At 43.9% G+C, this 1,127,017-nt stretch overlaps 5 protein-coding genes, 4 long non-coding RNA genes and 1 other non-coding gene across 20 annotated transcripts; 5 read left to right on the forward strand and 5 right to left on the reverse strand.

Annotated features, from left to right (window-relative positions):
* The first annotated feature begins 14,645 nt into the window (after positions 1 to 14,645).
* Positions 14,646 to 62,165, forward strand: ZDHHC13 (zDHHC palmitoyltransferase 13). Of its 3 annotated transcripts, none has more exons than XM_073216312.1 (17): positions 14,651 to 14,770; positions 26,939 to 27,084; positions 35,910 to 36,032; positions 37,340 to 37,417; positions 38,618 to 38,762; positions 40,185 to 40,249; positions 41,655 to 41,817; positions 42,053 to 42,178; positions 44,653 to 44,786; positions 47,186 to 47,285; positions 52,014 to 52,139; positions 52,969 to 53,031; positions 53,692 to 53,785; positions 54,543 to 54,626; positions 56,905 to 57,062; positions 59,234 to 59,331; positions 61,572 to 62,165. In XM_073216312.1, exons 1-17 carry the CDS (start codon positions 14,744 to 14,746, stop codon positions 61,708 to 61,710), a joined length of 1,869 nt encoding a protein of 622 aa, XP_073072413.1. In that variant the 5' UTR covers positions 14,651 to 14,743; the 3' UTR covers positions 61,711 to 62,165. The 3 variants fall into 3 exon arrangements, with proteins under 3 accessions (XP_073072415.1, XP_073072413.1, XP_073072414.1); XM_073216313.1 differs by having other exon boundaries at positions 26,944 to 27,084; XM_073216314.1 differs by lacking the exon at positions 26,939 to 27,084 and having other exon boundaries at positions 14,646 to 14,770.
* A 10,101-nt stretch (positions 62,166 to 72,266) lies between these two features.
* On the reverse strand, positions 72,267 to 89,402 carry CSRP3 (cysteine and glycine rich protein 3). Its single transcript, XM_017654446.3, has 6 exons — positions 89,276 to 89,402; positions 81,382 to 81,519; positions 77,012 to 77,180; positions 75,421 to 75,553; positions 74,144 to 74,237; positions 72,267 to 72,590 (listed from the first exon to the last, which is right to left on the reverse strand). The coding sequence occupies exons 2-6, from the start codon at positions 81,491 to 81,493 to the stop codon at positions 72,514 to 72,516; spliced, it is 585 nt and encodes a 194-aa protein (XP_017509935.1). The 5' UTR covers positions 81,494 to 81,519; positions 89,276 to 89,402; the 3' UTR covers positions 72,267 to 72,513.
* On the forward strand, positions 77,187 to 134,866 carry LOC140844394 (uncharacterized). Its single transcript, XR_012122638.1, has 4 exons — positions 77,187 to 79,942; positions 113,890 to 114,736; positions 126,068 to 126,177; positions 131,432 to 134,866. It is a non-coding gene; the product is annotated as an uncharacterized lncRNA (long non-coding RNA).
* On the forward strand, positions 81,529 to 94,352 carry LOC140844395 (uncharacterized). The gene is made up of 2 exons (XR_012122639.1): positions 81,529 to 87,172; positions 93,669 to 94,352. It is a non-coding gene; the product is annotated as an uncharacterized lncRNA (long non-coding RNA).
* E2F8 (E2F transcription factor 8) lies at positions 110,819 to 127,427 on the reverse strand. Of its 4 annotated transcripts, none has more exons than XR_005063629.2 (13): positions 126,667 to 126,930; positions 125,394 to 125,523; positions 123,396 to 123,674; positions 122,874 to 123,030; positions 120,894 to 121,208; positions 120,507 to 120,668; positions 118,738 to 118,875; positions 117,044 to 117,247; positions 116,638 to 116,725; positions 115,871 to 116,393; positions 112,423 to 112,555; positions 111,912 to 112,235; positions 110,819 to 111,535 (listed from the first exon to the last, which is right to left on the reverse strand). XR_005063629.2 is itself a non-coding variant. In XM_037027040.2 (13 exons), the coding sequence occupies exons 2-13, from the start codon at positions 125,406 to 125,408 to the stop codon at positions 111,353 to 111,355; spliced, it is 2,592 nt and encodes an 863-aa protein (XP_036882935.2). In that variant the 5' UTR covers positions 125,409 to 125,523; positions 127,286 to 127,427; the 3' UTR covers positions 110,819 to 111,352. The 4 variants fall into 4 exon arrangements, 3 of the variants coding, with proteins under 3 accessions (XP_036882935.2, XP_036882934.2, XP_036882936.2); XM_037027040.2 differs by lacking the exon at positions 126,667 to 126,930 and adding an exon at positions 127,286 to 127,427 and having other exon boundaries at positions 111,912 to 112,306; XM_037027039.2 differs by having other exon boundaries at positions 111,912 to 112,306.
* Positions 134,867 to 164,679: 29,813 nt separating the features above from the next.
* LOC140844346 (uncharacterized) lies at positions 164,680 to 166,058 on the forward strand. The gene is made up of 3 exons (XR_012122482.1): positions 164,680 to 164,809; positions 165,663 to 165,785; positions 165,954 to 166,058. It is a non-coding gene; the product is annotated as an uncharacterized lncRNA (long non-coding RNA).
* A 39,809-nt stretch (positions 166,059 to 205,867) lies between these two features.
* On the reverse strand, positions 205,868 to 205,974 carry LOC118974076 (U6 spliceosomal RNA). Its single transcript, XR_005063657.1, has one exon. It is a non-coding gene; the product is annotated as a U6 spliceosomal RNA (small nuclear RNA).
* A 7,165-nt stretch (positions 205,975 to 213,139) lies between these two features.
* Positions 213,140 to 917,056, forward strand: NAV2 (neuron navigator 2). Of its 6 annotated transcripts, XM_073216317.1 has the most exons (40): positions 213,140 to 213,222; positions 218,315 to 218,969; positions 649,401 to 649,518; positions 658,598 to 658,650; positions 679,025 to 679,097; positions 688,610 to 688,838; positions 692,632 to 692,700; positions 700,847 to 701,004; positions 739,501 to 740,602; positions 745,723 to 745,835; positions 750,151 to 750,259; positions 752,049 to 752,438; positions 781,885 to 782,007; positions 845,545 to 845,683; positions 853,049 to 853,340; positions 854,098 to 854,800; positions 857,435 to 857,902; positions 858,543 to 858,608; positions 860,021 to 860,065; positions 862,412 to 862,572; positions 863,952 to 864,140; positions 869,950 to 870,002; positions 874,939 to 874,962; positions 875,076 to 875,150; positions 879,155 to 879,238; positions 879,635 to 879,746; positions 881,038 to 881,183; positions 883,887 to 884,059; positions 889,798 to 889,951; positions 891,032 to 891,194; positions 891,927 to 892,027; positions 894,130 to 894,225; positions 896,016 to 896,184; positions 899,266 to 899,501; positions 901,783 to 901,937; positions 902,126 to 902,197; positions 903,845 to 904,041; positions 904,943 to 905,061; positions 911,401 to 911,604; positions 913,616 to 917,056. In XM_073216317.1, the coding sequence occupies exons 2-40, from the start codon at positions 218,895 to 218,897 to the stop codon at positions 913,739 to 913,741; spliced, it is 7,134 nt and encodes a 2,377-aa protein (XP_073072418.1). In that variant the 5' UTR covers positions 213,140 to 213,222; positions 218,315 to 218,894; the 3' UTR covers positions 913,742 to 917,056. The 6 variants fall into 6 exon arrangements, with proteins under 6 accessions (XP_073072418.1, XP_036882600.1, XP_073072417.1 ...); XM_037026705.2 differs by lacking the exons at positions 213,140 to 213,222; positions 218,315 to 218,969 and adding an exon at positions 530,517 to 531,625; XM_073216316.1 differs by lacking the exons at positions 213,140 to 213,222; positions 218,315 to 218,969 and adding an exon at positions 530,517 to 531,505.
* Positions 467,165 to 517,729, reverse strand: LOC118973982 (uncharacterized). Its single transcript, XR_005063549.2, has 3 exons — positions 517,454 to 517,729; positions 468,057 to 468,202; positions 467,165 to 467,298 (listed from the first exon to the last, which is right to left on the reverse strand). It is a non-coding gene; the product is annotated as an uncharacterized lncRNA (long non-coding RNA).
* Positions 917,057 to 943,211: 26,155 nt separating the features above from the next.
* DBX1 (developing brain homeobox 1) lies at positions 943,212 to 948,221 on the reverse strand. Its single transcript, XM_017674642.2, has 4 exons — positions 947,855 to 948,221; positions 947,112 to 947,213; positions 944,992 to 945,194; positions 943,212 to 944,536 (listed from the first exon to the last, which is right to left on the reverse strand). Exons 1-4 carry the CDS (start codon positions 948,219 to 948,221, stop codon positions 944,177 to 944,179), a joined length of 1,032 nt encoding a protein of 343 aa, XP_017530131.2. The 3' UTR covers positions 943,212 to 944,176.
* Positions 948,222 to 1,127,017: the final 178,796 nt, after the last annotated feature.

The following is a 1,127,017-nucleotide window of genomic DNA, read 5'->3' on the forward strand; positions in this document are numbered from 1 at the left end:
ATCTTATTCCTGGATGGATATGTGTGAGGGAGGTTATGAAATATGATTCGGGAGAGGTTCGGAATGTTAATATCTGAGGATTCAGAAGATGGCTGCCATAGGTAATCACAATGCAAATATTAAAATGTGAGTCACTGTACAACCTTTTTCTTAATATTCTACACATACCCACATTCAGGAGAAAATATCTGTTATAAGAAGACACAGAATATATGGAGCCTGAGGCTTAGAGAACCTAAGTTGGGTAGTCTGTAGTGAGTTCATGTGCAGGGGAAACCTCACTCCTGGGCCTAGGCCCTTTCCTCATGACCATACTGCCTCCCAGGACGCACACGCCGTTTGCCTTGTCAAAGCCAGTATGGGCCTCATCTCCACCTTCCCTATGCACTTGTTGAATCAAGTTAATCTATAACAGGCATTTATTGGGTGGATTAAGAACCAGCCACTTGATATTTGGCTTTCTAAGAATAAGTCCTGTGTAGAGTGTGTTGATCCAGCTTATCAGGCCCTACCCCAGTTACCCTTGGGAAACAAGATTCAAGTTGTGTTGTGGTACCAGAATGGCCAGGAATGATCAGGATGTCTGTAACCCTTTAGTTAAACCAAATCTTCCCTGGCCTAGCATAACCTCAAATCACTGCAGTACTAATAAATAGAAAAACCCTAAAGGAGGCCCACTTGAGCTGACTCACAGGACACTTTTATTATCACTCAACACCACCAAACTCCTCCATCCTAAGCAAGTGCAATATTTTTTTTCCCAGCAAGTGGGTGGGTATCCTGTTTTTTGAGATTGGGTAAGTTATTTTAGTAGCTGCAAAATCCTGAAAAAAATGATGATGGCTTCCTGAGTATGACTCTGACAAGCCCTGGGGAGGTAGAGCTGGTGACGCCCCTGCCAGCTGGGTGAAGAGAGACTGCTTTGGAAGGTCCCTGTGCAGTCAGATCAGCAGTGGAGGGGTCTCTGAGGCAGTGATCACCGTACCACTGTCCACTGTCTTCTCTGTACTTGGGCCTTGGCAGCAGGCCTGGTGATGATGGTTAGATATAGTGGACAGTCTCTGTGCTGCACCAGTGCCAGACTCCCCAACACATGATCAAATGGTAGATGAAGAATAAGCAGCATTAGCAATATTTATTTGTTGATTCAGTCATCAACCCATCCTTTTGGAAATTCTTCTTTCACCTAGCTTTGTGTTTTCGTGTGGAGAGAGGTTGAACAGCACTTCTGGCTTCTCTCTACTCCCCTCTCCACATTTCCCTTTCCTGTCCTGAAGGGAGGAGGCGAGACTTACCTAACGAGAGAGTTTGGGAGCCAAGCTTTGCATACTCAGCTCAGCTTCTTATTCTTCCCTTTGGGATCAACCTGCCTGCAGGGAGCTTGCCTTCTGCTCCATTCCATTTTCTCAGACACTTAGATGCTTGCAGTGGTCCAGGGCCACTAGGAATTCTGGTGGGGTAAGTCTCCCATTAAAGGGATGAAGTATTAGAAGCTCTGGCTACCAGACTTAAACCTCTTTCTCCAGAATCAGTTTTCCTCCCTAAATAACGCCAGCATTTTTATCTCTATATGTCTGACTTTTGTGTGTGTGTCTTTAATGGATTCTTAACATGGGTGGAGGAAAATTATTATTTCTTGACCCCTACAATTCCAAAAAACAAGCACCTGCTCTGTGTAAAAACCATGTGGGAACAAACAGTAGGTTGAGTAGGATGGGATCCCACATCTCCAGGGACTCATGGCTAGTGGGAGACAAAGAAAAGCAGGCTGGCAACTAGCCTCAGTTTTGGCACAGGAAGTCCTGTGTTCCAGGAAATCCCTCAATCCCAGGAAAACTGGGATGGTTGGTCACCTACAAAGTGAAGAGTTCATTATGCAATAATGTAATCATGTAGTAACAAAGGAACGTGCAGAACCCCAAGAGAGGACAGAGAAGGAGGCGCATAATCTCCTGAACCGATCAGGGAAATGCCATTTACCTGGTAGTGGCAAAGGGTGAGGATGTGGGGTGTATGTAGGGGAACTGGGTTGAGTAGAACATTATACTGTCCTGGCTAGCTCTCTGATACACCCAGGAGTTAAAGTTCAAAGAAGGCAAGCACTTTTCTTTTTAAGATCACACAGTGAGTTAGCCAAGCTAGGACCTCCTAAATCCTTAAGCCAAGTTCCATATTCCACAAGACCTACAGGTAGTCTTCTAATTAAATCCCTTTTAGCTTGTCAGTGCATGATAGAGGAGTCATATATTATTCCTCCCAGGAGTCTCTGTTATCCTCTGGAATTAAAGTACCATAACATTAACAAGTAGGAAAAATAAATCCTTAATATTTGAAGTAGTGTGTAATTTGCACCCACAACCTTCTCTGGAGGATTGCCTGGGGACTGACTGATGCAGATGGACAAAGTCCAACTCCTTTGTGTCAAGGCAGGTCAAACTATGGTGCAGTTTACACTCTGGACTCCCCATGGGCTAAAATCAGACTTTGCCAGAATTACATTCTTGCTCTGCTTCTCCCCTGACAACACTCCTTGTATTAATCAGTTCTCCAGAGAAACAAGACCAATAGGAGAAATATATATATCTACATCTACCTCTGTATTTCTATCTACATAACAAGAGAGAGATTTAAAGGAATTGGCTCATGCTATTTTTAGGGTGGGCAAGTCTGAAATCTGTAGGGCAAGCCTGCAGCATGGAGATTCAGGTAAGGGCTGATGTTGCAATCTTGTATCTGAAGATTGGAATTTCTATGTTACAGCCTGGAGGCAGCATTTCTTCTTCAGGAAAACTCAGTCTTTGCTCTTAAAACCTACAAGTGATTGTATGAGGCCCACGCACACTATGTTGGGTCATCTGCTTTACTTAACGTTACCTGACTGTAAATGTTAATCACATCTAAAAAATACCTTTATAGCAACATTTAGGCTAATGATTGATCAAACAACTCGTCACCATAGTCTAGCCAAAGAAACACATAAAAGTAAACATTTCATCCCTTCTCTACCTAACAGGTATTGCTGAGTGCACACCCTTAAAAAATCACTTGCATATCAATCCTCATCTCATATTCAGCTTCTGGGGAACCTGCACTAAGACTGAGTGATACTTTGTGTTCTGCCACATTACCTTATGTGTTTTAGGTCTACTTTTGTATTGCCCGCCCTTCTGTTCTAGAAGTAAGCTCCTGTGGTTTTTTCTGCTTGCTTGCTGCTGTAACCTTAGTCCCTAGAATGAGGCTTAGCTCACAGCACACTGACTGGTCTTCTGCCTGATTGCTCTCAGTCCCTATTTCCACTCTGTCTTGTTCCGCTATGCATTTAGGGAAGCCTGGACCCTGAAGCCCTCTTGCCGACAGGCTTTCTGATGGGCTCTATCCGTTAGGCACTATTGGGACATTGAAAGACAGGTGGAGAGAAGGGGCTATTTTCCTGCTTCAGACTTGTGTTAGCATCCCTCCAGCAGGTATGGAGAACAGAGGTCTGGAGCACTGCCAGCATCTGCAGGTGGACCTTCTTCTTCAGAGCCTAAGTAGCTCATCAACATGGTCCTGGTACCAGCACGGAGTGTCCCCACTGTGGACTGAGCACCAGCACCTCTGACCTACCTCTGCGGCTCAAAGCACCAGCCAAGCCTTCCTTCCTCCCAGGTTCTGGGCTCTCGTAACACCACCTCCACCCTGCTGTTCTCCCACATTTAGGGATGGCAGCTTCTTGCAGCAGTTACTCGGCTCTGGATTAACCCAAAGCCCCTTTTTTGCTTTCTCAGCTCTTCCAAGCTGTAGAGCCACTTTCCTGTATTAAATTCCCTCTGTCAAAAATATCTAGAGAGGTGTATGTTCTCATGACAGGATCCTTCCAACCCCGACTGGTACTTAGGCCTGTAATAAATACTTGTTGAGTGAATAAACTGTAATGCCAAGTGAGTACTCCTAGGACTCATAATTCAAAAGAAAGAAACTTGTCTTTTCCAGCATTCATGGGTCAAATTATATGGAAGGACTCTGGTTGGCTCTGGTTGGGCTGCATGCCCCTTCTCACCTTCGACCAATCCCTTTGCACAAAGGGTTGGAGCACCCTGGTTGGTCAAGCCTGGCTCCTGGACTCAGCGCTATGGCTCACAGCAGGCAAGGTACTTACATTGACAGTCCCACCTGAATGTCAGTCCCTTGGGATGATAGAGAGACACTTCCCCAATGGAAGGAGGGAGCCTGGAATAAAAAAACAACATTTTCCCACCACAATGAATTCACAGGCTGCAGGGGAATATAGACACACTGGCAAATTATTATAGTACAGTAAGGTAAAGCACTAAGTGTCTGGGAGCACAAGGGAGCATTTATTCTACAAAGTACTTCGCAAACACTACATAAGCTGTTCCTCATGAGGCCAGCCCCTATGAAGGCATTTTCATCTTCATTTTAATAGAATCTTCTTTGGCCTCCTGTGACTTGTCTCTCCTCACCTTTTGGACTCAAGGCCCCTCTCTGCCCAGCTCCCTTGGCCAGGCCACACAGCCCCAGTTTTCTTTCCATCTCTAGATGTCTCACGCCATTCCTTTCCTCTGTAGAATTCTCCTGCAGAAGGAATGATCGCAAACACTTTTTCCCTAGTTCCACACCAATAATGACACCATCACACAAAGCTCTCACACCATGAGGCAGATACCACACAGATGCTTTACACACATCTCAGAAAGATTGTGTGATTGGCCAAGGGTACAGAGCTACTTGGCAAGAGTCAGGGTATAAGACTACCTGTCCCTGGCTCTACAAACCACAGCATTTCCCCAACATTATCTTCATGCCAATTGAGGAAGGATTTAAAGAACTAGAGATGTTAAATTAGGAAGACAACACCCATAGGGCTGTCATTATTTACTCAAATATCTAATGGGCTGTGAAAGTGGAAGGAAAAGTCATTGGAATTTTTGAGGCCCCATGATGCAGAAATAGGGCCAACTATAAAAGATACAATAAGGTAAAATTCTGCTCAATATAACTAAAATGATAGAAGGTAGTGGAGGCATTCAAGGCGAGAGTGATGACAGCTTTTAAGGTCCATGGGAGAGTGAGAGAATCCTGATTCAGGGAGTGGATGGGGTGGAGGGTTTCAAAAGATCCTGTGACTATGAAATTACTCCTTGCTTTCTGCCTGCTCTGTTTCCTGAAGTTGGAATCCTTGCAAGGCTAACCCAAGATTGCGAGTCAACTCCAGATGGTAAACTGATTTAGAAAAAAAAGCAAATGAAATGACACATTGGTTGTGAACAAACCACCAAACTATGTATTCATAATATGGATACACCGTAAGGATGTTTTACAAACTTTTATGCATCTTAAACATTTTAATCTGTCTCAGACTTTTTCAGAGATTTTATTTTCATATTTATCATTTCAAAAACACTCCATTTTTATCCAATTAAGACAGAGCTGCTTGTCTGAAAACATTTTTACTGATTTTTATTTTCTGCCTCCATTTCTGAGTGAACTGCCTGAGAAAGAAGACCCTGACGGGGCCTGAGATGGGGGCTGACAAGAGGCAGAGTGGGCAGCATCTGGTCCTCGTCTTGCCTGGGAGATGCCTTGGTGCTTCCTTCTGTCCCCCTCTGTTCCCCTCAGGCATCCATTTCCCTGAGCTCTGCGCTAAAGACATGATGTGGAAGTGTTTCTCCCTTCCTGAGGCAGGAGTCCAGTTCATCCTTTACCCTGAGGAGAAACACCTACAAGTGTCCATAGATGTTTGGGGCTGGGATCAAACTCATTCAATCTTGGCGTTCAGGACCTCTTCTTTCTCGTCTGTGGCCTATGGGGAGCTGTGCAGATGCTATTAGGAAGCAAGCACCTACTCCAAAGTGTGACTCAGGTGTGCTCTGGCCACAGTTCCATCTGCAGGTGAGGAAACTGAGACCTACAGAGGTTCACTGTGTCCCCAGAGGCCATGCAGCCAGTAACTGGCCATGTAAAGACTTGCAGGCTGGACCTCCGGACTGCTGACCCGGCTCCTTTCACCGCCTCACACACCTTCTTCACGGACTCCTCATGGCGTTGTTGATGTAGGAGGAGGCTGAGCCAGGGAAACGCGGCGCTCCTGAGGCAGGCCCTCTGTGGGTCTATGACCCAGGTCTGATCACAGCTGGGTACCCTGTACCCAGGTCGTGTGTTTTGTTTCTCCTTTCTGATCTGTCCCACCCTTGGGATATCCCAGCTTTGGGAGCTGCTCGACGTCAGGTTATGTGCAGCCTCCATGACCTTAAGACATTTGAGTGTCTGATACAGCTGGTGTCAGTTACCTGTGCCATGGGCTCCATCATTACTGTCCCCAGCAAGAGCAACCATGGGCTGCTCTGTGGCTGAACCAGTCCTGAGTGAGGTAGGACATGTGCTGAATTTGAAAAAATGTCTGTGACTAACTGGAATTAGGAACCATTTTGCCCTGGGTTCACCTCCCAACTTAAAACCCTTTTGTGTTCCTTCCCAATCAGGTCAGCCCAGGCCTTAGGACAGGCCTCCTGACAATCTTAACTCCCTCACCTACATATAATCATCAAGCATTTATTGCGTGCCTACTACCTGTGAGCTCTGTGCATCTAACAGGATGCAGTGCTGAACAGAAAGGACATAGCCCCTTGACTCAGTTACAGACTGGAGGCAGAGGCAGACAAGTGAGCAGGTAGTTACGACACAGTGATACAAGCAGCAAGCACTGTGCTGTGGGGTGCAGAGGACAGCAGTCCCCCTAGGTCCCAGGATCCTGTCCCAGGCAAAGACTGGGTTTGCACGGCCTATCTTTCTCCTCCTCTTATTTCCCTCCCGGCCCCCAACCCCATCCTCCCTCCACATCCCCACCCCCCTCTTCCTTTTTCCTCTTTCTCCCTCTCTTACTAAAATCCCCTGAGTTCCTATTACCAGACACTACCCTAGGTGTAATGGGGAGATGGCTCTGGATTCTTGTGACCCCCATTGCACCCCCAGTGGGTCCTGGACCAAGTTTTGAAATAAGTAAAGTCTGTCTTCTCTCATTTCCTTAAGTCACTGCCCAACCACTCAGAAATTCAGTTGCTTTCACTGCTTCCTGGTTGTCCAAAGTCTCTCATTAGCCCACCCTACCCTGGCCTCTCCCTCCAGGAAGTGCCAGAGTCTCAGAATTACTGCCAGCTCAGGTCTGCCTGTTCTCAGATTGAAACTGCTATTGTCTCAGGACCTCTAAAACAAATGCACTGGGATTAAACTAATTCTCCTTACCTCCCTTACTCTCTACTGTGGATTGAATTGCGTCCCTCAAAAAGACATGTCAACATCCTAACCCCTGACACCTTGTGACTGTGACCTTTTTTGGAAATAATGTCTTTGCAGATGTAATCATGTTGAAATGAGTTCATCCTGGATCAGATGTGCCCTAATCCAATGACTGTTTGGATTAGGGAAATTAAGAGGGAGATTTGGATAGAGAGAGACACGCACAGGGAGAATGACATGAAGGAGACAGATTGGAGTGATGTGCCCACAAATCAAGGAACAACAGGGAACCACCGGAAGCTAGGAGACGAGGAAGGGCCCTCCTCTATAGCCTTCAGAAGAACGTGGCCCTGCCAACACTTTGATTTAGGACTTCTAGCTTCCAGAACTATGAGAGAATAAATTTTGTTCTTTTAAGTTACACAGTTTGGTGTCTTATTATGGCAGTCCTAGAAAACAAATATTTCCTGCTGAATGTGTTTACTTGTAAGGACAAATGGATCTCTGGTTCATGAAATTCAGGTAATGTAGGCCCTCTTTCTCTGAATTATCCCCACCTATAGTCCTTGCTAAATCCCTTGGTGACCAGGGCCCAAACAAGCTACTCCATTGCAGCTGACTGGTCAGGATAGGTAAGTCTAAGGTCCATCTAAGGGCCCCTAAGAGGGCCATCAAAGCCATTGAATAATAAAAATCAAGTAGATTCTCTCATTCAGTCATCGGAATGAAGAGGCACAGAGACAGTGAAAAGGTAGTGGGTGCTGAGCATGTGAAATCTTGTAGGGTCAGGACTGGAGTCAATGTTATGAGTAAGCAGAAGTGGGGAAACCAGAACCATGAGTAAGCAGAAGCCCCCACTCTATAGACAGAACAGGGCAGATGTCCATAGGCACAGAGACAAGAGGGAGAAAGTAGTGATGCGGCTGCCTTGGTTTTTGAGGGTGTCTCAGCGCTCAACTTCAGTTCCACAGAGGAGTTTGCAGCAGGCTATAGGGAGCCACAGAAGGTTCGAGGGAGTATGAGAATTTCACTTTATCATTTTATTCTATCTTCTGCCTCTCTCGTTATCTCATGTACTGCCCTTGCTGACAATCCATACCTCCAGTGGTCAGGTTCATCAGAAACTCAGTGACTTGGGGATGACTTCAGTTTGGGAAATCCAGCTTTTGTCTGCATTCCCTATTTATCCAAAGCACAGTGTAGAATTCTTTCATTTAGAAACTGAGATGACAGTTAACCAACGAGGCCTCTGATAGTCCCTTCTGTATACTTGGACAACGTGCACCACAGAAAGCCAGCTTGGCTGGTTACCATGGACTCCACTCCGTTGCTATAGTTGGAGCCCAACAGGCAGCAGCTAACAGCAGATTTAACCAGCATCTTGTCCTCTAGCAAAGGCAGAGCTGAGGCGAGTGCAGCTTTTCTCATCAACATAAATAGTTCAGTGTGGACACGGTGGTGATGGAAAGAGAAGAACAATTTACAAGTTCTTATCAAATGTCACAAACTAATGTCCTTGTTGAACAAGGAACAAATTTGGCCAGTGGAACCTCAACCTCGGTCATTATATTTTCGCTAAAATCATAAATATTTCAGAGTTGAGTCATGATCAATGTTAAGACTAAGTTTTCCCAAAGATCTGTTTGTCTCAGTTGCTTTTGTACCTAGTAATGGCCAACATTTATAGAGCACTTATTGTAGGCACATTACACACATTCTTTCATTTAACCCTTACAACTACTCAGTGAAATAGGTTCTTTTACTATTCCCATTTTATAGATGAGACCATGGAGGTTCAAAGTGAGAAGGTCTTTTGCTAAGACCACATGGAAAGTGAGCATCTAAAACTCATGTCCCACTTTGATCCCCCTGAGTGGGTGGAGTTTGAAAAGACCTTTGAAAACATACCTGTATGATGTTTTGAAAGACCCGTAACCTATAGCTACTTTCTAGGCCCTGAACTTAATGCTTGTCAGTGAATGTATTGGCAAGGCCACCACCCATCACACAGGAGACAGTACTACCCCTGTCTTGGATGCTCTGGGTCTGTGTTCTTCCAGAGTCCCTAGCCTCATACTCTGGGACAATTGCTTAAGTTCCCTGAGCCACGGTCTATAAAGTAGGACACTTTCCCTGTTATACTTACTTACAAGGTATGTTATGGGCCTCCATCCAAATGAAAGCAGAAGTGTTTTTGCAAACTGTATAGAGCTATAGATGGGATTCTTTGAACATTTTTGAGCACTTTGCTTGGGCTGGGAAATGTACTAGATGCCAGGGATATAAGTAAAAACGAATAATATAGGGTTGTTTATTCATTCAACATCTGAATTTTGAGTGGCTCCCATGGACCATAAACTGTGCTATGCTTTGGGAATGCATCTATGTCTGAGATGGGGCCAGGTTCTATGCTTGCAGAATTGCTTATAGTGTGCAGAGAAGATAGATGCTCAAAACATAAATTCAAGAATGTTCCATAGATGCTTTTAGAAGAATTACAGGTGCTATGGGGCACTTAGCAAGGGATCCTAAGAAGTCCAGGAAGGCCCTCCTGAGAAATTATATTTAAGTGTCTTCTAGGGGCATGGAGATGGATATGTAAAGGGGAGATGGGTGTGTATATTATAGCCAAGGTAGATTTATACCCAATCCTGAGTGTTGCTGTCACAATTTGGACACATCTGAAAAATTGTCCATCAGAGTAGGTATTTAAATGTCGGACGGCAAGCAGGCGATGAAGACTCAAAATAGCAACCAGCAAAAAATAGTACAAACACTTCCTGCTTTACTTTCTCTCTCTTCCTCTCTCTCTCTCTCTCATAATTTCTGTCACACACACACACGCACACACACACACACATGAGTATCATTAAACTAGCAAGTAAAATACAAGATGTACAGCATGGCCTCCCAACCCATACCATATTAACTGTGGTTCTTAGGGTACCTCATTACCAGATCTTGATGATTTGTATATAAAATGAAGACAGAGTCATTTTTGCTTCTGAACCATGAAGCTTTTTCATAGCTAGAAGACAAGTGGTCAAGCAAGACTTCTAAGTGATCCCTGCTCCATGGTACAACCCCTCCAGCTCTGAGAATCTGTGCGGTTGGTTATAGTCAGAAAGCTAAAGATGCTTGGGGGTTGGTGAAACAGCTAGAGAGCTGGGCAGAAGTGTTGCCTAATCTTATTTTCACCACTAACTTGCAGAGTGGTCTTGGGCCAGTCACTGCCCTCCCCCGTTTCACTTATAAATAAATAGAGGAGGTTGGAAAAGTCATTTTGAGCTGGTTTTATGAATTTATGAAAAGAACCCTCTACCCTACTGTATCCCTTCAGGCTAAAGTCCTTGTGTTACGTACTCTTGACACTTTTCCTCATTTACTCTTTTCATTGTCTCTACTTCAAAAAAACCCCACAACAACCCAAACTCTATTTCTATCAGTATTTGCACTCCCTAAAGACTTGAACTCCAGAAGAGCATAAACTGTACCATTCACCACTGTACCCATATGTACCCATATGTTTTAGCCTGTACACATGTTAGGATCTCAAGCATTTTTTGCCTAAAGTGCTCCCAGTGAGCACTGACCCCCACTGCAGCCCTGCTGGCTTGGGACCAGAGAGCACTGGAGTTTCCTACCTGGTGGCTGTGAGAAGTCCTGCACTGACAGATGTGTGGGCCTTTTTTGACATTCCAAATGTCATTTTTATACCAACATTGAAATAATTACAACCATGAGACCCTGTTTCAAGAAGACACTCATCCTTTTCAGGGCCACTGAGGAAACGAGGCCAGGGTCAGAAGTTCAGTCAGAACAAAGTCAGTTGCCTCCTGTAGTGTGACAGTGGGATTAGCAAACCCTAATGTGGAATTTTGTTTCAGAGCCAAGAATTGCTGAATGTCGTCAAGTGAGCTCTGCTTAGAGCAACTTATGGGGCTGCACTGCCTTTGGTTTCCTTTTGTGAGCCATTACCTGGGCTACACTTTGGTATTTGTTCGTTTGTCCAGACAGCACTTCTTATTGGCTCTACCCCTCTCCAGAGGCTGCGCAATGCCTGGTGAGGGGCGCAACCATGGATGTTGGATGGATCCCATTTTTAGAGATGAGGAAACTCAAGCACAAAGAGATTGGGCAACGGGGCCAAGATTGTACAGCTCCTCGGTGCTGGAGGTGGGATTCAGGCCCAGGCAGTCTGCTCAGTAGGAGCATGTGCCCATCCATCATGCTATCCTACTGTGGTATGGCTCAAGCCAAAGGCATTCTCAAAGATGACAGTTAAGGGCGGCACCCTGGGCTTCCCTGAGCTTGCTTTCGTGTAGCCATTAGTTATGTTTATGCTTATCCTAATCTGAAATAGCTCAATGGAGGCATAAAACAAATAAGCAGGAAGCAGGAGCCTTGTTAAGGAGTGTTAGGATTTCTTTGTTCCAGAGTCTTCCAATGTGTTGGGATATCAATGCAAAAACTTTGAAATAACAGATTTGAAGTCTCTCTCAAGTTCAAAAACATCTTCTAATTTGGACCTTGAAACAACCAAACACTTCAGCCAAAGCAGTAAGAGAATGGGTTTGAATCCTCTCTTTACCAGTTACCAGCTGAGTGGCTTGGGGCTTATGAAATCTGCAGGAGCCGCAGCTTTTACTTCTGGGAGATGGGGAAAATAACACCCATCTTATGTATTAGACATAATATATGCAAAAACACTGTCACAGGTGCCAATATAGCAGGTGATCAATAAATAAACAGAGCTGTTGTTAGTTTAGCAAAATGACCATACCCCAAGGCTCTCTCCCCTGTGAGGCCTTGCCCCGTGTCTCATCCTAGCCTATCCAAATTAGTTGCTTGCTCCTCAGGTTCTTGTAGGAACTTCCTTATACTTCTATTTGTCACTCAATTCATCCTTCCTTATATCATAGACGTTGATAACACACCTATTCATCCACTCATTCACTCAATAAAATTGTACCAAGCATTTTCTATGTCCTCATGCTGTGCCAAGCACTGGGAGTTAAGAGAGGAATACAACATGGTCCCACCTCAGTGGAGTCAGGTTTCTGGGGGAATTCAGGGCTGTTGTACCCAACAGGCAGGGCACTATAGTAATAATAATAAATAATGATAATAAGAATAAGAATTAACATTTTTTACAATTATATTGTATTATAGTATTTATCATGGGAAAAACCAGCACTTTGTTGGCTTTCTAGACAGTTGTGATTTAGAACTATTTGTATAGAATAAGAGAGTCATAATATTTTCAGTTCTCTTCAGATTTAACTTTTAAAGGTCTTATTCTGGTTTGGTGAGGCAACATTAAGGAATACTTACAAAGATGGTGTTAAGTGCTAGGCTAGAGAAAGGGTCCAGTGTTTTCTGGGGGCTGAGGTAGGAAAGCCTCAGTGGCCCTTTGGAGCTCCCCGAGAGCAAGAAATCATCACTTTTTCCCCCAGTTTCATATCTGTCCTTCAAGTTGAACAGAACTTAATGCCAGCTCCTTTAGCACAGCTCACAAAAGGGTGCAAATGGGGGCTTTTGCCCAATCCTCCAGCCTGAGCGGTGGAACTCATATATTTCCTGTTTTGTATGAGGAAACAGAGACCCAGATGGTGGAAGTGACTTGCCTAACATTGCAGAGTTAATAGTGGCAATTTTTTTTATTGAAGTACTATTGATATACAATCTTATATTGGTTTCAAATACATACAACAAAGTTACCCATATTATTAAATCCTCACCCCCTCTAGTGTGGTTATTATCTATCAATGTAAAAAGATGTTACAGAATCATTGACTATATTTTCCATGCTGTACTACTGTCTCTGTGACCAGCTTACATTATGATTGAGAGTTTTTGTGCCCCTTTATCCCCCTCACCCTTCTCAGTCACTGACCACAACTTCTCCCCAATGGTAACCACCAGTCACTTCTCAGTGCCTATGGTCTACTGCTGTCTTGTTCATTTGGTTTTGCTTTGCTTTTATATTCCAAAAATAAGTGAAATCATATGGTATTTGTCTTTCTCTGCCTGGCTTATTTCACTGAGCATAATACCCTAGGTCCATCTATGTTGTTGTGAATGGCAGGATTTCTTTTTTGATGGCTGAATAATATTCCATTGTGCATATATACCTCATTTTCTTTATCCATTCATTACTGATGGACACTTAGGTTGCTTCTATTTCTTGGCTATTGCAAATAGTGCAGTCATAAACATAGGAGTGCATATATCTTTTCAAATCAGGTATTTTATTTTCTTTGGGTAAATTGCTAGAAGTGGAATTATTGAATCAAATGATATTTTTAGTTTTAGTTTTTTGAGGAACCTCCATACTGCTTTCCACAGTGGCTGCGCCAATTTACATTCCTACCAACAGTGCAGGAGGGTTTCATTTTCTCCACATCCTCACCAACACTTCTTATTTCTTGTCTTGTGGATAGTGGCCATTTCAACTTGTGTGAGGTGATATCTCATTGTGGTTTTGATTTGTATTTCCCTTATGATTAGTGATGTGGAACATCTTTTCATGTGCCTATTGGCCATCTGCATTTCTTCTTTGGAGAAATGTCTGTTCAGTCCTCCATCCATTTTTTAATCAGGTTATTTGTTTTTTGGGTGTTGAGGCATATGAGTTCTTTATATATTTTGGATATTAATCCCTTACAGATGACTTGTTTATGAATATATTCTCCCATACTGTAGGTTGCCTTTTTCTTGATGGTGTCCTTTGCTGTGCAGAAGCTTTTTAGTATGATGTAGTCCCTCTTGTTCATTTTTTATTTTGTTTCCCTTGCCTGAGGAGATGTGTCCAGGAAAAAATTGCTCATGCTTATGTTCAAGATATTTTTGCCTATGTTCTCTTCCCTGAGTTTTATGTTTTCTTGACTTGGATTCAGATCTTCGATCCATTTCGAGTTTACTTTTGTGTATGGAGTTAGACAATAATGGGACTGGTAAATGTTTTAACAGTTAACATTTATTGATTCCTTATTATATGTCGACATTGTCCTGGATGCTTTTATCCTGACAATTCTGTGAAATAGGTACTTTTATTTTCCCCATTTTCCGAATGAGGAATCTAAGGTAAAGTAAGAGATTTTCACAAGGTCAGCAAACTAATTAAGTAGCCAAGTCCGGATGTGCACTCAGTAGATGGTGGTTGATGCTGGAATAATAGTCCAAATTTGGACCTGCATCAGGACAGAAGGAGGCAGCGGAGCCCCGCTTGGATGAGCAGTGAGTGCAGTTTTGACCTGGGGCTGGAAGCACGCCCCGGAGCGGGCCAGGGGCGCGGCCTCCGAGCGGTGGTAGGGCCACTCGCCTCCGGGCTAGAGAAGGTCCGGCCCCCAGCCAAGGGGAGGGCAGGGATTGGCTCTCTGAGACCGATAGACAGGGCTGAGGCGGAGGCGGGGCCGCGAGCAGGAAGTGGGAGGAGAGGCGGCTCCAGGCTGTCTGGCCGGGGCCTGCAGCCGTTTTTCGTGGAGTGGCCGCAGCCGCTGGGGAGATGGAGGGTCCAGCTCCAGGCTCGCAGGTGAGTGAGTGCGGCGGAGCGCTGGCTGTCCCCGGGGCCCGAGAGTGGAGAGCTGCAGCCGTTGTGGGAAGAGAGAGGGTGTGGGTGTGAGGCAGCTCCCAGGCAGGGCCTGACGGGCGGAGAGGTCGGGGCCGGGAGAGGAAGCCTGGAAACAGCGATGATGATGCTGCGGGTTCTGTCCGAGGCGACGGGATAGAAAAGCGAGGACACGTGTGAGTGCCCGAGGGGCTCCCAGCCTCCACCCGCGGGCCAGAGTGCCGCCTGTGGTTGGCACCCCCCTGCCGGGCTGGGACCGCGGTGGGGCCGGGGAGGGGAGGGAGGCCCCTTCCTGGGATCCTGGCAGAGGTGTCCGGAGACACACCCGAGTGGGACCAGCCCGTCTTGACCTTGGTCTGGAGTCTGTGCGGTTCTGTTGATTTCTTTTTCGGAGGAGGCGCCGGGCACCCGCCTTCACCCAACCCAGGCTAGTCCCTCTTGTTCCCACGTCCTTGCTTACGCTTTCAAAGAGGCTTTGAAAGAGGCTGTTCGTTTGGGCTGAAGGAAGGGATGGAAAGGAAGTACGTGATAGCTATCTGCTGCAGAATCCCAAAGGATGCTATTCTGTGAAGGAGGTATTACTAGAAGCCAAAAATCAAGGACCAGGCTTTTTGCTAATGCCCCTTTTACAGTGCCTAGAGCACTGACTGGCATATTGTAGCTGTTCACTTAATGTTTGCTGAATAAAGAATATTCACATTTTCCCGACATTTGTGAGTGCTAAGCATATGCCAGGATGCTTTTATGTGCATATTCCAGAATTGAAGCATCCTTAAGAAGATGATATTACCCCTTTTGTAGATGAGAAAACTGAAGCTGTCTTCAGATGGAGTGAGTTAGGTAGGGACTGAAGGGATTGAAGCAGTTTGAGATGATTGGATTAGTTGTCCTGTTAAAAAAAAAAAGCCCTTTCAATCCTGAGAGTATTCCTCATGCTCCCCCTTTCCCTTCCTTCTTTAAACAGTCTGGTGTAGATGTATATGAGGAACAAGATCTGTGGGGAAGTTGTTCAAGCGTTCTTACTGTATTAGATGTACCTGCATTTTGACAGGGAAAAAAATAGGTTTGCAGGCAGACCAGATTTTACAAAAGAGGGTAGAATCTTCACATGAAATTTTCTCTCTCTCTCTCTTTTTTTTTCTTAGAGAGTTTCAAGGAAAAGTTGGTAGGAGTAGCTGTCATATCTTAATAACTGCCACTCATTTAGTGCCTAAAGTTTACTCCTTTGTGCTGAAGGGAAGCTAGCCCTGCTCCAATTTAGGATGGAAAGAAAGATGATTCAGGGGTTGAAGTTAATGGGGCAAGGTAGAGAAATCATTGTTGTCAGTAATCATTGCTATTAAGTTTTCCAGTAATAATGTAAAGATCTTACCCATGTGTGGTACTCTACAGTTTGCAAAATACTTCCCCATTTTGATCTTCACTGTGACCCTATGAAGTGAGGAGGGATTATTATTCTCTTTTAGAAATTAGAACTGAGGCTCAAAATATTGGAATCATTTGTTAAAAGTCAAATAGCTGTAAAGTGTCACAACTTCATTTGTTCTAGTAGGTAAATGCACTGTTACAGGTGGTGGCAATGAGTCAGTGAACAAAAGAGACAAAAACATTTCCTGCTGTGATTGAATTTGGTTCTTCCAATTCTGACTTCAGTGCTGATGGGTTTTTGCCAAAATTTACTTACTTCATCTCCGACCTTATATTTCTGGTACTTTCTTGCTTATTCAGTCAACCCCAGCCACACTGGCCACAAAGCTTTTGTACTTATTATTTGCTGTCTGGAATACTCTTTCCTCCTATACCCACATGGCTTGCTCCCCCCCTCTTTAAGGTCTTGACACAAAGCTCACCTCCATGTGGCAAGCCCTCTCCATCATCACCATTACCAGCAACATTCTTTAGCCTCCTTCCTTGCTTTGTATTTCTCCTCAGCATTTAATGCCATTTAACACGCTTGGTCTTGTTGTCTCTTTCCCATCACCGAATGTAAGTGTTGTTAGGGCAGTGATTTTTATCTGTTCCATTCACTGCTGGGTGCCTGGCATCTAGACTAGTGGATGCTCTGTAAATGAATGTTTAATGAATGAACTTGAAAATTGAACTCTGGTATTTTGTTAGTCATGAGAAATTTTAATCGCTATCAGGTCTCTCTTTTTTTATTTGATAATCTGGTAGGATCATGACTCTCATCAGAGTTTGAATATGGTTTTCTAGGTCTTGGTTTTCTATTAAGAAAAATAATTTGATTTATGATATCTCCATGTGAGAAATGTTATATGATCCCTTATATCTTAAAGATATCTGCTCCAGTTATCTATTGCTGTGTAACAAACCACCCCAAAACGCAGTGGTGTAAACCAGTCATTGTCATGCTCATGGATGGGCTGTGTGTCAGGAATTTGGATAAGGCATGGCAGGGATGGTTTCTTCTGCTCTACTGTGTCTGGAGCCTTGCTAGAAAGACGCGTAAGCTGGGGTTGGTATTATCTGGTGGTGTCCTTCCTTGTAAGTCTGGTAGTTGATGCTGACTTTCAGCAGGGACTCCTACATGTGGCCTGGGCCTCTGCACATGTGGTAGCTGGGTTCCAAGAGTGAGCATCTCAAGAGACAGGAAGAGGAAGCTGCCAGTTTCTAAGGCCTGGGCCTGCAAACTGGTGGAGCATCACTTTTGTGGTTTTTTTCTTAGTGAAGCAGTCACAAAGCTCAGATTTGAGAGGAAGTGCATATATCCTCTCCTCTTGCTGGAGAATCACCAAATAATTTAAGGACTTTGTTGTAAAAATCAACACAGTTACAGCCATATCTCTCTGATATAATTTTCATAACATCTTGTTCTCCCTTGTGAAGAATATTCAGCTAGCTACATGTCTCTTTCTTGATATTCCTTCCCCCCTGCCTTTTTTAATTTTTAATTTTTTTAATATTTTATTTTTATTAAAGTATCATTGACATACAATCTTATATTGGTTTCAGATGTAAAATACAGTAGTTCAACAGTTACCCATACTATTAAATTCTCACCCCCTCTAGTGTGGTTACTCTTATCAATGTAGAAAGATGTTACAGAATCATTGACTATATTCTCCATGTTGTACTACTGTCCCTGTGACCAACTTATATTGTGATTGCGAATTATTGTGCCTCTTTATCCCCCTCACCCTTCCTCCCACCCTCCCCAGCCACTTCCTTTGGTAACCATTAGTCACTTCTCAGTGTTTGTGAATCTACTGCTGTTTTGTTCCTTCTGTTTTGCTTTGTTTTTATATTCCACAAATAAGTGAAATCATATGGTATTTGTCTTTCTCTGCCTGGCTTATTTCACTGAGCATAATACCCTCTAGATCCATCCATGTTGTTGCAAATGGTAGGATTTCTTTTCTTTTTATGACTGAATAATATTCCATTGTATACATGTACCTCATTTTCTTTATCCATTCATCTACTGATTGACATTTAGGTTACTTCCATATCTTGGCTATTGCAAACAGTGCAGTCATAAACATAGGAGTGCATATGTCTTTTTGAATCAGGGATTTTGTTTTCTTTGGGCAAATTGCCAAAAGTGGAATTACTAGATTGAATGGTGTTTCTATTTTTAGTATTTTGAGGAACCTCCATACTGCTTTCCACAGCAGTTGTACTAATTTACATTCCTACCAACAGTGTAGGAGGGTTGCTGTTTCTCCCCATACTGGCCAACATTAGTTATTTCTTGTCTTTTGGATAGTGGTCATTTTAACTGGTGTGAGGTAATATCTCATTGTGGTTTTGATTTACATTTCCCTGATAATTAGTGATGTAAAGCATCTTTTCATGTGCCTGTTGATCATCTGTATTTCTTTGGAGAAATGTCTGTTCAGATTCTCTGCCCATTTTTTAATCAGGTTATTTGTTTTTTGGGTGTTGAGGCATATGAGTTCTTTATATATTTTGGATATTAATCCCTTACAGATGACTTGTTTATGAATATATTCTCCCATACTGTAGGTTGCCTTTTTCTTGATGGTGTCCTTTGCTGTGCAGAAGCTTTTTAGTATGATGTAGTCCCTCTTGTTCATTTTTTATTTTGTTTCCCTTGCCCGAGGAGATGTGTCCAGGAAAAAGTTGCTCATACTTACATTCAGGAGATTTTTGCCTACGTTTTCCTCCAAGAGTTTTATTTTCATAACTTACATTCAGACCTTTGGTCCATTTCGAGTTTACTTTTGTGTACGGGGTTAGACAGTAATCCAGTTTCATTCTCTTACGTGTAGCTGTCCACTTTTCTCAGCACCAGTTGTTGAAGGGCTGTCTTTTCCCCATTGTATATTCATGGCTCCTTTATTGTATATTAATTGACTATATGTGTGTGGGTTTATATCTGGGCTCTCTATTCTGTTCTATTGATCTATGGGTCTGTTCTTGTGCCAGTACCAAACTGTTTTGATTATTGTAGTTTTATAGTAGAGCTTGAACTCAGGGAGTGTAATCCCCCCAGCTTTGTTCTTCTTTCTTAGGATTACTTTGGCTATTCAGGGTTTTTTGTGGTTCCATATGAATTTTAGAACTGTTTGTTCTAGTTCATTGAAGAATGCTGCTGGTATTTTGTTAGGGATTGCATTGAATCTGTAAATTGCTTTGGGTGGGATGGCCATCTTGACAATATTAATTCTTCCTATCCATAAGCAGGTAGATTTTCATTTATTCATGTCTTCTTTAATTCCTCTCATGAGTGTCTTATAGTTTTCAGACTATAGGTCTTTCATCTCCTTGGTTAGGTTTATTCCGAGGTATTTTATTCTTTTTGATGCAATTGTAAATGGAGTTGTTTTCCTGATTTCTCTTTCTTCTAGTTCATTGTTAGTATATAAGAATGTAACAGATTTCTGTTTATTAATTTTGTATCCTGCAACTTTGCTGAATTCAGTTATTAGTTCTAATCATTTTTTGGTGGTGTCTTTAGGGTTTTCTTTATATAATATGTCATCTGTAAATAGTGACAGTTTTACTTCTTCCTTACCAATTTGGGTGCCTTTTATCTCTTTGTTTTGTCTGATTGTCATGGCTAGGACCTCCAGTATTATGATGAATTAAAGTTTTGAGAGGGAACATCCTTGTCTTGTTCCTGATCTTAGAGGAAAAGCGTTGAACTTTTTGCTGTTAAGTATGATGTTGGCTGTGGGTTTGTTGTATATGGCCTTCATCGACATACCTACCCTCTAAACCCATTTTGTTGAGATTTTTTAGAATGGATTTTGAATTTTGTTAAATGCTTTTTTAGCATCTATTGAGATGACCATGTGGTTTTTATCCTTTTTGTTAATGTGGGGTATGATATTGATTGATTTATGAATATTGTGCCATCCTTGCATCCTTGGAATAAATCCCACTTAGTCATGATGGATGATCTTTTTGATGTACTTTTGAATTTGGTTTGCTTATATTTTGTTGAGAATTTTTGCTTCTATGTTCATCAGGGATACTGGCCTGTAATTTTCTTTTTTTGTGGTTTCTTTGTCTGGTTTTGGTGTTAGAATGCTGCTGGCGTCATAGAATGAGTTTGGAAGTATTCCTTCCTCTTCTGCTTTTTGGAATACTTTAAGAAGGATGGGTATTCCCCTCCCTTTTTAAAAATCTTATCTGTTCTTATCTGAACACAACGTTCACTGCCATATCCCTGTGTTTAGAACAGTGCCTGATACATAGTAGGCATTCAGTAAATATCTGGTGAATGAATGAATGGATGTATCAGGAATCATGTCTTATTCATCTTTTATCTCTAATTACCTAGTACTCATCTTCCTTGACTTACAGTAAGGTTACATCCTGATAAATCCATTGTAAATTGAAAATATTATAAGTTGAAAATGCATTTAATACACCCACTGAATATCATAGCTTTGCCTAGCCTATGTTAAACATGTTCAGCATACTTATGTTAGTTAACAGTTGGGCAAAATCATATAGCACAGAGCCTATTTATACTAGTGTTGGGTATCTGATATAATTTATTGAATATTGTACTGAAAGTGAAAAACAGAATGGTTGTATGGGTACAGCATGGCTATAGGTATATTGGTTGTTCACCCTCATGATCACATGGCCAACTGGGAGCTGCCCAGCATCACAAGACAGTGTCATACTGCATATTGTTAACCTGGGAAGAGATCAAATTCAAAATTTGAAGTATGGTTTCTACTGAGTGCATATCACTTTGGACCACTGTAAAGGTGAAAAGTCATAAGCCGAACCATTGTAAGTCAGGGGCCATCTGTACTGTAATTGGTCCACAGTAGATGTTCTTTCCATTTCCTTGAATGAATTATTAATGAAAACTCTTACAAAGTTTGCTGGCATCATGAGAATTTGCTTGGTCTATTCTGTTACTTTAACATTTCAGATAGCCATATAGCAGTTAAGCTTCCAACTGCCATAAAGGTTGTTTTTTTATGCCATGAAATCTTTACCAGTGACTACTGTAACAACTTCTCTTAAAAGCATACAGCATGGAGTTGGAAGGAACTTTATAGCTATGCTGACCTGCTCCTTTCATTTTACCAATGTAGAAACTGAATCCAAAAATAGGGTAAATGATTAACCACCATCATACAAGTAACAGGAAAAATGAGACTTTGGCCCTATTCTCAAGAAATTTACATTTCAACATTGTAAAAAAATAAAATGACTAGAGAATACTTAAAAAATTTTTTTTTGATAACTAAAGAAGCAATGTCTAAGAAGGATCTAGTACATCATGACTGTACTTCACTTTAATCTTTGTGATGGGAATCTATGGTTGTTTTCCTTAAATACCTTTATGTGATTTTTCTAAAGTTAACATCCTTCAAAATAGGTCATCCCCTTTCTCAACTGCAGCTTTTACATAAAATTTTGGCGGGGAGCAATATCTAGAGCAAAGGAGGTAACTTAGAGCTGTTGTCTCTAAGCATTTTTGATTAAGCACTCCTATCAGTAAAACAATTTTGAGCTTGCATCCCTAGAGTAAAACCCCACCACAATGTGAAAAGTGGGACCCCAAATTTTTACTTTTGTAAAGGTCATGTATTGTGAGACTAACAGAGTGATGAATGTAGCCTGCGCTATAAGCTGGCCAGAGCTCAGGGCTTCAGTGGCACATCCAAACCATCCAGGTCCTGACAGCAGTTTGTTGTCATTTGTTGGCAAGTGACTTCTGGCAAGATCATTCTAACTTACATATTGAGGGGGATGAATCTGTGTTATGTGGTTGCTGGGACTTAAAAATCCAGCTCCTTTCTGTTTGATGTGCAGGAGGGTGGGGACAGGAGCCAGTTGCCAAATTCACATTGCCATGTGGCATGTTGTTGTAATGTTTGGCAGTATACTTCTAAATTACATTCATTAATCAATGGCTAGTATATACTTAAGTATATATATTTTGGTAAGGTTTTGAATTAAAGTTCATAAATATAAATCTTCAAATTAGCTTTTTTGATAATCTTGAATTTTTTTGGAGAGAGGCTGGCTTTGTGTTAGACCAGATTAGATTGTCTCTGTTTTTATGCCTTGTGACTGATAAAGAGTACCTGCAATGAATAGACATGTCAGCTCTGCCATTTTCTTGTTCACTTACACTTATGCTGTAATTATCTCAATTCATGGCTTCTTTGTAGGTTTCAGTATTTAAGTCAATTGTTCATTTTGGGAGGGGTAACTTAGTTGAAATTAGATAATATAACTTGAAAAATAATGTAACCTGATGTATACTGCAATATGCTGAAGGTCCCACTGTCAACCTGAGTTGTGGAACTTTTATTGTGCCTCCAGGTTTGATATATAGATCAAGTGAGATGGCCAGTGCTAAAAATTAGTATAGCTTAAAGAGGTCAAATTTGTAAATTTTTATGGCTTTCCATTTCTTAAAAAAAGGATAAAAATCATAATAGAAGCTTTAACATTTTCCCCCATTATCTAACTGATCACTGCATATATGGCCTTGAGGGCACTTATGTCACTTTGGAGACTTGACTTTGAAAACAGGCTTTGAGATTATATGTCCAGGCTTTCAGTTTTAGGTTTTACTCTGATCTGGATTTAGGCAAAAATGATGACATGAATATGGCCGACAGACACATGAAAAGATGCTTAATATCACTAATCATCAGGGAAATACAAATCAAAACCACAATGAGGTATCACCTTATACCAGTAAAATGGACACTGTCTAAAAGACAAGAAATAACAAGTGTTGGCGAAGACGCAGAGAAAAGGGAACCCTTGTGCATTGTTGGTGGGAATGTAAATTGGTACAGCCACTGTAGAAAGAAGTATGGCGATTTCCCAAAAAAACTGAAAATATAATACCATATGACCCAGTAACTCCACTTCTGAAAATTTACCTGAAGAGAACAAAGTCACTGATTCAAAAAGATATATGCACTCCTATGTGTATTGCACCTAAGTGTCCATCGATAAATGAATGGATAAAGAAGATGTAGTACATGTAAATAGTAGAATAATACTCAGTTATAAAGAGAAGGAAATCTTATCATTTGCAACATCATGAATGGACCTAGAGGGCATCATTGTAAGCTAGGCAAAGACAAATACCATATGATTTCACTTATATGTGGAATCTAAAAAACAAAACAGCTTAACAAAACAGAAATAGACTCAGACACAGAGAAGAGACTGGCGGTTGCCATGGAGGAGGGTGAGATTGGTGAAGGGGATAAAGAGGCATACAATTCCAGTTGTAATATAAATTAGTCACAGGAGTTGAAAGTACTACGTAGGGAATACAGTCAGCAATATTGTAATATCTTTGTATGTTGACAGATGGTAATTACACATAACATGGTGAGCATTTAATAATGTAGGTAATTGTCGAATCACTATGTTGTACACTTGAAACCAATATAATACTATCTATCAACTAAACTTCAATTTACAAATTAAAAGAATGTACTTCCTATTCTTTAGTCTTTACGACCCACCTTTGCCATTTAATCACATATTGCCTTCCATTATCACTTTATTCTGTCTCTGACTTACCTGCTCTATTAGACCTAAACTCCTGGAGGATAGACACCCATGTCTTGTGTGCCCCTAGCATAATACTTTGTATGTCATAAACATGTAGTAGTTAATTGCTGAATAAATAAACACTCTTAATTGTGGATATTCTTTACATTGAAATGTGTAATCCTCCTCAACTTTCTACATGAAAAATGAAAATAATGTTCTTAGTGCCTTAAAGCATTATAAGAAGCAACACATTTGTATATGTAGAATGAGTCTATTTTCTGTGATGAAAAATCTGTATAAACAAAGGGTTAATCTTCCTAAAATACAAATGGAAAAAGGGACACAATCCACTAGAAAAGCAGTAGACTGTGAAAAGGCAGTCCACAAAGGAAAAAAATGACTGCTCATTAACATAAAGTCAGATTCATTAGCAACTAGGGGCATGCAAATGAAAAACAAGATGCCATTCTTTTTTGCCACTGGATTATAAAAAGATTGATCATACCCAGTTATGGGGAAGTTTGGAGCAAGAAACAACATTTATATGCTGTTGGGACTGTGAATTGGGGAAGGTAATTAGTATCTGTTCATGTTTAGCATGCATATATTTTTTGACCCAGCATTCCTACTTTGGGAAATTAATCTTATGGAATGTACAGGGTATTAATTATAAAGATATTTATATAATTGAAGGCTGAAATCAACCTGCATTTCTAACAAAAGGGAAATGGTTGAATAAATTATGTTAGATCTATCCAGTGAAATAATACTCAGCTATTATTGACCTGCAGAGCTGTATATGATATATTGTTAGATGAGACAAACAAGTTGATGAATAATTATATAATGTGATCCCATTGTTTTATTAAACAAATGCAAGAAAAAGATGACAACCTACATGTATGTATACTGTGTAATGTTATCTGTGTTAAAGTATATACACATAATGAGGAAGGATACAGCTGTTAATAATAGTAACTCTCGTGCTACAAGATTAGAAAGGAAAGAGTCCATATTATTAATCTTTTATTCACTTTTGTGTTGCTAGATGTTTAAAACAAATGTGAATCATTCTATAATTTTAAAAAGTTAAGTTTTATATAAAACTAGACCGATTTCTCTGTCAATTTGTAGCTACATCTGCTATTTATTGACACTCTAGAAATTCTGAGTATAGTTCAACTGTTAAGACGGAGTATAGTTCAATAGTTAAGACTGCTTGTCTTCTTCCAATTGGATATAATTATAATTATTGTGATATGTTGAAAAGAATGTAATTTTATGTTTTAATCTAACTACTTATATGTTTATTCTTAGCTGTGTGTGAATGTGTGTGTATGCTGTGTAAAATAAGAGTGTCAAGTAATGAGGTTGAATTTACTAGATAAATCAGAACTTAACTATTAAAAAGAGCATTTGTGTTTCTGTTCTGGATAAGATGGAGTAAGCATACTCCACTTTGTCTATCCCATTGATGCACTAGGAAGAATCCAAGTAGTGGCTATTTAAGGATTCTGAAAAGTAAACTGTAGCAAGTAGATTGGCGAAAAAGACCAGAACTTAAAGCAGCACTGAACCAGGAGCTAATTTACTTTTTCTTTCACCTGGGTCTGCTCCCCTCTGTCCCCCTGTGCCAGGACTTGAATTCTGGGAGATTAGCATCAGTGCAGTCAGAGCTCTCAGGAAAAGCCCTCTAGTTGAGGTTCAAGGAGCAGGAAAGAAGGCTCCTGGCAGCACACACCTAACTCTCTGAGGAGAGCTTCCTCTCTGAACAAAGGAGTTGTCCCAGGGCAGTCGTTTTAGAAATGACACCAAAAGCATGTTCCATAAAAGAAAAAAAATTGATAAATTGGACTTCAACAAAATTAAAAATGTTTGCTCTATGAATGAAATAAACTACAGACTGGGAGAAAATATTCATAAATTACATATCTGACAAAGAACTATGTCTAGAATATATAATAAGAACTCTAAAAACGTAAAAGAAAACAAACAGCTCTCTTAAAAAATGGGGAAAAGACTTAGACAAGTCACCAAAGAAGATATACAGATGGCAAATAAGCACATGAAAGAGACTCAACTTCATTGGCCATTAGGGATCTGCAGATTAAGACTATGTTGAGATACTCCTACATATCTATTATACTGACCAGAAGTACCAGGGATGATACAGAGCAATTGGAATTCCCATACATTGCTAGTGGCAAAGCAAAGTGGTACAGCCGCTCTGGAAAATAGTTTGGCAATTTCTTATGAATTCAGCAGGCTTACCAGATGGCCAAGGAATCTCACTCTTAGAGAAACAAAAATATAAGTTCACACAAAAACTTGTACATTAATGTTTATAGCAGCTCTATTTATAATTGCCAAAAACTGGAAACAAGTCAAGTCACAGGGGTTGTTGGAATGGATAAACCATGATATATTCTTATAATGGAATGCTATACAGTAAGGAAGGAACTATTAATAACATGCAACAACTTGGATGAGTCTCCAAAGCATTATGCTGAGTGAAAGAAGCCAGTCTTAGAAGGTTATGTACTATATAATTCCATTATATGACATTCTGGGGAAGATAAAACTGGTGATGAACATTATCGGTGGTTGATGGGAGTTGAGTAGGGGGAGGGTGTGACTACAAAGGAATATCCCAAGGGAGTTTTTTTAAGGTGTGCAACTATAATTTTCACCACATTTTGGAAGATTTTTGTCTATTGTTTAGTCAAATATTTAAAAATATATTTCCTCCTTCTCTCCTGGGATTCCAGTTATACATATTCAAAAACTTGATTTACTGGGGGGTGTCCTTAGGGTGTGTCTGCTATTATCTCCTCAAAGCAGAGGCCTGGCGACTTCTGTCAATAGCCATGCCCTTCCACTGATTATATGTAACAAGGTCTCTTTGTGCCTTTGCAGATGACCTTTGGTTTATGATGAAATATATAATTTTGAATTTCCTAATATTAAGTATCTAATCCAAGTGAACAGAATTAAGGAAAAAATCTTCCTTGGGATATACCTCTAAGACTCAAAGAATTATAATTTAATAATATGGGTATTTGTTGATAGAAGCAAATGCTTCAGTATGTAATTGAATGTGACATTAATTCTCTTACTATGCTTTGTCAAATTACTTTTACTATCCAGTGCAGGAAGCACAGCCATGGCCCCCACGCTCCAGGATTTGGTCGGCATGGAGTCTGTGAACATGAGAACAAGGAACTTGCCAAGGCGAGAGAAGCTCTTCCTCTTATAGAGGACTCTAGTAACTGTGACATTGTAAAAGCTACTCAGTGAGTCCTTGTAGTGCTTTGTTTTATCCTTATGTTCAGTTGAGTTATAATAATGTATGTACAGTTGATGGCACTCCAGTGTATACCTTCCTCACTCCAAACTCCAGCACTACTTTGTCAGTCATATGACCATCAGAGCACTTAATACAGTGCACCTACCAGTCTCTCCCATTAGATTGTGAGCAGCTTTTTAGCAAAAGCATGTCTTCTTCATCTTTGTGGCCCCACTTTTGCCCAGTTCTTGTCTTAGGTGTCCAGTAAATGTTTGTTGAGTGAATGAATGATTTTAAGTGACACTAAAACTAGACTCAATTTGGAACACAAATCTGAGCCTTTTAAAATATACTACAACCAGTATATATAAATGGGATGGAATAGCATCAGCTCACACATTTATGGATGTTTTAAACTATTTATTGAGTACTTCTTATGTGCCTATTTTACTGGGTGCACTAGAAAAGTCAGCAAAGTAGAAATAAGTTTACTGTCCACTTGAAACACATAATGGGTTGTTTTGCTTGCATTGAAAATGAAAGTATGTTTTTGAAAGTTTCTCTGTAAGATCTCCATATGTGTGTATTTGCATTAAATCATTTCCAACATTTTCACCCTTATGGATGTCAGAGATTATTAAACATCCACCCATTTCTTGCCATGGAACATATTTTGAAATATTTTGTCTATCAGACTACTTTAATGAGTCCATTTTCTTAGTAATCAAATATAAATATGCCCATCTGAGCATGAAAGGAACTAATATTACCACACTAACTTGATATAATTTCTGTCAAAAGCAGTTTGGTGATTAATTAGCCTGTTTGCCCTTAATGAACTCTAATGTATTATTTATGTTAAAAGAAAATGGACAATTACTTGAGTATACTAATTACTACTTTATATGAACTCTAGAGTCCCTGGGAACCACTACTTTAGGTGCATATTATTCAATAGTATTTATATTAAGATGCAAATGATCTTAAGGTAAATATTTGCACTAATTAGAATGAAAACATTTAAATGTTTCTCTGTTATTGGTAAAGCTCTGTTATGATAAATGTGAAAAATTAAGTTACATTCATAGGGAATCAGTAAAAGTTCACTCTGTACATCTTTTCTAAAAATTTCCTTCAGGTCTTGAACCTTTAAGTGATTGTGATCTGTAGGTAGTATTTGGGAAGGGCAAAAGAGTTAGGGTGTGTGTATGTATTTCCTTTACCACTAAAATCCTAATCAGTGTGTACTCTTATATTTCTCATATAAAGGGAGAATTTCTTTTCCTACAAAATGTGAAAGCTGACTTTTGAAAAAGAGAATAAAAATATGTATATCATTATCAACAATTTACTCTCTTACTAATATTTTCATTTAACATTGTCAAACAGGTATCTCTTATCTTTTAAAAAATGCCATACATACAGGGCATCTTACAGGGACTGCTCTAGATGGGAGCACTCCTAGAAAAAGCACAGAACAAAACACCCAACATATGAAGAATGGAGGAGAAGGAATAAGAAGGGAGAGAAGAAAAGAATCTCCAGACAGTGTATATAACAGCTCAATAAGCGAGCTAAGTTAAGCGGTAAGATACTAAAGAGGCTCACCTTGAACATTTGGTAACCATGAATTTAAAGCCTGCAATGGCAATAAATTCATATCTTTCAATAGTCACCCTAAATGTAAATGGACTGAATGCACCAATCAAAAGACACAGAGTAATAGAATGGATAAAAAAGCAAGACCCATCTATATGCTGCTTATAAGAAACTCACCTCAAACCCAAAGACATGTACAGACTAAAAGTCAAGGGATGGAAAAACATTTCAGGCAAACAACAGCGAGAAGAAAGCAGGGGTTGCAGTACTAATATCAGACAAAACAGACTTCAAAACAAAGAAAGTAACAAGAGATAAAGAAGGACACTACATAATTATAAAGGGCTCAGTCCAACAAGAGGATATAACCATTCTAAATATATATGCATCCAACACAGGAGCACCAGCATATGTGAAACAAATACTAACAGAACTAAAGGGGGAAATAGACTGCAATGCATTCATTTTAGGAGACTTCAACACACCACTCACCCCAAAGGATAGATCCACCAGGCAGAAAATAAGTAAGGACACAGAAGCACTGAACAACACACTAGAACAGATGGACCTAATAGACATCTATAGAACTCTACATCCAAAAGCAACAGGATATACATTCTTCTCAAGTGCACATGGAACATTCTCCAGAATAGACCACATACTAGCCCACAAAAAGAGCCTCAGCAAAATCCAAAATACTGAAATTCTACCAACAAATTTTTCAGACCACAAAGGTATAAAAGTAGAAATAAATTCTACAAAGAAAACAAAAAGGCTCACAAACACATGGAGGCTGAACAACATGCTCCTAAATAATGAATGGATCAACGAACAAATTAAAATAGAGATCAAGGAATATACAGAAACAAATGACAACAACAACACAAAGCCCCAACTTCTGTGGGAAGCAGCGAAAGCAGTCCTAAGAGGAAAGTGTATAGCGATCCAGGCACACTTGAAGAAGGAAGAACAATCCCAAATGAATAGTCTAACATCACAATTATCGAAATTGGAAAAAGAAGACCAAATGAGGCCTAAAGTCAGCAGAAGGAGGGACATAATAAAGATCAGAGAAGAAATAAACAAAATTGAGAAGAATAAAACAATAGCAAAAATCAATGAAACCAAGAGCTGGTTCTTTGAGAAAATAAACAAAATAGATAAGCCTCTAGCCAAACTTATTAAGAGAAAAAGAGAATCAACACAAATCAACAGAATCAGAAATGAGAACGGAAAAATCACAACAGACTCCACAGAAATACAAAGAATTATTAAAGACTACTATGAAAACCTATATGCCAACAAGCTGGAAAACCTAGAAGAAATAGACAACTTCCTAGAAAAATACAACCTTCCAAGACTGAACAAGGAAGAAACACAAAAGTTAAACAAACCAATTATGAGCAAAGAAATTGAAATGGTAATCAAAAAACTACCCAAGAACAAAGCACCCAGGCCGGACGGATTTACCTCGGAATTTTATCAGACACACAGAGAAGACATAATACCCATTCTCCTTAAAGTTTTCCAAAAAATAGAAGAGGAGGGAATACTCCCAAACTCATCCTATGAAGCCAACATGACCCTAATACCAAAACCAGGCAAAGACTCCACCAAAAAAGAAAATTACAGACCAGTATCCCTGATGAATGTAGGTGCAAAAATACTTCATAAAATATTAGCACACCGAATTCAAAAGTATATCAAAAGGATCATACACCATGACCGAGTGGGATACATCCCAGGGATGCAAGGATGGTACAACATTCGAAAATCCATCAACATCATCCACCACATCAAAAAGAAAGACAAAAACCACATGATCATCTCCATAGATGCTGAAAAAGCATTTGACAAAATTCAACATCCATTCATGATAAAAACTCTCAGCAAAATGGGAATAGAGGGCAAGTACCTCAACATAATAAAGGCCATATATGATAAACCCACAGCCAGCATTATACTGAACAGCGAGAAGCTGAAAGCTTTTCCTCTGAGAACAGGAACTAGACAGGGATGCCCACTCTCCTCACTGCTATTTAACACAGTACTGGAGGTCCTAGCCACGGCAATCAGACAAATCAAAGAAATACAAGGAATCCAGATTGGTAAAGAAGAAGTTAAACTGTCACTATTTGCAGATGACATGATATTGTACATAAAAAACCCTAAAGACTCCACCCCAAAACTACTAGAACTGATATTGGAATGCAGCAAAGTTGCAGGATACAAAATTAACACACAGAAATCTGTAGCTTTCCTATATACTAACAATGAACCAATAGAAAGAGAAATCAGGAAAACAATTCCATTCACAATTGCATCAAAAAGAATAAAATACCTAGGAATAAATCTAACCAAAGAAGTGAATGACCTATACTCTGAAAACTACAAGTCACTCTTAAGAGAAATTAAAGGGACACTAACAAATGGAAACTCATCCCATGCTCATGGCTAGGAAGAATGAATATCGTCAAAATGGCCATCCTGCCCAAAGCAATATACAGATTCGATGCAATCCCTATCAAATTACCAGCAACATTCTTCAATGAACTGGAACAAATAATTCAAAAATTCATATGGAAACACCAAAGACCCCGAATAGCCAAAGCAATCCTGAGAAAGAAGAATAAAGTAGGGGGGATCTCACTCCCCAACTTCAAACTCTACTATAAAGCCATAGTAATCAAGACAATTTGGTACTGGCACAAGAACAGAGCCACAGACCAGTGGAAAAGACTAGAGACTCCCGACATTAACCCAGACATATATGGTCAATTAATATTTGATCAAGGAGCCATGGACATACAATGGGGAAAGGACAGTCTCTTCAACAGATGGTGCTGGCAAAGCTGGACAGCTACATGTAGGAGAATGAAACTGGACCATTGTCTAACCCCATATACAAAAGTAAATTCAAAATGGATCAAAGACCTGAATGTAAGTCATGAAACCATTAAACTTGTGGAAAAAAACATAGGCAAAAATCTCATGGACATAAACATGAATGACCTCTTCTTGAACATATCTCCCCGGGCAAGGAAAACAACAGCAAAAATGAACAAGTGGGACTATATTAAGCTGAAAAGCTTCTGTACAGCAAAAGACACCATCAATAGAACAAAAAGGAACCCTACAGTATGGGAGAATATATTTGTAAATGACAGATCCGATAAAGGCCTGACGACCAAAATATATAAAGAGCTCACACGCCTCAACAAACAGAAATCAAATAATCCAATTAAAAAATGGGCAGAGGGACTGAACAGACATTCCTCCATAAAAGAAATACAGATGGCCAACAGACACATGAAAAGATGCTCCACATCACTAATTATCAGAGAAATGCAAATTAAAACTACAATGAGGTATCACCTCACACTAGTGAGGATGGCTGCCATCCAAAAGACAAACAACAACAAATGTTGGCGAGGCTGTGGAGAAAGGGGAACCCTCCTACACTGCTGGTGGGAATGTAAATTAGTTCAACCATTGTGGAAAGCAATATGGAGGTTCATCAAAATGCTCAGAACAGACTTACCATTTGACCCAGGAATTCCACTCCTAGGAATTTACCCTAAGAATGCAGCAATCAAGTTTGAGAAAGACAGATGCACCCCTATGTTTATTGCAGCACTATTTGCAATAGCCAAGAATTGGAAGCAACCTAAATGTCCATCGGTAGATGAATGGATAAAGAAGATGTGGTACATATACACAATGGAATACTACTCAGCCATACGAAGAGGGCAAATCCTACCATTTTCAGCAACATGGATGGACCTGGAGGGTATTATGCTCAGTGAAATAAGCCAAGCGGAGAAAGAGAAATACCAAATGATTTCACTCATCTGTGGAGTATAAGAACAAAGGAAAAACTGAAGGAACAAAACAGCAGCGGAATCACAGAACCCAAGAATGGACTAACAGGTACCAAAGGGGAAAGGGACTGGGGAGGATGGGTGGGTAGGGAGGGATAAGGGGGTGGGGAGAAGAAGAGGGGTATTAAGATTAGCATGCATGGGGGGGATGGGAGAAAGGGGAGGGCTGTACAAGACAGAGAAGACAAGTAGTGATTCTACAACATTTTGCTATGCTGATGGACAGTGACTGTAAAGTGGTTTATAGGGGGAACCTGGTATGGGGAGAGCCTAGTAAACATAATATTCTTCATGTAAGTGTAGATTAAATATAACAACAACAACAACAAAAAAAGAATGAAAGAAAAGGGGGATTACTCCCTGATAGGATAAAACTAACTGTAAATCAACGATTAATGCATGCTTTAAATATCCTTAATTTTGATCACTTAAAGGGTGTCAGATGATTGGCTATGGAGGTACACTTTTCTGATAATATTCCTTTCTCTTAAAAAAAAAAAAATGCAGTTCCTGTGTGGTGACCTCCAATGAGTTCTACACAATGGTATAAAGGGCATATCAAAGTGTGGGCAAAGGGTCTGTTTGTGTTTATACAGAGGATCAAAGCCTAATTTGGCTACCCAGAAAATGAACTAAGATATGATATGAAGAAGAACTTCCAACATCAGCACTCTCTGGAAGAGTCATACCAGAAGATGATCATCAAAAAAACCTCAACAAAGATCCAGGCGATGCTGCAGTTGCAGCTGCATTCATCCCACTGGTTCCTGGACTTGCCATTGGAATGAAGAAGGAGATATCTAAGCTGGCCTGTGCATACAGTAAAACAACAAATTTGACTGGATCTATACTGTTGGAACTCAACCAGAATTAGGAGAAGTGCAAGTTGTAGCGCTCCAAAATCTTACTACTACAGACTATCTACTGTTAAAAGAACATATGGGATGTGAACAGTTCCCAGAAATGGGTTGTTTTAATTTGTCTGATTTCTCTCAGACTGTTCAAGTACAGTTGGACAATATCCATTATATCATAGACAAATTTTCACAAATGCCTAGGGTGCCTAAATGGTTTTCTTGGCTTCACTGGAGATGGCTGGTAATTATAGATCTGCTTTGGTTATGTAACTGTATTCCTATTATGTTAATGTGTGTGCACAATTTAATTGGTAGTTTAAAACCTATACATGCTTAAGTTACTCTACAAGAAGATATGTCAAAGAAATAATCAATCTTCCAATGTTTTCTTCCGTCTGTACCTCTATAGCTTTTCTTCTTCCTTCCTAATTACAACCCTTAAATAGAATTCGTGCCTCATATCGAATTCACCGAGTATCATAATTCCTCCAAGTGGTAAAGATACCTCAAGACAAATGCTGGGCATAGAAGCCACAGGGCATAAATCTGCAAAGAAGTAAAAAGCTAACCTTTTCAAACAATATGGCTTCTCTCTCACTTACCAACTTTACATTTCCCTGTATGGCCCTGGAAGATGACTGGTTAGCCAGAGACGGGTAAGATTCCTCAAGGGAGGTACAACCTAAGACAGGCACAGTCGCAGGGGGGCCATCAGGTGAGAAATTGGGGATCAACAGAGGTGAGGCTTAGAACCTCACCCCCCTGTTTTGAGAGAAATCTTCTGCATCCGTGGATGTTTTATTGCCCTTGTCTAGCTTGGATTAACACATAGTCTACAGGCACACACCTGATCATCTACATTTGCTCTCTTACAACACTAAACTATGTTTTCTACCTTTATCTTGCATCTACCTACCACTTCAGCATTTTATTTAAAAAATAAAAATAATAATAATAAAGGGAGAAATGTGGGATTCACATATAAATCAAGTATAAAAATCAAACGAATATTCATATTTGACCTGATTGTTTATAGTTCATAATGCGTGATCAAAACCGAAAGTTTTTGTGATGACTGCCCTTGTACTGTTCACCATATAAGAACTTATTCACTATGTAAGAATTTGTTCACTATATAAGAACTTGTTCGTTATGCTTCAGAAGATTGGAGACTGATGAGAATTAGGCTGGGGATGGATTAATGATTGTGCATTGAGCATTGACTCCCCTATACAGAATTTTATTGTTGTTAACAACCATTTGATTAATAAATATGAGAGATGCCCTCTCAAAAAAAAAATGCCATACAGACAGGTGCACACACGCATTTTGGTGAGGCAGAAATTATTTAACAGTGTAGGAAACAGACAATTCTGCCATTTGGTTTGATTTTGACCCTAGAGGGCCTATTGAAAGTTTCAGGTCCCTCTAAATAGAAATAAGTTTCAGAGAAAGTGCTAAATGGTCTATCAGGACTTAATAGTTCTATTGAAAAGAAATAATTTGAATAAATAACTTAAAAATTAGTGTAACATTAAAAAGAGTTATTTCTCTATTTTTTATTCTGACAGTTAAATAACTCTTTTGAATATCCCTCAAGTCCATCCCTCTTTTTCCATTTCTATTGCCTCTCTTTAGATTCTCAGTGCCTCTCACCTGTATTTATTGCAGGTGCCTCTGAACTTGGTCTCTCAGTTGCTGTCTTTCTATCTTCTAATCAACTTCTATACTGCCACTAATGTGATCCTGAAACTCAGTGCTTTAAAACTTTCAGTGCTTTCCCTTTGAACTATATTTGAACTAAACTTCATAGTATGGTGCAAAAGGCCCATGCAATTTTTGCATGCCTCTTCTAGCCTCATCTCTTCTCATTTCCTTTCTTATGCTTTATGTTTCCACAGTGCTAAGTTACTTAGATTTTTCTGAACATCCATGCAGTTTCATATTTCAGATTTTTGTACATTCTATGCCCTCTGCCTGAAATGCCCTCCCTTAAGCCTATTAATGTAGTTTATATATCATGTTTCATCTCCTTCAGGAAAGGCTAAATCATCCTTCATTTGGTATATGTATACCGTGTCCACATTTCATTGTCAAATCTTTCCTATTCCAAGTTGCTATTAGTCTCTCACCCCTATTGTGAGGCCACTGCATGGCCTTGGTTTGAATCAGAAATAAGATTGTAGACAGGAATTGGTGTCATGCATTCCTTGCACATAGCAGAAGAGTGGATGAAATTTACTGAAGGAGGGCAAATGTGAATGTTAAAGTTTATTTAAGAAAATCAAGTTAAACTCCAAATGGATTAATCTGATCAATTAGCAGGTTTACTTTTGTTGTTTGGCTTTATAATTGGTCCTCTTTGTGTACATCTTTGTTAATTATTGTATTTCTGTGTTGGCTGACAGACTGGATAAAGATATGGCAAAGGAAGAATTTTGATAGTTGAAATTATTTTAATGATACCAATTATGCTTTTTTTTTTCATATTCGAGATACGGGATTTTTGAACGATGTAAAGAGTTGGTAGAAGCAGGATACGATGTCAGGCAACCAGACAAAGAAAACGTATCGCTTCTTCATTGGGCTGCTATTAACAACAGACTGGATCTTGTAAAGTAAGATGAGATATATGTGTGTTAATTTATAATTCTAGACCTCTCCTTTACTTGTCTTTTTTCTTCAAGTGTGAGTGTTGAACCATGTATAGTCCTTTATTATTAATGAATACCTGAAACCTTGTGCCATACCCATCTGTTATCATAGTGTTGAAAAGGACCTGGGAAATCATCCACTCCAGGATTCTCATTGAACCAAAAAAGAAAATTAAAGAAAAAGCCATGGGGTCCCATCATAAAGATAAAGTTAGGTAGTGAAATTGAACATGTTTTGAAAAGGAGAAGCATAACATAAACTTTCTCAGAATAGAACAGAAAGTTTCATCCAGGAAAAAAAAATATTGAAATATTTTATGTTGTAATGATGTCAGGCAAATAAATAGGTAGGGGAATAATTTAACTTTTTTTTTTTTAACTAAGTATGGGATACATTTTTAAGTAGGCATGTATTGGATTTTATAAAATAATTCCCCTTCATAAAGCACTACTACCTCCCCATTTTTGTTTGTTTGTTTGTTGTTTTATATAGTGTATAAGATATATGTATGTATGTGATATGTATATATTTTGTAATACACATATTTAAAGTCCCTGAGGTTTAAGATAAAAATATACTAAAGTTTAAAATATACTAAAATAAAGACACATTATGTACTTGTAGGCAAACTTTTTTTTGGGGAAATAGGTTGGTGTATTGTTTGGATATGATATATGAAGCACAACTTTGAAATAATGAGACTAATTCCTATAAACCACAAAGATAATAAATCTTTTTACCTTGTAGGTTCACTTTTTGCCATGGATCACGTCTGTGTTCCCCAAATAGAAAGCAAAACACTCAAGGTGTCTAACTTTTCTGAAAATATTTGAATTAATTTTAAACTGCTTGCTTTTAGAATTCATCCCCACATAGTAATTCTAATTTTAAACTGTTAAAAATGACAATTTTACCTTTCTTCTTGCAAATTAAGTAAAATATATGTGTGACTGTAAATGTTTTGATTATAAACCATTTCAAGAGTGCTGTGGTAGTAAAATATGCAGAGAGTCAATACCATATGTTTGGTATCTAAGTTATAATGGAATGGTCATGACAACAGGAGTAATAATTTTTATGCTAAGAATATTTCTCCCAAGTGTCTGTTGGATGCTGTTGTGTGAATCTCTGAGGCATCTATAAAGCTGCGTGTCTTAGGGAGGGTTATAACTGTAATTTCTATTTTCTAATATATTTATACTAATGTTTCCTTTCTCAATATGAATTTTAACTTTTAAATCTTACTCTCATTTATGTCTGCTTTTAACAGGTTTTATATTTCAAAAGGTGCTGTGGTAGATCAGTTAGGTGGAGATTTAAATTCAACTCCTCTTCACTGGGCCATCAGGTAAAGGTTTCTTTTAAACACTGAAATTGCTGTTCAAAATCAAAAGTAACTTGAGTTCATTTTCTGAACATTATAGGCCAGTACTTTCCAAGAGTGCTTTCTGTGATGTAAATGTTCTAATCTGTGCTGTCCTATATCATAGCCACTAGCTGCATGTGAATGTGAAATGTGGCTTAATACAAGTAAGGAATTGAATTTTGGATTTTATTTAATTTTAACTAATTTGAATTTCAATAGTCACAAGTGGCTAGTAGCCACCATATTGGAAATTGCAGTTATAGACCATTTGAAAGGCTTTCTTTTTCCCCACCATCATTAAAAAAAAAAAATACAGTTTTGAAGAGTCTTCCCTAGACAATGTTTTTTGGTTTAATTTAGGGCTCCACTATGTTGCTCAAGTTCAGGTATGTGTATTATACTTTCTTATAATCAAAATAAATCCTTTGTATTTCATCACATGAAAAAAATTGATAGTTCAGTGAACTCTGAACTCATTCAGTTCTTTTCTCTCATGTGGATTGGCCATCTGAAGCTGAAGCTAATTAGTGCCTGTCTTGATTACTTTACAACCTCCTCATCTTTCATTTTGACTCGGCTCTCTGTGGTTGGTGTGGTTGACATGATCCTGAAACTAAAGTGAATAATTGTTCCTATAAGGCAAGGAGTTGAATCTTGTCTCTACAGCCAAGAATTTTGAAAAATCTCGAGTTAACTCATCCTCTTTAACCTGCTGAGGGACAGTGCTTTACATGGCAAATGAGCCATATTCATTTGTAAAAATATGTAATTCTTAGTAATAATATTACCACAGTATATCTGCCATCTACTAATGTTATACTTCAACTTATTTGGCTTATTGTTTTTAAAATAGCAACAGTGAAGTCTTTAACAGTGATGTTAAAGTTTTTGTTTTTAGCTTTAGTCATGTAAAGTTATTATTTACATATGGTAGCAACATAAGCTTTAAGGTTATTAAGTTTATTACCTGCACTCAGGAAGGACTGTCCAGGTAGTTCTAAGTTTGGAACATCTAAGTAAATGACGTTCAGAGAATCTCTAGTGTTTTAAAAATCTTACTGTTAGAAAATATTCTATATCTAAACAAAATCCCCCACATCTTAAGTATATCAGTTTCTCCCTGAATTTTTTCATTTTCTGCATGCTACAGAATATAGTATAATCTTTATTCTTTATTTACAGACAGGGGCATTTACCTATGGTCATATTATTGCTGCAGTATGGTGCAGACCCCACTCTCATCGATGGAGAAGGATTCAGCAGCATCCACCTGGCAGTATTATTTCAACACATGCCCATTATAGCGTATCTCATCTCAAAAGGACAGGTATGTTTTGAAATACATCTTATACTCAGCTATTACAAATCTGAAGAGATTCAGAAGATTTTTAGTAACTGTCCTCATTTTTAAAGTAGAAGTTAATAGATGACCATACATTCAAATATTAGCCTCAGTAAGTCTAAGTATTGAATATTGCTTTTCCTGCTTCATTGGAGCACAAAGGACAGGTCATTTAGCTCAGTAACATATAGTAGATGTTTTTGAAATTTGTAAGCTCATAATAGTTTTCCGTATGATCCTAGCAATTTGCAGACTTTTTCAAAAACATGACTTCAAAACCTGTATTTTTCTTCTGGTTGAATATAGAGATGGTAGTCAGATCACTAAATTAACCCATCGTTTACTTTAATTATTTGAGTCCAAATGGGGGACCAATTTGAACAGATGCTTCTTATTGTTCACTAGAGTAATTCCTTGAAAAATGACTTGTCTTAAGAGACATCCATTTATGGCACAGGTTAAATTGTAGGGTGTTGGCAGTGGGAGTTTCACTGTCAGCTGTTCTTGCCTGGGACATGCTTTCTGGTAGCAAAGTAGTTTACACAGCAACAGTCTTGCCTGTGACAGGCATGGAAACATGTTTGCACAAACGCTGTTGGAATGATTGTTCTCTTTAATAAGCACTTTCTGTCCAAATTAGCCAATTGAAGTAGAATAATTATAACTTCCTAGATCTCATTTTGGAAAGATAACATGAGAAGGAGTCCTTTCTGCTTCTCTTTGGGCTCCTTCCCAAGTTGTACTCCTTCAAGGCCTATAAGAATCTTCAGTAATTGAAAGTCTTTGGTTTGATTGAAATCATTATCAAACACCTTAAACTTGGGCCTGTTTTATTAAAAGGAGCATATCTTTATGAAGATACGATTTCTTTCTTTTTTTTTCTATATTGTAGAAAATAGAATTTTAAAGAATGCTACTCTTTAAGACAGAGTTCGATAAGTCTCCAAAGACAGTGAGTTGCCTCAGAAGATAGGGAGGTCACTATTACAGGGTGTGTTTAAGTAGAGACTGGGTGACTGTGTAAGAGATGATAATCTGAATTAATATGTCAGGTAAGGTCTGAACTCAGTGAATTCTGAGGTCTCTACAGTCACTTATATTTGAGTGATTATCAGCTTTTTTTCTCTTTCCCTTTGCTTTCTTCCATTCACCATAAAACACTTTAAGGCATAAATTCAGATTTTCTCTTTAAAAATATTTTGTAGAAATCAGCAGATTTTTATGCTATGGATGTGAAGCAGAACATTCTTCTATTCAAATGATATTTGAACCCTTTCTTGTAGACACAGTGGTAGTATTTAATGCATTAAAGATAATTCTTTAATAAAGAAACCTGAATTCTATTTAGAGAAGAAAGTGAATTTTGACCGTTTTCAGTTCTGCTGACTGACTCTTCTTTTTGAGCAGAGTGTGAATATGACAGATTTAAATGGGCAGACACCTCTCATGCTTTCAGCTCACAAAGTACTTGGGTAAGTGAGTTAAACTGAATTGCCTCATTCTGATTCTTGGTTCTGACCATTTCTTTTCTGTGTATATAATTTTAAGTATTTTAGTCTATGTGGGATGACACTACATTCTGAAGAAGAAAGTAAAATTTTCCACCGTGTGACTGACAGTAACTTTTAATGTAGTTTTAGTTCAAATAGCACTGTTGAAATAAATCTTCTCTTTTCTGATAGCTTTGGGGAAAAAGTTCGAAAGCTACTAAGAAGAAAAAAATTTCCTTTTAAAACAGATCCTATGGTGTATACTTGTTAACATGACTTAAATTTCTTAGTTTGCATTTTTAAGAAATGGCTACAAGTATAAATGTTTTCATAATTTTAAATCTAGAGGATAAATATGCTTTCCAGAAAAAAATAAAATTTGAGGTTCCCTGACATTGGTGACTGCTCTGAAAATATTAATTATAAATGATCTATGGAAATAGTCTGTTTATATGGCCATATCAGGTACTTACATATTTAGGTTTGTGTATTTATTTTATAAACACATGTAATTTAATGACCACTATATAGCCCAACTTCTGGTATTCTTCTATTCAAAACATGTGCAGTTTCCCCTTTATCAGTTTGTTTCCAATGTTATACTTAATTTCTGATTCTGATTCTACTTAGGACTTCTCTCCTAGGAACTGAGCTAGTTCTGATGCCATTTCCTTTTTGTTCATGGAGTGGTGGGACTGGGGGTAGAACTCTGTTAGAAAGCATTTTGTCTTCTTTACATGACTAAAGCTGATAAGTCTGACATCAGGTATAGTGTTTAAAGATCTTGGTAGGATAAGTAAAGTACAATATTGTTTTATTAAAAGAATCTCTTGTAATCATGAAGAAGGGGAAGGTATTGATGGTAAGGTAAAAATAGTTTATTGAATTCTGCCTTCTGTCTAGTCCGTAGCTTTACAAGATAGACAAATATTTTAGGGTATTAGTTATAGCTCTATTTAATAATTAGAGGGAAAATGGAGTTAGCTTTTAGTTTATCTCCTCAAATATAATGTACATTTAATTTTTAATTAGGTAAATAACAGCATTTAATACTAGCCAAGGTTAACTTTACATGCAAAAAAAAAAAAATGGTTAACTAAAACAATAGCATGGAAGTCCAAGTTTAAAAAACAAAAGCAATTCTTCCACTGTATTGATGTTAAAGTTGTACTATCTACATAGCAGGCTGTCACTTGATAGGTGTCTTTTTTGGGGTCTCCTATTAGCACTTAGAATAGAACCCTCAACAAAGAAGTTCTCGGTTTTCTGACTATTTACTGATTGGTTGGTTAATTGATACATTATCTCGAAAGATTCATTATTTGCATTTACCCTTCAAATCATTCATCTCTCTAATACCCCTTGGTATTTTATTGTTTTGAGACAGGTCAGAACCAACTGGATTTCTTTTAAAATTTAATCCTTCTCTTAGTGTGGTTGATAAAATACACCAAAATACTCCACTTCACTGGGCAGTTGTAGCAGGAAATGTTAATGCAGTTGATAAACTTCTGGAAGCTGGTTCTAGTCTGGATATCCAAAATGTTAAGGTATGACCAGGTATTTATCTCCCTTAGTTTATTATATCTTTGTTATAAGATTGATAAGTTAACATAAAGATGAGCTATAAATAGTTTTAGTTACCACAAAAAAGATATAAACGGTAGTAGCTTGTTATTAGAATAAATATTTTGAGTCTTTTATTCTGTTGAATTTTTATAAGATATTTAGCACCCATACAAAATCAAAATATAATTATATAACTTTTTCCTCTTTTTTTAAAAGGGAGAAACACCTCTTGATCTGGCTCTCCAAAACAAAAATCAGCTCATTATTCACATGCTAAAAACAGAAGCCAAAATGAGAGCCAACAAAAAGTTCAGACTTTGGATATGGCTGCAGAAATGCGAGGTATTTTCAAATGGGGCCTATTCTGTGGGCTATAAGAAATGTCTTATTCATTTGTTTTTGTTTTTCAAGGTATCAGGGGAAACCAGGGAGTTGACTTAGTGCTGTATTATTATCTCCTGATTATATCCTTCCCACGCATGCCATGACCTCAAGTTAGAAATTTGACACTTTCATTGGCAATTTATTGTTGGCTCTCAGCTAGATGGCTCTAAAACTTTGTTACCTTGTGAATATCATGGTGTGCTTCTAACATTTATTTAATGAGTGAATTGAAACACGGATGGTTTAGATTCTTAGAGTAGCAATAGGAGAAATAACCTGATTGCAAGGAATTTATAGACGCTTTTCTTAAAGAAGTTGTTTCTTACTAAAATTTCTTTCAAAAGGTATATAGTAACATACAAAATGTTGTGTTAGAATTATGAGGAGTTAGCCTTTAAAAATGACAATGTTGCAAACTTCAAGCATGGAATATCTCTTCATAAAGTAAAACACATCTGGAACTATGAGAGATGAAACCTCAATTTTATTCTTTTTTTAACTTGGTAGTTCTGAGTGGTGTCCTTGTAAACTTAAAAGTGAACTGAATGGTAGAAGGAGTTAGGAAGTTTAGCTTGTTCTCATGAATGGCCAACAAAGTCTAACTCATAGTAATGAGTATGATTCAAATTGTTTAAGTGGGATATTGGATTCCACTATTTTTAATGTTTTTAAGTATGATAGGTAAGCATCATCTTATCTAATAAAAGCTAGTAATTATATTTTCAGAATGATTCTAAATTAACAGATACCAGATTTCTATGCAGAAAGTTACCTGCTCTGCATCTAATTTCACCTCTCAAAATGTCAGATGTGTTTTATTTTTCCTTGAACCTCTTTTCTATCTATTCATTCTCTTGGTGATTCATGCATTTTCACGGCTTTAAATGCTGTCTATATGTGGACAACTCCCAAATTTATCTCTAGTTAGGCCTTTACAGACTTGTATATCCACTTACCTACTTGGCTTACCCAGTTCAGTGTACAGTAGGTATCTCCAGCATAGCATATTCAAAGCTGAACTCCTGATCTCCTCCCCACCTGTCCCCAACTATTCCGTCCACAACCTTCCGCATCTTGGTAGGTGGCAACTTCAGCATTCCAGTCATCTTTACCTTTTTTTTGTCATACCATGTATCTTGTCCATCAGAAAAACATACTGCCTAGTTCTTCCTCAGTATATACCCAGAATCTGACCCCTTTTCACCACCCCACTAATGGTATTTTGGTCCAGCCACCATTATCTTTCATGTGAATTGTTGCAGCTGTTTGACCCATCCCTGCTCCCACTCACCTTTGTTTGTTCTCAACAGAGCAGCCAGATAAAGCTTTTAAAATGTAAGTCACATCCTATCATTCATCTGCTCAGAATCCTATGGTGTCTCCTCTTTTCTTCCAGAATAAAAGCCACAGTCCTTACAATGGCTTAAAAGGCCCTGAGTGATCCAGCTTTTATATAAAATCCACTGTATTTGTCTGTCTTCCTCTGCTCCATGACAGAAAGACCTTAAATTTATTGATGTATCCCAAGTGCCTCGAACAGTGCTATCTACCATACAGTTAGCCCTGGAATCATTAGCATCCTGAGGATTTTTCAGTCTTTGGCCTCCGTGTGACATTTAACACTGAAAACTATTCCCTTCTTGACATTCTCTTCCCTGGCTTCACAGGAACCTTTCTCCTGGTTTTCATCTGGCCTTTCTGGTCACACTGATCACTCGAAGTTACCTTTGGGGACTTAGCTTTTTTACCCTTAAGTGTTTGTTTTGGCCAAGATTCTGCCCCTTTCTACCTGCACACAGTCCTTGGGATGTTGTTCATTCATGGCTTTACCACCTGTACACTGATAAATACCAAGCTTTCCCCTGAGTAGTAGGCCTGCCTTTCTGACTGCCTCCTGGCTATCTCCTAGAGGTCATTGGCATCTGCAGTTGCACCTGCCCTACACTTAACTCATCTTTTCTGCCAACTTGTTCCTTCTAAACTTCCATATTAGGGGATGTCACCATCTTGTATCCAGGTTGGAATTCTTATACTTAGTAAGTCTTAGGTGTATTGATTTTTGTGTAGTCTCTTTGTCTTGCTTTATGCTTTCTAACATATAATACTATTTGAAAGAAATTAGTTTTTAAAATGTCAGCTATCATTAGCACTTGCCTAAAAGACCACCATTTCTTGGAGGGGAGGAGAGTAAAACAAAATATGTTAAAGCAACATTTTATAAAATGTATGGCTTTTAAAAGATTGTTTTCCAAGATTTGTAATTTCTCAAACTTCAGATTTATCAATCACCAATTTTGAAGAAAAACTCTGTGCTCTGTTATTGTATTATTATTATTATGTACTTAGGAAGTAGTTTTTCTGTTGAACTAACTATTATTAGATACTTAGGAGGTAAAATACATAAAGTTCTAAAATTCTGAATCTCTTGATAGCTCTTCCTGCTGCTGGTGCTTTCTGTGATTACCATGTGGGCTGTTGGATACATTTTGGACTTCAATTCAGATTCTTGGCTATTAAAAGGATGTCTTCTAATAGCATTGTTTTTTCTGACATCTTTGTTTCCAAGGTGTGTATATTAGTCTTTGCAAGGCTGGTTATTGCATTTCCAATTTGATTGCTTATCTCCTCTATTGCTGATTGAGCTGGAATCACAGATTTTTATTGAGCTATAAATGTTCCTTCTCACATAGAAGCATCCTCAGGATTGATGGGAGGGGAGGGCTTTTGGTAGTATAAGATTTGGCTGAAAGCAAATTTTTGGTCAACCCAGTAATTTGATTAAATTGGTTGAAAATAAATAGCTCACTTTTTGAATTGAATTGTTAATTTTAGTGAGTAACAGGGAGATTTTTGTCACTGTTTTGCATCTTAAAGCATATTTGGCCTATTTTTCAGATTTTTATGTTTTTTCCTTTTCTTAATATTAAATTCATTTTGACCTGGTTATTTTGCTTTTAAGGTTTTTTTAGTTGAAACAACCTAATTATAGGAAGTTATAAAATAGTAACTATAGTATGGTTCTATTTTTAGGAAAGTATTTATTCATGATTATAACCAGTCATTAGTTAAAAGTCAGATTGCCTGGATTCAAGTCAAGCTTTGCCATGTAGCAGTCTGACCTTGAACAAGTTGCTTTACTGGTCTGTACCTCAAATGCTTCAACTATAAAATGAGGATAATTGCGACAGTATCTGCATCATGGTTAGCACATATGCAATAGTTAGAACCATGGCTGACACACAATACTTGATAATCGTGTCACAGCCCAATCTCTTCTCGCTTCCCTTTCTCAATAAAATGGCATCCAGCTCCTGGTGTGAATAATGGGTATCATTCTCTGTTCTTCCCTTCTTTTCACTTCCCACGTATAACTCATTATTACTAGTCCTTCCTGTTCTGCCTCCAATTGATCTCTTTCCATCTCCACACTTGGCACCCTTGACCATGCCTCCAAATGGTCTCCTGACTCCAGCTCTCACCCCACTGTCAGTCACCCCCACTTAGCAATTGGGATGGTCTTTAAAAAGGCAACCAGTTTCTGTCTTTTCTCCCTGCTTCAAGCCCTCCAGTAGCTTTTTCTTATATTCAGAATATAATCCAAACTCCTTGTCAATGAGGTATTATGTGACTTCATCTCTGGCTTCACCTCTGCCCTCCTATCCCTTCACTGCTCTCCAGTCTTCTTTCTGTTTCTAGAGCACATCAAGCTGATGCCCACCCAGGGCCTTGGTTCTTGCTTGTGTCTTTGTCTGAAGTATTCTGACAAACATGTATTATTGTATAGCTGGAGACACCATTCAGGCCTCAGGTCCACCATTACCTCCTTAGGCCATCCCTGACTAACTGCTGCATCACCCCATTTTATTTTCTTTGTAGCATTTAATCACCACTTCCTGGAATGTAAGGCCCATGCAAGCAGGACACGTCTCTCCTGTAGAACATTTTCATTCACTGAATGAAAGAAAAATGTAATGATGATGATCCATAGAAAAGAATCTAAAAGGAAATACAATATTGCTCTCTTTAGGATGTGATTAGGAATATTCTTATGCCTTTCTTTTGCTTGCAATTCCAGAAATTTCTGGAATAAGTGTGAGCTGCTTTTGTCATAAGAAAAAACAGTATTCGAGGAATCTTATGTCTTGTTTACTCAAAGTCACATAGCAGGACAGTTGGTTGGAAGTGAGTTAGAATTTAATTATAAAGTAAAAGCTCAAACTTCTGAAAAATGGGAAAATATCTAAAATTGTCTGCTACTCAGAAAACTTTTAACTTAGAGGTACTCATTCATTTTACACTAATAAGATTGACTCAGTTGCCAAATAAATTTTAAGTCAGATCACCAGGAAATCATAATCATCATTTTGGTTGTTCTGTTTTTTTTCCCTTTCCTTTTCAGAGAGTGAGGGCTGGCAATATCTACTTACCTGGGGTAGGGACATTTGAGATTTTGTTTTCATAGAAATCCACATTATAAAAAAAATCATAAGAAACTTTTTGTTTTGGCTGATAGTGAATTGAGGGCTTCATATGCTACACCTGGCATGCAGACACAGTTCAAATGGGAGACAAATGTATATGGGAGCTTTCTCCGTATTGCTTTTATTTCTCTCAGGATTCTCTGTAGAGTCCCCAAAAGAAATACGAATAGGGTATGTCTCAATTGAAATAAAAAGATTTATTGAAAATATAAAGTCATTTCTAGTGAAGTAATACATAAGTTGCTTATAAGAATTGAACACTTGAGAGTTCTTGTGCTGGTTTCCTCATGTAAAATGGGGTGTTGATAGTGCAAAACTCTTATTACCACATGGAAAGTGGCACATAGTAAGCACTCAGTGAGTGAGAACTGCTATCATTGTTATTTAAGAGAATCATTGTTACTTAAGGGAATTTAGAACTAAAATTAACATGAATCATAATTATTTGCACTAATACCTTATGTTTATCCTTTTTTTCTTTCAGGTTTTTGGTCGGATATAAGAGCCTTGTGTACATACCAACAGTCTTTCTGCTAAGTTCCATTTTTTGGATATTTGTGACTTGGTTCATCTTGTTCTTCCCTCATATCCTTCAGGCTCAAATTGAATGTATATTTCATTTGCCTTTAAAAAATAGTAATGCCATTGTTAGAAGTTTAGGTGTTAGAAGAGATCTAGGGAATTCAACTCCCATTTATATTCACTTAATGATTTTGGTTAAAGATGTTTATTATTGAAAATCTTCTCAGTTCTGGAAATAATCTCAGAGCACACCATGGAAACAGTAAGCATCTAGTGTTTATTACTCACAGGAAGGAAGCAGTAGAATGAGTTATTGCTTTACTTGGACCCAGAAAAATTTGTTGTATTGCTTTGAGATTCTCTGTAAGGTCAGATGGTCCTCTTAACTTCATCAGCAGGTATAGTTGGTTAATAAATCTTCTGGATACCAAGATGGCCTATATGGGAGGGCTATTGGGGCACGTGTGTCTTCCTAAGCAATGGTCAGTACAACATTATTATCCAAGGGAGTGATTTTCAATCTACAGTAAAAATAAACTTACATTGCCACCTAAAACATGTGAAACAAAGTTTCAGAACACAATACTCCTAATATGTGTTTTACTTTGAAATTTTGTTTTATCCTATTCTCTTTCTTTTTTAAAAAGTGCTAGTTACAGCCTGCTTAATTCTTTCATGATCTACTACTAATGGATGGCAGCCCATGGGGTTTTTTTTGGTTTTGTTTTTTTTAAAAAAACAACTCATCTAAAGAATAGGTTTATCACTTGAAGAGCCAGGCTCAGGCCAAGTCCAAGTTAGAGGTGTGTTATGCTCTGTGTTGATTAAGTCTACTCACCTAGAGGTGGGGATAAGGCTTATTTCTTGGTTTGTAGCTAATTACAGTTCCCATTAGGAGGGAGGCATTTCCTCCAGTTTTTGATCTTCCCACCTTTTTCCAGGCTCCTTTCTCCCCTTTTAAGGATCTCAGGAAGCTATTATAACCTTGCTTTCTTTACAAATGGTGAGTAGAATGTACCTTTAGGCATATTCCTTTAACTTCTATGTTATTTCTCTTTTTGGCAATAGTATTTTTGAAAAGAAAGAATTTAGAGCTTATGGGAGAGCTGCGTATACTCAATTCAAGAATATTTTTTCATAGAATAAATGTAAAATGAGGGGGCTTAAGAGTTCTCAGACTGCGTACATCTACTTTCATTATGGCATGTTTTTACTTTAATGATGCTTTTTATTTTGAGTATTATTTGTAATACTTTTCAGATTCCTTTAATCTAAATGAATGACACATTGGAATTCATTTTACTTTTTTCAAAAGATTTTATTCTGTCTCATAACCTTTGCCTCATAACTGATTTGGGGGCAACTTTTTACGTATTAGCCTTATTATCACCATTTAGTAAAGGCTTGGGTGATGATAATATGTGATATAAAAATAATTTATAAGTAACCATGAATGCATAAAATAGCAGCACAATATATACCAAAATCACTTGCAGAAGTTCCAAAGCTGGTAGATTGTAAGAAAATTGACATAATTCTGAGAAGGGATGGCTGATTTTCTTTTACCGACCCATGTGGCAATGGAATAAACACAGTTTTTAAATGGTGTTTCTTAGTGAATTTTTAAAATTTAAGCAATTCACATTATTTCAAATTTTGTGCAAAAAGTCTTATGCTGAATTATTTCAAATTTGCAAAATCAATATTAACAAAACTGTTAATTCCACTGTAGTTTTGAAAACTTCAGTTACAGAACTTAGTATTTAGTTGAGTTTAATTATAAGCTGCTCTGTATTTGTGAAGAGGTGAATTTCCATAGCTAGTTGGAATCTTAAGACTTTTGAGTTGACATGGTGGGATGTTTCACTGGCATGTACAGCATAAAGCCATTTGATCTAGGCACCTACATCGGCCTGCTACTGGCGAAGTCATGTCAGTCAGTAGGTGGCATACTTTGCCATCTGATCAGTGTTTTCAAGCTGAATGTTAAATGCTGTTTCAACTGCCATGGGTATGAACTAAGGCGCTACTCTGCAAAGGCCCATCCTGAGTATTTACACTAGTCGTCTCAGGTTGCCAAGTCTGGATTGTGGAGGCTTCCGCTCCCACAACCATCTGGATGGAGAGGGTCTGGGGCACTGTGGAAAGAACACTGTCTTTGGAGCTGGGCAGACTAAGTTTGAGTTTGGGCCCTTATTTTAACTAGTTATGTACCATTGGGCAAGTTATTTAATTTCACTGAGTCTTAGTTTAATGTAAATCGGGGATAACTACAAAGTTCATGGGGTAGCTGCAAGGATTATTCTATGAAGTCTGTGAAGTGCTGACCACAGTCCCCTTGCATAATTAGCATTCTGTAAATAATACCTATTATGTTGTTATTATTAATTATACTTACAAATAAATTATGTGAGGAAGGCTGCATGTTGAAATTAATTTTAAGGGCAGTTCTATGTTGGCTTCTAAGGTGTTCAGTTTCTTTTGTTGCCTTTTATATGTTCAGCAAGTAATATGTTAGACTTCCACAAGGCATGATCGAGTGGAAGAGATAGGACCTTACTGATGGCTTTGGAGTTAAGATTAAGACTCAGGAAAGAAATGGTGACCCCCTGAATATTACATTTGAGATTCTGGCATGTTGTGCTGAGAATGACACAGCTTGAGGTCAAGTGAAAAAGAACCAGGAGCTTTGACTAAAAGCGTGGTGTGGGTAGTGCTGCAGCTGTCAAGGAATCCAGTGTATTCTCCAGTAGTAGTAAATGAGGATTTGAGTGTCTAAGCAAAAGATAGCAGTAGTTTCACTGTTGTTCCTCACTGTCACTGTATGGCATAAGGAACAATGTTGCTGCTTATCCTGGAGCTGTGGGCACTGCCTTCCAGTTTCAAGTGTGTGGAAGGTTATGATTTGGAAGCCAATGCACTGTATAGAATGGGCACTCAATAAAAATTTATTGAACAAATGAGGAATAAGCTTCTGTAGGGTAGATCTAAAGGACAGCTATAGCATTGATCTATAGTGTAGAGCTAAAGGATTTAAAGAATGAAAATCAGTTAGTCCAAGTTATAGAAAGGCAAACTTTAGATCCATATTCAGAGACTTCTTAACTGTAAAAGAGTCCTCGCCTAACTGGGAAGGCGGAGGTGTCTGAAAATATCTGTAACCTAAGGTCCAACTGCCATAGAATCCTCTGTAGAGACTCAGAAAGACCTATAGGGGGAGGGAGAATATAAGTTAGGTCTTGAAGGTAGCTATGACCGGGACATCCTAAAAGTGTGGTTTTAAGAGTAGGTTGGGGGAGTGGGGGCATTTGAGGTCAGTGAACCACACAAAGCCAGGGCATAGAAGCCAGTTTGGCTTTTATGTGAGGGATTAGAGGGCAGTTTGCATTCCTTGGAGAGAGAGGATCCAGTGATTCTCCTGGGATTTGTTTTATAAGGTGTTCAGAACAGAAACTCAAAATCCAGTCAGTTTCATATGTAGGATGATCCTACTGAATGTATTTTTGAGAACATGTCATTTTTGAGAATCTGTTGAGCCAGATTTTATGGGAAGAAAATAGGGTGTGATTCTTTAACGAAAGGTCCTGACCTACGTACTCTTTTACTAGTGTTCTTAATTCATTCTAAATAAGCTTTATTTGTTGAAATTATATTTCACACAACTGTGCTAGACCTTAAGTCTTTCTTAAAGCGAGGGGCATCTGCAGTTAAAGTGATAAATGAAACCAACAAGATTTGTTCCTGCCTACCTGAACCAGCTGTGGTTGTGCTGGTTTTGTGGGTTGGAGCAGTACTTCTCAAACTGTAAAATGTACATGTGGATCCCCTAGGGATCTTGTTAAAATCCAGAGTATGGTTCTCCAGGCTGGGGGGAGGTCTGAAATTTTGTCTAAATTTGGTTAAACCGTTGCTGTGGGACCATGGACCACACTTTGAGTAGCAAGCATTTAGAGTCTGTTTTATGGCCACCTTTTTCATTCAAGTTTAGCACAAGGCAGCTTGGCAATGCCTTGGAAAGCAGTTACTGTGTCAATAATGATTTGAATTGGGTAAGGAGAATTGGTATACTGCTTTATTACTCTACAGTCATTTGTCTTTCCCTGGAGCAAAATTTTATTTTTTGTACAAAAAATCTGTACCACTTCAAAAACATTTCAAAGCAGCTCATGTTTATTCTTGATTTATTATTGAAACACTTTTTATCTTAATGTATCCATGGTATCTGCCTTTCCAAAATGGTATTTGGTGTGTAATCACTTTGCAAGGAGAGCAGTTTCTTTTGTTTGTCCTAAATTAACTTGGCCTAATGCAATTGCAGAGATTAATTACTAAACTTTCCAGTAGGAAATTTTTGCAAGCATTTGTCTAATATATAGGAAAATATATTTAGTTTTGAATCTCTGAAACAAGTGGTTTGTTTCTATGAATGCTTTTGTTAAAATGATCAGAAAATATTTTTAGATGCTTGTAAGAGAGCTATGGTTATACCGTTAGAGATTAATTTGGGTCTTGAATGTTTTTCAGTCTCCAAGATGTCCTCATATATTGAAACTATTCCTATCAGTATTTCATAGGAGTTTCAACGAATGCAGAGGCATTAATTATTAGGCAACTATGAGCAGATTCTTGTAGGGTTAGAATATGGGATTTGGGGGCAGGATGTGCTAATAAGGGAAAGTGAGGATAGAATGCAGAGAAGAGAGATTCTTAGGCACCAGTGGTGAAATTTGCTTGATCATAATTATGCCTTTCATTATGGAAGCTTGATATGTTCCTTGACTTGGCTTTAACATCTGGCAGGCACCCCGTTCTATTTTATTTTCATTCTCAGCATAATGGGCTTTCTCTACTTTTTCTACAAGACTTGGGCAACTGATCCAGGCTTCATTAAAGCTTCTGAAGAAGAAAGGAAAACCGTGAGCTTTCTTTGTGCTGTTACTATTTTTTTTTTAAATAAGGTCATAACCATGTTGGTTTTTATCATGGCTACATCTCCAGTGCCTGGTACCTTATAGATGCAACATAAATCAGCAAAACTGAGATTTTTTTCACTGTCATACTTTTTCATTTACTTCTATAAAAGTTAAAAAGAAGGTTGTTTTCTACTAAAGTAATACCCACCAAGACTTTTTCATATGTAGTATCTGTCAGGAGATATAAACTATTTCTTCATAGTAGCACTTCAGTAATGATCACTTAGCTTAAATTCCCCCATGTAATGCATGGAGGGTAACCAGGCACGGCCAGGGGTAGTCTGAGGTGATGACCCTTCTCTTCCCTGAGAATGTGTGAAGCTGCAAAAGACACATGTGTCTTCCTTTGCTCAATGTTTAGAAGTTGGGAGGAGTATTGTCATCTTTATTCCCTAAAGCCAGTGTTCTTGTAAGACTGAGCCCTTGGAGCTAATAGTCATCAGTTTTGAAGTGTACTGATGGTTTTTAATTCTTTTTTTTTATGAGTGTATATGTGTGTATTTTTCTCTAGCAGATTATAACTGGGAGATGGTTGCCATTCATGGAGAGAAAGAGGGATGTAATTTTTCTGCATTCTAATTTTTTGGCTCTAGTTGAAAAATGCAGCCTTGAAAAGTCTCATTATTTGAAATATAGAATACTTTGGTGGCAGGTATTCCAATTCCATTTCTAGCTACCTTGCCTTGGAGAGAGCTGTGAGAATGGTATATAACCATGCATTTTATGTTCCCCAGTAAAACATAATCAGAAGGTCAAACTTCATGTCTTTCAGAATATCATCACCCTTGCAGAGACTGGCTGTCTGGACTTCAGAACTTTTTGTACATCATGTCTTGTGAGTTAGTCTTTTCTTTATAATTTTTTTTCCCCTGTAATAAGAAATCAAATATTGGTAACATTGGTCATGTAAGCATTTGTTAAATCTTCATGGTATACTTATACACCATTGTTTATACCAGGTTCTAATTTTGCTCAACTGTCAGAATAGTTATATGGGAGAATGTTTATAATCTCTTGAAGTTGCCTGTGGTTAAATCTCTTTGTAAATGATCCATAGTGTGTTTTGATTGCTTTTTCCTGCCAAGAAGCATATATTAGAACTACCTTCAAATCAGAGGCTTATGATGAAACCACTTAGTGAAAACTTTCATTTTGCAACTGAGGAATCAAGGCCTAGAAGGAAGAAGTAACTTTCCCAAATTATTGGCAGAGTCAGAAATGTAACTTGAGTTTCCTTTTTCTTAGTCCAGTGCTCATTTCTCCTTAGTCAGTGTGAATAGGCTCTGGAATTCAAATTTCCTTTAGTAATGGTCTAACCAAGACAGACATGCAGAAGTAAAGATTAATAGGGCATTCCAGAGCCTCTATGAATGGATGATCTAGTTAGGATTATTTGTGCCAGAGTCTTTATGATTTAAGAATAAGGTTTTGTTTGAAATTTGTTATCACTTGGAGACACTGTTTTTTGCTTAGGCCTGTCTTAATTGCCCATTAGATAAGGAAGCCATTAAGGTCACTCCATTGCCATGTGTGCAACTCCTGTGTCGCTCGCTATGATCAACATTGCCTGTGGACTGGGCGGTGCATAGGTGAGAGATTGAATTTTTTCATTTACCACTATGGAGATAAGCATATACTTAGTAATATGTACAACTAGTAGAAAAAGTGGAAGGGCATCCAAAGCACTCATTTTATAGCTCTTCTTCATCAGAGAATCATCTCTATGGTATAACACTTAGGAAAAACTGGGCACTTTTATGTCATTAGCATCAAAATGCTCCGTCTCCAGCATCAGGAAGGCAACACATGCAAGAATAGAGTTTGGTTGCCTGGCACCCTCACCCCTTCTGCACTTCTGTAGACCTTTCTCAGGCTGCAGGTTGCTCCTATATTACTGTGTCCAGTCTCCTGCAATATATGTATTTAGTGCTACTCCTTAGATTCATTTTCATTTTCTTGATAAGGCAATCCTTGATATTCAGAAATTGTACTTGTATAAACTTACTACATGGAAGGAAGAAAGAGACAGGGTATGATTTGCCCAAAATCCTGCCCCCCCTCTTCCTTCCAACACAGTATAGGACATCCTAGAGTTGTATATGCTTAGTAAACTTTGTTCTTTTTGAAAAAGTATCTTCCTTTATATTAGTTCAGTTAACGTGGACAGTTGACAATGATATATCAGAGCTGTCTGGTTTTGGTTTAATGGTATTTAAAAGCAAAGCAACAGCTTATTTGTTTTTTGCTTTGGTTGAAGGTTTTTGACAGGAAAGTGGTTAATAAGGTCTTGATCTGGAAAATCATTGTAAAAAAGTATTAAATCTGTTTTTTTTCTTTTTAATATAGGTTTTGGCAACCATCACTATTACATTTTCTTCTTATTTTTCCTTTCTGTTGTGTGTGACTGGATTATATATGAATGTTTCATCTGTAAGTATAAATTCTTCTTACAGCAAACTCATATATCCACACCCATATATACTTTTCTTTGTAAACTCTTATATATCACATTCTGGCTGAGTGACTATAAACCTTATCCCTAAGAGAAATGAAATGGGTCTCTCTTAAGACTTCCCCAGCACTGGGAAGCTGGAAAAATGCTTCAAGAGGTCAGTTGTCAGTATTTTGGAAGACATTGTACTCTGAAGTGACCTTGATGAATTTGAGAAGTGGTCAAAAATGCTAATTCATTTAAGGCAAGTTTAGATTTATCCCATGGTGAAGTGAGGAAAAATCAGCTGCTCAAGTATGAAACAAGGGAAGGTATAATTAAATAAAAAGGTTGATGGTGGAGAGATTGGGTGAGAGGGGAAGTGGGCACAGTAGTTAAGAAACAAAACTCTGAAAGCACATGCTATCTGATAAGTAAGTGACAACTTAGAACTGATGGGGAAACTAATAATCATTGAAAGGTTGGAAGTGATAACTTGGAAGAAAACATTAGATTGCTTATTTTACATCTCTTAAAAAGGGCAGTTAACTTTTCAGTAGCAGTGTAAAAGGGCATGGGGGGTCTCATGTAGGGTGGAGCAGCATCCAGCTGTTCCAAGGTGACTGACTAAGAAGAAGCAAGAAGGATTTGGGTTAGCTCTTAAGAACTGCAAGACAATGCTTTTCAAACCTTGGATAGGTTACCTAACTGGAAAACCTATAGCACTCGTAATTGTAGTTAAATATCTATGTGAAATGATTTCTTTGTGCGCTGCTATAGGCACAGGAAGGGCTTCCGTTACCTTGTCAGCCCCTTTCTCACATGACACTGTGGGTGTCTCTGATCACTAGAGAATGTTTTTGTAGCTCCATGTTACCATCACCATCTCAAATGAATCAGTGTCAGAAAGTTGCGATCCCTGATCTCAGTTCTTGTCAAAGGCCCTCGGTAATCTTGTGCATTGGAATTTTAAAACATCTTAGATTTTGTCCTGTGGTGTAAGAAATAAGATGTTTTGACAATGCTTCTTTCTGTTTAAAGAGCTGCCCTTTTAAGGCCTGACAATAAAGCATATTCCCGGAAAAATCTTAAGCTGGCCCATGGACCAACTTGTCCCTTGGACTTGATCCTAGGGTAGAGGAGCCAGATTGTACAACACACCACTCTTGTTTCTCCCCCTTCTTTCTCTTCACCAAATATAGTCACCTTTGTTGGGTGTTTATGTCTAATGTAAGACTATATTGATAAGGCCAAAAGTAATTTTCTGTCACTTTAATTCTTTCCAAGTTGCTTTCTTGTTACATGTACTAGTTCTTCCCTTTTCTTTGTCTTTATTCTCTGGCTCTGAACCAATTTTTATATCGTTTTGTTTCTTAGGAACAGTTGTGTGTCGCATTGACTTGCAACTGTATAGACTAGCTGAACATATTTTGTTACTTTTATCCCATTTATACTCTGGCAGTATTTCTTTATACATGTGTCATTTATCATTATTTCACAAAGAAGGAAAATGAACTTGTGCCCCATTTTTCTAATGAAGCCTGTCATCCTGCCCTCTTTGTTTACCAGTAGCACTTTGGTTGCCAGAGCCCTGCTTACACCCCCCTCCTAGAGTGATCCACTTGCAGCTACTTGTGGCTCTGTACAGCCCCCATCCATTTCATCTTCTGTGAGGTCTGTTTTCAGGGTGAAGAGTGAGTAACTCAGAAAGTGTCAGCATCCTACAGGTTATAGGGAGGAAGATTTTAGATCCTTGTTAGGACATTGTTAACTGTTAGAGCTATCTAAAGATGAAAATGACTGACTTGAAACAATATGAGTTCCTTATCATTAGCCAGTACCACCTGATGAAAAGTGTATTATTAGTACATATTAAAATGTTATATTGCATAAGATAATATACACGGCCATTTGCAGTGATATCTTGAATCTTAAATCAGTCCTATGAAAAGTTTAGTTTGAGACCATGCTGTGTTATCAGCAAAACTCCCAGAAGAGAGCAGTAGAAATCCATGAGTTTTTTTTGCTTTTATTCCTTCACTGCCAGTTACCAATGCAGTGTTATCATAGCCTTGGTTATTAGGTACCATTTTTAAAATCTTTGTTCATTGAACTGGCATTTGCAAGATAAAATCTTAAAGTTGAGTTCAGATCTGTACCATCCAGTCTTACTTTCTCCCCTCCCTGAACAGAACTATAGTGATTATATCTTCCTTAAGAATGATCACAGGTTTGTTGCCTTTTTAAATAATGGATTGGTATTTTGTGAATTCACAGATTGGTCAAATCGTTGTGCCACAACATTCAGAGAAGATGGACTGTGGACCTACCTTAATCAGATTGTGGCCTGTTCACCTTGGGTTTTATACATATTCATGCTAGCAACTTTCCATTTCTCATGGTCTACATTTTTATTATTAAATCAACTCATTCAGGTATTTATTTCTCTTATAATGCCTTTGGGTAAAATTTCTAATAACCTTGTAGTAAAGGAGAAAAACTGGAATTTCAAATCAGAAGACTTAGAAGTCTAGTTCCACCTCCGTCACCTACTGCAGTTTCCTTGTTTGTAAAATGGGGATAATAATGCCTGTCTACAGTCACAGGATAGTTTAAAGGTTAGAACATTAAGTTGTTAATGTTGGCCAGAGGAGTTATCTAATCTGTATTTTACAGATAGAGATAAAGAGACGTGAATTGAATTGCTCAAGGTCACCCACTGAGTGGCGAAATCAGAACTGAAAACTTGGGTCTTCTGACAGTCCCATTCAAAAGCTTTTTCACATCATACAATTAAATTATATGGTGTGTGAAAGTGTGATATGAACTGTAAAGCATTGTGCAAATGCGAGATAATTATTTTCCTCACTTTTTCCATCCTTGTTTGTTATCCTTATTGTGCAGTGCTTAAGTATATGGAAGTGAAGAAAAAATGAAAGATACATCACAAACCAATGGACATGGTAATTGCACTTCCAGGGAAGGTCATGGCCATTAGAAAGTTCACGCTCCAGGGCAGTAGCCACCTTCAGCTTTCTACAAAGCTTCTGTCCCTTTCCAGCTGCCTTCCTTCTCTGTGAGCGTAACCTAATTCTCATTGTTGCCATGGCCTGCCTTCATGGAATGGACAACCATGATCAGTCTGAGCCCATTACTGAAAGACCTCAGATAATTAGAGCATTCCTCAATAAAAGCAAGATTATATTCTACTTTTATGGGAAAGTGCCCGGTTCTACGATAATAATATTAAAGAAAAAGAAAAACATGCTAAGGAAAGGAATTAAAGTAATAGTACTGACCAAACTGAGGTTTCTGAATGTTCATTCTATCCCTCTAACATCTACAGACTTAGGCAGTAAGAAAAGATATTAGCTTCAGTGATTATTAATATTAATTACTACCATTTATAATACCTCTATGTATGATTTATATATTCCAAAGAACTTTCCCATCTGTTTATCTAAAAACTTTTGAGGTATAGACCATGCCAAAGTAGTGTCTCCATTTTATGATGAGAAAACTGAACCCAAGAGATGGTGAGTGCCTCGATTGGTTAGAAGTAGAAGCTAAGATTTGGGACAGCAATTCTAATTCTCTTTCTTCTTTTCTGGACTCTTAGAACACGTATATGAGACTGTAATATCCTTAATTTTTAAAAGAAAAGCTAATATGTTTGTATTTTCTAAGGCAGAATAATGGACTCAAAGTTTTGGAGAGTTTTCAAATACAATAATTCATACTAAGTTGTTTTCTTGATAAACAGAGCAGTCTAGTTATTTGAAGCCTTTCATTTCCTGAGTGTTCTGGTGAGTCATGGTTTTGACTGTAGCAAGTCAAACCGAGTATACAGACTGCTGGTAAGAACCAGGGGCTTCATTCTCACACTGATCGAGGTGTCAGTCCCAGTTCTGCCACTTTCTAAGTTGTGTGACCTGGGATGAGTTACTTCATTACGTATTTTAATTAATATAATCTCAAGCTCTTAAACAATCTATTGAGGATGGTGTGATAATCTCCATTTTACAGATAAGAAACTTAATGTTTGAGTTAACTAACATCAAATGTTAGTTATGAGATAACTCAGTGAACAGTGGGGGTTTTAATTATTTCAGAGCTTCTAAGTTACCTTAATTCTTATCCTTATCCAGATTTATGGATTTAAATGTTCTTCACCTTAGATTAACTTTTTTATTTGGCCCTTTTCAAAGAGATACTTCTAAGAAGCATATGCAGATATGAGATGCTTGTACTAATATGGACTTGTATTACACTGTTCTATTCATCTAAAAGTTTATGCCGAATGTTTCAGAATCTAAACATGGCCATAAGCCATGGCTTGAATTACTAAAACAGTTACTTCACGACTCTAAGTCAGTGCACTGTGCTTTCTTGAAGGTTAATTAAAAAAAAAAAGAAAATGCCGAGTTTCTAGCTTTACACAGAAGTATCTAGTTTAGAGCTCCTGAATCTTTGCTCCCTTCAGGATCCTTGGTAAGAAGGCTAAGCGATACTGTCTTTGGGGCAGTATTGAGTACTTGCCAGTGTCCTGTGATATGTTGCAAGAGTAACAGAGCCTCAGTATAGTGGTACCAACCTTCTTTTTCAGATTGCTTTCCTCGGCTTGACCTCCTACGAGAGAACCAGTCTGCTGAAGCAGAGCAGGCATATGAAACAGGCTCTGTCCGTCAGGAGGACCCCATACAAGTAAGTGAGCTCTGTTCTGGCCACTGAGTCCTGTGGAGGATGCTAGCCTAGCCAGTGGTTTCCCAGCCTAGTGCACCGCTCATAGCCATGCTGTCCTCTAACTTGCTATTTAGTGGAGTCGAACCTCTTCTTTCTTGGAAGCCAGGAGGTAAGTGGAAAGGTCATGAGCCCCAGAGTGGTGAGGATTTGGGATTTAGTCTCCTGGACTTACCACAAATAGTAAGTGAGTTTGAAGTTTTGCCAAGATGGGGAATCTCGCTTGTCAAGCCACATGGTCACAAGGTTGCATGCTGCTGGCAGAAAGGCAGTGTGAGATAGCTGAGCATGTGACTGAGAAAGCTAGAGGAAAGGCTCTCTGTTGAAAGCGTTAGAGTGTGAGCTTTGCCAAAATTTTCAACCTGGCTATCTCTCACCAGTGATTCTTTTATCCCTGTGTTTAATGTGCTCACCTGTGTCAGGGAGAAGCTAGTTTTTCAGGTTTGGGACGTGTTCACTCCAGAGCATTGGGTGTAGAAAACCTGTTCTCAGTTGAAAATGAGAGAGCTTGTAGGAAAGCTGTCACCTTACGGTATGAATGATCAGGCTTTGAAGCTTATCTCCCTGTCACACAGATTGGGGTCTTGGAAGCTGGGAGTGCCACAGAGGTCACCCAGAGCCTCCTGGGGATTTCAGTGCTTGCTGCATGTCACATGAGCAGTCTATTTTAAAGCACGCTTGTGGTACAAGATGAAACTGTTAGGCTGTTAGACAAGGAAATCAGAGCCTGAGATAGGACGATGATGTGTATTTAGAGAGAAGAGAAATGGACTTAATTGGGAAGAGGTGACTGAAGTGATGGGGAGTGGACGGTGGTGTTAAGCTTGTGATGATTGGTTCAGACTGGCAAGGATAATAAAGTCCCTTTCTCAGTGGCTTAGCCAGAGGAATAAATATTTACTCCCCTGAAGTATGGAAGCCTTTGGGATGTAGGTGGGTTTTTAAGCTGGTTCTTGGAAGATATGGGGTGGGGAACTATGACAAAGGAAGGGAGGGCATTTTAAGCCATGGAGAAGAGTCTGAATAGAGGGTCAGAGGTGAGAGAGCTGTTTGACAGTGGCTGAGTAATGACAGCGTCACTGGAGAAACTAACAGTAAAGCCTTAGTGCTGTTTTCAATCTGGCTTCCAAAATCCTGCCAAAATCAAAGACTGTCTTGTTTGTCCTACTTTCACTCACCAGCTAGCTCTGGATCTGGGTGCTATAAATCTCCAGCGTGTCTCTACAGTTCCACTCTGTCCATTCCATGTAGTCAGCCCCACTTCCTAGGAGAGGCAATGGTACTTTTCTGACCCTCTCACTCAACAGCAGCAGCGGCACAGTTATCCTCACGCACAGATGTGTCTTGATGAGTATAGAGGGTTGGGTCAGGTGCTTGAAAGATAGGGCAAATGCATAAAAATAAACATTCCTCATAACAGGAACAGATAGTATTCAGGAATTGAGTGGAGAAAAAATGTTGCTGATATTTTAGTGAGGAAGGCTCTAAAGTGGAGTGGACCTTGACTGGGACCTTAGAACTGGTAGGACTTAAAAGGATAAGGGGGTAACCCCAGGTGAGGGTAGAAGAAAGGCCTGTGCAGTTATGATCATAGCAGGAGGTTTATGAAAGATGAGTTTGGGGAGCTAACATCTGAGGAGTCAAAGGTGAGGGATTTGGATTTGGCTTGAAATTTGGAATTTTGATTTCACTCCTCTGGGTAGAGGAGTGTCTTCAAAGAGTTTTGATAAGGGTTTTGGATGACAGTCTCTAACATGAAAGATTAATGGGAAAGGCCTGAGACAGGGACATCATTTAGACAGCTACTTAGAAAGTTTCAGAAAAAGCCTATCTTGTTGATTGCACAGTTTTTGGCCTGTCTGGCCTTTGAGCTAATAAAAATCTGAATTAGGGCAGTAGGACCGGAAAGAAAGAAACGTGTTGCTGGCAGTGGCCATTCCAGTGAGTGGGGGACCCAAAATGAAATTAAGTTGCTGGGCAGAAGCCAGGGAACTCAAAATAGGGACTCAGATCCAGAAATGGAACTGGACTTCAGTTTTAAGGTCCCATAAGCTCAAGAACTGTCTGATTCACCTCTGGATTACTTAGGGTCTTTGAAGGACTTTGTATATTGTCAGTTCTCAGTGCATGTTTATTGTTTGAATGGATGTTTGTTGAGAGGTAAACGGGAAGTGTAGTAAGACGTGTTCCCTTCCTTCTTGCAGCCTTGGGTTCTCACAGAACCTCGCAGATTTCTTTCACTGTGGCTGCTTTGGCTTGGTGAAGCCCTGTGCAGTGGATTGGACGTCACAATACACCATGGTCTTTCACCCAGCTAGGGAGAAAGTCCTTCGCTCAGTATGAAGAAAAGCAATCCCAAACTCTCCCCCTGATGTGTTTATGTTTATGTTGATGCCCTATGGTCTGCAAATAAAGTGAAGATTTATTAGAGTTCACCTAAGCCCAAAGGAAAACACAGGTTGGTAAAAACAGTTCTTGATAAAGGCATTAGCCTTCTTTAGATTTAGCAAGATGGACTGTTCCTGAACAATCTTGGCAGACATGTAAAAAAACCTTTTATATTTTTCACTAGAAAGTGCAGGTTACTTTTTTTTGGAGATAATATCCACTAATTTTGGCCAAAATGTGTTATTTTCAGATACTTTGTTGTTTGTTTCCAAACAATACATACTGTTCTTTAAACTTGTAATTTTTGGTAAATTATTTGTCTTTGTTTTATCTATACATATGTAAAAAATATTTAAATAGATGTACCTGTTTTGCTTTCACATTTAATAAAAATCTTTTTTTGTAGTTGAGACTTTGTCTCTGATAATTAACACTTACAGAGTCTTCGATTGACTTAGATATAGGACATAAAGAAACTGATGAACAATTCCAGGAATGAGTTGAGTTCACTGTTCACACCAGTAAGGAAGACTTAAAAATTACATAGGAAGTCTTAAAAATTACTCTTTATATTGTACCCTTGAAATACTAGACTGGTATGATTGTAATTGCATTATTTCCTGTTCTGGAGGAAATACTAATTCAGCTTTAAGTCTTGGTATTTTACATAAATGCCCCCGTGGATGGCACCTTGCTGCTGAAAACCCCTCCTTGAGAATCCCATTGCTCTTGTGGTAAAAGCCAAAATTCTCATTGTGACCTACAAGGCCCTGAATAATATAACCTTATTTTGTTCACCAGTCTCATTCTGGACCACACTTTGTACTCTAACACTGACCTGTCCATTCCTCAAGGATCCCTTCTCTTCTCTTCTACAGAGCCTTTGCAGATAAGGAAACTAAAGAAGTTTGTATCCTGTCCGAGATAACATAGACACTGAGTGGGGTAGCCACTCCAGAGTCCCAGTCACCTAAGGACTTTTTCAAGTTACATCCTCTCTCCCTTCTTTCTTACTAACCCCTACCAAGTAAATACTCTCAAATTGTTGTCCTAAACCATTTAGATCAGAATCACAGGGATGGGGTAGGGACTGGGCTCACTTGTGTAAAATTCAAATTCCCCACTTTATACCTTCTAAGCCACTGTATTCCAGCACTTTTAATTGGTATGTAACATGGAAAGCACATTTCATTCATGTTTAAATTATTCCACAAATATCTGCTGAGCACCATGTTAGGTCTTACAGGCCATGAAATGTTTAGCTGGATATTACTAATCATGGAGCTTGCAGTCTAGAGGGAAAGCTAAGATAAATGAAACTATACTGTAATGTAGAAAATATTTTAAATGCCATAAGGAGGAGTACAAATAAAATTTTGTTGGACTTCAGCAGTTGGAGAGAGCCTCCATAGGTGTGATCAAGGAAGTGTTTATGGACACCAGGGCATTAGAAAGGTAGTTCAATGATATTTAGTTTGGGAAATATGGAATTGGAAGTAAAGGGTATTCTGGAGGAGAAACTCTAGAGTAAAGACAGTGGGAAGGTCTGTAGTATAGCCAGACCATGACAGGCTGGGTCTATATTACGTTTGAAGTGCAGAGTTAGGTTAATAATTTGGAAAGGGGAATTGTGGCCAGATTACCAGGGGCCTTAAATGTTCAGCTAACGGGCTGTTAAATTAAAGTGAGCAACAAGGAGCTATTTCTTTATTCTCTTATCAGTAAAAGTCCTTAAAAAGGTTAAGTATAGTCAGTATCTCCAATTCCTCTCTTCCCATCCTTCTTTTAACCCCACGGCCATTAGGTGTTCACCCCCTGCACTCCACAGAAACTGTCTTGTCAGCCACCTGTCCAGCTGCTCTTTCCCATCCCTCCCGTGGTGCTGAATTCAGTGGTCACCTTCGAGTCCTCACCCTGTAGAACCTACCAGCAGCATTTGGCATTGATCACTCCCTCTTGCTTATTATTCTTGCCTCTCGGTCCCCAGGAGACAGCATGCTTGGGTATCTTCCTGATGGCGCCCGTTACTTTTGAGAGCCTGAAGTCTCCTTTGCCTTTTTTCCACCCCTACCATGTACTGTTGGAATGCCTCAGGGGCCAGTTCTTGATTTCCTTGCTCCTTATCTAAATTCATTTCCTCTTCCTTGATAATCTCATCTAATTGTGTGCCTGCATATACCATCTGTATGCCAAAACACCCCAGATTTTTAGCTCCCATTTAGACTTCCTTCTCTAACTCCAGACTGTACTTGACATATCCCATTAAATGTCTAATAGACATCATGAACAACAGGTCCAAAATTGAAATCGAACTTCTAATTTCCACTCTATCCTCACCCACACAAATAAAAGACTTAAAAAATTAAGTAAAATATAATACATTTAAAAACAAAAAGTAAACATCCCTGTCCTCTACCCTCAGTCTTCCCCCATCAGTTGATCAGAAACTCCATCCTTTCAAATACTTAGGTCAAAACCTTAGAATCTTTTCTTGATAGCTCCCTTTTCCTCATAATACTCCAGACTCATCTCTGAGAAATCTTAGGGGCTCTATCTTCAAAATACATCCAGGGTTGAATGCTCCTGGCCACCACTGCTGCTGTAGTTTCAAGTTACCCGCTCCTTGCCCGGGTGACTACAGCCCTCTTATTTAGTCTCCTTGCTGCCATCCTCACACTGCAAGCAGCTGCAGTGATCCTTGTAAAAGACAAATCGAATCATATCCCTCCTCTGCTCGGAACCCTCTGATGGCTCTTCATTTCACCAGAGGGAGATCCGAAGCCCAGACTGGTCTGCAGGGCCCTCTGGGATCAGACTACTTCGCTTTCCCTCCTGCTGGTCCCCACACACCCACCGGGCATGCTTCTGCCTCAGGCCACCCCCTGCCTGTTCTCTCTGCCTAGAATGCTCCTCCCACAGATACCAAGAGAGGGAAGTGCTTTTCTCCAAGCTTTTTTCCAGATGTCAATTTATTGAGACCTGTGCTCGCCAACATTTTGAAAGTTGTAACATCCTTTTCTTGGCACTCTTCCTCCTCTTTACCTGACACTACATTTTTTTCCCATACCACTTACTGCCTTCAACATACTATATGATTGACTATGTCTCTCTTCCCACCCCATTAGAATATAAAGTCCATGAAGGATCTTTATTTTGTTCACTGATGTATCCCAAGCTTGTAGAATATTGCCTGGCTCATAGTGTATGTTTAATAAATATCTGAATTAATCAGGTGAATAAGTTTGTTGAATGAATTGAAGGGTTTTTAAGCAGGATGTGATGTTGAGACAGGGACTGTGGGTGTAGTCAGAGTAGGGTGAGGGCCTCCTGGAAAAGCAGGGCGGAATATTTATAGTCAGAGCAATGTAACAATGGGCAAAGAAGTCCCTACTGAAACTCTGTGCTAAGCACTATGCAAAGTCAAGGTCACACTAATTCTCTAGGGAAAGATACCAGACTAAGAATATAGACATCTTCAGTGAGATCAGTTAAAAGTCAAAAGGCCAGGAGCAACTTGGCCTGGAATGTTTGAGTGTTCTGCAAGGGTATCTCAGCATAACCCCTGACTTCACTGTAAAGAGCCCTAGCAGACAGACAAAAGCCAGCCCACCTTGAGGGCAGGGCAGGTGATGCAAGTCCACACCCCTAAGTTTTTTTTCATGTTCTCGAAAAATCCTCAACTGCCTATAAAACCCGTAGACAACGCACCACTACAGGCTCTCTTGTCCCCTCCTGGCATAAGCCAGGAGCTCTTTACTCTCACTTTATCTCTAAATAAAAGCCTGTACCTTGCTCTCCTACCTTGAGTGTTTGTGAAGCTTATTCTTTGGCTCCGCAAACAAGAACCCCAGCATCAAATGATCAGAGCTGTGTTTGAAGACTGAATCTCCACGGGAACGCAGGAGTTCTTCACGTTACATCCTCTTCCATTCTCACCAGCCCATCAAGTAAGTATCAAATTATGGCCCATAGACCATTTACCTCAGAATGACAGGCTGGAAGTGGGGACTGGGGGTGGTGTCCAGGGGCCACTTGTTTAAAATTCAAATTCCTTTTCTCAGACCTTCCAAATCAGTCTCTGAGAGTGAGTCCTGGAATCTCATTGTTCATCAGGTCCCCCAGATAATTCTTACATATACATGCTACAGTTTGTGAATCTTAAGGTATCTTTTTTTTTTTTGATATCATTAATCTACAATTACATGAAGAACATTATGTTTACTAGGCTTCCCCCATCACCAAGTCCTCCCCACATACCCCGTTACAGTCACTGTCCATCAGTGTAGTAAGATGCTATAGAATCACTACTTGTCTTCTCTGTGTTGCACAGCCCTCCCCATGACCCCCCCACATTACACATGCTAATTGTAATGCCCCCTTTCATTTTCCCCGCCCTTATCCCTCTCTTCCCACCCATCCTCCCCATTCCCTTTCCCTTTGGTAACTATTAGTCCATTCTTGGGTTCTGTGATTCTGCTTCTGTTTTGTTCCTTCAGTTTTTCTTTGTTCTTATACTCCACATATGAGTGAAATCATTTGGTACTTGTCTTTCTCCGCCTGGCTTATTTCAATGAGCATAAATAATACCCTTTAGCTCCATGCATGTTGTTGCAAATGGTAGGATTTGTTTTCTTCTTATGGCTGAATAATACTCCATTGTATATATGTACCACATCTTCTTTATCCATTCATCTACTGATGGACACTTAGGTTGCTTCCATTTCTTGGCTATTGTAAATAGTGCTGCGATAAACATAGGGGTGCATCTTTCTTTTTCAAACTGGGTTGCTCTGTTCTTCGGGTAAATTCCTAGAAGTGGAATTCCTGGGTCAAATGGTATTTCTATTTTGAGGTTTTTGAGGAAGCTCCATATTGCTTTCCACAATGGTTGAACTAATTTACATTCCCACCAGCAGTGTAGGAGGGTTCCCCTTTCTCTACAACCTCGCCATCATTTGTTGTTGTTTGTTTTTTGGATGGTGGCGATTCTTACTGGTGTGAGGTGATAATCTCATTGTGGTTTTAATTTGCGTTTCTCTGATGATTAGCAATGTGGAGCATCATTTCATGTGTCGTTGGCCATCTGAATTTCTTCTTTGGAGAAGTGTCTGTTCAGCTCCTCTGCCCATTTTTTAATTGGATTATTTGCTTTTTGTTTGTTGAGGTGTGTGAGCTCTTTATATATTTTGGATGTCAACCCTTTATCCGATCTGTCATTTATGAACATATTCTCCCATACTGTAGGATGCCTTTTTGTTCTGTTGATGGCGTCCTTTGCTGTACAGAAGCTTTTCAGCCTGATACAGTCCCGCTTGTTCATTTTTGCTTTTGTTTCCCTTGCCCGGGGAGAGATATGTTCATGAAGAAGTCGCTCATGTTTATGTCCAAGAGATTTTTGCCTATGTTTTTTTCTAAGAGTTTTATGGTTTTATGTACTTAAGGTATCTTAACCCCACCATTCTATTTTGGCTTTTTCCTCAAGTACACATTGGAGTTTGGAAATCAGTGTTTTATAGCTGGGGACTCTGGCTTTGAATCCTGGGTCCACCAATTATAAGCTACTTTTATTTCTTTGAGCAAATGTCTTAACCTTTCTAGTACCTCAGTTTACTCATTTGTAATATGTGGATAATAATAGTATACACCTTCAAATATTATGAGGATTAAATGTGTTAGTACATATGACGTGTTTAGAATTATTCTTTACACGTAAGTGCTCAATAAATGCTGACTATTCAGAAACCTTTGGAAAATGGACTCCTGAGAGAGGAGAGAGAAGCCAGAGGGAGGGAAAGTGCCAAATCTAACACTTCCTTTGTTGTATATGCTAGGGCTAGAATTCTCAGAACTACAACTTCTTGTCAGATGACTTTCTATTAAGCTTTGCCAGTGGCCTGGAAGGAGAAGGGGATTCTACTTGCTGTTTGTAGCTCTCAGTGTTCCTACAGCAGCCCTCACCATGATGGAGATAGTTGGAATCTGTAGGCTGGAGGAAGGAAAAACAAGGACATGCAAACAGAACAGAGAGATGCCATACGGGGAGAACAGACCAGACCCCAAGGTCCATGCCTTATATGGAAAGGGGACAGCCCTTCCTGAATTCCATCCTTCTGATGTGCCAGCTAAGACCCGGATGTCAGCCTCCTCCCTCTTGGAAGGAAAAAAGTTTCTAGTTGTCTATTATGTCACCTTTAGCCAATCATACCTCTCCACGCCCCCTAGGATAGCTTGCCCACTCCTCCCCCTCCTAATCCCTTATAAGCCCCCAACTCCCTGACCGGGTGTGACTTCCCTGGCCTGTAGTACCCAGACCGCAGAACATCACCTGGGAGTGGTATTCAAATAAACTACCTGGCCCTTTGTTGCCTCTCTTCGCCTGCTTATTTCAGCTAAAATTTATCTTACAGAATCAGTGTCTAGCTTCTCTCCTGCATTCCCCAAACCAGATCCATTGTGTTCCCTTAGAAGCACCAGCAGCAGCCCTCTGCTCCCAGGTCTGACTCCTAGCCCCTAGGAGACCTCTCCTCGAGGCATCTAAATGCAGATATCCCCCATCTCATCTCTTTGTTTCCCTAGCCCCAGCGTGATAGCTGCTTTCTGCAGTTACCTTCTCTGTGTGAAGTCAGTGTGTTGTTCTTTACCTTTCCAAAAATATTAGTGCTTTTTTAGTCAATTATCTCTATTATTTTCTCTGTTAAAAAGAAACAAGTGGTTTTTGTTTTTCTGATTGGACCCTGGCAGATATATGTTAGAGGGAAGTTTTAATAATGCTTTCGGCAAGAAGTATTGAAGGCACAGAAGGGATCTGCAAGTCCAGATTACTGATGAATGTAGGGGGAAAAGAAGGGACAAAGATGACTGAAGTGTTGAACCCACTGAATCAGAGGGTGGTGATGCTGTTCTGAGAAGTAAGGAAAAGGGTGTGGAGAGACAAGATGATGAGTTTGGTGTCTGGGACCTACTGAGTTTGAGGTACTTGCAGGCTGTCCCGTGGAAAAGCCTGGAGGGCTGCTGGAAAGAGGCCAGGGCATGGATAGGAGTCTTGTGCACAGGTGGCTGAGAAGGTCACAGAAGAGAGATAGAAGAAATGAAATGGAAATGAAAAGGAGAGCTGCCCTCCTGAAGTGGGAAGATCAATGCTAAAGAGACACCAAAGATGATAAGCAATGCCAACCCAAAAAGGTATGAGGGTGGAGCAGGCAGGAACATGGCCTTGTGCAATATGGATTTAGGGAGCTGGAGAAGGATAATCAAGGGAGTAGAATGTCACAGAGTTCAGGGAGAATGAATCATTTCAGAGAGGAGGAGGAGTCACTCATCAGGAGCTAAGGAGAGGTCAGAAGAACAACTGAGGGAAGACCAGAGTTTGTGATGAGGTCAGCGGTGGCTGGAGAGGGGTGGACAGCAAGGAGGGGATTTGGAAGCCGGAAGCGGAGGCGGCAGGGCTGAGTGGAATCCAGTTGTGTAGTTCCTCTCTGAGAGGAGGATGGGGAGAGCAGTAACTTGAGGGTGAAATAGCAGTGTTTGGGGTTGTTTTGTTTTAAAGCCAAGGCAAGCAATAATGTTGTCAGGGCCAATGAAATCTGACTGTAGGCTATCTTACCATGACTTCACCCCTTTTCCCAAATATCTATATAGTCACATTGGAGACAACACATTTGAATCACTTTTGTAAATATTAGGCAAAATCCTGATGCTCCCTGTGACTTAACCGACTGGATGGACACTGAACAGCGGGAAGTGCAGTATCTTGGCTATAGCTCATTCAATATTTCAGGAGTGTATTTGTCAAGGGAGTTAATGTTATACTAAATACCCCCCAAATCTCACTGGCTTCATGTAATATAAGTCTTATATTCCCTCTGGGTGCAGTCTATTTAGCTGTTTAGAAAATAGTGTTCCTTGCCGGGACACAAGCTCCTTCCCAGCCAGCGGTACCACTATTTCCTAAGGCCTCAGTGTCCACTGAATCTTTTCCATCCACAGCTGTGGATAGAATGGAGACTCTTTGGGAGGTCTTGGAGGCCAGGCCTCCATTGGCCAAACTCAGTCCCATGTCCCAGTCAATGGTAGGTTTCCCAGGTAGGAAGCATAGAACAGTATGCCTAGGAAGCAGAGAAATATGATAACTGCTGAAACTCAATAAGTTTCTTCCTTTGTTTTTTTCATTTCCAAAATCCTTCATTCCGGTGCTATATAATAATCTCTTCTTTTAAATTCCAGCAGAATTCACGTTTAGTCCAGTCTACATTCTCTCCCACTTCACTCACTCAGCAAATGTTTATAACGTGCCTCCTGTTTGTTGAGCACTATAAATATAAGCATGACACATTCTAACAAGGAGGTAGATGGGAACTAGAAATTTCCCATGCAGTGAGACAAATGCTTTAATAATTATATACTGGCTGTGACAACATGGAGACAGATTGATTCTGCTCAGGTAGTTCAGGAAATATTTTGCAGAGGAAATGGTATTTAATCTGTGACTTGATTAATAGAAGTTCACCATGCTAAGAATTTGGGCTATAGGGTGAAGATAGAGGGAGTTCCATCTTCTAGACATTCCAGACAAAAAGAACAGCATTACCAAAACCTTGATAAGGTAAGGGTACTTAGCAGATTGGAAAACTCCATGTCTTTCAGTGTAGCTGGCACTCATGGAAGAGATTGTCTAAAGCTAAGTTAAAGGCGTAAGTTCAAGGCCAATTTGTGGAAGTCTTTATATGGCATACTGTTATGGGCCAGTTCATATATTGAAGTCATAACTCCTGGGACCCCAGAATGTGACTGTAATTTGGAGATAAGGTCTTTACAGAGGTCATTAGGTTAGTGGTCTCTAATCCAGCATGGCTGGCATCCATATAAGAAGAGGCAACTAGGACATAGATGCACAGAAGACCATGTGAAGTCATAGGGAGAAGACAGCCAAGGAGAGATGCCTCAAAAGAAATAACTCTGCTGATAACCTCAGGACTTCTAGTCTCTGGAACTGTGAAAACAGTGTCTACTGTTTAAGTCCCCCATTCCATGGTACTTTGTTTTGGAAGGCAAGCTGACTAATGTATGTACCAAAGAGTAGGGATGGAGAGGATGTACATTTTGGAGTCAGAATCAAGAAGGCTTGGGGGTGAGGCAGGGAAGGGTGATGGAGTGGCAAAACTAAGGATGACTGAAGTTTTTAGCTTCCGCCTCCTGGGTGGCTGGGTGGTGGGGCCAATCACTGAAATGACACAGAGAAGGCTGCATTGTCCAGCAGTCACTTCACATGTATGTCTTACCCCCCTGCAAACCCGTAAGTCTCTACTATAGGCGACTTCCTAGCAAGGGGCCAAGGTAGTGTATTTCTTATAAAGTCAGTGCAACTTACAGGGGACCTGATTTAGTTAATTTAGTTTATCACCAGTATTATTAATTGTTTGATTGAAAATGATGGGATCTCATACAGCTCTTGTAAAAAGTTAAGAAATGAAAAATACATTGTCTTATGCTTCCTCCCCCAGAGAATATAAAACCTACAATGTTTCATCCTCAGGCTGTTTTAGTGGAACTCAGTGGCTGAATTACCCAGCAAGAGTCCCTGGACAAGTAGAGCATACTTCTGCATTATCTCTTTGAAAGTGGAATGGGGTACAATCTCTACCAGCTATTTTTTTTTTCTAAACCATTCTATTAATGCCAATCAAGTAGAGAAAATGATCAGATGTAATTTTGCATTTTGAGCATCAAAACATAAGTAATAAAAATCAGTGCAGGGCCTTGTCCATGACAGTCCATAAGCACCCCAAATAAATGTTCTTTTTAAAGAAAGCCTTCTTATGACTCAGCATAGAAGAACTTATGGTTTAATCTAGTGTTTCATAATTTTTATCAGTGGATTTTTCATTTGCTTTCATTTACTCCAAATAATTCAGAACTTCATGGTGGTGGGAGAAATGCTGTGGTTGTTAAAGGTGGAGGCCTGAGAAAATACACATGCTTGAGCTGCTAAAGATCTTGCTGAGCAGGCAGAGAGACATTTTTAATTGGCTGCATTTCATATGCGAGGCTGGCAATTTGACGTTAGAGAAGTTTTAATAAAATTGCTAATCCCTAGAGGATTGTCCCTGAATAAAAGAAAATCATCCTCATGTTGTTTATAACAAGAAGCAAACTCCACATTTTGTTGCCATTTCTGAGTTTTCATGAAATATGTAATATTGCAAAGCCCATGATAGGGAAAAAGGATCAACTCTTCAGCAGTTTTATTAGTTTTGATTTTCCTTTTAGAATTTGCCCTGATGTTGTCTTATTTTTCCTCTGGGATCCCCTGTTTTCCTGTCCATTACTAACCTGAAAGAGGCTCTGCTGACAGATTCTGGAAGACTGCTTTCATTTGCCCCTGTTCCCTCCTCCTCACTCCTTCCCCAGTTAACAACAAACTTCATTACTCCTTTGCAGCTGGTTTTTCCAACTACGTCTCTTTTTCCCCCGAAAATCTCTATTTGAAAGAAAAGATCCCAAGACAGACAAGGTACTGATGAAACACTTATTTATTTCCTCTCCCACCCCAGGTGGTATAAATAATAAAGCATTGGTAGATTAAACTTTAAAAAATTGTCTTCCAAAGGGCTCTTCTAACTTTGGGGAAAGACTGATCACTTCTCAAGAGAAATACTGTCCAACTACCAACGAGAGGATGTTCGGGGAAGGGTTTCCATCCAGGCAGGATTATTTGGCAAATGCTTGAGGCTGATGAAAGAGCTGAGACATGGTGGGTTTTCACTCTCTCTTTTCCACTTGTTGTGTGAGGCCCCCAAACCCAATACCTGTAGGGCCAAAATTTTTGGCGTAGCACACTGTGAACGAGAGCAGGATAAGGGGAGAGAGAACGAGCTAGTTAGCACCATTACTTCAGTTCCTTCTGTCTGGGCAGTGCTTTTCATCTGTGAGAGGCATCCTTTCATAAATGTATTCATAAGTTAACTTTGAAGTAAATTGAACTATACTTATTTTAGATCTGCTAATAAAAATTGTTTATGTTTTTGGGTACCTCAGTGAGTGTGTTTTCAGACATTTCACTTTTGTATCAGTATCATCTGGCCCTGGATTGCCTGCCCAACCCTGTCCCCTACTGCCTCTTGCTTCTGCCTCCTTCCCTGCACTCCAGACACATGAACTCTTTGCAGTTCCTGGAATGAACCGTGGTGTCCCGGCTCTGGTGCCTTTGCACTCATTGCTCCCCCTTCCTGCAGTGCCTCCTTCTAAACTCACATTCTCCCTTCAAGACCCAGAGGAAGCCCTCTTCTGAGAAGCCCTCCCTAACACCCCAAGCGGATCACTTGCCTCTTCGTATGCTACTGCATTGTGTACAGTCCTCCTCTAGAGCTTTTTCACTTGGAGATGCAATTACTTATCTACAAGTTGATCTCCCTGCTGACTGCAGCAACGTTTTAGGGTTTTATGGCCTATGAATGCTGAGGACCCTCTGTGCCCTCTACAGCTAGGAGAAGGCAACCTCTGTCAGGCAGTGTGGCGGTTCCCATTCTGTCTCATGGGAAACGCTTTGGCAACCTACATGATTAGTAATGTCCTCCCTCTTGCCCCTCTCCCATAGTTCCCCTCATTCCACTCCAATACACAGACTTAGAGATCTTCTGACACCATCATTAAGTGAAAGTGTGTGAAGATCCCACTGAAGCAGAATAGGCCCAGGAGAGTCTCTGAGGTTGAGGACCTACTGCTTTGGCCCTAATGCATCTCTTCTTTTTTGTAGTGTCACAAAATAGCTAAGCCTCTACTAACTCTCCACAGGATAAAGGGGTCATAGAAGCAGCTTGGGGCAGAGCTGTGAGGACCAGAAGGAAAACCTGCTTGTCAGTTCTATCCCTGTGGTCACTGAATGATGAGCAACATCAGGAACAAACAGGTCAGGAAGGAGGATGAGAGACAGGGAAGTGGGAGAAGGGAGGCAGGAGAGAGAGAACGATGTCTTGATAAACCAAAGAGTAGCCACACTGAGTTCATACGCCCCAGTCACCCCTAACTGCCACTTGCGGACCGAGGGTGTTTGTGTTTTCAGAAGGGAATGTGATGTTGTTTGTCCAGGCCCATGGCCTCTTCCACAACCAGAGTCGGGACACTGCTTCCTCCTCATCCTCTCTCCCCACGGGCACCCAGCTGCCCTGAACTGCTGAGGATCTGCAAGCATTGGGTGCCGGCAGACGCTCCAATAGAGTGGACTAGAGCTGAATCAGGCTGGAAATTTCTTTCCTTAGGTGGTTTGTTCCCCAACATGAGAGCCCAGACCCTACTCAGGCTGAGCAGACACAAGCCTCTCGGCTGGACACTGCTTCTCCTCCCAGAACCTCCTTGAGAAAACATCATGAAGAGAGTCTCCAGAGCCACTCACCTTTGCAATAAAGTTCCCCGTCTTTGTCAGTGACGTTCGTGGACTCTAGACTCTTCCCACAGATGGCACAGCGAAAACAGGTCTTGTGCCAGGGCTGAGGGACACAGAAGAGCAGAAGAGTTACATAGTTAATGTGCTGGGCAGCATATTATATATCCATGTCAAGTCCCCTGACCGGCAGCATATGAAGAAGTACCACTGTCTTAACCATTCATGTACCTTTTCAGACCCCAGAATAATTTTTCCAGGGGTTTGGAGAAAATGAGATGTTATGGAATTGACCAGCAATTCTCAGAACCCCTAAAAATAAATTTATCAAAGTGATTTCCATGTATATTGCTTCAGAATAAACGAAGTAGAAAAGGGCCTCGCCTTTGTAGAAGATCAAGGAATAAACTGGAGAGAGGAGAACTTGGACTTGGGACAGTGGGTGACATGTACATTGAAAAAAAAGTCAAAGAAGAAAAGAAGTAGAGAAACAGGCAGCTATCCAAGGAATTCAACCTTGTCTTAACTCTGTGTATTTCTGATGGAAGAGAGCTGCCAGTCTTGGATCATCCAGATTATGATGTGCCTTCTGAACATCTGTATGTCTACCAGGCACAGCCTAGGAGATCTCAATATTTTCAAGTGGCCAGTTTTTGGGTGGAGATTGCCCTTGTATTTCAAGTCACACACTCTAATTGCCCTTCCTCCCCGCATTTAGTATAAACGAGACTTTTTTCTTTTAACAAGCCCAAAGCCTTTGGTGAATACCCTGACTTCAGGCCCAAACCCGAAGCTTGTAGAGCAAGTATGCATTACTGCCTCAGATATTTGATGACTCCCACAGTTGCCAGGACATTTGTGAACAAGGATGCTTCTTGCCGCTATGAGGTGTTTGTTCTATCAGTGGTGATGCCAGCAGCAGACTGAGTTATACAGTGGTGATGGGCTCCTAGGGCTGGTGCTTTTCTGGAAGGATTGTGGACACTAAAGGCCAGTGGGCTTGTGCACTTCTGTATCTCCAGGGCTTTCAGCTGGGTGCCTTCCACCTAGTGGGCTAATGCTTGTTGCATTGAATTGCACCAGTTCTAGTTCCTAAGGGCCCTGCAGGGTAACAGTCACAGCCTGGGAATGTGAGTGAGAATGGGTTGCTCCTGAAGTCATTCCTGGAGCTAAGGAGAATGAAGCATCTGGCTCCTACCTACCCACAGTTCCTACTTTCTTCTCTCATTTCTCCCAATGGACCCAGTGAAAATGAGAAGATCCCACTTGGCCCCCATGGAAGTCCTTACCTTGCCACCTCCCATCACCTTCTCAGCAGCATAGACTGACTTTCCACATCGAGGGCACTTCTCCGACTCTCCGAACTTCGCAGTGAACTTGGAAGGGTTGCTAGTGGTAGCTGAGCGTGCTGCCTTTGGAGATCTGGGGGAAATAGACAAATACATGGAACCTATAGACCTCCCTTGGCGAACAGACTACCGATGCGGCCTTGAAGGAGTTACTTAACCTTTGTGCTTTGGACTCCTCATCTGGAAAATGGGGATAGTCCTGGTGGCTTCTTCACAGAGTTGTTGAGAGGGTTAAATGAAGTGACATGGGTAAAGCGCTAGGAATAGTATCTCATTCCTTCTCACAACTGAAGTCATCCTGTATCCACAGGTCCCCTTCCCCATGTGTAAAATGTCCAACATAGAGGCACAATAATAAATCTGTGTTTTCATGTCTTTTGCTGTTTCCATGTACATTTATCTCTTGCATCCTACCATAACCTCTAAAATAGTCAGGGCTAGTTGGAGCGGAGTGAATCAGAGGGGTAACTGCCCAAGGTCAGCTTATAACTGGTGGAGCTGGGATGAAACCCAAGTCTGCAGCTCTTGTTCCTCTTTGTGCAGCATCACAACAATGCCCTAAGGTAGGAAAGGGAGCTTTGGGTAATGTGTGGTACAGAATGCAGTTAGTATCATCTTCCTTAAACAAGAATACCCAGTTAGGATTGAGTAATGAGACAAGTTTGAAGGCCTAATCATATACCCTTTTTCAGGCTTTAGCATGGGCTACTCTCTTTGGAGGGGACCAGATGACTCTTCAGATGGTCTAACTACTCCCTGGAGGAGGCTCTCCTTGCACACTGCTTCAGTTATGCTGGGCCCTTCTGCCTAGTCCTACCACAAAGCTGAACACAGATACCAGCTGGCCAGACAGCAGTTGCAGGCAAGTAGCTGTCTGTCTAAATTTAGTTCTGGGCTGGAGGTCAGTGTGATCAAGACTGGTAGAACAGACCCGTCACTGGAGATGGCACAGTATAATATCCCAGCTTCCCTAGGATAATGTTGGGAGGCACCTCAGCATTGTATTGGCAACAGGCAGCCTGGGAGACCCACAGAACAGTCTTGACTGTTTACTCCTGAGGCACATGGCCCATCCCCACAAACTCACTCCTCCTGTGATGTGGACATTAGTCATCTTACAACCCAAGGGAAGAAATCTGTTAGTGGCAAGCACACAGAGAAAGGCCATTGCTTACCTGCCATATTTATGTGATTTACACAGAACACTCAAAGGCAAAGAAAAGAGACTCCATGCAGTTTTGCAAAGGTCAAACAATGAAACAGCTGTACATTCTGGGTTTTCTCTTGACATGCAAACCAAGAGCCATGTGTAAAAGTAATTGCCCTTTTGAAAGGCAGATAATTTAAAGAGTCTTTGGAGAGATGACACACTGTTAAACTTGGTCAGACTGAGGATTCTTATTGTATTTCTATGGCAAGTCAACAATAAAGACCATTCTCCCACTTCCAGAAAACGTTGCTATGGGAACAGAATGAACTGTCCCAATAACTGGGGCTCCACTGTGCTGGGAGAAGCAGGGCAGTAACTCACTGTTGGAACTGGAGGCCCAGGTGCTCGCCGGTGTCCGTGCTGAGGCAGCCAGCGCCTTGTCCGTACCCGATCCCCTTGGGGCCATACCTGCGCCCGTAGCAGATCTTACAGTAGATCTCTGACTCATGAGCCGCGACCGTGGTGCTGTCGAGAGCCTTCCTGCAGGCCACTGCCAGGGAAAGGAGGGTCAGGGGTTGGGGCTGAGATTCCTTCCCCTTCCATTCACCTCCCAATGCCAGGCTCAGGACCAAGAGATCCAGCATAAGGGGCCCTCCAGCCAAGAACACAACTTTAATTCCTGACCAGAGCATCTGTCCTGGATTGTAGATTCCAAGACAGTCCTGATTTCACAGATAAGGAAATTTGGATACAGAGAAGGGAAGTAATGTGTTTACTGGTACCCAGCTAGAAAGAGGTGGAGGCCAGTGTAAGAACCAGTTGTGTGGTCTTGGACCAGCTAAGGAAATTGTCCCTGGATCCGAACAATCTGAATTCCTTAGTCTCAGTCCCAAATGACATTAGGGAAGTATACGTGTGAGGTATGTAGGGGATAAGGGACTGAGGCAGGGGAGGAACTTGTTTTTATCTTAATCATATGAGAATCAAGATTGAGCAGTTTCTCTGACATTGCTTTTGAAGAGCAACTTGATATTAAAGGACACAATTACCCCCTGAGACCACTTTTGATCTAGCTCTGGAGGCAGGAGTGATGGTGAAGGGATAGACCTGCCTCACAGAGCCTTGGCCTTGTATTGGCTCAAGACCCCTGGTCACTAAATATTACCTAGTACAAAGTATCCCCCATAATGTAAAGTATACAAGGCAATCCCCCAGTTTTACAAAGAGAAGATTTATAGGAAATTTTTTTTAATCAATTTGAAAAAGTTAACTTTTAAGGATGTAAATGGAAGTGTTATTTAAAATATTTAATTTAATAATGTAAATAAATAATATATTGATTTGGAGGTGTTACTTTTTTCCAGTCTCACACAAATTCAGGAAACACTTATATCTGAAGCAATTATATCTGAATTTTTCCTGTCCATTCTTCAAATTCAACATCTCCCCTCTCACCAGTGTCTTTTTGAGGCAGGTGATTTAGCTCTCCAGAGCAGCTCATCTTCTTTCTGTGTCTTTGAGAGGCAGACCTGTTTCTACCTGAGTAGGAGGTTGTCAGCTAGAAATTATAACTCAACAAGATGTTCCTATTAGCATAACATTAGGGTAACTTTAAAAAACATGTAGGATTTCCGGAACTTAATAACTTGCTGTATTGCTCTGTAACAATGTCCCTTAAAGGTCTGTTTATGGTGATACTCAATGCATATAATAGTGAGGTCATATCCCCCAGAATAATAATACATGTGCATTCAATTTATTTGCTTTTTTTTTCTTTTTTAAACCAGTTCTATCAAGTGACCTCTAAAAGAGAGCCAGCAGTAAATGTCATTGTTTCAGGCTAATATGCCTTCCTCAGATGATATTTTATTGTAAAAATAAAGTAATTGAGTATAAGAGTGGGAGAAGAAGATAAGGTTGTAGATGAGGTAGGAATGACCAGAGGCTGGTGTTTGTGTGGCTGGGAAAACAGAAATATGGGAGTTCATTAAACAATTATGTCAATGTTGTGTGTATTAAAAATTCTTGGTAAAAAAAAAGTTTAAATTAATTAGTTAATAGACTGTCCGATAGCATGAGAGATTTTTTAAGGCTTGAACACAAGGCAAACCCTTTTTATGAGGAATAATTTTGGGGGGAGATTCCTCATATTTAGGCATACATAATATATGCCTTCTCTGACCTTTTTTGCTATCAGTTACTAATCTCTAGAGCTACTTCTCAAACACTCATTGATGTCCTAGACTCTGAGTTCCTCAAGGGCAAGACTTTTATCTTAATAACCCCAGAATATAGCACAGGGCCTGGCCCAGAGTTAGTCCTCTGTAAACATTTGTTGAATGAATGAATGAATGAATGAATGTGTAAGTTAATCAATGCATGCATGCGTATGTGAATAAAGATCAATAAATTGTCCATAATTATACAATAGTAAGTTGCAGAGTCATGGCTGGCTTCAGATCCTTTCATTCCTACTCCAGTTCTCATTCCCATCACTACAGGACTGCATATTCCCTATCATGTCCCAGCCAGTTCCATAGCCACTACTTGGCTCTGATCAGCTTTAATATGCAGACATAGTAGAGCTGTGTTGTCCAATACTTTAGCCACTTGATATGCTGTAAATGCAAAATGCATACTGCTTTCAAACATAGTACAAACAAAAAAATTAAAAATATTCCTTAATAATTTGTACATGTTGGAATTATAATTTTTTGGACATACTGGGTAAATTACAATGTCTTAAAATTAATTTCACCTGTTTCTTTATACCTTTTAAGAATATGGTTACCAGAAAGTATAAATTTACATATGTGGCTTGAATTATATTTCTTATGGACAGCTCTGGTAGGGAGGATTAAAATTTGTCTGTAAGCTTGGAGAACACTGACCAGGAGACAAGCTTAGACTCTGCCTCTCTGAACCCTATGTATGGCAACTCCAGGGTGGTGTGGACAGACAAGGTCTGTGATGATAACACAGAAGTGTGTTCCACCCCAGGATCTTTCTACCCACCACTATGGAAACTTACACTGCTCAAGCCCCCATCCCACCCATGAGTTCTAAGGAAAATATCAAAGTGCTAAAAGGGATGTGCAGGCAAATGCTCAAATCCTTTCTATCACACTCCATTGAACAGGGCATCTTCCTCCTACCTGGGAAGGACAAGACACCCCTCACCACGGAAAGCTTCTCTACAGTTTCCTGTTCCTACTCCAACATCAGAGTTGATTAGTGGAGAACAGAGGCTTGGAAGGCTGGATTTCCAGATCAAGAACCCCAGTTTTCTTCTCATAACAACCTATGCGGCAGGTACAACCATCTCCATTTCATAGATGGGGAAACTGAAGCTTACAATGGTGAAATCAACTGCCCGAGTTCACATAGTTAGTTAATGGCAGAGCCCAGACTCAACCCCCCAGGTGTTTTTACTCCAAGTCCAGTGTTCTTTCCAATATTCCTCAACCTGCTCTTTCTAAAGTACACTAGCTGATTTTGGACAAAAGCCAGAGGGTTGTAGAATGAACTCCCTTGAGCAGTGATTTCTGGATTATTGTAATAATAATGCTGAATCTGATGGATGTGTATGATGACTTAAAAATAATTACCCATCCTTAAGACCCAAAGCATTAGTAAATCTGCCAACCCAATCAGAGCAGTGTTCCCCCTGTTCTTTGATGAGAGTTATGTTTGCTATGGGAAGTTAAGGGATAATGGAAACTCCTGCAGAATATAAAACATTACTATTTCTGGAAATTTAAGGATAAAATGTCTCCATGCCTTAACAGAGGGAACATCCCTGGAAGTTCTGCTTGAAACAGTTTGGGAGCAATGTGATACCTGTGGCCACTGGGCTAACACATGGGTTGGGGATGGGGGTGGGAGACTATCTTGGGAGGGGGTCTTCAAATGTCCATAAAGCTAGACCTTAAGCCACACCTACTGGAGGGAAGCAAAGAAGCTAAGAGCCCAAAACAGACTGTTCTTCTAGCTCCTGGGAAACTCTAGAACGCAGTTGTGTTGAAGAGACTGGGCTGGGGGGTCTGAAGGTACATGTTCTATTGCTGGCTCTGCTGTAGTTGCTTGGAACCCAGGCTTAAAGATGAGAAATGATTTGTCCAAAGTCACATGAGTTGGGCAGAACCAGGTGGGTCACTGGGTTTTAAATTTCCCTGAGTTTTGGCATTTGTGAATCTGCATTCGGCAGGTGATGGTAAAGATTCCCTTTGTCAAGTTACTGGTGCCAGGCCCCGAAAGTCTTCCCTTTCCAACTATTACAGAATTGGCACATGTTACCTCCCTGCCTGACACAGTTTCTTTCTTAGGAAAGGCCATTCGCAGCTGGCTTCAGTGACAGCTGGCCAGTGGGAACAACAGATAGAGTCAGATCCATCCTGGCTCCAGACAAGTGTGGCTTCCTTTCTCTGCCAAGTCACACTTTGTAAATGTTGACACTGGGTCAAGGCTTTCACCACTGAGAGCAGTGGCAGGCCAGCTTGTTCTGACTTTGAGCTACAGGGAAATGGCCTCTGAGCTGGGCAAGTGTTTGGAGAGAGGGTGCTCGGAAAGCATCATCCCTTCAGGTGGGGGCCCAAAGGTGGTATTTCTAACAAGTTCCCACGTGATGCTGATGCTGATGGTCCCAGTACCATACCCTGAGAGCCACTAACACACAGTATCTGTGGCTAAATATGAGCTTTGAGATGCTGTCTGCATGCTGAGGGGCCCTCATGTTTGTTTGCCCAACTCACTGCAGTGGAAACAGGTCTTGTGGAAACTCCGTCCATTGCACTGGATTTCTTCCGCGTGGTAGACGGTCTTTTCGCAGGCCCCGCATTTTGCTCCTCCGCCCCAGTTTGGCATCTTGCAGACTCTGAGTGAGGTCAAGTCTAACAGAATGTAAAGCAAATGCCCTAAATTTAAGAAGTCTCAGGAGTGAACCTTTTCCTATTCCTAGTAAAAGGAATACAGTGGTCTGCAGACCAAGACCTGTCCCGGGTTGTTTGGTGATTTGTTCATTCATTCATCCATTCATTCGGCAAGTAGTTACCATGAGTAAGCTCAGACACTCAGAGGGCTCTGAGCAAATTGCTTTACCACTTTGACTCAGCATCGTCTTCTGATAAATTTCGGTAGCACCTGTCCATATGTATCTCACAGAGTTTTTGGAAGGAACAGATGAGCTAATTTTTGTGTAAATAAAGTTATGTAAAAATACTAAATAGTATTTTTCTATCTAGGGTTTTAAAAATTATTCCATCATAACTCAGAATAACCTATGAAAATTATTGTTATCTTCTTATCTAGCTTACTGCTTCTCGAATCACCTTGGATCTTGCTGATATGCAAATTCTAATTTGTTACATGTGGAGAAAGGCAGGAAATCCTGCATTTCTAACAGACACCAGGCACACTGTTGCTGCTAGTAGTGGACCTCCCTTTGGGTAGCAAAGCCCTAGCTAATTTTGCTGATAAAAATATGTAATATATAAAATCTATTCAGATTTACTCCTCATATCCATTAGACCCAGGTAAAAAGCTGTATCGGCACCCTGCTAGATCAGTAGCTGGAAACCTACTTTCTGTTTTCTGGGCTACCCACAACTGCTGTGTATCTCGAGGTGAACTGGATAGCCCCTCTTATGTCTGCCTTCCCACCTATACTATGGAGAGGGTCATTCTTTTTCTTGCTGCTTCACACTGCTGTTAAGAGGACCCAGTAACATGATGTACAAGAAGGTACTTGAGAGAGCTCACAGTGCCAGGTGTGATCCCAGGGGCCAGGTGATAATGTTGGGTGTCCTTCCATACCCTTCCAGCACATTCTGCTATTAAGGAGCTGGGGATAACAACAGCCATAGCCATCATTGTCTCTTCACTAGAGAATTACATTTAAGAGATGCTGGGCAAGGAGGGGCATCAAAAAAATAATTTTCTCCTTCCTGTTTCTGTGTGTAAGTATGAATCCAGTGTTCAGCTTCCCCAGAGCAGAACTAAAATAAGCCACCAATACTCAGTAAAATCCTGAAACCCTGCCAGCTCCCAGTGGGGGGTGGGGTGGAGCTAAATTTTCACTGGGATTCTTTGGTTTCTAAGAAGCTGATGTGTCATCTTGTCATTGACACCAAGCACTATCAGTCCATTCCAACTGACTGCTTCTGACCTCTTTCCCTTCTGGGAAGCCAGTCATCTTATAATAGTTGGTGATTACCACTAAGCCCTGCTGGGTCAACTGCTCTGGACTGTGCCTTCCAGTCTCATAACAAAGATAGGTTTTGCTAAGAAACAGAAGGTAAATAACAAACAGATCACTGAATCTGATACTAGGACGAAAGGGAACATTTCTATCTAAATGACCCTGTAAAGAGCTTTTCCTGCTTATAAAAACTGTAAGGCTAGCCAGGAACATCCTATCCTTCCTCTCTCAGAAACAGGTTCTTATTTTTATTCAGCAAAACATAGGAAATAACTTTTAATTTTTTTTAAAGCAAATATTTAGTGCTTCTATTTCTATAGTTCAGGTTGTATAGAGGAAAGAATAATGAATTTTGAATTGATAGGCTTGAGATCAAGTCTTCATTCATTCCTTCATTCATTCACTATGCATTTACTGCTAACTTGTCATGTGTCAATCACTGCACTAGATACTTGGTGAGGGATCAAGGGGAGCAAAAGTTATAAAAAGAAGTAATTTGTGACCTCTAGAATTGAGAAGCCCACATCTAGTGAGGAAGATACGTAGGAACCAGAATACTCTGAAGCATACAAGAGTCTGTAAGAAGTGCCATGCAAACTCAAAGGAGGGAATGGCTACCCATATTTAAATTGGGGATAAAAGCAGTAAATTGTTGGAAGATCATAGATGATGTCACATCCAAATGGGGTTTTAAAGAGTGAATAAGAGTTCATTAGATAGAAAAAAGGAGAGACATTTAAGGCAAAGTAAAAAGCACACAGAAAGTCATAGAGGCCTTAATATCCCCTAAAAGAACCCAAACTGTTTATTTTTCACTCTACATAAATTTTTAGGACTTTTAGGGTGGGAACAGATTTTCAAGGTTGACCAACCCCCTCATTTACAAACAAGATGAAGCATAAAAGTTAAACATTTGGGAGTATTTTCTTAACTAACTTCCTTTTCTAAGATCCATCCTTCTCTGATTTAGAGATGATACATTCTCTGGAAAAGAGAAGAATCACATAGTTCTGTCATGTTCATTTTGATCCTGAATTTCAACATAATATAAAATAGAAGAGAAATACAATATATATCCAAGGAACAGGACAGTGACACTTGTGACATTAATGATGTGGAAATTTTCAATGAAGAAAACCCTAGGTCAGATTTCTCATTTCATATCTTCAGTGGAGATTGCATTGGCATATTCTGAGAATTAATGGGAGAGACGTATGTCTCTTGGGGGGATGTGTGTGTGTTTGTGTGTGTGTGTGTGTGTATTCAGCAATTGCTGGCACATGATAATTTTCAAAATGAGGATAAGATTACAGATAATACCTTCTTCAAAGGTTATGTATACTAGAACAGTTTGTTTTTTTAAGGATCATAAATACCTGACATACATATATCAGGACTTGAAACCCAAAATAGATATCTGTAAGCATTCTACTAAACAGGTGCTTAGTTCCATTTCTAAAGATGGAAGTGTAGTTATGGACGCTAAATACAGAAGACATTAAGAAGTCTCTGATTTCTTCTTCCAGTGTTCAAAAGCCAAAGGGCAGAGGATGTTGTAAAGCATCCTGAATTGGAAGACATAGATCCTAATCTTGACCTTGTGACCTTAAGTTTGGGTGAAAAATGGCAATATTATCTCCTGCATTTTCTTCACAGGACCATTGTGAAAGTCATGAAAATATGATGGAATTTAAAGCAATATGAGAAGCTACTCAAAAATAAGGCATTATTACTTCCTTTATTTCAGGTTATTCAGATAACACCAATTTGCTAACTGGTTTGAAAATTGCAAAGATTTGAAAGCACATTTAAGTCCTGGCTTACATACATACATAACCTTTTCAGTCTCCCAAATTGCTCTGGAATTCCTGGATCTCAACACTCCCCTAGCCAGGCCTGGAATGTGAGTTTCCGCTGGCAAGATACCAAGGGATGGGCCCTTTGTTTATCAGAGTTGCCTGGCACAGGCAAGGGTCATTGAAGGTGGGACACCAAATATAGGCTTGCCCGTCACTCAGCCCCATTTGTCACCTGGGTCACAATCTTCATCACATCACTTGGCATTACTCCCTGGGCCAGTCCTGGAGATGGCTATGTTGCTGCAGACGAAGTCGTGGGTCCAGATTGAAATGGGGTCAGTCTGGCATTTCTGAGGATGGGTGGAATGCAAGCCCTGCCACATCAGCTAAGAACTCATCCAGACTTTTGGGTACACTGCGATCCCAGTGAGAGACCACCTGTGTAGACTTCTCCACAAATAATGCTGTGGAAGAGATTACACTGGGAATGTGCCATGATGAGGGCTGGGAAAAGCACTGGATCAGATGCTTAAAGTTCTTCAAACCCCGAGACAAATGCAGCAAGCCAGAGGTCTAGTACTGATTTGCCTCTTCACAGATGGGTGACCTGGGAAATCCTTTCAAGCTCCCAACATCTCAGTATCCTCTCTCTAAAATGGGCATTTCACTATTGCTGGGAGGGTTGTAGTAATTTAAGTACATCAAACTTTGTAAACTGTAGAGTATTATAAAATGTAAGAGCTAGTTAGATCTGCAATAACTCTAAGGTATCCTGTATCAGTCTGAATTTTTAAAAGAGTTAACCATCTATCTCTCTTGGCACATTCTTCTTAATCCATCTCTTTCTTCTTTCTTTTCTTTCTTTCCTTCTGTCCCTTCCTTCCTTCCTTCCTTCCTTCCTCTACCAACTACAGAGCTGAAAGGTGATATCTTAGGGTAAAAGCAGGTGGAGTAGACAAAATGGGCACTTAGTGACTCAGTGCCTTCTTTGTAGGGGTCCATTAAAGAAGGTGGGAGGGAGCCTTAGGCCGTGAATTTGAGCGGAGACCTCAAACAACCAGGCCACTTCAGCTCAGTGTTGGTTTGCTTGGTCATCCTCCTAGATGCCTGATTCCACATAGTGAATTAAACTGTCTACACTGGCTAAGGCAAAGATTTTGGATCATAAGAACACATATCTGAAATCTAAGTGATAATCATAATCATTACTAATATAATCATGTTATTATTGAAGCTACAGTATCTGGAATCCGGCCCTTGGGCCAGACATTGTGGCATATATCATGTAATCTTCACAGCAACCCTTCAAAGTAGGTACTTTTACAAAATTTGCTTTAGAGATGGGAAATTGAGGCTTAGGGAAATTACATTGCCCAAGGTTACATGGCTAGTATGTGTCATATGGCTAGATTGGAACTTAGATCAGACTCCAAAGCTGTGTTCTTATGTTAACATTAGCTACTACTTACTGTTTACTATGTGTCTGTTGCTTTATATACTATTTTTAATTGCACAGCCCTGCAGAACAAACTGTTATCCCCATTTTGCAGGTGAGAAAACTGAGACTCAAACTGCTTAAGTGACTTGTTTGAGGGTGCATGGCTAGTAAGTGGCAGAGCTGCAATTCAAACCCCAGTTAAGCTGGTTCTTTATCTTATGTCCCTGCTTACAACACACTGCAGAGGCAACCAGTCAGCACCTCCACTCACCAAGCTTCCCAGTTGATGGGAACTGGGATCTGATTAACCCATTGTCTCTCCATGGGACAGAGAGAGTACTCATGAGTGGGAGTAACAAAGGAACTGAATTCAATCCAGTAAGGTAAAGGACTTTCTAAAAGTCAGTGCTAATCAAACTTTGAAAGAGCTCCTTTGGAGCTGGAAAGTTCTCTCTCACTATTGATTTTAGTTGGGCTGGGGATGGATGTCCAAGTGGCTGCAAAGTAGTGAAGAAGCCTCTTCAAGGGTCCTTCAAGCCCTGAGGCAGATTTAGGGATCTCAATGGTGACTGGGGCCTCTCCTTGCAGAAATGCTGCCCATTGGTATCCCCTCTCAAACATTGCTCGTTCTCTATACTCTTAATCCAGGTAAAAGAGGTGATGTAACATACTGGGAAAGCATGGGCTTTGGAAAGTATTAGGTCAGGGTTAAAAAAACAGCATGTTTGGGCCTTGGGCTCAAATTTCCTGAGCCTGCTACTGTCATCACATGTAAAGACAGGCTGAGAAGTCTTGTCTTAGAAGGCTATTTTTTAGGTAAATAAACATAATAATAGCTAAGATACTATATATAAATGTACAATACATAGCAGGTGGTCAGTTATTTTCGTTGCTTTCATTATTACTATTATTGTTATTATTTTTTATCTCCAGGTTTTAAATCCATTTTCTTAAAACAAGCAAGTCTCTCCTTGCTTCTTCTCCATGGCCCTTCTGGTTCAGACTATGAGCCAACTTTCTTTCTCTGCCTTCAGAGTGTGCTGCATCCCTGGATGGACGCAGCCAGGCCGGGGGGACCAGGGTACCTGGCGCCAGGGATGGCATGGCAGGTAGGTCCTATTCCTGTGCCCCGGCACAGCTACTGCTTCACTTTGGCAGCTCTGGTGCCTGGCACCAGCTGACCTCCCTGGTGATCCAGACTTGGACAGGATGCAGTGAACCCAAACGGTTTCCCCATGGCCCAGGGAAATCATGCCCTTCCACTCCCCACTGTAGGGCACCAAGATCAGTGGCTTCCTCCTAAGCTTCTGAACAAATACATGAAGTCCCCCATCCAGAGGCCATTTCAGAAAGCCTGGGGAGTATAGGTTGCTCATTCCCAGCACAGAAATACACCCAAGTGTTGCCTCTCATTCCTTTCAAACTTAGGGTAGACAGGCTCGCCTATTAAACTAAGTCTGTCCTATTACACGTGGGTCGTATTACATCTTTGCTGAAATTATCTCTGAAGTGTGGCCAACTTTTACTCTCAGAAACACACTTTGTTCTATTCTGATTCTTAAAATTTGTTTTTAAAAACCACGTTGCACCTGGTTTACATCCTGTCACTTCCTAGCTGTGTGACCCTGAGTGATAATTACTGTGCTTCCTTGACCTTTTCTTTCTTCCTCCGAAAAATGACTTCTCAAGGACTTTTTGTGACAGTTAAGTAAGCTAATAATACTGTCCATGCCTGCACAGGGCATAAACAACCAACAAATCATGATCATTCCTTTCGCACAAGGTCCATATTGAGACTCAGAAAAGGCTTCCACCCTCTCTGGCCCTCAAGATGATGCTTGTCTCCCCTCCTGCTTTTCTTCACTGTGATGAATAATGGCAGTTTTTCACATTTGAAGTCATCCCATTTCTCTCTGGCTGTGAAGCCCGACTCTGAATACAGTATTCCCAGGCATCTGAGCAGCATACTTATAATTGGAAGTCTGCCTGCCTCAGGAGTAGTATTTCCTATGTATTATATTCTTAGTCTGCGTCCTTCCTCTTGTAAGAAAAATTGATCATCTTCTAATTCCTGGTCAGCTTGTTAGCCACTCGGACCTCTGGATTTTTATCATCACCTTTGTACTTAGCAGGAAATCCTCCCACAGCCCACCAGATTTGACCTTTCTCAAGTGCCTCACATGCTTGTACAGTTTTATTAAGATTTATGAAGTACTTTCCTATATTTTATCTCATTTGATTCTAACAAATCCTTTCGTTATGGATAGGTGGCTTTACCTTAGTTTTACTGTTCAGAAAATGGAAACTCAGAAAAGGTAAGTGATGTTCAGAGCTAGAATCTGAACTTCCTCTGTGACAGACCATTGCTTAAATCACTGCTCATTTTCAGTCACACTCATGACTGTCATTCACTGGGATATTAAAAAAAAAAATCCTTGACTGAAATCTAGCGGAAACACTGGGAATCACCCCTCACTCCTGGATGGGAATGATCCTCCCGTTAAATAGAACTTTTAATGGATTTTCAGCACAGCAGTCTTTCTGGGGTCTGGTTTTCATTACTTTTAAATTATTAAAAGCAAGCCTTTTGCTGAACTTTTTGGGGATATAAAATCTATTTTAAACCAAAAAATCTTCATTATTTCTTATGTGTTAGACATGGTGACCCACAGAACTTTCAGTCATTTATCCATACCTTTTGAATAGTACGAGTCCCTGTATTTTAAGCTTGGAAAGCTGACTTCACTGTATTTTATCTATTGTAACCATTTTATGACTGTGCAGTACTTTACAGCTTAGAAATATGTCCCTGCATCCACACTGATCCTTGCAGAGGAGACCAAGACCCTGGGAACAGGAATAATTCATTCATTATGTGGTGGTTCTAGGACTAGAATGTATGTCTTTTGACTAAAATGATAGGAAACGTTCACCATGAAAATAGTTTTAGACAAAAATAATCTCTTACTCATTTCTCTGTCTATGAACCTCCTTTGAGCCCCCAAATGCTAATCACCCTTCTAGGAATTTTTAAATAACTGTTAGGTCATACCAGAATCAAGCATAGCTTGAGCCTCAGATACAGAACCAGAGTGGATGCTGGTGCTTAGGATGTGTTTGACACTCTTACTTCCTGGGACCTGTCATAGTCCCAGCCATCCACCAAGCCAGCCCCTGCCCCCCAACCCAAATGCCTGCTTTGCTCCACTTACCTGCCTGTGCAGTCTCTGTAGGCTCAACTGAGTAAGGGGGCTCTCATCCTCTTTAAATATATGGAGGCCGTCACTAGCCTTGGCCTGAGAGGGAAGAGTGGAGGAGGGAGGCCAAGGGGAGAGGGTGAATGAGAAGTGAGTAACACAACTGCTATCAGAGGCTGAAAATAGCCTGTGACCAAAGCCCTGAGTTTTGTTCCCCCCACACCAGCTGGGAGGCCCTTGGAGAACAATATCACTAGGCTTCAGTTTTGATTGCCAATCCCCTATGGCACCAAGGGATCAATTTGTGGAGTGTAAATTTCCAATCAATTGGTTAGAACAGGAGCAAGAATAAAGAAGGATTTTATATCTAAAATGTCTTTTCTGCTCCCCTGACCTGCCTGAAAATCAGTGCAAGGTACCTGCAGATGAATCATGAGCCGTATCTGGGAGCCCTCTGGAACTCCCAGGCACAGGCTGCTGCACTCGTGAAGAGAGCGCAGAGCTAAAAATAAGAGTGATGGGTGTCTGCAATGATACTTAGGTAATCTCTTCAAAGAAGCTTGGGAAGAAAAGGTCAGCTACTCAGCAGGGTCCTGCCACTCCATGGCTCGCCATCCTATGAAGAATAGTTTTGTCTCAAAAGTTTTGAATGACTTTGTCCTCTTTTTCTGCTTGAGAATTTAACATGGCAGTGCATCATATTTATGACAAGTCCTGATAAGTCTCTCTGAACCCGCATTTTCTTTGGAGGTCTCATTTCTCTTTTCTTGCTGTGCTCATATTTTGGCTTTGATCAAACATCAAGGACACATAAGAATTGTAGAATTTGATAGCTGATAAGAAGTTCAGAGACCTAACAGACAAATTCTCATGTTGGGGCTGAGGAAACTGAGGCATCTAACTTGCTCAAAGCCAGACAGTGAGTCACTGGTAGGTTCCATATTGAAGGTCAGCTCACCCGTCTATCAAGTGAAGGCATTTTCCACAAGTGTTGACTGTATGTTGAGGTTAGTTGTAGGTACACCCTACTGAGAGGTGTATGAAATCCAGCCCTTCAGATCAGCTTTATTAGCCTTTAGTTACCTGCCCACAAAGCAACTGGTTGAGTGATGGAGTATTTCATTGTAAAGAAGGTTGTGCTAATTTCACAAATAGGGACCCAGCACAACCTCATAGGAGATATCCTTGGTCTATGTTTTCATGCAAAAGTATTCATTAAAGAAATGGGGAAATGGTGAGCACTCTAGAATGTTAAATTAGAAGGGACTTTAGAAATTTTCTAAGATAGCAGCTTTCAAACTTTTGTGTGTGTTTTTTTAAGAATGGTAATACTTTTTTATAGATAATCTTAAATGGAACATCAATATATAAAGCAGATAAAAGGAGAGCTTCACTGTTTGAAATAAATAGGTGGTCTAGTAGTCTCCCTCACATAGCCTTTTCCTGAACCCTCAAAGTGGCTTCTGAAATATTTCTTTGGGACAATTTAAAAGCCACTACTGTGGCCAACCATTTTCATTTTTATGGATACAGATATTAAGGTCCAAAGAAGGGATTTGACTTGTTCAGCAGGAAATGCAATGTGTATAGTAGAATTATTTCTGGAGGCAGAAAATGTGGGTTTGACTGTAATGTTTCTTACCCTTAAAAAAATTGTTCTCTGTGCATCCGTGGATGTCTTGCTGCCCTTGTCTAGCCTGGATTAATACTTAGTCCATAGGCACACACCTGATCATCTACATTTGCCCTCTTACAGCACTAAACTGTTTTCTACCTTTATCTTGCATTTACCTACCACTTCAGCATTTTATTAAAAATAAAAATAATAATAATAATAGGAGAAATGTGGGATCAACATATAAATCAAGTACAAAAATCAAACGAATATTCATATTTGACCTGATTGTTTATAGGTCATAATGCATGATCAAAACCGAAAGTTTCTGTGATGAATGCCCTTGTACTGTTCACCATGTAAGAATTTATTCACTATGTAAGAATTCGTTCACCATGTAAGAACTTGTTCGTTATGCTTCAGAAGATTGGAGACTGACGAGAATTAGGCTTGAGATGGATTAATGATTGTACATTGAGCGTTGACCCCCCTATACTGAATTTTATTGTTGTTAACAACCATTTGATCAATAAATATGAGAGATGCCCTCTCAAAAGAAAAAAAAAAAATTGTTCTCTGGTTACCCAAGTAACACAGCAATGCATTTTTATGTGAAGGACTGAACAATAAGGATATGTTTAGGGTAAAATGTAAAAGTACCTTCCCATATCCTACCCTCCTTCTCAGAGTTAATAACTGACAATATTTTGGGTTTTACCTAACTTGAGTCATCTTTTAAAAGGAGATTTTAGCCCATTCACATTTATGGTGACTTTGAATATATACGGACTTATTCCTTCATCTTATTTTATGTTTCTTTTTTTCTTTTCTGGCCTTTTATGCAGTTTAATAGTTTTCTTTGTGTCATGTATTTCTCTTATGATTTAGAAATGATTCTCTTCATCTAATTAAAAAACTAGTGCCCCAATTAATAAATATTTTATTGGCCTCTAGATTTCATTGGTAGCCATTTTCTATTTCTTCCGTGAGATGAGAAACTTATAAGAATCTTAGCACACTTTCACCATCACCGCCTTGCCATTTTCCTTCATCTTGATCTTGCAGTCACATACCTGCCAACCACCTCCTATGTGTCGATCATCTGGGATTTTAGCTCCAGGTTTAAATTAGTCTTATTTGTTATGCATCAGTAGTTATTTAGGTCTAATTACAAATATTATTGCTTTCTTCATTCAACTTCTGTTTCTTGAGTATTTTTTGTATCTTAAGTTTTTAACTGTGTGTGTGTGTGTGATAAAATGCATTCTTGATGAAGTCATTGATAGACTGTTGTAAACGAACAACATTGTCACATAATTGAAAGGATCATTGTGTTCGTTTGCTAGGGCTGCTATGACAAATACCACACACTGGGCGGCATAAACAACAGAAATTTGTTTTCACCATTCTGGAGTCTAGAAGCCCAAGATGAAGTTATCAGCAGGGTGGTTTCTTCTGAGGCCTCTTTCTTGGTCTGTAGGTGGCCATCTTCTCCACATGTTTTCATTTGGTCTTCCCCTGTGAGGGTCTGTGTCCTAATCTCCTCTCATAAGAACACCATTCATGTTGTATTAGAGTCCACTCACATGACGTCATTTTGCATTTAAAGGCCCTATCTTCAAATACCGTCACATTCTGAGATACTGGGGGTTAGGACTTCAACATGTAAATGTAGGGGGGAGGCAGTTCAGCCATAACACTCCTAATTTTGCCTTAAACTTGAATGTTAGTTGGGTGATCTCTAGAGTTGTCCAGCACAGTAGCCAATAGTCACATGTGGCTATCTAAATTAAAATTATTTAAAATAAAATAAAAATTCATTTCCTCAGTCATAGTAGCCATATTCCAAGTGTTCAATACCTACATGTGGCTAATGCTTACACATTGAACAGCACAGATAAAACATGTTTCCTTCCTCACAGAAGTTCTATTGAACAGCACTGCTTTAGAGCTTTTGCATCTGAAAAATGAGTCAAATCCCTTTTGGGTTCTAAGAAGAATAGATAATACCAAGCATGTGTTGGACATATACCAGGGTGCTCAATCAATACTAGCTGAACACTTACTCAGCAGTAAATGAATGGCAATATTAAGACTAGAACCCACAGTTCCCACCCCACTGTTCCCCTGGAACAGTGAGTAAGCCATTGTGAAACATAGGACACAAAGAAGACCAGACAAGGGAGTGAGGTGGGCCAATGAGGGCAATCTTAAACACATGCCTTAAAGCACTACCTTTATACTCCTAATCAGAATAAACATTATTCTATGTAGTCCTCTCAATAACTTTGCAAAGAAGGTATTACTAGACTTATAGTCTGTGTGAGGAATGAAATAAATGTGGCTCATGAAAGCTAAGTAACTCTTCTAAGGCCACACAATTGAGTCAACAGTGATTCAATGGGAATGTCACGATTAGAATCCACTACCCTTGCTACCTTTCATTCCCCTAGAATAACTAAAAACTGGTAAGTCATTAGGAAACACAGATCACTGAGGTGAGAGGGAAATTCAAACCCAGACTGAACTCCGAAACCCTTCTACAACAGTAGTTCCCAAATTTGATCATGGTCCCCTCAGTACACATTTTTGAGTAATACACACACACACATAAAAGTATATATGAGTATGTGTATATATACATATTTATTTAAAATTATAAGTGATATTACTCTAATAACATGTACATATATGTAAATATATACATACTCAAAACTATACACCCTAAAAGATAAATATGGTAAAGTTCTAATTCTTATTCTTATACTCCAGTATATTCCACATGTTCCCTAGGGTATTCTGCCTTGGAAACCACTGCTCTAAACCGTGCCACACCAAGAGGGAAGATGCTGTAGAAGAATCTACATGCCGAGAAAGTTCAGCTTCCATCTGCTCATCCACACTACTTTGAAAAGAAACATAATTGGACTATCATGTATTCAATGTCAGCTACATTTTTGGAGTAACTGGGGCTTTTCGCTATTTCTGTGCACAGTGGTTTTGCCTTTGTCATTGGTTCTTACTTCAAAGAAAGAATTAATTTTAAAATGCCATTCAGAAGTTGCTCCTGGCCATGAAAGGCAGAGAAATGGGCAAAGCAACACCTAAGCAAATCAAGACAGTTCTTTTTTCCTGAGAGATAGAAACAAACATTGTCATCTTCACTGAAATGAAGTGAAATTTGGTGAAATAAATAGCTGATTTTCTTGCATCACCCAGATTTTTTATCAGTCTGCTTGGACATTCGTCACTTGCTGATTATAGTGATAACAGTGTTCATTTCACAGTGCTTTCCAGCTAAAAAGCACTACCATTAGTTTGATGCTCTTTCTCAGGGTTGAACTTTGTCCTGTGTCTTTGTCCCTTTGTTTCTGTCTCAAGCAGTGGGAGGATATGGGTATTTTATCCCCTTTTTACAGATAGAGACCTGTCTTGAAAGGTTAAGTTACATAGTTAATAAATGGTAAAGAACTTGAATAGGTTCTCTGCTCCAGTCATTGCTCTGAGGGTAATTTTAACTGATCTGGTCCGCCTATGTGGTTGGGAGGGAGGACACTGTAGGTCTGAGAATCACTGCAGGTTTGAGCACTTCCACAGCCAAAGTACCAGCTCAACTTCATCTTGCACTGAGAGATTGGCAGGGCTTTGCATCAGTGGTCCCTTGGGTTCAGTAAACCGTTCCTACATTTGCTATTCAGCCAGTACAAATCCTCCAGGCGAAGCCCAAGGCAGTACAAGCCCCTGATATCGCAGGGCCAGCAAACCAACAAAAATCAACTCACAAAGGTTCAGAAGCAGATGAGTGGGATTGTCTTCTGAGAAGAGATTTCCGTGGGTTGAGTAGAGGCTATGACTGTTCACCTGTGTCAACAAAAGAACAATGCTTTGGAATCCAGCCTTTATTTTTGTCCCTGCTCCTCTTATTGCCGGCACAGGTGTCTTGTCTAGATTTTTTCTGAAGCCTCCCCAGAGCTTCCCCCATCTCTCTCTCTCTCACTACTACTAGAGTCCTCTTTAAAAAAACAAATCTGATGATGGCACCCTTCAGCTTGAACACCACTGTTAGCAGCCCATTACTATGAGATTATGGTAAAAATTTTTGACATAGCATTCAAGTTTCTTCCTCTTTCTCCAAATTAACTTTCCACCTCTTTCTCCCTCCACCCCATTCTCCTTTATCCTATCTTCCAGCCTCTCCAGTCTAATCACTGTTCTCCAAAAATAGCCAGCCCTTTCATGCCTCTCTGCTTTGCTCATGCTCCATCCTCTGCCTGGAATGTCCTCCAACTCCTTACCCTTTGGTGGAATCTTCCTCACCTTTCCATAAGCAGATCAGATGCTGCCTCTTCAGAGCAGGCCTCCACACCACCCTTTGCAGGTAGGACGTGCCACATTCTATAGCAGGCCTCAAAACACTCCCTTCACACTTCTCACCCAAGGAACTTTGGCTGGTTGTTCACATCCTGTTGGCTTGTTAGATGGTAGACTCCTTAGAGGAACAGAGAGCATCTTATTCATCTTTGTGGCAGTGTTGCCACTAAGTAGATATTTGAAAATTTTTTGTTGAATTTATTCATATAACTAAGGGACTTTGAGAGGTCTTGAAAGGGCTAAATACCTACCAGATCTGAAATAAACAGCAAATGAGAAAGCACAAATTCAGCAAGAAGAAATCATTTATTTAAGCATATAGTTACTCCATTTAAAATTTTAAAATAAGGATTGGATGCATTTTCAAATAGTTGGAAAACTTTTATTGACTTTCCTCAAAAGCTCATGTTGTGCCTGAAGCAGAAATAGCACTGGGCTGGAATGGACAGGTACAGGTTTCTAATCTTACCTCTACTATTAATGTAGCTGCATGCCCTTTGACAAACCCACTCCCCTTTCTTTATAAAATATTCAGGCTGGACCAAATGACTTTTAAGGTGTCTTCTAATTCCAAAATTTGAAGATTCTTATTTCTAGTTAGGAAAACTAAGTCTTTATTTTCCTTTGAGTGTGATGGTCTCTTATCAACAAGAGAAGACATTCTATATTGTCTTAAAAACAACCCATTACATAAAATTTGTGTATGAGAAAGAGTAGAAAATATTTTATGAAGTGAGAGTTCCTGATACAGGAGGAAAAAAAAAACAAAAGGAAAAACAACTAACAACTCCTTACTGCCCAAACATTAGGCCTCTCCCCCTTTGACATTGAAGGGCCATGCATCAGGCTAAGAAAAAGACCTTAGAAAAAATTAACTAATCTTTTGGGTTCATAAAGGTGGAGGAGAGAATAAAGTGGTCAGGTCATATATGAAGATCGTGTGGAGATGAAGGAGAAGATAATCAGATGCTGAGTTTTAAACTCAGGTCTTAGGAAGGCATTCTGTATATAAACGGGTATAAAGAGAACTGGAAATCCTCAAGGTGGTAAGTGCAGCTGTATCACTGGCTTCTTCTAGATCCTTTGGCAATTTCCTTTCATGTAACAAGAACCCTAAAAGCTCCCTAATATTCCAAAATGGTGTTCTACCCATTTTTTAAAAAACAGGCTTTAATCTTTAGAGCAATTTTGGGTTCATGGCAAAATTGAGCCGAAGGTACAAACAGTTCTCATATGTCCCCTGCCTCTACAAGCTAAGCCTCCCCCAGCATCAGTATCTTGCTCGAGTGGTACATTTGTTGCAATAAATGAACCTACACTGACACATCAGTATCATCTAAACTCCAAATTTACATTAGGATTGCTCTTGTTGTTTTACATTCTATGATTTTGACAAAAATATAATGACACACTCCACCATCATAGTATCATACAGAATAGTTTCAGTGTCCTAATCCTCTGAGCTCTATTTATCCCTTCTTCCCCTCTAACTTCTGGAAACCACTCCTCTTTCTATTCTCTTAATAGTTTTGCCTTTTCCAGGATGTCATATAGTTAGATTCGTCACTTCCAAGCTTTGGCAGTTATGCATAAAGCTTCTATAAACATCTGTATGCAGGTTTTTGTGTGAACATAAATTTCAGCTCCTTTGGGTAGACACCAAGGAGTGCAGTTACTGGATTGTATGTTTAGTTTTCTAAGAAATCACCGAACTGTCTTTTAAAATGGCTGTACTATTTTGTGTTTCCACCAGCAACATATGAGAGTTCCTGTTGCTCCACCTCCTTGATAGCATTTGGTGTTGTCAGTGTTTTGGATTTTAGCCATTCTAAAAAGTGTGTATTAGTATCTCATTGTTTTAATTTGCAGTTCCTTAATGACATATGATGTTGAACATCATTTCATATGCTATTTGCTGTCTATATATCTTCAACTATATACCAACTATATACCCACTGTACTGTATTCCTAGTTGAGGTATCTCTCATTTTCTTATTGCTGTTTTAAAGATTCTTTGTATATATATTTGGATCAAAGATTCTTTGATCCTTTATCAGATGTCTCTTGCAAATATTTTCTCAGAGTCTGTGGTTTATCTTTGCATTCTCTTGTCAGTGTCTCTCACAGAGCTGTTGTTCTCATTTTAAAAATACCCATTCAAGCAAAATTCTGCTTTTAAATTGCTTTAGCAGAAGTCCCACTTAACCAGAAGTTTCTTTCTAGCCTATAGAAATAGGCTTTGTTTTATATGTATTTCCTTGATTTAGGAATTAATAGAAATAGAAGTTAGAAAATCATCTGTGGGTAATTTGAGTTATAACTTGCAATGTATGTTTCAAATATGTATTGAGGGATGTCTTGGGGCTGGCAGAATTCAACCTAGTTTCCTAAACCTACTTTTGCTACATCTGAAGTCATAGACCAAGGGGTTTCAACAGCGCTCTGTAAACCGATCGGAGATAATATTTATTTCTCACTGAGTATACATACTGTTATAGCACTATCTGTCTGACTGCTGGATTGTGGACTAAGTAGATGGAGATGTGCTTTGTGAGTGAGAAATAATTTCCTGAGAAGATTAGCTGGAACCTAAGAAAGATCTTCTGTTTCTTGGGAAATGAGAGGACTTTGCCTCATGAGTATTCGACAAAATTTGTCTGGGCAATGAGGAGCTCTAGTTACAGAATGACATAGTGCTAGAGGGGGGCCAAATATATGGTGTGACAACTGTGGATCTTTTTATAGATGTGGATCCTTTTATAGATGCTGAGATATGTTTCTGGTGGTTGTGTTATGGTTATTGTTGACTTGTTTGACAAGTCTAGTGAGATGTCACCAAATGCTAGAATTTGAAAGTGCTCCAAGAATTATCAGAGGCTATAGAGCCAGCACAAGTTAGACCACAAAACTTGATGATCATGAGACCCCAGAATATTTTCAGTCTGCAAAGAAAGATTACATTATGCATTCTCTGCTGGATGTGTGAAGGCAGAAATCATGGGACCAAATTCAATAAAAATGTCTTCCTGTAGATCCTATACTAGCGGATAATTAAATACCATGTTGTATTCTGGAAATTGGGAAGAAATATTGAAAATAAAGATCATGGTCTGGGGAGTGATAAAAAATTTTAAAAACATGCCATGTGAGGAACAGTCCAAGGAACCAGACACTTTTACTCAGAGAAAAATTTGAGATGGTGAGAATATGAAAACAATTAGCAAATCTTCAAATATCTGATGAACTGTTATATATATATATAAGAAGGAAATAAATTTGTTCCAAGAAAGGGAAAAACTAGGCCAATAAAGGTACACATTCTGGATAGGCTGATATTGTTTCAATATATAAGAAACTCTGTGAGCTGTCTAATTCCATAGTGCATCCCTTTCACTCTATGGCAATTACAGTAAATGAAAGAATTGTTATAGCCCACGGTGGAAATAATGACTCCTGCCTACCTTGGGACTGACATATTTAAAATCTTGATAACCCATTCACAGCAGAGTGATCGTCAAGCCCTGTAATAATAGGATCAGTGGTCTCTGAAAAAAGTAAATTCCCCAGCACAGGAAACTTCCAAGCAGAATTTTCAAACAACCCAGATGGGGTGTTGTAATGGCAGTTTTTAAAAATTTCTTTAAAATTTATGTACTTCTTACATAGTTTTATGAATTCTGACAAATCCACAGACTCACATAACAACCACCACAATCAAGATACAGAAAAATTCCATCCAAATTATCTTGTACTTCCCCTTTGCAGTCAGATCCATCCCCATCCCTAACCACTGGCAACCACTGATCTGTTCTCTATCCCTATAGTTGTGTCTTTTCCAGAATGCCATATAAGTGGAACAAATAGTATTCAGCTTTTTGCATCAAGTTTCTTTCACTTAGTATAATATATTTGAGATTCATCCATGTTTTGACTCATCCATGGTTTGTTCTTTTTTATTGCTGGGTAGTATTCCATTATATAAATCTACCACAGTCTCCATCTATTAACCAGCTCAAGAATATTTGAAGGACTTCTGGTTCTAGTCTGGTATGTAAGGAACTTTGAAGTCATCACTCCATTCTAATAGCAAGTAAAAAGCCGAACAAACTGAAAATCAAAAACTTTCTTATACCTGTCAAAGAATTGAGATCTGTTGCCCTAAAAATTGGAGAGACAGGTGGATCTAGAGAATCACAATTTATAGGAACAGAAACCCACAAGTAGAAACCTCCCTGAGAACTAGTGCTGGGTTTCTTTTACTCAGTACATCATGTCCAGCTTTCAGCAAGAAATTATAAGGCATATTAATAGGCAGAATTTGAAGAGACAGAGCCAGAATTGGAAAGGATGGAAAGGATGTTGGAATTATCAGCTAAAGAAACAACTATGACTAATATGCTAAGAGAGCTAATGGAAAAAGTAGACAATATATAAGGACAGATAGGTAATGTAAGCAGAGAGATGGAAGTTATAAGAAAAAATAAAAAAGGAAATGCTAGAAGTGAAATATACTATAATATAAATGAAGAATGACTTTGGTGACTTCATTAGTAGGCACAACTGAGGGAATAATCAGTGAGCATGAGGATGTATCAATAGAAATTCCCAAACCTGAAAAGCAAAGAGAAAAAAATGAAAAAAGTAGAATAGAGTATCCAAAAACTTTGGGATAACTACAAAAGCTTATCATATGCATAATGGAAACAGCAGAAAGAAAAGAAAGGAGCAGAAGAAATAATGACTGAGAATTTCCCAAAACTAATGTCAGACACAAAACTACAGATCTAGGAAGCTCAGAGAGCACCAAGTAGGATAAATGCCAAGAATATTTGAGTTGTTTCCAGTTTGGAGTGAACAGGAATAAATGTGCTACAAACATTAATATACAGGTTTTTGTGTGAACATAACTCTTCATTTTTTAATTAAATACCCCAGAGTGGAATTTGTGGGTCATAAGGCAAATCCATCTTTAATTTTATAAGAAACTGTCAAATTTTTCCAATGTTGCTACCATTTTGCATTCCCATCAGCAGTGAGTGAGAGTTCCAGTTGCTCTGCATCCTTACCATCATTTGGTCAATGTTTTGTTTTAAAATTTTTAGTCATTGTAATAGTGTATTTTAATGCAGTTTAAATTTGCATTTCTTTGATGAATAATGATGCTGAGAATCTTTTCATGTACAATTAATGGCAGGTTAGTAAACTGACCATTCACATCTTTTGCCCATTTGAAAAATTGGTCTGTTTTCTTTTTTGTTGAGTTTTGAGGGTACTTTGTATATCTGGATGCAAGTGCTTTGTCAGATATGTGATTTGCAAATATTTTTAACTTTTCACTTTTTAAACATTTTAAAGTCTTTTTATGAGTGGACATTTTTCATTGGGATGGAGTCCAGTTTGATCATTTAATTTTTCATGGGTCATACTTTTGGGGTTGTGTCTGAGAATTTATGGCCTAGCTCAAAGTAAAAAGATTTTCACCTACTTTTTCTTTTAAATGTTTGAAAGGTTTGCATTTTATAATTAGACTTATTATCCATGTTCAGTTTATTTTGGTATAAAGTGTGAGGTGTATATTGAGGTTCATTTTTTTGTGTGTATGGATATCCAACTGTTCTAGAACTACTTGCTGAAAATGCCTATCCTTTCTCTATTGAAGTCTCTAAATTTTTGGTGAGAACATCTATATTTCTATTCATTTCAAGTGTGTTTACCTTCCTTTCATGAGCATAGTTATAATAGTCACTTAAAAATCTTTATAATTCCAACACCCAGAACATCTTGGGTTTGGCATCTGCTGATTTTCTTTTTCTTTGAGAATTGAACAGATTTTCTCTTTTCTTTTCTTTTTTTTTTGCTTTTTTCTAAGTCGTGTATTTTTTATTGTATTCTGGAATTTTAAATATTATGAGACTCTGGGTCCTATTAAAATCCCCTGGAGAATATTACTTTATTATTATTTTTTGAATATATATATTTTTTATTTTGGTATCATTAATCTACAATTATATGAAGAACATTATGTTTACTAGACTCCCCCCATCACCAAGTCCCCTCCATTGCAGTCACTGTCCATCAACATAGGAAGATGCTATAGAATCACTACTTGTCTTCTCTGTGTTGTACAGCCCTCCCCATGGCCCCCCACCCCACATTATGTCTTCTAATAGTAATGCCCCCTTTCTTTTTTGGTTCTAGTGCCAGTTGTTTTCAAAGCTTTTGATGTGCCGCTTGTGTCTGCCTCAATGTATGCACCATTCAGGTGTTCACTTAGTTCTCATAGTTTAGCCTTTTCTATTCTTTTTTGTGTCTGTTTTGTCCATGGGTAACTCAGGGGTGAGTCTTGAGACTAGTGGTAATTCATAGATAGTTAAGGGATTTCCTTCCCCAATTTTCCCATCCTTGGAATTTCCCTGATATGCCCTGGCTCCCCAGGGTCCTTTTTTCCAGCCCTCTGGCTAAAAAGCCACATTTCCCTCAGAATTGTAGCCCATACACTTTTACATAATTCTGAGCACCTGGGCTAACTTCAGGGCAACTTGAAGAGAAAGAAGAGAGAAAAATAATAGTATACCCTCTCACACTCTGAAGACCACTGGGACTCTTCTTCCCAATTCCTGTAAACTGAGAGGTGGTTGTCCCAAATTATAGGTACTTACACCAGTGGTGCCACCTGTGTGACTGTGAGGCTTCAGGACTAGGACTGACATTGAGGACCAGGAGGAAAAAAAAGAATAAAAACAGAAAAATTAAAAGGTTCCTCTTGAAAATTAACATAGTTGTGGGACTCAGCCTACCCTTAGATCAAAACCAAGAGATAAAAAAGGAAAGAAAAACCAAGTCAGTTCACTACCATAACAGTTCTTCTATGAGTTTGATGTCCCTTCTCAATCTATTTGCTGCTGTTTACTCTTCACAGTCCTCAGCTAGTTCTTTTTCATTCTGTCCAGAGATTTTAGTTATAATCAATGGGAGAGCTAGGCTGTAATGGGCTTACTCTGTCTTGCTTAGCACCAGAAGTTCTGTAATGACAATTTTTATTTATTTATTTATTTGTTTGTTTGTTTATTTGCATGTTTCTTTTTTAAAAATTGTATTATTATTATTCTAATTTTTTTGTTTCATGAATCAACAATTACATGAAGAACATTATGTTTACTAGACTCCCCCATCACCAAGTCCCCCCAACAAACCCCATTATAGTCACTGTCCATCAGCATACCAAAATGCTGTAAAATCACTACTTGTCTTCTCTGTGAGACACAGCCCTCCCTGTGCCCACCCCCACATTATACATGCTAATCGTAATGCCCCTGTTCTTTTTCCCCACCCTTATCCCTCCCTTCCCACCCATCCTCCCCAGTCCCTTTCTCTTTGGTAACTGTTAGTCCATTCTTGGGTTCTGTGATTCTGCTGCTGTTTTGTTCCTTCAGTTTTTCTTTGTTCTTATACTCCACATATGAGTGAAATCATTTGGTATTTCTCTTTCTCCGCTTGGCTTATTTCACTGAGCATAATACCCTCTAGCTCCATCCATGTTGTTGCAAATGGTAGGATTTGTTTTCTTCTTATGGCTCAGTAATACTCCATTGTGTATATGTACCACATCTTCTTTATCCATTCATCTACTGATGGACACTTAGGTTGCTTCCATTTCTTGGCTATTGTAAATAGTGCTGCGATAAACATAGGGGTACATCTGTCTTTTTCAAACTGGGCTGCTGTATTCTTAGGATAAATTCCTATAAGTGGAATTCCTGGGTCAAAAGGTATTTCTATTTTGATCTCTTTGAGGAACCTCCATATTGCTTTCCACAATGGTTGAACTAATTTACATTCCCACCAGCAGTGTAGGAGGGTTCCCCTTTCTCCACAACCTTGCCAACATTTGTTGTTGTTTGTCTTTTGGATGGTGGTGATCCTTACTGGTGTGAGGTGATATCTCATTGTGGTTTTAATTTGCATTTCTCTGATGACTAGTGATGTGGAGCATCTTTTCATGTGTCTGTTTGCCATCTGAATTTCTTCTTTGAAGAACTGTCTGTTCAGCTCCTCTGCCCATTTTTTAATTGGATTGTTTGCTTTTTGTTTGTTGAGATGCATGAGCTCTTTATATGGATGTCAACCCTTTATCGGATCTGTCGTTTATGAATATATTCTCCCATACTGTAGGGTACCTTTTTGTTGTATTGATGGTGTCCTTTGCTGTACAGAAGCTTTTCAGCTTGATATAGTCCCACTTGTTCATTTTTGCTTTTGTTTCCCTTGCCCGGGGAGATATGTTCATGAAGAAGTCGCTCATGTTTATGTCCAAGAGATTTTTGCCTATGTTTTTTTCTAAGAGTTTTTTGGTTTCATGACTTACATTCAGGTCTTTGATCCATTTCAGATTTACTTTTGTGTATGGCATTAGACAGTGATCCAGTTTCGTTCTCTTACATGTAGCTGTCCAGTTTTGCCAGCACCATCTGTTGAAGAGACTGTCATTTCCCCATTGTATGTCCATGGCTCCTTTATCGTGTATTAATTGACTATATATGTTTGGGTTAATGTCTGGAGTCTCTATTCTGTTCCACTGGTCTGTGGCTCTGTTCTTGTGGCAGTACCAAATTGTCTTAATTACTGTGGCTTTGTAGTAGAGCTTGAAGTTGGGGAGCAAGATCCCCCCGCCCCCTGCCACTTCATTCTTCCTTCTCAGGATTGCTTTGGCTATTCGGGGTCTTTGGTGTTTCCATATGAATTTTTGAACTATTTGTTCCAGTTCATTGAGGAATGTTGTTGGTAATTTGATAGGGATTGCATTGAATCTGTATATTGCTTTGGGCAGGATGGCTACTTTGATGATATTAATTCTTCCTAGCCAAGAGCATGGGATGAGTCTCCATTTGTTAGTGTCCTCTTTAATTTCTCTCAAGAGTGTCTATAATTTTCAGGGTACAGGTCATTCACTTCCTTGGTTAGGTTTATTCCTAGGTATTTTATTCTTTTTTATGCAATTGTGAATGAAATTGTTTTCCTGATTTCTCTTTCTATTAGTTCCTTGTTAGTGTATAGGAAAGCCACAGATTTCTGTGTGTTAATTTTGTATCCTGCAACTTTGCTGAATTCTGATATTAGTTCTAGTAGTTTTGGAGTGGAGTCTTTAGGGCTTTTTATGTACAATATTATGTCATCTGCAAATAGTGACAGTTTGACTTCTTCTTTACCAATCTGGATTCCTTGTATTTCTTTGTTTTGTCTAATTGCCATGGCTAGGACCTCCAGTACTATGTTGAATAACAGTGGGGAGAGTGGGCATCCCTGTCTTGTTATCGATCTTAAAGGAAAAGCTTTCAGCTTCTTACTGTTTAATATGATGTTGGCTGTGGGTTTATCATATATGGCCTTTATTATGTTGAGATACTTGCCCTCTATACCCATTTTGATGAGAGTTTTTCTTATGAATGGATATTGAATTTTGTCAGATGCTTTTTCAGTGTCTATGGAGATGATCATGTGGTTTTTGTCCTTTTTTCTGTTTACGTGGTGGATGATGTTGATGGATTTTTGAATGTAATGACAATTTCAATGTTGGATGACAATTCTTCCAGATTGCTGTTCTCAAACCTACCAACATATTTGAGTTAACTGGGAAATTAAAAAAAAAAAAAAAGATTCCAGGGCTCTGTCCCAGCTTCATCTCTGACGATAGGAACTCAGGAAACTCTAGAAGATGCTTTTGGGTTTCTGAGACGGCCAACCTGGCACTGGCTTGGAGACCCAAAGTTAGGGCCCAATCTGGAAATTGGGAAACCCCTGGATGAGGGGCTCTCCAAGGTCTTTTCCAACCCTAAGATCCTCAGACTCTATGTTATTCAGAATTTCCCATCCATATAGCTGCTTGTTAAGTGAGGTGCCAGTCTATTCACACCCCTCAGATTTTTTGACTGAAGCGTTGACCACATGGTTCATCTCAAATAATGTCACAGAGCAGACCAAAAAAAAAAAGAGTAGGCAAAGTCAAGATATGAAAACTAGCAGGGGAATGAATGGACTCCCAACCTGTACCATTAGTTTCATGGAAGTAACAACTTCTTGCAATAATAACAGCAATAAATTCTAAATTCTAAATCTGCCTTATGTGGTATTAGCCAGGAAGACTACCATGTATACTCCAGTATGAGGATTAATTAGAAGTTTCATTAGAGCCTCTTTAGGATTAGCCCTTTCCCGTATATTTGGCAACATTGTTTTGGTTGAGTGTAGTTTCTGCTTATGTGCTAGGGGCCACTAGTGAGTTTAAATTTGCTCTTCATGAACATTTATTTCCAAGGGATATCAGAAATCATTTCCTTGAGCTCACTGCTATATTGACAGAAGAGAAAACAGCTCCAAGAGGTTAAGTGCCTTACTTAGGGGGTCAAAGCTGGGACTACAAACCAGATTTTGGCTCCAAGGTTATGCATTTTCTATCTGACTGAGCTGAGTTAGGTGAGGATACAGTCCCCTGGCCTCCTAACTGAGCTGGATCAGAGAGCTGCAGTGAGCAGTGGCTGAATTCCATGCAGTGCATTTGTGAAGGGCACTTTGACCTAAAAGTATTCTCATTCCCGGATTTGTGGCTTTGAAAATATTGGCAGCCACAGTTTGTAAAGTGCCAACTTGCTGGCACACCCTATCCTCTGGGCACTGGAAGAAGATAGCCCCTGGTCACCTCTGGAACTCCGCCCACCCACTCATCTCCCAAAAGAGCCGCATTATATCATATAGTCTGGGTTTAGACAGGGCACACAGAACCACAGTGAGTTGGAAAGTGAGGGGTTTCTTTTAGGAATTAGACCTTGCATAATTATAAGGGGAGCTGGGGAAGTGAAGGGTGGGTTGGAGAATCAGAGCAGACACCCACCAGTCAATCTGAGAAGCCAAGCAATTCCTCTTTTGGTCAGCTCAAAAGCACAACCATCACATAACAGGGTTTTTGTTTGTGAAATGCTCTGGCTTAAACATCTTGATACAGTATAAATCACTACAGGTAGGAGCCTAGAATAGAAACAGTTGTCACGCCTTGGAAGTAATGTTTCTGAAGCTCTGTTCTCATTTGTCATGAACAATCTGGAATCAGCCTGTTTCACCACAAACGTGTGATAGCTTCTGTATGATGGAACTCTGGAGTGTGATCTGGAATCAGCACAGCTTCATTGCCAGACAGATCTGCATGTACACGCTGGCTTTGCATCCTTACTGTGTGACTGGGACACCCTCCTTATGCTGAGATTAGCTTCCTTATTTGTAAAATGAGACCAAGAGTAACTACCTCATAATATTGTTTTGAAGTAGGAATAGTAGATGTGAATGAAAATAATTCCTTTTATCTCTCAAGTTCCACCCTTTCCCCTAGTACTTATAGGACATGTCCTGTTTCTCAGAATATTTCCATGTAGAAATGCTCATATTATCTAAGTAATGCATTTTGATTATGAATATAGGTATATAATTTATATTCAGCATTCTTGGCATTCTGTCATTGTTTCAGATTCCCAGGATCAACAAGTTTGGATTTGTATGGAGGATGAGAAAGACCATTCATTGGCAAGGGAAACACAGGAGATGAAACTCAGGGTCTTTAACCCACAAGAGAGAAAAGAATACTCCTGAAGTAGTTAGAAATCTATTGACTTGAAATGGTTTATAAAAACAAGTGTGGTGATGTAAGTTCCGTGGAATCCTTCAGTTTTCCTGGCTTAGAAGAGAGATTGATCCTGAGAAAAGAGGCAGGTTGAAGCTGTTACCAAAGTTAGAGATAGAAAACCATAAAAACGTAACTTGAAAAGCATAATAATTCTGGAGCCGATCATTTTAGGAAGATAGAGACCTAACATTTAATAGCCCCCAAGGGCATTACTATATAATAGATGGTCTAAATTGTTTGTTGAACTTAAATTTAACAAAATGATAGTGCTTATGAGTTTCCGAAACATGGAAGAAAAATGTTCAGTTATATTCAAAGTACTGTATTTAGGAATCTAGGGAGCTGTATTAACATTTTTAAAAGATTTAAATCAATAGCAACCATAGGAATGTTTTCATTTGGGACAAACTTCTAGAACATTCACACACAATCTTTTCTTATCCAAACTAGGGTAATAGGCATTATTTTGCATAACACAGTGTTAAACATATGGTAAAAATGGAATAATTATTAATTAAATAGAATTCAACATACATCTGCACCTAACTCATGGAATATGGAAGATTCTCTTGAAGGCTTTCAAAAATACAGTTAATTGCTTGATTGTTGGACACTGATAAGATATTCCCTACCTGTATTTTTCTATAAAATGTTGATAATCATGACAAGTCCTCATTTAGTTACTGGTTTGATTGAAACAAGTAATTGACCTGAATGCACTCAAATAGGACATCGAGATATAAAATCACTTGTTTAAAAGTTGACCAAAAGGTTTTGATACTTTTTTTTCAACCTAAAATAATGATACTTTTCCATCCAGCTTATCTCTTAAAGGCCCTCAAGGTTTGAAAACGACCAGTCAGTGACAAATACTGTAAAGAATCTGCAGTCAACCCGCACTCTTCTATGTAATTAATAGGATTGCTTAGACAGCTTATCTGCTTAAGTTCTGAAAATCTCTTTATCCTTTGTCTGCAGGAACACTAATCACTTGAAACGGACAAGGCTGAAGGAACTTGTTTTAAAGCCAGGTCTAGAATTTTTTTTTGCAACAAATTCTATTGCTCTAGTCTCCTGGTTTCCTTACATCTCCTTTCAATTATTTCCCTTTCAGGCATTATACAACTAGCACTTTGTATTCAGTTGAACGTAGGTGAGTTGCTTGCATTTTCTGGTGAGATAAGCATTTCTTAAGGCCTTATCTATTTACTCTTTGACCAGGCCTAGAGAACAGAGAACTAACGGCTCTGGGAATAATCAGGAAGCCTTGGCTCTGGGTTTCCTTCTGTGATTTGGTAAGAGTCCTTTGGGTACCAGGCACAGAAATGATTGGCAACTTTAAGCAAAGGAAAATTGGAAGGGGTGCAAAGGCCCACAGAATCAATGGGTGGCTGAAAATTGTGCTCGACCATGGCAGGTGCCATGGCCTTTCCAGAGGGTGGGAAGCAGGAATCCCAGCAAGTCTTACAGAGGGAACAGAATGGTGAGAAGGCTACTGCTGGGATGAAAGGGAACATTAAATTCCAGGGAGGTTGGCCTAGCCTGTATAAGAAGCCCACTGTTGTTAGGTAAGTGTGGGGTCCGCAGTTACAGTTCATTAGGCTCCATCCAGTAATTCCTTAAGAGGAAACCAGGAGGCAGTTTGGGAAAATAAATTGCATGCTGCCTAGATAACTTTTTCACTATTATGTTTCTGTTTGGAATTTTTAAAGTTGCTTCTAGCTTTAAAAATGAATGGATAGAGGTAGATGTCATGTATTCTCACAAAAAAATGGACAGTATTTCTCTCATGAAAGCCCTTGGGCTACCATGTCCCCATGTTTGTTTCTATGAATGCTTATAACACCAATGAACAATAATAAGACAAAGTGGAAGAAGACATTTATGAGCACTGGTGGGTTATTAGTTGTCCCACTAGTAATACTGTAGTGCTTCACTATATAATAGTAGTGGTTAGTTATCTATTGCTGCATAACAGTATTACTGTAAACTTAACACATTAAAACAACACAAATTTATTATCTCACAGTTTTTAATAGGTCAGTAGTCCAAGAATGCTATAGCTGGGTACTCTGCTCAGGGGTCTCATAATGCTGCAATCAAGGTGACTGTTAGGGTTGCAGTCTCATTTGAGGCCCGACTGGGGAAAGATCCACTTGCAGGCTCACTCAGGTTGTTGGCAGAATTTAGTTCCTTGGTAGGACTCAGGTTTTGTTTCTTGCTGATTGGCTGCAAGGTGCCGTCAGCACCAACAGGCTGCCCACAGTTCCTGGCCATGTTGGGTTTCTCAACATGGCCAGCTGGACTCCTGAAAGCCAACAAGGGAGCGAGGCTCCAGCAAGACATGCAGTCTAATCTTATGTAATACAAACATAATCATGTACATATAATCATACACCCCATCAACTTTACTGTATCCTACTGGTTAGAAGGAAGTCATGCCCTTCCCACACTCAGCAGGTAGGGAATCACACAAAAGCATTAACACCAGGAGCTGGAGGTTATGGACAATGTTATGAATCTGACAGTGGTATAACTGAGTGGGACAATCTCCAGAGCTGTCTTACGTCTAACATACCTTATGCTTTCTGTGTATCTGATTTCTCTAAACCTTAGTCCTTGGGAGGTACTTCATGTGGAGATCAGATCAGGGGGGCAGAACAAAATCTTGGCCCCCAGTCTCTAGCTCAGCTATAGGGGAGGGGGAAGGGATATAAGGCGCTTCACCTCAGAGCTACTGCAACTGTGTCTGAGTTGATGTTTATTTGTGATCAACTGAATCTGGTAGCCTCCACTGAACTGTTTGTCTGTATTTGCCAACTTACCTGAAATAGACAGCAATGCTTTCTTCATTTATTCATGTGTACATACTGTCCTCCTAACTATATTAGAGGTACTTTATATCAGGAACCATACATATGTCCTCCAAGTAGGATCAAAGCAAAGGCAGGGAGAGATACTTTGGAAGAAATAACTAATATAGGTTCTTTAGTGGAACAAAAAGAGACATCTATAGGTCAGTGTGAAAATCTGCCCTTAGTTGTACAAACAGAACATGTGTATTTGAAAGTGATGACTTTATAAATGCTCAGACTACCCTGGAATGATGTGCCTGGTTCCTACTAGAGCTGGTGGGCATGCATCAGGAGGCAGAGAGTTAGAGAAGGCCAGTGGACATGGTTGAGTTCTTGCATACACTAGCAGTGTTATTCTGGATTTACCATTGAAGTCTCTGTGAGCCTCAGTGACCTTAGTCCTAGCTTGTAGAAATAATACTTTTAAAATGGATAGCTCAGTGCCTGACATATAGTAAACTTGTAGGAAACAGATATTATGGTGATCCTTTACGACCCTGACCAGAAAAGGCACATGTTCATTCTCAAGGTGCAGTTTGTCCCATGACAAGAGGATTGAAGAGATGCACACTTAACACATGGCAGCGTGTTCCTTCTTTTGGAGCTCATGGGGGTTTAGTGTGGTGGTTCCTTGAGTGTGGAGGAAATGAGAATCCTTATTGCTTATTTCTCATCCCTGGAGCTAGGCCGTTTAGAAAATGTGACAAGGCCTCTGTAGGCAGCAGAAGGCTTGGGGTGGATTCTGACTGTCCTCGGGCAGGGAGAGAGCACCCCAGCTCCATCTTTCATGTTTAATACCCCAGGGTGTGACAGAAAGCACATGGTACTTAGCTGGGTATCCTTGCCAAGCAATAGCCTCTCCAAAGCCATTTTCACTTCTGTAAAAATGGAGTCATTTTGAGGATCAAAAGGAAGAATGTAGGAACATTTTGTAAACTCTACATATTGAAAGAAACCCAGATTCTCCTTACCAAGAATTTATCTCTGAGGTTAAATAAATTCTCATTTTCTCCCAACAGTGTCCTAACTGGACAAATGAAAATATTAAATACATTTTAGAAAAGTTTTAATTTGAACAATTTATGATTAAAAATACAGTTTATAAATAATTTTTCCATAGACTTGATTGAGGATTGCTGTGAACTTTACAAAGACATACTGCAACAACAGATTTAAGAAATTATAAAAAATATAGCTATAGCCCTCCTATTTAAAAATACATTATACATCACAGCGTTTTCTTTGTGCAAAGTTAGAGAATGCTGCATTGGGCCTGTCACATATTCACTCAAAGAGAAGTAAACTTTAGTATGGTTCCTTTGCATAACAGAATAGGAACAGCTGAAACAATGAATCCTTTCCCTGTAGAGTTAATATAACTTAGTTCAATATTTTACTTTTATTTTATAGGATTGATGGCTGAACCTAGCTTATACAGATAAAATGTATGTGTGTGTATAAGTACCAAATAAGTATTTGATTTGAAATTAAGTAAACCCCAAAGTATTTACAGTATTTTCAGAGAATGTGTTCTACAGATCAGTCTGAGTACATCTTCCCTGTTATGCAACTCTATCTGTCAATTAATGGACATCCTCTGTTGAGACTTCCAGTTTTCGCTGTGGGACAAAGAGAGATCCTGTGGAGGTTTGATTAGCACCATCGAAGTCCATGTAGGATGAGCCCATTGGCTTCATTGGTCCACTTGGGGTACGGAAGAAACTTTCGGCCACTAATTGTGACCCTTTGGGTGTCACAGGAACAGGCTGATTAGAAAGACAGGAATAGAAAACAGAAGTCAAATCCACACAGTAAGTATGCCCTGGCAGCCCTAGAAGACGAGATGGAAGGATGTGTCACATGATGGGAGCCTACCATACTTTGAATTTGAATAGATAAAAGCCTGGGTAAGTTTTACATTCTTAATTAGTTTGGTTAAGGTGAGGCAGAAAGCTCATAACCCAATAATATGGACTCCCTGGGCACTCTTCCTGGGTTTGGAAGGAAGGCAGGCCTTCAACCTCCCCACTCTCTAATCCTTCCCCTCTCCAAAGAAGAAAAGCAAAAGCCAGTCTCCCATGATGCGGACATTTGGGACTTAATTACTCGAGGCACAAATAAATGAAATGGAAATACTCTCACCTGTTGTGTTCCTGTCATAGCAACTGATTGTCCACTCAGTTGGTTCTGGCCTGGGACTGGTGAGTCATGCCTGGTGGCCCTTCCTTGCTGAGTGCCTGCATTTTCTGGTAGGACACTAACAGCCTCTATTCTTGGCGACAGGGGAACAGTTCCAGGCCCAGGACTGGCAGACACCTGCACACTGGGCGTGATGAGTCCCAGGTGCTGCAGGGTGAAGTTGACAATGGCTGAGCTGGGGTTCTGGATGGGAATGGGGTGGCTTGAAGTGAGAGCTGGGCTGTTCCTGACAGGTACAGCTGCCACAGAAGTTGGTGAGACCATTAGCTTCAAAGGTGTCACATGAAAAGAGGGAAAATTAACAGCAGTAAGTTCGGATGATGTCACAGGAATAACACCTGTAAAGAAAAAGGTGGAGAATATCTTAAAGGCACAGGCATTTGTCTGAGAAGCTTACAAGCTAAAGGAGACTTGAGACGGACCTGTGCTGGCCTGGTGTTTTGTGTACACTCACCTGTGATTGGGGAGCTGTAGATCCTGTGGTTTGGGGAAAGTGTACCTGTGTTTTCTTTAGTAGACAAAATGGACTCTGCCCCCAGGGATGAGCACTGGGTGAGAGGAATTAGGTATCCTGATGGGAACAAGGTCTAGAAAACAAGGAGGGTTTATTTTACACACAAATATAGGAAGAAAAATGGCCATGTGCCTCTTCGAGGACTAATAACCCTTGTGGTCTCATCAGACCAAAGCCTCCAATGGTATGGGCTATGGGTGGGCCGGCTACATGGCTCCTCAAAGACAATATCCCTTCCTCCCATCCCGACGCTTGTCCTGAATAATACAAGCCATGTGGTTATTGAATGCCATCCGCGGATTTGGGAAGTGTACTAAAGCTAGCACTGAGCCTGCCTAGGGGTAGGAATCCCCCAGCAACCCTCTCACAGTGACTTCCTAGGTCTTATTCTCAGACGTTTTGGATTGATGTGGTGCTGTCGGAACCAAGTTAATGCAGTTGGATACATAATGGCACTGCTGTGTTACTATCCAATTGTTCTTGAAATACATAGGATGGTTATTCCCCAACAGTATTCTGGGGACCCCAGTTCCAAGGGATGCCAGTGACACTACTTTAATCATGGTCAAATGTTTGGGAAATGCTGAATTAAACAAAGGCAATTGGTGTCTTCATCAGAAAATTTCTGGGGTACTTTAATGATGGCATGTCTTGTAAATCTCCAAGGGGCCTAACCAGCAGGTAGCATTTCTCAGACCATTTGGCAACTACATTTTTGTAGTATTGGTATTCCAAGACAACATTTTTAAGAAATGTTGATTTAGAGAAGGGGCCAAGATAGAGATTTTGGCCAAACCATGGACTAAAATGCAGCCTCCTGGCTTTTTTGTAAAAAAAAAAATTATATTGGGACACAGCCATTGCTCATTCATTTACGTATTGTCTATAGTTGCTTTCCTATATATATATATATATATATATTACAATGGCAGAGTTGAATCAGTGTAGTAGGGACCATATGGCCCACAAAGCCAAAAATATTTACTATCTAGTCCTTTATAGAAAAATCTTGCTGACCCCTAACTTACAACAAAGGAATTATACAACTGAAGATTTTTTTCTAGTATGTTAGGTTCTCACACTCTTACAATATACAAACTAAAGGGCAGGACACCAGAGTTAAAAGCTATAGGAAGAAAATAACTGATTAGTTCATATGAGAGACCTAACCATCAGGGAGCAAAAACTTTAGTCAATTCAGTTATATCCCCAAACAGATATGGCCAGTGTGTTGGGTTGTGTGTATCCCCCACCAGGCCTGCTAGATCATTGTACTGCACAAAAGAGAAAACCTATATGGGTGACTAAACTGCCTGAAAAGTCTGCTTCAGGTTTACCATGAGCAGGACTGGCAAAAGCTAAAAACAACTCTTGTAAACTGGGACCCCTCCTTTTGTCTCCCTCCAGATCTTTCTTCCTGCCCGTGTCAAAACAACAGTCTAAGCTTTGATGTAGGTCCTGTCTTTCCTTTGGGAACCGGTGAATTCAGAATCCACAAAGCTAAGTAACTTTTCATTTTGTTTCTTAGATGCTTGGTGCTGTTCTGTATTTTTACTAATAGGTTTCTTGAGCTGCAGGAATAGAATTTTTGACAGGTGGATTTAGTTGTTTTACAGATAGCTGCTCTTTGCTCCCGATCATACTTTCTTGTAGTACAAGTTATTCTGGTTGCTGGTTTAATTCTTTCAAATCTTCAGCAAAACCTAGAGTACGCTAACAATTATTTTTTAATGTTATGCAAACTACATTCATTACAAAACCTTTAATGCCAATTTCTTTTTTAAAAAGAATTAGAACTTAAATTAGGAGGATGAATGAATGTGACATACTTCAACTTGCATGTCATCTCACGTAGTCTGTATTAGCCCTTTTACTGCCTCTTCCTATTATATCATTCTGTTTAATTTTCACTATAGTTCTTATCATTCACTACCTGATGTTTGTGTTTATTTATATACTGTCTTCTCCTCTATCCCCAGAAGTGTAGATTCACAGTAAATGCTGTTCGGTGAATGACCATGAATCTCTCATTTTCTTTGTTCTGCTCAGTCCATGCTAAAAAGAAATGGTCAAATGAAGTCATAGAGATGCAAAAAGAAGCAGGGGTACATGGAAAATCTATCCCCTGAAAACCCTAATCCTGAATAACTGAGCAACAGGAGACCATCATTAAATCATACCCATTGGCCCAAAGAGATTATGGACCTCCCAGAAAATCAAATTAAGCCAAAGCCTGTGATTTTCCCCTTAGCAGGTATGTTAAATGCAAAATGATACTATGCTAAGATAATAGATGTTTTGAAGGTTACCATGAGGCCATCCTCAGGGAAGATTTGACACACTCCAAAGCCTCCTTAATAACAACAGTTACAGATAGTACCCTTCAGGTCTTGTGGTGCCTTAAAAGGATCACAAACCCTGTATCATCATGTAATAAATTCACCTAGTTTCACAAAAACTGTAATATGGACTTGGGGCAGGTCCTCAAAAGCATCAGCACCAAACGCAGGTACTATCTGATTTGATCTGAGCACAGTGCTTCACACCTAGTAGTATATGATCAGGAAAAAAACTAGTGGAACAAATTCTTTATACACATGGAAAAATAACTTGAGTTAACAGAAGGGACAAAATGAGAGGTTAACTTCTGCCTCTGTGTTTAGTGATGTTTATTCAGTGATAATGTCTTTCCTATATAGTTGTCCTAAGGGAGGAAAATGAGATAATGTATGTAAAAGTGCCTAATACTTCTAATATCTGGTGTGTGTGGGCATCCAATAATGTTAATTCCTTCTGGAACTAAATTCCACCTAGGAAAAAAATGTCTAGAACATCAAAATCCCTAGAAACCAGTCTATCAATATACCTATAATTTGCGGTGGTAAGTATGATTTTTCTATTTACACAAAAAAGAAATTCTGGTTTAAATTTTAGGTAGAAAGTAAAAACAGGGGGATGATTTATCTTTTAGGCAACAGGTACCAGTCACATGATATCAAACAAACATGACTCAGAAAGCCAGAGTTACAGGAACCCTGTGTGCATCCATTCATTTGTGGTTACGTCTGCTTGTAAATTTTTTAATGCTGTCACGACAGGTGTTTGCATTCCAGCTTGTGAAAGAGAAATGGACTTACAACCACCCATGGTGCTTTAAAAAGAGAGCAAATAATCCTTTCCTCCTAAGGTTAAAAATGTCCCTGCCGTCACCTCAGTCTGGGGATTAGCTGTCTGGGGCCTTGTTTGGATTATGGGATGCTAAGGAACAGTTCCTTATCTTCTGAGAGACTGCTCTTTGCTCTGGTTCATTTCACAAGTCACTAAATTCTCCTCTAATCAACTGGGGAATTAATTCCTACAGCTTTGCACAGTTCAAGGCTGTACTTACTGCGGAGACATTTTCAACTCCTTTGAGGCCCTCTTTAAATTTCTTTTTGGAACTGCTCTCCTCAAATGTGCTTGCCCTCTTTGAGCCTCTTTCTCCAGCAGGTTCCCAGTCTCGGTTCTTTGCACCTTGTCTTTCCAGCAAGCTTCCAGGCCAGGTGGGGGCACTGGACTTTGCAGCATCATTGGCTGCCTTCTCGGTGGTGGCCTCTGTGGAGTCTTTCGATGTTGTGGCTTTAGAAGAGGGGGTGAGGCAGACTGTTGGGCTCAGGCCTTGGGGCGGTGTCATGGTTTGGGCTTGGGCAGGCTGCAAGTAGATGGCATAGGATGGGCCAGAAGGGGCCTGAGGTAGGATCACAGGCACTGCTGATGACAAGGGGCTGGGGATCAGTGGCACCATGCCCAGGGGCTGGATGAGGGACGGTCTCATCAGCTCCCACTCAGCATTTGCTGGGGATTCCAGAGGGTCCGCTGCTTTGCTAGGCCTAGACCTTGCTAGCTGTACTTTCACTTTCTGTTTGGGCTCACTGAAAGACAAGATTTAAAACATGACATGATAGAAACACATTTTCCCTAAGTGTTCTAGCACTTTAGATTGCTCCAGATTAGAACCATGCTTTTATGAAACTAGCAGATAGTTCCTGTAATGATTGCACAAGTTATAAAAAAGATTATCTCAAGGCTATTGCCTGTTCTTACATAAAATAAGTAATCCTAATGATGTAATGGAAAAGTAATTCATTCTGTTACTAAAGAGCATTGCCAACCTACCTTGATTGCTCTTCCAACTGCATTTTGCAAATAGCTGCAAGCTGAGCCATTTTACTTGGGAAGGGTGTAGAATTCTGAGAACTCTCAGCTGGTAAAAGAAAGGGAGGAGGCTGGTCAAAGCAAAAGAATAAATGCTCATACAGATGAAGCATCACTGAAGTCAAAAGGACAGACAACATGTACCTTCCCCCCAAATCACATAACTTATCACACAGCAATTAAATGATAAACCCCACAAATTACTTTTTACCCTTTAATTCATGCATAAGTTAGGTTTCAAGTGAGTTTGGGTATATGGATATTAAAACAATTCTTACAAGTACCTTAGGGATTAAGTAAGCTAAAAAAACACAAAAAACAGATAAGAAAGAATTCTTAGCAGAGCCTGACATGATTAAAAACATACCTTTGTTAGTCTTGACAGGGCTGCTGGGAGCAGAATTTATCTTTCTCCGATCACTCTCTATGCTCTTTACCAATTTGATAAGAGAAGGGTGTCGAGTAAAGTTTGGTTTCCCACATGTGGAAAAGAGGTTTTTGGCACAGTTCTCTTTTGAAGACTGCTTGACTTCCAAATCAGAGGGGGAGAAAGGAATGACTGGGCTGAGACCTGAAAGAGAAGAGGGCAGTGTATTGAAACAAGGTGGTTTGGCTTCTTCTTGAAATATGACATCAAAATGTAGAGTTCTAAAAGGGTTTTAGGAATTCAAGTGCCAACAATATAGAACAGTGACTATGGGCCAGACATTGTTTTAAGGACTTTATACACAAAACCTTGTCTATCTTATTAAATGAATTCTGAGATAAGATTTCATACTTAAAACATCTCTGAAACCCACTGTATCTTCAAACTAGTGGTATGCAGTGTAATTGTTACTGGATTTTCTTTTTTTCCGACATAAAAAATTATGCTTTTTCTGACAAAATAATATTTTATAATCAGTGGAGTCTTAATCTGATGAAATATGGTGACCCTCCCTGCATGGACTGAATATTTGTGTCTCCCCAAAATTCATGTATTGAAACCAAATGGCCAGTGTGATGGTATTAGGAGGTGGGGCCTCAGGGAGGTGCTTAGGTCATGAGGGCAGAGCCGTCTTGAATAGGATTAGCCCTCTTATAAAAGAAACTCCACAGAGCTCCCTAGTCTCCTTCCACCATGTGAGACGTCTAGAAGGCAGGATCTCACCAGATACCAATCCTGCTGGCACCATGATCTTGGACTTCCCAGCCTCCAGATCTGTGAGAAATAAACTTGTTGTTTATAGCCACCCAGTGTATGGTATTCTGTTGTAGCAGCCTGAATAGACTAAGATAATTTAAACAACTGAACCAGATAGGTGCTTCTCAGGAAATGAATCCTTGTTTCAGAGACATTAAGTGACTGACTCACAGTCTCTCAACTAGTATAATGTGGGCCTGGGATATGAACCCAATCAGTCTGCCCCCTGGGGCCTGCACTCTGGCTCCCTACACCCAAAGACCTCTCTCTGAGATTACATCCCAAATCATAATAGCCTTGCAAAAGTGCCACTGTTCTTCCCATTCTGCAGGTGAAAAAACTGAACCTTGGAGAAGTAATTTGCCCACGGTTACCCAGCTAATAAGTAGCAGAGCTGGGTCTGGCACCTAAGTCTCCCTCTGCCTCCATGGCTCACGTTCTTGCCGTTTTCCAACATTTCAATGTGGAGATCTTTGGAGGAATGTGAAATGTCAGAATCCCAGAGTTGAGATGGAGACTAGAATACTCATACTAAAATAGATGAATTTCATATTCTCAACTTCCATAGGCTCTGTTATGGTCAATGAACACCATAATAGTAATAGCAATGGTATCCTATGTTTTGGGATACTTTCAAAATTTTCCAGTCTTTTCACATACAGATTCTACCTCTTGGGGGCAGTGGGAGGTGGTTATGAACCATGGGTTCCTGATGGAGCCAGTAGCCAAACTTTCCATATTGGCACTCATCTTTGTCTTTTTAACAATTTATATTTGTTCTTTCCATGGGGGGGAGTTGGGTAGGAACTGGAAGGGAGGATATTTCCAAATATGCATTAATTCAAAACAATGAAGCAAAGAATGAAACCAATACATACCACTGGGATTTAGACTGATTTCTGGGCCTGTCCATTTAAAAGCTGGTTTTCGGCCCCTTTCTTCTGTAACATGAACTTTCTTGATAAGATCTAAGCTACTCAGAATGTTAGCTATATCATACAACCTCCTAATTTTTGCTGGAAAAAAAAAAGTATATACATCACTTAATGGAATAATGAAAGATCAAAGGACTTTGCTTTACAAGGACTTTATATATATTCAGAGAGCTATCCTAACCATCAATGCCAGACAGCAAAAAAAGTGACTCTTTTTAGGTTATTCTAGTGATACTGTTTTAATTAAAACAAAGTTTTAAATATTGAAAAGACTCAGTTACTTCTGCTACTGAATTTTGAAATGACAAACGCACATGTTGAAAAAGGAAAAATGACTTTAATGACATTACCCTCCTAGGAACTATGTTACAGATTTTTTTAATGAAAAGTCACCATTGCTGAGCATCTTCTAAAGAGGATTCAAAAGAATTTTATGAACAAATAGAAATAAAGTATCAATGATAAATGTATTGCTTTCCTGTTTGTGATAACAATAAGATTTATTTAATATCATAAGCATGGAAAATTCTATACTCCATCAACATTTATGTTTTTATATTGCCCTTATGTAATACGCAAGCATAGATTTGCTGATTCTATAAATCTTCACATATCCTGAAAGGTTACAAAAGGTTACTTTTTGTTAGAAAAAGTCTGCCTTTACTTCCAGCTTGATAGTATAAAATTATAAATTGAGCCCCTTTATAGCTTTGCCAGAAGGATTTCCGGGATTCAGCAAATTCCATATATGCAGTTCCGGAATAGTTTCCAAGGCTGTGACTTGGAGAGCTGAAAACTGTCTGGTGACGCAGAAAAAGCAGGCCACCCACCAGTAGTACCAGGACATGTTTTCTGAAATTGCAGATCTCTTAAGTCAATTGTCAGCATTATTACCTTTACTTAATTTTGTCTTTACTGAGACACTGTCAACCAGGGAATGTCTAATATACTTTCATGGGACTAGTTTTACAGGGACAGAGTCTGTGTGACAGCTCCCAGATGTTCCCTGTTGTGTGAAGTGCTGTTCCTCACCATACAGCCAGGTCCCACCAGTGTCCCATGTTAGGCTAGCCTCAGGCCCTACTTGGAGGTTTCCAAATCCCCCAGAACAGATGGGTGTGCAGCAGGCCCCTCCCCACCTGCTTCTTTCCACACTCTGCTTCTCTTGATGGAGGTTCCTGCAAAGTCTGACATAGAGACAAGGGCAGGGCTCTGTGTCAGGAATCAAATCCAACTTACAGTCCCTGCCAACTGCAAGGAGGTATTCTGGCTAAAAGCATTCTTTCAAAATGGCAAACCAAATGTGCCACAGGTCACTTCTGGTGACAATCTTAGAAGAGCTATTTGTGCCCTCACATATGAGAGTCAATGGGAAGAGTAGAGGCTTGGATTCCAGTCTCACTTTGTAACTTACTGCTCATTTTGTCTTCATGCACTTGTAATATGGGGACAATGTTATAGTATCAAATGAGGTAACTTTTAAGGTACTGTTTATATGCCAAAGTGTCAGACAAATAATAGTTCTGTACTTGTTTTTGCAACTTACAAATTAGCTAAAGCAGTATGATCATGGCTTCTGGGGAGAAGTGAAGATACAAAAGCGTAATCAGGGAACATCTGTTCATATAGCAAATGTATCCAGAAATCAATTTATAACTGAGATGTTACTGTTTAAGAATGGGTCCAAAAGTCCACAGCATCATGATACTTACTTTTAAACTTGCTTTTATTCAAGTCTTCCACCTGGTCCTCCCCAATTAAAATCTTGGCAGCAATTTCTAGGCTCACTATCTGAGGCGATGACACCAAAAACAGCATCACAAATTTCTGGCTCATCACTCTTAAAGACTTGTCTTTGCGGCTGTTTACAGAAGCTTTGGAGAAGGATGAGGATTAGAGAATTAAAATTCATGAAGGGACAAGTGACTTCTAAAGTAACAAGGCTAAAAATACTACAACCTGATCATACAGTTGACAGCTGCAGCATTTTAATATGCTCCAAAGGCAACAGTAGCTTTAGATAGTGTTCCTCAAGGACACTTTTCTTTTGACCTGTAAGAAGTGCCCTGCAGCCTGGGCTTTTCAATACCATCTCTTACCTGCCCGAAATTCCACTCCAGGGAGTTCGACAAAACACACGTCTGGGTGTCCATTTTGGCCAGTGTTTGACTTGATGATATGATCCTCTATACTGTAACTCTTACTAAAGTCAAACTCTTGTTCATGTTCTTTTTTTTTGATCATCATAATCTGCTCGGCATATTTGTTCTCCTCCCCGACGCTTTTCAAAGTCCCAAGGGTTTTGTTGAGATTATGTCGGCCATGCCAAGTATACCTGTTTTTGGCGAGGCGGCTCACCATGTGTAAACTCTCCAGGACATTCACAATATCATAAATGCGTCGACGCTCAACATCTACAAACAGTGAGCAATTCCATGTTACTAGGATCAGATTTGGAAATGTGTATAGAATTGAGTAACTTTTTTTCCCATGGTTTATTAATCAGTAGATTCTGGATGATAAAATTTTCTTTACACTTAACAAAGAGTGTGAAGATGAGAAAGGCACACCTCTGCTCTCAAAGGGTACAAATAATGCAAATATGAATTAGAGAGGTGACATTTATTAGGGCCTACTATGTGCCATGCAGTTTTAGGAAATTTTTAAGAAACTTGTAAGTTTAATATTATCCACACTTGAAAGATGAGGAAACAGAGGCTCAGGCCAGCTAAGTAGCTCATCCAAGGCACAGAGCCTGTAAATGGCCAAACCAAGTCTTTAAAACTCTAAATCCCACACTTTAGAACCCATTTCTTACATTACTCCCAAACACACACACACACACACACACACACACACACATACACATCATATGATAAGTACAAGGTACTGAGATCTCTTTCTGTTCCTGGAACCTGCCAGAAATGCCCTTCTGAAGGCTTCTATATTGGGCTGTTCTTCTGCTTGGTTCCCTCTCCTAGATGTCCTCATAGCTCCCTGCCTCCATTCTTCCAAGTCCTTGCTGAGATATCACCTTCTCAACAAGACCTGATGTGACCACTTAATTTAAAATTGCAAAGCACGCCTCCAGCACTCCTGATTCCCCTTTACTGTTTCACATTTCCTTTTTCCTGTAGCATGGATTACCTTCTAATGTACATTGTAATTACTTAATTATTTACTATGCCCTTTCCACATTATCTACAGCCTCCACTAGACAGTAGGTTCCACAGGAGCAGGGATTTTTTTTTTTTGTTCATTGATGTTATTCCAGGGTCCTACAACATTGCCTGGCACATAGTAGGTGATCAATAAGATACTTGCTGAGCTAAAGGTACAGCCTACATAGCTACCATTAAGTGTATGTAAATAGATGAATTAAGTGGCATATTTTTAAAATGTGAAAGGTGATCTTTCTAAACATATATTAGAAGGGCAAAACTTTCTTCATGAGGTGTGAACTATGTGTTAAAATATCCTGCAGCATCTCTTCAGTTTCAGATCATGTACCCCATATTTGTCATTGACCCTTTTTTAGCTGTAACTAGATTAGAGTCAATGAAGAGAGGAGTGAATGAGGGGGAGGGGGAACTCAGTAACTTTTGCTAAACATAAAACTCAGAAAACACATTGGTCCTCAGAATAGCACTGAATGGCAGGGAGCGCTTAAAGTCCTGCTCCCACTCACAGGAGCTAATCCTCATCATAAACAGTGAAGATACCACTCAGCAGCCTGGCTCTGCAAGGAGAGAGCCAAGACAAGACAAAAGCTCAAAGTTGTAGCTGTTGATGAAACAAGTCACGATACAATATTGCTCTCCTTTAAAGCATCAGAGCTTTTGAAATGCAGTCAGAAGCAATCTCCATTGTGATTTTTTACTTCTGCCTCAAGACTCACTGAAACTGGAAAGTATATGCCTTTATTCTTAAATTAATAAGGCTTTAGAGATTTATAATTCCATATGGCCTTATTTGTATCATTACAAAAACTGGCTGGGTAAGTATGGATCTGGGTAAGGAATAAGTCTATGAAGTCACTTTAGTTATTAACCATTTCAGTGAGTTCTTTGCATACTTACTCAGTTCCTCAGCTACTTCGTCAAGACAGATGTCATTATTCACAGCAGGGTTGGGATATTTAGGATAGCGTGCTAAGAACTTATGACACAATAATCCTAAACTTTTCTCTTTTCGACTTGGTTGGGATTTCTCATACTCATCTCCAGATAAGTGTTCCTACAAAGGAAGGCGTAAATAAAATGTTTTATTCTGAAGTAAAGCTTAACAGACTTATCAGGGGCCTTTGCTCCCAATGGCTAGCACTTAAACAGCATCAGTAGCTGCAAAATTTGGGGTGAAAGTGGGGAGCCAGTATGAACTGCTTGGCAGATCTGAAATGGAAGTCTGAACTGAAAATAAGTCAAAGGCTCAGAACTCCCAGGGCTGTTTGATGGGATCCAAACCTCTAGGTTACTCTGAAGAAGGTTGGTAACAGTCTGCAGGAGGTGATGCTTTATATCGCTGGCACTTCTGCAACAGCTAACCCCCCAGCCCCTCACCCCCAAGTCCCCCACCCTCTATGTAGCCCTCTGCAAACCTACATGCAAACAATCTTTGGCCTCAGGTAATCCATTTCTGTTGTCATATAACCCCCTTTTCTGATCTCTGCTTCGGATCTCAGGGCTCACAGCACTGATGAGCATTTTTAGGTTGGCTGTTGGTGTCCACGGTTCTCCCTGGGAGATTTCCTTGGGCTTGGTAGGTGTGGTTAAAGGGCCGAAGTCAGACTGAATCTCTGCCAACACTATATTTGCTGCACTGGATTCTTTCAGAGGTGTTTTCATTAGTCCCCTTTTATGTGGCTCAAAAAAGAGATTTTCCTGGTTTAAAACAAGTAAATGATTAAATTCACTGTAAAACAGGACTTATCAGATAGCTTTTGAATCTAGAAAGTGTACAATAAATAGAATACTGCTTAGAAAAAAATGCCTAATGAGTTATAAGTTGATTAAATTTGTAAATGTATTCTTATACATTTCTGGACACTGACCATTCTAATAGCTAGATTTCACATTTTTAATTTTTTCAATAAAACATAGACTTAAATTTTTCTTATGTCCCAAGAATTTTAAAAACACTTGGAGGGATAATTTTTTATTTTGAAAGAATTTTCAACTTAAGAGAAGAGTTGTAAAGATAGCATAGAAATTTTCCGTGTACCTTTCATGCAGCTTCACCTAAGAAGCCTGATAATTTTAAATGATCCAAAGCTCCTAGGGCTGACTTTACTCATGATACTGTAATAAGTAAAGACCTATGTGGCAGAAACCATGACCCATTCATCTGCAATGGCTGCATGCAGTGGGGGCTTAGTGAGACACAACTGATGTGGAAGAGTCAAAAGCCAAGGAGACAAGGGTGCAGGCAAGCTATGGTCATACTTGTTGGAAAAATCCAGTAGGAGCAAAATCCAGAGTGTCTGAAAGCAGGATTTCTAATTTCTAAGTCTGCTCTTTTAATATCTACCTCTTTCACTTTACAGACAGAAAAAATGGGGCCCAGAAAAATAAAATTAGTTACCCAAAGTCACAAAACTAGTTCCTAGAAGAGATAGGACTGCCACTGAGATGTAAGAGAGCAAATTAACAGCAGTTCATAAATAAGTCTTATGTGCTGACCCAAGAATGGGATTTTCCTAAAGACTGATGTCCTTTGCCTCAGAAGCAACAGCAATTTTCTTATTTGACTAACATCTAAACCTTTCAGAAATTTGTATATTTCATTTTTTTTAGCCAATCTGTATCTAAGCACCAATCAAGACACCCCAACTGACAATTCTTTTGTAATTTTACAAAATGTTTATCTCACAAACAGAATGTGGCCCCCATAGTTAGGGAAACTGGTGATTTGATAGAAAATTATTTTTAAAAGCAATCCAATCTTGAATCATGTCAATTGCCATTTCTGAATTCGTACTGTTCAAGAATTCTCAGAAATAGTGTAATGCAACTCAACAAATTTTGATTCTTAAAAATAACTTTTCCCCACTGAAATATCCTTTTTCATATAGTATATAAACAGAATTTTTAAAAGATGAATGCTGAATAGTGAGACAGATACATACTATATTCCTCCTCTTTTGTGAACTGTAATTTCATGTCTTCTCATACATTGCTGGGGGGAATATTCATTGTTAAGTCTTTTGAGAACCAATTTGAAAATAGCTATGAAAACTTTGAAAATATTCCAAAGAGAGAATATTCTATTAGGGTTCTCCAGAGAAACACAACTGATAGAATGCACAAACATGAATGCACAAATAAAGATTTATTTTAAGGAAAAAAAAATAATAACTTTTTTCTCTGCTTGTCTCTTTGAGACTTCCACCAAATCAATAAAAACTAGAACAATTACTTTAACTCTGGGCACTTCTGTCCCTTTTTAAAGGTTAAATTTCCCTTCCTTCTGGGTTTTTACAGGGCTAACTAAAAAGGATGTGGCATTAATAAGATAGTGGATATTGAAAAATTTTCTGGGGTTAAATCAGGATGGTAGTGCATTTAAAACTGCAAGGTTGAATACTGAAGTTAAAAAGTTACCTTTTCATTCTCCATTCTGTAAATTTCTCATACATTTAGAGTTTCTTTAAAGATGAAAAATCTGTGGAGTTCCTCCCAATATCCTGATGGTCTAAGTAGTTCAGTCAATTCTATTAAAAAGTTTAATATTCTTAAGGAAAAAAGGAAACAGAAGAAGTTAAAGAAAAATAAAACCAGGAGACCCAAAGAAAATTCCTTTATGGACACCGTGGGCCACTGAAACAAAGACAAACGAAAACGAACAAACTACATTTACATTTTATTCCCGGCCAGAGATAGCCGGATTGGGCAGAGAACTCAATCAAACGGCAGTAAATTCCTTCAGCAAACCCTCTGTCAGGAGGCTTCAAACCACAGAATTTACAGTGACAGCCGTCTCCCACCTTTAGAGAACGCAGGCCATTCTTCGGACCCCACCGAATGGACTGGCATGCTCCAGCACCCACCTGTTCACACATGCCCCGGCCCTGGTTCTGGCTAAGCAGACACGACTCCAAGCATCTGGAAGAAAGTCTGCATCCAGATGCCCGAATCGCTCCCTTGACATACACGTGCTCAGTAGTAAAGTCTTGGTAAATAGATTGATAGGAAACTTCCAAATTCAGTCCTTAAGTTCCAAACGTGTTCTGGGCATTTAAAGAGCGCTTTATGATTAGCACTTTTTTCCTTTTAAGATTTTCTTAAAGATGCAAGGCGCTGTGTATTCGCTATTCGGGTGGCCAGTTCACACCACGATTGCCAGACCTCACCATGGAAGGCTGCATTTGCTCAGGAGGGCAAACAGGTACAGTCCTCCAGCCGCCGCCAGCTCGCGCCCGGCGCACTTCCCCTTCCCCACCGGTCAACTGCCCCTCCCCCCGGACCAGTCCGCCTGCCGACCGCCCCGCGGTTCCCGGACAGCATCCCGCGGTTTCCAAGGCAACGACTCCCGACCAATCAGAGAGCCGAATGCAGGCCTACGATTGGTTGGAGGCGCCAGGGGCGGGTCCGGACCTTCTGCCTTCGATTTAAAAATTTGGCGCGGAAAGCCCGACAGTGGCTGGCACCGCCCCGTAGCTGCGCGGGGCTTGAGCGCGGGCAAACCCGCGCCGGGAACCACAGCATCTCCGCCCCTCCCCCTCGTCCGCCCCCTCCTCTCTGCGCGGGAGCTCAGCTCCTCCCTCTACGGCCCCAGGCCGAGCGAGAGGTGAGAAACGGCCCCTGCCGCTGCCCTCCCGAGCCCTTTCCCGGTACCAGGCCGGCCGGGCGCCCGGTCCCTCTGCTTCTCGCTGACCTGTCAGTTCCCCACACGGTTGGAGCCGACGAGGGCTGAGCCCGGACTCCTCGGCACCTCTTCCCCTCTCAGGCTCTGGAGCCCGCGTGTCGGGCCATCAGCCTGTCCTTAAGCCGCGCCGAGGTGGGTGCCAGAGGGAAACGCCGGGACCGGGTCTGGCGGGCCGGCGGGCGGACAGAGGGAGCGTGACCGTCCAGGAGCACTGAAGTACCCGATTTGAAATTAACCCGCTCCCGGCGCGAGCTGATCCCGCGGGCTGGTAGAGCCGCTCCCCTCCCCCACGCCCGCTTTCCCGGTCTCGGACCCTGCTCGCCAATCGGAGCCTCCAGACAGGAGCTGGCGGCGAATCAGGGCGCAGGCTCCGCCCTCCTGTCCCGCCTCCAAGACAGAGTTAGGGGAAAGTTCAGCAACTTTTTTTTTTCAAACACCCCCTCCCCTTGCTCAAAGTTGGGGGAAGAAATTTGGCCCTTTCGGGGCGCGCGGGCTGAGACGCGGGCGCTCTGCGTTCCCCGGTCTGGGGCCGTCCCATCCCCTCCTCTACCCAAGATCCACTCACCTGTACTCTGTACCCCAGCGGGAAACAACCCCCTTCTACCCCTGGCATTATCATGCTGCTCACCATTTGCCCCATGGCTTCTGAAAGTCGATGTGTGGAGGGAGAAGCTTTGGCCCAAACTCGCTGGGCGCTGGGTCTTGGCCGAGACGTGAGAACTCAGGTGTGCGAGGAGAGGGAATAAGGCTGGAAGCCCGCCAGGCGTGTTCCGGGTGTCCGCCGTCTTTCCCCCCTTGATCTCCCGCCCGCCCCTCCCTTTCCCCTCCCTTTCCCCTCCCGGTGGTCTCGCGTTTCCCTCTTCCCGGTTTCCGAGCCGCGGGTAGCTTCTGCATGGAATATTGCAGGGTTCTAGATTAACAGTAAGATTGGGAGACGCTCTAATTCAACATCCTCGTTTTGCAGGCGGGGAAACCGAGGCTGGGGCTGCAGCACTGCCTTGCCTGTGCATGAATTGGTTTGCGCGGTGTTGGTTTGCCCCGCGCTTCTCTGCCTTAAAGCGTTTCCCTTTTTCTGGGGACCTATGCTGGAGTTTTGGGACCGCATGTATTGCCCAACCGCGCCTAGATCAGGGTGCCTATCTGTCGACTGTTTGGTTTGAGCTCTTCCTCCTCTTTTGAAATCTCACATTTCTAAACTCCAGCAAGGCCCGGGGCCAAGATCCTCAGGCCCATCTCATACTTATGGGTCAGTGAATCACCCAGAGCTGACTTGCAGCGCGGGACACTTAGATTCCTGGACGCGATAGAAGGACGGGGATGCTGGGATTCTGAGGCTGGGGTCGCCATACTGCAGTGACCGACGGCAGGGCCGGGGGTCCAGGTGGCAAGTGGTGGCTTTTTCCCCAGCGGAACGCGACCTCAGGGCGCACACGGTGGCCACCCCGAACGGTTGAGACGACGTGACCCTGTCTTCCCCTCACTGCTCGCCAGGGAGCGGCCCCGATGGGGCTTCAGGCTAGAATTGTACAAGAAGGCTCTTCCACCTGAAAGCTGGCTTTCCCTGCCATGCTGTGCAGAAGTGAGTGGCCACTTACAGGTTTCAAATTTAAAATAAAGCAAGGGTCCTTGAGAGGGCTCCACCACCACAGCACTGAGCAGTTCTTGCTGAGCTCCAGTACACCTTTTTCTGGAGCAAGGTGTGGTTATAAGTGCATCAACAAAAGGGCAGTTGGTGCTTCTGCTTTAGCCTGTTTCACAAATTGTGTGCCCCCTGCACACCAATCCCCAGAGTTTATAGGAGTGTGTCTGTTTTGCTCTACCCAACTGACCTTTAGTTTGTACAGCCCAGGAGCCCTTTTGAAAGGTACTTAAAATTTTAAGAAGCAACCTGTTTGATTCCCATGTGTTCTGAAATGGTGACTAATGCATTCATATATGTGGTCTATAGGGACATTCATGTACCAGATATCTGAGAGCCAAGTACCTGTAAGGCAAATAATGCAAGGAGCAGCCCCTCTGGCAACACTGCACAGGTGGCATCTCATTTAAAACTCAGCACAGTTAATTGTGGGTTATGAAAGTGAAGGAGAGCATTTTAGAGTAAAACCCAAGGTGTCAGGGTAAGTGACAGGGCTGGGATTTGAAGCCAAGTCAGGTTTACTCCTGCAGGCTTTCCACTGAGAGACATGTCCTCCTCCACTGTGCTGTTGCTAGTTCTTACGCACTTCACGGAATAGGTGTGCCTCACTTTATAGAGAAGAACACTGAGGCACAGAAAGCTCTAAGTGATAGCCAAGTTAGTGGAGTCAGGACTGGAATATAGGTCTATCTGCTCCCATTCCACATAGCTCATTCTACCTCTGAAAGTTCCTATGAAAACAATGTCCTATGAAAACAGTGACACCTTAGGCCAGCCTTTAACCATCGAACCCTGCCCCAACATAACAAAATATAGAAAAAGTGGGATATGTAATTATCATGTTAAGTGACAATTGCCGTATCTTATTGAGGCATGTGGAATTGTAATCCATCTCACTATGACAAGTGGCCTATTAAGAGTGAAATGATACAGTTTTGAAGGCTTTTAAGAACCCTTTCATGTTAAAGTAATAAAAAAAGAAAGAAAGCTGAAACAATTCTATTCAACATTGTATAGGGTGTTGATCTGGAATTCAACATGAGTGTAAAGGAATGATATAAGACTTACTGGAAACTTTTAGGGTTGCTGTACAACCAAAAAAGGAAGGATCGGGGACAGGTGTGAAATCTTTTTTCTTATTTTCTCATCAAATGTGCTTTCTGGTTATTGGTTATGTAATCCAAGGGGCATATCCACACATTTGTTACTGGTCTTTTGCTGACCGTGTTGCAAAATCTGTGTTTCACTGAAGTTAGACCAGTTTTTCCACTCCATGCTGCCACCATTACAGCCTACACATCTTGGAGGGTGAGATGTGTCACGTCTCTGGCACTAAACAATGAAAAAGATATAGGGCGGGGTGGTGGTGGTGTATCATCTGAGGTGTCTGGATTCAAAGGTAACAATCAGGATTCGGAAGTGTCCTTTTCATCATCACTACAGCCTTAAACACAGGGTGTGAAAAGAGCAGGCCCTTCTCCCGCTGGCCCAGGGGCTAAGGAAGGAGTTGCCCTAGCGGGTGGGCTCCTAGACCCTTTTGTCTTTCTTGCTGCCTCTGCCTCCCAAGTGTGTCCCGTTGCTGGCTGTACTTCCTGACCCAGTGGGGCTCTGAAGGGTTGTGCTTTCTCTGCAGCTTGTGTTGGCACAGCCATCCCAAAACAGACGTCCAGAGCTTTAAATGGCCCAAATCCCCATGTGCTGGAGCCAGATTACAGCTGCTCACATCTAGATCTTAGCCCTGGTCCTGGTTACTTTGCCCAAAAATGAATCGTGCTGGGTCCAGCCTGGGCAGGGTTTTAAAAGGGTGGATGTGACAAGGAACAAAAGAGTTGGGAGAGCCTGGATCTAACTTGTGCTGACTGTGGAGCTAGACTTGTCAGAGCCTGCTCACAGCGGCAGCCGCAGCTGGGCTGGGTGTGAAGTCTGCTCCAGCTCTCCTGTGACTTCCCGTGTGAAACTCCACTCAACTGATGAGCCCTGGGTGGATATTTGTGGTCTTGGACTCAGCTGTAGAAGCAACAGTTGCTGCCATTTATTGAGCAATTACCACATCTACATTTTAAAAATGCTGTGGGGATAATAGGACACAAAATACTGAGGACCCTACAGAATTGCAGTCTGGGTTCTTTCCTCATTATATTTGTCTAGCATTTGTTTTTGAAATTGTCATGGAGCTGAGGACCATGTAGGCAAGGAGGCAATTCCATAACCTCCTTGATCAGCGATTGCTACCCTTTGCTTGAAGACTTGTAGTGAAGGGTAACTGTGTTGATCCTCTTCAGGCAGATTCCTCAAGCCTTGTCCTATATATGCATCTCTGTTACAGACACCACACATACACCACTGTGAGCTCCTGGAGGGTAGGATGAGGGACTTCCTTATCTCCCTGTCTCCCCCCAGTGCCCAGCTGGATGTCTGGCCCAGAGCAGGGGCTTGATAAATGTTGGGTGGTTAAATAAAGTCCTAGTCTTGACTGCCATCTCACCAAGCCCAGAAGATACTTTGTCTTTTAATCTCTTTACCTTCAGGGCCAAATTCAATGCCTAGCACATATCTGATGTTCAATAATGTTAGAAAAACAAACTCAAAATACCATCCTTTGAAATTTTTTTTTTCTTTAGCTAAATACTGTTTCCATCCCCATCCCCTCCCCATGACTTCTGTTTTATCTATTCACTAAAACATAGTATCCTGAATGCCTGCTTTGTTCCCAAGGCTCATTTAGGTGCTCTGCCTATGCAAGTGAGTGAAAGAGGCAAAGTCCTTGCCCTTTTGAAATTTATAGCTGAGCAGTAGAACAGTGTCTGGTCAAAAGTGTTAACAGCTATTATCATCATCATCATCATCATCTTATTTTTTTCCTGTAACTATGAGACTTCTCTGCCACTCATCAATTTAGCAAACATGTCCTTTCTCTGTTGCACTATTTTTTTTTAAAGTTTTCTGTGAGTATTTTTCTTTATTAGGAACCCAAGTTCTGTTCTTCCCTTGTTTCAGCCCCTGTACATGGTCACTTGCTCTGAGCCTTGGGACTGTTGGTCTTTAGCTAGAGGACATCGTGGCTGTCCTTGGATTACAGCAACAAAGCCAACCTTTCACTTACCACCCTTCTTTCTCTCTCTTTTACTTTTTCAGGGACAATGACTTCATATGGACAAGTTGTCTGCTTTTCTGAGTCTTTCAAACTGCTGCTTCGTAGTCACTGGGGCAGCCCTGGTTTCTCCTGGAATGATCATTGAAGGCAGCTTAAATGGGTTAGTTAAAGCTCGGCTGGCTCTCAGTTGTTCCGTCTTGGAGCTGGGAGCCGGGAAGACAGAACAGCCCTCTCCTTGCCAAATCGGGCTGGGGGACATCTCCCCGGAGATGGCAGTCACCAAGCACTGTACCACCCCACTCCTTCCTCTAACAGGTTTCTTCTAACTCCTTGGCACTTGTGAATTCCCCTGACAGTCATGGTTTTCAGGATGTGATTTGACCTAACATACCCTACAATATCCAGGCATATTATGTAGAATTTTGTCATACAGTACAGAGATAGAATAGGATGTACAGAATTAATTTTGTTGACAAAATACTTAGGGTCTTCCAACAGAAGTAGATAGCTCCCCTCAGCTGTCATTGCAAATGCTCAATAAAAGCTCACAATGTTTTTGTATGGAAATTGTTTGAAATAATTGCATTTGAATCTGTCTGTGAAATGGATAGTTCTGCATGTGCTTTTTAAGTAGTGTTAAGCTTTCTTACAAATTCCATTTTGAAATAAGAATCTGGAGTTGTTTTAATGTCGTTATGAAATGACATTACTTTATTAGAAAAGGGAAAGATATTTGTTGACTGAAATTTTAGATGCTGGTTATCTTGATGTCATTGTGATAATAATGTCCTATCTCTGTCATATCATAGATTGCTGCTTCTTGGAAAAACTCAGGGTGTGAAGAATGGAGAGGCATCTTGTAGTCAGTTATCTTCCTTCAGAGAGGACAGGGTGTGGAGAAAAGTTAGGACTTTGGTGTGAAATAGACCTGGCTGCAAAGTGTGACCTTAGGCAAATTACCAAAACTTTCCGAGCCTCACTTTCTCATTCTCATGAAAATAGGGACCAAAATACCCACCCTGTAAGGTTGTTGTGAGGGTGTAAAGTGCTTAGTGCAAGTTTAGCTTATTACAGTATAAGTACTCAGTAGTAACTATTACGATAAAATATGTCATTATGATCCAGACAAATCAACAGTCACTTTTTAATTTTTTTCTGGTTTTAATCACCCTAAGGAAAGAGATTCCCAGTAGCCAGATTGTTTGGCCAGAAAATGGTTCCTGTTGACTGAGTCTGCACCCTCCATCCCCTTCTCCTATTTGCCACCGTGCCCAGCTTAAGGTGCAGCTGAGCTCAGTGCTCAGCCGTGGGGAAATAGGGAAATATGTCCAGTGTCTTTGGAAACCTTGCCACCAGAGGCCTGCTTTATCTTTTTTTTTTTAGGACCTGATTTATAGAAATGCTCGAGACAGATACAATGAAGAAGTAAAATACTCAAAGATAGCATGCTCTTATCTCCTAGTAGAATTAGTAAGTGCATCATAATTTAAGGTTTCCTGTCTAGTTTATTGGCTCTATGTAGTACACATTGCCTTTCCTACTCTTTGCTTTTCTGTCTCTGCTCCTAGTAAACAAATGTCTTAATTGCTCTAAGCACAGACCTGGGCATAGAATCCGATTTGGTTAATACTTGACAACTGGCTTAGAATCCAAGGATTCTGGCTCTAGCCCTGGCTGTGGCATCTGCTAGCTCTGTGACTGAGGGTAAGCTACTTACCTCTCTGAGTCTCAGTTTCTTCATCTGTGAAAGGGGCTGGTACTTGGTAATATCTGTGACATAAAGACTTCTTGATGGTGTTGACCAACCGAGGCAACATGTTAAAAAAAAATGTTTAAAAACATTAAACCTATTTGATTTCATTAATATGATTCAGTATCTTCCAGCTTTGTTGTCCATGGCAGGAACTCTCACGTATGGTGTGATCTCAAACAACTCAGTCGACCCTGAACAGCGGTTGTCTCCCCTGTGATGTGGGGAGAGCAGACTTGATTACTTGAATCTCACAGCATTGCATAATTCTCTGCTGGTGCTGAACCTCCCCTGAAAATTGAGAGAAGCACAAGCTCTGAAGGCTGACAGGCTGGTACAAATCCCCTGCTTTACAGCTAGCTGTCTTTTTGTCGTTCTGGACTCTTAAAAGAATTTCTCAGGGTGTTTTTGGTACTTTCGAAAATTAACAGCAGTTTAGCTGAAGAGCAATTTTGCCTGCAGTAAGACATCAGCTGTGAACACAGCTGCAGGGACAGAAAATGGAATAGGCCAAGGTGTAGGTCTATAATTCTCAAACTCCAGTGGCCCATTTGATAGAACCAGTTTGCTTTTTCAAGTTGAATTTTTGTTGGCTAAATAATGGTACTCCAGGGTTTGGGATGGCTTATGGGTCCCCTCGCGGTTGCTTCTGCTACCCTCAAGGTGTGGCTCAAGCATTTCAGACAGGCCTGCTCCATCCTCCCTCACTCCCACGCAGTGATGTGCAGCTGTGTCAACAGGCCTCTGAGGTTCATGCCCACCAGCTGACTGGGCAGTGGCCCCTGGGATCATCTCCACAACCTTTGTCATAGGATACGAGTAAGGGCATGTGGAAGTTGGTATTGCCTGAGAGGTGGGAGAAGGATACCCATGGGGCCCTGATGAAAATATGGGATAAATTTGCCCAAATTCATCATCTAATTCCATCAGCAGGATCTGGGATTATTTCTCATTGTTCTCTCTCCTTTTGCCTCAAAATCAGTACAGTGAGCTGGTTTATCTTTCATCTGTGCCTTTTTTTTAATCCTTAATATGTGCCAAACAGTGCTTCTGCGGGGCTTTAGCATAGTGACAGTACATGAGTGAACGCTGGTGGTTCTGCAAGGTCTGGAAAGAGCTGAATTATCAAAACATGAATAAACAATGTTCAGGAGGGGAATTTGACTGTAGAGGGTTTTTGTTTTGTTTTTTGTTTTTGTATTCTCTGGGTCATTGGTATTCTTTTAATTTTTTTGGCATCTACTTACTTTTTTTTTGAAGTATAGTTGACATTTTATTAGTTTTCAGGTGTCCAATATAGTGAATTGACACATGCATTATGAATTGCTTACCACAATCAGTGTAGTTGCCATCTGTAATGATACAAAGTTTTTATGATATTATTGACTATATTCCCTGTGTTATACTTTTCATCTGAATGAATTATTTGTTTTATAACTGGACGTTTGTATCTCTTAATCACCTTTACCTACTTCACCTGCCTCTTAACAGCTTCCCATGTCTGGTACGACAGTTTGTTCCTGTATCTACAAATATGTTTTTGCTTTATTTATTTGTTTTGTTTTTTAGATTCCATACATAAGTGAAGGCATATGGTAACTGTCTTTGTCTGTATAACATATTTCACTTGACATAATACCTTCTAGGTCCATCATTGTTGTAAATGGGAATATTTAATTCTTTTTTATGGCTAGTATTCCATTGTGTAATATTCCATACATTTATCTATTAGTGGACACTTAGGTTGATTCCATATCTTGACTATTGTAAATAATGCTGCAAATAAACATAGGAGTGCATATATCTTTTTTGAATTAGTATTTTTTTCTTCAGGTAAATACCCAGAAGTAGAATTATTGTATCATATGGTATCCTATTTTTAATTATCGGGGGAACCTCCATACTATTTTCCATAATGGCTATACCATTTTACATTCCCACCAAGAGTGCATCAGAGTTTCACTCTCTCCACATCCTCACCAACACTTATTATTTCTTGTCTTTTTGATACTAGCCATTCTGACTGGTTGAGGTGAACTCTCATTGTAGTTTTGATTTGTATTTCCATGGTGCTTAGTGATGTTGAGCATCTTTTTATGTACCTGTTGGCCATCTGTATGTCTTTGGAAAAATGTCTATTCAGGTTTTCTTCCCATTTTTTCAAACCAAATAATCAGATTATTTGGTTTGTGTGTGTGTGTGTGTGTGTGTGTGTGTGTGGTGTATGAGTTCCTATATATTTTGGATATTGACCCCTTATTGGATGTACCATTCCCATTTAGTAGGTTGCCTTTTGTTTTATTGATGGTTTCCTTCACTGTGCAGAAACTTCTTAGTTTGATGTAGTCCCACTTGGTTATTTTTGTTTTTGTTTCCCTTGCCTGCGAAGGCCAATGTCCAAGAGTTTACTGCTTGTTTTTTCTTTTAGGAGTTTTATGGTTTCAGGTTTTAGATCTAGGTCTTCAAGTTTATTTTGTATATGGTATTTCAAGTTTATTTTTGTGTATGGTATAAGAAAGTGGTCCAGTTTCATTCATTTGCATGTAGTTGTCCAGCTTTCCCAATACTATTTATTGAAGGGACTGCCTTTCCCCTACTGTATAGTCTGAGACTAATAAGCATGTTGTAATATAAGCATGGGTTTATTTCTGGGTTTCTGTTCTGCTCCATTAATCTGTGTGTCTGTTTTTGTGCCAGTACCATTCAGTCTTGATTACTATAGTTTTATAATATTGTTTGAAACCAGGAAGCATGATAACTCTAGCTTTGTTCTTCTTTCTCAAGATTGCTTTGGCCATTCAGGGTCTTTCGTGGTTCCATGCAAATTTTGGAATTATTTGCTCTAGTTCTGTGAAAAACACCATTGGCATTTTTATAGGAATTGCATTGAATTTGTAGATTGCTTTGGGTGTATGGACATTTTAACAATATTAATTCTTCCAATCCATGAGCATGGTATATGTTTCCACTTATTTATGTCATCTTCAATTTCTTTTCATCACTGTTTTACAGTTTTTAGAGTACAGGTCTTTCACCTCTTGGTTAAATTTATTCCTAGGTATTTTATTATTTTCGATGCAATTGTAAATGAGATTGTTTTCTTAATTTCTCTTTCTGCTAGTTCATTATTAGTGTGTAGAGATGCAGCATATTTTTTTCTTCCTTTTTTTATGAAGGTATCATTGATATACACTCTTATAAAGGTTTCACATGAAAAATATTGTGGTTACTTTAGTCATCCATATTATCAAACACCCACACACACACCCCATTGCTGTCACTGTCCATCAGCATAGTAAGATGAAATGCAACATATTTCTGTATATTGATTTTGTATCCTGCAACTTTACTGAATTTATTTGTTAGTTCTAATACTTTTTTTGTGGAGTCCTGAGGGTTTTCTTTACACAGTATCATGTCATCTACAAATAATGATGATTAACTTCTTCCTTATCAATTTGGACATACGTATTTGGACAATATAAAAATACATACATATATATATTTTTTCTTGTCCGATTGCTGTGGCTAGGACTTCCAGGGCTATGTTGAATAGAAGTGAGAGTGTCTTGTTCCTGATCTTAGAGGAAAACCTCTCAGCTTTTCATCATTGAGTGTATTAGCTGTGAGTTTGTCATATATGGTCTTTGCCATGTTGATGTATGTCCCTCTATACCCACTTTGTTGAGAGTTTTTTCAACATATGAGAGCTCTCTATGGGGCAGGTACTTTGCAGGTACTTTGTATTTAAAAATGTTCACCACATCTCTGAGAAATATGTTGCATTTATCTGTATTTTGCAAATAAGGAAAGTTCTGTGAAGTTAAAACTGACTGAGGATAACACTGCTAGCAAATAGCATAGCAGGGACTCCTAGCTATCTGGCTGTCTAGTGTGTTCAGAACTTCTACTCTATGCTGTGTCCTACTGGTAAGGCTTTAGATAGTGTGCTGGGTAACTAAGAATCAGGATCTTCGGTTGATTAGCAAGCCTGTTTTCTATCCACACTCCCCAGATTCAAAACCTTACAGTTAACTTCTCCTCCTCTGTGTTCTTGCTCTGTACATCTTGGTCACTAAGTCCTGTCAATTTGTCCTTCAGTGTCCCTTGCGTTTCTTGTCATTATTAACCTTGTTACCACACACTTGGATCATTGCAGTGGCCTCCCTACTCACATTGTCACCAGTCTTTTCCTCTTCCATCTTTTTTGCTTACCCTTTCAGATTTATCTTCCTTTTACAGTGTTTTGTCCTAAGGTGTTCATTTAAATGTCACAGGGACTTTCTGTGGCTCATAAAGTAAAGTCAATATGAAGGGTTTGACATCAGGATACTTCCACCCTTCACCCCCTAGCCATAGTTGACTTCAAAGCTGCTGTCTAGCCTTACCCATCACTTCCAACAATAACTTGATGTTGCCTTGGATTTTATGATTTAAGTATCTGTCTTACCAATGGGTTTCAGCCCCAGACAAGTTCACTATGGATTCAGTGAGAATGAAAAAAATGACAAGGGAATGTTCTTGGGGTGAAAGTTTATACCCAACTTTATTCCCACGGTGGCAGGTCAATCCCTAGAATCCTGTCCACTCAGAACACGGCTCCCTGTGCAGCAAGCCGGTCTCTGCCTCTGGGCCTCTCTGTCCCTGCAGCTGTTCTCAGTCTCTGTCCTTGGCGCTGCCACCACTCCAGTCTCTGCTCTCCTGCAGCCCTGCAGCAGCCTGGAGCATTTGGTAGAGCTCTTTATATAGTCAATAACAACGTATTGCCCACATGTGTGTAGTGAGCTAGCCAACCAGGGCCAGGTGAGAATCCTGGCCATAGGAACCTTCAGTTTCTCCACAGCATCTTTGCCCATTAGGTGTCCTCTGCCTAGATGTTACACATGTTTCTACCCAGCTTCCCTTCTGTTAAAAATCTCAACCTGGCTTAGCAGAAGTGGCTTGTCTTCAGTGATGCTTTCTTCAGTTGCCTTGCAGGAATGATGTCCCTTCGAGCATTTTGTAACACCTAAACAGTACATCTCACATGTTGCTTCACTAGTTATTTGTGTGCCAACATTTTCTCCCTAATCCCAGTATGGGGATGGAACCCATATGTGTGTGTCCCCTGCTATAGTCATTATCATTAACTCGTGCCTTGCACTCAGTGGGCCCTTCCTTGGTTGAATGAATGAACTAATGAACAGGGAAAAACAGATAGGAAGAAATAAGTCACTGTGGATAAAATGAGAGTCTCTGTGGCCAGGATTCTCACCTGTCTGTGGATGACTAGCTCACTGCACACCTGTGGGCACTACATGGCTGTTGATTCTATAAAAAGAGCTCTGCCCAGTGCTCTGGGTGCAACATGGTGGTAGGGCTGCAAGGCTGCAGGAGAGCAGAGCAGAGGCTGGAGTGGTGGCAGCACCAAGGACAGAGGCCCAGAGGAAGGCTGTGTGGGACGACTGTGCAGAGAGGCCTGGAGGACGGCTCTGTGGGATGGCTGTGCAGAGAAGCCCAGAGGACAGCTGTACGGACAGAGGGGCCCAGAGGCAGAGACCGGCTTGCTGCATGCAGACTCGCTCTGACTGAATGGGATTTTAGTGACTGAACTGCCACCTGGAAATAAAGTTGGATATAACCCTTTCATCCCAAGAACGTTTTGCTGTCATTTTCTTTGGTCACACTGAATCCATAGTGAACTTGCCTGGGGCTGAAACCTATTGGCAAGACAGTCACTTATTGAGGGTTTACTATGTGCCAGAAAGTGTTCTTAGTGTTTTTACAGGTAGTAATTCTTTTAATCCTTGCAGTGATGCCAAGAGATAGGTGACATTATTGTTCCCACGGCAGAGGCAAGGAAACCAAGGTACAGTGTGCTGAACCAACCAGCGAGGGGCCCAGGATTCACGCCCAAGCAGTCGGTCTCCAGAAGGTAGGTTTCACTATGGCTGCATCTCCGAGACTTTTCTTACTTCTCCATGGGAAGTCCTATAAGCTAACAGGCATACTCACCTAAGAGCTTCTTCATGAGCTATAGACTTACCATCTGTGGCAGGTGCAGGGGAGTCTGAGAATGGTGAAGATCCAGATTTTCTTTTTTAAGCCAGTACCCGAAGCATACGCAACTCGGTGATGTACACTGGGCAAGCTGGCAAGCTACTATAACTAGCCCCAAGTGTTGAGGCTCTGCAGGTGACAGGTGCTATGTAAAAACGAAGCATGTTCTCCATGGCCTATGAAATGTGGTAACTTTATTACGCTGTAGTCAGATTATAGGCCTGGGACTCCTGTAACACTCCACATTAGGCATGAGATGATTACTTGGTTAATAATCCTAATCGGCCTAGTGGCACATACCCTATGTTTATCACTCCCGTCTCACAATTAACTTTTATATTTTCCTTAACTTTACAACTCAGTCTGTGTACCAGAGTGGCTGCAAACCCATATTTATCTAATTTAGCAAACATTTGCATGTGCTGCAATTAGACTCACGTGTTATGTGATCAGCGTCCTTTGCTAATTGCATAATTCCTTTTGCATTTAATCGTCAGATGGCATCCTATTTTTCTGGTCTGTGTGGTGTGCTGCTGTTGTGAGCTGCATGTGAAATCACAGGCTGAGGCACCTGCCATCGCAGAACAAAAAACATCCTAGAGCTGAGAACTGCTGTCGTTGTTTACAAGTAAAGGCACTGAGGCTCAAGAAAGCAAAGGAACTAGCCTATCCAAACAGCTCATTATTAAGAGTTACTGAAGGCATGAAAGGAAGAATACATCTGCAAAGAATATCTCCCAGGCCATTGCAATGCAGAGATTCATGAATAATTCAACCCAGTCTTGACAGTTAGCATGGAGCTTGAGTCTAGACATTAGGCTGGGCCTAAATGAAATCAGGTTACTGACAAGAAAGAATCTTAGGATATTCTGAAGTTATAACCCTTAGCAAGTGTTTCTCAGCTTTGGGCTGCTTTTTTCCAGCAGATGTTTCACTGTAAGGAAGGTTGGCTGAACTCTTTGCCCTCCTTTCTGCCTCTCTTTATTACTATTTTTATTCCTCTACAGAGCTAGATTAGTAGAGAGTAGAAGTTTCATCCAGAAATTGGAGATTAGTATAGAAAGAATCAGAGTATTAGAGCTGAATGGGAACTCAAAAAGATCTGGTCTACTCAGCTTGTTTTACAGGCTACATCTAAAGTCATAACATTGATGGTTGGCGGCAGATCTGAGACTTGAGTCTGTGTCTCTGTCTTGCGGGTGGGTTTCAGCCCTAGGCAAGTTCACTATGGATTCAGTGAGACCAAGGAATGGCAATGGAATGTTCTTGGGGTAAAAGGTTTATTACCCAGCTTGTTATCCTGGTGATAGGTTGAGCACTAGAATTACATCTACATCCAACAGTCTACAGGTCTGTAATCCTCCTTTGTCTCTGCCTCCACCCAGAGCACTGGGCAGAGCTCTTTATATAGTAACTCAATAAATAATAGCTTATTGCCTACAGCTGTGTAAGCAATAGCCTAGCAGTAGGCCAGTTGCATCATCAAGCAGTTTAGGTTCAGGTGAGGATCATGGCCATAGGAATTTTGGTTTTCCCTACAGTCTCTTTACTCCAGTCCAGGGTTTTCCCACTTTAGTGCTTTGCTAATGAAGAGACCAAGAGGACAAGGCGTGCCTTGACTCCTCATACTCGACCCCCCACCCCCTACCCCACCATCCCCAGCACATTTACATAGTGCCTAGAAGTGCTAAGCCAGGGGTGTAGGGTGTAGTCTCAGACCTTGAACCTGGCTGGAATGAAAGGACTGGGGAAGGGGATCCACCACATAGAGAAGACCCCTGTTTCCCACTGTGGGGATTTTGAATTCAGAATTTAAGAGAATGTGTGGAGCCTGACTCAGTGCTGGCCCACAGCTGGAACTCTACTAAAATTTGTGGCATGAACTTACACACTGGCAAGGGGATGAGGATGGGGTGATGAAGCTAGATAAGAGCCGGCCAGCTATTGCCACCTGCAATTTCTTTGCTTGAAAGGCAGAGGAAATCATGAGAAGCCTGTCCTAATAGACTCATCTGTTCATTTGCCCAGGAAGAAAGACCTGGACATTAACATGGAAGCACTCAGAATCATCAGAGCTGAAAATATAATCCAGCGGCATGCTCAGAAAAAAGAGGAGAGCAGTTTTTGGCTTCTACCAAATCTTCTAATCTGGGAAACTTTCCCACTGTTCCTGATAGTGATAGGAATACTCTATTCTATGAGCCCATAGAAGCCAGGGCATGGCTCTTCCATGGCACTTGCCACCCTCGGTCAGATATACCACCTGTATCTCCTGGTTCCTAACACAGTGTCTAGGGAATGGTAGGCGCTCAGTAAATTTATATTGAATGAGTGAATGTGTGAATGAATGCATGGATTGTACGCTGTTTGAATATGTGGTTGTCATTAAATCTGCAGGGACAGAGAACATAGAGAATGGCCGAAGCAGTATTGAAAACATTTAATAGCCTATACAGATGGGCCAGTGCAATAAGATTAAATTTGCCTAGTGCAAATGTAACACAAAGTCTACATTTAGTTTCAAAAATCCATTGCCCAATGGGTGGATGATACTTGAAGAGGTAAAGTCTGTATAAAAAGAAGCCGGTAGGGGTTAGGTCTTGGTGGGCTGTAAGCTCCAGGGGAAATAAGATTGTGGTGCAGCTGTTAAAATGGGATTGGATTCTATAAGGAGAAACCGGGTCCAGATCAATGCATGTGAAACTCCCTGTAGTTTTTGAGCTTGTTCAGGTCGCATATGGGGCACAATGTTTATTTGGGGTTTTATAATATATATGATAGCCACACCTTAACTTGGGTCTAGTGCTTTAGTTTATGAAGTGTTTTTCCAGGAATCATCCTGTTACACTGTCCTAATGAGATGGTTTAAATATCAGCAAGGTCAAGACAACTTGCTCAAGGTCACCTAGCTGCGAATGGCTGAGTGGCTGAGCCCAGCCATTGACATCTTGTCCATGCTCTTTCTGCTGCATCATGTTGCCTTTATGCATACCAGAGCCCCCACTGTGCAGCATCTAAAAGCAAGGCCAGCATGATGCTTGTCAAACGCTGTCAGTAGTGGACATGCTCAGACGGGCTCCTGGCCATTAGGCAGCCCAACAGCGATGTCTCAGAAACCGCTTTTCCTAACTCAGGAGGGCTTTGACAGTCCAGCTCACACCCACAGGCACAGTGACTGGCCTGTTTCAGAACTGACAACAGACAAACACTGAGCATCACTTCACTTCTGAATGAGTCCAGGAAAGGATAAACATCCATGCTGAGCTCTTCAGCCTATGGGAAGGATTTGTGAGCTAGGCTGTAAAGGAAGGAGTGGAAAGGAAAAAGAGTTCACACCTGTAGGTGCATCTTGAGCTCAAGACATTTCACATGTTTCTTGTTTTTAGTGTGGTGCCTGTCTCTGCAGGCTCACTGTTCACCCTGGTCACCATTTGCCTTCCCCACCCCCTGGCGTTGGGTTGTCCTAATAACCTGTCACTTCCGTCTGGTCTCCCCCAATAGTTATCTTCCCTACTTTTACAAAAAAGAAAAAAGAAAAAACCTATGAAGAGAGGAAACAACTGCATGATCTCTAGGTGCAATCTAGAAATGTTGAATATGCAGAAGCAGAAGGTAGAGCAGTGGTTACCAGGGACAGGGAGGTGAGGGAAACGGGGAGATGTTGGTCAGGGTACCAAGTGGCAATCATGTTGGGATTACTAAGGCTAGAGATGTAATGCTCAGCATGCTGGCTAGTTTTAATAAAACAATATTGAATACTGGAAATATCCTGAGAGGATAGAACTCAGGTGCTCTCATCACAAAAAGGTAACTGTGAAGAGATGACATGTTAATTAGCTTGACTAGTAATCATTTCACTCTGTATATGTATATCAAGTCATCATTTTTATTAAAAACAAAATAGACATGAATAGGGCAGAAATGATTCCCTCATTTCACAAAGATGCACAAGAAAGTCCTTCCATCCTTTTGTCCATCCATCCATCCATTTGTCCATTCGTCCACCCATCCACCCATCCTTTCATTCATTCATTGAACAAATATTTATTAAACTGCTCATATGTGCTAGGAACTGTGTAATGCACTGGGGAGGCAAATATGTCTGGGAAGCTCTGGGAAGAGATATATAGACTGGAAGAAAAGGGTTTATCATATTTGGTGCTTAAAAGTAGAAAAGCCACGCTTTTAGGGGTGGGGGTGGGGGTGAGCTGTCTTTGCAGACCACGACCAGTAGGTGGCACTCTAGGTCCCAAGAGGCTCCAGAGCCCTTTCAGCCTTCTATGCCGTTTTCATTTTATATTCATTACTGTACTTAAAATCAAATTCTAAGTCATATCATTGAAAGGCTGTAGTCAATTTGATTTTAATTCCATTTATTTGCCATTAATTGTTCCATGCTCTTCTAAAAATGGTCAAATTAAATCTTTTTGTATCAAGGCTTTCTGGGTAAGTAAAAGACATGTTCAGGATATTGAGACTGGAAATAAATAAATTAGCACCTCCAGTGATTGATATTAGGTCCTGCATTACTCCCTTAGGAAGTGCTTCTGAGAAGTTAATGCTATTGGCAAAAGATCTAGAAGGATATGCTTTTAAGATGTTAGTTGTGATATTCCCCAGTGTGGGAATACAGATGATTTTTGTTTTTTTATGCTTGTCTGTACTTTACTCATTTTTTACAATGAGCATAAATTAACTTTCTTGTTTGTTTGTTCTGTTTTTAGTTTTTCATTGAGGTGTAACCTACAAATGGAAAAGTATGTACATTTTAAGCAAACAGCTTGGATTTATATATTGATACACATGTGTGACCTTTACCCAGATTAAGATATAATTACCAAAATCCTCCCAAATTCCCTCATGTCCTTCCTCATCACCCTTTCCCATTCCCAAATTGGAACTAATATTCTATCACGGTAGATTAGTTTTGCCTACTTTTGAACTTAATGTATATGAAATCACATGGGATATCCTCTTTTGTATCAGAACTCTTATTTACTATTTATTTAAGTTGATGTGTAGAAGTACATAAAAACTCACCAATCTGTTCTGTTTTGTGTAGCAATAAGCTGTTCTTTTTCGTTGGTGCATAGTACTCCGTTGTGTAACCATATTGAAGGTATGTATTTTTATAATCAGAAAAAAATTTACTGAGTAACTAAATTTAGACATGGAAACTACTTCCTTGCTGGACACCAAGGAGCTAGTTCAACTGCAAGATAATCTCAGAGTACAAGGATTTAGACAGCCATGCAGGAATTGACTTGAGCACAGAAGCACAGGGTCTTTGAGACAAGATGAGGAATTAGCTAATTGTTGGGCAGTAGATAAGGCTAGTTCTGGCTCTCCCATCAGTTGTGCACCCTCAGAGCAAGTTGCTTAAGTCTTTGTTCTCACTGAGGCTCAGTTTTCTCATCTGTAGCATGTGTAGTTTTATTAGAGTAAGAGAAGAAAAAGAAAAGAAAGAAAAAAAGCCAGAATATCCAGTTAAATTTGAATTTTAGATAGCAGTGAATCATTTCTCAGGATAAGGATATCCTGAATATTGCAGGGCACATGCTCACCCTAAAGAATTATGGATTATTTATTTGTAATTCAAATATAACTGCATTTTATCTGGAAACCCTAAAAAGAGGTATAATAATAATCCCTAATTTCAAGATCACACAATTATTTATGAGAAAGTGTTCATACGCAGAAAAGTATGTACAGGTGAAAGACATTTGAGAGGGCCAGAAAGGAAGAGGGCGGGACCTCTGGGTTTGGAATGAACTCCATAAGCCCCAGCAGGACAGGGAGCTTGCCTCTCTCTCCCGCCATCACTCAGCATCCAGCTCAATGCCTGACTCAGAGAAGCAGACGCAAAAACATTGTCTGTTGAGCGACTGAATGGATTTGACTCTAAGCTCCTACATTTACTCGGTTTTGGCCTTAGGTAAGCAAATTAACCACTCTGTGTTTCTGTTTTCTTACTGCATTCATTGAACAAATCCTTTAGGGAGTGTAGCTCTGGGCCAGGTGCTAGGGAGAGACTGATGGTACTAGGTACCTAGCTCTGTACTAGGGACTAGGGAGAGCACTGAGGATGTTTCTACCCTCCTGGGGTTTGTCTTATAAAAAGGGAAGAGAGAAAGTAAAGGTAAAGTGACTATCTGACAGTGATGAACGCTGTGATGGAAATAAATAGGGTGTGCTAACAGAGGGGGCCAGGGATGCTATTGGGTGGGGTAGTTGGGGAGGGCCACCCTAAGGAAGTGATGCTGAGCGGAGACCCTGAGGCCGACTAGCAGTTACTTCCCCGCGTGAGAAGCCCAGGGAAGTCACATTCTGGGCAGAGGGAAAAGCAGGTTTTCCCACCTGAAAATTGGGAAGAAAACTCACCTCCCACCTCACAGAACTGTAAGGGGTCAAATGAAGGAAAGTTGATTTGTGAGATTTTCAAGTCTGCTACAGGTGAAAGGGGTCAGCAGCTTTTCTCATGGAGCCTCAACTCCAGTCCTCAGACCCCCTGGACTCAAGCATACTTTATTCTTTTGGTGTCGTGCAGAGCTATTCAGTATGCTCTGGGTTGAAGTGTTTCTAACAGTCTATTGTGGGACAAGTACAAACACTGGAAGTGTTTAAAAACTTTGATATTGTCATGATATCCAAGCACATAAAGTATTTTATAATATTTTTCAATTTTATTTTTCTGTTATCAGTTTGCTGAGAAAAAACCCCACCACATATAGTTTGAGAAGCATTGGTATAAAAGCTATAGAATTAGAAAAAGCTGGGATTTATTGCAGCTCAATCTCTTTCTAGCTGGTTGACCTTAATTAAACAGTATAACCTCTCAGTGCCATGGTGCCGTACCTGTAAAATGAACTAAAGTGCCCCCCTGTTAAAGCCTTGAGATGTCAATGAAATAACATACATTAAGTGCCCAGACAGTGAGTGGTGCAAAAATGTTAATTCCCATTATTACTACTATGAGTATCTAACATTCATTTATTCAATCAACAAATATTTATTTAGTGCTCAGTATATGCTAGGTCTCTTCTAGGAATGGGGGACAAAAACACAAACATAAACCCCCCTCTCTTGGCTTTTGTGAGGAGAGAGAACAATAAATGAACAAGTAAAATAAGTGATGTCAGATGGTGATAACTGCTATCAAAACAAATAAAGCAGGGAAGAGGGAGGGCAGAGATGGATGAGGGCAGCAGAGAAAGCCTCAGTGGGCAGAGAGGGAAGAGGTGAGGGTGAGTGCCTGTTGAATATCTGGAGAAAGACTGTCTTAGGTGGGGCAGACAGCAATTGCAAAGGTCCTGAGGTGGGGTCATACCCTGTCTGGTTTGTTCAAGGAAACAACAAGGAGGCCAGTGTGACAGAAACAAGTCAGACAGTGGGAAAGGGACAGGAGATAAGTCAGAATGGGAGAAGGGCTTTGACTGTCCTCAGAACCATGGATTCAGCACACGCTTGAGGAAGTCTTGGTCCTTGGTGGGAACTTTCTCCCTGAGAACAAAGCCTGGAGTCTATGATGGGCAAGGGAGCCTGTGCCTTACTTTGTGATGCTGCCTGTCCTGAAATCCAAGTGAGGGGTCTTTGATTCTCCTTGCTGAAGTTCTCCGCCTGAAATACCCAGTGATTCTTTTCATTCACGCCCCGACTCTGGGGCAATTCAAAAGGCACTTGTGAAATCAAGTCTAGATGAGGGTTACCTGTCCCTTTCAACATGAGTAAGCTCTAAAGGTTCTTAATAGATACAGTTGATCCTCATTTTTTATGGATTTTGTATTTGCAAATTCGTCAACTTGCTAAAATTTATTTGTAACCTCCAAAATCAATACTCATTGGACTTCCACAGTCATTCACTGGTATGCACAGAATGGAAAATTTTGAGTTGTCTGTTGTGTATTTCCAGCTAAGGTTGAACAAGGTGATACTCTGTTTCTTTGTCTTGGTTACACTGTAAATAATTATCCTTTCACAGTCTTCTTAGGGCCATCTTTTATGTAATTTGTTGGTGACTTTACTGCTTCAAATGTCTCTTCAATAAAGGGTATTGGGAAAACTGGACAGCCACATGCAAAAGAATGAAACGGGACCGCTATCTTGCATCATGCACAAAAATGAATTCAAAATAGATTAAAGACTTGAATGTAAGACTTGAAACCATTAAACTCCTAGACGAAAACATAGGTGGTAAGCTCCTTGACATAGATCTTGGTGATGATGTTTTGAATCTGACACCAAGAACAAAAGCAACAAAAGCAGAAATATGTAAGTGGGACTACATCAAACCAAAAAGCTTCTGCATAGCAAAGGACACCATCAACAAAATGAAAAAGCAACCTACTGAATGAGACAAAATATTTGCAAATCATGTATTTGATAAGGGGCTAATTTCCAAAATATGTAAAGAACTAGTACAACTCAATAGCAAAAAGAAACAACCGACAATCTGATTAAAAAATTTGCAGAAGATGTGAATAGACATTTTTCCAAAGAAGACATATAGAAGACCAAGAGGTACATGAAATTATGCTTTACTGTCATTGTCAGGGAAATGCAAATCAAAGCCACAGGGAGCTATCACCTCACACCTGTTAGAATGGCTATTAACAAAAGACAAGAAATAACAAGTATCAGCGAGGATATGGAGAAAAGGGAACCCTGTGCACTGTTGGCATGAATATAACTTGGTGCAGCCACTATGAAAAACGGTGTGGAGTTCCTCAAAAAATTAAACCTAGAATGACCATGTGATCCACAATTCCACCTCTGGGTATTTATTCAAAGAAAGCAAAAACACTAACTCAAAAAGATATCTGCCTCCCCATGTTCCTTTGAAGCATTATTTACAATAGCCACTATATGGAAGCAACCTAAATGTCCATCAATGGATGAATGGATGAATGGATAAAAAAAATCGTGGTGTTTATACAATAGAATATTACTCATCCATAAAAAATTATATCCTGTCATTTGTGACACCATGGATGGACCTTGAGAGCATTCCGTTAAGCGAAATAAGTTACAGAAAGACAATTCTGTATGATCTCTCTCATATGTAGAATCAAAAAATAAACAAAAACAAACCATCTTATACAGAGAACAGAATACCAGTTGCCAGAGTGGTGGGGGGAAGGGAGGGTAAAGGTTAGGGGGAAGAAATGAGTGACGGAGGTCAAAAGGTCAAGAGAAAAAATTGTATCTCTTTTACATGCTACAATTAGAGGGAATATCTTACACTGAAATACCAGTTGTTCAAGAAGACACAAATATTGAAAGAAATAAATAGATATCTCAACTAGCAGTTTCATCTTGCTAATCCTTGCTCCATGATTTCTGAATTATACATTTAAGGCATAAATATGATCACATTACTGACTCAATTTAAAATCCTTTATTTATTTTCAATAGCTTTAAAAATGAGGGACTTTGTTGAGCCCATGATTTTGATCTACTAACCTCAGCAGCCTCATCTCTCATACTTCCCTCACCTTGTGCTTACCACCCACCAAGGACCATTAGAGGAGGCAGCACTGGAAATTTCCCGTAGACTTATCCCCATTATACTGAGAGCCCTTTGAGGGTGGGTTTTACAAGAATGAATTGTATATAGCCAAAGCGTTTTCCAGGGAAATACAATCAATGTGCACTGTTACTAGCAGGGTGTAGGAATGCATTTTACTCCTTACCTGCCAATATTAAATATTATCATTAAAAAAAATGTCTAATTTGATAATTCATGATAATTAGATAATTCAATGTCTAATTTACAGTTCATTCTTGTAAAACCCACCCTCAATAGCAGGCAGCCAGCACCAGGGCTACATGTGGCAAATTATTGTATCACGGGGTTTTCTTCAGGTCAAGGGAAACGAGCTGAGTCTCCAGCACTGTGCTAGGCCTCCCTGGGGTAATACAGCCAGCCACGTGTGACACCAGTACTTCTCATATGGGTAGAGCAGAGCTTTCCAGTCAGACTGTCTCTGTTAGTAAAGAAATATCACCAATCTACCAGCTGGGTGATCTTGGGCCAGCTTCTTAACCTATGCCTCTGCTTCCTCCTCTGCAATAAAGGAAATGATAATAACAGTACTTTACCTTGCAGATTTAACATGGAGATGGAATGAGTCAGCGCAGGAAAACCACCTAGAGCAAAGCCCAGCACACTGTAATGGCTCCATACATGCTGGCTGTTAAGTGCCAAGTACTAAGGGCTGAGAACTATGGAGAGTTATAAGCCTTGTCCCAGAGGGACTTGCTGAGGAGACCAGATGTACACCCATGAAATAACAAGAGCTCTGTATGTTTGCTAGGAAGGGCATTGAATGAGGAGTCTTCCCATTTGCTGACCTTGGGTTTTCAATCACTCCACCTCTTGGAATCTCAGTGCCCTAACCTGTTAAAAATATAGGCAAATACCTAAGCTTTCCGTTCATTTTCACATTTCTTTCTTAAGCTTCACAACTGTCACGTGACATCAGTCCTAATGTTCTCCTTTTACCAAAGAGGAAATTGCAGCTTAGAGGCTGAGCGACTGGTGGCTCGTGAGAAGAACTCTGACTCCCGGCCCAGTGCTCTTCCTGACACATCACCATGGTCTCTGGTGTAAGATGAGGGATTTGGCTTGGGGGGCTGTTCAGCCCCTGCCAGCTGGAGGTTGGTGACCATTTAAAAGGAAGCGGTGTGCACTAGAGAACCTAATTTACTTAGTAGACACATCTTCGTGGTTGGTTAAATACAAACTCATCTTGACTCTATTGCTTGAAGTTTTACCTCTTCTGATTGTTACCTCTGTCTCAGTTTCAGCTGAATATGTGACTTTCAGCCCCTCTCTCTGCACTGAAACAGCCCATTTCCTGACTGGAGGCTCTCTTGCCTGCTTTTGTGAACACAGTGTATGTTTTCCTCTCTCCCCTCTTCGCTGCCCCTCTCTGGTGTCTGCTGAATCTGCAGTGCAGGAGTCTTTTGGGGAGCTCTGAACTGTGAACTGTTAGGCAAGTCCTATCCTTTGATTTTCAGCCACCTGAGTCACCAACTGCTGACTGTCTGCCTCCACTAGCTTCTCTCCCCTTGGAGAATCAAGTTCCCTCCTTCATCTCCCACTGTGTTCCTGTGTGAATCAAGCTCACAGTGGCTAACACATTCTCGCAACATAATCTGTACCCTTTGGCAAGGCCAAACATGACTTTGCTGTTTGACATTGGCAGACCAGATACCCTGACTACCTTTCTGGCTGGGTAGTAAGTGACAAGTGTGGCATGAAGGTTTAGACCTTTTGAGTTCCCTCCAATTCATGGCTGTACAGTTGCCAAAGATTCCCTCCAATTAATGGCTGTACAGTTGCCAAAGACTCCTAGTCCTGAGCCTGTAGAATCTGAAATGAACTCTATTTGCTCATGTCAGCGCCATTCCAAGTGGCAGCCCTATGAGAATGGTCCCATTAGCTCTGCTGCTGCCACTTTAGCCTGTCCCAGGTGACGAGGGGTTGGTGCAGTACCAAGAGTCCTCTTTTTGCTCTTTTTCTCAGTCTTGTTGGTACTCTTGCCCCATGGCTGGTGCCAGTCTTCTCTGCCTACCAATTTCTGGGCAAACTTAGTGTAAAAATTGAGTCTGTGTGTGTGTGGGGTACCTGAACCCTTCTAAAAAATAAGGCCACTTTGAAAGCCTCAGCTACATCCACCTGCTCCTTGCCGAGTAGCTTCCCCCTTTGCAAACAGCCTGCCTGCTGGTGGGATGTTTGAGCAGCTGACTGCCTCTGAGCCAGCCTGTAGGATTTCTTTTCCACCGTGAATGGAAACTGTCATCTCTGTCCATTTTAACTTGGTTCCTGTTAATGACCACTTTGAACAAGCTGTGCTCTTTGAGTGGAATACCTCCTTCCTGTCATTTACTTAATAAATACATGCCATTCATTGTTCTGGGGATGGAGAGGTGAGCAAGGCCAAGTCCTGCCTTGTGGTGCTAATGTTTAAGTGTGCTGTGTGTGTGTGTGTGTGTGTACATATACCCTTGTGCAAAACTGAATACATCCACTAGTACATAAACATGAGTCAGAAAGCAGTATCATTTAGCTGGTGAATTTCTACTTGCCTTGAGGTCCAGCCCAGGGGCCACTTCCTCCATGAAGGCTTCAATTCTTTGCTCTTGTCTGCTCCATGCAGAGGCATTGACCATAGCTCCTGATAATGCAACATTGTAATGTGTTTCTCTCCAGGCTTGTTCCTTGCTTGGCTGTGAGCTTCTTGAAATCAGAGAATAAGTCTTATCTTCATTTTCCAAGCATTAGGGAGAAGGCCTGGCACAGGAGGAGTTTAATAAATGTTTGTTGAATGAATGAATGCATGAGTAAATGAGTGAATGAATGAATCAGTGGGTGGGTGCTCCCTCTATGTGTCTGGGTAAGCTGTTCTGCCAGCTGATTGTTCAGTAATTATAGCCAAATCTGAATGTCATTGATTAAATTGATTCTGACTTGCAAACTTACTGGAAAAGCACGTTCTGATGAATGTCACTTGCTCAGTGAAACCTTATTACAAAAGGTGAGGGAATCCCAAATGTAACAGGCTTTAGATGTAAGTGAGGGCAAATAACATCCTGCTTGGAACCTGTACTGAACCCAAGCTACCTGTCATTTACTGGAATTTCCAACTGAACTAAAATTGTTCCCTCCTCCAAGCCAAATTTCCCTTGGTAAACTAGTTTAAATAGAGATCAAACCTATACAGGTATCCCCTAGTTTTTGAAAGTTCATGTTGTGCCACTTTACTTTTACTGAAGGCCTACATCAGTATCTGTTTTCAGTAACAATGGGTGGGGGGCAGGTCATTGTCCTGTGCCATCAATTCCCAACTTCTCCTCCTCATGCAGGAAACCCTTGGTTTCATGAAGAGCCAGGCAAGGGGGCAGGATGACGAGTGGCGGGAGAAATGCTGGTCTGCAAAGTGCTGCAATGGCAGAGGTCAGTCATGACCCATTCCCCTGAGACTTCTTCTCTGGCAGGGGCCCTGACAGTGATGCCAGCACCTGCCCAGCCCTGCACCTGCAGCTGCTGCGGTCCTTCCCTGAAGGGCCCCTTAGGGGACAATGGAGAACTGCCCTTTACTCTGGGAGGAGGTTGAACACACCCTCAGTGGGCTGCCTTTTGAGAAAGCAGAGTGCAGATGGAACCCTGGTTGGGTGCTTCACCCACAGGGGAGGAGCAGGTGAGTCATCTGAGCCCCAGGCTGGTGGCAGCCTCAGAAGCCCTCAGAAGGTGCACAAGGCAGAGCGAGCCTAGCAGAACACCTGTGGGTGGGAAAGGAGGGCCAGAGAGCCAGAAAGGCTGGCTCCCCTCAAGCTCCTCCCCCGGAAGTGACAGAAAGTCAGTTAATGGGGCTAGAAAGGCTAATAGCACGTCCCCTCCAGGTGTCACTAAGTGTCCCTTGGGGTCTGAGAGAAAATTTTAGGAGTCGCATGGAGAACTACTGAGTTTTAGATTTAATAGCCATGCCTTTTAATGTATCGCTTCCATTTTTGGCAAGTCATATAAGTTTTCAATTGATGGCTATGCTCTAGTTTTTAAAAGAAATTGGCATAGAAAGTTGAATTGATTTAAAGAAAAACATTAAGAGAAGTAGCATACTGTAACAGTTGAAAGAGTGAACTCTGAAGCCTGATTGAGTGAGTGGCATCCCAGCTCCACCCTTACTAGCTGTGGGCCAATGGGTAAACACTTGAATGCTGTGGGTTCCTTATCTGCGAAATAGGAACCACTCACAGTGGTGTTGAGATGGTTAGAGGACTTAATACATATGAAGTACTTAGAACATTTCCCAGCTCATACTAAGCTCTGTATTAGTAAGTGTTGAGTGAGTTAAGTGAATTGAAGATAGAAGAGGTAGAGGGCAGAAGTCATGAGGATGTTTCCAGGACAACTTAGGGTTGTCTTCTGCAGCCCTTTCTGTGACAGATGGGGAGTCCTAAGGCTCAGAGAGCAGAAGGGGTGTGCCCAGAGCCATTAACTGACCTGGCACGGTGGGACCAGCAGGAGTCCCTGCTCACTGGGCTTGCTGTCTACTGCTGGCTGCAGGGGTGGCCACTTCTATGAGGGGGCATTTGTTCCACCGGCCACTCCACAAAATGGCAAACATAGTCTCGCCACAGACATTTCCTCAGAGGAGCCCTAGCCAACCCCTTGGGTGGATGCAGTCCCCATAGCTCCCTGAGTCTGAGAAGCTGACCACAATACTGTCAACAATGTTTTTTGAATAGGCTTCCCATAGGCCAGGACTGTGTAGTTCACTGATGGAGCCTCAGGGCCCAGAACAGAGCCTGGCCAGAGAGGCCTCTAAACAAATGTTTGATTGCTGACCGACCGACCGACCGACCGACCGACCGACCGACTGACTGGCTGGCTGACTGGCTGACTGGCTGACTGACTGGCTGACTGACTGGCTGACTGACTGACTGACTGACTGAATGAATGAATGAATGAACATGGGAGCCTCCATTATCCCCACTGCATGGATGAGCTGAGCAGAGGAGAGAGGTGTGGTCATGGGCACTCTTGACTGGATGTGTATGTGTGTGTCTGTCTTTCCTGCCTGTGGGTGAGGCTATTGAGGTAGGTGTCTGGTCCTAGCATAGTGCTGAGTGGTCAGACACTAAGTCCTGCCTTACACATGTCATATTTGTTCCCTGTGACCTTTGGGATCGCAAAGGTCAGTATTTCCTGGAGTGCTGAGAAATAGTGAGATCGAGAGGATGTTGAAGAAAGGAATGGAGGTGAGATAGCTCTGGGGCCCAGGACCCAGGAAAGTTAGGAGGATGGTGTTTATGAAGGCACTGCCTTCCCAGGTACCATCTTATAGGCAGTCAAGGTTTAATGATTATCATCAGCTTGGCATGAGCAGCTGACATGCGTACACTGCAGTTTGCCTGAAGCACTGTCACACTGGATTGTCACCACCACGTGAGGTTAACAGAGCAATTATTGTCACTGCCATTTATTGAGAAAGATAGCCCAGAGAGGTTAAGTAACATGTACGAGGTCACACCGCTATTACATGGCAAAGCTGGACTGGCATCAGCTCCTTTGATCCCATGTTTGGTACTATCTCTACCAAACCCAGCTGCCTTCTGGTTGCTTTGATTAGGTAGCCAGCCGTGGGCATTGACTGGTACTCAGCACATGATGGGGGTCCCTCACCCAGGATTGTTTGCTCATGGGTCAGTGACCGAATGAGTAGTGGGAATGGGAGGCAATGAAATCTGGGCAGGGGTGCAGGTGGCAGATGGCATGGGTACAGGAGGAAGAAAAGGCTGGAAGGAATTCTTGGAAGGCAGGCTGACTCTTTCAGGACCATGCAGTTGGCCAGGCCAGGCCTCAGCTTGAGCCTCCCTTGCTTTTGATTTTCCAGAAAATTTCTTATTAGTTCCCTAAATACTCAATAAATCCTGAATCTAACAATTGTCTCCTAGGTGTCACATGAACTTGCTGCCAATTATCATCTCTCCTACTACTTTGCAGCCTGTCCAGGGCTTACTACATTGGCCTTCTTTGCTGTTACTAAAACATTTCAGCGTGCTTGGGCCTAGGGCCTTTGCACTTGCCATTCCCTCTGCCTGAAATGGCTTTCCCTCAGGCATTGTGCGGTCTATGTCAAATGCCACCTTGTTAGAGAGGCCCTCTCTGTCACCTCATCCTGCTTTGTTTTTCTTCATAATGCCAATCATTCTCTGGCATTGTGTCATATATGTGTTTGTGTCTATCTGCTAGAAATTAAGCACCATGGGGGCAGAGATTTTTGCCTGTTTTTGTTCATGGCTGTCTCCTTAGTGCCTTACACAATGACTGGTGTATATTAGGTGCAAATTAAATATGTTTGTTGAATGAATTAATGCATTTTGAAGCTCTTACCTCTCTGAGGCTCCTAGCTATGCCAGGTTCACAGAACAGTGGTCCTGGCCTGGCTCATTGGTTCTATAAGGCATCAGAACTTGGACATTATTAGGTTCACTGGGTCCCATGAAAAGAGCAGGCATGTTTGGCAAGAGGCAGCCCCCCCACCCAGAAGTCCCTGCCCAAACCACTGTGTCCCAGTCTGGGAAGCACTCTGAGCCTGGACAGTGGACCCATAGGCCAGAACAGGCGGGGGTGGGCAGGGCTGAGAAAGGCCAGGACCGAGAAAGGCTGGGATCAGTCTCAGGAATCAGGGAGCAAGTCCAGGGTTTGGGGGTGGCCAGGAGGGGATGCAGACTGTGAGGAGCCAGCTGGAAGGGGAACTGGGTAGCTGTGTCTGGAATGGTAATGGGTTACTGGTTTCCATGGCTCCTTGTACGCATTGATAATTTAGGGCTTCCCAGCCAGCCTGAAAGGTCCACTTCTTGCAGGAACAATGACCACAGCAGTATTAGAATATGCAAAGAACCTTCATATCTATTATCTCATAACAACCGGGTGCAGTACACGCCTTCATTTAGCCAACAAACACTATTGACCCCTTACTAGGAGCCAGGCGTGTAGTTGTTCCTTGGTCACACAGAGCAAATCTCCATTTGTAGGAGTACCACTTTTTCAACCAAATCGATTAATTATTTGCTAAAAATACATCAGTTACTTTTTTATCAGTACTAAGAATAGAGCTTAGTCACATGGTAGATGTGCAATTCGTATTTTTGAATTGTTGAATTAATATATAGGTTAATTGGCTTCACCATTTAATAAACAAGGAAATAACCCAGGAAAATCAGATTTGGAAGACTGGCCCCAGGATGGCCTCATTTATGAGGTCAAAGGGCTCTGGCCTAAAGCAGAGGTTGTAAGACTTGGGATTTCACAGACTGGTACATTGCTGAACGAAAAGGTTCAAACTCGTTAGCAGGAAGAAGTCAAAAGTTGCCAGCTTTTCATTTTTCTGAGTAAGGAGGTGGAGAAAGATGTCACCAATGAGCCTTATTTCACACACAGACATTTGTGACACTCCAATTGGGTGAAGGATGATCCTGGAATTTAAAAAAATTGGGGTATATTTTGACTCTGTGGAAAAGCTACTAATTACATTGTTCTCCTTTCTGTCATTTCACTGAGGATTGGTCAACACTGAAGGGACTGGCTGGGGCTCAGATGGGCATTTGGGAGCTTCTGGTCTGGACCAGCCTGTCATTCAAGGTCTTGCCTCTGTCTCTAGTCCTTCTCTGACTTCTCTCTTTCCCTCCTCTTAACACAGACACACAGAGGCATATTTCAAAGCTCCAAAGAGAAGCGTGCCATGTATCAGAACTGGATCTCTGTTGGAGAAGAAAGGCAATCTCTCCTATTACAAGTGCAGGATCCCTAACTGAAAAGCAGGAGGGGGTAGGGGTGGGGTGCAGACTCTTTCCTACCTCCCTACCCACCTCTTTATTAGACTTTCAGTATTTGTTTATGATTCCTATTAATCATGTGTAATAACCCTCCCAGTTATTAAATTATAGAAACATACATCTCTTTAGTGAAACAGAATAATTGTTTACGAAAATGAATTAACATACAGAAAAACCTCAGTTCTATGGGGGCTGAAACTTAGCATAATGAGTGTATCAGGCTTAAAAGAAGCCTGAACAAGCCTTTTTTCAGTGAAATAAATACACTGATTACAGCGAAACTCGTCCATGCTGGCATCATGCCATTTGCTGTTTCTTTAATAAACACAGCTTGAGTTGTTTATCTGTTTTCAATATAATTTATCGAGGCTCCCCTCTGCAATTAACAGCCATGGTAGGGGTTGGGGTGGGGGTAGGGAGAACATGTTCTCACCAGCCTCCTCCTGCAGGTCCCCAAAGTTGCTCATTTGGGGCCTTCTTTGTGATTTAACAGGCCTGGCAGGCCCGGTGCTCAGACCTGATTACATTGACAATATACTTGTCACCTGCGAGAGACATCTCCAGGGCATCAGCCTTACCAGGGAGGGGAGCCTGGCACGAGGAAATAATTATGCAAATTTGAGCTCTCCAGAGCCCCTGCCATGACCTGGCAAGAGGATAAAGGTCTGCCTTCCAGCCTTTTCTCTAGGAGCAATAGGTCCTTTAGCCACATGTCTTCCAGAGGGATTCTGAGTTATTTAAGATCTTTGTGGACACATGGTTGGGGAACAGGATTTATGGCTCATTAGGCCTGCAAACTCTTTTCATGGCACCCACTAAGCCACTCGGTCTCCTAAATTTATTTTTGATAGTAATTTAGGGACTGTGTCAAGTGCTCAGCAAGGGACAGTCATTCATTCATTCATTCATTCATTTAACAAGTATGTATTCTACTGTGCAGTACTGGGAGCTCATGGAGCTTACAGTTTACCTTGTTCATTCATTTAAAAATATATATTGAACATCTACCATGTGTCAGGCCAGGGGGTAGGAGGAGGTTGCTGCTGTCATATGGAGCTTGCTCTGGGGGATGGGTGGGTGAGGGAGCGTGGCAGCTGTGATCCTGGTGGCTATAGCCCAGTACAATTCCCAACTTGAGTGTGGCCTGGACCTAGTGACTTGCTTCTAAGAAATAGAATACAGCCAAAGTGATGGGCTGTCACTTCTGATTAGGTTACAGAAGTCTGTGACTTCCATCTTGCTAGCTGCCTCTCTCTCTCGCCCCCGCTCACTCTGATGAAGTGAGTCCCCATGCTGTGAGATGCTCTAGGGAGAGAACTACAGGGCAAGGAACCAACGGTGGCCTCTGACTAACAGCTCCTGAGAGACTGAGGCCTCAGTCCCACACCAGGAGGAACTGACATCTGCCAAGGACTGTGTGAGCCAGGAAGCTGAGCCTCCCAGTCGAGCCTTGAGAGGACTGAACCCCTGGCCAGCACCTTTGTTGCAGCCTCTGAAGTCAAAGCCAGAGGACCCAGCTAGCTGTCTCTGGATTCTTGACCCACAAAATCTGTGAAATAGTAAATGTAATTTTTAAGTCTCTAAGTTTTGGGACAATTTGCTGTGTAGTAAATGCTAATAATATGGGGAGGAGATAGTACACTAATAAATGAAGAAGGGAAATATCGGTGACAAGTCAGTGCTGAGTGTTAATGAAGGGTGACATACTAAATTGAAGAGTGGCAGGGTGGCTGGCAAGAGCTGGTGTCACAGAGGGGCATGAACCATAAAGGCCCTTTGATCCAGTGCCCCAGGTGAAGCTTCTGTGTGCTCCACATGTCCCTTTCAAGGGGCACCCAGCCTTGGGTCAAATACCCTTAGTGATAGAAAATACACATCTTCCCAATTACATTTGCCTATCTTTGGATGTGAGAAATATTTGCCACTGGGTTGAAATCTATATGCACGGTTTATCTCCCCGGTCCTGGTTCTTCCCTTTGTGGCCACAAGCCGCCTTTTGTGTTTTGAGCCCTTCTCTCCTAGACAATCATCCAGCCCTTCTGTTTGCCCTCTAATTCCTGAGCAGGCTCTCCTTTCCTCTCCTCCTTTCCTTCCAGACTCCTGCCTTCATCTGTTTTTATTCTACTGTTGACCTTTATGATTTTACTGCCTCTCAAACATCCCTTCCTCTACCCCTTGGGTCTCTGCACAATCTTTGTTCACTCCTGTTGTCTTGGCATCTCTGAAGCTTTAGTTAGAAAGTCTGACATCCTAGGGGTTGGTTGACTGCCCCCACATGCCAGATTGCTCCCTCACATGGCGAGTCCTTCCTTTAGCTGAAAGTGGCTCACCTCCTGGCTTCTTGGCACTCCAACTGCCCCCACACCCCTCCACCCCCTCTCCTCCACTGTCCTCAGTTTTCACCTCTGCAGATGATTCCCTAGAGGATGGCTCCTGTCTAGCCAATTACTTGGTGGACATTTTCTGTGACATCCTTCCAGGCTGTAGAGCTGAGCGTACCTTCCTTCCTGTCCTAAAACAACTACCCCATGAGTACTCACACTGGTCTGTGCCCTTTCCCAATAGCATCCTCTCTCTTCTGCTACCTGATGGCCCACAGCCTCCTGTGCCTTCTGGTACCCCAGGCTCTGAATTCAGGGACATCGTGGGCTCTCTCTGCCAGCATCCGTGCTGGGTCTCTTATCTAGTCTGCCAACTTTTTCTTCCCAGGGCTTCTTTTGTCTGCCTCTTCCTTCTGCTGCCCTGGAGGCCCAGGTCCTCATCAGCTTACTCCTGGCCTTTAATAATCCCTGTCCTCCGAAGACTTTATTACATGGGACAGTTCTGGCCATAGGAGGGTGGTGATAGGCATAGCAGCCCTGCTGTCTGTCCGCATGGAACTTACAGTGTAGTGTGCTCAGCCACCCATCCATTCGAGTATTTATTGAGCACTTACCATGTGGACTTATCTAGTAGACCCAGATTCCTGAGAGTTGAAAGTAACTTTTTTCCAGTAGTTGTTCTGGGGGGTGGGAGCAGTTTCCAATAAATAGAGACAATTACTTTGGCAATTGGTAGTAATAAATGAGAAGGACGTCTGGAAAGTCAGGCACACTTTCATTCTCCGCCCCAAGGTACGTGGTTCTGAGAGTTTCTGGGTGCGAGCCTTATCTGTAGGTCTGACTGACTACCCAGAGCCCTACAGTGACATCCCAGGAGGGGTCTGGACTTGGGAAGCAGCCCCCAGGGGCTGCCTGTGTGTCCTTCAGATGCTGTGAGATCCCTTATCCCAGACCCCTTCTTCCCATCGCCTGTCATTGATCTGCTTCAAGCACCTGGGTCATCCAGGTAGCCTGGCCGGAGATGGGGGTGTCTTAGCTGCTGAGCAGGCAGCACTGGAGGGGTCTGTGTTCAGGCAGCTACCCGCCAGATCTCAGGGAAGGACTCCAGGCCGGAAAGGGGAGGGAGGCAGTAGACAATGGCCTGGTGCAACTGCCAGCCGTGGGTGTGTGCGTGCCTGCCACATAGGCCAAGTAAGGTAACATGGTATCAGGATGAAGGATATGCAGAATCAGGGGTCCCAGAGTCTTCACCACGAGCTTGCTGGTCCTTGGGCTGGTGCTTTAGTTTCTCTGAGTGGTGTGTATTTCCTCTCAGAGACCGGTGGTACTAACCTCTGAGGACTGTTGGAGGTTTACGCCAGATAATGTGAGCAAGTGCTGGGCATGGAAGGCTAATAAATGGCAACTGCTTTTTATTTATTATGCTTAGGCTGGTGTTGATGTTGGTGTCAGGCAGAAGGGACCAGAAGATGGGAAGGACCCAAAGTCCTCAGCATTTCATTCAAGCTGGGGAAACTGAGATCCTTCTACAAATGCCAAGAGTGGGCACAGGGACAGAAATGGGACAAGCTGAGGTCAGAAATGAGTGGGAGGTCAGAGACATGGGGAGGCCCTGGGCTATTGCCAGGACTTTTTCTGAATTCTCAGCTACTGCTCTTATTAGCTGTCTACTGGGGAGGTTGGACAGAGCTGGCAGAAACTGGGGCATCTAAATCGGGGCATCTAAGTGGCTCTTCCCCTGGCTCAGGGCCAGATTTGCTTCCAGAGCAAAGCAGAAGCTACAGATGACTGTTAGGAAGTCCCTACATCACAGACTGCAGGGCTGTGGGGACAGGGAGCCAGGCAGGCCCATCCAGACCCAGCCCACTGGGGCAGGTGCCTCCAGAGAGGTCACCTTCTGGACCCACCAAGAAGCTGCACCTCCTTTCCTTCTGTCCAGACTATTCCAGGCCATGCTCATTTCAACTCTTTAAGGATGTTTGTCTGAAAACTCAAGCCCCATGAATGACCCCTCTGTCTAGACTGCTCACAGCAGTTTCCTTCTGTTCCCACAGTACATGGCTAGCAGCTTTATACACACTGTGGCATTTATTCCTCAAAGCATCTATGTGAGGTAGATGCTATTCCCATTTTACAGAGAGTAAACCAAGGCTCAGGCAGGTGAAGTAATTTTACTGGCATCCCTTAACTGGGAAATGACAGGGCTGGGCTTTATAAACAGGCTCTAAACACCCCAGCTCTGTTAAAGAAACCATGATGTTCCAGTCACTGTGACCGAGCAACAAGTTTTTTCAAAATTTAATAGCATAAATTTACTGGGCTCACATATAAATTCAGAGAGTGCACAGCTGGGAGACTTGAAGCCTGGAGGCTTCACTCCTTGGTGGGCTCAGTCACTGCCACGCCTGCTGACGGAGGCTGGCTTGAGGCTGGGGGCCTCAGTTCCTCTCCCCCTGGGCCTCTCCATGACCTCTCTCTGCATGGACTGGCTCGCGCTTCCTCACCACATGGTGACACTGCCTGCTCCAGCCCGTGAGTGAGCGTCCATAAAGAGAGAACCAGACCAAAGCATTTATGATGAGCTTCAGAAGCCGAGCAGCTTCAGTTCTGATTTGTCAAGGTGTCACAAATGCCCGTCTGGACCCTGGGGGAAGGGAAAGAGATGCCTCTTTTGATGGAGGAATATCAAGGTTTCAAAAGGAAATATATGACCATGAATGTTACTGTGGCTACTTTCAGAAAATAAAATCTGCCACATGAAGGAAATTGAGGGAACACATCCATGAAAAGGTGAATTCATGAGGGTGACCTTGTCCTCACCTTTGTAACTTATAGACCCAGCGTGTGGAGACACACATAAGTGTTTGTTGAGTTAAATGAATAACTACAGTAAATCCAAGTCAAGCTGTTTTGAGGGTTTCATTCTTCTTCCAGTTTCCCATTTACTGCTTTCTCTTTTACTTCTGCAGCCAAAATGTTCCACTTCATGGTTGTTTTGCTTCAAGGCTTGTTTCTTTCGTCATAGAGCCAACAGGAGGCCATTTCTTTAGGGCACCTGCTTCATGCTTTGCGGGGATCTTGGGGGGAAAGCTCTTGAAAGGCCCAAAGGCATGTCTTCAAACTTCCATCAGTGCCTTCAGCTCTTAGGAAATATCATCCTCTGCTTAGTCCCGCCATGCTCAAAGCCTGGGTCTGTTCCCCCCACCCTTGGGCTTTCCATGGGCTGTGCATAGAGGTGAAGGGGACCCTGAAACTGCTGTCTTGAGGCTTGTTATGAGAATAGTGTAAGGATCGAATCATAAAGAGAGTATAGGTAAGACCTGGATAGTGGTCTTTTGCCCATCTGTGTGCTTTTAGTTTGCTGTCTTCCCTCCCTTCCTCCATTCCTCCCTTACCCTCCTTCCCTCCTTCCTTCTTTTGTCACAGTGCAATTCTGGTTTTGTAGCTCAGTAGTCCCCAGACTAATCCCAAGTTCTATGAAAAGCCACATCTGTTTTCATTTTATTGTACAGTGTGCTGTTAATGAGAGTTTCTGCAGAAGGAACTCTATTCTGGTAGAGCCTGGCATTGAGCATCAGGAGACCTGGCTTAAGAGCTGCACTTCCCCTCTCAGCCTCACTTCACTTTCCTTATCTGTAAGATGGGAGATGGCACACCTTCCTTCCCACCGAGGGTTTGTGAAGATTGAGGGAGACCCTGGATAGCAGAGGGTTTTACAAGCTAGAAAGGACTGTATGAGACTCTCAGAGTTATTCCTTTGAGTCAGAACTCCTACATGCACATCACAGTAGAGGATGAAGATAATTCACGGCCCCAAACTTAACCTCACTACAGTGTCCTGATTGACCACAGGCACTCTCAGAATTAGGATAATTAAGAGGGTGGCTGTGTGTGAGAGAGGAATCTCCCTCCATACATCAGGTAATACTCTTTACTGGTGCAGACATTGTCATCTGGACCAGACTCCAGCACAGGTAGAGAGGGTAGTTGCTTCTAGGATATTTTGGAATTTTGTAGACTTCCTCCTGACCAAATCATCTTTCCTGGTTTGCAGTGTTCTGAAGGTAGAGGTTGAGAACTCAGATATTCAGAGGCCACATACACCACGATTGGGTGAAGCAGTCTCAGTGTGGTCTGGGCAACTCAAATGCCTGCCCTTTTCCAAAGCGTACAGAACCTGTGCAGCACAGCCACATGAGGCCACACGAAGGTAAGCCAGTGGAATTTTTTTTTTTACCCAAAGAGTCCAGATATCAAAATTTATTTTAAATGCAAAAGCTCTCGATATTTTAATGCAGAATCTCTTGGCAACAAATCCAAATTTCAAAATGCAATGCAAGGATCAAACAAAGTACTTTTGCAGTTGAATTCAGCCCATGGGCCATCAGTTTGCAATCTCTGAGCCAAAAGGCTGGGGAAGTCCCATGGGCTGGTGACATGTAGCCCTGTGACTCTTTAATTGCTACACCTGAGACTGCAGTAGGGGCTATAAGGCGCTGACATCAGGTCTGTCTTTCCTTCCCAGGAGAGAATGGATGCCTTTTGGCTGGTAGCAGGAAAAGGCCCTGCTGGTCCCTGAGCAGAGCCCAAGGTGCTGGCTGAGAAGGACTGGTGGGGAGGTGGGAGCCATAGCTCTCCAGCAGCATTGGGTTTTTGTGGGGAGGTGGTCGCCGAGGGCTGGGGAAGAGGGGAGCAGGCAGGCTGGCAGCCTAATCTCATTTTAGAGCTCACAGAGAGTTTACAACTTCCCCAGAAGGCAAAGGGCAGGCAAACAGCATCTCCTGCTCCTCCACCCCAAAGAAGACAAAAGTCAGCAGGTATGGCTCAGCAAACAAATCCCATGCTCAATGCTGGTGACCCCAGTTAACATTAGTGTGGAATTACTTCTTTCACGGGAGCTATTGCCTATTAACTGGAGAGGCACAGCACTGGCAGCTTTTGTAGAAATCATCCAGGAAACAGGCAGACAATTGGGGCCCAGATAACTGTACATTTTCCGTGTTTACAGAGCCTCCAGGCTGGTTTTAAGTTATTCAAGGGTCATATCCAGAGAGGTGGGAAATGGATGGTTCTCCTCATAAAAAGTAAAGTAAAATTTCAAAATTTTTAAGTCACAAAGAATATGCTCATTATAAAGAAATTAAAACATGTAAATGGTCAAAGGAAGAAAACAAATACTTGAAAAAAAACCAACCACGGTCACACATCCAGAATTTTTTTTCTGTACATATATATACATGCAGGTAGAAAATACTTAGAACAACATAAATATGGTTTACACTTTACAAATTGCTGACTGGCTTTCTATACCTTCTCACTCCCATTTTTCTATCAATAAATATTCCCCTTTGACATTTACCTTAAGGACTGATTATTCATTTTATGTCTGTACCATGATTTACTTTACCAATTCCTTTTGTAGGAATTTAGTTTTCTTTTTCTTACTAGAATAAATAGTCTGATGAACATTTTTAGGTGTCATGTATGAAGACATGACATACTAAATATCTTCATATATTTCTTATTTCTTTAATATGTATTCCTGAAAATATATATTTAGTGGAAGCTATTTAAAATAAGCTTTTGAGAAAGCTGAAAAAACTGTCTCCCCAAAGTTAGTCATTTATATAATAGCAGCAGTGGTTGGGGATGCTAACAGACCATCATTGACACTCAGTGCTTTCCATGTGACAAACACTGTAAAGGTTTTATGGGCATCATCTCAATTAATTTCTCCCCTGACCTAATGAGTGTTGTTATCCTCATTTTCACAGATGAGGAAACTGAGGGCCAAGGGGACAAAGTCATTGCTCAAAGTTATGCAGCAAGAAATGGCAGAGCTGGGACGCAAGCCCAGCTCCGGCAACTCCAAAGCCCCTTCTATTGTTATGCTACCCTGCCGCCCACTGCCACAGGCATATAAATGGCTAACGAAAGAAGTGCCTCATTTGTTTCAGGCTACCAAAGTAAGCGTTCCTGCTCCCCTTTGTCTGCTATTTTCCTGGGCTTAAGAGGCTCTGAATGACTAAGAACAGTTTTTGATTAATTAGGTTTTTATTACCAAGGAATTAATTTGCTCCCCCCGCCCCTCCTTTCCTGTTCAGAAAGCACACAAGAAATGATTTTAGCAGCAGGGATAATTACAGAAAATGTGGTGTTAACTCAAATGGAATGCAAATATTTTAGATTTTTTATTGTTCTTCGGGACCGCCAGAGTAGAAAGAAAAGAGTGAAGTAAGTGTCAGCAGATATTAGCAGAAAGCAGACACCAAGCTGGGACCCCCACAGTCCCTTTCTGCGCCTGCCCTTCCAACCATTCAAAGAGAAGCGGTCTTGAGGTTTGAGGCTGGATTACAGCAGGAGGGCTGGAGCCCACCAGGGTCACTGGACAGACTCACTCAAGTGAAAAAGGGCCCAGCAAAGGCACAGGTGAAGCCAAGGCCCTCCTCTTTCTGGCACTTTCCTTGTCTGGTTGTTATGGTTTCTCTCTGACAAGTGCATGTATACCTCAGCTCCATCACAGCAGGTTCACCGCTGTGGGTTTAACTTGAAGACCAAGGAGCCGCTTGTCAAAAGACAGGGAAGAGATTGTTCCAGCAGGCAGGGGGGTCATCGCACACCAGCAGTCCGGGTTGGCATGGAGAGGCTGGAGGACTCCATTCTTAATTCCCCTTAACTGGACTTAGACTTTCTTGATATACTCTTTCATTTTGCTTAAAACCGCTTAGTAGCTCCCTAGGAAAGGATTCAAGAAGATACATTGTCTGCATTTTTGCAAGTGTCAACATTGCATTTTTCTGTTCCCATCATAATCGACAGTTTGGGTATAGCATTTTGGGCTGAGAACTAGACTCTTGAAAGCATTTCTTCTACCACATTGCTACTCAAAAGAGTGATCCAGGGGCCTGCATCAGTCTGCAAAGTATTTGTCATCCATCTGTGGTAAGTACAGAAATTCAGAGTATGCATTGCAAAACTTTGGTACTAATTTGACTGTCATCTTGTATCTCTTGAAGCTGATGATAAAATTTTGGTGGCTTTTAACTTGCATGTCTTTTTAAAATATTGTTTTTCCTGGTAATTCTTTTCTACTCTATTTCATAAGAGTAGCAGCGAGTAACAGATTGGAAACAACATGAAGTCCTCCACCACGTATTTTGAGAAGCACTGTTCTAGGAATGTATGCTGTTCTTGAGAAGTCCTTTGTCAATCTGATTTTGGTATTTTGTAAGTAGCCCATTATTCTCTCTGAAGCTTTTAAGGTTTTTTTTCATCTCTAGGGTTCAGAATTTCACTATGAGAAGTCTTAGTGAGGGCTTTTTGTCATTCATTGTGCTGGACCCACAATGGAGCCTTTGACCTGGAGACTCATTCATTCACTCATTCATTTATTCATTCATATTAGTTTCTTCCCTCTCTTTTATTCTCTGTTCTTTTTCTGGAATTCTTGTTACTTGGATTTTGGGTCTCTTGCTTTATACGTCGAATCTTTTATTTTGTCCCCATATTTTCAGTCTCTTTTTTTTTTTTCATTTTACTTCTTATAAGATTCTTCAATGTTATCTTCCAATTCTTTCACTTATTTATGTAGGCTAGCATTATTTATGTGTATTATCATTTTTAATTTCAAAAGCTCCTATTATTTGATTGCCTCTTTTTCATAATCTATTCTTGGATTTTTCTGGTATACAATATCAGTTTTTTTTGAGGAGTACTTTTTGGCTACGTCTTTGCTCCCTTCATTACATCTCTTTCCTTCTGTTTCTGTCTATTGAGTTTAGCCTCTCTTCACATTAATGGCTCTTGTCAAAGATCTCAGTTGTCCATTCCTATTTAATAGCAAGGCATTAAAAAGCTGATGGATAGCTCTGTGTATGAAGGTGGATATAGGTTTATCAGTTAGCAGACTTCACTCTTGGGTGATGGAGTGGGAGGCTGGCACTGGGGGAAATCCAAATATCAGTATTAGCAACTATTTTCTTTGTGACTGTTCAGATTCTCCAGAGAAAAATTTCTGGGTCTCCTCCCTGGGAAAGAGTGGCCATGGGTGAGGGTGGTGTGCATATCTAGCTGCTGGTGTTTGCATGTCTGGTAGAGAGGAAGGACTAGGGGTTCCAATGTTCAGATACAGATGGTCTGTAGCTCTGCATGGATGGCCTCTGTCTGGTTCAGTGCTAGAGCCCCAGCATGAGAACGTAGTTGTGTAATAAACATTTGTTGACTGTAACCATATTGAAGGAAGAAATGAAAAAAAAAAAGATCCTGGAAGATTTTTTCCCCTAGTAATCCATGCTGGTTGTAGCGCTCACCACTTCCCACTTGCATGAAATGTTATAATTTAATTAACTTCTGTAGGATTTTTCTGGGGACTGATATTCAATTCATGAATTGTGGCTTCTGGAATCTGCTTCTTTCCCCCTTGTGGAAAGATGAACATTGCCTTTTCTGGCTCCTTTTCTGGTCTTACAGGTCCCGGTACAGCATAACATCAGTACTGGAGATGCCTCTCGGCCCTGTGTTTACTGGTGTGGGCCTGTTCTGTCCAGCTCACTTAAAGTAGCCGAAGACTGTCTTACTAGTTCTCTGTTCTCCTTACTTTGTGTTCTAGTGTCTTCCTAAATGTGTATATTTTATACCTTCTCATTTGTCCTAGATAGAGCTAAAGGATTTAAGTAGGTTTTGTTTTCTTTCTTTCCTTTCTTCTCTTTTTTTTCATCCATGAACATGGCCCTGAAGCACTCAGTCAGTCACTTTCTTGTTCTGCTTGGTCTGAGCATTGATTTTAGGAAAGAGGGAAGCTAAGAATCCACTTAATCATATGCCTAAAATCTTACTACTGCATGAGTTTACTTTGGTCTATCTTCTATTGGCTCCTTGGTAAGGGGATCTGTTCCACTGTAGCATTGTTAGAATACCTCCAGGACTAGCACATCGGAGGGATGCAGCGGGACTGAGGAAGGTTCAGAGTGGGAGTGTCCTGTCCAGGTGAGGTTACAGTGAGAGCCAGCACTGCTGTCCAGTGGCAGGGTGAGGTCAAGGCCAATCCTATGGCTAAGACGTCCCTGCGTGCTATGATCCTTGACTACCTCTTCAACCCCACCTCAAGCCATACTCTCCTTGTTTATTATGTCCTGGCCACAGATGCCTTTCTGTTCTTCAAACCCACTGAGCCTGCTCCTGCCATGGACTCTTTGCACCTGTGATCTCACTGCCTGACAGCCTGCCCTTTGCCCTGGTGTTTGAACTCCCTCACATCTGGTGATGTGAGCTCCAAACACCTTCCTCAGAAGCTCTTCCCTGACCACCTCACCCAACCTGGGCTGTCCCTCCCACCAAGTAACCCATTACCTTTATTTTTCATCTGTATATCACTCATCAGTACCAGACGTTTTCTTGTTTCTTTATTTGTTTACTCACTTAGTATGTCCTCCTCTGTCAAATGTAAACTCTGGGGACTTCATTTGCTTTTCTACTTCTGATTCACAATGTTTAAGCCAGAGCCTGACTCACTAAAAGAATGCAATACACGCTTATTGACTAAATGAATGAGAACAACTTTGTCCACTTTATAATTCTCCTGAGGACAGTCCTTGACGATTGTAGAAACACCTTGAGGATCTTCAGTCTATACTCTAGATCAAGGGTCTGCAAACTATGGCCCATGGGTCAAATCTAGCCCAGCACCTGTTTTTGTGAAGTTTTTTGGGCACAGCCGTGCTCACCCTTTTCCCTATTATCTGTGACTATTTTCACCCTAGAACATCAGTGTTGAATAGTTGAGACAAAGACTATATGGCCTGTAAAGCTGAGCATTTTTACTCTCTGGCCTTTTACACAAAGGTGTGACTACTGCTGTTTTGTAGGGACAATTCCCTGGATTACGTCAGACCTTTCTTCCACGGGAGTCGATGCCATGATGGCAAAGGGCTTTGTTGTTCCCCAGCTCAGAGGCCTCTTTCATGTCAGTGTCTTTAGACATGGGACTAAATCTGCCTGTTCATGAAATGTTGGCCTTGGCAATCTGCTTAATTCAGGTGGAAAATACTTTGACCTGAATTATCTGGAGAACAGAGATCAATGTGTTTTCTCTAAATGTTAATTATCAGGGTAACACATGGTATGAGCCACTCCGCCTGTCTTGTCTTTTTATCTGGAGGAAGGGTAGCAATGTGCCTTGGTGGCATGAAAGATAGACTTCAACTGTAAGATTTTATTATTTTTATTATTTCCCTTTGCTTAGATCTCTATAAGAATCATGATGTTTCCAAGGCAACACATAGCTTGGGGAAATTGGAGAGAATACTCTCGATGCAAAGGGATAACATCACAGCTACCGCAACAATGCTATCCAGCGTGCACATGTCGGATGTTCAGAGGGACCAAGTCATCCTGATTAGAATCTAGGAGGCATGAGTTTCAAAGAGGAATAATCGTGCTCACATTCAATAAAATTGCAAACCCTCCTTGTAGTGCAGTGGAGAAGGGAACATGCTTAAAACAGTGCATGGGACTAAGCTCCTGGGCTTATTCCTGTACAGGGATGATTGTAGGGGGTGTTTTATTACCTTGCCAGGATGAAGTAGATGCTTTTGAATTTCTTTTCTATTGTACATATCTGTTGGGAACACACATTTCTTTTCTTAACCATCCAAAATATTAGGAAGCTTTTCACATTGCCAGATCCTTTTCCCTGAAATGACACTCATTTCTTTAAAAAACTTTAAGGAATTTATTACAAACAAGAACATGTTTATTGTTGAAAACCCAGAACTTATTTAAAAATAAGAGAGCTAAAAATCAAACTATCACTCTGAGATAACTATTGTTTATATTTTATTATAAGCCTTTCCAGACATTCCCTTATGGACTAAAATTAAATTAGATAAACACATAGGTAGACAAAACAGACATGGCAAAATATTACACACACTAGTCTGCAGCCTGCTCTTTTTTTTTAATTTGGTAGTATGTCATGTAAATTTGTGCACTGTGCTGGAGTCAGAATAGTGTGATGTCACATTAGGTTTTCAGAAGCCTGACTACCTTTTTTCAAATGCTGACTCTATCAGCTACCAGCTGTGTGGCCTTGGGCAAGTTATAGAACCTCTCAGGTGCCTGGATTTCCTTATCTGTAAAATGGACATGATAATGAGGAGATCTACTACATTGGGTTGTTGTAAAGATTAAATATGTCAATACAAAAAAGCCCATAATCCAGTGCCCAACACATGGGAACCCCTCATTAAATGTTAGCTATTATTCTCTTTCCATGTCAATACATGTATTTCTACATCATAATTTTATTGTCTGCATGTTACACTATTATACTAGGATGTGAGCACTCTCTTCTGCTTGTCCTGGGTTTTGTGGTTGTGTGTGTGTGTGCTTCAGTGCGCTGTACATGCCTAGGACTGTTTTTATACACCAGGGAGTTGGAGTTGTACAGTGAATCCGAGCAAAGAGAAGTGAGAAATCTGTTGCCCTCTTTGCTGGAGGGGTTCCTGACACTGTTAGTGGAATGGAAAGGAGAAGGTGAGAGACTTTGTAGCTGCAGTGAACCACGCATGAACTTTCTGGCATCTGGCCTTGGATCTACTACTTTCTGAACATTGTAAGCAAGCTGCTTAACCTCTCTAAACTCTAATTTCCACATTTGCAAAATTTAATATTCTTTTTTCTATCTGTCTCCTTGGCTTATTCATTATTAGATTATTGATATGAAGAGTCTAGCACTTGCCTTGTACCTGGTAACCACTTAGTCAATATTAGATACTATTCTTAGAAAGGGGAAGCTGCCATCAAACATGACGTATTCATACTCAGAGATACTTATGCCCGCACACTAACACATGTGTACATTCACACAGGTTATCTATGCAGTAGTCATTCAATAAATTATAAATTTCTGGAGGGTATTACGCTTAGTGAAATAAACCAGGTGGAGAAAGACAGGTACCAAATGATTTCACTCATCTGTGGAATATAACAAAGCAAAAACTGAAGGAACAAAACAGCAGCAGACTCACAGAACCCAAGAATGGACTAACAGTTACCAAAGGGAAAGGAACTGGGGAGGGTGGAATAAAGGGATTAAGGAGCATTATGATTAGCACACATAATGTAGGGGGCACAGGGAAAGCAGTATAGCACAAAGAAGACAAGTAGTGATTCCATAGCATCTGACTATGCTGATGGACAGTGACTGTAATGGGGTATGTGGTAGAGATTTGATAATGGGGAGAATCTAGTAACCACAATGTTGCTCATGTGATTGTATATTAATTAAACCATAATAAAAAATATTGAATTAAAAATATACTATATTTCTAGGAATAAGAAACTAAAAAAATTGTAAATTAAAATTTCTTCTTCCTTCTGTTTCTATTGTTACGCGATTGGGTCTCAAATTTGCACCTCCTTTTATACTTGGCTTTGTAATGCTCCAGGGCTCTGCACATCCCTAGCTCCTTTGCCAGCTGGATCCATGTTAGGCTCTGCTAGTAGGGGTGCTAGCTGGAGACTGGAAGGCAGGAGGAGGGAAAAGAGATGCACTTCTGCCTGTTCGCCTCCGGTTCCTGCCAGCATCACCCCAACTTTCCTTGGCAGTGCCAACTGGTTTCCGTATAGCAGCTGACTCTGGTTTTCTTTTTTTCTCATACTCTCAAAACCCATGTCGTTGTCCCTCCTTGGAGATTTCAGCCCTGGCCAGGTGATGTGCCTTCCTCAGAAGTCTAGGTTCATCTCTGGGGAAGTGGGGCCTCTTTCATGCCTCTGGCTCCTGGCAACCCCAGACTCTTCCCTTTGTTCCTCCAGCCACAGTGGCCATAGCTGCTTCCTGCAGCCGCGTTGGTGAATCTTCAGTATTCCCTTTTGGATGCTCAGTTCTCTGATTCCTGGTGAACAGGGCAATTCTTCTTTTCCCAGTTTTATTGGGATATATTTGACATATAGCATTGTATAAGTCTAAGGTGTAATGATTTAATGTATATATATATTGTGAAATGATTACCACAGTAATTTGTGAACAATTCTTTATACAAAATTATCTCTGTGTGAAAGTCCTGATGTGGTTTCTATTTCCTGACTGGACCCTGACTGATGCCACTTATGACTTTTGCCTTCCCTAAATGAGTCCGTTGAGAAGGACACCTTCGTTTTGTGAGCGAAGATGTCAATGTTGCTCTGAGCAAAGGATGCTGGGAGTCTGGCCTTTGTCCTGATGCCTCCTGTAGACTCTCTGCCGAGAAGACCGCCTGGTCCTTCACTGAGCTTTGTGGGCTAGGGATGCCTCTGGGGGACAGGCAGAGCTAAGGCATCAATGTGAGGGGCCATGTTTGGAAGCAGAATAATCCTTTAAGACAGGCCAAGAGGAGAGGAAAGGAGGAGTCTGACAGAGAAAGGAGAGCTGGGCCTTCTGGAGGCAGAAAGAACACTTTCTGTGGAGGAGGAATCAGCCCCAGAAGGAAGCTGGTCACTCAGCGCCGACAGAGGCTGGGGGTAGGGAGAGGCAGGGAATCCTGCAGACTGTCAGTGCAGGTATGGGAGGACCTTGTCAGCCTTTCATTCATTTACACATAGTAAAAAGGACTGCACAATAGCGTGGTCAACACCACTTTCCTGCTTCATTGGTTTCCAAAAGGACTCGCTGCTCTCCTGCTGAGAGATTACTTCCAGGAGCCTGTTTCAGGTCAGTTGCCGCAACCTCCTCGCTCAGCACTCACTTCCTCTGTCTCTCTGTCTCTGTCGGTTATCTGTCTCTTCTCTCTCACATACAAACATACACATACTTCTTTGTTCACAGGGAGCTCTGGCAATCCCTTGGTCTCAGATGGGACACCCCTCGCCAGCCCCAGGGAGGCTGCCCAGAGAGATCTGAGCAGCGGGGCTTCAAGAGAGCAGCGGGTGAGACAGCCGTTGCCCTCTGACCCTTGGCTGTTGGGATCCGTATGTGACCAGGATGCCTGCGCTGAGTGCAGACCTCCAGTGGTGCTGCAAATCGGGCAGAGACAGAGGGGCTGTGGTGGGGGAAAGGTGGTGTGACTCCTACCAGGCTGCGCATGGTAAAAGCTTTTACAGGTCAAAGCACAGAAGCTCCTGCCCTTGGCTTGGAAATTAATACTCAGCTAAACAGTAAAGCTGTTCTTTACTTCTTGGGAGAAGATTTAACAGGAAGAACAAAAGCATCTAAGGGCTCCACCAGTTTTTTTTAAATAAACTTTTTAATTTAGAATAATTGTAGTTTTACAGAAAGGTAGTACAAAGTGTTCTTACAACACTCCTCTCCTAGTTTCCCCTGTGGTTTACGTCCTACAGCACGTATCAAAACAGGAGCCAGCACTGGCCCACGACTGTGGTTAACTGAACTTTAGTCTTTACTCAGGTTCATTAGTTTTCCCATTAATATCCTTGTTCAGTTCCTGAATCTCACCCAAGATACCATGCTAACTTAATCATTGTATCTCTTTGGTCTCCTCTGGCCTGTGACAATTTCTCAGTCTTTTCTTATTTTTGATGACCCTTGATGGGTTTGAGGAGGGCTGGTGTTTAATAGAATGTCCCTCAATTTAGGTGTGAGTGATGTTTTTTTCTCCATGCTTAGACTAGGGTTTAGGAGGAAGACCACTGAGGTGAAGTGTCCATTCCTCACGCCTTTTAACCCTTCTTCCTCCAATTTCCCTCATGCTCCTTTGTCATCAATCCATCTCCCCATCCTTAGCCCTTGGCAACTAATGATCTGATTTTTGCTCTATTTTGCCTTCTCCAGAATGTCATGTAAATTGAATCATACAGTATGTAGCCTTTATTTTTCCAGTTTTAAAAGCACTATTGAGGGATCACTAACCTAGGATATACTATACATGCTTAAACTATAATTTGGTGAGTTTTGACATGCGTGCATATTTGTGATATAGCCGCCACAATCAAGATAGAGCATGTAGCCATCACCCTCATGTCCTCACGCTCCCTGTGGTCCTTCCCTTGCGCCACCTGGCCTCGGCCTCTTTCACCAGCCCCTCTCTCCCTGCTCTGGACACACCCACGGGTCTCATCACTTGTTGTGGTACATGGTGTTTGTTCCCACTCTTGAGTTCTCCTCTCTCAAAGCTACCCACCTCATCCGTTTGGTCTATCCAAATCCTGCCCGTCTTTCAAGTCTCTCTGTTAATCCCCCACATGGTTAATGGGACTTTTAAAATTGTCCTTTGAGACTAATCAGCTCACACCTGTCACTTCCTTATCTGATCCTAATGTGCTTGTATACAGCCTCTTGATGTCTTCTTTATTTGTGCAACGATGTTTGTACCCTAGTGTCCTAAGGAGGTGAGGCAGCCCAGTGGTTAGCAGCATGGGCTCTGGGGTTGGATACATGGGTTCATATGCTTAACCTCAGGCTCCTACTTAACCTCTCTATGCTAAGTCTTCCTTATCTGTATGACTGGGAAGATAATATAGTACTTACTGTAAGATAAATTCTAGCCAAAATAAGCAGGCGACAAGAGGCAACAAAGGGCCAGGCAGTTTATTTGAGCGCAATTCCCAGGCGAGGTTCACTAGTCTGAAACACAGGCTGGGGAAGTTGGTGGTAACCAGATAGGTGGAGAGATTTTATAAGCACAGGGAGGGGAGGGGGAAGTGGGCTACGCCAGGGGTATGTGGGGAATTTTTTATTGGCTCAGGGTTGGGTGACAGCCAGCCAGAGGTCTCCTCCTTCTGGATGGAGGGGGTCTGCATCCGGGGTTTGTCGGTATGTCACGGGACTGGAATCCATGAAGAGCTGTCCATTCCTTCCTCATATGGCACAGAGCTATTTGGTGCTATCTTTGTTCCGTTTGCACTGTCCTTGCTTGCCTCCCTCCAGTGCCTCCAGCCTTACACTTACTACAAAGAATTATTATGAGGATTAATTGGGTTTATCCACACAGAGCACTTGGAAAAGAATCTTGTTATACAGTAAGCATTTAATAAATGTAAGCACTCATCATCAGCATCATTGTTGAAAGGTCTTTAAGGGCAAAAACAACAACTCTTTACTGTACTTATGCGACCACGGTACCCAGCACAGGGTGGGCATATGGAAGGAGCTTGGATATTTCCTGGATTTTTGACCCAGTGACCACTTCAGTGAGTCAGAAGTTACTGTGACCACTTAGCATGCCACATGCTTGCCCATGTTCTCCTATCAGACAAAACAGAAACAAAACAAACCGGACTTCTGAACCAAAGGGCTGTTAAGCTTCTGTCTGGGTAACTGTAGCCATGATTTGCCTGTTTCCATGGCTTAGACCGTCACCAGTGGAAATCTATTTTTGGAAAATCTAGTGCAACACTTTCAATGCATGATCTGTTTTGTTCATATTTAGATATGCCACTAGCTCAGGAGCTGGGCAGCTGAACCCCACACAGGAGGGGTCTGCTATGATGTGGGTTGCACAGCAGGCAGAAGCAGATTCAGACATCTAATGAGCATCTTCTTCACTGGTATGCTAGCGCTGGCTTGGCTGATAACTTTTCAGTAATTCTGCAGGCTAGTTATGAAACACAGCTGTTAAAAAGACTTAAGTTATATTAGACTTACAACTAAATATATTAAACACAAAGGTAATACTCAATTATACTCACATTGCATATAAATACTCAATTATTTTACTACTATGCTCTTAAGGTTATTTACATTTATTGCATCTGTGTGGTGAAAATACTGTATAATAGGATGCTATTTTCTATCTTTTTTTCATCTGTGCTCGGCAGCTTGAAATGGGCCCTGGTAGGAGTATTTACACCACAATATTGGCAAGCACTTCAAATCAGGGCTTTTCATTCTCAGAGTGTTGGGTGTTTTAAACACTTGTCAGCATACCATGGGTACTGCATACCAGACATGATGGATGAATTTTTTTTAATGTAAGCAGCAGAGGCTCATTTAAGTTAGTTCAATTGGAGTAAGGAAGTTTATGTTAAAGGTATTTATTGCAAGGAAATGGAGACAGAATATCGTGGAGATTTTGACATTATATTATATATTTATATATTAATGTGTATATATAATATATAATATATGTGATAAACAATATATCATATTTGATATAACATATGATATAATATATGATGTAATATATGGTAGAATATTAATATTATATGTGATATAATAATACATTGATATTAAATAGTATATAATATTAATATTATGTACTATATATATTACATATATTTCTGGGGCCTTTTGGAGCTGGAGACTGGAGAGTAGTTGTGGATCCAAGGCCACCCTAGTAACCCTGGAACATGGCTTTGGGTTCTGTGCTCTGGCTCATTGCTATTCTCAGGATACCTGCTTCTTTCAGTCCTGGGTTAGCTGACCTCCTCCCCATCTACCCTATATTGTCTCTCTGTTATCACTTCAATTTCCTTATAATTTCTCATATCTTTGGCTTGTATTGATTAATTATAGCCATTCTGGTTTTTAATTATTTGCTTCTTTTAAAGACATTGTATTCTTTGTTTTGTTGCTGTAGTTCCTGAGAGATGGGACCTAATTGGTCCAGCTCATTTTTTTCACAAAAGGTGGTAGCTGTTGGTAGCTGGCCTATAGTTTACCTAGCTTTTGGCCAAATGCTTGTATCCGGCTGCTATAGGCCAGGAAAGAAGGTGGGGTCACGTAGTACAATTTTTGTTCTGCTACAGGAGAGCTATAAGGATGAATTAGCAAAAAGGAAATAAGCCAGGCAAAAAATACTTCATAGGGTCACTTATAATGTGGAATAATTTCGTGTGATCCCAATATTCTATACCTGCAAATACCTCCAGCAGAAATGAGTGTTTTCTCCCATAGCAGGACATGTACAGAATCTCCCTGACAGTGCTAGTTTTAATAGGTCTAAACCGGTATTCACAATAAAGTGGATACTTAAGCTGTGGTGATTTCATACAACAGAAAAGAATGTGTTACTGCTACACACAACAGCATGGATAAATCTCAATAACGTTATGCTATTATGTTGTGTCAGAGAGGCCATATTCAAAAGAGTATATTCAATAATAGGCAAAACTAATCTATGGTATAAGAAGTCAGAACAGTAGCTGCTTTTATAGGAAGGTGTTGACTAAGAGAGGAGCATGGGAGAGGCTTCTGAGGTACTGGAAATGTTTCATCTTTTGATTTGGGTGGTGGCTACCCAGGTGTAGATATTCTTCGAACTTATGATATAGACACCTTACTGTATGCAAGTTAAACCTCAATAAAAGTAAATTAAAAAAATGAAGAATGAGGTGTGATCATTGCTCCCAGGAAATTCACAGCCCACCAGTACAGGGAAAGGAGTGACTGACAGAAAAACACGGAAGTATAGTTGAGAGAAGTAATTGCTAATTAAATATGTATGAAGTGCCATGGGACCTCAAAGGAAGGGGCAACTAATTCTGCTGGGAGAAAATAAAGGAATTTGCATGCAGTATCTAGCATTTGTTGGGTGCCTTAAATAAGATACTTCATTTTTTAAAAAAATTTTCTATTTTTTTAATTGAGGTATAGTTGATATATAATACTATATTGGTTTCAAGTATAAAACACAGTGATTCAACAGTTACACACATTATTAAATTCTCACCCCCTCTAATATGGTTACTATCTTTCAACAGAGAAAGATGTTACAGAATCATTGACTATATTCTCTCTGCTGCACTTCCACCCCCGTGACCAACTTATATTATGACTGAGACTTTTGTGCCTTTTTATCTCCCTCACCCTTGCCACCCATTCACCCCAACCCCTCTTCCATGGTAACCACCAGTCATTTCTCAGTGTCTATGAGTCTGTTGGTGTTTTGTTCATTCGGTTTGTTTTGTTTCTTGATTCCACATGTAAGTGTAAGTGAAATCATATGGTATTTGTCTTTCTCTGCCTGGTTTACTTCACCTATCATAATACTCTCCAGCTCCATCCATGTTGTTGCAAATGGCAGAGTTTCTTCTTTTTTATGGTCAGATAATATTTCATTATATGTACCACATCTTCTTTATCCATTCATCTATTGATGGACAATTTGGTTTCTTCCATATCCTGGCTGTTATAAATAATGCAGAAATAAACATGGGGGTGCACATATCTTTCAAATCAGAGATTTTGCTTTCTTTGGAATAAGATACCTCATTTAATCCCGCATGTTCTTCCCATACAATAATTATAAGAGAGGAAAGCTTTGAATGGGCTTTTGAGTGACATGTGGGTATTCAACACAAAGTAATTGAAAATAATTATATCAAGATTATGGAATTATTTATGATAAAAAAAACCCTTTTGTAAAACCCCTTTTGTAATACTGTATTAGTTTTCGGAGGCTGCTGTAACAAATTAAAACAAACTTGGTGGCTTAATGCAACAGAAATTTATTCTCTGAGCATTTTAGACAGAAGTTGGAAATTGTTGGGCTTCTTGAGAAAAATCTGTTCCTTATCTCTTCCAGCTTCTGGTAGTCAGCCTGCATTCCTGGGCCTATGCAGGAGACATCATTACAGTCTCTGCCTCTGCTGTCACATTGCCTTCTTCTCTGGGTGTCTCTTCATAAGGATACTTGTGATGGCACTTAGGGCCCACCCAGATAATCCAGAACTATCTCTTCATCCCAAGGGTCTTAATTGAATTATACCTGCAAAGGCCTCTTTTCTGAAAAAAGGCAACATTCATAGGTTCCAGAGATTGGATGTAGGCATTGGCTTACCACAAATGGTTTAATTGAATTAATAATACATACCAGTTTATTAAAATGGATAAACAGGTGCTAGCCGGGCATAGAGAGAAGGAAAGGCTGTTATGTACAGGAGGACCCTGGGATGTACTCCATTAGGATTATCATGCCCCTGTATACTTGCCCCTGACTCCAAGCCCCTTGGCTGGGGAGCACATACATACATGCACATGTACACACACACACACACACACTTCTGTTTCAGCTGCACTTGGCCTAGTCTGCGATCTTCTGGAGAAGATCTGGAGCCATCTACAGCCCACCATTCACAGACCACAAAGGGAAAACATTTCCCTCTTCAAAGGGAAAACATTTTGAAGTATTGAATGTATCCTGAATCTTTTTTAGCTACAATCCCTTTCTTCAAACAAAAGCATGTGTGTCTAACTGATTAAGAGCTAAAGCCTGGAGCCGCACTTCTCCTTGATATCCTTGCTCACTTCTCCAAAGAGCCCATTTGAAAATTATTATTGTCTCAGATCACGGGTTGGCAAACTTTTCCAGTAATGAGCCAGATAGTAAATATTTAGGGCTTTCCAGTTCATATGGTCTCTGTTGCAACTACTCAGCTCTGCTGTTGTAGCCAAAAAGCAGCTATAAATAATACAAAGCAAATGGCATGGCTGAATTCCACTCAAATTTTATTTATGGATAATGAACTTTGAGTTTCATGTAATTTTCACATCATGACATATTATTCTTCTTTTGATTTTTTTTCAACTATTTAAAGATGTAAAACCTATTCTTAGCTCATGGGCTATGTAAAAACAGGCAACAGGCTGGATTTATAAACTACAGACTGTAGTTTACCAACCTCTGTATTAGGTAACAGCATCTGACCTGTGGAAATTTTCAGATTTAAAATCCCAGAACCCTAGGATTAGGAAGGACTGCAGAGGCTGCTAGTCCTTAATTCCCACCATAATATCCAGTTGCCAAGTAGTGCCTCCCTGAGTTGTTCTGCAGAGCTTTCCTGGGCTCCTGCAGCTGCAGGATCACCACCTCCTGGGCCAGCTCATTCTGCCCCCAAGTCAGTGCTGATTGCTAGAGTTCCCTGTGCAGAGCGGCACCTGTCTCCAGTGAACTCATCTGCAGGATACAGTTGAAACTGTGAAGCACAATATTAACACATCAGATCAATTTCATGCTCTACTTGTCTTGGGCAGATATTAACGAAAATTAAATTTTGTGCTAATCAGCCTTAGCATTCAGCATGCACGACACAAAGTTGTGATTTCTGGCAAGGCTGGTTAAATAATATTTATGCTATTTGTGTGGGGCCTGAATAACAGGGAGATACTAACAATCAGATTCCCAGATGTAAAGATGTTACTATGAGCAGACATAGCCCAGTGCAAGTGGAGATTCTTCTTAGCAAGTTGCAGGCAAAAAGGACACAAACCAGGGAGCCACAGTTAATGTTCAATTTCCTCCTTTCTTTTGGATGGTTAGTTTTGAATGTTTGACCAATACAAATGATTTCGTTCTGTGTCATGCTTCTCCGTCTTCACCCCAACCCTTTTGTTGGCTTTGAAAAGTACATTTTTAGAGACAAGCAAGAGGAATATTTTCTTTCCTGGACGCCAAGGAGAAGGGTATTTTGAGCACCTGAAAAGCATTCTTGTTAGTTGCAGCTGGCTTATTGGTGAGAGCAATTGGGAACTTAAGGGGCAGGTCTCACAGTGATTGGCAGAGCTGGAGAAAGGAGTGGATGGGTGAAACTAGTCTAACTCCAAGAGTGCCATGCCTCTTTTGGGGAGAGTTGCCCAAGCCTATAGCCAGGGCATCTGGCATTTTATCTGGGCTCTCTCTGTGATGAGACAGTCACTAGCAGAGGCATGGCATCTCCTGGAGAAGGTAAGAGCCACATAGCGCACTGGCTGCAGATGGATGTTTCTCCAAGGTCTCCTGTACTTCATCATTGTCCTCAAGCAAACATCAGGGGACTTGAAAGTTCTTAGAATCTTGGGTAAACACTTCATTTAAGAGCCATGGAGTTTGCCCAGAGATGGGCTCCTGAGGGATACCTGGCACATCTCTCTCTAGAGGGGAGTGTATGCTCCTGGTTGTGAAGCTACAGAATGAGCCCTGGGCCTGGGGGCAGGTGAAACTCACATACCTCCTGTTGACAGGGTGACTTGGCATCGGACTGAGATGTTTCCTGGGATGTGGGACTTTGAGTGCTCAAACCAGAACAATCCCAGGCCATCTGGGACAGCTGGTCACCCCACCTTTAAGAACTGTGGGGCTAGACAGGTAGTCCTAGGCCGCCGCCTGGTAAATTACTAATGGTGCCTATGGAGAGCCTGGTGACTGCTTCCCGATTTTGGTGAGCCCATCTCTGGCAACAACCTGGGCCCCTCAGAGCCCATTTCTGTCTCTTCCCTCCTCTTAGTTATCCATGTGTCCAATTCTTTCCCCCAGGGGCTGAAGAATCTTCATTTGGAGAGAAGGGCTTGGGGCAGAGATGAACACATACTGCCTTTTCTATTCCCTGACCATGGGCGGACAGTGCTAAATTACCCTTCCCTCACTAAACTGGCCACCTTTCAAAACTGAATTCTAGGTAAGCACTATTGATCAATGTAAGTTGGCAAAAAAAGGTAAGACCTATTTACCATCTTTGGGCTGGGACACTCCTCCAGAAGCTGAGGGGACAGTTGCAAATAGAAACCAAGTACAGTAGGCAAAGCTCAGCCAGGGAAGCACCTTGAACATTAAGCCAAAGGGAACATTTGAGTTGTGGCAGAATCCAAGAGCCACAGAGGTGGGCTCAGGTTAATTGAGCTGGATAGGCCTCAGACAAGGCCCCATTTCCAGGAGCTGATTCAGATTGAGTGCTGGCCCTGCTAAGGGGACAGGTACACTGACTTCAAGGTCCTTGGTCAGGCCCACATCTGGTGCCAACTTGATTCAAGCCTGTGCCCTCTCTACCTGGTGCCTTGGCTGAGTATGCAGCCAAAAGGCAGCCTAGTAAGCCCTCATTCCTCTGGTCTCACCTTATGGGTCTGGCCTCATGGCAATGGTGTTCACACGCATAGGACACCCCTGTGGGCATGCCCTGGGCCAGGTTGGGGAGCCAGGAAGCTCGCACTGGTAAGGCCAGAGTGGCTGTGAAACAAGTGAAAGATTTTAACATTGGTTGATTAAAGGGCCAGTGTTCTGAGGCCCTGGAGGTCCCTGCTTTTTGTCCCCTGACATTTGGCCTTGGCCACCTGTCCTTTCACCCCAGAACCACTAGGTCTTCATCATCCAGCAACTGACAGTGTCATGCCTGGCACAGAGGTTGGCTGCCCCCAAGAGTGTTCTGTTGGGGCTGATTTGGAATATCAGCACTTCCCAGTATTATGTTACACGCTGCTCCTAAAGCCTTGGCTGTAGCCTCACGCTTTCTATCCCACCCAGGAAGGCACATCAGAATGCCAGCATTAAATATGATGTATTTGGTATATTTGTCTATGGAGCCTTACTAACATTCACCACTTTATTAATAGTAGCAAATAATAGGGACGGGCACATCCGTAGGGTCCTAGACATTTAACATGTGCTAACTCTTTTATTGTCACGGCAACTTTATAAGGTACACACTGTTGTTATCCCCAGTGAGGAAACAGGCATGGAGAGGTCATGTAATTTGTTTAATTTGCCTAATGTTACACTGTGTATAAGGGTAAGTGGTCAGAGAGAGACTCACATGTTCACACAAAGCATGGAAAATAGCAAAATGTGATCCTATGCACAGGGATGTGGAGACCTTGCTGACCTTGGGTCAAAGCCATGGGAGCAGCCATCTGTGTGAACTGACACCCAGAGACCAAATAGGCCCAGTGGGTGGCAGGGACAAGTGATGACTGAGAACAGATACCTCTTTCTACATACTATGGTATCCCCAAACAAAACCAACCAAACAACATAAAGGAGAAGAGCTAATGAAACCAGACTGAATCGCATTGTGCTGGGATTGGATTTCTGCCACTCTCTGATAGAGAAAAACATAGAAGGTTATCTTTCTTGCACCCACTTTTACTTCATCTTCCCTCCTTGCTGGGCTCTGGGAGGGGAAAACCCAGCCAGGCTGGTCACCTGCCCAGGATTTACCCAGAAAGTGAGCCTCAGGGTCTCTGCTCACAGATGCCCCACTTACCGAGCCCTGGGCCTGGCCTGGGTCATGGGTGGGGGTGGGCAGGGTGTAAGCCCCCTTCCTGAGGTCTCCCTACATCTGAGCTCTCTGTTTTCCCTCTCTCTTCTCCTCATATAGCAGCATGTGAAATTATTTACTGTGGGGAGTGGTAAGGAGTGGCTCAGATTGGTCACATTTTCTTCCAGATCTATCCTTTACAGCATAAACTTTATAGTCTGACTCTTATGGGACTCAGGCATCTGGTATTCAACAGCCCAGATCTTGTAACTCAAGGGCCTCGATGGCTTTTGAAACCATCGTACACCAAGGATCTGGCTCTATGGTTTTTCTCTGTCCTGTTGTCATTGCCCCACCAGGAGGTGACAGGTGCTTTACGGTCCTGTTTAGCTGCTCCAATGGGGTAAACAGAAATATTGGGGGAAATACATCAATTAACATCAACCACATACCCATTTATTTATTTGCTATTCCCATACTCAGTAATGTTTTCAAATCTCAACTTATTTGTACTTTATCTTTAGTAAATTTCCTAAATAAAATAGCGAATATATTTGAAGAACAGAAGCCCAGTGCTTTCCTATTGCAACTATGAAGTACCCAGACAACTTAAAGAAAGGTGACATAGGAGCAGGCACAGAGCAGAGCATGAAGTTCTGATCCACATCCTCCCCCTGGCTGCAGGGCCCAGCTTTTGAGCTCCAAGCCCCAAGATGTGAAACAGGTTTCATTTTGTGCCCCTACTCTGTTCAATGACTAGGACTGGCTGCTTGGAGTGCCCTTACGGTAGAAAGGATCCTGAGGCTGGGTCTGTGCTCAGCAGGAAAGAAATGAAGTGATTGGCTGATAATGCATAACAAAAGCCCGAGAATGGAGGGAAGGGCAACACTTCTGGCAGGTTCTTGCAGAACTTGTTGAAACTCATTCTTTCTGGAAAATGTGAGGACCCCTCAAGTTGGTAAAGCAAAGCTTGGCCTCTTTATGTCAAAGTCTCAGAACACGGAGGCATCTGAGCCATTAGCAGCCCAGAATAGCCAAGGATGGCAGGTCAGGAATGGCTCTGGGACTGGGGTCTACAAACTCCCAGAGTTTTTTTGCTGGTTGATTTTGTTTTGTTTTTTAAGTGCTTGGAGTTAGTTGCCTTTTTATTATCATTATCATCCCCCTGGAAGGTGAAAGCCTGTGGGCAGTGGGCAACTGGCTCTTCAGGCCCTGAGCCAACAGGGGGCAGCAGAGAGCAGAGCAGAGCCAGCCTGGCCAGGGCTGCCTGAGACCCAGGAAGCTCTTCCAATCTTCTACTCCCTGGGAGGCAAACCGTTGAGGACTCACACTGCTGAGATGGTGTGGTGCAAGGGCACAGCAAGAAGGGCCAGAGGGAGGGAGACTTCTTTTTGGGGTTCAGGTGGGGCAAAGCTTTTGTTGGATGCCAAGCCGCTCTGAGAACAGAAAGAAAAAGAATAAGGAAGAGTAAGGGAGGCAGTTACCATTTGCCCAGCCCTAATAGGGGCCAAGTCCTCTGTGAACGCTCTTCCTTTTTATTCTCTGAAAGACTGCTTGAGGTAGGCGAATCTCTGGGTTACCGATGAGAAAATGAGCCCAGAGTGCTTAAGTTAGTTGCCCAAGATCACGTGACTATGGCGGGCCCAGGGCCCAGACTCTTGTCTGCCCAGGCCTCCGTGTTACCATGCCCTTCCGGAAGGAGGCAGGAGGATGTACCTGGTGTTAGGAAGTCCTGAGGGAGTTCTATGGGCCCAAGAGAAGACAAAGTCCTCCTGGTACAGCTTCCTCTCTATTGCGGGCCATGGGTGCCCCACCATATTCAGCCAACTCATTGGCTTATGGGTCCAGACACCATCCCAGGCAGGCCCAGGGTGATAAGCTGGACCCCTCTGAGGGTGCCCACAAGTGATGGTGATGGAGTGGAATCTCTCAGTGAGATGGTATTTTTATGAGTGTCATAGGTGGGCATGTCTACTCAAGGAAGCCCACCAGCTAGGTTACTGAGAGAACAGAGCACCAGCTTGTAGGCAGGCCTAAGGAAGCACTTGGCCCTGGGCCAGCCATCTCATAAGACCCCCCTTTATACCACTGCCCCATTTCAAGTTCTTATTTGCTCCCTTGTGCCCCTCTTCCTGTTTATCCACTTATTCTGTACTCAGGGGCCTAAATAAATCATCTGCTAGGTGTGGACGACTAGAGCCATGACGAAGCACAGCCCTAAAAAAGAACAGGAAGAAAGACTGCAGAAACTTGTATGGATGTTTAAGTGCTCATCATGGAAGTCATTGATTTAATTGCTCACCCTGGGAGGCAGGCATGTCACATAGGAAGGCCAAGGACAGAGCAGGGATTAGCATCCCCTCATCCCCTAAAGGCTCAGCTCCACCTGGGCTTGGGGATCAAGGCTGGCTTCTCTTAGGTGAGCGTATTCAAGGACAATGAAACATTTGGGGTGGGCTTGGGAACATTGGCATCAGGGCCATCTTGCTGTCAGTAATGCTCCCTATCCTAAGAACTCTACTAATGCCACGTTCCTGAATCCAAGTCTGGCTCCAGCACTGGGCTACTGCCTCAGTAACCTGCCTGTCCCTTGGGTCGCCACAGACCAGGTGCCTATCTTCATTTGCCAGCATCTGTCTCCCCCATCCAGCAGTAGGATATCTGCCCACCAGTCTATGAACAGGGCATGTGACTGAATCCCAGCTGAGGTCCAAGTTATGAGCTAACTTCAGTGCCTAATTCAATCACCTTTTTTGAAGTGACTTTTTTTAAAAAAGTATTTTTTTCTAATCGTAAATATGTTCGTTAGAAAATACATTAAAGCATAAAGGAGAGAAAAATCCTTTATCATTCCTGCTTTCTTGATTCATTTTTCTCGACTTCACCTACTACTATATGACACCCTGTCTTTTCCTTATTTATGTGATTATTGTTTGTCTTCCCCTCCAAAAAAGAAGCTTGACAAGAGGAGGGACTTCTATGTTTGTTCACTGCTAATTCCTTAATCCAGAACAGTGCTGGGCACACTTGTAGAATGAATGAATGAATTCATAATGAATACAGAAATAATTTTATTTAACATTATAGAGAGGACATTCTTCAATGTCCACAAATATTCTCCAAAAGCATTGTTTTAAGTGGCTGGATAGTAATTTTTGGTATGGACATTGAAGCCGTGTTGACTATTGCTGTGGTTTTAGACACTAAAGGATGATATAGAGTCTTGTGATCCTCAATTTATCAAGCTAAGATGGTTTGCTTTGTTGCATGGTTTCTCGGTTCCTTGTTTCTGCCTGAAAGAACAGATGTGAATGTCTAGTGGCCCATGGAGAATTCCTGTTGCTGCCCTCTTTAACCTGGGCATAGCACCTCTCTCCCAATTCGCGGACAGGCAGAATTGAGAACTGGCCCCTGTTCTCAGGGTAGCCACCTGTGTGGCCTTTGTCAGGGGACCTCACCTTTGTTCATGTCTCATGTCCTCTTCTGTGTACTGCTGGCTACGGTTCTCTCGCCCACCTCCCAAGGATTTCCCAGGAGCAAATGAAAAAGATGTCTGTGAAAATGCTTTCATCCTCTTGCACTTCCAGCTCCTATTTAGAACCCAGCCCTTTACTAGAATGAAGAATAAGTCGGAAACATTTTAGAAGAACCTCACTGAATGCAGGAACTGCAGGGCCAGGTTCAATAGAAAAGACACCTTAGGGTTTATTTGGTTAGAGGTGATCAGACCTTTGGATCTTTGCTCGAGCTGTTCCCCTGTCTGAAGTCCTTCTTTTCATTTCTGCCATGGAAGACTCCCTGCCTTCAGGACTCAGCTTCCAAGAAGGCTTTCTTGAACCCTCCTCAAGTGGGAATTAAACTTTTCCTTGGGCATTGCACGTGGCTTGTGCCATTCACCACTCACTGCTTTTCAAGATCAGGGCTCTTTATGCAATGTTTGGATTGCCTAGAACAATGGTTCTCAGCCATGGCTGCACATTAGGTTCACCTGGGGAACTTTAGCCCCACCTGTCCATGTGGAAACAAGCATCTGTACAGTTTACAAGCTCCCCAGGTGATGCTGATGTGTAGCCAGGTGGAGAGCCTGGCCTTAGACCTCTCCCTGCCTCAAATGGAATTTTTCTTGCAGTTTATTCTTGTGACCCACAGGCCCTCTTCCCCACAATCCAAAGGAGAGATAAGTTTCTGCTAAGATGAGACCTTAGCTCTGACTTGATGTCTTAAGCAGGAAGTGGCAAACCTAATGCATGGTGTCAGTGGGGTTCTAAATTTCTGTTCTGATCCTTAACGCCAATAGGAAGACTAGACTGGGGGTGACAGATTCCTCCTGACACAGGTAAGCATAGGAGGCCATGAGCTTCCCAGAGAACCAAGAAGCATCTTGCATCAGAAGGTCATGCAGCCCTTGGCTGCTGGGAGACCCTGTGAGATGGAGTTATTTAGCTGCTCCTGATAAGGGGTCAATGTCTTGCCAGTGGGTTTCAGTCCTGGGCAAGTTCACTATGGATTCAGTGTGAACTTGACAGAACATTTTTGGGGTGAAAGGGTTATACCCAACTTTATTCTCATGGTGGCAGGTCAATCACTAAAATCGCGTTCACTCAGAGTGAGTCTGCATGCAGCAAGCCGGTCTCTGCCTCTGGGCCTCTTTCCTCAGTGCTGCCACCACTCCAGCCTCTGCTCTGCTCTCCTGCAGCTTTGCAGCCCTGCCACCGTGTTGCCCAGAGCGCTTGGTGGAGCTCTTTATATAGAGTCAATAACATATTGCTCACACGTGTGCAGTGAGCTAGCCAATCAGGGGCAGGTGAGAATCCTGGCCCCAGAAACCTTCATTTTATCCACAGTCAGCAAGATGCTTCTCTCAGGAATTCAGGGCCATTGGGTCACCTCAGATCAACAGCAAAGAAACCTTTCAGCTTCCATAGCAAATGGGCATCCGTATGAATGCTATGGGTTGTTAGTTAAACTTACCTGGTCCTGGGTCCTAGTAAAGAAGACACAGAACATGGGTCAGTAGGTAATTGAGGCACATCATTCCTTGGTTATTATCTTCCCTGGCTTCCTATTGCTTGAGCCTAAACTCTACTTGAGACTGACATTCAAGGCCCCATACCAATAGAACCTCAGCTTATCTCATTTACACTTAAAATAATGATTGGATACTTCTTAGCCCAGTGGTTATTACCTGAAGTCCTTTGGAGTAGGGCAGATGGTACTGGAAACATCCTGATCATTTATGCCAAATACATACACATTTTTTTCCTGAGGAACTAGTTCATAACCTTGAACAAGTTCAAGACACTGGAGCGTCCATACCTCCCCAATGGTTAAAGAACTGCTGGTATCATCTAATTCCTTTGTTTTACTAAGGAAGATACTGAAGCCCAGGGAAGAGGTGAATTGCCCAGAGTCACACAGAGCTGGTCTATGTTCCAGGCCTCCAAGCACCCAGATGTTCCCGCCTGGCCCTCACGAGTCAGCCTGTGAAGTTCTCAGTTTCCTCTGTGATTTCCCCAAGGTGACTGGAGCAGCATGCTTTTCTTAGCTGATCTTCCAGCAGTTCTGATCAGGGCTGGCAGAAGCCTCCAAGCCCTCTGGGCCCCTGTGGCCTATGCTGCCTGACACTGGTGGTTCTGGTGTTTGCTCTCACTTCATCCTTCTTGGGCCCCTGAGCATCTGTTCATGCAACGATCCATCTAGGTGGGAGGATTTTCCCCCTCTGAGGGCCTTCTCACCCAGCCGTGACACGGGTCTCACACATGCATTTCTTACTAACACACTGCTTTCCTTTTCTGTCCCTTGGCCTCTGATTCACCTTAATTTAGAAGGTTAGATAGGGCTTTAAAGTGTTTTTAGTTTTTAAATTTTTTAGTGTTTTGGCCTTTATCAGATTATGATCTCTTGATTACTAGGGCACTTAGCAACTTGATGCTTTATTCAATTTGCAACTCTAGTATCAGTTGAACACATACTTTAGTCATATTATAGACAGGAATGCTGAGGCGAGGTCCTGGTGAGTGTGTTTGCTATTGTTTGGATGATTAAATACTGTATACTAATGTGTGGCAAGTGGGCACTAACTGAATGGCAACTATTTGTATTGTTGCTGCTGTTGTGGTTTTTATTCTTGCAAAGATTTTGCAAATTCCTTGAAGGCAGGAGTTATGTCTTAAACTCTCATCATCCCAATTGCAAGCAGCACAATGCTGTGCATTTCAAAGCCACCCCATAAATCACTGTGTGCTAATCTTAAATATGCTTTCCAACAGGTAAAGGCTGGGGGAGGAGAAGCTTGAGAGAAAATAGACTGGGCATTGTGTCTGTTCTAAGAGTATGAAAGAGTTACTTCTGTTAAGTGGCCCCCTTTGTGAGGAGCATAACTCATTTTTCTCAGTCCCAGGGGCACAAGCTGACTTGGCTCAAGGCCATGCTGCTGCGCTCTGACAATGTGATCCCAGGAGAGGAGGGGCCGGAGTTCTAGCCAGGGCCCCCACCAGCAGTTCCTCTGTGGTCCCAGGGATGGAGCCTTTGAACAGGGGTTCTGGGTGTATGGCATATAACTCTCACCAGGCTGGAAAGTTGGCCAACTTCTGACCTTGAACCCAAGACCCGGGAGGCCCCTTTCTCCAAAGACACAAAGGTGGGAACTTTGGCCGGTGGCACTGACTTCTCACCAGCTCCCAGGACCACACCATCCAGCTGTGCATTCAAGACTCAAAAATGTGGCTCCCTTAGGTTCCACCTCCCTTGCCCACCTCCCTCAGGCAGACAGCTCTGGGAAGGCTTGACAGGGACCTAAGTCTGTGCCTCCCCCCAGCCTGCCCCTTGCCTAGGATGTCCTTCTCACTCCTCTCTGAGCCAAATCCAACCCCCTCCCATTTTTTCCTATCAACTCTCTTCCAGAGCTGGCAGCTGTGAACCAGGTCTGTAGGGAGATGTCTTTAGCACCAGGGTGAATTTGGGACCAAACTTCCTGGTCAGGACCATGGACTTTGGTATCAGACACACCTGGGATCAAAATGCAGTTCTTCCAGTATTGGCCAAGTGACCTTGGGCAGGAGCTTCCTCTTTTCCAGTCCCAGTTTTGTCTGTAAAATGGGACTAATAGCTATCTTGGGGGATTATGGAGAGAATTAAGAGATGTCAAATGAAAATAATGTCTTGAGCCTGCAGCCAGCTCTTGGTAAATGGAAGTCATTTAATGCCAAACCTTCAGCTCCCTGGTACTTCTAAGTGTCTATGTGTCCAGGCTGCCATCTGCTTAGGACTCCCAAGGATGTAGGGATGTCACTGGACCCTGATGTCCCTGGCTCTGTCCCATGGAAAGCATGTAGGGATTGTGGTGTCGTGCCAGGAGGCTGTCCTCTGAAGCCATGTCTCAGGGAGGCTGGGAATGGGGGCAGTGTGGGGTTAGAAGTCAGGCAGACCTGGCTTCCCACCCTGAGCTTAGTACCCTGTACATGTTGGTTGGATGTTGTGTGAACCTCAGTTCCCTGATCTATGAAATGGGGGAATAGTGCCTATTAGGGTTGACATGGACACTGAATGCTGATATACCATAGTGATCAGGAGCTCAGCCTGATTCTAGAGCCAGACTACCTGGGTTCAAATCCCAACTCTGCCACTTAACTAGCTCTGCAGTTTTGAATAAATTAATCATCTCTTGGTTTGAGTTACTCTAATCTAGAGTAGGGATAGTATGAATACCTATCATAGCACTGTCAAATATGTTTTCATATGAAAAGTGTAGCTATGGTCTAATGCAGAGGGTTGCTTGGCAATAAGTAAACAATAAATATTAGCACCTTATTTATGATGATGAAAGCCCCTTCCCAATGCCTGCTCAGTAATGAATTTCTTTTCATTCCCCTTCCTGATTCCAAGAGGGATCACAGTGCCTGAGACTCCACCATTAGGAATAATCAAGGAAACATAGAAAAAAATAGTTCTCTTAATGGAAGAGCTCTGTGAATTTGGGTTAAAAAGTCTCAATTTTATCTTTAAAGGTCAACAGACATCCACATTTACAAAAGTTCAAGCCTATATGAATCTGAAATTTTCGAATTCTCATGAAGAGAAAAATCCTGTAAGCTTTTAAACAGGAAAAGCAAACCAACTGCAAAAGAAGAAGGGTCGCACTAGTACTGGTTTTCTCATGTCCAACACTAAGTGCTAGAATATGAGTTAGAGGGGGAAAAGATACAGACCTTATAAATAACAATTCAAATTGTTATTCTTATGTGAAGGCAAGAGAAAGAAATATACAAGATAGAATAAAAAAGTATACTACCCACGTTACCTTTAAAAAATAACTCCTTAAGGAAGTTCTTCAGTCAGAAAAAAAGAAAAGGGAATTGGCCCCTGACACTCAGCAAAGAGGAGGACGAGTATACATGAAACAGCAGTGAGTAATGAGAGCCACAAGCATAGCTGCCGTCTAAGGCAGTGGCTGAGAGAACAGGCTCTGGCGGAAGGCAGGCCTGGGCTCAAATCCTGGCTCTTGTCCTGTTGTCCTTGGAGCTGATTGGTCCTTGTGATGACTGGAGAATCAGGCAATGGCTAGACCTGACTTCTTAAGCAATTGAGGAACTTGCAGCCCCCAGAAACAGAGTAATGAGGCTCAAAGCATACCCTTATTAATATTTGTCCAGTGCTCAGCACAGACAGGCAGAGGGGGCCTTCTAGCAAAAGCAGAAGGTCTAATTATTATCTATCATCTATCTATCTATCTATCTATCTATCTATCTATCTATCTATCTATCTATCTATCTATCTACCTATCATCTATCTGTCATCTATCTATCCATCCATTATCTACCTGTCAATCAATTATCTGTCTATAGAGAGAGAGAGGGAGGTTGAGAGAGAGAGAGAGAGAGCTACAAAACAGACTATATCCTAATTGTTTTGCAAGTACAGAGACTATACAGAAAGAGAAAGCCATGGTCAGGTTTTCCTTAGGTGAGAAACAGAAGAGAGAACTCTGTAAATGTCTATTGACCTTTAAAGAAAAATAACTGCATCAGAAAATTTCCCACTGAAGATTCTGGGCTCTGCTCCTTCAGGTCTCCAATTCGCAGGCCCTTCAGTAATAATGAAGCTGATGAGGCAGTTAGCAGATCTTGGATACATGGGCACAGGGGACGGAGGGTCCTCTTGCTCTGAATTCCCCTCTGTTTGTTCTGTCTTGGTCCACCAGTCTTAGCAGCCAAGCCCAGGGGGAGCCAGGGCTGTCCTCACTAGGAGGGAGGGTCCTGGTCCCACCTTTGTGATGCTGTTCACCCGAAACTTATTCCTGTTGCTTTCTGTTCCTGGGACCAAGTGGGCAGTGCAGCCTCTGAAATGGGTCATAGCTGAGCATTTCCTAATTTGGGATCACTCTTTCTTAGGAACATTCAGGTAATTGTACCTTATCCAAAATTTTGCTCTTACTCTGTTTTTCATCTCAAATTACGCCAATTGTGTCTTTAGTGCCAAATACACATATATACAGTGAACCAAATTAATATATTATGAAACATTCCAAATTTGAACGTGAGTGTTTTTATTACTAAGATACCATTGAGAAATTAAATTTCCAAGATGAAATTCCCTTTGCATGTGAAATCCCAAAGGAAAAATGTGCACGATTTCCTCCCCAGAGGTTTCTTTTTCTGCTCATTCTCAGCCGGAGAGGGTCCCACCGAGGTACTTGGATACCATCTGGGTTTCTTCTTTTGTCACTTTGGCCTCTATTATCTTTTACTGAAATGATTGAACACCTCTCTAGCACCTCCCAATTAAATTCACCAACCCCCCAATTTCTCACATGTTCATGTTTTCTTTTCCAGTCTGAAGTGAGAGAATAGCCTGGCTTGGCAAGTGACTTTGCCATCAGTCCCAGATATGCCTACAAATTCTATTACTTTCTATAAAGTATCTTTTTAATAAACCACAAAATTCATGAGGATCTGTAATTCTCCATGTGATGTTCTTTTAATATTCAAGAGAACTGGCCATAATTGGCTACAGATGATTATGAATGTAGATGCAAATAATTCTACATAGAACATTAGCAAATCAAATTCAGAAAAGTATTGAAAGTACAACACACCATGACAGGGTAAGGTTTTGTTCCAGGAAAGGCAATATGGCTAAACATTAGGAAATCTGTTAATGAATTCATTTTACTATTAGATGAAAGGAGAAAAACCATATGACTTTCTCTACGAGTGCTAAAGTACATTTTGGAAAATTCAACATATTTTCCTAATTAAAACTTTTAGTAAGTTCTGAAGAGGAGAAAAGTTTTAAAATAGAGCATAAGAAGTGAGCAACAAACTTCACATTTAATGATACAACAATAGAGATGTCTCCCGTAAAGATAAGGACTATGTAAGATCCTACTTTCTTGGTATTAGTCAAGAGAGTTGTGGAGTCCTAGCCAAAGCAATGGGATAAAGGAAATAAACAAGAGGCATAATATTGAAAGAAAAGAGACAAAATTATAATTACTTGAACATTATAAAATTGTATGGCTGAACTACCTAAGATCATCTACTAAGAACTTTTAGTTAAGGTGCTGTATATTAGAGAAATATACAAAACAGTAACAACTTTCTTATTTGTTAGTAATATCTAGTTTGGCAGCACAATGGGGAAAAAGGTTCTCATTTATAACAACAATATCTATAAAATACATAGGAATAATTGTACCCAGGATATTTCAAGACGAAGAGAATGTAACTCCGGGAAGAGGAAATTCCGGGGCAAAATACCTCTAAAACCGAAATCAGTCAAAGGGAGAAATAAAGTTTAAAATCTTTTTATTGCTTACAAACACTGGTCTGGGGGCCAACTCTTTCCTGCTCTGGTAGCAGCAAGCGAAGCCTCCCCGCAACCTCTCAGGTTCAGATAAGCCCTTGGTCGCCCAGGTAATTACCCTGTTGATATGGAGATGCACTAAAGCCAGGTGAGAGATTCTACAAATTCTGCAATTTTACCCACAAGAATCATAAACCTTTACTTATGTATGCAAGAGAAGGCCAGAGTAAATGGCAAAACGCATGTTTCTGCATAGAGAGGGGCAATATTGTAAAGGTAATAATTATTCCCAAATGAGTGTATAAGTTTAAGCTAATACGAAGAATCCAATGGGGTATTTTTGGTGAAAATCAGATAATCGTATTCTATAATTAATCTGGAAAGAAATAAAAAAGAATTTATTATATGAAATAAATATGGAGGAACTCTGAGATAAAAAGCATAATGTGGGAACACTTACATTAGCAACTACTACCAACTATAAAGGTCCACTGATTCAAACATCATGATACTGGTGCAGGTGGAACAGCATAAGAGTACATAGGAATTCGACAAATAATAACAATAGAGGCATTTTAAATCAATACTGACAATAGGTAATTTAAATATTATGACAATAAACTACCCACATAGAAAAAATAATCAAGAGCCGAAGGAAATATTGGAGTTACTTTTTATAATTTTGGTTCACAGGAAGCTTTTCTTAAAATATATCAAAGTCTCTAATATAATACAAAAGACTGATATATTTGACTAGATAAAAATTTTGAATGTACAACAGAAGACACCATAAACATAGGTAAAAGATGGGCAACAGACCACAAGTAAGGTATTTGCAACTTGTGTAACAAAGAAAGGATTTCTATCCAGGATGATAGAAGATTCCTACCAAACAATGATTAAAGTCCTAACATCCTGTTAGAAAATGGCCGAAAGGTATTGGATTAGTTAAGGAAATGCTTACTGACGTAACAGATAACCTCCTCAAATCTCATTTGAACTCCAAAATGATTGTTCATGTTTATCCAGCAGCTCTCCTCCGAGCAGTGATTCAGGGATCCAGAAATTTGCACATATAGCTTTCAAGATGAGCATGCTCCACTGGTGAAAAGTCAAGCTCTTTTTTCTAGATGGTGCTTTTATCTCAGTAGGGGGAGATAGATGAAAGATAAAAGAGCAAGTAAGTAAATTTAAATAGCAAGATAACGCCAATGAGTGGCAAGATCACCCTTAGTTATTAGTGAAGGTGTCTCTGAGGAGATGACATTTGAGTTGTGATACTAATGAAGACAAGGGGCCACCCATGTGAGACTCGAGGGAATAGCTCTTCAAGCAGAGAACCAGCAAGCAAAGAAAAAGGCTCCCAGGTGGGAATGAGCTTGGCTTTGAGCTGCACAGAGAAGGTTGGTTTGGAGAAGTGAGGAGACAATAGTAGTGTCATGAATGGGGGATAGCCAAATTATGGAGGGAGTTTGGTTTTTATCCCACATGTGATAAGAAACTAAGATGTCAGTTTCATTGGTATCTGTTCAATGTCTCCTTCTGTAGGACACTAAAGAAACAAGAGGCAATGGAGACAGATTTTGAAAATACTCTCTGAAGGCCTTTTTGAACAGATCTGTGTTAGTTTTCCGCCTCCTCTTTAGGCTGAGCTTTGCTGACTAAAGTCATTAAGCAAGATTTCAGCAGAGTCGAGTGTGTAAATGTTATGCCGAATGAATTACAGGTCCATAGACATTCATTTTAATAGAAATAGATTCTATTAGCCAAGTTCAGTTTATGTGGCAGCCAAAAATGATTTATCCTATGCTAGCTTCTTAAGAAATGTTTCTAATCCTGTGAACCATTAAGTGGCCATTGAAATTGTTAAGGAGCATCCATTTTGGTGTCTAGGAGGTCTAGTTGTAATTTTGTAACATGCCTTTGATTCGTCATTAAAATCTAAACCAGACCATTCAAAAGAGCATCCAAAACAGTGCCTGGCTCATAGCCCAGGCTCAGTGCTGATGAAGGAATGCAAATGCTGGTTATCAGCGAGTTCTCTCTCCCTGGGTGCATGATTTGGCTGTGTTTCAGGAGGATGGGGTCCTATCTCCAGCACCTACAACAATGGTTGGCACATGGCAGGCACTCTATCAATGTCTCTGAATGACTGAGTTGGTGAATGATGAGCCTTTCTGGACTTTAAACACATTTTCACATACAAATGGACCATCCATCCACATAGGACCCTTGGTCTGACAACATTTATTGAAAAAGTGGACCAAAGATAAGGACTGTAGACATGGCGCACAGAAGCCTGCCTGATCTGGCGCTGCCCAACTTCATCTCCAGCCTCTAGCTGCACCATTTCCTGCTGCTACCCCTGGTGCTGGGGCCACTGGTGGCTTCTACTAGGCCTCCTCCTGGGCTTTTCCAAAGTCTGTTCCTCTGCCTGCGAAGGCCTCACCCATACCCCCTGCACCTCACTGAGAGGTCTTACTAACTTCAGGCCCCAGCTCAGATATCACTACTTCTAGGACGTTTCTCTGGCTCCTCCCCCCACAACTACTGTATCCGTTTCCTCCATCGGGCATTCTTATGGACTGCTTCTCACAGCGATGATCAAAGTTTATGGTATTATTTGTAATTATTTTATGATAGTACTGTGCTGTGATTAAGAGCAGGGATGATGAATCCCTGCAGAGCTGTAATATCAGCTCCACCATCTGCAAGCTGTGTGAATCTGGGTAGGTATTTCACCTTTCTATATGTACTTCCTTATCTGTAGAAAGGGAATGGTAATAGCACCCACTTCAAGGCTAGTTCTGGAAATGAGCCCAATAAATGTAAATGCCACTTAAAGTTAGCTGTAATTATTTGATGAATGTAGTCTCCTCCACTAGACCTTAAGCTCCATGACTATAGGGGCAGAGTCAATTTTTACTCGGCATTGTGTCCCCAAAACTTAGTGGCATTAGTCTCTGGTAGGTTCCCAATAGATTCTTATTAAAGGAGTGAAGGAAAAAGTGTGCGGCTTTTCTCCAGTGCTGTGTAGTGATCCTGGAGGAGGCCCGCTGCAAAGGCTGCAGGAGGGCCTACTTGACTAAAATGCCTCCCTCCTCAATCTGCCAAAGTGCCTGTCATTGGCAACATCACAAAACCACGAGGTTGTCTGGGGACTGCTGGGAAAGGAAGCAAATTCAAAGTCAACAGCGCACCTACTGTGGGAAAAACTCTGAACACTACCCATTCCTGGCTTGGCAGGTCCTTGCAGCCTTGTAATACTCTCAACACATAAGTGGCTCTAATAAAGTGGGTTAAAATGGGACAGTGGTTGTCAACTTTAGTATGCAGCAGACTAAGCCGTGGGATTTGTTAAAACACAGATTGCTTGGCCCACCCCCAGAGTTTCTGCTTCAGCAGCATTTCCAGGATTCTGATTCCAGTAGCATTCCTAACAAGTCCCAGGCGGAGTTGACCGCATTGGTCTTGGGACCATAGTGTGAGACTGGAGGCATGTTGTCTATGTGGAGGGGGTGGCAGGGTGATGGAAAGAGACTTGGGGGAGTGGTCACCTTGGCAGCCACATTGAACTGGGCGGTGAGGGGTGGGCAGGGTTGTGCAGGAAGGGGAAGGGGGTTCCATGCAGGGGGCATGGCACGAGCAAAGGTGTGGAGAGATTTGTGGGTGTTTGGCTAACAATCTACATCGGCAGGGCTGGAGACTGTAGGAGCTGCTGCATTTCAGGGCTCCTGCTCATTCAGCCTGAGGTCTTGGTCAGCATGAGGTGAGACAGCCTGGGAAGAAGATGGACCCAGGGGAGGACAGGATAGGCAGGAGGAGCTTAAGCATTTCAGCTCTGGAGTTAAACAGGCCTGGATTTGCATTTGGCCTTACTGCTTGCTGCCTGCAGAACTTCCAACAAGCAATTCACCTTTCTCAGACTCAATTTCCTCATCCGTGATATGGGACTGCTGGTAGTAGTAACTGCCTTATAGAACTTTGTGGATAGAAATTGACTTAAGGATGTTTCTTCAAAGATGTGGTGATTGCTCCCTTGCTCATTCATTCATTCTACAACTATTTACTGAATGTGTATCAGGCAAGGTTCTAAGCCCTGGATGTAGCAATAAACAAAGCAAAACATTGTCCTCCTGAAGTCTGCATTAAGTTTGAGTAGACAGCAGATAAACAAACACTGATACAATTTATCAGTTGGTGATAAGAGCCATGAAGAAAATTAAGCAGTTGGAGGGGAAGGTAGGAGCCACATCTCTTCCTCATGTCCTTCCCATGTGGTGGGAGCCCCAGGCCTTGTAGAACAGTCCTCCAGGGAGGAGAGGCTGGTTCACTGTTGGTGATTTGGGATAAAGAACAGGCTTCAGTCTCCTTTCCTTCTGCCAGGTGTGAACGTGCCCTCTGCAGGCCACAGGCTGCTCAGCTCCTGCGCCGTACCTCTTAGGTGTCCCCACTGTCGGCTCCAGCAGCACCAGGCTGGGTGGCTCCACCTGCCTGGTCTGCAGGTTAGTACCTAGAAGCCCACTTGCCCATAGGTATAAGATTCATTGTCTAATGTCAGCTCTATTGGAAATAAAGGTGACATTTGGTTCTCATGCCTGCCTTGTCTTTTTTTCTTTCTGCGCTATTGGATCAGAACTAATATGGGGTGAAGGGTGTTCTCTAGTGGACCCTCAAACTCCCTAGCAAAGAGAGAGTGATAGGGGGTGCTATTTTAGGTAAGGAGGGTGAGGTAAAGCTCTCTGATGAAGTGACACTTAAGTTGAAGAGTTGATTGAAGTGAGGGAGAAAGGCATTCCAGAGAGAGGGAACAGCTTGTGCAAAGCGTGGCAGCTCGAGGCAGGCATTTGCTTAGGGTATGTGTGTGTGTGGAACAGCATGGAAGCCGATGTAGCTGGAGCAGAGTGAAAGTAGAAGAGAGTTCTCATGGATTCCTGGCTTTCTGCCTCAGATGGGTATTTGGGATGAGAGAAAACCAGCAGCTCAAGGGCCTAGTACAGCTCAAATAATGAATAAGCGCTTCATTATAGAAGCTGGTTGTTGTTCTGAGCAGCCTGCAAGTAAGTCTCTTCCATTCCTGCTTAGCCAGGACTTCCCTTTGAGTGCCAAGAGCTGGAGAGATGTGCCAGAGACCAGCCTGGAAGATGCATGAAGCCTCTTGGGAGAGACTGGCTGGAAGGCAAGATTCATAAGAGAAAACAGGTGACCCTCAAGTAGAAAGGTTTGAACCTAGCTGGGTGATTGATTTCTAGGAGACCGCCCTGATTTTGTTCTCTAATTACGGTGTTTATTTGATGCATCATATTGGGCCTGAAACCCTTAATACCAGCCGGTACTGTTCATTGTTACAATGTCCTAATTAAGCTTTGATTTATATGCTAATTTTATTCCAAGTGTATTCAAAAGGGGGGAAGTTATTAGACTTTATTTTGAGATTACATTTTAATCCTGGGGTCTGCCAGGCGAGCACCATGTTTATTCTGTCGGCTTTTGTTTCCAGAATGTTGGTGGCAATTGTGATTATTTCCTTGGAGGGGAAGATGATGAAGTAGTAAGGAGCTGTTTAGAGTCGGTGGGGCTTCTGCTAATTGGAATTATGTAACCTCTTGCCTTTGCCTTGACAGCTTTGCAATGAGGCTTGCTTTGACTGCCCAGCTGGTTAGGAGGGAAAACTGGGGTGTGCCTTGGGGATGTCACAGGATGGTAAACATTTGGAAGGAAGTCCATTACATGAGGGAGTGATGGGATTTTGGAATGTGAGTGGAAATTGGGCTTTACATGAGTCCCTAAAATTTGTAAGGATCATGAAAAAACTCTGGTAAGGGGAGCATCTGGTCTTTGCCACAGAAAGAAGGTGATGTGTGTGTGTATGTATGTGTTTATAGTATCATCTATCCTAAGTAGATATCATTTGAATTTTTCTGTTCAAGGATTAAAAAGTCTTGCCATGAACTATAGGTCCTTTTATCTCTAGAACCTTAGAAGATTCATGCAGCTTCATAAATACATTGACATAATGTGTAAAATAGGATGTGTGTCTGCATGTGTGCATTTTTCTGGGGGAAGGGTCCAAAAGGAGTACTGACAATCCAAAATGATAAGAATCACAGGATTGAGAAGCATTAGGCTTGAGTCTGGAATTTAATTCCAGAGATTCCTATGATTGGCTATGTGGCCTGAGAAAACCAGTTACCCAGGGGACCCTTCTCCCTGCCCAACGACACCCTGTCTGCCCAGGTCCAGGACGGTGCCCTGGCTGAGAGGGCCATAGGGGCAAGTGGAATTGCGGGCGATGCTTACCTGAGCTTATCTTGTGCTGAGTGTCAGGTCAAAGACCCACACTCTGCTCTGGCTGACCTGAAAGGCCTTTTTGTCTCAAATCCTGAGGAAAGAGTGGCTTATAAAATAAACAAGGAACTCTCACACTCGGAGGCACTTGGTATTCAAAACCCTTGTAACCTGGAGCAGCGTGCTTCCCATGCCAGTTAAATAAATGGCCCTCATTGGGCCTTTGGTTTTCCCGGTTGGGAATAATGGTTTTCATCCCCCTTCTCACCCTGTGCTCCCCACCCACCACCAAACCAACAGTGGATATAGAAAAGGTTTAATAGGAGCATGGCATTTCACATTCTTTCATTGTGACTGTGTGAGTCTGCAGCTCAGCATTGCAATATGACACCTTGAGTTAATTCTAAAAAATTTCATTTAGAGAGTCTGATTCCAAAGTAATTATAGCAGCTAACATTAACTGAGCACTTAGGTGCTAAGCATTTTACTAGCCACATCTTATTTACTACTCCTAAAAACCCTCTAGTGTAGGTGGTATTATCCTCCCATTATATGGATGGGGAGCCTGAGGCTAAGAGAGGTTAAAGGCTATCTTGGGGGTCATACATCTAGTACAAAGTTAGCTGGGATCATACTTGGGTCTGTCAGGCTCCAGGTCCATGATCAGGACAACTGTGTTGAACTGTCTCTTGTTGGGATGTATTATTTCTTAAGTGTCTCCTTTTTAAAATTTCCTGCAGAGACCATCCATCCATCCCTCTGGAGACAGGACATGGAGTACGGATCAGGCCCCCTAGCCCAGGTTTATATCTTTCAATGGGGTACAAAGACTGGTCTGTTAGAGGCTGGGGCCATGCCTTCAGCCTCAGCAGGGAGATGGCCCTCAAATTGGACAAACTGCCCTCATTTTCTTGGGATGTCTTGGCTCTGCACCCCTACTCAGCCTTGTATAATCAAAGCCTTCCATCTGACCCAGCTTAATTAGGATGTGGCTTCAGGAAGGTTCTAACACTTACATATGCTTCTGATGCTTATAACTTACCACCTCTGCTATTCTTTGCTGCTTGCCTGTATTTTTAACTTTACACCTCAGGTTTTGTAAGCTTTTCCATAAAGCTAAAATGCCCCTGTTTACTTGGTGTTGCTCCAGAGAAAGAATATTTATCATTTTCCAGACATTGACCCTGGGATGGAGATGTCTGCTTTATTAAGGTTCCCAGGTGATCCCTGGGAGTTTTTTTGGAAAACATATCCTTTTAAAATGAGTAATGTAGATTTAAAAAAAATATCACCTGTCATCTTCCTACCTAATTATAAGGAATTCATATTTCCTATTCCTTTCCTCGCCTTTGTCCACATATATTATAAGTTTCACTTAGTCATAGTGATGGCAAGCCTCCATTTTACTTTTACACTTAATGTAGTAAGTAGGAATTTCATGAGTTACATATTGAAGTGTATGAAGATGGTAATTTTATTTTTTCTATAACTTTTTAAGCTATTTTAAACTCTCTTTACACCTGGTGGCACAAACAAAAATCCAACTTAATTTAATCAATTTTGTGGAAACTTAATCATCCAGAGATTTCCTAGGCCTCTGTTGGGTAAATTCAGTTAATTTAGGATATTCTCCCTCCTTCCCTCTGGGATTGTGATAAATCTCCAGGGGTCTCACAGGGCATCGAGACCTCAGTGTGGGTGAGGGAGGCTTCTGATCCTGATTAGTCGAAGTCCAGTTAGGAAACAGAAACTCGATGTAATGTAGGAAACAGGATACGTTGATTATGGAAGGACTGAGGAGCCAAATGGGACAGTGATTAGCTAAAGCAAAACTACTGTCACCATCAGGGTTGGAGACACACGGTGAGATGGTGGTATTACAGAGCCTAGAAGCCAGGACCCTCTGGCTAAAACCATGGCAGAGGCTGCCTGGCTGGACCTATATGACTGCATGGTGGGGTCTGGCAGGGGCATCTGGCAGGCACTAGAATCAAAGGAGACAGCCACTGGAGGAGCTGGAGCTTTACTTGAGATAGGCAGACAGAAAGAGGGAGAAATATCCTGGCTTTTCTCTTCCTGCCCTTCAGCCGTCCCCCAGTGCCTCTCACTGGCCAAACCACTTTTCCATGAAGCATACATCTTTGTTTTTTTTCACAAAGCTAACCTACTGACCCAGAAAGAAGATAATTTTTTATTTTCTTTGAGTATTCGGAAGATGTAGGCTTCCACCAGGGAACTCCAGGGGAGAAGACAAAGGTATAGAGTGGTAGTGTCGACAGACTTCAAAGATACCTTGAAAAAGGATGTGTGCGAAGGGGTGGGCCCTGGGGACTCAGTGGGTACAAGCGCTGTGTGTGCGTGTGGACATGCAGCATATGTGTGCATGAGCACGTCAGGAGATAGCCAGAACCTGCCGAAAGAATCCAAGTGGGGCCTTTCTTCTGTGTGTCTTTATTCAGTCTGCTGGGCTGCAGTAGTTAGACCACTGGAAACAGTGTGAGATGAAAAGAATTTGCATTGATTTCCAGGCCACTTTCATCTGAGGCTACAGGACAAGAAAAAAAAATCTAAGGGGGTCCCCTTTCAATGGAGAAACAAATTCTGGAAATGCAAATACTCCCAACGTGCTATGCAGAGTAACCAAGCCAGGGGCCTCACACCTGCCTTCCCAGGAAAGGTCATGATCCACACACAGGAAGCTAGGGTGGGCGGTCTCCTGATCAAAGCAAAGAGCCTCCCTTTGAAGAATTTACAGAAACAAAATATCAATGGACAGCCACACCCAAGAAAAAAAAACACCATTTAGATATGGAGTAACTGAAACTTTTACTCAAAATACAGGAGGACACACTCATTCTCTTTTAGATGGTAGACTTGCTCTAGATTTGGATGTAGTGGGATCCTGGACTCCCTGCATGCCTAAATATTTCTCCCATTGCTCGAGTCCATATCCTCACCCTCTCTCACTTGCATTGCTGCAACCACCTCTGTCTCCTGGTTTACCGTCTTCCCTGCCCTAATCTATTCCTTGCTTTGGTGACCAGAGATATCTTTCTAAACAGCTCAGCTGACCACTTCCCTCCTCCTTATTCGGATTGAAAATTCTTAAGCGGCTCCTTATGGGCTTTAGGGAGAAGCATAGCCTCTGAGACTACCCACTTCCGCACCCCTGGCTGGTTGCTCGCCTTAAGTCTCCAGGCCTTGGACAGGAATTTTCTGTCCTAAACCCCCTAACCTCTTCTTTCTCTAATTTCTTCTTGCCCTTTGCTCCCAAAGAATCTCATTCTAATTTATCAGCACACCTTTCCCATGGCATTGTGACTGCTTTATGAACAACTATGAAACTACTAGGATAGATGTTATTAGCTGTTTTTTAGGTGAGAAATTGAGGCTTGAACAAGTTACAGTTCTTTATCCAGACCATAGGAATAGTAGATGGAAGATCTGGAGCTCAAACCAGGCAGTGCAATAAGAACTTTAGGAACCACCCACACTTTGAATGTCTCTTGAGATTTAAGCTTCTCTTTGAACATATGATCTACCCTCATCTCTGCCCAGGGAGATTCCTGTACTTAACCATTGAGTCCCCTTAGACCTCAGCTTACCTGCTGTCTCGCTCATACCCAGTGCTCCCTCCAGCCTCAGTTCCCACTACTAACTGGGTTGGCAATAAGTCTCTTGGCTTCACTAGATAAAACACTACCATTATCACCAACAGCTGCAGCAACATTGATTCCTATTTTCTCCAGCATTCACATTTAGGAGCCCTTCTCAGCGAGTCTGCTCTAAAACTGAAAAAGGATTTCAATAGAAGCCTAAGATCAGGGCCTCTCCAGCCAGATGACTTGATGTGAATACCAACTCTGCCCCTTACCAACTTTGTGATCTTGGAAAGGTCACTTGGCTTCTCTGTGCCTGTTTCCTTTTCTGCAAAGTGGGGTAATAGTTTTTATTTTTTGTCATAGTTGTGAAGATTATATGAGTTATACAAAACTTTAGAACTGTGCCTGCGACAATAAGAGACATGTAGGTGCTAGCTAAGATTACCATTGGCCTGCTGATTGTTGCCTGCAATATGCAGCACCTTCCAAGACAGATTGACCTAGCACAGCCCCTTGTGTGGCGGTCAGGTGGCCCTGCCTTAATTAAATGTGTCCATTCTCTCCAACTTCCCTGGAGGAGAGTAGTACCTCATCAGGAGAGAGGAGGTAGCCCCCAAGTTAGCCTGGCATGAGGACACAAAGTGGGCCAGTCAGGTGCCAGTCTAGCAGTGGGAACTGGGGCTGGAGGGACTCAGTGTGCAGGTACAGGAATCTCCCTGGGGAAAGGGGTTGGATGGTGGAGCAGATGTTCAAAGACAAGCTTAAATCACAAGGGGCATTCAGAATATGGGGATTCCCAAAGCCGCTGGGGCTCCTGTTTTCCTTCCCCCTTGATGCCTCTTTTTCCAAAATAAATTCTCTGTCTTCTGATTTCCATCTCTGCACTAATTCACCATCGTGTCTTGCCTGGTGATTTTGGTGACCTTCTAACTGGTTTTCCTGCTTCCTCTCTACCCGCTTCAGTCCAGTTGCAACAGTGCGGCCAAAGCAACCTTCCGAAAACATATCCTTAAAGCCTTCCCACTGTGTTTAGAACAGACTTCTCTGGCCTAAGTTCACAACACTCTCATCATTCACTACTGTCTAGCCACACTGGTTTCTTGAATTCATTAAACTCAGTGTGATCGCAGGGCCCTGCACTTGCTTTGTTCTGTCCGTGAGGTTCTTCCCCAGGACCTTTCCTTGGCTGGTTCCTTCTAGGTCTAATTTGAAGGTCTAATTTAGACCTTCTAGGTTTAATTTGAATTGCCACCTCCTCAGCAAGGCTGTCCCTGATCACCCGATGAAGTGAAGCTCTTCCCAGCTTCAGTCAATGTTTATCACATCATTTTGCTTTACTTCCTTTGTGGCAGTCAACCCTTTAAAAATTATCCAGATTAGAGGTTGGCAAGTAACTAGCCTCAATCTAACACATTCCACGACCAACACGAAGAGTCTTTGGATTAAGTGGTGAGGACTATTCTAACAGTTCTTAAATGCTTAACCTGTACCTACAAATTTTTGCAGCTTTTTGGCTCCTGAGATCCCCATTAACAATCAGCCTTTATTTCACGTGCACATTAACAGAAACCAATAGTAACCAAAGAAACAGAACTGTAAACACTGGCAGTGACCAAAGAACTCAGGACTGGGAAAGGACCAAGCCAGCAGGCCTCAAAGAAGGGGAACTGCAGACCAATTCCAAACAAATGGAGACCTGTAGCTGCCACCAGCAGTTCTCAACATAGAATCTGAGCAAGGATTTTAAACAAATGGGAAACTGCAGATTAAACCACCAGCAGTTCCCAGCATGAAACCTAAGGACAGAACCGAGACTAGGGTTTAGAAGTTACTGCAGACAGACCAATAGAAGGTCCTTTGTGCACCGCCAGCAATTCCCATGGAACTTTGGGTTGAGAAAGGCATTGAGACAACAGACCTCAACAAATGGGGACTGTGGAATGGAGGCTCCTTATGGACAGGGAACTGTGTACTGCTACTAACAGTTCCCACATGGATTTTGGAAGAGAATTAAGGGTTGACTCAATCATAGCAAGAAAGGGCATTAAATTTCTAAATGACACCAAACACAAGGGTCCAACACTGACCCCAGTCTCTGCCTTAGCATAGAAGACCTCTCCAGAGAATAGGCATAAGACAAAATGAAAAATTGCTGCTGCTAATAGTAGTTCCATTCTTGGTTTTTATTTTTTTCTTTCAAAAATGACAGAGAATAAATATGATTCTCAAAAAAAAATTATCCAGATTATTTATCTGTTTCTCTGTTTAATGACTGACTCCATTGCTAGAATATACATTCCTTGACAAAAGAAAACTTGTCTGTCATGTTCACTGTGGTAGTGACAGTGCATGCACAGAGCATAGTAGTCACTCAGTAAATACAGGATTTGCTTAAAAATTTTAGTTTCAACTCCATTTCCAATTCATCTATGTCCCTTCTTTTTTTTTTCTTTAAAAGATATGGAATGCTTCACGAATTTGCGTGTCATCCTTGTGCAGGGGCCATGCTAATCTTCTCTGTATTGTTCCAATTTTAGTATATGTGCTGCTGAAGCAAGCACGTATGTCCCTTATTTTCTGAAGCTCTCTCGAAAACCTTAAGAGCCTACTAAAATAAACTGATGGCTTGGCTCTTGTCATCCATTGCAACCTCCCTAGAATGTTCCACCCTGAGCCCCTTTCTCTACATTTGACTCCTCCACAGTCCAACTGATATGCTCATGCCACCCATGGGCGTTTCTCAGCAGGTCCATTTTTATAGCATCCTCCCATGCTTGCAGAACTGCCAGCCGTTCAGGGCTGGGAAACCAGAGCCAGTCCACCCACGGCTTCCATCCCCTTACCAGCTGACAGTAAAGTCCCTCCCAGCCTCTGCCTATTTCAGATAATGTGGCATTGTCTCAACCTATTATCCCAGCCTCTGTCTATTTTAGACAATGTGGCATTGTCTCAACCCATTATCAGTCGGGTAAACGTCTCCTTACATCTACTCTGGCTGCTCAGTGGTGGTGGTGCTGAGTGAGGGATGATGAGAGAGAAGTTTGAGGAGAACCTGCCAGGTGCAGGAGAGAGAGAGAACCAGAGTGTCACAACACCTCCATCTCTCCCTGCCCTGCCATCTCCCCCCCAACCATTCTGCAGATGAGGATACCGGAGTGACTTCCACGAAGTCACTCTTCACTGAAGTTGTGGAGGTGGCAGTACAAAATGAGGAGTGCAGCCTGCCTGAGAAATGGGAGCAGTATCAGTGGGAGCAATGGCTTTTCTTCATTTGCCAACCTCTACCTTTACTGTTAGCTGGCATTTATATTTTTCAAGAGTGAAACTTCAGCTGCTTCCCAAAGATCCAAGATAATAGTCTATATTTAATGGGATGATAGAAAATGGATATTTTTTTCAAAACTTTGGAATTGATTCACCCATTCTTCATGCTGCACCATCCTGAGGACAGGGTCCGTGTCTGGCTTATTCTCCAGTGTATCTCCAGATGCTAGCAGAATTCCTGGGTAAATTTATTGGATGAATCCTGAACCCCTTTGAGAATTTACTGTATGCCCAGATCTATGCTAAGTGTTAAGAAGAATAAAAAAGTACTATCTGTTCTCTCCTTCATTTTTTGATTTGACTGTAATAGATCTGCCACCAATCAGCTTTGTCACAAAAGGCAAATTATTCAACTACTCTGAGCCTGTTTCCTCCTCTTTCCTCCTTCAGAAAACAAGGAGAATAACAATACCTACTTCACAGTGTTATTGTGGGACTTGAAGTCAAGTATTTAAAGCAACTGGCATGTGTTAGAGTTATTCAATAAATTGCAACTAATAGTTCAATCAGTATAAAATATTGGCTGTCCAGAATTTTCATCATTTTTGATAATTGAACTTTCTTAGTAGCCCTGGGTTTGTCCACTAAATTCTACTGAGCCAATTTGTATGAAAAGCTTTCTTGCATACTAAAATCTTCCCTTCTTTATAAGACCTTTGTTGAATTCAAAGTCAGCGTTATGACAGATCCATGCAGTTTAATGAATGGATGAGATGTATAAGCTTGGTTTCCCATTCACTCAATGGTCCCAGACTGCCTGTACCTTTTGCTTTGTCTCCTCTCTTGCTGACAGATTGTCCTCTCTTCTTATAGTTGTCAGTTTGCCAGCTGGTAGAGACCAAGGCCTTCTACTGATTTGCTATGGGCTTGGAAACGAAATAACCAGCCCCATTAAAACTGAGTAAAACCAAGAGTATACAGGCTTTGAATGAGGACCTGAGAGGCTTTATCTTTTATTGCAAACCTTTGTGTCATCTCTTTTGACTTCTCAGAGAGCTCCTGATTTTTCAGGTGTTCTCATCAGTGAGCTCATACTGTGCAGGCACGAAAGTTCTTGGCATATGTAAGGCACTCAATAAAATTCATCAACTAAATGAATGAAACATGATGATCACAGGTATACTATAGCATAAACTTGACAGGTCTGTGTGGAGGGAAAGGACAAGGTGAGGGATATAGAGTGAGATTAGTTTGGCATGTTGGAAGAGACAAATTGAGCTAAGTCTTAAAAGAAAGGAAAGGTGGTAGGTGAGGACAAAGTTGGTACCATGCAAGGGTATAAAAAAGAGGTGTGGACACTCCCCTGTCCCTGCTATGTCCATAGGCTTATTTTATCCAGGCTGATGTGAACAATGTGTTTGCAAAAGATTCATCCACCCACCCATCCACTCATCCATCCATCCACCCACACAAAAGTTTATTAAGCATCTAATGTGCTTAGATCCCCACCGCCCCCCAGCTGCAGGGAACAGGAAGGGAAACAAAAGATGATCCCTGCACTGAGGTGCTCACTTTGTGACTCAGTAAGGTAAAAAGAAAACCTGGGGAAGAGTTGACATTGCAGTCGTGAGACCACAGGCAAGCAGCGGGGCAGAATTACTTCTTCCTTCGAGGACCTCAGTCTTTTTTATTAAGGCCTTTGACTAACTGGATGAGGCTCACCAACATTACAGGAGGGTTATCTGCTTTACTCAGTCTACTGATTTAAATGTTAATCTCATCTAAAAAAAATACCTTCACAGCAATATCTACACTGGTATTTGACCAAAATCCGGGCACTGCAGCCTAGCCAAGCTGACACACAAAATTAACCAAACTGGGTCTCTTAGTAAAAGCCCTTCTCTGCAAGGTACATTATTGCTTATAAAGCATGTGTTCATCCATGATCACATCTGATCATCAGAACACCCCTGTCAGGAGGAATATTAATGTCTTGCCAATGGGTTTCAGCCCTGGGCAAGTTCACTATGCATTCAATGTGACCAAAGAAATTACAGTAGAACATTCTTGGAGTGAAAGGGTTATACCCAACTTTATGTCCATGGTGGCAGGTCAATCACTAGAATCCCGTTCCCTCAGAGTGAGTCTGCATGCAGCAAGCCGGTCTCTGCATCTGGGCCTCTCAGCTCCTACAGCCATCCCAGTCTCTGTCCTCAGCACTGCCACCACTACAGCCTCTGCTCTGCTCTCCTGCCACCTTGCAGCCGTGCCACTGTGTTTCCCAGAGCACTGGGCAGGGCTCTTTATATAGAGTCAATAATGACGCATTGCCCACATATATGCAGTGTGCTAGCCAACCAGGGCCAGGTGAAAATCCTGGCCACAGGAACCTTCACTTTATCCACAGTCCACCCCTCCATGATTCTTGCCTCCCAATCTATGTGCCCTCAATCCTCTGCAATGGTCCCTATGGGAGAAAGCTGGAGCATTGTAACCAAATTCCATAATAACATAATACAACATACAAATAACAAAAATTACAACAAATTATAATAACCCTCAAGCCTGAGGAGATCCATTGCCACCAAGTGGTCATCCTGGCTGTATTCAAACCAGTTCTACTCAAAGGAGTTAACGAAAAGGACCATGGGTGGGCCTTACAATACCCACCTCCTCCAGCCTCTCCAGCAGAAAATCTTGCAGACACACAGGCTGATCTTGTTGCTTTATCTCTGCCTTCTGCTTCTTTCTCAGCAGCCAGAACTGCTGCTCCAGTCATTCAGTTTCTTTCTGTCTGCTCCTGCCTTTTCAAACCAACCCACATCTGGGTCCTCACGATCTTCACAGGGCCCTTTACATTTTTCCTTCGAGAAGCAGACCGTGTTTCATTTTGTGCTTGAGCCTGAGGATAGAAGCAGAGCATGGAGCGCTCCACAGCCTGAGCTGGGCACTGCACCTCTCCTGGAAGTACCCACGGTTGCCGAGTCCTTCTGGCTTTCCACCAGCTTTCAACCAGGTGGGGTCTCAACCGAGGAGGGGCAGATGCCTCTGGCACCGGGAGGGCCTCCACCCCCACCTGTTTGTCAAACCTCTACTCCTCCATTTCTGGGTCTGACGGCTCCACTACATCCTTCTCTTGCCCCACGGCACCTGGCAGCCTGCGTGCTGCTGCTTCTCGTGCTGCTCCTTCTTGGGCCTCTGCTTCTTGTGCTGCCTCCTCTCGGGCCTTTACTATTTCCACAGCACTTCATAGTGATGCCATTTCAGCCAGGAACAAATTTTCTTTTGCTTGGGGTGGACCCTAGTCCTCCACCACCCCTTCACAGTACCACATGTCCTCAGGGGACACTCAAATGTCTCCCCATCCATAGATGCAGCCTGCTGAAACACTCCTTTCATGAGGGCAGCCTTTTCTTTTTTCTTGGTCACCAACGAATCCTGCCGACTATGCCAATTCTCTTGCCAATGGGTTTCAGCCCTGGGCAAGTTCATTATGGATTCAATGTGACCAAAGAAATTACAGTAGAATGTTCTTGGGATGAAAGGGTTATACCCAACTTTATTTCCATGGTGGCAGGTCAATCACTAGAATCCTGTTCACTCAGAGTGAGTCTGCATGCAGCAAGCCTGTCTTTGTATCTGGGCCTCTCTGCCCGCACAGCCATCCCAGTCTCTGTCCTCAGCACTGCCACCACTACAGCCTCTGCTCTGCTCTCCTGCCACCTTGCAGCTGTACCACTGTGTCACCCAAGCCACTGGGCAGAGCTTTTTATATAGAGTCAATAATGATGCATTGCCCACACGTGTGTAGTGAGCTAGCCAACCAGGGTCAGGTGAGAATCCTGGCCACAGGAACCTTCACTTTGTCCACAATTAACTTCCCTATTTTATAGATGAGGAAATGTAGGTTCAGAGCTAAGAACTTGTAGCTGAAGAGTGGCAGAAAGGGGAGTTGTCTTGCCAATGGGTTTCAGCCCTGGGCAAGTTCACTATGGATTCAATGTGACCAAAGAAATGACAGTAAAACATTCTTGGGGTGAAAGGCCAATCACTAAAATCTTGTTCACTCAGAGTGAGTCTGCATGCAGCAAGCCGGTCTCTGCCTCAGGCCTCTCTGCCTGCACAGCTGTCCTCTGGGCCTCTCAGCCTGCACAGCCATCCTCTGGCTCTGTCCTCAGCACTGCCACCACTACAGCCTCTGCTCTGCTCTCCTGCAGCCTTACAGCCATGACACTGTGTCACCCAGAGCACAGGGCAGGGCTCTTTATATAGAGTCAGTAATGATTCATTGCCCACATGTGTGTAGTGAGTTAGCCGACCAGGACCAGTTGAGAATCCTGACCACAGGAACCTTCATTTTTATCCACAGGAGTCTAGTCCTAGGCTGTCTGATTTAGGTGTGTAACTATATCACACACTGTAAAACCAGGCACATGATATTACTCCTACCATTTTTCTGACAGTCTCCTTCCTTGAATGACCTCAGACTTGTAGGAATTGGCTAAGAAAGTGGCATGGTTTTCATTTTACAGCTGTCTTGTGCTCAGTCTCAATGGGCCCTGCTGGGGTAGGAGCCAGGTGTATAATATACATGAGCATGAGCATAGGTGCCCTACCACCTCAGCTGAAGTCCTTCCTTTCTGCTGTCTTGCAGTGGGGCCCTTGCTCTCAGAAGAGGCTCCAGTCCCCTTCCTACTACTGGAACTAGGGAATGTTTTTTGGTACTGGCACATCACCAGCTTGGTACTGAGTGGGCCTCATTATTCCCTTCTGCTCTGATGGCAGACAAGTGCACCCCCTCTTTCTGAACCTGAATCTTCCACTCCCTTCACCCAGGAGCCCGGCAGCAGAACTTACCTTCTGCTTTGGCCTGTGTCTTGAGCTCCTGTTCCAATGAGCCGGCTGGGTCCCCAGCACTCTGAGAACACTGAGCCCACTTGGTGCTCACTAGGTGGTGGTGTAGCAAGACCTGCCTGTGGCTGTGGACTGACCCCGCAGCCTAGTGGCATCTGAAGGCTCCAACTGGAAAGACCAGGCCACCCTTCTGTCAAGACCAACCAGTAGAACTCCTTGTCTTCTCACCTTGGATGCCCTATGTGTATCTTGGCCTGAGGGTTTCAGCCCTGGGCAAGTTATCTATGGATTTGGTGAGACTGAGAATGACAATAGACCATTCTTGGGGTAAAAGAGTTTATACCCAGCTTTATTCTCCCAGCAGCAGGTTGAACACTAGAATCATGTCTGTATCTAGCAGTCTGCAGGTCTGTAATCCACCTCTGTCTCTGCCTTTTCCCAGAGCACTGGGCAGAGCTCTTTATACAGTGACTCAGTCAATAATAGCTCATTGTCTAGGGATGTGGGGAACCGAGGCCTAGCAGTAGGCCAATTACATCATCAAGTAGTTTAGGGTCAGGTGAGGATCCTGGCCATAGGAACTTCCATTTTCCCCACATGTGTTAGAGCAAGTTTTGATTGGAGACTGAATGGGAGGGAAATGTGAGGTCTTCAGAGACAGAGGGCTCTACTCTAGCACCTCTCTAGATATGTCTGTTTTCCTTTTTACCCCATGTTTTGGGACCTCAGTTTAGGAGATGAGAGAATTTTAATTTTCACCAGGTCAGTCTTTTTTTGCAAATAGTGCTGGGATCCTGGATTCTTCCCATCCAGGTACTTATATACTAGAGTGACTCTTTCAGGTACTTATATACTAGAGTGACTCATGAAAGAGGGGTAGAAGGACACAGCTGAGCACAAAACTCTGATTTCAAAATGACCTTGGGGTAAGAGGGCCCACTCTACTCATCTGAATAGAGAACTTTTTAAAGAAGGGTCACCTGAGGGAATAGGATGCACTACCTCTAGTTTCTGAAGGCCTGTTAGGTGGCCCAGGGAGCCTTGTCCTGCGTATCCAAGAGAGCAGAAATGAATGTTGGCAAGGAGGCAGGTTTCAGTTCCCTCTCATTAAGAATCCCGCAGCCCTCACCCCCCAGAGCTCTACCAGAGGGAAGGCACTGGCTGGGGATGGTGAGTGCTCCACAGACAGAGGTGTTCATAGGCTGGACAGCTCCCCGACAGGATCCTGTCCAAAGGATTTCTGGATTTAGTGGAATGCTGAACTAGGTGCTCTGAGGGGTCTTCCTACTCAAGGTTATGCAGCCATGCGGGTCTTCCTTAAAGTGTCAGGTCGCGAAGAAGAAAGGCGCCAAAAGGCGGGAACAGATGACTCTATTTCTGCCCCCCACCCCAGGGGGCCCACTTTCGAGTAGCAGCAGCTCCGGAGAGACCCCTGCCTCCCTCTCGGGTCCCCTAGCCTGGGAAAGGGTTCGGGACCCTGGAAGGGGACCGGGATGGCGGGCATGCTCATTGGCTGCGGGGCGCCATGTGAACGGTGCCGATTGGTCGCCGGGAGGGAGGAGGAGGCGGTTTCCCGGGTAACGGGAGGGCAAGGAGCGGCTGCAGGCAGCGGCCGCGGCTGAGGAGCGCGGGCCGGAGCGCTGTGCGAGACCGACTGGAGGCGGCGGCTCCGCGAAGCCGCGTGGGCGCAGGTAGGAGCCCCTCACGCTGCGTTCCCGAGGCCGGGCTGGGCCGGGCTGCCCGGCGCCAGGAGCGGCCGCGGAAAGTTTGCCGCTCAACGGGACGAGCAGAGAAGAGAGGACTTGGGGATGCTCTGTGCCGGACTCCGGGGCCCGGGGGCCGGGCAGGGCGGGGACTGCGGATGGGGAGAGGGCTGGCCCCGCGCGAACGGCGTGGGGAGCACTCCTCGGTTTCCAGACTCTGAGGAAGGTGGGGGCTTCCTTAGCCGCGGGGCCGCAGCACGGAGACCTGGCGGGCGGGCGCACAGCCTCCCGCGTACGCAGACGGGCCCTTGTTCAGAGATGCGCCGGGAAAGTCTTCCCCAGCAGATGCGGGCTGGGGCGCGCGGCACCGTGCTCGCAAGCGGTTCTGAGAGCTCCGGGGAACACTTTCCCTGGCCTCCTGCTACGCTGCTGCACACGCCCCCCTCCAGAGTGGGTGTGCGCTCTGGGTCTGCGTGCCTGAGGCTGGGTGTATCTCCTTGCGCATGTTCTTGTATTTCTGGGGGTCTTCTGTCTGTGTGTGTCTGTGCATTCCCCGTCTGCGTGATTGTATCTCTGGTTATATCCTCACGTCTGCGTTCCCCTCTGTGTTTGCTGTAGGCGTAGGTGTCTGTGAACGCCCTCTCTGGTGCTTGTGTCTGTTTATCGCTGTTTGTGGATCCTTCTGTCGGTGTCTCTATTATTTTCGTTTGTGTGTTTCCTCTCTGTGCGCTTGTCTGTGAGTCTGTATGTGTGTGTATGTTTTGTCTGTGCCTGTTTTCTAGCCATCGTCTCTAAATGTACCTGTTTGCGTGTGTCCCTATCTGGGTGGATGTGCATGCTTGTTTGTGATGTGAGCTTCTGTAGGTATGTGTGTGTGTGTGTGTGTGTGTGTGGTGAGTGCCCCTAAGTCTGCGTGTGTGCTTGTCTGGATCTCCGCGAGTGTCTCCTATGCTTGTGTCAGTCTGTGTCTGAGTCTCTTCACTGTGCCTGTGCATATCCGTGTTATGTGTGTGTGTGTGTGTGAGAGAGAGAGAGAGAGAGAGAGAGAGAGAGAGAGAGAGAGAGAGTGTGTGTGTGTGTGTGTGTGTGTATGCGCCCGCGCGTAGGTGGATCCGAGCGGGGGCAACTAGGCCGGGCCTCGCGTTTCCCTGGCGTTCTCTCCCACGCTCCGAGTAGCCGCTGGCGGAGGGGCGAGGGCGAGGGCGAGGGCGGCGGGAGGAAGGGGGCTCCTGAGCGCCGGGAGCCGAGGCGCCTCCCGGGCGTGCGCTCCGCTGCGCCGGCTCCTTTCTTGCCGGCCAAGAGACCCTGGCGGCAGCGGCCACAGCCCGCACCGCCCAGCGGGGGCATTAGTGACTTATTTTTGTGTGTGATCCTTTCTTTTCTTCGGTAGAGAGGCGGGAGCCCGCCCCACCCGTTCGCCGTGCGCAAATAAAGGCGAGGGTTGCCGGCTGGGTCAGCCCTCCCCAGCGGCCTAGCAGCGGCGGCCAGCTCGGCAGGCTCCCTAGGGGAGCAAAAAAGCCCCCGAATTAATAATTCAGCCCGGAAACCACCATGCCTCTTTGGATTTCTTTCCTATATCTTATATAACTTATTTATTGATTGATTAATGAAAGGCCAGGTTTCTAAGAAACTCCTCCGTTTCCCTTATTGGCACAGACGCCTAATTAAAAATGCTGTGTTGGTGAAGTGTTAATTAGACCATTGAAAGACGGATGCATCCTTCTTTCAGAAGCTTAACTCCCGTTTTAAGATGAAACAGGTCACGCTTCTCTTTCTCATTCCACCTGCCACCCCCGCACCCCCACCCACCTCGCCCCAGGTTTAGAAAAAGTTTCCCCAGTTTGGGAGCCATCTGGGGAAGGGAGGTTTTGGAGGGGTGCAGGAGCAGCTACAGAGATCTAGAGAAGTGAGAAGGCCAAAGGGGCTTTGCCCAGTTTTGAAAAGTTTGAAGAATTTAAGAAGGATGTTTCGCCAAAACATATAAAATGGGCTCCCAATTCCACACCTAGGCAGAAGGAAGGAGAACATTATACCTGGGAAGCCCTGGCTTATGACTTGTCTTGCACCTGGAATCCCTGAAATTTACCAGGGAGTGAGTTTTATTGCAGGAAGGAACCTCAGTGGACTTCTTGGAAGGGTGCCTCTACATCTGAGACTGGACCCTGTCCTGGCTCCCCATGTTCTGAGCTGTATGCACCTCTAGACCAGTCTTTAAATTTTTTTTCCCCCCTGGGGATTGCCCAGAGGGCAGTAGGATTGGGCAGATGTGGAGTGGGAAATGGAAGCTTTTTGGAGACTGTTTGCTCCAGGCAGGAGGAAGCCCTGGCAGTGTATCCAGGATGTCTTCAGTACCGCTTGTCTTCTGGACCTTAAGGAGAAGCCGGAGCTTACCCCACAATAACCCCCCACTCCCCCCCCACCATGTTATGGCACAATCTGGTCCAGCCTTCTCCTCTCTCCCCTTTCCCTTGCAGCTGCTCCTGGCCAACTTTTGGCACAGAGAAAAAAGGCTGCTGACATGGTGCTGCATTTAGGGATCAACACAGCAAACACGTTGACTTCTCAACAATCCAGTTAAATGTCCTGCCTTACAGTTCTTTTTTATTCAAGTATGTCTAAACTTCCTGAGATTTCTCTGGGCAGTGAGAAACCAGAGGACTAGCTTTATTTATGTCAGGACATGCTCTAATGAAGCCTGCCCCCTCACCCCGTCAGGAAGCAGATTGGATACTGCAGCCAGCTGACAGCAGCATCCTTGCTTCTCCCCTTTCTTGGGTACCCCCTCCCCACACTGGCTTCAGTGCCAGGACAGCAATGGTCCCAGAACTGGTGGAGACTGATTCCCAGAAAAAACAAAAGGCTTGCAGGAGGTGTTGAACATTCTCCCACTCCCTGCTGATGGGGAGGGATTTCTGCAGTGAGAACGTCTGTCCCCATGTGCAGTTGGGGCGTGTGCGCCGGCTGGCATGATTGGATGTGACAGGGTCTCACCCAGGAGAGGGCTCAGGCCTGATGCAGACTGCAGGGCTGTTATATATGCAGAGAGCCCAGAGCTCTGAAGCAGCATCTCTGGTCACCAAGTAAGAGATCCTTTTGGCACCTGTTTTCCTTTTATTATTATTCATGACGAGAGCCAGGAGCTGTGAAGAGTGTGGACTCTGGACTCAGGCTGCTTGTGAAAATCCAAGGAACCATGATCCTTCCAGAGAGGCATGGACATGAGCAAGGACTTTGAAGTCAGACTGGAGTTCAAATTCTAGCCCCAGAGCTTATTGGGTGATGTTAAGCAATTTATCTGACTTCCTTATCTTCAGTTGTCTCATCTCTAAACCAGGGCCTAAGAATCCCTAACTGGAGCCAGGTAAGTGGTATACAGCAAGCCCTTGATAGAGGTGTTGTTGAATGAATGAATACGTAAGGTAGGAGAACGCACCTTACCTGTAGTAAGCATTCAATGTGTATTAGCAGCTGTTATCACCTACTCTGAAAATAGGTGATCTTGATCTTTCCACTTTTACATGCTATCATTATCCCTACTTTATAGATGAGTACACTGAGGCTCAGAGAGGTTAAGTTGCTTGCTCAAGGTCACATAATGAATTAAGTTGCAGAGCTGAGATTCAAACCTAGATCTGTCTGAGTCCTCTAGTTTGAGGTCTCGTTTAGATTCAGAAAAGAGTAATCCTTGGAGCTAATTTGCCAGTTTATTTGCATTGTGATCTGGAGCTGAAAAGAATGGACCTAAGGCTTCACCTTTGCCAGAGATCCTTGAAGGGGCTTTAGAGGTACTGGTGGTGGGCAACCCAAAGGCATGTGCCTTGCTCTGGAAGCTCAGCTATTGCCTTGCCCAGTGGAGGGCTTCACCCAGGCTGCCTCTAATATCAGCCACCCTTGGGTCTACGAGATATTCCTCTTCTGGACATTCTGCTCTTATTGATTATTGCCAAATTCTGAACATCTGTGACTTGGGAATTCACTTGCAGAAATCTGCTCTGGCTGAGTGTTTCATGTGGTCTGGACAAACCTTCAACCTTTCTGCACCTTCTCTCCCAAGAGAAGCATTTCTTCTCTTTCTCCTCACAAGCCTTTGTGGCTGAGTCCCTCTTATCCGCTTTTTAACCTGTTTTGGCGTTGAGCCGTGCGGAAGCCTTTTGTGATAAGGGATGGCTTCGGCCTCATTCCAAAGTGGCCACCGGTCAGGACAGCTGCAAGGGAGGGTCTGAGGGCTTCTGTCTGGTGCTTGCTGCAGCCGGATCTGGCCGCAGCTCTCCCGGAGGCTGGCGTGGCTTGAATTGTAGAATGGCTAGTGCGTTGATTAGAAATGTTGGCAAGAAACTAGTGCCTTTCAGTAAAGGGCTTTTTTGCCTTCTTTCTTTCCTGTTAGTGCTGGTGCTATGTATGAGAAGAGGCTTTCATAATTATTTATTGGTGCATCTTCATGGGGATTGTCACCTAGGTTCCCACCTCTCAGATGCCTTCATGGGAGGGCCCACCTCCCCGCCCCAAGCGAAGTGTTTTCCTTGGCGTGGAGGTCCCTCCTCCCTCCCTGTCCCTCTGAGCTTCTGTGACGTCAGCCAGGAGGTGACTGGGTGCTCTGCCTGCAGGTTCCAAGCCAGGGAACGCGGCTCTGCAGCGGAGTCGCCTTACAGCTGTCTGATGATCTGGGATGCTCTTTTTCACCTCTGCAGGGGACCCTGGTGTCTCACCTGCTGCTGGCTGCCTCTGCAGCTGTAACTGGGGGGGAATGTTGACGGCTGCTTGCTTCACAGACCACTGCTTCCCTGTCTCATCATATGTGGGTGCCTTATTCCTGTGATACTGCTGCTGTGCCCCTCGTAGGTTTGGAAGAGCTCATTTCCAGCTCTGGTGTGCTTATTTCCAGAACAGGGTCCTCTGTGTGTCTCTCACCAAGACATGAGGTCCCCTGATTGCTTGTCCATGGATGTGCTCGGAGCACTGAGGGGCTTGGAGGAAGGCTGCTGGCTGCTGCTTGGTTTGGGCTCCAGATGGTGGGCAAGACAGCCCAAACCTGTACTTCTTCACAAAAGACAAATCTGACTGTTGACTCTTTTTTCCTCAGGTATGGGTCTTACTTCATGAAGGAAGATGATGGCCTGGGAGGGAAGCAACCACTGTGATGAATGCTTGCAGGAACTGTGAGGGGCGGCTTTGTGAGCAGCATTTGTCGTGATTTATGGGAATCGGGGCGGCTGGAGAGGGATGTGGATGCTATCAGCTTGCTGGATTAAATGCCCATTTACATTGTTATTGGCATATAAATTTTCAATGCCAAGGAGACAGTGAGGGAAAGGATTTCTGGGGCAGTAATGTGGCACGTGCCCCAGGATATGGACTGGTCTTTGCCCACATCTGTCCTCTGGGCTCTCAGGAAGCCAGCCTCGGAACTAAAGTAAAACCTTAAGTCCCAGCTCTCATGATGTCCGCGGCAGCTGTCCTCATTGCTAAAGCAGCAATGGTGAGTGAGGTTCCCAGGTGGATTTTAAGAAGTCGGGGAGACCTTTGAAGAGGTCGTGTGGATTTCCTTGTCTGACAGGAGCTGTGTCTGGTGGCGTGCATGTATCACTTTTGCCAGGGTTACTTTCTTCCTCTGTGGATCTGGAAGCATTGCTGAAGGAGAGAGGGGATTTTATTCCTGGGAAATGGAATCGGTTTCTGAATCCAGCCAACAGCAGAAGAGAAAGCTGGTTACCCATGGACTGGAAGATCAAAAGAGGGTAAGTGGCATATCTTTGTCGCTTAGCTTATGGTGCTGAAACTGCTAAAAGTTATTCCAAGAACCCAGGTGGTCGTCAGAATGTTGTCCTTAAACTAGATTGTCTCTCTTTGCTTAAGGAGTCAGGGCCTCGGCTGCCAGGTCCTAGTGCTGGATGTGAAGCCTTGATTTAGTGGGCAAGGGGAGAGCGCAAGAAGGAAAAGCAAAATTCGATCCCAGGAGCCAGAAAAGCAAAGATTGTAATCTCGGGGAGTTAACAAAAAGAGTTGGTGTTCTCTAAGTCAAATATGAGCTGATTTGTACTGAGGCCACCTTTGGGATTTACACACTCTTAGCACCTTTTGGAAATGGTGCTCCTGATAGCCGTGGTTTGGAGTTATTCTCTATGTGGTCTGCAGGCTCTGCGTTTATGGATCAAAAACACATCTTACTCCTCTCTGGCCCCATCTCTCTGTCTTGTCTGTGAGAATGTCACAGCCATTTAAGAAGACCCATTGAGTGCAGGTCATTTGCTGTCATCAGATTGAAAGCTGCAATCACCCAGGTCATGTGTCTACTATGAAAGTTCAACTTGTCTGTAAAAGCCAGGCATGTTCAGGAGTAGCATTGAGTTGAAGCTGTGTCTTCTTGCTCCCGGGATTGCTAAGAGCAGGGGGTGGCACAGGTTAAATACAGCTCAAGCAGAGCCAGAGTCTGTGTTAATCTGAAAATAATTTCTGATATTTCCTTGGAAATGTTTGGATTGTAGAAAAACTTTTGGTATTGTCTCAGTGTGGGGCAGAGTATCCCTTGTCTTTATGAGTCTCAAAGATAATCTCTTCCTGATATGAAATACATGTGTGGTGAAAACTAACCTTACAACTCTTGCCTTTAATTTCAGATGGCTTTGTGTGTGTGTGTGTGTGTGTGTGTGTGTGTGTGTGTGTGTGTGTGCGCACACATGCATGCAGGGTGGGGGGTCGCATGTGAAGGATTTTGTATGGAGTTTTGCTCTGATTCTTTAAGGATCAAAATAAGTGAAAGCAAACTACATTTTAAATACACAAATACCGACTCCATTCCTAAAAAAAGGATTTCCTCTCCTGAAACTGCACTTACCATAATGCAGGAAGAATGCCCACTATCTTAGGTGCCTAGAAAGTGAGATTTGTTTTGTGGTATTTGATTTATTCAGTGTATAACCTACTAGATCTCTCTGCTCCTATTTCTGTAGGAGCTTTCTGGGAGACAGGAGGAAAGTCGATAATTGTGGTAAGCCTGGGATTGACTGCATTTTACTCAGTGTTAGCCAAGTTTGGTATCCAGACACTTAGTGGAGGAACATTTGGGACCTCTGACACTGTAGAAAATTTTAATTGGGCTGGTACACCAAGATCATATGCAATTAGGACGGCCTCTCCTTGGCTAGGTGTAGATGTCTGCATCTCCCATCTGTTCTTGGCTCTGGCTGTGTTGGGTCCACATGTACTACGAAGCCTCTGGATGTAGACTATAACCCCAAGTGAGGATCTGCGGCAGCTGGGGTAACATCAATTGGTCATGCTCAGCTGACATTCATTTTAACTTGAACTCTAGCCGTCATGGCAATTATTAAATTTATAATGATATATGTAAGATCCATTTTAATGACTCTCCATGCTTGAGTGAGCTCTTATTTGTGCTGGCAAAATAAGGCTTAATAGAGTATTACATTTCATCTCCTACTGAATTTTCCAGGCAATGGCTGAAACCTTGCTTAGTAGGAATTGGATTGTTTTTCGTGATAGGCGTCGTAAGCAAGTTCTGTATTGCTTGAGTTCTGGGCTTCTAGAAAGAAATAACTGCCACTGAAGCAGCTTTTGTTGGCAGTAGCAGCTTCTGTTGGTGTGTACATGTGTGTGTTTGTGGGTAAACACACACCCCATTTTGTCAAGTGTGAAGCTAAACAAGCCTTCCGGCGTGCAGCCTGGAATGTCTTGTCCACGGAGCTGAAAGGCAACTCTCTACAGTGTTTTGGCTCAGATATCTCTGGTGAGCTGAAAACTCCTCTTCAGGGGGGATTGGCTGAGAATCCAACAAAGGCACAATCCAGGCATCTGCTGGGGGACTGGGAAGTCTCCACCAGCATGCTTAAGTTACCAAGTGTTCCCTGGCACCGGATCCCTGTGGTATTGTTGTCACTATGTGTGCATGTGTGTGTGTTCCGGGCAACACAATCATGCAGAGCTGGGGAGACAAGACAGAGAGAGAGTGGCTAGCTTCCATTTTGCTCTATTTCCTACTGTTCTGAGCAGCAGCAAAAGCCACTTTCTCTAGGGTTTGGTGGGTTTCATGTACTTCCCTGTAGCTTGGTGCTTGTTTGGAGTTGCATATGGATGGAGCAGCTAGCTCAGGGATCCTCTGAGATCTGGCTCTTTGTGGGTATTTGCCTGTGCTTTCTACACTGAAGAGTGCCATGAGTTGTGGACCCAGGAAGCTGGATTGAAATGCCCATTGTGCTGTGTGCTAGCTGTGCAACCCTGGGAAAGCTACTTAACTATTCTGATCTTTAGATCTATACATTTAGATTCTATGATGGTATTTCATTACTGGGATAGTATTAAAATTAATTGAAATAAAGCTGGTAAGGAATTTGGTGCTTGGTAATTACTTAAGAAATGTTCTATATATTCTTGGGACAGTTTGCAATGTAGGATTTCTTTTTCACCTCTTGTTCTTCGAGGACTGCATGAGATTTTCTTTTACATCTTTAAAAAAAGTCAAGTAATACATACTTTTACACATTCAAACACTATAGAAGAATATAGTGTGTGAATTCCTGTTTTCTCTAATTCTGCCCAGCAGTGACTTCTATCAGCAGTTTGGTGTATGTCATTCCTGAGTAATTTTTGGCTTGTGTTTCTTAATAAAATTGAAATTGCACCATACATATTCTCAAGAAACTTGCCTTTTCTCTTAATATAGTATGGCTCTGTCTGAGTCATTATATACACACCTACCTCATGCCTTTAGTGACTTAATAGAGTTCTACTGTAAAAGGTGCCAACATTTATTTAACTAATCCCTTCTAGATGGGCATTTGGTTTGTTTCCAGGTTTTTGTTTTTGCTCTGTGATTTTTTTTTTGTTATTACAAAATTCCTTTATTCGTCTGTTCAGCTAGTATTTATAAAGTTGCTTCCATGTGCCAAGCACCATTCTAGAAACCAGGTATAAACAATTCAGACAAGGTCTTTTCTTTCCTGAAGCTTACATTTTAGAGCAGCAATGATGGAAATGTATTCATGCACTGTAGAAATTAGTAGCCTCTAGCCATTTCTGGCCATGAAGCACTTGAAATGTGGCTAGTGGGGCTGAGGGCCTCAATTTTAAATCTCATTTAATTTTAATTAATTTAAACTGAAATAGATACATGCAACTAGCAGCTTCTGGGTTGGAAAGTACCTCTCTGAATAGTAAACAACAGTCAAATAACTGCACCACCTATTTGAAGAAAATGCAAAATGCTCTAAAGGATGTATAAATGGCATAATGGTATAATGTGCAAGGGAGGGGTACATTTCATATTTATAACCATTTCCTTTTTAATGAAGGTATAGCTTACATCCAGTAAAGTGCATGCTTCTTAAGTTTATCACTCAAAGAACTTTTATACCTGTTATACACCTGTGCAGCCACCACACAGATCAAGATGTAGGCCAATTCTTGTACCCAAAAGAGTGCCTTTTAGTTGATTGTAAGGGGAGGCCCCCTTAAGGAAGTGTCTTTTGAGCAGAGACCTTAATGATGAGAAGCAGCTGGCCATGGGAAGATCAGACAGCTGACTTCAGATGTGAACATGCTCACTGTCACCAGGCAGCAGGTGATGGGTGCCATTCAGAACTCCCCCTTTGGTGACTTATCTTGGTGCTCATTATGAACAGTAGCTCCCCAAGCATCCCTAGCACTTGTCAAATTCAAATTTTGTGCTGAAGTTGGGAAAAGTCTAGAGAGGCATAGGGCTGTAAATTGCCATGGAGAGAAATCCTGTGAGGTCAGTATCATTCAGTACTCTAAGAACCCACTTAACCAGCATAGATGGGAGAAGAAAAATTTCTCTGACAGCACCTATTGTTCAGTCAAGAGAATGACTCTTTGCTTTTTCTCTACTCTTCCTTAGAAGTTTGTCCTTCACATACAGAGCTTTCCCACAGAGGATGAACACTGTAAAATGGGAATTGTTCAAGGGTTTTTAAGATACTTGCTGAGTGAGTGGTGACAAAGATGTGTTCGTTTGGATATTCTCTTGGCTGTCAACTTCTCAGCATAGAAATTTGCTGGAGACAGTGTTTTGAAAATGACTTTGGAGAAGGTGAACTTGAGCTTAGTGTAATTAAAATTTCCAGGGTTGGCTGAACTGCTCTTGATTGCCAAATCCACCCTGCCAAGGGGAATAGTTATCACACTTGCCCATCAGCTTCTCTTCGTTTTTATCAGTGCCATTCCCAACTTACCTGTCACCTGTGGTTGCAACTGAGAATCATTTGACCCCCTCTCTGCCTTCCTAAATCTAGTATGTTTTCATACAGGCACCAGCCATACTTCTATGCCATAGTGTATCTGACAGCTGTCACTTCTTTCTCATCTCACTGCCACTACCCTAGTTTCAGGTCCAGCAATTCTTGTCAGGCTGGTGGCATAGCCTTCTGGCTGGCTCTCCTGTTTCTGCTTTTCCTTCAGTCCATCCTCTGCTTCTGGCCAGATCATTCTTCCTGGAGTTCAGCTGTTACCATCCTAATCAGTGAATCTGGCTGTGTCCTCAAAAGACACCCTCTCTAGCCCCTGGCCCTTTATGCTTTGCCCAACTTCTAGGCTATAAAGGGTAAAAACTCAAGTCTCATTGGCATCTTGTTGACCTCAGCTTCAAGCCTGGAAATGTTCTGTAATGTCCCTGAGCTGTGTCCCCAGTGGACTTACTTACGTAGATTATAAGGTGCTTAGCACTGTGCCTGTGACATAGAAAGTAATCAATAAGTGGCAATTGCTGTGACTATTAGAGTCTCATTCTCTCTTACCCAAATCCTCTCCTTGCTAAACTCTAGTTGCTGTTTCATGAACAACCTTCACATTTCCCCCCTTTTCTGACTTTGCTTATGCCTTGTGCCCACCGGGACACCCCTAATCCACCCTCCATGAAGAATGGGGCCTCCTCATGTTTCTGTATCTTGCTCCAGTGCAGCTGGGGTAGCAGTTCGCCATATTCTTCTATGGCCCAGATGTTTTCCCACATGTCACACCCCTGAACCAGATTGTTGGCTCATTGAAGAAGGAACTGGTCTTGTCCATCTCTGTATCCCCTGGCTCACACTAGGCCCCAGTAAATATTGGTTGAATGAATGTTACTTATTGTTTTGAGAACCCTCTTTCCCTGTGGTCCTGGATCTAATCTTCCAAAATGACTGTTTTAATATGTTGTCCACTGTTACAGAAAAAAGAGGAAGAAGTGAGATTCAAGAGATGGTGAAGAGTTCTCTGCAGTGATTGATACATTTGATTAAGGGAGGCTAGATTGAGTCCATGGAGTGGATTTGAAGAAGTGGCATATTGAAGCAATGATTTGAAGGAAGAAATAGGAGAATGAGGTTGGTGCCTAGTCACTGGACTGATGGAGAGGGATGATGTTGCCAAACTTCAGCACATCAGTCTGGAGGGGACATGCAGAGTGACGTGGAGTCATGACACCTTCTCACGCTTCTCACGACAGAAGTCCTCTTTCACCTGGTTTGCACCAGTAGAAGCAGAGCAGTTGTTATTTATTTTTTTTCAAACAAAGAAGGAAAGACATGTGTATTTCAAGGTAATTTTCTCAAACACACATGAATCACAGATTTGGTCAATTTTCCAAAAATAAGATAAAAAATTAGATTAATAGGCTAAGAATCGGGAAAGTAACTAACATATTGAACAACTGCTATGTACCAGAGAGTGTACCTGGCACTCCTTTTGTCTCTTTTAGATCTTCCCCATGCCCTTGATGTAGATGTTATTAACCCATTTTACAGATGTAATCGCTGTGATTAAGGGACTTCACCAAGGTTCCACAACTTATTTTATCTTTTAGAATCCAACACCTGTAATTTTACCTTGCCATTAGGATTATATCCCTAAATTTTTAAAGTGAATTTTACTTTTAAAATAGTTTCTTTCAGCTTCCTTGCAGTTGTATGCATGTATACACATTGACACACATGCATACTCCCAGCGTGATTTGCCTATGTAACATATTACAGGTGTTTGTTCATCTGGGAACTATGTCCATATCATTCATCAAATCAGGGCTACATGCCAACCCCTCCCCAAGGTCCGTCACGGGCTGTGGTGAGGGTGATCTGAGTTAAAGGAATTCTCCTATGCTGTAGTGATCTGACTCTGAGGTGCTGACGGGATGGCTAGGGATGTGGACAGATGGATGCTCACCTGTCAGGTGAGGATACAGCTCTAGCCAGAGCTAAGTTCTTCACAGATGAGCTGAAATGCTTCCACTTTTACTGCAGCCGCTGCCCCTTCGGAGCCAGAGGTGGCTGCGGTTATAAGTTGATCTTCGTCCTGACAGCTGCCTGCCTGGATGGCCTGCCTGTCTTTCTGGCATGAATGGGGAGGGTGTTAACTAAATGCTCAGGGGATGGACACTGAGGATCTACCACAGCACATTTCACATGCCATTGAAGAAGGATGGAAAGAGACTAGCCAGATGCAACTCAATTCAGTGTTTGATTCAGTAAGCACTACCCAGGCATAGGAGAAATGAGAACAGCGAGGGGATCAGGCCAGTATCTGCCTTCCTTACAACAGAGAGAAGCTAAAACATTACAAGACCAGTCTCATTCATTCATTCATTCATCACACATTTATTTACTGAGTTTCTGCTGTATGCCAGCCAGCCCCACATAAGATACTGGGGTCATAATTATGAGCTTAGATACTGTCCCTAATCTCTTGGCCTCTCCAGTGTATTGGAGGATCAGTTCAACCAGCAGTGACAGTGACATTAGGGAAATGTCTGTCTGGTTTGCAGAGTCAGGGGAGGCTTCCCTGGAGGGGGTGGGACTTGAGTTCTGCCTATAGGGGCCTAGGGAGAATCAAACTGGAGGGAGGACTAAGTAAGCAGCTCACATGGTGGACTGAAGTGTGTCCCTCAAATTCATATGTTGAAAGCCTAGCTCCCAGTGTGACTGTGTTTGGATATGGGGCCTTTAAGGAGGTCATTTAGGTTAAATGAGGCCATGATGGTGGGACCCTAATCCAGTGTGACTGGTGGTCCTTGTAAGAAGAGGAAGAGACACCAGGGATGTATGTGCACAGAAGAAAGGCCATGTGCGGACATGTAGAAGGCAGCTGTCTGCAAGCCACCGAGAGGGGCCTCAGGAGAAACCAAACTTGCTTATACTGTGATCTTGGACTTCCAACCACTAGAACTGTGAGCAAATACATTTCTGTTGTTTAAGCCTAGCAGTGTGTGGTGTTTTGTTATAGCTGCCCTAGCAAATGAAATACTGGTGCACAGTGAGAGAGATTTGGCTAAAGGTATTTTGCCTGCAACAACCCAGACTGTAAGCTCTCTGAGGGCAGACACTAGGCCTGTTCCCCAACACCCAGCACACTGCCTGATGCTTGACAGGTGTTTTGTAAATACTGGCTGAGTGAGCTTATGCATGAGTGAAAAGGATGAGGAAAGGGAATGGAGAGACTGCACAGCCTGTGTGAACAGCTGGGATTTTATCTCATAGACGTTGAGAAACATTAGGGAAGAACTTGAAGGTCATGCTTGGGAAGATTTCAGGGGGAGTTTGGGGTGGGTGGGGAGGGGTGAGGGCAGCAGTATAGGTGAGAGCTGGAATGAGAGAGCACAGTAGCAATGCAGGCATCTAGTGATAAGCTTTCACTCTGGGGCTAACGGGAGGGAAAAATGAGCACAGATACAAGGAAATAGAATCAGAGGGATTGAATTTGGTCATCACCTGGATCTGATCTGGTTGACTCATTTCCCAGGTGGCATGAATCCAGATGGCTCCAAGGTCAGAGGCTCCCCTCTGTGTTTGGTAGAACGGTGTCTACTATCCCAGTGACACAGTAGGTCATGACTGTCTAAGGCTCCCAGGATGCGCTGTGGTCCCCTGCACCAGTCACGACAGAGCAGTTGCTGCTGTCCCCATTTGCTGGGTGAGGTAGCTGTGGCACGACCAGGCCAGGTGTCCTGCCCAAGGTCACACAACCTGTTAATAACCAGATGGCACTGAAGATCTCCAGTCTTCTCCTCCTCCGGTTGAGGGTCACTTTCTAGGGAATAAAATTGCCTTCCTCAATCAGCAGAAATGAATGATGATGTTATTTTAGCCTAGTTTTCAGTGGGAAGGAATGGCATTTTTTGGATTCAATTTTAAAGATACTAGAAAAGTTAGGTCATTTTTTTGGTCCTTTAGGTGCTAGAAATTGAGCAGTAATCCAGGTACCTCTTTCATGGCCATTCCCATTTATTTGAAAGATTTGTATAGATGGCATGAGGACAGCTCTAAACAGAAATAAAATGGATTTTCTTCAGCCTTCCAGCTCTGTCCCAGACTGATTTCCAGAAACCAAATTACTAAGTCCTCAGCCCAAAGGAGGGCTGCCATTTCATAAGGAAGCATATGTAGTGCCTGCTTCCTAGCTGGTATCCTGTGTAGGTATCTCTGGGTTGGCATATTTGTTAAAGCCCTTTTGCTAACTTCCTTTAAACTTCTCTTTTTCCTATTGGTCTGTGCTCTTTCATCATTCCTCTCTTAAACCGTCCAAAGTGTGGTTTTAAATGGGAAGGAAGAGAGTAGCAATGCCACGTAGGTTGTTCGGCATTTGTTAATAATGTAATTTTGATGCCTTATTATGTTGGATCATTTATTTATCCTTTTAGCCTCTGCTTCTTTGTCTTGAACATTAGGATGACAATAGTAAAACCTTTGGTGAGGATTATGAGACAGAATGCACTTGAAGTATTTACCATAGCTCTTAGCCCACATTGAAGTATTAGATGATCTCTATTATAATTCTTAAATGATTCCCTTTCTCCATTTGGCAAAATCCTTTAAGTGGAATATTTGGGGGATAAAGGAGGGTCTGGGGGAGCTTGAGTGGCTGCTAGTTCATTTGAGTTTACTCAGTTAACTGATAGTCACATAAAATTCCTTTTAGTTTAAACATTTGTTTCTTCCTAAAAGAAAGTTGGCTTTTCTGTTTTAGAGGTACAGTCAATGTAAACTATCACATCTTCCTTTGTGTAGTAACCCTGGAGGAAGTGCTTTGACTTCATTCCACACATTAAATTACAATTTACAGGAATCTGCTATGTAGACATCAGGCTTAACCTTTTGTATGATTCTAAACACCTCCCTGCAAATTGGATTTTGGCTTGAATATGTTTTGTAAATTTCATTTATTACACATTGTGGCATCCCCTAAAACCACCAGGAAAAAACTCCTGTTTACCTAGGGGTGAGGTCCAATTAATCAAGGATTTCCAAGTCACGTCCCGGTCTACTTTGCTCCTGAAATTCGATCAGATTCTGTCATCCATGACTGAGGTTTGAATCCAAATAGTGACATCTCTGACTCCCATCCTCGGGGCATTAATTTTTAATCTTCCTTCGCTTTGGGATAATTAGAAAGAGAGGAATGTGGAGGTTGGGAAGAGAAACAGAGTGGATGTTTTTACAATGCAGCCTCTTTGCAATAGAGGATGTTTTGCATTTGCATTCCCAGTTCACTGGGGTTGGCGGGTATGGAGCAGAGGCAAGGACTGGGACTGGGGCAGGTGGCTGATGGGACCAGAGAGGTGGTTCCTGATGTGGGAACTGGGGATCACTTGGGTGCTGAGCCAGAGCTATGTAACTGTATGTGTTAGAGATGGAGGTTGAGAAATATGCTTGGGGGTATGTTCCTGGGACTTTCTCCCTTGGCTAAGCTGAGTAAGTACAGACAAAGTCACTCCAAGCCTTGTCCATCTCCTACATCCACACTCCCTTGAACCTCTGTGGTCACAGTGGGACTTAGGGACAGGACTCAACATCTGGATTACAAGAAGCAGAATCCTATGTCTTTCATCCCTTGTGAAGTGGTCCCAGAGGTGCCAAACTGGACAAGTGGGAATGTGGTGCCTTTATGTTTGGAATCCAGGTTTTTGCTAACTTCTTAGGTAGGCGAGTGAGGTTCCTTTAGCACTCCTGCCAAAGGGTAGAATGTAGATGAGAGACTCCTTCAGAGTGTGTGATTCTAAGTTTAAATTAAAATATTTCTATCTCTTTTTTCACTGACATAATTAGAAAATACAATAAGCAAAAACCCCTAATGACATAGGAAAATCTTCTTGAAAGCTAAAAAGTAGAACAAAGAATTATAGTTCTTATATCTTATACATCTAACTTATATAAACCTGTATTGAATTAATTGCCTCAAGTTTCTCTTCCCTAACCATTCAGTTTTATGTTTATTTCTATGTTCCTAACACATATTACATTGCTTGCCATATTGTAGATGGTCAGTACAAATTTGTTCAATGGAATGAAAGCCAACATTCTCCATGGTGGTGGGGGTAAAAGGGAAAGTCGTGCTGTCCTCTGTCTGAGCTGGACTTGGTGACAAGAGCTGTACGATCTTAGAAAGGAGATTTTAACTGATTTTATGATGGGAGAGAAGGTATCTGGGGGGACTGCTTCGATGTGAATGTCCTGAATATGTGTGTCTTTATGCGTGTGGGGTTTAGCTGCAAAGACCCAGTCTTATTATTGTGAATCTATTATTCCCTTCCCTCCCCCCAGCAGAGATGTGCTTTTTTCCTGTGAGTTTCCATGGGTGACAGGTGACCTGGAAGGTCATTTCACTGATGTCTGCCTGAGCGCATCATTTGGAGGTGAGATTAGAGGCAAGAACAGTGGTTCAGATGTACCCAAAAGGGGATGTTCTGCATAAATCAGTGCAAAGTATGCCCTTACATGTTGCAGCACAATGGGACAAATTATGAGAGCAAGTAATGGGGAGTCAAGCATGGAGACAGTGTCCCATTGAATGTTCTGAAATAGAGACAAATGATGTTGTCTCTTTGTGGTAGTCAAATGATGTGGTAGTCAAATGATGTGGTGACAAATGATGGTAGTCATTGATTAGAAATGCTTGGGCTCGCTGGGGCTCTTCTACCCAGAAGAGAAGGTGTGTGATGTTAGGTGTATAGTGTTATTCTTCCAGATGATTCTTGCAGAGAGATGGGATAACATTCAAGAGAAACAGCTTTGTGCAAAGAGGCACTGATTAAAGTTTGTCCTGTGAGTGTCAGCCAGGGTGGTTTGATCCTGGTATGATCCAGTGACTCCCCTTGATCCATTAGACCACAGGCCCCTGTTGTGGTTTAGATTATTATTCCATAAATAGTCATTTCCCACTTGTTTACATCCCCACGAGAGGAGGATCTATTCCTGGGCATGGTCAGTGACCTGCTTGACCAGTGAAGTGTGGATGGAAGTTCTGTGTGCCAGTTCCAAGCCTAGGCCTTAAGAGGCATTATTTGTTTTGACTTGAACTTCTGGGAGCTTCTGATTTCCACTGTCAGAAGACCATGTTGCCATTCCATCCTGTGTCTCAGAAACCCATGGGAGAGACTTGAAGCTAAGGTGCCTAGCAAACATGAAGACCTGGGAGTGGAGCTAAATGCTTATTTGTGTATGCCCCTGAGATTCGTTTGGTTGTTGTCATGCAGCAAATGCTAACCAATACACCCTGGAATCATAGAGGCCTTTACTGGGCAAAGCAGGTTTGTCTTATGTGATGGTTAATATTTACCTCATAATACAGTTGACAGAAAGTAATTTGATGTAGGGCTTCTCAAAGTTTGGTTAGAGCACTTGTATCACAATTACCTGAAAAATCTTCCCTGGTCCATACCCAAACAATTAGAGAATCTGGGGTTAGGGCCCAGGAAGCTGCATGTTAAATATACATTCCAGTGATCCTAATGTATACTGAAGTGTAAGGTTTCCTTTCACAATGGATTAAAACCTGCCACTACCTCTGTTAACACCCAAATCTGGGGTCTGCAGGAACAGGTTGGTGGAAAAGGATTTTTTAAATTGTAAAGAGTTTCACTTAAGTCCCGTAGGAAAAAAAGAGGTTTGTTTGTTAACAGAAAGGATGCCTGTGCTTAGGAACTCAGAGGAATGTAAAGAACCAGACTTCAGGGAAGGGCAGGAAATGAGACCACTCCAGGTTCTGGCCACACATTCCTCCCTCGCTCTCAGACCTCTTCTCTGCCTCTCTTCGTGCATCTGTTCCTTTCTCTTCTTCCTAGCACCCTCTGTTGCTGCTGCTTGTAGTTTCTTTATTTTTCCTTTTAACTTCTGTCCACCCTTGCCTCTGTCCACCATCGCTACCACTGTTCACTGAGAACTTCTCTCTGTTTCTTAGTTCAGAGTCATAAAACAATGTGATCAGCCCGCCTCATCTTGTCCAGCTTAGAATCAAGCCCAGAGAAGCAGATCAGCCTCAACTGGCCACTTGTGAGTTATGTGTCTATTCCTGGGCCTGTCAACTGTGCTGTGGTGGGTGGGGTCAGATGGGCTAGAACCTAGCCTTTGAAGGTAGATTATTCCAGAAGGAAGTGTCAGTGATTGGCCACCTCTATTCTATTGGATAGAATTTGATGGAAAGAGGAGAAGGGGTCATTCTCTGGGTGGATGGTCAGGGGAATGATGGAATCATCTGCTAAATGTTTGTCTTTCTCACTAGCTCACAGCCCAACACAGCAACCAGGCATTACATGAATAATGAAACAAAAATCTACTTAGATAACACAAATTAACAAATGGAATATACCAGGGAAGATGGAGCTTTCCACAGCGGAAAACAGGAAGCCAAATGGCAAGGTGGAAAGAACTCTGGCAATTAGAACAATCTGGGTTTTGATCCCTGCCACAGAAGGTACTGGCTTTTTGATGTTGGGCAGTACTCTGAGCCTCACTGTCTATAATATGTGGACACTAAAAGTTTCTACCTCACAGGTGATATTAAGTGAGATAATGTATATAAAGTACTTGGCACAGCTCCTCGTGTATGTATGGCATTAGTGCTGGCCAAAAGTGAGATCTCTTTATCTGTCTCTGGGCTCATTCTAAGCTGTGAGAAATTGCACTTTGTTCTTGAGGTCTTAGTGGGTCTACTTTGGGACCACCATCCTTGTCTGCAGATGTCTGAGGAACAGTCACACTTTTGAGAGGACTTGGGCTCCCATCCCAATCTATCACTTGGAACAACAGCTATGACTGAGTCCTTTCCTTCCCTGGGTCTCAAGTCCTGCTGGACTGGTGTGAGATTGACCCCTTGGTCTAGCCTTGGCTGGTATTTGGTAAGTGGGTCACTTTAGGGGGATCCTCCTGCTTGGGAGGCAGAGCAAAGTTCCCGGTGTAAAGTGTCTTCCTCCCCATCTGCCTTCCATGATCCTGAGACAACATTCACAGGTTCCAGGGACTGGATGTAGATGTTGGCTTACCACAAATGGTTTGATTGAATTAATAATATATACCAGTTTATTGAAATGGATAAATAGGTGTTAGCCAGGCACAGGGTGAGGGAAAGGAACATGCAAAGGCACGTGGAGTTTCCATGTCCTCCCGGGGTAGGCCATCCTCCCAGCACCTCAGTGTGTTTATGAGCCCTGAAGCTCTCAGAACCTCATCGCTTAGGGGTTTTTATTTAGGTTCCATTACATAGGCACGATTGATCAAATCATTAGCCATCAGAGAGTAACTCAGTCTCCAGCCCCTCTCCCCTCCCTGGAGGTTGGAGGGGTTGGGGATTGAAGGTTCCCGCCCTCTAATCACATGCTCAGTTCCTCTGGCAGCCAGCCTCCTCCTGAAGCTACCTGGGTGCCCACCTACTGTCATCTCATTAGCATAATCTCAGGTGCACCAAGAGACTAGACCTTCCTCTCACCCCATCACTACGCAAGTTTCAAGCGTTTTAGAAACTCTGTGCCATGAACCAGGGGTAAGGACTGACTTCCATACTATGTCACAGTATCATAGAAGCCATAATTGGTTCTTTTTACTCTGTCTTTACTGTCTCCCCACAAAAGGAAGCTGCACTTCCTCCCAAAGGGATGCCCGCCTACTTTCTTCTCAGACAAGTGGCCAGAATTCACCTCTTAGGCCAACTGAACCTCCTTGCCTGGTTTTCTGAAGGCAGTCAGTGTCACTCTGTCTGTCCCTGTCTTCCAGCTTTAATTCTATTTATGCGTGAGTGGGTCTTTAGCTCCTCTTAGTCCATCGTGGTACCTTTGTGTCCCCCACCATGTCCACCCAGAGCTCTCGAGCTCCTACACACAGCGGGCAGTCAGTGTATGTTAGAATGAAGGCCTACAAGGCAGGCACAGTGACCTGCAACTGACAGGTGCCACCATAGCAGTAACAAGAACAGTGTTCATACATAAACTTCTTGGTTTGCGAGGTGCAGGAGTGAAGGATCCATTTTCCATTGTGGAAAAGAGTTGTTGGCTTTGCATATGTCATCTTGGAGCTCCTAGAGAACTTCGGGAAATTGTAGTCTCGTTACTTTTCATGAATTTGTTCACTATGCAAAGCTAGATTTACTCACACGATGTTCTGACTTTTGTTTTTTCCATCTTCCATAGGAAGATCTCTGGGCAAAATTTTATCATTAAGGGCACCTGAGCTTCCTTTTGAGGGCAAGATACATCTCTCCCTCTTTAGGAAAGAATGAACTAGAAGTGATTCCATCTGAGGTACTTTTTCAGGTATATTAAGAGACCAATTCCATGGATCTGAATGACAGAGTATGTTGAGAAAAGAGCCTGTGTTTGGGCCGTCTCAGACAGGACTGACCTTCCTCACGGAAATAGACCTGGGAGCTGCCCACCTGCACCTTATTCCCCCCTTTTCTCCAATCAGCCACCCCTAGCCACTGTTCAAGATTCATTTCATATTTTTATCCACTTGAAACCTTCCCTCTCTTCTCTCTTGTTCTTTCTTTTCTGACTCTTCAGCAGTCTCTCTCGCTTTCCTACCTGATACATGTAGCTTAAGAGCATGAGCTGAGGAGATGAATGATGAAAATCCCAGCTCTGTGACCTTCAGAAAGTGACTTCTCCTCTCTGTGCCTCAGCTTCCTTTTTTGTTCAATGGTAAAAACAATGGCTGCTTATTATGAGGATCAAATTCTCGAGCTAATACAAGCATTTAACAGGTATCCATTAGATAGTAACAATTCAGCAAATACTGACTGGGAGCAGTGGTAGTGATAATAATGGTAGTTGTGTTCCCAATTAGAGTGGAAAATGCTAGAGGGCAGGGACTGAGGCTTTTATATATATATGTATGTATTTTTAAAAAATCCTCCAGAATCAATTATAGTGCTAAAGTCACAGCAGCACTCCATAAATAGCTAATGGATTTAAAGAGATTCCAAATTTCATGTTTTCCTTTCTATCTGCTTTATTAGGATTGCATTAAATAAGTTTAGTATTTGACTGATACTTAGACCCATTTTACAGAGTGCATGTGTCAGTGATCAAATAAAAGGTTTATTCGTAACTGCTTCTCTTCCTAGAGTAAAAGACATCCTGATAAAGTCTTGTGCTTATAAAACTCGTGCTCTTGGCCAACCAACACAAGTGTAAGCCCAAAGGGAGAGCTGCCCTTGCTCTTTTAGTGTGAAGTGAAAGCAGGCTGATTCTAGAAGCAGCCAGAGAGGGAGAATTAGAAACAGTTCGGAAGATGGAAAGTCCTGTGGGAGATGTCAATAACTAAAATCATCTCTCATTTCAGCAGCCTCTAGAAAGAACTCCAGCTGGTCCCTTCCCCTGGAGGGGTGACCTCTCCCCTGTGCTGGCTTGATGGGTCCAGAAGGGGTGAGGAGTGAGCAGTCATCACGGGTCGGGTTACCAGCAGGCATGACGTCAGGCCAGCTCCAGTTCCTGAGAGCCGGGTACTGGCCTCCGGGAGAGGCAGCAGCTGCGCCTGAAGCCCGTGCACCCTCCACAGAGCCCTTTTAGCTCTGAAGCTCAGGGTGACAGAAGGAGGGTGTAGGTGGCTTCCCCTCACTTGTAGGGGAGCCAGCACTGCTCTTCCTGCTCATTTCTAGCAGGGTCACCTCTCTGCAGCTTTCCCTGAAAGTCCAGCTTGCAGAGGGGAGCCAAGAGCCCCTCAGGCAAGAATGTGTGTGGCTGAGTTGAGGCAAGGCTTCAGGTCCCTGGGATGGGCCTGCCAGAGCTGCCAGTGGTGGATGGGAGGCAGAGGGATGTGCTGGGAAGAGCTGGATCTGGAAAGGGGTAGACCCTGAATGAAAACCTAGATCCATTTCTTAGGATGAGACTGTATGCAAACTGCTTCTCCTCTCTGAGCCTTAGTTTCCTTATCTGTAAAATATAGAGAATAACACTTTTCAGGTTTTTTTTTTTTTGAGAGGCGAGCACTGAGACTGTCACAGAGTGAGAGCCAATATATGGCAGCTCCTTGCTATGCCCTCCCCTTCCCTCCACTCCTAAATTTAAAGAGACAGCTAGCTAGAGTCTAAGAGCTACAGTGCAGTAGTGGCTAGACTTTTCTAATGATGACTTTTGGAAGCTCTTCACTTTTTGTTTGGGGCACTGCTGAGAGCAGGGGTCTTAGTTCTGGGTAGATTCCCCCTTTGGTATCTGGGTCTTTGAATATAGAGTCATCATGTGCAAACAAGGGCACTGAGGCCCAGAATTGTCACCCCCAGAGTGATAGAACCAGGACCATGCCTTGCTGTGGGTTGTGTTTCACCATTTGTTGTTTCCTGACCTCAGGATCTTCTCACAGCCTCTGAGCATTGCACACGCTGTTCCGTCTGCCAAGGACAGCCACCCTACCAGCTATGCTGAACTGTGTGTTCTTGAAGGTTCAGACTGGGAATCATCTTCTCTGAGAAGCATTCTCTGACCACTTCCCCGTCCCCAGCCACAACTGGGTTGGAACCCGTCCTCTATGCTTCCAGGGCCCCTGGAGCTGCCCTCCCTGGTGGACTTCTCGTACTCCATTGTGGACAGCTGATCCCCTGTCTGTCTCCCCTACATGACAAGGAGATTTTCAAGGATTTAGACCAAGTCTGATCTATTTTTGTAATTCTGGCCTCATGTCTGGCACATTGTAGATGTTCCAAGAGTATTCATGCAGTGAATGAATGAGTGAATGAACAAAAAATAGCAAGGCTATAGGGTGGTAGCTTTTCCAGAAAGGTTCCCACTGGCTCTGTTAAACAAGATGGCAGATCTCCAGCCCATCTGCTCTTGGAGCCTTCTCTGTTTCCCTCTGGGATGGTCACCCTCCTAGTAACTCAAAGTGCAGCCACCCACTGCCTGAACTGTATGTCTATCCTGTGCGTCCAAAGAGCTAGAAAGTCTCCCAAAGTGAGGCTTGGAGAAGCCTGATATTTAGGGTCTTTATGTAAGACAGCCTCTGCAACTCTCTTTTGGCTGTCCTTGGCCAAATTACCCTTTATAGTCTGAGTTCCCAGAAGATGTGTTAATGGAAGCATTGTTATATTGCACTCCAGAGCTTAGTACAAAAAACTCTGGTGTGCATTCATTCATTCACTCATGCATTCATTGAATGTGTTCCTCCTTCCATTAGGACACATAATCACAAAGTGACTGTATATGACTTTATCACTCACACAGCTCCCGTGTCACTCAGAGCAGGCAATTAGATTTTTCCCAAAGGCCAGATTTGGGCATCAGGAGGGCAGGCTGCTGGAGCATTGACAAGTGCTCTGATGTCAGCTTTCAAATATGCAGTAGAATCCTGAAGTAATATGCCCTCCATCCCTCATGTATACACATGCCCTCATGTCCAGTAGCAGATTTGGAAATACAACGGCTTTTGTGTGTCCCCACGGGGCAGGGAATAGTCAGCCAGACCCAGAGGCCCTGCAGGATATGAAGCCCTAAGAAGAGCGGCCAGGCTAATTTTGCTCCCATACAGGCACAGACAAGCAAGCTTCCTCCTGGTCTCCTTGTTTGTCTCTGGACAAAGTCAAGAAAACTAGTGGGACATTGAATGGCACCAAGCTTCCCTAAAGTGCTTCAGTAGGATTGTAAGAATCTGGATCTATGGTTTGTGTGGTCTTGGACAAATCTTTTCACTACTGTGAGCCTGTTTTCTTGTTTGTATATTTGTATATGAGGGTAGTAATCCCAGCCCTTTCTCCCTAAGATTGTGGTGAGGATTAAATGAGATAGTGTTTGTGAAAATGAAAAGGATGCTAACAGCTAATGTTCCTTAGATACTTATTACATACTAGGCACTGTTAAGAGTTTCCGTTTCATAATTAAAGGGCCTGAGACTCAGGGAAGTTAAGTGTTTTGCTCAAAATCACACAGCAAATAAGTGATAGAACACGGATTTGTTGTCTGTCTAACCTCGAAGCCTAATTTAATTGCTCTGCCATACACTATTTCAGACTTGAGCTGTGTGACATTTTATCTGCCACTTCCCTCTCTGGTCTTCAGTGGTACCATCTGAAAACAGCAGACTTGGCCTGTATTAATGCTAAGGTCTCTTTCAGCTCCAAATTCCTGATTTCATTTTATCAAAGGACACATACACACACCACCCTACAACTCTTGCTTCTTCAAGTCTGTTCTTCTTTGCATATGGAAGAGCTTGACCATTTTCAGCATCTAGCTGAGAAGAGCTGGAGGAGCGAGCAGATTGCAAAGCCTCTAAATAGCAGAGCTGAGCCTGCCTAAGTGGGAAATGGATGTTGTAATACAAAGGCAGTTAGCAGGGTCCGTGGAGGTTTCAGCAGGATGTAATTATGGTTCTTTAAAAAAAGGCTCGCATATGTTTTTGAACAAACTTAACAGATGCCCGGATGTCATGTTTGTATTCTTTAGGGAGTCTAGGATGACTAATTTTCTATAGCAAGTTTGCATAGCACATTGGAACGACCCACTGCAAATCAATTCCTAGGGTGCAACTTAATGAAAGCTTTCATTGATGATTCAGATTAATAATCTAAAACCCTTTATAAAATGACCACAACTTCATTTCTGCCTGGTCTACTCTGTGTTTGATAAACTAGATGGATTGTCCTCTCTGTAGTTACAGCTTAATATGATTCCTTTTTCCATAGACATGCCTGTTTACAGAGATTGAGGGTTTTAATGCTGTGTGGTTCATTTCTGGTGCAGCATCCTTTGCAAACTTTTGTGACTTCTGTAGAGATTTTCTTTGAGCTCTGTACCCTAGGGAGATCCTCTGGGTAGTTCACTACCATTTTATTGTAGAATTAAATACACATTGATTGTGATGATCTGAAGAATCAATGTCCAGTTAAAGCAGTTTGAGGGCCATTTCCATACCCCAGCACACTCACTCACCTGGAAAAGACTTTTGGAAATCCATGTCCTCCCAAAGGTGTTGAGAATATTGAGCAGCTGCATCAGGAAATCGAAAGATAACAAGCCTAGTTTCCTTTGGTGGGCACCTTGACATCTCTTTTCTTGCTGGAACTCTAATCAGGTTGATGAATTTCCAATCAAATCTTAGGCATTGAGTGGCTTTCATTACTAAGACCAGCTTGTAGCCTTCTGGGTTCACTTCTCTGTACTGGTTGCCTTGGAGCCAAGAAGTTTGCCTTGTAATGATAAACAGCTGAAGACAGTTGTAGATGGACATCTTGCACATGTCTGGTTTGGGCAGAATGTCAGCCTTTCTATTGCTTCCAACAATTCATAACCCTCCATAATTTCATAGCCATCGATTTCCCCTTCTCGCTGACACACTCACACACTCTCTCACTGGCCTATTGCCCATATTCCGTAATTGTGCCAGTCACCCCTTTGACCTTTCCTTTGCTGAGCCTGATTAATAATGTACTCGACACAGTTCCCTCTTGCATCAAATACCAATTTGGCCTGAATGGGTGAAAGAATGGCTAATGAGGAAATGGTTAAGTCTTCTTATTAGACAAGCCTTTTCATTGAGCTGTTCTTAGGAGATAGGGGAAGAGAAGAAGCTGCACTGTAACATTCTGCTCAGCAAATTTTTCTCAAACCCTGACACAGAGTCTGATTCTAATTAGGTGCAGGAGAGGGTATATTATCTTATATCAGGGGACTCTGAGCAGTAAAGGCCTCATATGACACAGCTTGGTGGCATGTGTTTGCCCACTTCTCAAATGTTTCTGCTTAATATTTTGGCCTGAGAGGAGAGTAATTACCACATGGGGTGGACTATTTATTTAGGAAGGAAGAAGGAGGAAACTAGTCCTCTCTTTCCTCTGAAACTTCCTTTGTGCCCTGGAATGGCCCCGGAATATGCTAAGTCAGAGCATGGAGTTGAGTAACTACAGAGCTGAATGTGGCATCTACCCTTGCTGGCTCCCCACCATCCACAGATACGTGGTGCTTCAAAGGCCAGGTTTGCTGACAGCTAATGTTAAGGGGACATGTGCCAGGAGATGTGGCTTCCAAGCTGTTTAACAGCAGCCAGACAGGTTCTCCAACTTTGAGCTTTGGGAGGATTCCATGACTCCCTGGGAAGAGGTGTTTCCTTGAGATGCCTGAAGCCTCAGAGAATGTCAGAGGTGGGAATTCCTTGAGACAATCTAGTACAAGCCCCCATTTCACAGATTGGAAGACTGGGAATCTCAGATACCAAGGTGTCCTCTATAATCCTTGCCATCATCAGAAAAGATTTGCAGAAAAGTGGAAGCAACTACATTAACCAAGTTTTATTGAGCACTTATTATGTACTATTCTGTATTACTCTGTGCTAAGAATTCTACATACATTATTTCATTTAATCTTCAGAAAAATTTCCGCAAGTAGGTACCATTTCTAATCTCCATTTTACTAATGGGGCAGTTCTGTTTTGAGAAAATAATGAATTTTCAGAGGAGCCAACACTCAAATCCTCACTGTCCAATGCCAGACTACGTTCTGAAAAACTTTCCAACTGAGTCTGGTTTAACTTCCCTGCATTTTACAGCTGATGACATCTGTAACTCAGAAAAGGGAAGCAACCTATCCAAGGTCGCTCAGATTGTGGGGAATATTGTTATTGCTACTGAAAGTAGCTAACATTTACTGAGCACCTGCTGTGCACCAGAAATTGTGCTGTGTGCTTTACATTCACTTATTTAATTTTTGCCATAATTCTAGAAGAGGGCTAGTACCATTCATTAGGTGAAGTACCCAAGGGCTGGGAAGATTAAGAGTAACTTATCTAGTGCTTGATAGTTAGTTAGTCAGGATTTAAGTGGACGGTCCAAATTTGACCGTCCTAATTCTGCTTTGTGAGGTCTGGCATCTCAGAATCTTATATAGGCCCATTTCCATATCTCATTTTATCTTCATAGTAACCCTGTAGGTAAGGAATTTGGAGAGTCTGGGTACAATTTTAGCTCTGCTGCTAAATGCATTATGTGCTTTTAGGCAAGCTGCTTTACCCTTCTTTGTGCCTCAGTTTCCTTATTTGTAAAAGAAGGGTAGCCACAGGATCTTGTGCCACATTATTTATGACATAGGATGTTGTGAGAGAGTAAATGTGCATGTGTGTCCCTACCTAAAAAGCGCTGAGCAGAGGATTATTCCACTTTTTTCCCATTAGGTCCCTTTATCCTTTGAGGCCTTGACACTTTCTCCATTGCTCCATTCATTCAGATCACCACTGGAGGGTCCACATTTGTTGTGAGTTAGATGAGAGCTGGGTTTGTATTTTCTTCGGATGGAGCATGGCCTGAGTATTCAATGGTTGTCAGCAAGATCTCTTTTCTAGCTACCTTGGAGGGACAATGGAGCTGGGCTGGCAGTGCCCTGTCCAGATGTGGAGGAATGTGAGGGACAAAGGAGCTGGGCTGGCAGTGCCCTCTCCAGATGTGGAGGGATGTGAGGGACAATGGAGCTGGGCTGGCAGTGCCCTCTCCAGATGTGGAGGAATGTGAGGGACAATGGAGCTGGGCTGGCAGTGCCCTCTCCAGATGTGGAGGGATGCCTGTAGAGGGAAGCTGTGGACACTCCAGCACAGAGTCCCCTTTCCTTTGTGTTTGAAGGATAGCACATAGAAAATATGGGTTCCAAACTGAGGCAGGCTGAACGTGCTTCAAAATCCTGCCCCATTCCCATGAGATGCTGAAAAGACCAGCCTGAGAGGTTTGGTAATAAGTAATATTGAGAAATGTCTGTGGAAACCAGGTTTCAGGACCTCCTGGCCCCATCTGTCAGCAGGGCTTTCTAGTCATTTCACTGCATTTGGCCATTTGGGCTGCTGGGGTTTCTAGGAAAAAATCATTTTAACTTTCACCAGTCTTACTGTGTTCTTTTTTGTTGGGCTGGGGAATATTGTTTCTTTTCACAGGCTACACTAGTTTTTCCCTTATTTTAAATCCTGCAGTACTTAATTCTCTCTAGGGGAGGCAAATAACAGTTTGAGAACTGACTCTTTGCTGGGCAATAGGCTAAAACTTTTATACTCACTACCCCATTCCTTCCCACAAAAATAGATGGTTCTCTCCTTGCAACATCCACACTCGCTTGCTTTTTCTCCCCAAACGTTGATGTTTTGTGTTTTCACTCTCCTTCATTGGCTCCTTAGTGCCTTCAGTCTCAGTCCTTAGTCCTTTTTCTGCTTCTCTGGATTTTGTAAACGACCTTATCCAACCCTTTGGCTTCACCTTCCTTACATGTTGCTGCAGGTAACTCCTGAGCTTGTGTCTCCAGACCCAGCTGTGTGCCTGTGCTCTGGACTCACACACCTCACTTGGAATCCCAAGGGGACATCTGGCCTCTGCATGCCTCCCCAGCCTCCGCTTTCAATCCCTCCTTTAGGCACAATGCCTTCCTGCTATTCCTTGAACCTGCCAGTGTATTTCCACCTCAGGGTCTTTGCACCCATTATTCCCTTTGCTTTGAAAGTGGTTCCCTCAGTATTCATATGGATACCTTGCTATTCCTTCAGGGTGCCTCCTCTGAAAGACCTGCTCTGTCCACGTCATCTAAGCCAGTGCCTCCCACAGGATCCCCTTCCTACAGGACCCCACCTCACACAGGACCCCCTCCCACAGGACCCCCCTCCTATAGGACCCCACCTCCCACAGGACCCCCCTCCCATAGGACCTCACCTCCCACAGGACCCCCTCCCATAGGACTCCCCTCCTATAGAACCCCACCTCTCACAGGACCCCACCTCCCACAGGACCCCCCTCCCATAGGACCTCACCTCCCACAGGACCCCCTCCCATAGGACTCCCCTCCTATAGAACCCCACCTCTCACAGGACCCCACCTCCCACAGGACCCCACCTCCCACAGGACTCCCTCCCACAGGACCTCACCTCCCACAAGACTCCCTCCCACAGGACCCCACTTTCCACTCTCTATGCCCTTATCCTGCCTTTTCTGGTTTGTGGTCATAGCACTTAACCTACCGGAAATAACATTGTGTGCTTAGTTATACACTTGTTTTTTGATTGTCCCTCCCCCTGAGATATAAAACCCACATAGACCAACACATTGTCCTGCTCACTGCTGCAGCCTCAGCACCTGGAATGTGGCTCATGTGGCCCCGGACCAATAAATGTTTGTTGGATGGTGAATGAAACAATAATACACGAGGTAGGTATCATACCCTGTTTTATAGGTGAGGTGGCTGAAAGATGCACGACACTCCACACCACAGACTTTTTTCCTCTTAGAAAATGTGTAATAGTTTTAATCAAGATCACCTACTTGAAAACAATGCATTGAGTTATTTTGATGATAATTTATAATAATGATAGATCTAAGCGTCCAGATGACAAAACTCAAGTGTATACATTTCATAGCACTTATAGTAATGCATTAAAACCACGGTTTACCACATGTATCACCTGTCTGTTTTTTCCCCTCCAAAACATGTGCTGTTCTGACTTCACACATAATCCTGTCCTATTTATTATGTGCACAGTAATTGGCCCCCTTAACTCTTTGTCAGTGCCAGTATATGACTGTTTATCTGGAAGTCTAAATACCTGCTGCACCCAAAGAGGATTTTTCTTAGAAGGTTTTAGGAATAATTATTTATTTAAAAAGCCCCTCTTCAGTGTCCTTGCTGAAGGACAGTTTGTCACAGTGCCTGGTGCGGGGTGGTGGGTGAACTGCAGCTGGCTGGACGGTCACACGGCTCCATGGCGCATTCTCTGGTGCCACATAGCTGGGAGAGCCTCAGCCTTCTGTGCTTTGCTGAGGCCTGTTGTTTTCATCTTTTATGTTACAGTTTTGCAAGTGTATTTTACATATCCATTTTTTAATCCCCGCAATAGGAAGAAACCCCAAGGAATCCAAACAGAAGCTGTTAAGCTAGATCAACTCCTTTTCTTAAAAATCATGTCTCTTTTTTTTCTTTTATTAAGGTATCATTGATATACACTCTTATGAAAGTTTCACATGAAAAACAATGTGGTTACTACATTTACCCATATTATCAAGTCCCCCCAAACCCCATTGCAGTCACTGTCCATCAGTGTAGTAAGGTGCCACAGAGTCACTACTTGTCTTCTCTGAGCTACTCTGTCTTCCCCATGATCTCTCCCACACCATGTGTGCCAATCATGATACCCCACAATCCCCTTCTCCCTCCCTCCCCACGCACCCTCCCATACCCCTCCCCTTTGGTAACCGCTAGTCCTTTCTCGAGTCTGTGAGTCCACCGCTATTTTTCTTTCTTCAGCCCTGCTTCGTTGTTATATTCCACAAATGAGGGAAATCATTGGTATTTGTCTTTCTCCACCTGACTTATTTCACTGAGCATAATACCCTCTAGCTCCATTCATGTTGTTGCAAATGGTAGGATTTGTTTTCTTCTTATGGCTGAATAATATTCATTGTGTATATGTACCTCATCTTCTTTATCCATTCATCTACTGATGGACACTTAGGTTGCTTCCATTTTGTGGCTATTATAAATAGTGCTGCAATAAACATAGGGGTGCATATGTCTTTTTGAATCTGAGAACTTGTTTTCTTTGGATAAATTCCTAGAATGTGGAATTCCTAGGTCAAATGGTATTACTATTTTTAGTTTTTTGAGGAACCTCCATATTGCCTTCCACAATGGTTGAACTAGCTTACATTCCCACCAGCAGTGTAGGAGGGTTCCCCTTTCTCCGCAGCCTCACCAGCATTTGTTGTTCCTAGTCTTTTTGATGTTGGCCATCCTAACTGGTGTGTGGTGATATCTCATTGTGCTTTTAATTTACATTTCCCTGATAATTAGCTATGGGGAGCATCTTTTCATGTGCCTGTTGGCTATCTGAATTTCTTCTTTGGAGAAGTGTCTGTTCAGATCCTTTGCCCATTTTTCAATCAGGTTATTTGCTTGTTGGGTGTTGAGGCATGTGAGTTCTTTATATATTTTGGATGTTAACCCCTTGTTGGATATGTCGTTTACAAATATATTCTCCCATACTGTAGGAGGCCTTTTTCTTCTGGTGATGGTGTCCTTTCTTTTTGATTTTTAAGAAGCCTAAACTCTGGAGATGTCATGAATCCAGGACAGCTCAGAATCTGGACATTCAGGATGTATAACCCTCCCCCACCTTGTTTCCCAACTGTTTGGCCCACCTGGCAGTTTGGCACTGGTCATATCACTCAGTTCCCCTTCAGAGCTTTTCCTCGTTGGATTTCATTTTCTTCTTTTGGTAAGGACTTTGCCCCACCTCCCTGCTGACTGGCAGTCCTGCAGGCACACAGAGACTGTCTTTGATTGTATCTGAGCCTTCTGGTTGGGTGCTGCCTGGCTCACCTCGACTTCCCTTGAGGACTAAGACCCTGATATCCTCTCTAGCCACACTGAAAGCTTCTGGGCAGTTTCTTTCTTTTTTTCTTAAATTAAGATATCATTGATATACAATCTTACAAAGGTTTCACATGAGCAACATTGTGGTTACAACATTCACCCATATTATCAAGTGCCCCCCACCCCCAACCCCATTGCAGTCACTGTCCATCAGTGCAGTAAGATGCTGTAGAGTCATTACTTTGGACAGTTTCTTATGCTGTGTGTCTTCCATATTTTAGCCCAAGGCTGGCCACCTATAGCCACTCAGTAAAGATTCATTTGTCTGGCTTCTTGGTTTGTGGCAGCTAGCTGTCCTCTCCACCACCCCCTCGGACTTGAAGAGTAACGGTTCCACACATTGGGGTAAAGACTCTTTCTTTAGGGAGGTTATGGCAGGAGAACTCTGAAGGATCACTGTTGCTCTGCTGCAGTTGCTCAAAATCAGACATGTCTAAATTCGTCCCAGAGGAAGGTGGGCACAGACTAGAGACCACTCACTGAGAATGCAGGGCAAAGTGTTGATGTTCCCTTCCCTTCTGCTCCAGCAAAATTCTCAACTGCTTGAATTTCAATAGCTACCTCCTGCCTCCAAAGCTCAGCTCCCCTACTGCATCAGTCTGAACTTACTGTTCCCCTAGCCTGTCTTCCCTATTAAATTAGATATTAGAAATATCCGTCAACCAGTGCTATTCAGGGGGTACAATTTGTAGTCTGCACGTGAACTACTGGATACTGTGGCTTGGCTGGACCTGAATTTATCTACAGAATTTTGCAGAAGCCTGTGCTTTCATCTGTGTGGGTGCTCAGGTCCTGTGCCCTACCTGATAAAACACTAAGTTCTCTGGAAGGTCTCAACAAAAGAATCCCATGTTATTATCTTTTGGCATTCTTAGAGCTCTTCATTTTTTATCTTCTGCTGGGGATGGTGTGTGTGTGTGTGTTTATGATCATTTTATTAGCTTTTCCTCACAAGATTCATTTTTATTAAAAACACAGTATCACTATAAATATCGTGGCAGGGAGGTTGAAGAGGATTTCAGGAGTGATGAGGCAAAAAGACTGAAGGTCTATAATTTAACCCGTTGCTTAAATGAATGACTACAATACAGCGGTGGACTTTTTTCTTACCTTCATCAATTCTCTTTTAGATGGGATGTGACAGCTAGGAGCTTGCTGGTTTAAAGCCAGGCATATCACAGGGGGAAATGCAAGTTTATGGAGATTATTTTAAGAAAAATCTTGTGTTTAGAAAAATCATGTTTTCTACTTTCTTTAGTTATTTCCTGCTCAAAATTTTTCCTAGGTTTGCATTTCTGGTTATGTGGGCCAGTGCATCCCTTTGTTGTTTAAGCGAAATTGAAATGGATTTTACTTGCTGTTTGAAGCATCCTAACTGGTAAATACAGGTAATATTTGCAAATACTTGGTAGTTTACAGAGCGCCTTCACATAGATTATTATATTCAGATCTCATGACCACCCTGAGATAGGTGCATTTAGATTCTCCTACCACAGAAGAGAAGATTGAGATTCTGTGGGAATGGGAGACTCACCCAATGTCATACTGCTAATGAGTGGTGGAGTTGCACTTGAACCCAAGTCCTTCATTTCTGTTTTAAGTTCCTTCTGCAATGTTACACTATCTCCCAAATAAATGAGGTTGTTTGTGCATGCATGCATGCATCCATCCACCCACCCATCCAGCCAAAAATATTCATTGAGGTCCTACTATATACGAGATACTGTCTGTAATGTGCAGTCTGTCAGGGAAGACAGTGAGTGAATGGATAATTGTAGTAAAGCCTGACAAGGCTGAGGCATTAGCACTGGGATGCTGGAAAAATGAAGGAGAGACACCTGGTCTGGGGCAGTGTCAGGGAAAGCTTCCTGGAGGAAGTGATGCTGAAACTGAGTTTTTATGTGTATGTGTATTTAACGCACATTTGTTTCCCTGGGTGGTACTGGTTTCCTGTGTACCACTTTTCTGCCCACCCCTTGCAGCATTCTTAGTTGAGCTCAGTTGTCAAGAAAGTAGTGGGTAGACATGGTTCAAGAAGAATGAGTGTTCCGAGTGTGGGAACTTTGAGTGATAAGGTGGCCTGGAGAAGGCTGTGAACGTATGGGATGGGGAGAGTGTCCCAGATAAGAAACAGAAGGCCTGGTTCTGGCCCTGGGCAAGCTCTATCTTTTTTCCAGGTCTTGCTTTCTCATCAGTGATACAAAGGGGTTGGATCTCTAAAAGCTTGAAAGTGCTAACTGCACTGTCCCAAGCAGGCAACAAGAGCTGGGCAATTAGGAATGAGCTTGCAAGGGGGTTGTCCATGCCTTCTCATGGCCTCAAGCCTTGGCTTCAGCTTTTCTTCTGCCTGAAAAGCCTTTGCCATCTTGTCTATCTGTTAACCTCTAATTCATCCCCTGCTCTGTTCTGCCTGTTCCCAGGCAGATGTAGGGGCTCTTCTCAGCTCTCATGAGCCCTGGGCTGTAACATGTTTGTCCCACTCACTGTGTTTGACTATTTGTATGCCTGACTCTGTGCATGGCCGTGGGCTCCATGGGGAGGGGCTGTAGCCTCTTACCTCCTTGTATATACGTGTAGCGTGTGTGAGTGTCTTATGGGCAATTGCGGGCTTGATCTGGTCATAGGTCTTTGAGTTGGAAAAGGTTTCCAGAAGTGACTTACATATTCAGAATAAAGTGCTTTTATGCCCATGGTACAGACAGAACTGTCAAGTCCCTGAGAACTTAAAGACTTCTTGGGAAGGACAGGCCAGGTCTCCTGCTTCCCAGGGCAACCTTCCTGCCATTCCACCAAGACTCCCAGGATTTCAATTTCATTTCCTTTGAGGAAACAGAAGAGGCATTTTTGCTGGCATAAGTTGAAAGAGATGGGAGTTGGGGGGTTACTGCTTGAGGAGAGGAGTGATAGGAAGTGTGTGAAGGTTCATTTGGGTGACAACCTTTTGAATAGATTAAGACAGTGAGGCTGGGAGGAGGCAGGTGGAAGACCAGAGGAGACAGCATTTGACAAGGCAGAGCTGTCTGGGACCTGAACAAACAGCTCTTCTCTGGGGAGAGAGGAGAAGGGCTTCGTAGAGCGTGTGTATGAGACAAGCTCCATGTGCAGTGAAGTGATGCATACCGCAAACACAAACACGGTTCTCCCCCTCTGCTTCGGCTGTCACAGCCCCCGCCCGTCTGCACCGGTCATTTATCTTTCGGGTTCCAAGTTGCAGTGGGCTCTTTCAGGCCATCACACAACAGAGGCTGGGCTTTTTGGGGGCACCGGCTTCACTTTCACGTCCCATCTTTTTTGCTTTGGGATATTGTTTTGGTCTTTGTTCTTCTAGCCCTGAGTTCACTCCTTGGCAGCGTTCCTCTGGCTCTGTGGGGCCCCTGATGCATCCTCCCAGGCTGCTGCTTGTCAAAACCCGTGGAGAGACACCTTATCAGTTCCCTGGCAGACCCAGGGTGGGGGCATCGTGTGCACACACTGAATCGCTGATAGATGCCACTCGTGAAATCCGCATGCACCTTTAATAAAGAGGGCTGCCTCGCTATTTGCCATGATAGGGCTGGTTGTGATAAAAGCACCTCATTCTGATTGGCTTTTGAAATGGCAGATGGAGAACTGGGTGGGGGTGTGCAGGGAAGTCACTTGAGGATGAGACGCTCCCATTTGTGAAAGCTGACTTTGTCTCTGCCAGAGCCTCTAGGAGCCCAGCCCAGGACAGGTTTGATGCATGCCACCTTTGATTGCATTTTACTGCTCCGAAAGATTATTAGCACACAGACATCCCAGGCCCTGCTAAGGAGGTTGTGGCAGAACATTGGCCAGAGCAGCCTCTGAGCTCCTGGAGGGCTGGGACTTGGTTGTATTTTTCTGGCTTCCCACCCCAGGCTCAGTGCTAGGCATGTGAATCAGTGGGATCTCACAGGCCTGAGTTCAGCCCTGGCTTCACTCCTCATTAGCTGTGTGATATTGGGCAAATGACTCAACCTCTCTTGGACCCCTTCCCCAGCATGGCAGGGATTGAGGGGCAGAGATGTTTTCTGAAACTGCAGCTGCCCAAGCTGATCTTGAGTGGGGGGCAGGGCTGTCCGTGGGGCTCTGCTCTTCTGCCCACCACACCCTCCTAGCAGGCACTTCCCACTTCCACCGGCACCAAGATCTTAGCAAGCTCTTCCAAATCATCAGCGGACCATTTTGAAAAACAGGTATAATTAATATCTTGGGTAGTTTTGCATCTATAATTATAGACATATATAATAAAGTTACATAATTAATATCCTGTACTACAGTTGTAGAAGGGATTATAAATATGGCCATGACAGTTCTTATCTTTCAGGCTTTCCTACAAGCAGCCCTTTTGTCTAATCCTTGTCAACCCCTGGTTGTTGTATTACTGGCAATTAAACATGTAAATGGAATCTTTTTTATGCATGTAAACAAAATAGATGAATAATAGAGCACATCGTCTCTCCACTCTGGCAATAGTCTAGGTGGCCTTCATGAGACTGGAACCAACACAGTGATGTTGATATCCATCCAGCTTGTCACAGTGGGATTCTCTCCATGTTGGATTCCCTTAGGCTGCTATTCCCTTGCACTAGATATATCATCCCTGCGGCTCTGAAAGTCTGGAAGGCCCCAGCTAGAAATGGTGCTGGTCTGGGAAAATCATGGCATGCTTGAACTACCTCTGAAATGTCACCTTTGCAAATTGTCCCAGCTCCTGAATCAAAGAGCTCCTTGACGAGGGTGATTGATCACCTCACTTTGCCTGGAATTGAGCAGGCTTCCTGGAAAGTGGGACTCTCCGTGCTAAAACCAGAAAGTCAGGGCAGTTTGGGCTACAACCATGACCTGGTCCCAAGCCTCTGCAGCCCCAGCTCCTATGTCTGTTTTGAGCAATAAACTTTAGTGGTTCTAAATGGGTTGTGATGGTCCTCTGCTATTTCCTGCCTCTTTGCCCATACCCCTGCTTTCTTGGCTGCCTGAGGCTTCCCTGGCTTCACTATTTTGCCTAACTGATTCTCCTCATCCTTTAAGATTCAGCAAGGCACTCCCTCATCTGGGAAAGCTTTGCTGACCCTCCAAGTTGGGGGAGTCTCTCTCCTCCATGTTTGCCCCCACTCTCACAGTCATCACTCTGTTCCTGTACTATTTGTTTGTCTCTCTCCCCCACTGGGCTGGGGGCTTTGTGAAGGCAGGACTATAATCTATGAGACTTTGTATTCCTGGCATCTAGCACGGTGACTGGACATAGGCATTCATTAAATATTTAATTTAAAGATTTATTTAACTATTTAAATATTTAAGTCAGTGAATAAATTAAAGGTAGATGGTAAAATGTAAGTCCAGATGCACTTTCAAAACTGTGTTCTATTAACAAGCATGTAGAGTAGTTAATGAAAGATAGGGAGACCCTGACTCTTTCCAGGCATGTGGTAGCTTAGGGCCACCAAACTTACTGCCCAGGGAAAAGGGGGCTGGTGGCAAGCCGGACGTAGGGGCTGAGTGTGGCGGTTCATGAGTTTGGGGTTTTGAAGCAAGCCTGTGCCCTGGGAGCTGGGTTGGGGAGAGGGGCAGGATATCCCGGGTATAAGTCAACCAAATATAACATCAGGGCAAATGCAGGGTCATTGGTCATTGATCTCTTTGGTGCCAAAGAGAAATTCTTAGCTAATGCTACCCAAATGGGGGTTGGGGAGTAGCGAGAGAGGTGGGAGATCCAGGAAGGTGGGTCAGGACCTTTCTGTGACTAGGGCACAAAACTTCTGAGGTTCCTTTTAGAGAGGCCCTGACTGGGCTTCTGAGGGCCGACAGGAGCTGTGAAGGTGCCCAGCAGGACCTGGTAGAATCCCAGCTGGTCTGGGCACAGTGTCCTGCACCAGCTGGCTGAGAGGTAGCCAAGGCTCATCCACAGGCCACTCAGCGGGCCCGTCACCACCTGGCTCCCTGGTGGGCATGCTGCTGGAGAGAGCAGGGCCCTGGTTTCCAAGGGACTGCCGTGTGCACCGGCATTCTGCCGGCAGGGTGAATATTTCAGAAAGGCAGCTGGGAAAGGCAGTGCCTTTTTAATCTAAGCTGAATAGGAGCCTGAGGGGGAAGGGCACGGCGTCCCCGGGAGTGGAATAATGTGTTTGCGACACGATGTTTTCCTTGTACAATGGGACAGGAGGTTAGGGCGGGAGATGGCCTTGGTCACACAATTTTTCTTTTCTCAGGCCATACCGAATGAGAGTCCGGAATTGTCGTCTGTGACCTTTGACAGCAGCACAGGGTGAGGCAATTGTACCAACCTTGATGAACTGGACCACATTGGGGCACCTAGCAGTGCCTGCTGCTGTTTGCAGAGCGGCTCACTCTGGCTGGAGGCTCGACTGTGCTTTCCCAGAGTGACTGCGCTTCATTGCAACAACAGCCTTGCGGCAAGAAATTCTCTCTGCCACTTTACGGAGGAGGAAACTGTGTCCCAGAGAAGTCTAATATCGTCAAAGCACTTAGCACAATGCCTGCCACACCATATCAACAACAGTAGCTAAATTTTAGATGAGGACTGCTCTTGCCAGACATTGTTGTTCTAAGTGCTTTATAGGTACAAGACACTTAATTCTTACAACCACCTAAGATATGGTTTCCTTTATTAGCTCCATCTTACAGCTGAGGAAACTAAAGCACAGAGAGGTTATGTAGCTTGCCCAAGGTCACACAGCTAGTGCATATGACTCTAAGCTATCTGCACTAAACTTCTAACCTTAGGCTGAATGGGGGATTTATGGATACTTCTAGTTAACTGAGGGTTAGAAAGAAAAGCTAGATGCCTTCAACCCTATGACAAACTCAACTGGTTCCTAGGATTTGTGTTCTCTTTTTCCCAGTCTCACAGCCCCACTATGTGTCCCTGCTTCATTTGCAGTGAAGTGTGGCCACATCAGTGAATTCTAGTCAACAGAATATGAGTGGAAGGGAGGTGAACCATCTAGGCTTGCCCTCATCCCACAAATAATCCTTCCATCTGTAATCGTAGAGGACTTAAAGGAGGGTCACAGAGGGAAGGGGCCTGGGTGCTTGAATGACTGCCTGGAGGAACCAAGCTCCTCCCATCTCCCAGCTCTGGACCATGGTGCAAGCGACTGACCATCTTGAGTGGGTTGAGTCACTGAGACATCGATATTATTGTTAACAGTCAGCTCCCTACCCCCAAATAATGTAGAGCCTTTTTAAAAAGCCCTTGAGAAGTGCCTTAGTCCACTTCTCTTCCACAGTAAACAGAGGCTGAGGAAGTGAAGTTTGGAAACAGCACAGGCTTTAGTATCAGACACAGCTGAGTCCTGTCCCAGCTTACTTTGTGCCTCAGCCTCACGGAGCTGCATAGGCCTCCTCTGTGAAATCAAGGCCGTACCACGCTTGCTGGCTTAGAGGTAATGCGGCTAAAGCCCGTAGCACAGTACCTGCTGGATACTTGCTTGATAAACGTTATAGCTTTTTCCTTTTAATGAGAGAGGAGTTGTCCAATATGTGTCAAACCTAAAATGTTTGCATGGCTGTTCATGCAGCAATGCCACTTCCCCAGGAATTATTCCAAGAAAATAATCTTGGATGCTCAAAGATTTAGCTATTGAAATGTTTATCCTAGTGTTGCATTTAAGTGAAAAAATTGGAAACAAACTAAATTTTAAGCAGTAGGAAATTGGTTAAATAAACTGTGGTGCATATCTATTCAATTGAGAACCATCCAGCCATTAAACATAATGGAATAGAAGGCCATGTAATGACATGGAAAAATATTCACAGTAAAAAAGTAGGAAAAGCAGCTAACAAAACAGTATTATTCCATGAACCTATTTTAAAAATAAAAATAAAAATAAACACACACACAAAAAAAACAAAGACTAAAAGGTTATACCCTAAAATATTAAAATGTTTATCTCTGGGGAGTGGGGTCTGTGGTTGTTTTTCTCTCTTGCTTATCTATAGTTTATAGATTTTCTATCATTTGGCATTATTTTGGTAAGGAGGAAAAACTAAGTTATAAAAACTATTTTTTTTGGCCTTGGATGCATTAGCCATGACACCAAATATCCCATATCCCCTTGTGTGGCTGTTGACGTGGCAGTGTGAGCGACAAATGAAATGTGAGTTGACACAGGGTATCTGTGGAAGTACCAAGAATGGGGTTGTATTGCTGACATTTATGGTTTAGTTGGCTGTTGGTTGCTAGATGTTTAATATTATGGGTATTATTTGCATGGACACATGTGCACTTGGATCTCTACTGCTTCCTTCCCCTGAAAAAATGCTGCTGCTCGTGTGCATCCTGTCCTTGACACCAATGTCCATGTGTCCTGTGACACTCTCCAGTGACTATGGGCTTCTCTGGACAAACTGAGGATCACAAGGTAAAAGCTGGAAACTCCCAGCCCTAATAGAACAAGGCGTCTGCCATGGAAGCATGTGGTGGAGCAGGCTCCTCTAGGCTGATACACTCACCATGGGCTCTCTTACCCCCCAAGCTGGGGACCTAATGGATGTTCATGAGTTTGTTTCAGGCTTGTCAAAAACATGCTTTTGCAAGAAAAAGTAAACTGCACACTGGGGGGAAGCATTCACAATGCACACACCTGACAAAGGACTCCCATCCAGAATTTGCAAAGATTTAATACAAGTTGACAATAAAAAGACAACCCAATAAAAAGTGGAGAAAAGACTTGAACCAGCACTTCACAAAAGAAGATAGAGGAATGGCTAATAAGCACATGAAAAGGAGCTTCACATTATTAGTAATCAACCACAATTTAAAGTCACATACCCATTTAGAATGACTAAAATTTAAAAAGTCTCATAGCTCCTGAAGTTGGTAAGGATGTGGAACAACTCGGATCTCAGTTCAGTGCTATTATGGAATCAGTTTTAATTTCCATTCATGTTAAATTCTGTTCAAAATCATTTGATTTTTATGATAAAATGGTTTCTGGATAAATATGTTTATTTGTTCATTCACTTACTTAACAATTATGTAGAGTTCATGATGGGTAAAATGAAGTTCATGCCTTCAAGGGGCATGTAGACAGTTTGCCAAATGAAGCCTCATTGTCAACCATCATATAGCTAGCGTTATTTATCATATTTTCTTGATTCTCAGCTACATGTATTATCTCACAACCAATTTCAAAATAAATCTGACAAACGAAAATAATGTGTGATTTTGCATCAAAAATGAGACTTCAGATGCCTTTGCTGCATGTCATTTTTTTGCCCTTGGGCCTAGCTTCTTCAGGAAGAGAGAATTTTCATCCTCTTGACTTTTGACTCTACACTTAAGTTCTTTGAAAAGAAATGCATGGGAATGCATGATATTAATAATAGTCTCATAATACCTGTTGAAATTTTTTTCCCAGTCTCTTCTTAAATATAACTGCATTCTTGAGTTCTCAGCATAAGAAAATCATCTTAAGTTAATAGTCTTAAGCCATACATGGATGTGGCTTTGTTTACTTGCCCAAAAGCATGAATGCAAGGCAAAGGTTAAAGTCATTCAACAAACGATTTTTGTGCCCAACGTTGAACCAGGCACTGTGGGGTGACGCAGAAGGAGCCGCTGTGATATGGGAAACTTGTAGAACTTTATAATGAGAAGAGTCCTAGGTTTGAAGTTAAGGGAATGGGGTTGGACTGCGGCCCTGTGATGTCTATGTGTCTTTTGCAGGTCACGTAAGTTTTCTGAGCCTCTGTTTTTATCCTGGATGGAATGGGTATAATAATACCTGTCTCATATGGTTGATTTAATGAAACACATACAATGCATTCTGCCATGTGATAGGTGCTCAGTGAATACTTGTTGAATCTGAGACTCAACAGGGACACAAGATGTGCTTAAACAGATTTTCCGAGACAACTTGAAACAGTGTGGAGCCTGTATAATCAGAGTTCAAGATTGGGACGGCACAGCTTTTCTAGTAACTTCCACCTAAGGAGGTTTCAGCAGTTTTCAGTGAGCTATATTATAACATCAGGAAACATGTCCATATCTTTGACCTTGGCTTGGTAGAGAGACAATGTTACTTGGCAAAACTGAAGTGAGTTTTGAAATAAGCCCCAAACTATTAAATCCATGACTCTGAAGGGCAGCAAGTGAAGGGGAAAAAAAAGTAATGGCAGGTGTATGATGTTCAGAAGTGATTTCCTGGAAAAGAATCAGGCATGAAAAGGGCTGGGAGTAAAGAGAGGGAGAGGGGAGGGTGAGTAGAGGCCTCTCACCCAGTGGAGGACAACAGGCCTGCCTTTTGAGTGAAGTGTAGACAGAGGTGTGTAGGGGTAGCAGGAATGGATTCTCAAGGTTACACAGGTTCTTATTGCCTGATCCAGAATTAAAAAAACGCACATTTCATTCCCCACATACCTTTTTTGTCCCGTTTCAAATTTTTCTTCAATGATATCATTTCCTCAGTCTCTCATTTACTGAGTATACGAACACACACACATACACATCCTACATATCATATACACACGTAAATTGGCAAGCCCTTCCTCAGGGGAAATGGTTTATCAGTTCATATTTCCAATTCAAAATCTTACTTAACCTATTTGATGTGTTTTAAACATTTGTGATCCAGCCCCGTATGGTGCTTTGGGATATGGAGGCTGATGAAGGAATAGCAATGGGGAGGACATAGCTAAGACCTAAGATATCTGAGAGCTTTCCTGAGCTGAGATTTAAGCATGGGTGAGAGCATTAGACTGCATAACAAAAGGGAGATGGTGAGGGTGGAAAGGCATTTCAAGGAGAAGGAACTGCATGTGGAAAGGCCTGGGAACAGAGAAGCATGGAATATTTAAGAAACTGTCTGTGATTGAGGCCAGAGCATGAACTGCCAGGTGGGATGGGGAGCAGAGATGCTGCAGATTCTTACTTTTCCTCCATGGGACATTTTCTTTCTCTTCCCAGTTTTGCCAACCAAGTGGAACAGAAAAGAATTTTCTTCCTCTGGGGATGTGACAGGGAGAGATCGGGTAGTTGGTGTGTGTTGAGTGAGGCTGCCAGGGTGCAGGAAGCACTGGGGTGGACTCCAGGGGACTTGGCCCAGAGTGTCCTGGAGCCTGTGAATAGAGGACAGGGCCTTTCTAATGTCAGAGAAGGTGGTTGAAACTGGTTCAAAGTAACAACTGTAGAAAAGTCCTTTATTTTCTTTAAATCTTGTTTTCTGCTCTAATTTGATTTAAAGATTGTTCTTTATTTTTCAAGCCTAATTTAAGAACTCCATTCTTAGCAAAAAATGCTCAGTGGAGAAGAAAAACCTGCTAACATTTGGCTCCCTTTGATAAACCCCAGGCAACAGGCACTAGTTTGCTCATGTCTCCTCTCTCCAGGGGCATGACCAGTGGCCATGGCATCAGCAAGAGGCTTGTTAGAAATACAGAATCCCAGGCTCCTTCCCAGACTTACTAAATTGGAACCTGCATTTTAATAAGATCCTCAGGTGATTTGAATGCACATGATAGGCATGTAAGAAATAAATAAATGGCAATGATAGAAGGCATAACCAGCTGTCTAACCTAGGAGGTAAAAACTTGAACACTGCAAATTAGAAACTTCTGACTTTGCAATGGTTAAAGGATTTTAGAAACCATGTGTAAATCTTTGTTTTAGAAAACTGAATAAACGGTGGATTATAAATTGCACATTGGAGTTTCTCAGGATAATGGGACATGTGTGACTCTCCCTGAAAGCACATCACTCATTTCTGATAGACCTCGCAAGAGGCTGACTTCCTCTAGCTGTTCCCAGTCCCAGAAAAACCAACTTTATATTCCATGTCCTGAATTTGGCTTCCTTGAGGCTAAGCCTCCCTGGAGATGTTGAATTCTCTTTCTCATGCAGATTTTAATTGCTAGGTATTAAAAACACCCATGTAATATATATTCCATCTGAGGATCTATTTTTCTAAACTTCCTGTAATGTACTCTGCAGAGGAAGACTGAAATAGAGATCGGGGGCCAGGGGCCAGGGGCCAGGGGCAGGGATGTCGTTGCTGGCAGAAGTCTGTGGGAGAGTGGGTAGTGGTGGTGGTGCATTTGGGTAGATTAGGAGAATGGCTACTTTCCTAATGACTTGTCACAAAAGAGACACTAGTAGTGTGGGCGCACTGGGCAAAATAAAGTCTGTAAACCTTACTCTGTTTTGGGTGTCACCCCTAAAACTCATTACAGCTGTAGTTTTTCAAACACCTACAAGGTGCTGCAGACTTTACATACACCACCTGTCACAACTCCATAAGGCAGATGGCATTATCCCCATTTATAAGTGAGGAAGGTCAGGTTCAGAGAAGTTCAATACCTCATCTAAGACCACAACACTGGCTGGGAAGCTGGGATTTGAATCCAGGCCTTTCTAACTCCAGAGCTGTGCTCTCTCTGCTCTGCCCACGGTTGTCCACTGCGAGTCAGACTAACCTTTGGCGTGGCATCTGGGTTTGCTGCCACAGAACCCACCAGCCTCCTTTCTCAAGGACAGGCATCTCCCTTCCAATCACTAGAGATGTGGTAGCACATCCAGTCTTACTCCTGCTGTAAGGATGAGGTAGCTGGGAGGTGGAACGGCTAGGTGAATGGAAGCAAGTCTCAAACTTGTTTATCCATGAACAAGAGGATGAGCATTGACAGGACCTGCCATCCATTCTGTCTGGTGGGAGTCAGCCCAGCAGCTGTCAGTTCCACCAACACTGGACAGACAGTCAGTACACACAAGGCAGGGCTCTAGGCCTCAGAGAGGCTAAAGTTCCTAAGACAGGGCCTTTGGTCTCAAGGAGCTGGGGAAATCAACACACTCACCACTCATCTGCATAGACTACATTGCACATTGGCAGCACAATGGGCTTTTACAAACTGTCTCACATTTCAGAGGCTGTAGCAACATGTAGAAAGGGTATTGACCTTGGACTTAAAATGTTTGGATTTGAGTCTTGTTCACCTGCCCAATAGACTTAGGATGTGAGCAGGTCCTTTTTTCCTCATCTGGACCATGAAGATCAAGGACAGGCATCTCACTGAACCATCGTGAGGGTTCAATGCCATGATGGAGGTAAAGAGGCCAGCACAGTGCTTGGCACCTAGCAATTGCTTTAAAAACGTTTATGTAACTTGGAGTCTTTGGTGCTTTACTGTTTGCAAAGCTTGCTATTCCCAAACATCTCATCTGTGCTTCTGTGACATAGACAGGTTGACCTAAGCCCTTTGGACTTCCCTGAAAGTCTCCTTCTCAGCCCACCCGCCTAAGCTCTGAACAGGGAGGGCCTGGCCATATTCCTATATCATCTCTCAGCTGCAAGCTGACAGGCCAGGAGAATGTGGGCAAGGGTCAGCGGTATAACCCCGCCCTCTATTCAATGGCCAGGGCTGCCCTGTGACCCTGGCCACATGTGAGATTTTTATCCTTTGGCCAGAGTTTCATAATCTGCACCATTTACACAAACATTCTAGGAAACAATTGTTTATACAGGCTCATAAATTTGTGGGACAGTTTACATACAGAGCCCGATTAAATGATAACCTCCTGGGGCTCAGGCCCCATTCCAGGGTCCTCCCCGTGGCCATCTCTTTCTTCTGGCCAGCAGCAGGGGGCTGGTGGCCTGAGGCTGTGGTGATTCTGCTTTGGCCCTCTTGACTCTTTCCCCAACCCTCTGTGGCCTTCATGTTGCATAGTTTTCGACCTAATTTTCTATCTCTTGAGTCTCTCCTGAAGTAAGGGCTTATCATCTCCCTCCCTCAGTTTTCATTCTTTAGTGGATAACTCCCAAATCTGCCCCAAATGCCTAATCCTGCTCCTCTGCATGCAAAATAATAATTAATATGAATTCTGTCCTTCTGCAAACATTCACTGAGTCCTATTATGTGCCAGATTTGGGGATTCAGGGTGAACAAGATAGATAAAGCCCTGATACCACAAACAAGTCAAACACACAAATAAATCATAAAGTCCCAGTTACATGGGAGCAAAGATAAAACTAACTGGTCAGCGTGCGGATAGGTTGGGTTGATGGACTGTCTCGTAACTGAGAACTAACAGCAACACCTCACCTCTGGTTTGCCTGCTATGAGGAAAGTCAAGTAGGCTGAGGGGCAGTAGGGGTACTGAGAAAGGTCCCTGGAAGGCCTCTCTAGGGACAGGGGCCTCCAGCTCACCCTGCCGCTGAGAAGGAGCTGGAACATCTGGGGAAAGGAAGCAAAACATACAAGAATCCCTGTGGTAGGGGCAAGTTTGGTAGGTTTTAGGAACAGCCACTCCTTATTATGCCATAACTATATATCGGGCACTGTGCATGATTCTTAAATGCAGTGTCTTAACTGATCCTAGGAAGAGGGGGATGACATTATCCCTTCCAATCACTCGAGATGTGGTAGCACATCCAGTCTTACTCCTGCTGTAAGGATGAGGTAGCTGGGAGGTGGAATGGCTAGGTGATTTGTCCCTGGGTGTCCCGGAAGTGCGGGTCCCGCGTTTTACAGGTCCGCTGTGCGGAGGCCTTTGTTCTGTAGCACTCATTGCATGCCACTGCCTTCTTTCAACCCCCTCTCTCATGCTGATTGAACCTCACCTCTTGTCTTCACCTCACCTGGCTTCCAAGCAGGCACCATCCAGGCCCTCCCCATCAGGGCCCCCTGCCAGCCTTCTCTGCCTTGTCCCTCAGTTGGTTTTTTCTCCCAATCGCTGCTGCACCTATTCCCAAACCCTCAGCCTGGTTTCTACCTGTCCTGGCTGCTCACCTTTACCAGAAGAATAGTCCTCATATGTGACATCCCTGCCATCCTTGAGTGAAACCTTCAGTGAGTTTTTGGTGAGGTCCCCTTCCCTAGAGGAGCCTCCCTTCACCATTTCCTGGTGCCCTGCCTAAGGACCTTCACCCCTCACCTCTCCCAGCACTTTCTCCATAGCAGGCAAACCAGAGGTGTTGCTATTAGTTCTCAGTCACGAGACCCATCAACCCAACCTCTCCATTCCCTGACCTGTTTGATGTTTCATTCATTCCCCGCCAACTGAAACTTTATGATTTATTTCTTTGTTTTACTTGTTTGTTTACTTTCTTTGTTTTACTCCTCTGAATTTCAATGGCGATCAGGTATTTCAAACTCAGTGACATTAAGAATGACTCCTTGAATTTGAGGACACTGGAGTGAACAAGAAATTCACTGCTAACATGTGTCCTGAAGAGAGTCCTGTGTCTTTAAGTAGCAGAAACAGTAGGTGATGATTTTGAATTTGGGTTTTGCTAATAGCATCGCAGTAAGAAAGTAATAGGGGTTTTAACACCTATCTGCAGGGTGTGGGGCACTAGGGGGAGGAATGAGAACTGGCAGAGGAGTGGACTGCTGTATATTGTGTTGAAATGAACACTGGAGCTCAATCTCAACTAACTGTAACTTTCCTTTTTTATCTATTTTATGCATCTGAAATAATGAATGACAAATACTTTGCACTACTGTGCACACAGAAGATGCTAATAAAATGCTGGTTCCCTTCCCATGTCCCCACTCCTTCCTCCAGCAGATCAACTCATAGCCAATTAACCACATCTCCTGAGTATGTGTTTATTTTGAAGTTGCTCTCCCAGAGAAAGTGATATTTAAATAAAGCTAAAAAAACAAATAATGATTATAAATGATAGTAAAGGAGGGAATACATTAAACTCTTGACCAGAGTGTTCAGGGAATGGAGAGACTGATTTGCTGTTTTCTGATACTTGAGGATTAATAAACCTATGATTTGATTATGGAGAATGAGGCTGGGAAGGTGCTGTGAGTAGTGGTTATGGGCATAAGCTTTGCCACTGGGTTCAAGTCCTTATGGTGTCATTTGCTAGCTGTGTGAAGCAAGTGATTTAATCTCTCTAAGCCTCGATGTTCTCATCTGTGTAAAGTGGATATAATAATAATTTGCTCCAAGAATCTATTGCTATATAACAAACCATCTCAATGATGATTTACAGCAATGACCACATTTATCTTGCCCATGAATCTGTGATGTGGGCAGGGTTTAGAGGGAATAGTTTCTTTGCTCCATTTAGCATCAGCTGGGATGGCCTGAAGCTGGAATCATCTGAAGGTTCGCTCACTCGCTCACACACCTCTGAGACAGTTGATGCTGGTAGTCAGCTGGGTCTAGCTAGGCATCCTAGGAAAGAGAGAGGGAAGAGGAGAGAGGGAGGGATGGAGGGAGAGAATGAACATGCTAGGTGGAAGATGTATTGCCTTTAATGACCTAGCCTCACAATTCACTTGGCATCACTGCTGCTACATTCTGTTCATCGTAAGGGAGTGTAAAAGGCTGGCCCACAGGGAGGGGAGGGAAATTAGACTCTACCTTTTGCTAAGAGAAATGGAACATTATTTGCAGCCATGCTTAAAACCACCATATAGTTCTTACCTTATCAGGGCTGCAGTGAGAACTACATGTGATCTGGCAGTAAAGTCAGGCACAGTGCCTGGCACAGATGTATAATGACAGCAGCCTTATGAAGTACATCATAAGCTGCAGTTGAAGAGAATGAAGTTCTGAGAGTTTAAATGACTTGTTCAGGTTCCCAGGGAATGCCAGGGCAGAGGTTCGAACCATGTTTGTGGGACCCTGCCTCGGTCCCACAGAGGCTAGCATTGTTTGCCCTTGTGCCATGTTGAAATATGCTGTGCCAGTAGTTACAAGAAAAGGATCTGTGAATTGGATGATCTAACCTCTATAGCCTGAGGTCATTCTTTCCACTTTCCCAGCACTTCCATCCCTCCTTCCTCTTTGGAAAGGGACCTGGGGGTTGATTAGGTAGGGACTGTAGTATTTTGTTTTGCTCTGTACACCCACTGTGGGAATGATGCAGTAAGGCTGTCAGTTTCCTCTTTCTCAGGTCATTGTCCAGGGACCCCGGATAAAGGTGTCAGACAGGCATGCATGTCATATTTCCCCACTGCACCCAGTCCTCCTTGTACTTCAGGAGGTGTCTAAAATCTGCTGGCTTGCTCTGGAAGCTTCCGTTCTCCACTTCAGCCATTAACTAAGTTGGGCTGATCTGTAGCTTTAAAACACTTCCATCCCTCTCCAGTGCTCCTTTGATTTAGAGGGGAAGGTGTGGATCCCTTTGTCTCTTTCCAGGACTTATAAAATATGAGCTATACCTGCAGCATGAAATTACATGTGTCAATAAAATATACTTTTCTGAAAAAAAAACCCTGACAAAATGTGTTTTAATTTTGTAATGGGAATCATATCAGCTGTCAAATAAACTTTATTCCTCCTCCTTGAAATGAAAAGTATCTTTTGTAGACAAAAGCCTAAGGAAGAAGACAATGTAATTGGACCATTACCTCCAGACTTTTAAATTTGGATCTTTTTTTCCTTTTTCTCTCACCTTGCTTTGTTATTTTTCTTTCCCGGTAGCAATTTGCTTGTTTTAAGTTTGTAGTGTACTGAATTCAGAGCTGATTTGCTCCATATTATTACTTCCCTTTTAAAAAGAGAATTTATAACCTAAGTTTTTTTTCTTTTTAAAGTCAAATCTCACTGATGAAAGTGTGGAACTCATGTAGACTCTGGAACTTCTCTTTCCCCTTGGACTGTGAAGCCTGGATTTTCTGGAGGCAGCAGTGTTGAAGACCTGCTTCGTGGGGGTGGAGGGGTGAAGTGAAGGTGGGAGGGCACGACCTAGGTCTGTTTGGAAGCTCAACTGCGAACTACCCTGAACAGCTCCCCGCTGGTTGACCACATCTCTGCCGGGAAAGTTAGCTGAGCCCTCTTAGCATCCTGGGTGCTTTGTGCAATAGCACCTCATGGTTTCACTCTTTCAGGATAACTCTGGATGCTGGGAAAGATGGTATTTTCCATTTTCTGTTTTTCTTTAAGGTATAGATACTACTTTTATAATGGGAGAGAAGACCTTTGGCTTAAAAACCAAACCACAGCCAAAGAATTACTGTTTGGAGTCACTATTTTCAGGGTTGTAGAGCACTTACTCATTTATTCCTTTAGCCAATATTTTCTGAGCACCTACTATGTTCCAGGTACCATGCTGGACTCTGGGAACATAACGGCATACTTAAATAGTTGTGGCCCCTGTCCTCACAGAACCTAGGATCTGTGGGGGGTGACAACAGTAATCAGGGGCTCCCAGAAATGGAACATTCCAACAGGGACATGGTGCCTTTGCAGGGTAAGAAGAGGAGATTTGCCCCAAGTGGGAAGGTGAGAGAAGCCTTCCCTGTGCTGAAATCTGCAGGTGGAATAGGTGTTAGTGAGTGAAAAGGGGAGGAAAAGTGTCTCAGACACAGGGAACAGCATTGGAAGCCCAGCATCAAGGTGAAGTGGAGACATGAGGGCCTGGAAGATGCTCAGTGTGGCTAGGAAGTAGGAGAGACGGCAGGGACACTATCTGAGCTCAGGAGCCTGATGCAGCCTGTAGTGTCTGTGGATGAAGCAGTAGTAACCCTGTAACAGCAAAATGCAGGAAGCTGCTAAGCGCCGCTTGTCAGAGGCAGGACTTTCTCAGTCTTTGGAATGGGGACATTAGTTCCAGTGACCTTCAGGGTATGGGCAGCTGTCATGCCTTTGGGGTCACACAGTGTCTTGAAATGTTCTGATGTCAGAAGATCTGCACTCTGGGGTCAGTGAGACAGAGTGAGGCTGTATTCCCGTGGACATGCCTGTGAGCATGTGCCCATATGTACACCTGTGTATGTGTCAGTCCATGTCTGCACCTGAGGAACGCATTCCTGATTGTTGGCCCAGAGACTATACTGGGAGGGAGAGGAAGCCCCCTGTATGACCCCCTGCTACCTTGGACAGCGCTTGCCCTGCTGTCCTGCATTCATTCAGTCAAGGCCTCCTATGTGCTGGGCTTCTTGATGGGGAGAGGATTCTAGCTCTGATGAAACCTCTCCAGGCAGAGTCTGGTCTGTGAAGAATGTCCAGGTGGGGTTCAGGCCACCACTCTGCAGGGGTGCCTACTTCCAGCTCCCTTTTCAGAGGCAGTGCATCTGCCCAGGTCCTGGCGAAGGAGGCATCATCTTTGCCGGAGTGGGAAGGAACCTGTGACTCTTTGTGACTCCTGTGACAGCCCGCCCTGTGCTCAGGGTAAGAGGGAGCCCCCAGGGAGGAGAGGCTGAGCCCGCTGCGGGTTTCTTGCTGTCATTTGGTGGCCAGTCCAGCATACCGAGTGCTATGTTGTTTAGTCTTTCAGTCTTTGTCCTTGACACTGTTCCTCTCCCCACTTCCCTTCTTTTGGTCCCTGTTCCTGTTTCCACTCCTCCTCTGGTCTGCATCCCTGAGTGCCCCTGTGACAGAACCAAATCTCATTTCCTACCCCGTCTTAGCCCTGGCAGACTGATCCCAGCCTTGCTCCCCACAGAATTTTAAGCTCGGAGACAGGCAGGAATTGAGAGTGGCTTCACCCATACCATGGGTAGAAATGCTCACCTCCTGGAGTTTTATGAGGACTAGCTGGGGAAATGCAAGTAAAGTGCCCAGAGCCCTGCCTGACAGTTCCCCAGTTAATTCTTTCTAAATGATAATGGTTATTATGGCTAACCGATCTCGGCACTTTGAGGGTGCAGGGGAGAAAGGATGTCTTCTAATCAGCAGAACAAGTGATATTGGTTACGTACCTACTTCTACCACTAGCTAACATGCGAGCACTTCCTATGTGCTGAGGACTGGACAGAGCAGACACTACTGGTACCCGAGATCGTGCAGAGGGGAAATGCAGCATCTGACCCAAGCAGTGGCCCAACAGCAGGGTATGTGGGGTGTGTGAGACCAGGACTCAGACTCCATGGCCACTGTATGAAGCTGGTATGTGTGACGTATCACTACTGACGGACAACCTGCCAGGGCATTGATACTGTGTTTTCTGTGGAGGGACACACATTATTCAGAGTACTCTGCTACTGTCACTCTGCTCATGTCAGGGCTTACCCAGGGCCACTCTGTGAGACCCATGTAGTCCATAGAGTCTCTGAGGAAGCTTGTCCTCTTTCCTTTCTGGGGCACCTCATCTGGTGAGGGGGTCTCTGCTGTGTGTGGATTCTCAGACTCTGTTCTCTGCCAGTACATCCCTTCTCAGGTGTTCACTGATGAGGAGCATTTGGCTAATATTAGCTTCAGGGTGGCTCTGGGGCCTGCATTTCATGTTTGGAGTGGGACCCAAACACTTGGGCAGCAGTGAATGCTGTACGATGCAACACTTATTCAAACTTCGGCGGGGCTCTCCATGACAGCAGCTCTTACCTTCCCAAAGCAGTCTGATTATCCAAGCAGGTCAGCCTTCATTAGTGGTTGGGCTGCTGCCTTTGGACTTTCGGACACTTGCTCTTCTTAAACTGGGGCCCACACGTCTTCAGTGGCAGCTGCTTCCTTGTTTCATGGGGAGAGTTGAGAGGTGAGGGACGAATGAACATGGGTGTCTCCCCAGCAATTCTTGTGGCTCAGGCCCCTGCTGCAGTTTGTGAGGGACAGGCGATCCTGACCATGGTACTGCTGACGGAACCAGCTACGGCTGGCATAGCAAGAAGACCCAGAGGGCTACTGGTCCTGTTCCTAGACACTTGAAGGCCCCCATAACAACAGGAAGCAGGTGTGTTTGGAGTTCTGAAAGGTTAAGCTAGGGCTATGGGTGGACATGTTTCTGTTCAATTAAAGGAGGAACTCTTGGACCACCAGAATTATCAAAAAGTAGACAGGAAGCCTCTGGATATAATGATCTGTCTTGGACCTGGAGGTACACAGGTCAAGACTGAGTGACCACTTGGCAGGCCTGTTGTAGAGAGGATTGGGTTCTCTGAGGGGTGAGGTGTGCGTGTGCATATGTTTGTGTGTGTGTGTGTGTGTGTAGGCCATACTACCCTTGGGCCTGCCTCCTGAAAGGAGAAGGTAATTCATAAATGTTCAGGTACCAGAATGTTACAATGGCTAACACTTCTGGGTTGTGTTCTTGTGGGTGGGTGGGGAGTGTATCACCTTCATATTTTATTATTATGTATGCATAGTTAATTTGAGTTTGTTACAATGACAAGTATTGATTTTATAATAAAAAATAGATTAAAATTATACCTTGCATCAAAATTGCCTCTGAATTATATGTCACCAAAGAAGGATCACTGGACTGCAAGTCAGGAGACCTGGGGCCTAGCCTCAGTCTAGCTGCTCCCTTTCCATATGACTGGGCAAGGGACAATTCCCCTCTGGGCCTCAGTTTGCTCATCTGTAAAATGGGAGGCCTAGACAGATATGCTAAGCATGGGCCCATATAGCTCTGACACTCAGGCTGGGCTACAGTGGGGGGTGGAGGAAGGAGAGAAGGAGAAAGGGCAATATCAATGCCTCTGTGTGCTGGGGATGAGGCTTGTGACAGCAAAGGCACATGTGTCCTCGGGCTGAATCCACTTTGTCAGTGCTGCTGTATCCCCTGACTCTCCTGGGCACCCTCCATCTGGGAGACGCGTGGGAGGTGCTGACCATCATCGGTCTCCCAGAAGCCCCAGGAAGCCTGCGGGACTGGCTTTTGGAGAAGCAGACCTGGGAGGTGGCTCTGCTGGCCTGCCTTTTTGTCAGCCAGTCTCTGTCCCTTAAACACGGCTGGCCTTTGCACGCCTCGTGCTCCTGCCACCATGGTAGACTTGTGAGGCTGGCCTTCTGCTTTGGCTTGTCATTCCTGTAAGTCCCCTCTGTGCTCCACTGTCACTCTATTCTCCTCTCCCTGAACGTCTAACCCCTGCAGGTCCTTTCCTTCTGGGCTACAGTGGGGGGTGGAGGAAGGTCCTTCTGCAGGTCCTTTCCTTCTGCAGGTCCTCCCCTAGCTTACTGAAACCATTTCCCTTCTTACTCTCAGTTCTGCTCAGCCTCTTACTTCTGGCTAGACCCACAATTTGGGATTAAGAAGGGCCCAGCTAGTCTCAGGCACATGAAGCTGCTCCTACTGGGCAACGGCCTCCTTTGTATCCCTCTGACTCCCCTGCCTCCACCAGGGAAGGAGGATTTGGACCCTCTCCTTTACCCGCAGACATACTCTTAGCTGGTGGGTGAGCAGTGCTTTTGGACACAGCCTTAGCCCCTGGCAAACACCTTTCCTGAACCCCAGGTCACTGTTGCTTAAGTCGCAGCTGGATGCTGGCTTCAAAGCACATTGATTTCTCCCAGGGCTTTAATAACCCTGAGCTTCAGTTTGCCTATTGACTCTTTTGTAATGTATCAGCCTCATAAAATGGTCACTTTCGGTTAGAAGATCTTATTACTACAAAAAGAGATGTTGAATCACAATTTCAAGGTCGCTGGTGAAATGTGATCTTAGAGACTCATTGGCCCTGTTCCAGGGCATGGGGAAGTGGATATGAAAAAGATAAATTAGAAGTCAAAACACAGTTCTGTTTTCCCCTGTGTTTTGGGCCGAGTATCTGCGATGAATTTTACAAGGAAAAGAAAATCAGAACTCCCTCTCCCCCCTGCCACCTTCAGAAGTCAGATTCCAACCTGGAGAGACAGTTAGCAGCTCTTTATTTCAGCCCTGACATTACCAGAATGGTAATTTCTCTGGGTAGCAACACAGACAGCTTCCTTCTCTCCTACATGTCTCCAAGGTTGGATTTACCCCTCAGCCCAGGTATTTTTCAAATCTGTGCAGTTCAGCAAATCCTTGAAGCTGGCTGTGCTCTGTGTCAGGTGCAGTGTGCGTGGACAGGGGATGCAAAGGAACGTGATAGGGCTCCTGAGCACAGAGCCTATAAGCTTTCCGTGGGGATATAGAGAGTGAGAGATGTGGTCAGAGCCCCTTTCTACCCTCAGTGTGCCGCTGGGATAAGATGGCAGGCCCAGCACGAAGCACTGTGAGCCTTCTGTCATATGTCTGAAGCTCTAGGTACTATGATCAACCTTGTTTATGGTGAGGAAACTGAGGCTCAGAGAGGCTAAAATGCCCAGGGGCAGTGGTGGAGCCGAGTCAGGAAGGAGGTCTGCCTGACTCCAAGTCAGGCACTCTTTTAGGCCCACATATGGTAGCGTCCTTCCCAGCACCCAGAGAAGCCCCAGGCCCAGTGGCCAGCATCTTCAGTCTGTGCGCTAATCCCCTTGAATGCCATTTCCACGAGTGTTCTGTTCAGTAGCACATTAAACTCTTAAATGACGGATTCCTGCATCCGGATGGGAGAGATCAGTCTGCCACAGGGAGGCAGCATTCTGAAGCTGGGGCAAAAAGATGCTATGCCTGTTATCCACAGGGTGTGTTTGGGGAAAATCGGGGTGGGTGCTGGGGTGAGGCCAGCTGTGAATTCAGGTGAAGTCAGCATTCAGGTGGATGGGAGGTATCCCAAAGAGCCACCTGGTCCCTTGTCCTTATCCTAGCCTCACTTTCCTTTGTGTTTCTTCCCATTCATCTCTGCAGTGACATGATGCCATCACTCGCATGGAGAGGTGCCTCTAAGGCTGACTCTCTCTTTATTGGACTGGTACGGGTGGGCTTTCCTGATGAGGGGACGGCAGAGCAATGGGGAGAAGAGGTTTTATCTTCCCCCATTTGCTACCAACTAAATCTTCAGGCCTCTATGGCTGCCTTTCATGGGCGTGAGTGATCAAAAAGATCTGCCATTGCAGCATTTCACCTCTTTGCAAACAACTGTGGATGAAACCTCTGTAATAAACCTGGGAGTTCCTCAGGGCACATACCCCATTATTTAAGGACAACCTCTAGGGAGGCTGCCAGATCCTCTGTACTCATCACTGGAGGAAGGGAGAGGATGGACTGGGCTGTGAGTGTGACCTGTTGGGCATTTCTAAGGCTCTTAGTACTGCTTTGGATTGGGAGATATTCATTTTCTGGGCCTCTAAACAATTTCCCCTCTACCATTCATTCCTTCATTGGAAAACAACTTTTTGCATTTCTGTTGTGTTTTAGGCACTGTCCTAAGCACTGGGGATGCACTGGACAAAAAAGATCAATACTGTTTTTCTGGAGCTTACACTCTAGCAAGGGGAGGAGATAATCAGATAGTCAAAATAAATGAATAGAACATAGAACAGATGGTTCTATGTCAGATGGTTATAAGTGCTGTGAACAAAAATAAAGTTGGATACAAAGAACAGAACTATGGTGCTGGGTGCTGGTGGCATGTTACACAGGCCCTTCAGGGAAGGCCTCACAGGCGGGGTTGCTTGTCAGCAGAGCCCTGAGGTGAGGGAGTGGGTCACCAGGCTCTGGAGAAGAGAGATCTGCAGATGCAGAGGCCTTGCAATGAGAATGTGTTTGGAGTTTTTGAAGACATGCAGGGAGCTGGTGTGGCTGGATAGACTAAGAGCTGGGGAGAGGAGTGGGTGCTTGGGGCCAGGAAGGCAGCCATAAGGACTGTGGTTTTTATACTGAGGGAAATGAAGACCTGGTCGTGGGTTTTGAACAGAGGAAAGTCAACATCCAGCTTACTTCTAAAGTATTCGCCTGGGCTGCTATATGGACAATGGCTAGAAGGGTTGTGAGGGCAGAAGGAGGGGAGCTGTTAGGCCATTGCAGCAATCCCTGTGGGTGGTGAGGGTGATGTGAACTGAGACTGTAGCCCTGGAGTTGGAGAGAAGTGGATCGCTTCTGGGTAAGTTCTGAATATTGCTGATTGATCAGTTGTGGATTTTGAGAGAAAGCAAGGAGTTAAGAAAGACTCTAAAAGTTCTTGGCCTGGACTAGTGGAAAAATAGAATTGCTATTTCATAAATCTGGGCAGGCAGTGGAAGAATCAGGTTTGGGGAGAAGAAAATGCAGAGACTGGATTCAGGACATACTAGGAGAGAGATGTCTACTAGACCTCCAAGTGGAGGCGTGGAGTAGGTCGCTGGATATGAATGTGAGGTTCAGAGAAGCCCAGTCCGATTATATACATTTGGAAATAGACAGAGTGTAAGTGGTATTTAAAACTGTAACACTGGGAATACTTATGGATGGAAAGAGATCTGAGGACTGGTCTCTCGGTGCTCCTGCCGACATTAAAACATCAGGAAGATGAAGAGCGTCAGCACAGGAGAAAGGAGAACAGCCAGTGAGGTAGGAAGAGAAGGAAGAGATGTGTCCCAGTGTGACCGGCATTAGGAAAATCAGGCTCCTTGCCATTCTCTGCTGCTTCCCTCCGTTTCAGGCCTCTGACTTTGAGCTCTGCTGCAGAGGGAGCAGCATTCTAGGGATCACCTTAAGAGCAAATCACTGCAGACCTAGAGATGCAGAGTCCTGGTCCCATCAAATGTCCTAAGTGTGTGTCCGGGGGGGATCTTTGGCCTGTGGCCAGGAGAAATCAGGCCTACATTTCAGTCAGGTAGGTAAGATGGAAGGAGTTTGCTTATGAACGGAAGGAAGAACTTAAGAGTCTTTACGTTTTGAATTGTAAAGCAAGAACATAAGGATACCTTTCAGTTTTAAATCTGAATTGGAGGTCTGGTCTTGGCACAGAGGCAGTGAAACCTCCTGATGTGTCTGGGGAGTAATTCTGGAACCACTCCTGCAGCAGCTGTTGGCTACTAGAAACTGAACTGCTTTAATTTCAACAGAAAATATAGGAAGAAAGAGACCATTATTTTGCTTTAGATCAGGATGAAGCCTGATGTCTTGGAAAGAATAAGAGACCTGCTCTTGGTTCAAATTCCAGATCTGCCCCAGATTTGTTGTCTGTTCCACTGTAAGCCAGTTGTTTAAGAACTCTGGGTCTCAGTTTTTTCATCTATAAAATGGACACAGTTTCTACCTCCTTGCAAAGACATTAAAAGAATTTTATGTGCACACAGTACCTTGTTCATTGTGAGGCTCAGTTAGGTAAAGCCTTACTTAATGGCTTTTTCTTTTCTTTGTTATGGGACTTTTTAGAAAGATTAAACAGTATATATTGTGGATATATGTTTGTGCCTCCAACTCTATTGAAATAGTCTTCTCTTACAAAGAACTTCTTAACCCATTTGGAGAAACAAAGGTGCTTGCATGAGAGCATATTTAGGGGTCTGGTGGTAGGAGACAGTCTGAGGGGGGAGGGAAGGCTTTGAAGATGACCTGTGATCTGGGCTGAGCCAAGAGGGATGGTTAGAGTGGGGGTGGTTGACCTGGAGAGAAGCAGCATTTCTATGTTTAGTTCTAACCTGTCTGGAGGAGAGAGAGTTAAATAAAAATCCGGTTAACATTGAACTCTTTCATTCATTGAACAGAAAATTGTTAGCAACTATGGGAAAGTAACAGAAGTTCTTGTCTTCAAGCACTCCCAGTCCTGGAGGGTGTTTGAGATGTAATGGACATTCATGATATGGGGATGTGAGTTCTCTGCTGGAATGGGGCAGAGGCTGTGGGAGCACTGGAGAGCGGACTCCTACGGTGGAGACAAACCCGATAAGCCAGGGTTTAACTCAGTAGGAGTTTGAGAGACTCTGGTAGATTCTGAGTCATAGGAGTCACGAGAAGGAGATGAGTTATCTTCATCAGTGGAGTTGAGATTTCTTGTCGTGGTCCACAGGGAGCCTCTGGGGAGGGGCTTTGCTGGCTGCGGCTAGCTCTCTGGGGGTAAGGAAGCAATGCCCTGGCTTTCCCATCTGTTCTAGCTGGTAACTTTCTTCATCTCCTGGAGTCACATGGTTCCTCTTACCAGCCAGCCAGGGTAAACAACACAGGATTTGAAGTCGGGTGGACCGGGTTTGGATCGCAGCATCAACCTTGGACAACTGTGTGGCTCTAGGTAAGTGAGTAGTCGGCCCAAACCCATTTCCGCAGATGAAGAATGGGGATAATGATCTGTAACTCACAGGTCACTGCAGGATGACTGCTTACATAGTAACCCTGTGAGCATTAGATTAGAAAAGGTACCTCTTCCTCAAGACACTTCACTGTCATCTTCCAGCCTGTGATGTGAATGGTGTCCCTAGGTTTACAGAGGATACACATTATCCATTGCATAAATGATAGCTGCTATTATTATCATCACTATTATCACCTTGATGGAAAATAGCTCCAATCTGACCTTTTGGTGGGTTAGTTGGATCAGCCTGATGCCTGATTAATCAGATTTCATCACAGAGGAGCAGTTTCCTCTGAATAGCTGGTATGTAATCATGGCAACAGGCAGGGGTGTGATAGAAGCTGTGTCTTCTTATTAGAGCTCCTTTAGCACTCAGTGTCAAAAGCTGAAGGTCATCAAAATATTGACCATCTCTAAATTATTCCACTGCCAGAATAACTCCTACACAGAACAGACTGTCTCCAGTCACTGGAGATCAAAATAGAGCCTAATGGATTTAGGAAGCAATCAATGCTTCTAAAGACATTTGTGGGTTGTAGCCCATAAAATATTAATTCTCTCTGTTTGTCTTTAAGAATATATTTTATATGTTAATGCATTATTGAAAGGTGCTTATAATGTTAAGTGACTTAAGACCCAAGCACTGAATGGCCAAATTTATTTTTCCTTGGGATATAAATGTAGAATAAAAAGACAAAACTGAATCCCACTGACCATGCTGTTAGCCATGACTCAATAGCCATGTAATCAAACTACACCCTTGTACATGAAGTTGTTTTATTTGCCTTTTGATGGGTAAATAAATAACTTATGTGTGATGTTTCTCACCTAATAAAATGTTTCACTGTTGGATTTACTGGGTATGTTTATGAAATCACAATGGTGCAGCTCAGCTTTATTTTACCTTAATGACATTAGGACTGGGGAGGGTTGTGTTGGATCTTGAATGTGCAGAACGATGTTGTTGAAGAAGTCATCACAAATCAAAGGAAGCAAAAGAAATCTGGAAGATGCAGGGAAAACTCTTAAAGACTGATTCAGAATTTACCCTCTAGAAAGAAACTACTGTAGACATTTGTGTTCTGAGAGTGGGCATGGTATACTCTGTACAAAAGCACACAAGGTATGTTTCTTGGTGTATTTCCTGAAACACTACATTCTGGAAGGAATGTTTTACTGCACTTTTGAGGGGACCACAGACCAGACCACTATAAAAATTTAAACTAAGGTGCCACGCTTAAGAAACATGGTCATGCTCACATGCACACAAAATCCCTCATGTGATTTCTGAGGGTCCTTCACCCCCTATAGAAGGCTGCTGAACTCTGATCTAGTCCAACAATCTTGTTTTTCACTCCAGAATGCTGAATTGCCAACAGGTGGTAGCATGCCCAGGGTCACATAGCTCCCAGTACCTCATCCCAGTGTCACCTCTCTAAATGGGAGGAGAAGGTTCAAGAAGGTAGGAGATGGAAGAGCACCAACTCTGGAGTAAGACTGTTTGATTCATTTCCTAGGTTTCCTACTTATTAATGGTTTGACCTTGAGTAAGTTATTTTTCTTTCTGTGTCTAAACTTTCTTCATGTGTAAGATGAAGATAACAATAGCACCCACTACACAGACTTGTGAAGAATAAATAGATTGATATATGCAGAGTCTAGTGCTTGAAACATAGTAAGCATATTACAAGTATTCATTTGTATCACTGAGTGTCTAGACCAAGGTTCCCTGCAATACACTTTCCTAGCTCTTTGTGTGATTCCTTCTCAGTCTGTTTTTCCCCCCTTCATTATGCCTGTAATATAATTTATATAACTTTGAAATTATCTTGATTGTTTGTTTCCTTATTTATTTTTATTCTGAGTATAAATAGCTACTGCTTCATCCCCAATACCTAGAATAGCTCCTGGCACACAGTAAGCCATCAATTCACAATTATTGGATAACTGAATGAATGAATGAACTGATGGCCCTTACTATAATTTGCCCATGTGTATTCATGTATTGAGTAGTATCTGTCTTCCTCCTAGACAAGAAACTCCATGAGAGGATCACTTTAGTGTAGTCCCCTCTTTCCCTCAGGGCTGTGCCTGGCACACTGTAGGATCTCAATGAGTATATGTTAATTGAATGTATGAATGCTTATATGGAGACAGGAGAGAGTAAGAATAACAGAAAGTTTATAGAGAGAAGAGGGAAAAAGAGAGAAAAATGATAATATTTAAGGTCCCACATTTATGCCATTTCCCTACTCACTCATTACCAAGGCAATAGGAGGTAGTGATTAAAAGCCCCAAATCCAGAGCTGGCTTCAAACCCCACTTCAGCCACTTATGGTATGTGAAGTTGGGGCAACTTATTTAACCTCTGTGTGCCTCTGTTTACCTAGCTGAAATATGGGGTTATATTAACACCTACCTTAGAGGGTTGTTAAAAGAAAGATGAATTAATTTCTGCAAAGTACTTAGAGCGCTAACAGGAAAATGGTAAATGCTCAATAGATGCCAGCTATAATTATCATTTATTTGCTAATTCAGCAAACATTTACAGAATATTTACTATCTACCAGGCCTTTACTGGGTGCTTAGGTACATAGAAAAACCAATACACCCCTCCTGTGGGGAACTCAGCATTTTGTGGGGGAGACAGAGAAGCACAACAACAATTATGTTCTGGTACACCCGAAGGAGCTGGCAAGGGGCACAGGGCTGGTACCCTTTCCAGGCCTGGATCTGAGGCATGGGGACATGGGAGTTCCCAGAGAAGCAGGTATTAAAGAAAAGCAAGGGCTAGCCTACTAATAGAAAGGCAGATGGAAGGGCATTCCATGTTCAAAGATAGGGAGGCATGAAGCAGCAAGAACTGTGGAGCAAGAACTATGTCTGGGGAGCAGCAGACAGAACTGGGTGCCATTCATCCATCTAATTCATTCCACTGATATTCATTGAGCACCAACAATGCATGTGGTAGGCACTGTTCTGTGTACTGAGGATAGTACAGAGAACAAAATGGATGCAGTCTCTGGTGTCATGAAGCTTCTAATCTAGCTTAGGAAGACAAAAAAATGTGGTTATCATGTGTCAGATGGCCATAAACACAATGAAGTAAACTAAAGTAAGGGATATAGGGTGTGTGGTTAGGGCAAGGGGTACTATTTAGGTGGGTGATAGAGAAGGTATCTCTGGTAGGTGACATTTGTTCAGAGTCTGAAGGAAGCAAAGAAGGGAGCCCAATGACTCTGTAAGGAGACACTGGCCCAGGTAGAGAAACAGTCATGTGCCAAGGCCCCGAGGTCAGAACAGGCTAGACCTGTTCGAGAAATAGCAAAGAGGCCCATGTAGGGAGTGGGCAAGGGGAGAATGGAAGGATATCAGGCAAAGGGGTCGCCAGATGCTGCTGAGCCTTGTGAAGACAAGGTGGAGGCTTTGAGCACTGAGTGGGAAGGAAGACAAGAGAGGTGGAGGGCCTGATTGCCCAGGTACCTGGCATAACCTTTGCCAAGTAATTGGGCTTTTTTCCTGAGAGCTAGGGGGACCATGGAGGGATTTTAATCCTATCCTTGTGCTTGACAATGATAACTCTAGGTTGAGAGCTTATTGGAGGGTATGGGAGTCAAGTGAAAAGCTCCTGGGGTCACATAGGTGAGAGAGAGAGAGAAGCCTGAACCTGGCAGGGGAGCAGAGCTGCCTGCACCCACCTCTGTCTCCTTCACTATTGGTCAATTCCATTCCCTCCTAGCACCTTGCAGGTATCTCACTTGGAATAAGCATTGCCTCCTGAATTGGACTGCAGATGGGAAAGACCAAAATTCAGTTGCCCAACCCTGCAAGGCCAATAGTAAGAAAGCAGCTCCCAGCTTTCTATGGATGCTTTCATAAATACAATTTCTACAGCTCTAAGCTTAGGTTCAGAACAGTGAGACATTCTTATATTCTATGCTGTATTGCAAATCAGATTATTTTTAAAAATATTAATGGCATCTGTCATTTAAAATTTTTTAATGTCTTTGTCTCTCCTCTTGGAAAACACTAACTCTTAATCTTTATGCCAAATCAAGTGATTATAACCCAAGAGCTCAGCAATTTTGTACTTTAAACATTTATTCTGTGATTTATTTCCTTCCAATGATTAAATTTTAAATCCACACTCCTATTCAGCAGGGAATCACAGAACAGAGGGTAAAATGACTTTTTTTCTTTTTCTTTTTTCTTTTAAATTGGAAGTACTGTCTGGTCTTCAAAACCCCACTGCTCAACATTTGTCTGCCTTTCTCTCTCTGCAATCCACTCTGAGCTCCAGTCCTACAAGGCAGTGGACAAGGAGCATGGACCCAGGACAGAGGCAAAAGGCAGCTGACCTGTCCAGCCTAGACATTTTGTTCCTTGTCCCTGGAAGATAGGTGTTGATATTAGCTGGCCTAGAAGAGCCCAGAGTCCTGATGCCTCTGAACCTTCATGAATAAGATGAGGAATATTCATTGACACGTATGCTGAAGGCTGCTGTTTTTAGACCAGCAGGTCCTCCAAACAGGGGAGCAGATGTTTAGGAGGCACCTGCCAGGATATTGATAGTTTTTCACCCAAATTTTGACATTGGGCTGACTCCCTCCCCTTCTCCTTTCCCACCTGGGCCTGCATTTTCTGCTCCAGTGATAAATGATCCTTTCTTTCTGTAGTCATTGCTTCTGTTCTCCACTGACTTCTTTCTGCAAACAGGGTTATATTTACCCATCTCTGAAGGAGGGATGTGAAGGCTATCAAAACTGAATAGCACTCCCTCTGCATACCCCCAGCAGGCCCCCCCAGACCACCCCACATACCCCCAGGTGTTTGAAAATACCACCTTGTTCAAAGACAGCTTGACACAGTGAAATAGGCCATGCCATGTTTGAGATTTAGGCAGGTGGTATTGGAAGGTTTATTCTGCCACTTCCTAGCTGTGGCATTGGATGAGCTAGTAAATCATCCCAGGCCTCAGTTCCCTCATCTGTAAAATGGGATGGCAGTACTTACTTAGTGACATCTGGGAGCTTGCCCAGCACAGAGTAGTGGTGTTGGGGAAGAGTGACTGTTCTTATTTTCTCTATTTTTACTAGGCCAAAAAGAGCCCTGTAAAAGTGCAACAGGGTTATTCAGGAGGAATACCACACAATGTTAGTCCCCATAATGGTATGGATTACTTATTAGATCAACAAGACAGGGCCACTGGAACAGTGCAGGAGAAGCATGGCATTGGGGATGGCAGAGGGGTGGGATATGCAATTGGATGCTGGCTACAAAGAGCAAATACCAGATACCCGGGGAAGTAGGCAGAGGTTGCACACATTTTGCCAAGTTGGCTTGGCTTCGGTGTTCTCACTTGGCAGTTGGGGAAGGCTTGGGCCACCTGGTAGCCCCTGGGCTTGGGGGAGTGCATTATTTGGACTCATCAGGTTTGACTTTGAGTGTGGCCACTGTCAGCTAGAGGATCTTGGACAGGAGCCTCTAATTTTCTGATCCTCAGTTTTGCCACCTGATAAATGAGGGGCGTGTCTAATAGGGTGGGAAGATAAATGATGTAAATGGATAAAGCACCCTGAAGAATGACAAGGTGGTAAGCAAGCTGTGGAGGGGAATGTTTTCCAGAAGAGGAAAGAGGAAGACAGAGACCACAGCAACTTGCCTAAAGTTACAGAGTAGACAGACTAAGGTCACAGCTCTCTCTTCTCTAGGCTGGTCTGCTCAGATGCCTCCTGATACTTCTCTGAGTGTCTTCCTGGAACTATTCATTCCCCTGAGAGGGGCTCATGTCACCAGGAGTCTCCTCCTATTTCCCCTTACCCAGATTTCATTTTTGCAATTAACCAAGCTTGTTTTTCTCTTGGAATCTCTGCTGTCACCACTGCCTTACACAGAGGATCTGGGTCCCCCTGTCTGATCACCCTATAGCTAAGAGGGTCTGATCTGCTTCTGGTCTTTAACATGTACTCATGAGAGCAGCAGCACGCACTCACAAGTGTTTTAGGAAGTTCCTCGGAACCACCTCCTTCCCCATCTGCTCCTGGTTCTCCAGCACCCTCTCTGGACCCAACTTCTGCCTCACACACCAAATCCCACATCCACCTCTGCTCCCTGATTTTAGTGTTAACTTCCAAGTTCCCCTCCTGGGGATTCTGTTTCTGGTATCCTGTATGGTGTTCAGCTTTGTTAACTCACTTGATCTCTGGGTCCTAGTGCCAGTTGACAGGTTCATTTGGATGGAGGTGGGGAGGAGGTGGGGGTCCTCACCTTACTTTGGTAAGACATGCAGCCCATTTAAGACTGCTGCCTCCTGCTGATGTGAAGGTTCTTTCTCTGTATATTTATTTGTTTTATAGACAGTTTTGAGCATTTACTCTGTGCTGGGCATGGTGCAGGATGCTGGAAATACTACAACAAGGCAGACCCTGCCCTGGTGGGGCTTATAGTCCAGAGACAAGTAATAAGGCTTTAGCAAAACAGCTGAACAGGGCCGTGCTGTGAAAGGCCACTGAGGAGCACTACATCCCAAGTTAATGGTGGTCAGGGAAGACTTCCTGGAGGAAGCCAATCTTAGCAGAGACATAAAGGAAGACTAGGAGTTAGTCAGATGAAGGAGTGGAAAAAAGGGTGTAGCCAGATAGAGGACAGCATGTGCAAAGGCCTGCAGGCATCTGAATGAATAAAGTGTGGCAGGAGTGTGGGGTAGGATGGAGGAACTGTAGGAGAGGAGTGGGTGGAGGAAAAGGGTCCAGAACATGGAAGGGTTTATAAGTGGGCTAAGGAGTTTGGCTTTCTTCTGTGGATGATGGGGAGCCAGGGGTGTGGTTGTAAACATCAGTTTTGCATTCTGGAGAGATCCCTGTGGCTGCTGTGTGGAGGATGGGGCCAGCTACTGAAGCTGTGGTGGTGATAGATTGCTTCAGTCCCTGGAACTTGTGCTCTTCAGAGAACGCCCCACCCACCCACCTACAACTCCTATTCGCCTCCCCTTCCAACTTGCCACTTAACAAAACCAAATCACCAGCCTTCCTTCCCTTTTGCACTTGGCGGTTTAGTGTGTCCTGGGCTCTGTCCAATCAGCACTGGCTGGCTTAGCGCTGCTCCCATTCCCTGGCTGGGGCCTGATAATGCGTGTCCTCCTTTGTTTCATTGTTCAAATATGTGTCTGTGATGTGGTTGGGACTGATAAGTAAAGAAAATTGTGTAGCTTAACAGCAGACATTTCATGACCTCAGGAGTCCCCCAAGATGCACGCTCCCAGCAAATTGTTGGCAAGCCCATTTATCACCGCGCTGACCTGGGACTTTGTGCACATTTCCCTATGAAAACAGCTCAGCTCCATCGGTTCCCATCTGCCCCAGTGCCACCATAATGAAGCAAGCTTTAACTAACCCTGGTACCCACTGCGTAGCCCCATCACAAATGACTTTCAGGATCCGGACACCTGCACATAGAATGCATCATCTTCCTAATAGTGGATTCATGGGGAAATCCAATACACCCTTGAAGCTTTATTTATTTTTGGCTTAGGTAATTGGATAGCATTAATTATTTATATTTCATGTTGCAAGCAGGCAGGGAAAGGGCAGGAAGAGGGGAGGATGGGAGCGGGGACAGCCAACCACTTGAGACCAGCTAAAATACTCTGAATGTTGATTAAATATGGGTAATTGTGTGCAGTCATTCCAAATAATTTTTGCTGGAAATATTTTATGTGATTTCCCAGAAACTGTTTCGTGGCTCCCAAAGGCAAAATGACAACTTATCATCATTTGAGAAGTCCCTTGGCAGTCCAGTTCCTGTTACACCCAAACTCATTATACTCCACAGTTGTAACTTAGTGATAAGAGCAAACTGCAAACCTTTATTGGGCATTTTGCACATGCCAGGCACTGTGCTAAGTTCACTGCAAATGTAACACTCTTTTGAACCTCACAACAACCTCAATAATTAACTTTTAGTTACTATCCCTGTTTTACAAATGAGGAAACTGAGGCTGTATAGATTCAGCATCTTGCCCAAGGTCACAGCTAGTGAATGACAGAGCTGGGATTTAAATCTGGGCCTGGCTGACTCTTCTGCAGCCTCTTTTTTCTGAGGATGCTAGTACTCCAAACTGAAGAGTGCCACCCCCAGAACCTGTGAGGCCCACTGGGGTTTTAAGCTGCTTGGTAGGATCAGAACAGAGAGGTGGACAGAGCTCCCTCTTTCATGCTTGGGTTTCTTTATGAGTTGTGAAGCTAAAGGTTACTCTATTAATTAAATGGGGGAGAAAGGGGGCTGTTGGAGGATCAGTGGCAAAGTGACTCCAATTAAACCTTTAATGACTATATTAAGCCATGTAAATCACACACATTTTTTTTCCCCATTGGGAACATCAGCTTCCCTTGGTGAGTAAATCGTTGGCCTCCCCTGTGTCAGCTGGGACCTCTGGGAAACCAGGAAGATGCTGGGTTTATTCTGCAAGTGCAGAAAACTGAATGATGCTGGCGGGTTTAAAATTAGAAAGAAAAAAATCCCTTTTTCAATCACTAGTGTTTTACTAAATGTGACTTCCGATTTTAAAGTGCCTGGAGACTAGGTATTGCTTTTCCTGATCTTTCATGAACAGAACTTGATTTTCTTTGCAACTTCATTCACTCCCACCACCCCCTAAGCTCTCAGCTGTGTCCATGGGTGGTGGGTGAAATCTTGAAGCTCTCTCCCCTCTTCTCGTCGCTTTGCTTTCAGGAGCCCTGGGCTGCCTGAATGGGCCTTGGCAAAGTTGAAAGGGCAAGAAGTGACCCAGTGCTAGGGTCTCCTCCTCTCTAAATGCAACGGTGGAGGTTATGAGCCCTGGGGGCCCAAGGCTCTGGCCTGTGTGACCTTTCTTTCTTCCCCTTCCCTCTTCTGTCCTCCCCTCCCCGCCCTTCCCCTTTCCTTCTTTTCTTTCTCCCTCTCTCCCTTCCTTCCTCCCTTCCTTTCTCTCTCTCTTTCCTTCTTTCTCTCTTTTCTCTTCTTTTCTTTTTGCAGGTCTTCACAAAGCTCCTGTGATGTGGTTGGAGCTGATAAGGACAGAGCTGGGATTTGAACCTGGGCCTGGCTGACTCTTCTGCCGCCTCTTTTTTCTGAGGATGCTCCAGGCTCCATGCCCCAGGATTTACCTTTGCCATTTAATTTAATTTTCTTTTGGAGGTGGATTTTATTACCCCACCAGAATTCTAAAGATGAAAAAACTGGAACTCAGAGAGGGTAGTTACTTACTCAAGCTCACACACATAATCTGTTGTAGAACTGGAATTTGAACCCAAGTCTAGGTGACTCCAAAGTTTGGGATCTTTACTTGAACTGGGGCTGGAGAGAAATGACTAGAGTTGTTCTGAGCTGGGCCAGGGCTCAGGGTTCAGTGGGGAGGGTGGGAGCCCTGTGGCCAGATGGGATACTGGGAGTTCCTCTGGGAGGTGCTCCAGGGCCCCTGGGCACAGCAGACCAGACCCTACAGGGAGAGCCCAGCATCCTCAGCAAGGCTGCTTCCTCTACCTGCCTGCCCATCTCCTGTGCAGAAGTGCAGACAGAAGGGGGACCTTCTCAAGAGCTTGGGAACAGGCAGGGGCAGTCTTGGCTGTGTTGCAAAGGTGGTGAAGTTTTGTTTCAGACATATCTTGCATCCTCATATGGAACCTTTCCTCCCCTTCATCTACTCATGTAGAACCTCAGTCAGACTGCTGGTTTCCTTCTAATCTCTGCCTGATTTATGTATTCATGACACACTTGAGTAGTGTTAAGTGTGCTGGTCACTAGTCTAAGAACTTTACAAACACTAGTTTATTTAATCTCCATAGCAACTCTACCAAGTAGATATTATTATCCCTATTTTACAAATAAGGAAACTGAGGCATGGACAGGTTAACTAACTTCTCCAAGGCCACATAGTTAGGACATGGCTAATCCCCTCTAGGGATTCGAACCTAAAGGATTTGGCTCCAGGCTCTGCATTGACCACTCCACTGTGCTGGTGTTTCTGACAATTCCCTGATGGGATATTTTCATTTCAAAGAAAAACTCAAAAGACCAAAAACACTTCCACATGAAAATGATGAAGGTTTAATGTCTGGACTGCTGTGCACAGCTTTGATGTTTGAAGGCAGGAATTCAGTGTACCGTTCTTTACATTAGACTTCAGACTGGGTGGAGAGACCAGAGCTCACTTAGGGCCAGGCTCCCTTAACACAAGAAGGGCTCTTTCCTTCAATTAATCATTATGCAGATGTTTCTTGAGCACCTAGAATGTACCTGGCACTGTGCTGGGGGTTGAGGACTTAAATGAAACCTCTTCACTTAAGAATGTCATAAAGTACACAGGACAGAGAAGTGAACAGTGGTGACAAAGGTTGGGGTGGAGGGTCAGTAGTGCTTAGTGGGTAAGAGAACAGACTTTAGCAGCATCCTTACCTGGGTTCAGTCTGGCTCCACTGCAAACTAGCTGAGCCTCAGTTTCCTCATCTGTAAAGTGGGAATAACATTGTATTGTTATTTAGCTCTCAGTTTTCTTTGAAACCTGGCCCAGGGCTCAGTAAGCGTTGAAATGATGCCTCTGCTGCCAAAGAGAATGAACACTGATGGGACGTTATGATTTTCCAAAGACCCAGTTGGAGGGAGTAAAGGCCAACTTTCTAGACAAGAGCTAGTATTCTTAAGTGGCATGGCAAAGAGTAAGAAGGGGCACCTTAGCACTGGCAAACTCCACTTCCTAGTTGTCCCAGGCATAAGGAAATGTCTGGTTGGCTAGTGGTAAGTTCTCCCACTGAGAACAAATGCCATTTGTCCAAAGGGGAGCTGGCTGTGGTTCTTGTCATCCACCATATTCAGAATGATAACTTACTCTTTTGCTGAGAGTTATTGGTCTTTTGTACCAATTTGTTCTTTAGATACAGGTCCTCTGTCATTTGACCAGTTGCCCTTTGTTACCTGACTGACCTCTCTGTTCATCCTTCCAAAGCCAGTGTCAATGTCTCCTCTGCAGAGACACCTCCCTGCTCGGCTTGGGCAGTGACATATGCACAGATCATCATCCCTCCTCTACAGCTCCGTAGCAGGGCTGTGATTGTCAGAGTATAGGAGGGGCCCGAAGAAGACTAGGCAAGCACATGATCCAGTTTTGGAGCATTGTTGTATCCAGGGATTAACAATCAAAATGAAAATCTAAAAGCAATTAAATTCAAATTAGAAAGTAACTAAATCCATTACTTACATGTCCTGGCAACACCAGAGATGCTTATCATTCTCTACCACAATCCTCGGCAAAGTTCCCTTTCCTCCTCTCTCCCGTTTTCTTACATCCCACAGCCCCTCTCAACTCCTCCCTCTACCCCAACCCCTGGTCTCATACGTGCAAGGATTTTCTGTCTCTTTCTTCCCTCCATGTGTTCTCTGTTCCTTTCAGATGCCTATGGCCTTAGCCCCTTTTCCAGCAAATGAGGATCTTTTCTGTTTAGGAGAGGGAAGGGAGAAAACGAAGATGGCAGTGCGGGATTTTCCTCAGCATGGAGAGGTGAATATGAGCACTGAAACGTTTACCAGTCAACAAATTTTTGTCCAGCATTGTGTCCCACCACATAAGAGTCTTCCCTCCTCTAGATTATGATGCCCTCTAGACTGAGGAGGATTGAGAGATTCCTCCCTGTAGGCAGTGTTTCTGGAGGTAATAGGGGGGGCAGAAGGACTGGCAAGCATAAACATGTTTGCTTTTTGAGTCCCTATTCTGAAGGCTCTGCTTGAGTTCTAGGCTCAATTTTTTTGGCAGTCAAGGAAATCAAGGCACCTTGACATCAAATCTTCTTTTAGCTGGTCTGAAATGCAGGGCAACCCATGTTGGTGGTGCCAGATGGAATATTCCCGCACCTAGGAAAGCCTACATGCCACCTCCAGGTCTCTTTCACTTTCCTCTGGTCAGTTAGCACAGTAGGACTCAACCTGAGTGTGTCGCAGAGTCACTGGAGGGCTTATCCAGGCCCCACCCCAGAGCTCCTGATCCTTAAGGCTGAATGAGGCCTGAGAATCCCAATTTTAGCAAGTTTCCAGTTGATGCTGCTTGCTGCTCTGGAATCTGCACTCTGAAAAACCACTGCATTAGCAGCAAGAGGCACTTCAATTCTGGGCAAACTTGTCAACTCATCTGAACTCCTGAGGCAATAGAAAGCCACTGGGGCTATGGAACATCTAAAGGACCTTCTAATAACCAGAATTCATTTTCTGCCCATATGCCATGAATAGTATTTCCTTCCCCATCCCACAGATATGTAGGCAATTTCTCTCTCATTACAAGACCTTAGAGACACTGAAGACCAGGAGCTCTTCTTGTGCGTGTGTGGCTGGCTGTCTTTCTTCTGCCTCCTGCAAAGCTCTTCCGGCTTTCTTCCATCTCATGCACCCTATTTATTATTAATTAAGAGGTTCAATCCCAAGGTGCCCTGAGAATGCACTGAGGGCTGGGGAATTGGGGTAGGGTATGTGGAGACTGTTCCCTTCCACTGGGTGAGAAGAGGAGAGCAGGATGCACACTGAGGTGCTGGATCTGTGCTACCTGGTGCATCTGCATTCTGTGAAGCATCTTGGTAACTGGTATCTCGTTTTTTGGTCCAGCATCTAGGAGGCAGAAAAGGCAGTTACTACTATCATGAATGTAAAGATGAAGAAACTGAGGCTCAGAGAGGTGAAATCATTTGCCCAAGGGCACATAACTTGTGGCCATAGACCAGAGTTTGGAAAGACACCCGACTTTCTGACACTGAGCTCAGTGCTGTCAATCAATCAATCAGCCTATTTAATCAACCTCTCAATCCACCAATGTTTACCAAGAGCCTCCTCTGTGGGAGGCTGCATGTTAGAGGCCAACGATCAGCTCTGGAGAAGATCTACATTGTGCCTACTTTCAGGGAGGCAAGAGCCTGGGGGTGAGGCTGGACCCGGAGAGCATAACACTGGGATGAGCATTGCCATTGAGAACGTGCAGCTGCTGTGAGGCTCACAGCACAGGGATTACCTCTCACTCTGGGCACAGATAAGGGTTCCATGAAAAAGTACTGTCCAAGTTGAAACTCTTATTCAGGAATGAATAGGGCTGATTTAGGAGATGAGAGTCAGGGAAAAGGCTTTCTGAGTCAAGACCAGCCTATGCAAATGCCTGCTGGTGGGAGAGAGGGGAGCATATCTAGGGAACTGAAAGACCTGTGGGTCTGGAGCAGAATAAGTCAGGGGGAGGAGGGATTGCAATGAGGTTGGAAAGAGAGGCAGCAACCAGCATCAAAAGCACTTTTAGCAGTTTTCTAAGGGCCATTCAAAGCGATTGGGTACCTCATGGCAGCAGGTTGCTATGATCAGATTGGCATCTTTTATGTGGCTGGATGGTCAGGGTGGAGGCAAGGAAACCAGTTAGGAGGCTGTTGTGGGGGTCCAGGTGGGAAGAGGATGGTGGGCTGGCCTCAGGTTGTGGCAGTTTGGAGTGAGAACAGGGGATGGACTCCAGAGATAGATGGTTTGTAGGACTTAGTACTTAATGGTATTTGGAAGGTAAGGGAGGGGAAGGAGGCAAGTGTAACATCCAGCCACTGGGTGCATGTGGTAGGAGCTCGGAGAGTTTATGGACCTGCACACATCTGATGGAAGAATGCTGAGTGCTAAGCCCTAGCAGTTTGGGGACCAGTGGTACAGGGGGCTGGCATTGTGCCAGAGCTTGCAGAGCCTTCCTGCTCCTTTCATGGCCCCTGCCTGCAAGCTGCCTGCTTCCTCTGAACTATATTCTGCCCATCTTTGTTGTTAAAATGGTACGTCAGACAATTACTGGCTTTTTAGAAAATGTAGTTTTCATGCTATCTTTAGAGAAAAGGCACTGCAGGTGAGCCTCATCACAAACACTGTAGAAATCCATCATGAGCCAATTAGGAAACTTAGGAAACGTGTCTGATATGGATGGATCTAATGAGTGAGATTCTTCAGGGAATGTGGGCACAACTTGTTTCCCAGCTGTTTGCACCCATTAGGACAGCTGAGAAAGGAGGCTGGAGCAGCAATCCCCTGCCCCTTCCTCTCTGCACTTATCTTGGTATGAGGAAGGGACCGTGGCAGGCAAAGCCCTAAGGCTAGTGAGAAGAAATAGGGTCTGATAGAAATGAACGTTCCAAATTATTTTTAATTTCTCAGGGGTTAAAAGTTCATTCATCAAATATATCTTGGTAATACTTTGTACCAGGCTTCATTATAGATGATTTGGGAATGACACTGGTGAGATAAGACCCTTGCCTTCCAGCAGCTGACATTACAGTGAGGTGTGCATAGGCTGAGACCCTTGCCTAGACAGAGAGTGTCTTGAGAGCAGGAATGTTTCTGGTTCATTTCTGTAACCTCAGAAACTATGGAAAGTATGGCAGCATAGGAGTTCAATAAATGTTTGTTGAATAAAAGGATAGATGGATGGTTGAATGGATGGATAGAAGATGGCTTATTGGTTAGATGCATGGATGAATGGATGGTTGGATACTCTTTAGTTACAGGAAATCCTGCATAATAACATGTGTCTGCAAAGTACATTTTGTCATTTCAATGGCCAAGCTGTATCCTTTATTCCCTCTTCCTCTTGCTAAATCTCTGTCATCTCCAACAGCTGAGTATTCACAAAGATCTGCTTCGTTTGGCATTTTAGTTACTAGATGAGTCTGGCTCAGTTTCATCCTAGGATTGAGCAAGGATATTCCACTTGTATATACACTTAATGAATAAACCACTCATACATTTAGAAACAAATCAGTCCACCTTATTTAAACTTGGAAGGAACATCAGAGCTCGTGTAGTTCAACATCTTCTTAGAAATGGGGACTAAGTGAATTAACCTCAGTGAAAGGACATTGGACTGGGATCAGAAGAAGAGAGGCCTGAATTTTGTCTCTGCTACTCACTTGGCAAGTTATGTTATCACTTGAGTATAATTCATTCCTTGCTCCCTTCATCAGTTTGCTGTGAGTGTCAGATGAATGAGTGAAGGCCTGAGTAGGGGCTTTGTAAAGGCCAGTGGCAATTCTTTCCTAATGGCATCAAGTGAGTAGCCAGAGGGCAAAGATTAAGGCTAGGACTTGTAAGTCAGGGTCTGGGCACTGTCTGCTACACCACATTGCTCCTAAGAAACGACATCAACCTGTGGGCTTGTTGTGCAGCTTGGACAAGACCAAAATATGGGCGCTTTATAAATCCTGCAGAATGCCTGAAATTAAAAAGATAAAAAATGCAAACTGTTGGCAAGGATAGGGGACAACTAAAACACTCACATATTGTTGGTAGGAGTGGAAATTGGTGCAACTGCTTTGGAAAACTGTTAGAACTCACTCAAACTGAACATGTATGTCTATTATGACTGAGCGATTCCATTCCTATACTTTTATACCCAAGACAAAAGAAGGCAAAAGTCATTGAGTATTCCCAAAGATCTGCTTCGTTTGGCATTTTAGTTACTAGATGTTCATAGGAACATTATTCACAACAGCCCAAGACTGAGCACTGTTGAAATAGCCAGGAAGAGTAGAATGGATACATTGTGTTATATTTATGTACTGGACTATTACACATCAATGAGAGTGAACAAACTAAAGTTAGAACATAGTAATATGGATGAAGCTCATGTACATAATGGACAAAAGACAGACACAAGACTAGGTATGATTCTATTTATATAAAGTTCAACATAGGCAAAACTAACTAATCAGATGCCAATCTGATATTTCAAATTAGGACAGCTTTTGCTCTTGGGGCAAGGTAGTGATAGAAGGGGGCCTGGAGGGCTTCTAGGATGAGACTGATGTTTTATTTCTTTATCTGGGTGCTGATTACATAGGTGTGTTCAGTGATTGAATGTTCATTGATTTGGGTACCTGTGATTTGTGCATTTTTCCATATTATGTTGTGCTTCAATGAAAAGCTAAACTAACAAAGTCAACAGCAAAACTTAAGGGCCATTTCCACAGTGTGTAGCAGGGTGCTGAGTGGAACCTGCCTCCCCCCCAACCCACTGCCATAATTAGCATGTTGTTGAATAAAAGCATAGATGGATAGATGAATGGATGGATGGAGAGATGGCTTATTGGTTAGCTGCTGCTGCCCAGAAGGCACTGTCCTGCTGTTCTCCGTAGCCTCATGCTCTGGGAAGCCAGGCCTGGGGTGTGATGTGTGGCTTTTGGAAGGGGTCATCACCCAGTGGGACCTTGCACCTTTCCTGCTGTCCACCTCTTCATGCTCAGCAGTCTCCTGCGCTGGGCACTCTGCCCTCTCTGGCTGTGTCCCAGCTGGAAGCCATGCTCTGGGTTCTCAGAGATCAGCTTCTGCCTCCTCCCTGGCTGCTCCCATCCAGGCTCCTGCAGCCATTCTGGAGGACCAGACCATGCAGCCAGGAGATAACATGGGTTCAAATCCCACACACACATATCCATGCAGAAGGGTGGGGCAGAGACTTAGAGCAAGGGTTGAAGAGAAGCTTAAATTTCATGGGGTTCAGCATTTCTCCCAAATAAGGCTTGTTTGCCTCTGATGGGATATTCATTGGTGTCACCTGGCTGAACAGTTTTTAATTTACTTATCAATTAATTTTGTTGTGTATTAGGAAAGAATATAATCAATACATGGAATCCTTGATTTTATGTATGTTACTGCTTAGGATAATGTTCAGAATTTTAAAACCACTTGATTTAAAGACAAATATTAAGCATTAGTATATGTGATATAAGGATATGGCAAAAGTCGTTGAGGAAAAAGTTTGGGAAACATTATTCTGGCTCCCTCAGTCCACAGTGGGGAAACTGAAGTCTGAGATAGGTAAGGAGAAACATACTGATCCTGACTCCTATCATTGGTACTGCACTGGAGAGCCCATTGAGTACCTTAAGAGAGAGGTTTTTCTTAAGAGAGAGATTTGCCCCAACATGGGAGGTTGAGATAACAGCCACCATTCCTTACCACCAGTGAGTAGAGTCCCTGACAGGGCAATTATGAGAACATGGACTTCAAAGCCAGGTCAACCTGGGAGTGGGGAGTCACATGCCAACTCCCCATTTTCATGCTGTGTGACACTGTACATGTCACTTAACATCTCTGAGCTGCAGGTTCCTTATCTGTAATGAAAAACTTTATATATGCATCATAGGGTTGTGGGTTGTGATAAGGCTTATAAGAGATGGTCAAGCCCCAGGTCCACAGCTGGATAGTTTCTATCCCTAGAGAGAGGAGGGGACTTGCATAAGGTAAAGTATAGAGGTAGAGCTGGACCTGGAACCCAGGGCTCTTTGCTCCTTGTCCTGTCCTCTTTCTTCTGAGGAGCCATCCCTCCTCATCCCAGTTCTGCAAGTCCTTCTCCAGTGGCATTGTACCACCCAGGAGAACAGGGTGTGGTTTATCCTGATCTGATAATGGGAGCTCCAGTGGTTTTTAAGAGGCCTTTGTGAATAAGGCTGTGGGAGAGCTGGGTCTGAGCAGCCAGAGGGAGAGGCCCCCTGGAGAGCAGTTAGGGGCCAGTGTAATGGAAGCGGTGCTCTGTGATCCCAACCCCAGCAGAGGGTGGCCACCCATGCAGGGTTCTGGGATGTGTGGGTGCTGGAGAGCTCCATTCCCACCCAACCAGGAACCATCCACATGGCCCTCTGGGGCTAAGTACAAAAGAAAAGCCTACCCTGTGGTATTCCATACACTGGCCAGAGGCTGCAGGTTTGAAGACCAGGTGGGGTCCTTCACCGGCAGCAGTTAGGAAGATTAAATAAGATCTGGCCTTGTAGGAATTATCCAGATAGTTACAGTGTTTGCAAACATCTTCCCCTCTCATTCTTCTTTTCTCTCTTTCCTTTTGCCTGTTCTGTTTCTCCTTCTCTCTCCCCTCTTGTCATTCATTAGTTCATTTAATCAAGAGGCACAGTAGCACATCAGGGGCTTAGAGACAAAGAGGCCTGAGTTTGAGTTCTGGCTTTCCCTTTAATAACAGGTTGATCCTGATATTTGAAATGGCCATTGGTGTAAGTCTAAAATGGCTGACACTGTGGGTAAGTTACCTCACCTTTCTGAGCCTCAGTTTCCCTATCTGTAATTTCACTTGTTTCACAAAGTTGTAATGCTTAAATTATAACATATGTAAGGTATATAGCTGAGTGCCTGACACATAGTAAATACTCATTTGTATTTTTTTAAGGGTGGAATACAGGTGATTTCATATGGTTTATCTGTTATTTGGATAGCCTCTGTGAAATCGCCAAACCAAATCTCTTTGAGCTTTCGATCTTTAACTGTAAAACAGAGACAGTATCTACCTCAGAGAGTTGTTGTATAGAGCAAGTTGGCTGTGTGTAAAGTACTAGTGCTAAGCACCCAACAACTGGTGGCTATTCTTTTCCGTTCTTTTATTCATTCGTTCTGTAGATGTTTCTCAGCTAACAACTGTGTGCCAGGCTTTTTGCAAGGTGCTGGAAACAGAGATGAATGAGATATGCCACTTTCCTTCAAGAATTTACTATACTGCTAGGCAAGAGGCTTGTGAATACTGTTTTATGTTATGGGGAAATAAGTGAAGCTGCTACCCTGCTGGACTGCAACATTGGTCTTCAGTGGGGAAAGAATGTATTGAGCACCTACCTTGTGCCAGGTGCAATATACACATTACCTCTTTTAGCTCTTGACACAATCTTACAACAGGTATTATGTGGGAACTGTGGCTCAGAGATGGAAGTTGTTTGCTAATGTCTGTCTAACTCCAAGTGTTCATGATCCTTCTACTTTACACGGTTACTACCCCAAGGAGCAGCGAGGGAGGAGAGCAGGACTGGGACTTGAGAGTGAGCTTGACCTGCCTCACCATGGGCTTCCTCCCTCCGAGTTACTCATGAGTCTTCAGAGATAGCTGGGGCCAGGGGAGACACCTCATGGGTTTCTTCATCTTGCCTGGGATGGGCCATTTGTGGTTCAGATATAACTTGGCACTTCCCTAGGGGTGGAAGCTTGAGTGGAGAATCATAAAATAACATCAAGTCCATTTCGATCTTACTCCCCTCCCCAAAGATGACATGTTAATGGAGGATCCCTAAAGCCGCAGAGCCCCCATTTCCTGTGAAAGGGGTGATCTGAAATGGAGTTGTGTGCTGCTCCATGATAAACTAATAATGCTCTTGGAATTTTAGCTGTTCAGTGTATGAGCTGCTTTGGCAGGGAAATTAGACATGCATAATTTTGAGCTCTGGCCTTATTCAATTTTTAATTAATTTCTGTGTAATAAGCTGTAAGCACATTAATATCAATGAGATACTTTCTGCAGTGTGGCTAATATACAGCTTTAAGGAGCCATGGGTATTGTTTTCCCCTTTATTTGCACTGAACAAAGATTACTGGTTCTCTAAGTATTATTTTCTGGTTCTTGGTAGGTGGGGCTAAAGAGAGGAGTTAAATTTTCCCAGCAGGTTTGGGATGAAATTTTGTCATAGACATTTATTTGAGAACAATGTGAAGAGCACTGTGTGTGGCACTCACTGAAGATCTGACTGTCAGAAATTAAACAATCTTCTGTACTCCAAGAAGTGGTCAAATGTGGGATCCATAACTACGTAAGGCACAGAATTAGGAAGGGGATTATTCTAGTGTCTTTATAAGAAGATCTAAGAAATCATCAAAAATACATATATATTTAAAGTGTTTAGGTTAAGCCAGAGTAATTTTGCTATGCCCAGATATTATGAGATTCTATTCTTCCACTCCATAGGATTCTATTCTTCCATTTATTCTTCCATTCCCCATCAGTCTGTCATTCCACATGGATTTGAGCACCTCCTGAGCACAAAGCATTCTGCTGGGCATTATCAGGTACACAAATATGGAATTCAGGCTTGTATCTGGGAGACTACAGTTCAGTATGTAATATTTTAATATAAGGCAAAGTGAAAAGTATTATCATAAATGTCAAAATTAGTGTGGATTTGTTCAATGAAAAGATTATTTATAGAAGAGAAGTTCAGGAGATGACTTTGAACTAGACCTTTAAGGATGCATAGAATTTAGACCCATGCAGAATGAAGGAAAAGCCATTCTTGGAGCCAGTCCATATCTATGAAGAGTAGGGTTAGGGTCACCAGATCCAAGGAAAATAACAACATGATTCACCACTGACATGCCTTTAATCACATTCTTCCCTTTTTCAAGAATGTTTTGTCCTTCTACCAACTGGGTAGGTTTGCTGGGGCCTGCTGGTCTCTGTTCCTCCCATCCAAGGCCACCTGTGCTAACTCAGCCAGTTTGTCTTACAATGAAGGAAGCCGAGAGCCAGAGAATTAGAAGGACATGTAGCCAGCTGGTTACAGTCTTGACTAGAAAGATCTCCTGTGGTTTAGTCTTCTGTGCATTTTATGTACTTCTGATCCATTATGTCACTGAATAATGACCAAGAACTATGCTTCCAGCAATGGGAATTTACAGTGCCACTTTCATTAAATGCTGAACTTGGGCAGGAATTGTTCTGGATAATGGAGACTTATCCAGAAAACTCTTTGGGTGAGTTGTTTTTAATACTCTAGTAGTTAGAGTATAAGACTCATATGAAATCCTGTTTTTTTGTTTTTCAAGCCCAAGGTGTCTACTAACGCCCTGAGGTGAGATTGTTTTCTTATCTTTTGTTTTTTGTTCTAATGACAGAGGGAAAGGGGTCTAGATAGCTTTTGAGTTACTGAAGGCTCCCTTATAGCAAGGTTTGGTTACCTCGAGTTGTGCTATTTCAGAGAAATGCACTGTTTTGACAACTCCAACTCAGTGATTCTGAGTAATGGTGAAAGGAAACATGAGCTTGGATTTGGAGAGACTCTGGGAATGTGGTTTTCTGCAAAATTTGACAGCTTCCTGCCCACCCTCCTTCTCAGTGTTTTAATCGGTGTTGAGAGCATCCCACAGAACCAGTTTGCATCACAGCTCTACATCTGAAGAGTTGCTTCTTCCCCCAACAAGGGCTCAGATGGGTCACGAGGGAGGTTTCTGAGGTGGATAGGTGTGGCTGGCAGTATCCAAAAGGACTCAGCTTTCCCAGGCCATTGAATGGCTTTCTTCCCCATCATTCCTCCCTGGGAATTTTTGCCATCACAATCCGATACTCCATGAAGGACTCCGTGAAGAAATAAATCAAGGATGCTTCTTGGTTACAGAAAAAATATTGGCCTTTTCATTCTAATCCCTGGTTTCCAAAGATATTCCCTTGCCAAGGATAACAACATCTACCCACAACTGGTTCCATTAACAGGAAGGGACAGATCAGCAAGAATCCTAGTGTCTGTCACGGTGAGCTTGCCAAGAGAGGAATGTGATTTGGGGTTGGGGAGAGGGAAACTAAATAGGTTGTAACCAGTGACATCCTCTCTACAGTCTCAGAGCACAAAGTCTTATGATTTTTTGTTTTCTGATGAATTGATTGGCTCCTCCCCACCTGCTCTATTAGCTGGAAATTCGTGTCCCTTGTGAGGTCCTGTCTGATCCCCTATGCCTACTACATTGTCCAGGAACCTGGTGATAATGCCCAGTGCAAAGGATCAGTCACGCTTTTTTCTCTACTTAGAGGAAACAGTGGCATTTGAATGGTTCACCACCGCCATTTCCTTTACAGAAAGCAGCCATTTAAGACTGGTCTTGGCACCTTTCTCACTGAAGAAGAGGATTAAAGAAAAGCCCACATTAAATCCCTAGGAATGGCACCCTGCTACAGCATGACTGTGACATCTCAGCAGCTGACCAGACACCCTTAGCTTTCAGATTCCTTTCACTCATTCAACCAGAAGGGCCCATATCAAAATAAGCTTCTCCTCCACACGGACCCAAGCTGTGGCTCCTTTATTCAGCTACTCCCTGCACACATCCATCAAAGAAGTTTAAGTCACATGGTTGCTCTTGGTCTGTTTCCTCCCCAACAAAAGAGAATGACAGTGTGCTCGGGTTGGTTGTGGGGAAGAAATGAGATAATGCATGGGAAGCTTTGCACAGCTCTTGGTATATGGTGAGCTTGCAGCAGTAGTAGCGCTAGACTTTCTCCTCCTGCTGCTTCTCCCCTTCTTTCTCTCCTTTAATAGGAAATAGGAGAGTGCCTGCTGCTTAGGATTACTGAGGAAACCCTTTTATTTTTAATGACAACCTTTGCCTAATTATAGGAAAGCAGCATGTACAAGTTAAATGCCAAACAGGATCCAGACAAAGTTCTTGTTTCCATCTTCAATATCCAGGTATGAAACCCACAAGGGAATCTAATCAATGGGACATATGATTAGAAGTCAGATAGTTTCTAGACGGTAGCACAAAATATTGGTTGTGTTGTTTAATTCCTGGAGGAGGAGTTGCCATCTCAGTCCTGTCAGTGGTATGGATTAGGAAGGTTTTGGATAGTTGCCATTCCAACACATGAAAAATGGCATCTCAATATAATGTAATTTACAAAAATAATTATGAGGGGAGCAGAACATCTTTTCTATATTTAAAAGCCACTTGTATTTCATTATCTGTGAGCTGTCAGTTTATATCTACTTATTTCTTATTGGGCTGTTGATCTTTCACTTACTGATTTCCGGAAGTCTTTATATTTTAGATTATATTTTTGCAATATGAGTTGCAACTTGCCCCCCAGGTTGTTGTTTGTCTTTTTTATTTTGTTTATGGTGTTTTTGATTTTTTATATAGTCAAATATATCGATCATTTCCTTCATAACTTCTGGATCCTGAGTCCAAGTTGGAAAAGCCTTCTTTATCTTGAGATAATAAAATAATTCTTCCATGATTTCTTCCTCTATTATAATAGTTTCCTTTTCCATATTTAAATCTTTGAGATCTTCCAAGTTTTAATAAAACCCAGAAGTCATATTTTTTGTTAAATATCCCAATTTTTAATAATGACAGTAATTTAAGTCATATACACTTATATTGGCCTCACAAAACACACACATGGATTAGATTTGGTCTGTGGACCCCTAATTTGCATTCTCTGGTCTAAGACCAGACCATTGTCCCTCTTGAAAGCCTCAAATAATTGGGCAACTATTGGTGTGTTGTTTCTAAAATACATCTTCATTCCCACAGTTTCTCCACCACTTCCCAAGTTGTCCTAAAGTGTTTGTCTTCTGTCCACCAATGCCTTTGACTTAGAAGGGGCTCTCTCATGGCTAGTTCTTCAGTACTAAGCTTTGAGAGCCTCTAAAAGCTTTGTCAGAGAGGGGCTGATATGATTAGCCATCACTGGGAATTATCTCCTTGATACATTCAAGCCACTGTACTGCCTTGGCTGTACTTAACTGGTTTTGCATCCAAAGAGGAGTGCTTATCCCTGGTATTACTTACATAGACACTGAATCCAGATTTGGATCACCTGGGTTTTTAAAACTGTAGCTTGTGTCCTGCCTCCTAAATGCTTCGACATCACGGGTGAAAAGTGTCACTCAAATGTGTAGTTTAATACCCTGACCAGGAAGTAAACCTTGAGCTCTGTTGGATTTGCTTTCTTTGGGGAAGTCCTGTGCCTTACAGTCATCTTCCTGTTGTAAAAATTTATAAGCGGAGAATTGGCGTGGGAAGAGAAAGGCTGATAAACTGTTAAATTACAAAACAAGAAGGGATGTGCAGACTGATTGTTGGCACGTGCTTTCCACATGGTTCTTTCTTCATCTGTATCAAGAAAGCTCTTGCCTGAGAGCCTCGACTAAGATACTTGGAGGCAAAAGTAAAGGGAGAGAGAACTTTCTGCCAGGCTGATAACAGAGCCAGAGAACTCACATTTGGATACCCCTTAAAGATAGGTTGCCTGGGGAGAAGGGGATGGGGAAAATCCTGGATGGACCTCCATCTTTTTTCATCCATGGTGCAAGCTCATAAACCCTTCCATGAAGCCTTTCTAGAATCCCACAGGCACACTGAGAGTCTTCTGCCTCCCTGATTGGGTTGAGGGCTCAGTGAGAACAGAGCTGGTGGTTTCCAGATCCATATCCAGCCCCACTCACCACTCCTGGTGCAGGGTTGGTGCTTGGTGAAGGTTTTCTGGGTGAATGAAAGCTGGTGCCAGTGCATTCATTTATCTGGCAGTTCCTGGCACTGCCAAAGGGGCCAGGCTGCTGGTTATTTTTCAGTCAACTAATTGACAGACTTTCCCTGAGCTAGTATGGGTACTCAGGGGCTTGGTAGAAAGGCTAACTTTGGAGTCAGGAGATATTGGTCCTTATTTTGACTCTGCATTAACCCACTGGGTGACCTCAGGCAGATGGGCCCCAGCCTCTCTGGACCTCAGTATTGTCGTGGGTAATGTGAAGATGTTGGACTTTGGCTATGCTGTTCTAGAAGTCTGGTGGTTCAGAGATTAAAGGGAAGGACCCCAGTTCAGTGATGGCAACGTCTGGACACCCCCAAGTGTCAGACACCTTGTATGTTGCTATGAATGCTTTCATTTTAATCTATAAACCACCTCTGGGAGGTGAATCTTGTTGCCTTCATTGAACAGACAAAGAACGTCGGGCTGAGACAGATTCAGTTGTGAGGCTGCACAACCATCTCTGCAGAGGCTGAGCTCAGAAGGCTTCAGTCAGGAAAGCACACTGCTCCTCTTGGGCCAGTGCCTTTGATTCCACTTCCTTGTCCCTTGGTGGCATTCACAGTTTCCTGTCCATTTCAGCCATTAAAAAAAGAAATCTCATCTTGAGTTATTTGAACGTCTAGTCCAATTTAAATAAAAAACTTTTATTTGACACTCAGAAATGTCATCCCTTCCATCAGCTCCAACCTGGTCTGGAGCTCAGGGAGTGACAGTGAGGGTGGAGGGGTTGGGCAGGGGAAGGGTACCCTCTGCCCTTTCATTGTCCTGGTCCACTTCCTAGCTGCCTCCTCCCTTCCTGGCCCAGCTCTGGCTCCTGCGTTGGGCAGGGGAGAAAGGCTGGGCAGAGGCTTCTTCATGCAGGTCCTGTGCTTCTTGCTTAGCTATCCAGCTACCTGGGGCAGGGCAGTTTCCCAAAGCCAGCTCTTCCATTGAGCCTGTCTGGGCCCTCTGAGCTCCCTGCCTTGCCCCATGCTGATGTGGACTCTGCCCCCAGCTGACCTCACTAGTGCCTGCTCCCCTCTTTTGGTCCCCCCTCCCACAGCATTCTTCAGCCAGGTCCTTTCAAGACAATCCAAGACCAGGGGCCTTTCACCAGGGTCACCTTTCCCACAGGTCCGGGGCATCCTCGCGCTGCTGCATGGCGACTGAGCAGCTGACTGCCCACCCCCCACCCTCCCACTGATCCTATCCCCGATCCTGCCATCCCAACAGCCTCATTTTTCATTCACTTTCAAACTCTTGAAGGCATACCGAGTTCCCAGTTTTGCCCCATTAATATGAGGGAGTTATGTTATAAGTTTCTGGAACTCAGCACAGATCCAATTAAGGAGGTGAGAAGCCAGTCTCTTTTCCTGCACAGCTCCTCAATCTCTGCAATGTTCTGGGGCCCCCTCAGGTGGCCAAGGAGGAATGAGGGTCGAAAGCACCACCTTTCTCTCTGCCCTTCCATCCCTCTACAGATGTCCTTAGGGAGGTCTGCTCCCCAGAGAAGCTCCAGCCTTGCTCTTACACAGCCTGAATGGAGAAGGGGGTTTCAGGCTAGCTTTGCCATCTTTCAGTAAGTGCTGCTGGCATGCGTCAAGCAGCTCTCCAGAACACAGGCTATTTGTCACCTATTATCTTTAGTTTGAGGCTTTAATCAAGATTTGGACACAAAAGAAAAAGCTCCCTTTCATAGCCTGTGAAAACTTCACAATGCATATCTGTCTTATTTTAGCCCTATTAAAGATAACATAGAAGTACAGGTGGAGGGGCATCTCCTCTCGTGCCTGGAAGCTGCCAACAGTGTTTCACCCTCTGTCTCTCTGTCCCTGGTGGTCTGATGGTGCCATGCTGAAATGGTGCTGGTTAAAGCCCAAAGTGAAAGTCACAGTGGGCTGTTGCTTCCTGGAGCAAGGACGGTCAGCAGTCATTTTTCCAGCTCTTTGCCGCATGTAATGGCTGCTGGAGTGGAGACAGGGAGATGGAGTGTACCCGTTGGCTTCAGCTTGCCCCAGGAGGAGGCCTGGAGGATTGTGCAAGCCATGCATCTTGATGCACTGTAAAATAAGACCAACCACTGAGCACACAGGCTGGAGAGAGCCCTGGCCTCCATAGTTTGCAAGTTTTGTTTTCATTTCAGAAACCATTGTTCCAGCAAATTCATACCTGGAATTTAATTGTGTTAAACAGTGTTTCTGGCCAAAATGGGGCTAGGATTGGGTGCTGACTCCAACCTTCTCATTCTATGTCCTCTCTTCATGGTTCTGATAGGGCTCTGAGGAGGGATTTAAAAATCAGAGATAAAAAGCCTAATGTCAGAAGACATAATTTGGATTGGAGAAGAACTTGCAGAATCTATGAAGAGGAATTGTAAGAGGCAAAGATTTCTACACACATGTGTGGGGTGGGGAATGGTGGCTTAGCAGCAGCTGGTAAAAGCACAACTTTGGGATTTTTCAATAACTGGGAGGCTTACAGTGTAATGTGGCCGTCAAAGCATGAATGTGGTATATGACAGGGCCAGCCAGGGCGGGCCATCGTGCTAAGGACTCTTACAGAGTTCCTCCTGTAACAATTGCCACTCTCCTCTCCCGTGGCCTGCCCCTCTCATCTGTGTTCACTGGTCAGAGAAGAGTGTTTCCACTAATCTGTAGGCTGGTCAGCGCCTGATAGGGCGGCCTGCTGCTAAAACTTCGTACAACTGTGTTGATGATGGTGAGTACGTGAAGATATCAAGCTCTCTCCCTGTGGAAGTTTTGAATTTCAGTCATAGGGAATATGTTGAGAGAAGACTACAGAATGTACACTTGGAGAGGAGGCAGGCAGAGAAGCCAAGAGGTGTTATGGCCTTGAGGGGTCCGAGACAGGAGTCAGCAGATGTTGAGACCTGAGCAATGGAGGGCGCGGCAGCTGGTGGCTGGGATCAGGAGCAGCAGAAGTGCAGACAGGCTGGAGCTGGGGTCCCTGAGCAGCAGCTGAGGTGTCCTTGTGGTGAGAACTGCATTGTATCCTGATTTACCCTGCAGTTTTAAAGCACGAGCCAGGCTAATCTGTTCCAGGGATTCTGTGACTCCCAACTTCTGGCTTCTTCATCTTCATTCTTGTCCTCAGGTTGGTCTTGCTGGCCTGAGAGCCTTGCTGTCCTCAGGGAATTCGTCCTCGACTGAAATCGCCCCACTCCCCTAGAACCATAGTGTCCTGAACACCCTGGATGCTAACCGTATTCCTCTGCATGTTTGTCAGGCTGGTGGCCAGCTCCTGGCACCTCGGTTTTTGTAGGTCAGTGATGAGCTGGAGCATGTTCTGAAGAAGAGTCCTAGAATTTATGTGGAAAGGAGAAGGGATGCTTTGGGACAGGGATAAGCAAAAATAAATGTTCAACCTTCAAATCTGTCCTCAAATGACTGAAGGGTCACTGTATAGAGATAGGGTTGTGTTTTAGGGGCTGCTCTGGAGGGTGGATGTGGGACTGGAGAGGGAAGTTGGTATGGAGGCCGTTCCAGCTTTCTAAACACAGTGCCCTCTGCACTAGAGTGTAATTTCCTCTTATGATGAGCTCCCCACTGACAACGGCAAGCAAACACAGCTTGGGTGCTACATCTGGAATGCTCTAGAGGGGATTTCTGCAATGACAAGACAAAGCCCAAGAGCCCCCACTAGCCTGAGATGCTTGGATTCTTTATTCCTGTGTTTTTTAATAGGAAGCAGAGGACTGACTCTGCAGACCTGCCTAAAGGTAGGGAATGGTACTAGCTGGCTGCTGCTTTTTGAAACTGAGTTTGGAAGCAGGCAAAACTAAATCTATTTTCAGAGCAGCAAATGCCAGCACAATTTATATCAAAACTCCAATCTGCTCAGCTGAAAAGGCAGTGGTATGGACTAACCATTCTGTTAGCTAGCAGCATGCTTGCTGTTGAAGGATGTTAGCTACACAGGGACGGCCCAGTTAGGCCCCTGAATGTAATTGGGGCCTTTATATTGACTCCTTTCCTTTGTGACCACTGTTGGCAAATTGCATTTCCCCCTGACTCACAGGCAGATCACTGCTTTTCTTCTCTTTTATTAAGGTATCATTGATATATAATCTTATGAAGGTTTCACATGTACAACATTGTGGTTACTACATTCACCCAAATTATCAAGTCCCCCCTCAACACCCCATTGCAGTCACTGTCCATCAGCATAGTAAGATGCTATAGAGTCACTACTTGTCTTCTCTGTGCTATACTGCCTTCCCTGTGACCCCCCTACATTATGTGTGTTACTCATAATGCCCTTGAATCCCCTTCTTCCTCTCTCTTCCCCACACTCCCCACTCTCTTCCCTTTGGTACCTGCTAGTCCCTTCTTGTAGTCTGTGAGTCTGCTGCTGTTTTGTTCCTTCAGTTTTGCATTGTTGTTATACTCCACAAATGAATGTAATCATTTGGTACTTGTCTTTCTCTGCCTGGCTTATTTCACTGAGCTTAATACCCTCCAGCTCCATCCATGTTGTTGCAAATGGTAGGATTTGTTTCTTTCTTATGGCTGAATAATATTCCATTGTGCATATGTATCACAGCTCCTTTATCCATTTGTCTACTGATGGACACTTAGGTGGCTTCCATATCTTGGCTATTGTAAATAGTGCTGCAATAAACATAGGGGTGCATATGTCTTTTTTAATCTGGGATTTTGTTTTCTTTGGGTAAATTCCTAGGAGTGGAATTCCTGGGTCAAATGGCATTTCTATAGGAACCTCCATATTACCTTCCACAATGGTTGAACTCAGCAGTGTGGGAAGGTTCCCCTTTCTCCTCATGCTTACCAGCACTTGTTATTTCTTGACTTTTGGGTAGTGGCTATCCTAACTGGTGTGAAGTGATATCTCATTGTGGTTTTAATTTGCATTTCCCTGATGATTAGCGATGTGGAGCATCTTTTCATGTGCCTGTTGGGCATCTGAATTTCTTCTTTGGTGAAGTGTCTGTTCAGATCCTCTGCCCATTTTTGAATTGGGTTATTTGCTTATGGGTGTTGAGGCATGTGAGTTCTTTTGGATGTCAACCCCTTATCGGGTAGGTCATTTATGAATATATCCTCCCATACTGTAGGATGTCTTTTTGTTCTACTGATGGTATCCTTTGCTGTACAGAAGCTTTTTAGTTTGATATGGTCCCACTTGTTCATTTTTGCTTTTGTTTCCCTTGCCTGGGGAGATATGTTCATGAAGAAGTTGCTCATGTTTATGTCCAAAGATTTTTGCCTATGTTTTTTTCTAAGAGTTTTATGGTTTCATGACTTAATTCATGTCTTTGATCTGTTTTGAGTTTACTTTTATGTGTGGAGTTAGACAGTAATACACTTTCATTCTCTTACATGTAGCTGTCCAGTTTTGCCAATACCAGCTGGTGAAAAGGCTGTCATTTCCCCATTGTACATCCATGGCTTCTTAATCATATACTAATTGACCATATATGCTTGGGTTTATATCTGGGCTCTCTATTCTGTCCTATTGATCTATGAGTTTGTTCTTGTGCCAGTACCAAATTGTCTTGATGACTATGGACTATGGCTTTGTAGTAGGGCTTGAAGTTAGGATGAGTAATCCTCCCAGCTTTATTCGTCCTTCTCAAGATTGCTTTGGCTGTTTGGGGTCTTTTGTGGTTCCATATGAATTTTAGAACTATTTGTTCTAGTTTGTTGAAAAATGCTTTTGGGGAGACTGCATTGAATCTGTAGATTGCTTTAGGCAGGATGGCCATTTTGACAGTATTAATTCTTCCTATCCATGAGCCTGGGATGTATTTCCATTTATTGGTGTCTTCTCTAATTTCTCTCATGAGTGTCTTGTAGTTTTCAGGGTATAGTTCTTTTACCTCCTTGGTTAAGTTTATTCCTAGGTATTTTATTCTTTTTGATGCAATTGTAAATGGAATTGTTTTTCTGATTTCTCTTTCTGCTAGTTCATCATTAGTGTATAGGAATGCAACAGATTTCTGTGTATTGATTTTGCATCCTGCAGCTTTGCTGAGTTTAGTTATTACTTCTAGTAGTTTTGGGGTGGATTCTTTAGGGTTTTTTTTATGTACAATATCATGTCATCTGCAAACAGTGACAGTTTAACTTCCTCCTTACCAATCTGGATGCTTTTTATTTCTTTGTGTTGTGTGATTGTCATGGCTAGGACCTCCAGTACCATGTTGAATAAAAGTGGGGAGAATGGGCATCCTTGTCTTGTTCCTGATCTTAGAGGAAAAGCTTTCAGCTTTTTGCTATGAAGTATGATGTTGGCTGTGGTTTTGTCATATATGGCCTTTATTATGTTGAGGTAATTGCCCTCTGTACCCATTTTGTTGAGAGTTTTTATCATGAATGGATGTTGAATTTTGTCCAGTGCTTTTTCAGCATCTGTTGTGATGATCATGTGATTTTCATCCTTTTTGTTGATGTGGTTATGATGTTGATTGATGGATTTTCAAATATTGTAGCATTCTACAATCCCACTTGATCATGATGGATGATCTTTTTGATGTATTTTTTAATTTGGTTTGCTAATATTTTGTTGAGTATTTTTGCATCTATGTTCATCAGAGATATTAGACTGTAATTTTCTTTTTTTGTGTTATCTTTGCCTGGTTTTGGTATTAGAGTGATGCTGGCCTCACAGAATGAGTTTGGAAGTATTCCCTCCTCTTCTACTTTTTGGAAAACTAAGGAGGATGGGTGTTAGGTCTTCTCTAAATGTTTGATAAAATTCAGCTGTGAAGCAGTCTTATCCAGGGATTTTGTTCTTAGGTAGTGTTTTGATTAACAATTCAATTTCATTGCTGGTGTTTGGTCTGTTCAGATTTTCTATTTCTTCCTGGGTCAGTCTTAGAAGATCGTATTTTTCTAGAAAGTTGTCCATTTATTCTAGGTTATTCAATATGTTAGCTTATAAGTTTTCATAGTATTCTCTAATGATTCTTTGTATTTCTGTGGTGTCTGTAGTGATTTTTCCTTTTTCCTTTCTGTTTCTGTTTATATGTGTACACTCTCTTTTTTTCTTGTTAAGTCTGGCTAGAGGTTTATCTATTTTGTTTATTTTCTTGAAGAGCCAGCTCCTGGTTTCACTGATTCTTTCCATTGTTTTATTCTTCACAGTTTTATTTATTTCTGCTCTGATCTTTATTATGTCCTTTCTTGAACTGACTTTGGTCTCATTTGTTCTTCTTTTTCTAGTTTCATTAATTGTGAGTTTAGACTGTTCATTTGAGATTGTTCTTCTTTCTTGAAGTAAACCTGTATTGCAATATACTTCAGTCTTAGAATGGCCTTTGCTGCATCCCACAGATTTTGGGGGGTTGAGTTGTTGTTTTCTATTGTCTCCATATATTTCTTCTTCTCTGTTTTTATTTGGTCATTGATCCATTGATTATTTAGGAGCATGTTGTTAAACCTCCATGTGTTTGTTGACATTCTTGTTTTCTTTGTGTAATTTATTTCTAGTTTCATTCCTTTGTGGTCTGAGAAGCTGGTTGGTACAATTTCAATCCTTCTGAATTTACTGAGGCTCTTTTTGTGGCCTAGTATGTGATCCATTCTGGAAAATGTTCTATGTGCATTTGAGAAGAATGTGTATGCTGTTGCTTTTGGGTGGAGTGTTCTATAGATGTCTGTTAGGTCCATCTGTTCTAATGTGTTGTTCAGTGCCTCTGTCTCCTTACTTATTTCCTATTTGGTTGATTTGTCATCTGGAGTGAATGGTGCATTGAAGTCTCCTAAAATGAGTGCATTGCATTATATTTCCCCCTTTAATGCTATTAGTATTTGTTTCACATATTTAGGTGCTCTTATATTGGGTGCATAGATATTTATAATGGTTGTATCCTCTTGTTGGACAGACTCCTTTATCATTATGTAATGTCCTTCTTTGTCTCTTGTTACTTTGTTTGTTTCTATTTTGTCTGATACAAGTACTGAACTCCTGCTTTTTTCTCCCTATTAGTGGCATGAAATATCTTTTTCCATCCCTTCACTTTTAGTCTGTGTATGTCTTTGGATTTGAAGTGAGTCTCTTGTAGGCAGCATATAGACAGGTCTTGTTTTTTTATCCATTCAGTGACTCTATGTCTTTTGATTGGTGCATTCAGACAATTTACATTTAGGGTGATTATCAATAGGTATGTACTTATTGCCATTGCAGGCTTTAGATTCATGGTTACCAAAGATTCAAGGGTAACTTCCTTAATATCTAACAGTCCTATTGAACTCACTTATTATGCTATTACAAACACAATCTAAAGGTTCTTTTTTTATCGTCCTTTTTCTTCCTCCTCCATTCTTTATATATTAGGTATCATATTCTGTACTCTTTGTCTATCCCTTGACTGATTTTGGGGTTAGTTGCTTTGAGTTGCATCTGCTTAGTAATTAATTGTTCTACTTTCTTTACTGTGGTTTTATTTTCTCTGGTGACAGCTATTTAGCTTTAGAAGCACTTCCATCTGTAGCAGGTCCTCCAAAATACACTGTTGAAACAGTTTGTGGGAGGTAAATTCCCTCAACTTTTGCTTATATGTAAATTGTTTAATCCTTGCTTCAAATATCAATGATAATCTTGCTGGGGTAGTGTATTCTTGGTTTGACACCCTCCTGTTTCATTGCATTAAATATGTCATGCCACTCTATTCTGGCCTGTAAGGTTTCTGCTGAGAAGTATGATCATAGCCTGATGGGTTTTTCTTTGTGTGTGATCTTTTTTCTCTCTCTGGATGCTTTTGATACTGTGTCCTTGCCATTGATCTTTGCCATTTTAATTATTATATGTCTTGGTGTTGCCTTCCTTGAGTCCCTTATGTTGGGATATCTGGGCACTTCCATGGCCTGAGAGACTATGTCTTTCTCCAGATTGGGGAAGTTTTCAGTAATTATTTCCTCAAAGACACTTTCTATCCCTTGTTCTCTCTCTTCTTCTTCTGGTACCCCTATAATGCTAATATTGTTCTGTTTGGATTGGTTGCACAGTTCTCTTATTATTCTTTCATTCCTAGAAATCCTTTTTCTTCCTGTGCCTCAGCTTCTTTGTATTCCTGTTCTCTAATTTCTGTTTCATTTCCTCTCTCTACCTCATCTAATCTGCTTTTAAATCCTCCATTGTGTGTTTCATTTCAGATACTGTATTTTCAAGGTTTCTGTTTCTTTCTTGAAGTCCTCCCTGAGATCTTGAATAGCTCCGTGAGCATGTTTGTGATTTTTATTCTGAAATCTTAATCAATAAGATTGGTGATTTTAGTTTCACTTTGCCTTCTTTCCAGTGTTTGAGGGATTGTGGTTTGTACAAGATTGTTTTGCCATTCCGTATTCATAATGATTACTATGGAAAAATAACTTTGTGTAGGTGCACTCTCTAGTGCCCAGAAGTTCTACTCTCTGGAGCTGCCCAGAACTTGGAGTGATGACAGGGCTTGCAGGCGTGTGGCGCCAGTGCCCGCTGGGAGGAAACAACTCTTTCCTGCTTCCCAGCTGCAGTGCCCACCTCCACTGCCAGTGCCAGTGGGCCAACCGTGGAGGGAGGAGCCTCTGCCCTTGAGCTGCTGTAGGTGGGGCTACCCTCTGGCTGGCCTGGCATGATGGCAGGGGCAGCAGGTTTGTGAATGGGTGTGGGCCGGGAGGAAGGAGTGGCAGGCTGCATATTGCACTTGGGGTCTCAGCACTGTATTGCCAGCCAAGGGAATGGAGCATCTAAAGTTCCTGAAAGTTCCCAACCTGGGCTTAGTGTGCCAGGATTTTGTCCACCTGTCCTTTCTCCTGAACAGCAAGCTCTGTGTAATCCTTGCCCCTTTAGCAGCCCTCTCACTATTGGGGTGTATTTCAAAGTGCCCACGTTTCTTTTGTCCTCGAGTGGCTGGTTGTGGGTACCTGTTCTCCACACGTGGCTGGAATCTCAGTCTCTCTGAGTATTCTGCCTGTCTTTGCTTTCCAACCCAGCTAATCTCCAGAGCACCATGTAATGTGGGTTCATGCTCCTGGAGCAGATCTCCAGGAGTGGGTGTTAGCAGTCCTGGGCTTCTATTCCCTCCATACTCCATTTCTCTTCCTCCTGCTGGTGAGCTGGGGTTGGGGGAGGGCTTGGGTCCTGCTGGATCACGGCTTTGCTACTTTACCCTTTTCCATGAGGCTTTTCCCCAGATGTAGGCTCTCTGTTGCAGTCTTCTTTCCAGTCATTCATTCTTTCAGGGTTAGTTGTATTTGCTGTATTTTCATGTTATATGTGGTTTTGGGAGGAGGTTTCTACCTCAGTTCTCATTGTGCCATCTTTTTCTGCCTTCACTGAGTTGTATATTTAAAGGGTAAATTTTATAGTATGTAAATGGTATCTTCTGAAATAATAGAAAATATACATATTTGTGTCTGCACTCATATCTGTGGCCAGCGCTCCTTAAATTTCCTGGATGACAGGAGCATCTTTTGTTTTACTGAGGTGATTCTGGGTAGACTCCTGGATGGGGGCTGTTAACCAGAAAGACTCTTATTAGAACAGCTTTAGATCATTGCTTTTCAAAAAAATCTCAGATCCATTTGAAATATTTAAGCTATCACATGCACAAAATCTGCATTAGAAAAGAGTTCTCAAAAAATAGATGTATGCTCGAGTAATGCTAGGCTGCTGTAATAGATAAATTCTCAACAGCTAAATGAAGATATATCTCTCATTCGTGTCCTGGTTTGAGAAGGATCAGCAGGGGCCTCTGTTCCACACAGACATTCAAGGTCCCAGGCTTCTTCCATCTCAGGGCTCTCCCATCTCTTACATTGCCTATGGCCTATTTGTACCCTCTGTGCTGTGTACGTATGGTTGAGCTTCTCTCTTCAGTCTCCCCACAGTAATCCACTAGGTCTGTAGCATCCGGCCAATAGGCAAAAGAAGAGAAATCATGAAGAATTATGCAGGAGGTTTAAGTGTCCGGCCTGGAAGTGGTGTTGGTCTCTTTGCCCATACTCTTAGTGCAGACCAATCACACAGCCTCCCTTGGAGGAAAGGGGACTGGAAAATATGCCAAAGAGGAGACCACAGCATGGGTATTGGTAAAGACCAGCAGTCTCACATAAGAAAAGAGAAGATAGAGTTTTTTCCATGTGTCTTAAGAGATGGATACTTTCAAGTTTATCACTGAAATTGGAGTCAGGCACCTGATTTTACACATAGTAGGCAATCAGTGGTTGTTGACAATATGGATATTAAAGATAGTAAGGCATCTTGGTCTCTGAAGGGAGGAAGTGGCATTAGGGGTCATTTCTATGTAATATGGTGATGGAGAAATAGAACATTTTTCAGAGAAGAATTATTATGTCAGAAGGGCCAATGTTTTATTATTGATAATTAGAAAAAGAAGAATTCAGAACTAGGAGAGAGAGAAAGGCCTTGGCAATTTTATAGAGTGAGCCTACTTTTAATTTGTGCTTCACTTGACTTCTGATTCACCACCATCCTATCCCTTGTCCTATAACCATTTGGTACTTGGGGTTCAAAGTACTTCACTGAGGCCCCGTTGTTGTGCTTTGAGGTGTACCACACTCCCTACATGGATTATCTTATTGATCCTTACAGCAGCCCTGTGGCATAGATACTATTATTACGCCAGTTTTCAGATGAAGAAACTGAGGCTTCTAAAGTTGAATAATGTGTCTGCAACACAGTTATTGGTGGGTCAGTGTTTGAACCTCATTTGCCTGCTTTCCTATAGCATCGTGCCATCTTAGTATTGCATAGGCATTATTGATACTCTTCCCACAGCCATCTCAGCCATGATGTGTAGAAAGTCAGGGAGCTGTGGAAAGCACAAGTCCAGATTCATACAGACCTGAACTCAAATCCTGCCTCCAGTCCTTATCAGCTGTGATCCTGGGAAAATTATTCAATTTTTCTGAGTATGTTTTCCAGGTATAAAAGTGATGATGATAGTTTGACTTCATGGAGAGATTGTAAAGTTTGGATCAGGTGATCTATGTACAGGCCCAACATGGTGCTGTTTACTTCCTGCCTGTGACAGGTATTCATTCATGTTTGTCCTTTAGTCATTCACACAATATATAATCAAGAAGTATATTTTTGTGAATGAATACTGTGGTGGGTGTAATTTTCTAGGTAACTGAGGGTTAATTAGAAATCCTCTTGTTCCAACCCTTGTTGAAAATCCTTAGAAAATGTCAGAATCCATTTTTCTTGCATGCGGTGAGCATGATTTAATCTTGATTCATTCTGAACATCAGCCTCATTAGCCAGGCCTGCAGGTATAGCCAAGAATGGTGTAGGATATGGAGAATAATATGCAAATTGGTTTAAAAAATTTAATTCTAAATGTGAGCTTTTTAAAAAAGAATATACCTTTCTGCTCAGATCTTTAGTAAAATTCCTATATATTTGAAGTTACATAATTGAAGGCAAGATATTAGAAACATTCTATCTTTATATGCATTTGCCACTTAAATATTTGTACAATCATTCATGAAAATTTTTTTTATTCAGAGCCTACTTTGTTTCAGGCAAGGGCCTGATGTACAAGATAGATAGACAGACATGGTTGTTGTCTGCATGAAGCTGCTGTCTAGTGGGGAACACAGACAAATGATGGGGGAAGTCCGGGTAGCTGTGGGAAGCCATGGCGGGAATTTCTACCTAGTCTGGGTTTGGTGATGAGTGAGGGAGAAGGTGGTGATGGTCAGGAAAGGTCAGGTGTTCTGGAGGAAGTGATGCTTAAGCCATGAGATGCAGGATGAGTTGGAGTTGGATGAAGGGAAAGGTTTACTATGTAGGAGACATAGCCTGTGTAGAGCACACGTGGTATTTTCTAAGGCACTGGGCTCAGTGTGGTTGGAACAGAGACTGGGGTCCCAGGGGGATTGAGGGGGTAAGGAAGGGGAGATAGGGAGGGGCCAAGTCATGCCCCTGATTGATGATCTATGGGATGCTTGCGAAACATTCATTCTTGTTTGCATTCTTTCATGGGCCATTTATTTGGCACCAGGAGGGCTGGAGGCACTGAGTGTGTTAGGTACCGGGTGTGCACAATACACAGGTAAGATCCCCGGGTCTCAGTGTGCACATAGTCAGTGGGGAAGACAGTAGTGTCGCGCAGTCAGGCATAGTAGGGGGTAAGAGACAGGTGCAGGAATCAGCAAGAAAGGGGCAGTAACTCAAATTGGGAGGTGAAAGGCTCAAGAATATGCCTTGTCCATGGTCTGTACTTATCTTGTTAACTGCTGGCCCCTAAGTGCAGCCCTTATACCTCTGGCATCAAGGAGGCATTCACTGAGTGTTTGGTGATTGACTGAACAAATTAGTGAATGGGGAAATGGCTTACCCCCCCATACTCAACAGCTATTCCAGTCATTTTCTTCAATCTGTGCTGCATACACATCTGGAAACATCTCTGCTGCATCACAGTGCAGGCTGACCCTCCCACATAGTGCTCTGGAGGTTAGCACAGAAGAAATGCAGTGTGACCTTGCATCCATGGAGCCTGCAGCTGAATGAGAAAGACAGGCATTAAAGAATTAACCACACATATAATTGTGTAATTAAAATGGTGTCACACAATACGAAGAAGATGTAAGGGATGATGTGGAGGCACATAAAGGGGCCAAAGACTGCTTTCTTAGAAATTGCTCTTTGCACTAGGTTCTGAGGGGCCAAAAAGGAGCTGGAAGTATGTCTCAGGCAGAAGGAGAGGCCAGTGCAAAGGCCCCAAGATGGGGAGGAGCAGAGTGGGTTCAAGGATGGGACAGAAGGCTGTTGTGGCTGGAGCCCAGGGATTAGCTGGGAGAGTGGCTGGAGATGGGGCTCTGCATGCAATGTTTTCCACCTTGTTAGAGATTTTGATCTTTGGCCTGAGAACACCAGGAGTCATTAAAAGGTTTTAAACAGGGGAGAGACATGACCAGTCCCACTGGCTGCTGTGAGACGAACAGATTGCCGGAGAGCAAGAGGGGACTGTGGGACACACACCCACCCCCTCCAGCAGGCTGACAGTGCCCTGTGTACAGACAGCTGTAGGAGCATGAAACTGAGCTCTGATCAAGAAAGGACTGAAGTCTCCACATTGTTTCTTCCCAGGCTTTCTGAGGTGACCCACCCCCACACGCTACATTTAAGCTGACTCTAGAAAAGGGCCACTACTGTTTGTTGATTTTTTAATCAATTTTATAAAACAGACACAGCACTTCTCTTATGGTTGTTATTCTCCGGCAGGATGTGGGTCACAGCAGATAATGTGCTGTTGGCAGAGCCCATTTTCTGCCCTGGTTCCATGGGGAGGGCTGGGGGCTGGGGCTGCTGCAGTTGGGCAAGAGTGGAATTCACTCTTCTGTCAGCCGCCGGTGTGAAAGTGAGCATTAGCACATGTTCAGTCTGGTATAGGAGCTCCCCTTGGACACTGAACCTGGTCCTTATCTCACTTTTCCCATTAATAATGAGCTGTTAAATCACATTGCTCATATGCCATTTGCAGAGACAGCAATGTGCCCGCCTAATTGTGGCTGCCCGGATGCCCCAATATTAATCCTCCTCCTAACAGCTTGGCACGGGTAACAGGGCAGCTCAGAGCTACCTGTTTGGGTCTCTGCCTTTACTCTTCTAAGGAATCTCCAGCTTCAGAAACGGGGATGGTCACGGCTGAAATGGATTGGCACTTGGAGGGTGAGGGCGCTGGGGAGGGGGAGACGAGCGGGTCTCGTCTGTGCTCTCCTCCTCTCTGTCTCCCCGGAGACCCTCTCAGGAATGCTAATGGGTTGAGGAAAGGAGGCTGGCATGGGCCGCTGCCTCCACTCCCGGTCCTCAGGTGCAGTGCCCGAGCACTTCAAGCAGGCCCACATGCTCCTGTCTGGTTCCCGCGGGCAGCACAGTCAGGCTGCCGGCTTCTTGAGATTAGGCCAGCTGATAAACAAGGATGATTATGTCTGTGGGTTTGGAATCCCTCAAAACCAAAGGCGAAATAAGATTCACCCCAGAGGAGGGCTTTCTTCAGACAAGTAACTCTTGTGATAGATGTGGCTAGAAAGAAGAGGCATTTCCCAAATGTGGAAAGATGACCATTCTGGGCTTTTGTTGGGGAAGCCCAGGCACTGGAGGGCTGGCCGGAATTAGGTCAGGACAAGGGTGGTGTGCAGAGGCCTGCAGAGATGCTGGGAGATGGTGGCGTCATAGAAAAGGACCAGAGCTCTGGTTCCACCCAGCCACCAATCAGCTACATTTATTCAGACAAGATGCCTTTTCACCGCCTTAGCCCCACAGTCCCAGGCTTTAGCATGGGTGTGACAGTGGCTCTATCAAAGTACCACCCTGTCCCTCTCAGCCACCATCTTCCGGTGTGTGGCTCACTTCCCTTGACCAAAGAAACTGCACAGTGGACTGCTCTGGGTTCCTTGTGTTTGAATTTCAGCTGCCCCTTCCACTGTGGGGAGAAAAGTGGTCCCTTACAGGGTGATATCTGAGGTGCATTTCTGCCTAAGGAAGTGCCCCCGTCTCCCCATCAAAGTGCCTGAGATTTCCACATTTGCGTCTAATTTGAGAGGTCAGCAGGTAATGTAGTAGAAAGAGCAGAAGTGTTAGGCATGAGACGTGAGCACTGGGCACGTTCGGCTTACTCACACCACCTCCTCCTTCCTGAAGGCACTGCCTCCTCCTGGTCCTGCTGCCACCCTCGGCAGCACCCAGTGGGTCAATCCAAGCTGAAGCCCTGGGCCAGCTTGGCCTCCTTGCCCTCTGTGCTGGCCCTTGTCCCTGTGGAGCTGCTCCTCACTGTGAGATGCAGTGGGAGGCCACACTGCACCACATGGGCTCTGGTTCCCTCAGGCTCCACCAAGGGGAGGAAGGAACGGGCAAGATGGGCAAATCCTACCCCCTTTCTCCCTTCCATGGACAACACTGAGGTGCAGTTTGTCCTTGCAGATCTTTTGAAGAAAGTCTCGCATGCTGAGCGAATATCTGCCGTGGGACCTGCTGTGTCTCTTGACAGCTCATAGCAAAGTAGTGACCAGCACAGGGAGGCGTCTCATTGTGCCCCTTTGCCCTTTCCTTGCCTCACTTTCCGTTTTCCTCACTCTCACTGCCCTGGGATTGCACCTACCAAAGAGTGTCTGCATTTGAATTCCTGCTGAAGCTCTTCTTTCTGGAGGACCCAGTCTAAGACATCTGGTTTGGCATTTGGATTGGTCATTAAGAGCTGTGTAAACTTGTGTAAATTCTTCTCATCTCCTAAAATTCAATCTTATTCACTATTAAATTGGGATAATAATATCTATCATTCAGAGTGTGAGAAGTAGATATGATGTATATCAAGGATACAGAGCCTGGTGTATATGCATAGTGAGTGCTCAATAAAGTACAGCTCTTTTTATTATCTTTATTATTGCTGTTGTTACTGTTTGTACCCAAAACGACTAACTGTCCACCAAAGATTAGTGTACTCCTTTCACAATAAAGAGCTGTTGCTCAGAAGCCCTACCTAGCAAGGGACTCCACTCCTCAGCCTTCCTTACATCTAGGGAAAGTCATGTGCCTAAGTTCTGGCCAACAGAATGTGCGTAGAGGTGACGTAATGCCTCATCCAGGCCTGGTTCATAAAATTTTCTTCCTGAAGTTTAACTGTATGCTGAAAACAGCAGAGTATCCATCGCCCTGGAGCCCTGAATAGCTGTAGAGGCCCCCTGCTCACCAGCCCCTCCCCTTACACCACCACTGGCCTTTCTATGAACATGAAATAAATTCCTTTTGTGCTGGACCACCAAGATTTTGAATTTTATCTGTTATAGTAGCTAGTGTTACCTTACTAATTACATTGTGATGGCTATTGTTGCTGTAATTTATTGTTATTCAGAGAAAGACCTTCTCTGGGAGGCTCTGTTAAGGCTTTTTTAGTGGTTCAGCATGTGGATTCTAGAATTCGAATGCCTGAATGTGAATTCCAGCTCCATCACTTCACTAGCTGTGTGATCTGTGCTAAGTTACTTTAACTATAAAATGGATCATCTGGGTATTATGAGGATTAAGGAAATCTATATAAATAATAGGACAGTATCTGGCACAAAATGAATTTGATAAAAGTTAACTACTACTGCCACCGTCTTTACTGTCACCAACACCGTGTTCATCGCCATCACGCATCATTATTAGTCAGTGGAGACCTGAGCACAGAGTAAATGGGAGGAGGAACTGTGATCTGGCTCCAGGCTTAAAGAGGGGCATGAAAACGATTCAGAACATGCAGCACAGTTTTGAGAAAAGCAGTCAAGCAGAGCAAAATGAGGTGCTGTGGCTCTGAAGACAGGGCCCACCTCACAGTTTGGTGAGGGGCAGGCTACAGTCTTCCAGAAGGTGGTTTCAGTCCTGCTTGGCCAATAAGCATCTGCTGAACTTCTGTGTCTGGAGCATTCCCCTGGGCCCTGTGGGGGACACAGCAAAAAGAGGAAAGGGAGACGAGAGACAGGAGTGCACCAGGCATGGGGCTGGACATACCTTGTTTAACCTTCACCACAAACCTCATGAAGTTGCTGTGTTGTCCATTTTCCAGATGAGGAAGCTGGTACCTGGGACTCAATAGCACTTGCCTAGAATCACACAGTGAATTGTCAGCTGAGATTTGAATTTTAAGTGGGAAGAGACTATAGTTTATTGAGACTATTGTTTCACTAAGGCTAATTCAGCAGAATTTCAAAATGTAGTTGGGAAAACGGTAAGGAGTGTCAGTAGATGGGTATTTGCTTTGCCTGAGCCATTAGCTGACATTGTGGCTTTTGGTGGGTCATCCTATTGTCTCTGCCGCTTTTTTTTTTAATAAAAAGGAAAAGGATATAAAGGGAAGCTAATATGTGCCAGGTACCATCCTGGATTCTTTCAAGAGAACAAATTACTCATTATCTTTCCAACAATTTACAAGTAGGTGATGTAGAAAATAGGCAGAGTGAGAGATTAAGGCCCTTGTCCCAAATCTCTGTGGCATACCCAGCTTCCAGCGTATGTGTGTTGGCCAAGTTTTTGTGGCATCAAGTCCCAACTGTTGTGCCTCACCACCCTGGGTATCTTCAGGACTTGTCCCAGCTCTTCGTTTCTCATCTTGTTTTGAACAGTTTCTTCTAGATGCAATGCAAAGAAAATGGCAACTTGAATATCCAACTCTATATCCATTACTCTCTCAGCCTAAGATAATGGACATGGAGCCAAACAGCCCCACCTGAAGCATAGGATAAGGAATCTTGGTTCTTCTGGCTGGGAGCTCCTCTCCCCCTCCTCCAGCCGCATCATAGCTGAGGGCTCCTAACTTCCTCTGTTTTTTTAAGGATAAGGAGGAGCAATTTAAATGCAAACTTTGCATCGTTTCTTCCTTACCTCCCAGCTCTCCTATGGTGTTTCTGTGTCATTAATCAAGACCCACCCAGCACAGGGAACATGGCCAGTGGTTGTTTGGGTTTAAAAGGAAGTTGACACAACTCCAGTTTTATTTGCTTCAATGGGCAGCCCTCCAGGGAATAGAGTTTTTGGACATGTGAAGGGTGTTTTCTCTTCTTAATGAGCTGCTTGCAGCCTGGCTGATGATAGCAGGGGGTTAGTGATTGCTTTAGGGGATTTGATAACAAGAGTGAATGCTGCATCTCATAGTGCCGTTAGTTTGCCAGCCAGAGTCATCATTAATGCAAACAGCTGAACTGCTCAACTGCTCAGGGCTGTTCAGTGCAAGGGAGGCAGAGAGAGAACCATTGTAAGGGCATATTGTAAGGGCAGGTACCTCTTGGAATATGTCCATCCACAGCTACAGAGCAGAGGTCCGGCAACTCCCAGATGTGGAATGTGTGGACAAGTGTGTAGAACAGATGTTGGTATATCCCAGGCCCCTTGAAGACAGAGAGCCAGTGTCAGCCCTGCCCCTCCTGTTGTAAGAGTCCTTCAAGTGCATATGATTCAATTTCTCTCTGAGAGGAAATCAACAGTGGGAAAGAGAACACAGCATGATTCAGTAAGGTTATGGTGCTGTCAGTGGCCAGAAGGGAGTCCTGCATTCCTTCCCCTGGAACTAAGATGATTTTGCACCCATTCATTTTATGATTTGGGATAGTGAGACCCACCATTGCCCAGAAGGCCTGGGGTAAAAGAGGGTTATCTCTCTTCTAATACTAACCTGAGAGCCTTTCCAAATGGACAAACCAGTGGGAAATAAGACACTGGCAGTCTCTTTCTAGCTTACTTGTGGGACTTCCCTGAAATTGAGCAGGGTGGTAATTATCAAAGCCTAACTGATAGATTCTGCATCAGACTGTCCTGTGGACCCCAAATAACTGTTGACATTTGTACCTTGCCTCATGGTTTTTAAAGCACTTTCACTACTCTCATATGAGCAGCTTGGGTGTTGGGTGGAGGTTCAGATCCTGGGCTCTGGAACCTGATAGAGTAGGTTCATATCCCAGCTCTACCACTTTCTGGCCAACATACCAGGACAAAACTGCATAACCTCAGCTTCCTGATGTGCAGACTAGAGAAATTAATTCCTAACTTCACAGAAGCTTGAGGGAAGATGGAATGAGATGACATATTTAAAGCACTAAGCTCAGGGTCTAGCATTTAGTTAGCTGCTGTTATTATGATTACTAATAATTCTTACAACACTATGAACTATGAAGCAATAATCTCTGAATTATTAGATGAAATGGCATCCCTGACTTAGAATATAAACTTGCCTCATGGCTAGACACGATATCCCCTTGACTTACGAGGGTAAGTCACAGAAGGTCAATTTGTGGACCACCTAGGAACTTGGGTGGATTTGTGAAAACGTCCCAGGAGGAGTGCTTCCTTTGTCTTCCTTATCCTTGATGTTCCATGGACTGGTCCTGCAGGATTCTTATAGTGAGACATGAAAGATGAGGCACAATTCAGAACAAATAGATCCAGATGATGATCCCACCTTCCTTCCCTCTCCTCTGACCAAACACCCCAGCACCCTGGTTTATCGTGAGCCCCTCACAAGTGATGAAAAATGGTTAAAGGCAGTCAGTATGAGCTGGCTGCTACTCCAGTGCCTGTGGCTGGCATGGCTGTCTCATTGCAGAGATTGGAATATAAGCAGTATCCTCAGAGGTGGCAGCCATCTCCCTTCACCCCAGAGAGGGAGGTGGCAAGGGCGCCCAGGACCAGGATGCCCTCAGAGTCCTGCATCTCTACCCCACCCCAAGTCCATTTTATCCTGGGATCCTTGTACGTAGTTCTCCTGGGGGAGACAATTTGCTATTTAGTTGGACAATTTGTTTTGTGGGACATTTTGTTGGACATTGTATTTTATGCTCTGGACTATGAGTATGTTCTGTGACCTTGAGTAAGTTGCTTAACCTCTCTGATCCTGAGTTTCTTCATCTGCAAATGGAGACAGCCATCCTTACTTCATGTTGTTAGTGTTAAACACAATAACGTATGAAGAGCATGCTGCATATTACCTAGCATGTAGTAAGCTCTCAATAGATACCATCTGTTTTCTATTTTGTTCACATAGTGATTAGTTGTATAAATAAAGCCTATTTGGCAATGAAATTATGGTCTATGAAGGAGAGAGAGAGGGGAGCCAGAGAGTCAATCTGCTCTCCAAGAGTGATGGCTAAGGAAATAGAGCTATTTAGAGTGTGGTTATTTATTTATAAAATAAACCATCCAGGATTGTACACAGTGTGGGACTATTTTTTTCAAACTGTGAAATGCAATTTGTATAACATGATCTATGGATTATTAAATTCACTTAGTCTCGAGCAAGCCTGAAATCGAGCGATTATTTTTGCTTCTCCAGCCCCCTCCTTCACAGCCACAACCCCTGGGTCTGGTGAGCTGTGCTGGACTTGCCTGCAGTCTGGGGAGCTGCACCCAGCTAGGTGGGCTCTGTGTTGAGGAAAGACATATGTATGGCTCTGTCCACGGTGGTGTGAGTGAAGTGGGAGGCTCTTGAAACTCTCCTCAAGGGAGGCTTCTGAGAAATTGTGGGGGCCTGGTGTGAAATGCTGGAGCTGAGAACTAACTGCCACAGGGCAAGTGTGTTGGTACCAGCCCCACAGTGGGGACTGTGAATTCAGGGAATGCACTTTGCTGCTTATGGATCCTGCCTCCATCTTCCTGGGCAGGGCCTGCCACCTCCCAGGGCAGATCCTCCTTGCTCTTGACTAAGGGCAAAGGGAGAATTGAGGTGGGGTGGCAGGAGCATGGGGCTGTGCCTTTCTGTTGTGGTAGTCTGTTTCCATGCCTGCCTCCCCCGCCAGGCTGTGTGGCCCTTGAGGGCAGGGCTGGGCCACGGCAGCGCTGGGCCATGGCAACGCCTTCTCTGACCCCCATGCCTAGCACAGGGTATGGCCCAGAGCAGGTCAGCGACTGTGATAAGAAAACATTTGTGGGCTCCAGTGACTCCTCTTCCCTCCTCCCATGTCCTGCCCCCAATCCTGAAGACTGGTGGCCTCGTTCTGTCATGGTGAGGACTAATAAGGTGCACAGAGCAGCAGCGGCAAGGAGCTTGTTGGCTTTTCTAGGGAGAAGCACGACAGGAAGGGATGCTGACCTGAAAATCGTGCCATGTTCAATTCACCACTGGGACCTCATAAAAAAAATTAACTGCCTGAGCGTTTGGAGTTGGGGGAGAAAAGGCCTTCCAAGTGTCTATGTGACCAGACAGTGAGGGTGCGGTAGGGAACGTTGAAGTCCACTTCCTGCCATACAGCGGAGCCGCAGGGGCGAGTGGCAGCATGGTATCTATGGACCTTTGAACATCCCTTCTGCGGCACACTTGGAGTCACCCAGCAGCTTATTTCCCTGCAGAGCCCACGGCGATATGCCTCCTTGATGGCAGAGGGTCACTTGTCAACAATGTTCAGAGCTGCAACATCTCCTAATTCCCCTCCCCTTTCATTTCCTTCTCTATCAGTGTTGAAAGACTAGCTCCACTGAGTCATGAAGCACATGAAGCATGGAAGAAAACCATGTGTAGCAAGAAAACGTCTGGGCCCATCATTTTCTGGCCAAGGCTGGGCCAGGCAGATCGCTGATTCTTAGCCCTGAAGTCATTTATTATGTCCTGTAGCATAAATGGCCAAAAACTTTCCTAATATATTAATGGCTAATTCAAAGCAGCACATCATTCAGAACCTTTGCTATTTTCCCAGCTGACAAAAATGCCCTATTAATAAAAATATCAGAAACTGGTACATCCGTCATCTTGTTCTGAGTTTTAAATTAATGTCTGGTCTCCTGAGTTTCTGAATTAATAAGATTTGCCTGCATAACCTATGCAACATTTTCATTCATAGCGAAGTCATACAGCTGGCTTGCCTTAATCGGTTTGGTTTGAGGCAGGAATGTGGTCACATACAGTTGCCACCAAGTGGCATCGATTCTCTCCTCCCAGGAACAGAGTCTTGAGTCAGATTGGTCTGTATAGTGTTTCTGATACCTTCCAGTCTAGGCCTGGGTTGGCTGGATGAGCTGCAGATCTGTAGCAGTTCCTCAACAAGGTATGGACTGAGGGTCAGGAAGAATACAACAACTTGAAGATAGGACACAACAGCTTCTGATACAAGTGGCCACTGGGTAAATAACCACATCACATGGATTTCTCCAGTTAACGCTCCCAGAATGTTCTGGGAATGGGAGCCTTAGCTTGCCCACATGAACTCTGCTCTGGAGTGTGGAAGGGGCAGATAGGACCAAGGGACCGGCTCTGTATGCCCCTTAGTTGTGTCTGCAGACCTCTCTCTCATTCCAGAACTGTGTCCCAAGGCTGCTGTGTATCGTTTCTGCCTCCTCTCACTTCCATCCCCTACCCTATCCATTTCTGTTAAGACTAACAGAGTCCTAGAGATTTATTCCTGTCCCCAAGCAGCACAGAACCTCCACAGAGAGGGAGCATCTCCCCCTCTGATGGGCTCATCATCTAGCTACACCTCTTCACAAATGGCATACATTCTCTCTTTCCCCTCACTCCCTCCAACCTTCCTTCCTTCCAACAAGGTATCTATTATTCAGCTCTGGGCTAGGCCCTAAACACATGGCTCCAGTGGAGAAAGAAAACAACTGATTGCGCCAATACTAACCTAGTTATGGTGCCATGAGTTCTGCAAAGGAGAGGTGCAGGATGCTAGAAAGGCAAGTCATAGATGGCTGGGGATCCGAGAAGCTGCTCTGCCCTGAGAATGTTTCAGCTGAGATGAAGGATAGGCTGCAGCTTCCTAGAAGGAAGCAAGGAAAGAGGCAGGGAGCTGTAGAGGAGGGAATAGCCTCACAGCTTGTTCAAAGTCCTTCAGGTAGAAAGGAGGTAAGGAACGTCAGGGCCCTGGAAGTGGAGAGGCTGGTCGGAGCCTGGAGGCCAAGGCAGGGGGCGAGGCAGGCAAGCATGAGAGCAGCAGGACGCTGCAGGCCAGGCAACGGCCGGGTTCTTTGCCTGGAAAGAGAGGGCTGCCATGGAAGAGGTCTGAGCAACAAAGCATCTTCCCATAAAGCATCCCCATAACTGGCGAGCTGTCCCGGCCTTGTCACGCGGTCCCATCACCCTGTGGTGGGCAACACCTGCTTGCTCAGTTCTGTGAGTGGATAGCCCTCCAAAAACTCATCCTAAACTAAAGACAAATCTAAGAAGATCCGTTATGAAATCTCATTTAAAACTCTAGATAGTTTCAGAGCACCTGCCATGTGCCAGGTGCCATGCTGGGCCCTGAGATATGGAGACAAATAGGAAGACACAGCTTACAGGTTGGGGAAAGGGCCACCAACAAATGACCATAGTGAAAGGCCCGTGCCCTTCCTGTCTTTCAAAAATGATCTTCTCCCCAGTGGACAGATGTCTTCCTCAGTCCCCCTCCCCTGCACTGTCTGGATGAGAACTGTTCCTCTTTCTTTCATAGTCGTATATTTCCACTTTCACAATAACAGTAAGGTAGCAAACACTTAAATAGTGGTTGCTATATGTAAAATATTTTTACATGTATTAACTCAGTCATCAGAACAACCCTATGATAAAGGCACCGTTAGGCCTATTTTATAGACGTTGAAACTGAAGCACAGAGAAATAAAGTAATTTGATCAAAATCACATAAACCCAAAGTTGCATGGCTGGTAAGTGCCAGAGCTGGGGTTTGACCCCAGGCAGTCTGATTCCAGAGACTGGGGTCACAACTGTGATAGTACACTGCCTGTACTCAACTGTTTACTGCTATGAATTCCCTTCTAAATTTTAAACCCAGGTCTATTTTGTTCTCTCTAAGTCTCCAGTGGCACATCACAAGTGTTCAAAATAAACACGTGGAGACTGGCTGATTGCAGATAAAGGCAAAGTAAATCCTGGGCAATAGGTATGCGGCCCAAGGATGGAGCAAACCTCTTGGGATTGGAGGCCCCTGAGAAACAGTGTGTGTCCTGAAGGAGGGCTGTGGTTGGGCCCTTACAAACTTCTGTTGACCAGAGAGATTTAGATCAATTCAAGAAAATTGGTGTGCAATCTTAAACTGGATATTAGAAATGTAGTTAGGGGGTCCACAACCAAACTAATACCCTTTGGTATTTGGATAACTCCCCCAGACACCCTCTGGAAAATCCCGTGGGCTGCCTGTATACATGAAATGTGTGTCCTCTCTGAGAAAACAGACGCTTATCTGCATGGCCTGGGAGCTCAGTCATGCGGATCCCACCAACCAGGCTGTCAGCATGGCCAGCCTGTCTCCTCACTACCAAGGCCCCATCCAGAGGGCCCCTCCCCCTTCAGTCCAGCCCAGGCCCTCCTCGCCTCCCCTAGAGCACCACGAGGGCCCCAGCTTTCTGTAGGACTCATCACAGCTCTGTCGCCTAAACCCCAAAGAACTCAGAGATGGTTCCTCTGCCTCCCGCCATGCTGACTTGCTCAGAAAGCACTCACAGTCACTTGAGACCTCTTTTAACTCTCTTCAGATTGGCTTGTGGGGCTCCCAGAATGACTTTTATACCTTGGGCTGAGACCCTACCAGGCTACCTGCTCTTCCAAGTTTTTACTGATCCTGTACCCACAGAGGCCCAGAAAGCAGCTGACCTGGCTGGGGTGCAGAAGCCAGAGCTCTTTGTTCAATTCCCAAGGCCTCCGCTCTTCCCCTGAAATCCTTTGGGCTGTGAATCTAAACCCTTCACTGAAAAATGCTTTATCCTTTTAAATGACTCCTTTAAGGTTTTGTCTCCTGCTCAAGGCCAGAGTTAGCCCTTTAGAAAAGGGAAAAGAGAGCCTATCTGGAGTCATCGTCCACCTTCGTGTCACTATTATGCCTTAATTGAACCCTTTTATGTTCAATTGCCTTATGGAGAGACCATTATGATCATTTTTCGTGATTAATTGCCCATCCGTTTATGCCTCTGAACTGCCTTTGTGGGCAGTTTTGGGTACCGTTCTCTGCTACCACCTTGGACACAGATTCTTTTCATGGAGAGATGCTGGCCTCAACAAAACAAAGGGTGTTGGGCTGTGAGTCTGTGGCTTAAAGGCAACACTCCTGGCTCTGGGGCCCAGTGCCATCACAGGACTGAGAGAGCTCAGGGCTGGGGTCAGGCTGCAGGGCATCTTTGGGAGGGTGACAGGAGAGGCTGGAGGAAGGGCTATGTCTTCCAAAGGTTAAGCTTCAGCAGCATTGGGGGGGGGGACCTGATTACACTGGAGACAGTGGGTATCTGCAGAAGAAAAGCAGTCCACATGGCCCCATAGGGGGCCAGTGCCAGCTGCAAACAGCTGCTTCAATTCTGGCTAAGAAAGTAGGCCTCAGGAGCTCTGAGGCATAGATTCTATGTGACTCCCATTTAAGGAGGATGGACATTTCCTTCAGGCCATCACCCTGAGGACTGGAGGTTGTCAATGATGAACTCCATTAAAATTCAAAATCAGACCATGTCACGCAAGTGCTAAAGATCCTTCAGTGACTCTCAGTAGCACTTAATATCTAAGCCCACTGTTACCCCTCTCACGGCCCTACCTAGCTCTACAGCTCACATCAGTCAACCTGCCCAGTGCTCACTGTGCTCAGGCCCAGGGGTTTTCCAGCTCTGATGTGTGTCAGGAGGGCTTGCATCACCCCAAGGTCTGTGGTTCAGGAGATCTGAGTGGGCATGAAAAGTCATTTACTGTGTGCCAGGCCTTGTGGTTAGGGATTCGCATGGACTATCCTAGGTGGAAGCTTCCTTGAAGACAGGGATCCTATTCTTTATTCATTCCACGTGTGCTTATTGACAGCTCACCATTTGCCAGCATTTGCTGGACTGGTAGGCAAAACAGCTGTTCCCTTGTGGAGCCTACAGGAGAATCAGGAATTAACAGGCCAGTGTAACCAAGACAATAAAGGAGGCAGATGGCTAAAGATAACATTTCTGAGGAAGTGGCAGTTAATATGAGAAGCAGACAGCCAGGGGAGTTGAGAGGTACGGGAACATTCCAGATACAGGGAACAGCATGTGCAAAGGTCCTGAGATGGGACAGATCTTAGTGTCTTCAAGGACCAAACGGAAGGCCTGATGGCTAGCACAGCAGTTCTCAAAGTGGATCTCTAGATCCGACAGTGTCAGCATCACCTGGGAGCAGGTTAGAAATGTGAATCGGGCCCACTCAGTTCTCCTGAACCACAGCCCTGGGGTAATGCATGTTAGAGCTGGAAAACCCCTGGACCTGAGCCCAGTGAGCCCCGGGCAGGCTGTCTGATGTGAGCTGTAGAGCTAGGTAGGGCCATGGGAAGGGAGATAGTGAGTTTAGATACTAACTGCAACTGGGAGTCTGAAGGATAGCACGTGGATGACATGATCTGATTTTTAATTTAAAAATACTTGTGGCTGCCATGCGGAGAAGTGATGGATGTGGGGCAGGCAGTAGGGCAGTGTGCAGACAGTAGAGATGGAAGACCAGCTGGGAGGCTGGTTACCACATCCCTCTCATCCAGAAGCACAAATGGTGCATAGTATATGTTCAGTAAATATCTGTTGAAAGAATGATCACATTTTAGACTGTTATATGCTCTCAAAGCATCCTGTAAATTCCATTATAGCATCTGCCTCATGTGAAATTAAATACATTGTATCTAATAGTATGTTCCTCCCACTCTGCTGTGATTCTACAAGGCAGGGACTGATGCCAGGCACAGTGCCTGCTACTTAGGGCCTCAAGGAGTATTTGTTGAATGAATAATTGAATATAATCATAGAATCTCTGTGAATGGGCACTATTATTATTTGTGTTTTACAGGAGATAAAACATTACAAGAGGTGAGTAAGTTGTCTTCCTTCCAGAGCTGAGAAGTGTAGGGGCTAGAATCAGAACCCAAACTCTGAATTCAAGGCTGTGTTAACGCCTCTCTCTTTTGTCCTTTTATCTTTGTGCTGTTTAAGAAAAATCACCAGTAGAATTCCAGGATAATGTCTGTGCTGGTGAAACCATCCCTACAAATGGTTTCCAGCCTTGAGCAGCGCACCAGAATGTCCAACACAAAAAGGCCAGGGAGATTTGGGGGCCTGCCGGGTTGCCATGGTGTTTGCCCTAGAGAAGGCAGGGGCCTCCTCCCAGGCTGTGGCTGAGGCCTGAGTGTGCATATTCATGGGGCCACCCTGCAGAGGGAGCAGGGAGGAGGCAGCGCCCGAGCTCCAGCTGTTCAGATGGTGAGCACCTTGGCAGTGTGCTGATGTCATTCAGGCGACCCAGACGGTCCTGTCAGCCTCTCTCAACCATGTAGTCAGCTCTGAAGAATGTAGTCAGATGGCTCTGCTTTTACAGGTAGGAAAAGGAAAGTAAAAGAAGGTGCTTGGAAAGGACACTTGCGATACCCTAGGCATCCCCGGGATGGTTGCTAATATGATCTGCAGGTCATAGCCCTGTTGGAGCACCTACAACGAGATCTGTAGGCGCTGTTTCATTGAATCCTCAAATGCCTTTGTGAGATACTCTTAATGATGATGAATAAGTGACATCTATTCTGTGGAGCAGCCTGTAAAGTAGCTGTTACACGATGAAATAACAGAAGCTGAGAGAACACATCAGTGTCTTGCCTGGCCTTCCAAGCAGAAGTGTCAGAGATGGACTTGAGCCCAGGGTCTGTCTGACTCCAGAGCTCCTGCTCGTTGCCCCACCCTGTGCTCTCCCCCGAGAGCAGGCTTCTTGGGGCGGCCGATGGCTCCTTCCCAGAACTAGACTCTGCTTTGCAGGTGATCTCTCCTATTTCACGGGTGATAGAGGGGAGGGGAGTTGGAGATGTACTCAAGGCCTCTCAGACTAGTCGTCCCTGTGGGCCCATCCTCTGATGTGTCCTTTCTCTTCTCACTTGTCCAGGACTTGGCCCTTCTGTAAAATGTGTAAAAGGCAAAGGAGGGATCAGGTGACTTATTATTAGATCTTTTCATTTATCAAACAGTTATTGAGCTCCTATTATGTTTAGGATCCTGTTTGAGGCTCTGGGGATAGAGGAAAACATGAAGCAGATAACATCTCTACTCTCACAGAGTTTATGTTCTCATGGAAGAAAAACTATTAGCAGAATTTAAATGAGATGGAGGAGAAGGAAAACAATGCTGCCACCGATGTCGCTTGGGGGAGTAATGATAAATCCTGGGAAGAAACCCAAATACAATGACGTGACAGGAAAAGCAGGGTGGGGTGGGTAGGCTAATTCAGACTGGGTGTCATGAACTGTGTCTCTAGGGAGGTCACTTGGGGGCAAGAAGGAGCCAGTATTGCCAAGACACCAGGACTGGCACACCAGACAGAGGGAAGAGCAAGTGCAGATGCTCTGAGGCAGGGCTGGCCTGGTGAGCAGAGGAACAGAAGAGCAGCGGGTATCACTGCAAAGAGCAGGGGAGGAGATGCACAGGGCCTGCTCATGGACGGCCTCGCTGGCTGTGGTAAGGAAGTGGGTTTAATTTTAATTAGGATGAGAGGCCGTTTGAGAGACTGAAACAGGGAATGACACCCTCTGATTTGCATTTTTAAAAGGTCACTTGGGCTGCCACATGAAGGATGAATTGCAGGGGGTGGGAGAGAAGGGGAGCAGGAAGGCCAGTCATCCCTGCAGGAGATGCTGACCTGGGGTGCAACAGGCCAAGTGGAGGAAAGCAGACCGATTTTTTAACAAGGTTTAGGGGAGGGCTGTGCTTGGCAGAGGGGAGAACATAGATATGTGTGATAGAGGTCCTGCCCTGAAAGTTGCAAACTTGTACTCTACTCCCAAGAAATAATGAGAGAGAACAAAACACAGGAGTGGGTTGTGGGGAAAGGAGGCAGGGTGTCCTCCCTTCCAGGCCCACTTGGCTGCTCTCTGCCTCTTTCTGGCCCTACAACCCACCATCTGGGCCCTCATCTCACTGACAGTTTGCCGGCAGGCGTGGCTCCCGTGTGCCAGGCCCCCTGCTCTTGCCCAGTCTGCAAGCCCAGCCAGAGGAGAGCATCTGGGAGGCGGCAGCTTCATGGGCAGAGGAGGCCCTGAAGTGGCCTTTGGGCCTGGTGCCCACAGCTGCCATCCAGGAAATGGCTCATGCCCTGCTCCGGAAGCATGTGAATAGGAGGTCAGCCCTGTGCCAGCCCCACTGCAGCTGGGAGCAGATGATGCTTGTGCTGAAGGGAAAAAGGGATGAAAGGTGATGAGCCAGCTGTGGCTGCTCTCAGAGCCCCTTCCCATGGACATCTGGGTGAATGGAGAGGAAGCATTAGGCGAAGGGACCCTCCACCTGTGCACAGAATTCACCGAGGCCTTCCTGTATCTGAGCCACACACAGTGTGATATGTGAGAAAGCCTAGTCCTGCACATGCCCCTGAAAGCTGCCTCTGCTGCCCGTCTCCTACGGACGAGACTTAGAGTACCCTTACTATGTGTCAAGCACTGTTCTAAGGGATTTACCTTTGTTTATTTATTTAAGCCCTACAATGACCCTTCAAGGTAGAATCTCTTATCACCCCTGATTTATAGATCAGGAAGCCAAAGTACACAGAGGTTAAGCTGTCCAAGCCCCACAGCTAGGAAGAGGTGGACTCAGGACTTGAACCTAAGAAATCGGGCTCCTGAGCCTCTCTCTTTCACCAATTCTCTATAAATAGTAAGTGAGAATAGAGGCCAGAGTCCTCTCCTGGCCCGTGGTGCTCCTTAGTCCATCATCTCACCTTCCAGGCACACCTCGCACCTCTGAAAGGCAGCCTTCCACAATGGTTATGCATTCAAACACTGAGCTAGGTGAGTCCAAATTGAAATCCTGATCTGGCACTGACTGGCTTTGTGAATGGGGGCAGGTTCCTCAGGCAGAGAGCAGCTTGAGCAACCACAGGGAGGCTTAAGTCTGTGAGGACAGGCTATGACACAGGGTGCTGGAGGTAGGGGTAGGGCAGTAACAGGAGAGGAATCTGGAAAGGTAGGCTGAGGTCCTTTTTGCTGAGGTCTTCAAGGTCCCTCAGGGGACTGAGTCTCATGATAAAGGCAGGGAAGAGCTGCATCAATTATAGCTACCAGTTGTAAGGAGACTGCCAGTTGTAAGTAAGTCCAGCCTAAACTAGCTTAAACATAAAGGAAATGTCATGGAATTGTCCAGGGAGAAAGGAGTTTCAGGCCAGACTATACCCAGGGGGTGACACATGGGTCTTAAGAACTCTTTTTGTGTCTCTCCTAGAACTGCAATGACATACACAGTCTCCTCTGGAGGGGAAAGGGGAGGTCAATGGCCTTCCGCTTAAAATCCCCAAGAACAGAGAATGCTTTTGCCTGAGTCCTGGGACTAACTCTGAGCCTGGGATTAGTTTGGCTCAGGCTGCTTGCCCATACCTGAACCAGTCGCTGTGGCCTGGAGGTGGCGTGTGGTTCTCTGATGTGCCAGGCCTGCTCACAGACTCACCCCAATGACTGAGTGGAGCTCAGACACCTCCACTATTACCAGGAGAAGGGTGAAAAATGGCAGTAAGTATGGCAGAAGTTTCCACAGAGCCACGTTCAAGCAAAGCAGAGGCATAACCAAGCAATATTCTAGGAAGAATGCTTTGGTGGTAGTTTGGAGAATTGACTGGGCCGGGGAGATGTTGGGAGCATCTACTCGTACTTGAAAAGCAGTCCTGGGTATAAATGTTGGAAAGACTGTTTGGATCCAGACTGAGGATTTCCTAAAACCAAGATAAGGGACTTAGATTTTATTTTCTTGGCATTCGGGAGTCATAGAATGTTCTTGAGCAAGAGAACACTATAGCCTGATTGTATTTTGGGATAATTAATATCACAGTAACTTATAGGGTGGATTGCAAGTGGGGAAGAGAGCCCTTCTAAGACTGTAATCAGCATAGTGTAGGAGAGAAAGCAAAAGGTTTAGGCTCAGAGGGAGTAGGGTTAAAGTCTGATTCTTCTACTTTGAATCATTTGGCCTGGGTAAGCTACTCAACCTTTCTTTACCCCAGTTTTCTCATCTAGAAAATGGGATAATAATCTTGATTTGAAAGGACTATTATGATTTAGAAAATTCTGTAAAGCACCTAGCCTCGTGTATTTGCACATTGTCAGTATCAGCAAATATAGTATCTTTCTTTTTTCCTTTTCCTTCCTGTGATCCAGTTCAGCTGAAGGGTTTGGGAAAGAAGGTGCTGACTTAGAAAGAATGTGGACTTGGGCTTTGAAGCCACAGATCTGGGTCAAATCCATCTTATTTGCCAGCTCTGAGCTTGGACAACTTAGTTAACTTTCCTGAGCTTTTTCCTCATCTGAAATATGTCTTTACAATCCTACTTCACCTAACAAATAAAGCTCAGCTTGTTACCTCTGTGGCTCCAAATAGCAGTTATTAAAAATCATCATTAAAAAAATTCCTGGGCAGGATGATCAGAGATGAACTTACTAGATAGGTGAACAGAGTGCCCTGCAGCCCTGAAGGAGAGATTCCCCCTCATCTGATGAGTGGAGTCCTTACACTCCTCATTTCCTCCCATATGCCATAGAGGGAGTTGAGATTTATAGCATTCTTCTGATGGGATTCATAATTTCAGGTCCTTAGAATTAAATTCGGGTCTGATTTTCCAGAAGGGGACAATTAGCAGTGCAGCAGCTTCCGTCTGTAGAGTTCAGGTGCTGTGACTGTAATTTGTAACCAGCACCTTCCCATTTGGCTCCTTTGTGACCATCTGGTCCCCTCAGCAGAGATCTGTTTTGCTGGCAACTATGGTGCTGAGTAAATGCCATGGGAAAGTTGAAATTTACCTATCAGAGCTCAATGTATCACAGAGATTCTCTTCCCAGCAAGCACAGAATGATCATCTCCGACCCTGCCTCCCCCCTCACTGGTTCATTGCCAACAGTCCTCCATGGAGATTTTCTAGCGCTATGATTATTTTATTGCCAAGAATCAGAGTAATTATAATTTTCAGAGGGATTTCCTAGGAAAAGATGAACTTGAGTTTATGCATAAGCATATGTGAAAGAAGAGGTTTGGGACTTGTGCATTTATGCATTTTATATGGTCTTAGACATAAACTTGAGTTTCATTTCACTTAAAATAGTTAAGTTTCTACTGCGTAATTTGTTAATAACAATGATGATGATGGTGGAAGATGCTAGTAATTGAGAACCTACAATCAACAGGCAGTGTGCTAGGTATTTTACAAAAATCTCTTCTGATTACCTGACTTGGAAGTTACTGCTTAGATCACTGTTCTTTTTAAACCATAGCTTGAGATCCATTAATGGGTCATGGAATCAAGTTAAACAACTGGAGCCAGCATTTAAAAAAATGAAATAAGATGAAATGATACAGACTGGAATAGCAGCTATCAGAGAACATTGCAAGTAGCAAGGGGAAGAATGTTTCGTGAAACTTGTGTCTCAGTTACGAATAGAATGGGTATGTTTCAGTACTGGATTATGATAAAATATAAATTTTTTACTGTGGGTTGCGGTGGCCTAATTCGGTAGTTCTTTAACGTCAGCATGCGTCAGAATCACTAGGAGCATTGTTAAAGGAGAATGCTAGACCCTATCCCCAGAGTTTCTGATACAGTAGGCTGGACAGGGCCTAAAAATTTGCTAATAATCTTGCAGTTAATCCCAAAGCGCATTTGACAAGCCCTGGCTGATATATGCCTCTCATAGATGAGGAAGCTGAGATCCAAAAGAGAGCGTAACTCATCCACAGCCCACAGCTGGTACAATTAAGAGCTAGGATTCAGACCCCATCTGTCTGACCTCAAAACTGTAAACAGTGCTAGGCTCACTTTGGTTTTACAAATAATCTGTCTTCAGTGAGTGCATCTGGCAAGGATTCCTCTCTGTGTATTTTGTGTGTGTTTTTGTCTTTTCTCTCCAAGTCCTATATAAATTGCCTGAGGTAGAAGAAACATCGTGCTTGCAAGCCCAACCTCCTTATTATTTAGATGAGCCCCTAATGCCCAGAAAGGGTGAGTTATTTGAAGAACAATCACTTTTGAGTACAGGCTGGATGAGGAGCCAGGCAGCATCCTTAGTCTTCATCAATCTTTACAAATCCACGCTGCCCCTCTCTGTCAACTCCTCCATGCCTGAAGTTTAGTTGGAGGGTTGACATGTGCATGGCTTGGTTTCATGAAGACCCCAAGGTCAAGAGAAGCCTACTGTTCAGGAATGTTTCTTATATCAACTCTGCTTCTAAGAGAGCCCTCCTGGAGGTCACAGTTTGGCTTTTCCTAAGCTGGCACATTGAGTATTGATTATAGAGTATAATATTTAGAGGATATTCCTTTTTTTCTAAGTGCAGCTGAGTCGGAAGAGCAATAGCTATGAAATTAGACAGAGCTGGGTCAAATCCTGGTTCCAGTACTATGTGATCCTAACCCATCTGCTGGACTTTCTCTAGGTCTTGACTTGTCATCTTTTATACAGGGCTAAAAATACCTATAACCTCATAGGGACTTTTTGAAGATTCAGTAACACATATGAAAGATTTAGCATGGCACGTGGGACTTAATGAGTCCTCAAGAAGTAGTAGATAGCTTAGTCTTTATTCATCCACTCGCAAATATTTATTGAATGCCTGCTTTGTTTCAGGCACTGTGTGCTATGTAAACCAATGGTACAAAGCTTAATATGGCTCTGCTCCTGCCTTTAGGGAGCTTACAATCTATTGCTAAACCGGCACATCTACCCCCACTTGCCAAGCCCATGCCTGTGGCTCACAGCAGATTGGCCATGGTGTCATTTCCCACTGAGCTCAATATGCAGCTTCACCACCTTTCTCCACGTGGCTGTTCAGGAAGTGCTACCCAGCCGAAGGGAGTGGGTATAAACCACTAACTTCTTTCTTTCTCTAGATTAGTGAGTGAGACCCAGAAATGGACAATTAATGTAATGTGTACAAATGCCACTTAGGGAAAAACAAGTCCTCAGGAGGTGAATGAGGGCTGCTTAATTCTCCAGGAAGAGCATGACATATAAAGCTTCCAGAAAGAGCTGAGTCTGGGAGGACAAAGAGGAGATGATTCGGTTTACGGGAGGGCTGGCAATCAGGGAGAAGGGAGAAAGCAAGCATGCCTACATGCATGCATATAAAACAGACAGACAAGCAGACAGGCAGATATCTTTTTATCTCTATCTGTATGGTTCTGGAGGCAAGAGGGAGGGAGCAAGGAGCATCTGGGGAACTGTACGGAGGACAGACTGTGGGAGGGGATGTTGTTGAGACTGTACCAGTAAGGAGAGCCTCCCCACCAGGTGGAAGTCAGGGAACCATCAGTGCACCCCTGGATGACAGCAGATGAGTGTCCCCAACTCTCTGGGACGCTCCTGAGTGGCCACTGTCGTGCTGCAGCTGGAGGGAAGGCTGAACTGAAGCGGATTAACCTACAAAAAAGAAGCCAACAGGCGAGAAATGTTCCTCCTCTGTGTGAAAACCCCGAATCCAGTGAAAAGATTTAAGGGACAATGGAAATATTTCTCTATTTCATATGGTAGTAATCCGGATCCCTTAGGATCCAGCACAGAATCTGATTAGTGCTGGGCCAGAGCTGCCCAGAGCACCCATTTCTGTCACGAGCTGACTGCAGGCTACACTCTAATGGGATTGTTTGTTTTAAAAAATGCCGTCCCTGCTTTAAAAGAATGTCCTTCTCAGGGAGCCCGAACTCTGTTGCTATTGTGAGGGGATGGGGGCCCGGGAAAATATTTAAGGCCCCACTCTTGGGGATGGTTGGCTTTGAATTTTGGCTGCAGAACTTTCTGGTTAATAAGCTTTAGAGCTGAGGGAATAAAATGGAAGTGAAAGTAGATATAGGGAAATATCCCACTGGTTAGAGGAGAATGACGTCAAGAGGCAGCGCCCCTCTGAGATAGGGTCTGGCATTCAGACTTGTCTTATACCTGGGTGACCTTGAGCAAGGCCCTACCCTCTTTGGGCCTCAGTTTTCTCACCAGCAGAATGGAGAAGTTAAAATCATACTGTCTAAATTTCCTCCCATCTACAATATTCCTTGTTTAGACAGCAATGGGAGATTCAGCTTGTAGGGCATTCGGTCCGCAGGCACTGTCTCTGCTTGTCCATCAGAAGGATGCATGCTGCTAACATCCTCACCCAGATCTGCTGCTGTGATCAGAAGCAACCTGTTTGATGCAAAAAGTTAGGCATTTCTGGCAGGTCTTCATTTAGACATGTGCTGCATTCCTATAGTTGGTTTTTGGGTCTTTTGTGTCAAATTCAGAATGCACTTTCCAGGGAATATGTAATTTGGAGTCAACTTTCTTAACCAGATCACAAAAACCTTATTTAGTTTGTTAGAGATCAAAATGCTATTAGTTTTATGGGACTAAGCTGACAATAGTACTATTTTTATGGAGTAAGTTGGAGTTGGACTCTTCCAAGAGGGATCCTAAAATAATACTGTTTTAATGGGGTTTACGGAATAGCCCTATTATTTTTCGGTTGGTTTGGAATAGTATTGATTTTGACGAGCTGACTTGGAATGAAACTATTTTATAAACAGGGCTGGGAAACCATCCATGGAATAGCATTTTCCACTTTCCTTACAGCAGGACACTGCATTTTCTCCTGTAGTTGCGCCAGCTGTGGGTGGGAGGGTTGCCCAAAGTAAAGGGCACCCCCTGCTGGAGGGAGGACTGCTCTGCTGTTTAGCTACAGGTAAGTCAATATTTCCATTTCAAGACTTGTCTGTATCCACAGGTAGAGAAGAATTGAAGATGTTATTTTTTTTAATAAAGGAGCTTTTTTCCTATAAAAGAATCACTGTGTCTTCAAAAGAATTTAATTATTTTACATTATTAAAGAAATTAAATTAACCAAGTAAGAAAAGTCTCTAAAATTCTTAAGTTTATAATGAAAGATTAAGAAAGAAACTTTTTTGTAGTTGGAAAGCATAGAAAGGGAAACTTGAGAGAAAGTCTCCTGATTAGGGCTTTTGAGAAAGTGACTGCACCAAGTTTATAGCTGAAACCTAAGAATAGGAGATGATTTAGCACAGAACATATTCATTTGATGATCCACCATGGGCCAGCTACCGTTTAAACTTAGCATCTCATGTGATCCTTACAATCACCCTGTGATGAAGGTATTTTACAGTTGCAGAAATTGAGGTCTAGCTCACTATTGGTGGAGCTGCAGTTCAAACCCAGCTGTCCAATTCCTTTACTCTCTCTAATATCTTAGGATGAGAAATGGTCTTTGTCCTAAGCGATGAATCCAGAAGATAGTCAGGAGAGAAGAAAGTAAACAGTTAAAGCTCTAGCTGAGAGCACCAACTGGTCCTTATAATGTATGATGCTTTCTGGAGAGACACAGGGGTCCAGAAATACACGTGAATGTGAGCTTCATTAAAATGCAGCTCACAGTAGAGGGTTCATTTAGTTGAATTTCTTGTTTCCATGAGAGAGTGACGATGATGATCATATCAGTGCTGTGTGCATTTGGTATTTTATTTAAATTTTTATAGCAACATGCCAGATGGGAAGACAGGCAGCATTTATAAAAGCTTGTCGCTGCACTGGGTGGTGGGCCAAAGTAATGAGTTAGACATTTCATTTTGTCTGTATTGGTGGGATTGCTCCTCCTGTGACCTCACTGTGGAAAATCCGTTTGCACCTGTCCACAGGCCCTTGTTTCCTCCACCAAATGCCCTTAGCATGCCTGTCCCTGAGATGTGGCTGGCAGCAACAAGCTTCGGAGCGATTGTTTCTGGTTTGGGGGTGAATGGGATTGCCTCCGTTCCCCCTAGCTTTTGTTTCTGACAGTCTGGGAACAAGGTAAGAGGTGTGCAGGTGCTAGAGCCAGCTGCCGCTCAGAGCGGTGAGCCTTTCTTGGAAACAGTCCCAGACGATGAATTGCTCATGTGGTTCACAGAGATGCACCGGAAAATTGCCCATTCACTGTGCCCACTCTGACTCTTGAATGCACTGATGCTCACTTATTCTCCAGCCATGTGGCTCAGGAATGAGCCACCCGGAAACTCTTCTGAATGAACCAAGGGAGCCCAGTGGAGTCTGTCAGTTGCATCAGGAAGAGAAAAGGGAAGTGGCTGGGACATTTCAGGGCAGAGACGGCCCCTACTCCATGCTCCCCTTCCAGTCATAAAACTGTTACCACTAATCATTGTAGAGAGCTTCGAAAATATAGAAAGTTACAAAAGAAGAGAAGAAACTCACTTCTAGTCTTGCTACTCAAAAGAAATGGATATTTTTATATGTATCTTTTTCTATAAATCTGACAATCTCACTTTCTTTTACCTGCCTTTCCTTCCTCCCTACAATCCAAATTGGGATAATACTGTATGTACAGTTTTGTAGCTTGATTTTTTCACTTAACAGTATAGCATCCACATTGTCCCATAAAATTACATTTTCTTCAGAATTAACATTTTTAATATGCCAGGTATAATACTTAATTTTTTAAAAGAACCATAATTCGTCCAATCAATAAGCCATAATATTCTTGAGTATACCACAATTTAATCCATCACCTATTATCAGATGTTTACACTGTTTTCAACTTTTCCAAGTAATAGTATTTTAATAAGCATCTTTGAATATAAATCTCACTTGGACTCTGATCACTTCCTTATGGAACATTTCTAAAAGTAGGTAAAAACTATGAATTTAAACAAAACAAAAAAACCTCTTATAGTGTTCATGGCTGACTTGCCCTCCAGGAAGTTTGTACCAAGTTACATTTCCACTAGAGGTAAAAGACCTTATTTCCTCACACCCTGGATGGACACAGATTTTTCCCTTGAGAAACAGCAGAAAATTTAGAGTAAGTTAAAGGGAGAGACCTGATGTCCAGTGTTCCCGAAAACATCCAGGAAGTATCTTGCTGCTCATGAGGATCCATGGATCTCTAGGATCTTTGGGTGAGTCAGAATAGCCTCTTGCGCCTGGGGTCAGCACCTTGTCACAGGAGGGGGCAGTCTGAGGGTAGATGGGCAAGTACTGGCTGACCCTGAGCTTCCTGCTCTTAAGCTGCTGCCAGGCTGTAGTAAGCTAAAAAATTGGAAACTGTTGTTATGCCAATGTAGCTAGGCCCCTCTCTGCTGTTACTGCATTTTGAGGTAATTGTTTACTGCCCATTTTTTTGAAGAAGAAATTGAGGTGCAGAGAGGATATTCAAAATACAGATTGCATGATGGCTTAGAGTGGAGATGTTGGAGACGGAGCTGAGGTGTGAGGTCCCACATACTATGTCTTGGACCTGGATAGTAGGGATAACCAAATTTAATTGATGGGGTTGACATGCATTCCCGTGAGGATTAAATGAGATAATTTCATATTTTGCTTCTACCTCAGTACCTGGCATGTGGAAAGGTCTTAAAAACTTGTACTATTTTGCCCAAGTGGCAGATGTGGGAGCAAACCCCAAACATGTGCAACACCTAGGTCCCCAACTTCTCCAGAGAACCCACTGCCTCCCAAAGATTGAAGGCTGTTCCTCTGGCTCTGCTTCTGGCCACTAGAACACCCATATGTGAACATGAGTCAAGTGAGCTGAGGCCCCTGGGGTGAGGCAGCAGTGGTGGGGAAGCCATTGTTTCAGACTCTGACATGTGGGCTTTGCCGTTAAGTCTGTAACGTAGGGTGCAAGATAGCATGGCTTAAGAGATTGGCCTCTGGCTTCCAGAGGGCTGGGTGTTCTTGAGTTTTCCTATTGGACTGTGAGGGAAAGACCTACCATTCTGAGAGTCTGACTTAACTACCCCAACCAATAAAGCCATAAAGCCATCTGGTCAACCAGAGCCATTTTCCCCCAGTTAGTGGTGTGGTTCTGTGTTCCCTTATCTCTACCATCCCACAGGGGCCTCTTATCTCACCTTCCAGGGGCACTGTCATCTGGCTTGCAGGATCCTGGCAGGATTTTCCTTGGTAAATTTGGCTGCAGTTGGAAAGGGCAGCTGGAAAGAAGGAAGAAAACCACTGAAATCTGAAAGTTAGTTTTCTAATCTGGCTGCATTTGTTTCTGGCTGTCCTGCATTTCTGTCTGTTCTTTATTTTCTTACTGGAATGCTTTCAGGTTTTTAGGGTTTTTTTCCCCTTACTGTATTGAATTTTTCCAACTAGGCAACTCTGGCCAGCTGTAGTAAAGCCCTGTGAGAGGCTTTCACTTTGATCCTCTGTCTTCTTAAAAGGAGGCAAGAATGAAAAATAAAGCAGCCCCTGTGCCTTGTCTGTCACCTCTGCCTCTTTATTAACATGAAGAAAGAAGGGTTGCTGGATGACCTGGAGATAGGTTAACACTGAGCTTGCCCCTGGCAGAAGGCTCAGACCAGGCCACACCAGGCAGTCCTTAGAGGGGCTCACGGGAGTTTATTTCTGCAAAGATTCTCTGCTCTGCTGGGGCTGAGGTAGGGGTGGAAGACCCGGAAGAGCCAGTGGATCCGTGCTGGCTGAGCCAGGTGGTTTGAGAGGGCTGTTGGCAGCCCTGATAACTCGCTGGAGGCCTCCAGACTGTCCCCTAGAAAGGCACGAAGAGAGTCAGAATGACTCCAGCTATGTTCCCGTACTGTAAGCTCCCTGTAGCCTTATAATCCTAGATGTGGGTTCTGTAGGAAGCAGGTGGCCACCTGGAAAGGAGTGATGGCAAATGCTTCATCAAGGGACTGTTTACAAAGGCATGGGCAGGCCAAGGAATGAGCAGAAGAGAAACTAGCAAAAGCAGGCACTCTTCCAGCCCCTAGGCCTGAGTATAGAGGGGAGAGACTTGTAGGCCTGGGTAGGGGCTGCCCTGAAGCAGCCTGGGCTTTCTGGAGAAGAACCAGACAGCTCAGCAGGGAGGGAGCTGGGGAATAGCTCAGCAGTCTCTCTTCTCTCCCTGCTCTCATCAGTCAGTGCCTCTCACTGAACTCTTAGTGGGCAAGCGAGCCCAGGGGGTGCTGTCTGCTGAGCGAGACTCCTGAACCACAGCGCTGGGCAGAGAAGTGAGGAGAATGGATCTGGTGGGGCAAAGGCAGAAAATCAGCCACCCCCAAGTTCTCTGGTTGTAATGAAGGTCATTTGCACTTCGTTGAAGTTTGCCTTCTGTGTCTCTCCCTCTTCTCCCTTTTCTGGGTGACACTCTTAGCTCTCATGGCTATGCCTTCATGTTACCAGTGCCTTTTTGAAAACTGCCCTAAGGGAGAGATAGGCTGTGTAAAATAAAGCACTCACACCAAGGAGTCAGTTGCTTCCCTTGTGCACATTACTTAACCTTTCCCAGTCTCCACTTGTCATCTGTAAACTGGGCATGGTAATACCCTCACAGCAGGTGGTTAAGAAAGCAGATGTTTATAATGCTCTTAGCCAGTGCCTGGCTTGTGGCCAACACCCAGAAAGTAGCAGTGTTAATAATAAGCAACAGCAACAGCTATTCCTTGAGCACTTACTCTGTGTCAACCATGTTAGTCACATTAGGACCGTCTATGGAGTCAGTTCTCCCGGAGGCTGAGGTACTCTGCCTGTGATGGTCCACTAGGGCAAGACCTGGTGGGCAGAGATGAGGCTCCATCATCACACTGGGAGGAAATAAGAGAACTGACAGGAGACTTTATTCTTAAAACCACAATCTCTACCCTCTATTACTTCCCAGCATGATCACTTCACCATCCTTGTCCCCACTAGGTATTCATCTTGCTTTTTATTTTTTATTTTTTTGGTATCATTAATGTACAATTACATGAGGAACATTATGTTTACTAGACTCCCCCCATCACCAAGTCCCCCCCACATACCCCATTACAGTCACTGTCCATCAGCATAGTAAGATACTGTAGAATCACTACTTGTCTTCTGTGTTGTACAGCCCTCCCCATGCCCCCCCCCACATTATACATGCTAATCATAATGCCCCCTTTCTCCCCACCCCCCTTATCCCTCCCTTCCCACCCATCCTTCCCAGTCCCTTTCCCTTTGGTAACTGTTAGTCCATTCTTGGGTTCTGTGAGTCTGCTGCCTATTTTGTTCCTTCAGTTTTTTCTTTGTTCTTATACTCCACAGATGAGTGAAGTCATTTGGTACTTGTCTTTCTCTGCCTGGCTTATTTCACGGAGCATAATACCCTCTAGCTCCATCCATGTTGTTGCAAATGGTAGGATTTGTTTACTTCTTATAGCTGAATAATATTCCATTGTGTATATGTACCACATCTTCTTTATCCATTCATCCACTGATGGACACTTAGGTTGCTTCCATTTCTTGGCTATTGTAAACAGTGCTGTGATAAACATAGGGGTGCATCTGTCTTTTTCAGACTGGGCTGCTGCATTCTTAGGGTAAATTCCTAGGAGTGGAATTCCTGAGTGAAATGGTATTTCTATTTTTAGTTTTTTGAGGAACCTCCATACTGCTTTCCACAACGGTTGAGCTAATTTACATTCCCACCAGCAGTGTAGGAGGGTTCCCCTTTCTCCACAACCTCGCCAACATTTGTTGTTGTTTGTCTTTTGGATAGTGGCGATCCTTACTGATGTGAGGTGATATCTCATTGTGGTTTTAATTTACATTTCTCTGATGATTAGTGATGTGGAGCATCTTTTCATGTGTCTGTTGGCCATCTGAATTTCTTCTTTGGAGAAGTGTCTGTTCAGATCCTCTGACCATTTTTTAGTTGGATTATTTGCTTTTTGTTTGTTGAGGTACGTGAGCTCTTTATATATTTTGGATGTCAACCCTTTACCAGATCTGTCGTTTATGAATATATTCTCCCATACTGTAGGATGCCTTTTTATTCTATTGATGGTGTCCTTTGCTGTACAGAAGCTTTTCAGCTTGATATAGTCCCACTTGTTCATTTTTGCTTTTGTTTCCCTTGCCCGGGGAGATATGTCCATGAAGAAGTCACTCATGTTTATGTTCAAGAGATTTTTACCTATGTTTTTTTTCTACGAGTTTTATGTTTTCATGGCTTACATTCAGGTTTTTGATCCATTTTGAATTTACTTTTGTGTATGGGGTTAGACAATGATCCATTTTCATTCTCTTACATGTAGCTGTCCAGTTTTGCCAAAACCAGCTGTTGAAGAGGCTGTCATTTTCATGTTGCATTTTTAACTTGCAAAGAGTAAGCATGAAAAGGGCACTGCTTAGCCCAATAAATGAATCTGATGGTTTGCAGCCCCTGCTATGCCTGGCTGGGGCTGCCTTGGCGCCCATATCTCTGGCTTCCAGAGCCACTAGAACCTTCTCTGACACTGCCAACTTCACTCTGCTCTTCTTCCCATAGATGCTGCCCTCAGATCTTCCTCCTGCAGGTTCCGTCCCTGACCACCAGTCAGACCTGCCACATTCCAGAGCACTCTACATCCAGAGCACTCTACATCTGTTGAAATAAAAAACGGAGGTCAAGGGGTTAAGAGTGCTTTGCTTTTAAATCTAATTATGAATTTCTCCCCAATTCCTAGGTCTTGGCTCTGCTCCTGGCATTGCTCCCATCTGTGTGCTGCTGGGCATTTCTCTTTTTGTCTCTAGTTATCTGCAGCGTGGGGGATATTAGACAGTGTTCTGTGCAGTCTCTTTCAGCTCCAATATTCTATAGCAAGCCAAGAGTGTGAAGAGGAATATAGGGAGTGAGACCAGGTGGTGTGCTGGATAAGCACATGGATTCCAAAGCTAGGATGTTGGTTCGGATTCCAGCTCCAACCTTTACTTGCTGTGTGACCTCTGTCAATTACTTAACCACTCTGTGCCTCAGTTTTCTCATCTATAAAGTGAGGATAATTATAGCACTTACCTTACAGAGTTGTCCTTAGAAATCTGTAGTTAATATATATATATATATATGTAAAGTACTTATAGTAATACCTAAATAGGTGTGATATGTGAATTTGAGCTATTAATATTGTTAGTGGTAAATTTGCTGTAATTATGAACCACATAGGGCTGGTTTGAAGCCTCCCTCTATTCGTCCAAGCAAATTCATGAGTTGCTTTGATCATACTGATTTCCTCATCTGTAATCAGACTTCAGTCTCACAGGTTGTCAAAAAGATTAAAGAGGATGTTATTTATAAGTTCCTGACCCATAAATAGGCCCTCAGAAAGCATTGCTGCCTTACTCCTTTAATGCTGTTTTTCCAAGGCCCTTGTTTCTTGGTTGATTTAGGCAATGCTATTAATAAACTCAGTGATGCCTGCTGGCAAGATGAAGCTCTGTCTGAACTTTCAATGGTAAAACCATCAATTACTCAGCAGATGCCGCCAAGACGGGTGCTACCCACCCTCCCCATGCGGGATCCCCCAGCAGCTCCCCTGTGGGGTTCACAGAAGCACCATAATTAATTAGAGGCTTTCCAGGTCCAGGTGAAGAGCCTACTCTTTGTGCCACAGGCCAGTAGGCCCCATTTTCCAGATGAGAAGACAGAGGGCCCACGGGAATCTTCTTAGGACTCCAGAGAGAGCAGCCAAGCTGGGATTGGAGCCAATCTCATAGTTTAGAGTTCTGGCTCAGACCTATATCTGCTTCTTTGGTCCTGATTCTCCCAGCTATGGTTTTTGAGGTCAGAGCCAGCTGAAGCCAGGAGCTAATATGACTTACTGAGATTTATTTAGATCTATTTCCTGCCAAGTTAGGCTTACATTGTTCCATACATCTGACAGAATCCTTAACTGCTGCTAGAATCCTTGCAAATAGGTAAAAACAAACAAACAAACAACAACAACACAAAAACAAAGGTTAGAGGGCACAGATAGCTCAGAACCAAGTCATTTGTATGGAATGGACATGCTCACATGCTGCAGGTGGGGATGTAAATTGGCCCAGGCATTGGTGAAGGGGAAAGGCCTTAGTGCTATAGATACTACATGTATTTAAAAGTGCATCCCTATGACCTGTACATTAGTCAATATACTTTCAGCTGTTTTTCAGAGAAACTTTAAATAAGATATATCTAAATAACACTCAAGTTAACTTTTCTTTCCTGCAAAAGCCTGAAGTGACCCCTTTATGGCTGAACCTAGCTATTGGTCACATTCTGCTGGTTCTCATTACGGGCACTAGCTATGCAGGAAGGAGCATGGGAAATGGAGTGGCTGCTCTGGAATTGGGTACAGGGGATGCTGCACTGCATGGCCCAGGTCCCCCCTACTTCAGGGCTGATGCACCTGTTCCCAGCTTCTGGGAATAGTACACAGTTGTGTCTCTCTCTGGTCATTGCCCAGAGTCACCGGGAAACCATCTCACCCAAGATTATACCCCCTACCAGAAGGTGGCTATTTTTGCCAATAATTGGATTACATTAGCATAAAAAGTCCTGACCCCCTTGTGCCAATTTGGGACAAGTCTGAAGGGCCATTCTAGCTCTAGAGGTCCTGTAGGGCTCCATGGGAGACTGCTTGAAAGGGGCCTGCAGGCCCACTCATGCCTTCCCTATCTTCTTATAGATGGCCCTCCCTAGAGCAATAAACCCTTCTGCAACACCCTCTGCCAGCAATAGTTTCAGAGAACCCAAACTAAGAAATCTGGGTTCTGTACCACAGCAGAGGTTAGAAGAATGCCAGGAACAAGCAGCCCCTGTCTGCTGTTGCAATCCTATTTCTCTCCTCTGCTCTGAAAAATTACTTGCAAATGTGTCCCAGGAAGCAACATCGGTCTGTCCCGGAAACGTGGTTGGTGAGAGTGAAAACAGTGAACTGCTAAATGAACCAATGATGTGGCTGTACTATAGACCATGTTAAGAAGACTGAGAAAGTTCTAGATTTGCTACATTCTGCATTCCCCAAGAGTTTATTGAGTGTAAAAAATAAATTGTGGAAAGATATGTACAACATGATTATCATTTTATTAAAAAGTGACAAATACTACATAAATAAATGTGTGGTCACAAAAATATGTAGTATCTAAATACTTAGAAAAACAGTGGAAGGTTACTGGAGAAGCTGCTCATAGTGGTTGACTTTGGTGAGGGAAGGAGAGACTTGGGATGTGTGAGGGTAGGGATGGGGTGAGAAGGTGAAGTAGGGTGGTCTAAGGAGAATTAAATCTTATTTGTAATGTTATGTGTAAAGAATACATTAGAAGACATGGATTGCTTATTCACCTAGAGACTTATATTAAAAAGGAAAAACAGAAATCTGTTCTCACTCATGGGAATCACAAAGGCATCTCTTGAGGACAGATTTTAAAAAAGCCAGCTTTGCTTTCCAAAGAGAATCCTCTAATTTTAAGAGGCCTTGAGACAAATCACTTAGAGTACCTCTCCAAACCCCGGTTTCCCCATCTGTGAAGTGACAGTCACAATCATCATCTCATATACTGTAAGGCTGAATAAGGTAAAACTTAAGAAGTCATTAGCCCAGTGTCATGCTGTGAAAAAGTGATGGATGGACTTTAAGAAAGGCTCCTCTGCTTCTAGAGAAAATAGCCTGGCAGTCCTTGACCGGGGTCAGGCTGGTTAAATGAACTGCTACCTGTCTCAGCCTGTCCCACCAGTGGCCAGTAGCTTAGACAACCTTCAGCTGGGTGCAGGTCAGCAGATACAGGGAAGGGGTGGGCTCCAGTCCCTGGTCCCAGCCCGCATTTGTAGGTCTGAGGCAGACTGTTCCAGAATGTTACTGGTATTCTGGGACTGAGTCTCTGTTTCTGGGATATGAGCAGCTTGTGTAGTTGTTGAAAATGTTTTGTATTATGTCAAAGGGTTTGGGTGGCTTTTCTGTCCTCTTCTTTCTCAGAATGAGAAGGACAAAGCCTCCCATTCAGTGAAGCCCAGCAGACCAGAAAGGCTTTGAATCATGAAATGCAAATACTGGCTGCTTTTGAACTGAAATTGAAGGCGGAGCTGCTGAATTAAATTAACATGGCCCATAAATATAGAGGTTACAAAATGGGAAACCAAGTATTCAAAGGCTTTTGTCCAGAGGAAAAATCCTCATGGGACAGTGATCTATTTTATTTGGATTATAGGCCAGGCAGATATCACATTAGCTCAAACCTGGCACTATTTATGTTGAAAGCTGCTGTTTGTGCAGCAGTGTTGTCCCAGTTTATCTCTGTGGGGAAGTCCTCAGAGCAAAGAAAATTGGGCAAGACAAACTTCTGCCTCCAGCTAACCCTCCTGGCTCTGCCCAGGATTGTCAGAGAGTGCTAGTGTTTGGCACTCTCTACAAATCTCTGGAGAGGAATGGATAGGGATAGAAGAAAGATCAAGCACAAACTAGGGACCCATAGGCAAAATTTAGAATGCAAAAAAGAAAATTGTTTTTCCAGAGCTGTACCATACAAATCTGTCCTGCTTCTCTAGAGAAACCAAAAGAATAATATTTGACCTGCATACTCACATGGCAGTAATCACAGGAGCCAAGGAATGACTGCCTCTTTAGCCAGAGCACTCCTGTTAGCCCCAATCACCACCACTCCCTTTTGTCCCCACCCCTGAAGCTGAATGTCAGTTTCCATTAAGAGACTGTCACTCTTGTGCTACTGTTTATCTTATAGTAAAAAAAAATTTTTATTTCTCCAAACCCATGACATATTAAAATGCCAGATAAGGTAAGCTAGGTCATCCAGAGACTGTTTTTCTTATAGTCAGCCTGCTTTACTCCTATGGGTTCTTATGTTGCAAAGCACTGGGCTATTGCTGAAATCTCTAGGCCTCAATATTGGTCTCTGTTTATCACCAGCTGAGCCTAGGCAATCAACCTGTCTGTCCCCACTTTGGGTCCCAGTGTCCTTATATGTAAAAAGAAAGGGTATTATCTTCCAAAATTGTGTTCCAAGTAATAGTGGCTTCATGGGACGTAAATAGGGTTCCATGACCCAGTATACTGGGAAGTACTATGTTGCACAAAATTAAGTAAATCCCCATATGCAGGCCTTTCCAGAGCCCTTAATGCACTGACATGCATCTGTTTCCCAAATGAATTTACTAGGGAAGCCTATTTTCATGGAAGGTCTTAGGGTACTAGAGTTCCCTGGCTTAGATTTTGGGAAGTAAAGGACAATGCCCAGATTGATGCCCAGCATGAAGCTTCAGTGCCTGTGTTTAGCTCTCCCAGTTCTCAGCCCAGGCTGGGTCAGGGCATCTTGCCCAGCAATTGCCACCTTGCTGTGTAGCCTTCTTCTGTCCCCTCTGCTCCTGCTGGTTACCTCTCCTCTCCAGGCCTCACTGCAGGTGTCAGAGGAGGCTTAAAGGCAAGCAGGATCAAGCTCCCCACTAAATCATGTTCCCACAGGGGCTTCTTTTTAACCACAAAGACTTTTGCCAAACTTAAACCAAACTGGGTCACAGGAGGGTACAATGTGGCTGTTCTTGGATTGAGCAAAATGGCTTTTTTGGGTAAGGATATAAAAACACTCTTCAAGGTGAATCAGGCACTCGGACAGCCCTCCATTAGTGTTGGCAGATGAACGCTGATGAGGGTACTGGTAAGAAAAATTGCAGACCCTGTAAAACCTGTCATGTTTATGGCCCTTTTATGTCAGACTCTGCTGTTCTCTGTCTCCTTCAATGTTTGTTGCTTGCATTACACTAAAAAGTCCTAGAGGGCAGGGAGCTGCATCGATTTTATTTGCATTATGTATTATATCTTATGCATTCGAACAGTTAATCAAGAAGGATCTGTGGAGTTGGGTTGTCACCCCCTGAGGTATAGGTTCCTGTCATAGAGTCATAAATAACAAAATGGCCATAGTGTGGCAGAGTGGTAAGTTCCAGACGTTGCAGTCAGATGGAACTGGAACTAAATGGTCTATATGACTTCTCTCTGAGCCTCAGTTTTCTCATTTGTGAAATGGGGATCATGCTGGGGAAACTCACAGCCTTTGTGAGGATTCCCAGCATAAAGCCTGGTATGCAGCTATAAGAAATTACTATATTATGATGCCTAAAGGTTTGCTAGGGGTTTCCTTTCATGTGCATCACCTCATTTCATTCTCACGGCCTCTCCCTGAGCTAGGGAAGGCTGAGGTCAAAATCATCTGCATTTTACAAATGAGGAAACAGAAGCTCAGAGAGGTCAAAGGTCTTGCCCAACATATCTCAGGCAAGAATTGGAGAGCCAGGATTTAAAGTTTGGGCCTTGGATTCTGCACCCTGGGTGGCCTTCAGCACAGCTCCAGTTCCCATGTGACAGTGCTTCACCAGATGCAAACACCATTTAATACACATTGTTGTTATCCTGACAAATTCTGCATTTGTTGCTATGAGCAAGGATCTTTCCTAGAAAGAGGTCCTAGGGGCCTCAAAGAGCCCTAAGCTCTGTCCGTTAAAGAGTTTGGTCAGGTAGAAAATGGTCAAGATCAATTAGAGAAAGTATGTGAGAGTCTGGCGAGAGAGGGTAGAGCAAAGGTCAGGAGCTCCCTCTGGGAGGCCCGTGGAGGTGGGATTCACAGAGGGGCAGCAGGAGGGTAGGGCGGGTAGGGCGGAGGGAACTGCTGGAGCAAAGCTCCACGTTAGCAAAACAAAGGGGAGCCTGGGTCATTCGGGGTGCCTGGACAGGCAGATCCGGAGCCAGGTGTCCCCAGGAACTGCTGATGGAGGACTTTCAGTGTGAGCGGATGGGAGAGCAGCGATGAGGGTTTGCAGGGGACAAGGTCAAAGTGGCTTGCAGAGAGGGCCAATGTGGAGTTCACTGAGGAGAAAAACAGCAGGGGGGTAGCGCCTAGCAGAACAAAGCAGAATAAGGAGAAGGCTTATAAACTAATTAACTAATTCATCAAATATTTCAGTCAGTGAAAATTTACTGAGCACTTACTGTGTGTTGGGATCGGTTCTTGTTTCTACCAGGAGAAAGATAGTACAGCAGACAGAAGACAGGGCCCAACCTATGCCTTGACCAACCGATACGAGAGCTATGGTCTTATCTGCCTCCCTAGTCCCTGTGCTGTGTGTGCCCATGCACATACACATGCACACACACTCATGCAGGTATATGCATCCACGTGCATGCACATACACCCTTCTAATCCTCATCGTCTGTTCTGCTGGCTTACATAAACATTTCCAGGCATCCCTCCTCCCCTGTCCCAAGGTAAGTACCCTTTACTTGTTCAGGTCAGAAATTCTGATGCACATACAATGTCTACTTTAGAAACAAGGCTTTCCCCATAAAGAGAAATTAAGAAGGAGGCTTTGCCAGGCATCTGAGGAACTCTTTTCATTACATGAGACAGATGCACATTTTTGGCACAGTCCCCAGCTTCTGGAGGTCTCCTTGGCATTGGCGGTCTGCACTGGACCTGTGGAGGTGGGCGGATGCCTTCACCAGGTTGCTGCAGCCAGCTGGACAGGGCTGAGTCTGGAAGGCAGCTGTGTTGTTGAGCTGCAGTTCATTTGGTGGCCGGGTCACTGTGTCTGGTATAATTAACTGAGCTTAAAGGAAGCCAAAGAAACTTCTCTGACAGGGAGGTCAGGGTGGATGAACTCTGATGGGAAATTAATGATGAGAGTCTGGAAACCCCCTGTGAGGGCTTTGCCACCGCTGCCCTTGCGGCATACTAGTAGCCGTTCTTCCCCCCTCTGCACCTCCTATCAGGATGCAAGCACCAAAGGGGCCCTTTTGGAGATTGTTTCTTCAGGGTGTTTCAAAGAACACCCCACTAAACTACCATCAAAAACATGAGCAATTATTGAGTGTTTATGTGACATTTGTGCCAAGTACTTTATATATAGCCTTTCAATGAACTGCCATGTTGGACTCCTCCTCCCCCCACCAATGTGCCAGGAGCGGTAACAGAGCCTAAGTCATTTACCTAAAGGTTCAGAACCACAAACTGGCAGAACTAGAATTTAGCCCTAACTTCTTACCTGCTTTGCCATTTGACCTTTTAGTGGGTCTTCCATAGAAAAGAAGTCTGGGTTTGGGTAGTTCATGTTCTAGGACAAAGATTGGCCAACTATGGCCCACCAGCTATATTCTTATATAAAGTTGTATTGGAACACAGTCCTACCTTTCACTTACATATCGTCTATGGCTGCTGTCATACTGTAACAATAGATTTGAATAGTTGCAACAGACTGTATGGTTCTGCCAAGCCTAAAATATTTATTATCTGAGTCAGTATAGAAAAAAGTTTGCCAACCCTGAGCTAAGAAAGCCCAGGGTAAAACAAAAGTAAGCAGGTTTCTTTGCTCAGAGCCTCCAACCTACAGATGTGCATTGTGAATATCCAAGAGAGGATACAGTATGTGGCATCTCCCCACATATTTGCCTAGATGACCCCCTTTCTATGAGGCATCCTCGAGGTGAGTTTTGGGGAACACTGGTGGAGTCTAAACCCACTCATTTGATCAAGGAGAAGGGAAAGTGGAAAAGTGGTTGGCCCAAGGGCATGCAGCCTGTGCCAGGACTTGAGTCCAATTCCAAGAGCTTCCCAAGGCAGTGCTATACCATCTGCCCTCTGCCAGCTTCAGTAAGAGTGATTGGTGCAGTTCCAGGAGCGCCTTCTCCTGAGGGGGTCATCAGTGCTGGTGGTGAGAGCAACCTTTTTCATTCAATTGCTCATTTACAATGGTGTTCTACAACATTGTCTTTATGGGGCCTGTTTGTTCTTCAAGTCCAAGATGAGAAGTAAAAATCATCATACTAATAATGAATGTCAGTTTTAATCAGCATCAACTGACATTACGAGAATTGAATTTCTACCTTTCACCACATACATTAAATACAAGGCTTTATCTCTTCATGCAGAATTGATTTGCCATAATTCTCTCCTACGGCCCTTGTCATGTAAATTGTGGCATTTCTCTCCCATTGACTGCATGAAGCATAATCTGCAGAAGCAGATTAGAGGTGAGAATCCATGCTCCCTGACCAGCTGCTGCTGGGTGCTTTGTCCGTTTTTCTTTTCCCACTCACACATTTTCTCTCTAGACTCACTGGAGCTGCTCACTGGCCAATCATGTCCTCTTCACATAGAGCCTGGACAAGAAGGATAGAGGGGTGGTGGTGTGGGGGGCCAAGCAGGCAGCCTTTATGGAAGTCTGGAGACCTCAGCTATGGGGATTCCAGCTCCTGCAGCAGGGACTGGTGACTGATGGGTAGTTTGTATGGATGGACCTTAGGGCCATTTATAATTCTTGGTCCACTACTGAATCGAATCGCCAGTATCCTCAAAATGGTTACATGCTCACATACTCCCCAAGGAACCTGGGGAATCTTCAGGTCCTTGCATCTGCATTGAATGGTAAGGACAGAGGTGGCTTCTGGCTGCTAGAAGAGCTAGGAGCCAGATGGCGCCTGGCCCCAGGACAGGGCCTGTGGACTGTAGCTTGAAAACCAGCCCAAAGGCTCCATGGAAGGGAGCAGGTTCTTGGCTGAGCTGTCTGTGACATATAAGCACTATTACTCAGTGAGACCAGAGGCTGGACATCTATGCGACTGATCTACAAAGCTCATAAGCCTCACTTTTCTCTTGAAACTGTTTCCTGCCATATACCAGAGCAGTGGTTAAGAGATGGGGTTCTGATAAATTCTCATTCTCTGCTAGTGTGTCTTGGGAACATATATTGCAATAAAGTAATTAATATGGCATGTACAACGAGGTGCTTAAAAGCCACTGACTCTTCATAGTGTATCATGGGGGTGGCCCACAAAGGTGGGGAGGAGCAAGAGGAATCTGTCCCTTACTGAACACGTAACAGAACACCAGGCACTTACGTAGTAAATAGTCAGTGACAAGTGCCTTTCACTTGTCAAAGACAGAATCCTCAGCAAATAAATAGGAGGTTTGGCTAGAGTGGGAAGTTCTTAATGCTTTCTACAGAGAAAGATAATGAAAATAAAATTACATTTGTAATTTTAAATTTATTATCACTTATTGAAAGCCTGTAATGCCAGGCAAACACTATACTGAGTAAATATGCAAGCACTATGCCCAGAGCTTTACAGTTATTGTGATCTAATCGTATTTCACCATAACCCAAGAAAGTAGATGCCATCATTATTCCCATTTTACAGGTGGCAAAACTAAAGGCCATCTACATAGTCACCAACAAGAATATGTTGATTAAAGCCTGGTGTTTCTTTCACACTGTGGCAAAACTAAAGGCCATCTACACAGTCACCGACAAGAGGAAGAGATCAGCTCTAGAATCATTTCCAAGGTGAATTTCCTCCATGGGCCTGTGCTTAGCCTCCAGTAATGAGGAAGGAGTCCCCTGTTACCTGAGCTCCCTCCATCTAAACTCAGCGGAGCTGTCCTGGACCAAAATGAAGGTTCCTCAGGACACCAGGTTTATTGTTGTCTGTGGAATGAGAAGAAGGCAGTTTTCCGTGAGTTCAGCCCTGGCTAAAGCAATACTGGGGGATTCCTGTGAACATGCTGGACATGGAGGTGGCAGGATGATGGTGATAAGTGGGAAAGGTCAGGCCTTCCTTGGTGTGAGCCACTCTGACTGCTCAGCACTGCCCTCTCAGCAGCCTTTGCAAGTCAGAGCTGTTGGCTTAGGCCAAGCAAGGTCCCGAGAGGCTGAGAAGTCAGCCTGATCTGGTCAGGGGAGCAGAGACATGAAGGAGAATCCATGTCAGAACCAACTGAGCTATGCCCAGCATACCTTAGTGCTGTTCATCATAGGGTAAATGATATCCTGTTTAAGGCAGGTAGGATAAACTTTAGCCTTTCTTTAAGTGCCAGCATTCTGGGGAGTTATAAGACTCCACAGCCACATGTACACATGTGTGTGCACACACATGTGTACATGTTGGTTGGGCCTTCCTGTCGAGGGCTGGGGCAAGAGCAGCAGGGAATGTCCCTACCACGCCTGTCATTTCCCCGTGTGCTGTTGCCTAGCTCCATACCACTGTCCTCACATAAACTCCAGCTTCCATCTATTGAGCCCAGTTTACTGTGGGCCAGGCATTCCCTCTTTTTCAGTCAGACCCCCTGCCACCTGTTGTAGGTGAGGACTATGATTCTACTTGGTTTTCAGAAGAAAAGATGGAGGTGTGGAAAGGCAAAGTAACTGGCCAGGAAGTGGCAAAGCCAGAATTCCAGCCAAGGTCTCTTGATTCTAATTCCCAAACATTTTACTCAGCAGACCTTATTTATCCACAGAATCCCATCCTCTGGATGTCACAGACCATGGAAGTGAGCTCCAAGCACTTTGTTGCTAAATCAAGTACTGCCTTTTCTGCCTGTTAAGCCTGTCTATGCTGGTCTCCCTCTCCTTCCTACCCTGCATGACCCTGAATTTGTGATTGGTCACACACACACACATACACACACACACACACACACACACACACACGCACACATGCACGCACATGCACATGCGCACACACACTTAGAGAATGAATATGTTGATTAAAGCCTGGTGTTTCTTTCCCACTGTGCTACTTCCTGCTTCAAGAGGTTTTGGAGGCATTTTGGGGTCAATTACCTTTTAGCATCTGTTACCTCAGATACTGGTTCCATCTCTTTTATACCCTTCTGGTGACAGGTCACTGCTGGTTCCTCTACTGCAAAGCCCTAGCCTAGCTGTTAGAAAGCATCTCTTCCTAGGGAACCATAACAGTCCCCTGGAAAATCCTGCCACAGAGAAGCAGCTCAGCCAACTATCAGTTTTCTACCTTGAGAGAGGGACACTTTATCCCTTGGACCCTAAGAGGCCTTTGCCTGGACCCTAAGGTCTATTCTCCTAGACCTTAGGCTGTGATTTCTCCCTGCTTCCAGGGCTCGACTTCTCTTGGGGAAGTTTCAACTTCTGGTCTTCTTTCTTTCCCAGAGGGAGGCAGCAGTAGCTTTGTCCTCCCTGACCCCAACCCCTCCCTCCTCAGCCTGCCAACCCCTAAGCCATCAGCCACAGCCACAGAGCCTTTCCAGCCCCCACAGCCACTAGCTGCTGTGGTCGGGCAGGGAAAGGACTGATAGAGGGGCCAGCAAGTGTGAGGGAACCTCTCAGTGCTGAGTCTCCAGCAGCCGGCACAGGGCCAGCTTTCTTCTGCCGGCCTGCCATGCTCCTGCCTCAGCCAAGCACCCATCCAGACAGGGCTGGGAGAGGACTTCCATGTGGGGTCATGGGATAGCTGTTCCCCAAGGCCAGGAGAAATATCCACTTCGTGGGTGCCTTCAGTCCTTCCTGTGCATAAGAGGCTCAAGCTATAAACTCAGTTGTTTGATTCCCTCCCATGAGCCTGCCACAGAACCTATCAGAGGCAACTCCCAGGGACCCCTCTGGAAATCAGCATGGTGCATAGGACAAAGCACAGGCCTAGGAGTCAGAGGCCCAGGATCCTTACTTTGCAATAAACTTGCTGTGTGACCTTAGGAAAGTCACTTCCACTGCTTGGATGCTGATCTCTCCATCCATAAAGGACACGTGTGGGGTTCTGGAAGGGTCTTAAGGCCAGGCAATATTCAAGGCTCTTTTTGGCACTGACTTTTCATCCCCAGAATCCTCTGACTTGAGATGTCCCCTGGGTTTCAAGTCCAAATAGGAGGTGGGAGGGTGGAGAACAGGAAAGTAAGAGTCACTTCATCTGTCTTCTAACCTGGGGCCAGCCTGCCAAGAACTTACCAGCATACAGGGCAGGATTTGGGAGACACTGAAGGGCCTGTCCACTCCGAGTGTCTTTTCTGCTCCTGTTAATTCAAACCTGCAGTCACGCCTTTGGGGACACACGGTGTCCAGCAGTCCTCTGTGCGCCTTTAAATATGGTACCTGAGAAGTAAATTGAATAAACGCATTTCTACCCATTAACTCCCAATAGATTAAGTTTGCTTCCCATGGAGCAGGTCCTTGAAGGAGCACATAGGTAGAATGAATTTTGATATGAGAGATTTAAAAAGAAGAAAAAGAAAAAGAAATAGTATGGGCAGGCCATGGTATGGCTGCCAATGTTAAGGCACAGAGTGTCCAAATGGGGGATGTTATGCCATGGAGATGCCCTGGCACAAACACAGCCTGGTTCCTGATTGTGTCAACAACAGGCCCTCTGGTATTGCCTCTTGCAGGGCAGGCCTGAGGTAGGCTGTAGGGATGGGAGAAGGAGGCTGGGCAGAGGTGCCCGCAAGAGCCCCTTCCACTGTGTACCTCAGCCTGACCCAGCTGGGGAAGCTTGCACTGCCCACCTCTCTGCCTGGGGTGAGCTTTGTAGCCCTTCAGGAGTGGGAGAGAGCAAAAGCATCCCCCTCAGAAACCCTCTCAAGAGGCACAAAATACATGTCATCTGGCGTTTGTCCAGTGTAGCCTCTGGGGGGGCGAGGCCAACCAGGCAAAAGTGGGGGGTCAGAGTAGCTGAGGGTAGCTGCCAAGGAGCAGGGAAGGTTTAGCTGCATCCCCATGTAATCTCCCTCTGGGACCCTGCACCTCTTGAAGCCACTGGCTAATGGCCTTCCCTGTCATTCCCTCAATCCTCTGGCCTCTGGCCTTCCTGGTTCTTCTGCCTTAGCCACCCTGCCCACCTTTCATCTTGCAAGACTCGGTTCTGGCTCTTCTCTCTCAAGCCTCCCTTGAGTGAGTGGATGAAGGAATGAATGTACATAGTCCTTCAGACCTATACCATCTGCTGTCTATCTGAGCACTTCCCAGGATCCTTGAGTCAGGGCCCTGCAGCCTCATAGAGCTCCCAGAGGCCCACAGGATGTCCAGGGAAAGTTGCAACCAATTAGGTGTTTTCTCCTGAACTGGGGAAGATGATCAGGATTGGGATGGGTCCGTCCTCCCTAGAAGGATTCTGGCCCCAAAGGCCAAAGTGCAGGGCCTAGGCATACTGCCTAGGCAAGCTGCTTCCGCTCTCTGGGCCCCTGCATCTGGAGAATGCCTGGAGGACTCTGAGACCCCTTCCAGCTGTACTGCTCCCCCAGCCTACAGCATGAGGCTGAGAGAGGGTGACTCAGTGCTTTTAGAATGCAGAGACCTGCCACCTGCAAGGTCAGCAGGAGGTGATGCTGTTGACTTTTGATGCTGTTTGATGCCACTCAAAGGCATTCCTATTAAAATTTTCCTTCTCAGGAAGAGAACAGCTTCACCAAAATGGAAATGGAACGGGTGCCCTGTGGTGGGCAGCTTCTGCCTCCTGGGCTCACTCCCTGTGTGGTCCCCTCCCCTGGTGACTCACTTCCATGAAATAGAATATGGCAGTGGTGATGGGATGTCACTTCAAAAGACCATGACTTCCATCTTGCTGGACTCTCTCCATGGATTTCTCTGCTTGCTTGCTTTTATTAAACCAACTAGCATGTTGGCGAGGCCCACGTGACAAGAACTGAGGGCAGCCAATCGCCACCAGCCAGTGAGGACCTAAGGCCTTAGTCCAAAAGCCTGTGGGGAACTGAATCACGCCAACAGCCATGTGAGTGAACTTGGGAGCAGATCCTTCCTCACTTGAGCCTTGGCATGACTACAGCCCAGCCAGGATCTTGATGGAAGCCTGTAAGAGACACTGAAGTAGAGGGCCCAGATAGACTGGACCTGGATTACTAACCACAGAAATTGTTGTCTCAAGCCACTCAGTTTTGTAACAGTTTGTCACAAAGCAGTAGACAGCTAATGCATATCTTGAGGTCTGAGGGTACCATGCCTAGAAGCCCTGAAGACTCAGTATCCTAAAGATTAGGACATGCCTCCTCCAGCTTCAGAGAAGCACAGGAACGTCATCTGGTGGCAATAAGTGATCTCAGTCATGGCACTGACCCTCTCTCTGCCTAGTTTCTCCACATCTAAAAAATGGGTTTGAGTTAGTACAATGACTTCAGTGAGTCACATAGAGGTTTTTCAGTGACCATTGCCTTCCTCCACCGTAGTGATTTTGCTTCCTGTATTGATTGGTCCAAAAAATACAAATGACAAAAAGCTACTTTAAATCAGTGATGCTGTAGCCAATTTTGTTAATCACAATAGCCCTCCCATGTATTTGGGAATTTGTCATCCCTTTTACTGATTCAATCTGTAGGCGTTTCTAGGCAAGGGATAGCTATGGGATGGGGATGGGGAGTGTGCTCGCTGAGAACAACTAAGACCATTTTGGATCCTGCAAATATAAACAGGTGGGGAAGTAGAGGTTAGGGTGGAGAAGCCAGAGTCAGAGGGCCGTGGCTTCACATCCCAAGTCTGCTTCTTCCCAGCTGTGTGCCACTTATTCACCTCTGAAGTGGGGATAATGACACTTACCCACAGTGTTATTATAAGGACTAAATTATATAATGTGCAGAACATACTTAGTGGCCAGTTATTGCTCAAGAGCGCACCTAATAACTCTAATAAGATATTCATCTTTGCTTCATTATTGACATACTAATGTACAAAAACTGCCATCTGTGAGTGTTTACCATATGCAAAACCTGGGGCCAAACTCTTTGTGCCATATTTCAGATGCCAACCTACAAGACTTCTGGTCTGGGGGGTGGCCCTGCCTATCCTCACCTCTTGGGAGTAAAGCAGACAGCGTCTTCCCCCGGATACCTTGGGTCACTTGGACAGGCCACCCTTTTAGAGGACATTGGGATGTCTGCTCTCTGGAGTCAGTCATGCAGTTGATGCTGTCCTGGGCCCACAGTCCAGCATCTCTTCTGCTCTCCAAGAGTCTGCTTCTCCCTGGGCACAGCAAGCGGCATCCAGAAGGTTCTGCTGCCCCAACAGGAGAGGTGAGGGGACTGTCACAGCCGAAGGAGGGTGTCTGGGACTGTGAAGATCCAAGGCCCCATCTCTTCCCCCGAGATCTGCACCTTAGTCGAAGTCTATCTGAAAATCATCCAAACCCTGACGCTTAACAGTAGTGTCTGAAATCCCTTCCTGGGTGGGGAAGAAGGAGAGGGTATTGTATAGGCTGAAAATTGTGGTGCTTTTCTACCCGCTGTCATTTCTAAAAATATGTTTCTTTGAAAAGACAGTAACACTCTGCTTTATGAAATGGAAAAAGGCAGATTCTGGTTTCAGACAGAGAAGCACCTAATTCCAGCTTTGCCATTCACCGGCTGATTTGAGCAATTACATCACTTCCTTACATCCTGGTTCTCCGTCAGTGAGATGGGGGTCACAGTCCGAGGCTTGCAGGACACCTTGCGAGGCAAAGCAGCAGCCTGAACATTAGGAGTTAGAATCTAATGCACAGAGTGGGTACCAGTATGTGACAGAGACTCACCTGGGCTTGATTCTCAGCTCTCTCCTGTGAGATCAGAGATGACATGAGACTTATCTTGCAGAATGTTATGATATACTCGGTTCTGGATAAATGTTAACTCTTGTGGTTATAATGTTTCTTATGGAGGTAGCTTTCCTCCCCCATTTCATGCCTGACTTCTGAGCCCATGATTTTCCTTCTATTCTTGAGAGGGCTGCTGCCATGGGATCCACAGGGAGGCGGAGACATTCTTTTTTTCCTCACAGTCCTAGAACTCCAATATTTAGCTGAGCACATGTTCCCACCCTGCTAAACACTATATGTCCCAGCTTCCCTTGTAGCTAAATACTGACATTATTAAGTCTACTAAGTTATATATCAGTAGATGCTTAAAGAGAGGGGCCACACCCTTCTTTGTTACTTCCTCTATCTGGCTGCCTGGAATTTGGATGTGGTGGCTGCAGCTCTCACAGCCATCTTGGACTGTGAGGATAAAAACCATACCTTAGAGAAGGAAGAGGGTAAACTGAAAGGAGCACGACTATCTCACATGTCATCATATAAGGTCTGTCTACTTCCAGACTTCTTTCTATGAAAATAAACCTCTGTCTCATTTAAACCACTGCTATTTTGAGTTTCTCTGTTATATTTAGCAAAACCTCATCCTAATGGATACAGATAGGAAGGCTCTCTTTTCCAAAAAGTTAAAAACTTTGTCTTCCGGAAATTTATCCAAAGGGTATAATCAGATAATACTTAAAGTCATGCAGCAAAGATATCCAATATGATTTTTTATTATTTCAAAAGAAAATGATACAACTTACATTTCCACCAATAGAGAAGAGCTTAGATGTAACATGGTAATTACTAGAACACTGGTTGAGAGTTCTGGGTGTAGATTCTGGAATTAGAAAGACATGGGTCTGAGTCTCTTGGACACTTCCAAGCTCTGTGACTGGAACCACTTCTACTTCAGCTCTTTGAGTCAGAGTTTGCTTATCTACACACTGAAATAACAGTTCAGGTCTATAATGTTGTTATGAGGATAAAATAAACAAGTATGTGAAGCACTTAGCACAGTGCCTAGCTCAGTGTAATCATAGGGTAAAAGCGGGCAGTCCCCCTCCCTTCCCCCCTTCCTTCCCTCTCTGTTTTTCCCCATCTCCAATGGGATGCTGTCCTGGAATTAAAGGTGCCTGCACCACCATCACTACTACTAACACAGTAACAATGATGAGAATATATTTCAGTGGAGATAAATAGGCACATTGCATGCATATTTGTACAGCATGATCCCATAGTGTGTGTGTATCTGTAGAAAAGCCAGGAGGGAAACACACCTGCAGTGCTTGTCTCTAAGGTGTGGATTTTAGTAATTTTATTGTCTTCTTTTAGCCTCTCTGTAATGTCTTCCTTATGGCAATGGACATGAAATATTGTCATAGATGATAATTAAACATGTAATTATTTCCCTATTATAAAAGCTAAGCATCCCTGGGTAAGCCATGCCTTGGAGGGGCTTTTTCCAAAGGGAGCTTGTGGACAGGAAGCCACCAGCTGGCTGACTCAGCGCTCCCTGGCCAGATGGAGCCTTCCAGGTGGGGCAGGTGGCTTGAGGGGTTGGAGAGACAGGTCTCCATTCAGAGCTGCCTGAGAGAACTCCACTCACCATCATCCCTCCAGGACAGTGCCTCTCAGCATCTTCTCTGACCTGGAGGAAAGGCCCCTGGACTTGATGAACACCAGCCAGCAGGGGAGTTCACTTCTCTATTCTCTGTAAGGAAGAAAATTATTTTGCCTCAAAAAAAAGGAAAAAAGGCAGGAAAGAAAGCAAGACATCAATCCAGTAGCTGCATGTGCTTAGTAATGTGCTGTGTATTTCGCAAATCTTCTTAGTGGGGAATTGTTTTATCTCCCCTCTGGCTGCGTGTGTTGCTGTGGTGCTGACAGATGCTGGCCTGGCCCCTGCAGACCAGGCTGGGCTCCGTAGCGCAGTTGCCTCTGGGCCACAGGCCCCTGACAGATGAGCAGCTGACCCAGGTGCTGCAGGCTGTAAGCCTTGGCTTTGACCGTCCTGGAGAAGCAGCCGTCTTCTTTGGAACAGAAGGCAAGGCAGCTCAGAGAGGTGGGAGGAGGGCCGCGGAGGGACCCAGCTAGGCCACTGGCAGTGGAGCACCAACCAGCTGGAGGCTTCCTGTTACCAGTAATTTATTTAATTGTCCAACAACTCAGGTCAGGACCTCTTGGGTTCTCTGTAGTTTTGGCTTATAGGTGATAAGTTTAGCCCATAGATTCTTATTCTTTCTAGGTCCCAAACCTTTCTTCTTTGAGCTACCATTCACAAGTATATACTGTATACTTAATAAATATATGCTCTTTGCTAAGCAATGTCACTACATGATGTAATCCTCATACCTCCCTCTAATGTTGTCCCATTTGACAGATGAGGAAAGTAAGGCTCAGAGAGTTAATACCACACAGATTGTGAGCCAGGATTTGACCCTAGAAGTGTCTAGTTGCAAAGCTTGTGTTCTGAACACAGTTCTTAACCCAAGTCACACATCAGAGTCACCCATGGAGCTTGTTGATTATACAGATACCAGGACTCCACCCCAAGCTTCCAGAATCACTGCCGGATGTTTTATAGGTAGTTCTGATCTATAGCCTGGTTGAAAACCACTGGATGCCCCGGTATCCTGAGCACTTGCATGGCTTGGCGCACACCTTCCAGCAGAGCATGGTGGGTGGCTGTGTCAGTAGGGGACGTGGCTCGGCTGGTCTTTAGGTGCTAGCTACCCTCTTTTTAATCCTCCTCTTTCCCCTCCTGGCTAGCCTCCTGCAGACCCCAGTTGACCCTTGGGCTATTGTGCTTCTAGGGCTCCTGACCAGGATCTCTGCACCCCATTGTTCTCTTTGTCCCTGCTGGACATCACCTCTGTCCTTCAGAGGAGCGTCATAGGAACAGACCAGGGGCCACCTGACAGGGAAATGTATGCCTCCTTGAGAAAGGCAGGCTGCTAGGGCCCTGGTCTCCAGAGGACCCGTAGGTAACTCTGTGGCTGGACAGTTGGCAGCGGAACACTTGTCAGCCCCGGAGGTCAGAGCGTGAGCTCAGCTGTCTGCTCCGTCTGTGACAGCTGAATTCCCTGGGGAAAGCTGTTTTCCATGTGTTTGTTCTTTTCTTATCTCACCTTGGCCATTTCCTTCAGTCAGTTCAGCAACTGACTGAAGCAAGCACCAGGCTCTTCATTAGGGCAGCCAGAAATGCAGCAGCGTCCAGATGCACAGACCCAAGTGGGTATGACAGGCTATAAACAGATCACCACGGTATGCTGTGTTTCCTGCTGTGAGATGGTCACAAACCCGGCTGTGCGAGCGAGCACAGAGGGGCCCACAATGAAGACTGGCAAAGGGAAAGCTCCTGGAAGAGGTGACACCGGCTGGTGACATACGGCTTGTTAAATATGTTGAGTAACACCTCTACATTGCAGAACATGCAGGAATACTTAAACATGAGCAAGCTGTCACCCGGCAACTGAGGGAGGAGCCCTGTCCAGGAACTGTTCTAGGCACAGCTCTATCTCTGTTCTCATAAAGCTTAAATTCATGGGCAGGAGATAGACGATAAACAAACAAATTATATATGTCTGTGTGTGTGTGTGTGTGTGTGTGTGTGTGTGTGTGTGTGTGTGTGTGTGTGTGTGTGTGTATGTATTGATAATAAGATTTATAGAGGAAAAAACAAGCCAGGGAAGGCTAATAGGCAGTGCTGGGGAAGGGGAGAGGGCAGCGTTGCTCTCAAGGTTTCTCTGATAAGGTGTTTAAGCAGAGGTGGGGGACGGCCAGTGAGACAGAGGGGAGGAGGGACAGAGAAGGAGGGGGCAGGCCCAATGTTGGCTTCAGAGGTCACATTGTCTCACCTGTCATCTGACACGGTGGATGCAGCTGAGACCCAGGAGAGAGGGATCTTTTAGGAACAGAATAACTGAACAGAGAGAATTTCCCCACTATTTCTCCACCCCTTGTAGTAGAGAGAAATGGGGAGCTATGGCACCGGGTGAAAATCAGGGTCGCCATGTGAATGTTTTTTCCAAATAAACTATTGACATATTCTCAGTATTTTTCTGCTTAAAAAAAGCTTTAAAAGGTTGAAAAATTCATGTTTAACTATGTGATTAGTTATCTGATACTGTGTAATACATTTTCCTGAAATGTAGTGGCTCAAAACTATAAACATTACTACCTCCTAGTTTCTAAAGGTAAGAATCTGGGAGCTGCTCAGGTGGGTGGTTCCGGTTCAGAGTCTGTCAGGAGGTTGCAGTCAAGAGGTCAGCCAGAGCCGTGCTCATCTGAGGTTCACCCAGGGTTGCAGGATCCACCTCTAAGATGATTCAGTCACATGCCTAGCATGTGAGAGCTGATGGTTGGAGAAGGCCTCCTGGGTTCCTTGTCAGGTGGCCCTCTCCAAAGGGCTGCTTGCACATCCTGACACCATGTCAGTTGACATCCCCCAAAGCAAGGGACTCAAGAAAGAGCAAAACAGAAGCCCCTCTGCACTTAATGATTTAGACTCAGAAGTCATGCCATTCCAGGTCTGCAGCACCATCTGTTCCCCAGGTCAGTGCTGTTTGGTGCAGGACAGGACCACACACTGGCATGCATACTAGGAGGCCAGGATCACGGGGGGCCATCTTGGACTCTGGCTTCAGTAATAGGCAACTAAGGAAAATCTTTTTTAAAAATGACATGAAATTAGCATTATTCCAGTAGATTTGTGATTAGTGATCACTAAAAACAAACAAAAAGTCTACTTGACTATTTTTGCTTAAAGCCAGGTTGGCTCCCATGACAAAGGAGGCAGCCCAGGCTTTGAGCTCATCTAAACCTGGGGTTAAACAGAGAATTTCACTGGTTGTGCTTCAACACATTACTTAATCTTCCTGTGCCTCAGATCCCTCCCCTGTGAAGCTGGAGAGTAATAATACCCACCTTCCTGGTTGCTCTTAGGATGGCACCAAAGGTAAAAGCAGGACCCATCCAGTGGGCATCTACTCCTAAGCACAGAAGTAAAGGAGTTGAATCCTGGTGTCACCAGATATTGGCTATTTGACTTTAGCAAAGTTTCTTCACTTCTCTTTGCCTCTTTTTCTGCTCCTGTAAAATGGTAATAATAATAGTCTCTGCTTTTACATCTATAGGGTTGTTAAGAGGATTGAATGCATGAATTTTATAAAGTGACCAGCACTATGTCTGGCACATTCTAAGTGCTGTGTAAGTATCTGTGAAATAAAACATAGTATATAGTAGGTGGTTAATAATGGGTAGCTGTCTCCCCTTCACCCAGGCTCTTGTCCCATGACAGAGATGCAGGTACCCAGACCATAATGGAAAATGGTTTGTTCCCCTGGTAGGTGGGAGACTTTAGAACACGGGGTGGGAGCCTCTCTGGAATGGTCCAGTGTGTTTGCTGTTCCTTGGCTTTTCACAGCCTCAGATTACCCAGGCTGTCTTCCTATTTTAAAATTTTGTCCTTATTATTCTATGGTCAGGCAAACAGCTGCAGCCCCAGGCCCCAGGGTCCATGTGGCTCTGAGCATTCAGGAGTCATTAATCATGGGGAGGGAGTGAATGAATTTTGGTAACCAAAAGGCAAGCCTGCCACCTGAACTTGTGACCTGAGAGCCAAGGAGAGAAAATTCAATTCCCTTCCAGAATGTCTCCTTTAGCCCAGGTCTTGCTCCCGAATGTCACTTGACAGAAAGTCCTCCACAAGGCCCCTTCTGCTGAAGTGCCACGTTGGGTTGGGGGATGCCAGTTTTGGAGCAGTGAACAGCAGAGAGGAGCTTGTAATGGCCAAGCTAAGAACAGCCACTGGCATTCATTTCTTGCTTATCCTGAGCCAGATACCACCAGAGCTCAGTTAGTGCTCACAGTCATCCTAAGGCCCTTTTACCATATCCTAATTTTACAGATAAGGACACAGAGGCACCAAGAAGTTAAATTACTTGCATAAGAACATGCGTTTGGGAAGTGACAGAGCCAGAACTCAAACAGAGGCAGCCTGGCTCCGAGCACCTGTGTGCTGCCCCGCTGGCCCCCGTCTCTCCAGGCCACCCCCATTCACCATGTGGCTCCTCTGGGGAAGTGGGCACCAGACCCAGGCATTCCTTGGCTCTTTTATACATGGCCCACTGAAGGCTGTGGCCAAATCATTGTACTTCTCCCTGCCTCAGTTTCCTCATCTACAAAACCAGGTCCCCAGCTGTCCCCTGAATTCCCAATGGGGAGGGCACAGGCTTTAGGAAGTAGGCACACTTAGTTTTGAACCCTGTCACCTTTGGGCAAGTCTCCTAAGTAACCTTTCTGTGTCCCTTCCTATAAACAGAGGGTGATTAAGCCAGCTCTGGAGAGGAACAGCTGGAAATAAATGAAAAAAATATGTACCTCAGGCTGATATACAGAAGGTGCTCAGTAAATGTTTTCTCTCTGTTCCCACCTACTCCCATAAGTAGGATAGAACTTTACTTAAAAAAAATCACAAGTCCATTTATTTATTCAACCAACATGTCCTCTTGCTATTCATCCTCACATTTATCCTGTTACATTTACTCACCTACCTGTCGGCCTGTCCAGTCATGCTCCCATCCATCCATTCACTCAAATATTGATTGAGCTATTACTGTCTGCTGGGTTCCAAAGACAAGCAAGCTATGGTCCTTGCTCTCAAGTAGCTATAGTCTGAGTTCAGCTGTGAGTACCACATCACAATCAGATGTACAGAGCTTTGCTCAACTAGATTTAACTGCTAGGTTGACAGCTCTGTTACTAAAATAGTTTTCCCCCAAGATTTTTCCTTACTTAGTAGCAAGGTACTATGGTTAAACCATTAAATTTCTCATCATGTTCAAAGCTGTGTTGTTGAAGTAAATCCATAGTCAATGTTTGTCTATTGCCCATTCATTTTACATGAATCCTATAGCCTAGCCGACCTGCTCAGGGCCCCTCTGGGTTGTTCTATTCTGAGAGGGCAGAGCCTGCATCCTGGCAGCCCAGCTGCCCTTGCCACTTGGGTAGGTGATTTCTCCAGGAGTGCCAACCTCATCTAATTGGCCTAAATGCTGAGCAATTAATGACGTGGAACCTCTTTGAAGGCACTATAAATAAAAGGCCAGGAACCTAAGATTGAAGCAGACCAGAGGTTATATAATGATGATGAATTGTTTCTCTAGGGGTTTTTGTAGTTGCAGTTTTGTTTTTTTTTTAAAGGAGCTAGTTAGTATCTCTCAAGCACAGTGACCCCATACCAGGGTAAAAGTGGGAGAGGTAGGGATTCTGTTTGCAGTTGTCTGATGGATGCTTGGAGGAAGAATTATAAGGAGTCATTTTTTAGGAGAAGTGAATAGCGCCTGGCACTTTAGTGTCAGTTGAAACAATGTGGGAATGCTTTCCAGAGTGGAGTGGAATGAATCTGGGTTTCCTGAATGAGATAGATGTAGCTTGGTGTCTTGAACCTGGGTATGTACACAGCTTAACATGGCCCAGTCTTGATTTCCCTGTGTATTAAATAGAGATGAGCAGAGTACCCACCTTTCAGGCTAACTTAAGTGAGAATAATGAGATAACATAATGTTCATAGCCATATGCCCATGACTGGCCTGGGCCTGGCACATTGTAGGAGCACATCACCTGTTGTGGGGGGATTTTGCCCCTTAAGTGTTTATATTAGAGATTCTATTAGAATGTATGTTCCCTGCATAAGATAGTTAATGTTTATCATTGTGTCTCTAAGGTGCATTTCTGGCTTACAGGAGGTGCTTAATGAATCTCAAGTAAAGATGATCCTGTTTTCTTTGTGGTAAATTAACTATATCAATGGCCCCAATTCTACACACATATACACACACACACTCACACACACAATTTATCCATGCCCTTTGCAATGTGTCTTTGCATTTCCTTTCACTAAAGAACCACTTTCTTGGTTCTACTGCTGGATGTGTAATATGTTTTGGTCAATGAGCTGTTAGATGTGGCACATGAAGAGGCTTGAAAAGACATTGGCACATTTCTATTCTTGCTCATGCTCCTATTCCATTGCCATGAGAAGATGCTCAGGCTTGCCTGATGGAGGGTAAGAGGCATGTAGATGAGCTGAGTCACCCAACAGCCCTCAGACCACCAGTTATGAGAATGAGCTGAGCCACAGCCAGCACTGCCCAGAATAAAGGACAGGCTCGCAGACTCGTCAGTGAAATAAATGCTTGTTGTTCTCAGCAACAGATTTTTGGGGCACTTTGTTACATAGCATTGTTGTGGCAAAAAAATAGCTGATACACTCCTCCCTCATTAATATGTGGACTGGATCTTAAAAACTGGCCACAAGAAATGATGAAGCACTTCTTGTCATATATTTCTTTTTGTCACTCCTGGAAAAATATTTGGTCAGGAGAAAACTGGCATTAATAGCTTAAATTATTTTAAGTATTAGGAATTAAAAAGTCCCACCATCCCTACTGAGCTGTCTCTCTTGCACAGAGTTTTGTCAGCTGGAATAATAATATTACTGATATAAAATATTAACTCCACAATGTACTTAAAGATTCAAAAACCTTCAGATGCTCTATCTAAATTACTCTGATGCCCTCAGAAGCACTAGTTCTAACAAATGAGGTGACTTGGGCAGGTCACACAGTGGATGGGAGAGAATTTTTAATACAAGGTTTGTTTATTTTCTACCGGTGCTGTAACAAACTACCACAAACTTAGTGGCTTAGAACAACACAAATTTACATATTTTGTGGTTCTATAGGTTAGAAGTCTGACAGGGCCTCAAAATCAAAGTATCAGAAGGGCTGTTTTTTTCCTGGAGGCTCTAGGAGCGAGTCTGTTTCTGTGACTTTTCTGGCCTCTAGTGACTACCCACGTTCCTTGGCTCATGGTCCCCTTCCTTCATCTTCAGAGCCAGCAATGTCGCATCCTTCTGAACATTCGTCTGTAGTCATATCTGTCTGAATTAACATAGTCATGAAAGTTCCTCCTCTTTTAAGGATTCCCATAATTAGATTGAACTCACCTGGACTAATCCAGGATTCTCTACCCTTGTCAAGGACCTTCACCTTAATCACATTTACAAAGTCCCTTTTGCATGTAAAGTAACGTATTCACAGGTTCCGGTGACTAGGATGTGGACATCTTTTCAGGACCACTGTTTTGCTTGCCATACAAAGAGTCATCTACATTTCCAGTAACTCATCTTGTCAGCGTTTGGCTGCTAGGGACCCCTTTCCCCTTCTTCTTCTTTTTCCTCTTTTTTTTTTTTTTTTCTGGACAGTGGTGCAGTAGCCATAGCTGGTTGTAAAATCTCAGTGTTGGCAAAACAGAGAGATATGCTAAGCATACTCCCTAAAATGATCTTAACACAGAGTTGCATTTGAGTACATTGAATCCAAGAAATTTTATATTCCTATATAAAATCACTTATTGTTAGCTACAGACATGTTTCTGATTAAAATGGACCAAAGGGCATATTCCTTCAGCATATATTGCTTACTCATCTCTCTTGGTGTGAAGAGACAAGATCCTGTAAGAGAAATGGATTTATTTTATGGCAGGGTAGCAGCAGCAGAAATTACTTCATGCAAATGAAGCTTGGCAGTGTGACTTCATGAATAAGAAATGAACTGGCGCCTCCTCTCCCCACAGGCTATATTGCACATTGGGAAATTAATTATGGCATTCGTTGGGTGGCCCCAGCTTCTCTGTCAGGGTTGCAGGCGGACACAAAGATGCTTCCCTTCACCCAATTGGATATGAAGTATTTATGTCCTTTATAGTTTTGCTCTATGTTGTAAGTGAACACTTGGTGCATCTCAAGTCCCCAGAAGCCTCTAGAGACCTTTCAGGACTTAAGAACTCATGGTAGGAGCCAATATGGCATTAAGCCACACTTAGTGGCCCTGAGTTCAGATCATCTCTGAACTGAACTAAGATGCTCTGGTTTCTTGGGCATTTTTGAATGACTGTGTGCCTCAGTAGTTAAATTCATAGTCTCAAGAGCAAAAATATCTGCGTTCAAATCCCTGCTCTGCTCCTCTCCAGCTATACGATTTTTGGCAAGTTACTTAATCATTTGGTGCCTCTGTTTCCCTCTCTATACATTAGAGACTGTAATAGCACTTACCTCATAGGGTTGTTGGGAGGATTCAGCAAGTAAATGGGCATAAAGCACGTAGAACCAAAGAACTCTATTTACACTAGGCTATAGAAGTGCCAGATAGTGATACTTTAACTAAAACTAAAAGGAATGGTGAGTACTCTTTGCTGCTGGTGGTTACAGGTGTTCCTAGTGTCAAGAAGATGAGGTAGAAAAGGAGGACTAGCAATGAGAAGTCGGGGGTTCCAGCCCTACTTGTTGGTGTGCAACTGTCTAGATAATTCACTTTTCTTATTCTTCCTCTGTTTGCTTATCTGTTGGATGGGATAATGATTGTTCCAGTTATATTTTACTGTATAACAAATCATTCCAAAGTTTAGTAGCTTAGAATAACAATCGTTTTATTTTGTGGATCATAAATTCAGGCAGGGCTCAACAAAGTGGTTCTTCAAGTCCACATTGCATTGTGTGGACTGAGGTCACTCAAGGAATTAACTCAACCAGTTATTAGCTGGTCTGGAGGGTACAAGATGGTTTCACTCACATCTGGTGTCTTGGATGATAGGATGACCTGAAGATTAGGCTCAGCTGGGACTGTCACCTGAAACACCTACATGTGGCTGTATACCCGCATGGTGGCTTCACAGCTGGAAGTCCAGTGTACCCAGAAGCAGTGTTCACAATCACAGGGAGAGTGGCAGCTGCCAGCTTCACGAAGCCTGGTTCTGGAAACTGGCACAGTGTCACTTCTATCATATTCTACTGGACAGGGTATAGCCCACCCAGATTCAATGGGATGGCATGTGAACTTCACCTCTGCATGGGAGGAGTGTCAAAGAATTTTCAGTCTTCACTCTCTGCCATGATCCTGATCTTATGAATGTGTGGACACAAGGTACTGTGTAAACATGGTGCTTGTTAAATGAATTATATGTTGTCTTCTCAGAGATCTCTTCTAGGTTTGTCTCGGTGACATACATGTGGGAGCTTGCAGGCTTTGATCCCGCTATGTTAGGAAATCTGGCACTCCCAGACTGTCAAAGATTCCAAGCCTAATATAGACAAGCTAAATGTTTTGTTCACATCGGAGTTATGTAAAAATGCAATGAGCTGCCTCTGTGAGGGAGTAAGTGTCCTGTCATCAGCGATATTCTACATATACTGAATGACCACTCATTACAGATTTTCAGAGTGGTCCAGTGTGAAAGGTGGAGCTATGCTGTCTGTGAGGGGTGCTTCAGGGATGAGAGTCTGTGAATCTTTGATTTCTGGGTAAGGCTTCTAGAGCTTGTTTTCTTAGCCCAGAGTGCTAGGAATGAGGACAGTTTGGAGGACTAACAAGGCTTCCTGACCAAATCCAGTGGGGCCTGGGGCTGAAGCAGAACCTGTCTCTATAGATAGTCCCCACGACCAGCATGGAAGACAAGAAGAGGGAACAGATGCTGGAGAGGGGTGGGGGTGTGTGTTAAGCATGTTATACACATGATTTCATTATATCATCACACCTGCCTTGAGAGATGGTGTTATTCCCCTGATTTCTTAGATGAGGAAACTGAGATCCAGAAAGGTTAAGTTACTTACTATGGAGTTCAAGTTCAAACCCACATCTGTCAGGCTCCAAAACTAAGCCTCTTTCCACTAATGCAGTCTAGCTCCCCTCAGTGGGAACACACTGTGCTAACTGGGCTTCCTTTTGTTACAAATGACAGAAACTCAGGTAGGATGGAATTAGATCACAGGGGGCATTTAATGGAAGGTACTGGATGAGCACATAGAGAAACTAAATCTGGGGAGCGTCAAAGAGTAGTTTAGCTCAAAGAACACAGAAAGCCATGCCTGGGATGGTCAGTAGGGTTCTTTCTGTAGTTCCAGCCTATCTTTCTCTCTCTTTGCATATTGGCAAAATTTTTCTCTCATATTGCAGACTGGCTTCATCTAGACAGCAGAAAGCATGGCCACTGACCACTCCAGATAGTATTAGAAGGAGCTATGGTCACTCGGGGTGGGAGGGTTGGGAAAGTGTGTGCAAAGAGAAACAGAGACCAAACCACTTAAGTCCCAAATTTAAAAATTCCAAAGGAGGGAGGAAGTCATTGGCTCAACTTGGATCAGGTGTCCTGAATAGGCCAATTGCCCACAGCTTGGGGTAGGGTGGGCGGGTCCCTGTGATCCGAGGATGGAGCAGGCAGAGGGAGAAGGAAGACACGCTGTTCAGCATGGCTGTCAATGACCACCATATCTCTCAGGTGGGGGTCATCCCTACAGCTGTGGGAGACCAGAGAACCACCATTCACACCTCTTTTCCAAGTAAAGCTTGTGGGAAGCTCAACCACACCCTGGGCTGAATGGGAAGACAGTTTCTGCCAGATGTGTCTTAGACCAGCTTCTCTAGAAAACAGAGCCTGAGGCAAAGGTTAAGGTTTGGCTGTTTCATTTGTGAGGTGCAAATCCTGAACAAAAGGGAAATACGGCAAAGAAGGATATGAAGCTATGGCTAATGGCATGTTGCCTTGCTGGCTACTGTTGCGCAGAGAGCCTTAGAGGAGCAGAGCAGGTCACCACACCAGGTATCTTGGTTGCCACATGGGACTTCTTTGGGTGGGCAGCAAGGAGAGGTGTTGTGAAGCAGTCCACAGAGAGAGGCAGCTGATGGAAGGGATGGACCTAGCTCCCTCTCAACTCCTATTTCCCACTGGATGGGGAACTCCTCTTCACTTCAAGTGAACTAAGTCCTCTTTACTTCAAGATTGTTTGCCCCAGTCCTGCCAGCAGTCTCGCTGGATGTCAGTTCCCACACCAGGCTGGATGGTATCTCATCCAAGTTTGGAAGTGGTCAGAGGAGTCAGGAATCTCTTGGCCCGTGACTGGGAAGGACTTGCACTCCTAGGACCTGTAAGTGGGCTGCCACGAATGGCACAACTGCATGGGCCCAAGTCAGGCACAGCTGAGACAGGGTGGGCAGCCTTTGAGAATGTCCCTAAAAGCTGTGTCCTAGGTGCGGTGTAACTGGGAAAGTCACTAAATTTTTCTGCATCTCTGTCCTCAGCTGTAAAATAGGCTTGATAGTAACTGCCCACCTTCCAGGTCAAAAATATCAGTCGCGGTTGAGTGTGGTGCCTGGCACCTAGCGGGTACATACCGAGCCAACATTATTTGTACGGTTATGAGTGTCTTCCTTCTAGTGATATTAGCATGGCTGTGTTCCCTGGGGAAGAATACTGAGTCTTGATAAAAACTCTTGAGCTAGAGTGTTGGGTGGATTGGCAGATCAGAGACCGGGGAGAAAATGCCATCCAGGAAGGGACTGCATGAAGTAAGTGTCCATTGCTTGCTTCTCACACAGGACCTGCTGCATGATTCGTGGAGCTCACTGCAAAATGCTTATGCAGAGTCCCTTGTTCAAAAACTACTAAGAGTTTCAAAATGTCATCAGCAGAGCATTAAACCAGCTATGGGATCCTTCTAAGCGCAGGGCCCTGCGCAACCAGCCCTGTCCCCCGCACACTTACCTGTTGCTAGAGTGAAGGCTGCGCTGCTGTGGGCCAGAGCTTGGCAATGTTCCCTGTTCCCTAGTAAACTCTCTTCCTGCCTGTGCTGGCTTGACAGGGTCTTAGAAACATCCCAGGATGGGGAGGGATTTTAGAGCTGATCGAAATGCCTCTACTGGGAGCCCTGATGGTGTCATCAGCAAGTTGGTGTATAAAGTAGCGATTAAGGGCAAAAACATAACGTGTATGTGTATATAAATTTTTTCTGTTGATGGGGAACCACATACTTACAGGAGAGTTGCCATGGTGATTGGCAGGGCCAGCTGTTGTTTCATTTCCCCCAAAGAATTGTATGGTAATGATGGTCCCCTGGAGAGTTCTCCTGGGGCAAGGAATGATACGAAAAATCTGCAAATCAATGAACAGGTAGTATAGAGCCTCATTCTCATTAGTTGTAATTAATAGGATTTTACAGCACTTTGATGAGAAGTGGCTAATTTGGGATAGAAATGTGGACTGCTTTTGGAGCCTGGGTTTGAATCCTCGCTGTCACTTAATTCCTCTGAGCCTCAGCTTTCTCATTTAGAAAATGGAGATCATCATACCAAACTGGGAAGATGCGAGCACTCAAAATTAAGGTATGTGAAATACTTAGCTCAGTTTCTGGAATATTGTAATGTGTCCTACATGGTTGCTATGATAATGATGATATTAATGAAATAATAATAAAGCTTCCATTTATTGAGGACTTCCATCTTTCCATCCTCATGTTTTAATCTCATTTAATCTTTGTAACAACCCTATCAAGTAAGTAAATTGTTATCCTCATTTCATAGATGAGGACACAGAATGGTTAAGAGACTTGCCTGAGGTCACACGGCTCATAAATGTAGATGTTGTGATTCAAACCAGGTCAGTCTAATACAAATCCCAGGATTTTTCTTAACTGTTATACATAGTGTCTCTGGGATGGGATTAATAATGATGAAAATCTTAAATAAATGCTGAGAGACATGCAGTCTAGATTTCAAGCGGTTCTGGAAGATTGGCCTTGATAAAATAAGAGTATGTTTCCTTCTATAGAAAAGGCAGTGGTAGGGCAAGAGTAGGGGAGATAGATGCTTTATTAATCATCCACTTGTTAGGGGGGCTGTTCTGTGGAGCAGCCTTGCTCAGACTTTCGAAGGTCTCTTCCTGGGACTGTTCCACTGAGTCCTCTGGAGTTGCAGCAACTCCTACCCTGGTCTGATACATGGGTCAGGTTCAGTGTACTGACTAACTTCCCTCCCCTGGGGTCCTTCCTCCCTAGGGCTCTGGGGCTGCTGCTGTTTGATCTCCTCCAAACTAAACAAAAACAAATAAGCATACAAACACAAAACCAGACCCTTGGTCTTCTAGTACTAGCTGGTTCCTTAAATAGGCAGGTAGCTTCTCTCCGCAGGGCCTTTGCACATGTTGTGCTCACTTCCTGGCTTCTTCTCCCTGCCCCTACTCCCAGCCCCACTTATTGGACAAATTCATCATCATCCTTCATATTTAAGTGAAATGGTGCTTTCTCAGGGAGGCCTTCTCTGACTACCCCTCACCCCAGGCTCTGTTAAGTTTCCCTGTTACATGCTCCTATAGCCATCTGCCTGCCTGTTGTATCACGTATCAGAATTTTAATTAATTATGAGTGTAATGATTTGTTTAAGGTATATGTCTCTCAGTAAATGCTTTGTTTACTATTGTATCACCAAATGCTTAAACAAAGGCTGACTTTGAATTTGGTGAATAAGTGGATGAATAAATAACACCTCCAAAGTCCCACCAATCTGCTCTGGGGGGAAAGCTGGTGCCTTGCAATGTGAGAACTTAATAACTTTCCCAGCTTCCTCAATATTCAGTAGTTTGACTCTGGTCCTGCTAAGTGTTCAGGAAAAAGCAAACAAAACAAAGTCATTGCATAGCAGGGTAGTGTGCAAAGGAGAGGAAGAAAATTATTAAGCATCTACTACATTTCAGGGCCTCTGTTTCTCATTGAATCCTCAAAACCTCTGCAATGTAGGGGAAATGATTTGCATCTGACAAGTGAGGAAACAAAAAAGAGAAAGGACAGAGCATGAATTAGGGCAACTTAGCCCTTGCTATGGACCCCAGGGCCCTGTTCTGGAAAATGAGGGTAGGAGAGGTGGCTGAGACAACCCTTAAGATCCCTTCCAACCTGGTCCTTCTCCAGCTGCAGGTTAGTCCCCTGTTGTTTAGTCATGTGTGTACATGTGTGTGCAAGCACACAAAATCATCTGGGATGGGAACGCTGCATCAGCATGAATGCCGGAGCTTCAAACTCTCAGAGGAGCACCTAGCCTTAGGTAATTACACCCCAGAGTTTGGACAGCAGTGTTCATGTCCTGTGTATCCTGGGAAGGCTGGAAAATCTTGTTCAGCTTTTATACCATTCCATAGAAAGGATTATAAAGGGATTAGATGCAAATGCATTTAAGATTTGCCTCAATCAGGCTTGTAGTCCCAGCAATGATGGTTGGGATATTTATTCAACCCAGAATCACAGGGTGCTTTTCCCCAGACTTTTCCTGCTGAGCTGCAATAAATGATAATGCAACCAGCAGAGGCAAGATGGGAAGATACTCAGTCGCCCCACCTCTTCTTTGCTGGTTATTTGGATTTCATCAATGTTTACGCCCTTAAGCTGCAGATTCACTGTCCCTAGAACTCTAAGGAAGAATTGGAATTTTATTCTGGGGCCTGGACAGGTTGGGCCCCTAACACTGGCTAGAATTGCTTTAATCTTGCTCAAAACATGCAGCCAGAAAGAAATGTTCTGAGCTGGATTTTGCAGGCAGGAACCCACCCCAAGAATGGGTCTGAGGGGCTTTTCTCATCCTTCCTCGGGCATTAGCATGGTCCAGGAGAAACTGTCTGCTGGTTTCCGTTCTTTGATTTTTGAAGGTGCGAACAGACTGTTAGATGGGATTGGAAAACTGGAGCCTCTTTGGCATATTGGAAAAATACCAGAAGGGCTTTTTAAATGGAAAATAGGGGCTGAGAAGAAGGTATACAGGAGAGAAAGTGAGAAGAAGATACCCAGGAGCCACTGTTGATCTGTGAGGGAATGAGGAAAGCATTTATGGGAAGTAATAATAAGAAATCCTCCTGTGTGCAAGTCTAGCTCTGTGTGCCCGTCCCTGTTCTAAGCGCATTATGTGTATGTATGAACTCACTGACTCTCATGGTTACACCACAGGTTTGGTACTATTTTTGTTTATTTTACACATGAGAATGTGTGTAACTGTTGAAAAAATAAATAGACATAAGGAAACTGAGGCACAAAGAGATGGCTGCCAGTGCTCCTTACTGATCTGCTGGACTCGCTCTCTGCAGTAATAATTACAACCACGATAATACTAAAGCGGTGGCTGCTGTTTACTGTTGCCCACTAGCCCAGCTCTCCACTAAGCCCTTATCTCAGACAATCCTAGCACACACTTCATGGGGTAGTAACTATTTTTATCAGGTGAAGAAACATTGGCAAGGAGGTGAACTGAACTGCCAGAGACAGAGCCGGCCTGTAAGGCCAGGACCATCCCAGTCCAAAGTCCAGGTTTTCTTTTAACACACAGCATTTTTTGTGTCAGCCTGCTTAGTGAGGGGGATCATTCTGGTTGCTCACCAAGGAGCAATGAGAAGCGGTTAGCTCTTCTTTTCCTGGCTTCTCAGGATAGTGTCTCTTGAGTTTGCCTGACTGCTGCATAATTTGCACATAGAAGAACACAGAGGAGTAAAGGTTGGGGAGCCGAGGTAGGACTTAAGAGTTGTCATGGTAGGAAGACCAGCTCTTCACTTTTGTTTATAAACTCAGAAAGAGTGGAGTCTGTGCTGTATTTATTTGCATATGGCTTTATGATGGGCAGGGTATGTGTTCACATGCCCCATCTTGTTGGACCCTCACCACAAGGCTCTGTGGTACTTACATATCAATCTCGGTTTGTGGCTGAAGGACAGGTCCAGAAAGTTTAAGTGACTTGTCAGAGTCTCACAGGCAGGAAATGACAAAACCTGCTCATTTCCCGCATTTCCTGACTCCCAGTCTGTGGGTCTTGTCGTCTGGGAGAATAGCAGGGAGACATGGGGACCATTAGAGAAAAGGCGTGGAGGAGAGAGCTGGCGAAGGTTCTGGGCCTGCCTCCTCCTTTGCCAGCCCAGGGAGCCCAGCCATGCCCCATGGCCCCTGGCAGGCACACAAGCTCAAAAGGGGGCTTTAAAAGTGCAGAAGGTATGATTCCACTTATATGAAATGCCCAAAAGAGGCAAATATAGAAACAGAAAGTAGATTCGGGGTTGCCTAGTGTTGGGGAGGAATTAGTGGGAAGGGTAGCGATGCTAATGGATATGGATTTTTTATTTGAGGGGATGGAAAATGTTCTAAAATTGATTGTGGTGATGGCTGCACAATTCTGAATGTACTAAACACCATTGAGTTGTACACCTTAAACAGATGAATTGTAACAACAGAGTTGCTATTATTAAAAAAACAACAAACTGGAGAAGACATTTGGGGGTGTGGAGCAGGGAGGACAAATCCATGAGGAGCAGTGGGCTGGGAGTAGAAGCTTGTTCATGCAGCCTTTCTGGTCCACAAAGCCTCTGGAAGCAGACGCTATTGGCTTCTCATTGAAGAGCATTGTTTCTCAATCAGCCTCCATCAGCCTGGGAGGTGATGCTGGAAGAAAGCACCAGGAGGAGAGCGCTGCCTCCCTCACCACCCAGGCCTCATGCCCCCTGGACCCTGGAGAGCTGAGCAGCCTCTCCTAGCCTCAGGCCCTGCCATCTGGCATGGGCACCAGCCTTTCCCTTCTGACCCAGGGCACTTTGCACAGCCAGCCCAGACTGAAACACAAAGTCCCATCCAAAAACTGCGTTTGCCAAATAAGAGTGGATGTAGCCAGTAACAACACATTCTGTGGTCTGAGAACCAGAATTCTGCACACTCTCCCTGGGGTCCCTGCCTCATGCCTCTTGTACCCCAGCCCAGTCTTTGACATTGCTCTGCTTGGACAGATTCCAAGGGAAATAGACAAACTCTGTCTTCCCTTCCCCTCAGGAAAGCTCTGCACCCAGGGGGTTGTATTGGGACCCTTAGATCCTCTTCCTGAGGGGTGGGAAGGAGGTGGGGATGTCTGGTCAATGCTAAGAACTGGGGGCCACAGGAGGAGGGGGTATGTTTGTGGTACTTTGCACACTCCTCTGACTTTATCTCCAGGGAAAATAGCCTCTTTCATCCACTTTAACTAAAACCCATAGCTGGCAGCTTCCTTTTTTAGGCTGCCACTGGGCACACAGGCCAGGCCTTAATTAGAAATGGAAGCAGGAGGGAAGTGTGAGGAGGGTAGGAAGCTATATGAAGTGATGCAAAGGTGTCAAATGCGAAGTAGTCCATGTGCCTGCAGAGCCAGGGAGAGAGGTAAAACCACAATGGGATTCTCATTTATTTGCGTTGTATTCTAGGTGCGTAGAGTGAAAGCTCAGTGCATTAGGATGGGGCAAGATGGCTAATCTGAATTTCTAGGCAACTCAAGAGTTAGACAGGAACCATTTTTCTGTTTCAACCTTTGCAGGAAAGAAGTTTGTAAATACCTTGGTCTCCTTCTCCTTGGCAGTCCGGGCTGGTTTTCCAGAAGTGTGCCTCAGTACCGACAACCCACCGATCCCTTCCCAGATGTGCCACCAAATTTTGATCAGACCCACATGTGAAGCTCATCTGAGCAGTAACAGAATACATGTACTGTTTATGCTGGTTTGAGTGAAGAAGGTATGAAGAGGGAGACACAACCTGCTGTGGACAAGAAGTAAAAACATTAATTCATATGCTTGCCTTGAAAGATGTGAGAATACAATGCTATTGCTGTGAAAATACATGTGAGAGCACAGGAAGGGCAATAAATAACTCTCCTCACACAGCAAGCCTTGCTTGGGGGGGTGGTGTGGAGCAGTGGCTGGAACCGTGTGATTTCTGAGGATGCTTTTATAGATTCTGCATGACAGGTGTGATAATCAAGCACTTTTATAGACAGGGTGAGACTTGATTCTGCTGCAGGAGCAGTGCTGTGATTATCGCTGACTTGTTTCATGGTGTTTCACATCTTTTTATTCCTTCAAGTGTGTTATGTTTTTGTATTTGAAGGAGTGTTATTCTCAACCCAAAAAAGTTGAGACTCACTGGTGTCAAAGACCAAGGGCAATGTGTAATGACCCTAATTATCCGCAGCGGCTGTTTGCATGGAAAACTGTACAGTGGGGGCCACTTTCCCTTGGACAGGGCCTGCTGGTTGTCCAGTCAAATCCCAGAGCAGCAGCACCCTGGTGGCCATGCTCCTGTCACTGAGCAGCAGTGACAGGGTGTCACGGAGGGGAGGGCAGATGTCCTGGGCCACCTGCGGCACCAGTGGCGGAAGCAGACTCGGCCCTGCCCTGCAGGGCCTACAGACCAGGGCACAGCCATGCACGTTGTATACAACCCCACCACCCTGCTCTCATGCTCCCATGATTTTTGTTTCTTTCATGGTCAACTCTGGTGAGTTGACTTATATTTCCCAGAAAGATATGTCGAATCCCAACTCCCAGTATCTCTGAATGCAACCGTATTTGGAAAGTGCATCATTGCAGCTGTAATTAGTTAAGATGAGGTCATGTAGGAATAGAATGGGCCCCTAATCCAATATGACATGTGTCCTTGTAAGATTAGGAGAGACACATACAGGAGGAGAACCCCATGGGCCAGCAGAGGCAGAGAGGGGGGGCGACGCAGCTGCAAGCCAAGGAGTGGCCAGGATGAGTGGCCTCCACCAGGAGCCGGGAAAATGCAAGGCAGGACTATACCCGACGTCCCAGAGGAAGTGCGGCCCTGCTGACACCTTGATTTTGGGTTTCTAGCCTTCAGAACTGAGACAGAATAAATACCACCTCAAGTCTCCCGGTTTGTGCTATTTTGCTAGGACATCCCCAGGATACTCATATGCCAACTCCCACTCTGCCCCACCACTTCCGCCTGACCTATGTGTCAGCTCCCCAGCCTTTTCTCCCTGTCAGGCCATAGGAGTCCCTCAGGTATGGCTCTCTTTCACACAGCCCAGAAGGTGCTGGTGAGACCGGAGTTCATTTTCTCCTCATCTCAGAGAGACTAGCTCACTAGCCTTTTTATCTGTGATAGTCTAGCTGAAGGTATGTTTGACATTTAACCCAAGGAGATGCTCCCTAATCAATTATGCATTTACCTGCTAGGACAGAATCACAGAGGAGAGGATTCTGGGTAGAAGGTCAGGCAAATTCCTACCTGCCAGGCAGGTTGGTCATCCCCAGCAGCTGTTCCAGGTGCTATGAACGCTTTCCCCACAGCAGCTGCTGCTTTTACGAGGGAACACTCTGGCCTCAGAGTCCACCTGCAGGAGGGGGCCATGGCCGAGGCAGGTGCAGGCTGTGTGCTGAACTGACACAAGGCTTGAGAGGACAAGTGCTGGGGGGCCTCTGAGCTGTTTAATTCTGCTTGTCTACCTTCTGTTTTAATATGGGGCAAGCTGATGGGAAATTTGGAAACTCAGGCTCTCCACTCCCAACTAAACTTATGACTTTGTAAAAGTAAGAAAGCAGTAGTAGTTAATAACATGGATTTTGAGGTTTGAACACCATCTCTGAATGTGACCAGCCATGTGCTTTTGGGCAAATTATATAACTTTTGTAAGCTTCAGGTTCCTCAGCAGTACAGTGGTGTGGAGTGGGGAGGGGATACCTAACCTGAGACAATTGGTGTGGAGAATAGATGTTACCATATTTATGAAGCACAGTGCACAGTGTCTGGCACACGTGAGTAAATGAAAGCAGACATTATTCTGACACCTCACCCTGCCTGTCTGGGCTTCTCTTTCTTCATCTTTTAAATCGGAGCTCGCAGAACTGAGAGCTCACATGTTCTGTGCCAGAGGAACCTGCGGGCCTCTCCCTCCTCTTCGTCAACCACACATCATATCTGCCTCCGTCTTTTTTCCCCCATCGTTTTATTTTTTGAACTAGCAATTTTTGCTCATACTGAGAATTAATTTTTTTTGATTTTAGAAAAGAAACACTCATAGAAAAAGAAGCTTAAATTGCTATAATTTTGGATCCCAGAGAACATTTTCAAATAAACTTTGCAATTTACATGCATCCTTTTTTACCTTACAATTTCATGCACAATTTTCCTGGGCACTTACTGATTGCTCTTCTGTATTACTTTAAATAGCTGTTCAAAAGTCCAGAGTATAGAAATTTTGACAGTTCTTTTATAAAATGTATATTTTTGGACACTAAATTAATTTCCAGTTGCCCCTTGGTACAAATAACAATGTGAGGTAGGGGTTATTGCAATAATTCAGGGAACAATGCCAGAGGCTGGGTTCGGGTGGAAGCAAGGAGTGGTGAGAAGTGGTGGGACTGGGATCTGTTTGAAGGTAGAGCCAGCAGGATGTGCTCATTGACTGAATGAGGCCTGTGAGGGGAAAAAGGGAATCAAGAATGACACCAGGGGTTTCAGCCTGAGCAACTGAAGGATTGATGTGCCGTTGACTGAGACTAGGAAGGCGGTGTATGGAGCGGGTTTGGAGAAGAATAATAGGTGTTTGGTTTAAAAACATTTAGTTGGAGATTTTCTTTAGACATCCAACTGGTCATGTCAAGTAGGCATTTGGATATATGAGTATGGAATTCAGGGAAGATATCCTGGATGGAGACAGAAAGGAGAATATTATCAGTGTTTCTTTGTGGATCTAAAGACGTGAGTTCATGTGATCTCAGGAGCAGCAGAACTCAGAATAGCTGCCACATCAATGGGGGACCTTTTGTCTTTTACTGCAGGGAAAAGGTGACATCTGCCCACTTCTCCTCAGCCCATGGTGCTGTCACAGTTTGAGCCTCACAATACCAAACAACCTTCTACCTTCGTTAACAACTTCCTCAAAGTCCCAAATTGCTCCTCTTGCTAACAACACTTTGGGCAGAAAACCACATAAGTCTTCCTTTGTGTGGATAAAAGAGGCCATATTGAGAACTCCTTCAAGGCTGATTTCTTTTCAGATTTCCTATAGGCTTATGCTCATTTGCACACCTTGGTTAATCCTTTGCCACCATAGCTCATCCTTGTGTTGAAAGCAAAATGAACCACATCTACTTTCACTGTCTTCTGTTTCTTTGGTCAATGTCATGGGGATTGAAGAGGTAAGAGAAGATGGCAAAATCCCTTGGCAGTTTTGGCTGGCTCCATTCGGTCCTTCTAACTATTGGTTAGCCTCTGCAGAGAGAGAGAATAGGAGAAATAAGGGTTGAAATAAAGCCAAAGGGCTCCCTGCTGGCCTTTTCACTTGGATGAGGACCTGAGTGGGCCAACACCGAGGTCACCACCCACAATGCCCCAAGTGTACCTCCCAGCAGTAGAGTTTAGGGGATAAATGCTGGGAATTCAGTGAATAAAGAAAACAGGAAATGACGATAGGTAAAGTTACCAGCAAAGTTTACAAGGTCGAATTTCAAGAGGGTTTTTGCAGAAGGGACTGAATTTGGACTAGCGAGAGCATGACAGCAGGAATCATTGCTAATCCCCTCCCTCTGGCCCCCATGGTCCACTTTCTCTGCTACCCCGGTTGCTGTGCAGTCATCTCAGAGCCGCATCTTGCAGAAACAGCCGCCCCCTAGTGCAAGCCCGGAGGGGCTCCGTGTGTGAGCTCACCCTGGGGGCTCTTCTGAGGAATCCCTCTTTCCCTGGTTCAAGGATTTCTGGTTCTGATCCTGAACACTTAAGTGTCCTTGGGTGAATTACCAAATCTCTTCAAGTCTCAGTGTCTGCATCTCTTAAATGGGGATAATGATACCTCCTTGCCTAACTGTTGAGAGGGTGAAGTATAACAGTACCCATAAATTGCCTGCCCATGCCTAGCATGTAGTTTAGGTTCATGCTCTCCAGACTCACATCTCCCTTGCCTGACAATAAGTGGCCGAGTTATTTATCCCTACAAGGAGGAAGTAGGTGAGTACCAAAGGGCTGGGAGTCATTCCAGAATTCCAGGTCAAGCTCACAGATGTGGACAATGCTCTTGGGCAGACTTATCCAGATGTTTCACTAAGCGCAAGTGACATGCCAAACAGCTGGAGTAGGCGGCTACAGGAGTAGTTCTCAACCAGGGTCCCGGGACCTCCACCTCGCTGTGCTGAGTACCCTTCACAGGTGAGAAAACCAATTAAGATCAAAGTAAAAGTAACTTGTTGTAACTGGGTGGTAGAGTCAGTATTTGAATCCTGACCATGTAGTTCTAGAAACCCCGCCAATAACTGCCATCCCCTGCTGCCTCCCACCACCTAACAGAGAGTGGGATGAACAATAATAATAGGCTGAACAAGTAGGCTGAATGAATGAGGGCATGCAAGAAGACCCCCAGTCCTGGCGTTCAGGAAGGCTTTCCTCAGCTTCACTGCCTTAGCTTGTGACCCAGCCCCGCTGCACGTCAACACACAGTATTATTCCTCCTGCCTCATTGGACCAGGCCCAGCCGGGCATGGGAATTCACCAAGGATGAGACCCGAAGGAGAATGTCCTTCAGCAAATAGTTCCTTGAAGGAAATAAGGCAAACTGCGTGGACACCAGAGAAGAGTGATTCACCAAATACTGGCTAGGCCCCTTGGGGAGATGCTGTGCCTTCTCTGGGGATGCTCAGTCTGGGAGTGGGCTGCGCTTTTGATAATTCAGCTGAAGCATGAACCTGCTAATTAGGATTGTCTGTATTTTGTGCTATGTAAAGCAGATTTGATGAATGGAGTAGGACAAAAGCATTTTGGGGGAAATAGCTTTCTTTCTGACTGAGACTTTCTTCAACTCTTCTCTGGGCTTGAGAGCCCTGAGGTCCTTACTTATCCGGACCAAAGGAGGCACAGGGTTTAGGGCACCATGGGCTGGGCCCAGGCAGACCCTGGCCTTAGGGACGACTGAAACGACATGCTCCCTCTAATACTCTGACATGCATAAATAGACATGCATGGCCATTTTACTGGACTATGGCTGAAGCTGACACTATCCTATTTTCTGACAAGTATAACCATTTACAGATGAATCAGTAAATGTTGGTGAAGTCTGGGAAAGCATTAACAGCCTTGCCAGTGCAGAAGCGAGGAAGCCATGGAATGCCTCCTACAGGACAAAATCCTCCCTATGGCCTGTGGGGCCGCCTGATTGTCTCTGCCCCACCTGTCCGGTGCTTCCCCACCCTCACACCTCTCTCTGTGTTCTGGATACACTACCTGCTTTCTGTTGCCATGCCAGCTCCTTCCTGTGCCAGGGGCCTTGCAAATGCTGTTCCCTCCTCTTCTTCCCTTTTCCCTTTCTCATCCTTTGAGGTCCCACTCCCCTACTTCATCCTGTCTTTGGAGACCTAAGTGCAGGCCTCCTTCAGAGAACATGAGCTCCCCAGTAACATCAAAGAGAGTCTGGATTATAGGAAAGAAGAGCAAGAGAGCCCAGTGACATGTCTTGAAGTATCCCTGGGTACCAGGCACTCTGCTAGTTTCTGTCCCAGTCTGGCATTCACAGGAGGCAGGGGTGTGGGGTTCAGGAGAGCAGAGGCTGCTGCCAGCTGCCACTGCCATTTCATTACTCATCTGCTAATTGTGGCAAATGAGGATTTTACAGCTCCCCCGGCCCTCATCGTGAGTTGTGGCAATGTTTTGATGGAGGGGGAAAGGAAGGCCAGCCTGAGAATCCCTTCCAGGGGCCCCTGCACCTGCCTGGCTAGTTCATTTGGATCCTGCAAGCCTGAGTCTGTGTCCTACAACCATTTGGTGATGAGGCAGGGAGGGGTGGTGGGCCTGGGGATGCACAGACTCCCAGCTAAACCCTGCTTCTCCCATGTGTTAGCAAAGCCCTCAGCATGAATCATTCACATTGGGTGGTCAGTGTTTACCACTGGGTTCAGAAGAGTGGCAGCTGCTCTGAGCAGTGGCGTGAGGGCTGAGTGTAAAGACAAGACTTCCTTATGGAGACTCGACCCAGAGGCCAGTCTGCGGATCCTGGGTGGCCGTGGGGAGGTGGCAGTGAGCCAGAGTGCAGGGGCAGGGCTCTGAAGACCATACTTCCTCTGGAGCCTGACAGATAGGAGCTGGCTGAGTTTAGCTGACAGGTTGTTTAGTCTGTGCTTCTCAGTTTTCTTACCTGTAACATGGGATAGTAATGCTCACCTCCTTGAGTTATGAGGAAATGAAATTAGATAATGTGTGTAAATGCTTAGCAATAAAAGGCAGTTGTCTGGGGAAGAAGATTCTTACACTTTGCCCAGCTCACAGTTCCATTCTTGGCTTAATTAACATGTTAGTGGGACTGTTTGAGGAGCTCTTATCTGATCGGAAGCTTTAATTAATCATAATTAATGAATTAATAGCCATTAATCAGAACTGCCATCAGTGAGCCTTTTGAAGGGCTTAAATAGCATATCTCTGATCCTTACAGCCACCCTGCAAGTAAGTCCTCTGAGATCCATTTTCCAGAAGAACATGCCGGAATCAGGGAGGATGAGTAACTTGTCCAAGGTCACTCAGGGAGATAGAAACCCAGGGCTGCCGCTCTGCCTGGCTTGGGACCAGGGGTTAGCTGGGATATTCCTTTCTCTTTGGCCACTCTCAGCTGGTCCCTTTTCTGAAGTGCTCCAGCCAAGTATTCTCTCTCCTGACCCCTGCTCTATGGCAGGGGTTACACCCGGGGTTTTGGAGTTCAGACAGGTGGAGGTCTGGATCCAGCTCAGTGCCTACTAGCTGCATGGCATGGACAGGTCACTTGCCCTCCTTGGGCCACACTCCCTGTTTGTAAAGTGAAGAGAAGGCCTGCTTTACAAAGGGGTCACAAGGGAGTAGAAGTGTTCAGAGATGTGCCAGGCCCAGAGACATGCAGGACCCCTCTCCTCTCCTCAGAGGCAGTTCAGGGCTTGGGAGCCTCTGCAGACCAGCAAGATGATGGGGGCAGGCTGGACCTGAAGCCATAGCGGGCCCCTCACAGAGGCCTCCTCTCCCTCAGCCTGCTCCAGGCCTGTCACTGGGAGGAGGGACCTGCTGCCTCACCCTTTTTCATGAAGAGAGGAGTGGTCCAAAGAGTAACTGTTCCTATGGTTACAGAAGTGTGGCCTTCAGAGGCTTCTGATTGGGTGAGGAATGACTGAGGGGATGCTGCCTTACACCTTCAAGGGGCCGGCAGCAGTGACTTCTCCCTCTCCCCTTCCTCACCAGCTGGGGGTATCTGAGCCCCCCTCACCCAGGCGGAAGCCCATGAGGTCCTTCTCAGGCTCCCGGTGGTGTGTGTCCAGGCTTCAGACCGTCACTCTGACCCCTACTGGCACTACATGGCCAGCATTTGCTGGTGTCAAAAGGAGCTTTCTTCACTGTGATGCAAATTTCCTGTGTAGGATAAAAATCATGAAACTTTGCAGGGGCGAGTTGCTGATATTCTGTAGGAGAGGAGAAAATGCTCTAAGATGTCATTCCACATCTGTGCTTCAAACCTTTTGCTGCAGGTCCCCAATGTCAACAAGATTAAGACTATGCCTGAGCTGCAGCATGAAGATCTCCATGTACTGTCCCCAACCTACCTTTGGGGTCCTACTGATAGTTGCTATTATTATTGGGAATAATGATGACCATTAATTAAAATAACCAGTCATCCATGTTTGAGGGCTCAGAAGGTGAGAGGCAATGTCCTAAGCACTTCACTTGAATTATGTCACTGAATTCTGATAGCAACTCTAGGAAGTAGATGTTAGGTCCTCATTTTCCAGTGAGGAGACTGAGGCCAAGAGAGGGTAGGGCTCTTGGCCATAGGCTGCTGGACTCCAGAGCCCAAGCCTGGGGCACTTTGCAAAACCATCTCCCTCACAGCCAAGGCCCCAGTCTCCTCCTCTGCACAAACTCCCCTCTCTGACCAGTACCTTCGCCATCTTCCCTTATGCATGTTTATGCTGCCCCTCTACCAGGAAGGCCTTGGGAGCAGCATGGTGTAATGAATAGGGCACAGGCTCCAGAGCCAGGCACACTAGGAGTTAGAATCATGGCTGTACCACTTCCTAGCTGCCAAACTAGTTAAGCTCCATAGGCCTCAGTTTTCGTCACCTGGAAAATGGGTGGGTGGCACAGCCTCATTGATTTGGTGAGTCAACATACATGAAACCTCTGACTAGTAACACCGGCTCAGCTCTGGCTTCTTCTACATTGAGACTGTCTCTGACTAACCTGGTCTGTTGACATTTCTTCTTCTTCCAAGCTACCCCTTACCAACACTGTGTCCTTTGCACAGTATATGCCCTGGGTCAGTAAGGCCCACATTGACCTAGTCCCATCCCTTGCACAGTGCAAGAGTGTGACTGAGGTTTGTGGAATAATTGCTCTGCAGGGCTCCTTGCCACCTGCACCCTGTCTCCCTCTCCAGCTTCTTCACTCTGTAACCAGGGTGCCTTCACCCTTGGCTCCCCCATCATATACCCAGGCCCCACCATACCCAGCTCCCTGCGCTTCCTCAGACGCCAGGCTTCTCTCTTACCTCCTTGTCCCTCTGTCTGTAATGCACCCCCCTCCATTCCTTCCCTGGGTAACTCCTCCTCTTTAAGATTTGGCTCAGGCATTCTCTCCTCCTCCAGAATTCCTCCTTGATACTCCTGGTGGATTAGGTACCCCTTTTATGTTCCACCCAACTCCTTTGTCACAATGTGTTTGCTATATTTGTCTGCCTGTCTATCTCACCTGCTAGGCTGTGATGCCTTGGAGGCAGGAACTGTGTCACTGTCATCTCTGGAGCCCAGGCACTTGACACAGTGTCCATAAAGCCAGTGGCTATTGAATGGATAGATAGGTGAATGAACAAATAAGTGCCTGGCTGAAAAATTCTCAGCGCTTGCTCTTTGCAGTATCTGCTGTTTGAGCCCATGATGTGACTTGACCACTTTTGCCTTTGTATCCTGGAGACCGAGCCAGGCAGTTAGGGGACAGTACTTCAGAACTCTGTCTAAATCTGCATGTGCATTTCGTGCCTCCAATTCAAACCTTGTTCATTAGCACAGCAATTAACAGCAGTGCCTAATGACAGATGGTCCGGCTGCGTGCCTGAACCCCTGGCTCCATGGTGGGCTTGGAGTGGGGCAGACACGTCTGGCAAGGTTGATGTTTTCATTGATGTCAGAGCAAGTGTCAGATGTCAGAGCTCCCAGGGCTGCCTGCTGTGGAGACAGTGAGCTGACGTCAGCACAGGCATGGGTGGGGGCTGGGCCTAAAAGGGCCAGGCCTTGGAACCAGCACTTGGTAAGGTGAGGGAAGGTGCCCTGCTTTCATTCTAATCCTGAGAATTTTCTTTTTTTAGGATCTGAATTTCATATTGGGGAGTCCCAGCACACCACCCCTAAATTTCCTTAAGCCCCATGAGCTCCAAGGAATTTTCCAGGAGATAGTATCCCTTTCCTTTTAATTCCTTAGAAACTTCTGGGCTTTCTACAGTTATTATTTAGAATTGTGATGACCAGGCCCCTCAGCCTCAGCTAATAGACACTTAGAGTTTAGTATTTGGAGTTGTGTGGCACTAGTATTTGCACAATTATATTTAAGCAGTTTATATTTAATTTATAATGAACATAATTATATTTAAGCAAATTTGGAGGAATGTTTTTTTCTTCCTGTGAATGCTTGGTTTGAATTGACTGGTGGGTTATTCCTTTGTGAACAATATTCATTTCTCCATAAAAGAAATATCAGTTGGCATTCAAATGGTTGTTGGGCCATGAATTCAAGCCAGAGTGCAACATCCTAAAGTGGAATAGATTTCAAAGAACTAGAGTCCATCAGAGCTAGAAAGGATCTCTTGTCCGACCCCCACCATTGAGAGATGGGGAAACTAGGACCCAGACAAGTACACTGATTTGCCCAAGAATGCACAGCAAGCTGGTGGCCCAGCTGGAACCTCTTTCCTACACATTTCAGATAATCAGAAGCATTCAGGCTTTGCCATGTGCCAGCCCCAAACCGCTCTGGCAGAAGTTCTTTAAGTGGTACGGGATATGCTTCCTTCACAGCCTGTCAACAAACTCAGTCTGGGTGAACTAGAAGAGAGGATGCAGGCTGAGGAAGCCTGTGGTCTGTTGTTAGTCATGCAGAAACCACACATCTTGTTTTGAGAGGTGTTGACAAGGAGCCACACTGGAGAAGAATGTAAGCTGAGGTTCAGAAGGGCCCCTGGGAGGAGCCCTTTGCCATGTGGACACTGCCCTTGGATGGGGAGCTGTGGACAGACCTGGGGGAAGGAAGGGCCTTGGTTCTGCTAAGTTCAGGAAGGAGAAACACCCCACACGACAACCTGCCCCCATCCCGCGTCTTCTTGTCCAGTGGATGGGCCTCCCAGAGGCCTTCCTTTGCCCTCTCTTTGTCTGAGCAGGTCTAGCCTTTCTTCCTCATTGATATGTATTCCCAGGTGTTCATTGCATGACTTGCTGAGGTTACTGCAAGGAGGAACTTCAATGCAGAAAAACCAATCTTCAGGCTTACGCGCAGCCGGGCACCAGGGGAGGCGGGAGGGGAAACCCCAAGGTGGATGTCACAGAGTTAAGGTCCAGGTGGTCTCAGTGACCCACAGATGGGCCTTACCTCTCCTGATAATGTCCCCACCTCCCTGTCAGGGGATGCCAGGGTTTAGGTGGGCATTGCCAAGTGTTGCCTGGAAAATGGGTCCATTCTCTCAGCGTTGTGCTGAGTGTCCTCACCCTGATGTCACAGCCGCAGACCTGTCCTTTCTGTCTTTGCCTTTTTCAAAACTTATCCCAGAGCCCTATAGATAAAGAAAGGTCCAGGCATGCATTTCCCTCTTATGATACAAAAACATGACCAAATTTATCCAGACAGTTTTTTTTTTTTGAGAAGGCATCTCTCATATTTATTGATCAAATGGTTGTTAACAACAATAAAATTCAGTATAAGGGGGTCAATGCTCAATGTACAATCATTAATCCATCTCAAGTCTAATTCTCGTCAGTCTCCAATCTTCTGAAGCATAACGAACAAGTTCTTACATGGTGAACGAATTCTTACATAGTGAATAAATTCTTACATGGTGAACAGTACAAGGGCATTCATCACAGAAACTTTCGGTTTTGATCACGCATTATGACCTATAAACAATCAGGTCGAATATGAATATTCGTTTGATTTTTGTACTTGATTTATATGTTGATCTCACATTTCTCCCTTTATTATTATTATTATTTTTATTTTTAATAAAATGCTGAAGTGGTAGGTAGATGCAAGATAAAGGTAGAAAACATAGTTTAGTGCTGTAAGAAGGCAAATGTAGATGATCAGATGATCAGGTGTGTGCCTATGGACTAAGTATTAATCCAGGCTAGACAAGGGCAGCAAAACATCCACGGATGCAGAAGATTTCTCTCAAAGCAGGGGGGGTGAGGTTCTGAGCCTCACCTCTATTGATTCCCAAATTCTCACCTGATGGCCCCCCTGTGACTGTGCCTGTCTTAGGTTGTTCCTCCCTTGAGGAATCTTACCCGTCTCTGGCTAACCAGCCATCTTCCGGGGCCATACAGGGAAATGTAAAGTTGGTAAGTGAGCGAGAAGCCATATTGTTTGAAAAGGTTAGCTTTTTACTTTGCAGATTTATGCCCTGTGGCTTCTATGCCCAGCACTTGTCTCGAGGTATCTTTACCACCTGGAGGAATTATGATACTCAGTAAATTCGATATGAGGCACGAATTCTATTAAAGGGTTGTAATTAGGAAGAAAGAAGAAAAGCTACAGATGTAGCATATGGAAGGAAACATGGGAGGATTGATTATTTCTTTGACATATCTTCTTGTAGAGTACCTTAAGTATGTATAGGTTTTAAACTACTAACTAATTTGCACACACATATTAACATAATAGGAATACAGTGACATAAACAAAGCAAATCTATAATTACCATCCATCTCCAGTGAAGCCAAGAAAACCATTTAGGCACCCTAGGCATTTGTGAAAATTTGTCTATGATATGATGGATATTGTCCAACTGTACTTGAACAGTCTGAGAGAAATCAGACAAATTAAAGCAGCCCATTTCTGGGATCTGTTCACATCCCATATGTTCTTTTAACCGTAGATAGTCTATAGTCATAAGATTTTGGAGTGCTACACCTTGCACCCCTCCCAACTCCTGGTTGAGTTCCAACAGTACAGATCCGGTCAAATTCGTTGTCTCACTGTATGCACATGCCAGCCTAGACATCTCCCTCCTAATTCCTATGGCAAGTCCAGGAGACGGTGGGCTGGATGCAGCCACAACCGCAACATCGTCCGGATCCCTGTGGAGGCTTTTTGATGATCATCCCCCGGCACAAGTCCTCCAGAGAGTGCTGATGCCAGAAGCTCCTCCTCATATCGTATCTTAGTTCATTTTCTGGGTATCCAAGCTAGGCCTTGATCTTCTGCATAGAAACAAACAGACCCTTTGCCCACACTTTGACATGCCCTCTATACCACTGTGCAGAACTCATTGGAGGTCAGCACACAGTAACTGCTTTTTTTTTTTTTTTTTTTTTATTAAGAGAAAGGAATATTATCAGAAAAGAGTACCTCCATACAGACAGTTTTTTTGAACTGTAAAGATGACAAAAGAAAATTTCAATGGGAAAAACATTTTTCCTATAACCCCATCACCTTATCATGTCTTTCCCCTCCAGTCTTTGCCTTGGCATATATTTTGTACATAATTCTAACCTTAGGATAAGTGTAATTTTTTTTTGTATTTTAAAATTCAGCATATATTAATTTAACTAGGGCTCAGAATAAACTTTGGTTACTTTGTGTAACCAAGAGCCCTCAAGGCAGTGGTTTAAACAAGACAGAAGTTTGTTTCTCTTTAACATCAGTGTCCAGAGCTAAGTTTCTATCTCTACAGCTGCTACTGTTAATATTATCACTATAACCATACCTCTCTGATTATACCTCTGTCACTTGCTAACATTCATTGACTATTCCTGTGCACCAAGTAATGTGTTCCGTGCTTGAAATGTGATGATTCCTTTGAATCCTGACATTTTCTTGAGAGGATTATTTTACAGAGAGGGAAAAGTCATTCTCCTGAGGTCCCTTAGCCAGCATGTGCCAGAGCCAGGGTGTGGCTTCAAATGTTCTGCTTCATAACCTTTATGTAACATAGTCACCAGGACTGAAATGGCTGGAGACGGGGTTCACACCAGAGTCACCTAGCCAAGCGTGCCAACCAGCGTGAAGACGGGATTTGGAGTCTCTGGCTGGAAACAAGCAAGGCAGACACCTGGGATGTGTGTATGTGTGTGGGGTGATGGCGGGGACTTGAGGCTGGCTTGGCCCACTGGTTTAGGGGACCTGAGGTAGAGGGCATATTAGTTTGGGTTCCCAATGACAAGAAACAGAAAGCACTACTCCTGCTGTGGTAAGGAGACAGATTCATTGACAGGACTTGACTTGCTGGGAGGCTGGAGGCCAAAGAAGGGGCAGGCAGGCAGCCAGGAGGGGCCAGTGCCCAGCCAGGTGCTGAGCCTCACAGCCCGTCTCCAAGGAGACCTTGCAGCCCTGGCCACGTGAGCTTGCATGGCTGTCTCCCACAGGCATCCTGGCTGTGACCAGGGTCACAGCTGCCACAGGCACCCCTGGACACTGGACATGCTTCTGATGCCTCTGCCAAGCCAGCAGAACACTCCTAGTCCCTGATTTCTGTGTAGTGCAGTCAAGCACCACTTACAGGATGAGCAGAACAACTTCAGTTTTCCTCTCACTGAGGTTTTTCTCCTGTCCCCAAATGAAAACTCAGAGGTCCCATGACTTCTCCACTCACATAGATATTAACTAATATCTTATGTCATTTGAAGTCTAAGGATACCGTCTGAGTTCTATAATTGGAATAACCAGTCTTGCGTATGAACTCCAACTCTGAATTTGATTTAGAGACCAATCTTTTCCACGTCCTCCAAGACCATTCCAGGCCAGCCTTGTCTTGGGGAGTGAGTAGGATCAGACTCTTCCCTCCGTGTTCCTCCTTCACTAGCAGTTTACTGACTGTGAGCTCCAGGGTTGGGCGAGGAAAGGGAGAAGGGGAAAATAGAGAAAAGTTCTTACTAAAGTGGTATGTTTTAACAGCCAGCTTTGGACTCCTTGGGCTGGCCTGACACATACAGCTGACGACAGCAGAGCATGCGAGCACTTTCTCAGAGACCCCAACATTGCTGGGGGCTCTCTCCTGCAGTTCTCTTGACCTGGCTGATTGCACTTGGTCCTCAGGTCACTGCTGGCTGGCAGCCCTGTAGATGATGCCTGAAGCTTTCTCTCTGCTGAGGTACCCTTACTTCCCTGGACTAGCTCTCCCTGAGCCCACATTTGGAAAATACAATTTTGTATCCACAAATCCTGGGAATAACTAGGAAATCCCAATCCTAGGAATAAGGCAGCCGAAACTTTTCTTTGATCCAGTTTGTCACCCATGGCCAGTATTTCTATGAAAGTCCCAGGTCCCCGACATTCATGGCCCCTTAATCACTGCTGGAATTATTTTTTCCCCTTGTAATAGCTTCTCTCTTTCTCTCTTGCCTTTAATTTTGGGGGCCTGTATCAGGCACCAGCCCAGTGAGCCTCCAGTCTCCAGTGGACATACTTCAGGCATTGAAACTACTTTCTCTAGGCTTCAGGTGGTAAGTCCCCCTACCACTCTACCCAGCAGCTCTCTCCACATACTGGACTCTTCTTGAATTTATCAAACACTGACTGTGAATGTCTGCATCTTGGTCTTTACTGCACTGTGCAAAGCGTATAACTTCTTTTTGTCTATCTTAGAGTCTTGGCTGAAATGTACTTTTACATAGCAGGTTGATTCACAGGCTGCGGGTCCCTTCTGAGTGGCAGAGCACATCTCCCGCTGGAACTCCTCCAGTGGGGAAGTCCACAGGCTCCCCTGAGTCTCCCCAGGGAGTTTGAGGATGCTGAGCAGCCCAGTCATCATAATCCTCCTGCTCCACCCCAATCCTGAGCATCAGACTGCAATTGTTTCTCTTAACAAATGGTGGGGATGTGGGATGGGGGCATTTCTCTAGGACCTTTATCACTGCTCTGTGATAAAGTGGCAGGCATGCTGGAAGATGACTGGTTAGCCAGAGACGGGTAAGATTCCTCAAGGGAGGAACAACCTAAGACAGGCACAGTCTCAGGGGGGCCATCAGGTGAGAAATCGGGGAACAACAGTAGTGAAACTTAGAACCTCACCCCCCCTGTTTTGAGAGAAAGCTTCTGCACCCGTGGATGTTTTATTGCCCTTGTCTAGCTCAGATTAGCACATAGTCTACAGGCACACACATGATCATCTACAATTGCTCTCTTACAACACTAAACTATGTTTTCTACCTTTATCTTGCATCTGCCTACCACTTCAGCATTTATTAAAAATAAAAATAATAATAATAATAAGGGGAGAAATGTGGGATCCACATATAAATCAAGTATAAAAATCAAACGAATATTCATATTTGACCTGATTGTTTATAGTTCATAATGCGTGATCAAAACCGAAAGTTTCTGTGATGACTGCCCTTGTACTGTTCACCATGTAAGAACGTATTCACTATGTAAGAATTCGTTCACCATGTAAGAACTTGTTCGTTATGCTTCAGAAGATTGGAGACTGATGAGAATTAGGCTTGAGATGGATTAATGATTGTGCATTGAGCATTGACCCCCCTATACAGAATTTTATTGTTGTTAACAACCATTTGATCAATAAATATGAGAGATGCCCTCAAAAAAAAAAACATTGCTTAAAAACAATCTACTGTGTAATCTATACTCAATAAATGCTTTCAAACTGAAAAAATAAATAAATAAATAAATAAAAAATAAAGTGGCAGGCATGAAGGATTCATAGTTTTTGCATTGAGGGAACACAACAAACACATTCTTTGTGCCTCTTCCCCTACCCCAACTGCAACTTCATAATCTTGGAGAGCGGCAAAGGGAATGAAAAAAAAACGGTAGCAAAAAATGGAGGTGTTTTAAGGAAGACCTTTTGCATAAGCCCACTGCGAATTAGCCCTCTTGGGTTCTGGGCAGTCTGTTGTCTTTCCATGATCTTTTCCTTTCCCCCACCCCCAGCAATTTGTGACAGTAATGAGTATTTGCAGTTTAGGGGCAGTGCTGAGTGAGCCGTGCACAGGACTGCGTCTTTTTTCCCACCCTTTTCTGAGACCGGAAATGCCTGCATTTCTCATATGTACTTTCTGACTTCTGGAGACCAAAGCCCCATCACTCCAGCCCCGAGCTGGCAGGTGTGCAGTGGGCCTCAGGAGGAATTTGCTATTTCCCTTCAGAATGGAGCCTATTTCCTTTTACCTTGTAGCTGCCAAGTAGAAAGGCTATGAAAACAGTGGTTCCCATGTCTTTGGATTTCACAGACCAATAAAATCTTTTAAGAAATGGGAAGAAACTTATTTTGCCAAGTAAGGACACTGAAGAAGAAAGAATGAACGTCTCTTAGCATTCATCATTTCATAAAAAAAAGAACATAGACTCACACGCCAAGCAGCCCTTTCAACGAAATGCATTAGATTTGTGTGAGAAAAGTGTTGTTTTTTTCTCATTTTGTTGGCAACCTATGAAAACTTCATTGTAGCCTCTTCCTCAGGTTAGAGCTTAGAGAGCATGAGCTCAAGTTATGGAATTTGTTGGAGGTTGAGAAGTGGTCACATATGTGAACAACCACATCTCACTGTACTTACTGGTGTCGGTGTTTAACACACATGTGTGGACTGCCTAGTTTCGTGTGGGGATGCACACTGCTCCCAGACCTCAAGGGGGTATGTACTTGAATGAGGGATATGGAGATGTCACCTTCTCAGAGAAGCCCTTCTAGACCATCCCATCCAAAGTAGAAGCTGAGACCACAACCCCAACTTGTCCGCAGTAATTATCTAACATGTCACTCTTTTCTTTTTCTTTGAAGCTCTTACCTTAATGGAAATTAAGGCCCATCTTTCCTCCCTAGAATGTAAGCCCCTGGGATGTCGGAACCTTTTCTGTCTTATTCACCACTGGAGCTGCTTGCACAGAGGTCAGGGGGATCCCCAGGACAGTTGGGGTGGGATGGGGTCCTGGTGGTGAGGGAGGAGTGTAGGATGCAGCACCGTGTCATCCTGAGCCTCTCATACTATATATATCCCTTAAACATTTTTTTAAATCAAAGTTTAGTTGACATAATATTATTAGTTTCAGGTGTACAACATAGTGATTTGGCATTTACATACATCACACCATGTTCTCCATAGTAAGTACAGTTACCATCTGTCATCACTCCAAGTTATTACAATATTACGAGTATATTCCCCCTGCTGTACCTCTTGTCCCTGTGATTTATTTATTTTATAACTGGAAGTTTGTACCTCTTGATCTTCTTCAGCTATTTCTCCTGTCCTCCCCGTCCCTCTGGCAACCACCAGTTTGCTCTCTGTATTTATGTGTCTGCTTCTGGGTTTTTTGCTTGCTCATTTGTTTTGTTTTTTAGACTCCACATATAAGTGAAATTGTGTGGTATTTGTCTTTCTGTGTCTGACTGATTTTACTCAGCATAGCACCCTCTACATCCATAACCTCTTCAAATCACTCAGTGGTCAGGCGAGGAGACTGGAGGACATCTGCAGTGGATGGGTGTTCTGACTTCTGAATTAACGGAATTCCAGTCAGAACATAATTTGGAGTGAAACAATAGTGTTTCTTTAGAGAAGGAGGGGAAATCTGCTTTATACCATTTACCTCCTTTGCTGAGGGCATGGAAGTTGCTAGAAGGCCATAGGGAATATTGAGAATGGAAAACTCAAAAGGCTCCCCATTGCCCTGCCCCCAGTGGAAATCAGTGGGCCCAGCAAAACATGCTGGTGGCAGCAGGAGGACCACAAGTACCCTCGCCAGGTCACCATTGGAAATGACAGGGGAAGTCACTGGCAGGACCAGAGCCTGGCATTAGCAGTCTACTCACCCTGGCAAAGAGGCAGATGTGGGGACTTCATCTGTAAGGCGCTGGGCATGGTGTAGGTGTTTCACAGGACATCGCTATAGTTATAGAAAAGCAGTGCAAGCTGCTTCCGCTGTGTGTAGCAGTGTGGAGGCAGGCTGGGGCAAAGCTCAGAGCAGGGCCCTGGGCATTAGGAGCTGGGAGTGGGCTCTGCATTTATGGGGGAAGTCAGTTAGATGGTAATAATGTGAATTAATATTTGCATAGAGTTTATTGTGGGCTCTTTGCATGCACCAGAAACGCTCACACGAATCATGTGATGTAGATGTGAGGTCATTATGTCTTCTTCATGCCTGGACACTGAGGCCCATAGAGGTTAGATGGCTTCTGCAAGGTCACACTGATCACTGATGATGCATGGTGTCATGAGGATTTGAATCCAGGTCTGCCCACCCCCAGTGCACACGCAGCTCTGCTCTTCTGCTCTGAGCTCAACTCCTGCTAAAATGTGTGATGCTTTCAAGACAAGGCCCAGAGCTCTGTGGCTAACTCTAGAGGCTGAAACAGCAATAGTAATATTGAGAAATAAATGACAACAATGGAGCACTTAATAAGTATCAGGCACTGTGCAGGTGCTTTGTGCATATTAACTAACTTATTTCATTCTCACCACAACCCTGAAAGGTACATATTATTATTCCCATTATGCAGATGAATCTCTCAGGTCACATAGCCATGAAACAGTAGATTCAGAAGTTGAACCCAGGTTTGTCTGACTTCAGTGCTCCCTTGAAAGCACCATCCTATGGGAAGTAATTCATTCAACAAATATTTATGGAACACCGACTATATGCCAGGTACTGTTCCAGAAGGTAGGGATTAGGCACTAAGCAGGAGGGAGGAAACCCTTGCCTTCCTGGGGCTCACATTATGGTGGAGGAAACAGACAATAAATGCAGAAAGAAAGAAATTTATGTCATGTCAGCTAATTATAAGTTATTGATAAAATGGAATAGCAGGAGTAATAAGTCAGGAAGTGGGTATAGCAGAGAGCTGGGGACATCAGGATGCCTTCTCTAGCCATAGGTCCCTTCCAGCTACTGAGAGGATACTGTCAGGGGCTGAGAGCAGGGGGTTAGGAGGCCATTGCAATAATCCTGGTGAGAAGCAAGGCTGACTTGGATCAGGGTGGTGGTAGTGGACTGGTAGGAGGTGGTTGGATTCAGGATTTATTTTAAGGGAATCAGCAAGATTTGTTGATAGATTGGATGTAGATTGGGAAAGAAAGTGAGGAAACAAGGTTGACTCAAGATTTTTATCTGGACAACTAGAGGGATGGAATTGCCAGTTGCTGAGATGGGAAGGCTGGAGGGTCAGGGATTCAATTTTATTATTTGCATTTGAGATGCTTCTTCCCCAACCAAGGGGAGATGTGGAAAAGCCATTGTGATTTATGAGTCTAGAATTCAAAGATGTTCTGCAGTAAATATAAACCGTATTTCATCAAATGTAAGATGCCATTGACTGTAAGACCACCATTATTTTATGTATCACTAAGAAAAAGCACTGCTGATTAAGCCAGGACACGTCCCAACTTGAGAGAGATTAAAATGTGTGTCTTTGAATCACGGGATATAGTCAGTTTGGGAGTGTCTAGTACATAGATGGTATTAAAGGTGGTTAGAGTGGATGAAATCACCAAGAGAGTGATAGAAGATAGAGAAAAAATGGTAGTATAAGGCCTGAGCTCTAGGACTGCAAAGTTTCAAGCAGGGACTCTCATGGCCCAGTTCTGGCCAAATGCAGTCAGGTAGTTAAAACTCTTCTTTGGGGCCAGATGCCATTATGGTGCCTCCCTGTGGGGTTTCAGACCGAGGATGTAGAGCTCAGAGTCAGCTGGCCGATATTACCCAGCACTGGCAATGTGGTGTTGTCTGGAAGGACCCAGTTTTGGGGCTCTTGTGGGTTCAAACCTGCTCTCAGTTTCCTCATCAGTAGTATATGCTTAGAGAATCTGCTCTACCCTCCTCAAGCCTGAAAGACAAGCCAATCTCTTTTTTTCTGGGCCTCAGATTCTGCATCTATAAAACAAAGATCTTGGACAGAGTAATCTCTTAGCCCTCTTCCAGTTCAGGCATTTTGATAACAATAATGCTAGCTTCAGCACTTTGAGCATCCATTAGGTGATTTGTATAATCATTAATCATCATAAACAATCATTAAGTTAAATATTATTTGTCCCATTTCACAGATGAGGCAACTGAGATCAAGAAGGGAGCAGGCCACTCATAGTCAGGGAACCAGGCTACAAAGCTGGGCATTTAAGGCCAATGGCTCTGGATTCCACTACCCTCATCTCCCTGCTGGGATTGACGTGTTATTGAACTAAACTTAATAGCACCATGGCCAGAGCCCAGGGGTTACTCCTTCCCATAATATGACAAGCAAACTTGCCCCATATAAACAGGGAATGTAATTTGTTTCAGGGGCTCCCATGCTTTTATGGAAATGGAGTGGCTCCTGGGGAGGCCAATAGAAAGGGAGGCAACTGATGTTGGGTGTGGAGGTAACTCATGCTCAGTCTCAGACTCAGAGCGCTGTGCTGTGCTCTCAGACCACATTTTTGTAAGTCAAGGGTAGGTGTCTACACAGAATGGTGCTGAATGGGGTCCCATTGGTCAGGGCGGGGCTGGCAAATGCTGCTTGGTCTTCTCTCTTGTGTGAGGTTTCTGAAGCAGGAGATGGGAGGGGAAAAGTGGATCTGAGTGAGTTTGACTGATGGGACAGAGCTGGCTACTGACCTAAACCTAGTCATGTTGCTGACCAGAGTCAGTTGCTATCAGCATTTTGACCAGGACTATAGTGTAAATCTGTGCTGGGGACTCTCCTGTACATGGTAGGCTGGCAGCATCCTGGTCCCCACCCACTAGGTGCCTATAGCAACCCCACTACCCCAAGCTGAGGCAACCAAAAACATTTTCAGGCATTGCCAAATGTTCCCTGGGGGGGCAAAGTTGCACCCACCCGCTAAGAGGTTCATCATCTGACAGCTTCCGGGCTTTCCTGAGACTCCTCCCTGTGGCACCTGACTGCATGGTACTCAGGTCCTCCCTGTCCTTTCAATAATTGTCCTCCTGAAGCCACCTCATACTGAAACCCTCTCTGGGACATTACTTTCTCTCATTCCTCCATTCCTGTCGGGCACCTTCTTCTCATTCTCAGGCTCACCAAATGTGTTTCACCTCTGGACATTTGCATTTGCTGTTTCCCTAGCCTGTGTGTCTCCTTCTCGTCATTCAGGTATCTGGTCACATGGCACCATCTCCTCCTGGACAATCATTCCAATTACTCCTTATTACATCTCTCTGCTTGAGTTCCTTCGGAGCATGTTCCACCCTCTGGTATCATCTTATCATTTATTTGTTTCTTGCTTTCCTCTCCCACTGAACTGCAAGCTCCCCAAGGGCAGAGACCTGCTCTAGTCTGTTCCCTGTGTATCCACAGTGCCAGCTGCAGTGCACCTAGTCTGAGCCAGGCACTGTGCAAGGCACTGAGAATGCCAGGGTGAATAGCACAGCCCCTGCTGCCTGGGAACTCGGTGCTTGTGGAGGCAAAGCAATGCAGGAGGTGAGGACAGAGCAGTATGGGAGCATGGAAAGGAAGCAGATAAGCATGCCTGGCAGGTGAGGAACCATCTCTGGGAGGTGATTAGAGGAGAAGGAGACAGCATGGCATCTACAGAGATATGGCAATACAGGCGATCATGCATGACACCCAGGGGACAGGGAGGGAGCATGACACAGAGCTTGGCACTGCTGGTGTACCAGTGTGATGTCTGAAGCGACAGAAGACAAGGGTGGGGAGTAGACAAGGCTACCTGTGAGAGGTCCAGGACCCCATAAAGAGGAAAACTTCCACCTTAGCCTGCAGCAAAAAGGAGGGCAGTGGAGGCTAATGGTTAAAAACGTAGGGCTTGAAGTTTAGTTCAGATCTTGGTTCAAATTCTTACTCTGATACTTCCAAACTGTGACTGGCCCAGAAATTCCATATCTCTTAACTTCAGTTTTCTCTTTTTTTGAAATGAGGTTAACTTTTGTCTTATTGAGTTGTAAATGTAAAATGAGTACGTAACACAGTGCCTGGCACATAGTAAGTACTCAATGAGTCATTGCAGTTCCTACCGGTGTGGTTTACAAGAAGCCATTGGAGGTTTCCTCTAAAATGGGAGATGTGATAGATTAGCATTTTAGCAGGATCTCCCAGGCAGTGGTGTGCAGGGTGGCTCGGCCGTGTCCCTGGGGTGAGCTGGGAGCCAGGGGGAACAGTTAGAAGGCTGCTGGAAAGAAAAGGCAGGCAGAGAAGGGAGACATGGGCCATAGGACTAGGAGCATCCACTGCGGTGAACTCAAGTGGCAAAAGATGTGGCCATAGTTTATCCTCAAAGGAAGGATGTGGAGCACTCCAGCCTGCCAGGTACTAGAGACCTAGATGGGGACTAGGTGGGAACTACGGGTCTGTCTGACTTGACCTGGGTTCATTCAGCAGCTCACAGCCTCTGCACTCCTGGAAGATGTCGCCCCCTCTGCATCTCAGACAGCCCTCCCAATGAGGAGTGGTTTGCCATTTAGATGGGTGATATTCTTTTAATTAAAATGGTAATCATTTGAGCATTCCTTAAAGTTTTACTTTGGGAATTTGCCTTCTTGCAAGCTCTGCCATAATTAGCATTCTCTTTATCCCTTATTAATAAATTATATCTCAGCAGTTTCATCCACCTCCTTTGATCACAGTCTTATCATTCCTGAGCCACACTCCATTCCAGGTTGATAATTAGGATACAGTAGGCCCAAAGCAGGGCTTTGAGAGTTAGAGTTCTCAGCTCCCAACAACGTGGGGTTCATCTTCTTGCTATCTCTCTGAGTTCCAGGCAAACACACAACATATGTGCTTCCTGAGGTCAAGAGTATGGAACCTTCTTGAGGGCAGACCTTCTGAGGAAGTAGCTAGAATTAGATGGACAGGCCCAAGGCATTTCAAGATTAAGTAACTTGAAATCAGAAATCCAGGTGATTTGTTGGGTACCTGCAATGTGCCAAGTCCTATGTTAGGTGCTTACTGTGCATAGCCCTATTAATATTCCAAGCCATCTAGTGAGGTGTAGGCAGTTTTGTCTCTAGTTTCCAAAAGAGAAAACCAAGTCCTAGTAAAATTAGCCAACTACTCAACTAGCAAGAGGCCCAATGGCATTCAAATCAAGGTCTGTCTGACTGCAAAGACTTCTCTCTGTTGACTGCACTGTGCTGATTGGATTAGAACCAGTTTCCCAACTTGAGCCCCTCTGACCTGTTTTGAGTCATCCTCATCTGGAGGGTATATTAGACCCTTGCTACTCAAATTGTGGCCCAGAGACCAGCACCATCAGTTAACTTGAGTTAATGTTACAAATGCAGAATCTCTGTCCCCAGCTCACACTTGTGAATCAGAGTCTGCATTTTGACAAGACCCCCAGGATGTGCTGACACCCATCAAAATCTGGGAAACGGACTGGAGATTTGGTATTTGTTCAGTCCCTATGGCTAATCCTCACAAACCTTCCAAGGTCATTTATTCCTACTGAACAGATACAAGGAAGCTAAGTGACTCATCCCAGGTCTTATACCCAGTTAGTGGCAGAATCTAGATGTGGTCCCCAGCTTTCACCCTGACCTGGAGTTCTAGAAGCTGAGGTCTAAGGTTATCCCCATTCCTAGATTGGTGTCCTTGGCCTTCGGGACGATGATAATAGGGCCTGGGAGCCACTTTTGGCATTCCCAAAAGCCCAAGTGGTGTCTTCTACTTCATCCTAGTCAGACCACAGGGACATAAACTTGGGCACAGACATCTTGCTTTTGGGAAGATTTATAATTGGCCAGCATAGAAACTTTTCCTAGAATTTTTCCTGGAGAGCAGTTTGGATTGGCAACCATATATGACCTTGATTAATAAAAAAAAAAATGGAGACATTATTTAATTACTTTTGAAAAATTTGACATTTCTAGGAAATAATGGCTTTCAAATTGTGAGGTTCATAGTGAGAAGGAGATTATAGAAGGAGTCCCTGGGGATGTAGTAACAACTCCTCGTCTGTGTTGAAGAAGAAAGCCAGTAGATCAACATCACTAATCATCAGGGAAATGCAAATCAAAACCACAGTGAGATATCACCTCACATCTGCTAGACTGGCTATTGTAAAAAAGACAAGGGAAGACAAATGCTGGTGGGGATATAGAGAAAAGGGAACCCTTATACACTATTGGTGGAAATGTAAATTGGTCAGCCACCATGGAAATAGTATGGTGGTTCCTCAAAAAATTAAAAAGAGAACTACCATATTGTCCAAAATCCCCACTATTCATATTTAGCAGAAGGGAATGAAAATATTAACTTGAAAAGATATATGCACCACCACCCCCCCCACATTCATTGCAGCATTATTTACATTAGCCAAGATACGGAAACAACCTAAATGTTCACTAATGGGAGAATGGATAAAGAAAATGTAGTGTGTGTATATATGTGTGTGTGTATACATATGTGCGCCCACACACATTGGAGTATTATTTAGTCATAAAAAAGAAAGAAATCCTGCCATTTAAAATACCATGGATGGACCTTGAGGGTATTATGTTAAGTGAAATAAGACAGAGAGACAAATACTGTGTGACCTCACTTTATATGTGGAATCTTAAAAAAAGCAAACTCATTGAAATAGAGAACAGATTGCTGGTTGCCAGAGGCAGGGGTAGGAGGAAGGAGTAATGAGTGAAGGTGGTCAAAGGGTGCAAAGTTCCATTTTTAAGAAGAAGACGTTCTGAAGATATAATATGTAGTCTGGTGAGTATAGTTAATGATACTGTATTGTATATTTGAAAGTTACTAAGCAAATAGATTTTAAAAGTTCTCACCACACACAGATACAAAATGTAACTATGTGAGGTGATGGTTGTGTTAACTAGACCTACTATGATAATCATTTTGCAGTACATACAAATGTCAAATAATCATGTCATACACCTTAAACTTATATAATATTATATGTCAATTATATCTCAATAAAGCTGGGAAAAAAAACCCAAATTTCCAAAGAAAATAAAAGCCAGTGGAACTGCAGGAGAATGTTGATCTAGGCACTGCCATAGGCAGCATTTTATTTAATTCTCACCAACTCTATAATAGCAACAATAGCAATATAAAATATTAATAGTAATGATAGTACTTAACATGAATAAAGTGCCCACTCTGTGCCACGTGCTGTTCTAAGCCAAGCTCCCAACAACTTTATGCAGAGAGTCTCTTATCATCACCCCATCTGACAGCACAGGAAAGTGGGACTCTGGGAGATTTAAGTAACTTGCCCAAGGCATCCCACCTAATAGTGATGGAGCCCAGATTCAAACCCTTCTCCGAGTCCCCTTTCCTTCCACAGTTCTCTGCCCCTCCTGTTGCCTAGATTCTATTTGCTGTACCTCTGAGGCTGACAGTTTCACCTAATATTTCAGTGATGGGGCTTTAGAATTGGCCATCCATCAGCACCCACAAAGTGGACTCTGTCTTTTCTTCCTGCTCTAAAGTGAATTCTGGATGTGGCCACCTTTACTATTTCCAGACTGGCTCTCTCTGTTTTGGACACAAGCTTACAGGTATATCAGGTCTATTTCAAGTGCCTCTTGAAAGTCAAACATACCTGGATTCAAGTCCTGGCTTTGCTACTTTGTATGTGACCTTGGCAAGTTATTTAATCTTCCTGAGCTTCAGTTTCTGTATCTGTGAAGTGGAAATAATGACAGCACCTGCCTCGTAGGGTGTTGTGAGGATTAAGGGGTGAAATATTTGTGAGGATTGGCCTGGAGGTCGCATTTTGCAGGGAAAGCACCTGAGTCCTGTAGGCAAGGTTATAAGGCTGCTTGTTGAGAGAAGAATGGGCCAGAACCCAGACCTGGGCCCCTTACCTCTCTGAGCCCTCTGCACCACCTGTGCTCTGCAGCAGGTTTCATGAGGAAATGCCCCACAGAAAGCAGCTCAGATCAGTGGAGTCTCCCACTTTGCTTTTTTGTACCCATACCTTCAAATTTCGTTGACATCGTAAATGCCAATAACCCAACCAAGCTGGGACATCTCTAGAGTGGTCTGGCACAGATGGCTCTCGTCCATCATTCAGCCTAACTGTGACCTCTTCTGAGAGGTCTCCCCTGACCAATTGATCTTTGGAAGCTCTCTGCTCATCCTAATACATTCCTCTGTCTTATTTTCAATATATAACTTTCTACTTATATTTTTATGCTTTTGTGCCATACTCTATGTAAGTTCATGTTTTATTCCTTTGTGCATCTTTTTTAAGTTAAACCATTTATTTTGAAATTATCATAGGTTGACATCTGTTGTAACAAATAATACAAGATCCGTGTTCCCTTTAGCCAGTTTCCCCCAGTGGCAATATTCAGCAAAACTGTAGCACAATATTGCAACCAAGACAGTGACATTGTTTATCTTTTAAAAAAAAATTTACTTGCACGAGAAATTAAGGATCACTAAATTAGTTACTTTTTATTGTTCAACATAATATTCCCAACATCTGGAATAGTACTGGTATGTGCTTAATAGATGTTTATTAAATATATGAATAAAAAATGTAATGCATGAGCCCTGTGTCATTGCTCATGGCCTCCTCTGGCCCCTCTGGTCTTTCAGTGTCTCGGTAATGCCCAGGCAGCCTTTACTCAGTGAGGTCACAATTGTCCCCCAGTTCTCTGTACCCAGTCTCATTAAGGTCAATTAGAGCAATGGTCTTCAAACCTGGGCATCTGAAGATAGTCCTGTGGTAAGTATGCATGAATAGTTTGAAACGATCAATTCCTGGATACTCAACTTCCTTTTCTACTTTTCCAAAGCTGATCTGCCCAAGAAGGAGATGGCCCCAAGAAGTATTCATAGAGGCTCTTCTCCCACTTGACAAAAGTAGATGCTTCCCATTTTCCAAATCTTACTGGGATGTTTTGCGCTTGGATTTCAAACCACCGAGGTGTCAAACAGAGGGATAAGTTGAAGTATTAGTTTGGAGTGAGCCGTCCTTAGTGATTAACTAGGTACCTTAAACATCCTGAGAGTCCTCTCTTTTCCCTGAGTGGTTCACATTCCTGGAACAGCAGAAGCGTGGCCCTGGAAATATGGTCTTTGTGCTTGTGTTGGGATGCTCTGAATCCACAACAGACAAAGCAGTGTAGGTTGGTGATTCTCATCTTTGCAAGGTGCTTGGAAATTTTTTCAGGACTACCGTTTTTTTAAGCTGTGATGTTAAAATCCATGTATAAACTTAATATGTGATCTCTTTCCAATTTGATGTGTTGTATTCCATTAAGGTAATGCAAACTTATTTTTTTTGAACCACATCATGAAATATTTTTTCCAGTTATACCTACGTCTAATTTTATTTTACCTTATAAAATGTATACTATTTCCTACTTGCTGTTAACACAAAGTAAGCTTACATGCTGCATGATGACAACTTTTAATTAATCGGTTTAACGATACACAGATGTGTTTTTGAGATTCCTTTTGCGGGGTAGGAGCCGAAAGATTGAAGACTAGTGAGATGACACAGCCATTTGAAAAACCATTATCAGCTTCCATTTTGATTCAAGATCTCACGTTTGAAGTCTTTTCATTGCATCCTGAATTTGATGCAATTAGTCTACTCCCCGAAAAGTTATCAAGCAGCAGCCAGGCTACAAATGCTCAGGGTTGAATAGTTCTCTTGAAAGAGGCCTCACTGTGTTCAGCTGATAATCAAACAAATGGCTACATTGAGATAGGTCACCAAGGGGAACCCACTGCTGCCCCATCCCTTATCCAAGCCTGGGCTGTTTCTCTCCTGATAGGGGCACATAATCCCATCAGCGCCAATGGGAGCTATGTGCTTGCTTTACTGGAGACAATAGGCTGTCTGAGAGGGACAATTGTTCTCAGCAACTGAGGGGATAAACACGATTGGCTATTCCTCCATGAAGGACCCGGCTGAGCCCCAAAGCCCTTTCTTCGTTAGACTACAGAGGACTTCAGGGGCTGCTACCCACCACCTTCGGTAGCAGCCTGTCCTTGAGGCATCTCTCAATGTCGCCACCAAGATTAGTTGCAGGAGGTCTTCCCAGCTTCTCTCCTGGCTTCTCACTCCTTCTAAAGACAAGCCTGAGGAGCTTTTTCTAGTTCATTCTTGACAATGAAATCATAACAGTATCAGCACTGAGAACTGCAACTATTTATTGAGCATTTATTATTTCCCTAGGCACTAAGCATTTTATATACATTTGCACATTTAGCTACAAATCCTCATGGCAGCTTTGCAGGGTAAATATAATTGTTCCTCTTAAAGGTGCCAAAAAAGAGCCTCAAGTAAGTCACACAGCTGGTAAATTGCAGAATCGGATTTCAACCCCCCAGGGCTGTATCAGTCTCCAGATCCCACCCTCAAATTATGCTAGTATTTCCTTCAAGACACTGAGACAAACGCTGTACAATATACCTGCTTTCCCCACCCCAATTCCTTTCTTGGAGATTCCCAATGCACTTTCATTTGTTAAAAGTTCTGGAAGTCCTGCAGGAAGGAAATTTGTTAACATGCTTAACTCGGTATTTCCTATGTATTTATCCTTTTCTGAATAACACAGCTTGCATTTTGTTAAATGCCAAACTGTGTTAAAATGATGCGGGGGAGGCTACCTAGAGGAAGTTATAAATGTGATTGGCTCTTGCACTCACAGCCACTTATGCCAGCAATGGAGGCAGAGCTGTTGACCGTTGCTTTGGACTTTGGGTGCCTGGCAAGGAAATCATAGCTAAATTCTCTTAGAGGGCCCTGGCAGCAGCACAGAGCTCCATCATCCAGTATCTATTGTCCTACCTTTTATACCAAAAATGTGACCTGCTTTCCCACATCAGGGGAAAAAGACAAATTCTTCCAGAATACAGGGAAAGAGAGAGAGAGAGGTCATATTGAGACTACTGCCTTGGGATGGAGCTGAAATTAGAACTCAGTGGAGCAAGAGTTAATAAAGATGAAAGGTGTGGGTCCTAGGTCCTCCTGCGAGGACTGGCAGCCCATGGCAGAGTCCCCATGTGAATCTGGCTGTCCCTGGGGCTCTCTACAGCAGGCGGCTGAGGCCAGGACTCCACCACTGTGCCTGGGGGCTCCTCCTCCACACTGGGATGTGCTCACAGCTGAGCCCCCTCATCTCTTTGTCCCTCTGGAGGGAAGGGGCAGAGCCTCAGGCATCAGGCAGAGCACAAGGCCCAGGCTGACATGGGGCATGCCAAAATGACATGTCATGGGGATTTGTGGGCCTCACTGGAGCCATTTCCTCCAGGGGGTCATTTTATTTAGTTCCAAATGGACCCTGTGATTGGTCCCAGCCCTGGGCCACCTGGTGTCCTGGCTCCATATGGCAACAGCTAGGAAGATGCCATTTTTCAATTGAAATATGCTTCTGCCTTACTGTGTGGATCAGTCTGTAATTGTCTTTGGCTGGAAAGGGGCTTTGGTTTTTAAAACTCAGCTGGGAAGTAATTTCCCCACTTCTGATTTGTGGGACTGACAGGTCAGTATCTTCGCTATTAATTCAAAATGAGAGTCACAGCATGGGAGTGACAGGCAGGGTCTTAGAGGTCGGCAAGGCCCACCATTGACTTTGTATGGGAATCCCTTCCATCCACGCTTGACAGATGGTCTTTTAGCCTCTGGCTGTGTACCACCACAGACAGGGAGCTCACTCACTCACCGTGCAGAGCTCTCTGGCGTTGACCACTTCTCAGTAAGTTTGATCCCATATTGAGCTAATAATGGGTAACCTTTAAGGAGCACTTACCACCTACCAGACTCTATGCTAGGCAGTTTATTTGCATGTCTTTTTTAATCTTCATAATAATACTCTAAGGTAGATACTTCTATTATCCCCAATTTGCAGAATGCATAAAATATGTCACAAGGGTTAAGGAACTGGTTCGGAGTCCCACTGGCAATAAGTGATGGAGCTGGTGAGTTCTGGAAGGATCATTCTAGAGCTCAAGCTCTTTGCACTTCACTCTGTGTCTTGGGTAAGAATAGCTAATGTTCACTGGGTATTACCTGGGAGCCAGCTCTGTGCCGAGGTGCTCCCTATATACTGTCTCGTTTCATTGTAACAAGCTGTGAAGTAGTTCTCACTAGGCCCATTTTAGAGATAAAGACTAAAGTGCCTGGAGGCTGTGATTCAGCCAAGACCGCTAGCAGAGCTCTGACTCTAATGAAGGTCTTTTTGACCCAAAGCACATACTTCATCAAAAACTATAGTGCTGCCATTCTACAGGTGAATGAATTGGGAATCAGGAAAATCGGAAATTTGCCTCAGGTCTCAAGCTAGAAGTGGCAGAGCCAGGAGGTCAGCTTTGCTCAGACCCTGAGCCCTCCTTGGTCTCCTGCTCACCTCTAACTCTGTCCCTTCCTGGTATACCTCTCCTGCCGCCTGGGTCAGAGAGGACAAGGCAGACCCCTCCGATGAGGGGTGAGCCCACTTCCCTGTCTCTCTAATAGTTTTGCTAAGTTTTTAGTACAACAGGCCAAGCCTGGGTCTTCACAAGAAGGTTATGGAAAATAATGTAAATCTGAAAGTCAGAAAGACCTGGGTTCAAATCCCTGCTCTGCCATTTCTTCTCTGTGTGACTTAAAGCAAATTGAATAACCTCCCAGAGGCTCAGTTTCCTTGCCTACAGAGTGGAGAAAAAATTACTACCTTTATAGTCAATCTGCCTGTTTTGGAAGAGTGGGCTTCCTCCTGGAAATATTTTCTAAATATATCTCTGAAGTTCCAGGAACCACGTCTTGAACTGTTGATGATGAGCTGCTCGCCAACTTAGGCAACCATTGTTGTCATCAACGAAATGTAATTGTGCGTGTCATGTCCCCCTGCACACTCCCACATCTGATACTTTAACTTTATCCTCACAGCAAAGCCTACCCAACACCACTGACACAGTCTGTCCAAGTTGTACTTCTCCTATCAGAAAGGCTCAGGCTGGTGTAGGAGTTAAAATCCATGGGTTTTGGAGTTAGCTGTCTTGTCTTTTTTCAGCCATGTGATCTTATATAAGTCAGTTAATCTAGCTGATCCTGGCTTCACTTGTCTGTAAGAAGAAAATAAAACTACCTACCTGCCCACCCCAGAGTCGTTCAGGCTTAAAGACATACCCATAGGAGGTGCTCAAACGTTATTTCTCTTCCTTGCCCTCTTCTCTTGTACTTTGTGAAATATGAGGCTGACCTCTCAGTGGCACCAAATGCTATTTTTCACCTCCTTTTCTTCTCGTATTTCCAAGCTCATGCTTGCAGTTTGAACTAGAGGATAATCTATCAGGTATTAGGGTGTAACAAGTGTATTTTGTAGCCTTACAGAAGGTATTATGCCAGTATAAGCCACTTGTTTTGCCCTTTCAGGCCAAAGTTTATGAAGGTACTTAGTATATAGCATCACGATTTGCACTGTATTCATTCATTCAAATACTATTTCTTAAGCACCTTGTTAGTGCTTAAACTTCTGTCTGGCACATAGTGAGTGCTCAATAAATGTTTGATTGCTGAAGAAAGGATTGAATGAATGAACGGATTAGTACTTCTTCAAGGTAGCAATAACATGGGCATGGCTGGCTGCCATTTAAACTGAGTGATTTAAGGGGCATGAGAAGGAGATGGACTTTAGACTCTGACTCTAAATCTTGAATTCTTTCTACTGTGAGTTCCCAGTGCAAGCAGAATGGGATCCATGCTGTAAGACAGCCACATGTTTCAGGGGGTGACAGTGTAGACAGAGGATACCATAGAGGCCAGGCTTAAATCTCTCATCTCCAAGGCTCTCTGCTTCCAGGGCACCGGTCAGGCAGAGTCTGAGACTCAATGTTCTAAGTGGCCATAAAGGCCTGAGCTGGGTTCTGATCCCTGGAGTCCACATTGCACATGGAAATTGAAGCCAAACAGGAAAGAATCCACCCTTTGGAAGAAATGGGGTTTACTGTGCAGCCTCTTCCCAGTTCCTTGTACCCAGTACCCCCTGGCTGCTTAGCTGGCCACCAGTCCTGCTGGAGACAGAGAAGAGATAAAGTGTGGGGAGCTGGAGGGGGAATTAGGAGTGCCGCAGCTGGAGCCCTGGCTTTGGGGCCAGGCAGAGCTGGAGTGGCCCGGCTCTGCCCCCTGCTGGCTGTAAGGCCTCAGGCAAATCGTCCAACCTCTCCCTCAACCCAAATCCTACCAAGTGACTTAAAGCAAAAGGATGAGAATGGGAATCCTTACACTTAGATGGCAGAAACTGCTAGATTCTCCACCTCGGCTCTCTGCTGTTAGCACAGGAACCAGGGAAGCCAACTCAGAGTGGAGCATCTGTTGTGTTCCAAGACCCTTTCCCCGGCTTAAAGTGGCCGCGAGCCTTGTGGTCCACATCCAGGCACCCATCCGTTTGTGGGCCTGTGGTGTCCCAGAGCCCTACTCACCCAGGCGGGCTCTCCTTACTGGGAGTTCCCAGGAGCGCCAAGCTGCTACCCAGACCTAACTGGCAACAGCTCTAAGATGTCACAGGCGGGCAGAGGGGTGTCCAGCGCTGCCTGCAGGGAGCTCGGCCTGGGCGTGGCCACCACCCCAATCACTGGCTGCACATGTGCTCTACCTCCATCCCTTCCCTCAGGAGAGGCTGGGGCCTGTGCCGGATGTGGCCTCTGGGGGCAGGGCTCCTCCCTGTGGGACAGCTGTACCCCAGCAGTTGTATGCTCCGAGGAGGAAGGTCCAGCTGTGATGCCACCTCTGAAGGGGACCTCCTGCCTGGAGGTGCCTCTCCCCTGAGGGGCTGGCGTGGAGCAGCTGGGAATGAATAGGCCAAAGAAGTAGTACCTTTTTTTTTCTCCTGAGGGTACTAAGCATTTGAAGAAATAATCTAAAAGCTGCAACTTTTTTAAAAAGCATTCGAGCCCATTTGCTGTTTGTCTCCAAATAAAACTGCATACAGTTACAGTACATAAATGTGTGCCATAATCGAACAGAGCAGCTGCAAATGTTGACTTTACTCTCACTGAGGACCTTACCATCAGCTGCTTCCAGGGAGCCCTAGAATTCCAAGGAGCTCTGTTGTATTTTTATTTTTAATTTTTTTACTTTTTCTTTTTTAAATTTTTTATTAAGGTATGATTGATATACACTCTTATGAAGGTTTCACATGAAAAAACAATGTGGTTACTACATTTACCCATATTATCAAGTCCCCACCCATACCCCAATACAGTCACTGTCCATCAGTACAGCAAGATGCCACAGATCCACTTTGTGCCTTCTCTGTGCTACATTGTTCTCCCCGTAATCCCCCACACCATGTGTACTAAACATAATACCGCTCAATCCCCTACACCCTCCCTCCCCACCCACCCTCCCACATCCCTCCCCTTTGGTAACCACTAGTTCCTTCTTGGAGTCTCTGAGTCTGCTGCCATTTTGTTCCTTCAGTTTTGCTTCATTGTTATATTCCACAAATGAGGGAAATCACTTGGCATTTGTCTTTCTCTGCCTGGCTTATTTCACTGAGCATAATGTCCTCCAGCTCCATCCATGTTGTTGCAAATGGTAAGATTTGTTTCTTTCTTATGGCTGAATAGTATTCCATTGTGTATATGTACCACCTCTTCTTTATCCATTCATCTATTGATGGACACTTAGGTTGCTTCCATATCTTGACTATTGTAAAAACTGCTGCGATAAACATAAGGGTGCATATGTCCTTTTGAATCTGAGAAGTTGTATTCTTTGGGTAAATTCCAAGGAGTGGGATTCCGGGTCAAATGGTATTTCTATTTTTAGTTTTTTGAGGAACCTCCATATTGCTTTCCACAATGGTTGAACTAGCTTACATTCCCACCAGCAGTGTAGGAGGGTTCCCCTTTCCCCGCATCCTCGCCAGCAGTTGTTGTTCTTCATCTTTTCAATACTGGCCATCCTTACTGGTATGAGGTGATATCTCATTGTGGTTTTAACTTGCATTTCCCTGATGATTAGTGATGTGGAGCATCTTTTCATGTGTCTGTTGACCATCTGAATTTCTTCTTTGGAGAACTGTCTCTTCATATCCTCTGCCCATTTATTAATTGGGTTATTTGCTTTTTGGGTGTTGAGGCATGTAAGTTCTTTATATATTTTGGATGTTAACCCCAGGGAGCTCTGTTTTAAAACCGAGGAAAGTTGTCCTCCAGAAAACCATACCAAAATGTTCAAGCAGACTCAGAAACAAATACATGTTTTCTTGAAAAGAAATCTCATCCTCCTTTGGTCTTGATTTGGAGTCTCTAACAAGGCCCGACTGAGTCCTGAAGAGCAGATGACAGGGAAGGCTGAATCCCCAGCTCAGAGACGTCCCCCTCTTTCACGCTTCTGAAGGCAAGACTGACTGACTGACTGGTGGGGGTCTGGCTGCTGTGACTAATGGAGGCCCTGTGGTGGGTCGTGCGGGGGCCCTGGGTGTGGGGTCTGGATGGCAAAGCCTGAGCTGCTGGGGGCAGGTAGGAAAGCAGCCTGGCAGCTGGGCAGTGCAGCCAGCTGGGCAGTGCAGCTGGCTGGACTGCCTGGGCTCAGAATCCCAGGCTCTCCAAGGCCACCTGCAGGGTGGGGTGACTTCATGGAGAATGGGGGAGAGGTGGTTGTGTACAGAAGGAGGGGCTCGTTCCCATGGTAACCACTCTGTTGTCCAGACTCCAGTGTTAATCACCCTAGGCTCTTTGAAGGTGTTTTCTATTATTTAAATTGCCTTGGGGGAATGTAGAAAAGATTTTATTTCCCAGGTTTCCAGCTAGCACTCTCTCTCTTTTTAAGAGTTCTCCTAAAGTAAATGTAAGCAGCTTAGGCTCTTTTTTCCCTCCATTTCTATCCTTGAGATGGAAAGCTACATCCTTAACATGTATCATTTTCTAACCCCTAGATGCAAACATCTCCCCATCTGTACAATGAGGAGCCACTAAGATCCTTCCAGCCATACAACTTCTGACTCATTTTTAGGTCAGGGTCTGGGGAATGACCCGCTGAAATTTAGGCCATAGCTACACATGGATTCTGGAAGCTCAGCTCTAGTTTAGTACCTTCCTCCTGAATGGCAGGTGCAAAATCAGGGGTGGCTGCACAGGGACTGTGTGGTATGTGTTGCTGTGGGGCTCTCTGCACACCCACTTCCAAAAGGGGCTCCCCAGCCCCACTACTGCCCAGAGACCGATCCTTCTGTAACTTTGGAGCCAGCTCTCCAGGTTGGACAGCAGTTGTTAATTAAGGTAGCTGGGGCTGGGAAGCCATCTGTGGAACCCAGCAGAGGGCCAGAAGCAGGCCCAGCAGATGGAGAGCTTGAAAGATGCTGGAGACACTTGAGTCCCTCTCAGCCACCCCCAAATGCAAGGCCAGATAAAAGCATCACTTTCCCATGAAACATAAAAGTGCTGACATGAAAATAGCTTCTTTCTTGTTTTTCTCACTGTGGATTCTGGATGAGTCATTGATGCTAGTTTTTCCCCTTCTCCCACCACTACTTTTTTAGCACCCCCTTGGTTGAGGTGCCTGGAGTGTGTTCTGCTCTGCACATGGGGTAATCGGGCACGGAGAGGAGGCTGCTGGACCTTGCTGCTGTTATGGCTTCTCTACCTCTTCTTGTGGCCTCCTACGTTTTCCCTTCATCTCCCCTTTCCTTGGGGCCATCCACTAAGGAAAATGTAGGAGCTGAGAGGCTGGGGGAGGAGGTCCCCTCCCTGCACACTGCACGTTCTCCTTCACTCCAAGACTGGGCCATCCTCATTTTGTGAATGAGCCTAATAACGATGAGGATAATAAGAATAATGATAAAGGGCCGAGAACTCACTTTCACTGCCAGGAGTGGGCTGGCTTATTGAGAAGTTTCTGGACTCCAAGTCCTCACTAATTAAAACAAAGCAATTGTAGCCTGGGTGGTAAAATTTCAATGTCTGCACCTTAGTGGGCCTATAAGGAATGTTTGAAAGATGGAAAAAGGTGGAGTGAATATGAGCATCACCTCTGATTTACAGATGGGGAAGCCCAGTCTCTGAGAGGTTAAATATCCTCACATCACCAAGCTAATGAGGATCAGGGTGGAAATCAGGCTCAGCCCCACTCTCTGGCAGCCATTGCTCCCCCCTGAGTATCTGTCTGGTCCCCAGGGTGGGTCAGTCACTTGACAATCTGATGGCCGTCCATACTGTGTATCTCCAAAGAGCAGTTCATAGCTGAACAAAGGGGAAAGAAATTCAAGGAAAGGGCATAACAACAACATAACACCCAGAAGCAGCAAAGGTGTTTAACAGAGGGAAGTCAGATGAAGGGCGAATTCAGTGACTACCATTCCTTTCCAGCAGCAAACATTCCTGCAGACGACCTTGGAGCCAGGTCTGCTTCTCAGCAACATGGCCTCCTGGGCTTCAGGATGTAGGACTGGTTCTTGTCTCCATTTTGCAGATTCAATAACTGAGGCAGAGAGATGTCAAGTTATTTGCCAAAGGCCACATGGATAGTGGAAGAGTAGGGATTTATGAACCTATATTTCTAGGGCCCCCGTGAGCATCAGTTCATCTGCCCACCAGGGGCACCACAAGCCAGGTGATGATGCATTTAGTCATGTCAGAATCTGCCCTTTTCTCAAAGCCTCCCATCCCCTTCCTCCAGCTCTCCAGGGGCCAGAAACGCAGGGCAAGTGGAGGGGAGATGGAGCAAGGAAAGCAAACAACGGACCCCTGTCCCTTCCCTCCTCTGCTGCACGCACAGCTCGCACCTCAGTCTGGGAACAGACATACGTGGAGTTGGAAAAGAGAGCCAAGTATTGACTTAGATTGCAGTGGACTTTTTGTAACCTGAAAATGAGATTTCCAACCAGAAAAGCTCTGGGGCCTGTGGGTGAGATATTGTCTAGGGATCAGGGAGGGAAATGTGATAGGACAGAACTTGAAGGAAGAGAGTAACGCTATTCCTGATGCTCATTTAATAAACTGGTCACATGAAGAAAATCAGTTGCTGAGAAACTGCAGATTTCCTTCCAGAGCCCCTCAATACCCATAAGTTTTAATAAGGAAAGAGGATGCACATTTATTGAGCACTTACTGAATGCAGGTGCTATGCTAGAACCCTGTGACTTAAATCCTCCCCCAAATCCCATGAGTTTGGGATCAACCATTTCTGTTTCATAGATGAGGAAACTGAGACCCACAGAGGTCAAGCGCCTTACCCAAGGGCAGGTCCACGTGGAATCTGGAGCAGAGGTTGGAACTCACTGGACCATGTGCCGCCCAAGGGCAGGACTGTGTGTGCTCACTGTTCTGTCTTCAGCACTGGGCACGTAACAGGTGCTCAGTAAATATCTGCTAAATGAAAGACTGCCAAGCATGTCTCTTCTCCTTGGCCTACAGCTTCTCTTGGGGACTGACACCAGCCCACCCCCTCACTTTTTTTCTGCAATTTATGCAAGACAGTATGGAGGTAGCAGGCTGACTTGAAACCGTGATCAAGTTCCAGACTGTACATACTGCCAGGGGACAGACTACATGCTATCTTTATGGGGTCTCTTCCACATGGACCTCCTTAAAGTTACCCCACAAGGAGGGGGTCTGGCTGGGATGAGCCAGGGAGATCAAGGCAACACATCCCAAGTCACAGAGCATGGCTCCTTGCTGAGTTGTGGACCCGGGTGGCCCCTCCCCGGCCTGCCCCCACCACGTGCCCCTCTCCGACCCTGCTCCGCTGCCCTCTGCCCAGCCTCGCAGCCCACCAGGTGTGGCAGCCATCAGCTTCCTCGGCATCGTGCTGCGGAGCGCTGGGATTGGCAGAGCTGACTTAGGCTCTGCACCACAGAGTTCAGGATAGCAGCTTAAGCAGATGTCTTGTCAAAACAGAATAAGAAACTGTGAAGAAACAGTCTGTGCAACCCAGCCATGTCCTGCTTCCTCTCATTTCTAGGGTAAAATAACCGTGGGAAAAAAATGTTTTTTTAGGTCTGTTGGAATAGTGCATTTCCCTCATGAGGCATGTATAACTTCTAGAATGGTTGTTCTAGGCCAGACACATCCTCCTACATTTTCTTGCCCTTGTCTTCCTTGTTTCTCTGCTCCTTGTCTCCGCCCCTGACTCTCCTCTCCTCTCTCCCCTCCTCTCCCCTCCTCTCCTTTAGAGAGGACATGAGCTGCCTGGCTCTGTAGCATGGGTTCCATGGCTTCTGAGGCCTACACATTCCGCTGTCCTTTGTCTGAGGAGCAGAGGGAAGGTTGGGGCATTACTGATGAGGGCTGCACTAAGGGCAGGCCTGGGGCTGAGCCCTGGGTGGCCCAGGCCCCTGGAAGGGCAGCAGGACTGGTTGGTTTGGGGAGCTGTGGGGTGCAGAGAGCCAGGTGTCAGGTGAAATTGCCCATCACCTGCTGTTGGCCTCTGGGTGCCTGGGGCTGGGGAGAGCACAACTGGGGTGACTGGGAATCCAAGGACAGATGGAGCCAGGAGAGGGGAGGTGTGTGTGTGACACATCTGTGGGGAAGTCACAGTTTATCGTCACTGGATGTTTGGCCTCCTAACTCTGCCCCTCTTCTCCTCTGAACCAATTCCCAGAAGCCCAGGGGCAGCACCATCATGGCTGCTGTGTTGGGCCCTGGACTGCAGTGCCCGCTCCCTCCCCTCCCACCCAGAGCAGGGCAGAATCTCCCCAGCCAGAACCCCCTTTGGGTGAAGGAGCACAAGAAGGGGCTCCATTTGTCCACAAGGCCATGGAACAACGTGAAGTGGGACTACTCTGTGGCATGAAGGACAGGGAGAACTCTAAATTATTCCATCTCATGGGCATTACAGGCATTTCGGAGAGAAAGTGAAAAAAAAAAGATTATTTCAGCACTGTAGTCTGAAAGAGCTGAACCACATTCATTGGCCAGCAAGCTGTGAGGATTTTCTGCCTTAAAGTAGCTTTCTCTGAGGAGCTGTTTCCTGGGCAGCAATTCTATCTATGGAAGAATTTGCTTACTCCTTTAGCATTAATATAGCATTGTGAGTGTGTGTGCCAGTGAGAGTGATCCACTCAAAACAGTGAAATTAATGCATAAGCAGAAATTCTTGTCCACTACATCAATGAACTGAAAAAGAAGGCAAATTCTGGCAGCCCTGTCTCTGCCCTCAGGAAGGCTTGTAATATGCTCGCTGTGGACACATTTGTACAGAAAATGTCACTTGGCGAGGAGGGGCTGTCCTGGTCTCTTGAGAGAGCCATTCTCAGCTGGACTCGAGAGAGAGAGGCAGCACTCCTTCAGTGCATGGTGCTGGCTCCAGCTCAGGAGGCCCCTCAGCCACAGCCTCTTTCTAGAAGGTCCCCAAACCTTTGCTCTGTTTCTAGGATCTGAGATACAGGAAATCAGCATATCCTTCCACCCCTACTGGGGCTCCTCACTTGTTCATTTCACCATCTTGAGCAGGATCCTGAGCTGTTAGGGGGTCATGGGGGCTCTGCGCCAGGGTTTGTCTAAATTCCTTGTGGAAGGGGGAAGAAAGGTGGGTAGGGGGTATTGCTGCTTCACTCCACCCTCCCTCCTGGTGCTACCACCCAGGGCTCAGGGCCTTCAGAGCACAGTATGCACAAACGCGGAGAAAGCACATGTACACACGGGAGCACACAGCTAGTCTGTCTGTCCATCTCTTCCCTCTCCTCTCAGCCTTCCCCTACCCCCAGGATGACTGAGTGAAGGCATTGGCCACCAGGCTGACAGATGCCCAGGAAATGGTGAGCTGGGCTGCTGGTGGCCTCAGTGAGTGAAGGCATTGGCCACCGGGTTGTCAGATGCCCAGGAAATGGTGAGCTGGGCTGCTGGTGGCCTCAGTCTGGTTTGAATCTCCACCTCGGGGCTGCATTGTTTGGAACAAATGGATGTGTTTAACGGAAGAATACATTCAAATATGCTTTGCCATTGCAAATTAATCCAGTCCTGGCTGCTGCAGAACCAGAGGTCTGGTCATTCCATTTCTGAGAAGACATGCCACAGCTGCTGGGCCCCAGGGAAAGAGGGGTTCAGAGGCAGGACCAGGATCTCTGTGGGAGCTGGGAAATAATCAGATGGTGGAGGCCCTGACTGGGTGACAAACCCTCCTGGGCTTTTGGCAGAGTGGTGCTGCCCTCTGCTGGTAAGACTGGGATAAGTCACGGCCCGGGCCCCGCAGATGCTGACACCTCCTGAACAGGCTCAAAGGACTTGTAGAAAGGAAGGCTGGCTTCTGTCCCACGGGCATTGAAAGAAGGGGGCGGAGCATTTCATTTAAGTTCTTCCTGAAAAGCTGCTAGAGTTCTTTCTTTTTGGAAATACTATGCTATATGCACAGGAGTTAACACAGAATCAGGGTGTCCAAAAGAACTAAGGCTAGGCTAGTGGCTTCTAATGGGCCTAGAAGTGCTACAAAACCTACACACACACTTTTATTTTAGCTAGAAAACAACTCTGGGGAATTAGATTTTGGAATTTTAATTTGATGAAGAAAGTGTGGCTCAGAGAATTAAATAAACTGGTTCCAAAGACACACAGCTAGCAAGCAGCAGAACCAGGACTGAATTTGATGCCAGTGCTCAAACTAGGATCACCTGATGGGTTAGGATTTCCTTCTGGATGTTAAAGTGCAGGAAGGGGAGATGCCTACACCTTGGGGAGACACTAGGCTTTAGGCCCTGCTTCTCCCCACTGGAATATGGAATAGGCTTCAGGCAATTTACATAATGGGTTACTCTGAACCCAAAGCTAGTGAGAGGCAGTGTGGTGGGATGGAAACGCTACTAGTCTGGCTTTGAATTCTAGCTCCCACGTTCATAGGCTGTGTGATTTTTAAGTCACTTGTCTTCAGGGATTCTATCTTCTCACCTATAATACAAGGGAGTAGGTGTGGATTGCGATTAGATGTTGCTGTTTTAAGCCACAAGGATCTTTTTAAAAATGGTTTTCTACCTCATGGATGCTGTGTTTTGAAAAAAATCTTATCTACCAATGTATGTTGTAATAATTTATCCCTTCTCTCATTTTTGATTAAGGATAATCAGTTGTCTTAGATGGGTTCCAGGAAGTGGGCTCCGAGGGGAGACGGCATGCGCTGGCAGGCCGCCTGTGCCGGCGTGAGGGAGATGAGCGGGAATGGGCAGAGGACAGGCTGAGTCATGGTGTGTTTGAAGCAAAGGCCTGAGCCCAGCCCCGGCAGGGCTAAGCGGTGAACTGCTGAGTTGGCTCCGCTGGATGTACCCTCACATGGGCCAGGCAGGGGGAGTCAGCTCCTTTCAGCCGGCACAGTCACCGGGGAGGAACGGAGCCGCCGCGGCAGCTAGCACTCCTGAGCTAGGGGCGTGAGAGCCTCTGTCCTGAATTGGGATCTGGCCAGTGCACTCTAATAACTATGTGCCCCTAAGGAACAGGAGATGGCAGTGACCATCAGCCTATAGAAGATGTATGTGTAGGGCCTCACTGAGGGTGTGTCAATTTTTATTAGATGATTTGGAAGTAAAACTTGCTCACTAGCCTGCAATTTTGCTTTCTAAGATCCTAGAGGTCCAGGGACACCAGGTTAAAAATGTGATTCCTCTTTTCTGGCATTCTGTGAGGGTATGATTTCTATATCCTGGAAACCCCAAGGAGATGTCACCACCAGGGCACAATTCCTGGTGGATTCCTTCAGCAGGCCTGCTTCTGTTCCCATGGTACCTTTGGAAGAACATGCCTTTCTCTGGGCTGCCAGCCGCAGCCAGCGTGCATGGCTTGAGCAGAACTGACTAGAGCTCAGCTCATGCTTATCACTTGGGTCAGGCACCCTTGAGCAGGGCACAGCCTGCACCCCTGTCCATGGTGGGCCCTGTCCTCCCCGTCGTCTTTCTGGCTCTGCAGCGTCCATTTCTTCCCCCCTTTCAAAGCCTTCTCTCTTCTCCCTCCCTCCTGAAAATGTTCACTGTGCTACTGCTGGGAATCTCACCTAAGGACAAAATCTAAAATATGGAAGACCCTTTGTGCAGGAAGATGCTTATCCCCATGTCACTTATGAAAGTGACAGGTTCAAACCATTCTAAATGGCATACCATAGGGGAATGGTGAAATATGGTGCATCAACACAATGGACTATTACATCACCATTAAAAATTATGTGTGCAAGATACACCATGAAAACATGTTCATGGTTAGTTAATAATGCACACTACAAAATTATACAACCTGAGTGCAACAATATGATATAAGTAATAGTTAAAACTGGGAGTAGAATCTGAACCATTCATGGGCTGGGCAGACACACCACGGTGGGTAGGTCTTCATCCTTTTTGTGCAATGAAAACCCTTTTATGGCTACTTAGTGAGTCCTTGGGCCACTTTCTGCATGTTTTTAAATGCACGAAATATAAAACATAGAATTTTAAGGAAAACCAATGATATTGAAATGCAGGTATGAAAATATTAAAATACATTTACAATATAGTAGTGCATATGCTTCCTTTTAACACCCTGAGCAATAAGGATTCTCTGGCAAAAGGTCAAATAACAGCTATACCTATTAACGAGTGATAAATGCACCTAGTATTTTGAAACACCTACAAAAACTAAAATGTGGTATAAGAATGTCTGAGATTACTGTCAGTGACAAAGTTGCTTGTACAGCTAAGACTAGTGTGATCTCATGCCTGTATTCATAATGGATGGCACTACTGTTAGAGTCCAATAAAATAAGTGTGCCACCCATTTTTCCCATCCAAGTTCATGCACCCTCTGAATGGGTTCTCTAGGGGTTCATGGACCCTGTAAACCCCTGCATCACAGTCTTTCTCTCTCTCTTTCTTTCAGTTCCCAAATTTTATGTAATAAACATATATCACTTCTGTAACATAAAATAGGGAACTTTAAGCCAACGAACAAAGAAAATATGATTCTAATGTATTGCTCTCAGGTGTCATATCATTTACTCCTCAGGTTAATTCTATGAGAGAGATGCTATTAGTAGAGTCATTTTGCAGATGAAGCCAAGAAAGGTTAAGAAACTTGCCCATGGTCACACAGCCAGTAAATGATGGAGCCAGAACTTGAGCCCAGGTCTGTCTTTCCAGGAGCCCAGCCACTGACCTGTTAGACTCCACTGATCCTCACCATCTATGACTAATGATGAGTTAAATGCTGGGTTTTTAGGTTTGACTGATTGTAGCTCTTTGAAGTAATCTCAATGTGAAAGTCACCCTTGAAATAAAGTTGCTTTTGATTAAATGGTGTCTATGTAATTCTTGGGTAATTGATGGTATGCAGGCTTAGAATGAAAAAATTGAGGATTTCTGGTAGCTTCAAGGCTGCTGATGGGACATTCTCTTTCTTCAGATGCTCTATCCGTTCTTCTTGGGGGCCTGGAGGCACCTCAACTTGAGCTTTAGGTGGGACACTTTCCTCTGTGCAGTGAACATGGCGAGCCCAGGATAAAGCAGGACTCAGACAGAACACAGGGGGTCTTCAGCTCTAGTTGGAAAGCATGGCGTGAGGCCAAGAGGGTTCCTGAAGGGATGACAGAATCTCAAACTGCCTCCCTGCCGCCATAGTTCCTGGTGGAATGTGATAGACCAATAGAAGGCTTGGATAGTCACTGGCCACTGGAGGGCAGCATTGAGTCAGGATTACAGAGGGGCTCCTGGTTGGGCTTATGTCCTCTGAGCCCATGTGCAGCTTCCTCCTGGAGGAGGGGGTACCCCCGTGGGACCACACTGGGAAGGGACAATCTCTTTAATAATTCTGAAAAGTATGCCCTTTTACAAAGAGGCAGTATAATGTGATACTTACAAACGTGGACTCTGGAGTCAACCTGCCTGTGTTTAAATCCAGCTCTGCCATTTATTGGGTGTGTGACTTTGGGCAAGTTATTTAATCTTTCTGTGTCTCAGTTTCTCCAAGGGATTCAGTTTCTTCTTGATATTAGGGCTAAATGAATTGATACAAATTAGGTACTGTTTCATTTATCTATTGTTGCAAAACACAAACCACCCCAAAAGCAACTATCCCTCATGATTATGTGATTAGAAAAGGGCTCTGTGGGGCCCAGCTCTCTCCTCCACATGACATTGCTGGACACAGTTCAGATGGGGGTGGGTGAACCAAGAGGTCTTCCTCAAATGTATGACACCTCATCTAGAGGCCAGACCGGGCCTTTCTTTCTAGCAGGGTAGGCAGAATAATTTTACGTGATGGCTCAGGACACCTAGAGAATGAGTGTAAGAGTTACCATCCCCTTAAAGCCTAGACCAGGCGCTGGCACAGCGTTACTTCTACCACATTCTGTAAGTCAAAGCAAGTTACAGGACCAGCCCAGATCCAAGGAGAAGAGAAATAAGCTCCACTTCTTTGTGGGATTAGTGATTTACACTATAGCTCTGGGAGGAATTATTGGTGGCCATCTTTGCAAACAGTTCCCCACAGACAGAACAATGCCTGGCATGGAGGAGCCCTCCGTGAATAGTAGCCACGGTCCCAGCTGAGAAGACTGAGGCTGAGAGACGCTAACGAGATTTTCCAAAGATCACACAGCTGGTAAGAGCAGAAGAGCTGAAATTTAAACCCAGATTTTTCTGAATCCAAAGCACATTCACTTATCACATCATCATTATAGGCTGTGTGTCCTTGGCCAAGCCATTTAACCTCTCTGGGCCTTGTTTTCCACACATGATGTCAGATGGATATAATAAGACAACTACCTCATGAAATTATTGTGCCAACTAAAGGAAGAAATGCCCAAGACGGCATCTCATGAAGCATTGTGGGGGCATGTGTTATTTTGACCTATCGCTTGATCCTCCTTCATTCACAATTTGTCCCCTGCTGGTAGAATCTGGATTCGTGTTTACCTTCTTTGGCACTAGCAGTGACACTAGGGTGACTGGTATCAGATGGGTGGATGACCAAAAGGAACATATAGTGTTTAACCCAGCAGCAATAGCCATTGCCAAGTCTCAGGGAGACAGCTATTGATGAGAATGTTGACTACAAACCATTCTTATCTGTTCAGTAAAGAAACTCCCAAGAACCTCTTTATTAGGACAGGTTAATCTGGAGCCTAGAAGCTGCTTTCTTTCGAAGCCTCTGGCCCTCTCCCTTTCCCAGAACCAGTCTGGTATTTGTACTTTCTCCTCTGGTGAATCCCCAGAGGCCCCTCCTCAGTAAACCACGCTGTGCCCTGAGCCCTCTGCCCTTTGGAGGGCAGGACAGACAGGCAGCCCACCAGGCCTGCCTCTGCTATCTGGAGTCTCCACTTCTTGAATACCCTCTCCGTTAACCATTCACCTCACGTGCTGGCTCTGGTCTTGCTGCAGGGACCAGAAGCTGTGCTTTTATTAAATTTCATCCTCATCAAAATTGCATTTGGTGGTTTTCCAAGTTATGACTTCCCAATTAGCTCTCTGTTGAAGCTATTTTCCATTGCTTTGCCCAGAATCAGTGGTACAATAGCCCCCATTTTCTTGACGGTTTGGCCTCCTTTGGTTATTTCCCCACTTGAAAAAAAAAGAAAAAAGAAGAGCAAGGGTGTGCGTCCTGAGACATCTGATAACTAATCACAAGCTTTAGAAAAACCCTGAGATTCCCAGGTTATCAGTTATGCAGACATCTTTTTTTTTGGCCTGCATGTAAACAATCTCTCTTTGGGTTGTGGGTAGCTGAGAGTATGGGCTGTGGAGGCAAACTTTCTGGGTTCAAACCTTGGCCCTGCTATTTGCCAGCTGTGTGATCTCAGCCAGGTTAATCAGATTCTCTGAGCCTCAGTTTTCATCTTTACAATGAGAAAGATAAGTGCATACTTCGGAGGTCTGCTGGGAAGCTCTACTGAGGCCATATCCACAAAAGCCTTACCATGGTGAATGCCCTCAACTATGTCAGCCATCTGGACGTATATTCTAAGGACTGAATGAAATACTGTGAAAGAATGTAAGTGTATAGAAAACTCTAAATGCTGTGAAGATAATGATTTTATTACTATTGAGAATAATTAGCTGTGTGGCCTTGGCTAAGTCATTTATCTTTCCAGGTATCTGGACTAGATAATGGGTTGCAAACTCAGTTGCCTTCAAGAGCCAGGGATGTACTGGAAATGAATAAAGTTGGACCTGATGAAAGAAATATTAATAGGCATTATTGTTTTTTTAAAAGTGCCTGGGGTGGGGAGGAAGTTTCCAAAGTTAAAAAAGTTTGGGAAACTCTGGGCTAAAAATTGAACAGGTCTCTGTATTCAGCACTCCTCAAAACCTTTAAAATATCTACCTGCACCATGACTTTCTAAGGGAAATGTGTGTAGTGTTTTCCCAACTCTGACCACAAACCCCTTTTTTTCCACTAAGACTAGTGTTCTCCTGAATGCACCTGGCCAATTCTTGGGTTCGTGATCTCAAACATCCCTTCTAATTCTGAAATTCAGCCAGCCTTCAATTCTGCTTGGGCCTGTACAGTTAGGAAGAGAGGAATTTCTCATAGTTAAAAGATAGGAAGTGTGTTTTTTCCCCTCTTAACTGTTGATTTTCACCAAAATTACAACTAATTCTATTCATATGATAGTATAGCTCAGTGCAGTTAGCTGTTGGTGAAACACATGTCTGGGTGTAGATGCTCCTAGCCAAGCTGGAATTTCCTTAGGGCAGTAATGGGGGAGTTGAGTAGGAGGCCAAGGAGCGGGGAGCGCGAGGGCCCACCTGTTCTTTGGGGAAAGCCAGGAATAGTCTGGACCTAGTATTGCTGGTATAACATGTATGAGATTCAGAAATCCAAGCCCTGCAGCAAAGGCCATTTGAGGCTGGCCTTTGTTTTCATTGATCTAATACCTTGAATGGATGTCTCCCTGTCAGTGGAGGGGCAAAGTAAATCAGTGAACATTTCTAAGTGCCTACTAGTACGTCCATAAGTTCCTCAGTCATCCCCGTCAAGCTGTTTCATTTAGATATATGTTGGTGAGTCTCTGAGATCTCAGCTAAATTACTGTAAACCCCAAATTTCATAGCCTGTGGATAGCTAAAGCCCTTCCTAAGAATTCTGCTTCTTGTATCTCTTAGACACTGAGTTCCTTGAGTGGGACCTCCTCTCTGCACCTTCTTTTAACCTGCTTGGATCTCAGTGAGGTTCAGTGACTTGGCCAATCCCCCACAGCCTGTAGGTCTAGTGGAGTCAGGTCCAGCTCTGAGCCCTGCCTAACCAGAGAGCCTTCTCCATTGCTCCAGGCTGCCATCCCTGGGGGAATGAGCTGAGGTCTCTGGCATGCCCCCATTCCAGTCTTACCTTCCCTCCTGCTCTCACCCGGGGTCCGGGTGCCACCCCATCCAGAGATGCAGACAGTGAACCTCCAAAGGAGATGGTCTCGTGCCTTCATACTTCATTTCATTTAATCTCCCAGCCATTTCCCTGACAGTGTTAATACAGGTTTCCCCCGCTATCCCAAAGTAGAGTGTTGCTATGAAACCTTTCACATGTTGCAGTGGCTTAAAGCAGAGAAGCAATCACCATTCATTTATATGGAAAATTTTTTTGAGCATTCCCAGACCCCAAAAATAATCTCTCTTAGGCTTTTTTTGATGCCTTAAGACACATCTTGCTAACGGATGCACAAAATTAATCAAGAAAAAGCACAGATGCTCACAGACACAGTTAAAAGCCACAGCAGCCTGGTGCTGAGATGCTGAGTGTGGTTCCCAGGGAAGGAGCTTGGTGGCGCCACCCTTGCTTCCCGGGCTGTGTACTCCCTCTATAGGGGCTTGCTGCAAGATAAACACTGCACACTACTTTCACTTTTTACCTTTTCTCGTAAGAGTGAAAATCCTCTCCAGATTTCTTTCAGTTTGCAGAACCAGGTACTAATGAAGGTCTTTTCTAAAAGTGAAGTGGCACAGTGCAAACTTTTGAAAAGGAGAGGATACCTGTATTGTACCCATTTTACAGATAACTTTATGGAGATTAACTAATAAAAAGAACAAAACCACCAGAACAATTGACATTTATGGGGCTCTGTGCCAAGTGTTAGCCACATGGTCTCGTTTATCTCACATTTCTTTGTAGGAAATACAGCGCCACCCAGTGGGGAGACTTATCATGACAGCGACCTAGTTCTGCCCAACGCCCCTCCCCTGGAGGTCATCCCCTCCTGGGTGGTAGCAAGCCCTGGTGACAATCAAAGTGGCTCCAGGAGCTACCCCACAAGCTTTTGGGACATCTCAGGGGCTCCAGGTATCCTTCAGGGCCAGACAAACCCTTTACAATAACCATCTTCTTTGAGACATGGGCTGGATCTCCATTTAACATTTTGACTCCTGCTGTTTTGTTTCCTCTTTCAATTTCAGGTTTTGGTGGCCCTGGAGCTTGGAGGGGGCTTGGTCACTAAATGAGAAAGGGTAGAATTCTAAGATGTTGACTAGGGATCGGGTCTGTTTAGAGCAGGCTGATTTAATAAACCTCAGAGTTCAGGAGGGAAGGGACATTGCTTCATTTACAAAGAGCCCATGAGCTGGTAAGGATTCATCCAGCACCACAGCAATAGTTCTGGGGTTCGAGTCCAGGCTCTCTGTCTCCTGGCCTGTTGATCTGCTTCCCTTAGAGCCAGCAAGACAGGGCCGCTTTGTAGTCAAGTTTCCACTCATAGTCAACCAGTACACATCAGTGATGTGATTGGTGGCAGGTCAAGGAATCACTGACCATTCGTCTAATCCAATGAATTAATCCTAGACCCTAAAATAACATCGCCTTTAAAACTTGGAGTAGGCCCTGCGAACTTGCCTTGCCCACCTGAGGAAGCATTAACAGCAAAGCCCTAATTAACTTCACATCTGGACCTACCAGAGAACAAAAGTGGAAAGACTGGACAACAGTGTGATTGCTGTGAGAACTGGCAGGAAGTCAAAAGAAAGACAAAGGCTTGGAGTATGGACCATGGGATTTTCAAAACAGAGAAGAGCTCAAATCTTCTCATTGCTTAGACAGATAAACCAAGATCAGGAGAAGAAGTGACTTTTCCAAGACTGCCCAATTGTCAGGCAGGGCCTCATCTGGCTCTCATCACCTCCCCCAGGCCCCCACGGGCAGCTCTCCAGCCGGAGGACCTGTCTGGGGGCCAGGACTCTGGGGTCAGAGCCCCATCGCAGTCTGGGTAGATACTACAGATAAACTTGGAGGCTGGAGGTAGAATTCAGTCATTTTCCCCTTTTGACCTGGAGTCCACATTCCTGTCTGTAGTAACTGTCAATTAAATGACCTCTTTGGATGGTATTTGAGCCCTTCGATGGGGGTGCAGTCCTGGGTCCTGCAGTGTAACTTGAAGTAGGATCCATGCATCAGCTACTCAGAAGTCACCACTGCACTTGTTAAAATGCAGGTTTCTGGGGGGCTTTACCCAAGACCCTCTGAATCCGGGTCTATGGGGGCGAGGCCCTGGAACCTACATTTTGACATGCATCCCAGGTGATCTGCATGTACCCTGAAGTTGGAGAACCATCATTATAGTGGAACACAGGCCCTGGAATCAGGCTTGCTTGAGTTCAAACCCCAGCTCTACCAGTCACCAAATGTACGACCTGCAGTATGCCTGAGCTTTGGGTTCTTCATCTGTAATATGGGGAGAATAAATAATAATTCCCTCACAAGGTTATGGAGAGAGTTTCATTAGGGAGGTAAAGCAGTAAAGTGCTTGGCACCTTGAAAGTGCTTAATAAATGTTGGCTGCGACCATGATATCATTCTTTAGAGACAGTCCCTGTTTGCGGTGGTCCACATGGAGAACATGTGGAGAACCTGGGGGTCCCAGGAACCGTCCCTAACTCTACCCAGGACGGTGTGCTGGGGTAGGAAGTATGGCCTACCTGCTCTGTCGCAGGCGTGTTGGTGCATGCAGTGACAATAGCCACCTGCAGGGGGAGGCATACACACACATTTTGAAGCACAGCCCGCTGGGATCCTTGAGGGTAGGGGCGCTCTCTGCAGGGAATGGGCTGAGGCTGGGCTCAGCATTTGTTCTCGAATCTTCCTCCCACAGTGGAGAGGAATTATCTTGGGATGTTCACAAGACAGGGTGCTGCTTTTCTTCCTGCTGTTCGAAAAGTGAGAACCTGAGCTGACTTGATGCTGGGTCTCTTCCGTGAGGCCTCAGAAAGCGCCTCATTAGCTGTTGATTTTGTTTTCACCACCCAGTCTGGCTCTGGCAGGCCCCCTGCAGAGTGCTGGCTGCTGTGCCTTCCGAAGGAGACTCTTGGCAGAGATGGGATCTGGGCCTTGTGTTCTTTTCCATCTATAGGAGCAGAACTGTGCAGGGTGGCTCACCACACTTAGCAAACTTTCCTCACCTCAGAGAGAGGGGAGTGGCCTCGGGGTGTACGGAGGTACAGATCTGCCCTCTGGTCCTGAGTTAAGAGTGAATTCCGTCGCTTCCATTTCTTATGAATCAAGGGATAAGAAAGCCAACCGCAGTGGCCTGAGCACCTACTATGTACTTTTCTGTAGCTCATGAGCATTCTGCAGAGATGGCACCTGAGGCTCAGAGAGGTCAGGTGACTTTCCCAGAACCACAGAGCTAGTGAGCAAAGATAATAATGCCTTGTACCACCAACTGAGAGCTGAGTACATTGTTGGCCTTGATGACCCTCTCGTCATACGTACTTAATCGTACAACAACCAAATTTGTAAGCCCCGGTGTTGGACCCTAGAGACCATGCTTTTCCCTCAACTCTGGGTCTGTACTTCCCCAGAACCCTTCAATGGACTATTCTCCTATTTCCTCAATCTTAAAAATTATTAAAATTCCCATTTGTCCCACAGTTAGAAAACCCTCTTTCCCCCTTAATCCAAGAGCACTTTGGCGAAAGCTGTAATAGTGGCTTAATCATATTTCCAATTTTAGATTTGCTTGCAGTTGTTAGTCTTGAAAGCACTAATTCCTTGCTGAGCTCTGCTCCTGAAAGCCAACGAGTCAGAACATCATCAGTGGAAAAGCCCACTCCCTTAAGCACCCCTTTTGTGCTGTCTGGCATAGGCTCAAATTGGATTTATTTTAACTACAGTGATCAATTGTCAGCCTCCTTTTTTTCTGCAGAAATTAATGCCAGTAAAATGACAGTCTCGGTCCACTCGCTGTTTTGAATACACCATTAAAATAGGCTGTCTGTGTGCAAACATATATGTCTTTGTGCATACCAAAGAGATGTGCTTTTCAAAGGTGCTGTCATGCAACATACACAACGCTGTGAAGACATTTCAGTTTTCTTTCCGGCTGTCTCTCCAGCTACAGATGAGATGCCAGCTGCGGCCTGATGTCTAATGGCAGCTGGAAGAAAAGAATTTGTGGCTTCAGGTTTCTCCTCCTGGGGGACTGGGCTTGCCCTAATTCACACTGGTGATTTCTGAGGTCCGCTGTCTGTGGGTTCAATTCCAAGATACTCCACAGGACCCTAGGTTGCATCCCCACCTAAGGGCTAACCACAGTGGTCATTTTCACTTACAGGTGTTACCAGCAGGAAAACGGACTCTGGTCTATAAAGATCTCTCTGAATTAAAAGGGGACCATGGCCGAGTTCCACTGTGAGTCTCAAATTCATCTGTAAACCTGAGTTCTGTGAAGACCATTTGGCTCAGTTATGAGATTCTCTGTTATTGTGCCAGCCACTCCCATGCCTGAGAGACAGGGGGCCCAGGCAGCTTGTGGCAAAGGGCCGAGTTTTGGTACTGCCCGGGGCACTCAGGTATTTCAGAGCTGCTGGTCATGGAGGACGTTCATGTGAGGAGGAAGAGCAGGAGAAAGGATCTACATTTATTGAGCACCCAGGCATTAGCCTGGACTCACTCCATCCCTGTAGTAACATAATGAAGGTATTTGTGTAAGCTCCATGTAGGTACAGGATCCAGGGAAACTGAGGCCTGGAGAGGAATGGAAACTGGTCCCTGGTCACCCAAGTAGCACAGGAAGTTCTGGGAGCAAATGCAGGTAGTTCTAAGTCAAATCCATGCATTTTCACTATTGCCAGTGAGGTAGAATTTCCCAGGTATCATGGTGGTCCCTTTATTTGTTTTGTGAAAAGGGGTCTACACTCTCTTTTCCAGTCTTTTCTGTAGGCAGTGAGAACACTGTCCCGGCGAGGGAAATCTATGTCGGACCAGAGACTGGACACCGGAAGGTTATTTCTGTAATATTTGTCCCTGCAAAGTAAATGTTTCTGTGTCCATGATAGTCCAGAATTTCCCTGTTGACAGTTTTACAGATTTTTTTCTCTTCTCTTGAGCATGTAGCCATTGTCAGGACAGGATGGCCAAGCACGACTGGTTCTTTTCACTTTTAATTGTGGACTTTTTACAATCAAAGGAAGAAAGGTGCAGGAGTGCCCCACCCCCCACCCCAGGGGATGATTGGAGGCTGGGGCTGTAGAAGGTGGGTATCAGGTTGGATCCCAAGCGGTGACCCTGGGGGAAGCCTCCCACACCAGGAAGCAAAGTGGGTTTCCCTGAACTTGTCTTACGGACTTATTTCTGTAATGTTCTCAAATCTGTTCCCTTCCCTCTTTTCTCACCAGCACCACTCAGAGAGGTTGAATAACTTGCCCAAGGTCATACAGCTGGTAGGTTCTGGCTTTCTGCCTCCCCAGTTGGGCGCTGACCACTGCTCTATGATTGTAAGAGGCCTTTTGTGAGAGGGGCCTGCCTTTGCCCCGGGCTCCTCTCTCAGGCGTCACATATCACCTTTGTATCTGCCCCTCCATCACACACATTCTTTCTTGTCTTAGGCCTTTGCATAGGCTGTTCCTGCTGCCTGGGACTCTTCTTCATTTTATCCTCTCAAAAGAAAAAAAAAAGAAAATGTCCTCAGGGAGCCTACTCAGTTCTACTCAGCTTAAAGGGCTCCTCCCCGGAGGGGTCTCCTATCCCTGATGCCCTGTTTATGGACACACTCACCCTGCTGCTCCCCCATGGCTGGTCAGGGGCTCCTTGCACTCCCCATCCTCACACTGACCACACTGTTCTGTAGCTGCTTATTTTATGTTCTTTCTCCACAACTGTGAGCTCTCTGCTGTGGGGCTTCTGCACAGTGGCAACCCCAGCGACTGGTGCAGGACCTGACTCATAGCAGCTGCTCAATAAACGCTGAGTGGCTGAAAGTGTGAGTGAGTGAGTGAGAGAATAAGCGAGTGCCTGTGCTCATCTACCCCGTGGTCCCGTTGGCCTGGCACACGCTCCTCCACTCTTGATGCATAAGCTGTGCAAGTTTGGTTAAAAGGCTTGGCTGTTCTGTGCCTCAGTTTCCTCACCTGCAAAGAGGGAATAGTAACAGTGTACGTCAGAGCTCCAGAACTGTGCCTGGCACATGATAGAGGCTTATAATTCTTGATATTAATTAGTATAATCACCAGGCAAAACCTACGGTAATGTGCTGAAGTTTGCCAAGGACAGCTTCCCACAAATTGCAAAACACCAAACCAACAGAGCACAGCATCATTCCTTCTGAAAAGCTGGCCATACATTGCATTTTTACACAATCTAGTGATTTTCTCATTGACACCTTATTTGGGAAATTGTTGGTCTTGGAAATCTAGGAGAACGCTGCCTTGGTGGTTGAGCTCAGGTGTTCCCCTGTCTTCAGGAAGAGCTCCGTGTCCTCTGCCTGGAGAGTTCTCGCCCTCACTCACCACCCCCAGCCGTCTGCAGGGCCCCCTCGTCCCTGCCTTCACTTCTCAGAAGCCGCCTGCTCAGCGAACCTGTCCCTGGGCACCCCCTCCAAAATGAAAGCTGCCCCTGGCTCCCTCCACTTACTACCTACCTTCCCAGCTTTACTTTCTCCTTCTTAGCATGTTATCTGACACACCATGTGACTTACGTCTTCATTTTGTTGCCTGTCCTTCTTCTTACCCAGCCCTCCATCAAGAAGGCAAGGGCATTGCAATCCAGGATTTTGAGCATTTTGTTCATTGCCTTTTCTCCAGGACCCAACACATGCCAGGCACAGAGCGTGGGCTCCATGAATGTTGTGTGTTTGAGCATGCAGGTGTGAAGGACGATTTGCTGGTGGGTTCTGAATTTAGAACTCACCTGGTATAAGTTTGCTCAGTCGAGAAAAACAGTCTTTACTGAGCTAGGCCTCCAGGCCAGCCTTGGGTAGCCCTTGACATCTGTCATTTCGTTTTATCTTCATGACAGCCTTTTGGGTGAGGAAATTGGGCTCAGAGAGATTAAGACACCTATCTGTCACACAGTTTATGGGTGATAGAGCCTCAGGACTGTGCCCTCCCCTCCCAGACAGAAAGCGATGCCCTTGCTCCCCTGGCCCCCACGCCCACGCCCCCACCTGTTGGGAGGCCTCCCTGGGTGGTTTCTGAGCTGGCTGCTTTGCAGGGCCAGAGGGGCCATCCCTCCTCACCTGCTTGTGTGTGGGAGCAGCTCTGGCATGTGTGCTGAATCAGGTGGCCCAAGCAGCTTTCAGCAGTCAGTGGTGGCAGGCTAATTATTGGCTCCGGGATGGGCTGTGAATTTTCTGGAAAATCTGCTGAGAGCCATGGCCTGGAACAGGGCTCCCTCCCCTCCTTCCCTGGGAGATCAGAGTACAGGGCAGGACCAAGGTAGCCAAACTCTATTCAGCAAAGGATGTTTTCTGTCAAAGTAAGATATTAGACAAGAATTAGCAGACCTTGCTTCTGATCCTGGCCCTGCCACCAGTTGTGTGACACTGAATACATTGAACATCCTGAGTCTCCCACATATAAAATCTCAGCAATAATTAGTGCATACTTCCTAAACTTGTTGTGTATAATCGATGAGACAGTATATGCAACATGCTTACCCCAGGTGCAAAAGAAATGTTAGCTACTTTATGTTTATTCATTATGAGCTAGAGTCTGTTTGTCTGTCAAATGAGAGGTTTCATTCAGTAGGTGTAGGCCTGGCACAGAGTAGGTGCTGAGTAGTTTAGTCCCCTTCCTCTTCCCTTCAGCACCAAGTCCCAAGCCTATGTTGTCCCTGGGGATGCAGTGTCCCTGGCCCTGGCCTGGAGGCTTTCAAAGGCCTAGCGGTTAGTGAGCCATCTTCCCAGCGCAGCAGGGCAGGGGTTGGTATGGTCATTTTGGAACTATTGTGTTATAAGCCCCTTCCCTCCCTCCCTCCCTCTTTCCTTCCTTCCTTCTAGTCAACTTATTTTTAACTAAGTACCTTCTAAGACAGGCACTGTACTTGATACTGTGAATACAGTTATGAAAAAGACAAGATTCTGCTGTCATGGAGCTTAAGTCTAGATGGAGTCAGGTAGGGAGAAAGAAAATAAATAAGCATACAAGAAAATAAGCACTGTGAAAACAGAAAATAGAGTCATATCATAGGATATGAGAGAGAGAGTAAAGCTACTTTAAATAGGGAGCCAGGAAAGGCATCACTAAGGAAGTGATATTTGAATCAAGACTTGAAAGATCAGGATAGGCCAAATGTGTTCAGCACTGGGAGAAGGGGTTTCAGGCTGTAGGAATAGGCATGTGCAAAGGCCCTGAGGTGGGATGGAACTTAATGAGGGCCCCTATACTTTTTAGTGGGAACAGTAGGCCCCAAAATGAAGCCACAGCTCTGACCCTGCAACCTAAGAAAGCAATCAGGCTTCATCTTCAACAGTTGACCGCACTTAAGATCCTGGGTACTCCTAGGATGTCCTTTCTTCCATTAATTTGCTACAACTGGCAGAGGTTAATCTTGTCCATGTTCCTCAGAGCCTGTGCCAAAGCTGGCATTTCTCACAGTTGCTGGTTTAAAATTAGAAGGTTTGCTGAAGACTAGATTTGGCAGTGATTAATTCCAAACTAGTCCTGTTTCTGAGCCCTGCTGATGGGCAGGCAAAAGAATTCAGGCTAGGCTAGCATCTAGCACAGGTGGGAGATGCCTGGTCTTGGCAGTTCACTGAGAGGCAAGTCAGACCCCAGCAGCCCTCGTCCTAAAAACTGTCAGGGCTCCCTGCCGCAGCCAGAACGCCAGCCAGACCTTCTGGTCTTCGCAGGCTGGTGCTCCCTGCCCAGCCCCTGCTTCGCCCGGGCCTCTCCCCACTGAGCACACTCTTCTGCCTGATTCCTGGGTCAGCCTGCCTTGCCTTCCGTTCCCACAAGGGAAGCTCCACCCATTCTTCTAGGCTCTGCTCACATTCTGCTTCCTATACTAGGTCTTCTGAGACACCCCTGCAGGGATTCTCCTTTCCCTCCTTTTCTCCTAATTTCTCTTAAGCCTTTAAGACATTGGTCATAGTGTGTATTGTGTTGGAGAGACTGGGTTGTAACTCCACTGTGAGCTCCCTGAGGGCAGGGGTCCAGGCCCCCATCTGTGCAGCTCCAGGCTGGCTCATCATTCACTCCATCATTCGCTCAGCAAATGTTTATTGAGGGTCCATTCTGTACCAGGCTCCATGAGAGGCAAAGAGGAAAACAGCTGTGTGTAAGCCATGGTCCCTGCTCTTAAGTTGCTTCTAGCCTTGCACAGGGGACAGGCCATGAAGAGAGCATTGCAACACAGAGGGTGGACACACCGGGGTGCAGACTCTAATGAGGGTTGCCCAGCCAGGAAGTAGCAACTAAGAAGTGTAGACTAAGGACAATGAGGCTCAGGGGAGTAAAACAGCAGGCCCAAGATGTTACACCTACCACATGGCAGAGTGAGCTCTCAAATCCAGCCTCGGCTCTCAGCGCCTTTCATGCACAGTCATCTGTGGAATGGGTTCCTCTCCACCTATACGCCCCCAAGTTGGCACACTCCTTCCTGTTTCTGCCTCCCGGGTAAGGAGGAAGAGCATCAGGCCCACTTGGCCAGAGCCTGGACAGCCTCACCACATTCTGCTGCGAATACTTCGGCTGTCAGGCTACTTTCAAAGTTTTGATGACTCACCAGGTACTCGGAGTCACAGAGACAGTGCGCCGAATCTGAGGTTGGTGACCAGACTTCTCCTCACTGTGGGACAGCTTTCTTCTTAGGCATGGTTGCTTTCTTTTTTTCTATTTCAAAACTAATATATACTTATTGTAGAAAATCTGGGGACAAAATACAAATCACCCATAACTCTACTACCCAGAAATAACTATTGTGAACATGCTGGTGTCCCGTGATAGCTATTTTGAGGTGTTACTTAGAAATTGCTGCAATATATAATTACCACTTATTAATTTATGCAAATACATGAATATGATTAAGTTGTATATATTTAGCTTGTTGTAAAGACTTGCACACTCTAGTGCCTGGAAATCTCAAAGGAAGAGATGAGAGGGAAAGTACTGGCTTTTATGGAGAGCCTATTATGTGCCTAGGTGCAATTAACACCCTTCATACTGATAATGCAAGAGCTAAATTTATGTGATAAAACAAATATTACTGCATTTATCCTGATGGCACCCCTCAGATGGTTATTGTGCTTATTTCCATTTTATAGGTAAAAATAAAAACAGAAACAAAAAAATGAGGCACGACAAGTAGGCCCTGTAACCAAGAGCACTAGGTGCAGGGGGCCTGGAATCGGATTCCTGGTCTGTCCTGTTTGCAGAGTGCTTGTTGCTTTCATCCCATTGTGCGCTTTCCACGGCCTCATCAGAGGTCTCAGAGAGAAGCACACGTGGGGGCAGAGGCAGAGGCAGCTGACGGTCTGTCCACTGGGAGCTTCCATCGTTTCTTTATCAAGCCCTCTGATGGGCCCAACCCTGGGCCAGCGCTCGGGGACCCGAAGGAGCAGGCCGACCCCTGTACTTAGGATGCCCTTCTGGTTACTGCAAGACCTCAATCCTCAGAGGAGGGAGGGGGCTGCTGAGGATCAGCTAAGAGTCATCACTGCATTTGAAAGAAAGAAACTGGGTCTGGGGTTTTGGAGTTGCTGGAAGACACCCTGCCTTGCCACCCACCACAAGGTCTCCCAAACCAGAGCGTTTGTCATGATCACAGCAGCCCAAGGCCCAGCCCTGTGCTTCTGGGGCTCAGAAGCTGGCTCATACCAACCGCCTCCCAGAAACCAGTCGATATTCTGGGCATGAAAGCATTGATTTGCATGGTGTTGCAGGCCGGATTCTCCAGATTGAGATGGGGTAGGAAGTAGCCCCTAAAGAAAAGGGCAGAGAGTGAGTTTGTGCAGCGGGAGACATCAGACAGTAATGTATTGAGGACAAAGCCTCTGCTAGCCCTGGAAGAGCAAGTACCTGAGCAGAGATGGCCATGAAAGGGGCCCCATGTCAGACAAAGGTGGCTGGGCCCTTTTGTTCTGCTGCCTTGCTCTGTCACTGGCAAGGGCTGCTCCCAGAAAAAGCATGTCTAGGGACACAGCACAAGCCCTGTATCCGGGCACCTGGGGGCACAGCTCACGCCCTGCTTTGGGCACCAGGCCCTTTCCTTGAGGCAGGATTTGAGCCATGCATCTCTATATCTTTCACACAAGGGAAATGAACTGTTGCAGGTCTGGAAGGGTAACTTCGGGTTCATCAGTGAATTCATACCCCATAGAACAGCAATATGGGGAGTCAAATATGATCAGAAGGCTACTGGCTTAGCATGGAATCAGAGCACAGGGATTATAAAATCCAAATTCTTAACCAGGCTAAGGTGGTCTGGCCAAGAGCTGACTGTCTTACTTCAGGCTTTGTCACCTGTGTTTGTTTGCTGGAGCTGCCATAACACAACACCGAAAACCGAATGGCTTGAACAACAGATTTTTATTTTCTCAGTTCTGGAGGCTGCAAGTCTAGGAGGAAGGTGATGGCAGGGCTGGTTTCCTCTGGGGTCTCCTTCCTGGGCTTGTAGATGGCCACCCTATTCCTGCACTTCATACGGTGCCCTGGCATCTCTCTGTGCACCTTAATCACCTCTTCTTATAAGTACATCAGTCAGATTGGCTTAGGCACCACCCTATGGCCTCCTTTGAACTTAATATGTCTTTAAAGGCTCTATGTACAGTCACACCAGGAAAGTTAGGGCTTCAACGTAAGAATTTTGAGGGCGCACAGTTCAGCCCGCAGCAAGGGTGGGCTGTTGGGTGGCCTAAGTCTGCCTGATGTAACGGACCTGGACTTAAGTCTTGCCTTGATGGGTCCATCCTGCCTCCACAGGGAGGGGTGGTTAATATGGGATAGACTTTAAAGAGATAGCTGGTCGTGAAGGACCTTAGATATCATACTAAGGAAGTATTTTCTCCTGAAAACCAGGGGGTGGGGCAGCGGCATGACCAGATGTGTATATTTGAAAGGCCATTCTTGCACATCCCTTGGAAAATGGCTTGAAGGAGGAAGGGAAGGGGAGAGAAGAGATGATCATGTTAGTCCAGAGAAGAAACCATGAGGCCTCAAGTGAGGTGGTTGCCAAAGGAATGAAGAAGAAAAGATGGCTTTCAGAAACTTTTTAAGATACTTCTTTCTCTAGTGCAGTGGCAAACAAAGTCTGAGGGGGGTATAATTCCCATGTCCAATATGCTCATCAGAGAACAGACTCTATGTTGCATGAGTCATCTTTGTTATATCAAAATACTTCCCCAGATGCAATTTTTAATGGGAGACCCTAATTGTAACAAATTACAATTTGAGGTGTTTTGGCAAAAATCATGGTTGGTGGTCCCAGATGTCTGCCCATTGGGATGCCCCATTATATCCCAGTGGTTCTGGAGACCTTGCCCCCATCCTCAGGGTTCCCCTCCCTCCATTCCTTCCTCCACCTGGGGCAGGCATTTAGCTGGCACACACTGGAACAGCCACCTGTAAGCCAGCTGGTGAGGACCCACTGCCCCAGGCCCATGACGTGCCCCAGCCTCCAGCCTCCAGCTATCCAGCCCCTGCCACAACCCCCTAGACTTCCAGACAGTCCAGCAACCAACGGGGCAGGTCTTGGCACACAGAGGGTTCCAGGACCCTGTTCTCCAAAACCAGAGTTGACAGCTGTTGACTGATCCCTTGCCCTACCAATTATTAAATGTGTTGAATACTAGCCATTCCCAACTACAGGCATTTCTCTCACAAACACCATGCTATTTGTTTCTTCTCATGGGAATGCCTTCCTCTCCTCTGTGCCTGGCCAGTTCCTGCACATCTTTTAAGACTCCGCTAATGTCACCTTCTCCATGAGGCCTTCCCTGCTGCTCCAGGGCAGCATTCATGGTTCCCACTTGAATGGAACTCTGCTGTGGTCCTTTTGGTGCTGAAGGGCATGTATCTCTTTATCTGCCTGTCTTTTCCACCAGATTGTGTGTTTCAAAAGGCAGACTGAGCCTTCGTATCATTCCCTCTCCAGTACATAGCACATAGTAGGGCCCACAGAGTTGGATGGACTGTCTCTGTGGCCTAGGAAAGGTGTTCTAGGGCCCTTCAGTTCAGCTGTTTCAGGGTGAGCACAGCTGGTTTTATACATCTACCGAGGGCTCTCCCTTCTCTGCTGTGGTCACTAAGAAATTAAAGGTCTTTATCTTCCTTGTCAAAGGTTCCCAGGAAAGTGCCTGGCACAAAGAATGCCCTTAATCCATGTCTGTAAAAGGCCACATGACCTGAACTATACCGCTTTGATAAATAGTATACAGATATTATCACTGCAGCCCTGTGATGTGGATCTAACACTATCTTTATCACATGAGGAAACTGAGGCTCAGAGAGGTTAAGTGGCTTGTCCAAGTTCTCTGTGTTGTAAGTGGTGGAACTTCAAAAGCCAAGTTCTTAGTCTCTTGCTTGCACTCCACCTGCTTCTGTCATGGAGCTGCTTTGCAGATCGCCATCCTCAGATCGCCATCCTGCATGGGGGGACTCACCTCTCCCCCCTTCATGGCTTTGTGGCTGAGTGACATAGCACAGGATTGGGGCCACTGACAGAGCACAGAGTGGCCCTGTGGGCCTGGCCTCCATGTGGCCGTCTTGGCCTCTGGCCTCTGTTGCAGCTACTTCTGGGCTCTCTGGACTGTCAGCCCACTTTGCCCTCCCTGTCCTTCACCACCTATCTTTTTCACAGCTCTGTTTCCCCTCTTGTCAACAGATCTCTCAACCAAATGTTTCCCATCATTACTGGCTATTTTTATCCCTTTATCAGAGTTATTTCCTTTGGTAAATAGCTTCCTGGCATGGGTGTGGGTGGGTGGGGGTGGGTGGGTAGCCCAGCTCAGACGCCAGCTAGTGCTGCAGGGCAGAAGGTGTAGGGCAGGTGGGCCTCTGGGAGAGGGAAATGCTGAGCCACATGGGCCAGGCCTGGCCTTTGGGGACAGCTTTCTGCTCTGCTGGCAGTGCAGCAGCAGCAGCAAGATGCTCATTCATTCCCCATTCCAATTTGATAAAACCATTCTTTGAGAAGGCATCATGTGCCCAGGGCCTCGGAAGCAGACAATCAGTGACAGGCGCCCAAAATAGCCTCGAAATCAGCAGCATTTTGCTCTGCTCCAGGCTTTTCATGTCTGCAAGGGGAGGAAAGAAAGGATCCAGAGCATTTTCTGCATCCAAACACACATCTTTTCTACAATAAGACAAATGACTCGTATTCCTGCTATTAAATCCAGCAGCGTCCCCTCCCCACAAGCCACCCCTTCTCAGAAGACCTCGCCAACATTTCCTTTTGTGGCTGCAAGAGAAGAAAATAGCAGCTCACCCCGTCTGCAGTGCAGTGTGCCTCTGCCTCTTTCGGCTCTGCCTGCAAGCTTGGCTTTTACAAGCTGGGATTTTAATGAATTAACACCGCGCATGCTGCTGCAGCTGCTATAACAGCTTTCTAAAAGATGCTTGTGAGCCAGGCCACTGGAGAGAAAGCAGCCAGTGATTTGCTAGTGGGAGCCTCTAGGCTTCAGTCAGAGGTTAAGTCAGGCTTCTGCAGAACCCTGGGCAGCTCCCAGGGTGTGGCCAGCAGTCACAGCTCTTCTAGCTGGACTGAAGGCAGGAATGGCCTCGACTTCTGGAGGAGACTCCCTGATGGCCAGGAGACAGTGTGTGCCAGCGGGCATCCCAAGGGGAGAGCAGGAGACCTGGACTCTGGTCCTAGCCCTGCCCTGACTCACAGAGCAGCTTTCCTCCTTAAGATGGTGGTCCAAGCCACCATCCTCCTTAAGAGCCAGTTCCTAGGGACTAAACTCTCAGAGTGAGGTGATACCTCTCTTTTATAGAATGTACACAATGGGAATTTAACACTTACTTGTGGACTATTTTGACCATCTAGATCAGGGGTCTGCATACTTAGGCCCTTGGGCCAAATCTGGCTATATGCATTCATTCATGTATCCCCTATGGCTGCTTTGACAATGCAATGGCAGAGCAGCGATTGGAAGGACCCCAAAGCCTAAAATATTTACTCTCTGGCTCTTTATAGGGAAAGTTTGCCAACCCCTGGTCTAGATGGTGAATACCACAAGAGCAGAAACCACGTCTCCTCTGAGAGGGTTAGGGACACACTCAAGATTCCTCAGCTAATAAGGGCTTAAAAATAGATATGAGTGGAAGCCTCAGCAGCCAAGACTGTCAGGGAAGTTATCAATTAACTGTGCAGAAACAGCACTGTGATTTGGCAAAAAATAAAGCTCTCCAAGAATAAAATCCATATGATGCATAAGTGGGTAAGCTCAGTGCCTAGGATAATGTTTCCTAGCAACAAGTCTACCCAGGCAGATCCTCCACCACTTCCTAGCCATGTGGCCTCAGGAAAGTTCTTCACCTCTCTGAACCTCTGTTGCCTCCACTCTAAAATGTGTATGATAGCAAGAATTATTTCGCAGGGCTGTGGTGAGGATGATAATTTAAGTAAAAGGCTAGCACAGTACCTGGCAAATATTGGGGGGGTGTCTCTCCAGGCCTGGCCCCCCGTCATTGGTCATACTTTTCAACTGAGCCCCCACTAGTAATGATGGCCTACCAGGGCATCCATCTGAATGTCCTTTCCCAAGACACTTGACATGACTAGACAGAGAAGTAGTTAGGGCCCTGGGATCATGAGTGGGAACCAAATGTAGAGACTAAAGGATTTTAGGGTCGTTAGACCTGAGTTCAAACCTTAGCCTTGCTACTCACGTACCATGTAACCCTGAGCCCACTGGCAGACTCTCCAAGCCTCAGCTTCCTCATCTGGAAAGTAGAAATAGACCTTCCCTTGCAGGAAACTAATAAAGATTAAATGCAATAATGTGTGCTACATATTTAGAACAAGACCTGGCACTCAGGAATAGTAAACAGTAGTTGTTCAGTTGTTGCCCCCTCTCAGAGGGCCTGTTTTAGGTAGATTCCAGCTTTTCACTGAGTTCTCATAGGAATGGTTAGCTTTGGCTGTCTCTAAGCCCCCTTATGGACCATACCTTGGGGGTGAAGGGCTCTGAAAAGTCCTATATTCTGTCTCACTGACATGGACAGTTCCATAAAACCCAGGCTGCAGCACACCAAAGCAGCCGCTACACTGTTCCATGGGGACTGAACGGTGACTTTGGAAATGTGTGTTTTCCTGGATAAAACCCCTAATTGGACAATCGTAGGTCTTCTGGCTTTATGTAGACTTTATGACTTTGAAAGCTCTTAAGCTGGGGCAAGGGAAAATTTGTGAATGGGATTTCTTTATTTCTGTAGCACTCTGACTCATGCTGTTGACCCAGTTGGGGGCTGGGCTCCCATTACTTGCTAATTTCTCTTTGCCAGGTGGTCTTAATTCTGCCTGCTCCCTCAGTGAGCCACCGACAGTGGGTACTGAAACCTGGGAAAGGGTTTCCGGCTGCTTAAAAAGTTGTCCTGGACCCAGATTGATTTTCCAGGCAAAGAAATATAGTTCCTGGGAATTTCTTGGGGGAAGCTTTACAGTTCTCTCTTAAATTTTGGAAGCATGTTTAACCAGGGTTTTAAGTCCCTCTCATAGAAAACCCTCATAGTGTGCATTAAAGGCACCAATCTTAGAGGAAGGAAAGATTCCTGGCTGATGAGCATTTCCTTTGGGTACCCACATCCAAGAGCTCTTTTGAGGTAAGCAGTGGAGCTGTAAAAATGTGTCTGGCCCAATGTAGCAGTGAGACTGACTTCACTTAAAAATTGTGTTAGTTAGGGTAATGTAAGCTTCTTCAACCGAAGTATTCAAAAATAGATAAAGGCTCAAACACAACAGAAATTTATTTCTCATACCAATAATAGTTTAAGGTTGCCATTTCTGGTGACAGTGGGTGGTTCTCCTCCATCCAGTGATTTAAGGTAACTGCATCTAGCCAATGGCAGGCAGAAAAGAATGTGGAGAAGGCTCACCCGCTTCAAGAAAGCCTTGGCCCAAAAGGGACTCTCATCACTTCCTACATTCCATCAGTAAGGTCACATTGCCATACCTAGATGCAAGGGGGACTGATAACTATAGCTGCTTGCTGGGACTCCTTCACAGGGACAACCATATATTGTGAAAGAGAGAATGTGAATTTTAGTGGACAATTAGCAATCTTTCCTATAAAAAGGGAAGGCAAAAAATTACATTTGTTGACCAGTACCTGGTCAACAGTGAGGACTGTCATCAACTTAGTCTATGAATCCCCAGACCTTAGAGCAGTGCCAAGCATACAGTAGGTGCTCAGTAAATGTTTGTGAAAGGAAATGAGTAAATGAATAAATGTCCTACCAGTTCTATTCCTTTGTTCCCTGGCTTGGGCCCTCTACTAGAAAGGCCAGATTCCTGGTCAACCACTGTAGGCCATGTTGAGGGAATATCTGTTGACCCCAGAGTTCAAGGGTTGGCCAAATGTTCTCCCCAAAAGAATCCAGACACTTTGAGTTACTTATTCAATTTAAAAACTGCTTTTATTGAAAAGAGTAAAATTTGTGTAAATTTGGGCCTATCCAAAACAATATAGTGTATGGATGTTGTGTCCCCAAATCTGTAGTATTTCTGACTGGGCAAACCACTTGAGATTGAGGTTGGAAGACCTAGATAAGGCAGTGATCCCAGCCAGGAACGAAATGGAACGTGACAGAGTGGCAGACCAGTAGGAAGAGGGTATGCTGGAAAATTCTCTTGGCCATCAAGAAAACTAAGGGCTAGGGACTGGTCAGCTGCTACAGCTACTTCTGAGAGAGAGAAGTGGAGGCAGAGCATGGAGTGAGGTACAGTTTGGTCTCTGAAAATAACATGCTGGCTGCTGAGCTTGATCACCTTTGCTGGGGAGGGTGGGAGGTATGAGCCAAATTTTACCCCCAGTCCTCAAATCGCATATTGAAGTCCTAACTCTCAGTATATCAGAATGTGATCACGTTTGGAGGTGGGGGTCTATGAAGAGATGATTAAGTCAAAATGAAGTCATTGCAGTGGGCCCTAATCTAATATGACTGGCATCCTCATGAGAAGAAGAGATTAAGACAAAGACACACACACAGAGCAAAGAACATGTGAAGACACAGGGAATGGAGCAGACAGCCAAGAAGAGAGGCCTTCGAAGAAACGAACCCTATAGATTAGTCACGGGGTTGAAAGTACAGCATGGAGAATATAGTCAGTGGTTCTGTAACATCTTTCTGTGGTGACAAACGGTAACTGCACTAATGTGGGTGAGGATTTAATAATGTGTGTAACTGTTGAATCACTGTGTTGTCTACCTGAAACCATTATAATATTGCATACCAATGATACCTCAATAAAAAATATATAAATATAAAAATAAATAAATAAAAATAAACCCTGCTGTCACCTTTTCTTGGATTTCCAGCCTCCAGAATTGTGAAAAAAATGTTTCTTTTGTTGAAGGCTCCCAGTGTGTGGTGCTTTGTTCTATCAGATGCAGCAAACTAACACAAGGGGGAAATGAAGTCTGCTGTTCTTGCCATGTTTCTCTCCAGGGCTTGAGCCGTGAGGCAGTTGCATGAACTTTATGGGCACTGGGAAAAGGGCTGGAGGCTCTCTGGGGCTCTAGGATGCTCTGGAACCTAGAGCTCTGCAGGCCCCCCGGGCACCATCCAGCCCATGCAGTGTCCCCATGACTCACCACCACCTGGTCCCTCATCTGTGCCTCCCTCTACTGGATGCTGGGGCTCCAAAAACACATGGGTCCTGGCCGCCAACCCAGATGGGCTCAGTCTGGTGGGAGACAGGGATCCTAAGATGACATTGATTACAAAATACTTTATCAACTCAACACAGTGTTTTGGGGGGTAAGAAACACTCCCGTATTAATGAGAAGCATGGATTGTCAGAACTATCCTAATTTTAATAAAGTAGAAATGAGACCACCTGCATGTCTTTGAATCAAGGAAGTGGTGTCAGTCAGTGGTTAGGGTACCAGGCAGTATGTGCTGTGACAGGAAGTGTACAGGGGAGGGTGTGATTGATTCTGCCTTGGAAGGGGGTAAGGACCCTAAAGAGGGGACATCTGGGGAGGAGCATTAAAAAAGTTGACTTGTATAAAGTAGTAATGAAAATGACACAATAATAATAATGAGAGCTAATGTTGATTAAGTACTCACTGAGGCACTGATCTAAACTCTTTACTAATAGTTCATCTAAAACAGAGGTTCACAGGAATTTTCAAAATATCATAGAGAGATCTTTTGTACCCTTCACCTAGTTTTCTCCAATGGTTTCATGCATCTTACATAATTACAGGACAGTATCAAAACTAGGAAACGGAAATTGGTATGATGATGTGTGACTATAGTTCTGTGTCATTTTATCACCTGTGCATATTTGTATAACCACCACCACCATCATGACACAGATCTATTCTTTCTCCACGAAGAACTCCCTTATGCCATCCCTTTACAGTAACTCCTGCCTTTCTCCCTTCTCCACCCTTAATTCCAAGCAATCATTCGTATGTTTTCCACCTGCATAATTTTGTCATTTCAAAAATGTTACCTAAATGAAAATGACACAGTGACACAGTTTGTGTGACCTTGTAAGGGTGGAATTTTCACTCAGCATAATCCATCAAAGTTGTTGTGTGCATCAACGTTCATTCCTTCATTGATGCTGTGTAATAGTCCATGGGGTGGATGTGCTATGGTTTGACTGTTGAAGACATCTGGGTTGTTTCCAGTTTGGGGCTATTACAAATAAAGCTGCTATAAACATTCATGTAAAGGTTTTATGAGAACATCAGCCTTCATTTCTCTGGGATAAATGCTCAGGGGTGCAATTGTTTTTAAGAAAGAGAAAACTCCCAGAGTGGCTGTATTATTTTACATTCCTGCCTGCAGTGATTCAATTTTCCCACATCTCTGCCAGCATTTGGTTTTATCACCATTTTTTATTTTAGCTATTCTAGTAGTTGTGTAGTGACATCTCATCATGGTCTTATTTTGAATTTTTCCATCAGCCAGTGATACTGAATATCTTCTTACAAGCTTATTTGCCATCTGTATACCCTCTTTGGTAAAGTGGCTCTTCATGTCAATTGCTCATTTTCTAATTGTATTGTTTGTTTTTTTTAATGTGGAATTTTTAGAGTACTTTATACATGCCAGATATGAGTTCTTTGTCAGATAATGTGGTTTGCACAGTTAGCTCATTTAGTCCTCATAACAACCTCTGTGGCTAAAATTACCCAATTTACTAGATGAGGAAGTTGAGGCACTGAGAGGTTAGCACTATGCGTGGCACACAGCAGATGTACAATGAACAGTTACAGCTTTATGCAGGTGGAGCTCAGACCAAAGGCACATCCAACTCCGGGTAATTTGGTAGATAGAGTAGGGCTGCTGGAGGTAAGGATGGGAAGATGAAAGCCGCAGCCAGCAACGAGTAGAGGGATTTAATACGAGGTCATCAGCCCCATTTAATAGACTGAGAAGTTGAGGCTCAAGCTTTAGAACAGACTTCTATCTGTCTGGAAGCCCCAGTAAGCCTGCTAAAATTGTTCCTTCTTTTCATCTGTGTCCTACCTCCCTCTCTCCTGTATCGCAGATTTGATGAACAGCTGGTCAGTTACTACTGCAGTGTTTTTGTTTTTGTTTTAAGGAAAGGCTTTTCTCCCATGCCTGCCCTTTCCAGAGTGCTGGGAGGCAGCCTGCTGTCATGGGAAGCACAGGGACTGGAGGTGGGATGTCATGTGCTGGTCCCAGCCGGATAGTGTGGGAAAAGGGCTTTACTTCCCTGAGTTTTCTATTTCCACATCTGTAAATGGGAGCAACAACAGTCACTAATTGGCAGGGTCCTTATGTGAATTTAGTCAAGAGCAGAAGTTGAGAACAAGGGCTTTGGTAACACACATGGATTCAGAATGAAGCTCTCCCACTAGGTAACCTTGAGCAAGATGCTTAACTTTTCTAAGTCCCAGTTTTCTTGTCTGGAAAATGGGAACAATCAATTCCTACCTTATAGGGTTGGGGTGAAGATTAAATGAGCTGATGAATATAAAGCATTTGCACAGATCCTGCCTCAAATGAACATGGTTCCTACAGGCTACCATTTGCTGAGCACTTACTTTGTGCCAGAATCTACTTGTCTTCAGTTCACCTGAAATAAGATTAGGCATCAAAGCAAGGATATAGTTGGAAGAAGTTTACTTGGGAGGGGATCCCAGGAAGCAGAGTGAGAGAGGAGAAGGGAGACAGGGAAGGGAGCCTGCTTCTGTGGGCAACTGGGGCTCAGTTCCACTAGGCACCCTCCAGGAGCCTGTGGGGGACACGCTCAGAACCACTGCCCTGGAGGGTGAGGAGGCTGCAGTATTTATCCAACATCCCCCCAGTCCTCATTGGCTGAGGTCACTCCTGGGGCACTAGTGCTACCACACTTTCTACCTGCCCTGTGTTTGGGCTAAGCATACTCCTGAGGCCAAAGAGCACCCTTGAGGAAGAGAGACTCAGGAAGCCATTGGCAGGAATAGCAAAGCTGAACTATCTCCAAGGGGACATGAGTGGGTGCTGGCAACTTCTGCTGTACTGCTTTAAGTACTTAAAATATAAACACATTCAATCCTTACAACTCTATGAAATGGATACAATTTCTATCCCCATCACAACCCAGCTTGCAAACACCTAGACACACACATTAAAGAAAAGAAACTTTCACAGAACAATACTAATCCTTGCTTTGTGCAGTGTACTCTGAAATTTTCTGTTTTGTTTTTTTTTATGATGTTATTTAAAAAATGCTTTTTGTCACCCGCTAAACTGTTTTCATAACCCAGTAATGGGCTATGATCCACAGTTTTGGAAAAGATGTGCCCTAACGTTCTGTTTAATAGGACAGTGTTGATGATGGTGGTGATGTCATAGGGCTGGCATTGGGCCTGGTGCCCAGAAGGTGCCCAGAGAATGTTGGTTTCCTTGCTTGCCCTTCTTGGCAAGCCAGACCCCGCAAGCAGCTGCCTCCCAGGCTTGCAGACAGAGGCCTGGGCTGGCCCCAGCAAGTCTCCTGCTCTGACCCAGACTTGCCCCAGTGGGGTCTGTGCAGCCTCCTCCCTGGGGATGGGCACCATCTTTGACTGTGACCTTCAATTCACCAGCTCCCCAGAAGTGGGCTCTTCCTTGCAAGGCAAGGCTATGCCCTGTCCCCACGACGCTGTCGCTTCCTTCCCCTGAGTCTTTCTGAGTGAGGATTGTTCCCCTAATCAGGATGGAGACGTAGCTCATTACTAGCTGGTGAGGCAATGGCTCTGTGCTCCAGGCCCGAGACAGGCTGTCTGGGAGTTTGGCCAGCCTCTCGCTGCCCCGGACACCGGGGCAGTGGCTGGGTTTGTTTGCCCCCTTCTCAAGGGACACAAGCCCACAGACATTCTGCTGAGACTTCCATGGCTTCCACTATTGCAAAAACTGCCACTCTCAGACAATGAGTTTCAGCCAACACTCAGTATGGCTTCCAAGAGCATCTGTATGGCATTGATAATAGTCCCTGGCACCTACTGTATGTTGAGCATGCATTAAGCACAAGGCTGCATGCTTTATATGCAATGTGTTGCAGAGTTGTTACAGCAAACTCTTTCGATAGTCACGATTATCCCCACTCTACAGATGCAGAAACTGAGGCATGGAATGTTTCAGTAACTTGACCAGCTCATCAGGCAGCTAGTAAATGACCACACATCCCCTATTTGCTATACCCACCGATTCCACACCTGCCTTACATTGCTTTGTTGCCTGTGAGAATGTGACCCTAAGTTTTCTCTTCCTCCTGTGTTCCAATCCTGGCTTCAGTCAGTGAGGTGGCCAGGTGGGTTCCCACAGGTGACCTCACCTCTCTGAGCCAAGGCACCCTCATCTCTAAAGCAGTTCCTAGTGGCACCTCCTTCCTAAAGCTGTTAGAAGGAATACATGAAAGAATGCATGTAAATGTATCTCCTGAAGCTCCTGACACATTAGAGGTGTTCAATAAATCTATTTATAAAAGAGCCAACTCAGCTCTTTTCCCACTGACTTGACATTACCCCACAGGCATGATGCCACCATCCTGAGGGAGATGGCAGCCGCTCTAGAAACCTCCATGTGCTCCTAGGCTTTTCACACTTGTGCCTTGTCTCGTCCTGCTGCCTGACCACACGCACTTCCCTGGGGCAGAAATCTCTAACATGACTAATATCTCTTGGAGGACTATGAAGAAGCCATTTATTTCCTCCAAAAAAGACCCTTACACCCAGGATGAGGGGAATAGTCGAGTGGCGGCTGCAGAGTCTGGTGCTGAAATCCTCACTAGCTGCAGTTTAATTACTGCCTGCAGTATAGGTTTTTAATAACACTAAGTCCCAATTAGTTGCTTGTTACTTCGGAAATAATTACTGATAGTAGCCCTTTGTCTTTGTTTTAATTTCAGCTCCATTTCTAAGCTGTGTGAGTCTAAATGAAAAAGTTGGGGTTCTGGGGTATGTGAGGAATATTGCACAGACTTGTGGGTTTAGCTGGGGTGCTTGTGTCTGTCTGGGATTAGTGGAGGAGTGGCAATGGCCATTTCTCACCGCTGAGGACACCTCTGCACAGGAAAGCACAGGCTGTTATCTTGGGTGAAGGATAGAGATGGAGTTCTGCTATCCAGGGCAGATGGGTCTGAGACGCACCACAGGCAGACCACAGAGCTGCTGGCTTCCAGTTGTGAACTGCGCCTGTGACATGCTGCTCTGCTGCCCCAGGGGGCCAGGCCCCAGCCACTAACCATGGCGGCAGCAGGCACAGCCAGATGGCAGAGCTGTTTTCCAGTGTGAGGCGAGAGTGTGCTGTTTCCTCTTCAAGGATGAGCCCCAGTCTCAGCCACACTTCGAATCCACAGTCTAACGGGGCCTTTCTACCAGACTGAAGAGAGCTCCGGAATGCCAGGGGCACCTCAGAGTTCTCATGGCACTTGTGGCACACGCAGCCGTCAGTCGCCGGGGCTCCATCTGAGCCGTGCACAGGTAAGGCCATCTACAGCTTTGTTCAAGGCATGACAGCCCCCTAGCTTCGCGGAATTCTTATTTGGTCTGAACTGCTTGTGTGCTGCTTTGCCTTTTTATCTTTTATTTTATTGCACCTGTGAGGATATTGTAGCTCCAAGGAGCCATTGTCTGTTGAAGCTGTGTAGTAATTAGAGCTAATGTATATTGGGTACTTATTATATGCCAGACACTTTTCTAGGTATGTTAGATGTATTTACTTATTTAATACTCACAGACAACTCTCCGTGATCTGCCCCAGTTTGCAAATGGGGAAACCAAGGAATGCAGAAAGGCTAAGTAATTTGCTGAAAGTCACCCAGCCCCCTTCAGTGGTATAGCTGGAGGACGCCTGCCCAGGCAGTCTGGCTCCACAGCCAAGCTTTGGATCACTAGGTAGTCCTGCCCGTGATTAAAAGAAATCAAACCTTAAGGGAACTGGGTGAATTGCAATATAAATACCCACCCTGATTTGTCTTTGGTCAGTTCTGAATAATATCTTCTTTCATGCCCAGGTTTTTTTTTTTCCTTTTCCTTTTTAAAATTCTTGTGTTGATTTTTCATTTCATCTCGGTTCTCTGAAAGCTTCTTCCCATGTGGACCCCCCAGGGTGGCTCCAGCCAGATGCCTTCATGTCTGTGCAGCTTCAGGGAGGAACGAGATGGGCAGGGACCTTTGGGAGCTGGCCCGGGGGCTGTGCCTTCAGCCACCCTCATTTTGAGGCGACAATGCCCTCTTCCAGCTCCCGGCCCTTTTGGGGTGTCCTGTCTTTCTTCCTTCATCACCAATTTGCCAAGGGAAGAAGTCGCACTGCTAAACCACTAATTGGCTTTTTCCCACCATGTTCTTCAGTCTCTTTCCCCCTGAGGATCCTTTCCAATGAAACTACAAACTGTTTGGCTAGAAGAACCTGCTGAAAATTCATCCTTTCTCATGTTTTCATTCTTGCCTCCTGTTCAGTTAGGAATTCTGTTCACTGGCCCAACGCACAATGCTGTCTCATTGTTAATAATCTGGGCTATTCTGGGTTTGGAAGTTCGTGTGGAAAACTGTGTCCACCAGGCAGAAATGTTCCACTTCATCCTGGACACAAGGGGTCCTTTGAAAGTGAAAAAGGTTTGGGATCAAGAAAGTGAGCAAGCAAACAAGTATGGCCTTCAAGGAGAAGAGTGTGGGTGGGTGGGGAGGAAACGACAACTGCCTCATAAACCTGTACCTCAGTTTACTTAGACAGGGGGGGCTTATTTATGTTTATTCTATGCTCATGTCCCAGAGTTTCAAGAAATGGCCCTGTAATCTACTCCAGAGATATGGGGGCACTTGTCAAAATCCCTTGATGGCCAATGTTTCTGACGTGTCAGGTGAAATGTGAGCTGAGGCACTGTTCTGTGGGAGAAATAGTGTAAGGAAGACCTGGCCCATTTCCCCAGCTTCTGGGACTGTTCCCTACTGTTTGAGGGCTTACATATGTCCCTCCTCTCTCCAGCTTTTTCCCTAGGAGTCTCTGTTCAGAAAAATCCCGGGCTTCCATGGGTAATATCTCTTCTTTTCTTCTCTCTCCCAAGTGATCTGCATTCCTGTCTTAGTCTAGGTCCTCCACACCAGACCCCGAGGGAAGGCTTGAGATCCAAGTCTTTATTTGGGAAGTGATTCCTGAAAGCATTAAGAGGGAGTGGGCATGGCTGAGAATGGAGAAAGCCAATAAAAATGTGCTCATGGAAGATAACTCTGGTGGGGGTCTGGGGCTCAGTCTCATGGGGGCACTTCTGAGGGGCTGTGTGGACACCCCTGATGGGGTGTTTATCCTCATGCCTCACTGGATGAGGGGTGCTCCTGGGCTGTGAGCACCCCAGCACTTCTGGGTTGCTCTATTTGATGCTAAGCGTCAATCTCAGAGAGAGAATGTCCCCATGCAGAGGGGCACTGTCCCTGTGGGTGACTCTGGGCCCACAGTAATGCCAGTGTGCCAACAGCATCTGCTGAAGCAACCAAATGCTCTAACACCGTGAGAGTCAGACAATAACAAAGAATAACAAATGGTCGATATTTCCTCTAACCTCTAGTAAGTTACATATCTATTAACCTTACTGGTCCCCAAAACCTTGGGGTAGGGCTGCTGTCATCATCCACCATATAGCATTGCAGCTGAGAACATGGCCTCTGGAGCCATAATAACTGGGTTCGAATCTCATCTCTGCTGCTGAGCAGCTGTGTGACTCAGACAAGTTACTTAGCCTCCTTGAGCCTCAGTTTCCACACCTTCAGTCGGAGTAACAAAATGAGGAAAATCTATTTTATATTATTGTTTTGAAGGTCAAAATGGCTAATCTCCATAAAAGCACTTACAACAGTAACTGGCATACAGTAGGTGTTCAATAAGCAGTAGCCATGATCACTATTCTACAGATGAGGAGATTGAAGCTCAGGGAGGTTATCATGAGCTGAAGGTTGTGCAGCCCCCAAAAGGTGGGTGGCTGTAGGACCTTAACTCAGGATTTCTGCAGCCACCAGCACCATTTTTCTACTATCCCACATGACTTTGTAATCATTAATATGTGAGGAAGCACTTTATAAACTGTACGGTGCTCCGCAGATGCTTTGGTTCCATGCTATTTCTTGGTCCTTGTAACAGCAGATACAATCTTGTTCTCTTAAGAACTCCAGTCTGCTTTTTGAATTCTGCTATGTATCGTCGCCAAATAACTGGCATCGGGCACAGTGCCTGGCCGGACATCAGCTGAGTGGATGAGTTAGTAAGGGCCCCAGGACAGGCCTCATTGACACCACGCATCAGACCTCCAACCCTGGAACTTCCGCTCCACTCAGGGTCTACTGCCCACAGGCCTGAGTGCTGCCTCTTCCTCCTCCCAACTCCCACACGCCGCACGAGGAAGTCCCCCGGGCTCTGCACTGCCTTCTGCCTGTTCCAGGGATCATTGTCACCCGCACGCGGCCTCTACACGTTCTCCTTCCCTTGCCTCGCTGTCCAGCCCCTGGGCTCAGAGCTGCCTTGTCTGCCCGCACCCTGGCCCCGGGTAGGCCTCATCACGTGCTGCTCAGTGTTGCTCCTGTGGTGTGCGGGGAAGTGGGCTCCCTACCCTGACTGGAAGATCCTGGAGGGCAGGGCCGTGTGACATTCCTTTATTTATCTACATATCCTTTGTGGTACCAGACCCTATCCCCCGCTGAGTAATTACTTGGGAAATCAGGACACACTGAATGAGATTGGGCCATGGCTGGGCCACCTCAGCTGTCAGTGTAGAGGTGGTTTGGTTGTAACAAGAAGCAGGCTTCTCAAGGAAAAGTCAGGTAAAGGAAAAGTAGGAGCAGGCTTGGAGCAAAGAGCAGGACCTTCCCCCTTGGCAGCAGGAGAGTCATCAGGACACCTGGTCTCCTTTTTTGTCCACGTCGGCCCTGCTCCTGTCCACTTGACTTCTTTCCCCCACACGATCCCATGTGGCTCAGCTCTGAGCCTAGATAACCTCCCCTAATCAGTGTTCTTTGGCTTCATTGTACAGCACCCAAAACACGTGACATTGGTCCATCCCTGGTTCAGTCAGCTTTGGCCAGGAAAGCAGGGAAGTCTAGTATAAAAAGGCTGCCTCAGTCGCCCCCAGGGCTGGGGGTGAGGACAGCATCTCTACAACAGGTTTGAAGTGGGGGGTGTTAATTTCCTGTTGCTGCCTTGACACATTACCACAAATCTGATGGCTTGAAACAAGAGAAACCTATTGTTTCATAGTTCCGGAGGCTGTAAGTCCAAAATCAAGGTGCTGGCAGTGCTGTACCCGCCTCCAAAGGCTCTGGGGAAGCACCTGTGCCTTGCCCCTTCCAGTTTCTGGGGGCTCCTAGCATTCCTTGGCTTGTGGCAGCATTGTTGCAATCTCAGCCGCTGTCTTTGCATGGCTTTGTCTTCTGTGTCTTCTCTCCATCTTTTGGATTTAGGGTCCACACTAATGGGTGATGGTCCCATCTTGAGATTCTTAAGTACATCTGCAAAGACTCTTTTTCCAAATAAAGGTCACGTTCACAGGATCTACATGGGCATATTGTTTGGCAGGCCACCACGCAAGCCACTCTCGTGAGAGTCTGACAGGTGGAGAAGGGAAGGGAGAGCATATCAAGCTGAAGGAACAGCATAAGCAAAGGATCGCCACTCAAGGATCAATGACACATTACTGCTTCAGGAGCACAGTCCCTTCCAGTTTGCTGATGGTAACATAGGTGCCTGATTAGGTGGGACCAGACCACAAAAGGCCCTCTGTGTGTTATGGTAGCTTGGCCCTGTGGGCAGCGAGGAGCCACTGGTGATTCCTGAGCAGTGAAGGGGTGTCATAAAATTTGTGTTATAGGCAGTCATCCTGGCCATGGAGCAAAGAGCAGGACCTTCCCCCTTGGCAGCGGGAGAGTCATCAGGACACCTGGTCTCCTTTTTTGTCCACGTCGGCCCTGCTCCTGTCCACTCGACTTCATTCCCCCACATGATCCCATGTGGCTCAGCTCTGAGCCTAGATAACCTCCCCTAATCAGTGTTCTTTGGCCTCATTGTACAGCACCCAAAACACGTGACATTGGTCCATCCCTGGTTCAGTCAGCTGAATACATCCTGTATTAGATGGGGGGGCTGTATTAGATAGGGATGGGAACAGAAGGAAGGCAGTAATTCAATAAATAGTTATAGAGCATTTAGTATGTGCTAGGCATGTTTCTAGAGACTTAGAGTATAACAATGGAGGAGAGGGACTAAGGTGTATTAGTGCTTGAAACTGAAGGAGGAAAGAAAGCAAAGAAAAAAGATTTATAATAGTAATTTGCAATAAGAGCTATAAAGGAAAATAAAGCAAAGAGGTGGGTATAGAAGCAGTGAAAGGTTTTTCTACAGGACGTTCGAGGAAAACCTCTCTGATGAAGTGGCATTTGAGCAAAGGGAGGAAGGGAGAGAGACATGAGGTTTCTGAGAGAATAGTGTTCTAGGCAAATGGAATGGATAATGCAAATGCCCTGAAGCAGGAGAATACTTGGCATGTTCAAAGGACAGCAAGGAAGAGCGCATGACTGGGTGGAAGTAATCAAGGGGAAGAGAAGTAGGTGAGGGCATCAGGGGGGTAGTGAGGCCGATCATAAACTTAGTAAGCCCCAGTAAAAACGGACTTTGTTCAGGGTGAGGTGGAGAGTGTTTGGAGGGTTTTAAGCAGAAAAACATACCCTGACTTACATGTTTTAAAGGATTCCTCTGCAGGCTGTGTGGTAAGAGCCTGCAACCAGGCAGGGAGAGCAGTAGGAGGCTTACCACAGTGGTTGGGATGAAAGATGATACCAGCTTGGAGTGGGGTAGGAGTGGTGGGGCTGTGCGAAGTGACCCCACTCAGAGTGTACTTTAAATGTAGAGTCAATGAAGTTTGCAAGTCGATTGAGAGGATGAGAGAAAAGGGGAGTCAAATGGTGCCCAGGTTTGGGGCCTGAGCACATGTCGTTTACCAAGATGGGGAGCCCAGGAAGCACTGGGGTGGGTGGGGTTGACAGGTGCTGATATGCTAGTTGTCAGATGCTTTGTGCTGAGAAATGTTCTAAACACCCCCCAGGGATTAACCCTTTGGCAGCTCACAGCAGCTCCATGAGGTGGGCACTGCAAATACCCCATTTGCAGGTGAGGAAACTAAGGGGCTGAGAAGCTCATTAATGTACCCAGGGTCTTATGGTTAGCAAGCAGCAGAGTTGGGGTGCAGCCCAGGCAGGTTCCTGACCACACAGGACTGCCACTGGCTCTTTGAGGGGCCAAGGGGTATTTATTTAGGAGAAAAACACCCAGGGGAGATGCTGATAGACTCTACATTCACCTAGATCTTTTGGTCTTTGGGAGAAATTCAGCCCAGCCCAGCCCCACCAATGATCTTCTCCCAAGGAGCATAAAGGAGCCTCCTCTATGTTGATTTTAAATGTATTTACCATTTCCTCTTGTTCTGTTTGTGAAATGCTGTGCTGTCTTTAACTGCTTAAAAAAAAAAATACAGCGCAGGAAAAAAATGACTCCATGGACATGTTTAAATTTCCGGGCCCCAGACCATTTCTAAATATTATTTTTAAAAACGGAAAAATAATGAAAAGCAGCCTAGGCTCTGCTTAGCTGAGAAGGCCGGTCCAACAGAGCATGTGAGGATGTGGGGCGCAGCAGGGGCAGGTGCCTAGCTTCACAAAGCCTTCCTGGCAGCAGCAGCTCTGCTTCCTTGGCTTCATTTGTTTGCCTGCAAAGGATTCATTCTGGAAGCTGTCTTTTTCTATGGGCTTCTAGCAAAGCCTCTGCAAAACGGGTCATTTATTTTCTTAGCTTTCTCAGATTTCAGATTTGGAAGGCCTGGGGATGCACGGCCTCAGCATGGCATGTTAATGTGCAGTCCCATGCAACCTGCTGCTCCTCTTGGAGTCATCTGGAGAGAGGGCTGACCGATTTTCCCAAGAAATCAGGGGCCTGTGGAATCACACCAGTTCAGACCAAAGCAAAAGATTAATGGGAATCAGCGAGAAGCCTGCATTCAGGACTGGTTTTGAATTCTATAATTTGGTCTATTTGAGTTCCATTTAGGTACTCATAATTACTCAAGGCAGTTATGCAGAGATCTGCGGGGGGGCTTGCTTTATTGAAAGGCTGGGAATCATTTGTGACTGGCTTCCTGGCAGCACAAGCCAAGCTCCTTTGTTTGGCCATCAGGGTCCCGCACAGGCTTATTTGCATCCTCTTTCAAATGTGTTGGGTACTGGATACTAGTATGGGCCAGGTAACTCGCTAGATGCTTTCACATTTGTTGCATTTTTTTCTTCCTCACCCTAATCCTGAGGCCTAATATTACACTGCTCACTTATAGAACGGGAAACTCAGGCTCAGAGAGGCCAGGGTGTTCCGGTGTCACAGCTGACCAAGTCCAAGCCCCGGCTCTGTGACCCCACCACACCCTTTCGCTGTTCTCACCTTTCTCTCCCTCATCTGCCTTCCCACCTCTCCTCCCAGCTGCTTCAGCTAAGCTCTGCGCAGTCTTTGCCTCTGGTGCTGCTCCAGTCAGCGGCTTGGTGTTAGTCAAATCCAAATCTTTAAGCCCGGTCCTTGTCCCAGTTTGTTCTCCAGAAGAACACAAGGGCCTCCCAATGACCTCAGCCAAGAGATATGGCACCCAAAACATCATAGAAGTTGAGCAAAAGTCTCTGGCAATTCCCTATTCTTGTTTCTGTATTGTTGTTTATTTTGACACTTTCTCAGGCTAACTGCAATCCCAAAGGTGGGCCGGCAGCATGGCCTTACCTGAGGTCTTGATAAAAATGCAGAGTCTCAGGCCCTCCCCCTGTGCCCTTGAATCAGAATCTGCATTTTAACAAGACCCCATGTGATGCAGCACATACATGTTGAAGCTGGAGGGGTGCTGCTCTAGCTGGCGAACTCCTGTCACACCCACGGGCCAGGTCCCAGGCCAGGGAAGGGAGCGAGGAGTTTACGCACAGCTGCTTCTTCACTGGTTAGAGGCCCTCTCTTGGTGTGTGCTCCTCAAGGCCTGGTGAGGGCACGGCGGAGAATGACTTCCACCACATAGTAGGTGGCCCAGCTTCCAGTTGGCCCTTCAGCTTCTGCTCACATAGGCCCCTGGGGGTGAGTCCTTCTTTACGAAACCTCCCCACTGTCTGCCTTTGGAACTGGGAGCCCTCTCGGCCCAGAGCAGAGACAGGATGATTCATTCTTAGATTCAGCTAGGTTTGGGTCCCAGCTCTGTTGACTGTGCCATCAGGAGCACTGGCAGGCCAGCCCCACCTTTGAGCAAAAGAGGGGCTGCCTTTCTAAGCAGAGCTGGGACAGCTGTCGTTTGAGACTGCAGTTAAATGTACTTCCGGCTGCTGCTTGACCAAATCCTGCAGGCTTCCTGCCCCATCACTGGATTGTGCTTCTTGCCCCAAAGCGAGGTATAAACAGGTGCTTCTCCTTGCAGGCTGACTCCCCACTCACAGCTCAGCTCTTTCCTTTAGCAGCCTCAGAGCCTCTAGTGAATGAGTAGGGCTAGGCTGAGGACACTATTGAGGGGTGAGAAAGAAAACTGGTCCATTGAGCAGGATGCAAGGTGGGAGCTCAGATTATAGACTTCTTAATCACAGGGTGGAAAGGGAAGCAAGGAGAAAAATAGTTTATGCCTTTTGGAAGCCTTTCAGCAGAGATTCCTCTAACAACATAACTGACCACAGGACCCCAGTCTTATTTTTTTACAATCCTCCATTTTTATGTTAGATCAGCAGACTAAGTGCAAGAGCTACCATGTGCTGAGAGCTACTTCTCTCCAGGGATGGTGCTAATGCTATGCACATAGATGCATTATCTCATTGTGTACCCAGAACCATCCTATTCTCCCATTTCACGGATGAGAAAAGAAACAATAACAAACCCAGGGGCCACAGCTAATACTCAAATCCAGCTTTCTGCACCTTTCTGTATCACCATGTTCTACTACATTCCAACAGAGCAAATGGGCTATTTTAGGACCTTTCAGGGCTCCATTTATCAAATAAAAGACATGGGGTCCTCCCAGTAGAATTCATGTTGCAGCTGTAGAAATGTATGTGCACCTGGAAGTGGTGAGGTGCCACTGCGACTGCGGCCTCTCCTGGGCCTCCACTCCCATCTCAGTTGCTCCATGCCCTCGCTTGCACAATTCCTAGAATGCCAGCCAGACCAGCAGATGTCACTGTGGAAAGAGCACAATGAAAGCAAAGCCAGCTCTTACAGTGCTTGCTAGTGCATGAGTACAATGATGGCCTGGACGTTTTCAGAGGCAGGCGTGTGCTGGCCAAGTCTACTTAGGCCTGCGAGCTTGAATCCACACAAGGGTTCAGTTGAGAACAGAGTGTCCATTTATTTTGAGGGAATCTGTCCTATGTAACTGTGATCTGGGGGAGGAAAGATATCCATATGCCATGTGGGTCAGTCCCATCAACACACACGCAGACACACACACACACACACACAAACACACAAGCACACTCACTCCTGCAAAATCTGGTTGTACCAGACACTAGGAAATATAAACTGTCCTAGGAGAAACAAGGTTTCCTTCTTTCTCTTCTGAAGCCAGCTGTATTAATTTCCTATTGCTACCATAACAAATTACCACTAACTTTGTGGCTTAAAGCAGCACATTTTCTGAAGATCGGAGGCTAGAATCTAGGTGTCAGGAGGATTTCTGGAGGCTCTAAGGGACACTCAGTCTCCTTGTCTTTTCCAGTTTCCAGAGGTTTCCCACATTTCACTTCTCATGGCCCCAGCCGGCAATATTCCCATCAGGGCCACCTTCATTTTTCTTGTCACATTTCCTTCTCTTACTCTTCTGCCTCTCTCTTCCATATTCACAGGCCTTTATGATTACATTGAGTCCACCTGCATAATCCAGGATACTCTCCCTGTTCTAAGATCCTTAACTTAAAGGTATCTGCAAAATTACTTTTATCATGTAAAGTAACATATTCATAGTTTTAGGGAATTGGCCACGGTCAGCTCTAGAGGGCCATTATTCTGCCTACCACACCAGCATAGGCCTGTGTAAAAGCAGATAACACATGAGACTTAACAATTAATTAAATAGATGCAGAGAGATCTCAGGGAAAATTAATGCAGAGATGCATTAATTAAAAGGCATATTTTAGTCTTTTTACATTACTACCAAAAGGATAGTAACCAATTTCAAACACAAAAACTGGAACAAAAGTTCAGGTTGAAAGTCAACAAAAGAGAAAGGAGGGGAGGGAGAAGAAGAGAATGCAAAATACATCAAGACCAAGTGGTTAGAACCACAAGCTAAGGAAGACTTGCAGTGGAGGGAGTAGGGAGAGCACGCAGAGATGTCTGAAGGGAGGACACAGGGAAGGAAAGGTGTTACAAGTGGAGGGAACAGCATGGGCAAAGGCCTAAAGGTAAGGCAAAGCCACAAACAGTTCCCTCCTCCTGCGAGGTAGCTGGTGGTTTGCAGGCTGGTCTTCCTTGGTAGACACTGAGCTCTTTGAGAGCAGGGACTGGGTCTTCACTTCTGTGTACCCGCAAGAGCTCAGCAGAGACTCTGACCCCTGCAAGCCTCACTGGCCTTAACTAGGGAGGTTGTTACCATTCATTATCTGGGATGACATGAACAATTGATTCTTGGCCATGTGAGCCTCTGTGTTCTCAAAGACTTCATTCCCACTCCACCCTAAAACCCCAGAAGAAGGGAGATGTGCTGCTCAAGCTGTCCATCTGGGATCTAGCACAGATTTAAACGTTTGAGCCTCTGAAACAGAGATCTTCAAAACATGCCTAGTGGCACAGCCTTCTTCCACTGATGGTTAGGCAGAACCCCAAATGATAAAGCAAATGAAAGCAGGACAGCTCTGGCGGGATGGGTGGGGGAATACAGCAAGGCACTGGATCCTGCTGGTCCTGCTGACTGCTCCTCACCATCCAGCCCCAGCCTCTGGTGGCCTTTAAGGCACCTGCCAGAAACTGCTTGGCTGGTCAGAACAGATGAAACCCTTGGACCTGGAGTAGTCATGTCTTTCTTTTGGCACTACACCAAACTCTTTTTAATTAATGAACTTTATTCTTTAGAGCAATTTTATGTTCACAGCAAAATGAGGTGTCCCACAGACCCCGGTGTCACTCCACTCCCCCCCACACAATCTTCCCTGATGTCAACATCCTGTGCCAGAGTGGTGCATTTGTTACAACTGGTAAACCTACACCAACACAACATGGTCACCTAAAGTTCACAGTGTCCACCAGGATTCCCTCTTTGCTGCCCACTGTCCCGCCATCCCATAGGCATGGTGGGTGCGTGTCTGGAGCAGGGGCCACAGTCGCCAGCTCCGTGGGCCAGTGGCAGAGACCCGGCTGAGCAGAGGGGCCTTCCCTGCAGCTGAGGCTTTCCTGTTCTCAGAGCTTCTGTCTGGCATTTCCTCGAGCACCTTCTCTACAGTGGCTGGCTGAGCCCTCCAGGTCACAGTGAGGATTATGATCAGGACTTCCCCCAGTCCCTGTGTGCCCTCTGTTTCTCGGAACTTTTCCTTAAAGTCCCCTCTCGCCATTATACAATTTTCATTTTTAATATCCAATGTGATCTGCTCCTTTATGACTTCTGGACCACCTCCTGTCCCATTCCTTCATGCTCAAAATAATATCCAAAAGAGAAACTATGATGGAGCCACCAGATGGCTGTGTGCCCCAAAGTGAGAAAAGTTCAGAATGGGCTATTTATATTCCTTGGCTGAGAAGCTGGGGTGGCTAGTGCCCACTTGACTGTTCTGGCTGATTTCCCCTGACAATAAATGTATATTACACACACACACACACACACACACACACACACACACACACACAGAGCACACACTTTTGAGCACCTAAATGAATTTACTTTCATATTCAAACTCCAGTTAAGAAAACAAGTAACTTCTCTTTGTCTCTCTTTCCTCATCTGTAAAATGAGTATAACAATTGTACCTCCTCATATAGTTGTTGTGAAAGCCAAATAAGATAATATGTGTAAAGTGCTTAGGGCAGTGCCTGGTGCTGAATGAATGAGTATTCAATAAACCTTTGTTGTTGTTTTGCACTTACTGTTATTACAAATGCATTTCATACGTATTATAGAAAATATTCCCGAGACAAACAGGGTCGTAATAAATCAGCTCTCACAGGGGCAACTTTGAAGGTGGCTGTGGAAGGATTCCTGTCCTTATTTCTTGTGGTATTGTGCGTTCAATCCTAACACCTTTTGTGTGTTGAATGCCTGTGATGTGTGAGGTACTGTGCTTCAAATATGATTTCACTGAGTCTTAGCAAAGCAACCCTGAGCATAGCCTTGCTTTTTGTTTTTGTTTTCCCTTCAGGAAACAAGACATAAGCCCATCCGCTGTGGGCTCCAGCTGCCTCTGTATCAGCCACTGGGGGTCCCTGCCCTCCACACAGCCCCTACCCCAGCCCTGTCAGCAGAGCGCTTGTCTCTCCCCTGCCTTGTTCTCTGGCTGTTTGTTTTCATGATCCCCACTTTATCTGACAGCCCACACACAGCTGCACAGCTCAGGGGCAGCTCTCCAGGCTGCAAAATTTTTATAAGCAGCACATAGTGGAAACATTGGCAGGTTTTTCTCTTCCTATTTTCCAAAATACAGCCCTGAGCACTGTGTGTGTCCACATGCAGGCCTACGTGTCCCTGCTGGTGTCCACAAGTGCAGGACACATGGTGTCTGGGCATTTACGTGTGTGTATTTTAGTGTGGGCACACCTCTCTTGATCAGTATTCAAAGATAACCAGTTCTGCCTTTGGGGGAGGGTGGGTGGGTGTGCATGTGCCTCTGCGAGTGGTATTAGGGATCTCTGGGCCAGCCTGCCTCTCCCAAGCAGTGTCCACAGGCTCTCTCTTGCCTGTGCGTGTGTGTTTCTGAGCCTGGGTCCATGCCCGTCTCTCTCCCAAGGGTGTCCAGAGACACGTGTAAACTATCCCTCACTTCTGTTGTTGAGACTCTCCTAGGACACTTTGGCCCAGCGGAGCACAGAGAGTTGGGAGAGGGTATGTTTAGTCTGAAAGGCAGGCAGGCAGGCGGCTGGAGACTCCCCGTGGAGTACCCAGGCGGTGAGCTGGCCCCCTGGGGCTGCGCCGCATGTCCGGGAGGGTGGGGAGGACAGGCTGCCCCGACATGCCTGCATCCAAGGTGCAGAATGCCACTGCTTGGGCAGCGCTGGGCTCAGGACAGCTGCTCGGGCATGAGTGCTGAGCCAGCCCTCTGCTAACCCCAGCCCCACAGGGACGAGCTCCTCATTTTTCTTGTTTTCCTTCTCCTGGTTCTTTTCAGTGCTTGGAAGAATAGAGTTTTGTGCTGAATTGAAGCTGGGTTAGCATAGGCCTGTAGGAAACACGAAGACTTGGTGTCAGACAGATTTAAGATGGAGTCCTGGCTCTGTCATACACGAATCGTGTCATGCTGAAACAGAGACAGTGGCTAAGCGGCTGAGCCTCAGACTCATCTGTAGAACAGGTATAATAACATGGCATCGCAGCCCCGTTCAGGAGCCTGAATGATAAAGTCTGTGTAAAGCCCCTAGGAAATTCTTGGTCACCTTTTGTTTCCCTTTTCTCTGTAGAATTCTCCAGGTAACAGCTTTAGGAGTGGACCAGCAGGGTAATGCCATAAATTTTTAGGAAAAGAGCTTCTCATTTTTGATGATCTGTTTGAAGGACAGAGAAGAGGGCCCAATTTTGCAAATGGTTTCCTTTAGCTTGTTATAACTTGAGTTTTGAGCTCTTGTCCTCAATTTTAGTGGGTGTTAAGAGGACATTTTTGGAGGATGGTAGCAGCTGGAGAAGGGGCAGGATTGAATTTTTGCAGAAAACATGTACCTGCCTTCCGACAGTTGCAAGGTTTGTGAGCCTGTGACTAGCCCCTCAGGGAACATCAAACTCATGTGCTGGTAATGCAGACATGACAGGCTACCTGCTGCTTTACTTTACAGAACTCAGACACTGCTAGGCACTATTCTAGACAGTGGGGAATCCACATTAAACAAGACAGACACAGCCTGCCCGCAACAAACTTCTACTGTGGTGGGTGAAGACACAAAATAAGCCCAGGACCCAAGAAAATCCATATTAGCCAATTTCCAGAACAACAAGTGCTATGAAGAAGATTAAGTATGGTAGTTGTGATATAGAGTGAATGGTGAGATATGGGTGCCATTTAGGTAAGTTGGCCCTAGAAAGGAGTCCCTAAGGAGACAACTTGGGTCTAAACCTGAATGATAAAAGACAGAAAAACAAAGATTCGTGTTGGGGTGGAGAAGCACCTTCTAAGGCTTTCTTCTTCAGAGCACAAATCCAAGACCTGACAGTGGCCATCAGGTCCCTATATGATCGGCTTACTCCTCTATTACTCTCCCCCAGGCAATCCATCCTATCCATATTGGCACATATCCACCCCAGGGCCTTTGTGTTTGCTGTTTGTTCTTCCTGGAACACTCTCCCTAGGGATATCCACATGACTAACTCACTCCCTCCTTTAAGTCTTGCTTAAATATCACCTTCTCAATGGGCTCTCTTACCTTATGCTATTTTTTCTTAGTCCTCGTCTTCTAATTTAGTAATTTACATATTTATTGTTTTTATCTTTCTTTCCCTCTAGACAATAAGATCCATAAAGGCAGGTATTTTTGTCCAGTTTTATTCTTTAATATAAACAAGTACTAGAATGTTGCCTAGAACATAGTAAGTAATTGATAAATATTTGTTGGAATGGCTGGATCAGCCCCTGCTGGTGCAAGGCCCATCCTCCTCAGTGGGAGAAGCAACGGGTATAGTTTGAGACTCAACCATGAGCCTAGGCCTGTGGTAAGCCGTGGTGATGGAAATCTGAGGCTTAGAGAAGTGGGAGTTAGGGGTGGAATAGGAACAGAGATAAGTGGAATGAGATGGAGAATGGCCTCTTGGGATAGGGAGAAGAGAGACCCATCTCTAGCCCACATGGGGTGGCAGGAAAAGGGCAGAATGACCCAACAACACAGCACAATACACACACCTGCCTGCATTCTTCTAAAGCAGTTGCAGGCGCCCATCTACAGAAGCACATTGATGACCCCCACTGGAGCTTGTGTGCTGCCTCTGCTCCTCACACAGTGTGTGTTCTTGGCAAGGAGTTTAACACTGTTGTGTCCCATCTCTGATCTTAGGCTAAATATTCCCTGCCTCACAGGAGTATTAGGGGGCTGAAATGTGATAATTTAAGTATTAAAAACATAGGCTTTGGAGTCAGGCCCAAGTTCAAATTCTGGTTCCACCTTTTATGAGCTGTGTGTCCTTGGGAAAGTGACTTAAGCTCTCTGATCCTGGATTCTTAATTATAAAATGAGAATAACATCTATCTTATAGAGTTGAAATGAGACAATAAGTGGAAAGCATACTAAGTGTTATATATGATGTGAAAGGGCTCAGCATATTATCTGACCCAGAGTAGGCCCTCAGGAGCTAAAGGGTGTTTGAGAAAGGTGAGGCTGGCTGAGGTGTGTGGGATCCAGTCAGGGGCCGAGAGACTTACTTACCTGCTGTGCTGGGCCAGGCCTTGAAGGCCATCCTGGTGTGGGAACAGCAGGTTTTCTGTGGTGAAGTTCCCTAGCCACAGCCCACAGTGGCTGCAGCTGTGACCTGGTCAGTCCCAGTGAAGGGGAGCAATTTGTGTAGAGGCCAGTGTGCCCTGGACCCTTATACAAAGCCTTTTCCCAAAAGGAGAGGTTGATAGAAATTATCTCCAAGGTCCTGTGCCATGGTGACAGCCTACCTGTCTCTGGAGCTTCCTAGGGGGCAGCCCAGAGCAGACGGCAGCCTGGCAAGAGAGTGCGTCCCCTCCTGGCTCCCTGTCGGTGTGCTGAGGGTGATGGCTGGACAGGAGGTGCTGGGCGTGCCTGCAGGATGAGAGCTTGGGCTCCAGAATGAGGGGCCTGGGGTCCCAAGGCTGTAGCATCTTGGCCAAGTTCCTTAACCTGAGCTCAGTTTCCTCATCTACTGAAACAAGATAATGGTAAAATCCCTAACAACTGAGGCCGTAGGGAGTCTTAAATGAGTTTATTCATGTGAAATACTCTGCTCGGGGCTGGCTCATGGCAAATAGCCAATAACTGACGGCTACTTTAATCACCCTGAGGAAGATCTCCCGTGGCTGACACTCTGGAGCCAGTGCGTCTCCCTCCCACTCTGCCCCTGGGGTTTGGCTCCCTGGATGCTCCCTGTCCTGGTCAGGAAGTGCCTTGCAGCCTGCCCCAGGCGTCAGGAGAGTTGGACTCATCAGGCAGGAGAGGAGCCAATGGACATTATGTTCCTTCCCAGGAATGGGAAAGTGGGAATGTTCCTGGGCAAGGAACAGGGCTCTGGGGCAAGTGCGCCCAAAAACATCCATTCCCCTTTCCCTGCTGCTCGGAGCCTTGCCATCCCTTGCCGGGCCCAGTAGGGAGGTGGCAGGGCCTGCCTCAGGCCCCTGGCATGTCTGTGCACACACATACAGAGTATACCATCTCACACATTCACAGATATCCCCACAGCCCTGCATGCACAGAGGCACACACCCGCTTACAAGCACTCTCAGAAATGCATTCACACATCTACATCCACATGACCATATACTCAGCTATATGCATTTGCACACACATAACCCACAGGTCTGAAGTCCGGGCCCATATGCACACACCCACACATACACACGCAATTTCATCATTCCCACACACTTAGCCATACTCACAAATACATGTCTACCTGCACAATCACACAGGTGTTGACACTCATGAGCACACTTATGTAAATATATATGCTATAAATGCACACACATGTGCCCACACACCATCCCTAGTTTTCTAGCCTCTGGCAGCATACATTACTACACTTTCAAATAATTCAGCTCATGCGCCACTACTCTGCAAGCACCCTCACCCCTGTACTCCCAAGGTGTTTACCTGCTCTGTCCAAGCTGCATCCGTTTTCCTGCCCTCGCTCTAAGCTCCTGAGACTACAGCCCTCTCTCCTGTGCCCTTCTTGGTCCCAAAATGCCACTGACACAAGGGTCTTGTGACCACCACGCTTTTGCTGAAAATATAAGAATGGGCAGAAAACAATTCAATGTTTCCGAAACAGCATGTGTAGGCCCTGTCTTTGTAGAGTACACCTCCTGCTCTGTTTTGGGGTTCTGTGTTCATTTCCTGTCATAACCCCTCTTTCCCACCATTTTTGAACCTTTGCTCCCAACTCTAAGGCCAGTCTTCACCAGCAAGCCTGGGGAGCCCACAGGGAACAAAGCCCATGTGTCGTTCTGTGCAGAGCAATCGAGCACCCTCTCTGGTTTCTCCTTCCCCTTGCAGAGCAGGGACCGAAGCAGCCCAGAAAGGCATTTTCTTAGACTAATAATAATAATAATGACCATGATGATGATGGTGTTAATAATAAAACTATGTCAGCACAACATCCCTGAAGTTAATTGTGACTCTCTCCTAAAAGGCAGAAGTAGCTTCAGTGTTTGATGTTGATGGTATTTTTTCTTAGGTATAGTCTCTTTCACGTACACACATACTTACACTCACACACACTTATACACACGCTCCTACACAACCTTGGAGAATTTAGTTCCTTTTTCCTGCTCTCCCCCACATGCCCCTGCCATCTTCACAGAAGTTGCTGGAAAGGAAGAGGCTGAGACCCCAAATAGATCCCAGAATGGTGAAGACGGGATAGGGTGGAAATATTAAGTCTTGCTAGAAAGGGAACAGTGAGGAGACTGAATTGATCCCAGCTTGGGAGTGCCCTGGGGTACCCTGTACTTCTCTGCCTCTAGGAACTTTGTTCTCAATGTCTCCCCCTTTGGGTTCCCAATACACCCACACAGCCTTGCACAAAGAATGCTCAATAAATAGCATATCTCTGTATCTCTGTATCATTAATACCTGTATCATCTATATCTCTCTACAAAGTAATTTAGAGCAGTAAAGGCTGTTTGCCCCAGCCAAAAATCCATGACCTCAACAATAACAATTAGGATCTAATTTCTAGTTCTGCCTCTACTACTTATTGGCTTTTTTATTTTCTAATTGAAGAATAGTTGACATGGATTGTATTAGCTTCAGGTGTACAACATAGCGATTTGGCAGTGATATACATTGTGAAATGCTCACCAGGATAAGTGTAGTTGCTACCTGTCAACATACAAAGTTATTACACTATTATTGACTATATTTGTTATGATGTACTTTTCATCCTTGTGACTTATTCATAATTGGAAGTTTGTATCTCTTTATCCCCTTTCCTCTATGGCAACCACCAGTTTGTTCTTTGCTTTGAGTTGGTTTTTGTTTTGTTTGTTTGTTTGTTTGTTTTGTGTTTAGATTCCACGTATAAGTGATATTGTATGGTATTTGTCTTTTTGGTCTGACTTAACTCACTTACCATAATACCCTCTAGGTCCATCCATGTTACTGCAAATAGCAAGATTTCCATTCTTTTTCATGGTTGAATAATATTCGTATGTGTGTGTAGTATAAGATCTTTTTTATCCTTTCATCCCTTTGTGGATACTTAGGGTACTTCCATATGTTGGCTATTGTAAGTAATGCTGCAGTAAACCTAGGGGTACATATATCTTTTCAAATTAGTGGTTTCATTTTCTGTGGGTTAAATACCCCACAGTGGAATCATTGGAACATGTGATAGTTCTATTTTTAATTTTTTGAGGAACCTCCATATTGTTTTCCGTAGTAGCTGCACCAATTTACATTTCCACCAACAGTGCATGACAGTTCCCTTTTCTCCACATCCTCACCAGCACTTGTTATTTCATGTCTTTTTGATACTAGTCATTGATTGGTTTAAGGTGATATCTTCCTATGGTTTTGATTTGTACTTCCTTGATAATCAGTGATATTGAGCATCTTTCCCTGTGTCTGTTGGCCATCTGTATGTCTTCTTTAGAAAAATCTCTATTCAGCTCCTCTGCCCACTTTCTAATCAGATTTGTGTGTGTGTGTGTGTGTGTTGAATTGTAGAAGTTCTTTATATATTTTGGATATTAACCTCTTATGGGATATATGATTTGAAAGTATCTTCTCCCATTTAGTAGGTTGTCATTTCATTTTATAGATGGTTTTCTTGGTTTGCAGAAGCTCTTTAGTTTGTATGGTTCCACTTGTTTATTTTTGTTTTTGCTTCCCTTGCCTGGGGAGACATATCCAGAAAAAAAATTGCTAAGGCTGATGTCCAGGAGTTTACTGCCTATGCTTTGTTTTAGGAGTTTTGTGGTTTCAGGTCTTACAGTTAGGCCTTTCATCCATTTCGAGTTTATTTTTGTGTATGGTGTAAGACAGTGATCCAGTTTCATTCTTTTGCATTAGCTGTCCAGTTTCCCAGCACCATTTATTGAAGACTGTCTTTTTCCCATTGTATATTCTTGCCTCCACTTATTGGCTTTTTGACATCATTTAGCTTCTCCAGATCTCTTGTTTCCTCACGTACAAGATGAAAGAGTTAAACAAGGACAGTGGTTTTCAAATGGGATTCCAAGGGACCTGAAAGTTCCGGGAAGATGGGATGGTGAGGACAAGGCAAGAGGGAGGACGGACGGCAATGGCTGGTGGGCAGGGCCCCACGTCTACCAAGGCGGTTCCCCCTTGCTCTGTTTTATCTACCATGGTTCCACACAAGATTGCATTTAAATAAGGGGTGCTGTTGTTAAACACTGGCCTAGTTCTTGTCTGAGTGACTTTCCAGCTTTGACAAGACAGAATTTGTCATCTATTTCACTCATAAAATTGTGCATGTAAGGAGAAAGCAAAAACAATTCTTCCTCTCTGCATTTAGGGCCATCTTCCCTTCTGTTTTTAGAGTCATTGGCCACCTTTTACTTCCCATCAAGATCCAGGTACACACATAACCTCCCCTTACCTCTACTTCGTTATCTAGTCAATGAGGACACTGACAGCATTTCAGTCTTGGGGTTTTAAGGAGAGACTAGTATTCAGTGAGTGATGGATGCAAACTGTCAGCCTGGAGTGTAGCACCTAGAAAGTGCCCTCTGAGTGGTGGCTTTGATGACCACTGGCGTCCCTGCAGATGGCGGCTTCTCTGGGCATCATGCCTGGCTCGTGGCTGGGGTTTTGCAATCTGCAGGTGGAGATTGCTCTGTGATTAAAAGCCAGTGCACTGTGAGACATCTAATTAGCCATCATCTTCCCAGGAGACAGTTCAGTTGTGTAATTTTTATTCCCATACTGCACACACCCTCCATCAGCAAGAGAGCTTGGGCCAATCTTTCACTAGCCTTGTTGTTTGTTTGTATTCTGTCTGTGCCCACAGACCCGCTTCTCATCTTTTCATGGCTCCCAGCCACCAGGGAACATGCCCAAGGCAGCCAGGGTCGGGGTACAGGGAATAGTTTGCACATTTTGTTTCAAAGACCCATCTCCAAGACCAATGCACTGAGAGCATGTGTATTGGCTGAATCTCCTGTCTGGCTCAAGGGGGAAAGGCCCGTGGCTGATACTCCTCTTCACCGCCTGTTTACAGGGAAGGCTTGGGGTGGTATAAGGGACACTAACAGGATCAATTGTTTTCATCACACAGGACCCATCTTTGTCATGGTCTACTTCACCCCTGTGAGCCTCAGCTTCCTTATCAGTTAAATCAGGACACTAATACCTTGCATCACAAGGCTGTTGCAAGTTCTATCTTTCAACATGTATTTATTATGTTCTCCCGGATGAAATAATGTTCATAGTAGAGCTTTGCAAACTGAAAGTGCTGTCTAGAGGGGAGTGATTCTCACAATTGTGGTTTGTCCTTGATTATTCAAGGACTTTTTATCAAGTTTAGATTATCCAGCCTCATTATTATGAGATGATCATGCTGGCCAACCTCTTCCCGCCTGCTGTTGCATGTTCTGTGGTTTTCGTCTGGGTCAGTTCAAAGAGCCTGATCCTCGGAGCAAGCTCAGTAGGAAGACACTTGCATCCTGAAGCTATTATTGATGGCGGCTGTTACTATCCCGTTGGGATATGTATTTGACCTCTCTCTTACTTAGGAAGCCAAGTGCTCAGTGCTGAACTAGAAGCCATGGGTACTATAAAAGAAATAGAGGTCCCTGAGTTCTACACACTCCTTCTAATTGCAAGGGCAAAGATCCATACAGCACTTAGGAAGCAGTGTCTTTATGAGCAAAGTACTTTCTAAGCACTTTTTCCCATAAGCTTCTCATCCAAACCCTGTAAGTGGGTGTTAGTAGTTTTACCTCATAGATGAGGAAACTGAGACCTTGAGAGTTTATCCCTTATCTGAGGCCACACAGCTGGTAAGTGGTACAGTCTGAGGAAACTGCCTCCCTTTGACATGATTCTAAGATTATCTGTCCTGTGTCTACTTCCCCTCTAGACTCTGGGCTCCTGGCGGGGGGCAGGAGCTATTTCTGTTCATCACAGTGCCTGGCAGAGGCCCCCTCTTAGGATGCTGGCCCTTGACATAGCTCATTCTAGGCCCCAAACTCCCCAGTTTCTCTCCTAACCTCCCCTTCTAGTCACATCCAGAAGGACTTTTGCCTTCCTGATCTACAAGCCAGCAATTCAGGGGCCTCTGCTCAGCTGCCAGGTTGTTGAGGCAAGTGAAGACTTGACCGGGGCCTGGGGTTCCTGGCCGAGTTCCTGGATCTGTCTTCCCAGACAGAGGGGGAGGTCCCTGGCATTCAGGACCCTGGGCCCTTACCTGCCAGCAGGAGGCTGCGCCACTCATGGCTGCCAGTAAAGACAGAGCCCAGGAGGCCTGGTCAGTGGTTGCCTGGGGGTTGAGAAATGTGCTGGCTCCATTCTCATTCCTTCGTCTGAGAAATCAGGGGAACCTGACCCAACAACCCAGCATTTGTTTCCGCAGCGTCCGAGACAGCCATGCAAATCAGGCCTGCCTGACAGAGCCCAGGCCCAGGGAAAAGCAGCCTATTCATTTACTTTCCGCCTCAGTCCATGTTCAGTGGGCTACTGCCAGGAGAAAAGTTCTGAGTGTTTTGCTTGGGCCAGGACAAATGTGCAGGCCTTCTCTCTGTGCAGGGCCTAGGCACTGGGTGCCATGGAGAAACCGGGCTTATCTGGTTTCTGCGTTTGTTCCTTGAACTGCACTGGGAGGAGCCCCTGCTTAGAAGACTTGTCTAGTTGGATTTCAGCTTGGGCACTTACTGGCTGTGTGACCTTGGGCAAGTCACATAACTTCTCTGAGCCTGCTTCATTATTTGCCAAATGGGGATAATAGCAGCAAACTTACAATGTTATTGTGAGGACAGACTCACTGAAATAACATATTTAAATTACCGGACACATAGTAGATGTTTAATAAGGGTACATCTTTTCTCCTTTCATGCCATGCCAAGGTTTCCTAACTTTCTCTCACCTATGTCCACAACAAGCAGAAAAACCAGAGCTCCTGCTTCTATGCTAACTACTGTTCAGCAGGTTTGCTGATTTCCAGATAGCCTGTGCTGCTACACCTAGTTGCCCCCACATTGTCCTCAGCACACACATGTGATTGAGGTGGCATTGTAAGTTATAATCAAGGAACAGCCATTCATAAGTCTATATACTAACATTCCATTTATTCATCCAGGTGTTCATTCATTCAAAAAATTTTTATTCAACTTCTTCTGAGAAAGGCCCATTGATGACTCTGCTATCCTTCACAGCCTCAGAATCCATTACTTCTAGCCATGTCTCTAGGAGGAAAATGAAAGAGCTTTCAGTGAGTACACAGCAGTATCTCCATCAACCTGTATGAAGAGTTTCTAGGAGTTGGGGAAAATTGGTACACAAGTTATACAACAGAGAGGCAAGGGATGTGGTTGTACTTGTGGGCAAGACTAGAGTGTGCTGGTGATACAGGCCAAGCTAAGAAGTTTGGATTTTATCCTGAAAGTAGTAGAGAATTATCAAAAATTTTAAGCAGAGGAGTGGTATAATCAGATTTGCTCTTTAGACCAGTTTCTCCAGCTACAGTGTTGAGGATAGATTAAAGAGAAAGGCTGGGGACAGTAGAACCAGTCTAGTAATCCAGGACATTTTACCTAAAGGATAGGTAAGAAGCGGGGATTGACAGAGGAGGAGGAATTGAAAGTTGTCCAAAGCGGTGGTCTCGGTCATTAACTGGTCAGTGGTTGAAATGTAGTGAAGCCTCAAATAGCTTTTGGGTCCAGGTCCAGTTCAACAGCTAATTGAATCTCATGCTCATGAAATTATAGTCAACACAGAGCAGCTTATGTGAGTGCTTTGTTTCCATGAGCCTGAATTTCATCTGTTGGGACCTGGTTAATAGATTTGGTCAGCATTTGGAGAAATCAGAGATATTTGAGTTGTTCTCTGAACATCTGTCTCTTTTTTCTGTTTTCTATGTCAGTTTCCCAAAACCTTTGTCTCCCCTTAGACAGAAGCAAGGACTTGCCCCTGATTTTCAGTGGGAAGATGGAGATATCCTTACCCTTGGAGAGGGCCTTGGGGTCTGTGGCTTTTTATGCTTGCCATCTTCTAGAAGGCCCCACCTGTAACTCAAAGTCATCTCACCCAGGAAGGGGCCCTGCTGGCCACAGGTCTGGAGCCCAGGAGTCTTCCAGCTTGCTTCACACTCTGAAAGAGAAGAGGTTCAAGTCTCCACAACCAGTTCTTTCCTTAGAATCTTTATGTATTCTTTTACTTACTCTGAATGATTCTAGAACCTCAGTCTTATACCTTTCAGTAAATATTCGAGATCCACTTGATATAGACCCCCACCTCATGAAATGTGATAATGAGTTTCCTCTTAAGAGAAGGGATCTTCGGTGCTGGAAGCTGAAAATATTTGAATGAGTCAGGTGTGGTCCCAGGGTTTCTCATCAGTTCCAAGTTAAGGCTTCTGTGAAGCAGCTTGTAAAAGTACCTCTGGCTCTTGTTTTTCTGCTCCATCCAAGAGTTGGGGTTTAGTCTCCTGGCCACATGGCAGGCTATGAACTTCTGCCTGGCCTGACCTCCAGTCTCTATTTCACAAACTACTGGCATTACCTCCATTTCGGTCTCTGATTCTCACACCTCTTTTCAGCCCTAGTGTACCTCATGCTCACAAACCCCTTACACCTTTCCCCGTCCCAAACCATCCTGCCAGTACTGACACACACAAGGTGGTTTGGGATCCTTTGTAATCAGTGGGAGTTTTTTTTTTTTAGTTTCCAGGAGACTGCTTAGAATTGGCTTTTATTTCAGGTATAGATTTCTGAGTTAGTAAACATAGCTATCACTTATTGAACACTTCCTATGTAATAAACACTCTGCAATTTATTTTACTGAATCCTCTCAATACTCTTGGGAGGTACATCTTGATGCTTGCAAGATTGTTTGTTTCAAACTCCCTTCTCTAGGAATTCCTTCCGCAAATCCATATGGTTTCAGCAGGAGCTACTAGATTTCTGTGTGACCCCACCCCTTGGGCCACGTGATTGATCCCAGGGGGAGCACCTGACAGAGGTTAGGCCATCATCCCCTTCCCTGGGAAGTTTGGTACTGGGACTGAAAGAATAAGATCAATTTCTCTCTCAGTGTCTGAACAGTAATAAGTAAAAACACAGTGATCTTCATAGCCTTGCTTTCTACCATCTTAACCAAAATAAACCCCAGCTTTGGGCTTTAGAAAGCACAACTTCCTGGAAGCAATAGTGTGGTAGAGTAAGACAGATATGGTTGAGTAAAACAGACCAGAGTTTGCCAATTACTGGCAATGTGGTTTTGGCCAATAACACTAACACTTACTGAGCCCTTACTATGTACAGGCATTGTTCCAAATAATTCACATGCAGGATTATATACATTATACATTTGTCCTCACAATAATATAAGATAATTTCATCCCTACTTTTTGCCCCTGAGAACACTAAGGCCCAGCATAGTTATCAATGTGCTCAAATGTACACAGGTGGTTAGATACATCTCTTTAAGTCTTAACCATCTGGAAGTAGAGAGAATACCAGCCCTTGTGTGGAAAAGAAGTAACATAGCAGGCTGAGACTGCTATTCTTAGAAAGGTCTACTTGAAAGTTGACCCTTATCTGGTAGATTTCTGGAAGGTTCCCACCATTCCCTGATAAGGATGGCTCACTATTTCTAAAATGTTTGTGCAAACAATATAGTTTTTACTTGAAGACTCCTGACATATCTCTACTTCAGCACTGTTGCATGAGGTAGAGGCTCAAGCAGACTCATCATTTTGAAGAGGGTTTGGTCACCAGGAGTGCCTATGAAATGATTAGACCCTTTGTGAGCAGTCCCACATGGAGGGTACAGCCTGCACAGTGCCATGAGGAGGCCCTGGAGCCCTTCCACCACCATCATTGTTACTCTTTTTAACCCCCCAACAATTCTTTAAGACTGGCATCCTACGTAGAAGGGCAAAATACTTCTAGATATTTTTTATTAACAAAGGAAGTATTTATTTCAAGAGGGTTCCCAGTTTTTAATAAGGTTGTGCATGGGGAACACACACTTTCCATTGCTGTATTTTTAAGTTGATTCTCTGGGAAACTGAGTACCACAGGCCTGCTGATGAGGTGGTAGCAAAAACAAACCCATTGCTAATAGAGGCCTTAGTGGTCTCCAGCATCCTTCTCAGAGGGGAAACGGAGGCTCCTAGGAAAGCAATTTCCTGGGTGTCTTATGGACAGCCCATGGCAGAGTGAGGCCCGGCTCCAGGGCTGGACACAGTTTTACCCTGTTGCCACCCTCTTCCAGTTGTCCCAGTGGAGCCAGGTGACCCCACACTGACCAGCTTTATGTGTGATCAGGGAGATGGAGTGAAAAGTGGGGAACATGTGGAGAAAAGGCCCAACCGTTGGAGTCCCCTCCTAGGAATTGGCAACAGGGTATAAACATTCAGTTCCATCTAAGACCTGGGTGGCAGCCAAGGGATGGCTTATGTGAATTCAGCAGGGCTAAGGGAAAGGAGTGAAGGTGACCAACGGCCTCCTGTTTTGCTCCTCAGAATCAGTGTGTGTACATATATAAAGCCAGATCTATAAGCGCCAATAAAGAAGGCAGAACCCGTTAAGCCAGTAATTGAATTCAAAACACCATTCGGGCTTTAAAGCATCTAAATGGTTCAGGACAAAGTGGGACATGGGGCTTAAGTTACCCAGATAACAAATTCCATCTCATAACTTGGTCATCTGGGATGGTATTTCCCAAACTGGAGCTATTGATAGTAGGTGTTCCAGGAAGAACAGTTGCTTTGGTCGATAAGTTTAGGTAATGCACTAGTCAACCAAGTAGAATGGCCATCTTTACTGTAAGATTTGTCAGAGCCAGCTCATGTGCATTGTGAAACTCTAAGACAAGGTGGGAGTATACTATTATAGTACAATATGTACATATGTATGTGCATATATATTTTTCTATAACATGTGCATTTATATATACATATATATATATGTATGTGTATGTGTGTGTATATATATATATATAATACACTGTATATAATACTGTATATTATAGTACACAGCATTGCCCAGACTTATTCACCTAAAGGTCTCATTTGTCATACAATATCTTATGGTGCTATCATTTCAGAGCCTGCTTTGGGAAACAAAGTTTTGGATGGTGTTAGCCATCCCTTAGACCTAAGAGAACATTTTAGGACAAAAAGATAATTCTACAAGGAGAATGGTAATGCTAAAAGGACAGGGTTTAGCCAGCCCAGTTTTCTGGATCAAGTGGCTGGGTTATTAGCTAAGAGATACAAAGGTAGGGCTCAATAAAGATGAAATCTTGGCTTCTGGTCCTTTGGGGATTCCCTGAGCCTGAAGTCCAAGATCCACACCCAGGTGTCACACTTATAAAGGACATTGTGACTGATAGAGCTCAGCACCACCAAAGGAGACCTCTCCAGGGATGGCTTTTGTCTACCTGTCCCATCGGCAGGCGGACTCTATAACTGGTCAGCTCACCATCCAATGAAAGCAGGGGCTGATGGCCTCCTGCGGTGGGGAAGGGTAAATTTACACTCTAGTGAGAAGTGATTTCGAAGGTTTCTCCCAGCCCTGGGATTTTTGACTCTAGACATTAGACTTTGTAAAATTGACTGATGATAGTATTCTTCAGTCTTCTTACCCACTATGTTCAATCTATTAGCAATTCCCTAATTTCTACCTGCACATGACTCTCAAATCCACCCACTTGTCTCCACCTCCACTGCCATTACCCTAGTCCAAGTGACCCTCATCTTCCACCTAGAGTGCTGCAGTGATGACTTAATTGATTTCTCTACTCCTATCCTCTTCTAACCTGTTTCTCAAAGCCATCAGTGGGTTAAGACTGTTGGAGGAAGGGCAGGCTCCTCACCACGACCCTCAAGGCCCTCCCTGAGCTGCCTAAGCCCAGCTGGCCCATCTCCCCTTTGCTCACTTTGCTGTAGCCATGCTGGCCTCCACAAACACAGCAGCTCTCACCACCTTCTGCCATCTGCGTTTGCCACTCCTTCATGGGAAGCACGGCTCCCTCTGCAATCTGCATGGCTGGCTCCTTCTCATCCTTCAGGTTTTGGCTCAACTGTCATCCCTCAAAGAGGCTTCTGTGGTCACCCTATCTAGGCTAACACAGCTTCCATCCCCATGGCCTCCATTTACTCTCTCAGTCTCCCTAGAACTTTGCCTGTTTCCTTCCCAGTACTAATAATAATTGGAAGTCTCCCCCATCCCTCCCTCCCATTGCCATCTGAAATGTAAGCTCCAGAGGGGCAGATACTTTGTTTATGCTGCTAGAATGTCCCTTCTAGAATGGTGCCTGCCAAATAGTAGGTATTGAAAATATTGGTTGAGTTAGTGAATTAATTAATGACCACTTTATATTTATTGGGGGACTGGCAAGGGGGGCAGGGGCAGGGATTCTCCTGGTTGGCTGCCTTAGGTGAAGAATGCAAGCCATGAGGACCCACGGGAGCTCCCTATGGCTCCATGTTCCCATAACAGGCTGTGCCCACAAAGGACTCCCCATCTTCACCTACCCTTCAAGTCTCAACTCACCCTGCCCAGGAACACTCTGAGGAGGGGGCCATGATCCAAATAAGTTCTGGAGTGTTTCACCAGCCCTGCACCAAGAGACAAAGGCTTTTCCTAAGTGTGAGAATTGCTCTTACTGCCTAAGGGTATCTTCCTCCCTGCAGGACTTTATAAGCAGACAGACTTGCATCTTTCTGGGACTGCTTTGAGCAGACTTCCATCTGGAAATGGAGAATGAGACAAGCTAGGGACTTAGATGACCTCAGGAATTCCTTCCTGATCCTGATGGCTCAATTCTTGTCAGAGCTGGAGTTCCGCTGCTGGATTCTCCCTGTCCCCTAAATTATCTGCTTTGACTTCTTCCTCTCCACCTGGGCTCTGGATGCGCCAAGGCACTGTGCACTGAGTCGACGGCTTTGATTAAGCAGCTTTGATCTCTGTTGAGCATCGGAATAATATCTTTGCTCTCAGCATCTGTGCCAATTCCCGAAATAGTTTAGCACAGCCAAGCAGGAGGGGGGCTGGTTTGCAAAGTGTATTATATGAGAGATTTAAAAAGAAAAGGCAGCTGCAAACAGTCAGGGGTGTGTGTGTGTGTGTGTGTGTGTGTGTGTGTGTGTGTGTGTGTGTGTGTATGAGCACGAGCTTGTGCCTTTGTATGTGTGTGTGCATTCATGTGAATGTGGGCACCCGAGGCCCCTGGGAAATGACTGCCACGCTGTCAGCATACAACACCCCTGTGTTCACAGCGGCTGCCTGCTGCGAGAGAGTGGGCAGCTTGCAGCAGTCAGCTCCTTGAGTCAAGTAGCAGTCCTGTTGGAGAAACAGAAACATCAAAGGCTTTTGCTTCCATTTACTTGTCTTTTGCTTGTTTTCACTAAGGCATTTGGTGACTGTGCCAGGTTACCTTCCACATGGCTATCCACCTGGTGTGGGCTGTGGGTGTGTGTGTGCAGGGGGAGTGGCCATGCATGTCACATATGGCTGTGTCAGTGCTTCTAAGTATCTGTGCTGTCTGGGCACATGCTTACTGTGAAACTGGTATGTAACCACCTCCATGTAATTAAACACGTATCTTGGGCTGGGAAGTAGGTATCCTGTGTGCATACACTACAATGCCCTCCTGTGTGCTCTCCCATCCAGGCATGAGAATGTTGATGCCTGGGGAGGAGCGGGTGGGTGTGCACACATATATCCATGGATTGGCATGCTGGGGTGGTGTGCACACACGTTCATGTGCATGTGGCTGTCTTTTTGTGGGTTGGGTTGTCCTGGAGGGGGATGGTGTATTATATGCATATGGCAGAAGGATGGGTGTGTGGTTACGTTTGCATGGGGTAAACTTCAGAAATGAATGCTAGAGAGGTGTTTGATGTCAGGGCATTTTGAACTGGTAAGTCGTCATTTCCTCCCATTTGGTGGCCAACCCTTGGGAGCTTTGTCCTTATCTATAGCTCCTCCACATTCACCAGTGGAAGAAAAACTCTCCGTCTGGGCCCCTTTGTTCCTCCATAGGAAGCATTCTTTGGTGCTGGGTGTTGCTGCAAGAAGCCTTTGTTCCTACAGTGGCCACAGGCTGGTGGGTATGAATTTATGCATCTACAATAACCCCTTGTGGTGAAGGCCTTTGTACTGAAGCTGAGGGAAGTGGGAGCCGGGAGGCAGGCTGCGGTCTAACATTCCTTCTGATCCAGCTATTCATGTGGGTTCCTTTGCTTAGAGGATCCCCCAGCTGTGGGTCATGGAGCAGCCATGGAAGCCAGGCCCTGGCTGAAACCAGGAGAATAAGACCCTGGGAAGCCATTTCTGGGGCCATTAAGGGGTCTGGGCCTACAGGCAGAGGTCCAGAAATGACCAGAGTGTGGACCTCAGCTTGCTGGGTTTCAAGCTAAACAAGGAGAAAGTAGCCAGCCGAAGTGGGACCAGAAAAGGTCCCAAATCAGGACAGATGGGCCATCAGGCCAGGGAAGACTATAATCAGAACACTGTGAGAAGAACCAGTTTATGGCATTATGTGTGGCCCAGGGGGGCCTTGACTGAAGGTCGCATCTGGTATTTCTCAGTGGTGGCTGCCTGGAGCACTATATTAAAAAGCCTTCTCAGGCCAACTACATTCTTAAGAGGAGAAGAAGATGAGTGTATCAGTTTCCTAGTGTTGTTGTAACAAATTACAGACATTTTGTGGTTTAAAACACCACAATTTCTCTTCCAATTCTGGAGGACAGACATCCACCCCAGTCCTCACTGGGTGAAAACCAAGGTGTCATGAGGACGCTGTTCCTTCTGGAGGCCCTAGGGGGGACTAACATTCCTTCTGATCCAGCTATTCACGTGGGTTCCTTTGCTTAGGGGATCCCCCAGCTGTGGGTCACGGAGCAGCCATGGAAGCCAGGCCCTGGCTGAAACCAGGAGAATAAGGCCCTGGGAAGCCATTTCTGGGGCCATTTCCTTGCCCTTTTTAGATTCCTTGGTGGGTGGCCATCACCCCACTCTTCAAAGCCGGCAGTGGCCAGCCAAGTCTTTTCACACTGCATCTCTACCCTGGGCCTACTCAGATTATCAGCATCGTTTCTTTATCTCAAGATCCTTAAACTAATCACATCTGCAAAGGGCTTGCTGTGGCACATGACATACTCACAGATGACAGTGACTGGAATGTGGCCGTCTTTTACTGGCCGTAATCCTGCCCTCCACAGTAGGGAGAGATTACTAATGTGTGTCACGGCCCTTGTAGGAGTTTGGGGTGATAAGAAGGCCACATGTTCACCAATCCTGGTCGAGTTAGATAAGGGACATCAGCAAGCCTGGGAGGGATGAGAAGAAAAAGGAACCAAAATTTATTGAGCCTTTATTATGTGCCAGGCATGCATTATATGATTCAAAGCCACATGTCATTTTATTACTACCACAACTCTTTGATAAGTAGTATTTTACAGCAGAGAAACCTGGAGCCCAGAGAGGCTGGGGTCTCAACCAAAGTCGCCGAGCTGATTAATGACAAAGGTAGAAATTAAAAACCAAGTCTGACTCCAAGCTACACCATGGCTGAGGCAGAGAACAGGGGCAGCTTCTGACATGGCCATCATGTCCTTTAGAGTCAGTTTGGCTGTGGGCCCTGGTGCTGCCCTGGACTGGTGACAGCACCTGACACAGAGCTTTTCTCTGGATCCATGCCCACCTTGCAGATTAGCCCCTGGCTTTGCAAGAGGAGTTGAGTGAGAGGCCAGGGCAGGGGGCTTCAGCCCCATCAGCAGAAATGCTAATGACCTCCCTAGTGAATGTCAGAAAACCGCACACCCAGCATCTATGAGTGTGACTTTATGCAAACGTGGTTTGCGTTCCAATTGTGTTTACTACCGACCTTGAGGGGCTGTGGAGTGAGGCCAACTGAGAAAAAATAGAGGTGTGGAGTGGGAACTATGTTTCCTTTCATACAAATATTCTAATTGGCACATCAGGACTATTTGAAATGGGGCAGAGGAGGCCATCAGGCTGGCTTTTTGTCTTCTGGGTGGAAGGTGTTGAGTAGATACATCTGGCAGGCAGTCATGTGGACTTATGACCACAGCTGAGCTGAGGCTCTGCGGCAGTGTGTGCCATGTGCTCCAAACTGCTAGAGGTCAGAAGGCAGAAGGGAAGGTGGGCTCAGAAGAGTAGGGTGCAGGGTCTAGGGAGCTCCCTGGGATAGGGTTATGCTGGAGACAACTGCTAAAGGATGCATATTTAGAAGAAATCATGCAACAATTTTCAAATAGCAGCTATTTTCCAAGTACCATGCTAGGTACTTTAAATATAAAATCCTCAGTCCTATTAGCAACACTATGGTGTATGTATTGTTGATTTCTCCAGTTTACACATATGGACCATGAGCCCCGGAGAGGTTAAGTAACTTGCACAAAATCACCCAGCCTGAATGTGGCAGAGGCAGCACTTGAAATGAGGTTTACCTTACTCTCTAGCCCAGGTCTTCTCAAGCACAGGAAGGTGACACTAGCCCCCCTGAACCCACAGACTCCAGAGTCCCTGAAGGATGTGCTACAGGCAGGGTTATGGGGTGGGCAGGAAAGCTGGCCCCTCCTGCACCAAGCAGAGGCAGGGTGAGAGATGGTACTTTCCCTCTGGGGCCCTGGCTTGAGCTGTTACGGCCTGCTGTCTGTGGGTCTGTGGTCAGGACAGCCCTGATACATTTCCCTTGGCCAGCTGCTCTCAAAACTAGGGTCTTGGTGGGGATGGGGCTGAGCATACACATGCCTGCATATGTGTGCATCTGTCCACTGTCACACTTTCACGACTCATGGCCTTCTGGCAGACGTGGAGAAGCCAGAACCATACCTCAGTTGATGCCACCATGAGACAGTATGGAGTAGTCCTCAGGTCAGACCTAGGGTTAAAGCTGCTCTTTGCCCCCTGAAATGTCCCTGTTGCCCTGATCCCCCCAAACCTAGAAATTCAGAAACCTAATTGCATACAAAATGAGCATCTGCTGGCTGGTTGGTATGTGTCTCTGACCCTGCACCCACCAGCAGCAGCAGCACCAGCACCATCCTCCATCATCATTCCAGCTTGGAGACAGGCAGTATGACCCCCTTCTACAGATGAGGAAACTGAGGCTCCGGAAAGAGAAATGGCTTGTGAAGCTTCTACAGCAAGCAGGGCGCAGCAACAGTGCTTGGAACCAGAAGTTCCAGCTCTCAGACCTGGGCGCCCCTCCACACCCTGTTGCCTCTGTGGCCAGTCCCTCTTAGGCAGTGAGCCCTGACCACTGATGGATGTGGAATGGAGGCAGGGTCCGGCCTCTGATCCACCTTTCCTGGGGCTGAAGGGGGGGAGAGGAGCTGGCCCTGTGGAGCTCTGGCTCTTCTGGTTGTGGCTGCTTCAGGGAAGATTTGGAAAGTACCCGTCATGGAGCACCTGTTGTGTGCTAGATACAGTGTAGGACTTTTAACATGCATGCTTCCCTCCATGTTAGAAAGATAGTATTAGTCTCATTTTACAGATAAATGAGAGGTGAGAGGCTCGGACAGTTTAGTAGCTTCCTGGTGCATGTGTGGGGTGGAGCCCCTCTGTGAGGGAGGGTGGCCTAATTGTGCGGTATGTGGAGCTGGCAAGGACCTGTGCATGAGAGCCAGTTGTTAATTTTGAAAGAATTTTGTGAGCTACTTGTTAAAAGCAGTCTTATTAAAAATTAAATGATATAACCTAAAATTAAATGCACTGCATTAAAAACAAAGGTAATAAATAACTCAGAACTCATCAACTCCTTAATTATTTTACTACTCCCTATGCTTTTGAAGTCATTTAGGTCTATTATTTTAGTTTGTTGGAAATACTACTTAAAAGACTAAGTAATGGTTTGCTGCATGCATCTATTTCCAGTGCCACACTCAATGATGTTACATTTGTGGCTTGAAATGAGTTATGGGAGTAGTATTTATACCATAGACATTGGCAGACCATCCAAGTCAGTGCTGGTTTTATTTTTCCAGGAGAGACACCTGTTAAATATTTACCTGCACACCACTGCCTGATAGGCCTCAACTGTGTCATGTTTCAAGATGGACCCAGTAATTCAGAGGAAGGGGCCCAGGATCATGAGACCGAGTAGCCCAGTCCCCACTGAGGTTGGCTCTGTGCTTGGCTGGGTGCTAGCTTTGATCCCACTGTCACTGCTGCTGGAGCTAAGATGTGCTAGGTAGGACCAGTCCTAGAGAGTGGCTGGTGACAGGGACCCCAAGACATCGTAAAGGTGTGCTCTTTCTGCTCTGTTCAGTATTCAGGATAACAAAGGTAATGTCAAACATTTGTCTTTTGAAAATCAAGCCCTGGCAATGACACAATTCAACACTTGTCCAATGATTAACTAAGTGTAGGGAAATCAGAGAATGCTGATAAGTCAAAAGGAAGTAAAAATTACCCAAATTTCTGTCACTTAGAAAAAAACTTCTGTTAACATTTTGACATATTTCTTACGTGATATCTTTCTATGCTTTCTGTGAACACTTGTAAAGGATAATATTTCACTTAATGTTTTATAACTGGCTTTTTCTTTTCATCCAACATTATAAGTATCTTTCCACATTAATTTTTATGGCATCTATTTTAGCGGCTGTATAGTATTCTATCCTATAGACTTATAATGTCTCCTGTTTTAGGGCATTTAGATTAATTCCAGTTTTTCTCTAGTATAAACCGTGCTGGAAGGAACATCTGGTCACTCAATCCTGTATCTCTGGAGGATAAGTTCTCTAGAGTCAGATTGCTGTAATAAAGGATAATACAATTCAATATTTGCATCTGGCAGTGGGTTAAACATTCATACCACTGTCACTATTTAATCTGAGATTGAACCAAAGAGGTGTAAGGGACTCATTTTTTTAAAAGGATCTGGAGAGAATATATTATAAAGAACAGTTATAACTCAATATTAAGATAAAAGTACAGTTAAACATTGGACAAAATATTTTATCAGACACTTGACCAAAGCAGGTATAGGAATAGCAAATAAGCATATAAAGACACTCAACATCACTGATAATCAGGGAAATTCAAAACAAAATCATAACAAGATACCTCTGTATGCCCATTAGAACACTAAAACACAAAAGTGTGACAAACACCAAGTGTTGGCAAGTATGTAAGGCAACTGGAACCTTTTTATATTGCTGGTGGCAATGTGAAATGAGGCCACCACATTAGAAAATAGTTTAGCTGTTCTTATGGAGTTAAATGTATATTTACCATATGTTATGGGTTGAATTGTGCCCCTCCGAAAGGCATGTTGAAATGCAAAGCCCTGGTACCTGTGACTGTGACCTTATTTGGAAATAGGGTCTTTGCAGATGTGATCAGCTTAAGATGAGATCATTAGGATGGGCCCTAATCCAATATTGCTGATGTCCTTATAAGAAGAGGGAAATTTGACACAGACACAAAGAAGAGAATGCTAGTGAAGACAAGACAGAGAGGGAAGGCGGCCACATGAAAACGGGCAGAAAAACTGGAGTCATACTGCCGCAGCCAGCGCTGGGCTGGGGCTGCCCGAAGCCAGAAGGAGCAAGAAAGAACCCTCCCAGCAGAGGCTCAGAGGGAGCAGGGCCCTGGTAGCACCTGAATTTCAGACTTGAAACCAACAGCTGTGTGAGATAATACATTTCTATTGTTTTAAGCCACCCAGTTTTGGATACTTTGTTCGACAGCGCCAGGAAACTATACCCACTTGACCCAGAGCTCCCCTGCCTAGGTATTTCACCAGAAGAAATGAAAACATAAAGTTATGCAAAACACTTGTTTCCATCTGATCATAGCAGCTTTATTTATAATAGCGCCAAAGTGGAAACAGTCCAAATATCCAACACGGAGCAAGGGATATGCAGGTTGTGTTACCTTCATGCCATAGAGTACTACCCACCAATTAAAAGGAATGAACTATGGATACGTGCACCAACATGAGTGAATCTAAAAAATATGCTAGTGATAGAAGCCAAGCAAGAAGACTATGTACAGAATGAGTACACCATCTGTACAAAATGCTGCAAGAGAAAAATACAGTCTTCAATGACCAAAACCAAAAAGTGGAGCTTTCGGGTAATGGAAATACCTGTATCTTGACTGGGGTGCTGGTTACACAGAGTTGCATTTGTAAAAGCTCATTGAACCGAGCACTTATAATGGGTACCTTTTATTCCATGGAAATTATTTCTCAACAAAATTGACCTGAAGAGGGAGAGCTATTTGCTCAGGGTCACACAGTTCTGATGGCCATGCCAGAACCTGAATTCCCATCATGTGAGTGTTAGTTCAAGGCAGCACTTGGGAGGAGAAAAAAAATCCCACCAGGTTTGCTGTACAAAGCCATTAGGTTTGCTGTACAGACCCTCTTGACACACTTGAAGAGCCTTTCCCTGGAAGGCATTCTTCACAGCTTGTCTTCAGGGAGGATGTCTTTTCTCAAGGGTCCTTTAAGAGCAGAGATTAACTAAGAGCTTGACTCAAGCATTTGCAACGTGCCCCAGGCCGCACTGGGGAGAAGGGAGGCCCAGGTGAACATCCCTTTGGGAAGAGGGATAGGAACTCTGGGCCCTGTGATGCCCAGTGGGACATATAATGTGGCATGTGCACAGGACATGCTCAGTGGGGTGTCCTGCACTGCACAGCTCACCAGGCCACCAAGGTTGTAGAGGGGCCCGCATGGCCATGAGCTCCTGCTGAACAGAGTGCCTCGGAGAGGCAGTACTGCTGAGCAGTCAAGAACCTTCCCCCCACTGCTTTCACCCTATGCTTGCTGGGCCTCAGTTTCCTCATCTGTAAAGGGAGCTCAGGATACAACTTTGAAAAATCACAGTGAGAAGTCACATAATATACATGAAGCACTTTTCTAAGTATGCCACAGAGTAAAGCTCAATGCGTGGGAACTTGTTTTATCATTTGAAATATTATTACCTATCCTGCTTCCTTTAAGAGCCTGAGGAGGATCCAAATGAAAATAAATAAATAAATAAATAAATAAATAAATAAATAAATAAATAAATAAATAAATAAATAAAATTAAAACAAAACAAAACAAAAAAAAAAAAAAACTGAGGCGGGTAGACCAGCTGGTTATCCACTTCAGCCTTCATAGCAAAGGCAGGGCAGATGGCAGCTTTGACAGATGGCATCTGTTTCTAACAACCATTTCTGGCAAGATGAATCACAAAGCATCATAAGATATGCTTACCTTCTGACCTAGAAGGATGAGTCTCTAGTTAGGCCAGATCCGTGAGTACCTTGAGTGCCAGGGTTTGTTTTAGAGTTTACATTACTGTATTGTAATGGCAGACCACAGAATATCCCAGAGCAAGGAGCAACCTGACAAGGATGAACCTAGGATATTAACAAATTAAATGAATCCTATTGGAAAAAAGGCCATTTGCACCCTTATAACCCCAGCTAACAGAAGCCTTCATCCGGAGTCTGTACCAGGGCTGGAGGCTCTGAGAGGGAGTGTTCAGAGGGGGCCCTGGGTTACCACTAGCATCCTCGGGACCAGCTCCCCCATGGGGCTGCTCTGGCCTGACTTGGGCATGGCTGAGTCACAGGGTGGGTTCTGGCAGAGCCCTGGGCCAAGGCAGCCCCCAGTCCCAGCCCCTCTGCAGAGGTGCCAAAGGAGCAGGCTGGGACTTGGCAATGAGGGTGGTGTGTGTGGACATTTTTCTGACCAAGACTTCCCCCAGACCCTGAGCATCCTTGATTGGATGGGCTCGAGTTTGGGGACAGAATTATTGGTTTTCCTCTCCTTTCTTTTTTTCCTTTTTTCCCCTTCACTTCCCATGGGATGCATATGTGACACAATCAATAGCATAGAAGGGTACATGACAGAAAGCAAAAGCGTGGCTTCCCGAATGCCCTTCCCATGGCCTGGGGGGTAACCACTGTCACTAGTTGTGTGCGCGGCTCTCGCGTTTTCATGCATATATGTCCATATACGACTACAGAGCTTTGTGAGCATAAATGGAACCATCCCATACACAGACAGCACTCCCCACCTTGCTTTTTCCCTTGGCAGCTTTCCCTGGCAGTATATATAAATTCCCCTCTTTCCTTTTAATGGATGCAAAGTACTCCATACTTTGCATGGACTATAATTTCTTTAACTAGCTTCCTGTTGATGGGTATTTAGGTTGTTCCCACCTTTTTTGAGACTACAAAGCATTGGTTTTTATGTGCAAAGCTCTGGGGAAGGCAGAAGGCTGCCCAGCATTGAACCTCAGCTCTAAGACAGCTTCTCAGCCCCCATCCTTTTCCTGTACTCTGCTTAGGGCTCCCCCTCTTTTCAGCCTCTCCTGCCCTCACCCTTAATAACATGTGGCACTTGGCACAAGAATCATAGAGCTGTGGAGGAGCTCCACTCTATCTCTGATGCACTGTGTTTCTTTAAGTGCTCTTGTTAATGTTTCATGATGGATGGCAGGGAAACCTGGAAAATGTACCAGCCTGGATTCTTAAAAGTATCTGCTCGCACTAACTTAATGTATTCATTTATTCAGTGTGACAGTAAAAGGGCAAAAAAAAGTAGTGTGAATGCAGAGACAAGCTCCGTAGGGAGGTAAAAGAGGACAAGAAGGAAGAAACTAACATTTATTAGGCCCCTGTAAGTGCCAGGCATTGTACATTCATACAGATCATGAATTGTCCTCATGTACATGGCACTTTGCTACTAATATCTTCATTTTGTAGATGAGAAAACTGAGGTGAAGCCACTTGCCCAAAGCTGTAAAGACAGGCAGAGCTGGGACTTGAATCTGAGCAGGTTGATGCCAGAGCCCCTGGGCAGAGCCCTTCTGCTTTCCTGCCTCTCACCTGAATGACCTGACAGGACACAACTCTAGGGGAGACTGCAAAGATCAGACAGCAGCCTCACACCCCTTTGAGCCACTGGTGGGAGAAGGAAGATTGCCCAGCTGCTCTTGTGGTTTCCCAAGAGTCAGGTGTCTGATGGGGGCAGGGGGATCATTTGCAGGGACTTGGCAGTGTCCGCTGGCCTCACTGCACTATGGCTATCTCACATCACAGCTTCAAGCTAAGTTTCTCTCTAGATAGCAAACAGAAATGACGAAATGCACAGCCCTGAGTGACAGTGTATAGGGACCCCCATTTCTCCCCTTTCCAGGTACAATGGCTGCAGGAGGAGCTCCAGGGCCAATACTCAGCAGTGAAGGCCCACCCCTCATCTCCTGTGGGAATCCATCTCGCTTGTTTTCATGGAGCTTCATGCTGTACTGGACTCTCTGGCTCAGCATTCATCTGGCATTAGGACCAGAAAATGCAAAACCCCTGAGACTGGAGGCAGCTTGGTGTGTCTGAGGACCAGAAAGGAGGCCATCAGGGCACAGCAAGGTGAGTGAGGGAGAGATGCTCGGATGAGAGGCTGGACAGGAAGCCCAGAGCAGATCATTCTGTGACCTGTGAATTAGGTGAAAATTTTGGATTTTTCTCCTTGTTTGAAGGGAGGACATTGAGGAGGTTTTGAGTGGGGGAGTGATTTGATCTGATTTACTTTTTGATGTCAATGTCATCCCTCTGGCTGCCGGGGAGTAAGTGGGCAAGAGTGGAAGCAGAGAGACTTGTCAGAGGGTGAATGCTTTTCTGAGTGGCCTGGGGACCCAGCAATGCTCACACCACCTGGAAACATGTTGGAAATGCAGACCCTCAGTTCTCTTGGCTAAGGCAGAGAAGCTAAGAAGGGATCAGATCCAGGGTATATTTTAAGAGTAGATGTGACAGTGTTTGCTAATGATTTGGGTGGAGGTGTGAGAGACAGAACTAAACCTCTTACCTGGGCTTTCAGCCTGAGCCACTGGGATAATGGAGGCACCCTGTGCTCACATGGAGAATGCTGAAAGGGGAAGGCCTGAGGGGGCTGGGAGGACAAGTTTTGTCTTGACTGTGATACATTTGAAACACCTTCTAGACATCCAAGCGGTGCTGCTGAGTGGGAAGTTAGCTCTTACAGATTCAGAGTTGAGCGGAGAGGTCTAGGCTGGGGTATAAATCTGAGTATTAAAATACATGGGAACTTCTAATGAACATGAGTGAAACCAGGGGCTCAGACCAGCCCTCCAATATTTGGAGTTGGAAAAAGCAGGAGAGGTCTGGGGTAGATTAAGAAGGCTACCGTGATGGCCACTCCTCTTTGAGCAATCAACTTACGGCAGGTACATAGGTATGTTTTTTGTTTGTTTGTACTTTTCAACATAACTGAGCAGGACAAACTTATTTTATACATCTAATATATGAAAAACAAAGTCTGTGGTTTAGAGAGGGTAGAGATATAGCTGAGAACTTGAACTAAGTCAACTTCAATGCCCTTGTTTGTTTGATTATGCTGCATCCAAGGCTGTTCTTCAAGTGGGCTCTATACCTTAGGGAAACATGCCTATATCTGAATTGTTGGCGTTTCCTACCAGCCTTGTGCTGCCCACTTCTTAGGCTCTCTGAAAGCTCTCCAGCCTTATATCCTGAGAGGGCCAGGAACCCATGGGTTAGTGATAGCATGCAGGATAAAGCAGATGGGGAAAGGCTGTGCTGATGTCCCTCACCTCCCAAGCAAGGCTCATCTGCTGCCCTGGGGTCCAGAGCCCTATGCAGGCAGGAAGTAGGACAGGGAGGCATGAAGAAGAGCTGGGTACCCCAGGATGATGAGACAAGCAACAGGCCCAAGCACCAAGCCTTTCCCAGGAAGAGGAGCCTGTGATAATGGATGGCAGCAGCTTTCTAGACATACCATCAAATCAGAGACAGAGGCACAGGGTGATAGAGACCCAGTATTAGATCTGGGACACAGGTTGCGGCTTGAGCTGAGGAACACAACCCAAGATCAGTTATTATTAATAATGAAGTTTACTATTTATCAAGCACTTACTGTATATCAGACATTGTGCTAAGGACTTATATACACACTACTGACATTTAATCCCAAATAGTAACAGTTTTTACTCTGTGTTAGGCATCCCACTTTTATGAACTCTTAATTTTCACAATTCTATGAGGCAGGAACTATTATTAGTCTACTTTATAACTTAAGAAACCAAGGCACAGAGAGGTTAAGTAACTTCCCCAAGGTAACACAGCTAATAAGTGGTAGAACTAGGATCTGAACCCAGGCTGTCTAATTCCAGAGGTTAGGCTTTAAACCACTACTCTATCGTGAGCACATAGAAACATACTTATGCATAATGACAAAAATGTAGGCACCATTGTCTCCACTTTACACATGAGGAAAGTGAGTCTTAGGAACCTACGAGATTTGTTCAAGGTCACATAGCAGGAAGTCAGGGGAGCTGGATTATAGACACCGAAGTCCAAACTTTGAACCACCATCCATAACACCAGATCGGTGCTACCTGGTCAAAGGAGGAGCTGGCAAAGATGGTGCTTCAGGCCCAGCCCTTTGAATGAGGAGGTCAAACTCCTTAAATCCCCTTACTAAAGATCAGATGGGCTCCTAAGTCCCCTGACTGAGGACCCAGATGGGTCCAGCAGTGTGCTAGAGCAGGTTTTGCTGGCTCACTAGAGCTAATTGCACACATTCCTTCCAGCTCTGAGCTCCTGACATCATACCAGTTACTTGAAATCAGCTATGGTGGGAGCGTTCACACCATGGAAATCAGCAAATGCTGCAAATCAGATTATTTTTTCCCAGAGAGCCGATGAACCGGTACACCAGTCATTAGACTTGAGCTGACATTTAGAAATCAACTTTGCTCCTCTGGAGCCAGAGCAAGTTTGTGGAGTCAGAAAACCAGGAATATCTCTCCAGTGATCCTGCAGAGACAGAAATCAGCAAAAACGTATTGCAAATGCACACATAGCAGCTCAAGTGTGCCCTGTAGTCATGACATTAGGCCATGAAAATATATCAGTCACTTCAGTAGACATGTCCCTGATATTGTGATGCTTACAGTCTGGTGGGGAAGATGGATAACATAAAGAAAAATAAAGAAACATAAGTGTAAATTTCAACTGACAGGAAGGAAAGAGGAGAATCTGGTTGTATAAGGAGTCAAGGGAGATGACTTTAAAGAGTTGATATTTAAACCAGAAACCTCTGAGATGAAAGGGAGCCAGAAAAACCCAGATAGTTGGAAGAATGTGTGTGAAGGCCAAGTGCTGGGAAGAAGCTTGGCAAATGTTGGAGGCCTGTTCAGGTGGAGTGGGCGGTGAGCAAGGGAGAAAGGAAGCATAAGGTATGGCCAGATGGTGTCATGCCTTGAGGGCATGGGAAGGGATTTAATGCAATGGGAAGCCTTTGGAGAAAGGGTTTTAAGTGGGAGTTGGTGGGGTGGGAGGAGGTGACATGCTCCAACTTTGATAATGCAAGATGACTTTGGTTCATGTATGGGAAGTGGACTGGGAGGAGAGTGGTCAGAGCAGAAGCAGGGAGATCTCTTAAGAGGAAATTGCAGGAATTTAGGTAAGAGATGATGGTGGCCTGGATCATACAGGAACACCTCTGAGATACATTTAGGAAGTGGAATCAACAGGGCAAGCTAATGGGTTGATATGGGCTTTAAGGCGAGAGAGGGGTGGAGTCAAGGATGAGTCCCTAGTGGAGAGCTCACTTTCCGTGAGACATTGAAGACAAGAGGCATGAACCATACTTCCTTAGCTTGAATCCTGACCCTACCACTTACAAGCAGTGTAGTCCTGGGCAAGCGACTCAATCCCTGAGGGCCTCAGTTTTCCCATCAGTGATGCAGCTCTGACTTCAAAGTGTTATTGTGAGGTTTTGATGAGTTTATTTTTTATAATATAGTATAATCTCTGAATATAGTGAGCACTACACAAAAAAGAATAATCACAATTATAATTATAATTATTATTAGTCTATTGATCATTTCTCTGCCTGCCATTAAGAGATTGAGGCTTTCAAGGCAAATAACTCTTGTTTGGAAAGAAAATGTTCTAGAGAGTGGCACCACCGGTGTCCCTTTCTCTGTGTTTGTGTTGCCTTCCGCGGTGTGAGTCTGGCAGGTGAAGCTGTTCAAAGTAAACACAGGTTCAGTGCCCCAGAAAATACCGAGTGAGGCAGCACGGCCAAGGCCAGACCAACAGCACTGCTGGACGGGAGGAAGCAGGCTGGCCTGGTGCCGACCTCACCAGGTCACTGCATCCCGGGGGCTGCCCAGCAGGGTCAGACCCCCCTGGCGGGTGGGGCTCGTCACCTGTGCTGTCTGGTCCCTTTTTGGTGTGGCTTGGGATGACTCACTGCTATCACTCATCACTTCCTGGACTGGACATTATGATTCACAGGTTTCTGAACTTGACATCCAGGTGGTGACAAGAGGTGGGGTCTGAAAGAAAGCAAGTGGGCAGTAGGAGACAGCAATACTAGGCTATGTCGGGAATAATTGGAGGTCTACAGGGAACTGGGAGGAGAGGATGGCAGATCCTAATAGAAGCCAGAGATTACCCAGCCACCTCCAGCCCCGGATACCTTGACTCAGGGTTTCTTATCCCTTCTGATCCCATGACCCACCAGCCTGGGAGATTTGGATAAGATGTATTACAAAATAATAGGTAATTCTGTTTGATTTCTAAATATGGAACTACAATAGTAAACATAATTCCTAAACCACATATGTCTGCTACTACAAGATATGGACATGAGCACGAGGGTGGTGTGGCCCCAGGAGAGAATGGAGAGTCACCCTGCTAATGACAGTAGCAGTATTAGTCATAGCCATTTTGTGGGTAAATGCTCTAACAATTGAGGGGAAATGGAGCCTTTGTGCAGTGTCACTCTTTTTTAATTGGAGTCAGATATACATAACATGAAATTTACTATTTTAACCATTTTTAAATGTACAGTTCAGTGGCACTAAGTGCATTCACACTGTTGGGCAGCCATCATTACCACCCATCTCCAGAAGTTTTTCATCTTCCAAACTGACACTCTATTCCTATGACACAATAAACTTTCTATTCCTCAGCCCCGGCCCCTGGCAGCCACCATTCTACTGTCTGTCTGCATGATTTGGACAACTCTAGACACCTCATGTAAGTGCAATCGTATAAGATCTGTCCTTTTGTGTCTGGCTTCTTTCACTAAGCACAATGTCTTCAAAGTTTATTACATCATAGTAGGTGTCAGAATTTCATTCACTTTAAATGCTGAATGATATCCCATTGTATGGATGGAGCACAGTTCACACATCCATTCATCTGTTACTGACCACTAGGCTTGCATCCACCATTTGGCTGTTGTTGTGATGTCACTATTGATGCTAGGTTTGATGACATGATTCAAAGTCAAAAAGAGCATAATAATAAGAGGCATGACTATCTTATGTTTGTACGGTGTTTTTAACTTGTTAGAGAGCTTTTGAAACTAAGGTCTGAAGGTGAGAATAGGAATTTGAAGGCCAGACAGGCCTCAATTATACTCCTTGCTTTGTCCCCTTTCTAGTTATGTGATTTGGACAAGTTCCTCAAATGTGCTGTGCCTCAGTGTCCTTATATGTGAAGAAGTGAGGACATTACGCCTGGTGTGGACAGTTATCATGATAGTAGATAAAAGAACAAGTGTGAAAATGTTGAGCAGAGTCTGACATTTATACTTAATGAACTTCAGTTAATTGCATATTGCTTCATTTTGTCCATCTGATTCAAATGAGAATGTGTAGTTGGGTAGGACCTGTGGCATTTGTCTCATGTAGTGGGTAAGGACATGAAGGCACTCAATTAATTAATGGCAAAGGTCAGATTGGAACCCAGGTCTCCTGTCTTTTAAGTGAGGGATGATCAGGGAGCAAATCACATTTAATTTATATGCCAACTCCAGTCAGTTGCCAGTGACTGCCTGGAACGCAGTAGTAGAAGAGTGCTGTGCTTGATTAGCAATGTCTGCCATGGGTGTGGGAATGGGAAGTGTGGGCACACCAGCCAACATATTTGCTACCTCTGGCCTAGATTATAGTTTACAGCATCTTTTAAATTCTGTTTGTAAAAAAGCTCTGAACAGAAGGATCATCTGCTGTGTATATTTTTTTAAATGTTTATTGCAAAAATAGTAAATAAAAATGATCATAGGAACATTAGATTTCTAGATAGCCTACCATCAAATACCAGAAGGTTGCTGTCCAGAGCAATTAAGAACAATCTTATGATGAGCAGCCGACCCCACAGCAGAAGCCGGCTTGCTGTGATAAGAGTCACTCTGGATTTCAGAGTAAAGCAGCCTTCCTAAGGAAGCCTCGTTGCCCCTTGGTAGGTGGGATAACTTCAAAGATGGCCTGAGGAGCCAGCCACTGGGACCATCTGATAGAAACTGGTTGGCGAGGTCCATTGTGTATAAGACCAGATCCCTGTGTCCTCAGGAAAAGAATGGCAGTTGTTATTTCCACCTGCCTTTCAACCTTTCAGACTCCAGGTGGGCCTCACACCCCTGTCTGTCCTCCCACTCCTGTAACTGCTGTGTACCAGGCAGCTGGAGGGGTGGTCATATGGCCCACAGAGCTGGCACCCAGTGGCACCAGACAGACCTGCCCTTGAGCCTCCTTTCCACTCAGGTACTTCCTTGTGAGAAAGCTGTGCCATCGGCTCAGGGATTCCTGTTGCCTGCACAGGGCTTCCAAGAGCATCGCCTATCGGTCCCCACACATGAGACACTCAGACCCCAGGTCCAGTGGCAGGTGAACTATGCCTTTTGCCTGCCTTCCCTGCCTGGTGTGCACTCCTGCGGCACTCCTGCCCACTTTCATGTACATGTGACCCAGAGACAGCCAGCATCCTCCTGATTCAGAGGTCCATCCACCACTAGCTTGAGCCCCACACTTCATGCCCTGCGGAGGTCCAAAGCTCTCCCCAGTTTGGGTCAATTCCCGGTTCGGTTCATGGTAAGAGAGCCACTGGCACAAACCCCTCAGGTCCCGCACTGTTGCCTCCTTAGCTTAATGATCCTTTTCCCACTCTGCCCACGTTGATTCTGCATCACATTTTCTGGGTTGGAAACCCCATGCCTTTCACATAAAGCAGTAAATGTGTACACAGTATACTGAAGATTTGCTGGTGAGACAAAGAGGGGATATGTATTTCAGAAATTCATGTAATTTCATATTGAATGTTAGATAAATGTGTGATAAATAAAAAAAGATGATGATTATAGGATGCTTATTACATGGTAGGCGTTGTGCTGAGCACTTTATATACATAATCTGATTTGATTGTCCCCATGAACCTACAATTAGACACTATTATTGTATCCAATTTACAAATAAAACTGAGGCTCAGAGAGGATAAGAGCTTGGAGGTTACACAATGGGAAGTTGCAGAGCTAAGGAACTGAATTCAGGCAGGCTGACCCCAGAGCCTGCCATCCAAACTGCTCCTGTGCTCCCTTGCGCCTACTGTGACTGGTTGGGGTGTTTCATTGTCTACTTCACCAGACCATCCTAGCCCCATGCCATCCTAGCGACATACTCTCTTTTTCCCACTCTCATTTCTTACCCTCATGTCCTTCCTTCCAGATGTACAAGGCAACTCCAGTGTTTTCTCCCTCTATTATTCAGAACAATTCTAGTCTCCCCAGCCCTTTGCTCCCAACCTCCTCTTCCATCTCAGATTCCACCAAAGTTCTCAGCAGAACAAAAGGCCTCACATGTAATAACATCAACAGACTTTTGAAGTAAGGTGTGTGGACTCATCTTATAATATGCATGGTTTCTGCTACAGGGCAGGGATGACAAGTATATTGCATGTGGCTGCCACTCCCTGCTCCCAAACCCATGGCAGACATCACTGATTCATGACAGCACTCTCCTGCAGAGCCCGGACAGCCTCAGTGTCCATAGCGCAGAGCACCAGAAAGCCACTGCCAACTGATGGGCTTTGTTGCATGAAATGAAGCCTTCCTTCCCTCCACTTGGTAAGGCCATGACTATACACAAGGGGACTAGACCACCCTTCAAGGCGGAAGGCAAAATGCAGCCTCAGTTGTCAGAGGAGACCGGACTTGAAAGGTGTCTCTTCAGCTGGCCCTTAACTCCTCTCCTGGGCCTCATACTCTAAGCCTACTCCCTTTTGGTTGAAGGCTCTTTTGAGTGAGAGGAGAAAGCTTACCATTTATCACATGGATACAGCTCCAATACAGAGGCAGCTACTGGGGACCCCAAACTGAAGGCAAACCAGATACTCCAGTTTGTCTATGGCACTGCCTTTATGTCCCTATTGTTATCCCTGAGCTTGTGGTAGTCATGTTGCATGTTCCAGCCTAGTTATGACTGGTCTGCAAGATATTAATGAGAGGTCATGAGTCCAAGGTTAATTTAGAGCCATTTAGAGGAGCACCCCCTCTCCCAAGGCAATATGTTGGTAACAGGGTTGACCAGAGGAATGAGTCTCCCAGAACAGACTTGAGTCTGCCATCCTTGGAGCTTCTAGCAAGCTTTGGAAAGGGTGGTTGTAGAACTCTGAATCTCAGTAGAAATTGAGAGCCAGGTATCACTCAATCCTTGAGCCTCAGTTTGCTGAACCAGTAGCTACATCCAGAGGGCTTCCACATGCTAGCAAGCATTGCCATGGAGAAATATGTTGAGTTCCACCTGCCCAAGGAAAGAGGGGTACTAAATGAACATTATAGAGCACCTACTATATGCTTTCAATGTGCAAGACATATTTATATTCATTCTCTCATTCAATCCTCAGAACTGGGGATTGAGAGAGCTGTCCCTCAGAGCAGTCACATGAGGGACAGATTTTCTCCACCCCACAGAAAAAAAACCTAGGACTCAGAGAAATTAAGTAACTTACTCAAGTCACAGCCGGTGAGTAGCAGAACTGGAATCCAGGTGTTTGTGAATCTGTTGTGAAACTTGAAAGCCAAGGAGTTTATCACCTATGCTGTATTTCCTGTGAGAGTGAGTGGGGGGAGGTAGCCCCAGGCCTCAGAAGCTAAGCTAAGAGACTGAGCCAAGAGAAAGCCATTGTGGAGACCAGCACTAAGTTAAGAGAACAAGATGACCACTTAAAAATGGGAAAGCAAGAGGCATGCTTACTCCCACTCCAGGGACCACAGCCCCTACCCTGGAGCTCTCTGGGCCACAGACGACCAGCCAGCAGGGTGCTGTCTTCCTCCCCAGCGCCATTACCCAGCACTCCGTTTGCATCTCTGGAGTGGGTGCTGCTCCTGAGGCTAAGAAGCAGATGGGGCATGGTCGCGGAGGTGGCAGCCTGACATCTCTGCTCACAGCTTCCTGTCAGCTCACGAGCCTTTTCTCCTCCGCACAGCAGCTCCATTCAGGAGGCTGAACCCAGGAAAGCATTATGGCTTGTTCTTTCTAAGGAAATGGCTGAGATACTAATAGGTACCTGGGAATGTTGATCATATTAGAGCCAATACATGTAAAAGCCTTAAGAGATTGCAGACACGCAGTCACCATGACTATTATTATCCCATAATTTCTGATTCTTAAGATGTAGATTTGAAGACAAACGTATCTCAGACTTCTCACCTCCAAAGTATTTACCATCTTCTTGGAACAACAGAAAAGCATGATAGAATTAATGTAATAACAAAGCATGTGGCAAAGTGTTCTTATCACTCTTCTTATAAAGAACTTAATGAACCAAAATATAAAAGGTGCATATGATATTTATGATCAAGTGTAACCATAATTGAAGATGGTTTCATTCTAGGATTATGAATCACAACATAATTTCAAAGAATGAAATATCATTATCATCATCTTCATCACCAACATTATCCCATCAGCATAACAGTTTTGCATCTAAGGCACTGGCCCCTTCACATCATTATTTTCCAATCTCTCACATGCCTGCAAGTGAGGTCCTATAAATGCCCTTTTGCAAATAAATAAAACTGAGCTGCTTTCTAAGAGGATAAATAACCACGCAAGTTCCAATGGTGGCTCTCTCCCTGTCCTCGCCTTCTACCTTGCTGAACCTCTTTTAGTTCCTAGACTATGCCATACTCATTTACAGCTCAGTACCTTCACACATGCAGGTCTGGAATGTTCTTTTTCCCTCCACACCCCTATCTCCACCTCCACCTTCATCCAGCTTAATAAGACTCCTCCTTGGCCTCTTACATTAGAATCATATGAGGAGGCTTAAAAAAAAAAAGATGATGTTCAGGCCCCACCCTAGACCAGTTGGATCAGAATTTCAAGGGGGGAGGCCCTGTCACCAGTATTTTTATAGCATTCTCCAGTTTATTTGTACATGCAACCAGTATTGAAGAATGCCGATGCTAGTTAGTTCCCACTTGATTGAAATATTCTTCTTACAGAAGGTCTTCCCTAGTCTACATCCCACCCCACCCCAGCTTCCTCATCCCCAGACTAGATGCAGCCCCTTTGCTGTCAGTTTTCATTGTCGGTACCCCAAGAAGCTGTTAGCTCTTGGGCACAGTGTGCCCCCCAGTTTCACTGGTCAGACTTCAGAGCCAGCACCTTACACACAGGATGTGCCTGTTCTGATTTCCTGGCTGATGGAATGAGACCAAACAGATGTTCTGAAATTCCACAGTTATTCACTGATGCCTGCTCTGTGCCAGACCCTATGCTGGGCTTTGGAGATTTAGAATTGAGTAAGATGTGACCCTTGGCCTTGAGATGCTCATAGTCAAGCAGGGAAGCAAATCTGTGACCAAATAATTACAATGTGGCATCTGACCAGGCACAAGTAGAAGGCTGGTGGCTTCCTCAGGCTTGAAGATACCAGTTGGGACAGCCAATCCTGTGCGTGTGCTTCCAAGGCACCAGGAGGTGGGGAGAGCAACAGTGAGGAGGCAGCTCAATTGGTGGTTTGCAGGGCCCAGGGCTGGGTCTGGTGGGCTGGGAGAGGAGCCATCCCTGATGTCCTGTGCTCAGCACAGGTCCTAGAAAATGCTAGGTGCTTGCTAAGAGCTTCTTGAGTGAATTGATGAGGAAATGACAGAGTAAAGCAAGTTAGTGTTTAGTCTCTGAGGAGCTGTAGAACTCCCTGGGTAAGTATCAGTGTGTGTTTTGTAGATTTCTTTGCCATGAGATTAGCTAGAAGCACACAGTTTGTGGAGCAGTAACCCCCAGGCTTCAAGCCTGAAGAGTGTCCTGGTTAAAAGAACACACTTCAGAAGCCAAAAGAAATTTCTACATAACTCAATTCCTTTATTTGCATTTCTCAAACACCATGCAAGGGACTTAAAATCAACACTCATGCCTCTCGAGCTGTGGGTTTGCTTTTTTCTCCAGCACCCCATCCATGCCCTCATTGCTCTCCGTTCCCTGGAAGCCTGTCTTGGTCAAACCTTCCCAGCTCCCCAGCCGAGGCCCACAGGACCACTGACTCTCCCACTCTCTGTCTTCCCAGGTCCAAGGGGACACCTCCGGGAAGAGAGAGGACAGAGGAAGGAGGGAATCTGAGCAGGCGGAGCAGGAAGGGAAATGTTTTGGAATGTATGAACGAGGACATTATTTTTATCACATATAAATATGATCTGCACATCCCATATGGAACATTACTTCCATCAATGGCTTTAAAGAGTAACCTGGGTACTTCAGCCCAGTGATCTGAAGTGCCCCTGAATGGTGACCTCATATCATCTCAGACCGGGTGGGATCCCATCTCTCCATCCCTCCTCATTCATGCTCTTTACTCACCTTTGTTTTGAGACTGGGTTAGGAGGGGGTTAAGACTGAGCCACCTTGCACTGGTTCACAAGCCATGGTTGCCCAGAATTCAGACTCTTCCCCATCAGCTGATCTGCTCACAGACCTGGGGGTGAGCCTGCTGGCTCCCTGGCCCTCTCCCCTGGGCCATTACATTGACTTCTGCTGCGGCAGAGCACTGGTAACTGAGGGTGTCCCATTTCCTTCTCATCAGGTGATTCCCTCTATACTTCAGATCTTGGGGAGACAATGAGGAAAGCTTGGGTTTTCGTCCATTGTCCGTCCACTTGAGGTGCCAGTCAATGAAGGGCAAGCAGATGGCTAGATGGGTGAATGGGGGGATGGACGAGTGGCCACACCTAGCAGCTAGAGAAGTGTACACTCTAGCCATGCCCCAGCTGCAGGGAGGGGGCAGCCAGCGGGTAAGACTTACTGAGCTATTCCTTACCGTCGGAATCTGTACTGGGCCTTTCTGTCTAAAGGTCATTGAATTGCACAAGACATCTGCAAGCTGGGCTCCACTGCCCATTCCCCACAGGTGCAGACAGGTCAGACACCTATATTCACTGTTCCTCCCTTGGTTATTGGCTCCATTTCACCTCACTTTCCTCTTCCTAAGCACCAGATGACCCTTCTCATTTCTTTCTTCCTTTCTTCATTTAAAATGGCTCTACTACTTACTTGCTGTACAGACCTGGGCAAGTTACCTACCTTCTCTGGGCCTCAATGTTAACATCTATAAATTGTAGATAACAGCAGCACCTCTCGCAGAGTCTTGGGATGATAGGTTAAGTTAATGTATGTAAAGCACAATGCTGGTGCACAGTATGCTCTGTATAAAGCTAGTTATATGGATCACCTACTAAGTGCCAGGCATTGAGCACCATGCAGTTTAGCCTTCTCCTCCTCCACTGGTGACATCCAGCCCATTTACGTAGGTCAGTACTTGGGAGCAGAGGCTTTGAGCCAGAGGCAACCACCGAGTGGTAGGCCAGGTACACACAGGTAGACCCAGCTTGTCCAGGATGACCCACAGTGGCTGGGTGATATCCTGGCTGGTGCCCAATGGGTTAGATGTGGAATCTCACCTGGCATTCAGGTCTCCAGTTTCTCTAAAATGCTAGTCTGATCATACCACTCCCCTGTGTTTGTCCATTGATGCAGTCCAGAAAAAGTCCTAATGCTTTCAGCTTGCCACAGAGTCTGAAGTGATCTGGTCCTGCCCACCCTGATCAGGGGCTCTGCCCCTTCCTCATCATGCCCACCTTGCACTCTGTGACCTCTCTGAACCTCAGTCCCTCAAATGCACACATAGACTCTGGCCTTTACTAGCAAACATGTTCCCTCTGCCAGTAGGCTCCACCCACCCCTCCGTGCTCACCTCCTGTAATTGCCCTTGATCCACTGTATCTCTGCTGAGGCCTCAGCAACCCCCATGAGCCTCAAGTCCCCAGAGTGCTGCCTCCCCACCTAACGCTGAACCCACTGGGCAGTCTCAGCCTTCTGGATTCCCTGTGAACTCTGGGAGGAAGGGCACTGGCCTCTTCTCCTCACTGCTGTGTCCCCAGTGTCTCTGCTGGGTGTCCAGGAGCGTGAGCTCGGTAAGCGCTCCTGGCACAAGGCGCCTGCCTTTGCCACGCTCCAGGAGCTCTGCGGAAGGGCTGGTGTGCTCCCTGAGCGGCCAGCCAGGCAGCAGGCTGTGGCTGCACTGAGGCTCCTCGCCCCATGCCACCTGTAGTCTCTCGCCAAGGATGTCTGCAGTCTTCAGGGACCAGGCTGGCAGAAAGGAGCTGCTGACCAAGCATCTCTCTGACTCACTGGCAGAGGAGGGAGGAGGTGGCTGCTAATTGCCAAGTCCCTCCCCACCCAAAGAAAGGCCCAGCCTTTGAAGCTACAGCTGGGCCACGGAGGGGGTGGGAGTGGCCAGTGAGGTGTGCCATGGCTGTGGGTTCCTCTGAGCCCACAGGAAATTACTAATAAAGAAATAACAACCATGGAGCACTTTGCGAGGGTAAGTAATGACTCCCTGTCCTCGCTGACAGCACGGCCTGAGCACTTTCCAGATACAACCTGGGTCGCGCAGCCCCCTTGGAACGCCAGGCCCACTGAAGGAGGAGCCCTGTGCATCCTTTCAGCTCCCCCACCCTCTCCCCAGAGCAGCCCATCTGGCTAGGCCAGCTCTCTTGACCCCTTTTCTCAAAGCCCATCCTATGTTAAGAGTCTAAAGATGGCAAACAGGTTACATCTCCTGCTTGAACTCCAAACAGGCAGAGGAGCTTGGAGCTTGGGTTGAGAGGCATTTTGAAGCTACATCTAAGCCTATCATAAAGGAGGGTGGTAACCAGTTAGTGCTGCTTGCTGTGTATCTCTGATCCAGTTCTTGTGACTGGCCTTGTTTTGGACTATTTGCTCTTGTTCTTGTCTCACCAATGACTTGTCTGCACTTTTAAACCCATTACATATAATGAACAATCTCCCGCACACATGTGCATATGTACACATACATGTCTCCTTAACTGATGGTGTGGTTTCTCTCATATCATCTTTACACAGGACCTCTTATTTCATTTAGTTTTTATGTCCTATCCTTCAGCTGGGATTACCCCTTACTTATGGTGACTTTGGGAATTCTACTCCCCTTTGGCCTCAGCTCTCTCCATGAAATCTCTCCCTAATACCCCTTCTCCAACTGGCATTGTTTGCTCTCTCCCCAGTTTCTTACAGTTACTGCCTATTCCTGCAGCCAGATTAGCTCCTTGGGGTCAGATTGAACCCCACTCATCACTGTAGCTCCACTGCCCCACCTGCCCCTCAAGACTTAGCTTCAACAGTTTAGAGCAAATTCTGGCAAGCTTTTTCTGAAAAGGGCCAGATAATAAGTATTTTAGGCTTTGCAGGACCACATAGGGTCTCTGGTGCATATTTTCATTTTTGTTTTGTTTCTTTGCCATCCTGTAAAGATATAAAAATCATTCTTAGCCATACAGCAGCCCTACAAAAACAGGCCAAAGGTGGGATTTGGTCAAAGGCTGTATGTAGCTTGCCAACTCCTGATTTAGGTAAGCAACCCTTTAGGCATTCCTGCTGTGTGCTTAGCAGGATTGTTTGGATGGGAAATACAAAGATGTATAAAGTACATCCATGTCCACAGGGAATGCCCAGACTGGAGGGAGAGACATTCATAAATAGGTATTACGACAGAGTGGTGGGTAGGAATGTAGGCTTCCTGGGGGTGGTTTTTGAGCTGAGCCTGAGATGGAGTGAGATGGAAAAGAGGAGGAATGAGATCAAGGCAGAGAGACAGGAGTGCAAAGGCATGTAGGGGTGAGTGAGCCAGCACTGCATGCCCCAGGAACTCCAAGGAGAGGGTGCCTAGCATGGTACCTGGCACATAGTAAATGCTCAATAAAGGGGCAGCACAGTGAGGGACCTCATCACAGTTCCCAGCCCAGTGCTGGGTCCTGAGTCAGCACTCAAGAAGTATTCGAGATTTGTGTAGTTCTTTGTTTCCTGCTCAGTACTTTTTCTTCCCAAAAAGTCACGGAGCCTGACTCTACATCCATCTCTAGTAGTTAGGTAGGTCCACTTGAGTATCAGTGTTTGTTGAAGGGGGGCTGTTGGAACACATTTTCTTGACCTGGGTTCTACTCCTGCCTCTGTCACTAACTGACCTTGATTGAGAAAGTTATTCCCCCTCACCAAGTGTTAACTCTCTACCCAGAAAGTGGGCATAATGATGGGGTCTGCCTCTTGGAGGTATATTCAGGAGTCAGTGACACCCTGGCAAATGGTGATCAGCAAGATTTCTTTGCCATCTGCTGGGCCCAGGGTATGGAGGGCAGGAAGGGTGCACTGAGGGTAACTGGCATAGTGGCAGAGCCAGTGGCAGAGGGAGGGCATGGGGAAGGAGCCTAAGAGAAGCTGAGAGCTGGCATGTCCCACACTGACCAACTCAGGCCTGGGGCGGGCCTGCAGACAGACAGAGTGCCCTCCATCTCAGAGTCAGTGTGGGTCAGGGGCCAGGGTACCAGGTAGCTCCTGGCAGGCAGCTTATGGCTACCTTCCAAGAAGAGGATTAGGTCTTAGAGAGGCAGACAGAGGGGGAGGAAAAGTTCTTGTGGTGCAGAAGGCAGATTTTTCAGGGTTTGTATGTTTGTTTACTTGCTCCTGGCCTTTCTCCAAGAGGGATTTGAGATAGGTCGCCACAAACTACCTGCAAATAAGATGGTTGGTAGAAAGAAAAGTCAGAAACAACCATAATCCAAGAGCTGGAATAAGCATTGAATCTGGTTCTGAACCTCTGAGTGGCTGAGGCATAAGCAGAGGCAAGGGAGAGGAAGAGAAAGAAAATTCTGAGGATACAGTGAGCACCATTATCCCATTATCATGGAAGGCATTTCCACGCAGCAACCCTGTGATGATAAATATTATTATCTCCATTTACAGCACCAATTTGTGTTTTATAAATATATTCATGTATGTCTGTGTTTATTGAGCATCTCTATATGGTAAGAACTATGCTTTATACACGGAAGTTAATTCTTCTGACAGTTCTCAAAAATAGATGGTATCATATCCCAATTTCAAAGGTGAGGAAAGCAATAAAGATCAGAGAGGTGAAGTGATTTCCTCCAGCCCACACAGCTAGTAAGTGCCCACACCAAGATTCCTACCTAGAGGAGTTTGGCTCTAAATGTCTCACTACTCTGTTAACCCACTTCTCTGAGAACAGGTTCTTTGCCACTAAATTCTATAAGGAATTTCCCACAGAGGCTTAAGTGGGGGGAGAAGAAGATATTGAGGGACACAACAGTCAGTTTTATAGAAATCCCAGAATTGGTTTCAGAGGGGATGATAGGACATTTGGGACATTATCTTTTGGTTTTGATAAGCAGCACATGCACCAAAGCCCTTGGGCCACATCTTTCTCTTTTGGAGACCTGTTACCTTTCTGCAGTGCGCTAAGCCTGGGAACAGCAGAGTGCAGGGACAGGGACTCAGAACCGTTTCAGGCCAGCAGCTGTTAGAAACAACATGTCCAGGATGATTTGAATTTACCACCCTGCCTTCCCCTTCCCCTTCTTGGAACTGTTTTTATGACACTTCAGTTTGCCACTTCTTGGGGCCGGGTGCCTCCTCCAAGCTGAGCCAGCCTTTTATGGCCATGGAGCTAATCAAATAACAGCGATGCAGGGGCATCTGGGGAACAGCTCTGGTCCTCGTCAGGCCTAGGCCACGCAGCCAAGTGCCTCTGGATGTGGAAGGAGCGCTTGGCTGAAAATCAAGTTCTTCCTCAGCCTCTTCCCTGCAGATGCCTGCTCACCTCTGTTCCCTCAGATCAGGAATACCAGAAGCCACTTCCCTGAGTGACCTAGGAAACTTCTGACACTGGCCTGAGGATTGCTGTGTTCCAGACATTATTTCCACTCCCCACTTGGGGTTGATTTTTGCAAAGACAGATGTGAGGATAAGCTCTCAGAAGGAGCACTGCTTATGTTTTCCTTCCCGGAAAATAGCCCCCCTGGGCACCAGCCTTTGGGCTTGAGGGCTGCTCTTGACAGGCAGGAATGGCTGCAGCTCCTGGTCAGCAGTTTTTCTCAATGGAAGGTTACAAACAACCAGCCCTGAGGTTGAATTCCTCCGCTCCCTTCTCTCAGTTTTGGAGTGGGCAGTTGGTTCTCAGGGGTGTTGTCATGGGCCAAGCTTACCTTCTCCAAGAAAAAGGTAGGGGCAGGCCCAGAAAGGAATCTCAATAAACATGTGGTGACAGCTGGAAGTTTCTGTGAATGAGGTCACCCAGAGAGCAGGTTTTCCTGAGCCTCCAGCTTCCTAGGTATTTCTTCACTTCTCTGCCCGGGACATCAGGCATTCCACCCTCAGCTTCCACCCACAGGCCCACTGCCCTCCTTCGACAGCACGACTTCTCTCCTGGCCTCTTTGAAATGTGCTCCCTGTCCACAGTAAGAAACAGCAGTCACTATGAGGGGAAAGAGCTAGCTTATGTAGGTTCAAATGTGGCATAGAACTTAACTAAGTAAGCCTCAGCTTCCTCATCTGCAAAATGGGGACGTCGTTGGGCCACCTTGCGCAGTTTGGGTGAGTATTAGAGCAGGGAATCCACGCAAAGAACTTAGCAGGGGGCCTGAAATAAAGGGTTCCTGTAGCCTGGTGGCTTCTGGCCTGTCCCCCGCAGGGCCTCCGGAGTCCTCACGATCATATCCCTCATCACACACAGCAGCTTCCTTCTCTTGCCTCAACAGCAGGATGCTCCAGAATCCTTAGCATGACTTAACAGGCCCAGATCACTTGGTCCCAGCCCTCCTTTCCATTTCAGCCCTCATCCTACCCACTCCTCCAGCGTTCCCCAATCTGCTCATGCATAGACACTTGAACCTTTAATCACACAGCCCCCAAATGCTCTATATCTTTGGAGGTGTTGGTCCTTCCTTCCAGTCTGCCCTCTTCCATTTCTCACTTGATAAACTCCTACTTTTCTTTTAAGGCTTAATTTAAATACCTCCTCGGAGAAGTCTTCCCTGCCCACTGTTATACCCCCCACTGTGCACACCCACAGTGCATGCCTCTGTGGGCAGCATCCTCAGAAAACTGTTGGCGTGTATACCCTGTCTCTGTGCAGTCTGTGAGCTGCCAGGAGCAGGGGCATGTACTATTCCTGTTTTCCTCCTGGCACAGGATGCAGTTCATGCTAGGTATGCAATACATACCTGTGGGACTAATGCATGCATCACTGTTCTCACTGAGGGGTGCATGGGAGGAAGTTGCCTCCCGCCCTCCAAGAAATCAATAAATCAGGGCTGCTATGTATAGCCATGTGACTTGTGGAATGTACCACCTGCATAGCTATTCCCAGGGTCCCACCACTAAGTTAGCCCCAAAGTTGCCCAGGTCCCCCTTAAATTAACTGATATTTGCACAGTATTTCATAATTTACTATTTCATTTTTACAGTTATTATAATTAATAATAGTAACAATAGCCAGAATGGTAGCATTAGTGATTAGTTACTTTGAGCCATGCAGAGGATGTTATACCCATTTTACAGATGTGGGAACTGAGGCTCAGACTGATAGGGGGAAAATGTACCTTACCCTCAGACCCTCTGATACCAAATCCTATGACCCTTCCATCCACCCAGAGAGCCTGGTGCCAGTGCATCAGAAGCTACCGAAGTCCTCATTCCTCAGCTCTCTGATTTCTGATTCAGCTCCTCCCTGGTCCTCTTGCTCCTCTATCCCACTTCCCTGCACCAGGGCCTGGCCTCATGATAAGAATAATCTGAGTGGCAAGACCTCCTGAATCCCAGTGTATATATTGGAAAGGAAGCAGCACTGGAGTATGACAGTCTTGGTTCCAAAACTGGCTCTGCCACCTGCCAGCTGTGTGTCAGTGAGCAGGTGTCTCAGCCTCTCCGTGCTTCCGTATTTTTATTTGCAAAATGGAGGTTATACTACCAAGCCTAGTGGTTTGCTATGAGGATTTTGAACCTAGCTCGATACCTGGTGTATAGAAAATATTGAAATATATGTTTGCCTCCTTACTACTCCCTGAAAAATCAACAGAAATCTTAAAAAAATTTTTTTTTAGAAAGCAATTTCTGTGACATTACGCTCCAGGAAACCATAGCAATCAGTTTCCTGCAGCGTGGTTTCCGGCCTTTCCCAGCTGTGTAGTAGTGCTGGGACACAGCCTTTGTTATCCTGATACCCCAGAGAAGAGGTGGAAGTCACGAGCTCTGTGGGGTGGAGGCATCTGCTGGGTAGTTTTGCCAGGCTGATGGTAGTGATATTGCCATTGGCTCCTTGGCTTTCAATGAGCAGAGGTTGTCTCAGTCCTGTTCCCTAGTGCTCAGGCCACAAGGATGCCTAGCTCTCCGCTGGTGACTCAGTTCACCTTCTAAGGCCTGCTTCACTGTGGGCCAGGCCAGAGCAGCTGGGCTTCTGTTTTTATGGGAGAAAAGCAGCATTTGGTTGGATCTGGGTAGCTTCCTGACTCTCCTTAGATCTTTAAGACATTTCCTAGGACATAAAGGCCATAAGAGTGCCTTGTGATTATGTGTGCATGTGTGAGAGTGTGTGCTGGGAGTGAAGGCATTGCCTCTGAAGGACAGAATAAAGGCCACCAGCCACCAAGAGGCACTCAGGGTGGCTCTGTAGGGTGGAGAACTCTGCGTCCCTCCTGGCCTCTGAAGCACGCTGTGGTCTGGCCCCAACCATGGTGACACCACACCCAACTTGCCCTGCCACCTTGCACTCTGTAGAGGTGTTGTCCCTGGGTGCCTGGCATAATCCCACATGAATTATGGATGATAAATCACAATCTACAGTAGAAATTGGTAGGGTCAAAAGAGAGGCATGGGTAGGATACCCGGAAAACAAGGAGTGCCATATTCTGGAATACTAGGTAGCCATTCAGACGTTCAGGATCCCAGGCTCAAAGGCCAGTGCTTGCATCAGTCATTCGTGTAAGAGAGCAAGGAGAGGCAGGGCCTGTAGAGAATGGGCTTGCACATTACCCAGGGCTAGGTGTTCAAATGAAGAATTTGTCATCACCTCCAGGAGCCAAACAAAACCTGTCTCAGGCCAGATAACTTGTGACCTCTGTATTATGTTGACTGATACTTATTAACATGGAAAGATTTCATAATATATCTTGAAACATAAAGCTGGTCACAAAATAGTCAGATTAACCTGTCTTGGATTTTTTTAAATAACATATGTCTATACACATAGATATATGCAAAGGAAGAGTTGAAGGAATTACTCCAAAATTTTTAATATATGGGGGCTATTGTTCTGCTTCCTTTTTTTTCCTTCATTTTTTCCCCTTTTTTATATAATTAGCTTATATTACTTGCCAAAGGTTTTTGGTTTTGATTTTGAAAGTTATTATTCCCAATCCACCATCTCCTGACTATGTCCTTCTTTTCAAGATTCAACTCCAATGTCACTTCCTCCAGGGAGCCCCTCCTCATTCCTAGAGTGGGTTAAGGTCTCTCAGAAGTGCCCTATGCTCCCCATGGCAGAGCCTGTCTTCTGTGGAGGTTATTGTCCAGTCACCTGTGTACGCCTAGTTCCCTGATGAGACAGACACTAAATATGAGCTTCCTGAGGTTGTGGACCACGTCTAAATCCATCTTTGTATTTCCAGTGACTCCCATGGAACTTAACACATACTATGTGCTCCATAAATATTTTAGGAATGAGGGACAGCAGGAGAGAAGGCCCCATGGAGGAGAGACATACACAGTGGGCCCAAGGGCCAGAGAGCCAAGGCCCCTGAGGCAAGGGGCAAGGACACCCCAGGCAGCAAGAGAATCAGGGCACATCCGGGCATGGTGGATCATCCCTTTTGGCTAGAATGTGGGGCGTTTGAATGAGGACAGAGAGAAATCAGGTTGAAAAAGATGGGGGTGGCTGTAGATGAGGACTGGAATGTCAGATCTGGGAGTTGGGATGTTGTGCCACAGACCAGGGCAAGGCTGGCTTACCTCCAGAAGCCTCTCTCGCCTCAGTTCCTCATGCCTCTCAGCCCCCATCCCCCTCACCAGAGCTTTTCCCTGCTTTTTTGGCACTGAAAGTGGTGCTGGCTTCTGGCCTGAGCAGCGTGACCTGCTGCCCATGACTCAGGGGCTTGGCCATTCCTAAGTGACTAAGGCTGCTGTTTCCCGCCAGTTTCCCGTAACTGCCTGAGTAAAGACTCAGTCTGAATCACTGTTTATTGTTTTTAGGGGTTTTTTTTCCCCTACAGTCCAGTTTTTAAATATCAACGATTTCAGCCAGGCAATGGAACTGAATGAATGCTAAGGAACCGGTGGACACCCCAACTTACCCGAGGGCACAGATCCCATTCTGTTTAGGGAAGCGAGGCAGTGTGGCTCTGGAGCCAGACAGACCTGAATTCCAGTCCTGTTTCTATTCCTGCCTGACGTGCTCCTTTGAGCAAGTCACTTCACCTCTCTGAACCTGTTTCCTCATCTATAAAATGGGAATAAGAATGCTTATTTCAGAAGCTTGTGAGGATCAGAGGTAAAATCTGTAAAGCAACTAGCACATAGCTGCCATTGTAGGAATGGAAATTATTGTCATAAAATTACGGCTCCTCTGCTTAGGATTGAGCTCATGCAGGGGAAAGATGTGGGTCTCCTGCCTTCTGCTCACCTGTCATTTCAGAAAGACAGCACAATAATGGGCTTCCTGAAACTCACACTTCAGGAGTTTATGCAGGCTGCTGATCAAATCACTTAGTTCTCTTATTAAGAGCCAACATTTATTGGGCACTTACTATGTGCCAGATATTGTTCTAAGCATTTTACACTAAGAAATTAATGATTGTAAGTCCATTTGAGGTCGGTTTTATCATTATCACATTTACAGACAGAGACACTGAGCACAGAAAGGTAACTAACTTTCTACAGTGAGAGGCAGAGGCAGGGTTTTAATACATACAATTTAGTTTCAGGAGATGATCCGTGCATGGTAGTGAGCATCTCTCAGGGACATCACTGGCCTGGCTGTCCTTCTGCTCTGCCCTAATTGGGTCATCATTAAGTAAATAACACTGTGACAGACACTGAACTAAGCATCATCGACTTTCAGCTTAATTTTCACATTTATAAAAGATAAGTTTGATTGTTTTCATTTACAGATGAGGAAATCGGGGTTTTGAGTGATAAGGAAACCCGCAAAGCCAGTTAGTGGCAGAGTCAACATTTGAAGCCAAGTGTGTTTCAAAATCTCAGAGTCAAAGTGATTATATCCTCCATGTGAAATGACTGACTGAGTTTTGGGAGCAGGTTGACTTTGTGTTTTTGAAGTTTATTGACCTGATTTTGTGGCATTAATGGCTCACTGGTCTGCTTATGTCCTCCTGAACAGGAGATCAGTCTGATGGGAGTTAGCAACAGATTCCCCCTTGGGAAGAGCCCGTGGTCCTTCAGGCCAATGGTCTGTGACTCTGAGAGGATCTGGCCAGCCTCTGGCAAGTGAGAGTTTGAATTCCAGGAATTCCCTTTGCTGGCACATGTCTGCAGTATTCCAATCCTCTCATCATGCCTAGTGAGCATTTCTTCCAGACCAGATGGTCAAGAAGTAACCTCAGGAATCTGCCGAGAGACCAGTAGCACCTCTGAATGGGACTCTGTGGGGATGGAATGCATCAGGTGGCTGAGAGCCTCAGGAGGCTGCATGTAGTTTCACACAGGATTTAAGACACTTGCACCTGACAGAATATACTGAGAAGGGAACTAGATGCCTAGATTGTTGGGAAAGCTTGTGTTGGCCACATGACCCTGATGCAGCACCTCAAGGAGGTGCAAGCCATGGAGTAACTTCACCTGCAGGGCTCCAGGGATGCTGGACACCGTCAGGGCCTCAGGTAGAGCAGTGGGCCCACTCCCCACTGACAGCCCCTTACCCACCATAAAGGGTACTCATCCATGGTGCATCCTACATGCTGCGGTTTTCACTTACCTGCATCAAGGAGCAGGAGACTTGAAAGGGAAGCAAGGAAGACAGAAACAAGGAGCTGATGATATGCTAATAATAATTGCTCTCATGTGCTTGCTATGTGTTAAGCACTGGGCTAAACCTTTTATGTGCATACATTATTTCCTATAGTCCAATTATTATCCCCACTTAACAGGCAGGAATACTGAGCCTTAGAGATTTAGTAAACTTCCCAGATGGAAATATGTTTTGAGAACTTTGTGGATAACATGTCAAGCAGAGTGTGAGGTGCATGGCCTAATTAATCCCTATGAGAATCCTGGGAGGCTGGTATTTATTTTTGCCCATTTTTCAAATGAAAACAATGAGATTCAGAGGAATGAAGGTTTGCCCAAGGTCACACAGCTATTTGGGGGAGGACTAGACTCAAACCTAAATCTGTCTGTGGATTGTCAACTAGGCCACCTTGGCTCTTTCTAGAAGTTAGAAGACCTGGATTTTAGTGGCTGCTTTGCCTCTTATATACAAAATGGGAGTGTTAGATGAAATGATCCTTTAAGTTCCTTGCTATGCTAATATTTTGTGATTCTCTGAGGAAGCAAGAGTAATCTGGAGTTTGGGAAACTGTCATGGGCCCTTGTAAGTCTGAGGAATGGGGAAGGGCAAGGAGAAAACCGTTTAGTGTTTCCTCCCTGCAGCATGGCCAGGGAGCAGAAAGCCCTGGGACAGCATCGTGAGTGTGCAGGTTCGGTGAGGTGCTTTCCTAAAAGAGAAAAAGGTCAGCTGCGTTGGGTCCCAGCAAGAGCTCAATTTTTGTGGACACTAATTTGGTGCAGAGAAAAACGCATGCTGAGCTCACCTCTGTGCTGGTGTTACTAGTCAAATCCTCAGCCAAATGGCTGAGCCCATTAAAGAAACCCAAGGGCAGGACAGTCAGGAGACAGAGAGGAGGCTTCCTGGAGTGTCCCAGAGAGCATCTAGAGATTCTGTGGGTCTCCTCTGCCCTGGCCACAGTGCAGCACAGCTGTGTGGGCATCTGGAAAGGCCAGGCTTTGAGTCAGGTCTTGGGTGAGCTGGCTCTGCCCCTTCCTGTCTGGGTGAGTCAGTCACTCAGATCCCAGGATCTCAATCTCTCCTCCATTAACCAGCACAAATGCAAGGTCACATCTCACAGGTCCCAGGGAGGTGAGAAAAAGAAACACATTCAACTGGGCCTTCAACAATGTTAAGTTTTTAAGTTTAAAAGACCAACATTTATTCTGATTGATTGCCTGCTATGTTTTAACATTAAAATATCCTTTCTTTTACCAAAAAGCTATAGTGAATATAGATGTATCAGTTTTTGGTTTTTTAATTTATGTGTTTATGAAAATTAAAGATATCAACCTATGCATACTCCTCCATTTTTAAAAAGACTTTCTCATTTGTGAACTCCGAAAGCTGGAAATTAACTAACATAGCCACCTCTAAATACTACCTTCTTCCTCTGAAAAGTGGGGATAATAATTGGTTCTATTTCCCTCAAGGGCAATTGTGATAGAAAAATGAGGTAATATATAATCTACAATTGCCTGAACTCAGTTGAAATAGAATATACTTCCTTTTTCCTGCTACCTGTTATAGCCCTGTCACTTTGTCCCCCTATCATTTCTGAGGGGTTTCCCAGGGTGCTGGCTCATTTGTGCTCCAGAGAGAGTCCCAGGGGCTCTTCTGTTCCATGGTATCTCTCTTGTCTCCATAGCACAGTCTGGGTCATTACTGTCCCATGTGAGGTCACCATTCGGCTGGCCCAGCTGTCACTACCACTAGCTATCTCTGGGACCCCAGAGGGGATGGGGAAGTACAGGCCTCAACCCAAGGGTTGGTCTTGGCTGCTCTCCTCTCTCAGAAGATGGAGGACACTCAGACTTAACCCCCAGAGAACCACCAAATGCTGATTATCGCCAAAACTTGCTGCTTCTTGGAGCTGGTGCTGCTTCTACCATGGTTAACAGTGGTGGTGAGAGGCTGCCCAGCTTCCAGATGCTTCCACATAGCCAAGGGCAGCTCATTGCCCCATGGCTGCTCACAGCCTCTCCTCACTGCAGATCTGGTGCAACTCCCATGGGTGCCAGAGTGAGGGGAACATGTCTCCCCCCTCTAGTCCTGAGGCTCATCATATTCCTGCACCCTCCAGGATGATCAAATATGGGAGCACCCATTCCCTTCAAGGAAAGGCCCTCCTGTTGCAAGGCTGGCTTCTTCACTGTGGCCTACAGAGCCACTGGTCGTTATAACTCATGGCCCCCAGCATAGGGACTGGCACATGGCAGGTGGGTAGTGAGTCTTAATTTCCCATCCTAAGTCCTTCACTCCATAGATCATAGGTTCAGACAGATTAGGACCTGTAAATTGCTCTCAGGAAAAGCTGAAGATTCCACCTGTGATTAAAGTGGAGCGGGGCAGGATGGGAGCAAGGCCCAAATGCTGACTTCAGTCCTGACCCTCAGACGAAGCCCCAGCCAGGAAGTCTCGCTGGGCCTTGCTTCCACAGCTGCCCCAGCGCCATAGTGCCAGGAGGCCCAGCTGACCTCTCAGCGTGGCACGTGTGGATGACTTGTCCTGCCCTCTCTGTTGAGAAGCTTTGCCATCTGGCTTTAACTCTCCTTAATTTCCAGCTTAGCAGGAGTTTTCCTCCCATTTCAAAGGTCCATGATATCATCCCTCCATAGGGACCAGTTGAGGAAGAAGCATTGCGAATTCCCAGACCCCAGCAGTAGGGGTGGAAGGAGACTGTCTTTGAGAAGCTGGAATTCCTGATGAAGTCAGGCTCTGTGGCCACACTCCTGGTCTCACTGCAAGTGCAGCCAGGCTGGGGCATCTAGCTTTGCAGACTCCAAGATAATGTTAAGGAAGAATGGAGGGAAGGGGGCAGATCCAGGGTTCCCATGTAAGCCCATGCACTTAAATTCCTTTATTCTGCAAAGATGTATTTAGTGCCTCTAGATATAAGGCCTGTTCCTGCCTAGTAAAAGCCTGTCAGTGTATTTGAGGCTAAAGACTTCCACATACACCAGTGAGACAGCCATGTGAGGCAGGGGGATGTTACAAGTGCAGCAGGAACTGTGCCTGGAGACTTGAACCACACCTAGCTCTGCCTCTAAGTTGCCAGATGACCTTGGGTAAGTCACTCTCCCTCCCTGGTTCTCAGTTTCTCCTTTTCTCAAATGAGGGTGCATCAGTCCCTAAGGACTTCTGCTGCATGCTGGTCCTTGTCATTGTCACACACTGGCTGTGACCTTCAACAAGATACTCCATACTCTGGGTGTTGGTTTTCTCATATAAACTAAGGGGGTTGCATTCGATTACACCATTTAGTCTTAAATGGGTGCTTATATTTTTGTCAGGCCTTGGGCTAAACCCTTTATATGCAATACAGGTAATTCCCACAGCAACCATCCAGGGCAGGCACTGTTATTAGCCCCATTTGGCCGATGAGAAAACTGAAGATTAGAAAGTTTATGTAACTTTCCCAAGGTCACACGGCTAGGAAGTGGCAGAGCCAGGGTTTGAACACGGGTTTCTGTGTCTGACTCCAGACACGCAGCCCTTAACCATTTTGCCTCTCCTCTAAGGACCTCGAAACTCATCATTCTGGGAGTATGAGTCTGCCCAGTTTTAAAAGGGACATTGCAACATCTAAGACCAACATGCTCTCAATACAGCTTCCACCCTGGAAGCAGGGAGCAGCGCAGGCCTTCAGCCTGGAGTCCTTGAAGGACTGGCAGCCCCAGGAGCTCTATGGCAGCTCCTGGCTGCATTAACATGAACCAGAAAAAAGTTAGAAAGATTCCTTACCAAGATAGCAAGTCTCCAGGTGACAGCTTTCCCTTTCAGCTACAATCAGATCCTGTGCTTGTTTGTAAAGTTAAATAAGTTAAATTTTCATTGAAGTATTACATACATTCAGAAAGAGCACACATGATACATATGCAGTTAAATGAATTATTTAAAAGTGAACATACCTGTGTAGCTACCACCCAGGTCAAGACACAGAACCTTACTGGCAACCCAGAGTCCCCATCATGTGCCCTCCTAATCATTACCTTCCGGGCCCTATGTGTTTTGATCTAAGAATATTCCCTGGAGCTATGGAGAAAGGCTGGAATAAGAAGTTAATTTTCAAATTATCCTTTCATCTCTAGGGAAATTGTAAGTCTATAGGAAGGAGGTGGAGGAGGGGAGGAATTCAACACAAGAAGTACTAAAGCCACAGACATGGCAAATGGATGCACGTTCTAGAGAAAGAGAAAGAGTGACTTGCATTCTTGGCCCAGACTGTGTGTGTGTGTGTGTGTGTGTATGTGTGGAGAGTGGTATAGTGGGGTAAGGACATGGCTAGGAGGGAGGGATGCACAGGAGGGGAATAGTCTAAAGGAACAATGCAAATTATAGTCAGGGCAGTCGGGATGCCAAAGTCAAAATAATGGGTCAGTTCCAAGGCATAAGTACAAGGACGCCATGAGATGAGGTAATGAACCTGGAACCAGGAAAGAGAGGAAACATTTGGGAAGAGGTGAACGAGGTGGTGGGAAAGGGGGACACTGGGAACGGGGCTCAGGTCAAAGGCTGTGACACAAGTGGCTGAGGGCTGCCACCAGAATGGACATGGCCTGGCTGGGGAGCAGGCACCAGCCAGGCAGGAGAAGCCCTCCCCAGACTGCATTCATATTCAGCCACCTAAACTGCTTTTTGATTTCTGGCTTTGGTGGCATTGCTATGATTATCTTATGAGTAGCTATTTTTACAAAAAAAGTTACTTGTGAGAGAAGAGAAGGATCCTAAAAAAGAAAAAAAGACTTATTTTAAGCATTAAACCTTTTCAGAGTATTTCCTTGGGGACAAATTAATCAACCAGCCCCATCCCTTAAAACCATAGTGTTTGTGTCCTGGGTATTGGTGTCAGTGTAGCAGCTGGACAGAGCGTTTTTCCCATGAGATTTCTGTCTTGTGGGTGCTGAGTTACAATAGAGAGACAGTCGTGGTCACCAGACACTGGCATCCTATGTGATAATGCTGACCATCCTATGAGAACCAAACAAATGCTGGTGAACCTAGAGTTTGGCCTTGTGCATTGATTTGATTCACTTATGTTTATCTTAATGCTTTCCTTTTTCATTCCTAGTTGTGCCACCTCCCAGTCTGAGGCTGCCCCTCTGGGCCACTCCTCTGTCCGCCAGTCATGAGTGCATGCCCACATCTGGGGGGCCCCGAGTCAGCAGGCAACATGCCTGTGATGCATGCTTGCTCCCTGGATGGAGTGGGAATATGGCACCCTGGCTGCTGTGCCTGCTGCCCCTTATCCACAGATAGGGAGGGGCTGGGAGGTGGAGGGGACAGCTAACAAGGGTAATATCCTCCAGGGTGTTGATGTCAGCAGTGTCAGGGAAAATGGTGGAGCCTGGAAACCAAAAGCAAGTGTGGCGAATTGATAGTAGGCATCCCTGGCAGACTGGGGGCTGAACACATGGTAAGGAGTTTCAGAACAGCCCAGAGGGAGTTATTGTTTTGGTTAAGAATGAAGAGTTGGGCTTAGTGGAATAAAATCCAAACTTGATCACTTACCAGCTATATGATTGGACAACTTAACTAACCTCTCTGTTCTTTAACTGCCTCATATACAAGAAGTTATAATGAACCCACTTTATCAGGGGCATTACAAGTGTTAAAAGAGATAACACATGTAAAGTGTTTAGAATCAGTTCTAGCACATAGTAAGTGCTTGACATACTACAATGGAAACATTAATTAATTAAAATAAAGTTCTCAGGACCCACAGAAGGACAAACTAGAACATATGTATTAGTTACCCACTGTATGAGGCCATTCTGAAGGGGACTGATGCAAAAGCCAGGGTGAAAACAAGCCTTCCCTCCCAATTTGTCTGGGAACCCTCAAAGAAGGAGCAGGTTAGCCATACCAGCTGGGTCAAGGAAAGGTTCTTGCAGGAGCTTTGAAGTTCTTCTAGTCCAAGTTCTTCATTTGTAGGATGAGGAACTGGCTCCTCTTTGGGACTCAACCAAGGTCACACAACAATTTCAAGGCTAAAGCCAAGAGAGAACTCAGATCCCATGACCTCTAGACTGTTACACAGACCAGATGTTTCTTTTTTGGGGTCTGTTCTGCCATAGCCCTCAAAGCTGCCCTACCAACCCACAGAAGCCAAGAGGCCTAAGGAATGACCTAAGTCAGGGCTTCTTAAATTTTAATGTGCAAATGAATCACCTGGAGATTTTGTTAAAAATGCAGATTCTGTTTCCAGTAGGTCTAGGGTGGGACCTGAGAATCTGCATTTCTGACGAGCTCCTAGGTGAGGATCCTACTGCTCTGGGGATCACACATAGAGTACCAAGGCTCTAAAAATTGTTCCTTTAAAAAATGATAATAGTAATGAGGCTCTAGGCCAGTGCTGTCCAAGAGAAATTATAACTGTAATTTAAAATTTTCTAGTAGCAACATTGAGAAACAGATGACATTCATTTTAATATACTTCATTTCACCCAGTATATCCAAAATATTCTCATTTCAACATAAAATTGATGTAAGAATTATTAGTGAGATACTCTGCATTCTTTATTTTCGATTAGATCTTCAAAATTCAGTGTATATTTTATATTCACTTCAGACTTGGCACATTTGAAGTATGAAGCGGCCACATGTGGCTAGTGGCTACAGGACAGTTTTATACAATCACTCAGTAGGTCCCAGCCCCACCCCCGCCTTCTGCACCAGTGAAATGTGACATCTTGAGTGTCCCTCTGGCTGTTCCACGTTGGCAGGCCCACCCGCCTGACTCTTGCACCCTTGTTACGTGTGAGGTCGTGAGGTCCACTCCAACCATAAGCCATGAGCAGCCCCGCCTCCCACCCAGTCCCTGCTGCCATGAGCACGATAGCTTCGACAGAGATGAGAGCAAAGAAGGCTAAAACCCACTTTCTCCCTTTCATTTCTGGGTGACACTGGGTATATCTGGGCCAGAAGACCTTTGTCTGTCTGTCTGGCACTGGGGTGTTGGAATATACAGTTAAATGCTTGAAAGCCTGCGCCTCTGCTCCCAATTAGAGAAGTGGGGCTGAGAATACTTTCCACACGGCTCAGACCTGCCACTGTCTGGCCTGGTGGTTTGAAGGGTTTTGTGTGAGGCCAACCATGATGACGAGAGACGCAGTCCATAAGTCCATGGCGGAGCGCCAGCTTGACATCTGTGGGCCCTCTGTGGCTTCGGGTGTGGCTCTTCTCCAGCCAAAGAGACATCAATGGGGTCATCTAGCAGCTCTGGCTGTGCTCCACAGACTCACTGCAAGAAAGCTCCACACCTGCTCAGGGCCCCACGGCGGGGCTCTCAGGTCTTTTCTGAGCCAGAAGGAAAGCTACAAGCTTCTTTCCCAATCTGTGACTTGCAGGTGACTCACCAGTCACTTCTGTTCACATGCACCCCCTGGAAACCCATGTCTGAGAAGTAGGGTCATTTGGCTCCTCAACCAAATGTTTGCTTTTGTTTGAGAAAGCTCATAGCTTGGTGCTACCTAATGCTAAACATATGAATATCTGGGAACATCTAAACACTACAGACAAAACATCCACAGAAGGATGTTCTCGTTAAGGGCATTTTCTGGTAAAGCAGAAACTATTCCTTGCTTCATGCCTTATTGTTACAAACCCTTCTAAACTTGGGTTGAATTTTTCTTGTCTGACTATAATGAGCAAAATTGAATTTTATCTAATGCTTCGGTGTCATTAGCTGCTTCCGCAGGCATTTTTGTGTATTGACCATATAGGCAATTATATTTCACTCATTCAATAAACAGATATGTATTGAGTACCTGTCATGTGCCAGGAGTTGTTCTAGGCTCTAGGGATGCATCAGAAAAAAATCCCTGCTCTTATAGAGCTTATATTCAAGTGTGGGCACATGTTTTACAGTGAGGGGAAGGACAGACATGGACAATGAACAAGCAAATAAAATAGAAATTATACTATTTTCTGGGTGAGGCATATCTGTGTGCTGGGCACACTTAATTGGCTTCAAACTGAGGTCACAGGGCAGACCATGCTCCCAGACAGTAGGCTGTCTCCCCACCCCCACCAGGACACGTTGTGCTGCCTGCCCAAGACTTGCTCTCCAAACTCAATAGCTCCCTGTTTGCCTATGGCTGGGACTTGCTGATCAAGCAAGCCATTTAGTGTCCCCCCATATTTTCAGGTTTATTTTATCTTTCACTTATCTGGAACCAGCCCATCTCTGCCTGGGCCCTTGGTTTCCTCTGTGTTTGAAGCAGTGACTGCGTGGGCCACTCACCCTCCACAGGGTTCCCTCGTGACAGGAGGCCAGGGGATGCTGTGTTTGGGGTGAGATAGCAGATGGATTGTTTGTGCCGTAAACTTTCCCCATTGTCATGAGGCTGGAGCAGTGATAGCTAGAGGAAATATAAACAACAATTTTCCATGCACTTTTTTATGTCACTGTCAGCCGGGAGTGCCACGTTGACACAAACACAGTATTCATTTGTTCAGTGTTTGAAGCTGAAATGTGCCATAAATACACCATGGCCCTTCAAAGGATTGGTTCACAACAGCCTACTTTAAGAGGCCACCAAAGTTATCTTTTCAGGAAAATATAACAGAAATATATTTACAAAACATTGCCCTGGGGGGAAGTTGAAAACATTTTTCTTGTTTATGATCAGGTCCTTTTCCATTTCACAAACATCGATTGCTCTCCCCCACCCACACCCCTGCTCTTTCTCCTGTTTAGGGTGGAGTTGAGTTCACATGGTCCTCTGGTAAAATAACAAGTGCATCTGTGCCCCGTCCCAGCCCAGTAAAATCCAAATGCCAGCAACTGGAGGTGGGGGCGGACATTGGAGGCTAGCACTACTCGAGGAAGGACAGGGAAAAATACACTGAGTCGAGAACCCACCAGGAAAGGCTGAGGTCTTTGTTAGAAAAATGTTCTCATTGTAGCTGATGGGAGAATGTTAGGAGACTGGGCCATAAAATATCCTCAGGTTGATGCCTATGAAATTACCATTTTTGAATCAAAGTAGTCATTATTAGCGATTTCATATGTTTCTATCTAAAAATAAACACCAGCTACCATTTACTAATTTCTGCCTGTGGGCCAGGCATGGAACTAAGCACTTCACATGAATCAGCGAATCATGTCATTTAGTGTTCACAGGAACCCAGTGAAGAGGTGTCTTATGTTAGGTTCCCCAGAAGTAGACACTGAGATGAGAATCTAGGATTTATTAAAGTGCTCCCAGGACAAAAGCAGGACAGCGGTGAAGCTAAGCAAGGATGTGTGGTTTCATGTAAAGTCTTAGTCTCAGCCTCACCCTGCAGGGGAGCTCTGGAGATTCAGTTATACCTCAGAGTTTGTCCCATCTCAAGACCAGAGAGCTGGGTGTTCATATAGCTGCAGTCAGCCACTGGCCATAGGCTGGTCCCAGGGAGTAAATGCTCAGATACGTGCAGCTCTCTGCATGCACATGGGAAGGGGCTCCAGTAGCCCAAACACAGGGTCATTGGAGACAAAGCTCACGGAAGCTGGGGAGGGGAGGCCCATGGAAATGCTAAGAGGGGGCCGTGGGCTTGGGCAGAGCATCTTCTGAAGCCACTGGAGGTAGGTGTTAGTTTTGTCACCATTTCACACATGAAGCAATTTAGGTTCAGAAGGGCAAAGTAACTTAGCTCTGGCCTCAAGGATGTAGGGCCAGAACTGTGTTATCCCAATTGGCCATTAAGTCATCTTCTCAACATCACTTTCAATGTCCTTGGTCACTGGGGTCAAGCTGGTGGCACCTGGCTTCTCCTTTCTTTAGAATGAGATTTTAGAACCAATTTGGCTCATGCACATAGATTGGAGGGGCCCATCCCAGTGCCCAACTGCCATAGCTTGTCTAAGTCTGTTTACCAACAAGCTGGACTCCTTATCATATTAGCTGTTTATTATACCTCTCTAGGGTGGCAGAGGGACTTTTCCTGCTGCCAGCACTGTGGGATCCACTGACATGTTCCTCTACTATCCCTGGAGCCTGGCCTCCCACTCATAGGCCCCCTGGTGCAGGCAGGTGTGACCTGCTGCTCTCCATGGCCAATGGCAAAGAGTTAGCCAACACTACCTCCTGAGAGGGCTCTTGCTTCTTGAGTCAGGAGCTCATTCCCGGCTGAACCAGACCAAGGGGCACCTTGCCACCAGAACTAGTGATAAGGGGATTCCCAGCAGCTGCTATACTCCCCCAGCCAGTACAGTCACTTGCCCTTATTTGGCAGCCAAAGGTGGCCTTCCCCAGGGAGCTGAATCAGAGCTCTTTGACCCAGGACATGCCACAGTGGGAAGGATACAGATTCTGGAGGCTTGGATCAGAGTTCACAACCCAGCTCAGCCACTTAACCACTAACTTCTTCATATCTCGATTCTGCTATCTATAAACAGGAAACAATATTCTACCTTGCCAAGATTAAATGAGATGTTCTCTGTAAGTGTCTAGCGCAGAGTAAGCCTTTGAGAAATGTTTGGTCAGTCCCAGCCTTTTTCTCAAGGCTTTGCTGGCACTGCTTCCTGTCACATTAGCTGTCTTAACTTTGGGTCACTGCATGCATTTGATTACAGCCTAGCTGCTCCAGTCTTGATTGGGTGCAGGGTGCAAGCTAGAGAGATGTGTCCTTTATTGTCATGTGTTTTGAAAGGTTTTGTCCTTTTGGGTTACTGTTCTGTCAAAGACCACTGGATGGCCTGCATTTTTTTTTAAATCAATCTTGACTAATGCAGATCTAACACCTGGCTCTCTGCATTGAATTCCATTATACTCCATATGCTAATAGCACCTCACATGAGGCTGTCTCAGAAAGCAGACCACAAAAGAAAAAGCAAAATGCCATATACAACTGAGATGCTGGGACATGCCCCCCTCCAACCTTATCCCCCATACATAGAAATGCTGTCCTAGTTTTCACAGCCTAATTGAACATCAGTCACATAAAAAAAAAAAAAGAACCTGGCTTGCCACCCACACCCACTGTGCTAAGAATAACTTCTGTCCCAGCAGAGCTGGTCAGAACCACTTCCCAGTATTTCCATCTGGAATTAGGTGTGAGGATTCAGAAAGTGTGTTTGTCCATTATGAGTCTAAAGCTGGCATGGGCCTGGAAACCTGGAAGTCTGACAAAAAAATACAAGAAATGTAGAGTAAGCATCCAAACACTGACTTACCCAAAAATCTGTCTCGTGTTGAAAGTCTCGTTCCCTTTGGCGTGTTTGCTCAGACAGGGCCCCTTTCAGCTCAGCATCCCACAGCAGAGTCCTCACCCAGGATCTGCTTGATGAGCAGGATCACAGTTTCCGGTTTCAGGCTTTAGGGAAAGGATTGTTTACCCTTTGATTTTCCAGATAAATAGAATAGAATTCCTTCAATATCTGGAATTTCCAGAAGATCAACTTTGTGCCAGGCACAGTGCTACCTAAGCACCTCAGCCTTGAAATACACACAGGGTGCCTTCTCCACCCACTCATTTGGAGATGACAGTCTAATACCAGATATTCCCAAACCCCGGATGCACTGTGGAATCATCTGAGAGCTTTTCAAAAGCACTCTTTACATTTATTTTCTTCTTTAATCCTCACAGCAATCCTAAAATTAAAAAAGTAAAAAATAGAGACTACTGTTGTGTTCATTTTGAAGATGAATAAACTGAGGCACAAGTTGGTTGGGTCCCTTGCCCAAGGTTCTGCAGCATTACAGGTGATCTAAACTGTCCCACCTCTTCTTGTATTGAAGCATGACAGGTGGTGGTGTATCTAGAAATGGCTGGAGCATGTGGCAAAGAAAAACTAGGGAGAGGAAGCAGGAGAAGGGCAGGGCAGGAAGAGCCTGGGGGAGACTAGACTGGAAGATGGACTTGATATTGGAATATTGGAATAGTACCAAACACCTGTATCAACCAGAGTAAGAAGGCATTCCTAGGGAGTGCGGGACACATTTCTGCACAGCAAAAAAGTCAGTCAGTGTCTTTGGGTGAGAGCGCTGAGGTACAGGCGCTCTGTGATGGTAATTGGTTCTGACAAGAGCTCCGTGCTGAGCAGGGAGGAATGTGAGAAGGGCCGCCTTCTCCTTTTCCCCACTGAGCTCTTGCTTTGCCACGTTATCAGGACCTCTGGGGTCAGCCCTGGAGTAGCTGGTTCTGTGCCTTCCTTCCCTGGAAGCTGCATCACCTGTCATGTCTGTGTCCACTCTGCTCACAAGCCCACCAGAAGCTGCCAGTGCCATGGCCCAGGGCTGGCCCATCACAGAGCAGAGGAATGAGCACAGATGGAGCAGTTATGGGGAGCTGGAAAGCCACCACCCTGCCCATCTCTAAGCCAGGAGAGAGGCTATTCCATCTGAAGCAGTAGGCAGTAACAGTTACACACATAAGCCTGCGTTCAAACACCAGCTCCACCACTTACTATGTGATGTGGGGCAAGTCTTTTGACCTCTGTGAAGATCAGTTTTCTGATCTATAAAATGCGATGACAGTCCTACCTTGCAGGGTTGTTTTAATAATTGGAGATATTATTCATAAAGCACCTAGTAAATGTGTCTAAGGCCCTCAATAAATGGCAGCTATTATTATGCCTGGTTAATGCCATTGCCATATCTGAAGACCGTGTAGGTCCAGAGAGCCCAGGTTGAGAGCCACTGGACCAACCCCCTCTTTTACAGCTTAGAAAACTGAGGCCTGAAAGGGATCAGTGGCTTTCCCAAGGTCACCTGGAATTTAAACAGTAGAACCAGCAGCAAGAGGTACCTGTGAGAAGCCTCACTAAGCAGGCTGAGAAGTTCAACTCCAGCTTGGCCACAAACACTCATGGCCTTTGCTCTGATTTCCTCCCTCCATCGTGGCACAGATATAACCTTTCTGGGGCGGTTGTGCAGATGTATAAGCTGTCATTCCAAAGTGCTGAAAAGTACTCCACAGGTGCCAAATCATGACTCTTCATGGATTTCAACACCTCAGTTGGTATATGCCTTTCTGCTAGATGCAAGTTGCATGAGGACAGTGCATGCATGTGTGAGAGTGTGTGTGTGTGTGTGTGTGTGTGTGTGTGTGTGTGTGTGTGTGTGGTTGTGTGTGTAGGGAATAAGGAAACAGAGGAGGAAGGAGAAGAACACATAGAAAATTCCAGCTTTTCCAGATACTATTTCCATACCTGAACTCCAGTGCACTCTGGCTTAGCCCACCACCCTGAGACACAGACAGAAGTGCTGTCTTCCTGCCCAGGCCCTCAGCATCCTACTTTCAGCCACCTGCTGGAGGAAGGTGTGAGCAAGGGCAGCTGGCCTAGAACGCCAACTCTGTGTCCCATGGCAAATCAGGGCCACACTGCTGATGGGCAATGATTTGCATAACCTTCAGCAAACAGGAAGCAGAATTAGGAACTAAGTCCATGGTTGCTGATATCAAATAGAGTATCTTGGAAAACCATGAATCTGAAAGCAGACAATCCAGGATTTGAATCCTAGTTCTACTGCTCGCTGGCTATATGACCTTGGGAAAATTATACTTTACCTTCTGTACCTCAGTTTCTTCATTGTAAAGGGGAGAAAATGTTCCAGGCATTATTGGAGACATTAAATGAGATGAAAACTCTGGCACATAACTGTTTTGTTCCTACCCCAAACCCTGCCACCATCCCAGTGGCCCTCTGCACCTGTATTACCATGGTGCCTGGGCCATGATGCATTGATTTTGATTGTGGATTTCAAAGAATCAGAAAGATACCAGGATGAAGAGGTAGTTGCTGAAAGTGAAGTATCCTAAGAGAAGGCATCTCCCTTGGAGATGATGGCCTCAGGCACCTCGGGCATTTGGGACAAAAGCAGCCAGTGGTGGTGGTGGTGAGGAGATACCTGCCTTTAACACTCCATGCAGAAAAATGTTGCAGCACTCCGAACAGATTTGTTAGAGAAATAGACATGCTTAAAGCCTGATGGTGCACCTCTCTTATTACCAAGTTTGGTAGGAGCCCATGTGAAGAGTGGGCAGATGTGGGCTCAGGCTGCAGAGAGAGGGTCTGACCCCTTGTGCCTTTCTCAGTCTGCTGAAATGCAAGGACATTTCTGTCACCCTCTCTGTAGCCTCTTTGCCTTGCGTGGCTCTTCTGGATGCCACAGTCCTGGGGGTTCAGATCCCTCCCCTAGACCCTGGATGCTGCCTGTGAGCCCCCTCACAGAGGTAGGGTCTCCATTGGGCTTATAGCCTCAGGTTTTGGGCTTTCACTCAATGTCTTAGCAATGGAAATTCACACACTTAAGGCATACCCACACAAGGGGTCATGTGGTGACTGGGACAGGTGGGAAAGGAATTGTGGCTTAAACACTCACTGTGTGCCAGGAAAAATGATAATCATAATGGTGGTAGCAGTGACCATGAATCAATCACTGATTTAGTGCTTCACACATATTAACTCATTTAATCTCTCCATCAACCTTATAAGAGAAGTACTGTTATAAACCCCATTTTACAGATGATAAGCCTAAGGCAAAGAGAGAACAAGGAATTTGTCTCTAGTCACATTGCTTGTAACTGGCAGAGCTCAGGCCATGCAGTCAAACTCATGCATACTCCAAAGTCACCCTCCTTTTAGCCACTATACCCTACTTTACTGCTGCTCATTTCTTCTTTCCCCAAAGTCCCAGGAGGTATGTATTAGTAATGACAGGTGAAGAAATGAGGTTCAGAGAGGTTATGTGACTAGACCAAGATCACACAGCCAGTTAAATGCCTATGCACATCTATGGGACTCTTTCCACTTACAAAGGAGCTTCCAGAGGAGAAATCTTGACATTGTCTTTTATCACATTGGTATGAAGGAGAGAATGTGGCAGGGTGTGCAGGGGAGAACCCAACTCCTTGCTCATTGCCCAGCCTCCACCCCAAGCACACTGGCAGGCAGGCATGAAAGCCCCCTTCTTGCCTGGTTGCCCTCTTTTCCTTTCAGACCTCATCCAACGTCATCCCACACATAAAATCTCCAGACACACTTGGCTGCCTTGGCAGTCTACAGGGGCCTAGGTTCTTCATCTGCTAACATAGCACGTGTCTCGGTTAGTAATTACACAATCACTGATGTGATTGTGTAATTATTGTCAATTTCCCTGACTATATTGCAAGCTCCATGAGAAAAAAACCCTAGTTCTTACTAACATTATAGTACGAGTACTTAGCATGTTGTCTGGCATTTAGTGGACTAAAATATTGTTTAAATGAATGAATGAGTATAGCACCAACCAGGTTCCAGACTCACACCAGGCCCTCTGCCTCTATTATCTCAAATCCTCACAACCACCCTGTGAAATAGTTATCATCACATAAGCTCATTTCACTGATGAACAAACTGAGAGGGTCAAAGAAGGGAAGTCACCTTTGCTCGGTCAATTGGAGGTGAGGCAGATTCACAGCCAGGTCTGCATGACTCCAGTCCCAGTGCATTCTCTCCTTCACTCCGCTCTGTCCAAGGAACCTGGAAACAAGCCCTGGGAAGAAGTTCTGTCAAAGGTCGTCTTCTGGGAAAAACAGAGGAAGATGGTACTGTGGAGACCAGACAGGATTGAAAGTCAATAGTAAATTATCAAAGGCAAGAAGAGAGCTAAAATGGTTGTAGGAGGGGATTCTAGAAACCTGTCTTTGATAACTCAGCAGGAAGTCAACTTTGCAGGCCAGATGCCATTGGAGACTTGCTTCTCCATCTCCAAACTCAACCCTCCGTGGTCCGCTCCTTGGGAAGGATAAAATCCTAAAAGCAAAGGATTGCGAATGGGAGTTCCTTCAACATTCCAAAGTTCAAAAAGATGGTCTTTGTGGAAACAATGATGCCAGAATGATGATGCTTAAAAGTCTTAGGTGCAGCCTGAGGGAGATGAACTTCGTGAGATTCATATTTGATGCAGATCCAGACTGCCTTGAGGAGAAAATTCTGATAAATTTGTCAGTGAATGTCTAAAAATCTTACACAATGTGGAGCTTCAAAAAAGTGGCCAGGCAATTAAAAAAAAAAGATTTAATGGTGTCATGTAAAACAATATCTAAGCCAAAAAAATAAAAGAAAATCCCTGTATATTTTGTTCTTTTCCACCCGTGGAGCTCTGAGGTTTTATTTGTCTTGGGTTTCGAAAGGGAGCGGAAATCAACACAGCTGTTTATGTTTAGTGGCTTTGAATGATCTCTGGGCACAAAAGATCCTCATGGGTGTCTGCTTTGTTGACGGCTTTTAGACCAGCTTTAAGCTCAGCTAAGGGGTAGTGTGAACTAGGATTCCCCTTTCCTATGTGCCCAGCAGAGTTCATTTCAGGCATACTGGGGCCCGCCTTCTTCTCCGTCTTCTCTCTTACAGAATGAAGATGGTCTTCAGGCCCTCATCAGTGGTTATATAGACAGCTTAAGTAGATCAGTGAGAAAAAATTGATTTCCCAGTCCCTTTGCTCAGGGGTGGTCTTGGCACTTCTCTAGAGAATGAATTTGTTGCGAGCTGCTTCCCTGAAAGGAAGAGAAAATAGGCAGGGTCTCTGGAGTAACAGGTCCTGGTTGTCTCAGGAGGATGCTGCTTGCCAGTGACTTTTGTTGTATAGAGAGATAACCTCCTTTTAACTAAAACAGGATTTTAGTGTTTGATAGCTCCAAAGTGTGTGTTTGTGTCTTTTGGGAGAGGGGCTCGTGTCTCCTTCCTGGAAAGGTGGAGGGCAGAGATGGAGAGTAACTAAGTGAACTTCCCTATCACCAATGTTTGGCACAGGGCTTGGTTCATTACAGGGCTTAATAAGTCTTCCCTGAATAAATAAAGGGTTAAAACAGGTAAACATATTAATTTGAAAAATACAGAAAACCTCATGGAAAAGTAAGTTGAAATCACCCACAATTCCAACCCTTTAAAACAATGATAATAAAAGAAGAAGAAATTACCAGACCCAGTCCCACAAAGGGCCTCTTGGGAATAACTGTTGTTGACAGTTTGATGTGATTCCTTTCTTCCTTCTCCTTATAAACATTTTTATTTCTATATAAGCAGATTCTAATAGTAGCCAAACATACATACAAATAAGATAAATGCCCCCCTAAAAATATTTTTTAAGAGAAAAAAATCACAAAATGCACCCCAAGGCCCTAAATGATTCCTCTTTTAAGTCATCCACTGTTGAGATTTTTCACCCCAGCACACCCATTTACAAGCACAGACTTCCAAGAGTTCACTCTGCTCCTCTGAGCACCCTGACTCCTGGGCACCACCCACCTCTCCCACAGGTCAGACATTGGCCAGGCAGTCCTCTCCTCACCTCTCCCAGTGAACACTCACTAGAGCCTGTGCCTGGTGCAGAGTCAGAGGGCAAGTCAGAAGCCTCCCAGGATGGTAGCAGTAACTGAAAGAGGACATTCAGTGGGGGATGCTGTGAAGAGCCTTGTCGCTCAGTGCCCTGAGGCCCACACCCAGCACTGATCAGCTGCTGGAGGCTATCCACAGCGCTGACTGGGAGGCAGCGTTTGGGCAATGGCCCGACTGTGTTTGGGCTGCAGGAACAGCTAGGCTGGCTGAGTGTCTCTCTCAAAAAGGAAATCTTGCTCAGAAAGTAATAGAAGGCCTGAGTTCCTCCAGTTGGCTGTCGTTGATTAAAATTGTCCAGGTTATTGCCTCAGTAATCCCTTAAGCTAACGTGTTGAAGAAGAGAGCAAGCCCTTCGTAGCGTTCCTTAAAGCAGTGCTTTTCCATTTGCCTGCACCCCAAGAGCTTAGCCAGCAGGCACATACCGGGCCCCATTCCCAGAGAGTCTGATTTCATTGGTCCAGGGTGGGGCCTGGGCAGCCTTGGTTATTAATTCCCCAGGTGACTTTAACAGACAGCCAAGACTGCAAAGCATAGAGTGAGGACCAGCTGATTCAGAGGCACCAAGTGCTTGTTTAGAGTGCAGACTCATGGATTCAAAATACTAGGTTTGGAGAGCGGGAGGGAGCTTAAAGACCTGTCCTTTACCAAGAGCCCTGTGATTCTTAGGCTTCTTGTTTAAGGGCCCATAGTGAAGTCATCTTTGCCTCCCAGAGGACCCCAGCAGGAGCCGGGTCAGGGCCTGAGCATGCAAATAAGGCTCCCCAAACTCGCCTGGCACTCGGGCCTGGCTTTGCTATTAAGACCACCATCATTCACAACCTAGGTGCTTACCAAACCTTTCTGCCTGTTCCCTCAACAGTAAAATGGAGCAATTGTGCCACTATACAGGAGTGCCCTGGGGATTCACTGCAGTGGTGTTAGCATTTCTATTGTTATTGTTATGATGGATGTTTCTTTGATGTGTACTGTCCGGTGTTCAGAGTCCAGGCTCTGGAGTGCAAGTGCCTGGGTTCAAATCCAATTTTTCAACTTAATTGCCTTGTGGGGTCTTAGGTAAGGTACTGAACCCTCTCTAGGCTTCAGTTTTCTCTTCTCTATAATGAAAATGACAACGATGACCCACCTCAGGGGACTGCTGTTAATTAGAGGTAAGATATGTGAAATGCTTACAGTTTTCCCTGGCACATAGTAAGGACCACTTCATAAACTACAGTTCTTAGCAGCAGCAGCATTATTACTGGGTCACCTCTGGTCATCTGCTCTAATGTGTGGGAAGAAGAATGGATAATACAAAACAAGGAGTATAATTTTTAAGAAGATCAGTTTGAAACTCAACTAACTAGACCTCTCAATTGTTGAATTTTTTTTCTTCATCTGTAATGGCGAAAAGTGCGTAGGCAATTGAAAATAAGAAGCAAACACAAAAGCTTGCAAGTAGGATCCAGCTGGAATCTGGACATATTTGGCTCAGTCTCCTTTGCCTTTGCTTCCTGCAGGTAGAGTCCTGGACGGTGCTCCCTCCAAAATACAGTAATCTTCACAAAGCCATGAGTACTGACTTGGCTATAGCCAATGGCATAGACTGGAGAGTCCAGATATTTTATTTTCTTCTCCTACTTCACCTCTTTGCCCACATCTACAATTTGATATTCATCTTTTATTTACATCTTCCCTGGTACCACCTCTTAGTCAGGAGACACTCCTATTTCAATTTTCTTGGCGATCCTATTGCACATCAAAGGGGAATTCCCTCCCTAGGGTTCCCCAAATCATTGAGTGAGGGGTAGGGGAAAAAAGAAGGGGGCAGGGAGGCAGTTTTCACTCTCCTGGCCATCCCTGACTCTGAATTTCTGCTCCTACTCAAGTCAGGATCTCAATCATTTCTTCTTGTCTCCCTTCTTCTTCAGAAAGAACCCAGATTCTAAGTCAGCTCTTTTTAAAAATAATTCTCCCACATCAAAAGAAAAATCTAGGCATTCAAGCATTTGGTAGCTCAGCAGGTTTTATTGCTATTTTGGAGCAAAGAAAGGGTTTTCCTATGCCACTTTGCTCTGCTTCTTCCAGCCCCCTGAGGGGGTCTCTTCACTGTGCTCTGGCTATGCCATTTTGGGGGGCTCTTCACACTAAACCTCTCCAGGAAAACTGACTTTTTCTCACTTATTATAGACAATGATATAGCTTGACCCCTGGGCTCTGGGCTGACCTTGAGCTATCCAAATACTTACTAATGTTATCTCTGAGACCATATACTCAGAGGCTCTTTCTAGACTAGCCCCAAACTGGCCAGAATATGAAAGGAAGTGATATGCAGTTTATGTTCCCACTGGTGCGATTTATTTATGCAACCTTCCCCCAACTACAGAAGGCAAAAGTAGTCACAGCCTAAGTTTTAAATAGGAATGTTTTCCCTCTTATATCCCTCTTATTATACTTATTCTTATTAATAGTCATTATTTTATTGAATATGGATTTTCCTCAAATCTTTGTGGAATGAGGCAAGATGCAAACAAAGGAGTATTTCCTAGACTTAAGTTACAAAGATAGGAGAGTGGACACATATCTCTTAGAATTTAACACTAAGGGTGGAGAAAGGAGATTTTTCTCCATTACTCTTTTGTTTTTTGTTGGTTAGAAAGTTTAATTAATCAAAATGGCTGCTAACTGCATGGATAGTTGATTCTCCTATGTGCCTCATTGATCACAGTATATTTTGCCCTGCAAGAGTACTAGTTTTACTATTTATCATTCATCTCCCCATTTACTTCCCTTACTAGACTGTGAGTTCTCTCAGCTTTTTGGTGTTGAAACAGGTGATCCTCAAGCTGGGAAACAGCAGATGAACCTGGAGAGCAGGGAACAAGAATTTATCCTGATTTGCTCTCTATCATAATGCCCAAAGCCTGGCAAATAGATGGCTCTCAACAATTTATTCATTGAATTAATGATTGATCCACTCAATATCTGATTAATCAACAGTTTGCTATGGTTTGATATTTAATAAGGGCCATTGCCTCAAATGCCTATACACACACACATACTCCTTTACACTTCAGCATCTGCAGGTGGGAGAACCCCCAATCTCCCAGAGATTACCATTGCACATATTGATCTGCACAGAGTCATCTGGAAAAGGGTAGATTAGACGGCAGTGGGCAGCAGGGTGAGCAGACTTTCTAAAGAGCTTTCCTAAAGTTCTTACCCCTGCCTCTGTACAGTCTGAGATGCGTGGGCCCTCAATTCAGCCACTACCAAAATATGGTCATTTGTGACATTTCTGAAATATGTGCCATAAATTGCCAACCCCTGTTGTAGAAAATTTAAGAGAAGCTTATTTAGAAAATAAGCTAGTGTGATTCTATTTTTTTTTTACTTCCAAATAAACTCATGAATGTTTTGCTTTTTATTTTATTCCAGAGACTTGCAACATACCCCTTTATCATTTCTAGCCAGGGTTTCCAAGAAGCCACTGACTTTTTCCCCAGATCCCTGCATTTTTTATGGTAGGCTGGGGTTTAGATGCTTCAGCTCTTCACAGGCCCGTCTTCTTGGGAGGTCAGGCACAGCCAGGGGGCTTTAACTCAGATGAAGGATGGGTTGATGGGGCTGGTCACTTGCAGGTCAGCTCTGAAGCCCAATTCACACTCAACTAATCAACAGTGGCTGCTGTTGAGGATCAGAAAGCAGTGCAGCTGCCTTATCCTGATCTGAGGATGACTCTTACAACCAGGGAACTCTGAACTCTGAGGATGATTCAGTTGTCCTGAGAGCTTTGGGAATAAGTTTCAAACTGGCCCATTACTGATTTGTGGGTGATTTAGAAAGTTCAGTATCAGACAGGAGAAAGAGAGAAGGGTCATTGAATTTGGGATTTTAAATGGTGGACTGACCATAGTGCATATGATAAAAATAATAATAATATTTTAAAAGCCTGGATACTGTGCTCTTTCCAAAGCAGTTTGCTATTCTCTGAACCAGGGGCTTCTTTGGCTACCAATGCTTGCCTAACATCTTTATTTAACACAACTTCTCTCATGTTAACATAGCTTCCATATGGAAGGAATAACTTCATAGGACATTTTTATAATTTGAGATTACCTTATTTAAGGAGGAATCTCACAATTATCTCTTTCGTCCCAGACAAAAAAATAGCTCCCCTCCCCTCCCTTGTTTGGTTATGATGATACATTATTTCGCTCTAAATAAGGAAAATGTAGTTTTATAGGAAAGATATAAAGGGACATGAAGAATGTTCCAGGAAAGAGCAAATAAAATTATTAAAGGGATGCCATTTTGAAATAGACTTAAAGACTCACTTGTCTTCCATCATGAAAGATGAGAAATTATCAGGTACTAGTTAGATAAATCACACAGGGTTAAGGTGAGTGCTCATACGTTTACCAAATCCTAGGGTGTTAGGAATAGGTACTTTTAATATACAACAATAAAAAAAGATGCACTGTTTTTCATATCAGTACATATTTGAGGGCCTTAAAACCCAAAAAAAAATGACCTTGGCAGCCAATTTAAACAAGAGATCAAAGATGGCAAATACATAGCATGAATGTCACTATTTTTCTTTCTGTACCCATGACAGACATTATTAATTGGTCAGGGTGCTAGTACCAACTAAACTAGATAAATGCACCCTCAGAATTCTTTTTAGCACAGTGTGAGAGAAAGTCACTTAACTACAGATGGCCTTTTTTTGCTACCTATGGTTGAGATGAAACCTTTTTGCTATGTATGGTGTAGCCCTACTATTTAAAGGGTCATTTCAGACTACCGGCTTGAGCATAATATGGGAGCTTATTCTGAAAGCAAAATCTCAGCCCCATTCCAAATCTGTTGAACCAGAATCTGTATTTTAGCAAAATCTCCAGTAATTCCTATGTATGTTAAGGCTTAAGAAGCCCTGAAAGAGCACTGAATGAATGATATATTCATTAGCATAGCATGGAAGTTCTCAAATTTTAGTATGATCAGAATCACTGGGTTAAACACTAGTTAAACTTTGCTGGGCCCTACCTCCAGGGCTTTTAGTTCAGTAGGTCTGGGGTGGGTTTTTCAGACAAATTTCCAGGTGCTGCTGCTGGGCACCATACTTTGAGAACCACTGCATTAGGGCCATGGAATTACTTTGAAATATCTCCATGACCTTTAGAGTCAAAGACTATAATATCTTTCCATAACTCTTGGTACATCTGTCAGAATTAGAATTCTGGGTAGGAGAGTCCTAAGGTTTAGTATCATGTAAAATTTCTTACAACCTTATGCTCCAAATCTAAAAGGCTCTCCTCCTGGAGAACTACTGCTAATATCATTCACTCATTCATTCAATAACAATTTGGATAGCTATTCTGTTTACAGCGTTAGATGCTGAGAGAACCTAGTGGATAACACAGTTCCTAACTTCAAGAGGCTTACCAAGAAGAAAATAAATATGGATGATAAATAACAAGGTGGTGTCAGATGGCAAAGGGCTGAGTACTAAGTCAGTGGTATGGACCATGTGTGATTTAATTTCAGAGGGAGGGAAGGATACCTGAAATATACAATGCTGTATTTTGGCCTAGGTAGAGTAGAAAGTTGCTGTATAGAATGGGTGGAAGACAAGGTCAGAAAGAGAGTAGGCCAGGCTAAAAAGGAACCTTCTCATTTCTTAATGCTGCTTTTAAGAGCTTGTTTTAAAACTTTGAAGTTTCTTCTGGTCTGGATAATGATAAGTCAGGTCTATCAGCTTTGTAAATTAGGCTGTAGGGTGCACATACAATGAAAACCTGTCATCTCAGAGAAGAAAAGACAAACGCTTATCAGCAGAGAACTGGAGGGTAAAGTAGCAGTAATTTAATAATAGGGATAATAATACCCAACTTCTTTTGGCCCCTTATATTGCCAGGCACCTGTAAACGACTGTCTTGCACTATCTAATTTAATCGAAACAACAGCACCTTATATAAAGGTAGTCAAGCCTCCTCCTTACTCCAACGAAAGCCAAAATTTTTTAAGGATGCATATAAGATTAGAGAATTTGCCCAATTTAAATCCAGGCAGTTCTACAGGGTGGGGGCTCCTTATACGTGAACAGCGAGGGCTCTGGCCTGCGTAGATCGTTCCTTACAACTCACACTTATTTTGAGTAAGCGCAACTTAAAGAGCAACCGAGAGGGGCGAGATCCTTTGGCGAAGTCGAGGAACCTGTGGGGCCAGTGTGTCCAAGGCGTGGACAGGGAGGGGCTCCTACATGAAACGCCTGAGCCAGCCGGGGTCACGGGGCCTCTCCTGGATTCCTCCGGCCACTCTAATTACAGCCTGTGGTAGGTTGCGAGGGGGAGCTGACTCCGGGCGGGAGGCTTCCCTGGGTAGTGTATTTGCCTATAAATATTTCAAATAGTTAAGTGAAATGTGCAGCCATTGAAAGCTAGAGGGGAAGCTATTGGGACGCCCCCCGGCCCGCCTGGAGAGAAGGCAGAAAAAAAGGAGAAATGGCTGGCGTATCCTTAACGCGGGAGACGAGAAACGGCCTTGCCCAGTCCAGCTGGGAGGCCGCAGGGCTGCAGGCGTGACTCCGGAAGACTCAAACCGTTAAGGTGACCAGAACAATTTGAAAAAGGAAACAAACTTCCCCTGAGCCTTGCCCGCTCGCGGGCGTTTGCGTTCGAAGGGGCATTTTTCAAAAGGTTTCAGGGACGCGGCAGCGTCGGCCCGCGGGGAAGCGCGCGTTCGCAGCAGTGCCGCACAGCGGCCACCAGCCCGCTTTGTACTTGCGGCCAAGCGCGGCCCCAGAGTTTCGGCGGCGGCCCCGGAGTAAAGGCCACGCCCCCTTTGCAGTGAGAGCTGCGGCCTCTGATTGGCACACCACGGACCAATAGGGGTGCCGGGGCGGCCCGGGCTGTCAGCGCGCGCCGCAGACTCGCGGGTAGCAGCCGGTCCAGCCTTTCGCAGAGCCCCGCAGCCAGCGAGCGCTGCCTTCCTGGGAAGCGGGCGGCTGCTCGCGAGCGCAGCCCTGCTCTGCCCGCCAGCCGCGCATCCCGGTGCCCGTGCCCCACGGCCACAGCTTTGCTGCGCTATAGCGCATAGAATATGTGCAAACCCACAGGCGCTAAGGTGCTTTCTGTGGGGCTTCTGGGCAGTGGTGACTATTACGCCTAGAGATACCTTTCGAGGGCTCTCGCTGCGCCTCTGCGTAGCAAGCGACACTGCGGTGCTCGGGATCAGGGCGGCAGCTGCCTCTTGGAGACGTCTTGGGCTCCGTGCACCCTCCCTCTCGTTCCTCCTCCGCTCTCTCCTTCCCTCCCCGAGCTGCTCGCTCCCTCCCTCGCCCGCTCACAGCAGCGCCTCCCGGAGCGGCAGGCGTGCGTCCCCGCCGCTTCTCTTCCAAAGGGGCCTCCTCACTTCCGAGACGCAGTGACAAGTTAATATGGGCATCCAAGCCTCGGGTCCCAGGAGGAGAATTGCCACAGTCAACCACCCCTGAGCGCCCAGAGCCCTTCAAGAGGCCTCCCAGAAAAGGCGTGAGACCGGGCTGCAGCATCTGTCCAGGTGGGACCAGCTGAGCGCCGCGACCCGTCCTCCTCCGCATCCCGGCATCGCGAAGGCGCGCTCTCCGGATTGCTCCGAGCTCCCCGACCCGGGGATTTTTTTCCCCTCGCTGGTGGTGGGCGCCTCGAGGGCCGAGGCCCGGCGCCTGCTCTGCTGCCCGCGCTGCCTTTAGCGGTCGCCTCCGCCACCGCTGCCAGGGACGTGCTGGGAAAGCCGAAGCCCCGGGAGAAGATGCCGGCCATCCTGGTCGCCTCCAAAATGAAGTCGGGACTGCCCAAACCCGTGCACAGCGCCGCACCCATCCTGCACGTGCCCCCAGCCCGAACCGGCCCCCAACCCTGCTACCTCAAGTTGGGAAGCAAAGTGGAGGTGAGCAAGATCACCTACCCTAGTCAGATCCCCTTGAAATCGCAGGGGCTGCAGGAGCCGACGGGGGAGGGGCTCCCGCTGCGGAAGAGCGGCTCGGTGGAAAACGGGTTCGATACCCAGGTGAGAGGCTCTGTGTGTTGGGCACTGTTCTGGGAGAGAGAGGTGAATACTTCTTTGGGGGTGCGGAGGAGTGGCAAGGTTGGATACCGTAGGGACGGAGAAGGGAACCTTTCCACCTAGACAGGAAGACTGGGGGATGCACGAGGAGAGTGGGTTGGCCGGTGGGTGTGGCCCTGGATACCCGAGGTTTGCCTTAAGGAGCTGAGTGAGACCAGGGTGCGGGCACGCCTGCAGCTTCTTTCTGAAGTCACGGCTGGGTGTTCTCAAAAAAATATGTGCAACACTGGAAATGTCAGGTCCTACATGTTGATGACTTGGCCCCTAAAAGGCAGTGTCTGCTGCAGCGGCTGTCTGTCTGTCGATTCAGCAAAGATTCTGTCCCTGCCAAGGAATGAATGGTCTGAGGACTTGTTGGGCTTGACGCCCCCTGGCCTGGCTGCAAGATCCAAAAAAAGGAGTCTGTGGGTGTCAGTGAATTGGCACTCCTGCTTGAATATGGCCTGCCCTTGCCCTTACCTTGGGCTGACAGGATTCTGGGGACAGTGCTGGGACTGCAGTGGATGTGCACCAGCTAAGGCAGGCAATCTGGGGACTCCTAGCTTCTCGGCTGACCGTTGTGCTGGGGGTGAGGGTGGCTGCCTAGAATGGCGGCTGAAGCTAAACCTGTTCTTCCTGGGTAGTAGATCCAGGTGCTGGCAGCCCCGGTGATTAGGAGTGGGGGTAGGGGTGGGGGCATGGCTTGAGGTTGAAGACAAGTGATGATTTCTGCCTTTCCAGGCAGAGCCCACATCACCCAATTCGGCTGGGTGACAGGCCCTGGCCATGCAATCTCTTTTAAGGAAATCAGCAAGGGCCAATCAGGTTTTCTTGGCCTTCTGCCCTCCCTGCTGCTTTATTTCCCTCTTCTGGTAGGAGAGAGCAGGGGCATGTTGAATTTTCTTGGCAGTTAGTCAGCAGGGGCTCTTGGGGACAGGCCGACCTGACGGAAGTGACTGTTGCTGTTAGGAGAGGTAGGAAGCCACAGGGGGTGGGGTAGTTTGGGGCTGGTGTCAGGGAAGTGGCAACAGACCAGCTGACCTTTTTGGCACTTACTTCTCTGCTGACACTGTCTCCACCTTCTTCTGGAGCTTTCTCTGATCAGAGGCTAGAACTCAACACATTCCTAGCCTTTCTGATGGAGGAACTGGAGCTGGGAGCTAATTGTAAGCAGACTTTTGGAACTCTGGGCTGGAGAAGGACCTCAAAGCAGATTAAGCTCCCATGCCAGGCTGATAAGCATGCCCCTCGCTGCTGTACTTGCTAAACATTTTTGGAAGCTGACAGGTCAGAGTGACGGCATGTGGGAAGGAGGCAAGATTTCCCCCAATGCTCCCAGGGCCTGTGTCTACTAGGGTTTTGTGCTCTGCTCTCTCTGCTGTTAGCCACAGGATTTGTTGTGTAAGCTCTAAAATAGGAATGAGGTCAGGGGCACAATCTTTCTAGGGTTTCCCCTCCATTCTGGGAGTGTGGTTTATGACACATGGTGGGTAGTTTGTGGGTGGCCAGAGCAGTGACTCTGGGATGTGACACACAGCCTGCAGCCTGAAGAGGAGGACCTGAGGAATGAGAGGGCAAGTGGCCACTGGGATCGTTCCAACCAAGCAGCTGTCTTGCCTTTGCCTGTTTGACCCTTCCTTTAACAGTGTCAGAGGACTTGCAGGGGGCAGGCTCTGGAAAGGTGATTCATCTCCCTCTTCCCTGAAAAAATGTCCTTCAGCTGCTCCCAAGGGACTGGCAGGGTCCCATTGCCTCAAGGCTTTGCTTCCCTCCCTTGTGCTTGGCTCACAGTCTCTACAAGGCCCCCATCCCACCTGCCTCCCTCAGTGGGGACTTGTGTGCTGCACCTCTTGGTGGTTTGGATGCACTGCTAAGGAAATGGGCCATTTCCCAGGGGACTCTCCTAGTTGTCACCAGCCTGCCCTTTCCTTCTCTTGTCTGGGCTTCTTGGGGCTCCTCTCTGTGGGTGGTGGCAGGTCCCTTTTCTCACTGCCCCACCCCGGCATCAAAGTGACTTTGGCAAAAGGGGTTTTCCCTTATTTGGACAGGTCTTCCTGCCACCCTGCTCAACACAGTGCCCATTCACCATCCGGGAAAGCCTCTCCATGATGACTAGAGGACTGTTTGGTTTGACCTCTGGTAGTTCCTGATCCAAAATCTGGCAGTTGTTACTAGATGATACTCAGGAAATGATGAGTTAAATGGCAAATGATATCTTGGAGCCTCTGTCTCCCCTTGTATTCAGGGTGTTTTAGGCAGAAGGCTGTACTGTGTGGTGATCAATAGCAGGGGGTTTAAAGTCAGTGGGTATCCACGGTGTCCTGTCTCTGCTATGTACTAGCTGTGTGAGCTAGTCACTTAACCTCTCTGGACTTCAGTGTTCCCATCTATCAAAATGGGCATGAGCACCCATACAAATTGTGAGGATTAAGAACAATAACACATGTGAAGCATTTAGCCCAGTGTCTGGCAAATACGGAACTCTTAACAAAATTAACTATTTATATTGATAAACCAAGAGATAGGGCATGTTGAACCTAGACCTATAGCCTCTAAGTGAGAAAAGGCATAGCTTATTCTCTGGATTGATTCTTTGAGAAGGTATCAATTGGTTCACAAGGATCTGTACAGCATCTATGATGTAGGCATTCCCACCAGGCACAGTGGGCAGGTGAGGGAAGGGCACTGCCACCTGCTGCATGTCTGATGTGCCAGGTTCTTTACATATGATCTCATTTCATTGTCTCAGTAACACTTAAAGCATATAGGAAATTTTCTAAAACAACAGTTTTCTGTAACACTAGTAATATAATAATGGCAAATCATTACACAGCACTTCCTATGTGCCAGGAATTGGTCTAAAGACATTACATAAAATACCTCACTTAATTCTTACAACAATCCAATGAGATAAGTGTTGTTATTCTCATTTTCTATATGAGGAAACTGAGGCAAAGACCCAGTTATTAACCTTGTGAGTAGCAGAAGTAGAATTAGAATTTGGACAATCTAGAGCTGGACTCTATGCCTTAACAATGATGCTATACAGAGATAACCACAGAGATCTCTGATTCCCTGCAGGCCCTGATTTATAAGACCACTGCTCTAACCACTGATCTAGAAGAGTGAGACTCAGCAAGGTAGAGTATAAGGCTCCAGGTTGTCCTGCTCCCATGTGGCAGAGCAGGGAGTCTGGCTCAGGCTGATCTGGCTTCAAGGTTGGTGGTCTTCCCACTCTTCATAGTTGCCTCCCTCCATCATGCTCAGGAAGATGTACAGGTAAATGAGACAACGCCTGGGCCTTAGGGACTTTAGAATCTAGTTGGGAGGCACAAACGATGTACTAAGGACAAGAGGGTACAATGCAGAGAGGGCTGAGAGGTGTGCTTGATGCTTGAAGGCAGGAAGGGCCATGATGGCTGGCAAAGTTCAGAGAGCCCCATAAAGGGGGCAGGTGGTGGGGCTTCAGAGATGGGCAGGAATGGTTGGGTGGGGAGGATGGGAAGTGAGATGAGCATGACAGGGAAGGATGAGGAGCAGGGCTGTGCAGTGGTGCAGAACAGGAGTTGATGTCATCACAGTGGAGCTGCACCTTCATGCAATAGGTAATTGCTCTGTATCCAGCATCTTTTAAAAGGTGATTATGGGAAAAGAACAAAGATTTCTCATAGTTAAAGGATTGGATTTGCATGTTGGCTTCTGGGGGGATAGTAATTCTGAGCATGCAGAGTAATTATGAGAATCTGGGGAGGTGTTGTCTATAAAAGACCTGGTTCATAACAGACCCTTGCAAAATGACAGTGATTATTATTATAAGCTTGGGGTTCAGAATATTCAATGTAGTTAAAAAGGAAAGAGGCAGTTCTCACGATTTCTTTTATTATACAGCCAGTGACAGTCCATTCTCCCCCAAGCCTGCTCTCCATCTCCATCAAGTGTGAAAAGACCTAAGGGAGCCTTAAGATAGCTCTTGGGTACAGCCCCAGTGTCAGCTCCCAAGACCCTCACCTTAAATCTCTCCCACTAACCTACAGCTGAGGCTCCATCCTCCCCAGTAGAGGGAACTATGCTCTGCAGCAGCACATCCTCCCAAATCCCGTTCCTGGTGCTGGGATACCTGGGCGTCCCCCCAAGAATGAACATTTATAGCATCTGTTCTGTTAACATCGTGTATAAATTACGACCATGTGCAAAGAATTGTTTTAGAGACATGCTCTGTGTTCGTTCAGAAACCCAGTCCAACTGACCTTCAGATAAGGAATGCTCGTGAGCTATTTGAGGAGAGGTTAGCCTATTTTTAAGAGGCAGTTGCAGGGGTGGGGTTGGTGGGGGATATATATATATATATATATATATATATATGTATATATATATATATATATATATATAATACTTTGATATTTCCTGTTTTTAGGAGCTTGGTGTTCAACTTGCAAGTCATTTCTTTAAAAAGGTAATTAGAACTGATTGCAATCCTCTGTGGGTGTTTTAGATGTTTAAAAAGAAAGCAGAGGCAAGGCCCCTGGGAAGAGAGCGCAGCTCCAGACTTACAACCTGTTGCAACTTTGCCCCATTGTGTTTTGATTAGAATCCTTGCTCCATCATGAGAGTTGATTATGGATTTGATTAGTGCATTTTTCTGTTATTGTGTTATTCCCTTTCTTCTCTTTCTCGGTTCTTAGAGGGGAATGTGTAGTGTGGTTATCTGCCAACATGCAAGAATGTTTATAGTTCACATATTATTGCTTATTCCATAGGTTAATTTTCTGAAGACACTTTAAAGGTGGGACTGGTGGCTTATTTAGGGTATCATTATGTGTGTGTATGCAGATGTATATAAATACATCTACCTCTAGATATGTGTATATACACATATATACACACACTGTACAAATATATACACATGGAACAGCTTAAAGTAATGAGCACATGTAAGCACTCGCACATCAAAGGCTGGGCTGGAGGAATTATAGCCCCATTTCCAGCTTTCAGAATAGCTAGATTTGCTTCCCTCTTCTCATACTCTCTTCCTCTGTGACCAAAATTGCGTCACCAAATCATGGTGTCCCATTTTACTTACTTATAAGACTTAAGAGCTGCAGCCTTGAGAGAGATGTTTTGGTTAGGCCTCCATGAAGCTCCTGAAGCTCCTGAAGCCAGTCTGAAAATGCCAAACCACCCAGTGAGATTTTGGCTTAAGGTTAGAGATTCTTATGTCTTAGAATCAGCCTTAGCAGCAGGAAAAGGAGCATTTATGGAGCATCTGCTATGTGCCAGGTAGTCTGTGGTTCGCTGTGTGCCAGGTAGTCTGTGGTTCTCTCTTTCTGTATGTGTGTGTGTGTGTGTGTGTGTGTGTGTACATATGAAATATTTTAAAAATACATAAAAATTTGAGACACAAGAAACTGGGAAAAATGTAAAGTGGTATATGTATTCTATAGACTAAGGAAAGCTATCACTTGGAGGCAGGTTTACATGGTAGTTTTGGCTTCATTGGGAGACAGACCTAGGTTCAAAGTCAGGCTTTGGGAGAATTACTTAACATTTCTAAGTATCAGTGTCTTCATCTATACAGCAGAAATGGTGATGATTATATGTTGGCTGTGAGGATTCAGTGAGACATACAGGTAGGCTGCTGAGCACGGTACCTGGCATATAATAAATGAAGAATATGTGGTATTGCCTATTTTTATTCCCCAAGGTCAGCTCCACGTTAGAAACCAGATCTGCCTTATTCCAGGCTCCTGTTCTTTCCACCCTACCTCTCTGCCTCCTGAGCAGATGGTTGATTACATGGAAAGACAGAGGGCTTGCACTCTGAAAGCAGAGGGCATTGCAGGGCTTTTTTCTGATTAACGGGGAGCAAAAATAAATCCAGAATAGTGTCCTCTAAGTGAGTCATAGCTAGAATTTGCAATGCAATCTCCACATTTTGGTCCCAGACATGCCGTATCTATAGCACTAGCCACTCTGAGGGGTCTGCTGCAGCCAAGCTCATAGGAAGCCCTCCTTTGTACCCTGAGTCTGCTGCCCCTGTGAAGGTGTCTAAGTGAAGCTGGCCAATCTGACAGCCCTTCCCAGGACCAAGAATGGAACATTCCCATTCACAGGGCTTCTGAAGGCTCCTTATTGTTCTGAGGACCAAGGGAAAGCCTTCTTCCTTTGAGGCCAGTATGACTGTGCTGGGAGCTGGACCTTGTGATCAGTTTGGTCATTAAGGTGTCCCAAGGCATGGCCAACTGCCCAGTGGTGTTTTACCAACAGCCACAGGCCGATGTCAATGGTAACTCTGTCTGTTGGTCATATTGTTCAAGGAGAGAGACAATGTATTCCTAGAATGTCTTGGACAGAATGGGTCATATGATTTTGGGGACAAAACTGGGTCAGGCTATTGTGTTTCAGCCCATGCAAGACAATAGTGAAACAAAAGTTTTCACAGGAACCCCAAGTCACCCACACAGAACCTAAAGAATGACTCATAACTTAACGTCTCTTTCCCAAGGAAAACAGACCCTCTCTTGTGTTTTGCAAACAGTGGCCCCACAGCTTCAGAATATTTTGTCTCTTCTTCTAAGTCTTAAGCCATCATTCCTTAATAATGAATTTAATAACTTAGTAATGATTAATACCCAGTGAATCTGGGGTTGTTACAACCCCCTCGTCTTGGCTGAGGAAGAGAGGATGGAAACGGGAGCTTGGTTGAAATAATGGTGAGCCTAGCTCCCAGGGTTCTTTGGGAACCTTTGAACAAAATCAGTTACTCCTGGCAGTTTGACGCACTGAAAATATGTTAATAATCACTGACACTGATTGAACATAACCTCTGTGCCAGCATAATACATCGCACCAGACATGTATCATTTCATTTAATCTTCACAACATACCAGGTAGATGCCACTTCCTAAAGAAAATTAGAAATGACAGCTCTGGGAGTCAGCACCTTTGGCTCTAGTTCTGGCTCTTGACACTTTACTGAATGACTTTTAACAAGTCACATTGTCCTTTAAGCTTCAGTCACCTCATGCATACAATGAAGGGGGTAACGCTTGCTTTACCTTTTTTGAAGAGTCATTGTGCAGCTAAACAGAGGTGAATCTTAAGAAAGAGACACTGGTTTAAGCATCTTAACACCATAAATACCCTTTAAGGAAACCGAGGTTGAGGGAGGTTAAGGTGCTTTTCCAAGTGGCATAGCTGGTAAGTGGTAGACCCAGAATTTGAAGCTTTATCTGTTGGACCCCAAAGTCAAGATTCTTAAGTAGCAAGTGTGGAAGTACTTTGAAAAAATATCTGAGAAGAAACTGTTAATACTGAATCCAAGTAAATTGCTGTAAAATTTTCTTTGGGTTAGTACATACAACATTTGGCTCCTCCACTCTGCCCCTGACTTTGGGAATATTGAAAATACTCTTTCAATAATGAGTAAATATTTGTTGCCTAATAATATCAGTTAAAACCCTCTGAAATTATTAAATTTGCTGCATGACTTTTAACAAATCACATTGTCTTTTGAGCTTCAGTTACCTCATTCAAGTGTTCTGAGGCCACAAGGTTCACTAAATGTTGTCACTGTAACTGGTTGGCCTGGTTCTGGACAGAGGAGGGGAAAAATGGGAACTTTGATCAGAATCATTGGTTGACATGAGGAAGCAATCAGATAAATTCAGACTGTGGGTCATTCTTTAAGACAACAGTACTAGGATCTTCAAAACTGACAATGTCATGAAAGATGATAAATTTAGTGAGAAACATGGAGGACTATTCTAGAAAAGGAGACCAAAGAGCTATGACAACCAAATCCAGTGAGAGATCCTTGACTAGGTACTGAATGAGCAAAGCCGTAAGTGCCAGAAATGTCATTTTGGTGACAACTGGAGATATTTGAATGCAGATTGTATGTTAGTTAGTATTATTCTATCAATGTTAGATATTTGGGCTATGTAAGTAAATGTCCTTTTTCTTGGGATGTACATACTGAAATATTTAGAGGTGAAGTATCTTGATGTCAGCAATTCTCAAATAGTTTAGGGAAAAAAGAGGTCAGTATACACAGACTCTGAGAAGGGACTAGTGGTTACCAAAGGGGAAAGGGATTAAGGGGCACTATAATTCATAATCACAATATAGGTAGGTCATAGGGAAGGCAGTACAACATGGAGAAGATAAGTAATGACTCTATAGCATCTTAGTATGCTGATAAACAGTGACTGCAATGGAGGGGGTGAGGACTTGATAATATGGGTGAATGTTGAAACCACAATGTTGTTCATGTGAAACCTTCATAAGACTGCACATCAATGATCCTATAATAAAGGAAAAAAGGTGAGTATATCTGCAGAGAGAAGGAGAAAGCAAATATCATAAAATGTTAACAACTGTGAAACTTGCACTTTTTCTGTGTCTGTTTGAAATTTTTCAAAATAAAATGTTGAGAAACAAAACAAAGCCCCAGCTCAAAAGTATGCATCAGCAATCCCCTTGACACCTGTGGTGCACCCCCGATGTAAGTGGAAAGAAGTGTGTGTGTGTGTGTGTGTGTGTGTGTTTATGTGATCTCACAATGAAGAGCCTGGACAACTTTTTATTTCACTAGGTTAAGGATCTGGTCTCTTTATCTCCTTTCTGGTATAGTACAAGAATCTTGGCTTCATTTCTGTTCTTTCATGAGAATGGGTGCTGGCATTTTATGGAAATCATAAGATCCAATTTGATTTGATAATCTCTTGTAAAAATCTGAGATGTCTCCAAAGTTGAAATATACAAGAAACTTTTTAAAACATTAAAAGCCCTCATTGCGTCCTACTCATATAGGCATGGAGAAGGTGAGGCATATGAGTGAAAGCGGCTTCTTTCTCTGTTTCAACCATCATTCTCTCCCCACTAGTTAGGTGTCCTTGGCCTAGGTAAATCCTCCCTACCCTTTACCCATTGAAGTTCAGGTTTAGTGTCACCTCCTCCAGGAAGCCTTCATGAAAAATGAGATGTCATGTAGGAGACTAGCCCGAAAAGGGTCATGAAATTTGTTCAGGTCGGGGACACAGAGCAGGCAACTTGAACAATGGCTGAGGCCTGTGCCAAAGCTTCCCAGTGCCAGGTCTTAGGCAAACTCATCCCGCCAATGGAAGCAGGGCTGTCAGAATGGGGTAATGGCAGTACAGCTGGCCAGAAGGGTTGAGAGGGAGTGACCATTGTGGGCACTGGGGGGCTTTGGCTGATCCCCACTCCCAACTTTGGAATGGGGCCCAGAGCAGGGTCTGAGGATTTGAGATGGTTAAGAGAAAGGGAGGGCTTAAAGAGTAGGATGGGACAAGCCTTTCAGGAATAATGGTGACAGCCACCATTTGTGTCATTTCCATATATAATCTCATTTAATTCTCACACTGACTTTCTGAGTTAGTATTGACCCTATTTTCCCAGTAAGGAGAAAAATGAGAAGTCAGGGAGGGGACTGGCTTGAGAAGGGTCATGGAATTTGTTCAGGTCATATAGCTGGAATGGACAGTGGGAAGACTTGAACTTGGGTGTTTCTGATTCCAAAATCTGTACTTTTAACCCCTGCCTCTGGCAATAATTGGAGGAGGCACCCCCAGTCCCACACTGACTCAGCTGTTGCTTTAGAAAACCAGACCTCCAAACTCTCTTCTCCTTGGAGCCTGCTCCCTGTTTCCCTGGCCTTGGCCTCCTTCTTGCTGGGGCCTCGTATGCCTATGCCAGCCTGTTGCCAGAGGCTCCACATTTATAGAATGACAAACCCCATTGGCTTTTGCCCACATCCTGCTGCAATCTGGGCACAGTCTCCTTTTCTCACTGCTGTGGCTGCTGTGCCCCAGGTCACCCCTGTTCTGCCAGGCCTGGCAGCATCCATGAGCCTCACAGCTGGGAGGACCTCTTTTTTGTCCTCCTGCCATAAGTCTGCGCGGCTGTAGCTATGCAGACAGTCCCCATTTCATGCTGACTTGCTTGATTCTTTTCAGACCTGGGGGTGACACATGTTAATGTCAAAATGTGATGGCCTCAAGTATACCAGAGCTGTCAGACCTTCCAATATGTGAACTTTGGTTGTTAACTGTCTCTGGACAGAGGAAGGGAAGCCCTGGGAGGGGTGCGGGGGAGAAGCACCATTTAGGTGACAAAACCAGATTTAGAATAACCATGTTTACTTGGGATGTCTGCTGAGCAATCTGTATGTCTGTGGACATCTGAGCCAGTGTAGACCTTGAAGATCATCTACTCCAACTGCTCCATTGTGCAAATGGGGAAATGGTGATGCATAGAGGGCCGTAACTTTCCCAAAGTTACCCAGCTCTGAGAGCAGAGTAAAAACTGGACTCCGGCATCCTGACACCTGACAGTGTTCTTTCCACCTCACTCCTGCTGATCAGATCTTCCCTCTGAAGGGCCTGATGGTTTAAAGAATTAGAACCAGCCCTAAGCCCTCCTTCTACCAAGTAGTTAAGGTAAGTATCCTTAATTCCTTCATATTAGAAAGTGTTCACCTTTGTCTCACTGAATCAGAAAGCCAGGACCTCTTTGTGGATGGTGTAATTGTGGTAGCAGATCATCATTGACACTTCCCCGGGGCCAGATAGTTTATTTACAGTATCTCATTTAAGCCTCAGAACAGTGTGATAAGAGTGCTGGCATTTCATCCATTTCATGTATGAGGCTCAGAGGCAGTCACTAAGTTGACTATGACCACACAGAGTCGATACTGGAACTCTCTGAATTTATGTCTGTGCTCTTTCTGCTCAGTCTCTTAAAGCCCCCAAGCTGGAAGTCCAAGACCCAGGTTAAGATCCTACCTCCCCATTTATTTACCAGGCGTCTAACTTCCCTAGTGCTAGTGCGGGGCCTGGGACACAGTGGGCACTCAATGAAGAGTTATTTTACTGCAGCTTCGACAAATCAGTCACATCAAGCCTCAGTTTCCCCAGGGAAAGTGTAGCACTTCAAGGGGCCATGCAGATTAGAGCAATTAGTGTTTGTCAAAGTGCCTGGCATGTGGTAGATATGATTACTTCTATTTCCTGAGCTCTTACTTTGTACTGCTTACTCTTCTCAGCATTTTTTATATGGATTTTCCCATTTAATCATCATGAAAGCAGTAACCTCTCAAGTGAGCACTTTTGTTATTGCCTATATTTTACAAGTGAACCAAGGCACCTAGGGTGTAAACAACTTGCCCAAGGTCACCCACCTGTATGTGGAGCCAGGCCTGAAACTGGGCAGAGCCTACATTACTCACTACATAGTCCTCCCTCTGTGCTGCTTCTAATTAAACCCAAATATAGTAGAGGGTGGGGAGGAGAGACATATAGCTGAGGGCACAGAGATGGAAAGCAACTTGTTTAAGATTCTCAGCATAAGAAGGAGTAAAACCCAACTAAGACTTGCCTTCTAAAGTAGCCTAGGCCTCTGTTAATTAAAAGATGCTGCCTCTCTAGTGGTAAAGGACAAACTATGTAGTCCTGGGAAGCACCCACAAACTGGAGATGGCCACCAAGGATCAGTGTCCCCAGCTTTCCCCATTGGTCCCTGTTTCTCATTTGGAATCACTCTTTCTCTGGATTGCAGAGCAGAAACCAATATAAATTTGACCTAGTCTCCAGAAATGTTTACCTGACTAAAAATATGCTGGCTTTGTTATATTTTTAGCCAAATTTAGATTTGAAGTATATGAATTGCCCACACCCATGTATTAGGCATGCAGTGTTGGTACATTCTGTAACAGGAAGCTGCTGGTTTTCCATTGCAGAGAACTGGAATTTGGTCAGAAATTTGTCATTTGCAAATGCCAACTCTCACCACATTCCATTGCTGTTTTTAAGAGTATCTTGTCACCTGGATTTGGAGGAAGCAGACCACGGGTGAGGCCAGGCTGGCCCGGCTGCCCTGGTGTGTTCTCCAGGTCTAGTGCCTTCCAGGCGACCTCCGCCTGGCTCTCCTCAGGCCCACACCATCTGCGGAGTGTTGCCTTTGGACTCATGTATGGGCAGACAGGGTGCTTATTTTAGAACTGGAAGGAGAGGAGATGTATCAGTCAAAAAAAGGCAGGGAAGGAAAAATCCATTCAGTGGTTTTAAAATATCTCTCCCTTAACAGGACAGATTATTTTTGTTTCTTCAAAACAACTGGTAATTTGCTCCTTGAAACAGAGTTGGAAAGAGAGATGTAGAAGGCTATAAAAAAGGAGGGGACTGTGAAGGTGGCCTGTGGGTTTCAGCAGCATGGCCCATGCACACATTTTCCCTAACCGCCAAACGCTCTCCCGCTCCTGAGCAGCAGACTCTCCAATCGTGGAGCCATATCACAAAGACCCTGTCTTCTTACCCCTTTATTTTATAGAGGAGGAAGTTGAGCCTCAGGTTCTTTCTGCCTGGGATGTCCTCCCCAGATACAGACTTGGCTTATTCCCTTTTCTGTAGTCTCTCCTCAGATGCCACTGTATCAAAGATGCCTTTTCTGACCACTCTATAGAAAACAGTAATCCATACTTTACTCCTTACTTTGCTCTGTTTTCCTCAGAAGACCAGAGCAGTCTTCTCCTGACATGTTGTCTGTTTGTTTATCATGTGCCTTCCTCTACTAGACCTTCAGCTTCAAGAGAACAGGGCTTTGCCTATCTTGTTCACAGCTGTATCTCCCGCTCCTAAACTGTGCCCGGCACTGCTTCCTAAATATTTAGTGAGTAAACAGGGACTTAGGCAAGATTTCAGGCAGAGCTGGGACTAGTATCCAGGTCTGAGTCCAAGTCCAGGGCTCTTACACTACTTCTCCAGACCCTACTAAGAAATCTACAGTGTGTACTTACCATACTAATGGGTCAAAATGTCATCCCTTCCACAGTTTGCTTCTTTCATTGGGGCTCTTAGTGAAAATGGTAGGTGAATATCTCAGCACAAAACATCAGTGTCTTAACACAAAATGTGGATGAGGTAGGTAGGCTGGATAATGTAATGTATTTGCTCAGGCTGGGGAATTCTTACCCTATGATCGGAGTCTTACTTTGTCCAAGTTTAGGGCTGGCTCTCTGAGATGCCATCAGGAGAATGTGGAAGTGAGAATTGCATTTGCCAACATGTACTGGTTCCATTTCATCTTCAGTTTTCCTTCCTCCCTTCCTCCCTCCCTCCCTCCCTTCTTCCTCTACCATCTTTTGTGGTTCAACTCTTAATAAAAGTATGGCCTATGGACCAGCAGTAATGGAACTGCCTGCAATCTTGGTAGAAATGCCAAATGGTGGGCCTAGCCTCAGGCCTTCTGAATCAGATTTGCATTTTAACAAGAATCCCAGGTACTTCATAAATTAAAATTAAAGAAACAGAGAAGCATTTATGCCCTCACTCCTTCAGAAGTAGTACTTGAGAAAAACCTCCTTCCTACAAAGTTCTGTCTGGAGGCAGAGGTCCCATTGCCTCTAATAACCCTACTCTGTGATTAGGCATGGGAGGAATGGCCAGAGCAACCCTAGAAGAGGGTATCATACAACAGACTTTAGAATCTGAGGCTGCTCCCTTTATCACTCTGTTCTGTCTTACCCACCTGTACACTGGGCTTTGTAGCTCCTGTTTGCTCAGCATGATATGAGGCTATAATCTATCTGGTAACTACAGAAGGAAGGGAGACCTAGTCTTTAACCTGAGAGCTCAGGATTAGATGACCAGGATCAGCTCTCCACTCTGCCCTGTGTGCTCTGGGCTTCTCCACATGGCATCTTGCAGGAGTTGAAAGCCATTCCACCCCAGCCCTTCCCACAGATGGTGATGAAATCCTCTCTAGCTCTTTCATCCAAGGGAGGACAGCCATCCCCACTGTCTAAACAGAGCCCACCTCCCATGATCCTTTGCCATTTGGAAGTCTCCTTCCAGTTCTCTCTGAATAGTGATAGGAAATTGCTTTGTATGATTCTGGTGTGTGGTTTCAGAGGAGGGCAGGATGCAACCTGGAGTGCCAAGGGAAGGGGCTTGCTTGAGTGGCAGTGCTGGGCTCTCACCCACCTAGGGAAGCCCTCTCAATGAGCATGTGCTGTGCAAATGTGAGCTGTCTATCTGATGAGACATTTCTTTCAATCATGCTGCAGCTCTGCACTGTTTGGTGAAAGCCTGTTGATAAAAGCAGAGTAGATTAACTGAACCCCTGAATCAGGCTATGAACTTATTTTCTAAGGTTGATGTTGGAGCTTTCACCTTGTTCACTGTAAACCAGGGCTATTTCAAAGCTGCTCACAGGGTCACCTAGATGCCATAGGAATCATCCATGTTTGTGCACACTCCTGTCTCAGTCAGGCATGGGCCACTGCAGGGGGAAGAAGAGGACATCACTTGGGAGTCTGCAGGAGGAAGGAAGGTGGAGGGCATTGAGGGGGGCTTTCAGTTCCTTTCCCCAGCTTCTCTAGACTTGTTTCATTTAAGTCATCTGAGTCACATAGAGGAAGGACATCCCCAGCCACCCTCAAGTCCAGACCTGGCCCTGAGTGGGGACAGAGAAACTTCCCTGTGACTGAAAGATGCTGAATATGACACTAAGAAGGTGTTTGTGTGTGCATGCACAAAAGTGTGACTGTGTGGGTGTCCAGATCCTCCTTGAGAGACCATAGAATATGGCAGTGGTGATGCTGAACGGACACTATTCTTAAGAGTCAAGAAATAAGTTATTTTTCTAGACCCTAATTTAACAAGCTGCATGACCTGGGAACATGTCTGGTGGCTCTTTGCCAGGAACATATGGAGCTGTCGAAACAACACCCATGTCCAGACATCTTCCTCACAGATTCAGGCCTGGAGTGAAGCTTCAGCATCGGTATTTCTTAGGTCTTTCCAGGGAACTCTGATGCACCCTCTGAGGTTAGATTTTCTGAATTTGAGACCAGCTTCATCAGAGAAGTCAAGATAGTGAAGTGGGTAAGTGCGAGTGGTCAGGGCTGCACAGAGCTGGGTTGGATTCCAGCTCTGCCCACCTAAGGTACAGCCTGAAGTGAGTTGCTAAACTTGCCCCTGGTTCCTCATCTGCTTTATAGAGAGGCATCAGAATAAAGTCCTTACAATGGCACTCTGAGCATTAAATGCCATCAAATGTATGAAGCATGTGGCAAGTGATGGCATGTGATGAGTTCTCCATAAATGTTAGGTCTTGGGTGTATGTATGTGTTTTCTTTCATACCCTAATGTATGGATAGAAACCTCTCAAGTAAGTCCAAGGTAGAATGCAATCAAGAAATGAGATGGCTGTGCTCAGTTATATTAATGTAATATAAGTAAACCAATTAATCAATTCATTCAGTTATTAACAGGAAAGGGAATGTGCAAAGAAAGGTCCTATGGGGCCAGAGAGAGATGTCAAGCTTTGCACCTCTTCCTCCCTGACAGTGTGTGTGGGTTAAACTACAGTGTGGGTCCGTCTTACTTGGGTGCTTGTTAAATATGCAGAATTCTGGGCCCCAGCCCCAAAGACTGATTTTACAGATCTGGATGAGGCTCAAAAATTTGTATTTCTGACAAGTATGACCAAGTAAATGTGCAGAGGATGGTATATATGCCCCTCTTGGACAAAGACTGGTCCAGAGTGAAAGATCCAATTGGATGTCTAAGAGGAGGAGGGAACTGAGTGGGGCAAGAATGGGATTCTAGATAAGATAAGAGGAGCTGATGTTTGACTGCATGCATGCAAGATCCAGAGAAAACAGGGCAGCACATTTTCAATTTGGCATGATTAGCAGATGGTGGCAGGCTCTGGGGGACAGGGAGCCCTGGCTCCTCTCCCTGCAGCCCAGGGCTGGGGTTACAGCAGGGCATCAGCCACCAGGAAGGGTTAACTGGGTCTCCTGGGGAAGAGTAGTGAACCCAGAGTGTGTGTCCTTTTATCCTCTGTTGGAGGCTCAAGCCAGCTGCCTATAAGTTGCCCGACAGTGCCCAGAGGTCAGCATCTGTCTCTGTTTGCTCATCTAGAAATCAGAGCTTAGGACAGGAGATCTGGAAATATAAAGTAGATGTGAGATACTCAGGACACTAGAGTGGGGTGGCAGAATGACCAGAGGTGAGGTGCTGTGTAGGTGAGTGCCAATGCTCCTTATTACAGGCTGTGTGAGCTGCGTGGGTCCACAGCTGGAGTCCCAGGTCTGCAAGGGATCCAGCGTCCCTTTGATAGAGCCTGAATCAGGATATCCCATCAGTGGCCTTTGGATATTCTGGTCATGGGAGGGTACATATTCTGAGGTCTCCAGTGGATAAGGAAGAGCTAGGACTTGGAAGGGATGGTGGGGAAGGGAACATTTACTTAGCACCTACTATGTGCCAGACTCCATGCTACATGCATACGTGACTTACCTTATTCAGCCTCCTCTGTAAGAAGCAGATGTTAGTCTCATTTTACAGATGGAGAAAGAGAGGCCCAGAGAGGTGAAGCAACTTGTCTAATCCCACACAACTAGGACTTAGCAAAGCCTGGGCTTGAACTCTCTGGCTCTGACGCATCTTTCTTAGTTCTCAGTAAATGCAAAGGATATTGGTGCTCTGTCCTCAGGCTCAGTCCTCTTGGAAGCCTGGCAGCCCTGGATGGGGTAGGGGAAACAGTGTGGACAGAGTGCCCCAGAATCTCATGACCTGTGGGGCATTCCATGCCCTCTGTCAACAATCCAGCTTTCAGTAATGTTGCCGTGGCTGTTGGCCGCTTTTACCACAGCCAGACCCCCACCCACCCACGCAGGTGAATGCTGCAGGCCAACGGCACCCTGGAGGGAGAGGAGGAAGTGCCCTCCAGAGGGGCCAGTTGCAAAGACCCTGAATGGCCCCATTGATGTGCTAGGCAGCAGGACAATGGGCCCTATGGGGCCCTCAGCCTGGGTCTGCTGAGGTGAGAGGGCTGGGGCTGGGCAGGCTGTGCTGGCGCAGAGGCCAGATGCTGACTTCCAGGGCGGGAAGCCAGCGCCTCTGACGTGCTCTGAAATGCCAGCTCTGCTTAATGTAGAGCAGCTGGGGCTGGCTCCACTTTTCTCCCCATGCCGGGCAGACATCGCGAACCCTGCTCCCCAGGCCACAGGCTGGCTTTCAGCCTCCTGTCTGCCTGGTGCTGCTCACCTGTTCTTGGGCCAGACTCTGCTCCATAGTCACTGGAGACTATGGGTGGCTCTTTCCAGTGTCCTTGATCCTCAGGAGCCTCCTTTTGAGCCCACTGGGAGAAATAAGCCCCCAACAGCATCTTAGGGTACCCACAGGTGAAAGTGCTAGGTGAAATGCATGGTACCCAGTTACATTTTAATTTCAGATAAACATTGAATAATTTTAAAATTAAGTATGTAACAAATATCAATAAATGATAAAACCTAAACTCAGATATGGATTTATTTGGCATATCATGAGACACACTTAGATGAAAAAAGTAATCAGTTGTTTATCTGTAATTCAAATTGAACTGGGTATCCTCTATTTTCAGTTGCTGAGCCTGACAACCGAAGCTCAGGGAGCCATGATGGGTGCACATGTGGGGTCAGTACCACCCAGCTAGGTTTTCCTTGAGGCCCCATCTTGAGGCTTTACCCCTTCTGGTCCCACTCTCCACCTCTTACTTTCCATATAGAAAATGCTGGAGGTTGCACTTAGTAGGTGCTTACTAAAAGACAGCCATTGTTCAATTGTTACTCACCCCCACCTCCAGGAGCTTCATCATTGTCCCCCATGTCCCATGGTAGGACAGGAAGCTTTGAGGGGCGTGTCCAGTTGGTGATTATTTACTGAGTACCTGCATATCACACTGGGCTGATCCCTGGTGATTTAATGGGGAACAAGCCACATGTGGTTTCTGCCTTTAAAGGAGGTTATAGGCTAGTAGGCAACATGCAGCGACTAAAAGAGGAACTGTAATGCAGCATACCATAAGCACTATGGGTCAGAGGAGTGGGCCCCAGGGAGGCCCTCTGAAGCCCCAGGAGGTCCTCTCACCCACACCTGCAGGGCCAGACTAACACAATGCATAGGAATCTTGGAGTTAAAAGATCCAACTTCAAATCCCCAGCTGTGTCACAGGGCCAATTAGCTATATGGCCCTGGATAGTCATTTAACCTCTCTGAGCCTTGTTTTTTTTCATCTGTAAAGTAGGAACAATATTTCTTGCCTCTAAGGACCAGTGTGAGATCCCAAGTATAGTGGTGAATGTGAACGTGTATTGCCATGTAGGGCTCTAGAGTGTGTGTGTGTGTGTGTGTGTGTGTGTGTGTGTTGGGGAGTGGAGCTAGGAGTTGAAAGAGAGGGGAAATACAGAGAGCCAGAAATGCAGAAATGCCTGGGCCTCATGCTTGCTCCCTGCCCCTCCATCTTAACACGTCAGCATCTGGTTCTCTGCCGCTAGGTACATCTCTGGGCATGATTGTCGGTCTGTAATAGCATTCTCCCTCTGGCTCGGCTGAATAGCAGTAACACAGATGTTTATATAGTGTTTTCCTGTTTGCAAAGCATAATGATTAAGAGCATGGGTTGGGGATTCAAAAGACCTGGGTTCAAGCCCTATCTCTACTCTATGAACTCAGGTAAGTACTTCTCCTCTCTGTGCTTTAGTTTCCACCTCTGTATAATGCAGCCTCGTCGGAGTGGCTGAGAGGATGAAAAGACACCATGCCTATGAAGGGCTGACATGGAGCCTGGCATTTAGCAAATGCCCTGGAAGTGGGCCACTGTTAAGAGGGTCCTACTTGAGTACTGTGACAACCTGGTGAGGCAGAAATTATCAGGTGGAGAATGAAGTTCAGAGAAGTTACGTAACCAGCCCAAAGAGGCATAGCCAAAAGGAGTGACTCTGGGAGAATATCTCTGGCTTCTCAGAAGGCCTTTGGTCATCTAGTCTTCAGGGGACTCTGTTTCTAGCATTCATCCAGATGCCTCTCCAGGGACGAGCTGGTCTCAGGCCCTCTGTGCCTGCTCCTGGTCTCGTGCGGACACCTGGGTGTCTGCTGGAGATCTTGGTAGGTCTTTTCATGCTAAGCCCTGCCCAGCCTCCTGGGAGGTAGGGAGAAGGAGCATCCTTTGGGAATCTGTGAGGATTTATGTGCCTCATGACACCCATCCTTTGCTGGGCTTGAAGTCTCAGATGTGGGTGTTTTTATTACCCTCTTAAACCTTTTTGTTAACTGATGCCCGCATGGTTATGCTTTTGGCATGGTTGCTAGTTTTATTGTCCTCAACACAGAGCAGCTTTGAAAAAAGGGGTCATTTCTGGGAAGAGGCTGGGGGTGGGCCTCTCACAGGTGAAAGCAAACTTCCCTCAACCATTTCCCCCTCCTGTGGGAGCAGGAGAATGAACTGCTTCTTCAGGCTGTACTCTAGATTCTAATAAAATAATAATCAACAACTTGTGATTGCTTGTTGCAGAAGGAGGAAGGGAAGCAACCTTCCCTAGCGCTTGCTGTGTGCAGCACTGTGGTGGGGTTTCTTTCATAGGAATTGATTGAGGTCCCTGATTTCCCTCTGGAGTTAGGTCTTCAACTTGTTTTACAGATGAGTGAAATGAGCTGGAGAGGCTGGCCTATTTTATCCAGGTCAAGTGGCTGGTAAATGGGAGCACCAGGTTTTGAGCTGAAGAGCATTGGGCTCCAGAGCTCATGCCTTACCATGACCCATGCATCTGGGTCTGCAGGCTTTAGGGCCTCTCTCTGTGTATACTCTTACCTTCAAAATCCCACTGAGGATGTAAGGTGCTCCACCTACTGCACAGTGGGCATTAAGCCATCTGCATTAGTGACCAACTTTGAAACAGGTATAACCCTTCTGAACGAGATGGGACAAGAGCCAATTTTTTTTTTGTATCATTAATCTACAATTACATGAAGAACATTATGTTTACTAGGCTCCCCCCTTCACCAAGTCCCCCCAACAAACCCCTTTACAGTCACTTTCCATCAGCATAGTAAGATGCTGTAGAATCACTACTTGTCTTCTCTGTGTTGTACAGCCCTCCCAATGCCCACCCCACACACTATACATGCTAATTGTAATGCCCCCTTTCTTTTTCCCCACCCTTATCCCTCCCTTCCCACCCATCCTCCCCAGTCCCTTTCCCTTTGGTGACTGTTAGTCCATTCTTGGGCTCTGTGATTCTGCTGCTGTTTTGTTCCTTCAGTTTTTCTTTGTTCTTATACTCCACATATGAGTGAAATCATTTGGTACTTGTCTTTCTCCCCCTGGCTTATTTCACTGAACATAATACCCTCTAGCTCCATCCATGTTGTTGCAAATGGTAGGATTTGTTTTCTTCTTATGACTGAATAATATTCCATTGTGTATATATATATGTACCATATCTTCTTTATCCATTCATCTACTGATGGACACTTAGGTTGCTTCCATTTCTTGGCTATTGTAAATAGTGCTGTGATAAACATAGGGGTGCATCTGTCTTTTTCAAACTGGGCTGCTGCATTCTTAGGGTAAATTCCTAGAAGTGGAATTCCTGGGTCAAATGGTATTTCTATTTTGAGCATTTTGAGGAACCTCCATACTGCTTTCCGCAATGGCTTAACTAATTTACATTCCCACCAGCAGTGTAGGAGGGTTCCCCTTTCTCCACAACCTCTCCAACATTTGTTGTTGTTTGTCTATTGGATGGTGGCAATCCTTACTGGTGTGAGGTGATATCTCATTGTGGTTTTAATTTGCATTTCTCTGATGATTAGTGATGTGGAGCATCTTTTCATGTGTCTGTTAGCCATCTGAATTTCTTCTTTAGAGAACTGTCTATTCAGCTCTGCCCATTTTTTAATTGGATTATTTGCTTTTTGTTTGTTGAGGTGTGTGAGCTCTTTATATATTTTGAATGTCAACCCTTTATCTTATCTGTCATTTATGAATATATTCTCCCATATTGTAGGATGCCTTTTTGTCTATTGATGGTGTCCTTTGCTGTACAGAAGCTTTTCAGCTTGATATAGTCCCACTTGTTCATTTTTGCTTTTGTTTCCCTTGCCCAGGGAGATATGTTCATGAAGAAGTCACTCATGTTTATGTCTAAGAGATTTTTGCCTATGTTTTTTCTAAGAGTTTTATGGTTCCATGACTTACATTCAGGTCTTTGATCCATTTCGAATTTACTTTTGTGTATGGGGTTAGACAGTGATCCAGTTTCATTCTCTTACATGTAGCTGTCCAGTTTTGCCAGCACCATCTGTTGAAGAGACTGTCATTTCCCCATTGGATGTCCATGGCTCCTTTATCATATATTAATTGACCATATATGTTTGGGTTAATGTTTGGAGTCTCTATTCTGTTCCAGTGGTCTGTGGCTCTGTTCTTGTGCCAGTATCAAATTGTACAAGAGCTGATTATTGATCTTACTTCTTTCCCTAAAGGGGATAAAGGATTTTGGATATATGGAAGGGAGGAAAAAAGGTTTTCTAAGGACAGAAAGAGCCTGTGCAAGGCACAGAGCAGGAATGACTATGGCCATCATGCACTGAGGAATGACAGTGAGGAGACCTGCTTTGACTGAGTACCAACAGGAAGGATGTTGCAAGGCAGGCTGGAGGCTGGGGAATGAGGGCCTTAACATCCAGTCAGGGACATTTGGTCTCAATTCCAGGAAGTAGCAAGGCATGATGGGATTCTGAGTAGTGGTCAGCAGGCTGGAAATAGTGTATAACGGATTCATCAGGATGCTGAGAAGGATGGAGACTGGAGGTCCAACCAGAATTGTTGGTAATCTTGTATTGCTACTGATAATGGTGATGGCCACTGTTTTTTGAGTGCTTACTATGTACTAGGTACATTAGCTTATTTAATGATTGCAACAGTCTAATAAGGAAAATGTTATTATTAGCCTCAAATGAGGAAACTGTGTCATAGAGAGGCAATAGGCCCTGGAATAGGGGTGGGCATTGAGGCTGGACAAGAACAAGTAGATCTAAGAGCCACTGAAGAGAGAAGGAGCCCAGAACTTGGTGCCCCGTGTTGATGAAGGAGGGGAGTCTCTGCAGTGACCCCAAAGGGAGCTACTTCTTTTTATAGGAGCCAATCTCCCAGCAGTAGTTATTGGTGAAGCTTCCACCCAGCCAGCAAAGGTAAGGAAGCAATTTCCTAAATGCCTGTATTAAATTGTAAATGTGATATTTGAAAGGAAGAATATAGTAAACTGGTGCCAGACACAGACACCTTACTATAAGTGAGATCATCAGCTTTATCATGGGGAGGATGGCTTACAAGAAGGGGACCCTGGATGCGTCAGTGCTGAGAAGGTTCGTGCAGGCCCGATCCTTCCAGTAGGGTGTGCCACCTCAAAACATGATGGCCCTGGGGCCCTGTCTCTCAAATCCCTTCCTTCCTATTCACACTCTGTCTGATACAAAGCAGTTCATGCTCAGGTATTCATGGCCAAAGCTGGGTAGGTGTCCTTCCTTCCAGGTCACATGCTGGCATTTTAACAGATTTTCAGAAGCTTGGCTAATGCAGGGCATGTTGTGAGTCATCCCTGTGGGCTGGACAGGAACAGGAGAGGTTCACCCATTTCCCCCAACACCCCCCCACCCCATACCACCACCAAAGAAAATGTAGTGAGAGGGCTGGAGTCTGTACCTGGGCTTCACATCAGCAGTGTCTGGAATCCAGAGGCCTTGCACCCAGATCCCCAGGAAAGTCCTGAAGCATGCACTGTCTTGGCCAGGTCCACCTGGCTGGTGGGAGGGCTGGGTCAGGCCCACAAGCCTCCTCTCAAGTTGTAAGTATGGAAAGCAACCCTCAGCACTTCAGCCCGACCTCAGTGGTATTTAGTCATCACAAGCATGCCCTCCAGTCACTGGGCCAGAGCTGGGTCCTGACCTCATGCTTCCTTGCTGTGTGACCTTACTTTTTCATTTGCAAAATGGGCATAATGATAGTACCTTCCTCACAAAGTTGAGAGGAGCAAATCAGAGAAGTGCCACTTCGAGGTGGCACACCCTAGTGGAAGGATCAGGCCTGCAAAAACCTTTTCAGCACTGACCCATCTGGGGTCCCCTTCTCGTAAGCCATCCTCCCCATGATAAAGCTGGTGATCTCACTTGTAGTAAGATCTTGCTTAGTCCAAGACCTGGTACATAGTAAGTGTTCACTAAATGTCAGCTACAGCAGTTGCCCCAGTCCCACTCTGAACCCCTCTAGGAGAACTAAGACTTCTCCATGGCTGTCATGACTAAGCCAGTACCTGGCAGCTGAGTGCCACGGGTTACAGGATGACAGTAAGCTCAGCCTGGGTCCCTGCCTGCCCTCCCTGGCTCTCTTGGCCAGGTACATTGGAGGTACTGAGCGTTAGTGTTGCCCTGGGAGCAGCCCTGTACCCTGGCATCCTAGAAAAGGCCTTGTAAAATTCCTTTCCAGCCTGTAAAGGTTTACATAAGAGGTAACAATAGATGTAGCCAATACTTACAGAGCACCTACTATGTGCCGGGCACTGGGTTGATTAATTTAATTCTCACAACCATTCCTTATAATAAACATGGTTATTATCTCCATTTACATGAAAGGGAACAGGCTCAGCAAGGCTAGTTCACCTGTTTGTGCTTCGAACTGCACAGCCCAGACTGGAGGCAGGACTCAAACACCTAACCTCTATGCCATTCTGAACAAAGGAGTTTGAAGCCATTCCTTCTGCATGATGCACAGAATTTTAAAAGCCTTCCGACATCCCAGGAGGTTTGCTGTTTTTCTGAGCACAAGGGACCAGAGCCATCTGTTGGGTGCTTTTTCAAGGGAGCTGGTGTGACTTGTTTCAGGGTAAAATGCAGAGAAATAGCATCACTTTTTTTCCCCCATGGTAAAAATAACCTGCAGGAATGGGAAGAACAAACGGAGGTTGGGAGGCTGACATCGTGGGGAGGAAGGAGCTCAAGTGCTGGGGGCCGCCCACACAGCACCATCTGCTGCCATCTGCCCAATTTGAGGGCCACATCAGCTTGACCAGCCAGTACCTGTCTGGCCGCCAGCATCAGCCCTCAGAAATGGAAACTCTTTCCAAAGAGGCTTTGGCCCAGGGCTGCTCAAAGGGCAGAGAGAGGTCCAATGTGACAGTTCAAATCCTACCGTCCATTCATAGGATGCATCTGTGACCATGTATCAGCCCCTCTCTATGTCAGCCAGCTCCAAACACAAACTGGGCATGGCTTTTGATCATTAGACATGTTTTCAGAAAATACAAAAACTAATTGGTGAGGTTGAGTTTATGTTAATGTATGCAGTTTCTCCTGCTTTAAGGATTAAAAATAACTTCCTTTTAGGAAAACCAGAGCTATTCCCTCTCAGTCTAGTCCACTTCTTGTTGGGTTTCTGGGTAGGTGGGCTGGGCACAGGGCATCATTATGAGAACCTCCTTGGCTGTCCCAGGCTCTGGAGCTTTGCTGAAGCAGAAGGTAAAAAGATAAGAGCAAAATTTTCACCAGTATGTTTGCTAGAATTTGATTTGCTGAGCTTCAGTGGGAACCCTGTCAGCATTAAACACCCATGGAAATATTGTAGACCTTCTTAGGGAGTATCTGTTCTATAGACTTAGGTCCCCCTGGGGTACCTAGTATTTTTGCTAGGTATATGCCCAGCAAATACACTGATTGATTTGGAGGTCAGTTTCAAATTCAATGACCATCATTTGTTCAATGCCTACTGTGGGCTAAGATATTTTTAGATAAGATTTCTTATGTGTTGCTCATAATAAGCTTACAAAGAAATTACAATTATATTCATTTCACAGAAGAAATAACTGAGTTACTCCATATAATTTGCTTGCAAAGCATCAGAGAACTCATTGGTGGCAGAGCTGAGATTTGGACCAGGTGTCTATACTTATAATCACTTTGCCAGCCTGCCTTCTCTAGCCATCTGGAGCCAGGTTACAAAATGCAAATAATCTGGAAAGATTTGGGGACCTTTAGAAAAGGCTACTACAAAGGTCTTATACCAAAGTGCTTACACTTTACTCCACAGGAAGGAGGGAAGTAACTTGCCCATTGTCACTCAGCTAGCAAATAAGTAGCAGAGCCGGGATTCATACTCACCATCAAAGCCCAAACTTATATGACATCTTCTCCTCCAAGCCTGCAAGTCCAGGTGTTGCTTACTGCTACCCTTGGCATTCACTTCAGTCAGGTTCCATCACTATAAATCATACTGATAGAGTCCTCCTTTAGGAACAGCATAGGCAACACCTCCCCTAGGATATTTAGGGGGCCCTGACAAACACATGTGAGAGGCTCCTATCTACATGAAAAGAGTTTCTTGCTGAAAACCAATGTGCCAGCTCCATTCTGACAGGCCCACCTCGCACGATCCTGTGAGAGAACTGCAGCCCCACCCAGGAGGACCGGCTCTCTTGCCCTACTGGGATTGAGGTCCAGTCATGGAGCCCAATCCAACACCCCAAATGGGGGTAATTGCTGGGGCTCCTTGGGGCATCTGGTGGATACCATGAACATATAGAAGTTCAGAGGGGGCCCTGAAGGGAGAACTGCAGGCAGAGACCCCCACAATTCCAGGTCTGAGTTGGGGCACTCTAGCTGACCCAGCCTTTGAAAATTTCTAGGAAGGCACTCCAAAGCCCTATTTTTAAGGGCAAGAGTGAGCACAGAAGCAAGAAAATATGAGGAAAAGAAAGGAAGTGGGGAGTGAGTCCGTTTATTTTTTAAGCGCCTTCTAGGTGCTAGGTACAGCATTTCACAGGGTGGGGAGGCTGAGGACAGTACAGGCAAACAAGGAGGACAGAATCCATGCTTTCATGGAAGTTACAGCCTGGTGAGGGAGACAGGAATGAATCACATCCTTAAAAGAAGGAGGAGAAGGGCAGAGGAGGGAGGAAAGAGGTCCATCTGTCCAGTAGATAATCCCAAAGCAGGGTAACACGGTGGAAGGTGGTGTATCATGAGCATAGACTTTGGGGTCAGAGAAACTGGGTTCAAGAATTGTCCTTGCTCCTTCCTAGCTCTACGCCTCTATGCAAGACATTTAAACTCCTAGCTTAGTTTCCTCATCTGAAAAATGAGGATAAGAGATCCTACCTCTCCCCGTGCTTGAGAGGATTCAATGAAATGGTGCAAGGAGCAAAAGCATGTAGCAGGGAGTCTGACACACATGTAGTGCCCAATATATGGGGGCACTTACCAGTTATTATCTGGCTTCTCAAACCTAAGCAGAGCCAAAGCAGTTGAACAGGAAGGCTGGGATAAATAGGGGCTCTGACAGCCCAGTCAACAACTGACGGTGAACCCTCTGACAGCCTGAGAGCAGACGGAGAGGGGACCAAAACCCCGTCTTACAGCCCTTAGAGCAATGAATGATGGTTTTGATGCTTCTTGGGCCATGAAAAAAAGATAAATTTCAGTTTGATGTACTCTAATTTTTGACAAGGTGAGAATAGATAACAGAACTTCACGGGGGATAAAAGGGCTGCAATAAAAGTCCGGGTGCCAGTTATGCTGTCTATTCTGTGTGGTCTGGGTCCATGCAGAGCAGGGGACCCTAGATGTATGTTTGCTGAGGATCCATCTGGAGCTCGTCAGCCTTGCCCAGGCTGGGTTTCCAGTTATATAGATGCAGATCATAAATGTGGGTGGCATATGTGGGAGAGGCACATCTAGGAGATGAAAAGACAACTCCATCTGCTTGGTTCTGGGGAAAGAGTGAAGTGGGTGATGCCTTTTCCTAGTGGGGAACTTGTGGGTGAGCTTTCACGGGGGTAGGTGGGGCTTAGAGCCAGTGCAGGCATCTAAACCTGATATCCTGGCCCCTGGCATGATGGGTGAAGTTGGCAGAAGGGGCTTGTTTGCTGAGGGAGAGCAGGGCAGATGGTTCCTGGCCACTGTGAGGAGAGTTCTGAGCTTTTCCCCAGTGGAGGAGGCCACACGGTTCTTTGAAGGTGTTTCACTACTGCAAGTGGAAGACTTCTGCTGCTTTGGTGTTTCTCTGCCTACAGCCATGCAGAGCTGTATGCTGGCACCCAGAACCATCCTTGTAGTTTGGCAAGTTAGGTTCTGTACCCTGGGCCACACACTGGTACCTATTGGGTGTGGAGGCAGTAGCTGAGGAGAACACACAGCTCATATCAGAGGATGTATTTTACCCTCTTCCCTTATAATCCTTTCACTTGGTCAGTACCCATTTTAAATCATTTATTTAACATTAGTATATATCAGATTCTATGTTAGTCTCTTTAGGTACTTTTTCCTTATTTAATCACCATAGCAACCTCTTGAAGATAGATTTGCATTTTGTTCCAATTTGAATGATGATAACATGGGTAAAGAGAGGGTAAGGTGTCCAAGGTCACACAATTAGGAAAGGACAGAGCAGGAATTCAAACTCAGGGCTCTTTATAACTGCAAAGTCATACTAAGACCCTGAATCCCTCTGTTTTGAGGGTCAGTGGCAAAATTTTAAAGCAAAATTGGCAAGTTGCTGGTCCTTAGGCTGAATTAGGCCTGTGGATACATTTGTTGGTTTGGCACAGTGTTTAAAATTTTTTTTTGAATGACATTAGGTCATTTTCTCTGTTTACCACAATCCCCACCACTCCCATTTGTGTTACAACTTGTTGACAGCTCAGCCCCTTTAGGAATTTGAGTTTACAATTCTTGGCTAACCCTTTCTCTTGCTTGAGTCAGTGATTGAGCCAGAGGGCTGGACAGTGTCCTGGGGTGGGGTGGGGTGTGTGTGTGGAACGCCTTCTTTTTCCTTCATAAGAGTGAAGGAGGGCTGGCCACTCCGCACTTGGCCAAGTGGGCTGAGGAACTTCTTGGGTTTTGCTTTTGTGCTCAGAATACAGCTTTCATGAATTCAGGTTTCAGTGTATCTGAGGAGGACAATGGAGAGGGAAATGCACCATCCTGTCCTTGGAGAGGAAAAGGAAAGTTCTCCCATATTTATCAGTGCTCCAAGCAGGCACACCTTGGCGGGCAGCCACTGGGCCGTTGGCAAGAAGTCATGTGCACTGTGCACTTTTGGGAGCACCTACTATGAATGAAGTCCTGTGTGAAGGGTTGGAAGGGACAACTGCCCACACGCATCTAGGGACAGGAAAACATATTCACCAGGAACTAAGGGCAAGTTGTACTAATTTGTGGTGGGCCTTGAAGTTTGGAGGTGTTTATTTAAAAGAAGTAGGGTAAGTGGCATTCTAGGCACAGATAACATCATGGGCAATGGCATGGAGGTCGGAAAACGTGCGAGACATACTCGGGGAAGGAGATTGATGGTTTGAAAGATGCAGAGGGAAGGAGCGTGAGGGGGAACCAAACTCACTTTGGTAGTCCAGTCAGTAATAGTAGCAAACGCTTTTTGAGTACTTTTTATATCTCCTGGGCATGTGAAAAGCATATTACATATGTTATCTCCTTTGATCCTCATAAAAAGCCCATAAAGTAGACACTATTATTATCATTATCGTAACATTTGCAGATTTGGAAACTGATGCAAAAAGCTTAGCATCACACTCAAGGTCACCTAGCTAGTAACCCAGGCAATCAGTCTGGCCCCAGAGCCTATGCTCCTAACCTTTGCCCTGTGCTGCTTCCAATAGCAGCCAGCAGCCCCAGTACAAGGCAAATGAGACTATGGCAAGAGATCAAGAGAGCAGTTTAGATCCTGACATGGCACCACTTCAAAGATGGGCATCAAGAAAGGCCCTTTCCTGGAAGGCTTCAGCCACCTCTTACAGTTTGTCTTCTCCCACTTAGCCTTCCCAAGCCCCTTATATATACTCCAGCCCAACCAAACTCTTAGAAATGTGTGAGCTTGGGATCATACAGATTTAGGGGCAACTTCTAGATCACTACTTCATAACTCTGATGACTTTGGGCAAGTCACATAACCTCTTTGAGCCTCAGTTTCCTCATCTGCCAAACATGGGTGATAATGGCACCTGCCTCAGAGTTGTTGAGAGAATTGAAGGAGGTAGGTGCCAGGCACCTAACCCAGGGTCTGGCACATGATCAGTGCCCACTAAATAGCCACATTGAGTACAGAATTGATTTCACATGTAGGCTCCATGTAGGTGTAGGAGTGGCAAGGGGATGGGTGTGGTTTGCAGTGAGGGTTCACAGGCTGCATACTCCCCACCCCATAAGGCGCTCTGGGTAGGATCCAGCTGCTGAGAGTTGATGTATCCTTGTTTCTCCAGGCACCTGTGCAGATAGATGGGGCACTGGTACCAGGAAGGTACTGGAGCTGGTTCCCCTCCACCAGGGCCTGGCCTGGCATCAGCACTGCCTGTCTCTAGATAGTGGTGCCAGGCAGAAGGGAACCAAGAAACTGCCCTTGTCCAGATGAATCCACTCATGGATTAGGAGCTGCAGCTCTGGAGTGCTCAACCTAGGGCACGGCAGACAAGCCCCTTTCCCTGTCCACCTTGGCTGCTGCCCTGGAAGCTGCGGCTGCTATTGCCATCTGGTGGTGTTTTGCAGCAACACATGCATGGGGACTCCTGCACTATCATCAAGGGCTATGGAGCTCGTAGCATCCTGGGAAGTGAAGGTCCAATTCAACCTGCTCATTGTACCGAGGTCAAAATTGAGATCCAGAAGGGTAAAACAGCGAGGTTTAGGAGAAAGAGCACTGTGAGAGGAGTCGTATGGCCTAGGTTAAAATTTTACTCCCCTAACTGGGATTTTAGACAAATAGATAGACTTACAGCTGAGTCTGTTTCTTAGTCTAAAATCTGCTTCTCCAGCCCCAGGAATGTGATGGTATCTGGACTTGGATATGAACCATTAGCTCATCCCTTTCTGCTGACGGACAAAGGGCCCAGTGTGCCGTGTCAGGCAGTCACCTCAGCAGCTTCTCATTGTCCTGCTCTGGCAGCTGTCTGGGCTGGTCCAGCCCAAAATGCCTGGAGTGTCTTTGCCCCACCAGCAGTGGAAGGTTGGATCAGACTGGGGCTACTATCCCCATCCTCATGCCCAAAGGTCCTGTTCAGGCGATGATGTGCTCCCTGCCCACAGCATCCCGTTCCCCCACTGGCTTCAGATACAGCTGATGTTTATTGAGTACCTAATATGTTCCAGACATTGTGCTGAATATTTTCATGGAGATTATCTCATTTCTTCCTCAAAGCAGCCTTCTAAGAGTAGGGTAATTGTTCCCATAGTATAGATGAAAAAAACTGAGCCTTATAGAGGTTGCTACTCATTTTTTGAAATAGGAGCTTGGTTTTAAGCCCAAACTTTGTGGCTCCTTGTCTTTATGCAGTCGAAGGGTAGAAGACCTTCCAGGAAGAGACATTGAATGAAGGCCCTTCCTAGGGGTGAGTCCCAGGCTTCACTGAGCAGAGAGGGAAGGCTCCAAATGACACACTTTGCCAGGGACCTAGTGAAATGTTCCCCTGCCAGTCTTGTCCTGACAAGGTCTTGCCCCCAACCCACTTCATTCCTGTTCTCCCAGCAATCACCTCTATGAACAATTTCTTATGCATCATTACAGAAATTTTTATACAAAAGCAATCCTATTCAAATATATCTATCGGTTGCTCTCCTGGTTGGACTCTCCCCATGCTTATTACCCTACAGAGGTCTTTCACTCTTCACCATCTCTTGACACAAGGATCAAATGCCCTCTCTTTAACTGCTTTATTGCAGTCTCTTGTTTGGCTGTTGGCTCTGTACAATCTTTTGGCCACTGCCTTCCTGATGGATATTTTGGCTGTTCTGGTTTTTTACCATCATGAATGATGTGTTCATTAGACCTTTATCTTTGTATAGTTGCACAGAAAAAACTGTAAGATGGATTCCTGAAAACAGAATGTTGAGTCAAAGTACATGCTTTTCAGATTTGCTAAATGCTGTCAAATGGCTCTCCGGAAAGTTTGTACCAGGTTATAAACCCACCAACAGTGGGAATGGAAAGTGTCTCCACCTGGAAAATGATTCCAGTGGTCAGTTTGGACAATGGCTTAGTTGGTTCCCAAGGCACCAAGAACCGCTTACCCCTCCCCTCCTCAGGAATTTCCCCTTCTAGGCTGCCATGGTGTTAGGGACTCTCACTCACTACTTGACCTGGGCATTGTCTGTGGAAGACTCAGATGTCTAGGAACAGACAGCAGACCTGGAAGAAGAAATCTGGGCTCTGGGATGGGTAACCAGGGAAGCCCAGTTGCCTTAACCAAGACCCACTTGGTCAGGCTGCATTATGATTCCTGGGGGTCCTGGGAACTTTTGCCTTTGTGGACCTGTTGCTCCATTTAAAAAAAAGATATTAAAAAGTATATTTTATGATTGCCTTATATAAAACAAATATAATCCAGGCTGGATTGTATTCATTTTTCTCATCTGATTACAAAAAATATGAAAACATTTCCATGGGCCTCTACAAATATCGTGGACCAATTGGTAAGTGATGCTAAGCTTGGTCCCAGGGTTAGCCCTGCACATACCTGCTTCCCCATCTGCTGTCATCCTCCCTCACCTGGCTTTTGACATTGGAAAGGTATGAAATTCAGGCCATTTGGGTATAGCTGACTATCACATAAAGCACCGGGCAGCATTTGGACCTGGTCAGAGCTGATAATAATTACCAACAGCAGCAGAACCATGCAGTTTCCAAAGTGTTTTCACCAGCATCATTATCTTAAACTATTATGCCCATTTTACATATCAGGAAATGGAGACACTGAGAGAGAAAAGAGAAGTGACTTGTCTAAGACATACAGCTTGTAAGAAATAAAATTGTAGAGTCAACTGTAGCCTTGGCCCCTGTTACACCCTCCTGCATGGCCAGCTCAGTTGGCCTGGTTCAACCCAGATATCATACATCTTTGTCTTTGAAAATCCTCAAGTGTGTGACTTTACAGAAGACAAGGCAATGACACGGCCACATCCTGACAGGCACTCAAGTGGAGCTCCACATATTTGGGTGACATATGGAAGCCAATTGCAGCCCTGCTTCCCAAATCTCTCCCTAAATAACTGACTTCAGTTTGTGTATGTTTTTTTTTTAACTAGAGTAAAATTGATTGCCACACATGCCTGGAATCTTATTTTTAATGTAAGTAGAGCATCATTTGAAATTTCAAATTAGATGGCTCTGCATTAATTACTTCTCTACTACACTTTTTATTTATGGAGTGTGTGTACTGTCATCAACTAGGAGAATGTTGGAAGGGCATGGAAGGAGGATTAATCAAAAGAAGGTGGATTTAATAAGTAGCTGTGAACAGAAAATTAGAAGTGGATTTATTTCTTTTTCATTTAAATTTTATCTGATTTCCACATTCTCCTGATTCATCTAACCCTTTGCCACATGCTCCTCCATTTCTCTCTTAGGAATCCTGCTGCCATTCTTTTCCTATTGCCCTGTCCACAGAGCCAGTCAGTAGTAGCCACTTCTAGGATGCTCTCCACAATCTGTACTCCTGACTGAGAGAGGTCACAAGATAAAGTGTTATAAAGCTAAGTTCTCTTCATGTCCCTCCCTTCTTAAAAAAGCCATCATGATTATACCATTGTTGTCTACCTTTTATGGAATACATGATGTCATCCTTCGTGTTATTTTACCTCCCAAAATTATTTGGGGTAAGAATAATTATACCCAGTTTATAGATGTGACACTTGAGGCTCAGAGAGGTTAAGTCAGTAATTTGAGGTCACGCAGCAGATTGAGGATGCAAATGAGTCACCTTCCATCACAATGACTGTGCTATTCTCAGGATGATCATCAGAAAGGGCTGAATAAAGCAAGCTCACTAGGTAGCTGGGAATGGACAGGACCTGAGACAAGACCCGAGCCTCTATACTCAGATCATTGAGCACCCAGGCTGCCCTTGGGGGGAAGCAAATCAACTTCTATCCATTCCCCACTCCCTCTCTTTCTCAGTGACTGTCTTGAGGCAATGGTATTGATCTGATTTAAAGTTGTTTGGTTTCTGAAAACTAAAAATCAAGCTGAGTTGGAGTAGTCTAGCCACTGAATACTTTCCCTCAGCAGTTATTTTCCTTCCAGGAAAGAGCCAGTGTCACTTTCCTTTCTGACAGAGATCCATCTGGAAATGGAGAACTGTGCCCAGATGGAGACCTGGAAAGGCCTGGAAGCCAAGGCTTCCAGGCCCCCTGCCCACTGCCCCCAGGGACCCCCTGACTGGGTAGCAGGGAGACTGCACAGCCTAGGAAACTTGAGCATGTGGGCAATTGAGTGTGGCATTTGTGGGACATACTGGGCATGTAATGAGACCTTCTGGAGGCTTGTGGGGAAGGATCTGGTGTGAGAGGCGGGAGCATGGAGGCCTTGGGCACTGCCGACCAGTGGCGTGGTGGGGCTACAGAGATAGAATTGCCCACAGAGCAAATCACCTCCAAGTCACATTTGGCTTGCTAACTTACTCAGATGCCCTTCCAGATTTCCAGATGCCTGCATGTACCTTGAGGCCTTTGCACCTGCTCCGGGAGACAGTGAGGCAGACCTGTTTACCCACATTTTACAGATTAGTTAACCAAGCATGGGAGAGCTCAGTTAAGCCAGCCTTAGTTACAGAGCGTCTGTGAGAAGGACCGGAAGGAACAAGAGACCTGGACCCCATCTTTAGGGAGGCTGGGAGCGGGGAAAGAGTTCCTGGACAGCTGGAAGTGAAACAGCTTAGACTGGGCTTGAATCCCACCTCTGCCCCTTCCCCTGAGTTAGACTTTTCTGAGTCTCAGTTTTCTCACCTGTAAACTGGGCATAATAGCATTTATGCACAAGCTCCTTGGAGATGAGGGCTGTGCCTGCCTTGTTATCCACCTTATCTCAGGCACCTACCATGGTGCCTGGCACACACAATGTACTGAATAAATATCTGTCAAGTGAATGAACATTGTTGTATTTACTGTAATGATGTGGGTAAAATGCTTAGTTAGGGGTTTGTGGGGGCCTCTCATGGATGGTGGCTTTAATACTCCTTGGAGGGCTGAGTACCACTTCTGTAGAGAGGTGCAGAACAAGGAGAAGCAGGCTTGGAAGAGAACGAGGACATCTCTCAGCCAGGTTTCCAAGGAAGATCACAATGCTGAAAGATAAGCTGTGAGTGAACATGATCAAGGGTATTGACAGGCAGAAATAGGGGCAACTTGACCCAGCTAAAAGGCTGGTAACCAGCAAAAGATTGAAACCCACAGATTCTAATTCTCAGCGTGTCATTTCTGGACCACTGAGGACTTCTTTTCCTCTTTTAAGTTTTACCAACAGATTGTTTAAGCATCCACTATAAGACACCTTAGAATTTCAAATGGACTCTTATTTTTAGAAACAGCATCATACTGAGCATTTGACAAGGATTGATTCATTTCTCAGTTTATTTTTAATAACCTTAAAGGCTATGGTTGATCATCGTTTAGGGACACAGTTAATGTAGCATTTATAGTTCTTGACTCCACAAGCCTGGACCTCATTGCATTGTCATTGAAATGATGAAACCGAAATGTGCAGTTAGTTGGGGGCCCCCATCCCAGGTTTGACCTCACCTCGGTAAGCTTCTGCACCGCTCCAGTCACTGGCTGCTGCAACTTAGTTCCCCATTTGACTAAACTGTCATTATATTTTATTACGACTTTATTCTTTCTGTTCTAAGCTGCTTGATTAGGAGCTGGAGGCAACCAGTAATTAAACTCACCTGTCAGTTTAGCTCGGTCAAAATGAACTACATTCTCTGACGTCCCCCTTTCATTTCCCTAGATGTCAAGGCATATGAATTAAGCTCTTTGTGGGAACAATATCTGCCCCCAAAATGTTAGAACAGGGGTTACCGAGCTAGAAAGTCAGTTAAGTTACCTACTTGTCATGACTTACAAGAGCTGTGAGTTCTCAGGCTGCTTAAACAACTACTCATTTGAAAGGAAAATTGAGTTCCAAACCATAATAGCCAGTGGAAGCAATTCCTGGGATTTCAGCATTCAGACTTGATATTCATTTGTCCCCCAGAGAAGAAATTCAGGCTAGTCCAGAGACTTTTACGAAAAAAAGTGCAAAGTCCACAAAATCTTTCCGTGCCATTAGTCGTCGGTGGGGAGGCCTGCCTCCTGTCTGTGGCTTTGGGGGAGCTGCATCGGGTACTTTGTTCCTTCTGATGGGCCATATGAGCCAAAGGCTCCATGAAGCTTTGTTCTTGACCCTCAAAAATTATAGTCTGAGATACTTCAAAGGGATTCTAATGGGGACATGGGCAGCACAAGGAACTCAACTTCGCAGATTCCGTTTTCAGTCCCATGCAGTTTGGTGTTGCTAGATTTATCTGGCCAACCTCTTTCTTTCTTCTTTTCCTGCACCTGTGAGGACTGTCTTAGAAGGCCTAACATTCTCCCCTTCCTGTTCCCTGTTTGCTCTGTATGCTCATCTTGTCTAGCATTTTATCAATAGCTCTTTTCTGAATTCTGTTTACATGCAAGGTTTGGCAGAAATAGCCTTCCTTTCTAAAATGTTGATTAAAGACAGTCTCTGAAAACCTATCAATCCTGAACCTACTCATTTATACAAATCTTTTCTTTCACTACTGCCATCTCTTCCGTCTTTCCTTTTTTCAGATGTGTGTCTCTTACTTCCCTTGACCTTTTGAACAATTCCTCGGTCTTTGCCAAGAAAAAACTCACTCAGGCATGCTGTCCTAAACTCTGCACACATGTGTCACCTCTGTCCAGGTAGTTTTTAATACTGAGAACTAGCAAACTGCGTCCCACCTTTACCATATCTTGGTAACCTGCAATCACTCACTCTTCTCAATTCTGCTTCTAGAACAGTCCCCAAAGTAGAAGGTTGCAGAATGTCCAATGTAGAACGGATTTTATTCATAGCCCTATCTCTTACTTCAGATGGAGTAACTGAAAACCCAGCAAGGGAAAGCAACTTGCCCATAGTCACACAGAAGGCAGAGACAGAGTCAGAATTAGGCCCCAGGCCTCCTGTTGCCCCTTTCTGCCTTTCCTTTGAAATTCATTTGTACATACACGTGCTGGGCCAGAATTCAACATCCTTACTGAATTAAAATTGCAACTCTCACTACAGAGCAGTAACTATGGGCCAGGCATTATGCTAAGTGCTTTTTATATATACCTCAATTATATGTGTATATACATATACTTCTCACCAAATACTCAGTGAGGTGAAATCCATTTTACAGGTGAAGAAACCAAAGCAATGGCATGCCAGAGCTGACTGGTACTGCTTGCAGGAGCCAACTGTGTGTGTCTCTTCCTAATTCTGCATTCAGGGATTTCATGTTGCTAGCTGTAATTGGCCATGGTGGGAGTATTGACACCACAGGAATTGGCAAATGCTATAAATTAGGGCTTTTCTCCATCCCCTGTCCTCCACCCCCACCCCAAGAGATCCAGTTTATCAGCACACACCTGAGTTTCACATAAGCTAAGCAGCTTGCCCAAGGGTTCACAGCAGGGATGTGACAGAGTTGGGACTTTTACCTGGGGTGTCCAACTTTAAAGCCTGAGCTCTTAACCATCACCCTGTACTGCTGGTCAACAGAACCAGGCTTTCAATAACTCATTCCCTCTTGGACTGGAAGTGGTGGTCAAAGAAAGCAGCTTCCTTGGGTCTGATATATAGGGTGTTGGCAGGGTGATGGCAGGGTGTGAGATGCCCTTATCCAGAGAGACCACATCTGGTTGGCTGGAGAGAGGTACCCCAGAGCATTTAGCACACCACACTCCACTCCAACACTAGGCTTCCTTGCTGTTTTTAAGTTTTCCAATCATTCTCCCAACTAGGGGGCTTTCTTGTTGCCATTCCATGATCTTAAATGCTTTTCCACAGTAAACACAGGGCTTGCTCCCTCATTGCTTGCCTGTACTCTTCCTTGACCAACCAACCCATCTAAAATAGCACCTCAGTAGCCTCATTTTCTTGAGTATGTTTTCCTAGTATTTACCCTAGTATGCACCCTCTTCATGGTGCATACACATTTGCTTTTGGTCTTTCTCTCCAGTGGAATGTCAGCTCCATGAAAGTTGGACCTGGGTCTTTTTCACCATTATTGCTTCAGAGGATAGAATAGGGAGGGATTAAATGGAGATGGTAATGAATCTCAGCTGTTCTATTGTGCATGCCACTTTCTTAGACATGCCTGAGGCAATTGATTACTAGTTTACTCACTTGGAAAGGCAAAGAGCTGCAGTATGGAGGTTCCTCAAAAAACTAAAAATAGAAATACTATTTGACCCATGAATTCCACTCCTAGGAATTTACCTTAAGAATGCAGAAGCCCAGTTTGAAAAAGACATATGCACCCCTATGTTTATCACAGCACTATTTACAATAGCCAAGAAATGGAAGCAACCTAAGTGTCCATCAGTAGATGAATGGATAAAGATGTGGTACATATACACAATGAAATATTATTCAGCCATAAGAAGAAAACAAATCCTACCATTTGCAACAACATGGATGGAGCTAGAGGGTTTTATGCTCAGTGAAATAAGCCAGGGGGAGAAAGACAAGTACCAAATGATTTCACTCATCTGTGGGGTATAAGAGCAAAGCAAAAACTGAAGGAACAAAACAGCAGCAAACTCACAGAACCCAAGAATGGACTAACAGTTATCAAAGGGAAAGGGACTGGAGAGGATGGGTGGGAAGGGAAGGATAGGGGGAACAAGGGGGCATTACGATTAGCACACATAATGTGTGAGGGGGTGCATGGGGAAGGCAGTATAGCACAGAGATGACAAGTAGTGGTTCTGTAGCATCTTACTACGCTGATGGACAGTGACTGTAATGGGGTATGTGGTGGGGACTTGATAATGGGAGGAATCTAGTAACCACAATGTTGCTCATGTAACTGTATATTAATGACACCAAAATAAAAAAAAAAAAGAAAGGCAAAGAGCTTTCTCCTTGACTCTGATCTCACGAGATCTTCAAAGTCAACAACCTGATCTTCTATCCACCCTGCCGCTTCTTTTATGTTCCCACTCTTCCCCTCTCACCACCACCCCCTAAAACAACAGTCACATCTGTCAGTGCTGATTTGCTGACAAATAATTACTTGAACATTTTAAAAAGGAACCTTTGACTCCAGGGACTAATTACATTCCCATTTGGAAGGCGAACATGGCTGTGTTGTTTAAACTGACTATTTAAGAGGATGGTTGGGGCTGAGTGAGTGCAACCTTGGCATAGGCAAGAGGGAATTCAGGTAACAGCCAGCCATGGGAACAGCTGAGGGATCCTAGGCTGGCTGGCTGTTGACTCATTCAGACCTAGAGGGTCACACTGATGTTTCCCAGCATTAAATATATAATTACTTACACACACACACACACACACACACACACACACACACACACACACACACTTTCTTATTTAAAAAATCTTACATGTCTGTTGTAGAACATTTAGAATATATATAAACAGGGTAAAAATAAAGTTAATGATCACTTGTAATCTCATCCCAGAGATAACAATTGTGAATATTTTAGCCAATTTCCTTATAGTATTTTTTTCCTACTAATTAACATCTGTGTATTTTCTGAACTACATTTTAATACATCATGAACTGCTTTCCATGTGATTAAATGTCTGTACACAGTCACTTTTACGAGCTGGAGAATATTCAGTTGTTTTCAGGTACTATAATCTATTTCACTCATCCATGACTGTTGGACAGTTAATGTTTCCAATGTAGATGCTCACAGAAAATGCTGTGATGGAATTTCTTGTTGATACGTCTTGGACAAACATGCTTATTCTCATAGTCATTAACTTCAGTTATTACAAACTCATTGCTATGAACTGAATGTTTGTGTCCCCATCACTCCCTGTGGCCCCCAGTTCATATGTTGAAGCCCTGATCCCCACTGTGATGGTATTAGGAGGTGGGACCTTTGGGAGGTAATTGGGTTTAGATAAAGCCATGAGGATAGAGCCCTTACGAGGGCATTAGTGTCCTTGTAAGGAGATGAAGGAACCAAAGGCCCCTCTCTCTACCCTGTGAGGATACAGTGAGAAGCTGCCATCTATGAACCAGACAGAGGGCCCTCTAAAGGAACCCCGTCATGCTGGTGCCAGCCTCCAGAACAATGAGAAATAAATGTCTGCTGTTTAAACTCCTGAGTCTGCGGTATTCTGTTTTGGCAGCCGCTTCACTGAATGCTCCACATGTACTTACTAGAATGGTGTCTATATGGCAATCATGATTTTGTTTGCAGGCCTTTGCACATTCTGTTCCCTGTGCTTGAATAGCCCTTTACAAGCTTCCTCACCTGATTATCATAGGTCCTTCCCCTGTTCCAAGTCACACATGCCCCTACATTTTATTTTTTATATTTTTGAGATGAGGATGAATCTAACAGTCAGTTTGTGTATTTGTGTTGGTAGTAAGTCATAGACTTTATATCATAACCTCTCTTCATCTTTCAAGGTTCAACCCAGGCAGAAATTCCTGGGGTTAAGTCTCCTCCACTGGTTGTCATACGCTTGGGCCACTCTCTCATTGACTGCTCACACTGCATTCTCCTTGCCTGCTTGTCGCTTCCCCCTACACAGGGACCTTCTTGAGAACAGCAAAAACGTATTTTTCATTTATCTATCTCCAGGTCCCAGCAGCTCAGGAACCTGGGCTCCAGGACAGGTGCTAAGGGCAGGCGGTAGGTGGGAACCGCTCCCTGGTTGTCTCCTGTCCTCCCTACGGAATGTGTAAATGGAGTTATTTCCTCGTTCCAGGCCCATGGAGAGCTCCTTTACAGAGCATTTCACCTGCCCCACCTTTGAGGTTCATGCCCATTTTAGGCCATTGGTGGATGTATTTATTTGCTCTGAGCAAAGGTGGGGAGAAGGCTTGGCAGGCAGAGGTTTTGGTAATTCATGCCCACACAGCTTTAGAGAGCTTCCAAGAAACCACAATACCAGCCCAGCAGTTGTTTTCACTGTGCTTCAGAATGACACTCAAGAGTTAAGGGAAATGTTTGAATTTCAGTTTTACAAAAGGGCCTGCTAGAGATATCACCTTTCCCTTCTGTCCCTCTCGCCTAGCCCAGATACAATGACCTGAATAAAACTGGCCATTTGAGCTTTTCAGTGACCCCGTCCTCCCAACTTCTCCCCTCCCCCAACTCCTTTCTGGGTCTTTCTCTTTGTTCTGAGTTCCTCTTCCCTTATGTGCCTTTGCATGACTTTTTGTGTTATCTTTTATTAACTCCTCCTCTAGAAAGAATACAGTGCCTGTGTAGGAGAACACACACTGCCCGAACTTGGGAGAAAGAAGGTTATCTCTAGCTGGCAAGGTGGGTGAAGACTTCCTGTGGGAGGCAGCTGATTCTTGAAGGATGGGTGGAATTCAAATAACTTAAGAGGCAGTAGAGGAAGGGGAAAGGCATTTGGAGCTCAGGCAGGAGCAAAGCACAGTCAGAAAGGTGAAGACTGAGGCTGAAGCAAACATTTATGTATACCATTTATGAAGTGCCTGTAATATGTCATCCACTTGCATGTGTGGGTAAACCAGATGTCCCCCAGGTGCCTTGTCCTCCAGCTCATGTGTCTGTGTAGGTTCACTTCACCTTTACCCCCTGACAACCCAGCCTGCAAACCTGGCACCTCTCTAAGTACAAACCGAAAGAATACATGATCATAAAACCATTGAGACCCAATTTAGACCTTACTGCATATTTTATAGGGGAGAGGGGGGAATGAGCTTATCTTGTATACATAACCATGGACAACTGAAAATATCTACTATACATTTCTATTGTCCCCCAAAACTCCTTAACCACACCTGTGTTTCTGTGTCTTCATGTGACCTTGCTGTAAGGACACCAGTCATTGGATTTAGGGCCCACTGTAGTCCAGTATGAAGTCATCTTAACTAATTAGATCTGCAAAGACCCTATTTCCAAATAAGGTCACACTCTGAGGTTCCAGGAGGACGTGAGGTTTTGGCAAGGCACCATTCAACCCAGTATAGGACCAGTTCACGGAGATCCGAGAAGGTAACGCCAAGAAATATGGGCTGTGGGCAAGAAGCAGTCACGCTGGGCTTTTGAGGAAGGAGAATGGCAGGATCCAACTGAAAATCCCTCCCCCTGCCACCCCGGATCTGACTGCTTCTGTGTGATTTCTTTCTCGCCGCAGTTCTCCGGGCCTTGCTGCTTTATTAAGGAATTAAACAGGGTGGGTTTCCATCAGCAGGTGAGTGTTTTCTGACCATGGCAGCCTTTTCTTCCTTTTGGAAACTTTGCTCTTTGGGAAACTACACTTGCCTCCATTGTGCCTTGGGCTGTTCAGTATGCTGCGTGAAGCTATTTAAAGCCTGATGCATTAGTCACAACAAATCTGCTCCCGCTGGGAGTTGAAAAGACTGAACAGGGCGCCAGTTTCTTTTTGGTGAGCACAGTTTGTTTGCCCCCTCACGTCATTTGCACCCAGCCCCTTGGATTCCTTGGACTTCACACCAATTCCCTCTCCTGAACTGGCCCTGGTGCAGCAAGAGCAGCCAAGGCCTGCTCAGGCCACCTCTGAAAACCTTTCCCAGGACAGGGGTCAGGGGCTAAGGCAGGGCAGTGGGTCAGACAGGGAGGGGCTGCTAGGCCATGCTGATCCGCTGGGAAGACCGTGGTACCCAGGGAACACACTGTGCCAGCTGGAATCGGCTGAAAAAGCCCTGGATGGCTGCTCCAGTGCCCTGCTCTGACCACCCCTGCCACTCCCCCAGCAAACATTGACTATTCTGATGTTGCTTTAAAGCTGGGGGAGCACTGGAATTTGACGCCTGCTCTAGGGGCAGAAACCATAGGCTTCATCTGCCTTAGTGGCTTTGCCAAGCCCTCGACTGGCCTACAGGGGAGCGGGCTTGGGGGAGACACAGTTAGTCTCAGTGAGTGTGCAGAGGCCTAGGGCTTCTGTTTATTTTGAACAGACACTCAAGCAGCATAGCAGGATTTCTTCACAGTGGGCCCAGTGCAATGTCTTCAGATTCTGGGACCATAGGCTGGGCAAAGGAGTAATCATAGTGTGGTGACAAGTAGAGTTTGGATTCCTGAATCAAAGGCTTTTCCTTCTCTGCTTCTTGTTCCTGTGTGATCTTAGGCAAGCTGCTAGACCGCTCTGAACCTCTGTTTTATCAGCTGTGAAATACAGTGGGTGTTTCCTGGCCCTCATAGGGTTTCAGAAGCATAAACTGAGAGATTTATGTCAAAGTGCTAATGGCTGTATGGTGCACAGTGGGTGGGAATAATGGAAAATGTGTAGCCCTGTATCTGGTACATAGTAACAGCTTGCACTTATTGAAGGCACAGTATATGCTACACATTGTTCTGAGTATTTTTCATCAACTGTCTTATTTAATCTGCACATGGCCCTAAGCTTTAGTACTATTATTATCTCTCTTTTACAGATGAGAAACTGGGTCCTAAAGAATTAAACAGTTTGCTGGAGGCCGAACAACTAATGCATTGTAAGGGCCAGATTCAGACTCTTGGGCCTGCAGACTTACACTACCTCTTCTCAATGCAAAATAATATTATTTTAAAACTTCATAGTTATTGGGACCTTGTCTTGACAAACCCCACAAATACCTTGTCCCTAATCCCCACAGAAGGCTTGTGATGTAATATCATCACCTCCACTTCATAAAGGAGGAATCTGAGGGTCAAGGCTATACTTCATTCATCCTACTGAGCACCTGCTACTCCACTCGAGGCCCTGGAGACACAGCAGTGAACCCAATGACGGGGGTTCCTGCCTTAATGGAATTTATATGTTAGTGCCGGGAAGACAGACAATAAAATGCATAAACAAAATAATTTCGGATCACGGTGAGGGCTGTGGACAAAATTAAACCGAGTGAAGTAGCAGAGTGACAGGAGGTCAGGAAAGCTGTTCTGAGGTGGGGCCCTTGGGGCTGAGGCCTGACTGGTAAAAGAGAGGCAGCCATGTGAAACATGGGACAGGTTGCTGTCTCGCAGGGGAACAGCGGAGGTCTGTGAGGAATAGAGGGGCCAGGGTAGCTGAGTGAGGGGAGTGAGATGGGTTAGAGGACCAGTGGGGTGGGGTCAGGGAGCAGGACACAGTTGCCTTGGGGAAAAGTGGGGTGACTGTTTCAAGAGGCAGTGCAGGCCAAGGATCCAGTCCTGCTGATGCCCACTTCTTGGGGCAATGGTGCTGCTGTATTATTGGCCATGTGTCCAGTGAGGGATGGTGGCCAAGGACAGCCCCAGGCCTGGGCAGGGCAGGATGGGCAGAGCAGGGCAGCCCAGAGCCTTGTGGAGCCCTCTCCACTTTGCTGCTGGGCACACAGGCAGCTGGCCTGGGGGCTGAGTTTTCCTTCACACCTCAGGGCTTGTCCTCACACTCAGGGAATGGCGAGGCTGGTAACCACCTCGTGACTAGACCCAGTGGTTGCCAAAGTGGGAGCCAGGACCCACCTCAACCCCCCTTCCCCCCAGGGAGGCAGAGCAACTTTTGCCCACTTTCCCACATGCCCAGGAGAGTGTTGATCTTAATTACCTCTCTGGGGGCTTGTAGGAACTCACTGTCTACAGAGAATTGATGGTCAATGTTCTAAGAACCTAGTAAGATTTTCTCCCCTCTTGAGAGGAGGAAGATGCTTTATGCAATGGATCAGACTGAAAGTGTAGAACTTTGGACCTGGAAGACAATTTAGAGATAATCTTGTCCAACACTCATTAATAAGAGACTAAGGCTTGGGTATTATTTTAATTGCGTGTTATGAAAAAAAGAAGTCTTTCTGGGAAAAAGACAACAACAATAGAAAAGTATACTTTTCCTGACTTAGTAAACAGAAAAAATTGACTCTTTCATTGAAGAGAGGCTGTCAGCAGATTAGAGTGGGGCTTCTAGTGCCACCTAAGGGTCTGGTTCCCACATCTGGTACTTAAGAGCTGCGTGTTCTTGGGCAAGTCACTTAATGTCTTGGATTCCTCAGTTTCCTGATCTATATAAGATATAGACAATTATGGATACCTATCTAATGGGGTTTTTGTGTAAACTGAATAAAATATACAAAGTGCTCATCACACAGTAACTATTCAATAAATGGCTAGTGCCATTACCATTTGGGGGTGCCAATGAGCAGTAATGTAGAGCATGTGAAAATGCTCAGTGATGGCAAGATGACCTACAAATAGTGCTGCTATTTTCCTGAGCTCGGGGCTCCATAACTTTCCTCAAAGTTGATTTTATTAATTCTCCCCCCAAAAGCTTGTTATCTTATTTGCCTCCATTTCCCAGCACTTCCAAGGCAATTTCCAAGAGGAAAAAATAGTCCCTAGTAATTAAGAGTCCCAGTGTATGCATTAGAATTTTAGAACAGAGTTTTATATTTATTTAATGAAGCTTGAGGCACTGCCGCTGTCAGAGACAGGCTGGAGAAAGAGGCGTCCAGCCTAACCCAGGTGTTCCAGTGCCCTGTCATTTGTCCCATCTCAACTCAGCCTTGGGAGGGGTACAGTAGGTTTGTAAGATGACAACTCATCTTATCCCACCAGCACCACATTTGGTTTCAGTCTATATCATCATGGGACAGTGATGTCTCTTATTAGTCATTTCCCTCCTGGCTTAGGGGGAGTCTGCAGGCACATGGAAGGGATTGGAAGACCCATGTACGGCAGCCACTGACTCACAAGCTTAGAGAACTGGTCATCTGTGGTGACTCGGCCTGACTTGTACCCTAGGTGGACTATGCAGGGGCCTGGCTGGGCCTCGCCACGTCCTGGGTCCTTCCCCTCTGCTGAATGCTGTTCATGCAGGTGGGACCTTCATGTTATGAAAATAGCATCTTTCCAAAATGAAATTAAAAAGAATAAGAGAAGAATCTAGAGCCCTTTCCAAGAAGGAATTTAGCTGAGAGAACCAAATCCTGTCCAATATCCTGAATTAAAAACAACCAGTTATGAACTATAGATACTGTTGACTTTGGCCCTGAAATCTATAGGGAAAACTAAAAAAAATAGTAATGAATAAGTGGCACAAGCAATATTTGCTTGTGAGCCCTTCTAGTCACGTGCATGAATAAGTAACTCTGTCCCTGGATCATATTGAGTTTGCTTTGTACTCAAGGTGTGGAGTTTGGAAAAATACCAGTGCTGGTGGTTCTGCTTTGGAGAATAGAGAAAAGGAAACTCCCTTGGGAGTGCTGTTTCTTGGAAAACCGTTCCTCACCTGAGCCCTGTGTTCAGATGGAGGCCTGAGTGAGTCTGAATGGGCTCCCGGGTAATCTGAGCCCCGGGGCTGCTCAGTCTGTGTGGTGGCCTGGCGCCCAGGGCATCTACATCACCCAGGGAGAGGGCACTCAGGGGAAGGGCTGATCTGTGGGGAGTCATCTATTCATTCTTCTTCTTTTTTGAGCACTGATTGTGCACCAGGCACTGTTCTAGGTCCTGGGAAACAAGAAAAGTAAGGTTTCTATTGTCAGGGGATTTACCTCGTGGGGAGTCAAGTCAACAAATGCACTGATGTTTATTTCAGAGAGTGCCAAGTGCTGTGAAGAAAGTGAAGGGGGTGGTGTGTTCAAGAGTGGCTTCGGGCATTGTTCAAGGAGTGACTCAGTGCAGCTTGCTTTGAGGAGGCAGCCCTAGAACTGAAGCACCCCCCCAGGTGAAGACCAGGGAGCCTCATCCAGGCAGGGGAATCACCAATGCAGAGGCTCTGGGTGGGGACAGCCTTGGCTGGTTCCATGCCTGATACAATGGCCAGTGTCACTGGAGCCTTATGAACTAATGTCTCCCTTCAGCTGTGTACCCAGTGTGCTGTGACCCCAACTGGAGTGTCCACGCAAACAGCCATCCCCTGGTGATCGGAGTAGGAAGGGTTATCTAGAATTGCTTTAGGGTCAAGCAAAAATGATCGGAGATCTTCACCTCTACATATGACCCACTGTCAAGCTCTGTGGGTTCATGCTCTCTGCTTTCTCTCAGGTGAGTCCACTTCCCTTGCTGTCCATTACCTTCACCCCACTTCTAACCACCAGTATCGCTCCCCAGGCCTACTGAAGAAACCTCTGGTCCTCACTCACCACACCATCTTGCCCATCTCCAGTCCACTCTCCACCCTGGTCAGAATGATCTTTTTAAAACCTCCTATCTGATCATGTCACATGCACACCTCCTTTGTACTTTTCCATGACTCCCCACTGCTCTCAGGATGAGAAATCAAAGCCCCACAAGGACATGCAAAGCCCTATCCATGCACAGCCCCTGCTTCTTCCCTAGCCTTGTCTCTAGCTTCACTTTCCATGCTCTGACTACATGGGCTTTCTTCTAGTTCCTCCAATATGCTGTGCTGGTCCTGGCCTCAGGGCCTTTACACAAGACTCAGTGGCTTCTAATCTGTTCTCCTTCCATCCTTGCCTCACCAACTTCTACTCAGGTCTCAACATTACCTGTTACTTCAGCAGGGAGGTCTACCTCATTCTTTGATACTACAGTACTACATAGGGCCTTTTGGTTACATGTTCCCAGTAATACTTCTTATTTATTTTTATACCTTTTGGCACACTTATATTTGCCTGTGATGTCTGCTTCCTTCACTAATCCATATGCTCCAGGAGGGCAGGAACCATATCTATCTTGTCTATTACTGTGTCCTCAGCAATTAGAGAGTGTCTGGAGCACAGTAGACACTTGGTATGTGTTTGTTAAAGCAATGAAGGAATGAGTACTCGCAAAGACCTTGAATCTTAAATGTTCTACTTGATTGTGCTACTTGCTTTCAACAAAACAATAACAGGAGACTGTATTTTCTGTTCCATTTCTCTATCCTATAGAGATGGTGATTGATATCAGGAATTCAAGAATAAGCATAGCAAGCAGGAATTCTGGCAGATGAACAACCTGCTTAGGAAGTCTGTTCTTGCCTTCAACTATCAGAACAGCATTATTTTCTTTGGCTCAAAGGAGTCTAAGACTGTGTGTACTCAGGGAAACAGTATAGACCCGCGGTGTGGAGTCAGGGCCAGGGGTGAGACTCAAATAATAATCAAGTGAAAGAGGGTTGTGTGAGGCCTGGTGGGGGACATTGCCTTTCTCAGCAGCTGAGGCACTGGAACATTCCCTCTTGTGTCAATGTGGAAGTGAATGAATTAAGTTCCGTTTTATGCTGTGCCTGGAAAAATACCAGTGCTTTACTTGCACAGTTTCTGAAAGCAGACCCCAAATGCCACTCAGTCTCAGTTCTATGAGAGAGTGTTATAGGAAGAGGCAACGTTCACAGACTACGGGAAATACCACTGAAGTGGAAAAAGAAGAGAGCTGTGGATTTTTACTTTTCTGAGGTTACATATCCCTTTGAAAATCTGACAAAGCAATGGACCCTTCCTTCCCTCCCTACCCCTTTCCCTCTGCAAAATGTATGTCCATATAGCATCCTCCCATCCATGGGGAACCCTGGAGTGCCATGGCCCTCAGGTATTCAGATTAAAAATTCCAGTTAATGGGTATGATTGGAAATTGAGCAGAAATAAGCTAATAAGAGGTGACAAGGAAGTAATATGTCAGACAATATTTGGTCTAAAGAATGAAATAGAAGTGCTCTATAGATTTTTCCATTTGTAATATTCTTCACTTTTTAGAACAAGTTGGCTAGCACAGGGGGCACCATGTGCAACAGAGGGAAATAAGGCAGAGATGTCTAGGGTCTGAGGGGAAGCGACTCCAACAGCTCCCTGGATTAGCCACCCATGGTGATCCATCCTTTAAAATGTATCCACCATGAGGCCAGGATTGTAGTCTGTCATGCTTACTGCTGATCCCCAGTATCTAGCTCAGTGCTTGGCACTTAGTAGGTGCTCAATAAATATTTGTCAAATGAATGAATCAATTGGGCTATCCTGGGTTGCCCTAGCTGACTCTGTCTTCCCCTTCATTTTGTTCTGAATTTAACAGATTCTTTAGTTTTGGTTTATTTGTTAGAGAAATATTTATTGAACACCTCCTGGCCTTCTGGTGGGCCATAACTGTTCTCCAGGCATAGGATGGTATGAGATTAGAGAACTCCTGCTCTTGGGTCCATTATGCCTGGATTAAAGTCTCAGTTCTGTTGCTTGGGTGTAACAAAAACCTCAGTTTCCTCAACTGTAAAATGGGGTATGACAATTAAATGAGGTCACGTAGTTAAAACACAGCACAATTCTTGACACAGAGATGCATGTTGTTTTCATAAATGTCAGCCATTTTTATTATTATTACATGGCTCCCCTGGGGTCCTCTTAACTTTCAGAGCCTAAACCCCAGAAACCAAGTATTGCTGTCTATGCAATGGATAAAGCATAGGCTTTAAAAAGTCCCAGACTATTCAATCATAGCAGTATTAAAGTATTGGGAACATTACTAATTTTCCCCCTTTCTATTTTTCCATATTTTCTATCTTAATTAATATGCATGTATTACTTCATAATTTTAAAAACACTGAATAATAAAATACATGCAATAAAAATGTGTTTATTTAATTTTACTAATTACTCAGAACTGACAAACAAGAATGTTCTTACTGTCTCTGGTCTGTAGAATTAATTCTAGGAAGCCAGGAGAACTCAGTAGGTCTGTTATATTGCCCGAATAAAAATGTCCAAACACAAGCACCCAGAAAGGAAGTCTGTATCCCTGAGTAGACATGGATGTGTTGTTCAGGTCAGTAGAACTTGGTTCAGAACTCGGACTCTGGGTTTTGTCTCCCAGCTCTCCCCCTCTCCCCCTGCACATGCAGCTTTGGGAAAATTGCCGCTCTAGTCCTCAGTTTGCTCAATTGCTCATCAGTAAAATGGGAGAGACAAATAAAGACATTTTTCCATATAGATTGGTGTGGGAATGAACATCAAATACTTCACATATAAGAGTAAGTCTTCAATATGTTCTTTTTTATTCTGTTTTTCGAATAGCATCAGTGACATGTCGTTCTTTCTGTGTGTGTGCATTTTGCATGTCTGTGTATATAATCTCTTCTCTTTGATGTATAATCATCACCTCAAAGTGATCATGACCAAGCCAGAGCTTTTGATTTCTCAAACCCATCTCGCCAACTGTTTGTCTCTTAGTTTTCTACATTTCAGTAAAGGCACCAACACTCACCCAGTCGTTCAAGCTAAAAACCTAATGAATTGTCCTTTACTCCTCTTTTCCTCAACTCCCATAGTCAATTTGACAACTCAGCGAATGTCTCACAATCAGCGGCTTCTCACAGACACTGCCACCATCCAGAACAAGGATGCTGCCTTCTGCCTGCGCGTTAGCCTCCCAGCACCACCCAGCCCCTATGGCTGTTTCCCCAGGGCAGGACCAAAGCTGAGCTGACAAGGGTGCCCCACCGCCCCATCCTGGCTCGGAGCCCGCCCTCTCCTCCCACCACGACTTCCTATAATACTGGAAATAAACCCCGAATGGTCTACTGTCCTTCAGATCTCAATATTAGCGGTTAAGCAAACTTCTATGAAGGGCCAGGTGGTAAATATTTTAGGTTTTGTGGGCCACCTAGGAGTTTGTCACATTGTCATCATCTTCTCCCTCTCTGCCTTTATCTTTGTCTCCATTTCTACCTCCATCCCTGTGTCCTCTTCCTTCCAATCCTTTAAACATGTTGCAACTGTCCTTAGCTCATGGGCTTACAGAAACACACCAAGGGCCATAGTTTGCCAAGCCTTGCTCTCCATGAGCGGCCTCTGCCTTTCTGCCCATCCTGTCTCTCACCCTCCGCCTTGTTTGCTCTGCTCTAGTCTGAGGGCTGTTCTTGCTGCCCTGGTGTGCACCAACCACGCTCTGCTCAGGGCCTGTGCTCTCCTGTCTCTCTGCCCTAACTATTCTCTCAGGTCCATTGCATGGCTTATTTCCTTCCTTTGTTTGAGTCTGCTTGCAGGAGCCTCCTTGGAGAAGCCTCTCCCAGCACAAGCAGCCCCTCTGACGGGCTTGACCTCACTCCGCTGGGCACACCCTGTTCCTCTCCTGGCTTTACTTTGTGGTGTTTATTGTACACTTACTTGATTGTTGGTTGGTTCTCTGCCCTAGAGTGTTAGCTCCCAAGGTCCAGCTTTGTCCCTTTTGTTCAACACTTTGCTCCCCAACACCCAGAAAAGATCCTGGCCCTTAGCAGTCATTAAAAAAATATTTGTTACATACACTAATAAGTGTGAGAACAGTTCTGCCCTCTAGCTAGAGAGTTTTCAACTCCTGTAACGCCACTCATTTGCAATAAGGCGGCCCTGTGTTAAAATCCTCAGCCCTGTTGGCTATGCCCAGTAACAAGGAATCGGAGAAAGGTGCCAAGCTATGCTCTAGACGACAGCGAGGATTGCGAGAACCCAGCTCCGTGTGCTGCCAGGGACTGAAGGATGGATCTGAGTGTGAGCATGGGGGTGCGAGGAGTCAGGGGAGGAGGGGGAGCAAAGCCAGGCTTTGAAGTGAGAGGAACTGTCCAGCTCTCAGGAAGCTGATGTCACTGAGGCATCCATGGATGATAAGTGCTCAGCAGAGCCAATGTCTTATGTCTGTTAAGGAGGGAGAGGAGCATCTCTTGAACCCAGAGGAAGAGCACTGAGATAAACTGTCCTTCCCAGGAACACACAGCCAAGTTGGCCTGCAAACCAGATAGTGCGGACATTGAAGGGATGGTGCTTATCAGACGTAGATGGGACATGGTGGAAAAATCTGGTATTTCTGGACTTGCTGAATAGCCCATGGTGACCCCCAGCCCCAGGCACACATCCCCCAGTATCTTTTTTTCTAGGGGCTTTCTGGGATTGGCAAGCTAGAGGGGTACATGGAGCAGCCAAGGATACCCTCCTCCCACTCCACATTCCTACCCTGCCTTGCTCAGTCCAGAATACTCAGGATAAGTGGGCTTGGATCCAGTCATTGCAAAAGGGAGGCTGGGCCCCTTCTTGGGGCCATTGTAGGAGGCTCCTTGGGGATGGACTCCATGGAGAGGTCCTGTGGAGGACTCCAGAAGGACTTAGTACCGTACATCTTCAAGTTCTGGCTCAGGATCAATGAGGCTTAGATTGGGCAGGGAGCCCAGCTGTAAACTGACTCTTACACCAGGCAGGGGCTGGATAGGCCAGATCAGGGAGTAATAAGATACAGGAATCTCTTCCTTGGATGCCCCTTAGGAAAGAAACAGGGAGATGCAGGACAGGGGAACCTGTACACTGTCCAGATTGGGGAATTTTATGACCAAGAGCATGAGTATAGTTCTTGATTTTAGAAAACAAGACAGCTATATAACACAAGGGAAAATGTGATGATAGTACAAATCAAACCCTATGAAAAGCTACACCTCAGGAGCCCAAGCTGGTCAGGTGGTCTGGGATCTGATGATGGGTCTGCTATGTGGCCTTGGAATAGTCACTTGACCTTTCTGGGCTTTGATGTTCTCACTTAAAGAACAGTAATGGTAAATCTTGACATTGACATCTCTTGGGTTATGGGATCAAACAAGGGAATAAAGAAAGTCTTTGCAAAGTTAAAAAGGCTCTACTTATGTATAACTTGATCCCTAATGAAAGTATATAAAACAGTAATACTAGTAGGAACAATAAACATCCAATGAGTATGACCATGTGCCAGGCACAGTGCCCAGTGTTCATATGCTTGTCTCTTATGGGCTTCACAGCAACCTCTAGAGAGAGACATTATTAAAATCCCCATTAGCAGATGAGGTCATAGTGCACAAAGAGGTTAAGGAACTTGCCCAGCTAGCCAGGTGAACAAAAATCTGAATCAAGCAGATTATCTGGAGAGCATATAGTGGAATCTCAAGGGGCCTATAGTCTGTATCACCAGGCCCCCACTTCAGCCTTCTTGGCTTCCTTGGGGAAGATAACCACAAGCCTGAACAGTGAAAACAGACCCATCACCATCTCTTCCCTGCCAGATGGGTTCAGTCTTGGCCAGCTGCAGAGAGGGTGCAGGGCTCTGACACAGCCTGAGGCACATACACCAACTCCGAGAGCCAAAGGTTCCGAAGGGGACAGTGAATCCTCGCCCAGCCTGGGTAACAAGGAGATGCCAGGGAGCAGGGGCTCCTCCAAATGACAGAGAGCAGGCCCATGTGGTGAAACGGCACATTGAGTGGCTCTGGGAAAAACATTTCCTTGAGAAAGCAGAGGCAAGAGGCAATCTCTGAAGGGCAGGCTGTCGTTTTCTATGTCCTCATCAGGAAGATAGGAGGGAAAAGCCGTCAGCACGGCCTCCCTGCAGCCACTCCTTCAGGCCAGCAGGCCAGGCCAGCAGCCCAGGGCTGTTTGCTCAGCTTTCCTAATATTATTCCACTGACTGGAGATTGGTGAGTTCAGCCAATAGAAAGTGGCAGATAAAGGCTTCTGGGCGTTCCTCTCTGAGAATACCTCCGGAACCTTTTCAGACAGACAGGGATTGCGAAAGGACATGAAAACAGGTAGAAGAGGAATTATTGATAGAGCTGTGGCCTTTGTCCTGGGTAAGAGAGGACCCGGCAAGCATGGACACCCTCAAATATCTGCAGGGCTGCCCTGAGACAGGCTAGTTTAGCACAGCCTTCATGAAGTAGAGAAAGGAATGGCAGGGAATAGCACAAGGAAGCACGTGGAAATCTCACAGAAGGAAACTCAGTGTAACAGGCAGAGGCTCCCAGAAGGGAAAAAACTTCACTGGGGGAAGTTAGCTCTCAATCACTGCAGGGGTTCAAACAGAGGCAGGAGGCCTTCTTGGCAGGGGCCTGCTAAGGGGGGGGGATGTGTACATTGTAGGAAGAGAACTCAGGAAGCCCTACAGCCTGCACAGTCCTGAGAATCTATGGCTTGGGGAAGGGGAAGAGCAGGGAAATGGGACGGAAAGGAAGGAAATGGCGTGGCATATTCAGGGCAGCCTAGGACCGTGCCAGACCCATTCTGGATTCCCTCCCTGTTCTGTCTTGGTGCTACTGCCCCAGGACCACCAGACCTCACTTCTACTTCTCCATCCCAGAATACCTACTAGCTCCCAGTCCCTGCCCTTCTGTGCCCGGCTTGTTGCTGGGTGACACAACAGGATAATAGCCCAGATGACTCCAGGTAACATGGTGCCACAATCTGGGGACAAAGCCCTTACTCCTGGAGCAGAGGTTCTCAGTCTTTGGTGAACATCAGAATGAGCTGCAGGGCTTGTAAAAAGAAACTATTGGGTTCTCCAGTTTCTCATTCAATAGGTCTGGAGTGGTGCCCGAGAATTTGCCTACCTAACAAGTTTCCTGGTATTGCTGATACTATTGGTTCTTGGGTCACAATTGGATCAACACTATTGTTCTTTTACGAACCACAGTTCTAGAAGGTCTACAAGGCCTATAACCTTAGGTCCAAGGCTATGGATTCAGACAAATCAGTGTTGGAATCCCAGCTACACCATTTATGAGCCAGGTGATAACTGGCAAATTACCTAACAATGCTATGCTTCTGTTACCTATTCTGTAAAATGTGATAGTACCAAATTTCAAAGAGTTACTATGAGGATTGAAAATGGTGATTTATAAAAGGGGTTAATGTCTAGGATATGCTAAGTATGCAAATATTCAGTAAATGTTGGCAATTTTCCTTATCAAAATAAAATGATGAGTATATCAGACACCTATGTGCACCTCCATAGGACAGTGGTGTCAGAGCAGAAGAAGGCAAGCTTTCTCCAGCTGTACCCCATGCATATAGTCAAGCCCCGTGTTATTCCTTATCCATCTGTTCTGTGCTGGAAGAATGGGGATTCATCATCAGTAGGGCCATCCTTCAAATCTTGGTTTTTGTGTCAGGGAACAGCCATACATTCTGAGTGACCAGCTTTTGGTGTGACTCTACAGGAATCTGCCTTATAGGAAGCAGATTTTGTGTAGGACACAGGAGTGTGGTCATCTAAGGTCTTGCCACATTTCTGTTGGAGCCCCAAGACCCTTTGTCTTGTCACTCATATCCTTTAGTGCCTGGAATGATGGCCCACATGGCCTTGGGCTGCTCTGAACGTTGCTGAAGAATGGGGACCCTCTGGGAAAATACATGCCAGATTCTACCCTGTAGGAAATGTATCCTATAGTATATTCCTTGAAGTAGTAGCTTGAGAAATGCTCCACCCAAAGAATTCTGTAGTTAGATAAATTTGGGAAGTACCCCATTTGGAATTTACTGCTTAGAGCTACAAGATGTTCGCTAGCATATTTAAGCCTTCCAGAAGTTCTACAGTGAACATGCTAAACTTTGTTTCCCATCACTTAAATTTAGGAAACTAGTTGTAGGAATTTACCATTCTCCAGGTACCTTCATATGCAGCATCTCACAATTTTCTAAACAACCCTGAGAGGTAAGTAAGATCGTACCCATTTTACAGAAGAGGAAGCTAAAGTGCAAAAAGGTTTATAACTTGCCCCAAGTCACAGAGCTATTTAAAACACTATATTTACATGATCTGAGAAAGAATTTGATGCATTCAGTGTGAGTTTATTTTTTGTAGCAGCAATCATTAAAACCAAACAAAAACATAAACAAGCAAAAAAGAAACCCACTGAATGCAAATGGCACCTATTATTCGTCAAAACCCTTTCGATGGAGTACATTTATATTATTTATTGATCTTAGGCTCACATGATGACTGTGATGTTACCACACAGCAGATAGAACAGTATGGGTTAAGAATGTAGATTCTGTAGCTAAATAGAGTTTAAATCCAAGTGATGTCACTTTCTAGCCCTGTGACCTTGGGCAAGATATTTAACTTTTCTGTGCCTGTTTTCCCCACTGCAAAAAATGTAATTTTAAAACCTATAAACACAAGGTCACCATGATACTTCACTGAGCTATCACACTCAGACTTTTCAGAATGGTCGCCGGCACACAGAAGATTCATTTGTGAAAGTATCAGTTATGGTTGCTGTTACTGCTTTTGTTAATAGCAATAACATTACATAAAGTCCAATTGCCTTGAGAATGTAAAGAAGGTATTTATTTAGATAGGAGCCATAAGTCTAAGACTTAGCTAGGCCCTCTCATCAAGCAGCTGTGCAACTTTGAACAGCTCACTTAACCTCTCTGTGCCTCAGTGTCCTCACAAAATGGGACAATGCCAGCCACTTAGTTCACAGAATGTTTCTAAGAATAACCACCTGGGTAATGGATGTGAAAGTGCTCTGACAAACATAAAACCAGGTCAAGTTCTCGATGTTGCCTTTGATTGGAATATGACCAGGAGGAAGCTGTGGAAGGGTGATGGCTCCAGAGAACCTCTCTACTAGCTCTGCTCTAGGATCTGAGAAATGCCCAGAACTGCTGAGGCCATTTGCTCTATGGCAGAGGTAATTATGACCAGTGTCATTTCATGGGCCCGCACAGAAGCCAAAAGCGAGTCATTAGCAGGGCTGGGAGTTTTCCTTTGCTAAACAATGGTGCCCTCATTCTGGGATTCCCCGGGCTGTCCTCTATTGACTTTGGAATAGAGGATGACTGTGTATACACATGGTCGCGGCTGATGCGTCTCAGCCATCTGTTTCCTCCTGTTTACCCTCATCGCGGGCCCTGTGTACCAGCCCTGATCCTCACCCAGGGCACTCATCACAGCGCCCCTCCTGGGCTGGGGGAAGCCTGGGACCTCATAGCTGGGTGTGTATATGTGCATGTGTGCCCGTGCACTTGTGTATGTGCACAGCAATCTCCTGTGACATCAGGATGCCTGAGCAAAAGTGCAGTTGGTTTACCTGCTGCATTTGTTCCAAGAGAAAAGTCTCCAAAGCCCCCATCGGGGAATAGTTTTTAGCTCATTTCAATGGTACTTGTGTTCCTTTAATCTCTCAAGCATGTAGCTTCTCAGCGAGAAAAAGCAACAGCATTTCCTACAGCACCAAGTGTATTAGGAAAGTACTCAGTTCCTCAACTGTTCCCAGGAAGCGTAGGCCACAGCCTCTAGGGAAGGACGCTGCCTCTTAAATTGCTAACCTTAATCCCTGGTGGCCAGAACTGGCCCAGAATGAAAGGGTTGATCCCACAGGGAAAATAAAATAAACAAAACCACATCACCCTCTCCCCCACCAAACCAAAACCACTGAAAACAAAACAAACCAGCGCAACCTGGGAAGAGTTTGAGGGCAACTCCATTCCAAACTGTTTCTCTGAATCATTCAGATGCAAAACCAGAACAGAGGACAAAAATTAGAAACCATTTAACTTTTTTAAGTGCTTTGAGAATAGCTATCCATAGTTCTGCACCCACAATTTTGTGGCAGACTTTTTTAAAAATTTGTTTTGGCCTTAAACAGTTATATTTCATCTTACATGAACCCCCAGCCCAACGGAGTGGACTAGGTAATCCTAAATGAGGCTTTAAGCCACTTCCAAAATCGTCTGCAGGTCTCGCTGCCCTGACACCTCACCGGGTCAGAGCTGCATGCTCCTTAGAGGGTGGAAGGAGGGGGAGGAGGGAGGGCTGGCAGGTAGAAACCCTTCACAGGGGGGTCAGAGGTCACCCAAAGATTGCACAATTTTGACCTTATCTACCTCACTGAGGTGGTGGGAGGTTGAGGGCTAGCCTAGGGAAGGAGCCCCCAGGCCTGGGATGTTGTATAGAGCAAATAAATACCAGGGGCACCTGGCAACTCTTGGAGTTGAGGGAAAAGCATGCCTGCCCTTCTGAGAGATGTCCTGGGTTGCTTGGGACCAGTCTGGCTGCCTTTTAAAAGTCAAAAGCTCTTATCCTGGAGCTTTAAAGTAAGTCTTTAATTATTCACTCATTCATCCTGAAATTTATTTTTATCTTCAGCTCCTGCTAAGTTTGGCAGTGTTTGGGGGGCTATAGAGAAATAAAACAATATTCGCTCTCCAAAGGCTCTCTTCTTAGTAATATTGGAAAGGAAATGTCAAGTATCCAGATTCCAGACAAACAAGTGAGTCTTTAGTCTAGGTCACCATGGATGTCTGATTTCCTCCTCAGGGCCTGCCCAAGATGCCACTGTGCTGTGTTTCTAGCTTCACAATTCAGTTGGATATATTTTCATTACATTTTGCACAATACAGTGGAAGGAGCTCTATACAGGGGACACATATTCTTCTGGAAAATTGGGGGAGGGACTGGATGATCTTTAAAGCCCTACAGTTCTGACATTCTGAATATATTAATTCTGTTTAATAATGCCAGTGATAAGCCAAGCACTATTGGGTGTACAAAGATGAATAGGATAAGGCACCTGTTCCTAAGCAATTTATAATCCAGTGGTGATAATATTAATAATCAATACTAACACCCATAACAGCAAATGAGATGTACTCTCCACCCCCAACTGCAAGAGGAGATGAGATGGACTGTTATAAAGGCTTTCGAGAAGATGGACACAACGTACTGGAGATCCCAGAGGAGGGAGTAAATAGCTCTCATGGGTGGAGGGATCTAAAAGGTCACCAACAAAGTGAAATTTGCTCTGGGTCCCGAGAGAACACAGTCACATTTGTCAGAGAATGGAAGGAAAAGCACTTCCCTGCTGAGGGAACAGCCTGTGCAAAGGCATGGAGGTGTGACTGTGCATGGCGTAGGGAGTAATGTACAGGCACATTGGGAGGAACACTGGGAGAAACTGCTGCACACAGAAATTCTCTACCACTTGACCCCCATCACTAGGAAGAAAAAAGTGAATTGTGCTCAGAGCCAGGAACCCACAAATTAAACCCTGTTCAGGGAACACACGAAAGGCACGGCATTTAGGGAGATGCCTTTACATAAGTCTTTATCTCAAGAAAAAAGAAAAGCAGTAGGGGGAGAAGAGAAATCCTTTGCTAGTCCAGCCCAGCCAGACCTTTCTAAGGGGCACATTCATTCATTTGTGGCTTGACAGTGTGACATTGTGTATGCCCTCCTGAAAGCCATACATCTTACTTGCAAACCCTCCAGTTGCCTTGGACCCCCTGCAGACCCCAGTTTTCCCAGTGACCTTTCCGAAGAAGTCTCACGTCTCTCCCAGGCTGGTGGAAGGGAGATGGTACCTCCTTGCTCAGACCTCCTTGTCCCAGCTTGCCAACAAGGGTCCTTTCTTCTCCAGGAAGGATTAGAGCTTTTCTTAGATTTGACTCTCAAGTTCTGAAAAGCCTGACAGCTGCATACTTCCATGAACCTTTTATTTTCATTTTTATATATCTTCTTCCTCCATATCCAAGATCTCAGGCCCATCCAGAATGGAAAGGAGACTTAAAATAAGCCTTAAAGCCACTTGCAAAGCTGTCTGCTCACAAATTGTCTTCATCACCCCAGGGACTGCATTTCCTGTATGTACTGTGACAATACTACGGACACTGCAGAGAAAGGGGGTCAGGCAGACAGGCCTGAGTGATACTCCTGTTTGGCCGCTTCTGCACTGGTTGAACTGAGCTAATCACTGTCACTCGCTGAGTCTTTATGGGCAACATGGGAAAAACGACCTTAGCATTGCTGTGATGAGTAAGTGAAAGGTGCCCCATACTGTGCTTAATAAATTGCTGCTAATGTGGCTAGGATCTTCATTTGATACATAATGCTAAACTCCTCTGTGGTATTTTGCTATTCAAGGCCAGTTATTTGAGGGAAAAATAATGGACTCCCTACATCAAGCTGTTTAACTGACTCCCCACCTCTGGGGTGGCACACTGCTTCTGGTCTTTCCTTTGTCTTCCTTGGGCCATGTAAAAGCTGACCGAGCTCCGCAGCCAGCCTCATGTGTGGGTGGAAAGGCAGAACATTTGGGACAGTCTAGAGAGCCCATTGTGTCTGATGTTCCCCAGGCCAGCCCCCACAGTGTCTGAACTTTCCCCCATTAGTCACTGCTTTGGCTGAAAGAGTAGAAGACCCCTGTTAAACTGAAATACGTTATCTGGAAAAAACATTAAGCTATTAACAGCTGGATGCAAATTGGTTTATCAGACAGGGGTTGGACTTGCAGAATGTAGGAGTAAGAAAGAACTTTACAGATCATCAGTTTGTAGGTGAGGGAAACGTCCATGGATGAGCAAGTCTTTGGGATCCCTGGCCTCAAACCCTGCTTTCTGGCCTGAATCTCCTCCCCCTCCTCATGCTGCCTTGGGGAGCAACATAGTCATTCCAGCTTTCATTCAGGAGATATTTATCACATGCCTCCTGTAGCTGGGGAGGTGTTGAAAGTTCAGAGAAGTATAAGAGTAGGGAAGACAGACATGGGAGTAAGTGAGTGCTGAACAATGTGGGACAGATCTCGTGGGTGCTGGGAATGGAAAAGTCTGGAACATAGGACACTATCAGCAAAGGTCAGACCCAGCCTCTGGGGGTGGGGAGATGGTGTCAGTGCTACCAGGGGTTGCACAATACTAGGACCCAGGGACCTAACTTATGCTACCATGACAGTATAAGAGAGGTCACACTCAGGGAGCCAGACCAAGTTGGGGGGTGGGGAGGGTGTCACAGCCTGCAAGGATCAGCACTGAATTGTTCTGCCCAGGGGATGGGTCAGAGGCCATGAGCTGAAAATAGAGGCCAACAGCTGGGAGGAACCAGACCACACTCCAGGGTAGATCTTCACTAGCATTGTTCCCACCAGCTTTGTCTCATGTGGTCAACACAGGCTCATCTCTTTCCCTTAGTGCACATCAAAGGCCTTGGTGGACGATTATAGAAATGGGAGAAAGGAGAAGAAAGGTTCTGGGAGAGGCAGCTTGGTGAATGATAAAAAAGCTCTTCAAGGTGTAGGAGGTTTAAAGGAGCCACTTCTGTCCATGAAAATCTGCCGGTCCTGATACCTGCTGGGGGAAACTCCTAGCCATCAGCCCTAGGAGCCACCGACTGCATCAGTGGATTGCTGATGATGTCAGTCTCCTTCTCCATACACCTCTCCTTATTCAGGCCCTCATTCTCTATCCCCTGCACGATTTCAACAGCCTTCTGACTGGCCTCCCTCCCTGTAGCCTCCACCTTTTCAAAGCTGTCCTCTTGCTGTTTTACTAGAGAGGTTGTCCTAAAATGGGAAGTTAGTCAAAACACTCCTCTGGTTATAAGAATTAAGGTCAGAATCCGCTTTACAGGGACCTGCTCCAGCCTATGAAGTAGCCCCTTGATCTCCACACTTTGACCACACAGAACCTGTCAGGCTTTCTCACCCTCTGCACCCTTGCCCCTGCTATTCCACCTTCATGGGATACTTCCCTCCTCTTGTCAAACCTGCCTTCATCCTTCCAGATGCAGGTCATGTCTCCTGTGTCACGTCCTTGCATGCTTCCTAGTGGTGTTCATAGGTGTTTTTCTTTAGGGCCCAGCTGTGCACTGTATAGCCCTCTCTTGTAGTGCCCAGCAGATGGCACTGCTGTTGATAGTGTAGGTGTCCATCTCCCAGTAGGCTGGGTGTGCGGTAGGGGCACACACACTTCAGAGAGGGACTCCCCTCTGATTGTCAATACCTGACACAGAGCTGGGAAGATACATCACTGTAGATGCTGAAGGACTTCTTGCAAAAAGAGTTAGCACACCTACAGTCCGAAGCGTGTGATATTTGAAAGGCAAGGCCACAGATTTATTCCCTTCACTAAAGCTTGGGCAAGTGCCTTCTATATCCCAACCCCCACTCCTCCTTGTACCATGAGTGGTATTTTCCATTTTTGGCCAGCAAATATTTTGATTGGGAATAATTGCTCATTCAATGACTTCCCAGAGATAGGTACTTAAAAAAAAATGTCTTGGGTATCCTAGAGAATGGGATAAACCTATAGATGCTTCTCTAGAAAATGCACAAATGCCCAGTCTCACAGCATTTTCATATAACCAGAAGGTTTCTGGACTTCATGTCGTCCTACCCAGCTCCAAGAACTCCTGGCTTAACATAGTTGCAATAGAGAGTTTGTGTTTTGCTCTCCCAGCCAGTAAGATTTTGTCAAGCTTTATTTTCAGGAAGAAAATAGCTATTTTAAAATCTTGTTTTTCCCAATACATTAAGCATATATCAATGTGGCATATGCCATCTCAAATGATATCCCCTTTCTGTTTCCCTAGGATGTGCCCCTTCCCTTGAGGCAGCAAATATCTCTGCCTGTGTTTCATTCTCCAGAAATATGTGTAGAGGTGTATATCACGGGGTCACTTGTAGTCCTTCAGTCCAGGTCAAGGTCCCAGGCAGGATGTGGGATGTGCTGCCGGGTCTGGCCCCATCCTGGTTGCAGAAGAAGTTGCTGGAATTTAGAGTAGGACAGTGTCAACAGACTTTGGAAAACATATAGTGGGCTCCCACTATGTGCCACATACTGTTCCATGCACTTGGGGACACCATGGAGGAACAAAACAGCTAAGGCCTCTGCTTTCATGGAATTTATAGCTTAGTGAGGCAAGGCAGAAAATAGATAAGAATACCATTTAGCTAAGCTCACACAACCAGCTGATAACAAAGGAAAGGCAACAGTAATGGAAGATGTGAGAAGGAGAGGACTACATTAATGGTCAAAATTTCCTCTGAAGAGGTGACATTAGATATGGGACTATAGGCAAGGCTGGGGAAACAGTGATCCAGGGAGAGAGACCATCAGGTGCAAAGATCCTGAGGGGGAAGATTTCGATGTATTTGAGAAAAAGAAAGAAGGCCACTGTTGCTGGAGCACAGTAGGCAAGGGAGAGAAAGTGGAAAGTGAAGTTGTAGGCCATAGAAAAGAGTTGGGATTTTTTTTTACTGTGCAGGGAAAACAAATCCTAAAAGGATTTGATCTAATGGGCATGTTTTAAAGATCACTTTCAAAAGATCAGGACCCATTTTATTACCTCCTCTGATTCTGAGACTACTGAAATGGACATGTAGTAAGCAATTCCATGAGTTCTCATAGTAGTTCTCTGTCAGCAAGAGACAGCTAGGGTATCTGTCCTAGACATCACTGCGGCCTAAATCAGCCATAGCCCTGAGGTCTGGCGGCCAGTGCTGTCTTGCCTTGGGGAGCTGAAAGTTTCCTAAGCCTTTTCAGGATACCCCTGGAGGGTCACTGCCAGATCAGAGGGTGCTGGGCACATGCCAAGGGTTGGGCAAGGTGAGGAGGTGCTCAGTCCCTCCAAATCTCAGAGGAAGACACAGGGTGGAGGGGCAGGCCCCTAGTAAGAGCGTGTGGCAGGTGGAAGCAGAAGAGGAAACAGACCACACAGCCTCTTCCCCTGTCCACATCCCCTGTCGTCACCTGTCCCCTCCTCCTCCTCCTCCCTCATGGGACACGGATGTCCATTCTGTGGCAGGGGCCAGGTGTGTTTGAAAACACTTGAGCTGTGTCCTCCACGTATGAGGAAATAAACGCTGCGGGGTGGCAGCAGTGGGCTGGAGCAGGGTGTGGGTGGCTTGGGGTTGGGGTGGAGGTGCTGGTGCGTCTGTCCTGCAGTCACAGTTCCAGCGGCTCTGTGGGCAGCGACCCGGAGTGGCTACTATCAGACAACTTGTGAGCTCCGTGAAGAAAGAAAATGTAGATGGAGCCAAGCACGCGTGGGGAGAGGCACGAGCTGGAGGCTGAGGACCCAGGAGCCACAGACTGCGCTCCTGAGGCCCCACCCCCACCCCACCGTACCCCCGTATTTGTGCCTAAGGCTATCCTTCCTGCAAAAAGCACAAAGTACCCACCCCTCCCCGAAAGAGTTAAGTATTCCCCCCAACCATCTTTGCCCCTTCCACAACCCCACCCCCGCAGTGGCGACCCAAGCCACTAAAGCGCCGGGAGCCACGCGGGGCAGCCCGCGGGCCCGAGAGGGGGCGGGGAGCCCGCCGGCCTCGACACCCCCCTCCGTCGGCCCCAGCGGCCTCCGCGCTGGAGGCGCGGACGCTCGGACGCAGGGGGAGTTATTTGATTTGGCGGAGGCGGGGAGGTCGGCGGGGAGCGAGCGAGCGAGGCACGAGAGCCGGGCAGCGCGGGCTCCGGGGTAGGGTCCCCGCGCGCGCTGCAGAGGCCCCGGGGCGGGCGCGAGGCGGCCGCGGACGCCCGGGATGCCCGCATGGGCCGGGGCCCGGAGGACTACTCGGGACAGGACGGCCTACCTGCCGGCGCGCGGGCAGGTGCTTCGGCCCCCTCCCCCTTTTCTCCCTTTTCCTCTGCCCTTCCTTCCTCGCCCTGAAGTAAGATGAGCGTGATGCTGTGGCGCTGGGAACAGAATAATGCCACCATGAAGCTGGTAAGGGTGGACTACAGACCTCACTCCCGGGGCACTAGTCGACTTTTTACCCCTACCCCCTATCCCATTAGGAATGGTCTCCCACGATGGAAAGCCCCTGAAATGCATTCCGTACTTGGTATTTCCCTTATTGTTTTGGAGATTGACTTCAGGGATTTTTTTTCCCCCTTTAACCAGGGAAAGTCCATGTGTGGATGTGTGCGTTAACGATTGAAGTGGGGTGGGGATGGGCTGCGATCTCTCCCGGTTCCTTCCACCAAGAATCCCTGGGTTCTCTAGGTTGCACACGCTAGGGCTTGCCTCCTGCGAGTGGCTGTGCGCTCTCACCGCCAGTCCCGGGTCAGTTTGGTCGGCCTCCCCTCCCGCCCCCATTGTGTTTTGATACTTGGGGATGCACGGGGATGTTTGCGTTTTGGCTTGTTTGGGGGGGAAAAAAGCCCGTGAGCCCAACTTGAATACGAGTGCTGTTCTCCCGTTCCTCACCAGGGCTTAGTTTTCTTTCAAGCTTGCAAGAACCATCAGGGCTGCAGGTACTTTTTCCCTCCTCCGTTTTAAAAAATAACCGCCCATCACTCCTGGGAGGGCTGAGCAGAGCAGCGTTTTCTTCAGCCGCAGGAAGCCTGGCTTGTTTCCCCAGCTCAAGGAAATATGTGATCAGAAGGCTCTTCTCTGGGTTTTGCTTTTGTGATTTGTTTTTTTTATCTCATGGTGTCAACTGGCGGGAACTCTAATTCCCCACTGAAGCCTTGGCCAAATCAGTAACCCTTCTGGATGTCAGTTTTCTCCTCAGTAAAATGGGGCTGGCTCTTACCTTGTAACATTGGTGCTAGGTTAAGAAGCCGTATTTGTAGGTTTCCTGGCACATGAGTACTCAATAGGGAACAGGTATTGTTAATAAACTTGAGTTGGTACTTACTGGGTGGGATGAGCTCTTTAAAGAGGCTACCAAAAAAAAAGTCAGCTGCTACATTGCAACCACAATGCTAAATCAACCTAAGCTGATTCTTCATATAATGAACTTATTTGTTGGAAAAATGGCACCTTGCTTTTCATACTTCTTGTGTTATGTTTGGCCTGTGGAACTTTAAGCTACTATTTTACAACTTTGTTTAATATGCTGTAACATTAGCAGACTTACGCACTTTGCTGCACTGTGTCAGGACTCCAGTTCCCTAATGCTTTCCTGGAATCTTTCTCCAACCAGACTGCTGTGGGAGAGCCCAGAGTTTCACATATTTATTCTCTGAGCCACCCCTGAGATACCACTCCAAGATGCAGCAAAGGAAAGCTGGATTCTGGTCTTGGTGGGATGGTGTCAGGCTGCCAACCCTAAATGCTTCAAGAAAAAAAGAAAAAGGATTATTTGCTAGGCAGGGAAAATGTGGAGCATCCCAGGGGACAGTTTCTGGAGCTTCGTGGCAGGTGGCTGTGGTAAAGGATGGGATGTCCTCACTGCTTCAATAGAGCTACCCTTTTAGCCTATGGAAGGAGCTTTCTCCAACACAGGTCAAAGGTCGGCCTTATTGGGTCCATCTCGGTCTTTAAACCTGAGTCTTATTTTTTTCAAATTAACTTGGAGGACCACCCAAGGTAGTTGTGGTCCACCAAAGTACCACCTACCCAGTGGATGAGGGGCTGGGGGAGCTCAAACCAACTGGAATCACTGGAGGAGGCAGCAGCTCCTGTCCTTGTCCACCCCACTGCTGCCAGATTCCAGGCAGGAAACAGCAGGGACTTTTCATATCAAAGGCATCTTGACATTCACATAGCCTCAGCTTGCCTCAGGATGGGCCTCAGCTTTCTTGCAGAATCCTAGAAACCACGGATACCTCATTAGTTGACACATTATTAGTTTGCTTTTTGTTTCATCATTTACTGAACAGTTGATTTACCGGTTATTTGTTGTGTACTTATGCTGTGCCTGGTTGTGGTGGAAGGCTGTGCTCACTGGGAAAGGCTTTGCTCTCAGATGATTTTTGGTTTGAATTCCAGCCTTGCCACTACTAATCCCTGAGTCAGTTTTCCTCTCCTGCAAGAGGGTTTTACAACCCTCTTTCCCAGGTTGTGAAAAGATAAAATGAGAATATAGAAACAGGATCCAGCACAGAGTATGAAACTTGGATGTCTATTAATGGGAACAACTGTTCTTCTTATTGGTACTTTCTTCAAAGGTAGATGAGACCCAATCTGGGTCCCTGCCCCCCAGTGTGCTGTTGGATGAATAGTTTGTTCTCCTAATGAGCTTGGGGAAAGCAAAATTTCCTTACCTTTGAATCATTAGTGGCCCTCAGTAGGAAGGAGCTCTTTGGGAATATCTTGGTAATCAACTATGTATGAATAACCATCCTAGAATGGGGCTTGGGGCCAAAGGTGGGTGTCTGAACTTTTATCACTGATGCAGTTCAGTAAACATGAAGTCAGTTAACCTACAGCTTGAATATTCACCGTTCTGATTAAATAGTGGAACCAAAGGTTTTGCTTCATGCTCTGTTTTAAGGCTAATCGGATCAAAATAAGGCCAAGAGTAATGAGAGGCAAAGCTTACATCTTTATGTGTTATCTCTGCAGGGGAATGTCAGAAATGCACCTGCCCACCCAGGGGAGAAGGCAGTAGCTGGTAAATCCTACCTCTGTCCATATCCCATCCGACAGGGTCATGGGGTCTTTGATGAAGGGAGAGAAGCTGACTGCTCCAGCCTAAAACACCCACTGGGAGGGGTAAGCTTTGGGCCCAGCTGCAAAGCATGATGTGTGTGGGTCTGTCATCCTTATCTTCCCAGTTCTCTTCTTTTAGATTCTTTCAGCTTGGGCAGGGAAAGGAGAAGCAATGAAGCCACTTTTGGGAGCAACTTGCATCTGAGAAGTGGCAGAGCCAAAAAATGGGGAGAGAAAAGGCATGGAGAGAGGCCACCCTTGCAGCCCATCCTTGGGTGCAGAGCTAAGCTTTCCAGCTAGAGTCCTGCAGTCCCAGCTCTGTCCAAGAACTGCTAGCCATGTGATCTGGAGCCAATTGCACCGCCTCTTCCAGCCTTGATTGCCTGATCCATAGATGGGTACCACAGTGCCTGAGAGTTACTGTGAGCATTAGAAAAGAGTGTCATTGACAGGTAGTGAATGGTTGCTCTTATGGTTAAGTAGAAATGGTCCAGCAGTGTGTGCATGTCTCTGTGCATGGAGAAAAAACTCAAAAGAAATACTCCCAGTGTTCATACTGGTGAGCTCCTGGGGGTGATGACCAGGGATTTTGTGTGTGTGTGTGTCTACACTTTTTCCTTATATTCCAAATTTTGTCAATGGCCATATGTTACATTTGTTATCAAGGAAAGTGAAAAAATACTACTGCTGAAATAATCATATTCATCGCTAACATGTACTGAGCCTTTACTTTGGGCTTGATTCCATTTCATCCTCTCCATAGCCCTATGAAGTAGGAGCTATTTTTATTATCCCCATTATTCTGATGAGGAAATTCAGGCTCAGAGAGTTAAGTGACCTGCCCAAGATTCCAGGGCTAGTAACCTGTAGAATCTCTTTTGTCTGATGGCAAAGGCTGCGCTTTGAACTGCTCTATGGTAGTAGCCTGGGTGCTCCAGGGAGCAGCAGGGCTTTCTGCCAGTCTAGACATGTGTAAGTGTGGGATCCACAGGTCTGGGCTCACCCCCATTGCCGCTCTGTCTGAGGGCCTCTGGGTGAGTTGCTAACCCCCATTATCCCCCATGCTCAGGGAGATGCTGCGATTGGGATGGAGAGGAAAGGGAACCCAGTGAATGCTGGGTCATCACCCTTCAGTGTCCTGGAAAATACTTCTAGGGCCCTTCCTTAAAATGAAGGAGAAAGTGGCTCAGAATGAAGAATAATTGAGAGTAATGATGGTGAGGGAATGTGCCTCTGACCTTTGACCTTTCCCCAAAGAGGCATTGGTCCAAGGGCCCCCTGAGCCTGTCTGCTGCTGGGCTAACAAGCAGATTAAAAGAGGTCAGTGGGTTAAAGGGCCCTCTGCCTTTCTGAGGTCATATTGCTCCCTCCCAGATGCAAGGGTGTTTATGGACACTGAAGCTCCTGAGCCCTTGGTTCTGTGCTTAAAATACAGCAGTTCTTCAGCTCTTATTTTTTTCTGTGCATAGACTGATTCTCCTCAGAACAACTTCTACCCTGAATAAAACTTGTTTACCACTCACCCGAAGGTACTCTTCACTTCTGCTGGAAAATATCAGTAATGTCCACTCTCAGGAACTTTCCAGAACTTTCTCTGTTTCCCACTAATGGTAACTGGCATAGATTTAATCATCTCCTAAGTACTGAAATCATCTCCATGCTCTGTTAATTCCAAAAATCTCAAGGGCAAGAAATTTTATCCTTTCCTGAAGAAACCAGGTTGAAATATATAGGAACATTTCCATGTGCATTTCTACTGTAGGTAATAAGCCATCATAACTTTGATACACTTTTCAGAATTGAAACCAAGGTATATGAGAAAGATTTTGACTCTGGTTAATTGCTGGGAAAATAAATAGAATATCAGGAGGGGAGGAAAGAAAAACTCTGAAATTAGTAAGTGACTTCCTTTGGGTGACATTTTCAAGTAAGACATTTTTAAGGAAGATATTTTCCTTCATTTTTGTGTTAATAAAGATGTAGAGATTTCTAGTTGCTGCCTCTGGTGATTAAGTAGTCCTGCACTACTTATGCAATTCTTTTTGCATGGAGCCAGCAAAAAAATAATTTTTTAAAATTTTGTTTCTGGCTATTGTCATATAATGCCAGCCACCCAGAAGGCATGTGGCTAAGCTCTTCTTCAGGGTGTCTAAGGCTTTCCAGGATGTGTAGACCAGACTGATCATCCATCCAGCTCTGAGCCTAGGGCTCCTGGCTCGGTGACACAGGGGCTATTCACAAGGGTTGTTCTTTTTGACTCAGAAGTTGTAGGTATGCTGGCTCTGATGTATAGCAGAAGCAGCCAGGGAAGTTGAGAGGCTGTGAAAAGAGGTCAGGGTTTAGAATGAGTTGACAGAGATTGTTTAAACAGGGTAATAAGAAGGTGTGATTGAGGTATTCAGGAAGGCTGGGAGTAGGAAAGGAGTGTCCTTGCCCCCAAAGATGCTAACTACATCCGGTCATAAGAGTGTGGTGTGGGACAAGGGCAAATGCCTGCATTGTATCTTTGCATGTTGTTATATCTTTGTCATAGTGAGAGAAGGGCTGTGTACTCATGGGAAACATGACAGGAACCAAAGTACAAACAAATCCACTTGAAGGAAGGTGCTTTAAACAGGGATTTACCAGTTCAAGTATATGCCTTGGGCTTAAGAGGATATATGTCTGCCAAGGGTCCCGGAGTGAGCCTTGGTCCACAGTTGTGGCCCCTGCTAACTTCTCTGGCATTGTTACGGGTGAAGTTTTAAGGAGTTGAGACTGCAGACTAAGTCATTCCCTGTCAGAAGCCCCTTGTGGAATCCTGATTAGTAGATGAACTTGGACTCCTCCATGACTTTCAAGGCCCTCTAGGTGACAGCAGTGTTTTAAAATTTACTCTGCAGGGTTTCCAGATAAAAGCTGTTTGTTCCAGTCAGCATGGGCAGCCCTGTGATTTCAGTGATCATTGTTTCCTGGGACTAAATGCTTCTTCCATCTGTCCATGTATTATCCCATCTTCCAAAGCTCAGATCAAGTCCTCTTTCTTCTAAGAAGCCCTGCCTGACCACACCACCTCCTGGCATCTCCAATAGACAGTAATGCCAGCATGCCTTGGGACCCACATGGCCCTGCACCCTGAGCAGCATGTGTGAGGGCTGTGTCTCTGCTGCCAGACTTAGAGAGTGGTTCGGAGCATGGATGCTCAGCCTCAGTTCCCTCTGAGCTCTACCACCCACTGTCTGTGTGTCCTTAGGAGAATATTACTTCATCTCTCTGAGGTTCAGTTTTTTCATCCATAAAATGATGATGATAATTGTTCCAAATTTGGGCTTGTTGGGATTGTTTGATAAAATATATCTTTTGAGCAGAACGTAGCATATAGTAAGTGCTCAGTAAATGTTAGCTGTTGTTGCAATGATGATGATTGTACTTGTTCAACAAATATTTATGAAACATTTACTTTATACTGGGGCATACGCTAGTAAACAAAAAGTAATCTTTGCCTGCATGGAACTTACATAGGTTTATCCTGCCATTGAAAAGTAGAGCGTTCTATGAACCTTTTAAAAGCTGAAATAGTGTAAAGGGAAGAAGCCATTACCGCTAATGTATATGGAAAAAGTTTTGAGCATTCCCAGACCCAAAAAATAACCTTGCTTAGGCTTTTCTCATACCTTAAGATACATCTTGCTAATGAATGCACAAAATAAATCAAGAAAGAGCACAGATGCTCTCAGACACAGTTCAAAGCTCTGGTGGCTTGAATGCTGAGATGCTGAGTGTAGTTGCCAGGAAGGGGCTTGGTGGGGCCACTGTTGGCTGCTTGGAGTGTGCGCTGCCCCTGTAAGGGCTCGCTGCAAACAAAATGGTAAGCGCAGTTTTCACTTCTCACCTCTTTTAATAAAAGCAAAAATCCTCTTCAGATTTCCTTTGGTTAGTGCAAACAGGTATTTACTGTAGGCCTTTCATAAAAGGCAAACTTCCAGAAGGCAGAGACACCTGTATTTTAGGGAAAGAAACAGATGATAAGCAAAATACGTATTACTTTTTTATGGTGATAAATGCTCTGGAGAAAAACATAGCAGGATAAGAGGGGCAGGGAGTCTGGGAGAGGTCACTCTTTAAGTGGGCTTCACTGCAAATGTGATATGGTTATATAATGATCATTATTATCATTTTTATTCTTCCTTAGGGCGGCTTTGTAAGTAGGTGACTATATAATTTACTATCCAAACCAGGACACTTGCAGAGTAAAAGGGGGTTCTGCTAACAATTGCTTTGAATATGGGTGTAAACCAGTCCTGTCCTAGGCAAAGAGAGATGCTATTATATTCACACTTGGTTATTCCAAGTAGAGAGGCTGGTTAAAATATAGTATGATGTCAGACAGACTTGCACTCAAATGCTGGATTCTGCCACCTTCTGTGAGGTCTGAGGTGAATCATCTCCTCTCTTTGCACCTCAGTTCCCTCATCTGTTAGGCTATCTAATAGGGATTGTGTGAGAATTAAGTGAGATAATGCAAGTAAAGCATTTCGTGCAGGACCTGACACTCATAAGCAGTCAATAAAAACTTGTCATCTTCATCATCATCAGACCAACGGCAAAACTATTCTTTTTCAATCAATCATATCTCTTACTGTGCCTGGGAAGGGGTTGAGGATATGCAAGATTGATTAATTAACGTTAAGGTTGAAAACTGAGCTGAGCAGTGGACTTGGGAGATGAGATGACTTGGATAGACTTGCCCCAGAATTGCTTCCATCCATATTCATTGAATGTACAAGTCACGTGTGTTTGAATGCTGGACTTAGAGTTAAGATGGGAGACTTCATGCCAAGCAGCCATAGGAAGAGTCGGGCAGTAGAGTAACAATCTTAGAATGTTAGTCTTCATGACTAGTGGCCCCCAGCAATCCACTGAACAATGGAGGAAGCAGGGATCCAGAGAGATGAATGACCTGCCCAAGGCCTCACAGCCTGTAACTCATTTTAATGCATCTGCCATTACCAATCCTGCAAATTGGTGCAACCAAGATTATAAAGAGCAAGAAGAGAACACTTAGAATTCCACCTGGAAAAGCCATGTTTCTTTGGAAATGAGCCCCCAATGACGTAACCCTGCCATATCCCATTACCCGGTACTTGGCTAATCTTTGTACAAAACTTGTTTTGGTGAAACTTGAGCCTGGAGAAGCCAACTAAAGTATATTACTTTCTCACTGTTGAATGCCTCCTGGACTTGGTCTAACATTTAATCTAAAGAGTAAGGTGATATTTCCTGAGATAGCAATGAGTTCATGTTTTGAAATTAAATGAACTGAGTTTATTGCATTGGTTGGTTTTTTTTTAAGTGCTAACTGCAGCAGTAAATGTTCTTTCCACAAAGTAATGTCTGGCTGCTGGATGGGAGGAGTGGGGAGCTATAGACATGGTAGTTTTCCCTCCTCAAAACTGTCTCACTGCCTCTCTGCTTATGTGCTTTTCCAGGTGGAGCCATATTTTAGATTTAGATTTTCTATATTTAAATATTTTGTATTTTTATTTCCAGCAGGACAATTTGGGGAAAACCAGATTTCTTTTCACTATATTTCTGAGCATATGCTACATAATCTCTGCCCTCTCTCCTTCCCAAGATGTTTATCACTCAGTAAACCATGGCTGCACACCCACCTTATCCAGGTGAGGAGGAGAAAAGTTCTATTCATGGAGAGCAAGTTAGTCAAAAAAGAAAAAAAAACATGTATATAATCAGATAACGCTAGGAATTTGGATGGTGCATTATCCTTTTTACTTAATTCATGAAGTGTTTTATATTATAAGAATGTGGAGATTGATATGTGACTTAAATAGACTTTGTCAAGGAGGCAATTTGGAGTTTCAAGGTGCACTTCTGGATGTTTCAGCTGCTAAGCCCTACTGATTATGTTGCCACAGTAGCCAAGGAATCCCTTTTCCCTTGCCACTCCCTTGCTTTCGGCTTGCCTGGACTCTGTAGACAGACTCCTGCTAAAGAATAAGCCCTGGGTGGGCAGGGATGGGGACAGCAACTGAGCCTCCATCATCTGTGCATGTTCCCCAGACCCCAAAAAGCATCTGGCATATACTACATGTTCAATTAAGGGGCAACTATGAAACCACCATTCTGATTTTTCAGCATAATGCAAAGTTGGATCATATAAAAAGCAAGGTTGTTTATTGTACGGTGAGTGAAACAACTGGAGTGATTCCAAGCAGTACCTGGCCGGATTCCTGGCTTCTGTCTGTGGGTTCCAAACCAGTCTTGGCCCAGGCTATAGTCTGGTTCCCTCCTGAGTAGATGTCTACACCAGATTCAGTGTTGGTTGAGTGTTTCAGGGCTATGTGGCTGCTTAGGATATCCAAGATGGTGGCAGTTATTCCAGAAGTTTTCCAGTGTAGTGGCTTCTGGGCGGCTCCCCAGGCAGACGGGGCCCTGGGGAGTACAAGGGATGTACTTGCATATCCCAAGGGTCCACTTCCTCATCTCCCCATCTTTCAGCTTCACCCTCCTTCACACACATACACATGCACACATACACACAGAGACACACACACAAGCACACAAGATAAGACCTTTCCCTAACCTCGCTGGAAATGGAGGACTGAACTAAGGTCTGGAGCAAATAACTAGGCCCTTTGTACTGGAATTCAAGTTATCATGAGGCCCAGTTATCTCAGGATTTTACTGTGTGTCCCAGGCTGGTAGATAATGGGTTCTGGGGCTCAGGTCACTGAAGCCAGGATTAATCCACCTCGGACTCTGTGGGCGGTATAGCTGTGCTCCGGGAGCAGATAGGTGTGGAGGTCTGATGAAAACCTTTTGATTCTGATATTTAATGTCACATTTGGTAGAAGACAAGCAGCAGCCCTTGTTGTCTGTCCCTCTGAATTTCCAAAGACTCCGTTGTAATTGTGGTTTTGCAGTTGTTTCAGGTTGTGAGCATTTTGCGTGCCCCAGGCACTGGGCTTGGTTCTGGGGGATACAGATGAAATCACAGCTTTCCTCCCAGGGTTTATGCTTCAGTGGGCTTCTGTAGACAGAGTCAGCGAAAGCTAAGGCGGCGGCAAGGGAGAGGCATCCTTTGGGTAGGAGTGCAGTTGTGGAGGCAGAAGGACAGGGCTGGCCCGCTGATTGTTAGTGGCCAGCAGAAAAGAAGGGAGTCGGAGGATTCCTGGGACTGTTAGCCTGGGAAATCTGGACGATAGCACTGTCACTGAGAGAAATCAGAAAGTCAGGTGGAGGAGCAGGTTGGGGAGAGAGGGGAATGAGGCATGATGGATTGGTCCGGTAGTACCAGGTTGGAGGTTACTGAAATCATTTTTCAAGTTTTATTGAATACTTATCTAAACTATGGCCCAAACTATGCAAGGGGAATGTGAATGCAACATAAATCAAGACTGTGCCTTCATCCATCTTCCCTCCTAAGGACAAAGACAGTGGCCTTTATTAACCTGGGTAAGCACCTCATAACTCCCCAAATCCAGGCCTTCTGATAAATTGTGAAGAACGCGACATGGGCCTGAGTTCAAAGGAACACTTCCTGACTTCTGTCCCATGAATTGGCGGCAAGGTTACCTAACCTAACTGACCACCTGGTTTCCCAGGTGGAGGTGTTAAACAGGGAGAAAGAGGCCAGAGGTACCTGCACCCCAAAAGTAAAAGAGACAGCCTGGAGCCGGATTCCTGCCTTTTAAACACAGCCATCCTACCCACCATTAAACTGGAGCCCTGTGGGTGATCACTGTCAGGTCAGATGAGACACGACATCTCCTGTGGGTGTGGGGTGGGAGAAAGGAAGTGTTGCAAAGGGAGGTCAGAAATACTGATGGTGCTTCCTTCTGGGGGAATCCAAGTATAATCTTGAGAAAGAGGGAAAGGGGAGAATTTCTGTTCCTTCCCAACATGCTCCCTGCTGTCATGCTCTTAACAGACTAGCTGGGGAGGCCAGACAAACACTAACTTCTACAAATTAATGAGCAAAAACTGTGTGCCAGCTACACGAATGTACAGGAAAACAGTGTGCCAGAGAGCTGTGGTCTGAAACAGGACCTAGGAGTCATGCAAAGGCTACAGATGAAGTGTTACAGAGATCAGAGGGAAGCAGCCTGTATAGTGCATTGATTTTGGGAACAAAAAGAACTTGGTCCAAATCGTTGTGGCCTTGGGCAAGTTACTTAATTTGTCTGAGCTTCAGTTTCTATAATCTGGAAGACTGGTGGAATCATTTCCTCCCAGGGATGTCAGGAATCTTAAAGAGATATGTATGTGATAGCATGCTGGCATACCTAGAGAGGGGCTGGCCCACAGTGGGTGCTGGAAAAGCTAGACTGCTCTGAATCCAGACATGGCAAGGATGGGTGTCTTTAGGGAAAACTCACCAATCTAGAACTTGGTACTGGGCTTCCAGAATAGGCAGAATGTGGGGTGGGAGAAAGGAAGGTTGCAAATTGGATGAATTGCAAGCATAAAGACTTACATTTTCTTGATTTTTATGAAATTTCTTTCCTAATTTAGCTAGCAGGTTCAAAGAGAGAGGACTCACCCTCTTTTCCTTGAAGGAGCCTGGGTGCCAGTCCCGCTTTTTACTCTCTCCAGTCTGAGAAGTGTGGTTCCAAGGACAATTTAACATGAGTATTTCAAGTTTAGTATGTCCCAGATGTGGCACTAAGTAACCCCTCAAACCATCTCCCCTCCTCACTCTTTCTGCTCCTTTAAGTCAGGCTTTCTCAGCCTCTGCACTGTTGACATTTTAAGCCAGGTAATTATTTGTTGTTGCAGCCTCCCTGGGCATTGCACAGTGTTTAGTGCATCCCTGGCTTCTACCCTTTGTAGAATATTTAGTACCAGCTCCCAAATCTGTCTCCATAAGTTTCCAGGTGTCCCCTAAGGGGCAAAATCCCCGCTGGTTGAGAACCACTGCAGTAATGGTCCTGCCATTTACCAGCTGCTCAATCCAGGATGCTTGAGGTAGCATCCTACATTCATCCTTTTTTCTCCATCTTCCTTCCAGCAGGTAGTAATTCTGTTTGAACCTCCCCAATAGATCTAAAACCTGACCACTTCTCAATTTCTCAAGAGACAGGTCCATCTTTTACTCAGGTAATGCAACAGTCTCCTGTCTGTTCTCCATAGGTTGACTGTTACCTGCTTCCAGTCCACTCGAAATACAGCATCAGAGTGGGGTTAGAATAGAAAGGGCACCACTTCCCTCTTCTGCTTCGAGTACATTTCAGTGGTTTCCTTTTGCACAAAGAATAAAATCCACATTCCTCACTGTGACTTAAAAGATCCTGCACCATCTGTTGTGCCTACCCTCCTCTCTGATCTGTTATCTCCTCAGGCTGTTGCCCAGGCTCCAGCTGCATGATCCTGCCTTGACCTCACCAAGTCTTTCCCACCTGGGGGAGTTTGGCTGTGGGATTCCCTTGACCTGAATGATCTTCTCTCTACTTTTTACATGACTGGCTCTTCCTCATCCTTTAGAACTCAACCTAAATGGAGCTTTCTCACAGAGACCTTCCCCGACCCATCTATTTCATGTAGTTATCCCCTTCAAAATCTCAGTTCCTTGTTTTTTTCCTTCATGACACCTATTGCAGTTAGTAACTGGCTGTCTCCTCAATCAGATTGCGGGCCTCCATGAAAGCCAGAATTGTGCTTGACTGCTATTAAATGTGTCTCCTCTACCAGGCACAAGATAGGTGCCCAGTATGTGTTGACTAAATAAATGAATTAATCTTATCATCCTTCTTGAGGAAGAGAGATGTCATTACTCTAGTTTAAAGTTAGTAACAGCACACCTCTGGAATTAGACTTCTGATAAAATAAGTAATACACGATTTTCTTCTCTTGGAACTATTAGCAACTGCCTGATAAAGAGTAGTTGCAGAAGAAATAGTTGTTGAATGAATGAACCACTTATTCTTGGGTAATACGAATTTATGTAATAAATAATACATGAATGCATAATGATTAAAATAAATAGATGTTAAGCAAGTAGTTGAAATCCCAAGATCTTTCCTTGACCCTTTCAAACCTTTGTAAGGAATGTTTATCCCCTGCTCCCATGTGCCTACCCCCAAGTCTAAGACACTGATGCTATTTTTAGCTATTATTATATAGTTTTTAGAAATAGCCAGAATGTACACATGGCATACTGCCTGGCCCATAGTAGATGTTCAATACGTGCTTATTGACTTGAATTGAATCAAGGCACTTAAGAAAAAAAGTACCTAGTACTCTTACTAGGCAGGTGTACAGGGAAGTGTATTGACATCTCACCTTAGAAATGAATCACTAAATCAATGGGTTTTGATTAGAGACAAATTTCATATCCTCTGAGAATGTACTGTCCAATGAGAGAGATGAAGACTTTGGAGAACAGGATAACATATAATTATACTAAACACCGTGGTACTGTTTTGAATATCTTCTAAGTTCCTTTGAATTTGTATTGGGGCTTTTTTCCCTCTTTCTGGGCCAGACTCTCAGCTGTAAGGAGCATGGAGAACTAATGAAGATTCTTTACATTCTCAGACTGCTTTCTGGGAATCCTGCAAAGTCTCGACTTCTTCTCTGATTACTCTTCTCAAGGCTGAGTTCAAGAGCATTTTGCAAACCCAAACTTTGAATCTGGGAAAATGCTTTATGACAATTTTTATGACCTCAAAGCAACCCACTAAGGCAAGATATTTCCCTGTCTTTGCCAAAAGGGAAAAACCAAGAGCCTGGTAAGTTGCCCAGGATCTCCCAGCCTCAGATGTTCACTTGTGGGCGGCTCTCATGCACCCGGCCACATGCATTCTGCTTCCATGAGACGTGCTTTGGCTGCTCTGGGAAGGGCCTGTCAGCAGTCCTCTTTCCATGGACTTCATGGTCTTCCTCAGGAAGGAGGAAGGCTATTTCAGAAAACCATATAGACTGTTAGAGTTATAAGTTTTCAGTACAAAGTTCTAGTCCAAACCAATCCTTTTATACTTGGGCCAACTGAAACCCAGAAAGGGAAAGTGATTTGCTTAAGGTCACAGCCCAAAGTCTCCTGGCTTCCTGCCTAGTGTATTTTGGATTCCAACACAGTTGTCTCTTATTAGAAAAGTGTCCTCAGCACCCATGAGATTTCACTTCTTAAGAGTAGAGGGAGGATAGTGTAGTGAACAGAGAGCAAGAGCTTTTTTTTTTTTTTTTGCAAGGTAGTTAGGGCAATGGTTAATGGTTCTAGCAAGGCTTCTGCCTCAGTTCAGTTCTAGCCCAGCTGCTACTATGACCTTGCTTAACCTGCCTGGGCTTCAGTTATTCTCATCTGTAAAGTGGGAATAATCTTAGTGCTTTCCCACCTGGAGTGTCCTAAAGATTAAATGGGTTAATATGTGTGAAGACCTCAGAAATATGCCTGGCACAGGTAAGGACCATGTAAATGTTGCTCCCAACATTGTGTGAATCCCAACTACTGCTCACAGGCTGTGTGACCCTGGACAAGTTAATCTGACATCTCTGACGCTTAGATTTTCCTCTGTAGGAATAAAGCTGGCCTAGCAGGATTATTGAGTAGATAAATGGTCATACATACAAGGCACCTACCTGTATATAGTAGATGCTGAGTAAATGGCCACATCTTTTACTGCCCCCAAAGTGGTGAGAATATTGTGTGTATAAAGCAGATGACATAGTGTCTGTCACCAAATTGGTGCTTCACTTGTTCCTCTTTCTCCCTGTTTGCAAAAGTGAGGACTACTGGGGTAGGTCTGCTGCAACCTCCAGGGCAGACCTGCAGCTTCAATGATGTTTGCTTAAAAAGTATATTACTTATATATTTTATCAATTAACATGTTTTGAATACTTGCTAGGTGGCAAGCCCTGTGCCTCTACATGCAGTGTCATTTAATCTGCACAATAGCCCTGTGACTTAAGTGCTGCAATTACCCCCATTGTATACATAAGGAAACTAAGTCTTAGAAGGTAATAATTTACCCTGATTTACGTAGTGACCGGGGTGCCGCACTATTGAACCCAGATCAATCTGGCTTGAAAAATCTATACCCTTAACCACTTACTTCTAGAACTGTGCCAGGCCCTGGCTGTAGACGTGTGCTGCCAGGGTTGCCACCCCTCACAACAAGGACACCAGAGGAGAATGGAGCACCCTCCCAGGTTAACCATTACCACCTCATCAGCTGCCAAATGAGAAGAGGACAAGGCAAAGGGAGTACATCCTGGAACTCCTCCCCCTTCCCTCCTCCTGCTTGCCACACTGCAGACACCCAGCTGCTGTAGCCTGGGAGCATACCCAGCCGGCCAAGTTCCCTTCTCAGCCCAAGTGCAGAGTGCATGGTGCGCAGACGCTGGGCTCCATGGGGAGCAACCTCTAGGCTTTGCACTGGGCAGGAAGAAACTGTGCCTGGAGTTTTTCAGAGGAGCATTTTAATCTGCAGAGGAGAGAGCACCCATCCCATTGCTGTCGGTAAAAACACACAGTTGCAGAGTTGGGGTGTAGAGGTCTGTCCTTCCCTTAGAAAGAGCTCCCAAGTAAGAACGTCTATGACTGGTCACCTTTCTTAAGCTAGGTAAGAGCTCGGGGCAAGCTGAGTGGTTGGGTGGACCCTGGCCTTAGTCATGCAGAGCAGGCTCTCCTCTCCTAGAGGAGAGACTGACTGGGGCTGAGAGCAGTGGCTCATAGGTGTGAAAAGTACATGGGACTTGGGATAGACCCGATCAGATTTCAGCTGTGCTACACACCAGTTACATGACTGGGCCTCATTTATTCCCCCCTGTATGGACAGTCATTCCTTCCTACCTAAGAGGACTTCTGGTGGGGTTACATAGTGGCCGTAGGTGGGCAAAGGAGCTAACACAGTGCTGAGCCCTTAAGAGATGTGTTGCAAATGTTCCGGTTCCTCTGTGTCTCTGTACAGCCCCTCCACTGGGTCCCATGAGGGAAGCTGCCCTGGGTGTGGGAAATGCCTATTCCTCACACGGGTGGCTAATCTATACACCTATGCGATAGTGAGAGGTGAGTTAATGCAGAGAAGGAAGGGCAAACCTCCTTTCCTGCCTGTCTCTCTAACACATACACACTTAGGTCCCGGTCACAGGGTTTAGGGTCTCCTGTGCCAGTGACATTCCTGCCATCCTGGGTCCCTTTGCCTCTCGCTTCTCCCATAAGTTCTGGAAATCAAAGTTCTCACCACCAGGGGAACTAGGCTCAAAGCTATGGAAAGCATGGCCTCCTCTGGATGAGAGTCCCAACACTATGGTCTGCTGCGGGGGAGAGCACTCGTCATAAATGGAAACCGATTTCCAGGACCACTGAAGACCCCACATCCTAACTGCCTGGCTTGCACTTGAGGCTTTCAGAGGGATGGAGGGAACGCCTCTGCTCCCCACTGCCACCTTCCCTTTGCTGCTCTTTGAGGAAGCTGGGAAGCAAAAGCTCTCCCTGCAAACTTGCCAGCAGTCGTGGAACTCAGCCTCTGCTGGATGCAGGCTCTGGTTTATGTCTCCCTTTGGGACATCTCTTCTTTATTCAGGACTTCCGGCTTCATTAATAGGTACCCTTAATGCTCTTATCTCAGCATGCCTTCTGGGTTTACTGAAGCATGATGCCAGAGCACATTCTTCCTGGGAAGTTACAGTTCGTTCTGAGGAGGTTTCAGGCTCTTAACTTTGAAACTGCAAAATAAGACCAGACTGGGATCGTGGGAGGAGCAGGGAGGCAGAGGAAGATGGGGTGTGACTGAGCCCATTTTTGAGGGAGCCATTTTTCTTTAACAAAGATGAGATGCTGCCCTGAGCTTGTTCCAGTTCATACTTTATATAACAACAATCGATTGTCGTCAAATTTGAGGATGTCGTTTGTTGCCCATCTGTGCTTTAGAACTAGTAGCTGTGTCTATAATCAGTTTCACTTTTGATTGAATTTAGAAAAGCCAGTCAAATCAGGTAGAATTCCAGGCAAGTTATAATTTATTCATCCAGGAAGCTTGGGTTCAGTGCCTAAGCGTGTCCGCTCTTTTCAATTGCTTTTCCTCACTTCCTTTGGCCTCCACTGCCATCACCTGGCCAAGCCTCTTGCACCTGGACTATTCCAGTAACCAGTTAATTGGGGTCCCTGCTCTCCTGCTCACCCCACTCCTCTGTCCTTTATTTTCAAGGCGGCCAGAACGACCTTTTGAAAACAGCTTGTGTTGCTCCCTATTTAAACCTTCCCGTGGCCGCCCACTGCATGTAGTATAAAACGCAAGCCCCCTGACATGGTTTGGGAGGTTCTGTGTTATCTGGCACCTGCCCTCTGCCTGATGTCATTCCACATTACCCCTTTCTCTTTAAGCAGGCTCCGGTGGCTCCTTTTGTTTTGTTTTTCACAACTTCAGGTCTTCTCTTTCCCAGCCCCAAGACTTTATCTTGGCTGCTCCCTTGCTCAGAATACTCTTGGCTCTTCCGTTGATGCTTCCTTCTCATTTTACCCTCAGGGAAGCCTCCCTGACCCCCGCCGCCAAACCATTCAGTCACTGCCTCATGTCCACTCTCTGCCCTTCTCTTGTAATACACCACGTGCACTGAAATTGTCTTGTTTCTAAATGTGTTAATTTGTTTATCGCCAATCTCACCCAGCTTGTGGGTAAGTCCCATGACTTCAGGGCCGTGCCTGATTGTCTGCTGAATTCCTGGTACCTGGCACAGTACCTGACCAAGTGAGTGAGTGATCGTACAGCAAACTACAGGAGCATGTCTTCTGAAATGGAGCACCTATATTTGGAGTATAAGGAGACCTCCTCCTTACTTCAGCTAAGCCAGCAATACAGCTCCTCCTCCTGCCAACTGTTGCAGGGATCTTGCTCCAAGTATACTGTTGTTATACTGATTATGCCGATTTGTGGTATCTTTCTCACGCTGTATTTCTCACATCCTCTCTGAGATCCTGATCTTGTGGACAGGCTCTGTAGCTGCTGAAGAACCCGACTCTGTTGCCTTATGCAGGAGGTGTGACCCCACCCTCCAAAACACATGTGAGCCAATGTGTTCTTTACAGTGAGTCTAACAACCATTTCCAAGAAGACTTTCTTCATTATCAAACACATTATAGGATGTGCTTTGTGACATCTCTGCTAAAAATGACTGTGGTAGGTCCGCAAGGAATTTGGCCTCGTCCTGTACTCTTGATGGTTCCTCTTGATATTGTTCCCAACCTTTTCTCTCATGCCTTCTTTGTTGGGTTTTGAGATACCTTAAGTGCCAGTGGTATTCTTATGGAATGACTGGAGAGAAAATCACCCACATCCTTTCCCTCTGCTTATGAATCTGCATCTTGGAGTTCCCTTAGCTTTATAGCCACAGCTCTGCGGCTGAGGGAGTTAGCCACAGACTAGTGCTGCTTTTATTTGGTGCCAACTGTATGCCAACACAGCTACTGTTTCCTGACTTCTTTGGAAGCCAGTTCCTCAGAGGAGAGCTAGTACATTTTCATCCCCCTGGGGCCAACTGGACTATAGACACTTGATCTTTGTGACCGCCCTTGTTTTAGCTTTAGTGGGGGGCATCTCCCCTCAGTCCTATCACATCTGGTTGGAAGAGAAGAAGCCTATGATTCTGCATATTACCCAGAAACGTTTATTCCTGTCTCTACACTAGCAGGAAGGGAAGTAAGTTGTTCATTCTATCTTCAGCGTCATTTATGTTCATGAATATTCACAAGGACCCAAAATAAACAAGTATTTTTAAAAAGAGTATATCCACATACCAACATTTTTCAGTTAACATTTCCCAGTTATTCATTTTTTTTGAATAATTTATTGCCTTTCTCCTCCCCCAACTCTAGGATTATATATATAAAAAAGTGCATTTAGATAAATAAATTCAACTAAAGACAGCCATTGAAATTAATGATTTAATTTAGGAGGTATAACTCCATCTTTCTGTCCTACCCAGCACTCTATGGAGTAAGTAGGCATGTTCAGTGTTCCTCTTCCAGACACAAGAGTGAAACAAATGAAGTTGAATACCCTGCCCAGTGCCACAGTCTGCAAAAGGCTATTGAAATCCATCCAACAATCTTCTTGTAAGAGGCCAAGAAGAAAAGTGGGACACAACATTATTTAAAACGAATTGTGAACATTCTCAGAGATATCTCATACTATTCTGATAAGCCAAGTAGATTAGATACTTGACATTCCCCAGAAATATATTTGTAAGGCTTGATTTAAATGCATGTCACCCAAGCTTAATCTTTCCTGTACCATATTCATATTTTTGCCATATTTGTCTACCACTCATGGTGCTTGTTTATTTACTAGTGTTTATCAAGTTTACTATTTAATTTGAAGGAATTAATTTATAAAGGAAACTGTTCCAACTATGTTAGGAAAAATGTTAGTATGTGAATATACTCTTTTTAAAAATACAAATGCAAAAGCAGTATCATTGGGCAAATATAAAATAATAGCAATAAATATGTAACTATTAAAATAAGATGTTTACCAATGTGCAGTCTAAAATCTTACAGAGCATACCACCAGTGGTTTGTCTACCACACCTTTTGAAACAGATTTATGAAGGAAATCTCACTCTTATTGACCAGAGGGGAAGGAATACAGACTAGGGGAAAGGAGGAGGATGTATCAAAGCTCACAGAATGGGCAGGAAGTTTTAGTTAAACTCTTAGTTCTGAGTTTGACACCTCATAGTGTGGTGAAAATTTTTCTCAGTTGCAGATCTGCTTTTGTTACCCAGCTTTGCTCTGGGGCAAACGTTGGTGATTATTTCTTTTCCCAACACATGATTTTATAGTTACTTTGAGCCATCCTTGGCATGGGCACTGCTGGGTAATACATACTCCAATCTATCAATTCCACAGACTAATGACTTTGAGGTTCCCTGGGAAGGTGCCTGTTTAGGTTGAGCCAGCTTCAAGGATGAAAATAAATCTGTATCTTGGATAGATTCATGTAGTAGCATGCTCCTATGACCACAGGTAAGTGTTAAACTGCATATAGATAATGTGATACATAATTACTGAGCTTGAAAGCAAATTAGGGACTTAATCAGCTGAGGTTAGTCCAGAATCTAGGAACTGTTTGAGGCAACTCAAGCAGGAAGGGATTTATACAGGCATTTGGTTACACACAAAATTGTTGGAAGGACAGAAGGTTAAGGGTGCAGTTGGTCTCTTAGTTTTAAGACCACACCACCATAGCCGAGATCTAGAGGGCCTGTTAGGCTGAGGCTGTTACATTACCTACTTCTCCCGCCCACTTATCCACCTACGTCTGGCTCCCATGAAGCTGATGACCAAGATGCTGAAACCTGGAATCTGGCTTCCACAATCATTCCCATCTATTGTAATTTGCTCGCCAGCCTCCTCTGACTCACTCCTGCCTTCCAGACCTCGTGCAGGTACAACTCATTGGCAGAACCTGAATCACACCCAGAATCCCAGCTGCAAAGGAGTCTGGAATATGCTTTTAGGTTCTGAAGTATGGAGGCGGAGGAGAACATAGGAGGGGGCAGGAATGAATGCCGAGTGCTGATGGACAATATAACCACCAGGAGATAAGACAGATACCTAACCAGGGCAAGTGTGCAAATCCCAGCTACATAGATATAAGCATTGAGTACCACAGCAGTCACAGGAAGGAGAGAACAGTGTTGGCTTGATCTGGACCTCGCAGAATTCTGGTTAGGGTGTGTAGGAGGCTGTGGTAGGGAGATTCTTGGTCAGGAAAAGTCAGAAGTGGAATGATACAATACTACCAACCTATCTCCTGGCATAAAGTCTTAAAAATCTCCTATCTCCCTTTTCTTGAAAGCTCGTTAGGTTTTATGCCTTATACTGAAAGTGTTCTATGTGCAGTGTCCCAGTTCCTCCTCTGAATGTTATTTCTACACACGTTAGCCTCAGAGAGCCTTAGGAACCCCTCCAAGGTCACACAGCTATGAGACAACTGAGCCACAATGCTAAACACAGGTGAGCCTGCCACTAAGGCCAGCAAGCCCAGTTGCTCAGCCACACTGCCTCTCTATGGGAGGCAAGGAGGATGGAGCTGAGGGCAAGGCCAGAATATGATGAGCCATGAATGAAGGCTAAGGATGCTGGACTTGAGAAGGATCTCAATGAGAAGAAGGGTCACAGGAGGTTGAGAGTGGGAGAGTGATGTGTTGGAGGTGTGCAGATGGTCTAGCAGCAGATGTGAGCTTGCCGGACACAAGTAAAGGCCCTGTCGCAGAGAGCGCTAGAGACAGCAGTGTAGGAGATTTTTGTTCTTTTGAGTTTTTTCCCTTCTTTTTCATTGGTTTTTCAGAGGGGGTGACTCTTTCCCTAACAATTCCTGAATCCCAGGTGATTTTAGGCTTTTCGTCAGTGAAACAGGTTCCTTCTGAAAAGCATTTTTCCTTTACTCACTGATAGTTTTGATCTATGGCAATGACTAAGGGTCACCTTTCCAACACAGATCATTCTCTGTTTTTCGTTTTTGTCCTCTCTTTTCAGTGACTTGACAGTGACATTAATGACTTATCTTCCTACCTGAGCTGCTCCCGTCATGGTGGTCAGAGGCAGTGGGCCAGTCTCTGTGGAAACAGACAATTAAATGTGCTGGTTCTGGTTGAAAGGGGACAGTTCTAGGACATTGGATGAGTTTTCGAATCAGAAATACCCGGTTTGAGTCCGTATGTTGTCACTTTGTGTTTGGGACTTGGCAGACTTGAACAACGGGCTTACCTCTCCTGAGCATCAGCCTCTTGCACTATGAAGTCGAGACAACAATGTTCGTCAGGTTGTTGCCGAGCTCAGTGAAGGTGGCTGTGTGACGCATTCCTCATGGTGGGCGCGCATAGGGTAGGAGTCCTGGAAATATTGTCTCCTTCCCTTTTCAGCTTTTTGAGATTTATGGGAGGTGGTTATGACCAGCTAAAGTCAGTTGGTGTGAACCTGGTCCTAATGAATTAGCGGTTAGGGCTTTTCTCTCCTAGTGAACCTGGTGTGACTCCCTCCCTCTGGTCCCTGGCAGAGGCCGCAGGTAGAAAGACACACATTCCAGACCCATCCAGGACAAGGGCCAATGAGCCAATCCTGGATCATGGTAGCCTCCCAGTTAAAAAAGTCCACACCAAATGCCAGTTGATGGTGTTTGAATTCATCTAGAAGAGGCAGTGTACCCACTTAGTCCACTTAGAATGTGCCTCTTCCTTTCTGTCATTGGCGAGTGCGCTCCCTTTTCAATCGAGTGAAACTCTGATGTGAGTTCCTCGACAACTCCCGCTTCTCTTCCATTGCAAAGAGCTTGAGGCTTTTGCAATTCTCCAAGCATCTGGCCTGTCTTATCCAAATGGCATTTGGAATTTTAATCTTCTAGTTATGGGTTTTCATAAATCTGGTTTGAAATCATCACTGCCAATCTCATCTGCTGTGGGAAAATGGCTTTAAAAAGATGTGGGGATCGGGTGGTTTGTGCGTTTGTGGGGGAGACTAGAAAGCGCATGGGGCATTGGTGGAAGGGAGGCTGTGGAGGGGAGTTGGCGCTCGTCCCTGACTGTGGCCCCAGTGTTGCTGTAGTGTAGCTCTGCTTCGGAAGCCTGGGTTGGGGCTTTGGGTCCAGAACTTGCACTGTGTTGGGTCCAGAACTCACTCTGTTGGGTATGTTACATAGATTATCTCATAGCTCCCTTACATGATTCCCATTGTACAGAGAAAGAAAAACTGAGGTTCAGATATATTAAGTAACTTGCCTGAGGTTACCAAGAGAAAGGTAGAGAGCATTTTTAAGTCTTGGTTTAACTGACTTCAAAGCCTGTAGCCTTTCTGGAACACCTGGCTCCCTCCCATTTATCTGTGGATTCTTGGGAGCAAAATTCCCGAATACACAGATCTGAAATACTGGGGCTGCCCCAGCTGGCGTTCTGTTAACCCCTGTGGCATCTGGCTGTCTCTTCTACTCCACTCAGGGAGTGAAGGAGGAGGTTAAGGTGGGAGAGGTGAGGACAGCCTGGACCCTGAAAGACTTTGCCAAGGTCTCAGGATTTGGGACTTCATCTCGAGGGTAATGGGTTGATATAGAAAGGTTTAGCAGGAGAGTTGTCTGAATCAACTTTAGCAGTTAGTGAAAGCTGACTTGAAAGCATTCCTATGTTCATGTGAATTCTCAGAGACCCTAGTGTTACATTTCCAGGACCCCAAGGGTCCTAAGGCCCCAGATGGGGAACTACCAGCAGAGAACATTTTTATAGGGTTTTGAAAGGTGAAGAAGAGTCAAGAGGGTATTCCAGATTACAGATCTTCACTGAGTCAATTCTGTAAGTATCCCTGTCACTGAAACTCTCTGCTAAGAATCAGCAACCCAGGCAGGTAGAGCAAACCACTCAGTGGGTCTCAGGGTGGACAGGCAGCATGTGCTTTGGAATCAGTTGCCCTGTACAGTGATTCTAGCATCTTCCAGGATTGATCACCTGAGGTGCTGGGCTGCAGCTGGCCAGGACATCTGTGCTGGTGTGGGACAGAGGGGAGGCTGGGGGATCTCCCTTGAGCTTCAGAAATTCTGTCCCCTGCCTCCACCAGGACAGTCCTGCGGAGGCTCTGCAGCCGTAAGGGAACAGTCACAGGTGCGGCTGCCAGCACAGCAAGAAGAGGGCAGGGGTGGGGTGCTCTTCAAACCCTATTTCTTTGTCTCCTCCCTGCCTTATTCCACATACACTGGCCAGAGCACCAGAGCCCAGGGAGACTCGACTTTGTGGGGACTCAAGCGACTTACAGCAGCTGAGAGGAGGCTGGAACATGTGACTCTTCAGGAGAGTAATTTGGTGGAGAAATTGTTTTAACTGCCTGCCTCTGGGTTTCAGCCCAGGGCCTCAAACTTGGATAGAAAAGCATATCTTGGCAGCTTCCTGGAGCCCAAGGGAGCCCCTCATCTTTTACACACTTCGATTAGTGCAGGTGTGACCTTCGTGATGGTTTCACTGTGCTTCCCCTGACCCCCCACCCCCATCTCTGCTGCTGCGCCTCTGTCCTCCCCCCAGCTTGCCTGACTGTTCCCCTGGCAGAATTGCATGTGCTGTCCTCACGGCAGTTCTGTATGGAGAGTGGCCCTGGGCCCACTTATGACAAGCTCAGGTTTTGTGGGTCCCTGGGTGTTCCAGCATTTGGGGGTGGTCCACAGCCTCACAAAGGGAAAGAGAGGGTCCCAGCTGGTTTCCAGGCAAGGCTGTCCCCTCCTAGGCCTATCTGTAGGTTACCTAGATATTTTCAAATCCTCAGGGTTTGAGAAGCAAAGAAAACTTCTGTTTTTCCCATTGTATTACATGTGAATTAGTTTAGGGTAGATGCCCTGAGACCTGCTCAGTAAATTCTTCCCCTGACCAAATTGTTTTACTCTGAAAATCCAGGCCCTGAACTGATCTTAAACCAGGTAATCCTGGGGTATAAGCTTAGTGTGACTCTAGCTTGGTGGCTTGTAGACTCCTTGTCTTTCTCAAGGGAGAGAGCAAAAAGGAGGGAAAATGGTGTGCCTGTGTGCGTGCATGTGCATGTGTGTAGGTGAGTTTGTATGTGTGCGTGTTTGTGTCCTGTGGAACCTCTTAGTGCTTTCATTGCACTGTGATTAAAACATACGAGGGTGTGTGAAAGCAAAGTCGGGGTCTTCAGACACCTGGGATCCCAGCCTGATCTCTAGCCTTTGGTAACTTATTTAAGCGCACAGCTTCAGAAAATTTCTCCATCTTAAACAAAGCATGAGGCCAAATGAACATTAAGGTCTAACCTCAGGACCCACATATATTCCTTAATTAGTGTCTAAGTTTCATCATGGAGTTATTATGGCTGCAAATTTCAGAAGCGCAAAAGAGAAATTAATTTTTTCATTGTGGTTTTCTTTTTTAACCCCTGAAGTAACCTTATAGTTTATTTTTCCTTGTCTGATTGCAATCTCCCAAGTTGCTGACAGTTTCCCTTTGAAATGAGTCAGCTTTGATCAGGGCTATGGCAGCCAGACAGGTCATTTTTACCGTCTGTGACTTAGTCCAACCAGTTTGGCAACAGCAGGGTCCTATTGGGCATGGGGAGTGGAAAATGGGACACCAAGTCAGCCTGTGATAAGGTGGCCTGCCCCTGACTATGAACAGTGGGCTGGTGCCTTCCCCCTGCACCCGTTGGGTCTTCCTGGGGCCACTCCCTGTGCGAGCCCTGGTGCCATGGCAATGAACCTTCTGCTGCCACTCCTTGACACCTGTCCCTTTGCTGTGTCTTCCCCAGGCCCAGCATTCCTCCAGATTGTTAAATATTTGTCTTCATTGCCTTCCATTTTCCTTTTCTCGTTCGTTCTCCTGACTTTTCCTCAAAGAGTGCCTCCATGGCTGTTCAAGATCTGTGTCTTCCCAGTAGAGGACAGTTCTGAGATCCACCAGTGGAGTTACAGTGTCAGCCACATGGACATTGGTAGCCCTGCATAACATGAACCAGGCTGACCACATTGGGGACTGTTTTAGCAGGATGTGACGGGGCTGAACTATATACCCCTTTTCTGGGATGGCAACTAAGAGGTCAGCCTCTGGCGTGAATCTGTGCATTTGGATCCTGACACCATCACTTACTAGCTCTGTGACCTTAGGCAAGTCACATTACCTGTAAGCATTGATTTTTTCAAAATGTAAAACGAACAGTATAATAATCCTGAACTTGTTGCTGTGAGGACTGAATCAAAAGTGTCTATACATCTCATAGTATAGTGTATGGCATGTGTTTAATAGATAAGAGCTAAGACTGTTGCTCTTATTTTAACCATTATCACTGCCATCACTGTCCATCATCTCCCTCTGTCTGGAGGAGAATAACTAGGGTGTGAGAGAATCAAAGCCTTGCTCTGTGTAGAGTATTTACAGGAAAGTTAAATACTTTTATCATATAAAGACTCCTGAGGAGTTATTATGCTGCCTTCTATCTCTGAAGGACTGAAAGGGTTCATCTCTGGGGTTCTCCTCAGCAAACTTAAGATCATAATCCAACTTAATAGAAAGAATAACTTTTTAAGGTAATGTCACATGGCTTCCTTAGGGCTTAGGGAGGTCTTCAACCCTGGAAGTTTGGGGAAACTAGGGATAGGGGGGTCTGTGCATCAGAGAGAAGGGAGGTTAGGCAAGAAGACTGTCTGATTCTTAGTTCCAGGCCCTTGCTGTTTGCTTTTCAGGAAAGGTTGCCTACCAGAACATGCCACATTTCCTATTTTTATAGCGACTTTTACTAGCAATTGCTGAGGCCTTCCCCTGACCACCTGTGGTCTGTGGACTGGCTTATTATTGTTACTGTCTTTTAAACAAGACAATGGCTATGCTCTTAATTTGGGTTTGGGTGAATGATTCATTCAGAATACTTAAGCAATTAGGCCTCATTGTACTGGCTAGGCTCGAAGTTGTATGTCAGTGTTTATCCATCTTGGGGATGGTTTTGTGGGAACAAGAAAGAATCAGTGGAGACAGGCAGTTTGCTGGAGTTTTGCTCTCCCAGACAAATAAGCCTGCTAGGAAAGCCTGAGTTATGTGAATTCAGAATATGTATTCATTTGCAAGAAGCCAGTAAGCCTAACTAGAGGACACAGACAGAGGCGAGCAGCCCTGTCCTCTGTTGTCATTTTGATCACAGAAAGAAAATTTTCCTTTCCATTCCTCTCCAGGTTTGTCATGTCCCTGTGCAAAGATGGCTGTGTATTCCAGGCTGGGTTTATTTTTACCAGCAATACAGATGTTTCTGCTTTTGTGCAAGATTTCATTAAATCTCAACCAGCGGTTTACCCTGGCAGGAGACTGCCAAGGTTAATATTTCTGCAATACATTCCCTTCTGTTCAATTCTTGGCACCAAAAAAACCCCAGGTGGGCATATTGTTCAGGTGCCGTATATCAAACTGATACAGTGGAATTACCACTGCATCTGCTTAACTCAGACAGAGCCTCCAGCTGCACAAAGGGTGTCAGCTTTGTCCTGGGAGCCAAGCAGGGGGACGTCTCCTCTGGTGAGTAAGAGTTGACCCTTCAGTGTCCCTCTCCAGCCTCAGAGGCTGCCGCAGCTACTCGGTTTAGGACGGGCAGAGGGCAAGGGAGCATTTGGCAGTGTGGAATGTTACGTCCTTCTAAATCATGTGGGGAATGGTGGGAGCAGAGCTTCATGATGGGGACCGATGTGGGTTCCAGGACTGTGCATCTTGGGCAGGCCTCTCACCCCCTTACACCGGGGTAGTAATCCTGCCTCAGAAGATGTAAGGATTAACTGAGATGCTGCATGTAATTAACTGAGTGAAAGCAGGGTGCCTGGCACAGGAAACGGCTCATGCAAGGGAACTGTCATGAATACTCGTGAGCTACCCAGGGGCGGAGGATACGGTACAGGCTGAGGAAGCCCCTCACTCTTCACTCTGCTTTTGTCGTGGAGAAACTGTATACAACAGAACCAGTTCTTCTACCTGTGAGCACACAGGAGCCAAGTTAAAAATAACAGCAGCCCAACTTGTTTGACATGTGTTTCCTCTGCCTCACCCCATCTGTGGCTTGTGGAATTGGGAAATGGTCAAACAACATGAGCCTTGTCTAAGAACGTTTGGCAAGGGTAAGGAGAGCTTGAAGGCCAGGGGCAGGGACTAAGGACAGGAGAAGAGTGAGATGCTACAATGTTATCTGTGTGGCCGGTGGGCCTCGTGACTTTTACTACTGACTTTCTGAATTCAGGTCTGCTGGTTGGGTCAGAGTGAGAAAAGCCAGACCCCAGAAGGTTCAGGGTGTGTGTGTGTGTGTACATGTCTCTCCTGTCATCTGAGTGAGAGCATGTAATGTGCATACTAGCTTTTTAGATTCCACTGGAGAAGGGAAAATAGAATAATTACTTATTTTCAGTTATGGTTTCACCCAGCATATGTCTAGTCATCTAGGATTCTTTAAATCGCTGCTCTGCAGACCATCCCTCTCACACACCAAGTGCAGTGATGGTTGTGTGATTCCTCACCTTAAGTCTTGCAAGGTATCCAAGTGCTTTGTGAATCATCAACAAAAAATAGTGTCTGTTGACTCCGCTTAAAATGCAAGATAGACTTTATTCCAATCTTGAGATCATCAGTTATCAGTGGTCAAATCTGTGAATGGTGTTGTGGGAGGAGCACTCTATTAATCAGAATACTGTGATAACCAGGACATCCCATTTCCTGGCTGTACTGGATGACAAATGACATAGTGGATAATGTGTTCCCTACTGGTTTCTTTGTAATCCATTAAATCCATCCATCCTTCTTTCTGACTTCCTATCATCCATCCATCCACCCGAGAAACACTTACTGGCACTTGAGTTTGCACTGAACTTGCAAGGCAATGTGGAGATAATGCCCTCAGAGATCCTAAAATGTAAAATAGGAGTCAGGACACTTAAGTACCTGAATAAAAAGCCCATGGGTAATATTTAGGGAGAAGAGTAGTATTTTGAGCCAACTGCTCTTGGAGAAATACACAGGATCCCAATTTGCAAAGACTTTACATTCCCCCTGCAGGAGTTAAGGCCCAGAGGCTGCAAAGTGTTTTTTGTTAAGGAACCACCAGTAACTGCACTGAGCTGAAGTGGAGGGCAAATGGAAATCAGGGGCACCTGCTTAAGTAGCAGTTCTGGGAAATCAAGTTCAGGATTTGGGACTTGATTTGGCACTAGAGAATGCTTTCACAGCAGGTGTGACCAAGGGAAGAGGCCCTCACTTGAACCTGGACACAAGCTGATAGAGTCTGAGAGGTCTGCCACTTTTTAAAGATTAGGTGTTAGTGGAGAGACGGAGCAGGCTCACTGAACGGGTACTGGCTCACTCAGTGGAGCCAGCCATGTGTGGCACCAACTACATTGCCTCCTTTCATGGCTATTTCTTTCAAACCTCTCCTTACTTTTCAGTTTTCCTCACTGTCACTGACAATTTTCCTGCTGTCTTCAGACATTCCTCTAAGACCTGCATTCCAGCCTCACCTCTCAGCCCTCTAGGAATCTGGGAGTTTAGAGAGAGGGGTTCAGCCTCCATGACCTCTTCTATCTTTGGAATCTGTCCCTTGGCTATAAATAAGGCTGTTGCTTAGTGCCAGTATTGATGGTATTTGCAGCTGGCCTCTGAGAGATGTACTCAGATGAATAACCCATTTTCAAGAGAACATGGCCATTAGGTGACAACTATTTATGGTCCCTATTGACTGAAGTCAAACCTGAACTGACAATGACATTAAAATTTCATGTGCCGTGAAGCTGCCGTTCCTTATCAGGCTGTCTCTTTTCATTTATTTGAAATATCTAACCGTATTAATCTAGGTTCTTCAAAAAGAGAAGCTGCAAAACCTTGAGGGCCTCTTGTGTCCTGGCTGCTGGGATTTCCTCGGCACACCTCTCCTCCCCTCAATCCCTTCCAAACCAGGGTACGCACCTCTCCATTTCACAGAAGAGAACAGTGAGTGTCAGCCACCAGGTCAGTCAGTGAGTGACAGAGCCGGAATTTGGACTGCCTTCTGCCTGGAATCAAAGGCTGCACAATGTCCATGAAACTGTGCATGTCTGATTGCTGAACCTGGACTGTCACTCCAGAAGGTTTTATTTATTTTGTCCCCTGACAGTTCAGCCACTTGGAGTTCAGTAGTTGACTGAACATGGCAATTTTTAAAAGCCCATTCCTGCTGAATTTGCTTTGGTAGCACAGTGTTTCATAGAGTTTCTTTCCTACATCCTTATATTCAAATAAACAAGGCCCTGAAATGTCAGGCAAGATTTCTTCTGGCTTTATATTCTAATGTACTTTGTAGGTGGCTGAATTCCCCAGAGAACATCTCATTGGAAAATATTCCTTTCCTGAATTCTGTTTGTCCATCAAAGGATATTACATAATATATGATAAGCATTTCTCCGTTGCCCTGACATGAAGTTCTGTGTGGGAAGTTATCCCCCATCGGTCACCTCTGCTGTCATCAGATGCCTTTCATCTCAAGTATCTGCACTTCTTCAGCTCAAACTTGGAGCATGATCAGGCCTGGGGCCAGGGGAAGGAAGTCTTGATCTCTACATTTATGTTGATTCTTAGAAGGAAGAAGGTATGGTGGCTAAGAAACTGGTCTTTGAAAGCAGAAGCCCTGAGTTAAATGTCAGCCCTGATTCTTGTTAACTGCTCACTGTGGGGCCTTAGGCAAATAATGTCTCTAAATCTCAGTTTTCTTACCTTTAAAAGGAAGATTCATTTCTGGAGAGTGGGTGGGAAACTGATTTTAATTTTCTCATATCGTTTTTGTGTACTACTGTGTGCTAATACTTTGAGAGATTAGAAAAAAAGCAATGCTAGAAAACAGAAGGAATGAAATAGCAGTAGACTCATAGGCACTGAGAAGGAACTAGTTAGTGGTTACCAAGTTGGGGAGCTTGAGGGGGAGGGGATAAAGGGGTACAGTAATTTACAATGACAATGTAAGTTGGTCATGGAGATGGTAGTACAGCATGGAGAATACAGTCAATGATTCTGTGACATCTTAATATGTTAGGAGATAGTAACTGCACTAGAGGGGGTAAGGATTTAGTAATATGGGTAACTGTTGAACCACTATGTTGTATATTTGAAACCAGCATAAGATTGCATGTCGATACTTCAATAAAAAAAAAAGAAAAGGTAAAAGCAATGCTGGAGACCCTCCTTTGTGGGATGTACTTAATAACTGTGCTGTCCCATTCACCCTTTAATATAGATTTTCTAAATATTAAGTAAAGTGAGTGTTGATGAAATGCTCCTCCTTCCTCCTTTCAGAGACAAGTACCCATATATCTATAAGCAGAGCATGATCTGATCACTCGCGGCTCTGCCTGGGCGTCAGAAGTCTAGAAAACTTTGAAAAGAACAAAAAGACAAACGTGTGTGGGTCATGCAAACCTACTTGAATCAGTCTTCAAAGGGGTGGGGCCTGAGCATTTGTGTTTTTTAAAAACTCCCCAAGGGGACTCTGACATGCAGCTAGAATTGAAATTACTCATGTAACCATGTGTGGATTGTGGACAAACCCAGTGAGGTTTTTTCTTGCCACTGGATGAAGGCTCTCAACGCCCATAGCCTTTCTGCTCATTCCTAGAAGGCCCCATGGTCACAATAATTTGCAAGGATAGTCTCAAATGAGAAATTAGAATATCCTGCTGTACAGTACTAATCAAAGTTGCAAACTTGACTTCCCGTCAGGTCCCTGCAGAGGGAGAGTGAAAGCAGTCAGCCCTCCTCCTCCATTCCACTACGCAGAGGAGAAAGATGCCTACTTCCTAAGCTGGTGTCCTGCTTTGTGGAAAGCTGAGTCTTTCTTTTTTGGGGCACTTTAAAGATCCCTTCTTAGGACCCAGGATGAACCCTGGTGTGCACTCTCTCCAAGGAGACATTCAAATCTCTTCCCCAGTGGTGGGGGCTGCAAGCCGACCCCAGCCTGTGTCTCCTGACTCTACCGCTGGAGCCGTCAGCCGCCTTCTCCCTCTGCCTCTGGAGTCTCAGGCCAGGAGTTAGATCTCAGACCACAGTGCCCGTAACTGCAGGAATAGTCACCTCAGACTCCCCAGTGGCCCCCCTAAAGCACCCCTCCCAGGTTTGAGTGGTGGGTGGAGGGGGTGTGCATAGCACAGTGTTTTCCAACCATACTTTCCCCTGGAAAAGTCCTCTCCCACCACACTTTCATTTCCTTTTAGATCTTCTCTTGGATGCAGCACAAAAAGTCTTTGAACCCACCCTTCGCTATTCCTTTCAAATCCTACATTTTGTACATTTGTCCCCTGCTTACTTTGGTGCCAGGCTTAGAAGCAGCCCATTCTATCATGCCTAGTTATCTGTATATTGGCCAGTGGCCTGGGCTATCAGGTCAGACGGGTGTGGTTTTGAGACCTTCAGCAAGTGTTTTAACCTCTCTGAACCTTACATTCCTCATGAGTAAAATGGGACTAGTTATAGAAAGTAATTCTAAGATTGTGGGGAGTGAATGTGACAAGTGCATATGTAGGGCTTAGTGCCTGACAGCTAGAAAGTGCTTGGGGTACCCATTACCCAGCTCAGTTCAGCTAAAACTCTAGCCATCAGAGCTGCGTTCTTTAAAACTTCATTTGATGTTGGACAGCCATCTGTAGAGGGTCTGAGTCACCACTGCTTCACAAAGAAACACTCCTTTGGCGCAGCCAGTTCCTTGTCTAAAAGCCACCAGGGGAAGGTCTCATTGAGAACTGCTCACAAAAGCAGGGTGACAAGAACTAACTGAATTAAGCAAGTTATCGGTCAGTAGAAAATGCAGTTAGATTTACATCTATGAAGCAGATGGCCAGGAGATGATTAAATTAGTTTTATTATGTTTGGGGAAATTAATTTGTCATTTTATTTTTTTGTTTTGTTTTCTTTTGTTTTATAAGAGATGTGATTTTATCTCTGGCAAAAGTGATTTGTAGAAAGAGTTTGTCCTTTCATAGAAAACAAGGGATGCAGTAGGACCTTGAAAAACCTTTGCCTTCTAGTTGCCTATTAAGAGTCAGTACAATTATGTAGAATGTGTCAAAGAGAACAGAAATGCTGCCACCTATTGCTGGTAAAAGCTGGCTTATGTTTCCAATCAGATAGAGGATTTTTTTTTCCTTCAAACATGGGCCATAGAGTACTAAAATCATTTTGGAAACATTTTTACCCTACTGGACTTCTTAGGATCTGGTGTTTTCTATTTTACACTGATAATTACAATGTCTCATGTCACTTTTGATCTGGTTAACTTGAGGGACCCTCAAGCATTTTGATTCCTTTTAAAGGTGAGGAAGAATCAAATGTGGTATCTTTAAGAACAAATGGGATATTTTGAGGAAGGGCTCAGGGTTGTTAACTGGGAGATTCCCAACAATTATTCTTGGGGCACAAATACTTCTTTCATGGCCGTTTTGAAAGGATCAAAGCACAACCTGGAGTTTTGAATGGCTTCTTTTTTGATAAGTCCTTTTATCCCTAACAGTTACTAATGAGCATTCTAGGAAATTCACTCATGCAGAAAGAGTTTCTTGTGCATAATAACTAGAGCATAAACTTTATACATATACCCATGTATGTTGTGTGTGTGTGTGTGTGTGTGCACAAGTGAACGATGTTTCTGAAATTTTGTGGTCTCAAACATAACTTCAGGCAAAGCATTCTGCCCTTGAAATGACTAAATCCACATGTTATCCAGGGGTGTTTGTGAGTTCAATTTTCAAACTGTCTGCACACTATATAGAGTTGTGGAGCTTTGTATTTTATCTTTTTTAATAACCTTTTTATTTTAGAGTAGATTTATATTTATAGAAAAGTTGTGAAGGTAATCCAGAGAGCTCTCATATACCCCACATCTAGTTCCCCTGTTGTCAGAACTTATATTACTGTGGTACATTTGCCAAATTTATTATTTTAAACCAATATTTAAAAATTGTCATGAATTAAAGTGCAGATGTTCAAATTTCCTTAGTTTTTGTTATTTTTAATCTGGTAATCTTTATCTGTTCCAGTATCCCATCCAGCACACTTTACCTTTAGCTGTCATGTCTCCTTAGCTTCCCCTTGGCCATGACAGTTTTCCAAACTTTCCTTGTTTTTGATGACCTTGGCAGTTTTGAGGAGCACTGGTGAGGTATTTTGTAGCATGGGCCACCCACTCGAGATTTATCTGATGCTTTTCTCATGATTAGACTAGGATTGTCGGTTTTGGAGAGGAGAACCACAGAAGCAAAATGCCATGTTCATCACATCATATTGAGGGTTTATGCTCTCAACATGACTTACCGATGGTGATGGTAATCTTGATCATCCAGCCCATGTAGTGCTTGCCAGGTTTCTCCTCTATGAAGTTACTCTTTCCCCCTTTCCGTGCTGTTCTCTATGCAGCTCACATTTTAGGAGTAGCAATTCCTGCTCCACTTCCTTGAGGAGGGAATTTCTACGTAAATTATTTGGAATTCCTTTTGCACGGGAGATTGTTCTATTCTCCCCCTTCATTTATTTATTAAGTCATGTATTTATATCAGAAAGGAATCATGGATATTTGTTTCCTACTTCAGATTTTAATCCAAAATTACTTTTTTGCTCAAATTGTTCCATCTTTGGCCATTGGGAGCTCTTTCCATTAGCTCCTGTATCCCTTTGGCATACCCCCATCAGCATGTTTTGGTGTGGGGACACATCCTTCCTTTCTGGCACTACATTATGCTCCAGGCCCATCTTAAATACTTTCTGTCTCCATGCAAGAGTCAGCAGTTTTTCTAAGGAGCACTGGTTCCTTGATGAATGGTATTAGAAACCAAGATGTGGACACTGAGTGTCCTTGTTGCTACTGGGGTGTCATTGTTTTTAGACCATTTTAGTTGATGGAAAAAGGAAATAAATGCGTGTGTACTAACTCATGTATGAACATATATCTATAAATATTGTACATAGATTAAAGTAACTGGTTGTTTTTAGATATTTTTAGTTGACAGAACAAGGGAATAAATGTCCTATACTTAACCCATATACATATATATATCTATAAATATTGTATCTAAATGAAATTAAGCATTTGTTGATACTAACACATTATATGGATCATTATATAGCTTATACCAGTAAACCATATTATCACTTAGTTTATAAGTTTAACTTATAATTTCCATAGCTTTTCCAACTCTAAATTAATTACCACCTGTATCATTCCTGCATTCTCCCTTTCTTGTTTGTAACCTTCCACTCCAGTGAAGCTTATTAAACATACGTGTGCCGGGCCCCCATTTCCAGAGATTGATTTAGATGCTCACCTTGGGCCTGGGCATCTGTATTTCATTCAATAAGCTCTGGACAAGTTGAATAATACCATCATAGGCTCATGCTGCCATGTACTCATCTTTATCACATTTGGCATGTTTGCCTTCTGACATCTTTTTATAGTATCTATTTGACATCCTTACTTGATTAATGTCTATCATTCCCTGAAGACAGTAAGTTCCATGTCTGTTGTGATCATCAGTCTATCCCCAGGAAGGGTGCGTAGTAGGTATTCAGTAACCATTTGCTGGATGCATGAGTGAAATTACACACACCAATAATGAAGAGGGCAAGAAAAATAATAAGATTTACTGAACCCCTCCTACATGCCAAATGCCTTTCTAGCTGCTTTAGAAATGTTTACCAGTTCAAGGATTTAAGCCAGGTTTGCCTGACCTCAGAATGCAAGCCCTTCATGTTATGGAGTTCCTACTGTGGGAAGCCTCTTGTTTCCTGCTTTGCATGTCACTGGATCTCCCACTGGCCCTGATGGAGCTGTGTGGGTGGCCCAGGAGGAGGCCCAAGAGGGAGAAATGGCAGCACCCATTTAGAGTCTCACCAAAGCCCCATTAGGAAATTGACTCCAATTTGGTTTGGGGAGAGGAATGCTTTTTCCTGCCTTTTCAAGCACACAATGAAGGTGACATTGATTTACAATTCAGCGGGTTGGAGAAGGGAAGGGAGGCTTCTGTGGGTAGAGAAGATCAATTAAATGATTATCCCAGCTGCTATACACTAATGCCTTTCTTACTGAGTTTCAGAATCAGGAAGCAGAAGGCCACCGCATTTAGCCTTTTACAGGAAATCTAATTGCCAAGTTTGAGATGCCAAGTTTTATTAGATTGGGAAGAGTGGATCTTAGTGGCAGGCAGTTTCAAGCTTATAGAAAGCTTCCCACTGGCCACCTGGAATGCTAAATGACCTCCTCCTCTTCCTTTGTGGGGTTGCCTTTGCTGAAATTTTATAAATATAGCACTTTTGTAAGTTACATCTTTCTATGATTTTTATCTGTGTTTCAAAGGGCTGGGGTTAGAGCCTGGCAAGCCATCACAAATACTTATTGGTTTCCTACCATGTGGGAGGCACTGTGCTCATGGCAGGGGATTCTAGCAGTGAGCAGAACCACAGGTCCCTGTTGTTTTAGTCTCCACCTGAAATGCTCTTCCCCTAGATCAGTGGGTCCCAAACTGTAGTGTGCATGAGAATCACCCAGAGAGACTGTGTGTACCCAGACTGCTGGGGCCCACCCTCCAAGTTTCTGCATCAGGAGGTCTGGTATGGGTCTTGAGAATCTGCACTTCTAAAAGCTTCCTGAGTGATGCCAATACTGCTGGTCTGGAGAACCACTGCTGAGTCTTTGCATGGCTGTTCCCTTCTTAGATCTCTGATTGTTACTGTCTCAGAGAGGGCATTCTTGATTTCCCTGTCTTAGTATCCCTCCACCCTTCATCGTTCATTCTCCTCTGCATTTTCTTCAAGCATTTCTTATTCTCTGATATTAGCTTATTAGTTTATTGCCATTTTGTCTCTCTGAATCCTCATTCTCAATAGAATAAAGACCCATGCACGCCTTTTCTTGATCACTGTTGACTCCTCTGAGCCTAGAAAGTACCTGCCACAGATTGTATGTTCTATGAATACTTGAGTGAATGAAATAATTCCAAGTGTAATGAGTGTTATGAAGGAGGTCAAGGGTGTCGTGGTATGTAACATGCAGACCTCAGGTGGAGCAAAGGCTTTGCATTCAACCTATGCTGAGCAGTTTCTGGGCATGGCTTATGCCCATGAGGCCCTAACCCTGCACACCAACGTTTTGCCCACAAGGTTCTAGACTATGGGATTTTTTGGGAGATGGCAGGGGCCCACTCTGGGTTTAGCTTTTCCATAGCCTCTCCATGGTCCTGTCCACATTGAAGAATGGCAATCTCAAGAGCAGACCAGAATTCCGTCAGGCAGGCAACCCCTGCACAGATTGGTGCAGTAAGCTGCCAGGTCCCAGGTGCTTGAGCATGGCAGGAAGGGAGGCCTGAAATGGGTGGCCTCTAATGCCCATCCTTCTGATGTCTACACTGGCTGAGATCTGGATTCCGGCAGCCATGCAGATGCCCAGCTAGCTTATTCAAAACATCTGCAAAGTTGAATGAAGGCTTACACTTTCTTCCTTTGCAGGAGTGAGACTTTTGGGTAGAAACATGCAGATTCCTTTCCTTCATCAGCCTTTTAGAGAAACAGAAAGGCAGCCACTGTTTTTCCTCCCTTTCACAGAGAGAATGCCAGGCGAATGACAAGACTCGTGTAGGCTCCAGCAGCAATGCAGACAAAGGTTGTCAGAGCCCAGCTTGAGAAGGTGAAGGCCCGCCTGCCTCCTGCTCCTGTGTGGCCTCAGCAGCTGCTGCCTGGGTGACGTGAAGCTTGCACTGCCCTTGGCCTAGATCTTCCTAGCTCAGCCTTTGCCTAGTGTGCATGAGTGGGGTGCCACCCACTCCCAGGTTTGTTTGCCTGGGGCAGCCAGGCAGCAAAATTTATTTCCCTTGAGTGTGTCATGAAAACAAAAGCAAGGCAAGTCAGATTATTTTGGAGGGCAACAAGAATGTGGTGGGGGGAGATGGAGATGGAAGAATTGTAGCAGTCTGGAGTCAGGGCTGAGGGCCAGAGGGCCGCCCAGTGGGCTGGGGTAACATAAGCTGCCACTATTCAGGAGGTAGCCTGTGAAAGAAAATCTCACCACAGCAGGAGCGTGACTTCAGCTAAAATTAACCTTTGAGGCTTCACAACTGCCACAGTGCTTTGAACTAGACACCTCGAGAGGGTGCAGGCCTTTGACTGCCAGGACCTCGGGGCTGTGGGTCGAGCCATGCCTATAAGCATCAATTTATGGGTTCCTGCCCGGGGCCAAAGTCGGGATTCCTGTGGCCATTATAAAGTGGTAAGCAAACTTGAGGGACTCAGGCGAGGTCTCTTGGGAGATGTGATGAGGTTTGTTTGAACTGGGCTTGTGTTTAGAGGTGGTTCCAGTTTATTGTCTCTGCTGGCTGGGACCACTAGTGCTCCCAGTGGGCCTTTCATCTGCCAACCGCTTCACTGAGCTAGGGGCCACCTGGGTGTTGTTTTATGTTTCCTGGGCCCTCACGATGTGAGGACACGAGGTGTGATTTTAGAGCAGGTAGAGAGGTCTGTCTGGAAGTTGTCCATGGCCTGAAAAAACTACAATTGTGTAAACCAACGGCAGCCATCAGGAGGGGCAGGAGGGTCATGGATGCCAACAAGTGTGGCAAATCTCCGTCTGTTTTCTCACTCGTGGGCCTCAGCAGGTGCAAGTGGGAAGAAGATTGACCCCCCGCCCCCATTAAGGGTTTGAACAGATAAAAGGAGCACTCTGAAGGCTTCACTGCTAAAAGGGTTTGTTCAGAGGCAACTTGCAGTGATTTCCTGTCCCGTGAGCCCCAGGAAGGGCGCTGCCGCCCCTGTGGCTTCCCGCTCGCTGTGGAGAATCCATTTGGGAGCTTCCGGCACAGACCAGAAAGGCAAGACCTCTTTCCCTTTATGCCTTCTGAGCCTTGAGCAGGTTCATGTAACTCCAAGGCTGATGGGCAGTTCTGATGCCTGAGGCAGATGTAATAGTCAGAATGGTCAGTTTCTGGAGCTCTGGTTTGACAGTCAAAATGGTCACTTTGTGTTTTGCTTAGCTTTCTACAAAAGGTTGTAATTTATCCTCTTTCTCCCAAAACTTACCCTTGACCCTTCCCCCAACCCAACATCCTAGGCAACATTAATGTTACAAAGTTTAGTAAGGGCTTATTTTCTAGGGAAAAGGATACTTCTCTTACTTGCTTAGTGATTATTGTGTATAGCTGATCTTGAGAATGGTTGATTGTAAAACCTTTGCTTAGGTGAGATATTCTGTGTTGCCTTTATCTGCAAGGATATGAATGGTGTTGGTATGAATGATGTAGAAAAAGATTTTCTGCACTAAGATACCTTTTGATGACATTTCAAGGCCATTTTCCATGGGAACCACTGTACCGAGCCCTCTGAATATTTTTACGTGCACTTGTTGCCCCATCCCCTGGGTGTGTTGGCTCATTAGAGACGGAGGGCTGCTGGGATGTTAGGCACACTGGTGTATCTTTTGCTTTAGAGGTCTAATGTTACCCAGACCAAGTATAATTAATTGAGATATCTGGGTTTATTATATTTTAGATCTGTGATCTAGGCTCACTGTCCTGTAGAAGAGATTTCTTTTGAGGTAGTTGTTAAAAATAGACACTTCAGTAGGAAGAAGCTATGGTATGTGGTTCTGAGCTTCTGTGAACACATCACATGCTGTGTGGGGATTTCCATCTCCTGCTGAACCTGGCTGGATGGAGACAGAACGGTTTCATCCTAGAACTTCCATCCCACCCCCACCATAGCCATCTGGTGACCTGGCCCGGTTTTTGGACTGAGTTTGAATACCTGGACTGCAGCGTTGATGCTGATCCTTGTCCAGCCCAACTCTCCCTTTCCTCATCTATGAAATGGGAAGAATGTGGTGTGGCTTGGATTAGATCTCATTTACAAAAGAGCTTTATCAATTGTAAGCACTGAAAATGGGAGGCAGAGGCTGTGCTGTTATTAGGACCTTCTTCTCCTTGAGATGAATCTATTGGGGCTTTCTTCCAGGACTTTGTAGAATAAATAGTATCTTTGTGCAAACTGTTCTTTTGTGCTCTGGGCCAGGTTGTTTCCTGGGTAGGGGAGGCACCCCTTATTTCTTTGGTACCAGCTTGGAACTGGTAGTCTTCCTAGTCAAAGCCTATTTTAAAAATATGAAACACAAAAAACCTGAGCTACCCCCCAGGCGTGCAAACTCTGACATTTGGGCTGGAGAAGGACCCAGGGCACAACAGCCACTTCTACTCTGGCCAAGTCTGTTGGCTGTGGAGTTGCTGAGAAAGGAAGGCGGCTTCTGAATGGGGGAAGGAGCAGACCAGTGTTTCCTTCGGCAGGGCAGCGCCAGCCATTGCTGGGAACTTCCTGCCCTCCAGAGATTTAAAAGCCTTTGGACATAACTTTCCCACAAATGGCACACCAGCATCTTTGCCAGGCCCTGGGCCTCTCTGTCCAGTGGGATGTAACTGTGGCCATTTATGAGGATGTCAGGCTTCTAAGATTCTCCTGGGCCCAGTGATTGAGCACCTGGACCTTCCATACTAAGCATCATTACCCTTGATTACCCATGTGCATGTGCTCACAGGTACTTCACGTTTTTCTTATTAAATCCTTTATATAAGCTTATGCTAGGTACTATTATCTCCTTTTTCCAGATGAAGAAACTGAACTTGAGGAGTTCAGGTAACTTGCCTGGAGGTGCAGTCAGGGTATGAAAACATAAACTGAGGCATATTAAAATTTTTTAGTTTATTTGAGCAAAAGCTCATTCACTTCAGGCAGCATCCAATCTAGCAGATAGAAAGGAGCTCTGAGGAAGGGCATAAAATGAAAAAACTTTTATAGGCAGAAGGGATTGCAAAGGAGAAAGTTATACTAGGCAAAAAAATGGGTGAGTTATTGCAAAGTTACTTCTGCTTAAGGGATGGCAGGGTCTGTCAGGTGATTATCTACTAACCAATCTGATCATATGATTCCTAATTGGTTTAGGATTCCTTTCCTGGGAGAACTAAAACTGAAATCTCACTTTGGTGACTGAACTTAGTGTAAATGACTTCATTTTCAGCCTGTTGTTTTGTTTTTAACAAGGGTTTGATCCTAGATCTGACTTCCACTTGTAACAACTACACAACATTTTCTCCTTGTCACTAACATAAAATTCAGGGAAGTTCATAGAAGTTACGCCATATGTGCCAACCATAAACCTGCTTGGATGTGGGGGGAGTAAAGAGACCTGCTACCCCATTTACTTTTCATAGCCTCTAAGCCATTCTGCCTCCCTCTTTGTCTAGGTGAAACCTGAGGAGGACCATACCACTGTGCCTTTGCCCTGTCTTCAATCACAGTCCCTCATGGAGGAAAAGGAACTGCCTGTATCTCCATGCTTGGGGTCTTCTCTGGATCCCCTTCTCCCTGATCAGTCAGGCTGCCGTGTAATATTCCTAAGAAAGCTGACCCAAAGGGAATCCTTAAACTATCCACTACTCAGGTTTTCTGGGTAAGGGATCATCCTCAAATAATCAAGCATGCACACAGTTTGTCTTGGTGTTATGAGTTTTAATAAGCAATGCACAGGTTAAATAACTGCTTACCTGCAGTGGTCTCATTGGGCCTAAAAAATCCCAAACCAAAACAAAACCCTTTTACCATTCAAAATAAAAAACTCAAGCTTGCCAGAGTGATTACATTTGCTCACTTTAATCTCCTGGCATTAAAGCATTGATGACTGTACTGGAAATGTAAATGTTAATGGGGAACAGTGACTCAGCAAGCTATAGCTGGCAGAGCTGTGTATCTGGGACCTACTAGCAAGTCCTGATGGAATGGAATGGAATAAGGGTCAGGTGAGTTCTGATCAGCTGGGTGAGGCCTGGCGTGCGGAAATAGGGGATTGTGCATTGTGAGCAGGGCTCATCAGGGCACCTTGGTGGATGGTGGAGCCAGTGTAGGGGGCAGGGAGGAGTAGGCAGCTTGTGGACCTTCGGGTGTTTGAAATGTTTGCCAAACCCAGCAGACTCCTGCAGGAGGAGGCATAAGGCAGCTAGGAGGCTGCTTTTCAGCCAGCATTCCTCGAATGAGTACCGTGTTAGGTGCTCTACAGGGCTGTAATGAGCCCACCATTCACCCACTTGGCCCTGCAGAAAACCTCATCACTCTATTAAATGGGGGTAACCAGACATGGCTCTGCTCACTCTTCCGACCCTTCACCCACTGGGAAGCAGGACCTGGCACATTCTTGGCAATCTTAAGGAGGGTTCCACTTGACCTATAAAGCACCTGTTAAAACGTAGATTTTATTGACGATTTCAAAGGAAAATTAGATCAAGTACGACAACTTCATTAAATGCCTCTGACTTCATTTTCACAGCTTTCCCTTCCTCCCACCCCACAGCCTCTCTGCTTCCTAGTCATCCCTGCAACACACCTCATCTCTTTCTCTCCTGGAATTCTCTTTTTCTCATGCAAAGCATTTCGCTCAATCTACACCTGCCTACATTTGCATCCTCATACTCCTTATACTAGGTAACAAACCTCCTCCACTTAGGAGGCGGGGCGGGTGGGGACTAAGTAATTTTTTTCCTGTCTCACCAGTGTGTGCCCAGTGGTGTTTAACAATTGGCTTCCAGCCGGGGTAAAAGCCGATAGGCAGCACTTGCTGATTTCCTTGGTAAGTTCTTCTGTGGAGGCTGATTTCAATGACAAATATGACATCTCTGATTTCATATTGTGAAATGATTACTCAGTTTAGAGTTGGGAAGAGATGTGCACCATTATATACAATTTACCTCATATGGATACAATAGATGTAAATCTCAAGACCATAAGCAGTAGTAAAATGTAGAAAAATAGGAAGTGATGAGTTGATGATTACCACCTTAAAAAATTGTGTATAATTTAAAAAAATTAATTTTTATCCAGTTCTAGAAAGCCCAGATGAATCTGTAATAACATAAAGAGGTCAGTGTTAGCCTTGAAACAGTAGTAGAAAAGTAAGGGATGGGTTATAAAGGGTTACAAGGAAGTTAGTGTTTTCATTTTCTTCGGAGAGGTACCCACAATTGGAATTGCTGGGTCACGTGGTAGTTCTACTTTTAATTTTTGAGGCGCCTCAATACTGTTTTCCATAGTAGCTGTACCAGTTTACAATCCCAGCAACGATGCCCAAGGCTTCCCTTTTCTCCACATCCTTGCCAACACGTAATTTCTTATTTTTCATAATAGCCATTCTAACAGGTGTGAGGTGATGCCTCACTGTGGTTTCTATTTGTATTTCCCTGATGATTAATGATGTTGAGCGTCTTTTCATATACCTGTTGGCCATCTCTAGTCTTTGTAAAAATACCTTTTTAGATCTTCTGCCCATATTTTAAATCAGATTATTTTTTGCTATTGAGTTGTATGAATTCTTTATGTATTTTGATACTACCCCTTATCAGATAGAATTTGCAAATATTTTCTCCTACTCTGTAGGTTGCCTTTTCTTTTTTTTTTTTTTTTTTTTTGCTATGCCAAGCTTTTTAGATTGATGTAGTCCTACTTGTTTGTGTGTGTGTGTTTTTTTTTAGGTGTAATTGACATGTATTCTATTAGTTCCAGGAGTACAACGTAGTGATTTGACATTTGTTTACATTGTGAAATGATTACTAAGTTTAGTTACCCATCTATCACCAAAGTTAATACAATATTATTGATTATATTCCACATGCTGTACATTACATCCCCATGACGCATTTGATAAATGGAAGTTCATACTTCTTGATCCCCTTCATCCATTTTGCACATCTCCCTGACGATTGCCAGTCTGCTCTCTGTATATGTGAGTGTGGGTTTTGTTTCTATTTTTGCTTTCATTGCCTTTGCTTTTGGTGTCAGATTCAAGAAATCATCACCAAGACCAAAGTTAGGACTTTATTGCCTGTTTTCTTCTAGGAATTTTTGGCTTTAGGTCTTACCATCCAATTCTTTACTCCATTTTGAGTTAATTTTTGTGTATGGTGCAAAATAGTCATCCTGTTTCATTCTTTTCATGTGGCTGTTAAATTTTCTAACACCATTTATCAAAGACACTGTTCTTTTTCCATTGTACATTCTTGGCTCCTTTGTTGTAAATTGGCCAGATTATGTGTGGATTTACTTGTCGACCCTCTATTCTGTTCCATTGTCTATATGTTTGTATGCCAATATCATACTGTTTTGATCTATAGCTTAATAATATAGTTTGAAATCGGATTGCTAATCTAGGTTTTGTTCCCTCTCAAGATTTTTTTTGGCTCTCTGGGGTCTTCTGTAGCTCTATACAAATTTTAGGATTCTTCTATTTCTGTGAAAAATGCTATTGGAATTTTGATAGTGATTGCATTGCATCTGTATATTTCTTTGGACATTTCATATAGATAGATAGATAGTATGGACATTTTAACAAAATTCTTTTCCAGTCCATGAGCATGGAATATCTTTTATTTGTGTCTTCTCTAATTTCTTTCATTAGTATCTTAGAGTTTTCAGTACAGGTCTTTCACCTCCTTGGCTAAAACATATTCCTAGGCATTTATTCTTTTTGATGAAATTGTAAATGAGACAGTTTTCTTAATTTTTCTTATATTTATAAATAATAGCTGTGTTTGATTTACATTACATCCCCATGACTTATTTGCTAAATGGAAGTTCATACCTCTTGATCCCCTTCACCCATTTTGTAAAGCTTGCAAATCTCCTGAAAATTTAGCAATCAACTTTCCTGGGTCCCTACAAGCCTGCTTTGTGTACCATTGCATGTTGTGTTTATATGGATATCTTTTAAAATAGAACTTTAATGTCCACTATCAGGTGGGTCTTACTATGATGCTAGAAATTGCTTCACAGCAAAGTGTTACCTACTAGTGCCTGTTCTGTGCTTTGTACTATGATCGGTCTAAAAGATACATGAAACATTGTGATTTCATAGACTTTATGATCTAGGCAGTGAAGGGGAACAGATTCATTCACCCATCCCATCTATTCATCCATCTGTCTGTGCATCCATCTTCCCATTTAATCATTCATCTGTCTTTTCTTTCACTCACCATCCGTATGTCCATCCATCTGAACATTCACCAGTCTCTCTCCCCCTACCCCACTCCATCTGTCCCTCTGTTTTCTACTCATCCGTCCTTCCACCCATTCACCCTCTAGTAAGTCAGTTAAGTGCTTGTTTGAGACCCTGTAGTGAGTCAGGCATTATGCTTGTGTTTCAAAGATATGTAAAACTTGTTCTCTGCTGTGGAGAAGCTCCTAATTAAAGAAAGATGAATAGACAGATATAAAAGCCATGAGAAAGGCCTGTGCAAAGTGCTTCTGGAACCAGGAAGGAGGCTCCAATAACTGTTGGGAATGAAAAAGTGGGTTGGTAATGGCGTTATAAGGACTAACACTGGGTTTTAAGATCTCAGGTATTTGCTAGGTGGTGAGGGTAGAGGCTGGTGCTGCTGGCAGAGAGAGCAGTGCAGCAAGAGCCCAGGGACTGGGACCGTCGCTGTTCAGTTGTAATATACTAGGGTTTTAGGGAAGGGAGAGAAGTGTGGCAGTCAGGGTTGGCTTCTAGGAGAAGGGACCATCCTGTTAAGTGGAGGAGATGAGGGAGGACATGCCAGACCAGAAAACCCACTAGCAGGGACTGAAGGTTAAGGTGGCAGGGAAGCTGTGGGGTGAGTGATGGATCGGAGGGATTTGTGGATTGGGACAAAGGAGACAAGGTTGGGAAGGAAACTCACATTTAAAGGCATCACCCTGGTGCCAGGCACTGTGCTAAGCACTTCACATATCTCTCATAGTAGATACTACAGTCCTCACAATATAGATTATCCCATTTTACAGAAGTGGTAGCAGAGACTCAGAGAGAGGTGGTTTGCCCACAGTCATAAACCCTTAGCATACACTGTGTCCAAACGATGTGGGGTTCTTTAGGTCTGATATCTCACACTCTCCGCTCAACTATCTTGTGAAGAGAAAGCCGAGGCTCAGAGAGGTTAAGCAATCTGCCAGAAGGTTTCCCTAGGGACTTGACTGGGCATGGTGGGCCAAAGGTCCCGGGGAGCCTGTACCTGGAAATCTGATCTGAGGCATTTGGGCTGGATAGGGACCACCAAGAGGCACAAATGCTGGCATCCCGTATATGTAGTCTGTACATGAGGGGAACTGTGGAGGTTTGAAGGACCAGATGGAGGCTAATACTTGAAAGGTCAGTTTATGATCAGACTAGAGAGAGACCAGTGTTATTGTCCAGGCTGTCACCAACCCCTCTGGGGTGGCCACCCTGCCAGGCAGCTCTGAAAAGCTCTTTTTTGAGCTTTGGGATGTTTGTCAAAAGTGTGTGTCGGTAGCTGCCCCCGGGCCTGCTGGGAAGGGCTGCTTCCCATCACAGCCACAGAGCAAGCACTTGGAAGGAGAACATGTCTAATTAGTCAGTAACTAAGGGATTCCAAGTGGGCTCTGACATTTAGCTTTCTTGGAGCTGCTAGACGACATGGTGAAGTTGCTCAGACCTTTCTTATAGGGTTGGAGTACTTCCCTATAAGTACTGCAGAGGGGGACCCAGTTTCATTCGGAAGCAACAGCTAATAGTTCCAGTCTGCATCCTTGCTTGGTCTCACTTTGATTTTCTAGGGATGCCCTAAGGAGACCTGAATACAGAGATTGCTATTGTGAGAGGTGGTAGTTGTGCGGCCAGGCTGCCTGGGCCAAAGGGAGCATTACATCTTCTTAGCTGCCTGATCTTGGGCACATTTCTTAACCTTTTTAGAGTTTCTGTTTTCCAATCTGTAAAATGGTGGTGATCATTCTTTTATTCAGCAAGTATTTAGTGAGCACCTACTATGTTCCAGGCACTAAACTAGCTCTTTGGAGAAATTTAGTGAGTAAAACAGGTAAGAATTCTTGTCCTCCTGGAGGCTGTCATACCACTGGGGCAAGACTGTAGATGCGATCAGCTGGCACATGGTGGGTTCTCAGCAGAAGCACTTACCCCCTTGCACATAGGTGGTGGTGACCAAGTGAGGAAATGAGTGAGAAAGTAGTGTGCGTCCTGTGAAATGGGGTGCAGAGCACTCCGTGTCCCTGGAGAACAGAGAGACAAGAAAGGAGACTCCTAGGCAGTGAAAGTGGGCTAACACATGGTGTGGAGTAAGCAGGCATCTACATGCTCATCCTCAAGATATCACCAGTACCTCCCAGCATGTCACCAGCCTGGTTTATTTTTCTAAAGACATAGTTTCACAACCTCTGGAGTTGCTGTGCACACCCACCTACGGCTTGTTCCTGTGGCTGACAATGCCACCATTGTGTGGCAGTGGGGCGGTTCCCAAGCACACTCCCTGTATCCATTGCTCAGTGTCCTGGGCCAGATTTGGCCTTCAGACTGGAGAACCTGCGGACTTTACTCCTGAGCACTGCCCCATTCAGATGCAGCCCTGCAATGATAATTCATGACACTGGCCTTTTTATTTTTGCTATAATGACACTGTTGTGAAATAGTTTGCTGTGGTGACGTGAGAAAGTCAGCACCCTTCTTGGGTCTGTTAGTCCTGAGTGACAAGTGGCCAGCTCTGTTCCCAGGGGCAAGAGAGGGTGACATGGTAATGGCTATTATGCAATAAGCCTTGCTCTCCTGTTTTTCCCACATTGCTGTGACCCTACCCTCTGTGGCTAGTGTTCCCTGCATGGGCCTCTTAGTAGCAGTGAGCCAGAGGCAGTGTTTTAAAACCCTGTATACTTGTCATGTGACATTGGGAGAGTCACTTCACCTGTCAGAACTTCATGTGTACAATGGGGAAGTAATACCTTTCTCATAAGTGAGTGGGGAACTACAGGAATTCATTGTTTGCAAAGTGTTCACATTATGTCAGTTATAGTCATAGCTAGCGTATGAGTCCTTACTAAGGCATTCTTAGATTATTTTTTGTTTCATAATAGCCTGGATAATAGGTAGTTGATCCATTTTACAGAGGAGGAAACTTAGGCTTGGATATGTTAACTTGCTCAGGAAAAAACTACTGGGAAGTACAGCCGAGGCATGATTGGAACTTCAGTGGTCTGACTCTCTAGAAGGTGTTCCCGTAGTTTATTGTAGCCATTTGGCCCACAGTAGTGATTATCCTGCAGGAGAGTGTGGCAAGAGCAGAACCGAGCTCAGGCAGTGTTTGCTTAATGCATTGAGGCACACATGCATACAGCTCTAGGCAACTGATCTAGCCTTGGTATTCAGAGATCAAGTAGAAGTAAGGAAGGTGGCCAGGATGTGGAGCAAGGTGGAACTCCAGATTAATGATAAGCCCTGCTCCTCTCTGGTCGCTTGCTGTGCGTGTGGCCCATTGAAATAAAGGTGTGCATGTGGGCAGGTATCAGGGTGTGTCTTTGGTGGTTGTGCAGTGAGGTAGATTACTACAAATAAAAGGGGAAACAGCAGTCAGTTCCTCTTTCCTCCCGCAATTGCCTTCTGGCTCCAGACAGGGATATATACGTCTTGGTGTAAATAAGTTCATGTTAGCATGTTATGAAAAGTGTGTTGAGAGGGAGAGCTGGCAGTACTAGTCCGTGTGTGCTCAGGGTTGGGGAATACAGAACCCAGTTCCATCTCGTGCTCCTGGGGTCTAGCCGCCCAGGAGCCTTGCCTGGCTAGAGACCCGCTGGGAGCCTTCCCTGCTGAACCTTGGAGCATTTCAGAGGCATGCCACACAATCCTTCTACCGACATGTTTCTCGATGATGGAAAGTCCCTTCAAGGCTCTCACTTGAACAGTATTCTCTCTTACTTTACACACATTTTAAAGGACTTTGGAACCTTTTAAGGAAGGCCTAGCAACTCAGCAGGCCATAAGCGCATTCTCATATGTATCAAATCACTATTATTCATAGTGATGTCCCTGGGCCTTCCAGAAAGAGCAAAATTAGGTAATTAAAAAAGCAGGGGTCATATGATAATCCATTTCGGAAAGATTACCAGTGGGATAGTTTTAAAAACATTCGGCACTCAGAAGAGTAAACTCTCAGCCATCTAGAAAGACTTATTTCCCCCAAATTTAGATAGCCAAGTATTTCTTCTTTTGAATATTAACCACCATTTATTTAATACTGTGTGGCGGACATGGTGTTAACCACTTATATACATGTTTTTATTTAGTCTGTGAACAGCCCTGTTTATCACTGCCGCTTGAGTGTGGGACACCAACTCAGTGTGGGGCATGGCTCATCAAGGGCCACCCACCTGGTAAGAGGCAGAGCCAGATCTTGGCCCCGGTCCACGCCAATCTCAGCTGCCCTGAGATTGCATACACACTGCCCTTGTGATTACTGTGGTTCATGAAAAATTACAAATGACCTGAGTAACTCACTGGGAGATGGCACAGAAGGGGACAGAAGGAGAGTCATCGCCCTGTAGGATGGGTGTGTAGGGAGCACTGAGGGCCTGGGGCAGAGCATGGCTCTTCTCCTGAGAAATCAGGGAGCAGGGCCAGTTTTTGGGCCCAGCCCCTCCTGTGCTATGTTATCTTGAGCAAAAGATTGGCTTCTCTGTGCTCCACCTTGTTCTTTAACACATAGGGCCGGGACGCCATTTCACCCATTTGAATGTTTTAAGGCAGTGTTTTAATCAAGGGTAGGGGTCTGTATTGAGAGAGGCTTATAGTGTCTGGTGGAGAGAGGGGAAGTGGGAAAAGCGCCTGGCTAATTTCAGCCCCCTCACTCCACCCCTTGCAGTAAAGGATATGTGGACATGCCGCTACACTTGTGCGGTAGGTACCATGGTCCTTGCTGCATACTGGGGATGCAAAGGTAAATTATTACCAGCTTTGCCCTTGATAACAAATAGTCTGTTTTCATTTTCTTAAAATTGTGAATAACTGAATGATCATTCTTTGTGCTATTCAGGTACTGGGTTAACACTGTATTTCCTTCTTAGAGATACGTTTTTTCTTGCTTTCAGTGAAACTGCTTTTCTCATGCAGTCCACTGCCTTCTGGACTCACCAAGCTGTCTGGCATTTTGGTCTGTCTGGATTTATAGTTGTTATGGCAGCAACTTTCGGTGTAGTAGTTCTGTGAAATTTTCCTTGGGTTCCTTACTTAGAGTGCTCCTCCCACCCGCTTCACGAGAGGGCTAATTGTAGTGTGAATTTGGCAACATTGTTATTCCTGCTGGTTTAACATGGTGCAATTATTATCCGTTTTCTTGTTACAACTAATAATCAGGTTCTTTGCTTCACTTGATCTGTCACAATTTTCCCTCTTTGATTTCAGCCCTTGTGATTTGGAATGATGAGGTGTTATAAGCAAACAAATGACGCACTCCTTGAAATTCTGTCAGGGGTAATGGAATTAAAATGAATTCTCTCTTCAGCTGTAGTTGCCTTCCTACCCCCTGTTATCTCTTCAAGCCTTTGACAGCAGCTTCTCTCTCCGTCATTGAGCATTCTGGAACACTGACGAGGGGGTGGGAAGAGAGGTAACTCAGAGAGAGAGGGATCAGAGTGGGAAAGCAGTGGGAAAGACTCCTCAGATACTAGTGTGACATGATTCTAGAGCCTTTCTCTAGAATCTTGTCTCTAGAATGATTCAATGATTTGGAGTTGGGGAAGGGATGGTGGTTTTGCTCTTTCCTGTGTGTGGCTCTTTGTTTCTACCGAGTTCACAGATTAAGGATCAATAGGCTCCAGGGTAAAAGCAACAGCTGCCCTAAGTCTCCAGAACTGGGTAAGGAGAAGTTCTGGAGAAATTGCTTCTGGATGCCTGAGACGTAATAAGCCCAACATGCTTTAGTCCTTGCTTAAAATTTTTCAAATGCTCTGCTCTGCTTTTGCTGAGTTGCCAAACCCAATGGATTCTGATTTTGTCTTTGATGACTGAGTAGATTGTGAGTTTATTTTCCAAGGGGTGTCCGTTTGGAAGAGTGGTACCAATTGTGTGAGCTATAGACACAGCAAGTGAGGGAGGTAGGGCTGAATTATGTCAGTGTTTAACATGGCATGTGAAAACTGGTTTCTAAAGTAAATCTAAGTGTTTTCTTGTGACTCACATCTTCAACAAGGTGAGTGCTGGGGACAGGGGAGGGGAGACTCAGATAATTAATGATTCTCATTGGATGAGTCCTAATTAATGAGCTTGAGCTGTGGAGTGATTTATTTTCCCAGTTCCTTCCTCTTTTCCATCGATACAAAGATTTGAGATCCTGGTTTGAAGAATTTGCTGAGAACCCACCTTATATAAGTTGCAAACATAATCAGTTTCCTAAAGATTCCCCAAAAAAGTGAGAAGCAAATTCCCAAAGATTCCCAAAAAAAGATTCCCATAACAAGTTTCCCAAAAATTTCATCGTTTTTCTATCTGTTCAGCTCAACCCAGCAACCAGCTAGCAACTTCTTGCCAGATGCCGCCTCCTTGAGTGGGCAGTAAAGATGGGCGAGACAGTCTCTCCCAAATCTGGTGGTGAGAGTGGGAAGGTGGACCAGTGTACAGGTTCCCTGCAGTCTGTGCAACATGCGCAGCTCAGGATGCAATCTGGGAAGAGTGACTTCCTGAGGCACTGGCATAGGAACAGAGCCTTGCCAGGTGGCCCCAGATGGAAGCACTCAAGTAGATGGGGTGGCATGAGCTCAGACAAGAACTTGTGAAATCCAGTTTCCCTGAGGATAAACATAATTACTGAGCACTTGCTTTGTGTAAGCATATTGTCTCCCTCAGTCCCTATAATACAGAGAAGCGAATTTTTTTCTGTAAAGAGCTACGTAGTAAATATGTGAAACTTTGTGGGCTAAAAGATTTCCATCACAACTACTCAGCTGTATGTATGCTTGAGGCAAGAAAGCTGCCAGAGACAAATTGGTGTGGCTGTGTTCTGATAGAGCTCTTTACAAAAACCAGTGGTCAGCTGGGTTTGACCTGGGTCACAGGTTGCCAGTCCCTGCCTTACAATATAGTTGGTATAATTCCATTTTATGGAGGATAAAACTGAGGTACAGAAAGGTTAATAGAAATTCCCCTGCCAAAGGCCAGCTTTACTTAGTCTCAAAGCCCCTGCTCTTCCACAGGCGCTGCCTCTCACGGGAGGAGGAGCGGTCTGGGGAAGCGTGGATGGAGAAGAATGCCTTGAATCAGCGTTGACAAGTCTGCCTTCCCTTCAGGGGGCAATGGGGAGCACTAATTATTTTTTTTGAGCAGGCGACAGGACTAGAGCTGTGCTCTGGGAAGATTAAGCTGGCAGCGGCGTGTAGGTAGATAAAGTTGAGAAAAGAGCTCTTGTTTAAAACAGCTTGGGGCAGAGAGGTTTACTTCTTTGGCTGAGCCACTTCTGCCCATTATAGAACTTGAAAAGTTCTCCCAGGTATACCAGCCACCTGACCATGGCTTGGGCGACACTGTGTGTGTGTCCTTATGTGTGCACTTTGGTCTCAAGTTTGCTTAACTTCAGTTTCCTGCTGGATTGTCAGACAGCTAGAGGGCTGGTTTTAGAGAGGACATCTGTTTTAAAGCACCCTTAATCCCTTAGGAAGGGACTGAGCAGGTACTAATATCACCACCTCCTGGGGTGTCCTTACCCAGAACCCTTTTCGCCTCCATTGATAGTCTTGGGCGAGACAGTCGGCTTTAAGCTCTGGACTGTTTCACTGTCCCTGAGACATAGCTGGGGGGCTCCCTCCAGGGCTTGAGGGCACATTGTGAGTGTATCTCCTCCTTAGGGAAGGAAGCCTCCTTCTATTCCCAGCCTGGCCAGTTTCTGGTCTGCTTTTTTTTTAAAAAAAAAAAACAGCCTACCATTGTGATTCCAGATTGGGAGGCTCCAGACTCTTGGGATTGATTGTGCCTCGTGAAGGAGGAGGGGAAAGAGTCCCTGAGTCATTTGTTTTTTAGAAGTTCCAGATAGAGGCGGTGGTTTGTTTTGTTATGGGCCATTTTGTAATGCGGGTTGTCAGATTTCTAATTACTACTTTTATTTACTGAGTACTTAGCATGTATGCTGTGTCCTTTATGTATGAGCTTGTTTCATCTTCATAACAGCCTGATGTAGGCATTATTATCCCCATCTTATAAATGACACCCAGGTCAAAGGTCACTGAGGTACTTGGCAACGTGGCTAAGATGTAACACAGGTCTATAGACTCCAGAGTCTTCCTGTTTGCCAACTACTCCAATGCTTCCACTTCCTAAGCCCCACTGTGGGTCAGGTCAGAGGCTTTGCTGTGGTACCTCACTGAGTCTTCTCAACCACCTTCTGAAGTAGGCCTTATGCTACCCGTTTTACAATGGAATAAACTAAAGCTCAGAAAAGGTGAGTGACTTACCCAAGGGCATTCAGACAGCAAGGGCTAGAACTGGGCTTTGGGTTTTTATTTTCTTATTTTTTTAAATTCTTTGAGAATGTAACTGAACAGAGAAATGAGCCTAGAGTCAGGAGAAGGGTGTCGTGGGAAGGAGTGAAGGATTTGAATGCCGTTTATCTTGTGCATGGAGAAAGCAGTATTATTATAGACTATCTGAGGGATTCTAGAGTCAACCTAGGTTCAAATCCTGGCTTTGCTATTTACTTGTGACCTTAAATTATTTTAACTTCTGCACTTCAATTTTCTCCTCTGAAAAACAGTTACAGTATTTACCTTATAGAATGAGGATTAAATAAGTTTATATAAAGCATTTATACTAGTGCCTGGCATGAAGTAGGCACTGTGTGATAGTTATTAAGCTCCTCTCTGTACCTTCTTTCCAAATATGTTGTATCACTCAGTCATCACAGTAACTGACAAGTAGATGATATTGATCCCATTTTATAGGTAAGGAAAATTAGCCTCTCAGGTTAAATAGCTGCCCCATTGCCATACACCCACCCATCCACAGATGCGGACTGAGAACTACCGTGCTTTGTGCTATTGGCAGCTGCTGGGACACGTCACTGAGTAAAACAACCCAGATCCCTACCAGTGCCTCCAGAACTGGGACTTGAACCCAGGACTACCTCTTTCTCCTTTTAGTGTTTTTCTCCCTCTGAACAATATCATTTAATGATCATTGACATTTCAGATTGGCCATTGTAATGACCAAGGTGGCCCTCCACTGCCTGAAGCTTTCTCAGTGCTTACAAAGTTGAAAATTCTCTTGCTTTACTAGGTTTTCAATATGACAGCTTGGGATTCATGGGGAAGGGATTGGATACTTCGGACTGAGGTGTGAAACAGAACATCTGGGGCATGCCTCTGGCTTGTGGGTCTCCACAGTGGAAGATCAGGCTCCAGGGTGGGGGTGGGGTGGACAGGGGGTGTCCTTCTTCACTCTTAGAGATGAACTAGAAAGTACACCTCTGCCTTGCCTTTTCTGGTGATGAGGCTGTCACCATCGCAGGTAGAGTAGCCAGAGTTGCCTCCCTAGAAGGGCCAGTCCTTTGCAAGTCCAGCCTGGTCCGCTGTCCCTATTGCAGGAGCCTTGAAGGGCAGTGCCCTGTTGTATAAGATTACTCCTGGGCCTCCAGAACAGAGGAGGGTGAGAGCTGGGCGGAGGATGGGGCTCTTTTGCGAGTCACAGGAGATCTGAGAGCAGGCCTGCGGCAGGAGGTAGAGGGATCACCATCATGCTGGAGGAGATGTACGGGTTAGTGTGAACCTGTTGGTGTTAATATGTGGACCAGCTGAGGTAGAAGAGTTCTCTTTTTAGAGCAGCCATTAGTTCATTTTACTGTGAGGAGGGAAAAAGGGTGCTGATATACAGGGCCTGTGTGTATATTCCCCATAAGCTCACAAACCCATGCATGGAACTTAATTCAAAATTGATGAGGTTTTTAATTTTGTTTTTGCTTATTTAATTTAGGTAGAAAGTTTTTAGGTGAATTTTCCTGTGCTGCTTGTCCTCTTGGAAGAAAATGCTCTTCTGTGCTGACAGATTCTCTGACTGAGAGGAGCAGATCTGTATGTCCCCCAAGGGGATCTGCTTTCCTGACCCCTTGGGTGACCCAGCCTCTGCCTTTTAGGGTGTTGTGCACGCCAATGCTGGTTTAAATATGTTGGAATTTGCTGGGTTTGATGTTCACAGAATCCCAACAATGAAGATGATGCCAGGCTTTTAAATTAAATGGATTAAATTTGAGATTATTGTGAGGCTATCAATAACCCCAGTCACACAGGAGTAATTGAAGGGCTTTGTGTTTTCATACTTGGCTTCTTTACAAGGGACGCAGGCTCCTGAGAACTCAGCTAACTCAATAGCCCTCCTTACCCCCGAGATGGCCCATTAAAAGATGCCTGTTTGGTGGTAACCTCCCCATATGTTTTCTCAATAAAGAGAAAAAGATGGGAAGGGGCGGGTGGTGGGTGGGGTGGGGGAGACTTTTCCTGCATTTAGAGTTGCAGCTCTCAAAGCCGTCTGAAGCATACTGTTTAGTTCCATGGGCCCTGTCGCATTCAAGCCCCTGCATGTTTTGAAGCTTTCTCTAGCTTCTCCCCGAGCCTTGACGGCAGATCTGTCAATAGGCCAAAGCCTCACTATGGTTAGCTGAATGCCCCTTCGGCTCGGTGAGCTGAATATTAATGGTGCTGGCTGGCCCACGGAGCTCGCAGGCGGGGCGGTGGGATGGCGGCTGCTTCACAGATCAAGCAGCTGCCTGGGCCTCCGAGGTGGGGTCTGACTGGGTTCCTAAAGCTGCATGTTCACTGTGTTGCAGATCTACACGGACTGGGCCAATCATTATCTAGCCAAATCAGGCCACAAACGTCTCATCAAGGACCTCCAGCAAGATGTGACGGATGGTGTCCTCCTGGCGCAGATCATCCAGGTTGTGGGTAAGGGCAGCTTTTATGTTGGCGACAGAAGAGTCCCAGCGGCGACCCAGGAGGGTCAATGTGCGGGTCGAGTTGGGCAAGGGGACCGGAACACCAAAATCTCTAAGAAAAAACCTACTGTGTCTGTCACATGTGTTGACAATTTATTTGACTGAATTTTTTGCTCTGGGAGTGTGGGTACCAGCTTGCTTTCCCTGATAAGATCGCCCACACAGCAGTCAGTCTCGTTGTGATTCTCCGAGAGGAGAGACTGCCCAGGGTTGGAGGGAGGGGCTGGTGGTTTGGGGGGTAGTTCCTGCCTGCCCCCATCTTTCTGGCTGTCCCAGTTCCCTGCTCTGGTGGTACTTTTCTTGTGGATTACTCTGGAAATAATTCAAAAAAAGAAAAAGGGGGGAAAAAAGGCAACATAGGGCTGGCTGGCTTAGTCCAACTTTGATTGGGTCTGAGAACTCAAAGGATCAGACCCTGCAGGGGGTTGGTTCTGGCTTAAATACTAGGGGAAGCATCCTGGCACGGTGGGGTTTTTAAGGCCTCAGTGTGCTGGGAAGAGCGGGTCCATTCCGGGAAGGCATGTGGGTGGAGGTTGGGCACAGCTTTGCCTTGGGCCTGAAGGAAGCATCCCAGTGGTCCTGCCTGAGAGCTCAGAGGAGGCGGGAGGTCAATTAGACGACATTAGGCTGATTGTTGTCACTGGCAGCACTGGCAGCTGACTCGTGCCAAGAGAGGAGGCAGAAGGGAAGGAAGCCCAAGCCCCTCTGGCGTGTGTTGTGGAATTGTTGCTTATCCTTCCATTGGGAAGAAGTGGCCTTTTCTAGTTGTAGCTCTGCTCACATCTGTGGAGAGTGTATCTGAAAACAGGCAAGCCGGCCTTAGCCTAGGATTGCCGCCGCCACTCAAAGAGGAAGAAATTTCCCGGCTGTCCTAAGATTGATTTCTTAAGACTAGTGTCCATTGGTTTTCCTTCCTTCTCTCCTTTTTTTTTTTTTTTTTTGCCTTACCTGTATTAGTTTTCTATAGCTGTCCAGAAAATTGTCACAAATTTAGCAGGTTAAAACACCATTATCTCACAGTTTCTGGGCATCAGAGCCCAGGCATGGCTCAGCTGGGTGCCTCTGCAGTCAGGGTGTTGGTCTGGGTTGAGTTTTCATCTGGATGCTTGTCTGAGGAAAGTGTCACATTCACTCAGAGTGTCAGCAGAATTCATTTCTTTTCAATTGTAGGGAGTGAGTCCTGTTTTCTCACTGGTTGTTCCCTGAAGGTCACCTCCGCTCTTAGAAGCCCCTCTCAGCTCCTTGCCAAATGGCAAGTCTCCCAACATGGCCACTTTGATTTCTTCAGAAACCATGCCAACGAGGGAGAAAGTTCCTAGAGCAGGTTGGCGAGCAAGATGGCATCTCATATAATGTTAGATAATCATGGGAATGGCACCGCTTTCCCCATTTGCATGTTGGAAGCAAGTCCTAGGTCCTGCCATCCTCAGCAGGAGGGGGTTGTATAAGGGCTTGAACTCAAGCAGAAGGACACTTGGGGCCACCTTGAAGTCTGGCTGCCACACTTCCTTTCTTGCCTTTCATCCTCTTCTCCCACTCTGTATCATCACTTACTTTGAGCTCTTTTAAAAATTTCTCACTTGATTTCCTCAACATCTCTATGAGTAAGTGGTATTCTCCCCATTTTAAAGAAAGGGAGGCCCAGTGAGTCTCAGTAGCCCAGCGTCACACAGGTACCCCTGCAAGAGGATTCACATGTGGATGAGATGAGTCTACTTCTAAAGCCTCTGTTCCTTTCCCTGCATTATACCCCATCTCAGTCCAGAGACACAGAACATGGTACAAGTCTCTACCTCCCTTTACTTCAGCTCAGTAACCATTTATTGAGTACCAACTGTGTGCCAGCATTGTACTCCTTGCAAGGAATAAAGAGACAAATGGGTAAGGCATGTAACTTTGGAAGAAAGAGTAACATCTTGGCAAGTTCCTCACAGAAGAGTGACTTGCACCTGACCTGGGTTTTGAGCTCCATGTCAACAGGGCCACAATAAGCATATGGGGCTTTTCTGGCTGAGTCTTGGGGCTGTGTGGAATGTTTCCAACAGAAACCTTCTCAGCTTTCAGCACAGAGAGCAAGAGAGAATGTGGGAAAGGATGGTACCAAGAGGCCTTTCTCTCACCCCAGGTCCATTGCTCCCAACTGTAAGACCTCAGAAGAGTCACTTTTGCCTCTGTTCTTCATCTTGAAAATGGGCATGGCCATGCCTGCTTTTTCTGATCTGTGGCAGTCTTATGAAATGCATCGTAGGTATCAAATATGAAACAGATTTGGAAACCTTGAAGTGTTCCTAGACAGCACTTGGTAGCCACTGCCTAGAAAGGTATGTGTAGAAGGATGATGAGGTCTCCATGTCAGTGTTACGGTGTGTCATGATGGACTGGTTATGTCTGTCAGGGACTCAGAACAGGTGAGTGTCAGCGTGTGTGTTGAGAGTTTCCTAAACATAGTGCCACAGGCATGTCAACTAGCACAATTTTTATCATTGCTCTGGAAGATGCTTCCCTGAATCTATTCAGATGACATGAACATCCCTAGGCGATAACCCCTTTTTTGGGCCTGGGCTGCTGGTCTGTAATTTTAGAGGCTCAAGTTAGTACCAGTACCGAGACTGTACCTCAGGCCACCAAGTTCTTTCTCTCTGCCTCCAGGAGAGACCCACTCCTGCCAGGGACTCTCTACATAAAAGCAGATGTCAGGACGTGTTTCTCTCTCTCTGACTGCCAGGTTCACACCCTTGCCTCTAGAGTGGAGAACAGAAGATGGGGAGCTGAGGAGACAGCCAAATGTAGGAGTCCTTTGTGACATCTTCTCTCGATTGTCTATCAGTCAGTTCAGTGTGATCCTGTGAACACAGATCTCTTGGCAAGGGCTAGGGAACAACATTTTCTGATCAGGATGCTGAACCGTTGACCAGTTGTACTCTTCACTTTGAAGTCCATGCTTTCTCCCACACAAGTGTCCATTAAAAGAAAATGTAGTAAAACACGTGAGTACATTGATTCAACATGCATATGTGTATGTGTGCCTATGTCTCTCTTCTCCTCGTTATCTTGCTATTGATCTAAAATTTTCTCAGGCTTGGAGTCTTGATGACTCTGCCTTGTGCTAGACAGAATCCTAGAGGTTAACAGTATTCCTTCGATTGGTGAACTCCTACTCGTTCTTAAAGTAAGTTTCTCTCTGATTCCTCTCTGAGCTGCTCCAGGCAGAGCTGGAGGGACTTCCTCTCTCATTCCAGGCTGCTGTGTTGGGCCTGGGCCTTCTCTTGTCCAGGGTCTGAGTTGTCTGCCTTTCTGAGTTCACAGCATTTAACATGGTGTCTGGCATGCATGGATGTTCAAGAGAAGCTGAGAGATTAGGGATAAGAATTTTACAGCAGCCCCTGCTCCTACAAGTCTGGGTTGTATTTCCAACAGGTGGCCTGGATATTTCCTCTTCTCAGCAGTTAGTATTCTTCTGAACATTCCTCCGAAATGTATATACTCTCCTTTCAGGATTCTGCTGCAAGTCTCAACTATAAGGTCTAGAAGGGACTTTTAAAAACCCCAACTTGATGCATGGATTGTGTTTATGAAGACCAGTCAACAGACTCTATTAAATACTTCCTGTGATGGGCAGCTTACTAGGTCCTCAGTCAGTCAGTTCTAGTGATGCAGAGTTGGGATCCTTCAAAAGCTCTTCTTTCATTAGGTCACTGCCTCCCAAAAGTACTAGTTCCGCCCTCAGGGCTATGAAGAACAACCTCATCCAAGACCACAGGAGCATCCAAATAATTGAGGACAGTTGTGGATTAGAAACTGGAACGAAAAAGGACCCTGCAAGTCTAAACTGATAAATAGATCAGCAGAGGAGTGGGAGGTCTCCACTGTGCAGAGCACTGACTGATAAATGTAGAGGGAATTGGGACTGTGTGGTAAAGACTCATTAAGGCAAAGATCCATGAAATCCTGAGGAGAAAATTCAATGAGAAAAAGTCTATTTGCATGGTCTCAAAGAAGCCCCCAGGAAGAACACAACATCACGTATACTGACAGGGGTGAAAAGCCTGAAACTAATCATGAGGACTCTAAGACAAACCCAAATTATGGAACATTCTATGAATATGGGCCAGTTTTTTTTTTTTTGAAACTAAAAAAAATTGCTGTGAAAGACAAAGGCTCAGAAATTGTTCCAGAATAAAGGCAACTAAAGAGAAGGGACTGCTAATTGTACTGTACAATCCTGGATGGCTCTGGATAGAGGAATAAAATGCTATAGAGGACATCTTTGAGTCAAGTGTCAAAATTGGAATATTGAAAGTGCCTCTCTGAATTTTATAATTGTACCATGAGATAATGTCCTTGTTCTTTGGAAATACCAAGTATAAGAGACGAAGGACATGGTCTAGGTAGTCTACACTAAAATGACTCTGGAAAAAGTATATGTATACCTATACAGGAGGAGGGAGAAATAAGAATGGGTGATGGCATATGGGAATTATCTGTACTATCCCTATAACTTTTCTATAAATTTGAAGTCATTTCAAAATGAAAAGTTAAAAAGAACACGTGTAAGTGAAGGTCCCCCCCAAACCTCCAGGCTGGGAGATTGTCCTTTTAATCATTAAGGGCGAGTTGTGCTATGAGACTGACCCAATGATTGGGCATGGGGGGAGGTGGGAATCAGGGAAAATCTCCTTGAAGAATTAGCCTATAAGCCAACACTTCAGCCTTGAAGTTAGCAAGGCGAAGTGGTCAGGAAAGGCATTGCTGGCAGAGGAAATAGTGTGTAGGAAGGCTGGAGGGCAGAAAGCCAGAGGGTCAACAAGACAGAGTAAGGCAGGGATTCCAGATACAAGGCTCTGAATTCTAGGCTTTAGCCAAAGAATAAAGGTTGGGGTTGGAGAGTTAATTTTCAGGTTGGGGAGTGACACCATCAAATGTGTGACTTGAAGGAAAACCTTAAATGCTTTTCACAGACACTGCTCCTGAATCTTCGACTAACCCAGAAAGATAGCTCCTGAGATCTTTAAGTCCATCCATCCTAGGAGCTGGGCTTCCCAGATAGTGGGATTATTTGGGCCATCACCTCCCAGCATTGCCTTCTGCCTATTAGGCAGAAATGGACCTTCTGCTTCCTTGTTTGCCCTTCCTTAAGTGACAAACCCTTCCTTTAGGGTCGGATCTGTGCATCCAACCTCTTATTAGTGTGATTATCGTCTTGAGTCATGAGCTGCCCGAAGCCGGCAATTGCCTGCCAGCCCATCACAGTGCCATCTCCATGAGTTATTAGAAGGTTTACGAGGCCAGGATAAACAGCATGAATCAAGAGGGAGAGACAGGCCTCCCTCCTTCTGCTTACATTGCTGTCACTCAGGGAGGGCGCCAGAGGGGTTAGAGGGAGGGAAGGAGAGAAGGGGTGGAGAATGGAGGAAAGTGGAGAGAGAGAAAGGGAAAGGGATGAACAAAAGAGGATTGGAGAGGAGGTGGAATCAAGGACTGAGAGGGAAAGAGTTACCATTAGAAGTGAGAAGAGACGGAAGAGCACTTTATTTTCCACTACCATTTGGGCTGCCTCTCAGCACAGCCAGGAATTTCAGAAACACACAGGCCTATACCTTCTTTCCATTGATGACCTACTACCATTGTGTGACTTTGGGTGAGTCATCTGCCTTTCTGGGCAGCTGGTTTCTTTTTCCCATTGGCCAGGCAGCCAACTGCATAGACGTGTGGGCAGGCAAATGCTCTGATCCCTTCAAATGAGATCCTCTGGGAAGTAATGAGCTTGATGCAACTCTTCTTATTTAAAAGGCACGCTGATGCTTTCCAGTTGCTTGCCACCATGTGTACAGAGAGGTTGCTACATTAGAGGGCTAACAGTGTCTTGGACACATTGGAATAAATAAGTTACCATTGGTACTTAGGGATGCCAGTTTTAATCACAGTTGAGGATTTGGCAGACAAATGCCTTTGTATCTTTGGTTATCTGCTTTTGGGTTGCAGCCATGGACCCCCTGTCCTGAGTTAATAAATGCAGCTCTGAAGGCCAAGCCCTCTTCCTTCTTACTGGAAGAATCAGAGCCGCTATTGTCATTCTAAGTATTTATGACAACCATAGACATTCTTGAAAATACATAAGTAAAGTAGAAATATTTAAATGAAATTGGAAACTAGGAGATTTCAAACCCAAAACCTGTTTTGCATTTTAATTAAGCATTTATTTTGAGCTTGGGTTTATTCATTTGATTTATCTCTTTTCATGTATTCTTCAGATTGGTTATAAATAGGCTGCACTCTATTGGTTTATTTTGAATGTTGTAAAATGAATGGCAGGCAGCACTAGGCTTTTAGGAGCCATGATATTTGAATTCAAGAAGAACCTAACTGGTTTAGGTGACAGACCAGAAAAAGGAATTAAGAGGAGTAATTAGATTGTAACAACTTGGTATGGTGATAGCTGGTACCTAGAATTATCATGTATATAAATGTTAAATCACTGTGTTGTACACCTGAAACTAATGTAATACTATGTGTCAACTACCCTTCAATTAAAAAAAAAAAAGAGGAGTAATTAGAACAAACCCTTTGGTGCTCTTTATCCAGATGGTATATTAAGAATCTTTAAAATGGTTTTTTGGGAGCACAGTTATCCATCCTTCACTTTAATGAGTGCTAATGACCTAATGCTGAACTGGGTATTGATCGGAGTCCAATGACTTATGACTTTGGCCATCATGAGTATCCAATTGGAAAATACTTGGACTGGCCTTAATTCTCAAAAGCCACATATTTATTCTCCAGTGTTGTATATCAAAATTCAAGGTGAGAGTGCAGGCCTGCCATAATTTCCCATGTATGAAAGAGTGTCATTTGTCAAGGATTTTTTTTCCTTTTTTTTCCCAATACATACATCCATATTTATAAGTGAAAGTACAGCTGCCTCAGGTTGTAAAACTTGAATTCTTTTGAAATGTTCAGAATACTCATTCTGAAAAATTCCACCCAACAAATGTTTGCTGAATGGCTGTTGTGTGTCAGGCACTGTTCTGAGCTCCGGGGTTATGTTAGGAAACAAAATGTATAAAAATTCTTGTTCTTGTGGCATTTACATGCTAGTGCTACATTCTGGTAATCGTTTTCTCGTGAACTGAAGGACAAATATCCATGAGTCATCCTATTCACTGGGCATCCTTTATGTGCTTTTGAAAGGCTTTATGGTACCTCTTTTGGGAGTAGGGGAAGCAGGAGGAAAAGGCTTCCTAAAATGCCTATCTCAGTTTCTTGAGAGTTGAGAATATATACTTGGATCTCTGAAGATTGAGATCTTCCCAAGTGGATGGTAAGCCTGAATATTACTTTTAGCAAGTTCTAAAGAAGGAATAAGATTAGGCTGAATGTATACTAACCAGATTGTTTCATGCTAATCGGGTTTTTAAAGAGTTTCCTGCCACTATCTGGCTTTCTTATTTTTTATTTCACTCTCAAGGTAGAAATACTAGGGAAAAAATAAGCCCAACTGAGGTCATGGGGAGCTGTACTTAGGTTCCGGTGTTCTAAAATCTTGGAGGTTTGGGACACTGATTCTGTTACCTTTTCCAGTTCTTAGTGTCTTTTCTCTTCATAGAAGCTTTAGAACAGCCTACGCATTAAAATCAGATGTGATAGGTATTTTTGGAATTCAATTTTGCAAAGACTTATTGAGGCCTCAGTATTCAAATGTGAAAAACAAAATCTACACGTCTTCCTGGCTCTTGTAGCATAGCTGGAGGAGACAGGAAAGGAGTTATACGTTAGATGATTAAGAACAAAACAGAGGTAGGTACAGGGTGCTAAGAGAGCGCAGAGATGATCTGAGTGTGCCTTGTCCTTCTGGGGATGGTGGCCGGGGATGCAGGGACACGGAATCGGGGAGCTTATAAAGGGTTCACAGAGGACGTAAATTCTTAGTTCTTTACTCCAGAGTCCTGGGTGAGTTCTGGGCTTAACTCGGAGACATCAAAAAGGAAATTTTTAGTTTATGTGGTTTACTTAGATGTTAATATAGTAATGGGTTGATGATAGCTACCATTTATACAACACTGCGCTAGATACAATGCCAAGCATTTTACTGGCATCATATAATCTGTTTCGCATAGCTCTTCCTATGAAGTAGGCTGTATCAGCTCCAAGTTATAGGTGAGGCAACTGGTCCAGAGAGGTTGAGAGGCATGGCTAAGATCACACAGCTAAGACACTATAGAGCTGGGATTCAAACCCAAGTATCTTTCCTCCAAAGCTGATATCCTAGTCTGTGTGCACACTGCCTGTTCTGTGCTGCTGTGGTTGCTAACTCAAGGCCTCTGAAGATATCCTGGGCTGTGGCCAGCAGAGCATCCCCCATACTCCACCATGAGGGCTGGTCCTATCTTCCCTTGCATGGTTATTTGATTTCCAGCTAATTCAATGTACTGTCTTTCTTTCACTTCTAAGTAGGTAGGTGTTCCAGATCTAACTTGGATTACTGTACGGCCTTGGATGAACCACATTTAAGTTTTATTTTTTTGTTTGGCACTTTATTATCACATTATTAGTAATTCTATTAATATGAAGCAGTATTAGTATTTCTGGCTAAAGATGGGGTGAGATGCTGTCATCCCCAGTCTTTGCCCCCAGTTGCTGAGTCGTGGTCGGAAGGATCCATTCTGAACCATCCCATCTTTTGCGGGAAGGTTGCAGTTATCTTTGTAAACGCCTGAAGTGCAATCACTGCTCAGTCCATTTCCCAGTCTCCAAACATTTCCATGATGCCCCATCACTCCAATACTGTCATCAATGCAGTTGTCTCTGCTTTAGATGACGACGACCTTGCCCCAGCTGTCCCTGAGGGATGGCAGCTTGATGAGTAAGTCCTGACACTTGCTAGATGTGGCTCAGTATTTCACATGCCTGCGCTGATTGGACAAACCCCAGTATGGGCCTTTGGTCTTGGTTGGCCTCAAGGGTGCTGACCATCACTACTCAAAGTGTCTGTGGTGATAATTTATTTTTCTGATTTGTGTTTCCTTTTTCAGCAAATGAAAAAATTGAAGACATCAATGGCTGTCCGAAGAACAGGTCACAAATGGTAAGTGGTACACAGGTAGTGAGTGTTTGTGTTATGTTGTTAAGCCCTGCCTCTAAATGATATTGACCATCTGGAAAATGTTCACACCATAAGCTTTACTCTAGGGGATTATATTAATAAACTCCCAGCCATTTCCAAGTGGCCATGGTCGGCTTCTCTGATATTTGTTGGCATTTACTGAAAAATGGCTGTGATTTTTACATAGGTTATGAGACAGCAAAAATGAAATAGTGTCCTTTCTCTTAGAAACAAATCATGCAGAACTGGTATAAACATGCACCTGTGGAGAACTCGGACGATTCTGACTCACTCTGTTTCCTCATCAATTCCGTTGTGCTGAGGCATGGATGGGGGGTGATGGTATCTTACTCAGAAACTGGGGCATGTGTTCTGATTGCCTTCAAAGGTTACAATGATGTGAAATCTAAACTGACAGGAAATGTGAAATTTGTGATTATATTCAGACCATTTTCAATGTAACCTTAACAAATGATATTTTCTCTGGGGTGATCTGTTAAGCTCTAATATTATAGCTTTGAAATAAAACCAAGCCTTTTAAAATATATTCTTGTTGCATGTTCCACATATAATCTTCAAATTAAAATTCATGATCACTGTTGAGTTTAGAAAACACTAAGTTGTGAGGCTCTGAATGCTTAGTTTTTCCATTCAAAATGCTTTTCAAATATAAATATTTATACAGAATTGGTATTACCAGAGTCTGTTAAGTTGACACCAATACCTGTTCTAAATATGCCGGTGGCAACTTAAGGACAATTTTTTTTTGCAAGGCATCAGTTTGCTTCCAGAAATCTAAAAAAAGGCGTAAGTTGTTCTGACCTCACCCCACTCCCTTTGAGTTGGCACAGTTTGACAGGCTCATTCCAGAATACACCAAAGTGATTGGCATTCCTGAGGTTTGCTCTTTTAATTTTCTGAATTGTCTGTTATCCAATGAATTGGACAGACACCATTTTCAACTTTTTTTCATGCATCAAAAAATTTCTTCTCAAGAGGAGTGAATGGGTATGGTGGGGGGGTCATTTTTCAGTTTACATTTTGAAACAAATTTCTCTTTTTTCTTGTTCACTGGAGATTGTTTCTTTGATCCAGAAAGCAACCACTCCTTGCCGTAGGAAAGTCCCCATGCATGTATCTCATGGTTGCTTTGACTTTTGGAAAAGCTTGGCTGCTATTTTTTGCAAGAGCTACTGCAGCTGTCTGGTGTATTAATAATTGAGAAAATTTGAGAGATAGAAGACAATGTTAGGGCAAACATTTTACACAGGCAGCCATATCTTCCTATGGAAGAGATGCAGTATTTCCCCATGGGACACATAACAATTCTTTGTCCTAGCCCAGAATAATGCATATGTAGAACTGACATTTGAAGGTAGTGAACCTTTATGCTATGGCATTTATATTTTCTGCACTTTCTGTTGAAGGTGTTTTTGTTGTTAATGACCATTTTCAAGCTTATAAACTAATAATCACTCAAATTCTTCTGTGCAAATTTAGTTATTTGCAAATATGGTCTTTATAAATGCTATCATAGCACCAATGCAATTTTGTGGTTTCTCCATAACTTTGAGCTATGAAAGTATTGGGGTTTTTTTTTTTCACGGACTGTGTTTTTTTTTAGAACACAGGAATATAAAATCCTATAATTGTGCGATAATTAGTTCCAGCTTAGGGGTGGAGAGGGAGACATGGTCTGGTGGTGAGTGTAGCAGAGAATAGTTCATTATATGGGATATGAGTCCAGGAAAATCTAAACTTCCAGCACAGTTATTCCATTCTGTAGGAAATGAGAAAGATGATGATAGGGGAAAGGACAATGGCCCTCTTGTCCTTATGTCACCAGTGACAAACCCATAAGGCAGAATTCACCTAGTGCACACAGGAGTGCTTACAGAGAGGTATGGATATGCTGGGCAGTAGGACACCTGTGTGTGTGCTTGCACATGTGAGCATGTACAGAGCTAAAGCATTTCCACTCACAGGAAGCTTGATTTGGGAATACGGCATAGTGTATGAGCTGCCATTTCTAAATTTCTAGACGAGTAAACTCCTAGTTAGGTTTATTTAGGGTGGCCAGTGATAAAGATTTGTTATTGTTGTTTGCTAAATAGCCTGTTTGGGTGTGGGGGCGGAGCTATATGGAGAACGGCATCTTGGCAAAAGGAAGATGGTGCACCCTGAGATGGGAACTTGCGGTGTGGACTTGATGGGATGATAATTGTGGATCCCTTGAAAATAATCAGCATGGAGTCGAATTGCTCACTCCCTAAGAAGACAGAGCATCTTCAGGAGCCTTTAATCATAGAGCCAAAGAAAAGCAGTTTTGTTTCAGAGCAGGAGGAGTGAGTGCTCTTCCAATTTTCAGAGGGCAGGTTCATTTCATCAGCTAATGGGGGAAGGAGGCACAGCCCTTTGCCTCTTTGTCCTGCCCCCTCATTTCTCTTCTTCCTCCTGACCCACCAGCCTGCCCCAGAGCTCTATTCTCTGACTCCCTCTCCAGACTCAGCTTCAAATCTGCTGACTTCCCAAAGGGAGGGGGAAGTGAAAGCAGACCCCGGTGGCATACAGACCAGAGAGAGAATTCCAGGCACACTGACACACAGACATGGGCATGACATTGCATACTGTGAGCCTACCAATCAGCACCTTTTCACTATGCCAGCTAATGCCAGGTACTGGGCTGCGCCAACTGAATACTCAGATGAACAAGATGTGATCCCTGCCCTCAAGGAACTCAGTGATGAGTGGGCAGGAGCCCAAAGAACAATAGAACAGTGCACCTGTTCCCCCAGACATCTGTGAGCAGCATAGCAGGGGCCGATTTCTGGGGCAAGGGGAAGCTTAAGAATAACTTCTAAAGGGTAAGTCTTGAAAAGCAAGAGGATCCACCACAGGGGAATGGTGAGTGGAAGAGGATTCCCATTTCTGGAGAATGTTTGCCTGAGGATGTCATGGACCTTGCAGAGAAAGGTTTTACAACATTTGTTCATCGATCCTACTGAAGTGCCATAATCTATATCTTATGAGAACTCTTCTGGGCCTCTCAGCACCTTTGTGTCCGAGGTAGGGGATGGGGCATGGAAGAGTGAGCCAGAGTACAGCAGACCCCACAGGCCTGGTGATCTTCTTAGGTCTGGGACAAGGCTTCTGCATTCATCATCGCTACCCAGATGTCTGCATCTTGGGGAGCAAACTCTACTGGACCTAGGGGTGAAGTTTTCTAAAGGAAAATACCTCTGGTCATCAACTCCTATGGACAGAAGTTCAACCATGGAATCTGGAAAGTGAAAAATGCTGTGTGGTGAGAAATGATGGTTAATATTTTTAATATCAGCACTAATGTGCTTCCCTGCAGTGCATTAAAGTTTACGAGCCCTTTCACACTTATGAGCACAGTGGATCCTGCTGACTCTGCTCTGGGCCAGCATAACACTCCCCTTGTCCCAGTGAAGAGACAAGGTAGTGGAGGGCTGTCCCCAGGGAGACGCAGAGCCAGGAGCACCTGCTGTAACCTTCTCACGGCCCTCGTAGAGTGGGACTGGGTCTGGGACCAAATGCAGAGAGACATGGCACTGACTTCCCTTTCCCTAGCAAGCCAGGCCTCAGCTTGTGTTTAAGGAGTCCTTTGTCCTGTTTTGGGCTGACCTAGATGCTTTTGGGGCCAAATCCTTGAAGATGGAGCTGTAGATACAGCACTCCTGACCCTGTTCCCTCCCCTCTACCGAATCCATCCATTTGCCCTTAAAGTTTATGTATGTGCATCAGAGCTGGTTTAAATGTTTTGTCTGTTTTACATTGTCATGGCAACCCAGGGGGCGCATCTTTTTGGCTTTTCAAGCGGTGTGTGCAGCAGTTAGTATTAACTTGGAGGGAAAAACATTGCTTGGAACCCAGCCGCGGGTGCTAGGCGGCCTCACTCTTTGACCCACTGTGCTCCACGACACTGGCTCACTTTGGAGCCTAGGAATGGCTGCCACAGGGGGTGGGTTTCTTTTATAGTCATTATTATCTTAAGTGGCTTGGCTTTCTGTTATAGATTAGGGAAAGTGCAAAGTTAGCAAGTGCTCCTGGTCCTGGCAGGGCAAGGCCTCCCCGCTGTTATCCCCTCTGGCTGATCTCAGGCCTGGGGTCATCCGAGCCTCCCAGCATTGCCTCCTCCTGGGGTCTCAGGCAGTCTTCTGTCGCCTTCTCTTGGTGCTTCTAGTCTGAGGTCCCTCCTGGGCTTGGGAGCCAGACAGGTCAAGTTTGAGTTTGTTCTCTGAGCTGCTGTGGCCTTGAGCTAATTATTTAACTTTTTGAAGCCTCTATTTCCTATTCCATAAAGTGGGATTGATAATAATACATATCTCATAAAGTTTTTGTGAGGACTAATGAGGCAATGAAAGTGATAATAGTGAATAGTAACAATTAAAATGATAATATGTGACTAAAGTCTAAAGAGTGTTTGCCTTATGCCAGGTGCCATTCTAAGTGCTTTGCAAATGTGCTGTTAGTTCACCCCCACCCCCCACCAGCACCACCACCACCACCCTGTCCCCCCAGCAGCCCTTTTCCTACATGATCTTATCCCCCTGCTCCTAGCATAGGAGTTTCTATGGTGATGGTGATTGGTTTTAGTTGCTCATTTGTTTTGGGACATGGAAGCTGCTGGCCCTCTCCTCATATCACACATACCCCAGAATTTTGCATACAGCCTGAGCAGATTGTGGATCCCAGAGACTGGCCCATGTGACACCTGGGACCCCATAGGCCCCTAAGTGCAGTGGTCCTGCTGCTCAGCGCCCAGCTCTCCTCCTCACCCCGTCCTTTCAGGAGGCAACCCCCAAGTTCCCAAGACAACAGGAGTTTTTACTTAGACACAGAGAAGGACAGAGCAGTGGTTTTCAAACTTTATTCCATGAGCAGAACCCCACTTTTTTTTCCCAAATGAAGTTGCATGTGGAGACCAAGGCTTTCAGAGGTCATTTTTGCCCCAGAGTACTCGGGAGGCAGAGGAGGTGCTCGAACCCAAGCCTGTCTAGTTTGAGAGTCTGTGGTGTTCACTCTCATGAAGAAGGGGTGGACTAAAAATAATCACCTCACCAATCCTTGTTCTCAATACTTTTCACCTGTAGATATAGCAGAATCAGCTGGGTTTAGCTGGGAGTTGGTGGAAAGGGAGGAGAATAGAGCTTTTCTGGAAACGGCTTGATTTGATCTGTTTTTGGGAACTCAAGCTGAAAAAGAGGAGAGGTCCCTACAGTCCCTAGTGAAAGGCAGCCTTTTGAGATGGCCTCAGAGTCCTGCGCCAGGTGCCTCCAACTGTGTTCTCTACAGAGCTTCCTGGGCCAAGGGAAGGCTGGTAGCTATGGGATCGGGTTTCCAGGCCCAGTGACCTTGAGCACTCCCAGCAGCTGAGCGAAAGCCGGCCACATGTGTAGGGAGTGTCTGCGATCCTTGGGCAGCTGAGTTGCCTCTTCCCTGGGCCCCTGGACCTATTTTTACACAGCCCTAAAGGGCACACTTGTAACAGAACCAAGAAGAAATGAAGAAAAGTCCATAAGCCACTTAGAATTTAAAGCAAAGAGGGAAAAGTCCAGGGTCAAGATCAGGAAGCATCCACTGCTTCCCACTCAGGGCACATCCAGTTGCTGCTGATGTTACGGTCAGCCTTCTCTTTCAACGGTGGTGACCACTTCCTCTTGGCTGTGCATGTAAACTCCCAAGTGGATACTGCATTTCCCAACTGTGTGCTTGTCTTATAATTAATATAAATTAATATATATGTTATATATATAAATTACTATAAACCCTGTAATTAAATTTTGAGACCTAGTCATATTTTGTTATTTCATAACGTCAAAGCGTTGTAATACATACAACATGTTTTTCATCTCAGTTCAATAAAAAAATCTCCATATTCCCAGCACCTGGCATGGTGCTAGGTGAATTGGAAGTGCTCAGCTAATGTTTCTTGGATGAATAAGCTAATTAATGGCCCAGTGGTCCAAGAGCTTCCCAGAGAGTAGGGGTGACGTTAATATGACATCAAATTTTAATATGTCAAATACGCTGTGTACTTCTAAAGGCTATAAAGAAAGTTGAGTTGTCCTAAGCCAAGAAATTCTCTGAAACCAATCTCTTTTCTCACCATTTTTGTATTTTAACTTCATTATAGAGGTATAGGGAAAAGAGAAAAATAGGAGATTTTCATTAGTAAGGGAACTTGTGTTGGGTGTGACAAAGCCGCCTACACCAGCGCTTCTGCTTTAGTGTGCCTAAGACTCAGCTGGAGGGCTTGTGCAGACAGATCGCTGGGCCTCGCCCCTGAGTTTCTGAGTCAGTAGGTCCGAGGAGGAGCTGGAGAATTTGCATTTTTAATAGGAGGTGATGCTGAGCTGCTGTCCGGTGACCACACTTTGCCAAAGTTGCCTTAAAGCTAAGTAAAAAAACCTCTTTTGGGATATGCCTGGGGAAACATGCATTTAATTTTGTACATTCTATTGCAGAGTTGTTTAAAAATTAATGGTATCTCTAAAGGGTTTATTTAACTTTAAATGTTTTGAATGAGCCAATCAGTTTGCTTTTTTGGAAAGGTTAGGATGCTTCAGATACCACATCCTCTTGTCTGAGAACTACAGTAAGTTCTAAGTTGATAGGATCTGGATTGTGCATGTGGCGATAGTCTTAGAGTTTGCAAGTGCCTTCACCCCTTCCAGCTCACTGAACCTCTGTGACCCTTGATTTCTTCCATTAAAAAATCGAAGTGATAATCCTTTAACACATTGTACTTAAACTGCTTGTATCCCACTAGACACTCACTTCTCTGAGGTGGTTGTCACATCTGTCCATCTGCCCATACTGCCTGGCACCTGGTAGTTTTGCTCAGTGAATATTGAAGAAATTCCCATCATACTTACCTTGGGACTGAGGCATTGTGAGTGGCAAAATGGTGTTCAGTAAGGTTAAAGAAACTTAGCGAATATGAGGATAGGCAGAGAGAGAAAAGGTACCCACTTTTTGAGCAGAAAGAAGTTGGTTGGTGACTTATAACCATGTAGATTGTGGTTTCTATAAAAGCCATCTGGACCTCATGCTTGGATCCACCTCTCTGCATATGTCTTCACAGAGTTCTTATGTTTCAGCCTAGCTTCAAAGGGGTGTTTTCGTATGTGTGTGTGTTTTTTATTTTCCATGAAACAGAACTCAACAAGGAATTTCTGTTTGCACTTTAAGGCACGATTTGCGTATGGTGTTTGCATGTTGGGAGCTGGTCAGTAGATGAATGCTAGTGTGCTCACTGAAGCAAAAGGGTAGAGAACATTGGGAAACAAGCTGAGTTCAGGTTCCAGAAGACCTTTTAAACAAAACAAAAACTGAATAGATGCAAACACATGAAAATCAACATACCAGATAAAAATTGATCTTCCAGCTTGGTTTTAGAAAAGATATGATAATTTGGCAATGCTGAGTTGGCATTCCCCAGGCAAAAAATAGCTAAAACTGGGTAGCAGCTGCCCCCTTTAGGTAGGTATGAGTTGCATTTGTCATACTCCCCATCATTCCCTATTGTCTTATATCCAGCTTCTGTTACTCATTTTTTTTTACCTGTCCATACCCTGCACACATTTGAGGATTTTGATCCCCAAATATAAGTACCATGAGTTTCCTGAGTAATCCTAAGCATTGACATATGGTAATTTGAAAGATCCCTGTTTGGAAAGCATTTTGACTTCAAAATTATGTCTGTAAGTGTTTATAATGTGTTTAATGATTTCTTCTAAAGATTTAAAACTCTATAAAGAAACATAAATATCTTTCACAAAACATGTCTAAGAGGATGTCAGAGAAGTCACTCTTTCCTCTGTGAAGTGTCCCTTGTTCTTTTGATGTAAGGATGAGATTTGGTTTGGATGGACTGATTACTTACTTGCCTTATCACACTGCCGAGGTAGAGGGTAGAGAAATAGTGAACCTCTTGCTGTTTAGTTGTTAATGTTCCATGTTTGTAGGAAGCTTTGTACCTTTAAAACACTTTCTTTTAAGTGTTCAAATTTCTGCAATTTAGTAAGTGCAATTTTAGGAAGGCACTCAAATGCTCTGTGCCTCCATTTCCGCATCTAGAAAGTGATAGGTACCCATCTCATCTAGTGGTGAAATTAACTGAAATAATGTATGGAAAATAATTTATCTGGTGCCTCATGTTTTCTGATTCCAAATACTTGTTTCTTATGGGGCCTCTATAAGACTTTCAAGAAAGGGATAAGTATCCCCATTTTACTGAAAGAAGAGTTGAGGCTCAGGGATATTAAGTACTTCTTGCATAGATAGCCATGAAGCTCTGAGAAATCCATGGTTGTCCACATTTCACCTCTGGTCCTGTGAAATCCTTTATATTCCTCTCCCTCATTCAGATTTTCTCTGCTTAATAGCTTCAATCACAATGCAAATGGTAACACTTTAACATGAGTTGGTTTTCCCCAGGGACTGAATTTGATGGGCAAGCGGGATTCCCACATTGGCGTGAACTTGGTAGCAGTCATGTCAGGTTTGATGGGGTAGCAGAATGAGACCAAAATCTCTTCATTCTCACACCTTCCGCTGGAGGAACAGTAAGGTAGGAGAAGGGCATGCAACCTGGATTTCCTTCACTGTTGCGAAAGATGATTAGTTACCTTGCATGGGAGGTTTTGTGATGAACAGTTTAGAATTAATGCCTTCCCCAGGCTCCATTCTGCTTCTCTAAGGGGATCATTCAAAGAAACCCTAATTAAAACAAAGGGCCTTTAAGGATTAGCCAAAAAATGGGGTGTTTCTTTTCACCTGATCTTTCCCCTTCTATATATTCATCAGTCTTTTGAGACTCCTTTGAGACTTGCAGAGATTTTATTCTGAGTTTCAGAATTTACTGGTGCTTTGTTTATAAATGGCTGTAAAATGCTTTTTATGATTACTCAGTCATTTAATGTTAGTCTTTAGGGGAGGATGTCTTCCTAATACATTAGCATATAGGTAGAGCCATATAAAATAACCAATATTTAACTATTTTTTACTTAGATAAAATATATAAGTATATATATTTTATATATATATGGTTCAACTGAGTGCTTGACAAGGGTAGAAATAGAAACAGATTAGCATTATGTGACAAATTTCGCTGTTTCCTCACAGGTGCATTAGATATCTTGTGGCCTTGGAGAGATCGAGGATATCCTGTAATAGTGACCTTCCTGTCTAATTTGTTCTCTTCCAGTGGACTTTGACCCTGCCTCTGACATTTTGGCTATGGCAATAAGCAGAGTTGAGAACTATTTTAGTTATTTTTAATTTGATATAATTTCTAGTTGGTTGAGATGTAGTCTTTGCCTTGATCACAGATTTTAGAATTTGAAACTATTGGCCAAATCTAGTTTCTTGGTGTCACTAGAAATACTGCTTATACACTACTTGTAAAATCTCCCAAGTGTTATATATTAATGATCACCAGTGGTCTACAAAGCAGGTTCACCTCTTTCACCATCCCCTCAAATGGCTTTTGAAATCAAGAAATCATTTGAGGTAATGTATGTACAAGATCCTAGTATTGTGCCTGGTATATAATAATCACCCACTAATTTCTAACAGCATCTGGAATTGGAATGGAAAGAGATGGACAGGTTTTGGATTATATCTCCTGCAGAAGTGAACACTATAAGGTGACATATACAGACAGAGGATCAAAGAGCAGTCACCGTCATTCCAGCTGCTGCCACAGTAGGAGAGCAGTCTCACAAGAGTCTGAATGGAGTATTAAAGCATTTAAAGTTATCTACTTGGCTTGGTTTCCCTGGTTATAAGTGTCACCAAGCTGTGTCTCACACTTGTATACCTTCTATCTGTGGAACTGGAGGCTTGAAATCCATGGATCAACTCTTTGTGAGCAACCCAGAAGAACCATAAGCTACAGACATTGGCAGACTGGCTGAGCCACAAAGCTGGATTGCACAGGCTGTTGTGAGGGAACTGGTCACCAAGCTGGTGAGCGAGTCTGGCTCTTGGCCTTGATATACAAATGATCCCATTACCCTGTTCCTTTATATACATTTGCTGTGTGTGTGAAATGAAATATTCTAGTGGTATTTCCAAAACTGAGGATTCACTGCACTCGTGATGTGTATCCAAGATCTACTGTGTTGGTTTATTTTGGTTTATATTCTGCTGCCTCTTGAAGACTTTGTGGTAGCTTATGGGTTTAAGCATGTAAATACAGTAAAGATACAAAGAGAACCCAGACTTTGTAAAGAGAACATAATGCCAGGCTTTTGAGTAGGTGATTTCATAGGTGTTAGTTAGCCCTTATCACATTTGTGACTAATGTTTAGTGAGGTGACATCTGCTGAAAGTCTGCTCCAGGAGGTGATTGTCACCACTGTTTCTCCTTCCCCCAGAGTAGGGCCTGCAAGAGAGTAAATACCCAGTCATTATTTTGCAAGGAATGAATGGGAATACCAAATTCTAATTAGTTCCTGAGGGAGGTGCTCCAGTAAGCGCCCGCAGTCCCACTGCTGTCCATTGGTTCAAGAGGCAGCCATGTGTCTGGGGTCCAGAAGTCAGGTTTTTCTTGTTAAAGTTGTAATCTGAGTTTGTATCATTTTCTGTAGTAAGGCCAAAGTTTTTTGCAAAAAAAAATACTTGATTCTTCTTAATGAAGCTATTTAAGGTGTTAGGGTTTCCCATGTAACTTAATATAGAATTTGACCAGAAAACTTTTTTTTTTTTTTTGACAGAGCTGATTCTGACAGGGTCAGAATGAATTCCAGCTGCAAAGAATGCATTTGTAGAGAGGCTGTGCTAGTGTTGTACAATTTTAGTGATTTTCAGAGTGACTCACAACTCCAGAACAGTCTTTCACTTTAAGGAGAGGCCATTGGTGTCTAATATTCTGCTGTTAGGGGATTGTATGAAGAAAGAGCCTGTTTTAAAGCTCCGACTATATAAAGTCTCAGACCTTTTACTGTCAACCCGTCTACTCCTCAGTATTGTTATCAGCATTCCTATGTAACATGATGAATTTGAGGCTTGAAGCAGTTAATAATCTTCCTAGGATTTTGTGGGCAGTCGGTAACGGAACCAGAATCCAGTATGGAAGAGCTCAACGTCTATATTCCTTCAACAGACACTGTCACCCAGTACTTGTGACTCCAAGGACTACTGGGTGAGCTACTGCATGGGAAGCCAGTAGGTCCCTTCTGCCTTGGTATGAATTAGTTATTAGCATCTTCTCAAGGGTCGTTGCTGAGAAGCAGGCAGACAGCAGGTGATGGAGAGGGCCCAGGGTCCTGGAAAGCTGGGCTTGAGAGGAAAGCCAGGAAGAGGAAATGTAAGACAGCCCACATAAGCTTGTCAACTTCTCTGTCTTGCCAGGGGCCAACCCCACACACAGAATTGGGAATGTCATGGCCTTAGAACTATTGCCCAGGGATGTCATGTCAAAAGTAACAACACAGTAACAAAAAGAGCCTTCCTGTGCACTTACTAAGTACCACACTTATATTCTCTCATATAATGACAACCACCATCCTGTGTGGTAGGTGTTACAATGCTCATTTTACAGATCAGGCCATAGGGAAGTCGCCAAATGTTGTAATTTAGAAAATGGCAGAATCAGGCTTTGAATGCAGATTTGTCTGATTCCAGAGCCTGTGTTATGTCCTGTAAATACCTCTCTTTAGGTCTAATCACCCCCTTTTAGCATTTGTGTCCAGTTCCTAGTTTGGAAGCCTTGACTTGGAACCATCCCTTTGGGGAATGCTAGGCTGTTAGGGGGCATTACTGAATTTGTAGCAGGAGAAATAATATTCAGAACAGTAAACTGAACTCAGCGCCTCTGTTTGGCTCTTTTGACTTGAGGGTTCCTGAGTGGAATGCTTCCACTTTTAGTGACTACTACCTCTAAAAGGGGATACTTTGCAGAGCTCAGCTGTAAGGGTGATTGTGGGAGCCTCCCAAGTAAGGACTGACTTCCAGAACTTCAGCTACAAAGGTTTCTCTCAGTGTTTCAAGGGAAAAATTGAGAAGTCAGGAAATAACAGGAAAATTAAATATTCTAGGCAGTTTGAAGCCAAGCAGCAAAAGATAGTCAAGGAATTTGAGATTCTTCAATTTTTTTTTCTCCTCTAGAATTTTTTGAGTCCCACCCATTTGCTATAAATACTAGTAGATTCCTATAAAGTTTTTTTTTTAAGAAGAATTCTTGAGAACATCTTAGGGAGCAGAAGTTACAAATATTGTAAAAGATAAGGTAGATAACATTGCCAAATTAAAGGAAGGAGCTGGGAAAGATATTAAAGCAGCAAGAGAAACAGACTGACATAGGGACTCAAGCCCAATCTGGCTGTTAAGTCCCACATTCTTAAGCTTTCTGTTTCAAAGCCACCATGAAAACTAGAGCTGACTTGCTGAATGCTTTGATGCTTGAGTGGTCAAAGCTGAGACAGAGGGCATGGAGCCCCTCATGCTACTGGACATAGATGGCCTTATGCATCAATCAAGCAAGAGGCAGCTTGTGAGGCTTACAAAGCAGGGGTGTTCCTGAAGATTTTCCCACCTAGAAGAATTTGAAGTGCCCCCATTTCCCTAATTTCCAGGGACCACTTCTAAAATGAAAACTGCATTGTCTGTGCTCCATCAGCTTTGTTCCATGGGGTTGTGCATCTCCAGGACCACCCGATGGCCCTTGAGGCATGTGATCATGTGACAATGCTGGGCCCCAACACTGACAGTAGGTGGACAGAAAAAAAAAATTAAGCTGACAAATCATGTATCAGTTTGTGCCCATAGGAACGCAGAGGAAGGAGACAGATAACACTGATAAGAGCAGTGCCCCCAAGTTTATTTTGCTTCTTGGTTTAGTTTCATGGTGATGGTGGCATTTCTTTTTCTTTTCCTGGCCTCTTTTCTATTTTTATTTTTGGAAAGGAACAGAGGAAGGATATCAGAGGACACGGAGGCCTATTAGGTATGAAGCTGACCTTCCTAGTATATGGGACCACAGATGCTAACCTTGCTTTCCCATCCCTTCCTGCCTCTGTGCCCAGCCCATATGCCACCGGAGCCTTCCCAGACACAAAGTAGCCCATCTGCAAGCTTTCAGACCAAAAGGGCTAGGCTTGTCTGCAGTTGCCATGGCAGTGCCTGAGGCCCTCAAGACTTCCCTAAGAAGAACAGGAGGACCCCTGCCTTCCCTCTCCCATGTCATCTCCTGAGTGTGGCCCACGTGGCCAGCCCTCTCTTCCTGCTCAGTGTCATTTCTCACTGCTCTTCTCCCTTGCCCACTGCCCCCAACTATTCTACTTTCTTTTGGTTCCCAGAACATGGTATGCTGTGCCCTGCATAGAAGCTTTCAAGCCTGAGGCTTACTAAGTTTGATATGTTTCTCCCCAATATTGATGCCCAGCTAACTCTTAGGTCTCAGCTCACATTTCCCTCCAATGAACAGATATTGTTGAGTATCTGTGATATGTTCCACACTGTTAAAGTACTTGGGGCTGTATCACTGAACAAAAAAGACAAAAAGCCTTGTCTCTGTGCACCTGCATGCTATCTCTAACTTAAGAAATTGTACCTGACACCCGCTGCCCCACCCCTAGGTCAGGGGTTGTACTGCATGACAGATGTTATCTGTACTTCTTTGTGCACTATTTAATGCCAGTCTTCCTCCATTATTAGACTGTAGTTTCTGTAAGGTCAGGGATTATTCACCACTGTGTACCCAGTAGCATCATATGGCCTGATACCCAGTAGGTGCTTAGTAAACAGGGGTGAAGCAATGGATACATGAAAAAGGATGAATAATGATTATTTTTGTTGGTAAGTAGTAATATCGGGGGTGAGGGTCATACTTCTGGAAGGAAATTGTTTGAATTGATGCACGAGGCTCATGGAGAAGCTACACTGTGCTTTTAAAATCCTCAGAGCTTGCAAGTTCTTGCTCAGCCTTGTCTGGGATCTAGGTCTCCCATTGCCTAGGTTTTAGGCATTTCATAATTTTTAGACAGTGGCTGTGACCATGCCTGACTTTAATGCAGTGGCTGTTTATCTCCCCTCCCAGGATGGAGATCCCCATGGGGCCTGGTGAGAAACTCTGAACACATGAAAACAGAGCCCATTTTCCTCACTATGCCCAGAGCCTCATCTTGCCCCAGTCTGTGGTAGCGCCCATAGAGATGGTCTTCATTTGCATTAGTCATTTTCATGCACTTTGCACTCAGCTACACTGCTATTCAGAGAAAAATGCTGCCATGACAACTGCCACAACAGATGGTATTTGATCAGTCTCTAAGCTACCAAGAAGATATACAGCAGTGCTTCCGAGCTTTGCATATTTTACTGTATCATGAGACTCAGTCCAGCCTTAATCATGATTGAAATGTGAAGTTTTCCATTTGCCTCCTACTCTCCCCCTTCTCTTTCTAGTTGTTTGGCATTTGTTAGATTTTCCTTGTTCTCGGGCTGTCCTGGGTGGAAATGTATTTCTGGATGTGGAGAGAAAGGCTACGACATACATAGTCCGTGGAAGTTGCCCTGCAGGTTTCAAGTTCAGAGACTGAGAAACTATTCATTTTAAGGATGGAGATCCGAGCTGAGACTGGGAGAAAGGTTTACCTGCATCCGTTTTCTTTTGGATGTATGTGGTAGAGACCACATACGGCCCCCAAACAAAGGGAAGCCTGGGGAGGTACATCTCCCTCCTTCCTCCAGCACCTTTCTGCTTCCACCGTCTCCAAGCTACATTGTGGTCCTTCTGGGCTTCCTACCTCTACCAGGGCTGATGCTACAAACTCCAGGAACTCGATCCCAGAGCCTTTTCTACAGCAATGACTACAACAGCTTTTGCATCCAGTGCTGTTTCCTGCCCTCTCTCAGCAACAGTGGAATGTCAGACTTTGCATAGATTTTTTTTCAGCTAATTTTGGAAAGTAGCTTATATTGGCTGCTCCATACTAATGAACAACTTTAGTTGTATTTACATACTTTGCTGGTTAAGAGACTTTTCCATTGCTCTTCAGATCCTCATCTCACACTGTGTCTGGATCACACAGGAGCCACAAGCCTTATTAACTGATGGGCACAAGGACACCCCTGTGCTATGAGTGCTGGGCTCCTTCCACTGGGATGTTCCCCATGCTGGGTATGATGGGAGCTTGCAGTTTCTACAGTATGTGAGGATGGATTGTTTACCTGTATGGTGCTTGGAAGAAAACTTCAAGGTGATTTTTAATCACAGTAGAGCCTGGATCAAATAAACAGTCTCCCCTTCTGATCTCATTCCCAGTAAAGCTGGAGGTTGAAATCTACATTAGATCCTATTCTGCTTCCCAGCCCTGCTCACTTCCCAGAATGCAGATCAAAAGAGCATGGTCTTGTCCACCTTGTAGGGAGGGATTTTTAACCTTAATGGAACATATTGAAGAGTGGATTTGGGACTTCAGGAGTTTTTTTTTAATTTTGGCATCATTAATCTACAATTACATGAAGAACATTATCTTTACTAGGCTCTCCCCTTCACCAAGTCCCCCCCACATATCCCTTCACAGTCACTGTCCATCAGCGTAGTAAGATGCTGTAGAATCACTACTTGTCATATCTGTGTTGCACAGCCCTCCCAGAGACCCCCACCCACACTATACATGCTAATCGTAATGCCCCCTTTCTTTTTCCCCACCCTTATCCCTCCCTTCCCACTCATCCTCCCCAGTCCCTTTCCCTTTGGTAACTGTTAGTCCATTCTTGGGTTCTGTGAATTCTGCTGCTGTTTTATTCCTTCAGTTTTTCTTTGTTCTTATACTCCACAGATGAGTGAAATCATATGGAACTTGTCTTTTTCCACCTGGCTTATTTCACTGAGCATAATACCCTCTAGCCTCATCCATGTTGTTGCAAATGGTAGGATTTGTTTTCTTCTTATGGCTGAATAATATTCCATTGTGTATGTGTACCACATCTTCTTTATCCATTCATCTACTGATGGACACTTAGGTTGCTTCCATTTCTTGGCTTTTGTAAATAGTGCTACGATAAACATAGGGTGCATCTCTCTTTTTCAAACTGGGCTGCTGCATTCTTAGGGTAAATTCCTAGTAGTGGGATTCCTGGGTCAAATGGTATTTCTATTTTGAGCTTTTTTAGGAACCTCCATACTGCTTTCCACAATGGTTGAACTAATTTACATTCCCACCAGCAGTGTAGGAGGGTTCCCCTTTCTCCACAACCTTGCCAACATTTGTTGTTTGTCTATTGGATGGTGGCGATCCGTACTGGTGTGAGGTGATATCTCATTGTGGTTTTAATTTGCATTTCTCTAATGATTAGCGATGTGGAGCATCTTTTCATGTGTCTGTTGGCCATCTGAATTTATTCTTTAGAGAACTGTCTATTCAGCTCCTCTGCCCATTTTTTAATTGGCTTATTTGCTTTTTGTTTGTTGAGGTGTGTAAGCTCTTTATATATTTTGGATGTCAACCCTTTATCAGATCTGTCATTTATGAATATATTCTCCCATACTGTAAAATACCTTTTTGTTCTATTGATGGTGTCCTTGCTGTACAGAAGCTTTTCAGCTTGATATAGTCCCACTTGTTCATTTTTGCTTTTGTTTCCCTTGTCCAGGGAGATATCTTCATGAAGAAGTCGCTCATATTTATGTCTAAGAGATTTTTGCCTATGTTTTTTTCTAAGAGTTTTATGGTTTCATGACTTACATTCAGGTCCTTGATCCATTTCGAATTTACTTTTGTGTATGAGGTTAGACAATGATCCAGTTTCATTCTCTTACATGTAGCTGTCCAGTTTTGCCAGCACCATCTGTTGAAGAGACTGTCATTTTCCCATTGTATGCCCATGGCTCCTTTATCATATATTAATTGACCATGTATGCTTGGGTTAGTGTTTGGAGTCTCTATTCTGTTCCACTGGTCTGTGGCTCTGTTCTTGTGCCAGTACCAAACTGTCTTGATTACTGTGGCTTTGTAGTAGAGCTTGAAGTTGGGGAGCGAGATCTCCCCCCCCACTTTACTCTTCCTTCTCAGGATTGCTTTGGCTATTCGGGGTCTTTGGTGGTTCCATATGAATTTTTGAACTGTTTGTTCCAGCTCTTTGAAGAATGCTGTTGGTAATTTGATAGGGATAGCATCGAATCTGTATATTGCTTTGGGCAGGATGGCCATTTTGACAATATTAATTCTTCCTAGCCAGGAGCATGGGATGAGTTTCCATTTGTTAGTGTTCTCTTTAATTTCTTTTAAGAGTGTCTTATAGTTTTCAGGATTTAGGTCTTTCACTTCCTTGGTTAGCTTTATTCTTAGGTATTTTGTAGAAATGTTTTTTGAACTCCTTTTTTTGAGCAGAGAATCATAGTAGGGGGATAATATTCAAGGTGCTTGACAGGCTTATGAACTGTCTTTTAAGTGGTGACCCATGTTCATATTTTTAGTTTTTAATGTTTTCTGAGAGTACGATCTGCCATCCAGATACTGTTCCCTGTTTCATATCCTCTTTAGAAGAAAGCATTATTGGTGCCCTTAGTCCTCCTCTTTCACCTAGTGAAGGAAGATCCCAATGCTTCCCTTGTTTATATGCTCAGATTCTCCCGGAAATGGATTGGGAGTCAGGGTGTGTGTGTCAAATGGCTCTGTGGACCCTAAAGAGAGCGATTGTGTAAATGTGGGCCCCTGGACGAGGAGGGGGACTCCAGACTACCACCTAGAGAAGAATCAAGCACAGAGCAGACATCCACTCAGTTACGTTGAATGAATGATTAAAAGAATCACATAATTCACATTTCCAAACCTTGACAATACTGACATTTTGGATTGGATAATTCTTTGTTGTTGGGGTGGGGGCTCCTGCACACTGTAAGATGTTCAGCATCCTTGGCCTCTACCCCCCAAATGCCTATAGCATCCCCTGCCCAGATTGTGACAACACAAAATGTTGCCAGCCATTGCCAGATATCCCCTGAATGGACAAAATCACTGCCTCTTTTCCACCACTCACCCAATGCCCGGTGGAGAACTACTGATTTAAATCACCAAATGTGTTGAAAGAGTGATAGGGTTTTAAAAAATCAACAGGAAGTATTCCAGGTAACCTACTTACAGTAATTCATTCCTTTAATAGAATTTAATAATAGAAGAAAGCCCGGTAGATGGCTGAATCAAAATGGACCAGGGCTAGGTTTACAGGATGCATTGAATACTCCATGAATGTGATGAATAAATGTACTTTATGGTCCTTGGAAGAAAATATCTATAGTTACAATACTGCAGTAGAGTAGTGCTTTTCTTGAATATGTTGGTGAATGTCTTGTCTTGTTCAATATCACAGTGCTGCACAATTGTTGATAAAACATAACCTGCCCATGTCAGCCCACCTATATAACACTTACCAGGATCAATATCATGTGCACTGTTTTGATTTTGCATTAACAGGTTCAGGGGTGGTCAGCTTTTGTTTTTCCCATTTTCCGTGGGGTCATAATTGCCAAAGCCTTGCTTTCAAGCCATGTGCAAGATACTGAGGAGAGTAGGATTATAGAAAGAGACAAAGGGTAGAGGAAGATTTTTATGATTTTATCATGGTTTAAAGACTAGTCCCTCTCTGTGAGGGCAGCAAATCCTTCTGAGTGGTTTGGTGTATATCCAGTGGGTACAACAGAGAAGGACTAGTAGTTTTCTCAAAAGTAGGGTTTTGTAACAGGGTGAAATAGCATTTAGGGATAGAATTTTTATTACACTTACAAATGCAAGCCGACTGCTCCAGAACAGCTTCCACATGGCCGTCCTAGCCATTCTCTTCCTTCCTTTCCCCTCCCCTCTTCCCTCCAAGATGGTAGCACCTGATTGTCCTTGTCAGTCATCCTAGGCTGGAAAGATGAGAGTTAAATGCAATCTCATTTTTCTCCTCTCTTTATAAGAAATGAATTTCTGCAATGGTGGCAGGCATAATCCATAGCATCAGTGTTCATTCAGTTTGCAGGAAATTACATTCTGCCCTTTTTCCTAGAGATGAAAAAAGTCTTCTAGATGAGGAGCCTTGAAGGTGAGTGGGAGGCTGGGAACAAGATGGGAGCCTGAGCTAAGAAATGCGAGGATGGAGCACCTCAAGCTCAGGGTTGAGTGGATTCTTATAAAATGGGTGCAGTTTTCATGAGGTGCCCCATAGCTTAATATAAAGCATGTGGAAGATGTGAAGACTGGGAGAAGAGAAAAAAAAGCCAGACATTGACAGAGGGTGGCTTTAGGAAGACTGCCTTGGAGCCTGGCTCCAGAGGAACTATCAGGATATTGCTTAGGGAAGAGGAGGGAGAATGGTCACATGTACACCATGAAAGATAGTCATTGATTCTAAATAAACCTCATGGGTTAAATACTGGTTTGAGTTTCTTAAGAATGTGGAATGGAGCCTGGGAAGTCAGGTGGGGTTAAGGGTTGTGAAGGTGAGGTGATGGGGCTCTCCATTTGTGAAATGCAAATTGTGTGAACTTTCAAAGATTCCGATTGCCAAGTCTAATGCAATTTCTTTCATTCATGGTCACCATCGACATTAATCAAGTCTGAACATTTTCCTGCAGACCAAAAAAATAATTAGCTCTGACAACTGAAGTCGAATCAGACCTTTGGGAATGACCTATTTGTTCTTTCCTGAGGGCTAGACATTTTGGCATGCCCTTGGCCACGGCATCAGCCCTGGCAAATCTGGGAAGGCTCTGAGACTCTGGCTGTGGGTCCCTTCTTGCCACAGAAAGCACAAAGTACAGAGGGGTTTGGTGAGGTCGCAGCCCTGCCTGGTTATCTGCAACGCCCGCCATCCTGAGAATTTGTGAGTAAACACTGTCCGAATTCCTGCTGAATTCCTGCTGAAACAGTGAAATTCCTGTTCACTATTTTTATATTTGACTGCCTGCCTCCTCGTTAGCTGGAAATTTCTTCCAGCTGCTTGGGTGGGATTTGACCAGCTCTTCCTTTTCCCCACCTCCATGTTTCTGGCAGTTGTTCAAGTTTTCAGGATGGTACTGGTGACAGTGATCAGCATAAGAGCTCCATTTCCACCCTGGTTATTTTTTGTAGGCGTGCACAATCCAGGGCCTCAACTTTGGTGCTGTGTGGTTTTGGGATATTAAGTAACCTTTTCCTGTGCAAGTTCAGACGGGGGTAACGGGGAGTCCCAACCTGTATCCATCCATCCGGCGTTTTCCTGTCTTTTTTTCCTTGTTGAGAACTGCAGCTAATGCGTGGTGAACCCTCTCTCCAACATAGCCCTTTACTCCTAGTGAGAGGTGGCTCTAGAGATGGCTGCACGTTTACTGAGTGTATATTGTTGGTTTTTCTCCCCCCAGATTGAAAACATAGATGCCTGCTTGCATTTCCTGGCAGCTAAGGGAATAAACATCCAGGGGCTGTCTGCAGAAGGTGAGTCACAGTGCTTGTTATGAATCTGCCTTTCCATCGTTGGAAATGCCTGCCTGTTACTTATTGGTGACGTTAATACAGTTCAGCCAAGGGGTGCTAGTGGCTTCTTCTGGCTTCAAGATTGCTCTATTCTTTTCTAGACTTGAGGATGCCAAATTTTTGACAACCTAAAGAATCACTCCAAGAATGCAGATTGAGCCATGCTGGCCCTGTCTGCAGGACACTGAGAGAGTGGTGAGGATGGTGCTGCTTCTCTCTGAAAAGCATTTAAACAATGCTGATTGGATTCACCCAATGAGCAATTCAGTTAATTATCAAGCCAGACCTTATCTGGGAGAGAGAGAACATTTAACCACAGAACATATTTAAACTGTACAGTTCCCAGGGAAAAATGCCTAATCCTTATCTCTTCTATTAGAAGCAGCAGCAATTTTCCCAACCAAAGAAAGCACCCGATTTATTAATGAGATGGTGCATTTTGACATCCTGATTAGTTTTTAATTAACTCCACTTTGGTGGCTAATTAACACATTAGCTTTTGCTGGTGGTTTGTTGTTCAGTTAGGTATTGGTCTAGAGACGGCTTGTCCAAATTCTCAGCCCCCTCAAGCAACATTGCACCCTGGAACCTTTCACACTCCCTCCTGTTTGTAAATATAAGCAGCTGCCAGCTCAAAAGCTGCTCTAGGCCCCAGCACCCTCCCGAACTCATTAGACTGCACCGGCCTCCAGCTTTCCTGGAACAGGTAAAGCAGTTTTGGCTTCAGATGATACCACCTTTCCCTAGCGAGGTCATTTTTTGAAAAGATGCCTGTTAGCATCAGCTCCTATGGTCAGAGTAGGGAGGAAAGGAGCAATGAGGAGGGAAGCAGCCCAGTGGAGCAGGTAAGTTTGCCGATGAGATCCACGCAGGGTCTGTTCCTTGCCTTTGCTTTGCTGTGCGAGGAAAGCCTGGTTTTCCTGGCTGTACTTTTGAACTGTAGTCGTTTCTGGTCTTAGGGGCAGGTGGCCATTATTGGTGCCTCATGAGTGTGTCGTGTTTCTGAATGGGACCTCGAATATGCTGGGCCTGTCTCAGGTCAGACACAGTCACATTTCTTCCAAGAGCAGCTGTCCAACGGGCAACCCTACTGCAGTCATGCTGCATCCACAGGTCTACACAGCAGCTGTTGGTGGTTAGATCTAATCCCAGCTCTGCAGGGAGGGTCCTTGGAGGATTCTCTTGTCCCAGGGTGTGGCCCCTCCTGCGTGGGGTTAAGGTCTGGGCTGATGGCATGTGGAATGCACTTTGCTGGGGCCTGGGGGTGGGTGGTTGTTGTAGGTGTTCCTGTGGATAGGTAGGGAAGTGCAAATTCCCATTCCAGGGAACACATTATGTCCTCCTGGTGGAGAGTTCTTGTGCTGGCTGGTAGGCAGCAGGCACACACTGATGTTTTCTGGGAGTGGTTGGATCCCAAGCCTGCAGCCCCAGCAGGGTGTCAGCTGGGGCTTTCACAGAGTCATGCTCAGCAGAAAGGGCTCTCTGGGATGTGGGTTCTGTGTATCAGCCTCATCCCATGTGGCCTGGAGGTGGCCCCTGGCTACTCTGCTGTCTGTCTACCTATTGTCCTGCTTTCGGCCTCTTTCCCTCCCACCCGTCCTGCCCCATTCTCTCTGGACCTTAAGACATAGAAACACTACTCAGTAAATGTTATTAACTAAGTCTCTGCACATGCTGCTGACCACAGACTTGCTCTCATGCTGCTCCCAGTACCTTGGTAGTCTTTTGTGAGGTTTGACCAGCTCTTCCAGCTCACCCCCAGCTGGTAGCCTCCGTATGCCATCCTCCGGCTTCAGGCGCCTCATTGTCCCCACACTGAGGTGGTCCTGGTGAGGGTGTAGACCTCAGCCTCATAATCCTGGATTATTCACCACAGACCCAACAGGAATGTTTGGGGTCCGTCTTCCACGTGCAGTTGTTGGGGCCGGCCTCTGGTCAGCTGGAAGCCCCCCACCGTACAGTCTCTCTCCAGCTCTTGGGCCAAGCAGCAGATCGGCCACATTCTCTGCTAAGCAGACGTCCACCTGGGGACTAGAATGCCAGCACCCCCACTTGGAGTGATTCTCTGAGAGCCTTCACTCCTTTGTCTTTGAGAGAGGCAAGGACCCCATCTTCTTGCTCCTCGGTGAGGGGAGGAAGTACCCTGTCCCCGTGACCATCAGGCATCACCATCCTCCCCCGGTCACAGTGACTTCCTCTCATCTGCACCTCCTTCCTTGGGTGTTAGTGGGGTGGGGGATGCTGATGTTGTTGGCTGGTAATACTGATTCTGAACTAGTACAGTCTGGGAAGGTGACCTGCCCTATCTTTTATCAACTTCTTGAACTTAGAAAGCAAGGGGTACTTAAAACCTTTTATCCTCAGATGGGCCTTATTCACAATATCAAGGTTATGGGAATTATCTCACTAGACATACTTTTAGATTATAGTAACAGAAACCATTTGAGGACCCAGGCATGTGTCAGTCACTGAGCTGAGCGCTGTGCACATTTTATGTTTTATTTAATCTCCACAGCAACCTTACAAGGTGGTATTTGTATTATCCCCATCAGACAGATGAAACTAAGGTCCAAGAGATTAAGTTACATGTGGGAAAAGGGAGGCCCACAAGGTCAGCAGAGGGTATAAGCTGCTCACATGTGCTGATTCCAAGGCATGGTGTTTCCTACTCTGTACCACTCCGGGCTTCTAGCCACCTGCATTAACTACTGGAAAAGCAGTACAGTGTTTAAAGAAATAATGATGTAGTCTTAATGCTTTTTGTTTTCCTTTTGAGGAGGATTAAATACCCTGAGGCAACTCCTCTGATGGGGAAATAAAAAACCATCAGCCAGGCTGGAAAGCCCCATAGGCACACCTCCACCCTTTCCCAGTGACTAAAGCTGGGCTTGGAACCCAGAAGGGTGGCTGTATGCACCTGTCCTTGAAGCATTTCAGCAACTCAGACCCTGCCCCAGCGTGCCTGCTGGGGAGCCCCAGGGAACCTTTGTTCCAGGGCAGAGGCTGCAGGCCCAGGTGGGGCCCGTGGAAATGCTGCTGGTTTGGGGTGCTTCCCCTGGACTAGGTCCTGCACCCTTCGTGTTCCCAAAGGTTGGACCTATCTGTTTGCTCTTGGGGACTTGTCAGGTCCTGTAAGCCTGGGCCTCACCCTGCCCTGGGTGATTTTCAAGATCCCTTCAGACCCTCCCCTACACACAGTCCACCTGTCACAACCTTCTGTACCTGCCCCTGTGAAGAAGGATGGCCTTTATCCCTGGGGGTTGTGAGAAATACCTGGCTGTGAGCCCATCCTCCTGTAATGGAGAAGTAGAGGTCTGGGGATAAGGCGTATCCTATTTAGCTCAGCAAACATTTGCTGGGCTACACAGAGAGTTAAAGTCAGCTGTATAAAGCTGTCCTTAAATCCAGTTAGTAAGAGAGCTATGCTAGTGGTATGTACTGCATCAGTGGTGCCCAGAGCTCTGCCTGGGGGCAGTGATGTTTCTCCTGGGTTTTACAGGATGAGTTGGCATTCACCGAACAAAAAAGGAAGATCAAGGGAAATCTAGCCAGGTAATGGGATGGAGGCAAAGGACCTATTTCTTTATCTGCCTTGCAGATTAGAGAAACAGAGGCAGGAAGATCCTTCCAAGTGCCTCCGGAGTGTATGCATTTGAAGTGAAATTGGTCACTGATTTGATCAGCTCAGACCTGGTTTGCTGCCCTGCTGGCCAGAAACCTAGGTGACTCTCCTGTCATCCTGAGCCAGAGAGCAGGAGGTCTCTGGGCCATCAGGATAAAAGCAGCAGGTGGGACGATTCCATTTCCTTCTACCGACACCCCTGAATTTGGCAGTGAGGGGACCATTTCTGTCCCTCAGCTGGAGGAGCCTTGTAGCCTCTGTTCCACCACCCCCACCACCACCCTGGCCTGCGTGCCACATCCCCTGTGGGCAGAGTCACAGCCAGGCCTAGAGAGCAGGACACAGAAGGGGCTGTGAGAAGGGGCTGGAAAGTTGTGTGGTGAATGTAGGTTATGTAGACGGCCTGTTGGGAGGAATAATGCCACCCACAGTTCTGAGTCAGCCGGGTGAGCCTTACACCACGGTGGCTCAAGGGACTGGAATAGTAATTCTGTGCCTCTGAGGTCTGAGGCAATCCTCCCTTTGGCTCTGAATCCCTTCTTCCCTGCAAAGCAGGTTTCTTTGTATTAGATTATTCCAGTATTTGTGCCTTTGTAAGCCAGGCCTGAGGTTTCTCTTAAATAATGTTGAAAGCGAATAACTCTATTTATCTTCCCCCTTTATGCCCAACATTGCCTGCAGCTCCTGTGCAGATTAGAGCCAGCCGTGAGGATAAAGAGCCCAGTCAGCCCGAGGAAATGAAGAGCCAAGGCAGCACTGAATTCCAGTGGCAGTAGGAATATGGCCTGTGTAGTTTGTTCTTCAGTTTACATGGGCCCGGCCCCAAGGAGAGAAAGGAAAACAGGGTTCCCATCCTGGCTCACTAGTGTCTCCTTGGACAAGTCAGTTTTCTCTAGGTCTGTGTTTTTTTCTTTCTCCAAAAATTAAGTGGATGAAGGTAGTTGATCAGGTACAAAATCATATTCTTTTTTCCAAAGGCTTGGGAAATGTCATGAAGGAAACGTTTTTGTGGGCTGATGGCTTTTGTTTCTAGACTGCTTGTGGCACCAGCTTACCAGGCCTCGTGAGACAAAGACAGATGCCATTTGGAAATATGGGAAGAACACAGTTCCAGCTATTTTGGACACTGTCTGTTCTAGACCACCCATGGCATACACTGTGTGGCTTCCAACCCCAAACAGCTTCTACCACTCATGAGCTTTTGTGTTCTGAAAAGCAACCAGTCCAAATGTCCACCAGCTGGTGAGTAGATAAACAAGATGTGGTACATCCATATAGTGGCTTGTTACTCTCCAATGTGAGGCAACAAACGAATGATATATGCTCTGACACGGGTGACCCTTAAATACATTATGCTAAGGGAAAGAAGCCAGATGCAAAAGACCACATATTGTGTGATTCCATTTCTATGGCATGTCCAGAACAGGCAGATCTGTAGAAACAGAAAGCAGATTAGAGGTTGCTTGGGAATGGGTTTGGGGTCTGAGTCCAGGTGAGCATGGGGACTCTTCAGGGTGATGGAAATTTTCTAAAACTAAGTGAATTGACGAAAAATCATTGCATACTTTTATGGATGCAAATTATACCTCAATAAAGCTGTTTTAAAAAAAACAGATCACCGTTGAGTTTTCTCTAACACACGATTATTTGTGGTTGATTTCCTTCTTGTCACTCATGACTGTGGCATAGCGGAGAGGAGCAGCTGCTTAGGCCTCCTGTAGGTGAAGAGCCCTGTGGTGAGTTCTGAGGAGGCTGCCGGTAAATTGACCATGTTTTCTGAACCAAAAAGGGAAGTACAGAGTCAGGCAGTGTCCTAGGTGCTTTGCACTCATTTTCTTGTTTGTCACTGAATTCTCGTAACAAACTTGTGGGAATGATGCAGCAAGGCATATGCCTGTTTTAAAGAAGAAAACCAAGGCTCAGAAAGGTTGAGTCTTGTGAAAACTCAGAGTCTATAAATGATGGACCATTGTAATTCAAACTCAGGTTCTCTGGCTCTAAATATCAGTGATCTTTATAATAAAAATGCTGCCTCCTATGAGAAACTGTATTTATGGGAACACTGTGCTCTTTGACAGGTAAGATGTTTCAGGGAATAATGCTAAGTTATGGACACTGACTTAGCAATCAGAGTAGGCAGAGAATATGGCAGCTGCCTCCATTTGTCTATCTTGGTTTGGGCTGGCAGGTTAGCGTGCTGATGCTGGACATGCCTGCTGCTTGTCCGGGACAACCCCTGAGCCCCAGGCATGCTGAATTGTTAGTTCCTCCCTTTGTTTTTCTTATGTGGTTTAAAGAAAGTATTATGGAATGTTTGGCATATTCCATAATAAAAGAAAACTTACAGAAGAAGAATAAAGCATAGTTATATGCCCACCAGCTAGCTTAATAAATGAAACATTATCTGGGATGCTTTTAAATTTGCCACACATGATGGGTGTACAAGTAAGTCAAGTGACACAGCGTTGGGAGACCAGGCTTTGAGCTGGAAAAATCTAGATTCAAATCTCAGCTCCAGCATTTATTACCTTGGAGAAGTCATAAAACCTTTCTGAGCCTCTTGTTTCTCCTTAAATAAAAGAGGAATACTACTGCTCATTTCCCAGCTTGTAGGGACTGATGAGACTGTGCATGTAAAGAGCTTAATCTGATACATATTAATTAGTAGCTCTTGTTATATTCTCTGTAACCTGATAATTGTAAAAGGCACTAAAACTAAGTCTTAGATAGATTTCATCTATCCCCAGATTAGTTCTACTTTCTTCCTCCAGTGAATTCCATTTTGAGGGGAAGTTGTCCATTTTCCCAAGTTCCTTCGTAGGTGCTAACCTGCATGCCAGCTCTGGACTCTGCCCAACTCCTGTCAGTGTCCAGCTGGGTGACCACAGATGGGTCATTTTCACCCTCTGTTTTCCCATGAGCAAACTGAGGAGCCCACTAAATCAGACAGTGCCACCCTCACACTCTGTGACAGATCCCCAGAAGCAGAAGTGGAGTGAGCCCCAGGTGTGCGGCTGCTCTGCTTTCCTGAGGGTGGAGAAGGGTTAAAGCTGAACTTCTCAAAGAAACCAGAGGCTTGGCTGCTCCCTCAGAGCCTTCTCTGCTTCCCTGCATTGCACACCATGCTTTATAAGCATCCTCGTGTGTCCAGGTCAGTCCTGGCTTATACCTGTTATCCTGACATAATTAAAGCCTCCCCTCTTTCACTCTCAAAAGTATCACAGCTTCCATGATAAATGACAAGGTCACCAGAGTAAAAGCTGTCATTTTTAAGGTCTGAAGCTGGACCTGTCTGGGAATCTCATACAGGATTCTGGGCTACACTTGTCACTAGGGACCAAGACCAGTGAAGGACTTCACTTTTTACAGTGTGTGTTGTACATGCTCTCATTTGATCTGCAGAACAACCTTATGTGAGGGGCAGCTATGTCAGTATTGCCATTGAGCCCAGAGAGATTAAGTGACCTGCCCAGGGTTGCACCACTAGTAAGTGTTGGGTACAGACTGGAACTCATGGCTTAGGTTTTCCAAAAGCTCTGTATCCTGTCAGTGTTGCCTCGCAGTCAGAACCTGCTAGCTCCCCAAATAGGGAGTGTGGGCTGGATTCTAGGAATTATGTTGTCAGTTTCTACATATCCTGGAGAGGGGGAGGTTCCAACAGGAAGTGATTCGGCCTGGCCTAAATCAGCAGATGACCCCCAGGACACTGGCCGGCTTGCCAGGGAGTAAGCCGCCTTTCTGAGGGGATCCCATTCATACCTTGTGCCTCTCAGCCGGTCCCTGGAGGAAACCCTTGTGCCTTCACCAGCAGTCTCTTGCCCAGCCGGGGCAGACATGTAGGTGTGCATTATCCACACAGGCCATGCTTCCCTTCCTCCAACCCCACTCCCTCTAACCCCCTTGCCAACACAGGAAAAGAAAGGCAGCTGAAGGTTGAAGTAAAGCAGAGGGAGCCTCCAAGGTTCCTTCCCTGGCCCTCGTGCTGGTTGGCCCTGTTACCTCACACCTATGGGCAGTTCAGACCCGGGCCATTGCGCCTGGTGTTGGAAGAACTGCAGGAGAGGAGAGAGTTCCCCCAGGAGAAATACTCTCTGATCTATAGCCTCTGCCTGTGAATAAATATTTTATTCCTTCTCCTCAGCTCTTTAAGCATGCCTTGGGGCAAATGTATTTGCACGTCTGAAAAATTCTGTCTGGAGTTAAAGTTTTCTTATCCTTCCTCTGCTCTAATTTATTTATTTTTATTGATTTTTATTTTGGTATGATTAATATACAATCACATGAGCAACATTGTGGTCACTAGATTCTCCCCCTTACCAAGTCCCCACCACATACCCCATTACAGTCACTGTCCATCAGTGTAGTAAGATGCTATAGAGTTGCTACTTGTCTTCTCTGTGTTGTACTGCCTACCCCATGCCCCCTCCACCCCCTGCCCAATGTTATGTGTGCTAATCATGATGCCCCTTATTCCCCCTCTCCCTCCCTCCCCATGCATCCTCCCCAGTCCCTTTCCCTTTGGTAACTGTTAGTCCATTCTTGGGTTCTGTGAGTCTGCTGCTGTTTTGTTCCTTCAGTTTTTACTTTGCTCTTATACTCCACAGATGAGTGAAATAAATCATTTGGTACTTGTCTTTCTCCACCTGGCTTATTTCACTGAGCATAATACCCTCTAGCTCCATCCATGTTGTTGCAAATGGTAGGATTTGTTTTCTTCTTATGACTGAATAATATTCCATTGTGTATATGTACCACATCTTCTATATCCATTCGTCTACTTATGGACACTTAGGTTGCTTCCATTTCTTGGCTATTGTTAATAGTGCTGTGATAAACATTGGGATGCATCTGTCGTTTTCAAACTAGGATACTGCATTCTTAGGGTAAATTCCTAGGAGTATAATTCCTGGGTCAAATGGTATTTCTATTTTTAGTTTTTTGAGGAGCCTCCATACTGCTTTCTGCAATGGTTGAACTAGTTTGCATTCCCACCAGCAGTGTAGGAGGGTTCCCCTTTCTCCGCATCCTTGCCAGCATTTGTTGTTCCTAGTCGTTTCTCTCTTGGCCATCCTAACTGGACTGAGGTTATATCTCATTGTGGTTTTAATTTGCATTTCTCTGATAATTAGCAATGTGGAGCATCTTTTCATTTGCCTGTTGGCCATCTGAATTTCTTCTTTGGAGAAGTGTCTGTTCATATCCTCCACCCACTTTTTAATATGGTTATTTGCTTTTTGGGTGTTGAGGCATGTAAGTTTCTAATTTCTTTCTTTTTAATGTATAAGAATTTTTGCCTAAGTTCTTTATGCAAGCAAATCTTATAGCCTATTCCCACACCCATCCCAAATTAAAATTATTTATTCCATGGAGAAGAGAGACACAGGGCCATGTATTTGAGGGAAGGACAATTAAGTAAAGCAATGCAAGGGTTTTGGAATGGGGCAGCAGGAACTTGGCATGCTCAGCGGGGCTTGAAGCATAAGTCACAGACTTGGAGAACAGTGAGTGTCCCCTGGGGCTCTGTCCTGATTGGTTGCTTTGCCTTAGGACAAGCACAGTCTTGCTTCGGACTCTTACTTTTTTTGGTTGTGTCCTTACTGAGAATTTCCTCCTGGCACTTGCCAGACAACCAGTTGCAACTTGCCTCATATATCCACTCTTATCCTAGTGGGGAGAATAAGCTAATTTCCTTGTGGTTTAGAGCTGACTTTAATTGACTGTGATACCAATGACATGTTGAGGAAATCTGTCGTGTCCTAGAGGAATTAAGCTGGTCTGAGGGCCGAAGAGCCCACCAAGCAAGAGCAGAAAGGATTCCTCCTCTAACAAGACTCTTTGCCCTGTCTTGCAGAGATCAGGAACGGAAACCTCAAGGCCATCCTAGGCCTGTTCTTCAGCCTGTCCCGGTACAAACAGCAACAGCAGCCCCAGAAGCAGCCCCTCTGCTCACCGCCTGCACCCTCCGCACCCCTACACCAGGCTGGCACTCCACAGGGGCCAGCTGCACTCCAGGCCCCGTGCCAGCCGCCCCAGCCAACACCACAGCAGCAGGCAAAAGCACAAGCTGACATGCAGTCCAGGTGGGGGCTCCTTGCCAACTGATAACTCTGTTTTTCAGGCCTCCTCCTCCACGCCAACCAGAGTCTAGCCTTCACTGAATGTGCTTTCCATTTGTGCTTCCTTAGTGCCGAGAACTGGTGGTTAGTGAAGCATTTGCATGACCCTGGAATGGATGGCGTTAGAGCTGCGTCAGGTACCTGGCAGAGATGTGTACTTTTAGAGGTCAGAGTGGCCAGCAGCCAGAGCTTATTAGTTGCTCCTGCCTTCACTCTGGCCTATTACATGCATGCTCTCAGGCAATAAACAGCCCCTAAAATAGACTTCAAACTTCTTTTTCATGTGTGCCCACAAGCTGGGCATTCAGTGTTATGTGTGCAAGCAATTTATCTTAGTAGAGGCAAGATTTCTCTTCTAGCAAATGCCTCTGTTTTGCCAGAAGAGAACCATCAAGAGCACACAAGAAAGATGGCAAGTGGTTCTTAGCAAGAGAAGAGGCAGCCACCTCCTTGAGTGGGCCAGCATGCCCTGATGGCAATGGGGTTGGTAGCTGTGCTAGCTGTGGTCATCTGCCTTGTAGTATTAGGGCCTGACTTTATTGATGTCCCCAGAGGGATTGATGCTGGCCAGGGGGACTCAGCATAGAACGACATGCAAGCAAAATGCCAGGGTAGTCACTGTCTGTGGTGTTACAACAGGAATAATTGTATTCCTAAACATCTCCGCAAAAAGATCACCTCGGAAAACACTTGTTTTAATGGCTGAAGAAAAAGATAAGGGTTAGGAACTAGAAAGTTTTTGACTCATGGTAAAATTCTAGAGCAAAGTCCACAGTGATTGTTTTTTGAGCTATAAATCTTTACCTATCAATTCTAAATGTCACTGACTAAAATGACTGCCTGATTTCATTTAATGCATGCTAAAGAATAATGGCTTTTTCTTTCCAGTTGCTGAGCACCAGCATTAGTAACCATAGGGCTTCTTTCACACTTCCCTACCCATAGTAGCCCATTGCAGTTGGCCAAAAGATGAGCAGATGCCTCATAGATGGTTATAGTTTTTTTTCTTTCCATGAGAAGTGCTCTTTCCCAACTGAAATGGTGTTAAAACCAGCAGTGATAGATGTCAGATCCCCTAATTAATTATGTAATTATATCCAGTTCACATTATGGAAATGTGTGGGCTAGCAAAGATGCCCGGATTAACTATGAGAAATAGACAGTCTTTCAGCGTCTGCACCCTTGCCCTGAAAAACCAACTGAATGGAAACATTCTCTGATCAGAAGTATCTGATGGACCTGGATCAGGATATCATTTCCCCCACTGCTTTCTTCACAGTGCTTATTCCCTGGATGGTAACTTGTTAGGGGGAGGGTTCAATGTGTGCGTGTGGGGAAGATTGGGAAATAATCTGGGTTAAATTGTTAAAGCGGTTATTGCAGGTCTACTCAGATGCTTGAATCTGCCAATACACATTTATTTAATTAGTGTGAATGCCTCTTGTGTGCCAGGCACATTCCTCTGCATTTGGAGTTGGGGGTAAATGAGATGGCCAAAGGGTGCTCTCTACATTCTAATGGAGGAACCAGGGAAATATCAGATAGTGTTATTATAAGATGATGAGATTCAGAAGGATTAGGTCAAATAACTTAAGTTGGGTTGATAGGAAGTTCCGAGGACATGACACCAAAGTGGTTATACAAATGACAGGAACTAGCCATGCAGAGCTCAGGTATGGAATAGATCGACCATAGTGAGCAGCTGGTGCAGAGGCCCTGTGGTGCAAAAGTAAGCTTGGCAGGTTGGAGGAGCATAAAGAAGGCTAGTGTGGCTGGAACTCAGTGAATGAGGGGAGTTGGGAAATGATAAGGCAGCTTGTAAACAAGGCTGCCACCTTTACATGGGTGATGGTGTGATTGGTGGCCCTGAGGTAAACTCGGTAGAGACTTTATTCCATTCTAATGGTGACAGGAAACTATGGGTGTATCTTGAATAGAAGAGAGATTTGATTTGATTTATAATTTTTTTTTTAATGTTAGCTTGTCTCTAGAGAGTAAGACTATGAAAAAGTTAAGAATGGAAGGGAGGACTCCAGTTAAGAGTCCTCTAGATGCTAGTGGCTTGGATCAAGGTGGCAGAGCAGATACAGGGCTGGTCCAGTTCAGGATAGTTTGGAGGTTGATCCAACAGGATTATAAATAGATTGACTCTCTGGAATGAGGAAAAGAAGAATCGTAGATGAGCCTGGATCTCTGGCTTGCGTGGCGACGTAAGGGGTGGTGTTCGTTGAGGTGAGGGAGCCTGGGAGAGGAGCACCCGTGCATGGTGGATCTTCAGAAGGAGGTGTAGGAAGCCTTCCTTAAGCTTAGTTACAGAACTCTTCTTATTTGATATAGGTCGTCTCACTGCATAGGGCTCTGAGGAGCATGTGCTAAGAAACATTAACTTGTGGCACTGAGCTGAGCTAGCGTGAGGCACCCATTTCCATGGGAGGTGTTTGTTTTCATAAAAGAACCAGATGTCCCAGTCAGGACACTCATCTCCCAGTAAGAAAAAAAAAAACAGCCTACTGTTAAGTGCTTTACCTAAAAAAGGGCCAAATTCAGGCCAGGTTTTTATATCCATTTACTCCCAAGTGGCTCCTGACACCACAGCATGTGGCAATGTGCACTGGGCTTTAAAGTTAGTCCTCACGCATCCTCCGTCTGGCTCAGGCTGGGCTATTGCCTGCAGATGACTGGTTTCATCCATTATGTTCTGATACTTTCTAATTTTACTTCCAGAGGATAAACTTATTCTCAAGTCTAGGGATAGGATATCCTGTGCTGACACTCTGGCTATAAACTTAAGTAAAATTGCCTCACTGGCTCAGTTCCATTGTATTTCTGTCCTTGAATTCTGTCTTATAGACAGACATAGCGTGAGTCCCAAGGGTAAAGGTTCAGACCCTTGATCATCAGCGTGAAATGTTGATGCAAACCTCAAATGCCAGCTTTTTTCAGTCCTGTGTTAGCACCCTGCCACATAGAAACATGGCTGAATATTGTACCTCTTGGGATAACAAATACTAAAATTTGGGAGCTTTTCCATGAAGTTTGTTAATAAAGGAGTCATGGAAGATGACAAAGGAAACTCATTGCCATAAAGGAATCTGAGCAACTCCTGTATGATGGCCAAAAGCAACTCCATTTTACCCCTTCACTTCAGCATGTCTCATGAATCTACGTGGTGGCAAGAATTTGATTCACATTTCATGTCATAAAGTTCCTCACCAGTCTAGTGTCCAGAAGAGGAGCATAGTCCCCAAGACTTGCTTCCCTCTCCATCTGTGACTACCTTACATATTACCAATATTTAACTGTTTAGGAAAGATCCAGAAAGTTGTTTTTGGGTCACCTTTATGAGGCAGTTATCTGAAAAGTTCCTGGTAGAACAAGCACATGAGCTAGAAGCATGTAAACGCCTTGGAAAGGTATAAAGTTTGTTTACTTGTTGGGGACCACTCGCTTTTGTGTCTTACTGTGTGGGAAGAAGGCCTTACAGTGATTGGTAGCAGAGAAGATACTTGGTGTTTAAAAAAGAAAGGAAGGAACAAAAGAAATCACAAAAGTTCTTGGATAATCTTGACAGCAGTATCTTCACACTGGGGTTTTGTCAAGTCAGAAAAGTTAGAAGAAGGCTGTATATTGTGGAAAAAGTGGGCAGAGGGTAAACTGGGCGCATTCCCATTGTTCTAAGGCTCCTATTATTTGTGCTTCTAATATCTCTTCTCTCCCTTCACTCATCTCTTCCGCTCTTTTCTTCCCTGTCATGCAGTGCATCATCCAAGGACTCACCTCAAAGCAAAATCATCCGCTTCACTCTGGGTCAGAAAAAGATCTCTAGGTTAGACTTTCACTGTGTCCTGCAAAGCATGGTTCCCATCTTGTCAATTGTTTTCTCTCTGTTTTGGCTAAGTTTCCTTTTGGTCCCTCTCCCCATTTCCTGTTTGCAGTTTGAGAAATCCAAACCTGTGTTGGCTAATGACCCAATGCTGGAGAGTTTTGGGAGTGGCCATGAGGTCGTTGAAAAGGGGGGGAGGGGTTGTGTTTGTGTGTGTGTGTGTGTGTGTGTGTGTAAGAGAGTGAAACTGAAATGCAGGTGTACCTGTTTCTGCATTTCTGGATTTTGGCTTTGTATGCTTGATCATCAAAAATCCCTTGTGATGTGGGGAGAGGTAAGTTTCTAGCTGGCTTTTGTGGTGGTTTCATGATGAATTTGACTCCCCACTCTGTCCTTGCCCTGATCCCACCTCACCTGCATCTTTTTTACATGTGTTGTGTTTTTGTTGGTGTTAAAATTACTAATGTGGGGTTAGTTTTCTCTTGAGTTAGGAAGACCTGTAGCATTAAATCCACTTGGTCAGAGGAGGCAAAGCAACAAGGCAGCTGTGTCTGTTTTCACTTTGGGGTGCTCTTACAAACCATGAAGAGATGGCCTCGGTTTCCTGAAAATAAAAATTAGTCTTGCTCGCTAACTAGTTCTCTGGACACAGAGTTTTGGCGTCTTCTGCATCCTGTAGGTCCCATTCCAGGGTAGGGCCAAGGCCAGTTACATCACTGTATCTGCTGTTATTCTAAAGGTATGGATAGCTCACATTTATTATCTGAAGGCTTATTCCCCAATCTGAGTGCATTATCTTATTTAATCCTCACTTCAGTCTTTATGTGGTAGGTCATGGTTATGCCCATTTTACAGTTAAGGAAACTGAAATTTTAGGAAGTTAGATGAGTTACCCAAGGTGACTTTGTACTTCCACACAGAAAGGGGAAAGCCAGGTGGTCTGACCTTAGGACGCTCACTTTAACCACTTTGTTCCACTGCTTCTTCCATCCCTTCCTCCGTGAATCCTGGCATTTATGTGCACGTTGAAGCTGATTTTTAACATTACACATTTCAACCACTGTTCTCAGCCTTTTGCCTCCCGTTGCCCTGGGAGCATCCTAACAGAATTTGATGCTAGGGTGGGATCTCCTCATTATGACAGAATTTGTTTTTCACTTCATTCTCATGTAAAGCTGAAGGGATGCCCACGTCCACTTGCTACCCCACTCTGTCAGGATCCAGGTGCCTTTTCTAACCAGAGTTTCCTTTTCTGAAAAGCTTACACATGGGAGACCCACCCAGGCTCTTCCTGGCTGCAGGGGAGAAGCCACAGGGCAGTTGTTTCTCTGTGAAACAAGTCAGCATGTTACACAGACTTGGTTCCAGGGGACAAGAGGGAACCTGCATTTATCACTGTTTCTTGCAGCCATGTGTCTTAGTTCAGGCTACTGTAACAGATCACCATAGACTGGGTTACTTAAAACAGCAGAAATTTATTTCTGACAGTGCAGGAGGCTAGCAAGTCTGCTATCAGGGTGCCAACATGGTCGGGCTTTAATGAGGGCCCTTTTCCTGGCTTCCAGATGGCTGTGTTCTTGCTGTGTCTCATGAAGGAAGAGAGCCAAGAGAAGAAACCAGCTCTCTCCAGTCTCTTATAAAGCACGCATCCCATCACAGGGGCTCCAACTTCATGAGCTGATTATCTCCCAAAGGCTCCATCTCCAGACACCATCCCATTGAGGATTAGGGTTACAATAGATGAATTTGGGAGTGGGGACAAGCAGGTAGTTCCATAGCACTGTGCTAGAGTGACTGTTTTCTCTGACGTCACAAAGGTCAAGTCAGACACCTCCTGTACTGGCAAACTGGGTTCCTAGTTTTCGAGTGTCTTGCAAGTATCTATACATAGGAATTTACCTCCAAATGAGGTAAACCGAGGCAAGCTTAAATTACCAGAAACTAAATTTATTCATGAATAGCCAAGGAATTACCATTTGGAAAATGCATGTTGTACCAAGCTTCAGATGAGTCCATTGAGGTTTGGGGGCAGGTTCAATTTATGAGCCAGCAGTGCAAGGAGGGGCAAGTCCTGCCAGAGTCCAGGCACTGAGTTCACTGGCTTGAGGCTGGGGAGATTCTTGGTGGATGTTCATTGGTTAGGAGATAGGTCTCCATCTCTGAAAACCAGACATTTATGGGAAAGCAAGTCTCAGTTCTTAAGTTCTGTTCTCCTGAGGGTGCATGTATGAGAATCTCCGTTTCCAATCCTCCGGTTCCATTTTAGATTGAAATCCTGTCACATAGGAAAGGAAAAGAGAGGAAAGAGGTGAGCTGGGAGGAAACTTGAAATCTAGTGTGTGTTCCCACGATGTGCTCGGTTCTGGAAGATAAAGAAAACGGGAGCTAGCTGGGAAAATACCTAATTGACAGCACATGCCCATCCAGAGAATGACTTGTTATCAGTTCCAGATGACGGAAAGAGCCAGTGGGAAGGGAGGCAGCCCTGAAGGATGAGGGCATGTCTGCCCCTCTCCTGAGGGTGTGCTGGACGCAGGGCTTCCAAGCTGACCAAAAGCCAAGGCCTGGCTTTCCTTCAGGGTCATAGCCCTCACCTAGAGTTTCTGCATTTTGTGTCTGATGAGGCCAGTAAAAGGAGGTTCTTGATTTCCTTGTATGCCTACTCACCTTCTGTACCCCACTTCCCTACCCAAGCCTTGAGCAATCCCGATAAACATTTTAGCTGATCCACACAGCTCTAAGTGTAGCAGTAAAGTTTGGTTGCCAGAAGAAACAGCCTTACCCCGTCTGGGTGAGTAGGACAACTCCCAGAGCTCTGGAAATAGGTCTCTTATTCCAGTGTAAAGGTTATTTGAACACCTGCCAGAGTGTAACACCTTGAGAGGCACCAGAGCTATTGAGCAGGGAAGGAACCCTTACCCTTGAATCTGGATGTGGGGAAAGGGCTTATGGAAAAAAGAATTGGCACAGGGATGAAGGATGTCCATGAATTTCTGCTTTTGACCCCTATTATTGTCCCTGGCATTTGTGCTGACCCCAGGTATTTAGGCTCATTGTACCTGCAGGAGACAGAGAAGCTTAGTGGTTAAGAGTGTGGCTTTGCAGGAAGACCTAGAGAGAGCCCATCTTCATCATTCATGGTGTTACCTAGACAAATTGTTTTCCATGAGCCTGGGTTTCCTTATTGCCTCCCTCACTATTAGGTGGATTAATGTCATTCCCCCTCCTCGTATACCTGCCCTGCAGTCGGTGCACAGTAACTAGCCGAAGGTGGTGGAGTATTGGGTCGATCTTCTCCAGCTAGGGCAACCGGGTTGCCTCTTGCAAATCCCACAGGGTTGATCTCTGTAGACCATCTTGTGGAATCAGTGGGGCTAATAGGTTGGTTCTCTCTGCCCCACTGCTGAAAAGCAGATGCCATGGAGATGAGAGATTTCACATTTAATCATCTTGTCTGGCAAAAAGCATTTCCGATCACCACCCCAGCCACCCGAGGTCCTGAGCATGTGCACACAAGCTGCCATCCTTCTTGGGAGGGCCATCCTCTCCCAGCCTTTGAAGTGGTTTTGGGAGAAGAACAGCTTTCTTCCCATCAGCACGTACAGTGTGTGGAGCCAGACATGCTGACAGGTTATGTGGCAGGGATGACAGTGTATCGCCCTTCCCGCTTGGATCTGCACATGTTGGAGAAATTGACCATGGCTCCAATAGCAGCAGGATTTTCCTTCTGCCTCTTAGTTATACCACTTCCCTTAAACTTATTTTTTAAAAAAGCAACATATGTATGTTTCAAAGAACCCATCTGTGTCCTCTGTTATTTTGTAACTGTGGTCAGACATGGAATGATCATGAGAAGTGAATTTCCTCTTGCAAAAGAGCTGTCAGAAGTCTCTGGCACTATAAATGAGGCAGGGTTGACTTGCCATGCTCTCCTCTCACTGCTTCTCTTGGGTGAGGCGGATACCGTGGGCAGAGTCTGTTGTGGTACCTGCAGCTGTTCCCCAGGAGCATGGCGCAGCTCTTTAGAGAGATTTTGTGCGGACAGCAGCTCCTTCCCAGTTGGGGCTTGTAGAAGCTCTGATGCACAAAGATGTTAACAATAATGAACTTCAGAATGTTAGCCAGAGGCCTGGGGTCTGTGTCACTGTAAACTAGAAGGCACTCTGTGTTTCACCTCTAACTCTGCTCCCAGCCTCCATATTAATGCCTCACAGCTGGAGAGCAGGACAAAATCAGAAATTCATACTGTGACCTACAAGGTCCTCCCTACTTTGGCCCTGCCTGCTTCTCCAACCTCATTTCCTCCCACTGTTCCCCAAGCCCCAGCACACACCTGCCCTGCCCTTCCTCTGCACTATTGTCCAGGCTTAGCTCTGCACAACACCTCTACCTCTAAGCACAATGCCCTGTCTTCTTGCCTTCTATTCACTTTCACATTCCACGTGCCACATCTTGCTCTGGATTGCTTTTATTTGGAAATTTCCCTGACCATCCCCCTAAACTTCAAGGTGATATTCTCCTCCTTTGAATTACTTCTGACCCTTGCATTTTTTTAATCATTATGTGTGTAATTTAGATGTCAGCTGGGGTCAGTCAGTCCTTTAAGATCTAGATGAGATTGAACTAGAATTCTGTCCTAGGCTGTTCTGGCTGCCTTAGCAAAATAGCACAGACTGAGTGGCTAATCAACAACAGAAATTTATTGCTCCATTCTGGAGGCTGGAAGTCCAAGATCAGGATACGAGCATGTTGAGGTTCTGGTGAGAGCCCTCTTCCAGGTTGCTGAGTGCCCACTTCTTCCTGTGTTCTCACATGGTGGAAGGGACAAGCTAGCTCTCTGGATCCTTTTTTATAAGAGCATTAATTTCATTCATGAGGGCTCTGCCTAATGATCTGATCACTTCCCAATGGCCCTACCTCCTAATATCATCAATTGGGTATTAGGATTTCATTATGAGTTTTGTTGAGAAACAGACCCAGCAAACCTCTAGTTCAATTTGCCGAAGTCCATTGTCCTTTCCATGGTTACTCAGGTATCTTAGGTTCTCAAGGTCATGTTTGTCTTTGAAATCCTGTGTAGACACTTCAGTCTGAATTAATTCAGTTTGTGAGTTGACTCACCATCCCAAAGAATATTTTGGTTCCCTCATAGATGCATTCAAACTAAGCTTTTTCCTTACTTCCCACCCACCATGCATTCATTCATGGCCTGAGTACAGGTGGACTTTGCCAAAAATTTCAGAGGGATAGAGGCTTACTTTAGGACAAGCAATTATCCAAGCCCATTTACAGTGGAGCCCAAGTTTTAAATCACAGTATTGACATAGGCACCCTCTGAAACTTGAAAGAAATTACTTGGTCTCCATCCAGTCTTCCCATTTGGTCAAGTTCAGGGAACTGTCCTGACTAGAGTGTAATGGTAGTAGGGGTAGAGGGTGACATGTATTGGCTTGAGCTTGTGGTGGCTTTTGATAGCCAAGTATGTGCCAACCAACCTTTATTCACCATGTCAGCTGCCCTCAAGGGCTTCAAGAACTCTTCCATGTCCCAGAAAACTTGGCACAATCCTGTAGCCATTTGAAGAATATGCCACCCCCATCAAAGGAGCACCTCTAGGTCCTTATTCAGTGAAGAGAATCTGATGAGCACCCATGGCAAACCCGGAACTGTCTTAGTTAATCCAAGTCCAGGAATGTTTAGCTCTGGGACATGGAGCCCACAAATGGCTCAGAGGTATCCCAAGTATTAGTCACAGATACTTGAATTAAGTAATTTCTCTTCTGGAATGTTCCTTAGGGAGATGTGGAGTTCTGTGTGCCAAATCCTGTCTTGACTCTTTGAAAATGTTGATCTCTGACTCTTATATGTTGATTTTTGGCTAGCTCTCTTCTGATACTTTTACCGAGATCCATCTATTTCCTTATTTGTCTATTTGTACCATAGCACGTTCCCTTTATGACAATGCCCAATTCATTTATGAAGTTATGCTCAGCACAAGTTGAGAAGGGGAACCAACATGCACTGAGTACTTACAACAGTCCAGACGTTAAGTCCCATTTCAAATTTATAACCATCCCATTGGGTAGTTTAATATTATTCTAAAGTTATAGGTACAGAACATGAATCTTAGATTATAAGACTGATCCAGTGTCATATGTGTGGGAAAGTGTGTATTTTATCCATTATACCATACTGCCTCACAGAACAGCAGATCACCTCCTAATTCAAGGTGGTGCCCACCCCATCCTATACTTTGATATCTTGCTTCTATAAAAGGCCCTGTACTGCCCTGAAAATTCCATAGTCCAGCCACGCACAGAGAGGTGAGGACTCTGCAGCAGCTTTGAAAGGAATGCAGCTTTTCCCTCTTGGTGATTTTTGATTCCCTACTCTTTGCAAATTCCCCAATGAAGGAACATGCTGCTGCTGCTTCCAGTGTTATCCTCCACCATGTACTACTGTTGCTGTGACATCACCTTGGAACAAGTCCAGAATCCTTTTCCAGACCTATCTGTGAGCATAAAGACTCTTGCAGACTATGGCTGGGCTAGAGGAACCCAGCCCAAAGGATCTCAAGTCTGCAGGTGCAGAAGCTCTGCTGTTGGTTGTTAAGTACCCAGGTAACCCTGACGTGGAGGGCTTGCAGGATGCTGTTTGCATTGGAAACAGAACCAAGAGGTACCAAGATCCCATTACTTGGCCTCCTTGTTCCCTTGTGCTGGCCACATGTAGTTCCCAAACAAAGGAACTGGCCCTGCTGGTTTTGCACCTCACTCTGTGTGCCTGTCTTTGAGTAGTGGTTATCTTCACTTAACAAGATGGGGTAAATGAACAGGGGAAATTCCTCCTAGTGCAGTGGGAAGTGATACTTTTCTGCTGCTGCTTGTTGGGGGAAGATCTCACTGCCTTCCTTCTAGCTCCCAGTCTAGAAGGAATTTGGGCACCTTCTTAACTATAAATTTTACAGTCTTCTCACACCAGCTCATGTTCTCTGTTTGCTCTACAACCATCTTTCTTGCTCAGCCAACAAGAAAAAGTTTAAAGTGATTGCCTGCTTATATCTAAAATGCTTCCAGATTGCAAACTTCTTTGGTGCCTACAGATCTGCATGGAAAGAGAAGGCTGAAAGTTATGAGTTGAGAATTCAGACTTATCACTAGATCTAATGCCAGTCAGCTGTGGTTCCAGTGGTTTTTAAACACAGCTAAGTGGTTCTTTGCTGAGAGATATAACTAAATATTTTATTATTTATTCATCTTGCAATATTAGTGATTGGGAACAGCCTGCTTAGTAGTCTCTGAACAAAAATTCTGATTTTGGGAGTCTTAACTCTTTGGGGAGTGGGCCATAATATCTTTAGACAGATTACAAAGAAGTCTGTTGACTTTTTTTCCCAAACCACCTCAGATGAGGTATTTTATTTAAAGGGAAAGTGTGCATTTGTCTTTAGGCTAACAGATTCCTACTAAGTTTTACAGCAAAAACATACGATTTTCTCCATCTACTGTGTCAAGAAGCTGGACTTTGGCCTCAAAGTAATGTTTGTGGAGACAAGTTGTCAGGTGTTGAAGGAAAATGTATATCTGAACAATGTGTCCATCCAAGCCTTTCACTGCAGGTGTGTCGGATTCTGAGTACTAGCAGGTTCCTTTCTGACCATTATAAATTGCATCTTTTTCTGAATACTTACATTTCAAAGAAGTCTGGATTATGGCAAATACCATATCAATACCTAGTGGGAGAGATATACACACAAGGCAGTTTGGAGTCTTAACAGGCCTTTATGTTCCGTGCTTTATAAAATTAAAGATGATGGGTTGATCCTATTGAAAAGCACAATTACTCATCCAAGAGAAATAGGAAAATAACCTTTATATTTTTAATCAGCAAACATATTCATATATTTTCCCTTCAAAGTTTCTCTCTGTGCTCAAAGGAAAACTCATGTTTTGCTGTTGGACTTTACTGGGGTCATTAGTAGCCTAGATGTTTGTAGTGATTCTACTAAATCCTTTGGCTGGTAAACCTCCCCAAACCCAGTGTCTTGAATGGTTTCTTTTACTTCCTGCATGGTTGCAGTGTAGTTCTTTCTTTTGAGACACTGTTCTCCTGAGACTGAATCCATTACTCTGTTGCTTTTGTATTTTAGACTGCCAGGTCCTACCTCGAGGGCATCCGCTGCAGGCAGCGAGGCCAAAACACGTGGAGGGTCAGCCACTGCTAACAACCGACGCAGCCAGAGCTTTAACAACTATGACAAGTCCAAACCAGTCACCTCCCCACCACCACCAAGCAGCCATGAAAAAGGTGAGTTACCTTCTTGAGGGTCCTGCTTGGCATCCTCCTTTATAGCAGATCCAGTTCCTTTGGGGGACTTTGGTGAGGGGTGGGGGCAGGATTGCATATAGGGTAGAAGGAATGGATCACAAGGACATACTTGGCTGGGAGGAACTTTGTTAGCAGAAGCATTAATAAAGTGGGAGACATAATCTTATGTTCATACTTGCCAGCAGTAATAGTTGCATTTGTTTCCATGGGGGCCCAGAAGACATCTGGCGGCAGATAGAAGCAGTATAGCACTTGCAATTTGAAAATAAATTTTCCTAGAAGATGCTCTATATTCAGTAGGTCAATTTCCAGAAATGCAAGTTTCTTGGACTGTGCATTTTATCACCTTGTAAGGATTTTTACCTGTCAGAAGTGATACGAGGGGAGTTAGGAGCAAGGGGGTTTTCACCCTTGGAGAAGGTCAGCAATGTGGATTGGTTAAATGAGTATCCTGGCTACATCTAGCAAGTGGGCAACATTGCTCTTGGTGTTCTGATGATGTAATTTTCACCCAAAGAGGATATGATTTTTTTTACTGTATGTAGCACTGAGCTTTTAGGATGGGGAGAAAGATGAGGAGCCCTGTGGGGGCTATTGCACAGAAGGTAGTATAACAAACCTTTGCTTGTTTCAGTCTGTCTCGTGAGACATTTGGGAAACTGAGGCAGCTTAGAAGATTCTTCAGTAAGACAGAGCCCTTCCTCATTCCTCCTAGGCAAAGTGGTCTAGACTTCTTGAGGGAACATGCCCAGGTCTCTGGGAAGCATTTCCTACCTGGCAGCATGGAAGCTTCCTATGGCTTGTCCTGGTTGTGCCCCTCTATCCCCCCAAGGCCCAGGAGAACTGCCTCCTGCTCCCTGAAGTGCTGCAGGAGCCCAGGAGACCCTCCAATTGTGATCAAGCTCAGAACTCCCCCTACCCGTCCCTCCAGTCCAGGCTGACTTGGTTTGCATGGACCTGGGTTCCCCCAACCCGTACCCCTACTCCCACCTACATTACCGAGAAAATATGGAAGAAATTTATATAGAGCTAATGTATAGATGGCAGAAGGTTTCCCAGAGGGGGCATCAGGAACCTTGCAAACTAGCACTACATTGTCTTTATGTTCAAGACTCTGTGTGTTCCAGCCTTTGGCTGCTGTCTCAAGCAAACAATGTTTCTACTTCTCTTACCCACCCTCCCTTTCTTCCTCACCACACCCAAAAAAACCCAAAAAAGTGTGTTTTTTTTTTAAACTGTGTTTAAATTACAAAAATAATATATGCTTGTAAAATGGTACAAGTATCAAAAGTTCTCCTTTACATGCTCCCTGAAAGATACAAATATAAATGATCCTATTTGTATCCCTCCAGTACCACTATATATATGTGTGTGTATGTGTAAATACATACTATATAGAAAGTTTTTATATAAATAAATAAGAGCTAAATTTTATTGAGTACCCACTGTGTGCATTATTGAATCCCCCCAAATAAACTATGTTATTATCTTCAGTTTACAAAGTATGAAACTAAGGCAAAGAGAGGTTAAGTACTTGCTGAGATCACAGCAGAGTTGGGTGAGAAGTGGAGTTGGATCTGAGCCCAGGTTCTTCGGTTCCAGAGCCTTGATTAATACTGTGCCTTCCCTAGAAGTGGAATGGAAATGCTTGAAGCCTTGCCCATTGAGGGCTAGTTAGAGATGTGCGAGAGGGCAGAGCCGGGAAGATGTTGGAGGAAGCCTACCCTCATCCCATGGGTGCTTGGCGAGAAACCGTCATAGAAAAAAGTATGAGGGATGGATGTTAGACCATTGTCCAAAAATTGGGAAAGTGAAAAGTTCCTTGTGGATGGAATAGATGGGGGGAGGAGTAGAGGGTTGGCAGCTAGAACCACGTCCCAGAGCCCACCGCAGAGGCGGGGCCAGTTAGGCAGCCCAGCCAGGTGCTGACCAGCTGGGACAGCCTCCAGCCCACCTCTGTCCTGGGCAGGGGTTGCCAAGTGTGCACCATGTGGCCGGAGAGCCATGAGGCCTCTCAAAGAGCTGTGGCTGCAAATTCTATGCAGGCACTGTCTGGGGGAAGACTTTGGTGTCAGGAAAAAAAGGCAGGTCATACTGAGTACCCGGTGTTTGCCTGGGACTTTGGTTTTTGCCACCTTCCTCAGTTCTCACAGACATTCTGTGAGGTAAGTATTATTGACCCAAGTTTACAGGTAAAGGAAATGAGGCTAATTGAGATTCAGTAACTTGCTCTCCCTGGTAACTGAGTACTGGAATCCATATTCAGGTTTGACTCCTGGATTTGAACTCAGGTTCTGTCCTGTCCCCTGGGAAGTCTGCAGTGAGGATCAAGTGTGGTACTTAATATGTGTGAGAATGTTTTCTGAGCTATGACTCACAAATTCCTATGAAAATTCAGAGTGAGAAAAATTACTGATGGTGGTTCCAGGTACATGGAAGGTGCATTTGTCAACCCTCTCCAATCCTGGGGAACTGGGGTGAAGCAGGCTTGGGCAGGCCTTCTGGGTATTCTTTACCATCCTGAGGTAAAGGGGTGGTGTGACTTTACTTTCCAAGACATATTTCCTTTTCCTTTCTCATGGTCCCTGTGTTCTTCCTTGAATCTGACCTTGATAATGAGGAGCCAGCTCACATGCAAATATAGTATGTGGAGAGGGAACAGAAATAACTCACTGTGGCCATGTGTAAGACATAACAGGAACCTGGGTGCATAAGAGAATCCTTCACCTGAGAGTACTTGCAGTTCGTGAGGTTGGTGCTGTAGTTGAGGTATGCACCACTTCCAGATGTGGTAAGGTCCATGATATCTCACCACCTGTCCTTCCTCAGAGCTTTCTTGTGAGTTAGTCAGGCCCTGATTGCATTGTGTCCAGGCATGTTACTCTCACGTGAACCAATTCACAGGGTTTTATGGGTAAACCATTGAGCCAGGAATTCCACTCCAGGGAATGGCTCTAATCACATCAGTAAATTAAATGAGAAATGCATTATTCTGTCATGAAATGACAAAAAATATTTCAAAACTGGGTCCTTATTTTTAAAAAGGATTAAGAGGAATAAAAAGGAATGGTAACAGGTAACTTTTGCAAACCCCCGGAGCACTTTATACTTTGGGGGGAAAATACTAAAAGATTCCTTTTAAAATCATGTTCCGAAGAAGTGAGTTCCCTCTTGCCATCACCACTGAATTTAGATGGTTACACTGAACCGTCAACTGAGATGAGGAGCAGAAGGAAAGTAACAGATAATATTCATAGCTAGAAAAAACCTAGGGACTCCCACAAAATTTATTAGTTTGTTTCATTAGGTGACCAAGTAAACAGCTGCTATGTGAAAACCAGGAATGTTCCTGTACAGCGACGCAGCCTATTCGTTTTCCTACAGACTCAGGCCCCAGAGTGTGCCTGCGAGGTGTGGAGGAAGGTCTGCAGATCCTTACCCTTTAGGAAAACCTGCTAGTGGCTGTGTCATTATTACTCTCGTGGTTAGGTCCACCTTTGATTCTTCCTCTCACTGCTGTGGGCACAAGTCAGGCACAAGTCAGCCTTGCCTGGCCCGCGGGACGTGTGAGCAGGTTCCGTTGTGAAGTGTCTGTCGAGGGCTGGCCGGGACACAACATGCAGCAGCTGCTCATTTCCTCTGTTGGCTCCAAGTGGCTTTAGGGCTTCAGACCACAGCCACAGATGTTCAGGGGAGAGGAAATGGCTGGGTTTTTTTTTAACATTTATGACATAATCTGTTTTCTCTCCCTTCCATCACCCTCACCTACATCCTCTGAATGGGTTAACACTGCCGGCAGTCTTAATCTACATTTCTAAAGTATTTGGTCCATCATACGAACTTGAAACCTTTAGTGTTCCACGACTGAATTCTATGCATATGGAAGATGTTCACTTCTGAATAATATGGTTTTCTTTATTTTATAGGAAGCATATGTTCGTTATATTTTCATTATAAAAATCATGTGAAAAAATGGTCAAACACCATCAAGTTACTAAAAGCGAAAAAGAATGCTACATAATACCACATCCCAGAAATAGCCACCGTTTACCACTTAATTTAAAGTCTTTATTTTCTTCGTGCATATACCATCACATTTTGAGAGAAATTTTTCCTAGTTGCTGTTTGCCAGGTGATATCCTAAGTGCTTTATACTTAATTTGTTTTTCTTAGAGGAGCTATAGACATATAATACACTCTCACACATATGTGTATGACTGTTAAAATCTTATACATTACATCAACAAATCACAACAGCCTTTTTATGGGCCATGCTCTCTTCTTAGTAGTTTCATAGTACTCCACTATATGAATTTACCTTAACATTTTTAACCACTTTCATTTAAGTTGCTTCTAATTTTTTGATATTATAAGCAGTACTGAGATTAGCATCCTTGTATGTCTTTTTTGCATGTATACACCATTTCAGTGGAATTGCTGCATTAAAGGGCATACACACTTTACAGTTGTTTTATGTTTGCTAAAATTTGCTTCCAAAAGGTTATACCTGTTTATGTTTCCATCAGTGATGTGTGAGAGGGCTAGTTTCCTTACATGCTTGACACCACTTTTATTTTTACTCTCTTGGGCAAAACATAGTCTGTCTTTGAAATTAGGGAAGTTATTTTTAAGAAGCTGAAATAACAAGATCATTTGCTAAAAACTAGCCTTTTCTACTGGCACCTTTCTGTGAGTTACAACTAGTGATCTTGGCATAGTACAAAATGCACTTGAACTTGAGATCAAGCTCTCTACTGATTAGTGTGACCTCACTCAAGATACTTCTCCAGGCCTCAGTTTCCCCTACTGTAAGGTGAGTCTGAGGCCATCCATCACTAAACCACTGTGAAGTGTGAATGAATTCCTCATTTTTCACTGGCCATTTGGCTTTGTCTAACATGAGCCCCATCGATGTTTTCTGATGGGTTCCCTCCTTTGGTCTTCGTTCTGAGACACTTTCTTCCTCTTTGTTCACTCCTGCCTATTACAGGCTGAAAAGAAGAGCCAGACATGGCTGGAGACCGAGTGTTACAGCCTTCGGCGCTGTGTCATGTCTGAGTAACATTGGTACCATTGATTTAGAACCTGTAAACTAGTGGCACTGTGCTTGGCAAAGCAAGTTATCTGAGTTGGTGACTGGGAGATGAAGAAATTGCCCATGTCCTGCCATAAGCCAGCATTCTGAACATGAAATTAGACTAAAAGGAATTAATTCAGTGATTCAAGTCAAGCAGAAAAAAATGTGGCTGGGGTGCCTCTGTTTTGTGTTGCTTCATTTGTTCATTCTCCTGTTCGTTAGGTCCAGCACTGGGCTTACTGTTGTGACAGAGAGAACCAGGGACACAGATTCTGCTTTCTAGGCCCCCAGCCTCAGGGGAGGGGGAGGCATGCCTGTCCAGTAATAGAGAAATGACCAAAATTGTGAGGAAAATGATGAACTTAGCCAAAAAAGCTCAGGGAGGACTTGAGAGAAGGGATGTCTTTTGCAATAATTTCCATCTCTAGATTTTTGCTGAGAGAAAAGGGAGGGAATTCCGGCTGGGAAGGAATGGCTTATCTGACTATGCTGGTGCAGGTGTTAATCTGAGAGGCCATCTGCCGGGGTGGGGTCACTGTATTGAACTCCTGTGGAGGGCCTGTAGAGGGGACCCTTCTGTAGAATCATTTCGGTGGTGGGGGTAGGGCCTCCCTTGGTTGTCCAGAGACCTCTGCCATCCCAGCCTCAGGGAGAGTTTGAGTGCTGTCAGTGCTTGGTGGGTCATAATCATCTCTGGCAATCAGCTGTGAAGTCTCCTTGACCCTCTAACTAGAATCCGTAATTGTCTGAGGGCTTAAAAAGGCAGTGTAGAGGTTTGAACCAGCGGGCTACCATTGAATTTAAAGAAGTCTCTCACGGGTCATCTAGAAATGGACCTCAGTGAGCTCTGAGACCAGCCACGGAGGTCAGGCAGGCAGGATGGATCAGCAGCTACTGCCACACTTGGGGATTTAACATGGTTCAGGAGGGAAAAAAGCCTGGTAAGTGTTTGAGAAGTTGCATGAGTCTTTTGGGCCAGAATACGGTTATCTTGGGAGAAAAGGTGTAGGGCCTGGAAGTAAAGAGAAAGTATTTAGCTTGACGGCACACACAGTTTGAGTTCTGGCCTTGCCACTTCTCAGGAGTGTGGCTTTGCGCGAGCACCATGCTCACCAGGGAATCTGCTCAGAATCCCCCTCAGAAGACCGTCATAGGCCACCCTTGGCACTTCTCTGCTCAGTCAGATATAGTCAGGAATCTCAGGTTGTGGCGTTTCTCTTTCATAGGAATGGTCCCTGCAGTACTTAGGCGGCAGTGCACACAGCTGTCCAGGTGCTTTCACTGCCCCCTCCCACCTCAGATGACAGCTCAGGTATGAGGGTGGGTACAAGACTCACAAGGCAGGTGCAGGAATCACTGTAGCTTAAGAACCACATGCCCCAAGGGAGCCAGTATCTCTTGTAACATCTCCATATGCATAACTTCTAGGGTTCCCACAGAATTAGGCCTGATAATTAGAGTCATGGCACTCATAGAAGCCAAAAATGATGGTGTCCCTCAAGAGGTATTTTTACTTCATTTATAGCTCTTCCCCATCCAGATGAGGTTTAACTATCAAGGGTCATTTTCACCATAAGCAATGTTGCTTAGTAACATAGTTGGCATTCCATCTTTATCAAGTTTCCAGAGGAACAGAGTTACAAGGTTAACCCAAAGTTGAATTCTCATACAGAAGTGGAAGAGATTTTGTTACTCCTATTCGAACAGCCAGTCATCTCACTCCTCGGAGATTCAGTTTATCTGTGAAGTGGCAACAAGCTGATCTAGCCCAAGTGATGGGAGGAAGTTAGATGCAAAGCATCCTCTCTCATTGTTTTGTGTGTAGCCCAATTCAGATTTTCTGTCCTTGTCGCCTCTGTTGGTTGTACACATTTCTGTGAAGGGTATGAATTATTTCCTGTTATCTGGAATTTATTGACATCATGAGTTTCATTTGCATCGTGTAAAAAAATTACTAAGTTCTACTCTTGAAATACTGGAGAGTCAGTCAGTTTTCTGTTAATGGTACCCTTTCACCAGTGGGCAGGTGGAGGTTAACAGCTCCTACAGTAAAGGCAGGTTTCATTTTCCTAGCTTGCATTTCACATCAGTTTCCTTTTGTTCTAAACAAATTATTGACATTGCTTAATTGAAGAGATGAAAAGTCCCGTTCTGGGGACACATAACACCTCTCTCCAAAATAATCCTAAACGTAACACGTTTCCACTCCAGCCTAGTATATGCAAATTGCCCAAGTGCAGTCCGAGAGGGAACAGGCCTGACATGGTAGGTCTCTGCAAAGTCTGAAGTCCCATGATCTGGTGAGATGGTAAATTCAAGACTTTAGACTGGTGTTTCTCAAGGTCTGATAAATGGACTATTGACACCATCCTCCTTTGAGGTAATTGCTGAAAACACAAGTCCTAGGCTTTATAAGCCTAATCCTTTTAATTCAGATTTCTGAGAGCCTGCGAGTCTACATGCTATGCCGCTGTAATCTTACAGTGCTGAAGTTGGAGAATGAACCCCTCTCCTAGGATGATCTGGTGGTCACCTTGGAAAGAGCACTCTGATTGTGCTTGAGTTCCCAGCAACTACTTTACTGTCTGTTCTTATGGGGAATGGAGATAATGTAGTAGGACACCCAGACTAATTCCTGGCACATAGCCGCAGCTCACTAAATGGGAACTCATTTAAATTTACATACATTTTGTTGTAAATACAATTTTAATTTATTTTCAGAGCCAGCAACTGATACTGGGTAGACTTACCTCCTCGTGTAGGTCTTCTTATCTTCTTTTGGTTTCATTCTATGGCCTCACTGATCTTCAGTGACGTTCTTACCTTCATTTAAAAAAAATACAATGCTATTTTGTTTCAGCTCTGTTAGTAGAAAATAAAGAAAAGGATTTTCATCCCACAGGGAAGCTGGAAATATATAAAAAGGAGTCCCTGTAGGGTCTAGATCTGGTATTTAGCAGAGGGAGTATAATGCAAGGAGGTGCCCTGAGGGGGAAGTCAGCTCACCTTTCCCTGATTGGACAATCCTCTGGCTCTTTCTGTATTGGGCGCTGGAGGACCGTGGTGTCACCACAAAAGAGCGCTATCTTATTCAGAGGAAGGGTGAGCAGCAATAAAGCTACCTGAGAGGGGCCTCAGTGATTCCCCTTCCTTCCGGACTCCATCCTAGCTGTTGTCCTTAACCTTTGGCCTTCAGCTGAAGTCAAACATGAAGGTGAAAAATCCTTTCTGGTATAGTCTCTCTGACCGCCTTTGGGAGCCATTTTCCTGATATACTGTGTAATTCAGAAGAGCCTTCAGAGAAGAAGGCACGTCAATCCCTGTCTTGTGTGAAACCAATAACTTTTAAGGCTAAAGCCATCCTTTTTTGCAGAGAATAAGAAGGATATAACCATGTTTGCTTTTCTCTAACTATGGATGTGTTTCAAAGCCAATGTATGAGCTTATGGTTCTGCTATAAATCTTTTCTCTAAATTACAATAAACCTGGCTTTTTGTAACAAGAAGAATGAGTAGAGAAAGAAAACAAATCATTTAGGAAGATGAAATATCTATTTGATTAGTTTGTGTCAGAAATAGAAAATGACTAGTTGATGTTCATCTGATCTTCAGGTGATAAATCCTGGCATTTCTTTTGCTTGCATCTGCCATGTGAAAAGCACTACACATACTTGAATTCAATTTAATTTCAAGGATCATTGGTAGAAGAAAGTATTCATGTTTCTGTGTGCTCCCATAGTCGTTTTTATCTAGGTGTCATCTGAAGTTGGGGCTTAATTTAGTCATTTAATTTAAATGTTCTTTTTTTTAAAAACTATTTTTCTTCTCCAGGTTAGGTATTTGACAGTGTTCATTAGCATGAGAAGATAAATACGTTTTGGAATAAAGGAAATGAAATTTTCTCTGAGCCCATATTCACAATGCAAAGATCAGAATGCTGGTCAGAGTAAGGGGAGAGCTCCAGAACAGTAGAACTTGACAGCCTGTGTAGCTGCAACAACTTGATCAGGAGTTTCTTATGAACGCATGTGGGGCTGCCTCTCTGTGCAGAGGACATGGCATCCTCAGGCTTAAATGAACCTCACAGATAAAAACCCCTGTTTCTCAGCTGTGGCTTTCTGTCACGATTGTCAGTACGTGTATTTCATTAGGATACCAATACATAATACATATGCCAGGGAACTGTCTTCTCCTGATAAAGATGCTAGATAAAGGAGGTCACAGACTATTTGTCTCCCAAGATAATGGTTGTAATACACCCACATCATGGTAAAAGTGATACACAAGCCATCTGCAGGTGTCATGCTGTGTGAATAAAGGGTCATGTTGGAGAGTGGTTTGTGCCAAGGCACTGTGGCCACAGTTCACATTCTTAGTGTCCTAGGAGCTCCTGCTATGATTCCTTAGCAGCAGCCATGTTCACTCATATGATTGGCTAGGTTCGTTGAACTTCATGGACATGCCACAGCTGTTAACTACTGATGAAAATCAGTGGCCTGGCTTCCCTCATGAGAGCAACATTAAAGATCTCTTCAATACCTAATGCTCCCTTTGCATTTTTCAAAGAGGGAGAAACACAGCATTTTTATAAAATATGAAATGGAGTGAGGAATCAATGACTCATAATAAACACCTGGGTAAAGCAAAGAAAAACTTGGTTTTGGACAGTAAAGGACATTGAGTCTCTGCTGCCTCCTACTGCCCAGGTTTTGTATCACGTCTCTGAGTGGCACCTTGGTTTTCCAGCCTGGCATTCTCAGGGTGTTCTGGGAGGATAATGACTTCTGGCTGTCTAAATTTTTTCTTCCAGACAGGGCCTCCCCACATTTGTTTCCCCAATTTTGGAGAATGTATTTGGACTGAAGAAAACCCACACTGTGGGCATGATCAGGATCATGTGGCATGAGGAACTGGCAGCAGGCCCAAGCTAAAACCTGTCTTCACAAGGCTATCCACCCCCGTACCTTCAGTGTGCCACCAGCTGTGGATTCAAGAATCTGGGTTAGCCCTAAGGATAAGGATCTTTGAAGGCACTAGTTGATTTCTGCTGTAAGAAAAATAATGCTACATTTGGCTTCATTAAGAGTCAGATCCTTCCAACCAGACTGTACAGTCTGGGGTAAATGAGTCTCTCTGCCTTCTTGTGCATTTAGGTACTTGGAACTCAGTCTTTTATCTCTTCAGCATATCACTGGGTGCCCTCTGTGTTCCAACCATCAGCCAATCACTATGCAAGTGTGAAAACCAGATAATGATCCCTGCCTCTTCGAAGTACAATCAGTGGACAGATATTAAACCACAGATCATCTCAGAACATTTTGTGATTAACTGCTCTTAAGAAGATTAGATGCTGTGAAGGAGAATAAAGGAAGGATGAACCTAATTCCGTGGATTAGTTAGAACTTCATAGAGGTGAGAACCAGAGATGAAGTTTACAGGCATCCAGTCTGAGTACCCATTCTCCCAAACTTCAGGAGACAGTTCTAGGGAGAAAAAACAGTTTCCTTTTAGAAATGCAAGTCTACCTGCTGGGCTATCTTTTTTTTTCCCTTCTGGTCGCCAAGAGTAAAACTAAAAAATTACAGGGAGGCAAACTTTCGCTGCATATTAAAGAACTTCTTCACCTTTGTCTTCTTACAGTTGAACAGGCTCTCATGGAAGTAGGGAGTTTCCTGACTCCACAGGAACAGAAACAGGCTAGATCATCACTCACTAAGTCTACAAGAGGTGAGGTTTCTTGTATCAGCAGGTAGATTGGAATAGATATTCTCTAAGATCTCTTGCAAATACGGGGTTTGATTATCCGAGGCAGAGGGTAGTGGTGGTGTGATTTCAGTGGGTCCTGGAAAGGCCTGGTAATGATATATATCCCCCATACTTCATTAGAGTTCCCCAAATCCAACCTCTGGATTGGTTCTTTTGAAAGCATGCATTCGTTCCAAAAATGCCCTTTACTCTTGATGGTGCTGCTTCCGCTCTAGGGTTCATTTGCGTGCCGATCAAAGCTGCATTTCATGCAGGTAATGGCCTGTGTAGGGTTTGTGATGACTTTACTCCACTCGCATATTTGGGGATGATGTCTGCCTTACCTTAAGAAAAGTTGTCTTGAATTTTCTGAGTTCATGCTCTGAGGCCATCAGAGAAGCAACAGGCAAGGAAGCAATGAATACTGAGAAGTTATTCATGGATGGTTTCAGCCACTTAACACTTGCATTCATTTCCTTTTCCTCTCCTGAGAAGATCCAGATATATCTTCAGGCAGTTGTCCATGCACATATGTGCGGTAGGGGGCAGCATTCGTTAAGGAGAACCAAGGGATAGCCCGCAGAAGCGAGGAATCATTTAGGCCTCATAGGGGAGAAACTGGTTTCTATTTGTAAAGATTTCTATACACCAGAGACTCATTCTGTCCTGTTGTTTAAATATGAATGAGACTTTGGTCCATTATTCAGTCTGGTTCTGAGGCAATCCCAGTGAGCACCTGGGAGGGAGTGACTTACCATGCTAGGGCGAGGAGTTCAACCTGCTCACCTGACTCCAAGCTGTGTTCTTTCAGCCAAGTTCTGGGTCATTTCAGTCTTGAATGCTCCAATCAGAAATAGTGATTATTTGCCCTGGAGCTTCTTCAAACCTGTGACTTCCTAGGAAATATAATAGCGAACTTGGGGGAGCTTACCTTTTTCTGGACTCTTCGGCCTTGAGAAGGTTGGTGAGCAGGCTGTGACATGGTGACCCCTATCTTCCTGGGCCCTAAAAAATAATGTTTTCAAATAGTAGCCGTGTATGTTTTTCCTGCAAGCTTACAAGATTGAGTTCTGTTTGGGACAGTTCTGCTGGGGTGGGCCAGGCTCAGTTGGGGTTTGCTGAATGCTGGCTGATCTGTAGTGGCCTCAGCTGGAACACCCCAGCTTCTGTACCCAGTCTTTCGTCCTCCAGCATGCCAGGCCAGGCTGCTCTCATGGTGCCGGACAAGTTTCAGGACAGAGGGTTAAAGCGTATAAGGCCCTGTGGGCCCTGAGGTCTGAAAAGGGACATTTGTTCTCGTCTGCTGCATTCTGTTGGCCAAAGCGAGGCACACAGCCTGCCGGATAACATGACATAGGATCCATATTCTACTGACTGAGGAAGGAGCTGCAAGGTCACATTGCAAAGCATACAAGACCCAGAGAGGGGTGGAGACGTGGGCTGTTTCTGTGATTCATCTGCCACAATAATGAAGTTGGACCCAGTAAGTACTATTGATGGATTGAATTCACTTGTCAAGGTGATGGTCTGTTTTCACTGTAGTCTCATGAAAATGAGACTATTCTGAGCTAATAAAAGGTAAACTGGGACACACCAGTAGTTTCCTGTAGGTAAGAGGACCTTTACCTTGAGAACTCTTAGGGGGGACAGTAGCTGAGGGATCCTTGGTTGCCCAGTCCCACAGAAGTCTTCTCTGAATAGCAATCCATTTGGTGAGGGGACACAAGCCCTGCTTGCTTTTTGAGACTCCCTTTGGCCAAGGCAGGAACTGCTTGTGACAGTGGCATTTTGCAAGACAGGTCTGGCTCTGCTGAAGCCTGTTCTCAGGGCTCTGGGATCTTGAGTCTTCCGATACCCATGCTCCTCTGCTTTCTCTCTCCCACACCAAGTGGCACAAGTTGTTCTATGATTAAGATGGTCTGAAAGCCAAACTGGGCTTCAGGACACCAGGGGTCTGATCCCAGCAAGTCTACTGGATGGGCCATGTGACTTTGATGGATCATGTAACATTTCTGAACTTTGAATTCCTTAGTTCTAAAATGAAAATGAGAATAGAACCTCCTTAAGTTGTTGTGACGATTATATGAAATGAAACATGTGGGAGATAAAGCCCTGAGTTATGTATCTATACTCTTTGTCAAATGCATGAATTCATGAGTGTACAAAAGCCCAAAATGACTGCAAGAGGGTGGAGGTTAGAGGGTAACCACAGCAGCTGTTCGGCACGCCTCTAGGAGCCAGTTTTCCGTTCCTGGTCTGTTGGCTCAGATCAAAAGCCCCTATATAACCACCTCTCCCTGCTCAGTACCATCTCTCTCAGTTAAACCCTGGTGAAGGGGGTTTTCGAAAACCAAGGGACCAAGAAACACAGAGTGACCTTTACTAAAAGAACAGCTTCCAGCAGAGGAGCATGTGTCATAGCTTGGTAAATATCCACCTGGTTATCTTTTGCTCTTGTTATCTTAGAAATGTCACCTATTGGTTCTTGAAATCCTTACTGCCACTCACTGAGGAAGGGGGAATTCAAGACAGAAGTATTTAGACAAGGAGGCATAATAGAAGAAGCATTAGTTACATTGTCTAAAACATTGTTTTTGTTTTGTTTTAATACATTGGCTAGGAAGGCAGAAGAAAGAAGATAGACCTTTTAGCAGAGTTTTAAGGGAAAGGATATTAGCCAACTTAATTATGGTCCTCTAAAGCAACTTTCAAAGGTCATGATTTAATGATTTTTACACAGTGTTTTAGAACAAAAGATCCTTTGATTGGTAAAGGTTTTTTTCTGAATGTGATTCCGATTTTCCTTTTGTTTGTCCAGCCAGCATCCTTGAGTTTGAGTTCTTTGATCATCTTAATGTATCCAAACCCACAGTTTGAAATAAGCTGCTGCCCCTTTCTTGGGAGCTGGTGACTGGAGCATTTTCAGACAATTAGAGGAAAGACATTGTAGCTGAAGTAAGGCCCAGGCCAAGGAAAGGGGTGGAGCCCTGACCCCCGGGTGTGGAGATTTCTGAGAGCTCTTGTCTGTCTGAGCATGCCAGGATGCCATGGCTCTGGCCCTGGGGTGTTGGTCGGCCTTAGTAGTCATGTCTTGGCAACTGAAGCATCCACTGCTGGCCAGAAACTGACCAGGACTGTTCAGTCTCATTAAGGAGCCCCTCAGATTACCTTCTGGCACCAAACACTTCAGAAATCATCAAACGGCTGAGGTAGAGGCTGGATTCCTTGAAGTGCTTCCAAAGGCTTTGGCATATCTGCCTTTTGGATAAGCTTAACTAAACAGAGACCTTTTCAGGTTTGGGGCTGGGGTGGGGGAGAAGGGTGCCTTGCAGAGAATAACACCGACTGGGGGTGGGGAGGGTAGGAGGAAGGGTTCTCTCTTCTTGGCCCACTGCTTGCTGCCTCCCTTCTCCCTTGAGCTGTTTCTTGCCCCCCCCTCTGCAGAGGTAACTTCCCAACACCAGGAGGAGCAGACATTTTGTAGAGAGCAGGTTTGTTGTTAATCAGCAAATGCCTCTGTATCTTCTGAACACCATCCAGTGGAACTTTCTGCAATGATGGTGTACTTTTCCATAGCTGTGCCGTATAATATGACAGCCACCAGCTAGCTACACATGGCCATTAAGCATTTGAAATGTGGCTGGTGAGAATGAGGAACTGAATTTTTAATGTACTCATTTTTAATTAAATGGCCACATATAGCTAGTGGCTATAGGATTTAATTGCATTTAATAGGGGAAAATAGTTGAGTGAGCTAACAGAAGGTCTGCTGCTACAGTCTGTCATTAGGAAATGGCTTCCTTGTCACGAAAGACCAAATATTGAATGATTACATTTAATATGAAATATCCAGAGTAGGCAAATCTACAACTTTATAAAGTAGATGAGTCGTTACCAGGTCTAGGGGTTTGGGTGGAGAGGCCATGGGGAGTTGATTGCTAATGGCTACGGAGTTCCTTTTTGCTGCAATAAAATGTTTTAAAATTAGATTGTGGTGAGAGTCGCACAGCTTTGTGAATATACTAAAATCCAGTGAGTCATGCACTGTAAATGGGTGAACATTATGGTATATGAGTTACATCCCACTAAGGTGGTTTAAAAAACGGCTTGCTTTCATGCCATATTCAAGTAGACGTTGTAACTCCAGTGCTGCACCTAGCCAGTAGTGTTTGTGGTTAAATGCCTCCCCCTCCCTAGGCCTCAGTTTCCCCTTGATAAAATGAGGCTAGAAAAAAATAAAGGATTTCTGGCCCTCCTTTCTCTCTGTATCTCTGACTTTAATCCAGATGGATGGCCCTGGGGCTTCTATAGAACACATCCCCCTTTTCTAGAGATACGCTTCCAGAAGCTGCCCCAGTTCCAGGAGAGCCCTAAGCAGTAAACAGTTTTGAGGCAGGTAATGGTCAAGACCACCCTGCTCCATCCATTCCCTCTGGAACCACAGTCTAGGAATTTTAAGTAATGGCTGAGATATGTATCTTTTTGTCTTTGATTCAGATAAAAAGATTGTAACTTTGAGTTTTCAATTGATCTAATGTGCAGAAACAGCTTTGCATACCCTCAGCAAGCAAAGATTCCCAGGGGGCAAGGAGGGGATTCTTGGTTGTAAAATGTCTTATATTAGGTTTTTTGTGGTTTGTGGTTGGGGATCCTGTGGAATCTCTGGGAAGTACAGTGTTTTCAGGAACAAGCACAAGCTGGTCTTTTTCTTCTCCTACCTCTCCTACAGGCTTTTGGAAAACAAAGGCCTGTCAGAGGACAGCAGACGGGTGATGTTAGAGGAAGTAATTGTTGCCATTCTCCTCCTCCTCCTCCTCCCCCTTCCCTTTCCCTCTCCCCGGCTACCCCTCCTCTCCCTCCTCCTCCTCTTCTTCCTCTTCATCACTAGCATTAAGCCTTGCATGTGGTCAGAAAAGCAGATGTTCTAAATGCCAGCCTTATAAATAAGTTTACGACCTGCTTTTAATGTAGGTGAGGAAGTGATCAACTGTGAACAGAAATGGACATTGTAGTGGTGACAAAAAAATAGTGGTAATGCATAGTCTCTGGTTATGGAGGTATTCTGTGTGCCTGGAGGTGTGCTAGGTATTTTGCACTCATAGCCCCATTTAATCCCTCACACCACTCACTGCCCAAGGGTGTCAGTACTATCTTCTCTGCTTCACAGATACGGACACTGCAAGGCAGAATGGTTAAGTAAGTTGCAGTGAGGAAAGGCCACAGCTGAAATTTGAACTAGGGTCTGCATGATTCTGAAGCTGGTATTTTGTTTTTAACCATCATACTATCCTACAAGCTAGATTTGACTAAGCTCACTAATCACTGAGCCTCTTTTATATGTCAGCTACTATACAAACTATGGGAGTTGCAGCTACGACCAAAACCAGAAATGCAAGGTGAGTGGTGAATTAACTATGTGGAAGGCAAGAAGCCTTCTGGGAAAGAGGGAATGGCATGTCCAAAGACTGGGGGGTGTGAGAGCATGGCCTGATCAAGGCAAAATGACTTTCTCATTTTCCTGAGCAGCTCTAGACTGAGTTCTCTGAGGGCAGGGAGCATGCTGTCCTGTTCATGAAGTCCTTGTTGCAAGAACAAAAGGTGGCCGAAATGGGATTAGAACCCAAGATTCATGAGCCCATTTAATGTTTTGCCAGGTCATCTTGGACAACCCGTGGGTTATTGCAAATTGGCCTTGGATTGTAGATGACTGTGATGCTGTGATTTATAATAAGGAATATATACTCAGTCTTCATCCCCATTTCTGGCATAAAGCTCCTAAAACCCTTGGACTTTGCTAAATGTTGGGAGCAATAAGTGTCTTTTATTATGTTAATGAGGTGACTTTTGGACCACCACAGGGATGGGGGCTGGTTGCCAGTGGAGCCTACCATGTGATTAGAGGGTTGGTTCCAACCCTGACTTCTGGGGAATGGAGAGGGTTTAGAGGTTGGGTCCAAGGGCTAATGGCCAATGATGTAATCATTCTTGGCTCTGTAACGAAGCTTCCATAAAAACACAAAAGGACAGGATTGGATAGCTGCTGAGTTTGTGAAAACATGAAGATGGGAGAGCAGAGGGCATGGAAGATCCTTGCTCTTTCCCTATATGCAACTCCTAGAGGAATATCTGTCTCCCAGCCTGGGGTAAATTGCCTTTGAAACTGAAATCAGTCCAAGGAAGACATAAAGTGAGAGAAACCCATTTATTACTTACAAGCAATCATCCTTTTCTATTCGCCCATGTCTCTCTCAAACCTGGCTGTAAAAGGACCCCAGCAAACCTCTCTGGTCCAGATATACCCTCGCACCCCCCCACCCTTGTAATCACCTATTGATATGGAGATGGTCACTTCTCTCCACCCCTTGGAAACACCTTTGATACAGAGATGCACCAAGTAAGGCCAGGTGAGAGATTCTGGAAATACGGCAATTTTATCCACACCCTACCTTGCCCTCTGCACCTCCTGCACCTGGCTGTTCCTGAGTTATGTCCTTTTATAATACACTGGTAATGCAGTAAGTAAAATGTTAATCTTTGAGTTCTGTGAGCCACTTTAGCAAATTAATCGAATCCAAGGAGGGGGTTGTGGGAACTTCTAATCTATAGCTGTCATTCAGAAGCCCAGGTGACAACCTGGGCTTTTGAAGGCTTCTGAAGTTGAGGCAGGCTTGAGGGGGTAGGAGAACAGTGTTGGGGGACTGAGCCCTTAACCTGTGGAATCTGATGCTGTTTTGAGGGTATATGGTGTCAGAATTGAACAGGACAGCCACCTGGTATTGGAGAAATGCTTGGATATATGGGGAAACCTAGCCCCTTCTCCTCCCCCCCCCATAGATGCTGGAATTGGTACTAGAATCCTTTTAATGACCTAGTGTGCCTCTACATGGCAGAAATCAATATCCATAGCTCTATGGAGTGAGAAATCCCAGCCGGGGGGGGTGGAACCACAGCAGGAGTACAGAGACTGGCCAAGTTCTGTCCAAGAAGCTTTGCTGAGCTGGTGGGCTTACAGTAAAAGGGAAGGCACACCATTGAACCATGACAGGTTTATTTGTGGACACAAGGAACCCGACATTGTCTGTGGTGAAGTTGTGGGCCAGCTGAGTCCCAGTAAGTTTCGGTGTCTGTCAGCAAAAGTCAGCTCTGCCGTTGTGATAACTTCTACAGCCAGAGTGACGATTCTAATTGGTGAGAGGATAGGTGGCAGGGATCTCACCACTGACCTTCTGCTCAGTTAGATGTCAACTGATTGACTCATGTTGGTGCTTACATTCTAATTTTTAAGCAAAATTTCTACTTTTGGAGGTAATTCTTTATCTCATTAAAGATTAGTGATGAGCTAGGGCCAATGTTTTTTGAAATGTATAGAGTGGAAATGGAATTTATATCTAGACTCTAGGATAGTTTTGTTTCTCCCTTTGCAGAAAAAGTGCAGAACAACTCTGGTGCATTTTCCTATCTCTTGAAAAAGGCTGTTCTGCTTTTAAACATCACACACTTTGAGCAAATGTTTATATTCCACTTAAACACATTTGGACTTTAATGTCTGTGCTGCTGGTTACTAAAATGTTAAATGAAACAGAAAAAAGTATTTAAATGTAGTATTTTAGAATGCCTGACTCCTTATCTACACCATGAGGTTGGTCACTGCTGATCTTTGTGTCCCCATAATCTGGCCCAGAATAGACATTCATGAAATGAATAAATGCATCTTGCAGAGTCCTTTCAAATGCCCATCTTCATGAAGACCGTTCCATCAGTTTAACTGGAAATCTTCACCCTTGAGAACATGGCCCTGTGGGTATGTTTCTTCCTTACCCTACAGTAAGGTTCCTAGGGCCCTAGACTATGATCTTATTTATCTTGGTATCCTACCCACCCCTCCAAGGAGCACAACTTTGTACAATTGTTCACCCATGTGTTTGCCTCCAGACTGTCTTCCATGAGCTGAAAATTTAGTGGCAACTCAGAGAGAAACTAGATTAAACGGCCACTTTCAGTTCATAGTTTTACTAAGGCAGGGACAGGGCATGTAATCTGAGTTGTTCAAGGGAACCCATGCATTCCTGGCTGCTATTTTAAGACTCGCCCCCCAAATTGATACCCTTTAGGTTTATTTGGTTTAACTCCTGCTCTGGAAGTTGGCTTGTTTCTGTGCCTCAAAGTTCTCATGAAAGCCGCTCCTCCAGGACTCTGGCCGGACAGCTGCAGAATAGCTGGCATTTTTCTTTCCTTTACTCTGTATTGACAGCAGGTTTGAATCACCCTGCCCTGTTTTCTGTAACATTACCAGGCCAGGAATCATTTGAAAAACATTCAGGATGCCTAATTTGATCTTCTTTTCAGTGAGAGGGAGGCATTGGCTGGTACATTATGTGTTTCTGAGTTTGGTGATTTATTAAGAAAATGAAAGGACCTCCTTTTTCTGCTCCTCCTATTTCCTGCTGATGGAAATGGTATGGGGGATCCTATCACAGTCAGGGATATCCCGTCAGCCCGCTGTTTCCACCAACATCCTTGGAAATTCTTGGAGAAGCCTGTCCTCTCATTCCTGGTTGGGCCTTCTCTTACTGTCATCTGGATCTCTGGCTGGCTTTTCTAAGCTCACCCGAATCCCTGGCAGGGCTCATTCCCTTCATACAGAAAGTCAGAAGTTCTCTAAATGGTCAGCTAGTAAAATGTGAAAACTTAGCTAGAGCTGCCTGTCCAGTAACAAGTCAAATTCATGTCTGCTTTTCCCTGAGAGGAGGACTTTGAGAAAGCACAGAGGAGATAGAGGCAGGCAGCCCCAGCTCTAGTTCCAGATCTGGCAGTAATCATGCTTTCCAGGCCAGGCCTCAGGTTCCTCCTCTTTCAGAAGGCTGACCAGCGCACTTCCTTTCAGCTCTGATGCATGGTGGTCACACCATGGCTCCCTGATGGATGGTGCCCACCGCTATGCCTTCCTTACCCTCCTACAGCTATTACCTAGGGTCTGAAAGCTAATACAACTCTGGATAAGTTTTTCTTGTCAAAGCCAAGACAAGAACTTAGTCCATGGAAACTGCCTTTAACCTAGATACTATCTGTGGACTTCCTGAGCCAGGAATACACGAGCCAGCTTGTACCAACTTATGAGAGCCAGTTTAAAGAAGTTTCAGGAGTTTCAAGACTGTTGATGCCATGTACGTAGCTTGAAATCTGCCATGGTGGGAGTATTTACACCACAGAAATCACAGAAGCCCAGTGCCCTTCCTAATCTTTCTGGAAGTGTTTTGTTGGGATGAGGGTGGGGCTACACACTGTTGGTCAGCATCCGTTTTGCCAAGATGCTTGAACTTGTAGATCATGGTTCTTACCATCCCATGTGCAATAGCCCTCTTTTACCCTCTGGAACTGCCCCAACTCATTTTCTCCTCAAAAAGAGTGACATAAGACTTTGGGCATAGGTTTTTCCTGAAAGTTTAGGGCCATGGAGGTGTTACGGTGATGCAATACGAACCACTTGAAATTGAACATTGGGTGTTTCTGTTCAAAGTCCTTCAGCTTCCCTGCCCCTGGGAATTTAACTTCTTAACTTCTCAGGCCACATTTTGTTTTGTTGTTCAGATTCCAGCTTCCTTCTGTATTAATCAGTTGTCCTTCACCTCTCCCTCTCTGTTTCTTATGCAGAGCAGTCCATCTCTGTTTTCTTGTCTGCTTACAGACCACGTCCCCAGAGCCTCATCTTCCACACATGGAGTGGCCTATATCCAAGGTATTTCCTAAACAAAGCTGCTAAGAGGAGCTCTGGTTCCAGCTATTAAAATCATATTGTTTCTGTACATTCTTCTGTCTCCAAAGCTTGGTAGCTGACTACCTCCAGTTAATAATAGATTTCAACTCAGAGGTGGTTGTGGGTAAAGCTGCAATATTTCCAGAATCTCTCTCCTGGCCTTAGTGCATCTCCATATCAGTAGGTGTTTCCAAGGTGGGGAGAAGTAGTACATCTTCATATCAATAGTGATTTAAAGGGTTGGGGGAGCAAGAGTATATCTAGACCAGAAAGGTTTGAGTGGGTCCCTTTTGGCAGCTGGGTGCCAAAAGGCACAGACAGCAGAAGTGGACAACTGCTTGTAGGCAATAAACAGGTTTCTCCTACTCTGTTTCACCCTTTGACTGATTTCGGCTTCAAAGGTAATTCGCCCTGGGCTAGGAACTTATTTTCCCCCCAGAGTTACAGTGGTGCACAGCCTTGCTGCTCCAGTTTGGCACATTCATTTGGTGCACATTTATTGAGTGTTGACTTTCTACCAGCATTATGGGTTCATGGAGTCCATCAGGAGCTTAGTTTTCAATGGTAGGAGGAGATCCCCAGTGAGAAGTTACCTGATTTTCATAGAGAAGAAATGACTTTTGTTGAGAAGCGGGAGCTTACAGTCAAGTGAACCTCTAGAAGATGGGCCTTGGAAACACTTATTACCATTTCCCTTTGCTGTTTGGCCATTTGGAGGGTGTGGACTCATCACCTTAGCCTGTAAACTGCCTGTGAGCTGGGCAGCTTTCTCATTCGAAGCCTCTGCCCTCTGGCATAGTTAGTAGCTGTGTGCAGGGGCCGGGTCCCCTCCCTCACCCAGTCTCTGTCTGTACTACTCTCTGTTTGAAATGCTGTCCACCCTCCTCATTCCTCCTCCTTCCCAGTTAATACAGCTTTTATTGTTTCAGGTTTGACTTTATTTCCTCTGAAAAGCCTTTCTTGACCCCTGAGACTGTTTGAAACCCCTTCTCTGAATTCCCATGCACCCTGGCCCTCTTCCTTGGTTGTCCTTGTCCTGCTCTGTGGTTGTCTTGTCCATCCTGCTTCAGATCAGGCACTGAGACTTATTGTCTTCCCTCTCTGCAGCCATCACAGTACTTGGTAAATGCTGGTAGATTGAATAAATGAAGGAGTGAATGAGTTACAGAATAATTATTTACAGCTGAGACACGAGCCAGCAGATGCATACCTGTCATTTGAAATTAGACAAACTACTCAACCTTTCCAAGCCTCAGTTTTCTCATCTGTATGATGGGGAGGTAGCAGTAATTAGGGTTATTATGAGGAGTAGATTAGGCAATAAGAATAAAGTACTTAGCACAGTGACTTTTACACAATATATGCTCAACAAGGTAGTTATTATTAATGATTAAAATTGCAAAGCAAATGATAGGGAAATAAGCAGTTATTTTTTATATATATACCAAAAAGCAGTAACTTGCATCATTTAAGTGGAAAACAAATTATCCTATTTTCAAATAACATTTACAACAACATCTGTGACTCTCAGTAATGGATATTAATGTTCAGAATTTCAGCCTGAAGCATCACGTAGAGTTTTCAGTTAAAGCCAAGTTTACTAAGGAAGAAAAATAGAATAACATGCTCTTGAAAAAAAAAAACTGAATCAATTAACATGTAAAAGCTTTTGTTGTTGCTAACTGGCTTAATTAGAAAATACAGTTAACTAGAATATTTTCAGTTTGTTCAAAGCATTTCTAATTAACTTTTCTCCATTAACCACTGTGTTGGGTTCTTGACCTAAAAGGTTTTTCTAACCCTCATGTATGCTTTCACCCCCCTAATCAAGCAACATGTATCATGTTAGTAATGGAGATAAAAAGATGAAACAGATAAAAAGTGAAATAAAAAACAGATAAAAAGATAAATGAAACAGAGTCCTGGGCCTCAGAAAACTAATATTCTAGAGCAAGGGTTGGCAGACTTTCTCTTAAATGCCAGATGGTAATATTTTAGGCTTTGCAGTCCAAGGGGTCTCTGCTGCAACCAGTCAATTCTGTCTTTGTAGTGAGAAAAGAGCTATAATTCAATATGTAATGAATGAGCATGGCTGTGTCCCAATAAAACTTTATAAATATTGGTGGCAGGCCACATTTGGCCTTCGGGCCCTGGTTTGCTGGCCTCTGTTCTAAGTGGGGAGATATGTACTTAGAGTAAGCTGAATCTTCCAGGCTGGCAGTAAGCACCAAGGGCCAAGAACTATGAAGGACAGAGGGTGAAAGACAAAGAAAAGGATGAGCTGGGCTGTGACTGCACAGGGGGAAATGAGTTAAGGAAGTGGCGGTGAGTGGTGTGAGGTAGAGGAGGGCAAACTGAGGCCGGGAGGAGGAGATGCATGGCTGGTCCTTGATGCAGAACTAGGCCATGCTGGTGGAACTTAGAAGTCAGCTGTCCCGGACCCCCACTAACCAGCCCAGACATGTTCAAAGACCCTTTTACTCTTGGGAGATCTGATTGAACAGTCAGGAACCCACTTTAGGATACCTATAAGTTGCCACAGACTGCTTCCCCTCTCTGCTCTCTCTGATCTCCATTCCACCCCAAGACCCTGAACTACCTCCTTCCTGATTTCCAAGAAATATGCACTTACAGCAGGCATTACTTATGTTTTAGTAATTTTGGTGATAATTTATTCTGATGTCACAGGGAGAACGCTGAGTATCGGATGTCCCCTAGCTTGCTTGTCTTGCCCACTTCTTTTGCCTTTTCTTTCTTAGATGTAACCAAGCAATTCTTTTTCTTCTGCAAGACAGTTACTTCCACATTCAGGTTCCCCCAGGGCATCAGCTTCTGGCCCACGTGACTTATCAAGGAATTCTATCAGAGACAACTCTTTCATCCTAACAGAAACTCTGGTGCTTTCATTACTCTAACAGACTGGCACTTCCCGGAAATAGTCTGCTATCCCCTTCGTCCCCCACAACTCCCCACTCCATAGCTTTAGTCCCACAGGTCCATTAATTTTTACAAAGGAGAATGAGGCTGAGGCAGTGAGCTGTAGCCCCCATGATGGACAGACATCGGCTCCAGTCTCACCTTTGTATTCACCAGCTGTATGAGCCTGAGTTTTACTGTCCTGTGAAATAGGCTTCATACTGCCCCTTCATACTGATTTAGGGAAAGAACCTGGCTGCCAAGCTCAGTCCTAGACTGGGTGGGTGTAACTCCAGGAGGGGAAATCCTGGGGCAAAATACCTCCAAAACCAAAATCAGTCAAAGGGAGAAATAAAGTTTAAAACCTGTTTATTGCTTACAAACTGCAGTCCAGGGTTGTCTCTTTCCTGCTAGACCAGAAGCAAGCAAGAACTCCCCCTAACCTCTCAGGTTCAGTTAAGCCCTCATCACCCAGGTAATTATCCATTGATATGGAGATGAACTACACAATCCACCCCTGAGGAACACCTGTTGATATGCAGATGCACTAAAGCCAGGGGAGACATTCTGGAAATACTACAATTTTACCCACAGTGGGGATAATGCTAATTACCTTTTACTGCCTTCATTTCCTTATTAAAGTCCCAAATTGGGAGTATAAAACTGCTTTTGTGTCTCTGTCTCTCATTTACATCTTTGTTATTGCTGTTTGTGTCTCTTGCTAGAGGAAGTTTAGCCAGATTGCCTTGAATTTGTGGCATCTGGATTGGTAGCTGAGAGGGACTGAATCACTAGTTTGATATTACTTGAAACCATCAACTTTGCTTTTGGCTTCTTAGCCAAATTTGGGAAACAATGAAAGAGTCCAGTCCGCATGCCTCTTTTTCTGGAGTGAACTGGGAGGTGACTAAGGAATCCTTCATTGCTGAAGCTAATTCAGTGCATGCACTGAATGAAGAGACTATGCGTGCTGGGTGAGCAGGGAGAAATAACATTCTGACTGAGTTATATGTCCCATTTTTCATTATGTCTGGATGCAGTGGATATACCCCCGGAATTCCTGGGTATGATAAGGATCATGAATGCATGTGGCTGGCCAGATTTTACTCTGATCAAGTGGAGAATCTGTATGTTTTGTCCTTCTGAGTTTGATTTTAGTCACTAGGTTTGGGTGCTTAGATACTTTTTTTCTTTTAATGCTTTTTAAAGAATTAAGTTCTAAAAGTTCTATGCAGGGTTGGGAAAACATGGCTGGAATGACTTCATTTTGCTTGCTCCGGGACCAAGTTAGGTAACCTGCTTTGTGATACACAGTGCCATAAACATTCCCCAATCATGACAGTTTTCCACTTTGTTGTTACTTCTACTTTATGATGTATCTCACCCACAAGACTTAGAACCCCTTAAAAGCACAAAGAACCCCATGTATTCATTGCTGTATCTCCAGCACCTGGGAAAGTACCCAGAATGGAAATGTCAAAAATGTTGGGGGGATGAGTTGGGTAGGATGGATAGAGAAACAAACACTAAGTGTTGTGGGTTTAGGATTCCAAGGAGAAACATAACCAAATAACTCTGAACCCCAATCATATACCTGGTTCACTCTACCTCCAGAATTCATTATTCCAGATGACAAAGATACCCTGGAACAACATTTAATAAACTTTGGCATGTGTAAGTGTGCATTAAAACCTCCAAGCTGCTTCATGAGTAAGCCTGATTTCCACATTATGTCTCTGAGCCCTGCATATGGGTGAGAAGCTCCTTGAATCCCTTTTCACTGTCATTCATGGGAAGAGCCCTTTGAGTCTTACAGAAACAGCAGATGTTGCCAGGAGTGTCTGAGTCATCACACCAGACAGTGAAGGCTGTGTGTTAGCTGGGTGGCCTCCAGTGAGCTTGGTGAGGGGGATGAGGCACACAGGCCAAAGCTGCCTTGCGCAGGGCCCTGGTCCGGAGAGAAATAAAGGGGAGCTTGCCTGCAATTTGCAGTCATCCTGGATGGGGCCATGGGGATCTACTTATAAAATGTGGGCATTTTAGAATGCACAGGGCCTCAGGAAGGGCAATTCTCTCCTCTATGGAGTTGACTCTAGAGGGCTTTTGGAGTATCTTCTTGTCCCACTCTGCTTATGGAAGACAACAATTCCACTGATACTTGGTATAGCTGTACCTTCATTTTAAGAAAGTCCAGTATTTGTAAGGGAAATGAAGGTCAATCTGTACACAGAGCTTTTTGAAGGATGCTCTCTCATCCTTACTCCTTTGCTCCGGATGTGAAGGAAGAAAGCTCTGGTCACCATCTCCATTTAGTGGAGTCTGTGGACTAAGAGCATGGACTTTAGTGTTCAAAAGCTATGCTTTTTACCCATAACCTTGGGCAGGTTACTAACATCTCAGAGCTGCAGTAAATCCACTTCCTAAAATGCTTATTTAAGGATTAATGAAACCATTAATTACATGACTTTGTTAATAGTTAAAAGTGATATTATTTCAAGCCCTTAGTATAGTACATGGTACATGGTGGTAATCGGTAAATGGTGGTTATTGGTGGTGGTTTAGTTTTTACTTATGAATAAACTGGAGCTCAGCTAGACTAACTCCAGTTTACCAAGCTATTCAGTTGGCCTTGAACTTGTGCACGAATTTCTGTGATGGCATAATTCTGAAGGTGGTGTGAGTAGCATAAGGCAGAATAAGGCAATTAACTTGACATTCTTTCCCCCTCTCACAATTATCTTTTTTTAAAAATATATCTTAGCCTTACAGAAGAGCTTACTAGGATTCATCTATAAATGAGTGCTCCACTTATAAGAATTCAATCTCCCCCCAACTTGTCACAGCCAGGCCTGTTGTATAAAGCAAAACAGACACCTGGTGGAAATTGCTTCCTGATCTGGGTGAGTAAAGCTGATAAGCAGTCTTTCGGGGTGTTTGCTACTTCGGCGTATTTAGTTTTTTCAGAAAAAATTCTGCTTTTTTGTTGAGAAGACAAGGGTCAGGTGAAAAGACTCAGAAGTCTGGTAGAGCTGTGTGTGGATCAGTGACATCCATGAAACCCTGAAATGATTTGATCCATCTGATACCAAGTGCCTACATACTTGGCAGAATCAGGATAAATGACTGCTTCTTTCTTCTGTTCCTGCACATTTGGGTAATATAATCACAGATAGTGAATAATAGTCCAATTCAGCTCTCAGTTTCTGCATGGATTCCCCAGAGAAATACAATAAGCCAGTTCTTTGGTTGGCTTCTGATTTTGATTGGCAGAAAAAATAACAGCAGCAAGATTACATTTTGCCAGCATCCTAAATTTTGAAGAATAAAAACCATACTTAAAGTATTGCTCAACTGTTTGACGTTCCCATTTTTAAAAAGAACCTCCATGGAGGGAAAAATTCTCTTTTTCCTCAGGGAAGGAGCTAAAGGTTGGAGAACTTTGCCGTAGAATCTCTAAAAGCTGTTGACTGAAGACTTAATGAAAATACCAAATCTGGTACCAAGAGAGGAGCACATACTTTGAGAATCCAGCTTGTTGGCTCTTCTCAAGGCAGCTGAAGTGTGTGGACTTTGAAGTAAAGTTGTCTGGCACTCATCTGTTGGATCTTGGGTAACCTACTGAAGCCTGGTCCCTCAGTTTCCTCATTGGTAAAATGGAATTCTCATTACCTACCTCATTGGATTTGTCCTGCAAATGAAAAGTCAGTACAGTAAAAATGTTTTCTGGCACAGTGTCTGGCTCCAAGTGCAGCTCCATAAATGTTGGCTGTTATTCTTATTAATATATGATTACTAATACCATTATCATTTTCTTCCATGGAAACATTTTGTGAAATAAAATCTTGCATGTAGAGAGAGTTGTTCTGGTAGAAGTGGAGCAAAGAACATATTAAAAACAGGTTGGGTGAACTCTGCTTTTCCACAGTTGCTGTGACTACTCCCCTGCCCCCCACTGCCTCTGCTGTCCCTAAGTTGCTCCGTGGATCCCTGGGGTCCCCCAGTGCAGTCATGAATCCTCAGCCTCTCAGTGTCCACATACTCCCGTTCAGAGCAGACCTGAGTCGTGGGCCTACCCTGACAGGTGTTGCTTTGCTCCCTTTTGGTTGTGGACCAGATCTAGCTCTGATCTGGGCTATGAGCAGTAGGATGAGATTCTCATCTCCCTTGTTCTGAAGGTCATTCCTGTATTAACACAAGCTGAGATCACAACAGTTTTCATGGCTACCATGTCCCAAGACAGAGTCACAGTGAGCCTCACTTGTAGAAATCTTCTTAGGCATACCATTGCACAGCCGTGACTCCTAATTGCTGTTTACATGGACTCTTTGGCTTTAGTGCAGAGCCTTACTCTAATTCTCTAAGTATAATAGAGCAGGTACATATTAAAGATATTCAATGCTCATGAAAGCATTCCATGATCTACTAGATTATACCTTCAGAGGGGAAAAGAGGGGGCATCTTTTTCCTTCTTCCTTGCATAGCTCTCTTGTTAATGACTGTTAACCTGTTGGACAACTGTCTTACCTGATTTATGTCATGTGCTCATTTTCTGCCCCCTCCATTAAGAGGCTGTTTACCAAAATGCATCCAATGGTAAGCCATTTCCTTAAGCTACCCCATAACATCAGTTCTATAACAAAAATACATTTAGGAATCATCCTATCTCATTATCATTTTGGATATTCCCACTACAAGTAAGCATATCAAAGGCTCTGAGAAGTACTACAGGCAAAAAACTGACTACTTGTTAGCCCTCTGTTTTCTAAACTTACCTTACTCTGGAACCTCTTTTCTCTGTTATTGTCTGTTTGTATTTTCCAGGGGAAAGCATTCTGGCTTAACACTGCTCTAGAGGCTTCTATTTTGGAGTGTGTGTCCTTTACCCCAAGAGGAAGCAGGTTGGGCTGGTATCTTAGGGGAAGGGACTTGAGAATTCCTTAATTTACTTGATGTTAGAGGGAAGTTACTTACAATAATGTACAACCATTGCACTCTGCCAAAGAGCTGATAGCTGTGGACAGTGACCTCCTGCAAGAATAAGATTTGTCCCCTGTAAAGTGTTTATAATCTCTTTGTGAAATTTCATGAGCCCTTGAAACAAGGGAGGTTTTCTACAGCCAGTTTTGTACTTTCTTATATCCATATATGGTACAAGATAGGAGATTGGCTTGATTAATTAAAACAAAAGCTTTCTCCTGTAACATATTGCTTGGAATTTTTAAGAAATAAGTTCAAGAGAGATGAAGGAGGTGTTCTGAAGGTTATTACAGCTTCAAAAAATGAAAGATAAAGAATCGGAACACTTTTTATTTTTAAAGTATCTTCCTTCAAATGTCAGCAGTCAAATGATTTGTTTCTTTATCCAGCTGAGTGGGAGGGTTTTAAAAATATGTGTAGGACACTTTTTGATGTCAAGGGTGTGTGGAAAGGAGAGGGAGATTTTAAGAATGTAGATTCTTTATGAGGTGTTATTACCAGGTCAAGCATAAACCCAACTGTATACTAATATTTCCAGTATGTTCAACTTTGTTTGGCTTCAGTTCTTTATAGCATTAAGTGGGATTTTAAAATGGACCTTGTAGAACTGGAGAAAATGTAGTGAAAACTACATAGGAAAGTGGTACTTCCTTATTTTCTTTTATGGCTTTTTAGCTAGCAGGAGAGAAACAATGACCTCATTATCCATAGTTTCACTTGGTTTTATCCAAGTGTAGAAAAAGAATTACCTGTCATGTATTAAAAAGAAACACAATTGTAATTGCTCCAGCTGTTGAGGGCTGCTGCTTCCATCTCCTCACCAAGGAAAACTGGGAACTTTGTGGCTCATGCAGTAAGAGACAGCTTCAGTCTATTAGGATGCTGTGCTTTCCCATTCTGCACACTTATTTTTGGTCACACCCTCACAAGATACTGGAGTATTTGAATGTGACCTTTTCCATGACCAAGTATAGCAAAATTTCTGCCATCCATAGAAGAAAAAGCATTGAAAGCATCACTAGGGTTCTTTTGAGTTCACTTAGCTTTAAAGAGAACTGCCATGATTAGCCAAGAGGGAAAAGCCAGGCACACCTGATTTTAATTCTGAGTCTTATGGAATCCACTGGGGGTAGTAGTTTTTATTTGTTTAATGATTTTTTCCAGCAACCATTTTTGAGCACCTGTTAGTGGACCAGCCATTCTTACAAGTAAGCCAAGTACAACTGCTCACACGGTGTAGGCCAACAAGTGTCAGGGACCCCAGAGAAACCCCGACAGTGCTCTTTAGCTGAGAAGAAATTACTTCTGGTTTGGGGATTCTGGTGGTTTCCTAGAAGAAATGGCATGGAAGGTAGACTGGGGGCTCAGGCTGGCTATGGATGTGAGGCAGTGAGGAAGGCGGTGAAGCATCTAAGTCAGGAAACAGCTTGACCCGGTGGCGATGGCCAGTTTAGGGGAAGGAGAAGCCAAGGAGTGTAATTTGCCTGCCTGCTAGAGTTTGTTAAAAGGGGCCACTCTTCTTTTGAATCAGAAGTTGTTTTTTAAAGCTAGAATAGAATAATACTGATAAATATCCAAAACTGTATGATTTCATGTGATTCATTAACTGTCACACTAACAGGGAAACTTGTTTTTAATTTAACAAACATTTATTGAGCTCTTAGTGTGTGCTAGGCCATGTACTAAGCATTGGAAATAAAACTGTGAGCTCACCTGTTTAGGCCATGGTGGTCAGAATTCTGTTACTTGTAGCCGAATACAAATGCTATTTTTTTTATTGTGGTAAAATATGTCTATCATATTTACCATTTTAACCATTTAAAAGTATACAGTACTGTGAGATTAAGTATATTCATGTTGTTGTGCAACCTTGACTACCATCCCTCTCCAGAAAAAGTCATCTTCCCTGACACTCTGTACTCATCAAAGACTAGCTGCCCATCTCCTCCTCCTCTCAGCCCTTGGCAGCTATTGTTCTACTTTCTGTCTGTATATTTAACTACTCTTGTTACCTCTTATAAGTAGAATCATACAATTTTTTTTTTCAGAACTGGTGCATTTCACTTAGTATGTCTTCAAGCTTCATGCATGTTATAACATGTATCAGCATTTCCTTCCTCTTAAAGGCTGAATTAATATTCCATTGTATGTGTATACCATATGTTGTTTATCCACTCATTTATCTGAACAGTAGCCATTGTTGGTCCATTCATGAACACTTGGGTTGCTTCTACCTCTTGGCTCTTGTGAATAATGCTGCTGCTGTGAGCATGGGTATACACATATCTGTTAAAGTTTCTGTTTTCACTTCTTTTGGGTACATACCCAGAAGTGGAATTGCTGGATCATAGTCTATGTTTAATTTTTTGAGGAACTGCCATTCTGTTCTCCTTAATGGCTGTACCATCTTCCATTCCTACAGTAATGCACTTAGGATTTCAATCTCCACATCCTCACAAACATTTTCTGGATTTTTGTTTCTTCTGTTTTTTTATACAATAGCTATCTTAATGGGCATGAAGTGGTAGCTCATGGTTTTGATTGTCATTCCCTAATGATTATTAATGTTGAGCATGTTTCCAATATGTGCATATTGGCCATTTTGTATATCTTCTTTGGAGAAATGTCCACTGAAGTCCTTTGCTCATTTTTTACCAAGGTGGTTGTGTTGTTTTTGAGTTACAGGAGTTCTTTATATATTTTAGATATCAATTCTTTATCAGATATATGACTTGCAAGTATTTTCTTTCATTCCATAGGCTGCCTTTTCACTCTATTGATTGGATCCTTTGATACACAAAAGATTTTAATTATGGTGAAGTCCAACTTACCTAATTTTTCTTTTCTTGCTGGTGGTTTTGGTGTCATATCAAAAAAATCATTGCCAAATCCAGTGTCATAAAGTTTTTGCCCTATATTTTCTTCTAAGAATTTTATAGTTTTAGCTCTCTCATTTAGGTCTTTAATCCATTTTGAGTTTAATCCATTTTTTAAAATATGGTATAAGGTAAGAACCCAATTTCATTTTTTTGCATAGGCTATCCAGTTTTCCCAGCACCATTTGTTGAACAGACTGTTCTTACCCCATTGAATAGTCTTGGAAATCATTTGACCATATATGCAAAAGCTTATTTCTGGGCTCTCTAGTTCATTGACCTATGTGTCTGTCTATCTTTATGTCAGTACCACACTGATTTGATTACTGTAGTTTTATAGTAAGTTTTGAAATTAGGAGGCATGAGACCTCCAACTTTGTTCTTTTCCAAGATTATTTTGGCTGTTCAGAGTCCCTTGAGATTCCATATGAGTTTTAGGATAGATATGTCTATTTCTTCAAAAAACATTGTTGGGATTCTTATAGGGATTGCATTAATAGAGCAACTTTCTAAAAATACTTGTTTATATAGATCACCATCCTTACTGTAACTTGGATGTTCTAGGAACCTATGGAAGTGTAGACACAAGAAGATCCTTAGGGTGTAAGGGTCTAAAGCCCAGCTCCCTCTCACTCCCTGCCTTCTCACTTTTCTGCCCACTTTTCTTGATAGTCCTCATGTCCCTTATTCTTCCTCTTTCTGTACTTCCATGGATCTTCTCCAAGGAGTAGGAGAGAAGAATATGTTTAAGTCCATGCCCTTAATATTAGGCATTGGTCACAACAGTGTTCAGAGGGCTTCTCCAGTCAGGCTCAAGGAATCCTGCAGAATGACTCAGTGGTGTGAGTGAGATTCACGTGCCCCTCTGTGGTCTGGTGGCTAACAAGGTTGCAAAGAAATCAACCTGAGCAACTCTGAAAACAATCTCCAGCCTGTGTGGCTAGAGTCCATGCATTTAAAAAAACTGGTTTCAATTATTCCAGCAAATTTGAATGCTTAAGATTGACACCTTGACAAATTATAGGAAATTGCAAACATTTTCCCAGGCCCAATAATCAGGCCTTTTCCTGAAGACTACAGAGGATTTAGGCAGGAAATCTCCCCAGGGCAGGTTTAAAATCACAGTAGCGGTGACAAGAGCTGGGATCACCCAGTCCAGAACACACTCCCTGCGTGCCTGCTGGCACTGGGACGAGACCACCAACGTCCCCTAAGAGGCTAGGGACAGAAGGGACTTGGGGCCAGTGTTGGCCTTCACAGAGGGAGAGAGGAAGAAGTGCTTATTTATCTGCCTTAGACAGTATTTTCATTTAGAAAGTGTTTTGGTTACTGTCAGGGAAGGTTAAGGCTGGTTGCCAGAAAAACCAAACTTTTCCCTCCCTACAGGAGGATTAATGCTCTCCCTAAACCCTAAAAAAAAAAAAAAGCCCTTTCTTCAAAGGCATGCTGTCTGCAATGTTTCAAATGAGACTTTTCCTTCTTGCAGTGGTTGTCAGTTGGTGGGAGGTGAACATTGTAAGTCAGTCTTTTAGAACTGAGGTGTTCAGGCCGCAGGATGCAGTCCACTGGTACTGGTGGGTCTTAAAATCTATCTGGGGTTCTGTGATTAGCATTTTAAAAAATGGACTAAGGAGGATACATCAGTTTATGGCATATGGTAGAGTATGTCTCGATATTTTTCAGTTTTATATATGGATATTTGGACATTTGTTGGATGTGATGTAATGTGTCATTTTTAGTATGTTTAGTAGTCAACAACTTGTTAAAGCCATTATTTTTTAAATTGTCTTTGGCTGAACAAGGCTGGGTCAAACAAGGCCCTGGTCTGGCCATTCTCAGCAAATGTCATGCTAAACAAAAACATAAACTCTAAAGAGTAGCCATTTCAGTTTGAACTAGTCCTGATTAGGCTTTCTGGTCTGAATTCTACAGTTGACCCCTGAATAACATGGGGATTACAGGGAGTTAGGGGTGCTAACCCCCACCGCACAGTCTAAAACCACATGTAACTTTGATTCCCCCAAAACTTAACTACTAATAGCCTACTGTTGACTGAAAGCCTTAGCAATAACATGAATGGTTGATTAACACATATTTTGCATGTTATATGTATCATATACTGTAGACTTACAATAAAGGAAGAGAAAAAATATTATAAAGATCATAAGGAAGAAAAAGTATATTTACAGTACTATTTTGAAAAAAGTTCCACATGTTAATGGATTGGTGAAGTTCAAACCTGTGTTGTTTAAGGTTCAACTGTACTTTGTCGATGACCTTTTCCAAAAGAATAGATTTAATATACAATAAATATTTATGAAATACTTAATACATATTTTATATATAAAATAAGTGTTTCTTGGTTTAATGGAACAATGTTTCCCCAACTTAAACCTTTCACAAACCTTCTGTGATTTTTGCTAAACCTGTGAACCACTTATGTTTTTATTTATTTAATATTTTCCTTACATCAACTCAAATTATAAATCTGCATTTAAAAGCCATGAAACTGTTGGCTTATATATGAGCTAGTTACCTGTTCCAATATTACAGTAAAATAAACATACACTTTTAAAATATAACAATGTTCATCCACGTGCCATGGAAAATAGTCTCACCTACTTCTGTAGTCCACATACCATTGTTGGAGAAATGCTGATGTTGAGAACATTCTCTTATGCTTTCACCCTCTTAGATGCCCTTGCTCTAACAAAAGTTCATACACATGAGTGAAGAAACAAGAGCTGTTAGTTATTAAGGAGAGGAATCCTCTTAATTTTTAAAGAATTCATCCTACCTTCCTTCCCCCATGTTCTTTTCATAGATACTAGCCTTTCTAATTCACAAGCACCTGATTCAAGGTTGACTATACCTTGACCCAACCAGTTTTCTCCTCCATTTATTAGTAAACATCTTAAGAGAACTGCAGAGGGGGAATATTTAAAGATGCAGAAACACCTGTAGTCACAGCACAGAATAGTTGTAGATCCTGGTGAGTGAGGGCTGCCTTCTTGGGACCCCATGGGACAGGATTGGCTGAGGCCTGGGCTCAGAGGGACTCTCAGAGATTCACTGAGATTTGAGTGGAAACAGAGCTGAAAAGATGCTAGAGAAATAGCTCCTCCTCTTTCTCATAAAAGGGATGACTGAGGCCCCAGATTGGCAAAATGGCCTATCTGGGATGACACCGTTGGTTGATGACAAAGTTTGTGGCTTGGCCTATACCCACACTTCTGCACTTATCTATTTCAGAAGCCTGCTAAGGGAAGTCTCATTCTAGGAATCATAGAACTCCAGCATGGGAAATGGCTGTAGTCCCAAGAAAGAGAACAGGTCTCAAACAGCCACTTGAGCCAGGGTCACTGGTATGCTACCCTAGGAATGATAGAAATGTGTCATGTGAACCTGGACACGACCACTCATGACCTGGAGCCCCCTTCACTATTAATGGGACTTCTGGCCATGACACAAGCACAGAGCATTGATCAGTTGGTCATCAGGTGCCTCCGTGTTCTATAGCCCTACTCAGGAAATGTCTGTTCTGGAAACCAAATTCAGAATCATTTCCAAGTGCTACCTTTTATAGCTGTAATGAGTAGCCTTGAAATGTCCCCATGATTCCATAACCGGGGGGACCCAGACTTTCCAAGTACAAATTCTGAAACTCTGAGTCCTAGTACTGGTTTTTTCCTATGCTTAGGCTGAAAAGTTTTAATAACTTTTATTAGTTAAATGACTAATCACAAATCTTGTGTTTCTGTTGCCTTAATATGACTTGCAAAATTAAAAACTACCAGCCAACAATTCAAAAGCCAGGCACTGAGTATTTCCTATGCTCCAGCAGGCTTTGGCATATCAAGGTAAATCAGGGAGGGTGTCTACCACAACGGAAGTCACAGACCAGGAAGTCATAACCAACCCAGAGCAGAAACGTGGCATGATAATGCAAGGGTCACCTCCTCTGTGAAAGTTTCCCAAATGGGAGAATCGTAGGTCCCAATCCTTGGGTCTCACGGTGCTTTGTGAAGCCCTTTGCACTCCTTCACATTGTCTCAGGGCTGTTTTGAGGTCTGTTGCCTCTTTGGACCTTTGGGCAGTGAGTTCCTAGAGGGTCAGTTATATTTTATTCAAGGCTGTATTCCCAGTGCCTGGTGAAAGTAGGTGGCCCTCCCAAAACATTTTATGGGGAGATATGGACCAGGTGCTAGGAAAACACAGTAAGGAAAAATAGCATGTGATGCGAACCAGGCAGTGCGTTTAGCTTGAGGGCCTCAGCCTCGTGGAGGAGAAGGCATTTGAGCTGGGGTTTAAAAGACTAGTAGTAGTTTCTCTCTAGGAGCCCTTTTGGGACAGCCTGAGGGGTGACAGTGTGAGTACCTGTCATGCCTGAATTTGTGAGCCTTTTCCCAACACTTGGCACCTTTCATCGGAAGGAGACACGTTATCTTCAGTTAGTCTGCATATTTCACTTAGACAAACTGGATGTCTGTTTAAGCCAGGGTCACTTGTTACCTAGTTAGTTGTTAATTTCTGACTGGGAGGGTAAGGATTAAAAGTACATGGACATGCTAGGGACATTTCTTGTCAAAACCATTTCAAGCTTTATAGGAGTTCCAAGAATGTGGAAGCAGAGAAGTCACCTTGATCCATGTCCTTAGGCTCAGGGGAGAATATGCCGAACACTTCTTTAGAAAAGAGGAAGGTACCTCTGAATGTTATATTGTAGTTCCTGTAAAAACATTGTTGCAGCTTGCTCCCAAAGACCTCCTCTTCCTTAGAACTTATTTCCTAACAAATGATAAAATTTATTAATGACATTAATTATCATTTGTTCCTTTCTACTAGAATGTAAAATCCATGGAGGCAGGGATTTTTGTTTTGCATGATGTATTCCAGTTACTAGAACAATGTCATATGCTAAGTGCTCATTGAATGAGTGAATTTTGATATGAATGAATATACTGAATAAGCAAATGAGTAACTCCTTCGGCCCCAGATCTGAGCCCAGGGACAGAGAAAGACAACTGTCCTAAGAGAAATGGACTCACCAGGAGGGTCGCTAGTGTTTCCTCCAGAGAGCCAGCCTCCATGGTATACAGGCTGCCTCCTCTCCAATGGCTGTTCTGGCTTATTGCCCTACTGTGGATGTCATGAACATATCTAAATAGAGAAAGTGATGCCTGAGAAGTGCTTTCATAATTTAAGGGCTGTTGTTTAAATGTACTGTTCATCAGTGAAAGTAGCTGTGTTGTAGTTCTAAGAGCACTGTGTCAGGAGACCTGGGTTCAAATCCCAGATATGTCCAGCTGGGTGATTTAGGACCCATCATTAGCCCTTGCCTCAGTATCCTCCCCCATAAAATGGGGGCAGTAATCCCATCTTCACGGTGTGTGTGGCGCTGCAGTCCCTAGCCCCCGGGAGGCCCCCCCATAAGCAGTGTCAGGCCTGTGGAGACCCCTGGAGAGGCCTGCAGTGTGGGTGAGTTCCACCAGCTTGTTTCCAAGCCAGTCCCCAGCTCTCCCCAGGAACAGATCCAGTAACGCCCTGTGAGTTTTGTTAGGGAGGATTGTGCTGCAGCCCCCCTCCAAACCCAAATCCCCAGTAAGTCAGGAAGATGTATGTGTTTTAAAACATTGGGAGGTCTGCTTTGGATCACCCTGGAGCTGTGGCTTCCCCAAGCCGCCGAGAGAGAGGGAAGGGAAGCCGTTCGGAGCTCTCCAGGCTCGGCGCTCATGTCCCACACAGGCTTTGGCGGCCGTTGACTTTTAAATCATAAAAAGCCGCTCTATATACAGTTTACTCTGTTGCGAGAAGGCAACGGAACCTAGGTATTAAAAAAAAAAAAAGGGCAGAAGAAGCAGCCGTTAATCCCGCCAGGCTTCTGGGCACTGGAGCAGTTGCGGATGACAAAAGTTAATTAGAAACATGAGCAGTTTAACCGAAAACACTTGTGACAATTGGAAGGGCAGCCTCTCCAGTTGGAGAATTTTTCCTAGGGAATCGTTGCTGGAGAAAGTGGCTTCTGCTAGGTAAGTCATGTCACTGGGACTCTGCAGACTCGATGTGTGCTTTGGGGGCTGCAGTGTCACATCCCGTCTGTCCTGGGCACCGGTGGGCATGGGTTGTAGATGGGTGTGGGCCTGGGCTCAGCCACAATGTCTTCCCCGCCATGTTCTGTATGACAGCTGCCCATAAGTGGGAGGTAGAGCTGTGTCGTCTAGTACTGCCTGAACAAGGGGCACCGCAGTTCACGATTCTGTGATACGGGCCATCTTGGTGCATGCAGAACTCCGGTTCAGAACCCACCCTTCGCAGAATAATTCCAGGTCTAGTTTGGAAATATTTTGTGGCTTTTCTGAGAGAGAAAAAAAAAGGCCGGCTAGGCCACTACTCCCTGAATGCCAAGGGGGAAGCCTTGACTTTCAGATAACCCGTATGTTTTCTTGCCTACAGTGAAGCCATGTGCATAGTTTATACTCTTAAGCTAAAAAGTCTCTTTTAAATTCATCCTGAATCATGTTTGGAAATCTTTAAAAGTGCCAGCATAGGAAGAACTTACATGCTTTGATAGCACTTAACAACTTCTGTGGGCAGTTACTCTTCTGTAAAGATTATGCTTGGTTTCACTTCTTTTTCTTTTCTTTTTTTTGGGGGGTGGGTGGGTAGGAGAGGAGGTCCTGTTTTAATGTCTCTGCTACATTGCTTTTTTAAAGTTGGATAATTCTCTATCATTTTGCATAACTGGGAGACAGGGCTGTGGGTTGAATAATTCAAAACGGTAGATATTTCCTGCATCTTTCCTACACTACCACAGTGGTAGTGTGGGGTTTTGCTTTTACATAAATTTGTGTGCTTCACTGTGCTTTGCGCATGTGATGTTGAGATCAGCAGGCATTCGCACAGTGTACACAAATGGTCCCGGGGCAAGGGGGTGTGAGCTGTGTGTGATGGAGAGCAAGAGCAAGTCGGTAGGATTTAAAATTTAACCACAGGTAAAGCATGAAGCAGGTAAAAGAGCTGTAGGGCACTTGGGTTGGGAGTGGTTGGCTGTGTAAATGTGGCTGACCCTGCCTCGTCTTGAGCACAGATCCACAGGTAATTCAGATTTCCTTCTCTCCCCGATCTCTGCAGAGCCATTGGCAAGCCCAGCCTCCTCCCACCCCGGAATGAGTGAAAATGCACCTGCCACTTTGGAGAATGTCAGCAGCTCCACCCCTGCTAATAGCGGCGCCTCCTCGGCCATCCCCCAGCCCGGCGCTGCCCCCAAGCCCTGGCGCAGCAAGTCAGTCAGCGTGAAGCACAGTGCCACGTCAGGCCTGCTCGTGGTCAAGCAGTCCGTGCCTGAGGTCCCCAGGCCCACGGCCGAAGCCATGAAGCCAGCCGCCAACAACCAGAAGTCCATGCTGGAAAAGCTAAAACTTTTCAACAGTAAAGGGGGTTCCAAGGCAGGTGAGGGCCCGGGGTCACGGGACACAAGCTGTGAGCGGCTAGAGATCCTGCCCAGCTTTGAAGAGAGCGAGGAGATGGAGGCCCCCGGTCCCTCACCGTGCACGGCGGGCCCTGCTTCCAGCAGCCCTAAGATTGCCCTCAAGGGCATCGCCCAGAGAACCTTCAGCAGGGCGCTCACCAACAAGAAGAGTTCCCCGAAAGGCAACGAGAAGGAGAAGGAGAAACAACAGCGGGAGAAGGAAAAAGAGAAAAGCAAGGACCTCTCCAAGCGGGCCTCTGTGACAGAGAGGCCGGACCTCAAAGAGGGGCCGAAAGAAGACCCCAGTGGGGCAGTGGTGACTGAAATACCAAAAAAGTCCTCCAAGATTGCCAGCTTCATCCCCAAAGGGGGGAAGCTCAACAGTGCCAAGAAGGAGGCTGTGGCCCCTCCCCACAGTGGGATACCAAAACCAGGAATGAAGAGTATGCCCGGGAAATCCCCAAGTGCCCCTGCCCCTTCCAAGGAGGGGGAGCGGAGCCGGGGTGGGAAGCCGAGCTCGGGGCTCCCCCAGCAGAAGCCCCAGCTGGACGGCAGACACTCCAGTTCCTCCTCCAGCCTGGCGTCTTCAGAAGGAAAGGGCCCAGGAGGGACCACCCTGAACCACAGCATCAGCAGCCAGACTGTCAGTGGGTCTGTCGGGACTACCCAGACCACAGGAAGCAATACTGTCAGCGTTCAGCTACCTCAGCCCCAGCAGCAATACAGCCACCCCAACACTGCGACAGTCGCGCCTTTCCTGTACAGGTAGGAGCGGCCAGGCACCTGCCCTTCCTGGGCCATTGCACAAAAATGGCTTTCTGGTGGATTCCAGGTCTCTGAGGGCAGGAATCAGGCCTGCCCTCTGGGAACATTAAGCAAATGACTAGGGTACCCTGGGTAAGCTCCTCAGGGAAGCACACACAGTGTGGTTGAGAGAACAATGAGCACAGCATGGCTTAGGCAAGGGCCAGAGAAAACTAGAGAGAGGAGGTATATTTGAGCTGGTCTCAAGATGAGCAGGTGTTCACCAGGCACATGGGGACCCAGAGACATGTCAGCAGCAGCAGGGTGAGCAGGCGTGGGAGGGGGTTTGGGGATCACTTGACAGCCTCCAACATCAGTCCTAACACATCCTGAATGTATTTTTCAAAATGACAAACACAAAAACCATCTTGCTGAATCTCTGAGACTTCTCACAGAGGTATTATCTTGAACTACTAGATCCTCACAGTTTCTTAACCACATCACACATATTATTTTTTCAGTCTCTATTGTGTGGGGGCACTTTTTTGAGGGTCGAGCAGGAAAAGGTCAAAGGGTAGTCCCTCCTCAGGAGAAGGAACCAGTTCTGGAAGTACAAAAGGACCCAGGCTGTACTGCAGAGAGAAGCCTGGGTGTTTGCTCCTGACTGTCCTTCTGTCTATTATCTGTCCCTCGGTCTTGTGTTGCTGCTGGCATGTCCCTAGGACCATAGGGCACATTATGGAGGCAGGTGCTACTTGCTCTGTGTGCTTCTGGCCTGTGGAAGTCTGTGGTTGCTCAGCCTGCCCCACACACCTTTGGGACACTGAGGACCCTGGCTCTGGGTAATACCTGGTACCCATGGATGACTTCTCTCCAGACAGACGGAAGCTCCCCTCACCCTGCTCTTACAGGTGGCTCCGAGCTTTGCTCACCTGGTCCTGTGTTTGGGGCTTGTAGTGCCTTTGGCCACACTGCACAGTGAATGATAACTAATACCTCTACGTGCTAATATGCTAGGCGCTTATTTTAAAGCTTCTACCTTAAGTACGGCCCTTATGCAACTGTATACACACACTCATAACAGTTATAATATACAAACACATTGGCAATCACAAGTAAAGGCAAAACACACATTCCGGTATAAAACGAAAGCACCCATATGTACACGTATGCGCATCCTTGTTCGTATGCATAGACTCATGCCCGTACTTGCAGTGTCCTATGTTTATGTAGTTCTCCTAAGAAATAGAAACTCTGTCTGTCCCTGCCTCAGTTGATTTTTTGAAGGCCTCCTACCATTCCTGCCAATAACTGGTGGAAAAAAAGCAGTATACAGATTCGATGCAATCCCTATCAAACTACCAACAGCATGCTTCAATGAACTGGAACAAATAGTTCAAAAATTCATATGGAAACACCAAAGACCCCGAATAGCTAAAGCAATCCTGAGAAGGAAGAATAAAGTGGGGGGGATCTCACTCCCCAACTTCAAGCTCTACTACAGGGCCACAGTAATCAAGACAATTTGGTACTGGCACAAGAAAAGAATAACTGGTGGAAAGACTGTCTTGGGCCATTGCAGAGGAAAGCCAGCCAGGTCCAGCCAGTGAGGGAATGTTAGGTTTCTCCTAATCCCTTTTCTTCTGTTCAGCCTCCCCTTCAGCAAGGCTCATGCCCAAACTTTTTAATTGGGAGCCAGTCATCTTTTTATTAAATCAAGTCATCAGCTCAGCTAGCAGTCCTGAGAAGAGTGCCAAAGCTGAGATAATGATTCAGCACGTGCCTGCATGCACAGCTTTTAATACAATTGTTCTCTGAACCATGGAGGCAACTGAATTGCTCCCCATGAAATTTTTATCATTCGAGTAACATTAATAGTCTTGAGATAATGCATATTCAAGCTACTGTTCATAGATTCTGGATTTGCATTTTCAAAATGAAAGTATATGGCAGTTTTTTTTTATCACCATCAATCTCCCTCCTTTTTGGGGGACTATAATCATTTGAAATATTGTAAAATATTTTAATCCTTTTGTTTTTTTTTTAATTTTAAGCTTTGCTATGAGAGGAAAAACTCTTGATAAAGAGCAAATGCTTGTCAAGTGGGAGGAAGGAGAAAATATCATGTGTGTCTGCCAAGCTGCGTTCTAATATTATGCTCACCCTGTGTGATGTCCTTCTGGCCCCTCTGAGGTGCCTTTCCTCTTTAGGTGAGACAGTGAAGAGCCTGGAAAGATCCCTGGGATAGGAGTCAGGACACCTGCGCTTTGTCTTTTACTAGCTTGCCCCTCACTGTGTGATCCTAGGACTTGGCTGCTGGAACAACTATTGAGTCGCACTAAGTCTGTGCAGACCCCCAGCTGAGAGCTTTGCATGCCTCAGGTCATCTAATCATTCCCACAACTCCATGAGCTAGCTACCTTTTTTTTTTGGATCCCCATTCTATAGATGAGCAAACTGAGGCCTAGAGCAATTAAATAACTCGGTCTATAAGTCACAGAGCCAATTGTGAGAAGAGCTAGTGTTTAAACCCAAGTCTAACTAGAGAGATTAACTTCTTAGCCATGAAATAGTCTTGACTATCTAAATCACTGCATCTCTTGAGCCTCATTATCTCCATCTATAAAGGGAGGAAATTAGACTAGATTAGAGGATTTTAAGAAATGGTTTAAATGCTAATGGTTGTGCTGGAAGATTCTCTTGCAAGTTCATGGCTATTTATAACTATGATGCTCTTCGCAGACCCTTTCCATGTTAGTGATGTTACCAAGGAATAAAAGGAAGCTAAGTCATGTTTTAAAATCACTCAGAAGGAATTGTATTTATTAATTCAGAAGTAATACTGGACACCTTAATCACTTTATGCTTTAATGAGTGCTTTTGTGCCATATCACATGTGGTTTTGTAACCACCAGTGAGGTGGGTTTTGGTACCTCCCCGTGCCCTGCCCCGTACTGATGAGGGCCTTGAAGCTCAAAGAGGTGAAGTGACTTATCAAATGTGCATGGCTATCCAGTTATAGACTCCAGACCTTCAGCCAGCTAACTGGTCACTCCAATGCTATAATGTTCCTTCTAGTACCCAGCATCTTTCTAGACTTAAAAATGTCTCAATTATCCATTCAGCACCCCTGCCCAAGTGCCTGCTCAGCACATGCATTCTAACCGATCATGATCTTACGTGAACACATCAAAAGAGCCAGTCTTTGCCTTCAGAGAGCTCTCAGTCTAGCTGAGGAAATAATAATCAGATCCCATTGCAATAAATAGGTATCAGGGGAATATGGAAGAATGCCGTTGAAACACATGATCCGCGATCATCCCTCAAAGAGTCCCGGGAGGCTTCCAGGCCACGATGACATAGGAGTTGCATCTTAAAGGTAGTTGAGGAGCAAACTAAGGAAGAAAGAGTAGAGCCTTTGGGCAGAGGTCTCAATAACTACAGAGACTAAACCGTTAAGGGCATGAGAAGATCTGGGAATGGAGAGAAGCCCCATGTAGGTGGAGCACAGGGCAGGGCTGTGTGTAAAGAGTTGAAGTGACAGGAGGTGGGGCTGGGAATGGAGGAGGGAAGAATCCCTTGCTGTAGGGCACCTTCTGCCACTATAAGGATTTCAGACCTCGCTCTGGGCAGCAGGAAACCACTAGAGGCTTTTCCTCAGCAGGTGATATGATCACATCAGTATCACGAGGCTCGGTGGGGGTGGTGGGGGGAGTGGACCCGTCTCAGGAAGTCAAGAATAAGAAGTCCTGGACTCAAATGCCTGATGGGGACCCACGAAGTAATGCAAATGAGTAACTCAGAAAGGAGGGGACTGTGGCAGAGGGAGCTCCACGCCTTTCTAGAGGAAACAGCTACCACTTGGCACTGGCAGGTGGCACCCTGTAAGAACGAGCTCAGTCAAGTTGGACTTTCTTGTTTTTACTGATAGTAAAAGATAGGAGACACAGGGAAAAGGCAGAAATTCAGATTTTTCTTGTGAAATCTCCCAATTTTTAAAAGTCAAGATTAATTCAAGAGCCTTAAAATACTGTGCAGACCAATAAGGATAAATATGTGGGCTGGTTCCTACACCAGACTGCCATTTGCAGTCTCTAGGCTGGAGGCAGCATACTTACTTACACAGGGCTCATGGGGCCTGGGCAGAGACGATGTGAGCTTGGACTATGGCCAGGGATGGGAAGAAGCACTGGGAGTATGGAAATCCTTTAAAGGTAGAGATCTTAAGAATTGGAAACTGATGCCTTTGGTAGGAAGGCACAGTAGGGAAGAACAGATGGATGACTCAAGGTTTGTCCCTTAAGAGCCCCCACATTTAAGACAATTCACATTCTTGGCAAACATCTTCTTTGTAGAGAGTGAAATCTGTTGAATTAGCTCTGGATGCTAATGAATTAATAATGGTACACCCAGGGTTGTGCATCTGAGTGTAATTACACATTTGCATGCCATGGCTACATCAGCAGAGGTAGTACGGCAAGCACACATTGCATGAAGCTATTGCCTCGATCTGCTTGACAAATAAGGGCATGGAAAATGTTTGGGGAAGTACAGCTTTCAGTCAAGTGTTGAAATAATGATCAATGAGACCTTTCATCTTAGAAGATCTGAGCTCTGAATCAGAGAGCTAGAGGGCAAACACACCTGCTTGGCACCCACTTCTGACTGGTTTTGCAGTCACCTTGCAGAGAGAGCCATGTCAGGAGATTTGGGGGGGGGTGGAAGGGGCCCTGGAAGCTGTCAATGGAGTCATCTTTATGCTTGGCTTGCTGGTGGTGCTGGTTACTTAGAAGCCGTTCTTTGGCTGGGTTAAATGATCCAAACCACCCAGGGTGCTGCAGCATTTTTCTGAGTAGACCTCGCTCCCTGATGGGGACTCAGAAAAGCATTCCCCGGTGAGGGATTGCAGACCCTCTGTTTGGGTGATGAATATTTCATCTTTTACAGTTCGGTGGCTCTCTCTTTCTAGGACATTGCTCCACATGTGCTAATGAATTATTTAGTGTCAGTCTGCTGGTCTGCTCTGTTCGAAAGCTTCTTGCTGTAGGAGGTGATGGTGGGTGCTGCGGTTGGACCACAGTGGCCCAGAAGTAAGAATTACCGCTTGTGACAAGTGTGTCTGCTTTGGTTTGCGTGTGAAGGTCCCAGACAGACACTGAAGGGAATGTTACTGCCGAGTCCAGCTCAGCGAGTGTGAGCATGGAGCCCAACCACTACACCAAGAGTGGACAGCCTGCTCTGGAAGAACTCACTGGTGAGTATGGAGCCCTAGAAATGGTCTGTTGGTGATGTAGCCTCCCGTATAACCACCTGCTGGAAGGGCATGAACCCAGCTTGATTTGAAGTTGCTTAACTGTTACCTTGATTGATGAGCTAAACAAACTTTCTTTCCTTATTATTTTCCTCCTCCTTTCTTTCTCCTCCCTGTCATCTTTCTCATACAACCTACTCCCTCCTCCCCACAATTGTAAATAAGTCTCTTGCTCTTGGCAAATCCTGTTTTAAGGTATGTTCCAGTTCATTCATGCAGGGGATCTGGGCTGCTCTGACACTTTGAATCTCCTTATTTACTTTTCAGATGAAGTTGATTTCCAACAAGAGCTGGAACTCTAAAATACTGACTTTTATTCTTTCCTAGATGGAAGTACTAATTAAAGATGTATATTAGTATCCTCCATTAACTGAAAAGATTAGAGCATGTTGCTTTGACCAAATACAAACCCCCCCCCAAAAAATCTATATTTTATTTAAGTATAACCTAGACAATGATGATTAAAGGGGCATATTATATAAAAACATAAAACCCACAGTTGTCACAGTTAATAATAGACATTGATTTATTAATGTTAATATTATTACACTCTTAAATTAGAAAAGTTCACATCTGAGTCAGAATCCCTCCTGTAGTACGTTCCAGTTTACCACCTCCACTATTTCTTTTCCCTGGTCCCAACTCTGTGCCCTACAATCCAGCAACTTCTTATCAGGGAAGTGAGTCGTAAACCACATATTTAACAGCAGACGTAGTACTTCTCATATCTTTATCACTTCCAGAGTTGGGTTAAAATTTGAATTCATGTTTAAAATCCATTTATTAGACTAAATGTCCTTCATCACACCATTTTAATAACTACCTTACAGCCATGGAGTTGGTCTGTGGCTCATATCATTGAATCATAACTATCTTACTATTAGGTCTGAGTATTAATTTCAGAGGATCTGAGCAATTTAACTATTTCCTTCTGGTTCTGCTGGCTGGGCACTGAGATGGGGCAGAGAGTTTTCAAGCCATTTGTAAGTGATCCATCTTATAGTGGTTCAGGCCACACATTTGGGACTGATTCTATGCTTCCTTCTCTTTAAGGCTTACAGCTCCCTTGCATATGAGGACATGGATAGCACAGGAAGAGGCCAGCTATGAGGAGAAGGGTGTGGAGTTCAGACGACTGCTTAAGTTTCCACACACATTTCAGATCATGTTCTTATGTGCACACATCAAAAGAGCCAGGCCAGTGCTTCAGAGCTTGGCATGTATCATATACGTCTCCCATGGAGTAGTATGGATTCGTGTCAGACATTGAGGCTCAGCAAAATTCACATTTGAATAACAAAAGCAGCAGCCAGAGAACATTCCACATAACACTTAAATTTCAAAGTGACAGATTACAGCCTGTGATCTTTCAGTAATTTTTCTTTTCCTCCCCCGTGGCTCCTCTGTATCAGAACTGTAAAACCAAGTAAGAGCTCAGAAAACCTGAGATGCTGTCAGTTGGTTTGGGGAACAGTCATGTCTGATCAGGCACTCTTTGGTGTTAATTCATTCATATGGTGTCGGTTGCTAATGGAAATGTCTTAATCACAGTGACTTGTCTTTACATTCAAGCAACAGAAATTACATGTGTGACTATACTGCAAATTATCCTATGGAGACAATGAATAGTAGCACAAGGTTGAGTTAACTTATCGACAGCCAATCTCTTGCAGTGATAACGAGTAGTGGGTGTATTTAGAAATGGACATTTATGAGACCATTTGATCAGTGGCTTAGTTCTTCCCCTTTCTTATACAGTAGGTGGATTTTCCCATGGTGCTTTGTTATTTACATAGCATAACAGTTGAGACATGCATCTTGGATTGTAGTTAGTAGGAAACACATGATTATTATCTGGTCCTTGAATTAAATCCTTTCTATCATTTACTGACAAATCATCTTTCAGTCTCTGCTTGAATATTTCTTGGGACAAGAAGGTTATTTTTTGTTGGCCTTAACTGGTAATAGAGTTCTTTGTTCTTACATTTCTAATCACTCAGTATGATCCAGCCTTCTAAAGCCCACAATTTCCATTCTTTTCCATTTAGGAGCATGTCTGTTAAGCCCGCCTCTTCTAAGTAAAAATTCCGGCTTCCTTCCATGTTTTTTTTTTATACCCTGATATCCTCCAAACTAAGGTGTGTTTGTTCAGAATGTGGTATGTTCTCCATCATGGCCAGTGGCTTGAGGGAAGCTGACCTTGGCAAATGCAAGAGAGCTGCAGGCGGTCCTGGAATAGCTTACTCAGTTTTTAAGATCTATGTGAGTAGAAAGGGCCCTCTGTTTCCAGCGGAGCACTGTTGTGTTTCTATTTTGTTGGCTGTTAAGTCGGAGGGGAAATCTTACCTTCAGGTCACTGTCCAAGGAGACAGAATTGGCGATTCAGAGTGTGATCGCCTGAGCGAGGCGAGTGGATCACTGGCTTGTGTTTCTATGTTGTTCTTGGGATCTGGTATGTGTGGGGCCCTGAGAGGGGCAGTGAGACCCCCAGAAGGAAACAGAAGCTCAAATTCAAGGATCCCTTATTTTGTGCCAGGCATGTATCTGTCACCTCATTGGATCTTCCCACTAACCCTCTGAGGGAGGGATTTTATCCCCATGTTATGGATGACATTCGGGAAAGATAAATGACTCATCCAAGGTCAAGGGGCTAAGAAGCAGCAGGGCCACGATTCAGACCTTTATGTGTTGGGATGTGAAGTATGCATTTTCTTCTTCAACCCAACACTGACCAAACATGTTTAGGAGAACGGATATTTCTTGGTCGTCTGTAGATTTGTGTAAGGATCACCAAAAGGAAAGGTAAGATACCACCTCATCTCAAAGATCTTTGAGTTTCTGAAAGAGATAAGACAGGCAAAAATGTGATTTGTAGAGACCTGGAGAAATAACTATATTTCTGCTTTTTGTGTGTGGTTAATTAATGAAGTAATTAAAAAACTTGTGACTACACTTAGTTTCCTAGTAAATATTCTTTAGAGGGCCTAGAGCTGTCCAAAGAATCAGTACCTATTTGGCCATTTTACATAGATAAAATGTGGGCATACTGGGAGTAAAAGATATTTAGTTGATGGCTGAGGAGATAGATGCAATTACATTCCTCCAAGGCCATCAGGGGAAAGTAAAGTAGGTATTCGTCACTGCCTTCATTTAAAAACATATATGTATGTATGTGTGTGTATTTTAAAGAATTAGTGGGATTGAAATGGGTGGGAAATGAAAGTTTGACCAATTATCCCTTAAGAGAGACATGCCTTTCAAATTTCTCCTGCTTCAAATTGGGAAGAAAATCGAAAACACTTTGCATTTTCAAGGACAAGTGCTTGCTATAGCAAATTTCCTCCATTAAATCACACACTTATCATTTAATCCATCCCCCAGCCTCCAGGTACCAGCAAGCAGAGAACAACTTAGGGAAGTCATTATCTGTCGTGGAAAGAAAGTGAAATCTATGACATTTCTTTGCTGCTTACTGCCCTATTGATGGAAACTGCAGGAAGTCCTACTTAGTGTCTAATGTAAATTCCACCACTGTTGCCCATGTGTGCTGTGTTCTATGTGGAGATTTCTTTAAATTTGTTGCTCAACACTTGGAACAGTCATAGGCTTTTAAAGAGCGTCGATTGTGGTCAGTACCCTTACTATTCCTACTTAGGGCTGTTGAATCCGAAGGATAGAGAGGCTCAGCACCTTCCCCATGGTCACACAGCCAATGAGTAAAGGAACCAGAATTTGAGGTAACATAATAAATCTAACAGAACAAAACAAACCTCTCTCTTTAGAGATATTTGTGATTTATAAGCACAGATCTTTTAGCCACTATAATTTCCATTTATGAAGTCGGGCTGGTGGACAGCAGCGTATATCACCATTGGGTGAGAAAGCAAAATGCCTCACCCACGTTTGCGTGGGCATAAAATGGTTCCTGGGAAGTGGTCAGACCTAACTAGTGTAAGTATTTATTGCAGACAGTATGTAAAGGTGTTTCTACCTCAGAATAGGTGCTTTGCTTCTCCCACAAGCTAGACTTCCCCTATTTCAGGAGGGACCTGTAAGGAGAAGAAAGATTTCTCTCCTTAGATTTAATAACTTCATTTGGGCATCCATTCATTCATTGATTTATTCTCAAATCCTTAAGCACCCATGGTGAGCCAGGCCCTGAGCAGGGAACATGGTTATGGCCATGGACATGATCACTGATCCCATGCAGCTCATGATCTATCAGAGAACTAAATAGCCTTAACCCTCATCTTTCCAGGGGAAGATCCTGAGGCTCGGCGGCTGCGGACAGTGAAGAACATCGCTGATCTGCGGCAGAATTTGGAGGAGACCATGTCCAGTTTACGGGGAACTCAGGTCACACACAGGTAAATCACTTTACTGAACTGGCTGGTGGCTTGAGTTTCACACAACTTCCCCTGTGTTTGTTCATGCCGCTAACAAAGAGATTTGGTCAATAATGGAATAAATTGTCTTGATCAACAAATGTTGTGGAATTCACAAAGAATGCCATATAGCATGTAAAAAAAAAAAAGAACCAAAAATTAGTATAGACAGATTCCTCCCTAAAGCAGAAGGCTGATAAATCTGTTTGACAGACAGTACTGCAGACCAGCTCCATTTAAAAATGAGCAGGTGAACTATATTTGACCTGTGTGATAAAGCAAATAACTTGAATTCCTACCAGGTCTTCTGATATGCAACACTCTATAATATTAGTCATGCACGTGCATGAAATATGTAAGGAATATTTATAAAAAGTTCTGATCATGTTTAAACTATGATTTAGTTGGATGAAATCTAAGATTATATTGAAACCATTTACCAGGTTGTTTTCATTGTTGAGCAAGAAGTTAAAGACGATGCAATCCTAGGACACCCTTCGTGCTTTGGCAGAACCACATTTTATGGTTTGTGTTTGGCTTTGATAACACAAAGTCCTAGTGATCCCAGTGAACTCCTAAGGAGTCTCCTTTGCTTTCCCAATTTCAGTCTCTGATGAATATTGGAAGGAGACTGCAGGGCTTCCTTCCCCATTGCCAGCGGTCTTGGCAGATGGGAGGTAAGCAGTGTGGGTTCTGTCTTATGTAAGACCAGGGCCCGAACCTGAGGGGTCCCCAGTATGAGGAGAGTGAGGCCACTTCTGGGACGGGGTGGAAACAAAGGCAGTTGAGCCCCCAGATTGGTTCTTCCAGAGGAGAGTAGACTTGGGGATTCTGATATGGTGCCCCCCTCAAACTTGAGATATTTGATGTCATGAAGCCAACTGCTGGACCCTGTGAGGCTGTATGGAGCATCCCTCTTTCCACCAAGATTACTGGAAGTGACCCAGAGTGGGTTACAAGTGTTTGATAGTTTTCTTGGCTTGCACTGGGAGGGTAATGATGACAAGAAAGAAAGCTTCGATGCTTTCTTCTGCCGTTAGGAGAGCCCAGTGCCCTTCTGCAGAGGTCCCCTGCCTTGCCTGTGCCATGAGCACCTGCAGGGCCCAAAAGACAGTGGACTGCAAAAGTCTTTCTGATAGCCAGGGATGGGCTCCTGGCAGACTGGGGTCCATGTTATTTGATTTATTATGGATCTCAAGCCCTGGCAATTATCACTCTTGTTGCCTTTTGCCCTTAGAGTTTATTTGCCATTTTATGTGGGATAAGCAAAAATATGGGGGAAATGGACTTTACCCCATTAGAAAAGGCCTCTCCCCACCTGCTCAGTCTAGAGGGAGCTGAGCTCATGAAATGAGACATTAGGAAGTCCGAGTGGATGGGTCCATCCTGCCTTAGGAAAGGAGACTGTGAAGTAGCGTCCTGGGTGAATGAGCGGGTAGGTACCTCAGTGCTCTATACTCATCATCTCAACATTTTCTGTTTCCTGGGTTGGGAAGAAGATTCCAATAGTTAAGATCACTTAATGGTGGTGGGTATCTTGTACCATGTTTTTTGGGGGGAAAGTCTCTGCTGAGCTGTTCAGAATGCTACATAGCTGTTCTGCTTCATCTGTGCTCAACAGAGGAAGTACACCAGGTGAGACATTGGTGCCTGTTTCTGAGACTATTTTGTATATGGGAAATATTTCATAGTTCTAAAAATTAAAGAACATATAAACTGCAGAGGATCCTTGGCACACTAGGGTCTAACCCAAGGCCGGTTTTGTTTCTAGCACATTGGAAACCACATTTGATACCAATGTCACCACGGAGATTAGCGGGCGCAGCATCCTCAGCTTGACAGGCAGGCCCACTCCTCTGTCCTGGAGACTCGGCCAGTCCAGCCCTCGGCTCCAAGCAGGAGATGCCCCCTCTATGGGCAACGGGTACCCGCCCCGAGCCAACGCCAGCCGGTTCATCAACACCGAGTCGGGTCGCTATGTGTACTCGGCCCCTCTGAGGAGGCAACTGGCCTCCAGGGGGAGCAGCATTTGCCACGTGGACGTCTCAGACAAGGCCGGAGGTGAGATGGAACTGGAGGGCATCAGTGTGGACGCGCCTGGCTACATGAGCGATGGGGACGTGCTGAGCAAGAACATGCGGACAGATGACAGCACGAGCGGGTGAGTTCCCTGAGGTTCCCCTCTTCTCCCGAAACAGGAGGAGACTTAGAACCCAGTTTCTCTTTGGCATGGCTTGATTTCAGGAGGAGATCAAACTTCCTGCTTCATTTTCTGCTGTGTATGTCAAAGGCTGTGTGGTGCGGAGAGGAACCTTCTGGCCTGAGGCTTGCAAGACCTGGGCCTCCAACCAGGTGTGACCAGTAACTCTCTGGGCAGTTCTAGCAAGGCTCCCTCGGCAGCCAGAGTGACACTTGACAACAAACCATATTGTTTCAGTCCTTTAAACCCAACCTCACACCTAGATTGGAATCTGGGCTCCTTATCATGAGCTACCTGGTCCTACTGGATCAGGCCTTTACCTGCCTCTTTCTCTCCTCGCTCTCCACCCACCTAGCTGCTCCGCTACAGCTGTTTGTTCTGATCCTTGGTCTCATCAAGCTCTCTGCTGCCTCATGACCCGTGCACTCTCTGTTTCTCTCTATGGATTCTGTTCCCCAGATCTTTGGTATCTGGTTCCTCTGTGCTGCTCTGCTGACATCTCTCTGGAGGGGCCCTTCTCGACCATTCAACTTGAAGTAGTTTATGTGGCCTGCCCCATGCCCCTAGTCCTCTCTGTCACCCTGTCTTAAGCAACTTTGAAAGCTTATCACTACTGAAATGATCCTGATTATGTGTTTATATTTTGCCTCCCTGCCCCCACCTGCTTGCGGTAATTGCACCACAAAGCGGGAACACTCTGGCTTGTTCACTGCTGAATCCCCCAATGTGTTGTATATATAGAGGCTTATAAATACTGCTGAGTTAATGAATGCACAGATTGATGGGCGAAGGAACAAAGCCAGCCTCCCAGGCTCTCATGTGGCATTAAGGGGAATGATGAGATGTTGTCTAAGCCATGCCGGGACCATGTGTAGCAGGAGGCTTGGCTTCCGGTTTTTAGCTCCACTACCGGATCGCTGTGTAACCTGAAGGTGCATCTACTTATTTCACTTGCCTGAGACTTCTTCCTCCATTAATCTGACTTGTAAGAAGCTCTCCAAGATCTTTTCCTCCTCTACCATTCTAGCAGTCAAATGACAGGTAAAGAAATTTGGTATAATAATGCCACTTATTTCCATGAACATAGAGATCAAGAACCCCATGGATGAGTCAATGTTTTCATAATTTCAATAATACCTTAGTCACTCACTATGTGCCAGGCAGTCTGCTAGGTGCCTTATCTATATATATTACCTTGTTCTATCCTCACAGCAATCCTTTGAGGTAGGTGATATCATTATCCCCATTTTATGGAGGAGTAAACTGAGGCTCGGGAAGGTTAAATAGCTTACTGAGGGCCCCACAGTGATTAAGAGGCAGCCTAGGGTTAGTAGCTCCAGATCCTGTTCCTTCACCACCATGTTACATCATCTTGCCCACTACTGCTGAATTGAAATAGCTCAACTATTGAAGTTTATTTAAAAATTAATTTACTTTTGCTTAGATCTACCTGATTAGAAGTGTTCTTTCATTTAATTAAAAGCTTAGCGGAAGAGGTGCTTTGACTTTCTGCCTGTCATTTTTAGAACCATTTTGGGTAGTGAAATCATGGAAGACAGGAGCCACCAAACCCTGACAATGTAACAAATTTCTGCTATTCAGAATGACTGGGAAAGTTTAGGGAGCTGAAAATGAGCTGGTTAACTTAGAGTATCATTTTGTATTTCTAGTTTTCCATACATAAGAAAACAGTAAATATTACTAAAATTGAATGTAATTTAATCTTTTATTATTATTTAGAAAGCTTTTGGTATCCAGCATGGCCTCAAGACTATATTATCAATTTATACTGGACACTGCTACCAAAATATTTTTGGGTTCTGAGATTTTTGTGTGTGTGTGTGTGTATCCTATAATAAAGGCTTGGTGTAGAGTCAGTCCTTTAATCCTCAAGGTCAATGTATTTATTTTGATGTAGTATTCACAGCTTCCACAAGGTGGAGACATTGAAACACTCTAAACTGAAGCCTAGTGACATCACAGTGAGAAATCCCTAGTTTTTTATTTATCAAACCAGAACCTTTACCCAGGCTAAAAAGCACAGATGTTTACATTTCAGTTCCTGCATTGGGAAGCTTACATTTTTAGCAAGTGCGATAACACTTTAAGTAAGTGTAGATAAAAGTGTAGAAATGTAAGCAAACCATCCAATTATTGAAATCGGAGAACTCTGGTCTGATTCCCTCTCCCCACACCCCCCGGCCTCCCATTCCATTTAACATAGAAATTTACCTTCAGAATGAGGAGCAGTAAGCCCAGATGGCATTGAATGCTCTATCTACTTGTAACATTATAGATCACTAGTTAAGTGTGACTGCATTCTGGAAATGCGTGCAAGTTTCTGCTTTGAGGCTTAATTATCAGTTTGCTTTTACATGCTGAGTTCAGGGCATGTTTAATGTCCTCTGTACTCATTTCATTTTCCTCTTATAAACGTGACAAGGTTTAGATATTGAAGGACTAGTCTTTTATTCTGTGCTTCAGAATCTGCTGAATCAGTCATATTGCTGAGGCAATTGGTGGAGTAGAAAGAAAACAGACTGAGACATCAGACTAACTGAGCTTAAACCCTGCTCTGCTGCCTCCAAGATCTGTGCTGTTAGGCACATCATTTAACTTCCCTAAGCCTCAAGACATTACAATTAGTACGGCTTTTAACCTTCTACAATTAAGTATTTCTCTTTGAGGTTGTATCTGATGAATGGCAAATATCTGATACAGGCATAAAGTTTCATCCAGGGTCTAGATGTCTTAGCAACCTGAAACTTCTAGCTGCTCAGAAACCCTGAAATGATTAAAGTTTTCTTCCAGATGTTTGTTTGACTTAGTGGGAACAGCGTTGATGTTTGAGTGATACATAAATCTGTATGGAGGTTCTTGGAGGGAAGTTCTTATAAAAGCTCACAGCAAATTTATTTAGAATGCCTGATATGGAAGTAAATTCGGGTTTCTGAAAACCCATGACCTTTGTTTTTAAAATGACTCTGTGTACCTCAGCTTGGTACAGCAGCTGTTTTTTGATGTCTCCAGTTCTCTACTGGGTGTGTATGCACGTGCACCTGTGTATCATTCACTTCTCCCTGAGGTGAACCTGAAATTACTTTATTTCCATGGAGTTCAGTTAAGAACCCAGTGTCGAACACCTTTTGTCTTATAAAGTGTGTATGTTTGTAGGTGTTTATTAAACCCTTCTAACACACTAAGTATGTATCAGGCATGTCTAAGTACTTTACAAGTTTTTACCTGACCTTATCACTTCTATTAGATTGATAAATTGGGCTTTTCCTGTACTTACTGGCAAAGAAAGTGAAATAACAGGTGAAGATGGCTCTTACTGAAGCCAATACATCTACTTATCTTCTAAAATTTCAGAGTGCCATATGGTGTAGAATAAAATTAAAGGGACAGATTTAGCATCCATATGTTTGGAAAGATTATTTTTTCTTTTTAGAGTAAGTACTGAGTTATGAATATATATCCCTTCCTGGAAAAAAAAAAATGACCACGTAAGTTTAACATCAGAAATTTCTCCAGGAACTTTCGATGGCATCCTCTTGCCTGTGGGAACAAATCTCAACTTCTTAACATGAGAGACTCTTGAAGGTCTTTTTCTCAGATTCCCTCCCTGCCTTAGCCCTGGCTCTGTCCCTTCTCACACATCCCACACTCCCCGCTGCTCTAGGCTACCTGCCATTCATTACCAAAGGCTGTTGCCTGCATTTGCAAAGCTTTGTGCCTTAGGACAAGGTACTTTCTCCCTGGAATTCCTTTCATCTCACTCCTGTCTGACGGATCTACAAAAATAGTCCCCTCTGTGGTACCTTCCTGGGCTCCAGAGTCAGTGCCGGCTCCTGTGTTTGTGCTCGCCTTGGTTCACACCCCACCTTCTGCGTGCCCCTTCTGCTTTGCATGGTAAGTGTTTGAGAAGTGCTGGGTTGTATAGAGGAGAGCACCATTTTAAGAGGAAAAAGATTTGAGATTTAATGCCGGTTCTGCCAAATGAACTTTAATAAGTTCTTAACTTTTGGGCCTTAGAGAACATGAAAAGCATCTAGCCAAGTCTGGGATGCTCAAGAAATGTTGGGCACTTTGTGTGTTATGTGTTTCCTCCTCCAAACTTGGAGCTCCCAAAGGCAGATGCACCCATTATTTTTCTAAAATCAGAGACTAGCACAAGTAGGTATTTAATAAATGTTCTGCAAATGGTTTATTCTCCATTCCTACCCTCACAGGACCTTGGGCTTCTGTAACTTGTTATCACCAGCTGTGAATCTGAACGATTGTAGTACTTACAGGACGCTTGGAGAGAATCAACTTCGCCTCCCATGTCTTTTTGGTGTAACGCGCAGCTCCATCTAGTGGCCAATAGAGGAAGAGAGGAAGTGATGTGGTTTTGATTGCTTTTAAGAGTCTTTTTATTGGTTTTGACTCAGGGCTGAGGAAATAGAGATTGTAGCAATTGGCTTGCCTTTGAAATGTGGCCTGGGCAGTAGTTTAGTATGGGAGAGAAAGCAGGGTTGTGAGCCAGCTGGTCTTCAATGCTGGTTTTTTGATGGCTGAAGCCTCCTCTCTCAGATGTCAGAGATTTCTCCATCAGCGTAAGCACTGGTGCTGCTGGGAGACAGTTCCTTGGAAGTTGAGGAACCCATCCCTGCTGAATTACTTGTAGCTCATAAATATGTCAGGGCATGCCTTAGTTCGAGCTGCTTAGCAAAATACCACAGGGGGTGCCTTAACGAACACACATTGATTTCTCACTCTTCTGGAGGATGGAAATCCCAAGATCAAGGTGTTGGCATGGTCGGGTTCTGGTGAGCGCCCCCTCCTGGCTCAGTGTCCTCTCGTGGCAGAGAGAAGAGGCTCTGGTGTGTGTTCCCCTTCCTATAAGGACACTGAGAGTATCACGGGACCCTGCGTTCATGATCTCATTAAACCCAGCTACCTCCAGAGGCCCACCACCTAAAACCCTCACAGTGGGAGTTGGGCTTCTACATATGAATGGGGAGGGTGAGCACACGCAAACATTCAGCCCTTAACATGGAGTTTCATGCGTCATCTGCATGTGCAACACCCTGTGCTTTGATTGCCTTTCCCCTCATGGCCTGCCAGGTCACCCACCTCCTCACAGAAGCTTTCCCTGCTGCTCTTCAAGCGGAGGTGGTGGTTTTTCCTCTGAGCTCCCTGGGTATTTGATGTGCCTGCATATATAATGCACTGATAACACTACATCCAAGTTGTTATAAATGTGTGTGTAAAATCAAAAAAGTTGCCTATACAAAGTACTTTTTTAAGCTGTTCCACTTCATTAATTATGAGGAAGGGACAGAGCCCATAAGCTGTTACAGCTCTCAACGGTTAAAGTCAGATCTTAGATTGGCTGGCACTGGGCCTGGTCTATAGTAAGTAGTCAGTAAATATTTGTTGCATGAATGTGACAGCTGAGCTCCAGTGGAGCAAGAGCAGTCATGTGCCTCTGAAAGAACGTGTCTACAATCGAAGTCCCTTGAGCTTGAGACCCCAGCCATGTGGTCTTCCCTCTCCTCAGCCCTGTCGTGTATTGTCTGATTGATCACGTCAGACCTCTGACCACCTGTAACCCCGTGAACTAGACATTGACCCTCCAGGAATGAAAAGGCATCCCAGAGTCCCAGGCCCATATGCCCGGGGGCGCCATGGAAGTGCGCCTTCTTCCTTTCTCCACTGACCGCCATGGGACAAGTGCGGGAGGTGTTTCTCACCAAGTCAGCATAGAACATAGCCGGCAGCACCAGAGTCAAAAAAGGCAGCATTCATCGCAGGAAAGTTTCTTTCTTATCTGGTGAATGTTTCTCATGGTCTTTCCAGGCCAGAACTGAGGCAACCCTGACAGGCTGTTGTTTCTGGCGAACTGACAGGAGAGGAAGCCAAAATACTCCGTACAGCCAGAATGCACCCCGGAGCCAAGACAAAGGTTTTTAGGTGAAGCCATGCTGAAAGACACTGGGTCGTGGCAGGTTCCAGCAGGGTGTGGTGGGTGCTGCTGGGGTTTGAAAAGGATGCACTCTTCTTTCTGCAGGTTAATCCCTCTGGAATGATCTTGCCTTGTGGAGCTCTTGAAAGGCTTGAGAATTCCAGGTTGCCAGTCAGCCACTGTGTGGATCTTGGTGGGGTCAGGAAGGTTGAATGTCAAGGAAAAGTAAAGTCTCAGCTCTGTAGACTGATTGTTAGGGCCTTGGGTGAGTCACTTGCCCCTAAAGCACTGCCGTCCTCTCACCACACACACACACACAAACACACACTTAAAAACATACAGTGGAGCTCCAGCATGCAGCCACAGGCCCAGAGTAGCCCAGTAGGTTGGCAGCAGGCCTGAGTCAGGCCCCAGTCTGGGGGTCTTCCCCTCCTCTCTGCTTCCCTCGGTGCTTCCTTGCCAACAGGTCTTACTAGTGTGTGAATCCACAGAAACTGTAACTACTTCTCCCTGTCTGGTATCTTTCTTCATGTTCACTATCCCTGGCAAATACAATGACCTCTGTTTTCATAAGCGGCTGTCTGGGTAGAGGAAGCAAGGACAGAGAATCATGCAGGGGTCAGCACTAATTCCCCTAAGTGTTGCCAAATAAGTGACAGCTTTCCCCACGTGCTTGCGATGTCCTCTGACATGGGCGGTTTGGCTGATCAATGGCTTCTTCTACCTATGTCAGTTGTCCCTGATGGCTGGGGAGGTATCTGTTGTATGGCCTTCTTCATCCTCAGTGGACCCACTTGATTGACCAAGTGTGGGAAGTCAGTCAGTCCTGTTGCCAGCTAGGCAGGCAGTTTTGTAGGGGAAAGCACAGCAGAGCCAACAATGTGCCGAAAGGGGGAAAATTCCCCCTCATTCCCAAGCCCGCTCTAGCCACTGTTGGTGACGATAGATTTAGCAGGCGGAGACCCAGATTTAAAAAAGATTTACTGGAGAACAGCCTCATGGAGAAATGAAGTGTGGTCCAACTTTGAACATGGGCAGCCCCGGCTGCCACTCATAACTAATAACAAATGTTGGCCTAGTAATTTATGGGAAGGGTGAGAGAGAGAAGGGGGTGTCTTTTCTTCTTAGAAAATTGGGCTTACGCCCTGACTTCTTGAGCATTTCCTAGTTTGCTTTGAGATTCAAATTCCTTCACGCCTTGTCCCAGCATCCTGTAGGGGAGGAAAAGTGAGAGAGGAACAAAAGTGGCTGCTTTGAGAGAAGCAGTCTCCCCCCAGCCCTTCTTGAGTGGTCCCTGGAGGCGCTGCTCACTGCTGCCCTGCCACCCTCGGGCACATTCCCCCCACACACCCCCAAAGTTTTCCAAAGCATGGCTCTCCTGGAGTTGGAAACTGGAGACCCATCCTTTGGTCTGCCTTCTGGGGAGGCTCCAGGCAAAATCAATACAATTCCACTGAAGAGTGTTTATTGAGTTTTTCAACTATGCTCAAGGCTCTGAGGCCAAGGGACAGAAACAGGACCCAACCCCCAAGATCCTGATAAGCTAGAGGGAAGCTCATGCAATGGGAAAGTGGTTAGGTGGGTAGAAGAGTGCTGAGCTCTAGAGGCCAGTGGGGACAGCTAATGGGAAATAAAGAGCATGCTTGGAGGTAGGGGCAGTGGTATAGTGTGGGCTGTGGAATCCGACCTGGAGTTCAGGCCTGGCTCCACCACTCTTACATGTGTGTCCTTGAGCAAGCAATTCAGTTTCCCCACAGCCCTCTCCCAGAGTTGTGTGGCTTTAGTGAGATTGTGCATGGAGAGATCACGTTCTCTCCCACAGTGTCCACCAGTAGCAGTCTGGCGTCTTCAGAGCACGTGAGTTGGATAAACAAGTGGCCAGGAAGGCCAAGATCAAGATCAAGGGCTTGAGGACCTATGATCATGGGGTATGTTTTTATGAGAATGATGCCTAATATGGGTAGGGGATTCAAGGTTGGAGTAGGGTGGGCTCAGGTTAGAAGCTGGTAGAGTCTAGAGAGTGGTGTGGCTCTGGGAAAGGCTGAGGCTGTGGGAAGACATGCGGAGGAGTTACACTTCCCACGTTACACTCAGCCTGAATGGGGGTCAGATGGGCAGGGGATATGCAGGTGCCAGAGAGAAAGGATGACTCCCAGGTTCTGGTCTGTGCTGAAACTGCTGGGAAACCATTGCCCCTTGTCCTCAGCACCCTCCATCCTCTTCTACTTCCCCTCTTGCCTGTGACCCTGAGATTGTCTCAGGCCCTCGAGCCAGCCCCAGACCAGGGCAAGCCAAATGTGTAATAGGGTACATGACAGTCCATAGAATGTAATCCCTGGGCTCTAGGAAAACCCCAACCCCGCAGCCTTCCAGCTGTTGCCCTGGAAAGCTCAGGGTCCAGTGCAGGCAACTGTCCTGTGCTCAATTAATTCTAGCGCTAGGCAGGTGGTGATAAATATGAGCACTGAGAGGCAAAGTATGGGAGTTTTGAGGTGGATCTCAGAGTAGGGCAGGCCCTGTGGGGGTCTTTTATGTTCTCACTTTATCCTCTGGGAAGCCAGCTTTTGTTGTCCAGGAATGAGATTAATAATGCCCAGAGTTGCAGTGAATGAGATAACACATGCACAGTGCTGGGGACAGTGCCTGGGGCATTGAAGATCCTTCCAGATCATCCCTATAATAGTGATGGTTGCCAAGATTAAACAGGATGGGATGTGCATATAATACCTAGTTCAGTGCCTGACATAGGGTAAAAGTATTTTATATATTTCACTCTTTTCCATCCTTACTCATCCCTGAACTACAGTGAGACATCAGGCAATGTATGGGGCTTGATACCATAACAGACAGTCATGTGGGAAATAGAATACCCCGAAACACTGCAGCCGACAGCCGCGGTGCTGGGTTGGAGAGCCCTGCCATGGCGATCAGGCTACACAAGGCTCTTGTCCCACCTCTGGGCTGTCTGCTATCTTAGCAGAACAGACTTCCTGCCCTTCACAGGGCTCTTCATTGGTAAGTAATGTCAACAAAACACTCAGCTTTTTGGGCATTAACTCAGATTGGTGCCAGGTGTTTAACCAAGGGAAATTCCATCTGGGATCCACTTATTAATGCTACAGAGAGACTCTGTACCTTAGTATTTCAAGTCAGCAAATATTTAACAAGTGTCTCCTCCATCCCAAGTTGTGCTCTAGGCTATGACTGACAAGATTTGTTCTGCAGACTGAACCAATTAGTACTCTTTATTTTGAGGGCTCACTTTTGACCGTCATAGGTCCTCTTCAGGGTAAACCTGGGACCCATGACCCCACATTTTCTGCAAGGTACTTACACATACAGGAAAAGTATATTCCAGCTCTGTAGCTCTCGATGGATGACAGGGAATAGAGACTAATGGATATGGCACCCCATCTGTGCACTGAGTGTGCACTTATAACCCCCAAACTCTCACTCTATATGATAACATTTCATTTTACTAATGAGGAAAATGAATACCCAAGAGGGTAGTTGTTACTTTGTTGTTTTTAAGCCTGTGGAAGAGATGAAAAAGATGGCCCACCACTTTGTTTCCTTTCATGTGCTGGGATTTCCACGTTACTCTGTGACTCCCATGCTTTGCTGTAATTGGGTACGGTGTGTCCTGCATCCTTCAGGACGACCCTTTTTGCTGAAGTGCCCTGGTCTGCAGGTTCCTCTTGCTCTATTCAGTGCTTTGCCAGTGTACCTTGAACGCCAAGAACAGATAGATCCGAAGGTCCCTTGTTTTTCCTGTAAGGCTTTTGTATGGGTTGCATCTAGAAAAACCCAGCCTATATCTGTTTATCTTTAGCAAGTCCATGTTTCCTTTTATCTTATGCATATAGATGACTCAAGACCCTTCCCAATTATTTTTCGAGGGTCAGCAGCTACAGAGTGGCCCAGCAGATTTATGATGGCAAGGTTGGAGAATACCAAGTTCAAGTTGAGGTGAATATGAAAAGAAACATTTGGATGAGGTTGGGAGTATTTTGGCCCTGAGACAGTAAGCCCATGTTGGAAGACTCAAACAAATAGGCCATATGTGCCTGTACTCAGATCAAGATAAGAAACTTAAGTTTTTTTGGAAACTCATGATCCTCTCATGATGCAGCTCTGGAGGCATGGTATGATAAAGTAACTTCAGACTTTCTTCCATATTCCTGGCTTGCCAGCTGTGTGAAATTGGGAACTTCCTTTTCTGAGCCTATTTCCCAACTGTTGAACGGTAGCCTACTTCTTAAGTATGTGATAAAAGAGGAGAAAGTGTTTGTAAAGTGCTTGACACATATACAGAATGCTTGTATAGTTTCTTTTAGGCTTCCCAGAGTTACTGCATCTATTTGCCTTCCTAGTCTTTTGTGCTATTTAGAGTATTCACTAAGATGATCTCATGGTATTTCTTAGTCTTGAGTATACTGACCAGCTATCTGCTGGCTGCATCAGAGCTGGTTTGTGTATTAGGTTCTTCAGGGGAAAAAGTTGATAACATTTCATTTTACTAATGAGGAAAATGAATACCCAAGAGGGTAGTTGTTACTTTGTTGTTTTTAAGCCTGTGGAAGAGATGAAAAAGATGGCCCACCACTTTGTTTCCTTTCATGTGCTGGGATTTCCACGTTACTCTGTGACTCCCATGCTTTGCTGTAATTGGGTCTCAAGTCTAAAGACAGCCTGGGAGGAATTCCCAGAATTCCCTCTTTCTTGAAGAATGTCAGTCTTTTTTCCTCTCTCCTCCTTTAGCTGATTGGACGAGGCCCACCCACATTATGGAGGGTAATCTGCTTTACTCAAAGGCTACTCTTTAAATGTTCTCCTCTTCACGAAAAAGTATCTTCATAGCAACATCTAGACTAGGGTTTGCCCAAATATTTGACATCATGGCCTAGCCAAGTTGACATGTAAAATTAATCATCACAGTCTACATTCCTACCTTACAGCACGGTTGGTCGGAATGAGTCATCTGGGGTAGGCAGCAACTTACCTGTGGCCCAGAGACAAAGAACAACACATGAGCTTATAGAAACATCTGTGAGGGCTCAAAGCTAATGTATCCCACCTGGGATGGGACCACAAATCAAGAGTCTGTGCATGCCTTGGAAGAATCATTGCATCCCTTCCAGAATCCCCAGGGTCCTGAAAAGAAGTCTCGCTGAGAAATTGAAGTTTTGACCTTTCCTCTTAATCCTGAAATAACTGCAGAGTGAGACAGACACCTTGGCATGAACAACTCTGGAAGGCTGATGATTTTTTGAGACCCCGAAGTGAAATAAGATTCCAAGTCTAAGGAGAGGCCCAAGTGTGTGCCCAGAGTCTGCCAGCTGTGAATCAGGCCCACATTCACTTCTTGATCTTGGGACAAGTGGGAGAAGGGGGTCTGTGGTTCTCTCTGCTCTGTTGTCAGAGTCCGAATCCCAGTTCTCAGAGCTTTGAGTTTGTAGTCACCCAGTCATCTGTTTTGAAATGAGAAAAATCAGATACTTGAGCAGTGAAGTTTAAAGGGCAATGTCAACTGAAATTGTCAGAAACCTGGGACAGAATAAATGTGGTATTGGCTCTGCAGAGAAGGGGGAAGGCCACAGAAAAGTTGACTAACAGTGCCTGCCAATATAGCCTTCTTTGCCCCTCCTGCAGCAGTGGTGCTGTAATTCATAACAACTAAGCTGCTTTTAAGTCTCTGTTGTGTTAGCCACTGTGTTGAGCTCTTCATATGCATTGCCTCATTTATTCTCTACATCACTTCCTTAAGATAGAGGCTGTTTTTCATCCTCTTTTTACAGTTGAGGAGACCAAGTTCAGAGGTTAAATTGCTTGAACAGGTCACGTGGGTAGTAATGCTAGAGCCAAGTATTCACCCAGGCTGAATTCAAAGCCTGTGCTCCAAGAATCCTATCGTATAGCTTTTCACTGGAGCTGGAGCCCATGCTCTGAATAGATGGAAGGGAAGACCACCATTGGGCACCCTCTGGACAGTGGAAGCCCTGGATATAACCCTGTGCCATTTAGGGAGCAAGAAAGAGAGGGAAGGTGGTGGTCAGAAGGGTGAGGCTCAGAGGGCTAAGTTGTGTGGGAACTTGAAAACACTTGGCAAATGCTTGCACGAGGACCGTGGGTGCTGGTGTGGGCAGGAGCAAAGGCAGGTACTTCTCTTTGCCTCGAAAGCATTGCTGAGTGTTTCATTTCAGTTAAATGTCACAGGTCTTTACTGTAGCATGAGAAACACTTGTGTCAACATTCCCTAGGTGCTTGTGCAGAAAGTGAATGGAGGTAAAACTGGTTCTGTGTGTGTTGGAAATGAAAACTAATGAGGTGGTCAGAGACAGGAAGGTTCAGATCGGGGGCCTGTTTTGCACAGTGATTTACCGAAGTGCCTCACCGCAGCGTGGCTTCCTGTTGTTCTCCTGAAAGTGGGCATTTCAGTCACCTACGGTTTCCATCCTTTGTAGATGTGATACCTGAATTTTTCTGAGGAAATTCTACTCTCGTAGCCCCCCACCCACTGTGAACCCAAACAAAAAAACACAGTTATAAACTCAGCACCACCCGGAGGCCTCAGAACCACACCGGGCAGGTTAGGGCTTTATTAATCCAGTGACTTTTGCCTTACTCTGGGGGAGTTGTTAATTAAAACCACTCAACCGTTGAGTTGGGAGAGAGGGAGACAAAGACTGAGGACAGCTAACAGATCGGCTTTTCTCACTCCTTTGCAGGCTGGTGTAGCTTTTTTAGAAGTTGACTCGGACTTTACGGTTGAATAAACCATTCACCAGAGATGTGAGGTTCCCTGGGAACAGTGTTAATTTAATGCCGTGCAGCCGGGCCCTCCAAGTACAAAGAACCTGTGTGGCCTCTGACCAAGTATGCATCAGTTAATATTAAGAATCACTGTGACAATAAGAGCAAATGCTATTTCCTGAGCACTTCTGAATGCAAAGGAATCACTGGGTGTAGCCCTTTATATGCCTCATGCCATCTCATCCTGGCATTTATTGATGTGGTCTTCTTCCCATTCTGCTGATGAGGTGGCTAGACCTGGAGCGTCAGTAAACTTGTCCAAGGGCACAGAGATGGTGAGTTAGGGAGCCGAGACTCGGGGGCGGACAGCCTGACTGCATAGCCTGAGCACAATCACTGTGTTGCAGGTTTCTCACTCAAGCTGTGTGAATATGTCAAAAAAATCTGACGACTCCTCTTCTCCCTAAATCTGTTCCTCCTCCTGTGTTTCCACATGTATTTCTCTTCCACCGCCAGGACCCGGAAATAATCTGAGACTCTTCAGTTTCCTTGTCTCTGCAACACATCACTGAATTTGAGGGAGGGTGCTCTCTGCACTGTCTCTGGCTGCAGTTTTCTCTCTAGCCTTGCTGCTCATTTTTGCCCCCAGATGATTGCATGCATCCCTGCATTTTTTCCTTACCTCTGATCTCAGCACCCATCCAACAAACCCATTCTACACTTTGATGAGAAAAATCTGCCTAGAGTACATATCTGCTTGCTTATCACATGCTTATAATTCCTCACGGCTCCACATTGCCTGATGGGTAAAACTCTGTTTTAGTTTCTATTGCTGTATAGCAAACATCTCCAAAATCTAGCTGCTTAAAGCCACAGCTATATTATGCTCACGGGGTCTCTGTGTCAGGAATTGGGACAAGGTGCAGTGGAGACAGCTTGTTTCTGCTCCACCATGTCTGGAGCTTCAGCTGAGAGGCCTCCAGGGCTGGAATTGGCTTGATTTAGCCCAGGGTCCACATCATTCCTAAGCTTGTTCACTCACATGTCTGACATGTGATGACTTGAAGGTTAGGACAACCATGGCCTCTCCCTGTGGTTTGACTTCCTCACGACAATAGGCCTCGGGATTGGCAGACGTCTTCCCTGGGTGCTCAGGGCTCCAAGGCAAGCATTACAGTGACAGAGCAAAGCTGCCTCACCTTTTATGGTCTCCCCTCAGAGTCACACAGTCACTTTCATTGTACCGTATTGGCCAAAGCATTCGCAGGCCTCCAGATTCAAGAGGACGGAACATAGATCCCACCTCTCAGTGGGAGAGTGGCAAGGTCACCTTGAAGAAGAGCGTGTGGGATGGGAGACACTGCTGCAGTCATCTTTGGAAAATGTGGTCTGCTGCATCCTACCACCTTCATTGCCCAGCATGGCATTCAGGGCCCTTCATGGTCCCCACATTAGAATGTAAACTCTGTGGAGGCACGGCCTTTGTCTCTCTGACCACATATCCCCTGCCTAGCACAGTGCATGGCCCATGGCATGCCCTGCCTTTCATTTGGGCAGCTAATGAATGATCTACGTGCCTATCCTCATTTCTTGCCATCTTCTCACTAGCCATCCTCTCCCCACATTCGCCGCCCCCTGCTGGGTTTCAGGCTGAGACCTAAAGAATTTTCTAGGTTTGCAAGAGCTCTATCAAGCTAACCTTCTTTCTAGTGGATTAATAGGAGAGTAGCATGGGAGGCAACAGAGTATTTTAGACAATGTCTCCTTTGTTCTCAGAGCCGGGTCTTAGGGGTTCAGAATCCAGCAGAGATTTGTTTAGGGAAGGGTAACAAGCAAAGTGAAGGGTTCAAAACCCAAAACATAATAGAAATGTTTGTAGAAACTGGATATCCTTGGCATGGAAAGAACCTAGGAGAGCAGTGGGTCCAGAGGACCAGGCTTGAACCGTCAGTGGAAGTTGGACTTATGTTTTTCATTTTCTAAACACCAAGGGGACTGTCAATCATTTTGAAGAAAAATATGCTGTCAAAAAGTGAGCAAGGGTGTGAGCCTCCTGTTCCTGAGAAAATCAAGCAGACTGGAAAATTATTTGTCTGCATGTTGCAGAAGGGATCTCTACATGAGGTGAGAAAGCTAAGAGACAGGACCTTTAAAAGTTCTTGCAGGTGTGAGATTCAGGATGTCCAGGCTTCCATAGAAATCATCGAATCACTGAAGTTGTGTGACAGATGGTCATGCCCGCCTGGGAGTGGTAGCGCCAAAATGCTTTCTTTTGACAGTTTTCTCACCCATGCCCCTTCTGATAAACACACAAATGGTGCACACCTCCTTCCCCTGCCCTAGGTAACCTGGACAATTGAGGGGTTTGAAGGCTAAGTGAGCTGCGGCTACTGAGAATCCTTGGAAACCCAGGGTCTGCACACCGGCCAAGTTGATGGTGAATGTTGGTATCTGCAGTTGTATTGAAAATTATAGGGTTTTTAAATGTAAAAATGTTATGGTACTGAATACACTCACCTAAGTAGTCAGGATCCCAGGACTCTGCTTTGCCTCAGCCCCATTTCAATGACTCCTTCAGCTGGGAGGTCTGCAATTCTTGTGAAAGTGGAAGCATTTGAACAAGCTGAAGAGCAAGAAAAAAGTCAGGGACCCTGTTCTTTGTGCAACACCAGACAGCTGTTATGACTACAGTTCCTCCTGCACTGATCGAAGGTAATTTGAGTATCCTGTAGGTGACCAGCTTTTGCCTAGTTCCTGCTCTGGAGGTCACTGGCCTGTGTTTCAGCTCCCTCTTCGCCTGCCCTTCCCACCGGAGCACTCCAGCTGCCGCTGGGGTGCCCCTGCCACTGCCAGTTTGCACTGCCCTGTCCTGCGCTCTGTCTGTCCACAGGCTGGCTGGTTTGCCTGGATGCTTGGCCACCAGACATCTGGTGTCTCACCCCTAAGTTAACTCCAAAGCTCCAGCAGCCGCCCTGCTCTGTGGAGAGAGGTGCTCATCAACACAATTTGTGCCACACCTGTCCCCTTGTGACACGCCTGTGGCGCCATCCAGGCCCATACTTGTTGAAACTCTAGGGTGAAACACAGTTTTTGCCTTTCAACCTGAACTCCCTGCTTTGCTGTTTTCACTTTCTACTCCTTTTTTAAAAAAATCACACAATGAGAGAGGATTTAGCCACTGGGCAACGAGGCTGCAGTCAGCTTAGGTTCGGGATGTCACAGAGTGCAGCACTGACAGTGCTCCCTACACAGGGACCCTGCTCATGCCATGCTATTCTTTGAATGGGACCGTTGATCGCTCCCTTCAAGCCTTTTCTTACTGGTTTCTGCTCCCTTGAACACCCCCTTCTTACTAGTAAGAAGCCTTCCTTGGAGTCTTAGAGTAACAGAGACCACTTTTAATCGTGTTCAGCTTATATCAGAATAGATGCAAAAACGTTTCATTTCCCTTTATTTCCCAGATAATTAACACTATGCATAAAAACAATTTAATTGGTTATTCTTTCATTCAGTTCCACCAAGAACATTTTTCAGGACCTATTCTGAGAGCTTTGGGCACAGTTCTAGGGACTGGGGCTATTAAAGCAAAAATACTAGTCCTAAAACAATGACGACAATAATAATAGTAATAATGGTCCTACCTTTATTGAACTTATTGGGTGACAGGCTAGAGTGCAAGGAAATAGATAAGCAAGCAGTTACAATAAAACGTGAGACAAGCCTCAATTTTATCCCAAAAGACTGATTGATTGAACACAGTAAATTTATTGAACGAAAGCAAATTAAACCGAAAGCACAGCAATGACTACTCTCTAGGTGTGTCCTTGTGCAAATCACTTAAACTCCAAGTCTCAGTTCCATATCTGAAAAATCTTTAGATCAAGTAATCCTTGAACTGCCTCCCCCACCCAGATTTAATATTCCATAGATTCATGAGACTGTGTATTATTGGTATTCTTTTCTTAATGTTCAGTTGCATTCAAGGTAAAATCTTAAGAGATACAGCCTTGTCATAGTGGGAGGTGGGGAGATCTTCAAAGGCATCCTATATATTTTAACACTAAGACTGGATGAGGTAGCCCGGGGCCGACCAGGGGGTACCACACATGAGTGTGAAGATTAGCACACAGTTGTAGTCATTGAGGAATGCATCATCTGTTTTTTTTTAAATTTTGCCCTGCATCAGACCCCACAGGCACTTTTTGAAGTAGGACACACTTTTGCTGGCCTTAGTAGGCAAGGGCATTTTTCTGGGGCTTGCATGAGAGGGACGGCACTTCTTGGGCTGTGCCCCGCTCGAAGCCGGAATGCATTTTCTTATTTCCGATGGCCCCCAGTCGTCGCCTAAGTGAAAGGATGTCTTTTCACTGTAGGGTTTTGTTTTGTTTTTAAGATTTTTAAGCATTTCTTTCATGGCCTATTGACCAGGATTATGCAGTGTAGCTTTTTTGGGACCCCGAAGAGGGAGCTGCCCATCTGGCTCGGTGTGGATGGGCCTCATCTGCACTGTCTCAGCCCTGGCCTTTTCTCTCCAGATGAATATATCCTAGGCCACATTTGTGGATGTACTGCACATTTTTGGATAGTCTCTCTTAATACAGAGGCCTGGTGCTTAAGTCATTCAAAAGCTGAGCTTTCCAGGAGGAAATGGCCGGTTTTCAAACTCATAAATTTTAACTCAGGTTGTCAATTTTTTTTTCTTTTAATCACATACCCCTTTCTGATTCACACGGATTCTTTGAGAGGGCAGTGTGGTGAGAGAAGAACAAAGGTGACTTTTGAGAATCACTGTTTCTCTAATAGTTCCACACTAACCAAAATTCTGTCAAATTTGAGAGACTAGATTGTAAAAACCACTGGGCCTTTTTAGTTGTTTAAAATGGTTAATTTGTAACATTAAATATGCTTTTACAAACCCCTGCCCCACCTCAGAGGCAGGCCCACTCCCACCAAGAGCCAGTGTTCAGGCTGCCTGGGTACTGTTTCTGAAGGCGACCCAGTGCACATGAACACACGGAAAAGTGAGCAGGGTCAGACATGTGTGCGTCAGCTGTTGTATCTGCTGGTCTTGCTGGATTTAATGGCAGGTAATTTGAGCATCCTGTGGTCACCCAATTTTGGCTTAATCCTAGACCCTTGACAGAGGCCTACTATCTATTTCTTTGTATGGGAGTACATTTATTGAATCCCATTTAGAATGAATGCCCAGAATAATGATTTTCTTAATGAAAATGTTACCTGGTAGGGAAGTTAGCCTCTAAGACCACACGATGAATTTATTGTACATTTTAGATCCTTTGTATTTGCACACATATATCTCTGTGAACTACCTTGCCCCAACCCAAGGCTGCTTGGCCAACCACTCATTCCTCAGGATGCTCCCTGAGGGTTCCTTCCTTCCCTTCAGAAGCTTTTTCTGGTGCGTCTCTCTGCTCTGGCCTTTGCTGAACCTCCTGCAAACATCCCTATGTCTGTTTCCCCCACTCAAGGTCCAGCCCCTCAAGGTCAAGGACTGAGTTTGATTCTCATATCTCCAGCACCCAGGCCAGTACCTGCCTTACAGTAGAGGCCATATAGATGAATAAATGACAAAACATGGGCCTTTTCTAGGGCGACAGCCTGCCTATGGCTCTAGTGCTGCCTGCAACCCCTCGGGTGCTTCCAGAAGTCAAACTGTGTATTGAGGTTGAGGTTTGCACCCAAGACTGCCTTAGGCTTCAGTCTGCAGGAGGGGTTGTCTCCCAGTTCGAGCCAGTCACCTTCCTCCACCTGCTCTTCCTCCACCTGCTCTCGGTACATTTCTTCCAGCTGCCACTTAGATGAGGCAAGGTGAAACCTGCGTGGGCCTTGAGCAAAGCGCCCGCTGGTTTCTCCCCAGTTTGGTAGAGCCTGTGGTGATTACCTGGGGTGTCTACATGAAACCAGAAGAGAAAGAGGCTCTGGATGTCTGATTCCTACCCCCAGAGGCTCTAGTAATCTCTAAATGGGAACCCATAGTCCTAAATGCCAACGTAAATTCCACAGATCTAATGCAAAAAGCAAACTTGTGTTGCAGGGTGCTTTGGGTGTTGAGGAGTCATGTCAGAAATCACAGGAGCCACCAGGTGTAGCCTTAGCCAGAAGACTGGCAAGCGCATCTCAGAGTAGGAGAAGCGCCTGGGAGGAAGGAGCCTTTTGACAAAGCGGAAGGCTTTCCAGGTAAGGGCGGCTAGTCATGACGCCCCTGCTGAGGTGCCCACATGTTGCCCACAGTACTTAGTATTAAGTGCTCTAGCACGGCTCCCTCTGTCCCTTCTCTGTCCAGGCTCCCACAGTTGGACTGTTCTGAGGCCTATAGGCCCAAGACCATGAGTTAACTGATATTTCAGAAGAACCTTAGAGTTGTAACAACTCTTATCAAGCCTTTATCTGAGATCGAAGGCCATCAACTACTCCTAACGTGCACTCTGTCCCCTTAATATCAAGGGCCAAGACAAGTTGTTATGAAGATTTGACATTTAAATTACCATTATACTGTAGTCACATTATACTGTAGTCACTAAATAAATGACTTTTATTTAACTCTTAGGGAAACTGAGGCCAGCCTAGCTCACAGTTCCTCCATCCAAGACTCAAGATTAAGGCAGCATTTCTGACAGTTTGGTCCTGACTACCTGCAAGGAAATTACTTAGATGACTGTTAGATATGCAGGTTTGGGGGAAGGGATGAATAAGGGGAATACAGAGCATTTGGGGGGCAGAAAGGTATTACGTATGACACTGTAATGGTGAGTACATGTCATTATGCGTTTATCAGAACCCATGGAGCTAAACAACACAGCGTGAACCCTAATGCAAACTATGGAGTTTAGTTAACAGTAACGTGTCTGTATTGGTTTGTCAGTTGTAACAAATGTACAACACTAATGCTAAGTGTTAGTAATAGGGGAAACCAGTGGCAGAGGACAGGGGATGGATGGGAACTCTCCTTCCTGCACAGTTTCTCTGTAAACCTCAAAATGCTCTAAAAAAACTAAGAAGTCCATTTTAAAATGCAGAGTTTGGGCCCCATAATGACATTCTGTCTGTGAAGCTGGGGCCTTGGAATCTGCATTTTCTGGTAGGGTCTCCAGGTGATTCAGGTGTCTTCTAAGGTCTGCGAATTCCTGGATATCAGTCAATCTCCTTTCACCATCTGTTTCATTCCAAGAAAGGGCTTAAAGAGGCTTTGTCTGGGAGCCGTCTCCTGTGTGTTACTGTGTTTCATCTTTCAGTAGGTGGACAAAAAGCTTCCTGCTAGTGCTAGAAATACTTGCTGCAACACCACACTGACAGCTGAACCACAATAAAGAGAATTTAGGCCAGACCAGATTCCAGATTGGGGACTGTAAAATTTCCACAGTGTGCAACCTCTCTTCAGAAGCATGCCCTGCCAACTCCCATTTTAAACCAGCATAGTTACAGATTATAATGAAAATTTTACATATATGCATTTACTTAAATTGGGGTAATAAATGCGATTTCATTATAATCCCTTGCTCTGTGTAGTTAAGAGTATATTTTATTAGAAAATTATGGATTTTTCTTTAATTAAAATGCTTGTGGAGTTTACTTGTGCATAGTTCTTAGGTAGGTTAAACCACAATGCTCAGGAATTCAGTGCCTGATAGAATTTTTCTAAACTTGTGAAAACTCACACTGAACTTTGCAAAAGACACAAGGACCTTGGCAGCATGTTTCATCACCACAGAGGAGTTGCCCCACTTGATCAGTCACTCCTCTGTTAGGAGTTTGGTGAGAGCAAGCTCCAGCCCAAAGCAGTGGTGAGATCGAGTCTGTATACTAAAATTCAGGGTGACATGTGAGTTTCAGCAAAGCCCTGCTGCAGCTGAGTCAGTTTATAGCAAACACAGACTGAAGTTTTGGTGTGTGGAAATTTGCAGAATATGTTGAAGAGACCAGCTCAGCCAGGATCCACTTCTGCCCGAACTCAGCAAAGGGACTGCTCCTCCACCCCCACCCCTCCTGGGGCTGGTAGGCATCTGGGAGCTGCTGAAACTGGATGAGATGCGTGAGATAGGGTCCATAGCTTTCACCAGTTTTGCACATGAGTGAGATGGGGTCCATAGCTTTCACCAGTTGCTCACAGGGGTCCATAACTTAAGATGTAGGGATTTCTGCTTTAGATAGTGGTCTCTCAACTGTTGCTGGTTGTGTAAAAAAAAAAAGCTGCTTTCCTTCATGAGACTTGCCTTTTTTAAATATATATGTGCCATGTTACTGAGGTACTGTGTATGCTATAAAACGTCCACAAAGCATTGGAATTAAAAAGGATATGATAAGAAATGTAAATCAAAGCTCTTTAGTTTTCACCCCTGTGGTCATCTGATGCTCCCCACTGCCGGGACCCCTGCCTGAGGCCAGTGCTTCCCATTCTTGCACCACCTGGGGATCGGGATGAACTGCAGAGTCTGACTCAGGACCTCTGGGATACTGCAGTTCTGAAAGGTTGCCAGGTGATAGTGAAGCTCGTGGTCCATGGCCCATATTTTGAGCAGCAGGTAGAGGGTGGGGCACATGTTGAGTTTTGTTCCAGGGACACCCCTCCGCACCCCAAGAACCTTCTGTTCGCTTCAAGCAGCTTTGCACACCTAGCCTTAGTAAGCCTGTGATTCCAGTTTTCCCCAAGGAGGGATAAAGGAGGCCCCTGGGGCCCTTTGACTCCTCCTTTACTCAGGCCGGCCTTTTCCTGCTACTGCCTCTGTCCCCGTGGCCCACTGGAGCTGAGCTCTTGTCTGGCTGGCTTAGCAACGTCTTCGCAGTGCTCCCCAGAGAGGCATGCTCTGGTGACTAGGCTAGCCAGAGTAGACTCCAGATGTCTTTGGCCCAGCTCACTTCTGCAGTAGGCTTGACTTCACAAGCACTAGAATCGGAGAATTGAGCCGGTTTTCCCAGTCATCTGTCTCACTTCACACCCAGGATTAAGTGAAATGCAAGTGAAATGCAAGTGAAATGCAGACAAGCCAGGGAAGGAACCAGTGCCCCTTGAGCTGTGGATATTCCTGGTTAGTGGCTCATGGCCACTGACGGAACTTTGCTGCAGTGACATCTGTTTGCCGTGGACATGTCCTGTGCTTGGAGCCGAGTTGGCTCGCACTACAGCCTCAGGTGGCTGCTCCAGCCTTGAGTGAAATAAGGGAAGAATTTTCTAGGGATGAAAATTGAACTCTTGCATCCTCTTAAAAAGAGCAAGATACCAGCTAGGCGGTGTCCTAACGAGCACTTTGCGCACAGTAGGAAACGGCCCTGAAAGGTGCCCCAGCTCCACATCAGGCAGAAAGGTAGGAAAACTGGTTGGGTTCTCTATGTTCACATCTCCCCTCTGCGTCTGCCAGCAGTTGTGGGAGGAGAGACCCCCCAAAAGACATGAAAGCCAAAGAAACGTTTCTTGATCATTTGCATTGTGTAGGCTGGGTTATTTGTAAATTTCTATATATTAAAGTAAAACCTGAGAAAGATGCTCCAACCGTAGACTTTCTCTCCAAAGCTGCTGTTGGTTTTGTTTCATTGTGTGTCAATTTGGGATGACCCATAACAGAGAAGCAGCACCATGGTCTTTGACTAGAACTCACCTTTTTTTAATTTTAAAATACAAAGGATATGCTGTGAGTAGGGTATTAGAGTCACTCTATGATCTGTGTCTCTACCTGTCACTTGAGGTGGAGGCTTGGTGAGGGGTGGGGTTGACAGATGAAAAATGCTACAGTTGCCTCGACTTTTGTGCCTAGAATCTAGGGCAGAGTGGTTTCCGAGTGTTTCCTTAGTCGAGTTTTAAGTGTCTGCCTAAATTTTAGTGCTGCACTTTTATATTTAGCACTGAGAAGTTAATCCCAGTTTTTTCCAATCATATGTATTTTTTTGCACTTCAGATGCATTCTCTTCTTCCTGTAAGTCAAATGTGGCGGCTTCTTTTTTGTCATAAAGATCAGCTTCCTTCAGAAGGATTTAGGCAGCTTTGTTAGACTAGCTTCTCAGTTTGTCCTTCCGTGACCCAGAGGGAAGTTTATTCATCTGACTTCTAAGAGGCCTTAAACTAAAGGGATCCTTTTACAGGTTTGGCTAGAAATTCAATTTACATCCTAATAAACTTAGAGAAGAAACGTCATGCCGATGGTAATGGAGCAGAGGAGCACTGTGAAAGCCCATGTCCTCTGGGGACTTGGATGTTGGTGAAATGCTCAACTTCAAGGGCTTTTCATCAGCCCACATCATTTTTTTTACCTTATGCAATAAAGTATGGGTTGATATATATGTTCATATATTTATATTGATATTGGCAAGGAATTTTATGTGTGTATATTTTTTCCATTTTTCTTTGCTATGTTCACATTTAAACCACGAGTGTATCCAAAAAGTATAGACAGGTTGATATGTCTTTTAAGAAAAGTAGTCACCTAGGCTTCATTTTTTTTTTCCTGTTTGTGCTGCAGTTGACCCTTGAACAATGCCTCACACAGTCTGAAATCTGCACGTAACTTTCATTTCCCCCAGAACTTAACTACTAATAGCCCTGCTGTTGACTGGAGCCTTAATGGCAACATGAATAGCGATTAGCACATACATTTATTATAAACTGTATTCTTACAATAAAGTAAGTTACAGAAAACGTCTTTCAAATTGTTGCAGATCACCAGATCTCCAAAATACTTTTCCAATGTATTTATTGAAAAAAATCCACAAAGAAGTGGATCAGTTCAAACCCATGTTGCTCAAGGGGTCAACTATACTTCATTTCTTGTGTGTAAGGGTTTTTGTTTGTTTGCTTCTAATAATGCTCTGCTAGAAATGCGCTGAGCTACCAAATCAGGTGATCATGTATCCCTTTCCCTTCCGGTCTCCTCTCACCTCCCCCAGCTCTTGACAGAAGGCTATTTTCTTTTGAGCTAAGTGAAAGTCAGTTGTGTTCCTTATGCAGACTGTGTTGAGCTGAGAATGAGGATCCATCTTTTCCTCCTTCTGAAGATGACTCACAAAGCCAGTTTCTCTTGTTCCACATTGTTGCCTCCTTACATTTAAAGGAAAAGAGACCTATTGACTTAAAACCTAGCACATGTGTTCTAACAGGTCCGATCACATTCCATAGCTTTTTCATAGCTTGTGTTACATAGGGTGCACCTATTGTGTCAAGAAAGTTCCTTACAGTAGACACGTTGCCTTCACAGGTCTCTCTTGGCTTCAGGGATGGTGAGGTCTACCCGCAAGTCTGGTCATTCCCCAAAGGTTTGAGATGACTCAGACAGATTTCAGACAAGTGGTGTGTTCTCAAAAATCTGTACAAGGAAATATCAATGAGAAAGTGCTCACCAAATGGAGTATCGAATGATGAAAATATTAAAGAGTCTGTGCTCTCTTTGAAGCAGAAGCCAGAGCCTATTACTCATTTGCTCCATTCACAGCTACCCTGGCTTGCAGGCAAGGTGTCAGCCCCACCCAGCATCCAGTCCCTTCTGGCTCTGTCCCAGTCCCCATGCAGCACAGCTTCTGTCTTGGTTCTGATGCTGCAGCAACAATGAACTGCTCACCGTTGTCGCTACTTACCCTCTTCTCCATTTCTCTCTGCTTCTGTACATGATATTCACGTGCCTCCATAGATCCTCCTCCTTTGGCTGGCAAACTCCTACACACCCTGCAAGGGCCAACTTAAACAGGACTCCTCTGTGACTCCTGTGTGCTCAGAGCCTATCACACATTCGTCTGTAATACCACCCTTCATATAGTAGTAGAATTATCTGTTCAAGGTCTGAGTCCCTTGTGAGTTTTGAGCTCCACCAGGGCAGGACAGGAACTAGGTCTTTCCATCTCTGTAACCTGGCCTGGCACAGAACCTGGTACATAGCAGTATTTGTGGGCCTGAAGAGGAAGAAGAAAATGTAGTCACTATTCTGCGATATGGGCAATCACCACTGTTGCTGGCAATGGCAGCTAATAAATTTTAAATGCCTCTGACATGCCAGGCACTGGGCTTTATACATACTGCCTCATTTAACTCACTGAAGACCTCTGAGGTTAATCTGTAGTTTCATTCATCTTGCAGAGGAGGAAACTGAAACTCAAAGAAATTATACCAAAATGTGACAAAGCTGGGGTTTGAATTCATCTACTTGAACTGTGACCTTGACCCCAGTTTTGCTTTCCTCATCTGGAAAATAGAATTTTGTAAGAGTCTTTTCAAGAAGAAACATCATCACTTATGTGAAGCACTTAGCACAGTACCCAGCAAGCATCCATGCCTAACAATCACGCACGCAGGTCCCTTAGCTAGCAAGGGGCTAGGGAGATGTTTAGAACCCAGGTCTCCCTGACAGTAAAGCTATGTTCCTAACTAATGCTTGTGGGCCACCCCAGGATGGCCAGCTTTGAGAAACAAGAAAAACACCCCACAGACACCTTACCCCTTTAGAAAAACCTCCTGAACTCTCCTTCCAGGGGCCTCTGGGTAAGTCTGTGGAAGGTGGAGGAAACGAGCCCCCTCCACCCATCACTGCAGAACTCGGGAGTGTTAATGTTGAAATTGTTCACTTGCTTGGCAGCTTAGGCAGGACCCGCCAAGCAAACATGAGGATGTTACCAGCACCTCATTAGGGCTCCAGCACTAATTACTTATTTCCCCAAGGAGAAGGAAAGTGTATGGTGTTGGTGCTCAGGGAGTCAGTCCCTGGATGGCTGGTTCCTTTCTTTGTGACCTCAGGTGAGTCCTTTCCTATCCACCCAGGGTGACTCTCCCTAAAGTCCCAGAGATGGGGTGTGGCCATCACCTCCCTGCTTCCCCAGGCCTTCAGGACCACAAGCCTTTTTAAGCCCACTGGACAGGGGCTGGTGACCCAGTGACTGCTTCATCTGGACATTATGCTTTCTTGAGGGATTAATTTGATTAAGGCTGTCTGTATTAATATGTTTAGTAGCCAATTCCTATCCAAATTTGGGTAGGAAAAATGTATATGTTCATTAAGAGTAGAAGAGTTATTTAAAAATATGTATGGAGTGTTTTGTAAATCAAACTATTGAAATTGTTGGAAAATTTAGAAATATTTTAAATTAGATGAAAGAGTATGAGGCTGAGGCTGGCTTTGGTGAGAACTTTCTCCAGTGCTGGTTATCTCCTAATGAGAAGACGTACAACAGAATTTATTTTGAAGAACATTACAAGAAAATATATGATTGAATACATTTTTTTATAAAGCTCTGGGAAAAGAGGTAAAGTCCCGATTTTCTTCATCATTCCCCCCCAATTCCTTCTCCCTCCTCCACCCCCACATACAGTGAAACTGGATCATTGACAGATTAATTGCATTCAGCTCCCTGGCTTTTTAGGTCTTAGTGTGGTTGAGAAGGCAGAGGATGCTTATTTATTCTTGCTTTTCCCCTCCTCTCTACCTAAAAAAATTCAGATTTCCCAGCAGCCATTGACAAGCCAGGTGAGCACATCCCGTCCCATCTCTGCAGAGCCCTTCTACATTAGCACTGTTAGTTGTCTTTTCCCAATACGATCACACTGCTCCCAGGCGCAGCCAGGCCGGGGGCTGCAGCACGTCTCAGCATTCCATCTCTGGAGTTGCTCACCAGGCTCTGCTCTCCAGCCTTCACAGAAAGCCAGGGGAGCATATGTGTGGGCCTCATCTACGTGGCTGGGTGCGTGTAATTGCCCAACCATGTCTGTTGTTTCACCAGCAATGAAAATCCAGCAGGGAAATGAATGCTAAAATTAGTTTGTCCTTTGACAAGATCTCCCCAGTTGAAAATTTTTTGTTTCACTGTATGGCTGGGCAGACTTAACTGGCTTTGCCTAATGGGGCAACAGACTGTGTTTTTGAAGAGCTTCCACCGAATTGTCCTTGAAAGGACACTTAATCTAGGAAATTTAGCCGGAGTTACTGCATTTTGGTGTAGATGGTTTCTTTCCTCCTTGTACTAGTTGTAGGAAATGTACCTGTAGCCCACCAGTGGACCATGGGTTACTACATCTCTTGGATGTGTGGGTGGATGGATAGATGGTGGGCAGATGGGTAGACTGGCAAGTAGGTTCATTTGCCTTGCCATATGTCTTAGATGTCAAGTTTGCTGGCATGCAAGAGGAAGGAAAACTTGTAATTAGAGTCCCCGAAAAGTTTTTGCTAAACCCCACCCCATAGCTGTGTTTTTAGGTGTCATTCATTCAACAAAACAATACTTCCGAAGCACCTAATGTGTACTAAGTACATGTGATACAGATTTGAACAAACTAAGAAAAACCTCTGCCTTCAAGGACTTACTGGATAGTGTGGGAGACAAACATTGGAAAGGAATTATACATTATACAAATAATTATATAACTATAGCTGTATCACTGTATTTTTTTGGTTGTTTCTGTGGAATTTTTTATTGAAATACAATTCATATACCATAAAATTCACCAGTTTAAAGTGTACAATTCCATGGTGTTTGGTATAGTCACAGTGTTCTTTGTTTTCAAAATGCTCGGGTTGAGTGAAAACTTCCTTCTGCTCTGCTGTCGTTTTCTTGACACAACCACAAACAGTTGGTTTGACTGACTCCGGCAGACTGGCATTGCAGTGTCTCTGGTCATTACTGTCATAAATTGTGGGGAGGAGGCATCAGAGAAGTTCAGTTCAGACATGGTGTCCTGGAAGCTGCACTAAGGGAACGCCCTGTTGACCCGCAGTGGAAGCTCCTTCTCAACCGGGATGGCTCCAGTGAGAACTTTCTTCTCGGCCCCTAACTTGAACTTACTGTGGGGGACAACCTCTGCAGTGTCCTGTAATTCCACTTTTCTAAGACTATATCCTAAAGTGAGGTAAAAGAAAGAAAAGAATTAAAATCTCTCAGGATCTATCGCATAGATTCTAAAGCTAAAATGCCAAATGCAGTGAAACACACTCTGATATAGGTCAGCAGTTTCTGGAAAATCAGCACTCACTGTGTTCCCAGCTGAATGTGTTGTGTTTCCCCGATTCCTCTTGAAGGAAAGAATTCGATCAAGAGACAGACTTATGACAGTTTTAAACAGTAGGAGTTTATTAAGCAAAGCATAAGTACAGTTTCAAGAAGGGTGGAGAGCGGGCTGTCGGAAACTAGAAGCAGCATTGTTATTGGATGTGCAATTTTAGTTTTTCTTAAGGTGGCAGGAGGTCCTGCCCTGCATCTTATGTCATTTCATTGACAGGTTGATTGACAGCTTTCGGTTATATAACTTTTTCTCAGTGCATAGCACCTTACCCATAAGTACCTGAGTGAAACCCACAGTGGGGCCAAAACCACAGTGCTATAGATTTAGATGTTGTTTTAATGAGGTGGGGTTACTTTCAGACAAGGTCTTCAGACCTTGCTCATGCCCTGTAATCAGGGAAGCCCCTGTGGTCTTGGGCCTCCTGACAATCTAGGTATCCTTGACTGTTGGGGCCTCCTGATAAGCTAGGCACCCTTGACTGTGGACCTGGGAAGTAAGGAGGGCTTAGGGGTTGGCCAGGGAGGAGTCTTCCTTGGTGATGGGCTGGCCCTTTTCTCCTGCTTACGTCTAACTGCCTACTCTAACAATTGGTCTTCTTACTACGTATTATCTCACTAGAAGTGTAAAATCCTTGGGTTTTCAGATGCCTGCAGGTCTATCTGATGGGGCCCATGTAAGAAAGAATTCAATGGATCTGAGTTTGGTTTCTTGTCTGTCCAAGTTTTGCTCTGCCTTCCTATTCTCTGAAGATGGGGGTAGTGACACAGTAGTCTCTTTCAGGGGGTGCTGGAAGGAGCCAGGGCAGATGAGGTATTGCTCCTTTAGACCTGAATGATCTCCTCCTGGTGGCTAACCTCTCAAGCTGGTCTGGTTGGTGGATAGTCAGCCATTTATACAGGAGAAGTTCCATAGGCCCCTTCCTTCCCCTGAAATCACTGATTTCATCAGATGTTAGCTTTGTGGCATCACCAAGAGATCCGGAAGAGAGTAAATTGGTATTAGTGTTATTCAGAGTTTCATGACAAGCCCCTTAAGGCATCAGTATCAAAGGTGAAATTCACCATTGAAGGCACATCACGATGATGACAACCCTAATGACGTCCTCCGTCTTTACGGTCTCACGCAAACCGCAGGGCACTTTCATCCTCATCTCACGAATTGTCATGTACACTTTGTGATGCAGGAAGGCTGTGATACTCCCACAGTTGAAATGAAAAGTCCAGGCTCCAGAGAAGTACCTTGCTCATGATGATGAAGGTGGCTCCTCTATCTTCTGTCTTTTCTTTCCACCTCTCCTAAAAGCTTGGCTACTTTCTCCACTGCACTGTTCAGTAACATATTTCCCCATGATTTGCTAATGACTTGTCAGTTCCATTCACATTACTTACGTAAAACACCTGCTTGTATAATTGCTGACATTAAAAAGAATGTCATGAATACATCTGACAGCTAATTTTATTCACCAGTCCCCTTCTGCTTCATAGATTCCTGTGAGTTTGAGTTAATTAAGCTGAGTTCTATTTTTGCTAGCAAGCTGGTGATCCTTTGGGTTGAATCCGTGGCTGAGTTATCCCTGGGTTGTACTCAGTGACAGAGCCTCAGAAAAGCCTCAATTTCTTGCTGCTTAGAGCACAGGATGGCCATGCAGGGCTTCTGGCTATGAACAAGACTGTGCACGACTTGCTTTCACCATACATTTGCACTGTCCTTTGCTTTTGAAGGTACATGACCGATGGTGGACTTGGCCTCTACACCCGTCGCCTGAACCGGCTTCCTGATGGGATGGCTGTGGTGCGGGAGACCCTTCAAAGAAATACCTCCCTGGGTCTTGGAGATGCTGACAGGTAAGTGTGCTCTTCCTGGGGCTGGCCAGGTGCAGAGGTCATTCCAGAGCGTCCTGAGAAGTGAAGGTGTGGTATTGAGAGCAGATGGGTGCTGCTTTATCCCACCCAGAGGTTGGGAGGTCTTGAACCTGTGCACAGCAGGTAGGAGGGGGCTGCTGAAGGGTTCCTGGGTCCTGCTGCTTGGTTACTGGTGCTTCTGACAGCAAGGGCACAGGAGTTAGGCTTGGGTAGTCTGGGTGGTTGCTTTGACTGTTGCTACTGCATCTTCGTCAGTTCAGCAGGCCCTGGGGATCTGCTTTGCTTCCTCGGTTAGGCAGCTTTCTAGGTATTGCATCTTGGAACAGAGTCCCTGGTGATGCGCAGAAGGGAGCTCTCCTGGCTTGGCTGAGCAGGCTTCCGCCTAAGTCCCCTGTTGCCAGGTAACGGAGACAAGTTTTACAGATGTAGGCTTACCACCACGTGCCAACGAGTTAACATTACCGGCTCAGCCGGTCTGCATTGCTGTCGCTGTCAGAGACAAAAAGAGCTTCAGAAAACACTACTGTAAAGAAGGAGGACTATTTGCCTCCGAGTTTCTAGTCCTTCCTCTAACACAAATGGTTCCAAGACCATGAGCAGCTTATTTGGACTATATGATTTCCAAGATCCTTTCCAGCTATATATATATCTGTATTTCTAGCTTTCAGTACTGTTTAATGATCTGACTAGTGAAGGATTTTTCTGGTATACCTGAGCTCTTTCCACATCTGGAGTAAAGAGAAAACATGGAATTTATAGATGTGAAGGGTTTGACATCAGTGTACTTGTTGGGGTGCTAAATTTCATGTGCCAGAAAGCCAAATATCTGTAGCAGGGGTGCAGCCTCTTGCTGTTCTCTTAGCAGGACATGCTTTTTACAGAGAGCTAGGTGACTTTTGTCATTCTCTGGCCTCAGAGAAATAGAGCAGCATACTAAAGAGACAGACACTGAAGTTATCCCCAGAAATGGAATTTGCTGAAGAGGAATCTTCATCTTCTCCCAGGGAAGGCTGGGAAGCTTGGGCTAGTGCAGAAAGCATTGAATTAGTTGTCAGAATCTTGGGATCAGGCCCAGGCTCTGCCACTAAATGTCCTTCTTAGAGCCCCTCACAGTATCCAGGGTGGTGATTTATACCAGAGATGACAAAAGGCCTATCACTCCAGTGCCAGCTCCAGTCAGCTTTTTTCCTGTAATTAGTTTAAAAGCCTTGGTTTGAAAACTCTATAGAAAGATGAAAATGGCTCTTTCTAAGGCTAGAAGTCTCTACAACTAAAATCTTCAAAGTAAATATTACCAGGAGAAAATATCAATTGCTGTAACACCCCCCTCTGGAGATTTCACAGTTTGCCAAATTAGTTTGCTTATTTGTGTTTTCTTGTGAACATGGAGCTGGTTAGTAAGTTTATTAGAATAAAATGCAGGCCTTACAAGATACATTTCCCCTTGTAGCCAGAGAATCTGCCCTAGGCAGTTTAATTGAATGCTTCATTGCAGGGCTAATGGAATTATTATGGATCACAGCTGAGCTTTCTTTCTGCAGTTGGAGGTGGAAGATTTGGGTGGGGGCTGGAAAGATGGATAATGTTTGTTATGTCATTGCCATTCAGCCTGTATGGTGGGACCAAATGGACCACAGGGTCTGGGCTTTGCCGCAGACTGGAATGTTCACATGTGATCTTTAAGACCGAACAGATAACTGACCAACTTTTAAAGAAAGAATCCAGGTGGCTTTATTAAAAAAAAAAAATTTAATAATGCTTATACAATTCCCTATTTCATAAGTTTTAACCTGTAGGCAGTAAGATACTTTCAACTGTTCTGGATTATGTTAAATTTCTTTAATCTCTGAAGTTATTATCAACAGACCATGGTAATGCTTCATCTTTGGCTAAGCCGAAATAGCAGTAGATTTGCTTCTATAAGGTTTTTCATGTAAATCTTCTTCAAAAACTATATTCAGATGAGTGTTACCCAAAGTGGGAGAGTAACATTAGTAGTACAGGAAATAATTTTATATGGTAGTCGGGGAAATAATTCCTTTTAACAATTACATTTTGAAGTTAATATTTTTAAAAACTTAAACTAGCACATCAAACCCATGATTTTGCAAAGATTGCTTAGGGTAAGGATAGTGTAGGCTTGAGACAATTTAATGTGAACTATCAAGGAAGAATATCACAGGTGGTCTGCAGATACACTTTTTAAAAAAAAGATAATATGCAGATGACTGCAGGGTAGATAATCCTGCCTTGTCCCTATAATTGGAAATGTGTTCTTTAAATAATTAGAAGAGTGAAAAAAGGCAGAGAACCCAGCACCTTTCCAGAATTCTTCTCTTTTAACCTGGAAAAAAAAAAGATACCAGAGCTGAGGTTTTTTCCAGGACGCTCTTTCTAAAAAGACAGTCCAGTCCTCAAGGATTCATACGCAGCAACCGAGTACATGAGTTCTGCCAAGGGCCTAGTAAAAGTACTGAGAGGTGAGACCTGATTAGGCCCCAGCAAAAGGCAGACAAGCATAATAAAGCAGAACACCTCCCCGTGTGAATAGGAGTATCATTAACCTCAGCAGAGCAGCTCTGGAAACAGCTATTCCAGGCCCAGGCCCGAAAGGATGCTGACCTACCCAACAGACTGTGGCCCCTTGCAGCTGGCTGTGGCTGGGGTATCTTCAGGGCTATTAAAAGTAACTGATAGGAATGTCTACCTTCAGAGCCTGGGAGATAGAGACCATGTCAGCTAGTGAGTCTTGTATGTCACCAGTGACTTCTGAGAAATAATAGATGATGATAGTAAATTCAAAATGCCAAGTCTGCCCTTGATCTCCTGTCACTCTTGAGGGTTGCCACCCCTAGGCTTCAGGTTTTACCTGATAGTCATCAGTGGCTACTTCCAGCAAACTAGAGCCAGCCGGCTGAGACAGGAAGATCAAAAGGGACAGATGGAGGTTGCTTATTACAAGTCAGAGGTCCCAGATAACAAAGAGAGCTTTGGTATGGGGGTCTCCGAACTGGCAGCCTGAAAGGAAGAAGAAATATGTCAAGCAGGGTTTGAGAGATCAGGCTCACGGACAGTCAAACCATTTGCTGAACTTGCTCCAGTTCCTCCGTGTGGTGCTGTCCCCTCAGAACCCATCCAAAGCTCTTGAACTCCAGGAAGGTGAGTGCTTTGAAAGTTTCAAGCTCAACTCGGGGAATGTATTCACTCTCAACCCCCCTTTCTTTACCCCTCTAAAGCATGTCCCTCTGAATCATGGCCATTTCTGCCACCATCCTTGTGCCCTTCAGTGGCATCCCCGGGTCATATGTCATGGATGCCACAAGAAAGGCAGGAACTAGGCTTGTGCACATTGGAGTAGGAGGAGGACTTTGGAATTACTTGGTAACTTCTAAACCATTAGAATGCTTATTAACCTCCAGTGGCTATTATTAGTTTAGGTGGTAATAAAAATAGCAAAAATCTCATGCTGTGTGGTAAAATGTCAGCCTTACACTTCATGCCAGGAAACCAAGCAGAAAGGATAAACTGTTTTCCCTGCTTGTTACAAGGTATTCATTGCCCTCCAAATTCTGGTCTTAAGATTTCACTTTCAGTTAGGATTCACAGTCATTGTACAAACTTCACTGTCTGCATTTGGGGCCCTGGCCTTGGTGCTCAGAGATGTCCCAGTTTCAGCTTGAATTGGGAGTCCCTGTGGTGTGAGGATGTAACTATGCATCCTGGCATTTGAGTGGCCTGCCAAGCCGAGGAGCCCTCCTTCCTCACCGGGAGTGTCACAAGATCTCTAAGAGCCCAGGCACTGCTTGGCTTTGTGGTTTGTGTGGAGCAGGGAGGGCTGCTGGTGCCAAGCAGTGCATTCAAGGTTCAGTCCCGCCCTGGAGAGGAGTTTAATCCAAGCCAGAGGTCCCCAGCCAGTAGATGGAAGTGGTAGGAGCCTTTTCCAGGTGGTAGGTCCCCTACCCAGTATCTCTTAGGCGTGGCCCTGTGGGTATATGCAGATGAGAGGAAGCACAGAGGGCAATGCAGTGACTTCTCACCTTGCCTCCTTTTGAAGCCTGTAGGCACAGTCCCCACCCCCGGGGTCCACGGCCTAACCCCCAGAACCTGTGGATATGTTTGCTGCATGGCCAAGGAACTGAGACAGCTTATCTGCTGACGTTCAGATAGAGAATCCTGGATTTTCCAGGGGGTCTGATGTAATCACAAGACCTTCAAAGTACAAGAGGCTGGAGAGGCGGGCAGAGTGATGAGATGGGAGAGGCTCCACCAATCTGCCACTTAGAAGATGGAGGAGGGGGCCATGGCCAGGGAGCGCAAGCAGCCTCCATAAAGAGGGAAAGGCGAGGGAGTGGATGGCCCCCAAGGGCCTCCAGAATGAGTGTAGCCCTGCTGACACTCGTGGTTTCAGTCCATGAGACCCAATTCAGACTTCTGCCTCACAGAACTCTATGAACTAAAGTACGATTTTGTTGTTTTTACCCACTAAGCTTGTAATAACTTGTTCCAGCAGCAATAGAAAACGACTACAACCTTGTACTGGCAAATAATAAAAACAATCATAGTTGCCATTCCCTGGTGGATCACTATGTGCCAGGAACTGTGCCAAGTACCTTACAAACATTAGGTCATCTACTCCTAACCCTGACCCTTTGAGAAGAGAGATTTCCTAGCCTTGAAGCAGTCTCAGAGAGACTCAGAGAAGGTACTCAGAGAGGTCAGTAACTTACTAAAGGTTACAAATACAGCCAACAAGTGTGTAAGCTGGGACTGAAACCCTGGCTTGCCAGGCCCCCCAGGTGCGCTAACCAGCTACATACTGCCACCTCTTCCATTCCCCAACTACGAGCCCTTATCTTGGTGTCATCTTTTCAATGAACCCCTGGTCACTAAAAATGCAAGCAGTGCCCAGGAATGGTAAACTTTGTCTTGAGGGACAATGCAAAACATTTTACATTGAGGGAAAAAAGAATATTTCTTGACTCCTCTCCTGCCTCTCAGATGTTGTGCACTGGCCCTGCAGCTGGGCTTGCTCTTACCCCTTCCCCATCCCTGGTCGCGAACCACAAGAAGGGCCAGTTTCCTCCTTGGCCTCCTTGCAGGTTGGAGTTACGATGCTGAATGCTGACCTGCTGCAAATTTGCAGTGTTGATTGGGGGAGGAACCCACAATTTCAAGATCTCTGGCGGGGGTTGATGCTTCCCTTTAGTGGTCCAGAGAATCTAGGGCCCCGGAGTCTACAGAGATTCTGCAGTCATTCAGAAAATTCTCTTCCTGGTCCTGGCTAACTACTGTATGGCCCCTGAGGCATTGCTGCCCAGAGCTTGGAGGTCTGCATGGCTGCGCCATGGTTTAAGGAGGGTCCCTGCCCGCTTGCTATCTCCACTGTGCTCTGTCACTTCCTGATCTTCCCACCGTCGCCGAGTAAGGCAAGGGGGAGTTTTTCCTTCTTTTACCACTAACCCCACTTCTCCGCCATCTCTGGGTGCCAGTATGTGAACCCTATTTCCCCAGCATCCATGTGGTGGGAGTGAGAGAATATAGATCTTACTAGTAAAAGATGGCCTTTGAAATGTAAAGTTAAAGAAACTTAAAAGTTAGATTTCTTAGTCACACTAGCCTATTTCAAATGCTCAGAAGTCCCACGTGATTGGTGGCCAGTGCAGACAGAACACGTCCACCTTTGCAGGAGGTTCTTTTGGACAGCGTTTATGTAGACCACCTAGTGGTATTTCCTAAGGCAGCTGTAGATAAAGAGAAGGCATGGGGTTTGGTGTAGAGACCCTGGTTCTGGTCCTCTCTCTCTCAGGCAGTTCATTTACCTGAGTTTTGGGGTTTTGTCTCTAAAATGAGGGCAGTATTCCCATGTGTCTCATAGGACCATTGTGAGGAGCATGCGAGGTGAACATGGTGAAAATGTTTTGTAACGCACTGAACAAAAAGATAAATATTCTGATTATCCTTCGGTCTTACAAGCCATTCGGGGCAATCTGGGCTCTGCCGCTTCACAATTCCCTTTTCTTTATATTTAATTAACTAATAGCCCTCTTCTTTCCATAACAGCTTAGAGTAACTACATATAATAAAAGAGCAATCATAAATTAAAGGAGTGAAGCCTTAGGACTAGTGGGATATCTTAAGTTAGAATATGACAGGTAGAAAAGGAAGAAAATTGAGAACATGAATTCACTAACGGTAAGGCCCTACGTGATCACACACTGGAGTGGTGATTCCGCACTGAGCTTCCTGCTGGCCTAGCTGAAAATGGCCTTTCCTTGCTTGCCACCCCTTCCTGGCTTCTCCCGTAGGGTTTGTCTTTGTCTCTCCTTTTTGAGTCACTCAGCTGTTCTCCCTCTCCTCCGTCTCTCTCACTCCCAGCCCTTCCCCTCTCCCTCTCCCATTTTCCTTGCCTCCTCCTCTGACTGCCTGATAACTGCCGGTTATACCTGCTAGTTTCCCTGATCATTTTCTTAGTCCTGCATTTAAGGGTCATACTCATTTTCTTGGGACAAAGAGATACCTCTGGTACAATACCCAACAGCCATAATCTTCACTGTGTCACCTTCCATTCCTTTTCCCTTGCCCCTTCCTTCTCCCACTTGTGTTTAGCAGTGGGAAACAAAGTAGGAGACAGTGAAAGTCACTTTCATTCTAAAGCTCGTAAAAAGAGCCCTAGAGGCAAATCTCTGTTTCCGTGGTAACAGGGTGGTAATTACTGCATTGGCCTTTCCCAAGGGCCTCTTTTTTGCTGGTGCCACTAGCTTCCTTTTTAAGTGAGTGCTGCTGCTCGTGGAATGGGTGGGCTGGGGCCCCCTGAACGGATCAGGGGGGTGGTGCTGACAGGAAGCAAACCACCTGTACCTTAAACCACAGAGGAATTCTCCCCCAGGTTGTAAAGGGAAGAGAAGCCTGCAGTCAGTGGAGGATCATTTCTCATGCATGCAGAGCTTTCACTTACAAAACAAAAGCAGGATGGCGGCCCCATGAGAAACTTCCACTCCCTAATGTTGCCAACTTCATAACTTTGTTCCAGGTTTGCTACAGTAGAAGCATAGCTGAGAGTGTGTGTGTGTGTGTGTGTGTGTGTGTGTGCGCGCGTGCACACACATGCACATATATGAGTGTGACAGACAGAGTGAGCATGTCGGGGCAGGGGAGCATGAACACTCCCCCAAAACACATTTTCCAAAAGTTTAAAGGTGATTTGTGGACTGGATAGTTCTAAGTATGGATGAAATGACATCTGGCAATATGAAAGCAAGAAGAAGTCAAAAAGGAAAGCAGAATGGGGCACCTCCTTCTGTGCTTCCTCCCCAGCAACCAAAGCATAGACCACCAACCCCAAGTCAGAATCTGACTACCCCTGTGCCCTGCAACAGAAAACAACATCATGTGTTTTAGTCCAGGTACCTGGGCGAGTCTTTGTATCAGTCAGGATAGGCTAGGTTGTGCTGTGTAACAAACTCCAAAAACCCCACCCTCACTTCTGGCTACTGTAGGTTAGTGGGAGGCTATGTTGTGCTCTCACTGTGTGATAGTGTTCTCAATCTAGGACCCAGGGTGCCAGAGGGACTACTATGCTAAAGCATTTACAGTCCCCATGGCAAAGAGAAAGAGAGCATGGTGAGGCACACACTGTCCCTTAAAGTTTCTGCCCAGAAATAGCCCGTATAACTTTAACTCACTTGTCATTGGCCAAAGGAAGTCACATGGCTACACTTTGATTTAAAGGTGAAGAGAAGTAAAATTCTACCATGTGCCTATGAGGACAGAAACTTCATGGTGAACTGCACTCTCATTGTTCTATTACATGCAAGTGACAGCCTTTGCATAATGCCACTCCATTATTTAACCAACTCTGGATCATGCAGTGGATCACATTTTTACTATAGACTTCTCAGATGCCAGGCACTGTGCCACCCAGTCTGACTGAAGGCCTCTAGTAGCTCTTCTGGGTTGGGGAGAGTGAGCAGATAGGGGAGGAGTGTGATGACTAAACTGGTTAAGAAATTTTAACCATGCTATATATAGATAGTTGTATTTCAACAAAGTGTTTGGACTGCGTTTTGACCTGTTCCAACTTATAGAGGATACTAATGAGCACCTGCTGGGCACCAGGCCCTGGGCGTCAAAAGATCAGTAGAACATAGCCCTTGCTCCCAGCTCTCAAGAAGCTTGCAGTCAAATAGAGGAGAGAGGAACCTAAATAAGCCACCTAACTTGATGTGCTGTGCTGTAGACACTTCCACTGTGCACCCTGGGAGCCAGAAGAATCAGGAGTGTTGTTGGGGGCTATGTGTCGTCCTGGTTTGGGAACTTGTTGCGTAATAAAATGCAGAAGGTTTCTTTCCTGTCGGTGATGATTTGAAAGATCCTTTAGAAACATTACCCAGGTGTCAAAATAAGCCTCCTTATCTCATTATCCGTTTGGGATTTTCTTTTTGTTTCCTTTAATATCCTTGTCACTTTTGAAGAGTAGCCTAGCCATGGTTTCTGCTACAGACATGCAGGAGCTAACTGAAATAAGCCCTACTCTGGCCTGTGTAGAAGTGTCCCTGGTTGCATTGTGCATTGTAACCTTTAGATGGGCCATGCTGGACAGAGGTGTCTGCCCAGAGCTTTTTATTCAGGGCTACCTTGCATGTAAATGTTTTTTTCCCCAAGGTTGCCTCTTCCAAGCCACTTAGTGTTAAACAGACGCATACCCTGCAGGGCTGGTGCAAGAGACCTTCCGAATCATCCTGTGCAGCCCTCTCGCTTTACCAGTGAGGACAGTGGGGCCCAGGGGGATTGTTAGTGGCCCCCTGACCACTTAATATCCTCCGGGCTTCAGGGAGCAAGGTCCTGTCAGTGTGAGTTTGTATAGTATGAACTGCTACATGCAACACGTTCTCACTTTGTTAATGCTTGTGAACGTACCTCCTGCAGTAAGGGAAGGAGTGCTAGGCACCAAGAAACCTTGTTCTAGATCTGGCTCTGCCGCCAGTGACCATTCCAGACAAGATGCCCCCTTTCCCACCCCACGTTTCTTCATCTGACCAGCTAATCTAAGGTTCCCAAGCTCCTGTGAGGCAGAGTTCTTGTTTGTCACTCCCAGGCAGTTGACAGAATGACTCATGAGTGTGCCTCATCCATAGAGGGCAGAAACCCCAGGAACTTTTTGTCTGTAGTCATGACCTGTGTCGTTCCAGGAGGGTGTTTTTGGGTAGAATTGCAGTCGTTACCCAAGGGCTCTGGTGTGCGCAGGTCTGGCAGACTGGAGGCCTCCTTCTGCACACAGCTGAGCTCTCCCAGAGGAGAGAAAGCCTCAGGTGTCCATCCTCGCTGCTCTTCAAGGCTGAGCCTGCTCCAAGCCTCTGTGCATGTGCTTGGAAGAGTGTGAGAGAGGAGGGTAGCTGCTGTTACTGATGGCAGGGATGGAAGAATGCTCAGAGTTTCAGGACCACAATGAAATATTCTGAAAGGGACTGTAGGGTGGGAAGAGCTGTGGGTGAGGGTGGTGGGACCGCGGACCTTCCTGACACTTTGGAAGATATCTGCAATAATAAACTGCAATGGATTTTGCTCTAACTTGGAGCTTCACCAAAATTATACTAGGAGTTGAAGCTCATAGGATTATAGTCCTATTTTCATCGAGATAAAATTCCAAGTGACTGATATAAGCAATGAATTGTACTTACTTGGGTGGGTGTTTTGACTCAGGATTTAATTAGACTTGGATGTACACTGTTCCTTACATCAGCATACCAGTGGGTGCTGCCTGTCTAGAGGGGGGTGGTCAGCCTTGGGAACAGGCATTGGAGAGGGGCTGTGATTTCTTCTCTAGTTGGCAGGCTTTGCATGGCAAAGCAGAGCCCTGGAGGGCAGAGTAGCACTTGGAATGGGTTTCTGCAAGGAGACCATGAGACCTTTACATAAAAGGGAACAGGCTCCAAGAGGTGATGTTCCCTCCCCAAAGCCACAGTGTTCTAAGGGGCAAAGTTAGGATCTGAATTGGGGTCTCACTGGGCACTAAGCCTTTGCTTTCTGTCATTGTTCTTGCCTCCTTCTTTGTTCAAGGCTCACTTGCCGTCCCTGCAGGGGAACCTCACTTGGAGCTGCAGAGTAATTAGTGAGCATCTCCTTGGTGCCTGGCACCAAGTGAGGTGCTTGCAAAGGTGACAGCATCTAGACTTTTAAGTTTAGACCTTTAAGACAGTCCTCTACCCGGGTCTCAGGCTCTGCTGCACTCTCTTACTTAGGATGATCTTAGGGATGCTTGAAGCTGCAGGTGTAATATTTTCCTCTTAAGAACATGCCAGAAACTGCAGCAAAGGCTTCAGAGTTGCCTTTGTCCCACTGATCAACCCTGGGGACCTTCAGGGTCTGCCTTCCACTGTCTTCTGGGTAAGGGGCCTTTGCGGCAGACCCCTGTGGCGTTTCTGTGTCTCAGGATCACAGGAAGAGGAGGCTGGCTTTGTCTGCTCCTACAGCCCTGTTGTTTTCCCTCGTCCACTGCATACTTTGATTTCTCTCCCTCATTAATCCATGGTGCTCAGTACTCTAAAAGTGCCTTAAATGAGATCTGAAGGAAGACTCTAATGTTTTGAGGGATGTTGTAAGACTGTGTGGAGATTAAAAGGGGACCGAGGGAAATGAGGTGGTTGCACGGCCCTGTGGGCTCGAGCCCTCCACACAAGGATTTCTACTGCCACCTCTCCCTTTAGCTTACCCTGAGATTTGGGGCATGTGACTCACGACCCTACTGGGGCTTAAAACAGTCCTCCCTGGCTGCTTCTCTGGGCTGTCAGTGTGCACGGTAGGTATCCCATGAGTGTGCAGCCACTGAAGCTCAAAGGGAGACTAGCCACAGAACCACAGGGCGTTTTGGTTTGGGTAGGAGTCTGGTGGGTCGCCTTTTACAGGGTGCACAGGTGAGCTCTAGACGGCAAGTGCAGGAGCCACTTTGGGTGCCCTGCCATCAGCCAGAAGCTGGCTTCACTGGCTGGGGACCACGTGCACAGACAAGGGTGGATCCTTGGTACTGTAGGAGGTCCTGTGGGGAGAAGGGATCCATTTTCCTATTGTCAGTGTAGGAGCAATCTATGAGAGCTCCAGGTACACCAGAGAGGGAGATCCTTTGGACTCCTACACAGGACTCCTGGCGGTCTGCAGTCTGTGTCCTAGTCTCTGAGTCTCACTGCCAAAAACAACTGACCTCATTTATTGTGTCGTGGAACCACTGCCTTCCCAATGTCCTCCTAGATGCCTTGCATTCACTTTTACTCCCCAGAGGACCTACGAAGACAGGAGTTATCCATGTTACACAGATGAGAGATCCTGGCTCATTGAGTCTAAATACCTTGCCACGGGCACACAGGGTGCGGGTGGCCGAGCTCTAGCTCCAAGCCAGGTCTGTCCAACTCCAGCTCCAGTGTTCCAGGACATGATGCCGCCTTTCTTGAAAAGGGGAAGGTGGGAAATGATGAGTGCACAGATCCAGCTCTCTCTCGGGATAATCAGGAATAACCTCCCGGCTTCCTTATCTGACTAACCCCCACTCAGGCTCCAGGACTGGCTCCAGCCCTGCCTCCCCTGGGCAGCTTCCTGCCTTCTCCCCTCCTCCTCTAACCCCAGACAGGGTCCTGTAGGGCCTCTCATTGACCCAGGGTCTCCCTGTAACCTGCACTTTGTGGTAGCACTTAATCTGCTCTGAAATGTCTGCTCCTTGGTGGGGTCTTCCTGCCACAGTAAGAGGAAGGAACCAGAACAATAGCTTATCTTCCTGGCATTCCCAGGCTTTGAACAGAGCCTGGCATATACAATAGTAGATGTTTGCTATGTATTAATTGATTATTCTAAGAATGATTAAGACTTGTGAATATATAGGTTCCCTCTCCTTTTCCATCTAGTCCGTTGGCAAGTCTTGGGCAGCATCCCTCCAAATGACCTCTCAAATCTCTCTGTTTCTCTCTCTCACCTGCCCACATGGATCCAGGCTGCTACCATCTTTCCTTGAGCTCCCACTGCAGCCTCCAGACTGGGCTCATTGTCTTCTCTGTGGCCTTCATGTGGTGCATTGTCCTCTCAGCCATCATTTTGATCTTCTTAATATGTACATCAGATCCCCTCTGCCTAAAACTTTACCACAATGAATTTCCACTGCACATGGAATAAAATCCAGACTCCTAATCATGTGCTCCCAGGTAGGGCATGTTTTAACCCCTGCCCATCTCTCTGGCCTCTCCTCATCCCATTTCCTCTCCCTAATTCATACGCTCCCCCACTTCAAGTCCCTTGAACTTGCCAAACCCTGTCTCCTATCCAAACCTTTGCCTATGCTGTTCCCTCTGCCTGGAATGTGCTTCCCACCCCTCTCCCTTTTTCTTAACGTGGCTCACTCATTCTCCTCCTTCAGGTCTCAACTCAAACATCACCCACCTCTCAGAGATGCCATTCCTTGCCACTTGATCTCAGGTCTCAGCTGTCAGTGTCTTCTGGAGCAACCAGTCTGTTTATTTCATATTCCTTATTTGCTTTTGTGTTCATTTTTATTTTTTTTGCTATGTCTTCCCACTAGACTATAAATACCAGTAAAACAGAAACTAGGTCAGTTCTTTCTGCAATTGAATCTCCTTCCTGGCACAGTGCCTGGCTCAGGGGGGTGCTCATTACATATATTAAGAGTGAGTGAATGACTGCCCAGCTCTGTGATGCAGGGCTAATGTGCAAAATACTCAAAACCAATGTGATGCAGGCACCAGCCAACCAGAACAGGGCACTGAGGGATCAGGATGAGGCATCAGTGGTTGTAAACAGCTCTTATCACTGACACAGATCAGCCAGTGGTGCTACAGCCTATAGTGAACCCTCCCACTCCGTCTTCAACTAGTCCTCCAAATAAGTTAACCATGGCCACCGCAGTCTGCCTTCAGGAAATAGGTTTGTTGTATCCAAGAGCTTCTCCTATGGGAGACTGTATGGTTTCCCCCAGCCCACTGCCATTTTGGAAAAATGATTTCAAATCTGTGACCAGCCGTGCTACTTCCCAGCTACACAACAGAGTTCACTTCACAGCTGTCTTGGGCCCCGTGTCCTCATCTGTAAAGTAAAAATAATGAGCCTACTTCCTGGAGCTTCTGTGAAGAGTAAATGAGAGTGGAGCCAGAATAGTGTTAGCACAGGGCCTGAGCCCAGCTAAACACCCCTGGTCAATGGCAGCAAGCTTTATGTAGTAAAGGACTAGGGTCCCGATTGCACAGATCAGGAAAGGAAGCACAGAAAGATTCACGTGCTAAACTGGGAAGCCATAGGTAAGTATGGATCCTTTTGGCCCCATGTCCAGTGCTGTGGCCACCTGCCCGCATCACCCCCATGGCATAGCATACCCTTCATTTTGTGACTGCTTTGGGAGGTGGTCTAACTCAGCTCTTGGTCCCCTGCTTCTCCTGTCCTTGGGGGAACTCTGGCAGAAAAAGTAGATTTAATTTAAGGCCTGAGACCCCAGTGAGTAACTGGCAAAAGCTAAAGCAGTCCCCACACTCCACATCCTGGCAGGAGGTCCCACTCTCTGGAACCAGCAGACTGACCACTACAAAACATCAGAGGTGCACACCTGTTTAAATCCCCAGCAGAGGGCTTGAACAGGACTTGAAAGGGTTTATGACCCTGTGAATTTGAATGTCTCTCAGCCAAGCTATATAATTCCAGCTCTGCTTTTGGAAGCAATGATCAGAGCTGTGATTTGAGGAGGGCTTCGGAACACACACTGATTATGTTTCAAGACACAAGATGTGTGGTGATAAGCTGCAGGGGGAGGGTCTGTGGGGGGGTTACTGACTGGGCAGGGGGTATGAAGGGGAGGGGAGAAGGGAGTAAAGCAGGGTGTCTAACGGTGGCAATTAAATGTCCTTCTTGCTTTAAACAGAGGCCCTGAGGTAGCCTCTCAGATGGTCATGCTCTTAATGATCTGGAATAAAGAGGTGGAGAGCAAAGCCAGCAAGCTGGTAGGGCTAATGCAGGCGCTGGCCTTGAATGTCCCTGCAGGAAGCCTGATGGGGGTGGGGAGTGTCTCTGCCTGCCAGCAGCATTTGTCATGCTAATGACACAGCCACTCTGGTGCCACCCAGGTCAGCTCTCTGATTTCAGATCTTAGCTCCACTGGAGCCGGATTGCCGAGACCCCTTCTCTCCGCCTCATCCTGCTTCATGGCATATTCTCATGCACTGTGCTTCCTGGCACAGGACTGTGCTCTCCCTGCCACTGTCCTGTTCCTCCACGCATCATCCCCAGCACAGCCACAGTGCTCTTTCCCAAATGCAGGTCTGACCATGTGCATCACTCCCCTGCTCACAGTCCTCTGGCTTCATGTCACCTGCAGGATAAAGTGGTCCTCTGAAGTGTTCACCCCGCCCCCTCCCACATCATAGTGCGCAGCACCCACTCTCAGCAGTCTCCAGCACTCTCCGTCGTGTCCCAGGTCACTGAGCCTTGGCCCTTGGAACGCCCTCAGCTGGCCCTCCTTTGACCAGCTAACGCAAACACCCTTGCAGTATGAAGTTCCAGTGTCACCTTGCTGGGCATCCCAGACTCACTTGGTTTCCTCCCTTGGAGCTCCAGAAGACCCTCTGCAGTCTTCTAACTTTGAACAAAATCTTGCTTTTTCCTTTTTTCTTTTTTTCTGTGCTCAGCTTGAAGGCAGGCAAATTCTCTGATTTATCATAGGGTTTCCAAGACATAGTAATACAGTGTCTGGCACATGGTAGGTGCTCAGTCAATACTTGTTGAACTGACTCCAGTGTTAGTCAGATGAGTTCTGTCTCCCCAGCTGGAGGCCTTGGCCTTGTCACTGTGAACACCGTGGTTTTTCTCACTCTCAGTATGGGTTCAGCCCTTCTCAGGGTGGTCAGCACAGAGAAGGTATTAAGTGAAGATTAGGCACAAGCCTGACTGACCGAGGTGACTTGGGCATGTGGTCCCACCCATCTGGCAGGGGACTCACCCGGGACTCACCATGTGAGGGGTGCTGTGCAGTTGCTATGGGTTCCCAGAGACCTGTAGTGAAACCAGCTTTAAAGACACCAAAGCCCTCTGATTTACCTCTAAGACCAGGTATGAGCTACTGAGGGAAAGAGCAGTGCTTCCGGTTCAGAGGTGAGAATGGGAATGCTGTAGTGCAGGGCAGATGGCAAAGGACTCCCGGAGGAGGGGACTTTCAGGTGGACCTTGATAAACAAGTGGGTTTGTAAGTGGTGAGCAGAAAGAGCAGTCTAAGTTTGGCAGGGAGGAAAATGGGGTGGAGGGAAGAGGAACACCTAGGGATTTCATTTCTGGGGCCTGAAGTTATTTCTCTGAAGACTGAGTATGTGTTTTCCAAAGCTGGTAGGTGATACTTAGGGCCTTACCTCTAGAAGCCATGTCCCACCCTGCCCTTCAAAAGTCACCTCCGCCAGCTCCAGGCTGTGTCAGAGGTTATCCCTGTGTTCTTCAAGAGAAGCCTTCTGGAAACAGGCACTGATAGGCTGAGGCAAATAGCTGACTTATTTGCAGATGCCCTGGGCCTCACAGTATTAGAACTGGCCACCTCCTAATGATTAAACACAACACAAACACCCAAAGATCAGGGTGTCCCACCATAAATGGGCTGTAAACCAGAGTGGGCAGCAGCTGTCCCACCACCTGGGAGAAGGCAAGGCTGGACAAATGCTTTCTGCCCTAAGCAATAAGCCCACCAGCAGGCACCCAGAGAACAGACCCAGACCTTTACTGCAACTGGGAGGGCAGTCGGGGACGGGAGAGTGGGGGGAAGCTGAGGTCACTGGGAATGGGGGAGAGCAAGTACTTCCCTCCCCTGCAGCTCTAAATATGCTGTGCGTTAGTGTGCGTCACAACATGGGAGTTCGCTGCAGATGGGGAAAGACCTAATAATCAGTGGATTCAGGTGAGATCCATCCTGATGTTCCATTTCATCTGCATACCCACTCGTGAGGAAAAGCTATCACCACTGCCCTCAAGTTAGATGATGCAGCTGACTCAGAGGGGGTGGGTTGCTTGAGTCACACAGCAGGCAGGACTCCAACCCAGGTTGTATGACCCTTCAACACAAGCCCTTCTCCATTATCTCAAATGACTACGCTCTGACCCCAGCCACTCTTGGGTCAAATGACTGAAGGACCAGGTGTGGGACATTGCCTCTCATATCTGTACCCACTTTGTGCCATCTCTAGGGTAGCTCCACTTGAGCACAACCTGTCACAGAATTGCACCTGCTTCTGCGTGCTGCCTCTCCAGGAGAGAGGCCAGTGGGCCCTACTGGTGGGAAAGGTGAGGCTTCTTACCCACCTCCCTGTACCCTGTATGTACTCTCTCAGATCAGCGCTGTGGATGTGAAGCAGACCCTCATTAGCCTCTGGAAGCCAGGGTGAGAACAAATCCCTCACTTGTCACCAGCCATCATGAATTACTAGGATCCACTGCTACCATTGCTACCATTCTCCAGTGAGAAACCAACCATTCTGTTAATTGGATTTGGATTATCTAGCTTCTGGTTTTGTTATATTGTTGACAATAATATCTCGTGGCTAGTGGAGAGCATGGAGGGCCTGTGTGTAGAGTTAGAAACATTTGAAAAAATATTTAGAATTCTGTCCAGTCTGAGTGAGCCTCCAGCCTTCTTGCTGGCAGACCCTTGCAACCCCCGAAAATTGGTTCACAACCCACCACAGCTCTTTGAACTCCAGACTGGAGCTACCTCCTGGCCATCCAGAAGCTTGCCTGGAATTCCCAGCTGCAGCTGTTACTGCACTGGCCCTGCGTTCCCCCCCCAGCGCATTTCCAAAAGCTGAATTTGTTCCTTCTTTGTGTTGAAGGGTAAACTACTCCCAGGCTGAAATGTTCTTAGGAGGAACATTTGCAGTGCTGCCAGGCTCTGGCCAAACCAGACTGAGCTCTCCCTGCTGCCATCAAGGAAGTGACCGTGGTGCAAAGGTGAAAATGGACATAAAACAGCGGGCGTAAGTGCGGGCCTTGTGATGTTCTGATCAGGTTACAGTTAATTCTTGCAGAACCTCCTTCTGTGAGAGGCTGGGCCTTGTTGCCATTCTCATAAATTCTCTCTCCCTGCCTGTGCCTTACTGTGTAACTTAAAGTGGTGCTGAAAGAAAATAACATCTAAATGCACTGGGTTGCTTTTTTCAAATTGCTCACATTCACCCCCACCCTGGCCTGAACTGGCCACAGCTCTCCTGCCAGATGGCACCAGATGGCCTTTGGGGAGCAAGATTTCTCATCGGCCTTTTTTTCTCATGCTTCTTCTGATGCAAGACCTTGAACCTGAAGCAGTTATACTGTAGTGGTAGGGAAAAGAGGCTCTGGAAGACCTCTTACCCAAATAATTTGGCTGGAATAACCCAACCCCAGCTCAGAGACTTTCTAACCAAATGCCTTAGAGTAAGTTAATGCAGATAACAAAAGTCCTTTCTTGATGGGGTTGGTACGAGACCTACCTATAATAATCCCAGTTAAGGATCACTGTTATTCTGAAAGAAGATTCAGCTCCAAGGCAGGACAGGAACACAATTGCCTCCTGATTTGTTCCCACTAAACTGAATATAGAGAACCTCACTGTCTGTCTGAACACTCTAATAGCCACAGACTGGGAAGTTAACTGTCATGTACAAGAAGCTCGATAAATGTGAATGATTTCAATCTCAAGTGGTGCTTGCTTATTTTTTATCATTTTTTATAAACAGAGCAAGGGGAAATGGCTCCCATCTGGAATGCAAGAGGTTTTCAATAAGGAGAGGAACATAGATAGGCCAAGGGGACTGACATTTCAGAGGACTTCCTGTGCACCTGGCAGTAGGTTAAATGCTCCAAGGCTTTCACCTCATGTCATCCTGCCAGACTCCTTCCTGCAGACTCAATGTGACCTTTATTTTCCATGTCAGGAAACTAAAATGAGGCTCAGAGAAGCAAATGTGTCTGACATCAGACAGCTGGAGAAGCTGGGATAATACTAATAATAATAGTAGCAGGAGCAGCAACGTAGGTCGTACTTGCTATGAACCAGGCACTTTACTGAAATTTGCTTGTTTAATCCTTCTGACAACCCAGTGAGGTGTTGTTGTTTTACAGATGAGGGAACTGAGGTGCAAAAAGCTTAAATGATTTTCACATAGTTGAAGGAGTAGCTGAGACTAGAACCCTGGTCTTCAAAAATAATTTTCTTCTTGTCTCCAGAAAGCATTAGTGAGGACTTTGTAGAAACAAGTTTTTGGAAATAAAAATTAGGTTGTTAAGCAAAATGGTAGCACTTTCTTTTCTGGAAGTCTTTAAAATTAGACTTGCTGTCCACATGCCCAAGATGTGCGACAGGAATTTTTTTCTGGTGGGGTGGAACGACAATGAGCGAAACTTTGCCCCTTGGGGCCCAGCCTCCTCTCTCCACATTGACTAGGTTGGCAGTATTACATTCACTGAAGAAACTGATCTGCCCTTCTCTGGAGCAAAATGGTTAGAAAAGGCCCTCATAGTCTAAATTTAGCCAGCAGAGTATATTCCTGGCCACCAGGAATAGATAGGTTTGACAGTTTGGTTGGAGGACAAAAGCCAGTCCTTGAAGAAATCAGTCTTGCTCTGAAAGAGAAGTCAGATTCAGTATCTACTTTGAGCCTGGCAAGTGAGGCCATTGGTCAGCAGCTGCAGTGGGAGCAAAGTGTGGTGGGTACCAGGGGGCAGAATTGCCGTCCCGCTGGGGCTTCTGCTATGATCGTACTCCAGCATCACCCAGCATTGGAGTAACTGCCTACACACCCAGCCCCACCCCTGGATCCTTTGTTTTACTGTGCTATTTAGAATTTTGTCAAAATTTTGTATGTCCACAAATTGGGAGAAGAACATCATTGTTCTTTATCCCTTGTGCGTGTCTTATGAGATTGTTCAATCCAGGAGCCCTATGTTATGGAAGGAAGGAAACAGAATCCCTGGGCTTCAGAATCCTCAGCCCATGTATTTTAAGATTAAACACTGCTTTCCTATTACTAGGCCTCCCTGTTTAAATTTGTATGAGATTTTCAATTTCCTCTCATGGTGAATTTTCATTGTCACTAAAAAGTATGTCTGCTTGGGTGTCTTCATCTATAGCTATGTCTTTTCCCTCTCATTTTCTCTTTCCCCCTTATCGTCCTTTCCTCAGCTACTTCCGGCCATCCAAAAACCTCCAGTGCTTTTCCTGCCCCCTGACAGCCACAGAGATGTCAGGGACACAAGCAAAGGCTGCTTGCAGTCAGCACCATCAGCTGGACCCTCAGGAGCCTGACCAGGCAAAGATAGCAGCTTGTATGAAAATTACTCACATTGCGGCTGTGTCCACACAACAGCCAACAGACCCTGGAAAAGATGACCTGGTGTGGGGATGACTGAATTTAGACATGTGTGGGTTTTCTTTGCTGCTTATGTCTTTGATCCACTTGGCATTTGAAAACGGAAGTTCCTCAGCTTCTTCTCCTTGACCCGGCCCCAGTGGTTTTGCCAGGTAAACCTTTTGCCCAGAGTGGTATGTGTGCCTGCCCATGCTTAATTTCCCTGGCATCTGATAAGTGTTTTGAAATAGGGTAATGCTGGAAGATCTTCTCATTACCTTCAAGTGCTTGGCATAAATAACTGATCTTTTTCCTCAACTGCTGTGATGTTCTTTCTTTCTTTTAAATCGATAAGATCACTCTAACTAGCTTCCTTTCTTATCACTTCCATCCTGTTGGACCACCTTTTCCTATCCTTCCTGCAGTGTTTACTGGCAAATGAGATGCCATGCCCCTGCATGGCTGCACAGGTGTCTGTAAGACCTCCCTGACATTGGGATGAGAATTTGGAGTCCTTATTGAGATGGGAGTGAAACCAAAAGCTGGGTCAGTGGGGTCTGGAGCTCTGAGGTCTAACTTTCGATGGTCCACTAAAGTGTGTGACCCCAAGGTACCCTCTGCTGAGCTCACCTACAAAACAAGGGAAATGAGCCAAGTGGCCCTAAGTTTCTTTTCAGATCTGAACCTCTAGGATGACTTCAATTTACCAGATAGCCTGTGTAAGATTTGGGGTTTGATTATTGAAAACTGCATGGAGGTAGTAGGTGCTTGTTGAACTCAGTGGTGTCTAAATGGAGACTAGAACTTGCAGTAGATGAGCTGTGAGATAGTGGTGCAACCTGGAGCTTTCCATGGGGTGGGTATAATTTTTAAAATGTTGAACTGGTCAAAGAAATGAGATAAAATGCAAACAATAGAGGGAGATTTCTGAGCTGGGGAACACAGCTGGGGTAATTTTCCTTTGGTATGTCTGTATCTCTGCTTCTAGTAGCATTTCCAGAAGTTGTATTGTGTCTGAGCTCCCCAGTCCTCCCTTGAGATACAGTTCAAACTCTATTACTGAGCTTACTATGAGATCTGGCAACATTTTTTTCTTATCCCTTCTTCCCCTCATTCTAACCATGTGGAACTTTCTGTCATTTCCTGAAAGCTATCCTCTCACTTCATAGCATTTGCAGGTGCTAATCCCTCTACCTGCAATGCTCTCCACCCTTACCTGACCACAGCTTGGCTCTTATCCTTTAGGGCGCGCATCACATGTCACCTCCTCCAAGAAGCCTTTCTTAACTAACCACTCCAATCTCCAAAACCACATTGGGTGACCCTCCTATTTGCTTATGTAGTATCCTAAACTTTCCCTTTTCATCATACCAAATATATCCTGTTGTAAATGTCTGCTACTCTCCTGTCACCTAACCTATGCTCTGAGCATCTTGAGGGTAAAGACCTGTGTTATCATTGTATCTTCATTATCCGGGCCAAATGAGGAAACTGTTCAGACAGGTAGATGAGCCCCAGTTCATACAGCTTAACTTGTTCACAGAGTCAGAAGTCACTCCCAAAGCCACCTACCTACCTACAAACCCTTTTCCATGCTAAGAATTTTCACGTGACCCCCATCTTCCCCTGTGGTGAAGAAATCTTCTCCCTTGAAATACTTTCTATGATCTCATAAGAAATAGTGGGAAAAAATGGAATCTGTGTCTCATTTGTAAGACTGTCTTCCCCATGTATACAACTGAGCATGAGAACACTTACCTCAATTGACTTAAACAGCACGGGACCTAATGGAGGCTCAGTAACAGGAGTTTCCTTTTCTTCCTCGAGTTTGCCACGACATTCCCGTCCCAGATGCATCTGCAAGATAAGTATATCAGGCACTTTTATTTCTTTTTTTTTCTTTTTTTTTTTTTTTTGAGAGGGCATCTCTCATATTTATTGATCAAATGGTTGTTAACAACAATAAAATTCAGTATAGGGGGGTCAATGCTCAATGTACAATCATTAATCCATCTCAAGTCTAATTCTCGTCAGTCTCCAATCTTCTGAAGCATAACGAACAAGTTCTTACATGGTGAACGAATTCTTACATAGTGAATAGATTCTTACATGGTGAACAGTACAAGGGCATTCATCACAGAAACTTTTGGTTTTGATCACGCATTATGACCTATAAACAATCAGGTCAAATATGAATATTCGTTTGATTTTTGTACTTGATTTATATGTTGATCCCACATTTCTCCCTTTATTATTATTATTATTTTTATTTTTAATAAAATGCTGAAGTGGTAGGTAGATGCAAGATAAAGGTAGAAAACACAGTTTAGTGCTGTAAGAGGGCAAATGTAGATGATCAGACGATCAGGTGTGTGCCTATGGACTAAGTATTAATCCAGGCTAGACAAGGGCAGCAAAACATCCACGGATGCAGAAGATTTCTCTCAAAGCAGGGGGGGTGAGGTTCTGAGCCTCACCTCTGTTGATCCCCAAATTCTCACCTGATGGCCCCCCTGCGACTGTGCCTGTCTTAGGTTGTTCCTCCCTTGAGGAATCTTACCCATCTCTGGCTAACCAGTCATCTTCCGGGGCCATACAGGGAAATGTAAAGTTGGTAAGTGAGAGAGAAGCCATATTGTTTGAAAAGGTTAGCTTTTTACTTCTTTGCAGATTTGTGCCCTGTGGCTTCTATGCCCAGCACTTGTCTCGAGGTATCTTTACCACCTGGAGGAATTATGATACTCGGTAAATTCGATATGAGGCACGAATTCTATTTAAGGGTTGTAATTAGGAAGAAAGAAGAAAAGCTACAGATGTAGCATATGGAAGGAAACATGGGAGGATTGATTATTTCTTTGACATATCTTCTTGTAGAGTACCTTAAGTATGTATAGGTTTTAAAGCACTAACTAATTTGCACACACGTATTAACATAATAGGAATACGGTGACATAAACAAAGCAAATCTATAATTACCATCCATCTCCAGTGAAGCTAAGAAAACCATTTAGGCACCCTAGGCATTTGTGAAAATTTGTCTATGATATGATGGATATTGTCCAACTGTACTTGAACAGTCTGAGAGAAATCAGACAAATTAAAGCAGCCCATTTCTGGGATCTGTTCACATCCCATATGTTCTTTTAACCGTAGATAGTCTATAGTCATAAGATTTTGGAGTGCTACACCTTGCACCCCTCCCAACTCCTGGTTGAGTTCCAACAGTACAGATCTGGTCAAATTTGTTGTCTCACTGTATGCACATGCCAGCCTAGACATCTCCCTCCTCATTCCTATGGCAAGTCCAGGAGACGGTGGGCTGGATGCAGCCACAACCGCAGCATCGTCCGGATCCCTGTGGAGGCTTTTTGATGATCATCCCCCGGCACAAGTCCTCCAGAGAGTGCTGATGCCGGAAGCTCCTCCTCATATCATATCTTAGTTCATTTTCTGGGTATCCGAGCTAGGCCTTGATCTTCTGCATAGAAACAAAAAGACCCTTTGCCCACACTTTGACATGCCCTCCATACCATTGTGCAGAACTCATTGGAGGTCAGCACACAGTAACTGCTTTTTTTTTTTTTTTTTTATTAAGAGAAAGGAATATTATCAGAAAAGAGTGCCTCCATAGCTGATCATCTGACACCCTTTAAGTGATCAACATTAAGGATATTTAAAGCATGCGTTGATCTTTGATTTACCAATAGTTTGATCCTATCAAGGAGTAATCCCCCTTTTCTTTCTTTCTTTCTTTCTTTTTTTTTTTTTTAATTTTCAATCTACACTTACATGAAGAATACTATGTTTACTATGCTGTCCCCTATATCAGGTCCCCCCTAACAACCACATTACGGTTACTGTCCATCAGCTTAGCAAAATGTGGTAGAGTCACTACTTGTCCTCTCTGTGTTGTGCAGCCCACCCTCCCCTTTCTCCCTCCCCCCCATGCATGCTAATCTTAATACCCCCTTTCTTCTTCCCCCTCCTTATCCCTCCCTGCCCACCCATCCTCCCCAGTTCCTTTCCCTTTGGTACCTGTTAGTCCATTTTTGGGTTCTGTAATTCCGCTGCTGTTTTGTTCCTTCAGTTTTTCCTTTGTTCCTATACTCCTCAGATGAGTGAAATCATTTGGTATTTCTCTTTCTCCTCTTGGCTTATTTCACTGAGCATAATACTCTCCAGCTCCATCCATGTTGCTGCAAATGGTTGGATTTTTCCACTTCTTATGGCTGAGTAGTATTCCATTGTGTATATGTACCACATCTTCTTTATCCATTCATCTACAGATGGACATTTAGGTTGCTTCCAATTCTTGGCTATTGTAAATAGTGCTGCGATAAACATAGGGGTGCATCTGTCATTCTCAAACTTGATTGCTGCGTTCTTAGGGTAAATTCCTAGGAGTGGAATTCCTGAGTCAAATGGTAGGTCTGTTTTGAGCATTTTGATGAACCTCCATACTGCTTTCCACAATGGTTGAACTAATTTACATTCCCACCAGCAGTGTAGGAGGGTTCCCCTTTCTCCACAGCCTCGCCAACATTTGTTGTTGTTTGTCTTTTGGATGGCAGCTATCCTTACTGGTGTGAGGTGATACCTCATTGTAGTTTTAATTTGCATTTCTCTGATAATTAGCAATGTGGAGCATCTTTTCATGTGTCTCTTGGCCATCTGTATTTCTTTTTTAGAGAACTGTCTGTTCAGTTCCTCTGCCCATTTTTTTTTTTTTTTTTTTTTTGAGAGGGCATCTCTCATATTTATTGATCAAATGGTTGTTAACAACAATAAAATTCAGTACAGGGGGGTCAATGCTCAATGTACAATCATTAATCCATCTCAAGCCTAATTCTCGTCAGTCTCCAATCTTCTGAAGCATAACGAACAAGTTCTTACATGGTGAACGAATTCTTACAGAGTGAATAAATTCTTACATGGTGAACAGTACAAGGGCATTCATCACAGAAACTTTCGGTTTTGATCATGCAATATGACCTATAAACCATCAGGTCAAATATGAATATTCATTTGATTTTTGTACTTGATTTATATGTTGATCCCACATTTCTCCTATTATTATTATTATTTTTATTTTTAATAAAATGCTGAAGTGGTAGGTAGATGCAAGATAAAGGTAGAAAACATAGTTTAGTGCTGTAAGAAGGCAAATATAGATGATCAGATGATCAGGTGTGTGCCTATGGACTAAGTATTAATCCAGGCTAGACAAGGGCAGCAAGACATCCACGGATGCAGAAGATTTCTCTCAAAGCAGGGGGGGTGAGGTTCTGAGCCTCACCTCTGTTGATCCCCAAATTCTCACCTGATGGCCCCCCTGCGACTGTGCCTGTCTTAGGTTGTTCCTCCCTTGAGGAATCTTACCCGTCTCTGGCTAACCAGTCATCTTCCGGGGCCATACAGGGAAATGTAAAGTTGGTAAGTGAGAGAGAAGCCATATTGTTTGCAAAGGTTAGCTTTTTACTTCTTTGCAGATTTGTGCCCTGTGGCTTCTATGCCCAGCACTTGTCTCGAGGTATCTTTACCACCTGGAGGAATTATGATACTCGATAAATTCGATATGAGGCACGAATTCTATTTAAGGGTTGTAATTAGGAAGGAAGAAGAAAAGCTATAGATGTAGCATATGAAGGAAACTTGGGAGGATTGATTATTTCTTTGACATATCTTCTTGTATAGTACCTTAATTATGTATAGGTTTTAAACTACTAACTAATTTGCACACACATATTAACATAATAGGAATACGGTGACATAAACAAAGCAAATCTATAATTACCAGCCATCTCCAGTGAAGCCAAGAAAACCATTTAGGCACCCTAGGCATTTGTGAAAATTTATCTATGATATGATGGATATTGTCCAACTGTACTTGAACCATCAGACAAATTAAAGCAGCCCATTTCTGGGATCTGTTCACATCCCATATGTTCTTTTAACCATAGATAGTCTATAGTCCTGAGATTTTGGGGTGGTACAACTTGCACCCCTCCCAACTCCTGGTTGAATTCCAACAGTACAGATCCAGTCAAATTCGTTGTCTCACTGTATGCACATGCCAGCCTAGACATCTCCCTCCTCCTTCTTATGGCAAGTCCAGGAGACGGTGGGCTGGATGCAGCCACAACCGCAGCATCGTCCGGATCCCTGTGGAGGCTTTTTGATGATCATCCCCCGGCACGAGTCCTCCAGAGAGTGCTGATGCCGGAAGCTCCTCCTCATATCGTATCTTAGTTCATTTTCTGGGTATCCAAGCTAGGCCTTGATCTTCTGCGTAGAAACAAACAGACCCTTTGCCCACACTTTGACATGCCCTCTATACCACTGTGCAGAACTCATTGGAGGTCAGCACACAGTAACTGCTTTTTTTTTTTTTTTTAATTAAGAGAAAGGAATATTATCAGAAAAGAGTATCTCCATAGCTGATCATCTGACACCCTTTAAGTGATCAACATTAAGGATATTTAAAGCATGCGTTGATCTTTGATTTACCAATAGTTTTATCCTGTTAAGGAGTAATCCCCCTTTTCTTTCTTTCTTTCTTTTTTTTTAAAATTTTTAATCTACACTTACCTGAAGAATACTATGTTTACTATGCTCTCCCCTATATCAGGTCCCCCCTAACAACCACATTACGGTTACTGTCCATCAGCTTAGCAAAATGTGGTAGAGTCACTACTTGTCCTCTCTGTGTTGTGCAGCCCACCCTCCCCTTTCTCCCTCCCCCCCATGCATGCTAATCTTAATACCCCCCTTCTTCTTCCCCCCCCTTATCCCTCCCTGCCCACCCATCTTCCCCAGTTCCTTTCCCTTTGGTACCTGTTAGTCCATTTTTGGGTTCTGTAATTCTGCTGCTGTTTTGTTCCTTCAGTTTTTCCTTTGTTCCTATACTCCTCAGATGAGTGAAATCATTTGGTATTTCTCTTTCTCCTCTTGGCTTATTTCACTGAGCATAATACTCTCCAGCTCCATCCATGTTGCTGCAAATGGTTGGATTTTTCCACTTCTTATGGCTGAGTAGTATTCCATTGTGTATATGTACCACATCTTCTTTATCCATTCATCTACAGATGGACATTTAGGTTGCTTCCAATTCTTGGCTATTGTAAATAGTGCTGCGATAAACATAGGAGTGCATCTGTCATTCTCAAACTTGATTGCTGCGTTCTTAGGGTAAATTCCTAGGAGTGGAATTCCTGGGTCAAATGGTAGGTCTGTTTTGAGCATTTTGATGAACCTCCATACTGCTTTCCACAATGGTTGAACTAATTTACATTCCCACCAGCAGTGTAGGAGGGTTCCCCTTTCTCCACAGCCTCGCCAACATTTGTTGTTGTTTGTCTTTTGGATGGCAGCTATCCTTACTGGTGTGAGGTGATACCTCATTGTAGTTTTAATTTGCATTTCTCTGATAATTAGCGATGTGGAGCATCTTTTCATGTGTCTCTTGGCCATCTGTATTTCTTTTTTAGAGAACTGTCTGTTCAGTTCCTCTGCCCATTTTTTAATTGGGTTATTTGTTTTTTGTTTGTTGAGGCGTGTGAGCTCTTTATATATTCTGGACATCAAGCCTTTATCGGATGTGTCATTTTCAAATATATTCTCCCATACTGTAGGGTTCCTTTTTGTTCTGTTGATGGTGTCTTTCACTGTACAGAAGCTTTTCAGCTTAATGTAGTCCCACTTGCTCATTTTTGCTGTTGTTTTCCTTGCCCGGGGAGATATGTTCAAGAAGAGGTCACTCATGTTTATGTCTAAGAGGTTTTTGCCTATGTTTTTTTCTAAGAGTTTTATGGTTTCATGACTTACATTCAGGTCTTTGATCCATTTTGAGTTTACCTTTGTATATGGGGTTAGACAATGGTCCAGTTTCATTCTCCTACATGTAGCTGTCCAGTTTTGCCCGCACCACCTGTTGAAGGGACTGTCATTTTGCCATTGTATGTCCATGGCTCCTTTATCAAATATTAATTGACCATATATGTTTGGGTTAATGTCTGGAGTCTCTAATCTGTTCCACTGGTCTGTGGCTCTGTTCTTGTGCCAGTACCAAATTGTCTTGATTACTATGGCTTTGTAGTAGACCTTGAAGTTGGGGAGTGAGATCCCCCCTACTTTATTCTTCTTTTTCAGGATTACTTTGGCTATTCGGGGTCTTTGGTGTTTCCATATGAATTTTTGAATTATTTGTTCCAATTCATTGAAGAATGTTGCTGGTAATTTGAGAGGGATTGCATCAAATCTGTATATTGCTTTGGGCAGGACGGCCATTTTGACGATATTAATTCTTCCTAGCCATGAGCATGGGATGAGTTTCCATTTATTAGTGTCCCCTTTAATTTCTCTCAAGAATGACTTGTAGTTCTCAGAGTATAAGTCTTTCACTTCTTTGGTTAGGTTTATTCCTAGGTATTTTATTCTTTTTGATGCAATTGTGAATGGAATTGTTTTCCTGATTTCTCTTTCTATTGATTCATTGTTAGTGTATAGGAAAGCTACAGATTTCTGTGTGTTAATTTTGTATCCTGCAACTTTGCTGTATTCTGATATCAGTTCTAGCAGTTTTGGAGTGGAGTCTTTAGGGTTTTTTATGTACAGTATCATATCATCTGCAAATAGTGACAGTTTAACTTCTTCTTTACCAATCTGGATTCCTTGTATTTCTTTGTTTTCTCTGATTGCCGTGGCTAGGACCTCCAGTACTATGTTAAATAACAGTGGGGAGAGTGGGCATCCCTGTCTGGTTCCCGATCTCAGAGGAAATGCTTTCAGCTTCTCGCTGTTCAGTATAATGCTGGCTGTGGGTTTATCATATATGGCCTTTATTATGTTGAGGTACGTGCCCTCTATTCCCATTTTTTTTTTTTTTTTTTTTGAGAGGGCATCTCTCATATTTATTGATCAAATGGTTGTTAACAACAATAAAATTCAGTATGGGGGGTCAATGCTCAATGTACAATCATTAATCCATCTCAAGCCTAATTCTCATCAGTCTCCAATCTTCTGAAGCATAACGAACAAGTTCTTACATGGTGAACGAATTCTTACAGAGTGAATAAATTCTTACATGGTGAACAGTACAAGGGCATTCATCACAGAAACTTTCGGTTTTGATCATGCAATATGACCTATAAACCATCAGGTGAAATATGAATATTCATTTGATTTTTGTACTTGATTTATATGTTGATCCCACATTTCTCCTATTATTATTATTATTTTTATTTTTAATAAAATGCTGAAGTGGTAGGTAGATGCAAGATAAAGGTAGAAAACATAGTTTAGTGCTGTAAGAAGGCAAATGTAGATGATCAGATGATCAGGTGTGTGCCTATGGACTAAGTATTAATCCAGGCTAGACAAGGGCAGCAAGACATCCACGGATGCAGAAGATTTCTCTCAAAGCAGGGGGGGTGAGGTTCTGAGCCTCACCTCTGTTGATCCCCAAATTCTCACCTGATGGCCCCCCTGCGACTGTGCCTGTCTTAGGTTGTTCCTCCCTTGAGGAATCTTACCCGTCTCTGGCTAACCAGTCATCTTCCGGGGCCATACAGGGAAATGTAAAGTTGGTAAGTGAGAGAGAAGCCATATTGTTTGCAAAGGTTAGCTTTTTACTTCTTTGCAGATTTATGCCCTGTGGCTTCTATGCCCAGCACTTGTCTCGAGGTATCTTTACCACCTGGAGGAATTATGATACTCGGTAAATTCGATATGAGGCACGAATTCTATTTAAGGTTTGTAATTAGGAAGGAAGAAGAAAAGCTATAGAGGTAGCATATGAAGGAAACTTGGGAGGATTGATTATTTCTTTGACATATCTTCCTGTATAGTACCTTAAGTATGTATAGGTTTTAAACTACTAACTAATTTGCACACACATATTAACATAATAGGAATACGGTGACATAAACAAAGCAAATCTATAATTACCAGCCATCTCCAGTGAAGCCAAGAAAACCATTTAGGCACCCTAGGCATTTGTGAAAATTTATCTATGATATGATGGATATTTTCCAACTGTACTTGAACCATCAGACAAATTAAAGCAGCCCATTTCTGGGATCTGTTCACATCCCATATGTTCTTTTAACCATAGATAGTCTATAGTCATGAGATTTTGGGGTGCTACAACTTGCACCCCTCCCAACTCCTGGTTGAGTTCCAACAGTACAGATCCAGTCAAATTCGTTGTCTCACTGTATGCACATGCCAGCCTAGACATCTCCCTCCTCCTTCTTATGGCAAGTCCAGGAGACGGTGGGCTGGATGCAGCCACAACCGCAGCATCGTCCGGATCCCTGTGGAGGCTTTTTGATGATCATCCCCCGGCACGAGTCCTCCAGAGAGTGCTGATGCCGGAAGCTCCTCCTCATATCGTATCTTAGTTCATTTTCTGGGTATCCAAGCTAGGCCTTGATCTTCTGCGTAGAAACAAACAGACCCTTTGCCCACACTTTGACATGCCCTCTATACCACTGTGCAGAACTCATTGGAGGTCAGCACACAGTAACTGCTTTTTTTTTTTTTTAATTAAGAGAAAGGAATATTATCAGAAAAGAGTACCTCCATAGCTGATCATCTGACACCCTTTAAGTGATCAACATTAAGGATATTTAAAGCATGCGTTGATCTTTGATTTACCAATAGTTTTATCCTGTTAAGGAGTAATCCCCCTTTTCTTTCTTTCTTTCTTTTTTTTTCAAAATTTTTAATCTACACTTACCTGAAGAATACTATGTTTACTATGCTCTCCCCTATATCAGGTCCCCCCTAACAACCACATTACGGTTACTGTCCATCAGCTTAGCAAAATGTGGTAGAGTCACTACTTGTCCTCTCTGTGTTGTGCAGCCCACCCTCCCCTTTCTCCCTCCCCCCCATGCATGCTAATCTTAATACCCCCCTTCTTCTTCCCCCCCTTATCCCTCCCTGCCCACCCATCCTCCCCAGTTCCTTTCCCTTTGGTACCTGTTAGTCCATTTTTGGGTTCTGTAATTCTGCTGCTGTTTTGTTCCTTCAGTTTTTCCTTTGTTCCTATACTCCTCAGATGAGTGAAATCATTTGGTATTTCTCTTTCTCTGCTTGGCTTATTTCACTGAGCATAATACTCTCCAGCTCCATCCATGTTGCTGCAAATGGTTGGATTTTTCCACTTCTTATGGCTGAGTATTATTCCATTGTGTATATGTACCACATCTTCTTTATCCATTCATCTACAGATGGACATTTAGGTTGCTTCCAATTCTTGGCTATTGTAAATAGTGCTGCGATAAACATAGGAGTGCATCTGTCTTTCTCAAACTTGATTGCTGCGTTCTTAGGGTAAATTCCTAGGAGTGGAATTCCTGGGTCAAATGGTAGGTCTGTTTTGAGCATTTTGATGCACCTCCATACTGCTTTCCACAATGGTTGAACTAATTTACATTCCCACCAGCAGTGTAGGAGGGTTCCCCTTTCTCCACAGCCTCGCCAACATTTGTTGTTGTTTGTCTTTTGGATGGCAGCTATCCTTACTGGTGTGAGGTGATACCTCATTGTAGTTTTAATTTGCATTTCTCTGATAATTAGCGATGTGGAGCATCTTTTCATGTGTCTCTTGGCCATCTGTATTTCTTTTTTAGAGAACTGTCTGTTCAGTTCCTCTGCCCATTTTTTAATTGGGTTATTTGTTTTTTGTTTGTTGAGGCGTGTGAGCTCTTTATATATTCTGGATGTCAAGCCTTTATCAGATCTGTCATTTTCAAATATATTCTCCCATACTGTAGGGTTCCTTTTTGTTCTATTGATGGTGTCTTTCGCTGTACAGAAGCTTTTCAGCTTAATGTAGTCCCACTTGCTCATTTTTGCTGTTGTTTTCCTTGCCCGGGGAGATATGTTCAAGAAGAGATCACTCATGTTTATGTCTAAGAGGTTTTTGCCTATGTTTTTTTCCAAGAGTTTAATGGTTTCGTGACTTACATTCAGGTCTTTGATCCATTTTGAGTTTACCTTTGTATATGGGGTTAGACAATGGTCCAGTTTCATTCTCCTACATGTAGCTGTCCAGTTTTGCCAGCACCATCTGTTGAAGAGACTGTCATTTTGCCATTGTATGTCCATGGCTCCTTTATCAAATATTAATTGACCATATATGTTTGGGTTAATTTCTGGGGTCTCTAATCTGTTCCACTGGTCTGTGGCTCTGTTCTTGTGCCAGTACCAAATTGTCTTGATTACTATGGCTTTGTAGTAGAGCTTGAAGTTGGGGAGTGAGATCCCCCCTACTTTATTCTTCTTTTTCAGGATTGCTTTGGCTATTCGGGGTCTTTGGTGTTTCCATATGAATTTTTGAATTATTTGTTCCAATTCATTGAAGAATGTTGTTGGTAATTAGAGAGGGATTGCATCAAATTTGTATATTGCTTTCGGCAGGATGGCCATTTTGACGATATTAATTCTTCCTAGCCATGAGCATGGGATGAGTTTCCATTTATTAGTGTCCCCTTTAATTTCTCTTAAGAGTGACTTGTAGTTTTCAGAGTATAAGTCTTTCACTTCCTTGGTTAGGTTTATTCCTAGGTATTTTATTCTTTTTGATGCAATGGTGAATGGAATTGTTTTCCTGATTTCTCTTTCTATTGATTCGTTGTTAGTGTATAGGAAAGCTACAGATTTCTGTGTGTTGATTTTGTATCCTGCAACTTTGCTGTATTCCGATATCAGTTCTAGTAGTTTTGGAGTGGAGTCTTTAGGGTTTTTTATGTACAGTATCATATCATCTGCAAATAGTGACAGTTTAACTTCTTCTTTACCAATCTGGATTCCTTGTATTTCTTTGTTTTCTCTGATTGCCGTGGCTAGGACCTCCAGTACTATGTTAAATAACAGTGGGGAGAGTGGGCATCCCTGTCTGGTTCCCGATCTCAGTGGAAATGCTTTCAGCTTCTCGCTGTTCAGTATAATGCTGGCTGTGGGTTTATCATATATGGCCTTTATTATGTTGAGGTACTTGCCCTCTATTCCCATTTTGCTGAGAGCTTTTATCATGAATGGATGTTGAATTTTGTCAAATGCTTTTTCAGCATCTATGGAGATGATCATGTGGTTTTTGTCTTTCTTTTTGTTGATGTGGTGGATGATGTTGATGGATTTTCGAATGTTGTACCATCCTTGCATCCCTGGGATGAACCCCACTTGGTCATGGTGTATGATCCTTTTGATATACTGTTGAATTCTGTTTGCTAATATTTTATTGAGTATTTTTGCATCTACATTCATCAGGGATATTGGTCTGTAATTTTCTTTTTTGGTGGGGTCTTTGCCTGGTTTTGGTATTAGGGTGATGTTGGCTTCATAGAATGAGTTTGGGAGTATTCCCTCTTCTTCTATTTTGTGGAACACTTTAAGGAGAATGGGTATTATGTCTTCTCTGTGTGTCTGATAAAATTCCGAGGTAAATCCGTCCGGCCCCGGGGTTTTGTTCTTGGGTAGTTTTTTGATTACTGTTTCAATTTCTTTGCTTGTAATTGGTTTGTTTAACTTTTGTGTTTCTTCCTTGGTCAGTCTTGGGAGGTTGTATTTTTCTAGGAAGTTGTCCATTTCTTCTAGGTTTTCCAGCTTGTTGGCATATAGGTTTTCATAGTAGTCTTTAATAATTCTTTGTATTTCTGTGGAGTCTGTCGTGATTTTTCCATTCTCATTTCTGATTATGTTGATTTGTGTTGACTCTCTTTTTCTCTTAATAAGTTGGGCTAGAGGCTTATCTATTTTGTTTATTTTCTCAAAGAACCAGCTCTTGGTTTCGTTGATTTTTGCTATTGTTTTATTCTTCTCAATTTTGTTTATTTCTTCTCTGATCTTTATTATGTCCCTCCTTCTGCTGACTTTAGGCCTCATTTGCTCTTCTTTTTCCAGTTTTAATAATTGTGATGTTAGACTATTCATTTGGGATTGTTCTTCCTTCTTCAAGTGTGCCTGGATTGCTATATACTTTCCTCTTAAGACTGCTTTCGCTGCATCCCACAGAAGTTGGGGCTTAGTGTTGTTGTTGTCATTTGTTTCTATATATTCCTTGATCTCTATTTTGATTTGTTCATTGATCCATTGATTATTTAGTAGCATGTTGTTAAGCCTCCATGTGTTTGTGAGCCTTTTTGTTTTCTTTGTAGAATTTATTTCTACTTTCATACCTTTGTGGTCTGAAAAATTGGTTGGTAGAATTTCAATATTGTGGAATTTACTGAGGCTCTTTTTGTGAGCTAGTATGTGGTCTATTCTGGAGAATGTTCCATGTGCACTTGAGAAGAATGTATATCCTGTTGCTTTTGGATGTAAAGTTCTATAGATGTCTATTAGGTCCATCTGTTCTAGTGTGTTGTTCAGTGCCTGTGTGTCTTTACTTATTTTCTGCCCGGTGGATCTATCCTTTGGGGTGAGTGGTGTGTTGAAGTCTCCTACAATGAATGCATTGCAGTCTATTTCCCTCTTTAGTTCTGTTAGTATTTGCTTCACATATGCTGGTGCTCCTGTATTGGGTGCATATATATTTAGAATGGTTATATCCTCTTGTTGGACTGAGCCCTTTATCATTATGTAGTGGCCTTCTTTATCTCTTGTTACTTTCTTTGTTTTGAAGTCTATTTTGTCTGATATTAGTACTGCAACCCCTGCTTTCTTCTCACTGTTGTTTGCCTGAAATATGTTTTTCCATCCCTTGACTTTTAGTCTATGCTTATCTTTGGGTTTAAGGTGAGTTTCTTGTAAGCAGCATATAGATGGGTCTTGCTTTTTTATCCATTCTATTACTCTATGTCTTTTGATTGGTGCATTAATTCCATTTACATTTAGGGTGACTATTGAGAGATAAGTACTTATTGCCATTGCAGGCTTTAGATTCGTGGTTACCAAAGGTTCAAGGTTAGCTTCTTTAGTATCTTACTGCCTAACTTAGCTCGCTTATTGAGCTGTTATATACACTGTCTGGAGAGTCTTTTCTTCTCTCCCTTCTTATTCCTCCTCCTCCATTCTTCATATGTTGTGTGTTTTGTTCTGTGCTCTTTTTAGGGGTGCTCCCATCTAGAGCAGTCCCTGTAGGATGCCCTGTAGAGGTGGTTTGTGGGAAGCAAATTCCCTCAGCTTTTGCTTGTCTGGGAATTGTTTGATCCCACCATCATATTTAAATGATAGTCGTGCTGGATACAGTATCCTTGGTTCAAGGCCCTTCTGTTTCATTGCATTAAGTATATCATGCCATTCTCTTCTGGCCTGTAGGGTTTCTGTTGAGAAGTCTGATGTTAGCCTGATTGGTTTTCCTTTATAGGTGACCTTTTTCTCTCTAGCTGCCTTTAAAACTCTTTCCTTGTCCTTGATCCTTGCCATTTTAATTATTATGTGTCTTGGTGTTGTCCTCCTTGGATCCTTTCTGTTGGGGGTTCTGTATAATTCCATGGTCTGTTCGATTATTTCCTCCCCCAGTTTGGGGAAGTTTTCAGCAATTATTTCTTCAAAGACACTTTCTATCCCTTTTCCTCTTTCTTCCTCTTCTGGTATCCCTATAATACGAATGTTTTTCCTTTTGTATTGGTCACATATTTCTCTTAGTGTTGTTTCATTCCTGGAGATCCTTTTATCTCTCTCTATGTCAGCTTCTATACGTTCCTGTTCTCTGGCTTCTATTCCTTCAATGGCCTCTTGCATCTTATCCATTCTGCTTATAAATCCTTCCAGGGATTGTTTCACTTCTGTGATCTCTTTCCTGACATCTGTGATCTCCTTCCGGACTTCATCCCACTGCTCTTGCATTTTTCTCTGCATCTCATCCCACTGCTCTTGCATTTTTCTCTGCATCTCATCCCCTTGCTCTTGCATTTTTTTCTGCATCTCTGTCAGCATGTTCATGATTTTTATTTTGAATTCTTTTTCAGGAGGACTAGTTAGGTCTGTCTCCTCAGGTGTTGTCTCTGTGATCTTTGTCTGCCTGTAGTTTTGCCTTTTCATGGTGATAGAGATAGTTTGCAGAGCTGGTACAAGTGACCGCTGGAAGAGCTTCCCTTCTTGTTGGTTTGTGGCCTTTTCCTGGGAGAATAGCGACCTCTAGTGGCTTGTGCGGGGCAGCTGTGCGCAGACAGGGCTTCTGCTTCCTGCCCAGTTGCTTTGGGGTTTATCTCCGCTGTTGCTGTGGGCTTGGCCTGGCTGGGGCTGTTCCTCCAAAATGGTGGAGCCCCGTTGGAGGGGGAGCGGCCAGGAGGCTATTTATCTCCGTAAGGGGCCTCTGTGCTCCCTGCTGCCCAGGGGGTTAGAGTGCCCAGAGATCCCCAGATTCCCTGCCTCTGGTCTAAGTGACCTGTCCTGCCCCTTTAAGACTTCCAAAAAGCACTCTCCAAACCAAAACAACAAGCAACAATGAGAGAGGGAACAGAGAGAATGGGAAAAAAAAAAAAAAAAAAAGGAAAAAGCAAGCGATTTTTTTTTTTTTTTTTTTTTTGTCCTCAGGTGCCGGTCCCAGGCACTCGCTCTCTGGTCCTGCTGCCCTGTCTCCCTAGCACCAGGGTCCCTGTCCTTTCAAGGCTTCCAAAAAGCACCCACCCACCGGTCCCGCAGGGAAGGAACGCTCGATATTCTTTGTCCTCAGGCACTTGTCCCAGACACCCGCTCACCAGTCCCGCCGCCCTGCCTCCCTAGCACCGGGGTCCCTGTCCCTTCAAGGCTTCCAAAAAGCACTCGCCAAAAAGAGAGAAAAAAAGGGGAAAAACGCGCGATTTCTTCCGTCCTCAGGTGCCGGTCTCAGGCACCCACCCACCGGTCCCACAGGGAAAAATGCGGGATATTCTTTGTCCTCAGGTGCCGGTCCCAGGCACCCGCTCACCAGTACCGCCGCCCTGCCTCCCTAGCACCGGGGTCCCTGTCCCTTTTAGGCTTCCAAAAAGCACTCGCAGAAAAGAGAAAAAAAAAGGGGAAAAACGCGCGATTTCCTCTGTCCTCAAGTGCCGGTCTCAGGTACCCGCCCACCAGTCCCGCAGGGAAAAACGGGGGATATTCTTTGTCCTCAGCGCCGGTCCCAGCCACCCGCTCAGCAGTCCCGCCACCGTGCCTCCCTAGCACTGGGGTCCCCGTCCCTTCAAGGCTTCCAAAAAGCGCTCGCCAAAAAGAGAAAAAAAAAAAAAAAAAGGGGGAAAAACGCGCGACCTCCTCCGTCCTCAGGCACCGGTCTCAGGCACCCGCCCCCAGGTTTCGCAGGGAGAAACGCGGGATATTCTTTGTCCTCCGGCGCCGTTCCCAGGCACCTCCTCACCGGTCCCGCCACCCTGCCTCCCCAGCAACGGGGGCCCGTCCCTCTAAGGCTTCCAAAAAGCGCTCGCCAAAAAAAAAAAAAAAAAAAAAAACCGCTCCGGTTTCTCTCCACCCGCCGGGAGCCGGGGGGAGGGGCGCTCGGGTCCCGCCGGGCTGGGGCTTGTATCTTACCCCCTTCACAAGGTGCTGGGTTCTTGCAGGTGTGGATGTGGTCTGGATGTTGTCCTGTGTCCTGTGGTCTCTATTTTAGGAAGATTTTTCTTTGTTATATTTTCATAGCTCTATGTGTTTTTGGGAGGAGATTTCCACTGCTCTACTCACGCCGCCATCTTGGCTCCGCCCCTCTCTATTCCCATTTTGATGAGAGTTTTTATCATGAATGGATGTTGAATTTTGTCAAATGCTTTTTCAGCATCTATGGAGATGATCATGTGGTTTTTGTCTTTCTTTTTGTTGATGTGGTGGATGATGTTGATGGATTTTCGAATGTTGTACCATCCTTGCATCCCTGGGATGAACCCCACTTGGTCATGGTGTATGATCCTTTTGATATACTGTTGAATTCTGTTTGCTAGTATTTTATTGAGTATTTTTGCATCTACATTCATCAGGGATGTTGGTCTGTAATTTTCTTTTTTGGTGGGGTCTTTGCCTGAGTTTGGTATTAGGGTGATGTTGGCTTCATAGAATGAGTTTGGAAGTATTCCCTCTTCTTCTATTTTGTGGAACACTTTAAGGAGAATGGGTATTATGTCTTCTCTGTGTGTCTGATAAAATTCCGAGGTAAATCCGTCCGGCCCCGGGGTTTTGTTCTTGGGTAGTTTTTTGATTACCATTTCAATTTCTTTGCTCGTAATTGGTTTGTTTAACTTTTGTGTTTCTTCCTTGGTCAGTCTTGGGAGGTTGTATTTTTCTAGGAAGTTGTCCATTTCTTCTAGGTTTTCCAGCTTGTTGGCATATAGGTTTTCATAGTAGTCTTTAATAATTCTTTGTATTTCTGTGGAGTCTGTCGTGATTTTTCCATTCTCATTTCTGATTCTGTTGATTTGTGTTGATTCTCTTTTTCTCTTAATAAGTTGGGCTAGAGGCTTATCTATTTTGTTTATTTTCTCAAAGAACCAGCTCTTGGTTTCGTTGATTTTTGCTATTGTTTTATTCTTCTCAATTTTGTTTATTTCTTCTCTGATCTTTATTATGTCCCTCCTTCTGCTGACTTTAGGCCTCATTTGTTCTTCTTTTTCCAGTTTTGATAATTGTGATGTTAGACTATTCATTTGGGATTGTTCTTCCTTCTTCAAGTGTGCCTGGATTGCTATATACTTTCCTCTTAAGACTGCTTTTACTGCGTCCCACAGAAGTTGGGGCTTAGTGTTGTTGTTGTCATTTGTTTCTATATATTCCTTGATCTCTATTTTGATTTGTTCATTGATCCATTGATTATTTAGTAGCATGTTGTTAAGCCTCCATGTGTTTGTGAGCCTTTTTGTTTTCTTTGTAGAATTTATTTCTACTTTTATACCTTTGTGGTCTGAAAAATTGGTTGGTAGAATTTCAGTATTTTGGAGTTTACTGAGGCTCTTTTTGTGAACTAGTATGTGGTCTATTCTGGAGAATGTTCCATGTGCACTTGAGAAGAAAGTATATCCTGTTGCTTTTGGATGTAGAGTTCTCTGGATGTCTATTAGGTCCATCTGTTCTAGGATGTTGTTCAGTGCCTCTGTGTCCTTACTTATTTTCTGCCCGGTGGATCTATCCTTCGGGGTGAGTGGTGTGTTGAAGTCTCCTGAAATGAATGCATTGCAGTCTATTTCCCTCTTTAGTTCTGTTAGTATTTGCTTCACATATGCTGGTGCTCCTGTATTGGGTGCATATATATTTAGAATGGTTATATCCTCTTGTTGGACTGAGCCCTTTATCATCATGTAGTGTCCTTCTTTATCTCTTGTTACTTTCTTTGTTTTGAAGTCTATTTTGTCTGATATTAGTACTGCAACCCCTGCTTTCTTCTCACTGTTGTTTGCCTGAAATATGTTTTTCCATCCCTTGACTTTTAGTCTATGCTTATCTTTGGGTTTAAGGTGAGTTTCTTGTAAGCAGCATATAGATGGGTCTTGCTTTTTTATCCATTCTATTACTCTGTGTCTTTTGATTGGTGCATTAATTCCATTTACATTTAGGGTGACTATTGAGAGATATGTACTTATTGCCATTGCAGGCTTTAGATTCGTGGTTACCAAATGTTCAAGGTTAGCTTCTTTAGTATCTTACTGCCTAACTTAGCTCGCTTATTGAGCTGTTATATACACTGTCTAGAGATTCTTTTCTTCTCTCCCTTCTTATTCCTCCTCCTCCATTCTTCATATGTTGTGTGTTTTGTTCTGTGCTCTTTTTAGGGGTGCTCCCATTTAGAGCAGTCCCTGTAGGATGCCCTGTAGAGGTGGTTTGTGGGAAGCAAATTCCCTCAGCTTTTGCTTGTCTGGGAATTGTTTAATCCCGCCATCATATTTAAATGATAGTCATGCTGGATACAGTATCCTTGGTTCAAGGCCCTTCTGTTTCATTGCATTAAGTATATCATGCCATTCTCTTCTGGCCTGTAGTGTTTCTGTTGAGAAGTCTGATGTTAGCCTGATGGGTTTTCCTTTATAGGTGACCTTTTTCTCTCTAGCTGCCTTTAAAACTCTTTCCTTGTCCTTGATCCTTGCTATTTTAATTACTATGTGTCTTGGTGTTGTTCTCCTTGGATCCTTTCTGTTGGGGGTTCTGTGTAATTCCATGGTCTGTTCGATTATTTCCTCCCCCAGTTTGGGGAAGTTTTCAGCAATTATTTCTTCAAAGAGACTTTCTATCCCTTTTCCTCTTTCTTCTTCTTCTGGTATCCCTATGATACGAATATTATTCATTTTGGCTTGGTCACATAGTTCTCTTAGTGTTGTTTCATTCTTGGAGATCCTTTTATCTCTCTCTATGTCAGCTTCTATATGTTCCTGTTCTCTGGCTTCTATTCCTTCAATGGCCTCTTGCATCTTATCCATTCTGCTTATAAACCCTTCCAGGGATTGTTTCACTTCTGTGATCTCCTTCCTGACATCTGTGATCTCCCTCCGGACTTCATCCCACTGCTCTTGCATTTTTCTCTGCATCTCTGTCAGCATGTTCATGATTTTTATTTTGAATTCTTTTTCAGGAGGACTGGTTAGGTCTGTCTCCTTCTCAGGTGTTGTCTCTGTGATCTTTGTCTGCCTGTAGTTTTGTCTTTTCATGGTGATAGAGATAGTGTGCAGAGCTGGAAGAGCTTCCCTTCTTGTTGGTTTGTGGCCTTCCTCACCCCCTTCGCAAGGCGCTGGGTTCTTTCAGGTGTGGATGTGGTCTGGATGTTGTCCTGTGTCCTGTGGTCTCTATTTTAGGAAGATTTTTCTTTGTTATATTTTCATAGCTCTATGTGTTTTGGGGAGGAGATTTCCACTGCTCTACTCACGTCGCCATCTTGGCTCCACCCCCCCAGGCACTTTTTTTTTAATATGTGAATTTTGTAATCCAAACTCCTCTGCCTTTTGGATTCCAGCAACTTTAAATGTCCTTGGGTTTTGTAGAAAGCAGCCCAAGTCTGTAATATATGTACAGCTGTGGCTCTTATCAAAATGCAGACATGCTTCTCATTGCTGTTAATTGCAGCCCTAGTACTGGGTGATCTGGGCTCAAACCTCCTAGTTCTATGACTGATAACCTATTTTATAGCATTGACTGCATATGGTGTATTATAGTACCTTCCCGGCGGCTGCCCTTTAGGTAAAGTATCTGAGAGTCTTTTTCCTTCTCTATGATACTTGTCCTGTAACAGGCTTTCATTTAAGGCTGTGCAAGGCTCATTTCACCAGATTACTATTTGCAAGTTCTACCAAAACACCTTTATGTATAGCCGCGTATAATACCCTTAATCTGCTAAACTTGAGGACAGTTTAAGCTAAGTGAACTGTTACAAGTGAAATTAGGCTTTCACCTCTCTGTACTCTCTTCCTCTCCCCAGCTCTGCCTGTGCGTCTTCAGGACCAAGGTGCTGAGGTGCAAATTCATTCTTGCTATTAGGGCACAGTACTAGAAAAAGCCAGGAAACACCAGGCAATTTATGCAGACTCCAGGTTTGGTCATTACCTGGCCTGACCCACAACTTTTTTATAAAACATGTTTTGGTGAGGTTTCTGTTTCACATTAAAGCTTAGGAATTTTAAGAACTTAAATGTGATTTCCTTCCTTATTAAAGAAAGAAGACATAATATGTCTTATTGTGGAAAAATAGAAAATACGGATAAGCAAACAATAGGGGAAAAGTAATGGCCCAGAGAAATACACTGTTAGCCCCTTGGTGGCTTTCAGACATTTTTCTATTCATGTAAGCACTTAAGACATTTTATTTTGTAAAAGATCAAAAATATCTTGGGTACTTGCTGTGAGTCAGGCACTATTCCAAGCTATTGATTCATTTAATTTTTACAGTAACTTGAGCAAGAACCCATGTACAAATGATGTAACTGAGATGTACATTGCTTAAGCAACATGTCAGCTAGAAGTGGCAGAGCCAGAGAGCATGACTCTGTAGTCCTTAATTTTAACTGCTATACTTTATAGCCTCAAAATAACTTTGGAAATTTGATACTACAACAGGAGAATCTTTTTATATCAGGATTCATCAACATCATTTTAAATGGTCACACAGTATTCCACCCTGTAGAAGAGCCACAATTGCTTTAACTCTTTCCCTACCTATGGAAGGTCAGAATATTCTATTCCTTTTGTTCTTAAAAAACAACAATGCAAAGGCCATTCTTGGAGTTAAGTGTATGCATGTTACCGGGGGCTGCAAAGAAAGCCTGCATTCTATGTTTTCCTTATAATTCTGGCATTTGTGTGTGCAGAGGATGCTCTTGAGGCACTGTAGAAGAACATAGTCTCGAGTATGTTCTGGCTGCTGGTGATGGGGCTGCCCTGAACCATTCACACACTTTTTGTATGCATACTCCATTGTTCCTGGCACCATGTTTGGGAGAAGTTTGGCTGAAGAATGGAGTTTCTGTGTAAGTCCAGCTAGCTGCCTGCAGCTGAACCTACAAATGTAGTGTCAGTTTGCACTGTACTTTGAACAAATGAGTTTTTATCTTTCTCTCTGAACTTAAATGAAAGTACAGAACTTGGAGCTGCCAAGATGTTACTTACCCGTGGATTGAGTGACTTACTCCTGCAGAGAGAGGAAGGCAAAGAAAAGGAAAAGGCCTTGTGTGATGGCTGTTGTCAGTGCACTCTTAATATTCCAGCAGCAAAGTCCCCTGTGTCAAGTACCAGGCTCAAGGCAAAAATTCATTTCAATCATGGGCTCTGCTTGGTGGGATCTTAACCAGCAGCATGGCCTTGAGCAAGTTACTTAACCCATGGCTTCTTAATATGGGCATGTATATGGGGATGATAATTCCTACTACATAGGGATTATCAGAAGGATTAAATAGGACCAGAGAATTTACCACAGTAACCTCCATGGTAAGAACTCAATAAAAGACGAGAACTTTAAAAATCTTTAAACTTTAAAAGAAGATTGATGTATGAATTGGGCAGTCTTGTTCTTTAGCACTTAGCTGTGTGACCTTGAGCAATTTACCTAACCTCTCAGAGTTGTAGATCATTTGTGAGTTGGGGATAATAAAATCTGTCTCATTGGGGGTATTGTGAGTTGTGGTATCAGCAGCGTGCATTCCCAGGACAAAGTGGGTTTCAGTACCCATAGCAAATCTGTAAACACTTAGTACGTACCAGTCACCCTGTTTTATTTTTCTTCCCCCATGTAAAACAGTTTTTCTCTTAGAGATTAACAGTCAATGGAGGGAGTTTAATTCTTAACCAGTGTGTAACTTTTCAGCTAGCTTTCCCATTAGGCAAATACCTAGAATGAGTTGGGCTCTTCGCCAAACTGTTTTTTCCTTTTGACTTAGACAAGATCGTGGTTTAGAGATTGTGGACATTTCTTTGTGAACCTATTTTATAGTCTCTGTAAACTCAGAAGGGAAACAGTGAAATACCAAAGCTAAGGTACATAACAGGTTTGCTTACAATAGATTCCCTCATGCGGTGTGGGCATTTACATTATTTGATCTAACACCCGACTCCTAGAAAGGCTGCAGTAAATTCAAGGGTTGTCCCCACCAGGGGACAGAGGGGAGCATGCCTCGAATTCACAAGGCAAATGAATTTTCTTTTGAAAAAGGATTTCAGTGGGAGGTCTAGGGTGTAGACTTGTAAAACCTTTATGCTTTGAGAGGTCTTAGAGAACCCTGGGGTGGCAGTTGGATCATTGAACCGGCAAGCAATCTAGAATCAGGAAGTGATTTGGCCAAAACTGGCTCCTGTTTACTGTTTCCTCCACTGCTAAGCAGCGCACCTCCATAGTCTGAGAGCCACGTGACCTGGGGCCAGTGGGACAACTTTGGGTGTGTGAAGTCAACAGAGACTAGAGTCCTCAAACTGTTGGCTTAGATCATAGTCTGTTCAAGGCTGCCCTTGATTGGGATGTACACATTTTTCTCTCCAGTCTCTCCCCCTCCTCACCCCCCAGCTCCTCCTCCCCCCACACCCACCAGAGGACACACCCAAGGGTGTCCTTGCAGGCAGATGCACGTTAGAAAAAGCCAAAGAGTGGCTTTGAACTTTTATTCACCACACATCCATCTTAATAGAGATAATACTCCAGCTGGAAAAATAAATATTTAAACTCTTACAATTCTCCCTATGCACCCTTAACACTATTATAAAAATACAACTCTATAGCCAATGGTATTATTTTAAATTTACTTTTTTTTTTTTTTTTTTAAGAATAAATTGCTACATGGCTTTGCCTCTTTTGGTTTCATATCTTCTTCTAAATAATCAGGTTTGTCACCATGAACAAAGGTGCAAGAAGGCCTGGATCCAAATTGTTCCCTAAATACTGGATGAATTAACTTATCTGCTGTTACTCCATATTGGTCCTGGAGACAATGACACAGGAACCTTTGTGGCTACTGTTGAAAGCTAAGGGTATTTAGGAGGGGGATGGAATAATCTAGATTTCACTATGTAAAAAGCTATAGCTAGGCACAAAGTTTTAAATTTTTGCCGAATTGTCAACATTTAGCATTACACAACATTCCAATGCGGTGTGCACAGATCTCTCCGACATTATGGACAGTAATCTATACTGTGCTCCCTCGACTTACTCTTCTTTTCTTTCATGGCATGTATCATGGTTTGCAATTAAATGTACATGTTTTTCTTTATTGCCAGACTATAAGCTCCATGAGGGGGGAGAGAGACCTTTTCTCTTTTACGTATCACTGTTCCCCCGGCATGATGCCTGGAAGTCAACACCCAGCCAGTATTTTAAGAACAATCAACTCAACTGGAAGTGTAGAAGAAGCAGTGATACCATGGGATTTTGTGAAAGGATGGATCTAAATTGGACCAAGCCAAGTATTAGAAGCAGCTAAAGGACTTTGGGGTAACCTGTTAATGCCCTGGCCCACTTAAGTATCTGTTGATATAGTGACCTGGAGGAAACTCACTCCTCTAGGCAGTATGGCGTTAGGGAAATTGACCGGGATTTAGCATCACCAGGCATAGGCTTCAGTCTGCCTCTCAGCAGTTGCATGACCATAAATAAATGATCTGAATTCTCTGAGTTCCAGTTTGTTTTTCTATAATATAAGGATAATAATACATGTTAGCACAGTTGAGAATTAGGTGAGATTTATAGGCAGTAAAGTCTGTAAATCTATATTATTGTTAATGTTGAAAATAACTTTGCCCTCACATGTCCCTCATCCAAATGCTGGAGTTGATTTGTAGTCGATTGGCGTCCGGTTAGAAAAGGTGTCTCTGATGTTGGATTGAGTCTGGATTTTGGCTTTAGGCAGACGATGCTAGCACCCATGGTCATGTTCTCCAGCCTCCTCTGTCCAAGTTTTTGTTAACAAGCCTCTGGTTTCTGAGTCAGAATGGGAGGGGAGTAAACATGGACAACAGATTGGATACTCTTCCTGATGAATGAAGCCTTTGTTTAGAAGCAGAGGAGTGTGCGTGCTCCTACGTGAGAGTGCCCCCAAGGGTGGGCTCCAGAAACCCCCACAAATGAGCTAATTGAAGATGACAGAAACTGTAACTCCACAAGATGGGACATTTTAGCTAAGGCAGCTCATTCTGCCTTTGTATTAAGATTGGTGGACAGTGTCACCTCCTCACTGGGAAAGCAGGGCAGGATCCACGATCTGCGTAAATGCAGAGAATAAGCCAGAGCAGGACCAAGTGAAAGCAGAGATTCTTCAGAAGCACCAACAGGAAAGGGGAATTTCTCACATATCCGTAGGTCCAGAGCCCCAGAAGAGAACTGAGAGACTGGAGAAAGGAGGCCGGAGGTGCCGCAGCACACTGGCTGCCCCTCCAAAGCTCCTCATTGACACCTCACCACGATCACTTGTTGCTAACGGGTGTCACCACCCAGCCAGGCTCTGAGCATGGTCACCACCCTTCGTTTCCTCACACACACAGCTCTTCCCTCACTCTGGCCTTTGCACTTGATGTCCTCTCTGCTTGGAACACCTGGGTTCCCTCCTTTTGCTGGCTGGCTGGCTGGCTTGCTCTCGCCTTTCATAGCTTAGCTTAAGCATCACTTCTTGAGATGACTCTTCTGCCCACTCAATTTAAAAGAACTGCCTCCTGTGACTCTCCTCCCCAGAACCCTGTTTATTTCCTTAATTGTTTTTACCAAAGCATCCAGAATGCTTTTCCGAGCTAGCTCCCTCAGAGCTGGGGCATTTTCTTTCACGCTCCGTCTTATTCCCAACATCCAGTCCAGGGTCTGGTGCAGGTTAGGAACTAAATGGCTATTTGCTGAATGTTGTTCATTTCTGCCCCAGAGCTACCTAGTTTCTCGCAATTTTTGTTAAAAAATCACAAATTCTTTATGAAGGCTTTGCAAAAGCCTCCTGGAACATTTCTCCATATCCCACTGTCTACGGCAAGATCACTCTCGGTAAAATTCCATGGCAGGCAGTGTGATGCTTCTCATTTACACAGCTTTTCTTTTAACCTCTTCTCATTCTTTTTCATCCATCCGGGGAAGCTTCCTTCCTTCTTTTCTCTTTGTTTTGTTATTATCAAGCTAGAAGAAAGCAGTCTAAATGAGTATAAGACTGGCCCTGGAGTTAAGGAAACAAAGACTCATAAAAGTGAACTACACCGTGTATGAAGTCCATACCATAAAACTCAAAAGCAAGCTGCCCTTAACCTGGAATTTGTAGACATGCTTTAGAGGGTCAGTGAATCCCCTGAAATTGTATGCAAAATGTCTGCATGCATTTTTTAAATAGGGAAATAGGCCTGTTTCTATCATTCTCAAGTGAGTCTGTGACCAAATAAAAGATTTAAAAAACCAGTGGGCAAAAGTCCTTGAAATCAAGTACCCAAAGTCCCCAGGAGACCACACAGAACATCCAGTTCCCTGCTTTGTCCTCCTGTACCCAGTTGGTCCAGGACCACACCAACGGTGCCCTGCGCTGGGAAGAGATCGCTCAGGACAAAAGCAGACAGCACACCTGTTCTCAAATTGCTTACTTATTTTTTTGAAATTACTTTTTGTTGTCTGTTATAGAAAACAGCACCCTCCCTCAAAAAAGATAATAGGCTGTAAACCCAGTTCCTATGGCCAGCTCTCTCTCCAACCCGTCAGTCAGACTTGTGTCCCCACTACTCCACTGAAACCATGTTTTGTTACTCCGAAGAACATCAGTAAATACCATGAAATATCATGTGGTGGAAAGTAGCCAGGCTGGAGTTTAGGGAGAAATCCCTGAAGAGGAGACATTCCAACCAAGACCTGAAGTGTGAGGAGACAGCCAAGGGAAGATGTGAGGAAGGGCGTTCCAGGCAGAAGGAACTGCCGAGCAGGGCCTGTGAAGTGAAGCAAGCCCAGATCCTGACTTTGAACATAATGAAGGAGAAAGGCCGAGGGACAGAGGGAGTGGGCAGGAGCCAGATCCCATAAAGCCTTCTAGGCCAAGGGAACAAATGTGGGTTTTATTCTGAGTTCCCTGGGAAGCTATTGGAGGGTTCTAGGCAGGAAGGTACTGCATTCTGATGGGCCCTCGAAAAAGATCCTACCACTACTGTGAGGAGGCTGGAGTCCAGCAGGGTGAGAGGGAAGGTTGAGCAGTCAGGGATGTAGCTTTTGGAGATGAGAGATGATGATGGCTTAAACCAAGGTTATCTTATTGTAGATGCTGTGTTGTGATCGGGTTCAAGGAATATTAGGAGATACAGCCAAAAGGATTTGTGAATGGATTATAGAGGAGGCGATAAGGGATGAGAAAATTAGGGATGGCTAATGGATAGTCACACATTGACTTGATGGGAAAGACTTTAGATCAGGATGCAAACAGATTGGAAGTTGAAAGCAATGGTTTTGTATAAGGTGAATTAGATTTGAGATGTGTTTAGCACACAAAGGCTAGGCTAGAGAAACAAACTTTAGAGTTGTCTGTCTATATGTAGTATGTGAAGCTATGGATGAGATCTCCTAGGAAAAGAGTAGGTAGATAAGAAAAGGGTATCAGGGACAGAACCCTGGAGGTCTGGAGAGGAGCGGAAAAGGGTGATCAAAAGAGACTGAGAGGCACAGCCAATGAGGGAGGAAGAAACCAGGTGTGGATGAAGCCATGGTAACCCAAGAAGAGACCCTTTGAAGAAGGAAGAAACTGCCAGCCACGCTGCATGCTTCAGTCAAGTAGGATAAGAACCACTGGCTTTGGCAAGAATTAAGCTATTGATGGTCTTGAGAGTAAGAAAACATGGTTTCAGTGGAGTCCTGTGGACACAAGTCTGACTGGGGGGTTATAAGAGAGAATGGACCATAGGAGTTGGGAGTACAGACAGCTCTTTGGAAGTGTTTTGCTATAATGTGCAACAAGGACTGCATGGTTGTGGAGGAGAATATGGACATTCGGTAAAGAAAATTTTGTTTTATTTGTTTAAGTGATGATGTTTCTTGGCCAGTGGAAAAGAGCCAGCAGAAAGGGAGAAATTGATGATACTGGAGGAACAACAGCAAAGTATCTTCATTAGTACTGTTTTAGTACTCATCAGAAATAACAGCTTTTTAATTTCAGTGGTTTTCTGTTTTCTCTAATTACACACTGTATTCCAAAAATAAAGGTTTCTCCTACTCTTTAATACCTGGGTAGAGTTCTCAGCTACTTTTTGGTTTAAAAAAATGGTTCTATGAGTTAACATCATTGTTAACATTGTTTCTATGGAAAAATGTTACGAGTTCTACAAGATCTTTGGAATGTGGCTTGTTTAGAAGTCAGAAAGGATAGGGGAAGATTGGCTTTTTGAAAAGCGCCAAAGGGCATCTGCTTGCATAGAGTTGGCTGCCCTACCTTCCTTTTTTCTCTCTTCCTGTTGCTGAATCTCTTAGCCACATTGTTATCTTTCATAGCGTGGAAAAGCCCTAGCTACATTTGAATCTCCAGCTTCAAAGAATTCAGAGCATTAAATAATAAAGGTGTGCTTCTTAACTTTTAACCACAGAAAGAGGATTGAGAACCCCCTAAGCACACTGTCTTGTGCAATAAACTCACCCTTGTAAAAATTGTGCATAATCAAAGTGATACATTTAGGGTTGTAGGAGATTTACAAGAATTTTTATAAAAGGAGAAACTGCATTTATTCACCCTCCAGTGCATCCCTTCCCACAGAAAAGCCAGTATGCTTATGGCAACGCCAGCCTCTCATCAGTCACCCTCCTCCCTTCATTTACCTCTTACTCTTCCACCTGACCTCCCCATAGACTACCTTTGCTTCACTGTTCACTCTGCTTTAGCCACACTGGGCTCTAGGTTCCTAGAATGAATGTGCAAGTTGTATCTTGTCTCAGGACCTTTGCACTATTTCCTCTCTTGGAAGGCACCTATCTCCAGATAGTAACCTAACCAGCTCCCACACTTTCAGGTCTGTAGTAATAGTCATCTCCTCAGCAGGCCTTTCATACTACCTGATGTAAAGTTTCAGACATTACCCCTTGACAAATCACATCCTCTTCCCTATATTTCTCTCCTTAGCTCCTTAGCATTTATCACTAACACTGTATAATTTACATTCTGTCTCACTTATTTTATAGTTCTACCACAGAGAAGAAAGTAACATTAGCACAGGGGATTTTTTTGTGTATTTTGTTGACAATTGTATTTTCAGCACTTGGTTGATTGACACATAGTAGGTGCTCAATAAATATCAGTTGAATGGATGACTAAATAAAGGATAGATAGCCCTTAGTTTATACCAGTGGTTAATCTCGATTTTTACATACTATATTTGCCTAAAACAAGGAATAGCTATAGTAAACAGTGGAAATATTTTTATGTATATGTGTTTATGTATGTATGTCTCCATGTACACAGTCACCATCCCATTCCACCCAAATTTTCCCAGAGGTCATCCAGATTCTCACACAAGCCATGCTGTAAAGATCAATTCCTTTCCAGGGACAGTGTAGAAGGTAAAAGGAGTGGTTTAAAGTGTCTTAGAGCTTGGGTCCATCCTGACTTTTTGTCTCAATAAATCAGGACTCCACCCGCCTCCCCAAACTCCCCTCTGCCCTACCCCTTGGCCTCTGCCCCTTGCTCCCATTGTGGATGTTGGCAGCAGCTTTTCAGGTGGGGGAGGGCCCTGAGGGATGAGATGTGAATGATTAACTTCAGTTGGGACTCCTTCAAGATTACAATCTCTGCTCCTGGACACGTTTGCTTTTGCATTCACCTGGGAAGCCCCACTAGACCCTATTTCCTCTCTGAGCTGACCTTTTTATTCCCTCCCTCTTGGGGTGGGGGAGGAATGGCTCTTCGTTGCCCTTTGAAAGGCTTCTGTTTGCTGAGCAAACGCTGACCACACAGAGACCCTGCTTGGAGCCAGGTTTTGCTTCCTCTGCTAAGGCCCCCACCCCAACACATTCACTCATGACCCACTACTCCTCCTCCTGAAGAGGCAACCCGGGCTGGGGAGAGAGCCTTTCTCAGGGGAAAGTCTTTGAAAGCTGCCTGAAGCCAACTGGTAGCATTTTTGGAGAAGGAGTAGAGGTTTGGGAGAGCATCTTAATCCTTTTTCATTTTGAAATAAAAGCTTGTGGCTGTAACAGTTTTGCGTTTGAATTCTCAGTAGTAAAACAGTTGTTCATTGTTCATAGCATCTGTTTACATAGTTCCTTCTGAATTCCTTGATTACAGGTTTTAGTAGACATTAGTTAATGCAACCCCTTTCCACCCCAGAACCGGGACTCTCTCCCCTACCAGACCCCATACCATAATATTTAAGGTAGCGATGCATACACTGAACTTCTTTTTAAAAAGAAAGAAAACTAACATGTGGCATTAATGCTTATTTTCCTTGGCACTGCATCAAAATTGACATAACCAGAAATAATGTATCATTATTAACTATATAAATAGGTGTAGTTCCCTTTTGGGTTAATGTGTTCTTTCTGTAGGGTAATCATTTCAATCAAATGTTTTGCAGTCAACTGTTAGTCGAATTCGATAAATACTATCATTAATGTTTTTCAGTCATTATTAATAGTAGCACTTTGGGCTATAAAGACTTTTTACAACGTTTTAGTACAGTCGGTGGGTATTTAAAACGTTTTTTCGCTTCTTGAGTTTATTCAACTTGACCGGAAGTTACAAGCTCCCCTGGGACCGTATCGAGGGCGCTTCCACTCGGTGCTTTACGGTAGCAGTTTCCGAGTTTGGTGTTACTTGTACTTTGCTGAAACTTTTCACAGCTGACTTGATAGTGGCACTCAGGCTTGACCTCCGCTCCCTCAGCACTTTAGGGGTTAATTTTGTTGGTGGATCGGATTTCTTTCCTGGGTAGGGGCATGGTGGTGATCCCCTTCTAGCTTTAATAGCTTAGCAGAGTTGCGGGGTGCCTGGGATTCCCTGGCCCAGCAGCGAGCGCTGGCGCGGCTTCCGAGCTGCCTTCGTGGGATTCATTCAGCTGCTTTGTACGCTTTCTCTAAGGACCATAATGTAGAGAAATGCTCTTGCCTAGGAACCTTACAAGGTAGGACGATCTCCTAACATTTTTGGGGCCTGGGGCGGGTGCGGTGTGGGTACTGCCTCCTGGTTCCCTGGATAGTATGGAAAAGCCAGGCACAGCCGGCCAGTGGCACAGCTGCCAAAATCCCCTTGGGCTGCCGTGGATGAGTCGTTGGGGACCGTCAGCGTCCATCTCCCCACCATCCCAATCCTTTTTTATTCTCACCTTGATAGTTTCAGAGGAAGACAGAGCAGGACCCAATGCCCTTGATCCTACTGGACATTGGGGGTTGAGTTAGATCCTTATTTCAGGCATTTTGGGGGAGACCTTTTAGCTTGAGGGAGGGGGGCTACAGAAAGGCAGAGCCAGTCCCCAGGTCAGGGCTGCTAGTTGTTCAGAGGACCCCGACTAAAATGACTTACAGCTGAAGGTTTTGTTTGGATTCTAAGAAGCCAGGTGAACTTGTGGTTGTGTTTACTAATACTGCAAATTACTGGGTGATTTTTTCTGGTGACTAGGCTCCAGAAGAAATGACATGGGAGACTTAAGTATGAGTGCTTTTTTTGTTTGTTAGGGCTGCTATACAGCTGCCCCAAAAGGAGCATTTGTATGTTTAAGGCAGACAAGGGGAAGAGAAAACAATGTTCATTACTACTTACTACATTGTCTAATTTAATTTTCCTGGCAAAACCAGCAATGTTATCCTCAGTTTTGAAGAAAGGCAGTGGGAACTAAGGGAGGTTAAGAACTAGCTCAAGGTCACACAGCTAATAAGAGGAAGAGCTGGAATTGGAACCAGTGTCCATTACACCACTCTGACTTTCTTGGGCTTGGCTATGGCTTGGGATGGTTTTCTCTAAGTTGAAATGTGGGTTCAGTTGAAGAAGGGAGCATTCTGTTGTGGAGGACTCTCCGAAGTGCACGCGATGCTCTGGAGCATGCCTTTCTGGACTTCTCCGATTCTGCTTGTTTCTGAGAGGGAGGGGCTGGTACATTAGGGAATCAACTTTACTTTGGCCACAGGACCTACTTGGGAGTTCTCTCATCTCTTTGAGGCTTCTGGGCTGATACATGAATATGTGGCTGAATTTGTGCTTGTACCTGGTTCAGGGGGGCAAGTGCTCACCTGGAAATCAAATCTGAGAAGGCCAATGGCTTTGGGCTGCTGGGACTGTGTCCTGGAATTGTGCGGCTGCCTCCCCAGAAGCTGGGTCTGGAGGGAAAGCTTGTACACCCAGCATGTTAATGGTGACCCAGGCTTGACACTAGCTGCTCACATGTGTGCTGGGGTCGCTGATTAGCTAGGGCCCAGCTGCTCTTGGGTTGCAAAGCTGATTTTGAGTGGTTGTTTCATGACCTGAGTTCCCTTCCCCATTGTCCCAGAAAGGGTAGCTTAAGGGCAGACAGACCCCTGACAAACTGCAAAGTGAGATGGGCTTGGTTTTGGAAGACAGACACCACTCTTAGCTGCCCTGAAGCAATGTGGTTATGTTTTATGCATTCAGTTTCCCAGGCCCCTAAGATGTATTAGGAGCTAAGTATTGGGTGGGGTAGATAGTGGGAATGTTGGGGGACCTCACGCCTGCCTTCTCTTGAATCCCAGCTAATGCCCTGGCTGGGATTTGCTTCTCCCTCCTACCCTTTAATTACTTGGGATGTTTTAAGAATGATTTGACTGTATTAAAAAATACCCTGAGCATTTTGGATAACAAATGATAGTTCTGAATTCTTATATGATTATATCTCCTTAAAAGCCTCTTTCCCTCTGCTTTCCCTCCTAGGTTAACTTAATGTGGTTAAGAAGAACTTCGGTTTTAGAATCTGGCAGCTTTAGATTCAAATCCAGCTCTATTAGCTCTGCCACCAAGGGCAAGTCAGCTGGCCTCTTTAAGCCTCAGTTTCCACATCTAAGAAAAGCAAACATTAATAGTTTGTGCCTTATAGGGTAAAGAAAAGGAGCGCGTGGGATAATGTATGGAAAGTGCTTACTTAGCAAGTTGCCTGGGGCCCAATATTAAAACTTTTCACCTTGTTTAAGGAGGTATTCACTGTGATTTTCACTTGCTGTATTGTTCTGAATCCTGTTCATGTTTAGGGTACACGTATCAGGTAAACAAAACACCAGGATGGGTTTGTTGAGATCTTTGCCAAAGCCTGTGACCCTGGACCAAGTATCAGAAGCCCTCTCTGGAGGAGCCTTGGAAGAGGCTCTGTGAGGCTGAGGTCAGCAGACACCCTGGTGCCTATTGTGACAATGAGGGTATAAGGCATCTGGACCAGAGCTCTGGGGTTTTTAACCCAACCAAGCCCCTGGAGCCAAAGGGAGGAATTTCACGCTTACTCAGGGGACCACCTACTTGTTGAATGAATGAGTTACCAAAATGGGACAAAGGTGCTGTGGGATGAAACTCAACTCCAGGGCATTCTCAGCACTGCTAAATCCCCTTGGAGCCCGCTCTATGGGGGTTGTGTTTCCCCCTCTCCACCCCAAATGATTGGCCTTGCACCTGGCACCGTCTGTAGAAGCTAGGGCTCCCCTGGGACACTGTCCATTTATGGCAGCGAGAAGAAGCAAATTCTTGCACTAGAACTTAATCTGTTTCATGATGTGGGTCTGCATCTCCTTCCTGCAGCTCTAGTAGGTTCCCTGAATCCTGTACAGCAGCCTGGCGTGAGCTAGCAATCTCCTGTTTGCCTGGAGGTCTGATTTGGTCTCCATGAAAGGCTTATGACTGGGTGTCAGCAATATGCAGAGGAGGAAACCTCCATCTCCTGGAGGTGAAGGTGCTCTGACAAAGTAAGTAACAGAGCCAGGGTTCTGCCAAATCTATTTTACTTTTTTCTCCAGGGCTTGTGCTGCCTCCATCTGGAGCCTCCAGGGCTTAGTGGTACCCTGCTAGATAAAACTAAACTTACTGGGATTAGTGTGTAACTCTGCCTTTGTTTTCATTCGATCTCAAGTTCTGGGTCATTTTGCACCTGAACTGCAAACCATGTAGGCTAATCCCAGAGGAGAAATGTAGAGGGGGCTTTTTTTTTGAGTAACTTTATCTCTTGTGTGGAAAACATTGCAGTCCTTAAAATACACATGATAGATGTTCATTAAAGTATGTCAAATGAATAAATAAACAAAGTGGTTGAACACCCTTGGATCTGTGTTTGAATCCCAGCTCCAACATTTCTTAATTATAGGACTCAGACCCTTCTTTCCAAGCCTCAATTGCCTCATCTCTAAAATGGGTATAGTGTGAGTTTCTGTCTCATAACTGGGAGAAAAAAGTACCTAGGCCTGGCACATAAGTGAGCCATCAATAAGTGGTGTTATTTTTATCATGGAATTGTGAGAATTAAATGAAATAATGCACATAATATAGTTAGCACAGGGTCTGCCACAACTTTAAACTGCATTTAAAGCTGGCTGTTATCTTATTACCATTCCATATAGACAGTGAAAGGTAGGATTCTGTGGGAATCATGTTGCATTCTTTGAAGGTGGATTTTTTTAATAGGCCCCAGCAGTGGCTCAAGGAGATGATGCCGTTGAGAAAATCTCCTGGGAAGGAAATAGTTAACATACCTGTCTGGTGGGAAATAAAGGTAGCCAAACCCTTTCCCTTCCCCAGGGGTTAGGACTTAAGCCTGCAGTTGGGCCTGCTCACTCATCCACACCAGAGGATCTCGTTCTGCTTGGGCCCTGGGGTTTCACAGGAACAATTGCCTTGAACAATAGCCAGAAAACAAGTTCCACCAGTATGCACTTTTGCAACTGAATACAGCTGTCTGGAGGGAACATGGGGCCCAGTAAATGGGCTCAGCCGTGATTCTGGAGCAAAACTGGAAAAGTGAGCAGGTAAGGCCTGGACTCAGGCCTCCGATGGCTCTGCTGCGAGAGAGTTCAGTCACCAGGAAAGAGGCAGAAAGTGGGAAGGGGCTGGCCAAGACTGTTTCTGAGGACCATCTGGAAGTAGACCCTGTCTTTGGGATCTGAGGGGCGATTAGGACAGGTTGCTTTGTGAAGACTGCTTTTGAGAACCATAGTTCTTGTACTTCATCTCTGCTAATCTGCTGTGGTTTATTGGTGACCAGAGAACGAATATGTATCTGCAATCTGTTTGTTTTTACCACATCATTTAGCATGTCTTTCTCTTGAATAAACAACATTATCTCACTGGGAGTCCATTTGAAAAGTGTAATGACCTTGCAGATGCTTCGGTAACTCCTCAGAGTTGGAGTGTTTTTCTGAAAGTCAGGATTCCTTGTTCCTGGGTGTGTAAATCCTAGTGGAAAAATCTGTTTAATTATCCCTCTAACCTTGGGATCCTGCTTTGGCTTTTTGCTTCATGGGAGATGAAGTTGTAAATATAAAATCCCATTAATTCAGGACCATTAGAAATTCCTGCTGCATTTGGATACTTCCCAGAAGAGCTCAATAATAAAAATTTGTCCAAATCAGAGGTGGTTTCTCAGAGGCTTGGGGAAGGCAGGTTTCCTTCCTTGGTTCTGTGGAATGCTCACTTCCCACAACAGTGAAGAAAACAGGGAGTGTGAGAAGCTGAAATAATTTATGATTCTTTCACCTGCGTTTTTCATAGCAGATAGCTTGTGTTGGGGCTGTTAAAATTGTGCTTTAAGCCCTCTGAGTAGCATTTGAATTCCTGACACAGTGATGTCAGCATCTCTTCTAAGACTCTGAAACTGGATCTCCTGGTTTTATGGGCCTTTTCATTTTTGAACAGATTTTCTGGTCACTTTTGGAAAGCCTTTTCACATCTGTATTTCTCCAGGAGAGAGTAAACAGACAGGTGAGGCCTTGAGAACCTTGGTTCTGGTAAAAATGCTGTGTCTTGCCAAGATGGGGTCTCCTCTTGATGCACTCAGTTGCCATCAGTAAGTACATAGAGGGTATTTTGTGATGAGGCTGGTTAGCAGACAGATTTTGAAGTTGGTCTGTGTGTACTCTCTTTGTGATGAGCTGGAAAGTTGCATGGAGATCATTAGACCCTGGTTTGAATCCCATCCTTCTGACAAGCTCTGGACCCTAAGCCTCCATTTCATCAGGTGGAAAATGCGAAGTGGACGGATGCCTGTAATGAACCTAGTACAGTATCTGGCATTTGGTAAGCACTATCATGGGTGGCTGTAAATGTTAGGTAAGATTGTACCCCATTCCTTTGTGGATAAATAGGATGGTCCAAGCAGACTCTCTGTTGTGAATTACATGAGGGCTTGCAAACTGAAATGGCAGGGCCAATCAAGCAGCATATATGAGTGAAAAGGCTTAGATGGGGGTTGTATCAAATGGAAAAGCACATCTCTGTCCAAAGAGGGCAGTAACCAGTCAGGGCTGGCTAACTGTCTCCTGTGTATAGATATTGGCACCTATTCTAAATATTTAAAAGACTGTGTGGACTTAAAAAAAATTTCTGAGGTATGAAATCAGCAATGGAGAAGTCCATAGACTATGAAGTGCAGTTACGTGTTGGCAGCTTATACTTAATGAGAAGAGATGCTCTGAGTCCAGTGGGGACCATCAGTGTGCCCATATGCCTCTGTACCAACTTTTCTCTGAGCTTGAACTCAAATGATGTCAGTTAGAAGGCAACCTTTGGGATGGCTACATCCCACTCCCTTATTATTTGGGAGACTGGGGCCTAGGGAGGAAGTGACAAGTCTGAAGACTAACAGGAAGCAGTTCTGAGGAAGGCTGCGGCGGGGCCCTGGCTGTCCTGGCTCCATGCCGTTGCCATTTCCATGCCTTGAAGGAGAGAGCAGCTCAGCAAAGAGCCTTGGTGGGCCTGGGCTTTGGCACACTGCAGACTGCCTTGTGCTGGCACGTCTGGTGGCTTGAGGAGATACTGAAGGCTGTAGAAATGTCGGGAACCAGTACAGTTCACACTTGGTTGCCTTTGCTCATCTCCCTAGTTTACATTCTCATTTGTGTCTGAGCTATGTATTCTTTTCTGTCACATCCGCTGGCTTTGCAGCCAGGGCTAAGGACAACCCTGAGTCATGACTGTATCCCTATGCTTTGCGTGGTGCCTGGCACGTAGAGGGCACTGACTAGGTGAGTAAGGAATTCGAGCCTCCTGGCTCAGGATCCAAAAGCGTTGAGTTCAGAAGTCTTGAAGAAACATAGCAATGTTTGGTGGAATTCCTTCCATCCACCCACTGGCTAAAAATAGGTGAAGACGGTCATTTTCAAACCTGATCACTTAGGACTCTCGTTGTGACAGTATATGGCTGCACCAGTGGAGGATGTTTTTTTGAGTAGAGAAAAAGGGATGTGGCTGCAATCTGGCTTGGAAATGAAGTTTTTGTGTTTGTTGATGGTCCTGAGGAATTGATGGAAGCATCTTCTTGCCATTTCTGTAGATGTCTCAGCCAAAGAATTTATAGAACATAAACCTGATATGCTGTCTTGAAATTTAAAAGGGAGGGGGCAATAAAAAAGCTGTGTTCCATATCTCTTTGAGTTCCTTATGATAGAACTTGTGAGGCAGGAGGCCCTGGGGTTCTGCTCGTTGCCCAAATCTGTCAGGTACCATGCTGTTTGCACTAAGATTTCGGGAACACTTTCAGAGTAGCTTTGAAGTCTTGCAACATAGAGCAAAGGGGAACTGGAGTTGGAAAAAGCTGGTGAAGAGAGGAGGTGTTCTCGTGGTTCATTTTTTCTTCTGGTCATTTCCATAAAAATCATACATTCACAAAATGAAATCTTTAATATTTTTCTCAATGTCTGAAGAGTGCTTTTGTGCCTCCCAAAATGTCTTAGAATTAATTAGGTTTTACTATTCAACTTATTGAAGCTTTAATTATTAAACTTAGGTTGTCTTACACATCTTACCTATAAATCAGCTCTTTTGTGTATATTAATATCATTTCCACTTGTTATTTGATTAGTATTTTATTAACTTAGACTTAACAAATTGAATTTAAACAAGTAGAACTGTTTATAAACTTGGATAATTAAGTTCCCTTAAATATTTTTGAGTGCATTCATAAACTTAACATGGCTAAGTTCCTCAAGCTCTTCAAATATCTGACAGGGGAGGCTTACCAGCCTAGTAAGCAAAATCTTTCTAACCACTTAAACAACTCTTGCAAAACAGTAACTTAATTTATGACATTTGTAGCTTTAATTTATCATAAACAGTCTAAATCCTTTTACAGTCTGAATCTAATTCTTAAACCTTTCATTGTAAAAATTTCAAATGAGAAATCAGTACTCATTTGAAATGGAGATCACAAAAGTATACTTTCAGATTCTCTAATATACCATCTATTCTTTTAAATGTTAGGAATATACAGGTTGTCACAGTGGTCACAAAGCATTCAGTCATTAAACTTAAATATTAATATTATGATTTACTTCATCATTTCCCTTCATCATTTTAAACCTTTCCCTTTCCAGTGGGCTCAGGACCACTGTATGTTTTTTCTCAAATTCAAGAGGAGAATGCAGGGATGATCACATCATATTCCGGAATGGCTGTTCCAGAGCCATAGTGGATGCGTGGTAGTTCTTCTTGCCATGTCATCATGGCCCTCTGAGCCTTGTAAGCTGGAATTTCGTTTCACCACACAGTCAATACAGATCTGCTGGATTTCTTTCAAGTTTCAGCTGTAATTGGTTTTTGTGACCTCTTTCAACATTTATTGCCTGACTTGGGTCAATGGACTTCCGTACCACACCCCACCTTGCACCTAACCTCCTTTGCCACTTGTTTGACTCAACTAATGTTCTTACTGCCTGAATGAGTTCTGCATGCTTTCCACATTTTTTCTGTCTGACTCTCAGCCGCATGTCTGGAGTCATTTTACGAACAAATGGCAATTTTGTTCATTTAGGTTCCCATTAGTTAGCACGAGTATACCAGGTGACAAAAATCTAAGCAAACTAGTTCTGAGCAAAAGGTAGGAATCCATTCTCAGTTCGGTCTTGGAGGGGTGCCTCTGGCTTTAGGTCCAGTTGGCCCCCGAGCTCGCCATGCTGTTGCTGTTGACTCTGCTTCCCTCTGTGCCAGCTGCCCTCTCAGACAGGTGAGGATGGCGGCCACAGGCAGCTCAGGCCTCATTCACTCTTCCTCCAGAGATGTGTTTCAGCCTCAGCACCTCCTGTGTGGTCATACAAGGTTGGGCAATGCTATTTTAGGCAATGTTAAAAAAGATGATAGTTGTTAAAGTTCAGGGATAATGTGAATCCGAAGAGGAATCGAAGAGCCAGCATACCTCACATTCCCTTGGTGCAGCATTATTACCAAGCAGCTCATGGAACTAGTTTTCTTTCGAATATATCTTAGAATGATCTTGGTGGCTCAAGACCATTTAGATCTGAACTTGGGGGCAAGGACAAGTTGGAACCAAGTGGGTTTTTTTTTGTTCTTTTAAATTATTTATTTTTTTGGTATCATTAATATACAGTTACATGAGCAACATTGTGGTTACTAGATACCCCTCATCAAGTCCCCACCACATACCCCATTACAGTCACTGTCCATCAGTGTAGTAAGATGCTATAGAGTCACTACTTGTCTTCTCTGTGCTTTACTGCCTTCCCCATGCACCCCTTCACATTATGTGTGCTAATCGTAATGCCCCGTTTTCCCCCTTTTCCCTCCCTTCCCACCCATCCTCCCCAATCCCTTTCCCTTTGGTAACTGTTAGTCCATTCTTGGGTTCTGTGAATCTGCTACTGTTTTGTTCCTTCAGTTTTTTATTTGTTCTTACACTCCAGCTGCCCTTTCAGAGGCCCATATCTGTCAGGTACCATGCTGTTTGCACAGAGGGAAGCAGAGTCAACAGCAACAGCATGGCGAGCTCAGGGGCCAGCCGGACCTAAAGCCAGAGGCACCCCTCCAAGACCGAACTGAGAATAGGTTCCTACCTTTTGCTCAGAACTAGTTTGCTTAGATTTTTGTCACCTGGTATACTCCTGCTAACTAATAGGAACCTAAATGAACAAAATTGCCGTTTGTTTGTAAAATGATGAATCAAATCATTTAACACTTGACTTTCTCCACTTGGCTTATTTCACTGAACATAATACCCTCTAGCTCCATCCATGTTGTTGCAAATGGTAGGATTTGTTTTCTTTTCGTGGCTGAATAATATTCCATTGTGTATATGTACCACATCTTCTTTATCCATTCATCTCCTGATGAGCACTTAGGTTGCTTCCATTTCTTGACTATTGTAAATAGTGCTGCAATAAACATCGGGGTGCATATGTCTTTTTCAAACTGGGCTCCTGCATTCTTAGGGTGAATTCCTAGGGGTGGATTTCCTGGAACCAAATGTTTTTAAATGTTGATAGACTTGCCAGTTTCCCAAAAGATCTAGAAGGGAAGGAGCCTTGGCTAGGGCAGCTTTGGTTTCTGGCACACGGGCTGCTCTAGGGGACACCGAGGCTGCTCTTGTTCAGTGTGGGCTTCCCTCATTGTCCCTGCTCCTTTGTCCCCAGCACTGGTTTCCCCTGCTCCCACTCTTCTGGAGGGTGGATCACTGGCCTCTCCCCTTCTGGGTCAGCTTGGTTTACAAGGACTTCCTGTGAACTCAGGCTGTCTCCACAATGCTCCAGGCACCACCGTGAGAAGAATCGTGTGCAGTAAGTGCCACATGCCCCTCTGGAAAGATGCCTTGGTGTTAAAAGGCCATAGGGAAAAAGTAGATATCATTTCAAAGCAAAAAATGTGGGGTTTGGAGTCATGGCATCTGTTCCTAACTTCCCTCCTTCCTCTCCGCCAGCCACACTCCTCTCCCGTCAGTCCCCTTTCTTCTTCACCAGATTATATGAAATTTTAGATTTATTAAATTCCTACCTCCAGGGAGCAGATGCAATTAAAGACACACAGGATTTTCTTTTAATTGTGAGAGCAGATTTAAGTCCTTTTCCATCTGTTAGGGGTGCTTTCCCAGCAAAGCCTTATATGGTCATCCCTGTGTCAACCCATATGGAAACTGAGGCATGGTGTCAAAGAATGAAGCGGGACATGGAGCCCAGGCATTGAATGAGCACATCCTGTGTGCCTGGAGATGGAGGGGACGTGGCCCACGACGTGAGGCTGACATTGCTGCAGTGTTACTCTGCAGGTGGGCAGCTGGGGAGAGGTAGGTTTTGGTGTCAGGTAGCTTTTCACTCTCAGCTCGGCCATGCATTTGCAGAGTGCCCCTGGATGACAGTTCTCCCAGACTCAGTTTCCTCATGAAAAAAGGGTAATAGCCACCTGTGAGTGAATAGGAGAGTTGGTGAAAATATGTGCAAACATTGCACAGTTAGTGTGTGGCAGGTGCTCAGAGAATGGCCGTTATTGTGAAAGGCAGCATGGTGTAGGCTAGAGGGAGCACATGTTCTGAAATTAGACAGGTCTGCATTTTAAACCCTATTCCGACATTGAATGGCACTGGTCATGATACTTGTTCTTTCAGCCTTGATTTCTCCATCTGTAAAATGGGGGCATAATAGGTAACTTGCAGGTGTAAAGATGAAGGTTTGAGAAATGTATATAATATGCTTAAAGTACTTGGCATTATGCTTGACACATGGTGCACTTAGTCACTGTCACTTAGCAGGTCCCTGCATCTGTTTGGGAGGTAAGACTGCCCTTCACAGAGGGAGTAACTAGAAAACTGGTAAGAGCCTGTGGAAGTGAATCCCAGCCTGTGGGACTGTGGGAATTTACTGTAAGGGTGTTTAGGGTGGGCTGGAGTATTTGGAGAAGGCCCTGCAGGGAGGAGTTGGACCAGATGGAGGCGGGGCCAAAGCAGTAGAATCCTGCGAGTGACGTTGTCTAAGACCCTGGAAACATGGGACCTTCTGGACCCTTGTGACTCATCCACAATAAACCACTTCTGAACCCTTACACCTCCTGCCTTTCTCCTCCATGCTTGGGAACCACCATTACACATTTCCTCTGCATTTATGTGGCACTTTTGGAAGCCAAATGGAAGTGCTACAGGGAAAGGTGATGAAAACAGGTTTTCACTAAACCTCTGTCTTCCTGCCTGATCAGTAGAGATCAGGCAGGTGTCTTACAACCTGGTGGAATGAACTAGAACTTCTTTTGGATTACTCGGAGTGGGTGGGTGCTCTAAGTCTCATCCACCCGGCATTTTGGAATGCCATTTTGCATCAGGCCATCAGGCTGCCATTTCTCAGGTCTTGGTGGGGAAGGCTGAGTGACAGTGTCATTAGTCAGCGCTTCATTTTCAGACCACCCCAGGTGTAGATACTGGCCCTGCTGCTCCTGCTGTGTGACTTTGAACCTGGTGCTGTCCTCCAAACCTGGGCTTTGTCCTGAGGAGGAGGGCCTTGTCATGTTCTGGGGTGCACTGAACAATGCCAGGATGGGAAGTCATCTGGTGTCACAGTACAGAGGGTGGCTCTGGAGTCTGGAGTCAGAATGGCTGATCCAGGTCCTCAGCCACTGTTTACTAGCTGTCTAGTTTAGTGTAAGGGATCTTACCTTTCTAAGCCTCCATTTTTCCACCTATACAATCAGCAATATCTTTTTCCATGAGATCAATTAGAACAGTGTTATGCTTATACTGAAAGCTCACCTTATAGCCTGCTAGACTTCTCACTCTGAGTTTAAATCAGCAAGGGTTTATTGAGCATGTACTATATATACCTGCCACCCTGCATCCTGACAAATGGGAAAATGCAACGGCTCAATGGGCAGTGGGGGAGGCACCATAGATGGAAGGACACGGGAAGGCCTTTCAAGGAAGCAACACTTCAGATGAGGAGGAAGCAGGAACAAGTGTCCAGTAAGAGGGACAACAAATGCAAAACCTGCTGGCTTAGAAGGAACGGAAGTTCATGTGAGCAGAGCCAGTGAGCCGTGGAGAGGTGGGCAGGAGCTAGGACTGGAGAGGGAGGCTGAATACAGGGTCAGAGTAAGGAGTTTGGGCTTTTAGACACCACTTGATGGTATTAAGCATAAGTAATAGGACCTTATTTATTTCAGAAAGATTCTTATGGAGAAAATGATCATTACGGAGCAGAAGTGGAGCTCAGGGCCCAGCTGTCCTGTTTGCTGTAACCTAGGTAGAGCTGTATAAGCTTGAACTGCGGGATGGCAGGAGAGGTAGAAAGCTGGCCATACTGGGGTAGTGGCAGGGCCAGGTGATAGATGAACTGTCTTGGGGTGGTGGGGAGTGGGAGATGGTAAGGAGGAAAAGAAGAATCCTTGTTTGGGGATTTACTGGAGCAGTGGGAGATGGTCTCCATGGATTTGAAGGGTGGTAAATGAAGAACTCTGTTTGAGATGTGTCTTGGGATATTATGAGAATTAAGACTCCTAATAGAGTTTGCAGTTTCTGCTCACTTTTGCATCTTTCCTTCCCTTGGCATTTCCTTCCAGGAGTGGAGTCCAGATAATTCGTCCAGCAGCACTTCTTCCCCCTCTGACCTCCAGGGAGGTGCCACGCTGGGCTCTTTCAGCTCTAGTCTCCAAACCTGCTTGTATTCCTCTGCTGGCTAGGCCTAAGGAGTAGCCATTGGCTTTTATAAAGTTCCAGATGAAGTTAAGGATGGGGTGGGAAGCGGGTAGTGTCTTTAGCCACATCTGTTCAGGGAAGCACCCACCATTTGGAGGAAGGTGTGCATCAGCCACTTCACCCAGCTGCTTGTCCAGAGCAGCAAGGATGGATGGTACTCTTGAAGATGAGTCACATTGGAGGCAGAAGAGCTTTATGACGCAGGCAGTCCTCCAGGCGATGTGACTGACCATGTGGTTAGCCTGAGCCAGGGCAGCATGAGGCTGTGCTGCTCAGCATGTGTTTGTCTTGGCAGCTGGGATGACAGCAGCTCCGTCAGCAGCGGGATCAGTGACACCATAGACAACCTCAGCACTGATGATATCAATACCAGCTCCTCCATCAGCTCCTATGCCAACACTCCTGCCTCCTCTCGCAAAAACCTGGATGTGCAGGTAAGGAACAGGGTCCCCCCGCCCACCAGCCTCCCCCAGAGGCCCCTCCCAGGAGGGAGCCTTGGGGTGTGGGCCACGGGGGCCATCTGGGGTTAGCAGAATCCCCATGTCCATGGTCAAGGCTGCTTGCTGCCTGCAGGGAAAAGGGGTAAGCAGCAGGGTGCTGGAAATGGGGATGGGCAGGCCTCGCCACTCTCCCTGTGCTGACTTAGTGAAATCATGTTTCCTTCCCAGACTTCAGTTCCACAATCTGGTTTTTGTTTCCTTGAAAAAAAAAAGGATGTTAGACTTAGTTGGCTATTCTTAGTCTGGAGTGTGTGTCTCATTTTAGCCGCAGTGAGCCACTGCTATCCATGGGCTCGTGCCTGGTCCCTACAGAGTGACGGGGTGGGAGCAAAGATTGAGAACTCTGGACCAGAAGGCAGTATATCCTGACCATAGGCTGGGAACTGTTGAACTGTAGGTCACATCCTGCTGTTGTATTTCCTTTGGCCCATGGCATTATCCTTTTTTTAAACCAGATTCCTTGTCAAAAATTTTTAATTGCATTATTTTACGTGAAAATGAGTATCTGGTTTCTCTTTAAAAATCAGAAGATATTGCCTCCTTAAGCCTACATTCTCCATATGGCAACGATCACCATATATCCAGATGCTCCCCCTTCGGAAAGGGCACGGGTCCCAGTGTGCCACGGCAGCCCCCGCCAGTGCGCCGTTCACATACCTGCCTGACCTCAAAGCACCTGAGTTTCCAACCCCTACCTGGAACTCCCAGATATTATGTTTCGGATATAGTACTACCTTAAATTTGCTTCCAAAGATGTTTCCTGTGGCCACGTTTACTTGCCCTCACAGCATTCTTTAGTGGTCAGAGGGGCTGATTCCAGTAAGCCCATTTTACTCGTGAAAAAGTGAGGAGCCATCCTCATGACTAGTCCCCAGGTTGGTGCTGACCCTACAAACACTAGTCAGCTGTGGTGGCACTGGCTTGTGTGGACCGGAATCTGTTTCATTACGGGGCCTTTCCACCAGAAGGAGTTGCTGCCTCTGGTGAACCCCTGTGAAGGTCTGACTGGCACAGACTGTCTCCCAGAAGGGCTTTGGGGAGGGCAGAACTGACTACTTCCCTTCTTGCCTCCCACATCCTTTTCCTTTCTCAGCCTTCTCTCACTCTGTACAGGTATGAGCTGCTACGGAAGCTTCCTTGCTTTCAAAGATATCTTTTCTTCAAGGACGGGGTTAAATGGAAGATGTCTCTGAGTGGGGGAGTAATTCTGGCCCACAGAAATGTATACACTAGCTCCCTGATGAAACGTGTTAGGTGTTGCCTCTGGGATTATCTGTGACTTCTTACATTTTCACTTTAGCCAGAATGCCTAATTATTGTTGGAGAGTAAGGGTGGATAATGAGAGTTGTTAAAAAACAACAACAACAACAACAAACTACCCAAATAAAATGGGCAGAAAGATTTTGGAGGCGCTGGTAATGTTCTGTATCTTGATTGGAGTGGCAGTTACATAAGTGTGTTAATTTTATAAAATTTATTCAAACTTAATCTTATATACTTAAAATTGTATATTTAGTATATGTTATACCTCCATTAAAAAGTTGGTTTAAAAACCACTAAGCCACACTGCCCAAGAGGGATCACTGTTTAATCAATGACAGGACACAAGTTAGAAGCACCCAGCCAGCCAGTGTCCCTACCTCCTACCACTGGCCAAATGTCACAACATCAACCAGTTTTCCTTTCCTGTGGACACCTTTTTTTTCTTAGACTCTTTCTGATTTCCAGGTAACAATGACAACCAAGCTTCTAGATGTCCTCATATACTAAGGTGGGGAACCACCAAGGGAGAAAGAGAGCCAGAGAGACACATCAGTAAATCAGTAGGTTTCTCTCTTCTTTACCAGTGAGGTAGGAAGAGGCTTGCTCCTAAGATGTCTGTTGAGCCAGCAAAACACTGTTTTGGAACAATCTCTTTGTCTTTGTTCTTCTCCACAAAGCTGAAGTTGGAATCTATTTTCCACATTAATACAGAGTAAGTATTTGTAATCTGGGATTTACAAATGATTTCCTATCTGATATACTTGGATTTGGTTCGTGCCAGGGCACCCTCCTCTTTGGCCAGCTCTTCACTTTGATCTAGCAAATCAGAAAAGATTCAAGAATACTACACAAGCATGTCTTTTGATCAGGATCAGAACATTCATTTCAAGGACCAAAAAGAGTTTAATATTTACTGGGTTGTTTTTTTGCTATAAAGCTACCTTAGTTGAGAACATTTCAATAAAAATCAAGGCAAGTAGGTCTTGGAATAAAATAAGTGCAGACTTGTACCAATAGTTCCTAAGATTCCTAATAAGATGGTTTCTTTGGCATCCCTTTGTTCCTGTCAGGGAGTATCTCCAATATTTGAATCAGCGTAAATCACAGCCTCCTCCTCTCCTCCCCTCTACCAGTCTGAGGAATGCTAAGGGCCATTACTCCTCTCTGAGCAGCATCAGGCAGTGGGAAGATGTGTGCTGACAGCCTTCCCCAGCGCTCGTTCAACTTTCCGCCATATACTGGTTTCCCCTGGATGAATGGGTGTAGCACACAGTGTCCTAGGGAAGGCATGGAGAGACAGGAATAAGCTGCTCAGCCTGTCTACTGGGAAAGCAGGTGGAGGACAGATTGCCTGCCTAGGTTTTTATATTTGCAAAGGATCTGAGTCTCAGCTGAAAGGAAATATATCTAAGGAACAGGGAAGTTACTGTCTGGCAGCCCAAGAAGCAGCCTCATGTGTCTGAGTGAAAGAGGATGTCACGGATAACAGAGGAGTGATCCTTGGGAGATGGAAGTCCCCTTTGTCTGCGAGTGACTGTTTTCCTCAAGAATGTTGAGGAATGGCATGGCACACGTGCCCAGATATCCAGCATCAGTCTTTGCTCACTGCTCCTCAGCGGGCCTGGTAGAGTATCCCTTACTGAAGGTCTGACAGCCTCTTGGTGGACCTTCTCCAGGAGGGCTCGTGAGTCCACTGGGCAGCCAAACCAGGTTGCATTGTCAGAGAGAAGGTGAGGACTTTGAAGTCAGGATTGAGCTCCTAGCTCTGGACATCCTTAGATAAACTAACGGACCTCTCCAAGCCTCTGCCTTCTGGTCCATAAAATACTGACATTAAACTTATCTTGAAGGGTGCCTCCCTCCTCCATTCATGTCACTAACCCAAAGTTGACTGTGTTCTTAATTTATTTTGTTTGGCATTTTGAAGCACTTTATTTTTAGGACAGTGTGTAGGTGACAGAGAACTTTAACAAACATATCTCCTCCTTATATTCATCTGTCCATTGGTGTCCCTGGCCGTTCAATTATCATTCACTTATTTCCTCTCAGTCTGTGGAAGGTTCCATTCCAGGTGCCAAGGTACAAGGGAGTGCACTTCCAAGATTCCTCCCATCTTCATTGCCTATGAAATGTTTAATAAAATACACAGGGGAAAAAGGTAATTCCACATGGGTTTATTTTTTGCTACTCAGGGAAGTAAAATTCTGAATTCTGTGGCAAGGATTCCTATCCTGTGTGACCTTGAGTGTGCCTGGAGTTCTCTGGATGATGGTCTGGATGTAGGGGTAGGGTTTGGGTGTTGGGGGGAGGGGTGCCCCATCTTCCCACCTACTTGGCTGCTATTTGTAACTTTAGGTAGGTTGCTTTTTCTCTTCACATTGTATATTCCTAGTCTGTAAAATATGGATAATACTACAAGCTCAGAGGATTAGATAAGCTAATAATGTATGCACAGGGACACAGCACCTGGCAAGACAAGTGGCAGGTGATCATGCTAATGCTGATCAGTATTTCTGCTATGACGGGGCTTGGATTTCAGCCAGTCCAACATCTTGATCTGCAGGGCATATGGGTATGAATAACAAGAGCAGTGTCCCTGGCTTTGAGAGTCCTGTGGCCCAACAGCAGGAAAGACAAGTACCTATTTCATCCTAAAGCAAGGCAAAAATGGGATAAATACTAAAGGACAACAAAGTGCTGGGGATTTTCAGAGGCAGGAAAGTTGGTGACAGAAGAACCACTGGTTGAGTCCATCCACAGTTAGCTCACTGAGATATCAACTCCTTATGAACCTATTATCATCCCCACTTTATACACAGGTAACCATCTCAGAGAAGGTGAGCCACTTCCTCCAGGGTCACACACAGCCAAGGAGGGACAGCCCCCAGTATTCGAACTCAAGTCAAACTCCAAGCCCCTGCTCTTCCTCCACCTCACTCCACAGGACCCACCGTGGTTCCACCCTCTCCCTCTCAAAAGCCTGCCCTCCCCTTTTTTTCCCTGAGGAAACTGGGCCCTCAGTGGTGAACTCATCTTCCAGGCCCTCTCCCTTTTACGTATGGCTACTTTCCCACATTGCCTTTTGGAAAAAGTGGACTTCCAGGGAAGGGCAATAGGAAAATCCTTCCCAAATCAGGTGCCATTTGAGATGGGAGCTGAGCATGGCATCCAGAGCACAGGGAAGGATTTGGCTCTTGGCATGTCCCCAGGGGGCTGCCCTCAGCCCTTCTGGTGTAAGCCCTGGGGCAGATTAGGAGTTTTTCCTCTTTTGACCCCTGGTGGCACCACCACATGACCTGGCACATAGCGCAGGAAGTCACTGTGGAAATGTGGACTTGATGCCAACAGCGTGTCCTGGCGCAGAGGCCATCTATGCAGAGGAAAGCTGAGAAGACTAGTGCCCTGGACTGGGTTGTGGGGGCTGTGAGGGTTGGGTGATCTTTCTGGACGGGAAATTCAAGCCACAGTCTGGGCCAGGGCCAAGGGGACACTCTGCCACTGGTTAAATCAGAATTCTGGAGGTCCCACCCAGAGGCTTGCCTGGACCTGCTCCAGTACTGAGTAGGGGGGCAGCCAGCCAGCCAGTACAGAAAGGTATTGTATTAGGTGGTGCTGGGCATACAGAAATGGCTCACATGTGAGAAGGCAGTGTGGCAAAGTGGTTAGGATATGGGTTTTGCACTTAGACTCTCTGGAGTCTACATATCTCCACTTCCTCACCGTGTGATCTAGGGCAACTTTCTTTTCCACTGTGTGCCTGTTTTCTCATTTAAAATTGAGAATATGAGCTGTAACTTCCTCGTAGGTTTTGGTGAGGAGTAAATTAAATGATACATGTAAAAGCACTTTAGCCCAGTGCCTGGCACATTGTAAGTGCTTAATAAAATTTGATTGGCACTGCTGTTACTGTTACCACTACAATTTGATTAGGGAAAATAAGTTAAAGGAACATTAAAAGAATAATGAACGTGGCAACCCAGAGGATGTGGTATGTGGTAAGTTTCAGCACCTCTTAGAGGGTATTAGGATGTATCAGAATATATTTGAACATAAGCACTAAGAGGTTAATGATTTGTACTTGTTCTTACTCATTGTGGTGCTCCCAGTACCCATAAGCTTGCCCGGCACATAGTGGTACCCAGTAATTATTTGTTGATTGAAGGTTTCCAAAGCCAAGCTCTTTCCTCTGTCTGGCATGCTCTGAACTCTTAGTGAATTGTTTCTCATTCTTTTGGACACTTCTTCAAAAAGACCTTAGCTGACCACTGTCTCCCACCCCATCATCATCATCTAAATGATGCCAATGCCTGTATTTCTCTCTCAGACTCCTTGTCCTTTTTTTCTTATACATTCTTCATAATTCACAATTGCTCATTTATTTGTATTTATTCAATCTTTGTCTCTTTCACTGGGTCATAAACTCCAGGAGGGACGAGAACCAGTCTTCCCCAGAGATCCTCAGAGCCTCCATGGTGCCTGGCAGACAGCGGGCATTGAGGAAATTCTGGTTGAATGAGTGTACTGGAAGCATGTAGTGGGAACACAGGCTGGGGAAGCTGGGGCAGGGCATGGGTAACGTTAATCTCAGCTCCTCTGTAAAACTGGGGTGAAGGCAATACTACCCAGCTACTTACCCTCCTTGACCAGTGGTCAGGATCAGATGAGATCCCTTTGTTCCAGTGTGCTGTAGCTTCCAAAAGCCTGTGTTCCTTTGTTCACTCATTTCCTCACCATGCCCTGATGGAGCTCCTGCTCTGGGCTCCAGTGTTGGGACCACCTCTGCATCCCTTTCCACAGCTGAATGATGAGCTTCCCACAGCTGGGGTGGGTGTTCTTGTCCTGCTTTCTCGGCTGCCTCTTATCTTGCAGGAGCTCAGTATGTGTCTGAGGAATGACCTCACCAGTGAAAGCACCCTAGGGTGGCATAATGCATGAGTGGGATTAATAAAAGGTGAGGAGCTGAGGGAGAGAGAGAGGCCGAGGTTATGGCAGGGAGGAGCTTGAACTCGGGCTGGTTGTCTGTATTTAGCTTTGTTCATTCAGCCAGGGTATTCCGTGAAGGAAGTCGTTTGTACTGTGCTTGGGTGACAGGCGTTAGGCCAGATTCTTGCCAAGTAATCATTTTGATTTCCTACTCTTGGTAGGCCACTCTTGGTAGTTAAGTATTGCAAATATGGAACTTGTATCTTGTGTAGCCACTTTAAAGTGTTGCTGGCCACCCGTGCTCATCCCGTGCCCGGCTTCTCCCTGCTGGCAGCTCCTCTGATTGGCCCCGGCCCTGGGGGAGGCCCCCCAAGCATTCTGTTAGCTTTATGCTTTTCAACTGTAGAGAATCATTAACATCACACTTCTATCCCTTCCTGGGTTCCAGGGCCAGCAGGTCAGGGCTCTTCTAAAGAAAGCTGGCTAATTATATCCCTCGTCTGCACAAAATCCCACAAGAGGAGCAAAGCAATGGCACATAAATGGAGCTGGGAGGGAGCAGCACCCACTGGCTTGGAACGCTGGGGGGACGTGGCCTTTGAGGATTGTTTTCTCTCAGCCCTTCTCTCTCCCAGATTCGAAGGGAGCTAGCAGCCTTGCTCACTTGGTGTGAGACTGGGGCGCTGTGCTGGATCCAAAGAGCTCACTGCCAGTGTAGTGATAGGGAAGCGGCAGAACAAAGGGAGCAGGCAGGAGGCTGCATGTTGGAGAGAGATTGGGCTGCCCGGGTTGGAGGAGGCTTGTCGCCAAGTGAGAGGTGGTGGCTGCCTTCTCACTGCGGCTGCTCACGGTGCTCCTCCACCGGGCTTTTTCCCTCTTTTTCTCCTTTCTACTTTCCTCCTTCACTCCTTTCTAGCACAGAGCTATATTCTTTACTTGCCTGGAACCAAACAGGCTTTCTAACAAGATACCCAAAGGCCCAACCATTTTAAAGTAATTATTATTTTTCTGAGAACTTACGCATTTATTTATTGGCATTTTTTTTGCTCTGGGGTGAGGGGCTCCCCAGCCTGGGGTTTGGGAAGAACTAATTCTGAGCATTTCTTCCACAGACCGATGCTGAGAAGCACTCGCAGGTGGAGAGAAACTCCCTGTGGTCAGGCGACGATGTCAAGAAGTCAGACGGAGGGTCAGACAGTGGCATAAGGATGGAGCCGAGCTCTAAGTGGAGGCGGAATCCCTCGGATGTGTCTGACGAGTCTGACAAAAGCACATCAGGCAAGAAGAACCCCATCATCTCCCAGACAGGCTCGTGGAGGCGAGGCATGACAGCTCAGGTGGGCATCACCATGCCAAGGACGAAGGCGGCTGCCCCGGCAAGCACGCTCAAGACCCCAGGAACTGGTGAGTGCAAGGCAAGCACCATCTCACATCTGCGCTTGTCGGTTTGAAAACCAAAACCACAGTCACGCTGACGAGGACTTGACCTTGCCTTTAAGTCCCCATAAATGCTCAGGTATTTTTTCTTAGGGTTTAACTCTGCTAATAACGAGCTTTCAGAAAGGTTCACATCCCTCCCTTTTTCCAAGTGGAAAGATGAAAGGGTGCAAGACTTTTAAAACTTGGAAGGGGTTCAGCTGCTAAGGTGTATGCACTGGGTTAAGCATGGGCTGGTTAACAGCTAACACACCCAGTGCAGGCCTTTCAAGGACATGTGTTTACGAGCTATCAGTGTTTGAGTTGATGTTGTCTGTGATTTAGGGATGTATGTAAGCAAGGACAATGTTTTTGCAGGAAGGCAGAGGTACTCCCCCCAAAAATCTTAGGGGCAGCTTTTTAATGGCCAAGAGAGAAAAGGTCAGTAAAAGACAGGATCTCTTTCCCCCAAATATACCAGTTATTGGCTGGCTTTGCTCTGCTCTGGGTAAATTTATACTGCTTTGCAAATGAGCAAAATCATTGTCGTCTCCTAACAGGCTCATGGTGACAGTAGTAGACTAGATTATCTTTATAAAAAGCTCTTTCCTCTGCCTCCCTAGGGTACTTCTCTTTCCGAGGAAAAAGTGAACCAGTTCTTTGGAGGAGGGGGGAATTTTAAACAGATTGAGCTGTATTAGCTGGCTTCTCAGTTTGCAGCTAACCTTGCTGATTTCTCTCTCAGGAAAAACAGACGATGCAAAAGTGTCTGAGAAAGGGAGGCTCTCTCCCAAAGCCTCCCAGGTGAAGCGCTCCCCATCAGACGCAGGCCGCAGCAGTGGTGATGAATCTAAAAAGGCCCTCCCCAGCAGCTCCAGGATGCCCACTGCCAATGCCAACAGCTTTGGGTTCAAGAAACAGAGTGGCTCTTCCGCTGGTCTGGCCATGATCACGGCCAGTGGGGCTGCTGTTACCAGCAGGTCAGCCACATTGGGCAAAATCCCAAAGTCTTCTGCATTTGTGGGTCGGTCTACTGGCCGGAAGACGAGCATGGATGGGACTCAGAATCAGGATGATGGGTATCTGTCTCTCAGCTCGCGGACAAACCTGCAGTACCGGAGTTTGCCAAGGCCCAGCAAGTCCACCAGCCGGAACGGGGCTGGGAACAGGTCTAGTACCAGCAGCATAGACTCCAACATCAGTAGCAAGTCGGCAGGCCTGCCAGTTCCTAAGCTGAGGGAGCCGTCCAAAACTGCCCTGGGCAGCTCTCTGCCGGGTCTGGTCAACCAGACAGATAAGGAGAAAGGCATCTCATCGGACAATGAGAGCGTGGCTTCCTGTAACTCAGTGAAAGTGAACCCGGCAGCCCAGCCTGCATCCAATGTGGCTCAGGCCACTCTCCAGCCAGGGGCCAAGTACCCTGATGTGGCTTCTCCCACACTCCGCAGGTAAGCGGGTAAATGGCACCGAGCAGAAATGGGATACGTGGAATGTTGTCCTAGATTAATAATTTCCTATTTTTTAGTTAAAACAGTTTTTCTCCATTTCAGCCCTCCAGTAAAGCTCTATGGTCAGACCCAGCCAGCAGTTTGCAGTCAACTAATTATTTTCCCATGTTAGGATGAAAAACATAATAGGCCTCTGGAATCAATCATCCTGGGTTTGAATCCTGGGTCCACTTTGATGAGCCACTGTGTAATCTTTCTTAGCAATTCTGCCTCAGTTTACTCCTCTGTAAAGCAGGGATACCTACCTCAGAGTTCTTGTGAAGATCAATCTATGTAGTTATGTCTGGCCCATAATAAGTAATTAATGAAAGTTAGCTACCATCCAAGATGAGATCTTCATACACCCTTAATTTGGGCAGGGTATCTCAGGGGAAGAAGAGTTTTTTAATTTTGTTTTCTTGTGTTGCTAACTTTGTGGTTGATATTCCTCATCATTATGCCAGTGATCCTGGCCAGATCCTCTTCTCAGATAGCCCATTATCCCTCACATACTTTTTTATACTGCATGCATAATTCCAAATTAGTCTATGAAGTTTTAGCTTCCTTTAAAAGAAAACAAAAACTCTTAAATCAGAAGCGTTTCTGAAAGAGAGAAATTGATTTCCTATTCCCTTAAAAAGGCATTTTCTGACATTTCCACAGTAGATGGAAATTTTTACATGAAAATATTATTACCCATTGTTTTTTTTTTTTAAATAGCTTCTTTTAAATTTACCCAACTTCTGCCTGTTCATATTATCTTATAATATCCACTGGACCATATTTAAACTGCAGCTGCCTACAGCAGAGCTCATTCTAGCTTCCCAGGAAATTTTCTTGTCGTAGAAAAAAATAAGTCCCAAGGATGGAAAATTAAGCCGTGAAAACAATAAATGTGTGGTGTGTACATATTTGGGGATGAATAGGAATGTTTGAAAAGACTTCAGAAGAAGCATTCCAGATGAAAGGTGTAATGAGGCAGTTCCCTGTTCTTTGTCTAGACTTGAGTATTAGAATTTCGGTAATGATTTTTTTTTCAGGGGAAGGTCCGATTGGGCTGCTCTTTGTTGTTTTAACAGATTGCCTTGTAAATGAAAGTTTTCTCTGCTTCTTGCCTTAAGTATTACATGTAATATTCATTCTTCAGTATTATAGATTTCCTTTAGTAACTACAAAGGCATTTTACTAGACCCTTAGGCTAGTGTAAGAGAATACTTGAAAATGCATGCAGATTCTTAGATTCTTTGGTGAACAACTTTCAGCCAATTCCTGGTAATTACATTTTCCCTAAATTATTAAGGTGTTCTCAATATTTTCATCGGGTATTAGTACAGAGAAGAGAAATCTTAGGTGAAGTGTGATAGCTCTCTTTAAATGATCTGAAGGACTAACAGACGAAAGATTGGGCTTTCCTGTGTAGTTACACATAGTAGTAGTCGTGAGTAAAAGTGAAGATGATGGATCGGATGTTGGTTTTCTAACAATTGGAATTGCTTAGCAATGGAACAAGTTTGAAGTAGTCAAGTCCCTGTTACTGGAAGCATGTAAGCATTCTAAAGCCAAGATTCTACAATAGAATATTTCATTCGCTGATTATCAGACAAAAAGCATCTCTCATCTGTCACCAGATATTGTGGTGAGTATTGATTGTATGTTCTTATAATAACTGAAATTTGTAAGGATTTTTTGGAGAGGACAGAGATCAAACTCACCCCATAAGCAGCTGGGTGGAAAGGCAACTTGCCTGTCATAATATGTGGTAGTGTCATCACTTTTCAGGGACAGCTGTCCCACAGGGGTTGTGGTGAATGGAACTGCTTGTATTACTAGAGCATGTACCACCCCCTAACCTGACGACAGTTCTGCCATTCTACCAGAGAGCCCTCTGCCCATGGAAACAGGGAGCGTTTGTGCTATTTATTCCCTGTATTCTGACAGCACCTTTTCGGACATGGAATGGCATTTGTGTGTATCTGACACAGAGACACAGTTCCTACCATGTGTCTGGTCTAACATCTTGTGAGCTCAGCAAGACTTCTGTCTGTCTCGTTCAGTAATACTAGCTGTCTGACTCTATGGGACACATCTTTCAGGTTGGGCTTTCACTTGAGGATAAATCTGTGAAGATACTCTTCCCAGACCCCAAATATATCTAGACTCATGTTCTTGATTCTACATGTTGTGCTTAGAGATCAAAGCTACTAAATCCCTTGGAGTTAAACTGTCATAAACTGAGTGCCTGCTTTGTGCCTGGGGTCATGGACACACAGATGATTAAGACAGCTCTTTTCCCTCTAGATGTTCCTGGGCTGGGGCAGCTTTCTAGTTACTCTCTTTATGATAAGAAAGCAAAACAAGATCTTCGACGAGTGTGAATAGGCCCACAGGAAATTTTCTCCATTGCCCTTTGGCTCAGAGTGAGCTGGGATCTCAGCTGCTGGCCTTCCCAGTGGAGTCCCTATAGCCGGTTCAGTGGGAAGGGCTGCGTTCCCATATCTCACCTCTCCCGTACCTGCGCCCCACCCTACTTTAACAGCTCGGTGCCCTTGGCGCTGGTTGTTCAACCCACACAACCCTTCCTTTGTCTCTTCACAGACTCTTTGGTGGGAAGCCTACCAAGCAAGTACCCATGGCCACAGCTGAAAACATGAAAAATTCGGTGGTCATCTCTAACCCTCATGCTGCCTTGACCCCGCAAGGCAACTTGGAGTCCCCCTCGGGCAGTGGCATCCTGAGCAGCGGGAGCAGCAGTCCTCTCTACAGTAAGAATGTGGATCTCAACCAGTCTCCTCTAGCTTCCAGCCCCAGCTCAGCCCACTCAGGCCCCTCCAACAGCCTCACCTGGGGCACCAATGCCAGCAGCTCCTCGGCAGTCAGCAAGGACGGCCTGGGCTTCCAGTCCGTCAGCAGCCTCCACACCAGCTGTGAGTCAATTGACATCTCCCTCAGCAGCGCGGGAGCACTGAGTCACAATTCCTCCACCGGCCTCATCACCTCCTCTAAGGACGAATCCCTGACTCCCTTTGTCAGAACCAACAGCGTGAAGACCACACTGTCCGAAAGGTTGGTGCTGTGCATTTGGCTGCTGGGGTCCCTCAGAAAGACACCCTTCCAGAGGTCAAAAGAATATGTCAGGAATCCCAAATGTTAAAGTCACCTTTGCCTGGGAGATTTTGCTCTTTCTCATACCTGCTGTCTTTCCATGGGGAAGCCAGTCTGGGAGGGAATTAAGCTCAGCTCTGCTTCCTGTTATCTTTTCCATCATGGTTATTCTCAGTGCTTGGAGCTGCTGAGAGTCTCTTCGGGGAAGATTTAATGCTTCCATTTGAAATGGCATTCCATTTTTGGAGTCCTTCCATCTTCCTGTTTGTTCATCAACTGCTTCCTTCCCCTCCCCTTGGAACCGTGCATGCAGAGGAGGTGGTGGGCTGCAGCCCTGGAGGGTGTGGTAGGGTGCTCATTAGGCAGCTGGGTGGATTCAGTGCCCATCACAGCAAACACTACTGAAGGGCTACCAGCCAGAGAGAAAGAAATAGGAAATCAGAGGTGCTAGTGGCATATGTCCAGTTTCTCCACATAGGGAAGAAAGTCAGGCTTAGCACTAGGAATAAGAAAAATGTTCTAATTGTTGTGTGTAATGACCCCTCCCCTTTCTTCCAATCTAATGTTCCTTCTCTTGTTTTCTACCTGCCTGGACTTCTAGCCCTCTCTCTTCCCCTGCTGCTAGCCCTAAGTTCTGCAGAAGTACTCTGCCCAGGAAACAGGACAGGTAATGACACTTGTAGGCGGGAAACCCCACCAAGCCTCTAGGTTCCTCTGCCTTGCTGTTTCAAGCCAGATGTTTTGTGTGAGGCTGTTGGCCTGAAGCTTCTGCTTGTGTTTGTGGCTCTGGTATACCCTGTGACCCCCAGACATGCCAGTGAGGGTCTGTTCTGCCGTCCAGTAAAGCCCCGGAAGAGATGGAGTTCGATGGGCCCTTCCCTTCCCAGCCTGGGAAGGAACCTTAGATCCGGCCACTTGGACTGGGGTGGCAGAAGTCCTCACTTGCATCTCAGCCTTCCTGTAGCATGCTTCTCTGCTTCCCAGCTTCCCACCCTTTCTCCTCTCTCTCCCCTCCCACTCCAAGCCCAGGAGTGATCTACCACCCACCTGCGGCCTCGCCCTCACCTTCATCTCCACACCCCCCTCCCTACACAGCTGGCTCTTCTCCCTTTCGAAGCCCTTTGCTGCCGTGTGGCTGTACGTCTTGCAGTCCTGTGTGCCCATTTCCTGTACCAATGATGAAAAAGAATATGTGGAGTCTTGACGCTTTACAAACTGAGAGGCTTGTTTGCCCCCAGTTGCCCTCTGGGTGGACCTCAGAGATGGATATTGACCTTAAATTTGTGGGAGAGTCATGCCTTGGCCAAACATAATAAGCAGATGTTGTTCATGCCTCACCCCCGACCCCACAAAAAAAAAAAATTAATGAAAACCCACTTTGCCCCATCAACAGCAAAAGCTTTGTTTTTGTCAGACTCACAGATCAAGCTTTTAAATCCTTGTTCTTTGGAAGTCCAAATGCCTTAACTTTATCAGCCAGCAAGTTGTAACATGCCCTGACGCAGGCCCAGGGCTCAGCTCCTAGCAATACCCAGCAAGGGCTGCAGAAAGTTAAGAGGGACCTGGAATTCACTTTGTTACAGATGAATTCCAAATATGCAGGCTGCTGGCCTCTTGAAACCCTACAAGTCCCTTCTCTGGCTTATAGTCATTACCCGTGGTGTTTGGGGTGAGCCGAGTTAGAGGTGCAAAGACCCTGACATCTGTCTCTGAGAAGCAGTGGTGGTACAGTGATGGGCAGCTGGGTGGCAGAAGGCACGGGTTCTGCTCTGAGGTGGGGCAGCCCCTAGGTTTTGCTTTGAACCTGTGGAACTGGAGGAACAGTTAGGGCTGGGCGGCGCAAGCCTCCTGGTGACTTGAGGTAAACTAGGCACTGGTGTCAGCGCAGGCCAAGGATTGGGGTTCTCGTATTTCCTGAGGACGTGGATTTGTTGCATGCGGCTGGATAAGGGAGCACTCCTGGTGAAGTGGGCCTCTTTCTCCAGAGCTCTTCGGCCCCACCTTAGCCTCTCCCTCCTCACGTTGCCTGCTTTCCCTGTCTTCTCTGAAGCTCTCATTTTTGTTTTAACTTTCCTGCAGTGACCCGCACCTTGATAGGAACACTTTGCCTAAAAAAGGACTCAGGTATCTGTTTCCTCCTTGCGTCCATGCCATCTGGTATGGCTTCGGGGCTTGGCTGTGTGATTGTCTCATGGCTGGTGGGGGTTTAGGCTGGGCCGGGGTCCCCGCTTTGGCCACCGCAGCAGGACCTCTGGATGATGGCTCTTCCTGCACCTCCTCCTCATCTCTTCATGTATGGCTTATTTGCTTGAGCAGAGGCTGTGCTTTTTCAGGCTTATTGTGGTAAAAACCATCCATGGAAAACATCCCTGGGCAAACCCAGACAGCAGTTCTTGCTACCTCTGGGGCCCATGGGTTTAATCGCTGAGCACTTCACCATGACCATTCTGTTCACGGGCTGTCTTCCAAGAGAAAGGACATGACTTGTAGCATGTTGATTTGTCAGCCAGGCCAATAATTTTAAAATATTTAACTTTTCGGCCCATAGAAAATTGCTAAGACAGATACTTTATACTTGTCTAAATATTCTAATGGAAAATCAGGCCCGTAAGACCCAGCTGTGATCCATTTTGGGTATAAGGAAAGAAAAGGCTACCAGAAGACACATCCTCTCTTTCATTGAAAGCTGTGCTCATTTGGATGCTAGTCCTGGTCAAACAAGATGCTATAAGTCACCGTTGCTCTTACCATCTACTTCCCTTTGCCAACCAAGGAACTTCAGTTGTAACACCGGCCCTGTGGTGTTCGTGTCTTACAGTCGCAGCTGTCATATCTCCTGCTGTCTAAACACCTTGTTCTTTGTAGCATCAGCTTCACCCTGCACTAAACATTAAGTGCTTTTGCAAAAAATGGAACTTGGAGTGAAATGTTTCGTTGCTGTCATGTATTTCTGTAGTTCATAACCTGCAGCTCTTAAGGCTGAGAGCATTTTGAACAGTGATGTGAGGTAGGTATCAATGCTTCCTTTCAGTAGGAGCTCTGAGTAAAGCCACCTCTAAGAATCTAAAAATAAAAGTATTGAAATATCCCCCAGCGGGCATCCTGAGAGAGGAAGTTCAGTGCTGTGGCCCTCAGAGGGGAAATTGGCAAGGCCTTTTGTACTGAGCGGCTCTCATCATGCCCATGAGGGCTGCTTGTTAGCACCATGCTAATGCTCAAACAGTGCCCACTCTTAATATGGGTTTGACATCGATGTCCTACTGTTGCCTCAAGAAGAAGCTAGCCTCTCTAATATATGTAATTCTGCATATAAATCTGTATATAATTCTGGAACACATCTATCCTAACAAAATTATGTAGCTCTGACTTTTTAAATTGTTCTTTAAAAAATTCAGAATAGGGATATGTAACAGGCTGTCTTCAGGTAATTGCCTAAGATAAAAACATTAAGGGAGAGACATTTGTATTTTCCCTCTCACTCTGATGCTCCCTTTCTAGCGCACGCCCTCTACACACACACATGTCCAGTTCCAACACACCAACAACTCCTTTCCTTAAGCCGAAAGAATCCCTCTGATGACGTACACAGTAGTCGCCCCATAGTAGTCTATTTACAAGTCCAAGGGGCTCTGGCCACTTAGACATTTCAAACATTTGAGATGCTCCCTGTACGCATAATGAGAAAGAGCATGGATTTTGGAATCAGACAAAAATGGGTTGAAATCTCAGCATGTGATTCAAGGCCTCATCTCCCTGAATGTAAAATGAGAATCATATCATCTGCACTGCCGGGTAGATTGGAGGCTTTAGTGGTTAATGTTAACGAAGGCATTTAGCATGGTGGAGACACTCCATAAATCATAACCAGATAGTTTCAGAATAAATGAGGAAGTGGACCACGTGACCTCTGAAGCCCCTCCCTGGGTGAAACCCAGTGATCTCGGGTTCCTTTTCTGAAAACGTGTTTATACTGGATGATAGCAACCACTAGGAGCATCAGTACCCTCACACTTTCTTTACCTGTCTGATTTCTGATGCATAGATTCACGGCCACTTATCTGCACTCTAGGATGCAGACACTGTGAGCTTTCTAATTAAAACTTCCTCCAAGTTCTGACAGCAGCTTATTCTGTTGCTTTAGTCCCATCAAGGTGGGGGCTTTGCAATGACGCTGTCATGAACCAACATGTTCCAGATCTGCCCAGTGATGGCTCTCTTGAGCATTTACCAATCTCGCTCCCTTTATGTATTCCCTCCAAACGGAATTTCAGTTTTCCCCAAAAGTAGCCAAAAAGTAAAAGAGGTTTTGAGAAACTTCACGAGTTTTAGGATGTGTAGTGATCTGATTTTTTAAACATCGTCTTTGGATATATATCCTTTTTTTTTTTTTAAGTTCCTCATCAATGCCATGGAGTTCATTTTCTTAAGTATTGTTCATAGTGAATCCCAGCTTGACTTCTGCCTGTCCAGGTACACTCCCACCTCCCAGCTTCGCACACAAGATGACACAAAGGAATGGTTACGGTCCCACTCCGCAGGTGGCCTGCAGGACACCGCTGCCAATTCCCCTTTTTCCTCTGGCTCCAGTGTCACTTCTCCCTCTGGAACAAGATTCAACTTTTCCCAGCTTGGTGAGTAGGCACTTGTCATTAGCTGTGTTGACCAGCTCCATAGGGCAGAGGTTGCTTCTGTATTTTGACATACATATGGTCACTTCACTCTAGTATCTGATCAGCCCCCAACAATGTAATATGATTACAGGAGGTTGGTAGCAAAAGATAGAGAAAATTGGAATGTTTTTGGTATTCTAATCAGCAATTTTCTTCACATGGTTGATATAGGTGGGGTTATAGCAAAGAGCAAACCATCCTGTTCTTGAGAAGAATGTGTTGAGACCTAAAGAAGCAGGTTTTAGAACATATCCCATATTTGGTCACCCTCATTGCTTTATTAAGCTGGAAAGTAAAGACCAGGTGTTGATTGAACAAGTATTCTTGGAAATGCCTACTACTGACATAATGCTTTGACTGGCACAGAGAGGAAAGGAAAAGAATTTGTAACACAGTCCCTGCTACATGTCAATGGATTCTTTTGGGAGAGAAACACACCCATGCAGACTCATAAATAGAGTGAAAGAGAGCAGTCCAAAGCTTTATATGAAACTGTGAGATCTGAATGTGATCAGATAAAAAGTATTATATACAGTTAGAAAGATCCGTCCTGGCTGGAATTACTGGGGAAAGTTGCATGAAGATAGCAGGATGGGAGCTGAGCCTTGCAAACTGATGGAGGGGGGACAAAGTCTTTTCTTACCTTGGCTCATTCTTTAGAGAGGCAGCCTTTTCCCAAATATTGTAAATAATAAACTCAGAGTCTTTAAGGACAGGTGTGGTTTATAATCAAGCATGGCTTTATGCTTTCATTTCTAACGAATTAAGTGAATATCTGAAAAAGTGTACGTTACTGAAATAGGATTTTAATAAGAAAACCAGTTTTGACCTAAGGTAAATATTTGTGCTCCTTTGCACTGAAGCTCTTTAGGCACCATTACTAAGTGTCCCCCATTGGAGGCAATGAGATCCGTGTTCATATTGTTCTTTCCCAGCCGTAACTCTTTGAGGCAAGAGTTTCTTGTCATGCACAAATGCTTCCCATCTGATCAAAAGCCCAATTGAACTATTTTGGGCTTTTGGCTTTAGAAAGGATTGTTCCAGATGAGCCCGGGGAGTAATTAGTTCATGCCTAGAAGGTGACACTAGCTTGTCTAAACGTGCCAAGTTGGAAAGCTGAGGCCCAGAGGCTTGCTTTGGAACTGACCCACCTTCCTCCCTTATTTTTAGCTCTGAGTGTGTTACTCAAGTGCTGATGTGACTACCTTTTAGAAAATAGATGAGAGAGAAGTTGGCAGGGGCAGATATGGCCAATAATAATCAGTCTCCTCTTCGTCCCCATCCAGGATTTGAACTGAGATGTCAATTTCCAACTTCTGATTCCATTCCTTTCATTCCAGCAAGTCCCACTGCCGTCACCCAGATGAGCCTGTCCAACCCAACCATGCTGAGGACCCACAGCCTCTCCAATGCCGATGGGCAGTATGACCCGTACACCGACAGCCGCTTCCGGAATAGCTCCATGTCCCTGGATGAGAAGAGCAGAACCATGAGCCGCTCAGGCTCATTCCGTGATGGGTTTGAAGAAGGTAAGTAAGGAAATTCACCATCTCGGGTTACACGTGTGGTTAATGGTCCTGTATATGGAGTTCACTTCATTGACCTGAGAGCCTGTCTTGTGTTTCCAGCTCTCCCACTCACTCTGGGTGCTGGAGCTGAGGAATTCTGAATGATAGGGTCTGACTCTTAATTAACCTTGTAGGACTCTAGGGAAGAGGCTGCTGAAAAACAGTGGTGAACCTTAGAGCTGACCGAGGTCCGCTCTAACTTCCTTCTCTCCCTATCTCTCTCTCTCTCTCTCTCTCTCTCTCTCTCAGACACGGGCCATGGCTTCTTGGCATGTGCCTACATCTTGAGGTTCAGCCGTGGGCTCACCATCTTGGCAGAGCCAGTTACTGGGAGCTCACTGCCATGTGCTGACACACACACCCATGTGGCTTTAGGGGCCTGTGAGCAGCCATGACTCTCATGGATTTTCTATTTCTTTTGTCAAGCACCAAATTTTTAAGTGTATTGCATGCAGATTTGCCCTTTTTCTTCTTTGCTTACTAATTGTGAACATTCGGATTGGATTTTTGTGTTTTGGTCATTTTATTCAGAATTTTAGGAGAAAAATACTGTGGGCATCTTTGCCAGCCATCTTCCTATCAGTTGATTTCTCTTCCCCTTTGTTCCTTCACTCAACATGGGAGTTAGGGGAGCAAGCAGTCAAAATGCTCTGGAGGAACATTGTCTCCATACCCAAAAGCTTCCCAAGATAGGAATGATAGGACTTTGGCATCAGTACTTAAGACTAACGTTTAAGAATATGGAGTAAGACTACCGGGTTGGGATTCCATCCCCACTGCTTATATACAGGATCTTGGACAACTTACTTCACCTCTCCATGCCTCCTTTTTTCACCAATAAAAATGGGAATAATAATAGCATCTAGCTCATGGAATCATGAGAATTAAATAAGATAATACATAATCAGTGTTAACCCAATAATGTCACAGCCTGTAGATTCAGCTTCAGCATTGATGTTCTGGCACCTGGAGCAGACGGAGCCCAGGTTTAGGGCCATAGCCCTAGTTGTGCCCTTTTTGGCCAGTGACAACAGAAAAGAGAGCCAGGTGCTTTTCTCCACTCCCAGTCCCTGTAAGGGTGGGGGACATGCCCAGCTTCCTTCTGGTAAGAAAACACAAACTTGTAATTGTTTATGAAATCCCTGAACAAGTCAAGAGAGAGATGAATTCAGGATATATGCTTCTGCTTTTGCCCAGTATATTTTATATAAAAGTTTTAAGGAATTTAGTTCCAGAGCCTGGCCCCCTGGTTAATCTTTCTAGTGACTTAATTCTCTCCACCCTGATTTATGTATCATTTGCATCCAGAGACATCCAGTGAGCAGAGGCAAGTCTGTTAAATCCATATATGGGAACTTGCTGGGCCAGAGGATTAAGGAGGGGTGGAGCCTGAGTTACCCAGAGGGTTTTGCTGGATTTAGGAGTTAGGAATCAGTGTTAGAGCCCCTCAGAGTGCCGATAAGCTAACCCCAAGATGAAGGAGTAGGCAGTTTGTCTTGGTCTTTTTTCTAGTCTGTGCTGCAAGCCAAGCATGGCCGGGGAGCATTTCCCTGCCTCACAGTGACAACCAACACATGGAGTGTGTCCTATGCCATATTCATCTTCTGTCACGTGTGTACCTGAATGAACCATGTTTGGTACTGAAACTTGTGCAAACAAGCACACTTTGTCTCGTAAAGGTCCAGCACCATTATGGTTATCATCATCAGATAGATTTTATTTATTCCATCTGGAATCACATTGTCAGGCAGCACAACTGTGGAATATCTGGGATGTTGAAATGACATTGATAAAAAAATGCCCGCCCACAAGCAGTGTCTAGACTTTTGTACACCGAATGATTCACGGTAGCATGGAACTGAAGAGCAGAGGTAAAAATCAAATTTGGAGGAAGAGGCAGGGAATGCTGTCTATATACTATAAACACATAACAATTTTAAATTTGTGGAAATTTGGCATCAGACTGATTTTATTTCTTCCAAGGCTATTACATTACGAAAACACAACAGGGCTTGTGCAATTAGGTGTTTTTGATTCCATTGCATAAAGACTTTTTTTCTCCTTTTGAATTTATAAACCCCCAGTATTGCAGAAACACTTGGGGAAAAAAACTCACATCTCATATTTGAACCAAATAGAACCCCCCTTATAAGAGTCAGTTAGGTATATCATATACCCAAAAGCAGGATAGAAATACAGGAAGAATTAGCACCAAGCACTTGTGAGAAGCTTTTGTGGGATTTAATTAGCACTTTCCATTTAAAGCAAATGGGAGTCATAAATATGTAGATTAGGTACAGGTATGGCCCAGATGCAGCCTTTTAAAGTTCCTTCAGGTAAATTAATTTCCATCAGATGCATTATGCAGTCTTAAAGTCAATTTTTAATAGCACACATTTAGGGAAATGCTTGAGGCATTTTTTAAATGGCTGTCTTTGGAGGAAAATAATCTAGTGACTTCACCAATCATTACAAAGAGCTAGTACATTCTAAAATGGTTCATATGGAATTCACAGCAACAGGGCAGCTTATTAATAAATAAATCTTATATTGCACCTCTCTTGTGTTTCTATCCCGAGTTACACTTGCAGTTCAGATCCGGGTACCTCCACTGTTAACGATATGATTTTGGGTAAGGGGCTTGACCTGGTCAGTCTATTTCCTATTCACTGAAATGTGGAAAATAATGATACCTGCTTCAGAGGATCAAAGTGATTTTAAGTGAGATAAATCCTGGAAAGCATTTAGCAAAATGATATTGAAAGGGGTAATGGTAGCTAGTGTTAATTATGCTTTATTTTGTCCTTCTCCCCAAGGGCCATTTCATCCCCATTTTGTTTGTGGCAAAATTGAGGCAGAAGTGACTTGAGGACTTTATATAGCCAGCACTAGGTCCTAAATTCTCAGTTCTCAGCCCTCTATTGTTCTTTTCAATCCTGCCTTTACATTTGGCTCTACCTTGGTCACACCTGGGCTTTCTTTCTTACCTGTCTAAGGTGAACTATGATCCTTCACCAATACATTCTCTGTTTTCAGTTATGCTTTCTTTGCTGGTTCACAGGGTGGTCCATTGGCCATCTACCTCCCATTGTCACTAGCTCTTTTGGCAGTACCCAATGATGGGGTGAGAACTAGAGGGCAGTGCCTAGATTCCCATTCTCTCTGTGCTCCTGGCTAGCTTTGTGTGCCTGCCCACATCACATAGCCTCTCTAGGCCTTGATTTGTTCTTTTGTTGACGTGCAGTAGAAACTCCTGCCCTGTCTGGGAATTCAGCTATAAATTCTCTGTAATGAAGAAGATCACATTAAGCAATAGTATAAATAAGAAAGTGCTTTGATTAGTATAAAGCTGAATGTAAATATATGATGCCCAAGTGTGATATCTGAGGCACTTAATAGCTTTATTACCTGGAGTTGCCCGATTGTTTCATTCTGTCAAGTGATTTCACCCCTACCTAAAGCACAGGTGTATGTTCTTCTCAAACATGCACTTTTTGCTTATTTGATCCCAGTTTGTGCCTGTGCAGATTGCATGAGGGGCTTAGGAAACCATCTAAAAGATACCAAAGGCTTTATTTTTATTTAAAAACACCTCAGGAACCATCAATCAGGTCACTCAAGGGCAGAGCAGCCTCCAGACTTCCAGTTAGCAGATCCTGTTCCTGAGTGTGGTGTGACCTTAAGCACATCACTTAACCTCTCTGGGTTTAGATATTCTCTGTGGTACCTTATAGCTTCAAAGTTACAGAGCTAGAGGTATAGGGTGGAAAATGCATGGCATGCTTTTGCTGTTCTGGCTGTGTAAGTCTTGCATGCACTTTGTTATATGAAGCAATAGGCTGTGAGTTGGCTCAGTTCACTTGGAAGAGGGCCAGGTGCAATGGTTCAGGCAAGCCACATTCAGTTTGGGGTTGACTCTGGAAATCAAGGAATCCTTCTTTGGACCACAGCCTTGCTGTTGCTATTTACTAAGTAAGAGGAGTTAATTACAGAGAAAAATAATTACCTCCACCCGAAGTTTACCAGATGGTGCTCATCTCTGCCTGCGGCCCCATGCTTTCACTGAGCTATTGCTGAAGGTTTTGACAGTGTAAGTCAGTGTGTATGAGGTAGAGAAATACAATAAAATGGAAGAAGAACTTTCATTTTCCAGCAGCCAGAGTTCATGGAGTAACCCTGTGCAGGCCTCTGGAGTAGGCAGTGTGGTTGAAGTGGGGGCTACATGTTACCCACATCTCTTAACCCAGCTTGGCCCATTACTTTCTGTGTCACGGGGCTAAAGTAATTTACCCCTTTGGAACATTAGGCCACTAGGTTAGGGGCATGGGAGGCATCTTTTAATGTGTGAACATATTAACACTGAAAGCTGTTATTGGCCAATAACACCTTAAACTGAATTTTTATGGGGCAAGTGCCAGATGAGTCGTGGATAGAGGAAGAATGTAGAAAAAGATGCAGAACCCTGGGCATGGCTAAGGAGGGTGGATGTGAGTGGTGGTACAGGGGCAGCCTCAAAGCAATGGGTATTTTCGAAGAGAGAAGAGGGCTGGAAGGGCAATCTGAGAGCTATGTGGGTTCAGAGGAGGGAGGAAGTAGATGCAGGTGGCAGTCAGGGACATGAGGGAAAGCTCCATGGAGAAGATGCCTGAGCCGATGCTGGAGACTTGGACAGGCAGAAATGAAAAGCATCCTAAACAAAGGAAATTGCATGGACATAGATCTCAGATGGCAAAGTGCTATGCAAGCCGTGCTTGAGAGAGGTTCTAGGTTCTGAGTGAGGTGAAAAACATGTGGAAGGAGTGGGAGGGCCGGTGTGGAGGCGCCTGAGTGGTAAGCTGGGCTGTTCGCCAGGTATCTCATGGGCAAGGAGCTCCTGCTGATTGCTCATCCCAGTTAAGTTCACTTTTTGGGTGGTAAGTGAAAGCCGTTTAATGCACATGGCAAGTGTCTCTCAAGCCTCCTGCTCCCAGACCACAGGTAAGAGCATATGTAAGGGTAGAGGCTTTCCACTCATGGTCGGGAAAGCTGTGCCTAATTAAAAGGCCTGGGGTATCTCAAAATGTGTATTTCTTTCAAACAAGTTGTATAAAGATTACCAAGAAAATGTCAAAAAATCTGGTGCCCAAAAAAAGAAGTCAGCCAGAATACCCCATCCTAGAAGATCATGCTTTAAAATGGCCTGAAAATGAATAGTAAAATGTCTCCCCCAACCATGAGGATGGTTCTAAGTCATAAGCACCAGGAGAAACAGAAAAGAGGGCAGCACGTGCTTGTCACTTTGTATACATAATTTGCATGTGCAAGTGACAAGCGCTAGCAGGGTGTGAAATACTTATGCTACACAATCTCAACCCTAAAGGAACGTATTAGAAAAAACAAAGAAAATATGCTGGATCAGAACAGGTACGGAACAGGTTGCCTTTGAGTAACAGAAACATGAGTCATACAGGTTGTAGCAGGAAATGCATATCTTAATATTTCTCTGTACTTGAAAAATTTTATTTAGGAATCATGTATTACTTTGATAGGGGGGAAGTATTTAGAAGGTTGTAGAAAAAAAATGTGCTACTAGAAAAGTGACTCCCCGAGCACATTATCCTTATTTGACTCTGACCTAGTGCCAATCAGGAAAGGCTGGGTCAAGGTGAGATTAAGTGGCTCCCAGCCTGGCAGTGTCCTGTCATGTTGAGTTTCTCCCCTTCTCTCCCCTTTTGGTGCCTCTACAGCAGCTGTGCAATATACCTTTTCTTTTCATTGTTTTTTTCACTAGTGCATGGATCCTCGCTCTCCTTGGTTTCCAGCACGTCATCAATTTATTCTACAGTGAGTATAAATCAATGCTGTGGGGCTATGATCATGAGAGTGGGAGTTCCTTTGTCAAGTGTGTCAAGAATAAAATATATAAGCATTTTTCCCAGAGGCAGTATTTTCATTATCAGGGGATTAATTAATTAGGGAGCAAGATTTTGAAATTCACAAACAGCTATTGATTATAGCCAACCAACCAGAAACAACCATTAAATCAGGAGCTGATAGCCTTACTCAAATGGCCTTTTGCTTTGGATGTTAACTAGTTACAATGTGTGAGAAACCTTGGCCACCTGCTGGTAGATGTGGGAAAGAAAGGCCTTGTACAACTTCCTAATCTGTCAACCTCAGTTTCTTTCTGTGTAGAGAAAGAATAGCTGCCCCTACCTTGTGGAGTTGTAATGAGGATTCAGTCTTACGGAGATTACATTCCACTGCAATATAAATTCCTTAAAGACAAGGACTTTTTTCTGTTTTTATTCCTAGTGCCTAGAGCAAGGCCTCACACATAGTAGGTGTTAAAAAAAAGTAGGTTTGAAATGTTGCGTATGTGAAACCTGAGCATAAGATTGTATATCAGTGATACCTTAATAAAAAGAAAAAAAAAAGAATTCAGAGGAACACACACACACACACACACACAAAATAGGTTTGAGTGAAATAAGAAAGTGCCTGTAAAGCAGTGAATATAGTGCACATAGCACAGAGTAAACTCTCACAAATGTTAGCCATGAAAGGTCTACTGAACAAAAGCCAAACATAATCAAATATGATACTGGATTTCTTCAGTGGTGCTTGCTTTTTATAACTATGTATGTAAGTATTTATCTGCAGAACTTTAATTGGGGAATTCCTCTTGTGGGTGGGGATCATTCTGTAAACAGAAAATTAGAAATTCTTTAGTCTTTAACTCCATGGAGGACGAATGTTTTAATAAGTCAGTTTTTGGTAGTGCCAGGTTTCTGGGCTTATATAGCCCGACAGACTGTATAGATAGCCCCTTGTAAGTTAAAAGCCATCCCAGAATCAATCTAAAGAGACCAGGGGCCTGACTGTTCTTTCTTAGGCCTGTAGTGAGCAACCAGACTCCAGGTTTGAAGGATCTAGAAATGGGGTCTTCGGCTTCTACCCCCTTTGCCTCTCCAACTCAAAAATACCTCTTTCCCCAGTCAGTCCTCTGTCTGAAATTTCACAACAGAGTCCTGGCTTTCATTTTAAAGGCTCTATATATAGTAATGTGGGGGAGTGGGGGTCATTATTTAAGCCACTATCTACTAAGTAAACACAGAGATAGCCTTCTATGAGCTAGTACTTATACTAAGTCTTCAGAATGAAACTTTGTGATGTGAGTACCAGAATCCTTTCAAACCTAGATTCACTTCAGCAGTTATTTACTGGCACTCAGTCTATGCCAGGCTAAGCCTCAAGGGTCTGGTGCAGCTGCTGAGAAGGCAGCTGGGGGCCCCAGAGGGCACCAAGCAATGGCGGACTCTAGTTACAGAGTCGGTACAGGGCAGCCACACTGAATACGCCCCAACCCCAGGTTTTCCCAGCGGCATTACCAGGATTTCCTGGTGGGTGGGCCATCCCCAGAAGAGTAAAGGATGGGGGCTGGTCTGCAGTGGCCAGTCTTGGAGGGAAAGAGCATGAGCACCCTCACCTGTGAGAATTCAGATGTAGGAAACTGTCCCTTGCCGTTCCTGGCTGCACCCCCTTCGTGCCAGCCACTGGAAGTTCTTGCACTCACAGACATCTCTTTCAGTAGCTCTTGTTCCGAGTGTGTGAACATGAGGCTGGTGGTGCCTTGAAATCTGAAATTGTTCTTTCTGAGTTGATACAAATTCACAAATTCCCTAAAACCTAATGATAATAGTATTTAAATTCCATGTTTACTGGGATAAGAAGAGACCCAAGGCCTAATCTTAGTTTTTTCTCACTGTATGAGTTTGGACAGATCCCCTCAGAATTCTGGTGTCTCTTGGCATCACGGAGCTGCGCCAGGTAGTCTCTGAAGTCCCCACAACCTGTGAAATACCACCAGGCATGAGTCAAAGGTTCCCATTTACTGTCCTTTACATGCGCCTCCTTTGAGAACATAGGTTACTTCTGTAGACTTTTTAAAAATGGTCTAACATTCTAATGTTTTCATGTTAGTCTTCTAATTCCAAGGAAATTTGCAAGTCTGGCTCGACTCTGCTCCCACCAGCACTGACATATGGCCCCTTATCTATCATTGCCCACTTGGTGATGCAATGATATAGCTATAGTAAAACAAATGCTCGGGCACCTTTATAAGTGTTACGGTGAACAAATTCTCATTTGTTGTATAAAAAGAGATCTTTGGAGTCTCTTAAGTTATCATCAACTCAGACAAGAGTCTGTTTAATAGCTGAGTGTTATAAAGGCTCTAATTAAATGATAATAGGTTTTTTCCCCTGAAATCTCTATAATTCTTGGATATTCAAGAATGCTCATTCTGGCTGGAAAGTGCCTGTAATTTTAATTAGAAAGGAAAGGGAAGGCAAAGTGATGCCAAACATCTGCTGGGGAGAAGTTGAGGCCAGCCCTTGGAGCAGAGAAAAATCTAAAGGGCCACATCTGGCATCAGACTTGCTTTCTTGGTTGGTGGGGAGCAGCAGTTGAGTCCCCAGAGGAACTGATAAATGCAGGAAGGCCCATAGCTCATTTAGAGTTCCCAGATGTACAGAAGAATTGCAGCTGGGGACAAGATAAAAAACACGTGATTTCTCAAGGCTGCTAAGCCAGCCCCAGAGACAGGTGGTCATAGTGACAGACAATGGCAGAGGTGTGGGGAAGGAGTATTGGGTTGTTGACAGATGTGCTTAGAAGTAGGGCCGGTCCTAAATGGGTGGTTCAGCCTGCTGATAGACCTTCACTAGCCACCCCCCCAAGTGTTAGATAGCTGTGATATTCTCACCATTAATTTTTCTTCTTTGGATCAGACTTAGAAGTCGGGGGTTTTACTTCTGGAAGGCTTCCATGAGACCGTAGCTATCATAAAAGAGGAGGAGAATGCACTGGTTAAGATAGGCTCCGAGCCAGACTACCTTGGATCTAATCCGAGCTCTACCACTTACTGGCTATGACCAGGGGAAAATTATTTTACCTCCCCGTGTCTCAGTTTCCTAATCTGCAAAGAGAAGGCAATGATGTTAGTATCTCCTCAAAGGGTTGTTTTGAGGATTAAATGAATAACAAATGTAAAGTGCTCAGAACAGTCTCTGACACATGGTAAGCACTCGATAAATGCCACTTAGTATTACCAGAATGTGAGCAACATGAGGTGAAGGACTTGGTCAAGTTCACAGCTGTATCCCAGGTTCTTAAAACAGTGCCTGGTGCATAGTAGGAAACCAAAAAGTATTTGATAGATGGTGGTGATGAAAAGATGGAAAGACAAAGAGGGATAAGTGAATGTTATCAGAGAAGGAAGAGTAAGCCCAACCTTCTCCTAAAAATGTTTCCTAGATAAGGAGATAGTCCAGCTGTGTGACTTCAGGCAAGATACCTAACCTTTCTGAGCCTCAGAAGGAGTACAAACCTACTTTGTGGAGTTACAGCAAGGATTAAATAATTTGGCTCCACGGTGCCTAAAAACTTCTTGCTGTTGTTAGAAGCCAGCCTGGAAGGAGAGCCCTTTTGGACAGGAGCAGGAGTGGGTGGGGGTAGTGGGGAGCAGGGATGAAGGGAGATCAGACAGGAAGCAACCACCCACCTGCCCCAGCTGAATATTTGATGAATCATACCCTCTGCATTCTGAATAGAGATATAGACACCAGAGTCAGATGCTGATTTTTTAAAATAATGGGTTTATGTCTAGTAAAATTGAATTATGACATAAATCAAGGACCTGAGGACAAAATAGGGTCTTTGTTGATTTTTCACTCACTTCTCTGGCTCCCAGGTCACTACTCTCCCTACCCCTGGGGAGATAAAAACGGAGGTGTGGAGAGGCAGGCAGGAACGCTTCCAACATTTCCAAGAATGTGGTGGATGGGAGATGGGGTTCTTTTATGGGCCCCTGGGAGAACTCAAGGAGAGGGAAAGAAAGGTTCGCCCTGCAGAAGTTTCCCCAACCATGTGGGTTCCGCCTATGGGGGAAAAGAGGTAGGCTTGTAGTCTCTGGCTGGCAGGTAACTGTGTCACCGCAGACACAGGGCCCAGTATGGAAGGCTCTGCCTTTAAGAGGGCCGCCAGGCTTCACCCTTACTCCGTAGGATCACAGGTAACTGGGGGACTTGACATGAGGCAGCCGGAGGGTCACCCTAGGGAGTCAGCAGGCTGGCTGAGAGAGGCTCCCAGCACCCCTCACTTTGGAGGCCTTCCTGCCCAGGGCTGCCCCTGCTCCACTGCCCCAGGGAGGGGAGGAGGAGAAGGAAACTGGGGCAGAATTATCCTATTAGTATTTGTTCCCTGCCCCCAGGCAGGATCACCAGATTAAATATGGGATGCCTGGTTAAATTTGAAATTCAGATTAACAAGGAGTAATGTTTTAGTATACCTATGCCCCCAATCTTGCATGGGACGTATTTAAACTTAAAAAATTTCACATTTAACTGGGTGTCCCGTATCTTTATTTGCTAAATCTGGCAGCCCTTCCCCTGGCCCATTCCCTTCTCATCACACCATCCCCTGGGCACCTTACGCTCTCATTATCTCCACATCAGAGCAGGGGGCTCCCTACTCAGCCAGAAGGGTTGGAGTCTTGTTCTAATTCTTCATAATTTCTTAAAATAATATTCTGTTTGTATTTGCCCTTTCTGGTTGGTCTTATTAATCGAACCAGTTTTATCCAGAAAAATTCACCAGGAAAGAAACTAATAAATCTTCAAAACTGCCGTTAGGTGCCCCAGTATGGTGTTCCCCGCGGGCGGGGTGCGGTGTTGGTTGTTCCTCAGCCTGTCTCATTTCCCTTCTGTTTTCCTTACAGCCAGAAGAGAAGTGCCAGTCAGAGGTAAGGAACAGTGTGCCGGTTCGATTTACTTTTTCACTATTACCAGTTTTTCACCCAGCCCAATCTCAAAATGGATTCCCAAAGCAAATAACTCTATTCCCTGTCATTTTTAGATTCGCAAACTGCGACGGGAGCTGGATGCCTCACAGGAGAAGGTTTCAGCTTTGACCACGCAGCTGACAGCAAATGTGAGTAGGGAACAGGGCGGTTGCCATCAGGAGGGGAGGCTGCCGCCCCCTTCTGAGCGTTACTCAAGGCCTGCCGCCTCTGAGCACCACAGAAGCTGTGCAGCATAATGAAAAAGGACAGACTTTGGCATCGTGGGTGTGAATGTAGCTCTGACGCTTGCTGGTTCTGTGCTGTGGGGGGATTCCTTAACCTCTGAGCCTGCACTTGCTCGCCTGTAGGATGATAATGCTTCTCAGGGTTGTCGTGTGATTAATACCTGTACTATATTAAGTGCTCAGAAATGTTCATTTCCTTTCCATTCCTCTTTCTGAACATTTTAATCTGAAAAGGGGGAAAAAAATTCTAAGGTGCCACAATAAATAGCTGCACTGTAATTATAAGACACACAATTACGTGTTCAGGAGGCACTGCCAACCAGCATTCAATTCAGCAACTGTTTTAAGTGCCAACTAGGCCCCAGGCACTGTGGATTCAACAGCAAAGCAAACACAGTCACTGTCATCTTAGTGTTCTTTCTATGGTACAGCAGGGAGACAAAACAGTTTTGCCATAATGTAGTAAAGGGAAAAAGTTGCAGAAATATTTGAGAGGAGCACATAACCTGGTCTTGGTGGAGCGGGGATGGTGAGAAATGGGTTTCTGGGAGAGGTGACATCTGATGGATGCTGTGTAGGGGAGGATGCATGGGAAAGACAGCATTCTAAACAAAGAGAATCTGCGCAAAAGCCCAAGGTGAAGATCTTGGTGCATTTGGAAACCGTCAGTAGCTCAGCGTACCTAGAACCTATGGCTGGATGTGGAAAGAGGCAGATGTGGAGGGAGCCCTGCTGCAGAGACATGAGCCCGTGAGGGCTGAAGCCCGGAAGGCAGGGCCTGAGATTCTGGAAGGTGCTGAGATGCCTCTGAGGCCAGGGTTCCTGCCCGGGAGTGCACAACCTGGTCTGAGACCACAGCTATGTGTGTGTGACCCTTTTGGAGAGCAACCTCTGTGACCCCACGCCATGCTATTAAAATGAAAAGCAACTTCAAAGGGTTGTCTTCCTTGGACCAGGAAGCTGACTCAATACTCTGAATTAATCATTTACCTAGAGCTTTTGCCCAGGTGGTTTTAGGCTTAAGCCTGGGTCTACTCATTTCTCTTTATAAAGTTTGCTCATGAAGTACCTAGTACAGTGCTTGACCCTGATCACAAGCTCAACAACTGTTAACTGCCTTCCCTGTTATTCATACTCCTGAGCTCTCTTACATTTCTGGACATTTTCATTTCTGAACAGGACATTTCAAAACTGTAACATACTAGGCCACTAATATGTCTACTTTGCCTCTTCTACTATCAGTAACACTGTCCAAGGAACCTCAGAAATTGATGTGAGATCTGAATTTTATGCCTTAGATCCTATTTTAAAAAAGACTTCCCACCCATTCTTCTGTGGGTAGTCTGCTGGGCACCATTTGAATCCAAACTGACCCAAGGCCCAAGGTGCCAGGGTTTCCTGGGTGTAATCCAAATGTGAGGTTTGGCAGCAGCCCCCGTCCAAGGTGATTCAGATCAACTCCCCAGGTTGGAATTACAGCTGTCAGTTGCTGCCCCTTCCTAATCAAAAAATAGTAATCTATTTACCAATAATTTGGGTTAATTCTGCCAATTACCTCATGCTGCCCCAAGGGACTTTACACTGGGCCACTTGGAGGTCTACTCTGTTCTAGAAGAGTCAGAGTGAGCTCCCTTGCATTGTTGTTATTATTCTAAAAGTGTGTTTTGCTCCTCCCCAAAGCCATTGAATCCCGTATTGTTTTAAAGTAAATATTTAGTCTTGCTAACGTGTTTTATTGTCTGCCATCTTTCTCTGCAAGCTATGTTTGTTTTCCTAGGACAAACAGCTCAAATCCACCTTCTCTGGGTGTTTTTATACCACTCGTGTTTGTTTTCTCTGGGAATGTGAGAACAGGCACTTGATGAGAAGGCTGTTGTGTGGCTCAGAACCAGCCCCGGAATGGCCCCTCAGCCTGTATTTTCATAGTTGCACACAGGACAGAGTCAGTCCTTTGGCTCGCCAGCAGAATGCGATCTTCTGGTTCGCGAGAGCAAATGTGGTTTCTTCTTGAGCTTGCAAAAACACTTTCTCAATCACAGCCTTGGGGTGGGGTGGGGTCAGGTTTTTGTTTTGTTTTTAACAGAAAATAGGAATGCCTACAAACAATCATGGGTGGCAGTCAAAGAATGGAAACATGGAAATTCCGTCATTTGAAGTTGACCTTGTCATCCCTTTGAAATGCAAGCACAGCAGTCATTTTCTTGTCCGGGCCCATTTCTTTCATCCACTGTGTGTCTGTCTTGATTTGAGTGGCTTTGGTTTTGCCACATCCTCCAGGGAAAACTAAAGCAGATCTCTTTATTTTAAAATGCAAAGGGCTTCTCTCAATTACATGCAATCAGAAAGAAACTGGCTAGTGTACCTACCATTTCTTTTACAAGTGGTCCTACTTCCCTGCCAATGCCTATAGCTGTTGGAAAGAAGTCCTAACGATTGAGCCTAGAAATGTCTTATCCTCAACTATTCCTGTTGGATGAAGTCTATTAACAGAGGCCTCTGATGTGCTCCTCAATTCTCTCCTTAGATTGAAATGTCCACCGACCCTCCTCACAGCTCAGGGCAGTGGCTGCCCACTTGTTGTCCTGCTTTTATTCTTCAGTATGTGTATCAGTCATCTCTCCCTCTGGGATTTTATTTCATGACCAAATCTCAGTCCTCCCAAGACTCTCAAGTACCCCCTGGGTTCTTCCCAGCCCTCCACAAGACCTCTCGGTATCTACCCGCCCCTCTCCTAGAACCTTTTCTTGATCTTTCTACACCTATGTTCTCATAGTCACTTTTTGTCACTTTCTCATTCCCAAACTTCTCCTTTCCCGATAGTGTCCATTCATTCCTGTGTTTTACAATTCCTTAATAGTTTACAGACCATTTTCACCTATATGTTTCACTTAATACAATAACCCTGGGAGAAAAACAGCTATTGCTCTCATTTTATAGATGAAGAATCTGAGGCCAGAGAGATTAGATGACTTGTCCATTCTTTGTTCTTGTGTTTTACAACACTATCAGGATCCTCAGTCAGCCAACCAATAGTCCACCTACTGCTCTATGGAAGGAAAACTTAGTGTTGAAACACAAAGTTACATCTTGCCCTTGCAGAGAAAGGTGAAGACAGGAAAATATCACATTTCTCAACTATAAGATACATGTTCTTTTCCCACATTTTAACATCTCTGAAAATTGAATGTATATTTTCATTATAATTGGCAGCACTTTAAAAAATTGTCTTAGTAGTATCTAAAAGGATGGTGCATCTGATGTTGAATTCTAAGATAGGTATATAAAAGTTCAGCGAGGCCATGAGGGAAGTCATAACTCCCTGTGGGAACAGGGTAAGGTTTCTCCAAGGAGGTAGCAGATGGGCCTTCAGTGGCTTTTTATTAACCAGGATTATAACAAGTAAAATATGCCAGCCACTTTGTTCATTCATTCTACAAATATGCACAGCATGAGCCTGTGAGCTTGGCGCATGGTGTAGTAGAGGACACAGATGTAAGTTAGCAATCACAGGAATATGTGTATTTTTTTTACTATGATTCCACAAAGCATTGTACTTTTGAGAAAGAATATGAGGGAACTATCCCAGTCTGGGAGTGTCATGAAGGCAGAAGCTAAGATCTCCAGAGAAGGATATATAATAGGGAGGCCGTTGGGAAGCAGCTTCCAGGTGGAAGGGACAGCACATATAAAGGCCCTGGGGTGGGAAAAAGCGTGGGCTGTGTGAAGACAAGAAAGCCTGGAGTAACTGATACCTAAGAGTGGTGGGAAGTGGGGCTCAAGAGGCCAAAGAATTAGAGGCCCTAACTCATGTGGCCCTGATGAGGATTTCTGTCTTTAAGACCCAGCCCCTTTTAGGCACTCGTACCTTACAAGACCAGGGTAATTGAGGCTGTGTCCTGCCCCTCCAGGCTCACCTTGTGGCAGCCTTTGAACAGAGTCTTGGAAACATGACCATCAGGCTCCAGAGTTTGACCATGACAGCTGAGCAAAAGGTAAAGCACAAAGGATCCTTTTTTCCTCCTGCTTACAGTTAACAAACCTAAAAATGTTATGCTTTCATTCTAGCTGATCGTACAGGTTTTAGTGTGATTCTTGAACTGTTGCAATTGAATCATAAAGAGTAGGTCTGTTGATTGGAAATATGATGCAGCTGGAGTGGTGGCAACTTCATTAACAAGAGAGCTTATAGTCCTATTATTATAGTCCTATTATTCCTACTGCTTGTAGCTGTGTGTGTGCCAGTGCGAAAAGGGATCCAGCTTAATGTATGAGACAAAGGTTTTGTGGGACTCCTTCATTCCCTACCCTCCTCTGCTGAAACTAAGTTGCACTTCAGTTGAACTTCATACAGAATGATTGTAGGATGACAGCTGTTTTCTGTTCCTCAGGATTCAGAACTGAATGAGTTAAGGAAAACCATTGAACTGCTAAAGAAACAGAACGCAGCTGCCCAGGCTGCCATTAATGGAGTAATTAACACTCCGGAGCTCAGTTGCAAAGGTAAAGGCAGAAAAACAGCAGACCAATGACACCCCACCCCCGCTTAGGAACCTTGGCTAACAGCCTATGATGCAACCTCCCTGCCAGAGGGCAGGTGTCCTTGTCAACCGGATTGATCCTGCAAGGCAAACACTTTTACTCCAGTTGCTCCTGACCTCTAGGAAGATAGCAATTCCAGCTCATCCCCTCCTCTGTTACATCACAGAAACGGAAGATGTATTTCTATTGGCAAAGTATCAAAGTATTTCACAGCCTTTGGCTTCACTAAGGCTTTGATATTTACATATTAATGGGGGATAACCTGAAATGGGTCTGTCTCTTATCCAGGAAAATATTTCTGAGTGAATAGCTTTGTCCTTGTATATCTTACTTGGCGGGAAAAATATGGGCATGAGGATGAGTTATCTCCTGCAATAATGCTATTCACAATAATAACAAAAGAATAGGGATAACTAGTATTCATGGAACACTCACTGTGTTCTAAGCACTATGCTCAGTGTTTTAATTATTTAAATAATTATCTCATTCTCTTTTCACAACAACCTTATGTGTGCAATACTGATCCTCTCCACAGTGTCCTGATGACAACACCAAGTTTCAGAGGCAAGAGTCACTTCCTGAGGTCACAGAGTAGTAAGAAACTGAAGTGGGACTAGAACCCGAGTCTTTCTGACTCTGAGACCAGTGCTCTTAAAGACTAGGCTGCAGGTGTAGTTGTGCTCATGAGGAGAACTGTCTGCAGACTCTATTTCAGGCAGTGTTATTTCTGGTATTACTCTTACCTCAGCGATCAGGCCTCCTGAAAAAGTGGTGATGGGGTTGAAATGGGAAGGATTAGCAAGAGTTGGCTAGGCAGAGCAGAGGGCAAAGAGCATCCCAGGAAGAGTATGGAATAAGCACTTGTTAAGGCCCTGAGACAGGATGGGCTTGGCATTTCCAAGGGGCCAAGAAAAGGCTAGTGCAACGGGTGGGGGTGGGAGGCAACAAGCTAGGTGACAATCGCCACAACTCAAAAACTCGTTGATGCCTATCTAAAGTTTAAGAGAGCTGGTACTGGGGGAACTCTGAGACTCCCCTGACTTCTGTTTTATAAAGTGGAGAGAGAGAGCCCTCATTGAATTGACCAAAGAGGGCCTAGCACCAAACTCCTTAAGGCCCTCTAAAGCAGCCCCAGGGAACAGCAGGTGACATCTAATGGGAAGTACCTAGTAGGCCTCGGGTGTGTGGATGTTGGTCCCTGAGCACAGAAAGGTTCAAGCAGCAGCTATGATGCCCTGTCTTGGCTCTCCAGGAAACGGTGCATCCCAGTCTGCAGACCTCCGCATCCGCAGACAGCATTCTTCTGACAGCGTGTCCAGCATCAACAGTGCCACCAGCCACTCCAGCGTGGGCAGCAACATAGAGAGTGATTCAAAGAAGAAGAAGAGAAAGAATTGGGTGAGTGTACATCCAGTGACCTTCGTGGGTACTGGCTAAGAGAGTCAGCCTTGGAACCCATGTCCCTCCACATGGAGCTCATGCTAGCGCTTAACTTCAGAGCAGACTTGGGAGTAGATCCAAAGTAGCAGCTTGTGGATAGGTTTCTACCAAAATCAATGTTGTGCTCAGCCAAGGACTAGGATTTATGAAGTAACCACTACCTTGTAGTTTTTCTGTTTCATGAGACTTTATGTGACATACGCATCTTTCATTTCATATATGTGTCATTTCTTCCTCATCATATATGAGCCACAAAATTCCAGATACTGGAGTAGTTTCTTCTTAGTCCCGAAGTATTTTTTTGGAGTATACATTACTAGTTATCCCATCATTAACCATAATCCTTATCTATTTATTTGCCCAATTGCCCAGGATAGCGTTAAACCAGCTTCTTTGTGGATAATTTTTGACTATGCCCTCTCTGTAAATAACAGTTTCATAATGCCGATGTTGGGAATTAGTGAAAGGTTCTAAACTGGGAGGCCATTTCTCGAAATGGCAAGTTTTTAAAGACCCTGGCTCCGATGCAGTTTCTCCATATTTCCCTAATCCCAGGGAGCTACCAAAGTGGCATCTTGAACAGTTTTTCCCATTCTCCTGGGAAAACCCTCCTCTCACCCCAAATAAACACAGTTTTTAGCTCCACTGTTGAGTATGTGGGGTTCCAAGTGAGATTTGCCACTCCCTGCCTTCAGAGAAGGGACATCCAGTGGACCTGAAGCTGGCCAGTGCTCCCGGGGCCCCATGTGCCAGCTCTGACAGTGTCACATCTTCTTGGTGGCTTCAGTGTCTTCCTTCATTCCATGCACTTCTCATTTTGTGTTATCTTGGATGGGTGGCGAGGTCTAGTGACAGAGGAGTTGAAGATTTAGTAATTTTGGCTATTGATGACTTTTGCCCTGGAGGAGAGCTCCAAGGCCGGTTCAGTGTGACCCTCTTAGCATCTGATCAAATTTTTTCTTTAAGTTATTAATGGGTTTTAGTCAACTCGTATGCTATGACTTAGACTAGGATTAACTTGGGTTGCTCTTTTTAATATAATATACTTTTGGTAAATATGATCTGATTTGATTATCAAAGTGATGAGGGAGAATTACTTTCTGTGAAAAACAGTGGTTATCAGTTTTCTTCAAGAAATAAAACCTGTTTATTTGCTTTAAGACAACTCTTGATTGTCAATGAAATTGGAGTGAATGGATAATCGGCATCCACAGATAATTCCGAAGCTTCTGTCTAATCTTTGTAATCTCCTCTTCCACCTGGCATTTTACCAGTTAGAGACAAGGAGTTAGGTTGATATCTTGGATGCCAAATCCTTCTGTTTCTGTGACTACTCTCTGGAAATATGATCAGAGCCAGGAAATAGAAGAGAAATAGGATCTAGATTTACCCACAAGCTGGACATCCAGTTTGTTATGGATGAAACATTGATGGGAGAAAAATTCCATTAATTATTCTAGCATAGCACCCATTTTCTGAAATTCTCAATGATTATGAAAACCCCCAGAATATTTTCAGAAGGAGAAAAGACTTTAGAAAAAGGAAATTACTTTTTAAAAGATCTTATTTCAAGACAAAACATTATTTTTTGACCTAGAAAAATACGTGCTTGTCCTAGCTTTCAGAGAAAACATTGCCCTTTATTCTTTATGTTTTCATTAGAATTTTCAGACCTATCTCAGGGTTTGGGGAATTCGTGATAAACCAGATCCTGTTCTCCAATATAGTTAATAAATATCTTTAAAATACCCATTTTTGGGGGAGCAAGTGAGATGGCTAACACCCTGCTTATTATATCACCTTATGTGTATACATGGACAGCAGAACTCCTAAGTAGGTACATCAAAGGCTATACAGCCATGTCAGGACTAATGTAGCAATGAAGCTACCCTTGCTGAAAAGACATATACAAAAAAAAAAAAAAAAAAATTGAGACAGAGAGAGGTGACTGATAAAAGACAAAAAGGTGAGAAGTTCAGGCAGATAGGGGGTAGTCATTTCAACCAGACAGATGCTGGAAGAATTCAGACTATAGGGATTCCCACACCTCCTATTCCCTTTCTTTGATAATGTGGGGAGATGCCCCTAATGCTTTGAAAGATTTGTGCCCCTACCAGAAACCTCCTCTGTGTGTGGTGTTTATTATTAGCCATGTCATGTCTGAAAAGTCCAAAGCTTTCCCTGTCACTGGCTTTCTCTGTTAAAAATTGTCTTTTTTCCTCCCCCTTCCCCATTTTCGCTTGCGTTTTCTCTGGCAGGTCAATGAGGTAAGCAAGACCAACATTAATATGAGATACCAAGCTAACCCATCCATTGATATGACTAACCTCATCCGTCATCATGTCTGAGCATCCTGCTTTGTTGCTGTATAACTTCATCCTCCCAACATCCATCTGCTGAGCCAGGCTCTGTCTTGCTGTTGGCATCTAGTCTTGAACCAAGAGTAGGCATGGAATGTTCCCCACAGGTCCAGGCCTTTGAGCTGTCAGCACAAAATAACTCTTCCCTTAATGCACTGGTTTGAGAGAGCTGTTGGGTATCTTGTCCATGGGTTGGGGGCAACACGTGGGAGAATTAATGGCTCTTCCTTCTGCATGGGTCTGTTTGCCAAGGCCTGAGTGTTGCTGAGGCCCCTGCAGGCTGATGGACTTGTATATTCAGTTACGCAGCTCCTTCAAGCAAGCTTTCGGGAAGAAGAAGTCCCCCAAGTCGGCATCCTCCCATTCAGACATTGAGGAGATGACGGATTCTTCTTTGCCTTCCTCGCCAAAGTTACCGCATAATGGGTCCACGGGTTCCACTCCACTGCTGAGGAACTCCCACTCCAACTCCCTGTAAGTTTGTCTGCTGGGGTCACCCTGGGCTGGCAATATCTGTGGCTCTGAGGAACCCTCGAACAGGAATGGCTGGGAGCCCTGTTAGGGTATATTTATGCACCAGGATCCTTTATGTCTTGCTTTCATAGGACTGTGGTGTTCTTCCAATGTTTTAGGTCAGGGGAGGTTGAAAAAGAAAGTGTGGACAATTCGCTGGCTGACCTTGGGCAAGTTGCTAACCTCTCTGTTTTCCATTTCCTTATTTGTCACTTTGGGTTAATGGTTTTTGTCTACTATCCTATCCTAAGGGTTGAACAAGATAAATGGATGGGGAAGAGCAACATCTACCTTGCTGAGAGGGGAAGATGGTGTTATGAGCATTAACAATTTTTGCTGAAATGTGGTTCATTTGAGTGCTGACACTTAGGGAGACAACACTTTTCTTCTTTGGTCAAAAATTGGTATTGATTCTCTGAATCAGCACTCAGAAACTGAAAGTTTAAAAAATGGAGAGATTCAGTGAGGGCAAAAAGCTGAGCAAGGAGAGGAGAGGAATTCGGAAGACTGGACTGCAGGGCGACCCTGTCCACCCCGTGCCCCTGCCCTTGCTTGAAGAATTAGGTGAATGAGCAAGAGTGTGAATCCTATTTGATCTGAGAGGTAAATAAAGGATGAGTTCCCCGTGGCTCACACATGTCATCAGCCCAGAGCATCCCAATTCAGCTGTTTTCTGACAGTTGAAAAAGGAACTTCTCCTCTATTACTTATTGGTTCAAACTCTGTTTATAAGCAGGGCACTACTGTAGGTATTTTGCAAAGACTAACAAGAATGTGACCCAGGTTCTCTCCCCTGGGAATTAGAGACTGGTGGGAACATAACACAGTATAGCTCATTGCACTTCTGACCTTCTGCTCTGTGCCAGGCACTGTTCTTGGCTCCAGTTCCAAGAGTAAACAAGACAAGTAAAAAGTTCCTACTCTGGGGGACCTTCTACACCAGGGGGAGAGACAGACATGAAACAAGTAAATCTGAATAAACTAGAAAAGTCAGAGAGTGCTGAGAGTTCATGCTGAGGTGTAAAATAGCATGGTGGGGTACAGAGTACCTTGGCAGCAGCTTTAGACAGGGTGGTCAGGAAAGGCCCCCTGAGGTGGTGACGTTTCAGCCGAGATCGGCATGACAGGAAGAACCATTAGTTGGTTCTGATCAGTAACAACAGCTGCTGTAACAGATTCAGTCCCAAAGTTCAGTGGCTTTACATATGACTGTCTCTGGTTCGCTGCAAACCCAAGGCAGATGCTCCTCATCAGCAGGCAGCCCGCCGAGTGGCGATGCAGGCTCCTTCCGTCTGGGGGCTGCACTTCCCACAGGGCCAAGTGCTCTGTTGAGTTCTCTGTGTCTGGCCAATGGAGGCCAGAGAGGAAGGGGTGGAGGATCCCACTGAAGGGCTCAATAGGCTGGGCCTGGAAGAGACGCATGTCACTCTTCCAGTCCGCTGAGCCGGCCCTGCCACGTGCAAAGGAAGATGTGGACTCTGGCACCAGGAGGGAAAGGAGATGGGCTGTGGTGAGCATATAGTGGCCTCTGTCACTCCAGCCGCATGTGAGTGGGGCAGCTGTCCAGGCCTCCAGACAGCATGAGGGACCTAAAGGGGAGACAGGCTTGGTGTGTCTGAGAACGAGATGGATGGGCAAGGGTGAGGTAGGAAAGGAGGCCACAGGGGTACGCAGAGCCTAGGACACAGGAGGCTTTGAACTCAGCGTGAATCCACATCTGATTTCATGTTTGATGGGCAGATGTTGGAGAGTTTTAAGCAGGATCGTGAGATCATCTGAAACAGTGGTTCACAAAGATCAGCCTCCATTCTGTGGATGAAGGAACGCAGGGGAGCCCGAGAGAGGAGGGGCGATCCCATAAGAGGCTGATAGCACTCTCTCCCTCATTGGCCTCACTCCCGCCATGCTGGGCTACTTCCTGTTCTTTGACCACTTCTCACCTCTAGGCCTTTGCCCTTCCTGTCCGCGTCCTCAGGTCTCTGTCCAGGACTACCTTCTTGGTAATGCCTTGCCCATTGGCCTTGCATAAAATTACACCCCAACCTCCGGCCAGCACGCCCCATCATCATCTCTCCCCTGCTGTATTTTTGCCGTGGCATATATCACCACCTGACATGGAGGTTTTCCTTGTCTATTTGCTCTTTCTCCCCAACACCAGCACCAAAAAATCTACAGTACAAGGTACATGGAGGTATGTACTTTGTTGGTTTTGCAGCCATTCAGGTATTAAGTGAATGAATGAGTAACTGATGCTAGTGTGAGTCCTAGGTGGATTTAGGATGTGTTGTAGAAGAAAAGTTGACAGCACATGGGGATCTGTGCCATGTGAGGGAGAGAGAATAATGCTTGACTCTTCTTAGATTTGCAACTCGAGTGCCTGCGCATGTGGAGGCATGGTTTCTGGAGTAGATGAGAGACACAGACGGGGCAGGGTGGGGATTGGAGCTCTGGTTTGACCGTGTTAAGTTTGAAATGCCAACCAGCCTGGAGTTGCTGGAGGTGTAGATTTGGGAGACATGGGATGGAAGGTGGTACTTAAAGCTGGGAAACTGGAGAGGCCTCCAAGGGATTGAATGGAGATGGAGAAGAGCCAGATGGGCAAGGGTTGAGCTCTGGGAGCTTTGAGAGAAAGTAGAGCAGCCAGTGAGGTGGGAGGAAACGTGGGAGCAGATGGAGGAAACTGGAGGCGGGAGTACTGATGGGCGCAATGCTGCTGGGTGGCCAAGATGAGGGCATGTGGCACCGGTGCACTCAGCTATGTAGGACTCTCAGAGACCAGAGTGAGAACTCTCCCTCCAAACCACTCTCCCCTGGAGACTGGGCAGGGCAGACTCTTGGCCCCGCAGCCCTTTTCTGACATTCCACAGCATCCATGCACACTGGAGATGTTTGTTTTAGGTCTAGTTTTCCACAGGGTGGGCAGAGAGCAAATGCTTCTTTCTAACCTTGAAGGGTTTGTAAGAATGCAAATCGAGACATGAGAAGGAGTTCAAAGAAGAAACCAAAGGCAGAGGAGTCAGGGCTCAGAAAAGTCCCTACCCTGTGGGCAAAAGGAATGGATGTGTGGGAAGGCAATGTTTCCCATACTTAAGGCATTTAAAATTAGGTATGCCACCAGCCCTGCCTTCTGAACAAAGGCATCAGGAATATGCTAGGATAATGTGTTAGGGACTGAGTAGGAAAAAATCTACATCAGGTTGCTTCAGTAAGTTGTCCATGAAGTGGGCACGCATGTACTGAGTGCCTGCTGGATGTAGTTCAGGAGCATAGGCTCTAGAGTTAAACAGCCCCATCAGATTTTATCCTGATTCTGTCATTGTTGAGGGGCATATTAATCTCTCTATGCCAGCCTTGCCATTTTTAAAAGGGAGATAATTATAGTGACTCTTCATGGAGTGTGTGGTGTACATAGGAAATTAAATATGCTTCAGACATTTAGCACAGTTGTTCATGTATTCAATAGGCATTTGCTGAGCATCTATTATGCACTGAACCATGTGATCAGACACTAGAAATGATGCAGACAACCCTGGTCCTGGAGGAGCCAGCAGCCATGCAAGGGGTAACCTGTTAGGTCCAACCAAAGTATAGGTGACATAATAGAAGTCTAGCTCAGAAGGAACCAAGGGAGAAGGTGCTGTTTGGGGCAATAGGAACAGAGACTAAAACTTAGTTGTGGCTGCTGCAGAGAACCTGTCTCAGCACCATCTCTGTTTAGAACATTCCTCCCATGTGCCCTGGTAGTTGTGTGTTTCGGAGAACTGGCTGATTTGGTGGAGCTCAGGAGTTATACCTTGGTGCAGTTACTCCCAGCACAAACTTTATTTTTGTTTGCTTCATTTTGTAAAATCATTGGCCAAGCTCTGCAAAGTAGCCTGTGTCATATATTCCACAAAGTGGGTGCTGGAGAAATATTGTCTCTTGCTGAGAAAGCTTTCTGGGGAAAAGGTTCAGACCAATGCAATGGAGACTGGAGCAAAATGCCATGCAGTGGAGTGCCAGACAGACCAGACTGGCAGTGTGAACCAGAGCCAACTATTCTCTGCACTGAAGTGGAGCCTTGGAGATCTGTACAGGGCATGGTTTGTCTAAGACCCAAGTGTCACAGTGGAATTTTGTTCAGACTTCACACTCCATTTAAACCAGGAAACCGTATTTCTCTCTCAAGAAAAACTCAGTTTTTTTCAAGCTTACCCTGCAAACCTCCCAAACTGAGAAAGCATGACTATATACTTAAACCTTACAAACCATAGGCTCGTCAAAGTACAAGGGAGCTGCAGGGGGAAAAGGGATGATCTGAATCATACAGACAGTTCTGTCTCTCCAGCCCTCTTCATCCCAAATCTGTCAGCCTCGGTTTCTCATAAATATGAAGTAGGAATGATGATAACAGTTTCAAGAGACCATTGGAGGTTTCAGAAGATTTTGAAGCAGAGAAACTTCCTTGGCTGCTGACAACTTTTTAAAAATAGAAGGTGGTTTTACTCTCTCTCAAATCAAAACCATTCAGGTGTAGGTCAATAAAATAGAAGCAAAATGATTTGGCTCTTTGGTTGTTAAGTTTTTCTTCTAGTTCTTTCTGCTCCAAAAATACAATTACATTCTTAACAATTATAAATGGTTTTCCTTCAGCACTTAACATTTCCACACCCTCTACCGGTTTTACATGTCAGAGTGTTTTTGCCCCCAAATCCAGTACCTAGATCTTGGAAAGTGGGCTCTCATGATGATTTCTGCAGAGACCACATGCTCACCATGTCTTTCAGAGATAATCAGCTTCAGCTTTGTAAGTTTATGAACTCGGGGTTTTTTTCTTTTTCTTTTTTCTGTCTTCAGTCCCAGAATGTCAAAGTTTTCTAGATCACCTCTCATACCAGATCCAGTGATCATTGACATCAATGGAACTCTTGTTAATAGAACTGTATTTTCTAACATTGAAATTCATCATATGCTGAATTGCCAGGTTGAGGAGCAAACCTTACTATTTCAAAATAGGAGCCCAGCCTAGAAGTACCACTTCTTAAGACAGGAAGACTCCACAGGTTCCCTGGTCTCTGATCCAGTGTTCAGCTGGGAAGGGAAGATAGCTAACCACGTTGTTGCAGTTTTCAGATAAAACTTTGGCTTGTATGTTATAAGAATGTTTCTAGACACTTTTAGGGGAGTTGGTCTTAGAATATAACCAAAACTAGACCAACTCCTTCTACCCCTATCTTTAGGTCACTTCACTTTTAGGCAAATAAAAATCACCCCGCAGCTGTCTGACTTTGGAGTGTCTAATCTTTAAAACAGACAGTTGACCTTGCTTCTCTGAATGGGCTTAGATCTCAAGGAACATGTGTCATTATATCATTAAAGGGGCCCAGCTGTATACACATTGGGGTGGGGCGCTCAAATCCCAAAGGTGACTGTTCCCTTTTACCAGCTTCTGTTTATCCCTAGACGATTAGAATTTTGGTGAGAGGCATACCACAGCCATTCTGATTGCCATAGCTCTGCAAAGGAAGAGTGGAGGAAGGCAGCAAAATGTGTGAATTTCAGGGGCTTTGGGCACTGTCACCTCCAGGAAGCACCAAGCAGCTAGTTATACAGGGTGACTGCTGAACAAACCTGAGGTGGACACGGGCCAGTGGTTAGTGGAGGGCTGAAAGGAATTAAACCCAGAGCTACTTTCATCAGTTATATTCCCCTTTCCCTAGAATTTCTGAGTGCATGGATAGTGAAGCCGAGACAGTCATGCAGCTCCGAAATGAGCTGAGAGACAAGGAGATGAAGCTGACAGACATCCGCCTAGAAGCCCTCAGCTCTGCACACCAGCTTGACCAACTTCGTGAGGCCATGAACAGGATGCAGGTAAGGGCTCAGCCTGGGGCTGAGCCCAAGGCTGTCTGGAACAGAGTGTCAGGAAGCTGCTCTCCACCACGGCCCCGGTGGCAACGCTCTGCTTTCTGAGCCTTTCTCTTTTCAGGCCTTCCAACATATTGCTTGGAGATTTTTGAAAGCCTGGGAGTAATTATGCCCCTCCTTTTGCAGGATTCCCTTTACTGTTAATCCACCCACCCCACTTCCTCTTTCCAGGCTATACTCACCCAGCCAGCGGGAGCCACTGACTGCTCCCTATGCATGTCCCAGGATTTCTGTTTCGTATCCACTGGGATATCCTTCCACACATCCAGACTGGACCTTTCCCTCGAGGCTTAGATGCCTCTTTCTCTGCAAAGCTTTTCCAAGTTCTGCATCTGGAAAAGTTAGTGCCCTCATCTCAATGCCTATAGATTTGTTCTTACAGCACCTCACCTTCTACTATGGATCAAAGGCATTTGGGTCTTCTGTTCTTTTTTTAATCCCTTTCTCTGGATGTAGCACCAGTGCTTTACACATAGTAGGTTTTTCCCAAATATTTACAGAATGGAAGACCTTTGCGGGCTCTGTCAATGGAACCTCACTGGAAAATAGCATTTCCCTGAAGAGGTGTCACGGAACACTCGTTCTAAGAGAGGCTCTGTGACAGGAGAGCTCCTTGGTCCAATATGTCTGGGAAACTGCAGATTATGAGCCCCTCTCACAGTCACAAAGCACAGAAGCTCACTAAAGGCTCTGGGTCCTACAGTAAAGAAACCTGTCAAACCCAGAGCTTCTCAAACCTCTTAGATTATAAGACTCTTTCACTTACTACTCAGACAGCAGACTGGAAAACATTTCTGAGATCTTTTCAAGACCGACTCTGAAAGGATGGGCCCTCCTCTGCCAGACAGGTCTTGGGTGTACCACAATGGCAGCAGTTCTGAATCTCTCAGACGGTGTGACCTACTCTGCCTCGGTCAGGATACCCACGTGATCCCTGCAGGAAACTTCAAATCCCTCCCTCCTCCAGAAAAGGCTTGTTCACATTAAATCCGTCTAGTAAGTGGGCTTCTCCCTTACTCTTTGCAGAGTGAAATAGAGAAGTTGAAAGCTGAAAATGACCGGCTGAAGTCAGAGTCTCAAGGCAGTGGCTGCAGCCGAGCACCCTCCCAGGTGTCGCTGTCTGCTTCCCCGAGGCAGTCCATGGGCCTCTCCCAGCACAGCCTGAACCTCACTGAGTCAACCAGCCTGGGTGAGTGAGTGGTATCACAGGGCTGGGGGCAAGTCAGGGCCTGCAGCTCATATTCTGCCCTCCCAGTGAGGGCCCCAAGATAGCAGATGAACAGATCAAACGGAGAGGCAACAGGCGTGTGTGCATCTGGGGTGTGTGTGTGTGTCTGGGTGTGTGTCTGCTACCAACATGAGCCCAGCTGTTAGACTGCTATCATGCTTTGCTCCAGTGCCCCAGATTCTCAAGCCATAAGCTTGGACCCCCTCGCCCACCATGCTGAGTTCTGTTTGATCCATTTTAGGAGGCTGACCTGCAAGCTGAATGCATACCCCATAGTAGCAAGTCCCAGTAGGGGCAGTGGCTTGCTCTCTGATCATTCTGCCTTCAGGATGGATTCCGGGCTGGCACAATAATTAGCCAATGCGATTGAGGTTTTCTTTGTAAGCGTATTGAGGCTGGCGCTTTGATTTCTTATCCATGAAGCTGCTGTTGCTATCATTTTGGTTGAGTCTCCCTCGCAATTCCATTTGGCAAGGTACATCGTCAGCCTGCTGGTTCCTTGGTTGGCCCCCTATTGGTTTCTGTGGTGGCATTCTCCATTCTGCCCTCTCCCCTTCCCATGACCCCCACCCCATGTCCCCTGCACCCCGACACCTGTTTGTCCCGCTGCTGTGCCAGTGAGCAGCAGGGGTGTCAGGAAGCCAGCTTTGCTGTCCCCATGTGCCTAAGGCTGTTGATGTTTTCCATTCGCAGACATGTTGCTGGATGACACTGGTGAATGCTCGGCTCGGAAGGAAGGAGGCAGGCATGTTAAGATAGTTGTCAGCTTTCAGGAGGAAATGAAGTGGAAGGAGGTTAGTTGGATCCGTTTCCCGCTCTACCCGTCCCTTCCCCAGCTAGAAGTACCTAGCTTAGTGATTTCATCATCAACCGTATTCTTAGCACACAAGGTGATTGGAACTACTGATGCTTTTCTTAACTAACCATGATCCTCAGCAGCATTCTGACACAATTAAAGTGAACAAATGGTCCTCCCCTCCCTCTCGTATTTGGAAGTCTTTCATAGAATACCAAAAACTGTTCCATGTTGGACCTGTGCATAACTAACTAAACACTAACAGCAAACAGAAATGGCTTTTCTGTATTTAATATATTCCCAAAGCACTTCAAAGGCAGCCAAGCACATTTAACACGGAAGGTAAAGAAATCAGCTGAGCAAATTCAGGTGACTCAGAGTGCCAGTTTAATCCAGTCGTCAGAGGCTGCCCACAAAGTCGACACCAGGAGGCAGGGTGGTCAAGCACACAGGTGGTACAGGTGGGCTGGTGAGGCATCCTGACTCACTGAGGCTGGGAAATTTGAGTTTTCTGAGTGGTTTCTGTTTCTACCAGAATCCAAGCAGGGCCATGTCCCCACCAGGGACCATTTTGGGGTAGGGATGAGGGTTGATAATCAAAGTTGATTTTTAGTCTTTGATTAAATCTAAGTGATGCTGTGAGTGACCATCTCTCAGATAAGTAGGAAAGACTTCATGAGTCAACATTTCAAGTGCCCTTCAGATTTTTGTTTATTTCTTAGCTTTGTAGCCAGCATGCTTTTGTAGTCCCGGGGAGCCCACAGCACCCGCCAAAACAAAGCATCTGCAGGCAGCCTTCTCTTTGCCAGTGGATCCTACTTCGTGGCTGGCTGTCTAGTCTCATCAAAGGGGGTAGGCCCAGAATTTTGGACCTGCCATAGGTTTTAGCATCATCGAACCTAGAAAAGATTCAATAAAAAGCTTTATTTTCAGAGCTTAGCCTAGCGGCATGATGGACTATCCTGGGGGAAATTCATTCTTCTAACATTCTTATAATAAGTGCAGGTGACACCTGAGAGTGTATTTTATTACAGAGATCATCATGAAAAAATAGGTTTTACATTTTAAAAAACTTTATGAGTCACTTTTAAAAATTGTATTTTTCTGAATCACCACAGCATCCAGTTGAGGAAGGTTGACCAGATATTATCTCTGTTTTACAATTGAGAACCCTAAGATCCAAGCGTGACTTACATAAGGTTGCAAGGCAGGTGGTGGGGCCAGATCATCTCATGGAAAGACTGGTGCTCTTTCTCTGAAGATTTTGCTTAACTGCCAGAGATCTCCGTCCCTGCCCCTGGCCACTCTCCTAATTCTGTATCCTTAAGAGCATGTCAGGTTAAGATTTTAAAACCCAACAAAATGGAATGTTTTATTAGCATTTGTTTAATTAGTGTGATTAGTTAGCCCCTACTACACAGAAACCTGTGGGTAGAGATGCAAAAGAAGTAGAAATAGATTGTATTTTTGTGAATTTCTGGAGTTCTACTAGTTTTCTGAATTGAATATATTTTAACTTGTAATTAGAAGAAAAGCAGTAGACACTGTTAAAAAAGAACAAAAAAACAGAAACATTCTATCCTCAAGTAGTTTAAGATATAGTAGGAAGACAAACTTAATTTACAAATAAGACAGAAATACCTAAAAATAAATCAGTAAAGAATATATCATTATGTAAGCTGTACAGAACCCTGAAGCAATGTGAGCTCTGAGCCTGGTGAGTTAATCATTGAAGACTTCCTGGAAGAGGTGAGCTTGCAAGCAAGGTTTGGAAAGGGAGAGGTGGCAGACAGAGGGGAGAGCATTCCACGCAAGGGATGTGCTCTATGCAGGAGACAAGATACACATTTAGTAGAAGGTTCTAGATTCCAGAGAGGAGAGTCGCTTTTCCTGATCCATTTATTGCTGTTTTAACAATAGAGCAAGGAAAATTTCTAAGACTGTTGCATTTGATCTAAGTTCTACATGGTGTTAAAACAAATAGGACTTTAATTTCCCTCTCAGTCCATCGGTGGAGTTCTAAGATAATCTGAGTCTCTGCTGAGCTGTGTCAAAAAAGATCCACCTGTTTTTCACCAGCATACATTTCCTTACCCTTAGGATTCCAGACCACACCTCTTTCTTATTGGCTGCATTGGAGTTAGTGGCAAGACCAAATGGGATGTGCTCGATGGGGTAGTTAGACGGCTGTTCAAAGTAAGTGTTTGAAGATGTCAGTGGCAACCTACTAAAGTGGGGAACATGGGCTTAGGGTGGGTAAGGGCAGTTTGTGTCCTGAATCTGGCCATTTCTTGGGCCTCCCCTTCTCCTCCATCCTTCTGTTGCTGGGGTTTGTTCACTGGCTCTCAAGTAAACAGAAGGATGGTAAGTACAGACTCGTGACTGGCCAAACTGTTCCAGGCTACCGTGGCAGAGGTTGGCCAGCCACTGAGAGTTATTTCCCCAGCCTCGAGCAATTATTTGGGCCTCTCACAGTGACCTGCTAATGTCCAAATTCTCCCTTCACCTTAAAATTTTGCCCTAGTGAATATGCCTTACAATGTGTGCTCTGGCTGGGCTAAGACATCAACTTCCCATCCTTCCTTCTGGGGGGATCTGATTTGACTTCCCTAGCATCCTTGCCAACAGGTCAGAGTCTGTGACTTGTGCTACAGGTGACAGTAACATCTGCTCAATGGCCAGTGTCAAGGGTGTTGGCCTAGTTATTTTGTATTCATTCTAATCACATCATTGGAGTGGGTGTTTGCCCCAGGAGAAATACATAGTGAGTATCGAGGTGAACCTTGAAACATAAGGTGGTTTGAAAGAAGCTTTTAGTACATTATTTTATATTGCACTGAAGTAAATTTAACCACCATAAATGTTCATTAATCATATCCTCTGAGCAGTAATAATAGCTCAATTTTTGTGCCAGAGACCATGCTAAAGCACTTTCTATACATTACCCCCATTTATTTCGAGGCCTATGAGGAGGGTCCTATTATTTTGCCATTTAAAGGTGAGGAAGGTGAGGCTCAGGTTGAAGCACTTGCCCAAGGTGATGGATCTCTAGAACTAGATAATGTTGGTGTGAGTTAAGTTGGTCTGACTTCCAAACCTGGCTTAACTAGGGCACTCTAGTCTTTCCAGCATCTAGATTCAGGTGGCTTCACATGGAGAAATCCTGTTCTTTGACCAGAGGTCATCCCCCTATCTTGGCAGGCCAGTCTCTGGAAATGTGCCTGGGCAAGGGATGCGAATGGCTTAGGGCAGGCCAATCCTGCTACCCCAGCCAAAACTTTATCTCTGCTTATGGTCAGGACACCCTCGGATTAGAAAGGCAAATGTTTGGGCTGAGAAGAGCGTGGGGGGCATCACATGTGAGCAAATGAGACAATTAAAGGTAGAGGCCTATGTACCAGGATTCCACCTCAGTTATTGACCACCTCAAAGCCCATTGGTCTTTGGTCCATGTTCACTGACCTAAAATCTTTTGGTCATTCACCCAAGAGGGAATGTTCCAAATCAAATACACATTTTCCTGTTTAAGGATCAAAAGCTGCTTCTTTTCTAGCAGCCTTCGGTTTTGCTCCTTTATGGTCAGTACAGTCTTTGCTCTGAGTCAAAACAAGGGGCTGGTGAAAGGATTAGTCAGAATTACTTATTCATGAATTTTCCAGCACCTTTCACCAGCCCTGATGCCTTCAGGGCTCTGGCTGAACTTAGGAAAAGCAGCCTAACTTCTGTGGTTGGTTCACCCAGACTAAACGTTTGGTCTTGTCAAGGGCTGCCCCTCCACCTCACTAACCAAATAAATCTGTACTTTAAGAGGCCTGTGATATGAGAGCCTCACAGAAAGTCAGCTCTTCTTCCCTCATTCCACAGCTCGATTTCAACTCAGGCATCAGCTGAGAAAGAAGAGGAGGTGATCGTAAATCACCCAGTGAAAACATGAGTCATGGGCAGATTTTTAGCCACATATTTGATGGGGTCCTTATTTTTTCCAGGAATACATCATTCACGTCGACCCAGTGAGTCAGCTGGGGCTGAACTCAGATAGTGTTCTTGGCTATAGCATTGGGGAAATCCAGCGCAGCAGCTCCTCTGACACCCCCGAGCTTCTGCCCTGCGGCTATCTGGTCGGAGAGAACACCACCATCTCTGTGACTGTCAAAGGTAACGCAGCCCGTTGCAGAGGTCAGAGTTTTCAGTAATTGCAGTTTTTGGTTTGTGATTTGGTGCAGAAAACTGGCTACAACTTTATGCCTATGTATGTGGCTTTGTTTGTTTTCCCCTTCAACCAGTCATTCTTCCCTAGGCGAGTTGAACAGTCTTTAGCTTTTTTCAACCCCCGTTGGAAACAAGTAATTTTAGTTTATTGCTGAAATTATGTAACAAAAGGTCCCATTAGCCTTATGACTCTGAGATGCTGGAACTTTAATAACCCTCTTGAAATGGGGCTCCACCAATACCAGGGACGTACTCTTGCCTTCAAGCCTTGGACGTGGGCCCATTCTATGGATGGGGAAACCACGATCTGCTGTAGGCCCCAGAGGAGTCGCTCTGAGCGCCCTGATGAAACCATCAAAGCTCCTGCCCACGCACGATGCTGCTGTCACTTCCGATTGCCTCATCATGTGGAGATGTTAAGCCCCAGGCCAAAGTGTATCCCATGGAACTCTAGGTTCACAACGTATTTTGTGGACAAAAATGTCTCATGGCCAAATAAGTCTGGCAAACAGCATCATTATCTCCAATTGGGCTTGAGGGGTGGGAGACAGGGGTATACTGTACACTAAAGCCTCTGTTCTTTATTGTACTAACTCCTGCCATTAAAAGTGGTTTCATTTGGTCTGACACAGATGTAGTTGCCTGCAAACCCCTTTTTCCTCTATTTTATGAACCACCTGAAGAAGAGACTAATAAACACCACACTAGGCTCCGCCTTTGGGGTGTCCCGTTTCTTTCTTCCCCATAAGGCACTGAGCTCAACTATAGTTTTGACAGTGCAGTTTTGAGGTTGTTTGATACATGGTTTGTTTCCTGGTTGGTAGGTTTTCCCAAACCACTCCCAGTGCCCCTGTCAGCACGAATCAAGATCTCGCTGTGCTGGTGAGAAGATGTATGTTACTGCTTAAACCTTACACATAATCTTACCTTGTGGACAAATGAAATCCCACCATTGTGGCCTTAGGTTGCAAGTGACAGAAACCTACTCAAAACTGGCTTTAGCAAAAGAGGAGACCATAGGCTCCCATTCCTGGAAAATCCAGGAATGTGCTTCAGACACAGCTGGGTCCAGGTGTTCAGCGGTGGCATCAGGACCAGACCTACCTCAGCTTTGCTTGTTTTTTGAGCACTCTGCATATGGCTCATGAAACGGCCCTCATGGCCCCAATTCATCCTTCTAGCTTAGAAACCTTAAAGAAAGAATGTCTTTCTGGAAAAGTGTGCAAGAAAATTCTCAGGATCATTCTGGCCTACGGTGAGTCAAATACCCATCACTATATCAGTTATTGTGACCAGGAAGAGGCTTTGACCCAGCCCAGTCACAAGCCTGCCTCTTGGGTGGCTGAAGGTGCTGGGTCAGCCCCACTTGGACCACCTGGAATGAACTCTTCATAAAAGGAAGAATTATATCACAAAGGAAAGGAGGAAAGCGGAGACCAAGCCCACCAAAACAGCAGCTGTCCACTCCAAGAACCCTTTAAGGGAAGCCTCGTACGGCACGGGCTTGGACTGCATTTCACCCGTGCTGCTGAGCAGGCACTGTCACTGAGAGGTGGGCATCCCAAGCATTGAGGGGCAAAAGGAGTGCCTGCTGCTGAGATCTGGCCAACGCTCCATAGAAACAGCAGCAAGATGATCTACCTCTGGTGGAACAGGCCATCCACCACGGAGCCTGATTTATTGCTGTTGTCAGCAATCATGTTGTTTTTAGTGTCAGCTCAGGCTTGTGTTTAAGTGGTACCTGACTCCTCTATTTTCCTGCAGTGCTTGAAACGTATGCCTTCAAGGCACTAAAAAGCACTCAAGGGTTTGAACTGAAAGAGATCAGTAACCTGCCAATGGTTCACTTGAGTGGAATTGGGGGAGGAGGTGTGACTGGGCATGCTCGAGAGTTCGTCTGCAAAATAGTCACTCCCAGGAGTTTTATGGCAAAAGACTAAAACAGCAACATAGATGCAAAGAAAGGCGTTTTTCCTCCCTTGTTGGTAGTTACTATGTTTAGATCAGAGACCCTGTGCCCCATGTGTACTTGGCCAGTGTAAGCTGGCTACATTGAACTCAGTTCCAGGAAAGTCTTAGGCCTGCGCCCAAAAGGTAGTCCATGTGGGAACCTTCACCACAGTCATTCTGGAACATTCACTACATTTAAGGATATTCTTGATTGGGGGAGGATTAGAAACCACCACACAAGTGCATTAGAAGGGCACTGTTTGCAGTGTGAATAATTATGAGGAAGGAGGATGCTGTCATAAAACAATAAATTCTCTTTATTTTTACCTACATTTACCTATTATTTCTTGAGGTGGGTTTTTAATAGAATTACCTTGGGTTCTGAACAAATAATTTTGTATGGATCCTCTTTAGGGAATGATATCAAGAAAATAGTTCTTTTAAAACCAACAGCCTTGATTAGTGACGTTGTCCCAGGTAGGAAAGGGGAAAGGTAAGTGTCCTCTTGACATTGTCGAGACTCAGCGGGCTCAGCAGGTAGCATACCAGCCACGGTGGGCCAGGATTCACATTCCCAAATCAAATGGTCTTACCTTGCTTTTCTCATTTTAAAGATAAAAGTGTTGTTACCTTCATGGTACCCTCTAGCGTGGGCAGCAGTGTTGGCTGGCACAGGGAGAGAACAGGGTGGGAGAAGAAACCCCATGGTCCTGGCAGACCTGGGAGGCTGGGGTTTGGCTTGGGAAACTACACCAGGGTGCTGAATTCAGACACAGGCAAACAGAGCCCAGAGTCTCAGGACCTCTGTGGAGGACAAACCGAAGACCTCAGACCCAGATGGGGAGGCTGGTCTGAGTCTGGGAAAGTGAGCCAAGCCAGGGGCCAGAGCACACAGTGCTGATGAGTAGGGAGCAGTGGGGGTTTGCTCTCAGCCTCCAGAGTACCTGGGTGGGTGGGGTCCCCAGGGGAATGGGCTGCCACAGGAAGGGCAGGCTCAGGTCATGGGCGTCCCATAGACAAGCACAGAGCTGCCCTTCCTACAGGGCTTCCAACACTGCCTGTTGCTCTCCAATTCAGGGCTCGCGGAAAACAGCCTGGACTCCCTGGTATTCGAGTCCCTGATCCCCAAGCCCATCCTGCAGCGCTACGTCTCCCTGCTGGTGGAGCACCGACGGATCATCCTCTCTGGGCCCAGCGGCACTGGGAAAACCTACCTGGCCAATCGGCTCTCAGAGTACCTGGTGCTCCGGGAGGGACGAGAGCTTACAGACGGGGTCATTGCCACCTTCAACGTGGACCACAAGTCCAGCAAGGTGAGGAGGTCATTCGGAGGCTGCTGACTAGCCAGGGGTCACTTTCTGGCCCGTGCAGAACCTTTGATGCCACCACCAGCTGATGGAAAAGCAGCATTTCCAAATGTTCTCCTTTGGCAATTATTAAAGCCCGGTGAAGGAGGTCTGGATGGGGCTAGCAGAAAAGAAGGCTTTGACCCAAAACTTCCCAAAAGGAAGTTTCATCAGTTCACTGAAGCTGATCTGCTTCATTTCTTAATTCCCCACTATGAGCCAGGCATGATGCTCAGTGCTTGCAGCTTTAAGGTCACCCCAGATACATCCATTTCCATTTACCATGAATTTATCATGTGCCTGTGAGGCGCTATTGTTTTTCCAAAATGACACCCCTCTTTTGTGAAAGAACAGATAAGAACAACACTTCACAGTCAGCAGAATGCTTGGCCCATGAACAGCGAACTGGCTTGTTACCATCCCCCTTCTACAGAATGGGAAACTGAGGCTGAAGGCAGATGGTCATGAGCCTAAGGCCACTTGGATGGTACTGAGCAGTGGACTGGAACTCAAGTGTTGAAGTCTTGGACTCCAGAGCCAGCAAATAGGCTCATTCCTGTTCATAGGGAGCAGTGAAAATCTGCCGTAGTCCCAGCTGAGAGTTGTAAAGCATGTTCACAAACCTGTTCATTATTCGTGAAGTGGGAGTTGATGGATAATTCATCCTAGCTGGCCCTATGCAAAAGGGCCAGAGATGAACTGGACATGACTCTTCTGCCTTAAGAATCACCTGGCGTGCTCAGAGATGCAGCTTCCTAGACCTCATCTCACATGATCTGTTTCAGTAGGTTAGATGGGGCTGGGAAAATGTGCCATCCACAAGATCCCCAGGTGATTCTGATGTGGGGGCAGGACTAGAGAGAAGGGGTCAGGGCCCCCATGCTGAGCACAACTAGATGAGTCAGCTAAGGGACAGCACCCTCGCAGGGCCACTGGGAGGAGGCCCCCGGGCTGGGGGTGCAGCCCAGGCTAGATTTCAGCCCCCACTCACTTTCCTCCTGTCTGGGCACCCTTGTGCAGAGCACAGCTCACCAGCCCTGCTCTGTAGGCCTGAGTACAGAGGGGAGGGAGGGCTCTGAGTCTTGGGGGCTCTGTTCTTGTCAGGTACCTGAGGCCAAGTGCTGGTGGAAAGGGGCTAAGAGAAGGGATCATTACTAGTAACTTAAAAAGGTAGGCTTTCTCTACTGCTAGCAAGTCACATTTTGAGTTAAAAAGGAGGCCTGGGTATGTGTGTGTGTGTAGGAGGTGAGGAAGTGCCACCCTGAGGACAGCCTGTGTGGAAAAGAGCCCACACTGGGGCAGGCACCGAGCCCAGAGCCCTGCTGCTTCCCCTCGGAGTGATCCCAGGCCAGGCACCTGCACGGATAGGGACACTAGGCCCCATCAGTACATGGAGAGAATCGCAGTACCCACACCACAGGGCTGCGGGGCTTCAGAAGTTCATAGGTGTAAGACCCTCAGAGCTGTGTGGGCTCAAAGCATGCTGGCTCTCTTTATGGTGATTGTACCATCAGGCAGCCAGTCTGGGTCCTCTGGCCAGTCCTTAACTCGCCATCTCAGCCTCTCCCCTATTGGTCATTATTTGTCCTCCTCCTTTTCTGACACATAACCCTAACCCCAGCCATGCTGGGCTGCATTCTAGTGCCAGCTCAAGCCAGTCTCCCGCCTGTTCTTCACAGTTCAATTCAAAGCCTGCCCTTGCGACCAGACCTTCCAAGGCCCCCTGCACATGTCGGCCTCCCCCTGCACTGTGGGGGTCTGTCTGCCATGGCACTAGTCAGCAGTACTTGCATGGGGGTGGGGAGGGGTCCTGGGCTGTCTTGCTTTGCAGAGGACTTCTGTGTGAACAGCTCTCAGGCAGCTGCTGTGGAAGCACAGGGATGTATAAGGTACTTGCCCTGGGAGCTTCCCAGGAGGTTGGCATCATAAATATCAAGAAAAGGGATGACCCCTGCAGAAAAGTGGTAGATCAGGGATACAGAAGCATGCCTGGGCACCCCCACAGTGTCCGGCTCTTACTGTGAGCTGAAGGTTTTCTGCTGCCTTGTGAATGCCACCTTCTGCCCACCCTGCGTCCCCTGAGCTCCAGGCTGACACCCTGCAGTGGGTGAGCACCCATCACGTGCTCACTGAATGCCCTCGTGGAAGGCCTTTCCACCCACTCTGGCCCATGAGGCAAAGTGAGGCTCTGAACACATGAGCCTTTACTGGGGGCTCTTCACCCACCTACTCTCCCTGGCCTCCTCAGGAATTGCGCCAGTACCTGTCCAACCTGGCCGACCAGTGCGCCAGCGAGAACACCGCTGTGGACATGCCTCTCGTCATCATCCTGGACAATCTGCATCATGTCAGCTCTCTGGGCGAGATCTTCAATGGGCTGCTCAACTGCAAGGATCGCAAATGGTAAAGGCCAGCTTCGGGCCTCATGGCCCCCAGGACATCGGCTGCCGTGGGACGTGGGCTGCTTGCGAGCTGTGCACTCGCGGGGCAGGGGAGGCAGGCAGCCACGTGCCTGGACACAGCACCCTAGGCCTCTGTGAGCACCTTCCTCTCTGGCTTGGCTTTGACTCCTTCCTTTCTGTCCCCTGCAGCCCCTACATAATCGGCACGATGAACCAGGCCACCTCCTCCACTCCCAACCTGCAGCTTCATCACAACTTCAGGTAAGGGTCACTGTCCAAGTACCTGGTATGTGCATCGTGTTGAGCATTTTTCCCACTTAATCATTTACTTCTTATAATAGCGTCAAGTAGTTAAACTGATCATTCTCAGATTACAAATGGGTAATCTGAGACTGGGAGTTTTAAGTGATTCATGTGAGGTCACACAGCCAGTCAGCGGCAGAGCTAGGACTTGAACCCAACTCTCCTTGTCTCGGGCCTAGGGTAGCAGTGTCCAGGAGGCAGCTCTGGGCAGGGCTGTAGGCATGCTTGCCTCCCCTGCACAAAACCAATGGCACAGCTCCCTGTTCCATGTGACATTGCTTATGAATGTCCCCATGTAGCTGATTTTGTGGGCCCTTAGATTCCAGCTGCTGTGGGCCCTCTGCCCCAGCAGTGCACCCAGTGTATAAGGATGGTCCATCTCTGCTGTGCATGGTCACATGACTGCTTGCCTCACTGGCACTGAGTGCCTTTTGCCTGTCCGGACTCCACCTCTCCTCCTCTCCTGCCCGGGCCCCTGGATGAGGATGAGAAGTGGCCCCCCAGCGTGGGACACTGGTTCATTTCACCAGCTGTTCTGCGGGTAGCTCTCTGAGGAAGATCTCTTGCAAGGGGGCCTGAACTGTAATTATCAGAAAGCCAACTCCTCCAGGCCACTGAGATACTGGCCACTCTGCATCCAGGCTGTCCCTGTCTTTTCCATGCTTTCTCCTAAATAGCCGTCAAGTCCTCCTTTCTCCTTCTTCCCCACTCACTGCCACATTATCTCCAGCACACTGTTGCCATCACTTTCTAACCAGGATGCGTGCAGGCCGTGGGCCCCCTGCAGGCTGTCCTCTGAGCCAGTGGCAGCTGGAGTGAGCATCCTGGAATTCATGTCTGACCACACCGCCCTTCCACTGAACGATCCTTCTGTAGTTCCCCACTGCCTCCAGGGGATGAAGTCAGACTCCTTAGGTTGCCAGGTCAAGTCTGAACTCTGGTTACACTGAACCTCTGGCAGTTTCCCCAAACCTCCCACACTGTGTCATATGCCTCCGCACAGGCTGCAGCGTGCTCTCCATCCCCCACACACTCCCTACTCCTGCCTTTTCTTATGTGGCCACTCCATGCCCCTTCTGGTCTCAGCCCAGACGCCTGCTGAGGAACCTTCTCAGAGTCCCCAAGGATTGTCATGTCTCATTCCTCCGTCTGCTTATCTGCTTCCTCCACTAGACTCTGCTTCCTGGGGAACAGGAACTGTGTCTTAGTCATTGTCCTCACTCCACAGGCCAGCAAGGAGCCCACAGCAAGCTCAAGAGGCAGTGTGCTCAGTGGTTAGAGCTCAGACTCTGGAGCTGAACTGTCTGGGTTCTGATCTTAGCTCTTCTATTAATCTGTGATTTAGTCTTAGACAAGTTACATGACCTGTTTGTGCTTCAGCATTTCTATCTGAGAAATGAGTGTGGTAGTAATATCTACATTATAGGTGGCCTAGAGGAATTGGGAGTTAATACGTGTAGTGTTCAGAGCAGTGTTTGGCATGTAATGAGTCTAATTTTAATATTAACATATATACCCACCAATTCTAATGTGCTTTGATTCATGAGGTTTTAGCCATCATTCTTACCATTGTCCTCACTGAAAAGTGTTGATGACTTCCTGTAGGTGGGTGCTTTGTGCCAACCATACTGAGCCCGTGAAGGGTTTTCTTGGCCGATTCCTGAGGCGGAAGCTCATGGAAACAGAGATCAGTGGGCGGGTGCGGAATGTGGAGCTGGTGAAAATCATCGACTGGATTCCCAAGGTCTGGCATCACCTCAACCGCTTCCTGGAGGCTCATAGCTCCTCAGACGTCACCATAGGTAGGCCAGTGGGCAGGCTGGCAGGCTGGGGGCAGGTGTGGCACCTGGAGCTCTGCATCCTCAGATGACTGTTCTCAGGGCCCAGACCAGGGCAGCACTTTGCCGGCCACAGGTCAGCTGGGCAGTGCACTGTCCACATGTGTAAAGAAGTGGGCAGAGGGACAACACAGCCCAAGACAGGCCCTGGCCGCCTGTCGCCCACACCCCAGTGCTGTGATGCAGCCCCTCTCCCCTTCCCTGGGCGCAGGGGGCTGACCAGCAGTGGAGAGCTGTGTCTAGTCCGGACTGATGCAGACATTGCTGGCTCAGTGAAAAGTCCCCACCCCAAGGCTCCCCAAAACCACCCTGTGGGATCGGCTTTACTTTAAAAATAAAACAAATTTTATCAACATTACCAAAGCGTAGGGTTCAGTGAAAAAGATCACTAATCATCCCACCATCCTGACATAAGCATTTTAATTTGAGCTTATTCTTCCTGCCTTGTCCACACATGCAAGTTTTATGTGGCTCATTGTATACATGTGCTGTGTTCTTTGCTTTTCCACTTGTTGTGTCTCATGAGCATTCCGAGTTGCTGCTTGATTTTTATAATCATTTTACAGGCTGCAGAATAATCAAATGTGGGTGTACTATCATTTGCTTAACTGTTTTCAAAGGTCAGAATTAATAATATTACAATGAACATCTTTCTCCCAGCCCTCTCCTTTGGGAGATTGCTTCGGGGAGAAAGGTCCCAAAGTAGAGTTAGGGAGTCCAAGTGTCCTGCTCTATGCCCACCACCCAATAGTTGGAATTTCTGCTGTTGCTCAGAAAACTCAGCATCCCTCCTGTGAGGGATACGCAGACTGTGGCCTCTCCTGACCATCTATTTCATCTCTGACTGATTTTCACTGGTCCCCAGGGCCCCGGCTCTTCCTGTCCTGCCCCATCGATGTGGATGGCTCAAGAGTGTGGTTCACTGACTTGTGGAACTATTCAATCATTCCCTATCTCCTGGAAGCTGTCAGAGAAGGACTCCAGGTGAGAAGCACACTATCTGTTGGCCCTCCTCAAAATTGGGATGGTAGGGAGCTGTACTGGTGACCGAATGAATTGCCTTCATCTCCTCCTTCCAGAATCAGATTGACATGAAGTGACAGCCCCTCCCCTGTGAGGCCATCTGTCTAGACCGTGTAGGACGTACTTGGCTGCAAATCCTGGCTCTCCCACTGTTACCTGTGTGATCCCAGACAAATCGCTTAGCCTCTCTGTGCTATAGTGCCCTTATCTATAGAAGAGAATATAGTCCTTTGCCACAAGAAGTTATTGCAAGGGCTAAATGTAGACAGGGCCAGAAAGTGCTCAGTAGAGTAAGTGCACAAGATGGGAAGCATACATGTGTGTATCACTTCACAGTTTGCAAAGTATTCTCATAGCTGCCCTGCATAGTCCTGGGACTTAGGCAAAAATTTTTTGTCTCCATTTTTCAAAAGGGGAAAATTGAGTCTCAGACAGAGTAAATGACTTGCTCAAAATCATGAAAGTAAAATTCAAAGAATCTGGGATTTGAGCCCAGGCCTCTGGCTTGAATTCTAGGTTCTGAGGCCTCAGGTCCGTGGTGCTCACTGCCTGCCATCAAGACCGCCCACAGGTGACCTTGGGACTCGAGGCTGAAAGTCTCTCTTGCTGTGCAGTGGCTGGAAAACAGTCCTTCACTTCTCATTCAGCCCAGGGTTTAATGCTAGAGGGTTAGATGAAACTGGAGCTTGCGACAGTTTGATTGTTGAGCCTGAAGGCACCCTCAGAGGTGTGTGGGCTTTCAACCCCATACTGAGTAATCAGCGGGCATGGGGCAAGGCTAGGTAGTCCAGGAACCCATTTTGCAGCTGGACTTCTGAGGGCCTCTTTGTTTCCTCTTTCCTGGGCCATGAGAGGCGGCAGAAGCCTTGGAGGGCTCCAGAGAAGGCGCACCAGTGTGCACGTGTGTGGCGATGCCCTGTTAATGGCTTTGGTTAGTTTGTCCTTTCTTTGCATTTGGCTGAATGTGACAAACATTTAACTGCTTGTAACATGTAGAACATCGATGGTCTTCAGAGGCGCTCAAGACAAGAACTCGAGAAGGATGTTACTATGTCTCTGTGACTGGTATTTGCTTGACTGTGGAGCACATATGCTGCCAATTCAAGCCACCGGGTTGAAATATAAGTGTATTGTGAAGGCAGAGAGGAAGTAGCAAGAAATGAGGCGGCCCGGGTCAGTCCAAAGTCATGAGTTAGCAGGTCTAAGGATCGTTAATTGATGGCAGCATTTCTGTTCTACTGAATGTGGCTTTCATTTAAAAAAAGAAAAGAAAAGAAAAGATACAAAGGTATCAGATCTTCACAGTAGAGTCTTGGTAGGTAAATTCACTGGCCTGGGTAAAGGACAGTAATTTAGTCTTTAATCAGATGGATTTGTTAGTATCACCAAGCCAAACAGTCACTCAGTCATTTCTATTTTTCTTGGGCCAATGGAAGCATCTCCCACATGCTGGTCCCTGCAGTCTGATTGCAGAAGCCTCTCTGTGCTCTCCGTTGGGGGCTGCAGTGTGCCCCACACCACTGGGAAATCCAGGCTGCTCCAGAGAAGGAGAGGGAATTACAGGGGCTAGTGCTCTGTTTCCTCCTGTTTCTGCCTCATCTCTCAGCGCTCTCTTGGGCTTTTTCTTTGCTCCAAATGTATCTTCTGATAAGAGACAGGGAGTGGCCTCAGAATGTGCTGAGAAGAACTCATGGCTCTGTTGAATAAAGGCCTCCGCTGGCCAAGGAGGCAGCTGACCAGGCTGGGGGAGACTGTGCTCCAGCCTTGCACTGTGCATCAGCAGCCTTCTTGTTGGGCCTCGCCAAGAATGGACGGTGCCAAGGCCTTGCTCCTTTGGACCTAAACCTCAAAAAAGGCCTTGTAGGCATGGCTATGAAAGTGGGCTCTGAACTTCCCTTCCCATTCTGGACTTGCTCATAAAGGAGCTTTGGGTCTCTTTCCTACCAGGTGCAAGAAGGCAGTAGTTGGAGAGGACTTGGGGATGGAACAGTCCATCTGGGGCAGGGAACAGACATGATACCATCTCCTGAGACTCCACAGTTCAATGTGAGGCAGGAAATATCGTGGCTTCCTTGGACTTTGAGGTCATTTGAAGGACACTCTTTGAAGAATGTAGGAGCAGCCAGAGGAGGCAGCCAAGAGTTAGTATTTTACCAAGTTCCTCAAAAGTGAGCCACCTTGTCCCAAACTTGTGGGTTTGTCATCTGTTGAGCCCAGGAGACCCCATAGAATCTGCTGCTTATGAGGAAACCTGGCATATTCCCCATGCCTCGGGTTGTGAAGGAAAGTTTGCTGACATTTACTGAGGGCCTGCTCCCTTCCAGGCACTGTGTGAGGAGCCTGACAAGCCTGATGCCATTTAGAACATGTAGAACGTCGATGGTCTTCAGAGGCGCTCAAGACAAGAACTCGAGAAGGATGTTACTATGTCTCTGTGACTGGTATTTGCTTGACTGTGGAGCACATATGCTGCCAATTCAAGCTGCCAATAACAGCCCTTTGAACACTGCCTAGATGAGGAGACCAAGGCTCATGGGAGCTTATGACCCGACCCAAGTTCATGTCACAGGGTGTGATGAGCCAGAGGTGGAGCCCAGGTCTATCTGCCTCCTCGGTTACTCCCAGGATCTCAGGCTGTCCTGAGGACCCATGACTCCCAGATGCTTCAGGCAGCTCAGGACAAAGTTATGTTTCATATAGTGGACTTCTACATAAGATTTCATTTAACAGAAGGATTCCTCTCTTTAAAAAACAAAAGGTTTATGATTTCTTACTCTCCTGAGTCCATGAGGGTCCCTACCTTGAGTCCATGCTTACTGTGTGTTGGATACTGTGTGGAGTCCTTTACTCCTTACCTGACCCTTCAAGGTAAGTGTAGAAGCTATAAGGGGCTTACTGTAATACAGAGCAGGCAAGCCTTGGCCAAGGTTATAAGCTAAGAAGAGGTGGAGTCTCCAGAATGGACTCTGGCAAGGGTGCTCATGGTGGCAGGCAACATACTTCCAAAACCCTGCTGCAGTCGGGCCAGCCAGCAGCTTCCAGACAGCCCCTCCTAGGCACACCCTCGCCTGGAGGATATGTGACATCACCCCTTAGTGGATCCCACATATCTTTGCAAGTGTTGATTCCAGAGTCTTTTCACAGTAGGGTGCTGGGCGTGTGCTCCTGCTTGGGTGTGCACATTCCCTGAGTGTCTACCTTGACGCCTCTGTCCATGATGTACATGTGCTCCTTGCACCCTGCACAGTCAGAGGCTCACAGACGCCCAGGTTTTAGTTCCCAATGCCTTGGCCCTCTGTCCTGACCCAGTGGGCATGCCAGGCTCCTCCCTGCCTTGGGGAAAGTGAGTGTCCCCTCTGTCTGTCTGTCTACCCAGCTATCTCTGCTGCTTCTCAGAGCTGCCTCAGTGCTCTGCAGTGAGGCCAAGGAGCTTTATGGTATTTCCTTTGCTTGCCACGGTACTTACCCAGCCATTCATCACCTGGACTTGAACATGTCTAGCGGCAAGGGGGAGGCTTGTAAAAATATTTTCTGTTCTTACAGATGATGTTAGCATGTGCCTGATGTACATTTGTCTTATGAGTCAGTCCCCAGTCCTGTTTCCCTTTGCAGTTGTCATTGTAAACACTTGCCAAAGGGTCTAAAGTCTGCAGAGTAACTTGAAAGATCTCTGTCCCCCTGGGGGAGAGCATAGGGCCATTTATCAGATTATCCAACCTGCTTTGAGACCCTGGGCAAGTCTCCCATCCCTAGGCCTCGGGTTCCCCATGCATAATTTGAAAAATTTGGTCTAGAAGAGTATTTTCTGTGTTTCTAGCTTTTATGAAGCCCAGAAGTTCTTCAACTTTCCTCAACCCTGGGGTCAGGGGAGAAGAGCAAATACTTGAAAACCCCCTGGGGCAGCTTATCTCTCAGGAGCTGATGAGCTCCAAATTTCAGCCTATGTTATTCTGCAGCCCTGAGCGTCTACTCTTCCAGGCTAGAGGATGGAGACAAGCAGTAGCCGTCAGAAACAAGGGTTTAGCTCAGCCTCACACATGTGAAGCCTGGCTTAGGAAGGCAGCCTGATTCCATAGGGAAAGCCCTTGGAGGGAGAAGCTTCAAAAAACTACAGAAATGTTTCTAATTTGGAATAGCCTACTTCAGTTCTTCACACAACCCTAATGCATGTGTGTTCCCTTGCTGCCTGGCACGTACACCATCATGTGACCGTTTCCTGCTCAGACTCTGAGCTGCCTTTAGAACACCAGGCTGAGTTCTCAGGCCTGAGACTCACCACACTGCCCCAGGTTAAGGAGGATTTAGCAACAGGCCCGACCAGTGTGCTAGACGGGAGGGGTGTTGGCAGCTAAGAAAGTGATGAGATCATTAGAGGTTGGTATGTCTGAATGGAGGAAGGAGGCAACTGATGGGGAGACGCGGCCAGGTCTGTCTGCAGCTCTGGCAGCGGGGGGGTTGGCTTCCCTGACAGAAACCCTATGTACAAGTCAGAGGAGCCTTGGGCAATCATGAGGCAGCTGGAGGGGACAGGAAGCCCAGCCCTGGATGACATGTCCTGTCTCATGCACAGCCTAGTCTGCGTCTCCCTGCTCCGGTTTTGGTTGAGTCATGTAGCTCTTGCTGATACCAAGTGGGTTCAAAGTGGAGTCATTTGGAGGGGTGCAGAGGGAAGAGGCCCAGAGAAGAAAGCTAGGGTCCTAGGTTTAAATCGAGCTCTGCAACCTTTCACAACTGGCTCTTCTCTTTAGGCCCCTGCTTTGCCATCTGGTAAAAGAGGGGCAGCACTTGATGACACCAGCTTCTTCTAGCTGAGGCAGCCTATGACTTGGAAAAACGTGGTTTTGTCAGGTAGAGCTGCACTGTTTAACTGTCCGCACTTTGCCCTCAGTTCTTCACACGTGCTCTTCCCCTATAGGAGCCCTGGGAGGGCAGATGGAGCAAAGAGACAGGCGGGCTGTGTTCCTGATGTGACTTCATTCTAGAGCCCCACTGAAGCCACTGTGGTTCAGGATTCTTTCTTTGCTCTTAGGCCCATGGTCCTCTGAAGCCAGGTACCTTCCAGAGCCACAGACAGCACTGCCCTGGGAGGGCAATCTTGTCTTGGCTGTGAACACGGCCTGTCACAGCTGCTTGGGATTTAGTGGTACATGGAATTGAGCAGATTTGGGTTCCAGTTCTGCTGCCTTTCCTCCCTGAGACTGTCTCCTTATCTGGGAAACTCGGGTAGTAACGCTTCTTGGAATCAACAAGGTGGTTGACCAAGATATTTGCATGTGCTTCTCACAGTCCCTGGCATGTGGTAAGATGTAAGCTGTGGTGGCAAGTGGTAGGAAAGAGGAGATACAGAAAGACTGCCCCCAGCTATGTACTGTGCAGAGCCCTCGCCTGGAGAAAAGTTGCAGCCCAGGTTGCTGTTCTTTAAAGAATGTGTGTATTTCTTGAAAGTGCTAATAAAAGCCACTAAAATAATTGTACCATTATATATCTAAGGCTTAAGAAAACAAGCTTGGAGGCATGATATTGGTCTTAAATTAAGTGATCACTTAATTTTCTGCTGTAAGAGCAGATTCATTATTATGGACAATTTTGAGAAATACATGAGGGAAAAGCCTTTAAAATCCCACTACCCACATGTAGCTTCTGTTAACATCTTGCTGTTTTTGAAAGCGAGCAGTGCCTCTACCTAAGTTCTCTCAGAGTCATACTTACTTCAGGAAATGGGGTTTTATCAAACGGGGGCCATCTGTGACCCCTGCCTGTGGTGTTTAGTCCCAGTACCCTCTCTGCATGGGAAGGATCTTTGGGTGGAAATGCCCAGTGAGATCCTGGACTTGGATCATGTGGGCTGAAAGTCAGCATCTCTTGCCAACTCCACATTCAGTAACGTTGTACTGGTAGTTTGATATTGGCCACAGTGGGAATATTTACACCACAGAGATTGGCAAATGCTTCAAATCAGGTAGGTTTCCCCACCCCCGCCTAAAGACCACTTTTCAGATTGAATCATCAAGGTTCAGAGATGAGAATGACCTAGTGAGTCAGTGGCAGAGCTGAGATGTGAACCCAAGTCAGCCTGACCCCAAAGCCTGTGCTTTCAGACCCTGGATGCTGCTTCCCTAAGGCCTTCAGGCAGAGCGCATCAAGCTGTCTGTACCGTGGATGGCTTCCTTAGGATAGAATTCTGGAAGTAGAATTATTCCACCAGGGGAGTTCAGGGGGTTTTTCAGAATGCCACAAAATCAGGGCTATAGAAGAGGTTTCAGCCCACTTTCAGACTGTCCTTTCTTTGCCTGTTTTCAGCTCTATGGCAGGCGGGCCCCCTGGGAGGATCCCGCCAAGTGGGTGATGGACACCTATCCATGGGCAGCCAGCCCACAGCAGCATGAGTGGCCTCCTCTGCTGCAGCTCCGGCCTGAGGATGTCGGCTTCGACGGCTACTCTGTACCTCGGGAGGGGTCCACGAGCAAGCAGATGCCCCCCAGTGATGCTGAAGGAGACCCCCTGGTGAGTTTTCAGCTCCTAGAGCAGCTCAGCACTCACTGAGCAGGAAATACAAAGGCAACTGAGCCCTGGCCTCACTTTGGAAGGATGGACCCAAGCCAAAATTAGGGACATTTTTGCTAATATTTTCTTTCATGGTATTAGTTTTTCATTAAAGCCTTTAACCCTCTGAAGTTTGTCCTGATATAAGGTAAAAGTTTAAGAATTTGATTTTTTCCCACTAAATGTCCCTGTACCTGTTGTCCCTATACCACTCTTTGCCTTCTGATCTGATGCCAGCTTTATCATATGCTATCCCATTGATTTCTCCCACTAGCAGGTGAGCATAGACAGGAGAGGTCTGAAGGCAGGAGGGACTCACGGAGGACAAGGGGGCCTGAATACAGGTGCCATGGCCAGTGAGATGAGTTAAGTCGTTAATACTGCCAGAGTTGTGTATTTACTCTGCCATTGCTAAAGCAGCAACAGCCTTCAAGCAGAACCTGGGCCAACACTACAATTGCAGTACTTTTCTGCCAGTGTGAGACCCATGCATAGTCATGCTGTGAAATTAGACCTAATAAATCAGGAGCCCTATAAAAGAAGGTGGAAGCACATACACCAGACCCTCCCATGGTTAACTGACTATTATCGTACCTTAAATTTAGCCCGGAGCTCCCCTGGTAGCTAAGGCAAAGCTAACACACAGCAGTGAATTTGCAGTCTTTGCATCACCTAATGAAAGAGCATGTTCACAAGAGGTGCAGCAGGATTAAATGACAACTGATTTGCTGTTCAATCCCTAGTGATTAATTGATTTGCTAGATAGAAAATAATAACTGCTTTGGGTTCTCTGAATAAATAATCCTGGCTGCAAAGGCTAGTCCACTGTATTTCAGCTCCACCTCTTCCCTATATGGCTGTGCCGATGGACACCAGCTGATGGTACTTCTGTGACCTGGTTCACCCAGGGAGATTCTACAGGGCGTCCTGAGGGGCAGCAGGCCAGGTAGTAGCTGGATTTCACACCCTGCTGCACTGCATCTAGGCATTAGCTCCGAGACATCAGCTCTTTCTAACTTACTTGCTAGATAAAATATAAAATATACATACCATTTATAGTTAGAAATAAAAGCTTTCAATTTCCTCTCCACTCCTAAACAGATAACCTATAGACTGTAGACCAGGGAAGATTTAAGAACACTGTCTTTAAACGGTTTCTTTAAGTCACGTGATGATGATCATAATAGCATACCATTTATTGAGCATTTACTGTGTACCAGGCTCTATTCTAAGGGTTGAACACACATGTCATTTCATTCTCTTCCTGTGAGCTGGGTGCTGCTGTTCTCTCCCTTCTACAGCTGAGAACTGGTGGCTCACGTGTAAGGTCATTTGCCTGGAGAGTCCCAAATCAGAATCCAGGCCTCTCTGTGCTCTGTGGCTCTGCTTGTAGCTGGTTCTGTCCTGTGCTTCCGGCAGCAGCCTTGGCAGGAGCTGGAGCACAGCTGGCTCTACGTTGCCCTCCAGCCAGACACAGGAGCACAGATGAGCTTGATGCTCATCGAGGGGAGCCGCGTGCTTCAAATGTCAGCGGTGCTGATGCAGGTGTTCCAAAAGCAGGGGTGCTTGACGGGCATCCTTACCCAGGCTGAGGGCTATGCTTGTGTAAGGTGTGCTCCTCCCATATGAAAAATAAATACCATATTTATAGAGGACTTTCTACTTTGTTTTCAGTGTTCCACACACATTAACTCAATCCACACCCTAAAGTTATAGGGCAAGTATGATTATTATTCATATGTGACAAGTGAAGAAGCTGAGGCACAAAGTTAAGTAACTTGCCCAAGGTCATTTGCGCAGCTAGGAAGTGGTGGCAACAGCATTTGAGCCCTGCAAGCCTGGCCCAGAGTCCGTGTTCTTGTCCACTGCCTCCACGGTGGGCCATGGTCACAGGGTGAGTCTGGAGAAGGCAGCATGCCCCTCGAAGAGGCCAGAGGCGGGCAGCTGCTCACGCTCTCCGCTCTTTCCCCAGATGAACATGCTGATGAGGCTGCAGGAGGCAGCCAACTACTCCAGCCCCCAGAGCTACGACAGTGACTCCAACAGCAACAGCCATCATGACGACATCCTGGACTCGTCCCTGGAGTCCACTCTGTGATGGGGCCTGCCCACCTCGTCTCCTTGTCCTGCTCTGCCCACACCCTCCACCCCACCCCGAAGATGCCGTCCTGAGCCAGTCCCCGGCTGCAGCTTGAGAGCTGCAGGAACACCAGGACCCTTCCTCCTCCAGCCTTGTCCGGGCTCAGGCACCCTGGGCCGGCCACCTGCAGACCCCTTCCTCCACGGCAAGAACTGCACTGTCTTCCGTTCCCTTCTGATTATTGTTTGCCTTGTTGCTGTGACCTCCCTAAGACACTGAAGATCTGAAGATACTTCTCGGGAAAGGATCATCACTGTTGAAACAAAAAGGGTTAGAAAAAAAAAAAGGAAAAAAAAAACCCCACTTGAAGCTCTGAAACCAAACAGCATCGTGCCATGAGCTGCCCCTGAAACAGTAGAAACTGGACCAAACTTGGAAATAGACAGCACGGCTTCCCGTCAGCACAGACCCTCCAGACTGAGTCTGGCCGCCAGCAGCCCCATCCACGCCGAGCCACCTTCCACCCAGTGGGCCGCGAGAACTGGTGCTAACAACGAGGGCTGCTGCCTCGGTCACACCTGGCGAGGACAGAGCTATGACACAGGGAAACCTTTGGAGAAAACAAACCATGCTTCCTGTTTTGTTTTGTTTTTCTAAATGGTGCTCTCCTTACCCGAGAGGTATTTTGCCCATTCCGATTCAACTACCCCTTTCAGGTCCGTCAACCTCCAATTCATCCGTGAGCGTGAGTGGGGAAGTGAGAATGAGCATGAGTAGATGTGGCCCCAAGCAGACAGCATGGGTCTGTCTCCTTCCGATGTAGAAACACATCAGGTTCTTTTCTGCAAACACTGTGTCCAGTGAGAATTGGGGTCTGTTTTGGAGAACGGATCACCCCTTTGAAAATGAGATCGAGTTTCTCCTTTCTCTTTGGTTTTGAAGATGTTCCTTATCCACCTCTTGGTCAGAATCAGCCCTTTGGTGAAAGAAAGAACTGCAGGAGTTGAGTTTTGGGTTCGGTCCTGCTGAGTTTGGTTTCAGTTGTCCACCCTCGCAGTGCTCCATGCTCACCTCCTGCTGCCGGGCCCAGGGTGTCCTCTGCAGTGGACCAGGACCCCATCCTCCACACGTGGGTGAGCCGGGACCTTGCCTTGCCTTCTCGTCCTCCGGGCTCCAGAGCGCACACCGACACCCAGGCGTGCCGGCCCCAGCCTCAGGTGGGTGGTGAGGTCATCTCGCAGAAGCCTTGCACTTTTCCTCACAACCAGCGTGGCGCATCTCAGCAAGCAGGGGTGCCCACTTCCGGAAGCCCTGCCTCAGCCTCCGTCCAGACAAGTCTTGCCTGACCTCTTCGGTGCTGACCTTCCCAAAGCGATGCCTTACTGATGTGTACTAACCATGTTCCCTTTGGAGTGTCCTGCCTGCCTGGGGTCCGGGTTTTGTTTTGTTTTCCCCGTCAGAGCAAACAGGGCTAAAAAGTCATTTACTCATTAGGAGAACTCAAGTTGCTGTGACTTTTCTCACCCAAAAGACTCATTTGTGTGGTTGTGTGGCCATGGGAAAAAATAAAAAGGGAAAAAAAGATTCATTTTTTTAGGTTTTTATTAGTCTCCAGCTATCACCCTGGCTGGACAATAATACGTCTTGTGCAGAAAAGGCAAAAATTCCAACAAGTGTACGTGACTTTGCTGACCCATGCCCTGTTAGGATGTGTCTTCAACATCCTGGTATTTTCTTTGCAAATTGTGGTAAATCTTTGAGTTGTTTGTTTCTGTTTTATAAAGAGAATCTTTATTGGACCCCAGAAGGGGTCTCTGTTAATAATCAGGGTTTTTTTCCCATCTTTTATGTTTCTATTTCTGAAGGTCCATCCCTCTACATTTATTTTTATTTTCTTGCCATAAGAACTTGACCTGAAACTGCTCACATTACATTGAATGACACCATTTTCCTCCTCCTTGAAAGGAAAAGGGGCCTCTGTCCCACTAACTAACTGGTGAATGGAAAACCTCTCAACACTGTCCCTGCTTTAATCTCAGTAAACTCAGACTCTATTCTGCTGAGCCTGCATTGGTCATCTGGGTGTATGAGTGTATCTTGTTCTCTCTTGTGTTTCATGAAGTTTTTAAACCATATATTTAGCCTGTGGCCATGGGCCACACCCTGAGCCTTCTGGTAAACCTGAAACGTGGTCCTTGTCAATTTATCTCCTGACCATGACCTTACATGCTCATACTGTGAATTGGGAGGAGGTAACATTGACTTCTCCTCATGGGCAATTTTCCCAGTCACCTTGTGAGTAGACACCTAGCCAATATTGTTTGGAACTTTTTTTTTTTTAGTGACACCCTCTGCTCTTCCTCCTCTTCCCTGTCCCACAGGCTTCCCTCCCATAGGGTCCAGGCTCAGAACCAAGACCTCGGTCCCTGGTGCTGCCCGACTAGTGAACAGTGATTTCAGTAGTGTAGCCCTTGTATGATTCACAACTCAGTGTCCTTCCTAAAGCTTCGGGAAGCAGGGTTGTATGATATGCACATTTCCTATTTGGGTCATCTTTTACTTTAGTGTCACCTTTAGCAAAGTGACTTTGTACTCATTTAGGGCTCTGTCTGAAATGCTTTCAGTTTGCCTTTTTCTACAGTTAGGCTAACTTTGAAATGTATGAAATTCTATGCAACACTTACATTGAGTTACCAATGGAAGCCAAACCTTTTCTTCCCCAGCTGCCAAGAATTATACAGGCCATAAATGAGATGGGAATACCTTTTAATTTAAGGTTGGGTTGGGGGGGTGGGTAAGGGTGGGACAAGGAACAAGGCTTGCCTAGACCTTTGTTGTATCTTGGGGACATTTAAAAATTTTATTGTTGATGCTTCAATTTCAAAATTCTGTGTATTCAAATTTGATCATGGCGAATCTATTTCAAAAGACAAAAAATAATCCAGCTTTGTGGATATTAAATGGAAGGTTTGCTGTCTTGATCCAGTTGTTTCCAGTGGAGCAGTTTATGAAATATGTTCTATAAGATGTACATTTTTTCATTGTAACATAAAAATTGTAAATAATTGATTAAAGTGCTGCATTTTGATGAATTTTTTCTAGCCATTTTTAAAGAGAAAACTAGGAATTGAGTATTTTGTGTACGGTATGTTTCCATTGTCCCTCCCCTTCCACCAAACCTCCTTCCCTATTTAATTTTCATTTGTCATGAGGTTCTTTGATTTGCCAATGATCTGCTGGAGATCATGTCCCACGTCATAGAGAATAAAGCTGATGATTGTACCAGTCTTAAATTATTCATGATTCAATAAAATTGATGCTTATTTATTCACATTAGTGGTTTGGCTTTTTTGTGATAGAGCAAGTCCACATTGGAGTTCAATTTCATGCCAAGAGGAAGTCATTCTTACTTGATGTGGCCGACACAGGGAGAGCCAGCCCATTTGCAAATTCATCTGTGCCATTGTGTCATTAACGTCCTACATCTTCTCAGTTTCTTATCTAAGTTATTGCTACTCATCTGGAGCTTATTAGAAATGCAGAACTTAAGGCTTCTCTCAAACTTCGTGAATCACTGGGGATCTTGTGGAAATGCAGATTCTAGTTTAATAGGTCCAGGGTGGAGCCCAAGATACTCAATTTCTAACAAGCTGCTAGGCGATGCTTATGTTCTGAGTCCTAGACCATACTTTTAGTAGCAAGCACTGTCAGTATCCAGCTGGCTCCCAGGTTGACCCCTTGGCACAACGTTTTTTTAATGTATTAAATACCTACTAATTGTAAGATGCTTTCCCAAATGCTCCAATATAATCTACAGAATGACCTGAGGAGGTAAATATTCTTACATTCATTTTACAAGTGGGAAAAAAAGCTTGCCAAGGTTAGAAGAAAGAATAAGGAAGGAGGATTAAAGATGGTGTGAGTTGTGATACAGAGGCTTCCTCCTAAAACTGCATATAATATGAAAATATAATGAATACAACTAATCCTGAAAGAGCAACAGGAAAGAGGGCTGCACCAAACTGCATACACCTGGAGAAAAGCATAAACCTCATGGAACAGGGTAACATACCAAAGCCGTGGCTCAGCAGGACCCAAGCCCTTCCCCCACCCCAGCTCACCCGAGGGAGGAAGAGAAACAGAGCAGGGAGGGAGTGGAGGCCTGGGACTGCTGAATACCTAAGTCCAGAGATCTGCTCTGGGAGCACAAACCTACATTTCATGGTACTCTCAGGATTAGGGGGCTTAGAAAGCTGAGACAGGCAGAATACCTGGAGAGATTGAGATTCCAGCCACTTGTGGAAAGCAGGGATGCATATCCAGCTGCTCTGGGACAAAATAAAGGCAGGTAGTCTGAGAGACTTCCTAATAGCAAGAGGGCTGCTAAACGGGCAAGGAGTACACAGAGCTTACTGCTCAGGAGAAAGGACAGGTAGACAAAATTGTCCAGGTGCACTCTGCCCAGCAGATTGGGAACTCTGTCAATCTTCAGGTGCTCAGGCTCCCTGGCTGGCTACACAGCTTGAAGAACCCCCTCCGTGATACACAGCCTACTGTGCCTTCCTCCTGGCCAGCCCCACCTGGCTCGCAAACTGACAAACTACTCTGGTGTTAGGCCAGCCAGAGGGAAGCCCCATCTACAGTAACTACAAATACAAAGCATAAAGGCTTATACCTGTGTGCTCCACCCACTGGTCCTGGCAGTGAAGGCAGGCATAGCAGCCAGGAAGCAGGAAACAGCTCTTTCCTCCCCCTAGGCACCAATAGAAGAGAGAGAGAGAAAGGGATAGAAAGTGTCTTTGAGGAGGTAATTGCTGAAAACTTCCCCAATCTAGGGAAGGAGGTAGTCTGTGTATGGAGGTGCACAGATCACCCAACACAAGGGACCCAAGGAAGACAACACCAAGACATATAGTAATTAAAATGGCAAAGATCAAGGTTAAGGACAGACTATTAAAAGCAGCCAGAGAAAGAAATAAGATCACATACAAAGGAAAGTCCATCAGGCTATCATCAGACTTCTCAGCAGAAACCTTATAGGCCAGAAGGGAGTGGCATGATGTATTTAATGCAATGAAGCAGAAGGGACTCTAACCAAGAATACTTTATCGGGTAAGATTATCATTTAAATTTGAAGGAGGGATTAAACAATTTCCAGATAAGCAAAAGCTGAGAGGATTTACCTCCCACAAACTGTCTCTACAGTCTATTTTGGAGGGACTGCTATAGATGGAAGTGTTCCTAAGGTTTAATAGCTGTCACCAGAGGTAATAAAACCACAGAAAAGAAAGTAGAAGAGTTAATTACTAAGCAAATGGGAAATAAAATCAACTATCCCCAAAGTCAATCAAGGGATAGACAAAGAGTACAGAATATAATACCTAATATATAAAGAATGGAGGAGGAAGAAAAAGGAGGAGAAAAAAAGAACCTTAGATTGTGATTGTAATAGCATGTTAAGTCAGTTAAGTTAGACTCTTAGATATTAACCTTGAACCTTTGGTAGCCATGAATCTAAAGCCTGCAATAGCAGTAAGTACATACCTATCAATGATCACCCTAAATGTAAATGGACTGAATGCACCAATCAAAAGACACAGAGTCACTGAATGGATAAAAAAAAAGACCTATCTATATGCTGCCTACAAGAGACTCACTTTAAAACCAAAGACATACACAGACTAAAAGTGAAGGGATGGAAAAAGATATTTCATGCAACTAATAAGGAGAAAAAGCAGGAGCTGCAGTACTTGTATCTGTATCAGACAAAATAGACTTCAAAACAAAGAAAGTCACAAGAGACAATGAAGGACATTACATAATGATTAAGGGGTCAATCTAACAAGAAGATATAACCATTATATATCTATGTGCCCAACACAGGAGTACCTACATTTGTGAAACAAATACTAACAGAATTAAAAGGGGAAATAGAAAGCAATGCATTCATTTTAGGAGACTTCAATACTCCACTCACTCCAAAGGACAGATCCACCAGACAGAAAATGAGACAGAAGCACTGAACAGCACATTAGAACAGATGGACCTAACAGACATCTACAGAACTCTACACCCAAAAGCAGCAGAATACACATTCTTCTGAAGTTCACATGGAACATTTTCAAGAATAGGTCATATACTAGGCCACAAAAAGAGCCTCGGTAAATTCAAAAAGATTGAAATTGTACCAACCAGTTTCTCAGACCACAAAGGTATGAAACTAGAAATAAATTATGCAAAGAAAATGAAAAACCCCACAAACACATGGAGGCTTCACAACATGCTTCTAAATAACCAATGGATCAATGAGCAAATAAAAACAGATCAAGCAATATATGGAGACAAATGACAACAATAATTCAACACCGCAAAATCTGTGGGATGCAGCCAAGGCTGTGCTAAGAGGAAAGTATATTACAATATAGGCCTACCTCAGGAAAGAAGAACAATCCCACATGAACACTCTAAACTCACAATTAACAAAACTAAAAAAAGAAGAACAAATGAGGCCCAAAGTCAGTACGAGGAACATAATAAAGATTAGAGCATAAATAAATAAAATCGAGAAGAAAAAACAATAGAATCAATGAAACCAAGAGCTGGTTCTTTGAGAAAATAAACATAATAGATAAACCCATAGCCAGATTTCTTAAGAAAAAAAGAGAGTCTACACACATAAACAGAATCCAAAATGAGAAAGGAAAAATCACTACAGACACCACAGAAATACAAAGAATTATTAGAGAATACTATGAAAAATTATCTGCCAACAAACTGGATAACCTAGAAGAAATGGACAACTTTCTAGAAAAATACAACCTTCGAAGGCTGACCCAGAAAGAAACAGAAAATCTGAACAGACCAATTACCAGCAACAAAATTGAATTGGTAATCAAAAAACTACCTAAGAACAAAACTCCTGGCTTCACCACTGAATTTTATCAAACATTTAGTGAAGACCTAATAACCATCCTCCTTAAAGTTTTCCAAAGAGTAGAAGAAGAGGGGATACTTCCAAACTCATTCTGTGAGGCCAGCATCACTCTAATACCAAGACCAGGCAAAGACACCACAAAAAAAGAAAATTACAGACCAATATCCCTGAATAACATAGATGCAAAAATACTCAACAAAATATTAGCAAACTAAATTCAACAATACATCAAAAAGATCATCCATCATAATCAAGCAGGATTTATTCCAGGGATGCAAGGACGGTATAACATTCGAAAATCCATCAACATCATCCACCATATCAACAAAAAGAAGGACAAAAACCACATGATCATCTCCATAGATGCTGAAAAAGCTTTTGACAAAATTCAACATCCATTCATGATAAAAACTCTCAACAAAACGGGTATAGAGGGCAAGTACCTCAACATAATAAAGGCCATATATGACAAACCCACAGCCAACATCATATTTAACAGTGAGAAGCTGAAAGCTTTTCCTTTAATATCGGGAACAAGACAAGGATGCCCACTCTCCCCACTTCTATTCAACATAGTACTGGAGGTCCAAGCCACATCAATCAGACAACACAAAGGAATAAAAGGCATCCAGATTGGCAAGGAAGAAGTTAAACTGTCCCTGTTTGCAGATGACATATTGTACATGAAAAACCCTAAAGAATCCACCCCAGAACTGCTAGATCTAATATCTGAATTCAGCAAAGTTGTGGGGTACAAAATTAATACACAGAAATCTGTTGCATTCCTATACACTAATGATGAACTAGTAGAAAGAGAAATCAGGAAAACAATTCCATTCACAGTTGCATCAAAAAGAATAAAATACCTAGGAATAAACCTAGCCAAGGAATTTAAAGACCTATGCACTGAAAACTACAAGACACTCATAAGAGAAATTAAAAAAGATACCAATAAATGGAAACACATCCCATGCTCATGGATAGGAAGAATTGATATTGTCAAAATGGCCATCCAGCCTAAAGCAATCTATGGATTCAGTGCAATTCCTATCAGAATACCAAAAGCAAATTGTTTTAAAATTCATATGGAACCACAAAATATCCCGAATAGCCAAAGCAATCCTGAGAAGGAAGAATAAAGCTGGGAGGATTTTGCTCCCCAACTTCAAGCTCTACTACAAAGCCACAGTAATCAAGATAATTTGATACTGGCACAAGAACAGAACTGTAGACCAATGGAACAGACTAGAGAGCCCTGATATAAACCCAACTGTATATGGTCAATTAATATATGATAAAGTAGCCATGGACATACAATGGGGAAATGACAGCCTCTTCAACAACTGGTGTTGGTAAAATTGGACAGCTACATGCAAGAGAATGAAACTGGGTTATTGTTTAACCCCATACACAAAAGTAAACTCGAAATGCATCAAAGACCTGAATGTAAGTCATGAAACCATAAAACTCTTAGAAGACAACATAGGCAAATATCTCCTGAATGTAAGCATCAGCAACAGCAACTTCTTCCTGAACTCATCTCCTTGAGCAAGGGAAACAAAAGCAAAAATGAACACATGGGACTACATCAAACTAAAAAGCTTCTGCATGACAAAGGACACCATCCACAGAACAAAAAGACATCCTATAGTATGGGAGAATATATTTGTAAATGACATATCTGACAAGGGGTTAACATCCAAAATATATAAAGAACTCATGCACCTCAACAAACAAAAAGCAAATAACCTGATTAAAAAATGGGCAGAGGATATGAAGAGACAATTCTCCAAAGAAGAAATTCAGATGGCCAACAGACACATGAAAAGATGCTCCACATCACTAATCATCAGGGAAATGTAAATTAAAACCACAATGAGATACCACCTCACACCAGTAAGGATGGCCAGCTTCAAAAAGACTAAGAACAACAAATGCTGGCTTGGATGTGGAGAAAGGTGAACCCTCCTACACTGCTGGTGGGAATGTAAGCTAGTTTGACCATTGTGGAGAGCAGTATGGAGGTTCCTCAAAAAACTAAAAATAGAAATACCATTTGACCCGGGAATCCCACTCCTTGAAATTTACCCAAAGAATACAACTTCTCAGACTCAAAAAGACATATGCACCCCTATGTTTATTGCAGCACTATTTACAATAGCCAAGAAATGGAAGCAACCTAAGTGTCCATCAGTAGATGAATGGATAAAGAAGATGTGGTACAGATGGAATACTATTCAGCCATAAGAAAGAAACAAATCATAACATTTGCAACAACAAACAACATGGATGGAGCTGGAGGACATTATGCTCAGTGAAATAAGCCAGGCAGAGAAAGACAAATGCCAAATGATTTCCCTCATTTGTGGAGTATAACAACGAAGCAAAACTGAAGGAACAAAATAGCAGCAGACTCAGAGACTCCAAGAAGGGACTAGTGGTTACCAAAGGGGAGGGGTGAGGGAGGGTGGGTCGGGAGGGAGGGAGATGGGAATTGAGGGGTATTTTGTTTAGTGCACATGGTGTGGGAGATCAAGGGGAAAACAGTGTAGTACAGAGAAGGCAAACAGTGAATGTGTGGCATCTTACTGCAGTGATGGACAGTGATTGGGGTATGGGTGGCGAATTGATAATATGGCTAAATGTAGTAACCACGTTTTTCATGTGAAACTTTCATAAGAGTGTATATCAATAATACCTTAATAGAAAATTTTAAAATAAAAAATAACACAGCTTGCCAAGAATTCTATAAGCTTCCAACTCCAAATTCTGCCTCACCAGGCCGCCTTAATCTTAGAGGCCCATTCCGCATGGCAGCTGACATCCCCTATAGAGCATAGGCATAGGGAGATGGCATCATACCTTAGCATTCACTTCTAACAGCAACAACAAAAATTGTAAAGGTTTAGTTGAAGCGAGGTCTGTGAGTTCTCTGTGAAACTGATCCTAGGCAGCTGGTTCAACCACTAGTTATGTGAAACGTTCAGCTCATTGTAACACATGACAATGGCCCGACCAGGGGAAGATAACCCAGATGTTTAGTACAGGCAATTTTTAATGTCAAATAAATGGAGGGCTGGTACAGTAGTTTGGCAACTAGACCCTGAATTTCCAAGATTTTCCATGTCAAATATTCTATCCCATTGCTATACAATATATTCTGGTGTTATTTAGGAAAAAAGCTCAGCAAATATAAAGGGCATGATGTACCAGATGACTTTAAAAAGAACACCATAGTAAAGACCCTCGTCAGTGCAGAGAAGTAAGAGAAATAAATCATGACAGTTGGAGAGGACAAAATGAAACTATTCACAGATAACATTAGGCACTTAGACATTCCAAAAGAAATCACAGATTATTAGAAATAAGTTGAATAATTTTGCTGGACACAAAATCACATAAAAATCAATTGAACATTCATATGCAGCCAAAAGTTTAAGAAATTTAAAAAATGCCAACTTAAGAGCATCAAAAATATCAAATACCTAAGAATAAATACAATGTAAGATGTTCAAGAACTCTATAATAAACATTGGGAGCAATTAAAGAACACCAAAGGGAACCAAAGGATATGTTTATGGATTAGAAGATTCAATGTTGGAAATATGTCAGGTCCTCTAAAACATGCTATAGATTTGATGCAGTCCCACTCAAAGGCCCATCATAGTTTTTATGGAATTGATAAAAATGGTTTTAAAGTGTATATATTGAAATGCAAAAAGTGAGGTATAACCAGTGAAGAAGAAGAAAAAGTGGGAAATTTCTCTACCAGATACCAAGACTTACTATAAAGGTCATTAAGACAGTGCTGCACCAGCACAAGAGTTCAAATAAATAGTTCAAGAAAATAGACATTCCCAGAATAACCCCTGCACACTGGCTCTGCTACGTGGAATCATAACTAGCGTCTCAGACCAAAGGACCTATTTTATGGAGAAGGGAGCCGATGAAGGACACGTGTGGAGGGAATGCACGGGCTCCTATTCTAATGCGGGAGGTCGGCCTCTCCTCTGCAAGGCCCATGGCACAGTGTAGGAAAGACGTCCCATGTTAAAGCGCTTTTCTCCAGGGAACAGTCTGCATTTCAACCCTCAGCCATTATTTTTTGCTGGGTGTCCAAACCTGAACACATGCATGTGGAAACTGAGGAGTAGGAGTAGGAGTGGCCCCCCTAGCAACCCACCTGGGTTTTGTTTTGTTTTTTGCTTCCCAGTGCTATAGCTTCAGGCTCTGTGAAATTAGAGGTAGGAGGGATGCTCTTATCACTGAATTTAAAGCTACATCTGCTACCTGATCACTTGGGGCTGCTCACTCTGGGTGTGTGGGGAGTGATGGTGTTGCTGGCATAACTGGCCAGGATCCTGAGGAGCTGGGGCTGCATAATGGGAGCAGGGAGAGTATGTCTGGAGCTTGGGGAGCTCTCTGGGATGCCTCTTGGTGCCCCATGCCTGGTGATAACTGGAAATTCTGTGAATATGCCAGGCAGACCAAGGTAAACAGTTGCTCAGACTCTTCAGGAATGAAGGTCTGGGTCACCCAGACCTGCGGATGAGGATGCAGGTAACACAGAAAGGAGAAACTGAGAAAGGAGATGGTGAATATCGGTTACGGCCCCAGGACCAGCTGTGGCAGGGTAGACTAGCTTGTTCCACTAACCCTCCCATTCTGAGTCTTTTTTTTTTTTGAGATTGTGACCAGCCAGCCACCACCTTGGAGCCTCAGTAACAGTAGACTCGGAGCAGCAACTTCGTGGTCTGAGCATTGCAAGGCGCAGGCTGCAGCAGACACTGCTGACACCTCCGTCCATACCCCTGACTTGGCTCGAGCCTGCGGTGGACAGCTGGCACGCTGACAGCACCTCCCTGAAAGCCCCCGCATGGCTCTGCTGCTCTGCCTGAGACCTTTCTCCAGTGCCGCAGAAGCCTGTGCAGCCCAAGAGCAGAGCAGCCTACCGGGACTCTGTGCCCCCAGGGACAACCTCTCACCTCTGACCAACAAGGTATGAGAATTAGTGGACAAGTGCCCAGCTTTCCTGTCCATCCATGGGACAAGTGGGAGGCACATTCCCCAGGGCTCTCTAGAGGCTCCCCAGTGGGGTTAAGCCCCAGTTGCCCACAGTGGCAATTAAGGAGCCCTTTTTTGCTTTCTCCCTGCCTTGTCACATTTTGCCTATTTATTCACTTAGAGTTGGCACAAGGACAAGGAAGCTAGGACACACCCCCAAGAGAGAGTCCACCTTAAATTTTGCACCCCAGACACCTCACTTGCCCCCACCCTGCTCCCAGCCCTACTCTCCATTGTGCTTCTGGGCACCACAGCAAGAACCAGGTACCTGCCCTCAAGTCCTGCCTCAGGACCTGATAAGACAACTGTGCAATTCCACTCTTAACTGTTCTTATGGATTGAACTGCATCCCCTAAAAAGATTTGTTGAAGTCCTAACTCCCAGAACCTCAGAATGTGACCTTATTTAGAAACAGGGTCTTTTTAGGTGTTATTAAGATGAGGTCATCCTGGACTAGGATGAGCCCTTCATGTAACATGACTGGTGTCTTTATAGGAAGGTAATGTGAAGACATGAAGGGAAAACGCCATGCAAAGATGGACTTGTGTAACTGCAAGCCAGTGAATAACAAGGCCTGAGGTGCCTCGCTTCCACCAGAAGCTAGGAAGAGGCAAGAAAGGCGCTAAGATCCTCAGAGAGAGCACAGTCCTGTTGACACCTTAGATTAAGACGTCTAGCTTCTAGAACTGTGAGAGAAGAAATTTCTGTTGTTTTAAGCCACCCAGTTTGTGGTACTTAATTATGATAGCTGTAGAAAATGAATGCGGTTATGCATCATATATATATGTACATACATATATATACACACACACATACCAAGAAATATGTACCAAATGTTACAGCAGTTGTAAGTTTCATTATAACAAAACCTGGAAACAATCCACATATCTGCTGACAGGAAAATGACAAAATTGCAATATGTCAGTGTCATAGAGCAGTGAAAACATTTAGGGGTGGACATTGAGTGGATGTTGACTGAAATCAGCCAGACACAAAAGGATGCCAAATGTATGATTACAGTTCACACTACCACGTCAGTGTGGGTACATGCCGAGGTCATAAAACTGCGAAGAAAAGCCAGAAGGGCATGGGCAGTGGCCCAGAAGGGCAAAAGGCTTTGGGTTGCTGTCAGTGTCCGATTTCTTGACATGGCTGGTGATAACAAGCATTTACTTGCAATAGATCATTGAGCTGTGTGTCTCTGTTTTGTGCACATTTTCCGGCGAGTGTTATACTTTCACAATAAGGTTTTTTAGAAGTAAATACTACTGCAGGCTGCCCACCTGGCCCCCACCCAGTAAGGGTTGCAGGGCAGCCGAGAATGTTACTCTTGAGACTGAACACATTGAGGTTTTGACCCTGATCCCATTATCATCTCCAGGTTTGAATTCTCAAAAGTTTGTTGCCGAATCCATAAATCAAGGATGTGGTTTTTGTCCACTTTGACACTAGACACTAGCTGACACGTGAGCTTGGACAGGTTCATACCACTTCCCTATGCCGCCACCCTTTCTTCAGTAAAATGAAGCTAACCTCACCTGTCTTGCAGGATTCAGGGAGTCCAGAGTGTGCCGATGGTGTGAAGCACTTCCTGACACAGCAGCTGCAGAGAGATCCCCACCCTAATTGGCACGTAAGTCCAGGTGGTCTCTGGAGCTTCACTTGCCTGGTGGGATTGCTTCAGGACGTGCCTAGTGGAAAGAAAGAGCATTGAGGTCTGAAGATCTGAATTACTGGCCCCTACCTGGGGTACCTCCCTCAGAGAAGTCCCACCTGCCCTCGGGGCCATTCGCTAACGTAGCTGATCACCACCAGCCCAGGAAGCACATCAGAAACAGAGTATGTGTCCCCCACCCACTGCGCTGGGAATCGGAATGTGCGCCAGCTCTGGCTTCTCCAGCTCCTACGTTCCAGGCTGCGATTACGGGCGGTCCATTATACCTCAGGGAGGCCACAAGAGGGCAGCAAAGCCCAAGCAATGTAAACCCTCTAGGGGCGGACGTGCCCTTCTTGGTGAAATTCTCTCAAATTCAATCTCTCCCCTGAAAGGGCGTAGACACAGTATTATAATACAAATAAGCACGCTTAACAGCCAAATCTTGATTTCTACATACTATTCTCCACTAAAAACAAAAGAACAAAAAACAAACACGCAAACAAAGCTGAGCTTTTTAGAGAAGTGGCTGATTCCAGGCATGAGGCAGAAAAATCTCAAGGTAAGCTCGGTGCTTTTTGTGTGCCAGAAAGTGCAGAAGCGCTCAGGAACCGTTGGGGACATCTCTAAGGGACAGAGGAGCCAGCTTAAAAGGGATCCCATTAACTAAGTAAAATAATTGAGCATCAGAAAGAATACTGGGGGTGATCATCATAATTGAATAAAACAAAAATCCGTGAGTATGTAGGTGGTAACAGAAGGCGAAGGGCCGCACTATTCAGAGTATACTATTCTGAGCCAGGCACAGGACTCTCTTTGCCAGGCAGGCCTAAAAGGGACCATTTGAAAGAAGCTGGGCTGACAGACGAAGGAGGGGAACTGTGTGGTTCTCCCTGCATAGTGTGAAGCAGAGACTTCATTGTGAGAAGGGAAGAGTCACCAAGTGAAAACATACTTACCTTCCTTATCATAGGCTAGGCAAGGTCTCTAAACCCAGGGGTCTAAAGTCTTGCTATAGCTCATAGATACTTCCGCTCAATAATGTTTTTAAATAGAGAAACTGCACTTAAACTCCAGATTTTCAGTGTCTCTTAAAAACCATGCAGTCTGACCCATATTCCCACATGGAAGCAGTCAGCTAGAGCAAGGAGCCGCCAGTCTATTCCGCGGACTCTACGTCCCCCCACTCACCAGAGGCCCCCAGCCCAGGGGGTTTATGTCACCTGCCTGGCCTCCAGAGGCATCAGCATTTATTACCATTAGGCCAGCTGTCCTGCCTCTGGGAATTAGTGTCTGTCATTAGGAGACAGGTGAGTGTGTGTGTGAGAGAGAGAGAGAGAGAGGGAAGAGACAGTGTATTTGACTCAACATTTATTAATTTATTAACGGGACAATTGAAAGAATGAAGAGGTAAACTTCCACTTGTGAAGACTTTGCAGGGACTCTTCCTGAACTGAAGGATTATGGGTGTCAGCATTCTTTCCTGGACCTAGAGTGCTCAACTCCTTTACCTCCCTTCTAGGGCTGGGGCAGGGAGTTACCATGTAAAACAGAAGAACCAGCAGATAGAACAGGAGCCAGATGGTCTCCAGTGGTAAGAAGCAGAGGTTTCCCGAAAAGCCGGTGGAAGGCTTCCTGATGTAAGCCTGAAGAGGGAGGCTCTCGTGAAGGGATGCTAAATATAGCGAAGATGTGGAGTTGAGGGGCAAGGCTAGGAACTGGGCGGAGTGGTTCTTAGCCGCTGCAGAGACAGTGGTGGTTGTCTGCTGATGGTTCTCCCACCCTCCCGACCAACAGAACCTCCGTTTCATTCAGGCAGCAGCGTGCCAACCAGAACGTTCCTGATCAGCCTAAGCCCAGGCCACAGCTGCGTTGCCTGTGACTGGTCTAGGCACGGACAGGGACCCAGTTTTGTCCAACGAGAGGCAGGGTGTCTGCTGGAGGCTTCTGGAAAGGATTGTCCTCCAAGGGAGAAGAGATTCGTGGGAGTAAAAAATTATCTTTGCCATTGTCTCTAGTTTCCTGTAATGGATGCAGTCCTGTGAAGAAGTGAGCTGCAATATGCATCTTGCCACTGTTAAAAAAGCAAATTCAAAAGCCAACATGCTGAGGAAGTTTGAGGAGGTTGAAAAGAGCGTGGGTCTGGATGTTGTGGATGGACAAATCAACTCTAGGGATCCCTGTGTGATTGTCCTGTAAGGGAACCATAAGTGCCCCTACCACTTAAGCCACTGTTAGCGAGACTGCATCTCAAAGCACTTCCAACTGGTACAACTGCTTCCCATGGACTACATCACGTTTGGTGTATGGTGGAGGTCTCCTTAAATGATTCCACCCTTCAGAGAGCGTGCTGGGGGGCAGGCGGAGAATCCAGGGACTCGTGGCCTGGTCCTCACTCACTCCTCCACTGGTACCCATGAGAGGGGGCAGCATCCTATTGAGAAGAGGAGTCCAGGAATCTACAAATGGTGATGAACCAATAAATGAATGGTGGCCCTCGCAGGCAGCTGAGGTGGTAGGAGGGTCACTCTGGCTCCAGGGAACACTGCAAGTAGGCAACTGGAAAGGATTTCAAGACAATTTCCTTGAAATATGAGGAAGTCTGAGGAGAGGAGGCTGTAAAATAGGATAAAATAAGTTAACAGCATGCAATAATCTACCTTCAGAGGATGGTAAACCACACCTGAGAACCTGAGTTTCAGCCATGACCACCTGATGAAGAAACCTGACATTGGTCACAGGTCTTTACGTCCTGTGCGGGCTGCTTGGTGACTTGCTGGCCATGTCTTCTATTTCATTGTATATGTGTGATCTTATTCATTGCTCATTAGTAGATCGAATATGGTCATGTAGGATTGATTAAATAATCTGATCTCTCTCTCTCAGGCCTTTGCCAGTATTCTTCCATTTCACCCATGGAAACACTGAGATCTAAAAACATTAACTATCTTAGGGAAGGAGCCCACAGCAACAAATGCAGAGGTAAAATGTGAACCAAGATCTTTCGGTCTTCTTTTCTTACATAACACATTGCCTCTTTGACAATGCATTTTAAACGAAAAGTTAGTCTCAAGATCAAAGACATTTGGATTCAACTCCCTCTTGTTATTTGTCTTGTCAGGTAACACATGTTGCTTAACTGAGGTTTTATGGGCAATGCCTTAACCAGTTTCAACAGCATGCCTAGCATATAGCAGATGGTCAACAAATGATGTGTGGGTGTGACTCAAATAGCAGAAGTTTGAAGCACAGTAGAAGGACAGAGATTGGATGTTCTTTTATTTTTTTCCAAATGATGCTCCTCTTTTCATGTCCAGTAATTTCTTGAATACTTACTATAAGCACCTAATAATCAGATATGGTATATGTTAGTAATAGTTAAAAGCATGACTGCTGGAGCAGGATCGCTTAGTTGGAACATCTGCTCTGTCACTTACTAGTCATGTGACCTCTAGTAATTTTCTTAAATGCTTTGTGCCCCAGTTGCATTATCTAAAATTGTAAAATAAGTTTATTAAATAAACCTATAGGGTTTTTATGAGGAATAACTTAAGTAATAAATATGTGATTTGTCATAAGTAGGAAGTGTTATTGAAGTGTTTTTACTCTGTCTACCTGTAACTTGGCCTTGAGTTAAGAGCATGCCTGTTTTGCACCCCAGACCGCTTCTCCAGACTGGAATTTAAAGCCCTCTGCCCATCTCCTCTCTCTACCCTTTACAAAAACCCACTTTCTCTCTCTCCCCACCCCTGCTCTACAGGAAATTCCACTCCCTCCAATGCCCCCTTACTCCTTGCCCGGTTCAGTGTCTATCTCCAAGCCCCCCCCCCCCCAAGGTCCATGCCCCTGAGAAGCTTCTGCATGTAGATCGCTCTCACCCCTTGTCTTTTTCCTGAACTCCAAAAACTTCTGTGGTTGGAACCCTGCCCTGCCCCCCTGTTCTGTATGTCTTCTTGGTCATGTCACAGACTGTCAGACATGGCATGGTGTGCAGGGTATGGGAATGTGTCCCATGTCTTTCTGTGACCCCCCTCCACTGACACACACACACCTGTGTGTGTGAGTGATCAGTGCCATTGGAGCTACTGGATGTATAGTCGGTTTTTGTCCCCATTTGTGGCACAGAGCTCCTAAAATCCTTGGATGTCTGCTGGACACCATCTAGGCGCACCCCTAATGGCATCTTCACTCTATCCCGTTCTAGTCCAGAACACTCAGTTTCTCTGTTGATTTACCTTTGATCTTTATTGCCTATTTAGAATTTCAGGAGCATTGGCATTCCCCCACTTCTTGAAACCTCTCTCTCTATTTCCTCTCTGAGAACATACTCTCCTGATTTTCCTCGTACCTCCATGGCTGCCTCCTTTCCTTCTTCACCAGCGCCTTCTACTCTAAGTCAGTCCAAGCACAAGCTCCTCCTCCTCCAATCTTGCTTTAGCTTTAAAAATAAAGGTGCACAAATAATTCAAGAACATGATCCCAAAGGGTACAGATGAAGCAAGGCACAGCCATCAGAGGAAACACAAAATGTCTTTTCATCATTGCCCGCTACCTGCTTCCCTGCAGAGGCACTGGACAGCTGGGTGTGTGCCCAGAGGAAGGGAGTTGCCTGCAATATCCATTCTTCCCTTTATCTTCAATAATCAGACCACCCAGAAGTTAGCTCATATTTCCCTCCCTTGCAGCTCTGTGCAGTTATGTGATTGAGGTCTGGCTCCTGGTTGAGAAGTGGAATTGGTGTGTGCAACTATAAGGACAGTCCCTCAAAGAAAAGGACATGCCCTTCTCATTCTCCTTCCTTCTTCTTCTTTACTGTTTGATAGCCAGAACCAGAGTGGCCACCTGGAACCCTCCACTATGTGGGGGCTTTCCCACCCTAAGCCATTCTGCCACACCAGCTGGGTGTCCTATGATTCAGCTCAGTTCTGACACTATCTGCCTGAACAGCATCAGCTCCCAGGCTCAGGGCTCAGTCCCACCTATCTGCCTCCACCTCAGACCCAATTACAAGTCCAGGTTGTTACCTCTGCCTCTGACCCACTGGCTATAAATCATAGGTTCCCACAACCCCCTCCTTGGATTCAATTAATTTGCTAGAGTGGCTCACAGAACTCAGGAAACCAGTTTGCTTACTAGATCACTGATTTATTACAAAAGGATGTAACTCAGGAACAGCCAAATGAAAGAGATACACAGGGCAAGATGTGGGAAAAGGGCACAGAGCTTCCTCAGTCTCTCTGAGCTCCAGTCTCCTAGGACTTCCACATGGTCACCAACCCAGAAGCTCTCCAGACCCCGTCCTTTTGGGGTTTTCATGGAAATTTCAATACATAGGCAAATTGATAAAATCTGTGTCATTGGTGATTGAACTTAATCTCCAGACCCTCTTCCCTCTCGGGAGGTGGGGGTGGGACTAGAAGCTCCAACTCTCTAATCACCTGTTTGGTTCCCTGGCAACCAGCCCCACCCTTACTAAGCGTTTCTGCGAAAGTCCCTCATTATCATAACTCAGGTATGGCTGAAAGGTGTTTGTTATGAATGAAGATACTTCCATCACTCTTGTCCTATCACTTAGGAAATTCCAAGGGTCTTAAGAGCTCTGTGCCACAAATAGGGCCAAAAACCAAATATATGTTTCTTTAAAATCACAATATCGCACTTTGGTGGGAGCTGTGTATTGAAGAAGACCAGACGATTGGGAAGGCCCATCTTGCAGCCATGCCTCCAACCCCATATGTTTATACAGGAGACTAGTAATTTGGGATTTTCTCTCTCTTACCCACAAAACTGATCTAACTCAGGCTATACATTCTGTAGTATCTTTGTTAATAAATATATCTTTTCTTTTTCACAAATGAATCCATATATGGTTGGTTCTGTGGCTGGCTTTTTTACTGAACAATCCATTCCTCTCTGTCCCTTACCTCCCACATTTAATTCACTTATATAACCTGTTGATTCTTCTATTAGCCCTCAGCCTCTCCTCCCCCTCACTGAAGCTCCCCTAGTCCAAGTCCCAACAATTTCTAACTAATGCCAACTGATCATTCTGCTTCCACTCTTGCCTGTAGATAGAACTAGTTAATTTTTCCATCCATTCTTTACCTAGCATCCAGAATGATTTTTTAAAAACACAGATAAAGCCATGTCAATCCATGCTTAAAACCCTTCTGTACTTTCCTGACCCACATGGAATGAAATATAAGCCCCTTAATGGGCCTACAAAGCTTTGAGGGATTCACCCTTTGTCCATCTCTCCAACTGCCACTCTAGTCCAGGCTATCATTCTCTTTAACTGCATTGCGTCTCTTACTTCCTCTCAAGCATGTCCCACCCATCATACCTTTTGCAGACTGTGATAAGCAGTCTGGAACATCCTTTCTACAACCCATGGATCACTAGCTCCTTCTGATCCCTGAGAAGGCTTTCCCTGGTTAGTTTTAAATTCTACTGATTTCCCTTAATTCCCCTAATCACAGTTCATAGTACATATGCATCTGTGCATGGACCTGTTTTCTTCCTTTCCCACTGGACTGTAAGCCCCCTGAAGCCATGGACCCTGTGTATTTCAGGTATCCCTCTGTCCTTGGGAACAGCCAGCAATCTAAATACAGAGAAGGCACTTAATAAAGACTTGTAAATGAAAGAGCCCTGACTTTTAGAGTTAAGAAATCTTGGTTCAGGTTCCACCTCCACTGCTTGCAGGCTGTGCCACAGTTGTGGGTGGAGTTTGTCCCCGCCAAAACAAAGGATTGAAAGGCAGAGACACAATAGCGAGGCAGAGCATTAAGTTTTATTTGAATACACTCCAAGGGAGGGGTGGGCCAGAGTAAAGGTAAACAAAGGCCCCAATTCTTTGGGTGGGAGGCCTTTTTATTAATTTTTAACTGGGAGGCACCTCTTTGATTGACAAGGTGAGGTCATTTGATTGACAGGTCCAATTACCGAGCCATCCCTCTCAGTGCGCATATCCTTTCCCAGAATGCACACAGAAAAGGGGATGGGGGAGGGGCAGCAATTTTAATGAAGTGGATTTGGGCAGTTCTTAGTTTTAATTGAGCCTGCGTTGGGACCTGGTTGGGACAGGTTTGGCCGGTCCTGAGAGGCAAGGAACTTACCTCCGTGGAAAGCCTTTGTTATCTTCAAGTGGGACCCCCTACCTGGGCAGAGTTTGGTTTTTTTTTTTTCCCTTGAACCTTCTATTCCCCTTCCCCGGCTGCTCGTGTCTATCTTTCCACCTGTCAGTACCTTGGGGAAGTCAGACCTTCCTGAGCCTTTGCGGATCGTGGGGGGGAGGAAGACCGGAGGCCTGCCCTAATGATTTCATAGAGCTGTTGTGAAAATCAAATGGGATGACTTGAGGTAAAATTTTAAAACCCTGAACAAATGTGAGGGGTTAATTTACTGTTGAAGAAAGGAAAACTTATGTGATATCTTTGAAAATCTACTTTCTCAAATACTTGTATGTATAATGGGCCTCTGCATACTAGTGTGTCCAAGGCCTTGTCAATAATTCATTACTTTCATTCCTGCTCATTTCATCCCTTTAAACAGCTTTAAAGGGAGAGTTTTCTTGAACTACAAACCTTTGTGCTACTTCCATTTATCAGTCCCAATAAATGAGTCTTTTTGACTTGGGAATGGGGAGTTTAGTGGCAGCTGCTAGTTGAAATGAAACTTTTTGCTAAGAACAATAAAAACTCAGCTTTCTCACCCCTTGATCTGCTTTGCTTAGTTAGTGATTGCGGGGGTGTGGTATTTACAGAAAAGTTTACTAAAGCATGGGGGGTGGCCCGGTCCTTCCACACTGGGATGCCTGTGTTGTGTAAATAATCCTCTTTTAATCACAGTCTAAACATGGTCCTAAAACAAGATGTTTGTGCCAAGAAGAATTCCAGGAGGCATTATCCTGATAGTGGGGTGTGTGTGAGTGGGGAGTAAGGATGAGTGGGTTAAATAATAGAATCATCAGCCCCACACATTTGGGCAGGGGGTGGGTGCGCACCTTTGTTGCATGGGATTACCAAAGAAATTGCAACTCCACTTTTCTTTTTCGTAAGCATCTTATTCAAACAGTATTTTTGCCATTTAAACTGTAAAGGTTGTGGTTGTGTTTCCTCCATAACAACACATCTATGCAAACAGATTTGGATTTTTTTTTTAATGAACATTTTATTTTGGCATCATTTGAAACTTATATGGAAAGCTCAAAGGTAGAGCAGGGAGTTCTATGTATCAATCATCTTCTAACCTTACCTGGTGCATTTGTCACAATCCATAAAAGAATATTGTATATTATTATTAACTGAGATCAATGTTCTATTCGACTGCCTTCGTTTCTGCCTAATGTCCCTCTCTGTTCCAGGATCTCATCTGGGATTCCATGTTGGCTTTAATTCGGCTTATTTATTTATTTTGCATCAGCGTCAACAAGTTATTATTATTTTTTTTCCTTTAAAGTAAAACCATTCACTTAAAATCAAGGAAACATTTTTCTTTTTGAAGGGTGTAAAGTTGCAGACTTATTTAGGTCTTTGCCAGGAAAACCCATTTCCATAGGTAGTTAATACTGTGTTTTCAAATTCAGATTGTGTGACTCCAGCTAAAGACGCTTTTTAAAGGAAAAAGTAAATATTTACCAAGAGGGCCCCTTTCAGAGGCTGAATTTGGCAGTGGGGTCAGGGAAGGGGTAGAGATTTGGGTTCTGGGGTGCCTCTGCCCTTCTTGGAAAGAGAATATGCTCCAATCTCTGCAGTCTGGATACCTGGGGGCAAGTTAGCCTCAGCTTCCCTATTCCGTCACATGCAGATAGCAATACCTCCATGCAGGATTGGAGTAAAAGTTAGAAGCAATGAAATCTTTAGCATTTTGCCCAGTGCACTAGGACTTAGGTAGCCATCATTGTTATTCTTTTATATTTAAAGAAAGAGAAAGAGGCATTTTGGAAATGTTTTGCTTAGCAACTGCTTGTTTTAACTTATTGCCTCTGTGTGAAAAGGCCTCCTTGCATCACTGTCCATAAACACATTCCAGAAACATTCCTGCCTCTGTTCTTTCTTGAAACAATATGGTATATGGTTTCCTCTTCCTACTCCTTCCCTCAAGGCTTTGGGCAAATTTCCCCACAAAGCCTTCCTTGATGCTCTCAGTGATGGGGAAAGGGGATAACCAGGGAGACCTCTGAATTTCCTAATCTGTAAAATGAGATTAAAAATAGTGTTAGGGTCGATTAAAGGAAAAAATGCATATAAAATGCTAATCACTGCTTCCAACGTATAGTACATTCCTCTAAAAAATAATAATAGCAATAGCTTTTCTTTTAGATAGTGGCAGTAAGAATGTAAAAAAGAGCAGGAAATCTATTAAGGATTTACATATAGGGACAGGCCTTAGTGGTTGATTCATTGTATGGTGTGGATGATGGAGGGAGAGGCACTGGAATGGCACTTGGGCCTCAAATTCTTGAGCAAGGGAGGTGAAGGCATTCATGGAGTTAGGGGCAGGAGTGTTTATTATCTTTTGTTTGTCTTGCTTGAATGGATTTTTGCAACTAGGAGCCATGGCACTTAGTCCTGGGCATGTGGAATTTAACAAGTTCTTGGGACTCCTAAGGGCAGACATCCAAAGACTATTGACTATCTGTATCTGACGCTGAGGAGAGATCTTTGAGTGCTAGGTTGGGGCTCACCATCAGACAGACAAATGTTAGTTGAAACCAGAGAGGAGAGGAGAAGATCACTAGGACAGCTTGTAGAGAAAGCAGTAACAAGGACTACGGAGAACTTTGAACATGGATGATTAAGGGAAATAGAGAGGGTGCAGAGTCCAAGGCTGAAGCTTCGACAGCAACAGAGGCTGAGACACTAGGCAGTAGCTAGACGGGAGCAGGGGGGAAGGGGAGATTTTAGGGTATGTTTGGGAGAAGGCATAGAGTTGATCAGGTTAAATGCTGGTAGGAAGGAGCCAGAGAGAAAGATGGGTGAATGTTAGAGAAGGGATTCTTGAAGGGAAGAGTTGACAGAGGAGGGAGTGAAATGAGCACATGTGGAAAGTGCAGGTGTGGTGGCAGCTGAGTTTTAAGTGTAGTAGTAGGAACTTGGCCAGATAGCTTCCTCCCAGCCCTCCCCTCATAAAGCACTTTATATGTCTAAATCAGTGGTTCTCAAAGTGTGATCTAGGGGCCTTGGGGAGTCCCTAAGACCCTTCCATCATTGTTTCTAGAGGCTGCATGTGTGATGGTGTCTCTCTATGATGGCTAGTGAAATATGAGCTAGAAATATGAGTATATTCTAGTGTTTCCTAGAATTTTCTAGCGTAGTAGATTTAGATTGATATGCATTTTTAGCAAATAGAATAGTTTTTTTCTCAGTACTTCTGCTATGTTCTTACTCTCTTCAGCAATACCTGCTTTAACATTTGTAATTTCATTTTCTTCCAATATACTGTTATTTTAAAATTCCCAAGTTTCCCTTGAGTCAGTGAAGAAACAGAAGAAGTATACTTTGCTGTCTTGTTTGGCAATAATATTTTAGAACTTTTTGAAAATGTTCAGCACTGCAAGATTTTACCAAAAATTGCCATTGTTTTAGAATTTTGCATTTTATTTTAAAGTAAAAGAAAATAAAATTTTGTAGTTAAGAATGAATTGTTGGCTTTTGAGAGGAAAACAAGACTCATTTTTCTCAACCTGTAGCTGCATTGTCTACATCTAAAGATGCTGAGACATATCAGAAGACATATCAGAAGAAAGTGACATATCAGAGAGTTCTCTGACTCATGAAAGGAAGGAATATACCCACCTCCAGAAAAAAAAAACTGGATGAAACTGTAAATAAGGAAAAAAATGTCAGTTCTTTTTTCTTTAAGCTTTTACTGATGTTAGTAATTTACCTTTATTGTCTTACACAACACACCATTTTGGATAGTATTATGGTTCCAATTAACTTGTACTATCATTTTGAAACCATTCAGAGTTTAAAGAAAGAAACTGATTGAATTTTTAAAACAGAGAGGTCATGCACTTTTAAAAAACTAAAAATTATTTGTTACACCTTTTCAGACTAGAAATGAAAGACCACAAGCATCTTACAGAGTAAGTTAACATACCGAATCAGCTAAGGAAGTACACTCAGTAGCTCAGAGACTAATTAAATCCCCATACAGTTGACATTGCTGAATACCTGCTGGATGAAAAGTCAATGAAAGAAATCATGACAATGCCACTTTCCAATGATACCATAACTCATCAAAGATAGAGTTAATAAATCATCTTCAAAATTGTACCTTTGCTTTGAAAGTGGTCATGCCTGGATTTTCTCTTCTGCTTGTACTTGTTTAATACTCACAACAACTAATCATCAAAGTTACATAAATGCTTGACAACAAGCACAAGCATTGCTGAAATATTTGAAGTGTTCAATACCATTTGAGTCTCATATTTTGTCCTGGAACAACTGTGTTGACATTTTTATTGATAGTGGGAAAGCAATTGTCAGTGAAACTGCTGGCATTCAGCACAAATCAAGGAAAGAGTGCTAAACTATACTAGTGGTCACTGCATCCTCTACTGCTTCCCCCAACCACCAATAGCCAATTTCACTTAAAAACATGCTTGATGAGGCAGTAAAATGATTAATGTTATTAAATTTCAATACTTCAGTATATAGCATATAGCCATTTTCATATTATGGATGATATGAGAAGCGTGCATAAAACACCTACTGCATACTGAAGTGTGACGGTTATTTCAAGGAAAAGCACTTGTACCATTGTCTGACCTGGCCATGTTGTCATGGAACTCCATTTTCACTTGAAAGAATAACTGACAGATGAAAGGTAGTTTCAGACTTGGCTATCTCATAGACATTTTCTTGAAAGTGAATGAAGTGAGCCTTTCACTTGAAAAAAAACTGATAGCATTTGTCTCAATAAAATTGGAGCTTTCCAATAAAAATTTAAATGTTGGAAAACTTGTATCTGCTACCATGAGCATCATGAGCATGACAAGTTCTCAGTTCTTAAAGACTTTTGTAATGAGATGGGTGGTGATATTAAAAAATGTGTTGTTTGATAATATATGAAAAGTGTCAGCATTTGAATATCTGTATAATTTGATGAAGCAATACTTCCCAAATGACCAATGCATGATGTCACAAAGTAACACATAGGTAAACTATCTGTGCAAAATCCAAGACAGACCAATACATAACAAGAGTTGAAGAGTTTGTGAATAGGATTTTAGATTCCAAATTGCAACTAACCACTTGTCAAGTTTTGCTGTTGTATCGAAGATGAGCCACAATCATCTATAAAGGCTATATAAATATTCCTCCTTTTCCAGTGGCGCATCTGTATGAAGCCAGATTGTCTTCATATTGCAACTGATGTAGGAAAAGGTAAGAGAATCCAACTGTCTTCTGTTAAGCCAGTCATTAAAGAGTTCTTGAATGTAAGGCAATGCCGCTCTTCTAATTTTTTTGTTTTGTAATATATATTTATTTTTCATAGAATATGGTACTCATATGGCTATTTAATGGGATTGTTTTTAAAAATGAGGTAATGAATATTTAAATTTTTTCACAGACTTTATTTCTTATACGGAAAATATCAATACATAAAACCCCAGAAACAAAAAATCTTTTAGATATTCAATGAGTTTTAAGAATGTAAAAGGGTTTTAACACCACAGTTTGAGGGTCACTGATTTAGATCACAGGGAGGAGAGCTGGGTGTATGGTGGGAGATTTAGAAGCATAAGAAAGTTTTAAAATAGCCATTGATATTTTTTCCTCATAACTTCAGAATATTAAAAAACATAAAGCCCCAATGTTAGAGAGTTCCTATTGGTTAGGGTTTGGTTAAATGGGTTTTTACCAGTTTAGTAAAGGGAGCAGGGTAGTGTATTAGAGTTAGATAAACCTGAATTTGAATTCTGACTCAGGTAACCATAGAGAAATCATCAAAATTCCATCCTCAGCTTTTGCATCTGAAATGTCGGGATAATATCTACCTTACATGGGTTGCCAAGAGGCTATATCTTTGCTACTTAAAGTGTGATCTGTGGACCAACAGATAGTTAGCAATGCTATATACCCAGAATTCTGAACCATGACCTGCATTTTGATGAGATCCCCAGGTGATCTTACTAAACTTCTTTAAAAATTATTAATGTTTGAGAAGCACTATGTAAGGTACCTAACAGATTGCCTGCCTGTCACATAATAGGTACTCAATAAAAATTATTTCTTTTTAATATTTATTATTATTCTGCTTATAGATATAACTATTTCAGTCTTTTGGGCTAAAGTAACAAAGTAATGGATTTTTAAAAACACATTTAATCAGTTAATTTAGTCTCTTTTTGTTCATTATTGGCCTCTGTTAACCTTCAACTCATTGGAAGGATTTGTAACTTCCAGACCTGTGGCCTAGACTCTAGGCTGTCTCTGTCTCTCCTTTTAATGTATTTACTCACTCAATACATATTAAACACCTAATATGTGTTAGGGACTATGCATGACACAAGGGAAACAATGTGCAAAATGGACATGGTCTTTACCCTTATGATGCTCAGCTAAAAGAAACTAAAATGAGCCAAAATACAGCATTTATAGTTCTCAAGAAGTAAAGCTTTGTGAATATAGGGGAGTAGCATACACTTTGGAAAAAATCTCCAGAGTACATTTTTTTTCCCCCTTTCTGGGTTTTCTTAATTTGTATTTAATATAGAAAAAAATTTATTTACAACATATAATGCTTCTTACATTGAATTCTACATTGTCTCAGATAATATTGCTTACCTCAAATTTCTTCACTTGCCTGCCATAATCTTGACCATTGCAGGATTTTTAACTGTTCAAGCATGTGAATTATTTTTCCAATTTACTTTTTTAAATTGTTTTAAATAGAAGTAAAAAAAACCCGAAAAATTTACCATTTTAATCATTTTGAATTTGCAGCTCAGCAGTATTAACTATAGTCGTGTTTTTGCACAACAAATCTGTACAGAACTTTTTCATCTTGTAAAACTGAAACTCTGTACCCAATGAATAGCAACTCTATATCGCCTTCATCTCAGCCTTTGGCAACCGCAATTCGATTTTCTGTTTCTATTGATTGGTCTGTGTTAGATACCTCATGTAAGTGGACTCACATAGTATTTCTTTTTATTACTATCTTACTTCACTTAGCATAATATTGTCAAGGTTCATTCATGTTGCCCATGTGACAGGATTTCTTTCCTTTTTAAGGCTGAATAATATTTGTGTTATTACCACATTGTGTATATATACCACATTTTCCTTATTCATTCACCCAGCAGTGGACATTTGGGTTGTGGAAGCTATTATGAATAATGTGAATGATGTGAATGTGAACCTCTGGGCTACTGTGAATAATGTTATTATGAACGTGGGTGTAGCTCCAGAGTATTTTGACTACAGATGTAAATACCATTCCACCTCCATGCCCAAAAATAGTTCTTGTGTATAAGTAAGAACTACAGGCTTGAGCTGGCAGGGAAGGAAAGCTGAGCCGCGTCAGGTAGGGCTCCCATCTCTGGATGTCCCAGCCAAAGCACAGGGAAGGAGAAAATAGCCTCGATCATTCAGAGCAGGGTTTCCTCTCTGAAAGGTTGTATTTCTACCATGTACAAGATATAATATTAGGCACTTTCATATGTGTCAAGGGGATAATGTGGGAGGTTTCTTGAATTAAGGTATTATGACAATAAGTTTTTTTTTCTTCAAAATCCCATGATCATGTGTAAATAATAATGAAAACAGTGATCACCAATATCAGGAACAGGCTGAACAGGAGAGGAAAACCTTAGTATGGAGAGGGCTTGTGTTATTGAAAAGGAGAATTAACTGAGAATAGAGTATATTTAAATTTCAAATATAAAACAAACTACTGAAGCTTAAGCTCAACAACTCTTTTTTCCTTATCTGTTGGGGGTGTGGGTTAGGATAATGAAGCAGTGTGGGTCTGTGTGGTTGACGTGGCAGATACCAATTTCTCAAAAGCTACAAGAGCTCCTGCCAGGGTTCGAACCTCCTAGGTTGCTGGTTAAATCAATCTGTGACGTTCTTTACTCCTAGGTTGCTGGTTAAGTAAATCATTTCTGTGGAAAGTTAGTCTTTAAAGAACTTACTTTCACTTGGGAGCCCAAGTCTGCATCTGGACTTCTATGTCATGCCTGCAAATGACATTTCTAATAAAATCAGTTCATATGCAAAAGGTCAAGACCAACTTTGAGCTGCCCTGTGGACTAGGAAATACGCCTTCAAGGAAGGAAAGAAAAACTATTGCAAATTTGCACCACTTGATTTATTTTAGTCCATCATTTCAGTCCTTAGAGAAGGATTACTGCAGACTCAATTGGTTGGTACCACTTTACTTGAGTTACTTGTAACCACAGCAAACATGGTTATTTTATGACACAGAGAAGCAAAAAAAGCCACTGGTCTGAGAGTCAGGTGTGTTCTGGTTCCAGCGTGGCCACTAACTAGCTATGTGGCTTCAGACATGTGTCTTCCCCCCTTGAATATCAGCTTACCTTCTGTAAATTCCCGCAGTACCTGGACTAGAATAGCTCCATTCCTTCTAGCTCTAACATTCTGTGAATTAATGATATCACTATCACTTGTCCATTGTATCCATTCTACTTTTTATTTGGCATTTATTTGTTCATTTGATACATATATACATATATAAAAATCTGTACATGGTAAAAATACAGAATAAGTATTTCTTTATAAGTTATGCAATTAACAGCTACTTTTTTAAAGTTTAAAAACCATTGCAAAAAAAAAGAGGTGATCTAGTCAGTCCTTTATAAGTCATTCTCGATAATCTTGGTATAAAATATCCATACAAAACATGTGTACAAAATAGTGTACAGTTCATAAGAGCTGTGCAAAGACAGCAAAATTCAGTAAAAAAAAAAAAAATCAAAGAGGCTTATGGGTCTCTCTGTTCACATCATGCCCAATGTTTCAAGAGCAGGTCATGAAACCTCTCCACAAATAATAAAAGAGCACAAGGTAGAGTGCCTGGTCCATAATCTATGGATGCAGAAAATACAAAGAAAAAGCTTTCACACACATACAGAAACAGACTGTCTCTTCCTACCTTTTAGAGAACTCACTCCTTTGCCTAGAGATTATTTAGAATATCACAGAAAAGACTCAATGTTTATTTTGTGCCTGAGACTAGAAGACACAGATAGATATATCTTTTTTCTTTTTTGAAATTCTTGAGCTTTCTGAGGGCACTGCTCTTAAGACAGGGTTACCAGAGTCTGGAGTTGAGTAGGAGGCTCTTGCTGCCTAAGATAGGGAGGCAAAGGGATCTAGGAACTCAGGGGCCCTGGAAGTACATGCTTGATTTTATGACTTCTAACTCGGTTTCCTCCTCCACGAAAGGTTTCCTACCTTTTAAGGTTGTGATTACTAAAGACCAGTAGGGCCTGGCTCACAGCTCAGCTCAATCTTGGGGGTGAACACCCCGCTGTGTTTAAACCAGCTTGCAATCAAGACAGGAGTCCCTGTAGAAAAGATAAGGCTTGGGACCAAGGCCTGAATGTAATGTTTCTGTGTAGTGGGCTGTTGGGATGTGGTGTGGGGGAAGCAAATGCCATTTGGGGCAAGGGAAGGGGCTTGGACGCCCTTGACGAGATGACGGTTCCACAGCGGCAGCGGCAGCGCCTGGGCAGCGGTGTTTTCAGTGAACACGCAGATTGAATCCCACCTCTTCAATTTAAAAGCACTTTTCAGGCGGTCCTCCGGGCGCGGGAGGGGTTCTAAGACACGGTGATTTCCTCCTCCTCGCCCCCCGCCTCCTCCTCGGAGTCGGAGAAGTCCGAAGGTTTACCCGGGCTGCTCGAGTGCGCGGGGGAGGCGGGCAGCGGCCCTTCGAGCCTGGGGTCCCGCCGGTGCCGAGGGTCAGGGGACACGTGATAGGCCAGGCGGGGGCGGGGGCTACCCCTTCCCTCGTCTGCCTCCTCTTCATCGCCAGCGCCTTTCTCGCCCACGTCGCTGAGGTCCGGGTGCGGATTGAGTTTGGTGGGAAGGGTCTGCTCACGGCAGCCCCCGCTAGACAGGAGCTCACGCTCCTTGGAGTTCCGCCACTTCATGCGTCGGTTCTGGAACCAGATTTTGACCTGGGGGGCGAGGGGAAGAGAAGAGGGAAGCAGCAGGGGTCAGCGCAGACCTTCCCACCGAGGGCGAGGGAGGGGCGCCGACGGGACCACGTGGGTGGGAAGGAGGTGCGGTTGGTCTTCCCTCCCTTGCCCACTCCCCGCCCCCTCAAGTGAGTTCACGTGTGTCACAGCACTTACCCTACCCTCATTCCCACCTCTGCTCCTCGCAACTCTTGCCCCCTCCTCTGGCATCTGGCCCTGAGGCGGGGATGGTGGGCTCTGAGCCCGGAAGAGAGTGGGGTGGGGAGAGCAGGCTGTCTTCGGGAGCCTCTAGGAAGCTGGCTCCTACTCTCGTTACTTCTCTAGATCTTAATTTCCCCATCTGTTCAATGGGACCTGCGCGGTTTCAGAGAACCGTCCCAACTGCATCGGAAGGGTAGAGCGTGGTGGGAGGGGCTATGGGAGACTGCCCTCACTTGTGAGTCTTTCAAGCCCAACTTGGCCGCCAGCTTCTTGCGGTCGGGCTTGCTGATGTACTTCTGCTTCTGGAACATCTTCTCCAGCGCCTTTCGCTGCACGTCGGAGAACACGGCTCGACGCAGCATGCCCCGTCGAGGCTTGCCGCGGGCGGCCAGCGGCCAGGAGAAGGTCCCGGGGATGGGCACGACGCTGGAGGACGCTGCGGAGGGGTGAGGTGGGAGGCTGCGAGTGAGTGGGCGGTGTCTCGCTGCAGCGGTTAGCTTGCGCCCCTCCGTCGCGGCCTCCCTCAGTTTTTCTCTCTGATCCCTTCATCTTTTTAAAGCTCTCCTTTTTTTCCCCCTAGAGAATAGGCCACGAACCTGCAAACCTGCGAGAGTGAAAGGCGCTTTCCGCCCAAATAACTTTCCCTTTCAACCGTGCAAACCCGGATTAGGTAAAACCACGGAAGCACAGAAAACAGCCCCCACAATAGCCTGTTTTATATTTCCACTTGACGGTCTCAGAGAAACAAACCAGCATACATCAGCTAAAACAGCAACAGGAAAAATATATATATATAAATAAAATATTCATCTAGGGCCACTGGGTTTCCTCCTAATCACCTTGGTGGCTTTTGCATTCTTTAGATGAAAATGAGGTGCTTTACTGATTCGATAGGAGAAAATCCGCTTTCGACTTTTTTTGAAAAATCCAATCAGTATTCATCTTTTTTATATTAATCTTTCCTCCCCTCCCCCACAAAACGTAAGGAATTCGGCCCGAATACATGAAAAGTGGCAGCTAATTAGCACATTGACCGCTTCCCAATGGGTATTGGCATGATAAAAAGAGGGAGAGTTTCGCTTTAAGGGAGGAAAAAAAACCCGAAAAGAAACAGAGACTCTAATGAAGCGTGAATGGTAATTGTGTAGTAATGAACTAACAGAAAAAGACTGAGGACAAGCAGCGAAAGCCATATATTACTGGGACAAAAGAGATTTACACTTTCAAACTAAACACAACTGCAGGCCAAGACCATTGGGAGAATACTGATGGCAGAGGCTTCTCTTCGCCGAATCATTTTCATTAAATGGACATGAAAAGCTATTTATAAAGCTCGGGTTGTTTTTGTTAAAGCATTGAAATGAGGAAGAAAGGGAGCAAATTCCATTATCAGCAGCAGCATGAATTGTGGTGGTGGGGGCGGCTGGTGAATTCTCTCTCCCCCTTTCAAAAATCAATTGCTTGTTTCTTTCGCTGATATTTGGGAGTGCGGTCGTGGTTTACCCATCCCCCACCGATCAAGCCCAGTCTGTCTTCTCTTTATAGGGGCTCCTCTGTCTCCTTCTGAGTCTTGACCAATTGTAGAGTTTTTGAGCCATAGTTTGAGTCGCCACTGGGATTCCAGGATGAAAAAAACCTCGTGGAATCTGTTTAAGGTGTTCTCCTTTAGACTGGGGCCCAATTATGGGCTTCCCTACCACTTCTTATCTTACCATATCAAAGTCTTCGGAAAGACAAGGCGGTGGAGGAAGGGTAGGAGAGGAGGTTGGGAAATCAGGTTGGAAATACAAGGTTGGGGTTGTGGGAGGACCTAGTCCGCCTCCCCCTGGACGACCCCCGGCATCCCACACAAGAGGGCACACCATGTGGTCTTGTGAAAAGCCCGCAGCCCTGAATGAGTCTTATAGAGAAATTAGCCCCGGCTGGTGGGTGTCTCGCGGCGGCGTGGAGGGGCGAGGGCCGGTCTGTGGGTGGCTGCGCGGAGGAGCTGACCAATTGGTCATGGTGCTGAAAGCTTTGTGGGGAATCGTGGCCAAGTGCACCGACTCTGTGGGAAAACGGCGGCGTGAAGGGATGCCAACAGCTCCTCGCCGGGAAGGGAACCGCCTCAAATTGGGACCATGACAATTCCTGCTAATTTGTAGAGCAGGGAATTGGTGCAAAGTGTCAAGCAGTCACTGCTTGTGCTAAATAGGGCATCAAATTGGCGCGACGGATTCGTGAATGTTGTACGCCTTGCAACCTCTGAACCAGAGCGTAACCCCGATAGGTGGACGGAGAAATACGGCTTCGGGACAGAGAGCGACGGGCTGGGGCTGGGGTACCGCTCCCCAGAACGGGGGACGAAACCTACCTGGGAAATAAGAAGATCTGATGAAAGGCTGGAAGGAGGCTTCAAAGTAGGGAAAAGCGAAGGTCTTGGGAGGCAGGCTCTGGAGCAAGGCGGGGGATGTTTCTGGGAGAGAGGGAGGAAGGAAAAGAGGGAGTAGAGAATTTGATTACGTACTTGATTATTGTACATATTCAATACATGATATGATTAACCCTGCTGCTGGTTTCAAAGGCATCTTCCACAACGTATTAACAGAGTAAAATAAATAATTTCCTAGCATTGTCTCATCTGTGGAAATCCGCCCCCCTCCCCCCCACCCCAAATACTCCTCAAAGTCGTCCCCCTTTCCCCAGTCTCATCGTAGGCAGTAAACGAGATGGGGACCTGGCGGGAAAAAAAAGAATTGCAGATCCATAACACTACCTAAACTAATAAGTGTGCCGGGCTTAAAAACTTGGCTTCCCAGAAGCGCGAGGGCAGAGAAGCACACACCGAGGGGTGCGCGCTCAGCTCCACTGTGCGGAAGAACTGTGCGCTCTCCCCGACTACTGGCACTCAAGTTCATTCTGAGGGTGGGGCAAATCTGGGGGCTTTTCTTCCCGGGAATTGGCTGGACTTAAGTCTCACAGTGCGCGATGTGAGCCTCGGGGATCGTGCATGAGTGTGCGCGCGGATGTATGCGTTAGGTATCCGGTGCATAAAGGAAACTGAGGCCAGAAGAACTCCGCACCTGGACCAGCCCTCAGCATTTTGCGCTCACTTACCGGTTCTGGGCGCTGAGGAGAGGATGGCGTTCACCCCAAACTTCAGAAACGTGGGTTCGCTGGCAGGGGAGACGGCGGTCTGCGGCGAGCCGCCCCGCCGGCTGCCCTGACCCGGGGAGCTCAGGTCCGAGGATCCGGTGTCGGTGAGTGCCGCGGGGGCCCCCTGTCTAGGGGGCGACATGCTTGCTGTGGGCACGCTGCGGGGCAGGTAGGCAGGGGGCCGGCTGATGCGGATCAGATCCTCCACCAGGAAGCTCGAATGGCCGGAAAATGCCGACTGTAAGGACTGGGGCAGCGTTAAGGTGGGCGTGGGACGCAGGAGGCTGGGGTACCCTGCGGGGGGCGCGAGGAGGCCGGGGAACATCATATTAGAAGCGGGGCGGACGAAATAACCCTCCTTCCGGTGGCCGGAGGGTAAAAATACTTTGGGCTCCCCTCCCCTCCCGCCCCCGCGGTGCCCTCTCTCTTAGGTTTTGCAAACGCCTGCAAGTAACGATCCCACTTGGGCTTCTGCGAGTCCTCCGTGGTCTTCCCTTCTAGGTGATGGTTTTATAGTGGCCCGCCCGTTAAAGCGCTTTGAAAAGTGACAGCTCTGACAATGAAGTTCAACAAAGTTCTCCACTCGAGCTTCATTCGCCGAAGGCTCTGGGCGCTCTGATTGGCGCAGGGGTGCAATTTATGATTGGATTAGTCTTCATAAGCATGGCCCGCACAATGGGCCGGCAACAAAGACTGGCGCGCATCAATTCTGCATATCGACCGCCTCTTTGCAATACAGTGTGCCCCCAAAGCTCTCGCGGGGAGTTTTTGTTCCGAAGCAACACCAGGGCTAATTAAATGCCTATTTAGAAGTTTCAGATGACATCTTGCCTCATAGAAAAGGAATTATTTAAAGAACGCACTAAATTTATTTGAGGCTCCCCTGCTGAGCCTGGAAAATCAATAAATATTCATAGAAATTCACCTCCAGGCAATCAGTAAAATAACCTTTCCCCCTTGTGGGGAGGGCAATGGAAAATTTCAAGTCAGTGAACGTGAAAATATACTCCCTCTTTGGTCTGTAGCCCTGTACATTACTCCAGCTGAGGCTGGGTTAAATCAATGTATGTGTGTAGGGGGAAGGGTGGTGAAGTCTCATCCTAACAACCCAGGGAGACTTCAAATTAATGCTCTGAGGCTCCTGGATGTGCATCCATAGGGGTAGGGGATGGGAAGTCTTGATTTGAATTATTTCAAGTCAGAAAACGAATTGAGAGAGTTAGTGGATACCTGAACAATAAAATGGGTCACCTGCAAACTCCCAACAACTTGGAAAACGATTTTCAGCAACATTGCCCAAGGAGTGTCACCAAGGAGCGCAAGGAAGCTCGCCTGGGGCAGGAGCAGACGGGAGCTTCACATCGGGGCAATGCAGCGGGATTCCACTAGCTAAGGGTTTATTCCAGCCGGAAGCTGCCTCAGGCAAGACGACCTGACTGCTAAGTGCTACTTTGGGCCTTTTCCAACCTCGAGGAGCTCTAGGCAGTTTCAGCGGAAATTCACAGCCTGGACTTTTAAAGCCATAGCAGCGTTGGTTGGGATTCTCCTAAGAGAGCCCTACCCAAAACCAGCCACTTAACTCCGCCAACGTTTTTCAGTTTCTTAATTATTGCAACATACAAATGCCTGAAAACAGAGCGCAGGACACAATTCCCGAGAATGCTGACCCACATCACCAGGAAAGCCTATCCTTCATTTGGGGGGCCTCAAAACAAGAATCTTCCTGGGGACCGTCCTTCACTTTCCTCTGGCTCGAGGCTGGGGTGGCCCTGAGACCCGATTCCCCCGTTTCTTTGCTCTGCGAGATAACAGATGTGTTAAATGTCCTATTCATTTCTTTAGTGTTGCTGAACCTCCCTAAAGAGAAGTGTGCAGCCCCGCCAGGCCGCCTGATCCTATTAACCATGAACTAACTGTCACCTTCAGCTGGTTTTCCTTTTTGCTTTTTAACACAAAGCTTTCTCAAAAATCTTATTAACCAGCTTTATTTCTTTCGATGGTTTTGTTCAGGGCGTTTTGTGTTGATGATCTCCATGTCGCTGCTTTAACCATTCAATAAAAGTGCATCTGCGATTTATATCACATTAAACCAGAAATGGTGCCCGCTAAAGCTCTCCCTAGATTCAAATTAAAAAGTTATTTAGGGCTGGGCGCCGGAGCCGAATTAATGCCCCATGATGACTTAAGTATGGAGTTTCTGAGCACAGGACTGCTTACGGAGGAGTACTGGGCGTCCAGCGGCGGAAAACCACCATGGAAAGGAATAACTTTTAATTAAGTGGCTATTTAAATAAGGGAAATGCATTGCTCGAGTTAACTGGAGACCCCTGGAAATAGAAGAGGGAGAACTGTGAAGAACTTAAGAAGTTTTGCAATAAAATGGGGGAGAAAAGTTTAAACTATTTGAACATCTGCCATTAAACTTGACACAAGACAAAGTTTTACACAGTAATCAACCCCCAACTCCCACCCGCCCCGGCCTCCTGCCGCTGCCGCAATGCCCAGCTGTTTTCTGGAAGCTGAATGGCTCCGGCTTTATAAATTCTCTACTTCCACCTCTTTTCTTTTTCTTCCCAATTCTTCTACTTCTCCTCCTCGTCTTCGTCTCCTCTTCCTTCCTCATCCTCCACTCCCTTCCCACTCTTCTTTCCTCCCTCCTTGTGGCGAGCAGTGGCCAGCCAGTTCCTGGAAAAAAGTGCTGCGACTACAGGTGTTGAATTCCCACCAAGGAAGCGCTCTTGTCTTGCGGAAGATCGGGGTAGAGCCTAGAGTTTTGCTTGGGAGGTGGGTAAGAACACGAAGCCAGTTTGGGACGTGCCTGGAGCCCCCACTTCCAGCCCGCCCCCCATCTTAACCCTGCCCCAGGCCTCCTTTCCTGTTGGGGCACTTCCCTGGGAGTAGGTTTTTACAGTCTATTCTGCTCGTTGACACACTTGATGCCCTCCACCCCCGCCCTCACTCCCATCGGCCTGTCTGCCTCACTATAGACTGCTTCTGCTAACTTTTAAAGGGGGGCCTTGACATTTTTTCGAAGATGGGTCAACCCCTTGCTGCGATCCACGTGGACCCCGCTTCCAGCGGTCTGTCACCATAGCAGCCTAAAGCACTCATAAGGCGTCAATGAGGAAAAGTGAGGGTGGGGCGATGGCTGGCAGCTCGTGAAAAGGCAAAATAAATCCTAAGGAAGCAAGAAATCGGACGAAAGGATCTTACTTTAAGGGATCTCCTTGAACGCGTCTTTTCAAACTCCGCGATAGCCTCAGGGGCTGCGCCGCGCGGCGGCTGACGCTAAGACCTGTGACTAATGCCGTTTGACCTGAGCCCATGGGGTTTTGTGCGTCCTGCCATTCATTGTAATGTCGTTATCTTCAAGTTTATTTCGGAGAAATCACTCGTGCCCTCCATCCCACAGCTGAGCTTTCTATTTTTCAAGGGAAAAGAAGACGGTAAGGGAAAAGAAAATCGGAGGCCCGGGTGGGGTTAAGGTCCTTGCCTGCGTCCTGGACGCTAAGTGTGCTTGGGGTGGCCGCCCCGGAGGCGTCCGGGGCTCCCGGAATCTACGAGGCAAAAGCTGCCCGAGCCTCCCAGGGACTTACAGGAAGGACTCTCGGAACCCGCTCTGAGGCTTTCTTCCCCCAGGGCAGTGGGGAGCGGGTGGGTCCCAGTTCTCGCCCTTGCGCTGCCCTCCCCAGTGTGGGTCGAGCCCGAAGGGCCCTGTGTAAGCGCAGGCCGCGGAGGCCTGCAAACTAGAGAGTGACTGGAGATTCCCGGCCTTCAGACAGGATGAAGAGAGTAAGTTCGGGAAGGCTGGGACCCCCAAAGTCGTACTTCGCAAGGGTTTGAACCTCCAAACCGCGGCGCTTCCGGCGGGAGCCAACAGAGCGTGCCTTGGCAGGACGACCAGGAGGCAAGGGGAGAAAAGCGCCCGCCGCCTGGTTTCTCCAGTGCTGGGGTAAAAGAGGGAGCTACTAGGCAAAGGAGGGCGGTGCGGCTTGGGCTGAAAGACCTTTCCTACCGCCTCAGCCCTATAGGCAAGCAGCTCTATTAAGACCCCTCTAAGAGGTTCACCTTCAGAATAGGCCACAAGTAGCTACCGGCCGCCCCAGCCCTATCTAGCGTCCTTTCCCCACCTCTCATGTCGTTCACACTCACTCCCCCCTTTTCCTTGAAAATCCTTCTATTGTGCCAATCAAGCAGATGGTTTGCAGGAAATATAGCTTGGCCTCGCTGACCGAAACTAATTTTAACTAGCTTTCCAAGCCTGAAACGTTTGTTTTGCTCTTTCAAAATAGCCCCCAAAACAGCTGGCAAGGGTGAATTAAACCCATTAAAGACACATTTATAAGAAATTATATTCACATAGGTTGCCTGAACCCCCTTGTGGAGCCTAAGAGATGAGCGCATTTAAATGAAAATGTCGCCGAACGCTCCTCTCCTTAACGTAGCCTGAAAGTCTCAAAACATTTTACTAAATAGATTAACTTGACTATTGTCTTGCATCACATTTATCAGCTTCATTAAGTGAATAGCTGAACAAATATATTACGCATGCATGAAAAGCTCTTTTTCGAGAAGCCTCATTGTATCCTCAGCCCTGACAGGTGGTTAACTGTGTGTTGTGTTTTTTTGTGGGTTTTTTGTGTTTTTTTATTCTTTCTCTTTCTTTTTAACCCGAAGAAAGAGGATCTCTGTAGAGCAGCTCAGCGCTCAGTGCCTACTTGGCCGGAGTTTAACTCGCTGCTTGGACCCTGCGGCCCAGCGATACTAACACTGTGTGGTGTCTGCAAAGGCGATCTGAGCTCAAAGTGACCAAAATTAAATATTGGTAGGAGCCGCGCTCTAAGTGCTTTTCCCCTTCACCTCCATCCCCCTCCGCCCTCACTCCCCTCGCCTGGTATTCAGAGCTGATATTGCCCCCACCCTTCTCACGCCTTTAACAAAAATTGCTTCTGCTTTTCCTTGCTTAACCACTCTCTGCAGACTGCGGGGTTAAATAGCCTTTTAACTCACATTTGGATTCATTTCATTTTACTGTGTGTCTTTAAGGAAAGTCCTTGTCTCCTGGGCCTCAGGGGCCCTGTGTGCGGGTAAAACGAGGGATTGTCTTAGACATCTCTTTAAAGGGCCTCCTCTGAGAAATGACTTTCTAAGGTTTAAAACCTCTCAGCTGTTTGTCGCCCCACCGCGGACTCCAGCAGCTCTCAGAGTCTGGTCCCCGCCGGACGCCCCGAGAGACAGCGTTTCCCGGGGCCAGGGACGCGCCCGGAGTGGAGCAAAGGAGCGTGGAGTGAGCCGGAAGCTTCCCGGCAGATCCGCCGGTCCCCGGAGTTCTGCACCAACACGGCAACACTTCCGCGTGTCTGCGATCCTCTGGGTACGGACAGCAAAACCCTGAGGCCCCAGGACCCTGGCATCCTGCCCGGCTTCCGGCCCCCATCCCTTCCTGCGCGCAGCTCCTCTTCCATCCTGGTACTGCCACTATATGTGGCCCCACGCCAGGTGTAAAACAGGTGATCCTCCCAGGCTCACTTGGGCTTGGCCTTTCAGCCACTTTAATTACCCATTGTGGCCCCGCAAGGAACCCCTTTCTCACCATCCCTGCCCCAGCTTTTTACCCCCTCCCCTCGTCTCAAGCTGGAACTATCACTTTTCTGTCCCGGAGTATGAATAAAGGGGCTTGGACGAAGGTGATGTAAGCTGACGGGCGCTGAGTGGGAAAGGGTATGGGATCTTGCTCTGGCCTGAAAGGGCCGCTTTGCGGCGGCGGGAGGGAGAAGAGAGAGAATATGAAATATATTCCGCCTTCTTTCCAGTCCCCAAGGACTCAGGGATGGAGAGCAGATGCCTCTCAGTGAGGCTGGTTTTGTGTTTGGATGGAGGTGGCCCCTGGGGTGTAGTGAGTCGGGTGCCAGATCCTGGAGAACGCCCCCTCCCCGCCCCCTCCACCGGCACGCATACAACTTTAAGAACAGAGGACTCTGGAAAGACTGGTCTTGTTTACTTAGAGCCGATATGAGAAGTCCTGCTGTGAAGTCTATCAGTCTTTCAAGCTATCTCTGGGTGCTTGTTGTCTTGATATTAAACTTTAATCTTGTCCAACATTTAAGAGCCCCCAAGGGAAAAATATATTTGCCTATGGACTAAGACATCTCTAAACTAGAAGCTTCACTTTCTCCTTTTTCTTTCTGTCTCTCTGTCTCACTCTATGTTTTAAAACCAGATGGGGTGTTTTAAAACAGAAAGAAGAGACATTTGTAGATCTAGAGACCCTTACTTTGGGGTGGGGGTGGGGCGTGGGGAAGGAACATACCTGTCTCTAAACATCCCAAATACTTCAGCTCATTTTGTCTCTGTTTGAAATTTAGAGATTGCCCTTTCTGGACAAAGAGGTATTTAATCCAGATGCCCATGGGAGGATAAGAGGTAAGATTATTCATTCTTTATAATGTAGTGAAAATTATATTTCTTCTAACAAATTGGGAGTCTTGATTTGGTCCGAGAAGGGACCTATTGGATAGAGAGACTATTTTGACCATGAGTTAATACTTGAGGGGTAAGTATTCTGAAGTGTGTGGGCTAAGTTGCTGGTTTGTTTGCCTGAGGCTGAGATGGATCTAAGGTTATTGAAGGAAAGACAGAAGGAAAAGTCCCCAAAGGCTTTTATCTGCTCTGCAGTTTTGCTTAGTGAGTGTAGAGAAGGGAGAGGGAGACAAAAGAGAATGTGATTGTCCTCTTACATTGGGAAAAGCAGGGGAAAAATAGCCTATCATAGGGTGTTACCTATACTGCACAAAAAGCCTTAAGCCAACTACCCACTGCCAGGTGTGGTGGAAACTCAAAACATTCCCTTGCCTGCTCACCCTCATCCATTACCAACCTTCTTTTCTAATTGCAGAGAGAAAAAGAGATAGTCATCAGACAGGAATATTTTTCATTTCCTTCCCACCAATTTCTCTCCATTCTATTCACATCCCCACTGAGTTAAGTCCTCTCCTGCCGCCTTGGGGACGGTATTAGTTATTTATTCTGTTTGCCCTTCCAAATCTACTTCCTACCCCTTCTCCCCATGCTTTTGCCTTAAAAGGCTGAGTTCTAGCTAATGCATTGAGCTCAGTGTACCTGGCTGGCTGGTTTATTCTAGTTGGTTTCAGTCCTTGGGAAGCAATGGCGCCAGCTCAAGGCCTGAGGAGAGTAAGGTGGGGTATCTGTTTCTCCCATTTCATTCTTGCTTTGTCGATTTCTGTGAGCCCCAGCAGCTGCAGCTCACATGTGCCCTGGGCTCTAGCAATATTGTCTTGCCAACCTCCTGCCCTTTCAGGCCTAGGGATATAATGGGACATAATGGCTCCTACCATTGCTAGTCTTTGGGTGCATTAATATCCCGTTTATTCCCTTAACTCTGCCCACACTTCTGCAAGTCATCTCTTCATTGGAAATATTTGCTGCTGAATCTCTGACTGATACAGGGAGCTTGTTTTTCATTATTCTGTCTATAGCTTCAATATCCCCTTCCATACAGTTTCTTTCATTTTCAAAAGGACCCTCTCTTGGCCTTATGTCCACCTTTAACTACATTTTATACATTTCCTCTAATTTTTGTGAGGACTGAGACAAGACTTGGAATGGAAGCCATGGCTTACCCTACTTCATTTCCCACCCTGACTCCATCCTAAATCATGAAGGGCCATGCTTCCAAGAGTGTGGAAACCTGGTCAACATGTTTAATGCCCAAGATCTACCCCCATCCCACCACCTCCCCGAAATAGCCATCCCTGGCCCATGCCCCAGGTTTAGAGACAGGCACATTAGTGTCATGTCCATCCATTACACCTAGTGAGAGGCTCATGTAGTCTTTGAAAATAGGCTTGGTTCTATTTGAGCAAATAATTTCAAAGCCTAAAAGGGAGTGTACAGACTCTAGGTGAGCATGTTCCCTTGGCCAGTTGGATGGGGTTAGAGTTGGAGGAGACCAGGCTGGAGCCCTCTCTGAAGTTCAGTGCCCAGGCAAGTTCCCTGTTTGTCTGAGTCCAAGCAAGGTACTTCTTTAACAACCAAACCTTTTGAAAGCAAGGGTCTACCCTTGCTTTCTCCGATTTGTGACATTTCCATGACCTTTCTCAACCTGCTGCTATCATGTTCCACTGAAATGGCTTTTGTCAGTGTCACTGATGCATCCCTGTTGGTACAGTCAGTGAACTTGAACTTACCTTACTTGGCCTGCCCACAGTGTTTGTCACTGAGGGCCTCTCCCTTCTTATTGGCCTCATGGTTTTCTTTTTCCTTGTTCTCTTCATGAACTCTCTTTTCTCTGTTTATCCCTTAGATGGTGAAGTTATTCTGGGGTCTGACTCTGGCTCTTCTCCAGACATTTATTGAAATTCTACCTATTACTTACTGTATCCCACTGAGCTGCTTGTATTTCCCAAAATATACCCTGCTCTCTCAAACCCCAGTGCCTTTGTGCATGCTCATCCTTCTATACTCTCTTCACCTGGCTCACTTCCATTAAATGAATGGATTAAATGAATAAATGATTGGGAAAGATTTAGCTGAAGCCTCACCTCTGCCGTGACCCTTCTCTGACATGTACTCGGGGTTCTCTGTCCCTTGAATATTTTCTTGTAGTACCTAATACTCACCTTTATCACTGCATTTATTACCCTGTATTTAAAGCTGCCAGATAAAATACTGGTTGCACAGTTACATTTGAATTTCAAACAAGTAAATATTATATTTAGCATAAGCATGTCCAAATACTGTAAAGGATATACTTACACTAGAAAATATTCATTGCTTCTCAGAAATTTAAATTTAAGTGGCTATTTTATATTTATATTTGCTAAATCTGGCAACTCTACCTATTAGAATATTTACATGTTCATTTCTCTTGGAGACCATAAACTCCTTGGGGGTAGGAGCCATATCCTTTGACCTCGTGTCCCGGTGCCTGGCACATGGCATGCATTCAGAGAACATGTGCAGAGTGGTGAATCCTTCAAGGTCTGGGAGCATTCTCCTGCCTTATCTAAAAGGACCTTTCCTATTTTACAATTCAGTGTGTTTAGGTCACTGATCTCTCTTCTAGATTCTTCAAAAGCCTTATCACTGTCAGCTCTTCGTTTTATATTGTTTGATTCTCTAGATGGTAACAAACTGGGAAAGCTCCCAGACTTTGTAAAAGGACTATCTGATCTTCTTTTGTCCTTTTTGCTGATTTGAATGATTAGGTGATGATTTCTGTTGGTATTGTTGGCCATTAGTGAATGTTACTGGCAAATATGCTTAGGTGACAAAATATGTTTAATAGTCAACTTTCATAGCTTGGAACCAAGCTCAGGTTAACATATGTGTGTGTGTGTGTGTGTGTGTGTGTGTGTGTGTGTGTGTATGTATGTATGTATATATATGTATATATATATACATACACACACTAACTCCTGGTCTCATAGCATTAAATGAATAAATGTTTAACTTTTTAGAGTGTGATTAATGAATGCACAGGCAGATCCCTATCCCTTAGGTTCTTAGAAATTATGAGTGTAAATATATATGCAAATGAATCATCACTAAGTGGAATTATCTGATACAGAAACAGAAAGTTGCTACTCTGGAAACTGGTGCTAGCCAAAGAAAGGGGTGCCAGCTAGTCTTTAGGCCTTAGGTACCAAATCATGTGACATGAGACACAAAGGCAGCACAGACTATGGGGTATCAGGATCGGTTGATTCTACTGAAGAGGGTAAGGAAAGTAGGAAGCTCAGAGACAATGCAGAGATGTCCATCTCATTATCAGAAAAATAATGGAAACAGCAGCACTGCCTATTTCATTAGCCACTAGCTACATGGGACTATTCAATTCAAATTAGTTAAATAAGTAGAAGTTAAATAATTTAAATAAAAATAAAAATTAAATAAAACTTAATTTGGAAATTTAAATAAAATTTAAAATCTGGTTTCTCAGTCACATAGTCACAATTCAAGTGGTCAATAGCCACATGCAACTAGTGGCTACCATACTGACTCACACAGATATAGAACATTTCCTTCATTACTGAAGTTCTTTCAACAGCTTTGCCAAGAGAAATGTTGGCCTGGAGAAATGGAATTCTGCAGGGATATGACTGCCACATTCAAGCATTTGAAGGGTTGCCAAGAGAAGGAAAATTAGCTACTTCTATGTTACTATAAGGAACCAAGGAGAATCAGGAAACATACTTTATAGCAACTAGAGATTTTAAAACGCAGTCAAATCTATCACCCCATCTTCTCCATCAATCGACTAATATTTACTGAGGTCCTACCATGTGCTGGCAGGCAGTGTTCCTGGTCTGGAAACGCTGGAGTGAACACGACAGATACAGTTTGTGCCCTTCTGGGTCTTCCCATTCCACTAGGATGAAGTAGGAACAGGCCCCTGCTAGCCTCTATTCCCTTGCCTTCCTTACTACAGCCCTACCTCCCCAATCTCTTTTCTCCTCCTCTAAGATGAAGGCTCCTTCTTACCAGTGTAACTGCATATGCTTTTCTGCTTGCTTCATTTTAATCCCTGTCCCTCTTTCAAATTGCAGTTTAAATGATACTTTCTTATCACCCAGTTTCAATTACCCTGTATTTTTTTATTCTTGAGGTATGTATAGGTAGAGATAGAGAAAGAGAGAGACATAGACAGAGACAGAGGCTGCACACCGAGAGTGTACTGCCACCTACTAGCTGTATGACCTTGGGCCCAGTTACTTAACCTTTCTGCTCCTTCTGTTTCTCAACTGCCTCATTTAAAATGCATGTAATAATACCTAAACCACTGCAAAAAATGTTTATTATCCAGAACATGAACTGGCCTGTATTTAGATACAAAATAAATTGAGTACACTTTCTTCTCAAGAAATTAAATATCCTAATCCTATACCTGATTTCCTTTTAAATGTCTCTGAAGGACATTTAAAATAATAATAACTACAACAACAATGCTAATGGTAGTTAGCTTTATGGAGAACTTACTATACCAGTGCTTGGGACTATGTTAAGTATTTTTCATGTATTATTTAAAATAATCCTCAAAACAGCCTACTAGTTGGATGCTGTTATCATCCCCACTTATTCACAGAAGAAGACACAGAACCTTAGAGAAATATAATAATGTCACTATGTTGGATTTGCATTGTGTCAGCTGACCTTCTTTTCTCAGAATTCCCTTTCCAACATGATTCCAGTTAGGGTGGGCCCCAAAACAGTCTTGAGAGATCTGCAGAGTGGAAGGGAAGCAGTGGCTGTTTTGTAGCTGACTAGCTGGCTCACCTCATGGGTGTAAGGCAGCAGCGGGGCAGCAGGTGCTCCACCTTCCCCAGCTTCTCTGACTCCTGCGCCAGGTGTGTGTGTTCATCTCCCTGAGAAAGAGCCCTGGCTTTTGCAGGACATCCACACCAGCCAGGTCAGAGGCAGTGGACTTTGGCCTGTTCTTGTGGGCTCTAGCTTGTGGTTGTGGATCCCAGCCTGCTCTGAATATGTATATGATATATCCAGTATATTGCGTACTGGTTCTGCCTGTCCAGTTGAATCCCGACACACAGTTAATACATAAGGGAGCTGAGGCTTGGAACCCAATCTGACCATAGAACCTGTGTTCATAACCATTATTCTGTACTGACTCAGAAAAACCTGCTGAGAAAAGTCTTGAGATTTTGAAGGTTGATGAGACTAGTCGATGGTTTAAGTTCTAGGCATGGAGCCTTCTCCTTCCACCTTGAAGTACTTCCAGTGATTAAGAGGTCATTACACCCATAGGCCAAACTGACACCCAGAGGGTATTTAGCAACCAATGAACTTTTACTTTAGGTTATAAAAATTACAAATTATAGGTAGGAAGAAAAGATGGCAGTGTGAGTAGGGTGGTGGAAATATCTTCCCAAAACCATATATATTTTGAAAATGCAGTAAATATAACTATTCCTAAAAGAGTGACCAGAAGATACAGTACACCAGCCAGGCTACATCTGCAAGAACCCAACATCTCATGGAAAAGGGTACAAGATACAAAGCTGTGACCCGGCAGGACCCAAGCACTCATCCCACCCCAGCTCACTAGCAGGAGGAAAACAGTCAGAGTGGGGAGGGAGTGGAAGCACAGGACTGCTAAGGAATCTACCCCGGGAGCACAGACACACATTGCATGGTGCTCTGGATATCAGAGAAGTGGAAAAGCAGAATCCGAGACTAAGACTGCAAACAGGTTCTCATGGCCGGCTGCCCTGGGACAAAAGAAAAGCAGGCACTTTAAAAGTCTTAAAGGGACAAGGGTTTAACAGGCAGACAAAATCATCCTGGCACACTCAGCCCAGCAGGCTGGGAACTTTAAGGAACTTCAGGCGCCCTAAACCCCTGGTTGGCAACGCAGCTCTGAGACCCCTTATGGCAATAAGCAGCCTGCTGTTCCTTCCTCCCTGCTGGTACCTCCAAGCAAACTGTCTGTCCCCACCATTGCTGCAGACCAGCTGGAGAGCAGCCCCACCTACAGCAACCACACAGTTTAATACAGAGGCTTCTCCCTGCGCACAGCTAACCTGTCCAGACCCAGAGACTGCTGCCTGCACGCAGTTGACCAGCACAGGCAGTAGACACAGGTGCAGAGAACAGGAGGCATGAAGAGGCTCTGTTCTCATGGCAGAACATGCGCCGCTCGCTTGCAACCCCTTCCAGAGCCCTAGGCAAACCTGAGGGCTGCCCTGCCCATGGAAGCTCAGGGGATTAACCCAGAGGCTGCTCCTTGCATGCAGTTGACTGGCATAGACAGCAGAGATGGGCACAGAGACCAGGAGGCACAACGGGGCTTTGCTCTAGTGGCAGAATGCACTGCTGGCCTGCAACCCCTGCCAGTGCCCTAGGCCATCCCGAGGGCCACCCCACCCATGGCAGCTCATGGGATTAACCCAGAGGCTGCTCTCTGTGTGCAGTTAACTGGCACAGACAGCGGAGACAGGCAACCCGACTGGCAAGCAGGAAGGGACTTTGTTCTCCCAGCTGACACACGTGTCACTCACCGGGGACCACTCCCATCACCAGGAAAAGGCCAAAGAACATTGTCAATCCAAAAATCCCTCAAACACCAGAGAGAGAGCTTGGTGAGACTGAAATCACCAATCTTCCTGAAAAAGAATTCAAAATAAAAGTCATAAGCATGCTGATGGAGATACAGAGAAATATTCAAGAGCTAAGGGATGAATTCAGGAGGGAGATAACAGAAATGAAACAAACAATGGGAGGATTTGAGAGCAGACTGGATGAGGTGGAAGAGACGTAATGTAATAGAAATCAGAGAACAGGAATACAGAGAATCTGAGGCAGAGAGAGATAAAAGGATCTTTAGGAATGAAAGAATATTAAGAGAACTGTGTGACCAATCCAAATGGAACAATATTTGCATTATAGGGGTACCAGATGAAGAAGAAGAGAGAAAAAGGGATAGGAAGTGTCTTTGAAGAAATAATTGCTGAAAACTTCCCCAATCTGGGGAAGGAAATAGTCTTTCAGATCATGGAAGTACACAGATCTCCTAACACAAGGGACCCAAGGAGGACAATGCCAAGACATATAATAATTAAAAGGACAAGGGCAGAGTGTTAAAAGCAGCCAGAGAAAAAAGATCACCTACAAAGGAAAGCCCATCAGGCTATCATCAGACTTCTCAGCAGAAACCTTACAGGCCAGGAGGGAATGGGATGATATATTAAGTGCAATGAAACAGAAGGACCTTGAACCAAGAATACTCTATCCAGCAAGATTATCATTTAAATTTGAAGGAGGGATTAAACAATTCCCACAAAAGCAAAAGTTGATGGAATTTACCTCCCAGTAACCATCTCTACAGTGTATTTTAAAGGGACTAGTCTAGATGGAACAATGCCTAAGACTAAATAGCTGTCACCAGGGAAAACAAAACCACAGCAAGGGAAGTAGACCAACTAAATACTAACTAAATGCAAAATAAAATCAGCTATCCACAAAATCAGTCAAGGAAAACACAAAGAGTACAGAATAAAACACCTAACATATAAACAATGGAGGAGGAAGAAAAAGAAGGGAGAGAAATAAAGAATCATCAGACTGTGTTTATAATAGCATAAGAGGTGAGTTAAGTTAAATGGTTAGATAGTAAAGGAGCTGCCCTTGAACCTTTGGTAATCACAAATCCAAAGCCTGCAATGGCAATAAGTACATATCTATCAATAATCACCCTAAGTGTAAATGGACTGAATGCACCAATCAAAAGACATAGAGTTATAGAATGGATAAAAAAGCAAGACCCATCTGTATGCTGCCTACAAGAGACTCACTTCAAACCCAAAGACATACACAGACTAAAAGTGAAGGGTTGGAAAAAGATATTTAATGAAAACAATAGGGAGAAAAAAGCAGGTGTTGTAGTATTTGTATCAGACAAAATAGACTTCAAAACAAGAAAGTCACAACAGACATAGAAGGACATTGCATAATGATAAAGGGGTCAGTCCAACAAGAGGATATAACCATTATAAATATCTGTGCACCCAACAGAGGAGCACCTACATATGTGAAACAAATACTAACAGAATTAAAGGGGGAAATAGAATGCAATGCATTCATTTTCGGATACTTCAACACACCACTCACTCCAAAGGACAGATCAACCAGACAGAAAATAAGTAAGGAGACAAAGGCACTGAACAACACATTAGAACAGATGGACCAAACAGACATCTATAGAACATTCCATCCAAAAGCAACAGGATACACATTCTTCTCAAGTTCACATGGAACATTTTCTGGAATAGACCACATACTAGGCCACAAAAAGAGCCTGAGTAAATTCAAAAAGATTGAAATTCTACCAACCAACTTCTCAGATCACAAAGGTATAAAACTAGAAATAAATTGTACAAGGAAAACAAAAAGGCTCACAAACACATGGAGGTTTAACAACATGCTCCTAAATAATCTACGGATCAATGACCAAATAAAAACAGAGATCAAGCAATATACGGAGACAAATTAAAACAACAGCACAATGCCCCAACTTCTGTGGAATGCAGCGAAAGGCAGTTCTAAGAGGAAAGTATATAGCAATCCAGGCCTATTTAAAGAAGGAAGAACAATCCCAAATGAATAGTCTAAATTCACAATTATTGAAACTGGAAAAAGAGGAACAAATGAGGCCCAAAGTCAGCAGAAAGAGGGACATAAGAAAGTTCAGAGAATAAATCAATAAAATGAGAATAAAACAATAGAAAAAATAAATGAAACCAAGAGCTGGTTCTTTGAGAAAATAAACAAAATAGATAAACCCCTAGCCAGACTTATTAAGAGAAAAGAGAATCTACATACATAAACAGAATCAGAAATGAGAAAGAAAAATCATGACGGACACCACAGAAATACAAAGAATTATTAGAGAATACTATTAAAAACTATATGCTAACAAACTGGATAACCTAGAAGAAATGGACAACTTTCTGGAAAAATACAGCCTTCCAAGACTGACCAAGGAAGAAACAGAATATCTAAACAGACCAATTACCAGCCATGAAATTGAATCAGTCATCAAAAAACTGCCCAAGAAGAAAACTCCTGGACCAGATGGATTCACCACTGAATTTTATCCCATTCTGCTCTTTACTACTGTGATCTCACTCCTGTTTTTTCAAAATTTTAATGACTGCCACAGATACTGCCAGTGCTCCGATATGTATTCTCCTATGGGCAACACAGACAACATTTCTTAGGTTTTAGGTTGAGCCATAGACTTTTCTGGGCAACAGAATGTAGACAAAAGTGACATACATCACTTTCAGGCTTAGCATATAAAATCTCTCATGCACAATCCTTTTTTTTTTGTTCCATTAGGACACTGAGACCACATGATGGGGTGGCAGAGTCCCAACTGGATTCCTGAGTCCTGGCTTGGGGGAGAGCCACCCATTTTGTATTGGACTGTGACATAGGCAGGAAATAACTTTTATTATAGGATTTGGGGGTTAGCAGAGAATTTATCCTACCGTACTAATATTCCCACAAGAATTATCTTCCTCATGCCTTATGTTTTGACCATGTGGGATGCAGATCTGGTTTGCAGGTCTCATGCCACCTAGATGGTTATCCAAACATGCATAAAATCCCATGCGTGTTAAAAATAAAATCCCCTTAATGTTAGCCTTACTTGAGCACTTCCAGTGATAGGGGACTCACTATTCCTAGCAAATGATAACCTCTAGTTGGTAAGTGATAACAAAGGGATTAAAGATAGCAAATAGACTTGAGTTCGTATGTGGAATCTCACTGATTGGTATTTGCATAAGACTAACTGGGTGATGTGGAAAGTTTTTCTGCTATTAGTTAATAATTCCTTCCATGTCTCTGGAGGCAGGATTGGTCCCCAGGCCTCCATAAAGCAGCTGTAGTCTGAAAACTATGAGCCATGAGGAGGAAAGTCATAGGAAGGAGGCTTACCATCAAGTAACAGGACTCAGAGAACTAGATCTTGGGGTACCTTCTAGGGATGATAATAATATAGTTGCAACAATAATTATGCCTTCCATTTAGTGAGTATTGTGCTAGTGCTTTTTGCATATTATTTACTTGTCTTCTCATAACAAGTCCATTTTACAGACAAAGAAAGTGAGAACAAAAAGGGCAAAGTAGCTTACAGGGGATCATGTAGTTGAGCTAATGGCACAGGCAGATTTAGACCAGGGTTGTTTGGCCAAAAGTCAGTGTTCCTGCTCAGTAAGCCCACGTTGTCCATGGGATTGAGGAGGGGACTGATAATAGCAAGATTTAACTTTGATTTTTGTTATGGGAACTATGTGGAACATGGTAGGATGTTTAGCAGCCTCACTGGCCTCTACCCAATAGGTGCCAGTTTCACACTTCCCACTTCCCACCCGTGGTGACAACCAGAAATGTCTCCAGACACTGCTGAGTGTCTCCATGGAGGCTCAAAATTGCCCCTGGATGAGCACCAATGGGTTAGAGGAAGGCCGACCCAATATTTGGAGCAATTCCAGTTCTGGGCAGGTAGGTGACAGGGGAAGGACTGAAGAACAAGAAGATGTAGTGTTAATATGGGAACTTAGCGGGCAAGGGGTCAATCGGGGTAGGCTGTACTGCATGAAGATGGCAACAACAGGGAGGACGACTGGAGGCTGAGTCTCCTAAGTTCGTGAAGTAGTCTCATGGATGTTCCTGTTAAGGGGCAGGACTGAGTAGGGCTGAGCTTGCAGAAGATTCCTATGGCCCGACAAACTGGGCAGTCCAGTAGATGCTGATCATGAATGTAGTAGTAGTGTTTGTTAAATGAATGGTGAACAACCAGGCCAAGGGAACCGAATAAAGCATTTGCACTTATTTTTTGAGTAAAAAAATTTGTAAAACAACATTCCTGAATAGCCACTAAACCTGCATTGGCAGGCACTAAGCAGCAGATTTTAGACATTTGGGCAAAGGCACCAGGGTTAGGGTGAAAGCAAAAGAGTGTCACCTTAATGACAATTAATCACCAAACTTTTACCTGAAGAAAACAAAATCACTAATCTGAAAAGACATATACACTCCTATGTTCATTGCAACATTGTTTACAATAGCCAAAATATGGAAACAACCTAAGTGTCCATCAGTAGATGAACAGATAATAAAGATGTGGTACATACAATGGAATATCACTCAGCTATAAAAAATATTTAGAAAAAGAACAAAATTGTGCCATTTGCAACATCCCAGGTGGACCTACAGCATGTTATGCTGAGTGAAATAAGTCAGAGAGAGAAAGACAAATACCGTATCTTTTCACTTACATGTGGAATCTAAAAAACAAAGCAAACAAGCAAACAAAACTGAAATAGACTCAAACACAGAAAACAGATGGCTAATTGCCATAGGTTGGGGGTGGGGGGCGTGAAATAGTGAAGGGGAAAAAGAAGTCACCAAAATCTAACGTGTTCACTCAGTGCCTCTTCTACTTTTAAATGGAAGTCCACTTAAATGAAAATAGAGATGTTCTCCTCTGGCACAGTAGAAAGCAAGTTGCTTTGAAAAAAATGTGAATAGTATTTGGCAAAACTAACATTCCTTGTGGATGGCTGAGGGAGTGTTCACATGTTTCAATTCTTCCTACTTATTTTGCTTTCTCTTATTTCTAAAAAGTTATATTCAAAAGTTTCTAAATGTACATGTTTAGTTAGAATAAATTTCAAAGGGTTTCTCAAATTCAGAGCCTTTAGTGGGACTGTGGTCACAGAAGGTATGGGTTGATTCAGGAAGACAAGCATTGTCTATAGAGTCACTGTCCTCTATTTTAGACAGTACTAAAAGGCGACACAGAAATATTTAAACTGATTAACTACAAAGCTAACAAATATACCAACAGCCCTAGTTTATGATCACATATAACTTTTGTCCCTTTCTCCAAAAACCAAGTATTACAATTACTTGGGTTGCTTTTTAAATATAAAGTTTGCTTTGTTTTCTTTTGCTCTCATTTCCATTTTCAGCATAGGGCAGTTCACAAATTTGTATTTGCTTTTCTGCCAACATTCCAGATATGTTTCTGTCGGTTATGTGCAGTAAAGGGCATAGAGCATGGAGGCAGCAGGTGCTATTGTGGTCGCCACGATTCACATGTTGCCTGTTAATCTAATTACCAAGGTAGGGGCTGCAGAAACTGAGCTGGCCACGTAGAAAAGCTTTCCTCCACCTGGTGGATTATTTAGTCAAGCTCTTTAAATGGGCAGAGTTGGGGGAGGTGGCAAGGAGAGAAATAAATCTTTTTTTTTTTTTAAGTTTCTACGCAGAGCAACGGAAAGAATTTAGTGGCTGTCAACATGAGTTTAGAACAAAGGTATGGTTTAAAATGTAGTTCATTTTGACCGAACTTCAGGTCATGCAAACCCAGGAAAACCTGTGCTATTTGTTTTCTGTGTGTCTTGAAAGTTTGAAGAGTCCCTAAGACTCACGGGAGGGAGATGAAGCGGAGTGGGGTGGGGGGCATCCCAAGGGGTTGATGTCCATTAAAGGGTGGATGCTTTAGGAGTGTTATTTCCAGGGGCTCTTAGTGCCTGATTGTGTGAAAGGGCAGCTTTGAATGAACAGCCCCAGCCAGGACTGATTTTGAACTGTTTTTCAGCCCTTGATTCCTACAAACAAAATAAAATACCTTGTCGAATAGGGCCCATTGAGTGAGGATGATGGGTTAAGAGTGGGGGTACGAAGTGGCAGCGTGGGTGCTCGTTGATCAAGGAGGGGCTGCGTGCTGATCCTGGCGCGGGTGAAAGGAGAGACGCCAAACTCTGATGGCTGGGGTAGCATTGATGTGAGGTAACGGGGTAATCGGATTGAAAGGGAGCCATAGTATTTATGTCAGTTCACATTTCGTCAAAGGAATAATATGAGGTGCTACCTAGCTGAGGCTTTGGCCTGGGGGTTCAGTCAGCAAGCATCCAGGCCTCATTGGATTCAACTATAAATTAATTCTCACAGGAGCATTGCCTGATTAATCTATTTGCATAATAGTAGAAAAACTGCAGAGTGGTAGCTTTTCTTCTTCTTCTTCTTCTGTAGGGATTTGGACAAGAAAAGGTTTAAATTCATTTGAAAGAAGAGTGTGTGAGAAGTCAGAGCAACTAAAAGCCCCCTCTGGGGTTCCCAGAGCAGTTTCCTAGATGGAGAAGGGTTGGAGTTGAAGCAAGCCTCATTCACTGAAGAACTTTAACTCTTCCTGGGAAAAACCACCTCCTTGCAAAGTGCCCTCTCCTGGCACTGTGTTTAGGGGACTCAGCTCTTGGCTCAGTCGGTAGTGTCAGGTTAGCAGGAGCAGGCAATCCACCCCAAATGAAACACCCCTGGTGGCTCAGGTTCTGCTTGAAGGACATCATAGTTTCAGAAAACATACAGATAGGTTCATTTCAGACCTTTCTGAGGTTTACCGGTGTTTCTGAGAAGAATTTCAGGTCTATTTGCCATTCCAAAAAGAAACAAAATAATTTGGTTGATAAAACTCACACCATTCATGACTCAGCCTGCTTATTTAATAAGTACCTGCTTCAAACAGCCTGCCTGGTTCAGTATGTGATTGTGGGTGTGTCCATGGAATCAGTTTCATTTTTTTAAGAAACCACATTATAAAAACAGATTGGAAAAACGCAGACTGAGAAGTCAAGAGTTCTGATTATCGTTATCAAAGGTATTTTTCCTGTAGACATTTCAATAATAGAAAAGAAATTTAAAATATTGCAGTAAACATTACTTAACAAACCCAGCTTTGATTACTTCCAGTCTTTGCTCAAGAAAAAGGAGCTTTCTTTTCACAGTACTATAGACGCTGTGTTCAGGACTTTTTACTCATTCTTATCACCTTTATTCCCATATCATCCATTGCTGTGATAAGTAAAGCACCAAAGCCATTCAAATGAAGCTGCCTTATTGGCCCAAAATGCTTCTAACTCTGCCAGTCCCAGATGGAGATACTTTAAAAACAACAGCAGGGAAAATCCTGTTTTCTAATTGATTGTATGTTAATTCCAAATTTTATCATGAAATGTTATTGCTTAATGAAGACTTCTGGCTCAATAAGAGAAATGCCTATGTAGGTATTCAATAAATATTGCTGTTACTTTCCCTTCACTTAAGTATATTCAGATGACAGAAAATGCCTTTGCTATTTAGGAATATCAAGGAACAGAAACTGAATGCAGCAGAGAGAGAAAAGGCTGTTCTATACAATGCAGCTACTTTGGGAGTGCCACCCAGCCTGGGACCCCCTTTCTCTGAGACCTGTATGCCCTCAACTCCTGTTAACAAGGGTGAGCCTCCAATAGCTTTTTCTCTTTTAAAAAAAGACTTGATTGTTTTGGAGCAGTTTTAGGTTTACAACAAATTTGGGAAGTACAGAGATTTCCCATATAGCCCCTGCTCCCATGCATGCATAGCTTCCCCCATTATCAACATCACTCACTAGAATGGTACCTTTCTTACCAAGGATGAACCTCCACTGACACATCATAATCACTCAGTTTACCTTAGGGTTTATTACTAGTGTTGCACATTCTTCGGGCTTGGACAAATGTATAATGACATATATCCATCATTACTAATGTCATACAGAATATTTTCAGTGCTCTAAAAATCCTCTGTGCTCTGCATTCTTATCTCTCTCCCTCACCCACCTCTGGCAGCTACCAGTCTTATTGTATCCATTTGCCTTCTATAGAATGTCAGATAGCTGGACTCATACCAATTGTTTTCTCTCATTTAGTAAAACACTGGTCTCCCTGTGGCTCTGAGCTTAGCAAGCATATTCTTAACTTAGGGCCTTTGCCTTGCTCTTCCACTGGCTAAAATGCTCACCTTCTAGTTTACTCACTGTTAGTCCCTCACCTCCGTCGGGCCTGTCTTCCAATTCAGTTTAGATATTGAGTCCCTCTTTGAACCTCTTACTTAAAAGAGAACACCCCCGCCCCTAAAATCCCCAAGGTAGGACTTAGAAAGAGCTTGACCCAGTCAGGGGGTTGTGATGGTACTGGTATGGCTGGAGCCCTAGACTGAGGTTGGGGAATGCTGTAAATCAGCTACTGTCAAATTGTGGGATGCATTCAAAGCCAGGCTAAATACTCTGGACTTGTAGCCCATAGGAAGCAAAGAACTTTCAAGTGGGGAGAGTCTTGATGAAATAATTGTTTGGAGCTAGTTAATCAGTTGGTGAGGAATTAACTAGGCAAACGGGTGGATGCCTACTGATAAAGGCCAGAGGTAAGTCCAAGATGAAAAGCATATTCAGAAACTCTGTATTCCTGCAATCGATTTACTTCACTACAAACAGGTTTTATTACGTAAAAGCCACTCCGGAGCATATTAAGGAAAAGACAATGAGGCATTTTGCCATTACAGAGACTGCAACATTGCCAGGATTCTGAGAAATGAGTTCTGGCTAGATGCTGGGGCTTTCCATTGCAAGGAAACATTCTCCTAGAATCTCCAAGCCGTCACTTAACTGCATATGTTCCCCTGAAGAAGAAATCTTCAAAGGATAAAGTTTCTAAAATAAAATTATGTTTTTACTATTCATTATTCATGTAGATGAACTTGGGTCTAAATGGCTAGCCCTTCAGGGACTGATTGAGTACTTATTTCCTTCCAGGTGCATAGTTTTCTCTGATTTGGATCCTGCCTCCATGAGACGAGGGGTTAGATCCTTGGCCCCAGCTCTTCTTCTACCTCACCATGACCTTGGGCACTCACTTAACCCTAAGCACCCCCCACGCCCAGTTTTATCGTCTATGAAGTGGAGGTAATATCATGTCTAACTTTCTTAAAGGGATATTGTTGGGGAGAAATGAGTGGATTTTTAAAGGACTTAAAAATATGTATGAATATTAGTTATCCTTGGTATTATATCACTACCACCACAATAACAGCTAAAATAACTGGTATGACCACTGCTGTTTTGGACATTCTTATTGTATAGGTGTCTTTCTTCTTGTTCTTTCTACTCTAGAACTGAAAAGCAGAGAAATATCAGGTCATGTCCACATCCCTGGCAATCAAAATTTTTTTCCTTCCAGAGAAAGATTCCTCTGCAAGACCCTCTCAGTTGGTTCTCCAAAGCTTTTCAGTTGTGCACAAGTCATTCTGTATGGGATGGCTATGGTTAAACATTACACATTAACTAACCCAGTGGTTCCTAACTGGGGGTGATTTTTTCCTCCAGAGGACATCTGGCAATGTCATAAATTTTTAGTTGTCACAAATTTGGTGGGGGTGGGGGTGGAGGGAAGGGTAGCAGGTGCCAGGAGAATGCTACTGGCATCTAGTGGTAGAGGCCAGGGATGCACTGCACAGGATAGCATCTTAAAGCATGATCTGGCCCAGAAGGTCTGCAGTGCCAAAGATGAAAAACCCTGAACTGATTCAACAACTTTCATTTTAATTGAAATGAGCCCTAAGTCTGTTTATTAGAAGCAGGTTTGCCCTTTTCCTATTAAATGTTTTACTTTTTTGGTTGAGGAATCATTTACATATAGTGAAACTTGCAGATGCTAGTTTCTGATCACTTCTGGCAAATGCAAACATCCATGTAATCTAGGTTCCCATTAATATGTAGACTATTTCCATGACTCTTAAAAAAATCCTCCCTTCCCAGTCAGTTCCCAACCCACCCCAAAGGCAACAACTGTCTGATTTTTTCCACCATCGATGATATCATCGATGTATAGTTTTTAATATAATATAGCCCACTGTTTTGAGTATTAAAGATGTCATATTTGGGGCATGGTAGTTGGTAGGGTTCGTTAGATCAGAGATGATCATACCCCAGGGACCAGGGAGCTGGGCCACAAGAAGGAAGCTTGAGAGATGTGCAGGACAAGTCATGGGAAGAGCAGACAAGCAGATAGCTGCCATCAAAGATCTTGCAGCCAACCTGACAGAGATGCTCTCAGGGGGGCAAAAGAGAAATAAAAGAGTGCCAGTGGCAAGAAGCAGGGCCCTGGCAATGGAAATGCAGGTTGAGGAGCTGGGCAAGGGCTATCAGCAGACCCAGGCAGAGCCATGCTGCATGAATAGAAGCACTCATTGTTGAGAACACAGATGGGGGAGTGTATTTGTTTCCTAGCTTGGCTATAACAGATTTCTACAAACTTGGTGGCTTAAAGAAACAGAAATCTATTCTTTCACAGTTCTGATGGCCAGAAGTCAACCACAGGGCACTGGAGGCTATGGTCCCTCCAGTAGTAATATAGGAGAAGTACGTCAGCCTCTTCCAGCTTCTGGCAGGTGTCGGCATTCCTCGGCCTCTTGGTTTGTGGCAACATGCAACCAATCTCTGCCTCTGTCCTTACATTGCCTCCTCCTCTTCTGTTTTCTGTGTGTCTTTTGTAAGTACACTTGTCATTTGATTTAGCACCCACCCAGATAATCCAGGGTGATCTCATCTCAGGGTTCTTGACTTAATAACATCTGTAAAGACCCTTTTACCAAATAAAGCAACATTCATAAGTTCCAAGGATTTGAGTGGGTATCTTGGAGTAAGAGGAGCATTTTCCAGCTTACCATACATTAGGGGGAAGGGCAAAGTTGTTAGAGAAGTTTCTAGAACTGGGCTGTGAAGTCAGAGGGGCCCGCTGCAGGGCTGGCTGAAGGCCAAGTTGATAGGCCATGGGTCTCAGTACTGCAGTCTAAGGTTGGGATTAGTTCCAGGGAATGAAGCATCTGGTATCACCAGGCACAGTTCAAAATGCTTCATTATCAGGTTCTTTAATTCTCACAAAGACCCTCTGAGGTAGCTGTGCCTTTTCTCCCCTTCAACTTTGTATTTTGAAAAATGTCAAACTTTGAGAAACGTTGAACAATATATCCATCATCTAGGTTTACTAATTGCTGTTGACAAGACAAAGATTCTGAAATGCCCTAAATGAAGTGACATAAGAGCTAGAGAAAGAGGGAGAGAGACAAGGGACGGTCATTAGTTGATAGCCATGAGCCATGCCTGACCAGAAACTCCATGTTCCTGAATGCAGCAATCATCTAGCAGGCATCGTCCACGACCCATCTAGGAGCCTTCTCTATAGACTAATGACCTATGCCTGGATTTTCCCAGCTTCTTATTACCTTGCCTTCCTTATCTGTAGCCAATGTGAGTGAATTTATGAACTTTCCTCATAAACGTCCCCTGTTTCTTGAGTCTTACAGACCAGGTGTTTCTGTGAACTGGCCTTACTGCCAGTGCAGTAGAAATTTCCTGTCCCAGGACTCAGTACTTACCTGGCCAGCATCTGGAAAGGCTCAAAACCCTTTTTATTTCAAAGATCTCTCTGTCTCTAGAGTTTTTGATTTGCCACTATCATTTTACCTCATCGGTTCTCTGTGTATATATGTACATTTGAGGAGTGGGGAGCTGATCCATTTGAAAGTAAGTTGAAGATATGATATTTCAACCTTAAATACATCAGCATCATTGATTTGATGAATGAGAAATATTTTTATTTGACAAATGAGAAAATGTAATCTCAGCAATGTTAAGTAAATTTCTCAAAGTCTCAGAACTAAGGCACAAAGCTGATACTTAAGTTAAAGCCTGTCTGACTCTCCAGCTCATGCTCTTTTTGCACATTTCTATTCATTTATTCATTTATTCATTCAATGGATGTGTGGGCAGCTACCAGGCACTGATGATATATCAGTTGAGTCAAGCATGTAAAACAGAGAGATAATAGATGGGTAAATAGATAAATGACCAAGATAATTTCAGGGTCTTATGGTGAAGACTGAGTGGTAGGGTAATGGTGGTTTATAGCATGGGAGATTAAAACTAAAACAGCATTGATTCCTGCCCTAAAGAAGATTGCAATAGAGCAGGATTTTAGGAAATGAGAAGAGGGATTTCTTAGCAGTGAGGAGACCGCCCTTCTACTTTTTCTCAAGAAGCTTCAGGAAATGCTTCCCCAAAAGGGATAAACCAAGAAAGAAGAGGACATGGGGTCTTAGAAATAAGGAATTCCACCCAGGAGAGAAGCAGATGGAAGTCCGGGACACGGGATGCAGAAAGGAACAGGAGGGAAGGGTCTGGGAGAACCAAAGAACTGAGGATCATCTGATGCATAATACCATGCCAAGAGCACAGTATTTACAGGTGTTTTATAATTCTAAGGGGGAGTTTTAGAATAACAGTGATAGTTACCCAGAGAGCTATGTAAATAAAAGGAGACGCTTTAGCTTCAGGAATAATAAAAAGTTACACAATGAAGGCAATGTAACCATAGTCTAACAATGAACGATATTTGCAGACTTGTAGTAAAGTAAACATATAAAGGTAATTGCACCAAAAATATTGATATAATTATTGCAGGAGAATGGGTAGGAAATACTGAGCAAGAGGAGTAAAGCTTCATTACCCATTATGGAAAGTCAAGAGATCATGTCTAAAATGTGCAAATCAATAAAGAGAGTGGGAAGCAAATAATTTAGAAATATGGAGGCAAATACTAGAAGAAATCATTAAAAAAATATAAAAGTATTCTATCTGGGGAGTCAGAGGAGGGGAGTTAACAGGAGAGGAGGGAACCGAACATTACTGTATACTTTGTAGTGTCATTTAACACTTAAAATTCTGTGCGTGTACTACTTTGATGTAAAAAAAAAAAACAACAAAAATTGGTGAAAGGGAAGGAAGAGAGGGAGGAAGAGAAAGAAGGCAAGAGGGGGAGAGAGAGAGAGAGTGTGAGTGACTTGAATTTCCTGCACTCTGACAGTCTGGAGGAAAAAAAGATGGATAGATTAGAATAAACCAAAGGTAAGGACAGAAAAGGGACTTTGATCATTCACAAATTGGATAATCAGACCCTAAATTATATGTATTAGATATTCTGGAAAGAAGGCTGTGAATCCAACCAAAGAAAGCAAGGAATCAATACTCTTTAATATTGAAAACAGATTATCTGGAGTTGATCAGGAATTCAAAGTACTTCTTATCTTATGAGCTCTTAAGTTTGAATGGGTCTTAAGACTTTTTCATCTTGAAAATATTTTGTGCTTTTTCCTCATTCCTAATTTTTATAACAATTTATTAATAAGCATAGTGAAGTATATAAATGAACTCCCACATAAGGTATTTCAACTTTTTAAAGATTCAGTAATGCACCCAAGATTTTTCCAAATGCTTCTTATTTTTGAGAGCTTTCCAGAGTCTAGAGATAAAAATATAAATGAAACCTCAACTTTGCCCTTGAGAAGTTCACAGTCTACAAGGATATTTAAAATATTTTGTTAAGTTAGGCTGTGGGGAGTATTTATATTTTTATAGGTTCTATTTGGTTTGCCAAGGCAACCTACTTTGTAATTTTTAAGAAGTTAACATTCTCAATTAACACTAAATTTGTTATATTGGCCTATGTTTTTATTTCATTAATAAAGTTGCATGTGTTTTCCAGGACTTTCCCTAAAAGTACACACTTAATTTCCTTAAATAATTCCTAAATCATTTTGGTTGTAAATATTTCTGACTCATATTTGAGATAGAGGTATTGACATTACTTTTTGTTTTCAGCTTGTATTTGTCCACTTCAGTATTCTGAACTGATGAGTTTCATCATCGCTGACATTTGAAAAGGGCTTTTTCTTTAAAGTCTTTTAAAAATCTCCTTTTACATTTTAACCTGTGCTCTAGCTTTTATGTAGACTCATGAAACTATTTTTCATATAGTCACCCCTGTAAAAACTTACCTTGCACATGGTAGATAATAAATATTTGATGGAACAAATTTAGGATTGATGACTTCTTACTTGGGGTCATAATGGGAGATAGTCAGTTTGAACATATGTAAAATTTAAACACAATCTGATGGGAAATATGATACTCTTAGTACCCTACCTTCAATCCTTTTAGCTGCTATTTGAGCTATGTCTGAATTATTTGCCCAATGCTGAGTTTAGAGAAGTCTTCCCCTGTAATCCATCTCCTGTTTTCTTTGCTATTATCATCAGTGATTGAATCAGATCCAGAGAACCCCAAACTAGCTTTCTTTGAAGTCAAAGACTTTTGGTTCCATGCAAGCAAGAGAGTAACAACCATCACTAAGACAGTAATAGGGTTAAAAATAAAGAAAAGAAGGACATGCAGAAAGTGAACATTCATTGTTATTTAGAATATATCAAATTTTAGTTTCATGAATATATAATCAAAACAACCTGATATACCCCTGGTCCTCTATAAAACTTTCCCATTTTGTGGAAGTCTCTATACATCTAGAAATTTTAGTACTTGGATTATATCCATTTAATAAAGTTGGACTGAACTATATGAAATATTTGTTCTAACTTAACTACTATAGTTTGATTAAATAATGAGATAGAAATGTAGAAAACATGGTTTGTATTAATCTTGGAAAATAAATGGAGCAATGCCACTACCCTAATCTAGACCAGCATTACCTCTTACATGTCCTGCCCTGACAGCCTATACATGGTTTCTCCCCACCCTCTCTGGCTGGGATCTTTTAAAAACACAGATCTGCTCTTATCACCCTTCTGTTGAAAAATCCTCAATAGCTTCCCATTGAATTTAGAACAAAATCCAAATGCCTTTACCTGGCCTGCAAATGTTGCCATGTTTTCTTTTAGGCCCTGACAATTTCTTCAGCCTCTGCTTTTCTCTCTCCCCAACAATGTTCCTGTTGTATTATAGAATGTGATCTAGGACATTCAGTTTCTCCCCAAAATTTTGGAAGGCATTTTCTCCCCAGGGTTTGTTATATATGCCCCTCTCTGCCAGGGACACTCTACTACCCTGCCCCGTCCCTGTAGCATCAGATCTCAGCACCAGATGCTCCAATGCTATTTCCCCTAGGACACCTTCCCTAACATCCCCCAGAAAAATTAAGTCCTGTAGCATCAGGCATTTTGCCTTTATAACACACACCACATTTAAACTTACAAGTGCATTCTTCCCAGGTTCTCAGCTCCTTGATGGCAGTGACAATGTCTACCTTGTTTATCACTTTATCTCCAGTGCCCAACACTGTGCCTGATATATCATGGCAGAATAAACAGGTGGATGGATGTTTTGGTCACAAGTATGGATGCCAGACCTGTGAATACAATATTTAAGTTTTCGTTTCCATACCCATGGGAAATATATTTTATGACCTCTAAATTTTTTTCCCCATGGTAAATATTTATTCATTCGCTTGTAACCAGATGAAGATTTGTTTGACTGTAATCACAGGAATGGCTCATGATCATAGGTTGTCCCCAAACAGGCAGAGTCATGAAGTGTATATATAGGTTCGTAGATCCTTTGCATGGGACCAGGCAGTGTGGGCTCGCTAGGGTCATCTTGTCTCACTCTTGTCCTCACTGGATTTTGTCCCCATTTTCCATAATGTCCTTACCCTAGCCCTGACTGCCACATATGTACTTTATAATTCACAGAGGATCTGGCCAACAGTACGTTGATTGATTGGTTAGACAGCAGCTGCACAGGTTAGTCTGAAACTATCAGTAAGTTTTTTATGCTGGTAACAACAGAGCCATAATTATAACACTCTTGGTATTTTCAGTTGTAAGGAGCAAATTAACCATTGCATCAGGTCTGTTTATGAACTTGCTTTTTAAAAAAAAACTTTCACAATAGTTTATTGGCACCCTATGACAATTAAGTTTAACCTACTTTGGCACTTAAACATGGTAGGAAATTCAGACTTATGTCCAGAAAGGGTAGGTGACCATGGTGTGAAATGTGTTAGATGCACATCATGGTGCCCTTAAAGTCCTTCCATGATGAAGAGTCACTACAGTGAAAACTACAGGAGGTACTTTCCCCAAAGCGTATCTCTTTTCCTGACTGCTTTCTTAGTTCTTAGTTCTAGCCTCCTCTCATTTCAGTGGCGATTTTGATGGTTTTTGAGTTAAGAATCATTGCACCAAGTTTTATCCCAGATGAGAAATTTGAGGTTATAATCCTTAGGAGTGAATGGAAGTTCCAGGCGTAGCTGATCAATAATAACTGTGTAAAACAAAAACCCTCATGGTCTTCTTGCCAATAGGGTGACTGAGTTACTATGAGACTCCGCTGAAATGGAGCTGCAAAGTGCGTGTCCTTTCTTTTTAACTCTGTAATGCTTTACTCAACTTTGATAAGCAATTCTGATCTTGTCATTTGAGCTGTTTTTTTAATGAATAAACACATGGAAGAGATTTATGTAGTGGACCATGGTTTAATCATTCTATTACTTGACTGTAAAATAGACCTGATAACTGTGAATGACAGTGTGAACTGGAATGCTTTCTACATAGTACCCTCTCCAAAAAAAACCGTTTTTCTCCTAATGTATGAGGGCCCACCCAGGGAGGTATCTTTCACTAAAGTGAGAAGAAGTTTTTACTTCCAAACTGCCAGTAGCCTAAATAGCTGCCAGCAGAGAAACCATGCTGATTTCTTTCAAAATCCTAAATAGAACTCTTTTGGAGTTCTAACCTATGGGCGAGAAAGCCAGAAGGCTGCTGGGAAGCATGCTTTGTAATAAACACTTTTCTGTTTGCCAGCATTCCTTTCTGATCACATCTCAACACAGAGATTCTCACTCCCTGGAGTACTGCCACCTCACCTTACCTCTTCCTCTACAAAAACACAAAGAATACTTTCCCTGCATGGGGTGAATAACCGAGCTGATTATTTTAGATTCAGTACAATTAATTTTTAATAACATGGACAGGAAGTAATTGGGTAACATTCCCTCATTTCACAAAGGGCAAATTGAGCCTTTGAAAAAACCCTGCTTTCTCATTTCCACACACCGACATGCCATCGAGATTCCAGGGAGCCTCCTTGGTCTTAGAACAGTGGCCAGGCACATGACTTTCTGGGGTTTGATTAGAGGGAATTTGCGTTATTCACTGTCAGGCTGGGGATAATTAGCTGAGTAACAAGGACTTGGCACCTGTAAAAGCTCCACACTTTAATGTTATACAGAGATTAATCTTAGAGGGAGAGCATTGGCCCTTCAAGAGCTTGTCACCTGGGTGGGGAAACAGGTGGCTTACCCTAACCCGTACAGGGATCTATTGGGGGTGGCAGGAAGGTAGCTCTCTGTCTACTACAACCCAGGCAATTGTTCTGGATAGAGCTAGCCATCGGTGGGAGCTCAGAAGCCCTAAGTTCAAGTCCTGACTCTGCAGCCTTATGACTGGGCAAGACTCTGCATGGCTTTTTGCCTGGCCATCCTTCTCACTTCATCTCAGTGCGAGCTGGTTCTCACTCTGTGCTCCAGCTGTTATCTCTCTCCTTCCACCACAGGGCATCAGCATTGGCTGGCTGCTCCCTGCTCCTGGAATGCTCTGCTGCACCCCTTCCCCATCTCATTCCTACTCTTTCTTCAGGTGTCACTTAAAATATCATTTCCTTAGGAAAGCCTTCACTGACCTTCAATCTACATCGGGTCTTGCCTTCATAGTGTTGATCACAATGGAAGTCAATTTATGATCATTTAGATTTTATTTTTCTCTTCTACCAGAGAGGCAGAGATCATGCCTATTTTGTATACTCTCACTCCCCCTTGAACATATTCAAAGTAGATGTTTAATACATATTTACTGAGTGAATGAATAAAAGTTGTCACTTTAAATGCCCTGAGCCCCAGTTTACTCTAAAATGGGGTAATAAATTCTACTTCCTATGCTTGTTATGTGGGCAAAATGGGGTACTGCACTGGAGAGCATCTTGGACAGGGTCTGCATATAGTAGACATCAATAGACATTTAACAAATACAGAGCTTAATAATAACAGTACTTCCAAAATATGTGAAGCATCACTTAAGTGGAAAGCCTACTGTAACCAGCACCATTCACATGATGCTTTATATTTAATAAAGCTGTTTCTTATACACAAGTGGCAGATTGTGTTTTCCAAAGACAGCCCTACCAATATATGTATATCCCATCTCACAATGTCCTCTTACAATGTCAGTGACACTCCTCCTATGGAGAGGTGGGGAGTCTATGTTACCTCTTCTTGAATTGCAGGGGAACTGACTGCTGGGACTAGGGAAAGTGGCAGAAGTGATGCAGTGTGACATCTGAGGCTAGGGTGCTAGGTCTGAGGCATGGCGTGGCTGTGGCCTGGTGCTCTGCCTATCTCAAGCACTTGCCCTTTACCTTGGTACCATGTCATGAGGAAGCGCTGAGATAGTTAATAGCTTTAACCACTAGACTTGTGAGTGCTTGGCCCTCTGAGATTCTAGCCCCAGTCACTGAGTGGCCCCAGGTGATCCCAAGGGGAGCAGAAACAAGCTGTCTGCACTGAGCCCTGTCCAGACTGCAGACTGGTGAATAAGGTAAATGTTGTGCTTCTAAGGCACTATGTTTTGGAGTAATTGTTATGCAGCAGTAGAGAACTATAACATGCGATTATCACAGACCTGGCTGCTGGCTGCACTGTGCAGAAAGCAGTGTGGGTATTACCATTTATTCCCATTTTTTAGGTGAGGGAGCTGAAGCTCACAGGGTTAAGTGACTTCTCCATCATGACATGCTGGTGAGTGGTAAAGCCCAACATCTAATCTTGTAGTTTATCTTCCTAGAGCCTCAGAAGCAGAGGGTGGTACCAACCCTCAGAGACATCCCACCTGTTGGTCCTGGGAGGTTTTGGGCTCCCTTCTCTTAGAGCTTAGGCCCCTTTCAGATAGTCAAGTGCCTTGTCACACACTGTAGAGACAGGAAGGAGAAAATTGGAATAGATTATGGCTTTAGAGAGCACTGAGTTTCTTAGGGTGCTAGACATCCCTTATGCCATAAAAGTTCTCCCTAGAGGTTAGGTTGGACAGATGTTACTGACACACACACCAGAGAGAGAAAAGTTCAGATAGGTACAGAAACCAACTAGAGGTGGATCCATGCCTCTTGACCCCAGACATATATAGAATTTTTTAAAAGGTTTATTTGCCACCCTCTTCTCCACATACCCACACACAAACTTGGTTCACTATTTTCATCACAAGACACCAAGTGGAAAATCAACTCCCACGGTGACATCAGCTTTGATTACCTCTGCCTAGACAAAGAATATCACAGTGATTGAGCACAGCACATGGTACATTTTTGTAAATGTTCAACGGGGGCAGGCACATCTCAAAGGCTCCAGGATAAATCCGAACTCCTCTGCATTTGGCATGCACTATGGTCCTCTCTCTGCTCAGTTTTGTCCTGTGCCACGTGAAACTTTCACACCATTCCCCAGCAGCACTAAGAGTGCCATCACTGAACACTTTGGTCTCCACATTTGCCAGAGATATCTCCGCTCTGCTATCTGCTTGAAAAACTTCTCTCTCTTCAAATCTCAAGAGCTATCTTCTCGGAGAAGCCTTCCCTGACTCTTCCAAGCCAACCTGGAGAGTCAAATCGTGTGTTGAAGCAATTTTATTTTCCATTCTAATTGGATGTTCTAAAATTAATGATTGAGACCTCACACCCTCAATTGACTATTGTCATTTCACAGTCCTAAATGCTGTGCCTAATGCAGAGAATGCACTCAGAAAAGTTGTATTGGGTGAAAATTATCTTTAGTCCTTACAGCCCCCATGAAGTGGGCACCTTTATCATCTCATTTTATGGATAGTGAAACTGGGTTCACAAAGTTAAGGGGCATAGGTTACCATGGTTAAGCAATGCAGCCAGGTATCAAATCCAGGAATGTCTACTGCCAAAGCCCTTGTTCTTTCTGTCATGCCACAGTTGTGACTGCTTCTGCATTCAGTGATGGCTGGATTAACAGCAGGGGAACAAACAAAATTCTCTGTAGACCAAGCTTCCCTAAGGCTCTTCACTGCTCTCAGGAAGTCTCCCACCTGCTCTGTGAGTCAGCACAGCTCTGAATGCACCATTCAAATTGGCTATTGTGATTAAGGATTCAATGCCCTTTGTCTTTCATGTGATCATTTTTTTTTAAGTAGAGACATTTTCCTGATCATATAGTCTATTTCTAAGCCCGGAACTCTCTAGAGTAGCTTCAGGGCTGCACCTTCTCATCAAGGTTTTTATGTTCTTGTTGGTCTCCTGTTTCCCCTTTCAGATTAACCTGTGCTTGAAGTTTTAACTAATTTCATTCTGCATTGATGAGAGATTCTGAACTTTCTACTTCTTTGAAACAATTCCTACTGGGTCTGTGGGCTATATGGTTGCAGAGGAAATGATCTTCTGCCACATAGCTATAGAAAGTCGAGTGGCAGAAGTAAATTAACCTACCATTTCCACAAAGGGATATGCTGAGAATTGCCAACAATATTTATGTGGGCATTGTGCTCCCAGATACACTTGGATGGCAGTGAATTGTCAGTTACTATGACAAAATGACTGAAGAAATCAATCTGCCAAGTATGAATAGCTCTCAATGGGCTTTAAGGTTCTCAGGTTAAGGGACCCGCAAAACTGACAGAGGTTGGGTCTCATATCGATATGACCTCCATTGGAGAGCATGTAAATTAGCTGAGATGTAGGCAGAGATCTGTTCCCCTGCCCACCAGAGGGGAGTTTTCCAATATTCACATGGAAATGAAAGACCATTTTAGAAGGCCTGGAAGTCCAGCCGTGTTAATGACATTCAAATCAGGCCTATTCTCCAGAAGAACCTTGAAGAAGTTTTTTAAACATATACCTAGCCGATTCCAGAAAGGAGGCATAAATTTCACCTTTTCACATGACCTTTTCTTCCTCTTTATTCATCTGTTCCCAGCTGTCATATTGGGTTGCATAAAAAGTAATACATTGTGGAGAGATCAAGTATGATCTATATATCTCTCTCTATATATATATCTCAACCTCTAGTAAGTGATTTTTTGGAATCCCCTCCATTCGGTTCCAGGCCATCCCTGGGGTTCTCTCCATTTCAGACAGTGAATTTTTAAATAAAAGCTTTCCGTGGGTGAGTGTTGGATAAGTTCCCTTTTTAATAAAAAGACAGATAAAGCCATTCATTTAGAACATCTAAATGATTTGTAAAGACTTGACTTCTGGAGCAAGATTTGGGAGGAACAACATGTTGAAAGCCAGAGGCTGTTTAATTTCATTTCTGGTATCATTGCTGATTTGTGCTGATTTTTGCTGATTTTAGGGTGACTCTTGTAAATCCTTTATATATAAACAACCCATAAGATCAAGCACTGGGGAAATTCAATATTCTTTACCCTAAAAGCAAAGGATCATGAAAATAATTATGATGAGGAAAAAAATTCATTTTGCTTTACCAAAATCCAAAATATCAGGCTTGGTTCTGTTTCTTACCAACTAAGTCTCTGTTATGAGCTCTTTGAATTGTGAGTCATACATTTAAGATAAACTAAGAGAAAATGTCAAAAGGAGATTAGGATTTTTCTCTCAATGTAAATATGCAGGAGAACTGAAAGTTGCACTGCAGGAGTCGGAAAGCCTAGTCAAGTACTTATGATAACCAGGTAGTAACTAATGATCTGGGCTGAACCCCAGTTCCATTACCTGGTCAGTGGAGATATTTATAACTGTGTTATAACTAATGACATTGAGAACTCAAAGATACCATCTTTGTAGTTGTTAAAAGACGCAAACTCTCCTCTGGAACGTTATTACGGAGGACAAAAGAAAAAGCTCTAAAGGATTGGAAGTTGTTCAGTATTGAATATTGTATTAGGATTTTATAAACAGGAGACTTGAGTTAGGGTTGAAAGAGTCAGGAATGGCATAATGAAAAATATACAATTTGTTCTGGGCCTTGAAAAACAGCTCCACATGTAGTTTTATGTGATGATTTAATATTTTTAATATATAAAGAGCTCTTAAGAATCAACAAGTCAAGCATACCAATAATAAAAAAGGCAAAGGACATAAAAGATAATTCATAAAAGACAAAAATAAAATCAAGAAATATATTAAGATATTCAACCTGATAAGGAAGGAACTTCAAATAATAACCTGCTGTCCCCCCTCCACTCATTTGGTAGAAATTAAAAAAGAAATCATTATCCAACAGTAAAAAAATTGTTTTTGTATCTTGTTCATGGAAGGTAAATAAATACAACCATTTTGGAAGACAATATGGCAGTATGTATCAAGAACCTGAAAAAGGTTTTTACTCTTGAAAAAATCATCAGTAATGTCCCCAGAGCTGCAAAGTACTTATACAACATGGACCTACTTATAGGAACAACAACAAAAATCCCACAATTAACTAAATGCCCAATTTTAAGGAATTGGTTTAATAAATTATGATATATAATATTAAGAAGAATGTTTCCAAAGGCTTTTTAATGGCATAGCAAAATGTATCTGACATAATAATAAGCAATTAAAAACTAGAAGAAATATATGTAAATAAGATATTAATTCTATTTAAAATGTACCTATACATGTTTATTGTATATGTAGATATAAATGTATATTATAAAAAAAGAAAATGGTGACTATCTCTGAGGGATGGGACTATAATTTTTATTTTTTATTTTATAATTTTTCTGTATCTTCTAAGTTTTCCAAGGGAATAATAAATAGTATTTGCACCTTTGTATGTATTGTGACTTTCCGCTTAACCTAACAGAGAAGTACTGTAGTTACTGTTTTTCTTCGTAGAAAGTCAATACCATTTTCTTGGATGTCTCTTACTTTGTTGCTATCTTTCCATTGGGGCAATGGTTTATTCTCCCTACTCTAGAATCTTGCTGAAACACCGTATGTCCCATTGAGCTGGGAAGCATATATCTTCTCTTCAGAGCGTCTTTGTGCAATGTTCTCTCCTCCTGTCCAGTTCACCTATTTTGCAAGACTACATATTAAGAGACAGTCAAGAATGGCGCTTAATTAAGGGCATGGGCTCTAGTCTGATTGCCTGGATTGTATAAAACCTTAGGCAAGGCACTTAACCTGTACCAAATATTTTTTGGGGCTGGTAAAGTAAAAGATGCTTAACTTGTTGGAATGAATGATTCATGAACAGGTAACAGGAAAAGAGAGGACTTCATACTTACTTCTCTATATATACTATTTTCTGTGGATATTTAAAATGTGCCTTCCTACTCTTAAATAGTGAGGCAGGATCATAATTTAGAAAGAATAGGCTTGAATCAAAATTTCAGCCCTACCATGTATTTACTGTTCTCCTTGTGTGAGAAACTTAATCTTTCCAAACTTGTTTTTACTGATCTATCTGTAAAAATGAGGGTCAAAGAGAGAGTTCCTATGATGATTACTGCATAATAGCACTATTCAATAAATATTTCCCTACACTTCTACCACCCATGCCCTTATTTCTGCCTCCCCAAGACAAAGTAAGTGTATCTTACCAGGCACCTCATCTTTAACATTAAGAACCCTCTAGAATGACCCTTCATCGTATCTCCCGCACTATCTTCTATGGGGCTTGGTTAACCCAGTTCCAATGACAAACTTCCTTCTGATGAGGCAAGTTACAGTGGTTGATGCTACATACAAATAGTTCCTTCTATTCATTCATTTTCAAACTTCTTCTTAGTTCTCTCTTTCTCTCCATTTGAACTCTGCAGAATCAGTTCCATTAAACATTAAGCTTTCTTGTCTATAAGAATGTCTCAACAGTTCTGGGAAAACTAATCAAATTCATTCTTTTTAGGGAGTGATTATTTGATAAGTGCTTGCAACTCTATCCTAAATGTGGTCATATTGTTTTTTTCTTTCTCACCTCTTCCTAAAAATAAGTAAAACTAAATAAGCACTCTTTCATTGAACTTGACATGAATGATTATGAAGCTTCAGAAATAAATTCCAGGGCCCTATGAGACAAATGACTTTGAGCCCATCTTGTGTGCCCTATGATGTTTACAGTTTTTAAGAATATGAAAGATCTGGTCTAGGAAGTAATTATAAGAACGCCAGATCATTGCAGTGAAACAAAGTGAGAAAGAATCTATGACACTGAATCCTAAAAGTCTGCCAAACAAGAAGTCAGGGTAGGAGATACTAGTTGAGAAAAGAGTTCAGTTCCTTTTGAACTTTTATATCCTCTAATCCTTAAAACAGGTTTGCTTTCTTGTTCAAATTCACTAAAGATCCCAAACAGCTGGGTAAAATCTGGAATAATATAGGGTTACTGTTAACATGTTTAAATTGAGATCGAATCTTAATCTTTCTCTTTCTCTTTTCTTTTCTGTTTATTTGCTTCAAAGGGCTCCAGGGGCAGTGATGTGAATTATTCTGCATGTGCTTGATAGATTTTAGGCTTTATGAGAGGCAAGATGCCTGCTGACTTTGTGAGCATGAAAAGATCACTCTGGGGTTTTCAGATTCAGTTAGTCTGAAAGTAGTGACTCATGTGGGTCATTATTCCCACAAAGGCAAAGTACTTGTTTAATTAAACTAGGTGGGTAGCACAACAGGTGATTTATACCACGTTGTCTCTCTAAGAAAGCACAGGAAATATTCAGGTGAGAAATTTTATTCCAGCTTGTAACAAGGTTCACAAACTAATTTTCAAATTGCTGAGCTCTGAAGGAGATTTTTGTGTCAGAAGATAAAAGCTTGGAAACCACCATATCGTACAAGTTTGTTCCTCTTCCTCCTTGGCTAAACTGAAATTTATAAGCAATCACATTATTTTTTTCCCAGTTTCCCTTTTTCTAAAACTTCTGGAGAAAGCATCAAAATCAAATGAAAACTTATACTACAAGAGCCACATTAAATTGACTTATGTAAAAATACATTACTCTTAATTCAGTGATATTTAAGTTTGATTATATTATTTTACTTAATAAAGATGTAGATTTGACATATTTATTTAGTGAGAGTTGAAAATAATTTTATTTTGTCTGAGGGACTTTGTTTCACTGCTCAAGAGATAACCCTAGGTTTATACCTTTCTTGTCATTTTCCCTAACAAGGTGTCAAAGTGTCCTTAAAAACATACATGATTTAAAATTCCATGACATAATTATAAAAATGACATTAGACCTCCCCCTTTTTTTTCTTGTTTACAAAAAAGAAATACTACTCAACTTAGTTTGAATTTGGTTCTGGAGAACTGTTAATCTGAGTATATTATGAATATAGCCATACTTCATAAGGCAGCTATGCCTGGTTTATAAAGAAATCTGGTTTAAGAAAATCATACATACAAATTAAGAGTATGTTTATTCCCACTAGAAATATCTACAGAATAATTTGCACTAGCATTCCTTTAAATGCAGCCATCGAACTATGATTTTGTATAAAATGATTTTTTCCAGAAATGTGTACTTAGTAATGTTAAAATTAGCAGATTTTATTACATTAGCCTAATCTTCCAGGCTTTTTAAAAAAGATACATGTTTTGAACAACCAGAAACTGAGAAATAATGCTATGTATAGAGCAGTAGAACTGGAAGGGAACCTAAAAACACTTAATTAAGCCCTGTGTTGACCTGGTTTCCTAAAGTTGAGCTTGCAGTTAGAATGTAGATGCAGAAAAGTTGATCAGCGTTATCAGTCCAGTCCTGCTTTCATTTTGGAAGTGTGTATGTATCTGTGCCTGCGTTTGGTGTGAGAAGTTGGTTAACATTTCACACCCTAGAAAGGATCAAAGGAGCCATTTTCTACAACCCTTTATTCAGCAAGGGGCAAAATAAAAGGAAGCAATCTTCAAAGGCTTTTTTATGTGCTTTTTATTTAAAAAATACGTTCCATTTAACACAGATATAAGTAACAATTTCAAATGCTCTTTGCACTTTGTGTATCTTTACCCTATTGCCTTCTCATCTCCGTTTCTCTCAATGTGTAAATTTGAGACATCTTTTTAAACTATCCCCTGACCTCTGTGCTGTCCTGCAGGCAGACCCACAAGCCAAGTCACACAGACCAAAAAGAACGGGTCAGAGAGGCAAAGGAGGCTTTTAACAAGCAGATTTTGGAAAGAAAAATAACAGAAAGACAGTTTTACCAAGGACAGCGGCAACGCCTCTACAAGCCCGCCCATGATTCTCCATAAAAATCATAATTCAGAAATGGTCAACAAGCTAGCAAAGCAGACAGATCCCTGGAGGAGAGGGGTGCGTTCCTGGTCTCACGGGAACTCCTTTAGGGAGGCGTTGGCAGGGGCGGCTTCCCCACCGGCTGCGCCTGCGCCCCACCCCGAGCACAAAGCGCACCCAAAGCTGGGCGCCCCGTCAGGGCCCTTTGAACTCCGGCCTCTCGACAAAACCACCTTCTCGAAAAGGTGGTATTCACTGGGCTGTCAGAATTACACAACACCAAATTAAGGCTTGTTGGGCTGAGAATTTCGCCTCTGGTTTTAATCCCGACATTTTGTAGTTAACAACAGGTGCTAATTTTAAACATTCAGAGCAGCCCTTTGGGGAAAATAAAGAGGGAACCTCATACCTGTTAAACTTTTTTTTTTTTTTAATGCTAGAAGAGCTAGGCTTACGGTTCTGGTCCCAAGCACCCAAGTAGCATTAATTAGGAGCCAGGGAAGTGACTGGGAAGGCAGGAGAAGACCCACGCCACGCCCGGCGGTGCCCCGGACCTGTGGGAACGGCGATCTGCACACCCCGGCGTTTCGCTGAGGCAACGGAACGGCCCCTGGCACCGCCCCGAGTCTGCGCCCACAGGTAGGCACGGGGAGGCCGCGGGACGCTTCTTCCCAGCCCTCGGCCTGGGTGTAGGGAGCACCCCTGTCCGAGGCTCTCCCCAAAGGGTGGCCTGGGGAGGACTCCCTTTGAGTGCACTGTGGAAACAGGCCTACATTGGGCCTCCTGCTCTGCGGGTGCTGGTGCGTTTCAGACCGGTGTCCTGGCCGGGAAATCATCCACCCTTGCAGCGTTCCCACCTCAGACGCCTCGGTGTGGAGGGCCGCGCGGCCTACGGCGGGCGTGATCACACTCGTCCATCATGCCGCTGGGTCGAGAGGCCAGAGCCGGGCGTCTGCGGAGACGCGAGCACCCTCCGCCCCCGCGCGCCCCACCACGGGTTGCTGCTTTTGCGCCGCTTGCTTTGGGCCGCTCAGCCCTTCTTTTTTCAGCACAAAGGGTCTGAGGTGCAGTGCTTTCCTTGGCGTAAAGCCGGGTCAGAGTGAAACCTCCGTTTTTTTCAGGAGCATTGCAACACAAAAGGTTTAAGGGGGGAAATTGCTAAAAGGAAGCCGTTTTCTCTTCAGGCTGAATGCAGTGGGGAGATTAAAACTTTCATTTGAGATTTTGCTGTATTCATGGTGCTGGGGCCGTGAATAGACCGAGTCAAAGTCCCCAGCGCTGCTGTGTGCCCTTTTATCTCCGGCACATCTTCAGACACAGGTTGTTTTGCACTTGAAAGAGGGGAGAGAGGGGAATGTGGGATTTTGACAGCTGATACTGGCCTCTGAACCCTTGATGGGGATTTTCTAATTAACCCCAAGTACCCATCAGGTGGCCAACACCGAATGATTTCTGTCAGAGAGGGCAAAAAGTTTCCCATTTTGATCAAATGGATGGGGGTGGGGTGTTTAACATTTGGAGTGAGAAATTTTAGTAAGAGTCTCTGAACAGAATTTGAAAAGCCAGATAGAGCAGGTTGGGTTGGGAGAGGCAGCCCCAAGGACACCGGTAGCAGGGGCTGTGTAAGTACCATCTTGACATCCAGCCTCATAACTGTGGTTCCTGAGATTCAGAGAAAATGGCCCAATATACCGTTGGAAGCTGAATCAGTAAGATAGGTTAGGGTAGAGAGCTCTAACTTGTAGTTTTACTGTTATGTTTCCACTTGAGGATTCCCATTTGTCTGTTAGTTGGTTTTAATTCTAGTTCAAACCCAAGACTCTGCCAAAAACCCCAAGGTACCACCCATGTGCTAAAATAAATTCAGCATTGTTATAGTGAATGCACCTCTGGTTTAAGAGATGGTTGAAATGGGTAGCCTTTGTGAATTAAGAAAGAACTACCGATTCTTTGGTCCAAAAGCAAAATTGTGTGAGTTGCTTTAGAACAAGTCTAAAGAAGAACTGATAGTTTGGGTGATGAATGCAGTTATTGGGGTTTCAGGTTCAGTGCATTTGGGACGGTGGGTTGTCCTTGGAAAGTATATGTTTAAACAGGCCCCAGGCAGGTGATTCTGACTTAACTAGGCTCTAGGCAGTATTTCCCAGGCTTCTCTGATGATAACAAGACGAGGAGTGCTTGTTTAAAAAGCCAGAAGTTTTGGGTGTCCATCTTCATATTAAAAACTCCGGCGAACAGTTCTGAAAAATTGATATTTCTAACAAGCTTCTCAGAGGGTTTCAAGGCCCCTAAATCTCTTGGTTTTTCTCATATGCTACTGGCTGCTGCTTCTCAGTCTCCTTTACAGATTCTTTTCCATCTTCCTGACCTTTAAATGTGAGGGAGCACCATGGCCCAGTCCTTAGCCCACATCTTTTCGAAACTCATGCCCATGGTGATCTCATCTAGTCTTGTGGCTTTCTACTAGACTCCCAAAGTTACAGCTCCAGCTCAGATGTCCCCTGAATCTAGACTCTCCATCTGTCTCATTGCTTGGCTAGTACCTCCACTTAGCCTTGATCTTTGGCCTAGAATATTCTCTCCCCACATATCAGAGAAGGCCAGGGTGGCTGGAGCATAACATGCAAGGGTGGGAGGGCAATAGAGATGAGGTTGGAGAGGAAGACAAAGCCTGATCTTTAGCACCCTTTAAGCCATAGGAAGGACTCTAAGTTTTATTTAAAGGGTCATTGGAACGTTTTAAGAATGTAGGGAGCGAGGGAAACATAACATGATCTAATTAAGGTTTTTAAAAGGATGCTTCAGTTGCCATGTGGAGAAGAAATTGGAAAAGGGCAAGAAATACCCAATTAGGAGTCTTTTGCAGTAGTTCAGCCAAGAGTTAATGGTAGCTTAGTCTGAGTAGGAACACTGAAGATGGAAATAATTGGAACAAGGATAATTTAGCAAGTAGCTATAACTGGACTGGCTGAAGGACCGGATTGAGAACAGGAGGAAAAAAGAGAAATCAGGATGATTCCTAGGTTTTCATAATTTCAGTGGTGGTGCCATTTATTGCAAGAAACACTAGGCAGTGCTTCCTAACTTTCATGTTAAAACATATAAAAAGTTTTAACATTTGTAAGATACAGGAAATAAACTAGAGGGGATTTGCAGATGTCTGAGGCTTGGTACAATTTTTTATTATATTTCTTCATATGTTATATAATTATAAGAAAAAGTAAAAAGTATTGGGGGTGATATATCAAATTTGTTTAAGACATACTTAACTAAAATTTCTTAAGAAATTTAATGAAGAACTTGCTTTGGAACATTGCTTCAATGAATATGACTTGTCAGTATCAGCTCTTAAATATGAAGTAGCTACATATAATTCTGTTCAAGACTAATTAATGATCAGCACTTCAAATTCTTGAAAATCACAATAGTGAAGGCCTTTTTTTCACACAGGAGACAAAATTAGGAATATTTTTCCAACCATTCAAAAATTTCAAAAGTTGCAGTGAAACTTAAAGACTTTTAATGTTGAAATCTCTTGTACTATTTCTAACAGATTTCAAGCCTAATTGAATATTACCATTCAATTACTTGTTCACTCAATATTTACTGAGGCTTACTAAGTGCTGGGTACTGTTCTAGGCACCTGAATACTAAATATTTCAAAATAATCATGAAGCTCTCATTGGCAGAATCTGCTTGTCTCCATTCGTTCATCTGTCACAGTGTCATCTGATCTGTGAATGGAGAAGAGTAGAAGCTACCACCTGGAGCCGCACCTGGGTGGCCTCTAGCCCCTGTCTGTTTGTCCTGTGCTCTGTGCTCTTAGGCATCGGAACTCCTCTAGTAGCTCTGTGGGTGCTCTGCAGTGTCTGTCAAAGGAGAGATTCTCAGCCAGACCCCATCCATTAGGCAGGTACGGGAGGGCCAAACATAACTTATTTTGTTTTCTGATTTGGGGGTTCATGAGACCGCTGGTCGTGGCCTCTGGCCCTGCTCAGTGGTGCTGCTTTCAAAGGATGCTTGGTTGCTGCACAGGGCCAGAAGCAGGGACTCTGATGGCCCCAGAATCCAACTGGCCACCCTTACAACCTGTCATCTCATGGCACATGTGGGTGCTGTGGCACTTTGGGTAAGGTGCTGCAACTCAGCCAGTCTTAGACAGTGAGCAGAACTGTTAATGGACAGAACTGTATCCACCACACCCCCAAATTCTTATGTTAAGTCATAACCCCTGGACTGTGTTTAGAGATAGGGCCTTTATGAAATGTCTTGCTTGAGGATTTCAGCCCCAGGCAAGTTCACTATGGATTCGGTGTGACCAAAGAAATGACAGAACGTTCTTGGGGTGAAAGGGTTATACCCAATTTTATTTTTAAGGTGGCAGGTCAATCAGTAGAATCCTGTCCACTCAGAGTGAGTCTGCATGCAGCAAGCTGGTCTCTGTCTCTAGGCCTCTCCACCTGTGTAGCTGTCTCAGTCTCTGTCCTTGGCACTGCCACCACTCCAGCCTCTGCTCTGCTCTCCTGCAGCTGTGCACCATGTTGCCCAGAGCACTGGGCAGGGCTCTTCATATAGAGTCAATAATGACACATTGCCCACACATGTATAGTGTGCTAGCCAACCAGGGCCAGGTGAGAATCCTGGCCACAGGAACCTTCACTTTATCCACACTCCACCCCTCCAGGATTCTTGCTTCTCAATCTATGTGACCTCAATCCTCTGCAATGGTCCCTGTGCGAGAAATCTGGAGCATTGTAACCAAATTCCATAATAACATAATACAATACGCAAATACAAATTATGACAAATTATAATAACCCTCAAGCCTGAGGAGATCCACTGCCACCAGGTGGTCATCCTGGCTGTATTCAAACCAGTTCTACTCAAAGGAGTTAACCAAAAGGACCATGGGTGGGCCTTACAATACCTACCTTCTCCAGCCTCTCCAGCAGAAAGTCTTGCACACACACAGGCCTGTCTTGCTGCTTTGTCCCTGTCTTCTGCTTTGTTCTCAGCAGCTGGAACCATTGCTCTGGTGTCAGTTGTTGCCACAGCTCCAGTAAGATTCTATTTGACTATCCATCCAATTTCTGTCTGCTCCTGCCTGTCAAATCAACCCACATCTAGGTCCTCGTGACCTTCATGGGCCCTTTAAATTTTTCCTTCAAGAAGCAGACCATATTTCCTTTTGTGCTTGAGCCTGAGGATAGAAGCAGAGCATGGAGCGCTCTACAACCTGAGAGGGGGGCTGCCCTTCTCCTGAAAGAACCCATGGTTGCGGAGTCCTTCTGGTTTTCCACCAGCTTTCAACAGGTGAGGTCTGAACTGAGGAGGGGCTGATGCCTCCAGCACTGGCAGAGCCTCCACCCCCACCTGTTCGTCAAACCTCCGCTCCTCCATTTCTGGGGCTGATGGCTGCACTACATCTTTCTCTTGCCCCACGGCACCTGGCAGCCTGCGTGCTCCTTCTCATGCCTCTCCTTCTCAGGCTGCTGCTTGTTTTCACGCTGCTTCTTCTCAGGCTACCATGACATCATCCTTTACCATTTCCACAGCACTTCATAATGGCACCATTTTAGACAGCAACAAATTTTCTTTCTCTTAGGGTGGGGTGGGCCCTGGTCCTCCACCCCTTCACAGTACCACATGTCTACAGGGGACACTCGAATGTCTTCCCATCCATAGGTGCAGCCTGCTGAAACACTCCTTCCATGAGGGCAGCCTGTCCTTTTTCCTTGGTCACCTATGAATCCTACCGACTGTGCCAATTATCTTGTCAAGGGTTTTCAGCCCCGGGCAAGTTCACTATGGATTCAGTGTGACCAAAGAAATGACAGTAGAACATTCTTCAGGTGAAAGGATTATACCCAACTTTATTTTCACGATGGCAGGTAAATCACTAGAATCCCATCCACTCAGAACGAGTCTTCATGCAGCAAGCCTGTCTCCGCATCTGGGCCTCTCTACCTGCACAGCTGTCTCAGTCTCTGTCCTTGGCACTGCCACCACTCCAGCCTCTGCTCTGCTCTCCTATAGCCTTGTAGTTGTACCACCATGTTGCCCAGATCACTGGGCAGGGCTCTTTATATAGAGTCAATAATGACATATTGCCCACACATGTGTAGTGAGCTAGCCAACCAGGGCTAGGTGAGAATCCTGGCCACAGGAACGTTCACTTTATCCACACCCCCCATCACTGAAAGTATTTAAGCAGAAGTTGAAAATAGTGCAAGGGATTCCTGGGAGAGGTTGGACCAGATCACCAGAGTGCCATTCCTGCTGGCAGGCAGAACATCCACCTTGTCACCCCCCCAACACCTGTCCTCACCTTCACCTGACTCCACACCTTGTGGACAGGCTACTGGAGCACCCAAGATTGATCCCGGTGTAGTTTCTGATGCCCACCACTCTGATCTTATTTGTGTGTTTCTCTGTGGCCTCCCAAGTCCTCCCTGTCAAAGGAACAGTATTTGATGTATTCTAAAGTCCTGTCCAGATCTCAGATTTCTGAATTTTAATCAAGTAAAAATACAGCTCCCCAGTTGTGACAGGAGATAGAATTAAGTTAGCAACTTAAAGTCACATCAAGCTCCTCTCCAAGAGTGAGGCACATTTAGTCAATGAGCTATATTTATTTCTACAGGAATTGAATTAATGGGAAATGAAAGGGTTACCTGCTGGAGACGTCCTTTTGACCCTGACAGATAAATGCTTTCTTAGACTGCCTGCCTGGGAAAGCTTAAATTTGTGTGGGCACACCTGTCAGCCTCATTTGTAGTTTTTTCGCTGCTAAATGCTTATTATCCCATAAGTCAGGGCAAGGAACAGGTGGTGTCAGGCATTTGGGTGATGGCTATATGCCCTCTAACAAGTGTGGAAATTGTGGACTCAGAAAAGGAGAGACCTCAGAGGCTTTCTGCTGTTAATCCTTAAAACCTTGTTTGGGATTTGCTTCCTGTATGTTTTCTTCCTCCGTGTCATAGATTCTGGGACTGGCTCTTGTGGCTTTGGGTCCTGTCCCCAGCTCCCCTCTTTGGGGTTCTCTTTCCTTCCTAAGTGTAGCTGGAGACAAGGTGGGCCCTGCTGTGCTGCCTCTTCCACGCTGCACCTGAAACTGGCTGCAGCACCTCGGCACTGGGCACTTCCACAGCTGATGGGGCAGAGCAGGTAGGAAATAGCAAAGCTGGCCAGCTGGAAGATGTGCCATTGGTGTTAAGCCCTACAGAATTTTAGAGCCAAAGCCCCTGGGGTACTTTTGCTTCTTTCTGAGATGGAAACTGTAAAGCCTCTTCTGAAAATGAACACCATCAACTTTTCCTTATGCCCTGATAGCCTTTTTGACACTATTAGGGTTTCCAGAGAAACAGACCAGTAGGCTGGCCACACACACACACACACACACACACACACACACACACACACGTGAACATGTCTCTCTCAATAAATAAATAAATAAATAATAAAGTGATATTTACTTTAAAGAATTGACTCCTTATGATTGTGGGGGCTGGCAAATCTGCAATCTGTAGGGCAAGCTGGCACCCCGAAAACTTAAGCAGGAATTGATGCTGTAGTCTTGAGCAGAAGTTCTTTTTTGGAAACTCTGTTTTTGCTCTTAGGGTCTTCTACTGATTGGATGAGACCCACCCACTTTATTGAGGGTAATCTCCTTTACTCAAGGTCAACTGATTATAGATGTTAATGACATCTACAAATACCTTCACAACAAAACCTACATTAATGTTTGATTAAATAATTGAGTGCTATAGCCTAGCTAAGTTGACACATTAAAGTAACCATTATGGACACTAGGAGGCCAGCAACCTCTGGGGCCAACTTTGGTTTTAGTCTCTGCAGTTTCCTGGGCTTTGGGGAAAAACAGCATCTCTGACCTTGGCTTCTGTTTCTTAAATGATCTGGCTTATCTGTGGACATTGTCCTCATTGAAAAACTATTTTTGAAGGTCAAGGCCAAGAAGCATAGACTCTGGATGATAGTAATGAAAAGGGCCTGAAGGATGATGTGGTCAAGACCCTTAATTTACAAATAAGGAGACTGAAGCTCAGCAAAGAGAGGCTATTTAAAGCCAAGATTGTGACCCGTTCTGCAAAATGTTACTAGAGCCATCAAATGTAACAGTAATTGCCTTTTTATTTTCCAAAAAATGGTTTTTGGTGACCACATCCTGGCCTGGGTGTGGGCAGAATCCTGGATATTCTCAGGACTATTCACCAGTTTCCTGCAAAGAAGGCTCTCTGGAGATGACACCTTAGGTAGATGACATTCTATTGGCATCTAGTGCATGTCCATGTGCTGGGAAGGTAGAAGCACACAGGACCATCTTGAAGTGAAACCACAGAAGAGAAAAAGTAGAACTCTTCTAAGAGGAAAAGCGAAAGATGGCCAGGTGAAGAGATAATACCAGAACTTCAGAACCTCCCCTCCTTGCCTCACGAGCGGCCCATTAGACAGCCACGATGTGGGAACATCTCAGTTTGTGTGCATGCATGTGTGCCCGTGTGCATGTTCTACTCTGCATCAGATCTGAGTGAGTATATGTAACACCTGTGTGCATGTGTTATTACATTTCTATGTGTGATCCTTCAAAGAATGTGTGTAACACTGGAGAGTGAGTGTCAGACATTTGGATAGAGGGCATGTAACACCAGAATTTCTGTGGGTGCCATCTCGGTATGTATAACTGTTACCTCCTCATCACTCGGCCCACTGCCATCACATACAGACGTTTCCAGCTTCCCACTCTGCTGCCTCTGCTCCCACCAGCTTCTGTATTCATTCTTTTTCTGCCCTATAATCCAGGAGGTGTTTCACCCTCTAAGACAAAGACCCTGATCTGTGCTCTAATTCCGTTTGATTCTGTCTCTTCAGAAAACATACCTATTGTTCCTCTTTTTCTTTCTCTTGGATTTTCAATCTCTGTCTCCTGGATCTTTGCTTTTACTGTTTAAACAATGCTCAGCTTTGCCATCTTAACATAACAACAGAAAATTCTGCCCACTGAGGAAACTGCCCCTTTTCCAGTGCTCTGGGCAGAGGCAGAGACCCAGGTGAATTATGGACCTGCAGACTGCTGGATGCAGATGTGATTCTAGTGCTTGACCTATAGCCAGGAGAATAAAGCCGGTATAAACCCTTTTACCCCAAGAATGTTTTGTTGTCATTTCTCAGTCTCAATAAATCCAATAAAACAGTGAACTTTCACTCAATAAAACAGTGAACTTGCTCAGGGCTGAAACCTTCAGGCAAGATAGTCACAAAGTTCAAAGACTGTTTTTTTTTTTTTTCAGTGAGCATGTTAATATTTTATTCTATTTGACTGCTCAGCAGCATTAAACTCCCATGACCACACTCTCCTTCCAAAAACATTCTTTCCCCTTGGCAACCTAAACAGAACACATCTGCTTCTCCTCTTCTCTCTGTTTGACTGGTCCTTCTTTCCTTTACTCTCCTGCACTGGCTCCACCTCCCCCACCAAATCCTTTAAATGCTGACATTCTGCTAAGTTCATAGCCCTCTTCTAACACTACACTCCCTCCCTGAGTGAGGCCATCTATGCCATGGCTTCAGTTTCACAAATGGTCCTCCAGTATGAACCTTTAGCAAAAATAATCCCTATGAGCTCCAGCTATGTATATACAATAGCCTGCTAGCATCCATTTAGATGCTATCTCAAACTCAATATTTCTAATTTGGATCCCATGCATCCCCACATCCCCTGCCCTGGGTAAACTCAGGTTTATGTAACTTACATAAAATGTTTCTAAGTGGCCCAACTGAGATTCAAATCCAAGTCTACCTGAGACAAGGGCTGTGTGTTATCTGTTGGGTCTACTGTTTCCCATGGTCTTTGTTCTTAAGAAGTTGAACTCATCCCACTCAGACAAGATCAAAGGCTCCCAAAATGTGATCCCAGAACTCCTGGGGGAGCTTCTAAGAGTCTTTCAGGGAGTCAGCATTTTCGTAACAGTACTAAGATGCTATTTGATTTGTTCACTCTTTTTCTCTCATGAGTGTACAGTGGAGTTTTCCAGAGGCTACATGTGATATTGTCACAGATTCGATGCAGAAGTAGCTATGAAAATCCAGCTGTCTTCCATTAAGCCAGATATTAGAAGAGATTTGCAGAAGTTCAAAACAATGTTGCTCTTCTCCCTAATGTTTTGCTTTGGAGATATTTTTACCCAAATATTTATATTAACAAGTTATAGTTTTCATAACATTGAATTAAATACTTAAAATTTTTCTATTTTAATTTCTAACAGAGCAGTAACTAACAGATATAACACACATTATAAAGGGATCCTAAGGTTAAATGGGGGAGGGTATGAGTGGGCGTTTTGATACTAAGTTATGGGCATGATCCAGCCATCCAGGTGGACCACAGCACCCAGTGGCCATGGAGTCAGATGTGGGATAATCCAGAAGAGGGTCATGTTAAGAAAGTCCAACTGATGTTGGATAGAAAATGCTTGCAGCCCACGTTAACGATACTCAGCAATGGGAAGTCACTGAAAGATTTTGAGAGGGCCAGCATCACCTGGTCTGGGGACTCTATGGGAGGCATGAATTGGAGAGATGGGGGCCATTGCTGGGAGACTGGGAGCTTTGGGCACCACAGATAATCCCTGAGTTATGATGATTCATTGAACTTAAAATTTTTTGACTTTGCAATCTTGTGAAAGCAATACTCATTCTGTAGAAACCATACCCAAATTCTGAATTTGGATTTTTTCGCAGGTTAGTGATATATACGACAGCCTCTTGAGACTGGGTGGTGGCACTGAGCTGCAGCTCCTACTTAGCCATCCAATCTTGGGTGTAAACAACCATGCATTGACAACCATTCTGCTTTTTTACTTTAAGTAGTATTCAATAAATTACACAGGATATTCAACACCTTATTATAAAATATTCTTTGTACTAGATGATTTTGCCCAACTGTAGGCTAATGTAAGTGTTCTGAGCATATTTAAGGCAGACTAGGAAAGCTATGATGTTAGGTAAGTTAGATGTATGAAATGCATTTTCAACTTACGATTATTTTGAATTTACAAGGAGTTTATCGCAATGTGACCCCATTATAAGTCAAGGAAGATCTGTAGGAGGTTTGAACTATGGTGATACAGTGGAAATCCTGTTGGGATTACTTGGCTAGGGAAAGTGACAGAAAGAGAAGAATAAACAATATCTTCTGGAATATGGATCAGGGTGGTGTCATTTATTGAAAGCCAGGAAGGGGGCACAAGCTGGAGTGGGATGTGGTAAAATCAATAGGTCCATTTAGGTGACTAACTTTGAGATGCATTTAGGATGCCCGAGGAGAGTTGTCAAGCAGTATTTCTGGTATATTAATTTGGAGATCTAGTCTAGAGAAAGAAATTTACAAGTATATGCATAGATCAATATTCTAAATGGTGGCACACATAGTGTACATGGCACCCAGAGTGGGTCATTTTTTAACACTCCCTCCTTTATGTGACAATATTTTTCATAGTAATCATGTAGTAATTGGTAATATTCAGATTTTCTTGATTAATTATTTAGTTTTAAAGTAAAAAAAGGAATATACTTTCATTTTAAAGATATTCCAATTTACTAAAATATTTAAATATGAATTATGTTTACTCTTCCAACAAAAATATTACATCTTGTAGTTAACTGTTAGAAATTTTAAAGACCGTACTCCAAATGTTCATATAGAGTGACAGGATTGGAATAACTCGTTTTTACAGTCACTGTGCTGTCATTGTTTATTTTGAGTCTACTGCCTACCCATAGGAATATGTGGTAGTACAGGGGGAAGAGATGTGAATTGTACCTGACACAAGACTGAATAATTTCAAACTATTACTAGCCTCTCTTAAAAGAAATGCATACAGCTGAGTCCTGTGTGAGAGGGGAAGGGCTGATCATATAAATGGGGTTTTTCAAATCAACTTCCATGTAGAATACAATGCTTATTAAAGAATAAACAATAAACATGTACTAATTTGAAGATTACATATTTTCATTAAAACTCAATAGTAACTGCAACCATTGCTTACAACTTAAATCAATAAAAGACATGCCTGCCCTCACCCCCTGGGAGGGAGTGTTTTATGATTGATACTGATAATATTGGTGATAATAAAAACCAGACCCACACATAATTGCTCTTATTGTTGTTTAAAAAACTTCTACATACCGTGCCCTCCCTTATTGCTTGTACTGGGAACGGACAGCTCCCACTCCCCTGCCCTTGGCACTCCACTGATTTTAAGCCATAGGAATGGCTGAGGCAACCTAGGAAGAAAGTGCAGCTAGAGAAAAGGGACTGAGACCAAACCTTGGGGCATTCGTCTGTGTGGTGGTTTAGGGAAAGATGAGCCAGCAAAGGAGACATACAAGGGATAGCTGGTGAAGAAGAGGAAAGGCAGGAGGCTAGTTTTGCAGAAGCGAAGGGAGAAACAAGTTTCAAGGAGAATGTGGTTGGTGGGGTTGCTCACAGATCATAAAGGATGATGATCTTTGAATTCTGCAGGTCAGATCTGGGGTTTCACAAGGTCAGTTTCAAGAGAGTGATGCAAGTGGAAGCCAGATGGAGGTGGGCTAAAGAATGATTGGGAGATGGGCAAGGAGGGACATGGCCTCTGAATAACTGGTTTGAAAAGTTTTCCTGCAAAGGGAAACAGAAAAATGAAGTAGCAGCTGGAGGAGATTTTTGGTCAAGAAATGTTTGAGATGGTACAGACTGGAGTGTAGTTGTGTCCTAATGGGAAAGATTTAACAAAGAGAAAGATTCAGATGATTCAGGAGAAAGGGGTAACTGGAGGGGTACAGTCCTGAAGAGGGTGAGAAGGGAGAGACACTGGCACAGCTTCTCAGTGATTCTCAGATGATTTTGAGCTGCTGGTCCGTGGGTCACACTTTGAGTAGTGAAGATTCAGAGCATAAGCATGAAAATTGCACTTGATAAAAATTAAGGAAAACTGAATACAAATTTAAAAATTCTGTAAGACAAAGATACCATAAACTTGGTCAAAGACTAAATGTCAAAGAGGGAAAAATATTTGCAAGTATGTGACAAATAGTTAATTGTATTTATGTTGAAGGAGTATACAAACTTAAAAACATAATAAATAGAAAAAAAGATATGAACAGGTAATTCACAAATGAAAAGCTCAATAGACACAAAAAATCATCCCATTTCCCTAGAAATCAGGAAAATTAACAGTGAGATACACTACCATACTCATCAGGTCAGCAAATGTGAAAACCTGACAATTTTAGAGGGGTTCAAAATTAGAGTTCAACATGAAAGTGTGCTTTTCTAGGCATCTTTAGGAAATAAAAAGCAATTTGGTAATTTTGAGGTAGTTGAAAATGCTCATATACTAAAATACAGAAATTCCAACTCTCGTCAAGTACATTGGAGAAATTCTTGTACATACTGCACAGAAATATGTGAACAAATATTTGTTAATAATCGAGAAAATGACAAGCAACTTAAATGTCCATCAGGAGGAGGATGGAAAAATGTATCTGGTATAGCCATACAATTGAAAACTATTCCACACTGAAAAGGAATAACACAGAATGTTGTATATCAACATGGAAAAATCTTTAAAAAATGTGGAGTGAAAAACGCAAGGTGCAATTGTTTATGTACAATATGATAGCAGTTTATATAAAGCTGAAAGCTGTCAAGAGAAAGCAATATATTGCTTAGAAATACACACAGAGGGAGAGGTATAAAATATTTGTGGGAATGATAAATGATAAAAAAATTCAGGTTAGTGGTTATTTCTGAGGAAGGTGGGAGGGAGAGAGGAAAGGAGGAATGTGATCAGGGAGGGCTATACAGGTTATATTCAGGTATTAGTAATGGTTTATATCTTCAAAAGTAATGTAAAGCAAATTGACAATTTTAGGATTGTGTAGAGCAGACAGTAGATACAGGAGTGTGCCTTATATAGTTCTCTGTATTTGTCCTTACATGTGAAACGTATCATAAAAATTAAATTTCAAGAAAAGAAGTAAATGATACTAAGTTCTAAGTGCTTGAATGTGAACAGAACTGTTCAGAACCATCACTAACAATCTTCACTGAAGTCAAGGCTTCCAGCTGACATATGACTCCAGGTGTCCGAATTTCCCAGTAGTAAGTACAAGAATAAGATTGGAGTGGGGCAGGAGTTTAGAACCCAAACTACATATGTTTGGTGGGTAGGGAATGGTGGAGGTAGTAGATGGATTAGCAGGTTTGGTGACCAATGCTCCTAATTTTCCCACAGGTCACTTACTATCAGTGGTTCGAAATATCCATGTAGTCATCTTCTTCTAATAAAGTGTGCTTTTCTAGGCATCTTTAAGAAATAAAAAGCAATTTCTGATTATTAATGCTGATTTCATCTTTGTTGTTGCTCTCCTAGAAGCTACATTATTGATTTTCAGATTCCACTGGCAACGCATAGCTGTTTCTTCAACTGTATGTGATAATAGACTTGTTGGTTATTTTGGGAACCGAACTTAACAGTCGTTACCCTAGGAATATGTGTCCCAGGATTCCAACAATGGAGTACCAGATGCTTTTGAATGGCAATCTCTTTGTTAATGTGAGGCGATACTTTTCCAATTAGATCATTATGGTGGCTTCCATTCTTCCACTTGGTTATGTTCTTTTGTAGTTCCTGTCATCCAGGCATGGACTCCGTTTCCCCACCGTTTGCATCTGGGCTGATCTGGTATCTTATCGTGGGTGAATAGGACGAGATAAAGAGACCATGTGCCAGTTCTGAGTCTAGACCTCAAGAAGCCTTAATTGCTTCTACTTTTTCTCTCAGAACTTTGCCCTTGCCATGAAAATAAACTTGAACAAGGCTGTTGATGATATGCCAACACAGGAAAGCAGAGCAAAGTCATATAAACTAAAGTCATCTTGACCAACCAGCCGCCCACAGTCAACAAACCAACCTGACCACATGAGTGAGTCCAGCCACATCTCACCCAGATCAGCATAACTCATGAAAACTAATAAGTGGTTATTATGTAAGCCACAGAGTTTTGGGTTGACTTGTCAAACAGCAATAACTAAGACACAAGTATGTAGCCTTGAACCCTGGGAAATGTTACTTAAGATGGTATCTGAGGGCTCTATGAATAGGTGCAGCGACACTTTTCAGTCATTTGAGACTTAAATCTAGATTATTCTAGAATTCTGCTAGAGCTAATTGTTATTAGCTCATAAAGAGGTGATTCTTTTTTTATGTGTTCTATTGAAAGGTATTCATGGGAAAGGACCAGGTTAATTTTACTTAGATTCTTTAAGTCTGACTTCTTCATACCTGTCACATGACCATCTCAAATCTTAATGTTATGGCAACATAATCACATTCTTTTGCTTATTAAATAGAAGGATATGATTTCAATTTGGCTACTTCTTTGAGAGCAGAAAACTGCTGAAATGATACTAGTGAAAAGCTCACTGACTTACATGCCCGTAAAAATATCTCAATTATTTGTGTCCTTTTTTTTCCTTTGACCTTTTTCCATAAGCATCCACTTTCCAAAGGGATGCTTTCCAGCAGAGAGGGAAGAAAATGTTCACCTGTTTTAAAAAGCTGCCACCAACATCCTGACATAGGCAAAGATCATTTCCCTGAACATACTGTAATTTCATCAATTTTCCATGCTTATGGTCAAGAATGCTTGGTATTACCATATCTTAACGTTAACAAAATGGGAATTTCATGGCTCCAATTTTTACCCAAAGACAAGAAAGGCATGAAGACCTCATCAGAAATACGGTGTGTCTCATGTTGACTTGCACATGCCTCTGGGTGTAGGCTTTCTTTTGCTTTCTGCCTCCGTGTTGGTACATGTGGCAGACATGCCTCCCCGTCCTCCATACTCCACCCACCCATCCTCTTGCTCAGTCTCCTCAGGTACAAGGAGAGCAGAATCTTTTCAAAAGCCAGTTTGTGATACCTACAATGTTGGTGCTTAGTAAGTTTGGACTCTTCTCATCTTTTCTTCCAGAATCAAAGTAGAAGCCGTTTATAGGGAAACTTAGGTAGCATTGATAATAACTGTTTCCCTTTGCATTTCTTACACTATTTCTGTGGCTGTGGAATGAGATAGATGCATTTCTTTCAAAACATGTAATAGTAAATTATGAGAAAACCTACTGAATGTTGAAAGACCTCTTTCATGTAGGGAAGTTTGTTACTACTTGAAGTTATTTGAGTCTCCTGATAACTAGCTATATGACTCTGGGAAATTAGCTTTTCTGTGCTTCGGTTTTTCTCATGTGTAGAATAATAATAGTAATACCTACTTCACAAGATTTTTATGAGGTTTGAGTGTGTTAATACCTATAAAAGCCTTAGCTCAGTGCTTGGCATAGGTAAACACTCAATGAATGTTCATGTTATTTGTTATTCCTAATTTTTATTTTAAAGCTATACATATTCTATTTTTAGGATTGTACTCTGTCATAAACACTATCTCATAATCTCTTACATGAATTTAATGATTTTGCTTCTGGCAGCCCCATGGGTAAGGACAGAGCAGGTATACTATCATACCCATTTTACAGAGGAGGAAAAAAATTAAATGGAATAATCATGTATGATCCAGCAATTCCACTCCTAGGTATATTTTGAAAAGATTTGAAAGCAGGAACTCAAGCACATATTTGTAAACCAATGTTGATACCAGCATTACTCACAGTAGCCAAAAGATGGAGGCAACCCAAGTGCACATGGATGCATGAAGGGATAAACAAAGTGTGGGATACACATACACATGCATGCACACACACCCCATGGAATATTATTCAGCCTTAAAAATGAATGAAATTCTGACACCTACTACAACATGCATAAACTTTGAACATTATTCTAAGGAAATGTCAGACAAAAAAGGACAAATTTCCTGTGATTCCACTTGTGTGAAGTACCTGGGACAGTCAAATTCGTAGAGACAGAAAGTAGATCAGGGGTTACCAGGGGCCAGGATGTGGGGGAAATAGGGAGTTATTGTCTAATGTATACAGAGTGTCAGTTTGGGATAATGAAAAAGCTCTAGAGATGACAGTGCTGCTGGTTGTACAACAATGGGAATGTACTTAATGTCCTGCGCTGTACACTTAAAAAGGGTAAAAATGGTAAATTTTGTGTTATGTATATGTTACTACAGTAATAGGTTCTACACTTATACATGTGAATAATAAAAATACCAGAAAAAATAGATGTCTCTATTTTATTATGTTTTTTTTGTTTTTTTTAATGTTTTTTTTATTTTATTTATTTTATTTTATTTTATTTTTTTGAGAGGGCATCTCTCATATTTATTGATCATATGGTTGTTAACAACAATAAAATTCTGTATAGGGGACTCAATGCACAATCATTAATCAACCCCAAGCCTAATTCTCAACAGTCTCCAATCTTCTGAACAAGTTTTGAAAAGATTTGAAAGCAGGAACTCAAGCACATATTTGTAAACCAATGTTGATACCAGCATTATTCACAGTAGCCAAAAGATGGCTGAATCTAACGAACAAGTTTTTACATGGTGAACAAGTTCTTACATAGTGAATAAGTTCTTAGATGGTGAACAGTGCAAGGGCAGTCATCACAGAAACTTTCGGTTTTGATCACGCATCATGAACTATAAACAATCAGGTCAAATATGAATATTCGTTTGATTTTTATACTTGATTTATATGTGAATCCCACATTCTCCCTTATTATTATTGTTGTTATTATTATTATTATTTCTAATAAAATGCTGAAGTGGTAGGTAGATGCAAGATAAAGGTAGAAAACATAGTTTAGTGCTGTAAGAGGGCAAATGTAGAGGATCAGGTGTGTGCCTATAGGCTAAGTATTAATCCAAGCTAGACAAGGGCAACAAAACATCCACGGATGCAAAAGATTTCTCTCAAAACAGGGTGGATGGGGTTCTAAGCATCACCTCTGTTGATCCCCAATTTCTCACCTGATGGCCCCCCTGTGACTGGGCCTGTCTTAGGTTGTTCCTCCCTTGAGGAATCTTACCCGTCTCTGGCTAACCAGTCATCTTCCGGGGCCATACAGGGAAATGTAAAGTTGGTAAGTGAGAGAGAAGCAATATTGTTTGAAAAGGTTAGCTTTTTACTTCTTAGCAGATTTATGCCCTGTGGCTTCTATGCCCAGCATTTCTCTTGAGGTATCTTTACCACTTGGAAGAATTATGATACTCGGTAATTTCATTATGAGGCATGAATTCTACTTAAGAGTTGTAATTAGGAAGGAAGAAGAAAAGCTATAGAAGTAGCAGATGGAAGAAAACATGGGAAGATTGATTATTTTTTTGATATATCTTCTTGTAGAGTAACTTAAGCATGTATAGGTTTTAAACTACTAATTAAATCGCGTACACTCATTAACATAATAGGAATACAGTTACATAACCAAAGCAGATTTACAATTACCAGCCATCTCCAGTGAAACCAAAAAAACCATTTAGGCACCCTAGGCATTTGTGAAAACTTATCAATGATATGATGGATATTGTCTAACTGAATTTGAATAGTTTGAGAAAAATCAGACAAAACAACACATTCCTGGGAACTGTTCACATCCCATATGTCCTTTTAACAGTAGATAGTCTGTAGTCGCAAGATTTTGGAGCGCTGCAACTTGCACTTCTCCTAATTCTTGGTTGAGTTCCGACAGTATAGATCCAGTCAAATTTGTTGTTTTACTGTATGCACAGGCCAGCTTAGATATCTCCTTCTTCATTCCAGTGGCAAGTCCAGGAACCGGTGGGATGAATGCAGCTACAACTGCAACAGCGCCAGGATCTTTGTTGAACTTTTTCGATGATCATCTTCTGGAATAACTCTTCCAGAGGATGTTGATGTTGGAAGTTCTTCTTCATATCGTATCTTAATTCATTTTCTGGGTAGCCAAATTAGGCTTTGATCCTCTGTATAAACAAAAACTAACCCTTTGCCCACACTTTGATATGCCCTTTATACTATTATGAAGAACTTAATGGAGATCACCACACAGGAACTGCCTTTTCTTTTTTTTTAAGAGAAAGGAATATTATCAGAAAAATGTACTTCCATAGCTGATCATCTGACACCCTTTAAATGATCAAAATTAAGGATATTTAAAGCATGCATTAATCGGTGATTTGCAGTTAGTTTTATCCTATCAGGGAGTAATCCCCCTTTTCTTTCTTTTTTTTTGTTATCATTAATCTACAATTATATAAAGAACATTATGTTTACTAGGCTCTCCCCTATACCAGGTCCCCCCCCACAAACCTCCTTATAGTCACTGTCCATCAGCATAGCAAAATGTTATAGAATCACTACTTGTCTTCTCTGTGTTGTACAGCCCTCCCCTTTCACCCTCCCCCATTATGCATGCTAATCATAATACCCCCTTTCTTCTTCCCCCCCTTATCCCTCCTTACCCACCCATCCTCCCCAGTCCCTTTCCCTTTGGTACCTGTTAGTCCATTCTTGGGTTCTATGATTCTGCTGCTGTTTTGTTCCTTCAGTTTTTCCTTTGTTCTTATACTCCACTGATGAGTGAAATCAATTGGTATTTCTCCTTCTCTGCTTGGCTTATTTCACTGAGCATAATACCCTGTAGCTCCATCCATGTTGTTGCAAATGGTAGGAATTGTTTTCTTCTTATGGCTGAATAATATTCCATTGTGTATATGTACCACATCTTCTTTATCCATTCATCTACTGATGGACACTTAGGTTGCTTCCAATTCTTGGCTATTGTAAATAGTGCTGCGATAAACTTAGGGATGTATCTGTCTTTTTCAAACTTGAGTGTTGCATTCTTAGGGTTAATTCCTAGGAGTGGAATTCCTGGGTCAAATGGTAAGTCTATTTTGAGCATTTTGAGGAACCTCCATACTGCTTTCCACAATGGTTGAACTAATTTACATTCCCACCAGCAGTGTAGGAGCGTTCCCCTTTCTCCACAACCTTGCCAACATTTGTTGTTGTTTGTCTTTTGGATGGTAGCCATCCTTACTGGTGTGAGGTGATACCTCATTGTAGTTTTAATTTGCATTTCTCTGATAATTAGCGATGTGGAGCATCTTTTCATGTGTCTCTTGGCCATCTGTATTTCTTTTTTAGAGAACTGTCTGTTCAGTTCCTCTGCCCATTTTTTAATTGGGTTATTTGTTTTTTGTTTGTTGAGGCGTGTGAGCTCTTTATATATTCTGGACGTCAAGCCTTTATCGGATGTGTCATTTTCAAATATATTCTCCCATACTGTAGGGTTCCTTTTTGTTCTGTTGATGGTGTCTTTCACTGTACAGAAGCTTTTCAGCTTAATGTAGTCCCACTTGCTCATTTTTGTTGTTGTTTTCCTTGCCCGGGGAGATATGTTCAAGAAGAGGTCACTCATGTTTATGTCTAAGAGGTTTTTGCCTATGTTTTTTTCTAAGAGTTTTATGGTTTCATGACTTACATTTAGGTCTTTGATCCATTTTGAGTTTACCTTTGTATATGGGGTTAGACAATGGTCCAGTTTCATTCTCCTACATGTAGCTGTCCAGTTTTGCCAGCACCACCTGTTGAAGGGACTGTCATTTTGCCATTGTATGTCCATGGCTCCTTTATCAAATATTAATTGACCGTATATGTTTGGGTTAATGTCTGGAGTCTCTAATCTGTTCCACTGGTCTGTGGCTCTGTTCTTGTGCCAGTACCAAATTGTCTTGATTACTATGGCTTTGTAGTAGAGCTTGAAGTTGGGGAGTGAGATCCCCCCTACTTTATTCTTCTTTCTCAGGATTGCTTTGGCTATTCGGGGTCTTTGGTGTTTCCATATGAATTTTTGAACTATTTGTTCCAGTTTGTTGAAGGATGTTGCTGGTAATTTGATAGAGATTGCATCAAATCTGTATATTGCTTTGGGCAGGATGGCCATTTTGACGATATTAATTCTTCCTAGCCACGAGCATGGGATGAGTTTCCATTTGTTAGTGTCCCCTTTAATTTCTCTTAAGAGTGACTTGTTGTTTTCAGGGTATAGGTCTTTCACTTCTTTGGTTAGGTTTATTCCTAGGTATTTTATTCTTTTTGATGCAATTGTGAATGGAGTTGTTTTCCTGATTTCTCTTTCTATTGGTTCATTGTTAGTATATAGGAAAGCCACAGATTTCTGTGTGTTAATTTTGTATCCTGCAACTTTGCTGTATTCTGATATCAGTTCTAGTAGTTTTGGAGTGGAGTCTTTAGGGTTTTTTATGTACAATATCATGTCATCTGCAAATAGTGACAGTTTAACTTCTTCTTTACCAATCTGGACTCCTTGTATTTCTTTGTTTTGTCTAATTGCCGTGGCTAGGACCTCCAGTACTATGTTTAATAACAGTGGGGAGAGTGGGCATCCCTGTCTTGTTCCTGATCTCAGAGGAAAAGCTTTTAGCTTCTTGCTGTTCAGTATAATGTTGGCTGTAGGCTTATCATATATGGCCTTTATTATGTTGAGGTACTTGCCCTCTATTCCCATTTTTCTGAGAGTTTTTATCATGAATGGATGTTGAATTTTGTTGAATGCTTTTTCATCATCTATGGAAATGATCATGTGGTTTTCGTCTTTCTTTTTGTTGATGTGGTGGATGATGTTGATGGATTTTCAAATGTTGTACCATCCTTGCATCCCTGGGATGAATCCCACTTGGTAATGGTGTATGATCCTTTTGATGTATTTTTGAATTTGGTTTGCTAATATTTTATTGAGTATTTTTGCATCTACATTCATCAGGGATATTGGTCTGTAATTTTCTTTTTTGGTGGGGTCTTTGCCTGGTTTTGGTATTAGGGTGATGTTGGCTTCATAGAAAGAGTTTGGGAGTATTCCCTCCTCTTCTATTTTTTGGAAAACTTTAAGGAGAATGGATGGGTATTATGTCTTCTCTGTGTGTCTGATAAAATTCCGAGGTAAATCCGTCTGGCCCAGGGGTTTTGTTCTTGGGTAGTTTTTTGATTACTGTTTCAATTTCTTTGCTTGTAATTGGATTGTTTAACTTTTGTGTTTCTTCCTTGGTCAGTCTTGGAAGGTTGTATTTTTCTAGGAAGTTGTCCATTTCTTCTAGGTTTTCCAGCTTTTTGGCATATAGGTTTTCATAGTAGTCTTTAATAATTCTTTGTATTTCTGTGGAGTCTGTCATGATTTTTCCTTTCTCATTTCTGATTCTGTTGATTTGTATTGATTCTCTTTTTCTCTTAATAAGTTTGGCTAGAGGCTTATCTGTTTTGTTTATTTTCTCAAAGAAGCAGCTCTCTGTTTCATTAATTTTTGCTATTGTTTTATTCTTCTCAATTTTGTTTATTTCTTCTCTGATCTTTATTATGTCCCTCCTTCTGCTGACTTTAGGCCTCATTTGTTCTTCTTTTTCCAGTTTCGATAATTGTGATGTTAGACTATTCATTTGGGATTGTTCTTCCTTCTTCAAGTATGCCTGGATTGCCATATAGTTTCCTCTTAAGACTGCTTTCGCTGCGTCCCACAGAAGTTGGGGCTTTGTGTTGTTGTTGTCATTTGTTTCCATATATTCCTTGATCTCTATTTTAATTTGTTCATTGATCCATTGATTATTTAGGAGCATGTTGTTAAGCCTCCATGTGTTTGTGAGCCTTTTTGTTTTCTTTGTAGACTTTATTTCTAGTTTTATAGCTTTGTGGTCTGAAAAGTTGGTTGGTAGAATTTCAATATTTTGGAATTTACCGAGGCTCTTTTTGTGGGCTAGTATGTGGTCTATTCTGGAGAATGTTCCATGTGCACTTGAGAAGAATATATATCCTTTTGCTTTTGGATGTAGAGTTCTATAGATGTCTATTAGGTCCATCTGTTCTAGTGTGTTGTTCAGTGCCTCCGTGTCCTTACTTTCTGTCTGGTGGATCTATCCTTTGGGGTGAGTGGCATGTTGAAGTCTCCTAAAATGAATACATTGCAGTCTGTTTCCCCCTTTAGTTCTGTTAGTATTTGTTTCACATATGCTGGTTCTTCTGTGTTGGGTGCATATATATTTAGAATGGTTATATCCTCTTGTTGGACTGAGCCCTTTACATTATGTAGTGTCCTTCTTTCTTTATCTCTTGTTACTTTCTTTGTTTTGAAGTCTATTTTGTCTGATATTAGTACTGCAACCTCTACTTTCTTCTCTCTGTTGTTTGCCTGAAATATGTTTTTCCATCTCTTGACTTTTAGTCTGTGCATGTCTTTGGATTTGACGTGAGTTTCTTGTAAGCAGCATATAGATGGGTCTTGCTTTTTTATCCATTCTATTACTCTGTGTCTTTTGAATGGTGCATTCAGTCCATTTACATTTAGGGTGACTATTGAAAGATATGTACTTATTGCCATTGCAGGCTTTAGATTCTTGTTTACCACAGGTTCAAGGTTAGCCTCTTTAGTATCATACTGCCTAACTTAGCTCGCTTATTGAGCTGTTATATACAGTGTCTGGAGATTCTTTTCTTCTCTCCCTTATTATTCCTCCTCCTCCATTCTTCATATGTTGGGTGTTTTGTTCTGTGCTCTTTTTAGGAGTGCTCCCATTTAGAGCAGTCCCTGTAAGATGCCCTGTAGAGGTGGTTTTTGGGAGGCAAATTCCCCCAACTTTTGCTTATCTGGGCATTGTTTAATCCCTCCATCATATTTAAATGAGAATTGTCCTGGATACAGTATCCTTCGTTCAAGGCCCTTATGTTTCATTGAATTAAATTTATCATGCCATTCTCTTCTGGCCTGTAGGATTTCTGTCGAGAAGTCTGATGATAGCCTGATGGGTTTTCCTTTATAGGTGACCTTTTTCTCTCTAGCTGCTTTTAAAACTCTTTCCTTGTCCTTGATCTTCATCTTCGCCATTTTAATTATTATGTGTCTTGGTGATGTCCTCCTTGGGTCCTTTCTGTTGGGAGTTCTGTGTATTTCCGTGGTCTGTTCGATTATTTCCTCCCCCAGTTTGGGGAAGTTTTCAGCAATTATTTCTTCAAAGACACTTTCTATCCCTTTTTCTCTCTCTTCTTCTTCTGGTACTCCTTTAGTATGGATATTGTTCCTTTTGGATTGGTCACACAGTTCTCTTAATATTGTTTCATTCCTGGAGATCCTTTTATCTCTCTCTATGTCAGCTTCTATGCATTCCTGTTCTCTGGTTTCTATTTCATCAATGGCCTCCTGCATCTTATCCATTGTGCTTATAAATCCTTTGAGAATTTGTTTCACTTCTGTGATCTCTTTCTGGGCATCTGTAATCTCCCTCCGGACTTCATCCCTTAGCTCTTGTATATTTCTCTGCATCTCCATCAGCATGTTTATGATTTTTATTTTGAATTCTCTTTCAGGAAGACTGGTTAGGTCTGTCTCCTTCTCTGGTGTTGTCTCTGTGATCTTTGTCTGCCTGTAATTTTGCCTTATTCATGGTGATAGCTAGTTTGCAGAGCTGGCACGAGTGATGGATGGAAGAACTTCCCTTCTTGTTGGTTTGTGGCCTTCCTCTCCTGGGAGAACAGCGACCTCTAGTGGCTTTTGCTGGGCAGCTGCACGCAGATTGGGCTTCTGATTCCTGCCTGGCTGCTATGGAGTTGATCTCCTCTGTTGCTGTGGGCGTGGCCTGCCTCCAGCTGCTTCTCCGATATGGTTGAGCCGCGTTGGAGGGGGTGTGGCCGGGAGGCTATTTATCTCTGTGAGGGGCCTCTGAGCTCCCTGCTGCCCAGGGGGGTTAGAGTTCCCAGAGATCCCCAAATTCCCTGCTGCCGGACTATGTGTCCCAGGATACTTCTGTCTGGTTTTGGGGTCCCTGTCCCTTTAAGACTTCCAAAAAGCACCCTTTCACGAGGCGCTGGGTTCTCACAGGTGTGGAATTGGTCTGGATGTTGTCCTGTGTCCTCTGGTCTCTCTTCTTGGAAGAGTTGTCTTTGTTATATTTTCATAAATATATGTGGTTTTGGGAGGAGATTTCCACTGCTCTACTCATGCCGCCATCTTGGCTCCCTTCACCTATTTTATTATGTTTTAATCATATCACTTAGCAGAAGACAGGTCTTTGAGGTCATTAAGATATTTTAAATTATTTTGTTTTAAAGCTAATACAGGCTCATTAAACATTCAAGAAGTATATAGACAGGCATAAAGTGAAACTAAAAGCCCCCTTTTCCTCATTGATGGTTCAGAAAGTAATCATTGACATGCTTTCCACTGTATCCATTCTTTTATATTTGCATAAGCAAATATATGTATACACTTATTTGTATGCATGTAAATAGAGGGAGAGAGTCTACTTTTTAAAAAAACATATGGGATCAATGGTGCTATTCAACAACTTTCATTTTTCACTTCTTATTATATCTTCAAATTCAGAAAGATTTATGTAATTCTTTTTGATAGCTGCATTGTGTTCCATAACTTTTTTCCCTTTCCCTTTTATTAAAAAAAAGTTTATTGAATTATAATTTAGATATAATAAAATCCACCCATTTTAAATGTACAGTTCACTGAGTTTTGACAAACCTGCCAGTCAAGGCCTAGAACATTTCTGTTACCTCCAAAAATTCCCTCATGGGCATCCAATTCAATTGCCTGCCTCACCCCATCCCTCTCCAAGCAACCACTGATCTTATTTCTGTAACTATTGGTTTAATTTCCCTGTTCTAGGATGTCATATAATGGATACATTACAATATGTAGTTTTTTTTTTTGTGGCTGACTACTTAACCTCAGCATAATGTTTTTAGATTTATCTCTGTTCCTTGTGATGGTTAAGTAGTGTTCCATGATATGAATATACCACAATTTGTTTACCCATTCACCTGATGGTAATGGCATTTGGGCTTTGACCACAGCATTTGGGTTGTTTCCATTTTGGAGATTCTATAAATGAAGTTGCTATGAACATTCATAGGTAAGCCTTTTTTCTGATCATGTTTTTATTTCTCTTGAGTGGAATGGTGTTATATAGAGAGTGTATATTCAAATTTATAAGATACTGCCAAATTGTTTTCCAAATGGTAGTATGAGTATTTTAATTGCTCTACATTTTCATCAGGACTTGGACTCTGATTATGGTTTTAATTTGCATTTTGCTAGTTACTAAATGATGTTGACCAACTTCTCATGTGCTTATTGGCTGGATAGATATTTATATTCTTTGGTGAAGAGATTGTTTAAATCGTTTGCCCATTTTAAAAATGGGTTGTAAATGTTCTTTGTGTTTACTGTGGACTCAAGTCCTTTGTCAGATATATGTATTGTGAATATCTGTTCCTGGTATGAGTCTTGACTTTTATCTTAACAGTGTTTCTTGACAATCAGAATTTTTTATTTGGATGAAATCCAATTTGTCAGTGTATTTTCCTTTTATTACTGGTGCTTTTGTAATCATGTTTAAGAAATCTTTGCCTATCACAAGAGGGTGAAGATTTTCTTCTATATTTCTTCTAAGTGTTTTATAGTTTGGTTTTTTACATTTAGTTCTATGATCTGTTTTGAGTTTATTTTTATATCGATGAGAAGTGGTTAAGGTTCACTTTCTCCCACAGGATATTCAGTTCTTCCAGTACCATTAACAATTAGTTAAAATGACTTCCTTTCTTTCCCCAGAGAGTTGTATTATTGATACCTTTTTTGAAAATCAATTGAACACACACTCATACATTCTCTATTCTCTTTCATTTATCTTAATGCCTATCTTTACTATAATAGCATGCTGTCTTGATTGCTGTAATTTTATAATAAGTCTTAAAATAAGGTGTTAAAAGCCCTCCAAATTGGTTCTTCTTTTTCAAAATTATTTTTGCTGTTCTGGTTATTTTGCCTTTCCACATTAATTGTAGAATAAGCTTTTCAGTTTCCTTAAAAAATATATTTTCACTTGGATTACTTTGATTATGTAGACCAAGTTATGGAAAATGGACATTTTAGTAATATTGAGTCTTCCAATTCATGAACATTTAGGTCTTCTTTAATTTTTGCTAGTACTGTTTTTTTGTTTCTTTTGTTTTTTTTTCATACTGATCCTAACTATATTTTGTTAAACTTATCCCTAGGTATTTCATATTTTTTAATGCTTTTATGAGTGATATTAATGATACTGATTGGTAGGACAGCTTTATAATTAATTGTCCAAACCTGGACCCTTTTGAAAGTAAAAGAGAATACTCTTAATAATCCTGAGATTTGGAACATAGATATGGCAAACATTCTTCTAAATTCCTGCTGTCAGCATGAGCTCAGTTAGCTTCTGGGTGCATTACAGAAATTTGGCTAACATACTTATTATAGAAATCAATGTCCATGACATTTCATTGATTTAATTCTCCAAAGAATCTTGAACACTTCTAATAATTGTATTATTTTGAGAGGATCTTATTTTTCCTACTGCATCTCAAAAAATATGAGTTTTAGAAGTTATAGCCTGAGTGAGATGCCAATCAGGTGATATTTATTTTTCACATGGGAAATTCAGGATTTCTCCATACAACAGCCCCAAATGACATAAAGACAAAAAAAGAAAGAAAAACAATCCACCCTTTTAAATGGCATAATTGTTAGTGGAATAGTGAAAAGAATGCTGGATTCAACTTTGAGTACTGGACTTTGCCAAGTATTTTAAATAAGGCCTTTAGCAAGTTACTGTCAGCTTCAGAGGCTTCATCTGTAAATACCTACCTATTGGTTTCTTGAGAGTATTTGTAAAGTACCTAGGCATTCAAACAAAGTAGCTATCATTGTTTATAAATTAAACATCTAATCCACAATAGACACTCTATTGATAACTACTGTTAATTATAAGATAAATTCTAGCCAAAATAAGCAGGCAAAGAGAGGCAACAAAGGGCCAAGTAGTTTATATGAACACAAATTCCCGGGTGATGTTCTGCGGTCTGGCTATCACAGGCCAGGGAAGTCACACTCAGCAGGGCAGGCAGCGAGTTTTTAAAGAAGGTAGGGGGAGGCAGAGCTTAGATTTACAGTGGCTCGAGGATTGGCTAGCCCAAGGCACATTTTTCAAGTTGGGAGGGGGCAGCAGCCGGGGACTTTGGCATGTCTTCAGTGTCTGACGTGCTCCCCCCTCCCCCTAGTGCCTTCAACCTTACATTAATATTATTATATTCTTATTTACCATATAAGTTATAGATCATCTTAATTTAGTCAGTAATGATAAACCAAGGAAACATAGACTGTAAATGGCAGTGGGCGGGGACTGTGCCCATCTAATTTCTCATATTCAGTGCCTGGCACATACTTAGGCACACAATAAGTAAATATATAAGAATTTATGATTTAACAACAGTGTTGCTGATAATAACGCAAGCTTTCCATGCTTCAGGCTCCTTCACATACTAGGTGTCATTTTGTCCTCAGGACAACTATGAGCACCAGGAGGGCCAGCCATCCTTATTCATTGCCATTTCACAACCAAGGACAAGGGGTGCTGACAATGCCTCTTAACTAGAAACGTAGGACCGGTGCTGGGAGCTGGTAGAGGGGTATAGGAGAATGTTGCTGTTCTCCCCTGCTCCCCTTTGGGGCTGAGGTTACATTCACAAGAGGAGCAGGAGGTGAGTTCCTTTGGCACTGCCCAGAGAAGGACCAATCTTGTTAGCCCTAGAAGAAGGAGCAGGCTCCCTGAGGCACGCTGACACACTGTCTCAGAGGTTATGTGATAACCATTTTCAACTTGAAGAAGGTACTATCTTTCAAAACATTTACTTTCTCTAAAAAATATATATATTTTTCCTGATGTATAGAAAAAGCTTTAGGGTTAATTGCTCTGGGTATGCCAAGGCAGGGATGGTTGGTTAAGCATAATAACATTTACCACTTTTGGAATATTTACTATATGTCAGACTTGTGCTAAGTGTGTCATTTGCATTATTGCATTTAACCCATAAAACAACCCAGTGAGGTGGGAATTCTCTATTCCTAGTTTACCAATGAGGAAACTGAGGCTCAGAGAGGCTGAGGAGGAAGTTGTTCTTTGGGTCAGGTAGTTATTAAGACTAGGAGCTAAGAGTTGTCCATCAGTGCCAGTAGCTTATCCTTTCCATGACCTGCTTTCCCAAGGAGGACATTGCCTATGTGGCATGAATGCTAATGCACAGGAGAAATGTGAATGAGGAAGATGCTGAGGGGGGCCTTTCTTACTGGAGAGAAGCATTGGCCTGGGATGCTGTGCTATCATGAGCACATTGCTCAACCTCTCTGGACATCAGTTTGTTAATAAGCCAAGTGAGAGCACTGGATTTGATAAGGCCTTATAAGAATTATTTCCTATGTTTCAATGTTTTCATCTTTTCATAAAGTCAGATCCTAAAAACTCAAAACATCTGGATTCTAAGAACTTTCTAGACATTTCACCTCGTAATTCTTATCTTACCTGCCACCAGAGGGCTCTAGGCAGGGAACATGAGCTAGATTTCCATTCCACACCTGAAATCCTGCTAGGATTTATCAGTTAAAACTTCCAGGAAAACCTGAGGCTTTCCTCAGACTTACAAGCACACCTTCTATGGAATAGACCCTTGATAAACATTTGTTGATTTTAAGTATGAGGAGGCTAGGTAATGAAGTGGAAGTTCATATTTAAAAGCACTTTGAAGTATATAAAATGCTATATAAATAGGACAATTAAAGAAATGCCTCTATAAAAACAAATCAAAATTTTTTTCTCACTGGCACATTATCCCCTTTAATAATCTCTCTCCTAAACCCTAAAACCATATAGGTATTACCCAGTGCCTCTAAATGTGTTTGCTGATATGGTGAGACCTGTTTCCCCATGTTAATGAGGGAGTTATTTTTATCCTAGTTGGCACACTTTTGGGCACAGGGGCTGCTCATGAGGTGGCTGGCAGTTGTATGTTATGATTGGGCCTGAAATGCATCCAGACCACTGCTGTAATTGGGCATTACACACATCCTTGGGGTGGTTTTTATCTGTTCAGTCCCTAGCATTCAACACACACCCAGAGTTCTTGCACCTCTCTCTGGGGAAATTGGTGTATTTGGTCTGGCTGGGGTCTTCCATGGCTGCTTCGTAAACTACATGCTTTGCAGTGACACCCCTCATTGCTTTTCCAGTTAGCAAGAAGTGGTAAGCTTGGAGTTTAGGAACATGTGACTCATAAATATACTTTAGCACTTCCTAGTTGAAGAACACAACCACTACATTTTTTCAGGTGATAATATGTTTTCTTCCTCTTCTAGGCTGTCCCCCACAGTTGAACCTTCTCCTATACCTTTAGCATCATACTATTCCTGGGATCCAACAACTCCCATTATTTCCCACTTGGCATAGAATTAAGTCAAACTCTTCCAGGTGCTGGGACACTATAACCCCTCTCCCTTTCCAGCTCACACTGCACTTCCGGTTATCCTGAATTAGTCTCTGCCTTGTGAACATGTTTTCTGTCTCTACTCATGCCTTCCCGTTCCTACCTGCCTATGGCCAGGTCTTGCCCATTCTTCCAGGCATAATTAAAGGCCTGGAAGAAATCTAATTATAGAGTGATTTCTTTCACCTCTCAACTCATAGGACTTTCTGCTTTGTGCTCTAGAGAATTGTGACTTTCTTCCTCCGGTGTCTGATTTATCTTCATATTCCCACCATTTGAGCACATGATAGACCCCCTATAAATATTTTAGGCAAATATCAATGAATGGAATTTAAAGGGTTTTAGGGAATATTCTATTAGGATACATATTTACCAGAATTCAAGGTTCCTTTTTCTTTGTGGCTATTTGTGTCCATTTCTACCATCCCAGTTTTCTGGCTGACTCTTTGCTGAGGTCTATGCCTGCTCTTGTTATTTTTCTGCTTTTCTCCATATTAGATTCACAGCTTATATCAAGCCTGCTTGTTTAAAATTTTTTTCCTGTTCCCACTGTTCTCATGTCCCTTTACAATGTATGCAATTACATGAGCTGCCTTTGAAAGCAAGATTAGACTTTAAATCTTGTGATTAACCTTTCACACTGTGAGATTGCCTGCTCCAAGTTTCTGGTGCAGTTCTCTTGTTTGCTTTGGGCTAATTTCCCTGTTTCATCTCTTCTGTTTTGTGTTATCTTGTAACTCAATTCTTGGCTGCACAGACCCAGCTTGGGAGAATTTCTTGCTTCACTACATTTTATAGAGTGACTCTTCTGCACAAAATCATGTCTATAAATTTTGGAAAGCATCCTGTGTAAATACATTAAGAATATTGTGGTAGCTGCCAAAGTTGCAAAGTTCTTGTTATTTTGGTACTTGGAACACAAGGGCTTAGAAGGGAAAGTTTTGGAAATTCACTGAAAATATGAATTACATATTTATACATGGAAAAGCTTTCCTATATAGAAAAGTACTTTATTTTAAATTAGAACATTAGTTTGGAAGTCTTCAAATCCCTAGAATGTTGAGTTTTGGGTCTACATATATTTTGAATTCTTATTTTTATCCAATTCTTTAAAAAAAGAGAAACTGTGAGCTTAGAAGAGCACTTTAACTTTTTAGAATTCAGTAGAAAAATACTTTGCCAGTCACCCAATAAAATACATAAAGTACATTCCTTCAGGAAATAACTAATGGTTGGCCTTATAAATAACAAGATATTTGATATTTTAAAGTATTTTTCTTAAGATAATTGCTATAACTTCCAATAAATATACTTTATTTTCTGGCAGTTAAAACAGAGCTAACATGAATAAACAATCATTATGTAGAAGTATAAAAGAGATTCATTTAGAATAATTGGTTATAGACAACATCCTAGGCATGAAATCAATTCAAGCCCTATATAAAGCCCTTGATAATGTTAAAATGGATGTTTAATGTGTTATTGGTTAATGATATTTCATCTGAGGACCTTATCAAGTCGCACACAGCAAAGCTCTTGTCATTATTTTTTTACTCTCCCAAAGTGACACTTTAATGAAATGTGTCAGCACACCAGTGTTAGGATACGTTTCATTAATGCCCAGCATTTTTGTTCTATGCTTTACATTTGGAAACAGATTTAAGTATTAAGTGCCTCTAATGTCTGCAGCCAGGGAATCCTTTCCGAATTTGTAACAGTGACCAGAACAGACCGCATTACACTCTCCAAATGGTGCGGTTTTGCATTTGAATGTCTGAATTATCCCGGTTTCTTAGAGACGGCCACACCACCAACATCTTAAATCCTCAAAATACTGTCTGCTTCATTGAATGCTCGTGATCTAAGCATATGTGTAATTATTCTGTAATTCTCCCCAAAATGTGATTCCTTGGAAATGCATACTAGGTTTCCTCTATTGTAAATCCAATGACTATTTCTTTGTGGGCACTTCTTTAAATACGGTAACAAGCAAGTCTGTGTGTCTGGGTGAACCGCCTCGGTAATGATGATTTCTTCCCAAGCTCTCCTTGGGACACCCATCAGGGAAAATATGCCCTGCATTTGTTTAAGGGTAGAGACCAGAATCACAAAAAGACCATTTAAGATGGTATACATTACAGCTAGAGGATTTCTCGCCAGAAATAGGCCTAACGTCACTCACAATAGCCTTAGAAATAGTCTTAGGTAGTAAGTTACAATTTGCAAATGTTACCAGAGCCAGCTCTGGTAATCCATGGCTGCATATAGATTTTAGAGAAGAATAGAATCCCATACCCGTAAAACAGCTTTGGATGTGGTCAACCATGGAAAATTAAAACATACACTTTAAAAACTGACAGCTGGAAAGAAAGGTGGTAGTAGTAGGGGCAAGAAGTAGAAGGGAAACTTACAGTTACATTTTAGCCTCAGTTTCTATTTTAAAGTTTTGCACATTAGAGAGTGACTGTACTAGAGGGGGTGAGGATTTAATAATATGGGTAACTGTTGAACCACTGTGTTGTATATTTGAAACTAACATAAGATTGTATATCAATGATACTTTAATTAAAAAAAAAAGTTTGCACATTCTTTGGGAAAACTCTCTGTGGTGACTTTCCCAGGGACAGCCTTAATTAAGTGTGCAGTGGTTTCATTTTGTAAGTGAGATCCCGTGAGTAGAAATCTTTTGCAAGTTGTTAATGCCCCTTTCGGATGTTATTACAACCCCTCATTAACTTGCTATGAGTTGTTCATTTTGGCTTTTGGGTGAGCAGAAAGCAGTGGGTTTGTGGGTATTTACTCGTGGAGTGCGGGGAGAGGAAAATTTACTTGCAGGGTCATAGTTTTGCTGTGGATAATTTGATAATCACTCCACAGCAGGTGCTTGCATTGAGTAATGCCTCGTTTTGGCATAATTTTGCGAATCGCTCGGCTTTTACAGCCCGGGGTACTCCCATAGCATCATTTCTAATGGTAGCTTTAAAAATGATTTCTGCATCACATAAGCTTGGACCTTTGCTATTTACTAGCCCATCTTGTTTATTCTTGGTGAGTTTATATTTAGAAATTTAGAAAATACTGTGACAGACTAGGAAAGTCAGTCTAATTCTAAAGTTTGGAGGAAGGGAAATCTGTCTTAATCTTTTCAAATACATGCAAGCAACATATGAAGAAGTGAAAATGTTGGTGACTTTGGGGCTCCCGAGGAGAGGACAGCAGCTGCTGGGCCACAGCAGCGCCCATACCAGAGACCTGACCTCTGGACCTGCCTCTGCACGAATGAGGCCATGTCTGTCTTTCCATTTTAGAAAAGACCTATTTTATGTTGGAAAGTGATCTTAGAGATTTAAAAGAAATAACTTAAAAACCTGGGATCCACTCTGTTGCTTGGAGATTTGGAGCTCTTTCCAAGGAAAGATTGATGTGTATGACATGCAAAGAAATCTGAATTCTTCATGTCTCTTTTTATCTATTTTTTTAAGCACTGTACTGTATCATTTATCTGGATGTTATTTGCCCATCTAAAAAGAAAACAAACTTAAAAAGGCCTGAGCAATTAAAGTATATGTCCCTAAGATGTCTCACTAATTTCATAACTGAGGGAGCCCATCAATCCTCACTTAGAGCCTATTTACTCTTATATTACAAATACTTCTAACAAACACGGATATCTGCTTCCTTAGTAAATAACAGATTAGAAACAGCATAGCAGATGGGGAACAAATGAGGAGAGGATCTCAGACATGCTGGGAACAGCAAGAAATAATAGCTGACAGCTTGATTGTGAAGGGGGAGACAGAAAATCCATATAAAGCAAACATGAAGCTGTAAAAGCTCAGCACTCGAGTCATTCCAGGTTTTACAATTTACCAAACCTGGAAGGTCTTACTGTATTACAGCATAGAATAAAAACTGATGCTCATAATTATGACTTCGAGTCACAGAAAACATTAACTCTTCTTTAATGTGCTCATCTTTAAAAAGGCATATTTAGAATAATTTCCACTGAAATTGGCTAAAATTAACATAAAAGAGTTTTTGTGCTTAAAAAGCTGCCCTTTAGTCATATGGAAATTTGTATTTATGTGGAGATGATTTCTTACTCTATAATGCTGAATAATTAGTATGTAAAAATTCCTCATGCTTTGAGTTTTGGCGTTGTCAAATGTTCTTATTCAAATTGAATTTTATGACCACAGTTCTTTCTATAGTCAGGCAGCTGGTACAGTGAGGGGAAAAACACTAAAATGAGAATCTCTACTTCTGAGATGCTGGGTGATATGAGGAAGTTAGTTACTCTCTGGTGCTCAGTGTTAGCTCCTATTCAGTGGGGTTCCCAGACCCCCTCCAGCTTGACATACTAAGATTTCTTGGGGGAAAATAGTAGTTCAATCAGACGATTCTCTTTAGATGTTTGACATGTTTAGTAGATAGAACACTATCTTGTGGGGATTGGAGGGACTAACCTCAAAGTTTGTGCTCATCAGCATCCTGTTAAGGTCTTTAAAAATGACTCTAAAAAAATTTGGGCTTAAAATGTTAAAGACCTTTATCTCTCAGTCGTGAGAGTACAGGGAATTTCAATTTTGTTCTTTATGCTTTTCTTGTATTTTTCACATTTCTAAAACAATGTGTATTACTTTTTATAAGAAAAAACAAATAAAAGCTCTTTTAAAATATAGACCCAAAAGAGAAAAACTTGGGACTTGAGGCCTTCCAAATGCTTAGAGAATGTTCAGCCTTAAGTGCAGAGCATGTTTAAAATCAAGGGTGGAAAATGCTGCAGCCTGGAAGTAGAGCTCCCACTTTGAGAGACATCTCTGCCACATTCAGGCCTGTCAAAATCAGTGGCAATTTTTCAGATTTGGGAAATAAAAGTAGCATTGAGCAAACCAGAGGAAGATGGCATTAAAAGAAAAATCTCAAAGCAAACAACTGCTTACAACCCTGGAATCCCAACTGCCTTCTGTCTTCTACATTGCTCTCATGGCAAAATATCCTCCTCGCCAGGAACAATCTCATTGTGATTTGTCAAATACTAACTGGTAAGGAAGGATTATTTTTCTAGACTCTGATTCTGGCTGCTTTCCCTAGGATCCTTCCCTTGCACAGTTGTTAGAAAACCTGTAGTAACCTACCAGAGCCTGTTTAAAAATATTGGAGAAATAGGAAAGGATCCAAAAGGCTGAGGAAGCTCTGAATGTTTAATGTCCCAGGAAACTGGCTGCCTGGACGCTGCCTGTGATTTAGGAACAAGTTGATTGTTGCTCGGGAAAATGGGCCTGGCCTGGGCAGTCCCAACTTGGCAACAGCTTGTAGGGAGTAAATCCTCTCACTGAAGGTTTTGCTTAATCTGAATAAATTCAATTTCAAAATCTGTCCTTGATCTAAGCCCCTTAAGCTTCTGGGAAGGACTAAGGGCCTTCAGGGTCAATGCCAATAACAAAAGATAGGAAAAATCCACCTTTCCTTATATCTCATGGGTGCTTTCTAAAAGCTGTTAACTCATTGCAGAAAATGTTTCCTTTCAATAAAGTTGTCTTTGGAGAACTTGCCTCCCTTTATTTTAAAGATGACATTCCGTGCTTCCATTTTAGATGTTTGACATGTTTAGTAGATAGAACACTGAACAAAATGTTAGGAGGCCTGGGTTATAAGCCTGAATGTACCACTATCAACAATGGGATTTTGGCAAAGCAACTGCTCTGGACTTCAGGTTTATAGTCTATAGTGAGGTGGTTTGGTGGGGTTAGACATATTCTTCTCCAAACTCTGGTCTTTGCAACACCTGCCCTTAGTGCTTTCTGTGGGGCAGGATGGTTGTAATGAAATAAATTGGGTAGATACTGAGGACTACATCCCCACTTGGAGAGTCACAGTGTCCATTAGCAAACTAAAGGCTCTGAGAAGTCCTGTAGTAAAGAAACTTTTTCAAATCGTTTCAACCCATTATTTCCCAAACTTCCTTGCTCAACTACTAAGCTCTTTTGTCTGATAATTCCTATTGTGAAACCAGAGTCCCACTTCAACAATGACAGCGATAGATACTGTCTACTCTCTATTTTAGCAGTTACCTAGCTACATATGTATAGCATGTGATCAAGATCTTTTACAAGGGATAGGTTAAAGTTGGGAGAGATAATTTATACATTGGTTTAGGGAATTAGGGTCCAAAGCTACTCAGCAGCTGTGTTAATTTTCTGTGGCTGCTGTAACAAATTACTACAAATTTGGTGGCTTAAAACAGCAGAACTGTATTTTCTCATAGATGTTGTATTGGTACTGTGTAGCCATCTGTACAAATACAATGTGAGTATGTGTAATAGGCCTTGCCTTGCCACAGGCCCCCAAAGGAGTGTTATGTAGTAGTGAATGTAGTATGAATTCAGTAAGAATCCCAGACCTTACTTAGTAACTGTATAACTCTAGGCAAGTTATTTAATCTTCTCAGCCTTAATTTCTCATCTGTAAAAAGAAGATGATAATAGTACCCCCCCACTCTGCCTATATAGAGTTGTGAGAATTAAATGAGCTAAGTCCTGTAAAGAGTTTAACACAATGCCTGGCTTATGGTAAATGCTTAATACATCTTGGCTGTTACAGTAATGATTATAATTATAGATAGGAGTGTGAGACCCTCAAAGGAACAGGAGCAACATGATAAAGGTCCGGAGCCACGGCAAGTGAGAATGACTGTCCCTGGGTCCTCAAGCACATGGAGCACCATCATGAGGAACAGTAACCAGGCTTGTTCTGTGTGGCTGCAGAGGCTTGCTCAGAATACGTTCGTGGGAGGTACAGGGAGAGAGCTTTCAGCTCAGTAGGAGCATCTGAGTCTGCCAGCAGTGGGTCAAGTTGTTTCAGGAAGTGTGTTCTTGCCACCAGTGTGACCGGGCTGCTGATTGTCAGGGGTGCTGTGGAATGCGTTCTCAACTCGGAATGAGCTTCCACAGGAATGTCTCAAGCAGGTTTAATCACTCTCCTTACTTTGGCATCTGCTCTCAAGTTCTTAAGTCTAAAAGGTGACTTTTTTGTTAGTGTCCTTATATTAGGATGGTCGTCATTTTCAAGAGATAGACATCCAACTTAAAATGGATTGAGGGGGAAAAAAAGGAAAATACTAGCTTACCACCCCAAACTAAAACATGTAGGGCAATGCTAGCTTTGGGCCTCCTTGAATGCAGGGATTAAAGCACTGCCCTCTTATCTTTTTCTCTCTGGCCCTCTACTCTGCTTTTCCTCTGTGTTGATTCCATTATTAGGCACGTTTTCCTCTCACAGTGGAGTGTTGTTGCCAGTAGACACCAGGCTTTCACTTTACTTCTCAACAATCCAGCCAGGTTCCAAAATATCCTGGAAATGACTTCCAAGGTATCAGGCATCCTATAGCAGAGAAATTTTTCAAGGGTGGGTAATCCAGTTTTGAACTGTAATTGGTCAGACATGGATCACATGACTAGCCCTGAACCAACCCCTTTGACCAAGGACCTGAAATGCCATGATTGATGTCACCCCCAAGCCCCCTGGCTTAATAGTGAGGGGAGTGGGGTTTCCTAAGAACAGTCGGAGTTTCCCAGAAGGTGAGGGAATGACTAATAGATAAAAGCAATAAATGTACGCTATGGCCTTTTAGGGACCCGGTGTCAAATAGGAAGTAGAATCTTTCCTCTACCTGGCTGAGTGCTGGTCTGTTATTCCGGCCTGCTCATTGACCCTTAGGCAGAGTCTAGGTGGAGAAAGACTGAGACTCAGTTAGAAACCACCCTGACCTTTTTCTGTGGCCTGTGGACCCTAGAGTTCCTGAGCATATAATGTATTATCCAAGCTGGGACAATTGTGGGAGTAAAGTGGATGCAATGAATAAGTTGCTAGGATAAGTGGCATAAACCAGGACTCTCCCAGGAACTTTAGGACATATGATTATCCTACTGTGAGCCAACGCAATGCAATTCCACTCAGTTCTACCAGTGTTGACAAAGCTCTTCCTGTGCTGGCTCTGGAGCAGTGAGGTGAAGGGTGGAATGCCCTGATGTTTGTTCCAGCCTTAGCAGCTCCATCCTCTCTCTTTCTTCTCTTACTCATCAAACCCTGTTTGCTGGTGAAGGTATACTTGTCTGTCATGTTCCTCAGTATGAGAATGAAAAACCTATGTGCTGAACTTCTCAGAGACATAAACTTTTTAAATGCTGCTTTCATTCTGGAATATCAGACTCTGGCTCAGGCTAAAGGATTCAAAGCATGAATGAGTAGATGGGTGTGGTGAATTTGAGTCCTTCCTTGACCCTTAAGATCACATCCCCATTTTCCTAACACCATTTATTGAAGAGACAATCCTTTCTCCATTGAGTATTCTTGGCTCCCTTGTCAAATATTAGTTGACTGCATATGCATGGGTTTATTTCTCAGCTCTTGATTCTGTTCTATTTGTCAATGTGTCTCTTTTTATGCCAGTACCATACTCTTTTGGTTACTATTGCCTTGTAATAGAGTGTGAAATCAGGAAGTGTGATGCATCCACCTTTGCTCTTCTTTCTCAATATTTCTTTGGCTATTTGGGGTCTTTTGTGGTTCCATGTGAATTTTAGGATTAAAAAAATATATGATGCTTAATCTAATGCTTTTCTATTTCTGTGAAAAATGCCACTGGAATTTGGATAGGTATTGCATTGATTGTAGATCACTTTGGGCAGTAAAGACATTTTAACAATATTAATTCTTTTAATCCATGAACATAGGATCTTTCAATTTACTTGTGTTTTCTTCATTTTCTTTTATCAATGTCTTACAGTTTTCAGTGTATGGATCTCTTGGTTAAATTAATTCCTAAGTATTTTATTCTTCTTGATACAGTTGTAAATGGGATTTTTTTTCTTAACTTCTTTTTCAGTTACTTTGCTGTTAGTGTACAGAAATACAACTGATTTTTATATGTTGATTTTGTGTCCTGCAACTTTACTGAATTTGTTTATACTAACAGATTTTTAGTGGAGTCTTTAGGGCTTTTTATTTGTAAGATTATGTCATCTGCAAACAGACAATTTTACTTCCTTTGTAATGTAGATGTCTTTTGTTTTTTTTCCTTGCCTAATTGCTCTGGCTGGGAACTCCAGTACAATGTTGAATAAAAGTTATAAGAGTGGGCACTCTTGTCTTGTTCTGATTTTAGAAGAAAAGTTTTCAGCTTTTTATTGTTGAGTATGATGTTAGCTGCGGTTTGTCCTATATAGCCTTTATTATGTTGAGGTATATTTCTTCTATGCCTAATTTGTTGAGTTTTTTAATCATGAAAGGATGTTGAATTTTGTTGAATGCTTCTCCTGCATCAATTGAGATGATCACATGATTTTTATCCCTCATTGTGTTAGTGTGGTGTATTACAGTTATTGGTTTACATATGCTGAACCATCTTTGCATTCCAGGGATCCACATACAAAAGAATGAAATTGGATCCTTATCTTGTACCATACACAAAAATTAACTTGAAATGGATTAAAGATATAAGTACAAGACCTGAAACCATAAAACTCCTAGAAAGAAACATAGGGAAAAAGCTTCTTGACATCAGTCTTGGCAATGAGTTTTTGAATATGATGCCAAAAGCATAGGCAACAAAAGCAAAAATGAGCAGGTGAGACTACATCAAACTAAAAAGCTTCTGTACAGCTAAAGTACAAAGGCAACCTACAGGAAAATGCAAATCCAAACCATGGTGAGATAACATATCACAACTGTAAGGATGAGTAGTATCAAAAAGACAAAAGATAACAAGTGTTGGTGAGGATATAGAGAAAATGGAACCCTTATATATTGTTGGTAGAAAGATAAATTGGTACAGCCACTATGGAAAACAGTATGGAGTTTCCTCAAGAAATTAAAAATAGAACTACTATATGATCCAGCAATTGCTCTTCTAGATATATATCCAAAGACAATGAAATCAGTATCTTGAAGAGATACATGCATTCCCTTGTTCACTGCAGCATTCAAGTATCACTGCAGCGTTCACAGTATCCAAGATATGGAAACACCCTAAGTGTCTATTGACAGATGAATGAAGAAAATGTTTTATATATGTGTATATATCACAGAAATACAAATACTGTATGATCTTGCTTGTATGTTGAGTTTGAAAAATTTGAACTCATTGAACCAGAGGGTGAAACAGTAGTTGCCAGGGTCTGGGTGGTGGTGGAAATAAGGAGATGTTGGCCAAAGGGTACAAACTACCAGTTATAAGATGACCAAGTTCTGGGGATGCAGTATAGTTGAAATTTGCTTAGAGCGTAAATCTTGAGTGTTCTCACCATAAAACAAAGGTAACTGTGGAAATTGATGGGTGTGTTAATTAACTAGATTGTGATAATTATTTCACAATGTGTGTATATATATTAATTCATCATGTTGTACAGCCCTAAATATATACAAAGTTATCAGTAATACCTCAATAAACCTGGGGTGGGGGTGGGGATTATACGTTAGGAGGCCTTGACTACATAACAGTTGGAAAAAGTCCTATCTATATGAAACAAAACCCGGGAGTGCTCCTGATGGCCCACTGTGAGTCTGCGTTCTTCTGTCAGCAGTTCCAGAAGACTTCAGCTGGCCCGCCACTCAGGTGAATTTCAGAAGTTATCTAACCAAGAGGCCTTATTGTGCAGGAGAGGAACTCAAAGCCAGCCAGATTGGGTTGGTTACATTGTACTTCTGCTAATTAGCTCTGTGATCTTTGGCTTGAGGCTCACCCCCTGAATCCCCAAGTTGCCATCTGTAAGGCAGCGTTACTTATACTTCTTTCAGAATGTCATGGTGATGAACAGATATGCAGCATACTCTTATACAAAAACATTTAAAATAACACATGTAAAGTACTTATGGTCAGTTTTATTTAGAGAAACATTATGCAGATCAGGCTGTAGTATAAAAAGGAAAAATAGTGATGTTTAAACCAGCTTGCCCAAGAAGAGTATAGAACTGGGAGCCAAATCCAAGTTCTCTGACCTGACTTACTTTGACTTCTTGAGCCTCAGTGTCCCTATCTGTAAAATGAGGGGTTAGACCAGATCATTGCTAGGCTTCTATTAAGAATTTAACATTTCTGTGTTTCAGTTTATGTTTATGTCCAGCACATTCTATGGTGAACTAGGCAAGGGGAGGCAGGATTAGCTGGATTTCTCTTCCTCACCTACATCAAGCTAGTTCCCACCTCAACACCTTTGCTCCTATTTCCCCCACTTTTCCCACTCTGCTCCAAGATCTTCCTGGGGAAGGTTGTTCTTCTGGGCCAATCAGATTTCACTACAAATGGCATCTTCTCAGATTTCTTCTTAAGTACTCAGTCTAAACAGCCCTGCCCCTACCCATTTCACAGTATCAGCATTCCCTGCTGGGGGGCCGGCCTGTGTGTTGTAGGAAGTGTAGCAGCATCCCTTGGCCTCCACCCTCTAGACACCAGTCACATGCCACCCTGCACCCCTGCTCAAGGGGGCGACAACCAAAAACATCTGTAGACATTGCCAGATGGCCCACAGTTTTATCTGTGTCCAGTGAGAATCACTGGTATGGAGCAATTTGTCTCATGATCTGGGGGTACCAGAAAAAGACCAGTAACTCCTGATTCAATTCCTTGATGAGTTGGTATGGTTCCTTCATGATTTGCATTCCTCTGGTTAACTCTCTGGTCACATGGGGCTACCTCTCAGCTTCTCTTTATTCTAGGATCCTCACGGAGGTGGGATTATTTCCAGGAATTGAAACTAGGATTGGTGTGGAAACTAATGGCCCTTGCCTGGAAGCATGAATAATGGGCTGGTGAATATACTTTTCCATGGGCCATTCTGGCCAGGGCACAAACTGGCTGCAGGATAGGGAGGCAAATCTGGCCCACAGGTGTGAAATATTGGGCTGGTGTGTTGTTTTTTATATTTTAAATAGTATGCTGTTTGGTGAGGCATGTACTCTCCAGTTTACATTGGCACCACCACTTGGGCGTCTTTTATCTGTCCAGGTCACACATCTACATGACCTATCTGGCTACTGTAAGCAACTGGCATTCGTGACCTATCATGCTTTAGATGTAGATGTGCTCATCTAAATGGAATATTCTAATTCCAGTCTGTTCACAAATAGAAAATGATACCAATTGAAGGTGGAAGATGGGACAGCTCTGTGGACAGTTTTATTTGTATTTCCACCATGGGGTCTAACATCATAGATTCCAACTATATTTTATTTATTTTCTGCCTTAGGTAGAGAATTCTGGACTGGATAGAAAGTGTTCTTTTCCTCCTCACATTAGCTCCTGCCTGTTTGCCTTTGGAGTTGTTTTCCTGAGTTTAGGGGACTAAGTGAGAGTAACTAGGTGAACCCAGGTGCCCTCCTGTGATTTTGATGACCTGGTGCTATTTGAAGACTTCAGATTCTTTCTTGGGTATCTTACCTCCTAACATGGATTGCTGATAAATTAAATTTTATTTCTTCTTTGAGCACATATGGGGCTTACCAGGCTGGGGCTTAATTTGACAAGAGCATTCCTATAAATAAAAACTAAATGAAAATACTCTCCATTTCCTGATGAAAAGATATAGTCTATGCAGACTGCAGTCAGAGTGAAATATCTCTACCAACTGCTTATTACCTCAATGGCAATTCTTGTAGGATTCTTATCTGTCACATTCTCAGAGAAACATCCTCTCTTAACTTCTATGGCAATTCATTTGTACTACTCTAAGAACCCTTTTCTCATTACTACCTTTCGTGTATAAAGAGCCATTTCTCCTCCTAGGCTGGAAGCTCCTTGAAGGCTATGACCATGCTGAGTATCTCTGTGTCTCCAGCATGTCCCAAAGAGGGCAAAGACACACAGGAGACACTCAGTATGTATTTGTTAGGTGAATGAACATGTGATTTGAAATTTGAAAGGAGGAGGATGTACTGCAGCTTTTTAAAAAAATAGGTGTACATTTAAAAAAGAAAATTTAGAAAACATAGAGACAAATAGAAAACAGAAGTCATTTATGTTCTCATGTTGACAATCATAAATACTTCAATATTTTCTTTAAGATATATTTAGACAATATAGCTCACCATAAAATTGCAGTAATACTGAAATGCAAGTCTGCATCTTGCTTTATTTTTACTCTTTCCTATGTATATGAGCATTTTCTAAGTAATTAAATGTTTTTCTAAAATACCAATTTGAATTGCACCATAGTATCTCAGTGATGGCTGAGTGATGATAGACTCATGGATATTGAATTGGTTTTAATACCAACTATTATAAATAGTGCTTTAATGGAAATCCTTATATAAAATATAGGATACATATTTGATACATTCTTAGAAGTAACATTTGTAAGCCAAAAGTTATGAATGTTCTTGAAGTTTTTGATACACATGTCTACCATTCCCTGCCATTTTTCTCCACAGGCATCACTTAAAATAATTTATTAGATAGTATGTGATTCACAATATGATACAGAGAAAGACCAACTTAGGATCAACAGCAGCAATAGTACTATAATAGAGATAATAATAATAGCAGCTTATAACAAGTTATAGTTTAGAAAGTTTGTATCTTCTCATTTACAACCTTTTACACTTAAGACATTTCTTTTTGTACTCTAGATATTATTTTTGTCTTACAGGTGATAAAACAAAAGTTTGACAAGATTAAATTATTTATTCAAGATCACACAACTCATCAGAAATCTTATAATGGCCTTTCAATCACACCAAGAGGGCTAAACATGAAAATGAACAGGAGAGTAGATCTTAAAAGTTTTCATCACAAGAAAAAAAATTTTTGTAACTGTGCATGGTGATGGGTGTGAATTAGATTTTTTTTTGGTATCATTAATCTACAATTACATGAAGAACATTATGTTTACTAGTCTCCCCCCTTCACCGAGTCCCCCCCACATATCCTTTCACAGTCACTGTCCATCAGTGTAGTAAGATGCTGTAAAGTCACTACTTGTCTTCTCTGTGTTGTAGAGTCGGCCCTGTACCCCCTCCACATTATACATGCTAATTGTAATGCCCCCTTTCTTTTTCTCACCCTTATCCCTCCCTTTCCACCCATCTTCCCCAGTCCCTTTCCCTTTGATAACTGTTAGTCCATTTGTGGGTTCTGTGATTCTGCTGCTGTTTTGTTCCTTCAGTTTTTCTTTGCTCTTATACTCCACATATGAGTGAAATCATTTGGTACTTGTCTTTCTTAGCCTGGCTTATTGGGTGTGAACTAGATTTATTGTTTCACAATATATACAAATATATACAAAGTTCACACATATCTTACAATATATACAAATATCAAATCATGTTGTACATCTGAAACTAATATAATGTTATATGTCAATTATATCAGTGAAAAAACTTAAAAATTAAAAAAAGAACAGGAAATGGGGAAAATGAGCACAAATGCAATGAATGGAATGAAAAGAACTTTGAAGATTGGGAATATAACCTCAAAGGAGAGTGGAACATTTTATGAATAGCACAGGGAAAAAAAATAAGGAATTAGGGGCATAAACTTAAATTCTGAGAACATTTCATAAAGAGCAGTCTCTTAAGTTCCTAAACCTCAGAAATACTTTCTTAAAATACCCTGATATATATACACCCTTAAAATTCCTTAGAATACTCTGTATCTTTGTGGGCCTCCAATTGTGTATGTTTGGAGATAATGTTCTAGGCTGGAGGTGATTTTATCAGAGAGGAGAGGATGTTTACAGAGAATGTCAGAGCTGGAAGGACAACTTCAGAGATCATCTTCTCAAACTCCCTTATACAAACTAAGTCTCAAAGGAGAAGTAACTCATTCAAGGTCACGCAGAGATTCAATGTCAGGGTTGAGGCCAGACCTGAGAAATACAGTGTACATCTGGACAGAGTACAGAGAAGGAGCCAGATTAAAATAAAGCAGTTTTTTTAAAGTTTTGGAACAAAGGAGTCTTAATTTATTTAGCACAATATGAGTATTCCTATTGTGTTAAAAACAAATGCAGTTTCAATTTATAGATAATGCAAGGAAACGTTTGTATAAATCACTGAAATAGCCTTTCCTGTTTTCTTTATATGATTATATGATGATATTTTGTGTTCTACCTTTAGCTGAGTAATTTACTTAATATGGGATCATATGAGTCACACTAATAATAAAGCAAAATCTTGTAGTACAAGGTATCTTAGTAAAATGAAAAGTAAACCAGACAAGTTGTTTCTGTACCTGGTTGATTCTCACAATCACTTGGAGGACTTTTTGAATGTACAGATTCACAGAGCACCATCCCACAGATTCTGATTTAGTAGGTCTGATGAACTTGACTCTCTCCTCTTAAACTTACTTAAAAAGAAAAGAAAAGGAAAGAGTATATAAGCATTTTCAACCGAATCCTTGAAAATAAGACTATGCATTCTCAAGAAGTCTTAAGATACAACACAGAATGATTATTTTGAAATGTCACAGTCAAGTGACCATTCCTGCTTAAAAATTAATTTAGGGAAGGTAAACTTCTAAATGTCAATTTAGGATAATCCTATACTTAGGAATGTCTGAAAAAATTGTTAGGGAGGCAGTAATAGGCAACAAATGGATTTTCTGTTGTGTAAATGTTTATACAGATGTTGTAAGTGAGACTTTTCAGAAAAATGCATGGTTTGCTGACAGCGGACAACTTTGCATATGTGTGTTAACAGGAGAATGTGCTGTGTTTCAGATGAATGGGGAAGCGGGTCTAAATGACTTTCAGATTAGCTGGAACAGATGGAAGGGTCACAGTTGAACAACTTGACACAGCAGCATAAAGGCAATGTTGAAGTGGAGTTCATTGCCTCTGACAGATACTGTCAGTCAACCTAGGCACCCTATCAGTTAACCAACAGTCTGGACCTTTTTTTTTTCCAAAAAGTACTTTGAGGAAAGAATTGGAGTTTTATGTGTTTTTTTTTCACCCAGAACTGAACTGCTTTGCAGATTGACTAAGATTTTAGAAACAAAGCAATAGGTTATAGATAATTTATAAACTAATACAATATAAACTTGGCATTAGGGGCTTTTCACTAATAAATCATTTTATAAAAATTTAGTCCACAGTATGGTTTTTGAGGGTCCTATCATCACACTAATGAAAACAGTGCAGATTACCAGAATGAAGGAAATGCAAATTCCTTGATCAGATTCACTGTTGATCAAGCTGAATTTTGATCAACTGTATCAGAATGATATGTATAAGCAATTAAAATGTGCTATATTTAGGTTGTCCTTTTTCTAGTTACAACTTCGTGACTTGATATGTGTTAAGCTTTTGAATGTGGTCCAAATGGTGAAAAGCAATTAACCAGATCCTCTTCTATTGTGAGAGTAAGATGGAGCAAGTGAGTGGCTTTCAGGCCACTCAAGAGTCTGAAGACCCTTCCAGACTATCTGCCTCAGGCAGGCACTCTGCAGAAAGTTACCATTTTTTTCCTGCCTCAACACAGCTGATTAATCCAAATCAACACACTGTTTCCTATGTGCTTCTATGCATGTTTTACAAGGTTGGAGTCCTGGAAAATTCAGAAGAGGTATTGCTATTTGTACTTCATCAGGGAGGGACTCTGATCTTCATCATAGGCTGACTGTAGGCCCTGATAGTTGATCTGAGGGAGCCCATGGGTAGCAGAGAGGAGAAACTAATTACTGGAAGCACAGGGAATCTTGTAGTATGTGCCATGACTGCATGGTTAGCCTTACAGCCTGATTTCCTCGAAGCTAGCATGCATTTGAAATAGTGTCTTGAAAAACAGATGGACTGTCAGAGCATCTTGCTGATGGTATTTCTATGGCTATGGTAGTGTTTTATGTCCTAATGGCATTTTCATAGGACTGTCGACTAAGGCCCAAATCTTTGAAGGTTAGAAAGCAATCCCCTTAATTCCATGCTCTCTCATGTCATAGAATTACCATTTCCTCCTCATCAATGCCCTATCTCAGAAAACCTGTCTCATAGCTTAGAAGAGGAAGCCCAAAGAATTGCATAACCCTAGCCTGGTCACAGCTGCTTAGCCTGACGTGAATACCCAGCCCATGATCAGTTATTTAGAGTCTATCTCCTGCGAGTTTTAAATTAAGGCAGAGACTAAACCAATCTACAGTATTAGTCATTGGAACTGTAGATATAGGGTAGCCAATAAGGAGAACCTTGTACAAGTGGAATTTGGGGAAATAGAAACTAAAACCTTAACAGTGGAAATTAATTTATTAAGAGGAAGAATACTTTACACATGGACAAAGGAGTCAAAGTGAGAGATCCACATGGCTGTAGGCAAAGGGGAAAAAGTGAATAGTTTTTCCTGGTCTTATGAAACTCTGCTGTACACTCTATAGTTGGATTATAGGAAATTTCCCTTTATCCTCACACTAAGCTCACATTTATTTAATTTAATTTGGCAGAGTTTCTGTTCTTTACAAGCAAATATGACTAGGGCATCATGAAATTTCCATTTATTTCTTCAATTCAGAACATTTACTGAGCACTTATGATGTAGCTGGCATTGTGCCAACCTCTGGGATTGAATGAACGCAAGGGATACACTCCTGAGGGGCTTACAGTTCAGGTCAGCATACTTTCCCATCACCACCTCCTTCATTTCATCCAAGCCACTCATGGGACTTCTGCTGATGAACATAGGGAAATGAACTAAAGTCCTCCTCTTCTCCAGCCTCTCTTCCATCATTTCTTTGGTAACCTGTTCTCTGGATGCTAAAATGCTCTCACTGTGGGCAACGACAAAGTCACTCTTTTCTCATTGTTCCTGACCTTCCCATCTTAAAACTTCCTTCTCCAAGTCTAATTTTCTTAGGTCCCTGCTAAGGAATATCTATGTATTAATGACTGATTATGATTTAATGTACTTTTATGTCACTTACCTATTCCTGAGGGGAGGAGAAGCTCCTACACTTAGTAAAACAATAATTATCATTTATTTTGTGTAAGAATCTGCAATTAGGGCAGGACTTAGTAGGGGCAGCACCATCTATGCTTCAAGTGGCATCAGTTGGACTGGAAGGTCCACTTTCAAAATGGCTCATTCACTTGGCTGCTTGTCATACAGGAGCACAGTGGGGTCCGTGGGCTGGGACCATCAGTTTTCCTCTGTGTGGACCTCTTCACAAACTGCTTGGGCTTCCTTAGCAGGTGGTGTTGGGTTTCAAGAACAGGCATTCCAAGAGAATAAGTTACTTTATGACCTAGCCTTGGAAACCACATAGTGTCATTTCCATTATACCGTGTTAGTCAAAGCAATCACCAAGACCCACCCAGAATGAATGGAAGAGGACAGGTTCTACCTCTTAAGTGAGAAATAGCAAGGTTCTAGAAGAATATAAGATATGAGAGATATGTTCCCCTTTGAAAAATAGTCTGTCACAGTATCTCATTTAAATTTAAATTTAATTAAAATGGGTCCCATTTTAATCAGAGCTCATCCAAGAAACAGAAGGCTACCCAAACCAGTGTAGATTAAAGGGAAGTTATCAAAAGGAGGCAAGGAAACCTCACAATAACCAAGTATAGAAAGTACAGCTTGGGCCCATAGGAACTGATCAGACAGCTCCTTCTCTTTCAAGAACCATGTCGTCTCATATGCCTTCTTTCCAGGCATTTGGTTCAACCTCCCCCAGACTGTATGGTCAGCATTCTTGTGGTTAGATATGGCATCCAGCACAGACTCCACACCTTTTCACACAAGTGTGTAAAACTCCCTAATGTCTCTGTCTTTTGGTCAAAATATATATGATTCAGCCTCATCCATAGATTGCTGCCTTGTGTCCGATATCCAGCCCTATTCTCACCAGCTGTGGCAAGGGAGGGATGTCACACTATATGAAACTGATTTCCCCACAGGGGTGTAGGAGACACTGCCAAAGAAAGAGATATGGTGGTGAGGTGTGCGGAGTCAGGGAACGAAGTGGCTAGGGATGTCAGATCACTTTCTGTGAAGATTAAGTAGTTTAATGTAAGGGTTTTTTAAGGCAGACTTTACCACATATAAAATGCTCAATAAATATTCTGTATTTTTAGCTTTTATTAGGTAGGCTCCCCAAACATTGCCACTGTCTTTTCCTGAAAGACTAAACAATGTATGTGTTTGAGACACTCTGACTAGAACATTAGATACGATATTTTGGGGCAAAGTTAAACTTAGAATCAACGGTAAATGATTGTCATAAAAAACAGTTGCAGTTCAGTTTTAATACTGAAAACATTTGCAAAAATGATCTAGGAAGTAAAGATAGTAAGAACATGCTAACTCCCTTGTCTGGAATGTGCTCAAGGCAAAAAAAAAATCATTAAGAAAATAATTAGGGTAGTTTATATTGATAAGAAGTTTAATTTACAAGGAAGAATTAATAGAAACTTCATGGGTCAGCTAACAAAGTATCAAAAGCATATAAAGTCAAAATTGTTTTAAATATGAAAAGAAATTGACAAAAATATTATGAAAGATACTGTTAACACTTTCTGATATCAAGTAGAAAAAAGACAGTTTGCAGAATATAATTAGAAAAAGGTATGTAACAAACCTTTTTAAAGTATCCATGGATCATATAAACGATTGAAAATATACAGGTCACAAAGAAAAGCTCAACACATTCCCATACCATTAAGTGCCTTCTGCAGTTGGAACACAAGTTTAAATATACAACTTAAAATTCTTCTCTAAATAAACTAGATGATAACGGGAAAAAAAAAATCTCTAACAACAGGCAGTGGCAAAAGTGGAAACATTGAATACCAAAGCCATTAAGTTCTCACCAGTGAGCTCCAAACGCCATCCTTCTATATGGGGCTTTGTGATGCAGGGGCGGAGACCCTGCAAATCACATTTCTCTTTTTTGAGTGGCCGCCCATCAGGAGGCACTGAAGGGAGATTGGAAAACTGGAGGTGGAGAAAGTGATATGCTTCTGCCATTGCTTGCTGTGCTTCTCCACACCCCACGACTTTCTTCATCTCAGCATCCCCATGGGGCCAGTTTCCTGCCGCTGGAAACGCTCCCCACGCCCAGAGCCAGCCTCATTATGCCTCCTCAAAGATATCAGCAGTGGTAGGTAGCAGCCCCTCCTCGGACACCAGGTCCCAACTTCCCGGGACTCTCTCCTCCAAGATTCTAGGTTCTGAAACCCCAAACTGCCTTTGCTCTCCCGGCACTGGTAGCTGCTTCCTGTATGTGCTAGCTCTGTGCCATCTCAGAGTCCTCTTTTGCCCTTTAAGTCTTCAAATCCTTTTTTAACTAATTCTTTATGTTAATTGTGTTTAATTCCTTATTTCCATATAACTATGTGGTTTCTATGTTTCCTGCTGGGATACTGATACAGAAGAAAATATTGCAGATGAAAATAGAAATCATCAAATTAAAAAAGAGAGAGACTGAATTTGCCATTACCAAGCAGTAGTTTTTTGGTAAAATCAGTGAAAGAGATGAATGCTTGGAAAATCGAATTGAGAAAGAGAGAATAAGAATATATATGTTTCAAAGTACAGGAAAAAATTAAGACTACCCAATATCTTTTATGAAGTAAACAGAGTATTAATATATGCAAATTTAACTCTCAAGAAAAATTTACCTAGAATTTCCCAAGGGTTTTCCAAAAAACACATTTCTACATTATGGAACACTGTTCTGTTGATAGGTATGACTTGAAAAATGTGTTCTGTGGTGGGATAAATGTGGAATTCTAATATCTTCCCCTTGGAGATTCACAGTATACATTTGCATATTGAAGGCACTGAGGATCTCTGCAATAAAGAAACCATATTAAAGGCATTTATCCACGTTTTCCAAATGTATTTGATGTTCTGCAGATATTCTAAGATACCAGTGTGGAAATGCTGCAAATTCATTTATATTCATTTGTGAATACTGGTGGAAGAGTTTTAAAAAAATGCTAAGACACAGAATTCAATAGTACCTTTTGACTAAGTAAGATATATAACAGGGATACAGAACAATTTACTGTAAGAAAAAAAAATATATAAAATATGCTATAGCAAAAGGTCAAACAAACAAAAAAACTAAATCAATGGGTGCTGAAAAGGTGCTTGAAAAAGTTGACTCATTTTTAAATAAAATGCCTAGAATACTAGGAAGAGATTAATACTTCTTTAATCCAATAAAGTCAATATTGCATATCAACTATGCTTCAATAAAAATTTTTTAAAATATTAAACCAGCTGTCATTTGCATATTGAGTCATATTAATGATAAAATACCTTTATTGTAATGTGTGAAAAGCAAAAGTCAAAATAACAAGTATTATGGAATAGAGGGATAGTTTAAGTATGGTACACAATATAATTTTTTGCAATCATTCAACCTCATTTCTTTTATTGTGAGAAAATGCATATAGCCTCAAAATTACTATTTTAACCATTTTAAAGTACATAATTCAATGACATTTTGTACGTTCACAACATTGTGCCAGCATTGCCATTACCTAGTTCTAGAATATATAGATTTACTCCAAAAGGAAATTTGCTACCCATTAAGCAGTTACTCCCTATTCTCTCCTCCCTGTTAGCCTCTGGCAGCTACTAATCTGTGAATTAGTATTATTGAATCTCTGAATCTATGGATTTGCCTATTTTGGGCATCTCATATTTATAGAGTTATACAATATGTGGCCTTTGTGTCTGGTTTCGTTCTTTCACTTAATATAATACTTTCAAGATTTACCCATGTTGTAGCATGAATCAGTTTTTCATTCCCTTTTCTAGCTGAATATTATTCCATTGTATAGCTGTAACACATTTTGTTTATCCATTCATGAACTGATGGATATTTGGGTGGCTTACACTTTTTTAGCTATTGTGAATAGTGAGTGAAGTATCACTATACTATACACCGTGAATGTTTGCATGTAAGTTTTGTTTAAATGGGTATCCTATTTTTAGAGACAATTAGATAGTACAGAAAAATTACAAAATATTATGTGAAGTGAGGAAAGGCCTACAAAACTATAATTACAGAAGAATTCAATTTTATGTTCCAATAGATAAAGACTAGATGAACAGAAAAATCTCTGCAATATTCACAGCAGTTGTCACTGAGTTCTAGACCTATGGATGATTTTTATTTGATATATCTTTTTATAGTTTTCTATTTGTTTTGCAATTGACATTTTATAATAGGGAAAACCAATTTAGTTAGCAACTTATTTAAAAAACAATGCTTGGAAAGTGAGAAAATAGAGGTAGTAAGTATCACCTATTCTTTTTGGGACCATGTCTGGGACAGGAGATGATAGGTAGTATGGTACTGGTACTAGTGGAGGGTGAAGAACTACAGGTTTTTTAAAAAAGATGGGTGATTTGAACATGTTTATAATTTGCACAGAAGGACTCAGCAAAGAAGTAAGGATAACAATACAGGAGAGAAAGAACGAGGTCCTGATCTTAGAGAAATCAGAAGACGAAGGTAATCAAGGTTAGAGATTAAAAGACTGGCCTTAAAGGAGAACCTATACATTTCCTCTTAGATTAGAGGTGGGTTTTTTTTTTTTTTTTAGGTGAGAGTGCGAACAGATAGAGATGGGATGTGTAGAGAAAAATGTCTGAGGGATTGCATACCTAATAGAGTTATTATTCTTAGTGAAATAGGTCAGATGTTGGAAAGAGTAGAATGGATTGTGTTGTAAGCTTGAGGAAGAATAGTAAAAGCTTAGAATGTTTAAGGTAAGTAACCAGGGACATCCAGATTTCTGCAATACTTAATCTTTTGTTTATTTGTCATCATTGCATAGTCATATTTTGCTTATTCATGAAAACTTTGAATAGATGTTTTTTCACATTGTTTCTGATTTGGTCCTGCTCTATAGATGCAGATGTAGCTTCTAGAGCTTATTGACAGTGCAAATTGGAGTTGTTTTGGTAGTTTTTTATTTTTTAGGGCTGTGTATTTTCGCATTCCTTATATTGGCCCTTTCTTTTGAATTGCTGAACATTTCTTTGTATCCAGGGGATACTCCCCTTTTGCTCATCTTTACAGTGGAAAGTCTTTATTTTATCTGTCCAGCATTGAAGGTTGTGTTTGTGTGACTTTTATATAGCTCTTTAAACTCAAATGAAGGGGAAAGTGCAAACCTCAGAATTACTACAGTTTTACTTTTTGAAACATGTAGAATTTTGTTTCACTGTATTAGAAATATGAAATAATAGTATTTTAAATGAGGTAGAAATTTGTTTCTGCATTATGTAAAAATCCAGAGATATCAATCTAGTACTGGTAAGGCAGCTCTCTTCAAGTACTCAGGGATGCAGGCTTCTTCTAGCTTTGCCATCATAAAGGTGTGTTCCTTATACCTATGGCCCAAGATAGAGTTGCAGCCATCACATACTCATTCCAGGTAGCAGGATGGAGGAAGAGAAGCTAAAGGAGGTTTATGGAAGCTGCCACATGATACTTCTGTTATATCCCACTGGCCAAAACTTAGTAACATGATTGAATTCTCTTGCAAGGAAGACTGGAAAATGCCATTTGTTACTAAGCAGCCATGTGTCCCATTAAACATTCATTACTTAGGAAGAGGAGGAGAATGGCTGTGAGGGGCAATCCATGGTCTCTGTCACTCTTGCATTGACCAGAGATACCTTCATCTCAAGCATGGGGCAGAGGAAGCAGCCACCAGAAATGTCAAAGCAGGGATATTTGCTTTTGTGTTTGAGTTGTTTCTTCCTTGGGTGTAGATGTCTGAATTAATTTTGCCTCATTCTCTTCTCTAATTTGCAGGACTGGTCTTGCTAGGAACCACTTTCGACAGCTCCTCTGTGGATTTTGACAGACTATCTGTTCATGTTAGTTATGGTTTATTGCAAAATGATCCTGACTCATTTTGCATTATAACACTCTGCCCTTCTAGAGACTTCAGAAAGCTTGAAATTCATCTCTTCCCTGATTTCCCCTCAAAATACTGTGAGCTAGGGATTGTTGTCTGAATTCCATTGGAGATTTTTCCATTTACAACTCAGGCAGTCTTTTTTTACCTACATGGCATATTATTGGTCTCTCCAGAAATATGGTACTGCTTGCGCTCTAATCTGCAGAAATTCCTTAAAATTGCTGGCATATGTGTGGCACCATTCTTTAGCTTTCTGTGATAAAATATTCCCCCCCCCCCATAACAGTTGATTTTCCTTGGTAATTTTAGTAGAAATCTTGTTGCAAAAGGAAATATGAAGCATAAGGCTTATCACATTTTTCAATCAGATCCATTCTTTGTCTTTCTTATGGTGTCATAGATTACAACTTGGCATATTCCTTCCACAACTAGACTGTATCCAAAGTTGAGATATTAATATGCATAAAACTTTGAAAAGGATTGGGATCACTTTATCCAGGAAGTCTCAGAAGAGATAAACACCACTGTACTTAGAGAAGCTGGGCATCTAGAATCATAAGCCCACTCAACTAACCTTAAGGAAAGGGGGATTTTTCTAAGGATGCCCATAAACCAAATGTGAGCCATTAAAGCACTTGTATCACAGGTAGCTGCTCTCTCAGTCTCTCCTATGTGCTGTGCAGTTTCTCATAATGATGTTGCTGCTTCTGTTCCATGTCTGATGCAGTTTTCCAGCTCTCTGTCAGCTGGCTTCCTCCTAACTTCAGTGTGCTCAAGGTCCAGGCGGACACCTCAGCTCCAGGCCTGCCTCAAGATCTTTCTGCTCAGCTCCAGCAGTTACTCCATTTCAAATTCCCAAAAGAAGAATCTGATTGGCCCAGTTCAATTTTGCTACCAGACTTTTAAAACCTAAGTCACAGGTCACTGGACAGGCTGCGTGCATGTCCAGGCTCTCTGAGCGCCTGTCAGTTGAGGTGTAGAGCAGTATGAGAGGCATGTGGTACAGGATAGGGATGTTTAGGGCAGCAGGGGCTGGAGCTCTCCCTGGGCTAGTCTACAGTTGGCTCTAACCTACACTGTGTTGAGGACTTCATCATGTTCCCTGACTCCATCAGCCAACAAGAATATATGGCAATCTCCGTAGCCAGGTATTCAAGGCTTCACACTCTTAACTGTGTCCACCATGCCTCCCAGTCTCATCTTCTTGGTGAGCCTGACTAATCTATTTACTTTGCCGCAAAGCCCACCATACATACATATTCCTGCCTCCAGGCGTTTGCTCATGCTATGCCTGCCTTGCCTTCCCGACTCTTGCCAGCCTTTGAGGCCATCTGAAGTCACTCTTTCTTTATACCAATGACAGCTACTATTTATTAAGCATCTGCCACAGCCAGATATTCTCCTAGATGCTTTACATATATAATCTCATTTAATCCTTTCTACATATCTTTCAAAGTAGGTATATTACTTCCATTCTATAGGTAGGCAAAAGGACGCTTGGGGGCGTTAAATTACCTACCCAAATTCACCCAGAAAGTGTCAAAATTCGGAGTCTGAACTTGGACACTGCGTGACTTCAAAGTCTATACTGCTTTTTTTTTTTGTCCTGACACTATGCTTACTCCTGAAGAATTTCCTGATGACTTGAAGTCATGGTTCTCTTGCTCCCCTTTGAGTAGTACTTGATGTCTGTTTTGAATGACTGATTTGATATTTAATAGATGATTACTTCTGATACTGATTAACTTCTAGGGTGTGAACCAACCCTCCTTAACTGAATTCTAAGCCAGTGGTTCTCAATAGGTGTAATTCTGCCCCTAGGAGGCATTTTGGGAATTGATATGTGTGGGGATTGGTCATCACATTGATTGGAGAGGACTATTGTCATTTATTATGCAGGAGCGATGCATAGCGCAGTCCCAGACAATGGAGAATTATCCCACAACCCACGAGACATTTCTATGTTCCTCTAGACATCCAAGAGTAAGAGCTTGTTTATACTTATCCATAAGGCTCAAAACTGATTTGCTTTAAATATAGACATCAAGTAATCTTTGCACAGTTATAATACATGAGAATTTTCCAGGAATGCAATGTCCATTGTTAAAAAAATAAGAAGGGACAATTTAGCTTGACCTTTGGTCAAGAGTTTTTCACCATTTAAGAAAACTACATTCACTTTTACGGCAATACTGCTTGTAGTATTTGAGCCTCCAATAAAATACAGGTGTGCCATTCTGCTTTTATAGCTCTTGCATTTACAGTGATTCAACGTGTAGATGTAAACTTCTGACCTCTCAGAGCTACTCGTGTAAGCTTCCTCAAGCGTTTACACATTAAAATACATGCTGTTATAATTTATAATTTTATTATAAATTATTTTCCTTTTATTGCCCCTTTATGTTACTGATAGGTCATACCTTGCTTTCTGTGAAATTATGTATGTAAGTAGGTTATATCATGTATGATAATATTTATAGATAATTTCAACATAGCAAAGGATGTTAGGAGAGAAGAGGATGGAGAAGCAGGGCTCTGACCCCTGGGAGGGCAAGGATCAAGTCTCATGCTGGCTTGACTTGCCAGAAAGCCTGGCAATATTTTGCCTCAGGGAGCTTTGTGCTGATCCTTAAGACGGAACAACTAGAATAGTGCACAAATGCACTTATTTTTGTTAAGAGAGAGAATGCTAATGTATATGGTAGGGCAGCCTCCAACCCTACTGATTTGGGAAGATCCACACACCATTCAGTGTGTTGATTAACTCCCTTGTGGTTTCATCGAGGAAGAGTGGCTGGTGCTTGGTATTTCAAAACTGAGGCATCAGAGATGGGTGTCTTGAAGTTTACATGTTGTATCAATGATGTTCAGTGGAAATGCTGGGGGGACAGGGAACGAAGAGGAGGCTGCCCCTACTTTTAGACTCATTTTCCTCTTTCTGTCTAAAAGGATCTCTCAATTCTTTTGGAAGAGGGGGCAAAGCATTCACGTTATTTCACATGGTGAAATAAAAGGTGAGCAAGGAGTCATAATAAAAAGAACAATGATAAAAGTCTCATATACTTTTCTTCCCAAGTGGTCTCATGCCAATGACTTTACAACAGTCCTTTAGATGAGGAAATACAATAAAATGTGTGAATGTACAGCACTTTAAAAGAGTTGGTTTATAAGTATTAAGGACGTCTTCTTTACTGAGAAGCCAGTTTAGAAAGATTGGAATGGCAGGCTTCCTTCAGAAACCAGGAACTGGCCTAAGTGTCTGGTAAATCAGAAGAATAACTTAAGAAAAGTTAAGTAATACTATCATAATGAAATCTACCTCCTGTTGAGCTCTGTTTCCTACCAGGGAACCATGCTACTTTACATACATGATCTATTTTAACCTTTGAAAGAAAAGAGCCTGTGAATAGGTTATTATAAGCCTCACCTCCTTTATAGATGAGAAACCTGTGGCTCAGAAAGGCAAAGTACTTCCCAAGGCCCCACTAGTTAGTAAGCAGTTGAACTGTATTCAAATCCAGCTTGGTGCTGCTCTGAAGCTTGTGTTCTTCTGGGATGTTCTGAAGGCAAACTGACACCTGGAGTCTCTATGCCTTGTAGGAGCATCCTTCCTTTCCAAAATCAAAAAAGACAGGGCTCTAACAATAAATAGAGGCTTTCTTCCTTCATAGGAAAAAAAAAGAGCCTACTGCAATCCAAATAAATAAACCCATGAGAAGAGCTGGAGGGAGGTGAGAGCTGCTGGGAGGGGGCTTCACCTGCAGAGGAAAGCCTAGAGATTCCTCCTGGGGACCGAGGACCTTGGTTTGTTGTTTTGTTGGGGTTTTTTATCCCTCTTGTTTTGGAAAGATGCTCGGCTGTCAGGCTTTGATTCAGAACAGGAGTGCATTCAGAAGCATCCTTGGGCGAGGCTGGGAAGCTGCTCACATCCCCGGAAAATTCAGTGGGAGAAAAAGTTTATGGAAGCGAGTAGGAGTTTATTCAACAGTGTCTGAGGCCTTTCAGAACCATGAGTGAGTGTCTATAAAGGGGCAGTCAAGCATAGGCTGGGAATTATCTCTGTTGGGTGCCTACCTGTGACAGGCCCTCAAGAGCTGCTAAGAGGCTCATTCAGGGCCCGACAGACAATGGCCAGTGGGGACAAACAATTCGGAGGAGTCTATCATTCTGGTGGTGTTATCTTTAGCACTGAATAAAACCGGAGTTCCCCCTTTCTGCCTCCTAGTCAGCACTATTTTTAGGAGCCAGTGGTACTTTTCAACTCTCTTTCACTGTTTTTCAACAGGTTCACAAGGGCACGAAGTGCAGTATATAAAAAGGGGATAATGACTTGACTTGAGTGCAGGAAAAGGCCCAATGAACAGAGCAGCCAAGCTTGCCCAGACTAGAATAGATAAAAGTTTGGGGGAGAGTCAAGAAGAAATGGCATTGTCTGCATGGAGAAACTCCCCATTTTACATACAGTACTTCTGAGATGTTAACAGAGACTTTCTGAAGTTCAAAGTCTAGAGAAGAAAGAGTCAGCTTTGAAGAGTTATGAGTGAGAGGTTGGTATAATGCTGGGCAGCCTTTTTGGCTGACCATTCACAGCTATCTTGTGCCTGCCTTTCCTACATGGTCCCTGAGGCCTTAGCTTTCTTGTGGGGCTGGCTTCATGGCTGTGTGACCTGTGCAGTCACACAGGACCCTGTGCTTAGAAGGGCCCTACATTTGGTTTAATGCCCTGCTCAGGTTGTCTGGAAAATATTAGTAATTTTTGAACAAGGGACCCCACATTCTCATTTTCTACTGTGCCCAGCAAATTAGGCAGGGGTCCTGGATTAGAGAGACTACAATCTGTCACGTTACACAGTCCCAGACATCAGACATTGCCATACCAAGGGGGAATGAAAAATGTAATTTTTTATTATAGAAACTCTCAAATCATGTAGCCAGTCCCATTTTCTTGTGTTTTCATATCCTGTGTTGTTCCTGTAGTAGGGAAAGAATTGGTGCTGGTTTTTTTTTCTAATGCTTGCTATTATAAAATTCCCCAGTGAGGTAGCAGTCTTTATCCAAACCTGGGTCTGTGTTCTCTGGTTAATTCTATACTCTGTATTCCCCATGGGATTCCTCATTTGTTCCCATTTGTGATTCCCTGACCAGAGGCTAAGAAGGAAATGAGGTCCTTATGGAAGTCTAGGGGGAGTTAGATTCATCTTGGGGAGACTTTCTCTTGGTCTGTTAGGTATGAAGAGAGACAAAGAGAAGTTAGCCTTCCTGTCTCAGAGAACAAAGATCATAATGCCAGCTATTTCATAACCCCAGTCACAGTCCCAAAGTTGGTGACAGCCAGAAGTTAAGATGACACTCATGAAAGCAGACAAGAAATAAGAATTAACACCATGGGACAGTGTCTCCCTGGACTGGGAATGGAAGTGTCCCACACCAAAGTCAGAGTTGGGCCAAAGGCACAGCCTGGACAAGGCCCTACTCAAAATAAAAATTTGGTATTAATGACGTTTTGGCCAACTGACTTTGAATCTAAGGGTGAAAAGGGATATCATGCCAAATTGTATGTATGTGAACTTTCTACCCTTTAAAAAATTTCTAGTTGTAAGAGGAAATTATTATTAATAGTAAAATAACAACTATAGGAAATGCACTGAGATGATGATCATAGACGCAGCTTCCAATCCTGATTCCTGCATTTCTAACTGTGACTAACAAGTTCCTAAGCTGCTGATCCTTAGTTGCTTCATCTCAAAAACATGAAAGTGATAAAGCCTATCCTACACCCCAAGGATTTGGGGACTCTCAGACACAGCTAATGTGTGCCTTAAACCACTTGAAACTGGATGATATGGTCATAAATGGTTAAAGGCAATTCTCAGCATCCCAGACTCAAAGTTGGACACAGAGTCTTTCCCACTTCTTCCCCCTCCCACCTTCTCTTCCTTCTTGAGCATCTCAGGCTTACCATGCTTAGGGAACATATCTGGGCCCCACATCTGAAATGTCCGGCCGCCTGCAGGAGCCAGAACCTCTGCCTAGGGAGGGTTCTGGAGGCCCTACTTCCAAACCCAACACCCAGACATCTTCATGGGGTGACCATCCCAGCGGCCATCAGTCCCCCTCGCCACCGGAGTGTTACCTCACAGATGGAGGACCCAGTCTGTGGGAAAGAAGAGACCATGACTTATCAGAACATATGGTTTCTTAATTCAAGTTAAAATGTCTGAACCCTGTTGCATCTGGTGCCATTTTAGTTTGTTAAAAATGCCACACAAGGCTGTGACTAAAGGGGAAGAAATGGAGAAAAATACAGTTATTACACACTCCAGAGCTGGGTTTTGCGGCTCATTACCCAGTGGCCTCCGTGACTAATTGGGTTTTGTCACTGTTGCTGGCTCATTATGCCTTAATTTTTTTGCATAGTTATTCAGCCGTCACTTGAGGAAAAATGAAGGAGAGAAATACCCTTCTCCGTCTCTCCCGCTCTGAATCACTCAGGCTAAAAAACTCTCTGGGCAGAGAGTGCCCACAACTGATGAAATGATCATTTTGCCACAAAAGGACAAAGAAGTGTTAGTGGATTAAAGAGGCGCTTCTTTATCTGATGGCAAAGACCTCATTGAGGAGCAGAGGGCACAATTCAGTGGGGAAGATCATTAACTTTGAAGTCAGTCATCCAAAGATAATGTTTGTCCCTTTACTTCTTTTGTTGTCCAACTGGCCTTAGCAACCTCTATTTTTTAACTCATCCTTGAAGAACTGGGGGAAAATGCATAATAAAATAAAGGCCTTAGGTCCTCTATAGGCCAGAGGCCTAGGTTAATTTTTGCTGGCAGCAGAGGAAATTGAAGACACCATAGTATTAGCACAGTGGGGCTTGTGTTGGGTCCAGGATAGTAAAAGGACCCTTGGTGAGAGGGAAGACATTGGTGTCAATCATGGGGTGGGATGCCACAATGGCTGGTAATTGGCGTGGGTCCACGTTCTACGTCTGTCCCGCTGAGCCTGCAGCCCCTGGCCTACTCTTGAGCCCCATCACTAACAAGTAAACAATTTATCAGGGTTAGGTCTCCTGCGGGTTGCCCCATCACACGCTCCATTCAGCCCTGGTACCCCCCCAACCCCCGTGCCAGCCCCGCCACACACACAAAAATTTACGTACACCGTGCAATTTGGGGCAGACGCACCATGTAACAACAAATTTACAACAGGCCTACCATGAAAATGGCTGTGTCAATATAGCTGCAAACTGGGGTAGCAGAGCAGCTGTGTCGGGCCAGAACTGGTGGCCCCCAGAGGATGTCAGGGGAAGAGGGTCACAGGCATTGGGTCATAGCAGAGCTAATTATGACCCCTGTGGTTTTGACAAAATAACTCACACAGATGTTCACTAGAATCAATCAGTGTTTTCTACATAGCCTAGCCATTTTAATGTCATTCTCTGGATTTGTTAACTCTGAGCTTCGTTTTTTGAATGGGTGGTGGCTTCTCAGGAACCAGAATGCAGGGCTTGGGCCTGTGGTGAGGATTTTGACGGAGTTGGCTGTGTATTGAAAATAGAGCATTAGAACTGTTTGGTCTGTCTCTTCCACCCACAGTGTGACCTTGCTCATATTACCAGTTCCTCACCAGCTGGGCACATTTTGTAGACTGAATGAGCATTTTTTGAGCTAGATGTCCAGTGGTAACAGATACTTCTGTAAAGAGGGAAATAGCTTTAACTGAGCATTACCTATGTGTCATGCTTTATTTCACTTAATCCCACAACTCCAGGAAGGAGATGTTGCCCTCCACCTTTTACATACCAGGTGAGTGAGGCTTCAGAAAAGAAGGGGAATACAAGATACCGGAAATGCAATTTAAAACCAACGCATCTGCCTAAAGTTGATTCTTTTTCCGTGTTTTGCTAAGAGCCAGGTACTCTTAGGGAATTTTAACTATGCAATCTGGTATTCAGAATGATAAAATACAATTCTGCCTCCTGCGAAGTCTTTCTTTGGGGGGCTAGCATGGGGAGGGAAATTTCTTTCAGATGGGCAGAGCTTATCAATACCAGGCCTTTTTCTTTGTTTATCAATTTCAAACATTCTATCATTGACTTTCATGGTGATATTTTTATCCAATCCATGACACCTGCAATTTTTGGACACACCATTGCTTCATGAACCACTAAGAAAGAAAAATTCCTGCCATTTATAATTTTAGGGTGCTATTAGTTATAGGACTTATCCCTATTGGACAGGTATTAAAATATAGAAAATTGTGCATTTTAGAATCAAATATATGTTCTTGGATCTCAGCATCATAGGGCTGGTAAAGTTTTCCAAGTTCTTGGAAAAAGCAATGATTTGATATGTCGTTTCTCATCTCTTTCTCAGATGCCAGGGGTCTGTGCAAATCAGAACTTATCAAGTGTCTGGGACATAGTAGCCACTGTATAAGTGGTAAAAGAATAAATGAACAAAGTTTCTGATGTCTTAACTTTCAGCTCTGGAAGGAAGGTAGAAACTGCACTTTGGGGAGAAATATTTTTTCCCATCCAAGTAGGTCTCCATGTCCTGTTGTATACTTTCACCCAGAGATGAAGGAGATCTGAGCCAAAGAGCCCCCTTTTGGTATTTGCAGTTGGAAGTCTGGCTGATCTTGGTTCCCCGAGGTCTTTGTGTGGCATGGTCAGCTGTGCTCAGGGTGGAGGAAGAGAGAGGGACACCCTCCTCAGCTAGGAGTCCCAGTGCCATTGTCCTCCCTAGCAGCTGAGACAAAGAAGCAATTTTATGCTAATCAGTGCACATGAAATGAGGATTTTTTTTTTACAAATTTTACTTCTTTTGCTTGGAAACTGAATAAATGCGCAGAGCCTGTTCAGCTGCATTCCCCAGCGGAGCACACAGCTGGTGGGGCCTTGGTCAGGAACGTGTGCAGGCAGTGGAGAACTTGGCAGAACCTGCCTGGCTTGGCAGTCTCTGTAGCTGGTTCTTCAGCTTGGTGGGTGTGCATTTGTAGGCAGTGTGGCAGCGCATTGTCTTTGTGGAAGTGAAACTAATGTACTCACCTATTTGACCAGAGGATGAGCCTCGCTGGGGATAGAGGGAAATTGTCTCCAGTATCAGAGGCAAAAGAAAGTACAAAAGAGCCTGCACTAACCAGACCTACACAAGGTAACTATATAGGGAAGGCTCCCAAATTAAGGCAAGTCCTTTAGCAAGGCAAAAGCCTTCCATGTCCTCTGGTGGGCACTCTCCATCCTCACAAAGTGTCCCCAGCCTTCCAGACCCCCTACAAGCCTCCTAGCTCTCAAGCGTCTACTGAGCAGGCCAGAGCTCCCCAGATTCTGCGTTTGTACCCTTGCTCGCTGTGGTTGCCTTTTCATTCATCTACCTTAGCTACTGCATTTCCATCTGTTACCACCTTATGCATTCCTTTCATGTTCTGACTCAAATGCCCCCACCTCCTCCATGCAGCCTTTCCTGATTTCTTACATCTGGAGGATGTGGTACTTAGCTCCTGTAGAAAGATAAACTGAGACATACTAAAATTTGAGTAAAAAGTGATTCCAGTTGGGCTGCACCAAACTGAAAGTGGCTAGAGGGCTCTGCTGAGCTAGGAGAGTCTTTTATAGAGAAGAAGTGGAAGTAAAGCAAGGCAAGTATTTGATTGGCTATAGCTTAAAACCTAGTTAGCTGTTTCTCATTGGTTGTCCTTAGGTTTTGATTTCAAAACCTTGAGGCATTTATAGGCTTAGCTGTTGGTTTGCTTACAGAGGCTGCCATGGCATTTAGAGCCACCTGAGTCTAATGGGCTTATTTAATTAATTTAACACCCCTTTCAAGAAGCACTGTCTTAGAGTTCTCATTGTGCCTGTGGGATGGTCATTTTGTATCATTTCATGGATGTAACTCAGGACTGTCCAATACTTGCAGCAGGTTGCTGTGGCCTGCAAAGAACTGTCTGGGAAAAAGACCCTCCATTAGGTGAGGTGGGACACTAAGACAGATGCAGATATAAACACTTGGAAGTACAGTTCCTTAGGTTGAACACAGAGCAATTTAACTTTCTTAAAATTAAAAGAAGAATATCTTTAATGCTGAAAAAGACAGAGAAGCAAAAAGAAGTTTTTTAAAAAATGCAGTAATTCTACCACTCAGAGATGCCTAAAGTTAACATTCAATTTTTTTCCTCTTCATTTTTTCCCTTTGCATATATTTTTCTCTTAATAATATAGTTTAAACTTCTTACTCTTTATTAAAATTTCTTCTACAGATAACTTTTTCTCATTTTTTAATCATAGAAAATTTCAAACATATACATATGTGGAGAAACTAGTACAATGCACTCCAGTAGTATAATAAAGAGTACAATGGATGAATACTATAATGAATTAATATGTTCCTCTGCACTCTTTATTTCTTATAAATTGGCACTTATATCTCAAAGCACAGTCCTGGGCTGGCAACTTCAACCTGGAAACTTAAAAATGCAAATTCCTGGGCTCCATCCAGACCTATTGAATCAGAAACTTTGGTTGAGAGTCCCCACAATCTGTGTTTTTATAAGTCCACCTGGTGATTTGAATGCACACAGGATTTTGAATGAGCTCTAGAGGTTTGATCTTACTCTGGATTGATAGGAAGGACTGTGTTACTTCCATCAGGAGACATACAGTGTCTGCTTATCTCTATTTTTGTGATGTTTGCAACCATTAATGATCATTGCCTAGAGTGAAGTTTCCCATCCTCAGCACAACTGACTTAGAGACCAGAGTGGGGACTGTCTTGTGCATTCTTAGGTGTTTAGCAGCATCACTGACCTCTACTCAGTAGATGTTGTAGGTACTCCTTCCCCAGTCATGACAGCCAAAATGGTCTCCATACATTGCCAGATGCACCCTTGGAAAAAAATTGCTCCAATTGAGAACCACTGGGCTAGACTGTATTTCCTTAGAGGTTGCAAAATACTGATATTCTAAATATATCATTCAGTCTTCATTTTAGCTAATGTACTTTTACAAAGACAAACTTCACCTCAGTAGCTGATGACTTAAAGGTGAGGTCAGTCAATCTTATAAGGAAGGCAAGTCCAATGCTAATTCTTTCCCTTTGCTTAGCAGTGTTTAAAATAATGGGACAGCTTCCTAGAAACTTCTGAAGATCACAAAGTTTTATTTTGTATCTTTTGATTAGCACTTTGAATTATAAATTTAATCATATTTAATGTGTTCAAACCATTGCTATTATTCTTCTCATCGACAGTCAAATTATGCCAGCTTTGGCCAGTAGAAGACTCTTCAAGTTGGCCTAATTTAAATGGTTGCAGAAAATGTAAGAATGTATTTGAAAGTCAAGATGAGTGGTGTTTGCAAGTTGGATCAGTAATAGTAAAATCAGGGAAGACTGGCCCCACGTTACACACTGACATATGCTTTCATTTACTCATTCACACCATTTCAGCAAATACGTATTGAATCCCATCTCCCTGCCAAGCGCTGTGCTATGTATGCTGGAAATACAATACTGAAGAAGAGAAGGTTCTCTTTTCTCAGAGGTAGGGTGACCATATACTTTCTTATGCAAACCAGGACAGTTTTAGTCTGAAAGGGAATGCCATTTATAATTACACTGTGTCAGTGAGGTATGTGGCTGAGTCTGTTAAAATACCTTTCTGTGCCCACACATTGCTGGCCCAGCAAAAATTTGTTTATCAGACATTTACTTTTCTCATATTCCGGTGAGTTACTTCCCTTTTCCTTTGGAGTATCAGACCCCTACCTACTTCTCCATGGTTCAGGATGACTTATATACCTCATTCTTTCTGAATGCCTTGGCAGCCCATGTCTATGGTTTCCCCCATACATACATAATTAAATTTCTTTTTTTTCCTGTTGAAAAAAATAATAATAATTACACTGTGTCAATTAGGCATAAAACTAGACTGTCTTTGGCAAACTTAGGAGCATAAACTTTTCTGGCTGGACCCCAGGCACTGGGCTATGTTTCAAGAACAGGACCTAAGTCTTGGATTTGGTGTGACTGTTGAGAAGGATCCTCATCCAGGCAGCCAAGTTGCTGGTCAAGTCACCAAGTCACAGGGAAGAAGGCAAAAGCCAAGTTATCAACACCTTGGCAGCCTAAGATCAGGACCAGACAAGCAGGACTGGTGACAGATGCTCAAACCGCAAACTTTATACCAAGGTTCTTTGAATCTCTTTGATTCAGAATTTGAAGATCAGAATTTGTCCTATAGACTGTGGCAAAGTTATGGACAAAGGTAGGTACTAAATGATAAGATCTTGACACAGAGATAATCTCGGGGGCATCCTGAACGTCATTGCTGTTGCAAGTGTCAGTAATCCCTAACCTGTCCTGTGGCCCTGTGGAACATTGGTTAGGTAAGCAGAGGAATATCTTTTCCTAGCAGTTTTATGTTCTAGCCTTTCATTTCACCTCTCAGACACCTAGTCTCCTCACTAAACCAGCCAAAGCTAAAACAATACAAGATTGGGGTGAGTTCAAATGAAATGTAAATTGTCATTCTCTCATATGTCTCTCTCTGTTTACCGATCTGTCCCCACATTCTTGGAATCACTTATTTAAGTCAATTTAATGACTGAGGTTTTATGAACCCTGAAAGTTACAGGATAGGCCTTAATCACCAATTCAGACTGTCTATGATACCTAAATGTGGTGAAAATGAAATTAAGTGGAGTAGCTCTTTTAGCAATACAGGACTTCATACTCATATATTTCAAAACATCCTGAAGTGTTCTGGCTTTTTTTCAGACTTCATCTGACTGCCAAATAGGCCTGGTCTGAGCTTTGGTTTGGAAATTAAGCCCTACTAATTAACATTTGCCTAATCCCCCCTGTGGGTCCAGGGTTGTTTTCTCAAAAAAGGTGAAAAACAGCTAATTATTAGGGCTTTGATAAGAGAATCCAGACACCCGGAGTTTGCCCCTATTTCAGAGTCTTTGGTGATGCAGAGACAAAGCACTTGGGAGATTAACTTAATGTTTCAATACCATGTTTCATCCTTTGTTATGCAAAAGAGACGATTTTGATTCTTCTTCCAATAATGGAAACCCATTTCCTCTTTGCAGCAACTCACACAGCCGAGACTGCCTCCTCTTGCAATAACTTTATCAGTTTTACTTTGGATAGTCTCCCTTTTGCAATTAAAAAAGAAAAGAACAAGCCCTCTTGAAATCAGTATTTTCTTTTTATGCACTTTTCTGCCCACTCTGTGAATCCATTTGATTCACAAAATGATTCCCCACCTACCTGACCTATGGAGGTTGTAATTGAAAGGAAGAAGCGACACACAGCAGCAATTCACCGGAGAGTTCCACTTTATTGGGGCAAAGTACTAGGTTATATAGAGAGGGACATAAGCTGATTGAGGTGTCACTTCAATGGGACTGGTGGCTATTGGCCAGGTGCTGGGATTGGGGGGGGTGAGAGGTGATTGGGCCTCGGGTGGCGCTGGCGGGAACTGAAGACCTGGAAGAGAAGCAGGGAATTTGCCATCTTACGGGTGGGGGCCCTTCATTCCCCCCTTTCTCCTCTATGGGGTTGTGGACGTTGTTTTCTCTCTGACTTCCTGCTGAACGGGGGCGGAGAAGGGAGTGAGGGCTTGAGGACCAGGAGGAAAGGGTTGATAGGACTCCCCACAGTAAGGACGAGTAGATGTGAACTTCTTCAGATTGGAAATTAATGAAGGTTCCCTGTAGCCATAGGTTGAGGACCTGTTAATTCCAATGGTGCCAAGAGGATATGGGTGTCAGGAGCCAGGCATCTGCGGCCATTGTTTCCAGGAACAATTTTCAGCAGATAGAGGGGTCCATCTCAGTGTGTGGTGAGGAGGTCACGTGAGGGTGAGGGATCTTCTGTGACCAGAAGCTGGATAATTCCTGAGTAAAAGCTGGTTGAAAGTTTGATTAGAGATTTTTCCGATTTGGGATTTGATGAACTTTATTTTACAGGGTAAGAAGAGATAGGCGAGAAGAATGATTATTATGGGGCCTGCAATGGGCCAGAGCCAGGTAAGGAGGGGGTTTGTTAGTATTGAAGAGAATGGGTTGGAATTGGAAGCAGAGTGGAGGCTGGAGGCAAGGTCGGTGAGTTTGGTAATGTCAGTTTCTACAATGCCGGATTCATTGATGTAATAGCAGCACTATTCCCAAAGGAAGACGCAGGTGCCGCCCTTCTCGGCTGTAAGCAGATCTAAGGCCCGCCGGTTTTGAAGGGTGACTTTAGCTAGCGAAGTGACCTGTCTTTGGAGAGAGGCCAGGGAATCGGCAGTGGATGTCAGGGCTTCCTCAAGTTTGGTGTTGAGATCTTTAATTGCCCACAGAGAGTGACCCAAGGCCCCTCCCGAAAACCCTGCCCCAATGGCTGAGGTGGTCAAAGAGATACCGACCATGATGGGAAGTAAAGCAGCCCTTTTTGTGCGCGAGGGCAAGGGAGGTTGGAGCTCAAGAAATTCTGCCATGCTGTAAAGTGTAAGCTGTGGGATTAGGGTGACAAGAATGTAGGGTATATTGGAGTTGGGAGGCAGTGAGTTGAAAAGACTGCCATTACACCAAAAGAAGTGTCCTGGTTGTGTGAAAGTTTTAGAGTCGGAGGTGGGGGTGTAGATAGAGAGGCAGTGAAGTGTGCTGGAGGGGGGTGGAGTTGGGCCTACACAGTGGTGGATGGTGAGATTATCTGCGTATTCTGGTTCCCATAGGGGTTGTCCTTCTGCATGGAAGGAGTAGTTGGAAATATTAAGGGGCACGGCGGCCAGCAGTGGGCACTGTAGTGATGCGCACAAGAAACAATTGGCGGTGTTGAGGGTGTGGTTGAGAAAGATGATGGTGTCTTGAATGAGCTGTAACCAAGAGTAGGAGAAATTAGAAGAGGGGCGGGGATAGGAAGTTGAAGAGGTGCCATCAAATGTTTGAATAATGACTTTTTCAGAATGTCCGATATCTGATGCAACTTGAGAGATCTGGGAATGAGAAGGAACGTACTCTCGAGAGATATGAAGGGTACCGTGGGGGGTCGAGGACCTCCCATAGTAAACTGAGGCTGTGACTCTGGCTGCCCATTGAGGGTCCCAGGGATCAGAGATTGATAAGGAGAATGAACTGTTGGGATATTTTATGAAACGGTTGGAGGAGTAATACTGTGGGTACCGAGAGTCACCCATGTAATGAATGGTGCAAGACCAGTAGGGACATCCCCCATAGGTGTCTGGCCACTGCCTGCATGAGGCTTGTTTTTGGTCGTAGAGGAAGCAGAGGTAGGGAGTGCAAAGGGGGCTGCTAGTGAACACTTCGGTGGAGGGAGGAAAGTGAAGGTACAAAGGCTCGGAGCAGCTTTTTAGAGGGCAGTCTGATGTGGTAATGAGGGCAGTGGTTTTTGTTTGATGCTGTGTGTAAGTCTGTCTGACCTTGAATTGCCATACAAAGGAGGCTGAGGTGACAGGGAAAATGATAGAAATGAGGAACGAGACAGAGAGAGCAGTAAAGGAAGAAAAGGTCATGATTCGGGTATGGATGGCAAAGGGGGTGAACGGGAGATGTGGAGTTTCAAGGGATCAGAGGGATGGAGTGTGGAAGAGTAGACAGCGTCTTGGGCTGTATCCGAAGGACTCTGGGTTGGGTCTTGGGTGTCCAGAGGAGGTGGGTCCTGGGTGTTTGGTTTCAACCTGGAGATATGAATCCAAGGGGTGACAGAGTTATCAGGCAGTGAGAGCTTAGCAGCCGAGGGGGTGCAGAGAATGACTGGGTGTGGACCTTCCCATTTTGGGGTGAGAGGGGGCTTATCTTCTGGAGGCTTATAAAACACCAGTTGACCGGGTCGTAAGACAGGAGGGTTTTGGGAACTGGATGGATCCGGGAGGAGCCAATCCTGATATTTCCATAATTTGGTGCGGAGGAGAAAGAGTAGTGGAAGGGCCATGTTGGGAGGAATTGGTCCTTTGTAGGGAGGGAGCCCCGGGGGTAAAATTGGGTGACCGTACATGATCTCAAAGGGTGACAAGAAGGAAGGTTTTTTTGGGAGGGCCCAAATGCGGAGTAGAGCTAAGGGAAGTAAGCGAACCCAGTCAAGGTGTAATTCCAGAGATAGTTTGGTCAGGATGTCTCTTAGAATCCTATTGGCTCTTTCTACTTTTCCCGAAGCCTGTGGTCGATAAGGACAGTGTAGATGCCAGGGGAGTGAGAGTGACTTGGAGAGGTTCTGAATGATTTGGGCAGTGAACTCAGGGCTGTTATCTGATTGGAGGGAAGTGGGCATCCCGAACCTAGGAGAGATCTGGGTGAGGAGGATAGAGGCAACTGCGGACACTCGTTTGTTAGTGGTGGGGAAAGCTTTGACCCATCCTGAAAATGTATCTACTAACACAAGTAGGTATCTGGTATGCCGTACGGGGACATGTTAGTGAAGTCTATTTGCCAATCTGTGGCAGGGACATTACCCCTTGCTTGATGAGCCAGGAAGGGTCGGGCCTTGAGGGGGGTATTAGGGTTAGTGCGTTGGCAGATGGTGCACCTGCAGGTGATTTGGTTAAGTAGGGTTTTGTCTTCAGGAGAGAGAGAGAAAAAAAGGATTGTAAAAAATGGATCAAGGATTGGGGGCTGGGATGGAACAGATCGTGTAAAAAGCAGAAGAGGGACTCTTTGTCCTGGGAACAGAGGGTGTCTTGTGATAAGGCTAAAACCGCAAGGCAGACGGATCGTCGTCTGGTGCGTGTTCTGATAGGGCAACTGACCGGGCTACTCTGTCAGCTTTGTTGTTACCTCTTGTAATGGGGGAGTCATCCTTTTGATGTGATTTGCAGTGGACTATGCCCAGTCGGTGTGGGAGCTGTGAAGCCTCTATAAGTTTGGTAATTAAGACTGAATTAGTGATGGAATTTCCTTTTGTGGTGAGGAGGCCTCATTCTTTCCATACTGCCGCATGGGAAAAGAGAATGTGGAATACGTATTTGGAATCAGTGTACAGTGTGAGAGACGTGTCCCGGGCCAGAGTGCAAGCTCTGGTGGCTGCAATGAGTTCGGCCTGCTGATTGGTTGTACCAGGGGGTAGGGCTCGTGCCTCAGTGACATCTTCGAGGGACACTACTGCATATCCTGCGTAGTGGGTGCCCTCATGTTTAAAGGAGACCCATCAGTAAACCAGATTTGGTCGGAGTGTGAGAGGGCTTCTTCGGAGATCGTGGAGTGGCACGGAAGGAAGTTGTGAAGGGCTTCCAGGCAATCATGTGAGGAAGTATGAGGAGAGTAGGGTAGAGGAAGAAGAGTGGCCGGATTCAGGGGCGGGCAGGGGAGGAAAGAAATGTCTGGATTTTGGAGGAAAGAGGACAGTAAGGTCAGGAGTCTGGAGGGAGGGAGAGTCTGTAAACTTTTGTAGTTTAAGAGGTCTTTTAGGTGATGCGGGGACAGAATGGTAAGGGGCGCCCCGAATGTCAGTTTATGAGCTTCCTTCTGCAAGAGCTGTCTAGCAGCTAATGCCCATAGGCAGGGGGTCCATCTCCGAACTGTGGGGTCTAATTGCTTGGAAAGATAAACTACTGGGGCAAAGGATGGGCCATAATATTGGCCTAGGACTCCTAGAGCTTGACTGAACCTCTCATGGATGTATAATGAGAAGGGCTTCGACAAATCAGGAAGATGGAGAGCTGGGGCTTCCACAAGGGCTTGACGGAGCTTAATGAAGGAGTGTTGGGGTGAGGAGGATAATGGTTCTTCAGGGGGGCCCTTGCTGAGGTCGTATAGGGGTCTTGCCAACAGGGAGAAGTTAGGGATCCACGCTCTAAAATACCCAGCCAGGCCTAGAAAGGAAAGGATTTCTGTCTTGGTTTTGGGAATGGGCAGGTCAGAGAGGAGTCGTTTTCTGTCCAAGGTAATGGACTTTCTTTGTTGAGATAGAAGGAATCTGAGGTAAGTGACAGAAGGGGAAGAGATTTGAGCCTTGACGGAGGATACCCGGTAACCTCTGGAAGCTAGAAGGTTAAGTAGGGAGGCAATGTCAAGTTGAGACTGTTCCCACGAGGGACTGCAGAGTAGAAGATCATCTACATATTGTAATAAAGTGGACTCGGGGTGATCATGATGAAACTGTTTGAGGTCCTGAGCTAGGACCTGTCCAAAAATATGGGGACTATCTCGGAAACATTGTGGCAAAACTGTCCAAGTGAGTTGTTCAGAATGTCTTGTGTATGGGTCCGTCCAGGTGAAGGCGAAAAAATCTTGGGAGGAGGGGTCCAGAGGGATAGAAAAAAATGCATCCTTGAGATCTAGGACTGAGAAGTGGGAGGGTGAGGCAGGTATCCACAATAAAAGGGTGTATGGATTTGGAACTAAGGGATGGATAGGGACGATGGCCATGTTAATGAGGCGGAGATCTTGGATTAGGCGGAAAGATCCGTTGATTTTTTTAACAGCTAATATGGGGGTATTAAATGGAGAGTGAGTGGGTCTGAGGTAATTTTTGTTTAAAAGGTCCTGAATGATGGGTTCGAGGCCTATGAGGGCCGAAGTGGTTAGGGGGTATTGGGCCTGACAGATATACTGTGAGGGGTCCCGTTATCTAATAGAGGCAGGAGGGCATAGAGCCATGGAGGGACTTGTAATGTCCCAGGCCTTGGGATCTATAGGGTGTATGAGGGCGAAACTGGAGCTTTCATCAGATAGAGGGGGGTCATTGGCTATGAGGGCCATCAGAAAGGGGGTACTGGGGGCTGTGGGAGTGGATATAGTTATGGAAACATGGAGGAGAGAAAGGATGTCCCGTCCTAGTAAAGGGATGGGACACTGGGGCATAACCAGGAAGGAGTGGGATTGTCCTGGATTGTGCACAAAAGGGGAGGGGTTTTCAATGGGAAGATCTGTTTTCTTCCTACTCCGACTATAGGAGTAATGGCTGGTGTGGTAGGGCCCCGGTATTCTCGCAAGACTGAGAAGGTGGCTCCTGTATCTAGGAGGAAGGAGATGGGGCAACCGTCTACTGTTAAGGTAACCCTGGGCTCCTGTTTGGTGATGGAAATGGTCGAGTGAGGAAACCCCGGGCCCCGTCAATCCTCCTCTGCCAGCCCCACTACGGTGGGCTTAGGATGGGGGTTGTTCGTCTAGTCTCCCCTTCGGGTGGTTGAGCAATCAGACCCCCAGTGGCCCTTTTTGTGGCATCTGGGACATGGGGTGGTAGGAGGTCTGGGGGAGGGGCACGCCCTTGACCAATGTCCTTCTTTTCCACACTTGAAACAAGCTCCTGGGGGGGGCTTGTTTGTGGAGGGGCGCCCAGGTTGTGGTTTTATCAGCTGGGCCAACATCTGAAAGTTGGCCTGATCAGCCTTTTGTTTATGGCGTTCTTTCTCTTCCTCATGGTTATGGAAGACTTTAAAGGCCACTGTTAGGATCTCAGTCTGTGGGGTAGTGGGGCCCTGATCCAACTTTTTGAGTTTAGCTTTAATGTCAGGGTAGCTTTGAGCCAGGAAGTATGTCATAAGGACATGTCTTCCGTCCGGCGTTTCTGGGTCTAGGCTGGTATACTGTAATAGGGCTTGGGTGAGTCTATCTAGGAATTTGGAGGGAGTTTCTTCTTTTTTTTGAATTATGTCCTGGAGCTTTTGAAAATTGACTATTTTACGAGCTGCCTTTTTCAGACCTGCTATTAAGCAGGAGGCGAAAATATCCTGAGAGCGGAGACCTACAGCGGTGTTATAATCCCAGTGCGGGTCTTGTTCAGGGACAGCGGTGGGGCCAGTGGGATAGGTGAGGTCAGTCCTGTGGGTTTCTGTAGCGTGTGTTTGGGCGAAGTCCAAAACTCGTCTACGCTCTTCAGGAAGGAGGGTATTGGCTAGGAGCATGAAAATGACATGATGTGTGAGGCTGTAAGATTGGAGGGTCCATTGAAACTCCCTGATATATGTTGTGGAATCAGTGGAAAAGGAACCAAGGCGTTTTTCAAGTTGGGCTAAATCCCCTAAGGAGAAAGGTACGTGAACTCGCACGATGCCTTCGGGTCCCGCCACCTCTTGGGGGGGGGCGATAATTTGAGGAGGCCCCCGGGATTGAGTCTGAGGGGGACTGAAGGGTTCCGGCTCAGTCTGTGGGGGAGAAACAGGTGATGAGGGCAAAGATGGAGGAGGCCCCAGGTACCTAGTTAAAGTGGGGCTGAAAGGCTCAGGCTCAATCTGCGGGGGAGGGGCAGGTGAGGGGGGTGAAGGTGGAGGAGGTGAGATGGAGGAGGCCCCGGGTACCTAGTTAAAGTGGGGCTGAAAGGCTCAGGCTCAATCTGCGGGGGAGGGGCAGGTGAGGGGGGTGAAGGTGGAGGAGGTGAGATGGAGGAGGCCCCGGGTACCTAGTTAAAGTGGGGCTGAAAGGCTCAGGCTCAATCTGTGGGGGAGGGGCAGGTGAGGGGGGTGAAGGTGGAGGAGGTGAGATGGGGAAGGAGATGGTGGGAGAGGAAGGAGGAAGGGCTGTTGTAGGAGAAGAAGGGGAAGGGAGTGGGCAGGAGGCTTCTGCAGGGAAGAGGTGGAGGCAGCCGCGACAGCGGAAGAGGGCGGAGGGGTTGTAGGAGGAGGAGGGGCTGAAGGAGGAAGCCTGTATGGCGGAGGTTCGTCAGCCGGGTCAAAGGTAATCGAAGAGGGACTGGGAGTGTGTGGAGGGGAGGGAGGCAGCCTGCAGGCTAGGAGAACTTGGGGGAGGAACAGGTGGTGCAGAGGCCGGGATTTTGGGCTAGGAGGCGAAAAGCCTTGATATAGGGAATCTCCTTCCATTTTTTCAGGTGCTGGCAGTAGTTAAAAAGATGGCGAATGATGTTAGGATCAAGAGTTCCCTCTGTGGGCCATTGGTTGTTATTGTCTAGGGGGTATGTCGACCAATCTTGGGAGCAGTATTTACGGATAAGTTTTGGTTTTATATCAGGCGTCAGGGAGAGGGTAGCCAGATGCTTAAGCAGGCATTCAAGAGGTGAATCTTTAGGGAGGGATGAGGAGGCTCCAATGGCTAAAGGACAGAGGAGGAGACAAACAGGGGAAGATGAAAGGAGATCCTCGGACTGGGAGCAGACAGCAAGGAGACAAAGGGCGTCCCCGATGATCCTTGGTGGTCTGCGAAAACTCGTATATGAGTCGGAGTTTCTTAGGAAGTGTGGGTCGTCACCCAGACTTCCCTAAGAAGACAGAGTGCCGGAGTCACAAGGAACCTAGTACTAGGAATTTTTGGTGGAAGGAACGGAAGGAGGAGGGGGGAAAAGGGAGCGTTCTCATCCGCAAAGGAGCCACCTCGTATGGCTGTTGGAAGAGGGGCCTGAGGGTCTGCCGCAGCCGTGAAGGCCTGAGGCTGGGAGAGTTCCCTCCTCGTCCCCGAGCATCAGGGCCTTGCCCGGCGATCATGGTCAATGGTGCTGCGATAGCTCAGGGAAGAGTGGCCCACCCTGGGGAAACTTTACCCAAAGAGTTTCAGCACTAATGAAAGGAAGGGGGCAGTGAGTGCGTTTATGACTGTCAGAGGAGGGGCCTGAGGGTCCGCCGCAGCCGTGAAGGCCTGAGGCGGGGAGAGCAAAGGAGTTACCTTGTTTATGGCTGTTGGAGGAGGGGCCTGAGGGTCCGCCGCAGCTGTGAAGGCCTGAGGCGGGGAGAGCAAAGGAGTCACCTCGTTTATGGCTGTTGGAGGAGGGGCCTGAGGGTCCGCCGCAGCTGTGAAGGCCTAAGGCGGGGAGAGTTCCCTCCTCATCCCCGAGCATCAGGGCCTTGTCGGACGATCACGGTCAATGGCGCTGCAATAGCTCGGGGAAGAGTGGCCCGCTCCGGGGGAAAACTTACCCAAAGGCCAAAGAGGAGTGGTGAGTGTGAGGAGCCAGCGCCGGAAAAAGAGGACGAGAGCAAGCTGCTGCTGGTGTTGGGGGAAGACGGGGCCCAGTTGGAGTGTCCCGTCTCCCGGGTTTCGGCACCAAAATGAAATGAAGAAGCGACACACAGCAGCAAATCACCGGAGAGTTCCACTTTATTGGGGCAAAGTACTAGGTTATATAGGGAGGGACATAAGCTGATTGAGGTGTCACTTCAATGGGACTGGTGGCTATTGGCCAGGTGCTGGAATTGGTGGGGGGGCGAGAGGTGATTGGGCCTCGGGTGGTGCCGGCGGGAACTGAAGACCCAGAAGAGAAGCAGATAGTTCGCCATCTTACGGGTGGGGGCCCTTCAGTAATAACAAATTGTTTAACGTGAGCTGGCTTTGGAAAAGGAAGTCTAAAATAACTTAGCTATTATTTATAGTGCATATATGAAGTTTTCATTAAAAAATTTATGTTTTTATGTATTTATTTAGTTGGCTATTTATTCACTCCAAGGTGTGCCACTTTGGGAGGCAGATTATTTCAGAGCTGAAAACAATCAAGTCCCAAAAGACTCAGAAAGAAACTTTGACATTTCATCTTCCATCTCCAGCTGCATACAAAGAATTTTGATAGAGGACCTGCTCCAGGAAGAGAGCGATCACCATAGGCTACTACATTAAAATTTAAGATAGGGGTGGTAGATAGGGAGGAATTTGGCAAAGTCTGTTAAAATTCCACCCGTTGTTTCTGTGTGGCCCAGCAAACATTTGTTTACCAAACATTTACTTTTTCATATTCCTGTAAATTGCTTTCCCTTTCCTTTGAGGTCTCAGACCCCTGCCCCCCTCCTTGGTTCAGGATGACATATGTACCTCATTCTCCTTAACTGTTTTTGGAATATATGGATTCCCTATATGTATGTAATTAAACTTTGCCTTTTTTTTTTTTCTGTTAATCTGTCTCTTGTCAATTTGATGCTTAGACTAGCCAGAAGAGAACCTTGAAGGATAGAGAAAAATTCTTCCTCCCCAACAATTCAATTAATTCAATAAACATGTGTTGAACGCCTTCTTATCTATGCCAGATACAAAAGTGAATTAAAATATAGTCCCTAATGAGCACCCAGTAAGCTGGCTACAGACTGCCTTCTGGCTCCTCCCTTTTTTTTAAGTCACTCTCTGAACCTCATCAGTGTTCTCCCAGAAGTGACACAAACCCAGATTGTATTGGCCGGACTCAAGATTGAAATAGCAAAGTAGGCCAAAGCTGCTGATGTGATTACTTACTGTGACGGGGAGAAAAGCAAACATTGGTGATTCCAGATTCATTCCCTATGAGGAAGCTCTTCCTCAGCAACTCAAAAAGTAAAACATTAAAATTATGTCAATGCTTCAAGTTTTTTATGAAACAAGAATGGTATGAATGCATATAAATGTTGTTCAGGTTAATTCAACCTACGTGCTCTTGTGTGATTGCAATTGCACAGCTCCTTTGTTTTCTTCTTGCACAAAGGCAGTGGACATTAGGTGTTGGATAGGATATATCATCCATGCCAGAATACCTGGATGTCCTGCCTACACAATACTAATCATGTCTATTTGGGAGTCGTTGTATAATACTTGATTTCATATTAGCAATATATCTGGGCTATTAATCCGTTTTTTCATTTTTGGTCCAGGTTAAAAAACAAACAAACCCAAAACAACACAACAATAACAAAAATAAAGGAAGGGAGATTTTGTGGTTCAGAAGTTGCAGATGGGCCCTGGAAGCCATTCTGACCTACGAATGCCATTGCACATATGACATTGATGATATGTTCATTTGTTCTCTGGCTTGGAGTGTTGCTAAGTTGCCTGTCTCTGGGCCTCCATTCCCTGTGTAATTGATCTCTAAAATTATTTTATTGTGAAAATTACCTAGTTTTATTTCTGTTCAGTCATCAAGTGCAAATGAAGAACAACTCCACTGTGGAACTCTCATTTGTAAAGGAACTATCTGAAGTGTCTGTTAATGCTGACTACAGAGTCTGATGCATTAATGGCTGCTTTCTTTTCCTGGCAATGGCTGTATGAGACAGGAAGTCTGAGGTCAGTGTTCCCTCATGATCTAATATCTGTAGGACCTATCCGAACGATTTCTCTACCAGAACTCAGTGTCCTCATCTAAAAGTGGCAGTAGTATAAGGAATTACAGACTTTTTGTAAGGATCAATTGAGATGATGTGTGCTATTGTAATGTGTAAGGAGTTATACAAAAATGGTCATTGCACTTTTCCCCTTATTTCTAATTAATGCCCATTCATTAAGCTCTGGGTGCTAGTCACCATATTACATTGCCTCAGGTCCTCACAGCAAATTGATGTTATTATCACAGAATTAAAGCTGTGTCATCTTTTCTGCTGCCTCTTACTGCCTCTGCAAATGCCTAGACTGTTGGATTCCACAAGCTTGCTTGCAGCTCTGTCGGTGACTAAGAATTGTAGTCCCTCTTGCAACTGCCTCCAAGGAACATCTGCTCAGAGAAGCCAGTCAATATTGTGGAAAAGTTCAAAGAACGCAAACCATTAGTAGTGTCAGCTTTACAACCAGGAGGTAATGGCATTCAAGGGAATGGACGTAACACACAATAGTGACCTTATTAACCAGTGATTTATCATGATGAAAAGACCTGTTTAACCTTTGGTCTCCACCAGCTTTCTCCTTTTAACAAAAGGCCTATTATTTCAAGTTGTCAGTTGATAATTTGTGAGTTGTTAAAGGACAGATTCAATTACTCTTAAGACAATTATATTGAAACTGTACTCACTGCAAGGTGCCTACACAACCATTTTTATTTTCCTCAGTTATTTTTCTGGGGATAAACAAGAGTTTGATGACTTTGCCACAAGTAGTAACTGCAGTTGACCTTCTTATGGGCCGGCTGTAGATGTCTGATCACAAATTGGGCTTTCTTTGAAACTAGTGTAAGGGAGATTTGAGTTGAATGGGCTCATTGGCATTTCAGGCAACATGTCAATCTCCTCTGTTGATTCCATGTAACGTTTATGGAGGGACTATTACTGGCTGAATAGAGTTGCCCACTCTAGGGCTACAGCAATGGATGCTGCTGGGCTCTGCCTTCCAGAAGCCCAGAAACTTCAGTGGGGTTGTTCCCTTATCTGGTATTTTTTGAGCCCTTTTATTAGTTCAGGAAGTGATTTGTATGCCTGCAGGTCCACCACTGGTTAGGTCTAGCAATGCTGAGGGGCTGCTTTCCCTCCACTAAGGAAACTAATCAGAACGATATCAGAGAGATAGGAAAAAAGATGGAAAAGGTGCGTGTTCGGGATTATGCAGATTGCTTGGAATTACTAATGTTGCCAGGTGAATTTTGTCCCTGCAGTCCTGTTGCCGGGCAGCTCTGTGTGGGGAGATCTCTCCCTCTGCACTAGATGAAACCTCAGCCCATATGGGGGAGCGCTCTTGACTCTGGGAAAGAATTCTCCATCAAGTCAAACAAGTGCCAGCAAGAAAGGAATCCATTAAAGCAAGAGTAGAAGCGAATGTCAGCAGCTATGCAGGCAGTAGAGAACAAGGAACAGAAGGAGAAAAAGAAAGTTCATTGAATTCCTGCTCAGTAGGGCAAATCCCTTGCCAGCTTCTAAAGCCAGGGTCACCTGGCGTCCAGTGTCAGCTTGATCTGCACAGTGCAGGAATTATATCTCTACCACTCCAGAATTTGGGGGAGCCACAGAACATTGGATGGCGTGAGATTATCTTCTGACTTCGGCTTCCCTACTGATCTGAAGTAAAAAAAGGGAGAGAGAAAAGGATTGTGTTAAAACTAGAAAACTGAATGAAATGGCAAAGTGACATAAAACACTTTCCATCGGAGGTGAAGGTTGGAGAGTTCTTGTCTTTATCATGGAGAAAGGTTCAGAGACAAGTGTAATAGGCTTATACAACAAGAAAGTTTATTTGATAAGACAGTACACACTCAGATGGGAGTGTGGGGGACGTCAGAGAAGAGGTGTACTTAAGGGTCTTTTGGGCTTGGGGTTTTATAGGGCTTTTTGGGTAGGGGTCAGCACAAGGCTTAATGTATATAGGTGATTCATAATTCGGAAGTCTCATCTCAAGAATAGGGTTAGTTAGGTGACCGTGTTGCTCTGGATCTCAGCATCCTTTACCTATGTAGTTCATTTACACTCTGAAGGTCTTTCTCTCTGCCTGGTTACAAAGTTACCTAATTGATTAAGGGGATGGAAGAAGAGGAAGAACAGCATATAAACTAAGTTAAAGGATAAGCTGGGCTTTTTTTGCAGGCTAAGTAGCTTCTACAATGGCATGACCCTTGTGCCATTTCCCTGCTCTTATCTCAGTCCAAAGTGAGGAAGGGGAAAAACTATAACATCTGTGCCACTCCAGATTGGGGCTTCTTTAGAGCAGAACTGTCAGTTGTGACAAATTGAGCCCAATTGTATGGAGGCTTTTGTGAGGTAGACAAATGTCCATCAGGGTCTCAAACGACCACCAAACTCAGTTCACTTGTGCCTTCTCTCTAATTTACACCCTGGGTCGCTGAGGTGAGAGACCCCACTATTTGATGGCCTGACCATAGTAAATAACACCAACTGGAGAACTTTTAACTGAAGATATTTAGAAAAAGTCCAACTTTTAGATTGTGATGGCAGGCATTTTAATCACTCACACTATTTTATTACTGATGTGGGGAAGGGTATGAGATATTGGAAATGTGATAATTCTTTATGAAGCCTGTATTCAGGGGTAAACCTGAACCCCAGTTTTGGTTGTATGTTAAAATTTTTGATGCTGTCTTTAAGAAAATATATTGCTTATTATTTATGTTGTCCAAATACCTTGTATATTGTTTTGAATTTTTTTCCTGAAGACTAATTTCAAATTTTTATTCTGGTATTTTCTTGGGGAATACTGTTACCCATTACCTGGTTTTAGTTGCTTACAAAAAATTTTTATTTAAAAAAAATTTATTTCTGATTTCATTAGGAAGGAATGAACTAATAAATCTAATTTTACCTTAATAAATATTTCTACTTGATTATATCATTATATGGATTTCATTAAAAGAAATAAATCTAGGCTTTTGAAAGACCTGAAGAGCAAAGTAACTAAACAGAATAGTAGTGAAAAGAGAGGACGATTCTAGAAAAAGAGAACCTAATAGAACCCATTCTTAAATTACTGTTGTTAAATTAATCAGTTTACTTTTGAGTGCTGTATACCTGCTAACTTCTACAGAAGTTCTGAGGCTGCTTAAATAAAGTTGCAAGTAGGTTAAAAAAAAATCACAGAAGGATTAAGAATTGTGTTATGAGAGACAAAGTTCTTGGCTTAAACCAAAGGAAAAATGATAAACTACATAAATCATATTTTAAAATAAATGTAAGTATATGGGTTCATCAGGAGAGTAAGACCTTTTCCTGGGGAAAAAATTTCTGAGAAGTTCTTTATTGATGGCTGGGTTTTAAACAACTCATTTCAAAATGAAAATCATTTAGATCACTATCTCTTTAAGGTCCTGGCCTTCATGTTTCAGCAGAGGAAAAGCCTGGAAATCAGGATCTTCTAGTAAACCTTGCATTCCACTACTTCAAATATCAACAAACTAGAGGAAATTGCTATGTCCATTATTTCAGCTGAAAAACCTAGAAATAAGCATATAATAATATACTTAAGTAAATACAGAAAAAATTCACTCAAAAGCCTAAGCCTAAGGGGATAATAGAGATCTGTCAAAATCAAGCTAATTATCTAATAGCCTGTTTTGCAGGAAGTGGTCAGGCCGTTTAGAAATGGAGAAGCTACCCTTTGATTATAGATTCAAGTGGGCAGTGAAACACCTTAATTTATAGGAATGAAAACCTTAAGGAATTTGGTGTTTGGGGAAAATAAATGCTTAATTTACTAAAATGTAAGGAAAAAGCTACATATTTTGACTATTGTAAGTATAAAATCTTTCTAACATTTCTGGCACCACTTTGTTACCTAGGAAGGAAAATGCAATTGAATATTTCTTGATAGTTCTGGATCTTAACTGACTTTGAGATCATCATTTTGAAGAGTTCTTATTATAAGATAAGCCATAAATCCTTAGAAGGCACAGATTCTACCTTGTTCATCTCCCCCATTATAGAGCTGACCTAGAGCTGGCCTTGTTAGAGGGTAGGTGTCTATAAGGTCGGTTGAATTGAAAGGAAATGCCCAGGACTGGTGAAAAAGACAAAGACAAGGGTAAGGAGACCTCTCTGCACGTTGACCCTGGTGAACACCCTGAGCATTATTTGTTTTAAATTAACTCCTGGTAGAATTTAGGATTTTAAAACTGGAAGGATCTTCATGTTGAAGTTTGCTATGGCAAATCATACCCTTACCCCTCCAATTTAAGAAAGAGTTGAGAATTAGTCATAGATTGCAAGAGCTATACTGGGAAATGATCCTCTACTTGAGACCCAGTGGAATTTCTAGAATTATTACCTGCTTATGAAGAGGAGATTGGTCTTCAGGATGGACAGTGACCCAAACCTAATACAACACACACACACAGATGGGCTTCTACACTTGCTTCTAGAATAGTGCCTCTAGAACTATCTATTGCTGAAGAAGTACTTTTTCCTTCTTTATTCCCAATCTATAACAGACCTATAAATTTGTCAAATGTAGTACAATGAATTGCTAGACAAATGAAACAAAGAAAGCAAAGACATATGTAATATAAAATAGAAATCACAATGTTTATTAGCTTCAACAGATATAAAATTATATTTCTATTAATATAATGAAACAACATAGATAAAAGAATCATAAAACTATAGTTCATTGAAAGGGAAGCTATAGACACTTACTATATAGAATTGCTATTACATTCATAACTTTTTGCCACTCCTAAATCATAACAATATTAAAAATTATGGGTAAAAAAGCAGTTTTTGATATTTAATGCCAATATGCACACTGTGAACATTGTATATATCAGTATTATTTTTATAAGTCAAGTTTATTGAGGTATAATTTACATACAGCAAGATTCACCCTTGTTAGGGACACAGCTTGATAAGTACAAAGGTGTACAGTCATGTAACCAATCAAGATATAGAATATTTAATCATCCCAGAAAGTTCCCTTGTAATTAGACCCTTCTTGCAACTCCCAGTCCTTGGCAAACAACCACTGATCTGATTTCTGATATTATTGTTTTTCCTTTTCCAAGATGACATACAAATGAAACCATATGTGATGTGGCCAAGCTTCTTTCATTTAATATAATGCTTTGAGATTCAGCCATGTTGCTGCATGTATCTGTAATTCATTACTTTTCATTGCCTAGTGGTGTTTCATTTGTATGGGATATTATACAATTTGTTTATCCATTTACCAGCCAAAGGACATCTGGGTGGTCTCCTGTTTGGGTCAATTACAGATAAAATCATATAAACATTCTTTGTGTGGACATATTCTTATCTCTCTTGAGTAAATACCTGGGATTGCAGTCTTATGAAAATTGTATATTTAACTTTCTAAGAAACTGCCAAAGTTCTCCAAAGTGGCTTCCCATTTTGCATTCCCACCAGTGCTATATGAAAGTTGATTTCCTCACCAGCATTCTACATTGTCATTTAAAAAAATTTCCAGCCATTCTAATAGTTGTGAAGCTGTATTCAATAATTGTGGTTTCAGTTTGTATTTCTTTAAATAAGTAATGAAAGGTGAGCATCTTAACATGTGTTTTATTTGTCACCCCAATCTTCTTTTTGGTGAAATATCAGTTCATGATTTTTGCTCATTTTTCTCCAATTTAAATATGTCTTTATCACATATGACAGATATTGTATTACATAGTGAAGATGACTAAGTATGAAGAACATCATGGTCTACTGGTGATAGATATTCAGTCAAATAATTAGAATACAATATGATGAGAACATGGCCCAAACCTGACATAGAGAATTCACACATGCATGAAGATAATTATTACAGTTACTCTGTGACCTAAGAATGACACAGGCACGATAAATAATAGAAAACCAGTTGGATCATTTTTAAATGAAAATTTTCACTTTAGAAAATTTAGGTAGTACAAGTACAATAAAGAGAAAAATAATAGCATCTTGGCCTATACATTTCCACTCTTTTTTCTTTATGTTCTTCTTTGTTGTTAAGTTACCAAATTTATCTCATTAATTTGTAAGAATTTTTTTCTTTTGGTGATCTGTGTTTTCTTTTGTCATTTGCTTCTTTTAATGATGTTTATAATTTTTTTCTCACTGAAATTTTTTTCTCACAGCTATCTGTATTTTAATCTATCAACCTTTCCTTAAAGATAGATGTACATCAAGAGTCAACCTTGTAAAGTCCTTTTCCACTCCATGATTATTTGAATATTTACCTTTTGCACCTAAATAATAAGAGCATTTGGAATTTATTTGTGTATATCATAGGAAGTAAAAATTTAACTTTCTTTCCCAAATGATGAGCCAGTGTCCCAGATCCATTTATTGATAATGGACCTTAGACCTTTCCTCACTATGTATGTGACTCACTACTTGAAAAATTAACTTAATCACATATTAAATTCATTATGTATTTAGATATGTTTCTGAACTTTTAATTCTGTTCCAGAAAACTTCTGGTGTTTCTGAAAATGAAATTGCACAGTGCCATACTCTGTTAGTTACTACAGTTTTATAATATGTTCTAATATCTAATATCTAACATAAAAAACCCTGTGTCCTTCACACTGATTACTTTTTCAAATTCTAGACTGTTCTCAGACCTTAATATTCTGGATGTACTAAAATTGTATTTGCATTTTATTATATCCAAATGAAATTTTTATTGAAATATACTTATATTTATAGATTAATCTGAGAAGAATTCAGCCTTATTGATGAAGGACATGCTAGGTTCTCACCATTTATTAAAGATTTTGTTTTTATTCTTCAGTAAAAATTTTTAATTATCTTAAATAGGTTCTGCATTTTTTGGTTTACCCAAGATATTATATTTCTGTTCTTGTCATTACAATGGCACCTGTTTTCCATTAGATTTTCCAATTGGTTGCTACTTTTCTATAGCATTCTATTCATAGATTATTACTTAAAAATAAACAAGTATTCTGATTTAGTTTCAAGAGTATTTTTATTGTGGTAAGAAAACACATAACATAAAATTTACTATCTTAATCATTTTAAGTGTACAGTACAGCAGTGTTAACTATATGCAAACTGCTATCCAACAGATTCTTTAGACCTTTTACTCACGCAAAACTGAAACTGTATATTTATAGAACAATAGCTCTCTTTTCCCTGCTCCCAGCTTCTGGTAACCACTTTCTGTTTTTTCTGTGAGTCTGACTACTTCAGATACCTCAAATAAGTGGAATCATGCAGTTTTTATCTTTTTGTAACTGGTTTATTTCACTTAGCATAATGTTCTCCATTCTATATTGTAAATAATAGGATTTTCTTGAGTTTATTTTCTTGGGTTTTTCAAATGGACAATTAAATACTCTATAAATAATTATAACTTTATCTCTACTCTTCTGATTTTATATTTCATTTCTTCTTTTGGTATTTCATTATTTAGAAGGATTTCAGCTGATAATTTTAGACAGTTCTTCATAACATTATATTTCAGTTGCATGTTAAGTTACATGATTTTTTGCTTATTGAAGTTTTTTTTAAAAAATCAGGAATAGCTGTTAATAGATTACCTTTAACATTTTTTGAAATTCTAGTTTATGAAATTTTGAAATAAACCATTTGGCTATGGTACACTATCCTTTTTTTTTTTTTTTTTTTTTTTTTTTTTTTTTGAGAGGGCATCTCTCATATTTATTGATCAAATGGTTGTTAACAACAATAAAATTCAGTATAGGGGGGTCAATGCTCAATGTACAATCATTAATCCATCTCAAGCCTAATTCTCGTCAGTCTCCAATCTTCTGAAGCATAACGAACAAGTTCTTACATGGTGAACGAATTCTTACAGAGTGAATAAATTCTTACATGGTGAACAGTACAAGGGCATTCATCACAGAAACTTTCGGTTTTGATCATGCAATATGACCTATAAACCATCAGGTCAAATATGAATATTCATTTGATTTTTGTACTTGATTTATATGTTGATCCCACATTTCTCCTATTATTATTATTATTTTTATTTTTAATAAAATGCTGAAGTGGTAGGTAGATGCAAGATAAAGGTAGAAAACATAGTTTAGTGCTGTAAGAAGGCAAATGTAGATGATCAGATGATCAGGTGTGTGCCTATGGACTAAGTATTAATCCAGGCTAGACAAGGGCAGCAAGACATCCACGGATGCAGAAGATTTCTCTCAAAGCAGGGGGGGTGAGGTTCTGAGCCTCACCTCTTTTGATCCCCAAATTCTCACCTGATGGCCCCCCTGCGACTGTGCCTGTCTTAGGTTGTTCCTCCCTTGAGGAATCTTACCCGTCTCTGGCTAACCAGTCATCTTCCGGGGCCATACAGGGAAATGTAAAGTTGGTAAGTGAGAGAGAAGCCATATTGTTTGCAAAGGTTAGCTTTTTACTTCTTTGCAGATTTATGCCCTGTGGCTTCTATGCCCAGCACTTGTCTCGAGGTATCTTTACCACCTGGAGGAATTATGATACTCGGTAAATTCGATATGAGGCACGAATTCTATTTAAGGTTTGTAATTAGGAAGGAAGAAGAAAAGCTATAGATGTAGCATATGAAGGAAACTTGGGAGGATTGATTATTTCTTTGACATATCTTCTTGTATAGTACCTTAAGTATGTATAGGTTTTAAACTACTAACTAATTTGCACACACATATTAACATAATAGGAATACGGTGACATAAACAAAGCAAATCTATAATTACCAGCCATCTCCAGTGAAGCCAAGAAAACCATTTAGGCACCCTAGGCATTTGTGAAAATTTATCTATGATATGATGGATATTTTCCAACTGTACTTGAACCATCAGACAAATTAAAGCAGCCCATTTCTGGGATCTGTTCACATCCCATATGTTCTTTTAACCATAGATAGTCTATAGTCATGAGATTTTGGGGTGCTACAACTTGCACCCCTCCCAACTCCTGGTTGAGTTCCAACAGTACAGATCCAGTCAAATTCGTTGTCTCACTGTATGCACATGCCAGCCTAGACATCTCCCTCCTCCTTCTTATGGCAAGTCCAGGAGACGGTGGGCTGGATGCAGCCACAACCGCAGCATCGTCCGGATCCCTGTGGAGGCTTTTTGATGATCATCCCCCGGCACGAGTCCTCCAGAGAGTGCTGATGCCGGAAGCTCCTCCTCATATCGTATCTTAGTTCATTTTCTGGGTATCCAAGCTAGGCCTTGATCTTCTGCGTAGAAACAAACAGACCCTTTGCCCACACTTTGACATGCCCTCTATACCACTGTGCAGAACTCATTGGAGGTCAGCACACAGTAACTGCTTTTTTTTTTTTTTTTTTAATTAAGAGAAAGGAATATTATCAGAAAAGAGTACCTCCATAGCTGATCATCTGACACCCTTTAAGTGATCAACATTAAGGATATTTAAAGCATGCGTTGATCTTTGATTTACCAATAGTTTTATCCTGTTAAGGAGTAATCCCCCTTTTCTTTCTTTCTTTCTTTTTTTTTTTAAATTTTTAATCTACACTTACCTGAAGAATACTATGTTTACTATGCTCTCCCCTATATCAGGTCCCCCCTAACAACCACATTACGGTTACTGTCCATCAGCTTAGCAAAATGTGGTAGAGTCACTACTTGTCCTCTCTGTGTTGTGCAGCCCACCCTCCCCTTTCTCCCTCCCCCCCATGCATGCTAATCTTAATACCCCCCTTCTTCTTCCCCCCCCTTATCCCTCCCTGCCCACCCATCCTCCCCAGTTCCTTTCCCTTTGGTACCTGTTAATCCATTTTTGGGTTCTGTAATTCTGCTGCTGTTTTGTTCCTTCAGTTTTTCCTTTGTTCCTATACTCCTCAGATGAGTGAAATCATTTGGTATTTCTCTTTCTCCGCTTGGCTTATTTCACTGAGCATAATACTCTCCAGCTCCATCCATGTTGCTGCAAATGGTTGGATTTTTCCACTTCTTATGGCTGAGTAGTATTCCATTGTGTATATGTACCACATCTTCTTTATCCATTCATCTACAGATGGACATTTAGGTTGCTTCCAATTCTTGGCTATTGTAAATAGTGCTGCGATAAACATAGGAGTGCATCTGTCTTTCTCAAACTTGATTGCTGCGTTCTTAGGGTAAATTCCTAGGAGTGGAATTCCTGGGTCAAATGGTAGGTCTGTTTTGAGCATTTTGATGCACCTCCATACTGCTTTCCACAATGGTTGAACTAATTTACATTCCCACCAGCAGTGTAGGAGGGTTCCCCTTTCTCCACAGCCTCGCCAACATTTGTTGTTGTTTGTCTTTTGGATGGCAGCTATCCTTACTGGTGTGAGGTGATACCTCATTGTAGTTTTAATTTGCATTTCTCTGATAATTAGCGATGTGGAGCATCTTTTCATGTGTCTCTTGGCCATCTGTATTTCTTTTTTGGAGAACTGTCTTTTCAGTTCCTCTGCCCATTTTTTAATTGGGTTATTTGTTTTTTGTTTGTTGAGGCGTGTGAGCTCTTTATATATTCTGGACGTCAAGCCTTTATCAGATCTGTCATTTTCAAATATATTCTCCCATACTGTAGGGTTCCTTTTTGTTCTATTGATGGTGTCTTTCGCTGTACAGAAGCTTTTCAGCTTAATGTAGTCCCACTTGCTCATTTTTGCTGTTGTTTTCCTTGCCCGGGGAGATATGTTCAAGAAGAGATCACTCATGTTTATGTCTAAGAGGTTTTTGCCTATGTTTTTTTCCAAGAGTTTAATGGTTTCGTGACTTACATTCAGGTCTTTGATCCATTTTGAGTTTACCTTTGTATATGGGGTTAGACAATGGTCCAGTTTCATTCTCCTACATGTAGCTGTCCAGTTTTGCCAGCACCATCTGTTGAAGAGACTGTCATTTTGCCATTGTATGTCCATGGCTCCTTTATCAAATATTAATTGACCATATATGTTTGGGTTAATTTCTGGGGTCTCTAATCTGTTCCACTGGTCTGTGGCTCTGTTCTTGTGCCAGTACCAAATTGTCTTGATTACTATGGCTTTGTAGTAGAGCTTGAAGTTGGGGAGTGAGATCCCCCCTACTTTATTCTTCTTTTTCAGGATTGCTTTGGCTATTCGGGGTCTTTGGTGTTTCCATATGAATTTTTGAATTATTTGTTCCAATTCATTGAAGAATGTTGCTGGTAATTTGAGAGGGATTGCATCAAATTTGTATATTGCTTTCAGCAGGATGGCCATTTTGACGATATTAATTCTTCCTAGCCATGAGCATGGGATGAGTTTCCATTTATTAGTGTCCCCTTTAATTTCTCTTAAGAGTGACTTGTAGTTTTCAGAGTATAAGTCTTTCACTTCCTTGGTTAGGTTTATTCCTAGGTATTTTATTCTTTTTGATGCAATGGTGAATGGAATTGTTTTCCTGATTTCTCTTTCTATTGATTCGTTGTTAGTGTATAGGAAAGCTACAGATTTCTGTGTGTTGATTTTGTATCCTGCAACTTTGCTGTATTCCGATATCAGTTCTAGTAGTTTTGGAGTGGAGTCTTTAGGGTTTTTTATGTACAGTATCATATCATCTGCAAATAGTGACAGTTTAACTTCTTCTTTACCAATCTGGATTCCTTGTATTTCTTTGTTTTGTCTGATTGCCGTGGCTAGGACCTCCAGTACTATGTTAAATAACAGTGGGGAGAGTGGGCATCCCTGTCTGGTTCCCGATCTCAGTGGAAATGCTTTCAGCTTCTCGCTGTTCAGTATAATGCTGGCTGTGGGTTTATCATATATGGCCTTTATTATGTTGAGGTACTTGCCCTCTATTCCCATTTTGCTGAGAGTTTTTATCATGAATGGATGTTGAATTTTGTCAAATGCTTTTTCAGCATCTATGGAGATGATCATGTGGTTTTTGTCTTTCTTTTTGTTGATGTGGTGGATGATGTTGATGGATTTTCGAATGTTGTACCATCCTTGCATCCCTGGGATGAACCCCACTTGGTCATGGTGTATGATCCTTTTGATATACTGTTGAATTCTGTTTGCTAATATTTTATTGAGTATTTTTGCATCTACATTCATCAGGGATATTGGTCTGTAATTTTCTTTTTTGGTGGGGTCTTTTCCTGGTTTTGGTATTAGGGTGATGTTGGCTTCATAGAATGAGTTTGGGAGTATTCCCTCTTCTTCTATTTTGTGGAACACTTTAAGGAGAATGGGTATTATGTCTTCTCTGTGTGTCTGATAAAATTCCGAGGTAAATCCGTCTGGCCCCGGGGTTTTGTTCTTGGGTAGTTTTTTGATTACTGTTTCAATTTCTTTGCTTGTAATTGGTTTGTTTAACTTTTGTGTTTCTTCCTTGGTCAGTCTTGGGAGGTTGTATTTTTCTAGGAAGTTGTCCATTTCTTCTAGGTTTTCCAGCTTGTTGGCATATAGGTTTTCATAGTAGTCTTTAATAATTCTTTGTATTTCTGTGGAGTCTGTCGTGATTTTTCCATTCTCATTTCTGATTATGTTGATTTGTGTTGACTCTCTTTTTCTCTTAATAAGTTGGGCTAGAGGCTTATCTATTTTGTTTATTTTCTCAAAGAACCAGCTCTTGGTTTCGTTGATTTTTGCTATTGTTTTATTCTTCTCAATTTTGTTTATTTCTTCTCTGATCTTTATTATGTCCCTCCTTCTGCTGACTTTAGGCCTCATTTGTTCTTCTTTTTCCAGTTTTAATAATTGTGATGTTAGACTATTCATTTGGGATTGTTCTTCCTTCTTCAAGTGTGCCTGGATTGCTATATACTTTCCTCTTAAGACTGCTTTCGCTGCATCCCACAGAAGTTGGGGCTTAGTGTTGTTGTTGTCATTTGTTTCTATATATTCCTTGATCTCTATTTTGATTTGTTCATTGATCCATTGATTATTTAGTAGCATGTTGTTAAGCCTCCATGTGTTTGTGAGCCTTTTTGTTTTCTTTGTAGAATTTATTTCTACTTTCATACCTTTGTGGTCTGAAAAATTGGTTGGTAGAATTTCAATATTGTGGAATTTACTGAGGCTCTTTTTGTGAGCTAGTATGTGGTCTATTCTGGAGAATGTTCCATGTGCACTTGAGAAGAATGTATATCCTGTTGCTTTTGGATGTAAAGTTCTATAGATGTCTATTAGGTCCATCTGTTCTAGTGTGTTGTTCAGTGCCTGTGTGTCTTTACTTATTTTCTGCCCGGTGGATCTATCCTTTGGGGTGAGTGGTGTGTTGAAGTCTCCTACAATGAATGCATTGCCATCTATTTCCCTCTTTAGTTCTGTTAGTATTTGCTTCACATATGCTGGTGCTCCTGTATTGGGTGCATATATATTTAGAATGGTTATATCCTCTTGTTGGACTAAGCCCTTTATCATTATGTAGTGGCCTTCTTTATCTCTTGTTACTTTCTTTGTTTTGAAGTCTATTTTGTCTGATATTAGTACTGCAACCCCTGCTTTCTTCTCACTGTTGTTTGCCTGAAATATGTTTTTCCATCCCTTGACTTTTAGTCTATGCTTATCTTTGGGTTTAAGGTGAGTTTCTTGTAAGCAGCATATAGATGGGTCTTGCTTTTTTATCCATTCTATTACTCTATGTCTTTTGATTGGTGCATTAAGTCCATTTACATTTAGGGTGACTATTGAAAGATATGTACTTATTGCCATTGCAGGCTTTAGATTCGTGGTTACCAAAGGTTCAAGGTTAGCTTCTTTAGTATCTTACTGCCTAACTTAGCTCGCTTATTGAGCTGTTATATACACTGTCTGGAGAGTCTTTTCTTCTCTCCCTTCTTATTCCTCCTCCTCCATTCTTCATATGTTGTGTGTTTTGTTCTGTGCTCTTTTTAGGGGTGCTCCCATCTAGAGCAGTCCCTGTAGGATGCCCTGTAGAGGTGGTTTGTGGGAAGCAAATTCCCTCAGCTTTTGCTTGTCTGGGAATTGTTTGATCCCACCATCATATTTAAATGATAGTCGTGCTGGATACAGTATCCTTGGTTCAAGGCCCTTCTGTTTCATTGCATTAAGTATATCATGCCATTCTCTTCTGGCCTGTAGGGTTTCTGTCGAGAAGTCTGATGTTAGCCTGATTGGTTTTCCTTTATAGGTGACCTTTTTCTCTCTAGCTGCCTTTAAAACTCTTTCCTTGTCCTTGATCCTTGCCATTTTAATTATTATGTGTCTTGGTGTTGTCCTCCTTGGATCCTTTCTGTTGGGGGTTCTGTATAATTCCATGGTCTGTTCGATTATTTCCTCCCCCAGTTTGGGGAAGTTTTCAGCAATTATTTCTTCAAAGACACTTTCTATCCCTTTTCCTCTTTCTTCCTCTTCTGGTATCCCTATAATACGAATGTTTTTCCTTTTGTATTGGTCACATATTTCTCTTAGTGTTGTTTCATTCCTGGAGATCCTTTTATCTCTCTCTATGTCAGCTTCTATACGTTCCTGTTCTCTGGCTTCTATTCCTTCAATGGCCTCTTGCATCTTATCCATTCTGCTTATAAATCCTTCCAGGGATTGTTTCACTTCTGTGATCTCTTTCCTGACATCTGTGATCTCCTTCCGGACTTCATCCCACTGCTCTTGCATTTTTCTCTGCATCTCATCCCATTGCTCTTGCATTTTTTTCTGCATCTCTGTCAGCATGTTCATGATTTTTATTTTGAATTCTTTTTCAGGAGGACTAGTTAGGTCTGTCTCCTTCTCAGGTGTTGTCTCTGTGATCTTTGTCTGCCTGTAGTTTTGCCTTTTCATGGTGATAGAGATAGTTTGCAGAGCTGGTACAAGTGACCGCTGGAAGAGCTTCCCTTCTTGTTGGTTTGTAGCCTTTTCCTGGGAGAATAGCGATCTCTAGTGGCTTGTGCTGGGCAGCTGTGCGCAGACAGGGCTTCTGCTTCCTGCCCAGTTGCTTTGGGGTTTATCTCCGCTGTTGCTGTGGGCTTGGCCTGGCTGGGGCTGTTCCTCCAAAATGGTGGAGCCCCGTTGGAGGGGGAGCGGCCAGGAGACTATTTATCTCCGTAAGGGGCCTCTGTGCTCCCTGCTGCCCAGGGGGTTAGAGTGCCCAGAGATCCCCAGATTCCCTGCTTCTGGTCTAAGTGACCTGTCCTGCCCCTTTAAGATTTCCAAAAAGCACTCTCCAAACCAAAACAACAACAGCAACAATGAGAGAGGGAACAGAAAGAAAGAGAAAAAAAAAAAGGAAAAAAAAGGAAAAAACAAGCGATTTTTTTTTTTTTTTTTTTTTGTCCTCAGGTGCCGGTCCCAGGCACCCGCTCACTGGTCCTGCTGCCCTGTCTCCCTAGCACCAGGGTCCCTGTCCTTTCAAGGCTTCCAAAAAGCACCCACCCACCGGTCCCGCAGGGAAGGAACGCTCAATATTCTTTGTCCTCAGGCACTGGTCCCACGCACCCGCTCACCAGTCCCGCCACCCTGCCTCCCTAGCTCCGGGGTCCCTGTCCCTTCAAGGCTTCCAAAAAGGACTCGGCAAAAAGAGAGGAAAAAAAAGGGGAAAAACGCGCGATTTCTTCCGTCCTCAGGTGCTGGTCTCAGGCACCCACCCACCGGTCCCACAGGGAAAAATGCGGGATATTCTTTGTCCTCAGGTGCCGGTCCCAGGCACCCGCTCACCAGTCCCGCCGCCCTGCCTCCCTAGCACCGGGGTCCCTGTCCCTTTTAGGCTTCCAAAAAGCACTCGCAGAAAAGAGAAAAAAAAAAGGGGAAAAACGCGCGATTTCCTCTGTCCTCAAGTGCCGGTCTCAGGCACCCGCCCACCGGTCCCGCAGGGAAAAACGGGGGATATTCTTTGTCCTCAGGCGCCGGTCCCAGCCACCCGCTCACCAGTCCCGCCACCGTGCCTCCCTAGCACTGGGGTCCCCGTCCCTTCAAGGCTTCCAAAAAGCGCTCGCCAAAAAGAGAAAAAAAAAAAAGGGGAAAAACGCGCGACCTCCTCCGTCCTCAGGCACCGGTCTCAGGCACCCGCCCCCAGGTCTCGCAGGGAGAAACACGGGATATTCTTTGTCCTCTGGCGCCGTTCCCAGGCACCTCCTCACCGGTCCCGCCACCCTGCCTCCCCAGCAACGGGGGCCCGTCCCTCTAAGGCTTCCAAAAAGCGCTCGCCAAAAAAAAACAAAAAACAATAAACCGCTCCGGTTTCTCTCCACCCGCTGGGAGCCGGGGGGAGGGGCGCTCGGGTCCCGCCGGGCTGGGACTTGTATCTTACCCCCTTCACAAGGCGCTGGGTTCTTGCAGGTGTGGATGTGGTCTGGATGTTGTCCTGTGTCCTGTGGTCTCTATTTTAGGAAGATTTTTCTTTGTTATATTTTCATAGCTCTATGTGTTTTTGGGAGGAGATTTCCACTGCTCTACTCACGCCGCCATCTTGGCTCCGCCTCTCTATCCTTTTAAAATATTGTTCAAATAGGTTTACTAGTATTTCATTTGATATATTTATACCTGTAAACATCCTGGATTTTTCTTTAGTTGCTATTTCTTCATATTTTTCTGTCCTCTAGAATAATTTAAATTCACAAGTGTATCTGTTCCTTAAGAGGTAAACTTACCTTACCTGTACTGGTTTTGTTCCAAAGCTTTTACAGGAGGCATCAGCTATAACACTTAAAAAAAAAAATCAGGTCTATTGATGTACTTTACATATAGGAAAATTCACCCTTTTTAGATGTGTAGTTCAATGAATTTTGTTCTCTATGTAGTCATATAGCCACCAACCAATCAAGACATAAAATATGCCTGTTAGCCTCCAAAAGTTACCTCATGTTAGCTCCTGGCAACTCTGATCCTATTTCTATAGTTTTGCCTTATTAAAAATGTCATATAAATGGAACCGTACGGCATGTAGCCTTTCATGTCTGACTTCGTTGACTCAGGGTAATGCTTTTGAGATTCATCATATTATTATATGTATCGGTAGCTCATTTCTTTTCATCGTTGAGTGGTATTCCAGTATATGGATGTAACAAAATTTGTTTATCATTTATTAGTTGACAAACATTTGGGTTACTTTTAATTTTTAGTGATTATGAATAAGGTTGCTATAAATATTTACACACGGTTTTGTTTGTACATATACTTTCATTGTTCTTCAGAAAATAGGAGTGGGATTGCAAGGTTGAATGGTAAATACATTTTTAATTTTATAAGAAACTGTCAAACTGTTTTCCAAAATGACTGTACAATTGTACATTTTCACCAGCCATGTATGAGAGTCCCACTTGCTCCACATCCTCACTAGCACTTGCTATGGTCAGCTTTGTTTCACTTAGCATTTAATAAGTGGTATCTCTTGTGGTTTTAATTTGCATTTCCTTAGTGATGCTAATGTATTTCCATGCATTTACTGGCCATTCAAATCTCATCTTTGGTGATGTGTCTGTTCAAATTTTTGCCAGTTAAAAATTCTTATTATTGAATTATAAAGAATTCTTTAGACTTTCTGGATAAAGGTCCTTTATCAAAACATTTTTGCAAATACTTCTTCCCAGTTTGTGGTTGGATTTTTCATCTTCTTAATAATGTCTTTTTTGATCTTTAGTCAGAAATTTAAAATTGTTATTAGAAGTCCATTTTATCAATTTTTTCTGTTACGGTTCATGTTTTTTGTGTCTTACTTAAGAAATAGTTGCTTACTATAAATTCACAAAAATTTTTCTCCCAGTTTTATTCTAGGAATTTTATAGTTGTAGGCTTTCCATTTAGGTCTATGACCATTTTGGGTTAACTTTTGTATATGCTGTGATACAGAATTGAGATTTTATTTTATTTTATATTATTTTTCAGTATATGCAAGTTCCACTTTTCTAGCACCATTTAATGACCAGACTACACTTTGTCTATTGAATTACCTGGGCATCTTTGTCAAAAATCAATTGACTATCTATCTCTAGGAATGTTTGTAGGCCCACTATTCTATTCCATTGATCTGTATGTCTGTATTTCCTCAAATACTTCACTGTCTTTGTTAGTGTAGCATTATAGTAAATCTTGAAATAAGTTGGTGTTCTACTTATTCAAAATTGTGTTGGCTCTTTAGGTACTTGATTTCCCATATTAACTTTAGAATAAGCTTTCAATTTATAATTTATACAAAATACCCTGGGGTTTTGATTGAGACTGATTTAAACCTATAGATCGATTTGAGGAGGGTTGACATCTCAATATTGAATTTTACAATCCATGAATATGGTATGTCTATTTATTTAGGTATTCAATTTCTCTCATCAGTGTTTTATAGTTTCAGCATACAAATCCTGCACATTGTTAAATTTGTCAATAAGTATTTCATGTTTTTGATGTTATTAAAAATGACATTTAAAAATTTTCTGACTGCTCATTGCTACTACATAGACATATAGTTCAGTTTTGTATATTGACAAATATTGCAACCTTGCTAAGCTCACTTATCACTTCTAGTAGCATTAAAAAAAATATATTCTGTGTGACTTTCTACTTAGATGATCATGTTATCTACAAATAAAGACAGTTTTATTTCTTCCTTTCCAACTGTTTGCCTTTTATTTCTTTTTCTTGAATTGCTGCACTGGTTACAATGTTGAATAAGAGTAGTGAAAGCAAACATCTTAACCTTCTTCATTTTAGTGAAGAGAGTATTCAGTTTCTTAATAGCAAGTATAATGCCAGGTATAGGTTTTTCATAGATGGCCTGTATAAAGTTGAGGAAGTGCCCTTCTGTTCCTAGCTCCCTGAAAATGTTATCATGAATGGATGTTGAATTTTGTTAAATGCCTTTTTTTGCATCTATTAATATGACCATGGAGGGTTTTGTTTTTAGTGCATTGACATACTGATTAACTTTCAAGTGTTGACTTGTCCTTGCATTTTTGGGATAAACTCTATTTGAATCTTTCACATATAAAATTTGATGAAATTTTGTTAAGTATTTCTATATTAGTATTCATTGGGGATATTAGCTTGCTATTTTTTTTTCCCTATAATGTCTTTCCCTGGGTTTTCTATCAGTGTAATGCTCAACTCATAAAATGACTTATGAAATATTTTCTACTATTCTATTTTATGGAAGGGTTTATATAAAATTGGCATTTTTCTTCCTTAAATGATCCATGGAATTCACTAGTGAATCCATCTAGACCTGAAGTATTGCTTTTGGAAAAGTTTTTGGTAATAAATTCAATTTATTTAAATGACAATTCAGATTATCTATTCTTCTTGAGTAGTTTGTTTCTTTATAGGAATTTGCCTATTTCACCTAAGCTATCAAATTGATTAGCTTAAAGATATATACAGTGTCATTCCTTTAATTTCTGTAGGGTCTATATTAATGCATCTCTTTCATTGTCAATATTGGTAATTTTGGCTTCTCATTTTATTTTTTTGATTAGCATGGATATAAGTTCATCAGTTTTATTGATCTTTTCAAAGAGTCACTTTTAACTTCATTGATTTTTGGTGTTATTCTGTTTTGGATTTTATTGATTTCTGCTCTTATGTCTTTCCCTTTGCTTGCTTTGGCTTTAATTTGATCTTTTTTTTTAGTTTTTTAGTTTGTATATTATATACTTCTTGTATTTTATATTATATTTATATTTTTCTAATATAAACATTCAGTGCTCTACATTTTCCTTTTAGTTTCATCAATATTTAAAGTTTTTAGTGTGAAAATGAGCCTGCTTCATGCTTATTAATTTGTCTAGTTTAGATTGGATTGACAGAGTTCTGAACACTAATGACAGTATCTGTATTACTTATCATGGATCAGTCATAAACATTTTAACCAGTAGGTCATATTTGAGTATCTCTGCTTTAGAAGATGGGACCTGAGTACTAACCCAGGTTTGCTCACCACATGGATAAAGAGGTGAGGGCTGGAGAGAAAATATTGTACCTGTGACCTGTGGACCAGTCAACCAGAAAGAGAAAAGGATATGACTTGTGGAAACTGCACAAGTTTGTATATACACCCCACATCACCCAGGAGAAAGCAGAGGCTTCAAAGCAATCAGCCTAGCCCTCTCCCACCTTAGGGAGTAGTCACTGGGAGGAAAGGACTAACAGTGCAGTTCTAATACCTAAAAGAAAGTAGAAGTTCCCATTTTCCAGACCTATATAAATAAGGAGAAAGAGACAATGGTTCCACTCTCCTTGACACTCCTCCCATACCACCTACTTCCCCAGTTCACACAACTTGGAGATAAGCTACATTTAAGTTTTCTAACAAAGCTCATGGTGCTTAAGTGATATGCCAAAACTTAGCCAGCTTGTTAGTATTAAGAAGAGAGAATGAAAGATTTCTTGACTTTTAGTCTAGTGTACTCCTTCCACATGTTATGTTTAAATCATCTTTCCCTTACCTTTTAGCTTATAACCAGTGTGTGTGTGTGTGTGTGTGTGTGTGTGAGTGTGAGTATAGAGAGAGAAATGTGGACTTTAATTATTTAAAGGTTTTGATTAATCAACTTCTAGTTGAGATAAATGTCATATCAAAGATTTCTGTTTTAAGAAATAGGAATTTTAATATACCACATTGTTAATGTTGAGTTATGTCAGAGTCACTTAACTTTGGAGGCTGAATCTGTGTGACTCATAAGTCTGTGTTCTCACTTTGTCTTATTTTTTTTTCTCACATGTGGTTACAATCACCAAATCATAAAGGCACTTAGCTTTTGAGTCCCAGAGACATAATTTACTTGCTATTCTCTCAATTGCACAATACTACTTGTCCTCAGAGTACTACCTAGGACACAGGGCTCTAAACTAACTGCCCAAATTTTACTTTACAAGAGGAATGAAGGTTTCATGTAGTGGAGGATCTGTTTGAAGCTGAAATAGAATGTTGAAGAGCAGTTGTTCCTCTTACTAAATTGTTCCAAGAGCCAAGAGTTTGCGCTCTCTCCTTCCAGCCAGCCTCCCACCCCCACCCATACCCCCTTTTCCAAGGCAAAGGAGTATGCTTCTATCTGCATAATCATTAAAATGCACCAAGTCTCAGAACTGGCTTTCTCTCCCCCCATTCCACTGCCTGACAAAGGATTTGTGACAAAAGACCTTCTTCCCGGTTTGTAAAACAGTTGTGTAAAACTCGGACTGTAAAGTCACAGTTGACTGCTTTAATGTGGAACAGCTGGGAGGGTGTAGACGCACTGGCAGGTTGAGACAGGGACTGGGAAGGGTTCCCCATTCTGCGAAGGGTCGACTTAGTCACACCACCTGCTGCCTCTATTATTTCAAGAGCAAACCAGTCATGACAGCCTCAACAGACGGACACACGGCACCAGACGGTGCAAGGGAAGTTAAGAAAAGATAAATTAAGTGATCAATAAAGATAAGGGACCTGCTCAGCAGTAAATGGTGCTGACAGACCAGACAAAACATGAAGCAAACGGGCATTCGATAATGGGGTGTGTGGAGCTTAGCGTCAACCTTCATAGTATTGACATTTCAGGGACTGCTGGGACACTGGCGGTGGATTTTCCTGACCGGACTGACTGGAGTGGGAGGTGGTTGCCTTTATCTTGACATTGTACGTGTAGAAGGGTTCAGGGCCCAGTTCAGAAGTATAGTAAGCCATATACACAGAGGAGGTCACAACTGGCATTGACCCAGGCCAAACTAGACAGTGCCTGGGAGTGAAACCTCAGGTCTAAGGTCCACAGAGATGCCTTGTTCTTTTGATGTATTTGTTGAATATTCATTCACTTATTCATTCCATCTAATCTTTAATGAGCATCTATTATGGGCTAGGAACAGTGCTAAGCGATACCAGGTATGGGGATATGGTGGTACAATATTGTAGTCATTGCCCTAGAGGATATTGTGGACTAAAGAGAGAGACAGCACATCCTGCCTCAACACCCTGCCCCCCCAAACCAGTTTAGATACAGTCTCCTGAGTGCTATAGTGGAGGGACGTACAACAAGCTGGGGAGTAACTAAGTCTGCTTGAAGGAATCAAGAACATAGGAGGCTGGGAAGGAGAAAGTTCAAGGAAAGACATTTCTGACAGAAGAAACAGCACAAAAAAGCACAGAGATGTTACAAATGGGGCTTTCCTTCAAAAGATCTTGATCTAAAGAGTTCTCAAAGTTACAGGCTACTCAACGATGAGTGATTTAAATAGAATAGTTTTATTAATGTAAGCAGGAGTATATAGTGGAGGGGAATGAAAGTTCAAATTAATTTTCTGAGATAAAATCTAATACTTCCAAGAAAGTTTGGGCTATTCTATAAGTCTGCTCCAGGCTTTGTCCCCAGATAGTCCTGAGGTTTGTGCTTATTCTCTGCCATCAGTGGAAAAATTTGAGACTTGTACAGGAGGTGTGTGATTTGGTGTAGCTGGAAAATGAGATGCATGCAAGGAGGGGTTGGAATGGGCTTAAGAGAGAAGGAAGCAGGCTGGTCAGAGGGTATGGCCATAGTAGGTAGGATCTTGATACCTCCCATTTATATACAGTTTTAAAAGTATTATAGTACAAAGTACTATAGAATTATTTCATCTGATCATCATAACCCCATCAACGACTTTAAAGTGGGGGTAACATGAGCACATTTGTGGAATTCATTGACATTTGAATTTAAGAAAGGCTGTCAGACTTTAGTAAGAAGAATGGACTTGCTGGGAAGATGAGAGAAAGAAACTAAAATTATCAAGTGCCTATAATGTGCTGAGTACTTTAACATTCATTATCTTATATAGGTTTGGCTGCAGATGATAGAAAACTAAAAAAAAAAATCAAACAGGTCAGTTATTTTTAGTCATTCATGAGATGTTCAGTGACCATCATTATATGGCAGGCACAGGAGCCCGCTATTTCAGGATTTAGGCCCCTCCAGCTTTCTGTTCAACCATCCCCAGGGTCAAGAAGTTTGTTGAGTCCCAACCATCATGCCTTTGTTCCAAGAAATAGGAAAGATTAAAGCAAGGCCATGTAACACTCCTAGTTTTCTGTCACTGGACAAAACATAGTCATGTGACCGTGGCTATCTGCAAAGGAAGCTGGGCAATGTAGTCTTCTAACCAGGCAGCAAGATGCCCAGATAAAAAGGAAGACTGGATCCTGGGCAACCAGAAGTTTTGCCAGATAATTATTATCTAGGTTAGGAAGCAGTTCAGAGAAGGTAAATGATTTGTCTCAAGTCACAAAACTGTTAAACTGTAGAGCCTAGATTCAATTCCAGCTCTTCCTGAATCTGAACCTGATGCTACCTCCATTCCAGGGCTCTACCTGGACATTGCACTGTGAGCGGGTTGTAGGGTAGGGGTGGGAAGTGGTGAGTAAGGAATGATAACACTTGAAGCTGATAAAATAGGAGTACACTGAGTAGTATAATAAAGGTCAGAATTGATAATAAAATAAAAAATCTAATGCCATCTATTTGATACTAAGAATAAACTGCCATTTCTTGAACCTTGACCACATTCAGAGCTTTATTATATGTTAGCTTATTCATTCTCCCAAATGTGGGAAATGGTCATCATTAGTGCATATTTGCAGATGAGGAAACTAGCACTCAAAGGAGTTAAATAATATGCCCAACTAGGACGCTCTGCATTCTATTTTTATGCCACACTGTCTTGCAATATACTGAGAAAAACAACAAATTTGAACTTAAAGGTTTTTATTTATATACATTTTCCTGAAATATTACTATTATTAATTGAGAGCTGAAAGAATCTTAATCCTCACTATTCGGTATCCTTTTCACTAATAGTGGGGACACTAAAGCACAGGAATATAACTGCTACAACGTCAATGACAGTAATTACAGTTATTACAGTTACAGTGTCTGAGTGCTCTGGGGTGGTCTTCGGCCTTGTTTCTCAACACTGGGCCTACCTCCATCTCGACACTTCCCATTTAGATAGAGTTTTACAAAGTACAAAGTATTTTTATAGAATTATTTCATCTGACCATCATAACCCCATCAATGACTTTGAAATGGGCATAACATGAACATATCTGTGGACTTCATCTACTTCCATGACCCTTGTTGAGGGAAGAAGAATTAAGAATTGCTGATCTGAATAATCAGACTCTAACCCATTGAATGGTCCATGGTTATGAATAGGCAGGGTCATTGTGTTAAAAAGCCCCTGCCATTTCCTCCTATCTCTGTGTGCTGGGCAGATCCAGACACACCAGGCTCGTCAAAGTGGACCCAGTCATCTCTCTCCCTTTCTCTTCCTCTCCCCGCCCTTTTCTTCCTGTATTTCTTTCTCTCCCCCCACCCTTTTTTTTTTCCTCTTTCTCTCTTTTTCCAAACCGGAGCAACTTTTCCTTCCTCTCTTCTTTGACCTACTTCCCCTGTGAATCCACCTGAGGCTAGATGATTCTGAGATTTCAATTTGGGAGGAGAATGCAAAAGTTCTACCTAGTCCTCAAGCTAAAATCATGTCCTCCACCACCGCTTTTCTAGAACTCAGGACAAGTGTGTACAAGTAGCTAATGCCAAAACAGATTTCCATTATGCTTTTGTTCCTCACGTATTAGCTTCCATAGAAAGAGGGGGAGATTCCAGGGTAGGATCTGAGCATGCTTAGGTTCCTTGCTCCGATACTATCAATGCATCCTTCACCAATAAGAAAAGTTCACCATGCACCAGATGCCATGCTCAGCCCTTTATGTGCAGGGCTTCATAGGGTCCATACATTTATCATCTTAAGGTGCTCTTATTATTAATGAGGAAATTCACAGAGTGAAGTGCATCATGGTGACGCCATGATCAAAATCCAGGTCTGTCTGATCTCAACCCCTGCTCTTTCTGATGGTATATATTGGTCCCCTCTGGTGTGCAGAAGGAGCCCACATGTTGCAGTCTAGCATTGGCTGGGAGCTGTGGCCATTTCAGATTGAATGCAGGATCCTGCTTTTCTAAAGCTGTTCTAGTTTCAGTAGTGACCATCATAGTCTTTGATAAATGTTTTGCATCTATGAGCTGAATACAAAGCAAGTTGGCTGTGGAAATGTTTCCTGTCACAAACTCGGCTCTATGACTCTAGTCCCGAGAAAGCCATGGTATGTTAGTGTTGTCGTATCTGCTGAATAGGCCTCTGGGGATCTTTTCCCCCCTCACATGACAATTGCTGATTTCAGTGAGGTATCAGGACCTTGTGGAAAAACCTATAGTGAAGTGCCTGAAGACACTCTTGCTAATCCGGGCTCTTCTCCGTACTTCACTGTGGACCTCTTGGATGCTCAACTTCTCTGCACACCAGTGTCCAACTATTTGATAGGTCTGACAAAAATGTTATTGAGCTCTGGTGAGTAAATTGTGTACAGGAGTATGTTGTGAAATCACCAAACAAATGTCATTTTTAGGGGTAATGTTTTTCATACTGGAATCTGAACTTTTTGAGAAAAAAGACCAGGTCTTATTTACCTTAGTTTACCTATAAACTGGGGGAAATAACACTTACCCTACCGCATTCCAGTAAGAATTAAAAGCTCTATGTAAGGCACCTGGCATGGAGCCTACATAAATAGGTGGGAAATAAATATTAAATCTTTCCCACCCAACTTCTTTGTTTGATATCCCCAGGTCTTAGTATATAGTAGACATTAGTAAATAATGTGATAAGCAGTACAACATATGGGTTAGTACTAATGACAGCAATAATAATAATAGTATTGTGCAGACTCTGTAGCAGGCAGTATTCTAGGTGTTTATATATATGTGTATATTCATGTCCACTCACTCAAACTTCTAGGAGAGTCCTGTCATTATCTTTGCTTTACAGACAGGAGAGAGAAAACAGATAGGAGGAAGTTAGTTAACTTCCTCAAAGGCATCACAGCTAACCTAGCAAAGTCAAAATTTGAACACCAACTGTCTCCAGAGTTAAGAGCACAGACTACAGACCATGTGTTCAATTGCAAACGGCCAACAGTTCCTTACAGCCTCTCCCATAAAGTGGCAGAATCTATTTTCCCACCCATTGAGTCTGAGGTGGCCTTGTGACTTGCTTTGATTGATACAATTCAGGGAAGTAATTAAGAGTTCTGAGCATAGGTTTCAGTGGGCCTTCAAGCTTCTGCTCTCTCTGTCTTGAAAGGCTGCCCCCAAACAGATCTGCAGTAGCCTCCTTAAGGATGCTATGGAGAGAGGACCAGTGGCTGCAGCTATCCCCATAGAGGCCTAGACCTGTGAGTGAGCCCATTCTAGACCAGTCAGCCCCAGGCATGCAGCTCAGACCAGCATAACCTCCTGGCAAAACTGCAGAATCATGAGAAATTACAAAATGGCCATTGTTTTAAATTACAATATTTGGAGTGATTTGTTATATAGCCAGAGATCAGACCCTTGGTGGGCTGCTTAGCCTCTCTGATTCTCTGTTTTATTCTTTAAATGAAAATAACTACTCCCACTCCACAGGGTACTTCATGTTTGGCATCTGCTATAAAGTAAGTAGGTCCTCCAAAAGTGTTAAATTCCTTCTGCATGAAGAATAAATTATGCACAGATAATATACAAATTATCTTTTGGTAGGAATTGTCTTTTTGAAGCCTTTGAGAGGAATACAAAATCACTAGAAGATCAATTTGTAGATCAGGATACAAAAATATAAGAACATGAAAGGTCACAAATGCTTGGAACAGGTAAGAGAGTATACTGAATTTTTGCTAAGAAGGGGTTTAGAATATTGTTTGCATGGTTGGTTTTGAGGACCTTTAAAGTTCATTCTATGCTGAAAATTCAAAGACTCTCTAGGAGTTATTATATGAGCCAGATTATAACTTCCTCCTCTTCTCTTTTCCTCACTATCTTTCTAGCCAAATTTCCTTGACTGCCCCAGTAATGCCGGGTTGTGGTGGAAATCATGCATGCTTTGCTGGCTGAGACTTTTTCTAACCTGACTCAAACACAGCGGAGAGTAGGGACGGGCTCAAAATGTTAGCTGAGTTCAGCATCAAACACAGGGTATCCAACTGCTTTTACTAACAATGTCACCAGGAGTGGAAAAAATAATTACAATAATTAAGGCAGAGGGAGATAGGTAAGTTTTATCTTACTGATTGGTAAAATACATAAATGTGTTGATAGGATGGTTCTTGTGTGGTGTTTTTATTTATTTGTTTTTCTGGCTTGCTTGCTTGGGATTTTGTTTTGTTTTTAAAGATTTGATTTCACTGCGGGAAACCTTTTGTAATAACTGATATTGCTGTTTCTATTGCTTATGGGGTCTCGTTCGAATCCCTTAGCCTCGCTAAGCAAGTTCACTAAAATCCCTAACTCAGGCACTCAGCCTTACATTTGGTGGATGTTTTAATTCGTCCCTTCATCAAAGACATTTAAGAACATAACCCCAATTGAAATGGAATATTTCAGCAAGTGATAAAACTGTTTGCACAATAAGCTACACATTGGAATTTTGAGGGGTGGACTAGAGGCTGTGACTTTTACTAAAGAACCTAGAAAATAAAAAAGAAACCCTCACAGAATCTTGGTGAGTTGAAATATTTTCCTATACTTCTCCAATATTTTTGTGGAAAGAAAATGAAGTTCCCCAGTCCATGTTTTCTCCACCACCCCCCTCCCCCGGGTTACTTTCTGTCTTCAAGCTCTGGCTTTGGATCGGTCTACATTTCCCTTCTTGACTCATTGCTGCTATGGGTCCTTGTCTCCCAGCTTAACAAACCATGGCCCTGCTGATGAATAAACATCATTCTGTCTGTGGCGCCCCATACACTTGGGAAACAATGTTCAGCTTCAAAGTTTTCAGAATTGCCTGGCCCGGTTTTGTTAATGACATTAGTGGGACCGCATTGTCTGGGTGAGGGGCGAGACAATGGCGCATGTCTTACATCATCAAGGACAAGGAGCTCTGTCTCCAGCTGTCCAAACAGCACAGGAAATGGAATTTTTTTCTTCATGTTATTTTTCATCTATGAAAATTATGCGCGCCCAGAAAATACAATTGCTTTGTTAAGACTCCGAAATGTCTAACCATTCATTTCCCAAATAAGAAGCCTGCGGTACGTTTGATGCTGAGGACTGTTAATCCCAAATGTGGAGAACTAATAAAATAATAAAAAAAAAAAGGCCCAGAAGTGTTGATAAATTTCAATGATCTCTTGTTTTCTATCCCAGGACTAGACAAGAGGGTAGGGCTGCCCTCAAGAAGGTACTTGAATTGGGCTGTTTTTTCTCCTCCCCTGTCCCTAGTCACCACCATCTCTCTTTGTGGCTGAATCGCCTTAGCAGGGCTGGTGTTTGGAGGTGCTCGGGGCCAGAGCAGACAAAGCAGGCCCTCCTCACAAAGGCGAGGGAGCCAAAGACAGCAAAATTGAATCTCTAGCACCCTGCTCCTGAGTAAACAGACAAAACTAATGGGTCTGCTATTTCTCCTCCCATCCAATTACTGGGTTCCAGTAGAGAGAATATGGCAACATAAGCTCACACAAATTCTAATACTCTTAATCCCTTCCATACATATAAACCTCACATCCACATGACTTCATTACCAAAACCACCCAGGCAGGCAGTGTGAAGGAATGGGCCCACCAGCTGCAGAAACCTGCTTCTTCAGGTTTTAATCAGCTAATGAGGGATATGCAAATGAAAAGCTTATGGGATTATGGCTTGTCCGACAGCAGTTCACCCTAGTGATAGAGGCTAATACAGGTGTTAGGGAACACGTTATTAGGCCTGGTCTAATTTAGGCCTATTCATGCCGCGCTTGCACTCTTAGCCTAACCATTTGTCCTCATGCTGAGGGCCCAGCAGGGGCCATCTTTAGGCCTGTGGTAGGTCTGACGTGAACTCCTCACTTAAGATATGAAGTTAATAAATCCCACCATTGGGTTTTCAGGCATACACAGCGACATGAGAGTGGCCCCTGGAAGGGGCTTTTTTTTACCCCACTGGGAGGAGGGCCTGAGAAACTGCTATGGAGCAGGGAGAGGGAATTTTACCCAACACCCTTTACCACTTAATTCTGCCCTTTGAGACTCCCTCAGTCAACCAGTTTCTGGGAGTTGCTCTGAGTGCATCATTTTTTCCCCTGTGGCCTGAGGTAATTACTTGGTTTCCCACCTAGAGAGGATGATCCCTGAACAGCCTTTCTGCAGAATGTGCAGCAGAAGGGAGGGCTCAGAGTCTTCACCTGGGCAGTTTCCTGGGAGAAGCCGCTACCAGACAGGCTCAGATCCCCAGCTCTGCCAGTCTGAGACCTAATGTGCCCACACCCCTTTCCTGCAATGCTGAAAACCCTATTGGGCAGGAAACCAAAGGTTTGGGATTGTTTTTCCTCCTATTACTCACTGGGTGGCAATATCTGGCATGAACTAATATGATACTTTGTATAACCTTTATATTCCATTGAGTGGCAGTTGTAGACACTGCTCAGGGTTTTATGTGATTTTTATTATTTGTCGAATATTATCATTCTCAAATTTAAAAAATTTTGAATCCTGAAATATATCTGGCCCAAGGGTTTCAGGAAAGGGGTGCAGAACTCAATAATCAATTAACCCAGAAGCAATCAAGCATCAAGAAAATATCTCATCAAAAAAATGGTTCATTAACCTCTACCAAGAGGAAGAAGCATTTTCCAATGATAAGGGAACTAGTTGTCAGTACACATTAACCCCTTTCTAGTCATCAAGACACTGATAAGGCAAAGTAGTAACCGGAAGTTAGAAGGTATGCATAGACTTTTAACTTCGAACAGACAACAATAATAAATGGCTAATATCCATAAAGTATTTGATGTGTGCCAGGCTTTGCCAGGCTATGCGATTTGGCAAGCAAAAAAAAACCTCCGAAGTAGGTAATTTATTCCCATTTTATGAACAGAAAAGACTAAGACTCAAAGAGGGACTCTGCTGATAATCTGCAAGTCTTTTGAGACATATTTCATTCATCCAGACATGTGAAAGGTAATAAATTACGGCTACCTCACAGTAGAATTCCCTGTTCTCATACCCAGAACACTCACCTTTCCTCTCTCCCTTGGATGATGTAGCAGAAATATTGACCAAGTATTACTAATAATGTCTGCTTCTGAAAGTTATGTTGCCTCACTATTTCCTCCTGTCAGTTCAAGGACTTTATTTTCTTACCCACTTTTTCTCACTTTCCTGAGAATATAGCCTTCATCATTTCAATGTTACCATGTATGAAGCTTTCCTCTTCCTTCCATTCCCATTATTATTGAGATTAGAATTCCATGCTTCATTTATCCTATCTCTAAGAGTAACTAGGACAGTGCTTGAAATGTCGAATTCATTCACAAATAATTAATGAACATCTACTGTATGCTAGATGCTGGGAAGACAGCATCGATGAAGATCTGAATGAGATAGAAGCAGTTAACACTTACTGAGCATTTATTGTTCTCATGAATAGACATATGTTAACCTGGTTAATTCTCCCACAAATCCCTGAAAGAGCTAATGTGATCTCTACTCTGGCTATAAAGCCCAGAGGTGAAATGAATTGTCCCAGGTCATACAGTTAGCATGTAGCAAAACTGGGATCAGAATCCAGGCAATTCAGCACCACAGAGCCTGTGCCAAACTATTTTCCTGCCTTTCCCTTACATAAGAAATTTCTTAGATGGGTGGGGAAAACTGACCTGGAAAATAATTACAACTCACATTACCGGTGCTGTAATGTTAAATCGTGAGAACACAGAGAGATTGGCTCTGCCTGAAGAATCTGGGAAACCACCAGAGGGCGTAGCATCAATAGTTGATTTACTCATTTACTCTTGTTTATTTAACAAAAGTCATTAAATACCTACATGTGGCAGGTACAATGCAAGATGCTGATTCACAGAGCAATAGGGACATGAATGGGGCATGTTGGTTGATGTTTAATAATCAGCTCTCCAGAAGAAAAAAAAAAAAGGCCTTGATTTGTAACATCTGTTGATTTCTGTGGAGTAAACATTCCTACCATGGCTGAAACATACCAAACAGCCCATGGTGCCACATCAACCACATTGCAAAAATTCCTGAGAAGTTATCAATCTGCTGTTGCAAGCCCAGTGTGAGCTGGCTCCAGCACCCCACTGCACACAGGGCTTGCCCTCTGTTGCTTACAGTCTGTTCCCAAAGGGGGTCTGTAAGGTCGAAAGTATTTTCACCTTTTTTTCCCACTGTGTTGCCTTTTTTCCACTGTGTTGACATTTGTGCGGATGATACAAAAACAATTGTGGTAAAACTGGTGGCTTAGCACTGCTAGTGTCACTGTGTTCTTCACCACTGCACACTCACGGGAAAACAAAACAGTCCGGTTCCCTTAAGAATTCTCTTGATGAAGCAGTCAAAATTATTCATTTTATTAAATCTTGACCCTTGAAATCCATGCATTTTAATTTTCTGCATGATGACCTGGAAAGTACAGGCGAAGCACTTCTTAACCAAAGTACAATGATGATGTTGAGGCAAAGCACCGTGTGATTGTTCAAGCTGGGGACAGAACTTGCTGCTTTTTCATGAAATGCCATTTTTACTTGAAAGAGACACAGATGACCATTTATGTCTCTTTGAGGACTGGCATTTGACTTACATTTTCTTGCAGATGACTGAGGTGGGCCTGTCACTTCAAGGAAAGCAAGTGACAGTGTCTGTGGCTAATGGTTTAATTTGAGATTTCAAGCAAAAATTAAAGTTTTAGAAAACTGTATCCCCCCACCATAAATTTTACACAATCCAATATAAAGACTTTTTCAGTGAGATTGGTGGTAATATTAGTGAAAGTGATGTGTCAATGTTGTATAATGAAATGTGTCAGTGTTCAGAAGAGCTACATAACTTAGTGAACCAATATTTTTCTTCTTTTTCTTTTTCTTTTTCTTTTTTATTAAGGTATTATTGATACACACTCTTATGAAGGTTTCACATGAAAAAACAATGTGGTTACTACATTTACCCATATTATCCATACCCCAATGCAGTTACTGTCCATCAGTGAGTGAACCAATATTTTTCAAATGACCACTGCATGATGTTACAAAATCAGGCATGGATTAAAAACTCAATTCAGAGTGCTAGAGAGACCAATGGATTGTAATGTAAGAAGAGTATGAAAATTCCCTTGAAATGGTTTCAAATTCTATATTACAACTATTCTTTAAGAAATCACTACTTGTTTAGTTTAGGTATAATGTCAAAGAATAAAATCCACAGTTATCTGTAATGTTTATTAAAATACTAATTTTTTTCATAATCACATATCAGTGAGGCCAGTCCCCAAGGGTCTTTGAAGCATCAGTGATCTTGGCACAAACAGAAAGAAAAGAAGGAGGGTTTTATGTACTGAGCAAAATCAGGCTTGGGAAATTTTAGATCTCTCCAATTTTAAAATGTCTCTAATTTTCTCTTAGTGAAAAAATGTCATCACATGGTATGACTTGATTTTCTATGAACCATCTCCTCTGGAAAATACATGTCCTTTATCATAGGGGTACCTCTAATCCTCTTAGGATTAGATCCTCTTAGGATCCTTTCAGTTGATAAATCCATGTTACAAAAAGTTGGACTTTTAAAAATTATCATTCTCACTTATTTTCCTAGGAATAGTGGGACACAATAAAAATCAAAAAAAAAAAGAAAGAAAAGAAAAAAAATCAATTCTAATTCCCCCTTCCACTCAGTTTTTATATTTTCATGTTCTCTCTCAGTGTTGGTCCACAAGCAAACATAATTATTACATAGTGGTCATCATAGCATCAAAATGACTACATACGCTACCCTATTTTTTATTAAGGCAAGGAGAAAAATGGAATAACTGAGCACCTGCTGAGGGCTTTCTACAGGTTGTTACATACTTTGTCTTAATTCTTACAATTATCTGATACAGTGGGTATTCCTCAGATTTTACAGGGTGGCTAAGTGACATAGTAAGAGATTAGACTAATACTAATTGGCTATCAAGTTCCCCCAGCCTCTGAATGACAGAGGAAGGATTCAGACCAGCTTTCTCTGCCTACAAATCTCCTTCCTCCTTTTGTGATATTTCCCCCCATGTCGTTTTACTATCTCTAATGCTATAACTTGTGTTGACTTCATGATAATCTAGTGATTGTAAACTGCCTGAAGGCGGGAACTGAGTCTTACTTATCTCTATCCCCAGCACCTAGCACAGTGTCTGGCAGGTCATAGGTACTGAATAAATATTTGTTGAATAAATGCAACCCTTGCACCCATCCTTTCCCCAGCCTCCTGAAGAGCTCAGGGCTGATGAGGGCCTTTTCCTGGGCTTCCTCCCTCCTCCTCCTTGCTTACTTTATTTGACAAAGTTTGTTCAAACTGCTACGTGTTGGGCCCTTGGCCAGGAATAGGGAAACAAAGACCCAAAGCCTGCACAAGAAGGTAAGCAGAATGCTGGGAGAGAAGTGCTCCATGGAGAACCACCGTGCAGGGAGCAAGAAGACAGCAGGGAGGAGCAGCAAGCCGCCCCCTCCCCGGGGCTTGTGGGATCCTCTGGCACCACTTTTGAGGAGAGACAGCTTGAGTTCCATCTACAGATAGCCCCTCAGTCACCAGTAGCCATTTTTCAATATGTGTGCTTGGTCACAAGAGCCCTGGATGAGAAGAATTTCACATCGCCAAAGATTGGGGTTTCAGGCTTGTCATCGCCTTTGGGACATTTTATCTTCTCATACACAGAATGTGCATGACACATGTTTTTGTTTTCTGTATACCATTATCATTTTACGTCATCTTGCTATCTGAAAGAATTCTATGTGCAGTTCCTCCTGGAAGTTGAATAATTGCCACCACCACCACCCAAAATTTACCTTTCATCTGGATCCATACACTTAATTTTCTAAATTTTGTAGTTTATAGAGTTTGGGGTTAGTTTCGTGTGTGATAGCTTTGGTTTTTAAAATCTTCTGGCCTATCATTGCTAAATCAAGGTAAACTCTTTTTGACTGGTGCCCAGTTTCATATGAATTTGCATTCAAATGTGATCCTTTGCATTCTGTCTATGCCAACCTCTTTAAAATTCAGAAAGGTGAGGTGAGTGTTCTGGTGCTACATAAAACTGACCAGCAGCCTTTTCAGAATATGCTGTAGAAATGCCTAACAAAATGTTTTTCTCTCCCTTCAAAATGTTCCAGCTCCATGATCTCATGGCTATAGAATTCCATCTTTGGATAACAACAGGGCCAAGCCAGTGCTTATGTACTTTGCAGGATAAACTGAAGAAAATTTTTCTGGCTTTGGAGTGTGTGGGTTTAGGACACGGGAACAGGTGTCCAATTATATTACTTTCTTCAAACTAAGATTTTCTCCTTTTTTCTCCGTTGCTGCAAGCATAGATTTCACTTGTTCTAAAATTCATTGTTCTAAAAGTAATAAATATATTAGACCTATTTAGATGCCGGAGTACCAGGCAACCCTGTATGTACTTGTTTAGTCTCAGTAGAAGAGTAATTCCAAGTGAAAGTTATTTAACAGGGAGTCATACCGACATGGTGTTGGTTCTCAGAATGCAAAACGAGCTTCAGTGTTTTTTATCTGTAATTATCTCTTTGAAATGGGGGGAAAGTTTTTAACCTTTTTACTTCCTTAGAGAGAAGAGAGGACCCAACTAGATTTCTTGAATTCTTCCACACAAAAGTCTTTTTTTTTTGTTCCCTAAACAGTTTTGCTGTCGGAAATAAAGAACTCAGTAGACTAAGTCCTTTGGTAAATGTTCTAAACACATAATTTGGGCCAACACCTTGTCCTGGGATTGGCCTATTAACCTTTCACCCTTTACCCAGCCTGCCATGGGGCAGTGATCCTCTTAGAATCTTCCCCAGGCAAGACCACAACGTGGGCTGCTTAAGTCTATTTAACCTGGGGATTTGGGAAGGCAGCTTTTCCATGCTGCATTGTTCATCACTGCCATTTGTTTTCTAGAGTTCCTCCCAATTAGTTGGCCAGGGCTTTGAAAACACATGGGACTTTAATGCCCTATAGATCATTCCTCTATTCTGAGTAGGAGAAAAACAAGAGCAGGCTCCTGACCCTTTTCATGCTTACATATTCAGACACAGTTCATAAAGAAATAGCTGTCTCACATATTACAACACATGTGTACAATAATACCTGACATTTGTAATGCCCTTTAGAATTTACAAACTATTTTCTGTGTCTAATTTCCTTAGCTCCTTATAACAAACCTGTGGAGTAGGTGGCAATTATAAATGCCCATTTTACAGATGAGCAAACTGAAGTCAAAGAAAGTAAAGGACATTTCCAAAATTTTTCAATAAGGTAAAATAGATTTATTGCCTGTTTCCATTTTTTTCAGAATAAGCTTTTAAAATTTAAATAATTTGCTTTTTCAGTTGATAAATCCATTTTTATCAATAAACAACAAGTAACCAAGGAAAATAAGGTTCCTGTAAGTCTACTGTTCTTACAGGATGGATTGAGCAAGGCTATAGGAAAATAAAGCATTGGAGCCAAATAGAAAACCTTAAAGAAGAAAGAGTGCATTTGAGAACTTAAAATATGAGATGTGGCATTCTATTTCAGTAAAAATCATTGTTATAAATAATTTGGCTATCCTCCTAGAAGAAAAAGGTCCCTTAACTCACATCTAATGTAAAAATTGCAGATGGATGAAATATTTCAATGTTTTAAAATAAAATAAAAAACTTAGAAAAATATTTGTAGAGATCTGTTATATGGGAGACCTTCCCAATCACAGGAAACCCAGAAGCCATGAGAGAAAAGAGATGTTTTTAATATGGCAAAATATACCATGACAAAATACAAAAGCATTGATAGTCTAGAAAAAAACATGAAATATATGGCAAACAAAAACTTAATATCTCTACTATACTGTATGCTCCTACAAATTTTCAAAAGCAAACTTTAGAACTGGGCAAATAAGAGGAAACCCAAAAGTCTTAAAACTCAAGAAAAAAGACTTACCCTCAGCAGTCAAGGAGATGCCAAATTCAATGACAATAATGTGCCATTTTTAGCCAGCAAATTGGCAGAACATAAAAAGAGCAATGTTACTGTGAATTGTAATGGATGGTAGAAAACTGACATTCCCGTAAATTAAGGGGATGTGGAAATATGTCGATTATAACAACTATTTTGGAAAGTAATCTAGCAACATATATATTAAAATATACTTCATTTTAATGTATTAGACTTCCATTTGGCCTAACAATCCTACTTTGAAAAAATATATTCCACAAAAATAAAAACACCAATAATGAGATTCTCAGTTCAAGGTATTAGTTATAACAATGTCATATTTATAAAAGTAAAAAAAATGAAGCTGAAAGTATTTATTAATAGTGGTATATGGTAAGTGGTAAAATAAATGAGTGTATCTATAGAATACTTTCAGCCTCCAAACAATGTCATAGCTTTGTCCAGATAGACAATGATGTATTTATCAAATTAAAAAAAGACAGAAATGAATCTAGTATGATACATTTTTACTTTTTTAAACTTTACAAATGTCTGTGTGCATCTGTATGTACTGTGAATTTATCAAAGCCGAGTAGTCATGCACCACTCTTAGGGTCATATTATTGAATAATATTAACCATTTAAAAGTTCAGACATGGTTAGGTGAAGTTAGCTACTTTTCTATAATCTTACCACTGGGCTGTGATAAAAGCAAGCGTCAGACTCAATCCCACTGCATGTATGAACATTATTAGTAAGCGAGCACAAACAGGTCACATCACCAGTTTCAGAAGCTTAATTAAGTCCTGTTCTGTCCTTTAGTTGATTTACTCACTGTCTTGCACGACAGGTTCCAGATGTGAAAATATGGCAGAAACAGGATTCGATTCCCCTTGTGGTCTACATCAAACCATCAGAAATCCCCCAAAGCAAACTGGATCAGAACCCTTTAGGATCAAGGCTTAAGAGGCCTTCCCTAAGGGAGCAAGTGACAGACCTTATTAGAGTTTTAAACTCTGTCCATGCAAGGAAGTGTAGTGTTTCTAAAAGAGTTTTGGTAAGTCATTTATAATTGAATGCCACAAAGTTCATCAACGAAAGCCCATTTTTGACTGCAGTCGTGCTAACAAGCTACTAATTTCACCTGTGAAAAACCCATTTCTGACATTCACTATACTAAACAGCAAAGTGACTTTGTATTTATCAAAGATGAAGGTTATAGAGGCAGTTATAGTAGCCACATCTGAATTAGGGCAACTGACTCTACTGAGTTGTGACTTCAAGCAGATAACACACATTGATATCACCCTGTCTGGGTCCAAGCATTTTAAAACAATTGAGCTACATCATAACAATATGACAAGGAAGAAGGGGAGAATTCTACAAGTCGTATTGGTTGGGTAGAAAGTGGAATGAGAATGGGTGTAAAGAGAATAATAATTACTCTTTATAGACTTTTATATCATTTCATTTGACACAACACACTCCTATCATTTTTATACTTTAAAAATCTGAGAAACATATTTTAAAAAGAGGCAGTACTTTACAAAAGTGCAGGGATTGCCTTTGCACCTGTTCCTATTTCTCCATGGAACAACTCCCTCTCCTTTTACATTTCCAGTGATCTCCTCTTCCTTCAGTTCTCAGTTTAGAAACAGTGTCCTTTGGGCCTTTTCTGCCTGCTCCAGTCATATACCTGTTCTCTAGGCTCCCATAGCACCTTAAACATTTCCTAGCAGAAGATTAATTTCTGTTTGCCTGTTTTTCCTGTCAGGTCATACATTTTTTGAGAGCAGGAATTTTGCGTTATTCAACGATTTGTCACCTAACACCATGCCTAGCAATAGGCTACACCTGACAATATATGGTGACTTCATGAAGTATGAATGAATGTTGAAATACAGCATTTAGGTTTTTTTGTGTGGGACATTTGCTGTCGCAAGGCTTATGAATTAGGCCCCCGTAAGATGTAAAACTTTCCTGTTCAACCAGTTTCTTATGATCAGTTCTTAAGAAAATATAGGGTCACCAGTGTAATTTTCAAAGCTAACATCTGTAATCCATAAAGAGGGAGTAAAAAAGTCTCCTCCTGTGATAAGTTGTTAGGCATCATGGGAGAATGGAAATTACACTAGTCCAAACTTACATTTTGAGTCCTGGACCCACGATTTATTAAGTATGGAATTTTGGGAGAGACTTTTAGCTACTCATTCTGAGTTTCAATTATATCATCTGTAAAATGGAATAAAAACTGCTACTTCCAAAGTTAATGGTAGGGAATCAGATGAAAAAATATATGAGAAAACAGTTAACCATGGTACCTGTTTTTTATTATAATGAAGGTAAGGTGAAGTCTCATACTTGCTTCTGGAGTATTAACGTTCATCCATTGTAAGGGTCTTGGTGCACTTCATTTCATCTCTTGGGCACTTCAGAAGGGAAGAATCACAGAATCTTAAAATACTAGTGTCCGAAGGGATCACAAATCCTAGTCCACCCTTCCCATTTTGTAGCTCAGACAACTGAGGTGCAGAGAAATTTTCTACTTTACTGAGGCCACAGGGCAAGTTGGTTCAGCTGAGGTCATCATATCCAAACAATACTTCTTAATGTCTTTTTACTCACTCACTTTTTTGTGCTGTAGAAAGAAACTCATTTCAGGCAGAATTTGCCTTGCTTTGATGAGAAAGAAATGCTCTTAATCCCAAACACAACACAAAGACTTCTTTGAGGAATTTACTTATGTGTTGAGCAGTGAATTCAATTATCGCAATGACAAATGCAAATTTCCCTGGAAAAAAAATGTGTCATCTGTTGACCAATCCATAAATGGATCTTACTGCACACTCTTCATGAGCTTGTGTGGGTCTTGTGCAAACTCAATGAAACAAATATTAACATCAGTGAAAAAAGCCCTCTCAAGTCTGATACAATCAAAAGAAAGACTGAATCACAAGCCCTGCCTTCTCATTGATTTTGTGTTTGGGGGAATTGTTTTGGGAGGAGAGCTTGGGGTTTTGTTTTTAGTATAGTGACAATAACGATCCCTTACATTTCTGAAGGTCTTCAGAATTTTCAAAGCGAGATCACGCACATTCTCACTTTGATCCTCACAACAGCCCTGTGATGCAAGCATGCAATCTTCTAAGAAAATCCACTCATGTTTTCAACTGATCTCCTCTTTTGTTTCAGGCATATTGTGACTCAAGGAGCTGTAAGTCTCAAGTGTGAAGAGTCAGAATAATTCATAAAGACAAACATAGTGGTAGAGTTTTCTAAAGGAGCTGAGTGTGTGTGTTTATACATGAATGATAAAGAAATAATAACAAGAAAATGTGGGAGTGAGTGGTAGAAAATACGAATTCTGGTAGCTTATGGGAATAGAATACCCACAGCAACTGGATTTACTGTTTTAAATTTCAGTTTATATGCTTCTCTTAAGATAAGGCTAAAGATTTTGTAGCTTCAGTTTTGGGACTTTTTAGCTTTGCTCTGATAGTGGTAATTGTGATTGAGTGATTTCTTCAGTAACTGACATCGTCAGCTGTGTGGTAACAACATTTGGGACATATAGTATGGTGGCTAGGAGCATGAACTCTGGAGTCAGACTGCCTGAGCTCAAATCCTAGAGCTAAGACTTACTAGTTGTGTGTAGTGTTGGGTAAGTGACGAAGCCTCTCTGCCTCAATGCCTCTTCTGAAAAATGGGTGTAACAATAGTACCTGTCTTGTGGGGTTACTGCAAAAATTGAATGAGTTAGTATATATTAAGTGCTTGGGACAGTATCTAATACAAAGTAAAAGCTATATTTGTTTGCTAACATCATTGTTTCTGAATCTATGTCCCCAGCCTCTCTTTTCACTAGGTGCTAGAGTGCTAGGTCTGTGTCTTCTCATGTACAAGGCTTCATAGTTTGGGACAATATTTCTGAACCTTTTCACAAAGTGAATTGTTGTGAAAGTATTTCACAACTCGGTAACTTGTTTTGAAATTTCTTGTACAGGGATTTAGAGTCCTGGCTCTAGAGTCAGATCACGTGCACACAGTTTCTCCTCTCCTCCTTTTAAGCCATAAGATCTTGGGCAAGTTATTTAATCTTGCTAGAGCTTGGTATAGTAATGGTACTTCCCTCACTGGGTTATTTTGAGACTTACATGAAATAATACATGCCGAGTGTTTATCAAAAAGGGCTGCCATATAGTTGTGAAATTACTGTTAGCATAGGAGGAGAAGGAGAGAGATGCTTATACTCAGAAACTAAGTGTCCGCTTTTTTAAAAAAAGGAATAAAAACAGTAACTACAGTGTAATGGGAACACACTATTTGTGCTAAGTCTTACCCTAACCTTAGTATGTGCTTTATCTTGTGAAATTATACCATTATAACAACTTATGCAATAAATTATATCATTAGAACATAATAATTTAACAAATGATATATAAATAATGTTTCTAAACCATTATTTATAGATAAATAGTAAGTATGTACATTTATATCATCCCTGATATATTTTAGTCATCTGTTATTCTATGACAAAATTTTGAAATCTCTTTTTTTCCTCTGCTTTTTCTTCAGCTAGTCACTGTCAGCAGGCCTAGATTTTTGACACTGCAGTGAAAATGCTAAAAATGTGAGATTTGTGTCAGCTTCTTCCACAATTTTCATCAAGACATCACCAGCCCGATCATCTAGTCCTCTGGGGGGAAACTGTTACACCTTAGGGCTGGGAGATGCTCTCAAAGATTGACAATGTGTTTACTTGGTATCTCTTCCTCCCTGCCTCTCCCTCTCTTAAGGGAGAACCCAATTGGCTCAGTAAAAAACAACACACATGGTGAATGAATATAAAGACAACTCTCTCATTTTAGGTGGTAATATATTTTAGACTGAGTTGTTGAGAAGTTACTCAACAATTCTCAAAAAGTTATCATCTCTGGTCTTCTTTGAGAGCCAACATTGACTCAGGTCAACTGCCAACCTTGAAAGGAATTTGATTGGCTGAAGGCCTTGGTCATCATTTTTCTGTAAAGCACATCTTGGGTTGCCCATATGCCCAATATCGGTGATGTTGTGTATTTAATTTCATAACTGGATGTCATGAAACAATACTGCAGACGTTTATTGGGTGAAATTATCTAGATCAGCACTGCCATGATCGAAATGTCCCATATCTGTAATGTCCTGTGCAGTGAGAATGAGCACTCAAAATGTGGCTTGTGCAATTGCAGTATTGAAGTTTTAATCTTATTTATTTTAAACTTAAATTTAAATAGCCAGGTAGCACTGTTATTTGTAGCACCAGGTCTGATCACTTAGAGGACCTGAGAGTAGTGAAAGGCTGTGGAGGAAGCAAAAGCCCAAAGCATTAACAGTAGCAACTCGCAATCTGGTGCAAATCTTGGCTCCTACGTACCATCTCTACTAAAAGAACCATATAGCTCCTTTGACTGATTCAAGGTCTGGTGCCAGAAAAATATAAAATGATCCTGCAATATTTTGTTGAATCAGAAAGTAAGGGTGTGTTCAAAGACTACTGGAGATACCTTAAGAAGACACAGAAGAGTTCTGGCTTCGGTCAAGATGGAATAAGCTTACTATGCCCTATTGCTTCCATTGACTACAACTAAAAACCCTGGTTTGGGTGTGTAAAGCAGCTAGCTATCAGAGGGCCCTGGGAGACTTCTGGTGACAAAGATGGTAGAGTAGGAAGGCAAGATACATACACACCAAGGAATCAACTACAGCAAAAACAGCTAACCCTGAAAACGACCTGTAGACTGCAGAGGACCCTGAGAGGGGGCCAGGCACTGGAGGCCTGGGTGGGGGAACCCAGTGCTTGAGGGAGAACCCAGCAGGGAACCCCCTGGATTGCTTCTCTGTGTCCTTCCCAGATATCTTGTCTTGGCCTCTAGAGCAGCCTGACACCTGAAACTACAAGTAGGTACAGACAGATAAGGCTTTGAGAAATGCCCCTGTTTTCTAACCAGAGGGATTTGATAGGGAATCCTGTGGGTCAGAGGTCTTTTAACTTTGGCCCACTCCAGATGAGAGCCACTAAGGACACCGCCGAGCTCCCCTGCCCATCATGGCAGCAGCCGCAGTGAAAGTGGCCCTGTAGGGGGAGGCTCTTGAGATGTTTCCCCACCCTACCAGGTGAGCTCCCACAATGAAGGGGCATCCATCCCACAACACTGGCATGGCGGAGGTGGCCAGTACAGGGCTGCTTCCTTGTGAGTTTCCGACATGCACCAGGTGGGCACCAGCCACAAAGGGTCATTATTGAGAGACTCTTTCTGCTGTGGCCAACAATTCAAGATGGTTGTATGTGTTTGACTTGAGAAAGCTGAATTCTTTATCAACCGTATAGATAGAACCAACAAAAGAAGGAGACAGAATACATAATAGAAAATAATATTGGGATCTGTGTATAATCATGGAACAGGGAAGTCTGAGCCTTCTAGTCCTCCCAGACACCTACTGCTGTGTATTCTCATCTGTTTCTGTTGTGGACAACCATCCACTGGGATGCAGCCTAGAGACAATGTAACATCAGCTATTTCCCACCTCAGGCTATTATTTTGCTTAGCACAGGCCAAGGTGTTCCTAATGATCACAGTGGGAAATGGAGTAGCCAGACTGTTGGTAAGAGACATACCACAGGGGTGGCGTCCACATTCAAGGACCGTGAGCTAGATTTCTGGCTTAGGACATTAGTCTACTGTCACTGACAGGATGTTAACATATACTAGCAGCCTACTGTAGTTTTAAGGGTTGTTATTGCCAGAAGGTCCCAAATGTTCAAAATAATGCTTTGAAATCGATCAGCTTTTGCAATCCCTAGATGCCAGAACTCAAACTGATTGGAGGGAACTGCTAAAGCAGGAAAACCTTCAGGGCAGGGATTCCCTTAGAATACACCTCACTGGAGTGGCCATGATGGCAGAGGACAAGGGGGTTTGGTCCCTTGCACCCTAAAAAGCCTTTACTAATACAAAGAGAACTTTAGCTCTCTCTTTTCCTGGTTAAGTTGTTTCAAGATGGCTTGGGTATATCCTCTTCTCAGATCTTCCCAGTCCCATGATACCCTCAGTGGGTCATCCTTCCAAGTTCAACTCATCCCTGGGAATAAAACTGAAAGCAGAGCAGGAGACACCATTTTCTCCATAGACCCAGCTGACATCTGGATGTTCAAATCCAACCTGGCACCTTTCTCCCACTCTAAAAATACTCCAGCTTTGAATAACTTCATCACCACAGATTGCAGTTTCCTTACTGTCTGTTAAAATGAGCGTTTGAACTAGAGGAGTATTCACGTTTGTTCCAGATTCCTCTGGGGCATGGGACTCAGGCATCTCATTAAATAAAGTGCACCCTATTTAAGGAGCCATGGGATATGAATGGGTCCCTCTAATTCCCTGGCACAATGCCATGCTTGTAGTAGGTTTCTTAGTGACTATTCCATTGATTACTAATCTGGGGCAAAGCCAACACAGCTAAACCTTTCTCCATAAAGGTTCAGTTTGCCTCACTGGTCGTGCCTTGGGCTGTGTGTCTTTTGATGAAGGTCTTAAATTAACAAGCTCATTTCACATCTAGAACTAAGACAACCTTTCCTGTTCTTCCCATTCCAAATGAGGACAATTTCATCCCTATCACTCCAAGACCCCTTGTCCCCGAAAGCTCAGATACCAATTAGCCTCCATTGGAGATTAATAAACAATACAATAATGACAGATAAAAAGACTAATTCTTTGGCTGTGAGAATCACTTTAATTAATTTAATCCCTGAAAGATCAGCTGTGCTCAGGCCTGCTCACCAGCAGGGCCCATTTATCCCAGCCTGTCCCTTCCTTGAAAGCCGGGGTGTGCTTGGAGCTGGCACTTAAGCAACAATGAGAAACAGATTGTACTGTCAGGCTTCATTAAAGGTCATCATTAGTATTCCAATTTGAAGACCGTTGCTCTAGCACAACCTTTCACCAATTCTTCCCTGGCGCATTGTGGACTTTGGTTCAGCTGTGAAACGTACAAACTCTCCCCGGGTCCCAGCGTCAGGATGGGTATCATTTGATGGCTGTCACTCTGCAGCTTAAAGGGCAAATCCCCGGGGAGGAGCCGGTCTGGGACTCTATTTGAAAATCAGGTCATGTGCAGCTGCCTGGGATCAGAACATTTCAAGGAATGGAACTTTCTCGGACTCAGCGATAGCAATCAAAAGTAAGATGGCCTTGTGGTCTTCCCCAGGAGCCTATGACAACTGTTCTCTTGCACAAGAGCTGAAAAATTTTTTTTAGGGTAACTGGATCCAATGACAAATAGGAATCACCATCAAACTGAGAAATCGTTGGGCCAGAGTCTCCATAATGAGGCAGGACACTACCCTGGTAAGCCTTTAAAACCTTTAAACCCACAGAGCACCATCTGAGCTGGCTTTGGGGAGACAGTTTTCAGCCTGCTCACTTCACACAGGATAGGAAATTTAAATGTCTTTCACTGCAAACTGCCAGCTCTTAACTACTTTCCTTCTGCTGAAGTAGTTTTTATGTTTAGGTGACCATGTGCACAGGGTACAGTTTTACTTGCTTTTTGCCCTTTTTCCTGGTAAGTGGAGCAACAGCCTGGACTCTGGCCATTTTTGGAATTAGGTTCTCTCTTCCTGGTGCTGATCCACCATCTTTCTTTTCTGATTTACTCGTCTCAGGTTTTTCAGCCGCTTATTTTGGTTGCTTTTTTGCCGTTTCCACTTGTTTGTCTCATACCTCAGTTGGTGCTGGGCCACACTGTTCTTTTTTGGAATCTTTTGCCCTGGATTCTAGTCTCCAAATATAAGTGACCCTGGAATCAATCTATCCTTTCCACCTTTCCTCCTTCCTTCCTAGTTTCCTTCCCTCCTTCAGACTGGAATACTAACGACGACCTTTAATGCAGCTGCTAGTGCATTCTGTTTCCCTTCTCTCTCTCTCTCCTGATCATCTCCCTTGCCTGCTCTCTTTCTTAACTTACTTTGTCACTGTTGAGATTGGTAAACAATGTCTAGGAGAAATTAAGTGAAAATAGGGAAATAAGTGGAAAAATCCATGTGTCAACCACACTTGTCAGCAAACACCTGATGTCCAGAGTGGTACATTACTGATGACAAGGTCTCACTAGGGACACTAGTTTTTAAATGACTGTGCTTGTAAATGAGCCAAATTAAACCTAAATCTACTTATTTTGCTGCCGTGGTTTCTTGAGTCTTTTCTGAAGCTCTATATTCTGAATGGTCCGGTGGTAACCATAAGGATGAGGTGACAGCCCAGCAATCACAGACCCATTGATGAGCTAGCTAGCTCCACTCTCTTTCCACGTGCAACCCACATCAGTGCTTCCATTCTCTGACTCCTCCTCCCAGCTGAATGGCAGCCTCAGCCCTGCCCTCTAGCTCATCCAGGACTACCCTTCTAGCTGCTTGTTTATGTTTCTATGAGTGCCCTGCAAGCAAGGATGGGTGGCAGTGGTTCGTTGTTTTGTTTTTGAATCCTTGTGTCCCTAGCACAGGCCTGGCACAAAAAGAGCACTCAGTAAGCATTGACTCAAAGAAATTGTAACCACTACATAGCCCTCAGCCCTCAGTGCCCTGGATTATAAATTCCATGAGAACACAAATTGCGTCTGTCTTGTCTGCTGCTGTTTTCTCAGCACCTACTATAATGCCTGGGGATATCGTAAATGATCAAATGCTCCAAAACTAGTTTTGGAGTTCCTTCCTCGTCACAGAAGCTTCCATCCTCCTGGAACCTGAATCAGAGGTCACACTTTAAGTCCCTCATCTCTGCTTCAAGAACTATTGATAATGATGGACATACCAAATGTTTGCACGGCACTGTAGTTCACAGAGCCTGGCCCTAGTAAATGTCCTGTTGGCTCTATGGTACCAATGCCTCCTGAAAGTAGTAGGTAAAGAAAAATAATGGTTATCTCTTGCAGTTGCAGTTTTGCTAGGGAGATCAATCAATTGACAAGTACCTACTGCCTGGGAGATAGCAGGCACATGAATATTCATTGAATGAACAAATTAATGAAGTATTTACTGAGCATGGACTGAATATACAGCTCTGTGTTAGGGGTCCTGAGAAATATGTTTTCTTTTTAAGTATAAGATACAAATCTTGGCAAAATAAGCTGCGGCAGCCCTCAGCAACCTAACTGATGTCCTACCCTTCTGCCTGTTAGGGCCTTACTGCCTCCATCCACTGGACATCTCGGCTCTCTCTGGTCAGGTGCTACTAATCACGCAGAGAACAGATCTAATAAGTCATTTATTCTTTAATGTAAATTACTGTCAAAAGCTCCCACAATAGGTTGAATTCTGCTTCACAATTGCCCAGGGTAGGGTTGAGCACTGAGGAGGCAGTCTATAAATTTATAGAATTTGATTGAAATGGGAATAGAGGAGGAGGACCCAAAGGAGGATATTATCAATGGAAGGATTTGCAATTTATAGTAAGGCAGCAGGGCCTGCTTGGCTCCCCTTAAACTCTATAAAATGCTACCCTTCCTGCGCCTAATGCTGCAAGACCTCATATGCATTCTGCAGAACCAGAAGAGATAAATGAATGCTCTTTCTTACAAACCACTGAGTTTTGGGAGTGGTTTATCATGCAGCTGTATTGCAGTAATAGATGACTAACAGAGTGTTGCACAGGTGCCTTAAGAGGCTTGTCTGTTGGGTAGGGAGGGTAGGGATGAAGTGGGGGAAGCTGAACAGGCCACTCAGGACTGTATGCCACTTCAACTAAAGCAGTGGTACTTTTATCTACTTTTCATATGAGGCTTTGAAGAAGGCATCTGAAGCAAAAACATTTTCAAACCAGTGTACTGTTTGATTTCTAATAATGTTTTTTTTATAGATTGGAGTTTCCAGGATTCTAAGAAAACTCTCAGTTCTGATTTTAAGTCTCACGGAAATAAACATGAACCTCAGAAATAAATACTAGAGGGAAGTGCAAATATCCCTGCCCTTGGGCCTTTCCTGAACTTCAGAGGTTTTGCCTGCTGAATGGAGACACTGAATGTCATATAAATGAGACAAATGAAAATTTGGAACTTCATTAAGCTTTTTCTTAGAAACGGTAGGTGGTCCTGTCTGGCTGCTCATATGATGCTACCTTTCAGACCCAGAGAGATCTTTTCCAAATGGCAGGCTCAGTTTTCCTTGAAAAATCCTTTAGTGCAGATTTCCCTGCAGTGGGCAGTTGCCATTATTTGGCTTCCCTGCATCTAGTCCCACTAGTTTAAAAAAAATGCCTTTATTGAGATAAAATCAATATACAAAAACTTCACATTTAATTTATACAATTTGATGAGTTTGGACATATGCACAAACTCGCTGTACTGCCACCAAAACCAATATACTAAACATATACTTCACCTCCAAAAGTTACCTTTGGTTCCCCTTTTTCCTTGTGGTAAGAATGCTTAACATGAGATGTACCCTCATAATAAATTTTTAAGTACACAATGGTGTGTTGTTAACTATAGGTACTATGTTGGTCAGCAGATCTCTAGAACTATTCATCTTGTATAACCAAAACTTTATGCCCATTGAACAGCAAATCGCTATTCCCAGCTCTTGGCAACCACTGCTCTACTCTTTGCTTTTATAAGTTTTACTATTCATATAAGTGGAATCCTGTGATACTTGTCTTTCTGAGATTAACTTATTTCACTTTGCATAATGTCTTCCAGGTTTATCTATGCTATTGCAAATGGCAGGATTGCCTTCTTTTTTAAGGCTGAATCATATTCCATTGTTTATGTATATACCACATTTTCTTTATTCATTCATCTGTCAATGGACATTTGGGTTGCTTTCATATCTTGGCTATTTGTATATAATGCTGCAATGAGCCTGAAAGTACAGATAGCTCTTTGAGATCATGATCCCAATTCTTTTGGATATATACCAAGAAGTGGAACTGCTCGATGATATGGTACTTCTATTTTTAATGTTTTGAGGAACCTCCATACCATTCTCCATAGAACTGCCCTGTTTTACCTTCCTACAGTGTATACAAGGGCTCTTATTTCTCCAAATCCTCACCAACACTTATCTTTTTTTTTTATAATAGCCAGTGTGAGTTGAGATCTCATTATGGTTTCGATTTGTATTTCCCTGATAATTGGTGATGTTGAGCACCTTTTCACATGCCTGCTGACCATTTGTATGTCTTCTTTGGAGAAATGTCTATTCAAGTCCTTTGCCTATGTTTTAATCAAGTTAATTTGCTTGTTTGTTTTTGACTATTGATTGCAGGTAGTCTCATTTCTTATTTCTTTTCTAGATACCTCCCTTTTGTGTGTAATCTTCATATGAGGCAGTCACTACGTCTTATCCCAGAAGCCCAAAGTGCCAGATTTCACTCTCCATCCCATGTGCAATGGAAGAGACATGTGACTACATTTGATTGGTCAGACCCCTTCTCCAGAACTTTAAGTCTTGAGCAACTAGTGCAAGGATTTGGGAGAGTTGGGAGACTTCAGATTACTGTTGGTGTGGCCGGGCCTGTGTAGTGGTTCCTGATGCTTAACCTTCCAGGTCTCTCATGCTTCCTTCACTGTCTCCAGACCTGGTCCCCCAGCCTCCTGTTCAGTTCTGTGAACACCTACTATCTAGAGAGTAAACTCCTATTTTCTCCAAATATAGCCAGAGTCTGTTTTTGTTTCTGCAATAAAAAATCCTAATGATACTCCCTGCAAGCTCACTTTCCGTCTCTCTCTCCCCCTGTGGGTTCCCCTGTGAAGATGATGGTGTACATGTCAAATGTCCGAAGGGAAGGAGATAAGGAAAAGAGACCTGAGCTAAACATCATGTTTACAGAGTCTCAGGCCTCAGTTGCTCTCTGAGTGCCTTTGGAATAAGAAGAAATGCACTTGTGCTTTTCCACGTAGTTAGCTAAAGCTCTATAATCATTAAAGGCTGTGACTGGAAAATCCAAAATAGACTAAGTCTTTTCAACCTTCCCTTTCCAGGTTATCCAATGGTTTCCAATCTTGAGTGTGGCCAGTAGTTACCTGGAAGGCCGATATTCCTGAACATCCTTTTCCCACCCTATACCCCAAAATACTGATTCAATAACAGATTCTGATAAGGGTGGTCTCAGTAACATACTTTGAAAAATGCTAGAAGCCTGCCTGAGGAAAAAGCCGTTACATGAAGAAGGGAAAATTGAGAGAAATTCAGAGAGAAACAAAGAGTCCTAATCAAGCTGTGCCTAAGCCTGATCCACCTATGGATTTAAAAGAGAGATTTCATTTCTTGTATTTTTTAAGCCAAAATTAAAATTGGTTTTCTGTCACTTACAACTGAAAACATCTTAATATAAAAATACTTTCATATGTAATATGATTGGATAATCACAACCATCTCAGGAAGCAGGTTTTAGTTTTATTCCTGTTTTATGGATGATGACACCAGTTAGAAAAGCTGGAATCTTTGCTTTAATCAAGCATAATTTAGAGCCAGATCTGTGGAAATGTGTCCTATTGAGCCATAGTGACTCATTATTAAGGAAAATAGGATTTTTGCCTGTGTATTCATGTTCTACTACCTTCCTGAAGTCTTTCCTGAAAACTGGGCCCACACTACACTGGTATTCATTATGTGGCTACCAAAACAGATTCAGTGCTACAGACATATAATTTAGTTTTTCTTAAATAGTTCAGTGTTTCAGTATTTCTCTTTTTTTGTACAACTCTCCTGAGCTCCTCAAAGACAAAAACCACATCTTGAATCCCTCAAATTCTGCTCAAAGTTGCTCAATCAATAGTTGCTAGTTATCAGCTAACTGAGTTGAAATAAAAGGATGGGTAAACCTAAGGGTAGAATAAACTATGGGTTGTTCATAGATGTAACTGAATTCTAGTAGTTTCTGACACATAGTTTGTCCTTAATAACTTTTGGTGAATGAATGAATGAGTATCAAATGAGCCTTTCTATTCTCTATAAATGAGACTTTGTACCTATGATATTAGAAAATATTTTTTTACTGAAACACTGAAAAACAAACAGCAGGTTAATATAGGGTCTCATCTTGGCTTCAAAAAATAATGCATTGTAATTGACAGCAATCAGAAGATTTCCATTGGACACTCTTAACATCAGTGCTAGGAGCACTAAGAGAGCTGTTCATGATCCAACTTTCACATAATTTAAGATCAATATTTCTGCCTTGTATAGTACACAACAAGAACTGCAGTACACCTAGTGAAAGTTACAGCACAGACACAGGCTAGGGCCCATATAGCAAGAAGACTAAAATATTAAGGAATCCAGCCACTGCTGAAATCCAAAGATTGAGATTCTAAATTTTTAAATATGTACCTACTAAGTTTTAAAAATATTAATCATTACAAAATTTTATATGTTGCCAGGTCACAAAAGTTAAAAAATCTGCCCTTAATTTGGCATTTCAGCAGAGTAGAAAGCAATTGTTGTAGACTAGAACACCTGATTTCTGTTTCTGGCTCTAACACTTACTTGGTATGGATCTTAGGCAGGTCAAGAACCTATCTCAGACTTCTTTCCTCTTCTGTAGAATGGAGATGACACTAAGATTCACTCCATGGAGTCAGTGTTGGTGTTCAGGTAAGCAATATATAATGCAAAAAAAGTACTTCATATATTAAATATATTATTTAGGAAGATTTTTGTGGCAAGAAAAGAACATCAGTTTCAAAGAAGCTTAACTATAGACAGTAGTGGCTTTCATAACTGAAAATCCCTGGGATTTATTGTGTTCCACACCTTTATGTACCTCTGCTCTGCACTTCTGTGTGGATGTATTTATCATCTGGTTGCCTTCATTCTTAATCTCAAGATAGCTGCCAGCTGCATGCTGGCTATGGACTTTCTCGTTCACATCTTGGGAAGAAAGATGCTTCCCATACCCTTCAAGCAAAAGTGAAATTTTACTGTGATTGGACCACTCCTAAATAATGATAGAGGTCAGGATTATCCAGATGGCCAAGAACAATCAGAGCCCACCCCAAGACCAAAGAAAGAATAAGGTCAATACCACCCAAAGTACAGAGATGCTAGACAGTATGTGATGTTTCCCCAAGGGAAAGCTATGAATTGATTAAAAGGAAACATGCCGAATGGGCACAAATCTCCACTCCATTGCATAAATGGTGCAGCTTTATATTCTGATGGCTATTTGTATGATAGCTCAGTTTGGTATACATCCTATGTGTTTAATGTATTGTACAGGTTTGTTTTAAGATATTTAAGTGGTTTCATCCATGACATTTCCTTTCTTACTTTTTCGTTGCCTCTCAAATTACTGAGATTACTCCCAGGATGAGCGTCATTACACATTTGGTTTGTAATACATGTAAGAGCTTAGAATACTGTGGTGCGCTATGCAAATGTCAGATGCTTTCCCTGCTACTTTGCTTGTCAATAAGGTACTTTGACTTTAGGAGTGCTGACTAGCATATTAGGATCATGTGATTCTCTAGATTGTCAAGTTCTTTGGGAACTAGATTTACTCATGAAGGCAATGATGTACAGGTTTGAGGAAAAAACTCCTCAGCTTAGCCCTTACTAGACAATCTAGCTTCAGGCTTTTCTGAAACAGTTGGCTTACTGGCTTGTAGTATAATTGCACTAGCCATTTTTGTAACAGCTTAATTTGTATACTGATTTACAGTTCACAAACCGCCTGAAAAGAGTCTAAGAGCAATGGATGGATGTTGACATTTTGTAGATTTTAGACGTCTGAGTGAGTATATATTGACGGTGGACTGAAAACAGTCATAACCAAAATTCCTAGTAGCATGATTATTTAAGATATGAACTCTAAATCTTTCTTGCTTTCTAAACTTCCTAAATAACATAAGGCTTAAGATAAACATCTGCAGCTTCATAATTATTGCATGTTTTCACATACTTTATCTCATTTGATTCTCACTACCTCCTTTGACATAGCTAAGTGTTATTAGCTTTACTTTACTGTTGAGGAAACTGAACCCCAGAAGGGATAAAGGACTTGCTGAAGGTCGTTTAAGAAATGTCAAGTCCAGGTCTCTTGAATCCAAGTTCAAAGTTCTTTCTGCAACAGCATGGTGTATACATTCAGAAATTCATGGGGACCACCACAAAAATATCAGATTCCCTTTGGATTCTGGGAAGGGACTTAGATATCTGTGTTAGTAAATGCTTAGAATCAATTAGTAAAATAGGAATAGAATCTTCATCCTTTGGGAGTTTTACAAGGTCAGAAGAGTCTCCAGCTTAATTCAAACAGAGGCTGCAGGAAGAGCTAAATGACTTCAAGGCTCCTCCAATTCTTAAATTCTGGAATCTGGTATTTCAAGGACAGAGCATCATTCTCAGAGCTTTCATTACATTATCAAGAATTACCCACATTAAAGCATCTGTTTCTGACAAGTAGCATGTTTTAATAACAGTTAGATCCACTTTTGAACCATGACCAGAGAACTAATGTTCTCTTGGCAATCCATCTTATCCCAGGGAAAAGAGCAATACCAACCAAATGAATTCATGTTGGTCCTGTCAAAGTGTATAATCTCCTCCATGCAATTCCAAGGAAAAGGGCACTTTTAAATTGAGCAATTTGGTTTGCAGATGAAATCTTTCATATGACCACTAGCCATAGTTTTTCAGTTGATAACCATTCCTCTTTTTGAATTAGAGTAGGTTTGATTTAAATCACTTGTTAGTTTTCCTACAAAGAACACATGTATTTTTTGTTGCATAGTCCTATACATAGAGTCCTTGCAACTCAGATAGTTGCAGCATGCATTTTACTACAAAAGCACAATACATTTAAGATAGTAAATTTGATACCCATTTTCATAGCCTATGAATGATGACTTTGTAATAAGCAGAGCTAATTAAAGCAAATGCTTTTGAAGTTACAGGGAAGGATGGTGAATCATCTCCAATGAAACAGGGATATATGGGGGAATGTCTTTTGTATTAGCATAACAAAATAAAACTTTTGTCAAAATTATGTTATCTTCAAATAAATGTTGTATTTTGGATGTTTTAGTTAATAAGCATATGTATTTTAATAATTTATCTTAGTAAGCATAATTATTTTAACACAAGCGTTTCTTTTAAAACTTCATTACTATGTTTTCATTTCACTCATTTACCTATAGCTGGATTTGTAACAAAAAAGATATGAGGCAGCATGCTATATTTTATTTAAAAAGTAAAAATTTTAACCATGTATGCATAGAGTATTTCAGATCAACAAAAGAAACTTAAAATACTATCAGCTAACTTCACTCTCTCCTTTTTGTTTGATACAATTTGGGTGTAAACATAAGTCTTTCCACTTTTCAATTCCCAAATTATTTCTGGATTTACACTGAATTTTTCCAGGCCAGTAGTGGTAAAAATCATTCTGCAGAATACTTACTGCTATTGAATGTTAGATTCTCACACCATAATCTCTAATGGACCAGAGAGCTTCAGGGACTCCTTCCAGTGCTTGGGGCTCTCTTCTCTAAACTCTGAGCAGCCAATGTTTATTTGCTGAGTGATTTATTTGTATCAATTTATTATGATTGACATCATGGTGGGGTGACTGTTGGATACCCGAGTGAACTCTTTTCTTTTTTGTGAAGTCTCATTTATAGGCAATCTTATATATATATTGGTTTCAAATATACAACACAGTGGTTCACCAAGTGCCCACATTATTAAACCCTCACCCTCACTAGTGTAGTTACTGTCTGTCAACACAGGAAGATGGTATAGAATCATTGACTATATCCTCCATGCTGTACTACTGTCCCCATGACCAGCTTATATTATGATTGAGAATTTTTGTGTCCCTTCATCCCCCTCACCCTCCCCACCTACCCATCCCAACAACTCCCCGATGGTAACCACCAATCACTTCCCAGTGTCTCTGAATCTATTGCTACTTTATTCCTTTTGTTTTGCTTTGTTTTTATATTCCACAAATAAGAGAAATCATGTGGTATTTGTCTTTCTCTGCCTGGCTTATTTCACTGAGCATAATACCCTCAACATCTATCTATGTTGTTTGCAAGTGGCAGGATTTCTTTACTTTCTTTAATGACTGACTAATATTCCATTGTGTATATGTACCAGGTGAACTGTTTTCATCAATTAAGTCTTGATAGTCTTCTGGTTTGGAAAAATAAGAACTACCATTATTATCATTACTATTGTTATTAGATCAGGTATTGGGATTTGGCAAGAAAAATGGGATTATGAATCCTTGGCTTGTTGGGCTCTATTCATAAACTTTTCTTTAACATCATCTTATCACATAATAGGACATTTCTTCCTGCTGTAGCTCTTCAAGAACTCCAATTTCTATATTCAAATAAGTTATATTATACTGATCTCCATGGTCATTAAATGGTTTTGCAGCATGAGAATGAATGGGACACAGCTAAATAAGATAATTAGACTTTTCACCCATGAGGATGAAAATGAACTGTCTGCTCTTGTAATCAGATTGTGTATTACTTGTCTTGTTCAAAAATGGTAAGCATTATGAAAATAAAATTTGGCGATAATAATAGTTATCAGTTCGCTGCAGCTATTATGTCCCAGGCATTTCCCATGCATTGTCTCATCTAATCCTTCCAAGAATCTAGTGTCCCAAGACATCTCTTTTGCTGAAAGCTTATACCCTTTTACCAACCTTCACCATCTCCCCCACCTGCAAGCCTTCAACAAACACCATTCTACTCTGTTGTATGAGTTTGATTTTTTTTTCTTTCCTTAATGTCATATTTAGATGCAAGTCAGTGTACCAGATTTCCAGTAGTTGGTCTTGAGATATTTAGCACTGTGCTGCCCTCTTGTGCTTTTGACCAAACTTACAGCAGCAAGACAATTAGAATCCCCTCTGCCTTCCTCCCACCCAATCTTTCTTCTTCTACTTCAACAGTTGAGTTCACCCACTAGTTTTAATTTTAAATTGAGGTTTTAGAAGGCTCTTAGCAGACAATGGTGTCTTTGTCCACCCTAGAATCTTGAATGCTTCCTCCTCTGTGCTCAAAATTTTCTCCCCTTCATTGCTCTTTCTTAACAGTAAATTGCATGCAAGTGATAAAAAGACCCCAAAGTAGCTAGTTTCCAACAGTTCAGATTTTTGAAAGAGAAAATGCAATGTTTGTTGAGCTGAGAAGTTAACTGTGTTCTGGTAATCTGTTTTTATAATTACTCAATTATGAATTCCCAGTTATAAATAATTAATCAATGTTCATCAGATCTCCTGGGAAGAAGCATTTGACAAGTGGCCAAACTGATGAAAAACCCAACTCAAAAGTGTCCTTAAAATGACTTAGTAGAAAAAAGACTTACTAGTAAAATGACTTTAGTAGCTACTAAAAAATTACATCTTTTAGTAGCTAAAAGATGTAAAAAGACTGTTGCCCCCAAGTAAACCAAAATGACCAATTTTTTGTAAAAGCAAAACGGAGAAACTTTAGTTTTCTTAACCAAACTATTATTCTGACCAAATTGTCCTACGAGCCAACTTAATTTCCACCAGATTGCTTTCTTCCAAATCATGTTTGGCTAAATTGTTTCCAATTTGCATTTGACCCAATCCTATGTTACCCTCACAAGCCAATCAATATAAGGAATTCAGTCATCAAAATAAGATTTTTTTAAAAACCTCCTTTATCCAGAAATGGTATGAATTCAATTTATATCTTCCCTTATATGTCTTGCCTGGTGTTTTAGTTTTTTCATAACCAGATAATTTGATTCTTACAAAAACCTGAGAAATTATTTCTACTTTACACCTGAGCAAAACAGAGTTCAGTGAGGCTGAAGGATTGTCCAAGGCCACATGGCTGGCAAGTGGCAAAGCTAGGACAAGACCCCAGATCTTTTAGGCTCTGTGCCAGGGCCAATTCCATCACAACAGTGCCAAGAATATGACCTGTCTTGCCCTTGGGGCTGAAGCCCTAGAACAGAGTGTGAACATTTAGACTCAGTTTCAGTGTGCTAACCAGGTGCTCATAGAATCTTGCTAGGGAGTCTGAGGGAAAAGAGCTCATTTTAAGGGTAGAGTTGATATATCTATCAGTCAATGTGAAGAAACAAAAAGATTTCTGAAGAGTGTTATCAAGTGTGTAATGTTCTCAACTATTCTGTTCTCCAAGTTGTCCAAAGTGGTCAAGGAAAGATAACTCACATTTGTTTGTTCATTCACTCAACAAATATTTATTTCCTGCCTATACTGTGTCAGGCATCATCCCAGGTGTTGGTTGGGGGTATAAGAGTAAGCAAACCAAAGTTCTGCCTTCATAGAATGTTCACTCTAGTAAGACAGTTAGTAGATAGTAGGGAACAGTAGGTAATTGAGGAATAAATTTGGTGGCCTGTGATTATAATGAACTTGAGCAATATTCAGAGAATTAAGTATGTGAAAGTTCAAGTGGTGTGGAAATGTGTCACTGTTTCATGAAGCCACAAGTGACTGGGGTCATACTTTTTAAACATATGTTATATATAAGGGGGCATATATGTCATTTCTGGGAATATCAGTTTTATAATAAGAGGAAGACTAGAAATCCATTCAGATCTTGAGTCTTCCATTTTTTAGTTGTGTAGTCTTAGTTACTAAATGGTTTCTACTCTGTTTCCTCATCTGTAAATAGGAATAATATTAGTACCTATCTTATCTCTACTGCATAGGCTACTATGAGGATTAAAAGATAATAACAGATAAGATACAGAAATACTTAGCACAATAACTGACGCAAGTTAGGAAATTAATAAATATAGCTACTTTATCAGTCAGGATTCTTTCAGTAGCAAGTGAGTGAAACAAAAGAGAATTTACTGGCCTGCAAAATTATATCAAACAATGCCTAAGGACCCAGTCTCTCTCTGTCTATGATTTTAGCTGGACTTCCAAGGATGAGTAGTATCTAAATAAGAATTTATATAGACACTGAGTTCTTAAATATGATGCAGTTCCAAGTCTTTGCATGGATTATCTAATTTAATCGTCACAACACCCAGTGAGGTGGGTACTATAATCACCCCACTTCACAAATGAGGAAACTAGGTGCAGGGAGGCTCCTAGCCAGCAAGTGACAGAGCTAGTAACTGAACCCAACTGTCTTAACTCCAAAGCCGTTGTGCCTAACCACTGCAGATTCCTCTGAAGATGTTAATGGGTGAAGTGGATAAGAGGACATTCAAATGAGACAAAACAAAGTATCATGAAAATTTTTACTACTGATGTTACTAAGGAGTTCAGTGGATAACTGTGGGTTCATTTGTCTTTGTACCACAGCATTTAACTAGCAGGCACACAAAAAGCAACTAAAAATGTTTGACAACTGAGTTAATTCATCACTAGCAATCTCCTTCACCCTCTATATTCTCCGACATGGCTTACTCATTTTAACTTTTTCATTTGTGAATGGTATACCCATCTCGCCCAGAAGTATTAGCCGGTAAACTTATGCTCAGGGTCATTTCAGTTTTTAAAAATCAGGAGAAGTAATAGTGAGCATCTTTATATATGAAGATCAGAGAGGATTTTCTAACAGCGGTTCCCAGGGGAACAAAAATATCCACCTTCTCTGGCGCCCTCTTGTGCTGTGCGGAGGTGACTAATCCAGAGTGGTGCGGCCGGCAGGAGCTAAGCGATGTGAAACTTGAGCCTGGATTGATTTTCTACATTGTGCACGCACACGCGCGCGCACGCACACACACGCACACACCCATCCACCATTACAGATTAAACTTTCGTTTTCACTCTGCATGTTATTCTCATCAGTGCTTGTGTCAAGAACTGAAAATATTTTGTAACCTGGGTTTTTCTAGTCCCACTAGGCTGGAGTTAACCTTGACAGAATTTCCTTCACCTATTCTTAGAGACTAACACAACCCATAAAATATATTTATTCGTTTTCTAGAAGGATGTGTTACGTTGTTTGGTAAGACTGCTCTCATTGGTCTCTGTCTTTCTCTTTTCCTCAGGCCCAGGCTCAGAATTCCTGGAGAAGCTCCAGCTGCAGGAAGTTCTCTTTGGGAAAAGAAAGCATCCTGTTCTCTCGCTTTTCCTTTACTTAAATATTTTGCACAGCTTTTTGTTGGTTCGCTAGTGAAGTGGGCCTTTGAGCTTTGCGAATTGCCCCTACACACCATAGGACTCTTACATGCAACCTCTGGAAAGCACTAGCGAGTGGCCTGGGAGGTAAATGCAGGTGGTGATCCTATGTTGCCTTGAATCAGGATCCTGCCCCAGCTCCTGGCTAAACAGGCTCAGCTATGTAGGATTCTTAATTAGACGTGAGGTGGAACCTCTTTCATGTTGCTGCAGAGACCTTCAAATAAGCCAGGACGATAGTTATTTTATGTCTTCCATGCATTATCCCCTCTTCTTTTCTGTGGTGACTGCTTTGGTCCATGCCTTCACCCCACAGTTACTCCAGCAAGGGCTTCAACTGAACGCCATCTTCACCTGTTCTCCACACACTACTTCCAACTTCGGTTTTATCTGCTAAATGAGGAGCTCATCAGGCAGTTTTCTTGCATAAATCGTGACTAACATTTCCTGTTTGCCATCTGTAGTGGGTTGAATAGTAGTCACCAAAGAGATATGCCTATATCCAACTTCAGACTTCTCTGGCCTTCAGAACTGTGAAAGAATAAATTTCTGCTGCTGTAAGCCACCTGGTTTTGGTAGTCCAGTACGGGAGCCCTAGGACTCTAATACACTATCTCTTCTCCTCTTCTTGACTTTCAGGACTCGTGACATCTGTGGCTTCTTCATTCATCTGGCCCTGTGTGTACAGTAAACCCTGTGCCCCATCTGGTTTTCCTTCACTGTCCTCTGCAGAGGACCCTCAGGTCCCTTCTGTGCCTTCCGTCATCTCACTTCCTCTTTGCTGGAAAAAAGACATGCTGTCTCAACAGCATCCCCCTCAGAAGGGAACTGTCTTTGGAGGTGGGGTGATACGAGAGAGGAGATGAGATCTGCAAGGTCATGGGGATGGTGTGGGTGGGGCACCCTTTACCCATGAGCTCCTCGCTATGTTTTCTCCTTTTTTTTTTTTTACCCTTCTCTATGTTTCCTCTGTTAAAGAACTCTTCTGAGGCTTACTACTTATACAAGTGATGCCTCATCCTTGAGAAAGTAGGAATGGTTGACAAGTTGGCCTCTTACTTTCCTTCTAGATCTCATATATAAGGTATGGAGAAATCTTATCCATGCATTTTTTTTGAGCACCTAAGTGATAAACAATGCACCAGGAGCTGGGGCTACAACAGTGAGATAGCCACAGTGCCCGACCCCACAGGCCAGAGTCTTCCTGGATTGATGAATTCTGTGCTTATCTACTTGGACTCTTTCAAGGTCACACAGCCATTTGTAGCTGGCTAGGATTCAAATCTACTTCTGTCTGACTTCAAAGTTCATGATTTCCACATCAAGTATATGAGTCAGAGTCGTGGAAGGAAATGATAGTGGGTTCAAATGGTATAACTGAGGAGAATTTGATAAGAAAAGATTTGCAAGGGTGTGGACAGGGTTTAGGAAAACCAAACAAGGGATGGTGCTGGGTCCCAGTGCTAGCAACAGTGGTGAGGCATTGCTACCCCTGGGTCTGAAGAGGTGGGGCCAGGAGGTTGTTACTAAAACCTGGAGAGAGTATGTGTAACTGTAAGGGATGGCTGTTCAGACAGGAGCTGCCCCACTTTGGCAGAGGGCCAGCCTAAAACCTGTAGAGAGAGATCTCCGGGATTAAAGACTAATTTCACACTCCCCTCTCCTTTTAATCTCCTGTCACTGCCTCCCACTGGCCAAATCCAACCAGAGGCCAGGGAGACTGGGTGATGCTGGCCTTAGAGGGCAGCTCTGGAGAAGGGGACCGAGGGTGAAAAGTGGGTCTGAAGCAGCAAATGAGAAATGCCCAGCACACCAGTGTTTCCCAAGAATTACTCATTTAAAAGCTACTTTCATGGATTTGTCATATCCCATGTATACTATACATTCTCTCCTGTACCTAATATATTTTTTTCTAAATATATATTTTTTTATTAAGGTATAATTGATATGCAATCTTATGCTCAGGTTTCACATGAGCAACATTGTGGTTACTACATTCTCCCTATTATCAAGTCCCTACCACATACCCCATTACAGTCACTGTCCATCAGTTTAGTAAGATGCTATGGAGTCACTACTTGTCTTTTCTGTGCTATACTTCCTTCCCCATGCCCTCCTTATATAATGTGTGCTAATCATAATGCCCCTTAATCTCCTTGTCCCTCCCTTCCCACCCTCCCCAGTTCCTTTCCCTTTGGTAACTGTTAGTCCATGCTTGGGTTCTGTGGGTTTGTTGCTATTTTATTCCTCAAGTTTTTGCTTTGTTGTTACATTCCACAGATGAGGGAAATCATTTGGTATTGTCTTTCTCTGCTTGGCTTATTTCACTGAGCATAATACCCTCTAGCTCCATCCATGTTGTTACAAATGGTAGGATTTGTTTTCTTCTCATGGCTGAATAATATTTCATTGTATATATGTACCACATCTTCTTTAACCATTCTTCTACTGATGGACACTTAGGTTGCTTCCATTTATTGGTTATTGTAAATAGTGCTGTGATAGACATAGGGGTGCATATGTCTTTTTGAATCTGTGATCATGTTTTCTTAGGGTAAACTCCTAGGAGTGGAATTCCTGGGTCAAATGGTACATCTATTTTTAGTTTTTTGAGGAACCTCCATATTGCTTTCCACAATGGTTGACCTAATTTACATTCCCACCAGCAGTGTAGGAGGGTTCCCCTTTCTCCACATCCTCACCAGCATTTGTTGTTGCTTGTCTTTTGGATGTTGGCCATCCTAACTGGTGTGAGGTGATATCTCATTGTAGTTTTAATTTGCATTTCTCTGATGATTAGCAATGTGGATCATCTTTTTGTGTGTCTATTGGCTGTCTGAATTTCTTCTCCAACTTTGGAGAAGTATCTGTTCAGATCCTCTGCCCATTTTTTAATTGGATTATTTGCTTTTTGGGTGTTGAGGCATGTGAACTCTATATATTTTGGATGTCAACCCCTTATCGGATATGTCATTTATGAATATATTCTCCCATAGTGTAGGATGCCTTTGCATAGTGTACTGATGGTATCCTTTGCTGTTCAGAAGCTTTTTATTTTTTTTATTTTGTTCATTTTTTTGCTTTTGTTTCCCTTGCCCACGGAGGTATGTTCATGAAAAAGTTGCTCATGTTTATATTCAAGAGAGTTTTGCCTATGTTTTCTTCTAAGAGTTTTATGGTTTCATGAGTTACATTCAGCTCTTGGATCCATCTTAAGTTTACTTTTGTGTATGGAGTTAGACAGTAATCCAGTTTCATTCTCTTACACGTAGCTGTCCAGTTTTGCCAACACCAGCTGTTGAAGAGTCTGTCATTTATGCATTGTATGTCCATGGTTCCTTTGTCATTTTATTAATTGGCTGTAAATGTGTGGGTTTATATCTGGGCTCCCTATTCTGTTCCATTGATCTATGGGTCTGTTGTTGTGCCCATACCAAATTGTCTTGATTACTGTGGCTTTGTAG

The sequence above is a fragment of the Manis javanica genome, chromosome 11 (genome assembly GCF_040802235.1).
Source record: "Manis javanica isolate MJ-LG chromosome 11, MJ_LKY, whole genome shotgun sequence".
In the NCBI taxonomy this organism is placed as follows: Eukaryota; Metazoa; Chordata; class Mammalia; order Pholidota; family Manidae; genus Manis; species Manis javanica.

What these genes read in the sequence shown, in the direction of transcription:
- DBX1 (XM_017674642.2), bottom strand. Translation starts at nt 948,221, where the DNA reads ATGATGTTCCCCGGCCTCCTCGCGCCCCCCGCAGGGTACCCCAGCCTC. An exon ending in CTCCTCAGCGCCCAGAACCG is followed by an intron (nt 947,214 to 947,854) that starts GTAAGTGAGCGC and finishes CCTCTCTCCCAG; the next exon opens with AAACATCCCCCGCCTTGCTC. An exon ending in TGGGCTTGAAAGACTCACAA is followed by an intron (nt 944,537 to 944,991) that starts GTGAGGGCAGTC and finishes CTCGCCCCCCAG; the next exon opens with GTCAAAATCTGGTTCCAGAA.
- CSRP3 (XM_017654446.3), bottom strand. Translation starts at nt 81,493, where the DNA reads ATGCCAAACTGGGGCGGAGGAGCAAAATGCGGGGCCTGCGAAAAGACC. An exon ending in AGGTGATGGGAGGTGGCAAG is followed by an intron (nt 74,238 to 75,420) that starts GTAAGGACTTCC and finishes TGTGTCCCTCAG; the next exon opens with CCCTGGCACAAGACCTGTTT. An exon ending in CGGGGAACTTTATTGCAAAG is followed by an intron (nt 72,591 to 74,143) that starts GTGAGTGGCTCT and finishes TCTCGTTCACAG; the next exon opens with TGTGCTACGCCAAAAATTTT.
- NAV2 (XM_037026705.2), top strand. Translation starts at nt 531,368, where the DNA reads ATGCCGGCCATCCTGGTCGCCTCCAAAATGAAGTCGGGACTGCCCAAA. An exon ending in GGTCTTGGAGATGCTGACAG is followed by an intron (nt 782,008 to 845,544) that starts GTAAGTGTGCTC and finishes TTGTCTTGGCAG; the next exon opens with CTGGGATGACAGCAGCTCCG. An exon ending in AGGCCATGAACAGGATGCAG is followed by an intron (nt 889,952 to 891,031) that starts GTAAGGGCTCAG and finishes TACTCTTTGCAG; the next exon opens with AGTGAAATAGAGAAGTTGAA.
- ZDHHC13 (XM_073216312.1), top strand. Translation starts at nt 14,744, where the DNA reads ATGGAGGGTCCAGCTCCAGGCTCGCAG. An exon ending in TCAGCTCACAAAGTACTTGG is followed by an intron (nt 40,250 to 41,654) that starts GTAAGTGAGTTA and finishes GTTTTGAGACAG; the next exon opens with GTCAGAACCAACTGGATTTC. An exon ending in CTTTTTGTACATCATGTCTT is followed by an intron (nt 53,032 to 53,691) that starts GTGAGTTAGTCT and finishes ATTGCCCATTAG; the next exon opens with ATAAGGAAGCCATTAAGGTC.
- E2F8 (XM_037027040.2), bottom strand. An exon ending in AGGCCAAAGATTGTTTGCAT is followed by an intron (nt 123,031 to 123,395) that starts GTAGGTTTGCAG and finishes CTTCCTTTGTAG; the next exon opens with GAACACTTATCTGGAGATGA. An exon ending in TGGAGTGGAATTTCGGGCAG is followed by an intron (nt 120,669 to 120,893) that starts GTAAGAGATGGT and finishes CCTTCTCCAAAG; the next exon opens with CTTCTGTAAACAGCCGCAAA.